At 41.3% G+C, this 1,084,476-nt stretch overlaps 6 protein-coding genes, 1 long non-coding RNA gene and 1 pseudogene across 21 annotated transcripts; 4 read left to right on the plus strand and 4 right to left on the minus strand.

The window, feature by feature from the left end:
• Positions 1-87,315: 87,315 nt before the first annotated feature.
• ARL15 (ADP ribosylation factor like GTPase 15) lies at positions 87,316-640,713 on the minus strand. 9 transcript variants are annotated; one of them, XM_053906986.1, is made up of 7 exons: positions 491,233-491,410; positions 473,663-473,740; positions 347,559-347,703; positions 332,206-332,265; positions 293,060-293,268; positions 96,475-96,672; positions 87,316-89,604 (listed from the first exon to the last, which is right to left on the minus strand). In XM_053906986.1, the coding sequence occupies exons 1-6, from the start codon at positions 491,278-491,280 to the stop codon at positions 96,520-96,522; spliced, it is 693 nt and encodes a 230-aa protein (XP_053762961.1). In that variant the 5' UTR covers positions 491,281-491,410; the 3' UTR covers positions 87,316-89,604; positions 96,475-96,519. The 9 variants fall into 9 exon arrangements, 8 of the variants coding, with proteins under 8 accessions (XP_053762961.1, XP_053762962.1, XP_053762963.1 ...); XM_053906987.1 differs by lacking the exons at positions 87,316-89,604; positions 347,559-347,703; positions 473,663-473,740; positions 491,233-491,410 and adding exons at positions 519,533-519,791; positions 626,636-626,876; positions 627,580-627,772; positions 640,424-640,713 and having other exon boundaries at positions 93,967-96,672; XR_008423696.1 differs by lacking the exon at positions 87,316-89,604 and adding an exon at positions 221,161-221,262 and having other exon boundaries at positions 96,564-96,672; positions 491,233-491,412.
• LOC109275905 (60S ribosomal protein L12-like) lies at positions 522,123-522,692 on the plus strand (annotated as a pseudogene).
• HSPB3 (heat shock protein family B (small) member 3) lies at positions 600,712-602,139 on the plus strand. The gene has a single exon (XM_019464339.2). The coding sequence runs from the start codon at positions 600,901-600,903 to the stop codon at positions 601,372-601,374; it is 474 nt and encodes a 157-aa protein (XP_019319884.2). The 5' UTR covers positions 600,712-600,900; the 3' UTR covers positions 601,375-602,139.
• Positions 640,714-640,892: 179 nt separating the features above from the next.
• SNX18 (sorting nexin 18) lies at positions 640,893-670,640 on the plus strand. Of its 2 annotated transcripts, none has more exons than XM_019464334.2 (2): positions 640,893-642,732; positions 644,129-644,262. In XM_019464334.2, exons 1-2 carry the CDS (start codon positions 641,112-641,114, stop codon positions 644,245-644,247), a joined length of 1,740 nt encoding a protein of 579 aa, XP_019319879.1. In that variant the 5' UTR covers positions 640,893-641,111; the 3' UTR covers positions 644,248-644,262. The 2 variants fall into 2 exon arrangements, with proteins under 2 accessions (XP_019319879.1, XP_019319878.1); XM_019464333.2 differs by lacking the exon at positions 644,129-644,262 and adding an exon at positions 667,933-670,640 and having other exon boundaries at positions 640,896-642,732.
• Positions 670,641-851,658: 181,018 nt separating this feature from the next.
• LOC109275910 (chondroitin sulfate proteoglycan 4-like) lies at positions 851,659-925,400 on the minus strand. 6 transcript variants are annotated; one of them, XR_008423698.1, is made up of 13 exons: positions 925,115-925,399; positions 907,420-907,583; positions 903,512-907,078; positions 901,639-902,109; positions 897,147-897,323; positions 889,121-889,319; positions 885,572-885,703; positions 883,120-883,185; positions 876,071-876,243; positions 861,498-861,681; positions 858,136-860,609; positions 854,404-854,441; positions 851,659-853,123 (listed from the first exon to the last, which is right to left on the minus strand). XR_008423698.1 is itself a non-coding variant. In XM_053906991.1 (11 exons), the coding sequence occupies exons 1-11, from the start codon at positions 925,191-925,193 to the stop codon at positions 858,562-858,564; spliced, it is 7,260 nt and encodes a 2,419-aa protein (XP_053762966.1). In that variant the 5' UTR covers positions 925,194-925,399; the 3' UTR covers positions 855,194-858,561. The 6 variants fall into 6 exon arrangements, 3 of the variants coding, with proteins under 3 accessions (XP_053762966.1, XP_019319886.2, XP_019319887.2); XR_008423699.1 differs by lacking the exon at positions 854,404-854,441 and having other exon boundaries at positions 851,660-853,123; XR_008423697.1 differs by lacking the exon at positions 851,659-853,123 and having other exon boundaries at positions 853,217-854,441.
• Positions 925,401-986,659: 61,259 nt separating this feature from the next.
• Positions 986,660-995,923, minus strand: ESM1 (endothelial cell specific molecule 1). The gene is made up of 3 exons (XM_019464345.2): positions 995,148-995,923; positions 991,738-991,887; positions 986,660-988,154 (listed from the first exon to the last, which is right to left on the minus strand). Exons 1-3 carry the CDS (start codon positions 995,446-995,448, stop codon positions 988,057-988,059), a joined length of 549 nt encoding a protein of 182 aa, XP_019319890.2. The 5' UTR covers positions 995,449-995,923; the 3' UTR covers positions 986,660-988,056.
• Positions 995,924-1,020,515: 24,592 nt separating this feature from the next.
• Positions 1,020,516-1,030,608, plus strand: GZMK (granzyme K). Its single transcript, XM_019464346.2, has 5 exons — positions 1,020,516-1,020,673; positions 1,021,035-1,021,182; positions 1,027,556-1,027,706; positions 1,028,485-1,028,754; positions 1,030,215-1,030,608. The coding sequence occupies exons 1-5, from the start codon at positions 1,020,613-1,020,615 to the stop codon at positions 1,030,386-1,030,388; spliced, it is 804 nt and encodes a 267-aa protein (XP_019319891.1). The 5' UTR covers positions 1,020,516-1,020,612; the 3' UTR covers positions 1,030,389-1,030,608.
• Positions 1,030,609-1,071,023: 40,415 nt separating this feature from the next.
• On the minus strand, positions 1,071,024-1,072,223 carry LOC109276041 (uncharacterized). The gene is made up of 2 exons (XR_002084490.2): positions 1,072,190-1,072,223; positions 1,071,024-1,071,200 (listed from the first exon to the last, which is right to left on the minus strand). It is a non-coding gene; the product is annotated as an uncharacterized LOC109276041 (long non-coding RNA).
• Positions 1,072,224-1,084,476: the final 12,253 nt, after the last annotated feature.

The following is a 1,084,476-nucleotide window of genomic DNA, read 5'->3' on the forward strand; positions in this document are numbered from 1 at the left end:
TATGCCTCTGGTAGAAAAATATGCATTCCCTAATAATATTTTCCACAATAAATGTGAAAGACTCCCTTGAAGGTTGACCGCGGGCCGAGATGGCAGAGACAAAGCTTTAGGTGGTGGTGTATATATAACTATGAACATCTGACACTAGGGCAGTTATAAATACTATGACAACTGCATGTTTGTAAGGGAAAGAGAAAACACTTTCATCACCCATATCAGATTGGAGAGAAGGGCCCTCTCAATGAAACTGATGTGCCATTCAAGACTTTAGCACATAGCTTCCAGCTAGGGCTCAGCTGGAGTGGATCTACTTTGCTTTGGCAGTTTTGATTTTAGAACCAGTGACTTACACTGGTGGCCACAGCAAATCACGGTGCAGATAGAGCTCTAGGATCAGGAGGAGGGGCAAACCTCTGCCCCCAATCTTTCAAAGCCTGAAGCAGAATTTCCTGGGTGGTGGGGGAGATGAGTGAGTGAATTCATGGAAACTAAGGGTTTCTGGTTCATTTTGGAATCATTCAATCTGGATTCACTAGTAATAGCAGACACATAGTTTGAGTACAAAGGCAAGTCCCCTAGGGCTCCTGCTTTCTTAACGATTCTTAGCAATTAGTGGCAAAAATAAGCTTTCCTTTCAGTTAAATAATAAGAACTCCTTTTCTGAAAAATTCAGTCTGCCTTTATTTATATCATCTTTGTCAGTGGGTAGAATGAAGGATGTTCCCGGGGAAATATAGGCGGAGCATGGAGACAGAGGGGAGATGGGAGCTACTGAACACTGGGCCCAGAGCACAACTGGGAACACACACCAGAGTGAAAACTGACAGTGCCCTCTGCCAAGTCATACCCCCTTACAGTCTATACCTTGTCTCACCAGCCCCATCCCCACATAGAAACAAGCAAGGAAACAGGTAAGTTAACACAATTCCTAGAATATGCAACTGATTATTCCTAGAATCATGCAAACTGATATCTATCCAGTACCATGGGCCAAGCAGTGTTCTAAATGACTGCAGTGTAATAAGTTATTTCAAACTCACAACGACTCACAGCTTGGGGAAATAAGGCACAGAGAGGGGAATTAATTATTTCCAGGTCAGAGTTAATTCGCAAAGGGTCAGGCTTGGGAATTTACATCTCAGTGCCTTTCTCTTCACCAAGGTACTGTGGACCTTTTAGCCCCTGGATTCCTCCTCCATGCTCTCTCCCCTCTAACATCAAAGATGTGTATTGGAACAAAAGTACAGGCTTCAGCTAAGACCTAAAAACCGGCCTTAGTAACAGTCCACAATTTCTTATCCTAAAATTTCAAAATTCAGAAAGGTCTGAAATCTGTTAGGTGTTTGGAGTTTTAGAGACACCTTCTGAACGCAGCATGTGCTTTTTCACCCCATAACTTAGAAAAAAAAAGACATGGTGTAGGTCAAGGTCTAGAAGATACATTCTGAGTTCATGCTCTCACCAAACACACCAGAAAACTTGTGCAGAAAAATTTTATGAATTTAACTAGTGCACATAGCTAGTTAGTGAAAGAACTGAAACTGAAGCCCAGATCTTGAAATCCTACCCTCCAGAGCTCCGGATACAACTCTTTGACAAGGGTGTTACACGTCCTTGGCTTAGCACAGAACTTCCGATGGCTGCAGTAGGTTGACCAGATGCTGGGCAGACCATGCTAGTACTGCACTGCAGAGCATGCCAGGCCTCTCTCATCTGGAAATTTCCTTAGGGGCAGAGGAGAAATAGCAGAGAGTAACTTCACCTAGAGGTAGTTAGCATGTTTCACCCATATGCTCCAGAATTAGCTGTAATGCTTATTTTAAAATAGACATTCCAGCTCTCCTATCCTTCCATGCTGTCTAAAGCTGTAGAAATCTGTATCTCAACAAGTACTCTAGTGATTTCAGGGAGGAGTCCTCTGGTCCTCTGGCCATGCCTTGTTTAGCTGTCATTCTCAGTCAGTGCCTGCATCCTAGGTCCTCCAAGTTGTGTAGTTCCAAGTGGCAGCCATTCACCTTATAACTTCTTTGTGAAAGGGGCTCCCTGTCGTGCAGTGTACATTTTGTGTAGCCCTTCACCATGGACCTGCACATCAGCAGACACACGTCCCTTCATGAATGTCAACTAGGCAGATGCAGTCCTGCACAGGACACCAGCAAGGGAGGGCCAGCAAAAACGAGAAAAGTTCAGCTCTGATCATTCAGAATATTGTAAGCAGAATATAGAAAAAATATTAATTTTATGGGAAATATATAGAACTATTTATAGGAATATATACAAAATTTCCACATACATCTGTTTGTTTTAAAGTTAAATATTGTTGGGGTGCCTGGGTGGCTCAGTTGAGCGACCGACTTCGGCTCAGGTCATGATCTTGCCGTCTGTGAGTTTGAGCCCTACATTGGGCTCTGTGTTGACAGCTCAGAGCCTGGAGTCTAATTCAGATTCTGTGTCTCCCCCTCTCTCTGCCCCTCCCCTGCTCACACTCTGTGTCTCTCTGTCTCTCAACAATAAATAAACGTTAAAAAAATTAAAAAAAATTGTTTTTACTAGGAGAAAGGAAATAATAAAAGATCAGAATAGAAATCAATGATATAAAGACTAAAAAACAACAGAAAAAAAAAACAATCAATGAAACCAAGAGCTGGTTCTTTGAAAAGATAAAATTGACAAACTTTTAGCCAGACTAATCAAGATAAAAAGAGAATGGACACAAATAAAATCAGAAACAAGAGAGAAGTAACAACTGACACCAGAGAAATACAAAGGATTATAAGAGAATACTATGAAAATTTATAGGCCAACAAATTGGACAACCTAGAAGAAATAGGTAAATTCCTAGAAACGTTCAATCTTCCAAAACTGAACAAGAAACAGAAAATATGAACAGATCAATAACAAGAAACAAAATTTAATTGATAATCAAGAAACTCCAAAAAATAGAAGTCTAGGACCAGATGGATTCATATGTGACTTCTACCAGATATTTAAAGAAGAGGTAATATATTCTCCTCAAAGAATTCCAAACAATAGAAGAGGAAGGAAAGCTTCCAAATACATTCTATAAGGCCAACATTTCCCTGATAACAAAGCCAGATAAAGGCACCACAAAAAAGAAAACTATAAGCCAGTATCCCTGATGAGTGTATATGCAAAAATTCTCAACAAAATATTAACAAACTGCATACAAAAATACATTAAAAAATCATTCACCATGATCAGGTGGGATTTATTCCTGAGATGCAAGGATGGTTCAATATTTGCAAAGCAACCAATGTCATACACCACATCAACAAATGAAGGATAAAAATCATATGATCACCTCAATAGATGTAGAAAAAGCATTTGACAAAGTTCAGCATCTCTTTATGACAAAAACAACAAAATAGGGTTAGAGGAAACATACTTCAACATAATAAGACCATATATAGAAAACCTACAGCTAACAATACCCTTAATGGTAAAAAAAACAAACAAACAGATTTCCCTCTAAGGTCAGGAATAGGACAAGAATGTCCATCCAAGCACTTTTATTCAACAGATTACTGGAAGTCCTGGTCATAGCAATCAGACAAGAAAGAGAAAAAAGAGGCATCCATAACAGTAAAGAAGAAGTTAAACTGTCACTATTTGCAGATGACCTAATACCATACATAGAAAATCCTAAAGACTCCCCCCAAAACTACTAGAGGTAATAAACAAATTCAGTAAAGTGACAGGATGCAAAATTAATACCCAGAAATTGGTAGCATTTCTATGCAGTAACAATTAAGTCACAGAGAAATTTAAAAAACAATACAATTTATAATTGTACTAAAAATAATAAAATATATAGGAATAAACTTAACCAAAGAGGTAAAAGACCTATAACCTGAAACTATAAAATGCTGATGAAAGAAATTGAAAATGATACAAATGGAAAGATAATCCATGCTCATGGTTTGGAAGAATTAATATTGTCAAAATGTCCACATTACCTAAAGCCATCAACAGACTCAGGGCAATCCTATCAAAATACCAACAGAATTTTTCATAAAACCGGAACAAATAATCCTAAAATTTGAATGTAACAACAGCAGATCCCAAATAGCCAAAGCAATCCTGGAAAGAAGAACAAAGCTGGAGGTACCACAATTTCAGATTTCAAGCTATACCACAATGCCACAGTAATAAAAACGGTATGATACTGGCACAAAATAGATCAATGAACAGACTAGAGACCCCAGAAATAAACCCACATATATATGGTCAATTAATCTATGACAAAGGAGGCAAGAATATACAATATGGAAAAACTGTCTTTTCAATACATGATGTTAGGAAAAATGGAAAGCTACATGTAAAAGAATGAAACTCAATCACTTTCTTACACCATACACAAAAATAAACGCAAAATGGATTAAGACCTAAATGTGAGACCTGAAACCATAACAATAGTAGGAGAGAACAGAGGTAGTAATTTCTCTGACATCAGCCATATCAACATTTTTGTAGATATGTCCCCTGAGGCAAGGGAAACCAAAGCAAAAATAAACTATTGGAACTACATGAAAATAAAAAGCTTTTGCATAGCAAAGGAAACCATCAAGAAAATGAAGAGGCCCTTCCTATGGAATGGGAGAAGGTATTTGCAAATGATATATCCAATAAAGGGTTAATATCCAAAATATATAAAGAACTTATATAACTAAACCCCAAAAACACCCCCACAAACAATCCGATTAAAAAATGGGCAGAGGATCTGCCCATGGGGAACACATTGTTCCCCAAAGAAGACATCCAGATGGCCAACAGATACATGAAATGATGGTCAACATTACTCATCATCAGGAAAATGCAAACCAAAACCACAGTGAAAGATCACCTCACACCTGTTAGAATGACTAAAATCAAGAAGACAAGAAATAAGAAGTATTGGTAAGGACATGGAGGAAAAAAAAAAAACCTTATGCACTCTTGGTGGTAATGTAAATTGGTGTAACCACTGTGGAAAACATATGGAGGTTCTTCAAAAAATTAAAAATAGAAATACTATGTGATTCAATAACACTTGTATATCAAAGCGAATTTCCCCATAAGAATTACTGGAAACTCAGGTGATTTGTTCCACAACCCAAAAATATTCATATAAAAATGATTACAATACTGTAATATAATACAAAATAAAGAAAATATAAAGAAAAACAAATTAACCTGCACTGACCTTTGAAAATCTTTGTGGCTGGTGTGATGGAGACAAGAGAGGAGGGTTATTGTGTAGGACGACTTTCACCATCACTGCTATTAGCTCAATGAAATCTTTTTCTTTTTGTGCAACTTTAACAAGGAACCTATCCAATGACACTTGCTTTTGTCTCCTTTTGAGGATTTTGAAGAAATGTGACATTGCATTGTCGTTAAACAGATTCTTCAGTAACACTGCTACAGCCTTATTTGGGTGGTGTTTTCTACAAAATTTTGCACTGTTTCCCACATTTTACAAATCTCCCTAACCTCATTTCAAGTGAGGGATTCCCACACCTTTTTCTCCTCTGCAGACGAGATGTAGACATAGACTTCTTGTAAAATCTTGCAATTTCGGCCACTTGCATACCTTGTTCATACTTCTCCATGATTTCCTTCTTAACTTCCAGTGTAATCTGCCTTTCTTTTCAACCTTTTTCTGCATGGGGGCCATTGTATACACTCGCATGGATGTTGACTACAGTACAGTATTAATAAACTCTTATCATATACTGTATTTAATGTAACTGGCAATAAGGCAGCAGATGAAAGGGTCTCTATCTTCAGGCAAACTGACCTAGAATGAAGCTAAGCATTCCTAAGCTTACTCTTGTATGGAACAGCAGAGGACTGTCCATAGGTGCTTTGAAATGGCAAAAAATACACTAGTACCAATTGTGGGCACCTTTTAACATTCTGAAAAATCACTGATTTCTGCCAAACACCATGGCCTGAGACCAAGCATCTGAGCATGGGAGACGATCACCCACAATCCCACAGCAGGAGAAAGAGAGAAACATTCGCTCAGTTGTGATCATGTGACATTCGATGACACATACTCTTACTGCAAGACATCACTCATTTATCAAATTAAAATTTATTAGAAATGTTTCCTCTTCCTAAGGAACACTCACAGAACAAGTTACTCTTAATCCAAGATTTTACTGTGTGTGTGTGTGTGTGTGTGCGTGCATGTGTGTGTGCGTAATATTGCACAGTCATAAAAAAGGATAAGATAATGCCTTTAAGACAACATGGATAGACCAGGAGGGTATTATGCTAAGTGAAATAAGTGAGTCAGAGAAAGACAAATACCACAGGAATCCACCCATAAATAGAATCTTAAAAAAATGAATAAACAAAAGAATCAGAAGTATAAATAGAGAAAACTGATGGTTGTCAGCACAAGGCAGGAGTGTGGGTGGTTGGGCAAAAGGATAGAGGGAGATACAGGCCCCTAGTTATGAAATGAGTTAAGTCATAGAAGTAAAAAGCAAAGCATAAAGAATATAGTCAATGATATTGTAATGGTGATCTATGGGACAGATAGTAGCTATACTTGTGGTGAACACAACATAATGTATAAACTCATCAAATCACTAAGTTGGACACCTGATACTAATGTAACATTGTATGTCAACTATACTAAAAAAATGTAGTAGTCTCGCAAAAAGACATTAAATCTAAACATGTTGCTGTTCTTTAAACTATATATAATTTTTACTTTTATTTCCATTGCTTAAGCCTCTGAAAGATCATAATCTAGCCCTGTTGACATCCTTTGATCTTGTCTTCTGGTAGTCTTCCCTCTTTACCATTTACCTACTTCCCCCCAAAACCAATCTTACCCCAGCCCCTCCCCCACAAAACAAGAAATTAGCCACTTTCATATCAGTCCTGACAGGTTCAAACACCTTGGCCTGACCTGGCTTCCAATCACCCAGTTGTTTCTTAAGCTACTAACTTATGGTTGAATTTCGGACATTAGACCACATAGAGTGGCGTGTTTAGATGATTTGTTTAGGTAGATTTTTTCAGCACTTTCCAAATTATACCACATATCTGCCTCACTGTTCATGAATACCAATGAAAATCTAGACTCTACCTCTTATACCGGACTGGTAATCTGTGTTTATTTGGGACTTGTGCTCAAACCCCGCCCCACGATGCCCCATCACAGGAATGTGTTATAAAGTCAAATAAAAAGCCTTTCTTAGAGGGAACGATGGCCACCTCAAGCTAGATTTGGCACTACTGTACTGTGAAATAATTGGAGAGGAAAGAGGTAGGACCTGTCAGTGGGCTGAACAGTACCCTAGAGACTATCAACACTCTAAAGGCTCAGAAATGTCATGTTTTTTCTCCAGGTGGCTCAGGCCTTGGAGGCCATTAGGCCTAAGCTATCAGTCCTCGGAGTCAAGAATTATGTCACTTGCTCTTGTAAATTTTTGGCCTAGGAGCACCTTGCAGGTATCTCACAAGCAATAAAGAGAAATATGACAGACTTACTGACAGCCAGCCCCTAAGAAGGACACCAGGGAGCAGCCAGAGGGGTCAGGGACAGAGTGCAGATGAGAAGTAGTAGAAGAGTACTTAGAACAGACCGGGGCTCACCCAGGAGCATCTTGGAGGGAGGTGTTAATGCCCATGTGAAAACACATGGGGCCAGGGCCTCATAGATGATAGAGATCTAGAACTGAAACCCTTCAACCCTGGAAAGACTGCCTTCTCCATGAAAGATGGACCACTAATCTAGAGGAGCAGCAAGCAATTAGCCTAAGGCTCTAGGGGAGAGCTTCCATGAGAAATTGTTATTAAAAAGAATCATAGGCAACTGATACTCCTGTTGGAACAATATTTATACCACCTTGGCATATTGAATTTCTACACACACCCCCAGGTCAATGACAGAGATGTGCTCATAATGAAAATATGAAACTACAATGAGAATATAGCTCACCATGATGCAGGCAGCATAAGCTAACACAACAAGTATTAGTATAAAATTTGTTGAGATAATAGAAGACTCCAGAAGAAAATATAAGAGACCTGTGTTTAAAATTATCAAGGTGATTGAAAAAACAAAGAAGAAAAGTACCAAAGAAGGAGACCGTGTACAAAGAATAGGAAGATGTACAAAGGAAACACATTGAACCTGTATAAATGAAAAATAAGGCCTTTGAAACAAAAAATAATTCAGAGAAAGGTTAAACAGCAGATTAGCCGAACTGAAGAGAGAATTGGTGAGCTGGTTGAGAGACAGAGGTTGTAAAAATACAAAAGGATGTTAAAAGAAATGGAAGGAAGACTAGAAAGACCCAACATCCATGTAATAAGAGTTGTAGAAGGATAGCAAAGAGTAAACAGATTATTGGGAAAGAATATATTTGAGAATTTTCCAGAATGATTAAAGATATATGTCCTTAGTTTGAAGAAGCATCGATTTTGAGTTGGATAAATAAGTTCATACCTCAACCTATGAAACAGTAAAGAATATCTTTAAAACACCAGAAAGAGAAAAGGTGGATTGCCACCAAAAAAAACATTCATTAAAATAAAGGCAGAATTTCTATCAACAACATCAGAGGCCAGGAGATAACAAAATAATATCTTAAGGGGTGTCTGGGTGGCTCAGACAGTTGAGCATCTGACTCTTGATTTTGGCTCAGGTCACAATCTCATGGTTCTTGAGATGGAGCCCTGTGTCAGGCTCTGTGCTGACAGTGTGGAGCCTGCTTGGGATTCTCTGTTTCCCTCTCTCTCTCTCTCTCTCTGCCCCTCCCCTCTCAAAATAAATAAATAAACTTTTTAAAAAATTTTAAAAATCTTAGAAGTGGTGATGAAATAGAAATACCCCCAAATTCCTTACTTATCATTCAAGACTGAAAAGAAATGAACACACTTTTAAACAAAGTTGGAGAACTATTTTCTAAGAGAAGGAGGCCCTTCTCTTAGAAGGAAATTGAACCAAGAAGAAAGAAACAGACAGTAATAATGAACAAATACATTTATAAACATAAGTATATATGAGTAAGTGCTGGCTGTTAAACACAAACAACAATAATAAGGGCTAATTTTAGCAGATTGAAAATAAGATGACAACAACATGAAGATTTGCGAAGAGAATTTAATTCTCAGAAGGAGGGTAATGATATTAGACTTTGCTTAAAAACTAAACGATATGGTGTGGCAACTCTGGAAATCAATATGGAATTTCCTCCAAAAGTTAAAAACAGAATTACCCTGTGATCCAGCAATCACACTACATGGTATTTAACCAAGGATAGAAAAATACTAATTCAAAGGGATACATGCACCCTGATATTTATAGCAGCATTATCTACAATAGCCAAATTATACAAATAGCCTAATGTCCATCAACTGATGAATGGATAAAGAGGATATGGTGTATATATACATTGGACTATTACTCAGCCATAAAAAAGAATGAAATCTTGCCATTTGCAACAATGACATATGCTAAGTGAAATAAGTTAGTCAGAGAAAGACAAATATATGATTTCACTCATATGTGGAATTTAAGAAACAAAACAGATGAACATAGGGGAAGGGAAGGAAAAAGTAAGATAAAAATAGAGAGGGAGGCAAACCATAGAAGACTCTTTTTTTTTTCTTGTTTTCATAAAAGACTCTTAAATACAGAGAACAAACTGAGAGTTACCAGAGGGAAGGTAGGAAGGGAAAAAAGGGAATAGGTGAAACAGGTGATGGGGATTAAGAAGTGCACTTGCTGTGATGAGCACTGGGTATGGAAATGTTGAATCACTCTATTGTATACCTGAAACGAATTTAACACTGTATGTTAACTAACTGCTTTTAAAATAAACACTTAAGCCCCAAAACTAAATATTGTAAGAATAGAAAGAAGTATATAAATTCCAAACTAGCAGAGAGAAAAGGCAGAGTAAGAAAAACTTCATGAATCCAATTAGCAGCAAAAAGGAAGAGCAGATTATATATATCTGAAATTATTAACACATTTCCCATCCCAAATCCATTGACTGGCATTGCTAAGTGCTAGGGAATCTGACAGGAAGTAAAATAAAATAGGCAAATGTGGTTAATCACTGAGGCTACTTCTCTGGGAGGAAATCCTAGTATCCCCAAGGCTATGAATACCATGTGGGGTTCCCATTCCCTTCTCTCTTACAAGAAGTGTATGGAAAAACCGGAGTGACTTCTGCTCATCCTAGGGCCACAGTTTATACTAGTTCCAATAAGAACACCGTTTCCTATCACCGGAGGCCATACAGCCAAACCATAATGAAAGCAACTGCAAAAAATGTAATTTCAGGTATATATAACTGGTCAAGGTAGCCCAGAGGTCAACATCTTCCAGGAGCAAGGAAGTTGGAGATGGACAACTAAACTCCCTCAGGATATTTGGCTTAGAAAAAAAAAAAATCACACCTGCACATATTTATATAACTACTTTAAATGAAGACAAAATATTTTTGGAGCTCTTCTTTGGATAAGGAAATTCTCATATATATCTGCCATTTCATATCATCATGTATTTCACAAAAGAACATGTATGTGTTTTCATCTATTTAGAGAAGGGAAAAAGTGTTCAGACAGACTTGAAGCAAGGTGGACAAATCCTTATGAGCTTGTATATTCCCACCGTTTGGCAAAGATTAATCAACCCACATACTCCACACAGCCCCACATCTATTTTAGTTGCCAGGTGGCCTCTTCAGGAGTGCCTGCAAACTCCATGTGACGTTTTAGGAACATAACAACCAACCAAAACCTGTACTGACTGCCAAGGAAGTATGTAGGATGGTCTTACTTCTCCATCTGTCATATTCCCCCTTGTAAGGCAGAGATTTCCCACCCACATGCACCGACAGCACCAGTACCAGTCTCCTTATCTGTAAAGTGAGGATGGCCAGTGCGCCTATCTCAGGGTTATTATGTTGGTTAAATAAGAAAATTATCTCAGTTACCACAGTGGCAAAGGCACAAGCTCAGTGCCTGGTACATAAAGCACTTACTTAACATTTGTTTAACTAGAAAATGAACAGATAAAGGCATGAATGAATTCATCTATCCACCCCTAGAAAAACCCTAAGTCCCTGCCATGCTCTCCCTAATGCCTGGGCCACTGTTGTAAATACTGGAGCGCTGAACAATCTGCTCTAGTATTGATCTGATCTATTAGTGGGTAGTCAAACACCTACCCCTACCCTAAAGCCAGACTCCAAACTGTTATCTTTAGCCCACAGGTTTGGGTATAATTGAGCCAACTGCCAACTTAAATAAAACCCTGTCTCCTTTGCCCCCTACTATTCCAAAAAACTTTTCTGACTTTTAACTCCAACTGGAACATCCACTTTTGGAGCAATGCCTGATGCATTTGCCTCCTTCAGAGCCATCTGGCACTATTAGGCAGTTTAGGTCCCAATGTGTGTGTGCTTAGCAGCTCTGGATTGAAGGGAAATTGGGTAGGTTCTCTCAATGGGGGGTTGCATGGCTTCCGTTTTAATGTGCTGGACCTCAGTTACCAATTTCAGTCCCCAAAGTGTAGGGAAGAAGAAAATATGTCCTTTTATAGAGTTAGTTCTGCCTTTCTCCACTGGGATGGCCAATGTGAGGGATTTCAACATACTGCTTTCCTGATCTAGAAAAGTGGTCTGCTTTTCTCTATTAACCAAATGTTGGCCTGCTTAACCAGTCTGGGCCTCCTGAGGGTAAGTTCCTCACCTCCAATCTTCTGAATCTGGCAGTCATGAACCTGTCCTTTCGCAATGCACTTCCCCAAACTTCTCAAGCTCTCCCGGGTTGAACTCTGAAAAGTGCAGCCACTTGCTTGGTCTTTTTGCTGCCTAGACCATGTGTCCCTGCCCATCTGCCTCCTCCCTCCCTCTTTCCCTTCACTTAATTTCCTTCTATAAACAGTCTGGGCTGTAGCCACTAGCTCTCAGGGGTTATGCTGTAAATCTGAATTCAGTCAAATTGTTGGATAGGTCGAGGTGTGAGAGACGATCTCTGGTGTCACTTAACCAGAAGCCTGACTTTGCAAGCAACAGAAACTATGGCCAACTTAGGAAACGAATGGTTTTCAAAGGATACGAAGTAGCCCCCAAGGCCTTCAAGAACACTGGGCTCAGAGAGTCCATGGGAACACAGACCCAGTTCAGAAGATCTCTTCCCCCACAGAACACAGAAAGCTGCATGTTGGTGCTGTTGTTACCACCACCACCAAATGGTGCCTCTCCTGCTCCTTCCTTTTTGTGCCTCTGGCTTTCTGTTCAAAGGCTGGGATGAGGCATCTGAGGGACCCACCCCAGGTCACATGCCCAAACTCTAGCTGCAAGAAGGGCTAGTAAAGGGGGTTTCCCAGGCTTTAGGAAGGAAATTTCTCAAACACAGAAAAGTAGTTCATATACTAGAGAGCCCAAAAAAAAAAAAAAAAAAGACAAATGTCAATGATGTGTGTCTCACCATTGCCTGTTCCTCATTCTGGTCTTCTACAAACAAGCACCACCAAAACGTGCTCTCCACCTTCCACTTGCTGAATGTCCTGGAATCACAGGCTTTGAACTCCTGCTTCAGCTGCAGCACATGAGTCCTAGTCCAGGTCTGCAATATGGCTTCCAATATTTTCCCCAGAACTTTCCTTGTATCAGTTTTGAAAGGAAAGAAATGTCATCACTCTCAGTTTATCCTGACAGGCCAGGAAGGCTGAAACTGTCAACTTTCTTCTCTGCCTTTCCACATCCCTAACTCTGAAGCTTAATGCATATGCCTCAAACTGCACGCAGTGTCCTTCTCAGTTTCTTTGCTTAGTTCACAATCATGGTTTTTGGAATATCCAGGGCCTGCATTCAGTTTACTTGGAGCCATATGCTTAGAGGACTGGTAGAAACATTTCTGAGTCTGCAAACAACAGGACCTTAAAGGCAAACCTATGCTGTTAGAGGACACGAGGACACAAATGTTCCCTGAGGTCAAAGCACTTAAAAAGACTGAGAAGTAAAATGCCATCCAGGGAGGGAGAAGGTGCTCGCATCATCCTTCCTTGATGATCACCAGCGGAGGGCCGTGTTGATGCCGTCCCCCTGCCAACATTTGGTTCCCAAGCTTGTCCTCTTGTATCTGTCCCATGTCCTGGAACGCAGCCAGCCTACAACACTGACAGGATGGCTGCTCACTGCAAGGAGACTGCCTGTCTGGCTGTCCACAGCGAGGATGCCAGCAGGACACCAGAGCAGCTGCTGGAGGGAGAGGAAGTGGGCAGCTGCAAGCAGGGTGGTCACAAGAACTGTCTCAGAGAGGTCCTGAGATGCAACAAATCACAAAGCACCACATCTTTAAACAGTCAAGCAGGCAGAGCAGCCCGTTGGGAAGCAACCAGAAATAAGGGATTCCTTTCTCAACAGAAGTCTGGGTCAGGAAGTGAGTCAAAGAAGCAGAATGGCCAAAGGAGGTGAGGCCCTTTATATGCTGGCGGCAATTCCGGTGACCAAACCCAAGGCTCTCCTGTGTGGGGGCCTCCTGTGGAAGGTCCTCCAGGCCAGTGTGGTTTAAAGAGAAGTGATTTCCAAATGCTCCCATTTCCATCCAAGTACCTTCTGCACGTTAATTCTATATACATGAGAGACAACATGAAGTATTGAAGGTAAGGTCACTGAGCACTGGAACAGACAGATCAATACCTTGGCATGACTTTGGAGTCCAAGATCAAAAGGATATCAGGCTATTTTATCTACTTCCTGAAAGGATTTAAGACTGCTTAGGATAAAAGCTTAGGTGAAACAAAACCAAAAGCTGTTAACTATAAACTGTAAACACAGGGAAAAAAGAAAAAAACCAAACAAAACACATAGCAAGTTTAAAGGGGGCAAAAATCTCTGGCAAAAGAAAGGTAGCAGGAGTTATCTAAGCCCCGATGTTAGTCTTGGATGCTAGCAGGTTCAAATCTAAGGGAGAATCAGTAGGTTCTAGAATTCTTGCTATCTACAAGGTAGAAGCAGAGCAATCAGTTCATGAAACCAGACAAACCTTTTTTTGCCCTTAAACTGAAGCTGAAATGTGTCATCAGTCTGTGTATGACAGAGGTGGTAAGCATTATCTTCAAAGCAGTTCTGAATACACACACACACAAATATGAGAGAGAGTGATACTTTTCTTACATTGCCTCCATTCCACACCAGCAGTTTATCTGAAGTTCTTTCACGGCCTCATTTTCTAAAGGTGATTCTCTGGGAGAAATGTGACCCATACATAGGTTGCTGGTGATCTAGATGCTTAATATAGGGATGGTGCTTCATTCATAAAGTCAGCTTGTGTTTCAGATTGGGACTCTCAACCTTTTTGCCACTCAGAATTCCTTTTATTAATTTCTCCAGATCCCAACTGAGTCATTTATTTTGAAAGATTTTTATAAACCAGACACATATACACTTACTGAGTAATGGCCTAGGCAGCCTTATCACGAACAAGTGTTTCATTCAACACGTTTTTGAAATGTTTAAAATAGTCTCTATAGTATTAAACTATACCTCAAAAATATCCCTTGCCTCATCCTGACTTTTAGCAGAAGCCATTTTGGCAGGCATGCAAATTTGAGCTATCTCAGAAATACCTGAACACTCTTGGGTTGATTTGAAGATCCGCTATTGTAGACACAGATGTGTGGCCCATAAAGGTGGTATTTCATGTGAGCAGTAAAGAATCTAACTAGCATGAGGATCATCACAGTGCACACTGGAGCCCTTGCCTCCAGGCTCATCAAGACTTTCCTTCTAGGAGCCCTGCCTAATCTGTTCCTAATCTGTCACAATTAGTCATTAGTTGAAACTCCCAACTTGTCTACGGTAAATCATGGAAGTCAGGGGCCTGGTCTGGAAGATACTGAGGGCAGCGTTGGTTTTCAAATGCTGCCAATACATTTTATTTTATATTTTAACATAACTTTGTAAAAATGTTTATTTTTGAAAGAGAGAGTACAAGCAGGAGAGAAGCAGAGAGAGAAGGGGGACAGAGGATCTGAATTGGGCTCTGCACTGACAGCAGCGAGCCCAATGTGGGGCTCAAACTCACAAACTGCAAGATCAGGACCTGAGCTGAAGTCAGAAGCTCAACCGACTGAGCCAACCAGGTGCCCTGACACATTTTATTTTAAATGAGACTACTTATCTGATGAACCCACCAGGAAAGTTGAGTGCCAAACAAATCAACTCCTAGAGATTTATTGAGTATTATCCCACTGGACATTATTCCATATTTCAATGTAATTAAAACTTAGATGCTCTTCCTCATAATGATTAGTTTGTGGTTAAGATTCAGAAAAGGTGGAAAGGCATATGGGTAGCAACACACACTTGGAATAACATATAAACTGAAAAGGTCCAATAAAATGAAAGAACCAAGTGATTCTGGTTCTGGACAAATGGGTCTCTACCTCCACAAGATAAAATACAAGAAGGATATAAGGAATGATAGAAAGAAAGAAAGAAAGAAAGAAAGAAAGAAAGAAAGAAAGAAAGAAAGAAAGAGAAAGAAAGAAAACAATCCAATTTACATTGCTTCGAAAATAATAAAACACCTAGGAATTAATTTAACTCAGGATGTAAAAGACCTGTACACTGAAAATGATAAGACACTGATGAAAGAAATTAAAGACAGAAATAAATATAAAGATATACCATGCTCATGGATTGGAAGAATCAGTATTATTAAAATGCCCATACAACCCAAAACAATCTACAGATTCAAGCAATCTCTATCAAAACCCCAATGACATTTTTCACAGAAATAGAACAATCCTAAAATGTGTATGGAATCACAAAAGACCCTGAATAGCCAAGGAAATCTTGAGAAAGAAAAAGATAGAGCATCATATTCCCCCCAACTTGAAACTATTTACACAGCTATGGTAACCATAACAGTATGGTATTGGCATAAAAACAAATAGATCAATAGAACAGAAGAGAGTCCAGAAACAAACTCATGCATATATGTTTGTAACAAAGGAGCCAAGGATATACAATGAGGAAAGGACAGTCTTTTCAATAAATGGTGCTGGAAAACTGGACAACTACAATGCAAAAGAATGAAATTGGACCACTATCTTACATATTATCTAAAAACTAACTCAAGTTGGATTCAAGACTTGATGTAAACATGAAACAATAAAACTTCCAGAAGAGAACATAGGCAGTAATTCCTTGACATTATTAGACTTGGAGAATACTTTTTGGATGGGACACCAAAAGCAAAAGCAACAAAAGCAAAAATAAACAAGTGGAACATCATCAAATGAAAAAGCTTCTGCACAGCAGAGAAAGCCATCAACACCATGAAAAGGCTGCCTACCAAATGGGAGAAAATATTTGCAAATCACTTATCTGATAAAGGGCTAATATCAAAATATAAAAAGAACTTTTACAACTCAATAGTAAAAACAAACAACAACAACAAAAAAAAAACCTCACCCCAATCTGATTGAAAAACGAACAGAGGATCTGAAGAGGTATTTTTCCAGAGACATACAGATGACTAACAGATTCATTAAAAGGTGTTCAACATCAGTACTCATGAGGGAAATGTAAATCGAAACCACAATATCACTTCATATCTGTTAGACTAGCTATTATAAAAAAGACAAAAAGGGCACCTGGGTGGCTCAGTCGGTTGCGTGTCCGACTCAATTTCAGCTCAGGTCATGATCTCACGGCTCGTGGGATCAAGCCCCACATCAGGCTCTGTGCTGGCAGCTCAGAACCTGCTTGGGATTCTCTCTCTCTGCCCCTCCCTTGCTCATGCCCTCTCTCACTCTCAAAATAAATAAATAAACATTAAAAAAAAAGAGACAAAAGATAAATATTGGCAAGAATGTGGATAAAAAGGAGTCCTGTGCACTGCTGGCAGGAATGAAAATTGGTGCAGCCATTATGGAAAACAGTGTGGAGGTCCCTAAAAAAATTAACAGAACTACCGTATGATCCAGCAATTCTATTTCTGAGTATTTATCCAAAGAAAATGAAAACACTAACTTGAAAAGCTATAAACACTTCTGTGTTTATTGCATTATTTACTATTATATATATATATAATAAATTTATTATTTATAATTTACAATTATATACATATATATAACAAATAAAATTAGATATTATTCAGCCATAAAAAATAATGAAATCTTGCCATTTAGGACAACATGGATGGATCTGAGGGCATTATGCTAAGTGAAATAAGTCAGAGAAAGTGTATGATCTCACTTATATGTAGAATTCAAAACAAAAACAAAAATTCCTGAAAAACCTGAACTCACGGACACAGAGAACAGATTGGTAGTTGCCAGAGGCAGGGGGTAGGGGTGGGAAAAACAGGTGAAGGGGGTCAAAAGGTACAAACTCCAGTTATAAAATAAATAAGTCCTGGGGATATACTGTACAGCATAGAGATTATAGTTAAAACTCCATCCTAGGGGAACCTGGCTGGCTCAGTCAATGGAGCATGAGACTCTTGATGTTGGAGTTGTGAGTTCAAGCACCAAGTTGGGTGCAGAGCTTACTTAAAAATATACACTATCATATATTTGAAAGTTGCTGACAGCACAGAGCCTGGAGCCTGCTTTGAATTCTGTGTTTCCCTCTCTCTGTCCCTCTCCCATTTGTACGCAGTCTCTCTCTGACTCTGTCTCTCTCTCTCTTTCAAAAATAAATATTTTTTAAAAAGGTTGCTGAGAGATCTTAAAAATTCTCATCACAGAAAGAAATTGTAACTAGATATGGTGATGGATGTTAATTCAATGTATTGTGATGATCATTTAGCAATATATACAAATATCAGGTCATTATGCTGTACACCTGCCACTACCATCAAGTTGTAGGTCAATTATATCTCAATTAAAAAAGAAAAGGAAAAAAAAATAGAACAAGGGGGGATGGAGTAGAGAGAGAACTTCTACAAAGGTCCAGTTTCCTCTCAATCATAGAGTGTTAAGCAAGTGCTGCTGGGGTTCCCCACCACTTTATTTCCAAACCTAACTCACAACTTTTTTCTCTTTCTGTAATGGAAGAGAAAATAAATAAATTATAAACCTATTTGGAATTCACTGAGAAATCTAGAAAACTGATTCGCTGATCTTAAATCCAAATACAGACAAGGTACCAATTCTATATTGAATTATCAAAGAAAATTTTGTTTTCCTTTTTCTACATTTAAATTTTAGTTCACATGCAGTGGTTTGAGGACAATTCAGTGATTCACCACTTACATACAACACCCAGTGCTCATCACAAGTGCCCTACTTAGTACCCATCACCCATCCAGCTCATTTCCCACTCACCTCCTTTTGTCAACTCATAGTTTGCTGTTTTTATGAGGCTCTTGTGGTTTGTTTCCCTCTCTTCTCCTCCCCCCCTTCCCATAAGAATATCTTTTATAAAGTATGACCACACTTATTATGCTCAGTTATGGTTTTGCTCCAGAAGATTATACGGAAAAGAAAGGGAGGCGGCGCTGGAGTCCAACATTGAGAATTGCTTCCATCTGTCAGAATAAAGTCTTCCTGGGGCTCCTGGCTGTCTCAGTGGGAAGAGCATGTGGCTCTTGATCTCAGTGTTGTGAGTTTGAGCCCCATGTCGGGTGTAGAGATTACTTTCAAAAACTCTTTAAATATCTGCCTTTGAAGAAATGAAGATACAGTTTATTTTTACCTAGACCTGGTTGGCCTTAATAGGAGTTGGGGCCGGGGGTTGGAGGGAGGAAGCTAGTTTATGACAGTAAAATTCCAAGGCAAATCTTGTTTTTCCAGTATCCTAAGGGCCTGATAATGTCCACAGAGCCAGTGGTGGCTGGTGTGTGACTGGCTCCATGCCTTGGAGGCTCAGAAAACTTCTCAAAGGAGTGCTGTATCTCACTAATCAAGTCCTCAGCCTCTCCAGGTGGGCCCAGACAAGGAAGGAGACTGTAGAAGAGAACAGCCAAGTTTAGCTCTTTCCTCTCTACGGTTAGGAGGCAATTCTTACAGCACAGCGTATGAGGTGCCCTGTGCCAGAAGCTCTACACATGGCGGACTTCCAGCTTCATCTCCCCCAGGTAGGGCCAACTAAGGAGTGATTCCTCTCTCCTTCCTCTCCCCATGGTGCTCAGCCAGTTCTGGATTTCTAAAGGACCGTAAAATGTGCTGATGCCTTTAAAGGAAGAGGAGAAAGCTGTGGAGGCTGCAAATAAGGATCTACCATGCTGGCCACCTGCAGCCAGAAGCCGGCTACCTTCCCGGACTCTCATTCAATTCACTCACCAGTTCCCTCTACGGGACCTCCTTCTTCCTCAGAATTTGGCAGGTGCCAATGAGGGACGGTGAGAAGCACAAGCCGCCGGCCTAGCCACCCAGGCTGGGCCCAGGCCATACAGGGTGATTACGATCTTGAGTGCTGGCCCTTTCTTGAGAGAGTCTGATCACACAAAGCCTCTGTTTGTTACATTCCTAGACAAAACACCTGCCCTCAGCGGCTTAAGTTCCCTTCGTGGGAGTCCTTATCTTTTTCTTAACTGTAATAGTAGAGGTTGGATCATGCTGTTGCTAGAAATTTACATTCCATACAAATACCTAAGTGCTTTGTATACTGAATGCATTAGTTAGAACACGCACATAATAAATTTAAAAATTGTTTAGTATCAACTCCATGCACAGTCCTGTGTTGGGCACTCTTTATTGGTGGCTGTTTCTTTAACAAAGTATTGAATCATGGTCAATTAGGATAAATGTATTTGTATGATACGGACAAAGGCAATGTTCAATATATATGCTATTGTGCCTAGATATAATTACACCTATCATTTGTTTCCTTGGAGGATGATTTTCCTTTGAGGAGAGATATTAATACACTCAACAATGGCACATCTGTTCTACCCAGTTTAGGCGAGGCTGATAGGACAAGTCTATTTTAGCATAGCTTTATGCTCATTAACATTTTAATCTAATTAAGAGATGCTATTCACTCTGGGTGATGGCCTGGTTTCGCCAGGACTGATACAGAGACTGACTTCTTTGATGTCACAAAAGTTATTTAAATGCATCTGGGGACTATGCAGAAAGTTGCCCTAAAGCGAGTCACCCAGAGGTCTATTTTATAATCCTTGCATTTGGGAAAGAGGCTGAGCCCTTGTTGCCAGCAGCCATCTGGGGTGGGGTAGGAGCTGTGGGAAGCACACACCTACTAATGGGAACAAGATAACCCATCCAGAGAGTGATCTATGCTGCTCAAGAATGGGGTTTTTGGGACCAAGACTCGTGTGTGTGTGTGTGTGTGTGTGTGTGTGTTAAAAATATATGAGCTGTGGAAGATTTTAGTGGAGGCCAGAGTTTAGTTTTTGAGCAGGATCAGTCTCTACCTGCTGCCATAAATCACCCCCAGTTGAAGGAACTGAGCCCACAGCTTTCTCAGACACCTATTGTTGGGGCAGACTGGGACTGATTGGGAGAGAAACGCTCCAGAAAGAGCTCTCAGGGGTACATAGAAAGAAGAAGACCCTGGGCCCTTCCAGCCAGCGGTTCCCTGCGTCCTATCTTCAAAGGCAATGCTGGTGCTCTGTGAGCCAGAGGCATCACCCACCCCCACTGTGCTCATGGAGCCACTCCTGTCAGCTCTCGGAAACTCTGACTCAGCAAGAGCTTCTATCCAAGCTGGCAGACAGGTTCCTTTGCTCACTACTGGTGACTTCTTGTCCAGGTTGTCACCTGCTTCCAGAGGGATTGGCAGTGAGGCGTGGGGGAAGGAGTGTTACGAATCCAGACCATTTCCCTTTATTTGCACGACCTTCTGCTTTCCTCTCATCTTTCCCCCCTGGCTGCCCCTCTCCGCCAACCCCACAGCCGTGTGGTATAGCAAAGTGTGGACTACTGAGGGGGCACCCATTTTCTCGGTCCTCCCACGGTTACCCCTAAAAAGCTGTCTCCTCCAGGACAGCTGCTGACACCTGTGTGTCACAGCCTCTGGGGAGTGGACCAGCTGTGCACGCAGAAGGAAGGAGTCCAGCATCACTTCTAGCTTCCCCCAGAGTTGTGAGGCCACAGGACCAGTGAGGATCTCTTTCTGACCAGAAGAGAAAGCCCTGAGTCCTGAGAGACCAGCTCAGCGCTGAAGGGGTTACTCTTCTGGGTGCGGGGGTGGGGGTGTGGAAAGTTGCTGGACACTCTTCCCAGCTTGTCTGATGGAGATGCGACCTGGCACCACTGAAAAGCTTTAAGATTAATGGAGAAAAGGAGAAATCTGACAGCTTTTCCGCTGGCTTCAGTCCTCCTGGGTGGGCCGATTGGTCTTGAATGTCACTAGCTACTTAATCTTGTGTATCTGAAACAGGCTGGCGTGTTTGAGGAGCCCTGCTTGCTCTGTATAGACATCAATTGGAAAGGCAGATAAAAGGAAACTGCATTGAATTTCTCCTTTAAGCCTTTCATCAGGCACTTTCTGACTGCAAAATAATTAGTGCCCCAGCAGACCCAACCATCCTAGGGTGGATACTCCAGCCACACCTATAGGGTGGCTGCGTCTTCCCTGGCCAGGCTGTCCCGTTCTGTTTTGATCAGTGCATCCCCCACCACCCTCACGTTCTTGCTCACCATGGTTGTGTTTTGTTTTTTCCTATATGGTCTTGCTTACTATTCATAAACCATGGGTGCCTGCTTGACCTAATGGCTAAGTTAACGGATCTCCAGAGACATTGTCCTACAAGCACAGATGTGGACAGGGAAAAGAGAAGGGGAAAATCCCTAAGTGTCTCAAATTACCTGCGTACGTGTCCCAAACAAATAGGGTTTAACTGTTGTTTTGTATCCAAAATATCTACTCAGGAAAAGAGATTTAAAATCAAATGATGCTCTCTACTTCCTGTTTCGTCAAACTGAAGACATTAAAAAAAAACAAACAAACAACAAAAAAAACCATTCAGGTTAAGTGCCAAGCGTCAAAGGAGAATGAATAAATAAAATGAGTGTTTGCAGAGCAGGTTACTATAGGTTGGCTTCTTCTATTTAAAAGATAGGAATGTTTTTGTGGTTACTGCATGAAATATGTGTGTCTGGTCTCGTTTGGTCTGGTGCAAGAAGCCTCAGATGCGTCTTCCACACACTAAACTCTAAACCTAATGGTTTGTGAGGAACTTGTCATAAACCTAAACAATAGCCCCAATCAGAACTGAGCTTCTGTAGGTGTACTCCAGATAATATGCCCTTATGCTTTCAGCACTTTGATTTTCTAAACCCAGGAGCATGGCTGAGTGTATCATCAAGAGAAAGTGATGAATAGCCCAGGGTTGACTGAAGCCAACAGACAATATATTGTCTTCCCCCTGGCATCTGGGAACGCATGAAACTGCCGTGTCTGAAACGTGCCATGTCGTAAGTGCACACGGGTCTACATAGAGGATCTTCCCTGAAGTGTGCATTTGGCTGGAGGTTAAAGGTCTCTTTGAAGCAGAACATTTTCCAATAAATATACACAAAACTCATCATAAACCAGACTAATTCTTCTGTCTTCCTGAGGAAGATGGAAGACATAAACTGAGCCCCACAACACAGCAATGTGTCACAGTTCTCCATTATGCCTTTGAAATATCACCAGATATCTGGCTATTTTTACGTTACCAGCTTCTCCTCTCTGGCCAAAGATGTCTGTTTAAAAGGAGATACAGGAAGTTACTGGTGAGGCCTAAAATGGAAAATGAAGTGGAAAATGTCTTCAGTGTACCAAAGCAAGCTTATTTCAACAATCACCTCAAAGACGAGGTTATGCTTCCTTTGTGAGTTTCTTTCTCACTTAAAGACACAGCCTCACATAGTGTCAGAGCAGAAGGCTGGAGTGGACAAGAGCGCCACTGAGGAGACTGAAGGCCCATCTGCGGGAAACCAATGCTCTGTTACCCTTCCCAGTGTGTTGTGCTCTCAGGAGCGGGGAAAGACTGAGACATTTCTCCACGGCAGTGTTTTTGCCACTTATTTGCTTACTTGTTTTACTTTATTGATTGATAGATAAGGAGTGTCCACACATAAACAGGGGAGGGACAGAAGGAGAAGGAGGGAAAGAATCTCAAGCTGGCTGCATGCCCACTAGAGAGCCTGATGTGGGGCTCTATCTCATGACCCTGGGCTCATGACCTGGGCCAAAATCAAGAGTCAGATAATTAACTGACTCAGCCACCCAGGCACCCCTGCCACATTATTTTATTTTCCATGTACCCTATAGGTGACAAATACAAAAGTAGTTAAATTATGGGATCCCCAGAAACTTCTCAAGAGAATGAATCCAGGACTCAAGATAATTCTGAGAAATAAATATAATGGAATATGAACTGGGAAGAGATGAATTCAAAATTCATTCTTGATAGCCTATAGGCTCTTAATTCCCCAACATGATGTAATCCAGTAGGCACATGAAAAGGTGAGTCTGCCCATAAGTACCTTATCAACTGGCCTACTGGGGTGCTTTGAAATTAACAGGTTTCATGTTACTAAGTGTTTTTTTTCAGAGACAAATACTCTGAGAAGGGTACCACATATATTCATCGAATCAACAAATATCTGTTAATATCTATTGAGTGCCAGATATTGTGTTGGGGATAGAGCAACAATCACAACAAGGAAAGTTCCTCTCCCCATGTATCTTAAAGTCCATTGAATGTGTCAGATGTTGGACTAGGAACTTGAAGTCTGAAGAACATTCCAAAAAGGGTGCTACAGGGTACTCTAGGATTTTAGACCATGGGGCCAGAGAAGGGCTCTCTGGGTACAACTGAGTGATAAAACTGATGGTATTCCAGGGAGAAGGAACAGAAGATCTGGAGGCAGAGAAGAGCATAGAGTACATGAGGAATTGAAAGAAGACAAAATTCTTGGAACACAGAGAGCAAGGGAAGAGGTGTGAGGCACAAAGGCATGGAAGGGTAGGCAAGGCCAGGTCTTAAAGAACCTCAAGGGTAATTTTGACAAGTTTGGTCTCTATTCTAAGAGAATGGGAAGCCAATGAAAACCTTCAAAAGGAGAGTGACATGATCAGATTTGTACCTCAGAAAGACCCACTGTCACTGCTTTGTGAAAAAAAAAAAAAAAAAAAAGTTGGATAGAGTCAGAGAGGATTCCAGGAAATAGGTAGGATGCTGTTACAGAAGTCCAAGTGGGAGTCAATGGTAGATTGGACCAAAGTACCAGTGAGTTTGGAAAGAAGCAAGCATATCCTAACACCTGCAGATAAACTTAGAGTGACCAGAGCCCTGAGACAGAGGAGAGGAAGGCAAGAGAGCCATGTGAAGATCACATCCTATCCTTAGAAGATGGGTCTTAGCAAATCCATCTGAGATTGGTCTGACCAGTGGGGGCCTGATGCATGAGTCACTCTGCTAGTTTTGGTTGTTTTTATTTTCTCAGAGGAAATTGTTCCATATGTAGCTGTAGATTCAGTGTATCTGTGGAAGGAGGTGAATTCAGGATCTTCCTACATTGCTATCTTGAATCAGAATTCACTCTGAGGTAAATGAGGATAAGTGGGAGGAAATGTACTGGAGATAACTTTGACCAACTTCAGGATTCTGCCTGAAACTAGTCCTAGGTATTTGCTTCAGAAAATACCTGGAAGCTTGGAAAGACTTAACAAAAGTCAGTCTGTAGAGAAAAGGCTGTTATCAGATTATGGGCAATAGCTGTATGGGTAAGACACCTATAAGAGATTAAAGAGAAAAAAAAAACAACCCTAGAAATATATTCTATATTCAGATTCCAGAACAAATGCCTGCAAGTTTAGGTCTACTTCAATAAAATACAAACAAAAATTGTAGAGGATACATATAGGTGTAGATAATAACAACAACAAAAAAAAAGTGATTTGGAATGCTGATCAGAAGACCAAGATTTAAATGAACACCTTTTTTAGGTTGTGTCCTACGAAATCTCTACTTTGAATGTCGGAAATAGTTGCATATCAGTAATTTCAAATTTCAAATGCTTATCTGAACCTAGTATATGCTGTAAGTAAAAATAAAATGTTAAATATACATATATATCTTTTCCTTGTGTTAGCTAAAGATAATATAATGTCAAAAAGATATCTCTCTTTTTATCAACATTTATTTTTGAGAAAGAGAGCACCTATGCGAGCAGAGGAGGGGCAGAGAGAGGGAGGGAGAGAATCCCAAGTAGCCTCCACCTGTCAGTGCAGAGCCTGATGCGGGGCTCAATCTCACAAACTGTGAGATCATGACCTGAGCTGATATCAAGAGTCAGACACTTCACCGACTGAGCCACCAAGGCGCCCCTAAAGGATAGCTCATCTCAAACCTGTATTTTCGATTATCTGATTAGTTCCCATCCCAGCTACTGCATAAAAAGTTTTCTTCCATGGTTATCAAGGGCCCTGCTAGGAGGAAGCCACACTCCAAGTGCAGATTATTAGGTTAGGGGGACAATATGGGAAACTCAGAGGATCATCACAACCCTGACTTGTCCAGACAAGAGACTATATTCTCAGCCACACTTGATAAGATTTCACCAGTCTCTAGCAAGGAGGAATTGGAAACTCTTACCAGGGCCCTCTGTGTATCATTTATAGCCTATTATATAAACATACTGTACATGTTTACTATAAAGTTTACTATATAGTAAACTGCACATAGTTCTTATTTCATGCTGTTTAGTCATTCTCATTTAATCCTTTTGTATCTTCATAAAGTCCTGAGAGAATCTCTGCAGCTGTTGTTAGTGAGGGTGGCATGTGCCCAATGAGCCTATTTGAGTATTACAGTTCTGTTCTGCTTGGAGTAGGTTCCCAAGAAAGCAGTCTCCTTACAGAATACTGCTCGGTGGGGCCTACTTTGGTCAGAGTTACACGTGCATAGGAAAGACACCCCATTGCAAAGAATTGCCATTTAAACTCATGTCTGGCTTTTAGTAATGAATACTTACATTGATACATTTATACTGGGCTCCATGATGGGATTCAAGGGATCTACGAACCCTTAGAAACTGTTACATATATATGTTTTCAGGGGAAGGGAGGCTCAGCTTTCAGGGAATTCTTAAAGGAATGAAAAAGGATATCAAAAGAGGCCAAGAATTATTAGTAAAATAAAAAGAAATGAGGGGCGCCTGGGTGGCTCAATCGGTTAAGCATCTGACTTCGACTCAGGACATGATCTCACGGTTCGTGGGTTCAAGCTCCACATCGGGCTCTGTGCTGACATCTCAGAGCCTGGAGCCTGTTCCAGATTCTGTGTCTGTCTGTCTCTCTCTGCCACCCCCCTGCTCACACACTGTTTCTCTCTCAAAAATAAATAAATATTAAAAAATAAATATTAAAAAATATTATACATACTACAACATGGATAAACCTTAGAAACATTATACTAAAACAAAGAAGGCAGTCATGGATTCTGATTCAAGATAGCAATGTAGGAAGTTACTGAATTCACCTCCTTCCACATATACACTGAATCTACAGCTACTTGTAGAACAATTTCCTCTGAAAAAAATAAAAAACACCCAAAACTAGCAGAGTGACTCATATATCAGGCAAATAAACAATAAACCCATATCAAAGCAGGTAGGAGAGGCTGAGACACAATTTTACCATAAACCCAACCTATGGCATGGTGACCTACAATGAGGAAGGGACTCAAAACCTGGAGCTTCTTCCCAAGGAGTGTAGGTTTTGAAGTCCTTATTGGACATCCCAACTTTAAAAAAAAATTTTTTTAACATTTATTTATTTCTTGAGAGACAGAGTATGAATGGGGGACGGGCAGGGAGAGAGAGGGAGACACAGAATCCGAAGCAGGCTCCGAGCTGTCAGCACAGAGCCCAATGCAGGGATGAAACTCGTGAACCGTGAGATCATGACCTGAGCCGAAGTCAGATGCTTAACCGATTGAGCCACCCAGGCACCCCTGGACATCCCAACTGTTAAGACCTTCACCTGAGAGATGAGTCCCCAAAACATCTAGCTCTGAAAGCCAATGAGGCCCACATCTATAAGACCCACAAGGCTACAGTGAATGAGAAAATGCTCTTAAAGGGCTTGTAAGCTCAGATATACCCATCCAGGGCCCAGTGCAGAGGCAGCTAGCTGAAAAGCACCCAGACTTTCTGTGGAAGAGGCTTATTTGCTTATCTTAAAGTGTCTGCCTGAGGAGTAAGCATCTAATTTAACATATGTCTAGGGGCCAAGTGAAATATTCTCAGGACAGAGGCCAATGGACATCACTTTTTCACTTTCCCTCTGCTTCCTTTTAGTTCACTGGTATCTCCCAGAAAGGAGCCTGTAGCCCTGTCGGGCACCCTGAATTTTGTGGCTAGTGCCTAATGGGCACCTCTAGATCACTGACTCTGTGAACTTCTGGGGCTTAAACTTATGAATCCCACAGGACCATAACTAATAAAGAAAGTATTCTTAACCATCTACTATCCCCAGGACACAGCAAGAAGCAACAGTCCAAGAAGCCCAGCCTTTCTGTGAAAAAGGCCTATTAGCTTATCTTTGTAGCTGTGGCCTGTGTTTCTAATTAAACACATATCTAAGGGCTGACTGTAATCCTTTCCAGAGACTTTGGAGGGTAGGTGCTATCTTTGTGCTCTCCCTCTGCCATACTCCAAAGCACCAATATCTTCCAAAAGGAGCATTTACAGTGTCTAGTGCCCTGGATTTTGTGGCTGGTGCCCAGGGCCACTCCTTGATTGTCTGGATCTGGTGGCCAGCAGAGCTTGTCTTCCTGGGTCCCATGGAGATTGAAACAATTGGAGAGATCAATTTGGTCGGCCACTATCCCCAGGGCACTGCATAAATATTAGATTGAAATATGTGCCCAGTCTTTCCCTGAAAGAGGCCTACCTGCTTATCCTGGAGCATTGGTCTGAGTGGCAGGCATCTGGTTTGGCACACATCTAGCAGCCTACTGAGGTGCTCTGGGGACAGAGGCCAGTGAACATCATCTTTGTCCTCTCCTCTGCCTCACTTCAGCTCACTGGTATCTCCCAGAAAGGTACCTGTACTGATGTCTGACTCCCTGATTTTTGTGGCTACCACCACAGCTCTGTTAAAGAACTCCATTAGCTTATCTAAAGTGCTTGTACACTCATTTGGTGCCCTGATTTATTGCAACAGCCGCACAGGAGACACCTCTAAATTGCCTAGCTATGGTGGCCAGTGGGACTTAAACTTGAGGTCCCATAGAACTGCACATATTTGCATACTTTAAAAGCTGCTGCCTGAGGATCTGGCTTCCAATCAGCCTGAATCTAGGTGCTGACTGAAATCTTCCTCTTTGGGACGCTAACTGGTCATGGCACACTCTCAACTACTAGCAGTCATTAAATCTAAAATAGGCTGGTTGGCCAATCACAAAGGTTTCAGAGACAATCAAGAGCTAGAGCAAGTTTGAACAATAAGATTCATCTCCTACATGAGGCCACTCTTAAGAATGGGAGAGGTGGCTGTTTTATCTAATGCATAGAAACCAACAGAGAGTCAAGAAAAATGAAGAACCAGAGGAATATGTTACAAACAAAAGAAGAAGATAAAACATCAGAAATAGTCCTTGATGAAATGGAGATAGGTGACTTACCTAATAAAGAGTTTGAAATAATGGTCATAATGACGCTCACCATATTGGGAGAAGGATGGATAAACACAGTGAAAATTTTAACAGGCAGAAAATATAGGAAATTACCGAGTAGAAGTTACAGAGTTGAAAGTACAATAACTCAAATGAAAAATACACAGGAGAGGTTCAAAAGCAGACCGGATGAAGTAGAAGAGTCTGTGAACTCAAAGACAGGCACTGGCACTAACACAATCAGCTGCAAAAAGTGAAAAGAATGAAAAAAGAAAATAGATTAAGGGGCTTGTAGGACAACATTAAGCAGACCAACGTTCACGTAGTAGGGCTCCTAAAAAGAGAGAGAAAGAGAGGGAAAAGGGCAGAAAATTTATTTGAAGAAATAATGACTGAAAACTTCCCAATCCTAGGGAGGGAAACAGTCATCCAGATCCAGGAAGCCCAAAGAATTACACACAAGAGACCCATATCATAATGTCAAGTTAAACACAAGAGAATATTAAAAGCATCAAGAGAAAATCAACTTGTTATGTGCAAGAAAATCCCCATAAGACAACTCGTAGATTTTTCAGCAGATACTCTGCATGATATACTCAAAGTGCTGAAAGAAAAATTCTGCCAGTCAAATGCCTGGAGAAGTTGTCATCCAGAATTGAAGGAGAGATAAAGAGTTTTCCACATAAGCAAAAGCTAAAGGAATTCATCCCGCTAGATCAGCCTTACAAGAAATGTTAAAGGTACTTTAAGTAGAAATGAAAGGTGCTGATTACTAACAGAAAAACATATGACAGTATAAATATCACTGATAAAGTTAAATACATAGTAAAACTTAGAATAATCTGATGCTGTAATGGTAATTAATCACTTACAAAGCTAGTATGGAGGTTAAAAGACAAAAGCAGTAAAAAATAACTAAAAACAATAATTAGATAAAGGATACACATGATTTTAAGATGTAAAATGTGAAATAAAAAATATAAAACGTGGGAAGGGGAGTGTAAAAATGTAGAGCTTTAGAATGCATTCAAACTTATCAACTTAAAGTAGCATGTAATAAATATAAGTTGTTTTATATAAGCCTCATGGTTACCTAAAAGTAAGAATCTACAGTAATTACACAAAAGAGAAAGAGAAAGGAATTGAAGCATACCATTACAGAAAATCAAGTCTCAAAGGAAGAGAGCAAGAGAAGAAGAAAGGAACACAGGAACTACAAAACAGCTAGAAAATAATTTTTTTTTAATGGCAATAAGTACCTACCTATCAATAATTACTTTAAATGTATACTCTCTGACCTCAGCTGTATCAATTTCTCACTTGACACATGCCCAAAGGCAAGGGAATTAAAAGCAAAAATGAACTACTGGGACCTTATGAAGATAAAAAGCTTCTGCACAGCAAAGGAAACAACCAACAAAACTAAAAGGCAACCAGGGCGCCTGGGTGGCTCAGTCGGTTAAGTGGCCGACTTCGGCTCAGGTCACGATCTCGCGGTCCATGAGTTCAAGCCCTGCATCAGGCTCTGGGCTGATGGCTCAGAGCCTGGAGCCTGCTTCCGATTCTGTGTCTCCCTCTCTCTCTGCCCCTCCCCTGCTCATGCTGTGTCTCTCTCTGTCTCAAAAATAAATAAACGTTAAAAAAAAATTTTTTTTTAAATAAAAATAAAAAAATAAACTAAAAGGCAACCAACGGAATGGGAAAAGATATTTGCAAATGACATATCGGACAAAGGGCTAGTATCCAAAAATCTATAAAGAGCTCACCAAACTCCACACCCGAAAAAACAAATAACCCAGTGAAGAAATGGGCAGAAAACATGAACAGACACTTCTCTAAAGAAGACATCCAGATGGCCAATAGGCACATGAAAAGATGCTCAACGTCGCTCCTCATCAGGGAAATACAAATCAAAACCACACTCAGATATCACCTCACTCCAGTCAGAGTGGCCAAAATGAACAAATCAGGAGACTATAGATGCTGGAGAGGATGTGGAGAAACGGGAACCCTCTTGCACTGTTGGTGGGAATGCAAACTGGTGTGGCAACTTTGGAAAACAGTGTGGAGGTTCCTCAAAAAATTAAAAATAGACCTACCCTATGACCCAGCAATAGCACTGCTAGGAATTTACCCAAGGGATACAGGAGTACTGATGCATAGGGGCACTTGTACCCCAATGTTTATAGCAGCACTCTCAACAATAGCCAAATTATGGAAAGAGCCTAAATGTCCATCAACTGATGAATGGATAAAGAAATTGTGGTTTATATACACAATGGAGTACTATGTGGCAATGAGAAAGAATGAAATATGGCCCTTTGTAGCAACGTGGATGGAACTGGAGAGTGTTATGCTAAGTGAAATAAGCCATACAGAGAAAGACAGATCCCATATGATTTCACTCTTATGTGGATCCTGAGAAACTTAAAAACCCATGGGAGAGGGGAAGGAAAAAAAAGAGGTCAGAGTGGAAGAGAGCCAAAGCATAAGAGACTCTTAAAAACTGAGAACAAACTGGGGCGCCTGGGTGGCTCAGTCAGTTAAGCGTCCGACTTCAGCTCAGGTCACAATCTCGCGGTCCGTGAGTTCGAGCCCCGCTTCAGGCTCTGGGCTGATGGCTCAGAGCCTGGAGCCTGCTTCCCATTCTGTGTCTCCCTCTCTCTCTGCCCCTCCCCCGTTCATGCTCTCTCTCTCTCTGTCCCAAAAATAAATAAACGTTAAAAAAAAATTTAAAAAAAAAAACTGAGAACAAACTGAGGGTTGATGGGGGGTGGGAGGGAGGGGAGGGTGGGTGATGGGTATTGAGGAGGGCACCTTTTGGGATGAGCACTGGGTGTTGTATGGAAACCAATTTGACAATAAACTTCATATATTGAAAAAAATAAAAAAAATAAAAAATAAATAAATATATATGGTCTAAATTCTCCAATCAAAAGACATAGATTGGGTGAATGGATTAAAAAAAAAATCAAGTCCCATCCATATGCTACCTACAAGATACTCATTTGATATGTAAGGACACACATATACGGAAAGTGAAGGCATTAAAAAAAGATATTCCATTCAAATGAAATGCAAAGAAAGTAGTGGTAGCTATACTTACATCAGACAAAATAGACATTAAGACAAAGATTGTAATAAGAGACAAAGAAGAACATTACATAAGGATTAAGGGGCCAATCCAATAAGAGGATATAACACTTGCAAATATTTATGCACCCAAGATAGAAGTAACTAAATATATAAAGCAAGCATTAACAAACATAAAGGAAGAAATAGCAATACAATAATAGGAGAGGGGTTGAGCCCCACTTTCATCACTGGATAGATCCTCTAGACAGAAAATCAGTAAGAAAACATTCGCCTTAAATGACCCATTAGATTGTGGACTTAATATATACAAGAACATTCCATCCAAAAGCAGGAAAACACACATTCCTCTCAGATGTACATGGAACATTCTCCAGGATAGGTTAGGCTACAAAACAAGTCTTGATAACTTTAAGAAGATTGAACTATCAAATATTTTTTCTATCCACAGGAGTATGAACCTAGAAATCAATTACAAGAAGAAAATGAGAAATTTCACAAATATGTGGAGAATAAACATGCTACTGAAAAACCAATGGATCAAAAAAAAATCTAAAAAGAAATGCCTGAAACAAAAGAAAATGGAAACACAATATACCAAAAGTTATGGGATGCAGCCAAAGTAGTTCCCATTTATTCCCTACGAATAAATTTAACCAAGGAGGTGAAAGACCTGTACACTGAAAAATATAAGATGCTGAGGAAAGAAACTGAAGTAGACACAAATAAATATGAAGACATTTTGTGCTCATGAATTAGGAGAATATTGTTAAAATGCCCATAATACCCAAAGCAATCTACAGATTCAATGCAGTCCCAGCAACATTCCAATGGCATTTTTTCACAGAAATAGAACAATCTTAAAATTTGTATAGAACCACAAAAGACCCTGAATAGCCAAAGAAATCTTGAGGGGGAAAAAACAAAGCTAAAGGCATGATTTAAAACCATATTTCAAAGCTAGAATAATCAAAAGAATATGGTACGGACATGAAAACAGGCACATAGGAGCACCTGGGTGGCTCAGGTAGTTAAGAGTCTGACTCTTGATTTTGAATCAAGTCATGATCTCACAGTTCATGAGTGTGAGCCCCATGACAGGTCTCCACATTGGGCATGGAGGCTGATTAAGATTCTCTCTTCCTCTCCCTCCATCCTTCCATCTCTCCTTGTGTTTTTTTTGTTTTTTTTTTTTAATTTGCATCCAAATTAGTTAGCATATAGTGCAACAATGATTTCAGGAGTAGATTCCTTAGTGCCCCTTACCCATTTATCCCATCCCCCCCTCCCACAACCCTTCTAGCAACCCTCAGTTTGTTCTCCATATCTATGAGTCTCTTCTGTTTTGTCCCCCTCCCTGTTTTTATATTATTTTTGTTTCCCTTCCCTTATGTTCATCTGTTTTGTCTCTTAAAGTCCTCAGATGAGTGAAGTCATGTGATTTTTGTCTTTCTCTAAGTTCACTTATCATAATACACTCCAGTTCCATCCACGTAGTTGCAAATGGCAAGATTTGCACACACACACACACCACACACACACACACACACACTACATCTTCTTTATCCATTCATCCATCGATGGACATTTGGGCTCTGTTCATACTTTGGCTATTGTAGATAGTGCTGCTATAAACATGGGGGCGCATGTGTCCCTTCGAAACAGCACACCTTTATCCCTTGGATAAATGCCTAGTAGTGCAATTGCTGGGTTGTAGGGTAGTTCTATTTTTGGTTTTTTGAGGAACCTCCATACTGTTTTCCAGAGTGGCTGCACCAGCTTGCATTCCCACCAGCAATGCAAAAGGGGTCCTCTTTCTCTGCATCCTCGCCAACATCTGTTGTTGCCTGAGTTGTTCATGCTAGCCATACTGACAGGTGTAAGGTGGTATCTCATTGTGGTTTTGATTTCTATTTCCCTGATGATGAGTGATGTTGAGCATTTTTTCATGTGTCAGTTGGCCATCTGGATGTCTTCTTTGGAGAAGTGTCTATTCATGTCTTGTGCCCATTTCTTCACTGGATTATTTGTTTTGTGGGTGTTGAGTTTGATAAATTCTTTATAGATTTTGGATACTAACCTTTTATCTGATATGTCATTTGCAAATATCTTCTCCCATTCTGTCAGTTGCCTTTTAGTTTTGCTGATTGTTTCCTTCGCTGTGCAGAAGCTTTTTATTTTGATGAGGTCCCAGTAGTTCATTTTTGCTTTTGTTTCCCTTGCCTCCGGAGACATGTTGAGTAAGAAATTGCTGCGGGCAAGATCAAAGAGGCTTTTGCCTGCTTTCTCCTCGAGGATTTTGATGGCTTCCTGTCTTACATTGAGGTCTTTCATCCACTTTGAGTTTATTTTTGTGTATGGTGTAAGAAAGCGGTCCAGGTTCATTCTGCATGTCGCTGTCCAGTTTTCCCAGCACCACTTGCTGAAGACACTGTCTTTATTCCATTGGATATTCTTTCCTGCTTGGTCAAAGATTAGTTGCCCAAACACTTGTGGGTCCATTTCTGGGTTTTCTATTCTGTTCCATTGATCTGAGTGTCTGTTCTTGTGCCAGTACCATACTGTCTTGATGATTATAGCTTTGTAGTATAGCTTGAAGTCTGGGATTGTGATGCCTCCTGCTTTGGTTTTCTTTTGCAAGATCACTTTGGCTATTCAGGGTCTTTTCTGGTTCCATACAAATTTTAGGATTATTTGTTCTAGCTCTGTGAAGAATGCTGGTGTTACTTTGATAGGGATTGCACTGAATATGTAGATTGCTTCGGGTAGTATTGACATTATAACAATATTTGTTCTTCCTATCCAGGAGTACGAAATCTTTTTCCATTTCTTTGTGTCTTCTTCAATTTCTTTCATAAGCTTTCTATAGTTTTCAGTGTATAGATTTTTCACCTCTTTAGTTAGATTTATTCCTAGGTATTTTATGGTTTTTTGTGCAACTGTAAATGGGATCAATTCCTTGATTTCTCTTTCTGTCGCTTCATTGTTGGTGTATAGGAATGCAACTGATTTCTGTGTATTGATTTTATATCCTGCAACTTTGCTGAATTCATGAATCAATTCTAGCAGTTTTTTGGTGGAATCTTTTGGGTTTTCCAGATTGAGTATCGTGTCATCTGCAAAGAGTGAAAGTTTGACCTCCTCCTGGCCAATTTGGCCATCCCTCCCTGTTCTTGCATGCACAATAGTGCGGTCTCTGTCTTAAGCAAACACCAAACAGGCACATAGATGAATGAAACAGAATAGAGCCCAGAAACATACCCACATGTGTATGGTTAATTTGTAACAAAGGAGCCAAGAATATACAATGGGGAAGGTACGGTCTCTTCATAATGGGAAAAATGGATAGTCATATGGAAAAGAACGAAACTGGACCAGTGTTTTTACACCATACACAAAAATTAATCAAAATGGATTAAAGATTTGAATGTAAAACTTGAAACCATAAAACTTCCAGAAGAAAATATAGGTGGTAAGCTCATTAACATTAGTCTTGAATATTTTTTGGATCTGACACCAAAAGAGAATGCAACAAAAGCAGGCATAAATAGATGGGGCAGCATCAAACTAAAATGCTTCTGCACAGCAAAGGAGACTATCAACATAGTGAAAGGCTACTGACCAAATGGGGGAAAATATTTGCAAATTATATATATGATAAAGGGCTAATATAAAAAATATAAAGAACTCATACAACTCAATAACAAAAAAAAATCTTAGTTGAAAATGAGAAGATCTGAACAGACAATTTTTTAAAGAAGACATACAGATGGCCAACAGGTACATGAAAAGATACATTACTCATCTTCAATGAAATGCAAATCAAAACCACAATGACATATCACCTCATACCTATAGCTTCACAGAATGGTTATTATCAAAAAGACAAGAAATGATAAGTGTTGGCAAAAAAGTGGAGGAAAGGGAACCCATATGCCCTGTTGGCGGGAATATAAATTGGTGCAGTCATTATGGAAAGTAATATGGAAAACCTCAAAAAATTAAAAATAAAACTATCATATGATCCAGCAGTTCCATTTCTGGGTATTCGTCCAAAGAAAATGAAAATACTAACAAGAAAAAAATATAAACACCCCCATGTTCATTGTAGCATTATTTATAATATCCAAAATATGAAAACAACCTATATGTCCATTTATGGGTGAATGGATAAAAATGTGGTATAGGTATACAATGGAATATTATTCAGTCATAAAATGAAGGAAATCTTTCCATTTGCAACAACAAGGATGAACCTTGAGAGCATTATGCTAAGTATAGTAAGTCAGAGAAAGACAAAAATACTGTACGATCTTGCTTACATATGGCATCTAAAAAAAACCCCAAAATAGTAACAAAAACCAAAACCAAGATCATTGGGGATTGTCAGAGGCAGGGATAGGGAATAGGAGAAACCAGTGAATGGAGTCAACAAATATAAACTTCCAGTTATAAAATAAGTTCTGGGGATATAATGTACAGAATGGTGTCTGTAGTTAATGCTGTATTGCATATTTGAAAGTAGTTGAGAATAAATCTTACAAGTTATTATGAGAAAACAAATGTCACTTATAACTCAGTTAAAAAAAAAAAAGCAGTCTCAAAAGACCATACACTATGCTTTCATTCATGTGCAAGTCCAGAATAAAGAAATCTACAGAGACGGAAAGTAGGTTAGTGCTTGCTTATGGCTGGGAGGGTGATGGGTGGGCACATCATTGGAGAGATATCAAGGAGAGAGGGGAACGATAGCCACAGGGTATGGTTTTCCTTTTGAGGTGATGAACATTTCTAAAATTGACTGTAGTGATGATTGTACAAATATATGAATGTACTAAAAATCATTGAATTATGTACTTTAAGTGGATGAATTGTATGGTATGTGAATTATATTTCCATAAAGTTGTTTAAAAACAAGAGCCAATGGTAAAGACTTATAATTTGCCAATTTTGCTAATATTCTTTATTTCATAAAATATTAATCCCCACTCACAAACAGGTAAATGAATATCTAAGAATCACTAATAAGTGATTTTCAGGGTCTTGTGATAAGAACTCTTTTTCCAACTGTGCTACCATTGGTGCCAAGGGTGGGAAGATCATGAACTCAAGAGCCTTAGCATCCTGCCTCCAAATTTCCACTAGGCTATCTGCTAACCATATGTCTTTGGATGGGCAACTTCATCTTATGGTTAGGTCCTTACTTTCCTGTTCTGAAATCCAGCAACATCAACCAACTTAGAGCACTATTAGGAGGAGTTCATGAGACACAGGATGTAATGCACTTAGGAGTGTGCCTAACACACAGCAGATGCTCAATTAGTGGTCATTCTGCTTGACAATCCTGTGCATATTAACATTGATTTGGTTCCAAGTGACAAAAGCCCAGTTTAACTTTGTTGAAGCAAAGAAGAAAATGTATTAATTCCTATCACTGGGAAGTCCATCTAGCTTCAGGAGCAGTTATATCCAAGGACTCAAGTGACATCTGAGGACACTGTGTCCCTCTTCTCCTGGCTTCATCCTCAGGCTGACTCCATACAGAGAGACAAATATGCCAAAGCAGCTACAGGCTCACAGTTGACCCCTTTAGCAGCCCTAGTAGAACAGATCTTTTTCCAGATAGCATCAACCCAAGTCCTGGGAAAGACTCTCATTGGCCCAGGTTTGTCCCCTTCTGAGTCAATCACCATGGCCAGGGAAATGGAATTCAAATGACTGGTCAGGCCTGAACCATGTGCTTGTCTGTGGTGGAGGATGGATTAATATTCCCCAAATAAGACCTCTGCTACATGTCTGTAGACATTTATTCTCTCCCACAGTGAGATAGCCCTTTAGGCTGAATGGTGAGGCAAAGAAATTTTCTATTTCAATTCCGCATTTAAACCTTAAATAATCACCTACTTGTCTATTTATCTACTGGTCCCTCTTTCTACATTCTGTGTCTAGGCACACATGCGCATGAGCCCTCGGACACACGGGGAGACTGCCAGATGCCAAGGCTAAGATGAGAATCTTGTATAATCAATGGTTTACACATTTCCTAACAACAGTAATCCCTTCCTGATGGCTTCAACTAGTTGTTGAAGTCTGGAAAAGACAACCTTTGTAAGAAATGTGGATAAGATTATAGGTCATGGGTAATTTTACTTATTGAATATTTTCTTGGTTGTGAGTTTAGAAAAGAGAACAAGAAAACACAAATGAATGTTTCGGCAAGCCCCTGCGATGCTAGGCAGTATGACTGATGGAAGAAGCCAGTAGTGGGTTTACATTTGCAAATGACCAAACCTTGCAGAGTGGAGTTCTGGTCTGAGGGTCGGCCCCCTGGGGGCCAGATGCATGCCATTGCTCATCCTTTAGGCCATTTTGTGAGATGTTTGGATTTAATTTGTGGGTGTCTTTCCCTTTTCCAAAGGCAGAGTTTAGAACGCAGAAGAAATTTAAGGCTCCAGGATGCACTGCTGAGTTGTGACCTCCCCTGGGGCCTGTTTCTCATCTTTAAATATTTTCATGGGTGATTCTCATTATGTTCAAGACCTGTTACACATGTGCCTCCCTTGCCTCAGGAAAGGCCTGGGCCCAGTTGCTTATAATCATTAATGTAAACAGGTTCTTTGTAGATTTCCCATGGTCAAAAAACTGTAATAGAAAACTATAGTGAAGTGGTTGAGTTCAGGCCTTGAATTTTTTTTAAAAGATTTCATTTTTGGGGCGCCTGGATGGCTCAGTCGGTTAAGCATCTGACTTCAGCTCAGGTCATGATCTCTTGGTTCAGGAGTTTGAGCCCCACGTTGGGCTCTGTGCTGAAAGCTCAGAGCCTGGAGTCTGCTTCAGATTCTGTGTCTCCCCCTCTCTCTGTCCCTCCCTTGTTCATGCTCTTTCTCTCCCTGTCTCAAAAATAAATAAAAACATTGAAAAAATTAAAAAAAAAAAGATTTCATTTTTAAGTAATCTCCACACCCAATGTGGGGCTCAAACTCACCACCTGAGATCAAGAGTCTCATGCTCTACAGACTGAGCCAGCTAGGTGTCCCCAGGCTTTGAATTTCAATCAGGCTTTGCATCCTTATCTTCCTCTATTTTTTCTTTTATCACCAGATTACACCGAATAATTTATTATGTTTATTGGTTACATCTGTCTTCCCCAGTTAGGCTATAAACTCCAGGAGGACAGGCATCTCTGTTTTGTTCAGGGATATAGCTCAAGCACCTGGAACAGCATCAGGTACTTAGTAAATGTCAAATGAGGGAGTCTAGAATCCACCAGCACATGTTGGATCAGGTGGTTGTCAGGGAGTAGGGATTAGCACCAGCAGCTAGCTGTTTTCTCTTCTCTCCATCCTCTCCCTACTCTTCCATCTGCCCTGAGAGGAGTTTTGTCCTCTTTTTGTATGAACCAGACGCCTGTACTTCAGTCAGCGTGCATTCTTTCCCGCTCTAAGTTTAATGTACAAGCTCTATGTGATCCGTTTTCTACCTTTGCTCTTGATATCAAAAGCAAGATTTTGGAACGCCAGCAGAAATTCTTTCCCAACAAAGCCTGCCTTGGCAAGGTCAAAAATCAAAGCCCTTTGGTTTTTAGACTACTCTCTCTTATGTAGACTTAAGAACTCTATTTTGAAACTCAGAACTAGGGCAAGGACTACTTTGTCTTGGATTACCTGTGCCCTCCTCATGAAATAGAACAGATACAAAGCTGCAAATGCTGCCCAGGAGACAGTGACCATTCAGCATAGCTCCTACTGTATCCACTGCCATGAATGAACAGCACATTCTCTGAGGGACCGGTCTTTATTTTGCCTTGTAATTCCTACATGTGATTATTGCCCAGGGGACTCTTTTTGCCTCTTTAGAAGACTTCACATGTCTTTGCTTGATGCATGATGTACTGATTCCATTCTCCATGTCTAGGAGAGCCATCTCCACCTGGAGGCTTATAACTGACCCCCATCATGGGAGCTGGCACCGCCCTTGTGTTTAGACCCTACAATCTAAAGTCCATTTCCCACCTGGTTTACATTAGCTATTATTCATCAAAGTTTGCCTGGGAAGGGCAGTTTACTTATCCCATTTGCAACTAATGAATGACCTGAAAAGACTTTCTTTGGAGGCAAGCACACAAAGTTAGTTCGAACTGCAGATGGAGTGTCTGAAACCATCACATTCCTTTACAGTAGTGATAAAAACTTTAAACACAGGGAGACTAATTTAAAGGAAATTTATCAGAAAGAGAGAAAAAAAAATTCTTCCCAAAGAAAGTATGCTCATGCAAATAAAGCCACTGGCAGACAGTACAGGGCAGAGGGTAGCATGGTGGACCCGTGGTGGGAATGCAGACTTCTCCCTCAGTCCTCCTCATGCCTCCCTGCCCCACAGTGTGGAGATTTAGAAGGACACTATGTTGGAACCCAGACCATGACAGCCACTGGGAATGGGAGGAATTCCCCAAGAGGCCGTGACTTCAGAAGCCTGGTAGAAATCCCTGGATTTTCAGGCTCAAATCCACCTGAAAAGTTTCCTGACTTCTCCAAAGTGCAGTTTAAATTTGGCAACATTCACCCCACAGAGTTCAGGGAAGGAGATAGCTCACTGGAGCACTTGACTGTCTGGTTTCTATGGGAAAATAGAAGATCAGACATGGGACTATTCACCATGTAAAGAATTTAATTGACTCACCTCGCTTGGAGTCCTTGCATGCTTACCAATCTTCTGATCAAAGTTGGCTCTCTTGTGTTTAGTTTTTTGGCCATAAGGAAAAAACCCTTAACCGAAACTGGCTTAAACAATAAAGGATAATATTTTCTCAAAGGAGGAACAGTCTGAGAGATGGCAGGTCCAGGGTTAGTTAAGTTAGTGGCTCAACATCATCAAAAGCTAGATTCTTTTCATAATTATGCTCTGCTGTCCTCAGGGTGTTGGCTTCGCTCCTAAGCTCATCTCTTCATGGTTAAAAGATGGTGGCAACAGCCCCGACCATAGCATCCTCACACAAGACATGGAGGCCATGGTGAGACTGACGCTTGTTGATAAAGAGAAATACTTTCCCATGCCTCACCCCACGCGTCTCAAAAACCTTTCCTTATATCTTATTGGCTATAATTGTTACCATGACTTTTTCTAAGCCAATTGTTAGCAAGGGGAAGAGACCCACCATGGTTGCCTTAAATTAATCACAGCTGAGAATGGGCCCTGCTTTCTTAAAGCACAGAGCCACATGTGAATGTATTAGAACTCTATTGACAAGAACAACCTGGGGAAATGGCTGTTGTGTATTCAATACAATCAGAAGTATCTACCATAGCATGAGCGTTTCCTGCAAGGAAAGATGCACTGATAAAGTGCACCGAACTCAATTGTCCCTGTGGCAGCTATTTGTCTTGTTATTTTAAAAACTATAGTCTTGCTTGCTTAAAAATTTGTATTCCTCTTCAAAAACAAACAAAAATGCTCCTAGAAGGAAGAGGTGACCTATTAAACTTCAAAGTGTTGATGCTTATCAGATCTGTTCCTGTAGTATGGATGGACAGATGCCTGACAATCCCATGGGCTACATGGGTGGGTGGGAAAAATGCAAGAGCACCAAAAACCTTAGTAAAAGTTTCAGCAAATGCCCATTGAGGGCTCTTGATGTGACAGGCGCAGTGCCAAGCAGGATACCAAATAGTCTCTGCTCCTGGGAACCACAGTCAGCCTCATGGCTTTGCCTGGGGACACTCTATTGTGAGAGCTAAACCCAGCCAGCCAGGCAATCCAAACCTAGTCAGATGGCTTAGACTTCTGGCTGCCCAGTCAGTGAGCATGACCAGTCTGCCACCAGTGGAGCAATACAGAAAGTAGTTTCTTATCTGTCGCCCTTAGCAGACCAAACCCCATTGAGGGGTGATGCATATACCTTGTTTCAGTCCCTGGGCCTCTGGTTCACATCAGCTGACAAGGCCAGCAGTGCCTGCCCTGTTTTATAACTATAAGTTGGGTCCTCATTTCTGCTCCCCAACAAAGTATTGGTATTATTTCTTTGGAATAATCTCTATATAGGAAAGTGTTAAAAGAGGGCAAGAAACAAGTTGATGAAGGGTTGAAGGAGGACAGGCAGAGTTCCAGGAGGGAGTGGGAGATGTTATATTTGAGAAAGCCCAGGATCAGGAGTGGGGCATGCAATGAAAGGGCTTGCACCAATTTCCCTTGTAAAGCAATGGAAATACATAAAGAATGAATTCCAAGACGTTAAACCCTATAAGAAGCAATGTGCCCACACCATGAGCCCCTATTTAATAAACATTTGGGGACTTGAGGGTATATGAGATTCAGCCAGAAAGGGTAGAATTTTGTTATCATTCCTATGGTTAAAAGTAATGTGAATAATTTAGAAATACTAAAGGGAAAAATAAAGCAAATTTCCAGGAAAAAAATAACCGCATCTATTATTGAAGCCTGGTGGGTGAATTATTTTAGTAATTTACTGGTGCCTGTATAGATGCAGATACCTACCCAGGCAGTGATAATTAATAGCATTGTCCAGAGAAATTTACCTCTTCAGATTTAAACAATTGGACTTTAATGAGGCTTCCAGACAGTCACAAATCACCATTTCTCTTCATATTCTTTCTTGATAGAGAAGATGAACTGAACAAAGATTCTATCATACAAACTAATAATTACACCTATTTTTGCAGGCATTGCTGTTACCCTTTCTAACAAGCTACTGTGCTTCTGGGGTTGGCCTGAATTTATTATTTCTCATTATGAATGTGTCTTAACTGGGATTCTATGAAATGAGACTTCCAACCTAGATAAGGTTCAAAGACTAAAGATGACCACTTCTGACTGCAAGAAAATGTCACAGTGAAATTTAAAAATCATAGAGGGTGAGAATTTGGAGTGAAACACTGAACAGCCACCCATTTAAGGTGAAAGAGATAAGACAGTAAGTTCCTTGATATATTCCAACTTTCCTGGGTGTGCTATCTGCAGTAAATGCCAATCTTGGTACAGCAGACTCCTCACAACCCATGTGTGGTCTGATGGTATTATAGGGCCTCTGCATTGCCCAAGCTTCTGCAAAGAGCAAAGTCCATCAGGATTCCCAGGTCCATGATGGCTGATGGGAAAATGACATGAGTACACTGCAACCATGTGGCTTAATAATAGGCTGTTGGCAGGTGCCTGGGTGGTTCAGTCAGTTAAGCGTTCTGACTCTTGATTTTGGTCCAGGTCATGATGTCATGGCTCGTGAGACTGAGCTCTGCGTCAAGCTCCACACTGTCAGCGCAGAGCCTGCTTTGGATTCTCCCTCTGCCTCTCTCCTGCTAATGCTCTTGCTCTCTCGAAATAAACTTAAAAAAAAAAAAAAAAAGAATAGGCTGTTGGCAGTGATGTGGAGAAGGGAGCAAGGGCATTAAGATGCAGGGAGGGCATATGTGTGATGTGAAAAATGTCAGCAGGGAGGGTATATGTGTGATGTGAAAAATGTTGTCAGTTGTGAAAAATGTTGTGCAGGAACTTGGTTGACCTTATTCACTATTGTGTTCATAGCATAGAGGGCTGTGTCTGGCATACAGTAGGTGCTAAATAAATATGTGTGGCAGAATGAAAGAATGAATGGCACATGTTAACTGAGTAGCTGGTCACCATGACCTCTCCTGTGGCATCCTTTCCTCCAGTGATCCTTTCACCCAAAGCTGTGTGGTCACCTCACCTTTCCCATGTCTCTCCTTCCTATTTACTTTTGTCTAGCCAATTTATGGGGTTGCTCAGCAAATGTTTTGACTCCAATTGGGAAAACAAGCTCTTGGTGCCATCATTGTCACCTGGCCCAGACTCTCAAAACAAGCCTGGTGTTGAAGAAAATGTCAATGGAAAGGTTTTTGTCTGCCCCTCTGGCAGATGACACAGGGCTTACAAAACACTTAACACGTCTGGATATCAGATTTGAGCTTCTTCAATTGCCTTTCCAGAGAAACCTCTCCCCCACCCCCCACCCCCACCCCCATAGCCATCTCCACCTGCAGAGGCTCTAGAACTCTGTCAGACAGCAGCTCCCTGTCTGACAAAACAAAACAAAAGTAGAAAATTAAGATGATGCTTAACCTGGAGTCACAGTATCCTGGAACTTGAGAATGAGAAAAACCAGACTCATGTCCTTTATCCATAAAGGGTTCAATTTGATTAGTGATGTTTCATGGGTGCAATCTGGGTGTTGTGCTTTGCTTATAGAATCTTTTTTTTTTTTTTTTTTTTTAGGGGCATCTGGGTGGCTCAGTCGGTTAAACATCCAACTTCAGCTCAGGTCATGATCTCAGGATTTGTGAGTTTGGGCCCCACATTGGGCTCTCTGCTGTCAGTGCCAAGCCTGCTTTGGATCCTCTGTCCCCCTCTCTGCCCCTCTCCGGTTCCCGCATGTGCACTCTCTTTCAAAAACAAGTAAACATTTAAAAAAGTAATATATATTTTTTAAATTTTAGAGAGAGAGAGAGGGAAAGGGAGAAGGTGCATGAGTTGGGGAGATGGGCAGAGGGAGAGATAGAATCTTAAGCAGCCTCCACACTCAGCGTGGAGCCTGACACCTGACTTGATCCCACAACCCTGGGATCATGACCTGAGCCTAAATCAAGAATTCGGCACTCAACTGACTGAGACACCCAGGCACCTCTCCGTGCCCCCACCGCCCGCCCCCAGCACCACCCCTGGAAAAACCCTTTTTAAACATGCATTAGTTGCCAACACTTAAACATCAGGAGATTTAATGTTAAAATTTACATTCCCAACTTCTCTTGAAAAACTGAAAGGTCTAGCAGGGTGGGGTCTGCATTTTCTCAGAGCAACTGCAGCGGGAACCATATCACCACTGGGGCAGAAGGGCACCTGGAGTAGAGTCACATTTCTCTCCCCAGTGGGGTGTGCTCCTCCCCTCAGTCCTCACCGCTCCATATTGTCTCCTCCCCTGTTTAGAGTCTTTATGGCTCATGTGGTCTGTTGGGGTGGCAGGCCTCCCTGACTCTTCCACCATCTTGCCTGGCACCTGAGGGAAACTGGCATCTCTGAGTTAAGTGGCTAAGATTCTTCTGATTCTTTGGCTGTTTCAACAGGTCACAGCTGAGAATTTGCAAGATCTTTCCCTCTATCAGAGAACTAAAACTTTCAAGCACTCACAAATGCTCTGAGGATCCTATTAAAATGCAAGTTCCGATCTGGTAGGTCCAGGGTGGTGCCTGACATGCTGTATTTCCAAGCTTTCAGTGTGCAGATGCTGGTCTGCCGACTACACTTCTGTAGTAAGGCCCTCTGGTTGCCTCCAAATCCACCTCCCCCATAAGATCAGTGGAGATTAGAATCAGCTGGGGTGTATTTTTAACACTATACCAACACCCAGGGTGCAGACCCAGAAATCCTAATTGGTCTGGGGTGGGCTTCGGTATTGTGCTTTGGTTTTTTTGTTTTGTTTTGAATGTTTGTTTGTTTGTTTGTTTGTTTGTTTGTTTATTGAGAGAAAGCACAAGCCGGGGAGGGGCAGAGAGAGAGAGGAGGGCAGAGGATCTGAAGCCGGCTCTGTGCTGACAGGCTGACAGCAGAGAACCAGATGTGGGGCTCAAACTATGTACCACGAGATCATGACCTACACCAAAGTCAGTCGCTCAACCAACTGAACCACCCACGTGCCCCTGTTTTGTTTTTTTTAAAGATCCAGATTATTCTAGTGTGCCTCCAGGGTTGAGAATTATAGTATTAAATAGCATTAACCATCAATATCAAAGTTCAGTTTCCAGGCTGAAGCTTAGTTGTAATGACGTTAGGTTTGTGTTACTTTCCAGGAATAGATAGCAGTGGTCACTTGGGAGGGGTGGAGTGAGTGTGTGGAGAGGGATCCCTGGTGTGTCGGGTGAGCTCCACTTTCCCATTCTCCTAAGTGCCTTCGAGGTGCCAATGCTCAGATTCTACAGCCAGTCCTCTGTGTGGCCTTACCAGTTGTGCTGGCTTTGAATCCTCAGAAACCAAACCTGGTTATATCTCTCACCTGCCCAGCTCTACAGTGAACACCTTCCAGCTGTTTCTGCATTCTTCCCATGCCTGTCTCCAAGGTCCATCTCAAGTTTATACCCTTCCACTCACATCCCTGCTTCTGTGAGGCTGCTTGTTCTGACCACACGAAACCAGGTGTGGCAGGCAACCAGCTGCCCTTATGTGAAAAACCGGAACCTGCTTCCAGCCTTGTCTTGGCTGCCTCTGCTCCTCTGCTCTCATTAGCCCATCTCCTTTAGCATAGTGGCCTTCCAGGTATATCCTGGAACTACTTCTTTCCTGGATGGGGAACGAAGAAACAAAATGATTTGGCTCAGTTGGGGAGTTTGCTCCCACCCACTAGAAGTTTTATGATATTTCTCTTCCTTCGTTTTTTTTTTCCCCAAATCTTTCATCTTCCATCCAGAATGCTACAATTCATAAGCCTACATATTGAGAAACGTTTACATGAAAGAATGAATAAATAAATACATGCAGTCAAAAGAATGACCACAATGCCAATGCATAATCCTGCAGAAAGTTCAATAAACATTTATTGAGCATCACTACAAGGTAGGACTGGACACCGGTCATTTAGTGGTGAATAAGCCAGCATGGTCCTTGCTCTTTCCCAGCTGGTACTCTTTAGTGTCTCAGAGCCCATGCACCTGAAGACAGAACTGTGTGGAGTGGAGCTGACCAATAGGCTTCAACTCACAAGTCAGTGCCAATTAAGAAAGGGCACCAGGCTGACAATTCCATGACCACCTCTTGGCTCCTGGGTCTGGAGTGATGCTGTATGAGTAGATGGTAGAGACGGAGGCTGGTACCAGTTCTGACTCCATCCTGAGAGATTCAGCAGCCTACCCGGTATAGGTGGTGTCCAGACTCAAGTGGGTCCACTGGAGTGCAGGTTCTTTTACCTTAGGCCTGTGATCAGAAATGAGATGGAAGTGCACAGCACACAACCCAATTCCTGGTCACTCAGGCATGCGTCATGTTGGCTTTCCTGGAAAGAGATATAAACTTTTTCCCCTACTTCCACAGCATGGCTCACTGATGTGCTGAACCAATTAAATACATTGAAAACTGGGGTCCCCTGCAAGCATGCTCCCTGAGCTTTTTACTCTGTTTTTTTTCACCGTCTATGGTGTTCTCTGGGAGGGACCTAAATCAGCAATACTCCACCATCAGTCTCAGTGGGCCATGCATCAATAAACATAGATTACAGTGGGAAGGAGGGTCCACATCTATTACAGGAACAGGGGTCCCATTCTCAGCAGGGTGCACACACCTGTGTCTCTGAACAAAGAGGAACAGGAATGTAGAGGACAATTCATGAGATCTTCTTCCTCTCTCTCAGGTGCGGAGCTGTCTTACAACGGGGAGTACAGCTAGCTCGTGGGTATGCCACATTATTCTGCCCTCCAATTTGGATCCATCAACCGTATTAAAAATCTCTCTCAGCTTCCACCAGTAGGGTTTGTTTTCTTTGTTTGTTGAATAAGAAGAATCTTATTCAGTGCATTTTCATCCTTACTTGAGCCTTCACAAATATTTTTGTCAAGTTGGAAGCTAAGAGAAGCAGTTGCTACTAGCTAGATAGCATATTCAACAAGAAGAAAAAAACTTTAGCATGAATGATCTGAGATGTAGGATGCTTTGGAAAGAGGGAAAAACTGGAGGGAAGGGATTTAACTCATTTTACCAAATTGTTCTCACAAGTGTGCTCCAATATGCACATGGCTTCTGACCCACTTGTCTTTCTTTTCCTTTCTGTCTGTATGGTACAGTGGAGATTTCCTTGTTCCTCTTCTTCTCTTTCCAACCAGACTTGGCTGGAAGAATTTCATTTTCTACTCTCACTAGTCCCAAGATCTTGGAGTCCTTTGGAGGGCTCTGTTTTAGCCCCATGAGGTTATCTAAACCTGCCTTAGCACAAGTGCCTTCCTTGGGTACATGCTGACACTGTGGCTTTATAATAATTTCCTTTCTTCCCACACACTTCTCTCCTCCCTGCTGCCTGGCTCCTCATAGAGCTGTCATCACATAGGTAGATATTTGAGGCTTATATAGTGTTATTTTGTATATCCATTATATTTGTTCTATTTCCACAGTAATACTGCACTTTGACCAGACTCCTTTGACCAGAGTGACCCAATCTTCCATTGACATTGTTGTGTGTCCCCCCCACCACCACATGGAGGCCTTTCAAATGAAGACGATTACACGTTTCCTTTTGCATGTACACTCCCAACAATAATAGCAGACTTTTCCCTCCGTAGTTTCTCTGTTTCTTAATCACTTTTCATTTCCCTCCCCATTAACTTCAGTTCTATGAGGGTTTGGATAGAGTTTTGGTATTCGAAGTCAGAAAACCTCTGTTCTTCTCCACTGATATTTACTACCCTGTAACTTTATACAAGTCATTTAACATCAGTAAGCTGCAGAATCTAATGTGTCTTTGCAAGGGAGGAAATTATAATGGTTTCCCCATAGGGTTCCTGATTCCTGCTGCTAATAATGAGTTCATATTGTGCTCCTTGTTCTGCTGAAGTGCAGGAGCTCCTCTCAGAGATTCTATTCAACATCCCCCTGTGCCTGGGCCATCAAAGTACATATTGAATGAGATGTCTTCCTACCTTGACAACAGATGGGCACATCTCTTTAAAGAGGAAGACCTTGGGCCTGACACAAATCATAAGGAACATTGTTTACAGGGTGTTTGAGAGCTCCAGAGAGCAGTCCTACCTCTTCTGAGCACCCTGGTTCAGGGTGCCCTGGAAGAGACCTTCCAAATGACACAGGCAAGTCTTTCTGTATGGGGAGGAGGGCTACAGCCCGAGGTGCAAGCTACTACTTATATCTCTTGCCTAGCACCAAATCTTTACCAAAATCACATATTGGTTCCAGTATTGCAGCCCAAGTATAGTCATACAATATCTTCCATGGCTGCCATTCCATTCCCAAATATCGTGTACTTAGTCTTTATCCTAGAGCAGCTCAGTGGCGTCAGATTCCTTCCAGTAAAAGCATTGACTTTTCCATTGCCTGATTCCAAATGAATCATATATGGTCTTATTTCTGAAATTGACATCAACTGATGTTAGGCCTGGGATTTACATAATAGCTAAGATGTTTATAGGCACCATCCCAGCATAACCTTCTCTCTGGCCACAGTGTACTCTGTGATGAGGGCTGGGTTGCAATTCTAGTTCCCTACAGCTGGCTGGAGCTGTCCCCCCACCCCCTTTCTAGCCTTCCAAATCTAAGTCTTAGCACACTGCCTGGTACAAAGTAGGAGCTCAACAAATATTTGCGGAGTACAGGAATACATAACCCCAAGGGGAATCCTAACGGGAAATTATTACTTTCTAATTTCAGTGTGAAGTATATGGAAAGACTGGTTCTCTCCTCCAGATAGCAAGGGATAGAAAAGGCCAATTTCTTCATTCTCTAGTGTGACTTGGGCTGATATGCAAAGAGAGTTCCAACTTGCTAAGCAGTCTTGTTAATTTGATTTTTCCCCTTGTAGTTTCCTTTGGTGCCAGCCCCAATTGACAGTTTCTGGAAGTTCCCAGCAATGGCATCTCTTGATGGTGGTAATTATTAATTAGCTGCCTCGGGAATGACACCCACTCCTTTAATGTCCCTGAAGTGTCTTTAATGTCCCTGAAGATGTTCCATGCAATTTTTTCAGCCCTGTTCCTACAAAGTGGTCGAAAGCTGGAGCACTGTTCTTTGAGCAACTTTTATTTGTTGCTGCTGTAAGTCCCCTATTGCCTTGCTACTCAAACTGTGGTCCATGGATCAGCAACACTGAAATCACTTGGGAGCTTGTTAGAAGGCAGGATCTTGGATTGCACCCCAGACCTACTAAAACAGAATCTGTGTTTTAACAAGATTCCAGGTGTTTCCTATGCACATTAAAGTTTCAGAAACATTTCCCCACTACAGTTCAGATTCAATAGATCTAGGTCGAGGGTGGGGCCCAAGGTTCTGCAGTTTTGAACAAGGGTAATGCTAATGCAGCTGGTCCAAGGGCCACTCTTTGAGTAGCAAAGCTTTAGTTCATTAGGGAAAAATGAGTGTATAACACCCGCCTCCCCACCCCAGATATACATCAAAGGAAGCAGGGCACAGATGGCTGATGTTCCCTTAGCCTAGAACACTGTTTCTCGGTGCCAGCTGCACACCAGAATCCTCTGGGAAGTTTTTGACAATGCTGACACCCTGGCCTGTTCCCAGAATGCCTGATTTGAGTGGTGTGGAAGGGATTTAAGCATTGGGATGGTTTGGAATTTCCTTGGTGATTCTAATAGATGGAGAACAACTGGCCTAGGATGAAGTCTTATCTTACTAATGAGTCAGAATGCTCTCTGCCTCTCTCTCCCAACAAATTCTCTTACTCCTGCAGGTCTGATTTCCTACATTTGGAAGACTTAGTTAAATTCCCCACTTTCAGTACCTACTACCCTCCCAAAGATCACAAGAACACACTCATGTAAATTGAATTCCAGCAGCTACTAGGTAGATAATTCTAAGGAACCTTCTAATAATGGCTTGAGGGCACACTGCCAGATGATTCTTCTTCACAATCTTTGCCATGAAACTAATCCTGAAAGGCACATTCTTCAAAAAACTCCAAGAGGGACCCTTGTTCTGCTTGTTAAGGTTTTTCTGCTTAATTCTTCCTTTTTTTTTTTCCTTCAGCATAAGTTCCCCGCACCCCCCCCCCCCCAGCTTCATTTTTTAAGTGGATTCCCTAGGAGAAAAACATAAGTCAGCTTTCTTGTATTCTTGTGTCTCTTCCTCAGTCTTCATGCTGGTCAGCAATGCCTTTCCTACATCACTTTGTTTTGTTTAGGTGCTCATGGTTTTCTCAGGGGATTCCCCAGCAGCCCTCTGGCTCCTCTCCTCTTCACTCCTGAGGGCATGTGGGAGTTTGAGGGTGATTGATTACTTACTACCCTTCTCTTCCACTTGAAGCCTCAAAGCTATTGAGACATAGACAAAGGAGGCCCGGAGCTGGAGACAAGAATGTCCGTTCTATTGCTCATCAAGTTAGACTGGAGAACACGGCAAGGAGGGGGTCCCAGTTGGCTCTCAAGACTTCTCACACTGACCTGCCTGGTCTTCCCACCTGGAACTGTAGCCCTACTCTCTGCAAATCAAAGTTTGGTCCCAGGAAGCTTCTGGAGAATACAGAAAGCTTGAGTCTAAAGGAGGCTTCTCAGAAAGTGAGACAGGAAGGGACTGTACTGCACGTGGTCTAGTTCTCCATCCCACCTCACCAATCAGAGAAGGGGGATGAGAGGAGAGGAGGTCATTCTCCCCACATGCAAAATGCCCTCCTTTGGGGCCAAGATGGGAACTCAAGGAGAGACTCCCCCAGACAGTGGCATCTTTCTGAGCACCTCAGAGGGAAGTATCAGGGCTATAGACCCTCATTGGCCATTGGGAAAGCCAATAATCAGACAACTGGCCAGTCAAGCTCCCCTACTGAACCAGGTCTCTTTTCTACTTGGGTCTACAGCACAGCAGAGCCAGGACCCCTGATGAGGTTGCCTTGATCCATTGGTCCATTCTGACAGGGTTTCGCCAGATGTGACTTATTTGGAGAGAGCTGTTGGTTCCCAGTGGCAATAGAAATGTGGAGTGTTTTAAAAGAAGTGTCTTCCTCACTCACCCTCCCTCCCGCACAAGTAGCTGGCAGCGTTATGTGTGGGCCAATGGGAACTTGAAGCTGCTCTAACTGAAAGAAGGGGTGCTTGGTGCCAAGCAGTTTTCCAGTAAAGAGGTTTTTCAAATAATAACAGAAAGACAATGATGACCAGAAGAAGGGACAGGTTTTTTAAGAAGTCAGGAGAAGGCTGCCGAGCCTAATTCTGGAGAAACAATATGAATCAGAGGCCCTCTTTGCTTTGCTGCCTGGAAATGTGGCTGAGGGGAGAATAGAAGGGAGGGGATTAGGGTGCACAGTGGAATCATTGCTGACATTGACCCAAAAAGACCCAGCTAATTGCTCATGATTGTTTTCTCTTTTCACATTAACTCTCAGGCACCACGGATATAATTCGAGTTGGGTTTCCGTCTCAACTTGGGCTCCTCCTTGGGAAATGAGCAAGAGTATAGTGATCTTTGATTTTAAAAATCTTTACCGATTTCCCAGGAGTATCCTCAAAGTCAATAGATGTAAGTTTAACAAGAATTTGTTTTCTAAAACCGAAAACTAAAAAGCAGAAAGTCAGTACCATGAATGGTGCAGAAAAATGGAGGTTGAATAACTAGTCCATACAATTAATCACAAAAGGTAACACTGCTTTCATTAGCAAGTAGACCTGCAGTCCCTTTAAACTAATGTACCCAAAAGGTGCCTGGGTGGCTGGCTCATTCGGTTGAGCGTCCGACTTCAGCTCAGGTCATGATCTTGCGGTTTGTGGGTTTGAGCCTCGTGTCAGGCTCTGTGCTGACAGCTCAGAGCCTGGAGCCTGCTTCGGATTTTGTGTCTCCCTCTCTCTCTGCCCCTGCCCTGCTCGCATTCTGTCTCTCTCTTGAAAATAAATAGACATTAAAAAAAAATGTAAACTATTGTACCCATTACAAGCAGTCAGGGATGTAGTAAAGTGAGTGAGACCTGCCCATCTATCGCCATAAACAGACCCTGTGTTAGGGTTTATGTATTTGTTTTCTTTTCTTTTATCCCTCTGAAAAAAATACTTAAATTTAAGTGGGGACTTTTCACAGCACAAATCTTGCGTCATATGTTTAAAAGCTGTGGCAAAATCATCTTTTGGCAGAAGTTGTATGGCCTTAGACAAGCTGTGTCTTGGTGTGTGTCCTTCAGGAGAAGGATGGTTTTCAGAGAGATTTCCCATATGGTGCATCCAATCAGGCTGCTGATTCATTAAGGACTTGGCCCTGGGATGTGAACCAGGGTTCGGAAAGGCACAGAGCATACAAGTGGCCTTGTTGGTGGGAGCTCCCTGCTCCCCAGTGAGTTGGTGCCCCAACTGCCCACACACTTGTCTTGACTGCTTTTTCCAAACATAGTGCACCTGCAATGTGGCCCCCTCAAAAAACTTGCACACACTCAGCAGTGTGCACTTACCTCGAGGTGAGCTGTCTAGAGCTTAATCTCCCCTCTCTTAAGGTATGCCACTGAGCCTCACAATGTTCTCTTATTTGTAATGATTTTCCCAAATGTGTTTAAGAGGAGATGAAAGGAATTTTAAACGAGGTGAATCTCACATGCAAACTGAATGGGCTTCATCTGTGTACTCGCAAATCTTTGCACCAGAGGGTTGAAAAGACCCTAAAGGTCAATCAGTACAAAGCCCTGGTTGCAAATCCTTTGCAGATATGGAGACCTACATAGGCATGCAACCCATTCGTGAACAAGACTGAAACTACCCAATTTTGCTGAGAATTATCCAAAGCACTGTTACCAATTAGGAAGGGGCGAATATCTTGGTTAATACTAAAGAAAAAATGGAATTTCCCATGAACAGAGAAAATAACATTCAAGTTGTTATCAGAGCAGAAATCTGCTTTTCTTTTCTGTGAATAGCATTTGGGCCTGAAGCCCATTCACTGAGGCCAGTAAGTGTAGCATACAAGTCCTGATTTATGAATACCTTTTTATATCTAAAATGCATACACATACAGAGAGGGAGAGAGAGAGAGACCACGACTGAGAGACAAAGAAAGATTTCCTTCCCATGAGTTCCATAGGGTTGCTCTTCAGGATCCAAGCTTCTAAACTATAGATCTAAGAACTTACTAGGGTTTCAACAACTTACTAGGGTTGGGCTAGTATGCAATGTACATGTTTCCTTAATCCTATTTGTTTTTGCTAATACATATAATGATGTCCTTAGGGTCATGCCTCAGCTATGTTCACTGCTGGTGTTCTGATGAACAGCTAGGGCAGCCTAACCAAACCCATGTGCATAAGGACTGTGGACCCTCCTGGGTGAGTAAGGGGAATAAGGATCAGGAGGAATTTGCCTCCGTAAGAAAATCTTAGTTGTTAGAAGGGAGGGATGTTGGGCTGCTTACCTTTATTTCATGGCTTGCCCCTGCTGGACTCAAGTCTCAGTTCTGGTGATATCAAACACTGAAAGATATCTATGGGTGGGTATTGCTTGTTTTGTCTGCCTGGGAAAACACTTCCCTCCTTTTCGTAGGATTCTGGTGGTGGTTGCCAATCACGGTTCCTTATCCCTTGGCCACAGTGGCTGGTCCAGCGATGGACACATGACCCAACCATAGTCAAAAGGCTCTTTCCCAGGATCTTCCTAACAAGAGCTCTCTGAGTTCTATGACCGTGAAGCTTTGAGAACATAAGCCCAGAGGTGATGACAGTGTCCAAGTTTTCCCTGTATAGGGACAAGTCTGAGGGAAAAAAAGCTAACACATCAAAAGAAGCAGAGACATACACAAAAAAATGGATAGTGAAGGAATGAGTTCCTTGTTATTTGGAGTTCTGAATCTAGTGGCTGCTGAGGCAAACTCTACCCTCTGTCCTTTCCCTAGTTTGGTTATGTCAATCAATAAATACCTCCCTCTTTGGTTAATTTAGGTCAAATGGGGTTTCTCTGTCACTCTATAAAATGTTAGGGAACAAATGGCACTGTTTGGAAGCTTCTGTAAAAAGGATTCACAAAAGCCTCCTTGTCGTGTACCATTATAAAACCTGTGTATTAGGGATAGGTAGAACATATAATTTATTGTGTAAACAGGACACTTTTGAGAATTAAGGTGAGTGCTATTAACAACAACACCAGGACAACAGCCATGAACTAAAGTTTATGGGCACCCTAGTGAAGGATCATGTGTTGTGGTCATGTGCCCAGCAGAACAGTGGTAGAGACCATAACACCTGGTGGAGAGCTGGCATGCGTGGTGAAGAACCAGCATTACCTGGGGAGCCATGGGGAGCCATGGGGGCCTTTTATGAGCTCAAAAAAACCCTTGGTGGCACATGCGCAAGTTTGAAGTTCTAAATTATTTTGGTGCTGTGACCATGACTTTGTGCCATAGCTGATGGGATGTGGGACATTCAGGTTACAAACAGGAAATACAGGAAACCCTGGATAGCTTTCTTTTGGAACAGGGACTGACTGCTCCGGAAGCATAGAATGCTCCTTACTCTGAGAAGGTACCCCCGATGTCCAAGGTGAGTCCCAGCAGCTGCATTCTTAGCATGTGACCCTGTCACTTTTCAGTAGTTCATTAGGTCACTGTGGAGTCTGATCCAGGTTGGACCAATCAGGTTCTCCCTCCCAAGAACTGGGACCAATTAATAGCCAGTTACCTTTGACGTGGTTGATAACATCCAGGAGATTTGGGGCAGCCATATTGCAATGTGACCAGAGAACCAGAGAAAGTTGGTCTGCAGTGAAAGAGAAAAGGAGAAGCAGATGTTCAGAGGACAGCAGGAATGAGAGGCAGAGTTTGTTCCTGGGTTGTTGACAAGCTTCCCAGAACTTAGTTCCTCAGATTGGGCTGCATTTCTACCCACGGGCTCCATAAGACGCCCCTTATCTTCAGACCACTCCCCCCATTTTGCTTCAGCTAGCTTAAATTGATTTCTACTTCTTTAATCCCAAAGTATCTTCACTAATACTACAACATTTCCTTTTGATGATTTAAGAGCCCATCTATTCCCTCAACAGATTATGGGACAAACAATTCCCTCTCTGTATCTTACCTCTCAATCCAAATATTGATGTGTTCCTTCTCTAATTGAAGCGGCACATTAAAGGAAAATACAAAACAAAACAAAATGGAAACACAGTCCCCATACTCTGAAGTTACATGGGATCCACATGGACTTAATTAGGGCAAGAGACAAACAGATAAACATTCGGGGACACCTCCTTCCCATACAATATTTCATAACATGGTACCAGTATGTAAAATTGAGATGTCAGAAATGATTTGGATAACTTGTTCACTCAATTTTTCCTAAGTAGACAAGTGCTGAAGCACAAAGATTCATGAAATTCCAGCTGAAATATACACGGAGCTTATCCTAGGAAAAATTGGGAAATAGACGAAATTTGTTAATGTTTCCCCAACTCTGCTTTCTGTGTTTCTCTCCCATTCCTGCCTCCCCCACATCCCCCAGAGGAAAGCCATCTGACAAACTAAATTACAGTAAAGTGCTGGTTACTCCTATTAGGCGTATTTGCATTTAAAAAATGTCTAGAGAGGATGACACGAAATCGAAGAAATGATTCTTTTTGCTCAAATCCAAATTGGTACGGGAGCTATTTTGGGGATTTCTAATTGTTGTGAAAACTTCTCTACTTACATATAAAACCAGCAGTGACCTTGATAAATAAGGTGAATACAAAATAGAGTGACAAAATTCAGAGCACTTTTATAGTAGTCTTAAACAATTTTTACTTTTTCTTTTGGAGTCAAAAATTCTAAGTCCAAAGTTGAAATAGAAAAAGAATGATTAGAAAAGAAGCCATAGGCAGGAGTAGCAGGAGCCCTTGATGCCTCTGTGTGCGCATGTATGTGTGCATGTGTGTGCATGTGCACAGCTGTGTATTAGGGTTGGCTAAAAGAGCCATTCCTACAATCTCCCTGCAGGTCTGACTCCTGCTTTTGCAGCATAAAGGAGACGGGCTCCTTTCATAAAAGATCTGAGCTCTTCAGCTTGGTTGGGTGGCCAAATCCTTGTCCCTCCTCCACTGCGGGGCTGTCTAGCAAAAGTGACCAAGCTGTGTTCCACCAGCCATCCTCCACATGGGGAAGAGAGCTGGAGCCAGAGATGTCACAGGTGAGGAGCCCATGATCAGTCCCAGGAGAATGACAGTGACCACCTGAGAGAGCAGTAGAACCTCATCCCCAAGATAGGAACTGCTGGAGATTCTGGAAAGGTCTGGTAAGGGATGGAGGGCGATTTAACTGAGAATCTGCATTTCATTTTTTAATGCTATTTATTTATTTACTTATTTATTTATTTTCCTGCATTCATCTGTTGATGACAGGTTTCCAGCATGGCACCAGAGATTGAAAATGAAAAGTCCATGTTGTACTTGGACTTAAGACTGGGGCAAAGGCCAGCGTGTCATTTGTTCCATGCTCTGAGGGAATGATTTTGGAGGAAGGAAATATTCTACAATGTGTGGCTTTTGGGTAGTGGATGTAGAAAGGATGTAGGAATATCAAACATGTATCCAAGGGCAGGAGCCTAAGCCTGAAGTCTGTGACCCAGCAATACCACTTTTGAGTATTTATCCAAAAAAATTGAGAGCAGGACCTCAAAGAGGTATTTGCACACCCATATTCATTGTAGCGTTATTCACAGTAGCCAAAAGGTGGAAGCTGCCCAAAAGTCCATTGAAGATGAATGCATAAGCAAATGGAATATTATTCAGCCCTAAAAAAAGAAAGAAATCCTGTCACATGTTACAACATGGATGCACCTTGAGCGCATTTTACTAAGTAAAATAAACCAGTCACAAAAAGGCAAATACTACATATTTCCACTAATATAAGGTATCTCAGGTAGTCAAACTCATAGAAGTAGAAAATAGAATGATGGCTGCCAAAACCTGGGGGGGGGAGGGGGAGTGGGGAATTGTTCAGTGAGATAGGTACAGAGGTTCAGTTTTGCAAGATGAAAAATGTCCTAGAGATCTGGTGGACAATATGAATATAGTTGATGCTACTGAACTGTATGATTAGAAACAGTTAAGATAGTAAATTGTATGCTATGTTTTTTTTTTTTACCACAATTGAAAAAAATTTATTCGACAGGTATCCATGAGGAGCAAGGGGTGTTCGCTTTGTCGGTGGGGATAGCTGGAGTGGGGCTACCAGGAGCGGTTTTCCCCAGGGGTAGGGACGGCGGAGGAAAGCATCAGCAGGTGTCCACCTGATGTGGGAGAATTGATACATTTAGCAAAACCAAGGCTGACTCCGGGGCTGTTTCTGTTTCAGGAGCAGCCCCAGAAGGCGCCCCATTCTTGGGCCTCCTCCTTCACTCACTGGGAAGTAAACAGAAATGGGAGGGTCCCTGTTCTGGGAAAAAGCTAATCAAATGATCCAACTGCTCCTCCTTTGCAACCCCGAGAGAGGTACCAGGAAATACAGTTTTGGCTGAGAGAAGGATGGCCATGAATAAGGGAGGCTGTCATGGAAAACCACTCCCCTCCTCCCGGCTCAATCCAGACCTTTGCCTTCACATGCTAACCCAGAGTAGGTATCAGCCAGGGGGCTGGAGTGAGACCCAGGCTCAAGAAACACAGTCATCCCGCTTTCTGCCTCTGAACTTTGAAAGAGAAACTGTCTTGTATCCCTATCCCGTTATTTAGTGTTTGGGAAAGGACCCAAAGTCAGCTAGGAGGCAGGGTGCTGGGATTCACTGCGAAGGTGGGTTGTGGCATTCAGAGAAGAGTTGCGAAGTTTGTAAATCCAAACCCCCACGAATGGTTTCCTGACGAATTCCCAAGTGACACTCTTGGCTGAGATGGGAGGGAGGGGTGGGGGCTGCGGAGAGATACGCTTCTCCCTCGCTGGGAAGCAGTGTTCCTGTGACCCTATTTCAATCTTTGGTAATGAACCATTTCAGAACAAATGAAGTCACTGGAGTCACTGATAATTACATAAATTTTCTTTTTTCACTTAAAACTCTTAAGTCTCCATCCACAAGTCCCATTTTTAGTAACACATTGAATCCTGCCAACATCCCGGGGCTGATTTTGTCTTTACACTTCTAGGAATTTCTGAGGATGTGGGGGTTCGGGCTGCCAGGACGGATGTGAATGTGTGTGACCAGCAAGGAGCTTCTAAGGTCTGAAGATTGTGGGGGGCGGGAGAGACGGTCAAGGGTCAATCTCTCCTGAGCCCCAAAGAGAGAGTCATCTCCTCTCGGGGCCTTTCCAGTGAGTTCTCCTCCAACCTCTTGAAAACAAGATCCCCATTTCACCTCAACCTCAAGGTGATCCAGTGCCAGGAGCGTTTTTAGTGACTCGAACCAGTCCCCAGGGCCACATCAATGCTACATCCAGAAAGGCAAGCATTTGGAAGTCTGAAACCCCTGGAGACAAAAACAGGACTCTGTGATGATGTGGTTTATGGAGTCTCATTTTTAAAAATCGGACACACTTACAACGAAAGATGCTGTGGAAAAATAATTGGATTTACCCCAGCTCCTCTGCTATTTATTGCCTTGGATGGCACAGAGGTTGTATCAGAACATAGTCATAAGGGGAAGAGGCTGTGGAACAACTAAAACACATTTTCCCCAAAAAGTAAATCTGCAGTTAACCCTTTGTACAGTGGGCCATGTGACTCTTGCACAGTGTTTGCAAAATACTGAGACAGGATGGACAAATGTAAGGTATTTCATGCCTTGAACCGAGGCTACAGTCGTGACGTGTAGACAACAGGGTCTCTAACAGCCAAACCCTACTTCTTCTTGTGCCTCAAGTCTTCAGGCACAGACCCTCCTCCTCTCTTATAGCTAAGAGCCCCCCAAGCAGAGGAATGGCTAGACTCCCTTTTGTCCTTTACTCTCTGCAGGAAGCCAGCCCAGGGTGGCATATTGCACAAAGCCTTGTTTAACTCTGGCTGACTTTACTGTGTCCTTGTGTTCCATGTCTTCAGCATTTGTAGCTCCTAAACTACCATACCAAATCCATGACAGCTCGTAGGTGAAGCTAATAGAACTCAAAAATTAAAACGGTTGACTGCAGCAGGACAAAATCTAGCACCCTTTTGACAGGCCAGATTTTGCAATTAGAACTTTTATTCCAGGGTGCCCGGGTGGCTCGGTCGGTTAAGTGTCTTACTCTCAGTTTGGTTCAGGTCATGATCTCACAGTTCCTGGGACTGAGTCCCACATCGGGCTCTGCGGTGACAGTGTGGAGCCTGCTTGGGATTCTCTCTCTCCCTCTCTCTCCGCCCCTCCCCTTCTTGCTCACTCTCTCTCAAAATAAATAAACTTAAAAACAAAAGAACGTTTATTCCAGCTGACCACAGGTGGACACGTGACTACCATCTTCCAAGGCTCTTCTGAGAAGTTTGCAGATCTCCCACGGCTGGTGGATCATGGCTTAGTCAATGATATCAGATGGGAAGCTGCTCATCCTGCCATGAATCCATCTGTAGTTAAACAAGATAGGCTGACTGTGCCAATAACTTGCTCAATTTTGCACAGCCATGTTTAAGGAGGCAAGAAGAAATCTGCTTTCAGATCTCTGGGGAACTTTCAAATCAAAGACAGCAGAGATCAAACGTCCTTGAAAAAGCCATCTGGGAACTTTTGTGTGCTGACAAATTTGCTCTTAAAGCTCACACACACACTTGCAAGATGACAAACAGATACCACAGACTTCTGGGAAAATTCTGCACCACACTATGGCCTGATAAAAAGCTACACACTCTCTAAGGTCATAGATCACCCACCAACGCAGTACCTACACCAATCTCCCAACAACAAGGTCAAAAGCTTTCATGGGAATTAGAGCTGACACTTCTCTGATATTGGTATAGTGATGCACCAGGTAGCAAAAAAGTAAACTGGGCAACAATTATAGAAATAGCCACCATTTGTTAAGTACTTTGCGTGTATGATTTTGCCGAGCGCTTAGCATACACTATGCAATTGCTCATAATAATTCTATGAGGTAGGTATTAATATCTCCACCTTACAGACAAGAAATAACTTGTCCCAAGATATAAAGCTTTGGAAAAGCATAGCCCGGGCTTGAAATCAGGTAGGCCTGGTAGATCCACAATAACTGCCCTCAATAAAATCTAATGATGCCAAAGAAATGTCATTTCTCATCTTTGAAAGCTAAATCTGTTGGATGTTTTTAATGGCCTTTTCAGGAGTAGTGGTAAACTACTCTCCCATTACATCCCAGTCAGAGCTCATCTTCTTTGTAAAGATATCCCTGCCTTCTCTAGGCTCACATACAGGCCCTTTTCTCAACACCCCCAAGACATTTTATACAGAATTTCAGGGTTGCAGTAATCTTTTAAAAACATTTTTAATGTTTACTTATCTATTTTGAGAGAAAGAGCAAGCAAGAATGAGTGGGAGAGGGGCAGAGAGGGAGGGAGAGAGAATCCCAAGCAGGCTCCATGCTGTCAGTGCAGAACCCGACGCGGGCCTCGATCTCATAAACTGTGAGATCATGACCTGAGCTGAAATCAAGAGTCGGATGCTTAACTGACTGAGCCACCCAGGTGCTCCAGGGCTACAATAATCTTATTTTAATTGTAACTATTTGTGTATTTGTCTGTCTTGTGTTGAAAACTAAGAATTTCTTCGGGCAAGATCCATGTCTCCATAGCTTTTGATCCCAGGACTGACATAGTGTTTGGCGCAACTAACCCTCAGTAACTATTGCTGATGGATGAATAAAGGGGTCCTCCTTTGCTCAGATCTCTAAGAAGTAACATCTATTCAATAGTACCAAAAGAAGACTGAACCATTTGAAATTGCAATTTTTCTAGGTGAAAACAAATCAACTGTGGGCACTTTTTGTACATTACTATCTAATAAATCTATTATAGTGGATGTGATTATTCAGAAATGTGGTCTGCTTTCAAATAGATGTATTAAAATTCACACATCTAAGTGAATGGTTTGAAAATATGTTGTCGCACTGTATTGAAAATTTTATTTATCTTTGTAGTTCTGAAATACTCAGGCCTGCATCTGTTCCCCAAATCAGTTGGTCTTTGGAAGTCCTTTCATTATGCAAGGCATTTGTCACAAGGTGTTTGGTGCACTTGGAAAGGTGGTATCATACAATGGTTGAGAACGAATTTCTAGATATCGCCTTGAGCAAGCTGGCTTCTCTACTTCCTCATCAGCAATGGCAGGATCACAGCAGGGGCAGTCTCACGTGGCTGCTGTGGGAACTAAATGAGGTAATACAAGCTGCTTAGAATAATGTTTGGGACACACTAAGAGCTCAGAGTGTTTGCTGTTATTATTACTACAGAATCTGGGCAGAGCACATGAATGGCCAGTAACAAAAAAATTAAGTAAATGAGTAAAGTGGTCGCAAACAACAAGGACTATATATTTTAAAAAAAAATTTTTTTTTAATGTTTATTTACTTTTGAGAGAAAGAGAAAGAGACAGAGTGCGAGCAGGGGAGGGGCAAAGAGAAGGAGACTCAGAATGTGAAGCAGGCTCCAAGCTCTGAGCCGTCAGCACAGAGCCCAACGGGGGCTCGAAGCCATGGAGCGCGAGATCATGACCTGAGCTGAAGTGGGACGCTCAACCAACTGAGCCAACCAGGCGCCCCAATAAGGAACATATTTTTACCGAGGTATTTCCCTGATAGAGTATGTAAATCAGGAAATTTTCCTACGGGAAAAGAAGTACATTAAGAGTGCACAAATTTTGCAGTTTTCTGGGTGTCTAAATCCTTGTCACTTATTCCTTCATGTGTTATACCAGCACTTAGATTTCTGCTGGTGTCCTTTACAGACCATGACTCCTCTTGTACAAATCCAAGTCCAGCTGTGGGATTTGAAAATAATCAAACTGGCGTCACCAATTCACTTCTTCCTTTCTTTTCCCTCAAAGTTTCTTTCTTTCAAACAGTTTTGAAATTCCATTACTAAATTTCCTCTTGCCTTTTAAATATATTACACATTGTGTTACGTATTTGTGGTTGAGATAATCACATGGTTCCATTTGTTTTCAATTAAATCAGTTGAAGCTACAAAAGTCTCCAAGTGTCCTGGTGAAGGCCTGCTCTGCATGCAACATGGGCAGAGCCTGGAGCCAAATAATTAGGAACTCATTTGTCAGCATCGTAACCTGCTCGCAACTTTTGAACACGATCTGTCTAAATTCCTATATGGAGATAAAGCTCGGCTTTCTGGAAGTTCAACACAACCCAGTAGCGAAGGGTATATTCGAGTTAACGCGTCCACTTCTAAATTATAACCAGATACAGTACCCTTTCTTTGTGTTCCGTGCTGAGTACTGTCCGACATTGTTCCCAAATCAACTGCATGTTTGGGGACAGTTAAAGACAGAAACTAGGTCCGATGCCCCCTCTGTTGCAAGTTATGACATGAAGGACAAAGGCCAAGCTCTGTAGACATACAGGACAGGAACTGATGGTCAGGAGCAAAGTAGCAACAACAGGCCAAGGCATCCCCTGCCCCAACCTTATTCAGACCTATGCGGAAAAGCAAAAGCATGTATTTATACATAGATGTGCGTGGTCCCATTTTACATAAATGCGTACAACCTTCGGTAAGGCAGAGAGTTGTTCGAATCCACTATTCAAAGTTTCATTTTTAAACAATGCTTCGTGCAGGAACTCAGGCGACAAGATGGATGTGGTCTGCGGTGTATGTGGAGACTTCTCTGCTACTTTCTGGTTTTGAAACCAAGTATGTTTTTTTAGACAACTCCCTATTTTAAATGTTTAAAAATAAGCAAAAAAGTAAACCGATGAACCCAAATGTGTGAAACGAATACAGTCCATTTGGCGGAGCCCCCACCCGCCAAGGAAAAGACGCGCGCGGGGAAGAAAATGCAGACTCTCATACCATTACTTTTGTGCGGTGAATAGTTAGCACGACCGCTCTCTTTAAGGCTGTAAAAATAAAAGAAATACAGCATTATCCACAAAACTGTGAACGTCTCTCCCAGACACTTTCAAGATCTGAGTGTTTGTTTTATTCTGCGGAAGGAGTCCTGGTGAAAGCCACAATTCGTTTCTAAGAAGAGGAATAGGAATGTAAGAAAACATCTCTCTGTTCTCGTGGCAATGGCTTTAGGGGGAAACACATTTGTCAGCCACGTTTCGCACGGTTTGGGTCCCTTCAGCTTTATCCAAAGCTTTTGCTCTCAGGATCCTCCTCCCTGTACTCATCCCCACATTATCACTTTCATCCACCCAAGTCAACAAAAGCTCTGTGAGGAAAACAGATTCTAAGTTGGGGGAAGGAGTGTTACTTGGAAACCTCTGGCTTCTCTGGTAGTAATTGCATTAATAATGGTAAGGCAGATAGGTGGATGTCAGTGGCTCTGATGGGAATCATGAGGGTCGCGGTCTCTGGGCATTCTGCCAATGATTTCCCTGGACTTGGACTGCTCAAATCAGGGTTTTTTCTGTCTAACTTATTCCTATGCCTGTGCTGGGTTCAGAAACAAAACCGAGAGAATCGATTATAAAAATTAAAAAATGCAAACTATGCATAAGAAAAGCAAATACCATAAACGTGGTACAAAGACACCTGTTAAACTGGGAAAACAATGTTTGCAGTTTAAACTGCAAAGGTTTTTGATATTCTTAATGTCTAAAAGTTTCTGAAAACAAGAAAAAGTTCAACTACTTTATAAACAAATAGGCTACAGATATGAAGAGATAATTCCCAAAGAAAGATAGGCAAATGGCCCTTAACCATATGAATAGATGTTTAAACTCACTCATAATGAAATAAATGCAAATTAAAACTTTATGGAGTTACTATTTCTTATCTACCAGAATGGCAAAAAGAAAAAGAAGTTAGGCAAAATACTTTTTTGGCAAAGCTGTGCACAAATAATCAATTTTTAAACAAACTACAAAATGGTTCAACCCCTAAGGAAAGGAATTTGGCAATATCCAGCAAAGTTCCACATGTGTTTACTCTTTGACTCATAAATCTTACTTCTGAGAATCTATACCACACATACATGGGCATATGAAAAGGTATATTGCTAGGGTAATTCAGTGCAGCATGAGTTATAATAGCAAAGGACTGGAAACAATTCAAATGTCTGTCATCAAGGAGCTGGTTGAATAAGCATGGGTACATCTGCTCAGTGGAGTACTATGAAGCTATAAAAAAAGTAATGAGAACACACACAAAATATATACCCACATATTTTTGTATAGTAAAAGATGGAAGTACTATTCCAGGACGAGGAAACACTTCCCAACTCATTCTGTGAGTTTAGTATTGCTTTGATATGAAAACCAGACAAAGACATCATAGAAAACTGTAGACCAATATCTCATATAAATAGAGACATAAAAATTCTCAACAAATACTAGCAAGCCAACAAGACTATGTACAAAAAGAATTACACACCATGGTTAAGAGGAATTTACCCCAGAAATGCAAGGCTGTTTCATAACATCTGTACATCAATTAAGGTAACACACTGTATCAATGGAATTAAAAACACATTATCATCTCAATAGATACAAAAAAGCATTTGACAAAAACCTACACTATTTCATGATAAAAACACTCAGCAAACTAGAAATGGGAGGGAGCTTCCTCAGTCTGTTAAAGGTATCTATGAAAAACCCACAGCTAGCATCATACTTAATATTAAATGAGTGGAGGGGCACCTGGGTAGCTCAGTGGGTTAAGCGTCAGACTCCTTGAGTTCAGCCCAGGTCATGATCTCATGGTTTGTGGGATTGAGCCCCACTTCTGGCTGACAGCATGGAGCCTGCTTGGGATCCTCTCTCTCTCTCTCTCTCTCTCTCCCTCTGCCCCTCCCCTGTGTGTGCTCTCCTTCTCTCTCTCTCTCTCTCTCTCTCTCTCTCTCTGTCTCCTCAAAATAAATAAATAAACATTAAAAAAATAGTGAATGAGTGGAGAGTTCCCCCTGAGATCTGGAACAAGACAAGGATGTTTGTTCTCGCCACTTCTATCCCACCTTGTACTGAAGATTCTAACCAGTGTAATTAGGCAAGGAACAGAAACAAAGGGCATCCAGATTGCAAAGGAATAAGGAAAACTGTCTATTCACAGATGGCATTTATCATGTACATGGAAAACCAAACTATGACAACTAGTGAGTGAAAGCAATGAGGTTGAAGAATACAAGATCAATGTGCAAAAATGGAGGGACAGAAAAGTTTAAATGATTACCTCTAAAAAAAAGGGAGGAAACAGGTAGAGAGGACAGTTACCGAGGTAGATTTCTGTGATGACACACTGCACCGTGGATTAGACTTTGGAGCTCTGAAAATATTCTACATATTTGTAAGGACAAAACTTAATTTTAGAAAACCCTAAAAATGGAGATTACATGGATAAAAGGAACTTAATTGTGTCCCAAGTTGTTGGCATACCTACATATAGAAAAACTAGCTCACATGTCAATAATATGCAATAATTTCAGGTCCTTCCTGAGTGGAATGCACTCTGAGGACACAAGGAATTGCAAGAATAATTTTAAGAACCTTAAACTGTTTTCAGTAACCATATCATTGGTGGTAATGTTAGTTTTGTTATTTTGAGATAATTGTGTGTGTGTGTGTGTGTCACAGGATAAAGTAAAAGAGTAATTTTTTGCATGTTATTGAAAACTAGGACTTTCCCATGGGAGAAGGGAGATGATGGGAGAGGGTGATGGTTTGATGGGGTTAAGTCTTAGAGTCTTGAATTTGAATTGGATGAGAGTTATGAAGTTACAATGTGCTTTCTCTTTAAAAATATAAAAGCATTTCCAATTTCTGTCCTTTTAAAAGACCTAGAAGTAATGACTAACTTGGTAGAGATAAACACTGCTAGTTCTCAGTCCCTAAACATCATTTCCAACTTAAAAGAATAAGAGCTGATTCTGAGTCTTACCAGATTCTGGGTCTTAACATTGATGTTAAACAAGAAGCAAGAAGGTAAAAAAGTTATCAAAGACTATCATTGATGTTGTGGGTCAAATTTTGCTCCTAAAAGATATGTTCAAAGCCGAACCCCTGGTACCTGTGAATAAAATGAGGGGATAATGGGTTTGAGTGACCCCTATGCCGATGACTGGAGTCTGTATGAGGAGAAGGAAATTTATACACAGAGACAGATAGGGAGAAGAATACCATGTGATGTTAGAGGCAGAGACTGAAGTGATAGGTCTACAAACCAAGGATTTGCTGGCAACTGCCACAAGCTAGGACAGAGGCACGGAAGAGATTCTCCACCAGTGCCTCCAGAAGAAACCAAGCCTGCCAACATCTTGATTTCAGTCTTCTAGCCTTGAGAACTGTGAGACAATAAAATTCTGTTGTTTGAAGCCAACAGTCTGTGATACCGCAGCTTATGTCAGAAAGACTCAGGAACCAACCAGAAGGAGCTGCCAATTGTTCAAATATGGTGCAACCTGAGCATCCACAATGATAGTGGTTCCAATAAACTAAAACAAACTAACAAGTTTAAATCTATAAAATCATACTAGTGTTTAAAAAATTAAAAAAAGAAACTTAACTGGATAACTTGGGAAGCAACTCGAGAATTCAATAATTTGATAATTAATACCTAAGGAAGAGAATCAGGCATTAATTCTGCCTGTCTTATATCAACTACATCACTGGGTAACCAAAAAGTAGGTGAGGGAAACTTTCTCCTTATAGAAGGATATAGTGATATAGAACATCACCATTTTGTAGTTCTTAATGAAGGCATGGCTCCAGACAACAATCTACTAATGAAAAGGGAGATAATCACGAGTCTTTCAATGGAAGTATCCAGCTCTATGACATACTCTCGGAAAAAAACTTGAAAACTTATCTGATCAAATCTTTAGATTCAACCGCCAATTTGCAGAAAATGTGAGCGACAAATGAAGTTATTTTTAAAAATATTATGGACATGTAATCAGCAAAATGCAAGACAAAGTCCTATAAGAAAACTGTGGATTGCAAACCAATAGATTGCAAGGAAAAACAAAAACAAGACAGTCAGGAAAGCCCTGGATTAAAAGAGACTTGAGAGACATCAACTGATTGTAATTTATGGAATTTAATTTAAATCCTGATTCTAATAAACTGAAGGGAAAAAAAATATTTGTGAGATAATTTATATTTTAGAAGAAAATCCGTATCTCCTAGAAATAGTTATCAAGGTATTTACAGATCAAAAGATAGGTCTGGGATTTTTGTCTAAAATAATTCAGCAGAATGGGGGGACGTGGGTGGAATTAAGAGAAATTTAGATGGGTCATGAGTTTATAATTGTTGAGGATGAAGTCATGGGAGTGTATTAGACTTTTGTTTCCACTTATGAATATTTTTAATAACAAAATGTTAAGGGCAAAAAGCTTAACTAAGAGAGCTAGGGCCTCTGACCCCTAAAAACTCATAATTCAAAATGTTATCAGAGACCAGCTAAAAGGGCCCTGCAGAGAGAGAAGCCTGATTACCCCCTTTTGGGCCGCTGTTTTCTCCTCAGGAGTGACAGTGAGGGTCCTACCCTAACTCACAGGGCTGCAGTGAGGAGTAAGTAAAGGTTGAAAGCATGTCACAAATACAAAGTGCTAAGTGTTTAACAATGGTTGTTGGAAGGCAGTTCTCTTTATCTTTTTGCTGAGTTCAGGCTCAGGGCCTCAGCACTCCTTTGGACTTGTGTATTTATTGCCATTGCCCTGGGCCCTTAGACACAAAGATGGATCCAGACCCCTGACTGCCAGGCCCTTAGTCTGATATCCAGACCACCCACCCACTTCCCATGGCAACTTCCATTTCAGGAAAATATTTATGGGAAGGCACCTGCTCCCAGGGTGAAAAAAACTCCAGCACTTTAACTGAAATCATTTACTCCTATCCTAGTTTTAATCCATTACGCCATGTGTTGAGGGCATTAATGAGTTGAAGATGTCTCCCATGGGAGAAAAGTCACAAATCCCACAAAATAATGGCATTTCATTATAGGAGGGCCTTGGTTTCTAACAGACACTCATCATTGCCAGAGTATTTTGTAAATAATGAATCACTAACGAAACAAACACCTATGGAGTTAGACATTGCAGCTGCCAAAGCAATAATTACAATTAATATGCTCGCAACACATGCGAGTCAATGGACCCCTTATTACTGACATCATCTGTAGGCTTTCTGGCAAAAGTTTTAATTGAGAATTAGTATAATTAGCAATAATCACAATTGCATTTGAAATCTCTATGGCCCCTTTATAAGATTTCTGACTCAGTCTGCACAAGCCTGTAAAGTAACTTCATGTCAAGTATGATTATACCCATTTCACAGATAATGAAAGAGGTTTGTAATTTTCTCAACATCCAGCAGGTTAATCAAGAATATCCAGAGGGGTGTCCTTTACTAGCCCACATAAGGGTTTTGGTCTTGATAGCATCTGTGATCTGGAATTTCAAAATTTATTAAAATATAAACTTTTAAATAGCAAAGCTGTGCTAATCCAAAAAATTAACCATGGAAGAAGTGCTCCTAGGGGCATTGTGGATAGCTCAGTGGGTTAAGGGTCCAACTTCAGCTCAGGTCATGATCTTATGGTTTGTGAGTTCGAGGCTCACATTGGGGCACAGAGCCCGTTTTGGATCCTCTGTCCCCCTTTCTCACTACCCATCCTCCACTCATTCTCTCTCTCTCTCTCTCTCTCTCTCTCTCTCTCAAAAAATAAATAAAATTTAAAAAAAAGAAAAGAAAAAAAATGCTCCTATTCAGGGCTTCCAGTATACAATTCCAAATTCTCCTACAGGACACTGTTTTTCATTCTGTGAAATGTGTCTTTTTTATTCCTGAGTTAGCTTCCCTATGGTTGTATTCTGGACTACATATCAAATAATAAACATTTCTTGCAAAAATTAACTAGAAATGGGTCACAGATCTAAATGTTAGAGCTAAAATGATAAATTTTCTAGAAGAAAATATAGGAGAAAAATCCTTATGATCTTGGGTTAGGCAAAGGTTTCTTGAATAAGGAAAAGAAATAATGGGGTAGAAAAGAAAATATTGATAAACTGGATTTCATCAAAATTTAAAATTTCTGCTCTTTAAAACATATTGCTGAATAAATGAAAAGCCACAGAATGGGAGAAAATACTTGTAAAATGTAGTTGATAAAGTACATATCTGGAGTATAAAATATAAATACATATTATATCATATAGTACATTATACACTATATTAATTACATAATATATTTATTAATATATTCTATAATGTATAAACATTAATTTAGTATATTGATATACATTTATTATTAGATGTTATATAATATATATTTACAGAAAGATAGAGGGGGAGAGAGCCCCCCCCCCATGAAAAATCCAGTGTTTAAGAATGGATAAAAGAACTGTACACTTCACCAATGAGGACATTCTTTAATGTTTGTAGGAAGGAAATTGAGAATCTAAATCACAATGGCGCAATCAAAAAGAATGAAACCTTGCCATTTCCAAGTATGTGGATGGAGCTAGTGGGTATTATGCTAAGCAAAATTATCCAGTTAGAGAAAGACAAAGATCATATGACTTCACTCATATGAGGAATTTAAGATACAAAACAGATGAATGTAAGGGAAGTGAAGTAAAAATAATATAAAAACAAGGAGGGGGACAAAATATAGAGACTCTTAAATACAGAGAACAAACTGAGGGTTGCTGGAGAGGATGTGGGGGGAGAAGGGCTAAATGGGCAAGGGGCGTTAAGGAAGACACTTGTTGGGATGAGCACTGGGTATTACACATAGGGGATGAATCGCTGGATTCTACTCCTGAAATCATTATTGCACTGTATGGTAACTAACTTGGATGTAAAATAAAAAACAAATTAAAAAAAAAATAAAAGCAAACAAAAAGCGTGGGGTTGAATTTCAAAATAAATAAATAAATAAATCACAATGAGATACTACTATACACCTACTGGAATGACTAAATTAAGTTTAAAAGATTGTTAATACCAAGTTCTGGCGAGGAGGCAAAACAATCTGATATCTCACATTTTGTGGGTGGGAATACCAAAACGATACAGCTACTATGAAAAAAACAGTTGGGTAGTTTCTTATGAAGTTAAACATACACTTATCATACAACCCAACAATCTTACTCCTCAGTATTTACCCAAGTGAACTGAAACATGTGTCTACATAAAGACCTGTATGTTAACATTTACGGCAAAGACCTGGTCATGAGTGTTGATCTCTGCCTTATTTATAACAGCTCCAAATTGGAAGTGCCCAAATGGCCATCAACTAGTGAATGGATAAACAGACTGTGGTATATCCATGCATAGGAGCAAATTACTGATTCATACAACAATATAGGTGAATCCTACAAATGTTACGCTAAGTGAAGGAAGACAGACACAAAAGTCTATACACAGTTTGATTCCATTTAGATGACATTCTGGAAAAGTCAAAACTACAGGGACAGACATCAGATCAGGGGTTGCCAAGAGCTAGGTGGAGGGGAAGAAACTGACTGTAAAAGGGCACAAGGGAAACTTTTGAGGCGAAGACAATGTTCTAGATCTTCACTGTGGTGGTAATCACACAACTATATGCATTTGCAGAGCTCACCGAATTGTACAATTAACAGAGTGAATGTTAACATATATAAATTATATCTCAATAAACCTCATCCAAGAAAGGTGCTTGTTGAGCATCAAATGCAGTGTACTATGTAAGGTACCACAGAAAAGCCAGTCGATTAGAGAAATGGACTTATTATTTGAGGGGTTTATGGTTTTGGTGGAAGGATACAAGTAATGTTTAACAAATAATGAGTACTGGGGGCACCTGGGTGGCTCAGTTGGTCGAGCATCCAACTTTTGATTTCAGCTCAGGTCGTGATCTCAGCGTTCATGGGAAGGAGCCCCTCAGCATGGAGCCTGCTTGGGATTCTCCCTCTCCCTCTTTTTCTGCCCCTCTCCTTCTCTGTCTCTCTTCCTCTCTCTCTAAATAAATAAATAAACATTAAAAAAAATTACAAAGTAAAAAACAATGGGTACTGACACGCTGTGTAGGATCAGTGGCAAAGGCTAGAGAAGTGTATTTGTTTTGTGTGGCTGCTGTAACAAATTACTGCGAACCTGATGCCTTAAAACAACAGAAATGTATTCTCTCACAGTTCCAGAAGCCAGAAGTTCCAACATCAGATTCACTGGCCTAAAACCCAGGTGTTGGCAAGGCCATGCTCCCTCTGAAGGCTCTGGGGACACTCTGCTCTTTGCCTTCTCAGCTGTTGGTGACTGCATCAGCCCAATCTGCCTCTGTGTTAATGGTGTCATCTCTTCTGTGTGTAATTTCTCTCTGCCTCTCCAAATAAAGATACTTTTTAGATTTAGGGTCTCCTTGAATAATCCCATGTCAGGATCCTTCACCTAAATACACCTGCAAAGATCCTTTTTCCATGTAGGGCAACATTTACAGATTCCTGGGAGTAGGACTTGGTTTCTTTGGGTGGCCATTATTCAGGCACCTACAAATAGTTATAATGATATTACTATGGAGTGGGGTCGTCAGGAAGCATTTCATAGGAGAGGTAATCTCTCGCTTTGAGGAATGGACTGGATTTTAACAGAGACTGGAATGGGGCACCTGGGTGGCTCAGTCTGTTAAGTGTCCAACAGCTCAGGTCATGATCTCACAGTCTGTGAGTTTGAGCCCCGCGTCAGGCTCTGTGCTGACAGCTCAGAGCCTGGAGCCTGCTTCAGATTCTGTGTCTCCCTCTCTCTCTGCCCCTCCCCTGCGCGTGCTCTGTCTCTCTCTGTCTCAGAAATAAATTTTAAAAAGCATTTTAAAAAATAAAAAAAACCCAGAGACTGGATTATAGACAGAGGGAGTGGTTTTGACAAAGGCTGGGTGTTAGCAATCTTTTTGGCTATACTTTTGCTTGGATTGATTAGATGAATCTGGATAGAGGTCGAGGGTGCAGGAAGAAAGAGACATAAAAAGTTAGCTTAGGGCCAGAATGTAGAAGGCACAAAATTTTGTGATAAAGAATTTGAGCCTATAGACAATGAGGCACCACAGAAGGACTGAAGCAGTGAGGCCATGTGTGGAAGTATTGCTTTAGGAAAGTGAAACTGGCAATAATTTATCAGAAGAGTTAGAAGAGAAGAAAGCAAGAGTCAGAAAACCTGTTTTGAAATCTGTCAATCTTTGAGTTGTGAGGTAAGGAGAGCTGGGATTAGAATGGTGGCTGTGGGGCTCTGGGAATCTAAAACAAGGGGTAGAGTCACAAACAGGGCTGGCTTTATGGGTATGTGAACTTTGTGGTCACATGGGGCCCAACAATCTCACTTGGTTAATGCTCTTCTAGCATGGTCTTGAAATTCTTAATAATTTTATCTTTGAATTTGTGTTTCATAAGTAAAATCCAGTTGGACAATGAACCACATGCATGAGCAGAACCCATATGTACCATATCCACTGCTCTTGTCACCCTTGCATCCCCATATGCATAGAACATTTGAGATGCCCATGAGCACAGAATTCCAGTAGACACAAAATGCATTCAAGTTCAGTGAGGTGCAAATTGAGTGTAGTACACTCAAGTATTGTATTACATGCAAGTGTATCACCTCTGTAACTGGATAATTAGAGACCTTACCAACCCCAAGAGGCTATTCTTTTTGTTTAAACTTGATAAGAAGACAAAAGGGAGGCAATCATACTCTAGGAAACATAAACAACCAAGGAGTCCTATCATATCCTTTGTTATCTGTATTACTCCCCTGTATCAGCCAACCACTTATGCTAAAAATGATGACCCAAAAGGAAAGAGAAAGGAAGGGCATCCATAATCTTTCTTCCTTCTTTACTCATCAATGTCCTTCTTTAAAAGACTTTTAGAGTCCTTTACTTATCAGTGAGTTGGAGGTACAGAATGCTGGTAGAATGTGTGCATACCAAAAAGCGAAATAAAAATAGATGAGCTAGTTTCGTGCAGAATGTCTACTGTACTCGTGAGAATGACATGGAAATGCATGTGTGAACCCCCATGGCCCCTGGGTGGCTCAGTCGGTTAAGCGTCTGACTCTTGGTTTTGGCGCAGGTCATGATCTCATGGCTGGTGGTTGGAGCTCCACTTCAGGCTCTGTCCTGACAGTGCAGAGCCTGCTTGGGATTCTCTCTCTTTCCCTCTCTCTTTGTCCCTCCCCCGCTGGTGCTCTCTCTCAAAAATAAATAAATAAACTTAAAAAAAAATGCATGTGTGAGCTGTGAAACGTGAACTATAATCTTGGCGATTCAGCACACAAGGTAAATGCTCCAATATTTGCATTTAAAACTGTCATTGCACAATATAAAAATGAATAGTGATATCTTCAAGTTTAACTTTTCTTTAGAATGACAGTAAATAGCAAATAAGAAACACCATGACAGATTGAGAGTCCACAGAAGAAAGGAAGAGCTTCATACCTTAGTACCATCAATAGCACTCCTCTTTGAACAAAGGCCCCTCATTTGCATTTTGCTCTGCGTCCCACACATAAAGTAGCCAGCACTGGTCGGAAGGCATAACGTAGGAAGAACCAATGCAAAAAGCAGCTTAGCAGTCAGGTAGTATATCCTCCACACTTCCAAGCCTATAACCAAAGCCTTTGTTCAGAGTAAAGAAGCTCACTTTCACTATAAATTCTTTTTTTTTTTAATTGTGGTAAAATACACAGAAAATAAAATTTACCATGTTAACTACTTTTAAATGTACAGTTCAGCAGTGTTAAGTACATTCACGTGGTGCACAGCCAATCTCCAGAACTTTTTCACATTGCAAAACCGAAACTCTGTACCCATAAACAACTTCCCACTTTCCTTTCCCTACCAACCCGTGGCAACCACCATTCTACTTTATGTCTCTGTGACTTTACTCCAGGTATTTCATATAAGTAGTATCAGGGAGTATTTATCTTTTCCTGACTAGCTTATTTTACTTAACATAAGGTCCTCAAGTTTCATCCACGTTGTAGCATGTGACAAGATCTCATTCTTTTTTAAGGCTGACTAACATTTCATTGTGCATATATATCAGATTTTGTGTATCCATTTATCTGTCAATGGACATTTGGGTTGCTTCTACCTAAACAAGCTTATTTTAAGTGCAGTAAAAACTTGCCTCAATTGCTTTTGACCTTGTTAGTTCATCCATCCATCTATCCATCTATTCTTTTTTAAAAATTTTCTTTAATGTTTTATGTATGTATGTATGTATGTATGTATGTATGTATGTATTTTGAGAGAGAGAGAGAGAGAGAGTAAGCAGGGGAGGGGCAGAGAGAGGGGAAGACAGAGGATCCAAAGCAGGCTCTGCACTGACAGCAGAGAGCCTGGTTTGGGCTCAAACTCATGAACTGCGAGATCATGACTTGAGCTGAAGTCCGCCACTCAACCAACTGAGCCACCCAGGCACTTCTCCATCTATTTTTTGACTTACTCCTCAAAGTAGAGGTGATTTACAGACAACTCCAAGAAAGAAAGAAAGAAAGAAAGAAAGAAAGAAAGAAAGAAAGAAAGAAAGAAAGAAAGAAAGAGGGAGGAAGGAAGGAAGGAAGGAAGGAAGAAAGAAAGAAAGAAAGAAAGAAAGAAAGAAAGAAAGAGACAGGAAGGAAGGAAGGAAGGAAGGAAGGAAGGAAGGAAAAAGAAAGACAAGAAAGGAAAGAGATTCGCCACAAATGGAAAATGAAGGAGACAAAGTAGTAGAGCAGAGTTCATTAGAAATTTGGCTTACAAAAAAAAAAAAAAAAAAAAAAAAAAGAAGAAGAAGAAGAAAGAAAGAAAAATTTGGCTTAAAAAGTTTTCTAAAACCTATGCTCTCAGGAAGTTTCTAGATTGATCTGGAACCACTGCTTCTCACCCAGGACTTCTCTTTTTCATGCCATGGCACATACAGAAAATGATAATATTTGCATATCATATGCATATCATACAGGGATAAACTTATGAGGTTGCTCTTCACTAAAGGGGGCTGGCTCCAGACCACACACCAACCCTATTCTCTGAGGACTGAAGGAATCAGCATCTTGGGCCCAAGCGTGATCTACTCCTGGTGGGCCAGCGGCTGCCCACAGACCGCGTGAGCAGCTCTGCCAGCTTATGACCATGCAGGGGACCTGCTTTGACACAAGCTGCGTATTTCAATTGTTGGCAAATGACCCAAGCTGTAATTTACGTCCAACAAAGAAACTGTGAAGCAGTGGAGAGCACCCGGGTTTGGAGTTAGAACAACCTTAGCTCTTTCTGTTTCTGTTAGTTACTTGTTCTATGACTGGGCGAGATACTAAGACTAAAAATACCTGCCTAGTTGGATTGCATGATAAGTAAATATAATGCTTCTTAAACACCTCACACGTGCTAGACCCACAGCTGATGCCACAAGATACTTGGGGTTAATAGTAATGGAAGTACTAAACTAAATACTGTTCCATAGAGCAAAGCAGCTCAATGGAACTTTCAGTCCTTATTTCTTCAGTCATTGCTTCGTTCGTATAAACAAATACTGAGTATTTAGCTTGTGCCAAACACTACCAGGTTCCAGGAATATACCCTGTAACCTGAAACATACTAGAAAACTTCTAACCAGGATATTTGTAATATAGCCCAAGCTGTGTAACACAGTGTCTATGTGATTTGGGTGAATCACTTCAACTTTCTGAGTCATTGTATTAGTCAGCTGTTACTAGGTTATGCTATGGAACAAGCAACCCTAATATCTAAGGAATTTAGGAGAACACTTATTTCTTGCTCATGTTACATAGGCATATGGGTTGGTTACTGTTCTGCTTCACTCTAAAAATCAGAGTGAAGGTGAGCCAGGATATGCTTGGACCCAGCCAAGCCATGCATTGCATTTAATGTTTCTGCTCTGAAGCAAATGCCATATCCACCCACATCCCATTGGCCAATGCAGATCACACGGCCAAGCCTATGGGGCATGGTGGGGAGAGGGATGGGGGGGGTGGAAATAATAATAAGCAAAGAACACAGCTATCAGTTTTCTTACCTAAATTGAACATGCTGGGCTAGATTGCTAGATTTCTCTATTCCTTTCCAATTCTATATTCAGTAATTCTATGATTTCACAGAGGAGAGAAGTATAATTGTTAAGTGCTGTTATCTAATTGAAGAAGCTGAGATAGGCACACTGCCATCCTGCCACACTAAACACAAAATGCTTTGGACAGGGACCTACATTATCTGATAAGCTCAATTAATCTTCTGCAGGAAACCAGAAGAAAAAAAGTAATTTTACTAACTATGCTGCTGAAACTGTTTTCTCATTTTGATTCCTTAGGTCTTTATGAAACTTCACTATACTCCTTGGCATTACTTTTGAGTTTAGAGATCACAGATGTGTCCTAAAAACTGCCTGGGTCCTGGCTTTGTCAAAATAAAATAATATTAAAATTGTAAGGCACTTGGGGGAACATCTTGCCCCTTAAAAAAACCACTCTGTAGTGAATCTTTCAATGAGGTATAAGATTGTTTTTAACAATTGAGTTTCCATAATCAATTGTTTGCACATATAGATTTTAATTTATTGTCAATCTGAGAAAAGGGCTGGGACAAGACAACTGTCCTCGTCTTGGCCACTAGACCTACCAAATTCTGTGTTAGGGACCTTGTGTCAGCCTGCACACATAGATTCTAAATGATCAGATTCCTACAGGCTCATTAATTACTAGCTTCATGTATTGTATACTGAACTAGAAGAAAACATGATTTCCATTATACTGTTACAAATGGTTATAAATACCAAGGACCTATTACATGGCAGGTATTATGGCATGGCTTTACATTTGTGATCTTTACTCTTGCCCTATCTCTGCAAGGCAAGCATTACCCCAAATTTCTCAGTGATGACACCAAGTTTTCTAGAGGTTCAATAACTTGCCTAAATACTTAATAGCAGGGAATATTTCATTTCATTTCATTTCATTTCATTTCATTTCATTTCATTTCATTTCATTTTGAGAGAGAGAGAGAGAGAGTGCAAGGGAGGGGTGGAAAGAGAGAGAGAGAGAGAGAGAGAGAGAGAGAGAGAGAGCACCCTAAGCAGGCTCCACACCAGCAACAGCAGCGTGGAGCTCGATGTGGGGCTCAAACTCACAAACTGAAATCATGATCTGAGCCAAAATCAAGAGTAACATGCTTAACCAACTGAGCCACTGGGTGCCCCAACAGGGAATATTTTACACCAATGCCACCATGATGCCAAAGTTCAGTCCATCCTACTGAAAAAAAAAACAAAAAAACCAGAAAACTCTTTTACTACCTTTATCTGCCAGGAAGAAGGAAGATAAAGAGCTCTTTCTCATCTTTGTATTTCCAATTGTTATTTTCCTCTCTGGGGGATGAGATCTATTATACTCTGAAATTTCTATATGCAGGATGTAACAGGATGAACTAACTATTTCTGACTGTAAGGGACATGGGTGCCTTACTCTGTGTGATTGGGATGAAAATTTGATTAAACAGGTTAACTGCAATTACTTTCTCATATACACGAACAGCATGTAAGTAAAAGAACAGCCTATAACTCTCCTTGACATCAGTTTTATTTTGACTCCACTGGGGCTGCCAGCTACAGGCCCAGTGGATAGGAATGAGAGCCCCAGACCCCAGTTCGAAGTGCTGATGTATGCTAATTATATGGTCTTCTTGAGGTGGGAATGAACCAAGGACTCAACAGAAGAAAATAGCTTTTCCTTCTGGCTAATAGATGAGAAGAGTCACCCCATCACTTCAAAGGTACCCATGTTCATCTGCCTACAGTGGGCTGTGGCCATCCATCTGCAATGTCACCGACTCGGCAGCCCATCCAGCCACATCTGGAAAAGTTAAGTGAGTTGCAGAGTTGACATGTGTTGGGAAATGCTTTCAGCACGGCATATTGACAACAGGCTAACACGCCTTTCCTCCCCCTATTTACATCAAACCTAGTATGTTATTTGAAAGTTAAAGCTTCAAGGTTTAGGTAAGTTCATGAAAACATGTACAGACAGATATGTACTACGGCTGATAGTAATTCTTTGAAAAGTAAGATGTGACAGACCCAGAAGAGTTAATAAGATCCACAAAAAGGGTGCCCTGTCCAGGAGAAGCTGGGGTGACCCATGATGGAACCAGCATGTATGTGCACCCTAAGAAAACAGATGTTTTGAAACCCCTACCACACACTGCACAACTGTCTATCTCTTTTGCACAGAGTCTGAAAACCTTCTGAAGAATGGTTTTGTGCCCTGTCTGAAGGACAGCACGGCTACCCTAGAGACGGATCAGCAGCTCTTTGGATTGTCCTGAATGGTTTCAGTTTTCTATGTGTAAATTCCCAATAAGCCCGTCAAATCAAGGGCCATGTCTTAAGATTTTATTTATTTGTTTATTTTTGTGGCTTTGACAACCTTGAGCCCAACCACATGGAAGACACTTCATAGCAAATCCTTCTCGTCCTAATTTGGCCTGAGATAGGACAGCCCAGTACAGGGACAACAGTAGTAGAATGAAAATCTCGTGGCTGTTCTAATCATTCTCTTCTACAAGCTCCTCAGCTAAGGAGAAGACTCTCCTTAATTCTAAGCCTTCTTAAAAGCCTTCCCTCACCATACATCCATATATGCTTTCTATTGAAGTACTGCTTTTTTGAAAAAGTATCCTTTCTCCAAAGTCCATGGAATCCTCTTCTTGATTAAGCTTCTTGGAGAAATTGAGGAAAGAGGTGTGTGGCTGGTCATAGGGGGCAAAGAAATTCCTTAGTCTTGTGGTAGAAGCTTTGGCCTATAGAGGTATTTCCATGGTGCATTTGGATCTTGTATTGGTCCCCCTTAAATCCCTAGAACCTTGTTCAACCTCTGATTTCCCCAGTTTCTCGTTGCCGCTCTGGGCCTCCTTCAGGAAAGCATCATCTGGAGAATCTTTGCCATGGCCTCCCTCACTGCCACTTGGCATTGGCCAGGCCATTTTCAGAGGTGAAAGGTCAGGTTGGGGGTTGGCAGATTACATCAACTCAAGAGAGGGAGGTGTGGTGAGAAGTCCAGTAAGGCAAGGCCTCCTGCTTTGCACAAATGCACTGTGAGAAGATTCTTTTCAGGAAAGCTCAATATGATCCACTTTAATTTTTTAGACAGCTGTGGGGAAGTACAGCAACCTGATGGGAGCAATGGTTGCATGAAGGCTTGGTCAGGCTCACTTGAGTGGAAGTGGCAGAAGGAGAATTCAAATCTGTATCTCCTAACACAGTTCACCAGGAGCTCTGCAGTGCCCTGTGGGCCCAACGGTCTGTGTGTGATGTCTTAGGGTCACATTGTGTGTTGGAGATGGGTCAGCTCGTGGAGTTTGGAGCAGCTAGCCTTTGTATAATTATTTTTATATTTAGTCTAAGGATAGGATTTTATTTGAAGAAAATGTTTCACAGCGGAAAAAAGTTTGTCTTGTCTACACCATGTTACCTCCAATCTTTTGCTATTTCTGATGGATACTGCTGAGATTTTAATATTTATTCTCCATAAGAAGAGCAGAGTGGTTCTAAGTATGGGCTCCGGGCAGACAGCCTGGGACTACTACTTATTATGTAACCTTGGACAACTTCAAAAACAGAGAACAGCGGTGGCTGGGTGACGCAGTTGGTTGGGAGTCCGACTCTGACTTGATCTCAGCTCAGGGCCATGAGTTCGAGCCCTGTGTTGGGCTCCAAGCTGGGCATGAAGCCTACTTAAAAACAAACAAAAACCAGAAAACAAAAAAAACAGTACAAAATGAAGAAGAAGAACACGTTATGCCACATAGGGCTGAAGAGTGAGAGAACGTATTTAGAGCACATAGTAAATACTCAATAAATATTTGCTACTATTATTGTTGTTATTTGAGGGACCCATGGTGAGGTCTGGCATCAGCTTCTGAACAGAACAACTGGCCTCAGCCTCATAATCCAAAAGCTTTAAATTCTTGGCTGAGATCAGTAAGCTGTTACCTTAAATAATGGTGTTCAGACAGAGGCCCCACGGTAGAATAAAGCCGGTGGTAATTCACCTCTGGAAAGGAGGAAGTTGCCACTTACTCAAGCCAGTGGTGGAGTCAGTGAGGGCCAGCAGCACTGTTCTCTAACCATCAGGCAACTGCCGTCTTTGGATCTGTTGTAGCTGGCTCAGCCAAAAACCCGCATTTCAATTTTCACACTATCTGTAAACGTTGAATTTGAAAGGCTTTCCTATTTAATATCAAACAAGTGAGAAAAAAATCTCATCAGCTCATTAGTACTGTGCCAGACTTGCACAGGGATATGGCGGCGACTGGAACTCAGCTGCGTGGAGACCTCAGCAGGATTTCTCAAATGGCTGAACGGAGAGCAATACATCAGCCTACTGAAATCATGCCATTTGGTTTAAATATTAAAGTTCCTTTGAGGTTAACTAAGTATTAGAACCAGAAGGAAGGCAGGTTTACAATCTGTTAGCCTGGGCTCCACATGTTGTAACTGTCACAAACGTACCTCTCTTTTCGGCAAGAGGGGTCACTTGCAGCCCCATATCTCCTCAACTCCATTTATTGTTCAGAGCTAGACTTTTGGGGCACCTGGGGGGCTCAGTCAGTGGAGTGTCTGACTTCGGCTCAGATCATGATCTCACAGTTCATGAGTTCAAGCCCCACATTGGGCTCTCTGCAGTCAGTATAGAGCCTGCTTAGGATCCTCTGTCCCTCTCTCTCTCTCTCTCTCTCTCTCTCTGCCCCTCCCCTGTTCGTGCTCTCTCAAAAATAAACATTAAAAACAAAAACAAAAACAAGAGAACTGGACTTTCACATTCCCATCCACCTATGCCCAAGGCTGTTCAACCCACAGTCTAGACTGAGAGACTGATAGAAATATGATGCAAGTCACAAATGTGAAGCACATATGTCATTTTAATGTTCTAGCGGCCACACTAAAAAACAAAAATAAAATAAAAATAAACCACTGAAATGAATTTTAGTAATATATTTTGTCTAACCCAACTTACCCAAAATATTAATATTTTATGCTACCACTGTAAAAGTTATTAATGAAATATTTGACATTTTTTTCAGTACCAAGTTTTTGAAGTCTGGTGTGAGTTTTATACTTACAACCCACTTCAATCTGGACTAGCCACCTTTCAAGTGCTAAATGGCTCCTGTGTTGGACAGCGCAGGTCTAGACTAATTCTGCACACTGCACTATATCCTAAAGCGGCAGGCTGGCAGTGAAAACACCCAGCAGAGTCTGAGGAAGGTTCTCGGGAGACTAAGAATTGGGAGGACGCTGTGAAACAGAATCTGTCACTGCAGTTCCTTTTGAAGATTGTTTGTAATAACTTCTATAAACATCACTGGTTCTCTCTCCTTTGTTTCACAGTTTGGGGACCCAATTTATCTCTGATGGAGGAGAGTATTATTTTCTCAGCTGCAAATCATGTTAATTAGGCAGCCAATAGATAGGAATGTGGAGTAAACACCCCTAATACCTTTAATGCTTTGATGACTTTTCCAGCCCCATACTGTAGGTACTGTATTGAAGGGGGTAGCAGTCCCTGTCTCTCTGAAGGACAAGCCGCTGCATACTTCAGGGAGGTGGGTCATGGACACATTCTAAGGGGGCGCATCTCAAAGTTCTGGTCTCTTGTCACTTGTTTTTCTGTGGCATTCAGATTATTGCATCATTTGGCCAGAGTAAGTGCAAAGGGGTCTTCGGAGACAAGAGAAGTTTGGGAGGCTCTTGTAGTGCACGGGGCCTTTGGCTAAAGCACAGATTTCCTTCCACGTGGGTCATTGTGCCAGACGCTTTTTCTGCTCTAATACCCCCCCATCTTTAAGTTCTCGGGGCACTGGGTGCTTAACAGACTCTACTGGACCACGAGAGGGTCTGCCTTTCTATCCTAAAGTGGGAAGGAGAGGATTGTGAAATGGAGAGAAACTTGGAGCGGCAGAATGCTGACCGAATCCTGGGCAGCCAGGTGGTAGGGAAGAATACCTATGTCAGTTGAAGATCTAGGAATTGGTTTTCACAAAACCATAGTACTTTGTACCCACTGGAACATCTTCCTGTGGCCCAAGGGTAGGTGTGACGCAGTTTGACACCCGTTGACTCGGAGCACACTAAAACCTCACTCAAATTTTCTAATGGTTTTCTTCAGCGTCTTCAGTAGGACCCTGGTCCTCTCTCTCAGATCCAGATCCTCGTTCTGCTTGCCATGAGCACCTTTAGAGCTCAACAAGGATGACACAGCCACTTGGTACTCGGGGCCCCAAGACCACAGGGGACCCGTGAGCTTGCATTTCTGGGCATTGCCCGACCACAGCTTCAGGAAGAACACAGCTGATGTAGGTTAAGTTTCTCCTGGAAAAACAAACTTTCTTATTCTAATTCACCTTCACCACTGTTCACCCTCTTCTGCCTGCTCATGCCCACAAACACTTAAAGGCAGATGCTTGGAATATGGGGAGCCTATTAAAATACGGACTCATATTGTTATTCAGTAGCTCTAGGAGCAAAGCCCAGGAATCTGCATGCATACACGTACTCTGGGATATGTTTCTGCCCATCATCTACAGACCACACCCTCGGAAGCCCTGTTGGATGTCTGTTGGAGTAATGCTTTCAATGTCAAGAGTTCATGTCAATCTCCGTGTCTAATTTTTTTCATATACGTTCAAAAGATAGGATGATGATTTGGGGGTTATGTTCTGCCAAAGGAAATGTACCTGTGCATGTTTCCAATCCCCGGTAGACAACCAAATCAACAAAACGATCCTTTTTTTTTTTTTTTTTTTCTTTTACAGAAGTTTCAGAGAACACCTTAAAGGGCAGCCAGACCTTGTTCTGGAGGAGCAATACTCATTACATTGCCCCCACCCAGGCAGCATCAGAGGGCTTGCCGTCCCCCATGGCCTCCTTCCAGGAATTCCTTATGCTTTTTACCATGTGACCCTGTTATCCTGGCCACAGTTACTGGGACTGAAGATGGCTGCCCTATTTGGGGTCGGCCATCCACGTGAGGGCAGTGACCGGCCTCAGAGGAGTATCCCAGACTAGAGCAGGACAGGCAGAACTCCCTGGAGGAGCTTGCATGTGCCACCCGGGGAGGGAGTCGGTTAACTACAGGCAGGTGGAGTAGAGCACACACACAGGGATGTTGCGGTAGCATCATCACAAGGCGCAACGCCAGACTGAGCGATCGCAGTCGCTCACAATGTACTGTGTGCGAGCTATGTTACAGTGATTGTAAGAGCTCACATGTATTAAGCATCTGCTACGTGGCGGGCAAGGTACCAAGCCTTTTATTTGCAGTATTTCATTTGATCCTTATAAAGACTTCATGGTTAAATGATATGAACTGTTAATATCCCCATTTTACAGATGCGTAAACTGAGTTTTGGAAAGGATGACAACTTGCCCAAGGCCGACAAATGTCAGTGCTGGAATTCAAGACCAGTTAATCTGTCTCAGAGTCTATATGTATACTGTGGGTAGGGCTAGTTGCACAATTTGCAGGGCCCAGTGCAAAACACAAATATGGGACCTCTTGTTCACAAAGCAGAAAAAAATGCCATTCATATAAAGCCTGTTCCTTTATTGCAAGGGCTTTATGTTGACTGGCCACAATGATTTGGATTTGTTAGCTAATGTCATTTTAAGTCAAGAAAAATTAAAAATTAAAATTATTATAAGGGCACCTGCGTGGCTCAGTTAAGTGTCTGACTCTTGGTTTCGGCTTTGATTTCAATGTTTGTGAGTTCAAGCCCTGAGTCGGGCTCCATGCTGGCAGTGTTGAGCTCGCTTGGGATTCTCTGTCTCTGTCTCTCTGCCCCTCCCCTGCTTGTTTTTATTCTGTCTCTCAAAAAAAAAAATAAAAAATAAAAAAAAAAAAAAAAAAAAAATATATATATATATATGTATGTATATAAATTGAAAATTTTATAGGGACACCTGGGTGGCTCAGTAGGTTTAGCCTCTGACTTTGGTTCATGTCATGATCTCACAGTTTGTGGGTTCAAGCCCCACGTCGGGCTCTGTGCTGACAGCTCAGAGCCTGGAGCCTGAAGCCTGCTTCAGATTCTGTGTCTCCCCCTCTCTCTGCCCCTCCCCTGCTTGTGCACTCTGTCTCTCTCTTTTAAAAATAAATGAACATTAAAAAAACTTTAAAGGAATGGATTCTTGCCTACCTTATTTGTTGGTGGGGCTATTCACTCAATTACTTGAGTGTGTTCAACGAAGCACTTTCTGGGTGGTTCTCAGACCTTTGGAATTCTTCTAGGGGCAGCAGGAAGGGAGAGGAGCAGCACCCTGCAGGACCTCCACGCACCCACCTGGATCATGGGGATTCACCCTGCCCACCTTTGGAGGCAGTCCAATCCGGTCTTCATTGTTCTGGACCATGGGGCTCTGGAGTGACAGGCAGGTAATAAAGATAAGGGGGCTGGCTTTAAACTTCTTGTTTTGACCTTAGCCCCTCAGTTGGCCTTAATTGTTGTTTCCAATAACAAATGTTTTCCCATTTTCTTTCAACTTATCACATTTATTCTCCTATCATGTTACCTGCCACCACCCTAGAGCTCCCCTCTTCCCACCCAGCCCCGTCCCAGGTTACTTTTCGTAAATAACCGTTTTGATTATACTACTCTTCTTGGGAATATTCATTGGCTCCCCACTGACCACTACGTTTCATCCAAGTTCTTTATCTTGGCATTCAAGGCTCTCCCCAATCTGACCTCAACTTACCTTTCCATTTGTATTTTCATTCTTTCTGGGCAAGAGAGTAGCACATATAATCCTTGCCTCCTTTGTGCCTCAACTATGTCTTTTCTTCCTCTCCTCCTTCCATAATTACTGTCTATACAGTGGACTCATCACAAGTGCATGGTGTTTATTTATAAATCTTTCCTCTCCACAAAAACATATATGGTTGACCCTTGGACCACATGAACTTGAACTGTGAGGGTCCACTGATACATGGATTTTACATGTATGATACTGTACAATACTGTAAATGTATTTTTCTTCTTTATAGTTTGAGAGTGAGCACTTGAGTGAGGGAGGGGCAGAGAGAGAGGAAGAGAGAGAATCTCAAGCAGGCTCCACACTATCAGATGCAGGGCTCTAGATCATGAACGGTGAGGCATGAACTGAGCCAAAATCAAAAGTCAGGTACTTAACCGGCTGAGCCACCCAGGCACCCCTTATGATTTTAATAACATTTTTTTCTCTAGCTTACTTTAAGAATACAGTTTATATCACATATACAAAATTCTGGAGCTTCCTCTATTGTAAGGATAGTTTGTAATACATATAACATACAAAATACAATACACGTAACATACAAAAGCTTATGTTATGGGTAAGGCTTCCGGCCAATGCTAGGCTATTAAGAGTTACGTTTTTGGGGGACTCAAAAGTTAAACATGAAGTTTCAAAGTTTCGACTGTGAAGTGGTTGGTACCACTAACCTCTGGGTTGTTCAAGGGTCAACTGTGCAATGGATGTTGTGTATCTACCCTGTGGTCAACATCATGTAAGGAGCAAATGGGAAGTGTTTGAGTTAAGCAATTCAGCATACAGAATTAAACATGGTCACTTCTCCAGAAGGTGACTGACCAAAGCTGTTCTCTTTGTTTAAAGTCTAGCTAAGACCAAGTTACCACAAAGGCAAATTAAAATAAGATTTTATTTATTTTTTCTTTAAAAAAAATTTTTTTAACGTTTTATTTTATTTTTGAGACAGAGAGAGACAGAGCATGAAGGGGGGAGGGTCAGAGAGAGGGAGACACAGAATCTGAAACAGGCTCCAGGCTCTGAGCTGTCAGCACAGAGCCCGACGCGGGGCTCAAACTCACGGACCGCGAGATCATGACCTGAGCCGAAGTCGGCCGCTTAACTGACTGAGCCACCCAGGCGCCCCAAGATTTTATTTTCTAATATTAAATCAGGATAAAGTCATTCAATTGCCCAGGTCCACAAGGTACTGGGCTCATAGGAATTGGCCTCTGGTCACTGGTGGGAGTTGTAAATTGGTACGGCTTGGGAGGGCAATTGTTGAACATGTTTTAAAAACCTTAAAAAGCGCTTATGCCTTTTGACCCTGTAATTCCACTTCAAAACCTGTAATTGTATGTATTCATTCTATGGAAATCATCAAGAAATGTGCATAAATATTCTTCTACGAAGACATTTATTTTCTGCAAGTTTATTTTTATTATTTGAGAGACAGAGAGGCAGAGAGAGAAACCCAAGTGGGCTCCATGCTGTCAGCACGGAGCCTGACATGGAGCTTGATCTCACGAACTGTGAGATCATGCAAGACCCGAGCGGATATCAAGAGTTGGATGCTTAACCAACTGAGCCACCCAGGCACCCCTATGGAGACATTTAAAACAGAAATCCAAATAAACAACAGGGAATGAGTTAGATAAGTGCTGGGAAGCCATTAAAAATATTTTAGGAAGATATCCAATGACATGGAAGAATGCTCCTAATATATTAGTAATAACAAAAGCATGTCCTAAACCAGTATGCATAGTATGACCCCAGTTTTGTAACATTACATATGAAAAGAGATGAAAAGGACAGACATCACAATTAATGTGATTCTTTTGGGGATTAGTTATTTTCTATTTTCTCCTTTAAATAATCTTTGCATTTTCCACGATGAACGTGTATCACTTTTACAATCATTCGTGACAAAGCTCATCTTTATGCACTCCCAGCCTTACGAAAAAAATGTGTTAGGCTTGAAACCCACGTCTCCTACTTGAAGTTGTTAGCCAGTCAGCAATATTCATGAAATATCCTGTATTAAGTGCTGTAAAGATTTAAAAAGGCAACAGAAGACACAGCACTGCCTTTGTGTGATTTTTAAGCTAATGATGACACAGAAAGTACTAGAAAGAATGAGCGACTTCTTTAGAAATAAACATAAAATTAAATAACAAGTATGTAGTCTTGAGTGATTTATCAGGTTATATTTTTAATTGGTTTTTAACTTTCTCTGTACATGTAGCTCAATGCCTTGCACATAATTGACATTTAATGTTTGTTGAGTGAATATATAAATGAATGACCAGTTGAATGACAAAAGACAGAGACTATGGAGGTCTCTGTAAACACAGAGATTACCTGGTCTAGAAGGGCTCCATGACCAGGTGAGGACAGGCTTCCCAGTTGCTGTTGTAGCCATTCTGTAACTTCACTGGTTATAAAATCTCACCACTTGTACCTTTCGACCTGCCTGAGCTCTTGCAGAGTTTCCTACCTGAGAAATGCAGAAGGAGAGTTGCTTTCAACATGACTGGAATCACAGTTGTCACTCTTAGTTCCAGGTTTCCTGTGTGCCAAGCGTCAGAAGCACCTTACATGCATGATTTTTTTCTAACCTTCTCGATAACCCTTTGAAGTGGGTATATTGTCTCCACTGCGGACGAGAAACCGAAACACAACTAAATGATCTGTCCAGTGTCAGGTGACTAGCAAAGAGTGCAAACTCTAAGCCAGTTCTGGTTGCTCCCAAACTGTGGAATCACTCATTGTGCTACAAACTTCCCGCTTGGAATTAGGACAGAAATTTTCAGTGGTGAGGAATATGCCAGACTGATACTTACTCTTCTCTTACTTCTTCTTGGTATGGCCTTTAATTTTAGCTATTCTGGTGAGTATGTAGTGCTACCTGGTGATAGCGCCTATTTTTTTTTTTAATTTTTTATCTATTTATTTTGAGAGAGAGTGCTAGTAGGAGGGGCAGAGAGAGAGAGAGAGAGAGAGAGAGAGAGAGAGACTCCCAAGCAGGCTCCACCCTCAGCTTGGAGCCAGACTTGGGACTCCATCTCATCACTGAGATCACATCCTGAGCTCAAATCAAGAGTCAGATGTTTAACCGACTGAGCCACCCAGGCACCCCTGGCATCTATTTATATCAACCTATTAATAAAGTTATTGGCCGGTTGGATATCTTCCTTTGTGAAGTGCCTTCCATTAAGTTGATTGCTTTTTTCTTTTTACCGATTTGAGCAGCTCTGAATCTACTCTGGCAACAGACTTGGTTTGATATTACAGGTGTCTCCTATTCTGTGGCTTCCCCCCCCCCCCCACCCCCTTCACTTTCTCTTTTCCTTCTTTCTCTCTGTCAGAAACTTTTTCTTGGGAGAAAATGCAGTTATACATTCAGAGGCAGACAACAAGTTATTGTGAACGTCATCATCACTGGCTTCGACAGTTGTCACACACAGCCAGTCTTGTTTCATCTATACAAGTTCTTCTGTTCTCTACCTAATTATTTTGAAATAAGTCTCAAGCAGCCTAATATTTCACCCATAAACACCTTTGTGTCACCAATGGATAAGGGGTCCTTTCATACAAAATATACAACCACAATTCCATTATCACACCAAGGATTAGAGTATCCTAGTAATCAAGGATTACTTAATTCATAAAATATTCAGTAAGTGCTTAAATGCCTCCACTTATCCCAAATTTCACTCTTTTCATTTTGGTAGTTTGAATCAGACTCCAGATAAGGTCCACACTCTGCAATGGTTTGACAGAGCTCTTAAGACTTTTTTTTTTTAAAGTAGGCTCCATACCCATAGTGGGGCTTGAATTCACAACCCTGATATGAAGAGTCACCTGCTGTACCGACTGAACCAGGCAGATGCTCTGTAGGGCTCTTAAGAGGTTGTTAATCTATAGGCTTCCTTGTCCCATTTCTTCTTTCCTTCCTGCCATTTAAGAAACCAACTCATTTATCCAGTCAAGATTCCAATAATCTGGATTAAAATTTTTTTTTTTTACATTTTATATTTGAGAGTGAGCGAGCGAATAGGGGAGGGGCAGAGACAGAGACAGAATCCGAAGCAGGCTCCAAGCTCCGAGCTGTCAGCACAGAGCCCAATGTGGGCCTGAACCCCACGAGCAGTGAGATCATGACCTGAGCTGAAGTCAGACACTTAAGCGACTGAGCCACCCAGGTGACCCACAACAATCTGGATTTTAATTACTGCAACTCTGCATGTTGTTTAACATACATCTCTGTTCCTGTGTTTTCTGCAAATTAGTACTTAGATCTAGAGGCTTGATCAGACTCAGGTTCAATTTTTTTTTTTTTTTTTTGTTTGGCAAGAGCACCTTGTAGGTGATTGTATACTTTAGTCAGGAAGCATATAATGCCTGGTTGTTTCCTTCTTTGGGATGTTAGTAGATGCTGATGATCATTGTCCAGATCCACGATTTCATTAGGGGAAGAACTGCAAAGTATAAATTAAACCACACAGTTAATCTCTGGTATTATGTGACTTGATTGGATCCTGCTAGTTCACCTAAAAATTTGGGATGATTTGAAATTAACAAACAGAGTGGAAGGAATAGGGTTTGTTTCAGTTTATCTTGTGATCCTACCTGGAACCCAGGCCACTAAGCTGTAGGGGGATGGATGTGTTGCAGTTCTCTGAAGGCAAATCCATGGTGGGGCTCAGGGCTGGTGAGGAGGGTACAGTAGAGGCTTTAAGTGTTCAGGAAATGAGAATGGTGTTGGTATGAATTTTGCAGGACTGTTCTAAAATCTAAAATGTATTAACTCTTGCTAAAAGATCCACTATGCCCAAGTCCTGTCCTGGAATAAATAACGGGTTTAAAGGGGTCTCTCCGGGTTCCCAATCTTCAGTGAGGGGAAAATAAAGCAGCCTCCTGAAATCCGGTTGAAACTCACAGCTGACTAGTTAAAAAAGCCAGGGGGTTATATAGCTCACAGGTTACTGCCTCTGTCTGGGCATGTGAATTGTGGCATGCTTTTCTACGCAGCAGCTTTCACTATTTGGTGGGGGAGAAAAACCACAAGAGACTCCCGCAGCATTAGAAGTTTGCCCTTAGAGATTTAAAATTCAACATTTCAAATACAGATCATTTGTCAGATCAACAGACAGAATGATGAGACCAGGCTATTTCCAGAGAAGAAGGAAAAGCCCTTTGGATGTAGAGGAGATGAAAAGAACAGTACGGTGACAGAGTTTGGTTTTGCACTTTGGAAGCACTTTTGTGTGCTGGACACATGCTTTGTTGTTGCCGCAGTAAACCCGAAAAACAAACAAACAAACAAACAACCCACAACCTCCCCCCCCCCCCCCGCCCCGAATAAAAGGGGCTATTTCTACAGAATTCTACTGAGACAGATGCTAAAAAAGAGGCAAAGACTTTTCTGTTGTGTTTTAGATTTCTAGTTTTATTAATGGTCTCAAAAGAGACTAAATCACATTCAAAGACCATTTTAAATTAGGAGGGCTGAAAACTAAGAATTAGGACCAAGAAAAGACATTTAAAAATCTAGAGATTCACATTGCAATGTTAACATTACCAAAGCCCCCCCAAATACAAAAATTCCCTAGGGTCATAGAAATAACCCAGCTTAACCAATGTTCTAGGAATTAAAGCCCTACAAAGGCAGGGACCAAGTCTGTCCTATTTACTGCTGTATCCCAAGAATCTAATATGATGCCTGGTACAGAGTAGGTGTTCAACAAAAACATACCAGGGGGTTTCATCGAACCCCTTAAATTTATTGAAACCAAAAGTTCCAACTGTGACATAAAACCTGTAAAAGGGACAATGGTTGACTCTTGACAAGCTGTCGTCTGAAAGAATCCTGTTGAAGCTGCTTAATAAAAGCGTTGGGTTGATCCACCCCGTGTCTAGAAAGTTGTAAAACAAGTGGAGAAGGCCAGAGCTGAGACTGACTTGCTCCAGATTATAGAGAATGACAGCCAGACTCACTGTTTGCATTCCTGTCTCTGCCTTTCGCTGAGCAGTTTCCGTTCCAACCAAATCTTCTCATTTTTAATTTACTCTGATATTTATATGTCTAATGATTTAACATCATATCGTACCAGTCTGGCCTGCAGGGTGCCCTTGACATGCATTTTTCTAATTGACCTTTACATCTATTATGCACAAACCAGCCAGAAATCATTCTTGTCTACATGAGCCTCTTAGGTGAGACTCGTAGTAGTTTCACTTCTGTCTCCAGAAACAGCCTTCTTCACAGACTCCATTTACACACAGCTCCCCTGCCCCCTCCCCACCGCTGTGTCTTCTGCAAGCTTGTCCAGACATGGAGTGCATCATCAGGCCAGGCCTTCCAGCCATTCCATTGCCTGCAGAGCAATCATTTATAGGCATTTGGTGTTTTGTCTGACATCTGTTTGATGCTGGAGCTCCAGCCTTTGTCTCAATGAATCACTTGTCAGAGGAGGTTGTGGCATTTTAGGCCGAATTTCACACCTACAAGGAAGGGTTGCCTGGGATGTAAGGAATCTGAGGCTTGTTTGAAACGACCAACTTGCCCACCTCCCACGAGGAATACCCCACGAGGAAATAGGGAAATAAGGGACACTGGGGACCGCAACGCTTATTAAAAGGCTTATTTTCACTGCCAGTGTGCACGCTGTTCTCATGCACTCGAGCCAGGCTTTCCTCTCTGGGGACAACACTGCCAAAGGACCTCCATGGCTGGAGGGTTGCCCCTAGAAGGAACCGGACTGAAACATGTGTGTGGAACATTTTGAGAGCATCAGAATTAGAGGGAGAGATTGTCGAAGAAGAAAAGGGGAAAAAGGAATGAATCATTCTTCGTAGTTTGCCGGAAGATCCTTTAAGTGCTATTTGATGGCCGTTCCCAGGTTGGTCCGTAGAAACGTCTCCTAGAGCAGTGAGGTGTTCGGAGTCGCAATGGGTCACAAGCCAGGCTGAACCTAGCAAAGCACAAAACTGAGGAGTCCCTTTCCTTATTCTCCGAACAGGGCACCAGTGACCTCACAACACTATTTATGGTAAGCGAGGCTGCTTTAAACCACAAAGGTTGAAGTATTTCCTTATAAAAAGTATTATTCATAGTGTCCCCTGGCAACTCCCATCTGATCTGAGGACCTGAGGGGAACATGAAAGGGTGGGGGCAAGAAGCCCAAGAACAGCATAGGTGGCTTTTCCAAACCAGCATCTGGCGAGCAGAGCATGCCAAGAAAGCAGAGATGGAAGGCAACATGGGGATATACAGAAAATCGGAAAGAAAAATCAGGGACTTTTTACTTCACCTTGTTGTAATTAAAGAAGGATGCTAGCCAAGGCATATGCTGGAGAGATTCTTCTTAGTGACTTTTAACTTCTTTGGTTTCACAGAAAGTCACTTTATGAAGAGTTTGTCACAAATAGATGACCCCCCAGGATGAGAAGTCAGAATTTCCAGCTTGGATGAAACCATAGGTTTCTCATTTAGGTTTTAATTTAAAGAGAATGGGAAGGGGGAGGAGAAACGGGTATCTCATCTGAGGCTTCTGGGAATTACACGGGCTCCTTTTCATGTTCCTAAATCAGAGCAAGGGGGTGGGGTGGCGTAGGGTGCCGGCTCATCAGTCACTCGGTGCATCTGAGTTGGAAAACATTTAGCCCCGAGATGCAAATCATTTAATCATGCTGACTCAGAGGGGGCCAAAAGTTGTGAACCCTTGGGAGCCAGGAATTCCCAACATGATGTGATAATGCATTTCACAGCACGGACTTCAGATCTCCAGAACCTAGGGTAGGGGAAAAGAGAGGCAGGGAATCTATATTCTCCTGAAGTTTCTGCATAACAAAGACAGATCCTCCCTCCCAAACTCAATGAAAATGAGGGCTCCCAAAGGGCAACTCCCACTTCCCCGTCCCCCTCCACATACTTTTTCCTTTCTGTTTGCACCAGTAGGTCAGAAGGTTAATGAAAATGCACTCTAAAATTATAAAGAGGATGAAGCCAGGCATGAATCTATGAGATTTCCACTCGAGTCTGAATATCCCATCTGGACATTAAGAAAACCCATTTGCTTCAAAATTTTACAGTTCTGTCCACATTTGCTTGGATAGGTCTGAGATGCTTCGGAACTTGATAACCACTAATCGCCTACCTTGCAAACGGAACTAGGAATGCCAGGTTGAATCCCAGCTGAGAAGTGAAGTGTTGTGGGTAGTCAAAGGATGTGTTGGGATAATGCACTGGGGACCAAACGAGAGCTGGGGTTTGAATTTTTCCTCTTCTATCATGTACTTTTTTTTTTCTTTTTCTTTCTCTCTCTTCTTCCATCCATCTATTTTATTTTTCTTTCTCACTCTCTTTCTCTTTTACAGAGCACTCCTGTTCTTAAGGATGGACCTGTAAATACACAGCATTTCCTCAAGTCGCTTAAAAATATTTATTTCCTCAGGGCAGCAATCACCACTGAAGGAAATAGTTCATCGTCCCAGTCCCTCTCAGAACGTTGCTTTTACAGCAAATATTATAAACTGATGCTTTGACTGAAAGATGACACTTTGCATTAACATCTCCACTCTGCTCACTCATTCTGAAGGAACAGCTCCCATGAAAGTAAATCGCTGAAGACAAACCAACTGGAAAAGACACTTGCTTTTTTTTTTTTTTCCGTCTTTTAAAGTTTTCACAATGGCTTCAAAGGAAATGTGAATTAATCATTTGTTTTGACCCAAGAGCAGCAGAACTTATTTTGAAGACTTAAACAGGCAACACAAATGTAAACAGAAATCTGCGACTCCCAAATGCTAAAAGCTTGAAAGGAGTCAGTCTGAAAACATCAATTCTACTCAGCGTTTATTTTCATTTGAAGAATAGTGGAAATCATATATAAATCACGGACAATACAAGGTCTTCTTGTCTGGCAATTGTCCACATGAATCTGTTAACCTCTAAGGATAGATACAGATCTTTTAAAATAGAAAGACAGGGCGATGTGGCAGTTAATTAGCAACCGAGACTATAAACTACAGTAGATACAAAGTTTTGTCGTATAAATTAATTGCCATTACAAAAAGGCAACTGCTTTAGCTAAGAAGGTACAAAAACGGGTGACTTCCATAAATATAACAAGAAGCTAAGTGAGGAAATACATAACAGACTGTTTTTCCTATATAATATTGGAATATGCAAACTAACACACCTGTGGCACTTTACAGGAAAGTAGGAATAGATGTACACGCACACCCGCCACCCGCCACCCACCCACACTCGCCCGTCCAAACCCCCTCCCCCCCCCAAGTGGATTTCCAAAAACACGGCCAATTCTAGGGTTACAAGGACAGGATGCCGCACGGAAGCAGCAACACAGCGAGTGCCGAACTGCCAGACAAAGAAGGAGCCTTATTGACAGTTGTAAAGCATTAGGCGTCAGACAGAAACTTGTCAAAAACAGCTGTTGTTGGGTACTGATTGATAATGTTTTCATTCTGACGGCTGAGACACTGCAGACAGTCGTGGGTCTGAGAAGAAGCCCATCACTGGCGCACACATGAACACACACACACACAGACAACGGGAAGTCATTTAACAGATGGCTTAGGAGCACTCAGCCACAGTATCTTAAAAAGACAACATTCTACATTTAATGAACTTGCGGAGAAAGCAATGCCTAATCATCATTTATTTGTCACAGAACGTGAGCACGACAGAACAGAACGAACGCAGGAATTGTGTCACTGGTCATCGGAATAAAAGTTTTGTGCTGCTCACGCATTACACAGTGTAAAAATATTCAAGGATGCTGGAGACAAGATTGAATATGAATCTTTTTGGATCTGTTCCATGGGAAGAAAAAAAAAAAAGCTTAAAGAAGTGTTCGATGTTTCAAAGGGAATGATTTCATTAAAGTCCACCTACGAGATTAAACCACAAAAGCTATAGTTGAGCGATGTCTATCTTCTGGAGAATTACAAGGTATGACATCACCCTGTAATACAGTGTGGGTCTGTGGTATTTGAGAACCGGTCTATGCTACCTAAAAATTACAAACGTGTTTTTATTGCTCAGGTGAAAGGAGCACATTTGTATCATTTGGCCATTTTGCATTTTAAGTGGTCAAAAATCTACAAAATGTGCCAAAGAGTATTACATCCATAAACTTCAATGTCCATAGATTATTCTTGATTTAGAAAAGGTCAAAGGTGCAAACCTCAGTAAAACTGCACCTTTGTCGCTACAATCTTATCATTTAAATTAAATGAAAAAAATAAAATGAGTTCCAAAGACTGAATCTAGGCCCTAAAATGATTTGCTGCAGCCCCAGCACATTTTTAAGGGCACACTGAAACCCCTGAAAATAGAGGTTTATAATAGGAATACTGATAGACCTTTCATTACTAGTTGGAGACAATAAGCGACTCCGTTAAACTCCATTAGCACTTAATGGATGAATATAGGGATTCTGTCTTTGTTATCTTTGTCAAATCCGCGCCAGCTTAAACCCTAGCCACTGTATACTTCACTCGGCTGTTTTTAAAAATTGCATCTGTCATTTTAAAAATTACTTTCTTTCTTTCAATCAGACACTTAAGATTTTTAGAAAAAAGATACCTATATTATGTTGTAGCTTGACTTTACGCAGGGGAGTCTTTCCATTAGAAAAATATTTGAGGACTTGATGAAAAAGTAATCGATGACACGTGCGTTGTGCCTAAATTCCCTCTCTTCTCAAAACCTAAAAGTCTTCCTCTTAAAAGGGGAGGGAGACTTCAGATGTAATCATGGAAATGATGCATCTTGTCTTTAAGTTCTTCCAAGTTAATTTTACCCTGGCAGGAGATTCCTCTCTGATAAGGTGATGAATTGAAATTTTTGGTGCTCATTTTTCTCTCATAATCTATAAGGCCTGTATACGAAACACTAAAAAATAAAACATGGTAAGATAAAATAAAAACCCGAAACAACAGACATATTATGAGGAGCCCCAGTCACATAACACTCTACCTCCAAACCCAGGGAAAACGAGTCAAAGTTCGGAGTCTCCCTGAGTCCTTCATAAGGGATTTGATCTCTGTGAGCCACAAATTCCATCCATTTTAGCACAGAGTATAGAAGAACTGCTTAGAATAACAGAAGGAAGAGACATGCAGTGAAGATAATTAGTGGTAAACAGAGAATAAATTCTCTCTCAGTAGTGTGTACTTGACGTTAATGCCGATGATAATTCACCTGATTTATAGAATATTCACTTTAATAGAGAGATGGGAGTCTGAGATAACTAGAGGAAAATAGATACTGAAGCCATTAAAGTCTTGATACCAAAATAAAACTAAAATGAGAAACTAACACGATAGGTTCAAGGCCTTTGGGAACCCGTGTTCTTTGCCAGATTTCACATTCTTACAGCTTCATGGTCTTTTTCTTCTAACAAATTTATCAGCTGAGAGAAGCTGTCTTTCAGTGCATCCATGTCATCCAGAGAGCAGGGCTGCAGAATCCAGCGTTTTCCACGTGCAAGTGGTTCAAGTTCAAAATATTTTTTGACCTTAAGGGGGGAAAACATAAATATGTTATTAGTTATATCAGAACCTTTCTTATTCCAAAATTTTGATAGTGATGAATCATGGGAGGGATTTCAAGGAGAACTTATATGAACTGTGATGTTTAGGACTCTCTAGAACTCCATCCGCAGCTGTTGTTAAAATGTGGGTTATATGTTGTGACCCAGGACTGTTTTCTTTAGGGGTGACTGACCTGCTTGCAAGCCACTGTCTCACCCACACATTTACCAGCATGGGAGGTCTGATGAATTACATGTACCATCGCACAGGGCAAAATACGCTGCACACACCAAAAGAATCAATTCAATCAAAATAAGTCAGGCAGAGCAACTTTCACTGCCATCCCCTTGCTAACAAGGGGACAATTTAGTATATACTATATCGATTACTGAAGACTCAATTATTTTATCGAACACATACACAACAAAATTATAATTTAAGTAATCTTTTCTCTCCCTCCCTTAAATTTCTAGTATCTACTTTTGAGACCTGGGAAAGCATTTTTTTAGGCAAGAGGATAGAAAGAGAGAGAGCGAGAGAGAGCGCGCACAAACTTGTACACGTATACCTACATACATAAAGTCTCCCAGCTTTTTCTTCTCCTAGTCCTGAATTTTCAGGGAGGTAAAAATCAAGACCATATAACTGGTATGTGGGCGGAGAATTGGCTATCTTAAAAACCTGTTTGATTAATATCCAGTCATAAGTCATTCTTAAAGTAGACTGGCTAGGATACTAATAGCATCCGGGACTACTAATTTCTGACGGTGAAGGAATATCAAATTGTTATGTCTTCCAGATGAATTGATGATCTCTTAAAGGGTATGATAAAGTACAAAGTTCATAAGGCTCCCCTCCCCTCCCCACACTACATCACACAAGAACAGGACACCATATTTATAGCCCAGTGATGTTTATATAACATAGAATACAGTGAGTGGCAACATCAGAACAACCAATGTTCAAAGACATTCTTGGTCAACAAATTTCATTAAATCCCACGTGCAGCGGAAAATTCTAAGGTCTTACCGTAATCAATACTCGACCTAGAAAAAGAAAGTGCCTCAACCATATGCTATTCCCAAATGTGGTTTCATTTTGCCTTTATCATTGTAAGTATCAGACTATAGGAGACGTACATCACCCAAAGTGGTATTAAATTATGTGTAAATTTTTTTTTTCATGTGTGCAGGAAGATACATGTAAGAAATACTACATTTTTATGCTAACTTAGGAACCACAACTGTGCTAACATTCTACAGTTCAAGTGTGTCCCCACAGTCCTTCTTTAAATAGTCTGCAAATTAATAACAAATACTACTACTTAAAAAAAAAAAGCCTGTGACAATGGAAGGACTCTCGTTAATTTTGATTCTGAAAAGTAATGAAAATCTCATTTCAGAGCAGAAAATGGGTATATGGCTTCAGAACAGCTTTTGCCCAAGGTATTTTACAAATCATGCTAAGAGGGTTCTCCCTTACAGAAAATGTTAAGGTCCATTCTTTCACTTTCTCTTCTTTACAGCACTGAAAACAACTTACTTCCAAGAGAATCTGAAATTGCTTGTGCAACAACCAGCACTAGACCAGCTCTACCCCCACCACGGGAGGCCATCCACCAGCAGGGGGAGAGAAGAGCTGGCAGGGGGGACAGGTGGGGAGCATGTTTACGTCTAAGGCTTGAAGGAGGAGCCGGCTGCTCTGAAGAGTTTACAATCAGAGATGTCAGTCTGCCTGCTTCTCCCACAAAGTGGGGCTTCAGACTGCACTACCGAACGCTTACAATGCAATTCAGTGTTTGATCAATAACGCCTCCCATCAAGAGGGGCAGACAACACGTAACATCCAAGATCTGGTACGTGAAGAAGTTTTATGCTTGTCACATTTCATAACCTCAAATCTAAAGGGGCAGCACTTTAAGTATTGCTAATAATGGAGAAAGGGACTGGTGGCAGGAAACTCAACAATATTTAAATAAAGAAAAAGACTAACACAGTATTTGTATGTTACAAACAATACTTCCTTCAAATGGTTCATTTAAAAATTCACAGAACTGATCCTGGTGGCATAGTAACAGCTAATTTGAAAACAATGCTAGATTTAAGTAATCACCGAATACAAGTTGTGATATTTTGCAATATAGACCAGACAAAACAAAAACAAAAACAAAAACACCAATAAGGATTTAGGTAGACATTAGGTTGGTTTCCAGGCAACTGAGAATATAGATGATTGCGTAGGCACGCTTGGAAGATAATAAAGATGTCTGAAGGTAGTTACGCTTCAGAAGTTGTTCCGGCTGAATATGAAACATGAGAAGGAAATGGAAGGTTCGATTACAGGGTGGTCACCAGATAAAGGAGCCTGATGGTGTTAAGCTGACAAATATGGCTGTGTAACCCGAGATTTTCAGATCTGTAACCTAAGTGGGTATCTGACCCTGCCATATTCCCCCGACTGGTATCCAAATGATTCCACACCACCCTACACTTATAATATCAATTTTAAAACAAGTCTGGCATTTCAGTGAGATTCAAGGACAGTGAGTGACTGTTTGCTGCCGGAACATAGCTTTTCATTACCCTGAGCTTCATGTTTCTAAAAACAAAGCAGATAATAGAAGAGAGGGGGAAGATGGAGACCTCAGGCTCTGACTCGAACTTTTCCCGTTAGGTTAACATTTTCACTTAGTTTCCTTAGATTAACCTGAACTTCAAATTTCACCTCCTCTGTATTATTAAGACACAAGTTACAGGCACATTTGACTTGTCCACCATGGCTTTTTTGGTCCTTCCCTACGCTGATGTTTAAAGAGAGGTGTTTAGGTTGGACCCACATAAATTCCGTATTTTGAATACTTAATCAGCTGCTTGGATATTATTGTTCACTGGAAATTGCAAGAAGAGGAAACTTTCACATTGGCTTCTAGCGATGGCACTTGGGGCAATGACATGGGAAACTGCTGCCTGGCAACCTGCAGTCAGTTGGCTATTTTCGGGTCAGCCACAGGGAGTGGGCATTTGTTGGTGGCCATGTGTCCACCCTAGAGATAGGAAAACAAAGCCACCATAAGGAGCCAACCTCTTTTAGCTATGTCATCCCAGCCCTTCTTCACTCATGCCACTGCGGGGTGATGTGTGTTACTGCATTCTGTGATTCACACACCGCATTTATTGTCAAGTCCTAATGTAAGAGACAACTCAGTACCATCACATGGCTGTTCACGTTTGCAGCAGCTGTGAGACCTGAGACAATGACACAGTACAGGAGACTGCCTCACTGGGTAGGAGATGTCCTTTATGTTTCTTTGAGTAGAGAAATAATAATCCTTTCCTACTTGCAGGACCTCCAATGGGGTTCTCTGACGATACTCATTGATTTTCCTTTCTTGCCCTAATTTCACAAGCAAAAATTTTATTTTAATTCTTGCAAACTTGTTGTGACTAAATTTCTAGACGTCATGTAAACAGTTTCTGAACTGCAATGATAGGCCTTTCCTTTGAAAAGTCTGCGAGACTCACTTTATTTATAATAATAAACGGCTTGTTTTTCCTATTTTTGTTGTTAAAGCATGTAAGTAGTGTGTGCCCAGAGTTGGCCTCGTTTTCCTTTAAACTCTCTGGGGATCAGGGGAGAGAACAGTCCAAAAGGGATGACTTAGTGTTTTTATGTGACAGAGTTAAGTTCTAAGCTCAGATATTTATAAACAGTGCTTTGACCCACACGATTATGTTGTAAGACATTAAAAAAGGGGTTAGGGCATGTGACGATTCTTTACTGCGTGGGACTGTGTTGTGCATCCTAGAAAACATCACCCCTAGTTCTAGTGACCCCAATGCCATTAGCACCAATCAGTCATCGCTATAACTAAACATGCCCCACCCCCTCCTATGTCCAGGACTCCCCCTGAGGTGGTCCTGTTCCTGTTAACGCAGGTGTCTCTTGCCCTGTCTGAGGCTAGAGATAGAAGATATCTTCTATAGAAGCTGGACATCTGTTCTGCCTGCACTTCTCTAGATCCCCACCTGTGCCAGCATCCCACTGGCCAATGTGTGGGGTTCCACTGATTAGAGCAGAATACTGTCAAACAGAAAACAGAAATAGCAGCCTGAAGAGGCGGCTGTCCTCATCATTGGTATTAGTGAGATTACCAGCTCCTCTGCCCCTGGCTTTTCAGTGCCCACAAAAGACTGCTTAATACTGTACAGTTAACCAAATATGCTTTTTCACTCATTCATAGCATCCTGATTATACCTCAGCTGGAAGAAAAGCAACCGATTCCCATAAAGAGAGACAGGAGCATTAGAATAAGTCTTAGGTCACGTAAGTCAATTTGAAAAAGAAGTATCTCAGTAGAAGAATGTTCAAACACACTTTAGAAATAAAGGCACATTCTTTCTTCACCTCTAGAAAAGGAATCAGTCTCATGAGGGAGTCCAGGCTGACATCTTCAGTTCCTTTTGTTTTTTTTAATGTTTATTTATTTTTGAGAGAGAAAGAGAGAGAGAGACAGACAGACAGAGACAGAGAGCGAGCGTGAGCAGAGGAAGGGCAGAGAGAGGGAGACACAGAATCCGAAGCAGGATCCAGGCTCTGAGCTATCTGCACAGAGCCTGATGCGGGGCTCGAACCCAAGATCGGTTGAGATTGTGACCTGAGCCGAAGTTGGACACTTAACCAACTGAGCCACCTAGGCACCCCTTCAGCTCCTTTCAAACTGATCAGTCAGCAGGTAAGACAAGATAGTAGGGACACTGGGTGAGGATCACAAGCAAACTTCAGCGGGCCAGCAAGAAGAGCTGCAGTGTGGATCTGCTAGGCAGAGGGATCTGACAGGCAAGCATGGGCACAATGCAAGAGAATGCGACTCTGTAACTATCTTGACCCAGAAGAGCCATTATAGCTTTCTTGTCTTTGTAAGTACACAACATGTCCATCACATAGCTTGTATTTTTCAAATAACTATATGAATAATATGAATAATGTTTTTTGGGGACAGGTTCATTTTGGTTTTTCACCTCTTTGGTAAAAGTATGGTCTGGATGATAAATTTACTCCAGGGCTCCGATGAATAGGATGGTAAGAGAGCCTGAATGAACTGTGAAATTTGGTAGGAGACTGTCCATGATGGTCAAAAAGGGAGCAGAACTTGCATCGTCTTTACCCGAGTCCTCACTTTCATCACCAGAGCAGAAGCACCTACTGTAGTAACATGTCACACTGGTGGAAACATTTGTATTGAAATGCTGATCGTGTGCCTTCTCTTTCCACCTCGAGGTACGAGGATGTCAAATTGTACGAGTCATGAAACTGGCCAGGGTTTGAACTATTTACACCACGGAAATCCGCAAGCGCCACAAACCAAGATGTTTTTCCTTCCAGGGAGTCAGATGTCAAGCACTTACCAGCACACACAAGTATGTGCATCTCGTGTGTGAGTTTGCAAAGGGGTCTTCGTTTTGCGGTCTTAATTGCAGAAGCTCACAGAGTAGGCTTAACTTGGTAACCTCCACCAAAGTCAGAGAGAACTTTGCCCACGCCGTGGCTCCAGGATGGAGTCTGGAGATAAAGTGGCAGGGCATCATTAAGATTCTTCCGAGTGCATTCTTGGCAGCTTGTTCAAAGAAAGGTTAGTCTAGAGAGAGGAGTGCCAGCTGTTCCCCTTTTCATTGTACTACTTGCAGGATTTTGAAATCCTTAGAAAGGTATTAGATATGTCATTAAAGGCAGAAATAAATAATACAGGTAAAACCAATTTGCCATAGTCCCTAAGATACTACAGCACAGAACAGATACTGTTTCCTTTTTACTGAGCACTAATAGGGGCCAGAAAACAGCACTCGGATCTTAACCAATACCACAGCATTACTTTGGAAGTGCAAATCTATCATGGATGATAGATTTCAAGAACACTAGGTATAACATAAAGTGTAGTTCCAGGAAGATCGCTTCTTTCTTAATCAAAGTGCAGCCTGCTTGACCTTGGAATAATTAAAAACCAGACAAATGCCTGCAGGTCATGACCTGTGACTGAGCCCTGCCCTTACGAGAAGTCTTCTTGCCCAATCAGTAATCTCTGATGTGTAGAACATGTTATATGGTGTGACAATAATTATATAGAAACCCAGCCTTCCATTGCACAGGAGAAGTTAGCATGTCCCAGGAGAGTTGAATAAAATGATCCCATTGCTTTGGTGGTAGGAGTTAAAATCTGAAAAGCGTTCCTCTTTTTTGCTTAATCTGCTAACCTACAATTATGGAACAAGTTATATCTATTTTCTCTTTTTCATATGCCTAGAAGGTTTCTTTTATTGTCCTATCCAAAAAGCTTATCGGACAACCACTGTTGAGAGGCAGAAATGAGGTATGGATTATGGATGCTTCCTGTCTTTGGGGGCCAATGAAAGACAGCCAGTATCCCTGTAGAGTATTTCCTCTATCCCAGTGATTCTACTTGGCCCTCCCGAGCCTCCTGAGTGATTCCTGTATGCAGGCCTTCGCTCCAACTTCTGCTTCTAATCCACAGTGCCTCCATCCACAAGAAGAAAGAATCAGCGTATAAACATTCATATTTTTAGACCCAGCTGATGTCTTCCTATCACCTCAAGGGGAAGCCTTAATGTCGAAGAAACTTTAAAAGTAGAAGGGACCTTAGTTACAGTAGCCACTGTTGGCTGTCCTCCCAGCACCCAGGCAAATAAAGTTTTATTGGAACATGGCCATGCTTACTCACTTATCTATGGCTGCTTTCATGCCACAATGGCAAAGTTGAGTAACTGCTACAGAGACAGTATAGTCCACAAAGTCTAGAATATTTACTATTTGGCCCTTTAAAAAAAAAAAAAAAAAAAAAAAAAAAAAAGACAATCCCTGGCAAAAGCAGCTTCCCACTTTGTCCAGCAGGGGTACAAGGAATGCCTGGGAGAGGCCTGCGTGGCTGGCTTTCCAGGCCTTGGGATGGCCACCTCTTCCCCATTTTGGCTCATACTTTAGGGGGCCAGAGAAGTTGGCTTTCCCAACCTGGCCGGGCTCCACTTATAATTTCAGATGCTTTGGATTGTAGTCTAGCACAAGGGATTAGACTAGAGAAGGGTCATAAAGTCATATTTTTACCCCTCTGTGTTCAGCCTGGGTCTCTTTTGGGTGGAGACCTCCTAACAGCAGCAGAACTAGCCAGGGCACAGGGTCCACCTGTCAGTCGAAAGTTTTTGGTGTCCGTGAGGATGGCTCTTAGTGCAGAGCAATACTAATATTGTTACCCCGCAGTTTTAAAAAGTTCCTTTAAAAAGGAACTAGGGGCCAGAAAACAGCACTCTGATCTTAACCAATACCACAGTATTGTTTTTCCTGAAACCTATTTTTTTCTGAAGCTAGTTTTTCCTGAAGCTATTATATTCAATTTAAAACCTAGTTTTTCCTGAAGCTATTATATTCAATTTAAAAATCTTACCATTCCATCTATATATCTGGTAAGTTTTAACAGTACACTCGGGAAGTTGAATACTGTTTAGGTCCTTTCATAAACTTAGTTTAATTGACCACTCTTAAACATTTCAAAACTCGATTTATAAATTTAATATATTCAATTTCTTTTTCTAATAATCAAAGCATCCTCATATACTTAAGAAGTCTTTCTTTTTTCCCCAGTAAGAATTTTTAAACATTTCTTCAATTAAATTTATAAATTCAGTGACTCTCAAGCTCTGATGCTTTCTAATACTATTTACAAGCTTAACTAAATTCGCATGCTTTTCTACATAGGAAGCCAATTCTGAAATAATTTATCCTCAATGTAATATATACTTAAAATGAAAGTATTAATATTGCAGATTTGGTTATTTCATCATATATATACACATATATACATATATATATATATATATATATGTTTTTATAAATATATATAAATTTTTTTGTTGTTTTGTTTTTTAAGTAGGCTTCATGCCCAACACAGAGTCCAATGTAGGGCTTGAACTCATGATGCTGAGATCAAGACCTGAGCTGAGATCAAGAGTCAGACGCTTAACCAATAGACCCACCCAGATGTCCCTATTGCTTATACTCTTAAGATTAAATTTTCCAGGGTTAAAAACACTTTCCCAATAAGGAAACAACTTTTTCCATCCCAAATGAAATGGGTTATCATTGTACCAAGGTTTCCATCTCATTGAACTTGAGTTGCTTTCCAAACAGAGTTTTTAGGCTGAAACGTGATTGGAGCTATAGGTATCCAGGGCAAAATTTTTGGAATCACTCATTGCCCACTTAGGCTCTTTATGAAAATAGTTGCCGCAACAAAAAGAATGTCCTGATCTTCAGAGGGGACTGTTTGCTCTTGGATGTAAGTTACCATTACCTACTTCATGGAGTCAACTCTTAGAAGCAGACACCCCTTCCTAAAAATTCTGAAGAATTTCCTTTACTACTTGCTTGGATTTTGCATTTCATTAGCACACACTTTAACACCTTTTAATTTGGCTCTACAGACACTTAATCTTCATTTATTGAGATTCAATTTGTGGAGCGTAAAGCTCACCCTTTTAAAAGTGTACAAGTTAGTGATGTTAGTATATTCACAGATATCTGCAATCACCACTGTTCTCTAACCTCCAGACATTTTCACCGCTTGTAAAAGAAACTCTTTACCTGTTAGCAGTCACTCCCCTTTTGCCCTTTCCCCCAGCCCTTGGCAGTCATTAATTTACTTTCTGTCTCTATGGATTTGCCTATTCTGGACATTTCAAATAAATGGAATCATATAAAACATGGCCTTTAGTGTCTGGTTCCTCTCACTTAGCATAAAGTTTTCAAGGTTCATCCATGTTGTGGCATTGAGCATGAGCGTTTCTTTTTATGGCTGAACAATATTCCATTGCATGGACATACCACATTTTATTTATCCATGTTTATCAGCTGATGAACATTTGGGCTGTTTCTACTTTTTGCCTATTTATGAATTCAGTTATATGGAGTCATTACTTTCTCCTTCAAACAGACTTTATCAATGCTTATTGTATAAATTAATGAGTTAGGATATCAGGACTCAATGGGAATGAAGCATCTTCACAGGTCTGGGGTGAACTCTATTTTCACTCAGATTTATGAGGCTATCCTAGTTTCACTTGAGAAACATTCACCCACAGATTTGGGTAATGATTTTTAATTTTTTCATGTGTAAGAGACCTCAATTCCTTGAAGGCATAGACAATGAATGAAAAGAAATGATTTTGTATTCTCTGATGTACACAGTTACAACGCCAGACATAAAGAAGATACTCATTTATTTTTAAACAAATGTGAAGAGCTGAAACTATCACGAAAGGGCAAGATAGCAGGTACTGTATTTTATCTCAGATTAAAATGTGAGGAAAGGAAGGAAACTGAACGCTGGAGAGAAGTTGCCACCTCTTTCAATTAGTCAGGCCGAGGTTTCATGCAGGAGGTGGGATTCCATGAACAGTTTCAAAACTCTAGGTCTAATTGGTTTAAACTCTATTACACATATGCCTACAGGCAACTGCAATGGATTGTTTTGCAAACAGAAAAGTAAGCAACCCCTCATGGAAAATAGACCCACTCCAGAAATCTCAAGACCCAAAGGACACATATGTTTTGAGCTATTCCTTTAATCTGTGTCCAAACAAAGCATCTAATTCTTATCTCAGAGAATGGAAAGCACTGACATATGTGAAAAGAGAAGCATCAGTACACTTGTCTTTGCATGCAGGTGCAGGTATCCGACTTTTCAATAACATCTATAACATTGTCATTAATTATAGAGGCAGCCAGGTTTCAACAGCATATCATTTTCTTTTGCTCTCCTCTCTTTCCCTTCTGTAATCAATTCTATTCCACTCTTTCAAAAGAGCATTCATTTTCGGTACCAACACGTTTAGGGTGTTATACTTGATTCTTCACCTTCCGTGTCTGAGATAATACTTGCTTATGATTTACCTTTATTTCAAAAATCAAACATAATAAGTAAGAAGAAACGTGTCTATGAAAAACTTTTTTCCTGGCAATAGAATATGGCTGTTTAAACAGTTCTACCTATATACGTATGAGAGCTAGTCAAGTATGTACTAGACAGGAAGGAGAGTTAATGAGTGAAAGCCCCAAACACATCAGAGACAACCAATTAGCTTGTCTGAAACACAGGCTTGTAAAGCTATCAGTAACTTATAAAATGGTCTGCTACACACGAGTAAAATGCTGTTTAAATGGCTTGCTTAACTGGATGCATTCACCATGAAATTGATTCTTTTAAGGTTATTTTTTTAAACTTAATACTCATTAACTGTGCATATTGAAATGGCTGGCTGGGTGGGAGGGTGGATAGATATGTTGGTATTGTAAAGTGCAGGTTAAAGACATGAATTCCGTACTTTTTGAGGTTAGGAGGTATTGGGGAAAGAACTTCATCAATTACCAACAGTTGTGTCTGCGTCAGTAACTGAAAAGGATCAACACGATTAGATCATTCCTCCCCTGCCTTGCTCAGTGCTTAGGTAAGGACTGGTAGATGTGCTCTGAGGACCTTCCAATGCTGAGAACACATGCTTTTGTGTCACAGAACTGCACTGTTTTCCACCATAGCCTGTGATTCTGCAAAATGGCACGAGAGAAAGAAAACCCGGAGCCTGGTATTTTTCAAATCCCACACTTGCCTCCCAGGGCGCAACTTTCATCCCCCAGAGTTACTTTACTAAAACATCTGAGGTAACTTGATGTCAGCGGACACATGAACGACAATCACTATACTATTTAATATTTTGAGTTTTCTTAAAAGAGTATTGTATATTTTGAGATTGTTTTTTGGCTGGGTCTCACATTTAGCCTTTTTTTTTTCTGTTATACAAAGCTCCATGCTGGAAATGCACTTTTCATTGATTGCGACCTGATCATACAAGCAGGAGAGCATGCTTTGACTCTGACAGGCCTAATTCTTCTTCCTGCTTAGTCCATACTGGTGCCCTTCATGCCGTTCACAAAACTACTATCAGTTGGTCCACTCAAGCAATTCTTTGACTTAACAAAATATTAGGAAAAAAATAAGCTTGAACAATGGCTACAGCTTGTTAAAAACCCAAATATCTTTTAAAAATAGTTTATATATTCTAGCTTATTTGGCTTCTGTAATGGACTATATATCCCCTATCTCAATCTTGCAGCTATGAGGTGTGGGAAAGCAACGTTAGGAGTAACAATCCAAAATATTGATATATGGAACCCAAACAAACATGTTTAATACTAGCCTTGTGATACTATGGCAGCACTCTGTCCTAACAACGACAACATTTAGACGTTGGGGCAGATTCAAATTCTTGGGTCTTAAACAGGAGACAAATATGGCAAGCCACACATTGCTTAGCCGCCAATTGAGGGTGCCAACGGCCCTGTCCAGATGCAGAGATATTCAAGGGATGTTCCTGTCAGCAGTTTGTCCTCTGGCTCCAGCAAGGAGCCACCATGGAAACACTGGGAGGAAAAGGAAAAACAGAAAGGCGTGGAGAGATAGGGGGGAAAGGCAGAGAAACGGACAGCAACCTCAATAACACATCTGAGCAAGGGGAACAGGTAACAAATGGCCTTCGGACGAACTGCCATGTTGTTTAGTCACAGGGAGAGAATTTCTTTTCCTACTGTCAATACGGTCAGGAGCCTAATATCCTGGCAACTGAGAAATATGAGCTTGGAAAGAGGCTTGCAGGCAGTCTGAGGAAAGAAAAGCTGAGTGGTAATCCGTCCTGAGGAATTTTAGCCAAAAAAACCCACACAGGACTAGTTGAACTCAGAATAAAGCCCGTGAAAGACAAGTCTGGAGAACATTACAATCAGACATAAAGAGAACACCAGAAATGAAGGTTCCAAAAGCCACTGACTGGATTTAGCACAGCACTGTTAGCATGGCCTTGAGTCCTCGTTGTCAAACCAGTACTAGTCCAAGGTACTGGTTCTCAGTGGAGGCAAAAGGTGACCATACTCCCTTAGGGGACATTTGGCAATGTGTGCAGATATTTCTGGTTGTCACAATGGGGGGCGGGGAAGCGGGGTGGTTACTGCAGGCATCTTGTGGGTAATGGTCAGGGATGCCGCTAATCATCCTACAATACGCCGGACAGCTACCACCCCCCCATCGCTGCCCCCTCCCCCCACTGCCCCCACAAACCACTGTCTAGCCCGAAATGTCAGTAATGCTGAGGTTGACAAACTCTGTTCTGAATTGATCTTTTAAGGCAAAATCAAAGAACAAAAGCCCTGTTAATGATTCAATCTGTGATTTATCAGCAAGAACCATCAGGCCTCCTCCCTGGAATTAGGAGGAGATTTAGGAATTGGAGGGTCAAAGGAGATCAGGAGCTACACTGGGGAGCACCTATAACTCTAAGTCTTTCCTTCTTGCTCAAAGTAGAAATCAACCAATCTCGGTGGGCAAAACTGAAAACATTTTATTGGGCTGAAACAAATGCACCAAAAAAAAAAGAAAAAAAAAAAAAAAGAAAAACAAACCCAAAACCAAAAAACACGTCACCTTTCCGTCTTTCTACTGTTACTAGATTTCGTTCATGGTTTCAGGCCCTCAGGATACAAAGGTGAACATGTCTCAGGGCCTCATGGCGCTTACTTGGAGGAGACCGACAGATATCAAGTAGGTAGGTCAGTGACTAAGGCAAGTCAGGTGGAACAAGTGCCATGAAAAATTGGAAGGCACCATGGCAATAATAATGTTTGCTGCACAGCCGATTCAAAAAATGCACTGGAAAAAAAAAAAATGCACTGAGGGCATGATATAAGTATCAACTAGTTGCAGGTAAGGACAAATCTTTAGCTGTGTCAAAACAAAATCTCATACGGTTACAATAAAAGCTCTTTCAATTAACCTCCACTTAATCACCTAGGATTAACTGACTCTTCATTGCCTGGGTTCCAGATAATGACGGACGTTGGTTGCCTGCGCAGTGAATGCCCACACCCTGTGGGTGCAAGCTGAGGATTGAGCTGGCCGCGCTCACCTGACGTTCATAACTGGGGCACCGCTTCTGTGGCACATCCGCTCACTTCTGCTCCCAGGTTGTTTCATGCTTCCCATTGAGGCAATCATACTTGTCATTATTACCAATGATAGTCATTTCATTAAATATGGCATCAATGAATAAAATAGGAAATTGAAAAGACGGTTTCTTTTTCTATGAGAAACTCAACGGAATGTGTTCAAAGAACTCAATAAAGGGAAGTCACTAAAAACAAAGTGCTGTCGAATTAGATTTAGAGAACTATAAAGGCAGGTGAGGGTGCACATTACCTCCCTCGTGTCTTGGAACTTCTGGTTTTATCTTATCTTATGGTTCTATTTTAAAGAAACAGGAACTGCAAATCATAGGTAATGGCTATATTCTGTGCAATAAATATGATACAGAACACTGGTTAGTGGCCACATGCTCAGAGAAAAGGCCTTGGCCCAAAAGCAAAAGATTAGCACGATTTGTGTGTTTTAAGTTAAATTATTTAGGATATACGTTTATTTTATTTTATTTCTTAGTGACAAGACACTAACCAACTTTTTCTTCATTAACTGTTCAACTACCAGTTCAGATCAGGTCAGATAAGGGGGCTTTTAACAGTTTCAAATCACACTTTTTATTCTGTCTGAATCAAAAGCCTTTTCAGGAGGAAGTCATTAACACCCACTTTGGTTGGAAGTTTAGAGTGTTACGTAAAATCATGTCCACTGTCAGAATCAATACCAGTGTCTATCACCTCAAATCCTTTCATGAAGGGAAGTAGCATATAAATAAATAAAACACTCAAATCCATATTGATAGCCACACCCCTGCAGTCTCCCATACAGATATATACTATTCACATCTATGAACATAACAGTAGGGTTAAAACTGGATACATATTATGTCATTAAAACCAGATCCTTTAACAAAATAAACATCAGTTTGAATGTATTTGCAAAATATTTTCTAAATAGAACTTATTCCCATTTTCTGGAGTCAGTTATAAAGTACTTCTTAGCCACTGCCCTGGATTCCTATTTCCTGCCTTTCCATCACTCTAGGGAAACGTAATTGCTCAGCAGAACCGTCCTATTTTACCCTGAAGTTATTCTCTGTTTCCTTACACCTTTGCCACATATGCATGAGTAAGATGCTGATTCTATCCTAGTATTTAAAAATAAAAATCATAGAATTCCCAAGATCTGACAAATGACTGTTGGGCTATTTTTAACTGTAAGTTAGATGTCAATAATAAAATAAAATGATGGGTGTAAACGGCATTTACCTCCGTGTACCGCAACTTTGTTTTTAGTAAATGAAGTACCTGATACCTTATCTTCATCACGTTTAACCACCTAACAGGATCTAGACTTCAAAGCCCTTGAACAGGGTTTGTAAATTTTAGGTGCATGTTCATGACATCTAATCTTTCACACAGAAAGAAGATGCGGCGCTAGAGAAATAAGGATAAAAGAAAGAAATTCTTGTCTATTGGAATCCAGCTTCGCATCCAGACATACAACACACATAACCTGCACATTTCTTAGCAAGTTAAATGCAGCACACGGTTTTCGTAAAAACATTCGGGCAAGTTGAAATCTCTTACAGCTGCTGAAATATTTGAATCCTGACTTCTTACACGAAGTCACAGACACCAAGTATGTAATAACCTGGTCACAGGTTGAACTGCTCTTTGGTGCCGTCAGAAGGGGCAAGCTGATGTGATAAACTGTGGAGATGTCTGGAATGACTTAAGGGTTTTGGGGCTTGGATCAGTAACCAAAAGCATTGTGTGCTGGAGTGGAGTTTGTCTGGTTCTGTAAGTCACAAAGACATAGGCTACTTCCCATACAACCTGAGGAAAGAGAAGGACAAGGAACAAACATGAACAACACGATGGGCAGAAGTTCTGAACAAGAGACGGAAAGTGAGCTGCACTAGCTGTCTCTCTCTCTCTCTTAAATTAGGTTATTAAGCCAAGGACTTATTTAAAGCACTGGAAGATGTAATGTATTAACTAGCACTCATGGAAGAACTGGAGAGAGTTCCCTAAATGAGCAAATCATTCTACACTTAGGGGCAAGAATTTGAAAGGGCTTGCGTAACTATCTTAATGGTTTTTAGATTCTTATGAAATACTATAAATTAGATTCTTACAGTTCAGGTCTAAGAAATTCATTCGTGCTGTATCATACATGTCTAAAAATACTCCTGTATCTGCACAAAGCATAAAAAAAGCTCGCTGGAAAATCATGCACCCCTTGCACACCCAATATTCCCCTCCCCATTCCCCCATCCCCCAGAATCCTTCCCATCTGCCAGCTGGGTTTCATTTTAAGAATTTCACACTGAATATAAAGTGCTATTTTGACCATGTGGCTCCAGAAACGTGAATTTATAGTCTATTCAGATCGTATGCCAATGATTGACAGAGAGGGGATTAACGAACTGGATGTGATGAAGCCGCCGCTGCTTCTTTCGGGTTGCTCGAAGTTTCCAGGGAAGGATGGCCACCCTTACGCTGCTTCATGGAGGCTGGAAGGAAGCAGTCTCCTAGCCGGGCAGTTGCTTGTCACTCTTCTACTAGATGGCCACTCTGCCTTGGAACTTCCCCCAGCCATGTTCCCATACCTCCCACCTTCTCTCCACTTCCCCACGTGTGAAATGAGAACACCAAAGCTTGCTTTCTTAAACACTCCTTGCAACAATGTTCATTTACTGACACATAACACACACCTTTATAATTCCTGGTCTTCGAGTGTAAGAGTTATATTCTGGGAAAGCGTTTGTGTGTATCTGGTTTTCTTGGGTTAGGGCTGGCAAAGCCCAACAACTCAAGCATGGTGAAGGCTCTTTCCATGTAGTATTTCATAGATCGTTTGCAAGTCTTGGCCATCTAGAAATGTTTCAACTACCACTGCTATTTAAGCTTTTCCAAAAGTAGTTCTGTTTTTTTCAACAGTCTTCCGTCTTCACACTTACCATCCTCAAGTATTGTCTGAGGCATGACAGTGATAACTATATATTCAGATTTTCTAAATCTTTTGCAACTTTAGGATGGTGCTGTTCCTAGGACTCTGTATGCTCTTTAAATGCACAATAAGTAACATTATAAAACAGATTACTTCTCTGTTTAACAGAAGCTCGAGGAAAGGGCAAACATTAAATTTTGAGAAGGGTGTACAGAATGCATTTGGATCTGATACTGTGATACTGAAGCCAGTCTCAAAACTGATGAACATATCTATACTTGTATTGCACATATATGCAAAAGCTGACATCAGAGGGAAGGCTGACATCATCAGAACAGTACAAGCTTATCACATTCCATCAAGTTTGGTCCTGTTCAGAAGAAGAAAGACTCCATTCAAGATGCGGGCTTTAGTTTCTAAGTTATTTGAGAGAGGTAACCTTGCCTTGGCTCCCTACCCTCAAGACAAAACAATTAAACAAGAACACTATAGAAAATTGATTGTAATTAAGGGAACATTTCTCCTACTTGTCAGTAAAATAAATACATCTCCATTTTTTAAAAAATCACCAGTACTATACATTTAAGTTTCAGATACACTATCTGAACAGTTAAAAGAGTCATTTGAGAACAGAGCAAAGTATGGAGGGAGCCACGTCAAACCGGTAACAACGAATGGTAACATGGGGAGGGGGGCAGGGAGAGGGTAGTAAAGATTAGTAAATTTCCTTCATATGTCTCTGAATTATTGGACTTGAAACACTAAGTGCCTCTAGGTTTTATATTTTAAAACACTAATAAAATAAAAAACACACATATGAACAAAGCCAAGAGCAGAAAGGGCATCTTTTAGAAAGAAGATGTAAATACACCTGTGTGCAGATACACAGAAAAGAAGGTACCCTGGCTCACAGCAGAGGCTCAATAAACATGCATTGTATGAGTGTGAAAAAAAAATTACTGACGATAAAAATTATCCTCATACCGTGGTATCCACTTAAATTATAAGAGTGTGCCCACTTCAGGAAAGTGGTGACCCGAGGCAGGCAAGAACATCAGGCAAGACCTACCAGGCAGGCAAGAACATCACTCAGGACTCTTCACTTTCACAAGTGAAAATCTGACACCCTCTCACCAGGTTGTCAAGTTCATACGTGGATCTTCTAGTCAGAAGCACCAGTACTTCAGGTCTTGGGCAAGAAATGAAACCCGCTACTGTCTGCCCTTCATCAGACCCCCTTCAGAGAGAAGATCGCTTAACAGGCCAGGTCATCCCCCTCCCTCTACAGGACGTGTGGTGCTATCCTTGAATGAAGTTCAACTACAGCCAGAGGAAGGCTATAAAATCACTTCACGCCACTGCATTTTAATACTCGGGTCTTTATTTAATATCACCACAAGAAAAAGCCACACAAAATTGAGAACTACATTTACTACAGACATGTTGTCGTGGGTTTCTCATTAAATCGTTCGGGGTCTCCTATAGAAAACATCTTCCAGAACTGTGCTGGAGAGCTTTTTTTATCTTCCCTGTGGAAGACACAGCCTCTTCTCCAATAATGAGACACAGATCGCAGATCACGATTCTTCTACCTTTTTATTTGTCAGAAACTCAGTGCTAAATATGAAACCAAACTTGCAGCTGTGATTTTACCCACAGGGTTGGTGTTATTATAGTCTCTACTACTTTGTCTTGATCCACTTCAATTTTTTATTATTTTTACGGGAGCCGCTTTTAGTTCTTTGCAGACAGAAACAGTGTGACTACACAGACAGATGAAAATAAGGAAACATCTCCATCTGGAGTGAATGATAACATTCCATCTCTTTGCCTGGCATTATTACTTAACAGGACACACCAAGCTTCACTGAAAGTCACTCGGTCTTAACTCATTCTCAACTATTTTAGGGGTTCTTAAAAGAGCTTGTCAACACTATTCTCGTGGAGGGGGGACTCCGATTTTTCAGGATTGTCTCAGTATAAGAAACCTCAGCAGAAGTGAATTCATTTTAAGACTGGATTGTATGTGCCAGGGAGAAGAAATTCTTCAGTAGATCGAATCCCTCATGGAGAAATCCAAGGGATTGTTCGTTTTACTGTATACAACACATGATGCGTAAAACACGATTTTTCAGATTTTTTTTCTTGTTTCAGGTGCTGGTAGTAGTGCTTACATAGATTCCCCTGACCCCCCACCGTGGTGTTTCTGAGAGATGGGATTGTAACTGCACTGTCCAGCCTTTATTATCTTCTAGGCCAAATGTCAGATGTCATGTGGCATTTTAAATGCCATGTGACCAAACCTAACAACACCCTCCAAAATTATCTTCCAGGGGGAGGTCGGGGGGGGGATCTAAAATCAGCAAATTTATCTTTAGCTACAGAACTCTGGCCAAACTCTGTGAGATAAATAAAATCTGCCTTTATTCCTCTTTTTCCACCTTCCTTTCTAGTAAGTCCTTTCCGCAATCCTAGGAGCCCTACGTCTCTGTATATCTTACTATGTGTCAGGCACTCTTTTAAATTTTTAAACAAATATATTAACTCCTTAACCCTTCTGTCAACCCACCGAGGGAGGTACTATTGGTATCCCCCCCCTCTTTTTTTTTTAAAGCCAGGACCCTGAGGTTTGGAGAGGTGAAGGAGTGTGTCCAGGCACCGGGGGCAGGACATGAAGGTGGTGGTCTTGCCGTTAGCAAAGTGCACGCTAAGCACCGATAACAAGTGGGGCTGCATGGAAGACCAGCAACCATAAAAGGAAAGGAAACCCAACAGAATGTAACTTCAGGCACTTCTAACAGGGCTGGGCTAAGAGTTGGTTGGCAGCACCTACTGAAGGGCCTTAAAAATCTGCATAAACAGGGGCGCCTGGGTGGCTCAGTCGGTTAAGCGTCCGACTTCGGCTCAGGTCATGATCTCGCGGTCCGTGAGTTCGAGCCCCGTGTCGGGCTCTGTGCCGACAGCTCAGAGCCTGGAGCCTGTTTCAGATTCTGTGTCTCCCTCTCTTTCTGACCCTCCCCCGTTCATGCTGTCTCTCCCTGTCTCAAAAATAAATAAACATTAAAAAAAAAATCTGCATAAACAGCCATTCTTTAATATGTACAGATTTCCTGGGTCCCTAACTATCTAGCCAAACTGGGTTTAGTCACTCCTTACATCCATCTTGCCCTTGCCATAGATAAGCTCTTTGCTCAAGGCATTACTTACTGCTACAAGGCCCTCCATTCTGTCTCCATGTGGGTGGTAGTTTGGGATAATAGTTCATTGGGCTGGAGCCAGACCTGCCTATGTTTAAATCTCTGCTTTACCACGCACTAGGTGTTCGACTTTGGGTAAATTTCTTAACTATTCTAGGCCCAAGTTTCCTCAGTTGGGAAATGAGTGTAGTAATAATTATAATAAGAATAATACCTACCTCCTAGAGTTCATTGTGAGGCTGAACTGCATAAGGCTGTATAAAGCATTCAGAATAGTGCCTGGCACTATTCCACGATCAGTACCACCACCTCTCAGATTCTGCTTTTACTTCCACTTAATACCCAATTCAAATGCCTTCCTTTTCGAGATTCTCCTCTGAGATTCTGTAGTCCCTCGGTTTTATCATTCCAATGGTATTTATCCTGTTTCGCTGCAAGTATTCACACGGTCTTGAAGTGCGATTATTTATATATATGTTTATAAACAACCCCTCCCCTGATGAAATCATAACCCCAGAGGTTTAGACTAAACATAAACTTTTCTTCTTTCTCCTTATCTCCTTCTCTTCCCTTCTGCTGAGTGTTTTAATCAGTTCATTATTCATATACACCAGAGAGTGGGTAGAACAAGGAAATGGGAGAGAAATGAGAACACACACATACACTATAGTTCCATATTAGTTCATTAAATTTAACTCTACCAACATTCTTCATCTCCTTCACTAAGCAAAGCTTGTATGGGCTGCAAAGAAGGTTGAATACGGTCCTTGCCCTCCCAGGACTCAGTCTAGATAAGGTAAAAACAAAAACAAAAACAAAAATGCCTCTAACTATACAGCGTGAATCCCAACACTACTTAAACCTATGCCTCAAAGTGCTTGCTGCCTCTCCAAATACACCAGGTATTAATTTTCACACCTTGGGGCTGCTACTCATTCAACTTATCCATTCTGGAACCTCCCTCCCCTTCTCTGTTACCTCTCTTCTTTGTTTTTCTTGATATCTCCTCCCCCAAGAAGTGACTGCTCCCTTGGATATATATTCATTCATTCATCGATTCACTATCTGTTAAAGATCTACATCTCCCCTGCTAGAGTACAAATCTTCCAGGAAGAAGACATGGCTCAGAGCACTTTGCGAAAGCAGCCCCTATCACTCATCTTTGTGAATCCCGCGTGTGGAGCAGGGTCTCATGCGGGGCAAATGCTCGGGGAGTTCTCTTTCCTCACCCTGCCTTCTGGGCAGAGACGCTGGAGCAGGAAAGTTCAGACCAAGCTGAACTGCCAGAGGACGACCACTGATACTTCTTAAAACACGATGGCCAGGATTACCTGTAGCTTTTATTCATTCATTTGGTAGGGGATTACCATTACGTGGGCTACTGAGTGAGAAAGACAGTAATTATGAGGTGTGCTCACATGTGTAAAAATGGCAGTGGGCACAGAGAGGAGGTGTGAAGTTTACTTACCTTGACAGTTGCTAACCCATTTGAGAGTTTATTGTATGTATTAATTATGAGAAAATCACACAAAGGACCTTAAAACTATAGTCCTCACGCCTAGCATTAAACAACGTCTACATGTATTTTATTTTGCAGAGAATATGCTTGAGAGTATTTTTGATAGCTCCTACTTTTATGACCTGATCAATAGGAGACCTCTATTTCAGCTGCCATAGTACTCATTTATTTTGGTTGCTAAATTTGAGAAAGTGAAAGGAAGGAATTTTAAATATGCATCCCTGTCACATTCACTCAGTTATTTTTTTATTTTTTATTTTATTTATTTTTTTAGTGATGATCCAAAAACAATAGTTTCAACCAGGGCGGCATACATTTTGTTTTTACTGCACTGAGTAACAGATTAACTACTTTATTCTCATGTTGGCTTTTGACTTGCCAGGTGACTTTGTGGTTCACCTATTGCTTCCCAATTTGGCTTCTCCTATTCCAAAGGAGAAATACTAACACTTACTCATTAAACACACACACACACACACACACACACACACACACACACACACACAGAAAATTTAATTGAGAGAATACCTTAAACTCAACTGGTCTATATCCGGGTGATGAGTCAAAATGCAACACAGAAAGAAAAACAGAAAGTTAGGTTCCAGAACACAAAGTATTTTTTCAGAAAGTTTTATATATAAAAGAAAAGAAGAGGGTGATAGGTCTTCTAAGGTATTTGTACTAAGCCTGCCCAGCAACTACATGGCTAACCTAGAATGTTCTGATAAAAACATAGAGGTACAGGGAATCTCATGTGAAGCCAGGAAAAAGCTACATGATTGGTAAAGACCCAATGTAATTTCCTCCAAAGGCTGTTAACATCACAAGGAGTCACAAGGCATTACACTGAAGCAAATTAAGTCCCAACAGGTCATTTAGGAAACTCACACAGCCCAACATCTGACTTCTTACCATTTCATTTTGCTCTGCACATCAAAGAGGATGGTGTAGCTCTAACCCAAGCTTCTGTTATTCAGTAATTGCCTATTCATATTTATAGGAAGGAGACGACTACAAAAGATATCCATAAAGCTTCAGTTTGCTCTGGATTTGACATCTGGGAGGAGACAAGTTTCATTTTCTTTTCTTTCTGGGGAACAAAAGCATCTGATAGGAAAACCTGTCCCTTTGGAAAAGGACCAGCCATTTGTTCTCTAGAAGGCCCCTGAAAGCTAGCAGATAAGGGAAAGCGGATATCTGGACTTGTCTGAGAAAAGCCTTTTAGATCCAACTGTAGCAACTTATTTGAGAGCTGTAAGTCATTAAATGTGTCTCTGGTATCACTTCACATATGAAGATTAGTAGAACATACCAACAGATTGAATCATCAAACAATCCTCTTAGGAATTTGAACATAGTTGATTTGATACAGAATTACTCCAAAGGCCCAAGCCTGGATGGCAGAGATAAGATACAGACACCTTTTAGACAAGGGCTTCATTCTTCAGAAATGGAAGCTCAAATCAAGAACTTGCCGTCAACAGAATCCTCGGTGTTTATTAGGAGTCTACACATACCCTGTAGGCACTAGCCAAACCCAAAAATCTAGTCTTTGCCTTCAGAGAGCATACAAATGAAGAAGGCAATCCTGTCCCTCCTCCCATCCCAGAGACTACTCATAAGGAAACAGATCTCCTTTAAAAAAATGCTACTAGTTTATATTCTTAAATCCTTATTGATCCAGGAAACAGTGCTTTTTTAGTTTTTGACTTGAGAAGAGCAGCTACAGTGAACCTTTTCTGATATTAAGAGAAGTTGCTGGATATCTTTTCTGCATTGCCTCTAGAAGGACTAAACATTGCTCTAATCCCTGCGTTATCAAACTCCTTCACCAGAGGAACGCAGGGGGCCCTTTTGCTTCTTATTTTATGAGTCTGCCAGGAGTGAACTGGCAATCAAAACTGAGGCTAAATTCCTGAAAACACTTCTGGTAAACAGACATGAGACAGCCTCGTGCTGACACATATTGCCCATTCTAAGCTATCAATCTTAAACTGAGACTGAGAAGAGGCTCTGAGTTTCCCATTCGTAGAGATCACATGGCACACGCAGGAAGAACATATGGCCATGAGATAGCTGAGGCTTCAATCTGTACCACAGCCAAGAAAACTAGACACCCAAGTGTATTACCACTAATGAATTAGGGAATAATGCAGAGAATTTGCCGAGAGAAGGAAAATATAGACAGAGTTGGAAAAAAGCAGACATTTTAAAGGTATCTGGCAATTGGGCAGTATCAAAAATATTTACATAAATGTGATAATGAGAGTGATTTGGATTTGGTGGGGGGCATGTAGAAGAGAGGTTTCTCAAACTCAGCAGAATTTCAATACTGATCAAAGAGGATAGGAAGCCTTCTTAACATGCAAACTGGGGGACTGTGCTTTAATAAATATGAAGCTCTTGAAATCTGGTTCTAAAGTAACAGCAAGCAACAGCAGCCCCTGACAAATGTTCAGCAAATGAAATCAGAGAATGAGTATCTGAAAGAATGTTAAGTATACAAGGCAGATGAGATTTTAAAATATAGTTTTCATTCGAAGAACGGATTGAACTCATACATTCAAGGGTGAGAGTGTAACTTGGTGAGTTACAAAAATTTTGCTGTATTTCTTTTGAAAGTCTATTAAACTTTAAAAAGGTCAACACAGATCTATAAGCTAATTGCATAGTTAAATTAGTGCCAAGTACGTATGCAGCTGATTTGAGAACTTGTGGATCTCTATTTGGCTTTTTCTTTCTTTCCTTTGTTTTGTCCTCATTTGGGAAGGAACATTTCAGTGGGTTTATCTTAAAGTCAACAGGTGTGGGTGAACATTCACTGGGTAACTGTAGAGGGCATAATATGCCCCTCAAAACACCTTCCTGTCTGGGCTTTTGTAATCGATCACCACCAATCTCTATGAAAACAGGAACCATATTGCAAAGATCAGCAGTCAGGCAGTTTTCTTTAACAACTTCAAGGACTAAATCATACGTCTATGATGTGTGTGCAAAGGTGTTATACAATGTACTGGGTACTAAATAGCAAAAGCCCTCCCTGTCACAACGCTTCAGCTTGGAAGGAATTAGGGAAGCCATTGAAATGAATGTAGAATGGTTTGCAGAACCTCTGAGTGTTCACAGCTCAGGCTACAAATGCAAACCCAGCCACCTCTTGTAAAAAAGAAGTACACTCCTGCCCAAGGGACCCATTCCAGCGGAGTGCAAAAACAGCATGAACATATTTATCTTTCTTAGAAGAAAAGGACAAAGAGGAAGCTAGGGCTTGTATAAATGATAATATGAGAGAGAAGAAAGTAGTGGTCAGGGGAAAAAAGAGAGGATGGCAAAGAATAAAAGGTCTGAGAAGTACAGATGTGTGTGCTATTTTAATAAACAAACTAAGACGGGGCACCTGGGTGGTTCAGCTGGTTGGGCGTCCAACTTTGGCTCAGGTCATGATCTCACGGTTTGTGGGTTCGAGCCCCGCGTCAGGCTCTGTGCTGACAGCTCGGAGCCTGGAGAGCCTGGGTCTGCATCTCTCTCTGCCCCTCCCCCACTCACACTCTGTCTCTCAAAAATAAACAAACACTGAAAAAAAAAAAAAAAAAGAAAAAACAGGCTAAGATTTCCAGATGAAAAATCTGTGGCCATGAGAATATTTCTATGGAAAGGCATCAATCAGGGAGGAGAGCAGGGGAGGAAAAGGGGCTGACAACAGGCCCCAGGATGCCATACCTTTGAATCGCCCCACGTTCTTCTCATACCAACTGGTGTTTGAGTTACCACCTCTGCTCCCCACACCACCGCCCTGCTCCTTGAACCAGAAAGATCACTGTCCTGCTGTTTTTTAACTATGTACTCTTGAACAAGTCATTTCATATCTTTTGATTCAGTTTCCCAATTTTTATTTTTTAAATTATTTTTTGAAATATTTATTTATTTGAAGAGAGAGAGCGCGCGCACGCGAGCATGAGCAGAGGAGAGATGGAGGGGGAAAAGGAGAGTCCCAAGCCGGCTCTGTGCTAACAGAGCTCAACATGGGGCTTGATCCCATGAACTCTGAGATCATGACCTGAGCTGAAATCAGGAGTTGGACGCTTAACCAACTGAGCCACCCAGACGCCCCTAGTTTCCTAATTTTTAAAATAGATAAATGACACTTGTCCTTGAAGACAGGGCACAAATAGAGGTAAGGTCCTTAGCACAGTGAGACTGCCAAGACTAGGTGTTCAAAAAGGGATACTTTTATGAACAAAATTTATTAACTACTGAACTGGAAAGCTGTGAGTTGAATCAAGGTCTTCTAACTCTAAAGACCATTCCCCACTCCCCCACACCCACCCCTCAGGAGACTTTCAACTTGTTCTTAAGCAGAATTAAAAAAATAAATAAATCTCACGCCAAAGCTGCACATAACCTTGCCCTTCCTAGAAGTACTTTCGTAAAACATTTTTTGGCTATTTAAGCAAAAATAGCACAACCTGATAAGCCTTTCTCTCCTATATATTTAAGGTTGGAATCCATTTGTGAACATGAGGACATGCCTCACGTCTTGTTTTTTTGTTCTTGGCATCAACTTGGCCAGGTTGGTTTTCCTAATTTATGTTTTTGTCATTGTATGCAAAAACGGCTCCCCAACACAAGGTAAGTGTTTCTAGGGGCCTGTGTTAATTTGCATGGTCTCTGAGCACTGGCCAAAGTGGTGGGCAGCATTGTGGCCCCTCCCTGGGTGCTCCTGGACTTAAAAAAAAAAAACCTGACTACTTCTCACGTGCCAGGCACTGTGGTAAGTGCCTTAGACACTGTGGCAGCAACTGTTGGTGCACACCAGTATCTGCCCCTCCTCTTCTCCTGGTGCAAAGGGCCAGGCCACACAGTACGGCGGCTGCCACGGTGCGGTGTAGCCGGGTGACAAGTGGCTTCCACCCCCGGAAGAAACAAATCCCTTCCGCCCCCGGAAGAAACAAGACATTTGTGACGCTCCCTTTTATCGTGCACAATCCTTGTTGCCTTTTTCCAGAAGACGTTGAGCAAAGTGGCCCTAAGAACCTAGAGGGGAGAGGATAGAGATGGAAGGGATCAAGATGCTTGGATAATTATAAGGAGCAGAGCGCCCCCCCCACCCCCCGACCCACACAGGCCCGTGAGGTGACAGAGAAGCAAACTAGCGACAAGCCACTGAAAGTGTGGGCTTTAGAGTAACCCACATTGCTTTCCCCAACCAATATAGAAGCTATCTCGTTTACTCTCATTACAGCTCTGTCAGATAGTATTATCATTTACACTCAACTCCTGTGGGAACAGAGGCTGAGAGAGGGAAGTAACTTGTCCAAGGGCAAATGGCAAACAGGTGATAAAACTGACATTCAACCCTAGGTCAGTCTAATTCCAGAACGCATGTTCTTACCTATGGTAGTCTACTCCCTCCCTAACAGTCATTTTAACTGTGTAAGCACAAACCCACGTTAGGACATTTCCAGTTTTAACTTTGAACTTCTGTTCCAGAACAGAAGCATTTTATTTTTCCACTAATTACAACGGAAACTAGTAAAAGTTAACTTGGACTAAATTTTGTAGGTGATCTCACTCAGGGAATGTCTGATTGATATATATATATAAAACATTAAAAGCAGGACTTCTTTAATGAAGCAAGGGTAGGGTTCCCAGGAACAAGCAGGTAGAAAACTGCTATAACTGCTATGTCACATCATATTGCTTCTCAGTACTGTGGTACTCAGGTTTCCTTCTTCTTAGTTTTTAATGTCCAAATCAGTTCCAGAATTCAGTTTTATGGATATATCAGTGCTATGGATTGAAAGTTAGTGTACACCTTTAGGCAAGGAACACCCGAGAGACAAGGTGAATTCATCAATATCTGCTCACCTATCTACTTCCTATTTTACTTAACCTGTAGAGTAGCACCATTTGGTTTGGGGGTTCATTATCGATCCTCATCAGCCAGCCACTTTTGTCATGAAGACTAATTCTTCTAGTGTGTCATCATAGTTTGAGTTTCTGCATGGCTGTCTCCCAATTTCAATTCTTTTCTTAAGTCTGAAGTGTATTTTATTAGCTCTGTTTAGTACAGTTACTATTTCTTGTCCTTTTGCCTGTGTTTAGTAATGAGGATATAATATAGTTCAAAGCTGGTCCCTGCCCTAGGACCAGGAGAATCTGATATCACACCATAAAAGGATCATTGTTATATACTAGTTCATGCATCTGTTTTTTGTTTTGTTTTTTTTTTTAATGACAGCAACCATAATAATTTTTGAGCAATTATTCTTGAATGTTCCTAACTTTCTGTGGGGGAATATTTGAAATACTCAAGAAGGGGTATGGCATAGACACTAACCAATCAGAATGGATGCTGGTGACAGTGCTGGAGCATGTTTCTAGAGGCTCCCAGCTAAACCAGCAATTATCCCTTTGGTTATGGAATTGTGGGACTCGGGGTTTTGAGGAAAGGACCAATGCAGTTAAACAGGAGGGCACTTATAAGGAGGGGCCAGTATTTGAACATTTTAACTGGACCGTATGTAGTGATACTGGCATACTGACAGAATACTGCCTTGACCCAGAGAAAGTGAGAGAAAGTGATGGAAACTCAGACTTGGTAAACATCAACTCCATTGGACAAGGACAGTCACTTTTCCACCTCTATTAAACAACTGAGCTGTATAGATCCAGAACCAGACATACAAGAGAAAGACAATCTGAAAACTATTCCCTTGAGAATGTTCATTTTCCTTTATAAGCATTTGAAATAGAGCAGCACCCAATAAATATTGCAGACTGACTGACATTTATTGAATGCCCAGTGTATACAGAGCACGCCCTGGGAAATTTATAAGAAGAAAATACAAATGACCTAAATTAAGCTTGCCTGTTATTTTAATGCCTGATGAAAAGAGCAGCCTTTTGGAGAGGAGTGTATAGTCATAACTATACCCTAATGAAGTCTCGCGAAGAGATAGGTAACCCAAACTTAGGATCAAATATGTTTTACAGAGTGCTTCCCTCCTTCATTATTTAAGTTCTGGTCTTCGTCAGCTGCCATTGGTAAAGGTCAGACAGGCTGAAACTCATATAAATCAAAACAAACAAATAACCACCTCCACACCTGAAAAAAAATCCTCACGTGTCCCCAACTTGAAACACAAGTTTGCATTTGTGATCTGACTTTGACATTCATAGAACCTTTACTTCCGCATAAAATACAGTACAGCTGCTTTGAGGGGTGGGATGCTTCCCCTCCCCATACCCCCTTGGTGAAAGGGCACTTGGTAAAATGATCTTCGAATGCTAGGGATGAATCCTATAACCGGAAAGTTGTCAAATGCACAAAGCTGTCTCCAGTAAATATCCAAATGCTGATTGAGTTTTATTGTTTAAACAATATTTTAAAAACCTGATTATTTTATCAGAGACCAGGTAAACATAAAATTAAAAAGGACATATAAACACTTGCCACTAAAACTTAAGATCTTTGGGGAAAAAAACTGCATGAGTGAAAATTTTCAATTAGAAAGCAGGGCGAGGGAGATAAATGAGACACGACTATGAGTTCTCATGCTGGTGTTAGATTATGACTTTCAGGAAAAGGAGGTAATGAAAGCGTCGGGAGAAAGGTATTTGTCTGACATTGTGTCAGATTTCGTCAGGCCCATGAGCACCTTGAGAAGGAACAGCTGGGAGGAGCAGACTGAGAGCTTTAGCAGTATTTGGAAAGTTGCCATTATGTCTCCTTAGCTTTCTTAAAAAGCATTCATTTGGATTTTGTCTTTTACTTTTATTAGCTTAAAAAATTTTAGCAGATTGTCACACAAATGACATTATGGGAGATATTCACAATTTTGACGATTACTTTTCAAGCCATTCTTAGTGTTACTTTAATTATTCTAAACAGCATTTTGAAATCGTTTAGATGAATTGAAAATAAGATTCATTCTGAAGAAGTGATATGGAAAAGATATTCTTAGAGTCAGAATTTTAGAGCCAGAAGGGGACCTACAAATCATCTGATTCAATCCTCTCATTTAACAGATAAGGAGACCATGCCCCTGTTGGGTGAAATGGCTAAACCCAAAAGTCAGCTAAGGTGATCTTGGGCGTGGACAGCGACTCCTAACACTGGCTTTAACTTTCTTCCTACTAATGGCCGAGTCCACACTGCCTGTCCTCCTCCCATGTCTACTCGAGGCTGCTCACAGTGACCGCCCTGCTCATCCTCTCCAACACAGGACGGCAATCAAGCTGTCTGGCTGATGGTGACCCCTGGCAGGCAGCCAGGCAGTTGCTGTTTTCGCTCACCAAGGTTGCACATGCATTTTACTTGCCTTTCCTTTGCTGCTTCTCTTTCTTCCAATTGTTACCAAATCTGATGCGACTTGGGAGTCCCAAAGATCCAAAAGAGTGTTTGTGAATTTACGGATCATCCATACACTCAAGTCAGGAAACTGGTAAGTTAGTCCTAACAACGAACTCAAATCACTCAAGAAGTGCTTCCAAGTGCCTTTTAGCGTTTTCATGGAAGTCTTCTGCAGCCTTCAATCTGTTTCCTCTTTTCAAGCATCGGTTTTCAAGACTTCTCTTTTTTTTTTTTTTTTTTAAAGTTTTTATTTTTGAGAGAGAGACAGAGCCTAAGCTGGGGAGGGGCAGAGAGAGACGGAGACACAGAATCCAAAGCAGGTTCCAGGCTCTGAGCTGTCAGCACTGAGCACGACATGGGACTCAAACCCATGAACTGAGAGATCATGACCTGAGCTGACGTCCAGCTCTCAAATGACTGAGTCACCCAGGTGCCCCAAGGTTTCTCAATCTTAACCTTTAACTTACTCATCTGCCATAAATGACTGATACTTCAACTTTTTTCTGGAACCTTCTGTTTGTTTCTTGTGATTACTAACTTTGGGGCTTTATGCAAGTCACGTAACCAGTTCCCCTGGCGGGGGTGGGGGGAAGTGAGGGTACTGGATCTTAGGTCCAGGTCTCAGTAAGCACTGACCAAACATGTGTTACGTGCCTAGGACCACGTGAGGCTCCTGGAAGCTAAGCATGGACAAGGAGCTTTGGGTCTTGCTGGCCGGGTTTCGAAGCTCAAAATTAAAAAAGCATGTAACAAAGAGAGTGTGCAGGCAAAAGCAGAGTAACTCAAGGTGGTCTCACAGCCTGGGTTCAAGTTCTGGCTTTGCCCTTTACTAACCACCTGGCCTTGGGTGCATTTCTTAACCTCCGAGCATTATTGAGTTCCACGCCCACGATCAGCACAGAGACAGGCTGATGGTAGCTCCAGTTCCTGGTGTCTTCACAGAGGAGGCAGGATTTCACATGGAGCTTTGACTACGGTGGGATTTGAATAGAGGACGCCGATTGCCAGAAAAGTTTTCAGGAGATGGAGAGTGACCTATGGTTTCTTAAACAGTTTAGATATAATTGAGGGTAGTATTTTAGGATCAGCACTAGATTTTTTTTTTTTTTTTTTGTTAATTGCAAAGTAAACGTAAGCATTTAGATAGAAAAGCAATGTCCCGGCTATGATCTGATCTCTCTTTCTGTCAAGGATCCCTTGGTGGCTCAGATCTTTTTTCTTCACTTCTAATTATCCAAGCTCATTATGAAGTATAGATAAAGGATTAAAATCCAGCAAATCGTTTCAGGTTAAGAGAAGGAAGAGGCTTTGCTCAATTGCCTTTATAAATGTGAGACATAAATTGAGACTCAGCTTGGAGGATTTTATAAACAGAGCCAAGGACCCAAATTCTGTAAATTATCACTGATATTCACTTGTACCTCCTCTCTCTCTCTAAACGTATGGATGTAATTATGCACCAAATGTGAAAAAAATATCCCAAGGACCTTGTTATTCCAGGAAACGGCTGCCAGCACGACCCGTTCAAGAAGAACATCATGTAATACTCAGCAGAGTTCACGCAAAGCTTCTGCACTGTCTCTTCTCTCGTTCCAGGTGTCTACACCACATAAAACTGACTGCCTAACCAATGCCCACTGCACATTCGGAATGAAATGATCTCCTACTGTAAAAGTGGTGTCAGCCAAACACCCACAATAGCTTGGATGTCTGCTTTAAGACTAATGAATTCGCCAGTTTGGATAGGGCCCACGTATTTATACTTCAGCAAAAAGCACTGTAATTCTGCTTCTGAAATTTTGTTCCTCTGTAAACAGAAATACTGAGTACCCAAGGAAGATCCTCGTTAAAGTTTTTATTCAGTTACAGGGAAACAATTCTCTTAGTCTCACTTATCGGGGCTATCTAGTTCTTTCTTTAGCTAAGCAGTACAGATAGAGGAAGAAGTTAAAAAAAATACATAAAAGCATGCAGATTAGTTAGATAGAAGCAAAGAGGGAGGGGGGAAGAAGAGTAGTAAATATTATTTTTCCTTCGATGGGAGTATTTTAAAAACTAAATGCCTTGCCTTGAAAAGTCAAGAGTTATATAAAATATTGGTGGTTGTAGTCATTCGAGAAAAGCACAACCAGAATGGGTTCCTCTTTTATGGGTCAAACAGAAGTCAAGATACTTGTGAGTGCCCTTTACATCATTCAAAAGTTGTTATAAAAAAGGAGCACATTAAAGACTGTATATAAAACTATAATACCGAGGCATGTGACTCTTGATTCAGGTTGTGAGTTCGAGTCCCACAATGGGTGTAGAGATTACTTAAAAAAAAATCTTAAAAAAAAAATCCTAAAATACTATAGTTTGCTCACTACACGTTTGTTAGCAAATAATGACTCTTCTTACCCATCCACGGAATCAGAAGTAGGTAAACAATTTAAAAAATAGGTTCTTTTTTTTCTTAATCATTGTGTAAGATTAATTCCCCTTTATTAAATTTGGATCCTAAAAGATAACTCTTTTGAGGGCAATATAAAAATAAAACATTGTACGTATAGCAGTGTTGAGGAACTTGGTCATGGGGGATGGGGTGGGAGGCAGAGGAGGCTGCCGTAAATGGGTGGATCCCACCATCAGGAGCTGATGCATATGCTAGTCTGACTTCTCAATCAAAGTGCGCTTGCCATGCACAAGTGTGGCCGTGGTAAACGGAAAAGAAAGGCACAGCAAAACTTATACTCTTCCACTGCAGAAAAGGAAAAAAGTACAAGATAGTTTAGCATGGGCATTCTTTCTGCTAACCTAAAATGTTCTCTTTCTTTACACTCTGTTCAGAGGATAGACTGATGCATTTACTATGAATTCCTCTTGTATTAAACACTAATGGGGAACCTAATAATTTCATAGGGAATTTCAGATTAAAGCCCAATGATACTAAATACCTTGAGAACCTGGCCTAAATATAGATTACCAGCACTGCTCAAATTAAATTTTTACTAACAAAATAAAAAATAAAATATTTTCATAATAAATCTAGTAATTGCACACCCACACAGGCTGCTTCTTGCTAACCCATGTATACTGTGTTGGCTGCTAGACAAAAAGAAAAAAAGAAAAACAAGACAAGAGGGTGGGGGGGGGGGGAGAGGGACAGAGAGAGAGAGAGAGAGAGAGAGAGAGAGAGAGAGAGAGATCTTTTATTGTTATAGCTCTTAAAACTTGAACATTATCTATAGACCTCCATCTTAATCAAGCAGCCTATGGTTTCTCTTCCTGTTAATAAAAACCAGCTGGTATCTCTTGGTCAACTAAGAGATATCTTCAGGGCTGCTTGGATTTGGCATCTCCAAAGAGCCTGAGAAGGAAAAGGGTCACTTGAGAGAGATGAAATTTACCATCCTTTGGCAAACCTTTTCCTGCATCATGTAAGTTTCAATGAGCTTAATTAATATTCCATAAAAATAGACATTACGTCTAAATGCTGGATATTCATTTAGTAGAAATGAGGCAGAGATGCTGCGTTTGGAACCGGAGTGCATTTCAAAACTAAGGAAAGGACACACTCTAAGTTGCTCATCCTTTCAGAGGAAATATTTTTGAAGGTCAATTAATGCACATGCTGATGATAAAAGACATTTCTGTGAATAAAGTAACTATGGAAGAAACCACGGTCTCCTTTAAATTACCCAGAATCATACAGTATCATGCACACTTTTAACATTCAAACAGTTTCCTCATAGAAAAGACACAAATTGGTCTGGGGAATTAGTCGTATTTATGCCGGTTTAATTCAATGAAATTCGTTTACAATACAAGCAGTTTCAGTCTGTGGAAAGATTGTGTTATGGATTCCTTCAGGAGTTCTGGGCGCTAGATCTGCCCTCTGTGTGTTTGTTTATTTACACCTAAAAAGGATTCTGTGAGAATAAATGATGAACTAACCACTGAAAACATGGAACACTTTACACCTTTTGTACACTAATGATTTCATAAATCATAACTGTGATCATGAAGGTCTCAAAATCAAGTCCTTATAAACATAAGTATATACAGTCCCTGCTTTATTTGGCTTATAAAGGGGAAGCAAAATTAATGCTAGCTATGTGCTATTAATCTATGCTATTGACAAAAAGGCATGCGTTATAATGAAAGATTTAGGGGGAAGATTCTCCCAAATTCAATTTTTTCCTCCGCTTAGGGTTGCCGTTTCCAGCTCAGCCGACCTTGTGCTGTGTGATGCCAAGATGCCATCCACACAAGTTATTATGTGAACGCTGTTCCCACCACTTCAACATAGCATGAGTTGTATGTGCTTTGTTCTGTTGAAAGAAAGGATTTAAGATCTAATGAAAAATGAAACAATTTCATCAAGGTAGACAACGTGTTTGATGTAGCCCCTTACAAGTCTTTAGGGAGCTGACTTTTGTTTTTATATTATATTTTAGCTTTGAGACTTTTCGGCTTTAGGCGGGTATGCTCAAACTGGCACTTCATTTCTTCTACCTCTAGCCCACAAGCCTTTCTTTTTCTCAACTCCACTAGGTGGGCTTTGCTTAGAAGTGTCTTCCAAATAAGCCTGAAGGCCAGAGGACTGGGCTTGTGTCCTACATATGGTCTGAACTCTGCACACTTGGTACAGTGTCTACTTAACTGAAAAAAATACTATTTGACGAGTGACGCTTACCTGTATCACCTACTGGCCTTAGGTCGCCCCTCAGCTTTATGATTATTTTACCTAACGCATAGTTTTTGGAGATTAGTCCACACTTTGATAGATCTCACAATTTAGTTTTGTAAACTGGTGTTTATATTCATTTGGTAAATCAAGAAGGGCACCCTTGGTGTCCAGGTATTGCTACGTTACAAACAAAAATCGTAGCATGAATATTTCAAATGAATCTAAACCTTATAATGAAGGGAACTTCCGCTTATTAAGAGAGAACCAGGATAAAGAATGCAGAAAACACATGCTTTTGGGGAGGGAGAAAGGAGGCAGCAGAAAAGTAAACTTTAAAATGCTTTGGGTACAAAGTCCTCCGAGAGAGCATAAACCGAACGGAACTGAGGAACGCCCACCAGCCCCTGGCCCTGCCAACAGCTCCCCCTTCATTGAAATGCTTTGCCAATGGCTTTTACCTCTGGCACACAGACCGGTTACAAAATGGACCTAACTATTCCTAATCCCAGGCTTTCTAAATAACAAATAAGCAAGGAAGAAAAAACCTTCGTAAGCGGATCACCATCTGGGTTGAGGAACAAATTTACGCCAATGAAGTGGTGCTGCAAAATTATAAACATTCTGGAAGACTCTGTGCCTTGATCAAAAGTACTGGGTGAAAGCCAAATTTGGAAGCTGAAAGTGGGATGCAGCCAATGTTTGTGGTCTTTATCGTTCACTGCTATATTGGTTATAGATAACACTGGACATGGCGGCAATGTGAACTTGATGAAGACTCTGGGATCGGAACAAGTGACTGGCATTGACCAGGCAGGCCACAGGGAACCGAGATGTGCACAGTCTAACTGTGAGATTGTCACAGATGAAGGAGCTCAATGGCATGTAAAATGTCGACCAGCTGGGATCCAGGACGTGTAAAGCCCCCTCAGAAGACCCATTTCTAGCAAATAGAGCCCGTTCTCATCACCTCGCCTCCCAAACGTGTCCAAATTTGGGTACAGCTGGATTTATTTGAAAGGATTTATAGAAGCACAAAAACCTAAGGTCATAGTTATCACAGAGTCAATGTTGTAGTTTGTAACAAAAAAGCAAATGAAAAACTTTTATGGCATTACTTCTTGGGACAAACATCAGAGCCTTTTCCAAAACCAATAACCATACCCACCTTGCTTCATGCTCTCCAAAAATCTTTTAGAGACAGGGCAAGGAGGCATGGGGTAGAATTACCTCCTGAGAAAAGGGATTAATTGACTCTAGAAGGAAAAGATATGGGGCATAGGGAGGGTATAGTTTGAAATCCTCACAGGTCTTGACTATCAAAAGAAAAGCTTTCCTTTTATCAGTAAAGATTAAGAAAAAGCATTCAAATATATCAGGATAAACCCTTCTTACAAAGCTGGTCTCAACATATATCAAGTTTAAGCATCTCTCCCAATGAGAATCCATTCTTTTTTCTAAGTTGCTTAGTTCGGTCTTAAGAAATGATGGCTCATATAGCATACTTTCACAATAACATTTGCAGAATATTTCCAAAAATCTGGTTTATTTAGCAATGCCCAAAGGCAAACTCTAGATTTTGAAGATTCCCAAAGTTATGAAAATGAGTACTGTGTGGGCAGACTCTATTAAGCTCTAACTCAAAATCAGTCAGGTTTGGTAAAATAATTTCATTTTCTTTTACTCTGGCAATTTTCATGAAAGGAAATCATTAAGATTTCACCTGGGGTTCTAAATAAACACTGAAATTATGATAGCTATTTAATTAAAGATTTTTTGATAGCTGTGCAGAGATATGTTTACTATGATCAGTATGTGCACTTAATCGATCTATTAAAATATCCCCTCTGGAGTCACTGAACCCTCCATTAAATCTTCAGTTATTTGTTACAACAGAAGATCATGGGACAAGCTGCTTCTAGATGCCACTGTACCTGGAGGTGGACACGTTGGCAAACTCTATAAAGACAAATGCAGAATTCCTGGATGCCAGAGAAGCTGCCATTTAGCTCAAGGCTTCCTTGCTGTCATTTTGAGACATCTCAAGTATGCAACTGCACGTCAACTTAAAAGTATAATTATTTATTGTCTAACTGAAATTCCAGGGAGGACAGCATATAAATGGAGAAAGAAATGGAAACCCGGCCACATGGAGCTCTTAAATAAATTTAACAGCTGCCCAAAGACAGGAGATTTAAATAATTGTACATTAAACTCTTAGTATTCTACACATACATCATTCTCCTTCTCGTTTGTACGAAGACTAGTTCCAACAGAAGAAGGCCTTGAAGGATGTTATTACCCTTCTCCATCTATTAATAGAATAATGCAGTAGTCAAAGGACTTTCAAAAGATAAAAGCATCATTCTCTCTAAAGTTTCTGGACTCCTGCCGAAATCACAGTCATATTTTCATATTTGTCAGCTCAAAGAGACTCTTTTATAATAGCAAATAAAAATTAAGTGTTCGCACTGGGCTTCAAAGCAAAATTCTTCCAGTGGTGATGCATAAAAGCACAGTATACATCTTTCTTTAGGAAGGTTTGCTGCCTCAAATTCAATATTCAAACTGGTAACATCACAGAGTTAAAACACACTGGGACAATGACTGCTATGATCCGACAGAAAAAAAAAAATTAGGCTAATTATGCAGCAAAGAGTTCTCACATGGGTGAATCCAGAGCCCTTTCCCAGAGGTGGCGTTTACCCAAAATGTCCTTAATAAAGACATGAAACTGAAGAGTGAACAGGGGTAGATAAGGAGAATGGATCACAGTTAGGACTCCTGTTCCCACTTGGTAGGTACAGAGCAGTGTCTGGGTCAAGAAGCAAACTCTTTAATAAACAGATATAAATAAAAAAAAAGAAGCTACTAAGTAATGCCAGCCCCTTGGGTGTTGCTTGTTTCTTGGTAAACATACTCACATTTTAGCACTTTTTCTTGGATTACTTTCCCACCTACTGAAGGAGTTGTTTTCTTTACACCTACTCTCATCCAGGAATGGTGTCTGCTAATAAGCAGATCCATGCTTGTGGGGAATAAAAGCGGTGAGAAGTTGTCGATTTAAATAGTTTCAAGTTATTGACCAAAAAGCAAATAAATACTGGCGGAACCCTTTTCAGCTACTAGCCAACTTGAGACTACGAAGAAGCAAGCCTGCCCTGTTTGGAGGTGTTTAGCACACATCATTCTTTTGAGTTAGCATGGTTGGTGGACTTTTACGCTGCAAATAGAACGTCAGCGCCTGGGAGAGCGCCCAGCACATAGAAACTCTCTGCGACAATGAATGGAATTTATTCATGTCTGATTTGCACTTTGATAGCCACATTCCTCCAAAGCAAATACCAACACCACCACAGATCTTAGATAGTTACATTCATTTGTAATCTCAGAAAAAAGAAAATAAGAGGAAAAGATAAAAAAAAATCTTTTATGAAAGAATCAACGTTCAAAAAGAGATGCATATATAGACCTAATCAAACAATAATTTATGTTGCATATAAATATCAAGAAATATTGTTCGATTAGGTCTATAATAAGTTATCATACACAAAATTTCTCTCTATAAATATCTTCATGTTAGGCCTCTTAGAAATAATGATCATAAGTAAGCAGCCAAGGGCAAAAGCTATTACCTGTTTCACACTTGCCCCTGTTGAGTGCATTACATAGTTTTGTGTATTTGCCTTCGACAACTTTATGATTTTGATGTGGCTGTGCTGTTATGGTTTAACAATGCTCAGAGGGAGGGTAAACAATTAGCCCAAAGTCACACACTGACAAAGTCGTAAAGCTGAGCTTTAAACCCAGAACTGTCTGACTGTAAAACCTATATGCATAGCTATGCACTTGTGTCTAGCCTGGAAAAATTGGAGTATTAGGGCAACCGCATTGACATGGAGTTTCAATCTTGGTTGTGCCATTTGCTACCTGTATGATACCGCACAGACCTGTGTGCATCCTTATCTGAATATATAACTATCTTTCAGGGCTGTTGTGGGAATTACAGACAGTGTCTATAAAATATGTGATAGCCGCTACTGCTGTTACCATCATTACAAGGAAGGTAGAATTGTGAAATTCATGGGAGGTTGAATACCCAATGTTCCCACTGCTTGGTGCTTTCATCTGCATATAACCTGACGATGGGACTCAGTTAGCAGTGAGAGTTCCTCTGCTAGGGTTGGCTAAATGAAAAGCTGGGCCCAGAGCTCTGCTTCCTTGCCCAATGGTATTTCCACCACCCTCTGCTACCTCTTACTTGTTTTACTTTAAAAAGACTAACCGAATCCCAAAGGTTGCTAATCAAATCCAAACCAAATAAGGAAAGAAACTGTTCCTCCTTAGCAAGGAACCATAAAATAGGAATGCAGAAAACACATGCTTTTGGAAAAAAATCAACAGAAAAAACTCAATACTCTTTGGGTACAAATTCCCCCAAGGGAACACAGACCTGACAGAACTGAAAAAAACACCCACTGAAAGTGAACTCTGCCAAGAGTTCTCCCTCCCCAGAGGTTCAATGTCAATGGCTTTCACCTCTGGCATGATGACCAATTACAAAATGGGCTTTTTATTCCTAACCACAGATGTCCTAAATGACAAATTAAGTGTCCGGGAGATAAAAGGTTATCATGGAATAAGTACAGTGCACACACGCGCACACACACGTGCACGCACACACACACAGCTTGACACGGGGTTATTAAAAAGTCTTATTTAGTTTTTAGCACATTTACACTGATTCTTCTTTTCTAGGAGAACTCTCAGATCAAGAATGTAAACAACTTTTAATACTTAAGAGAAAAGCCCCTCATGGAAGTACAAAATAAGAATCGTAGTATCAATGACACCAAGTATGATGTGCCAAGTCTGAGCAGTCAGGGCTGGCTACGGAACGGCAAAGAGAGCACGGGGGCTTTAAGGGACTTCCCAGCTCAAACCGTGCACAACCAGTACAAGAGCAATATCCCCACCACTCGAGGGTAAACAATTCCCAGGGCTGTTCCTATCAAGGTCAGATCTATGTTCATATTCATTCTCATGACAGTAGAGATAACGGTCAGTGTTCATTATCAAAGATACACACACTACTAAAATGCTGAAATAATTGTCTCTTGATCCACAGGATTGTTAAAATAAACACCCTCAAACAAAAGAGTATGGTCTTCACAATTTAAGAGCTTATAAACATGCACCATGTTTTATTTTGCTGTCATTTCTTATCTTTTCCTCTTTTTATTTTTTTAAGTCACAAAGGCAGTTTGTTCACATTTCTTCTTGGTTAACATAAAAAATAAAGAAAAATTTTAGACTGGCGTATAATGCCTACAACACCAAGAACATGTGGTGAGCAACAGAAGTACAATGCTACACACTTCCTTTAGGAGACCTCCTCACCACACGTGTGGGTAAATACTCTTACTTTTCTTTGCGAAGAATTAAGAAGTCAAATCACACTTCCAAAATAGCCTGCACATATTTTCTTCCTGACCACCATTACATTATTTTGCACACATCAATCTTTTGTCCAAGATGTTCCAACCATTCTAACCATTCTCTTCACCAGGTTGTTTAAACATTAAAAAAGAGTTCTTATTGGTGTTTGTGATACCCATTGCTTTCTTGTCTGACCACATTAGCCTCAGTTTACCATTTCTGTAGTGAATCAGAATGAATGAGAATTATTTTTTTATGGTTATGTCATCCTTCCCTATTTATCCACACAGATTTCTCAACATCATAAAACTACACTAAAATTCTTTAAGGTATTAGAGATTTCTTCTAGGTTAGTCACTGTAAAGACTTTTAGACTCACATTCAAATGATATTTTGGTTACATTTCTTCCAGAATATACTTCCCTCAACTACCCAAATTAAGTATATTTCAAGCATCATTACCTGGATTAGGTTTAGGAAGAGCTCCAAATGCATTCATTGTCATGGTGAATAAAAAGGCAATTGTTATTTTTCTTCTAGTACCTTGACCTTTCCTTTCACTTAGAGAACTATTGTTTGCCAATAATTTCCTTATGAAAGTATTTCCTATCTTCCGCATCTTCCCATAGTCTTATATTTCATGTTAATGCTTGTATGTCAGTTTCCATCTTACTGACATTACAGTTTGTTAGCGATGCCATTAACGTTTTTCTCTTGTTTAAGGTTGCCTTCCTTCTGGTTTCCTTGGGTTAAAAGTTATATTGCTTGAATTAGTACACACATTCACCTTAAAAATTTTAAGTCACATTACTTAATCTTTGCAAGTTTTTTGGTATTACAGAAAATTTCTGCTTGAAACTCATGAGAATGGATTACTCAAATATATTTACTTCCCACCAATATCCTGTTTCTAACAGTCATTTAAACAAAGACAAAATGAGTTTGGGGACCACTGGCTGGATACAGATCATCCCAAAGGCATCTTAGCCCTTTAAGATTCTAATTCTCTCAAAAATTAAGAAAAATAGCCAATAGCATTTTAGTTATTAAAAAATGCAAATAGTTTAAATGTGAACTGAGTATTTCTTAGGAAGTCCATCTTCCATATCACTCGTTTCTCTTCTTTCTAGAATATATAAAGGCTATACTGAAAGTAAAAAGCAATTTCAACAACATAAGTGATAATAAGCATGGCTTTTGGACTAAGGAAAATATTCACTCATAATATTTCAGTTTTACAAATAAAAAGTTAGATACTATATTACTCATGATTCCCAATATTCTTCCCATTTGAAGTCTACGGGTTAATATTCATACAAGACTAAAATTAAGCAATATAGGATACTAATGAATATGCACAGAAATCTGTAATTTAAATGTGTTACCCAGAGATTTATCCAGAAAAAAAAAAAAAGAAACATTTTGGGTTTTGCTTGAAATAAAACAAAGGCCTTAATTTTTAAAACCAGACCAACCAGTGCTACAGTACTGCTTAATTCCACAGGGACACAGTAGATTTGCATTTTCTTAACTTGTTGAAAGAAAAAAAATCCATAAACTTTTCCCTCTACCTTTGAGCAATTTAATAAAATCAAACTTTGAAAGAGATCAAGAGTAGAAATCAAAGTGCCCAAGATGGCTAAGAAAAAGCCAGCTTCTCTGGTGGGAGTTACTTATACATATCTGAAGAATTTTTCCTCAACAAGAAATGAAGTTAACAGGAATTCACTCATTATGCATGGTCTAGTATAATATTAAATGCCCATAGGTTATTTCTAAACTTTCATAGACACAGAAGTTGGATGTCATGCTTTTACATTTAATAGAGAACAATTAAGTATTTAAAAAAAAGGGGGTGGGGTGGGGGAGAAAAACACACACACTTCACTTATGCCCATAACTTCTGGAACTTTTAGGTTTCATATGAAAAATAGCAAAAGCATTTCTAATGTGATGTCAATTCTTTTGAACTTCCAATAATTTGAATGTACACTGAACAGCCAATAGTTTAATAATCACATAATGCAGCTGACTTAATTCTCAAAATGTCTTCATAGTTTTATTCTGTAAAAACAAACTATTTCGTCGAAAATTATACTAGGTCGGGCTTTTACAAGAAAAGTTTATTATATTGCTCATTAAAGCTTAGTGATTAATTACCAAGGTTAGTCCATGAGGTTCCTTTGAACGTTTGTGAGATGAATATTTTATTACTTATTTTCATAATAATGAGTAGATTTGACAGATTTTTACCTTACTAAATCTCACTGGTTTATTTCTCAATGTGATTTTTTATTAAACCCAAGTATTAGTCATTCTTTGCTTCTTTTCCTCTCCTCCTCATTCTCCTTTCCTTCTACTTCTGTAGGATTTTTTAAAGGACTTAAAATATGAAGAAATCTAACATTACACATCATTACACAATAAAATGTGCCCACAATCCTTAAAAAAAAAAAGATTATGTATACAGAAATACACGGAAAACTTGCTGTTCTTAGAAAAGAACGGAATGGAACAGATAAATAAATTTCCACATCTGAGGAAGGGTTTTTTCTTCTTTAAGGAGGTTGGGTAAGTTCATGCAGAAAAACCCTACAGAATTGGCTTGTCATTAAAAATAAACGAAGCAAGGATTATTTGATTTAAATTGTTTTCTTAGGAGTTGGAAGTTTTTCAAGGTTTCAGCCAAGTACATGAAGGTAAGTGATGCCTACTTCTGGTTTTGCCAAAGAACGCTAGAAACTACAAATTCCACTGGCTCCAGTGAATCTCAAACCGGATCAATTAATTGTCTCTAATAGGCAACCATAGAACCCTGGCCAGTCCAAGATCACTTCACATCTGAACTATTAGGTAAGAGCAGGCCAGATGCATGTTCCTGATGAGGCACAGGTTATGTATTTGGTGGTTCCTCTCTGAGCTATCCCTGTCTCTTTCTTAGCTTCCCTGCACCAGCAACTGCCTCTTAGTGCCTAACTGTGGCTGGTGTTGAAGAGAGAGAATTGTACAGACACTGTCTACCGAGAGCTTGAACTCTAAGAGTGGTATCACAGATAAACATGTTCAAGATTTCCAGACAATACAACTGAAACATGCCAATAGAAAGAGAAATACTGCTTGTGTCACATATGAGACCAGGATAATCTCAGAAGTAGAAAGTAACTGATTCGAAGAGAGAAGGTTTTGGGGCACCTGGGTGGCTCAGTAGGTTAAGCGTCTGACTTTGACTCAGATCATGATCTTATGGTTCGTGGGTTCGGGCCCCACATCAGGCTCTGTGCTGACAGCTCAGAGCCTGGAGCCTGCTTCAGATTCTGTGTCCTCTCTGCCCCATCTCCACTCGTGCCCTGTCTCTCTCAAAAATAAACATTAAAAAAAGAAGAAGAAGAAGATAGGAGGTTTTATGAAGGTATAGAACAATGTGCAGGGGGGCTGGGCCACAGTAAGTGATTAAAGAAGGTAGGTTGCCATTCTAGGTTGCCCATGCATCAGCTTAGGGATAAGGGAAATATACCCAGATGTGGAAGTTGGGGTAATTTCACACAAAGAATCACTTATGTAGTATTTTTAAAGTGTGAACTAAAAGAAAGTTGCAGAAAGATAACCAACACAAAATAATATACCCCAACTTTAGAACAGCAGTCACCTCTTAGAAGGCAGGGAGGAGATGGAATCAAATAGTTACTTATCAAGTTTCTCTCTAAAAAATAACCATGAAATATATTTGGCAAGATATCAACATTTATTAAGACTGCGCAGAGTCTGTTATGTTCTTTTGTGTGAATTACAGATTTCATAATCCAAAGGAAAAATGTATATGTAGCATTTGCAACTAAGGACAAGAAATACATAAAAATAATCATTGAAGCTATATCAAGATGAGAGGGTAGTGAATGGTTTTTTTTTTCTTCTTTTAGCTTTCAAATTTTTTTGTAATACAATCGTAATTAGCATTGCTATTTCCTGAAATTTCTGGCTCTTTGCACGTGGACGCCTTGTAGAAGCATGGGGTCAGGTGCCCTACAGTTGGGTGGGGCCATGTGCCAAGTACTGAAGAAGAAATTGTTGAGTGGAAGTGGGAAGTGCAGAGCTTCATTGTCAGGGCAAAACTGACAGCACAAGTGGTATGTCTGCATATGTTCATGCAAATTGGGGAGGGGCAAATGGGGGGCGGGGAGTGAGGGAGGGAGGGAGAATCTTAAGCAGGCTCCACACTTAGCTCAGAACCTGATGTGGGGTTCCATCCTGTGACCCTGGGATCATGACCTGAGCCAAAATCAAGAGTTGGACGCTCAACTGACTGATCCACTCAAGTGTTCCTCACTGCCTAGTTTTTAAGAAAAACCTTTTTTAAGTGGGAGAAGATAGAATTACTAAATCTTTTGAGAGCCACTTATGTGATAGCGCTGTTTCGAGTGCTGAGGATATAACGCAGCCATAACAGAGGAGGTCCCTGCTAGCCTGGAGGTACCATTCTAATAGGATGACTGAATGTATGCAAGTCAATCAATTGAAAAAAAGAACATATATAAAATAAAATTTCAGATGATGGTAAGTGCCCTGAAGAAAATTAAAGCATATTAAGAAAACAGAGCTTTTTTGGAGGCAGGAGTGGCTGGGACAGCTGTTTTTGATAGGATATCAGGGAAGCCTTCTCTGAGCAGGAGTGAGCAAGACATTCACAGGAAGATTAGGTTAAGAGTGTTCATTTCAGGTCTGCTTTTCTTCTTTATTACAATGAAATTTTATCTATCAAAACAATCAAATAAAAATATGTTAGAGAGTCATTGTAACTGGAACTTAGCTAATGATGTAGAAAGCAGAAGAAAAGGAAGTCAAAGAGCTAAGCAAGGGCTACATCACTTATGACCTGGATCAAGGGAGTGATTTATTTTCTGTGTGATGAGAAACCACGGCAAAGTTCTCAGAAGAGGAGTGACATAATCTAATTTCATACTGCAAGATCATGGGCTTCTGTGTTCAGAATGCAAGCAGGTAAGAATGGGGACAGAGACCAGGAAGGAAGTAGTCACAAGGGTCCAGGTGGGAATGATGCTAATACTGTAGACCAGTTTAGGATATATCTTGAAGATAAAACCAAGTGGTCTTGCTCATGTGGAGGGATGAGGAAAACCAGTGCCTGGGAATTGGGTAAATGGGGGTGGGACATGGAAAGCATGCTACTTTTATGAAGATAGAAAACACTGCAACAGGAGTTGGGCTTGAGCAGGAATGGGGTGGGCAGAAGGCCAGAAATCTTTAGGCCTTAAATGTAAGATGCCATCAGACAAACATTGGGAAGCTGAGGAATCATGGGAATAGTGTGGAAGGTGCAGCTATAGATATAAATGTAGGAGTCATCAGTGTATTTGAAAGCACAAGAAAAGAAGATCAACCTGGGAGATGCATGTGCCTGGAGAAGAGGTCCAAGAAATGAGGCCCACATTCCAACATGTAGAGGCAAAGAAAGTGCTTCAGAAAAGGATGGATCAACTATGGACTGCTCAGGAGTCAAATCATAAGACGTCTGCCTGGTATGGCTTCAAGAGGAAATAGAGACAGTAAACAAACAATAAATAATCTCTCCAGGAGTCTTACTACAGAGGTGTGCTTGCAGAGTCAAGAAAGGAGCTGGCTGGAGTAGGGGTACGGGGGTAGAAAAGAATTAAAAAAAATTTAATAGGCCACATAACAGCATTTTGTATCCTGACTGGATCCACTGACAAGGCCGTAAAGAAAGTGTGACTTCAGTAGATGAAAGGGAAAGGGATTCAGCATCAGGCAGAGCGTGAAGTAAGCTACTAGATTTGGGGGAAGATAAAAGCTCTTTTCTGATGGTGTCCATTTTCTCAGTGAGAGAGGCAGCAGGGTCATTCACTGAGAAGGGGAAGGGGATGTGGGAGGCTTGTGGCAGGAGAGAAAGTATGAACTGGTCCTCCTCAGAGCACTGACTAGGGAAATGCAGGAGGATTGCCAGGACATTTGGGGCCACTAGGGCCTTACAGTTATCAGTCAGGGCTGCTACCGATTTTTCCTCCTGCCATGCTTGGTTATTCAGATGCAGGTGTGGAGGGAGCTGAAAACCAGCATGTGGCTGTCAAGGTTCTAGGGACCGAGAATGAGGTTTAAAGGTGGAGCAGCTCTCCTAGTGCTGTCGCCAGCAGACAGCACTGTCTAGTAGACAACGTGGCCTCAGAGGGAAGCCTAGGTGGAATGCAGGGAAGAGCTCACAGAACCGAGAGTCTGGGGAGCTGGATGATTTTCTACCTGGAGGCCAGAGTTCCCCAGAATGACAGACTGAGCCACGGGGAGAAGGGTGAGACCTGTTACTCTGAAGTGTCAATGAATGATGGGCAGACTGAAGAGAAGGTTGCAGAGAATGTGTCCAGCAGGACAGCAGGTAGAATGGTGTAAGGGCTTAGGACACAAAGGAACTGGGACTGATTGATTTAGACACAGAGAGCGAGTGGGGGAAGGGCAGAGAGAGAATTCCAAGCAGGATCTGTGCTGTCAGTGCAGAGCCTGATGCAGGGCTTGATCTCACAAACTGTGAGACCATGACTTGAGCCAAAACCAAGAGTCGGACGCTTAACCGACTGAGCCACCCAGGCACCCCTGGGATTTTTAACTGGAAGAGAAATGGTCTGAATGTGAAAGTAGGGCAAAAGGGAGATAGCTACCCTGACTCCTGGTCCTGTGGTACGTGGGCTAGAGAAGATAAAAACCACGAAAGGAGAAGCACAGCAAGTGAAGGACAGAGAATGAACTCAGGTCCCTACAAGGATCTTGCAGGGCCTCATATCTATGTGGTAAACACCACCATGCCTGGTACATGGCCAAACACATAATGGGCCTTGAATAAATACTTGGGTTTTAACTAAAAGGAGTTTGAAAAGATTATCAATTCCACAGACAGACAGCCTAGATATGAGGCTTTAGGGAAAGTCCAGAAGGGAGTGGTCAAATAGGTTGAGCAAGAGACTTGGAATATACGAGGAAAGGGATGAAACAGAGAAATGACCTAATCCTCTAGTGGGTGGCTCCCCAATGCACCCTCAGCTATTTTCTACTTCAGTCCCAGATCCTTTTCCTTGATTTTTGTGTGTGATACATGTATTCCCTTCTAGACTTTTAAATTCTCTCCTGCACCCATCAGTAATTCATCAGCTCAGGTACCATTTCTTTTGTTCACCACTGTTTACCTAAGGCCCAGCAAAGAGTCTGGCAGACGTAAAGTGCTCAAAGAACAGCGAGTGAACAGAGTGGAGACAAGAAAAGCATGGTCAGAAGTAGCCCCGTTATTACGTTACGTTACGTTACGTTAACATTTACCCAGAGGAAGGCTGGATACCTGTGGATCCCCTCTTAGGCAGGGACTTGACACTCCTACAAGAAGGGGTGAGGAAGGAATGCTGAATGTTGACTCCTTGGCCACAGGGAGGGAAGCTTGCAGCCTGTGGCCCTAGGGCTAAGTAGCGCTTGACTGTGGGCCAGGCCAGGGAGTGGCCAGGGGAAGATGGGGACAGCTCTCTCTTCTCTACTCACCCAATCTTTTTTTTTTTTTTTTAATTTTTTAACGTTTATTTTTGAGAGAGGGAGAGAGACAGAGCGTGAGTCAGGGAGGGGCAGAGAGAGAGGGAGACACAGAATCTGAAGCAGGCTCCAAGCTCCGATCTGTCAGCACAGAGCCCGATGCGGGGCTTGAACCTAAGAACCACGAGATCATGACCTGAGCCGAAGTCAGACGCTCAACTGACTGAGCCACCCAGGTGCCCCACTGCTCACCCAACTTCTAAGTCCTGCCTCAAATACAGACTGTGACCTCATCCCTAAGCAACTCCATTCCATCCACCATTGTCCCCCGGGTGCTCTCCACTTCCTGTCCCTGCACACCACCACGGTTTCCTCTAATCCTCACTTCAGCTCTGCTATTACTTTGCAGCTGTGAACATGGACGTATGTGCTGTTTATGGAGTACACACACGTAAATTAGACGTACAATGACATCAGTCCGTTTATCTTTTCGATGATAAATTCTTAGAACCAGGCGTTTGCAGTCTCCTTCATGTAAGCTTTGGTTAGTTAACTCAGTTTGTTTAGGTCAAGCTTACGGATTTAACCTCTAAATGGATCATCTGATTTTGTTTTGCTTCTCTGCCTCAAACTACATCAGATTCAGGCATTCCCAGCTCACTGAGAAGTGTTAAACAGAGAGAAAATAATATAGGGGAAAAATGAACATTTTGATAAAAATTTCCCACTTTACTACTGCAAACATCATAAGTTAAATAGAACAGCAGTGAAATTCCAAAGCACCTGAAAAATGAGTTGAGAAAACAAAAATGGTTTATATAATCTAAAATTCCCGACTGCAGAAATATGTAAATATGTATTTAAACTTGAAATATATGGCCATTCCTATTAAATGTAAAGTCAAATAAATTTATGTTAAAGTAAAATGTACTCTCCTCATTCCACTAACCATAAACACAGAAAAACTTTAGAGCCGGGAAGGCCCTTGCAGGCCAGCGCCTCATTTTGTGAAGTTAACTAGAGCCCCCAGAAGGGTTACGGATGTACTCGGCATCAGGCAGCAATGTGAGGGGGCAGTGTGGGCAGAGACACCACAGCCTTTGGACACAAACCAGTCTGCATTTGACCTTGACCTTCCACCCTTAGTCGTGTGACATTGGGAAACTTCCTTTTCTCAAAGCTCGGTTTCCTCATGTGTGAATTAGCAGTAATATCAGTCATGGGAGACCGAAGAACATGGGGAAGATTTGGGTATGGTGTTCTTAACTTGGATGGTTTCTGTTAACATTTTTTCCCTTTTTTTAAAATAGTGATTTTAAATTTATTTCATAATGCTTTAGGGGAAAGATTCTAGAATCTAACTCTATTCTGCCATCTTGGCCTAAAAGTTCTGTGCTGGGTACTTCTCATTTATTTTCATACTTAATATTTTAAAGTGGTGCCCAGGAGTAGGAAGACTCCATGAAAAGACTGGGTTGAAGATGGGAAAGTTAGGTGGACAAAATCCTTAAAACTATTACTAGCTGTGGGGTGGCTGGGCGGCTCAGTTGGTTAAGTGTCTGACTCTTGATTTTGGCTCAGGTCATGATCTCCCTCTTCATGACTTTGAGCCCCATGTCGGGCTCTGCACTGATGCATGGAGACTGCTTGGGATTCTCTCTCCCTCTCCCTCTTTCTCTCTTTCTCTCAAATAAACACATTAAAAAACAAAAACAAAAACAAAAACAAAAACCAACCAACTATCACTAGCAGTGCCCAATTTTGGAAAAATAGATCTGAAGTAGTATTCAGGCAACCTGAGGCAAAGATGGAAAGATCCATCCAGAGTATAAACCCCTGTTCCCCTCCCTGCCATCACAAGATCTTCTCAGACACAGAAAAGCAAATCAGGGATCACCATTTTGGTTTTCCACGCCTGGATGGAAAGGAGAAGAAAAGGGATATGAGTCATAATCAAGCAAAGCTAATTAACTACAGCCCAGCTTCATTACACCACTACATGAAGAAGTCTAACAAATTCAATCATGTATGTGGGATCTCATTATGGTGAGCTTAATGAAATAAGGACAAGGGTTGGGATGAAGGAAAGAGGATAGTCCATGTTCAACCTGACTGGGTAAACATGGGTGCACTAGCCTTTATCAGAGTTTACTGTATTTTAAGCGATAAACAAGGGTTTAATCAAAGAGAAAAATAAAAAAGATCTGAATAGGAGTATGTGAGCAGGTATGAATGTGTGTATTAGGGTGGGGAGAGAATAGGAACAAGGTGTGAAGAACCCCAGGTGAAGCTCCCTTCTCCTGTGGATTAAGGATACTGTCGCTAGGGGTGCTTGGGTGGCTTAGTTGACTGAGGCATCCTACTCTTGATTTCGGCTCAGGTCATAATTTAGAGGCTTCGTGGGTTCCAGCCCCACTTTGGGCTCTGTGTGCTGAGCATGGAGCCTGTTAAAGATTCTCTCTCTCTCATTCTCTCTCTCTCTCTTCCCTGCTCACTCAAATGTACCCTCTGTCTTAAATAAATAATAATAATAAAAAGACACCATTGCTAAAGCACACAGGTTTCCTGTTTAATCCATCAGTTGAGAAAGGACAGAAACACCTTCTGGAGAGAAGCAGAGTTTGGCAAGGGAAGGAAACACCAGGGGATTATCTTCTTGGTTAAACAAACAAACAAACAAACAAACAAAAAAACTGGGCTTGCTATCACGTCCTTCAATTGGAGGGATAATCAAAAGTCAGAGAGAAGAAGGGTGGCCTGGGTGGCTCAGTCGGTTGAGTGTCTGACTTTGGTTCAGGTTATGATCTCACGGTTTGTGGGTTCAAGCCCCGTGTCCTCTGTGCTGACAGCTCAGAGCCTGGAGCCTGCTTCAGATTCTATGTCTCTCTCTCTCTCTCTCTCTCTCTCTGCTCCTCCCCTGCCCTCTCTCTCAAAAATAAACAAACATTAAAATTTTTTTTTTTTTTAAATCAGAAGAAATCCCCATCTCCTTGCTCCTACAGAGATACAAGAATACTTAGATCAAATCTTGATGCAGAGCATTTCACCCAATGACTGAGAGAAAGCAAAGTCCAGATCCTGCACCCAGCTATGCAAGCCCCAGTTCAACTCACTGCACCCCTGCCCTAGCACACGGCCTCAGGTCCTCAAATCCTCAACTGAATGAAGCTCCAGTGAAAAGGCAGGAAAGTCTCATCAGAGAGGGCAAAAAGGAAAACATGGCCAATTTATCAACCCTACAGAGGAAAGAGTTCTTTTAAAAAAAAAAACAAAACTTTTTTTTGACATTTATTTATTTTTGAGAGACAAACCACAAGCAGGGGAGGGGCAGAGAGAGAGAGACAGAGAGAGAAAATCTGAAGCAGGCTCCAGGGTTCAAGCTGTCAGCACAGAGCCGGACACAGGGCTTGAACTCACAAACTGTGAGGATCATGACCTGAGCTAAAGTTGGATGCTTAACCCACTGAGCCACCCAGGGGCCCCAAAGAGAAGTTCTTAATTGAGCTGTTTAAACTTAAGTCAAACAAAGAGAAAAGAGTATGACAACAGAGCAGGAAGACAGGAGCAAAGGAACACTGAAAGACAGGGAGGGGTGGGAAGCAGATATGAGTCCATTTGGGAAGAAACTATAACCCCTATTCTCCCCCTTCCCCCATCTCCATGAGGATAGTACACTATAGACTAAAGAAAATAAGAATTACATGAGACCTCAAATACGCTAAAAGAATGAGGTAAAGAGCAAGACTGCAGAAGGGAAAGATGAATGGACACGATAATACCATTGCAAAACTAACCAGAAAAGCAGCAGAATAAGCACAAGTGAAAGAATTAGTGATGTGCCATGAAACCCTGGAAAATTGAGATGATGACAGAGAATGAACAAGATAATGATGGATTAAGGCAGCTCAGGAATGGAGGACAGATCATGACAAACCAATGACAGTGTCCTACATAGATTCCAAACTTAATAGTAGGTCCCTTAGCAAATATCAGTGAACTTTTCCCCACCTAACCTCTATCATCATTTATGTCAAAGCAATGTTCTATGGTTCTTTACTTGTTACACAAGTAAACAGTAAAAAATAAACCATAGGCTCTGTAAAATTTGTCCTGATGTCTATTTTGTAGGCTTATAGATCTGGCATTTGCCTAGTAGTGGCTCTCCTGAAGAGAAGCACTGGAAATGCAGTCCTATACACCATTCCTACTCAGTGAGTATAAAAGAGAAATCTGCAGGCAATGCAATAATATAAAACTGTTAGTTTATGCTGTTGGAGCCTTCATCTAATAGATTTCCAAAGCAGCTGTAGATATTAAGACAGAGTAGTTCTTAATTCCAAGTGGACATATTTTTACTAAGAGAATAATTAAGATAGTTCATTTGTTTGTATATATTTTAACATTTTTTCATTACCCAAGGGTCACACACTTGCTAAAGTACTTTTCTAGAAGCACAGACTAGATAATATTCAGATTAAGTGAGCCAAAATTATGCCCATCCATTATTCTCTCACACTGATCAGAACTCAATTCACCGAGAAGTGTGGGCTAAGGACTTGAATGAGCCATGTTACCAGAACAGAAAGCAGAGAGCCTGGGGCTCAAAAACTTTAACAACAACAACAACAACAACAACAACAACAGTCTTTCACTGCCATCCTGAAGACAACCGGCTCTGGCTCTTTAGTTTTAAAGTTTCCCTTTAAATTTAGAACTGGCTCTGATTGCAAATAATACTCCAATGAAAAAAAAGTTAATCTTAAAAACATCCTGCTAAATGAAGTAAAAGCTCCATAATGCCTGCCACATAGAAGGTGCTTGGTAAACATCAGCTGGATGGATAACCCTCAAGACAGGCCAAACAACAATCATCTCATTCCCACTGGATAAAGCATTGTAAAAGATTCTAACTTTCTGACTCAAGTCAGTGCCCTACCTCATACTGTTCACAGACTGAACTCTACTCAATATATAGATTTCTACAGAACAAGGCACTTTATTCATGAATATATTAACATAAGAATAAGGCATTATGTGATTAAATATGACTAATGATGAAAGCATTCATAACAAGTTTGATTTTCAAGTGAGAAATAGGAAGTTGCCTATTTTTAAAAAAGCTGCTGTGTTTGGAAATGGAACTTTTTATGGATTTTTAATACAATCAGGGGACCAACTGCTGCAGTTTGTTCTCAAATAGCAGGAGATGTAGTGTCTTCCTCACTTAAAATGCTGACATGGAAGACAGCATGCATTTGATCAAACATACTCTACTCAAAATCCAGCGTTAATGGGCTTGCGTGTATTCCAAGGATATGTCTCCTTGAGTGCTGGTTTGTTTCACTGTTCTCACTTGTGTGGAGGACTCGACTCAGTCCAAAAACGCTGTGGCATGCAACAAAAGTTAACCTCTTATATTTTGAAATAGTACAACAACAACAAAAAGAATACAGACTCTGACAGGAGATTCTAGCATATTAGTTCAGAACACTGAACTTGATCAACCTGATGAAAGGCTTCCCCAAGTTTGAAATACCACAAGTAATTCTCTTTCCAAAAGACCACTGCATGTGTGAAGAGTGGAAAAGACCCTAAACCCTAAGTTGGGACTGAAGACTAAAAAATGAAGAACAAAAAAGATACGTGCCTCTGCTCAATGGTGAGACACACTCACTGAGTGCAGAGTTCCCATATATTTTTGATGGTGAACTTTAAGATGGGGAAAAGGTGCTACATTGTGAAAAATTAAGAAGTAAAACTGTAACCACCACAAATGTTAATATTATAGTTGGAGATTTATGTGAAAGGTCAACCAGGTAATAAAATGATGTAGTACTCAAATATATAAAAGTATGTAGCACTCAAGACAGTGAGGAATGAACCACTTGTAATAAGCTGAGTGGAGATTTCTGAGATGACAAATCTGGTGGCCTCAAGATGGTTGGTGAGCTGTGAGAGCAGCTAGGAACTGGGTTTCTGTTAACAGTATGAGAGCAAAAAGGTCTAAGACAGACGGGGGACTCTGGGCAATTCCCTTGTCTGGATGCTAAACTCATAAACTACTCACAGCTTTTTGTAATTTGATTACCATCCAAACAGATTACTTCTCTGTTTCAGGATAAGGATGGTGCAGAATTTCAACTCACGGTCTATCATCACCTATTCCAAGCAACAAATTAAAATAACCCACTACTATGCTAAATGCACCCGATAAAGAGATCTTCCATCCCGCTGTTCTTAGATTTATTATTATTTTTTTAAGTAAAGTTCATGTAAGCCAGTAGGTCATACGGAGTCCTAAAATTTATTCCCACAGTGATACTTGGAGCATTTTCCTTCTGGACTTTATTAAACATAATGTTCTAAGCATTATGAGTGCTCTAAGGTATTCCTGAATAATAACCCCAACTGCAGAGTGAAAGTAAGTGGCCATTAAAATTGCAGAGACAGAGGGGAATGTGGAGACAAGGAAAGAAGGCAAGTTGCTGAGGAATGCTGCACTGGTGATATAGCTCAGGGGTCAGCAAGCTGGACCCAAGGTCCAAATCCAGCCCACTGCCTGTTTCAGTGAAGCGTGCAGGAGCTAAGAATGGTTTTGATGCTTTTAAATGGTTCGGAAAGAAATCAAAACAGTATTTTGTGGCACGTGAAAATTCGATGAAACTCAAGTTTCCATGTCTATAAATAAAGTTTAACTGGCACATAGCCAAACTCATTTGTTTCATTTGGTCTATGGCACTTGCGTGTAGCAAAACCGTATAGAGGGGACGTTGAGCATGGCCCGCAAAGTTTACAATATTTACTACCTGACTCTTATGTAAAAAGTCTGTGGACTCTGAGCCATCTCAGAGCTTCTAAAACCACATGGAGGGAAGGATCCGGTTTGTTTTGTATTTTTTAATCAATCATGGATCGAGCTATGCTTTTTTGTAGAATACGAAACCATGCACTTGGATGCTGCAGCAAGCTCAAATTGCTATCAGTTTCTTAAATGTTTTTTCTCACTTTATTTATTTTGCTGCACACTGGGGCAAACATTTTCTGGACTAGTACCAGTCCATGGGCCATATTTTAAAAAGCACAGATATAGAAAATGAAAAAATACCTTAATACTACTTTTTGGAAAACCTCACTCCTTACCTACATACTTTTGATCACGAGAAATACCAGTAAACAAATTTATATGCACCTGGACAAAATCAGTTTTTCCATGGATCTTTTTCCTTGGAATGTTAGGCTTAAAAATCACAGCAATGGTTTCTCCCCTACCAACTGCCCCATTACATAAGATTTTAATGCTCTCAGGTTTTGGAAAAAAGGAAAAAATTCATTTGCATTTCATGCTTTTGGGAATGATAACTCAAATTTCATAAACAAAACAATTAGTACAAATGTTTTTCGAACAATCTGTGCTGTGATTTTGGAAACTGTGAAAGAATCAGAGTCCCTGCATAGACAAAAACAGCTTCTTATGTTTAAATTTTTAGAAGGTTGAAGGGATTTCTTCTTATGCTTGCTTTATAATAGCAGTCCCTTGATATGTCAAAGGCCACAAAAGTAATTTTTAGTTTAGGTACAAAAAGTGCTTTGGGCTCGTTTTATATGACACTCCCTGGTTTTAGTATTGCATTTAAAAAACTGACTGTGAAAAATCATCTCCATGAAACTTTTTTTTTATTGGCCCAAAGTTAGTAGTGATTTACTTTTAAATTTCAACCTTTATCTCCTGAGGGAAATGCTTATTTAATTCTACTGTGATTTTTGTTTAAGAAAGGAAATAACTTCTAAATGTTTTTAAACATTAAGAAAGATGAAACTCCATTATAAGGCCAATGAATTTTTTATTATTAGGTGTCAGATGATCAAGCATTCAAATAAGCAGCAGTGTCTTCATGGTGATTTCATGGTGTAAGGAGAAAGGAAAGTCTACAAAAATTAACTCCAGGTGTGTTAACCACGTGAGAAGAGCATTCAGATGACAATAGGAATTGTTTTCTTTATTGTCATAGAAGTATGTTGTTGCTAGCAAAAGACGAAAAGAGCTCTGGTCATAAAACAGTCAAAAGAGTAAGACATACAGTGCAGAACAATGGCATGATGTTTATAAATATATATGTGTATGCTGAACTAGACGCTTCCTAGGAGATGCAGCTGTGATAGAGAAAGAACGTTGGAGCTTGACTGGAGCCTTCACTTTGTCAGTAACTAGGCTCCAGGATCTTGTGTTAAGCCACTCAACCTCCCTAACCTTCAGTTTCTTATCTCTACGATAAATGCCATATTACCCATCTCAGGAGAATGAAGGAAGATAATACACTATTTTGCAAACTACAAAGCATGATACAACTGTAAGGGACTATTATTATGGAGTACAGAGCTAACAGAATTTCAATATGGATTTATGAATTTGCTTAAATGAACTTTTTATACAAGAAAATGGATACTGGGTTGTTTCTACACTTTAACACTCTTTTCTAATGATATCACTACTTCTTGAAGCAAGAGTATATTGAGGAATACCCTTATTTGACAATTTATTACAAAATTTTAACCAAGTATTAGTCATGGTCAGTACTATTGATATTAAGGAGATTTGGGAACGTGAAACAGGTGAACCTTTTTAGTATGAGAGAGGGCAAAGGTGTGGGAAGTGGGCATAGGTACGGGGGATTTTTTTTCACACCAACAACCTAAAGGAAGAGAAGGCATTGGCCAAGGGAAGGTGAGAGCAAAGCTAATGTTCCACATATTATCACATTTTCCTCATTAGAGATAATGATATAACCAGGTTATATAATCACAATTAATATGGACATACCCAAAGTCTTGGTTCATCACAATATGTCTATTTATGGATTCAAAAGCCATGAGCAACACTTATTACTATGTGAGAGTCTTATGCTTTAATGTATTATCTATGAACCCTTGAAAACACTACATTTTCTTTTTCAGGGTTACAACTAAGTTATGAGATGGTATTGGACTTTTTTGTAACCTTACTGTACACGCACATTAAATATATGATATGAGAATAGCATTCTACTTTCAAAATCTAAGATAATTTAATTTCAGATTTTTAGTACTAGTTCAGAGACTTATCTGCTCTACACAAGGTATTTATCATCCTCCATTTTTTTTTTCTTAATGCCAAAAGCTATCTCTCATATCTCCAAGTGGCAGAATTATCTTGATGTTAGGGAAACCAGTGCTGGGATCCTTTAGAGAAGACATTTAAAGATGATGGTATGAAAATGAGCAAGGATGACTCATTTACTTCAGTAAGGTCCTTACACATATTCTCTCCATCTGTCATCTTTAAATACGTTCCTTTTCTTGGGACCCAAGCTCTATGCTAAAGGCATAGTACTGGTACACTCATTTCTCATTATTAGGAAGTGAATAAGTTAATTGCTACAATGGTAGGAAAAGAATGAGGTAATTATTTTTAATAATATTTCCTTGGTACATAAGCCTAATTCCTCACCATATCAATGACCAGTTCTTACATAATATGTCCTTGCCTCCCCCATTTCCCAACCATTCCAATTCTGTTCCAGAACAGCTTTCCTAGCATACCAAACACTGGTAGCCTGGAAAGTGAGTATACACTCACAACCCACTTTAAGGACCCACGTAAAAGGTTGTGTTATTGAGAATCTACACTGTGCAAGGTTTTCAGGTCAAATGTTTCACATATATGGTCTTGCTTAATACTCAAAATAGGAAATTTAGGCATTATTATCCAAAGTTTTCCTGCAACATACTGCTGACTAGGACCTCACTCACTGTTTCTTGCATAGGAAAAAGCATATTTCCTTTTAGAAGTATTGTTTGTGAAGTGGTAACTATTTTACAGAAAACCATCAATCTGATTTCTGACCTCGACTACAGCGTTTCCACACTACACCTGTTCGTAGGTAATATTCTAACTGGAACCTGCCTAAGAAATAGTTCTTTGGGCAAAAGCCTCTACATTCTCTTCCAGCATGGAAATACACATCTCCTGCCTGTGTTCAACACAGTAGCAATGTCTGGGTTAGCTTGAAGTTCATCTAACAAATATTTATTGAGCATGTCTCATGTGACACAAAGGGCCAGGCCCTGCAGATCTCCCTGAACAGAGACCCTTAAGAACCTGCTTTCAACTAAGGATTATAATACAAAGGGAGAAATCAGTGAAGCTGGAGAAGAGCATACAGCCCTCCATTCAGTTCTGATATCCCAAAGATTTCCTTTATTCAACAATTAGGTTACTTTCGAAAACGATGAAATTTTTTGTCTAATCATTTCAGTGCCAAGCTAATGTAATGTGATTTACCATTTCCCCTTTAAAAAGCTTTATAAATACATAAATACTTTGCAAAGCCTCCTTCGTGAGCCTACAGCAATATTCTATGATATTAGCAGTAAAGGTGCAATTAAAATTTCTAATACTGGAAATCATTTCACAGTTTAAGAAAGAATGTTTTGATAAATAAAACACCTGTCTAAAACATATTTTAAAGTGGGGCAGGAAAATGACATCAACAAAAATGGCAGAGTCGGCAGCTCTAAGTTCTCTATCCTCCAAGAAAACATTGGAAAATCAAGCAAAACTGTCAGAATCAACTTTGTCAGCACTTTGGAAAACAAAGGTTTACATCAACTAAGCAAACAATGAATAAGCAGAAAGGTAATAGGAAAGTGGTAGGAAAGCACTAAAGTATGTGCATGTGTCCTGGGCCAGTCCTCCTCCCTGGCTTAGCAGTGGTATTGAGGATTATAGTCCATGTTACTAGCAAGGGACCTTGATCCCTGTTTTTGGAAGGTACAGAGCAGATCTCATTTGTAAAGAATTATGCTTGTCTGTTCTAATCTATCTGGGGTCTACCTGAAGGATTGATGCAAGATGCCTGCTTTTGTTTCACCTAATTCAGAACTTATTCAGGCTGGAACTCCTGATAAAGCAAACAAAAAGCCTGCAGTCACCTGGGGCAGAAGATTAAGTTGAAGCATAGGCCAGAGTGCAAAAAGTCTGAAAGGAAGACAGTTTATTTGAGAAATCAGGGAATTCAAAAGCACTTGTATATACTGGGGAATATAGAAAGTCATATGCTCAGAAAAGATATAAGAGGGTCTCTCCCTACCCCCTTTCTATTTTCTTATTTGGCTCCTGGTATTCAAAGAACTCTCGGTCAAAACAGTAGCTGCACATAAAAGGACAGAAAACTCAGAGGCCACATACAACTAAGAACACAGACCTTACAAAAATAGTTTAGAAAAGTTATTTAACAAACAGCTACAGCCTACAAAAAAACCCCACAAAAACAAACGCTGAGAAGCATGAAGACTCTGGTTTCCAGAGTTACTACATGATAATATTCAAAATGTCCAGTTTTCAACAAAGACTACAAAGCACGTGAAGAAACAAGAAAGTATGATCAATTCACAGAAGAATTTAATAAACTCACTCTGAGAAACACAGACATTGTACTTACTACAAAAAAACTTTAAATCAAATGTTCTAAATATGCTCATAGAGCTAAAGGAAACCATGGAAAAAGTACTAAAGGAAACCAGGAGAATGTTATATGAACAAACAGAGAATATCAATAAGGAGACAGAAATTATAAAAAGAAACTAAAGAGAAATTTATAAGCTGCAAAGTACACTAACAGAAATGAAAAACTTACTAGAGGGTTTCTTTCTTTTTTTTTTTTTTTTGAGAGAGAAAGAGTGCAAGCATGAGTGAGAAAGGCACAGAGGCAAAGGAAGAGAATCTTAAGAAAGCTCCACACCCAGTGATGTGGCTCTATCTCTTGTCTGTGAGATCATGACCTGAGCCAAAATGAGTCAGACGCTTAACCAATTGAGCTATCCATTGAAACCTAGAGGGTTTCAATATCAGATCTAAGTAGGCAAAAAAAAAAAAAAAAAAAAAAAAGCCAGTGAACTTGAAGATAGGTCAGTTGAAATCTAGTCTGAAGAACACAAAGAACAAAAACAGATGAAAAATGAACAGAACCTAAGAGACTTCTGGGACACCATACTAGTGTATCAACATACACAATGGGAATCTCTGAAGAGGAGGAGGAGAAAGAAAGAAGGAAATTTGAAGAAATAATGGTTGAAAACCCCAGAATATGATAAGATATATGAATATACACATTTAAGAAGCTCAGCAAACTCCAGGAAAGATCAATATGCAAAGAGATCCACATTAAGACACAATAATCAATTAGGGGCCAAGAACAAAGAGAGAATCTTAAAAGAAAAGAAAAGCAACTTGTCACACACAAGAGATCTTCAATAAGTTAACAGAAAATTTCTCATCAGCAACTGCAGAGACCACAAAGGAATGAGATGCCATTTTTAATGTGAAGGAAAACTATCAACCAAAGATTTTATACCTGACACAACTATCCTTTAAAAATGTAGGTGAAAGTAAGACGTTCCCAGATAAACAAACTCTGGGGAGGTTTGTTGTCTATAGATTTGCCCTACGAGAAATGCTAAAGGAAGTCCTTCAGGCTGAAATGAAAGGATATTAGACAGTAAACGAAAGCCTTAACAGACAAAGAATTCTGGTAAAGGTAAATACACAGGTTAGATATAAAAGACGATATTATTGTACTTTTGGTTTGTAACTCCTTTTATCTCCTATGCAATTTAAACAAATTCATTAAAGAATAATAATTTAAAAGCTGTGTTAATGGTCACACAATGTATAAATGTATTGTGAGAACATCATAATTTTCAAAATGTCAGGGGGAGGACAGCACTGCATAGGAGCAGAGTTTTCATATGTTACTAAGACTAAGTTGGTATCAATTAAATATTATTATAAATTTAGAATGTGAATTATAATCCCTGTGGTAACCACCAAGAAAATATCTAAAAAATACACATGAAAGGAATCCTAACACATTTTATTTAATCCTATTTACTATTTTCTCTGTTACTGCATTGTACATTCCAAGAGGTCAGGAACTCAGCTTGTCTTGATCCACACTGCATCCCCTATACCTCAAGCAGTGTCTGACACATAGTACATGCTTGGGAAATATCTGCAGGAGGGAGGGAGGAAGGAAGGTAGGTAGGTGTTAAGTAGACAAATGGAGAGATAAATTTAGAGTTTAAGGGAAAGGGCCTACAGTGGAGGCATAAGTTTAAAAGTCAAAGAAGATTAGAATGTGTATTAATTTCTCCAACTTAAAGATGTGGAAATTGGTTCTGACAAGGTAAAATGAATTTGTATAATGTATACACCATCTTCTCATTATCTCACAAACTGAAGTAAACCTAGCTGGCAGGAGAGATAAACATTTTCCTGGTGCAAATTCTAAAGGGAATTTAGTATCTGGACATTTCTTAGAAAGCACACTGAAAAACATAATGAAATGATACACGCTTAACAATGATTTTCTTATTGTGGTCCTTGATGACAGCTCGGGGTCAACACAAAAGTCAATGTACTTCAACAAAAGCATTTTTTAGTCCAAGCCAATAAAGCTGGGACAAAAAGATTTCTCAAGGTCTAAGTTAATCAAAGGGTAGAATTTGGAATACCTAATGAAAAGGGGATAGCTTGTCCTCTCTTCTGTTTTGACAGGAGCATTCCGTTCAAGGTTGACCTCTCTTGTAACAATTTTGTACTGCTGAATGGAGAGCTAGATTCTTTGTACATGAGGTGACCACATTGCAAGGCTTAATCTTATTAACAAATATCAGTATGTCTGATTTATTTTATGACCAAGATAAGTGGCCACTCCACCTCTTCATGGGGGTGAGAATGAAGTGACTTGTCCAAGGTCACAGGGCTGGTGGCAGAGCTGGGGTTTGGCCACAAGACTCCAAGCTCCCAGCTCACAGAGTGTTCCACTATTTTCAATCCACTGTGCCTTCTATACTCACATAACAAAAGATGCCAGATTACGTTTCTAGAATGCTGTGGGTAGGATCCTAAGGTTATCTTTTTAACATTCCCCAAAGCACTTATCATTTCAGGAATTAGATGAGGCTTGTTCTTGTTAGGGTCCCTGTATCTTGTCCCATAACCCAAATGTTAGGCTTTAGGCATCTGCCCTATGCTTGTTCTCTATTTACAATGAGTCAAGGACTGGGGAATATCAAAGACAGGCAATAATATCATTGCTTATATATAAAACAACATAGTTTGGACAGGCTTGAAATTTTATCAGTTAATGTTTGGGCTAGGGAAAAATACTAATAAATAGAGTCAGACTTCTGAAATCATTATATCCTCAAGGATCAAGTATGATCTTCAAAACAACAAAAAATTCTTTCATTGGTTTTATCATATGTTAAATAACACTTACTAATCTCATGTAATGCACAAGAGATTAGAAGAGAAAAATATTGTGCCCAACTCCATAATCCAAATGACTGAAGTGAAAATTAAAAGAAAAAAAGAAGCAATACATGCACAGGTTTACAAAACTCCAACTGTACAGAAAGGCATGAAACAGAAAGTAAAAGCCTCATGATCATCTACCATCCACATCCCAGTCTGCAAAATCAATTGCTCTGAACTGAATTTATTTCTGTGATACCTTCCAGAAAAAAAAAAAAAAAAATCTTTTTTTTTTTTTTTTTTTTTAAGGAGTCTGTGTTTGTGTGTGTGTAATCTGTGTACATTTTCAGAAAACCAGACACAGACCAGCATATACTTTTCCGGCTTCTCAAACTTGCTTTTCTCATTTATCTTGAAGGTCTTTCAACAGCAGCACATAGATATCCACCATATTGTTTCAGAGGTCATATGGTGTCCTATTGCAGAGAAGAATTGTAATTCATTTAAAGCAATTCCCACCTGATGGATATTTACATTGTTCGCAGTTACTTACTATTGTCAGCAATTCTTCAGTTAACATCTTTGTATATATAGCTCCGTGACTTTTACAAGCCTATCTCTGGGGAAAATTACTGGTAAGGGTATTGGGTCAAAGGGAACATGCATGTATAATTTTGATAGGTATTACCAAATTGCCTCCTAAGATGCTTGCATCATTTGTGTTCTTGCAAATATGCTGTGACTATGCCATCCGTAATACTTTTAATCAAAAGACACATGAAAAGCCATGATATAAAACTACTCATTACTGTGTATTCCAGTCAATGTACCTAGTCTTTGGGATGGACTCCTATGATCTACATAGTTGCCATTAACTACAACACAATAAATTTGAAATTCCACATTATGAAACATTAATTCACTGAGAAAGCCAGTAATACTCTTCACTATAGAACCTTCCATAAGAAGGATCCTGGAGGTTGGAGGCCAGCCCAGTATCCATAATTGGAACCATACAAGAGTGTGTTGTGTGTGTCACTTTTTAAATAGTAAGTTTCATTTTGAAATATATCTGAATCAGCTTATAAAAATCTTAAAACCAAAACATCCATTTATTGTCTCCATGCAAGGGTGGATCAGAACTATATCTTAAGTGTATATTCTATTTTCCTCAAAAGTAATAAGAAAGAATTCACAGAAGGGTTCAAGTTAAGTAATGTGACAAGATTTCATCATTTATCATTGGTTCATTTAAATTGGATCAAAGGTCAAAATGATATATGAAAGTTTAGAGTAAATTTTAAATTATGAATAAAATCATTGTCCTAGGGATAGCACACAAGAGGACATAATAGAAGGTAGTGAATGCTTAAGACAGTGTATCTAAGTTTAATTTTATCAAGGAGGCCCTGAAGGCTCCATTTCTACAAGGCTACATTTTTGCAAGTCCTGTGATTGTAGACAAATTACTGAACTGTCTCTGTTTTAAAGGAGGTAATATAAATAAAGCTTTAGCCCAGGGTCTGGTGCTTAGAAAGTGCTCCATACATGTGGGCTGCTATCAATCTACAGCCACTATTACCCAAGTATTCAAAGTAGATCTGAAAAAATAGGAAGGAACAGCAATTTTCTCTGGGTTTAGAGAAAAAAAGGTAATAAAATGACAGTAAGAATCTGATGATGGAAATTCGTGACCTAATTAGCACATTTATCCCCTCCTGCAAATGAAAAATGAACATGTTATCTCCAAAGAAGCTGATCACAGTACAAGCTTGTCAGATTTCCACATTATAGCTTTGGTTTTCCAAGACTTCTGCAGACTTTGGCATGGTAAAAATACATCTTGAAACCCTTATTCCAGAACTGAAGAATTGAGGTTAACCTCTTTGCTTTGGGTGAAAAATAGTATTTTCCCACAGAAGCCAGCACAGAAACTCATAGGGTCTACTGACCTGAGAGGCAAGATTATTTATTTCTTCCCCCAATTCTGTAAATTTTACAGAAAAAAAAATTCCTAAACAATGAAAATTCAAAGACATAAAATTGACTCTAAAATCAACTGGAATTTTTCACATCTTTGATAATTGATTACCAGGTAAATTCTGGAAAGAGATGGTTATTTCTTCTTAGCAAGAAAGTTGCCTTATTTTTTAAGGTTCCAACAACTAGCTCCTCCAAATTTGATCTTGTAATTTCTCTTATCATCCAAAGACTGCAGATGAGGGTGGATGACTACAGGAGCTGCGTATCACGACAGTTGGCACAAACTCTGCCAAGGACTGAAGCCCTCTTCCCCATGAGCCTGGCTGTACCCAGAGAATCTTCTCAGCAAGTTATCCAGCGTCCCACTGTTTGGACAGGAGTTGAAACTTACTTCTTGTGTCTTTTATAGATATTCCTTTCACAAGGCCTCTACCCAAATCAACTAGTATAATATTCCATTATAAAGTCATTTTCTTTGTTATTAAAAATTTTTTTCTTTTTGTACTTTTCCCTCCTTGAGATAGATGTTTTAAACAGTTACTTAAAACTTGTGGGATCTTTGAACTGGCAGGGATTTCCACGGTCCTCTCATCTTATTCGTAATGAAGAAATCCTTTCTCCAACATCTCTGACAACCAGACCCAACATTCTAGCAATGTACAACTTGCTCTGAGGGGCACTGTATTCTGGTAAGAAAACAAACACTGGGTGCAAAGTTGGGAAAGCTGGACATATACTCCACTCCTTACAATGAGCCACTTAAACCCATATGCTGAGTTTTGGTTTTCTTATCTAAAAAACATGGGAGTTGTTATTTATTAATCACTAATATTCCTTTGAGGTCTAACAGTCTGTAAAACCTAAGAAAATCCCTGACAATTAAAAAGTCCTAATTGTTAGAAATGTGCCTTCCTTCAGCTTTTGCCAGTGAGACGTATTCTCTAGTCTAGAGCCATACAAGCAGGTACATTTTCACATGGACGTTCCTTAAAATTGAAAGCTGAGTATCATGTCTGCCAGAAGCATTCTTTTCTCCAGGCTGGGAAGATTCCTTATATGTCTTGTTTACATATTACTAGCATATCCTTCAGTGTTTTAGCATATGAGGTTAACCTCTTATGCTTAACTTACCTAGTGTAATTTGGTGGAAGAGCTCAAGTGGAGAGTTGCAATTGGGCAACTAGTAGTATGTGTTTTAAGGGCTTTATTTTTGTAAGAGGTTAAATGCAGAATATTATTTTAGCAATCTGCAACTGATTGACAACAGTTGACATTTAATTAATTACTGTTGCTATGAGCCAAGGTTTTATTGTCTTTGCAGGATTTCAAAATGCTGAGATAGGGGACATTGTGTTGAAATATGGTGAAAGCCTTAGAGACCACAGAGGGGCGTTGGGCTGTTGGGCCTTGAAGTAAATGGGCCAGGCGCTGCACAGTTTGGGATTCTATTTCTGATTTTTTCAGTTTTCTTGTATCCTTCCTCACTGTTAGTCTGTCTGCTATTACTTCACACTGCTGCCAATGCATCTGACTATAGCAACTCATCTTTCTTCTTCCAATTTCCTCTTTCTGATCTATTGTGGGTTTGGCAACCAGATAACCAAACACTGTAGAGATCTGTCTAAAATTAGAGTAAATGGACTGAGATATCGTTTTTCACTTATCCCATTGGTTAAAAATACTAAAAAAAAAATATTATTGTGGGTGTGGGGAACATAGACAAACTCATACTCTGCTAAGGACAGTTATATACAATGGTATAAACCCACTGCACAGCTATCTAACAATCTATTTTAAAAGATCTAAGACAATGCTTTCCCTTCATCTTAAAAATCTCACTAGTAGGAATAGGAATCTGTCCTCAGAAGATAGACGGACAGTATAAATGGATGTATATATTTATAATAAAGTTGGAAATGCTCTATACATCCACCACTGCAGCATTGGCTCCATAAACCATGCCGTTGCCATATAATAATACCATGAAAAAATGATATTACAAATCTGTAACTGTCAAGAGAGAAGCATGTAATGCCAAATTGGAATAATATAAATCAATGTGTATATTACAATCCCATTTAAAAAAAGATTATAATACATATTTAAATGAAAGAGGCTATAGTGTTATAGACAAAATATTAACAGTCTGTCTTGAGTATGTAATGTCAATTGATTTAGTTTTAAAAATTTTGCTTGTTTGTATTTCTTTAAAATATTAATAACTTAACAGTTGATTTGGACTGCTGCTTAAACATGATTCATCACACAAGCTTTACACTAAGTATTACATTTAAAAGGATATGAAGACATGCTTCAATATTCTCAAATCAATCAACATAATACATCATACCAGTAAGAGAAAGGATACCATCATATAATCATTTCAATAGATGCATAAAAAGCATTAGATAAACTATAACATCTATTCATGATAAAAGTGCTGAAGAAAGTAGGTTTAGAGGGAACACACCTCAATGTAATAAAGGTCTCATGTGAAAAACCCACGGCTAACATCATACTCAAGGGTAGAAAATGAGATCTTTTCCCCTAAGGCCAGGAACAAGACAGGCTGACCACTCTCACCACTTTTATTCAACATAGTATTGGAAGTCCTAGCCACAAAAATCAGACAATAAAAAGAAATAAAAGACATCCAAATTGGTAAGGAAGAAGTAAAACTTTAACTCTTTGCAGATGACATGATACTATATATAAAAAAAACCCTAAGGACTCTACCAAAAAACTGCTAGAACCGATATATAAATTCAGTATAGTTGCAGGATACAAAATCAACATACAGAAATCTGCTAAATTTGTATACCTTAATAATGAAGCAGCAGAAAGGGTTAGAATCCAAAATATATAAAGAACTTATACAACTCATCACAAAATAGTCCCATTAAAAAATGGGCAGAAGAGAACAGAGATTTTTCCAAAGATGACATCCAGATGGCCAAGACACACAAAAAGATGCTCAACACCATTCACCATTAGGGGAATGCAAATCAAAACTACAATGAGATATCACCTCACACTTGTTAAAAACACAAGAAACAACAAGTTTTGGTGAGGAGTGGAGAAAAAGGAGCCCTCATATACTGCTGGTAGGAAGGTAAAGTGGTTGCAGCCACTGTGGAAGACAGTATGGAGGTTCCTTAAAGAATTAAAGATTGAACTACCCCATGATCCAATAATCATACTACTATTTACCTCCAAAATACAAAAACACTAATTCAAAGGGATACATGAACACTTATGTTCATTGTAGCATGATTTACAACAGCCAAATTGTGGAAGCAGCCCAAGTATCCACCAATAGATGGATAAAGATGTGGTGTGTGTGTGTGTGTGTGTGTGTATGTATATGTACATGTGTACATACATACATGTGTACATATACATACACACAGGAATATTATTCAGTCATAAAAAAGAGTGAACTCTTGACATTTGCAACAACATGGATGGAACTAGAGAGCATAATGGTAAGTGAAGTAAGTCAGAGAAAAACAAGTACCATATAATTTCACTCACATGTGGAATTTAAGAAACAAAACAAACGAACAAAGGGGAAAAAAAAGAGAAAAACCAAGAAAGAGAGAATAAACAGAATTGTTGAATCACTATACTGCACACCTGAAACTAACAGAACACTGTATGTTAACTATACCAGAATGAAAAGAAAACACTTTATAAAATAAAGAAATATTCCCACTTCTGAATGACTGTCAGATAACAATATGTATATAATGAATCCTGCATACCACCAAAAAGGAAGACTTTTAAAGATATTGAATGATAAGGTCAAACCAAGTGGGAAGAACCAAAAGCAGGTGAGAGATTTCAAGAATAAAGATGGAGAGAAAAGTGTTTTTTTAATGATATTAAGGCTATAAGGGACTTGATAAGATTTAGTAGCTGGATATAGAGGGAGACAAAGGTATCAGGAATTAAACAGAGAATCTGGGTTGGTGGGCGGCTGGTGCTGTTCACTGAATCTGGGAAAGAGGATTAGGTAGAATAATAAAAAAGATTCAGTCTTGTATATTTATCTTTGAAAAACCTGTGGGGTCACAAGGCACTGGATACACACATCTACCACGCAGGAGATGAATCTGGGGATCTTTTCATGAGTGGTAGCTGATGCCAGTGTGGGCCATGTGGTCACGTAGGGAGACTGGCCTAATGATAAGAAGACAGGGGATGGAATCCTGGGGAACATCAACATGTAATTAATGGTAAAGGAAGAGCAACCCTTGGAGGAGACCCAAAGCAAGTAACTGGGGAGGCAGTGAAACATGGTGTCACGGAAGCCGGGAATGGAGAATAGAGACGTGGGTGATGAGCAATGACAAAAAAGGTACAAAAGGTTAAAAAAAAGAAAAAAAAAAAAAAAAAAAGGACTGGCAAGCATCATTGGATTTGGTAACCAAGAAGCAATCTTGGGAAAAGCACTTATGGTGCCGTGGTCAGGATGGGGTGGAGACAGAGGAGTAAAGAAGATGGATTAGAGACAGCCAGTGTAGACAGTGTTTTCCAGAAGTTTGGCCATGCCCAGAGAAATGAGAGATGTGAGTGGCTAGATGGAGATATCAGATTGAGGTTAGGGTTCCTGTTTTGTCTGTTTGATAGGGGACAGAGTTAAGCATGCCAAGGTGAAATTACATGCAGCAGGAGATGACCTATCACTCTACAAAAAGAAATCTAGTTTTCTGAATGAATTAATATAGCTTTCAAGTAATTACCTAATATCTCACTCAACAAAATAAGCAGTAAAACCTGGCCCAATCTGATCTTTTGGTCTTAATTTTTGTCTTAAAATTATCTAAAATCTCACATATTCAAACACAGAAACTTAAAATATCAAGCCAATTTGGAACATTTTGGGGAGGATAGGGGCAAAAAATATAAAAACATCTTCACTGAGACTAGTTCCATTAAAACACCTTAAAACACAACAATGTGATTTCACAGCCAAATCAAATACACACTTATTATCTTGACAAATTAGATATAATTTAATTGTAGTAAGACAGTATCCAGAAATCAGTAATTAAGGCATGCTGCTGTGTCCTACTCCACTAACAGCATCCCTCTGATCTGAAGGAGCCCAGTTTTCAAAGGAGCTAATCTTTTGATATGGAACATTTAAACATGCTTCATTTTTTTTTTTTTTTTTTGTGATCTGAGTACATGTTATACCTTTTGAAATACTCACATATGTCCTAGTGTCTGTAGTAACTATATGTTTACATAACAGTCATGCTTTGTCCACCACAGCATGTTTTTTGAAAACTGAAATCCTTACAAAAGCAGTATTAGGTATTCAACAATTTGAATTCCCTAGCTAGGGAGAGGAGGCCAAATAGTATCATTCTTTTTTTTTTTTTTTTTTTTTTTGGTAACTATTCATGGCAGAATTTCAACTGCTTTCCTCTTAACTTGGTGTTCTGTGCAGTTAGCTTTTCTTTCCATGTCTATCTTAGAAAGATGGATTTTCAAAAATTAAAACCATGTGACAACAGTGATTTCAGCACATTTTGCCAGGAGCCAATACAGCATGAACAAAGAGAAAGATCAATTAATTTAGGTACATGCTCCGGTGGATCAGGTAGAATTATCAAGCAGATAAGAGCAGACCTGTTCCTATTTCCAGTCATCTCTTTTATACTTAATACCGTTTTAAAAAAAAAACGAATTCTGCTTTGTGACAATCTTAAGGCTCACAATGAAACGTGAAGTGGGATAATGAGCTTTGAATTTTGAGTTGACAACTTTCCTCAGGTGCCTAAAATGTTCTAGAGTAAGAAAATATGAGAACTTTTCTTTGTTCTGGTAATAACAATATGAAAGCTTTAAACTTTGATTTATATTTATTCACAAAGTTGTGATGGTAACATGGGGTTAAACATTTAAAACACCATGAGTTAACGGGCACCTGGGTGGCTCAGTTGGTTAAGTGTCAGACTCTTGATTTTGGCTCAGGTCATGATCTCAGGGTTATGAGATCGAGCTGTGCACTGGGCATGGCATCTGCTTAAGATTCAATCAATCTCTCTCTCTCTCTCTCTCCCTCTCGCTGCCCCCCTCCTCCAGCCTATGTACGCACTTGCTTTAAAACAAACAAACAAACACAGCCATGAATTAAGATAAACTTTGCATATATTACATAAGCATATTGAAATGAAAATGCGGTTTGATGTCCAAAACTCATGGTGCATCTCTTGCAATATTATAGGTGGCTGCATGCTAGAGACGAGGGAGAACCTTGGAAGAGGTAAGTCCAAGTGTGGTGCACGTCAAAGTACGTAGTATGCGTCCAGCGTGTACCGGCTCACAGGCTACAAATGAAGCTTGAGAGAAAACTCCTCCCAAGTGCTATCAAATGTGTCAAAAATGTTGAAATAAATTTCCATTTTTAAGTTAAAAAGGAAAAAGACAAAAAGATAGTCAATGAAAACAGAAAATAAAAGAACTGTTAAACATAATTCACTGAGTTTTGATGGTAACAACCATCGAATTGTTTTATTATATTTTAAATGGTATACTGGCACTATGATCATTGTGTCAATTTCAGGTGGGTACACAAGTGGGAGTAAAAATCCATACAACTCAGCTTCCAGGATACATTTAAAATGGAAATCACTTTCTTTAGCTCTCAATAGCCTGAACAAAGTTTCAGGGTTTCTATAGCTTACTTTTGTTTCCCATTCCTTATGGATGAAACAGCATGATGTTTGGGACTGGCTTCAAAATGATTCAGTGTGGGGTAGTGAAGTATGTGGGAGTATAGATGAAAGGAAACTGTGAGTTGTTGACCGTTGAGCCTTGGGTATTGGGTACATGGGGTTCATACATTGTTCTCGCTACTTTTGTAAATGCTTGAAACTTTCTGTATGTTTTAAACTTTAGAGTGGTGTGTGTGTGTCTGTACACACTCCACACTTATTTGCTGAAATTTGGTCTTTGACTCTGGAATCCATTCTTATTGACACAGTTGCTCTGTTTCACCTTCTTGCCCTGACCTACTCATCAAACGTTATTAATGGTTATAATGACAACCCAAAGCAACAGATGATTTTGTGTAGATAGGCTGGAGGACAAGTTGACTTTTGTTAATTGGGCCCCGAAAGTTTTCCATCCCACCCTGGACAGTTTATTGTATAGCTTGCCAAACTTTAAAGATATTACAACTAGTTTTACACAAATGCCAGACAAAACAGACAAGGGATTAATTGGAATGACCACAAATGCATTTCTTCTGAATACATTGAAACACACTGGCCAGGGCCAAAAGACATTTAGAATAGAAAACCTGAAACTAATCAATCAAACCAAGTTTAGTTCTTTTTGATGTTATAGTTGGGAAACATTTTATGCTATAAATAATAGAAAAATTACCTAGGGAGAAAAAAAAGAGAAGGTTGATAGTAGTAAGAAGGACTTTTGCATTGTCAAAGCGAAATACCTAGGGAGACGAGATCTTCTGTGGCTTCTTTTAAAAAACATTTTATTGTTATTTTTGTAAGTGATAAGAGTTAAAAGTCTTAAAGAAAAAAGTGAAGACTCACACTATTGGCTCAGTTTTTAAATTATAACATTGAGCAAATCAAAGTGTAAAAGCCCAGAACAATGCTGGGAGATGAGGGCTTTGGTCAGATGTTAGACAGACTATCCAAACAGCTGGAAAAGATGTTGATTCTCCTTGGGAAATTTGTAATGTATTTGACTCATGTTTTCACGGAGCTGTGGATGGTCCTAAGGGGTTTAAAAGAGAGAAAACTTGCCAAGAACTTTATCTGGAAAATGATAGTATTTTACCAGTTTTCCAATTAGACAACAAAAGAATTTAAAGAATAACAAATATTCATAATCGATGAATGCTATCTCCATAGCAATACCATTTAGGTTCTACGTCTATTAGTCACTGAGTAAAATAGTTCATTTACATACATTTTTTTTCTTGAAAAATGCACTCACAAATACAACATGAAGTGATAAAAAAAAGAGAGAGAGAAAGAGAGAGCGCCTTTCATTACTTGAGTTGGATGATATATCAGATTTCATGTTCAGTACACACACACTTTCTAAACAACGTGTTCAATGACAAGTCTCCCTATGCACGCCTTGGCCTACCTACAGCTAGTATCTGATGCAGAGAGGCCAGAAAGGGAAGATTTGGTAATTGAATTCTTGCTGATGTGATGCAATTTTTGGTTCTAAACAACGCTTGCATAGGCTCTGCTCAATTTCTTAAAAGTTTTTAATTGTTTGCTTATCAACAATTATATGCGTCTCCTCAAATCAGCCTCCAAGATGGATTGGGAATTATTTACTATACATACTAAAATATTTACTGATCAAATAGCATGATATTTAGGACTGGCTTCAAAATAATCCAGTGAAGTATGTGGGAGTATAGATGGAAGGAGACCGTGAGTTGTTGACCACTGAGCCTTGGGTGTTGGGTGCATAGGCTTCATTATACTGTTCTATTTTTGTGAATGCCTGACTTTTCCTACATGTATATTTTAAGATTTAAAGCAAAAAGCGGAAATGTAACAAAACAAAAATTACCCCTTGGCTCGCAAATGTAAATAATTAGATGAAGCACACTTCTCTCATACGAATTTTCCTGTGATTAATTACCTGAGCATATTGACAGTCTTGGTTTTTTTTTTTTTCCCCTAAAGAAATAGAGTTTGCTGATTTTGGATCATACGTTCAACACCACAACTGTGTGGCAATTTTAACTTGTTCCCCAGATGCACAGTATAGAAGAGTACAAAGCATACTGAACTTTGAGACAGAAAATTCATATTCTCAAGTGCCAGTTGCACTACTTTCCAACCACATTACCTAGAACAAGTCATTTAATCTTTCTAAAACCTAGGACCGGTATCTCCTATGCTTGTTTCACAAAGCACTATGCAAATGTTAGGTTGAACCAGATGACATTTCCATTTCTTATATTATGTCAGAAACAGTTGAAGTGTAGCGATTTCATATGGCTCTATTCAAATATAAGGCATCATAATTATGATTTATTTCTTCTAGAGAAGTTAGACAAAGGATCATTGCCAGATAACTTATTATAATGAGAATTGGTTGCATCCTCTACTATCGGGATTGTACTGGTATTTCAATGGCAAGTGGGTACGTAGGAATGAAAGCTATGTGCAGGTGTATGTCTCCCAAGTTGTTCCTACTGGAACTAATTTCAGTGATTGTTCCATGTTACCAGTTTTTCTTGTTATTTTCACTTTGCCATGGCTTGAAAATACTTGAAGTACAGTATTTAGAAATATTAATTGCTTTTCACTTTATTACATTCAGCTTGTTTGTGCAACTGTGATGTTGCTTGGAGCACAGCTGTAGAAAAAGAAGTGCACTTAATAAATATTATTTACTAGTGACGAAAATGACAGTGATGGCTAAGGAACTGAAATTTATAAGCACAGCCGAGCACAAGAAACTGAGCATAAAGGTCCCAGAGATAAACAGAATGTGAAAATTTATAGCGATTATAAACTTGCTTTTAAAAACGTTAGTATCAAACAATACTCATAGACTTAAGTTCACAGATGGTAACTAATGTTTTGGTTTCTATGAGGGGGCATTTTTTTAAAAAGGCATTATAAATTGAAATAGCAGTTATTTAGAATATGAATAATGAAGGTATTTCTAATGATTTCTCCCTTTCGTGTTTGTGGGCAAATAATAAATTCTTGACATTTTTATGCTGATTTTGAAATTTTAAGCTGGGCTTCAAATTTTCTGAATAAGCCACAGTGACCTTCCCAATGCCATAATCAAACTGCTTACTTTGAAACAAGCTATATAATTCTAAGATTAAACAGTAAACACTTCCATTCCTCCAGAAAGCATCCCGTTAGGGGATTATTAATGGAAAAGCGGCAGAGTTTAAAAGATATGGCTGGCAATAAAAGTTCAAAATGCATCTCACTGTCCAAATTTTAACAGCAAAAAGCAACATATTCTGGTATTTCCAAAGCTACTGAGACAAGACACAATTCTTAAGAACGATTACAGCCTTGACACTCATTAAGCTGTATAAAACACTCGGTGTTTAAGAATAAGCCTTCTCTTTGTTAATTTCCTATACTATTCAATTTTTAAAGTAAAATCATACATTACTCTTTAGGCTCTGAGCTGGGGCTGAACCTTAGAGCGCCATTTTCAATACAAAAATGCAAACACATAGGAAAAAAACCCTGTGTATAAGGAATGAGTTTTATCTTCACTCTTTAGAAAGTCCAGTATTTCCCAAAATTAATAAAATTAGTTTAGAAGCCAGACTTGTTGGGTAATCGACAGATTACAGAACTATTTGGTTTACATATTGAAGTTAACAATCTAATAACAAGTTATTTTAGCTGTCTTCCCAATAGATACAACGCTAATAGAAGAATTTAGCCTCTAAAATAGCTGGTAACTTACTCCATTAATGAGATTGTTACCAGGCATTCTTTTGGATCCATCAGTGAAATCACTTAATATCTTAACATAAAACTGAGTCATAATTATTTACATACTGTTAACTCAGCTTTGTCCAAATTTACACATCAAATACATACAAGGTAGGATTTGCCTCCTTTTGTTGTTTGCATCCCCCCTCCCTCCCTCTCCCTGCATCAGGGCGGCATCCACAACAGAGCCTCAGGAACACTGCGGGCAGCCTTTAGTTCACGTGCTCTCTCTGCCATCTACATGCTGCTTCTTCCAGCTTCTGCACTGTCCTGGGCTTCATTCTGCCACACTGGCTGCTCCTTCTCAGTCTTCTTTGCCAGGTCCACCTCCCTTCACCCCTTCTGTTGTGATGCCCCAGGGCTCAGTCTTTGGGCCTCTTCTCGCCATCTTCAGTTGTTCCCTAGACTCCAACTGCCCACCCCTGGCATCTCCACTTGATGTCTAACAGGTGTAGCCTGTACTGGTATTTCCTAAGGCACTCCCACTTCAGAGAATGACAACTTCGGTTTCCAGTTGCTCAGGCCCTCAAAATCTCAAAGCCATCTTCATTCTTCTGTCTCTCGAAGCATACATCTAATACACGAGGACATTCTGTTGGGTCTTTTCTCTTCATAGTACCTTGACTGCTACCACGGCAGTCTATACCAGCATGATTATCCCAGTCTGGATGACTACAATAGCCTCCTGACCAGGCTCCCTGCTTCTAGCCTTGTCCCCCTACAGTCTACACCAGCCAAAAAAGACAAATGTTCTGTTAGTATGGATGTCAGCTCACATCATTCCTCTCTCTACTGCCAGTCCTCCAAAGCCTTCCCCTATCCATGAGAATAGAAGCCAGAGCCCTCACATGTCCTGTGAAGCCCTTCTACCCCCACCCCCCCATTACTCCCCTAGACATGCTCTCTTACCCTCCTCTGTCTACTCTTTCTGGCCACATGGCCTTGTTCTTCAAACACTCCACACACAAGAGCACCTCATGGTTTGGCAACTGACCTTCGTCTTTAAGTCTTTGCATAAGTGTTCCCTCAGCCTTCAGTCACTGGGATCGCTGTCCTCCCTATCACTTTTCCTTGAACTATCTCTGACTTATGATTTGATATAGGTTATTCATTTGTTTATGAACTCTCTCCCCCAACTAGAATGCTGGCTCCATGACAGCACTGAGTTTTGCTGGTTTTGTGTATTGTTCACAGATTCCAAAAGTTTAGTGGCCACACAATAAATATCTGTTGAATAAATGATCAAATGATGATTGACTTCTGCCGAAAAAGGCAGAAAACACAAGACCAGAGCTCAGAGATCTTGGAGGAATCTAGAAGTCAGGAGCCAATCAGTACCACTTCAGCTCTGCGGTCCACAGGACTGGCCTGTGCAGTCTGTCTGGGAAACTGACTGAATGTACATAACATTGCGTACTGGCTGTACTCCTTTCCTAAGAAAACAAATCACACATTAACTTTTCAACTTATTTGTAAATTGGGTAAAGCCTGCCCTTTAGCAAAGTGCTGTTAGGTATCCGTCTCTTGGCAAGCTGCCTTAGACACGGTCATGTTCCAGGTTGGTCTAGTCAAGATAAGAATAAGCAAAATCAGTGGCTGGGCGGCTATGTGGTTGTAAGTGCCTGGGATGATCAATTAAGTCTCCTTTTCTTGTGACTTAATTTGAGGGAAGAAAATGATATTCTATGATGGTACTAGATGATTTTCTCTTTAATAATCAGCTCTCAGGTATAATATATAAAACATGCTCTGCTCCTTTGTGCTATTTCTCCCATGTATTAGACATAAATTACTTTTAAAGCAAACAAATGTTCATGTTTTTTTGCTTGGAAACAAGGTATCTGTGAGCAGATGTCAAAGAAGAGACTGTAGGGAAAACGGCAGCACATTGAAGGGCAGTATATCAGTTACCAGATGTATTAAGCCTGTCCTCTTGCCTAGACTTGTCTTAGCAGAGTAAGATACAATGTGACACTATTTGTGTGTTTATTTACTTGTAAATTTAGTCACCCAACAAATACTTAAGTGAGTAAACATGACAGACATTGTTTTGACAATTAACAGAATAATGAACAAAATGCTATGTCTTTATGGACCTTAAATGTCCAGTTTAGAAATGGATTTAATGACTTAGTCTCTGCCTTTGTACACAGAATTTGAGGCGACTATAATTCTACAATCGGTAGAAGTCTGATTGGACCTGAGAGAGTTCTTCATGATTACTGGGCACGCATCGTAGATCTAGGAGAAAAAAAGCTCCTCTGGTCTCTTTATTGAAATGAAGCCCTCCCTCATTTTACTGCCATCTACGTGATGGTAATGAGCCATAGATGAGTGGCAACTGGGAAGAAAGTCATCTGGTTATGTGTATGTACCTTAGAGAGGACAGAGGCAAAGGAGCTGTGAAGGAGGCATCAGGGTAGCCCTGGGGCATTGACTGGGTTGAGAAAGGGAATTGTGTGGGCCTGATGCCCAGAGATGCAACATTCTCTAGTCCAAGCTGAAGACGTAATTTCTTTCCTTCTCACTCCTACAATGTCAGCCTTTCTTCCTTCCCGTTCTAAGTATTTCCCTCTCCTTCTCTAACTTTTCTGTTATATGAATTCATCAGAGAAGAACAAGAAACAAGGTAGGCAGAAATGCTGCCCAGGCAGCTTCCAATTTGCATAGTCACCAAGAACACCTCCAGCCTCAGCCAGCTGGGATTTGATCTGGTCACTGCCCATTGCTAGAAACTCCTAGAGTTTATCGACAGAACACCTGCAAAAGTTCCTGCTTCTCAAGGATCTTGTTCTTTGGGGGCACCCTAAATCTCTGGTTAGTGTTTGACATGGGACATGATGCAGGTCTGTAATAGGCATGCTAAGGACTGTGAAATGCTCATGATCTAATTCTGTTCCCTCCCATGGCAATATTGAGGGACTTTATAATTAATACCGAACAGGAGGACACTAGGGGCAACCAGGCTCATTAGCTGTGGCAAAGAAAAGGGTCCTATTAAGAAAGAGTTTAAAAACAGATGGAATTAAAGGAAAAATGCCCATATAACTTTTCTGGGGAAGGACCAAAGCCAGAAGAGACAAAACCATTCACAGAGCCTGCAAGTGGGTGGGTGAGTAGAACATGTTGACCTGACCTGTCTAAGGCTGCTGATAGGTCTAGGAACAGCAGTACAGCTGTTTGGCCAGAATCCCTGGCTCCGCACAGGTCATCTGGCTTTGTAGCGACAATAATACAAATGGCAAAAGGCAAATTAAGAGGGTAAACCTTTCTATCAAGTAAAGCTACCTACTGTCACAGACTCATGATTCCCTTTGGCACTGAAGTTTCAGATGTCCTGGATTTAGCCTGGGTGCCATCAGCGTTCCATTTATCAGAAGGAAAGGAATTAATTTCCAGATTCCTTCATCCATTCACCCATTAACAAACATTATTTGAACACTTTTCACATCTCCAGTACTGGGCCACATACAGGCAGCAGAAAGACATATAAGACCCAATGCCTGCACTGAGGGTCTAACGGTGTAGGATGGAGAGGAGACAAAGCCAAGGGTAACAAAGAAGTTGGATAAGTGCATGTTAAAGATACCCCTGGGTTGAATCTAGTGTATAGGGATGAGCATGCAGGTAGAGGGAGTAACATTTGCAAATGTTGCAAGAGCAGAGTGATGGCATGACCCATTTAGCAAACTATACATCATAGGACAGTCCCACCTTATGAGACAGACTGACCAGAAGTAAGTGAAGAGGGCTGAGGGTTTTATGTGCCGTGCCAAAAAATGTGAAGTTGGATACTAATGGATATGAAGAGCCATTTAACAGTTTTAAGCAGAGGACTGACCTGATCACATTTCCATATACACAACGATGACTTGGGCAAATGCGGAGGGGGCAAGACTAACAAGCAGCCTCCAAGAATAAATTAGATGATTGTCCCAAGTGACCAGTTGGTAGACTGAAGTGTCATCTACTGAAATGGAACAAGCAGGAAAAGAAATGCATCCACAAGCAGATAAGGTCAGTTTTGGGCAGGTTAAGGTTGAGGTAGTGATGGCGGTTTAGAAATGCCGGCATCTAGAAGGAAAGGTGTACATGTACGTATAGGGCTGAAGGGAGATGCGTGAGGGAATCATCAGCATGTGGGTACTGCTCAGTTATAAAGAAGACGGACGGTCCCTTCCACGATGAGGGATTTCAATAATGACTAACTTTGTGGATTTTTTCTGGTAGAGTATTTACACCCAGCAGTGATTTGATTGGGTTGGTCTCTGGACTACAGTATTTCATTTGTTCTTATTTTTATTATTTTACTTTTAAAGTAAGCTCTATGCCCAATGTGGGGCTTGAACTCACAACCCCAAGATCAAGAGTCGCATCCTCTCCTGACTGAGCTGGCCAGGTGCCCTTTATTTGTTCTTATTTTTATAACAAATACAAACTAATTACGGAGAAATTTACAAAAGAGTTTGGCATATTTTTATCTCCATATTGCAACAGAAATATTGAAAAATTTGAGATGTAGGCAAGGAAAATATCCCACTAATAGTAGTTGTTGTTAATTTAGCATAGCATTCTTTTGCATAGTAATTTTTTCCCACTTGGGAAACTAAAAGGCTGTCAGTTTAACTTCCCTTCTAAGGTTAATTCCTATTTAACCTGAAAGTTTCTCCATCACATCTGTGTCATGAATACCTGGTCTGAGTTTTTATGGAATATAGATCAATATAACCTCAGACCTTCAGTCCATACAGTTGTGCCAAAATAAACTAACCCAAATGATTGACCCCGCTGATAGAAGCTATCATATTTTTAAAGATACCAGCACAAAATGTAAGTATTTCAAACTCAAGTTTGTTGACGAAATTAGAGCAGAAAAGTCTTATCAAGTCTTTGGAAATAGGGTCTGAGAACAATGAATCTAAGTCAGGAGAATCTGGTTCCCTCTCCCCAATGCTTCTACTAGTGCCCTGTGTGACCTTGGGCAAGGATCCCCCACGGCCACCCCCTCCCCCCGACCCATTTTCTTCCCCCCATCACCATGTGGAATTTTAAAAAGTATTTTATGTTCTTTAGATGAAAGATACAAAGTATCACTTAAGTGAAAAGTCTAGGGGTTTTTACCCAGAATAGGAGGAAAGACTCACTGGCACATAACCCTCCCAGAGACAAAAACGTTACCTAGTAGTTTTACTCCCCAGTTAACATGTAAATCAATAATGCATAGGTCATGAGCTCCCAAACATTTCAACGTAAAAAAGGAAAAAAGAAAAAAAAAAAAAGATCCCAATCTTTCAAATGATAAGCTGCCTAGTATCCATGGCCTGAAAAATATAGCATGTTCAAAAGTTACTGCCATTCCAATTCAGGAAGGCTTGCAAATGAATTTATATTTTTGTATGTGTGCTATTCACTTAAAAAGAAACTAAGACATTACCTTTTCCAAACAGTTTAAGGTTCATAACTAAACTGAGAGTAAGGCACAGAGATTTCCCATATGCAAGCTGTCTGCCCACACAGCCTCTCGGGTTATCAACATCCCCCATCAGAGTGGTGCATTTGTTACAGTTGGTGGGCCTACCTCAATACATCATAACCAAGGTCCAGAGTTTACAGTGGGCTCACTCTTGGTGTTGTATATTCTATTTGGACAAACATATCATAATGTGTATTCATCGCAATGGTATCATACAGACTATTTTCATTGCCTTAAAAATCCTCTGTGATCTACTTATTCATCCCTCCTCTCTACTCTCAGCCCCTGATCATTTTACGGTCTCCATAATTTTACCTTTTCAGAATTTCAGGTAGTTAGAAACATACAGTCTATATCCCTTTCAGATCGGCTTCTTTCACCTGGGAATAGGCATTTAAGATTCCACCATCTCAGGGCGCCTGGGTGGCTCAGTCGGTAAAGCATCCGACTTCCACTCAGGTCATGATCTCGCAGTTTGTGAGTTCGAGTCCTGTGTCGGGCTCTGGGCCTGGAGCCTGCTTCAGATTCTGTGTCTCCCCCTCTTTCTGCCCCTCCCATGTTCATGCTCTGTCTCTCAATAATAAATAAATGTTAAAAAAAAATTAAAGAAAAAAAGATTCCACCATGTCTTTTCATGGTTTGCTGGCTCATTTCTTTTAAGCCTGAATAATATTCCATTGTCTGGATTTTTTTTTTCCTTTAAAGAAAACAAGCTTTATTTTTATAACCAAAATGTCCTAATAAAATATTGTAATATTAGCTACCTTTATTTTCTGGGCTTTGACTTTGTACCAGGAGTGCTGCAAAGTGCTTGCCCAGGTCAGTCAGGCCCGAGGCCCCCCACTTTCCTGAGGTAGGTCCGAATGAATACTTCCAATGCCTCCCAACTTGGTGGCCTGCCCTCCCCAAATCCTTCTGCCTGTCTCCTCAGCCAGGCTGCTCCTCGGCTCAGTCCCCTCTTCCTCTGAGAAGGGGCCGCTGCACTCCCCAGGAGCCCTGTTGGAACCTCTTGCCTCCCCCTGGACCGAGCCCCCTTCCCGGAAGGCAGGACGTGTCTCTGCTCAATCCCACAGCTCCAGCTGGTATACGGTAGGTGACGCCACGAGGGAGGGAAGGCGGGCAAGGCCTGAACTCAGAGGCCTGCCCCCCCCCCCCCCCATCCTAGGAAAGTGCACTCTAGTCTCTCAGCCAGCATCATCTTGGGCCACACTCCCTCCTGCCCTTTGTGGCTGGGGTGGGGCACAAACTCAAATAACTTCTTGTCGCCCAGCGAGACCTTCCTGGAGATGCCCACCTTCCAAAGGGCTCCCATCACTGGACTGTCTGAATGTTTATCCATTCTCTTACTGAAGAATATCTTGGTTGCTTCCAGGTTTTGGAAATTATGAAGAAAGCAGCTACAAACATCCCCTGGGCAGGTTTTTGTGGGGACATAAATTTCCAACGTCTTTGGGGAGATACCAAAGAATGTTTATATTCTATACCCTGTATTCATACTCCGCAATTGTTGCATCATAGAAGTACGTTTAGTTTTGTAAGAAGCTGCCAAACTGTCTTCCAAAATGGTCATACCACTTTACATCCCCACCGGCGATGAATGAGAACTCCTGTTGCCTTCATGAATGTTGCCTTCATTAGTGTTGTCAGTATTCTGGAATTTGGCCATCGTAATAGGGGTGCAGTGGCATCTCGTTACTGTTTGAATCTGCATTTCCCTCATGACACAGGATGTGGAGCATCTTTTCACGTGCTTATTTACCGTTTGTATTATCTTCTGGGGTGAGGTGTCTATGAAGATACCTGGCCCAATTTTTGGTTGTCTTCTTACTGTTTTGAGAGTTCTTTGTATATTTTGGATAACAGTCCTGTATCAAATGTGTCTGCTACAACTATTTCCTCCCGTGAATTTGTATTTTAATGATCACACGGCATCTACATGTATTTGAAAAATAGCGGTACAGCATGCGAGACTCCATTTCTCAGTGACAGGCCAGGATCTGGTTTTCATTAAGAACGAGAAACTCCTGACGTGAAACCTTAACATCCACCCTGGCGTTCTGCAGAGTGAATATTGGAAATACCTCCTTAGCTTCACCGAAACTTTGGTTTTACCATTTTTTAATTTATCCATTCGTTGTAGCAATTAAAAGAAAAATCTCAGGCAAGAGGAATGTTAACGTCCAGCATTCCGACCCAAGTTTCCATGTAAGAAAATATATCCTATAGAGAGACAGGAACAAAGTACCTCAAGATACAAATCATGTAGAAAGCCACATAAAATAGTGGAAGGCAGAAGCACAAGGGATTGAGGATAAGTTTCTAAACTCTTCTCAAAGGGAATAGAAGCGCGTTTATAAAATATATCAAAAATCTCCTTAAAGCACTCTAGAAATAGTATGTCATTAATCTCTCTAGGGGGAGAATATGAATTTCAAGAATCACAGAGGCATGGCTGCAGTAAGAGGGTTCACCTCCCTCTTAAGGGAATCAATAATCTCACTTTCCTGTGGGGCCATGTCAGCCCTTGACACTATGCATCAATCAGAGTCCAGCCTTTCAGAAAATCTACAACATCCAGAGGTGGATGGACCTGCTCTGTCAACAAGGGGAGAAAACATAGATGATTATAGGCAACAACCGTTACCACATTCTGATCACTTCCTGGGTGCCAGGCATTGTTCCAGACCCTAGTATATATGACCACTGAGCCTCACAGTGCAGCACACCTCTTTCCATCTCTGTTTTTAGCAGGGGAGCCTCTGAGAGCACAGAGAGCACAGAGAACTAGAGACAATTCTGTTTGGCCTGATTCTAAGACCTCCTCCCTCACTATACCAACACTGCCTTGTAGGAAGTGATATGCACACAAAACTGGAAATTTTCCCCAGCAAGAGATGTTAAAACAATTTGGTCAGAACTTACCTAGCAGGTCCGCCTCTATGTCAAGTTTTAAGGCTTGAGTCTAGTTTCTTTCACTGCTGTTTAGAACCTACAATCTACCCCTTTAGGCATTATTTCACTGGCTAATAAATACATGATTCCTAAATTATCCTGCTTATTACCGCCTTTCCTTGTTTATCTTTCTTAACACCCATTTTGCAAAAAAAAAAAAAAAAAAAAAAAAAAATACACAAGCAACTCCAACAGAAGCTATACTATCTCCTTCTTCCATTTCTTCCCATTTTCTATTAGTTTGAAAGCACTCTGCAATCACTTTTTAAACTGGCATCTAAGTATTGCCAGCCACGTGCTAAGTGCTTAACTGATACTACCTTAAATTTTTTTTTAATGTTTATTTTTGAGAGAGAGAGAGAGAGAGAGAGAAAGAGAGAGGGAGGGAGGGAGGGAGGGAGGGAGGATGAGTGGGGTAGGGGCAGAGAGAGGGAGACACAGAATCCGAAGAAGGCTCCAGGCTCTGAGCTGTGAGCCCACAGTCCCACATGGGGCTCGAACTCACAAAATGCAAGATCATGACCTGAGATGAAGTCAGAGGCTTAGCCAACCGAGCCACCCAGGCGCCCCCATATTACCGTGTTTATTCCTTATGACAAAGCTATTAAGTTGGTGCTGGGTCTCCATTTCCTAAGTGAGGGAAGAGTTCTAAGGTAGGGTTCAAATGGAAGTTCACTGGATGCTTAAACTCTGGTTTTATGCCCCAATTTTAAGCCCTGTACCATGCTTCCCAGAACACAAATAATTTTTTGTCAGAAGAGATTAATGGTTAAATTTAAAGGAGTTGGATGCAGAGGTATGTATCAGAATTTACTGTTCTAGACCTGCTCAATTCCAGGTGTCTTCCACTTTAATTCACTTTCAATTCCACAAAAGGAAGAATTTAAGGATTGGGAGTTATCCAAAAAGCCTTCAGACTTGAGGGAGAAGCAGTAACCATGAACTAAGACAAGAGCATTGGACCAATCTTCTTTCCTAAAACAAAGGTATGTTCAGTTCCAATCTTTAAGGAAAAGAAAACTCCAAATCAAAGCACTGTATTTGTATCAAAATCAACTTCCCCTGCTAACACACTGAAAGGTTTCCCTAAAAGCACCCTGCACCCGTGGCCAGAAGGAATCTATGAAAGGAAAAGGCCTGCTTGGAGGAGTGGTCTAGACTCAAATGGACCCCAGCTCATGGCCCAGAGGTGACCTTGGCTAGACGACAGAGGACAATCTTGTAGATCAAGACACTGGAGATATAATGGCTATATCCATAGGACGGGGGTGGGGTGGGGTGGGGTGGGGGGGGGAGTACCCTGATGGCTCCTCATTGCTTGAGGCTGAGAACTAGTGACAATTCCAGTGCTTGAGTCTTTCTGGGACACAGACACACCAAGACTCTGATAACACAGTCTCTAAACAACCGATACTCCGTGAGAAGTGGTACCTCTATTTCAGTACAATCCTGATGAAAATCACCACTTTGTACTCACGGCTCATTCCTAGTTTGAAAACTCAAAACACATCAATTTGTCATATGTGTAAGAACTTCTTGGAAGAAAAATAGAGCATTTTCAAAGCTAGGCTGGGAGTGTGGACTTATCCTGTAGGAAAGAAGAAACTACCTGAGGTCCATGAGTTGGACAGGTTTTTTTTTTAAAGTTTATTAATTTATTTTGAGAGAAAAAGACCCAATAGAGAAGGGGCAGAGAGAGGGGGGGAGAGAGGATCCAAAGCAGGCTCTGTGCTGACAGCAGAGAGCCCAACGTGGGGCTCAAACTCACGAACCATGAGATCATGACCTGAGTGAAGTCGGATGCTTACTGAGCCACCCAGGTGCCCCTGGATGGTGTTTTGAAGGGGAATCCTGGAGCCAGGGCAGCTGAAAGGAGGTGAAAACCTGGATGCTCTGGTGGCAGCAGAAACAGAATGAGAGTTGGCTCTCCTAGGTTCTACCCAATGCTTAATGTCCCCAGGTTTTCAATCACTCCTGTTTTATTTCCATGGGACCAAATGGCCAGTGAGCTAAGAAGCTTTAATGAGTTGGGGGGGGGGGGGTGGGTAACTAATCCACAGAGTGCATAAAAGCTATGTTTGGGGTGGGGGGATATCTGAGGTCGATGAGAGGGGTTAGGAGCAAGAAAGAATAGGACCCTCTGAAAAGAGGGCCTCATTTTGTAGGACTGCTGGTCAGTATGGCCAAGCTATTACGAGTGAAGGACTTAAGTAAATAACCTCGAATTGGTCTCTCCCGATAGAAAATGCAACTCCCTGAGTTCACAGTTTCATCTGCAATAAACCACTGGTTTTTAAATCGGTTGGCTCTTACTCTTTTCAGGATGGTACACCGTGTAGTGGACCATATTTCTAAAGACAGAGACTTCTGTAAACATTTGGTAATTCAGGGTTGTTTATGCAATTTGTAATGTTCTTGCAAGAGAAATTTCTAAACCTCCCTTGAGTTTTCAGGGCGCCTTATTGTACAGAAGCACATCTTAAAAATAAATTCCTTCAAAAAGATCATTTATCACTCAACCTTTTGTACCTTAAAGGAATACAGATAACTCACTGTTTAGATCCACACTCTGAAATTAGGTCTCAGATTTACAAAGAACTTCTCAATTTTCAGTCTGATGACTCTGGTCTCGACAGCAGATGAGGGGAAGCTGCTTAAGTTAGCATCTCAGAAACTTCGGGTGAATTTCCTGCCCTATTTCGACAATTTACATTTTATTTTGGACAAGAGCAACTGTAACTGTAAATTGGTCTTTCTTTAATCTGTGACTAGCAGCCAATCATTTTTAATAGTCTTTAATCCCCCTTTTTTAATGAGATATCTGCGTTCAGCAATGACTCAACCATGTACCGCCGCAGGCTAGGCAGGGGGGTGGTGAATCACAGAAAATAGACGGAAGAGACCCATTAGGCAAACTCATGCACCTCCCTGCCAGAATTAGGATGATTCCCAACAGTTAAACTTCTAGGACCAGTTCAGCACACTTTTTGTTTGCCTCCGAGGATGGAATTGCTAACACTTGCACTGTAGGCTGTTCTAGAATTCGGACAGCCTGCACTCCCCTGTTTCACTTACGCCTCCTCATCCCCACTGCTCTCATCTCACTAGAAATCTCTGGGTCTGCCCCAACTACTGAATGTCTCTTATGTGCACAAACTTTCCTTCCTGCCTGTTAGTAAGCACTCACATAGAGAGTGACTGCCTTGCATATCAAGGGGAAATCAATCTATACAGAAAAGAACTTCTCATACTTCTTAACCCTTGCCATAAAAATTTAAAAAAGGACTCCTACCCTGGACTTCATTCTCAAAGGCTGCCTTTTATATGCTTTCCAGTTCTTTGTTCCATCTAAGTCTCTTCTCACTGCTTTCCTCTGAACTCTGTCCAGCTGTTCCACATCTGGAGTCGAGCTGCTCACATTGAACAAACTATCCTTGGTGTGGTCCTTCTTGAGGAAGATCAACCCTGGGTCTTATTCTCCTCCATCCTTTTTTTTCCTTTTCCTTTCTTCTCGTTCTCTCTCATTCTGTAAACTCATCTTCGGACATTGTGTTCTGGAGAGCTGTCATTCAGGTTAGTGGGTGCAAGAATAATGGCAAGGACAAAAGTCTCTTGTGAGGCCCCAAAGCCGATTTAGTTCATATAGTGATGCCTTAGAGGATTTCTATTTACCACTTTTCTACAACGAACATTGTTATCCCCAATCACCACCTCCACCTCTTTTTAAGATCAATATGTTACCTTCTTTGCAATGAGTCCACACGGCTACCACGGGTTAACTGGCCTTTTGCCATCTCCAGCCAAATGCACCATTTAACGCGGAGGTTTAGCTATCATTACTCGCCTATGTATTAATTTCTGATGTTTCTTTCTGTTTGCTCAGGTTGGATAATTCTGCCTTTGATTAACTGAGAAAGCTTATTTAGACCTGCAGCCTAACCTCCCCAAACACTTCTTTCTTCATTGTCAAAGTGATTCTTGCAATCTTTGCAAGATTCAGAACTGGAAAGGACTAAATTCAAAGCTAGGCCACTTCCTTTGACCTTTAATTATGGCTACTTGTCCTGCCAATTTTCCCTCACACAGGGAAATCCAGCTTCCTTTGTAGCAGGACCTGGTTAAGGAAATCCCCTTTAAATATGGGACCTTCTACTTATTTATGTAAAGAGCTCCCTGTTTTAAGTTACTGGCAAGACTAGAACAACTATATAGCCAGATTTTAGCCGATCTGTTTACACAGGGAGTGGGTCACATGCAAACATCGCCCTCACAATACCACAGGTGCTCCCGATGCTGCATGAATCAACCCTTTCCCCCACCTTCCCTCCTCTAAGAACAGCGAATCTTCCCCAACATCCTCACTCCTACATTCACCCCCCACCCCTGAGCTCTCATTAGGTTGGGCTCAGATCATGTGTTGTTGTTTTTTTTAATGCCATTTTCAAACATACTCAAAAGTAGAGTAATTGGTACAAGTGACCCCCCATATATTCCACGAGCTCAATCTTTTACATGTCGTCCGCCAATCCAAAGAACCCCAGATTTCAATTTCTCTTCTTCAGAGATTCAAAGGCAGTCCCTGGTGTCTGTCATAGGAATTTTCCAGCGTGCCTTGGGGATGACCCCCAGCGTGACGAGTCTTTGGATCTCATCACCACTAATCCCCTGTAACCACAGAACTAAGAGAACACATGTCCTCATCCAATTTGCCAGTGTTTTCTTTTTCCTCTCCCCTCATTTAAAATTCTGCCAGAAGTTCCAAATAAAAAGATTAGAATGCCTACCTTCTTTCAACCTTAACTCTAAAACATGTATTTTTACCTTCAAGGATTTTTTTTTTTTTTTTTGCCTAACTATGTTCTGGAATTCTTGCAAGTGGTCATGACTTCAACTTTCAAATGGCTTGAGGCAAGATTTTGGGACAAACAAACAAACAAACAAACAAGATACTGCTAGGGAGAAAATGAAAACCAGCAAAAATAAACAACAAAGGTAATGATAATTATTTGGGGAGAGAACATTTTTCTATTTTGATAATCTTTTGTTGTTTTGCTTTTTCATCAACACTTCTAACAGAGCTAAGGCCTCAGTTCAGAGGTCTTCACTACAAAGAATGCTAAAACTGTGGATGGACTGCCAGGCCCCACTGCAGAGACTCTGATTTCACAGGTCTGGAGCACAGCCTAGGAATCTGCATTTCATCAAGCACACCAGAGGGCTCTGATGCGGGTGGTCCTGACCATGCCTTGACAAGCACTGAAGGCTTAGACGAGGAACACAAAGTTCTTACGAGAAGAGAGTACGTTGTGTGAACTTGAGGGCAGTGAGGGGAGAGCTTCACAAAGATGGAATTTGACCTTTACTTTGCAATTTTCATTCAACTGCTTGATTACCATAGAGCAATTATTAGGCATTTGCTCTGTACCAAGTTCTGTTTCAGGTACTGGAGCAGTTGTAGTGAACAAGTCCATCAAAGTCCTGCGTCATTGGAGCTGAGAGTCTACTTGGGTAGATTTCAAAAGCCAAAGGGGGGACCACCATGCACTGGAGGGATGATATTAAGGAATCCAGTTCAATGCCGGACACTGTGGAGAACACAAATTTACAGTGCCTTATCCAAAGAACGACTTCAATGATCAGCTGCAAAATTTCTTTGGATATACTTGTGTCACTGCCTAAACTCACACATGAATAGGAAGACAAGGCATGAGAACCAATAATGAATAATCAAGTGTATAATTAAATTTTAATTAGGGGCTCTAGACTAAAAGACCCACATATGTGAATTTTCTCTTCAGGTTAGTATAACTTAAAAGGATTTCATGAAAAAGGCAGACCTTGGCATTCTGGGATGCTAGTATAGAGAGGCTGAGAAGGGAACCGGTCCTGTGGTCATCTTCAGACACATAAATGCTACCTTGCTGCCCGAGGTGTGGTCTTTGGATCAACCACACTGGCAGCATGTGGCAAAACTGTTGTGTTAGAAATGCAGAATCTCGGGCCCTACTCAGGAGAATCTCTATTTTAACAAGATCACCAGATGATTCATATGCACATTAAAGCTTAGAAAGCACTGTGCTATAAAAGGTCCAACTTGAGATGGGCTTCACATAGTAAATAACAGAGTTTGGGGGTACAGCTGAGAGGCTAGAGCTGGTGATATTGCTGTGAGTTAAGAACACAGAGACAATAACCTTTGCCATAAAAGTGGAAGACTTTTCAGAGTATAAAGAAAAAACAATAGTAGGAAATCTGGGGCCTATAGCTTGGGCATCTTTCATAGTAAGGGCAATGCTCACACAACAGTAAGGAAGAGAGAGAACCAGATTAGACAAAAAAAAAAAAAAAGATATTAGAAGGGGTAGGGACTATAATAGAAATCAATGAAAGGTGGAGTGGCCAAGGCTTCCATGACAGAGATGCTGAGAAGGGGAACTAAGAATGAGTGCTGGAAAAGACTAGAAAGAAGTCAACAGTTATCCCAAGGGCGGTGGGAGCCTTCTGAGCCATTTAAGTAGCAATATGACATAATTCCAAGATATGAATTAAAAGGGTCTTTTTCTTAGAAGGTAGGTTAAAAGTAAGCTATGTAAGAGATTATGTGTAAAATTGCAAAAGTAGAAATGGACACTGAACTGCTTCCAGAACTATGCAGCCAGGCTGACAATTTTTTAATGAAGTCCACTTGGCATGAGATACTTGTATCCCATCTTCCCTTCATTTAGATCTAGCCTCCTCCTGACCTTCAATTTGAGGAAAAGGTACACACACGCGCACACACACCATATCCTTCCAGAGCCAATGTTTTTAAGCTTTTAATTGGGCTCCTGGCTGCAGACTTTTTTCACTTGTCTTTTGAGAACCCACCCCTACCTTCTGGATATTTATGAGTATCTTAACATCCGAGTGAGAAAAAGAGATTAAAGATTTTGTGGCTAATGAATCTTTAAAGAAGAAAGGTTGCTCACAGCTGGTAAAAGTCAAGTTTCCTTCCATTTAGAAGAGAGTTTTGTATCCTTTCACAAATGATTTAACTTCTTTCGGCCTAAGTTTTTTTTTCAAATATAAAACTGAAGACCTAATAGCTACCACTTAAGGTTCTCAGAATATTTACATGATTTTAAGTTGCTTTGCTCTAGTGCCTGATGCATGACAGTTGCTCAATTAATGGTATAGCTACTAAAGGGTTAGGGGGCATCTGGGTGGCTCAGCTGATTGGGTATCTGACTCTTGATTTCAGCTCAGGTCATGATTTCATGGTTTGTGGGATTGAGCCCCACATCGGGTTCTGCTCTGACAGCATGGAGCCTGCTTGGGATTCTCTCTCTTGCCCTCCCCAGCTTGCACTCTCTTTCTTTCCCCCTCAAAAATAAACAAACATTAAAAAAATAAAAAAAAATAAAGGGCTAGGAATACACATCATCACAGACAGGAAAAAAAATGAGCAAATCATTTAATATTTACTTGGTGGTAACTTAGACTTAGCATTGAACCCAGATCTTAAATTTATTAACAGACACATTTTGCATGCTTAAAACATACAAGATAATCTCCTAAAGACAGTTTTATAGCATACGGTTTCTCTGTGGATTTGGATGTGAATGGTACACTGTAGCAGGGACGAAGAAAGAGGAAGGAAGGAAGGAAGGAAGGAAGGAAGGAAGGAAGGAAGAGGGAGGAGGAGGAGGGGCAGCCAGTAAGGACAAAGAGGTTGAGAGAGACTCTCATGGCCAATCCTGAGATGCTGCTTGATAGAGGAGTTTCTAGAATCCCAGAAACACTATCAACTACGGTTGGCATTTCAACCTTTGGGAGGATTGGTGGATTTTTTTAAAGGCTCCACTCAGCTGAGATAAATAGGGAATGTTTATTGAACACGTTTCAAGGTTATTTAGAAGTATCAACAAGAACTGAACACAAGGTGACCTTGTACAAGTTACTTGTCTCTCTGAATTTTAGTTTGTGTGCCCACAAAGTTGATGGGCTAGATAACCTTTAAATGGCTCTTGCAGCTCACAAGATCTGGGAAGGGGAAGGAATAATTGAAAGAGAGCCCAGCCTATATGGTCAGTCAGACCTGGACTGGAATTCTGGTTCTACCACCCACCAGGCAAAGCACTTAACATCCTTGGTTCTAATCATTCTTCCCTATAAAATGGGGAAAATAAAACATACATTGCAGAACTACTGAAGGATGAAAGATAATGTTTCTAAATGATCTGGCACATAACAGACACTCAATTAATGGTATACTCTTGTCTGTGTTAAATTTACCTACCACCAAATTTAAGATCTAGCAATCTCACGACTGACTGAAAGGCAATTGTTCAGATTTCCAAAACATTTTCCATTCTACAAAAAAGATTCTTCTCAGGCTCGTCTCAGAGTGTGCATCAAAGTTCATCCTAGACTTCTAGAGTATTTAGACCTATATCTACCAACTATTGAAAATGAAGTGGGCCATATTCACCTTCAACAAGACCTTACTGAGGAAATGTGTGTGTGTATCCTCTGCTACTTATAAAACTCGGTGGTAAGCAATGTGGGGTTTACAAAGTTGTACGTGGCTAGGTTCTCTGCTCCTGAAAAACCAATAATAACTTGCCTTTGTAGGAAAACAGGTATACAATGCCAGAGGATCAAAAGCATTATTTTGAGAAAGAAAAATGAGATCGACTCCTTGCACAAAAGTGTGTAAAGTAGTTAATGTTTATAAAGAACTTTCATATGCTTGTGCAAAAGACACTTTAACTGTAAACGTTTTTAAAGGCACTTTTTTTCTAAGACTACATTAGGAACAGGGCAGTAATTAGTATGTTGGGAGGCAAGAAAGAACTTAAAAGAAGAAAGCACGAATACAGATATACTCTACTAAAAAGATAATACAGATGACCCGTTGCAATCACTATGTAAAAGGATGCTTTTGGGGTACAATTTTCCATACAGATATGCCAGGTGAAATCTGGAAATAAATTTTTTAGCTCATGGAAAGCCAACTTCCTCAGTATAAATAAGTTTTAAATGAGCTTTTAAAAATATCAAATCAATTTAAAGTGCTAACAGCCTTACCAGGACGTAAATTCTTAAACAATTAGCCTCATTCCCAACAGGATCAAACATAAGCAAGCAGCCAAGACAGTTTAGCTCCTAAGCTTGGTGTATTCAAAGAGATTCTTGATTTGAGTCGAGTGTGATCTCCAGATGCAGTACAAGCCTTCTACACACAGCTCCATGGGAAAGCATTTTCTGGAAACAGATGCACCTTGTTTAAAACCAATGTTTTGTTTCTGAAAAAATTGGGTACAAATAGAATTTTTAAAAATTGAATCATATTTCAAATGCCCTGGGGAGGCTCATATCACAGGGAACTCTGTCATGAATGTTTTTGCAAGTGAAGAATTAGTTTATGAATTGAACAAGCACCTCTAATTTATATGTTGCATTGATTCCTTGGTTTTGTTTTGTAATTACGTGCTTGCTTTCTGTGGCTTATTTTGAACAACTTATTGAAAAACAAAACCATTTTTTCTCTTTGAGTATTTAACTTTGAGATACTTCCTTTTTTTTTCTGAAGTGTAACTTAACGTTCTGGGACTAATTCCCTTCACCTCCACTCCCACTCCACCCCCACCCCATGAATATGACTCCATTTTTGAAATGGAAACGAATGGAGTAACAGAACCGAATTTATCGAAATTTATTTTAAGATCAAATTTTAGGAACTCAATCTTTCTACTTGGTAGGAGATACGGATCCTATTAGATTTTATCAGAAGGAAAGGGATCCAGGGCATGGCGTCCCTACTTGCTGTTTGACAGCTGATTTAAAAGGAATTGAAGTGAAGGGATGTTAACAGCCTGGCTTTGTAGCTCACCCTTGATCAACTCCATGAAACTGAGTAATGATTCAGTTGAGCAGAGATTCCCAAACTTTCATCCAGAAATCCTTTTGTCTCTTGGCATTTTTTTCACCATGCCACCAGGCCAAAAACAATACCTACCAGTTCATTTATTAAGTGGTTAGATCCAAATAACCTACTAAGTATTTATGTCCTAACAACTTAGTAGCAGCTTGAAAAAAAAAATACTCATAAATTTAAAGGAAGGAAAGGTTTATTTCATTCTTTAATAACCAAACTTTCTTACTAAAGGGCATACATATACCTGTTGGATATACATAACTTCTCAAGTCTTGGAATTGGACTGTATACTGCCATCTTCCTTTCATGTTCCACTTTAATTGCCACACAGCATTTACTTTCTTCACCTGTCTCCAAAAATCCAGCTTTAGAAAGATATGACATCATCAAAAGGAATGTAGCGCCATCTAATGTTGAAACTGAACTACTTCAGCTAGTAGTTCACTGGGTGTCGGACAGATCAAATATTATTGTTTTCCTTAAAAATAAAAAATATTCCATAAAATCGCTTCTATGAGTTGACTGTGTGGCACTTTGGGGTGCCTTGGTACACAGTTTGAGAACCACAAGTGCAGAGCCAAGATGAAAGCTGTTTCCATGGTTTTGAATTGATTGAACCACATCACAAGATTTCACTATGTTTTCAACACACACACACACACACACACACACACACACACACACACCCGAGATCTGAAATCTGTAGTTGCTTCTATGTACATCTTATCCCCAGTTAGAAACACTGCCATCTCCGATAGGTCACATTTTTTTACAGACAATACCTTTATGGCAATACCTACCCCAATGCATTTAAAGACAATATACCATTAGATTTTAGCTTTACTTCCATGAATTTGTATCTGAGCCAATGATTTAATTTAGCTGAGACTAGGAGGGATAAAGGGTATTTTCTCATGTAACTAAAGTTTTATGTTGTAGCACACCCTCATGTTGAATGTCAAAAATGTTACCGAATCTCCTGTTGTGTGTGCCCATCCTTCTGTAAGATGTAGGATATTACTATCTGGGGATGATAGCTGAGAGGCATGGTTACATTATAGGAAAGGGTTACAAAAAGGTGCCAACTGCTTTGTGAAGACGATGTGACAAGCATGAATTCAGGATGATGTTAAATAGAAATCTTCCATGTTGGCTTACAGACATTTTTCTTCAGCATGCCCAAGTACAAGTTGTTAACTACAGAATGATCTCATTTCTAGTCTAGCCCTGGAACCAAAATGTTGACCCTCTTCCTTCCTTTGCGTACAGCCCACTGATTTCCATTTGTCGCTGAGGATAAACTGCTGCTGATTGGATCACGTGCTACTCCTTTTGCTATCATCTCACAATGTCCTTTTCTGCCTTTGCAATCAGACTCCAGCCTTACATTCAATTATCACCCTATTTCAACTTTCAGCATATTCAGTTGGTACTGCTTCTGCCCCGAGTTTCCCTTCCCTCTTCTGAGTTTTATCTGTCTGTGCCCTTCCTTTCCCACTGACTGTCTGCTACTTTGCAAAAGCCTCCCACACAATTCTGAGTAATAGCAGTTTAAAAGAATGCCCTTGGGTAGAATAATCAGCCACCATGATTAGTTAGTTAGGTCCTGGCTGAATCTGAAATTTAGGGATGGCTGTCTCAGGACCAAAGCTGTCTGCAGCCTCAGAAGAGCAGAACTCTAGGGAAAACCCCATTCAGCTCTGTTAAGTGTGGCATTTTTTAATCAGCAGTGTTACCAATGTGGATTAAAGTGAACTCAATTCTAATGGCAGTGTGTCCGCTGTCAAGCTATCTGTGCTTCGCTGAGGGCAGGAAGTTCATAGGTCCTAACCCCGTGCAGCGGAGTGACTGAAATGTACAGAAGGCGCAAATAACCACACGGGTAAGGGTGTCACAGTGTGGTCACTGGAAAGACAGCGGCTTAGAGGCCCTTACCCTTTCCTTGGACAAAATCTGCGTTTTGTTACTTTTTTAATGTTCTGCCGTATAGTGTTCTACCTCAGAAATATTTCCGTCCATATAATGACATTTAAGGAAAAAAAAAAAAAAAAAACGTCGCAAAAAAGTTAGAAGCCTTTTGCAGTGCCAGGCTCATTTAGAAAGTTGAGCTTCTGACCAAGGCAATGATGCAATGCAACAATACCAAATTCTTTCATCATATTTAGGAGTAAGTGATTACTTGTGGAAACTGTAATGTTTCCTAACAAACCAAGTGTTTCAGAGATGGACCACCCAAATGTATTATTATATAAAGATGTCAGTTACATAATTACATGAGAAAACAACACATTTTACTTTTTTGTTTTTTAACAACAATTATCCTCTCTAGGGAAGATGGGCTGAATTAGCTGCTTAGCAAAGTGCCTCCTAGGGGCTCCAATTATCTTAGACACATTTCAACTGGAACCTTGATAATGTAGATTTAACATGAGGAAAAAGAAAACGTCTTTTCTTCCCTCCATCCCCCAACTCCTGCCATGACTTTGTGGAGACCACCAACAGTGAAGATGCATTGAAAGACTCCAACTCAAATTTAAACATAGACCATATACCAGTTGCCTTGCTGTAAAACTTTTTACAATTACCTACTTAAAAGGTATCTGTCTTTAAAAAGAACTAGAAATATTTTTAATATAGGAGGTTCAGTTGCATCTAATTCAAATGGCATTTATAAATGCCTGTGTACATTAGGGGTGTACAATAAATGGTTTTATAAATGATACCCTTCAGGTATAAAACAAAAATATTTGCTTTAAATATTTAATGCTTCATTACTCATATTTTTCAGTATTTTGGCAGGAACACCTGCTGAATGTCTAACGTCGGGGGAAAAGAGATCTGCTGGTAAAGTCCACATTAGCAAAACAGCTACAGATTCCCCTTCTTCAAGAGTAGTTTATCACAGCTTACTAACGAAATAAAGATGGCAAAGGAATAGGATGTTTTCATCAAAATGCTCAGTGTTTCTCAATGGGGGTGCTATTGGCATTTGAGATACAATATTCTTCCTTGTGAGGAAGGACTCCTGTTTTTCCCTTGGCCTTGTCTGGTACCTCTGCCCCCTGCTCTCTGGTCAGAGATAATCAAAACATTCCAATATGTCTCCAGAAGTCCCCTAGGAAAAGAACTGCCTCCAGTTGGAAACCACAGACCCAGAGTCCCTACCAAAAACAGAAACAGAGTAATGGTGAAGTCTACTAAACCTTTTTTATGTGGCTTAATGGGGATAGGGGGTGGTTCCTCAATAACTGTGTGTAACTTTACTTCCTCATTGTTCAGTTTATTTCTATGGGCTCACACATTATCAGTGATTCTCATAAGCTTCCTCAGAGGAAGATGTTCAGGCTAATGTACCATTCTGAGAATGTATCTACAAGAGTGGGCAAAGGACCCAGTTTTCTTATACTCCTGGTTGACCTCAGCCTTGCCTCCTAGCTAGGGAAGTTGTCAGGAAAAATGGGATTAGACAATGGTGTCTCTTGAGACTGACGGCCATCTATGAGAGGAGCCTCCGGGGGAAGCAACACAAGTACCACAACAGAGCTGATGTATGTGTGAGCAGACTCAATATTGCAACACCCCATTGACTTGTGATTGACAGCTGAGATCTATGTCTAGCCTGCAAATCTTCCTTCCTTCCTTCCTTCCTTCCTTCCTCCCTCCCTCCCTCCCTCCCTCCCTCTTTCTTTCTTTCTTTCTTTCTTTCTTTCTTTCTTTCTTTCTTTCTTTCTTTCTTTCTTTCTTTCTTTTCTTTCTTTCAGTGTTTTAATCACCTAAAAATAGGTTTTTGAGGCTGGTTAGCTGAACACCCCCTAGGCAAGAACAGTACTGCCTCTAGTCGGAAACCAATGACCCAAAGAATCCCTAACTAAAAACAGAATAATGGTAGGTTAACAGTGAGCATCTGTAGGCAGAAAGGAATAGGGAGAAGACAGACACTGGAGACCTGCCAAGACCTGAAATGGCAACTTTCCTTATGGGAAGAGGTTGGGTGAGCACAGGCCCAAATTATCTAATATGTTAACTTCATACTCAACTACCTATCTTTTTGCACTACCGTTCTTTGCACAGAATCCTCTCCCAGGACTCTCCAGGTAGCTCCCCAGAGTTCTCTGCTGTGGTCCCCCACCCAAGTCACTCCTCATTTCTAATCCTGTCCCTCTAACATTTCTAGTGCAGTTGTGAAATGTTAGAAAAGCAATCTGATTAAGTAAAATCATACTATATTCTGAAAAATTGGTATCTCTCCCCTCCATCCTCCCTTTGGTAATTTTTATGAACCCAAAGAAATTTCTACTGCATGTACTTTCAAGGCAGGGTGGAAGCAAAGAAGGAAGGAAAACACTTTAAATTTTCTGTTAGGTGTATGTAAACGTACTTTGGGGAAAAAACAAAAGACAAAGAAGCATTTGTAGTACAGTATTTACTGTCAACAAAAGAAGGCTGAGGGTCACCTGGTATATTGGACTGGGAAGAAAAATGTTCTGCAACCTCTCTGAAAATTGCTATATAAGCCAACGAACTCAAGCTATACTACCTATTTCTATGTCCTCGAGGTAACCATGGTGAAGAAAAAAACATTTAAAAAAATACGATGCTTTGGCTCTTACGAGGAGTTTTTCGCACGCTCCTATCTCATGTAATCCTTACAGGAGTGAAGCAACGATCATTATTATCCCTTGAGCATAGTGGAGGAAAAGAAAACTCAGAAAGACTGAACTACTAGAAAATAGCTGGTGAACTGCAAGGAACAGCTTGCTTTATCAAGGACTTTTGGAATCAGACTGCCATCTTTCCCACCGCCTAGGAAAGGGCAAGTGGTAGGATGGGTGGCTTGACTTCACGCAGAGTAGTCCCTTTAATAACTGCTGATAAAGGGGAGGCAAATCGATAGCAATCAACACTCGCCCATGGAGGGTAGGAATGGCATGCAGCCACATTAGTGTTGCTGCCCTTTATTAGAGTCTTGACTCAACTCCTCATTTAGTGAGGTCTCTAGGTTGTTATCTTGCTTGGGAAACTGTAAACAACCCTTTTTAGAAAACTGACTGATGTGCCTCATTCCTCTTTCCATACCTACGAGGCTGACTCTGGAAATGTGCAATTTCATTGTACAAGAGGGATGCTAATGAGTTGCTGGCCATTTGTGCCTAAAAGCCATTTCCTATGTGAACGCACAACTTTCCCATCTATGAATTGCTTTCGACTATAATCAATAAAAATACATTATTCCAGGCACCATATACAGGTGTATAACACAAGGTTCCTGTTCTTAACAAGACCAACACACGTGACAGCTATAACCCAGTAAGACAGGCAGGCAGGTTTTAATTTTCTCATTTTTGCAGGTAGAAATAAAGAAAAGTTCAGGAATGTTGAGTGACTTGCACATATTCTGTGCAAGTTCAACAAACGTCTATTAAACACTCGGTACGTGCCAGACACATGTTAGGTGCTGGGGGAAATGGCAAGTCAATAACAGATCATTTCAAAACTGTGCTGCAAATGCTATTGACCGTAGTGTGTCCAGAGATCTCTGGGGTAGAGGGGAGCCCAATCCCAAGGTTTGAGAAAGGCCTCCTTTGAGGGAAGGCACATGAAAAGTGTCAAGACTGAATACATGTGTCAGATTAACCTTGCTGTAAGTTTTAATTAAAATGCAAAATTTATATTAAAAACCCAGTCAACGTGGGTTGAGTTCAGGAAATATACCAATAACCTTACGTTTACTAAAAGACCCTACCCTTATTAAAACAAATGAGGAAGAAATTTCAGCTGATCACAAAGCTCTTGAATAGACCAAACTTTTTAATCAGCCTAGATTTTCATTTTCCTGGATTTACACCAAGCTCTCTTTCCAATATTGCTACCTCAGTGTGGTGGATAATCAACTTCTCCTCTACCATTTGACCAATTTCTGCTGTAATACAAATATCTTTGCTGAGCTTTGCAAAACAAGCATACAGAATTCTGCCTTTTACACTGGAAATCCATTTCACAATCATCCTACAAAGTCCTCCCTCCAAAGAATCTCAGTCTTCTTTTTTTATTTCCTGAGCTCAGAAGACCTCCCTAATCTGGGCTCCCCAACTCTGGTGCTTTGTTCTTCATTTCTTGATATGTACCCATGGTTGTCTCATCACTCTGGCCATGGCACTCAAAGACCTCCAGTGTCAAGTCTGCCTTTGTCTCTGAAAAGTCCCCTCTCTGGATTATCTCTTCAGAACCAAATGGAAGTTGCCATTTCCTTCCAGAGAACTAGAGTGCCTTCCCGCATCACTTCAGTTTCCCTCTCCCTAAACCTTTGTTGCCAGAGGACTTTCTATGAAGATCCAAATGGCACCAGACTATACCATCACAGGACCGTGAGAAGTCGAAGGGACCATAGATCATCTAATCAATAGCCCTTCAGATTCTTCTGTCATCACCTTTGTAGGAGGAAGGAGGCTGATGGAGAACGGAGTGTCAGGCAGGAGCTACAACTAGTCAGAACCTCTACTTAACCATTATAAGTCCACTTTAATCTCTTTTCCTATCTATGTGTAGTACGACTTAAAAAAAAAAAAAAAGGAAAGAAAAATAAGAATGGTGGTGTGGAAATAAATTTCCGCTTAAAAACAGAAATAGAAAACCACCAATCTATTTCCAAACACGGTGAATCCTCTTCAACATGCTGAATCCTCTTTAAAGAAAGTATGATGTGAATGTTACAAAACTTTGTGACTAACAAGGCTCTCTACATACCTAATCCCTTAGTAATTCTAATCTTTCACTTTAAAAACTGGCCTGGGCTACCTAGAAAAGAGAAAATGTGATTTATTCATGGATGGGCTGGAAGAATAAAGAGTCTCATGTTTTACTGCTGCTTTTCCCATTAGCTAGCTGCTAAGCCACTTAACCTCCCTATGCCTCAGTTTCCTTATCTGTAGAATGAGAACTCTGCTCCACTAAGGCATTTTCTGTCTTCAAAATTCTGTTCCGTAAGTAAGACTTCACAAGATATTTGCGAGTGGGGGATTGAGCCACTTTCTCCTTATGTTTCCATCTCTTGAATAACGTATCTTTCTTTTCCAGAGGGAGGGAAAAAGTGTTCAGAAACACGGGCAAAAAAATACCAGCTTTCATTCAATCTAACACCAAGACGAATGGAATGTTTACAGACAGACTGGCGGGCCTCAGCCCTTTACTTTCTCTCCTTTTATCTTTCTAATCCTCCTTTCAATCTGTCACCCTCTCACATCTCTTTCCTTCCTTCTTTGCTCTGCTCCAGTTAAGTTGAACACACCTTTAAGTGGCTACTGTGTACAAGGCACTGTGGCCCAGCACTTGGCTTATGGAAAGATGTGGGGCACACAGCCCTGCATGGAAAGGCCTTCTGTCTTCGGAGGGGCGGCTCTGGTACAAACAGAGGACAGGTGAGAGATGCCAAGAACAGAATGGCATATTGGCATACGAGATGAGGCATGAAATTCTTTGACTTACGAGTCAACTAAGCTGGAGAACTGACTGGGAAGTAAGAGAGAAGTTGCTCAATAGTAAGCAGCTGAGACCATGAGCACTCTTTTTTTGAGTTGCCAGTGTTCCAGGCACTGTACTAGACGCCACGGCCCCGAAATGAAAGGACATCGTGCCTGCAAATGCTCTGAAAGGGGAGGTAGACTTGGGGAATAGGTTTGGTGCCTAAGAGTAAGGGAACACCTATCAGGAGAGGATTTTCGTTAGAAACAGCCGGCATGGAGTAGAAGGAAGAACTGAACTCTGATTGGAATACTGGAATATTTAACATGGTGATATTAAGGGCATGTTGGGACCGAAGGGTCACTGGACCACTCGTGTGAGCATCTGCACGCAGAGTCAGAAGAGAGTCAGTGCCATCGACACGAAGATGTCCTTATGGGTGGGGTCATGAAGTGGAGCAAACTCCCAGGGAAACGCAGAGAATAAAGCACAGGCGGCAGGGCCAAAACCTGACACGTGTCTACATTCAGGGGGTTGAGAGGCACAGAAAACTAAGCAACGACAGTGAAAAGGATTAGGAAAAGAAGCAGGAGTGTGCAGTGTGCTTTGAACGAAGCAGCAGCACTGTGAACCAAGTACTCGGTAAATGGGAGTAGAGCAGTCGAGCAGAGCAGAGAAAGGAAAGTGGCCGTACGATGTGGCTGTCAGCGAATCAAGACCTCTGAGAAGACAGCATCACCTCGGACCCACACGGTGCCCGACTGTGAGGGTCTCCTTTGAGGAAATTGGCACTTACGGGAACAAGGAGCTACACAGTGGACGGAATACAGACTCCAACATGCCTTTCTTTTTCCTTCCTTTCGTGTCTGGAGGGGGCTGAAGCAGGCCTATGGGCCAAGAAATGAGCCTGTTACAAGTTCTCCTCTCCGTCTATCCCCAACAAAAAATGAAGACACCAACTCTTTCCTATCTTGTGAGTGACTCTCCTCCGGTCACAGCTCCATGTGGAGGTGGTGGTGACGCCAACCTAGATCAATGAAACGCATGCTGGGCCTGCCTGCACCAGTGGCTTCTGGGTGGACGCATCAGGGATCACCAGTCAAGTTGTGATGGACAGTTGAAACCGAGGCAGAGGGAGAGGCCGATGGAACCGCTGATGGAGGAAGATGTACAGTAAACATGAACACACCTCAGGCAGAAAAGGTCTCAAATGTGTGCCCTGAATCCAAGTCTCAAGTGGCGGTGAGTGGTGATAGAGTGAGCTGCTTCTCACACGAACGACTCAAGGTCATGGGCTACGAGTTGCCCAGAGGCAGGAGTTTGTTTAGAGACCAAGATTGCTTCTCTCAAGTACTGGCGGGAAAGCAGCCTAAAAGCAGAAGCAGCAGTAAGCAGAATGGAATAAACAGTCATGTTTCCAGAATCTGCAATAAATGTTCACACACATGTATGTGTCTTTATATAGATGTACACATCTACACTGTATGTAGGAACTCATTTTACATGTACTGATTCATTTAATCCTAATTCTAGGAGGCAAGTGCAATGATCATTCTCATTTTACAAAGAAAGGGAAAGAGACCCAGAGAGGTTAAGTAACATCCACTGGATCATCCAGCCAATGAGTGGGACAGCGGGGACATAAAACCAGTTCCTCTCCCTCCTTGGTCCACACTGGATCACAGGCCGGATGCTGTACCGGGACTTAGGACCCTGCTCTGACCTACACCCCACTTGGGAGAGACCAAGCTGGGGGCAGACTGGTTATTTCTTACCCCTCCTTAGTGCTTCTCTAAAGCAAATGCAGAGAGGACACATTTAACATATTTTTTGAAATAAATCAAGTCATAAAAAAAAAAAAAAGCCTCCTAAGAATGGCTGCCTCTATTTCTGTGAGCCAAGGTTCTGGATGGTGTTTCTGCAGCTAACGTTTAGCAAATGAGCCAGGCCTCCCTCCAGACTACACACTCTGATCACTGTATTTCTGTGTATGTCTTCTGCAGCCTATTCTCTCTCCTTCCATATAGGAAACAATTCCTCCCCTGCCCCATTCTAACAACAAAACCCCTCAGAGCACACACTTGCCAAAACATATCCATCTTGATTTGTACAAACTCATTCAGATTGCTCCCTATAAACCCTTCCTTGAAAACGGATTTAGTGCTGACAAACTAGATCTCACAGTAATCACACCTATATCCAGGGTTTGCCTTGTGGCTGTATGACCTGTGCAGTTGTCCGGGGCCCTACTTTTGACAGGGGCTCAGGTTCAGAAGAGCTCTGTGCTTAGTTTAATGCCCTATGGCATTATCTTGAAACTTTTAATAATTTCATCTCTGAACTTGAGTTTTGTAAGTGGTCTCATGGGACAAGGGAACATGTGCATGAGCAGAGGAGACACATAGAACAAAGAAAAAAACCTTTGCATTTTAGTGCCTTATTGTCACCTTTTGGCTTGCTTTTTGAATAAAGATTTTCATTTCCCCTGGCAAATGGTGTGGGCAGCCCTACCTGTAACCCTCCCCTGCTCCGGCCACCAATGGGTTTTGTGTGTTTGGGTTCTCTCCTCACTACTGCAGCCTCCGCATTACTCATTTCCTTGTATTTGGACCTTAATAGATTATATGCACCTTTGAGGGGAGAGTCACTATCTTTTTCGTCTCTATTACAAACTGCTCCCATCTAAGTGCCTAACACAGTGCCGAGGACACAGAAGGAAGTTGGCAAGTATTTGCAAAGTCAATACACCACTCCAATGAGATAATTCTTAAGTTTTCCATGATGAGCACAACTGCATCTTTTCTAAATTATAAAATCTGGTTTCCAGAACACTATAAAACAGCAACCTCCTCTTTCTATGGAGGGCTACAAAAAGAATGACTTCTTCCCTATTTGCTTGCAAGAAAAAAACACTTTGTATTAATAAAACAATGATAAGTGGCAGGGTATTAGGTTTGTTTTTAAGGGCTTTATTTCCTTTTAACTTTTTGTTAAATCTGAGCATCAAAGCATTTTTGAAAGTTTACTGTTCCAGCATCTAAGATTCCAAAACATGGCAACTGACTTTTCCTAAGGGTTGAATGCTGCTTCATGCAATGCTTAATTTGAATCAACAAATGGCTGAGGGAACATCCCCAAATGCTTATCTCTCAGACAAAGCAAATGTAACCACCAGCCTCTGGCGGTCCAGGGGCAAATAACAGAGGTCAAGTTTCCATCTCAGATTCCCGGCATCTGTACACCTAGTAGTAATGCTAGATTCTCACGCTGGCCCAGTTAAAGCTCTTTATGAGAATATGATTTATATCCCATGTTTCAAGTTCATTACAGATAACTATGCCCAAGATAAATGCCGCAAGGGGCAAACAACTCTCCATATACTCCACAGTGTCCATGGTTGGAGTCACTGGATGATAAAAAGTCACTTACATGAAAAATACGGATTAAATTGGTTAAGTATCTCATAAGACTCCGGGTTCGACAGTTTTCTTTTTCCCGTCTTGGCAAGCATAGAGGTAAAGAGCTCAGAAATGTGTCCTTGGCTACTAAGAGGGGAGGGAGATCCAGGACACACATGGAATAAAGCGAAAGCCAATTTAATAATGATGCCCTTTATCCAAAGATGTAGGGGAGACATCAGTTGTCCTCCAAATATTAATGGAGGGACATAAAACCGAAAGGCAATATTGAGGGACAGAGGAAGTGAGCTAGGGAGAGGAACAGCATGGGTATTTGATATGCAGAGCAATGGAGAATTCACAAGACGGACTGTAGTTTGGAAGGTGTCGCAAGCATGATAAGAGTGTCGAGTACAACATTTGCATTAGCTAAAAGAAGTTGTTGGTGTTTAAGGTTAGTTGTAATAATCAAAAAAGGACTAAATGTATACTGTGCTGAGATATTTTAGGCAGAGTAATCAAGACATGGGGCGCATACTTTATTCACACTGTGACTAAACGTAGCACACTGCCAAAAAATAGGATTTGGAACAAATTTTGGAATAAAAACTACTCATCTGTTTTGCAAAAAGAAATCAGAAGCACATCAGCGTAATCAGTAATTTTAAACTTGCCTATTAAGTCAGGACATTGATCGCTAACAGATGCATATATTTGCAAATTTCTTCAACAAAGTTGACAAGCAGCGCGTCCCAGGTCTCTTCTTGCTGTCCTGGAATCTAGGTTTCTTCAATTCTAACTATGCTCATTACTAACGATTCTGGGTGTCTTTGTCAGTTTCTACTGACCGGATGCTGCTTTGTAAGAAAGCCCCAGGATTGGCTTTAAATCAGGCCTTGATAGTTATTTTCTGGGTTCAATGTAAACTGAGGAAAATGGATTGCCACTGAGTAGTCAACGGATAGTGGCTTTTGAAATGCACTAAGTCTGCCAGTGCTCTGGGTTTGTACCTGAAGCATTTGACAGACGGCATGGGTCTTAAAACATATTCTGAATGGGCAAATGGGCTTCCAGAGTAACTCAGAACACAGTTACTGAACATGCCTATTTTGGAAGTTACAAATACAAAGTTACCAAGGGCCTGGCGGGGAGGGTCGGTGGTATTCACAACTGAAAACTTACCTAAAAGGTGACCGTGAGAATGGAATAATTTCGTAACTAGATAGAACTGTAAAAGAAGCAGTAGATTCCTGCTTCAAATTCTAGCAAGAACCACCCATGCGATGGGAAAGCCATAGCTACCTACATGCCCCCCCCCCCACCAACCCCCTACATCCTTAAACCGGTTACATTTATGAGCCAGCCATTTCTCAGTAGTGTGCATTTTTAGACACAGGAGCTATAAAAAGCATATGCATATGACAAAGATCCATGATCATGCTGAAAGTCTTGCCCGAGAATTTTGAAAATTCCCTTCAAAATCAAACCGTTTTCCCCCAAACAATGCCTAAGCTAGGGAAACAGGTTTTAAGCTGCCAAGGAATTCACCTGTGAGGTTTGTGTTCTATTCCAAGGAGATTGGGGTGTTGGTCAGAACACACATCCTGCCTTTGGGCTGGAACTAAACCTCAGAGTTCAGGAACCTTTTCACTGTGCCTCCTCCTCTTAAAGAAAAAAAAAAAAAAAGAGCTAATAAAAATATTTCATTAAAAAGCAGGAACCAAAAGCAAATATAAAAAACTGTCAAACTGAAGGGCATCAGTCAGTAACTTTAAACACAAGAAACATACGGACTTCTGGAGCTAAAAATGAAAAGGGGGAATATCAAAAAATGAATCTGTGAACAGTAGAACACGAGCCTGAATAAAAAGCTCTCCTTTTCCACCAGTCTCTCTTTAGCCCCACTTCACACTCTGACCCCAAAAGCCTCAACTTTTGCACTTTTGTGGAAAACCATCCTTTGGTAACCAACTGACCACTCTTCCTTGCCATCTTGTTGGCATTCTTAAGTGATCTGAAATAACTCTGTATATATTATAACACAGATCATTCCTGTCAAACTCACACACAGAAGAACACATGGAGGTACTTCTTTCACTATCACGGTCTTAGAGATGAAGAAACGAGGACTCGTGAGGTTGAGGGACTTGCCCCACGTCCTGGGGGGCAGAGCGTCAACGCCCACGCTCTTAACCACTCGTGTATCACTGTGTCTCTGTTGCAGTCACTTGTACTTACTAATAGTTTTATTGAAGTAATCTCTATACCCAACATGGGGCTCTATGAGCCAGACAGGCACCCCTATTGATGAACTATTTTGAAGAGTTTAGTAGTATTTAAATAACATTCAATCAATGTTGCTGGGTGGTTAAGATAATTCTGTATGTGGGTGGGTATGTGTGTATCTGTGTGTGTGTGTGCGCGTGCTGTGTGTGTGCGCGCACACACACACAGGATGGTTATACCAGAAGCTTGCTTCAATGAGTTCATATATAGGGGGAAAGAAATTCCCATTTATTGAAGGCCTACAACGTGGTGGTCAGACTGCAAGGTCTTCTGTAAGCTAACCTTCACAATGACCCTGAGAAGCTAGTGCTTTCTTTCCAGTTTTTATTTCTAATGTCAGATTGTTGTATTTATTAAGTAATTTCTATACCCAATGTGGGGCTTGAACTCTCAACCCCAAGATCAAGAGTCGGATACTCTACCGACTGAGCCAGCCAGGCACCACTATTGTAGGACTATTTTAACAACAGATATGGGAACTGCAGCTCATGGTGGCTAAGTGCCACACAGGTAGGGAATGGCAGAAGACAAGACACCAATCAGGCATTTGGCTAGCCAACACGAGTTGTCCTTTTGTCATCTTCTTTAGTTTCCAAAGACTCAGAGAACTCAATTGTTCTCAGGGTACAGTATGACCCCAGACGGTCTTCTTTCCAATACTTCCCAGGGTAGAATATAGAATGGACCTTCCTTGTGTTTTGTCTTAGCACTTTTAAGAATATTTCATTGGTTGTTTTAGAGCACTTCCCCCAGGTACAGATAAGCCCTTAGAGGCTAATGAATCCGGAAGCCTGGTTGGTGACTTCAATAGTCTTAGGGCCCAGGCTCTTTCATAATTGTGGCCACAATCGTTTCTGGGCTATCACGGAGGTGACATATCACACATATGCTACTGGCTGGATATGAACCTTTATATAGTTTTGCACTCAAAAGTGACTTAAGATCCACTTCAGAAATAACTGGCAGTAAAAGTAAAGCCACGAATTTCAAACTTTGACCATGATTCACTGTATTTTTGATACTCGAGACTCAATACACATGTACACGTGTGAGTGAATATATATGGACAAGAAAAAAAATTACAGAACCTGCTCTCTTACCACAACACATTTTGATTAAAAAAATAATAATAAACACAAAACCACAAAAGTCTTTACATGTCTCCCTAATCACTCTGCAACCAACAGCTTGAAAAACAGAGACTGAGAACACACTGTTCCAATTTTAATTAATATTTTGTGCATAACTGAATCAAAAAGGCTTGTTCAGGCAAAATGAATAACATTTATTGATTTCATAAAGTGAAATCATTTTGTCGCCTAAACTTCTTTAAAAGGAGACTGTTGTTGCTGTCTATGAGGTGGGGAGCAGGCGGGTTCTCACAAAAGGTCTGCCCTTTTGTGCCTTTTGTGCCTATTAAATTGTGAACCAGGTGAGTGAATTGCCCATTTGAAAGTTAAATGAAATGAAACGTTACCTTCTGACAATCAGATTTATAATTAGGGCTGTTTTTTGCTTTGCTTGATTTCTTTTGTTCGGAGTGTTTTAAGGCTGATTTCTTAAAAATTGTGTTTTTTTTTTTCAGGTAGAGAAGCTCAACTTTTCAGGTCTGTGGTCTGTAGGTCACAATTCTCCTTTTTAAAATATTGGTTCATTTTGGGCTCTGGTCTAATCTTACATACTACATACTGTAGTTTTCAAACCAGATAACCAAGGTGTTTCAATAAACTTGGCCACTTTCTTTACTACCCTGGAATGTATGTAACAAGACTTCTAGATTGGAATACATTCATCTTATTCAAATGGTCTTTCAGTAAGTTTTCTACTTCATTGTAGATTTTCATATCTTCTAAAATGACAATTGATCCTGACCTCAGAGGAAGAAGTTTTCACCTTTAAATCTTAAAGGAAAAAAAAAAGTAAAGCTATTTTTTGGTAGATTAGCAAGTTTTACTTTTTATTTATTTTTTTAAGTTTATTTTTGAGAGAGTGAGCGTGTGTGTGTGTGTGTGTGTGTGTGTGTATGCACATGAGCAGTGGAGGGTCAGAGACAGAGAGGGAGAGAGAGAGAGAGAATCCCAAGCAAGCTCTATGCCATCACCGCAGAGCCTGATGCGGGGCTCCATCCCACGAAATGTGAGATCATGACCTGAGTTGAAATCAGGAGTCGGAGGCTTAACCGACTGAGCCACCCAGGTTCCCCAGTTTTACTTTTTAAATACAGGAATAACCCAACTAGTTTCTCACCTACATGTGGTACACTCAATTTTTTTTTTAATGTTTCATTTTTAGATCTATGAAACAGAAATCAATTTTGTGAGTGTAGAAACAAGATACTGGGCTTTCTTTGTAGATCTCCCTTCTGAGAAACGTGTATGAGCTAAAAGAACGTAACGTGAGCCAGAGTCCTCTGTGAGCATATTTCTTCAAAGCACAAGCAGCTTGGTGTTGGGTGTCTTGTCCGCCCTCACCAATTTGAAAGGGGAAATGTGGGCTATGTGGAAACACTGTCATGCTCTGGAAAGAGAGGGTTCAATTCTGCAGGAGACCTAGCTTTCAGTACCCCAGGGAGTCACAGAAAAGCCCAGACTGGCTCCTGCTTTCCTTCTGCGGTCTCCAAAACCAGCTATATTTGGTTGTCCTGTAGCTGATGTTGCCTTATGTGTCAGAGGACCTAAAGAACTTCCAGAGCTCAGAAATGGATTTTTTTTTTCGTGTTGAAAACCTTGTTTAAATGCCACAAGACCTGTGGGCAAACATGCAAAATTTTAAAACACTCTGAGTAAGAATAAGGAGGGAAGCGTACCTTCTAAAACAGGAATGGTGAGAATAGGTATCTAAGGAAAAGACGGTCTGTCCTTCACAAACATGAAGGGTGCAGTGAAATATGGAAATGGGCTGTCTTTTTAAACCCATTCAATTAGGTGCTAATGTACTGCCGCACTAGAGTGCGTGCGGTTATTAAAACCGAGCTGAGGGTTCAAACCATTGTACCCCAAGTACGAGGCTATGTCTTCCCAAAATTTAGCAATTCAAAACAAACACCCTTCATAACAAAACTTCCCTCAGACTTTTGACCTCTTTCTGGCGTGGTGCAAAGGCTAGAACTTGTTTTAGGGGCTGGGGAATGTGGCCTCTGATTACTAACCAGAGTTTTCTCTTTCACACGGTCTTGTTTACTCCTTTCTTCTCCAAAGCCAGAGATCGTCCCCTGTCAGCTACTGCAGCATTTCTACCAGATGCGACAAATCACAGGGGTGTATTTTGACTGTTGCTCCGTCATGTGAGCAAGAGAAACACTGAAACCTTTTACCAGTCCCTGTGCTTCATCTTTGTTTTCCAGTTCCCCAAATGTTTGTAACCTGCTCCAGAGAATTCTTCTTGTAATATTTTAGTCTTCTTTCCTCCCCTAGATTAAAATGTGACAGCTTATATTAATAAGATGTTGTCACTAATTAGTAGTCCATTAGCATCGTCACTATATATTTTGACATTGTCATTTCAGTACGATGGCTGGTTGGAGGTATGGGGGATGGGATTTTTTTTTTTTTTTTTTAAACAGAAGAGAATGAAACAGAAATTTTTCTACCTAAGTTATTTTAGGGTTCTGAAAATGATTTGATCATTTTTATTAGTAGGTCCTGGCAATAGCACTCATGTTTCATTATAAATAAGACTTGCATGACAGTTTGTGAAATATGAACGGAAGGTACTTCATACATACACGTACACACACACACACACACATCTTAATTCCCATAGATCTCTGACAATTGAAATTCAAGTTCTTTTTATACTTCTCTGTCCACCATCATTGTTACATTACTTGATCACAAAGTTGCTCTTAAGGCCTCAAACACTTGGGCGAAGGCAGAACCAGCATGAACTTCAGGCCAGGTAGCTTATAAAAGTTGGTTGCCCTCATTCTTCTCCACCAATCAACCTAAATTTACCAGTCATCAGCTTCCCAGGGAAACTGTAAATTTCTTAATATTCACTTCATTCATTTCAAACACAGATTTGCAGGTTAAAAGAAAAAAAAAAAGGCATACTATTCCCTCACTACTGACTTGTTTAGTTATGAAATGTCCCGCATTCTAAAGCAAGTAATCCTGAAGGCTTTGTATTACATTTGCTGGATAAGGATTTCGGGTCAAAAGAGAGAGCCCTGAGCTCTCCTGTGGCTGCAGGCATGACTGCTTACAACTCAATGGGCCGTGGACCTTCTGCACAAACGGCTCTGGTCTTCAGCCCAAGAGATGGAATTCAGCATGTATGAAGTTGACTTTGGCTATAAGAACAATAATTGCATTACTACTAAATCTTGCAACTTTTATATTAAGTCGAACTTGATGAAAAATGGGTCAAAATTCGAGGCTCAATATCAGCCTTGTTTGGCAGTAGAGCCAATCCTCAGTAATCCGTGGAGATGGCAGGCAGGGAGAGTAGGGAAGCTATCCAAAACTCGTTTTAGCAACGTTCCAACCGGTTTAGTCATCAGAAATCCTACCAAAGGGCAGGACTGAAGGTTCTTCCTTATTTCTCAGCCCACCCTCCAGGGGAGGGGAGAGAAAGGAAGAGCAGACTGCTATTCTCTTTACTCTCCCTTAATAGAGGGGGAAAAAACAAAAACAAAAAGACAGGGAGGGGGAGATTAGGACAAACACAGGAGGCCACAAAGGGAGGGAGGGGGATGACTGTTTGGAAGTGATTTGCATCCTTTCAGAGGACCTGGACTAAAAGGAAAGCCCTCCAGGAAAGCACAAAACACTGTCCCACCTCATTTCTTCCTGAAGGATAGACTAACTAACCATGTCGAAAAATTAGCCTGAAGAGGAAACCTGTCACTCAACCATCCACGCAGAATAATCATCATCGCCTTGCATTTAACAATTACTCTGAGTGTCAAAGCATATTCTTCTAAAGTGGAACAGCAAGACTGGTTTTTCAGCAAAAGAGCTACCAATTTAAGACATCAAAAATATTGCCTTGAAAAACTCTCAAAGACAGAAAAATTCTCAAGAAAGCCAATATTGCAATTGCTACTGTCATGGCTGAACAGTTTTAATTTTCATTAAAAAAAAAAAAAAAAAAACTTCCATTGTAAATACCTATGGGGTCAGTTGATAAGATATACCAGAAAACCAGCCTCAATGATGAGGGAGTGTGGGGTAAACTGAGGGCAAAGTACAGGCTAATAGCATTTCCCCCCCAACTCCCACCATGTGGAATATGTGTGATGTTCCATGGACACTCCTGGCTGCCCAAGAACAAAGGAAAGGGGTTGAAGTGCTTGCCATGGTGATGTGGGAAACTAAGGCAAATGAAAAATTAAATTCCCTTACTGCCTACAGCTCACTGACAAGTCCTTGAGACAAACAGAGTGACCTCCCTCTAGGGGCTTAGCTGCCTCAGATGATGACACTTTGCTAGGGGCTAAAGGGAATCTTGGCTTAATATTATCCTGACCCCTCTCCCCCCCCCCCCCCCCCCGGATCCTGTAAGTCTACTTTAACATATAAAAATTCCTTTGGAAACTTCCTTTATATTAACTCCCCCAGGATATATGCTAGCAATCATACTCCATGCTTATGGCCCTCTGATATACATCTGAAGGGCCTTATGACTGAGGTTTTACTAAACGGTAATACATGGCGTTTTCCCATTAGCAATTAGCTCCTCAAGGTCCTGGAAACCTTGCTTCCAAAATACCTTAGAGACTTATGCTGTCCCTAACCCCATCCCAACCTGAGGGTATATAATCAACCACCTGTCACAACCCCAGTGCAGCTCTTTCTGCCCATGGGTTCTGTCCTGTGCTTTAATAAAAAGCACTTTTTGCACCAAAGAAGTCTTCAAGAATTCTTTCTTGGCCGTTGGCTCTGAACCCCCCCCATGACTCCAAAACCCCATTATCAATACCTGATAGATTTTGCCTCATTTTTTGACTCAATCTGAAAGGGATCCAACATCATTAAATGTATTCCACACCAGACTTGAATCTGAATAATCTCAGGCTAATAAAAACCAGTACCTGCTATGTAAGGCCCAAGAATGTCCAACACTAAGGACATCAAAAGACGACACCGGCCTCTGTATGAGTTATCTCAGCTACTATTTTATTGGCCCCCAAAATGACTTCATAGAATAAAATAATAATAAAAAAAATTACTTCTAACAAAGTCTATCAAAAAATCCCAGGGAAGTGATATGATAATAGGCTAAATCACAAGACAAATGCATATGCAGAGGGTTGAAAAACCCCTCTGTGGACCGAGTGAACCATATAAGATCAGGTCTCCATATCTTAAAGAACAGTGGTCTTGTCAGAAGTTGTCCTAGAAGATAGTCAATCTAAAGAAATATAAACTGTGAATTCAATATCCTGGAGTTCTTAAATTGTTGCTTTATTGATTATAAAATGTTTCACCAAACCTCATCATTATTATCTCAAGGAAGTTAGATCATGGAGAACTTACATTTCCTATATGCCCTTTCTCTGTAAGGAGTATATTTTAAAAAATGAGCACATTTCTCTTGTTGTCAGAAAAGAGTTTTGTGGTTTGTTTGTTTTTTTAAATAACAAAAAAAGTGTAATTTTTGGAAATATTATTCTTCATGAGTAGAAGAAACTGGATGTGGTGATTAGAAAGGCAGTTGGAGTGAGAAATCCCAGGAGCTCCATTTTCAACTTCATTTCTAAGAAACCATTTCGCCTAAGACAACCTAAGGTACAGACTTGCCCAACTAGAGAAATCAGGGAACAGAAGCCTGAACGGTCACCCTACCAAAGGCAGTGGGGGTGAGAATGGCAAACTGACTTTGCTGTGGCCTTGAACGAGCAGGTAGAGACTAGACCAGATACCGTAATTTTAAAGTAGCATTTCTAGAGGGTTATTAACAAAATACCATCTTTTTATATAAAAATAACCACTTATTTTCAATACATGGATTTATATGTGTGCCTAAAATGACACATATACATTACAAAATCCTTTTACATCCTTGTAATGTTTCAGTGCAAATCAGAGCTCTGGAAGATAAACAAGAGAAGATATTGTCCATCCTTGTACATATTACTGAAGTTATCCAGAAACAACGATTCCACACTTTGTCCATACACCTTATGGTATTTTATTGTTTCATAGGCTCCATGCTTGTAAACATCCAGCTGTACTCTCTCCTGCTCTGATTTCAGTTCATTGACTCACTTGGTCATTCTCCTTTATATCTCTAAGGACAGTAAAATTTAAGTCTTGCCTCGAATGGTTGAGGACACGCATTAATTTAATACCCACTTGGTGGCATTAACCCCAGGCTATAGGTGAAAAAAAAAATAATAATAAAAGCTAACATTTTTCTTTTGAACAGTTGAAGACTTGCATTAACACTCTCTGGTGGCACTGACCCCAGTTGTAAGTTAAAAAAACTAATAACCAAAGCTAACATTTTTCTTTTTATTTCTTTTATTCAGTTTTAGGACATTTCTATTAGTGGGGCGCCTGGCTGGCTCAGTCATTAAAGCATGTGACTCTTGATCTTGGGGCTGTGAGTTCGAGCCCCACTTTGGATGTAGAGATTACTTAAAAATAAAATCTTAAAAAAAAAGGCATTTCTATTAGTTCTGAAAACTTGATTATAGAAAGCTAACCCATTTTATCTTCATTTTCCAAATTACAAACATATAAGCCATAAAATCGAAGTTTTTTCTAATACTAAATGTTTTCAATATCTCCCTTACATCCATGAGTTACTATTTTATTAAAATATTATTTTATTTGTACATTTTATTAAAACGAAACACTAGCTACGATTTTAAATTATATCTTCATATAAATGATTATATATGTTAGAATCACAGAATTTTAGAGTTGGGAGAATTTTTAATAATGTTGCATTAATCATTTCACAATCGACATGGTAAAATTTTCCAATGGTTACAACATACTAGTTTTCCTTCAACTTGGACCAAAATCTTTATTTTACTAATTTAGAGAATTATGTGTATTAGGAAAAAAAGCTAAGTGTGTGTGTGCATGAGTGTGTATAACACACAGATCTTGTTTTCATCGAGCTGCTTTCATCGAGTATATAATAAGCAGTTGGTGGATGACAGGATAGGGTGCCTAAGTCAAGGGACAAGCATAGGACTGTCCAGCTTTATGGGTATGTCACCTGTGCAGTGTCTGCACTGAGAAGGGTCTCGTGCTTGGTTTAAGGATTGCTGCTGCTGTCCTGACATTCTTAATTTCTGAAAAAGAGGGCCCACATTTTCACATTGCCGTGGCCAGCAAATTATGCAGCTGTTCTGTGGCCTATCCTTTAACACCAGCTCCCCTTCCCACATCAATTAATCTCCAGAAGGGCTGCACAGACAGTAAAATCGGGGCTCTACATCGTCAGACCTCTTTTACTTGCTTCCGGCTGCGAAGCTGGTCACAGCACACTACAGATCTCACTCAACTGCACTCTCATTTCCTCATGTCATTATTTTTTACGTAACTTACACTTTCCATACAGATTATTTTTTAATGTTTATTTATTTATTTTTATTTTTTGAGAGAGAGAGAGCGTGCACACAAGTGGGGGAAGGGCACAGAGAGAGGAGATACGTGGAATCCAAAGCAGGTCCCAGGCTCTGAGCTGACAGCAGACAGCCCAATGTGGGGTTCGAACCCACAAACCGTGAGGTCAGGACCTGAGCCGAAGTTGGACACTCGACCGTCTGAGCCACCCAGGTGCCCCTCACACAGATTATTTTCTCCCGGGGTGCCTGGGTGGCTCAGTCAGTTAAGCGTCTGACTTCAGCTCGGGTCATGATCTCACCGTCCATGAGTCCGAGCCCCCCGTTGGGCTCTGTGCTGACAGCTCGGAGCCTGGAGCCTGCTTCGGATTCTGTGTCTCCCTCTCTCTCTGCCCCTCCCCTGCTCATGCTTTGTCTCTCTCTGTCTCAAAAATAAATAAAAACATTAAAAAAAATTTAGATTATTTTCTCCCTACTGTTTGGTGAGTCAAATGTCTTTTAGTATCTCTTAAAATTGTTCTCAAAATACATTCCATAAAATTTTGCATTTATTGCCACCTACCTTTCCCTCCTCTGTTTGAAACAAATTATTCAGAAGGAAGAGCTCTGTTTTCTGGTTGGAAGAACCAACCCTTCCCAAGACCACAGAGGAAAGAAAAAAGAAGATGGCAGCAAAGAAAGTGAACTTGCCAGCACTCAGTCCTGTCATGTCCCTCTACTTCTGCCCTAAATTCCGGCATCTGATTTGATCTGTCTTTGTCCCTACTGCCCTGTGTTGCCTCTTGCTCTGTTGGAACTGAAACAACATCACACCAGTAAAGAGGGTAACGTGCACAGAATTTTCAAGAAGGCATTTGGCCTTAGAATCACACCCTTGGGCACGAGAGAGAGCTAAGGCTTGACCTATTTTCCCAAAATGGTGTGTGTGTGTGTGTGTGTGTGTGTGTGTGTGTGTGTGCGTGTGTGCGCACGCTCACTCATGTGCAAGCTTGTGCACCCCAGGTTTTTTTTCTTTTTTTCAACGAACTTAAAAAGAACTGAAATCAAGTGAGATATGAGTGTGCCTCAGAGTTTTCAGCTTGGTTCACGTCTGCAAGGCTCTTCTTCCGGCAAAGGAGTGGTCTCACCTCCAGGACACCAAGCGATGCTCCTCAGAATTGTCAGGAGCAGGGGTGCCAGGACTCCCTCTGCTATTATTATTATTATTATAGCTTCACGACCAGCTGCAATGTCACCAGCCCACGGTGACATTCTCACACTACCACCCAGAAGGAGCACGTTCTCTCGGAGTTTAAGGGGGACTCGGTGCCTTTGTGAAAGAAACCCTCCCAAAGGGAAGCTTGGAAAAATGAGCCAGAAGCAGTAACTGGGGTCTTTTGAAAACTAGTTTTTAAAAGGCCTCCTTTTCCTTCCCATTCCATCTGTTCTCTAACCCTTCCATTAACCCCCGGAGCCTCTTGTTCTCGCTCCCTTCCCCAGAACTTAAGCAAGAGACAAAAGACACTCTCTTACTTCCTTACAAGTCAAGAAAATTGGAATGGGCTTGAGTATGGCAAGACAAACCTGAGGAGGAAAATTAATAAACCACCACATCACCTAGACGATACTATAAATGAACGTAAGGCTCAGAGTAATTCCAAAATGAGAAAGAATGCAAATATTCATAAACTGGACAGAATTTATAAATGCTCAAATATCCACAGAATAACTTGGCGCGTTACCTACTGAAGAGGCGTATTTGCCCTGTTCATCACTGTGTTTTTAAAATCTGGATTCAAACCCAACTGTAACACTAAGTTTACCTGTTGCCTGAGCACCAAAATGCTAAGACCTTTAAAAAAGACATTATAGATATATACATGGCTCAAACGCACATTTTTCCCCTGTGAGTTTCACTTTAGAGGTTTAACGGACTGATTTATAATTTGTCATCTTTTGTCTTTTTCAGCAGTGTGTCATTTAAGTCTTTAATTTGGCGTTTCCTGTGGTCTGCAGTAGGATATGTGCTATTTTAAATCCAAGGATTGCAGACATAGATGGTGGGTAAGATCTGTGAACCATAAGTAAATTCTTATAAGGAACGTACAAAAAAGATTGTTCTTCAGTCAGACTTAAGCCATTACTTTTTTCTAAAGAAGAAAAGGCACAAGTTAAGAAAAAGGCACCGTCAAAGACCTTCTGCCCAAATGTGCATCTCCATGAAGTTTCCTGCTGAGTGCATATGAATGCACCGTGATCTGGGAAAAGGATCCAAATAGGATTTCAAACATCCAAAAATTTTAACTCAAACATTTAGGTATTTCACCATGCTGCTATTCATTCATTCACTGATTTTTTTTGTCTTAGTTTAAAGAGATGCTAAACAAAAGGAGGCAAGCTCTACATGTATTTACATTCCAAAACTAAGCCCCCTCCCCCTCCCCCAAGTCTGTCATCCCTTCACAGCTAAACAAACCGTAAAGTCGAGCCCTAAGTTGGCGAAGAGAAGCAACAAACATGGTAAGAAAGTTTCTCTCTTTTCTTGAAAAAACAGAACTAAACACCCAGGGTGATCAATCCATTCTAGTTCCCCCATCTTCTTTTTTTCTAGGATTTACACGCTTGTAAGATAAAGTACATAGGCTAAACTAAGGAATGAGATCAGATTCTCTACTATTTTGGTACTAGTGCGTTCTTTTAACAGTTTTTGGTCAATGAAACACTTCTGCCATTTTCACTACTAAAGTTAATGGTAAATGTATACATCAACTTAATTTTAAAAATTAATTTATGACTATAAACTATAAAACACATTCTGAAACTCCCTTAACAGGATAAACATTTTTATTTGTTTAAACTATAATCCCATGGAGAAATACATAAATTTGTCACCTAACAATGATTTTACATTTAACAAGTGATTTTACTTATGACTACATCCATGGGTGTCCAAGGTATGTAAAATAAGTATCATTTAAGGAGACTTGCATTTGCTTAGAGATAAGGCTAAAGTAATTCCTTGGTATTCCTTGTTTCTCTGAAAGATTTATCTTAGCAATTGACCTGAGAATCTTTGAAACAAGAAGAACTGCTCAGTAAATCTGCAGAGTGCTGTACCTACAATCTACTATTTGGGGTGAAGATTTCTTAATAGGCCCTCAATATCATGTTGAACAACTGTTGAGTGTATTGGGGCTATAAAATCACTATGTTACTTACATCTACAAGACTATAAATTCTTAAATTTCAAACTCAGATATCACATACACACATAATTCCAGAAATACAAATAATCTGTCACCAAAATATGAAAAAGATGTGAATATTAGGACATTCCAAAGCTCATGCCAACATAGTCTTTATATACACAGATACACGAAATCTGTCATAAATCTAGAACAAAAACTAATACTTCCAATTAGACTGTTATGAATTGAAGAGCCAAGAATTGAAGCGCTGTGTACCTCCTTTAAAAAAAATACTTATAATTTCACTGTTTTCCACAAATACCTAGAAAAGCATTAAACTCTCTCATCTACAGCACACTTTGCAATTATTCTCTTCTTCTCACATCTGAAAAGCAAATTAGCAGTTCTCAAATGTGATGCTCCAACACCAGTCAAAAATGTAAGCTTTAAGCTTTGTTAACACTAGTCTGACAAAACTAAATATATACTGATCTTTAGATCTAAAAGAAACATAACAACAACAACAAAGTCTAAAGTACACATAGGAATTATTCAAGTTAGTTGGTATCATCCATCTAAAATACTAAAATCAGTCTTTAAAAAAAAATCTGTGGTGCCTTCTCTTTCAAGCAGGTCAATAGAGACTACATGGGGAATCTGGACGTCCATCACCACCCAGCACTGAGGCCAACAACCCCCTGTGGTGTTGAGGGGGTTCTGCATACTGAGCAGTAAGAAGCAACCCCTACCTCTCCCAGCACGGGCGGGGGAAGGGGCGGTATCAGCAGAGGCCTCCTGAGAAGCCCGAACTTCTACCCCTGCCATGCAATAATGATACATTCCTACCCTCCAGGTGTCAAGGAAAACCCACTAGGGAATTTGGATTTCCAATCACATCTGCAATGAAGAGGCAGGACATTATCAGAGGAAGTCTACTACACAGACTTAAATAAAATCCAGAGTCTTGCAAGATAATAGTTAAAACGTCAAAGATCCTACCAAGAACCAGGAAAATATCAACTGGAATGGTGTCTCTAACACCAAGATGATACAGAGGTTAACTAGAATTACCTGATAGGTATTTTAAGTCTGCTATTATGAAAACACATTAATGAGCAACTATGAAGATGCTTGAAAGAAATGAAAAAAATAGAAATTATCATTGAACACAAGATAGAAGGACCAATAAATTGTAGATCTGAAAAGTACAGTAAGCGAAGTAAAAAACTCCATCAGTAGACTCAGTAGCAGAATGAAGAGAACAGAGGAAAGAATAAGTAAACTCAAAGACAGAACAACAGAAATCTGTCAGTCTGAAAACAGAGAAAACAGGTGACAACAATGAACAGAATCCCAGAGTCCTGTGAGACAGTAACAAGAGATCTCATTTGTATCACTGGAATTTTGGACGGAAAGAAGAGGATGAAGAAACAATGGCTGAACATTTCCTAATCTGGCAAAAGCCAAACTTACAGATTCAAGAAGCTGAGAGAACCCCCAAATAGTTGATAAACACAAAGAGACACATCATAATTAAACTTTTGAAAAATGAAGAGAAAGGTTGAAAGCAGTGAGAGAAATGAGGTCTCTACTAATGGAGCAAAATAAAAGGTAAAGGGCCGCTGATTTCTCACCAGAAACCATGGAGGCCAGAAGTGGTACATTTTCAAGTGCTTAAAGAAAAGATCTATTAAGCCAGAATCCTCTATCTAGTCAAAATATCCTTTAGAAATGAAGGGGAAATCAAGACAGTCTCGAATGAAGGAAAACTGAGAGAATCTGCAGAGTTAACAATAGGAATTATTCAGTTTGAACAACAGAAAAAAATTAGACAAAATAGTTAAGATAATTATAACTGGGGAGGGTAAAGGGACATACGGGAAGACAGTATCTTCAGTTGACTCAAATTTATAAAATGCTGACACCAGCAGACTGTGATGGGTTATGGAGGCAGAACATAACACTTAAATTAACCACTAAAAAGGCTAAACAAATTGACACACTTAAACACACTACAGATAAATCAAAATGGAATTGTAAATAATGTTCAAATAACCCACAAGGAGCAGGAAAAACAAAACAGTGAGATTTCAATGGAGGGATAAAATAGGAAAGAAATTCTGAAATAGCATACTTAAATCCCTAACACATCAATGGTGAGAAATTGGGGGTGACCTTATAAAGGGGCAGCACGAGGGTGATCTTAGTGGTGATGAAACAGTTCTGCATCTTGATTGAGGTGGTGGTTACAAAAATCTACACATGTGAAAAAAAATGACAAAAATATATACACATATAATACTAATGTCAACTTCTTAATTTTGCTACTGTACTATAATTTTATAAAATGTAACCATCAGGGAAAACTTGGTGAGGGGGTACAGAGAACCTCTCTGTACTATCTTTTTTTTTAAATTATTTTTTTAATGTTTATTTTTGAGACAGAGAGAGACAGAGCATGAACGGGGGAGGGGCAGAGAGAGAGAGAGACACAGAATCGAAAGCAGGCTCCAGGCTCTGAGCCATCAGTCCAGAGCCCGACGCAGGGCTCGAACTCACAGATCGCGAGATCGTGACCTGAGCTGAAGTCGGACGCCCAACTAACTGACTGAGCCACCCAGGAGCCCCTCTGTACTATCTTTGTAATTTCCTGTAATCTGTAATTATTTTGAAACAAAAATCAATGGGAAATATGTAATATCATGCTTTAAGAAGGTCATGGTGCCTTTATAGATAGATGAAGAAAAAGTAATGCAGGACTACCATGGAGTGTGAAGTTGGATGTACCCAGAGTTTATTACTTTGACTTCTATAAGACGTTAAAATGTTAAGTTTTAAAAATATTTGCTACAATTATGTCTCCATGAATAAAATAATGTGTATAATAAGAATTCCTAAGTCAGTCTATGGGTTATATTCAAATACATTAACAAATAATGTATTGAGGGGCTATATTCAAATACATTCAAAAAGAATGTAGTTATGCTCATTGAAACATGTAACTCTATTTTCCCAGTTCTGAACAATATATGGTTACTCTTTTTTTTTTTAACGTTTATTTATTTTTGAGACAGAGAGAGACAGCATGAACAGGGGAGGGTCAGAGAGATGGAGGGGGGTCAGAGAGAGGGAGACATAGAATCTGAAACAGGCTCCAGGCTCTGAGCGGTCAGCACAGAGCCCTATGTGGGGCTCGAACTCACGGACCGCGAGATCATGACCTGAGCTGAAGTCGGCTGCTCAACTGACTGAGCCACCCAGGTGCCCCTGGTTACTCATATTTAATGTGAATAGCCAACAATAATATTCCATTTCTCAGAATCTGGATACAGTTTGAAGTTTCAAGAAAAAAAATAAATATATATTTATAAACACATACATATTTATATCTACAGCAAATATAAATATAGTTGATCTTTAAACCACGCAGGGTTAGGGACACTAACCCCCCCCCCCCCCCGCCTAGTTGAAAAATCTGTAACTTCTGACTCCCCTAAAACATAACTTCTAACAGACTACTGTCGACCAGAAGTCTTACTGATAGCAGTTAATTAACACATATTTTCTATGTTATATGCATTGTACACTGTATTCTTAAAACAAAGTAGGCCAGAGAAAAGAAAATGTTAAGAAAACCATAAGGAAAATACATAGTACTGGATCGAAAAAGTCCACATATTACTGGACTCGTGCAGTTCAAATCCACGTTGTTCAAGGGTGAACTGTACTCAGTCAAGTGTAACATTAAATCCAGAGCCTTTTGAAAAGTCCATTTAAGAAGGAAAAACTCTTTTTATATGTATTTATTAAGGAAGTTGACAAATGAACCAACATTTCGTGAAGGGTTCAACGTAAAGTGGTATATCAAACATGAAAAAGGTAGAGTATACACGCAAATTTGTAGCATGTGTGTATATTACATAAACATATTTTTTAAAGTAGATTTTTTTTCTTTCTCCCCCCACCCCACCCCCCCTTTAAAAAAAAAAAAACAACTTAGAACCAATAAAGATAACGGGAAAAGAAAGGCTAAATTCCAGGCCGATTTGATATCTGCAGAAAAACATGATAGCACTTCTCTGCCACTAAATGGAAATGATCTTTGGATGAAAGAGTTCTTTGTGAAGCAAATGGAAATTGAGGATAGCAACTGAAAACTTAAGTTCACGTTCACCTGAAGTTTTCTTCTATCAGCTAGCTGAATACACACATATGATATGGTTATAGGGAGACAAACGGGGCGAAAAAAACAAACAACAGTCATGTATTGAAAGCATTCCCCATGCCAAGAACAGCAAACCTAACACCATGGCTTATGAAGAAGGAGATTCTGTAAGGAAAAAGGATTTAATTCAATTTCTTAACATTAATTGGAACCTTGAACACAAAATGTTAAATTGATATAGAACCTGAGGCAAATTTCTAATATATCATGATCACATTTTCATGAACGAGGATTTAAAAATTGGAAAGTGCCACGAACCGTATCACACGTGGTTCTTTTTGGATAAAAGCAATGCAAAGTGATAATCACACTTTTTCTTTCCTCATGGTAGTGTGAAAAAGATCCTGCACTCCAGGCAGGTTTTTTTGTTTTGAGAATTATAAACTCTGGTCACATCAGTAAGAAAGCCATTTCCCAACAATAAATTGACCAGGATGAGAGTCAGAATATTTTAAACTAACTGCCATCTCATAAGAGTCATTCATTTCTAGGAATATTTTACTTGCCCTAAAGTAGGATAGTGTGAAACTTCTTGGCACTTTTTCTTAGAAATATTTACAGAAGTTTTCATACTGTAGGTCTTGTTGTTTCTTAATATCCCTCTTTGGCAAGAATATTAGAAATGCCATCTTCCCATGGTATCTCAGCATCTACCAATAAGGGGAGGGCTCGACAGGATAATTTCCAAAAACATAAGAAAACGCTAAATAAACACAACTTCAATACCTAGATTATAGCCATTTATCAGACAAGCATATAATTTCGTATGTTAAGTTACTTGTACTTTTTATTGGTCACAGAGTTATGCTGAATTTTCAGATTTACTAACTTGTTCCAACTTTGCTTAGCACATAGAAAGTGCTTGATAAATAATTGCAGAACAAATAGAAGAGTCCTATTCAGCAGATACAAAAAATCAGAATCTACCTAATAAATATTACCTTAGCCATAAGATCATTCTTTTTGGAATAGCACATGTTCCTAAAAACTGAGGAGACAGACACCAATGAATACCCCATCTCAGGGAAAAGAACTGGGCATTTGAGGGTTGTGATAAGCACATGACCTGTGTTATCAGAAGAATCTTCTACTGACAGGTTTTATCTTCCCACCGGATGCAAAGTTCTATTCTTAGGACAGTAAACCTAGCCAGAGCTATGGAAGGCACAGATATGAACTGAAGATTTTCTTCCTGGATACATAAGATGACCTCACTTGTGACTAACATGCATTTTGTTATTATTACTTGCTTCCTATTCATTTCATAGGAGTTGGTTTGTGGTATTTTTAAAAATTCACTTGAGTGCCTTGGGCTTGTGGCACTTTAAACTGCAAACAGGAGAGAGTGGAAAAAGAAAACGAGTCATACAGTATTTATAGACAGCAGGATCACTGTTGAAAGTCAATACGAACAAATATTTTGCCATGAAAAAATAAGCAATAAAGCTGTGGTTCTAGAAAGTTTTTGCAAAGAAATCATATCTCATCTTGTCTCAACTGGTTGAAGGCAATTGTGAATGGTGAGATTCCTTTGTATATTAATTACTTAAGTTTCCTTGAAATTTGAAATTCAGGTGTAATCCCTGAGGCTCTGATGCCTCAGAATATGGTATTTGCCGAAGGGAAATCAATTATGTTAAAAGTGGTCTACTATGGATGCCAATAAGTGTAAATGCACTATCTACTCAACAGTAGAAAAGTTCAATGCTAAAACAGAATTTTAAATTAGAAAATTGAGGAATACTGTCAATTACCAAAGCCTGGCCCATTATTTGAGTGAACAACATTTTTAAATTTTGCTCATTTTTGCTTTTACCATTTTGGTATAAGCATGTACCGGCTGCCACATCTAACCTGACTTATCTGCAGCAGACGGGGTGGCTGTTCTTATCCTCCTTCCATCCTCTATGTTCTACATGACCTATTTCTTTTTTCTTTTTTTAATGTTTATTTATTTTTGACAGAGAGAGAGACAGAGCATGAGCGGGGAAGGGGTAGAGAGAGAGGGAGACAAAGAGCCCGAAGCAGGCTCCAGGCTTTGAGCTGTTAGTACAGAGCCCGACGTGGGGCTCAAACTCACAGACTGCAAGATCATGACCTAAGCCGAAGTCGGATGCTCAACCAACTGAGCCACCCAGGCTCCCCTACATGATCTATTTCTTAATCAAAGCACCAAACATTAGCTCCTTGGGTTAAACAAGAACAACCTCTGCATTCTGGACTGAACATTTTGAGAAAAGAACTAGTCATTTTCCGTATCTGTATTAAAATACACTTATTCTAATATTAACCTGTGAATAATAACCAGTATTGCCATTTTAGGGGTACAATAGTAATTTATGTAAACGATGATGAATCATTCCAAATGTCTAGCTGTCCTCAGTCAAAAATTAAATTATTTGCAATTTACCTTTTAGAGACGTGTAATCTAATTTCACAGTGCTTTCCTAATGCTAAGTCTCATGACAGCCTCGGTGTCCAATGCCTCTTTCCCTAAAGTGGGTATGTTTTCTCTTTTACAATTAGAAATTTGGCTCTTCAATTCACTCTCATGAGAGCAGACCAGGTTGAAGGGCCTCTTTTTTTACTGGATTAAATACATATATAAAAATTAGATGCATTAGTGTTTTCAAGTTCCTAATAAATTATTAGTTTGTTTCTTTAGATTTTTCACCAATATGTTGAGCTGAGTTTTAATATTCGGTACTATTCAACACTTAATTGGCACTCAGTCCACTGGAAGCAAAGACCAAGGTTGGATGGCTCTCTCCAGATACAATGAAGATGGCCAGTGAAAATCACCAAGAATTTATGGGGCATGCAGTCAGCTGTATCAAACAGTTGCTTTAGAAGGTAAGCACCCAAGCCAAACCACATGGATTCAAATCTCAGTTTTGTCTCTTACTTGTTGCATAACCTTGAAAATTTTCCTTAAGGAAATTTTCTTGGATGTAAAATGAAGGTAATAAAAGTAACTAGTTCATTGTGTTGTCAAGATTAAATGAGATCATATTTGTTAAGAGTCTGGCACAATGCCTAGAAAAAAGTTAATTTATAAAAATAGTTTATCAACTATTATAAACACAGTGAAGAAGAATCACAACCCCGTTCTCCAGGAGAGAACAATCTTAATTTGGATGTACTGAAAGCCCCCACCCATCAGGTGACTTAGTAAGCACATACAATGTGTGTGATAAACACATACACATGCAGGATTCTGGTGTCACACATCCAGTAACATGAGTACTGAGTACTCATATTAAAAAGATTTTGGAAAATGAAGAAAAATGTAACTGGAAAAGCACACCTATGCAGAAAGGAAAGCCAATGTTGTAGGTACCTATGAGATACATAAGGGCTTCGACACAGTGTTTTCTGTGAGAGGAATACCATTTTTTTGAGGTGAAGGAAAATAAAAAGTTGTAGACTGACTCAGAGATCCAATAGATTACCACATATTATCACTATTTAAGAGAAAGGACTTCAACAAAAACTTTGGGAGGACATAAACAGAATAAAAAATAGTCTTTCAAACTGCATGTCTTTGGCTTATTTCATCTAGAAAATATAAAAACAGAGTGGTGGAATCGGAACTGATTGGTACATGTGAGAGGCTACCTGAGCTGAGAGATGGAAGCAGACATATACACATCCGAGGAAAGACAATTCCAAGAAGAATCAGCAAGTCCAAAGGTCCTGAGGCAGCAACAAGCTCGACTTCTGCGAAGAACAGAGAGGGAACCAGTGTGATGGGGGCAGAGGGGAGGGAAAGTAGACATACGAGTGGGAGTAAGATTACAGAAAACCTTCCAGGACATGATAGGAAGTTTGGATTTGACTTCAGGGATGATGTTAATTCTGGAGACAGGCTTAAGTAGGGATGTGACAGGATATCAGGACAAGAATTAGAATTACAAGGGTAATCTACCTGGGAAAAGGTAAAGAACCCTAAAATAGAAATAAAAATCAATTCTAATATTTGAACCACATTAAGTGGTTGAAAGTGCCATGAAAGGTAATGAAAAAAAGTAGGAAGTTTTGGTCAATTAAGAGGATTATTTGAGACATTTTAAATTTAAGAAGAGGGTAGGGCACAAAAGGGGAGCCACCCACCTGGAAATTACACTGACTGCAAATGGGGGATACAGAGGAAATAGCTTAAATCTGTAGGTATGGAAGCTACCACATCACCTGCTGTAAGATAAATTCCCCAGAACAAGGGTACAGAATCAGTCCCAAGAGTCTGAGACTGTAATAAGAAGAATTGACTCACCCTATGATAACAAGGGTTTAAACTTTATCATCAAGTTTTGTGCCACGCAAAGAATTTTTCAATAATCATGAGTCACTTACTGAAACAGACATTTAAGACTATCTAGCCTAAAATTAATGTCTGTGAACCACTCTTATGCACCACATGGGAAAGATAACCCCATGCTGAGACCATTAAAGTAATGCCATCTAGTTCCTGCTAACTGCCAGCTCAAATGTCCTCTTGGCCACTCATTCAAAGTAGATGAATAGACGACATTCTATTTCATGATGGGAAGATTCTGGAAGAGGTCTTAAAGAAAACCTTTAAGTTTTATCTTGTGCAGGAACATTGTAGATAGAATACATGGCATTTGTGAGAAAAGAGGATTGTCCTTCTATCCTAGATAACATTTGCTAAGCTCTAGAGGCAAAGTTCTGAGGAGAATATGCCATGTGACTTGTTGCTTTGGTGGTATTATTTATCAAGACAAACAGTTATTTTATGGAAAGCTTATTCAGAGCTACAACATTTAAAAGCACATATGAATGCCCCATTTCTCCACAAAACAAACCCAAAATATACCGCCCTTCATGGAAACAGTGATTGACATGCTCTTGTCATCATGGTTGTTTTAAGAATCAGCAGTTTTTCCCCACCGGACTTTGAAAAATGCAAAAGTAACAGGCATTTTCCCCATTATGTATATATTTCCCCCACCACTATCTGCAACACCCACACTGGATGAACAATACCAATGACAAAGGTTTTTCTGGGCTAGTCCTACTAGAAGGGAAAAAGAAATCTGGAAAATGTGAAAGTTGTGAAAACACCCAATTTCTAAAGAAAATCTGTGAATCAAAATTTCATCATGTAGCATGTGTAGTCACAGAACAGATGATTGGCATTACTGAGGTAGAGCAATCTTTCTACTTGCTAAGAGCAAAGACATTTTCCACATCATACTGATTAAATGAATACACTCTAGCGTCTGTTACTTTTTCCCTCTTAAGTCTGGAGATTGACCATGTGAGGTGCTTATCCTCAGAATGGGAGAAAGTTAAAAAACACTTTTCTGGCTTTTGATTTTTCTTAGAGATTATTAACCATTGTTTATGCCTTATTTCTTTTGGTACATCTATATTGAAGGCACACTAAGTGCCAGGTACAGAAAAAGAAAAAAAAGGAAAAAGGAAAAACAACTGATAGAGAGATAAAAAAAAAGGTGGGGGGAGTGGGAAGGGAATTTGAAACAATGCAAATAAGACCACAGGATCAAAGAAAAAATTGCTTAAATTGGGGAATAATTAATGTTTCACAAAAATTATACTTAAGGGATATGGAAGTTTGTAATTATCATTTTAATCAGACATAATGAACCATTCATATTATTCCTAACTTAAATAAAAGTTGTAGCTCCTTACTTTTTCTGGATGGTTGCAGTATTTTCAATTCTATTATTATTATTATTATTATTATTTTTAATTGCACTCTATTTCCTGGGTTGGTTGGCTAAATTGCATGAGATAGTTTGGTTAACACTTTATTTGATAGCCTTATTTGGATTCAGGTAGGTAGGTCGCTACATGCGGACATAGGCGTGTCTTTTATGTGGAAGTTGGAATCTACATCTTTATCAGGTAAGAGATTGTACCAGTAGAGCTCAGAAAATGCTCGCTTAACAATTGAAAATAAATAACTGCCTTAAAGTTGTATTGGAGTTGTTGGATATTTATTAAAATACCTTAAAAATAATAGTTTAGAACAGCATCTTAATGAAGATATTATTCTATTTTTACAGAGAAGTAGTAGCTTTGAAAGTCTATTTTTGCTTGTCTTACCATTATTCTCCCAGAATATTTCAAACAAGGGATGGAAAGTAGGGTCAGTATTTTATTAATAATAGAGATACCCCTGTATTCACTAAATTGGAGGAGTGATACATTTCATTGTGGATTGACCTGATTCCTAGGATGAGAATAAGTCAATGCTATCAGAACTGCCTGTATCGTATCTAACTCCTACTACAATAAATTAATGGGTTACAAAAATAATACCCAAACTAAAGGTCTTAACACTCATAACCTCTAAATCTCTATTACATGAATCTTCAAATTAACAAAAGACCAAGAGAGAACAAATATTAAACTATTTAGAGCCACTGCCCTCTACCACCATGAATAAAATATATTATTCAAGCCAAAGCTATTTGTTAAAGCAAAAAGTGGTTGGTCTACCAAACTATTACATAAAATGCTTTTGAAAATACTTCTGTAGGCAAGTATAACAAATTTCTGAAGTAAAACATAATGTAGTGGGTCTGAAAAGATACAACTTTATAAAAATCAACTTGTAAAGAAATGTACTTTTTGAATGATTTAACCAAAATACTGAAATTCTACCAAGTCAAAACATACGCATTCCTGAAAAGAAAATTTTTAGCCTCAGTACACAGGCTAGGTATATATACTGAATGAAATAGTTTAAGTTAAAACACACACACACACTGATATTAAAAAACAAATTTAAGTTCTGAGACATATTGAATCATATACTCCTCAGTTATGAGCAAGTGCTTTAGATAGCTGTATAAAATCAGTTCACAGTTTTGTTAAATTCACAATGGGAAAACATTAAGAATTCAATTCCAGATGAGTAGTTATACTCTCAAATAAAGGAACTGTCTGGAGTTATCAGATAAAAAAACCGTACAGACACAGTAATCAAATTCCCATACAGGATTAATGGATGGCATGTAAGCCAAAAGATGATTCATTTTATTTTAAAATTAATTACTAAAGTCCTTGATTATTTTAGAATGAATTACATATCCTTATCGTAGGTCTCCTCAGGCAATAGCAAAATTAATTATGATATACTTGGTCATCAGAAATGTAACAGGAGGGGGAACATGACTCTTTTGAAGAGTATATACCTGATTTTCTCCTAATCAAGATGAGTCCAGTGAAATTTGCATTTATTTTGTAAATAAAGGAATATCCAGAATCTAGCATGTCATTGGTAAATTAGATCTTTAAGAAATATCCAAAGGCAAAGGAATGATAAAAACCATTTTTAAATATCTGAGAAGATGTCTATTCCCAATAAATTTGTTTATTCTAATAAAGTCATTCAAAATACTTTGTCATATAATTTGACTTTTTAAGAAAGGAATTATAAGTCAATTAAATGTGGAGTTAAGAACAATTACTTGGAATAATTAACTGGAGTCTCCTCCACTTACCTACAGAGAGAGAAATAAAAATACTAATCAAGAAAGATTCTGAGAATCAAAGAAAAACATCAAATTATTGAAAATGAAATATGCCCTGTATAAATTACATGTTTTACAGTGATGACACATTATTTGCAACATTTTCAAAATTTCAAATACAATCAAGCCAATAAATCACTTTATATACTTATACCTGGCATTAGAAAATTTCTACTGCCACATTTCACTTATTCCAATACTGACTGAAGACAGACACCTCATTTTTTCCCACTGTTTAGCCAGACATGAGAACTCTGAAGTTATACTCAAGAGCAGGATTCTGTTTTCAAATCCATACTTTGTGGAAGCTCAGTAAGAAGCACCTGTTAACGTTGTCATACGACTCATGTGGCAGATGGGTAAAAGGGCTGGGATGAGCTCTATTTTCAGGCTAATAAAAACCTAATTATTTCGGAATCAAAATGTTTTACTAATTTTTAAAGCAGTCCAAAAAAATGTAATGGCATTATGCCATTACAAATTTGAGTTCCAAAATTAAAAATGAGTTTAGTGTTCAATTTCATACAGCAAATTACATATCAAAAGTGATTTTAGGTGGGGTTTTAAAAATAGGTAATTATAGCACATCCTAATAGATGGAGAGACACAAGGTTCAAAGTGACAATTCTATTTTTAAGTGGAAATTTATACAAGGGAGTCATCATATTTAAGAATATATTTTGTTTTGGGGCACCTGGGTGGTTCAGTCGGTTAAGCATCCGACTTTGGCTCAGGTCATGATTTCATGGTTTGTGAGTTCGAGCCTCACATGAGGCTCTGTGCTGACAGCTCAGAGCCTGGAACCTGCTTCAGATGCCGTGTCTCCCCCTCTCTCTGCCCCACCCCTGCTTGTGCTCTGTCTCTCTCATTCAAAAATGAATAAACATTAAAAAAAACTAAACAAAAGTATATTTTGTTTCTTATAATTAAAACTGGAAGTAAAACTATGAGGCAAGTAAATATCTTGGATTTTTTTTGCCTTTTGATTTAAGGCCTTAAAAGTCACTTGCAAAAAAATTTGTTTTTTTATTTTGAGAGAGAGAGAGAGAGAGAGAGAGAGAGAGATATTGCACGAGCACAAGAGCAGGGGAGGGGCAGAGAGAGAGAGGGAGGGAGGAAGAGAATTCCAAGCAGGCTCCGCACTGCCAGCACAGAGCCCAACAATGGGCTCAATACCATGATCCGTGACACCAAGACTGGAGTCAAAATTAAGAGTCGAAGCTTAATCGACTGAACCACCCAGGTGCCCCTAAATGTCTTAAAACAACTTTTTATTTGCCAGAAAATGGTCTACTTTTAGGTTACTGAAATCCTAATATCTAAAATGACATTGATCCTACTACCCAAGAAAAAGAGAAATACAAACACAATATTATCCAACTTTTATCTTGGATATAAAACACATTACTTTTTCAATTACAAATAAAGTACTCTTTCCAAGTACTAAATGCATATTTCTCAATCACCTTAAAGTAATAAAATTATTTTTAATTTTTTTTTTAAGTTTGTTTATTTATTTTGAAAGAGAGAGAGAAAGAACGGGCTGGGAGGGGCACAGAGAGGGAGAGAGAGAGACAGTCCCAACAGGCTCCACCCTGCCAGCAAAGAGCCCCTGTGGGGCTCCAACTCATGTACCGAGACATCATGAATGATCTGATAGATCTAAAATCCACGAGTTAGATGCTTAACCGACTAAGCCACCCAAGTGTCCCATAAATTTATTTTTAAAGTACACATTTATTAAGTTTCAAGGAAATATTTTATCCTTAACCTTCTCCTTTCTCCTTTTTTACTATTTAAAATACACTGAACTTGGAACTATCACCCCAAATAAAGAAAAAGTTCATACAATATTTTATGATGATGTCCAATAAGAGAAATTTAATAAATACTTATGTGAATGAAATGTACGGAGTAATAATCCATTTTTAAAATCCATACAGATTAAGTTGCCCTCTCTTGGGACACCAAAAACTAACCTCTGAACTAAAAGGTAATACCTGGAAATCATCTATGTGATGTCTAATGCCTCCACTCTACTTTTCATTAGGTTTCTACCTGTCAGGTAGAAAACAGAATACTCTAGAAGATGTTTAAAAGATTTTAGCACAACTTGACCCGGGAATCTTGGCAGCCATTGTGAACTTAGGGACGATAATGGCATTTAATATGAGAAGCTAAAGTATACTTTAAAACGGGTTAGTCGCTTAAAACACTTCACTTATGTTTACCTCCGTATCACCAGAGTTGTTGTAGCCTTCAATATATTTGCAATTCAGGGGGACATCCTAGTGTGCTAACAAACTAAAATAAACCTATCATTTACCCCTGCTTTCTGGCAGCAATGGAAACATTTTTATTTGAGGCCTTTTCATACATTATTAATATTATACACCTTTTATCAAGGGATTAAATTATCTAACCTAATCCTTAAACTATTCTGTATCTTAGAAATACATTTTCCAATAATCTATTTTAACTGTTTAATCAGTATCTAGAAATTCAAGTCAATCATACTTTGGTAGCCAATTCAATATGTAGTATGTAAGTAATTAATACCCAGCAATTTATGGCTGACTATAGCAATGGCTATTTTGATGAGAGCACATGGGAGGCTCTCATGTGAAGGTAATGAAATTGCCATCATTCTTAAGAAGTTTTGCTTATTTATAACTTGCTTAGAGATATCAGAAAAATTATATTTTATCCAAACACTATGTACTACAAATAATGGCATAATGAAGACGTAAGACTCTCCTGGCCTAATCTGATTCTCTGCAAAGCAGATGTAGTTAGTACTTAGAAGTCTAGACAAAATATAAGGAAATTTATTTTAAAGTTTATCTTTGCCAATACTCCTGTGATGGCTTGGCAAAGGATTTCCAAATTGACAACTCAAATGTCCCACGTTGAACTAAAGTTTACTCGATTGCTGGAACAAACTGTTAAAGCATACATAAAATCCCTAACAGAAGTACCCCCAAGCCCACCAAGAGTCCTTCAAAATTTACATAAAAACCAATATAAAGTCATTGAAAACAAACAAACAAACAAACAAAATACTCACAGGCAACTGAATTATTCAACTGTGGAGTAAACCAAAATTCAAATTACATAAACAAGACTTCTATTTTTTTGTCTCACTCTATGAATTTACATGCAAAATTAGTCCTAAACTAATATTTATAATTAGCACCTTTGTTAAACAAAAAAGATTGGTCTTATTTATTAAAAGAAAATCATATAAATCATAGCCACAGGGACATCTGTTGTCTCTGCAGAAATCATTACCGCTGTCATAAAATCACACCCCATTTCTAAATTATAACTTCATTTGGGAAAAATCAAAGACTTTCTATTGATGCAAAATTAACAGAGCTGGCCTACGTCTTTTATAATTCCTTTTAAGATACTCCAGATTCTTCCTCCAAGCCATGTAGTTTCAAAGCATACTCCAAGAGGCAATAAAGCTCTTTGAGACCACCCTGAAACTTCAAGATTGTCAGAGATTACAGACCAACCATTAGGTCTCTAGGATTCCAGCAATTATGGTGGTAGGGAAGAGGTGCCCTGGTCTACCCTTCCATCCATACATTTACCTACCCATCTACTCACCCACCCATACATTTGCCTACCTTACCAAATACACCCAACTGTATCCCGTGGTATATGATGGGGATAGTAAGACAGACCTAGTCTCTAGAGGTTCACACTTTTGAGCAGGGAAGAAATACAGTACCTGGAAGATTAGATAAAACTTGACTGAGAAGAGCAAAGGAACAAAAATGAAAACCACAGAAGAGAACCACAAAAAGTATAGACGAGCTTATACTTATCTTACAGGACAAGTTGTTCATCCTTATACGTGTTATATTTCCATTGATCCTGCATCAAAATCTTATTTAGATTTGTCTGGCACCAATGGCACATTTTTTTTGGCTAATGGCGTTATGCAGATACCAGTCATGTTTTAGAAGTGGCCAAGGGTACAGTAATATTCTTCCTCTCTTAAAAAAGGTTCATACTTGAACAGACGAAACACACCTACAGTCCCACTGAGAGGGGAAAATCAAATATCAGGTCCATCAACATCGGAGAAGCAATAGGATCTTGAAAATATAATTATCATTTTCAGAGAGTACCCACAGTTTTTGTTAGAGAATCACATTTTTCTTAGTTTTATGATAAAAAAGAAGTGCAGCCAACAACTTGGATTCTATGTCTGTTGTTTGCATAATGTATCAACAGAACACAAGAAGCAGAATTTTAACAAGATTGATCACAGAAGAGCTGATAACTGCATCTGTAATGTTTTTTTTTTTAAATCCCCAGAGCCGAACAGTTTACCACCACATCCAAGAGCTTCAATGCTGTTACGAAGTTCAGTAACTGCTTTAAAACTACCTGTGAAGGATGCCAAGTAGCTTCTAAAAGCTTTTGGATGTCACTGATATAATACAAAGGGGGGAGGGTCTTATCTAAAGCAGGCAGGGAAATTGCTCTCAGTTTTATAAAATGCACTGGCATGTGATTGTCAAACGGTGTTCAGCTCCAAGCATGTAGAAAGAGGGCTAACAGTAAGGATCTGTGTGTTTTTACTTTGTAACTCCTATTGTCTGAGCCAGATTCTCCCAAAGACCTTATTTTATTCCGATTACTGCAACATCACTGCCAATGAATGTAGAGCAGACTTGGTCACTCCTTTGCTGAAGTCAGCCAAGAGAATATTCTGTTGGAGAAAGTAACGTTCGCCTCAAAGGCTTGGAAGCCAAGGGAAAAACTGAGACACATACAAGACAATAATATATAAACCAATTAACTAGCCTCTCAGGAAAAGCATCTTCACTCTCATCAAATTGTGTATTACCTGGCAATATAAATTGAAAATCTATTTATAGAATAGTCAGGCTAAATGTTTTATTGCTAAAACAAAAGTAGTAAGGGTCACAGAATGCAAAATCCTAGGAAACACGTCTTTCTTTTTTTTTTTTTTTCCAGAAGCTGTTTAATATGCTTTTGATACAGATTACTTTCTTGTCAATGGTTCTTTTGTCTTTCTTAAAACTACATCTGCACAACAACTGGGTCACCTTGAATTTCAAGTACAACATTGCCTGTAAATTTAATTTAACATCATATTATCCATAATTACCATAAACAGGAGGCAGGTGTGACCCTACTGTGACGCTGGAGGGCCCTTGGACAGGATGGGCTAACAGACTCGCTGAAGGCTACTGAGTTGACGAAAGGCTGTAAGGATGACCTGGCTATTAAAATATTATTGCAATCATATGCTTCTTGAGGAAGCAGTACTTCCAAATCAAGAGGAAGGATAGCCCCATTCCTCTGAAGACTTCATTTCATCTCTGGATTCCAGTTTTTCACAGATAGCATCTACGGAGGGCAAACAAGAAAGCAACCAGTCTGAAATTTACGTCCCATGAACGCTGGAAGGATTTCCTCAGAAAAGGCAGAGAAAAATTTGAGGGCTGTGTATAAATATTCAGAGCTCATCCAGTAAAATCCCCAACAGAAGATTTGCTCTGGTTGAAAATTAAGTTTTTTATTATTTAGGTTTTTAAATGCCATTAGGGTTACCAAGAAAGAAAGAGACTCTTCCTAATACAATGTGTCTCATATCATGTAAACGTTCCAGGCCATACACTGGTCTGGTCATTTATCAGCTGCGTTGTTCAAGAGATACCCAAAGTAGGAAGGTAGTTGCCTCACTACACATGGAAGTTTGCTTTTGAATCTAAGATTCTTTCATTTAAAGGTCAGGCAATTTGGCAGAGAAGGAGCCTACATCAGAACTCAGATCTACGCAAATTAGTTCCTGCACTTCCTTTAACATCTAGACTCTCGGAATACCTGATTAACAAACAGGTCTCTACTCTGATCCACTTCACAGAAAGCCTAGGACTCTCTTTCTGATAGCGTTGATGCTATTTGCTTGCTTAAAAATGTTTGGTGACTCCTAAGCCCTCGGAGGACTTAAGAAGTCCAGTCTGTCTAAAGTGACATATTCTGGCCTCCAACCCTGGTCTACACGGTCTCCTAACCACTCTTTTCTTCCTTCCCTGAGAATGCCCTCCTGTGTTACCATGGGGAGGTCACAGAGCCTGCAGCTGTGATACCAGCTCTTTCTCCCTGTTTCAAAAAGGCATCTTTGTTTTTATCTTTTTTCCATGTGGAATTCTATATAAGGTTTCAGTTTAAAATGGTATAGTTTTAAAAAAACTACCGCTACAGATAAACACCCCGTCATGCTCATGTGTAACAGCAGTCTTTCTAGGACTTCCATGCTTTCCTGCCTCAGACACCCACCCTCAGCTTCCCCATCCCCCTCCTGCCAAATGCCACTTCATCTTTCAGGGGTCTCAAACAATTGCAACCTTTTTCTATGAAGGTTTCTTTAATTCCTAAGGCTGAATTATTTGCTCTCTCTCTCTGCTCCCATTCTGATCCAGGCCTCTCTTCTAGCACTTTATACCTTGCAAAATAGCTAATATTGGACAAGCCTGCCCCATATGCAATTAGCTCCCCAAGGCCAGGGGTAGGCCTTATTTTGTCTTTATCAATCCTGCTATTAGCACAGTCAAAACTCAACAAAAGTTTGAGTGAATGGAAGCCATTGATTTTCAAGCTGTAATCCACGCATACCAGTATTGTATTCAAGATTCAAGAGTATGCTGTAAAAGTAACTATGATAATACTCTCCCTACTTTTTTGAGCACTTTTCATAATCCTCGCACACTTTTCATAATCCTTGCATTACAAGTATGAGCTTGTGACCAAGGAGAGAGGTAGGGGAGGGAAATTTCCTTTAGGAAATGATCTCTATAGACATGATGATAGAAATCATGGAAATTAGGAGCTGCCAATTAGACTGGCCTCTCTAAATGTCTCTTTCCACTTATAGCAAAGAGATTCTGAATTTATTTTTTTAAATTAAGGCTCCATTTTCATTGTAGAGAAAAGGAACACTGACTACCATGGGCAAGGCATTGTTAGGCATATTGTGTGTGTTGTTTCATTTCATACAACACTGCAAATAAGGTTAATCTATTATTTCCATTTTATAAACAACGACTGAAACATGGAAACATTAAAATCATTCAGTCTCTGAGTGCCAGTAAATTTTATATGGTCATCCCTGTTGCATCTTGACTGGTTCTTTTATTTATTTATTAATTCATGTATTATTTGTTCATGAAATTTACTTAGCATATAATATATGCCTTTAATATACAAAAGCTTCCTGCATGCTCATAACTTGGATAGACTGCAAATCTGCAATTTCTAATTCCAAGTTGTTTTGATTTTAAATTTAGAAACCAGTCACCTTAGATTAAGCCACGTTTTGAATTCAATAAAGATGCAATTGGAAAAAAACATCAGTATCCTTACTGATACACTGTACTTATAAAATATAATGTGCCCAAATCATTTTCTTGGGCTATTTTAAGTAATGCTACTGTAATGTCTTAAAATGTTGGTCTATCCATTGGTTGCAAAATCTTTAACATTAAGGTCTTAAAATCTCCACAAACATTAGCTGATATCACATAATAAAATGTCGGACAATTCCAAATTTCTATTCCTTTTAGTTTGGCATAACTTTATTTTAAATTACTTCTAATACATTTAAGGCAATTTTGGATTTAAAATTTCCTTTTCGGTTTTGTTTGTTTTAAAATGCACCTCTCTGGCCAAGATTTTGGTAAGCCAAATTTCAGACTAAGAACACATTTTAGAAGTTTCCTCAATAATTCAGAATGACTGCAGTAACCCCAGTAATATCACTACTTGTTAGCTCAAAGATTTGGCTATACCACAAGTTACATCATGTTCCTGGAAACGTAATTGCTGGGAAACAGTCAAACCTGGTCCACTACAGCTTGCTTGCACCAATTGTGGTATTTCTACCCCCAACACCGGTATTACAAAGTAGTTCCCTGGACACAGAACAAGAAGCAGATCTTTATTAACTACAGTTGCCTAACAAAGCAAATTGCTTGAAAGGCTAGCTAGGAAGAATGCTGTGGCTAGAAACCATCCTCTCTACATAACCTCTATCTAAATTTGTCAAACCAAACTCCAAAATTCTCCTGAAGTTTCCAGTTCTGTGTTGTATTCATTTGTGACAGGTGTTAAATTGTGATTCGCAGCTTCTGTCAGATACATATTGTTGAAGGCAATATATGATAGCAGTTTTGCTACACATGAAATACAGGTTATTTACCTTAGAGTAAATAGGTTAGGGGCCAAGGAGAAAAAACCCACCATAACTTGGTCATTATTTCCATTTTGGCTAGTCTTTCCGTCACAGAAGGAGTATGGGAGCTGAGTGAAATCTGCCAAGATTGTAGGTTCAGTTCTGCATCCTGCCTCTCAGTCAGGAAGAGACGGAGTCACTATTTCTCTGTGTAACTGCTCACTGGGATACAAAGGGCCAACTCACCTGAAGGAAATGTTAAAATCAGAACAAAAATCACCTTTGTAGGTCCAAGCAATTTCTATAGTTCTTTTCGTCCTACTTGATTGATATTTCCTGCATAATGTAAGACTGACTCCTTCCCTCATGCAAGGGTGCCTATTAGAGTAAGATTATATGTGTCATAAAGAGAACAGTTCAAAATATCTACATTTTCACATAGTTCATGGTTTCCATGGAGATTGAGAATAAACAGACCTATAAAGAATGACTAACTCCAATGTTCTTACTGTGTAACCGTTAGGTAGTAAGCCCCCTGAGAGACCAAAAAAATAAGTGTGCTTGCTCACCCGAAACATACAATTAGATTAAAATAGGATAAAAGAGTTTGATAATAAAAAATAATGTGAAATGTATAACAGTTTGAGTGAAAAACAGAAAAGACCTAGACATTATAGGGCTAATTACCAGATTAAAAATACAGGCAGTAGAGCGTTCCAGGGATTTGGAGAAGGAAGGGATCACTTTAGACCAGTCAGTCAAAAAAAAAGTCATGGAAGAGATGGGGTTGATTTTAGTGATTTTAAAGAATGGGCTAAATTTCGATAGATGAATAAAAGGCAGGAAGCAAGCCCAATGGAGGGGAAACGTATGGCTTACTGAAGAATGACAAGTAAGCTGGCCTGGATACAACAGTTTAGTCAGGAGAGGAGTGGACAGTGAGGACGGCACAGCAGGTCACCTACATGTGTGACGGCCTGGGCAACCACACGCAGGAGGCTGGACATTCTCAGCGAGTGCTACGGTGTCCGGCCCACTACAGTGCTTCACATTTATACTGTTTACATTGTCATGTTTCAGTATCTCAATAACCCAGAGAACTGGGTATTTAGATCAGGAGATCTAGAGGTGATGAGACCCACTCATTAGTAGAAGCACGACCACCTCAGACTCTTGACTAGCAAAGTCTGTGCTCTTGCCAGCAGGGGCCCTGGTGATTTTTTTGAAGAAGGGAGGGATGTGAACAATTTAGCATCCCAGGAAGCATAGTGTAGCCAGCTGGTGTTGAGGGACTGCATTAAGCACAACTGGTCAGCAGTTCCACTGGAAGATTCAGCAATCTGAGGGAGATTGATTAGTTCACGAAACCGTGAAAGAGATCAATGGCGCTAGACTAATACCAGCATGGCAAAATTAATCAATATCTTAGTCATGTTTCTCTCTTGAGTGCTGACCTCATTCTCTCCTACTTCATGTTGAATGTTTCCCTCCATTCAACATGGGCGGGGGGGGGGGGGGGTGGTGGGCAGGTGGGAAGAAGGGAGCCAGCAGCTTAGCCATCACAAAGAAGGATGAGACCCCTAACATCTTTGAATAAAATCTCAGGAAAGGATTCTGATTGGTCTTATTTGTGGCCAGGAGGTAGAGTGCTGAAACTGACAGTAAAGCAGAATCTTAAAATATTGTGGAAGGAGAAGTGCCCCAAAAGGATATGGGAGGCTGTTCTCAGAAAATATTGAGGACGAGCTGCTGGAAAGACAACATTTACTACAACCAGTAATCACTCAAGGCAAACTAAATCACCAGGATAAAGTCTTCATGAATGAAGACTACAGACACAGCATGGATCATGCATTTAATGTTATCTCGAGTTAATTCAGAATTCTATAACTGAGTTTGCATTTTTATTTGCAGAGAGAAGCATTGCTTATCATGCTAATGCTAGGGTGATTTCCAAATTTATCCCCCATCTTTCTCTCCCGGTTCATGTCTTATTTTTAGTAATTACTTTAGAAAAGATGATTTGTTTTGGTTCCCATGTTTTTATAATATACTTTCATAATCACCTTGCAGTCAAAATTCTACATTGTGTCATTTATATTCTTGTCCACCCCCCCCCCCCCCCCGCCAGTCTTCCCCAAAGAGACAACTGGCCTTTTATCAGGGTGACTGTACAATGTGGAAAAGGAAATATGAGGCCTTTCAGAGATTACTGGACCGTGGCTCTGAACTAACATGAATTCTAAGAAGCCAAAACTATCTTGGTGGCCCAATAATCACAGTAGAGGCAATCAATGGAATTTTAGCTTAGGTCTGTCTTACAGAGGGTATAGCATATCTCCAAACCCAATCTGAAGTTCTTTTCCCATTTCTGGAACACATAACTGGAATAGACATACTCAACATCTGGCAGAATCCCCATATTGTTGGGGATACAGAATCTATTTTGTATTCTTTTTTTTTCCTTTCATTTTGAGTGGCAGAACTTATATACCTAGACTGCTCAGAATAGTTCTTTGAGTTTTAAGGGTAACTGCCTACATGTACATATATATCTAAAGATAAAGATATATAGAGGCAAATACTATGCTGTTTCTTAAATAACACAGATCTTAAGAAACCTAAGGAAGTGGGTGTTCCATTTTTTCCTAAGCTTATTTTGTAAGCAACTGGACGCTAATCCGATTAAAGGAACAATGGTAATTTTTAGATTCTACGCTGTCAGATAAACTGATGAAATACAGTTTTTAAACTGTAGCTTGAATTTCGTCCTTGTGAACGCTTGCTTCCAAGAAGAATGAAGAGACAAGTTGAAGCCAGCCACTTCTGGAATGGACCCCTTTTTGGTGAGTTCGGACGGCAGTGTACCATCTTTTCTCTTCCCCCACATCCCTCTAGCCATGTGCGGGGAATTTTCTCCTTTTGTCGGTTAACACTCTTCCTCATCTGGATTGCCTTCAACTATGTGACAACAAAGAACTCAGGCACCAAAATAGCAGCAGCTACATATCCTCTGTATGACAGTGTAATTTCTTCTGCCTTAAGGCTGTGTCTAGCACTGAAATCAGAGTCTGTTTACTTCGATCTGGTGCTACATTACACTGGGAGGGATTTAACTCTTCCTTATAAACACACAGGGGAATTATCTCTCGGCTCTGTTTAGCTTAGAATCGGAGATGAAATTGTGCAGTTCTTTTTGCTGCTGAGCCCATCGTGCCATTGCACAAAAACTTACCTTCCAACTTTATTAGACAAGCAAGGATACTGTGCCATCTCTGAAAAAGCTCAGCAACACAATTATTAGAATCAACGCAGAACATTTTTGGTGGCTATGAATACAGGAAATTAATCTTGAAATTTTCCCCCTTGACTTGAGGGTTTAGTTTTCTCTTCAGATGTTTCTGCTAGGGCATAAGCACTTCTGAATTAAAGAGTTTTTACAAAAGAAAATTTGGCTAGGGACAGTACATATGTGTAAGGCTGTGTTGACTGTCAAAACATTCTAAGTGACTCTGCTCCTTTATAAACCAGTGTTCTATAATCTCCCATTCAGAAAAAGCCAGTCATCTTTAACACCACTTTCTGTCTTACCCATAATCAGCTAATAATCTCCATGTCAACTGGATTCTGTTTCTGAGATACCTCTCTCAGCTGGTCCCTCCTCTCTATGCCCAGTTCTAGCTTTTAGGTTCTTATAATCTTGTGCCTGAATCTTTAGAAAAGTCTACTAATTTAATTCTTGACTTCCGTTTTTCTCCCTTCAAGTTCGTTTTCTAAATTATGTGTAAATATTACAATCCGGTTTAAAAGACTATGGTAAATCCCACCACATTGAGGCCCATGGATGTATTCCACATACAGAGAACGGCTCCTGGCACAGAATGGGCACTTAATGTTTGTTTAATGAATGAGTACGCTCTCCTTGTTGACAGTATGGGAAATCACTATTTCTTTTGCTTTTTTTGTTTTTAATTCTTTTAGTGTCTATTTATTTTTGAGAGAGAGACAGAGACAGAGGGCACACAGGGGAAAGACAGAGGGCACACAGGGGAAAGACAGAGAGAGAGGGAGACACAGAATCCGAAGCAGGCTCCAGGCCTGGAGCTGTCAGCACAGAGCCCGACACGGGGCTCAAACCCACGAACTGCGAGATCACGACCTGAGCCGAAGTCAGACACTTAACCGACTGAGCCACCCAGGCGCCTCGGGGAAATCACTATTTCTTATATCCAATGTGGTATGTGGGTAAAGTCTCTAGCTTGAACTCTACCTAACCCTGTTGTTTTAGTTAAATTCTCACAAAAACAGGTCAGATAGATATTAACATTATCATTTTAAATATGAAGAAATTGAGACTCTGAGTAATTACATAACTTTCCCAAAGTCACAAGACTAGTAAATAGCAAGGCTAGAGCCTGAAGTCTGATTTTTTTAAGTCTGAATTCTTAACCGAATCTGCCCTTACACCTATAGTATTAGGCTCAAAGTTTTTTCTGCTCCCTTGTTTTAATATTTTACTGTATTATTTGATATAAACAAAAGAATACATGCCACATCTATGAATTACAGAGGAAGGGAGGGAGGAATATAAGCAATAGTGGGCAGAATATCCAAATGGACACCTAACCAAATAGAAAAATAAACTTAAGATGTTCAGTATCACTGACATTAGGAAATGCAAAAGAAAACAAGGAGATATCACCACACACTTATTAAAATGGCTCAAGTCCAAACCACTAAGACCACCAATTCCTGGTAAGGATGCAAAGCATCAGCAATTCTCATTCATTGATAGTGAGAATGAAAAATGGTATAACCACTTTGTAAGACAGTTTGGCAAGTTTCTTGCAGAACTAAATATAGTCTTCACATATGACCCAGCAATCATGCTTCTAGGTAATTACTCAACTGATGTGAAAACTTAAGTTCCTACTACAGCCTGTATACAAATGTTTACAGCAACTTTATGCATAATTACAAAAACTGGAAGCAACGAAGACGCCCCTCAGTAGGTAAACTGATAAATGGGTATAGCCATACAATGGAATATTAAAAGAAAAGAGCTATCAAACCATGAAAAGACATGGGTCAATCTTAAATGCATAATGCTGAGTAAAAAAAAAAAAAAAAAAAAAAAAAAAGCCAGTCTGAAAAAGCTACATATTGTATGATTCCAACTATGTGATATTTTGGAAAAAGCAAAAATACAGAGGCAGTAAAGATTAGTGGCTGCCCTTTTCAGAGTGGGAGAGTTAAGTAGAACATGGAAGATTTTTTGTGGAGGTGAGATTATTCTGCAGGTTACTGTAAAGGTAGCTCCAAGACATTAAGTGTTGTCAAAATCCATAGAACTTTACAGGACAGAGTAAATTCTAATGCATGCAAAAAAAAAAAAAAAAAAAAAAAAAACCAAAAAAAAACCTCCAACAGCAGGTTGAGGGATCCTAGGATGGAGTGCAGAAAGTGACAAAAGAATCTGAATGTGTTTAGAACGTATGAAACAACCTCACTAAAGGGTATAAAAGCATAAAGTGCTGACCTAAGTAACTTTGGAAATAAACAGTCTGGAAGACTAAAATCAAAAGGAACTGTACATAGGAACTACATTCCAGTCAATAACGTTGTTTCTTGTAGGGGTATACATGAATAATTGTGAAACCACTATACATGTATACTGAAGTTGAACGATTAAACATATGGATGGTGAGAGCCAGGCCTCTCACCATTGGAGATGAAGGTTATATACAAGCAAGGATAAAAGGCTAAAATGATTCATCTAGAAATGAATTAGAGCTGAATCGGTATGAACTCATATTTAGCTTAATAGAGATACAGAAGGTTATATCTAAAAAATATTTACAGGTATACATATTTACATGCATATTTCCTTGCTCTGTCAACTGAGAGGGCCTAGAAGCAACAATGCTCCAAGAGCAATGAGCACACCAAATCCATACCTTGGTGTCTTGGTGTCTGCTCTCCAATAAAAGGAACGTGGCAGGGCTCCTTAGGGAAATGGCTGATTCTAGGGCTGGGATAGGAATTGTACAAGGCGAGTCTGGAACACTTTGGAGTGCCAGACATTTAGGAATTGCCAAAGAAAGCCCTAAAATACAAAAACCCCAATACCTCCCAAACTTGACAATGACAAGGGTATGTCAAAGGGACATCCTGCCAACTAAAACCAGAAACGATTCAAGTGACAAAATGGTGTTAGATTGTAACCCAAAGTATGAAATAAACATCCAAGTCCATACTGATATAATTGGACAGATTAAAAAATGGGGGAGAAGAGACAAATCTCCCACGCAGAAGAATTCCATGTAGTTTATGCAGATACTCCATTCTTAAAGTGGCAGAACATAAATCCTTACTCTTTCAGTGCGGCTCTGCACAGTGACTTGTTCCAAAGAGGACAGTAGGAAAGGGAACAAGAATAACTTCAGTGGAAAAACCTGACAGACACTACCTCAGGCAGTGGATCAAAGATAATGCCAACAGCGATAAGACATGTTGATGGGATATACCCTTGATATGATGTGATGTGGCATTTTTACCACTGTTACCTTTCTGCTAAGTCTAATCATGAGATAAAAACATCAGATGAATTCCTATTGAAGGACATTCTATAAAATACCTGGCCAGCATCCAAGCAGTCAAGGTCATCAAAAACAAGTAAGAAACCCAAAACAACACAGCAAGGAAAGTCTGAGAAACATTCTGAAAGAAGCCTACGGAGACATGATAAGTAAATGTACTTTGGTATCCTGAATGGGCTACAGGAACAGAAAAAGCTATTAGGCAAAAAAACAAAACAAAAACAAACAAACCCCTCCCCCCCCCCCCACACACACGGAAATCTGTCTGAATAAACTATGAATTTTAGTTAATAACAATGCATCGATATCTGTTATTCATTGTGGCAAGGGTACCATGCTAAGGTAAGACAAGAGAAACTGGATATGGGAGATACAGAACTTTCTGTAATATCTTTGCATTAATTTTGTGAATCTAAAAATCGTTCTAAAATTTAAAGTTGATTTTGATAAATACTTATGTATCTATGAAAGTACCTATGAATGTACCACCCAATCAAGAACTAGAACATTGTTAGGGCACCTGGCTGGCTCAGTTGGTGGAACGTGTGAATCTTCATCTCCGGGTCATGAGTTCAAGTACCATGTTGGGTGTAGAGATTAAAAATAAAATCTTAACGGGGCGTCTGGGTGGCTCAGTCGGTTGAGCATCCGACTTCAGCTCAGGTCACGATCCCACACTCCGTGGGTTCAGGCCCCGCGTCAGGCTCTGTGCTGATGGCTCAGAGCCTGTAGCCCGCTTCAGATTCTGTGTCTCCCCCTTTCTCTGCCCCTCCCCTGCTCATGCTCTGTCTCCTTCTGTCTCAAAAATAAATAAAAACATTAAAAAAAAATCTTAACAAAAATAACTAGAACATCGTCTGTAAATTTGCATCCATCCGTTGCTCCTTCCCTCCCCTCTCTCCCTGCCCACCTGCTGCCCCCTTGCCTTTAAAAAAAGTCATGATGCTAAACTTTGTGATTATTACTTCTTTCCTGGTTTTGTGAGTCTTATCATACAAGTGTGCTGGTGTACCTTTAAAAGCTTTGCTCGTTTTTGAGCTTTATAAAAATAGCACTGTATTTGACACTGTCTTCTGAGACTCACACCAGATTATAAGAAAGTTTATTACAGTATTGTTTATAAGAGCAAAATCTAGAAACAAAACAAATGTCCCAGAGCAGATGCATGAGTAAGTAAATCGTGGTATATTTACACAATTACATCGTGAAATATTACACAAAAGTGAAACATATGAACTATACACAGCCACGTGGGTGAACGTTACAACAATGTGGGGTGAAAATGCGTCAAGGCTTTCATCTGATGCACAAGGTCCTTGCCAAAGGGCTGCAATCTACACCTATCTCACTTCCTTGAAACCTATATTCCAGTCGCACCAAACTTCTCAGTTACCTAAACATCCCACTCTCTCCAACACTCACTTGCCTTTTTTTTTTTTTTATAAAAGCTGTTTTGAGATATAATGCCCATACCACAGAATTCACCCATTTAAAGTACACAATTCAATAGCTTTTAGTTTATTCAACAGAGATGTGCAACCATCGCCGTAATCAGGTTTAGAGTACCTTTTATCACACCACCAGAAATCCCGCACGTTTCCTTCCACGCCCATCCCCAGCCCTAGGCAACCACCAATTTATTTTTCTCTCTGGATTTTCCTGTTCTGGACGTTTCATTTAAACGGTATCACAGCGTATGTGGCACCTCTCAGTGCCCATGTCTCTGATCATCTCCCCAGTTCCCATGGCCCTCCATTTAGGCACTATTATTGTACTTTTCACATTGTATTACAATTATCCCTGTGTACCTCCCCTTCCCCATGCACTACTGAACTCCCTAGGCACAGGGATAGAACTTTGTTCATCTTTGGGTTTGCAGGATCTAGCAGAATTTGACCAGCAATAACTACTCAACAAATATTTGTCAAATCAGTGAAGATTCTTCTCATTTGTCCAATTTACACTTATTACACAAAACGAGTAGGCAATAGTGTAGAAACAGTACAAATTCATGCCGTGTTATGACCCTAAACCTGGGTTGACGTAGGATTTCTACATTTGAAAGCTTAGTGGCCTTGGGCAAGTCACTTAACCACTCCAAATCCCACTTGCAACTTGATGATGATACATACTCATTCGGTTATTGACTTTAATAAGTTCTGTTTGTAAAGAATTTAACTCAATAGTGGTAGCCACTACCAATAATAATGGCCATGAACAGAGCGGTGAGAGAAGGGAGACGGACCCTAAAGAACATCTGGTTCAAATCCCTAGTTTTACAAATGAAGAAACTGACAAATGGAGATTAGGGGAGATTCCAGAGGCCACTTGGCCTCTTGAAGAAGGAGTGTGGTGTGACGGAGAGACCCCACAGTGTGCAGTATAGCACACACCCTATGTTGATTCCTGGCTCTGCTCCTTACTAGTTAAGTGTCCTTGGGAAAATTACTAAATGTTCTAAACATCAATTTCCTCTGAGTATAAGAGGACAATAAATATCTAGCTTACAAAGAATTTTGAGAATTAAATGAGAAAATGCTTATCTAGGCCCTTGACTGTGGTGGTGATGAGCACACAATTGAACGATACAATGACAAATTAATTGACTGGCAGATAGAAAGTTCTGGAAGAAAAAATGTTATTTCACAGAAAAGAAGATAGAAACAATTTTAAAAGGGAGATTAAATTTTAGGAAAAATGATTTATAGTCAGCCTGAAGTAGGAACAGTACCTTGTAAATATCAGTGAGTAAAATAATGCAGGATCTCTGTTTATGAAACTAATTACTGTTCATCTTGCCCTCTCTTCTAACTGGCTTGTCTTTAAACTTCCTAGTATTTTTTTTTTTTCTGATATTCCTGGAGCAGATCCTAAAGAAACAAATGTTCTCTCTGAAGCCTCTAAAAGACTATCAAACAGTTTTCCTTCAAAAATGAACACCTTAAGTTTGGCAATAAACTTCAAGGTGAGGAAGCAGGTATTAACACAGAACTATAACACTGTTTAAAAAGAACATTCTAGGGGGTGCCTGGGTGGCTCAGTCGGTTAAGTGTCCGACTTCAGCTCAGGTCATGATCTCGCGGTTTGTGGGTTTGAGCCCCGCATCAGGCTCTGTGCTGACAGCTCAGAGTCTGGAGCCTGCATTGGATTCTGTGTCTCCCTCTCTCTAGGCCTCTCCCCCCCACTCTCACTCTCTCTCTCTCTCTCTCTCTCTCTCTCTCTCTCTCTCTCAAAAATGAATAAACATTAAAAATATTTTTAAAAAGAACATTCTATTCCCATCATGTTCTTCTCTCTATAGAGTGTTTGGTTATTTACTAAACAGGGGCTCAACCCTCATTAATGAAATAGTAGCATACTTAAATTACAATGGCCCCGACAGACAGAAGTTGTAGGTCACCATCTAAAGCACAGTCTCTAAATCCCTATAATTGGATAATATATGAAGATGTCAGGAAACTGTAAAGAATACGCAGTGGCATTTTACCTCCCTCTCCCCTTATTTACTGGCTCCCTTAGTCCTATCCAAGACTGATTTTCAGAACCTCATACCTCATTTTTCCCTCTCAATTTTTAGCTTGGCTGGTTTACACAGATTGTTAATTAAGCAAGTATTTATTGAACCTTACTTTACACTAGGCATCATTCTGGCTGATGCAGACCAAAAAAAAAAAAAAAAAAAAAAAAAATGGATACCCTTCTCGTGAGGAGCTTATATTCTCATGAGATGAGCTAAGAAAAAAACCAAACAAATGAATATGTGGTATGTGAAGAAGTGCTATGTAGGAAAAAAAAAACTGGTAAAAAAGAGTGGTTGAGGGAAGGGGCATCAGAAAAGGCCTCTTTAATAAAGTGACAGCTGAAAAAATTCCTCAAGGATGTGGGGAAGTGAGCCATGGGGATATCTGGGCAGAGGGAATGGCAGGTATCAAAGCTCTGAGATGAGATTCTACTTATCAAGTTCAAGGACCAGGAGGAGGGCAGTGTGGCTGGAGTTGATGGAGCTAAAGGGGAAATGCTAGAGGATGAAGCCAAGGAAGTGGGAGAATCCAGATTATACAGTGGTTCTGCTTTTACCATGAAGAGCCATGGGCAGTTTTGGAGTTATCATCTGACGTCCATCTTTGAAAGCTTCCTCAGGTTACTGGAGAAAATAAAGTATGGGAGAGCAAGGGGGTAGGGGGGAGTGGGGGAGATCAGGGAGAAGGTCAGAGACCATTACCATTGCATGTGAGAAATGCTGGTGGGAGCAGTGGTGTTGATGAGATGTGACTGTGTTCTAAATACATTTGAAAAAACAATCTTAATAACACACTCCTTTACATCATCACAACACATTCCTTTTAAATCCAGTCCAAGAAGTTCTCAAGAAAAGTCTTGATAGAACTGTCATCTCCTAGCCACTCATACAATCCCTCTGCTCTTCCTTAATCTATACTTAAGTTGCTTTTTTTTTTTTTCACTTGTACAGAATAAAGATCACCATTGTCTCAGCCTAATGGAAACACAGGGATTATTAAGTTGGCCAAATGACCTAACATGGCTGTTTCCTAAGAAATGACAGTGGGGCAGCTTTAAAGGCTGAGAGATCCATAAAACTTAGAGGAACTCTTTCTTGTTTGTTCAGGTGCTCCCTTCTGATAGCGTCTTCACTGTGAGGGGAAGCAACGTTGGATATAGGCTGTAAGATCAGTTCAAATGGATCTTGTGGGTCTTTAGGCATTTTTCAAATTTTGCATTCAACATAGTGTATGGACTTTAATTTCCAATTGACAACCTAATCCACTATATTTAGACGTTGGTGTGAACTCTTCGTTTACTTGATCACTTGGTTAGAAGATCACAATGTACTGGTATTGCAGCATTTATGCAAAAACACAGATACAAAAAACAAGATTCCATTTTCTCTGGATAAATGTAAAATATGAGAAAACATACAGAAGGTTCTAGAAAGATATATACCATAGTCTCAATATGGTATCTCTAGGGAGCGATGGTGGGAAGTAGCAAGTAGGGTAATTAAAGGAGACTTGGCTTTAGAGTAATGTCTCAAATACTTCTGAGAAGTATTGTCTCATTGTATGGTTAATTTTTTAAAAGATCCGTGTTAGTCATTTGGCACCTTCAGCATTACTAATTAGATGGTAGTTATTAATGTGTGGGAAAAAAAAGGTGCATGGAAACTTGATGCCTGTATTTCATATTCTACTTCTAACCAAAAATTGGAAGTAGTTAAAAAGTTCTTTTTCAAGCTCAAACTGTGCGAAGAAACATATTTCAATGCATGAAAAGAACACTGGCTATGCTCAGTTTGGACCTTTGGTAATGATGAACATGTATTTTCTTGGTAATCGATACCCTTTATCAGGTTCTATACTGGAAGCAAATCTGGCTAGAAGGCTGGGTTAACAGACACGTTGGGCCCAGGGTGAAAAAATGGGGGTGACAGAGGCTCCCGGCTGGCTCAGTCAGAACGTGTGACTCTTGATCTTGGGGTCATGAATTCAAGGGAAGCCTATGAGAAGAAATACCACGAGGGATATAAAATGGTCACCGAAGGATACAAATTGTAGCAGTAGCTAAAGGTAGAGAAATCTGGGACTTAAACAGTCATGGTTTCTAGAAGGCCACAGTTCCTAGGAGGTTGACTGTTATCTTCTTTTCTAATTCCCACGTTGTGCAGTCTCATTTCCTTAGCTCTTAACCCTTCACAGTAGAATCATTTTATAACTTCAAAAAGAAACCCATCCGACACGAAGCAGAGGATGTTAGGATGAAAAAAACAACGAAAACAACAAATCACAGCTGATAACAAAGCCTGCACAAGTCAGGGCATCGTGAGGATGTGGCACCTGGCATGTGCAGCTGACCTAGGCCTCGAAGGACTATGGGCTGCATACAAGTCAGTGAGTCTGTCGGGTGACAGGTTGATACTTCCGAGAAAACATGAAGAGAGTGCAGTCAGTTCTCGATGTGTTGCTCAACTGTGCTGGGAAACACATACCAAACTTGGAGGTGCCAACGAACTTCTTTACCCCATGCTTCCCCGGGTTCGTCGTGCCCACACTCTGCTGTCTTGACTGTGCGGCTTATAGGCCCACGTGGAACAGCACACCTGATACCCCCACAGGACAGGAAAACCAAGGCTCTCGGTGAGGTGCAGTTGTTCCTCCCAGGACGCTGGTAAGTGACAAGGCCACGGAGCCTGACTTCAGTTTCTTTTATGACTTTGACGGTTGTTAAGGAGCACTGATCCATATGACAGCCTCCCAGCTCAATAACGGGAACTCGGTTCCTGTCATGATGTTTCACCAGAAACCGCCTGAGTCAGGAGAACTCATTAGTTTGTCACCCAAAGGGTTTGCCTGCTACTTCTTGTTTTTATCTCAATTAATTTTGTGTCTGCCGGACTAACACAAATTACCACTTCTATGTCTTGCACTTTTGATATAAAAATAAAGCTAATTTGGGAGGTGTTTAAAGCTTTATTAATATTTATACAGCTATTAGCGGTGGCTATGAGGTTAGCGAGCTTCCTTTCAAAATTAGAAATTCTCCTTCCAATACAGTCTCTCAGCTGCAGCTCTCCCAACTCCGACCACATCATTTTTAACATTCTTCTTAGGGCGCAAAGCAGAATTTCACAGAAGGTCATAGGAAAGTTGGTTTTGGGTTTTCCCACCATTTATCTGGCCCATTCTGCTCAGTGAGTCAGACTCGCATAATACGTTTCTGTCTCTTGACTTGCTTCAGAAATCCGGAGGCCGTGCTTTCTCCCACAACACAGTGTATGGGTGCCGTGTAACAACCAGGCACTATTCTCCCCCATATGTGTCCCCTCCCTTCACCCTGAACTTAGAGTGGGCAAGTGAAGAAAGAAGTACAAGTATTCCAATCTGATACTGAAATACCGAGCAAGGGGTTATTCCTCAGCAGAAAGGATACAAGGGGCATGATCCAGACTGAACGTGGCCTATGACCCCACAGACTCACTCCCCTGACAGTTCCCAGACCTCCAGGACAAACTGACCAACCAAACCACTGCTTTTAGTATTTTAGGGCAACAGAGGAAAATTCTGCAGGAGATGTGACCATCTACTGGGAATACCAAGTCCTGACCAAGTATTCCAATGGGACAAATACAAATGATTGGACTGTGTTGAAAGAAAGGAGCTTTGAGGAAAAAGCCAGCACCACAGCAGTTCCGTAAGGGTATGAAGCTGTACAACAGTTTTCTTGAATTCTTATTCCAACTCTTCTACTTCCTAGATGTGTGATCTCAGGCATGCGATCTGGGCACTCTGTGTCTTAATTTCCTCATGTGGAAAGGGGATAATATTACTACTGCCCATGGAAGTTTCTGGAGTACCGAAGAGCTAACGGAAGCCAACATTTAGCATGGTGCCCGCACACATTCTGCGCTTCATAAATACCTGAATGGTAATGTTTGGATAAACTAAGTCAAACGTTAAACTGAATAGCAAGTAAGATACAACCCACATTCAAGTGACAGTACCTGTAAGATATTCCTACTGACAACTATAGAACTAAACAAAATTGAGAAGGGCTGTGTGAAATTTAGGAGTTTTAATAGTTTGGTGTCCCGCTTTAAAAAAAAAAAAAGGGGGGGGGGGGGGAGGGAGAGGGACTCCTGGGCGGCTCAGTTGGTTGAGCGTCGGATTTTGGCTCGGGTCATGATCTCATGACTTCTGAGTTCCAGCTCCGCATCGGGCTCTGTGCTGATAGCTCAGAGCCTGGAGCCTGCTTCGGATTCGGTCTCAGTCTCTCTCTGTCCCTCCCCTGCTCATGCTCTGTCTCTGTCTGTCTCTCTCTCGAAGATAAACATTAAAAGCAAGAAAAAAAAAAGGAAATTTGAGGAACTATTTGATCTTTAAGGGAGACGTGGCTATTGTATTTAATAACAATTGATTTGTCAATAATGCACACGTATTAACCTGGCATCTTCCAAGTACTGCTCACGGCAGTGCTTTCCAATAAGGTAGCCATTATAGCTACACCTGGCTACTGAGAGCTTGAAATGTGGCGGGTCCACACTGGGTTGTGCTGTAAGTGCAAAAACACATTTCATATCACAGCACATGTCACCTTTCAAAGACTTAGAATATAAAACATCTCATTAATGATTTTTAATACTGATTACATGCAGAAATGATAATATTTGGAAATACTGACCTAACTAAAATGACAGTATTACAATTTCACCTGTTCTTTTTATTTATTTTAACATGGCTACTAGAAAAGTTAAGCTACTTCTATGACTCACACTTGTGGCCTGCATTTATTTTTGGACTGTGCTGGCTTAGAGCAAGAAGGAAAAGAAGCCACACTGTTCTTACTAATACTACTTTTAGCCATCAGTTACTGAGTACTTATTCTGCTAGATGTTTTAAAACATTATTGCTACGTGTTCCAATAGCTCTGTGTAATAGGCGGTTTCCTCTCTTTTTATAGATGAGAAGGTTTCACAGTGTATATTGCCTCAAATCACAAAGCTAGTAGTGTTTGCAGCAGGAATGAATCCACATCTGTCTGATTCCAAAGCCTGAGCTTTCTCCTGTAGCAGGGGACATGTGGAACTAGAGGCACGTGAGAGGAAAGGGGGGCCCCCTCCAGGAGCAAGGGGACCCCAGCCCTCCCTCAGAAGGACACCTTGCAGGATGTGTAAACACTCCAGTCTTATAAGGGCACAGACCTTAGAATTTATAGATAACTCGAGTCATTCTGGTTCCATTTTACCTATACCTAAGCCTCCATATGTTAACAGAAAAAGTAGGAAAAGAATTCACAAGCAACAGAACGCACACTTTAAAAGCAAAATTTAAAGTGGAACGTAGGCACAAAGATGTTATTTGCCATGTTATTCATAAAAAATTCAAAAGGGGGCTAATTAAAAAGTGATAATTTTGATACCTCGTTAACAGCAGAGAATGCTTAACTGTTATATGACATAAAAATCAGAATATGGCATTATGAACACACTCTATTACACATCCATGAAAGGACCTATATGTAAATGAAAAACTGACAGGAACAGTCTAATTGATCATAGCTTTGTGTCAGGACAGTTTTCAAATGGTGGAGAGGCAGTTTTAGCCACCGAAGACACGTGGCACCCCTGGGAGGGGTTTTCTGTTGTCAAAGCTCAGGGCGTGCTACAGGTATGCCTCTAACCATCCTACAAGACAACCCCCACTAAGCAAGAATTCTCCAGCCACAATTATCAATTGTGCAGAGATTGTGGAACCCTGTATTAGGCAATGGGATTATAAATTTGTGTCTACTTTCCACATTTTTATAATGCTGTTGTTTTATAATTTTTTTCAAATGCAAGATATTACTGAAAAAATATCACAGAAACTAATCACAAACACAGCTGATTATGATAAATATGGGGGATGGGTACTGGATATTGGAATAGGGTCTATTAAACAGCTTCCTTTTTTGTTTTTAAAGTTTATTTTTTTCTGAGAGAGAGAAAGAGAGAGCAAGTGAGAGAGCAAGAGCCTGTGCAAAAGAGGGGAGGGGCAGAGAGAGAGGGAGAACAGAATTCCAAGCAATTCCCTGATGTGGGGCTTGAGCCCACAAACTGGGAGATCATGACCCCAGCCGAGATCAAAAGTAGTATGCTTAACCAACTGAGCCACCCAGGTACCTGTGAACAGCCTCCTTTTAAATATTTAGATTTCCTGAAAACTACAACAAAAAAGAATAGATGTAAATTACTTATAGATTAAAATTTGGCCATGTTTGCTCAATCACTACTTGCAGTCAGAATGATTGATTTAACATCTAACAGGAAATTGGCATCCCTTCCACTGTTGGGATAGCATTTGCTAAACATCAAAATATTTTTCTCACTCCTCTGAGGAAGTCATGTTTCATGAATGTTATTATTACTAAGATTTGACAATATATGCTATTTAGACTGCATTTCAGGAAGAGAGGAGAAGAGAGAGTCTTCCCGGCAATTTTCTCCAGTATTTGCATCATTGTGACAAAAAAATAGAAGCATAAAACTTACACTTGTGTAGCACCTGCTTAAAAACTATGCATTATTTGTGAACTAAACTACTTGTACTAACAGATGATCTGATGAAAGATTTCACAAAACTAGGTATATACATTTCGCTCGCAGGCGTGAGAGTTCGTCTGCAAGCTGTTTATATACTCACCTTCTTAGTTCATTTACATCAAAATGGAGACTTTAAAATAAACAGGTACAAAGCCACTACCTATTTAAATATACTTATTGATACAACAGGAAGGTCTCATCAGTGTATCAAGTGTTTATCCTACAGCATCTGACCAGAAAAAATGCAGGTGGTTTTGTGTGTGTGTGTGTGTGTGTGTGTGTGTTTACTTAATATTCAGAGCAATGGACAATTCGGTTATTTTCCTTGAGCAAGAACCGTGGCCTTTGTCATCTGCAGCAAATTGCACTTTGTCTGCCATATGGTAGGAGGCAATCAATACTACGTGAATAAATGAACATTTATAAAATCACTCTCTGTGCTAGCCAGGGTTGTGACAAATCTCCTGACAAGAAGTCTTGCATACTTCAGTTCCTTTTCTCAACTTTTACTCATACATTCATTCACTCACCAAAACTTATTACCCACCTCTAAGCTCTTAGAACACGTGGCACAGGCCACCTCTGTAAAACTTCATCATTTGCTTGTAATGTTTATGTATCTACCTCTTCCACTAAAATGTCAGCATTTCAAGGGCCAAGACCATGTCTTGACACTGTTTCCTGATTCTATCTTCAATGTGGGCCTCGTGGAGAAGGAGATGATGGCTCAGAGAACTCGCCTACTGTCACATGGCTAAAAAAGGGGTAGAGTTAGGGCCTGAACCAAGGACATCTCCAACTATCTTCTTTCCATTTTATCAAATTGCAGAGAAAACAAGAGTGGAGGTAGAGTATGGGAAATGTATGAAGTGAAACAAAACAAGAAGTTTTAGATGTTGGGCAGCTAGAGGGAAGATGCAACCAGTGGGTTCGATTCCACCGACACTGAGAAACAGAAAATTACAAGTCAATAAATCAGTATGGACAATTCCACACACCTCCAAAATAGTCTCCAGAAGTCAATTTGCCCAACAATTATGGAAGATCAGCCATGACCATGTGGGCGATTCTAAGGGAAATTCTTGAGGAAACAGACTATGTCTTTTGTCTGGTTCTGTGTGTCTAATTTGTAAGCTGCTAGAAGAATGAACGACTGACTATATGACATTGGTCCCAGTTCTACAGAGTGACTTCAACAGGGAGGCCAGGTGAGATAAATCCTGTAAGAGACATCAAATTGTCAGACAGGGGCATTAGCCTAAACAGACAGGAGATCCTGAGGTATACGGATCTTAATCGCAATTTCCCAAGTATAAAAAATAGAAATACTTATCAGGATCAGGCCATTTCATTGTTATGACATCCTGGACAGGCTCTTTTTAAGGTTGATATGTTAATATTGGTACTTTTGGAGACAGTAATTACGGAAATGGGTCCTGGAGCCACACACCCTGGTTTCTAGCTAGGCTTTGCCACTTCCTAGCTCTGTGACTTTAGGCGACTTACCACCCTCATCTGTCAAGTCAGACCAGTAATGGTGCTCACCTCGTCTGGTTGTTAGAAATGTGAGCCAAGTAAGGCTGTTAGAACAGCACCATGTACAGGCTTGATATATATTTGCTGTAATTACTACTGCTGTTGTCACTGTTATTTCCAAAATGTTGTATTAATACATAATTTTTTTAACGTTTATTTTTGGAGAGAGGGTGTATGCGCCAGCGGGGGAGGGGCAGAGGGAAACGGAGACAGAGTGCCCCACGTGGGCTCTGGGCTGACAGCAGAGACCCCGACATGGGGCTCGAACCCCACAAAACATGAGATCATGTCAGATGCTAAACTGACGGAGCCACCAGGTGCCTCAATAGTTAATACATAATTTTTATTATTTTTTTAAACTCTTTAACATTTTATTTATTTTTGAGACAGGGAGAGACAGAGCATGAACAGGGGAGGGTCAGAGAGAGGGAGACACAGAATCTGAAACAGGCTCCAGGCTCTGAGCTGTCAGCACAGAGCCCGACGCGGGGCTGGAACTCACGAACCGTGAGATCACGACCTGAGCTGAAGTCGGCCGCTTAACCGACTGAGCCACCCAGGCGCCCCGATACATAATTTTTAAAAGAATCATGGGCCTCTGAAATAACATGACATTCACAAAATTACTGCAAGTAAAAAAAAAAAAGTTAAGTTCTTTGAATTTGGATGAATCTAGTAATTTGGGAAATGTTTATTAATTCAAAATAAGGAAAAGTCAAAAATAGATGGTGGTGGTACTAGCGATAACAATGCTAATTCTCCACCTAAAAATTAGTTGTATGATTGTATATGTATACGTAAGTTAAAACATATGACTATCTTTATACACACACACACACACACACACACACACACACACACCCCAATGTTTTAATCATAAAAAATGGTCGGCAGCTCGTAGAAGAGAACTTGAACATTTCAAAATTGCGAAGAAGAACTGCCAATCATGCCCCAAAGATTCCAAATTGACAGGTGAGCTCAAGCAGGGTACATTAACAGTTACAGTTTAGTCCAAATCAGATTTGTTTTTTTTTTCAAACGCATACTCTGTTTTCAAAACCAGACCCAAGCTGCAGCATTCAGACTGGGAAACCTGGAATTCTTGTAGGCCTCTGTGCTTTTCTGGTGCACTTGTGTTCAGAACCTCCTGCTAAACTCTAGAGGAGTGGAAGGGGAAAGTGGGGGAAAGTGGTAGCTGGTTAGAAAATAAGAGCTACACATTGGCTACGATAATGATAAAGAAGAGACCTCCCTCCAAGAATGCCACTGATGCTTCTCATCTTTGTCGGGACATCTGTGCCGACGCGGAGCCAGTTTTCACCCGAGTCTTGTAGGTTGCAGGACACCTCTCTTAAAATCATACTGCGGGCGGGATGGGTTGGTTACGAGCAGCCCAGGCACCAGTCACGACGGTTCCCCATCATCAGTGCTACCATCTGTGCTCTGAGTTCCCTCCACACACGGGCTTCAACAGATTTTGCACTGGCCAAGGTCACTGAGCAGCCAGCCTCCACAGACGGGGACAGTGTGAAAAACCTAATTGCAGCTGTGGACAAACACAAACAAGGACACACATGGTTGACAAAACCCCTGTCTAGACAGGCTAGTGGCTCAGTGTCACTGAGTACAAAGAACAAGGACAGGGTTTCAAGGTAACTCTCTCTCAGGAATAGTGCCATCATTCAGGCAACGCGATCATCACGTAGTCTAAATTTCTCCACACTGATACTTAACGATCGGTTTAAAAAATGGCAAAAGAGCAGTAATGCTCCCTACCATATATATTCTCCAGAAAATTTTTCTCTATAAAATTTCTCTAGAAATTAATTTCTTTCTTCAACAAAAAAAAATATGGCTTGGCAATCAAGACAGCTGCTCCCTAACTCAGGTGGAAAGTCCCAAATGTCGCCAGCACATAGCACAAAAGATACCGAGTTAGTGAAAGAAATAAAATGTCCTCTTTTGACGTATTTATTTCATCCCGAATCAAGATTTCTTTTTCCCACTTCTTTTTGAAAAGGAATTGCTTCGTTAGAGATGTTACTCATTGTTCATTGCTTTGACAACATTTAATTAGGTACCTATACCTTCCATTCCACTCTAAGAAACTCAGCAAAATGGGATCATACTGACGCCGGGATCCTAGATTCTTCGCCCTTGAAATACATAGGGCCCCAGAGAATTTGGACTGTCAATGTCTTTTCTAGATACTCAACATGTCTGGTCACTTAGGTTTAAAGCCAAACTGGATGCGCATTACTTTTTGAGAAGTTGTTAAATTCAAAATAAGTTATCAAGCTAGTGCTATTTCAAAAGATTGTTGATAAAAAAGAACATTTAACTGTAACCATACTGAACAGACAGTTGATTATAGAAAGACATGTCAGTGCACATATGGCAGCCGGGTAAATTATGCACATCTGGATTACTTTTGGCAAGAAACATAGCTAAGTGTCTAAAGCCAAGTTTAGCAATCTGTCACTAACAATATGTACATTTATTTTAAAATGTCAAGGGCTCAAAGTCATATTTTCTATTTCTTCATAAACTTTCCAGCTCTTCATAAGACAGCAAACAGGTGACAAAATGCATTGCCTAAACTGCCAAAGGCTGTATAAATAAGGGGTAATTTTGAACTTCTCACCACATATACAAGACGACTCCAACTCTGAAGCCAACTTCTGTGTTGTGTGATGTACTAAATCCAAAGCTCGAGAAAGAGTGTTATTAACATTTCACTTCAGAGGATGGCTGAAAAATGCTTTCATATAAAACTATGGGCAACTCCTACGTGGAGTCAACAATGTAACATCCTGGGCAAAGCAAACGGGACTAGTCTGATGGTGTCAGTATAAGTATATGTAAGTAGATGAAAGGAAAAGACCAATGCCTCTGTGATCCTCTCAGATTAAATTTCCTTTCTCCTCCTGCCAATTACTGACATCATTTAAACCCTAAAGAAATGTTTCCCACCTTCCAGCCCCCTTGATTAAAAGAAAAGCCAAGAGACATGAAAGTGGCTCAAACTGGCAGTAACAAGAAACCTTACGATGGGATGTGTGAGTATCAGCCAGCTGGGCGTGCTGCAGCACCTGCAAGCACAAAACTCATCTGGACTCCCGTGCCCCTTGCTGGCTACTCTAGCATTCCAGCTCTGCACAGCTTCAGTGGCAACACCAAGATATAACATGGAGACCGGCGGGGCCCCGTCATTCCAGGTGTTGCCTTCCAGTCTCATTTGCGCTGGTAACAGAGAAAAAACCAGAGTGGAACTATTTTATGCATGGGGTGATAATCAATATTCGCACGCTGTGGCAGCCTCTCTTCCAGCTAATTTGGCAATTTTACTGTTGATTAGGATCTTTACTATATGCCAGATCTAGATCATAACATTCTCAATGGCATCGAGAAAAAAATCCTGTGTCTGTAAAGTATACAGATATTGGTAATCAAACACCAGGTAAATTGCTTAAAACCTGAGCCTCACCTACAGAATGAGGATGATGATGGCACCTACCCCACTGTGTGGCTGCGAAATGTCTGCGGAAGATCATTATTATCCTTTTCCCCTGCTTAATGGCATGGGTGGGGAATAATACAGTTCATCAACTCCAGATTGCCAGTAAAATGTCGTAAATTCAAGAGAAAGCTTAAAAACAACTGAGAAGAAGGGGAGAATAATAAAGAAGGATCAAAATAGGAGATGGAATTCTGTTAACTTTTAATTTGTGTTTACTTTTATAAAGTTTGATGCCTAAGAGCACTGAAATCAGGACTGGGTGATTGATTCGGTTGAGCACCTGACTCTCGATTTCATCTCGCGTCATGGTCTCATGGGTTGAGCGCAGAGCCTGCTTGGGATTCTCTCTCTCCCTCTTTCAAAACAAACAAACAAACAAACAAACAAACTTTAAAAAAAAAGAATGCTGAATTCTAGGTGAGTTTAAATGTCCCTCCTCAACTGGGTGGATAGGACATATTGCTATGTTGTGAAGGCACAAATTTCTACCATGCACAAATTCAAAGGGATTTTAATTTAATGGCATTAGAGGTACAGAGTAAAATATATTCATTTTCTTCTTGTGATCGTCTCTATTTGAATATATAGTTTTATTTTAAAATTATACCTAGTACAATACTACTCAAATAAAAGGTATGTGTAAGCAGATAAAAGTAAAAAGAATTTTAAATTTAATGAGTCCATCTGTATATATTCACCATCTGATGTCTCAATAGTAGCAATCCTCATAAAGTGTCGTTTTTAGTCTCTTATTATTTACATCCCAGGGTATTATGTCTTCATAGGACACAAAGGTCTGGAAATATAAATTAAGTGCAACAGATAAGTGGAGCTTTAAGTACCAGAAGACTCCAAGATCTACCAAGCTGAAGAGAAACCTAGAAAAACCCACTGCAGGCCTCACAGAATGATTCTCAGCACTGAATTCGGAAGGACAAGTAAAGCCATGGCTTACCATACTACCTTTTTGCTTTAAATGAGTTCAAGTCTTCTGGCCTAGAGAAGCTCTTAATTCAGATGGTAAAAATCAATGCTCATGGTCTTTGCCAAATTAGGGAGAATAAATATAGGAAATACTTCCAACCCTAGGATTCTGTTATTGTCCCTAGCCAGACAAGGAACTTGAGGAAACTAATGTGTTCTTCTGCAAGCAGACACGAAGCTAATTTTAATACTGTTTTTTTTTTTTTAAGTATAGTAGGCATACAATGTTACATTCAAGGTGTACAACAAAGTGATCCCACAAATGTATACACTATGATATGTTCATCAAAAGTAGAGCTACCATCTATCACCATATAATGCTATTATAATACCATTGACTATATTCCCTATGCTGTACCATAACTAGAAGCCTGTACCTCCCCCTCTCCTGCAACCATTTTGTCCATCCTCCCACCATCCCTCCCCTCTGGCAATCCTCAGTTTATTCTTTGTATTTGAGTCTGTTTTTGCTTTTTATTTGTTCAGATTCCACATGTAACTGAAATCACATTATTTGTCTGACTTATCTCACTCATAATACCCTTTAGGTCCATCCATGTTCACAAATGGCAAGATCTCAGGGTGCCTGGGTGGCTCAGTCGGTTAAGCGGCGGACTTCGGCTCAGGTCATGATCTCACGGTCCGTGAGTTCGAGCCCCGCGTCGGGCTCTGTGCTGACAGCTCAGAGCCTGGAGCCTGTTTCGGATTCTGTGTCTCCCTCTCTCTGACCCTCCCCCGTTCATGCTCTGTCTCCCTCTGTCTCAAAAATAAATAAATGTAAAAAAAAAAAAAATTAAAAAAAAAAAACAAATGGCAAGATCTCATGCTTTTTTTTTTTAAGACTAATATTCCATTGTGTACACACACACACACACACACACACACACACACACACACACCCCTCATCTGCTTTATCCATTCATCTATCAAGGGACACCAGGGTTGCTTCCATAACTTGGCTAGTGTAAATAATGCTGCAGTAAACATAGGGGGTCAATATATCTCTTCAAATCTAATACTATTTTTTTCTTGATTCTTCTCTAGTGGTCATTTAAGATCTTATTCACAAGACAGCCAAAATGAAAAAGAAAAAAACCAGAAGTTAGAACAGTGTTTGTGTTAAACATATATATATTTACTTTTAAATAAACTACAATATATTGTATGTGGGGCCTTAAAGCCATAATTATTTAGCCTTGTATTTAACTAAGCTTAATGTCAGCTAAAAACTTCAGTACCATATACAATGTGGTAAAACGAAGAGTGTGATGCTAGGTATGAGAAAGAGATCTGGAATCAGATTTGCATTTCTACACTGTGCAGTTTGACTTTTAATATATTAGCTTTCTGATATCTACCAGCAATTATGTATCCTGGTAAGTGTGCGTATCACTTGCACACAGACCACTTTGTGGGTATGAGGATTAAATGAACATCTCACACAGTCCCTGGCAGACACTCAACTGCAAAGTAAGAAATCAGGGTGGTAGAGATGTGGCAAACGTTATTGATGCATATCATTAAATATATTAAACGTTTGTGATAAATTCCTTGAAACAATGACAATATACACAAACTATCTTTGAGAAGGTGATCCTTACCACTGAATTAAACCACAGTGAAAGAACGAATCTTGTAGAAATCATCTTCCTGAGGCCAAAACATTACATTTTCAGTTGACATCTTTGTTGAAAGGTAGTAAGTTCTAATAGATCTTGGAGGTATATAATTGCAACACTTATGAGATGAAACTGAATGAACTAATAAAATTCAGTGTTAACTGGGTCCAATGTAGGAGCGGTCATTTGTAAATACTCCAGACTACGAACAAAAGATCCATGGAGGCGGACGTTTCTATTTCCTAAAAAGGTTACTCTGCTCGCGAAGAGGCCAGCCATCAGACCACTTTGGTGCCAGGTAATACCTGTCTTAACAAGACTCTTCCGCTCGTAGCTGCTTCCCTTACTAGCCTCCCTTACAAGAACATGCTCTCTGCTCTGAGGGTTGTTTCAAAAGTAACCCCAAAGATATTTGGTTATACTTCATCATCAAAAATACAGACTCAACAGGGAGAAGTTAAGACCACCGATAAACTTTTAAGTTATTGTCAATTCATTTATCTGAGAGTTTTTCAAACTCTGGACTTTTCAGTGGAGTGCAAAGCCCAGAATGAGAACCGGGCTGTTTAAGGTCTGCTACTCAAAGAATGTAGTAGGAATATCTTCAAATGACACAGAACACACGGCTGCAAAGAAGCAACTTAAAAAGTGTCTCATCAGGGCCAAAGAGAAATGCATCCTGATAGTTCGTTAAACTTTTCAAAGGTCAATCACTATCGAGAGACCAGAGTGGTAGCTGTTGACTCTGTGGAAGTATTCCTCAGAAAAAGTGTACTCAGAAACTGACTGAAGACTCACAACAAAGATGGGTACTTTCCAAACAGCAAGGCATAAAATATTGAAGAGGTCTGAAGGAATTTAGTGTCCAATGTTAGATATGTTGTGGGGAAAATGCACTGTTCCAAGGGAAAAAATGTTCAAGCCTTTATGCTAAGTGTTCCTGTGGGGGGTCGGGGGGGGGGGATCTTATTACTTAACATGCATAAGTAAAGTCTGGAGTCTATAAAAAAAACAACCAATAAAACAGGCCTAATAATGTGTAAGTATCTTCAGACTTATCCAACATTCTGTTTTAAACTGTAAACCTCAATCCATGTAAACGGTCTTCTGTTACTTGGCAAAATTGTGAGCTTTTTACCCCATGGTAAAGGGGGGTAAGGGTGTGTAGAGGGGTCTATCATGACTTCTGATTTGTAACTGCATTTCAAAGAATACTTTACAATGCATTTGTGAACACTGGTGGATTCTGGAATATGAGAAACCATTCCTTTCAAAAATATGTAATTAATAAGGCATTATGGGAAAAACACATGATGATTTTCTTGAATTATGTGTCTTTCTTGGATTATGTTAATTTAATTACAATGAATCTAAATTCTAAACTAATTACTTCTTTTATACAATAGAATTTACAATATTTAAAGGGCCTGCCCACATAATATTCTTTTGAATTTAATTTTATTTGTCTCTTATTTATAATGCCCTCTTAAGGTTAATATTATAAGAAAAAAAAAAAAAAGCAGACACAGGGAGTTATTCCAAATGCCCGGATTGTTGATGCTTTCTCTTGGTGCTGAAACCAATTTGCTCCTAAGTATGAATGTGTCACATTCAACTCCAAATCCTCATAATAGTTTTGCTTAGGATATATATACGTATACATATCCATATCCATACACACATATGTGTATGTGTGTATGTGTTTGTATGGATATGTATACATATATACACACTGTGTATCCATATATGTGTGGATATATATACACATATATATCCATATATACACACACACACACACATACACAGTGCTTACTCCATAGGCTGATTTGAGTATACAGTAACATTTACAACACAGGAAGAACCAGGCAGCAGTGGCTGCACTCAGTCTACGTAACTCACTGCCAGCACCACAAGAAAAACACAAACACATACGGATCCTTCAAGTCACCAAATGACACAAAGAGCTCAGTGGCTCTCCTTTAGGAATGAGTTTTATTTTAAATTTCTACTTCAATATACAGTTGACTCTTGAACAACACAGGTATTAACCGCATAGGTCCACTTACACACGGATTACTTTTGATAAAGACAGCAAAGTACTATAAATGTATTTCTTCTTAGGATTTTCTTAACATTTTTTCTCTAGCTTACTTTATTGCAAGAAGCAGTATATAATACGTGTGTGTGCTAATCAACTGTTCATGTTATTGGTAAGGCTTCTGGTCAATGGTAGGTTATTAACTTTTGCGGGGGGGGGGGGGTGGGTAGGTGGAGTCAAAAGTTATAGGCAGTTTCTCGACTACATGGGAGTTGGTACTCCTAACCCCCAGGGTGTTTAAGGGTCGACTGTCCATAGGAAGGCGTTACTTGTACCCCATACATTAGTTTTAAAAGCATTGGCCCATTATAAATATTCAACCCACCTTCCATCCCTTCCTTACATGAGATAAAACAGAAGTTTCCTCCAAAATTACTGATCTCCTAAGACTGTCAGAATGACTACACTCACTAAGAGAACACTCACTGCACTCACTTCACATTTCCTGAACAGTTAGAATGACCATCATTTTCAACTACCAAAATTCTTTGCTGAATGCAAAATATTAAATCAGAAAAAGAATGATTCTATAGAAGTTAACTCACTGTCAGAGTGAGCCTTGATAGCATGAAAATCAGGTTAACATAATTTAAAACTGTTATTGTAATTAACTGCTACTGTAAAGTATCTTAGCTAAAGTGACAAAGGATCAAATGATTTTTAAGTGAACTGCTATCAGTATCTTATTTAATATAAAAGAAATCAGCAGCTTACAGATTTCATTAAAATCTCAAATTTAGTGCTTAAAAGCACTAAGTAAATGAAAAAAGGAATACTTCAAAGATTCCTAACTCTAAATTATAGTTTATATAAACATGTATAATCATCAGGATAAAGCCAGATGCTAGAATATTCATGTACGAATTAATGCCTATATTATAGCATTATTTTTAGTTCCTGGAAATAAGTTGGCTTTTTGTCATCTCATCACTTTGCTATGATTTCACTGGATAATTATGCATTGAAGTTTATTACTCAAAGCATCCATTGTTGAACAGAACCAAAACCATCCAACCCAATAACCACAGAAGAAAGAACTAAAGAAAATCGAATATAACCATGGATCTTAAAAGGGACCCAAACAACAAGCAGATAGGTGCCAACATGAAGTGCTAATGCAAAATTTTACTGCCTGACAATTATTCTTTTCACTTGCAAACCTACATAATGACACTTTCTGAAACTCATTTTGCATACCCCCTTCCTTTAAAATGTTGCTGAGGGAAAAAAAATTTTTTTAAGTCTCCCTTTCTAGATATTCTAAATGAACTAGACAATCTGTCGGAAATTGGGCAAAGGGTATAGGCAGTGTTGTAAACTGTTAAAAAACCAAAAATTCTAAGTAGAATCAATTTTAAAACATAGATTAATTTAAACCTTTAGGAAACAACCTTCTATGAATACTTTCTATGAGCGAGGCCCTGAATTAGGTGCACTGGAATCACAAAGTACTTCCCAGAATTTATCTTCATTTTCAACAAAATATAGGATATAGAAAATCTACAGTTGGGACAGGTTTAGGTGCTCTTTAAAACAGGAATATTCCTGAAGATTAAACATTTTTTTTAATTTTTCACAAAAACAAGGTGGAGGGGCACCTGGGTGGCTCATCAGTTAAGAGCCTGGCTCTTGATTTCAACTCAGGTCATGATCTCATGGTTTGTGAGATAGAGGCCCACATCAGGCTCTGTGCTGACAGGTAGATGGAGTCTGCTTGGAATTCTCTCTCTCCCTCTCCCTCTGCCTTTCCCCAGCTCGTTCTCTCTCTCAAAATAAATAAATGAACATTTAAACAAACAAAAAAGATGGAAAGTTGAGAGAAGCAGTGAAGGAAACCAAGGTCATGGGCACCAAACATAATTCATTCAGGGCTGCTGGTTACAAATGACAGAATATGTGAGTTACTTAAGTCAAGCTTTTCATTATTTATTTATTAAATAAAATTTTTTTAACATTTATTTTTGAGAGACAGAGAAAGAGCATGAGTGGGGGAGGGGCAGAGAGAGAGAGAAGGAGACACAGCCTGAAGCAGGCTGCAGGCTCTGAGCAAGCTGTCAGCAGAGCCCGATGTGGGGCTCGAACCCATGAACCGTGAGATCATGACCTGAGCTGAAATCAGATCCTCAACTGACTGAGCCACCCAGGTGCCCCTCAAGCTTTTCATTTTTATGCATAATTCTTCAAAGATGCTTTTGGAGGTGGAAAATTTCAGCCTACCAATGATATTTTAAGTAGGCATTTGGATATGGCTATCGGATTATTTTTGCTTGAATCATGTCCTCACCATCCCCAAGAAAAACAAAAAAAAAGCAAAAAAAACCCGAAAAAAACCCAGGGGCCTTAAGTTTTTATTTTTTCCCCTTGAAATAATCATGAAAACATGTTAAAACCAAGTATTTAAATATTAATTTCAAATAAATATTCATGTTCAAAATAGTTCAAAATTCATAAAATATAAATATCAAACAGGGAGAAAAAAAAATCCTGAGAAGTGTATTCACTAGAGCAAATCCGGCTGAGCGCTGGAGAAGCACATGTCCTTTAAATGTCACACTGGAGCAGCGAAGATAGAATAATTCTCTTATTGGAAGAAGATGGTGACCTGAAAGCTTTTAAAATTTCACGTCTAGGCGTGCCTGGGTGGCTCAGTCGGTTGAGTGTCCAACTCTTAATTTTGGCTCAGGTTATGATCCCAGGGTTATGGGATCAATCCCCGCACTGGGCTCCGCACTGGGTGTGGAGCCTGCTTGAGATTCTGTGTCTCCCTCTGCCCCTCTCCCTTGCTCATACACTCTCTCTAAAAATAAAAAAAACAAAATAAATTTCAAGCTTATAAGCCAGTTTGGTCTGCTTGGGCTATCATCACAAGTTACCACAGACTAAGTGGCTTAAACACAAATTTATTTCTCACAGTTCTGGAAGATGGAAAGTCCAAAATCAGGGTGCCACCGTGGTCAGTTTCTGGTGAAGGCTTTCTTCCGGTCTTGTAGGTGGCTACCTTCTTGCTGTGTCACACAGGACTGTGGGGAGGGGAACTGGAGGGAGATGACTGCTCTTCCTCCTCTTACATTTTTTTAAAATGATTTTTTAAAGTTTATTTATTTTGAGAGAGAGCAGGCGAGCGAGCAAGCATGAGCAAGACAGGGGCAGAGAGAGAGTGACAGAGAGAATCCCAAGCAGGCTCCGCACTGCCAGCAGAGAGCCTGATGTGTGGCTCGAATTCACAACCATGAGATCATGGCACGAACCGAAACTGAGAGTTGGACACTCAAATGACTGAGCCACCCAGGTGTCCCACTTCCTCTTCTTTTTTTTTTTAAATTTTTTAAAAATATATTTATTTATTTTTGAGAGACAGAGTGAGAGAAAGTAAGACTGGGGGAGGGGCAGAGAGAGAGGGAGACACAGGATTGGAAACAGGCTCCAGGCTCTGAGCTGTCAGCACAGAGCCTGATGTGGGGCTCGAACCCACAGACTGTGAGATCATGACCTGAGCCGAAGTTGGATGCTCAACCGACTGAGCCACCCAGGCGCCCCCCACTTCCTCTTCTTAAAAGTCCACCAATTCTACTGGATTAGCACCCCACCCTTCCTACCTCACTTAATTTTAATTACCTCATAAAAGCCCTGTTGCCAAATAGAGTCACATTAGGGGTGAGGGCTTCAACGTATGAACTTTGAGGGGACACAGGGACACAATTCAGTCCCTGGCATATGCCAAAAAATACAGATCCTATGTCATTCATGAAAATGTATGTACCACAAAGTTTTCTTACGTTTGGTTACTGATCCTCTTGTGATTTCCACTTAGTCTTGGTTCGAAATTTTTAAACTAAAAAGGTAGTTAAAAGTATTTAGTCTATTTGTTTGACATCTAGTTCTAGGAGTGTCCCACTAATGAGCCAGGGTGCAATTAGCAGGATTGGACTGCATCACAAACATTCAACTTGAGAAAGAACAGATCAAAATAGTGCCTGACAATCATTTCATGTGACGCATTTATGGTACTGGAGAAGGAAGACATGAATCCCCTCAATAAGTCTCAATTCTCCAGGAGTTCTTAGAGTGAGCATCTCCATTTCTGTGTGTGATTCTAATATTTAAAGCTGGGTATTTCTAGGACACACGGGTGGCTCAGTTGGTTAAGGGTCTGACTCTTGATTTTGGCTCAGGTCATGATCTCACAGTCACGGGATTGAGTCCTGGGTTGGGCTCCACACTGAGCACGGAGCCTGTCTGGGGTTCTCTTTCAACCCCCCCCACCCCCCTGTCCCTCAGCTGTTCATGTTCTCTCTCTCAAAAATAAACATTTAAAAAACAAGCTGAATATTTTTTATTCAACCTGACCCTAGAATGCAAATGAACTACCGCACCTCATGCATAACGGAAGAAACAGGGAAATGCCTCTGTTGGATATAAAACAACTGTATGAAAATCCTAAAAGATTTTCAGAGGAAATTTTGACCCTCTAGGATTTTCTCCTTACACGCAGACTTTAAAAATTGACCGCCATGAGGTGATGAGCAATATTCACTATATTGCTAAGCTACAAACCTTTGAAAACACAGGTATGTATACTTATTTGAGCCACTGATACACTAAAGAAACACCACCTACTCCTGAGTCCCCACAGCACTCCTGTTAGCCTCTGCTTCGTTTGTCTCTGAACAATTGTGGCTCTTGTACATTTAATGCTTTGAGAAGCTCCTCCTTCTTAAGCCCAATATGTAGAGGGAGGAAAATGCCATGCACAAATATCACCTTTCAATTATATGCAAATCTCATCAAAACCTTTCATTAAATTAAGAATATAGGAGTGGTTGAACAATTGGGCATGTTAACAAATCTGGATTCAAAGTAATTGTGCTGTTTTATTTCTGACTCTGAATGAGTGGACGGTTACCTTTCTTGAAAATATGGGAAAAGCAAAGAGACTACCGATGACCTATAAATCTTCATTATCTGCATGTGCAAGTATCTGAAGAAAATAAAGGAGGTTATGTAAGCAAATGTGGTGCGTCTAAAAGTTAGGATTTCACACAGTGCGTTTCTTTTTCTCAGTAGTTAGGTTTGACAATAAGACTTAATTTATCGAGGAAGAAATAACCATGCTGTCTTTCTCCTGTCAAAAGAACAAATCAAAGAATTGCATTTCATGAGAAATGTCTTCCAATTAAAAGAGAAGAAGGAAAGAGAAAAGCTCATGTTTTCTGCCGGGTGTTTGTGTAGCGAATACACAGTGCCACTGTGGCTACTTAAACAATGGAGGCTCATCGAACAAGGGAGAACTCCTAATGCAATTGGAATGCATTCAATGGTACACTTTAATCTTTACACAATTTTCTTGAACATTCTATGCTATGGGGACCGAAGGCTTGTTTGACTTATTGTAGGGATGGTTGGGCAAGAATTAAATGCACTCTGGACAGACACTGACAATGAGATGAATCTGGATATATTTAAATGTGACACATATTGCTGCTTCAGGTCGAAAGTTTTTCCATGAGAAAATATCTCTAATTCCAGCTAAAAGCAAGGGGAAGGTATCTTTTCTCCATATTTAGAAGCTTTTACAAAGGCTATCATAAATATTAATAGGTATATGGTAAACACTGGATCTGAGTGGCCACAATTTTAGCTCAAAAAGTTCCTAATCACGGATTATAGTTGTAACATAGGATCCTAATCATGTCGAACTAGGAGTTCTGCAAAGTATCTAAGGATTTTTGGGTACCACTTAACAGGGGAGTTTTCTTCTGTCTCAAAGGGCAACAACACTTCAGAAAAGGTCAATCGCCCTGGTCAATCGTTCATTGTCGAACAAAGATTTATTAAACACGCGCTACAGTTTAATGCAGTAGAGTGGGGGCTGTGGAGATTAATCATACAGATGACAAGATGACCGAGTAGTCTATGTGGGGATAGTAATCCCCACACTGTCAGTGTTTATCCCTTCGCCAGGGGGCTATGGGAACCAAGGGGCTGAGTCCCCTAGTCTTTGGGAAGAGTCCCATCTCAGAAGGAATCAGGAGGCCTTCCAGGAAGAACTCTGGAAATTGGCCAACCCAAGGAGTGAAGGGCACTGCAGGCCCTTGGAACACTCTTGTACCATTAGCCTCAGTGAGCGGACCTGGCGCACTGTGTTCGTGTGACCAAACCCACGAGAGGTCTATGAGGCCTCTGAGGACACCGTAATACTCGAGAATGGGAGCCGAGTCTCAGCCCACAGATGGCTGCTGATAGAGTGACCGGGTGGGGTAAGACTATTCTTGGGCTCATCTAATCTTAGAGATCTGGAGACTCCCAGAGGGGTGGAGGAGTAGGATAGTTTTGGGGCCACCACAGCGGTGTTGACTTTCTTCGGAAAAGATCCAGGAGCTGTAACTTAAAGTGGTCTATTTGATTTTGATTTTTTTTTTTTTTTTTTTTTTGAGGAGAAAAGTGCAATAGAAAGAACCACCACGGTGTCCACCCTTCCATCAACACCACTCACACCCCCATCTCCCTGGGAGGGACTGTAAGACCACCATTGTTTTTGCAGGGGCCCTGCATGCGTGAAGTCGGAGGGAGTTCTGACATTGCCATTTCCCCTCTAGAGTTGGTCTGTCTGTGGCATTACTGCACTGTAAGCTGAGGGGGTAGGGCTGGGTGGTCTCTGGAGGACAAAGTGCTAATGCTCAGTAATTCTGCAAACACATGAAGACAACATTGCCTACCTGCCAAGGGTGTGGCACCATGTTCTGGCAAAGAGGACTGCAACTGATTTCACTCATCCAAGCAAATTTTTAGGGTGTAATGGGAGTTGAAAAACATCATCTGCAAAGTTGCTAAAGGGACAAACATGATTTGAAAATGATTGGGTGGGAGAGGTCGTATTTATGAATCCTCAGTGAGGCTGTTTTATGGTTCAGATATTATTGCTTTGGCTAATGTCTGAGTGTATGTATACACAGATTTTAATAAAAAACCATCATGAAATTTGAGGAACCACTTAATTGAAACTATAGAACAAATGTATCTTGGAAAACTATACTCTGAGCAAGGCTGAATTCATTCCCTTCGGGTGAACTGAGAGGGCACTCCTACCTTGTCTATTCACTTATAGAATGTGGGAACAGCGAAAAAGAATGGATCGTTTTAACCCTGTTATCTTCAGAGTGCTTGGCAAACTATCAGGGATCAAAATGCATCCAGAACAATCTTTGGTTTTACTTAACATTTTACCAGTCTCATAATTGTATTCACCATATTTATTATTCTTTTATTTCACTTCTATTGATCTCATTTCCTAATCCTTTGCTAGTTTGGAAAAAGGCTATTCAAAGTGTGATCTGAGGGGCAAGAACAGTCCACAAATGAGCTAAGTGCCAAAACTGAGAATACTGAGAACTATCTGAAGGAATTTAACATAGCTATGACCTCCAAATATGTGATCTGTGGTCTTACCTCATTGAACATATAGATGAAAAGTACTGGTCCATATTGGATTGGGGGTGAGAGCAGGAGTCGGTCCTTCACCACAGTTTGATTAGTACTGATTTAACATATTCAACAATTGTATGTAAAATATCTTAAAATTCCCTTTAGCTATTCACATGCAGACTGCTGCAGAATTTATTAGATCTACACTTTCTAACTTATACTCTTAGATACAAAGATGTCCTTGTCATTTAAAACATTCCAGTTACCTCTATTATCTTTGGAAGGGTTTCAGTAGGAGACTGGTTAGTGCTAGTGGTGGTAACCACTGCTTTGAAAAAAAGATAAGAGGCCAATGGATCGTGGGGGCAGACAGGCCTACAAACAGTGGTGCTCACCCTTGAATGGCCTGAGGCTGTGGATATCACACATAGACCTTGTCATCTGGACATGGCAGAGTAATCTAGGTCAGGTCTAATTAATACTTGGACACATAATCGCTTTGGAAGTTACAGACTTTAAAAAAAAAAAAAATCCCCTCTATGGCTCTTTAGTTCTGAAATTCCATCAATGCAAAAAGCCTCTCCCCGCTCACAGGAGCTTCAGGGAAATGTTTCATGACCGGAGAGGAACCTTAAAGACAATTAGGCAATGAAGGGGCTATTAAACAAATGAAATTCATGCATATGTATTTAGTAGGAGCTCAAATGCACATTCATCAGATGTAAATTTCATCAAGCTTTCAGTTGAAGGGGTTTCTTGAAGTGATGATTGTTGAAGTGCATTTTATGACTTGACTACAGTGCATTTTATGACCTCCCCAGACAGAATGGGGAAGCAAAGACCTCCTCCAACCCCCACACACATTGCTTATGATCAGTTAATCCTAACACTCTCTGAAATATGTATGCTAATTGGCCACAAAAATATACACTAGTCCACTGAGCTAGGAACAAGAAATCAGAATGGCTTAAGTAAAAATAAGGCAACTAACCTAATGATAAGTACAATGAGTTGGGTCTTCATTTTTGTGGGCTTTGGGTTTACTTTTTGCAAAAATTAGAATCGAGTTCCTATGCATAGAAGACAAGGATTTGAAAGCAGGAGAAAACAAAGATTTATGGGAGGGATGAGAAATGTATACATGCAATCTCAATACATTTGATGGCCAAATATCTTTATAGTTTGGCTAGTGTTTTATAAACATTTTACTGTTTTAAAACTTGTTATAAACTTAGTTCAAGGCTACATTGAGATTGTTTTCATTTTAAGACCTGGTAGGCAAAAAAAGGTGTTTGAACTCTGAATCATATAACCTTAGATGGTACTGCTGCCAACGTGAGGATCCGTCTCATAGTTTCTAAACAAAACCAGGATACTTTGCTACTTTTTTTTTTAGCGATCCGTAACCCCAGATCTCCTTAACAGCAAAACCCAAAAGCGCGTTAGGGTTGGATTCTTTGAATTCTCTACTTTCAGGAAGTAGCACCTCTGGTCTGGACAGCTACAAGGAATGGCAGGGCTACCAGGCCACAACTATTCCAGTCTGCTAAAACATAAACATGTGACTTGTTCCTGTTGGCACTTACCACATTTACAAAGCCAACTGGAGGAAGCCAGAAACACGCTAGCACATCTACAGCCAACAGAAATGAAATGAAATGGCTCCAATTATTAATAAGCATAATCAAGACACTGTCTTTTTGGATATTAGCCAGAGAAATAGGATGCATCCCAGGCACCGTACACTAAAATTTTCGTGTTAGGGGCGCATGGGTGGCTCAGTCGGTTAAGCGTCCGACTTCAGCTCAGGTCACGATCTCATGGTTTGTGAGTTCGAGCCCCGCGTCAGGCTTCACGCTCACAGCTCAGAGCCTGGAGCCTGCTTCGGATTCTGTGTCTCCCTTGCTCTCTGCCCCTTCCCCCACCCGCCCCCCCCCCCACTCCCCGCACTGTCTCTCTCTCTCAAAAAATAAACATTAAAAAAAATTTTTTTTTAAATAAAAGTTTCACGTTAATATGGCAAGATACACTGCCAGCCAACATGACTATTTCTAGAAAGCATATGTAAAAGTGATAATGAGTATAGATAATGGAGGAAAACACAGGAAGATCAAAAGAGAAAAAAAAACTCACTCTAAAACTGAAGAGTGGTCAGGACAAGGATATAAATAAGGTAAAAGATGGTGAAGGAAGCAGAATTGACTGAGGAGGTCTTACAGGACTGTCAAAACTGGGGTAGGTATGTATGACTCAAATGGCAGATAGTGTGGAGTAAAGAATTGTAAACAAACAAAAACACCTGAAAGACTAAGCTAAACAAAACAGAAGACAGGTGTACAAACAGAACTTTGAGAAAAAATAATGAAAAATAATCTATTTTGGCCATTGAAAAGTAAGCATCCTCCAGTCCCTGCCTTTACCCTAGCATGAAAATAATTTTCTCAGTGTGCTCTGAGGTAGAGGAACCCTCTTGAAACCATGGACACAAAAATCATTCCCAGTGAGAAAAAAAGTTTTAGTTACTTTATGTTCACAGCCAAAAGCGCACAGGGCAATCTCACAATTTTAAGCTTCCTGGTAGAAGACAGGAAATTTTCTGCGGGCAAGGATGATCGTTATTTACACAGGAGTCTAGAAGAGTTCTTTTCCTATCGTAGATGCCTTAGGAATGTTTGTACAATTAACTTGCTCTTAATTAGTCCTCTTTTCCAATTAGCTCTAAGCATCAAATAGTTGATTAAGGAAAAAGTCCAAATACCTATGAAGCTTATTTTGTAGCAGCAAACTCAGGATGAGACTAATGGCTTAAAAACTGGGCAGCAGCGGGGTGCCTGGCTGGCTCAGTTGGTTAAGCGTCTGACTCGATTTCAGCTTAGGTCATAATCTCATAGTTCATGAGTTCAAGCCCCTCATCGGGCTCTGTGTTGATGGTGCAGAGCCTGCTTGGGATTCTCTGTCTCTCTCTCTGCCCCTCCCTTTCCTTCTTTCCTTCCTTTCTTTCTCTCTCTCTCTCTCTCAAAAATAAATATTTAAAAAAAAAAAATGGGCAGCAGCAAAACATTTGCTGGAAACAGAGGAGATCCTAAGGGGGGTTTTTCCGACAAAATGCAATATGACCAGTATGACCCCATATGAATGATTACTTGAAATCAGTGTTAAAACTTCAAAAAGCAGGTAATTTGGCAAACCAAAGCAATGCTATTCAAAGTGTCCTAAAAGATAAACAGCCATTCTTCCGGTTTTAGCTCCAGGACCCTCTCCAGGAAGCTGGCTCAGCCTACTACAGCCCATAATGGTTTTTGCCAACTGAACTCAAAGCCCCATTAATGTGGCGAATAATTACAATATACCCTTGTGGCATCTATTAACTTTTCTTTAATCATGTTTTGTCTCTTCAATTACACTGTAAGTTAATTAAGAGTAGAGAACTTCTGACATTTCTTCTGCAGCCATCATATCTAATACCATGCAAAGGTGATTAACTAGTTGATAATAAATTTAGGTAATTTACCACATTAATAGGCTACTATTAATAGGGAAAAAACACATAATCCTCCCAGTAATTATGAAAAAAACCATTTGACAAAGTTCCACGTCCATTCACAACAAAATCTACTTCACAAAAGGAAAGGACACCTTTTACAAGAATGCCCTTCATCCTTCACTGGATTTAAGGCATTTATTTAAATAAATGCATAAATAAATAAGCAGCCTGGAGCAAAATCATACTTAAAGGAAAAAAAATTTTTTTAATTTTTTTTAATGTTCACTTAATTTTGAGAGAGAGAGAGAGAGAGAGCACGAGCAGGGGAGGGGTAGAGAAAGAGGGAGGCACAGAACGTGAAGCAGGCTCCAGGCTCTGAGCTGTCAGCACAGAGCCTGATGCAGGGCTCAAACTCCCAAACAGTGAGATCATGACCTGAGTCCAAGTGGGACACTTAATAGACTGAGCCACCCAGCCACGCCCAAAATGTATAGTACTTTTAACTCTTTACGTTCTTAGGTATACACTACTGTGAAATAGTTGTATGTATACATAAGATACATTCAAAAATGGTCATAACAGCAGTTTTGATAATATCCAAATAACAGAAGTAACAATGGAAAAGGTCCATCGACAGCATAGAGATGGTGACATATCCACGATGGAATAGGACACAGCAATTAAGAGAGATCAACTACAGCCTCAGAGATGAACATGGATGATCCTCAAGAAGATAAGCTTGAACAAAAATAGAAAATTGCAAAAGAATACGTTTATAGTATGGTTCTCAGTCTATATAAAGTTCAAAATAGGCACCACTATGGATTATTTAGGGATCCACGTATAGATGACACAGGTAAAAAAAAAAAAAAAAAAAAAAAAAAAAAAAAAAAAAAAAAAAAAGCAAGGAAATACTCAGCAGAAAATTCAAGGCAGTGATTACTTCCGGGTAGAGAGAGAGGGAGATCATCTTCAAATGAAAAGCATGGAAATGAAAAGGCCCCGGGGTGGTCTAGTCTTTGACATGGATAGTGAGGACACTGGGATTCGCTGTACTGTTCTTTCAAACTACATATATATGTTCTATACAGTTTTTCATTTTTCGTGTATTGCACAATAGGGAAGGAAAGGAGGAGGACAGATGGAAAGGAGAAAATCCTTCAAATGCTGAGCTAAAAAGTCTACCGTGGTACCCGTATCGGTAACACATCTGCAAGAGGCTGTAATAAGCTAGCGTAGACTCCTTTTACTAAAATTGATGAGTCATTTGTCATAATGCAGATGGCTTATGGCTGAAAGGCAGGACGAAAACACTATTATTTTCTTATTTGAAAAACAAGTTTCACTAGATTAAATTTCCTCTAAAATTTTTAAGTACTAGGTTGGAAAGCAGTGAACTCCACTGACATTTCTTCAATTATTTGCAATAAAACAAGGAAATGTATCAAACCACAGAGGAAATTTTTCTTCCACACTTTGGAAATCTGGAAGGTACAACTTTCATGTGTGACCATCTACCACAAATAGATTTAAACCCAAATTGTGCTATCGAGCAGTGAAAAAGCCAATTAAAGTGTCAACACTCCCCACACCAGCCAAACCACCTTTTGGCAAATGCTGATGTAAATGTTTTCATAACCTGTGTTTTTAAGGTCACTACTCAAGATTCCAGAGTTCGACTCATCTCTGTTGTTACAGACTTTATTTCTTAAAGTTTGGAAGGCCTGTAGATGGTCACTCAAACCTGAGAGTCAGTAGAGAAATTTTATGTTTGGAAACCTGTAATGCTACAAAGCTCTACTCACATCTACATATGCAGTGAGGGAAGACGGAGCCAGAGGGGGTGAGGAAAACTGAGATCCAGAGACTGTCTGCAGAGCATCTGTTCCAGCAACCCAGTTGTGGGCCTTCTCCTGGACCAGTAAACCTCCATCTGCTGTGGGAAGTTAACTGTTCCCCAGGTGGTATGCCCACCTGTCAACTGACAGTTGGGCATGTGCCACCGAGAAGAAGGGCAGACACATTTTGGCACAGGCCTTTGGAGCATTTCTTTAACTTAATGGCTAAACGAGACTTGAGATGAAGAGATGAGGAAACAAAAAAACAAAAAGCAACGGGCCTGGCTGGACCCAGGCATCAGCTAGGGAATCTAGGTCACGCCTAGAACAGGCGTCTGATGGGGTATGCCATGGAGGGCGGAGAGCGGCAGGGAATGGTGCCAGCCTCTGCCTTTCTGGGCTTGCCAGCCCTTGGCAGGGATTCTGGAAAACGAGACATCCCGAGTCAGACACATTTCCGTACATTCCTCTCCCTCCCCTGCCTCCAGCTACTTACATGTGGCTAATGGACAGACTGAGGAAGCTTTAAAAAAAAAAAAAAACCACTAGTATATGGAATCAATACATGTTCACCCCAGAGCTTTTAGGGCTAAAATACACATACAAAAGTAATCTCCTTTTGAAGCTCTATACTATGTACTTATTCCAAGTGATACCCCAAACCCATTTGGAATTCATTCTTTTGAGTGAATCCTTGGCATATTCTTGTCAATACCTCTTGTGACCAAGATGTGTGGCTTTAAAGAGTAAAATTCATTGGCCTGAACTATGGAAGCAGGTGCTCAATAAGTATGTATTGTAAATGAACAAATGGATGGATGAAACAAACATGCATAATACTTGCAAAAATTCGTTAGTGAATAGGTGATCATGCGTGGGATGTAAAAAAATTAAAAAACAAACACAAAAACACAAAGTTTTTTCTTGTATGGCTTATATGCCAGAAGACTAATTCAATGGGAAAAAAGGCACTGCTGAAATAAGACATAGTAATAATAACAGAGACTCTCATGGTAGTCGTAAATGTAGGGAATATCAATCTCTTTGTCTTTGCGCTATTTCTGAAAAGGATCATCTCCACATCTCTTCTGTCTTCTCCTGTCCTCTCATCCTAAGGTCACTTAAGTATCAGGCCTCAGCAAGCTTCTCTCTTCCTTACTGGGCTGGCTTCCAGAGAGATCTTTGACCAGGTCTCAGTCATAACCCGGAATCAGACGATCTTCAGCATAAAAGAATTATGCTGCTAAATCTTATAATGGCACAAGTCTTAAAATCCAGATATATTTTAAATAGAAAAATAGATCCAAATTATACCATTTCAGCTTTTATCACTTTTTCCTGCAACATAGTAGGTCATAAATTTTAAAAATCTATGCTTAGGAGACAGTATTCATACACATTGAGGCATTTTTTAAAAAACTCCAACTGCTTCATAATTATATCCCATACACATACATACATTTTATAGGCACATTTAAATGCAGACATAAAGGAAGTATTCATAAAGGATGAGTGATGGACAAACACAAAGCCTTGCTTTGATGTTAAAGATGCAGCCCTTTAGTGTTGAAAAGGACACGTAATTGAATTCTTGGTAATCACTGAGAATAGTGCCTATTGTTGAACGTAGAGCGCTCACAGAAGTCTTGTCTAAGGAGTTTGCTCTGTTCTAAGGTGCATGCTCCATAGCTCAACTCCAACATGAAAGACATCCTGGCATTGGGCCAAATGCCTGGGCTAGGGTGTTCTCCAGATCCTGATGGGCTCACTCTGAGAAACCAGCACCCCAAAACCTGGTCTAACACAAACTAAAAAGACTTGGGCAACATTTGGCCCCAGGGTAAGGATGCTGCGGGGGCCTTCTGACTCTCTCCACACACTTTGGCACATGTTGAGCAACTCTGATTGCTATCTTTCCCTAATCAAGAGCTAGCATTTACTTTAGTGGATATGCAGATTCTCATAATCCAAAGGCAGAAGGTATGTGTAAAGGTCTCTAGTGCAATAATGCTTCCTACACATATACCAACCATCAGAGGACTGATTTGGGTTGTCAAACCTCATCTGAAATATTAATTATGGAAATAATTTCAGAAAAATGTACAAAAATGGCTCTAACTTACTCTTTCCTTTCTTAAGTATCAACATTATACAATATTTAAGGGACTCCTCTAGAAGGGAAGTTTAGAATATACTCTGATGGATATCAAGGGTCTGCTATAAAAACAAATTGTTTTAAGTACCAGTGTATATGGATACATATATATATATACACATATGTTTTCTGAAAAAAAAAAAAAAATCTGTCTTTAAACGCAGATGTGTTTTCAGTGTGGTCTCAGTGTGAAGGTTTCTAAACAGGGTTTAGTCTATGTAACAATTAGTGAAACAGATGAAAGGCATTTCAGATGATTACCCCAGAGACACAAGGGTTCTCAAGACTTGATGCATATATGCTATACAGGGCCAGTAGATACATTTTTGACATTTACCACCTGCCTTAGCAAATGTCATACCAGTTAATCTTGATGTTCACCAAATTTCTGAGTTCTACCATGACCAGTTTCAAAGACTTATTTAGAGCTCCTTAGAAATTGCCACGTCTCTAATACATTAAATGTACTTCCATTCCTTAAAGTTTAGAGAAAAAAAAGAATTCTACAGAATCATGGCAGAAATACCTGAATTATGTTGTAACAGGACAATATTAAAGATTTTTAGTTCGGGAGCAAAACATGAAAATTCCCAACAAATAAATGTAACAGTAACACAAAAGGTACGGGGGCACGTGATTCAGATAGATATTTTAAATAAGTTAACATTTTCTCTTAAGGTGCTCATAAAAACTTTAGAGCACTTTTAGAAATGCTACATTATTTTTTTTAATTTTTTAATGTTTATTTATTTTTGAGAGAGAGACAGAGTGTGAGCAGGGAAGGGGTAGAGAGAGGAAGACACAGAATCTGAAGCAGGCTCCAGGCTCCGAGCTGTCAGCACAGAGCTCTACTTGAGATTAGAGCTCACAAACTGTGAGGTCATGACCTGAAGTCGGACGCCCAACCAACTGAGCCACCCAGGTGCCTCTACATTAATTTTTATTTAAATCTTCTAATTTATCCATCTTTATAAGTTACTGTTACCTCACTATGAAGAAAAAACAGTTCTGAAAACTGCCCACTTGGATCAGTGCGCAAAGGCCGGGACTTGGTCCGTGTCACTCACTACTCAGTGCACTGCCTGGCCCCACACAGGCATGGAGCTGTTTATCTGACGGTATTTACTGAGCATCTACTATGTTTGAGAAGCTGTTTTAGGCACCTACAAAGATCTCAAAACAGATCCCTTTCCCCAGTGAATATTTGCTAAGTCGCTAAAAGGTAGATTAGCAGCCCTCTTGACAAGAACATTCAGCTATTTCTGAAGTAGAGATACGGTGCCATTATATTATGCAAAGAAAACAACAGTGGTATAAATCAAGACTCAGAATTCTTTTGAGAGCTAAGAGGTTATTTTCTAATGTGTTCTATCCTTCAGTGGGCCTGCAGCATTTTATAAATAGGGAGCATTTAAGGAATCCACTGCCACGTTGAGGTCAGAGGAGTTGATCTAAAATCCCAGTTGGACCTTCCTCCATCACATGTTACCTGCGTGGCACAAGTATTTAATACGAGGTACCAAAAAAAGGAACTATTATCTAATGGAAAGGTTTTTTTTTCTTTAATGTTTATTTTGAGAGAGAGTGCATGCAAGCACACGCACACACGAGCGGGGAAGGGGCAGAGAGACAGAATCCCAAGCAGGCTCCCCATGGTCAACCCAGAGCCTGAAGTGGGTCTCGAACTCATGAACCCTGAGATCATGACCGGAGTTGAAATCAAGAGTTGGTCACTTAACCAACTGAGCCACCCAGGTGCCCCTGCAAAGGTACCTTGTTTAACCCTGTGATGGGTATTTCCCATGCAAGCACACAAAAGGTTACATTTAGAAAATGTAATGTTCTCTTTGGAATGGGCAACTCCCCAAATAAAACACATTGTTTTAGATCTTAACTTGCTCCCTCTGCTTCCAAAGACTCTTTTCTATCTTTTCTTCTTGTCTCTCATTTCTAAAATTGACAAATATAAACACATGAATGGAGCCCTAAAAGCTGCTAGAGGTGGGTTATGGTCAGGAAAACTTATGGAGGAGGTTGTGTGTTTACAGAAATTGCTCTGGTGTCCTCAGTTCTCTAATTCAGTCTTGTGTTATTTCTAAAAACAAAGATGAACTGGACAGTAAGTTAAGCCCAAATCAGCAGACTTTCTCCCCCCAGTACTGGAATACAACATTCTGTTTCACAAATATATAAAAACATACTTGGCTTAGTTTCTTCAATGTATCACTCTTATTTTGATTGAAGTCACTTGTAAAAAGGGCTCATCTGCAAACTGGCAGCTGGGGCTTGTCCAGAGCAGCAAAAAATATTCAGGAGAAGAACTTAAGACTTCAAGATAAGAAAAAAGTTCTATTTTTTTTTAAAAAAATCAATTTTTTTAATTCAATGACAAAAGATTGTTGGGGTATAGTGAAAAGAGCAAATGAGTTGAATTTGGATTCAGTAGAAAGTGGATTCGGGTTGCTAGTTGTATCTTGGGTAATTTATTATTTCAGAAGGAAGTAAAACCATGTTTCCCAGGACAATCGAGAATTACCAGATACAATGTAGGTGAAACACTGTACATTGCACATGTGTTAGTTCATATTAATTTCAGCCTCTCCTGTGTTCCCATAGTACTCTTTACATATTTTTATTGGCTCATATCGTAATATATTGTGGTTATTTGTTATACGTAGGTGACCTGAGGAAAGAAAGGGACCATATTTTATCTTTGCATCTCCTCACACAGTATTTGGGCACAGAGCAAGTGTGCAAAAAACACTGGTTGCAACAATGAACAGTTGTTTTGTTAGATAACTAATCAAATTCAAAAAACACTAAGATATGCTTAAAATGCTGAACCAAGGTACCTTTCTTCTTTGGGAAACTTCCTTTTGCCAATTTGCAGATAGGCAAGCATATCTAAAAAGAAAGGAGTTTCTCCAGATAAGTCTTCACATAAGGTCACTGTGTGAGGCTTTAATTTGGTCTAATGTCCCTTTTTTTCTGTTGAGCAATTCCTCCTTAGCACAGCCAAAGCACCTGACCCAAGATGGTAAGCATAGGCTAGTCCACCTTCTAGGCACTCTTATGGCACAAAGAAGAATAAGTCTACATACATACTATGCCCTGAGGCAAGATGCAATTATGGGGCTTGAACCACTGTCCGCCATTTGTATAGACTTCCATTTAGATCTCAAACACAGGCTTTAAATACTCTCTCTCTACACACACACACACACACACACACACACACACACACGTGTAGAATAAAAAAGCTGACAGTATCAACTATTCTTTAATCCCACAGTGAGATGGCTTTTATTGGCAAGTCTTACAGAACCGGTGGTCAAACAAAAGCAGTGTTGTGATCAATAACTATTATGTTTTTAGTGTAATATATAGACTTCTGAATGTGAAGAGAAAAAGATTATCAATTCAAGAAAATAATTTTTAGGCTCCAGTAATGACATATTCCAAAAACCTGGACATTTTTTGGTAGGTCGTCTATTTGCTTTCATGTAAAAGGCATAAACAAAAGTGAGATGCAAAATATACTGGTTTAAGCTTAAGGCAGAGAAAGAAGGATGCTGAAATCTAATTTGGTTATCTCAGTTACTCTGACTGTATTCTATGGGGACGACTTACGAGCATGTGCACACTCACACACACAAACCCACATCGGGGTACATCAGAGTAGATGTGCAGGGACAAATTTAAGAGCTTCCTCCGATTATCAGGATAGAAGTTCACAAATGCACTTCCGCAACATTTCTAAATGGAAAGCATGGGCGCCTCATTAAGAGTCGAACATCAACCATAAAAAAGTGCAATGACTTGCTCAGTGTTTGGCTTCCCTCTCATGGCAGAATGGCCCAACCACGACGGGATGTTTAAAATTTGCGGCGTTGGGAAAAAAAAAAAAAACTATCGAGGGTCACATGGTGATTTCATAAATACACAGAAGACCGAAGAAAAGTGTGATGCTACCCTGTGTGCTGCAACTCCAAGGTGAGTTAAAACCAACTTTGGAATTAATAGCTCTGAGATCTCAAAGAAATCCTTTCTAATACCCAGATTTTCAACTTTGCAAATTTAACGACAACCATGCTGTTGGCCTTTCCTGACCTGTTGTGAAGTAAATCAGGCAAACTAATGTGGGCTAACAAGTCTTTTTCACACTGTTCGATCACCCTGCCTCTCCTTTTCTCCGCAGACCTCGCCTTTCTCCCACTCTGTCTAGCCATCCTCCTCCTCAAAGCACACAAAATGGCCACTGTAACCCCGCATTACTGCTCATTAGATCACAGGTTAGTCAAGTGGAACTGCCCGGGGTTCCCAAAGGAGAGCTATACTTCAAAAATCTGTCCATGTCAAATGAAGAAAAAAAACCCTGAGCGTGGGGTCACCCAGATCAATGATCAAAAGAAACAGAGAATGAAGGGGGGGGGGCGGGAAGCACACCCTCGTTTTTGTTAAAAACACACACAGGTCTGATTTACTATAAGGGATGCAGAGATACGATGGGGGTTTTCTCTCATGCCCATTTTTTTTTTTTTTTTAATTAAGTAATTTGTTTTAACCGGGACCTTTTGGTTGTTAACTTTTGAGCTTTCGGAAAAAGTCTACAACTTATCCTTAAAATCGCTCCCCAAAGAAAACACACTCCAGGAAATCCAGTTTTTAGGAGGACTCTTAAATATTTCCCAAAACACTTGAAAAGCAATGAAAGTAATGCAAACTAATCCACCTTTAAGGCGTGAGGACATTCTATTTAAGTCTCAACGTAAGAATTGGTGAGGACGTTCTATTTAAGTCTCAACGTAAGAATCCACTCTTAAAATAATCCGAGTAACCTCTTGGGCCTTCAAAGAGGAAACAACGAGCCCGTCAATCACATCATGAGAATACACCAAGTGACACACTATAAAAAGCAGATTTCGGGGCTTCTGTGAGGCCTCACAGAAACCTAGAAACCTGCAGGTAGGTCCACAGCTTGTTCAAGCATCTCCCTCATTTTCATGCAGTGGCAAAGTACAACATTCTACAGTTGCTTACTTTCTTTAAGACAGAGCTACTACCTGTACTGCAAAACTGACAAATTAGAAAATTCAAGCAGAATGACCTATCTGGAACATGGTAAAGAACACACTTTAGTATCGGGTTTCACAAGTCAAAATCTCCAGAAGATTGGATTTTCCCAGTTTCCTCACAACAGCAGAGGAAAGTACATCTTGTTGGCATAGCGATGAAAAGCAGTTTGACAAGAACACAGTCTATCTGAATGGTAGTAATCAACTTGCTTATAATTTAATCTAACAGAAGTTGTAACATTGTGTACGGTCTTCATTGCTTTAAATTTTTTTTTTTTTCCTATTTGGAACTCATTCTTCAAGCACTCTCAAAAATATATAAACATACCTGTCCCTACACTGGATTTTGTTTCACTTCTGTGTATTGAACAGGCATTCGTGACAGTATCCGAGGCACAGCTGAACGTGCCATTTCATGCTCTTAATACTTCTGTCCAGAGAAGGAGGACAGACCCAGAAGTTAATCCGGGTACTCTGTGTGCTCGATCCTCAGGTAATCCTCACTATTTGCTATGAGGTAGGTTCTAGGATTAGCCCCATTTTACAGATGAGGAAATGGATTTAAGTTTTTGCTCAATATTATTCTGCTGGTCCACAGTAAGAGGGATTTAAATCCAGATGGCCTGACCTCAGAGCCTTATTGTCTGTCATCTCTAAACCCAAAGTGCCAAGTTAAATACCCATCAAGTTAAATGTGTGTGTATCCTATGATCCAGCAATTCCAATTTGACACATATACACTTTAGAAATGCTTGCATATATACACAAGGAAACATGTACAAAGATATTCGTCAACAGCTTTGTTTGTAATCTCAAAAATCCAGAAACAACCTAAAAGTTTATCAATAAGAATAAATAAATAAAATTATGGCACAGTCATGCCTTGGAACATAATATATCAATGAAAATAAATAAGTTAGATTTACATATATCATATAAGCTCAAAAAACGTAATGAAAAAAGCATGACAAAGTATACACTCTAAGACACCACTTATGTAAATTTTTATCACACAAAACATTACTGTATATTACTTAGAGATACATGCATATGTATTAGAAGTATAAAAATGTATGTTGGGAAAGATACCAACTTCAAGATACACTCACTTAAGAAGTGAGGGAAGGGGCTTTGAAAATGCATCTTTACTGATTTAAGGAAGAGATCTGAACAAATATGGTAAAATGTTAAAATGTGCTGAATCTGGGTAATGGGTGGATGAGTTTCACTGTCATGTCATTTTTTGTACTTATCTCTATCTTTGAAGTTTTTCATAATTAAAATAAAGTATGATTTTTTAGATGCATATCCTCATATTCCAAAATAAGTCCTTCTCCAGAAATGACAGTTGGAGTTCCTATAAATTACCTCCCCCCACCATAACTGCTTAAAATTCAAGGTAACAACGTAGAGACTAAAGTGTTAAAATTAACTTTCCTGAAATGATTACAGCACCTTACTGCACGTGTCTTAGAAGTATCTTTAAGATAATTACATCATTAATATATGGTCCACATTCATATTGTTAAGCAAAATTCATTAAGTTGGTGTTTCTAACCTTTTCACCTTCAAAGTCTCCTAAGGAAGTAGCTAGGTTGAAGGATGAGAGTTTTAAAGTACAACAGACTAGGGGCACCTGCGTGGCTCAGTCAATGGTCTGACTACAGCTCATCATCCCACGGATCATGGGTTCGAACCCCCTGTCAGGCTCTGTGCTGACAGCTCAGGGCCTGGAGCCTACTTTGGATTCTGCGTCTCCCTCTCTCTCTGCCCCTCCCCCACTCACACTCAGTCTGTCTCTCTCTCTCTCTCGCTCTCTCTCTCTCAAAAATAAAAAAATAATAAAGTACAGCAGACCAGGGCACATGAAAAAAACAGAATATTGTTCACTGTATACTGTTTTGTACCTGTTTAAAATTTACCATGTGGTTTGTCATTCAGGTTAATTTAAATGAGATGGATTTTTGAAGCTTTAAAATGAATGGATTTTTTAAGATTATGTCATACTCCATGGAGATCCAAATGAGAACGACAGACATCCACTGGGTGGCAGTTACATAATCTTAATTGACAAAGAATGGATCAAGTAATGTCAACCATAATTCGCTACAAATTTGTACATATTTGTGAGCAGAGCTGGAGAAGAGATGTTATTCCGAAAATAATTTCGGTGAAAGTAAACCCAGCAATTACAGCCATATCTTGCTTTAACATCTTAGAAATATGACATTTTTAATAGCACACATTTTTCAGTTCAGCTTTACTATGGCTACGGAACCATATGGCAAAATCTTGACTAACTAGAATCCAAAAAAGAACAAGTACTAAAGGAATTACAATTTTTGTATTCCATTTTTAACAGATAAAACTACAAAAACACAGATCTGTATCAAGTGTTTTACCAAAAAAAAAAAAAAAAGCAATGTCTTGGGCCTGATATGAAGTTAGTACAAATTCAACAAAATATTCCATACTTTCTGCATCTACACTGCTAGAACCAATGTTCTAAATAATTAAAGGGGCACTGCACATAAGAATCATTAAAGACTATTTCCCTCGAGCAGAAAACTGTGCTGAGCAGAAAACTATATTAATAAAAAATTTCTGTTAACTCTAACAGGCTCAAGCAATCTGGCAATCTTATGTTTTACCTTCAAGGCTGTTTTCCCTTTTTCAGCTAAAAAAAAAAAAAAAAAAAAAAAAAAAAAAGCTTAATTTGCTTGTTAATATAAAAGTCATTAAAAAGCCATTATTAATTAAGGAAAAACAGAAAGATGTCCAAACTTGAGCTTTAATTAAAGAAAAACATCAAAGTCCATATAAAAATATGGGAAATTGACATCTTTTTTTATTGCCCCAAACATGTAGACACATGCATTTTTACACTTAATGAATCTCTACCCACTCATTTAAATAATTCAAATATTTAGACTTAACCTTTTCAAGAAGTTTGGCAAGTACCATTTTAAATGAAACTATTCTAGAACAGAGTAAAATGTAAGTCTTTAAATATAATCAGAGAAAGATTCTTTCTTAAGAATTTATGTTTTCGTGTTTTAGAAAATTAGGCCATTTGGGCACAATGATTTGCTTTTGCATAATGTCAATAACCATAATAACGACTCTACTCAGTGCATATAAATTATACCTTTATCTCAACATCTTTTTTTGGCCTATTTTTCAGGATCTTATAATTATTCAGTCTTGTCTTCAATGTGATATGCTACAGCATGATGAGAAAATATCTTTCTTTTATAGCGCCGTTAACAATTGTAAGTCTTCAATCAGCTGTTCTCTAAGCATTCCTCTGCCAAGGTCTTATTTTCATTTCATTATTTCTTTGTTCTCCTTGTCTAAACTACACACAAGTTACCCAGATTTTCCACTCTGGCCCCTTTCAATAAAAACTTGTTTTGGCTTGACAAATTATTAGTCATCACTATAGTTCTAAAAATATTTTACAAATTCTTACACGTTACAATTTTGTTGTTCTAGGCAACCTCCAATTTATTTCACAGTTCATATGCAGAACCGTCTTCCCATAAGGTTTAGTTGGTTTCCCTTGTTTACAAAAACAATTCCGGTTACTTTATTCGTCTGTTTACTGCCTGAACACTCTTTATGGAGCATTCTTATTTCAGGTGTAGAACAAAAGTAAACTCAATCTAGGCACACCACCCTTAACACAAGGAATTCAGACACTGGAATATGTTATGTGATAAGGGTAAATAAAATAAAATGAAACCTTACTTGACTCCTCCTTTATAAGTCAGTAGAAAACTTGTCATTTTTTTTGGTCAACGATTAACGTGTGTACAAATTACAATTTCAGAATTTCTAGCCAAGGAGACTATTTCCATTCCACTACTGGATACTGTGACATCAAAAACACAGCAAAGGTCTTAGCAGGCCAGTCAGGAGAGAACTACGTGGTGTCTGCAAAATGAGATGTCGTTTGTGTTCACTGGACTCATGTTGACACCTTCTTGTTTGCTATGGAAGTTTGTATCATGCCTTTATTCAAAACCACTAGATTCCCCTTTACTCAAGATATAAACATTCAAAGTACTATGTGAATATTTAAATAAGAGTGGTAGCTGAACACGGACATCTGTGTAGAGACACTACTAAAGCAAGAAAGAGATTCTACGTTATCGGTAAACAAAAGGGAAAAAGAGGTTCTATAGACAAAGAATTCAGGTGTGGGTTAGCTCATTTCTGCCAAAGCCCATGTATCCTGGAAGAGTAGCTACTTCTAAGTGGGAGTCTGTTGTCTGTACCACTGCACGTGCCTGGCTTACTGTTTTCCCGAAAGGCACATGCAATTCACAGGTAAAGAAAAATAAGTGGCAAGGAGAAAATTCCAGGTACTGGAGCAGAGTGTTCTATTCATCTCAAAAGATGAAAGCAGGTATCTTTCATTACACGTTTTTGTTCTTAGAGGAAGAAGGCCAAAAATATGTGATTTTCATATTTGTGTTAACACAGCAGAACTTCTCAAAGTCACTGCCAAAACTGGGCTGGTTTTCTTACCTGCTTTTTCCACACTTTTAGTTAAGGATATCTGCCTCATTATAAACCTCGCTGACTCCCTAGACTTTCTGTAGTCTGGCTTTGCTGTGATTACTGGTCAAAACCTTTAATTACAGTATATAGTTTGTGCAGCTGCCTGGAAATTGGTCTCAGGGTCAGTGGCTCTTCCCGTTCCCCTCTTTCCATTCTTTTGAAGCAATATTGCTGAACTGAAGGCATTGTTCCAGCTTTCTGGTATGCTCTGTCTGCTGCACACTATGAATAGCTTTGCAATCACTCTAGCAATTGGTTCTTCAACTGCCTTTAGGTTGTCAATTGTAATTCATTGGCTCCAGGCACCTTTTCTCTTTTCATTCTCTTGAGGTCTTTTCTTATTTAATTTGCAATAATATTAGGGAATGTCTTCTTCAGACATGTCACTAATGTCTTCCTGATTTTGAGGCTGGGTGTACATTTAACTTTCATATATATGCCTGTTAAAATGTTTCCATACTTCCTCTGTCTCTGACTTGTGATGACAATCTTTGCAGGATGTTGTGAGGAATTTGGCTTTATGTTCAAGTCTTCTTGCTAAAGAATAATCTAAAGAACAATCCTCCTTGAAATATTCTCATCGGAATTAATTCACGTAATTAGTTGTGGTTATTTTATAACTTCCCAAAGATATAATTTTCCATTTTTGTGATAATTTTAAGCTTTCATATTTTCTTCCCATAATTATGCCCTCTTCTTTTCAGTTTATAAAAATTATAAATTTGAGTTCTATACAACTTCAGGAATTAGTTAACTAAGAAATAAAGGGTTTTGACTATTTAGAAATCAATGTCTATGTTTTTAGAGCCTTTCAGAAGACCTATCCTTATTCCTCAAATATCATTTTAGAGATTACATAAGAAAACATTCAAACTATTCAAAATGAGTTCCAATGCTTCTGCATTACAGGTAGCTTTATTTTATATATAGACACAGATTTATATATATATATACATATATATATACGTATATATATGTATATATATATAAAACATATATACATACATATATATAACATATATATGTGTATATATGTATATGTACATATATATGTTATATATATGTTTTATATATAAAATACATGTTTTATATATAAAACATATATATAACATATATATAACAAGTATATATAACATATATATATAACAAGTATATATATATGTTATATATATGTAACATACATTTATATATTTTTAAGAAAAAGGACAAACATCTCTTGATTTGTTAAGAAAAAACAAAACCTCAGTGGATTATGTCTCAACTCCTTAGTTCTGTATAAAACCCAGCATGGTAACCCCTCTCATTAGCCTCAGCCATCCCAGAGTAACCAAAGGTATTTTTAAGCAGACACTATGTAATAATAATAATAATGAAAATAATTATCATAATGATAATAACTAACGCTTATTGTGCTTTTTATCTTCAAAGCACCTTACTGACATTAACCATGCGTCTATTTTCAAATTAATTTAACTCGACAAATGTCTTATTAACTCTGTAAGTTATGGAATGTGGAGTCAATGGAGTTTTCTTTTGCAAATGAAATAAATAAGTAAATAAATAATTGGGACTAAGGGACGAGGAAATCAGTCTGAAAACTTCAGCCTCAGAATCATTTCTTGGCTTTGTTGAATGAGGCTTAATGAAATACTAATTTTTACAAAATACAAAATTGAAATAAAGGGTGAAGTTCACCACTACAACCATTCAAATACCTATTGCTTCAAAAAGACCCAGAAAGAGAAAGTCAAACTCTAACTGTACTAGTTATGATTATTGTAAAATATTTAAATATGTACAGGAATTAAAAGTGTTAGATGTACGAAATGAGGGGTGCCTGGGCGGCTCAGTTAGTTAAGTGTCCAACTCTGAATTCCTGCCCAGGTCGTGATCTCGTGGGTCCTGAGATAGAACCCCGTGTTGGTTCTGGCTGATAGCGCAGAGCCTGCTTGGGATTTTTGCTCTCTTTCTCTCTGTGCCCCTCCCCCACTTGTATGGCAGGGCACACAACACTTTCTCTCTCTCAAAATAAGTAAATAAATAAATACATCGGTAAACAGCCTTTTAAAAAATTTAAGAAATGAAAAAACTCCCTCTAAGTTTCATTAACGTAGAACAATTTTACAACAAAGCTAGATTTGTTCTTAATACATTGAATGTATTGCTTTAAAACCATTTCGATTACGTTCCCCTTGAGCTGCATCATGTACCAGTCTCCACATGAGAAATACAAGTAAAAGACAGTTTGCTATGCTCACAACTGAAATAAGCTCTATATACTTAAAATGTAGGCTTTAATAAAAGCATATTAAAGGAATATTATTCAGCCAAGATGTCCTGCCACTTTCTACGAGGAATTCTGGGGAAAAAATAGTAACCTGCTTTATAGCAAGGTCGTCAGGTGGACAAACACAAATTTAAGTACATGAAAATAAACATCTGTAAGTCTGGTCAATGGCAGATTAAAGCTTTGCAAAACCATTACTATGGTCACAGTGGTGAGATTTCATGCAAGATGCAGTTTATGAGTAATATTCAAAGGTCAGGTTTGGTGTGGAGGAAAAGGAAAGTTCAAGGGTGGGAACGTGAGTTAGACTAGGTAGAGTTAGGGAATCTGGATAAAGCTGATGGTGTCAAAGCCAGGAGGGAAGCACATATGGGAAGTACTTATCCCAATAACATATAATTGAGCACAGAGACATAAACAAGCCTGAAGTCCTGTCCTTCAAGGAGCTTACAATCTTGAGGGGTAGACAGAAAAGTTACATGCAATTAATTCTAGTATTATGACTTGGATATGCCCAGGATGCTATGGGAAGTCAAAAGGAGGGCACCTAGCCCAGCCTTCGATGCTTTAGGGAGACTTCTTGATGTGACCTATAATCTTTAGGTGGTCTTCCTAGAGCAACAGATATAGTGAGCAGTAGCTCAATGTGAGTGAGACAAGAGAAGGGAATTCAATACTCAGGCACATTGATATATAAGATCGGTGGTGTTTCACTTGTTTCTAGAAGGAATCAGAACATAGTACTGGTTTTTAATATGGGTATCATGAAAAAATAGATAGGAAATTGGTTCTTAATGGTCTGTGTTGAAGAACAGGGAGAAAAGGGGAGGTCTGGGGGTGTCAACAATCAGGAAACTGCAAAGTACCGCAGAGGTGGAAGAATTATACCCGGAAACATCTGGATATGCAAAGTAAGAATTGGAAGAGGTTCCAAAATTTGCCAGCTTTACATTAAACAAAGATATGCATTTGACAGACTCAAGGAAGAAAGTGTAAAGAAATAGGGGTTTTATAAGAGAACGTAATGAATTCTTGTTATATTTTTAAATGTCTTTCTTACACTGTTATCCCTCCTAAATAATTTTCTTGATACAATGGACCTTTCGTATATATCACTTGTTAATGGGAATTTATTAGCTTTCAGGGGGCAGGGCACATTCTCATAATACTGCTTGGTGGGTGTGAGAAATACAGGTATACGAGTTCCCTTGAATGCTAAGATCAAACTGGCTAGATTTAGAATTGATGAAATCAAATATAAAAATTAGTTTTTTCATGTACATGAAGTACATGAATGTACAAGGACATATCCTGACTCTTTTGGCATTCAGCTAAAAGTTGCTCTTCAAAATATAGAAGAGTCATTATTATAAATGTAACTAACTATCGCAATGGTGGTGATTTCAGCTTCTCTTGCACATTAGTAAACGTTAGTAAACATTTTCAGGAGATCACGGCGTCATTCCTCTAAACCCTCCCATTGTTTCCCCAAGATTAAACTGTAACAGAGTAAAGTACATCTGTAAGGAATGAGCAAAAAATAATTTGTATCTCTTATATCATTTTAAAGTAAGTGTACGTCCCATAAGGGAATCTTCAGACTGCTCACACAATACGCATGTCCGCTGCTCTAAGTGAAATCAAATCAGTATTCTAAAATGCTGCCAAGACGCAGGTCAGGACACTTGGAAGCTCCTAAGATTTAAAGTGTATGACACTTTACAATCATTATGGTACAAACACACACACATTTCTGTCCATATACAGACAGTAATAATAAACTAAGTATGTTACATGATTTAAACACTCCTTTGTATTTTCTAATAAAAGATTAGTCACGTAAAACCAGAGATGATATTCACCACTTCATAGAGATACCAAAACAAAACAAAAACACCACTCCACCGTTAACAAGTATGAGTATAGAATAAAAATTTTAAATTAGAGGCTTACTACTTGCAGATCAACAGTTCCCAAACATTTCAATCCTTCAAAACTCTCTGACCCTTTTAGGAAGGGGGAAATGTATACAATTTAGAAATAGTGATCTATAAAGAAGAACTATAATTAAATGCAATGGTTCAATAACGTGAAACACACACCAGCACTCTCTTCCACAAGAGGTCTATAGACAAAGTATTCATGATACACTCAATATTGAAAAGTATTTTTCAAAAATATGAATATTTATAATCGAAGCAAAACATGGGCTAAAAAGGTAATGTATCATTATAGAAATACTTGGGAATACTCTACTCACACTTGTATTTTATTCTTTCCTAATAGAACCCCACATTCAATGTGCATCACAATAACAAACTAAGTGACAATTGGAAGAAAACTGAGAAATGCCTGATCACAAATTTTAACCTTAATGTTGACATCCTAATTTAAAAGCTGGATATTCTTGTGCTACAATTAATGAACCATGGAACCATTAAAGTCATTTGACCTTACAATGTCACTTCAAGAATCTTTATTTCATAGTTTTCACATTTCTTAGTATTTGCTTCGATGCAAAATACTTGACAGACTTGATTCAGTATTTTTGATGTGCTATTTCTAAAAAAGGTAAACATTTTTGAATTTAGGATATGGACAAATATCAATTCAGATTAGGCTGCTGAAAGGTTAAACTATTTCTTTCACGTTGACAAAATGTGTCATTTTATAAGACACAGTAGTGCCCAATAAAACAAAAATAAGATTTTAAAAAGCTAGGAAGTAAAAGAGTCCCAATCGGCAACCGTGTAGAGGGAAAACAGGATTACATTTATTGGTTACTATATCAACTTAACTTCTCATAAAATCCTCCTAATCTATTAAATAACTTCAGAACTGAAGTATGCTCTCCTATGGGAGTTGTAAAACAAATTAGATACAATTACCATTCAATACAAATAAAAAGCCAACCTATTTACCCTTAAGATGATTCTTGTTTTAAAGCCTTATTATTCAAATTGGACTAGAATTTTCCCTAATGAATCAAGTAGGCCACTTGACTTAATTATAGATTTTTATATTGTATTTTCTATAGAGAAAAGTAGTTGATACGAATGAATTCTGGAAAACTGTGGTAACTACACCTCCCCAAAGTGAATACAACAAACATCTGTTGCAAAAACTGCTTGGCTTTCAGACAGTACATAAAGGGTGTTCTTTTTCCCAGTGTTTTGCTATTAAAAAAAAAAAAAAAAAGATTATTTATTAAAAAACACGTTTCTACTATCAATTCTCAAGATGTAAAATCTTAAAAGGCTGTTGAGTTAAACACAGGTCATTACCAGGTTTATTACAGAAGGCGAACTATGCAATGTACAAGACTCTACTTGCGTTCTAAAAGGGTAACAAAATAATTGGGCATGTTGCCCTCTGTGGGTTAGAAAGTAATTTTAACCATTGTCTTCCTTTCTTAACTCCATTCTCTACACAAACATTGCAACACTCATAGCAGAGGAAGGGACTAAATATATAGAACCTCCAGAGATTTTCATTCTCTGGTTGGAATCCCCAGGATAATTCCTCTTTCTCCTTTGGATCTCACCAGCTTCTAAATGCAACAACATTCTGTTATCCTCATTAGATGATAAATGAATTTTTAAAGTTTTACTCCAGTGACAGGGTAAATAATTACAGTTTTTTTGTTTTTTTGTTTTTTTGTTTTTTGTTTTTTTTGCATAATGCATTGAGCACAAAATGTAATAATTTCAATGGGAGGAGGGGAAGAATCAATGAGCCTTTATGACTCGTGGTCTTTTCTTAGCTGCATCAAAGAACTGTTCAGTGCTTTTGGTAAACTGAATGCATTTTCCTTGAATTCTGAAAGAATAGAATTTTGCCTCAAACTCACAGCTATTTTGCAAAGTAAAAACCCATCCTTTTTAGCATTTGGAGATTACACAAAGTGCACACGAATTAGCAGGTACAAACGAATAAAAATGTTTATAAGCAACAGAGCACAGGGGCATGTAATACCTTCACAATAAGGTAAGGAGGGGTAGTATACAGATGGCCACTTCTGAACATATTTCAAATGACATGTAAGTTTGCTCACTTTTTAATCTTCTATCCCTCTTCTACGCAAACCTACTTCCAACCATTTTGAGATGATTGCTTATTAAAAGTCTAAGATTCAGTTTTTATAATTCCACTTTTATGCTAACTTATTAATAAGATATTGAGCCCTAAAACATTCCTAGGAGTATTTCAACAAGGCATTGTAACACACTATTCTGAGAAACCTCTTTGTCATTTAAGCCACGAGAAAAATAGAAAGCTTCCTTTTCTTTTTCTGCCAAATCCAACGTATGGGCACTTCATTATGTTTCGACAAGCTTCAAGATCTATAACAGAATTTGTCTATGTCTTTAATTAAAATCTAAAATGTTAACGTCCACCTGTATAGTATATGTTTATATAACCACAGGGACAATACCTTAAACAGTCCTCAAAATGGTATTTGCAAATTCCATTACAAGCAAAAGTTTTGAGGAAAAGTCATTTAAAATTGGTATAAATAGAAAGGAAAGTCAGTCATACATGATCCAGGATATACAAATTTTGAATAATTTTCAAATCATTCTGTTTATTCTACATTTACAGCCTCTGTCTCACTAAAAGATGAATCATAAAAAGATATTTGCCTGTTTCTTAGGAAAGATACTGGCGAAAACACATAAGGCATATTCCGAAGCAATTAATTGTTAAAAGCTTCCTTTCTTCAATGTGACAGTCTTTAATTTCTATGGAGGATTACCCTGAGTTATCTATCTGGTTTCAAGAAAACATTAGTTTCAATTTTATGATGTCTAAGGAAAACAGTTTCTTAAAATTAAAAGAAAAAAATTCAGCTATTGTACATAACTTGAATAAAGTGATTTGATGTTATAATGTCACTTGTATATGTATTTCGTATGTTTTATTATAGATGTATTACATATTATTTATGTACAAAACATTATATTGTCTATTTGTATTCTGTACTGCATACATATATTTCCCACAATGAATCTCAGAACAATGCATCTTCAGCAAGTATCTTATAATTTATAATACTCCTAACTGTCTATGATTAGATACTATTATATCTACTCTACAAGCAGGAAAACTGATGCTGAGAAAGTAAAAGATTTACCCCACCCAAGTCTTAAGAACAGATCAGGAAGGCGAGACAAGTTCAATGCTGAAGATCTGCACATTAATGACTCTGAATACTGCTTTGTTTCTATCTTTATTACTTACTAGTATTTATATTTCACAAAATCTAAAGAGGAAAAAGGTGCATGCTGACTACTTAATGATAAACGAAGCAACAAAAAATGGGCACGAGTTCTATTTAGTAAGAAAACCTTGCCTTCTTCACTATTTTCCTAAGACTTAAATGAAAACTGTCTCGATATAGTATCTCTTCTACTGCTTAGTACTTTAAACTTCAAAGTAAATTATCTAAAACCATCCCACTCACTTACTTAAAAAAAAAAAAAAAAAAAAAAAAAAAAAAAGCCTGAATTATTCCCATTTTACTGATGGGAAGACAAGCAAAGGAACAAAGCTTTTTGCCTGGGTCCCACATTAAGTGTGAAACCAGTCTGGAGTTAGAACGTCTTAGGTGTTTGACGCCTCATCCAGTGTTTCAGACTACAGGGCAGTGTGATTCCTACTAATTATAATATCCTGAAGTCACTAAAGGAAGCACACAATTTTCTGAAGAAGGGGAGAGAAACCTACCTTGAAAGTTACAGGTGTAAAGGAATACATAAAAAGTCTTTATTTCACTGTACTTTGGTTAAAATTCACTACAATTCAAAATTTAAAAATTATTCCCATATCTTATTCCTTCCGTATCCATGAATCAGAAGCTCTTCTGGGTGAGACACTGATTTTTTTTCAGTCCAGAACTAGACTCATGCTTTTATAGGAGAGATACGCACTAAGAAATGAAATTCAATGAAGAAGATAAAGAACGGGTCCATATTAAAGTGTATTTGGTGGCATGGAACTTGCAAGATAAGACATCAATTTTCAGCCTGGCTGGTTACAGAATAGGACTCATTGCTTCTAGTCAACAGTGAGCATTTCAGAGAGACAAGAACATGACATCTGAGGGCAAGTGATGCATGGTGACATGCATGAGGCATTCCTTGAAAAGCTGGAGAAAAGGAGAATGAAGTAAGCTAGTGGGGTAAGAAATGCTAAATCACCAAGCCTGCAGCCTTTTAAAGCAGATGAGAAAAATATTCAGATAAGTCCTTTAACTTTTGCTAAAGTTAAAAAAAAAAAAAAAAAAAACCCAATGATGCTTTCCAAGTGGAGAAAGGTATATAAACAATAATTTCTATAGATTGATATAGTCTTTCTACTTTCTCAGAAAACTAGGGTTTCGTGTTGGAAAACACCACAACCAGCATATTCCTAATTACAGACAAGTTTTCAGATTCCAACGTGGCAACAAAACCACAGCACACAAGACAAAGGCTTGTCACGTTCATGAGACATACCTCTTGGACTGATCGAGCAGCTGGCTTGTCTTGATGATTGGCCAATATTAAAAAGGGTAAAGTGCATAACTGTGGGTGCTGGAGAGCTGAGTGCAGTTCATTCCTAGCAGTTTCTAAATCATCTTCTGAAGAGGCACTGTCTAATACAAATATTACCCCTTGAGATCCTTGGTAGTAGCGGCTCCAATATTTCCGGATATTATCAGCCCCTGTCAAAAACAAAACAAATTCTTTTTAAAAATAGCTTTCGGCAACTGAAAAATACTCAACAGTCCTGTTGGTGTTCCCAACACTAATTCCTACTGGAAACCAATGTAGCTTTTAAAAATTAAGGGCAGAGAACATGGTTGATGAGGACCAAGGCATGAGAGCCAACAGGTGGATGTGGCCTTGAAAGAGAACACCCAAGTTTATCAGTCATTCTTTATACCTTTCTTATCAAAATATGTGAGAAAGAACTAGGATAGTTGTTTTGATTGAAAGTCAACATTTTTTTCAGATTTTGTTTACTAGTCCTAAATAAAAACTCCACTCTTTATAATCAGAGTTTGAGCCTAACTCAGAGAGTAGTGTAACCCAGCTAGCTGTTCACTGAAGCTTTATCCCAGACAATGAACATGATCCTGAGGACAGTTTCTAAAAGAACTACTTGTTGATCATGACAGCCTTATTTAATTTCATCTAGAAAGTGAAAACTACTAGCACAATATTTTTATGTATCAAAGTGCTAAAATCTGTGATGAATTAAATACTTGATACATTTGCATAAACCCACTTGGCAATGGGCATACTCATGGTCTTGATATGATGGGAGTGTTCATAAAAAGACATGGAGATTCTCAGCATCCAAGGCCACATCTTATTCCTCTTTGTATTTTCAACATCCAGCATTATGTATAACTCAAGGTTCAGTACAGGAAAGAGGAAAATGAGGGAAGGAGGAAATGAAATTATACACTAATTAGGCTTTATGGATTTTCAGACTAGAAAGACCTGTAAAGACTATCCAGTCCAACTGTCTGAGGAACCTGGGGCCAAGAGAGGTGAAGTGACTAATCCCCATTCATGTGTCTAGTAAATCTCAAAACTGAGATTTGCATCTGAGTAGACAACCTGTCCAGGGAGGGCATGGGCATTCCCTACTACATCAGGATAAGTGTTTCATTTATTTCCATTCTATTCATCAATAGCATGGGCAGTCCATGGTGTGTGTGTGTGCGTGTGTGTGTGTGTGTGTGTGTGTGTGTGTGTGTGTGTTTGGGGCATGGGACTATTGGTTATACAACAAAAATTAGATAAAGGTATTTCATTAATTTAGTGTATATGAGCAAGTCTTAACCAGTTAGTAACTACATGTTAGCCCTCCATTGAATATTTAGCTCCTATATTGGATATACTGCACTAAGTGTTAGGAATAAAGGACTGGAGTTGGTGTGCACTAACTGACAAGAGCCAAATATGTGCATCTCTTCCCAACTCTGTATTCAATGATGCCATACTGGTAGCTTCAAACTGGATAGGGTGGGAATATTTTCACCATTGAAATCAACGAAAGCTATCATCAGGTCTTTTCTTCCCCTAAGGGCCAACACACCACTGGAGGGCACTAAGAAGCCCATATTTTTCTGTGAGAAATAGAAAAAAAAATTAATAAAGTAATAAAGCTCTGTAGAGAGGTACTCATTAGGCATCATGAACACAAGAGATGAGGCATCTCAACCAGGCTGGGCAATCCTCTTAAAAAATAATAGTTACCAAACAGCTACCATTTATTAAGCACTTCCTACATTCCAGGCATGGTGCTAGGTGTTTTCAAAAGAACAGCTCATAGAATTCTTACAGCCACCCCAAGAGGGAGGTATAATTGATTCAGGATTTAAAACTTAAATTTCAGATTTTAAAATCCAGAGTGTCCATCATAATCCTATACTGAAATACCCAGCTATATAAGAGCATCAAGGATATTTAATGTAGAACAACCTTAAATATGTAAAAACATGGGATATGAACAGGGTTAATGCAGATCAGGCAACTTTTAACCAAGAAAACAGTACAAAACAAAACAACTTAAGCCACAGATTTAATATAGGTAGTTAGTTACATAAGTGATGGTCTAACTAAGAAAACAACAGAGCCACTGAAATCAGCAACACTTTAAGCCAGGTTCCCCAGGCACAGAGTCTGAGACCGCATTTCTTGAACACCTGATTATAGACAGTGCTGTCAGGAGAAACCTGGAGTGAAAGAAGCAAGCTAGAATTGGGGAAGGGGCTTGGCAAAGATCTGGTTTCAAAAATCTACCCTCAGTTTAATCCAATGAGGAGCTCTAGAGCATGCACTCAACCACAGAAGTTGTCCAGTCCAAAGACAAGGAGGCTGGGCTGCTATACCCCGGTACAGTCATTGGCTATGAGCCACCCCTAGGGAACAGGAGGGGGTAGGGGTGTGATCTCATACTCTCCCAGACATATTTGGTTGAGGCAATTACTGTCAGCCAAGGGCAGGCCTCTGGAGAAGGGTACAGGTGTGAGTCATTAGCAGCCAATACTCGAAGCAGCTGGGAGATGGATGCACTGGCCCAGTAAAGGAGATCTGGGTAGGATACCAACAGCATCTGCTACAAGCTACATCCAGACATTATCCATATGCTAGAGAACCATCCATAAGTTTGAGGAGCAAAAGTAGCAGCAGTGTTACCTGATGGTAAATGTTTAAGACAAAAATAACGTGTGTGTATATATCTGTACATAAATTTATTACAATTTTTACTAAAAGGTGTGTAGCACACAATTTTCATATAATATACACAACATGCTTTACTGTAAATTCTATAGAGCTCATTAATTCTCACAAAATGCTTTCACTGATTTTGCCCAACTTCCGTAATCATAGCCAACCAACAGTTGCAACTGACCAAGTGCAGTTCCAAAATAAATGGTGGTGGTGCTAAGTGTTTTTACATGTATTAACTCATTTACTCTTGACCATCTTAAGAGGTAGGTATTGTTATGGCTCTCATTTTATCAACAATAAAACTAAGACATGAAACAATCACATAATGTGGCCAAGGTTACACACCTAAAATATTTATCTAGGTCTAATGTGATTGAAATAGAAGGATCATTGACTGGAAAGGTGATAAAACTCAACAAAAAACTCTACTACCACATAAGCCAAGAGGGGGGAAAAAAGCAACTTATCAAAATAAAAGGTACCTAACATTTCTAGCCAATGAGTTAAATGAATATTTTTAAGTACTATTCTATACAAGTCACTAAGCAAGGACCTATAAGAAATATTTAAAAATCCATGATTACCCTAGATCAAACCCACAAATTCTTTAAAGTAATAGTTACTACAACAAGGCCTGTAAATACATCTTAATAAATATGGCCATAGCATTAGAGGGGTGCAGAGAATTAAGTATAAAGAGAAGAATACTGGTTGAATGTTTCAGTGGAAATTTTCTATTGGAAATACACGGGACATATTCGAAATCTAACTCATGAGGGTCTTTTTCAACAAGAAACTATTTCCATTTGCCACCTTTGGGAGCACATAAGACATCAGAAAATGGTTAGACAAAATGACCTTAAGTCCAATGACTGTTGACAGATGAAACAAATCCAAAGAGAAATGCTGGAATTTCTTAAAACATCCATTCTATGATATACTATGTGGATGATAACTTATTATTAATGAAAAGACCCTTTTCTTTAGTCTCCTGCCACACAGCTTTCTGTCCAATCTTAGCATGTCTAATGTTCATCACAAACACTGGGCTTGGAATCTGAAATTCCAGTTCAGCCTTTTGCACAATGGCTTTGGTCATCAGGGCTTCTGGATGAAACCCAGAGTACCCCAGGAAACCAGGAATGGGGTGAATGGTAGTATCAGGTTGGTTGGCCCAGCTGAGAGGACCTTAGATGAGCCACCAGATTAAAATGAGAAATAGACAGGTCATTAACCCAGCTGCCAGATGCTCTGAGAAGTGAGCCTAACTGGGAAAATTAGGAACAGAGTTTGATGTCCACATCCCAACAGTCCTCGCCCACAAACCAAGTCCAAGGGGAGTAACACACGCAGGGCATCACATCACATCATAAATGGTCTGGGGCCACTCATTTTAATGACTGAATAGTGCATGCTCTGTGTCACTTAAATTGGCATATAAAGAGGTTAAACACCAAATCCAAACCTGGCCTGTATTTTGTATTCAGATTAAAAAAAAAAAAAGGGTATATTAACAGTAGAGAGGTTGGGGAGGTGAGGGTGTTACCCAGTGTCTGAATTACCCAATGTCTGATACTGCCTTACTGAAGGTTGTAAGGAGCCCTTCATATCCTAAGAGTTCACTCAGAAAGCCAATCAACCAGGAGAGCCTGGTTCAAGCTACTACAAGAGAAAAGATAGAAGATGGGAGCATAACGTGTCTTCATTATGCAAGGTTCTTTTGTATGGCACACTATGGACAACTATGGCAACATTCTCTTATTTATTAATTCCTCTAATGGATGTTTACTGAACACCTGGCACCATCCCAGGCACTGGGGACATACTAGCAAACAAAACAGACAAAAGCTTCAGTCTTCATAGTGCTTACATTCTTTATCAGCAGGGCCAGCCTACCAGTATAGAGGTTAAAAATGCCAAGTATTTGTTTTTCAAGCTCTCTCTTGCAGCATGGACAGATGACTCAGTTTTGGCAAACTGGGATTCAACACAGGTCTGCTGGGAGCTTTTGGGACAAACTGTGCCCCTCAAAAAAAGGGAGATGCTCAAAGAGAGTCACTTCTCTCTTCTAGCTTTTAGATTCTATTAGATGATAACCTTCCCAGCAATCTTGAAGAAGACATACCAACACATGAGGAGGTCACAACAGGAAGACAGAAAGCCTGGGTCCTTGAGAACACCGCTGAGCAGCGGTACCAACCACTTACTGTAAGAACTCTTTATTTTGTGAACATAGTGAATGCCTAATTACTCGTGCCGATTTCAAAGACTATTTTATTATTTGCAGCCAAAAAAGATGCTTAGCTCCCTTAAGTTAAAAGGCTGTAGAGGTAAGTTTCTTAAAAGAATTTTTCTTTGAGGGGCGCCTGGGTGGCTCAGTCGGTTAAGCGGCCGACTTCGGCTCAGGTCATGATCTCGTGGTCCATGAGTTCGAGCCCCGCGTCGGGCTCTGTGCTGACAGCTCAGAGCCTGGAGCCTGTTTCAGATTCTGTGTCTCCCTCTCTCTGACCCTCCCCCGTTCATGCTCTCTCTCTGTCTCAAAAATAAATAAACGTTAAAAAAAAATTAAAAAAAAATTTTTTTCTTTGAAAGATGAAGCCAATGAACTAAATAAACAGGGATACACAGGAGTCAATGATAAAAACAGCAGTTTGAAGTTGTCCCTATGGAAAATCTGATCTCTAGATCAGTGATGTTTAACTCAACTTTCTGTGATTTAAAAAAAAAAAAAAAAAAAAAAAAGCCACTAGCCATTGTGGCTACTGAGCACTTGAAATGTGGCCACTGTAACTCAAGAACTGAATTTTATTAAAATTTACTTAAATTTGAAGTTTAGACGCCACACGTGTCTGGTGCCTACTGTATTGGATAGTGTGTTCTAGATATTCCTCTAACTTACTGCTGCCTTGAGCGACTGCTAGAAACCCCCAAGAAGAAAACAGTTAGAGATCTGATCCCATCTCTGAAAGGAAAAGCCATGCAGCCATGCTGGTATAGGAGCAGGTGTGGTCACTCTGATCCAAAGACAAGTGTGCCAAAGGGTGACACAAGAGGCTAACCAGGACGAGGGTGTCCACTAGGGTCACCCTGTTATGGCATATAGACTCAGGATGAGGAGTCGAGATTGTCTTCTCTTTCTATCCTCTTACCACAGTCTTCAGAAAATGGAGAATATTTTCCCTCTGAAAAACTTAATGAGATTGGAGACCCATAAATGAAGCCAATTTTGGAGAATTTTAATTGTAAATTAATTCTTCAAATTTTAGTGAAGGAGGATATATCCTCGGAACACAAGTGGCATCAGCCAGTATTACTTTAAGAAGAGTGATTTCCAGCATAGGGAGAAAATGTTCAAGGGCAGGACAGGAGAAGGGACAGAAAAGTATTAATTTTAAAATCTTTTTTTTACCCCTCCCATATATGGAATCTTGGTTTTTCTGATGGGTGGCTCCTTCATTCTTTTTGTCTTCTATACATCAGACCCACTCAATCTGTTTTTAAAAACCGAAATATCCAAGAGTCCAGGAGGATTAAGACATACATATCTAAACTCAAACTTTTGTTATGGACTCCCCCCAGCCCCTGCAAAAAGCACCGAAGTATCTTAAATTAAGCCCTCCTTAAATGCTCAATACAAACTATAAAAATGTGAAGATTCAAAGTCAAGTTCTCTGAAGGGAGGTGTATTGTCTTATTTTGCTTTCAGAATCAAAAAGAAAACCATTCTAGATAATAAACAGAAATGTGGTCTGCATGATCGAAGAACCACGAACAGGATAAACTGTTGAGCTGGAGGAGACCAAAGTCCTCAGGCTCACAGTGAGATGAGCTGAGAACACCCACATAGAATATAAAAGAGGGTTCACACCTAGTCGTCATCCACCCCCGCCTCACCGACATATTACATCACATCTAACCTTGTAAAGGTGTTTATATACATCACCACACATAACTTTTTAGGAGTTATTATCCTTATTTAATGGATGAAGAAATTGGGACACAAAGTTTATGCACTTTCCTCCATATCCAGCTAATAAATGGCAGATCTAGGATTCAAATTTCGGACTGATTCCAAAGCCCATGTACTTTTCTACTACATGATGCTGCTTCACAGAGAATACAGGAGGCTCCAATGAAAGGGAGAGAAGAGGAGAAAACACATTCCAGTGGGGAGGGCATGGCTGGGAGCATAAGATAAGAGGAAATTAGGAGTGGGTGGGTGGTGGGGCACAGTAAAGAGAATGAACATGAGAGAAGCCTGAGCTGGTGACAAGTAATGGCCAGTGTGAAGACAGAATGTGGATGGCTTTGTAAGCCAGGCAGTGTCTGGGCTTGAGGCAGCAGTAAATGGGGAATTATTACAGAGCCCTGGGGAATACTACCTGGCAGCTGGTCTGGTCTTGCTTAAGGGTCCTGTTGACCATCCATTACCTGTTATGGTAATGTGATTATGGTAACTGTATTTAGAGTAGACAGTACTACCTACTCATATCTGAGCTTCTTCCAGTCCTAAAGCCTCTAGATTTCATAAATCTTATATATTTTATTTAAGAGAAAGCGAGAACACGCATGTAAGCAGGGGTGAGGGACAGAAGAGGCGGGAGAGGGGGAGAGAGGGAATCTCAAGTGTGCTCCACATGGTGCTCAATCTCACGACCCTGGGATTACGACCTGAGCCAAAATCAAGAGTCCGACACTCAATGAGCGACCAAGTGCCCCTAAGATTTCATAAACCTTAAAAATGAATACTCTCCACACTCTTGGACACACAGCTAACTGCATATCTTGAAAAAGATTTGCTTATTAAGGTCTTCCTGTGTTTATTGGAAATCTATGAAAACATGTGGGCAAGAAAGAGTTCTTCCTTCTCCCAAACGGTGTAAGGGAGTCAGCAAAGGAAATACGTAAACAAATAGTCTCTGCCTTATTTTGGATTCCCCCAGTGCAACGGGTTTATTCAAGCCATGAACGCAGGAAATACTAGTGGTAGAGTGAAAAAGTGGGGGAGGGAAAGAGCCAACCCACAAGAAGAGCTACCCAGCCAACGAACCACTGTGGGTAGCCTGAGCTTACTCATACTAAAACTGGGAGCCAGACACCAGTGGGGAAGCATTTGGGTCCTCATCCACCTACCTCCCATTAGTGGTTGCTTGAGGAGAGCTAGGCATTATTTTCCTAGCATCTCTAGCTTTGCCAAGGCACTGAGGTCTCAATAATTCTTGAGAGTGAAGGCCTAAGACCCCATAAGGGTTTTAGAATAGTACATACTCGTTATCTTTAATATACAACGGGGACCACTGAGGTCCACTAAATCTCAGGCACATTTGGAGTCGTTTTCCAGCAGAAATAAGCGTGTTACACTGAACCATCTTTACACTCACGCTATCTCGTGTCCAAAGATAGGTCAGCCAGAGTTGGAAGTACAATTGCAAAATTAAGAGGCCTATATGGGAATCATACTAATCTCCTTGGTCTCATTATGTTGGAATTCCAACAGTGGTCACATGCTTTAGGGACTAGAAATGTTATGATAATGTGTGCAACCTTGGACTTGTGCAATCTGAACTTCAAATAGCACACCCCCAGAAAATTCTGAAGGTAGTTCTTAGCCTACCTTTTAAAAAACAAAATGTGCGACACTATACAAAAACTGATGCACTAGTTGCCCTGTTCTTACCTTATCCTGTTCCTAACAAATATTCTGGATGTCCATGTTACTCAAAGCACAACTGTACATCAGTACCTTCAGCGTTAAGACCTAACAACCATACCTGAGGACTATGCCTGCCATCTGATACCTGCCCTCCTCCATGTTCTCACTCTGGTCCATACCCTCAACCACTTTCCACCTGGATCACCAGAATGACTTATTTAACTGGTCTCCATGCTTCTGTCAAGCCAGTACTGATTAAATTATTAATGTTTGTCCAGGAAACTAGCTCAAGCTGTATCACCACACTGCTCAAGAACATCAAATGCCTATAATTTGGAATTCCCAAGCTACATGACTTAGCATTTACAGTTCTCTGTGATCTGGCCTCAGCTGACCATTCCTCCTACCACTTGTTTCCATTCTGCTCCTTGTACAATCCACAAATGCAACTTGTCTCTCCTGGACCAGACCAGGCTTTCACCCTCATGCTTTTAGTTGTGTTATCCCCTCTGCCTGGAGTTCCTGCCATGTCAGTTCTTGTACACTGAAACCACCACCTGCTTGTCAAGGGCCAGATCTCCTACTCCACCAAGACTTCCATAGTCTTCCAGCTGGAAATCATTTATCAGAAGCTTTTAATCTATTTCTCTTGGTGCTGTTCGTAATTGTTTCTACCCTGTAGCATAGTTATCTGAATATATGTTTCATCTTCCTGGTTAGACCGAAAGAGACATCTGGGAGTTTTGTGCATTTATGTGTCTCATTTCTACACTCTGAATGCATCTAACATAGTCTTATACAATCATTTTTTCAATGAATTGGTTAATCTTTTATAAAACGTTTACTCAGATTTCTCGTATGCAGAATATAGAATTCACCAAACAAAACACGTCATAAAGAAACAAGCGAAATGTGTGTGTGTGTGTGCGCGCGCGCGTGTGTATTTTGTGGATGGTAGTAGTTTGTTGGCTTAGCATGTAGTTATGTTTCTGGCACATACTCTGCGAAGAATCATTCGCCTGACATTTTCTATTGAAAAAAATTTTTAATTCCACATACACAAAATTATTTCATGGCTTTGCCTCTCTCAGAGTTCTGTTTTAGTATTTGGAAATGTGAAGCCATAACGTTGCATGTGCTAAGCACTGTACTAAAACACAAATAAGAGCACTGCCCTGTGCTCTCTGTGATCCATCAGCCTGCCTGTCCTGATGTTCGGCAGAGCAAGCAGCCTTGAGAAACTGAAAGTGTGGAAAGAAAAAGCTGTGGGAAGAGTTGTGGGAAAATGTTCCCCTCTGGACTCCGGTAACAGCCAAGGGCCTACTGCCTAGAAGACCCACAAACCCAAGGTGATCACAATTTGCATGACTCCACATGTTTACTAAGCAGCAAATTCCCGAGCTATTGGCCTAACACAAAAAGCAAAAAAGCACATTTTATAGTATTCTGGAAAATCTGGTGGCCAGAGTAGGAAAGCTAGTCTGGGAACAATTTTGTTGAAATTGCCATTGACTAAAGCAACAAATTGGGAAGAGCCACAATGAGAATTTTCTGGCTGAAGTGGAAGGTGTTTGTTCCATAGTCAGGGTGAAATACAATCGTTTAAAACTGCAGAAATGCTATGGCATTCTAGTGTAGCTTCCATTTCCCCCCGCCACAAGTTTTTATTCTAAAGTTTAACTTATACCAACCATGTGACAAAATGGACAGATGACATGAGGTTCTAGATGAACATAAATTCATAGCCCACAGAAAAACTTTAAAACTATAAGCTTTGACCTTCAAAGGTAGAGTATTAGTCTCTTAACTGTAATTTCTATTCTGTGATTAATTTGACCTCAAAAAATTACTAATAACCTACTCATGTAATAAAACCTTAAGGGGAATTCTGCTTGGTCCACAACATTTATTTGAACCCACCCCTATCTACCCTTTTGTCCTTTAGTACTCTGTCATTCTTGACGGAAGGTTTATCACAACTCCTAAATGGAGATTTCAGTTTTCTCCCATGGATTCTTTGTGTTCTATTTGTTGCAACCCTATGGATTATACAAATTCAGTGAGGATCCATGTTTAGGCCTAAGCATAAAAGAGGAGAAAAAAAAAACAACTGCCTAGGCTTCAGAGAAATGACACCAGTGTTTAATAATGTACATAAGCTAATATACATTATAATCTGAATTATGCAATTGGGCAAGTCAAGGCACTTTACAAATTATAAATAAATATGGGCAGTTGTCAGCGTAGGGATCAGTTTACACTCCAAAACTTTTGGAAAGCTCCAATTTTTTCAGAATTTGGCACACAATTTTCCTTGAAAATAAGCCAATGCACTGGAGTTGGGTTTAGTCATGAGAGGCAGGTTAGTTCTGATAGAGGATAGGACAGCAGAGAGATTAGCATGCACTCTTAAGTCAGACTTACTGGGTTCAAAAACTAGTGCTGTCACATGTCACCTTAGTGACCTTGGGTAACTGGCCTGTTGTAAGCCTTGGTTTTCCTTCGAATAAAAGGAAAAAATAATACTTAGGTACCCAATAGGATTGTAGGGATTAGATGAGATAACTCATTTGGCATAGTGCTTGGAATGTTCTATATGTTCAGTAAGCCTATAACTTACTGAACTATAGTGCTCACCTAAATGCCTGAGTCAGGAATTTTTGCATTTATCTGTAACCCACTCTCTCGCACTCAGTTTTTTCATAGCTTTTAGGTAAACACGCCACTTTCACCAGGTCTCTTTATCCATCAACTTTGCTAAGTCTATTCAAGATCCTCCTTGCTAGGTGGGTTCAATGCTATGTCTCCAGGTGTTTAAGCAGACTCTGGCACAGAGCAGACTCTCTGTATTTGTTGCTGAAGTAAGTGAAAGAAAGATGAATACGCGCATTATATGCCCATGCATTTGAGTAGAAGTTGTCTCATTTTTATATAGTCTAAAATACTCTTCACTGCTCCCTCGGTTCCTTTCATAATTCTTGTCTGAAATGCTCTTCTCTCTGAGCTGTTTTCTAAAGCAGGGGAATTCCTTTTTGTCCTCCAAAGTAAGCTTTTCCTCTGTCCTTCGAAGTTGCCATTATAAAGGGAAAGTGGCGATAAGATCACTCCACTTCAGACAATTCCAAAAGAATAAACTCTGTAACCACAGCTGCATGAACCACTCATTAAAGTGTCCTTAAAGTAATCAGACTTCTTTTTTGTTTTACACAGTTACTATATACTTAAAAGAGATTAGCTTATTACATCACATATACCATTAAACAGACTCTTTTTCACGTGTAACCGTATCATTAAATCAATAATCCCCAACCTTATTAGAAGCTATGCAATGTCTCCAATTATCTCAAGAGGCAAGTGGAACTCTCAAAATGAAATTAATTTTAATTTTAAAATATAAGTATGTCTGTATCATCCAGCACTTGGGGACAGGAGGTTATAGAAAATAGTGTCACCGCATAAAACGATTAGGCATCAGTACACTAGCCAAAGAGAAGACAAAGGAGTTTGAAACATTGCCTGAGGTCAAGCACTTCACTTCCAAATAGTTTCTCATGAAGAACACACTCAAAAGAAAAGAGACAGTGCAATTTAAATGATGCTAAGCCTACTGTCTTATTTTTATTTAGATTGGGATAGTTAAAGAATATATTTGCCTGGGAATAGAGAAGAGATTATATGAAAGAAATATTTATTAGGTATCCCACAGGGTTCCAGAATGCTGATTTTCTTAAAGCTGTGATATTAGGCTAGGAGTTAATTTCAGAGCTGACTAATGAGGACATATCCCTCCATTCATGTCCTTCTTCTTTTAGATAAATGAAACAATTATAGAGTGGACATGTATAAAAGTATGGCTATCAGACATAAATAAGATCAGGATCCTTTAAAAAAAACTATTTTCAACCCATTTATCATATACTGTTGCTATTTTGAAGTTTCTCTTATATACAAATGGCTAAAGCATACAAACAGCAATTAGGAGAGGAAAAACATGCTACCTACCCCATCCCCAATCTTTGGTTTGTATTCTTTAAGATTTATCCCTTCTTTAATTAGAAAAATGATGGTCTTGCTATAAACCTCAAGAATCAGATCATTTCATTCAGTGCACACACTTATGTGCATACACACATGAACAGAGTCTTATTTACAAATCAATCTAAGGCTATGTATCCTTGTAAATAACCAACGTTGAAAATGATTTCTGCACAGAAGTAGGCAACATTAAGAGAATGACCCACACTTTTCCTTTCCATAAAGCCAGCGACCACATCTTCTCTTTATACCTGCCATATCAGAGTCACAGGTACTCAAATACAAGATTTCTGAGTTTACATGAGGAAGGTTCTGTCAGGAAAAGCACATGATCATCCCAATGCAAATAATCGAAAGTCTCACAGAGACATTAAACAGCAAAGGCTACGGAGGCAGCCTCCAAAATGGCTACCAATGGTACTGAGGCCTTTGTGTAATCTCCTCCCTTTGAGTGTGGGATGGTCTAGTGCCTTACTTCTAACCAACAGAATGTGGCAAAGGTGATGGGATACTGCTCCCTGAGTAGTTACAAAAGACTGTAACTTCCATTTTAATAACAGATTAGCTCTATTGCCTTCTCAGTCAGGATGCTTTTATGAAGCAAACTGTCATACTGCAAAGGCACATGAGCCAAGGAACTGAAGGCATCCTCTGGCCAACATGTGGCCCTCAGTTATCCAACCCTGAGGAACTGAAATGCACCAAGAAAAATGTGATCTTAAAAAAGGATCCTTTTGGGGTGCCTGGGTGGCTCAGTCGGTTGAGCGTCCGACTTCAACTCAGGTCACGATCTCACAGTCCGTGAGTTTGAGCCCCGCGTCGGGCTCTGGGCTGATGGCTCAGAGCCTGGAGCCTGCTTCTGATTCTGTGTCTCCCTCTCTCTCTGCCCCTCCCCAGTTCATGCTGTCTCTCTCTGTCCCAAAAATAAATAAACGTTAAAAAAAAAATTAAAAAAAAAAAAAAAAAAGGGATCCTTTTATGGCCAGATTTCATTGTATAGATATGTCACATTATGCCTGTACATTCATCTGCTGACAGACATGTTGGTTGTTTCCGCATTTTGGCTTCTGTGAACAGAGCTGCTATGAATACTGGAGTACAAGGTTTTTGGGGTTTTTGTTTGTTTTTTTGTTTTTTTTTTTTTTTTTGAACACCTGTTTTCAATTCTTTTGAGTATATAACTAGGAGTAGAGTTGATGGGTCACATGGTAATTCTATATTTAACTTCAAAAAAACTCACATTTTTTTTCTTGATAAAGTCTCTAAGTTTGTGGTCAATTGTTACATAGTGATAGATAACTAACAAAGTTAAAAAACAATTTTCAGTTAGACAGCAACTTCTACAATGTGAATTCATGAACCAAATGGGGAAAAAACTTACCCTAAGTCTTACTGGCAACTCATTGTTGCTCTACATAAATACCATCTACCGATTTCTCAACATGCTTCTTTCAGAGGCGACATTAAAAAAACGTCGTGAGGGCTTACTGAGTGCCGTGGACTGTGCTCTACAGTGCAGGTCAGAAAATGAAAGAGACATGGTCTCTGCCTTCACAGTGCACAGATCTCCAATTAAGAATTCTCGGATTTTCCCCAGAATTCTTTCTTCTCACTTTACACGTCCTCCTTAGAAATGTCTTTCCTCCTCCTGTTTCACTTACTTCTACTATCCTGAAGACGGCCGTTCAATCCCTCTTATCTGATTTTCTCTAAAGCACCAACATTCTGATTTCTTACAGTGTATCATATATTCCCTTCTAAAGTTTCCCAGGTATTTTAAACTCAACTTGTCCCCTTATGACCTCATTCTTGCCACACATTCTTTTCTAAACCAGTCTCCTGGATTCCCTGGTCTGGGGATTGACAGCCACCCAAAGTAGAAGAGTCAAACTTGAGGCAGCTGGGTGGCTCGGTCGGTTAAGTGTCTGACTCTTGGTTTTGGCTCAGGTCATGATCTCACAGTTTCATGAATTCAAGCCCTGCATTGGGCTCTGCACTAGCAGCAAGGAGCCTGCTTGGGAATCTCTGTCTGCCTCTCTCTCTCTGCCTCTCCACTCATGCAGTATCTCCCTCAAAATAAAATACACTTTAAAAAGAGTCATGCTTAACCCCTTATCTCTTTTTCCTAGTCGTCAATCATCAATCACCCAACTTTACCCTCTGTGTAAATGCCAAGCTCTTGGACACTTTGAAACTTCACCATGCATTTTTCCTCTGTTTTTCCCCTGCTCCACTCAATGTCTTACCTAAAAATAAAACAAAACAAAACCCTATGCACATTGTAACTCTACATCTAAACATCTCCTCTACTGAAGCCTTCCTTCATTTTCACAAAATTGCTGTCTCCATCCTTTGTTATTCTAGAGCAAACCGTGTATCCCCTGAATGTTAGGATACTTGTAACACTGAAAGCGTTTCTATATGTCCAGTTCCTTGTGATTATCCTGGACTGACAATCTATACCAATTCTTTTGTATATTTCAAGGACCTAGTATAGGAATAAGCATATAGTCTTCAATTAATTTACGTGTGAATTAAAAACAGTCATCTGATTTATATTACTCATTCACTTGATCAACTAACAAGTATTTATTGAGTGGCATCTATGTCCCAGACACAGCTCTGGGCACCAGGCATACAGTGGCCAACCAGGTAGATGTGGCCCTTGCCTAACTCATGAGCTCATAGTCTAGCAGGTCACTGAACTGATAATACCTTTATGACATGATGTCATTTAGGCTTCAATTTACATGTGCTGCAAAGTATTTCCCATAACAGCATATATATTCTTCTGATCCTTAAGTAACAATTGGAAAGTTAAGTTTCTTTTAGAGGAGCTATAAATAATTTTACTTCCAATGTCATCATCACTGCATTAAGAAGAAAAATTTAAAAAAAAAAACCCAACCTCTCCCCACCCTTGCAATCTCAAGACATATGACTGTACAATGTATCTAAACATATATGGGATCCCCCAACTATCCAGAACACAGCTAAAAACCAGGAGCCATGGGGTAGCCAACAGAAAGGCTCCAAATTAACATTTTAAAGCTCACATGCTTAACCACTCTAAAAAGTCCCTCAGGCCCACACGAAAATCTTGCCTAGAAAAAAAAAAAAATGTGATCACACTTAGTTTCTTGGCTCCCTGCTCAGAGCATATTAGAAGTAGTAAATCATTATGTGGGAGACGAGAAATAGAAACCACCAGAGTCAGGCACGTGGACAGTAGCAAGAAGAGACAGCTACGAAAGAAAGCAAATCAGAAAATCAGAATATTTTAAGAGAGGCAAGATCAACATCTATGAAATAAAAATTAAAAAAAAAAAAGACAAAGACTAGAAATAAAAGGTATAGCGGTTCTCAGATTTAATGCAGCATGAAAGAGTTATCTACTTCCTCCTGGACAGTATTGTAAAGTTTTTGGTGTTCATTAAATAAATGATGTATTTATACCGATATTTTCATTATTATGGAGAATTTAGAACATATATAAAGTAACCAAAAAAGTATGACAAACACCATCACTCAGCTTTGACAACCATCAGCAGTTCTGGCCAATCCAGCCTTACCCTAATTCCTCCTTCATATTATTTTGAAGCAAATTTCAAGTATCATATGATCTCATGGGTAAATATTTTGGTCTATGTTTCTAAAAGACAAGGATTTTAAAGATATAACCAAGATATAAATTACATCGAAAAGAAATTAACAACAATTCCTTAAAATCAAATATCCAGTTGTTCAAATAATAGCTCAGTACTAAAACTATAACCTCAGCTGTTTCCAAAATGTCCAACTGAGATACTACTATGAAAAGTATAACATGTAAGAATTTCAAAGTCTTAAAATCAAATTATAAGGTTTTCAACCTATTCTCAGTATTACAATCTTAATATTTCATCAAAATCTATTTTTATACTCTTAATTAGTTTAATTGGTTAAATGCCAAGACAGATACAGTAAGTGTTCTAAGAAACACCTTTTTTGCTAATGCAACAGCTAATGGAAATTTAGTGTTGTCAAATTATGGTACTATAGTATTTTAAACTTGTTTCTTTAAGGGAAGACCTTTAACAGAAAAATCATCCATTAAGATAATTTTGTCTATAGTCTACAATAGTTCTTTCAGATTTGAAGTGTAACGATTTGATTATTATTTCAAAGCCATATGCTAGTTCCCTGAAATTATCAGAGGTGGTGGTCTGTTTACTTACTGGGGGAGCACAGGAAACCTTGAGAGAATTCCATATCATTACCCCGCTGCACTAGTACTGAGCTGTAATTATTCTCAAAAGCAAGTAGGTTGAAACAAGTGTAATGATACACACCTGAGAAATCTAAAATTTATCACTGATAACCACAATCTAGATAGGAAGTTAAAGAACTTGGAACACAGAAGACTGGGATCTCTTCTTACAATTAAAAGCTAAGGTTCTGAAGGAAAGGTCAATAGTAGATTAGTGGTACTTGAAATGGGAACTGAAAACATGTGGGACATGTGAGGAGGAAGGGGGGGGGGAGAGAGGGGGAGAGAGGGGGAGAGAGGGGGGGAGAGAGAGAGAGAGAGAGAGAGAGAGAGAGAGAGAGAGAGAGAGAAGAGGTAGTTTGCTCAGTAGAAAGTTCAAAACAGCTTTAAACTGAAATCAGAAAGAAACTATCCCTTGATAAAATCTCACCTTCCTAACATGTACATACGTCGGAAGGATTACAGATGTGTTGAAATTTGGCAGCCATTAGGGTGTCCAGTGGGACCTGGGGCATAATCCCCCCATTTCTTGTCATCACCTCTTGCAGGAAGTGGTTTCTGTTTATCTCAAGGTCATAAAAATATTATTTCCCATGCATCTGATGTGAAAAATCTTGGGAAGCATTGGTCAGGTCAAAATAGCTTAGCTGCCATTCAAAGCTCCCAATGGTCTAACCCAAGTGGTCACTTCTATCCTCAAATCCTTCTACACCACTTAGGAAATCTTTGCAGTGGCCAAAATGACTGCTCACATTTTATCTTATACCCATCATGTTCCCCAAGTGCCACCGCCTCTGCATATGTCTTTTCCCTTGGCTGGGAACCTCCTCTCTATCTTTGAGCACAATCTATTCTCAACTCCTGCATTAAAATGCCACCTGCACCACAACCATTCCTTTTACTGCACTTGTATATCATCTTTTTTCCTCCACTAAAGAGTAGTTATCCATAGTTTTTAATGTCATGTCTAACTTTCTATCTTGTACTATTTTTATTTATGCGCAGTTTCTAGTTTGCCAGCTAGAATCAAAGCTCTGACAGCTAAATTCAAGTCAATTCGCTCCAGTTTCAGAGTACCTTTTATATGCTGAAAACCTTTTATATGAGGTGCAGAGGAATAAAAATTGTGGTTCTATCATCAGAATTATTTAGCATTGTTCTTAATGTTCTAGCCAATACAACAAGGCAAGAGACTGATGTAAGAGGAATAACCAATGGAAAGGAGATTAAAATGATCATTATTTGCAGATAATAGCCGTATAGCTACAAAGCCAAGAGAATTAACTAGAAGACTTCAATAATATGGTTCCATAAGGTGATTAGAAACAAAATTTAAATGCTTTAAAATCTTTTTACTACTACTAAAAATTTAAAAACTCATGCAATAACAGTAAAATATGCTACTATGGAAAAATCCCAACATTTGAACAAACAGTGCTCGCACAAACAAAGCACCAGGTCATCTCTTTAGACAGGAAGACTAAAAATAGTAAGTATTTCAATTCTTTCCAGATTTACTAGTGAGTTTCATGCATTACCAATCAAAATCTCAAGGGAATCTTTCAACCCCAAAATTCACCTGGAGTAACTGGTGTATAAAAATAGCCTTATTTTCAACATCAAAATGATAAATAGACACAAAGAGACAGGAAAAAAGGTGATATACCTCATCTCAGTTATCCAAAACATGCAAACTGAAATTATATGGCACCATTTTTCAGGTATCAAATTGCCTAAAAATATCTAAATGATGTCCTGCAACAATAGAAAAGATGCATGCAACAAGATAATAGAATAGAACCCTATACAGGGACTTGTATCTGTGAAAGCTTTCTATAATGCCACTTTGTACTATTTATTATTAAGGGCCTTAAAATGTTTTCCATTCTGCTTTTATTTTTTTTTTCAATTCTGCTTTTAATATCTAATCTAAAAACCATTCAGTAACTCAAAAATATATGCTTTTATAAAATAATCGGGATATTTGTCAGATCTATACCAAAATACACAGGACAACAGATATATAAAAGATTTGGGAAGTTCTACACAGAAACAGAGTTAAGTTACTTTAATAATTATCAATTATCAATAATTTATCATTAATAATCAGAAATTGTCAGGGCACCTGGGTGGCTCAGTTGGTTGAACATCCAACTTTAACTCAGGTCATGATCTTATTGGTTCATGAGCTCAAGCCCCACATTGGGATCACTGCTGTCAGCACAGAGCCCACTTCAGATCCTCTGTCCCTCTCTCTGTCCCTTTCCTGGCTTGTGCTCTCTCAAAACAAACAAACAAACATTAAAAGAAATAATTAGAAATTGTCAAGCCGGTGTGCCTGGGTGGCTCAGTCAGTTGAGCATCCAAATCTTGATTTTGGCTTGGGTCATGATCCCAGGGTCATGGGATCAAGCACTGCTTTGGGCTCCACGCTGTATGTGGAGCCTGATTAAGATTCTCATTCATTCATTCATTCATTCATTCACATACTCTCTCTCTCTCCCCCCTCCTCTGCCCCCTCCCCAACTTGTGCTCTAAAAAATTTTTTTAAATAAAAAAATATAAACAAGAAATTGTCAAGCCACATTAAAGAGTCAAAATTACACACAAATGAGACTGAATTAGGAGTACTGATAGATGTACTGAGGAAAACGAGAAAGAGGGGTAAGTTAGTGACAGAACCCCAAGGAGACAGAATGGGAAATGCTGGCAGTACCGTAAGAGCACTGTTCATGGCCAAATACTTGCCTTGTCCAGTTTTGCTAACAGTTCTGCCATCAGAGCCAGATGTCATTAAACATGGCTCCTAAAAAGCCCTCAGTTCTGATAGATGTCTACGTTATTCAGTTGACAATCTCATGGTAAAGAAGATGAGAAAACAACAAAGAGGTCAAATCTCTGAATTTAATTGGGACTATCAAAGAAGAAATGGTGGATAGGTTATCCTAGATACCATAATATCAATGATGGTCATTTACATTAGACTTCAGTGTTTCAACATAATCGGAGGAGGAGAAGGAGAGGAAAAACCAGCCCATGACCTTAATGGAGGATGAAACTATAAGAAGGGAAAAGAAGAGTAAGGGCTAAAACGAATTTATACTTGTAAAAATGTTATGAAGAACAGATAGATAAACAACAGGATAGGCTCAAAAGAACGTTTTCAATCTGTAAAGAGTTAAAAGAAGGTAAATTTGGAGTGAGGAGGGAGTGCACCAAGCTTCTTTAAGTTAATGCAAGTCTCCAGATCCAGACAGATTACATACCAAGATAGCAGAAAAACTCAGACATCATCACAAAACTCCTCTAAGCACGGTGATACAACCATGAAGAATGGGAAAGTTACCAGGAGACTGAGAATAGGCAAATATCAACCCAGATTAAAAAAAAAAAAATGATAATCATGAGCTATCATGGAGTCACTAAGAAGTCTTTCAAAAATAATTCTCAGTTCCTTCTGGACTGGCTCACCAGGTTGGTACATTTTGGGAATAGCATTGTATGAGATCATTTCAGCAAAATATTTAACAAGTCTCTTGCCGTATCCTTGGGCAAGAAAGAAAAAGTAAATCAGATGACAGTAGTTAGGCAGCATTAGAAGTGATTTAACAGCCATATCCAAAAATTCATGGAGCTGTGCCATGGAAGGGGTTGGGTCTTCTACGATTTACAACCAACCTTGGTTCCCCTAGCACTTTACACATAACTCTATTACAGCAATTAACACAGGGCATTATAGTTCTATAATTACATGTCTATTATTCCCCACAGCTTGTGAGCTCCCTAAAGGAATGATTACATGCTAGTCATCTTGTTATCCCTACGAGAGAGCATGAGACTGGCTCAAAGTAGACAATTTGATGCATGTTTATACATTTTAATTGAATAAAAACTTTAAAGGTATCATTTCAAGATTTACAGATGGCACAAGGCTGTAAGAAATTGCTAATATGTTGGAGGACAGAATAAAAAAATTCAAAAAGTTCTTGACAAGCTGGAACAATGAGCCAGTGCTTACATAATGAAATTTAATAGAGATGTAAGTAATGTCTGGAGTTTGGAACTTAAAAAAAATCAACTGTGCAAGAACAGAAGAGCCCTGACTTAAAACAGCTGGGTATTCTGACAGCATATCCAACATGAACCAATGAGGTGCTATGGCTTGGACTGTTGACTGTAAGAGAAATCTAAGTGTCTGAAAGAAAAGACGTGGTCAGACCCCATCTAGAACAGCATGCTTTCAGATACAGGTTTTATAAGGGATTACCACAAAGGTGACCACCAGGATGGTGATGAACCTGGATACTATTATGTAACATGGAAAATAGTTGAAGAAATGAAAGGTATTTAGCTTGGAAGAGGATCTTCCAGAATATATGATAACAAGTTTCATGTTTCTGAATGACTGTGTAGGGAAGATAGGTTATTTGTTGAGCGTGCTCCACAAAGCGGAAGAGGATCGTTTCAGCAAAGAGGCAGAAAGGTAGATTTTGGCAAATTATCACGAATTGCAATAATTACAACCCTTCAAATATGGCACGTAAACATATACTTTCTGAAACGTTGACTTCCTCACCATGGAAGTATTTGACACTGTGAAGCCACACCTCAGAGACCTGAAAAGAGCCAATTCCTACCTGATATAATCAGACTGACTAAGTAGCATCTGATTTAACATGTATAGTTTCAGGTTATCTTATATGATGCAAGAGTTGAAGGACAGAATGCCATAACAGGTTTCACATGACTTGTGAGACTCACTTCTGAAGGAAAAAGCATCCCCAACTTTCCTGACATTGCTTTGGAGAAGGATGGCTTGGGCCACTGCAGGAAATACACCCATTAACCCAGAGTGACAGTGGAGGAGCCATAAGTCACCGCCATGTCTTGTGTGTCTGGAACTCTCCACATGCCAGTAGGTATGGGAGACCAGGAGCTTCATTCTGTTATGTAGGTACACTATCGAAGTATATAAAAATGCACAGGCAGTCAAGAACAAATTTTTAAACTCTATAACCATGTTCTCCACCTTTTACATAGATTCTCAGACTGATTTAAAACAATTTTTGCAGCAAAAAAAAAAAAAAAAAAAAAAAAAAGCTTTGGCTAATTAACGGACTATGTACTTAATAGGCAATTATTCAAGCCACCTTTCAAATACCTTCAATAGCCAGTTATATTACCAGATACACATCTATTTGTTTCAGAATAATTCAAATTATAAGAATTCAAAAGTGAATCAAAATGTGACTTGCGTCCAGTGAAATATAAGCAATTTTTCAACACATCTTGACTCCATGTAAAATATCTGTTTTTGCGACAAACAAGTCTGTGGCATTAATCTTATGCTTCCAGCTGCAACAACTCACATTCAAATTAAAACCATGAAATAGCATCACAGTGTCAAGATTCACACAAACTGATCTTTTAACAGATTGTGAGGGGGGAAAAAAATGAACCATACATTAAAAGAAGAATCTGGAGACGATGTTACACAATAAAAACATCTGAAAGACCTTAAGCACACAAGCAGACAGAATTCTGGTTTTTGAACTGCATAGGCATAAATGTTACACAAAACTCACTGGCTGCTCTTAAACAATGAATATATCATAAAAAATATTTCTTTTTATAGCCACAGGGCTGAGGGTTTTGCTGTTTATATCTATCCCAGCATACAAATCCATAGTACTGCCAGGACTGTCCCCTCTGACTTTACTGGGAAGCCAGACAGGAGACTGTCCTGCCTGGGTTCTTTTCCATTTATTCAGTTTTGTGTCCAAAACTGGCCCCGGAATCATCCCTTGTTCAGTCGCTATACTCCTGCCTGCCAGTTACAAAGCTCCAAACGTTTCCCTTCCAGCTACAGATATTAAAATGTTTTGTTTTAAAACTCGGTGTAGAACTGCAGGAGCTAACTTTTTGTTTCAGCTCCCCCAGGTCGGTAAGCTTGCTGCATTGTACAAACAGCGCAACAGCATCCACTGCACATTAAAAACAAGGACGGTGCCAGGAACCAGCAAAGTGATATATTCTAGGTTAGCCATGTCAGGCATTTTCCGGTCCCAAAGACAGTTTCATATGGTCAGCACATGGGCCAAATGATGCACACGTGGCTGTCCTGTACGTGCCCCTCGTGTCCTCCTCTGGTGACCTGCCCCCAGTGAACTCCCTGCACACGTTTCCCAGAAAGGGACGGTATGCAAGAAGGACATGTTCCTCTGAGACTCCTTCTTTTCTGCCTCAGGGCTCACACTGTATTGCTATGGGGCTTTACACTTTGGGATACAATCTGGTCAGCCTCAAATTTTTCTCAGTTCTCAGCCAACTTCCCTTTAAAATGGTACCAGGCCCTAGCCTATCTAAGAGCCATATGAAAAATAACAGACGAAACTTTGAAAACCAATAGTCCAAATAAAAATTTTCGTAGCCATACTGCCGATCAAGGTTAACAATTCAGCTTCTCCAACTGAAAAACCAAGATGAGACCCGGGTAGTTATTAAGACAGGAGGTATAAAAATATGTGAGTTAAGAGCAAGGGCTTCATTTCCAAAGTTTCTATGCTCTTACTAGATTTCCTTATCTTGTACTCATTCTTTCTTTCTTCTTTTCTTCTTTCACAGAGACGTTTTGTCCCAGTTGATGATTGAAGGAGTATGTAAGACTTGAATATCATAACAGCTGATGGAGAATTTTCCCAAAGCAACTTAACCTGAAGGTACATTTGTATTTGGTAATTGCACATGGTAGGTGGCAGTAATTTTGAAACTCCGGAAGATGGACCAGAAAGAAAATTTCAGAATTTATGCCTTAGAAATGGTCTTGATAATACTTAATCAAATAACTTAACATGTATTGGGACTTCAATACTTTAACGAAAATTTGGAGCAAAACCTTTTATGACACCAATAATTTTTGAAGACTACATATTATTTAATAAAAGCTACTAATGTGTTTCTCTACATAGGGTTTTCTTAAAGCACAGTACAATTCTATGTGTCTGAAAACAGAAGAATCTCAGTAATACTGTAAATAACAGAGGACTAGCATTCTACCGATTTTGGGAAAATCTCAGTGTCTGAGGATAATGGTGGTGAGGTGTCCTGTCAGTGTCAAAAATCACATTAACCTAAAATCCCAGCACCATATTAAACGAGAATTCTTTTAATCAAAGTGAAGTCAACTATTTCGACCCTTTAAATCTGGGCAGCACTCAATGTTTTTTGTGTAAGGCAATGCATAAGGGTTTTCCTTTTACCTGAGGAGAGAAAAACTATAATATAGGACTCTGTTTTCATGTGGTCTCGTTTTGTTAAATTCTGTCTTAAAACAGTAGGGAAGATCATGAGTCTCAGACCAAAGACTTGGCAGATAAAACCTTGCAAGACTTGTAAAGTTCACATCCTCATTCCCTAGTGCAAATAAAGTAAATAAATAAATACCTTTACACTCAAAGTATTATCATTTTAGAGAAAGGAAGAAGGAGATAGAACAGAAAACTCCAAAACCGTGGTATTATAGAGCCTCTTTCAAATTACAATGGAAGAAAAAAATCAAGGAAAATTAATGTACATTGTTCCTTGATTTTTTTTTCCTTTTCCTTTTCTTTTCTTTCTCCACTGATTAGAAGAGAAACACAATTTGGAAACCTGAAGGAAGGGAAGACATGGGATGGAAAGGTTCATCCAAGAAAAAAGCAGTATGTTGTCGTCTTAGGTCCAGGCAGTAACAGGACAAAGGAACACTTAGGGCCCTATGTAGGAGACAAGAAGATGTTTAATGCCTGCAACAAAAGGACTACTATAAAGAAGCTCCAAAACTCAGAACACCAAAACATCAAGCCCACCTAGGACACGGATAGGAGAAGGCACTTGACCTTAAATAGAGGAGAGACAGGGTTGTTTGAAAAAAACAAAAACACATGAGCCATGGCAAAGGCTAATAATAAATATTTAGAAAGAAAGGATCTTCCACCAAGGTATCTGGACTTCATCTGTATTTGTTCTTCTCATTTTTTTTTTTTTTTGGAGGGGGGGGCCCTGAATTGTTACTCCTTCACTGTAGGTAGAGGCATGGGACTGGATTTGGGGTCCTTCCTCTCAGCTCTCTTGCATATGCGGACTCTTTCAAGGATTTGAAGAAATAAAGTAACCTCCAAGAAATTTTAAAAAGCAACCACTAATAAAGACATTCTTGGGTTTGGTGTTGTTCTTTTATTCACGGTACAATTCCTGATATACCTCTGTCAAAAATCCCCCAGCATAATTGATTTTTGAGTCCTCACTGAAATCTGTAGCAAAGGTTTAAAATTCATGACAGTAACACACATAACAAACTCAGAGAAAACAAACCTGATGGAACCTTAAGAAAATGGTTTTATGTTTACCAGTTTTGGAGAATGGAGAGCACTCCACATTTCCATTCTAAAATTTCAGCCACTGCTGCCTGCCCTCATTCTCACCCAGAATTAAGAAGACTACAGAATTAAATGCTTTCAGCTTGAATCTCAGGAATTTTTACGGACACACGTAGAATCTAGAATAACTAGAAAACTTTAAGTCTGTTCAGGGATACATCTAAAACCTTTGGCTATTTTCCAGATTCTAACTTCAAGGCATGATCATTTTGGATCTTTCCACATTACCATTTAAACAGGTTTTCATCTGCTCAAGGAGACCTAATGCTCTACAACTTGATAAATATTTGTAAAAAAAAAAACCAGACAACCATATATAAAAGAGTAACAGCATCAAAGACAGCCCACATTGAAAAAATACCAACATGCTTATGTACTAATCTATTATGTACTATAAATCCCCACACTCGACAACCAAGCCTCTGCATTTTCAATTTAGCAGCTTATATTAATCCATCCCTACTTACTGAGATTTAATCTAATGAGTAAGAGGGAAAATTCATTGACATCTAAATCTATTTAAAGGACTTTGGAAGAAAAAAACTAAAAAGGTGAAAGAGGTTTTCTACTTATACACCCCAAATTTAAAATGCACCATCACCTTAGAGAACACAGCAGACCCCAAAAGAACTTGTTGGGATCACTAATGGCAAAGGACAGAGAGCAAACAGGTTATGTTCTACCCTCTTAGTGTGTTATGTATAGAATGTAACCAACAAACATACCCATTACCACCCTCAACCAGCCATCTTGCGGACACTCACAAAAATGAAGGAAAAATGCAAATGAAAAATATCTTACTTTTTATGCCAAAGTAAGGTCTGCTTGGAAAACTTTAACCTGAGATACAATCTGGATAGCACAGGATCAGCTCAAGCAGAGAATTTAAAGCTGTAGATTCCTGAATGAAAGAGGATATTTTACCCACACGTACAAATCGTGTTCTTAAAACACAAATTATTCCAATGTGGTCTGGAATCAGATGCTTTTTAATACATTGGTTCATTTGAGTGTTACTTTTTTTTCTCCCCTTCAACCTCCAACTTTGTGTGAGACCTGCATCCTGCCCATTGTGTAATCACCAACAGGAAAATTTTTCATAAATATAACTGCTAAGGTTGGAAAAAGAATACTGTAGCACTAAGGTTTTGAGCATCCCTGTGGAATGAACCACAACTGGTTTACTCTGAGAAATCTCTCACTCTTTGTATAATGAATCTGTCATATGAATTTCTTTGATTAATTGATGCCGCTGTGCAGACAGATCAATCTGTCTTATTTTATTAGCACTAAGATTTTTAAAATCTACACATTAAATTGATAGATTTGATAACATCTTAATCTTAGTTTTAACTGCTTACATATTTAACCTTAACAATTCTGCTACATATGATCGTCCAGAAATTGATATTTTTGTGAAGTCTTTCCCCAGTCACAGTGCTCTTTTTTTAAACCATGGATATTAACTTAGCCTGTTTAAAATAACTCTTCACTGGAAAGCAACCCAAGAAAAGGGCCATAAATTCTCCACAATACATACTTTCAATGCTTTTAACCAGAGATGATAGAAAAGAATCTCTCTTAATTTCTGTATGTGTAGAATATTATCAACAGTTTTATGGTGGTATAATTGACATATAATAAACTACACATTTTAAAATATACAATGTGGTTTTGATATATGTGCATCCGCGAAACCATCACCCTAATCAAGATAATAATTGTATCCATCACCTCCAAAGTTTTCTCATGACCCTTTTTTTTTTTAAGTTTATTTTGAGAGAGAGAGAACGCACACCTGTGCAAGTGCGGGTGGGAGGGGCAGAGATAGAAGGAGAGAGAAAGAGAATCCCAAGCGGGCTCCACTCTCCGTTCCAAGCCCCATGGGGGATTGATCTCATAACCGTGAGCTCATGACCTGAGCCAAAACCAAGAGTCAGACGCTTAACCGACTGAACCACCCAGGCACCCCTCTCACAACCCTTATATCCCTCCACTCACCCCTCACCCTCCGCAGCCCCCTGTCCCTCTCCCTTAGGGAATCCCTGAAATAGTTACTTTGTTAAAGTATCAGTTTGCATTTTCTAGTACTTTCTATAAATGGAATAAAAATTTATCCAAGTATGGGAATACCACCTTACACATTCTGTTTTGTCTAGCTTCTTCTGCTCAGCAGAATTAGAGATTCATTCATGTTATGGCATGTACCCATAGGTCATTCTTTTTTTTCCTGCCAGATACTATTTCCTTATATGGATACGCCACATCTGTTTATCCATTCACCAACTGATGACATGTGGGTTGTGACAGTTTTTAATATAAAGTTGCTATGAGCACTTACACACGGGATTTTGTGTAAACATAGTTTTCATTTCTCCTAGAGTGGAATGGCTTGATTCTAAGACTGGCAGTCTCTTAACATAAATGCAAACCAAACTGTTTTTCAAAGTGGTTGTACCATTGTACATTTCTACCAGCATTAGATGAAAATTCTAGTTCTCCACTCTTTCCAGAACACTTGATATATTCAGGCCTTTAAATTTTAGACGTTTTAATATGTGTGTGGTGGTTTTAATTTGTATTTCCCTAATGGCTAATAAAGTGAATGGCTAATAAAGTGGGGACCCTTTTACATGACCTTATTTACCTTCTTTGTATCTTCTTGGATAAAGGAGATGTTCAAAGTTTTTGCCCATTTTTGAAATGTTTCTTTTCTTGTTGCTGTTTATCAGATCTCCAAATAAGGTTTAGCTAGTCAATAGATGGCCTTTTCATTCTCTAGCAATGTCTTTCAAAAAGCAGAAGTACTATGAAATCCAACTTACCAATTTTCTTTCTATGGAGATTTTTGGTGTCTTATCTAAGAAATCTTTGTCTAACCTAAGGTCACAAGAATTGTCTCAAGTTTTCTTCTAGAAGTTTAATAGTTTCAGGTTTTATATTTAGGTCTAGGATCCATTTTGATTTTTATAGATGGTATAAGGTTAGGGTACCTTTTCCTTTTAAGAATTTACTTATTTACATTCAAATTAGGTTAACCTATAGTTTTGGTTTCAGGAGAACTCAGTGATTCACCAGTTACATATAACACCCGGTGCACATGCCAGGAAGTGCCCTCCTTAATGCCCATCACCCATTTAACCCCTCCCCCACTCTCCTCCTCTCTAGCAAACCTCAATTCATTCTCTGTATTTAAGAGTCTCTTATGGTTGCCTCCCTGGTTTTATTTTTCCTTCTCTTCTCCTACATTCATCTGCTGTGTTTCTTAAATTCCACCTGAGTGAAATCTTAAGATATTGGTCTTAATATCTTAGTGACTTAATTTCACTGAGCATAATACACTCTAGTTCCATCCACATTGTTGCAAATGGTAAGATTTCATTCTTTCTGATCACTGAGTGGTAGTCTGTTGTATATACACACACCAAATCTTCTTTATCCATTCATCAGGCGATGGACATTTGGGCTCTTTAGGTTAGGGCACTTTTAAATCCTGTTTCATGTGTTCTTATTTTTGTCTATTTGCTACTAATTTCTAATTTTACTGGATTTTAGTCAGAAAACATACATAGTTGTGTGTAAATTTTATGCATGTTTTAAAAGAACGTGTTTTTTTTAATATTTATTTTTAATTTTTTTTTTAATGTTTATTTATTTTTGAGACAGAGACAGAGCATGAAGGGGGGAGGGGCAGAGAGAGAGGGAGACGCAGAATCGGAAGCAGGCTCCAGGCTCTGAGCCATCAGCCCAGAGCCCGACGCGGGGCTCGAACTCACGGACCGCGAGATCGTGACCTGAGCCGAAGTCGGCCGCTTAACCGACTGAGCCACCCAGGTGCCCCTTAATATTTTAAAAGAATGCTTGAGCAGGGGGAGGGGCAAAGAAAGCGGAGAAAGAATCCCCAGCAGGCTCCACACTTACTGACATAGGACTCGATCCCAGAAACCATGAGATCACGACCTGAGCCTTAATCAAGAATGGGACCCTTAACTAACGGAGCCACCCAAGCACCCCAAGAACATGTGTTTTCTACTTAAATGTGACATTCAGTAATTATCAAGTAGATTAAGTTCAGATTGTGGATCTGTTGGCTTTTTCTTACATTTTTCTTAGTTTTCGTTTTATAAGATTCAGGATTACGTAAAGATTCAGGAGTACTCAGTTATCCTAGTAGATCAACATGAAAATCTCAACATAAATCAACTTAATGTTCTTTGCTTTGAATTGCATTTCACCTGATTAAAAAAAATTTTTTAATATTTATTTTTGAGAGGAGCGGGGAGAGCAAGAGAGAGGGAGGAAGGGAGGGAGAGAAAGTGGTGGGGGGGAGCAGAGAGAGACAGGGGCACAGAATCTGAAGCAGGCTCCAGGCTTTGAGTTGTCAGCACAGATCATGACTTGAGCCAAAGTTGGACGCTTAACTGACTGAGCCACCCAGGCGCACCTTGTTTCATTTGATGTTAATAATGCTCCCAGTACTTTCTTTTCAATGGTCTTTTTTAAGGCTATCTCTTCTATCCCTTTATTTTTACCTTGCTGCATTTGTCGTTGTTGCAGAAATGTCTCATAACCACATATAGCTGAATATGTTACATTCATTGTTTTTTATGCCACCTATATAAAAGGGGAACTTAATTTATTCATTTTTGTAGTTATCAACGTATACATGTTTTCTGTTTATCATGACTGTTCTGTTCTTTTTCCATTTTTGCATGTTGCTGAATTTATCAAATATCCTTAGCTTTCTATCTTTATGGTGTATTTTCTTAAATTGTATTTCTTAAATTCTCATGAACAAAGTTCACACAAGAAAAAACAAAAATTCTACTTGATCCCAGTGAACTCACTCCATTCTAGAATTGTTTACGTTAGCTGAATAAGTAACTTTTCAGATTTTTAAAAAATTGTATTTATGTAGACATCATCCTACTTTTACTGTTTTCATGTTTACCCTTAATTTTTTTTTCTACCTGAGATATATATATATATATATATATATTTTTTTTCATTTGATTTATTTTAAATTTACATCCAAATTAGTTACCATATAATGCAACAATGATTTCAGGAGTAGATTCGTTAGTGCCCCTTACCCATTTAGCCCATCCCCCCTCCCACAACCCCTCCAGCAGCCCTCAGTTTGTTCTCTATATTTAAGAGTCTCTTAGGTTTTGTCTCCCCCTCTGTTTTTGTACTCTTTTTGCTTCCCTTCCCTTATGTTCATCTGCGTTGTCTCGTAAAGTCCTCATATGAGTGAAGTCATCTGATATTTGTCTCTCTCTGACGGACTAATTTCACTTAGCATAATACCCTCCAGTTCCATCCACGTAGTTGCAAATGGCAAGATTTCATTCTTTTTGATTGCCAAGTAATACTCCATTGTATATGTATACCACATCTTCTTTATCCATTCATCCATCCAATGGACATTTGGGCTCTGTCCATACTTTGGCTATTGTTGATAGTGCTGCTATAAACATGGGGGTGCCTATGTCCCTTCAAAACAGCACACCTGTATCCCTTGGATAAATACCTAGTAGTGCAATTGCTGGGTCATAGGGTAGTTCTATTTTTAGTTTTTTGAGGAACTTCCATACTGTTTTCCAGAGTGGCTATACCAGCTTACATTCCCAACCCTTAATTTTTAAAGAAATATATTTAAATTTCAAAATTTCTTTTAATGAGGCACCTGGGTGGCTCAGTCGGTTGAGCGCCCAACTTCGGCTCAGGTCATGATCACACAGTTCATGGGTTTGAGCCCCGCCAGCGGGGCTCACATTCTGTTTCCCTCTCTCTGCCTCGCCCCCGCTTGTGCTCTTTCTCTCCCAAGAATAAATAAACATGAACATTTTTTTTCTTTTAATTACAACGTGTAATCTGAAGAAAATATACTTTATGATTCTCTCTACCTGACATCTCCCATGTTAAAATCAGAATTCACTTCCTTGTGCATTCCTGTGATTACAATTAATGATTTTTTCTTTATAATATGTCTAGATAGAAGTCTTTTCTTGGCCTCAGAAGACTCATTAAATTTGAGTAAGTCTTTTTTCACATTTGAGGTTTTTCTACTTTGATTATTTTATTCTCTGTAATTTCTCTTTACTCTCTTTTTAGAACTCTTAGAGGAATGTTAGAACTCTATAACTGTTCCTTCAGTCTTCTCAATTTTCTCTCATATTTCCAAAGTCATCCTTTTGCAGGGCATTCTGAGGAAATTCCCTAACTCAATCCTTAGTTTTTTTAAATTTTAAAGTCAAATTCATTTCCCAAGTTCTGTGTTAGATTTTTTTTTTCTTTTTAAGTAGGCTCCACACCCAATGTGGGGCTTGAACTCATGACCCTGAGATCGAGAATGAGTCGGATGCTCTACCAACTGAGCCACCCAGGCGTCCCTGTGTTAGATTCCTTTTCATAATACAAAACCTTATCTCTCTGAATGTCTTCTTCTGATCACTCTATTACCTCTAGGTCCCTCGATACTTTTTCTTCTGATTTTTGATGGGGTAAGTTTTCTTTGATGGTGCCGATTTTCCTCATATTGTTGTGTGCCGTGATTATATGCTTATCTTTTAAGAATCTACGTTTGCCAGCTGTTTTGTTTACCATTGCCTACTTTCAGTGATTAATAGGGACAGACAAGTGGCTTCTCTCCTGTGTGTGTGGGCTTTGCAACCCACCTGGCAGTTAGTACATTATTAGGGCACTGTCTTGCCTGAGTCTAGCACCCACTTCCAAGATTTAGTTTGTGGGTAAACAGCACAGTGACTTTAAGTCACAGGAACTTGAAGTTAGTATGAGTTGTTATCTCATGAACATATATACCTGTCTCACATAACACACACAGATTTTTTGAAATGTCTACAATACCAAAAAAAGCAAACAAAAAAAAAAAAACAAAAAAAAAAAAAACAAAGAAAGAAAAAATAGAGGAAGTTAGGGTTAGATGAACTTAGAAAAAAATAAAGTACGATAATCATGCATAGTTGTTAAAGGTGGGCTCTATGGTCCCTAGGGGCCAAAGTGAAGTAGATAACTATGGGTTTCAGGATAAAAAATAAACTAGTTATATCCAAAGGAGAATGGTTATCAGCATCCTCAGCTGCTAGAAAAGAAAGCAGCCTTGGAAAAGTCAAGAGCCTTGCCCAGTGTCCCATGGCTTGTTTGGATAGAGAAAAATACTAGTCTCTTGACTTCCAGTGCTGTCGCTGCAATATCACACTGAAACCAAATACACAATGAAAATTAGTTGCTATTATGGCAACCCCTGGGAGAAACAGAAATATCTTTTCCCTCGTGAGGGTTAAGAAGCTAAGAACCCAACACAAATGTTCTGTGAGGAAGTTTGGTAGAGTTGGAAGATATAAAATGACCTGACTGCCCCTGAATAGGAATCAATGGTGAGGCAGGCAACCTTAGCAGCATGTGAGATCCCTATTCTCAGGGGGGGTCAAAAGGCCAGGAAACTAGTTTCTTGAACACTGTATGTATGTTTATCTATCTGTGTATCTATCTAGTCTTAGAAGAGTAGATTGTTAAGTACTATCCTAAACTATGACCAGTAAGACAAATTAAAAAAAAAAAATTTTCCTAGGGCACTTCTCCAGAAGAAAACAAAAATTAAGGTCAGGTCTACATCAGCCAGTAACGGACTTCTGGGCCCCCAGATTCATTTATTTGGCTCTGCTGACTGTTTGGCTCAGTTTTCCCTTAGCAAGTGTAAAAAACGCTTGAACACCACCACCCTGGGATCCTGTTCAACCAATTCAGATAGCTGTGGCCTTTCAACTTGCATCCAAGTCACTTGGCTTTATACCAATATCATTTCCCCTAGTAGAGCCTAAGCCTCAGTGAGAAAGTACACAGCTCATAGAGCCAGGAGTTAACCGGTTGTCCCCATTCCAGAAAGGCCTGGTTCTTTTCCTAGATAAGGAAACAATACAATATCAAGAAGTTTCGATCATTCACTATTACATATGACACTGGAACTGCCACTATAAAAACAGAATTAGTGGAAATACCACTGTCTATCTTAAAGCATCCCTCCAGGGGCTTTAGGCAACTGAACTTTTCTTTTCCAGCCCAATCCCTTGGGAAATAAGTAGTGATGATTTATTAAAACTTACATTTTGCAGATAAGAAAACAACAACAAGAAGCTAAAATGCATAGAGGGACAGAGTGTCTAGAGGCTGAATCACATTTCTTCCTTGTAATTCTACAACAGATATGGAAGATGCAGACTTACTTGAGTGCAGCTGACTATAATTGAGCTTATAGCACGATCACAAGGTATGCTGTGGACCTGGCCTTCCACGGGCCCCCACTTTGTGCTATTACGTTCCTTTGCCAGGGTCATGGTTTCTTGCCACCTCTTCCAGAGAAATCCTTGTTTGGAGAGGTCTAAAAGAGTTTTTGAACGGCAAGTTGTTCTCTTTTACAGCAGCAAGAAATCTTTCAACCCCACTGGTTCCTTAAAGCAATGTGGCCATAATAAGGTCTTCGGGTCTACCTAAACTGTTCATATGGTCTTGATTCCTCCTTTACTGGATAGTAGAGGCAATGACATTAAATTCATAGATATTTAGCTATGATTTGTTTTAAAAAGGAGGTGGTAGTGAAGATACAGAGGTAATAATCATAATCCACAAAGGGCTATGAGAACACATCAAATAAAAGAGAGCTGTTGTTCCTTCTGAAAGAAGTTTTAATCGGAGACTCTGAAGGAAGAAGGCTTTATTTTGGTGAAAGGCATCAAATGGCCTGGGCACAGAAAGCAGAAATTAAAAGAAGCAGGCAGCAGTGCCCCCTGGGTTGCCTGTCAAGAAATCCGTACCGTTTGTCTGGTGAAATTAAGAAATGCAAATAACCTGGACAGATTAACAGCACCAGGATAACTAGCAGGATACAAAGAAACAGCACCTTTCACTATGAGGAGGCGGTGTATTCCTCCAGGCAAACAAAGAAACAGGACAGAGTCAACATCTGTTTCATATAACAGCTTGGCTGCTGAAAGAAGCAACCTTTTAAAAAATGGCTTAGCTGACAATCCTCAAAAATCATTCAATCACTATTGCATGGGCTGAAGTAAATGGGTAAACGAACACAACTTGCACTGTTCCACACTCCCCTCACCACCTTCTGCAAAAGCAAAGTCGTCTCGTCTTTAAAGGGAGAAAAATAAAGTGCAAACAAAAATCTTCATGAACTTTCCTTCCGATTGACAAGTAGCAGCCAATACTGAAGCATATAAGACAGCTCACTGCTTTTCAGCTTTCGCCTTTTCCAGTGTCAACTGGGAAGACAAGACTGCCAAACGGTTTACTGGGTGGGGAAGCAAGTCAGACAGAACTCATTAGAATATCAGAGGAAGAAAACAAGTCATTTGACAAGACCAATCTTGGTTCCAGAATTCAGTTAGGGAAAGCAAAAGGAATAGTAGGATGTCTGGATCCTTATCAATAAATGGTAACAAGCCAAACGTGTTAAGAGATGAATTTTTCCTCTCTGGGTCCTATCAATTTGCAAATGCAATTTCAAAATCAAGTGAAAAACATCTCTGAATGCACAAAAACCTGCAGATTTCAGGACTGGAAATTTCTAAAATGAAAACTCACCAGAGCTGTAATGTCACCGCAATGGGACCGGTGCTTCCAATTCAGCTAAATGCAGGATGCTTCATTTACCTTAGTAATGTGGTTTAAATACACAAGCCAAACAGAATGGAAGCAACTCAGAGGCACTGAGATAGAAGAGATTTTTCAGGTGGAAACTGAAAACAGAGAGAAAGGGGATAAGGTAGATGGGACAAAAACATCTAATATTAACACACATGCACTGCCAAAAAAATACGCTAGGCAGTTAACCAAAAGATTCCAAGGAGGTCCCTTCCCTGTGACTTTTCAGTTTAAACAGGTGTGACAAAATGAAGAAAAAGATCATCTTGTCCACAAGGGAGAGAGGCATGACTGCAAGGAGAAAAAACAATCAATATGTAATTTGGGCGATTTCTCGAGACCTTGGGGAAAGGGCTTATGAATGGTGTTTTTTAGGGGGGTTGGGAGGGCAAAGGTATAATTATAATGTAAATCTTCCAAAAATGTCAGCTATGGCCAGGCGATCTCTAAGTACTTGACCTATGTTAATTTAGTCCTCACAATGATTATGTAATGCAGGAACTATTATTACAACATTTTACAGATACAGAAGTAGAGATACAGGAAAACAGACTTGCCTAGAATCATATAGAATGGCTGGGCTTCCTCTACTAGGAACAAGGGATATTTGTTCAAAGATGAAGTTTTCTGTCTGTTGAGGATCCTGTTAGGTATCTTGCACAACATCCAGAATAATATCTATCGCAAGACAAGCAGGGTAATTAATTAAAACTAAAAAAGAAAGGATTTGGATTAGTTTCAACGAAAACCTCCCAAATGAAAGAATTTGCAAGAAGAACAAATCCACTAAGCAATACTACAGAATGTCCTTTGTAGAGATCAGAAGAGCTCTCCTGGATGGTATTTAAAATCCTTTCAAGTACTGAAGGGATTAACCTAGAAAGTTCCAGGTCTGTAAGTAGGAATATTCGACTTTAATCAAGGAGACAAGTACACAAGAGTCTCCCCTTGTGTCCATCAGCTGGTCTATGCAAGGACTGTGCTTTGTCTTGATGCTATAACCACCAGTCTCTAGAACCCAGCCTGGTTCTATGTGTACTTAATAAATAGTTGTTGAATAAATGAACTTAAAAGAATAAAAGAATATGAAGACGATGCGTTTCTGGAAGACTCTAGATAGATTGGAAAGTTGAGGTGAAGACTGATTCAGAAGCCAATCCTGAAGAGATCTGAAGGGAAGCAGGACTACAGCACTGGAGTCAGAACGCTGAGTGAGCAAGAGTTTGACTGAAGAGAGTCAGAGACAGAAAATGAACGATAAAAGCAGCTGCGATGTCAAATTTGTTTTCACGAATGTCTCCATAAGCCCAAATCAGGAATTTCTTGAAGATGGGGGATGTATTTTAAGTATCTATTATTCTCAGCTCCTAGAATCAGGCTTGATATACAATTGTGCTAGAATGATTGCATGAGTGGTAGGAAAAGACCACATGAGAAAAATATATGTGAATGAGAATTTTAAGAATTTTTTTGAGGACATAGATTTTTTTAAATTTAAATGTTAGTTAATATACAGTGCAATATTGGTTTCAGAAGGAGAATTCAGTTAGGTGAAAGATTTAGGAAACACCCTCAGAAAAGAGAAAATTGATGAGAACATAGGACTGTATGTATAGTTCTAATATATGTTTTACATATAAATTATATATATGAACATACACAGACATCTATCAGTTGTGTGTATGTAAACAAAGTTTCTTCTTAAGATCTCCCAAGAGTGAGTTTCATTTAACTCCCCTGGTCATTGTTATTTCATTTCACACCATTTCTTCTCAATAGATACGGAGCCCAAGTTCATGCCTCTTCTTATTTTGAAGAAATAAAAAATTTAACTGAAGGTTGAGAATGGGGGTGATGGAGCACCTTGGAACCTTCAGAAAGGGGTTAAAAAAAAAAAAAAAAGTTGGCAGGGAGGAGCCGGGCCATGCCAACCTCTTGAAATAACCCTACAGTGAGCACAACTATTTGAGCATTCCACACACCAGGGATGTTGTGGCACTCAGTATGGCTATCTTTCCATCTATCTTCTTGGATTTATTCCTTGATTTCAAGATTTTTCCCTGATTAACAACCTGATCCAACTTCTAAGAAACCCTCTATAAAGGTCTCATATCTTCACAAATTGATCCTAAAACACTCCACTCTTTCCTCCTAAACTCAGAAATTTTCAAGCAAGCAAACTGATTTGTTGGTCACAAATCTCCGTAAATGCCACAATATATACCTTATACCGGGATGATCTTCTTCCTACAGAAGAGATACCATAAATCCTAGGAAAACTACACTCTTCTCAGGGGTTAGCCTGCTTCTCCTGCGTTCTTGGGTGAGACACAGCCTAGGGCCCAGTCTTCTTCCAGACAGAAAGGGCCCTCAAAAAATATCTGTTAAATAAAGGACTTACTGAACGCGCCAAATTCCCTCCATAGTTTGCCTCTGAGCATACAACGCAGGATACACAATTAGATTCTACTTGGAAAAAAATCACCTTCTTGAGACAGCCCCTCAACTGAAAATAGGACTATTAAAATTAAGGGGGTAGAATACCACGTGCCAAACACCACATTATCATGAGCCTGGAACTCACGTACCTGTCCCAATCTTTTACCTAGGTCTCACGTCATCACACAAGAGGCATGAGCTAAAACGTTATCACCAAACTCTGTGGTACCCTCTCCATTGCCACGTCCATTACTGCAACTGTCGGTGAAGTTTTTTTCAGTAAAAGTAAACCATGCTTGGGAACAGACAGATTCCCATCTTACAAACCCCGGTCCTCGAATTCTTCTTTTATCGTATTGAATTTCAATGTTACAGTGGCACAGAATCAAGGCTACAGAAATTCCCTCAAGTGTTCACTTCAGTTGTCTAGGCACATTCTCTATTTGTACCATCCAACTAACATCTATAAGAAACACCTTATCAATTAATCAGCAGTTTCTTACACCTGGAGGGGGTTTAATAAAAGTTCTGTGTCTAGCCTAGTAATAAAATCCTTACTAAGTATCAACCACATTTAAAACCAAAAGAATTCTCAAACCATACATTTTGATTCCATGAGACTTTTCCAATATGTTCTCTAATACTATGGTCACTGAGAAGCAGGGTTACTAGAAACCACAAAGTAATATCAGGGGTGGGAGGGAGGGGTGGGTTGGTGATGGGTATTGAGGAGGGCACCTGATGGGATGAGCACTGGGTGTTGTATGGAAACCAATTTGACAATAAATTTCATGTTAAAAAAAACAAAAACAAAAAAAGAAACCACGAAGTAGTATCAAAATATTCAACCTAAAAGAGCAGTCTTTTAAAAATTTTTACGTAGAAAAATGTCTCCATTACAAGAACACTCGTGTTTTATAATTTTTGTAGTCAAAACAACAAGACCAAATGCCTTAAAGGAAAACCGGAATTTATCAACCGTGGTTGATTTAAATATTAATGCTATAAAAATCAAAGGTAGCTATAAAACAGACTGACAGCAGTAAACTTGCCCTAGATACAGCTCTCTAAAACACCTGAGAAGATCAACTAATACATTAGGAGATAAAAATAAGAAGGCACTAACACTATTAAAATGGCATAAAGTTTGTGTTTCAATTGCATCAAGTTAAAAGTAGGTCAGTTAGAATGAACTCAGAAAAAGTGACGGGGGTGGGGGGAAGGAAGGTCAATATCACAAAGTGATTAAAGAGATGGAAGAGAACTTTCTTCTAAGTCATTAAACTCACCAATATGATACTGAACTTCAGAGCACTCGCCATTTTCCTGTGCCATTAGAGAATTTAGTAGGTTCACTGAATTGACTGATTTCTTTGTTAACCTATTTACATGGGTTAAGACCCTGACTGACATAAAACACAACCAAAAAATCTGAGACAGAGAGTGTAATGAAAGACTGAGTGATGTATAGTTTGGGGTACAGCCTATCCAATAAATGTGACTGACCAGCAAAGAACCCATTGGCAAAGATTTATTATCAGAACAAATACATTCTAAAAAGATCTAATACAATAAAACCTGCAGTATGAATACAAACTACTCTAAAATACAGTTCTTCGCCCTGCATAATGTATGGCTTATCTATTACATTAAAACTTCTTCATACTTTTCAATCAGGAAGAAATTTTTTGAACAAGTGAAACTGAAAAGTATGGAGCAAATGAAATAGAATGGTATGGGTCTCAAATTACAAAAAAAGTTTATTACTTGGAACTATTTGACAACCTTTAAAACATATATAAAGAGAAAGAAATATCTCTATTACCAAGGGAAAAGGTACAAATAAATCACTTACTAGAATAATAATGTTTTAATTCTACATCATGTCAATACCAAATTAGTACAAGCTTAAGCCAGACACAGAAAGGATTTTAAATGTTATTACCTCCAAGTTCCTTTACATTCAAGATGGCATTCTGGAAGGGCACTGCTTTTATACTGAAACCTAAAATTAGAAAACAAAAACAAAAAAAGGAATTAGCAACTTAACTTTAAAAAATGCCTAAAATGCTCAAATCCTTTTTTAGGCAGATTAAGAGCTAATTTTCAGAGCTCATATTTATGCCAGAAACACAATTCAAGATAAACTGATGACACATTATCCTGTTCAAATTTTCAAAATATAGCTGTGTATTATAGTGAAATAAAACTCTTTTCTTCACAATACTACCCTATTCTTTAATATGTTACGTCACTTGTAAATGTTGTCAATTATAATAAAGACATTTGGAAGTGCAGAGAAACTCCAAAGAAAATATTAGATCTACTAGGACCTTTGCATCTGATTCTTAGTTTTCTTTCATACAGAACTCAGCGACTCCACAGATGAAGGTCCCTAAATTACAACCATCTTATATTAGAATTACATAGTATTTATGTCAGAGTTTTAAGACATGGTTAATATTATGTAAACATTTTTCTTACAAGTGCAATTGTAATTGTCTATACATAGGTAACTATTTTATAATGCATGCAGTAAATGATTTCTATTAAAATATATTCAGAGGATAAATTTTTGATTATGTATTGAGCACTGAACTATTATCATTCAAGTCATGATGGATTCAACATATCTGGTTCACAGGTTTTAGTACAGAGGCTTATCAGGTGCAACATACATGCGAACATATATGTATGCACATATGCCAACAAATATACTTACGATTTCTAAAAGGATCCATAAGAAACTAACTAGTGAGGATTCTTGGGACAACTGGAGATCAGGAGGTCTTACACAGAAGATTTTTTTCTTTCATTTGAATGTTTTGCTATTTACAAGTACTTTTTCAATTAAAAGCCCTACTAATAAGAGTTAATCTCTTCAGTAATTTCTAACCACCCAATTAATCTAAGGTTTGAAACATTAGTATGGGCAACTGTAAGATAAATCATCATTCCTTTTCAAGAAATTAGAGCAAAAGATTTAGAAATACTTTTCATTTGAAGTTATAAAATTATGACAGGTGCCTGGAGAGGTAAAAAGATATACAGTATGGGGGCGCCTGGGTGGCTCAGTCGGTTAAGCGTCCGACTTCGGCTCAGGTCATGATCTCTTGGTCCGTGAGTTCGAGCCCCGCGTCGGGCTCTGTGCTGACAGCTCAGAGCCTGGAGGAGCCTGTTTCAGATTCTGTGTCTCCTTCTCTCTCTGCCCCTCCCCCATTCATGCTCTGTCTCTCCCTGTCTCAAAAGTAAATAAACATTAAAAAAAAAAAAAAGATATACAGTATGATGTAGATAAGAACAATTCTTTTACATGGTTTTGTTTTACTCTATAAAAATGAAAGTCAGTATGTACCTTTTTATATTCACCCTATTAACACCACTGTTTTGTTATATGTTGTCCTAGCACTTCCAAATTCTATATACTGTCTTCCACCTTAAGCAGTGAATATCACGTAATGGCTAAGAAGTAACTTTGGAGTCTGATGGAACTAGGTTTAAGTAAGCAGACTGTGGGCAACCTACTACTTTCAACATCTCTAAAATGGGAATAATAGCATCTACCTCATGTAGTTGTTACAAAATAATACAATGTATTATGTTTATCACAGTACCTGATACAAATAAGCATACAACATATAACTTCTAGTGCTCTGTATCAATAGATTCTGTGTTGATGGTTTAGTCACTAGCTGTGCATACCTTCTGAATACATTATAGATTTTAAGAGAAATCCTGGGGGCTTATTTATTAATCTAAATAGTTACTTGGAGCTACAGATATCACCACTGAATGACAAGAACCCTTGTGAGAGTGACAGAAGTAAACACTAGTTGAAGTTTGTTGTATAGGATGTAAATGTTCATTGGGCCCTCTAACAATCTTCCGAAACATACCCCTCCTGTATGAGTTTTATGCAGACACAGTCACCACAGCTTATGGTTAATAGTGCATGTAGTCACAGAATCTCAGTAAAACAGCAGAAGGAATGAGGAGGCTGCGGCACTGGAATGTACCTGGGCCTGCAGAAAAGCCTCTCCAGGTGTCTGGCCTCTGGGAAATTAAGGAAAGTCAGTGCCAATCACAATATTCCTGCTGGCACTGAAAATGTGCCTGCAGGAGACTTGGATGTTTGAATGTATCTACCTACCCCTCACGGGGGTGTCATATGGATTAAAAGGCAATGATTGTGAAATCCTGAAAATGAAAAGCTCTCTGCAAACGCTCAACAGTCTATTAGTGGTTATATTCAGGACAACTCAAGTGAAGATTTTCCAGAGAAATGAGATAGGCCCCAACTTTGAAAAAGACACAGTTACGGAACACACCAGCCATGTTTAATCTGCTTTGATTCTTTAAAGCTGACAACAAGCAGGTACCCGAGGAAAGGAATATCCTTCCAGAAATTGCTGCACTCATATGCAAGACACTCATATTCAAAAGTTTTGAAATTTAGAATCCAACAGGCAGATTATATCATTGTTACCATCTTTAATCCTCACACAGACATAATAAATCGACTGCAAAAATATCCTCAAATGTTCACGCTAAGTAACCTAGCAATGTTATTTATAGGCATATAAATGTTTCTGCAGAATACTCATAAATGTTTTCTCTCCAAATAGAACATATGTGGCTAGATTTATCCTGCAAAGGTATATGCGCTCTTCCATTTTGCTGCCTTCATATTTTTACAGTATGACTGTAGTAATGAATGTTCAGAGGACAAAGCCTATGTAATCAGTCCAGAAAATAAGAAAAATGTACTATGCATTGAAAAGAAACAAGTTTTAAAAATTTTAGTCATTCTACACATTTGCAAGGATTCAAAAGAATTTAAATTTAAAGCCACGCTTTCAGTTCAACTAGAAGAGCAATCAAGAAGGGTGACTATTTGGGGCACCTGGGTGGCTCAGTTGGTTGGGTGTCCGACTTCGGCTCAGGTCATGATCTCACAGCTGGTGAGTTCAAGCCCCGCATTGGGCTCTGTGCTGACAGCTAGAAGCCTGGAGCCTACTTCGGATTCTGTGTCTCCCTCTCTCTCTGCCCCTAACCCACTAGCATCCTGTCTCTGTCTCTCTCAAAAATAAGTAAAACATTGGGGGAAAAAAAAAAAAAAAGAAGGGTGACTATTTGATCAACTCTATTTTATTCCTTTACACTGGGTTAGATGAGGTTGGGGTTGGGGGTGAGGGAATGTTAACATTCAGTAGGGATATAAAGGTCAAACCATCAGAATAGTGTTTTCAAAGGTTGTTTTGAGGAATAAAAATGGCCAGATAGCATGGGCCCCAAAGACAGAATGTCTGGGTTCCAATTCTGGCTCTACTATTATTAACTGAACAAGTTACTTAATGCCTCCGTGCCTCAATTTCTTAGTCTGTAAATGAGAACAGATAGTCTCAACTTTTATTTACTAAACACTTTATAGCCCTGGGTGCTATTAATGGTCACCAACTGACTACTGAGGCTTTAAATTCCTCCCAGTCAAAATCATGTGCAGCCTTAAGGTCTGATATATTATGAAAGCATTGGTAAAATAGAAGTTGTAGTAGCAATTGAAAACATTTGAGGACTTCTACAGACTAAGTATCTGTAGTCTTCCATAGCTCTTCCTTTTCCTCTCTCCTAATCCTAACCCACAAAGCCTGTGACTTCCATCCACAAAATAGTTCTAAAATATGTCCACTTCCTTTCCATAACTGGCCAAGTTGCCACCTCCACTGCCACCACCTGGACAACTTCAAGGGCCTAACTCAACTGTCTGCATCCATTACTGGCCTGCTCAGTCATCTCCACACATTAGCAGAAGCGATCATCCTGAAATTCACATCTGTTCACATCACTCCCCTGGTTAAACCCTTTGGGTAGCTTCTCACTACTCAGGATACAGTTACACAGTTCAAAACACCTAACAAGGCTCTATCTAATATCTGGCTTCTCTTGCCTTTTCCAGGCTTAGTTTGTACCATTTTCCCCCTCATGTTAGTCTTCGGTTCCTAAAACAAGCTATGTCCCTTCCAACTCAGGACCATTGCACATACCGCTCCATTAGTGTTCGTCCCCTGGCCAACACTTCATCCTTCAGGTACAGTTTTTACTTCATCAGGCAAGCTTTCTATGGCATTCTTGAAATAGATTGATTCTGGGGGATTCATGTTTTTCCAGCATGCAGTTCTTCTATGTAATTTTCAGTTATAGTTACTTATCAGTTTGTTTTAGGTCTATTCCCCAGTTAGACGGCTAGAATCCATGATAAATAAATAGTGCATAATATACCCTGTATGCCAGTGATAGGCACATAAGAGGATCTCAATATTTCTTTAAAGATCTATACTAAGGGTTTATATTTATTTCCCACTTTAACTGTCACAACAATCCTATTATCAGTACTACTATCCCAAGAGGAAAGTGAGCCAAGGGTTAGGTGGCCAAGAGTACTAAGTGCCATATTCAAAACTTCAACATAGGCCTTGTCACCAAAGCTCTATACCTCCTCTGTATACCAACATCTTGATCAAGTCACAGTCTTCTGTCCAATTTTGAACTAAATACAGGTGAAGCCGATCGTAAAAATATACACATGCCCAATAAACCCACTATTTTGCCTATTTATAAATAATGCAATATATAAGTAAGTGTTCTCAGTTCCATACTACATTGCTTTATTTGCGGAATAAAAATAGCCATGAGTTCAAAAGTAGTTTTTTTATGGGCATTATTAGTAAAACCAGGAACTTATGAGGGGAGAGAAAAGGTCCAACTGACTCAGCCAGGACTCAGGGCTGGATCGCCGTTATTTCTCCTCAAAGTAGGCATCCTGATGCTCTCCACAGGTAGCCAGTGTGCTGATGGGGTAAGAGCACTGTCCTAGCGGTACTAGCCACAGCTCTGAGACTCACCAGCCACTTTTTTCTTGACCTTGAATTGCTCATCTGCAAAATGAGGGTGGATTAGCTTAGCTCCTTAAAGTTTCTTCTAGAATTAGGATTTTATTATTTATATTAAACAAGAAAGAGGAAATAACAGTAACAACGGAGTCCATCATCAATGGCCTCTCGTATTTGGCTGAAGGCCTCATGGGTAGGTGTCCCCAGACCCCACTCAAACAAGATGATGGCTGAAGCCTAAGTTACACGATCATTTTTTCCTGGCTGATCTAAGCTCCATTAGTAAGACTGAAACCTCCCCTAAGATTTAACCCCACAAATTTTAATAAATATATGACTTAGTCACTCTTTGGGGAAATAATTGTTTGCATAGGCTTTCAGTTTTTGTCTTTTAGCCCTTAAATTAAGCAAAACCCGTGATACAAGGGAGATGGATGTGAAATTTTTTTTTTACGCAGGGAAAGCATTCCTGGAATTGTAACAAAATTAGTTCTGGGAGTGAGGCTGGTCTATTTTTATTCGTGGTGTGGAACACTTGAGTATCTTACTTGGACCTACAGACCAACCTCTCCCCAACCCCCTAACACTCAAGTCCGTACACATGTACACAGATACTCTGTGCGTACTTTTGAATTCCCTGGGTCACTTTAACAACTGCTGAAGGAAAATCTGGTGGCCTTGACCTAGACCCAGGGCATGATTTATGCCATCGTAATTTTGTGATGTTTGGACAATTCTGGTTTACTCTAGTGAAATTCTCCTAAATATGATTTCAATATCCTAAAAGCAAATTTAATCCACGGGCATTTACAAAACAATCCTTTGGCAGATACCAAAATTGGACTTTTTAACTTCTCTTGTTGACTTAACACATATGCAAGTGAATACTAAAGTTTCTAAAATAACTCATTCAAATTTTCATGAACGTTTTCTGTATTTCTTTCAAATTAGCATGATCGTTTTCTATTTTAACTGAATGGCATACCATTTGACTACTTTCCAAGTGAAGTAATAAATATCCTTAAAAGAGATCTTCCCCCTTTTTCAATTCCAAGTGTTGAATTTTCTCCAGGTTACATCAATATATTAACCTAAGCCTTTAGACTCCATTCTTCTAGTTTAAGAAGAAAAAAAAAAAAAAAAAAAAAAAAAAAAAAGTGAGCATTTGTATAATCTATAGGTTAACAATCCTTTTATCAACAAATTCCTTGTGCCTCTCCAGTCAAGGAATTCACTTGGGACATATTTCACTTTTGTTTCTCTACCAAGGTGCAAGCCTTCCAATTTTTCTTTCTTTATCCACAGGACCCACTCTCTGGAGGACTTCTTGGCCCGTTAAGTTTTGACAATTTAAATTTCTTCTAAAAATTATGTCAAAGGTAAAAGATTGCTGAAGTTAACAATCCAATAAAGTTTGGACTCCCTTTCCTTCTGAAAAGGCAGACATTCTTGTCTTGCTAAAACTGGATACACATACCTTTCTTGTGATGCTTTAAAGAAACAAATTCTCAAGGTAGATTCTCTTTTCAGTTGTTCCCCACTTTTCCAATAACTGTTTTACTGTTAATTGGCTTGATATCAAAACATTATAAAGAAACAATTTCAAGAACAAAATTTCACATATAATTCAGCCATATCTAAGCACGCTTATTTTTACATGTTATTTTCCCATTTTTCATTCAAAGGCACAGTTTATTTTTTATTCTTATTTACTTTTAAATATTTAGTTTGCGAGACAGCGTGAGTGGAGGAGGGGCAGAGAGAGACATACACAGAATCCGAAGCAGGTTCCAGGCTGTGGGCTGTCAGCACAGAGCACCACGTGGGGCTCAAACCCATGAACCAAGAGATCACGACCCGAGCTGAAGTCAGATACTTAACTGACCGAGCTACCCAGGCGCCCCTACAGTTGTTGTTCTTTTAATAAATATTAATTTTCTTCAACAGAAGACTATTTTCCCAATTTATCATCTTTTCAATTGAGCAACTGTAATTTAATACACTCAATGGCTACAGGACGTTTAAATTATTTTAAAAGTTTTAAGTTATACAAGTGTTACAAGGATGTTACGCACATAGTTTCTTTGAAATTATGTGCTTAAAATAAATCCTCGGTGATACAGTCTAGGTCAAAATGTGTGAATATCTTGGTAACCTTTGACCTATGTGAATAACTGCTTTCCAAGAAAAGGAACAATGTCATTCATGCCACCAGTAATGCATGCTACCACAATCTTATCAAACATTGGGTCTTAGCATAAACAATTTTGGTAAATTTAAGGATAAGGTTAACATTTTTCTGATTCTCTAGTAAAGTTTAACTTCTGGCAAAGTTGAACCTTTCCCATTTGTCATTCTTTTCATGAATCATCTCTTTATGGGCTATGTTCAATGTATCGATTGGATTCTAGGTAGTATTTGTAAATGTGATTGAATTCTCTAAATGGGACAGCCATAAACTCTGTAATACCTGTTACAAATATTTCTCAACACTATTGTTTTCTTCTTACACTTGTTTTCTTTAGTTTCCCAGTGATTCCAAAGGTTTCCAGCAGCTGTTCTCTTATCTTCCACAAGTATGTGTGGCTTTCTGACTTGCTTATTTTTTCTCCTAGTTATCTTTTCTTGGTGTTAGGCTTTGTCATTTATTTTAGGACCTTCCTTCCATCTCCTTTGTTCTTCTTCAATTACGTACATACACACACCCCTGCTCTAAACAACAAAAAGAACCAGGAAGTACAATTGTACACACCAGTCTTGCCTATCTGGAACTCCAGAAGGGGCTAAGTTTTGTGGGTCCATGGATAACTTCAAATCAGCCTGCTTGGCTCTCCTCAGCTGCCTTTCTTCTCCCCTTCCTCTGTCATCACCAATTTCTTTCTCTAACCTCTTACCCACCTTCATTAGCTATAGTGAACACACAGAGTCAACCATAAGCATCGACCCCTTCCCTCCAATATCCCTTACTTCATGCCTCTCATTCCCAACACAGCCCCTCCTTCATCATCATGGAGTCCTTTCACGGAGTTATATGGAACCTCAGCTTTGTTAAGAAAAGTTTTCTCTAAGCTCCAACATTTTCTTGCACACTTTCTCATCCTCCTTATACTAGCCAACAAAACTTTTCCTTTCCATAACAGTGCAACTCAGGACAAGTGTGCATTCTTTACGACACTTTTGGACCATTTCACCATAGTCACCTCTTAATAATTTTCCACCTGAAGTTGTGGCATCCGCTTATACGTGGGACCTCTACATTTTCATTTATCAATTTTCAGGGAGTTTACCTGAAATAGTTTATACTATTCATCTATCTGAATGAATTCAACACTTGCCTAACATTTATCCACCATACTCTTCCCGCTTCTATTGTTATGGACAACATTCTCCAAATGTTCCAAATGGAATTCTCCATTCTCTCCAAGAGTATCCTCCAAGTTTTTAGATCTCCCAAATTACCAGCTCTAATTCGCATCAGCCATCTAATATATTGATATCAAGTTATACATTCTATCGAATTTTCTACACAGATGATTATGTCATTTGCAAATAAAGATAGTTTTACTTATTTCTTTCCAATCTGGAAGCCTTTTCTTTTTCTTGCCTAATGCCCTGGTTAGAATCTCTACTACAATATTGAATAGAAGTGTTGAGAACAGAAACCCATGTGTTCTTATTCTTGATCTGAGGAGGAAAGAATTCTTCCACCATTAAAAATGACAACTGCTGGGACGCCTGGGTGGCTCAGTCAGTTAAGCGACCAATTCTGAATTTCAAGCCAGGTCATGATCTCGCAGTTCATGAGTTTGAACACCTCCTCAGGTTCCGTGCTGGGGCTCCGAGCTGGCAGTTTACAGCCTGCTTGGGATTCTCTCTCCTCTCTCTGACTATCCCCCACTCATGCTGGGATCTTAAATAAGTTTAAAAAAAAAAAAAAAAGTATTAACATCTGACATGTGGGTTTGGCTATTTCCCTTTTAGGGCTCCATCAGTTTTTGTATATTTTAAAACTGTTTAAAAGTTCTATAAATGTTTAGTACTCTTATATTCTGTTGATTAAAAGATCCCATTATAAAATAAACTTCTTTATCCCCAGCATTATTCTTTGCTATAAAATCTACCTCTTCTGATAACACAGCCACTCCAACTTTGACTCCTGTTAGTATGATACCTTTTTTTCCCAACCTATTTGTGTCTTTATATTTAAGATCTGTTTCAAGTCTTATATAGTTGGGTCCTGTTTTTTGTTATTTTATCTAATATCGATTTCATTCCCTTGAGTCTCAACTATTTAATTTGCTTACTGATGGTTAGGTTTGAGTATATCACCTACTACTTGTTTTCTATTTATTCCATCTATCTTGTTCCTTTCTTTCTGTTTTTGTTTGTTAATTTTTGTTAATTCCATCTTATACCATGTGCTGCTTTGTTGGCTATCACTCTGTTATTTCAGTGGTTGTGTTAGGGTTTATACTACATGTTTTATCATAGTCTATCTTCAAGTGCTATTATAATCACTTCACATAAAAGAACCTTACGAAAGTCTATTTCCCCTTTTCCGCTATGAATTTTATGCCATTATTCTCCTGCATTTTACTTTTCACATTATAAACTCGATATACTGTTTATTTTTTTAGAGAGCGAGCTCCTGCAAGCAGTGGAGGGAGAGCGAGAAGGAGAGAGAGAGAGAGAGAGAAAAAGAGAGAATGAACCTTACTTAAGCAGTTTCCATGCTCAGCATAGAGCCCCACACAGGGCTTGATCCCATGACCCTGGGATCATGACCTGAGCTGAAATCAAGAGTTGGACGATCAATCAAATGAACCACCGATGTGCCACGTTATAGAGATTTAAATAAGAACTAAATTTTATATGACTACCCACGTGGTCACCATTTTCTGTACTTTCCCTTTCTTTGTATAAATCCAGATTTCCATCTGGATTCATTTTTCTTCTGTCTAAAGGACTTCCTTTAATACTTCTTTTAACGCTGGAAAAAGTGTAACAAAAGTAATAACAAAAAAGTACAATGAAGACATTTTTATGTTTTATCTTTTTCAAAGATATTTTTGCTGGGTATAGGTTAATTTTTTTCCTTTAGTATTTTAATGATGTTGCTCTGTCTTCTTGCTTGCCTTGTTTCCAGTAGAAATCTGATGTCACTCTTACCATTGTTCCTCTATAACACCCATTATCTACTTTTAAGGTATTCTGTTTTAGAGGCGCCTGGGTGGCTCAGTGGGTTAAGCATCTGGCTCTTGGCTTTGGTTCAGATCATGATCTCACGTTTTAGGAGTTCAAGCCCTGTGTTAGGCTCCACCACACATGGTGAGGAGGCTGCTTGGGCTTCTCTCTCCCCCCCATCTCTGCTCCTCTCCCACTTGCTGTCTCTCTCTCTCTCTCTCTCTCTCTCTCTCTCTCTCTCTCTCACACACACACACACACACACACACACACACACACACACAAAGCAAAACCCACAAATTTTAAAATGATATTCTGTTTAATTCAAAGTTCTCTAGAGAAACAGACCAATAGTAGGTTTATGTATATACAGAAGGATATATTCTAAGGAATTGACTCAATTATGGAGGGTGGCAAGTCAGTATCTGCAGGGTAACCTGGAGAACCAGATAACAGCTGATGCTTCAGGTCAAGTCCAAAGGCTACTTGATACAGACTTCCTCATTGCTGGGGGGTGGGGCAGTGGTCATCTTTTGTTCAATTCAAGCCTTCAACTGGTTGGATGAGACCCACCCACATTATAGAGGACTGTCTGCTTAACTTAAAGTCCACTGACTTAAGTATTCATCTCATCCCAAAACACAAACATCCAGGATTGTATATGACCACATACACGGGCACCATGGCCCAGGCAGGTTGACAATATAAAATTAACCATCATACTTTATCTCTGGTTTCGAGCAACTTTATCATAGGTCTTTGTGTAGTTTGCTCATATCTTGTTCTTGAGGTTTAATAAGCTTCCTGGATTTGTTGTTAAATTTCTTCAAGTTTAAATATGTTTTAGACGTTATCGCTTCACATATTTTTTTCTGTCCCTTTTTCCACCCTTTATGTTCACAGACTTCAGTGACCCATGCTTGGGGACTTGGACCTGTCCCACAGTTCGTGCTGCTCTTTGCATTTCCCATTTTCTCCTCCCTCTCTCAACACTTTGGATGGTATCTAATACTAATGGCCTTCAAAATTATTACTCTCCTCTTCTGCAATGTCTAATCTGCCATGAATCCTATCTGGTGCATATTCATCTCAGATACTGTTGTATTCATCACTTTATATGGGTTTTTTTATAATGGTTTATATGGGTCTTTTAAAAATTTTCCATGTCTCTACTTAACTCTATGAACAGATGGAATTCAGCTATAGTACAGTTTTAAGTTTTCTTTGCTAATTCCTTTATCTGTGTCAGTTCTGAGTCAGATTCAATTGATTTTTCTTCTCATTATAAATCATGTTTTCCTGCCTCTTTACATGCCTGGTAATATTTGATTGAGTGTCCAACGTTGTAAATCTGATCTTAGGTGCTGGGTAATTCTGTTTCTGTAAATCCCATACAGTTTTGTTCTAGGATGCATTAAAGTTAGTAGCAAACAGTTTGCTTGAGCCTTTGGTCTTAATTTGATTTCTTAGGTGGGTCTAGAGCAGCACTCAGTTTTGGGCTGATTCCTGAGGCAAGAGCCTCCTGGTACTCTACCCAGTACCTTTTGAATTATGACGCTTTCAGTCTGGCTAGTGAGAATAGCCATAACTTTTAGCCCTGTGTGAACACCAAGCCATCTTTCTCTACTCTTTTCAAGCGTTCATTTCCCTGGCCTTGGGTAGTTTCCTCATGTGTCTGCATTGAATACATTCCTGGCAGACCCTCTGTAGATCTCTAGGATTCTCTCTCTTCCTCTCCATTACCATGTCCCATGAACCCTAGCTGCCTTGGTCTCTCCAACTCTTAGGTCTATGTCAACATAGGGAGTCCACTGAGCTCTACCTCAGTTCCTCATGGCCTAGGAACTCTCTCAAGGCAGTAAGCTGGGGCAAATGCGGGGCTATTCTCATTGGTTTCTCATCTCTCAGGGAGGACCATCTTTTGTTGCTTGATGTTCACTCTCCTGAAATCTGTTGCATATTTTGTCTGTCCTCCAACCCTCTCCCCCCATGTACTTCAAGTAGGAGGGTGAACCCATTCCAGTTATTCTGTTTTGACAGAATTGGAAGTCCTCACTCATTCTTACTGTCACTGCCTTCTGTTGAACATCTTCTTCTTTCCTTCCCTGTTCTACCATTACACCTCTGTCCACAGCACCTCTCCTTGTAAAAACAAATTCCCCAGACACTGCTTTCTCTCTTGCTGTTTACTTTCTTGAAAGCGTGGTCAATGTGCAGTCTTAACAAGGGGCCAAGGAGTGAAAAGCAAGGTCTATACATTGTTATTTCCTCTGCTCACCACTCCCTCATAGCTCAGGCTGGTTTCTACTCTGACTCTGCTGAAAGTGTTCACTAATGACCATAATATCACCACACCCAACAGTCCTTTCTCGGACTTGAGGCTGATGATTATTTAACTCCAGTTCTTTGGCCTCTTGTTCCTATTTGCCTATATGATACCATATAGAACTGCCTGGCTTAGAGTCCCTGTCTTGTGCAGATGTTAGAATATAAGTTCAAAGTGTAGAAATGTTGATCTGTTCTGTTGACTAATGCATACTCAGTGCCTAAATCAGTAGCAGTCGTGTAATAGGTATTCAACAAATGTGGAAAGAATGAATGATAAATAGTTGGTGCTTAGCACCCTCCTGCCTTGTACCACCCATCATCCCTCGACAATCTCTTTCAAACCCACAGATCAGTTGCCTCTCAAATCCAGATCCAAACTCTCTCTAGTCAGCTTATCTTCTGGCATTTGGATCATTGTTGAAAGTACTGCCAATGCCTCAAAATTAGCATGTCCAAAGCCAAACTCATCATTTATCTTAAAATTGCCTGTCATGTTTTCTCCACTTTTTACAATTTACTCAATCACTAGGCTAGAGACTTAAGGCACACATGATTCTTTTCTCTTCCTTCCTTTCCCTATTACCGGAAGTGATAGTTGCTCTTACAGAAATCAATCACATCTGCCTCTAACTCTCCATCCCCACAATCGAGGTCCCTACTGGATCAGCTCTCCATGGTACGGTTCTTTCTCAGAAGCTCCTCCAGCATCAGGTCACAACGCACCCTACACCTGTGTCCTTGGCCTCAACCCAGGAAGATCGCTGTTCTCTGAATACATCCTTTGCTTCCTATCCTTCTTCTCCTCACCCCACTTCTCTCTGCTCAGATATCATTCATCATGAGGCCGTCCTCAAATGTAACATCCCCTATGCCTTCTTTGACTCCTCAGATTAGAAATGACCCTTTAGCTTTCTCATTTTTACCATCAAGCATAGCACATATCACATGGTCTTAAATACGCAGTAAATATCAACTGTTTGTCATTAGAAATCTTATCTTCCTAACCTGGGTGTAAGCTTCTTGACATTAGAGACCTTCAAAAAGTTCTCCAAAAAGTCACTGTGCCTGGTTCAAGATAATGACAACTCATAGAAGCGTGATATCCAAAATGTTAGCCAACTCAACATCTCCTACATCAGAAAACTCAACTAGCACACAAGGTTCCCATAAAAGGAAAATGTTAAAAATCTAGTAGAAATAGAAAAATTATTGCAATTTACAATTGTAACATTTACAGGTATTTTCTTTTACATTATAATTCAAAACTGCTTTTCTAGCAATAGTATTTCTGATTTATACCTCTGATAAGTGTACACTTTGTGTTTCTTTTTTCACATTTTAGGGGAAATTATTTTGCTTGAAAAGAATTACTGAATTAATAAGGTTTGCATAATTTCATAACCCATTTCTCCAAAGATATCCACAATTTTACCAACAATCAGCCAATACTACTCTCATCACAAATCCTAAGTCTTAGGGATGACTCAACTTCATTTGAAGCCTTGAACTGGGACTCTACCTCTATCACTAGCTGTGTGACCATAGCCATCTCACCATACCTTTGAGTCTCAGATGACTTAAAGACAGAGTCTGGAAAAAAGAGTCTTACCTGCCATGTAAGGCCATTATGAGGCCCACAGAGGTATGATACTTTCTGCAAAAACAGATTCAAATTACTATGGTCTCTTATTCATTCAATAAACACTTGGAGCTATGCCCAAACCTTATACCACATTCGGCACGTATAAAGCCAAATATGATGCTCTAACTGTCCTTAGGGGCTCCCATCTCAGGCTGGGGAGACACACGTGTAGATGGCAGTGTTGCAGGCACTAAGTGACAGAAACACGGACGATGCACAGTAGGGGGCAAGGGGGTGCTCAGTTCTCTCTTGGGGAAAAGGAAAATAGGAACAGCTTCACACATAAGGCCGTGCTTGAGCTCTAAATCACCCTCTGTCGTCTCACCGATTATCACGAGCCCCTTCCTCTTTTCTTCATCCTTTAACCAAGCTAGGTCTCTATTGCTTTACAGGCCCACAGCTTCTCATCTATAATTCTAAAATCTGAAAAGCTCCAAAAACCTAACTTATTTGGTGGCATACGTGACCCAAACTGATGTAAGGCTCTTCGTGGTCTCAGTATTTTTCCTACTTGTCAGGAAATCCTAGTTCATGATTCCATCACTCGCCCAGCACCTCAACCAGGACCTGAGTCGTCTTTGGCTTTTTTCTCTCACCTTCCAAACCCAACCAGCCACTAAGTGTACTCTCGCTGCCTCTTCCTCATGGTGGGGGCGTGTCTCACACACTGTGGGATATTTGGCGGCATCCCTGGCATCTACCCGACAGAGGACAGTGGCCCCCTCCCCTAGGTGTGACAACCCAAAGTCCCACCTGATTGAGAACCACTACCCAGACAGACTTCTCGGCCACGTCTGGAAACAACATAATCTGATCAACGGTTCCTGCGCTGACTACCCTCCAGATGGGAACTATGAGGAAAGAAGACTCAGACTCCATCAGCTGCGCTGTTCGGGGAGCGTATGACCGACACAAGTAGGCCAGAGTGACTCTTCAAGGGGAACTAGTACTCTGTGAGGCCGAGATGAAGCCATTTTGTTACAGTTCTAGAATTCCAGGTTTCTGCATTAGTTTGTATTAATGTCCTCCGGAGCTTGACTTGTTCAGTGGCATTGAAATATCTAACGAGAGAGATACAGGGTGTAGCCATTTAATGCCACTCACCACCCCCAACTCTATTTTGAAAAACGGAACATCCAAAAATAAATAAACTGACTGACGCATTTAACTACAAATAAAGGGTCCCACAAAGAGCATAAGACACAAGACCATTTGGGGGATGAGAAAGGGACAGAACTCGGGCACAGTACCCACCTGTGGTCGACACGACGTTCTCGGGACTTTCACTGCAGAGCTTTGACAACAGACTGGTCTTGCCAGAACCTGTGAGGCCTATGCAAACCAGGTCATACTCAGGTCGTGCAGGTGGTGGTCCCTTGCAGCAAAGTGCTCTAAAACACTGCCAAGAGAGGGGGAGAAATGTGGCTCTTTTAAGTAAGACCGGACACAAAGCTTAGTAACATTCGCAACGACTAAGTATTAAGAAGTAATTAAATAACCTATTCGTTTTAAGAAGCAAAGGTAACTTCAGGGTGGAGAAACCATCTTTTTAACCAAGTGTTCAAAGCTAACGTTCCCAGGAATGAGACCTACAGGGACTTCACGGCTCCCCTCCTACTGTCACTGGCACCCTGCGAGGGGCAGGACATCATCGCTCAGCTCTCCTACCAAAAATGCACAGCCTGAATCTAAGCATGAGACAACTTCAGACAAAACCACGCTGAGGAGCACTCCACAAGACGGCTGACCTGTTCTCTAAAATCTCAAGGTCTTACAAGTTGAAGAAATGCTGAGGAACTGTTCTAGGTTAGAGCAGACTAGAGACAGGGTAACCAAATGCAATGTCTTCCGGACTGGACCCTGGACCCTGGACCCTTGGGACAGGCGGAGGAAAAATGACATTGGGACAAGAGGTGAGGGCTGACTAGAGGCTGCACAATTGTTCACAGGGTTGCAGAGGGTCTAGGTTCCTGAATTTCATCGTTGTACTGTGCTGATAAAAGGAAAATCCTTGTTCTGAGAACACACATTCTGAAGTATTTTAGAGATGAAGGGTCTTGATGTCTAATTAATTGGTTAGAAGAATTTCTAAATCTATGTCCATCGTCAGCTCTATACAGTGAGGAGTGTGATAGAGCAAACACGGTTAAGATGTTAATGACCAGAGAAGTGGAGAGTCATAAGAAAATTCCTTGTATTCATCTTTTAATTTTTTTTTTTTAGTATTTCTTTATTTTTGAGCAAGAGACAAACAGGGTGTGAGCAGGGGAGGGGCAGAGAGAGAGGGAGACACAGAATCTGAAGCAGACTCCAGGCTCTGAGCTGTCAGCACAGAGCCTGACGCGGAGCTTGAACTCACCAACTGTGAGACGGTGACCTGAGCTGAAATTGGACGCTTAACCGACTGAGCCACCCAGGTGCCCCTGTATTTGTCTTACAACTCTGGTATTATTTCAAAAGTAAAAAGCTTTTACAAATCATTAAATTGAGCCCCTGTATCTACCTCTGCCATCTTGACCCGTGCCAAATTCTGTTTCAGGTCAACTGACCTCAGGGTACTGTGAACAGTTGTACAGTTTGTGCATGGCCAGAACCTGTTTGCTCTCCAAGAGTTACAGGCAGGGGGATTTGGGAGACTGGAAATTAGGCAGTTTATGATCTTTCTACTTACTTGACATTCATTTATTAGGGGCCAATTATGTGCCAACTTGTAGAACCCTCAGTAATTCAGGAGATAAAATGAGGGACAGGTAGGGGAGGGAGACCTATTGATTGCTAGATCATCTGGAGATCCCAAGAGAAAAGACCTATGAAAAGTCTGTGCTAATTCTCATTCAGATAAAATCTGAGGCCTAATTGGCTCTCATAAGATCAATTTGACTATTTCTCTCTCATACTTCTCATATCCAGTTAGTCAACAAATCCTGTCCATGACTCCTCTGAAAGAGCTCTAGAACATGCCCACTGCTCTCCAGTCCAAGCCACCATCACCTAGACAATATCAACATTCTCCCACCGGTCCCGGGATATTCATTCTTGCCCTCTCCATTCTCCATGAGGCAGCCACGATGATTTTTTTATAAAACCAAAATCTGATCTCATCTGCTTAAGCCCCTTCCGTGACTTCCAACTATTCTAGGATCCAAACAATTAGGACCTACAAAGTCTTCCAGAATCCGCTCCACCAACGTGCACCCCCCCACCCCCAGCCTCTTTTCGGGTCACTCTCCAGCCACTCCTCCCTCACTTTGCCCCCAATCATGACAACCCTCTGGCAACTCCAAGCACTCCCAGATGCTGTTCCCTCTTTCCCCAGATCTTAGCTCAGTGGACTTGTCAGCTTTTAGGTCTCAGCTTCAGCACCCCTTCTCCAGGGGCACCTGATCTGTTTCTATGAGAATGTGAGCCATTTCTGTCAAGCTCTCACACACGTTTGTCAATTCATCACACAATTACAGTTTCCTATTCATCACCAAACTGTGGGAACCAGACCTCTCCATCTTCATCCCAGTGTCCCCAGGGCTTTGCGGAAGACATGGCACATAATCTACCCTCAACGAATAAATGTTGAAGGAAAAACCCGTGACACTGAAAGTTCACCTAAGAAAAAAAGAAAATGTAAAGGCTAATGGGAAGCTTGATCTACGTTCTCTTGGGGCCCCTCACATGTCAAGAAAAAAAGTATCAAACTAAGAGTAACCCTTGACCCTTTCACTTTACTTCAATGCCATAAGTTAGTCCAATTTAAGAGTGATTGCACTGTACAGGGTCTACTTTCCCAGTATGAGAGAGCTTCTTCTTGTCCCCAGTACACTCTTCCTTGGCTCTTAAGAGGTTCTCCCTACTTCTGGTAAACAATTCAAAGATCATCTAATCCATATTCTTCACAAATTAAACTCTAATCATATTTCCTGTCTTTTCAAGCCTGAGGGGCCCTAATTGTTTCAGTCTGCCGGCATACAGCAATCCCTCCTGCTCCATCACATTAGTTCTGTTCTTGGCATTACTTGAGTTCCATTATGTCTTCCTCTTACAAGATTAATGACCACAACTATAAACAGCACCCTAGATGCCAGCACATCACATCCTGGATTCGTACGAAGGCTGGCTGATACCGTCTGACATTTTGCAAATTTTATCTGTGACTGCCCTGGACTCACGGGGAACTTTCCTAAGGGGCAGATACGTATTTGCATGTATCTACGTATTCCCTCAAAGAGGACCACTGGCTAGCCGCTATTTACTGTGTCAGGCAACACCACCAGTCACACTGTGGTTTCTCTTATTGGGCTGCTTTGATCTTCACTGGGAAAAGAGAGGAGACCCAATTCCTGCTCCAGACTGCCGCTTTCTTGCTCAGCTTCTCTCCTAGAATTCTCTCGGGCCATCTTCTAGAGGGGGACTGGACCAACTTTCCAGGTCCAAACAATCAAATCTTAAATACAGAATAAAATTATAGGCGACGGCTCACAATCTTGCTCTGTTTAAGTTATTCAAATGCTAGTATTATTCAACGTACTTTGGCCAGAAGTTCCAAAATTTCACCTTTATGTTTTTGTTTTTAATGTTTCTTTACTCTTGGGACAGAGACAGAGAGACAGAGACAGAGTGTGAGCAGGGGAGGGGCAGAGAGAGAGAGGGAGATGGAGAATCTGAAGCAGGCTCCAGACTCTGAGCTGTCAGCACAGAGCCCGACGCAGGGCTTGAACTCACAAACTATGAGAGCATGACCTGAGCCGGAGTCAGACACTTAACGGACTAAGCCCCCCAGGCACCCTCACCTTCATGCTCTTTTTAAAATCCAAAATGTAAAAATGTTTGCAGCCAAACTCAGTATCTGTATCACCTGTTAATTTTTCTCTAGGTCACTAAGGCACTTTCGGCATGAAAAGCAGTTTAGCAGTGACACTGTACTCACACAGATCTTTCCATCTCCTCTAGATTCTCCACAGTGATGGCTAAGACACCTAACATGACATGTCTCCTCTCCCCCAAATCTGTTTCCTGAATTCCAGGCTCTGTATTTTCAACTGTTCTGGAATAACTCAAACTAAATGGGGGGGGGGGGGGGGGGAGGCTCCCCCCACCACACACACAAAACCACAGTCTATGGAAATCAGGTATTTTGAAACATAAAAGGCACAAAGGTTAGACTGACAATCATTACAAGATAGAATCTTTGAAATAAATCACAGAACCTTTGAATATTTATTTGAAATAAATAAATCCTATGCTTGGCAGGAGTAGTGTCAGATTTTGAGCCAACAAAATAAGGCTCTTAAAAATATGCTATTTCAAACGGGAAAAGAATGTTCATGTTTTTTTGAGTCCGTTCCTAAAAACTCTACAGTTTTCACTTGTTTTTCATTTTAAAACTTAATGAAGCTTCAGATCTCATAGTCCATTTACTTAAAATTACTCATTTTGGCCTCTAGACTATACTGTACCCAAGTTCATTGTGTCTGTCTCCTAAAGCAGCTCTTGCATTGTTAAGAGTAAGCCCCTTTCACTGCCGTACAATGCTAAACACAATGCCGTCGGCAGTCCTGACAGCAAGCGGCAAACTCAGGCCCCATTCCCAGGCCAGACAGTGAGGCATTGTGTGGCTCTGTTCAGCCTCCATAAACCTATCCATGCTTCAGTTTCCTCGTGATTAACCAGTAATGTTTTAACACTATCTGCCACTTCCTTTCTTCAGGAGGACGTTAGGAGGCATCAGTTCAATGCATTTTGCTACAAGAAAGGCACCAGAGCGATACATCACTGTTCATCAGGAGGCTCGTTTCCCTAAGGCATCCTAGGTGACAGTCGTTTCCTCGGGCAAGGGCCTGGCAGCCCACCATGCAGTCCAGACACTGGCACTTCCCTTGCCCAGGCCGCAGCAGCTTCCAGAGGGCTCCATCCCCTTCCAGTCCAACCCAAGACACTAAAGACACGCAACCCTTGGCCCTTGCTTGCAGCAGGGAGAAGTCTGCGTTGTAACCATGGTGGGGGGGGGGGGGAGGGGCGTGTGCAAGCAAGGTCACGGTCTCTTGTCTAGACTGCTTCAGTTCACAGGTCTTCTCACACAGGGTCTGTTATGACACGTTCCTTTTCAAAAGGACCCAGTGTATCTCTGATTGTGCCAGGACGCAGGATGTTTCCCCTTAGCATAAATCCACAAGCTTCCACCAACGTCGCACGCGAGGAAACGGTGTGCCAAGGTCTTGAGAGAGGGCAAAGTCCGGAATCACCAGTAATATCTACGTCGTAGACTTTGGACAAATCATATAATCATATAATCTTTAGCAGAAAGGCAGATTAACTAAAAGGCATAAGCAAAAACCTTAGCAATATTTGCTTAAAGGAGACTGATGACTTGTACTGCGGGGGGGGGGGGGGGGGGGGGGGGAGCCAAAGATTAAATTGCAAAGATTAAACGAGGGCTTGTATTTCAGATAGGTGGCCTAGCACCAAGGCAGCAAGATGATCTTAAGATGTCTCCATTTCTGTTGGGGACAGCGTCAGACGTTTTGGTAGGTCTGGCAGAGCCCTGTACATAATAGGTACTTAGCGGATAACTACTCCACAGATTGGCACCATAAAGCACTAATGAAGCACTTAACTGTGTATCTCCTTTCCCTCTCCATCTCCCCCCTTCATGACTCCAGCTACCCTCCAACTCACTCACTAGGTTCCTCCAGCTGTCTGAGCCCCCTCATGCTCCAGTTCTGTGCCCCCGGAAGAAAGGCTCTTTCCACTCCTCTCCTTGGCAAATTCCTAGTCAAGGTACTGCTCTGATGGTACTCCTCTGAAAAGTCTTCTCTAGTGACCCCAGAGAGCTAATTCCTTCTTTCCCTCCTTGGTTCACGACACACACTTCTAGCACGGAAGTATCAGGCCAGGTGTTTTTTTTGTTGTTGTTGTTTTGTTTTGTTTTCCTAACAGTAAGAATTAAGCAGATGATAGAATTCGACACATTGACTCCAAGACCTGTTCATCCTTGATTCACAAAGTTGCATTTTTCAGCTACCAAGGGTGGCCAGGCCTGAAAGCAGAGAAGCAGAGAAGCCCTACAACATGTCAATTCTGGACAGTCTTACTCAAGATCCTCCCCCTCTGGCACCGGCCCTTGCATTGCCAGTATTTCCTACCATCCCGTGTCCTTAAGTCCCTAGCCTTTGGGAACATGGCATTTGTTTCAATTGATGCTCTGTTTTTCATCATGAATACAAGATTTTATTCTGAGCATGATTTCAATTTGATTGAAGCTCTGTACAGTTGCTGGAAAATTTTCTTCAGTCAGCTTGGGGACTTCCCCCCAGGGCCATGCAGTCACTGCCTGAACCCCACACTATCTCCTCCTTATTTAAATACGGGTCTCACCAAACAAAAACCAGAGTTCCTATAGCAAATAACCAAGTCTTTCGGTGGAGTCCTAGGGTGGGGCCTGGCACTGCGCTCCATAAATGCTTCTTATATGAACACAACACTCATTAGTTGGTACCTAAAAGCAAGAGATAAGTCACTCGTAACCTGAAGTGGATTTATTTCTTAGTTTGGTTTTAAAACCAAAAGGAGACACCTGTACATTCTGACCCTCGCTCTCTTGCAATGAAAGAAGTTTTTAAAAGGAAGTCCATTTCTAGAAGTGTTTTCTAATACTAAACATGTCCAAGTAACAAAATATTTAGTGTTTAAATATCTAAAATTATATAAGAGTTAAAATATTTTCCAAGGGCATAATAGTCAAATGTGGGTCTGTCTGTGGAAAATACAACCAAAATCTGTCATAACACGTATAGCAGCTATCTAAAGCTTCTGGAAAAGACACGAGGAAGGATGGCTGCCCCTAAAACTTAAAAACAAATCCAAATGCTACTAATAGCACCAGATAGAAGTGATATGTGTGTGTTAACTCACTCCTTGAACGACCCGTTGAGAAAAGCGCTTCCCCCTTTAAGATGGGGGAAACTGAGGCCCAAAGATATTAAGTAACTTGCCTCAGAGCGGCCAGGATTGGAAGCCTCTGACATCTGAATGTGTGCCACGTACGGGGAAAAGACATTACATGCATCCTGTGTAGAGGGCAACACAGAGATGTGAACTTGCGACAGCTAGCAAGCAACCGAGCTGGAGCTCCCACCAGGGCTGCAGGCTCCAGAGCGCCTACTCATGTCCTCTCAGCCTCGGTGCCATGTCCGGAGTCAGTGATCAGAACCCCAGAAACGGGGTTCTCGGTGGTTTCAAGATGAGAACTTTGAAGAAGTTTGCCTCTGTGAGAGAACAGATCCCTGGCAGAGGAAGGGGACGATGCAAGCCTTGACACTGCCTTCCTTGCACTGTCAAGTTTATTGCTCAAGGGCCTGCATCTTCCTCCCAGTGGAGCCGGGGGACCTGCTTCCTGCACGGCTGACTTAGGGAGGAGGGCAGGCGGAGAGGGGACCGGCTGGGAGGGAGGCGAGGGGACCCTGAAGAGTTGCTGGCTTCTCTCTCCTGCTGTCGGCCTCTTTCACTTAACCATTTTTTGTCCTCTGGCAAGGACAAAGCTTGTCTATTAAGAGAAGCCCACGCTGCCGCAGAGATTTCTGATTCTAAGCACGGTAGCAAGGGGTGGGGGGGGGGAGAAAATCTCTAAATAACAGTACCCAATTTTCCCCCTTAAAATATATGTGTATGTCAACTATACCTCAATAAAGCAAATACATAAGCAAATACTAGAAATAAATCAACTGTACCGGGGGAGAGTATGGAGAAAAATACACGAATAACCTGGAATGCGTAGAAATACACGTGAAGGAGATAAACCGTAACACGCAATCTCTTGGCTAATCCTTTCCTTCTACTTGCAAGAAAAATGAGTTTCAAATATGCTGCAATGTCTTGGAGTAACTAGTGGTCCTTGCAAACAAGTGAAAAAAATGTAAATTCAAACGGCACCTATAGCAATAGAAGAAGCCAGGGGGGGTGGGGGGGGGGGTGGGTGGAGCTGGCTGTGAAGAGGCCCTTGATCACCAGGCAGATCCCAGGAGAAGACTCTTCGCCACGTCACAAGAGCAATCCGCTTTTCGAGGTGAAAAATCCTGTGGCCCTTTAAGACCCTAGTGGGAAAAACAATAAATTGTTTTTACAGAAGATGGGTCAAACCTTTCGGCCATGTGGGCTGCTCCGGGCTCACTGATGAAGGCTTTGGCCCAGAACTGTCCCAGGGCTGAGGCTTCTGGCCAATACATCACACTGCCTCAGGACACGAAGTCTGTCTTTGCCTTCCCCTTTGTATTTCTCAATCCACATTCCTTTTTGGGGTGAAATACTCCATTATTTCTGCTTTGTTCTGGTCTGTCTCCTGTCTCTGTCCCTATTAACTCGTGGCAACAAAAGAAACAAACAGAAGCAGGGGATTTCATGCTTAGCAGCTACAGACACTGGCTTCGCAGCTTTGCAGAGGAGCAGACATCGGAGACCCTGAATGGAAGAGAGTTGCTGCTGTGCTCAGCCAGACCAGGGGCCCACGTGGCTCCCCGCCTGTGCATCAGTCCTCCTAGATCAGCGGGACTCACAAGTCCTGCTAAGAGCATCTCAAGACGAACCAGAAGTAGGGTTTTCCAAGTTAGGGCACGTATCTGATAATTAGATTGAAAGACTGTAATTCAAGATTCTCCTATATTCCTAGCTCTCTAAAATTTCAGGACTTCTCATATTGAAAATAGATCAAGATTTTTTTTTTCCTTAAACTCAAAAAGGTAGCTAAGTAGAAGATAAGGCTCTTATTTATACTATGTAATTCTTCTCTTATAATGGCTACATGAAATATCTCATGTTTAAGTATCAATTTTTTTAAATAACATAATTATACAATAAAACCAGAAGTAAATTTCCCAGGCATGACTTTGGGTAAGGAGACCCAAGCTTTCTATGCAATATTCACAAACATACCCTAATTAGGGCTTAACCTGGGTCAGTTTCAGACCATGTATTTTTTATTCCTAAAGAGCAAAGAAAGGGGCACCTGGGTGGCTGAGTCAGTTAAGTGTCCGACTTGGGTTCAGGGCACGATCTCATGGTTCATGAGTTCGAGCCCTGCAACAGGCTGTTGTCAGTGTGGAGCCTGCTTCACATCCTCTGTCCCCGGTTCTCTCTCTGCCCCTCCCCCGCTCATTCTCGCTCTCAAAAATACAGAAACTTTTTTTTTTTTTTTAAGAGTGAAGAAACACAAAATTCAGCAGAAAATTAAACAGATTAATACATTTTGTATCAAACCTCATTTTTGGTCACTATCTGAATAGAACATTTCTAGATGCAAAGTTATAATATTCCTTACCATGGGTATTTTTCTATCCTCTGTACACTTAGGAAGAGTCAGGGAATGAAGACATTTAGAAAGAGCTAGGCTCCCTAGGTAGACCTTCAAGTGGGTTTAACCATCCTCTGAAAATCCCCAGAAAGATCCCAACAAAGCAAATTCTCTCTGCTCTTGGTGCTTTTAGAACTGGAGCCGGGGAGCCTTATAACAGATGAGAAGCAAAACAAACCAAAAGCAAGTGGGTTTTCTAGTAGCCCCTGACAGTGGACATCTTATTCCCGTATTTTGGGCAACAACAGAGCGTTCCTTTACTTAGTAACCTTTAGGTTCCATGAAGATGGACCTCAGGCCTACATATCCCATCAGTCACCAATCTCTGCTCATCCGTCCCACTCCCCACTCGGTCTCTGCCCTCTCCCTGTAGCCCCCTGGCCCTCAAGCCTTTGTTCAAAACATCACCACTATCTCCTAGACAACACAGTCTCTTCTCCTAACCTCAGGTTTACCAGACTCCAATTAAATCTCCAAAATGTTAACAAAGATCTTTCCTAAACACATCGAGCCGTTCCCGTGATTTCAAATCTTTCCAAGACCACCTAGAGCTGTCAGGATAAAGTCCAAGTTCCTTATTGAAGCAGATAGGGTCTTTATGATGTGGACTTTGCCTTCATTTGCGATCTCTAATGGCTGTTATAACGATTACAAGAGATAACGGTTGTAATGTTTGTAAGGCACCTAAACCAGGGTTCGACGCACAAAACTTAAAATTTTAAGTTTATAATACAGAGGGGCTATTTTTCAACCATGTACGTGACCTCCATGCCAGTCCTACAGATCTGTGTGCACAGGTCCCGTTCCAGTCTGTTTCATGCTCCAAGGCCAAGGAGTTGACCCTCTGCCTACACATCATTCTCCACTATCTCCCTCTAGCTGGCTCCTAGTCACCCTTCAAAATTCAGCTTGATAATAATTTCTTCCGAAAGACCTCTGTGCCCTCAGTCTGATTCAGATGACCTTCTTTAACTACCTCAGTGCCTTTTCTATTCTACCATCCGAACACTTACCGTTCTTTGAAGTTGATTTCTAGTCCAGCTTCTCCCACGAGGACATCGGCACCTGAATATAGGTACCACTTCTAATTCCACTTTGGAACTTGAACGGCTGAGACCGCATCCACCATGTGGTAAGATGAGATCCCCACTTAATTAAGTCCTCATGGCTTTATTAAGTGCAAGGTCAGATAAGCCTAAAACTCAGCTCCACTGGGATTTGGAGAAGTTACTTCCCTGATCTCTGGTTCCTAATCTAGAGAGTGAGGACCATCTCACAGATTCTTGGGAGTGGTCAATGAAGTACCATACCCCACATGCTCAGAACAGTGCTCAGTCAACAGGTATTGCCATCGTGACTTATTAGATTTTTCACTTTGAGCAAGGTTTTCCTAAAAAGAACTGATTTTTCTGACCAATCCGGATCCTTCACGGAGTAGATAAAGATATTTTAGGGTTTGGATTTATTTTAGTACCCATTTGGTCAAAGTTCTGATGTGATGTACCAAATACCAATGGTGACTAAGGACCAGTAGACAGTCCTTTGGTTTGCTATAGTAACAGCTATTAAAAGGGACTGTGATATAACGCAGAGGGAGACCATCACTGTTTTTTTTGTTTTGTTTTTTTGTTTTTGTTACCCGAGAGGAGGAAACTCCTATAAAACAGCTTTTAAACGTTACTGGTATACCTTAAGAGCTAGACCAATTCTCTGAAAGTCAATCTCCTATGTCTATGCAGATCTAAACAAAAGCATAATAGGCAGAAGAGGGTCTGTAAACCCTGCGTGTCCTCAAATCACGTTGCTGTTAACCGCTGACAGAGACGAATGTTTACTGTGGTCTAGCGCCGAGGAGCCAATACAGTGAACGAGATGCGATCTCGCCTCGCACATCAACACACGTGTCAGACAGATTCTGACTGCAGAGTCTGAGCAGGTGGGGAGAGGGGAGGGCACAGCTGGGGAGCTCAGATCTACAGCTGAGCTGGCAGCAGCGGTAGTTCAAGCCATCTTCTCACCTCAGGAGCTGGAATTAATCTGAGAGTTATTTAAAGGTGTGTTTTATTAAAGAGGCACTTTGCGACTACTGTCAAACTTCACAAATGCTCAACACAAATTAAGGCAGCTCTACTTGAGGTCATTGAAGATATCACCAGATTTCCTTCAGCACCCGCAAATCACTGATCAAAAATGAAGTACCGACAAAAGTAATCTTCCGTTCCCTCAGAATATTAGAAGCAGCACATGGACTTAATTTGTGCTAGAAACATTTTGATTTATTATTTGCTCTGTTTTATTCCCTGGAATATAGGTGTGAATGCCTTAAATTATGTCCCCATATATATTATATAGACAATACGGGTCCCATTTAAACAGAATGCTGAAGATCTCAGAGGGATTCATGGGCCTGACAGATTTATCTGGAGTCTTACCAAATGAAGTCTGGTCAATCACTTTCTTTGGCCAAGGAAGGCACCAACTCCCATCAAAGGAGGTCTCAAGCTACCCGGAAAATAGGATAATTGAACATCCTGAGTGTTTTTTGAAAGGAGTGTCCTTTTTCTTTTGTACCAGACAGGATTCTGGTGGTAAACAGAAGGATAATGATAATTCACAGAATGGACAAGAAGCTGAAGAACAGGAAGAACCCAGGCAGCCCACGGCAGTGACATGGCAGCAGCTGCTACTTTAGGAGTCGCCCCTGTACCAGCTGCCTGGCACCCTGCATCCACTGCTGTTGGGAATGACCTCTGACTGCCCCAGCCAGGTGTCCCTGAGCATCAGGCTGGAGCATCCCACCAAACGAACCTTGGCATCATGCCGGGGTCCTGGCTGCCAGGGAGTGGAGAACAAAAATGGCTGTCCCCTACCTTCAGCAATGAAAGGAGGGAGCCCTGACACCAAGCTCCTGTGGGATTACAAATAAAGCATTCATTTGAAGGGCAGCCAAAAACAATACCAACCACAATTTTGTCCTTTGGCCCAACAGACAGCAGACTTTTTCTATTATTACAATTTAAAGACCGAAAATACAACAGCATTTGTTGATCTTCCAATTCCACGGATTTACTCTGAAAGAATATGCCAGAACTTTGGGAATGGCCAAGAAGAGCGAGTCCAGCTGACTCAAGGAAGTGGGCAGGATGGGGGCTAGTGGAAAATCTGGCTTGGATTTTCCTGAGCAAAAATGTTTGTCTTCTCAATGTCCCACTTATGTACTCAGCTGTCCTCTACATGCATTCTCTGTCTTCCTTCCATACTTGCACTGATCAATGATTACATATAGGAAGATGAGGGCTGGCTGTGTATGTGTGGGAGGCTAATGCCTGACACCTCTTATGTCCATACTTGCGTATTCTTGCTTTCCTTTCAGCTTTGATATCTTGGTGGAAAATGGAATAGGGCAGACTTGGAGATGTGCAGGTACCTAGCTTTCGTTAATTAAAAACAACAACGAAAAATCAGGTAGTCATCTGTGCCATAGCTGGTCACTAGGAACACAGACACAAACTCCTTAAGGATGTGTGACTGGGCATTTTTGTTTTTTTGTTTTTTTGGGGTTTTTTTGTTTTTTGTTTTTTTAATTTTTCAACGCTTTTTATTTATTTTTGGGACAGAGAGAGACAGAGCATGAACGGGGGAGGGGCAGAGAGAGAGGGAGACACAGAATTGGAAACAGGCTCCAGGCTCCGAGCCATCAGCCCAGAGCCTGACACGGGGCTCGAACTCACAGACTGCGAGATCGTGACCTGGCTGAAGTGGGAGGCTTAACCGACTGCGCCACCCAGGCGCCCCTGTTTTTTTTTTGTTGTTGTTGTTTTTTTTTAAACAGACCATTCTGGCTTTCAACATATTTGTCTAATATATAATCCTTCCAGTCTCCCTTTTCTGATTTGCAAATCACAGCATAATTGTGAAGCAACTGTTACAACAAAAAAACTACTCATCTGGAACATGCACAGAAAAAAAAAAAAAGAACAATCATATTTATGGTTTGCAAAAAATTAAAAAATCTTAAAACCCATGGTCTTTGGCTCACAAATTCAGCTTTCCCAAAAAAGAAGAAAATCTGAATGCTTGCAGTAAACTAGCATGTTAAAAAAACAGTATGGGGAAGGAGGTTGGAAAGAAAACAGATAAAGGCCTGTTGTTGGTTTTGTTTCTTTTTTTTTTTTTTTTTTTGGTAAGGACATTTTGTCTCATTTGGTGAATCTGTGGAAATAATTTATTGCATTCTGTACAAGGAATTATGACTCCACCTGAATGGACTCTACTTCCCCATGGCTCTCCATAAGCAAGAAAGGGTATACTCATGACTGAATCTAGTGTTAGAATCGATTTTATAATTACAATAATAGTGGATACAAAGGTCCTCCAGGGAATTGTGCTCGGACAAATTAGAGACAGTGTTGGCAGAGATAAAATATTCATCACCAAAAGAGTACATAAAATGTATCTGAGAGGATCAGGACTCATCTGGGAATCACAAGGGGAATAAGACATCACCAGAAAAATCCAAGTATTCTCGGCTACATAAAATTCTGAAACAAAGAATTTCAGTCTTAACTAATTCTGGATTTAGTGAAGTTAAGACCTCACTGTTACTTTATCTGATGGCACTGGGGTATGGTCGAGAATAAAAAAAAGTCCTGAGATTTTCTTAATTAGCAAGACTTTCAAATCATCTGTAAAATAAAAACCACAGCTCTCTTCAATCCTATTAATTTTCCATAATTTCCATAACCATTCCAAGTTGGACATTTCTACTCACCCTCAAAAAGTAAAGATACAATATCTTAAACCATGAGATTTTGAAATGCTACATTACACAATGTCAAATCACGTATTTTGTTTTTTAATGTTTATTTTTGACAGAGAGAGAGAGAGAGAGAGAGAGCGAGCGAGCACGAGCGGGGGAGGGGCAGAGAGAGAGAGAGAGGAAGACACAGCATCTGAAGTAGGCTCCAGGTTCCGAGCTGTCAGCACAGAGCCCGATGCGGGGCTCGAACTCACGAACTGCAAGATCATGACCTGAGCCGAAGTCGGATGCTTAACTGACTGAACCATCCAGGTGCCCCTCAAATCACGTATCTGTTATATGCTTTCTTGGGTTTTTATTATAAGACATACCTAGTCCTTCTCTGAAAGAAATGAGAAGCGAATGGATGAAGTAATAAAAAGAGATCCAATAAAATCTGATCAAATAGGAGCAAAGGATATACTCTAAATTCAATTCAGGTTAAGGTGGGATTTCAAACTTTCACAGAACAAGGTGGGAAAGGCAAGAGGAGTTAAAAGGGGAGATCACGTAGCACTAAATAATCAGTACATCTTTGACTTGATACAGGACATGGCTTCAGGTGCAACTGGTACCTCTAATACTGAAACTCTCCCGAATGTCAGCTTGAGAATTTTCTATACTTACATTAAAAGGGCCAACATTTATTTCACTTAAACAATGAAATTTCACAAAGATTGAAGATTTAGAAAACCAATCACCCAATACTAAAAATGTCAACTGCTAATAATTACACCTTAAATCTCTTCAGTTTTAGCACAATTTCTAACAACTTAACAGTCAAATTATCTGGTCATAAAAAGGTTAGTAGTTCACAAGACTTCTGGGCTAACCTTCCAAGACCTCTGCCTGACTAGTAGAGTGTTTCAGGAGGCCATGGTACCCTAAGGTGTGATGGGGGCATCATTGCTCAAGGGGGGGGGGAAGGTTAGAGACACAGAAAAAGGGTCATAAACCATGAAGAAAAGTGGAATTCAAAGATCTCTCTAATAGGAAATGGACACCAAATGTAGAAAATATGTGAGGGGAAAAATAACTAAGGTCTGTCCCAGAAATAATGGACTGCAGGCTTTACTAGCCTTTGTGCTGGTGTCTTCTGTGCTGGCGTGCCTCCGCTCTTCTCCAACCTGCTCTGTGGGCCTGGAGGCTCACCTCTACGGACTGCACAGATGGGTACCCGAGCCTTGGCTTCTAGTCAGATTGCACAGGGTGGAGGTACCAGAAAGAGATGGGAAAAAGAATCAAATTGGGTGTTGTTGTTTTTTCCCTCAGCTCCTTCCTTGCAGGGCCAGTGAGGGCCTGCTGCATCCTGAGAGTGACATCCACAGCTCCAATCAGGCTGTCCCCTCCACTCAGCCCTGTCTCTGCATTCCCAAAAGGGTTCCCTCACTTTGCCCTTTTGGGACTAAGGGTGGTTTCCTCATACAGTATCCACATCTTTGTACAGTCCCATTAGTTAACTCTCTTCAAGTTACCCACTTTGAATAGACTTTTTTTTTTTTTTTGGCCAGGATTCTGATGGAGTCGTCTTATAACTAAAATGAGGAGGAATCTAGAATGACACCTAGAGTTTTGGCTTTAACAGCTAAGGAATTAAGGTTTGGGGGGTATTGAGTGTTAAAGAAATTAAAGAATTGGGGAGGTTTAGTCTTCTATTGTATTTATTTTTAAATTTATTTTGAGAAGCATGCACACAGGGGAGGGGCAGAGAGAAGGAGAAAGACTCCCAAGCAGATCTGAGCTGTCAGCACAGAGCCCGACGTGGGGCTTGATCCCACGAACCATGAGATCATGACCTGAGCCAAAATCAAGAGTCAGACACTTAACCGACTGACCCACCCAGATGCTCTACGAGTTTGGTTTTAGTTACTTTTGAATGCCTATTAGTCTGGGGTTCTGAAGAGATCAGCATTGATATAATAAATACTAGTATCATTGGATAGTTTTTAAGCCAGGGATGATGTCACCTGGGGAGGCTATATACACTGAGGAGAACAGGAGTTTTCCTGGTATTCTTGTAAGAAATGACCCCTTTTGCAAACTAACATTCAAATTATTAAAGCCAAAATGTAAAAACTTCACTGTTCCTTATGCTTCTTACAAATCCCATCATTGTACTTCTAAACTTAGCCTATTAGAGCAATCACTTTTATTGGGGACTTTAACATTTGGTCCCATTAACAAACTTAATTCATTAAATTCCCTTTAAATTTTAAACTTGTATTTATAAATTTAATATAGTCAATTTTCTTTTTAAAGCACTTTGATTGCTTAACGCAAATGTTTCCAAGCACTAAATTTTTATAACGCCAATAAATTAAACATAAAACTTGGTAAATCTTAAGTTCTCAAACATTTCAATTCTGATTACAAAAACATTTATACTAAAATCACAAGTTTAAATCAATTATTCAATTTGAACATTTTAATTAGAATCACAATTAAACTGTCATGACAGGAAAAATATTTTAATTGCAAAAACTAAAGGGGCGCCTGGGTGGCTCAGTTGGTTAAATGACTGACTCTTGATCTCGGCTCGGGTCACGATCTCATAGTTCATGAGTTCAAGCCAGGCATCAGGCTCCATGCTGATGGGTGTGGTGCCTGCTTGGGATTCTCTCTCCTCCTCCTCTCTGCCCCTCTGCTGCTTACACTGTCTCAAAAAAATAAACTTAAAAAAAATTGAAATGTTATTTCAAATTTACCATGAAATTACCAATAATTAGAGTTTGATTTACTTCATGTCTATACATAATTCTAAATTTCAACCAAAGACTTCTGACAGCAAATCATGATTTGGATTCTTCACTGAAATATTTATCAGTCATGTATAGAATTCCTTTTCAAGTCCCTCTAATAGAAATGCCAGGCCTTAAAAATGGTTTTGTTAAGGGGCATCTACCCCAGAGTCAAGCTGATATTACTTAATTGTTCCCTGAGATTTGGATCAGCAATACCCCTTCTAGGTTGTACCTAATTTCATTAATTCATTAGATTTGCATTTCTTTGCATTTTAATGGATTCCTATCTAGCTCTAAGGATGAACTGTATTGCTCTTCTCAAAAACCAGTCTTCCCACCAGATTCTATTCCCTTCAGCCTACTCAGAGTAATGCTCCAGCTATCCCCTCCCCTCTCCCCTTGATCAAAATTCCCCTTACTCCTGGGTAATTCCCACCCATACCCAGCATGCTGCTATTTCTCAAACCAGGAAAGGAGGATTAGAGGAAAAGAGGGGGGAAGAAGGTGGAGGAAAGCAAGAAAGACTCTCTCTAGGACACACTTTCTCTGTTTTTCTGCTTTCTGTTAGAGCTCGACAACTTACAAGAATCCTATTTCCTCTCTTTCCTTCCTGTCCTGAACCTACTCTTATCAGGGTTTTACCAGGTGCTCTCTTCTTCTCAAGGTCACCAGTGATGTCCACATTACTAGATCCCATGGTCAAATCTCAGCCATGCTTTTACAGGTCCTTTTCAATTAACACAATTCTCACTGCTTCCTCCTCACAGCTTTCTCACTTAACTCCTCCTCTTCTGGATTTTCTCTGAGAAAGGAGCTCCTTTCTAGTTGCTTAATCTCACCAATCTCTTACCACTGGAATATCTGAGGCTGACCTAAAACTTCTTTTCTATCTACATTCAAGTCTTTGTTGATCTCATCTAGTCACATTCTTTCCATGTCTCTAGAAGCTTTTAAAGTTGTTTTTTTTCTTGGGGGTGGGGTGTTGGGGCGGGGAGAGAGCTCACGCACGCACGTGCAAGCTGGGGAGAAGGAGAGAGGGAGGGAGAGAGAGAATTCCGAGGTAGGGCTGGATCTCAAACTGTGACATCATGACCTGAGCTGATATCAAGAGTCTGACGCTTGACCGAATGTGGCACCCAAGTACCCTGAGAAGCTTTTAACTTTAAATTTGTACCTGCAGCACAGACTCGGAGTTCATATGCAAATGTCCAGTCCACCTGTCTCCAACTTGGATATCTAACTGGCATCTCAAACTGAACACACCCAGAGTAGCACTTCTAACTTGTTCCCAACCGTTTCCTCCTCCCTTTGCAATAACTCCCATTTATGCTCACGTCAAAAACCCTGGGATAATCCTTGGTATTTCTCTTTCTCTCAAACCACACTCTAATCCATCAGGAAATTCTGCCAGCAATAGCTTCAAAATATATCCAGAATCTAACTACTGCTTATGTTTTACCCTTATTACTCTGGCCTAAGACACAATCATTGTTTGCCTGGATTATTCTCCCCTCCCCTATGGCTTCACCTTGCACTGTTACGCCCTATGGACTGTACTCCAGGAGCACATGATCCTCCTTCTAGAGTATCCCAAGCAGGTCAGTAGCAGCCGTCATTTACCCGGCTTCGTCTCATTACACAGGCATCTTAGCTCACAGCACAAGAAGGTGAGTGCAGTCTAATAAGATTTTGAGAGACTACATCCACATAACTTTTATTACAGTATATTGTTATAATTGTCCTATTAATCTCTTACTACACTTGATTTACACATTAACCTTTATCATAGGTATCTGTGTACCGGAAAATCCTATATATAGGGTTCAATACTATCTGAGGTATCCAGCATTCACTGGGGGCCTTGGATTGTATCCCCAACAGCTAAGGGGGACTATGCAGTCTTGCAACTGGCTTCCTGCTTCCACTCTACCCTCTCCAGAATCTATTTACAACACAGCAGCCAGAGAGATCTTGTTAAAATGTAGCATAGCTCTTTTCTACTCAAAGTCCTCTAAGGCCACAGATCCAACTCAAGATAAAAATCATAGCCCTTCTGATAGACTGTAAGGTCCTATAAAATTGGCCGCCACCTCCATCCCTCCCATCCCCGCCCCCTCCTACAATTTCATCCCTCAGCTGCTCAGGCAAACTGGTCTCTTGGCAGTTCCTGGACCACACAAGATACAATCCTACCTAACGGCCCTTGCACTTGCCATTGCCTCTCCCTGGAAAGTTCTTCCCCAAGATACACACATGATTCACAGTCACTTCTTTGTCTGGTTTGGGTTTCTGCTCACACATCACTTTTCAGTGAGACCTGTTCTAATTACTCTTTGTTGAAAAGTATATTCTTCCCTCCTCACAACAGTCCTTATCCCCTCCTTCCTGTTATGTTTTTCCACACTGATCTTCTTACATACTCACTAACTTGCTTATTCATTGGTTTGTCGGTCTCCCCTCACTAGAATGGTAGTCCTGTGAGGGCAGGAGCTTTTGCAGGTTTTTAACTGATGTATCCCTAGCAACTAGAATATGGTCTGGTTCATTTTTAAACTGATTTGTTGAATAGTTTCCATAGATCCTCTACAAGCATATTTGGATTTTTTCCTAGCCTATTAGTTTGAGGTCAATGGAGTTTATATTCTATCCATATTTTTTGTGAAGAAGAAACACATCCTCTTAAATCCTATCCTATTGGTTTTGGTGTATCTTAAACCTTTATCCGACTTGTCAATTTTGTCTTCCTCTAGAATTACAGCACTAATGTCATGCCAATGACAAAGAAGGGGGAGGCTTACGCAGACTTCTGGAGCTGTCAAACCTTTACAGTTGGGCACAAGAGGAGAAACCAAGGGGACTGATGGGGGGGGGGGAGGGACCAACTAGAAAACAGTGATATAAAAGAACAATGAAGTGCTTCAAGAGGGAGGAGACAGTGACCAACTAAGATAAATGCTTCTAAGTAGTAACTTAAGATCAGAACACACAGATAACCATTATATTTGGGAATAGCTGGGATGTTGGTGATCTTGATAATCTCAATGGAATAGTAGAGATGGAAATGCAGGGCCTATCTTCATGTCCAAATACTCTTTCTCCCTTGAGGTGTTTTACCTGGGCCATTCCTTCTATTCTCATTCCTTCAACTATATTGATGACTTCCAGATTCTACGTTCAGGCTTCAATCTTTCTGGAGAACCAAACTAGTGTTTTTAAGCTTCCTGTGAGACATCTTTATCTAGATATCCCTTAGGTATTCAAACACCCAAATTGATCATTAATTCCTTCATCTGTTTGTCACTCCTCTCTGTCCTACTTTAGTAAATGGCACCATCGAACCCATCATCCAAAGCTCGAAACCTCTTAAACATCCTCACTCCTTTCTCATTCACGCTGCCCACAATTCATGAAGGCTCCCCATTCCCACTGGTTCTACCTCTTACATATTTCTTCAGTATACATCCTCTATCCCTATTGTTTTACAATAGAGCCTTCACTATGTTTTTAAAGTTTATTTGAGAGAGAGAGCGTGTGCGAGTGCGTACACACGAGCAGGGAAGGGGCAGGGAGAGAGAATCCCAAGCAGGCTCTATGCTGTCAGGGTGGGGCCTGGCGCAGGGCTTGTACTCACGAATCATGAGATCATGACCTGCGCTGAAACCAAGAGTCAGATGCTTAAGTGACTGAGCCACCCAGGCACCCCAAGCTTTATTTCTTTTTTTAATTTCTAACATAATTTATTGTCAAATTGGCTTACATACAATACCCAGTGCTCATCCAACACTTTCATTATTTCTTGATAGAACTATAACTGCTTCAACTTAAGTACTACGTCTAGCACAACACAGGTTTTGAATCAACTATTTGATTCACTGAAATAGCTCATATGGCTCTATATAAGTTGTTCAGATTTATGGTTATACAGTTTTTTATCCTTAACCAAGATTGAATAAAAAATTAATAACCTGCAGCTGAGATAGCATTGATGACAACACCACAAATAATTCCCCAAACAGACAATACCACCTGGATTCGAGTGTTCACTGGGAGATTATGGTCGTGAACCCTGTAGAATCCTGACAGTGACGGTCACTCACTGGAATTATTCCCACTATTACTTTCCGTAGCTCCTCCTTATCCACTCAACCCTCAAGAATGTATTCCCCTTAACTTACTCTCCATAGTCTACAAACTGCAACTCTAATGAAAGGACCTGAGCTTTGCTAAAGCAGACAAAATACATAACACATTATTGGTTTCTCTTTGTCAGAGACATGGACCCAATGAGATGTTCACCTTGAACAAGAAGTGACAATCATGACTGGGAGAACATAGGCAAGGACAGGAGATGAAGCAAGCCTAAGACACATGGCTTCCTCATCTCTCCTGGAAGGTGCCGAAACCCAGCAACATAGTCTTGACCTTGATAACCTCCAGAGGGCCTCACCAGGAGAGGACGAAAAGACCTCAGAACTGTTTTGGCCCCAAAGCATTTTTGAAGCAAGTTAGAAAAGTTATGAAACTCACAGTTGTCATACTTGACTTGCATCCAGAAACACAACTCAAATGAAGCATGTAGTCTAAATGGTTGATGGTTTTCAGCTGGATGTACTTTCCAGCCACCTAAAATGAAAAATCTTTCTCTAGTTTTACTCTAATAAAAATCTTTGACCTGTGGGGGGGGGGGGGGTGGGTAGGGGGAAGCACTATCTACCTTTAGGCTAAAGTGAGGAGAGGGGTTGGATAATAGAAGACAGCATTACTTTACATAGTTTTGTACTCTTAAACACTGTTATTTATAGGTTAAACACTGTCTAGAAGGCTAAAGCCTGGAAAGAATCTACTTCAGCATACCTGATACATCATATACAAAAAATGAATCATCCGTTATCTAACTTCTACCGCAGAAGAGTTCTACTTTCAGCTGCACGAACTTCCCGAGAAGACCTTCAGTCATGCGATTTGATTCCCAAAGGGCTGGCCCAGAGTGGGGTGTCCCACACAGGAGGGTGTCCCCACCTCTACTAGTGGTCGGAAACGATATGCAGACCTCCTGAGACACTCAGGATGATTATTTACTCAGAGAGTAAATCCATATTCCTCTTATCCAAGAGGCAATATTGTTCTCACTTCTCATGGCCCAGGTTTCCCTAACTCCACCTCCCCATTCCGGGCTCATGCTACACTCTGCACTCTCATTATTTCATGCTGCTAATGATCTACTTACTACACTGCAGTCAAGCCAACACATGTCCAAATGACTGAATGTCTTTCTCCCCTACTACATATAAGGTTTAATTCTAAATCATTTATTCAACTTTGCATCATCACGTCTGACAGCACGTTCGTGAAATGTGTCAATCAATGAACAAAATTAAACATGGCTGATCTCAAGCAGATTGAATAGATCCATTGCAATAGCCCAGAATCAAGATTAGATTGGATTAATGGAAAATATGAAGGTTTCACACTCATTTTTTTTTTGAAGCAGATTCTCTATTCACTACCCATATTTTAATTGGTAATTTACTTGCATGTTTCAGAAAGATCTAAAGAAGGTATTCCTGCTCTCAGACTTTGAAAACTATCTTGTAAGAATAACAGATATAGGACAGCTCACTTTAATTTTTGTTTTTAAATATATTTTAAGGTATATATCTTAAAGTATATTTTAAAAACTGACTGGGTGGCTCAGTTGGTTAAGAGTCTGACTCCTAATTTTGACTCAGGTCATGATCTCTCCATTGTGAGATCAAGCCCCACACTGGCACACTGAGAGGAGTGCAGAGCCTGCCTGGGACTCTTTCTCCCCCTTTCTCTCTGCCCCTTCCCCACTCGCTCTCAAACTTTAAAAACAAAAAAACCTTAAAAATTTAAATGAGATATGAACACTTACATACTAACTGCTCTTTGTAAGAATGAAAACCTTTGTCTGAATATTTTGATTTATAGAAGGAAAAAAGATAAAGCTGCTTGAAAGCTTCTAGAATCAGAAGTTTTGAGTCACAGCTATACATTCCTCTTAACATCCCCCCATCCCCATAATTGGGCTGTTCCTCTCAAAATCGAGCAACCTGTAGTCAACATTTACCTGGGCAGCAAGACTCAAGAGGATTATTTTCAACAGAAAGAGACATTAAAATTTTGTGTTCAGATAATCCATAAAAACGTGGGAAATAAAATGAATCCAACCCTTACCCTGTTTTTATTCATAAGGAATCCTGCAAAGAGAATTTTAACAGGAATACAAAATAGGAATTTGTTTTTGTTTTTTTACAAAATAGGATTTAAACAGCTACAATTTTATGGCTACAATGGAGGCCATAAAAATCTTCACAGGCTAGAGAAGGAAATAATTGTCTCCATTAATCTAAAAACTCGCCCAACCCTTCATGTTTTAGGAAAACTTCTGTTCTCTCTAGTCCATTTGATTTTTTTCTATTTTTTTTTTCTGATGCTCAAAGTAATACTTGTAAAGAATAATTTGATCAATCAAATGTAATAAGGAAGAAAAGTAAAAGTTCCTCCACACTCTAACCTCCTAAAGATTATGGGTGTTTGGTCCTTCAACTTTTTTTTTATGCATATGCTAGTATATATATACCTTTTTCTCTTTTTACACAAAAATGTGATCCCTGTATGCATATATACACCTAGTTAATTGTTTCTCCAATTTATCACAGACAATCCTCTGTGTAGTAACAGTTGATTCTTTTTAATGTCAGCACAGATTTTTACTGTATGACCATCCCAAAATTGATGTAACCAGTCTCCAGCTGGCTGTTACATGGTTAATTTTAAACCATACAGAATTTAGACTTTAGAGCTAGATGAAAATACTTAACCCTCAAAATACCAAAACATTAATCAAAAAGATTGCAGCCTTGCTTGGTGGGAGATGGGGGTTGTGGGCTGCACTTTTTCTACCATTTAGGTGTTGAGAGCTCAAACTCTAGCACCAAACTTCTGGGTTTGATTCTTGCCCAGCTCCATTACTTACTAGCTGAGCCACCGTGGCTAATCATTTCACTTCTCTGGGACAATTGATGATATTTGGGACTATGATCTGGGGCTATGATGATAATTATTTGGTTATTGGTAAGATTAAGTTGATTATAATACGAAGCACTCAGAATATTACCTTGGCAATAAAGCAGTAAGTGCTAATTACTAATATTATGGGCTAAATGTTCAGGTCTCCCCTTTGGATTCGTAATTTGAAATGCTAACTAACCTCTGATAGGACAGTATTAGAAAGTAGGGCTTTGGGGAGGTGATCAGGTCTTAAGGATGGAGCTCTCATGAGTGGGATTAGTGCCCTTATATAAAAGATGTCACAGAACAATTTTGTTCCTCCCACCACGTGAGAACATGGCATAAAGACTGGGCTATGAACCAGGAAACAGGCCCTCATCAGACACTGAATCTGCTAGCACTTTCCTCTTGGACTTCCAGTCTCTAGAACTGTGAAAAAGAAACATTTGTTGTTTAAGCCCCTCATTCGGCACTGCTTTGTTAGAGGAGCCCAAAATAAGACAATCATCGTTGCTATCGTTATACCATGCTACTTCAAGCTTATTTTATACAATTATTAAAATTTCTGTTCTTGGTACGGGTAGAATAGAAAACACAAGATTCTGGTTGTTATTCAACATTTTGGTATTTGTATGTTCATGCCAGCTCTCATTCTTTATTAAAACATGAAATTATGTAACAGCCATAGTGAGATATGCTGAATTTTAAGTTAGGAGAGATTTAAGTACATCCATTGAAATAGAAGTCTTACAAATGTGAACAAACATCTATTTATATTCGAGTTACTGCTTACTTATATAAGCCTCCTTGGAATGAGGAGTGAAGGAAGAAAAGGAAACCAAATCATCAGCCCTACTGTATTTTCATTCATATGAATTTTACAATAAAGGGTGAAAATTTTAAACTCCAAAGAAAACACCAGTAAATATATTATATTGATTCTTGAGCAGTAAAGACACCTGTTCCAGGTGGTAGGGTAATATTTGCAGGAAACAGATGTATTGCTTTTAGCTCTTTGTGACTGGTAAGATTAGCACTTCCTTTAATATTGGTGGTGTTATTGGTTTTCTGTTTTATTCTTCATTTTTTAACTTAAAACACATTAAACTGAAGTTTATTAGCGCAGTCCAAATCGTTTGAACACTCTTCAACAGCCAAGAACAAAACATTCTATACCTCTGAGGCAAAGCCTAGTCAGTTTCAGGTCTCATTCAGATGTTCTCTTCCACTTCTCCACCAGTTACGTGTTCTATCTTTATTGTTCAAAATCATGAAATTTTAGGTCATAGAACACTTTTCACTTTTATATGATCTAATAGTTTTCCAAAAAAAAAAAAAAAAAAAAAACAAACAGTTCATTTCAAAACTGAGCAGATTTTGAGTCTGCAGCTCACCAGAATGGCCCAAGGGAATCAGCATGTGGTACACAAATTACTTGTTGAAGTTAAAATTTATAGAGCATTTTGGCTGGTCCAAGACTAAAATTTAGGAGGTCAACTATGTATTTAAAAGAAACTTATTTTAGACTGAACTCATCACTATTCTATTTAAAGTCACTTTTACCGTTTCAAATTTAAATTTGAATATTTAAGAATACAGGGATATTTTCATAACTCTTTTTCAAAAGGCATCTTCGGCAATAAAAAAGCAATCAGGACTCAGATCAAAGGTTAAAGTTTCTCTCAGACCATATTCCTCTCTCAGGTCTGTACACCCTAATCAGGTAAACAAGCCTCAACTGTTAAAATTATATAGCTTGGACCCTAACGAAAAAGCAGTTAAACATTCTTGTGACGTCATGGGAAATTTCGCTTGGAATTCAGATCAACAGCAAAAAGAAATAGTTGACTGCCACACATACTGGTCCAACTTTGCCATATATAATCTCTTTAAAATGTTTAAATTATGGTCTTTTTACTTATAGAAAATATAAGGCAAACAAGCACAAAAGTGAGAAAGATCAGGTCTCGGTCTTACCCCATCCCACTTTCAAATAACTCAGCTTGGTCTGCGCCCCCCACCCTCACCCCCACTCCCCAACGAGTAACCAACAGAAACAGTAAGGAGGGCAGGTCATTCCCAGGTCCCGAGTGGATTCCCTCTTTAGGTGACCAAGTCCTCCTGGTCTCTCTAGATGTTAACGCATGTGGAGTAAGTCAATTAGATCCCATCTTTGTCTCACGTGAGGAGACCACTCTGAACCTGTGCTGGCAGAAGAACTAGGAATTGCACGTGTCAGGCAGAAGGAAAAGGGGAGGAAATACTAATCTGGACTTCCATCGTGAAACGGCAGCGCGAACTTGCCTGAATAGTCTCCAGGTAACGAGAAACAGCTCACAAATGCAAGGAAAGAACTTTAAGTGACTGCTCTTTTAACTCGCCTTTCAGGTAATGTCTTAAGGCCGGTGTCACAGAAAAAGCACCTCAACAGGAGGGGTTGCCCCTGCTTCATGATCACACTAGCTCTGAGCGTAATTAAAACTAATCCTTTTACCTGCCTACATTTCTTACAAGCAATCCGTCTAGGGCAGTCCATAAAAAAGGTCTGGATGCTTTGCACCGACAAGATTCAGTCAGTGCTTCAACATTTGGGGGGAGAAAAATGCAAGTCCCAACAGCGGCGGCTCATTCACTTATTGAAAACATTCAGCTATTTTAAAAGGCTTAGAGCACACAGAGCATAATGGTGGAGCGAAAACGACAAGCCCTCGTCAGAGGCACTACATCCAAATTTGCTTACCTCAGGCTTTGAGACACAGCCAAGACACGAAAACCCCGGAGAAGGAAAAACTTATGCCATGACTTGAATTAAGAAACAGGCTGTGGAATCAACAGATGTTTACAGACCAGTTTAGGGTGCTGGAAATTACATGGAGAGGACAGAAAAAGAAAATCCTCTTTCACAAAGTAGTTGATACAATTATAAACCAAGTCTCTAGAAAGGGTAACCTTGGGCTAGGGTTAGGGAGAGGTCAGTGTCATTCTGTCTTCACATCACCTTATGGTGTAACTGCAGGGAAAATACAGGAATACCGCGACTCAGGGGCCATGAATTTCACTCTTGTGGTGGACATTTTCAACTGCAGCTGACGAACTTTCTGTGAAGTTCTCTTCCTCCCCACACTCTGACAGAGGGGCCCCAAGGACAACTCAATAACTTGAGCCACCATTATACTTTCACAGTGACTGTTCTCACAGGGTTAAACATTACTTGTTAGAACATCAAAAATCCTACCTTCCCCAATTGGATTTACCTTGCCCATTTTGCAGCTCAGTTGCAGAATTATGGGATACACAACCCCAAGCCCTTGTTGCCACCTCAGGGCTTCCAAACAGAGTAGGCCAAGGGGTGCTAAGTGATCCTCATGACCCCTACAGATTTCCTTGGTTTCGTCTTCAATTCACACCCACGGCTTTCCAGAAACAAGACCAGAGTAAGTAAGAAAGTAAGACCAGGTCCTTAATCTTAACTTTGTAATGAATCAGTAGCAGTTTCTTTTCCCAGGTCCACCTCCTTCTACGTCAACATCTCCTCGCTTGCCACATCATCATGAGAGGAGCAAGCGTCTGTGCTTCCAGAGTGTGAGGTAACCCAAAGTCACAGACCACCTCTCTGATCTTTTCTTACGAACTGGGGCTCCTTAGAAAGCTTCAAGCCAGGAATTTAAAATCACGTGGATTACAAGCAGGCAAACAAGATATGTACCTGCTGAAAAACTCAAAGCAAGAAGGGATTCCCTCACAACCCAAACTATCGGTACCAGACAGAGTATATGGTAAAAACAGATTATAAATTTGTTTTTTTATTTTTAGTTTATGTATTTTGAGAGAGAGAGAGAGAGCACGCACACGAGAGGAAGGGAGGGGCAGAGAGAGAGAGGGAAAGAGAATCCTAAGCAGGCCCCCCTGTCAGCACAGAGCCCAAAGGTGGGGCTTGATCCTGCATACTGGGAGATCATGACCTGAGCCGAAACCAAGAGTTTTCATGACTAATCGACTGAGCCATCCAGGTGCTCCATAACTTTATTTTTAAAGTCACATGAATAAGTTCTCCTTAGCCTGAGTTTAATGACTCCCATCCCCCTAGAGATTGAATGTTTTTAAATTTTTTTTTAGGTAAGTACAGCAAAGCGCCCCCCCTCCAACCCCAAACTATGGAAGAAACAAGACAGAAAAACTATGATGGTAAGGAGTGTGTGTGGTTAGGAGAATGATGGCTTGCTCCCAATATATCCACATCCTAATCCCTGGAACCTGTCAATATGTTAGGTTCCATGGAAGAGGATGAACTGAGGTTGCCCATCAGTTGCCCTTAACGAGACTATGCCGGATCAATCCAGGTGGACCCAATGTAATCACAGATGTTCCTTCAACAGGGAAGAGGGAGGCAGAAGGGAGAGTTCGAGAACTACTATGGGAGAAAGAAGGGCTAATCATCACTGGCTGTGAGGATGAAAAGGGGCCAGGAGCCAGGGCAATCAGCCTCCAGACACTGGACAAGGCTGGACAATGGATCCTCCCCTACAGCCTCCAGAAAAGGATGAAGCCTTGCTGACATTTTGACTTTATCCTGGTGAGACTCATTTCAGATGTCTCACTCTCAAGACCATCCAAGTAAGAAAGGTGTGTTGTTTTAAACCCCTGAGAGCATGTGGTAATTTGTTATAGCACCCACGGAAAACAAGGGAGATGCTGAGAAAGAATGGTCCAGCTCTTTTGAACGATACACAAGATCATTTTATTTGTAATTATCCTTGAAATACTTGCAAGAAAGGGTGTTATATTTTCTTTTCTCTTAAAGTTTTCTAAGGTCGGATTGATATCTGGCAGATCATGAATGAAATCAAAAGAAGCCTTAACATATTTCTGATTTAAAAAATCATGTACTGGGGGTGCCTGGGTAGCTCAGTGGGTTGAGCGTCCAACTTTGGCTCAGGTCATGATCTCATGGTCCCTAGTTCCAGCCCCACATCTGGCTCTGTGCTGACAGCTCGGAGCCTGGAGCCTACTCTGGATTCTGTGTCTCCCTCTCTCTCTGCCCCTCCCCCCCTCTCTCCTGCGCTCACGCTTGCTCTCCCTCTCTCTCTCTCTCTCTCTCTCTCTCAAAAATAAACATTCAAACAAACAAAAAAGGCAATGTACTGGGAGTCCTGGAGAAGCAGCAGCTTTGCCATTACAAGGGTAGGAAAGTTAATGTGATAATTCCCCATTCTCTGCCATGGCTTCAGGTGGTTCCCTCTCTTCCATGGGCATTCACCTCATGTGGGAACACTTTGCCCCAACATCTACAACAAATTGCATGCCTGTGTATAATACACACACACACACACACACACACACACACACACACACACACACACAGTTGGTTGTTTCCTGTCACCTGGCCTTGTCTTACTTTCCCAAATCCCCCACCCTTCACACCAAACTTATTCTTTCCTCTCTTTTCTATTTCTTTTATATACACACCTCTCACTTGTTGGTATAAACCTCAAGGGACACAAATTAGCTTTGATGTCAACCAAAAGAAAAGAGATTTTAAAACCAAATAGGGTAACATCTAATTTCTCCTGGTCACTTAACCATCAACCTCAACTGTCTAACACGCAGCCAAGAATATAAAAGGGGCACAAACGGCATCTGGGATCCTACACCAAAGCTGATCAACTGTAAGGTGTATATACTTCAGTCTTAGTAAAATTCCTCAGGCTCGTAGTCACAACCTAAGGACATTCGTGTTAGATAGAATTCTAACAGATTATCTAGGTTCAGTAGATTAAAAACATGAGGATGAAAACCAAGAAGAGATTAGGGACAGATGCCTTAAAACAAAGAAAAGAGGGGAAGTTAACGTACATTTATTGAGTACTAACCAAACGCCATGCCCCTATCTAGCACTTTGGACACCTGGCCTGACACTTCCAGAACTTGCCCAGAATTAGAAAAAGGGGATATAGATGCCAAGGGCAGGAAGGGAACTTAGTCTTTTCTCCACCTGATTCACAAATGAATCCTTTTCCCACTACACTCCGTCACCTCGAAACCAACAGCAAACATGGCTTCTTGACGGTAACGATCTGAAAAATGAGTAAAAACACAAACCCAAGATTTCAGCAACAACACCATTATAGAGGGTCACATAAAAGCTGAAAAGACAATCATCATGTAGTACTAAAAATCTCTTAAAGTCATCCCTATATAAAAGGATATAAAAAAAAAAAGGTAAAATCATGACACCTACAGATCTAAAATAAACATGTTTCATAGATTCCATTTAACTCATTAATTACTTAAGGAGGGAACCGAAAGAGGTGTCACAGCCAGTTCAAAAGAACAGCCAAAGAAGCACAAATTTCATGTAGCAAAGGGATGTGGAAACAAACACACGGGTCCGCGGCATTCCCCAGGACATGACTAACTTGCATTTCCATGGACGAGAATTAGCTGCATGGTTTTCAATTTTCTACAGCTTCTAGTTCTCCTGAGTTCTAAAACAGTCTAGTCAATGACAAAAACTCAAGCCCCGGTGTAGAGTAACCCCCCCCCCCCAGACATGTTTGAAAGGGTATCCTCACAACGAAAGACTATCCAAGTCTTTTTGGCACCCTTACAAAGTATTCTTTTTCTTCTACCAACATTGCACCAAAGCACAGAAACTAGTAGCTCCGCCACCTTCACTATACTCTACTTACAAAGGCTAAATACACGATAAAAAAAAACTTTTCAATTCTTCCATGTAACTGTCTACCTGTTGTAGACCTGCCAATCCCAGTGGAGCTGGCTGTTTTGTTGCTGTGGAAGGTACCGGACAGGTACTTGATAAACGATCCGAGGCAGGGGAGTGGCCTTAGAGGATGACCTTCTCAAGTATTTTCTAGTATCACAACTCCCCTTCGTTAGAATAGATTTCTGGACGCCGTCCGATCTCTCTTCTTAAGGCACAAGCCAAATGTCTTGTTCCCGTTCGCTAATGTGGTAAGTCTGCGCAAGTACAAGCGATCGTCCAGTGATTTTTATTATTGTCCATTCTAGGATTTTTTTGTTTTTGGGTGATCGACAGGCCATGTATACAAGTGTCTACATCGGACACAGTAACATTGATTTACAGGCCATTTTCGTCACGGCAATTCTTTTGTATGTGTGGAACCATCAACTATGACCATTCAATACACAAATGAACGTTCTCCAGAACTAGCGTTATTCAATTTAGAAAGCCTTAAAGTTTATAAACTTGCTACTGGGGGGTGGGTGGGAGGCGGAGGAGTGGTGAACATTTTCTGGGTCATGAAATGAACTTAGTGATAGCCCACAAGTGTTGTTTTTCTTTCTTTTTTTTTTAATCTTTATTTATTTTTGAGAGAGAGAGAGAGACAGAATGTGAGCAGGGGAGGGGCAGTAGACACAGAATCCGAAGCAGGCTTCAGGCTCCATGCTGTCAGCACAGAGCCCGACACGGGGCTCGAACTCACGAACTGCGAGATCATGACCTGAGCCCAAGTCAGACGCTCAACCGACTGAGCCACCCAGCCGCCCCACAAGTGTTGTTTTTCTAATGTCCTTATTGGCAAAGCGAAGCCCAACATTTGCCCCCACCCGCTAGGTGTTTTGCTTTTACTATTATGTTCCAGAAAATCCCTAAATCTGGAAGCTATTACCTAAAAACTTTGGATAGTTGAGTAGTAAAGGATATATTAAGTTATACACAATTTTCGTTTTGAGAAGGAAATTAATGTACCTGTCAAATGTTAACCAAACCACAGAATGTCCTTTGTGAGAATTAACTGGGAACAGCGAGGGTGTGAAAGAAAACTGAACTTTCCCACCCACAGTTATGAGCACCGGTAAAAAACAAATCACATGCAACTATCATCAACACACAAGACTTGCAGAAATTCCACACTGCCCACATTTTCAAGAATCAGGACTTTTGCCTTTCTTTCTCTCTCAACACTTCTTCTAAGAACTTAGTCTTTCCTAAAAATTTTTTAAAATGTTTATTTTTGAGAGAGTGTGCAAGTGGGGGAGGGGCGGAGAGAGAGGGAAACAGAGGATCCGAAGCCGGCTCTGCACTGACAGCAGCAAGCCCGATGCGGGTCGAACCCAGGAACTAGGAGATCATGACCTGAGTGGAAGTTGGACACTCAATAGAATGAGTCACCCAGGCGCCCCTAAGAACTTAGTCTTAAACTGTCGTGAATGAGCTAAGATTTTTGGCAGATGTATGTGGTTTTGAATTGCTCGTCATTACCTGTTAATACCTAAACATGAATTTCCACTGTCCCCTTGTTAAACTAATCCCAGACCGTGGCCTTCAAATCCCTGACATATCACCCAATATCCAGTCTTCTTTCTAGAAACTAACGACAGTGCACATGCCCTAATTTTTTGATAATAGTAAAGGCGTTTCAAGTTTTGTACTTTTTTTGTTACCTTTTTATATGGCATTGCAGATATAGTAAGATTTATAAAGACTTAACACTTAAAATTTCAGCACTGTGGATCAAGAGTCATGATTAAAGTAGTGATTCTGAACATTTTGCCTAATTTTAGAGCCAGCAAAACTCATTTAGTAGCTAACACTCAGAATCCACACGTTATGGTAGCTTATGAAATATTTTTCATGAAGTATCAGAGAAATGTTCAGTCATTTACTAATAATGATCTTTGCTATCAATTCCCTTGCACTTTTCCGCTCCCCTGACTGCACATCCCTGAAAAATCTAGCAACTGCAATGGGGTGGAGGGAGGGTCCTGGCTCAGGGTGAAGTACTTTCCAAGAACTTTGGGAGAATTAGCACATTTGAGCCTTACAACTCCCCTGGGAGGCATGCGGTTTAATCAGCTCCCATGACTCGGAAGCACCGTGCGGGGTAGAGCAGTCACTTGCCCAAGATCACACAGCTAACACAATCTGGAATTTGAACACAGGTCTGATCTGCTTTCAAGCAAATTAAACACTGCACTGTACTACCTCTTAAGGGAAAAACAGTGGTTGACAGAGGTATTCGTTGTTTCTTCTAAACAGAAGGTTAAGCACTGGCCCTAGATCCCAAAATACCAGACGCCCCAGAATTACTGTTCATCTTCACCAGCTGGCCCATCTAACATACTGAAGAGCTGTTCTCTGACTACAAGGTGTATCCTTCTAGGAGGTGAGGGACAGGCTACCGAAACTATTAGACCTGGGACCCAGTGAGGGACTGAAGCCTGGTATCTTATGTATGATTAATCGCTCAACAACCCTATCTGAGCACCACTATATTTAGGTAACTGTTAAGTAACTGAAATTTTGCAACAGAGAACTAAATTTGTGAAAGGCATGTCCTTGTCCTCTAGGAACTTTTGGACAAAGGCATGAAGAAGACGGTCTCCAGAAATGGCCTCCAGAGATACCTGATGATCACTGTTAACTTTCTGTTTCTTTCCTCAAAATCATAACTTCCTGGAGAATGAAAATCAGGAGCACTGGTGAACGCTGAAAAAAAAAAAAAAAACATCTAGTGGAACAGAATGAATTGCTCCCCCACTTGCATGTTGTTCTTTGGAGACTCGAGATTAATAGCACCAAATAGACCTAAGTAGGAAAAAGAGAGGAAACCAAGTAGTGGGAGTAATAGACAATGAGTTTTTAAATGAACTGGCCCAAAGTCTAAGCCCATTTCATCCTAGCAGTTCCATCATTTACGTATGTACAGCTGTAAGACCTACAGTTGCAAAACAGACCATTCTGCCATCTCAAACACAATCTTTAGGACTGCCCAAAGTATGCACCTTATAAAGGGTGCCAGTTAGGATCAACTTTCTAGGTTGATACTCTTCACTCATTCAACCGATAGCTCACCGGTGCCAAAAGCTGAACAAGAAGTCCAGGCCATTTCTAGAGAGCGTCTGCCTTCATGAAAGCTGTAGTCCAGAGAGGAAGTTGAATATTAAACAAAGAGAAACACAAGCATTTGAATACTGACAGTAGAGAAATACTGTGAAGGAAAAGAATAAGGTGCTTTTTAAAAGTTTGACAGATAGATGGAGTTAGGAAGACATACCTGGGGGGTAGGAGTGGAGGGGACATAGTCCCGAAAAGATGGATAGGAGTTAGCCAGACAGAGAATGAGGAAAAGAAGGGAGAAGGAGCTGTAGTTGTGTAAGCCCTGAGGAAGAAAGGAGTTGATTTGTTATAGAAATTGAAAAGGCCCATGTGGTAATGAAATAACCATTGGGAAAGGAGGAGAGAAGACCCAAGAGAAGGTAAGGATAGCCCAACTATGAATATACCTGAGCCCAAAGTCCTCCAACGACCCATGAAGATAGGCTAGAAGGGTCTATAGTCAATATCTCAGATAAAGAGTAAATATCCAAATTTCACATTTGAAAAAGTCAGCCATATGAAATAATACAATCAACTTTCAAAATTCTCAAGTGACAGCCATCTGGAACTAGAAAGCTTCACCTAATCCAACTAAGCCCCAAACCCTTCAAATGAGCTGAGCGGCGGTCCATGCATGAAATGCTGTTACGTTTTCTTGAGCTTTTTCAGAGAAACCGTGTCCCTCCACCAGGGCTCTTTGGTGTCCTCTACCACGTGGTCAGAAGGTAGAGGGACTCAGAGCCACTGCTCAGTAGGTGCGCGGGATAGGGCACGCTCCTATGCCCGGGGTTTCTTTCCACGTGCCAGAGCCAGGGGTATCTTCTGCATGGGGAAAGTAAGAAAACAGCCCATGTATACTGAAAACCCTTCTGCAAGACGCATTTCACTGTACCCAGATGTGAGCTCTTTTTAAAAAAAAGCGAAAGGCAAAAGCATCTAAACACAGGCCGAGCAGGCTTCTATTTGGTCTCCCTTCTGTTCTATAGGGTTGCTCACACTGCGCATATACTTTCAGACCAGACTGTGGAGAAGGCAATCTATGTGAGAAGAATGAGCCAAGACTTCTGATTCCAGTGGCAGACGGGAAAAATCCTGCAGATCCACGTTCTCCCGCAACCTTACTAAAGTCATGACAAGATTAAAAAAAAATTAAAAGACGTAAACACACTCGGACAATGAAAGTAACAACAACATCTGGGAGACTAGAGAGCAGAAGAACGAGTGGTGACTGGGATCCAGCAGACCAGAAGAATTCAATCTCCACAAGCGGTGGGGGGACAGGGGAGCGGGCCCACAGGGCTCCTGAGCAGGTCAGGAATTCGTGGAATCCGAGATCCCTTACACTGGGGAGTAAAGGCGAGACTGAAAACAGAAGGAGTGGTTTCAAGTCCTTTACACAAGGACTTCCAGCTCTAGATGGGTTTCCCCATCTCACTAGCTGGGCACCAGTTCCTGTCTACCCGGTAGAAGACTACGGGCTTATTCCCTGGAAAGGATCAAACACAGTATCTGGAGGAGGAGAACCAGGTAGTGCTTACAGCAGGGGTAGGGGCAGAAAAAGGAGAATCGGGAAACTTTTACACAGTGAAGCCTCAGCTCCCTGGGCCCTTTGGCCTACTTGCTTCCCTGAGCACTGACAACTAAGTTTATCTTATCTTCTCCAAGTGAGAGCTTGAAAGTTTTTTGTTTCTTTATCCCAATGTTTATTTTTGAGAGAGACAGAGAATGAGTGGGGAAGGGGCAGAGAGAGAGAGAGAGAGAGAGAGAGAGAGAGAGATACAGAATCTGAAGAAGGCTCCAGGCTCTGAGCTGTCAGCACAGAGCCCAAGGCAAGGCTCCAACCCATGAACTGTGAGATCATGACATGAGCTGAAGCCGGATGCTTAACTGACTGAGCCACCCAGGTGCCCCCTTGAAAGATTCTTGTTGGGAGTATCTGACCAGTCCAAGAGAAAAAAAACCTAAAGGTATGATTACTAAAGCCTCCCCAATAAAACCACCAAGTACCCCTGGGGTGAGAGACTAAGAACAGACAAGTCCCACACAGGGACAGAGAACTGAATTAGCTTTACATGCCCCACTTTTAAAGATATAAACACACGAGAATTACTGCGCATCTAAGAAAAGCCATGAATATGAAAGACAGAAACCTAACAGAAACAAAAGGCAACTTGAGATAAACAGAGCTATACAGGGAGATGAAAACTGATCTATATTATTAATGTCAAAAAAAGCCTAAAGTTAACAGATAACCCGTTCATGAAAGAACAGGATGCTACAACACAAAAAAGAGAAAAGAGTTGTTGAAGTAGGGAAAAAAACAAAAAATGGGTGAGCAAAAATTTAGAACTCAATAAATGACTTAAGATAAATGTGAAAAAAATCCCCCAGGAAACAGAGCAAAAGGACAAAGAAATGAAAAATACAAGTTACAAGAATTAGAAGATCACTACAGGAGAGCCAACAAGGAAAAAAAAAAAAAATCAAAAAAGTTTCACAGAACTAAAGGATTTGAGTTTTTAAGTTGAAAGGGCCTAACACATCTGGCTATGAAAACAGTCACACTCTGACGGGACCATGAAATTTAAGTCTGGAGTTTCCAAACAGGATTCTAAAACAAACAAAAAACAACAACAACAACTAAAATCACCATCACCACCACTACAAAAAGCAGATCAGATACAAAGAGTTCAAGATTAAAATGACACTGATCCTCTAGGGAGCAAAACTGGAAGCTTAGAAGCATTTAAATGGAGCAGTACTTTCAAAACCACGAGGGAAAATTATTCCCAACCTAGAATTCTACACCAATTAGACCATCAATCATGAGTTTGATAAGCAAAATGTCAGAAAACTGACCCCCCAATGCACCCTGGAGAAAGCCAAGAAAGGCCAAGACTTGGAGGCCAGCAAGAATCCTGCACAAGATGACAGGGGACTCCCTGGCCTGAGAATTCAGGGGGCCTAGGGCAGGGAGTGGGGTCAGTCGGGGGGGGGGGGGGGGCGGGTAGAGCCATGCAGCAGTTTGGACATCAACCAGTCCAAATGGGAGCAGACTGACTGGAAGCTCTGGAAGAAACCCCACCGAGCAGAGGACCAAGATGCAAATGCAGAGCATACCTGTTTGAAATTATTAAGAGGAGATTTGCACAACTGGGGGTGGGGGTAGATACTGGGAAGTGAACTGACAGGGATACAACTAAGTGATCAAACAGGACAGTAACTCCAGGGAGAAGAGCAGAGGAAGAGGACAAGGTTATCCTAATATACTCCAGAACAGCTACGAATAGCATTTACAAAGGCATTATACTGTGAACCCATGGGTCTGCCCCAAATGAAATCGTATTGGCAGGGTAAGGGCGGGTGGGGAGGGCAAGGGGGTGGATGGGGGGGGGGGGGGGACATAGGGACATAGGAAAGGAAGGAAAAAGAGCTAAATTCTCACTTCCAAAGTGAAAAGCCAAGAGATAATACCAGAATGTGAAAAATCAAGGAGTAGCCATATTAGCACAGTATTTAGAATGACGGAAACACACCCACAATAAAAAGCTAAGTAGTTGAAAGTGAAGAAAACTAGAGAAGGGTTAGAGGGAATTGGAAGGGGAGAAACATAGGGTTTAAAAAAATAATCTTAAAAGGGTCAAATAATTTATCAGGGCTATATATGGACAGAAACTAAACAAGTGGTATAGAGTTCATTATTCACTACTGTATCCCTTACAATATTAGAAAAATGTGTGTGCCTGGATTTTATAGCACAATGCCATTTTTTTTAAATGTTTATTTTGAGAGAGAGAGAGTGCGTGCATGCAGTGGGGAGGGGCAGAGAGGGAGAGAAGGAGAGAGAGAATCCCAAGCAGGCTCTGTGCTCTCAGCACAAAGCCCGATGCAGGGCTCGACCTCACGAACCCTGAGATCATGACCTGAGCCGGATTTAACAGCTGGACCCTTAATCGACGGAGTCACCCAGGTGCCCCAATGCCATTTTTTTTAAATGACAATTTTGAGGTTCTCTCTTTGAAAGCACATTTAATGAAAAAAATTCACCTCCGATCATTTGTTAGTACCTAGACACTGGCCAGATACACTGCATATATAAAGGCTAATGTATGAAGAGTTATTTGCTAAGTCAACATTCCTCCAGTCTTTTAAACTAGCAGCCTTTCTTACTTTTTAACTTTCATTTATTTTACAACCCACCTTTTTCCTCAAAGGAGTCAAATAGTTATCTTTTTCTTACATCACAAATTTCTCTTAAATGTATAAAGATACAAGTGAGTTGGGGCATTATAGATTATTAATTAGAACATACTTTAGTCCTTTTTTCCTTTTTCAAAGAACTAAGTAGTAGAAATAAGGGAATTTGTTTTCTCTTAACATTTAACCCTACCAAAATGTTTATTCCTTTATTCCTTCTGTGTAATCTGAAAAGCAAGACACAAGCATTAATTCACAAAACAAGGTTTTTCTTTGTTATGAAGTCATTCTTACCAAAAAGCAATACAAGTCCAAATGTACCTACTTCAAAATAGTATTAAGATTCCATGATACAGGTATTGTAATCATAAAATTCCCCATTTAAATTTTGGCTTTCATGAAATGTCATTTCTTAAGCAAGGTAAGAGAATTTTGACTGAAATAATCATGTATTGGTATTTTGATTGAAATAATCATGTATTATCAGTGTACTGGATTCCACTGACTTTCCAACTAATTTGCTTCCATTATTTCCTTGAAAATACATATTTTCAAGACAGTGGTTTGAAGGAACTCAAGGTCTTATTTTTTAAAATATATTGTGAAATACATCGTATTTGATTGTCAAAATACAGCACTGCAAATCTCCACTACAGAACCCAGGCTCACCCAGAAGTTTTCATTCCAAGAAAATTCCTCTGACACTGAAGGATACTTGTGCAACGACAAAATTTGAGGCACGGGCTTCAAAATTAAAAGGTCATTCTGATGAAGCATCTCAATTTTCCCTAAGAGTTTTGTTATTTTGTGTTGTTTGAATTGACTAATCCTCAAATGGGTTTCAACCACTCTGAAGATTTTCCAAAGTATAACCATGTTAGAATTAGAAGAGACCCTAAATATATTAATTGGACCTACAGTCCAATCTCTTCTCGTCGATATAAAACTGTGGCATAGAGAAGTTAACTCAGCAAGACTCCTGGTTAATCCAGAGTCTCCTAATACAAGCACTACCTGATATGTTTCAGCAACCAGCAGGAAAGTATTTTTTATTAGGTAACTTTTATCTTTGTATTCACACATAAAGGGATGTTCTATCTTCATGCAAAATCAAACTAGGATTCTGTTTATTGCCCAAAAGACAGACAGTCCAATTATAGCTGTTACTGAAACCAGAAACGTATTTCCAAGTTATCTTCCTATATCAGGTTAGTGACTTGATTTGATTTGCACCAAGTAGGGCATATGATCATAGAGTGGGTATTATTGCTGGTTTTTCTCTAGTCCTACTAGATCACAGAGGACAACAAGTTACGGGGGGTTGGCAGGAAGCTGTCAGATCAGTTAAGACTAAAATCCATCAATAGACCCTATTCACTGAACAAAAACTGGGAAATCTTCCTTACCGATGCTCCAGAGAGCAATTCCTTAGACTGTTATAACACTGGAACAGCAAACAGCTGATGTAAGTTTTAGGCTGCACTTAAGTGAAACGTGTTGATGTTCTCATCTTTTAAAAAGAAAATGTAAAAATAGTCAAAAGTTAAGGAAAGATGTAGAGATTAGTGGACAAAACCCAAAATAATGAACGTGCTTGTCCAGAGCAGATCTGTTTAACCAGACAAGTAATCTGAACAGGTGGAAATGCTAAGTCACAAATTTGTTCAGAGATCTTCAGTTACTGGTTGATTCTACTAGGAACGTGTTTGGCTGCAAGTAACAGAAAACTCACTTTATGGTGCTTTACACCAAGGGTCAACGAGCTTAAAAGGGCCAGAGAGTAAACATTTTAGGCTTGTGGGCCAAATAGTCTCTGTGGCAACTACTCAACTCTGTCCTCGTAGCACGAAAGCACAAATGGGTGTGATGGTGTCCCAATAACACGTCATTTACAAAAAATGGCAGCCAGCCCACAGGATAATTTGCCAACCACCAGTTTAATCAAAATGTCAACCCCTGGTGTAAAGAGATAGGACTGGAGTGCGTGGGTGGCTCAGTCAGTTAAGCATCCAGCTCTTGATTTCGGCTCAGGTCGTAATCTCACAGTTCATGGAATTGAGCTGTGCATCGGGCTCTGTGCTGACAGCATGGAGCCTGCTTGGGATATTCTCTTTCTCTCTCTGCCCCTCCCCCCAAATAAATAAGTAAACTTCAAAAAAAAAAAAAATATATATATATATATAGAGAGAGAGAGAGATAGGACTTACTTAAAAAATAAATAAATAATTTAAAAAACCCTCCAAGGTAGCAAGAAGGCTACAGGAGCTCCAGATGTCATAGCGATGTTCAAGAGGAACAGCAAGGGGGCGGGGTAAGGGGTGGGGGAACTGAGGCAATCACATCCGTCCCTTTCATAAGAAAGCAGAAGTTTTCCCAAAAGCACCTCTAGCAGACGGCACCACCACTCCCATCATTGGTCAGGACAAAGCAACTCAGATGGACACAACCTAGGAGTCCTAAGCATCTTAGACAAATCGTGATTCACTGCCTAGGTCTGGACACATTGCTACCTCAAATAAAACTACGGTTCTTATACCAAAAATGGATGAATGGCTATTGGGTATGCAGTTAACAGTATCTGTCACACTGGACTTTATTTTTTATATTTTCTCTACTGGTATAATCTCAAAAATGAAGTACACTTTCTTAGCTTTGATCTAATTAGTCAAGTGGAGATTAAGGTTAAGCAGGTAAGATGGGGGTGGGGGGGGTGGGAATCAAAGTCAGTCTATCTCTGGCTCCCTAAAAGTAGTGTTTTAATGGGGAAGCAGGGACCGACACACCTGAATGACAGCGCTGCAGCCCAGCTTTGGGGCAAAAACACTTAACCTAGCCATGCCTCCCTCCATCTGCAACTGGCAAAGCGAGATTGTTCGATGAGATGCTCTGTAAGGTCTAACATCCTAGGAGTTCTTTAAATAGGTTATTTGATCAAGAAAATATAGCATAAAGTATACAGTCAAAATTTCATTCGAAAATAGCAAACCCCAAATCATAAGTGTGGAAAATTCTCAGAGAAAGTAGTCTTCAACTAAAGAAAAAGGATTTTATTCAAATAATGCTTCGCACACATTGCAAAAAGATTGGCATTCCGTTCATCCTTTCCAATTTCTAAGAAAACACACGTGTAAGAAGGGCAGTTAACTTTTTAAAAACACTATAAATGTGTCTTGTAAAAATTATACTGTTTCTTACAACAAACTTAAAATAGTTCAAGTCCAAGATGGTAACTGTTCTAGACAGACTACTAACGTAAGAAGCACCCCCCATAACCCCATCCCCCGCTGCCATAACTCTGATTAAGCATTGTAAAAGATAAAAAACATAAATCTGATTACTGCCTTAAGTTTATTTTTGAGAGCAAGTGAGTGGGGGGAAGGGCAGGCAGAGAGGGAGAAGGGATCCCAAGCAGGCTCCGTGCTCGAGCCCACAAACTGTGAGATCCTGGCTTGAGCCAAAACCAAGAGTCTAATGCTTCACCGACAGAGCCAGTTACCCAGGCACCCAGTAATCAGACTTATTTTGAGGCACTGCTCAAATGATAACCCTTTTAACAACAAATTAATCAAAACAAAGTAAAAATCATTGCGTCCTTAAGAAATATGCTTTGCAAGAGGAATCCAAAAGGATAACTCTTGGCTACCTGAGCAAAACCGGCAAGAAAGGAAAAGACCAGGAGGGACGGGGCAAGGAAGTTTTGGAGGAAAATTCTGTTTAGCAAAAATGTCCCCGTGTTTTTCTGAGAAACCTAGTTTTATATCAACATAACATAGATAAATTCTCAGTAACTTAGTCATAACTCCGTCAAAAAAATACACCCCAAACTAAGTGAATGCTTGACTGCTTGAATTAATACAGAAAATTATTTTAATTTAGTGCGCTTAATTCAATATTGAAAGACTTGGAAAATGGGCGGAACTGAAAATCCATCGCATTATGTTGGAGAGAATGTGACTTGTAATTAGTGCTGAAATAAAACACCAACATCGTTTTGTTGTTGTTACCGTGTTAAAGCGCACTTATCACTAAATTTGAACACATGTGTGAGTGAGAAGCCTTTACAGAGAGCCCAAATAGAGTCTATCAAATGATTGCTGTATGGCACAAGAGCGAAAGGAAGGGGAGGCTGGAAGAAGAAAGGAAGGAAGGGCGGAAGGAGGGGGGTAAAACCACCTCAGAGACGCAGGGGCTACTGGAGGTTAGCAGGAAGTCTCCAGTGCGGTGCACATTTAATACCGCTCTTTATTCAGTAATGGAGATCACTTTGCACCAGCCACCGGGCTAGATGAGAGATACCCCGCGAGTGAGGATTCTGCCCTGTAACAGAGCAGGCAGTAGCTCTCAATCCTGACATACCAAAGGGGTTAGCAGGGGTTTCCCCCAAATGCCCGTTCTCAGACAGATGAAAGAGCTTCCTTTGAAAAATGCTGGAGCTTTTCACCTCTGCAAAGCCTGTTTCCCTATATATTGTCTGCCATGGCCGTCTGGGAGTTTTAATCAACCCCCAGCCTCTTCACCATTTGTCATCTGCACCAACATACAATAGGAAAACACATTTTCAGACATGCCTCAGCATGCCAGGGATGGGATGGACCCTCGCTACTCAAACCGCTTTGGACAAAACGTGCTAAATACGTGGCGGGATCCATTTATGCAAAAAGACGCACACGCGAAGTTTAACCTGAAGTGTCCTGAATGCTCCACGTAGGCATTTCCCTACTTCCAGCTTTATCACATCAGTGATTGAGAATTTAAGAGGGTTTGGGTCATATTTATTTATTTATTCTAAACCCTCATGTCTCTCACTTTCCACGCAGGAACCAGTGACTCTTGCATAGCATAGTAGCTGTGACCCCACGTTGGAAGGAGGTATGATCAAAGGCAGCCTGGCCAGACTTGGGAAAACATTTCCACTGAGAATGGACATACTGCCTGTCAAAAGGTTATTCCCACCGCGTTGGGGCAGGAGATCACGTTACCCCAGAGTAACAACATGAAAGGGCAGAATCTGGCCAGAGTCACCCACATACATGTTTTTCTTTCCAACAAGGGCAAATGGGAGACACTGACCTGAACAGAACATCCTTCTTATCACTTGCGGGTGGGTGGGGGCGGAAAGGGTGCCTTTCCCTAATCAATACAGCCCCTGAGCCACAGCCACTGTTTAATTCCTTTTATATTTTTCTTTTCATTCAGAAACAGCTCACATTCAGTAAGACTTTTCTGTCTTAAACTTTTTTTTTTTTTTTTTTTTTTTAAATCCGAGCAATCACAAGCTATATTCTGTGGAAGACAAAATAACTTTGGAGGCGTAAATCTTAATGTCAATGACAGGAAGGCTTTGGTGAACCATTACCATAAATCTGACAAACGCTAATTTGATGGGTGGCTGTATCTGTCTGCTGCACGGCCAGTCTAGACAGTCTATTGAGAAATCCTAAAACACAACTGTTTGTTCCCTGTAACACCATCTGGATATGGCAATAAGCGCCGACCCAGCGCCATTCACACATGGATCAAAGCACATGCTAATGCTATCATGAAGTCATACACATAAAAAATTCAATCTGAGAACTCGAAGCAATTTTCCTAAGTCTTCAGTGAAGAAACCCCAGACTTAGTGTGACTCAAGCTAAGTGCATGAAGGGGGGAGAGGGGGGAAAAAAGGAACCGAATATTTAATGAGCTTGGGCTTCCAGAGGAATGTTAGGCCACCCATTGTATTGGAAAAGGCTCATGTCACACTTCAGTCATGGTACCCGTCAGGGTGCCCCTTTACAAAAATTGATCTGAGGACCTTTGTAATTACCTGTTTCAGCCGGGGAGGGGCGGGGGAGGGGGAGCACTGCGGATTCATGACAAGAAATAAAAGAAGGGATCCAAGGTGTAAATCTAACATTATATTATATTGGTCTGAGCTGGCAGAAATTTTCAATATTGCACACGATATTAAAAACCTTTCTCATTAAACAGCACTGTGGCATTAGATCAAAGAATCAAGGGCCTCCTATTGAACTCCTTTAAATATTACAAACATAAGAGCAAGTCTGGCTGTGCATAAAATAGAAACAAAGCCAATTTTTTTTTTTTTTTTTTTTTTTTTTTGTCCACCCTCATCCTATAGCTGGCTGGAGAGAAACACTGCTTGAGAAATCGATTTCTAGTCAAATGGGGAGAATCCGGACTTCTCCCAAGGTACTGAATAAGGCAGAAATGAATCCAGCCCTGTACAAATTCGCTGACAGGAAATTTTCGGTCAATATGTTACTCCTATCAAAACTTTAAGCTACTCTTTCAAAATGTATCACTCAACAGCACCGCTTCAATTGCACGCCCTCCCAGCCCTGCTTATGCCTCATCACTCCACGAACCAAACTTCCAAACTTCCCGGGGAGATAGGAAATGCTCCCTACGCCCAGTGTTTCGCTCCACTGTGAGCCACTAGAAGAAACTTCGATTTCTTTGCTTCTTGGCTGGCTCATGTCTGATAGAAGAACACAACTAAAACTCTTGGGAATGTGTTATTAGTATATTCATCTGTTTGCTGGGAGACCCCAAACATGGCCCCAGGTCTCATACATCCTAGCATAAGCTTCCCAAATTCCCACCAACGTGTTTTACTTTGCAACAGTTGTTTCTACATCACATGTGTATGTATACGCGCACGTACACACGCACACACCACCAATACATTTTTAAGATTTACTAATCATGTCATAGGGTTAAAAAAATAGGAACAAAACCTGTTAAGAATTACAAGCCATATCACCAGGAGCTTCCACAGGCTATGGCTTATGTTGCAAATTTCAAGGCTATATAGTGGTTAAGACTACTGGAATATCCTCACAGGGTAACCAAAAAAAAAAAAAAAAAAAAAAAAAAAAATGGTAACTGAAACAGGGCTTTTATAATACTTAGCAGCACACAGATGTTTGATCTCTTTCTACTCTACCTGCTAAAGCCTTTAAAGGTAACCAAGAATAAAACATTACATTCCAGTTTTTATAATGTCTCAAAAAAAAGCTCAATTCTGTAATTAGTCATTTTACCATTCTAGATACAAATTCAGTAGAGAGAAAATGAAAGGTAAACAGTTTAGCCATAGTTTTCCTAAAATTCAGTTCAATTTGAAAGACTTCTCACCAAATATTTCACAAAATATATTTATCTTCTTCTCAAGTGGAATATTCTTAACAATGTTTTTGTTTCTTAAAAAGGAAAAATCATCAATTTCACCCTCCCATAGTATGAAACCTTCCCTAGAAATATTTAAAAATTTTAGAAGTTCAAGAAATATATTCTGCTAATTGTCTGTGCAAATTTCCATTTAAACAATTATCATTTATAGGTATTTCATATTCAACCTAAAATAGATTATTATTATGTAATACATTACTACTACAACATAATCCGGATCACAAAGAAAAACAGAACAGCCTATTTTTTTGTACTGCAGGTTTCCGTAAAGCAACTGCAAAAAAAAAAAAAAAAAAAAACCTTCAAAAAGGTAATTTACCCATCCCCAAAGATAGCCTTAGTCCCTGAACTTCCAAATAAACAAACTGTAAAGATATTTGCTATTTTGGTATACAAGCTAGTTAATATACACGAAGACATACATCTTAACAGGATTAAAAATATTTCATTTGCAAAGCATATGTGCAGACCCACAGGAATAAAAAGAAGTAACATTTACACACAAATGCACATCTCAGATGATCCACCATAATGATCAGATGTTACCCTAGATAGAATTAAGAAAAAACAGTTGAGACAATATAAGTGAGAAATCATAATCATGCTTGTTAACCATTTTATACATTTATATAGACTTTTTACAAATATAGTTTAAAACTTTTATGCCATTCCCATGCTGGACTGACTACATTACAACTGATAATCATGTTGTCTAGCAGTAATGGCTTTCTTTCAGGCTGTGGCTATAATTCGGTAAGTTTAAAAAGGGAGAGAAAAAAAATCACCCAAACATTGCTTAATGTAGCTAATCAGGCTTTTTCAAAATTAGGCTGGGGATTTAATGTTAGGCAGCATATGAAGGAATTTAAAAATGTTGTAGTGGAACAGTACTGCCATCTACTGGCAACTGTTTAGCAGTGCCTGTGGAGTGTCTTCAAGAACAGCCTATTAGAGCTGACCAAAGGGGAGCCCTTCAGTTCACTTTGCACTGGGAACCAAAAAGAAAAACAGAAGAGTTAGATGGCTCACAGTTTTTCCCTGACTTTAAAAAAAAAAAAAGAAAGATACCTTTTCCTTTCAACTGTAAACCGTTTTTTTTTTTTTACTTTTGAAAATTTAAAACGTAGTGACCTACAGACTATACTAGCCTAGTAATGAATAGCCAACCAAGAAGACAATCACGCCTCTACTATGGAACGCTCGTGCTCCTGCAGATAATTCTCTTCAATGCCACAAAATATTATATTCTAATTCTGCATGAGAGATACATCTTCTGAAGAAAGCAGATCACAAGCCAGCATAAGCAAGCCTACATGTCAGCATTCGTATGTTAATCCTAAAAGCGTTCCATATTACTACCAAGACAATCACTTTATTTGGGGTCCCTGTGGATTCAAGTCTGGCTCTGGATTCCCGTTGTACCAGTAAAGCCCCTCTGGGAGGGAGCACGGTACACACTGAAATCCTAGATTTGAGTGACCTAAAGCAAAATCCATGCGTATCAGACAAGCCTACAATGGTATCACCAGAACGGAAGAACCTTTGCACACCTTTTTAATCCTCAAAGATAGATACTAGAGGCTTTATACAAGTTCTACCAATTTTTTAGTGGTTTAAAAGTTTATGTCAAGTGGGGAAATACACAATATGAGGATTCTTTCAAGTAACTTGTACCTGCATAATGGAACAACTCAACTCTTGTAGATGGACGCTGCATTAGACTGCTAAAATATACATACACTTATGGGCTATGGATTTTAACATTTTAGAGAAAAACTGCTACTGCTATTTTTTTTTCCTTAAAGACAATAATCTAAAAACACAGATTACAGACACAAAACATGTAAATGACAGATTTTAAAAAGGACTTAGTCTCCACTAACATAGCCATTTTAGGCCACATAATTGCAGAACTCCAAAGAACCACAAAATAAACCGAAAACCCCAGACATAAAGAGATCCACTTATTAATTAAAAGCAGCTCTCTTGCGCTATTAAAATAAGGTTGGCCATGCATACTTTATTGCCGTCACAGTCTCAGATGGGGCAGTATTCAAAACACATAAAAGTAAAGTTGAATAGTTCTCTATGTAGGGAATGGAGTTAAGTCATGTCTGCTTGCACAAAACTGTTTTGCAAAGAAGCCACATATAGAGGATCAGAGTGGAAGGAAAACAAAACAAAACAAAAAGAGTAAAAGCATCAAATCTCAAATTCAATGCTCCTCTTTGGGAGGGAGGGACAGTGAGGTGTACTGCAAACAACAGGAGCTGAACCAAGAAGGTCTAAAACTTGCCCTGTTTTAAAAAACAGGGACCAGGAACCAAGACAATCTGCAAAAGAAAGAGACGGGGAACTCATTTTTAAATTACATGTTAAATGAATACAAGTTATTTGAAGGACCTTTTATAAGCCCGGTTTTTGTTTTTAACTAATATGATACAGACTGCATTGGTTTCTCTGGGGGGAAAAAAAGGCAATAGTCACAAAAAGAGTGGGAGGACCGAGAGGAGGAGAAGAAGGTGGGGACAAAGAACAGAAACTACTAATATTTCATAATGTGATTTTTAGGAATTTCTAAAAACTGCCCTAGAAATAGTATGACCAAAAAATTATTCCTCATGCCGACTATTCTTTCAAAGCTATAGGTGACTATCTAGCAAAAATTAAGCACCTCACACAAAGTTAGCTTTTCCAGATTTCACACGAATTTCTTCAGGAGGGGGATAACTTAGCAGATCTCTCGGAATAACCACCTACCTTTCTTTATAGTGCCCTCACTGAATGCCAGAGCATACCAAAATTATTTATCACCTTTAAAAGTATGGGAAGAAATTCCTACAATAGATTATAAAAACACAACACTATCGTGGTATTTTACAGGGTACTAATAACCATGTAACTACTTCAACTGTATGGTAACTGCCATATAATTATGATGTCTCATTATTTATGTCTCACAGATTATAGGATACGAAAGCCAGTTACCTGTTACCATACATAGACATTTGTGGTTGGCAGGTGTGGAAAAGTTTGCTATAAGGGTCAAAATTGGCTTTGAAATTGATCTAACCTATGAATAAGATTGCTTTATCTTCCCCTCTCCTCCATTTGTGTGCGTTGTAGATGAAAGGAGGAAACCTAGAAGCTTCTACAGGAGATCTATAGCTTTTCAGAGTCCATGGCTGGTCTAAGCGGAATCTGCCATTAAACTGTTTTCAGCTGGTTTCCTCCCCCAGAGTATGTTCTCCCTTTAAGTTTCTGTTTGACAGGTTTCGTTACCTTGAAATATTCTGGCATGGAATTCAGACACCAGTGGCCTTAGCTTAGAAACATTTCCTCTTTCTTAATTTTTAATACAATAATCAGCCCCTTTAACCCCCCATCCCACATTTCAAGGCACTCTAGGTACAGGGGACCTTAAAAAGCAGAGATTTGGCAACTGGACTGCTTCCACTTTGCTACATGTTTACTAGTGTGATTAAGTGGGGCTTATTCTGTAATAACACTAAACCCCATTCAATTTCCTTCTGAAATCAGCAATGGACTCTAGCAAGAGATAAGAAACAATGATCATGTAATTTATTATTCTTTGTTTAGTTTGGGGAACTATGGACAGTATGCTGTGCTGTCTGCTTTGGTGAGACCCAGGGCACCGACTCCAGCCTCAGCACTAAGATGGAGAAGTCCTAGGAGTGAAATGGTAGGCACTTTTTTTTTTTTTACATTCTGAATCAAATTCCAGAATTTAGGGCAGCGAAAAGAATTCTCCACTAGCCCCTGCCCCCCCCACCAAATCTAACATTTTCTTGCTGCTCAAAGTCGAATTTCCTTCCCCAAATTACCTCACCATATGGAAGGAAAGAATCGCTACCTTTATCTGCATTTTGTATCAGTTTGGGCATTCAGGACAACTGTGTGTTCCCTTTTCATTTCCTTGTTTTGTAAGGTTAAGACCCAAAATATGCACCTCCAGAGTTGTAGTACATTTCATGTAAGTCAGAAGATATGAAAATGAAATGATTTTATAACGACTTTGCTTTAATAGGGGTTTTACACAGGGGGGTTCCTGGGAAGATGTCCAGGCAAATCGTGTCCAAAGCCCAGAGTGAAGGGAAAATGCACCTTGATGCACAACATAGTTGAAGAGAGATTTGCTGATGTGTCATTTTAAATGAAATACAAACTTCAATTCCAGCTCAGTTAGGAGAGCGTTCCTTTGTCCTCCTACTTCAGGAATCTCTCTTTCCTTTTCTTTTGAATCTTAGGATTGAAAAACCGCTCAAGAAAGCTGGCGTGTATATACACACCACCCCCCCACTCACACACACACACACACACACACACACAAATATACACACACACACACTCATCTTCAAACAAGGGTTAAGAAGAGCCTGGCTGCTTTAAGAGAAAAATCTATCCAAAACGATCCTACTCTTCTCAAGCATGAATTTCACACAAAGAACTAGATATAAACAAACCACATCTGATAAGAAGTCTCTTTCAAGCTTACAACAGGAACCCTGCCCCTCCCACCCCCCCCCAAAAAAATCATGGGGGCCCAAAGAAATAATTTTTCTCTTATTTGGCCAGAAGCACGTGTGTGTGCGCACACTTGCACCTCCTCAGCAATGGTTTTTGTTTAGAAGTTTGGAACAATTCTGAACAACGAAAAGGCCGGAGAAATCCAAGTGACTTGGAAAATACTCCCTCTACGCAATAGAAGCATAAACAAATTCTAAAAGCCAATTTTATATATCCGAGGAGGAGAAGTACACATGAACCCAGCTGAACCAAAAGCTCAATCCCGTCAGGGCAAGTAAGCAAGTTTCTCTTGAACCCAAATGATTCTCACATTTCTGAGGCACCATTCCGTTACTGGAGGTGTCCTGTGGACAAAAACTTGAAGAGACAGCATAATTCCGTCAGCTCCTTGGCATTTTATTGAAAAAAGAGAGACTGTTTTCACCTACAAGATTTAGGAATAGAGAGTATGGCAGTGAGGTGGCACCGTGCTTCTAAAAGTTCCCCAAACCCTCAAATCTCATGTCCAGTCGATAACGGATGTGGCTAGGGCTCATCCCATTAAAAAAAAAAAAAAAACAACTACAAAATGTTGAAGCCTCCTATTTGGACACTGTGGTGCTTGTTCTACAAGAGTCATCGCGGTGTTCTAGGAGTTTCTCATCTAAATTAGCACTGACACTGCTGAGCAGTGATACATCAAAGTTATGTTGGTCTTACAAGCACAGACGATCATCGCCTTAAAAGGCATTGAAGTATTTGTACTGTTCGAAGGTAGGGAATGGGAGGTGGAGGGAGCGAAGATATATATTCCTTCGTTCACCTTCCACCCAGCGCTCTCCCCAAAGAGGGGGATCAGTAGGAAGCTTTCCATCTGCCCACTGGGATTAAATTGGAGGGTACTAGTGAAAAACGGGAAAATGCTTCCCACTCTTTTACCTCAAAGCCTGGCCTAAGTGTAATTCATGAAAGGAGACCTGGCCTCTGGGAGTGAGGCTAGGCCTTGAAACCATCATGTGTCATGTTATCTAAAGACAGCTGAGTGTGAGGGTAAAGGTCTCCCACCCTCTTTTCAGGACAACAGTGGACCATGTACCCACCCTTTTTAAAAACAAAAAACATCAAATGTTTATTTTATTTATTGAGAGAGAAGAGAGAGAACACACATGCAAGAACTGTGGAAAGGCAGAGACAGAGAGGTGAGAGAATCCCAAGAAGGCTTTGTGCTGGCAGCACAGAGCCAGGTGCAGGGCTCGAACTCACTGACTGTGAGATTGTGACCCGAGCCAAAATCAAGAGTCGGACGCTTAACTGACTGAGCCACCCAGGCTCCCCAAAAACAGTCAAATTTTTAAATTAAAGGCTATTTAAAAATTTTATATTCAAAATGGCTTGAGTAAAAAGACCCTGTTGGAAGTATTTATATTAAGACTAAAGAATTAAAATCTTTAATATTTCCAATATTAACGGTACCTTTCTTGAGGCATTTGAGAGTTCACATGCAGTAGGCCACAGTAGGCTGAATCTTACTGCCATTCTAAAACCTCTTACACAGGTAACTGCAAAGATCCAAAAAGGTCTATTGGCTGCCTGATAATTGATTAGAACTTATTTCAACCACTCAACATAGGCCTCCATTTTATAGATTATTGGGGCTTTCAGAGATGAACTTGCTGAACTGCATTACCTAAATGTGAAAAGACTTGATCCATTTTAAGGTCTCAAATCAAAGTTTCAAGAAAATAAATCCAAATAGCATTGACCTGAGAAATTAACTACGTACAAACAAAATAGCATTTATCTGCAACACAGTCCTTTCAAAAATTTACTGTCTAATGAGCAACAGATCTACATTACAAACTTAACACCAGGCAAATTAGATCAAGTGCTAAGATTGAGAATAAATAGCAACCATGAGAGCACAGGGGATGGCAAGGGCCTCCCTGCACTGGAGAATTGGAGGCATCTCAGGAGAAAGTTAGAGAAAGGTGGTTGCATTTGAGCAGAGCTTGAATGTTAGATGCCTCCTGAGCAAGGAGTAAAGCATAAATACGAGTAGACAAAAACAATTCAGGGCCGAGTCCAGAAACAGATGTGGCTGGAGTTTAAATTATACAAGGATAAAGTGTGCTTGTGGCCATGCAACGAAGGAATGTCGAGGACCATTATATTTGAGGAAGCTATGTCTCCGCAGAGTGGAGTTAGAAGGAGAGGAAGGCAGTCACGAGGGGGTGTCCAAGTTGAGTGTCCAAGCTGGAACTCCAACCGCGACGACAGAACGCACCGTGGTGATCCCCCACAACAGAATGCCTCGCCATCACACTGGATAATGATAGGAGGAGGGACAAGGAGGACAGGAATGTGGTATTGCAACTAAGCCACAGGAAATAGTTGTAGGAGGAAAAAACAAAAAGGAGTTTAATTTTGAAGAATATGAATTTGAGGGGCCAGCAGGTCAGACACGTAAACAGAGCCAGTGGGGAGAATGAGAGGTTAACTGGTTAGTGGACTGATTTCACATGTGCCACTATCCAAAATAATTCCAAATGGTTCAAACACCACTATATGGAAAAAAACATAAATAGCTATAAATCGGCATCTGGACTCAGCAGTGAGAGATTAGATTGTGAAACTCAAGAAGAATCTAGGGACTGAAATTGAAAACTTGGACATCAGTGTAAAAAGGATAGTTGTCACCGCCCCTTGAGAGTAGGAGGGGTGAGGAAGGGTGGGAAGGAATTCTTTCGTCTTTTTTTTTTTTTTTTAACTTTGTAACCTGCTTTTTATTCTTTGTATTTTTATCAAAGACATACTACTTTTTTGAGTCAATATTTGAGTCAATATTTTTTTAAAGAAAAAAAAAAATGCAGGGGACTCCTGGGTGGCTCAGTTGGTTAAGAAGCGTCTGACTCTTGGTTTTGGCTCAGGTCATGAGCTCATAGTTCATCGGTTTGAGTCCCGTGTGGGGATCTGTGCTGACAGTGCAGAGCCTGCTTGGGCTATTCTCTCTCTCTCTCTCTCTCTCTCTCTCTCTCTCTGCCCCCTCCCCACTTATTCTCTAATTTTTTTTTTTTACTGCAACACAACTGAAGCCACAGGAACAGATGATACCACAGATTTATTCCTCAAATATTTAATGGATATTCAATATATAGGAGGACGAGGCTAGGCACTGTGTAAACCAGGAAGGTGATCCCCAACAGCGTCCTGTGAGAGTCCCACAGGAAAAGCACAGGCCTTGGAATCAAACAGGATTCAAACCTCTGCTCTTCCACAAACTAATGTTGACATGAGTTTCTTAAATTCTCTCTCAAGTGCGGCTTTTCTCTTCTAAAAATGAGACTGAAAAAAAAAAAAAATACCTCATGTGATTGTTGTAAAGAACTGTAGTTCCAGTACCTGAAGGGCAGAACTTGGCACACAATAGTACACAATTAAGATTCCCTCGATGTCCATCATTCTGCCAAGGTGGGGAAACCCAAAATGTAAGAGTCAAGCAAAAAAAAAAAAAAAGAAAAAAGAAAGAAAAAAAACCCTGAAAGTGGTCAGACCACTTTCACTCAGGTGAAAGAAGAAGGTACCATGTCATAGAAACCAAGGGAGAAAAAGTTCCTTCATTCATCCCCTCAGGAGAAATCAACCATCTGAGAGGTGCTGGAATGGACAACTATGTCGAAGGCGGTAAACAGGTTGACAAGTGTTCTCTGGCAATTAGGACAGTCCTTGCTGACTCGAGAGAACAGTGCCAGTGGAACAGGAGAGGATGCCACTTGGCCAGAGGGCTAAGGTGGTGAAGAACGAAGAAGCCCTAAGAGGAGGTCTCCTGAGAAATTTGTGACCGAGGGGATGGGAGGCTCTTGGAAGAATAAAGCTTCAGGAAAAGTTAAGTGGTTCATGGATGAAGGGAGGACAGCGTATGGATAGAGAGAGAGTCAAGACAGGGAAGAGCGGGCAGAGTTAACTGTGAGGACCTGAGGGAGACAAACTGGGTGCCCAAGTAGAGAGGCTGACCCCAGAAAGGAGGACACAGCACTTGGTCAGAAAAAGGGGAGAAATAGTGGAAAATGTAGATAAATGGTGACTTGTAAGGAAGGGCCGGGAAAATGCCTTTTGATCAACATTTCCATTAGAAACATTTGGCCCAGGAACAGGATTTCCTCCAGTGATTCTCAAAGGCCTAGCAGGTAGAAATGGGGGTGAGGAGGAGGCTGATGGAGGACAGCGCAGTGGTAGAGAAAAAGTTAGAAGGGCAAGGGGCTATGTCAATTCTAGCTCTGCGGGGGGAGGGGGGCCAAGGGGGGGGGGTAAAGACAAAAAAAAAGGGAAGGGAGTCAAGGGATTCCAGGCATGCCAGTGAACAAACAGCCGAGATGGTGGGCTCTAGAGCGCAGACCTGAGGGACTAGCGAGAGAAGGATGGGACGGATGGAAGAAAGGGAGAGGCAAATGGCCATTCACTGAATGGACTAGGAAGCCCAGGTGGGTTGAGGGTGAGTAAAGGACTGAGCTGGTAAAAGGACAGGAGGCTGTGAACAGGAGGAGAGCTCAGAGTTTGAACCCTTGGGAATGAGGCAAGTCCAGCCCACACGAAGGCAGAAGCTGGCTGATTAAGAGGAATGGAGACGCTCAGGATGGAGAGGCCATTTCTCCAGTCATCAAAGTAGGAGGGGAGGTTACCTACAATAATGCCAGATGATCAACTGGGGCCACGAGAAGGGACCTTGAAACAAACCCAAAGGAGGAGACAATAGGAGAAACAGACGTAAAATTTTCTGAGTAGAATTTTTAAACAGTTTAAAATGTTCTTCTAGATAACACCTGGTCTGTTTGAAAGGCTTTTTAAAAATAGACATTGAGTGAAATCTAACTTAAAGCCACATCTGGGAGGCCGTTCCACCATTCGTATGCCTTCAAGGGAGACATTGAGGGATCTGAGGGTTTTTTCTTCAGCCCCACAACCTATGTCAGACAACACCGCACAACTGCTCACAACGTCTGAGTGACAGCACGCTGACTCCGTCAGCCCTGAGGCCGAGTCATCTGAGCTCGGCCTCTCCCTTCACGCTCCAGGGAAGAGAGAGGATGGTAACACGACGGTCGGCAGCCTCCTAAAGCCAAAGTGTCTTCACATGCCATCCCACAACCAGCAAGGCGGCGTGACTAACACACCTCATCTCCGTTGTGTTCACGCAGCTCTTCCGTAACTACCACCACTCTTAATCCTCACAGGTGCTCTGGGAGGCTGGTATGACACTGGGCATTTTTTCTAAGTGACCCAATAGAGCCTTCTGGGGCTGGAAGACTTGTTCAAAGGTACGGAGTCTTCCAGAGTCCAGCACTTTCCACTAAATCACGCTGCCTGAAGTCACTTCAAGGGCCCAGATGGAGGAGAGCTCAGGGGAACACCCAGAAGAACAGTCCCCTCGGCACGACGGCCTCCACCTTTCATGCCCATATAAATAGGGGCTGGGCAGAGGTCTGCTGTGCCCTATAAATCTTGGGCGCCAGGGGTCACCCTCTGTTCCAGCAGGGAGGCAACAGAAGCCTGAATGCTATGGGGTCACTCTTGAGGTCATACAAGGCGGCTACAGGCCACAGAAACGCCATCAAGTATCCTTCAGGGATATATCACTTCAGACACCTTCTACACAGAGTACATGAACAACTGTCCATATGCTCACATCAGTGAGGAGACCAGAAAACCCGGAGTCAAAACAGAAATCTAGAACAGCATCACCACTTCAAAGCTGTAGGTACAAAACCGTGCAAGTGCTCCCTGGGTGTGTGGAAGGAGGTAGATTTTTCCTTGGAGTAACATTTTCTGAGCAGGGATCTGGACAGAAGCTGGAGAAAAGAGGATGGGCCACACAAAGCAAATCATAGTATCTTCTCAAACCAAGACAGAGAGAAGGCAGAGGTAGAGAGGGAAGCTTGGGACCCACAGGTCTCTAGAGGCAAAGACCTGGGCACCTTATCTAAGAATTCGCACAAAGAGAAAATTATCACAGAGCTCATTTCTAAAGGGCATCTGGTACCAAATACATTCTGTTCCCAGTCTCCGCTTCATATAATCTTTGAACCCTATTTAATTTAAAAAAAAAAAAAAAAAAAAAAAAAGCCATGGAAAGCCAGCCCAGTGTTGGCAAACCATTTTGTGACAGGACAAATTCTATCACAGAACACACAATCCAGCAAAGTTACCTGAGACACTGTGCTCATCTATGGAAGTGTTCATCCAAAACCGTAACTAAATTCTGCACCAAACACACAACAATACGTTCAATATTCGGAGTTAGCTCAAATAGGTTAATTTACTCAGACAAGTGGGCAAGCAAATCTCCTCTTTCGTGAATAGTATAAAGATGATGGACAGACAGGTTAAGGCACTGTGAATGCAAACGTGTCTTTCCAGAGGATGATTATGCATCTCGAGTATACTAAAAAGACATAAGTTGCACACTTTACATGGTATATGGGGGTGGGGGGGGTGGGGAGAGGAGTATATCCCCAGAGACTGCAGTTCATCTATCAAGTAGTTTTTTAGTATTTTCATTTTAATTTTCTAGAAAATGCCACTTTTCATTTTAATTTTCTAGAAAATGCCACTTTCCAATTCCTTCCTCTGTTCCACCTTTAGGATTCCTCTTTCCTTTTTTGTTGACTGCCTGGAACAGTTGGGTTTCCTCTGCTCGCTAACATCCCGACCTGGTCTCTCAATTTCGCATGCTCTCATATACATCTGGAAAACCTGTCTCCTTTATGTACCCGCTGCTATGAGTATTACTTACATTTTTACAAACACAGTTTGAGGAAAGTAATCCACTGAAACTTATTTTCCAATATTCAGACCGTGAGTTATCAAAAACTGAGTATCCAGCTTATGTCCAGCAGACTCTTGCTAAACTGTAACTGGTCCTAACAGGTAGATCCTTTCTGCTTTCTGGGGAGAATTCCAACTTTGCTTCAATCAATTAAAGGGACTAGGAGAGAATATGTATAATTAGAAAGTTATCACACAGGTATTTTGAGAGGAACTTGAGACCAAAATAGATACAGATTAGGACCTGTTAAAACTTTAACCTTGTTGAGAAAGTTCTATCAGAAAAACAGAAGCTACACTTATTATTTTTTTTTTACACGTATTGATTTTGAGGGGGGTGGATGGAGAGAGGGAGAGAGAATCCCAAGTAGGACCCACACTGTCAACGTGGAGCCCCCATGAGGGGCTCGAACTCATGAACGAACAAACTCACTGTGAAATCATGACCTGAGCTGATATCAAGAGGCAGATGCAAGCGACTGAGCCCCCTAGGCGCCCCAGAAACCACACTCCTTTTAATAGAGAATGTCCCGTCACGAGTGAGTTACACAGGGACTGCAGAACTGAACGCACAACCAGGACATTTGGGCCTCAGCTGAGTTAGCTGTAGGGAGCTGGGCAGCATTCTGAGGGTGGGGCACTGCCCGGCTGGTACTGGTGCCCCAGGGGCCTGGAGAAGCAGTCCTGTGGAACTGGGGTGCACACCTCTGAGGAAAGGGCCCTGCCCTGCTAATTGGGGCCAAGACCTCTAACTGGCACATAATAAGGCTAGTTCTGGAAATGTGTAGAAGCTAGACTTAAACCAACTACTGCTGCTAAGGGAGAGGGCCACTGCTGGGGCAATGAAGTGGAACAGCAAGAAAACAAGAAGCAGGAACAAGTCCCTCCTCTGGCCTTGCGGTCTCCCTGGAGCAAGCCATATGGCAGCATCTACCAGGGAGCACCTGGCAGGGAACGGTGCTGTTCCATTCAGAAGGGCAGATTTGGGACTAAGAGACAAGAGCTTGATTAGCTCAACATCTCAGTGACTGGCACAGCAGATACGCTACTGACACCCAGGGCAAGCTCCTCATGGTCAAGGTCACTGAACACCACAGGGACTCTACCCCAAGACAACAACCTAAGAGAAAGTGAGTGAATGAAATATAAAGTGTCGTTCTCACCTCCCCCACTACTGTATCTTGAAGTTTTTATCCAGTGTTACAGCGAACACTTACAGGCATCAGAAATAGTTCTAACTTCTTCCAGAAGTTGTTCGTTTGTTCATCCGCTTCCTCGAAAGCCCACCTGAATACCAATGTGATCTTCACTTTAGTGGTGAGAAAAATATTTCCACTTAATGCATTTCTGGAATCAGGAAAAAACCTCATGTCACAGATTCCTTTTTAAAGATTCTGAGACCTCTTCAACTAGAGATCGGTTTTCCTTATTCCCTCCTCTCCTTGAAACAAACCACATCTTAGAAAAAGGATGCAATGGTATTAGTTTAAAAGCGCCAAATACAGTGCCCTTACAAATAACCTCACTGTTGGGAAAGCATTTCAAGGTATTTGTGAGGGGCTTACTCTCACCACTTTTTTGGGGGTGGGAGTGGGTGGGTACTCTTGGAAAGCAAAGGCCCCTCCTGTCACCGTGGCTGTCAGTGATCACACATACATTCTCTTACTCTTCATTGCTGTACTCAGTCGTCCAAATTCCTTAAACATTCCTTGGGCTATGGGCAAGACTTGAACCATGGTAGTACATCCTTTAGACTCACCCACCCAACTATGGTCTTCCTAGAAAAAGTCTTTGGGCAGCAGCAAACAACAACAACAACAACAACAACCACCATCACCACCGCTCATTAGCTTAGGACCTCCTTAAATAGGTTTGCCTTTCCATTCTCTTTTGGTATTTTTTTTCCCCTGCCAGCTACAATGTGCACGGACAGGAAGAGCCCAAGTATTTGACTGAGTGTGCCTGCCCCCTGGTGGGTGGCAGGGTGAAGCACACTCTGTAGGAGATCCTCTGGGTATATACGACACACTCTGAGACAGCGAATTAAGAAGTGATGGGAGAAAGTTCATAGACCAAGAATCCTAATGCTGAAATGTGAACACCTACTACAAAATGGAAGGAAACATAATAAGAAAATTGCTAAGACAGTTTTAGAGACTAAGCACCAAGATTTTGTCCTGAGATACACTGACTTGGGTCCCTTATGCTGAGTTATGAGCTATGTGTTAGGTGTCTGTGTACCTACTGTTATCTTCAATAATTAAATCACACAAATCTTAAGGCTAGAACTCAGGCACTGGTACTTTTTTTTTCTTAAGCTCCCAAGTGATTCCCATGTGCAGCCTGGATATAGAATCACTGATCTAGGGCAATGTTTCTAAGCATGTGTTCTGAAACCACATGGATCAGAACCAAACTCTGAACTAGGCCTAAAAAATAAAGATCTCTACAGGTGAGCCTTATACCTGGGGTTTTCTCAATCTTCCTAAGGAGTTCTCAAGCAACTACGCTGCAGAAATTACTGTTATACAGAAAGGATTGGGGGTGGGTAACTCCTAGTGGTGAAGGTGAAAGTTGCCTCAAGACAAAGTGACCTTGGAAATGGAGGCTTCCCCTGAGTGGGTTCCAGGGGGCCTTTCTATATTAACAAAGGTCCAATAGAAGGAATAGGCTTCAGGACAATCCAGATAGACTTAGGACTGCCAGACAGGACTGGCAGGGAAACATCCTGCCCATGCCTACATGGCTGTTTAGAAGACCTTTTTTCTTAGTGGGAAGTTTTCTCTAATCTACACTCCTCCTTCACCTTCCATATCCTAGCCCCTCAATAGAACCAGGAACTGTAAAGCAGCACCTAGCAGTGTCTTTTTCATTGACTTATTCTTGGGAAATAATTATTTGGAAAACACACTCCTTGAGGTGCCTGGCATTACCCAAAATGGTCTGATCCCCATCCCCTCAAACACATACACAAAGCAAAACAGGCATCCAAGGCCCTCCTTCTTGGTACAGCTTTGGAAAAGAACCCCTGGGATAGATGAGGAGGGCTGGGCTGGAGTGCAGAACTTCTAAGGCCAAATGGGTTGAGTCGCTTAACAAAAGGACCCAAGCGGGGTGGTGCTCATAAGTCACTTGCAGTGACAAGGGTTCTAGAACGTTCTGCCCTTTTGAAGTATCCTAATGATATTTGGTCCAAATTTAGAAAAGCCAAGGCTTGGATAAGTACCATTATTAAGTATGTGCCACCCATCTTGTAAATGGAACTTCCCCTAGGAGGGCTGAACAAATATAGTTTGCGTTAGAGACAAAACCTCAAAACCAAGGAGCCTTCCTAACTCCTGACATTCTCGCATGAATTACTGGATTATTTCAAAATCTCAACCTCACATTCCGACCCAAATTGACCAGAGATGTGTTAACACCTGCTGCTCACATACCTGCCGCACACGGTGCCACCCATTTCCCAATGCTGTTCGCTCCTACAGCAAATGTGAAACGAGGTGTATTTTACTGGCAAGGAGCTAAGTTTCATGTACGTTAGGCAACTTGCCCCAAATCCTGCAGCTCTCAGTGGGAGAGAGAAAGCTTAATTAAATCCATTCCCACGGGGCACCTGAGTGGCTCAATCAGTTGAGCGCCGACTTTGGCTCAGGTCCTGATCTCACGGTTCGTGGGTTCGAGCCCCGCGTCGGGCTCCGTGCTGACAGCTGGGAGCCTGGAGCCTGCTTCGGATCCTGTGTCTCCCTCTCTCTCTCTGCTCCTCCCCCCGGCTTGTGCTTTGTCTCTCTCTCAAAAATAAAACAAACATAAACACACTTAAAAAAAAACCCATTCCCATCTGACCCCAGGGACCGCTCGCCCACACATCAGGGGCTCCCCTCTGGGATGCCTTTAACTGGCTTCTGCTCTGACCCCCATCCTCACGCCCACCTCACCGTTCTCCCCTCGTAGGCCAAGCAGTCCAGGGCAGCTGTCCACCTGGGTTCACAAATGCAAATACCTGGAGGGCAGGCCAGAAAGGCTCCATCTGTGAAGCAGCTATAGGGAGTAGAGGGTGAGGGGGACCGAAGAAGCCCGTGGTGTACAGAAGCACGCATGACCGTCCTAAAGGCACGCAGACTCCACTTTCTCAAATTAACACTGTGCTGGCCAGTAGAACTTTGAGGCGGCTATGTGTACACGTGGCAGACAAAGTAAAGGTGAACCACAAGGGCACAAAGGAGGGGACGCCCTGAATGGCACTTCCCGACCATCCGATGGACAACACGCACCGAGAGGTCTATGCAACGTAAGCTTTGCTTAAGATGTTACCTTCCCGACATACAAGCTCCTTCTCTTGATGTTCCTACCTCTCTCGAGATGATCACCCCCCCTGCCAGCTGAACCGGTACAGGTGTCAGGACAGCCTCCCTCCCCTGTGTACAGGTATGACCACGGCCTCCCTGTGCCCCCGTCCCCTCCCTTTGTCCTCCCATAGTCCTGACCATCACTCCCTGGCGCCTTCTCCATGCTCTCACGTGTCCAGCGTTTCTCCTTTTAATCCCGTGCAATAATTACTCAAGTGCATACCGTCCTTTGTTCTTATAATGTGCTTTTGCTCCATTTTCTTTAGTTTTGAGTGACAGCAGCTTGGTGATGCAGGCAAGTAAAACACCGTTTCTACTTTACAAGAGATGAAAGAAAATACTGTTTCTACTTTACAAGAGATGACACCTTCAGAAGGTTTAAGTGATTTGGCCACAGCCGCCAGAATAACCTTGCCCACAGTTTTACCTATCGACAGCAACCTACCCTCTCTCACTCTCCTCGCTCAACCTCCCCACCTCCTCGTTTCCAGAACTGTGTAAGGCAACTGCTTGGGGAATATTTTTTACCTGGATACCCCACAGTTACGTTAAACTCAGCATCTCCTGAACCGAAGGTATCCTTCTCTCTTCTGAACTTGCTAGTCCCTTGAGGTCTCCAGTGACAGGTCAGCCACCATCCAATCTGTTGCCCATGCCACAAACCTCAAGTCCTGGACTCCTTACCTTCCTTCACCCACTCAGCCAGTCAGCAATTTCTGTCTACAGGACTGACAGGGCCTTCCAGTTCTCTGGCCAGTGCCTCCCTGTGTAAGCCAGCATAGGCTGCTAAAACACAATACCCTAGACCCTTCACACTCTGCACTCTAGCCACATCAACAACCCACTATGGCTCTTCCCACCATGCCTTTGCACAGTTTATTCCCTCTCTGGAAACCCTCTCCTCTTCCTCCTCCTGATCCTTACAGCCTCCTTTCTTTTTGCTGGAATAACTCCTCCTCAAAGTTTAAAAGCTTTAGCCTACATAACTTGAGTTCCTCCAGAAAGTCTGCCCTGACCCATAACCCTGTCTGTCCCTTTTTGGGATTAGAGGTCCCCACTGTGGGTCCCCAGAACACTGCTGACATTTGATTATATCCCTTACTAGACAGGTACTAGGGCCATCTTGTCAATGCTGTATCCTTAACATTTACCATACAGCACACCTTCTATAAATATCATTGTCAACCGCCATTCTCAGGAAGGGGAGGACCAGATTAAGCAAGGGTTCCTCATCACTGTCTACAGCAGGAAGTCCAATCCTTAGCTTGGCATTTGAAGCTATCCTAATGTTCAAGCCCCTGATGTTTGTATTTTAAGGCCTACCAAGAAGAATGCGGGGCTCCGTGTTGCCTTTGGGGTTCAAAAACAGAAGACGGATGGGCAGAAGAGAAGCAGGGTGGAATGGGAAGAGGGGAGGTGTTACAGATGCGTGCCCTCCTACCAGGACAACCACGGTCTCCGTACCTCAAATGTCTGTTCCAGCTTCAAGACACATGGTCTTGTACTCTGACTTCCCTCTATTCCCCACAAGACCCCACACCTATAGTCCCTGCTCAGCTGGCTCCTGCTCTCCTACTTTCCTTAGACACCGTCCTTGTTCACTGTGGCTTCCACAACACCCAGTTCTACTCCTAACAGCCCAGCCATTTTCAACATGCAGGCCATGGACTCCGGAGGGTACCCCAAGACCCTTCCAAAGGACCTACAGGGTCAAAACTATTTTCATGTCAATACCAGGACAGTACTTACCTCTTACACTGTGTTGACATTTGCACTAATGACGTAAAAGCACAAGTGAAGAGAACCACTGGCCCCTTAGCACAAATCATGGCAACAGCATCAAACTAAAAGCCACTGTAATTTTCACCACCATGCACTGGTAAAAAAGAAAAGGTCAGTTTCACTTGAGAATGACCTTGATGAATCAGTAAACACAGATTTTATTAAATTCATTAGTCTATCTTAGACTCTGGAAGGATCTTTTAGCCATGGACAATTTATTATTATTTCTTATTATTACCACGACATGTTTTTATTACATATTTGTTACTTATTTTCATTACTTTATTATTCTGGGTGATAAAATGGGAAATGCAATATAGCATTTCTGTTATTTACTAAAGTATGAGGATGATCTCAAGAAAAAGTATGTATCAACTGACTTAGCATTTTTTTTTTTTTTCCACACAACACTATTTTGACTTTAAAGAATGACTAAGAGGCAAACTACAATTATTCAAACCTGGGTATCTTATAAACACTTTCTCAAAAAATAAATGACATGAGCCAGTGAATTCAAGTAAACACACAGCATTGTTGCCAGTGATAAAATTTAACTTTCAAATGCAAATTGATTTTTTTGGAAAATCTTTATTTGCCATGGTGAATTTGATGAATTCCCAATACTGAAAGCCTTTTCTGCTGAATCAAGTGATATTAACAAATTTGATTTTTCTTATACTGTGTTAACATTTAGAGGATATACTTAACTATATGTTAACTATTGGTTCATTTAACCAATATTTTCCAAGATCAATACTTAATATTACAAAACCATGCACAGGTAAAGATCCTTTCAAAACCCAAGACAAATGGATTTTTTTAACAAAACTGACTGTACATATCCTGATATGGCTTCAGAATCCACATTCCAACTAACCTTTAAGAAAGGGCCACTTGAGGGGAACCTGGGTGGCTCAGTCGATTAAGCATCGGACTCTTGATTTCAGGTCACGGTCTCACAGTTCATGAGATCAAGCAGACACCCTGCTTGGGATTCTCTCACCCTCTCTCTCTGTCCCTCTCCTTCTCTCTCTCTCTCTCAAAAATAATACTTAAAAGAAAAAGGAGCCACTTGAAAGTTCAGTGAAGAGCCATAGAATAATACAATTATTGGAAAAGGCTATTAAAATATCCCTCCCTTTTCCAACTTTGTATCTCCAGGAGGTTGAATTTTCTTTACATACTTCACCCAAAGCAATATATTGCAGAACATAAATGCAGAAGCAGACAGGAGAATCTAGCAGTCTTCTATTAAGCCAGATGGTAAAGAGACTTGCAAAAACGTAAAACCATTCTTCTAATTTTTTTTGTTTTGGAAAATAGACTTATTTTTCATTGAAAAAATGTAACTCAGATAAGTAAGCAATAGCTTGTTTTTAAATGAATTAGTAAATATTTTCAAAGTATTTTGTTTGCTCATCTATTAAATATTGTTGCTACAACCCACATAAACAAAAGCTCCTTGAGGCCTTTTAGTAAAGAGGTCCTGAGACACAAAGGTTTGAGAAGCACTGTGCTACCCTATTTGACCTTCACTGGTCTTTTAATGCTACATAAAGTCCTAGCTTATCCATGAAGCTTCCCTAACCACCCTTCGCTGACCCCTGCTGGTGTCTCCCTATAGCATTCATTGCCAAGCCATTACTTTAATAGCAATATGGTTGTTTTATATTAATGAGTTGTATTTTTAAATGACAGACTCCTAGTGCCCATGTTTAAGAATTTTAGGTAATTTGCTTTCTGATCATTAAATACAGGCAGCTCCATGCAACAGAAAACAATTATAGATTTAAACTTCTATCTTGTGTCAAAAAAGAGTAAAATGCACCCTCTAGTGGACATATAAGCTCAGAACACAAAAGAAATTTATTTGGATTACCAGAAGAGTTCTGTCTGGCCTAATCCCAGACAATTCAGATAATAAAATAGTAATCTATGAGCATAGGAAATTCTCAACTTTAAATTTCTGATGGAATATTTTAAAAAGGCAATGTGGAACCAAATCTGGCTTGAACTTAGTCGAAAACTAAATGCAAATGTGGACCTGAAGTCACATTTCTACACTTAGTGAAAATCATCTTTTAGGTTCTTATGAGTCGGTTATACATCAGATACCCAAAATACTAGGTTTAAATATTTTTGATTAATTATAGCTTTAAGTAATTTAAAGCTGGGATTACCAATTCAGTCTCCAGATATTAAAACTGCCCTCAACTCACCAATCCACCATTCCAATGACTTGCTAATTTCTGAAAAGGGCCCGCTGAAAACTAAGAACCGATACTTGGGGTATACCTTATGTTCATGTTAAAAGAATTCTCGGCATCCTCCTCTAGAATGACTTAGAACAGAACTGAAAATATGTACACCTTTATAGTTAATATGGTAACGACATGGAAAGATGTCTGAAATAGTTAAGTTTTAAAAATGAAGTTACATGGGACACCTGAGTGGATTAGTTGGTTAAGTGTCCAACTCTTGATTTTGGCTCAGGTCACGATCTTGCAGTCATGTCTAGCTTGTGCTGGGCGTGGAGCCTACTTGAGATTCTTTCTCTCCCTCTCTCTCAAAATAAACATTAAATAACAAATTAAAAATAAAAATGAAGTTACAGAATAATGGGAGGTATGGTCTAATTTAGGTTCTAAAAATGTATACATGCACACCTATGTTTATGAGCACAGATATATGTTAATATGTGGTAAACTAACATGTTATTTTTAAGAATATGCATTAATGGAAAAAATAGTAAGAGACCTTTTCACTATGCTTCTATACTGTTTAAATGTTATCAGAATTTTTAATTCAAAATAATCAGAGGGGAATTTTTACTAAGTTAGAGGGATAATAATTGACTCAAAGCATCTCATGAAATGGAAAGGAGTTATTTCATCAAATAGGGTATTAGAAGGTTTAAGTAATAACACACTTGATCTATTTGGATTTTAAATCATAAGACTTACTTGGAAAAGGAGTTTTTTAATGCATTCATCAATAGAACACATAAGGTCTGATTCCTTCAATGACGACACAAGCTTTAGTGATATATATACAATCTTCTCTTGGCTACCTTCTCAAACTCTGGCAGAGATAGTAACTCCTTTCTAATTGATTATTATCAGACTAGATGGACAGGATGTCCCTTTTTTAACTCTTGAATTCTATGACCTGTGAAGTGCTGAAATACCATCATGGTCATAGCATCATTTCCCAGCTTTGAGTTTTTATACAGCTAGCCTCAGCCACATTTACCTAAAGTCCTTAGGTAAATGTTGGCATCAGTATCTCAATTCAAAGCAGTAGGGTTGACTGAAAACTAGAACTTCAGTGGTGTTACCAAACAACAGTCACTAAGGAGCACACATCTCCAATTATAATTTGAGCATTAAGTGGAGGAAAAAAAAAAAAAAGGATATGTTTGCTACAGTAGTCATTCTTATCTGAACACACAGTACTTCCAAGTTAGTAACTTACACGAATGAAACAGACCAGCCAAGAATAAATCTGTTGTCAACACTTACATGAAATTCTGATCCTTCATAATGTGCCAGTGTTTCACTCTCTCATATATTGCCCACCGATATATCCATCTAAACAAAACCTCTTTGGGGAGGGAGGGTCATTTTATTTTTTTGTCATAAGTATTCTCTTTAATCCCCATCCCCGATTTTCCCCACCTCTCCTCCAGCAACCATCAGTTTGTTCTCTATAGTTAAGAATCTGTTTCTTGATTGGTCTTTTTTCCCCCCTTTGCTCATTTGTTTCTTAAATTCCACATGTGAGTAAGGTCATATGGTGTTTTTCTTTGACTTATTTTGGCTTAGCATTATACTCTCTAGCTCTATCCATGTCACTGCAAGTTAGCAAGATTTCATTCTTTTTTATGGCTGAATACTACTCCATTGTACATCTATGCCACATCTTTATCCATTCATCTACTGATGGACACTTGGGCTACTTCCAAAGTTTCACTATTGTAAGTAATGTTCCGATAAACATAGGAGTGCATATATCCCTCTGAATTAGTGGTTTTCGTATTCTCTGGGTAAAAACCAAATAGTGCAATTCCTGGATCATACGGTAGTTCTATTTTTATTTTTTTTGAGGAACCTCCATACTGTTTTCCACAGTGGCTATGCCAGTTTATATTTCCACTAATAGTGCAAGACAGTTCCTTTTTCTCCACATCTTCAACACTTGTTTGTATTGATTTTAGCTATTGTGACAAATGTAAGGTGTTATCTCATTGTAGTTCTGATTTTTATTTCCCTGGTGAGTGATGTTGAACATCTTTTCATGTGTTTGTTAGCCATCTGTAAGTCTTCATTAGAGGTATGTTTGTTCATGTCTTCTGCCCATTTTTTAATTCAATTATTTTGGGGGTATTGTGTTGGGTCAGTTCTTTATATATTCTAGATAGTAACCCTCTGTCAGATATGTACTTCACGGTCATCTTCTCCCATTTAGTAGGTTGCCTTTTAGTTTTGTTGTTTCCTTTACTGTTTACTGTGTAGAAACTTTATTTTGATGTAGTCCCAATTGTTTATTTTTGCTCTTATTTTCCCTGCCTCAGGAGGCCTATCAGGAACAATAGGTATTGTTGTTGCCACAGCCAATGTCAGGTGTTACTGCCCATGTGCTCTTCAAGGAGTTTTATGGTTTCACATCTCACACTTAACTCTTTAATCCATTGAGTTTATTTTTGTGTATGATGTAAGAAAGTGGTCCAGTTTCATTCTTTTGCATGTTGCTGTTTTCCCAACACCATTTGTTGAAGAGACAGTCTTTCCCATTGGATATTAATTCCTCCTTTGTCAAAGATTAATTGACCATGTAATTGTGGGTTTGTTTCTGGCTTTTCTGTTCTATTCCATTCACTGATATGTCTTTTTATGCCAGCACATAATGTTTTATTGTTTTAATCATTACCACTTTGTAATGTAACTTGATATCTGAATTGGGGTGCCTCCAGTTTTCTCTTTTTCAAGATTGCTTTGGCCATTCAAAGTCTTTTGTGGTTCCATACAAGTTTTAGGATTGTTTGTTCTAGTGCTGTGAAAAATGCTGTTGGTATCTTGATAGGGATTCCATTAAATGTGTAGGATTCCTTGGGTAGTGTGGACATTTTAATAATATTTGTTCTTCCAGTCCATGAACATGGAATGTCTTTCCATCTCTATAGGTCATCTTGAATTTCCATCATCCGTGTTTTCCAGTTTTCTGAGTACAGGTCTTTCACCTCTGGTTCCATTTTTTCCTAGATATTTTGTTTTCATTACAATTGTAAGTGGGATTTTCTTAATTTCACTTTCTGCTGCTTCATTAATAGTGTATAGGAATGCAACAGATTTCTGTATATTGATTTTGTATCCTATGACATTACTCAATTTATCAGTTCTAGTAGTTTTTTGGTGGAGTCCTTTAGAGTTTATATGTAGTATGTCATCTGCCAATAGTGAAAGTTATACTTCTTCCTTATAAATGTAGATGCCTTTTATGTTGTCTGATTGCTGTGGCTAGGATTTCCAGTGGTATGTTGAATATAAGTGGTGAGAGTGTACATTCTTGTCTTGTTCCTGACCTTAGGAGAAAAGCTCAGTTTTTCACCACTGAGTAGGACATTGGCTATGGGAAAACCCATCTTCTTCAAGTAATTAAAACTCTAATCACTTCTCCCATTTTTAAAAAACCTATTGCAATGATTTTTTTAGACCTCTGTCATGTTTTTCTAAAATCCTTTGCCTGTACTTAAAGAATTACAACTTCCCTATCCGTCAACTAGAATTGCCTCACATTTAAATGTTGCTTCTTTGAACAGAGCAAGTTTAAAAAACTGAAATGTATATAAATATTGAATCATTATGTTGTACACATGAAACTAATATAGGTCAGTTATATCTCAAAAGGATAAGAGTGGTCAGTATATGAAGCATGATTTAATTTTTAATCCTGCCCTAAATGTGTTCATGTTATATGGGAAACTGCTAGTTTATAATGCTTCCTTACCACTGGTCTGGGATTCACTATGATACAAACAAATTACCTTTGCCTAGAGTGAGATTTATGGGAAGTACAGGAAATTTTGTCACCCCCAACACAAAGGCAACAAAATTGTGCAAGGTCTCCTCCATTTGAAGCACTTTCTTCCTAAGGCACAGAATGACAGCATTCAGAAGTTGAAATACTAAGACTGGAGTGAAAAGGGCAGGGCCATTGATAACCAGTTTTCCCTGAAGGCTTAACACACAGACCTCTCGGCTACACAGGACACACCCTTACCCTGGGGAAGTGAGACCCTATATCCTGTAAACAGAAGCAAGCTGTCTTGAGAGCAGAGGAAGGCAAGTCACACTGGACCTCACCAGACTTTCAGGGATTCCTTGAACTGGAAAATGCCCCACCAGAGCATGCTGAACCCTAGCATTTTCCTTACTAATAGAATTTAGCCAGACTCATGGCTCCTCAACTGGAGGATGCAGTTTCCAGCCTCTCTTTCCATCAAATGCAGCCACACGATGCCAGTTGTGTGAGTGGGAAGTGAGGTGTACAACTTCCGCGTCACTTGCCTGTAAGGAAATGTATTGTCTGCCTCCTTTTCCACTCTTTACTTTCTCTAGCAGCAGAGAAGTATCCTACAATATTAAAACATACAATTATCAAAATTAAAGCAGTCTGCTGATGGCATATTAGATCAATATAAACAGAAAATCAAGGGGAGAAGATACATCTGAGGATATATGCTAATTAGGAAGTAAGAGCATTTAATCTAAATTAGCATTAGGTCAATTTGGAACAGCAGGACAGGATTATCAATAAAGTTTCTATATACACAAAACTAAGTACAACTCTCAAAAATAAAAACCCAAGGATACCACAATTTGTGACCTGGCACACCAAACATCAGCTCTTCAAGACTGTTGCCATTGGAGGATACCACTGTAGCTGATTAAGAGAAATGGAGGTGATATTCTGCAAAAGGTCTTCAAGATGCCGAGTCTTCAAAAAGACATTTTTAACCAAAAACACTGTTCTATCTGTGGTAAATCTTAACAGTGGGAACAGGTGGATTATTCAGCAAATGGGGCTGAGCAATGACTAACCAAAAAGGGAAACAAAGTTGTATCCCTGCTTCACAACTTACTCCAAAATGGAAGCCCAATGTGGTCTAAATTTTAAATGTGGAAACGCACGCGCACGCGCGCGCGCGCACACACACACACACACACACACACACACACACACACACACACACACACACAAGAGCACCAGAGGACATAAAGATAGTAATAGCATCTTCGGATTCCTAAAGGTGTGGGGGAACATTTGAAGGATGAAAGGAAAGCATCTAGGCATTCTTTCTACCTTACTCACTCCCTGGCACCCCTTCTGTCGATATGGCCACCTCACCCCTAAGTTTAACCAAGTGGAAAACCAAAATAGGAATCCAAGAAGAGGGAGCATCATGGTCACTCAATTTTTTGGCTAAGAATAAAGCTCAGATTTGGTGTGGGGCGGGGGGGAAGGGGGGAGCCTTTCTGCCCTGAAAGCACCGCACAAGTCCATTTTCCCAGGGCCCAGCACAGCCAGCTCCCAATTCCAAGCCTGAAATATTACCCCAAACCTGGCCTTAAAACAAACAACAAGAACAAAAACAAAGAATCCTGAGACTGTTAGAACATTATGGAAATGGACATTAAGTGTCCCCTTCCTGACTTATGAAAGCAGCCTACAACACAAGACAGAAAACTATGAACTTGAGACACAAAGGATGCCCTAATTCTTCCCCTGTTACTCCACCAAAGAATATCTTTCAGGAACATGGGCCACTAGAATAAGTAGTTATCTCTACAGTAATCTTAAAATTCCTATTCTTCAGCAGTTCTGACTCAAGAAGATGACCTTGACATTAAGCCAACTTCATAGACCGTCACTTCAAAAAACAAGAAAAACCTTGAGTAAAGGTTACATGGCAAGTATTTTCCAAATCACCCTCAACTGAAACAGATCCTGTTACTGTAATAAGGAATACTGCAATCAACACATTTTGTGAGCCAGAAAAGCATTCTTAGAGATAAGAACACTTGACTCAAGATTGACTGTAACTGTCCAAAGGTTTTGGCCCTGATGTTTATGTCTGGCAAACGATAAAGTTTCACTTAAAAATGCAACAGTTACTCCAACCCATAGCAACAATCCTGCGTAAAATACTGGGGTGCTTTTATAGACAGGAGAATAGGCCATCAGTGATTCTTCCAAGATGACATTAGTACATGGCTGAATCAGAACTCAACTCCAGGTCTTTGTAGAATTTCCTATAATCCAGAATTAACTCACTCTATCATCTAAGACCTTGATCTTTATGATGTGAAAAAGGCATGTACAAACTGTAGTTCAAATATTCCTTCTACAGTTAAATACTGGTATGCATCAGGTGAAAAATTCGCTCTTCTACGCCAAAGGTGAGTACAGCTAAGGTGATACATGTGGTTATACGACTTCCATGGTAAATAGTCACTTAAGAAAAAAAGTTCTCACAGTCCTTGGTTTCTCTGGGGCACAGGGAGTGTGTCCCTCTAGCTGAGACTGTCAGGGAGGGGTTCTGCTGCATATATTTCCTTCTTCTTCCTTAGTAAGAGAACGGGGTATACAGCCCTCTGGGGAAGATGTGGGGAGAGGGGAAAGGGGAGGAGAGGGAAGAGAAGAGAAAAGAGAAGAGAAAAAAGAGAAAAGAGAAGAGAAAAGAAAAGGGAGAAGAGAAGAGAAAGGAGAAATCCTCTCCAAGTTCTAGTTAGATACGGTACTGAGTTGTGAGATCATTCCAGTGAACTCCATGGTTCCCGACCATGGGCAATGTTTAAGAATGGCAAATCTCTGGATCCTGCCTGCCCCAAAATCACTGACTCAGATCCACCTGTGTTGGAATCTAGGCATGTGTAGTATACACAAGTAAGACCTTCATAGCTTATGTAACATCTGACGTTTTCAAGGAAAGAAGGGAAGGAGAACAGAAGAGGAACTTAAAAATCCGATGTGTTTTGATGTTAGCATAGGAGACAGGGAAATGTCGTGCTCTTTGGAGTCAGAGTGAAAAACTGCCCATTGCTTTTTATCACAGTGAGCTCTGCTTCCCTTAGGGTTGGCTTTCCGGCTTCTATACTGTGGCCATTCTGTGTATTCCTTTGAATATAGCCCCGCTCCTACCTTTCCTAGTCTCTCCCCTTGATTTTTCTTTTTCTTTTTTTTTTTCCATTACTCAACCATTCTGTGTTTCTTCAAAATGTTTTTAAAATCTCTATCCTTCTCTTGCAATATGTATTTCTAAAAAAAGAATGTTAATAAGGAACATTTGGTTCCCCTAGAATTGTTAAAATTTTAAGATTTTTCACTGAGGACTTGACCCTGTAGTTCAAAGCAACATTACTGAAATTCATTCTCTCATTTTTTTAATATTTAAAATTTCATCAATTATTAGTTACCATTCTTAAAACCCCACATTTATAAATGCCAGCTTTTAGGTACTTTTTTTTTTTTTTTTTTAAGGCACATTCCTTATTTTACCCACATATCTGAAATCCATTTCTGCAATGTTGTCTGTAGTCATCTAATATTTTATTGACTTCTTACAGATTCAGAAAGCTCTTATGGTCTTCTTCCTCCACTGTAGGCTATCTGGGGTAGCATTTTAAAGATCTCCTAGGAAGTTAAAGTGTTTCTCCTGAAGTATTCTTCTCTGGTGGAAAACTGAATGCTTTTAACAGCACAATTAAGAATTACCAAGGTAAACAGCTAGATGCTGATCTTTTGGAACAAGCCTTCCTTTTGGGTCAGCAATACTAATTAGAAACCACCCAGTCCCATCAGTAATCTGATAATAAATATACAGCCATATGAACAGAGTCTTCAAACTTCTAAATTACTAGTGATACTTAATACTGTCAATGATACTCAAAAGTCCCAATCTTTAATTATTCTATTAAAAATAAGCCTGTAAGAAATACAAATCAAAACCACGATGAGACCACCTCACACTAATCAGAATGGCTAGAACCAAAAAGACAAGAAGTAACACGTGTTGGCAAGGACGTAGAGGAAAAGGAATCCTGGTGCACTGTTGGGGAGAATGTAAATTGGTGCAGCCACTGTGGAAAACAGTTTGGAGGTGCCACAAAAAATTAAACATACAAATACCATTATGATCCAGCAATTTCACCACTGGGTATTTGCCCCCCAAAACCAGACACACTAATTCAGAAAGATATATGCTCCCCTATGCTTACTGCAGCATTTGCAATAGCCAAGATATGGAAGGGACCCACGTGTCCACCCACAGATGAATAAAAAAAAAAAAAGTGATCAAATGTATAATCAAGCATTATTCAGCCATAAGAAATAATGTGATCTTGCCATGTGCAACAACATGGACAGACCTAGAGGGTATTATGCTAAGTGAAATAAGTCAGAGAAAGACCAATACCATGATTTCACTTCTGTGTGGAGTCTAAAAAATACGATGAACAAACAAAAACACACTCTTAAATACAGAGAACAAACTTGTGCTTGCCAGAGGAGAGGCAGTGGGGGGATGGGTGAAGTTGATAAAAGAGATTAAAAGGTACAAAATTCCAGTCATAAAATAAGTCATGGAGATAAAGACTATTGCATAGGGAATATAATCAATAATATAATAATGTTGTATGGTAACTACACTTATCATGGTGAGCACTGAGTAGACAACTGTCGAATCACTATGTTGTACATGTGAAACTAATGTAACACTGCATGTTGATTACATTTCAATAAAAAAATTGTTTTAAGTAAATCTGCAAAAGTGCAACCATGTCTGGCAATCTAAATATAATTCATTCAACGGTTGTATTAATAAGACCCTGCTAATAAAAAGACCCTACATTATTCAGAATCATAAAGAAATGAACCACTCTAGATATTTAGATATTCTTTCTAAAGCTAAGAACTTTGGCTCTTCATGTATAGAATGAAGATAATTATACTTAAATCACAGGTTGGTTCTTTTTTCCCCAAGATCACATTGTTTATTTTTTAATTCCTCGCCTTCTAATCAGCTGTATGTGTTTCAGTTGTTTTTTTTTTTTTTTTTTTTTTTGATTTGGACATATCATTAGCAGTGTTTCAGGTGTACAATATAAAGATTCAACAATTCTATACATTACTCAGTGCTCATCAAGGGTATTCTTGATTTCCTTTATCAGTTTCACCCCTCCCCCCACTCCCACTTGCCCATCCCCAGCAACTAGTTTCTTCTCTTTTCAAGAGTCTGTTTTGTCTTTTGGTTTGTTCATTTGTTTTCTTAAGTTCCACATACTAAAATCTATGTTATTTGTCCTAACTCATTTCAGCTAGCATTATACCTCTGAGTGTCCATCCATGTTACAAATGACAAGATGGCATTATTTTTTATTGCAGAGTAATTTTCCTGTGTGTGCGCGCGTGTGTGAGCAACATCTTTATTCACGTACTGATGGTTACTTGGGTTGCTTCCAGATCTCGGCTATTGTACATAATGTTGTGATAAACATGGGGTATACAGATAGTTTCAAATTAGTATGTTCATTTTCTTCAGGTAAATACCCAGTAGTGGAATTACTGCATCATACGGTAATTCTTTTAATTTTTTGAGGCACCTCTGTACTGTTTTCCCACAGTGCCTGTACCAATCTGGATTCCCACCAACAGGGCACAAGGGTTCTTTTTTCCTCACACCCTCATTTCCTATTATTTTGATTTTAGCCATTCTGACTGGTATGAGGTGATATTTCACTGTGGTTTTGATTTTGATTTCCCTGATGATTAGTAATGCTGAACATCACTAAAAATGTCCATACTACTCAACGCGATCTACAGATTTAATGGAACCCCCATCAAAATATTAACATTGTTCATAGAACTACAACACTAACATTTTAAGGGACCACAAAAGACCAGGAATAGCCAAAGCAATCTTGAGAATTGCAGTAATCAAATCAGGATGTTACTAGTAAAAAAACAAAAGCAAAAACAGACACATAGATCAATGGAACAGAACAGAGCACCCAGAAATGAACCCACACTTATATGGTCAATTAATCTACAACAAAAGAGGCAAGAATGTGTAATGGGAAAAGACAGTATATTTAATAAATGGTGCTGGGAAAGCTGGACAGCTATATGCAAAAAAGAATGACACCGGGCCACTTTGTTATACCATAATCAAAAATAAACTCCAAAATAAAATCCATAATCAAAGTGGATTAAAGACCTAAAAGTGAGACCTGATACCGTAAAGCTAGAAGAATACAGGCAGTAGTTTCTTTGACATTGGCTATAGAAACATTTTTCTACATAGGTCTCCATTGTTGAGGGAAACAAAAACTATTGAGACTACTCCCAAATAAAAAGCTTTGCACAGTGAAGGAAATCAACAAAAAGGTAACCTACTGAATGAGAGAAGTATTTGCAAATGATGTTTTTGTTAAGGAGTTAATATTTAAAATATGTAAGGAACTTCAACTCAACACCAAAAAAAAAAAAAAAATTCAATTAAAAATGGGCAGAGAACCTGAACAGACCTTTTTTTTGGTAAAGATGGCATACAGAATGTCAACAGACACATCATTTTTAGTATGCTTCTCAAATAATAATCTCTCAATAAATGGTAAGATAATTATATCATATAATTGGCTGTCTTCTTCAGTAGACTACATTAACCATTCAACTCAACCTCATCCCAACATAAATGCATGTACACGTAGACACACACACACACACACACACACACACACACACACACACACACCTTTTTGCAACCCAGGGCTTAGAACAGAACCATCTGTTTCCTGCCTGTGCCTTTGAGCCTTGGACACCCCTCCTAGCACTAGATAGACTCTTCCATCAGTCTGGACCTTGTGTTCTTTCCTATAACTTTTTATACAGCACATGTACTCTGAAAGTGGAAACCAAATTATCTCAACTATGATCTTGAACTATTTCCTATTTGTTGCTGGATGTTCACCATTTCCTGAAACCCATAGGCCCGGAGCCAGTAGATGTTCCCCAAAGATAAATTTCCATTCCCCTCTCATGTCTGTTGTTCCATCAGTCCTGCTATCCATCAACAAAGGAAATAAGATCTCCCAAGAAAAAGTTCAGGCTCTGGGTCCACATCAGGAGGACTTCTTTTTCATGACAACTGGGCCCCCTTCCCTCTATCTGTGCCGCCACCTATGGTATGTGCCTTGTCCTCAAGGACACTGCCAAACAGATGTGTTCAGGACACCCAACTAACTGAGCTGCTGTCCCTGCAGATGTGTGGAGGGGTGGGCCATGTCACCATGCCCCCATTTCAAGCCCCCCAAGGTTTCACAGTACAGCAGCAGGGCCAGAGAAAGGTGTGTGCCTTTCTCCTCATGACTCCACTACCACATGAGGACAGAGTGCTCCATCAGCCATCAGTCAGAGAAAACATCCCCTAAACCTTCCTAAGAACACAGCCTCCAATTCCCACCCCTTTCTACTTTTGGGCATTTCTCGAATCCTCCCTTGCTTCTCCATCTGCACACATCCTCCTTGGGTCATGCTTAGACAACTGTAGTCAACTCATCTGGCTTTTGCGTCTTAGAAACCATACGCATCCTTTGACCAACTGATTTGTGGAGTTTCAGTCCATGATAAAAAATTGGTCTCTAGAAATCCAAACTTAGCAAACAATTAGAGGAGTTTTTATTTTTATTGGTTTGTTACCAAAGGCATCTTTGACCTTAGAAAAGAAATGCATTATTTGGTCCTTTCATCAATCCATTCATGAACCAGGCTTTAGTTTTGTCACAAAAACTCAAAACTGGGTTTGAGTCCCAACCCCTGAAATATTGAGTACGAGTCCCTGAGCAAGTCAAGTGGTCTTTCGAAGATTTGGCTTCCTTCTCTGTAAAATAAGGCTGTTAGATTTGAAATAGTATTGGTCAGGGGAATAACAGATTCCTTCCAATTCTCAAATTCTCTGAGTTTAAGTATTTACTGAACCCCTACTATATATTAGAATGGCAGGCGGAGGAGGATTTTAAAAAGCTGATCCTACGTTATTCAGAATCATAAAGAAATGAACCACTCGAGATATCTAGATACTCTTTCTGAAGGTAAGAGCTTTGGCTTTATTTCTTCATGTATAGAATGAAGATAATTATACTTAAATCACAGGTTGATTCTTTTTTCCAGTTGATCTGAAGGAACACACAATTTAACTGGGGAAATAACATTATCGAGTGCTAAACTACATGGTAAATCCAGATAAAGGGCTAAATGGTAAACAATATTAACAATAGTAGTAATAAGTATTTCAGGAATACGTAGGGGAAATTTTTTGCAATCCTGCATCGAGAAAGGCCTTCTAAACTCCCAGCAATTACATCTTGATTCATCATGCACAACACCACTTCCCCACTAAGTCCGTATGGTCTGGGCAAAGGTGAGGCCATCTTCAGCTCTAGAGATGGGCACAAAAGCCAACCTGGCCAATCACAGCTTCATACCTTGTGGGCATAGAATCTGGTTCATGGACGAATGCAACCTAAGCCAGATCAATCAGAGGAAATGAGACTTTAGCACAGGACTTTTGTCCTATCAGGAACAAGTCTTATCTTGGAAGGAAGTGTGTAAAGGCCAGGATGCAGATGCAGAGCTTCTGGTAGCCTCTTGCCACCAGGAGGGGATGTCCTGACCAACGATGGGGCCAACACACAGGAAAGCAGAGCTGAAAAGGGAGGTAAGCACGTCACCTCTAATGACTCTGCCTTTGCCTCTGAACCCAGCAATGCCTGAAGCTACAGTTACTTGTTTCTTAGACCAGTTTGAAACCAAGAATTGGAACTGAGACATTCTCCTCAGGGCTCTCCAATAAAGTTAAGATTGTGATCCTCCCAATAGGGGAAAAGTCACCCGTATCTTTTCAATACAATGTTTACATCAATGAAGCTCTGGGTTCATACCTCTAGGTGTACACAGCCTTATGAAGTTAAAAATTGGAGTACTCCTCACAGTATCAAAACTAGCCTCTTGCAAACATGACTGCACAGGTAGCTTTAATCATTTAATCATTTTAAAGAACAGGTCAAGCATTAACAATGGTGGAATATTACCTGCTCAGGGATAGGTTCAGCAAGGTTTCAAAAAGCAGGTGGCAGGCCACTGGACATAACAGGACAACTCCCTTCTTTAAAGTCACTAGGATCATGAGGGCCCTGGGTGGCTCAGTCGGTTAAGCATCCCACTTTGGCTTAGGTCATCATCTCATAGTTCATGGGTTCGAGCCCCGCGTCGGGCTCCGGGCTGACAGCTCAGAGCCTGGAGCCCTCTTCAGATTCTGTGTCTCCCTCCTCTCTCTCTTCCCCTCCCTGACTCATGCTCTGGCGCGTGTGTGCGCGCTCTCTCTCTCTCAAAAATAAACATTAAAAAAGTGTATTAAAACCATTAGTATCATTAAATTGTCCTGGTAGTGTCCGAAAATATGCTGTTAAATCTAGATTTACACTGTTGGGAATTTAACAGTCTAAACTAATTTAGGCAAATACAAAAGCTTGCTATTTATATAAATACAAATATGTATTTAAGCTGAGAAGCTGAAATTATCCATCCTTCTTTATTCTCCTCACTAGCAGAGGGACTGTGTTGTAAATAGATTCTTGCTAGTGTAGGCAGCAATGGAGATTCATAAAAATGAGGGATATTGTAAAGGCTTAACAAGAAGTATGCAGTACAGATACAAAAATATGTGGTAACTTAAAGTTTTCTTAGAACACTGAAATTCCATGGCATATGTCACTAAACTACAGCCTACAGGTTAGATCTGGTCTGTTTTTATAAAGTATTATTGGACTAGAAGTCATGTCCATTTTTTTGGTTTTTGTCTTAGGCTGCTCTCATAACACAACAGCACGGTTGACTGATTTCAGCAGAGACCAGGTAGCCTGCAAAAACTAAAGTATTTACTACCTGATTTATTACAGAAACACTTGAGGTCCTTTGTTCTACGGTTTTAAGTATTTATTGATCATGTACTATGCTCTAGGCTCTGGAAGTCGAGTGGGTGGGCCATTATGGCAACAGAGAGATCTACAAAAGAAGAATCCCTCTATATACAGCCATAAAATGTCTAAGGGGACATAATTCACATTAGAAACCATGGAAGGGAAGAAATAACCTGGAATTACATCTCATCAGACCAGGGGAGGTTTCAGATTCAAATGCCTGCAGAGTCATTCGTATAAGACAATGAGGGGCACAAAGTGGTGACTGATGAAAGGGGCGCCTGGGTGGCTCAGTCGGTTGAGCGTCCGACTTCAGCTCAGGTCACGATCTCACGGTCCATGAGTTTGAGCCCCGCATTGAGCTCTGTGCTGACAGCTCAGAGCCTGGAGCCTGCTTCAGATTCTGTCTCCCTCTCTCTCTGCCCCTCCCCTGTTCATGCTCTGTCTCTGTCTCAAAATTAAATAAACGTTTAAAAAATAAAAAAATAAAAAAAAGTGGTGACTGATGACCAAGTGAGGAACCTAAAGATACCAGTCCCAGCCAAAGGGGGCAGCAGTCACTCATGCATGGGGACCTAACCTTACCCAACCTCCCAGTACTCTCATTTTTCCAAAGAAGCTGGAAAGCTGAAGTTTTGTGTGAAAACCTCTTAAATGTTGGTGACAAATTCTAAGAAGTTGTGAACAGTACTTGGGTCAAGCAAAATATCTTAGAGGACTTTGGGCCACTTGTTTTGGCATAAAAGCCAAGAACTAAACAGACCCAAAATGAGGACAGACAAGTGTGGTGTGGAATGTAAGTAATGGCCGAAAAAGCAGATATCCAAGAAGTTAGGTGCAATTCTCTCCCTCTTAGATCTTGGGACAGGTCACCCTCCCTCTCCAGGCCTCAGTTCCCCCCAAATAACAACACGACTAAATTGTCTAAAAGTTCCTTTCAGCAATACAAGTTTATCCTTCCATCATAACTCCCTAAAATATGATCCTTAAAAGGAAACAACTCCAGATGTCATTCATATCCAATTTACAAAAGGAAAACACTTACCCACCTGCCTGTACTGTTCACACTGGGAAACAAAACTAGTCTGCTTAAAAAGTGACACCAATGTCCTTCATGGACCTGTGTCATGAGTAGTTTTGTGAATTTTTACAAAGTTTTTTCCGTCAAATATCATTACAGCAAGGCATACCCAAACTCAACACCGTCACATCCACACCGAATGGGTCTTTATTTGTAAGGAAGTGTGAAACAGAAGTACTGAACAAAATCCACGTGTTTTAATACCACTCCCTACAACATGGGAAGGAATTCTCTCTAGCCTACACCCAAGAGTTTAAAAAAGAGATATAATCACAAAAATCAAACACAATAAAGGTCAGGCTAAGAAATAATCTACACTGGCAGCAATACCATCGCTTCCTGTTACAGAGTAATGGGCTTTTAAATCAGAAACGCAATTTGATCCAAAAACCCTCCTGCCAGGCTCTGGACATGGGAGTTCAAGGTGGGCACTATCTGCCCCTGTCCAGCACCATCCTCCACATCATTTCCCCCCATTAATGATTTCCTTAATTCCACACAATTAAACAAAGAAAAAGGCAGCCAATAAAAAAATCACAAGGTTAATCATCAGTATTAAAAATGATAGCACTATGGCAGTTTCAGTATTTTATAAATTTTAAATTTTAAAACAAAAAAATGAAATTTCAGTACATGCCTTTAATCTCAGGATTAACTTTTCAAAGCACTCCATTTCTAAAATGAATCAAGAACACACACTAATAATGATCCCAAATCAATTTTCCGTATGAAACCAGGTTGAATTCAGGAGTAGAGGAATTTCCTTCTGCCTAGCTATAATTATGTCGGAGGTTGTTTCATTAACTTCTATCTTTCCTCCCACCATCTTTATAAATATCACTTGAAGACAGTGTTCCATCCCATTACTCAGCTTCCCTCAAATAAGGTCTCGAAGAAATCTTTAAACATGTTTGATGATATTCAGAGGAAACCAGTACCTTAAGACACGTAACGAGGAGCCACTGAATCTTACAAGAAGTCTCCAGAATAGATTGTGGTCAAGGAAACAGATACCTTTCTTGCCTTTTTGAATTGAGCAGAAGTCCGACTAAATGAAAAAAAAAAAAAAAAAAAAAAAATCTCCGCACTTCTTGAGACTAAATGAGCCAAGAAACTTTGAATAAACAAAATCCTACATTTTAAAGTCAGTTCAAGGATGCAGGGTGTATTTGTCACCTTTGTCTCTTGACAAAAGAACAAAGCACTGTGGTCTGGGCTTTAATACTGATGCTGCTATATGGATGGCTATTTTGCAGCCTCCGCAGCCTCCGCCAAGTTCTAAAAGCCTCCTGGGTCCCGACCACAAAAGAAAAGAGGGTCTGGGTTTCTCAAATCTGTTAATGACTATTCTGTTAATTCTATGATGAGGCCCTTCTTCATAACATCGTATGCAACTCATGTGGTATTCAAAATAGGTCAAATGGATTATCAACACAGCACTCCTTTGTCAGTTCTTTGTTTCTACATCCACCCAGGGGAAGCATAATTGATAGGTTTCGGGGTCTTAATCTCTTAAATCATAACATTGTCCCAGAAACATTAGGCATGTCCTAGAAAGTTTACGATTCTTTAAGGGAACATTTCCTGAGCCAAGTGTTATTTTACCCTCAAATTTAACAGGGGTACAAGATCTGTGAAGATCCCCACTGTTTTGAAACTAACAAAATTGTCTCTGCTCAGTCTTCCTGTTCTTTTTCACTGCCAAGTTAAAATAGTTTCGATGAGGAACCATAAGGTAAGCTGAGGGCCAAGCCCAAGCTAGCCTACCCCCCACCCCAGGTAGGATGTGTGTGATATTCCTCAGGTAGCCCTGACTGCCCAAAAACAAAGGAAAGAACACAAATGGTTGACGGAGAGAGATCACGGTCCTCCAGGACATGAGTTTCCATCAGTTTACAAATACCTTAGTAAATTACAAGAAAAAGCTGTGATTTAATAAAATCACTTCTTTGCACCAAAGACATCTCAAGAATTCTTTCTTCGCCATCGGCTCCAACTCCACCCCCACCACCTCATCGTGTTTTCTCCAGACAAATGAAGATAAACTTCTTCCCCTTGTTCTGGGTTCTGTTCTTTTCTATAATCTGAACCTGGCCTCCTTGAAGGTCATTAATGATCTGCAAATCCTCAAATTCAAAAGCCTTTTTTCTCAGTCTTCATTTTCTTGGATTTTTTTGATACATGAGGGAGGGTGGGGCAAGCTGAGGACAAACCACAAGCTAGCACCCTCCACCCACCCCCAGGTGGGATCTGTGTGATGTTCCATGGACACTCCTGGCTGCCCAAGAACAAAGGAAAGGGGTTGAAGTGCTTGCCATGGTGATGTGGGAAACTAAGGTAAATGAAAAATTAAATTATCTTACTGCCTACAGCCCACTGACAAGTCCTTGAGACAAACAGAGTGACCTCCCTCTAGGAGCTCAGCTGCCTCAGATGACGACATTTTGCTAGGGGCAAAAGAGAACCTTGGCTTAACATTATCCCAACCTCAAGGATCCTGGAAGTCTACTTCCTTTATCTCAACTGCCTCGAGATATATGCTGGCAATCATATTCCAAACTTATTGCCCCCGCCCCCATACACATCTGAAGGGTCTCGTGACTGAGGTTTTATTAAATGGTAATAAATGGCATTTCCCTAGAACAGCTAGCCAGTCAAGGTCCTGGAAACCTTGCTTCCAAAATTCCTTAGACCCTTACTCTATCCCTGACCCCATCCCCACCTGAGGGTATGTAATGAGTTACCTGTCATGACCCCAGTGCAGCTCTTCCTGCCCACAGGTCCTGTCCCTGTGCTTTAATAAAATCACCTTTTTTTCCCCATAGACGTCTTCAAGAATTCTTTCTTGGCCATCGGCTTGGGACCACCCCCCATCATCACCCCAAAACTTCATCACATATGGCCCTGATCACTCATCCATTCAACAAATTTTTCTCTAGTGCAAGGCAGATACCTTGCTAGGTAGACACTGCTTATACATGTTGAATAGACATGACCTTACAACCCAGAGACAGATATAAACAGGTAATTATCCAAAAATCCCTAGGGAGATGAAGACACCACCTCCTTCCTGAAATTCTAGGATCACTGGGCTAACCAATAGGATATTGATCCCAGGTGCTGAACAGATGTTGAACCAAGTGACCCAGCCCATTTCTGATTTAAGAGTTGTAAGTAACAGTTAATAACCCTATCATTCCTCCAGCTACCTATTTCTAGAACTTCAGCCATTGCCTCTCATATCATTGCCTCTCATATCTGGACAGGATCCAGCCTGTCTTTTCAACCCTGCCTTCCCTTCCACTAGATAACTGGTTCCAGAATCTCCTCTGAAGAATGTTCTCCTCACAAGCACACACTCTCCAGTGAGTTCATCCACTTCCACATTTAACTTCAAGCTGTCACTCTCTAATCTCTTGTTCTAGCCTCAACCTCTCCAAGCTTCGGGCTCCCATTGCATACCGTCTGCTGCACACATCTGGACACAACTCCGCGTGTGCAAAACCAGCCTCCCTCAGTTCCATTCCTCTTCTTATATTCTACATCTCCATTCACAGCACCAAATCCCCATCAGCATCACCAAGCCACAATGTGGCACTCCTCCTTTCCACTCCATGTCCCTTACACAAAATAAACAAAGCTGGCCATTTTAACCTCTTTAATGTTTTCTGAATCCGCCCCCCTTGTCTCCATCCTTGCTCCCATTGCCAAATTCAGCTGAGTTTTCCTTCATCCATAGAGTTATCTAATTTAGATATGCACCATCTCTCATTTAGCAACTGTTTTCTCACTGGACTCCTGGCTCCCAGGTCCTTCCCATTCCTGTCATTCTATATACTCTTGTATGCTATGGCCTTAAGAAGCATCCTAAAATATCAGGCTCCCCATGGAATATAGCCTAACGTTCAAATTCTCTTGCCTCAATCCTTGGATTCAGAGAGACTACAAAGTCCTTTGTGTATGACAGCCAGCTGAGGACCTAAAAACAGGTATCAGGCACCATTTGAATAACTTGCAACCATCTTCATGAAAGATATTTAGAAGACATGGAAAAAATTAAGTTTTGCAGGTATTGGAGATAATCATACAAATTGGTGGGCATATTTTGGGCATTCCTGCTTTTTCAGCTCACCCTGTGCATCCTCCCAATCACAATTCCACCCAAGAGCCTTCCAGCCCAGCTCTCTTCTTGGGTAGTATCTTTGTGGACCACTCTAGCTGGAACGTCTCACCCTTCTCTAAATAACCACAGCACTTACCCCTAATTCTCATTTGGCAACCACCTTTTCTATTTAAACTCAGATAACTTCCCTTGGCTATGTTCATTTTGTCCAACAAGGTTACAAGGTTTTTGGAATCAGGGAGGTCTTAAGTACCTTCGGGCCTCTTTACTACCAAGCCTAGCTTAGTGCCTTGGAGATAGAATATGTCTGATACGAGCTAGTCAATAGCTGAAAACCAATAGTGTTCAGATAAACACTAAAACAATCACCTATATTCTCAGATTACCCATATCATCCTAAAAAAACCATCTGCGTTAAATTAGTCCTATCATCTATTAGTCAAACTCTGGCCCTTCTGGATGGAAGTTAGGAAAAATCTGTCTGAAAAAGGAGAGGAGAGTCATGAAAGAGTATTAGTCTTATAAATGTACTCAAGCAACTTACATGTGGTTTAGATAGAACCAAAAGATGGAAGCATTTAGACATGTTTTCTCTGTTGTTTAAACCACGCATTTTCAATGGGAAAATTGTTTCCTTGCAAAGAAAAAAAGGCCTTGTTGTGTATAGAGCAGATATACATACAATGCAAAAACACAGACAGTATATGTGTGTTATTAAAATGTCATTGGGAGGGGAGGGTAATGAAAAAAAAGTTTCAAAAGGCTTTTGAGAAAGGGGATGCATAATGAAGTTTGAGAAATGCTGTTTTAAACCAAATGGTCTGCTCTCCTAAGTTTGTTAAAGTTCTATGGCTCCTTATCTGCATTCAAAGACCATTAAAATGAAAATTGTGTTCTCATGTTCTCAAAAACTTTATTTTGGATTTTACATTTTGGAAAATAAATGATTATTTTTTCCCCTGCTAAAAGGGAGGGTACCATTGGACAGACATTAAAGTGAAGCGTTTCCCATCCAAAGTGACCTAGAAATCTAAAAATTAAAAGGTTTTGTTTTAAAGGAGGAAATGACTTTTTAAAATATATTATAAAATATGTGTGAGAAAGTAGGTAGCACTGATTTAAGACTGAGTAGTTATTTATATCTGTTTCCTGTTTAGCCTTTTGACAAAGTTCAGTCCTGTATTTTATAGTCAGCTCTGGATAAGATTTCCCAGAATAACCTTGATGTGGGGTCTGCTGGTAGGGAGGACCCCAGAACTACATCCTGCAATTCACACCCTATGAACATAGTCTGCTAAACTCAACAACTTCAAACCAGAAAACAAAACGTCACTGTCCCATTTCCTCTGCCAAACCCTATTTTGAAACTCCCAAACACAAAGAAGGGGAGGAAAGAAAAAAAAAAAAAAAAAAGCCAACACTGAATGTTTAGAAACACAAGCAGGTTATGAGAAACATTAGTCCCTTCCTTCTTTTTAAAAAAATTAAGCCATAAGTTCCTCTGCACAATCAGAAAAATGTGGACTATGTGAGATTATGAGAGAAAGGCCACGTCTGTAACCTTTTTGATGTAGAGAGAACATCTTCGCCCAGTATCAACATACTATTCAGTGGGCTCGTGTTTGTCAGGTTGGGCAGTTATGCAAATTAAGGGCTCAAATCAGAGGCAAACATAAATCAAGTAAAATAAAAGAAAAACCTAACAATAGCAGAAGAACTGCTGTAAATGGACCACACTGGTTGATAGATGTGGTGGAGAAAAGATAAAGATGATGGGGCTTACCAGGTGGGGCCAAGATTCCTGGTTTTGCAAGTGGACCTGTGAAGCACTGGGGTACACTGGTCAAATAAGATGGGGACAGAGCGCTGATGGTGAGGAACAAATTTTTACCCCATGGCTGTGCCATCAAAAATGGAGAGTCGCCGGTAACCCTCCCGTTAAGGATCATTTATGACCCATCTCTATATTGCCAACCCCAGCAGCCTGAAATTTCTCACCCTTTATCTTATCTTCCCCGTTTCCACACTGAAGCGACTCCTTGTTTCTTAAAACAAATCTCCATTTCTTCCAAACCATTATTATGTGCAATCTCTTATTTCACTGGTCAGTCCTTCCCCATCTTCACGATCCTCGATTGTTACTGGTCCTAAAGGCTCCACTTAGTCTCTGCTCACCTACAAACTCCCTCCAGTGAACTCACCTGCTTCCTACGTTTAACCATGACCTTATGAGTGGTCACTCCCCTCATCTCTTGCTCTAGCCCTGACCTCTCCCTCCAAGCCTCAGACTCTCACTGCAAACTGTTCCCTGTACATACATCTATGTTGACATCCCACAGATACTCCAAACCCAACATGGCCAGAACCAACCTTCCCCAAACACGTTCCTCCTTGTGCATTCCACATGTAAGTTCATGGCACACAACCGCCATCTGTCACCGAGCCAGAATCAGGGAATCCTGCTTAACATTCTCATCTCGGCACACTTGACATCATTTTTACCTCTTAAATATTTCAGGACTCCATCCACCCAATCCCTACTACCAATGTCCTCCCTGCCTCATACCCACACTGCAGAAAGTACCCCCTAGAGGTTTCCCTGACTCGAAGCTTAGCCCTACCCTAAAATCCAACCCCCAAACAGTAACCTACTGATCTGAGTAAATGCCAAGTGACTGAATGGTTTCACATCCCTCAAGACCCTTCAGTAGCTCCCAAGTAGTAACATTAGCTCCACAGACATAGGGCCTATTGTCAGGGACGGATCGAAATACTAGGACTAACTGTGAGGTAGAAGTCATCGTCCCCATTGCATCAACGAAAGAACCATGGCACCAACGAAAGAACCATGGCACAGAAAAGGCACTTTGAAAGAAAGGAACTTGGAAAGAAGCCGAGAATTGATGCTAGAAGGTTTAATTTCAGAATTGGTGTTCTTGGCCACAGCGTCTGTCCTCGTCTACATGTTGTACACAGTCTTCCAGGCCTGGCTTCTCCCTGAGGCCTTCTCGGGCTACTTCCTGCATGTACTTCATCCTGAGTAACAGCAAATTGCTTGTAGTTGCCTCCACACAACAGACTGTGTGTGCCTGTGCTTATGATGTTCCTCTGGGAAGTGAGCTTTCTAGTGGTCTTCAGCAGGCTAACTGTGAATATATTTTCATACTTCTGTTCCAATAGCAGCCTCTCCAGGAAGCCTGTCCTGGACCTCAGGCCTCAGTGCCCGGCTCCTTCTCTACCAGCACCCCCACCAGGGCAAATAGTATCTGTCTCTATCTTAGCATTTATTACATTATCTTGAAATTATGTATCTTTGCTCACAGTAATCACCTCATCCAACCCAGAATCCAGCATAGTTCCTGACACGCAGGTGTACTAAAAACCTGTTAGAACTCTAACAACCACAATGCAATGAAACTAGAGAGATGAACAGGAATAAGATTTGTCTTGAAAGTAAATACCCGGTTGCCTCTGATTTCAGCACTTCACATTTTGCCAGTCTACTACTCCAACATTTCCTGACAAACATGCACACCTCATTTCTCAAAAGTTTTACTTGCTCATTTGAAAATCCTACAGATGATGTCCTACCGGTAACCAACAGCTTCCCATTACCAGTGTTCAAGCAATGTCCATTGGTAACAAAAAATGTAAGAGGGCATGCCCACCCGCCTTGGGACAATCCACATCACCGACATGCTTGCCAGGAACACACAAGTCATGAAAACTTACAGCGCTCTAGTATAAACATCACAGACTCTCAGCACTGATGGAGCCCACAGAGATCACCCAGGTCATGGTCTCTTTACTCCACAGGTACCAAACTGCAGCCCAACGAAGTGGTCCTGGATCCACATAACTTGCTAGACCCAAAGTCCAGGTCAAAATCTTCCCTCCTTGACACTCAGTCCAGATTCTAGTTGGAGGATTATCTCTCAGGACATTCTGAACTATTAAAACTATCATACTCCAACGAGAGCTCTCCCAGGTCAAGAAAAAATGGCCAAGCTACAACTAGTTTTTCTTTTCTTAGATCTCACAGGCAATGTGAAAACATAAATTTTAAAAATTAAAAATTTTTGATTTTGAAGTGTTTCCATCCTGAGACAAAATATGAACCCTAATTCCAGGAAATAGCTGGTGGAAACCTGGAGTAGGAGGAAAAAGGAGCTACTCAAGAAACCTTAAGCACTGGGTCTAATTGCCAAAACACTTCCAATCCTCCCTTTTTAAGAAAAAAAAATGACAATTTATAGCTTAATCTCACATTCATGTTTTGGATTTCGAAGACATTAAGATTATTGACTCTGCTTCAAGAAAGAGTTAAATGTGTCATTTCAAAAACATTGAAACTGTTAGAAAACATTAAAAAAAAAAAAAAGCTACCAATTCTACCTATAAGTCAACTCCTATAATTACTCCCATTTCTTATAGCTTCTTGAAGTCAAATTCTTCGTACATCTTTTCTATTAGTTGTTTACCAGATGCTCGTTGGCCCTGCTGAGTTTGCCAAGTGAAAGATCTGATAAAGCAGGGGTGGGGAGGAAGGGAGACAGGGCAGACACTGTATGAAGTATTTTACATGGACAGTATTACCTCTTCAAATCCTCAAAACAGCCCTGTGGAGGTAGGTGTTCTATTTTCTCCATTTTATAGATGAGGAAACAGACAGATTAAATAATTTGTCTCCTCTATTGCTACCTGGCTTTGCAGGTTTCTTATTAGTAGAGAAGGTCTCCTATGACTCCCACACCTCATGCATTCCTTTCCTCACTGCTTCATAAGTATCCAAGACTTATTGCAAACTGATACTCTTGCATTTAGTTATTTACTGACTGTGGGTTTCTCCCAATACAACGTAACCTCTGTAACCTCCGGGAAGCCAGGGACTTCGGGTAACTCATTAGAAAAGGGTCTGGCACATACTAGGTACTCTATAAATGTTTGTTGAACTCCTCGAAGGCAATTAGTTTATCATGCTCATCTCTAAATCCTTAGTGCCTGGTACTCATTAGGTACATGTTAAATTTAACGAGCACTGAAAGGAAACAAGTCATGGGAATGGATGAATTCGTATCTCAAGACATAAGGAAAAAAGACCAAGCATGGAACACTGAGGAATTAGTTATATTTAAAGTACTAGAAAAGAAGCCACTCCCCCCCAAAAAGCAATCAATTGTGTGAAAAGTTGGCAGAGGAGGTGGGGGCTGAAAACAGTGAATATATGCAAGATTAGTTGAATTGGGGTGGTAAAGCCATGATCTAGTTGCACTTGGCGAAAGGAGAAACAGGAGAACTCCCAAGGGACTGTTCATTTAGGAAATCTTGTCAGTAAAAGAGACAGTGACTTGGATAGGCAATGGCAGGGAAACCAAATTGGCGGGGGGGTGGTTAGAATAGGAGAGACTAGAGTCCACAGAAGAAGAAAGACCCAAGAAGATGTACAAGTAAAAGGTAATGGTAATAAGTTCAAGGGAGAACCAGAAGAGCACAGTTGGCCAATCAGCCTTGGAAGGGAACAGTGAAAAGACAGATCAGAAGTACAGAGACACTTTTGGAAGAGAGGAAACATGGCGGAGTTCCTATCTCTAGTTTCTCAGTGAAGGAGCTAGTGAGGCGACTTCCTGAGCGTAAAGGAGGAAGGCATGTGGTTGGAGCTCACAGATAAGAAAAGATCTTTAACTGTTGTTGGGGACAAGTAAGAGAGCCCTAGTCTAAGGAGTAAAGAGAATTGCTAAGGAGCAACAGAGGCCCCTGGAGAGCTTGCAAATGAATGTGTACGAAAGCCCGCCCAAGGCACTGTAGACGTTTCCGGCAGTATGCCAGGAGAAACGGGGTTGCAGTGGCAGGGACTAAGGACTGGATCTCTGGGGGACACATTCGACGGCCGTAGACCGGGTACAAGCTGATCAGGGTAGAAAAAGGTATGTGGATGGGGCTGATAAAATTGGACAACAGGGAAGAGACCAGATATTCCAAATCATCAAAAGGAGGAGGAACAATTTGATGGAGAGAAGTAAATCTTGATTTTGCTGGCTCTGAATTGAAAAGATCAAAGTCCAAGAACTTCTGAGGAGGAGACACGAAGGTCACTTAGAAGAGGGACTACAACCCTGGGGGTCTTGAGGAGAGAACTACAGTGTAAAGAGGGCACGTGTAAGGACATGGGTAGTAGGGAAGCACCCCAAGAGATCTCAAACTGCTGGCTACTGTGATGGAGGGACCACTGGAGACAAAGTAGAGTCCAGAGGTACTGGAGAGAGTGCCATGTTGGCTGTGGAGAGCTCTAGAATTACAAATGGACACAGAAAAGGGCATTGGGGCCACCACTTTAGTCCAGCTGAAACAGTTCACTCTGAAATTATACAACCCACGATCTACCTCTCAACAGTGACAAAGTTAGTTTTATATACTTAGTCATCTAACTTCGGACAGACTTTCAATCAAATGCTGTATTAAATTAAATCACTTTTTTCCAAATTAAGCATGGCTTGTAAAAGTTAAAATAAACCTAACACTGCCAATTTTCACAGAGGCTTAGGAAGTGATTCACTTAAAACCCCTTCCCAATTCAGGCAAGAAGAGAAGAAAAGCAAACAATGAGGTAGGATTTAATTACGGCCTCACACTTTTTATGATAAAACGCATACTTCAGAAGTTCCAAGGTGGCCAAAAAAACTCCAGCATGTTCTGAACTGAAGCAGAGAAGATAAACATCTATACATTTCTGGCAGACATCTAAGTTATTTTGATTTAATTATCTCATTCTTTGCTAAGGATGCTTTCCCACATGCATAAACTAAGGAAAGCCAGACTTTTTAAAAATGAGTATTAATGCTGGTCAACACCGAGAAGTCTGATGTGATGTTTTCCCTGTAGCGCTCAGGGGTGGCAAAACAAAACCGAGACTTCTGCTAAACTCTGTCAGAATTCCTATGGCATCCTCTCTGCACCCTATTTAGGAGCCGTTCCTCAATACCTCAGACCTCTGTTAACCTGTGCTGCCCGAGTTCCTGTGACCTCTTATCTGCATGCTTATTTAGGAGCTTTTCCTAAATACTTCAGACCTATGGATTCAGAATCTCCAGGGACAGGACTCCAACAAGTAGATGTTTATCTTAAGTTCCTCAGGGTCCACCATGCTTTCCTATTTAAGAACATCTGTAGCATAAGGTAAACTCAGAGTGTCCCAATTAAGAGTGTAATTAACTGTAAAGCAATGGTCTTCTACCTTGTCTGCACATTGGAATCACAGAGGAGAACATTTAAAAACCCCAATGCCAGGGCACCTGGTAGCTCAGTCAGTTAAGGGTTCCGATGTCGGCTCAGGTCACGATCTCACAGTTTCATGGCTTCAAGCCCCACATTGGGCTCTGTGCTAACACCACAGAGCCTGTTTGGGATTCTCTCTCCCTCCGTTTCTCTCTCAAAATGAGCCAACAAACTTCAAAAAGAAAAAAACAAAAACAAAACAATGCCACGCCCATACCACAAATCTATTACATCAGAATCTCTGGGGAGACTCCCAGCAGCCTTTTTTTTTTAATGTTTATTCATTTCAGAGAGAGAGAGAGAGAGAGAGAGAGAGAGCGCGCGCGAGTGAACACAAGCAGAGGAGGAACAGAAACAGAGAGAAGGAGAGGGAGACACAGAATCTGAAGCAGGCTCCAGGCTCTGAGCTGTCAGCACAGAGCCTGATGCAGGGCTCAAATGAGATTGTGACCTGAGCCAAAGTTGGAAGCTTAACCAACTGAGTCACCCAGGCGTCCCTAACCACTAGCCTTTTTTAAAACTACCCATGCTATCCCAAGAACCAATGTTGACAACCACCGAAGCAGAGGGTAACTTCTACATAGGTTTTTTTATTTTGGGGAGTGGGAGACCCAGAGAGAGAGAGAGCGAGAGAGCGAGAGCGAGAGCGAGAGAGAGAGAGAGAGAGAGAGAGAAGGAGGATACGAAGCAGCAGTCTCTGCTCTGTGAGAGCACAGCCCAACATGGGTCAGACTCACAAACCTCAAGATCATGACCTGAGTTGAAGTCGGACATTTGATCAACAGCCACCCAGGTGCTCCACAGGTAGGTTTTATTTAAGTGTACTCTAACGGCTTGTAATTTGACGTATGCAAAACGCTGGCCCATGCAACTATTTGATGAATAAATGAAAAACGGTAACTTATAATTCTCTGAATTTCTCCATATTGGGACAAAACAAACTCAACACTATCACCAAAACGCAGGCTAGTGCTGAGAAGCTATGGCCTTGGTGGTGCCACGGTCTGAGTCATCAGGCAGAGCTCAGAAACCAAACTCAGCAGGTGACAGCGTGTTCAACTCTAGAATGCTCTCAACAGTCAATAAAAGGGCCTCAACGCTCTAAGCAAAAGATGCACTAATGTAGTAGTTAAGGGAAATCTTTACGGAAGAGACTGCCTCAGTAGGTCAGTTTTTGCAAAAACAAAAAACAAAAACAAAACAAAAACAACCCGCTGCCCCCAAAAGACAGTTCATTTATTCAAACCCTTTCAGTTGCAAAAGAGTATCAGGAAAAGTTCTAAAGTCCAGGTTTTTAGATGCTTATGCTGTTCCTTAAAAGGAATACATTTGCTGCCTAGAAGCCCGCCTATGTTTTTGCTACCTGAACTTGCTTACATTTCAGTAAGCTTTCAGTAAAGACAAATCCATATAACCAAGGACAAGCCTTCAGCAGCTTAGCCACTGAGAGGCTCTGTGTCATGGGAAAAGGGTCAACCAGGATTGGTCAAAATGACACGCCGGATCACGAAGCTGGTCTACACCACTCCTATAGGACACCAAGAGTGGTACCCAAATAATCAGCATGTAATCAACACCAGCTGGGGAGGAGGGAACCGAGGGGCTGATTAAACTATCACCAAATGAAAATCCAAGCTCATTCAACTCAATACAAGCAGGTGCTTTGCCAAGCCAGGGAGAAAACCGAAGTGGGTTGATTTTAAAGTTACGGTTAATTGAATAATTAAGGTAACAGTTCAGTTTGTTGAAAATGACATAAGTACTTGCATAAGCAACCGGAAAGATTATCAGTATTTTTCTAAGATAAAAGAACTTCTCAAATTTTGGCAATCTTTCAAGATCCATAACAAGTGAGGAGACGGAGGCTGGAGTGATGGAACATAGTCAGAAAAACTGGGATTATCACAAAATTTCTATTAAAAAAAAAGTCTCCTGTGGATTAAACTAACGATGGTCAAACTCTGTTCCCATGGAGCACTGATGTTCTATGTCTTGAATAGACGTTGTTCCACTACCCAAAACCAGATAATGAAGATCCTTTGCCAACTAACAGAGGGGGGAAGTTAACTAGACTGGTTTCCATTTCAAGATGTGCTCAGGTTTTAAGCTTGGGTACTTTCTATATAATTCGTCTACATAAGCTTCTATTATATAAGGAGTCTGATTTAACAATTATTTGAAGCTTAGGTTTTTCAACACTTTGGGGTGTCCCAGAAAGAATGTCCTAACTTCTGGGGACCCATCACCACTAGAGTTTGAGGACCAATTACAGCAGTAGTTGGAGGTCTCTTTTCTTTTACAGCTAATCTGAACACATAAGTCATAAAGGTCTTGGAGTAAAGGAACAGCTTCTTTTAGTTCAATGGTTCTAAATCCCACCCTGATGGTTTTGCATAAAGGATCCTTACAAAATATTTCTGATCCCCAGTTCCTAGCCTGGTGCTTGGCACAGAATAGTGTAGGGGCCCAGGACAGGCCACCCCAAGATGTACCACAAAGGCATGTTTATTTTGAATTGAAGTTACTTGGGAAACGAATACAAGGACACTCAGACCGCCCCCTACCCCCATTCCCCTGAAAGCAGGAAACCAATCTCCCATATGAAAAACACCCTCCCTGTATCAAGAAGTAAAAAGATACCCTTATCACCAGAGATAGGGACTTTAGTCAAGAAAGCTCTAGAAACAAATCTTTTTCCTAATTACCTCAGCCTAAATCCTGCTCGGAATTCCTTACTAATTAAAGCTCCCAGACACCTGTTTTCTTTATTCTGTCAATTCCTCACAAATTTGTCTCTTTGTCTAAAATTTATAAAACTGTCTGCCTTGGTCATTTCTTTGGGTCTGTTTCATTCCTAGGCCTCCACACACAAATAAAACTTTAGTTTTTTTCTACTGTTGATGTGTCTGTTGGTTTAATTCCTAAACCAGCTAGAAGAACCCTGGGGGAAAGAAGGAAATTTCCCCCTCCTTTACAGTACAGTACAAAATGGTTTGTCCTGAAGACAGAGACACGTGAACCTGTGTGCCCTTCAGTTACTGGCTTGCTTGGCCTTACTTTCCTTATCTGGAAAAGAGCAACAGGGCTGGTGGAGGATTGACCCAGCTTAACAAGGCTGTTGATACAAAATGTAATAGGAAGTTATTTGCAAATCACGTTAGCACAGGTTGCCTTTTGCATTTGAGCACATTGTGTTCTTTCTCCTATTTTGGACACCAGCAACTCTCAGTTGCTTTCCGGTCTTCCTAGCTCTTTGCTGGCCTTTCAAAATCCTCACCCCAGCCCTGTTGTGATCTGCGTGTATTTCTATCTCGTCTGTTTAGAGTCAAGGTCTGGAGAGAAAAAGCGAACTGTGACCTTGAGCAAGTAAAGGCCATGACCTTGTAACCTGGTTTTCATGACTTGAATTCTTCAATTCTAGGAATTTACGTTCCCAGGAAAGGCTAGTTAGGGATATGGACACATATATAATTAGGTAATTCCCCAAACTAATCCAAATCGTATCTTATTCTTGCACTTACTCTTTGTTATGATGGCTGGAAGGGAAAGTGTTAATTAAACGAGGCCATTGGACTAAGGTGGCTGTAATGCCTTAGCAGCCTACATAAAGCAAACCAAAACCTGAGCCTGAAATGCTTCAAGGTTAAGAAATCAAAACGCTAAGGTCAGCCAATCATAAACCGCCAACCAGGCTTTCCCAAATAATGCACCTACTTAAGCTGCAGCCAGACCATTTCTTGTTTTGTGTTTCCTCCTCTTCTCTTTAAAAATCTTTGGAGCTGCCTGATTCAAATTGATTTTTGCTCAGATAAACTCTCAAATTTTAATCTGCCTCAGCTTTTTTTTTTTTTTAAACAGAGATGTTTTATTAATTTTTTTTAATGTTTATTTTTGAGAGAGAGAGAGAGAGAGAGAGAGAGAGAGAGAGAGAATATGAGAATAAGCTAGGGAGGGGCTGAGAGAGAGGGAGACAGAATCTGAAGCAGGCTCCAAGCTCTGAGCTGTCACAGCACAGAACCTGACCTGGGGCTCGAACTCAAACTGTGAGATCATGACCTGAGCTGAAGTCAGACGCTTAATCAACTGAGCCACCCAGGTGCCCCATCAGCTTATCTTTTAATAGACATTAAAAAAAGAACGCGACAGAGGAGAAAGAGTTTAGAACACACAAATCACCCTATAAACATGGAAACAATTCAATTCACTGGTAAAAAATGCAAAGTAAAAATCGATACTTTGAAGCTATACAAAATTAACATGACCCTATTTTAAGTGGTAAAGGTTTCATTTTGCTTTATATCCAGATTTGAGAGGAGGTGTACAAGAGGGTAGTGGTCACACTCACACTTAGCTGGTGTAAGTGCAAAGTATGCTTCTGGCAGGACACTAGTAATACATATTAGGGAAGAAAAAAAGAAACTTAAAAAGGTCCATACTTTTGACTCAATTTCACACCAGGGAACTGATTTTAAAGAAAGAATCATACATGTTTATATTAGAAATGAATGAATACCTACCCTGCCCACACCCCCACTAGGGCAATCCCACCCCAAAACCCAGGGCAGCAGACTGATCCTGAGGCAACACTTCCACCCAAGAGGGACACCCAACTTGTGACTTGTACTGGAAAGATCAACTAGGCCAAATCCCTTTGTTAGGAATTCCTTTTTGGATAATAAATCATGCTTGCGGCCTTTGGGTCTAAGGGGCCAAGAGTCAGGGCCACATGGAACCAAGTTCAACACAAATAAGCACTTAAGTTGTTGGATTCATTTCTATCATCGTGTATCATTTCCAAAATTAAAACAATATTTTTGGTAAGATATAACCCACGTATCTGGTTGCCTGTCAGAGACTAGGCTACTGGTTTCCTGTTGGGAAAAACCTGCCTCCTTTCTAAGCCCACACAAAGAAAGCACCCCCAGTAAAACCCAGATAGGTACTTGTTTTCTAACCACAATTGTTGGTTTCTTCTCTCTTGTTGGTTTCTTTTCAGAGCCATATATAAACACGGGAGTATTGACTTACATTATTTGCTGCCATAACAATAACACCTTGTATTTGCAAAACACACTTAAGTGGAGGTAGGGGAACTGTCTGTAGACACCAGCTAAGTCAGCCAGACCATCAGAACCACAGGCTGCTGGTGCTTAAAGCCCTTCAGAAATCAACCCATCCTCCTACATAGATGGATACTCACAGAGGACATTGGGTTTTTATTTTATTCATGTATTATTTCTAGCTAGCCCCCTTAAAAAAAAAAAAAAAAGGATCTGAAGGAGGTGACAACTGGAGAGAAAATTGTGGTGTTCGGAAAGAAACAGTTACCAATCCTTGAAGGGCTACTCTCGGAGTATCTATCTGCCTTCTCTTGCAAGTTCTGGATCCCAAGCTGATCCTAAATCAAATATAATTCCCACACTGTCCCTAAAATAGCTCCAGAACACACTAACTCCCCAAGGCACCTGAACTCGATCTTGAGCCCAAGTCCCCAAGGTAGCTTAAGATGATGTGGAGCGAAGGGAAAGGCACCCAGATCAGAAGTGGAATGGAGGGAGAGAGGCCCGGGATGCAAAGCTCAGGTTCTCCCCCAAGAGTCCGTGTGAAGCCAGAGCTAAGAAACATCAGGACTGCAGGCCCACAGTACCACCTCGAGCCCCGGGAGCCAAGGAAAGGTCTCGGGAGAGGGAGGCACCCCAGCAGAACAGGAAAGCCAAGAGTTGTCATGGACTCCATAAGGCAAATACACCTTTGAGACATGAACAACCACAGAGACCAGTCCAAAGGAGAGCAGCAAGACTGTATTCAGTCCAGGTAGCAACTTCAACTCTCATTGTCCAGCAGAGAGACACTCCTCCACTCCCAGCAAGCTCTGCTCTCAGCTCAGAGTTCAGGGCACAGTGGTCCGTGAGTGTGTGATGATCACAGAGAGCGCCTAACAGCATGCTGGGATCGCTCAGAGCCGACCCGGCACTCATCTGGCGTGACCCATGGGACACTCACCCCCCCCTCGCTGCCCTCACCACAACCCCCCAACCCCCGCACACCCAAGGGGCTGGTTGCGGTCAAACAGTTCTATCATGAATTCTTGAGTATTCATGCCAGAGGCACAGACATGAGTAAGCTGAAAAACAACAGATAACCCCAAATCATTTCTTTGCAGGACTAAGAAGGATTCTGCAGCAACTATTTCTGTTAACTTACTTATCCCCACACATCTCCTTCCCAATACTGAAACTAATTGAAATTCTCCAAAAATGGATTGAAAAAGAAACAGTTAGAGGTGACCAGGAAAAAGAAAAGACCCCAGGATCTGAACAGGCTTTTATGCCCCCAGGACGTCATCATCTACAGACAAGGCAGTCAAAAATCAACTGCATCAAGGGCGCCCGGATGGCTCAGTCGGTTAAGAGTCTGACTTTTGATTTCAGCTCAGGTCATGATCTCACAGTTCGTGGGGTCGAGCCCCACGTCAGGCTCTGTGCTGACAGCGTGGAGCCTGCTTGGGATTCTCTCTCTCTCTCCCTCTGCCCCTCCCCTGTGCAAAAACACATTCTCTCAAGATAAACTTTTCAAAAAGTCAACTATTAGCTCACAGGTTGTTACACTGCAGTGAAGGTAGAGGACTACAATAACCTATCTGTAACCCAGAGAAAAGACAAACATAATAGGATGATGAAGTAATCTGCTTTCAGACAGACTGGACAATCAGTAGTATACAACACAATATGCTCTTTTAACATTAACCACAACATAATTGTAACACTTAAGAGTTAGCCAAATGTTTTCTTACTCCTGGCCAGCAACCTGCTTGTAATGCAGATATCAAACATTAACCAAAGAAAAGGATATTTACCCAGAAAACCCTTAGAATTTCCACCCCTTTTACCGGTACAGCACGACTCGGTTAATACAGACACACAAAAACATAAGAAGTGCTAGAATTCATTCTACAGTCTGAAAGCATTTCCCCACAGGAACCTAACTTTGTTAGCTTTCAGGTAGGGCCCACACGCCTGTTCAAGACCAAGAGTGGAGGAAAGGGTGAGCGTGTTCCCTCAGCCATCCTGCTGGGAGATCCCTAGTGTGGCCACCTTTAGTACTGCCACTTTGGAATGTGAAACCTGCCTTCTGCACACTTTCTCCTACATTCTTCTAACTCCTACCCGGAGCTGTCTTGAGTGAAAATACCAACCACATTTCAGGGCACCTGGGTGGCTTAGTTGGTTAAGCATCCAACGCTTGGTTTTGGCTCAGGTAATGATCTCACCATTCATGAGTTGTAGCCCGGCTTCAGGCTCTCTGCTGTTAGCACAGAGCCTACTGCAGATCCTCTGTCTCCCTCTCTCTCTGCCCCTCCCCTGCTCGCGCGCGCACACACACACACACACACACACACTCCCTCTCTCTCTCTTTCTCTCTCAAAATAACTTAAAAAAAAATACAAACCACATTTCTCTGTACAAGCAGAAAGGAAGAAGGGCAACCCCAATTCCCATGGCACCATCTTTGTCTAGTGCCTCATTGTCAGAACTACCCAGATACCAAGCCACCGCTCCCTAGTTTGTTGACCTTGCAGATTCGTTACATGAATTCCTGAACTCCAAATGGTTTTCCTCCGAAATGCCTAGAGCTACTATCTGCTGTCTGCTGCTTCTGAGTCTGGTCTCTCACCTTTAATAGCCTAAGAACTAATTAAGTACAAGCACTAGAGGTCCCACTCCTATTAACCCAACTCAAAGACCACAATGCTCTAAGTGGACCTAACACCAAGAAAACACAGGGCTCTGGTTAAGCTGATTTACTACTTAATCAAAATCCTCCTGATTTCAAACCTTACTTGAGAACATTCTTTACAAAAGGCACAGCATATTTTTCCCTATCTTACAGGGGCAAGATCATCTGAACAGGATGAAACTCAGGTTGTTGCCAACTGAGATCCCGACAAAGACCGCGTCATCCTTCTTGACAGAATCAGAGCTAGAAGAAACTTTCAAATGCCATCATCCAAACTCTCTTATAGAAGAGGATACCAAGGTTAAGAGAGGTAAGGAAATGTGCCCAAAGTCACACAATCATGACTTTTCACCGTAGTCCCAACCTGAGTCCATTAATGACACCACCAATGCCCCCAAGCCACTCAAGCTCAGAACTTAGAATGCAGCCTGGTTAATGAGTAAGTCCCCTGCTTCTCTGCATAGGCCTTAGCAGTATGAGCCAAACAAGTTTCCTCTGCTTCTGATCTTATCTCCTAGGGATGAAGAGTCCACAAGAAGCAATCCCTGCTCTCAACTGCAAGAGAGAGGGGCTACAGGTGGGGAACAGCGTTTCCCAGGTCAGAAGGTAACTCCAACATGACTCCTTACAGACCTGACAGGAGCGAGCCACAGTCTAACTGGGTCATTAACATCACAGCACTGCCAGCCACATCCATCCTGTGGGAGACTGCCTGGGCCACATATCCTACGGGAGAGAACACTTTCTTCCTTGCCAACCACACCCATTAATAGACCTCATTTTTAACCTTTGGTGTTTATGGTTCACAATTCAGTTGAACCATATGAATTAACAAGGTAGATCTCTGATAAGATGTCTCACCATGCTCAACCTTATCAAGCTAACTCAGAAAGGCCTTCTAGAATCATCTATAGATCCCTTCATGACAGGCATTTTCCAAACTGAACTGGACATACACGGAGTATAAATATGTTGGCAGTGAAATAGGCAATAAACCCAGAGAACTTCAGAAGCCTGAGTTTTATTATATTTTTAATCATACAGCACATGCACTGTAAACACCCTTGGAGGACATCTAGTCTAATTCTCTTTTATAGAGCAGAAAGCGGAGTTTCAGGACAGGTAGGTAGATTAGTCCATACTTCTTGGTCACACAGGTTACACAGCTGAATCAAGCTCTCTCACAGACACACCTCACCCACACCCACACAACACCCACCACTTCTTCTGAAGGGAGCTGGGGCGGGTCTCATTTGCTCTTACCCTCTAGGAATGAACAAGTAAAAATTCCAGGAAGACTCTAGTAAATTAGAGTTTTACATTCGTGGGTCTCAGAGGATAATCTACGTTTAAATTGATAGTTTAATCATATTTAATGCTTTATGTTAATCTGGGATAATACAGATTTTCAACACAAGGCCTTTCCCCCAAATCATTAAGTTAATAGAATAGGTACTTTGAGATGAACACGTCTATGCATGTTAAGGGCCCTTTCTCCTCAGGATCTGATATTTCCATCTGTCACTTAAGAAATCTATTTTCCCAACAAATCTTTCTGTACATAAAACATCCATCTCCCACACAAAATCCCAAATCCAAATGGATATTCCTGCCTCTCTTCAACAACCTTTTTTCCCAAGATTCAAGCCACACATAAGCTTCTGGTTTCAATGCCGCTTTCCAACCAAGACTTAGACGGGAACAGCAGAACCGCGGGCAATTCCAGCGAGAATTTCATTCAAACTCATTTTCAGAAGAGAACAAGGCCCAGATTATATTATCTTGCCCACTATCAATCCACCAAATGGCAGGGCCTCAATCAGAACCTGCCTTGGTGATCCACAAATCTGCCTACCTTTATGGGATTTTTAGACAATCAGAACTGTTGAAAAACTCCTCTTCCAAAAAAAAAAAAAAAAAAAATCAAACTCCAGTTATCTATTTTCCTTCCTTCATTAACTAATTAATATTTCTATTTCATATCATATATCTAGAGTTTGCAGTCATGGGAAGAAACAAAACCCAACGGACAACTTTTTCCCAGTCTCTAACAAAATAATGGTAAAGTATACTGATCTTTCTTTCCTGCCAAGCAGAGCTGAGAGCCTCTCCTTGTATCTTCACGTTATCATCAAAATGAACGTTTTTCCCACTTCTAAATCTGTTAAAAGCTTTATCTAATTCCTATGTTAGCTTACCTTCCCACCCCCACGCACACAAGTTTAGTTTGTGTTCTCTTCAAATTAAAAGTTTAGACAGAAAACTGGATGACGAAATTCAGTGAAATGAACAGGCACTTAAATTCCTTTTGCTAGCCACTGGCACATTAAGTAACATTTGGGCATTAAGGGGGCCACTGGGCAGTAAAACTTCTGGCTTATCTTCTCATCCAGGTTGAGATCACGTGGATGGAATGGGAAGGCAGAATAACAATATAGCAAGTTTTCCAGTTGCCGCTTACTATTGTTGGGGAAATGTTAAGGCAGAGATTACAGGGTCAATGGCAAAGCACTTTAAAAAAAAAAAATCATAGGCTGCAGTGAATTTTGCATTTTTAAAAATACAATTAGAAAAAATTAATTGTTTTAACAGTTTTGTGATAACCCAACTATAATCGTTTGTGTTTTGAACCTGTACCAGATAAAGGTAAAGAATGGCAGTTCAAATGTTCCAGTTAACCCATCACTGTCACTGTTAACAAAAAACAAGAATAGTAACATATAATAAAGCAAAAAAATTTTTTGAAGATTTTTCTACCCCCACAGAACAGATAGCAAAAAGGAATCACAATTGTAAGAGATAAGCACTAAAAGGGAAAAGGCGGCATTTTAGTCATGGAGTATAATAAGGAAAATGCATGTACATATGCTTCCTAGCCCATTGTCCAGAACCCTACAGCCCCATGGAGAAAGGAAACAGGAAACTGAAGGAAGGCACCTAATGAACCAATGGGGCCAAAGAGTAAAACAGCAATCCTATTTGGAAGACTTCCAAAATTATATCCATCCATCTGACACATTACTGAATGCTTACTTAGGGTCAGGCAGTGTTCTGAGCAACAGAGGTAGTGCAAAAACCAGAGACAGAGCCCCCTGACCTTACAAATGTCCAATTCTAACACTGCTTTTAGACTCTAACAATGTATTTCCAACATGGCACCTCCAAAAACACCTAATGCCGTGCTGTTCTTAGCTTCTCAAACTATTCCTTCTGCGTGTTCCCAATCACAGAAAAGGCACACTATCCACTCGTTTCTCATGGCCACTAACTTTCAAGTCATGTTCAAACTCCAACTTGTAAATACCCACATTTATGAATACAACGGTTGATCTCCTACATGAATAAAAAGCTCTCAATACCATAGAGATTTGAAAAACTTAAAGAACAAGCTCCTCTTCAGCCTTCCATAATTTTTATTCTTTTCTTAAATCCATCTTTTCCATATTCCCAAAAGAATTTTTTTTATATTTTTATGCTTGAAAACCTTACTACTCAACCATGCTTCCCTGCAAATGAATTGTGTATACATTTCATGTGCTAATTTCCTGTGCCTGCAAGTTTTGAATGTTTAAAAAAAAAAAGGGGGGGGGGGGGTCTTCTGGATTGAGTTATAAAATTATTGCTGGTCTACAATTGGCCAAAACAAATATGTAATAAAGGCTGCTAAGTCCATTTTATTTATTTTTTAATTCTTTTTAATGTTTACTTTTGAGAGAGAGGGTTAACAGAGGAGGGGCAGAGACAGAGGGGGTGACAGTATCCAAAGCAGGCTCCAGCTTCTGTGCTGACAGAGGCTCTGTGCTGTTCCACGTGGGGCTTGAACTCACAAACTGTGAGATCATGACCTGAGCCGAAGTCAGACACTTAACTGACTGAGCCACCCAGGCATCCCTGGTAAGTCCATTTTAATAAAAAATGAACTTTTTGGAAATACATCTCTTAAAATAAAAAGTATAGCCCATCCCTATTTTTTTTATGAAGCATAGGTGATTATTACTTATCCCTAGAATGAGATATGGTTCCATATCAATTCTATTTCCATCTTTTCATGCTTTTTATGTAGACATAAACCCTGAGAAATTTGTTCTTATAAATAGATGGGAATAGAAATTTTTGCTAGAATAGTATCACTCAGTTCTTTCAGCTTCCAATTATACAATAAGTCATGACTTATCAAAGTTATTTTTCATGATGAGCTGACAACTTGAGTACATTTGCCTTCAATTTTGTTGAAAGCAAAGAACTGAAAACAATTTATCTGGCCACATTAGAGTCATTCACTTTCTCAACGCTAGCACCACATTCTGACTTTTTCCTTTGTTCTGTACCCTGGAGGTTTTTCTACCTGAGGCCAGTGCACCATAAGAAAACTGAAATCAAGAGCAGCAACTTTCTCTCCTAACTGGAAGCTGGGGAGTTGTGAAAGCGCGGATGAAATGAGAATCCACACAGATGGATGCAGATTTCCTTAGTCATATCAGGGCCCACAGAACTCTTACAAAGTCTTCTGTATCCTAGGGGCAGGTATATACCAATTTCAAGACACTGATGGGAGCTCTACTCATTCATGTCACAAATATTCACTGGGCACCCGCAACATGCAGCTGCCAGCGCCTTCTGGAGTCTGGTAAGGAACTATGTTTTCCCCCAACCCAAACAACTGCATACCAACCAGGTAATGAATAGCGACCGTGCACCTAACTGCATGCCAGAGCCCGAGCTAAGCCCAAAGGAACAACAGAGGACACAGATGGATTCTCCCGAATGCTATAAGCATAAAAAAAGCCTTTCTTCCAGATTCACTTTCTGTATTCAGTATTTACATACATTTGAGTTCTACCAAGCAAAGACCAATCACCAGAGTCCATTATATTCTCCTTTCTAAACCCAACATTCATCATCTATTGGCACTGCTTAAAGTCTAGAGCACAATTTTGTTTCTAAGCTATGAATGTGGGTAAACCATATCCTGAATAGTGACTGCATTCTTTTTTTTTTTTTTTTTTTTTGTTTTGTTTTTTATTTATTTTTGGGACAGAGAGAGACAGAGCATGAAAGGGGAAGGGGCAGAGAGAGAGGGAGACACAGAATCGGAAACAGGCTCCAGGCTCTGAGCCATCAGCCCAGAGCCCGACGCGGGGCTCGAACTCACGGACCGCGAGATCGTGACCTGGCTGAAGTCGGAGGCTTAACCGACTGCGCCACCCAGGCGCCCCTAGTGACTGCATTCTTAAGTAATTTTTAATCATTGACAAAAATGGAGTTACTCTCCTTTATCAAGAGAAAAGTACTAGTCCCGAGGACTAACCACTCACACTTCTCAAGAAAACAAGGTCAACCACCCGTGAAAAGAGACAACATAAAAATGCACCTTTCCCAGGGTGGAAATTTCCATCAACTAGATATTTTGTTAGGGGCCACTATGTCATTTAATTTGGAAAATTAAAAACATTTTCAGTTCCCAAGTTCAATGACCAAATGTTTCTTATCAAGAAAAGAACCTCTCCACCCAACCACACAGCTACAGTTGATAATTACCAAAAGAAATTTCACAAAGGCCCTTTGTAAAGAATGATCCTCGTGTAACTAGTCCATTTTTATTGCCTTTTTGTTTTGTTTTTAAAAATTAAGATATCTACACAAGATGAGAAATATATTTTACATGTAAATTTAGTTAATAGAGAATATATAATTAGAATTTCTTCTCTACTATCGATGATACATTTGCAGTTACAGCCACTATTTCACACCATCAAGCCGTGAAGGCAGCTGAAAAGGACCATCTGTGACAAAATGGAACAAACATGAAAGCTGAACTCTTTACTTTCAACCGCACAACAGCTGAACCAAAAGAACCACTAGGGATACAATGCATTGTGTATTAACACCATAATAAGGTATTATTAAAATCCAAATGAGGAAAAATACTAAGATTCCATCTAGATCAAAATATTCTACACCTAAAAACTTTCCAAAACTTCAGCAAGCCCTGCTTAACTTAGTCCCTTATCTGACCTCAAAATATGCTACAAAGTTATCATCAAAAGATATAGATTGTGCAGGGGTGCCTAGGTGGCTCAGTCGGTTGAGCATCCAACTTCAGCTCAGGTCATACTCGCACGGTTTGTGGGTTCGAGCCCCACATTGGGCTTTGTGCCAACAGGGCAGAGCCTGCTTCAGATTCTCTGTCTCCCTTCTCCCTCTGCCCCTCCCTTGCTTGCATGCTCTCAAACATTAAAAAAAAAAAAGTTTCATAATAAAGATATAGATTGTGCAGTAAGTGTATAAAGGATACTATAGATTCTAAATAGGTAGGAGACAGTCTGAATTTTGGGTAAAGCTAGAAAATATCAGTCTCAGATTTAGGTTAATTACGAATTTAGCATCAGTCATCAAAAATGGGAAATTGGCATCAAGTACCTCGAGGAGATGACCTGAGGACACAAGGTCACATACATAGTAGTCCTTCCAAAAATGCTTAACATGAATCTGACCATGAAGAAATAATAACATAAATCTAAGCTAAAAGACGTCATGCAAAATAACTAGCCTGGTCTTTTAAAAAATGTCATTGAATAAAAAAAGAAAAAAAAGTGTTGACAAACTTTCCTAGATTAAATTCTACCAATTGATATCGAGTATCTACTATCTGGAAAGCAGTAAAGTGTGAGGACTAAGGGTTTAGACTTCAGCATAAATCAACTTAAATTCTAGCTCCAAATCCTATCTTCACCAAATGGAAAAGACATTTAACCATGCTATAACCCAGTCTCCACCCTATAAAGGATAAGAGTGCCTTCTTCACAAGATTGTGGAGTTAAATGGGTTAATCTATAAAGGCCTTGGCACACTTAGTAAGCACTCAGTAAAGGTCAATGGTGATACTGATGTGGCAAAGAGCATCAGATGCTGGGAAGCAGGCAACAGAGAAACAGGGACACCCTTACTGACTTACAGCTCAAGAAAAAGTAACCTGCGATTCAAAGACAGCGTGATACAAGCACTTTGGCTGGTGAAAGGCTCCCGAGTGCAAAGAAAGGGAACACCTAGGAAAAGCATTCAACCCAGGTGTTTAGGGTCATGGAGGGCTTCCCAGAAGAGGTGACAGCTAGTCACTCCAGGATGAGAGAACAGCATGTACAAAGTGCCAGAAGTTAAAAAGAACAGACCAGGAGCTGAGAGTAGAGGACTGTGCCCAGGATACAGAATGCTGGAGGTCGAAGAGGCGGCAGAGAAGGAACGACGGAGACTACCGAGCAGTTTTTAGCATAGGCGTATCTGCATTTCGCAGACTGTGCCATGTTGCAAAGTGGAGAAATGGGTTGAGAGGGGGCAACACTGGAAAGGCAAGACCAGCTAGGCGGTGGATGGCTGTTAGGGTTTTCCAGACAAGAAATGGTGGTGCTAGACCCGGGTAAGGGCAGCAGAGAAGGGAGGTCAGGATCTTGGGGTGGAGACCATGAGGAAGAAGGGCAGGGATGGGGACTGAGCCTAGTCCCTGGAGGGGCAGCTGGATGGCCTGTTGTGCCAGTCACCAAGGAAGGAAGCACAGCCCATGGGCAGTTTTAGGGGTGGAAAGAGTGGATTCAGTCTGGGTCAGAGTCAATGGGAAGGACTTCAATGGAGCGTGCTCGACTCTTCCAGGTTGGCAGCAGACCAGCCTCGTTCTTGAGACAGAGAAAACAAATGCATTCTTCATTCCCCAAAATAGAACACCTAAACCAAACAGATTTAATCTTGCTCTTATCTAGGCTCCAATTGCAAAAGCTGTTAAAAAAAAAAAAAAAAAAAAAAAAAGGAGGCATTCCTGTCCATCTCACACATTCCATAGTATAACTCACTCTGTATAAACAGACTTTTTAGGAGGATATTTGCAGCTCCCAATAGGTCCACTAAATGTAAAACTTTAAACTCCCCTGCCTGGAAAGTTAGCAATGTTAGCCAGATATTCTTACTTTACCTCAAAATGTTACTTTACTGAAGGAGGCAATCCTGAACTCTCACTTCCTGGGTTATAAAGCATATAACCCCCCACTTACACCCTCCAAAATAAAATTGCCAGCACCAACACTAACCATGTACGTGCATGTGTCTGGACAAAAATACATATATTGATATTTATAAATCTTTAGATTCAATCTTGGCCTATGAAGTCTCAATTATCCCTCCAACCAGAAGCTGGACTTCTCGTAAACACAAAATCCCACTATGCACACAATTAATGTCTACGTGGACAATGGCTGTAGGCAATAGTGACTGTTCTACACACTTTCCTGAAGGTGCTGCGGTGGTCTGTGCGTCAGCCATCAGACAGCCTGCCTTAGCTCATTTCCTCATGAAAAAAGACTGCAGATTTCCCCCACTGTCCATTCTCTCCTCCCCTTTAGGGGCAAAATCCTCAGAGTTACTTACATTGTTACTACAGTCCCTATTTCCAAACCTCCTTTGTAGTAAAGTAGGCCTACGACTCAAGGCCCAGGACTTGGGAGGTGAGGGGAAGTGATGTGTGCAACCCCAAGGTCATGCCCATAAAGGGAACTGCTGGTCCTCCACTTCCTCTTTCCCACAGACTAACAAAGATGCAGGAGTGGTGAGCGGTCTTCAGCCGGCACACAAGCAGAATAACCTGCACAATGGAAGAACAAGCTAGAAGGAGCCTGTGTCTCTAATGGATTCACGAGAATCTTACTGTTTAAGCCACTATTATGTTGATCTTTATTAAAAACAGCCAAACCAGTATCTTAATTCACCTCTGTTCCATTAAAGTCTACAATTATGCTGAGTTTCTTCAGCTGAGGAGTCTTGGAGCGTTTTCTCTTCTTTATCATGACTGCCCACATCTCCACACCCCACACAGCTTACAACCAATACTTAGGCTGGAATCTTCAAGCAGCACAAACAGGTATGGTCAACAGCAGCCCTCTCCACGTGGTCACATATTAAACCTGCTCTTGAATTTGTTGCTAGAGTATTTAAAGAGCCCATTTATAGGACTTTCAGTCTATCGGACACACATATTTAACCTTGGTGCTCTACATGATGATGACATCTTAAACTGAGCATCAGGACTTGCCTACCTTGATCTTCTTTCCCTCCAGGAATGATGACCAGCTGTCCTGAGTGCTCTATACTTTTCTCTTTGGTGCCGGTGGTAGGCAGATGCTTCCATCCCCGCCCCCCACAGGGGTCTATATCCCAATATCCGAAACCCATGCATATGTTACCTTACATGGCCAAAGAGCCCTTTGCAGAGGAGATTAAGTTAAGGATCTTGAGATGGGAAGGTGAGCCTGGGTCGCCCAGGTAAACCCAATTTCATCACTAAGGATTCTCACGAAGAGCGAGACTGGAGGGTCAGCTGTAACCAAGGATTCATGACAGCAAAAATAGACGTAACAACTGAAGCAGCAGCTGGAGTGCTGCCGTTGCCAGAAGGGGGCCACAAGCCAAGGAATATAGGCAGCCCCCCAGTAGCCCAAAAAGCCAAGGACTGGATACTCTTCCAGAGCCTCCAGAAAGAACGCAGCCCCTGCCAACATCTTCACTTTAGTCCAGTGAGACCTACTTCAGACTTCTGACCTCCAGAGCAAGAATAAACTTATGTTCTTTCAAGCCACAAAATCTGTAGTGATTTGCTTCAGTAGCAAGAAGAAAGAAGCGTAGGGTCCTTACATCTGCCACTAGGTATTAGAAGAACTCCGTCGAAGTTTAAGGTAGCATTTGTTCAGACCTGAAAAGCTAGACTGAAATAAGCGGTTTAAATAACACACAGTATTAACAGTATTAATATACAATGGTTTTCCCATTTTACTGTACTGGCAAAAGGTAGCTCTCCTCGTCCCCTCCTGGGGGGACAGTCACAGAAGTTGAAATATGAGCAGGGTAGCAGGTATGAGCAAATGTCATAGCTAGATCAGAGGATTAGCACTACTCACTACTGAATGAATCGACCTCAGGATGAATCTGGATCCCATTTTTACCAACTGTTATTGTCCTACAGGACGAAAGTTTGCTAGTAAAATAGCATTTGACGCATTCTGCAAAGTCAGAAGAATTATTACTATGCAAAAGCGCTAACCATGCATGTGATTTCAGTGGTGTTCTTTCAGTCAAATCTCCATCACTAGACAGAATTTGAGTTCATGCAGGTGTTGGATACAGAAAGGCAACCATCGTCTAGTGGGGTTGTGCGCTTTACCCAGGAGGAGTGATTAACTGACCCGGCTTGATTTACCCAAGGCCTCTTCACTTAGTTTTGATCAACGGGGTCCACAGTCTGATACAAAGGTGGCTAGATGGTCAGATTACCACTGCGTCCTGCTTCTGGCCACCACCAGCTGCTGTGATGGTTAGAGTTCGCAGCTCTGAAGTCTCCAGAGCCGGAGTTTCCTGTGAGAGCACTTACCCATTCCAAAGGCAAGTCCTCAGCTATGCCCCAGCGTACCCTTTAGCCCACGGTTAATCTACAGGTGACTGCAGAAGGCTCATTTCAAGAACACATTCTCAAGTATGGCCTGCTTCCGCTGCCAGGACTTCATGAAATCATAGACCCACAATTGTAATGTAAACTCCTGGCCCGAATTTACTTCCCCTCCTTCCTCCTGACCAGAACCCAATGAATGTTGTTTAATACCCAAAATAGTTAAGATCCACGTAACAGGACTCCTTTTGTTTCAAAAACTAAATTACTCCTTTGTAATACAACAGGATATCACATTCAAGAGAACACACATTGCCTCCTGTGCTACACTGCACAGGACAGAAGAGCTATCTCCTCCAAGCAGAGGCTTGGTTTTAAAGACTTTTCTGCTTCACTGTTTCAACCTGGTAGCCTTTATAACTCCATTGAGAAAGTTTTCCCCACCCGTGGCTTAAATCTTCTGCCTAGAAGACCAGATGTAAATTTTTCTTCAGCCTTCTGAGTTAGGGCACTCTAAATAAGCATTTCAACTCCTAGAGAATGCTCTATCTATTCCAAATGTTGAGAGAAGAGTGGACGGCATACAGAATATCCTCTGTTGTCTCAGTAATGATTTTTTATTAAAGTTTTTAACGCTTAAGGTTCAGTATGCATTTGCTTGTATACAACACATTCATATCCTGGAATATACACACGACAGACATGCTGAAAACTTCCATTTCGGTCTTGCTCGTTTCACATTATGGATTCCTAACATGTAGGAACTACAGCTTTTCTCTCGTTTTTTAAGAGCTGAATCAGCTGCTATTTGGCAAAGTTCAAAACATGTAGAAATAAAAGTCACCGAACACCATGTCTCACCCATGATCTTATATTTCTTCTATTTAAGAATTTAGCATTCATTTTCAACAGGTGCCAACAAGATTTCAGGTTTGTATTATTTACAATTCGCAGGTTTTTTTTCCTCCCTCTGTGTTTTAGTCTGGGTGGCCTGCCATAACAAAATACCATAGGATGGGTGCCTTAAAGTTTATGTCTTCCTGCAGCGAGAAGAGATCACGGTACCAATGTGATCCAGTTCTGGTCCCTCTTTCCCTGGCTCACAGAAGGCCACCTTCTCCATGTGTGCTTGCGGCCCAGAGTAGAGCACAAACTCTGACGTCTCTTCTAAGGGCTAATCCCGTCGTGAGGCCCCCACCCTCATGACTGTATCGAAACCTACTGATCAGCCCCCAAAGGCCCCCGTGTCTAAATACCATCAAGTTGGGGGTTAGAGCTTCAACATGGGAAGTGGGAAAGGGGGAGCATTACAGCCTGCAGCGTTCTCCTTTTAGGGACAATTTTTATCCGCCTTAGAATTAGTTCACAGCTGCAGCTTCTTCATTAAATAAGCAGAGACCGAACACCTGCTTGGTCCCTGGCCCGGACTACACGCGAGGTGCTCAAGAGTAACTAAACAATTCCTGGCATCAACCGTGCCAGTACTCACAGGTTCCAGTTGTAAATACCCTGTTGCGTTGACTCCCTGGGGCAGCGGCCATGCTCAGACCTCCCATCTAGAGAAGCACAGAGAACTGACAGCCTCCAGCTGCCACAAGGTCCACCACGGGAGGCTGTGCTTCTGCTGGGCTGCTGACAGCCGGGGCCCGAGCACGCAGAAGGCCCAAAGTCAGGCTTTTTCCTGCCCATCTTGGGGCTCCTCCAACAGGCAGCTCTGCACAGGGAGGCCTCCAAAGGACCCCGGCAAGACCTTCTCAGGACCTCACTGCCGTCTCGAGCTCCACCACGGCCAACCCTCTTTCCTTCTTCCCACGCTCCATTCAAGGGAGTCAAACCGGCAGCAGGCTCTGAAGGTTCTCTTTCTTCTCTTCCCTTCCCCTTAGCCTTCACAGACACTTCCCTAACTCTTCTCTTGCGTGCCTAATCCCAATTTGGCATCTGCTTCTCAGAGGACTCAAAAAAAAAAAAAAACAAAAACAAAAACAAAAAAAAAACCAAACAACCAAAAAACAAAAATCATGCCCACGGAGGAACTTTAAAAATCAAAAAACAAAACAAAACAAAAAAGAAAACAAAGCCTGTGTAGCTCCCAAGTAACCTATTCATCTAACTGCAGACGAATACCATCCAATTTTGTTTTGAGACTAAAGGTTATATGCGAAACCCAGCATCTTGAGTGAATATATAAAATACATAAAAAGATATTCAGTGGAGACAAGCAGCTAGAACAAGAAGTGACAGAACGAATAAAAACCTGATTCTTCTTAAATCCAAACTAAGGCAAAACTGAGAACTGCTCGCTTTAATGGAATAAATGGAACATACAGCTACTGAGCATTCATCCTGCACCAGGTGCTGTACAAGGTACCATGGAAGAAACGAGGACAGACACGGGCTAGGCTCCCTGCCCTCAACCATACGACCTGTGGTCCTTTCATTTACTCAGAATTCTTGCTTTATCCATTTAACAATCTCCTTATACTTTTTGTGCACACACGTGAAGGATTTTTCTCTACGAGGTGGGAAAAAGACTTCGAGTCTTTTTAAGGCCTTTCTGAGGAAATAATTTGGTCTTCAGAAGTAAACACCATTATATCTCCCATCCATAGTCTCAGACACCCCTCCCCTTAGGCCTTCAAAGGAAAAAGTCAAGATATTTTATCACTGAATCTTACGTCCTTTCATGGTCTTCTATACAGATACCACCCATTTTTTTTTAATTTTTTTTTTTAATGTTTATTTTTGAGAGAGAGAGAGAGACAGAGAGCAGGGGAGGGGCCGAGAGCAAGGGGGACACAGAATCCGAGGCAGGCTCCAGACCCTGAGCTGTCAGCACAGGGCCCAACATGGGGCTCGAACTCATGAACAGTGAGATCATGACCTGAACCGAAGTCAGCCACCCAACCGACTGAGCCATCCAGGTGTCCCAATACCACCCCATATTTCTGAATTAAGAAATGGGCTCAGGGGCGCCTGGGTGGCGCAGTCGGTTAAGCGTCCGACTTCAGCCAGGTCACGATCTCGCGGTGTGTGAGTTCGAGCCCCGCGTCAGGCTCTGGGCTGATGGCTCGGAGCCTGGAGCCTGTTTCAGATTCTGTGTCTCCCTCTCTCTCTGCCCCTCCCCCGTTCATGCTCTGTCTCTCTCTGTCCCAAAAATAAATAAAAAACGTTGAAAAAAAAAAATTTTTAATAAAAAAGAAATGGGCTCAGGGCATTTGAGTCAACTGAGACTGAGGTGAAAAAAGAAAACATTAAACTGTGTTAGAATTTTGTGTGTGTGCTGCAAAACGTACAAAAAAAAAGCATGTAAAGGAAGTATGTACCTTAAAGAATAACTATAAGGCAAACACTATGTGCATGCCATTCAAGTTATGAAGTAGAGTATCACTGAAACTTTTAAAGCCTTTTCCTCCTTCCCTCCACTCTCCCAGAGCAGAGTTTCTCAACCTCAGCACCATCAACATGTTGAGCCATATAATGTGCTTAGCCAGTGTATGGTTGGAGGTTTAGCGAAACCCCTGGCCTCAACCCACTAGACACCAGTACCATCACCCTCCATCGTGGCCACCAAAAAGGTCTCCAGCCATTGCCATGGATCCCCTGGAGGGCAGAAATCACTGACCGCTGAGAACCGCTGCCCTAAAATGTAACCACATCTGCAATTTTGCTTTTATTTTTCTGAGACATTTACTATTGAGAGCATGCGTGAGCGGGGGAGGTGCAGAAAGTGGGGGAGAGAGGATCTGAAGCAGATCCTGCGCTGACGGCAGCGAGCCCAAAGTGGGGCTCAAAGGCATGTGGGATCACGACGTGGGCCGAAGTCGGAGGCTCAACCGACTGAGCCACCCAGGTGCCCTGATTTTGCTTCTCTTAATAGTTTATCTACGAATATAGGGCATCCTACAAGAATGTGTTGCTTAGCTTTGCAGTTTCTGAACCTTGTAGAAATGAAATCAAACTGCATGTGTTTTCCTGTGACTTGCTTTTGCATTCAAATCATGTTTGTAAAATGTATTGTGAATTGTATAGCTGTGGTTCACGTACATGTTTTTGGATTGGTTTTTGCTGCGGTATAGCATACTAGGAAATTAGAATTCCATAATTAATCTAGTCTGTTACTGACGGACATTTCTAATATTGTGTTTTTGTGACTATTTCTCCTACGGACATTCCCCGCATAGGTCATCTTATAATCACACAATTTCTCTGAGGTAGATATACCTGGGAGTAGATTTGCCCGCATCGCTTAATATGCTGGCACTCAACTTGATTTCCTTCCAAAGTGGTTGTACAAACCTACACTCCCACCAGCAGTGGAGAACATTCCCATTGCTCCATGTGCTTGCCAACACTTCATTTATATTTTCATGACATTTGGAACTGCAAAAACATACACTGCTTACCGTGTAAATGCCAACTCTACACATGGCAAATGAGATCTGGATACATTCAGACATTCTCCACGAGATTAAGAATAAGAAATTACAACTAAATGTTTGTCCCACAGAACTGACTTCTGCCCCCCTTGACTTGCTTCCCTCTGTAGAGAATATCTGCTGTGTTCTGACGTCTGCTTTACGAGGAAGTGGCTCAATTTTTTTTTCCCTCTGCCTGCTTTTTCTAGGCCAGGTCAAGTTAAGACAGGAGCAATAGTGTGGCACAGTGCATGATCATGGGACTATAAAGCAGATCCTGCAGTAGTGGTAACAATTCAACTCAGTACCATTTAAGAAACGGGATTAGTTGTTATGGCTTAATTTCCTTTCTTTTAAATCCTGCACAAATATCCAATTTTTAAGTCTTTGACTGCTAGTAGTTTTATAAGCACTTATTTAGTTCAGTTCTTAGCAGATCATAAAGGTCTACAATCCTTCTAGAAAAAAGTAATCTTGGTAGAAAGGAAAGCCTCATAGTTAAATATGGAACATTTCAAAGGGGCTGCATTTAGAGAAGATGGAGGTCCTTAGTCTCTGAGTATCAGTGGAGCACTCTTCAGAATTCATGACTTCTCCCAAATCAAATTCAGATTCCTAAAACTCATGCCCACTCACAAAACTACGCGTACCAAACATGAGTATGAATTTAACTGGGGAAATCGTTTTTGCACATTAAGTGGATCGTCAAAATAACCCTAACTCTATACAGTCCAACATTATTTTTATGGTTTACTGTCAAGTAAGGTCTTCTTCATAAACATTTATAATGCCACAATCTAAGCCACAGCTGTATCTGCTATGTCAAGGAAGCAGAGATATAGGATCCCGACTCCCTTGGCAGCAAAAATGCTTTTAAAGATGTATTCCTTCTGAAGGCCAAGAAGTCCTATCAGACTGATTCTGCGTAAGTCTAATAGTCTTCAGAGAAGTCTTCAGATATCTGGAAGAAACTAAACTCTATGATTAAATTAGGAAAAGATCAAAAGCCAAAGGCTATACACATGGACATCCAAATAAAAATTACAACGATAGAAAAAGCAAACTTAGAAGATGATTTGTTGGGTGAAGTTCTTAAACTCAATCTAAACTTTCAGAAAGTTCCATTCATTGGTGCTATGTTCAAAACAAATGACTGATGATTTAGTCTTAGGGAATTTTCATTAAGGTACCATCATCATTATCAACACTACTGGATTTATTTTGAATGAAATGAGTTACTGAAAGTAACCCAGAGCAATGCCACCTACAGGCCCCCCTTGGAGCCAAGACACAGAACGTTCATTACCTTGTCCAACATTCACACCTCCCTTCCACCTTTGTAAATTACACCAATTTGTACTTTGTACAAATGGACTTAACAACCCTCTCAGTAAGCTGGAAAGGTTATTTTCCCCCAAGTGACAAGTAAATATCTTATGTCATTTGGAATAAAAAAAAATCTATTTTCCAGCTGTCCCTCGAGCTAGGGATAGTTACGTAACTAAGTTCTCCAAAGCAAGGCTTGAGTAAAGGATGCAAAAAGGGAACAGACTCTAAGAGGGACGCTTCTGGCTCTTCTGCCTTTCTGAGCTCTTTTTCCACCCTGTAGAAACACGAGATTCACTGTAGCTCCGGCGACTACCTTAGATTATGAGGGCACCCAGAGAATGACAGGCATGTGATGAGTGAGCCTGGGGACAGGGGTGACAGTGGATTTCCACACCACCCTCCTCTAGACTCTGTACAGGACATAGAAATCAACCTCGAGCTTGCTTCAAGACTGTGGTGTATCTCTCAGCCTCCTAATCCTAACTGCTACACAACAATATTTTTAAGAAGTAGATGTCCCCAGTGCCATAAAGGAGTCCAAGCATTTGTCATTTGAGTAACTCTTTAAAAGCTTTATCTTTGAAAAGTGAAGACATTTGTTGTTACTTAAAATCTACTTTATTTATACTCCTTCACATTCCCAAAACATACAACTACTGTTATCGGGATGGCCAAATTACCCTGAAACTCCTGAACGTGTGTTTTCTCCTGACTAGCCTTATTATCTCATTCTCTCCAACCCTTACCCATACTGCCTCATCACGGACCATCCTACCTCGGACCAAGGAGCAGGACCACCATCCCACTCGATCTAGATGCACTCTACGGTATTTTTCTTGTGAATGGCGTCTCTCCTCCAATTACAGGAAGTCAGAAAACAAAGGTTTAAAAGCATAACCAAACTTCCTTTGGCCATGGTACAAGAACCAGGAATATACGTAAAATGATTCGTTCATATTCTCTCCCTGTACAGATACTCTATTTGTAAGAACTCATTTTATTTTAATGGTAAACCCATGGGACATCATACATAGTTAGGAGTGAAAACAGAAATAATTATTTCCAATTAAAGAATGAAGCTCTACCCTAGATCAACTCTGACCCAGTAGCCTCCAAATCAGCATTCATAAATCTACAGGCAGACTTGCCTAAGAACTAAAGAATGTTATTTCACGAACCATAACCTTCTCCTCTTTGCTGTCTCATCAGACAAAAGTGCAAAAGAGATGCTGTCAAAACCCAAGTCACAGATTGGTTCAAATCTGTTAAGATAGGTCTATAGAAAAACATGGGTAATCCAGAAGAAAAAGAACACTCAATTTGAAATAGGATTACTTACAGTTTACTGTTGTTTTCCCTAAGATATTTCAAAGGTGAGCATGAAAATAAAGAAGAAAAAAAAAAATCTTCAACAAGACGGCAGAAAGGAAGTTATTTACTGCAACGGTCCGAAAAGGATTTCAAGGTCTAACAAATTCCAGTTCCAAAGGGTGTAAAAACACACTATTTCTCTTTTACTAAAAGCTATTTTAAGTTTGCTGTGTTACGTAATCCTTCATCCTGATGAAAGATGATGGTCATGTTGCCTTATTTTCTCCTCCGTAATTCTGTGTGTGAGCAGAATAAGGAAGGTTAATCTAGCCAAGCCAATGCCACAGAGTACTAGGAGTAATATACTGGAACTGGGACAGCAAGAAAGGAGGAAGGAGAGCAGTTAATACCTTCAGATGAGGCCCACACCTGGCTCATCTCTTGCCAAAGAAAGCGAAGATCAGCAGGTTCTCTTGACAGCCTCCCAAAACAAATGCGCTGGAGGCAAAGACGCAAGATTCGGGGAGATGTGGACAGAGAAGACCCGTTCTAGTGCATTCCAAGATGCATGGGAGCGCCAAGGTGCTGAGTGGGCGCAATCTTGCCTCAGCAAAGGCCAGGTCAGTCCGTATGCTTCAGTCTGACAGACTCCTCCAGACTGACAGAGACAATCCCCTGGGAACGCACTTACTTCAGAACTCCCTATTTCCTTCTGGGAGTGTGGTCACTGAAAACATTAACAGTGAATTTTTTTTAACAACTCCCTTAGTACGCGCTGAAGGTTGCTTTCAGCAAATGGGGACTATCTTTTAGAAAGGCATAAAGGTGTATTTACAAAATAAAATGAAGTTTTGCTTACAAAACGTGGAGGATTTTGTTCCTCAGCATCTATTTTATAACTTCTTCAGTCTAGGGAAAGAGAGGGTGATAATGCCTGGCAAGAAGCATTTGCCTCTAAAGCAAAGCTAGCAAAATTGACCTCTCCACATTTCTACAAGGTTTTCAGGTATAAAAGTGCCACCATCATCCTTTGGCCCAGGTCATGATCTCACGGTTTGAGAGTTTGAGCCCCACAGTGGGCTTGCTGTTGTCAAGGGCAGATTCTGCTTCGGATCCTCTGTCTCCCTCTCTCTGCCCCACCCCACCCTGCTTGCACGCGTGCATGCCTGCCCATACACACACACACACACACACACACAATCTCTCTCTCTCTCTCTCTCTCTCAAAAAATATTTTAAAAAAGTGGGGAGGGGGGCGCATCTGTGGGCCTCAGTCACTTAAGCGTCTGACTCTGGCTCAAGGTCTTGATCTCACTGTTAATGGGTTCCAGCCCCTCATTAGGCTCTGTGCTAACAGCTCAGAGTCTGGAACCTGCTTCAGATTCTGTGTCTCCCTCTCTCTCTGCCCCTCCCCCACTCACCCTCTCTCAAAGATAAATAAAACATTTTTTTTTCATTTTAATAAACGAAAAGGAATCATGGCCCTCACCCACTAAAAATAATCACGCATGATTTTTCTGTGAAATTCAGTCACAAAGATTTGAAAAGCTATAGCAGAAATAACCCCAGGTGGACATAGTCATCTAGCAGAAATCATCTAGCCCAAGCAGAAAATCGTCCTATCAAAGTTTATAGATTTCATCACCACAACGTTTTAGCCAAACTTCTGTAAATAGCACTAAAAGTCACAGGTAACAACCACATAAAAGCAAATTTTGGCTCAACGGTGAAGGTAAGAACAATTCTGAAAATTCTAACAAGTATGAAAAGAGGGAACAGATGCCCTTCTAATTTACCAAATTAAAATTAATACCACTTACTTGGAGAGTTTATTCCTTCACTTTTTAGGAGGCCATGGGGAGAAATTCAATCCAAAAAACAAAAAATGAGCAGGAACACAAACACTTGCTCAGCATCAATAATGTGACAGGCATTGCTAGGTAAATATTAGATCCACAAAGATTAATGAGACCAAACACTGGCATCAATGGTCTTCTAATGCAGGAGAGAGTAATTTAACAGACCTGAGACGGACAATGGCAATATAAGTGTGTTCATCATCATAAGAGGTATTTACGAAGGGTTTTAGGGAGGAGACACAGTAGGATCACTGAACCCCTTAAAGACTCTCTAGAGGGGGAAACCTCCTTAACAGAGTTATAGAAGATTCCAAATTAGCTCGGTGAAAGGGAGGCACAGGAGACCATTCCAGATGAAAGTGACATGAGCAAAATCATGAAATATCACAGGATGGGCAATCATTTGAGGTATATGCTTTAAACATCCTATTTCCAAATAATCACTCTCCAATCTGTTATTGATACTTCTTGACTGTCTACATACTACCAAAAATTCATAATATGCAAAAACATCCTCCTTTTAGGATTTATCTCTAACTCCCTGCCAGAAGAAGTTCCATTTGTCAAGGGTAAAGCAGTCTGTCGCATTATAAAGCCTGCTCTGCCTCTACACCCCTACAGATGAAAAGGCTCAAAACCAAGGTTATCCCAGCCGATTAAACTTTTTTTTTTTTTTAACGTTTATTTATTTTTGAGACAGAGAGAGACAGAGCGTGAACAGGGGAGGGGCAGAGAGAGAGGGAGACACAGAATCTGAAACAGGCTCCAGGCTCTGAGCGGTCAGCACAGAGCCCGACACGGGGCTCGAACTCACAGACCGGGAGATCAAGACCTGAGCTGAAGTCGGACACTTAACCGACCGAGCCACCCAGGCACCCCCCAGCCGATTAAACTTGACAGCTGTCCATTCTTAAGCTGGCCAACAACCATGGTATGGCCCAGCAGGGAGAACTAGACTAGACCAATCATTCGTGCTCTCCAAAACCTGAGTGAAAAAATACCAAGATGAAGCAGTTAGCAGAGGGAAGTGAAGCTGAGAGAATCCAAAAAGCAGAGCCATTAAGTAACTTCATGACCATGAAGAACCAACGAGACCTAAATTTATGAGGAAGCCAAAAGTATAAATACAAAGAAACTATACAGATAAGAGATATACAAAGCAGAGAACAACCCTGTTAGTAATCTCAAGCAGTAGACCTGGAGAGATACAGGTATGTGAAGAATATTTGAAGATAGCTACAGAGAAGTTGGTTTCGGAGTGAAAAAAAAAAATTCTATTCTCCAGCTTCTTTTGCAGCTCTGTATGGCAATGTGACCAAGTTCTGGTCAATGAGATACAATCAGAAAGTCTTAAGGCTCCAGAGGGAGGTACACTCTTCCACACTTTCTCCATCCTGCAGCCTGGAATGCAGAAGTGATCACAGGAGCTCTGGCAGCACCATGAACTAGGAACTTAAAGTCCATACACAGTGAGCAGCAGCATCGTAGGGCCCTAATGACTTGTGGACTTGCCGGAGAAAAAAGAAACATCCACCTGTTGAAGCCCCTACTTTTGAAACAACTCCAATCTTAACTGGTAAGTTGTTGAGACTGTATTCGCAACAAGGAAGAGTAGTCCCTTATGACAGTTAAATGGAATGCATTCCACTTTACACTAGTATTTTCCTCGATGTAGACAGGGCAATAGCAGTTCATAGGTGACAGAAGTAGGATTTGAACCCAAATCTTTTGGACTTGAGAGCCCACACTCTTAATCGTTAAGAACAAATGAATGCAGGGGCGCCTAGGTGGTTCAATCAGTTAAGCATCCAACTTCAGCTCAGGTCATGATCTCACGGTTCATGAGTTCCAGCCCCATATCAGGCTCTGTGCTGACAGCTCAGAGCCTGGAGCCTGTTTTGGATTCTGTGTCTCCCTCTCTCTCTGCCCCTCCCCCACTCGAGCTCTGTCTCCATCTCTCAAAAATAAACATTAAAAAAAAAAGATTAGAAAAAGAAAGAACATATGAATGCAAATGAAATCAAACTGAGAAAAGCAGGTTCACAAGTATTTTATGGTTTAAGTATTCTATCAGACCCAATTCTAAAAAGCTGAATGCAGTACCACTTACCAACCACAGATAACACTTGTGACAGATCTCCATGACCCTCTAGCCTACCTAGACATAAAGGCTTTTCCCAGCACAAGATCTCTACTCTCAATACCCAGGGAAAAGGTACATGGCCACTGGAAACCCAACATGGGCACCAGTCCCTTGTCCACGGCAGAAACCTGCCAAATTCTGATTTGTAAGGAGTGGGAATAGATTTCTAAGAACATATAGGATTCTGGGGAGAACTGCAGCGTATTTTTTTAAGGTGGTAAGAAGTCCTTCTGATTAATTTTATTCAAAGGTATTGTCCATATACAATGGCAACTGGAAGAGCTGAGCCTTAATATTTCAACTCCCCAGGCTACTGATCCCCCCAGGATGTTTCACTGCTACAGCACAGTAATAATGATCTTTTAGAGAAGCTCAGGTTTTTAGAAGACCAAGTTGAAGGCAGTGTATGTGGCATTAATACTCCTTGCATAAATACATATTTGTACAGAGCACCAACTCTGTGCTCAGCAGTGTCCTCTGTGCTGGAGGCTAAAGCAGTCCACAGAACACACACTCTCATGGGATCTACACTCCAGTGGCCGTGCCTCCAAAAGCAAATATATCAAGCTAGAGGGAAAGTGTTATGAAGGGAAGAGTAGAATGTGCAAGGGAGAGTGGACTTCGGGGCATCACTATCTTTGAGAGCAGATGTGGTAGTTCTAACAATATTCTGGGCAAAATAAGGGATGACAAAAGCTTTCAACAACTTTGCTTTGAAAATCCCTGGTGTAGACAGACAATACCCTACCATGAAAAGTCACAGCATCAGACACTCAATAGTCCACAGAGGCTTATTAAGCAGCAGTTCAGGGAGCCATTAGGAGTACAGATTTGGGGATAGGCTTCTTGCGATCGAATCCCAGCCATACAGCTTACTGTTTGTGGGACCCTGGACAAGTTACTTAACTGCTCTTACTTCAGAGGATACCAGGAGGATAAAAGGAGTTACAAAAGGAAACTTTGTAAGCCCCAAATCTGTGTTTGCTTGATTTTTTAATGTTTATTTTTGAGAGAGAGAGAGAGAGACAGACAGACAGACAGACAGACAGACAGACAGTGTGAGCAAGGGAGGGGCAGAGAGAGGGAGACAGAGAATCCGAAGCAGGCTCCAGGCTCTGAGCTGTCAGCACAGAGCCCGATGCGGTGCTCAAACCCACAAACCGTGAGATCATGACCCGAGCCAAACCCACTCAACCGACTGAGCCACCCAGGCGCCCCTGTGTTTGATTTTTAAATGGAGGGTCTACTGTGCTCCAGACACACAAGTTCCTCTATGCATCTGTGCCATGGGGCCCCAGACATGGAAGCCCCAGGAGATGCACTTGGCCATCAGCTTCTAAGGACGCCCTGGATCCAGGCCTGGTTTCAGTCTCCTGGTGTCTCTTCCTGCTTGTCTTCACATTCCAGGACTCGGAATTCTTATTGCCAACGTGGTCACCCAGGACGCCAACTCAAGATTTTCCAAAGGAAGAAACGTTCCAAGGCCAGAGGGCTTAGCTCCCAGCACGGCCCCCACAGACCCGGCACCAGAGGCAAAAAACAAAAACAAAAACACCATTCATTTCGGCCAGCCCCCATACTGTTGTTCCACCAGGCAATTTCCATCTATGCGAAAACAGAAGACGTTTTGGTGTACATTAGGTTAAATTTTAGTCGTCGATTATCGCATTTTGGTATTCAGTATTAACATGTTATGGTATTTTGTAATGACAGGCGACAATGAGTTGCACAACTAGACACTTGGGAACGTTAAAGTCATAAGGAAAAATACATTTCAAATACGTGGATTTATCCTCCATTCCTACTTTCCCCTTCTTTTTTGGGCATAACCGAGTATCATCTTTCAGCACTGTCCTGCTGCTGCCAGAGATTCGGTCTTTGAACTTATTTTAAGCCTCTACCTTGAACATGATGCTTATCTTGTCAAATGTATATGTCAAGCTGTCAAAATACGCAAGTGGTCAAGCCCTTTTACCCAGTCAATGCCTCATAGTAACTTATAAACATGACTGTACTGCCCAGAAACAGAAGAATGTGGTCCAACCACTCAAGGAGTCAAAATGCTTATTAGTTTATGAATTAGACCACCTAGACTTTGTTTTTCTGATTGTGGAAAGGGAAGAAAGTGAGCTGTGAGCTTTGAGTTTAGACAGACCTTAGAAAACTCGCATGCTCTCAACTTTAATAACTGGCCCTCAGACATGAGAAAGGAATACTAAATCTACTAACCTTATTGGATCAAGTTAACAAGCATCAGGTGCTTGGCAAAGACAAGACATATCCTCAAACTCACCAAAGCCCAGGCCAAGTGGTCCACATCTGCAGCTGGACAGTGTCCCTAACAGGTCCCCCAGACCCCTCTTGCCTCTATAATCCAGTCCCCATGTTGCAGCCAACACAAGATTTCAACATGCAAATCAGGTTCTATGCTTCTGGCTTAAAATCACTTATTAGTTTTGGGTTTTTGTTTTTTTTTTTTAATTTTTTTTTTTAACGTTTATTTATTTTTGAGACAGAGAGAGACAGAGCATGAACAGGGGAGGGGCAGAGAGAGAGGGAGACACAGAATCCGAAACAGGCTCCAGGCTCTGAGCCGTCAGCACAGAGTCCGACGCGGGGCTCGAACTCATGGACCGTGAGATCATGACCTGAGCCGAAGTCAGACGCTTAACTAACCAAGCCACCCAGGCGCCCCTAAATCACTTATTAGTTTTAAGAGTAATCTTAAATGAAACTCAACTCCCTAGTATAACCTCCTGGCCCCACAGGATCCTGTCCAGCTTCCCTCTGGGATCTGGCTTCAAGACCAGTTTCTTTGGGCCACTCTCCAGCATCGGATACCCCCAAAATTCATGACTTCTATGGACATACCACTTTCTTACATTTGCTGAAAAACAATGATCCCAATTAAGGTGCTTGGGGAATCACCTGGGATTTTCTGTGAAGTCTCAGGGCTACTTCCTGTGCCCAGCTCAGGTGACCAGAAGCTACCTACTTTGGGTCCCCAGGCACTCAACCTATTTGCCACCCACCCCCCCCACACACACAAGGACACTAACTTTTTCTGTCTTGTAGGTTTTAACCCTGCTCCAGCTTCATTGTCCCCTCAAGTCTGGCTGCTGGTGGCCCAAGCCCTCTCTCCTTACTGTTCACATCCTTACACATCCTTACAGGGCAACTGACGTGTTAAAAACAAAAACAAAAATCTCACAAGACAAGTTTGCATACTCCCTCCCCTGGTTTCTGAGTGTGTGGATAAGCAAGCCTCTTAGACCCCTATCTTCTGCCCCTGGGAGGGCTGATCTCCCTCTAACTCCACTGTTCGCTCTTAGGCCAGAAGACAGAATCACCACCACAAATAGGGTGGGCTACAGACCCCTGCAAGCTACTCCTTTCAGGGCAGTAACGGTCATTTCTGAGGGCAGAGTTCCTAGGCAAGGGTTCCTTTAAGACGGTTAATAATTTCTAATAAAGGCAAATGAAAACCTACTGCTGAAATCATATGGAGCCACACAATTTAAAACCATGACTGCAAAGGACATTAAGACACTACTATGTTCTGGGTGTTTTGCACCATCATCTCAGTCTTCACAACTAGAGCAACGGGAATATTTCTAGGCCCATCAGATGAAACACAGAATTAGTTACAAGCTCATGGCTGCTAAGGGACAGAACTTAGATGTCCACCTCGGTCTGATTGTAAACCAGTGGTTTTCAAACTATACCCCCAACAAGGTTCCAAAGAGGCAGCTGGATATTTAAGAAGTATTTTGTGAAGAGAACTGAATTTTTATTAGAGACTGAAACGAAGAAAAACATACTCAAATGTACTGTACATGAACTTTTACAGTTCACACCCCATCACCCACCCCCGTGCTGCCAGAGTAATGGGGTTTTGGAGGGGTGGGTCAAGTCTCAGAACAAAACCTATATTCTTCCTTCTCGCTGAAGATTTAAGATGAAATTACTTTAATATCTATAAATAGGACTCCATTAAAATCCTATTTTCCCTTAATATCACAAAAAATAAATGCAATACCAAATGAACTTGGAAGATGACCCTTCAGTTCTCATCTATCTAAATGGATCTAAGTTAAAATCATCTAAATCTAAATTCAGTTTTGTGTTTATCAAAAACAGCTTCATTGTCCTCACTGATCTACTCTAAATATAAACAAGGATGTTTGTAAAAATCACATATAATGAAACATCATTTCTTTTATATATCTGAGTTCTGCATAAAACTGGAAAGAAAGAATTCCATCGTTTAAGTGAAAAGAAACCTCTGAAATCCTCCCCAACACCACAATGATTTTTAAATAATTCATGGTAAAGCAGAGAGATGGTCTCACATTAGGACCAACCGGTAAGTAGGGGAAAAGGTGAAAAATCTTGAGTCTACTTTCTCACTCAAAGCAAGAACCCCTTCTATAATGTCCTGAACAGGTACGAAGCAGCTTCAGCTTTGGCTTTTCCTATTCATGGCAAGAGTAAACCTTTCAAGAAAGTTCCTCACCCTGAACCAATACCGGACTTCCTATAAACTCTGACCCTATTATAGTCTGCCTCTGAAGATGCACAGGAAACAGTTTACATCCTTCAAGTAAAGGAAGCCACTGATCATATGGTCTCCATCTAAAGGTATCCCGCAAGTACAAAAACCAAAATTCTGATGCCAATGAAAAACTATCATGAAATACTACCTCTCTTCAAGGAGGTAAATAAATCTTATTCTACCAGCCCAGACACAGGCAAACTATTATCTATGGGCTGAATCTGGCCCACTGACTGTTTTTAAAAATAAAAGTTTAGTGGGTGATGGGCACTGAGGAGGGCACCTGCTGGGATGAGCACTGGGTGTTGTATGGAAACCAATTTGACAATAAATTTCATATTAAAATAAGTAGATAAATAAATAAAACTTTATTGGATCACAGCCACATCCAACTATTTATGTATTATCTCTGGCTGTTTTAGTGCTACCATAGCAGAGTTGAATAGTGAAGACACAGACTGTATAGCCTGCAAAGCCTAAAATATTTACTAGCTGGCCCTTGCCAGAAAAAGGTTGTCCACGCTGTTCTACCCCACCAACCAGAGCTTTCCCCACAAGCGAAGAACTGCAGTATAGCTGATGTTATAGGCTATAGTTCAATAGATACAGTTATCCCTGTGGTACCTATGATGCCCAAATACCTACCAAACATTAAGTCTCAATAAGCCTTTAAGTGAGGAATGTTAGATAGGAGGGGAGAGGTTGGTAGGAAAGAAGCATAGGGTTTTTCTTCTCCCAAAACTAATGGGACATGTATCCTTGAAGGAATCTTTTTTAAATGTTCATTTTTGAGGCCCGGCAGGGAGCCGGGGGTGGGGGAGGGGGAGGTGTGGGTGGGCAGAGGATCTAAAGCAGTCTCCTGACAGAGGCAAGCAAGCCGGATGCGGGGCTCAAACTCACTAACCACAGGATCATGACCCAAGCCAAAGTGGGACATTCAACTGACTGAGCCCCCCAGGTGTTCCCTTCATGGAATATTTTAAAACATAACAGAACTTTTTCTTATTGTAGCTCAGTATCTGAATACAGGGCTGTGCACCTGCATTCAAAACCAGGATGTGAAGTCACTGCTCCATTTCAAGCAAATGGACACTGAATAAAATGTTGTTTTGTAAAAGACCATGTTAATTTTGAATACCTAGGAAAAAGCTACCCACACCCACCCTTAGAATATTCATTTGTTGCTGCTGTTTTAATATCACTCACCACAATATAAAAAGCAATTGGGATAAATAACCTTTATTAAGCAATTGAGAAAAACTCAGCACTCTGGATTCAGGAAATGGAAGAGAATTGCTTTAAAACAGACAAGATGAGCACAGAGTGTTACATGTAAGTGATGCATCACTAAATTCTACTCCTGAAACCACTATTATACTGTCTGTTAACTAACTAGAAGTAAAAATTTGAAACCAAGAAAAGTAGCATAAAACAGAATCAAACCATCAATGAGCCTGTGAGATCTTGATGCTTCATCTCCATCATTTCTTCATAATCATCCATTTTTGTTGCTTTCAAGATCTTTGAATAAAGAATTAAAATATGCATCACTTCCTACACAACTCTAATTTTGACTTTTTTAGCAACTTGTTTCATTACACTTGTGTCCTCCTATGGAACAAAGAATCTGATTTGAAGAGTTTTAAAATTAGCAACTGAAGATCTATTCTTGACATAGTAAAATTTTTCTTTTGATTCCAAGTCAGGTTTTTTTTTTTTTTGCAACAATTTAAGAAGAATATTAACCTCACATAATTATGATAAAACTATAAGCACTAAGGACTGGAAAATATTCACCTGAGTGCTTCCAAAGATAACCAAAAGAGTTAGGCGTTCTCCCCAAATCAAGATGTATTTGGGGAAAACTAAAATATCACTAGCACAAGAATCTATTGCCTACACATTGAGGCTACAGAAAAATGTCAGCCTGAGTCCACAGAAATAGAGAAAAGTTCCACCTCAGGCTCAAGAAGTGATCCTGCCCACAGGCCATGGTCAGGTCAGTAGGAGCCCTGAAAAACTCAGGAAATGCAAAGGAAACCCAGGAATGATTAAACAATCCAATCTAAATGACCCAATCTTTAAAACACACATCTTGAAAACCCAACAAATCACAGGGAAATTTGTTACACTAAGAAATTCTATTGATGAACTATGTAGATGTACAATGTTTTTATACAAAACAGAACAGAAATTCAACAATCCTAAGAGGTTTTCTACACTCAGCACAGGGACTTGAAAAAAGAACCAGCAGCAAAAGAAAAGGGGGAGGAGAAGGAAAGGAGAAGGAAAGGAGAAGGAAAGGAGAAGGAAGAAAAAATTCAAGATGAAACAAAACAGCAACAGCATCCAAAAAAATCAGCCCGGTCCTCTGTCCTCTACGACACACTGCCTCTCCAGAAACATTTCTAAGCGAGGGAGGGATAGAAGAGATGGCCAAGCAAGCACAAACTAGGGGGAACAGTGTTGCCAAGCAGAAAGTCAAACTGTTTGGAATTCTCCCCTTTTGTTGGAATCAAACCAGAATTGTAGAGAAGGACCTCAGAAAATATGCCTGCTAAGTTGAAAGGGAGTGGTCTCCTTTAGACAAGCTCCGGTAGCAGCTCCGAGCAGAGCTGCAGAGAGGTGCGGGCCACCGTGGGTCACGCCAGGACCTTTCACCTCTGCAAATCAGAAATAGCTGCCACTTACAGAAGTACCAAGTGGCTGTAATCTCTTTAACCCAGTTACTCTGTACTACGTTCATTCGGCGGAGGCAAGAAGAGTTTTGAAAAGCTGGCATTGGAGAAAAACGAACGGAACCAGACTAGAAGTTTTTCAGCGGTGGACCACGCAAAGTCCTTGCTTCGTATACAAAGTCCCAGCCCAATAACTGCAGAGCAGTTCTTTGACAGCACTTTAACAGTGTTAGAGAGACTAGGCTCTCTTTTCAGTGCTTCCTATATTCTAACTCAACTCTGATGTAGGTACTGCGATTGTGCCCATTCTGTAGATGAAGAACCTGAGGCACAGAGACTGCACAGCAGGTAAGTGGCAACCATAACGTGAATGCAGGCAGTGTGGCTCCAAGGTCCGTGCCCTTAAGCATCCTCCGCGCAGCCTCTCGGCCCAACCACAGACTTTGCAGCTGTCTGGTGGACCTGTGCCAGGCTCTGGAAATACAAGCAGGCCCACAACCCGGCCCTGCACCGTGCCACACCGTGCTTTGCCCTGTGACACATACGGGAACGGAGGCCTGAGGCGGGGCCACAGCCAGCCCACTAGCACCTCTGTGCCAGTGCACAATGGGTACCTCAGCCGGCTGAGCAGGAGCCGGATCCTAGCCACGCCTGCTCCCTTGGCCAGGCACTTCTGCAGTGCCCACTATGTGGAACTGTCTAAGGCGGCGCCAAGAGCAGCCCTGGAAGGAGACTCAGTTCAGTTTTCATAGTGAAGTGCTGGAAGAAGGAAAGACTGAAAGGAGACAGGAGAGAAAAGGGCCATTCTCCAACCAAAACCTATTTCTGCAAATAGTTCTGACCGTTTTAAATAGGTACAAGTCAGGATCACACAGGCCATATCAGCTTTATTAACAAAACATCCAGATTACTAAGCAGCAGTCCCAGACACAGCACATGCACACTAACCTCTCGGGCTGCCTTAAGAAAAACTCCCGGCCCCGCAAGCCGCCTGAGACTAGCTTTCAGTCCAGTTCAAAGGCCCCAGCCTGGGCCATCTTCAACAACTTCTGAACTCCATGCTCAAACCACCAGTTCTCCGCCCTGGGAGTCCGGTGCCGGCAGGGACCCCAACCCTGGGAGTCCTCCAAGGAGATGTGGCTTGTGTGACAGATACAACAACCGAGTCTCTCGAGAGTCCAGTCTCCTCCCTTGGAAGCTCAACACCTCTTAGAGAAGAGCAGGCAGAGAGTCTTAAGAATCAAGTAAATGAGCTATGGGTTTCTTCATCTAAACTAGGAGCCCCTCCATAGCACAACTAGCTTGGATTTCACCTTCCCCGAACTCCCTAACCAGAGAACTGCCAGAGCTAGTTTCGGGGAGGAAAGCGCCTATCTGATTCCATCATCTTTCACACTACAGTTACCCTCACCCCACACTGCTCCGTGCCTTCTCTCCAACAAGCCAGGCTCATGCCAGTCCCTCCACCCCAGTCTTTCCAGAGAGCCTTCTCCCGTGGTACATTTCCTTAAGTTGATTAACCTTTCCAGGTCTCAGTTTTAACATCTGAAAAACAAAGCTGATGTAAGTATCTACCTCACAGGGCCCTTAGAAAGCATCACCTTCACGGTTGGCAGGCACTTAGTGAAGTAAGTCAGAGAAAGGTAACTATGGCATGAGTTCACTTATGCGGATGCAAAAAAGGCAAAAACAAGCTCATGGATACATAGAAGAGAATGGTGGTTGCCAGAGGCAGGGTTTGGAAGGTGGCAAAATGGGTCAAAGGAGTCAAAAGATAAAAACTTTGTTATAAAAAGTTCTAGGGTGCCTGGGTGGCTCAGTCGGTTAAGTGTCCGACTTTGGCTCAGGTCATGATCTCATGGTTCACGAGTTTGAGCCCCACATCGTACTCTGTGCTGACAGCTCAGAGCCTGGAGCCTGTTTCAGATTTTGTGTATCTGTATCTCTCTCATTCTCTCTGAACAATAAACATTAAAAAAAAAAAAAAAGTCCTAGGGATGAATGTACAGCATGGTGACTTTAGGTGAGGACACTATATTGCATATTTGAAAGATTGTAGATCTAAGATGTTATCGCAAGAAAAAAATGTAACTATATGGTGAAGAATATTAACTAGACTTATTGTGGTTTCATTTTGCAGCTTATACGAATATCATTGTGCTGTACACCTGTTACGAACATAAGGTTATATGCCAATTATACTTCAATTAAAAAAAAAAACCACCTGTTGATATTGGCAGGTATTTTCTGCTAGGATGGGGAGTAAGAGGAAGCCACAGAGGAGGGGTGTCTGGCACTGTTCTAGAGTACGTTATTTCGGTTGATCCTCACCAAACCCAAGGAGTTATTCTTACTATCCTCCACTTTGCAAATGGAATAAAGAGAAGCACTGAGAAGGAACTTGCCAAAGATCCAGTGAAGGTGCTGGAGTCAGGCATCTTACCCAGCAGTTAAAATGGTAGAATCAGCAGCACTAAACCATGAAACTCCCCTCCACCTGCAAGAGCTTTGTGAAATGTCCCGTCCACTATGCGGCCCAACTCGATTCCTGGGAGATCCTCGAGGATCTCCAGATCAGTCCTACTCCTCAAGACTCAGGGTGAGGAGTTCTAGCATCTAGCTCTACTACTCCTTGTCAAGGACATTGAGGGACCTTCACCTCATTCACTGAGCACTTCGGAATCTTGATCAGCCTCTCACTCGGAGCCCCGCCACGTTCCTGATGACCTGGCCATCCGTGAGCATGCTCCATCCAACACCACGGCTCTTTCTTCTTCCCCAACCCTTCCATCTTTTCTGCTGACCAACCACAGCCACACGAGAGCTTCCCCTCCGGGAACAGCTCTACCTCTGTGATCTTAAGTTCATAGGCCCTTTTGTCGGACCACATTGAACTCCCAATGACACATTATTCAGCCTCAAGATACCAGTTCCTTGCACATCCTTTACTTCCTGTTTGCCCTCCTTTCAGTAACTCAGCTCATGGTCTATGGCGTCAACCATTGTCTTGCCATGGTCCTAAATTCCTCTATCCCGTTATCCACCCATTGACTCATGCTGGAAAAATCCTAAACCTTAATCTAAGGGCCTACCTCTTGAAACCTACACCCAAACAGCTATAGAGAATGGAAGAAAAAAAATTCCACCACCCTACATATTTGGGTCATTCAGTCATGGCTTTTGACGTCAACAGTCTGCAGCAACCAACACTTTGGGATCCCTGGTCATCACTCTGCCTCATACCTCACAGAAGTTTCAACCCCACTCAGCTCAAACCCCTACCCCACCATATTTCAGTCACCATCAGCAAAGTGACCTTCTCTTTTACTTCACCAGCATTTAGCCATCTCAAGTTGGGTCCCATGTAAAGAGGAAAGCCACTCCTCCAGTTCTGGCTCTGGTGTCTGCCCTTTCACGGTACCATTCCTTGACAGACTTAACTGCAGCAGTGTCCTCTTCTGACCTTCCGCTAGGCCTGAGTGCCCTGGCCCAGGTCAACCCTGATGCAAATCCAGCGGCCACTCTTCAGTCCTTATTTCCATGATCTCTGGGCAATACTGAACACCACTGGCCACTTCTTCCTTCTGGAAAGTCTCCCTTCTCAGCCTGACTCCACTCCCCAGGCTTCCTTTCAATCTTCCAGTCCTCTCTCAGCCTCTTTTTCTGGCTCCTTTCCTTTTTTCTGATCCCACACAAAAAAAGGAATGCCCACTATGTGCCAGCATTAACTGAGGCACTGGGTTTCCTCGGGATTCTTCTCTTCACACTCTACACAATCCTCCCTGGGCGAGCTTGTTCATGGCTGTGGCTTCAGGTATCACCTAAGTAGTGAAGACTGGGAGGTCAGATGTTAGCCAGACCAGAGTTCAAGTTCTGCCAGTTTCTCTTGGTACATGCTCTGTGAGTCTTTAGCCTGGATGGGAGAAGTCCAGTCGCCCCGATGCAGCCTATAGGAAGACCACGTGAAGAGAGATGCCCCAGGAGTCCACAGTCTCCCAGCACCCAGCTATTTGGGGATTCCCAAGCACAAATGCCAGACAAGTATATGAAGACTTGAGGTGACCCCAGCCACCATGTGACTGTAACTTCATAAGGGCTCCGTAGCAACAACAGCCTAGCTGAACTCAAGTTACCTCCCGATTCAGGAGTAAAATAAGTTGTTACTGTCTGAAGCCGCTCTTAAGATGGTTCGTTAGCTCACTAATAGATAACCAGAACAGTTATCAAAACAAAAGCGCTAAAATCTTTGTTCTCATCTTCTACATCCATTTGTGAAATTCCGACAATCCTTAGAAGCATCTACTTTTGGGCATCCCTCCTGCTCCTACCTGGTTGTGAATACCACCATTTCATTCCAGGATCAGGATGGCATCTTCTTAACTGGCCTTCTTGCTCTGGTCTGGCCTCCCTTTCTGATCCTTCACAGTGCAGGAAGATCTGACCAGGTCACTCCAGGCTAACTTTGAAGGTTCCCCTGAGGTGACCCCAGCTGGGCTCTGCAACTTCATGTGGAGCCACTGCTCTCACCTCTGCCCCAGTCACACTGAGCCCTGGGAGCTCCCTGAAGTGATGGGGTTACTTACCCCCGAGTCAGTGCACAGGCTGTTCCTTCTGCCCAGCCCTGCTTGTCACTGGGCCAACTTGCCTTCAACACTGCAGATTAAGAATGACTCCTTTGGGAAGCTCTTTTGAGCCCTCAAGTTTCCTTTCATAGGCTCCCTCAGTTACCTTTGTTTTCTTCTAAGTGGAATAGGCCACTCCAAGATGTAATTGCTTATTTTTCGCCACCAAGAGTGGAAGTTTCCTGACAACAGGCCAATGTCTCACTCACATGTATATCCCTAGTGCCAGGGCCACATCGGAACATCAAAGGCTCATAAAAATTGGAGTTGTTTGAGTGAATGACTGACAGAGTTGCCCTGATGCAATTTATCCCTTAAGTAAAATTAGAAGAATGGGAGAGATCACTATTCCAGGAAGGATATCGAAGGACTAAAAACTTTTGAAATGAAATAAACATTTGAGGTCACCTAATTAATCCCATCTTTTTATAGATGAAGAAACAAGTTAATGAGACTGACTGGTTTGCCCAAACCTCCACATCTGGTTGGTGGCAAAGCCAGGAACAAAATCAGGTCAATTAACTCCCATGGTACCACTTCAGCATGTCAGAATTTAAGTGAACCACACAGCTGAATAGTGCAGGAATTTCAGAATACGGCCAGGAACTTCTTCAAGTTAAAAAAAAAAAAAAAAAAAGCAGCTTTGGACAACTTTAAATTTCTCTGGAGTACATAGCCGTCAGAACAGGTAGACAGAAGAACGGACAATACAAGAAGTATAGGTGAAGAGATAAAATAACTGGAACTCTTATACTGGTAGAAATCTAATTGGTACAACCACTTTGGAAAAGTGTTTTGCAGTTTTTAGTAAACCTGAACATAGATATACCCAACGAACCTGAAATTCCACCGTACCCAAAAGAAATTAATATTGCCACCAAAAGTATGTGCTAGAATGTTTGGACCAGATTCCAATATCAACTGAGAAGGGTCTAAATGCCCAACAATACAACAGATAGACTCATAATTACATTGCAATGAAAAATAAATTGCTGATTAATGCAAGAAGGATGAATCGTAGGCATGCTGAAAGAAGTCGTAAATATATTTTGACTCCATTTATGTCAAGTTCAAAATCAGGCAAAACTAATGTATGTCAGTGCTGCCTGGCAAGGGACACGAGAGCCTTCTGGAGTACTAGAAATGTTTTACATCTCTATTTGGGGGTGATACCAAGACTCAGGTACATATACATTTATCTAGACTGAGGCATCACAGTAAAGTGCACAATTAAATTGAGTGAATGAGAATTAGAAATAAGGTATTCTATAAAGCTAGCATGCACCTGTGTTCAAGTAGTACAATGTATTATCTCATTCAACCCTCAAAAAAGCCCTAAGTTTTGTAAATAAGATTGTTTACTAGTCACAATTGCGGTCTTAAAAAATCTGAATCAGAATAGGAGGGAAGGAGGGAGTAAAAAAAAAAAAAAAAAAAAAAAAAATAGTTCAAAAAAAAAAATCAACACTCTCTTTGGGATTTTTCTTTTTGTGAAAGAAACCAAAAAAAAAAAAAAAAAAAGTTTTATCCAAGGTCAAGGACTTTTTGATGTCTAGCTCTTAAAGAGTACACAACGTGTTCCTACACAATGTTTACTTAACGCCACAAAAATTGTACACTGCCAGTTTTGAAGAAAACTCTCCAAGGTGTCACTGATGGGGGGAGGAGGTGGGAGAAATCAAGGACATACATAGAAGCTCACTTTATCTACACTTGCCTACCCCTCCTTCTATCGATGCCTTACATTGAGTCCCATGGACTCATACCAATCAGTTCAGAAAAATCTAAGGTGATTTTTTTTTTTTTTTTTTTAAGAATTTTACAGTTTCATTATGTTGTTATCACAGAGGCAAGCTCTCATGCTGTCTGAATCTTGCAAAGGAGAAAATTGTAGTTTGGAGTGATTTGTCTTAGATTAGGTTCCTGGTATTTGGGGTTTTAGAAATAAGTACATTCTAAATATATACTTACATCCATACCAAAAAAAAAAAAAAAAGGGAAAGAAAGAAAACCTGGAGAATATAGGAATATCATCTTTTTATTCTGCTAGGTAATGACATTGAGAGAGACACTATCATTCACTATCATTTCAGAATAGACAGTAGATTCTAATACCTACAAAAAGTTGGGAAAATATTGCAAATTTAAGTCTGTAAATTTGTAATTATTTTGCAACACTTTCCTGATTTTTCTATTTTGCTATGGACTGAGATTTGGAAAACACCTTAGATCACACAGGTAAAAGGAGGAATACCTAGGAATCGAATACACAACTTCAAGGTTCTTTTCTTCTCTGCTGCAAGGATAGGTACAGTTTAAGATCACGGACATGTCACCAACCCTTATAACAACCGAGGCAACTGTGATTACTCCACTCCTCCTGACCCTCAGTTTCCCCAACCACAAGACAGGAACAAACATTCCTACACCTCTCAGGGTTGGAGAAAAGTCTAAAGGAACAGTAGAATCCCATAGTAAGCACTTCCTGCAGAATCTGAGAGTAAATTCTCAATCAATAATCATCATCATTATCACTAACTTTATTACACAGCTTTGACTTAAACACTGGCTGATTATAACCAGGCGCTGTTCTAAGTACATTACAAATATTAACTTATTTAATCAGTGTCAAGAGCTTTAAAACGCAGGTACCTTTTGACCCTACAAATCTACTCCTAGAACTTGATCATAAAACAAAAATACCCCAGAATAGAAACACTGGATGCAGCAATCCCTTTTAGAGATTTGCCATGTACATCCACATATTAAAGGCTGTGCAATAAAGAAACTTGTTTAACTTTGTCTGACCCAGTTTTTAAACTTCCTTGGCACTGGAACTCCTTTTCATACTAAGATGTATTTAAATACCACAGAACTACGACTCCTGACAATATACTGGCATAGAATATCCAGGAATTTATGCAGAATATTCAATTCAGTGTTATTTATAACAGCCCAAATTGGAATATAAAATATTCAATGGAAAGGTGATTAGTTAAGAAAATTATGGTCAGTATTATAATGCAGAAGATCAATGAGGAGAAACTTAAATTTTAAATATTCATAGATGTAAAAAGCAGGTTATAAAACTCCCTTCATTACGATGCAGGGTTGAAAATGTTAACTGGCTCTTTGTGGGTTACTGGATTACAACTTTGTCCCTATCGTGCTTTCCGAATTTCCATTTACTTTAATAATAAATACGTTACCAAAATAATCCACATCCTTACATAGGCAAGAATATGTGTATGTAGATATACATATATTAGTAGGAATACAAAATGATTATCAACTGTAAGATAGGAATCCTAATACTGAAGTGCAAGCTTTATAGGATTTATTGTGTAAATACTAACAAGTAAACGTGTACAAACCACGCCTCCAAACCAACACCTATTCTCCTCCGAGCTTCTCACAAAATCCAAATAAGATCTCTACATATAGAAGCATGAATGTCATATCCAAACCAGAAATATGAAAAACCAAGTATCTACTGATACATACAAGCAACATTTATTGATCTCGAAAACAGAAAACATGTTTCAAAAAGGGTGGTATGTTACCATTGCTGTAAAATTACATTCACCACATCATTAGTATATTTGTTATACGTACATGCAAGTATAGAAAAGGAAAAAAACAGAATGCTTGAGAATGAAACCCACTAACCGGCACAGAGAAATGGGAGCAGCAAGCTTTAGCTCTAGCCTTAGAGTTCTTTTGTTTTTTAAAGCAGAGTTTTGAAGTCAAAAATCACAAGATGGTAACAACTGTTAATCAGAGAGGTAGGTACACAGAAGTAGGTTGTGTTGCTTTCTGTATTTTCCTGAATACTTGTACTCAGGAATATTTGTATTAAAAATAAAACTCTGAAAAGGTTGTATTTTGTTTTAGTTCCTGACTCCATGATCAGGGGACTGATTAGGAATAGGTATAGCCCTTCTGTGCCTCCATCGATGGTCCTGGGAAGACTCTGGACGGTCATCCACTTTCCCCAAGAGTGAGGCTAGAGAGGCAGCTAACGCTGTTGAAAAACCCCCAGGAATCCCTCTTGGGGAGACATAGACACAATTACTAGGAGATAAGTCCTCAACCCTGAGAGAAGCAGTCCAGAGGTCAGAGCAGTGCTCAGCAAATCTAGGTACAAAGGAACCTGATAAATAGACCATTCTGCAAATCCAAGTTTTCAAACAGTTCCTCTCAAAACCATGTAGTTGTAACGCGGCTGTGAGCCAAAAAGCAAAACGCCAATCTTTATGCAAAAGAGTAGAGGAAAATGGATAAACAAATGAAGGCCTTGTCACCCCAAGGCACAAACTCGGGCAGTTGCCCCAGCAGGAACTGGGCTATCCCTGAACTCCTGAGAGGGCTTCTCCCGAGAAACCAAGTGACCACAATCAAGTGAGCCCTCAATCGCCAGCACTGTGTCTATGATTCATGCTGCCCCTCTCATCCTCTCAACAACTATTATTAGGTGGGCGGTCCTAAGGGCTTCTAAGCATGGGCTTGGAATCCGCCAAGCCAGACTCACTGGCTAACTAACACTCCACTGGCCAATATGCCACCGTCCTGAACCTCAAGTTCCCTCTTTCCTAAAGCAGTGTTTTTGTAAGATGGTAGCATCTGATCAACACGACTGATGGGGAGATTAAGTCAGGCGACAAGAGTGAAACGCTCCGCACCACACTTGGTACACAGTCCCCTCTTTGATTCTGGTGGTGGGCAAGAGGGCCAGGGACCCTGCCCTGATGCAGGTGACAGAACAGCCATCACCCTGGGCCACTCAAGGGAGAGTCACACATTGCTAGCACTAGAAGTCAGAAGTGGCTACCTCATTTGTGAGGCCCAGTGCAAAATGAAAATGTTTGCAAAGCATCAAAAATCAAGAAGATGGTAACCCCAGAGCATTAAAGTAAGCGTGGGGCCCTTCTAAATGTAGCCCCCATGGCCACACGCCCTTGAAGACAGCCCCGCTAGAAGTCCATGTGCTCAAACACTTCGCAGACACTTGAAAATGAAGGTCGACAAGCACGGAGCTTCCTAAACTCATCCAAACGCTTGAAGCATTTGGGGAGATGCCAGGGGGAGAGCCACAGCATAACGAAAGGGGGCTGAGGCTTGAAAATAGAAGCCCATCGTTAATTCAATTTGTGAGAAGTTATCAGAAAAAATACTGTTTGTTCTCCGTGACAGTTAGCAGAACTCGCTAAAAGTCTTTCCAGTCTACAAATTCTTAAAAACAAAGCCAAACAAAACAAATACGTTCTTTATACTTAATATCAGGGGGCTGTGCCCAACTGAAATCTGTAAGCAAGAGGCTACGTGGGGCCTAGGGTCTGCTGGGGACAGCCTCCCTCCCCAGGCAGCACTTGGTAAAGGAGCATAGAGGACCTCAGAAAAACTGGCAACTACCTCCTCCATCTCAGTGACCTCTTCAGAAAAGAACTGGGGCTTGTGACAGGGAAGAAGGTGCTCCTGAAGTGACAGTAGGGGGCTAACAGGGTTGCCCAGAAATCCATTTGTGGTCACTTGATGAAACATTAGATGCTGAAGGTCACCTCAGTGACCAGACTTAGGACACTATGGGGCAGGAAGCTCTGGACACATTTTTAATATTTATTTTGAGAAACAGAACATGCATGCAAACAGGGAAGGGGCAGAGAGAGAGAGAGAGAGAGAGAGAATGAATATATCTGAAACAGGCTCCAAGCTGTCAGCATGGAATGGGATGCTGCAGGGGCTCAATCCCACAAACTGTGAGATCATGACCTGAGCTGAAATCAAGAGCCAGATGCTCGACTGAGCCCCCCAGGCTCTCCCCACATCACAGTGCTTTCTATCCAGCCTTCTCCTTAACACTCCATTTAGAAGGGCCAAGTCCTTGAGAACGAGAGAACGTGGATCAGTCTCTTCAAGTCTCCTGGTGTTTTACCCTTTACTTAAGCAGCAGCACAGTATTTACGTGAAAAACATTGTAAGAATCTCAACCATCTCCCAATAGCTTTTTTTTTTTTTAATTTTTTTTTTTAACGTTTTTATTTATTTTTGAGACAGAGAGAGACAGAGCATGAACAGGGGAGGGGCAGAGAGAGAGGGAGACACAGAATCGGAAGCATGCTCCAGGCTCTGAGCCATCAGCCCAGAGCCCGACGCGGGGCTCGAACTCACGGACCGCGAGATCGTGACCTGAGCTCAAGTTGGCCACTTAACCCACTGAGCCACCCAGGCGCCCCCTCCCAATAGCTTTAACACCAAGCTGGGAGGAAGTCCGCAAGCCCAGCTCTATTACTTGCTAGCTGTGTCAGCCTGGGGAAACCACCTCTCTGAGACTCATTTTAATACCATTTCTCAGGAAAGTGCTTACAATGCTGTCTGGCACATAGTAAGTGCTCAGTAAATGTTAACTGGTTTATCCTCATAACTCATACTTAACTCCCCATACACACCCCCACCATGCCAACAAGCATATGGCTTAGGCTTCCAGAGGGCATCAATCATTTCTCCTGTGGGTCTTTTCCTAGGAGTCCTATTTCAAGACTTAACACCGCAGCAATGGGGGTGCTTGGGTGGCTCAGACCATTAAAGCATCTGTCTCCTGGTTTTGGCTCAGGTCATGATCTCTTGTCTTCATGGGTTCGAGCCCTGCATCAGGCTCTGTGATGTCAGGGCAGAGCCTGCTTGGGATTCATAGTCTCCTACTGGCTCTCTCTCCTCTTTCTCTGCCCCTCCCCCCCACTCACAAGGTCTTTCTCAAAATAAACCTTAAAAACAAAAAAACAAAAAACAAAAAAAACAAAGGACTGCAGCAACAGAATCTCCAGAACCAGAGCTAATGCCTCTACATCAGAGTTACTGCTTAATGGTACAGATGTTCAACCATTTTTGCAATGACAACTCCAGATGGTTAATCTGCATTTGCATTATTTTAATCTTATGATTAATAAAAGAATATTTACATGACTAATCCAATTACAGTTAGGACTAAACAATGTTTGGCCTGTGTGTTATAGTCCATTTGTCCACAGTCCGAACACATAGCTTATGTTCAGAGTCCTTCAGAGTTAAAAAGCAGCACACTTTAAACATAATGAAACACCAGATTCAAATGGGCACATTTACAACTTACTAGAACCTATAGGCTCCATTCTTTGAAGTACATCAGGAGTTCCTGTTCTTGGTTAGTCAGCCCAAGTTCCATCACCATTTACAGAATAAAAACCAATCTACCTTCTTTCTCAATCTTCCCCACTGACACATAAATCTTTCTAATGGCAGGTACAGCCTAGGACCAAAAAACTAGGCTGGGTTCACCAATCTCTACAAGAAATCTAGAACCCTGGCCTTAAATTCCAAACACAATATATAAATGCAGTGATCACTGGTTGACCACTAAAAATGCTTGATTAGTCATGTCTGCTAATTGTCACATTTTCAAGTCTAACTCTGCATTTTAGTTCACAAGAAAACAAAGACACGTAAGATGAGAAACCTAGGAGAAAGCCAAGGAGCACATTAGAAGCTGTCTCCTCTCCTATGCACCTTATGCAACCTGTCCTGCCACAGACTCCCCTAGAGCCACGTGCCTGGCAGTCCCACAGCCAAGGGGATCTCAGCAGGGAGCTCGTCCCCCATGACTTTCAGGGCCATGCACAAAGCAGGGGTTCCATAAATATTTGTTGAATGGATTAATGAAAATATCTAAAGGTGGTTTATTTTCGTAAGTATTAAACAAGCAACGGTCTTGTGACATCCTACTTGCTGATTACTGCTCCAAACCTTTCCACATCCTGGCACTAGTTTAAAAGTTAGCCCGATATTTACCAGTGAGAGGTCGTTAAGGTCTTAAGGTTTAAGAATAAGTAATGTAATCACAATACATTAACATTTCATATCTGAAAAACAATGTGCTGTTTATATAAAGCCCTTTCCCTCCATGATCTCATTTAATCATCATGGGCAGGATACAAAGCAGAAAGTTTTAGGGTTTTGATGCCAGGACGAGGAAAAAGGTAAAATCCTCACCAATCGATGGGAGTGAAGACAAAGAAAATTTGAAACTGAAAGGAATCTAGAAGTTGTTCTTGTGCAACCTCCCAGGAAAACCTGGTAGATGTGTCTCTCTTTCACTACAACTTGATTTTCTCCTACTTATTCAAAAAGCTCTGCACACGGTCTTGCTAGGTCTACCTGTCAAAAGAGAGTAAGATTTGTATTTCTCTGATGATAAGTGCTGTTGAGCATCTTTTCACATGCCTGCTGGTCATCCGGAGGTCTTCTTTGGAAACGTGTCCATCCATGTCTTCTGCCCATTTCTTCAATGAATTATTTGGCTTGGGGGTGAAATAAGTCAGGCAGAGAAAGACAAACATCCTGGGATTTCATTCATATGTGGAATTTAAGAAACACAATAGAACTGAGGGTTGCTGGAGGGGAGGTGGGTAGGGGGATGGACTAAATGGGTGATGGGCATTAAGGAGGATACTTGTTGGGATGGGCCAGGGTGTGGTACGTTAAGTGATGAATTACTGGGTTCTACTCCTGAAACCAGCACTACACTAGAGTTTAAATAAGTTAACAACAACAAAAAAAGGGCAAGATGCTGGTCCTGCCTATTGGAACAGGAACAAAATCTTTACCCACAAACCTGACACATGTGAACATGGCCTTTAAGGTCCATCATGAAAATGGAGAAAAGGTATGCGGCCTCCTACAACAATTTCCTTAACTGGAAAACATGAGATTTTTATATTTAAATTGCCACCAGGCTACACAAATAATCTTGATAATCTTGAAGTGTAAAGGATACATTCTGCATTCCCTAGAACAAAACACCTAATCCAAACAGATTTTATCTGGTCTCAACTTAGAAGCCAGTGAGAAAAGTAGAATTGTCCCTCTGTCTCATTCATTTCAAATACTGAACACTGGCTGATATTTAATTATTTAGAATTAGCAAGCTAGCTACTATATCTCTGAACTGAATTTAAAAACCCTGTCTTAAATATTAAGGCATTATCCCTGTCCCTCGCCCTATTGGTCACCTCTAATTGAGAATATTTAAGAAAATCAAAAGCAACCTCAAAGAACAGAGAGCTTCATTTGTTTTAATATCCACAGTCCTATTAAAAGCTGTTAAAAAATAGCACCTGTACTTTTCTCTGTTCTATTCTCCTCCAAATGTAAAAGGTTAAGTGATGACATCCCATCCAAAGAACAATGGACAATACATACAGCTCCCTCTTCCAGTTTCCAACAGCAGCAAGAAAAGTCAAGTACCTGATTAAAAAAGAAAAGACAGCACACACCAGTATTCCTGTCAAGTGCACGGACAGGGAGCTCGCTCTAGCCCACAAGCTCAGCAAAATCCGAAGAGCGAAACTCTTAATGAAAGGAGCATTTTTTTTTTCCTGGAAGTCAAAGAACTTGGGAGTTGGTTTTAAAAATGAGATCCCAAATGCAGTCAACAGAATTGGGTTTTTTTTCCCCCCTAGAAACTGGTTTCTAATACACACCACATAAAGATTATATACAGGCAAATAAGTCCATTTGAAAGGCAAGAAGAAAGGAATGATGTGTGGCACCTCATTTCTTCAGAGTTGATAAGAAGTAAACACAAAAGACCACCTCAGGAGAGGTGTGTCTTTTTAACTGAAAAATTAGATGGAAAAATTGGACTTCATCCTTAAGGCTTTTCTTAAGTGTTTTCACAGGGGATACTTGGCACACTCATAAAAACTGACTTACTTCCTTTAAGACTTTTCTCATCTCCAATGAGTAGCCAATGATTTTTATGTAACAGTTTCACTACAGCTGTGATTTTTTTTTTTTTTAAAGCTTAAAGGGACAAAATGATATTTTTAGTACCAATGCAATAGGACGTGTGGGGGCGTGGCAGGTAAAAATCAAAAAGCTGTGTCAAATTTGGGGCCCAGTGATTGTAAAACAAACCTGTTAAATTGACAAAGAAATGAATCTACTTTTAAGGTACCCTAAAGCCCCACAAACATTCATTCACCAACTTCAGACAATCCACCTAAGTAATAAACCAATTTTCAACCCCCAACCCCCAAGTGGTTAGGTGGTTTTGGCACCTCAGCTTTGTGATGCTATTTGAAATTTAAAATTCACCCAGTAAAAGAAATAAATACAATAGTCAGAACCACCTGACTTCCTTTCTAGGCACTACTTAAGTATCCAATATTAGCTTTCAGTACTACAGGTAATTACCTTTCCTATTTGATTAATTATCCCAACAAACTCTGGCTTTGAGAACTACAAAACAAAACCATAGCATTGTATTTTACAGACAGGCTACAAAATAATCGGTTATTTAATTCAGAAAACCTAAGGAACACTTGGCAACTCAACCTACATGACACTTCTAATTTTAAAGAACACTCACAATCAGATAACCTCCTTAAACTGGCTCCAGTTGTGGGTGGATAATGTCCCTTTATCACAAAGATAACTGACATCAACGAATGATCAGAATTCCAACTCAGAATTTTTTGTCTCTGCTCCACACACAAGGTCATGCATAAACTTCAACCAGCATCCTCCCCCACAAAAAACACAAAAACAAACAACATCAAACCACTAAGCTTTAGGGGAAACCTCTCTTTCACATAAACTAGAATGAGTCCAAATACGAGAAAACATTACAAAACCAGCCCGTATCCAGCGTTTCTTGATCATGAAAGCATTCACAGTCTTTCTTAGAACAGCATTAAGTTTAATTCCTAGAAGGCACTAGCAAATCTCTGCCAGGCCAATCTACAATCAACCGTCTGCATGTGTCCAACAAGATCACAGAAGGGTCAATGTTTTTAGCCAGCTACTTCAACTCTGCGTAACAGCGGTAACAAGGTAAACCTGGTAATTGTATAGGACTGAACACAGCCAATGTCAGTGAGGATCCCCCTGAACACAAACGTGCAGCTCTAGGGAAACAGAATTTCTGGAACAAGACATGATGCTTGCATAATTCCACAAAAACTCGAGTTCATTATCAAAATAATGTCCAGTCCCAGCATTGTGCTGACACTTCCCACCTAAACTTCTCAGCACAAGCCTGGCCTAAAAAGCACAGCTGGGATCCAGGGCATAAGCCACATGCACCCACCACAACAACGGTGGGACAATGCCTGCCCTTACCCAGTCCCGACAGGACCGCGATGTAGTTTAGTCCCGTCTACTTTACGGTAATGTGCTTTTAAAACCTCACCGCGACCGAGGTCATAGCTTTAGAGATCTAATAACAACCAAATGACTGGGGCTGCCGGGCACTTAGTAAGCCATTCTGGTTATGGCTCTTTAATAGTACCTGGAGTTCTGCTAAAAGAGAGAGCAGAAAACTCCTACCTCCCGGGAAAGAAAGTCCTCTGCAGGGAGCGCAGAGGGAAGCAAAGAACCCGATTTCGGGCAGGGGATGTCCCCACCTCCGCGGCCCCATCTCCCTGGCAGCCCCAGCACGCCCCTCTCCCCGCAGCGCGGTGGCCGGGGCCGCACGTTTACCTGTCAGCTCCGCCACCCATCTCTGCCCCGCCAGCCGACCCTCCGAGTCCCAGCAAAGCTCTAGAGCAGGCTGCAGGAGAAAGAACCCCAAAGGCATCCCATCCCAAAGAAAGAAAGCAAAAAGGCTGTTCCTCCAGGCGGAGGGACATCGGGCACGTCGGACCCAAGAGGCGACACGCCACCCCTGCCCCGCACCTACCAGATAATCCATGTACAGAAACGCCTCAGTTATTCGGAGATCAGACATCCGGCAGCCTAAAGCATCCGGAACGGCTCCGAACCCGGAAAAAAAAGCAGCTTCTCTGGCTGCGAGCGAGCAGCCCCTGAAAAAGCCAGCAACAACGAAAATAGCCGAGAGCGGCCGAGCAGCCGAAGATTACACAAGGGGCGCGGCGATTGGCCGGGCGGGCGGGCAGAAGGAAAGGAGAACGCTCATTGGCTGCGGTGCCTATAAAAAGCGGGCCACTGCGGGTGGCAGGAGAGAAGCGCGGGAGCGGCCAGGGCGCTGGTTCCTGTGAGCTGGGTGGAGGAGGGCGGGGGCTAGGGCTGCGCAGGCGGAAGAGCGAGCCGGGAAGAGCGGAAAATCTGCCGGTGCTGCAACTGCCCGAGTTCTGCGTGCTTCCGTAGCCGCCTATTCGGGGTAGAGCGGAGCCGAACTGCGCTCCAGTGCACAAGAACCGTGGTGTCCCCTCCCACCCCCGGTAGGAAGCCAGTCCTGAATCGGGAGGCGTGGTAGCCACCGACACCTAACGCCACTCTCCGGAGTGATTTCCTGCGGCCTCTGCGGCCTCAAGAGAGCCCCGAAGGGGCGCCTAAGGAATGTACTCGGCGCAAGCAGGCCTGTCACAGGGGCAGCCCCTCCCGAACTCGGTGACGTGAATCTTGGAAGCGGACAGCTCCAGCCTGAAGTCTCTCAGGGTACACAGCAGCTTAGCGCACACAGCCAGAGGTAACCCAAGAAGCTCCCTTAGAACACCAGGTTGTCCTCAGAATCCACTCTCCACCATGGGAGAAGAACAAAGTTGAGGGTAGTAGACCTCAAACACCAGAAAGAAACGGTAAGGTCTTTGCATGCTCTGAGTCCAGTTACACCGAACACAAATCCATCACCCCTAAAGAAAATGAGCAATCGAACAAGCAGCTCTCTGACAAGACCCATGTAATACGGTATTGCTGCCCTGGGTAAGAAGTAAGAGCATAAGCAGGTGCGTTTCCTGGTAAGTAACTTGGAAATTGGCATTGGAATTTTGCCATTCTGTTAAGGGGGCGGGGGTGCTGTGTCAGTCGAGAAGTTAGAGAAGAACACAAAAACACACGGGTTTTTTTTTGTTTGTTTTTGTTTTTTGTTTGTTTTTGTAAGATTTAGCCTAGGAACAACCACACAATGCCAGACACGGCAACTTAGGCTCACATGACCGGTGAAGTACCGCAACAGCCTGCTCCCCACCCCTTCATAGCTTGAGAATGAAGGGCTTGCTCTCACCTATGTTAATAATTAGGGCTTCCATACAATAATGTATAAAATGTCAAACTTCAACTGAAATCTTTCTGAACAGACTGCCTGACTGTATAAATCTATTAGGGGATGAATTTTTATTTTCCCCTCAACTTGGCACCTTCCCTTTTTGCATCTTCAAACATGGATTTCCATACTGGAAGCTTACCTGCACCTGCCAAAACAGTTAATTAGGTAACAATGAAATTCACCCCAAATATGCAAGAAGGGAGTGCAGACCCTCAGAGGGAGCTTCAGGTTAGGAAGCCATGTGATGTGGGGGTATTCGATCTCCCCTCTCTCAACCTGTTTCTTCTACCAAACAATGAGAATTCCTGTGGCCAGAGGATTTTTTGAAGTAACTAAAGGCCAAATATACACTTCGTACAGAGCGTGACTTTGTTGATCCAACTTATACACAAGATGGAGTAAATTGAACTTCTGCAGCAATTTCAGTGACTTTTGCCTATGTAGGAGCTAACTTAACTCAGTTGCCTTAAACCATTAAATCAATTTTGATTGATTTATCATAAGGCCAAGAACATGTGGATTTAGAAGAAACTGTGACCTGGATTCTAAGGTGATGGACTTCCCTAAATGTACAGCACAACTGGTTGAAATTGCAGACGTGGAAGTCCTTTTCAATTTGCTAGCAAAAATAATTCAAACCGATCAGAAACCTTTTGGGTTTGATTTTTCCCTTTCCTTGAGTAAGCATATTGAAAATAAGATAAAGGAATTGAGTTAGCAAAGAGACACCTTATGGTCCATGGTCTCGGTGATATTTGAGGTCTTGAAGACTGCCAAGTCAGACTCTGAAACAGCCTGTCAGTTTCTATGCAGGGGAAGAGAACCACTCAGGAGCAGCTGCCTTCTGCCTTTCCTTTAAAAGCTAACCTTAGTGGGGCGCCTGCGTGGTTCAGTCGGTTAAGTGTCCACCTCTTGGTTACAGCTCGGGTCATGAACTCGCGGTTTGTGGGCTCGAGCCCCACATGCGGCTCCGTGCGGACAGTGCAGAACCTGCTTGAGATTCTCTCTCCCTGCCTGCCCCTCCCCGCTCACTCTGTCTCTTAAAATAAACTTGAAATAAAATAAAATAAAACTTAACCTTAAAGAATCCTGAACAGAAGGTTTTTAGGCTAAACATAGTTTAACCTACTTCTCAGAACGAGTAAATGGGCTCAAAGCAGGGAGATGAAAGAATTTGTTCCAAGTTCCAAAGGCTGCACCATAGTATTTACCATATTCCATACCATTTGTACATTATGACTCACACCAAGGAAAACCTTGTGTTTGATGTACTAAAAAATCCTATATTGCCTTTTGGAAAAGCATCTCAACCTAAAGCTTCAGAACTCCATATGGAGCACATTTATCCGATTAGGTGCTACTCTTCTGGGATGTATATAAAACTTTGTGCAGAGGAGAGAGGCTACCTTGATTATTTGGTATGAACAGATCCCACACTTCCCACTATGCGCAGCTGCAGTCTTAGCTGATAGCTGTTGCTATTGCGTAGCCACCCCAATATGTGCTTTAGAAAAGCGTGGAGAGGTTAGAATGTGCTCACCTCACTATGTGCCAATTAACAGGCTGCAGTCTTGAATAAGACGTGGTCCAGTAACATAGCTGCCTTTGCTGTAACAAGAACGACCCTCTTCCAGACACCTAAGAAAACCTATAAACTCATGAGGCAGTTGCATTACCACACAGATTGTGAGGAAAGAGCCGGTCACTGTTGCCTGTTAAAAGCAAGGAGAAATTCTTTTGACAGTCCATAGTCTACAAGTCTATAAAGACTGCTGACTAGCCAGATTTAGAGAAAAGTTTGTTGAAGCGTCGTTTGTAGGAAACAAATGCATGTTTCCAACTTGGTCTCCCAATTTCTACCATCCAGGAAAAAAAAACAATACATCCATGGCAATTTCCATCTACTTTTTTTTGTTGTTCGACGTGATTTATGGAAAAATATAATCTTTGCTAGTTTTGTATCATGCACTCACTTTACATAAACTTCACTATATCCTGGAATTTCATAAATGTTTCGTGGCTATATACAGCTCTATAGAGATGTACTATGATAAATTCCTTATTAGGTACTATTGTTAATATTACAGTGAATGTTTGCTTATAGGATTGTCCACATCTCCTTATAAGAATTATCCTAAGAATATTCTAGAAGTGAGTTATTGGTACAGAGGGTATGAGCACTTTTAATACTTTACTAGCTTATAGCCTTTCTTCCCCTGGCCCCAACTCCAAAGCAGGCAGTGCTTCTCTTGCCTCATTCTTGCTTTGAGTATATCCTTTAATAGCTGAGAGATGGTGTATTTCATTAGAAAGACTCTTAAACCACGGACCTTCTTTTTCAGAACTGGTGGTATCCAGACACTAAATTCTGCAGAGGTCACTGGGCACTTTGCCCATTTACTGCTTCCAATAACTTCTAGGACCTTAATATTTTCTTCTCAGCCCTGCTTTTCTTGTTCTAGGTGGTCAACCATTCACCCACCTCCAGCCACCTCTGATTTACCCCAAACCTCTTCTCTGCTTCCTATACTTGAAAGGAGTACCATTATGTCCTAGAGGATGAACCTCCTATGAAGCTAACAGAACTTGATTCATAAATGGAAGAGGTCAGAAGGAGGTTAGAGGCTTGAATTAAGAGTAGGGTTTTCCAGGGGCACCTGGGTGGCTCAGTCAGTTGAGCGTACAACTTCAGCACAGGAGGGGATCTCACGGTTTGTGAGTTCGAGCCCTGCATCAGGCTCACTGCTGATGGAGCCTACTTTGGATCCCCTGTCCCCCTCGCTCTCTGCCCCTCCCCCACACGTGCTCAAAAATAAACAAACCAAAAAAAGGATTTTCTGCTCCTGGCATGGTCATGGTGGCCTACAAAGTACAGGGAACCCTACTTGTAATGGATTCTTGCAGCTAGGAAGTTTTAAGTCTAAAACATCTCCATGTCAGCTTAAACTAGTTTTGTCTCCAGCAAGTTGATGTTCAAGTCTCACATGTCTAGTTTTAAAGATTAGTGGCCTGGCAATCATGAACATTTGCTACTTCTTAACTAAAGGAGCTTGGGTAGGTCACTCGTTCCTTCCAGGTTTCTGTTTACTCAAATATAGAGTTGCACTAATCACGGATGATTAAGGACCCTTTGGGATCTAGAAGTCTATACTCCTGGTTGGGGGGCAAGGATTTGTTCTAAACAGATAACTCCCCTCTTCCAAAAAGAATTTGCTGTGTCTTGGAGTATGAAACCAAGACAAGCCATTTAAAATGAAGAGTCACGGGGCGCCTGGGTGGCGCAGTCGGTTAAGCGTCCGACTTCAGCCAGGTCAGGATCTCGTGGTCTGTGAGTTCGAGCCCCGCGTCAGGCTCTGGGCTGATGGCTCGGAGCCTGGAGCCTGTTTCCGATTCTGTGTCTCCCTCTCTCTCTGCCCCTCCCCCGTTCATGCTCTGTCTCTCTCTGTCCCAAAAATAAATAAAAAACGTTGAAAAAAAAAAATTTAAAAAAAAAAAATAATAAAAAAAAATAAATAAAATGAAGAGTCACCACCTAAAATGGTAAATAATTATATGAGAAAAAAAAAAAAAAAACTAGATCACACAAGCAAACACTACCTAAGCACTAAATATCAAGCTATGGCAATCCTACAATACCTCCCCAGGATCATTGAAAATTAGTACTGCATTGTTGAAGTTTCCTATTGGCATTGTGACAAATTTCCACGTACTTAATGACATAAGACGCAAATTTATTCTCTCATCGTTCTGTACACTAGAAGTCCTGGTCTTATGGGGCTAAAAATCAAGGTGCTGGCAGGGTTGGCTCCTTCTAGAGATCTCAGGGGAGGATTCCTGATCTCTTCCAGCTTCTGGCTGTTTACATTGCTTGGCTTTCAACCATATCACTCCAGTCTCTGCGTCTGTGGTCACACCGCCTTCTCTGTAGTCTAACCTCTTGTGCCTCCCTCTTATAAGGGCAATTGCATGTAGGGCCTACCCAGATAATCCAGGACAACCCCTAGTCTCAAAATCCTTAATTTATCACATCTACAAAGTTATTTTTGCCACATAAGGTAACATTCACGGGTAACTTTGGAGCCATATCTAACCTAACACCCTGATCTTAAGATATACAGGAAAAGCAAATACTCCCATGGAAATCCAAAGTGACGAGCACAATTTACTAATGCCTACGGAATGAGGTAAACTCTCAATTTCAGAAAGAGTTTAATTAAAACTTGGTGGTGCGGCCCCAGGATACTCTAATTCTGTTTAGACAGTTTGTAATTCTATTTACTTGTCCTCTGGCATTTGAGTTTTTCTTCCATTTTTTTTTTTTTAATAATCTTGAGAATTCACCTACCATACAATTCACCCATTTAAAGTATATAGTTAAGTGGCTTTTTGTGTATTTACAGATTTGTGCAACTATCACCACTTTTAGGACATTTTTAATCACCCCTAAAAAATACCCTGAGCCTTTGAGCTATCACCCTTCACCCCCTACCTTCACTCCCCAGCCCTAGGAAATCACTAGTCCACTTTCTGTCTCTACAGACTTCTGTTCTGGACTTTCACATGAATGGAATCCTATAGTATGTGGTCTTTTGGGATTGGCCTCTTCCACTTTGCATAATATTGAAGTTTCCTCCATGTTGTGGCACGTACATTCTCTCCTATGGCCAGATAATATTCCCTTGTATGGCTGTGTGGAGTTTTCCGCATTCATTCATCCATTGATAGACATTTGGATGGTTTCTACCTGTAAGCAATTTTGAATAATGTTATCCCTCTACTTTTGCTCAAGACAATATTAACTTTTTCTTCAAAATCTCTTCTCCCTTTCCCTTCTTTATTGACCATGCCTAAAAACTTTCTTCATGGTAATATTGTTCTAGAGCAGTGGGTCCAAATATGAATGGTATTTCTTCCAACATTTAACGAGTTAAAATTTTGTTTCTCATAGTCTGATTTGTTTCTCACAGTCCATAAATTCTTGAACATTAGCTTCTTCCTATTATATTCTTTTTTCTATTCTAGGATATAGAAGGATAAATCTTTGAACATACTTTAACTCTACAATGTTCATCGTGGTTTTGAACTTAAGTTCCTTGCAAGTCTTTGAATAACCAAGAGTCTAAGCCCTACTTGATAACCATATTATAAAAAAGACCAGTATGGTAAACCAGAAGAATCTGCTACCTACCTTTAATTGTGAAGTACTGTTTCTCAATGGAGATTTCAAGAAATGAAAAAAAAAAAAAATTTGGAAAATAAAGGTGCTTTGGAGACTGAGAGGAACTATATAGGGTCATTTGCTTATTCATATTGGAAGATCAGTTTTGAATTTAATAACCAAACCTTAAAAACCAATTCACATTGTATTAGAAATCTGTTTTAACAAAAACAGTTTACGACATGTCCTTAGTGCACCCAAATCAACAAAACACCCATTAGAAGCTAAGAGCCCTAGGCAATGAAAGGTAATGTATTAATTTCCCAGGACTCTAATTTACAGATATCTAGCCATTTCTTTTAAAAGCTAGAACTTATTTTAGCAATTCTCTGCAAACAAAACTGACACGATTTCCCTAATACCTGTGGCTTTAAGCGCTCAGTGACAGCTTTCACAGGTTCACAATTGAGAACCCACATGACTCTTTGTATAGGATATACACCGTTTTCACGGCTTCATTTTTTTTCTGAATCCTTTTCTCAGCTGTAGAAACTACATATTTGATGTTGTTTTAGGTTGGGTTCTCCACGAGACAAATGCACAGATGGCTTAGGAGAAAAGGTTGATTAAGAATTAGCACCTGTGGAAGGAGAGCTGCAGGACTTGAAGGGGCAGGGGAGGGCACAGAACATTATGCACACCTGACAAAGCCCCTACCAGTTTTAGGGGAAACTCCAGAGCAAAAGGTGCCCATTAGGGAGTCCATGCTGGGGAGAAAGGACTAGGCCCTTGTATGGCCACCTCTCTCAGTCACTGTCTGGGAACAGCCCCAAGAAGAGCCCAGGACAAGCATGACCTGGGTTTGAAGGCTCAAGTAGAGCCTGAAGAAGCTGGAGACCGTACGCTAGTCATACTGCAAGTGAGTGGAGTCGCCTCCAATGCTGCATCTCCATGCCAGTCACGTGTGTCAGCACATCAACAGCCTGTCTCACCTACAGCCCTTGCACCAAAGACAGGTTGGTTATTAAGTGTATATAGACTTCACTATTAACTACAACCAACCCTGTTGTGTCAACGTGCTACTGCCTGAACATACCTGCGATTTCCTTCTGATGTGGTCAGCTATGAATGTGGGGAAAATAATTCAATCCTCCAGGCTCGGTGATCAATATGCTGAAATCTCACAGCAAAAAAATCACAAGTGAAATAAGTTTCCAATACTATGTATTAGGTAGTTGAGGTGAGGCCTTTCCTTCTCTAATTCCAGCTGATCTATTTTCCCCTTGTATTGCTGTACAACAAGATCCCAGAATCTATGGAGACAGATGAAAAAGCAGGCCTCAAGCCTGCCGTAGAGGAATTTCCGATTAATAGAGAAACAGGATGAAGAGTTGCTTCAGTGTCTGAGTGATGGGAACTCAGTGAGGTCTTGTCAGACTTCTTGGAGTTTTGAGGAGAACTCTCAAAGAAAGGAGAGCTAGGTCTTGGAGGTTTTGTGAGGGGAGGTGTCCAAGTGGGAAAACAGCATGTGAAGGATGGATGGGTAGAAGTAGGAGAGATTCTCTAGCTGAAAGGAAAGGAGAGTTTGGGCCCAAAGTATAGGATGTGAACAAGATAGCTAAATGTGTGGCAAGGATAATTTGAGAGTTAAGATTTGCCCAGGATCTTCTCTGCAGATTACTGCCTCTTAACTCACCACATGGTGTTAGTGACAAGTCGACTTTCAGGTCCTTTCTGTGTATCTGCCCAATTCTGGTACTCAAGACTAATGTAACTAAGGCAGCTGCACAGGTGAGCAAGTCTCAAGAAGTGGACACTTGCTTTCCTGGATGGTTTCTAGGCGATCACCACTCACTGGAATGTTTCCAAGTTGCTTTCTTGTAGGTATTTCAATACCTACTTTGAATACTTCCAATTTACAACTTGGTCTCTTTGAAGACTTACATGTAAATGTCTTAATTCAAAATTAGCGGTGGACTCAAAACAGCTTGCAAAGAGTTGAGAAACAATACAAAACTACAGCACAAAGCCAGTGAAAAGTATGGCAGTTGTGCCATCTAGAATGATCATATCCCAACATGAGATTCTGAGTCTATATAGTTTAAACTAAGTAAGACAAGCATGTAAGCACTCTGGGCAAATTAACGGGGGTTCATTCATTCTAACAAACATAAGTAGCACCTGCTGTATGTTAGGAATGATAGGAAAATAAGGTCTCTGCTCACAGGGAGCTTAATCTCTAGTGGATGGAGACGAGTATCAACTAGGGATAAGTGCTATACAGAATTAAAGGGGTGTACTAGCAAGTAACTGAAACAATGCTATAGACTATGGATGGCATCTCTGTGGATTTTGTTTAGCACTCCTGTCCGATAAAACTTTCTGTAATGATGAAAGTGTTCTATATCTACATTGCCCTATTCCGTAGTATTAGCTACATATGGCTACTGAGCACTTGAAATGTGGCTGAGGCACTGAATTTTTATTTTAGTGTAAATCTAAATAGCCACATGTGGGTAGTGGCTATCATTAGACGATGGAGGCATGAAGTCACAATATGGAGGTCTTCCATTTAACCATGACATTAACTCTACTTAATTTCACCTCCCCCACTAGCCAATAAAGGAATGAAAAGACCCACAAAGAAAACTGAAGACACCTGTATAGAAGAGATCAACCATCTCAGAAAGCAAAATGAGTAAAGAATTGGGAATCAATACAGCAGAACAAAGCTGAAGCCTAAGTCCTGGAATCAGGAAAGCCAGCAAGAAGCAAGCCGATTCCTGCCACAGAACTCCCATCAGCTCAGGAATAAGAGGCACCTGGTCCTCAGAGCCGGGAGAGACTGAAAACATAAAATAGCTGTGAATCTTTAAAATGCACATCTGAGCACCCTTATATGCCTCACTAAACGAGGCCTGGTGACTACCCCGCTGGCAGCCTGAAAGAAAACCAGAGTGAAAATTTACCCCCAAGATAAAACTGAAGAGGGCTTGACCTCAGGGACACCAGATAAGACATAAATGCCAAGAGTAAATTCAGTAGAGATGGAATAAAGCTGAGGAAACCACCCAAAAATGATAAAGAAGCAGTTTGACCAAAGACCATTAGAAGATCAGCCTGGACGATCAAAAGGAATGAAATCTTGCCATTTGCAACAATGTGGATGGAACTAGAGTATATTATGCTAAGCAAAATAAGTCACGCAGAGAAAGACAAACACCATATGATTTCACTCACATGTGTAATTTAAGAAACAACAGATGAACATAGGGTAAGGAAAGGAAAAGTGAGATTAAAACACAGAGGGAGGCAAACCATAAAAGACTAAAATACAGAGAATAGAGGGTTGCTGGAGGGGTGGGGGTTGGGCTAAATGGGTGATGGGCATTGAGGAGGGCACTTGTTTGGATGAGCACTGGGTGTTATATATAAGTGATGAATCACTAAATTCTACTCCCGAAACTAATACTACACTGTATGTTAACTAACTTGAATTAAAAAAAAAAAAAAAAGAACATTAGCCTGGAAGTCTAATACCCCATTACATGTTTTAAGACAAAGAGAAACAACAGCAATAGTGAAAAGAAGTCACCAGATAATTTTAGCAAACATTCCACAACCCAAAACTATGTGTTTACAGACCAAAAAAACCACAGAGGTCCAGAACAATAACACATCACCATCAAAGAGGTAATCATTTAAAAACCTTCCTACAGAAGCACCACTCCAGACAGATTTGCTATCAGATTTCATCAAACACCTCAGGAACAAAAAAAAAACTCCAACCTTAAGACCATTCCAGAGTTGGTTTCTTTTCTCCTTAGCTTGCAGATGGCTACCTCTCGCTGCAGTCCTCAGGTAGTCTCCATGCACACCCCTGCTGTCTTTCTAGCCTTGTTGCCTCTCCTTATAAAGGCTCTAGTCAGCTGGGTTTAAGGCCCATCCCACCAGCCTCATTGTAATTTAATTACCTCTTTAAAGGCCCAGTCTCCATAGAAGCTTTCAGAGGTACTGGGAGTTAGTGCTTGAACACATAACCTTGGGGATGGGAAGACAAAGCCACCCCATAACAACATTCGTGGGGTACAACCTAAGAACAAAAAGAAATTTATTCAGATTGATGAAAATGTACAGCGAACATATTCAGTGTTGAAACATGAAAAAACCTTTGGTCAAGAGAATAAACTGGTGGTTGACAGAGGGAAGGGAGGTGGAGGGATGGGACAAATAGGAGGAGATTAAATGATACACACTTCAGTTATAAAATAAATAAGTCACAAGGATGTAAAGTATAACAGGGAATACAGTCAATAATATTGTAATAATTTTGTATGGTGATAGAGGGTAACTAGACCTATCATAGTATCATTTCGTGATATATAAAAAATTTGAGTCACCATCTTGTACACCTGAAACTAATATAATACTGTATGTCAACTAGAGACACCTGGGTGGCTCAGTCAGTTAAGCGTCTGACTTCAGCTCAGGTCATGATGTCAGAGTTCGTGGGTTTGAGCCCCCCCATTGAGCTCTGCGGTAACAGTGTGGAGCCTGCTTTGGATCCTCTGACTCCTTCTCTCTCTGCCCCTCCCTCACTCTCTCACTCAATACTGAATAAACATTAAACAAATTTAAAAAAATATTGTATGTCAATTAAAGTTCAATATTTTTAAAACCTTTGCTTTAAAGTCAAGGGGTCCAAAGAGCAATGGCTAACTTACAACACCATAATCACATGCTGTGGGATAGCTGTTTTATAGAATTCTGATCCAGTGGGCTAAACGCGTAAAATAAAGCTTTGGCAACAGACCTAAGTTTCAATCCTGGGCACTTTATGACCTATGTGACCTTGAGAAAGATACTTAACCTCGGAGACTCAATTTCTCCACTCTTAAAATGGAGATAAAATATAGGTAACTGCCTCAAAGTTGTGAGGATTTAATGACAATGCAGGGAACTCTCAGGTACTGGCTGTTCTTCATCTCTGTGCTGAAAGCTTCGTCGGGGACTTTGAGTATTTCAAAGACCATGCCTTTGACTTAGTCTGGAAAAGTGGAAGAATTCTTCTTCCACCACCAACACTACCTAGGATCTCAGAAAAATACTCAACTTTGTAATGACAACAATGCCCTTTTAAAAATGTTGGCGAAATGAAATAAACTAAGCAAAAGGGTAAACTGAAGAGAGTGAGAAGACGAAATGGCTTTTGTCGATTGTTCTGTGGCTTTCACGTGTGACCCAAAATAGAATCAAAAGAATGTGTGGGCAGTCCAGTGAAAGCAGCCTGGCTTTGTGTGCCACTAAGCTCTATATTTTGTGCCATCTATGTGAAAGCAGGTGAGGGTATCAGGAAACAGCTAAAGTGAGTGATTAACTATTACATTTCCCGGACACGTTTCATTTGGCTGTGTGACTCCAGCGCTGACTTGCATTGGTGAAAACCACCCCCGCACTCCGTCAGGTGAACAAAAGCTCGTGTGTTACATAGTGGACACAAGACCACGTCTCCGTGTGACAGAGGCCCAGGCAACAGAAGCATGGGGTCACGTCACTTTGTAGCAGAAATAGCCACCCTGAGCACACGGCTGTTGAGAGGTAGAGTTCTCATTGTGTCAAAGTGGAATAACTGATAAGTTCTCATAGGAAAAGGCTGTGCTGGAAGAACTGCTTTTAATTTCAAACTCTTAGCCACTTGTTTTTATAAATGTTCTCCATGTAGTAGAATATGACTTTGATAATGTCTAGACCTCTAGACAAAATGTTCCAGGACACATACAAACCATCAAGATGATTGACCCCTCTTATCAAGGAAAAATAGCTATTTTGTCTCATATTTTCCGGACAAATTTAGAAAGGAAGAAAAGTAGCAAATGTTGCCTGTTCCATAACAGTACAGACTCTTGCTAATATTAAGTGAAAACTCAGTTTATACCCTTTTAAGAAGTATTAGATCCCTCATGTGATAACTCTTGGACAAGAAGGCTGGAGGCTCAGATTACTCAGTCATGTCATAGCATGATTAACAATTTTATTTTTCTACAAGCATATACTTCAATAAGTCAACCATTTATTTATGATAAAAAAGTAAATTATAATAATACTGAAGCCATATGCAACTCTTATTCAAAATTAAGAAACTGAGGGGTGCCTGGGTAGCTCAATCAGTCAAGCCTCTGACTTCGGCTCAGGTCATGATCTCATGGTTTGTGAGTTCGAACCCCACACTGGGCTGTCTGCTGTCAGCATGGAGCCTGCTTTGGACCCTCTGTCCCCTCTCTCTCTGCCCCTCACCCACTTGGACTCTCTCTCTCAAAAATAAATAAAAACCTTAAAAAAATTAAGAAATTGAATATTGCATTGTTTCTCTGTCAGCCCTAACATTCTTTTTTGAGAAGTAATTAACACTTATTAAATGTTTGGTTATTATGACTGATGGGAGAAAAAGTGGGCCTTTGTTTCTTTCCTGAAATCTCTCAAGAAAAGGCTGCAATCACTGAGTGTATAGAGGAATATCATTCACAGGTATGAGTGATAATGTTCACAGGGTATTTTATGGTACAAAGCAATAACAAAGTATTCCATTCTCAGGATATCAATGGTAATTTTATTTTCTTATTTACTTATTTTTATAGTTTTTTTTTTTTTAATATAATTTTCTGTCAAGTTACCTAACATAGAGTGTGCTCTTGGCTTCGGGAGTAGATTCCCACGATTCATCGCTTAAATACAACACCCAGTACACATCCCAACAAGCGCCCTTCCCAGTGCCCATTACCCATTTTCCCCCTCTCCCCTCCACCCCCATGGGCCCTCAGTTTATTCTCTGTATTTAAGGGTCTCCTTTGGTTTGCCTCCCTCTCTGAAACCAGTTTTTCCCCTTCCCTTCCCCCATGGTCTTCTGTTAAGTTTCTCAAATTTCAAAGGTAATTTTATGAAAAAGATTTGACATACCAGAATCCTAAACTTGATATGTTACTCTCAAGATGTTTAAGAATTATATGAACCAATGAAACACATGTGACAACACAAGCCTGTTTTTACACAGGAAAGCCTCTGTTGAGGATTATTCTTATTACAGACAAAGGCCTTTGTCTTGAGTCTGGGATGAGATAGTTGGTCACTTTAAGGTGTGTTTATTTCTATTTTACAGGAATAGGAGAGTGGTAGTAATCTCCTCAAGTCTTACTTTTCCTTTGGTAGTTCTATTTGAGTTACTAAAATTTCCTGTTATTTTTGTGTAGAATGCACCATAGGCTGCCGGTAAACAAAACTTTGTCTGAAATTCTAAAACAGAAATGGACACTGCTGGGTCAGGGGACCCCGAGGGAGGAAATGCTGTTTTGTATCACATCAAAAGCGATACGCTAAATTTTACAAAAGACTAAAACATCCCTTGCATTGAAAAAACAAAGAAGGGTAAGAATGACTTGTTTAAACGCGCAAGTTGATACTAAGTGATGTCCCAACCTTCACAAATCACAGATGTAACGCTTGAGAAAGAAACAGAAATCTGTTCACAGATGAACAAGATCCTGCTTTTGTAAGGGACAATCCAGGCCATGGTGCATTTTTAGTAAATTAACAGATGTTTTTGATAAATCTGTAACTCAGAAGGATTCATCATGCTCATTGTGTTTGACAAGCACGAAATTAAGCAAGTTAAATCAGTCCCAAGGAAAGAAAAATGCTGTGCGGGCAATCCATCAAATGATCAAAACCTAGAGTAGTCTCTTCAGGGGGCAAATGCTTATACTACTTGAATATGCTTTTGCTCAGAAAAGATTTCAATCGGAAGAACCTCAGGTATAAGATTGTACATGCAATTGTGACAGCATCAATCCCATACCTCATAAAATAGGGTAGCTTAATACTTGATGCATAAATTTGCATCCGATTCCTAGGGGAAAACAATTCAATATTAAGATGTGCTGTGTGATGGGTGCTCTGGCTTGCTGTGGTCTCACAAAAAGTCCTCTGCTCCTAAGGGGATGCAGAATGTCTTGGATTCTGGAGATGAATTTCATGTAAGTTCAAACTCACATTCCACCTTTAATTGGCTGAATGATTTTGGACAAGTGATTTAACTTCTCCGTAGTAATCTCCTTAATCTCCTCATCTGTAAACTGCTGATAATAGAACCTACCTCCTTAGAATTACTTGGATTAAATTAGCTAATACATGTAAAGCCATACAGTACTGAGAATGGCATCTGGCACAGAGCAATCTGGCTCCGAGCAATTTTTGCATCTATAAGTCAAGGATTACTTGGGTCCCAGCAGAAGGACAATTAAGGTCTAGACTGTACAAAAAAAATGAAATACTATTGAGTCCTAAAATTCAAATGCTGCAAAAGAGTGGGGGGACATAGAAAGAAGGCCTTGAGATAGAGGACTTGGTTTAAAGGAGGGGATGAGACATTCTAAGTGACTGGAAAAGGCAGGACTGAGCATGGCCTTTAAGGAAGAACCAGCCTGACTGGAGTGGCAAAATAAGGTTGTGAGAGCACCCTGACCAGATAAGATGTGGCAGGTTGATAGAAGGTTTAAATTCCATTGCTGAGGAGATCAAGCTCTGAGAGGAACCTATTATAGTTTCCTCAGGGAATGTTGTAGAAATAGTATTTGTTTCTAGAAAACAGGACAGAATGTAGGGGAAGAGTCTAGAATCAGAGAGCTCAGTGTAAAGGTATTGAGACCCACCTAGGAGTAAGTAGGTGAGGTTGGGGACCAGGGTAATAGGCATGAGTAGAGGAGGAAGGTAACTACTAAGGCAAAACCAAGAGGTGGTTAAGCGATTAGATGTGGGGACAATGGACAGGGGAGACAAAGATGGCTCCAGAACTTTGGGGATGCCTCCATGGTCTAATATTGTATCTAGGTGAGATATGGCAATATCAGGTAGGTGTTAGAACATACACTTATAACATACAAAGGGAGTTTAGGAGCAGGCCTTTCCCTACGTATCTGAAATTTTCTAACTGCTACTGAGAGTGAGAAAAGAGGGTCAAGACTTCTGAGTATTGTAAGAGGATGTCTTGGGCATTGGAGCACTACTCAATATAGTTGTTTGTCCTGAAGGACACACAACTCCTGAGTGCTGACACAAGGCGAGATGAGAGTTACAAATGGTGAACACTTTGAAGCTCTACTCCCACAACAGCTTTCAAGTACACAAGGCAGTATTGTTAACTACCAGTAGTGTCTTAAAAGCTCACATTGAGTTTGGTAGGATCGATGAGTCCGGGGCAGATGAAGACAAGGGACGGCTGGGATTTCTAAGAGCTCCCTAACTGAATCATCCGTCTGCCTTAGGGTGCCAAAATGCAGCGTCCTGGGTTTTCAAGGTGTGGGACTGGAGTGTGAGGCGAGGCAGGTCCACACTGGAATGGCCTTGCTGTTAGGTCACCATCGGGGCCTGCCCCAAAGAGTCCGTGGACCGAGGGAGAGCCACTCTACACATTTCTTGGACCCAGGGTCTTCCCATCCAATCTCCATTCTCCTTGGACCTGCTAAGTTAGTCTCCATTCTACACTACACAATTATCTGGGGGGAAAAAAAATCTTTAAAATGGACTAGTAGCGTGAACAGAGGGCATAGGCATGATGGCTGTCTCTGGGAGTGATTTCTCATTAAAGTAAATTTTAAAAATACCTTTCTGGTATCTTCTAAATGGTCTGCAGTTACTTTTATAACTTCTCCAGGAAGATATTATTTCAGCCAGGGCTACAGTTTAGGCCACGATCAGATGCTTGGCACCAAAGTGGTGGCTTATTCACATTAAAAAAAAAAAAAAAAGGTGCTCCATAATCATTGCACCTACACCCTCTAAGTTCTGATTTCTCCCCAGGACTCTTGGTTGCTATATTATTTTTAGTGTGTTCTGCCATTGAACAGATGTTTCCATATTAAGTCCTTGTCCCTGTCATCCTGTATGTTTTAGCACCAAAGGCGAGTTTAAAAGCAAACCAAACTAAGCCTAAATAATACAACACAGGAAACACAGGGATGGTTGACTCCTTCATTCCACTCGCTCTGATTAAATATCTTGACCACAATCTCTCTCCAGCATCTTTAGCACAAAGAATGAAAATCCTTGAGATGTAATAAAGGGGCTAGACGAAACTCCCATACACTGAAGTTATCACAACAATTTTACAGAAGAGGCTGCCCTAAGGGTCTATTACATCCGTCTTTTAAAGTTGATGGAAAATTCTCACTGCCTATGTGTTATGGTAAAACAAAACGCAGGCCTGGAAAATGACTGACTTTAAAAATAACAACATACTTAAGAGTCCAGCTTGCAATCGTTAGAGGTAGTACAGCTGGGGTCAGTTTATAGACTTCTGTTTTTAATTTGCATAAATAGTCTAGTGCTTGGCCAGAGCAGGCACGCAGCTGCCTCACCAGGCTGACTGACTTTTCAGTCACCCCACAGACACCCAGAGGTGCTGAGATATGGGTCATAGCAGGTCTAAGAGTCATGATGAGGCTGAAAAGTGAGTCCTTCTACACTCCCACAAGGAAAACCCAGAACTTCTGACGATGTTTTCTCCACTTGGAGCTGACATTCTTTTGAGTTCTGCTAATGAAGAAGAAACTCCAAGTCCCACCTCAAGAACATTGTGTCATGATACTTACACTGCCCAGACTGACAGAAAGGTCTATGCTGCCTAGTTCCAAGGTGGAAAAACCAAAGCAGGTTCTTACCGTAAATCATACTGAGTGGTGGCAGTGCATGCTAAAGATTGAATGTTTGTGTTCTTCCCAAATATATATGTTGAAATTCTAAGGCCAATGTGATGGTGTTAGGAGGTGAGGCCTTTGAGAGGTGATTAGGTCCTGAGGGTGGAATCCTCATGAATGGGATTAGTGCCCTTATAAAAGAGGTCCCTTGCCCTTCTGCCATATGAAGACACAGCCTCCAGAATGTGGGAAATAAAATGTTTGTTGTTTAAGCCCCTCCCCAGTCTTATGGTACTTTGTTATAGCAGCCCAAAAGGATTAAGCCAGTGCTCGATACCCTTCTAGGTGAAGGGGTCATGTTTCTATGGCACAGGGCCAACCATTTATTCAATAAACATAGGACATTACTGAAGTCTAGGTTCTGGTATTGTTGCAAAGAGGGTGCAGGCTTCCCAGAGAATTTGTTGTCTTGCTTTTTAGAAATGAGATTATGCATTTAACAGTTTAACTTCAGGGGCACCTGGGTGGCTCAGTTGGTTGAGCATTTGACTCTTGATTTCAGTGCAGGTTGTGGGATCCAGCCTCGCGTTGGGCTCTGCACTGAATATGGAGCCTGCTTAAGATTCTCTCTCTCTCCCTCTGCCTCCCCTCCTGCTTGTACACCCTCTCTCTAAAATTAAAAAAAAAAATTAAATAAATTTAACTTCATAGAATGAAAAATTAAGAGGAAGCCTACGATTGGAAGTCAAGTGACTGATAGAGAATTTCAGAAAAAAATAGAACAGATCAGAGTAGTTGGGGGTAGCATCACAGAAGTGGGACTTAATCCATCAAACACTCATTTAACAGATTCCATGAATTATACTTTCCAAGGACTCAGAGGTATAAAGAACTTATATCAGGGCCTGATTCTGATATCTTGATGCTTAGTTTTATCCGGTGAATAGTTGAACACAGCAGGAATGTACAGACTGAGGAGTGTCATATAACAGATACAATAAATGAGACCCTTTCAGTCACAGAACTTTAGATCTGGAAGAATCCTCAGAAATATCCTAACCCAACCTCCTCCTTTTATAGATAAGAAAACTGAGTTTGTCACCTGTCCAACTTATGCTGTTAAGTTTGAGACTAAGCTGGGATTGGGACCCTGTTATAGACCCTGAAGGATAGGCAAATGCCAGTAGAGGGAACAGTAAGGGCCCAGGGAGGGTTGATGTGCAGTTAGTAGAGACTAGCCCATTATAATAGCACCTTGCCTTTCCCTAGTGTCTGTTCTGATTGATGGGTGCCCCTGCTGACTCATTAACTATTCTGAATGTCACCCCTGGGCAAAGGCACATCTCATTTCCTGCTCAGCTATATCAGTGTAACAGAAGAAGTAGAGAGAGTTTTTAATAATGAAATACTAGGAAGCAATTAATCTCTTAGCACTGCAATAACGCGTGACATAGCTCAGTTTTCTCTAAAGGTATCACAAATAGAGAATGAATGTACAAAAGAGATCCATACATTAAAAGGGTAAAGGACATGGCTAAAGAACAAGCTACATCCAACACCACGATTCCATTTGTAAAGTTCAAGAACGATGTTAGGTGAAGTATACACAGCTGGTGAAATTAATAAGGACAAAGCAGGTTTGGTTTGGGTTTGGGTTTTTTTGTTTGTTTGTTTGTTTTTGGCTTTTATGGTACTAAGTCTTTACTCAGGAAGAGGGGAGGAGGTTGGAAAAGTGTAGAGACTCACAGGGGGTTTCTAGGACACGCCAGTTTTCTATTTCTTTAATACTGGTAACTCCGCGAGCGTTCATTTAATAACTAGTCACTAGAGTACACATCTGGTGTATGCACTTTTCCATATGCTATATTTGGCACACACAAAAAAACAAAAAACAAAAAACAAAAAACGAAAGCTAAAGCAGACCGAAGTTTGGTTTCTTTTTTGAAGGCTGGGAAAGTAACGTGGGCAGATCATCAGGTTCAATGAGCAGCTGCTTGAAGATGGAACAAAGGAGCTTGGGAACAAAGATGCTCAAATGGCGTCACAATTAAAATGTGGAGATTAGCTATCAGCACCCCTGTGTGGAGAATAGCCCTTGGCAGCCTCTCACTCCCACACAGAGTGGTGGCTGTCGCAGCATTCTTCCTTAACAGCCCTACATTTCTAACACTCCCTGGAGATATGGCCCACGGAACTTCTAGGAAAAACACACAATAAGGATTTTGATAATAAATGGGCTGAGAAAGTTAAAAAAAAAAAAAAAAGAATGAATCATTGATTTTTGAATCGATTTCTTTTTCCATTGTCTCATTTTCAAGTGTACTATTCAGTGGCATTAAGTACATTCATAATGTTGTGCAACGATCACCACTATCCATTTGCAGAGGACGCATCGATTTTTGAACAGCAAAATGTGGGCACAGGATCTCAAATCTGCTATCCTTTTTGGACAAAGAACCAGGGAAGTTTTAGTGGTCTGTGTGCATCGGGAGGGAGACAGCACTGCGGCGGCGGGTCCTAAGAGGACAGCCACAGCAAGCGTCCCCGGCTGCATGCTGGTGTGCACCTCGAATAGCCAGGCAAGGACACCACGCGATCACCTCGCGCAGTCTTTCCGCAGCGCTGCTGGTGCGCGCCGGGCCACTGGACTTGACGCACTGGTCCTAAAGAAAGGCTGCCCGCAGCGGGACCGTGTGAAGGAACTGCTTGCTGTGCCTGGTGGTGGTTTGAGCCTTCCCAGACCTCCAACTCTTTGGGTTTGTGTTTCATTCCACAAAACTACTCTCTTGCTACATGATCTGCAAAGTTGGCATAATTTTGGAGCTGGAAGGAGCCCTAGAGATGACCTATTCAAACCCTCTCACTGTCGAGTTGCAAGAATCAAGAAGCCCGTGAGAGATGGCGCCGTGGAGGGAGCTCAGTGCTGCAAAATCCCGCAGCCGCTGCACTCATTTTAAAATTAAAGTGACTACGTTCTTAAAACATTTTTCCTGTGCTTTATTTTGAGTAGCCAGAACCTCCCAGGAGTAATAAAAGCACAGTTACAAATCTCTAATCTGGCGGGGTGTTTTTTTTCCCCTTTAATTTTACCACATGTGGACCCTGAAATTATAATAATAAGGAAAAGGACAGAACACAGTAACTCACAATATAACACAATCTACCCCAGATGTTGATTGCAGACGGATTCACAAGCACAGTCTGAGAGCTTGTTCCAAAAGTGGGGAGATGCTGGGACCCTAGAATAGCAGCCATGGTCCTCAGGTAAAATGTCCCTATCTATATAGTTTATAACCAAGTCCATTGCTAATACTCAGAAATTATTTATATGTATGCCCTTTGTCCATTTTCGGCTTCTTCCCTTCTCCTCCTTTCCTTCCGTGGCCCATGTCCCCACATTTCTAATATTTCCTTCTCTCTAGTTCCCAGGAGCATCTCGCTAGCCCTTGGGTTTTCAGGACTTCCCATTAGAACATCTTGGCTAGGACTGTGTGTCTAAAAAAGCCTCTGACTCATAGGACTATTTTCTTGATTTTCTATTACCAGAATCCCTTAATATCTTTCTCAATTCCAAAGTGTCCTATATTGACTTCCCAAGATAAATTTATAATCTAATCATGGTTTATGAAAGAAGGACCACATTATGACTTTAGAGGGCCCTAGGCACTTTTACTTTGGTGGCCCCCTTCCTCCATACAAAAATATAAAAGATTATATTGTACAACTGCATTGGAAGAAAAAACAAATATAATCCAGCCTGGATTATTATTTTTCCCCCAAGAATTTTAAGAAAAATAAGAATGAAACATTTGCATGAGCTCCTGCATATATTGTCGGCCCTGGGCATTGCACCTGTGGTGCCTTATGCATAGCCGGCCCTGCCTGTTGGTGCTGCCCAAAGATTGCCTGGGTTACATCAGTATATCAGATTGTGTTGGGTTATCACTTAGGATACTTTTGGTTGTAAATAATGGGATAAAACTCAAATGGGAGCTTAAACAATAAAGGGAATTTATAGGCTAACAGAGCTGTTAAGATCAGTCTGATGTGGCTTGGAGTCAGGCCCCTTCCCCTGTGAAACTTCCATTGTTCAGAAAAAGTCAGAGACCATGTCATAGACCTTGTTTTTTGCTTGTCCATTGGCCACTGCCCTCCCTGCCTACCTTACTATCAGAGCTCACCTCCATGATGGAAGGAGCTGAAAGTGCCAGACGAGCTTTCTCAGCCTCCCTGGAGGCTATGGTTTAGATACCTGACCAAACTCTAGCCACTGCAACTTCAGTGGAAGGATGCTTCCGGGTTTCCTCCCCACTTCGATGTGCAAGAAGTTCCGACTCCTTCTGTCCTACTTTGGGATGTGTGTAGGCTTCTGCAGCTGTCTTGATTCCATGAGAGGCCACATGGACCACTCTTGGAAGGTGGCAGAGCAGAAAGATCCAATTTCAGGTTCTTGATGGCATTGCTGAACTACATAACCAGCCCTGAAACTACCTACCTCTGAACATCTTTACTAAGTGAGATAATAAACTCTAATTGATGCAACTTTTATTGGGTCTTTTATTGCTTACAGCTTCCTACAGATCATGAAAAAACAAGTAAACCCCAAATTTTCAGATCTTGACAAATGTTATTAGGACAATAAATATGATGGAGGACTACTTCAAATTGATAATGCTAGAAGGACTCTCTAAAGTGACAGTTGAGCCTCATGGAGCCAGCCATACGAAGGTCTGGGAGGCGAGGTGCTTTAGCCAGAGCGAACAGTAGCTCTAAAAGTCCCAAGTGGCAATTAGTAGAGGGAATCTGAAGAACAGAAACAAGTCCCTTGGCTGAAGTACAGTAAGGAAGGGCAGGGAGTACAACGTGAAGCCAGAGATGTTCCAAGGCATTTTGCTTTTTTGCGAATGCCTTGACACAATGGTGTAATTTTGGTTCTGGGAAGCTGGGTGGAGGGGACATTTGAAAGATATCAAATGGCAAAATCTCATTTTGTAACCAGCTGCTTAGCGTACATATTCAATGTGGTAGCAACACCTGCCCATTTCCTTTATCAGTACCATCCTTCAGCGCCTAGGCTCCTCCTTTTCAGAGAACCATACTCCTCTCCCATGTGGTTACCACAGAAGCGGCTAGATATTATAAAAGGACTCATCTCCCCGCCTATAGTTTACTGGACAGGGATGGGTACCTAATCTAAAAAGGCCTTTTTCCTGGGGACTTTGGAATTGGGGGCAGGAGATCAAGTTAGTGTCTTGCAAGTGGTTAAAGATGTAAGACTTAAAGCTTGAAAGATGTAGTCATATCTTGATCATATGGGAAAAAACATGGTTTTCCATCCTGAGAGGAGGAAGAAAGGAAAGACAAGCCTGATGGAATTCAAGTCCCAGGTTACTGTAGGTTCCTAAAGCCCAGCCCTATCTTTCCCTTTCTCAGTTTGGTGATTCCATTTCTATACCATGGTTTATTTCAGGGACCCTTTTAGGGAGAAGGGGAGATGTCAGTAATTGGAATCAAGAGTGAGATGGTAAAATAACAAATCTTAAAATATAGGATTAGCAGAGTAAAGCTGAGGTGGGGACCAGTAATGATTCAGGGATCCAGAGTTGAATGTCAATGTTTCTGGTTATATAGTAGAAAAGCAGTGGATTGATTATGTATTGTCTCTTGAGGACCATGAGACTATAAAGATTTCAGCAGTGGGGTGCCTGGCTGGCTCAGTCCGTGGAGCATGAAACTCTTGATCTTGGGGTTGTGAGTTTAAACGCCATGTTAAGTATAGAGATTACTTAAGAATAAAATCTTAACAACAACAACAAAAAATTTCAGTAGAACTCAGTTTCCACCATTTATTTTGTTGTCTCTTTAAGAAAACTAATTTCCAGGGGCACCTGGGTGGCGCAGTCGGTTAAGCGTCTGACTTCAGCCAGGTCACGATCTCACGGTCCGTGAGTTCGAGCCCCGCATCAGGCTCTGGGCTGATGGCTCAGAGCCTGGAGCCTGTTTCCGATTCTGTGTCTCCCTCTCTCTCTGTCCCTCCCCCGTTCATGCTCTGTCTCTCTCTGTCCCAAAAATAAATAAACGTTGAAAAAAAAAAATTAAAAAAAAAAAAAAAAAGAAAACTAATTTCCAGTTAAAGCTGGCTTACTTCCAAGTATATAGAGAACAACAGAGTCTGCTTTAAGAAAATACTTTTTTGCTTATAAGCAGTGATCTATGACCACTAGCGCTTGGATAATTGTCTTGCTAAATTGCACCAGCCAAATTCTTAACACTCTAAAATCAGGGCACTAATTTGGCAATTTGGGGTAACCTGAAATCTTATCACTCTCCTTCCCTTGTTCCACCCCATCCTTAACTTTTGCAAATTTAGTACCACTGCCTGGCACATTCTCTTCTACTAGGAAGAAAAGTTCCCTTGCTTCTACTAACATTATCATAATTCTGGTTCTCCCCCAACTCTCAATTTTGAGCTCACATCCTGAAACTTCCCTGTGAATTCAGACCTAGATTAGGTACTTCTGCTAAGTACTCGTGAAACACTGTGTTTCTACTATCACATAGCATATAGCATTATAACTGCTTTTGAGTCTTTCTGTACTGCTAAACTCTAAGTTGAGAGCTGGGCACATAGCAGGTGTTTAATAACGACTCTTGTATGAATGAATGAATAGTTATAATGAATACTGAGATAATATATGTACAGTATCTGGCACATGAGCCATCAATACATTGTTTCTTGTTAGTTTTCTTTTGTGATTCATAAAATAACCCTAGAACCTGAGTTCAGCAGGGCATACTGCACTGCACTTCCATGGGAACAGCTGCATAGGTGGAACTAGGTAGGGATCATGCTAAAATGTAACAATTTGGCCAACCGTTCTAGCAGGTGCCTAATCCACTAGAACAGAAGAGCCTGGCCTTCTATCTGGGAGAGATGATCAATCTTGCTTGCCCCCACAACAGAGCATAAATTCACTTATTAATAAACTAAACATATGGTGACTATATGTATGAAGAATTAAAATTAAATTGAATATTCCAAGATAGAAAATTGTTTACCAGGGATATTCTTAACTACAATCCAAGTAGTTACATTGACACTATTTGTACTGATAAGATCTTGCTTATAATATAAAAAATCAATAACCCCTTTATATATAAGCAGTAATCACTAAAACCAACATTTCCAAACATATAAACCACAATAAAAACTAAGAATACATTTAAGGTATATGAAGCATAACTAAAAACTATGGAACTTTACTGAGGATCATAAAAATACTTGAATAAATGGAAAAATAGCATGTGCTTTTAAAGATTCTTCCGTAGTATAAGATGCTAATTCTCCTCAAATTGTTTTATAAACAGTGACATTTCAAATAAAGTACCAAAGATTTTTTTTGGCAAAATTTTTGTTGAATAATAACATACATACAAAAAGTACATGTAACTCTACATCTCAACAAAATTTTAATTATTTTTAAATGGGTACAAGTTCAAAGTTTAACTGAAGTAAAAATGGAGGAAAATATCCCATAAAATCTCAGTTTAAAAAATTTTTAATTTTGGAACTGGCACTCTAACATAGAAATTAGCAGAAAATAATAGAAAGCCAAAAAACAAGCTTGTGAGAACATGTATAAATAAATGTAGTAAATGTAGCATTTCAGATTGGTGAGTTCAGATTGGTGATAGCATCTTTTTAAAAAATGTTTATTTATTTTGAGAGAGAGAAAGAGCATGAGCAGGGCAGGGACAGAGAGACAGAGATCAAGAGAGAGAGAGTCCCAAACAGGCTCTGCACTGTCAGTGCAGAGCCCTATATGGGGTTCAGTCTCAGGAACCATGAGATCACTACTGAGCTGAAACCAAGAGTCGGACGCTCAATTGACCGAGCCACCCAGGTGCTGACCCCCCTTTTTTTAAAAAAAAAATTATTTATTTAATGATAGAAACTTTAATGGCGCTAGAATGATTGTGATATCAGTGTCTAACTAAACAGTGGATTTAAAAAATAAATATGAGGGGCACCTGGGTGGCTCAGTCGGTTAAGCGTCCGACTTCGGCTCAGGTCATGATCTCGCGGTCTGTGAGTTCGAGCCCCGCGTCAGGCTCTGTGCTGATGGCTCAGAGCCTGGAGCCCGTTTCAGATTCTGTGTCTCCCTCTCTCTCTGACCCTCCCCCGTTCATGCTCTGTCTCTCTCTGTCTCAAAAATAAACAAAACGTTAAAAAAAATTAAAAAAATAAAAAATAAAAAATAAATATGAATAAAATCAGAAAAGATCTAGAATAATATATAGCTTAAAATTTAGGATTTGTGGGGTGCCTGGGTAGCTCTGACGGTGGAGTGTCCGACTTGGGCTCAGGTCATGATCTCATGGTTCCTGAGTTTGAGCCCCTCATTGGGCTCACTGTTGTCCGTACAGAGCCCACTTCAGATCCTCTGTCTCCCTCTCTCTCTGCCCCACCCCTGTTTACTCTCTCTCTTCTCAAAAATAAATAAACATTTAAAAATATTTAGGATTTGTAAGCATTCCATTAAAAATTGAAATCATAGTAAAAAATTAATAGATGTGTCTATATACATTTAATACTTTTCTGTGGTGACCACCATAAGTGACAGACAAATGACAGGTTAGGAAAGAGTGTTATCTGCTATCTTCATTCCCAGGCAGTGTCTTTGATAGGAACGAGGTGTGCTGTATTGATTGCATGTGCAGATCTTGGAGTCAGATTGCTTGGGTCTGAATATGAAATGGCCCACTTACAAGCTGTCTTAGGTTGGGCTCCCTGGAAGCTGTGGCTGAGAGAAAGAATTTTATAAAAGTGACTTATCAAAGATGTTCTCTTCGGTGGAATCTGGAGGAATGAAGGAAGGAGGCTAAGACAAGGGGGAGAGTCTAGGCAAAGACGAGGTTTCAGGTGAAGCCTCACCTCAACTCGACTTTATGGGAAGATCTGGAGCAAACGTACCACGGAATCTTCTGGCCTTAAAGCAAGCAGTCCGGGCCTTTGTATCTCCACTGCATCAGTCGGTCATTGTGTGCAGGCCATCCAGGCATTTGGGACAGGCTGAGGACAATTTTCCAGAGAAGGGTGCAACTCTGAATTGTTAGCCACCAAAGATCATGGCAGCCAAGAAATGAACGCACTAGGTGGACAGGGGATTGAGGGATAGCATGAGTAGCATCTTCTAAAATAACTAAGTCATTCTGGTTAAGTTACTTAACTCTCTCATTATAAACTCATTTATAATGAAAACATATCTTTGATGCCGTAGGGACTGTAGAGAAATGGTAAGGAATAGTATATGTCAGGAAATAGTCTAACAAAAACACTCAAACATTAGCATTCAGAGAGTTTTACAACTCTAAACATTCACTAATTGCAAAATAGGAAACTTACAAAGACTGTAATTTTGTCTGCAAAATGCAAGTACAATGAATAAGTGAAGAAATAGAATTGTCCAAAACATGGAAATATTTTCTCTCTCACTGTAACTATAGAAGTACAAGCTTAAAGCAAATTACTGTTTATTTCTTATCAAAGAGCCAAAATCAAAGATAATACTCAGTATTGGCAAGGTGTCTGTGTGGGAATAGAGGAATCTCTTGCATTCCTATTAAGAGGATAAAATGACTGATTGTGTTCTGGGGGGCATATGGGAAATCTATCTGAAGCTTTTAAATCATGTATACCTTCTATAATGAGCATTCTCATTTCCAAGAATTTATCTGCAGAAAATTTGGCCAAATACTTGAAAATACAAAGGTATATAATATTATTTTGGTATTGGAAAATTGGCATGAGCTAATAAAACAGAAAGGGATAATAATGACAAAGCAGTTACTATAATGAATAATGGTATAAAAATATACTTACTGAAAGGAAATTAAGTCCAAACTTTAGTCAAAAACACAAATTTAAAAATTGTTTTCAGACAAGATGATATAATTTTTAAAAACATTTGGAATTATATACACTAGTGGTGATTATTTTTGTGAGAGGAGGTATTTTTATCTTCTTTGTGCTCATTTGTATTGCTCTGATCTTTCTACAGTGAACAAGTAACACAACAATAACTCATAAGTCTCAGTTTTCTCCTTAGGAACTCAAGCCTGAGGTACAAGCCTGTAGGTACAAAACTTATTTGAGGATGGCCATTAACCACAATTTCTAGTTATTTTTGATTTCTTGCTATTTATGCCAAGCATAAATTTGTAAGCAAATTCTTGGAACATATTTCAAGAAAGAATCAAGACCATCAGTTTCAAGCAAACAGATTTGTTAAACACATAGACACAAATCACTAGGAACAATGAATGCACATCTTTACCCAAAGAAGAGAAAGAGAATCTTTTTTTTTTAAGTTTATTTATTTATTTTTAGAGAGAGAGAGAGGAGAGGAGCAGAGAGAGAGGGAGAAAGATAATTCCAAGTAGACATGGAGCCCGATATAGGGCTTGAACCCATGAACTGTGAGATCATGACCTGAACCAAAACCAAGAGCCAGACGCTCAACCAACCGAGCCACCCAGGTGCCCCCAAAGAGAATCGGTTGTGTAAGTGTGATTGGTGAGAAAACTATCGTAGACTATTGCTTTAAAACTTGATTTACACCCATTCAAGGGATTACTTCTTCAGGATACTCATTTTATCCTGTCTTTTTTTTTTAATTTTTAATGTTTATTTTTGAAAGAGAGAGAGACAGAACATGAGTGGAGGTGGAGCAGAGAAAGAGGGAGACACAGAATCGGAAGCAGGCTGTCAGCATAGAGCCCGACTCGAGACTTAAACTCACGAGCTGTGAGATCATGACCTGAGCCAAAGCCGGATGCTTAACAGACTGAGTCACCCAGCTGCCCTTCATTTTATTCTGTCTGTAGGCCCATTTCACATTTGGTCAATATAGCAAACTGTATCAATCAGAATCACAACAGAAAACAGATGGCACAAATGGGGTAACTGAAGGGAGGTTCAAAAGGGGCAGTTTACACAAAGAAGTGGGCAAGGCTCAGGGCTAGCAATATCAGAGAGGGGTTGAAAGAGTAGGGAGGAGGAGCTGTTATCGGAACCTTGAGAAGGTCGGTTGAGAGACGCAGGGACTGAGTGGAACAAAAGTCACCATACCTCTCATGTAGGACAGCTGTGCCCCCTCCAAGTGTTGGCTCAGCATTTCAGGCAGCTTCAACCTCAGGGCACCTCCATACCAGCACAAGTGTCCACAATCCCCAGGCCAGGATAAGAGAGAGCGCAGGGAAGCCCACGCCAGCTCTTCAGTGCAGCTCACTGGAGGTGATGGGTCATGTCTGCTCGCATCTCGTTGGCCAAAGCAAGTCATGTGGCCTTGCCCAGCTACGAGGGGCTGGGGAAGAATCCTCATATGCACCTAAAAGGCAAGGAGAACTAGACACATTGGTGAAACACACAGACAGAGAGTAGTCCCTGCTCTTTTATATTATGCTTCATTCCTTTGTATGAGAGGCTCTTACCCAACCTTGGGACGTACTCTAAGCTGTGCGGTCTCACGGTAGCCACTAGTCACATGCCAGTGACTGAGCACCTGAATGTGACTTGAGATGTGCTGTACTTGTAAAATATACCTCAGATTTTAAAGACGCAGCACCAAAAGAAGAATGTAAGATAGCTTATTAATGACTTCTAATATTGATTATAGGTGGAAGGATAATACTTTTGAAATACTGGGTTAAATAAAAATACATTATTATTTATTAATTTTATCTATTTTCACTTTTTAAAAAAGTTTTTTTAAGTTTATTTATTTCAAGAAAGAAAGTGTGAGTGGTGGGGTGGGGAAGAGGGAGAGGGAGAGACAGAGAATCCCAAGCAGGCTCCCCACTGCCAGCACAGAGCCCCATGTGGGTTTCAAACTCACGAAACTGTGAGATCACGACCAGAGCCAAAAATCAAAAGTTGGACACTTAACCGACTGAGCCACAGAGGTGCCCCATCTATTTTTATTTTTTAAAATGTGGTTTCTAGATAACTTTGTATGCAGCTTCTGTTTGTGGTTTGCATTATTTTGCTATTGAACTGTGCTGTTCTAGAGAGTTCTCTTGGTTCCCAGGAGGGTTTCTAATAGAGAGAAAGAATTACCAGCTTCTGCTAGAATTCTCCATAGGATGAATCATTGCTTTAATTACTCCTGTAGCTAAGTAGCTACCCAAGTGATAAGGTTTTCTTCTTTTATTTGAATGTCTAATTTAAATTTCTTTATAAAAATTCAGGATCAGTTTTTTTTTTTCTCTCCTCCATAAAGGCAAAGCACAGGTGGTTCATAGAGACCATTATTCCATGTAGAGTCTTTTTTATAAAACGTATTTAAATGTCACTCAGTTTCATTAAAACAAAGGAGCCATTCAGCAAATGTGCTGCTCTTTTAGTTTCTTACTTTTTCATGGAAACTCATTTTGAAGACTTTGTCTACTCTTTTATTTGGAAAGAGAGTACAGAGAAAGTTGTTACCTTTACCTTTTCCTATATATCGAGAGCTGAAGTTATTAGGAGTTCTCAAATTTTCTTGGAAATATGGTCACACAGTAACTATTCTACAACCTGTGCCAGAGATGCCCCCTCCGTCCCTTCGGTCCCCTCCCTTCCCCTAGACCCAGCTCTCTGCCCCGGAGGCTGACCTGCTGGTCTACACTAAGTGGTCTGCAAGGGAGAGTTCTGGTAGAGACTAGAAGGGAGTGGAGCAGGGTCAGGGTATTTATTCACCTGCGAGGTAGCCTCTGGCTGTATATTTAGGGTTGAGTCAGGAAAAGGGCATCACTCTAAATAGAAGAGTTTAATACAGAAATTAGAGTACTGACTGAGTGCTACTGCTCCCTTTCATGACTGCAGGTTCTACTGCTCACTCTGCTCAGCCTTGTGGGTCTAGGAGCGGTGACAGCTTTGCTGTTCCTACTCTCAGGTGACTGCCCTATCCCTTGTGACTCCCTAATAGTCCCCTGAGTGCCCTTGAAGTGAGCATGCCATCTGCATTCTACAGCAACCGCAACCCAGGTGCTCGGGCATCCTGTGGGAGGGCTACATCCAAACAAGAGGTCGTTGAGTGTCAGGACCCAGAGGGGCAACATTTTGAAGATATTTGCTCAAGTCTAGGAGCATAAGATAGCTTTTCATGTATTTCTGCCTGATATTTTTAAAAGCCTTTACAATGTCTTGTTGGAATAACAAACTCTAATATGACTAAGGTAAGAAAGAAAGTTATCAGGATGCATTTTTATATGTTGTAGTTTTTTTCTTTGGCCAAGAAATGTCAATATTTGAACCACACATTAAGTTCTATACTCATCAGTTCTTGGTCTTCCAAGTATATCCTGTACTTCTTAAAAAAATTTTTTTAATGTTTATTTATTTTTGAGAGAGAGAGAGAGACAGAGTGCGAGGCGGGGTGGGGGGGAGACACAGAATCTGAAGCAGGATCCAGGCTCTGAGCTGTAGGCACGGAGGCCGATGTGGGGCTCCAACTCACAAACCACAGGATCATGACCTGAGCCGAAGTCAGATGCTTAATCAACTAATCCACCCAGGCGCCCCTACTTGAACTTATTTTAGATGGGAGGTTGAAAAATTTACTTTGTTTCCCCACCTGTACAATGAGGAGTTTAAGACTAGATGATCTTAAATATCCCTGTGCACTAACATTCTATAAGTCTATGATATTTCTATCAAATTTGTGAAAGAGTTTTTTGGCTCAGGTGAGGTGAAGGTGCAACTGTTTTCAGTTGTCCTGCATCTGGGCTCACCCAACACCAGCCACCTCTACCATGCCTAAGTTTGACCCCAACGAGATCAAAGTTGTATACCTGAAGTGCACCAGTGGGGAAGTTGGTGCCATATCATTTGCCCTGGCCCAGTAGACTGGCTCCCAGGATCTGTCTCCAACAAAGGTTGGTGATGACTTTGCCAAGGCACCAATGATTGGAAGGGTCTGAGGATTACAATGAAAATGACCGTTCAGAACGTACAGGCCCAGATTGAAGTGGTCCTTTCTGCCTCTGCCCTGATTATCAAAGCCCTCAAGGAACCGCCAAAAGACAGAAAGCAGCATGAAAACATTAAGCACAGTGAAAATACCTCTTTTGATGAGCTTGTCAACATTGCCCGACAGATGCAGCACCTATCTTTAGCCAGAGAACTCTCTAGAACCATGAAAGAGATTCTGGGAACTGCTCAATCAGTGGGCCGCAATGTTGATGGCTGCCACCCTTATGACATCATAGATGACATCAACAGTGGTGCAGTATAATACCCAGCTAGTTAAGAAGTACAAAGGAAAACCTTTCAATAAAGGATCATTTGACAACCAAAGAAAAAGTTGTGGGATATATTGGTGAGGTGAATGTGCAGACTTCTCTGGAGTATTGGGATGACTGTTTTGTGAAACAATTTCACTTTCCCACTTGACCAAGAAAATCAGAGAGAATTATTTTTACCAATGCCCTTGAAAGCAGGACATAAAAGAATGCATGGTACTAAGAGCACCAAGCTTGGATCAGAGGTCAACAAATAATGGCCCACGAGCCAAAGGAAACCTGCCACCTGTTTTTGTAAAGTTTTATTGAAACACAAGCCATGCTGAGTTGTTTATGTATGGTGTATGGCTGCTTTCTCACTACCATGCAGAATTGAACTGTTGTAACAGAAATTATATCGGCCCATAAATCTTAAAATGGTTATTATCTGGCCCTTTGCAGAAAAAGTTCGCCAATCCCTGGCTTAAAATATGTAAGCAGCTCTCTTTAAGCAAAATTCCCCACCCGGGTTTTTTAGAAGTGACGTACCCAAGACCCTAATAGTGGGTGATTAAAGGTACAAATAAATGTCTATTTTGAAAGCACCTAAATTTTAACATTTGGTATGACACTTGAGAGGCAGCCTGGTAATCCTAGGATCTGATCCCAATTCCATTCTTTACAAGCTTAACAATCTTATGAGAGTTACCTAATTTTTCTTAATTCTAAAATCCCATGAGATAATACATGGAACACCTTAAATTTCTATCCGAAAGTCAAGAGTTATTAAATAGCAAGTTGACACTGCAGAAAAGGAAAATCTAGATCTATGAAGTTAGAAGGTTGGAAAATGCTTCATATGGGCACAGAGCTGAACATGCGATGTTCAGTAAATTATTGAATAACCATCTCCCTCCCAGTGGCCCTCATAAAGCCACTCCTTCAGCAAAAAAACCTTGAATCTCTCAGGCAGGTGACATGCTAGGAACGATGCATGGAATGAGAAGCCAACAGTAGAATTTGGAGTGACTGTTGCCCGGCAACTGTGCGGACTAGGACCCTGGCCAGGAAGATACGGGGGTATCACAGCTCTCAAGCTACAAATGCGTCTGCAGTTGGCTCCATGAAGTTGCTCTGCAATGGAAGCTTCCAACTATGCATTCACAGGGGATTGATTTCCAAATGAGGAACAGACAACCTGCCGAGGAATACCTGTGTTCCTCAAATGTCAAAGCTGGAACTAGAAGGATTTAGAGATACACTGAAGGGGAAATCTTCAGGAACAGACTGAGGGTTAAAAGGATCATCCTTATGTATTTGTTTTCAGAACAAAAGGGTTTTTGTTTTGTTTTGTTTTGTTTTGTTTTGTTTTAAAGGTCATTACAAAGAAATCTAATTCTTCTCTTCTGGCTGGGCAGAGTTTAAAGTCCAACAACTCACTCCTATTTCTCTCCCAGAGCTGGAATTCAACAGATAAGAAGAGAGTCTTAATGATTAATCAGCTCAAGCGCAGCTCTAAAACAAGAAAGGGACTTTATTTTCATTTTAAAGATGAACAAACTGAGGCCCTGAGGTATCAAAATGCCTATTCGAGGTCATATAGTTCTTTTGTGCATAGTGAAAATGAATCCCTGGGGCTCTGATATCCGCTGTACTCTTCTCCAAAGCATCCTGCTTCTCCAGAACTGAGAACTTGGGTAGACCACACTGGTCCCGCCACTGACCTACTGCATGATGTTGACATATTGGAGGATCTCTCTGTGGCTCTGTTTTCTCCTCCGTAAAATGGTCAGAACACCTACTTACCCCTCCTCATCAAGATGGTGAAGCTCAGCTGCGAACACAGACATGAAATTGTGATTCAGCGGACATGGCAGATACTTATTTTTCTGTATGAAACCCATTCCCTTCTTCCTCATTAACCTGATTTTACCCCAGCAGCCGTATGTCCCAGAGAATAAATCATGCTTAAACCATGGCAGCCAATGGTGGTCCCATCTCCTTTCCAGTGACTGGACTACAGATTGTCATGTGACCCAGAACTAGTCAAGAAGATAGAGAGGAAAGCCTGGAGAGGGGTGTGGAAAACTTGAAGGAAGTTCTGTTCTACCTGGTAAAAGGCACAAATGGTGGGACACCTGGATGACTCAGTCGGTTGAGAATCTGGCTCTTGGTTTCGGCTCAGGTCATGATCTCATGGTTTATGAGTTCAAGCCCTGTGTCAGGCTTTGTGCTGACAGAGCCTGTTCCGAATTCTCTTTCTCTCTGCCCCTCCCCCCACTCTCTTTCAAAATAAATAAATAAAAACTTCTTTTAAAAAAGGCACAAGTGGTAACATGAAGAAAAGTTTAAGTGTCTGGAAAGGATGCTCTTATGTGTGATGGTGAACATCATGGGTGGAAAAAAGCAGGTATCAGTGACAAGCTTGTTCACTTTTTTGACAAATACTTATGGTGTGCTCACCATATGTGAGGCACTGGGAATACAGCAGAGAGCAAGACCCAAATCCCTGGCCCCATGGAGATTACATTCTAGTGATGGGGAGACAAACAAGATAAATAAGCACAATATGTAGGATATTGGGGAGAAGTGTGGAAGAAAGAGATGAAGGCATGAATAGGAACATGAGTGATTGGGGGCTGAAGGTTTAGGCAGAATGGGAAGGATGTCTTCATGGAGAAGAAAAGCCTGAAGGAAGTGAGGGAGTAAGCCATGGTGGAATCTGCCATTAGAGTCACCTATCAGAGGGCACAGCAAGGTGGCTTGTGTGGCTAGAGTGGAGCAAGCAACATGGGGAGGGATAGAAAGTGTGGTCAGTGGTATCGACCGCAAGTCATGTGGAGCCTTGAAGCCACTGTGGGTCTTTGTTTCTTACTCTGAGTCACAGTGGAGTCCACTGGAAGGTTTTGAACAGAGAGATGGCTTGATCAGACCTTCATTTTAGCAGGATCATTCTGGCAACTTTGTGCAAATAGGCTGAAGAGGTACAAGGGCAGACATGAACTACTCAGGGGGATATTTAATTAACTACTCCAGCCAGAGTGGTAGTGTGGAAATGTAAGAGGCAGTCCAGATTCTGCATATATTTTGAACACGGAGCTGGCAATACTTGTTAAAGATCACATTGGGGGTTGAGGGAGTTGAGGACAACTGAGGTTTGGGGTTTCAGCACTTGGGATGGTGGAGTTGTCATTTACTAAGTGGGGAAGAGTGTGGGAAGGGTGTGCTTTGAGAGCAATGTCAGAAACTTGCTTTTCATCTTGTCTGAGATGCCAAAAATTAGTCATCAAGATGGATATGTCATGTAGGCAGTTGGATAACAAGTACAACAAATTAGGCATTAATCAAATGGAAGAAACACCAGGAATGAGTCATAGGGAAGCATCTGGCTTACTGCAGGATGATTTCTATTTACTAACACTGATTCTAAAAAGTGAACATTTCCCCTCTATGTTTAACAAATCATTTTGGGGAAGATGTTCTCAAGATGTTTTTAGAGAACACAGGTCTAGAGGGAGAAATTCTTACCTATGCTAGCAATCTTTGTAGCAAGTATGGATGTTTTATAATGAATGATGGTAACCCCCTGGGTCTACACCTACTGAATACATATCTACCTGAAAAATTCTTTAGTGATTATGTGACATTTCCAATCTTCAGTGGATCTATAGTGAGAGTAATACAGTTTTTAGCAAGTTGCTTGTTGATCAAAAAAATATACTAAACTGTGATTTAATCTTTTGGTGTCAGGATCCCAGCCCTAGGATAAATTTAATGGAAGGACAGTGTTACCACAATGCTTGGATTTCAGTTTAATCCCGAGTCAGGCCTGAGGTCCAGAGGACTCTTGGAGCTGACAGTCGTTACCTGGATTAGGAAGTGGTTGTTGAGCCATGAGGGCTAAATTGTGACAATGAAGGTAACAGTTGTGATTGGGTCCATACATGGATCTATTCACTTGGGCTGAATTATAAAGCAGGCACAGAATATGGTGTTCTCTCTTTCCCTCCACCCCTGCCCCTGTGTCCATCTCTGAATCTTCCACAAATCTGCTTTACAGAGTGACCTTTACACTGTGAATGTTTAAAACTCCAATCCATTATTAGTAAAATCAAACAGAACTAAGGAATCTGGAAGACTTTAACAAAGGAGAGTTAAAGTCCTCAGTGGGCTATTCATCCATGCCTATCAGGAACAACGAAATCCCAAAAGATGAACAGGCACAAAGGACATGAGCCAACAATTCACAGAAATAATGCAAGCCTCAGGAGGTGACTCACTAGTAACCAACCCCAGAGACTTCAACTGAAAAAACAATATCAGTTTTCACCTACCAAATTAGCCAAGGTTTAAAAATAGTGTTCCATGTCCCTGTGGGATGAAATCAGGATTCCTTACAGTGTCAGTCACAGTATAAATGGCAAAAACTTTCTGAGAAGTGATTTGGCGACAAGCTACAGTAGCACTAACCATGTATCTGTGCTCAGATCCTGTGATTCTATTTATTTGTGGGGTTTCTTATAAGTTTTATTCAAATTCTGTTAGTTAACATACAGTGTAATGTTAGTTTCAGGTGTACAAGGTAGTGATTCAACACTTCATACAACTCTCTGTGCTCATCACAAAGTGCCCTCTTTAATCCCCGTCACCTATTTAACCCATCCCCCCACCCATCTCCCCTCTGGCTACCATAAGTTTGTTCTCTATAGCTAAGAGTCTGTTTCTTTCTTGGTTTGCCTCTCTCTCTCTCTCTCTCTCTCTTTTCCACCTTTGCTCTTTTGTTTCTTAAATTCCACCTATAAGTGAAATCATATGGTATTTGTCTTTCTCTGACTTATTTCACTTAGTATTATATTCTCCAGCTTCATATCATTGCAAATGGCAAGATTTCATTCTTTTTATGGCTGAGTAATATTCCATTGTGTGTGTGTGTGTGTGTGTGTGTGTGTGTGTGTGTGTGAATACATACCACATCTTCTTTACTCATTCATCCATCAATGGACACTTAGGCTGTTTCCACAGTTTGGCTATTGTAGATAATGCCGCTATAAATGCCAGGGTGCATGTATCCCTTTGAATTAGTATTTTTGTATTCTCTGGGTAAATACCTAATAGTCTATTTTTAACTTTTTGAGGGTCCTCCATACTATCTTCGACAGTGGCTGTACCGGTTTGCATTCCCACCAACCGTGCAAGAGAGTTCTTCTTTCTCCACATCCTCACCAACACCTGTTGTTTCCTGCTGTTGATTTTAGCCATTCTGACAAGTATGAGGTGATCTCTCATTGTAGTTTTGATTTGCATTTCCCTGATGATAAGTGATGTTGAGCATGTTTTCACGTGTCTGTTGGTCATCTGTATGCCTTCGTTGGAAAATGTCTGCTCATATCTTCTGCCCATTTTTAATTGGATTATCACTTTGGGGTGTTGAGTTTTATAAATTATTTCTAGATTTTGGATATTTTCTTTATCAGATGTGTCATTTGCAAATATCTTCTCCCATTCTGTAGGTTCCCTTTTAGTTTTGTTGTCTCCTTCCCTATGGAAAAGCCTTTTTTTGATGAAGTCCCAATAGTTTATTTCTGCTTTTGTTTCTCTTGCCTCAGGCAACATTATTTAGAAAGAAGTTGCTAGGCTGATGTCAAAGAGGTTATTGCCTGTGTTCTCCTCTAGGATTTTTATGGCTTCAGGTCTCCATTTAGGTCTTTAATCTATTTTGAATTTATTTTTGTGTATGGTATGAGAAAGTGGTCCAGTTTCATTCTTTTGCATGTTGTTGTCCAGTTTTCCCAACACCATTTGTTGAAGAGACTTTTTCCCATTGAATCTTCTTTCCTGCTGTGTGATTAATTGACCATATAATTGTGGGTTCATTTCTGGGTTTTCTATTCTGTTCCATTGATCTATATGTCTATTTTTGTGCCAGTACCATACTGTTTTTATCACTACAGCTTTGTAATATAACTTGAAGTCCAAAATGTGATGCCTCCAGCTTTTTTTTTTTTTTCTTTTTCATGGTTGCTTTGGCTAGTGGGGGTTTGTGGTTCTATACAAATTTTAGGATTGTCTGTTCTAGCTCTGTGAAAAATGCTGTTAGTATTTTGGTAGGGATTGCATTAAATGTGTAGATTGCTTTGGGTAGTATCGACATTTTAACAATATTTGTTCTTGTAATCCATGAGCATGGAATATCTTTCCATTTCTTTGTGTCATCTTCAATTTCTTTCATCAGTGTTTTATAGTTTTCAGAGTACAGGTCTTTTACCTCTTTGGGTAGGTTTATTCCTAGGTATCTTGTTGCTTTTGGTACAATTATAAATGGGATTGATTTCTTAATTTCTCTTTCTGCTGCTTCATTATTGGTGTATAGAAATGCAATATTGCATTTGTATTCTGTGACTTTACTGAATTTATTACTTCTGTATGTTAAGAAATAAATAAAAAGATGGGGTGCCTGGGTGGGTCAGTTGGTTAAGTGTCTCACTTTGGCTCAGGTCGTGATCTCGTGATTTGTGGTTTCAGCCCCACATCGGGCTCTGTGCTGACAGCTCAGAGCCTGAAGCTTGTTTTGAATTCTGTGTCTCCTTCTCTTGCTGCCCCTCCCCTGCTTGCACTCTGTTTCTCTCTCTCTCTCTCTTTCAAAAATAAATAAACATTAAAAGAAAGAATTAAAGAAAAAGAAATGCAAACTGGTATAGCCACTCTGGAAAACAGTATGGAGTTTCCTCAAAAATTAAAAATAGAACTACCCTATCACCCGGTAATTGCACTACTAGGTATTTATCCAAGGGATACAGATATGCTGTTTCGAAGGGACACATGCAACCCCATGTTTATAGCAGCACTATCAACAATAGCCAAAGTATGGAAAGAGCCCAAATGTTCATCAACAGATGAATGGATAAAAAAAGATGTGGTTTATATATACAATGGAGTATTACTTGGTGATCAAAAAGAATGAAATCTTGCCATTTACAACAACGTGGATGGAACTAGAGGGTATTATGCTAAGCAAAATTAGTCAGAGAAAGACAAATATCATATGACTTCACTCATATGTGGAATTTAAGATACAAAACATGAACATAAGGGAAGGGAAGCAAAAATAATATAAAAACAAGGAGGGGGACAAAACATAAGAGAATCTTAAATACAGAGAACTGAGGGTCACTTGAGGGGTTGTGGGTGGGGGGATGGGCTAAATGGGTGAGGGGCATTAAGGAAGATACTTGTGATGGGCCTTGGGTGTTATACATAGGGGATGAGTCACTGGAATCTACTCCTGAAATCATCATTGCACTATATGCTAATTAACTTGGATATGAATTTAAAAATAAATAAATAAATAAAATGGAAAGAAAAGAAAAAGATGTTCAACAAAGTTATTTACAAAGCAAGCTTTAAAAAACTAATATTCATCAGTAAATGTTTAAATTATGTTTAGCCACATGGTATACTCCAAGTCATCATGGGATGCCTAAGAAAAGCTGATAAATGGTGTCAAGACAAGAAATAGGACTCATACAAGACTGCCTGACTTACATGAAAAATACACTTTGGGGCACCTGGGTGGCTCAGTCAGCTAAGCATCCGTCCAACTCTTGATTTCGGCTCAGGTCTTGATCTCAGGGTTGGTTGTGAGATCCGGCCCTGCCTCGGGCTCTGTTCTGGGTGTGGAGCCTGCTTAAGATTCTCTCCCTCTCTCCCCCTCTGTCCCTCTCCTGCCTATGTGCGTGCATGCTCTCTCTCTCAAAAAATAAATTAAAAAAAAAAAAGAAAAATACATTTTATCATATTTGCTTTAACTGTTTACTGATATTTAGCTGTTATAATACCAGGCAACTGCTCAAGTGTCTACATGTGCCAGACCTGGCACTGAGCGCTCTACAGAGATCTTCTTTTAAACAGTAAACCTAAGATGAGATTTTATCTTTCTTTCCCCAACCCTTACCACTCACGCTTTTACTTTTTACTGCAGACTATTACAAGTGGGATGACTAGCTCCCATCCTTAAAAAAAAAGGCTTATTGAAGTACATTTTACACATCATAGAATTTATCCATTTCAAGTGCACAATTCAGTGATTTCTAGTAACTTTACTGAGTGGTGCAATCATCACCATAATCCAGTTTTAGAACATATTTATTCCCACAGTAAGATTCCTCATGCCCATTTATAGTTAGTCCCCATTTCCATTTCTGGCCCCAGACAACTACTAATCCCCTTTCTGTCTCTATAAATGTGCCTTTTCTGGACATTTCATATGAATGGAATCATATAACATGTAGTCCTTTGGCCTTTTGTATCTGACTTCTTTCACTTAGCATAACATTTTGGAGTTCCATCGATGCCATAACACGTCGATAGTTTTTGCTGAATAAATCTTCCATTGTATGGATACAGCACCTCTCGTCTATCCGTTCACCAGATAACGGACATTTAGTTTGTTTCCAGTTTGGGGATATTATGAATGTATACGCATTTTTCAGATGAAGAAACTGACTCCTAGATGCTCTGAACGCCCCCGACATTGCATAGCCACTCAGTGTCAGACCCAGAGTTCGCTTCCAAGCTTACCCAACTCCAAAGCCCAACCACTCTATTTATTGCTAATTACCAGAATCAGGTGATTAATTTTTCGCTTCATACTTTTGTTTGTATACATTCTACAATGCATGTTTTGTAATTTAAAACTTTGAAAGAAGTCTTTAAATATCTTTAAATTGTGAGCAATAAAATGGTGATATGTTACCTCTTCCAGAGACAGGTACATTTTATAGACAAAACATTAGCCCTATTCCTTTAGTAATACTGTCCAATTTCAGTCCTCAACAAAGGATCAACTGAAGATGGAAACCATGGCAGCAGGCTACTCCAGAAATGCTTTGAAGGTTTATCTCCAGCTCCCACTGGAGCCTCCTGGATTCTGTGTGCTCACCACTGCTGTGGAATCATTGTGGGACCTCCAGGATCATCAGATATCTGGAGCTTCTGTTTCAAGCTGAACACTGAAGACAGAGCAAAACCCAGCTAAGTGACGGTAGTAAAACGTCCCTCAACGAAAACATTTTCTAACCAGTCTGCCCTTTCTGAAGTCAGACAGTAGTTGAATAAATCCTGATATCTTTACTGGTCCTTTTGTCTTTTATTGCTTGGGCATGTTTTATAGGCTATAGGCATTTTCCTGTATGTCTTTTATGTCACAAAGATACAAATTTTAATTAAAGTTGAAAATACACGAAAAGGTCTTGACATTACTAATCAGCCAGGAAATGCAAATCAAAACCACAATGAGATATCACCTCATACCTGTCAGAATGGCTATCATCAAAAAAGACAAGAAGTAACAAGCATTGGCGAGGATGTGGAGAAAAGGGAACACTGGAAATGCACATTGGTGGAGCCACTATGGAGGTTCCTCAAAATATTAAAACTAGAAGTACTGTATGATCTAGCAATCTCATTTCTGGGTGATGAAGATCACTATTCTTGAAGAGATATTTGCACTCCCATGTTCGTTGCAGCATTATTCATGATAGCTAAGATAATGGACACAACCTAAGTGTCTGTAACAGATAAATGGATAAAGACGGTTTATTTATATTTAAGCACACAGTCGAATATTATTCAGCCAGGAGAAAGAAGGAAATTCTGCCGTTGACAGCAACTTGGATGAACCTTGAGGGCATTAGGTTAAGTGAAGTAAGAGAAAGACAAAAACTGTATGATATCACTCACTCGTGGAAACTAAAAAGGCAGAACTCAGAGAAAGAAAGTAAATGGTTGTTATCAGGGACTGGGCAGGTAAAGGACAGGGGGAGATATTGGTCAAAGGGTAATAATTTCTAGTTAAAAGATTAAATAAATTCTGGGGATCTAATGTCCAACATGGTAATTTTAACTATAATACTGTTTCATATACTTGAGTGCTGCTAAGAGAGGATCTTAAATGTCCTCACCACAATAAAAAATAGTAATTATGGGACAAGATGGACGTGTTAGTTACTGCTTTGTATGGCATTTTTGCAATACGTAAATGTATCAAATCAACATGTTGTATACCTTAAACCCATACAACATTATATGTCAACTATAATCTCAATAAAGTTGGGGTAGAGGAAGAAAATACAGATCATTGGGATATGGTGGCCAGCAAGAAGGCCGCACCTGCAGATATTCACACTCTTCTTTTTTTAATTTATTTATTTTGAGAGAAAGAGAGAGCACGTGCATGTGTGTGCGCGTTCACATGCACAAGCAGGGGAGAGGCAGAGAGAGGGAGAGAGAATCCCAAGCAGGCTCCACACTGTCAGCACTGAGTCCAACGCAGGACTTGAACTCACAAACCATGAGATCATGACCTGAGCCAAAGTTGGATGCTCAACCTGCTGAGCTAACCAGGCACCTCTCTCATCACTGGTTCTGGGGGAAGCCATGTCACAATCAGTTTTATGGAGAAGCTTGTGTAGCGAAGAGCCAGAGCCTGTTGCCAACAGCCATAGGTAGGAGTGAGACTTGGAAGAGAATCCCCAAGCCCCAGTCCAGTTTTCAGAGACTGCAGCCTTCGCTGCCACCTTCACCATGACATCCCTGGAGATCCTGAGTGAGATCCAACCAGCTCAGCCCCTCCTGATTCCTGGCCTTCAGAAATTGAAAAATATAATCAATGTTTATAGTTTCTAGAGCTAAGTTTTAGGAAAATTTGTTATTTATCAATACACAAGTAATACTTAGGGGAAATTAACCCATAATTTCACAACCCAGAAATCACTGCTAGCATTTTGGTATGTAATCTTTGTCTCTCTTTTTCTGTGATTTACAAATAGTTATACAACGTGAATATAGAAGTGGCTATGGAAAACAGTATGACATTTCCTCAAAAAATTAAACAGAATTACCCTATGATCCAACAATTCCTCTTCTAGGGTTATAACCAAAGGAATCAAAGGCAGGGACTCAAACGGATTTGTATACCCATGTTCAAAGCTGCATTATTTACAATAGCTAAAAAGTGGAAACAACCCAAGTGTCCACTGATATATGAATGGATGAGCAAAATGTGGACTATACATACAATGGAAAATTACTCGGACTTAAAAAGGAATTGAGATTCTGATAATGCAACAACACAGATGAAACTTGAAGACATTATGCTAAGTGAAATAATCCAAATGCAAAAAACCAAATATTGTATGATTCCACTCATACAAGGTACCTACAATAGTCAAATTCATAGGGACAGAAAGTGGAATAATGGTAACCAGAGACTGGGGAAGGACATAAAGGGGTGTCATTGTTTAAATGGGTATAGAATTTGGAATGACGAAAAATTTCTGGAGGTGGATAATGGTGATGGTTGCACAAAAATATGAATTTATTTAATGTCACTGACTTGCACACTTAAAAATGGCTCAAATGTTAAATTTTATGCTATGGATATTTCACCACAATAAAATATATTAATATAGAATGATACCAATTTATAACCTACCTTTATGGAGGTTCCTCAAAAAGCTAAAAATAGAACTACCTGATGACCCAGCACTTGTGCTAGTAGGTATTTATCCAAAGAATACAAAAATACTAATTCAGGGGTGCCTGACTGGCTTAGCTGGTACAGTGTGCAACTGTTGACCTTGGGGTTGTGAGTTTGAGCCCCATATTCCAAGTAGAGATTACATAAAAATAAAATCTTATGGCACCTGGGTGGCTCAGTCGGTTAAGCATCCAACTTCAGTTCAGGTCATGATCTCACAGCACATGAGTTCAAGCCCTGCATTGGGCTCTGTGCTCACAGCTCAGAGCCTGGAGCCTGCTTCAGATTCTGTGTCTCCCTCTCTGTCTCTGCCCCTCCCCCTCTCACGCTCTATCTCCCTCTCTCTCCTTCAGAAATAAACACAATTTTTTTTTTTAAATAATAAAATAAAATCTTTAAAAACGCTAATTTGGGGCACCTGGGTGGATCAGTCAGTTAGGCGTCAGACTCTTGATTTCAGTTCAGGTCATGATCTCATGGTGCGTGTGTTTGAGCCCCACATTGGGCTCCACACTGATAGTGTGGAGCCTGCTTGGGATTCTCTCTCTCTCTCCTTCTGTCTCTGCCCCTCTCCTGTTTTCTCTCTCTCTCTCAAAATAAATAAATTTTAAAAAACTAATTCAAAAGGATACATGCACCCCAATGTGTATAAAAGCATTATCTACAATAACCAAATTACGGAAGTGGCCAAAGTGTATGTGGACTGATGAATGGATAAAGAAGTGATATTAGCCATAGAAAGGAATGAAATCTTTCCATTTGCAATGACATAGATGGAGCTAGAGACTATTATGCTAAATGAAGTAAGTCAGTCAGAGAAAGACAAATACCACATGATTTCAGTCATATGTGGAATTTAAGAAACACAGCAAATGAGCAAAGGGAGAGAGAGAGAGAGAGAGAGAGAGAAACCAAGAAACAAACTCTTAATTACAGAGAACAAACTGATGGTTACCAGAAGGGAGGTGGGTGGGGGATAGGTTAAATAGGTGATGGGGATGAAGGAGGGCACTTGTGATGAACACTGGGTGTTGTATGAAAGTGTTAAATTACCATATCATACACATGAAACTAATATAACACTGTATGTTAACTAACTGGAATTAACATAAAAACTTAAAAAATGTATAACCACCCTTTTTACTCAATATCATGAACATCCTTCCATGTCAAATAGAATGTACGTTATTCTTAACGCCTGGGTAGTGATATATTCGATAGACCTCTTCTGGCGTGGGTTTGAGGAAGACATAGAACTTGGAGTGACAGACCTGCTGACGTCTCCAACCAGGTCTCTTAGTATGGTTGTGTGTCCCTGTTTCTTTCTCTGTCTCTGTCTCTAATGTTTTTGTTGTTGTTGTTGTTTTGTCTTTTGTTTTGCTGAATTTAAGAGTCTCCATCTCTAAAAGGTCAGGTGTTACTAAACAAACAAACAAACAAACAAAGTGGGGGATGGGAGGACTCATTTAAAACCCTCTTTCTGACAGATTTGTTCTTTCTTGCCTTGCTTCCTGCATCCCTAGTCCATCAAGTATTGTGGGACAGAAGTCCATAAACAATGAAAAGGCATTAAATAAATCTATCTGTTATCTGGTTGTTTCATTAGTCTTCCTTTTATTACAAGTCTGTTGCCTAAATTTATCCATATTTGCAATTTCCCTTATTGACTATTCTATCTCCTTCTCTGGCTAATTGAGAAGCTTTCATTTATTTCTCTCCAATTAGCTTGGGATTTTCTTGCCAATAAAGTGCCACTTGGTGCTGCTCAGAATCTTACCACACTTGTAGGCTCACTCTGAGCACATTCGTACCGTGCTGACATGCAATTATGGGTTAGAAGGAAGAAATGCTAATGGAGTCCTGAGAAACCTGCTCTCAGTTCCAGTTGTTACCTGGATGACAGATGTGCCCTGGCAGGATGACCCTCAGTGAACTCTGCTGAGAAGCAGGATAGGAATAAGTTCGGGACGGCCCTTCGAAAGCTGCTCCTATGAATAGAGAAGAGGTTTCAAAGAGATCTTTCTGAAGTTGCCTTTTGGGGTTTGTGAATGTGCTTACACAGGTACGGGTGACCATGTGTTTGGGGCTGTGCCACACAGGAAGGATGTGTCCTGGCAGGGTCATCACAGGGCAAGGTAATCATTCTTTCCTTCACACCTCATTTTGCAGGTTCAGAAATCTGATTTTATCAGAGGTTTGTAACATGATTTGTTCAGTTACCAACAAGAGCCTTATTTGTTGTAAGAGCCTTATTTGTGGGGGGTTGGGGGGAGGAAAGAAGAGAAAGAAAAAAAAGAAAGAAAGGGAAAAAAAAAGAATAAAGGAAAGGGGGAAAAAAAAGTGGTCAGCCTGAGAATTTCCACTGAGCAGCACTTATCAGGTAGGTCAGGTCAATACTTTTCCTTCTCAATAGGGAATTTTTTTTCCCTCTTGAGTTCAGATTTTGGGTTTTTGGGGTCAGACCACCAAAAGCACAATAGTTTGTGATGTTGGGGAAGCTACCTGAACCTCAATTTCCACCCTCATGAAATGGAAAAAAAATATCTATATTGTAAGATTGTGAGGAATAGGTGTAAGTACATAAAACACCTTGCACAGTTACTAGTGATGCTCACAGTAAGCTCTTCATCCTTTTTCCTCCTCCTAGGTGGCATTAAGAAGTTTATAATCAAGGGGCACCTGGGTGGCTCAGTCGGTTAAGCGTCGACTCTTCAGCTCAGGTCATGATCTCACGGTTCATGAGTTTGAGCCCCACATCAGGCTCTGTACTGGCAGTGGGGAGCCTGCTTGGGATTGTCTCCCTCTCTCTCTGCCCCTCCCCTGCCTTGCTCTCTATCGTTCTCTCTCAAAATAAATAAAAATAAACTTTAACAAAAATAAAAGGAGTTTATAATCAAGTCAAAAATACCCAGGGCACCCACTCTCACAGGAATGCACTTGACAAGCCGGCATGGTGTCAGGTCCGGCTAGGCCTGGGATGCTGTGGCCTGGCCAGCTCAGCAGATGTGGGGGGCTTGTACTGTGCTAAGCACAGAGGAGGACACAGGATGGCCCAGCATCGTTCCTGCCTTCTGCAGACGCATGTGCATATGCATAAACTCACAGAATCTGTTTTCGGGGGGACTGAAGTCTCACCAAAGTGTGAATCCTGGGCCTCTGGCCATCTGACATGTGAATGCCCTTTCAGGGACCCTGTGCAGGCATTGTAGGTAGCTGGAAAAATCTCTCGCATATATGTGCAAGGTCTTATTCATGTGTAAATGTGAACGTACAGCATCTAGTTTCAGGAAAAAAGAATAAAACTCAAATAGAAGCTTCTTAATTTGTACTTTTGGTCTTAATAAATAGATGATGAAGAAGCTATCATGGTGGGAAATAAGTCTATTGATAAAATGATGGGGGATCTCATCCTTGGGGTGCTTGGGGTGGGAACACTGGCCCCCTGCATATGATGCATAAGGGGTGTTTCATGATTACAAACAAGAGGTTTTCCTTTCTGGGATTCTTTTTTTTTTCTTAAGTTTTTATTTACTTATTTTAGTAATCTCTACACCCAATGTGCGGCTCGAACTCACAACTCCAAGATCAAGAACCACCTGCTCCCCCAACTGAGCCCGCCAGGTGCTGCACTTTATAAAATCTTAAAGTAGTTGAGCTTTTGGTCATCTAGCTGCCTCCCAGTTTCAGCATCAGCCATGTTTGCTGTCTAAATGACTTCTGCTATTCACATGTGTTCTTGTTAGCTTAGAGATGGTATCTCTTACTGACTGATCTGTATCCTAAAAATGGGGTTTCCATTTCTCCTGAGGCCTGTACCCTCATGTGAATAGCCAAGGAAGCAACCTTTACTGTCTACCAAGGTACTTTGATTGAGTGGATTGGTGTGCTTAGATCTAAACTCATTGCTCTTAAGCAGTACTCATGTTTGCTATGTGTTATACAATATCACCGCTTTATTTTCTGCCTGATTTGAAGGCATTTGAGTTTTTCATCCTAACTGTACAGCATTCAAAGCCTTTCCAGTTTAGCTGAATCTTACCTCTCTAGCCCAATCAATAACAAAATTCCTTCCCTAGTAACAGCTTGATAGCTGATATTCCCTAAGGAATATCCCAAAGGCTCCGTGACTCTGCCAGGTCTGTTCCTTTTGGGTAGAATGCCCTTATTTTCAACCTGGCCAATCTCTACTGTTCCTTCAGATCTCAGCTTGAATATTGTCTCTGTGAGGCTTTCCCCTGCCCCTTCCCCAGAGTTAGTCAAACCTCCCTCCTAAGAGCTAGTTGTCTGTACTCCAAGCATGGTGTGTTGGTTGGAAGACAAATATGCCACAACCATTTTGGAAGCTTCTTAAAGGCAAAAACCAGGTTTTCTCTGTTCTTTCCCCGATGGAGGATCCTTCATGGCCCTGAATCCTTTCTCGAGCATCTATTGTGTATGGAATCTCAAAAGATAACAGATAACAAGTTTCCTTACCTCAGACCAGGATGGGGGGTGTGAGGCCAGTAAGCAGATCTCTCTGGGCACTTAACCTGTTCCAACACAGCCCTTTGTCGCTGCCAAGGGGGCACTTCTGATGATATTCCTCACAGTGCCAGGGCCCCTGACATCCTCTGCTAGGGGAAGGGAGGAAAAGCATAAATCTGCTCTTTAGTCTTTATGCTTTGCTTCCCTTTATACCAAAGGATTGGCAGGAGCAGGTCTGACCTCCCGATATGGATGTTAGACTTGGGGGAGCCTCTTGGATCTACTTAGTACCAAACACTGTCTTTTGTCTGGCTGTTGCCCAAACTGTTCTTGGCCAGGTGCATATAACCACTTGGGTGGGTGGCCACCTCTAGTGATTTTTAAGTTACAGGAGAGTAGAAATACATGAATCTTGTTGTTTCAGGAAATCCAGTTATCCTTCCAGTTCTAACGTAAAATCTGGCGGATGTTTGTTAAAGACTACATAATTCGTTCTTCAAAGGAAGGAAGAAAGATTAAATATTATTTACATACCTACAACTGGGATAGGCAGACATTTGGGCTTTGGAATAAGCAATGGTCTGGGGAATTTTGAAGGAAAGACAATCAAGGAAATTGCAACTCTTTGAGCTCAAACGGAAGCATCAATTAGAGAAGAAACCAGAAACGGAGAGAATGTCTATTGCCTAATTCAAGGCTGATGGACTTCCTAAGTGTTTTAGACTAGAACAAGCCCACATTTGGAAAGTGCTCTGAGCTCTTTAAATAGTAGTTCAGATATATTAGACATAATCAAATATGTAGTCACTTACAGTTATTAAACTTTTTTTCTCTTTCAAAATTCTCTGTGTTAGGGTCTAAAAATACAAGTGATGGCAGAGTCACTGCAAAGTGATTGCCACTGCTTTCTATCCGTAATGGTCTACAAAAGTTGCTGCATCTAAAATAAAGTTATGTGCAAGCCTGACTTTGCCCAGCTTATATTCTGGCTATGTTGGACTATTTGAACCTGATACCCAGTATGAGATGTGTGCAGGCCTCCTGTTCACTTCCTACTGTGGATATTTCCCCCTCTGTTTCGAAATCAGAAAAAGGAAATCCAATCCCGAGGGTTCCATTCCTGGCATATTTATGCCCCAGGCAGATTGAGAGTGTAAAATAGACTTTTCACAAATGAAGAGACATCCCGCTTTTCAGCCCAGGACAGGAATCTTCAGCTGTTGCCAAGACAACTGCAGGATTCTGGCTCGTGGACTGGCTGCCTGAGGAGTACCTCAGAGCCCCAGCCTTCTCTGCTGTCACTCACTGTCAGACCAAATGCAAAAAGCCTTGGTAGTGAATTCACAGTGAGGATCGAGAATCACTCTACCAGCCTTCCAGAAACAATGCGACCATCTCTGAATTATCAAAAAAAGCAGGTTGGGCCCCTCAGGAACAAGGAAGATACATAATATACTTTAAAAATAAATAATAGAATGAGACTATTGCGGCAGATACATGTCATGGTACATTTGTTAAAATTCATCCAGGAATGTACCAAACCCAAGAGTGAACCCTAATGTAATCTAGGGCCTTTGGGTCATTATGATGTATCAGCTCAGGTTCATTCATTGTAACAAATGTACATCTCTGGTGGGGGACATGGGTAATGAGGCAGGCTGTGTGTGCTGTCGGGGCAGAGTGAGGGGTATATGCCAACTCTGTATTTTCTGCTCAGTTGTGTTCTGAACCTAAAACTATTCTACATAATAACATTATACATAAGCAAACAAACAAACAAATCAGTAAGTGGAATCATTTGAGGTGTGGGTGGGACAAATCGGAAGGGCTCAAAGCAAGGCTGTGCAGGAAAGCTGCACTAGCTGTGGTACAATGAGCACAGAAGCCCAGTGGGTATGAAAGACCCAAGGAACACTCTGCTGCCTGTAAGAACATCATGCTGCTCTCTGGGTGGGAAAACAATTTGGTCCACTCAGGCTGGGAGACTAGTCCCCCTGGGATTGACTTGTGTTTCTTGTTTATATTCATGGACGCAATGTGCAAACATGCTGGGATTTGTAAAAGTTACAAAGGAGAGAGTGTGGCCTTAAGAAAGGTGATGTTTTATATAATGGTCTAATTAATGCTGCTATCTATCCATCTTGGCCCCCTGCCTTGAGCCAGGAAACCTTACTCCCCCGTGTCTATCCAGGGCCCAGACACTAGGGACTATTGTGTAACCTCTCAAGGTGAGGTGTGTCTGCAGCTACTGCTGTTGTTCTGGGCCCCTCCCTTCTCTTTCCTAGTCTCTGGTAATAGTTTTTGTTGCAGCCACCACTGCGGTTGCCCTTTGCAAAGCGAGTGGGGTGTGTAGTGCCAGGGAGTAGAGGAGATTAAGTGTCAAAGGGAGGGTGAGGGGTTCCCCCGCCAAAGAAAACAATCTGGGGAAACCTGGGGTCAAGGTGGCATGTGCTCAACCCACACCTTGCCACCCTGGGGTCCTTTCATCACTCAAGTGGACCCATCCAATCCAATGTCTGTGATCTTGACCTTGACAGGCCTCAAATATGACATTGGTATGAAGTATTTACATTGTTGAAAACAGAAGAGCAATTAAGAGACTGGGCTTTGGAGTCAGACTGCCAGGGGTAGAAGTTCAATTCTATCACTTATACCTACTTGGCCCTGGGCAAATTCCTTACCATCTCGTCTCTCAGGTTCTTCATCCGTAGAATGAGGATAATAATAGCACTCACCTCACTGTGAGTGGTTGTGAGAAATAGGTGACATCATCCATGTAAAACACTCAGAGCAGCACTAGCACCCCATAATCACCCAAGTCCTCTTATGGGTGTACTATTCCTTTTCTGGCTTCCTCTTGTTTAGAACCAGGCTTGACCATCCCACTGCTTGATATAGTGCACTTGGGAACACAAAGCCTAAGCCCCAAGACAAGGAACAATGTATTCTGGTACAGTGGTATTAAGTTTCAGTTTCATAACACAACTGAAAAAATAAACTTCATAAAATGTTGATACTTTTCTAGGTGCCGGCAGTGACTGAAGGACAACCAACACAAATTGATTTGAATCCCTTTAGCACCAAGGCCATTTGATGAGATCTGTTTCACGGCATGTTTACTATAAGAGGCGAAGAAGTTTTAGGTGATAAAATCTGTACTATAATTTAAAAAAAGACTGTGATCATAAGAAATACTATTCTAGAGGTTGGGAAAACCTACTTTAGCTTAATTCTTATACTAGGTCTTGTTTTGAATCCATAACGAGGAGGACGGTGTCCTCGGTCAACTTCCTTTCTGCTCTCTGTGGGCCAAGATTGTGTCTAAACATGCTTGTGAGTTGGCTCTGAGCCTGATGGACCAGACACCGGGCAAGTATAGTTCTTCTCTCCTTCTTCCTCCATGTGGTCTCCTTACCAGTCAAGAAAAAAACTGGCCTCCTGGATCACTATCCATTGAATTGGGGGGTAGATACAGAGTGGGGGTGTCTCTTGGATTTGAGTCACAACTATATTTTGCCCAGGAGGCTACCGCTTTTATTGTAGTATTGGGTGTTTACAGACATACATGCTGAGTTGCCACTTGGTTAATTTTTTAAATTATTTTAATCATTCTGTGATAATAATTTAAAATGCTTCTGAAGTTACCAAACAACTAGATAAAAATTAAATCCAATGCATAGCAAGATACAAGTTGGTCTTCTGCCATGTTTCAAAGAAAAATTTTTTAAAAATACATGTGGGATTTTTTTTTCTGTTACCACAATGACCAAAAGAATTCCCTGTGATGGTGGGAATTTCTGTTTGCCATGCTGCCCAATATGGTAGCTACTAGCCATATGTGGGTATTGAGTCCTTGAAAAGTGACTAGTGCAATCAAGGAACTCAATTTTTAATTTTATTTAATGCTAATAAGTTTAAATTTAAAGGTGGCCAAGCCTACCAATTGGACAATGTAAGTTTAGAACATGGATTTAACCACTCCAAATTTAATTTTATTAATGTGCTAAAGGTTTGAACTAAGCCAGTGGTTCTCACCATTGGCTGTAGAATGAAATCACTCAAACAGCTTTAAAAAATACTGATGTTTGGTCTCCCTTCCCAGTGCTACTTAGTGTGAAGCCTGGACATTGAGATTTTTAAAAGCCACTCTGGTAATTCTAAAGTATAATCAAGATTGGGAACCAGCATGGAAGTACATTTTCTTTAAGTTCCTTTCCAGTTCTAGATTTAGCTGCAAATTACACTGACTCCAGAATTCTATAAGGCAAATAGAGCACTTGTTACTTTAGTGTTTTGGTTGGAAATTACATATGGATATAAGCTTTTTGCAAAAGCTGTCCTAAAACTTATCTGAAACTTAATTATTTGAAAACATTAAGCCAGGCTGACCTGATGTACTCCTCTTTGGAGTTTTTCTTAATTGATACAGACCATGGGTTCAAGCTATAGATGGGAGGCTATGTGTATGTACTTGTTTGGGGATCTGACTGCAGCCTTGTGTCAACGTTTGGCCATCTGCCTGTGAACCTGCAGGGGGTGACCTCACTGAGTTATCCAAGCTGCAAGTTCATGGAGATCTCAGTGGGAGGTCCTTGGGCAAATCACTTGGAGCACGATACAACAACTGCTGAGTTTGTATCTTCCCTGGGATTAGAAAAACAAGGTTTTTGGCCAAGACATTCTCTCTAAAGCTACCATAGACATGGTTCCAGAAAGTGTCAGGACATTTGTTCCCAGGAATTTTAGGGCCTCAAACAAACGTACAATTCTTCTAGCTAATAAATGCCTCAAAAGTTAGTGAAATAGGTATGAGTATTTAGTTTTTTAAAAAGACTCTTCAGTTTTAAAATACAGTTTGACTCGTAACTGGGATTTTTTTTTTTTAGAAGGCCTTGACTAATTGGTATTATATTTTCATTAAAGAGTAATGTACTACATTTAGCCAAATTTTAGAGATCACCCAGAAAGCAGGGAGGGAGGATCACTTTACTAGATTGCTTTATTTGCCATCATTTTAAAATAAGAGAACAGACAATGGACAATGGAACAGAACAGAGCCTGGTACCAGACTCCAAGTATCTCGTACACATTTGGTACGACAGACATGGAACTGCAGAACACTGAGGACAAGACTGTTGAATAAATCTCACTGGGAAAATGCAATGTATACATAAAAATAAAATAAAACTAGATCCATATCTCACACCAATAAACTAGTCGGTTCCAAGAAGATTAAAGATCTACGTGAAAAGTGAAACTTTTAGGAAAACTGTAAGATGTAAATTAGTCTCCACTCCTTCCATCATAAAGATAAGACAAAAATGCCAATGGAAACACTGAAATTTGCACAAAATTTATAAGTTCTATATATTAAGATAGCAGAAAACAAAATAGAAAGAAAAAAGTCCGGACTGGGATGATATATTTGCAACACACAGTTGACAAAATTGAAGGTTCTTACAAGGCAAGAAGACCAAAAGAAAAATGGGCAAATAATCCCAACAAACTATTCACAGAAAAAGGCATCCTATTTTCCAATAAATGTGCCTCTCTACTAATTAGGTAAATCCAATTTTATTTTATTTTTATTTTTATTTCTAAATTTTATTGTAAGTAGCCTCCACATCCGATGTGGGGCTTGAACTCATGACCCCGAGACCAGGAGTCACATGCTCTACTGACTGAGCCAGTCAGACACCGCAAGGTACATCCAATGTTAAAGTAATATATCATTTCATACCCATCAAATTGGCAAAATGTATAAAGACTGACAATATCAGGGGCTGATAAGGAAGTGGAACAGGGAATCCTCAAACACTGTTATGAGGGTCAAATGGGCTTAACCGCTTTAGAAAGGAACTTGACAACACCTAGAAAAGCGAAGGGGGTACACATCCTCTAGCCCTGGAGCGTGTATCCCAGAGAAATGTTTGCACATGTGTGAAAGGAGACATTAAAGAAATATCCATTCAGTAGTTTTTATAAAAGCAAATAATTAAACAAAATTGCTACCAATCAGAAAAATGATAAGTGGTGGTACAGTTCTGTAAATGACTTACTTAGAATTGTGGTTGTCAATATGGAAATGTGTCAAATAATACTGAGTAAAAACTACTTGCAGAAGGATATTCAATATGCCAATATTGAAGGATATTCAATATAGAAAGCTTAAAACAAACAAAATAATTTATTATTTTTACATAAAATATCTACACATATGTGGTTAGTTGGCCTACATATGCAAATAGTTATAAAAAACATACATGGCTTCATTTACTTTATGGAAGTAGGAGGAGATCCAGGAGAAAAACACATAGGGTTTTAAATATATTTTTTAAATGTTTTTATTTTTCAAGCAGAATGGTGGATTTGCAGATGTTCATTATACATAGTTAGGATCCCCAAAATTCTTCATCTAGAAATAAAGGGCAGTAGGTTGATGATCTTCCAAAGAATACTTAATGATAAGATTTTTGTGATAAGGAAAAAACGACCAGGTTGCAACTTAAGGAACTCTCTGATATCCAACAACGTAACTGATGGTTGTAAAGTTTGTATGTGTGATGGGTGTGTAGATGGATTCCAAACTCAGGAATGTAGGAAATAACTCTTAACTTTAATAAAGATCAACATCTTTTCTATTTCAGGCTACTATTTGGGGTCTTATCATTTGTGAAAAAGAGGAAGATGTTTGATTTGGGGTATAATCTATTCTGGAGTCCTTGTCTGGCTTCACTGCCCTGATTGGCCTTCTGTCACGGACTGTTGCAAAATGTGCCCCTCCCCCATCGCTCTCTATGCTCTTCCCCAGACAAACTCTGGGAGCAGAAATCCTTCCATGAGAATGTCTGTCCTGACCTTGACTGCATAGGTAGAGATGGAGTGGGAAGCATTATTTGCTATTTCAAAAATAGTACTCTATTATATACTTACATTTTTTAAGGGAGCTTGCAGTCTAGAAAGTGAATGGGATTAGAATATGCCACCCCAAAATATGCCACTTCGCCATAAGGATTATTTTGAGTTGTAAGTAACTGAGAAACAGCAGACACAGGAAAAGCTACCTTCTCATTTCTGTATAAAGTAGGGCATATATTCCTTTTTGTGAAGCTGCCCCGTTCCTCTTTCCTGTCCCAGGAAGAGAAGGTGATTCTTGCTACTGGAGACATTGCCAACTTGAATCTGCATATACAAACCTTACTGACATAATCCTTATCGTCTGTTGTTTTCTCCTATATATACACCTTCCCCAAATTTACTGCTCCTAGAAATCCAAACCCCTTTTCCTTTCTCTTGTTACATCTCCACAATTTATTCCTCTTTGTTATATAAGTTCTCAGGTCTGATTGTTTCTTGGGATTTGACTTCCTTTCTATGTAGCCCCCCACCCCCATGCCACATAAAAGTATTGACATCAAATAAAACTTATATGCCTTTTCTTCTGTCAATCTGTCTTTTTTTTTTTTCATTTGTAGGGCCTCAGTTACTGAACCTAAGAGGGGAGAGGAAAAAAGATTTTCCTTTTCTACAAAAGGAAAATGACACATGGTGGGGGGGGTGGGAGGGGAAAGACAGCTGCTTAGGTAAATAGGGCAAGAGTTAAAGACTTATCTGATCAGGAACTTTTTTTTTTTTTTGATGTTTATTTTTTGAGAGAGAGAGAGAGAGAAAGAGAGACAGAGTGCGAGTGGGGGAGGGGCAGAGAGAGAGGGAGACAGAATCAATCTTAAGCAGGCTCCAGGCTCTGAGCTGTCCGCGCAGAGCCCAACACAGGGCTCAAACCCACAAGCTGGGAGATCATGACCTGAGCCGAAGTCAGATGCTCCACTGGCTGAGCCACCTAGGTGCCCCTGATCAGTAATTTTAAAGAGCTCACTTATTTAAGAAAAAGTATACATATTGCAAGACAGCTCAAAAAAAAAATTACATTTCAACTCCACATCTTGTCAGAAACATTGTTCATACTAGGTAATAGGTAATAAATGCTAACAATTACATGCTTAGTATAAACTAAATAATAAATAATAAAAATAACAAATAAAAATAAATGTTTTGGAAAATAGATTTCCATAGACTGCTGTGTGTCCCACCCCACCAATTTCATATATTAAATCCTAACGCCCAGTATGATGGTATTAGGAATTGGGATCCTTGGGAGGGCTCTGCCCTCATGAATGGGATTAGTGCCTTTATGAAAGAAGTTCCAGAGAGCTCCCTTATCCCTTCTGTCATGTGAAGTTACAGAGAAAAGATGGCCATCTATGAACCAGGAAGCTGGCTCACCAGATCCCAAACCTGCTGACACCTTGATCTTGGACTCAGTGCTGGGAGAAATACATTTCTGTTGTTTATAAGCCACCCAGCCTATGGTACTGTGTTAGAACAGCTCAAACAGATTAAGATGCAGATACTTTGGAATACTTTCAGATTCAGCTAAGGCTGTTAGAATTGTGAGGTCCTCGTTCAATTCAAGCAGTTAAGAGGTTGGCATGGTTGTGTGGGCAGACTTACAGAGAGATGACGGAGGCCTCAGATCCTAGAAAGTTTTACTGGAACACCGTGCTCTGCCTCGCCAGGTCTCAGCGTGGCTGCTTCAAGGGAAGTGGTCTCCAGATTCTCTTTTTCCTCCTTTCAGGCTTACCCCAAAGGTCAGAACCAGGTTTATCTTAAGGAGTCTGGAATATATTCAGGAGCCTGTTGGTACCCCATATTCTCTCTACCTACTTCCTGATGTCTATATAACTCTTTTACAACTAAAGACACTTTTTTTAAAATTCAAAACTGGAGACATGTTTGAGATCTGTTGCTGGGAGAACAGTGGCTGAAACTTTTTGTTCAGCCAGTGATCCTCAAAGGATGGTCTCCAGATCTCAGCACCAGCAGCACCTAGGGACATGTTAGCAATGCCAATTCTTGCCTCCCATCTAGACCTCCTGGATTAGAAACTCTGAAGCGGCGGAGCATGCTGAACTGAACAAACAAATGACTAACAATGGAGCTTTCCACACCTCCTAGTTACAACTTAATTGGAAGTGAAGTTGATAGACAACACAGAGGAGCCTTAGGGCCTGGAGGAGCAGGTGTAGAAAGCACAGACGCTGCATCAGTCGGTGGTCAATGGGAATGAGGCTTGAAGGTTCATCCTGTTCTTGGCTGCCTAGTGCCCTGGTATAGAAGCCAACACTGACATTTGGCAGTTTGTTAAGTACTTAATTACCCTGTTGGATGACTGGCTAAGCACTGATGACCTACTATGTGTGGGGTGTGAGGGACAATAGTGGATAAGCTTCGATCACTGCCCACACAGAACTTGCAGTCTAGTGGGAAAAGCAAATCAGTGATCAGCAGTTGCCCTTGTTGTGATCCCCGGGACAGTGTAGTAGATGCTATGGAAGCTGATGAAGGGTGCCTACGCCAGACTTGGGGTGTAAGGAAAGGTGTTGAAACTTAGAGCATGAATGAATAGAAGTATGACGGGCAAAGGGAGTGGGGCCTAGGATACAGTGTTCATTGAGTTTTCTTTCTTAATAAAGGAGGCTCTGCTTCTAGATGATTGATCTCTACCATCTGACATAGGACATAAAAAAAACTGCCCAAGATGTTTCCTGACTTGTTAAGAAGTAAAATGTAATGTACATTCAGCATTTTCTCTTTTTTTAATGTTTATTTTTAAGAGAGAGAGAGAGCACAAGCAGGGGAGGGGCAGACAGAGAGAGAGAAAGAGAGAGAGAGAGAGAGACAGACAGACAGACAGAATCTGAGGCAGGCTCCAGGCTCTGAGCTGTTAGCATAGAGCCCAATGTGGAGCTTGAACCTACGAACCATGAGATCATGACCTGAGCCGAAGGCATATGCTTAACCGACTGAGCTACCCAGGCGCCACTGAAATATAATGTGCATAATAAATAAGACAGCTTCTTATTTTTTTGGGCCCTTGAGTCCCCCAGTTTGGTCAGATAACCCTGCCACTAGGCTACTCACCCTACAAATTTAGATTTGAAGTTATTCAGAAAGTGATACCCATCAAAATTAGAAAATGTGATAAAAAATATTACAGGATCTTTTTGCATGGAACTTACAAATCATCATTGCTTGTTTGATCAGTGTTTCAGAAATAAATGGTAGAATCCTTAATTTATCGAAGGAGATTTTTGTTGAGTGACTCTTTTTGACATTCACTGAGTATCGACTACATGCTAGGCAACAGAGGGAGATGAAAGAGGTTAAAAAGAGCATTATCAATAAGGCATAAGGCCCAGTGTGATCCTTCTAGTTTACTCCACCTAGCTCCTTTGAGGGCAATTTACTCCCAAGAGGGGTTTTCTTCAGTGTACATCCTCCACAGCAGGACCCTCAGTCATCAGAAGACCTTGCTCTAGTTCTGTCCAGATCTGTGGGTCTCAAATCTGTCAGACCCAACATCTATTTCTATAGTAAGTACTTTGCTATATACTTTGACTATCCCTAAAAGAAACATCTGCAATATAACTACTTTCTTTGTATCTATCTTTTATATTTCCACTAGTATATCACACTGTATTGATTTTTATAATTTCATGTAGGGAGATTTTTGATTTTTTAATAATTGCATGTAGGGAGATTTTCTCCATAAATGTCAGTATGTGCAGTAGGGCTAAATTGCACTAGGAGACATAATGAAATCGTCTGTAAGAATATTTTTGTAGAATCACCTCGAATGCTACAGATATGAATGCAGATTGGTAAGTTATGGTATTTTTTTTTCTAATTATGACCAACTTAGTGAAATCCAAACAAAACAATGCATACCAGTTCCTTGATTTATGTGGTAGTTGCATTCTTGGAAATTTTATCCATATTAAAACATACACAAATTCCCTTCCTTCCTTCCTTCCTTCCTTCCCTCCCTCCTTCCCTCTCTCCCTCCCTTCCTTTTTCTTTCATGTAAAAGAAAACCTAAGTCCTTTGCCTAGATAATTATAAACAGGTTTTTAAGCAAGGTGAATGTTCTTGGCACATTAAAGTTCCTGCAGGTTTATTCTCTGTTGTGTGAGATCACCCCTTTCACTACAGGCAAGCTAGCATCCGTGGACAATGGCCCATAATCAAAGACTCCCCTCAATTTCCAAAATGCCTTCCAGGAGATAATATACACTTTTCTCCCCACACACTTTGGGAACCATTATTCTAGCATCCATGATCTAGATTAATTTCATCTACCCCTTACTCAAAGCAGGCTTGCAACTACCTGCCAAAATAGAAAACATCTGAAACTCAACACAAATGTCTTTGCCAACTTTACCTCTATCTTTCTTCCAGGGATAATTTACATTTGGTTGGAATAAGTGCCTCATCTAAGGGAGAAAACTGGAGTTCTGAAATGTAGCAGCAGTTTTGGTGATAGGAATTTTGCCAGCAGATCCTTCCAAGTTGCCTCTTGCCATTTGGTATGCCCGCAGAGCAGGACATATGAGGGCCAGAAGGTGGTGTTTTGCACCTTTAAACCAAAGTAGAGGTGTGAGCCTGACCATCTGGACAGCAGCAAGAATTCCAAAAGGTTACTGGTTTTTAGGAGGATGATAGGAGCCTCAGGCAAAGTCACCTGGGCCAGCTCTGGGAAAGCAAACCTGTAAACTGTGTCTGAACACGTGTGTACTCGTGGTCCCAGCAGGAAGTGGTATGCTCATGTTGGGATAATTCAAGGAGGTAGGACTAAGGGATTGTTTACAAATGTGTGCACAGGGAGAAGGAAACCAAATGGATAGTGCAGGACTCTGAGGGCTGTTACTGCCCTTAGGCCTTGAAAGGACAAAAGAGGGAAGAATTCCTAAAAGCTGGAGGGAAAAATTTCCACAGAGCAGCTGCTTGGGAGGACCAGCACTTTCTGTGAAAGAATGCAGTCAGTCCAGGTGATCCTACTGGAAGGGAGGTGGGGAAATTGCCTTCCTCCTCTGCTTGCTGTGGGGGGAGGATGAACCCAGTGGGAAGCCCAAGGGCCAGGGAGCCTCTTGTAGTTCATGGAGGTCCACTTCCTGGACAGCGAGAGGGTGAGGGATGGACCTGGAGGGCCAACAGCCACATAGTTGTTGAGATGAATATTTTCTAACTTCTTAAATGGAATGCTTAGAATGTTAGTACATTACAATTTGACAGTCTTACTCTTTCTCCTTAAGGGTAAACATATTAATCTGTTTCTAAGATGCATGTACACGGACATGAGGCCAAGTTGAATATGGTACCTAGTGTGCAATTACAAAATGGAGAAAATCATGCTTGAGACCACAGTTCAAGAAGATGAGTGTGGAGTGAATGGAAAGCAATTCCAGGAAATTGCTGTTTAGTTTCAGGCTACACCCTGGGTCCTACCAATATTCAGTCGTTAGTAACTGATTGCAATCTTGTGTAGAGGAAAGACCGCAGGCTTTGGACTCAGATCTGGGTTTCAACATTGGTTTTTGGGTGACTAGCAGGATGTAAGGTTGGCCAAACAATGTCACTTCTGAACCTTCGTCTCTTTGTCTAATGCAGGGAAAAGGTTAATGAAATCGACCTTACACTGTCCTGACGACTAATAAAACTATGAATGAAAAATGAGATACAGGGGCACCCAGGTGGCTCAGTTAGTTGAGCGTCCGACTTCAGCTCAGGTCATGATCCCACAGCTCATGAGTTTGAGCCTTGTGTCAGGCTCTGTGCTGACAGCTTGGAGCCTGGAGCCTGCTTTGGATTCTGGGTCTCCCTGTCTCTCTGCCCCTAATCTGCTCACATTCTGTCTCTCTCTCAAAAATAAATAAACATTAAAAAAAAAATGAGATACATAGGGGTGGGCTCAGTCAGAAGAGCAGGTGATTCTTAATCTTGGAGTCATGAGTTTGAGCCCCAAGTTGGGGGTAGACTTTACTTAAAAAAAATTTTTTTTTAAATGAGATACATATAAAGCACCTGTACATCTTAGGTACTTGGCCAGTGTTAGGTCAATGATTCTCAAAGTGTGTTTTCAACTCAGCTGCATCAGCACTATCGAGGAACTTGTAAAGAGAAAAGCAAATTCTCCAGGGGTGGGAGAATCTGCATGCTCGAGTTTGAGAGCAATTGTGTTAGACCCTCCTGTGCAGATGAATAAGAGGCAGCACAGATTTGGGGAGATGTGTTGCATAGGGGACACCTGAGAGTATTCCCTGAGCCCCCAGAGAAATCCATGGTGGGTACCCCATTTCCTGTTCTTGTCTGTGTAGAAGAACTACAGTTAGAGGAAGCTTGGTTGTCCTTTTCCCACACCTCTCTTGGATTAAGAGTGCTTCTCCCTGCACTTTTGTTTTGCTGTTTATGTGGTAAGCTGATCTGGGGAGGGTGAGATGTCCCGTTCTTTCTGTGATTGGGCGGGTTGGTCTAATTCTGAGGTCAAGTATCAAACCTCATTGTGGCCATATAGTTAAGCCACTTCCTCTGACTTAGCTTCTATCACTAATAAAGTTCATATTTTGAACTCTGCTTAATTCTTGCATAGCAAGAATTCAGAACTTTTCAATTAGTTCTGGGAAGGGTAAATAAAGGAGTGTGTTTTTCAAATTATACCCTGTGATAGTTAGCCTCCAAAATCCTCCTCAGTGATCCCAACTTCAAGTATTCTCACCTTACCACACAGTTCCAGAGTTGGTCTGTGTGACCAATATAATATGGCAGAAGTGATGGTATTTTGCTTCCATGATTAGATTATAAGAGATTCTGTGACTTCTGTCTCTCTTTTTTTTTCTCTCTTTCTCATCTCTCTTTCTCTCTCATAGATCATTTACTCTGGGGGTCACCAGTTGCCATGTAACAAGCAGTGCTACTGAGAAGCCTACATGACAAACCATGTGAGAGAGAGTGTAAGTGGAAACTTCAGCTCCAACCAAGTCTTCAAGGAGACTGCCACCCTGGCTGACACTTTGACCACAACATTGTGAGAGAAAAGAATTGAGCTACAATAACTCAGTTAGGCTGCTTCTGGATTCTGGTCCTCAGAAATTATGAGATGATACATATTTGTTGCTTTAAGCTGCTAAATTCGGGGACTAATTTGTTACATGGTAATGGATAACTAGTACAGATTGTAGTACCTGGAAGTGGGGCACTACCACAAATAGCTAACATTTAAGAGTGGTTTGGGAGCTGGGCAGTGGATGGTGGCCGGAAGGATTTTAAATAGTGCCTTAGTGAAAACCTAAATAGCTTTGAACAGACTGTTAGTTGAGTTTTGGACTTTGAGCAGGCTGCTGGTTGGGGTTTAAAAGAAAGTAAGAGGGGCGCCTGGGTGGCTCGTCGGTTAAGCGTCGGACTTCGGCTCAGGTCATGATCTCACAGTCTGTGGGTTCGAGCCCCGCATCGGGCTCTGTGCTGACAGCTCAGAGCCTGGAGCCTGCTCCCAATTCTGTGTCTCCCTCTCTCTCTCTGGCCCTCCCCTACTCATGTTCTGTCTCTCTCTGTCGCAAAAATAAATAAAAACATTAAAAAAAAAATAAAAGAAAGTAAGAAAAATTTTATTGAAAAAGGAGGACAGAGAACCCTTCTTAATGTAGGGGCAGAAAGTTTAGCAACACTGTCATCTTCAGTAACGTGGAAGATGGAAAATGTACCTGAAGAACTGGGTGATCTAACTAAGGAGATTTCCAGCCAGAGTGTGGAGGGTGCCACTGGTTTCTTCTAGCTCTTTCTAACAACACACAAGAAGAGAGTGATATACTTAAGGAGGAAATGGTAAGCTAAAAGAGCCAGGACTTATTAGTTATAAAGGTGTCAACCCCTACCGATGGCAAAACAATGCTAAAATTAAGAAATGTCTTTAGAACAAAGGTTAAACCTAGGGCACCATCAGGGAAACATGATCTAAAGGTGAAGCTAAGGGTGTGACTATAAAACCCTTTGCTATGATCTCAGAAAGATCAAAAGTGGTGCCTCTGAGTACCAATTTAGTCACATAAAAGGTCCTCCAAAAATTTTAAGGGTGTAGCTCACAGATCCTCTCAAGCAAACAATAGGGCTTCTGGGAAGCTTCATTGCACTGCTCCTCAACAGAATCACTAGACAGAGAAGGGGTTACCTTAAAGAGATTTGTGGGTGTGACTTTTGTCTAATAGAATGGATCTGATGAAATTTATAAGAGACTCACAAGATTTTTTTAAAAGAATTATATCAGCAGAAACGTTACCTATTAGAACTGAAAGGGATAGAAAAAGTATAAAATGAAAGAAGCCTTCATACCTCCCTGCTCCCAATCTCCACCACACACATTCTGCAGGTTTGGAAAATTCTTCACCTGTTTACAGGTATTGCTTTTCATGAAAAATAAAGGATGGCTCAGGAGGTGTAGCCAAGAGCCCTGGAGAACAACTCTTGGGTAGGAAGAGTGCTGAGTCCTCAAGAATTTCCAACATACACCTGGCTGGATTTTCAGAGCTGCTATGAGGACTCCTGTGTGCTTCCAATCTCCTCCCTTTTGGAATAGTACTGAATGCCTGGGCTGTTTACACTGTGCCTGTTTCACTTCTGTGGAGGGCTGTGTGGAGGGCAGCTAAGGTATCTCTTTAGTTCACAGGTTTTTAGAGTAGAGAGGAACCGCACTCAAGGAACTGTACCCGAGGAGCCTTGTGTGAATCTGGGCCTGACTTAGATGACATGATTCTGGATTTTGAGTTGATGCTGTAGCAAGATGAGAATTTTAGAAGCCTTGGGATGGGTTAAGTGTACTTCATAAGTGGTAGGGGGACATGAATCACTGGGGCCCAGAAGGCAGACTGTGATAGCCAGTCTCCCAGGCAGTCTCTTCCTGGTATCCACACCTTTGCCGAGTCTCCTTCCGCACTGTGCCAGGATTCACCTGCAATATACCACTACTTCCAAGATTACAATATAAAAGACACTGCAGCGTCTCTTTGTCCCTCTCTCCTAATTATTCTGATGGAAGCCAGCCACTGTGTAGTGAACATTAGCCCATGTGATTAACATTCCAAACGATGAGGAACCGAGGCCTGTCAACAACCACATGAATAAGCCTGGAAGCAGATTCTCCAGCCCCAGTCAAGCCTTCAGAAGTCTTTAGCCCTCGCTGCCAGCTTGCCTATAATCCCATGACTCAGAACTATCCAACTAAGCCACTCCTGGATTCTTGACCCTAGAAGCTGTGTAAGATAATAAACGTGAAGTTCTTACATTTGGGGGCAATTAAAAATGCAACAATAGGGGCGCCTGGGTGGCTCAGTCAGTTAAGCGTCCAACTTCAGCTCAGGTCATGATCTCATAGTCCGTGAGTTCGAGCCCCACGTCGGGCTCTGTGCTGACAGCTCAGAGCCTAGAGCCTGTTTCGGATTCTGTGTCTCCCTCTCTCTCTGACCCTCGCCCATTCATGCTCTGTGTCTCAAAAATAAATAAACATTTAAAAAATGCAACAATACATAATTAATATGTACCTCCAATGCATTCATTATACTTATACCACATCCCATAAGATCTTACAGAAGAGCAATTTTTAAATTTGTTTGGATAGATGGTTTATATTTTGAGAACAAGTCTTTCAAGCATGAAGGAGCAAAGAAGGCTCTTCTGTTTCCTTCAGTATAATCCTTTTGATAGCAAAAACTTGAATCTGGCAGAAGTCTTAATAGGTATCATTCACACTTCTTTATTTTAGGCGATTCTAAATAGATGAAATCAACCTGAGAATTTTCTTGGACTTAATTTAGAATCAATTCCAGTCAAGTTTTCATGCAACTTTTTAAAATTTTTAAAAATTATTTATTTATTTATTTTTTGAGAGAGAGAAAAGGAGTGTGAGCAGGGGAGGGGCAGAGAGAGAGGGAGACACAGAATCCGAAGCAGGCTCCAGGTTCTGAGCTGTCAGCACAGAGTCTGAAGCGGGGCCTGGAACCCACAGACCGTAAAATCATGACCTGAGCTGAAGATGCCTAACCGACTGAACCACCCAGTTGCCCCTTATGCAACTTTTAAATTGGACTGGTTTTATTGTTAGGAATATGGACATATTGTGGAATTCATCCAAATCTCTACCCAATAATCTTACTCAATTTCTTTTAGTTTCTTGAAAGAAGAGCCTAGTAAGTTGTTGGAAATTCTATTAGGTTTAGTTTTTGTGGAGGTATCTTTAAAATATCCAAATGGGCTCTAGACAGTCAGGATAGGGAAATGTCACTCATAACTTCTATTTGTCTATGTTTTGTCTATTTTTCTAAGTTCTTGTGTGAATTTTGATATTGTATTTTGCTCCTTACTCTTGTAGGGTGTAGTGGTGAAAGCAGTGTGTGTTTAATTTTGGAGACAGAGAGAGAACACAAGTGGGGGAGAGGGGCAGAGGGAGAAAGAGAAAGAATCTTAAGTAGACTCCATGCTCAGCATGAAGTCTGACTCGGGGCTCGATCCCTTGACCCTGCGATCATGACCTGAGCTGAAATCAAGAGCTGGATGCTGGACTGAGCCACTCAGGTGCCCCGGCAATGAATTTTTAAATGACCTAGCTCTAACATTTGCATGCTCTTTCCACAAAGCCCATACACAGTGATCAAAACCCACCTTCCTCATGGCATGACTGATGTCACCCTCAAGTTCCTACACATTTCACATTCTTCTTCTACCTAGAACTAGTTTCTCTAATCAACTGGACATCTGCTTTTCTTCTCCCTTTTTGGAAAACAGGCTGCCCCCATGTTTTCAAATCCTCCTTTCTGGAACATGTGAAAGCTTGTTCTCAGACTCCTTGCAAGAAGACACTCTTTCTGAGGATCCAAGTCTGGAAGCGTTTTATGAGAAACAATTGGAGATCTGTTAGTGCATTCCATGGGAATGTTACACTGTCTGGAAAGAAGAGCTCTGTGCAGGGCATAGCTGCTACTACATGGGCAACACGAATGGTATTGAATGTCACTTCATTTATTGACATTAAATGCCCGATGACCACTTCATTTGGAAAAATGAGGACAGAGTGAGGAAGGTTGATTTAAAACCTAAATACTCCTAAGGATCTCTTAGTTGGTCAAAAACTTCCCTCCTTCATAGTTCATGCATTTTTATGGGAAACACAAGCCCCTAGAGGCTACACTTCTACAACAAAACTGTGAATCCTTTCAGGATATAATCCTGCAAATTCTTTTCTCTTAGCAACTTCCAAATATATAACATTGTCAGCTATCGTCACCATGCTGGACCTAACATCTCCAGGACTTACTGATCTTAGTAACAGGAAGTTTGTACCTTTTGACCTCCTTTACCCATTGCCCCTATTCCCTACTGCAAGAAATCCCTTGCAGTTCTTTATTATTTTTAGATTTCTTTAAAAATTAAAATATAAGAAATACATGATGATAATGTCAATATGTGACACTCCCAGGCATGAATAAGTCCTCTTCCACTTCTTAGTATTTGAGTATCATTTCTGCCTTTCTTGTTCCTACTTTCTTCACTCTACTCTGCTTTTTCTCCTTTCTCTTCCAGACAAGGCCACCATCCTGGAAAGGACCCTCAGTGAGATCTGGTGCTGGGTGCAGTCTGGGGACGCCTGGAGTCAAAAGGGGCTGAGGCATCATTAAAGCGGCTGCTTAGTTCTCAGGCACCAGTGGGGACAGACAGGGTGTGAATCTGAGGCAGTCTCACAGAGGAAGCCTTAGGGCCTTGTTCCCAGCAGCCTGCTCTTGAGTCTTAGGGGAGCTTCTGTGAGCTCCATGAGAGAAGATCCAGGGCCTTACTGTCAGTTCAGCCCTGTGCTTTTTAAAACTCTCCTCAAGTCTGACTAAATGCATATGAAATGGCCGCATTGACTATAGTTTCTGACCGGGTTCCCTCCGTACCTGTTTCCTCTGACAGAAGAATTTGCTGTGTGAACCCCTTCAGGGTTCCCCTCGACCAAGCTTTGGCAACCAGAAGCAATGAGGAGGGCACGGGGGTGACGGCATGGAGACTGAGGCCCTGGCACTGGACTCTGAGAAGAGATGTCAGGCGCTGGCTTATCACAGACTGGCAGTGGGATGCCTGGAAAGGCCACTGGTGGGCCCCAGGACTACTTCTCAACATACCAGATACTAACCCGAGTTACCATCACAAGAAGCAGGAACTTACCATCTTCTGAACTTAGCACGGTTTGTAACAATCAAGACAATGGGACAGGGTGTGGCTTCATTTGGGGTTTGGAGCTGCAGACCAGAGGAAGGAACAATGAAAGACTGCTTGTGTTTCTGTGGTTTGGCTCAGCTGGAGATGAGACTGTGGGATAATCACTGAGTGTTCATGTCAGGATCTCTGCAACTGGCCTCGTTACTTCTAAAGCTGCCTGGCTGAGCAGTGGTAGGTAGACAATCAACCTGTCCTTGGACAATAATCGCCACTATTTATTCAGTGGCCCTCGTGTGCTAGACGACATTAGGCGCTTTATACACACAGTCTTAACAATCTGTAGAGTCAGCTGGTATTCCCATTTGTGACATAAAAAGTCAGGCGGTCCAGAGAAATTTAGTGGTTTGTTCAACATCAGGTTTCTACTAAATGGTCAACGTGGCAATTCTAGTATATAGTTATTTTTCCTATAATCTCACATGCATCCCTAAAAAACCTTGCAGTTGATAAAACAGTAAGCCAAAAATAACAGGGGTTATGGAATAAATGGGGTTGGTGCTAGAAAACTTTATTATTAGAAACTAAAATCCTAATAACAAGACAGACGGAAATACGAGCACATCTGAATGCCCATCAGTGTTTGCAACTAGCGTCACAGTGGTCCTTCTACAGCCTTACATCCTGGGGCTCAGACTTCTTCCTAGCGATGCTCAACCTCAGGGCATTCGCCGCCAGTAGAGGATGTCTGAGTCAACATTAGAGATCTGATCCAGGGTTTGAATACAGAGGGGCGCATCTGACACATTTTCATCTGCACCTGCCGTTCAACACGGCAGTTTACTATGATGAAAATTTTAGTGGCAGGTTAGGGCTTCAAGAACCACTACCTCACCAAAGGTCCTCACTGTGTAGACATACAAGTTTTTCCCTAAAGTCTTCATATGTTTTTAAGACTTTCTCCCTAAATGTAAGAAAGCTTACCTTCATCACAAAAATCATGTATTCAGAAACATAACTACTGAATCACATTTTTCATTCCCCCAAATTCCTGGTTACTTATGAGGTGCACTGCATCAAAGGGAACGAGAGCTGTTTGGGATCAGAAAATCCCATTTCAAAGCCCATGCAATCCCCCCCCCCCACCCCCACACCCCCGCCTCCTGTTCTAGAAAGGCCTCATTGGACTTGAGGAAAGTTTACCCTGGCTGGAGCATTTCTAACTGATAAGGGCTGTTTTTTCTTATATAATCACCACGTCATGATCAGATCTAACAAAATTAACAGTGGTTTCTTAATTTCACCTAATGTCCCACCCACATTAAAATTTTTTGATAGTCTCAAGTGCTATTTATAGCTGGTTTGTTCAAATCAGGATCCAGACAAGGCCCATTTATTGCATTTGGTTGTTATATCTACTCTATCTTTTGTTCTATACCCTCCTGCTCCTCTTAAATATACTTCACGTGTTGGAGAAACCACTCTTTGTATTATGGAGCATTCTACTATTTGAATTTGGTGGATTGCTTTCTTATGGTGTTTGGGTAGTTCCTCTATTTTCCATTTTTATTACCTGTAAACTGGTAGTTAGATCTGGAAGCATGATTTAGGTTTGGGTTCCATTTTATTGGTAAAAATATTTCAAAGATGGGGCTTTATAGTTCCTATTGCCCTGTATCTTGCAGGACAATGCTGACGGCTAATCTTAGTGATGCTAAGCTAGACCAGTTTATTAGGAGGTGGTAGCTGGATCCCTCCATTATAAAGTCCCCAGCAACTTAGAACTTAATGATTTATCATCCATGGATCATTTCTCAGATCTGCTGTTTCACTAAAATTGAAAAATGACGATTTTCTAGGTCTTTATTCCTTCTGTATGAATTAGCTGGAATTCTTTTTGTGAAGAACTTGACCTCATCAGCTCTTTGATAAACTGAAACATAGCTCGTTCAGGGAAGGTGGAGCCTTGATTCTTTTTTTTTTTTTTTTTTTTTTTTTTTTTGGTATCGATTTTGAGAGTAAAGAGGTGGTACCCTGGAACACTCAGATGGTGACTGGTGTTTCTCTGAAAAAGTACTGAATTTTTATATATTGATGTTTTAAGCACTGATGTTTTAGGCATTCCTTTTTAGCTCAAATTGCCCCAACTTTGCCAGAAGTCTTTTCAGTTTAGTTGTGTGCTCGTGATGTGACCTCCTCACAGTCTGATTGTTTCCTTGTTTTCTGGCACACAAACGTGTCTGACTCATTTTTTAAATGTCCTGATGTGGACCTGAAATCAACTTTTTCTCAAAAGGAGCAACTTTTAGCAGAAAATAGTATTTGAAGATATTAATTTGGTCGTCAAAGAGAATTTACTCTTGAACAGAGCTGGATGCAATCAGATAATAGGTTTTCTAGTTATGCACTAGCATTTATGAAACTTTGTATTGCAATTTCTTCAAGGGAAAATATCCTTCTCGCAAATTGAAACTTCGTAGTTTGACTCAGTTTGCATGGTGAAAAAATTGTGTTCTGCTCTTTGATAACATGAGTCTTAGGAATACGATTCAGTTTAGCCAAGTAGATAAAGAAGTGAACTGGTAGCAAGTACTAGGAAACTACCCCTAAGTATTTCAAAATGTCCCATTATGAAGTTTTGGACTCAGAAGTTATGCTTCAAAATTTAGTTTTCTTTTTGAATATTAACACTCCCCCCCCCCATTTTTTTCACGCTCACTTATTTTTGAGAGACGGAGTGCAAGTGGGGGAGGGGCAGTGAGAGAGGGAGACATAGAATCGGAAGCAGGCTCCAGGCTCTGAGCTGTCAGCGCAGAGTCCGACACGGGGCTCAAACCCACAAACTATAAGATCATGACCTGAGCCTAAGTCCGATGCCTAACCAACTGAGCCACCAGGCGCCCATTGAATATTAACACATTTAAAAGAATAAGCCTTAACATGCATTTGCTCATTTTTTTGGTTGGGACATTAATATATTTTCCGTTTTATAGATTATGATAGCTTTATGGATATTTTGTTTTTGTCCTTGGTTGAGAAATCTGTTCATTTTATTTGTGGCAGTCATTTGCAATTCTTCAAATTAGCACATGAAAAAAAAATCCAACTCCAACTTTATTAGTAACCAAATGAGATGCAAATTAAAACAAAAGCATTTTTGTTACAACAAATTAACAAAGACTTAAAAAATTATATTCTGTTCCAGGGAGATTTAAATGACAGTCTCATTTTATAGGCCTGCTTTGCTATCATGATTCCAAGATTTTGTTCTTTTCTACTTGGGGTGTTTCCTATCTCCTCCCTTCCCCCAGTATCAGAGCTCTGTCCTCCCTGACACCTCTTCTTCTGACCAAGCCCTTTCTTCTAACCTGCCAGACTTGAAGAGACATCAAATATACTCTGCACAGAATTCACGCCTCCACTAATTCTTTTTGGCGAGATAGTAGGGCAAGATAGCAAATAGTCTAGCCTTTGTAGGCTAAGCAGCAAAGTAATCAGTATGTTATGAAGTTACTTACCTAATCATTTGAAATGTAACCATTAAAAGTATAAAAAACATTTTTAGCTTGTAGGACTCTACAAAAACAGGTGATAATCCCGGCTTGGCCTGTGGCCACATTGTGTCACCCCCTGGCTAGATCCTCCTGTAAGGAAGAACTCGCTGTCCAGCTGTGGGAGTATTCTTTAATGGCCTTGAGTGGTTAGCTTCACCACAGTCCACCTCAGCCCTGAGCCCAGGCTGTGCTATCCTTGGGTATCCCCCAGTCAATGACCGAGCAAGGTCTAGCCTCCCATTGGCAGCCAGCAAGGAAAAGGGACCTAGCTGGAAAGAATCAAAGTCTGCCAGCACCCTGAATGGGTTACAGAGTGGATCCTTCCTGAGGGCCTGCAAATTAAGAGCCTGGCTGCCACCGTGAGGGGGCCTTAAGAGATCCTAAGCAGAGAACCAGCTGAACTCACCCAGACTTCTGAATCACAGAACTAGGCGATAATAATTGGGTGTTATTTTAAGCCACTTTGTTTGTTGTAATTTTGTTATCCAGCAACACAAAATGAATGCACTGGGAATTCTTGTTCTCAAGGGACAGCCCATGTGACACAGAACAGATGAGAAAGAGAAAATGGATCTGAGAGCAAAGAAGCCAGTGACCAGATGAACCATATCACAGTTTTCTTGAGTACCTCCTCTACCTTAGATGCTTTGGGTTGGCAAATACAGATGATTCTGTTTTCCCAATAATTATAAAGATATCATCAACTATTGGATGAGACTTTATTTGTGATAACAATAGGAGTGTTAGAAATTTCAGTTGATTATTGTTAGTTTTATTGGAGAAGGACTTAACTAATTGACGATGGCCATGTTAGCCTTTTTTCTACCCCCAGACTGGTTCTCTCCATTTGCTTTGATGTTTATAATTGAGGAACAGCTACTAAGAGGTAGGGGGATGCAGAGAAAAGTCCAGGGCCATGCAGATGAATAGCACTGAGTATTCCCTACAGGAAGGTTGGTAACCAGCTGCTGCTACCCATAGCAAGTATCTGTGACAGCACACAGGGAGACTGAGACAACCAGAGATGCGTTTAAGTATAACAAAGGCCAGCCCCCAAATGATTGCTCATAAAAACCCAAACAGAACCTAGAAGTCTCACCCTAGCTTTTAAAAATCCATTATTTCTCCCAGACAGAAGCACTTAAAGGGGAAAAATGGCTTATTTCAGTATACATGTAGAGAAAGCAATGTAACAATAGAGCAAAGCTTCAAGATCTTCTGATCAAAGACTTGTGAAACTAATAGCTAACACAGAAAAGAGATAATAGCCCTTTTGAATGCATTTTGAGTGCTTCTATGAGACGTACAATTTAATTGGGGTATAATTGCCAGCTACTGATAATGTTTTTTTCCCTATGGCTTGTGCTACCTGAGGTCTGCATCTATTAGGGCTAGAACTATATGGATGACCAGGGATAGCCAGGATACCTTTGTAGCAATAACTGGAGCTGAATGTAGTGTGTATCAGAAGGCGTAGCGTTCAGTTTCCCTGATAACCAATTCAAGCTTAACTATACAGAATTCTGAGGCCTCATTAATGAAGCACAATGTAGAGAATTTATACTAGCAATAGTATTACACTGATCGCCTGATTTCAGAATAAGGAATTGAAGGGCGGGGGGAACTTAGGGTGTATTCTGCTTTTATTGTAGCAACCACAGTCAGGAAAAAGAAATAGCCCTTGTCATCAAAGTAAAGCTTTTAAAGAAGAACATTAGCAATAAATGTAGAAGTAGAGACAGAAAAAGAAAATAAGTTTATGAGACATAATGAAATAATTAATCCAGACAAGGACCAATAATGAATGTTAAAGTTGCTGGCAGAATGGTGGACAGAGCCCTAGATACTTACTAGAATATCACCCCCACAGCTTACTTGCTAATAGTAAGTGGGGGAAAGAAAACGTTTTAAAATAGAGAAATATAGCTATCATCACTTGGTAATCAAACTATCCAATTTTCTGGCTACTAATGATGCTATGCAACTCCTAAGATAATGCCTAATAAATTATACAGTGTTTACAATGGAAGCTGGATCTGAAGGCTTGATTAGATTCAAGTTAAAGAACATACAAGGCAGAGAAGAACAAATTAAGTAACACAATGAGGAAACAATTGGATACATTCAGAATGTGGGACTTTTATGGCAACTGGTCTCCTAAAAAAGTCAGTGGCAAGAAAAAAGAGGAGTCAATAGATTAAAAGACTAATGAGGCAGAACCAAGTCTAACTCAGGATCATTGATTGGATTTTAGTTAAAAAACAAACAAACAAACACAAAACTTTTGGGGCACATGGGGGGTTCAGTTGGTTAAGCATCTGACTTTGGCTTAGGTCATGATGTCACGGTTTGTGGGTTTGAGCCGCACGTCGGGCTCTGTGCTGACAGTTCAGAGCCTGGAGCCTGCTTCGGATCCTGTGCCTCCCTCTCTCTCTGCCCCTCCCCCACTCTCACTTTGTCTCACTCTGTCTCTCAAAAATAAGTAAATGTAAAAAAAAAATTAAAAAATAAATAAATAAATGAAACTTAAAAAAATACCTTGGGCCAATGGTGAACATTCAAATATGGGTCATTCAAATATCAGGCAGGATCTTCACAGGAAACAGATGAGAAACTCCAAAGGACTTAATCATGAAGTATTTAATGGTGATTAACTACTATTGGAAGATGTGGTCAGGGCCAGAGAAACCAACGAGGGATGCTTTTTTAAATGTTTTTTATTTTGAGAGAGAGGGGAGGGGAGGGGCAGAGAAAGAGGGAGAGAAAATCCCAAACAGGCTCTGCCCTGACAGCACAGATGTGGGGCTTGAACTAAATAACTGTGAGATCGTGACCTGAGCCAAAATCGAGTCTCGGAAGCTTAATTCATTGAGCCACCCAGGTGCCCCCGTACCCGGATTAATAAATAGGGAAGCCTGATGTGATGCAACCAATGCCAGACCAGCAACCTGGCAGGGAGGAGCAGAGTAAAAGTGTCCCAGCCACCTCCGCCCTTCTCATCTCTTCCTGGTGCTTCCTGTTGGCCTTTGGGCCTGTGGGTGCCTACTGTTGGCTGAACCCAACTGGGAGCCTGCCTGTGACAGTCCCTCTCTGGGCTCAGAGCCCAGCAGAGAAGGTGGATCATACCTCTGCAGGTGGGGAGCAAACGGACAAGCACAGTTGGCTAGTAGATTAGATTAGAGAATTCTTGTTACTTGTTAGGTATGATAATGGTGCTGTGGTTATATAAGAGAATGTCCTCAGGATTCTTTTTTGTTTTTTGAAATGCATGTTAAAGTATTAAGGGATGGAATGTCATGTCTTTTTTCCCCCATGATGTCTTATTTATTTTGAAATGGTTCAGCCACATAGATAGAAGGAAAGAAAGGATAGATACCTGAAGCAAACACACGCTTGTAGGATTTTATACTTTATTGCTACATGCTTTGTGCTCCCAGGCGCCAATTGTGTCACTCTTGAAGAAACAGTCTTTTTCCCTTTTCCTAAACGCAGAATCTGTCGCATGAGGTATGCCAAAAGTTGAATTCTGACCCATACATCCCTTTCTCAGTGATAATTACATTTGCTGACTATCCTATACAAACTACTACAAATGAATTTATGACGTTGTTATAGTTTGTCTCTCTTGCAAACTTTGAATCCCCTGGTAGTAAGGGCTTTGTCTTATCTTTAAGCACTACTGTGTGCCTCATACTACCTATAAATATATCATGACTCAGTTCTATTGTTCCCAAAAGAAATGCTGTAAGAGGTGACTAGATTGAGAGACTAGAAAAAGTAGGAACAAAAGTTATATCAGGTGGTAGAGCTTTGTTATGGACCCAATATTGTGTCCTCCCCAAATTCACATGTAAAGCCCCAGTACCCAGTATGATCCTTTGTGAAGGTGGGGCCTTTTGGAGGTGATTAGACCATGAGGGTAGAACCTCACGATGGGATTAGTCCCCTGATGGGGAGAAACATAAGAAATGACCTCTCTTTTGGCTATATAAGGATACAGCAAGAAGACAGCCATCTGAAAAACATAAAAAGATACAAAATCGGCCAACACCTTGATCTTGGACTTCCCAGCCTCCAGAACAGTGAGAAGTACACGTCTGTTGTTTAAGTCTACGGCATTTTGTTACAGCAGCCTGAACTTAAGACAACCTCGTTGAAGGGTCATACATGACTTCAGAAAGGAGAAGGGAAGGTAAAGGACAGGGCTTTAGGGGAGGATGGAATGGCAGACCTCAGTCCAGGGTGAATGGAGGTTCTAGGGCATGGTGACACCAGCAGCAGTAAGGGGCCTGGGAGAAGTGAAGGTCGTTGGGAGTTCTGGGATGACCACAAGTAAGGAGGAGCCAGGTGATGCTTACTCATTCAGACCAGCTAGCTCATAGGAAGAAGTGAGGTCCAGATGTGGACAGGCCTTGGGATCCAGGGATCAAAACAAGCAGACAGAAAAGCAGAGTATAAAATCCAGATAGGGAAGCTGACAACATGATCTGAAATTCTGTAGAGGCAGATTGAGAGGGGGCCAACTATGGATTGATGTAGATGATTATTTCTGGAAGTTCTAGTTAGTGACTCGCTCTGAACTTGCATAGCATGGTATCACTTGAAAGGCACATGTGCCATAATTATATGCACATACAGTTGGGGTTAATACTTATTGAGCACTTTGCATGCACTAGTTATTCTTTCATGTATACTGCATGTAACCCAAGTGAACCCACATCAACACCATTGAGGGTAGATACTATTATTATGCCTATGTTTCAGATGAGGAAAGTGAGAGAAAGTCCACCTCTGTGCACCCCTCTTCTTATCAGGGAGGGACTGGTACATTCCCAGCCATCGATGTTAAGGTGATGGATTCTTCCACAGGCTTGTACCCCAGTTGCCTGATTTTGCAGACAGAAGGGCTGGTGTGATCTTCAATTACCACTGCTGAATTAGAAGAATAGGGCTAGAGGCAAGCCCTACCCCACCATATTGCTACTGCATTGCAGCCTCTCATGACACTAGAGAGAAGCCTGATCTTTCCTAATCATTCAGCTTAAAAGCTCCATAATCCAAGGGTAGAGGGCCCCTCTCCTGAAATCTGATGTCCAGATCTATCAGATTGCCGTGTGCTGTCCTAGAATGAGTAACTGGAGACTCACACACCTAGTTGTTTTCCTATGTCCATTAGTGTTTCCCAGTGATGCTGCTTTAGAAGTTTGGCCATTTGCCTTTATTTGCATGATTACCTGAAGCATGAGGGATTTTCAAAGGTCACATAATCCGTAAGTGGTAGAACTGAGATTTTTAACTCAGGAGAGTCTAAGGGGTGAAGCAAGAGATAAAGATGGAAATGGAGTAGTTGGCATAAGACTTCTCACAAATGGGTCTCTAAGTGGATTTAGGAGGAGGGACATGATCTGAAGAGGAAAAGAAGAGGAAAGTTGCCTACAGGTAGAAAAAAAAGCACAGAGGCAGAAGCACACACAGACGATATTGCAGGTCATTGGAGAAGGTCATGATTTAGATTTGGGGAGCATATAATTTTTGGCAACAGTGAGAGAAGGCTGGAAAAATATGATAGGACATATTGTATGTTTTCAAACATTATCAGCGGACACTTGAGCTAGAAAGTAATACAGTGTTCACAGGTGGTAGCAAGGTGTAATGAAAGGAAGCTGTGCTTTGCAAAAATAATACTGATAGTGGGGTTTAGAGGGATTTGAAGGAAGACCCACTAGAAGGTTATTTGCAGACTCCCAGCAGCATAATAAACTGAGCTGATGCACACAGATGCTCCTTCTACTGCTCAGAAATGTGGGATCAAATATTAATGGGTGATGGACAATGATGGTAAAAAGGAACAATATGATAGAAGACATGAAGAATGGGAACTGAGAGGGTCAGATTTAGGAGTCTAAGGACTTTAAATGTGATGTGTACCTGGGCTTGAAAATGTAGTACTAAAATAATGAGAAGAAACATATCTTCCAATCTAGTAGCAGGAATAAAGAAAACAAAGAAGGAATAGTTCCCACTGGAGCACAACAATACACTATAATATAAACGGTGCATCTTTATATGTGATATAAGCATTAAACATACGGTGGAACAGCTCCTATCAATGATAGAATAGTGGTTCATTCTGGAATTGTTAAACACAGGGAGGGAAGCAAATGGAGCTGGGAGAGTGTTCAAAATGGCTTCCACTCTATCTGTACTGCTTTTGGTTTCTTGAAAATATCTGAGGCAAGTACCTTTATCTCCTTACTAAACCTTGGGATGAGTACATAGCTGTGTATGTTCTTTCATTTGATGTTGTATAATAAAAAATTTGAAAAGTTATTGGAGTAAATAGAGCCTGAGGGGAAGGGTCAAACTAGACGTTAGACAAGAGGAACCTTGTAATATTACGTTAGGCACCTCTGCCCTGGCAGGAATCCCCTAAATAATAACCATGAAGTTGGTATGTCAATGAGACATGAGGGTGCAAATTCACCAAGTCTCAGAGAGATACACCTTCTCACTTTTATTACTAACAGTGTAAGATTCTGTAAGGCAAACAAATGCTGCGGTCAGCTCTGTAAGGGACGACAGGTGCTTGGGATTTGTTCCATACTCTGTTTTTAGTGCCCTCTAGTGGTGGCTCAGCACAATTCTCTAACACAGGGCCCGCTTTTTCATGTATAGGTTAACTTTGTATATATTTTCCCACATACTAATGAAAACACACATAGTGGTTCTTTATCTGATGTTGTAAGTCAACAGCACAATAGGGGTATCAGTCATAATTTCATTTATTATTTAAAACTTGGCCACAACCTGACTTTAAATTTGAACCTAGCATCTTCTTGGCCAGTGGTTTTTAGTTGGTGATGTATGTTAGACTTGCCTCTGAAATTTTATTAAAATGTAGTCTTTAGAGCTTGCTCCAGACTTACTGACTCTCTTATTCTATATTCTTGGTATATACCACAGCAATTTCTGATAAATATAGGAAATCTCATCAGAGCTATTTCATATTATTTCTGTGCTTTCCCCGTGCTTCACACGTTATTGAAAAATTAGCTATTGACATATCTTCTGGGGCTTCCCATGAAGTATGAAATTGCTAAAGTATTATATTGATAACGTTTTACCTGTACAAATTTAACAGACTTAACCTACGGTTAAAAAGAAAAGCATGATCCTTTCACTATAGGGGACGATGAACAATACAATTAAATATGTGAATATTCTGGAATTTCTCATATTTGCTTAATAGTAAAAACAATACCTGCCCCAGAACCCCATAGAAAGTAAAATTAAAGTACTTTCTAGGTACTTTAAACTAATGATACTTCAAAGAATAGACTCTTGGGTCCATGCTCTTCTGGGTTTTGCTTACGCAAATTTTAGTCTATCCCTAAAGACTGAATCAGGACTTTCAGAATTCTATAGTTGAGAAGCAGATGGCTTCTGAAAGCTGTGAACCCAAGATATGACAGAACGAGAATTGGTCACATTGTACTGAATCAACTGATGAGGCATGATTGTAGTTGTATGTTCAGAATATTGTTGATGTTGTTTTAATGCTGTATTTTCTGCACATACAAGGAAGACTCTTCCTCTTATGCTTATCTGTACCCGATAACAATTTAGTTGACTTTATAAACTGAAATAAAACATTTTTAAATGATATGTTTTTCTCATTGACCTCACTTCCTATCTCTTGAATTCAGAAACTATTGTTGAGTATTCTTACTTTTCACAACAATATGGTTATTTGCAAAATTTCAATAAAAACCTGTTCTTTTACCAAGCTATCGCTGGGAAAATTGATTGAACAGTCATAGCCTTGCCTAGAATGTCATCTTTGGGAAAGATGCCCATTTAATCAGATATGACCAGACGCTTTTGAGGAAATAGGTAGCTTCCCAGAAAAACTGTTCTGGTACCTGGCTTGCAGGGTCTAGTCGCACAAGGGAGCAAGGAAGATCACTTCTGGGCAGGCCAACAAGCTTGGGGTATTTGGGGGACCTCAAGAACAGAGAAACTGAGAATTTGTTCACATTTATAAGTACTGTCAGTAAAATCTGGAGGAGAGAAACTTTTCAGTTTGGCTAAGAGGTTAACCTCAGGATAGCAAATAATAAAGTCCATCTTAGATTCCTTACAATAACAGGCAACGAAACCTAAGAAGGTCCATATCATAAATTAATATCTTTGTTACTCCTATGTAAATAATCAGGCAAACCTATGTGGCTTTTCTTACTGGTCTAGATGTCCTCTATATTTGCTGGGTGTTAATGTTCTAATTAAGATTTATGGCTAGGGGTGCCTGGGTGGCTCAGAGGGTTAAACTACTGACTCTTGATTTCAGCTCACATCATCATCTCACGGTTCATGAGTTCGAGCCCCACATTGGGCTCTGCACTGACAGCACAGAGCCTGCTTGGGATTCTCTCTCTCCTTCTCTCTCTGCCCCTCCCCTGCTAACATTCTTTATCTCAAAATAACTGAACTTAAAAAAAAACTATAAAAATATTTATGGTTAAATATACTATTAATGTGGTCTCTAGTTCTTTATTTAGGTTATAAACTGATGCTTTATTATATTGGGCCTGGTTCTTTCTTAATAAATCAGTTCCTTGGTTCACTATTTAACACAAATAGGATGGAAAGAAGAATGCAATCTTTCTATGTTCATGAATTCATGGCTCCCTTCTGGTGGGGGGAAGGGTGTAGAAGGAAAGAGAGGATAGTTAGGGGGACGGAGTCCAGGAGATTAAAGAATGAAGAGAAGTTAGGGTTAGGTTTCAGAAATAGGACGCAGGACTCTTGGCAGAAAGCCGCTCACCTTTTTCTCTTCTGTCACAATTGGGAGAAAGGAGTATTTCCAACTTTGCCCTTAATTCTGAGAAAACAGTACTGTTGCCCTAAAGGTGTGTTTGATCCCTAATAATGATTTGAGGTACATTCAGATGTTTATTTACACAAAATTCCTGGTATTAATTTCTTACTCTTTTTACCATTTTCTTTCAAATTTAACAAAGGAGAATTGGAGAAAACCTGGCTTAAACTCAGCTTTGATTTTGCTCACTATGCCTCACATCACGCTTCTGGCCACAGCACAGGTGGAAGTATTTTCTCGTGCTTTCGTGCGGCTCCCCACCACATACTTCATTGACCACCAGTGATTTCAATTACTCGCTTAGTAGTTCATATTGTGTGCTAAACGGTGTAAATCCGTCGTGTTCAAGACAAAACGAACAAAAGGACATTTAGAACGGAACTGACAAATTCTAGATGGCGTTGGCTCTAGTGGGCTTTTCCTCCCCTGGGTTGCCTGTGCTATTGTGGAAATGTGAGTGCAGAGGTCATGATGAGGGTTCTTTCAGAAGATTTCAAACCAACCCTTACTAGATTAAAATTGGTTTTGTGAGTGCATTTTCAACATACATTCTCATTTTATTTCTGAAGGTTTCTATGAAATGCACATACCAGTTGCCAGCCATCCCTTCCCACTCCTTGTCCCCTTTATCAAAGACCTTTCTCATCTCATATGAAGTGTATAGGGTGTGGAAAGCAAACAGTCGCCTCCAGGGTGTAGCCCAATGGTTAAGAACTTGGACTTTAAGGCCCTGATCCTCACACCCCATCTCCCTACCTAAAGCAAGCTATTTCTATTCCCTCTTCTCAAATCTGGAAAATGGGCTTGGTCATAGTTCTTAGGTCATGGGGTTGTTGTGCAGATTAAAGACCAGAGCTGCATATAAAGAGCTTCGTGTATGGCTAGCACATATAAAGCTCTCTGAAGTTAGCGGCTACTGTTATTACCACAGTGTTATTTTTAGCCACTCAGAAGACATCATTCTCCCATAGAGCTCCAACAAAAGTATAACCGCAACAGAAAACCACCACACAATAAAAAATGGCGGGTAAACTTCTGATTTGGAGGTCATTCTTTCTGTGTATTTGATAGAAGTTGGTGGTGACGTTTTAGAAAAATTAACTTTTGTTTACAGCAATTACCAGATGGCAAGTAATTGCATTACTTACTTGCTACTCTTCAGTATTAGCAGAGGCCCAGTGCCTGGAAGCTGGAGCCAGGATAGCTGAGGCTCCTGAGGACTTCTCTTCATGAGGATCAGACTGAGGAAGTCTGATGCCTTCTGGGAAACCCGTTAAAGGGGTTTTCCCCTAGGCCTCCACTCACTTCAGACACCATTAGAAAAGACTGAGTTCTTAACTATGTATTTGTTTTCCATCATGCCTTTCTCCCTAGTTATTTTCTTCCACGCCAATGTATTGGAGAAGCTAGAACCCCTTTCTCATACGGCACTTCTATGTAGCGTCAGCCAATGGGAACAGGTTTTGTTCAATATTTGTTGGCTCATTACTCTTAGTGATCATTTAGGGGGACACTTCAATCCCCCTACAGAGGATCTTCTCTACAAACCTTTCTAAGGAACCCTAGGCAGTGTCTCATTTGTACTCAGATCAGCCTGCGCCTGCTGGGCCCCCTTGGGTAGGTCATGTTTTTCCTGTTTGTCACGGTTCACCTCCTGGAGCCTGCAGCCCTGCCTGGGGTGCTGAGTCTTGGGCTGCAAGAGCTTCCAGATGCCGAGTGGAAAACCATGCCCATCAGTCTTTGTTGGACCAGAAGTGGTCCAATCCTTGCTCCATCCGTGTTCAGAGCTCCTCTGTGAACCTGAGCTGGGCACCTGCTGCCAGACTGAGCCTGCCACTGTCCTGCCTCTCCCCCATGGCAACTCTCTCAGCACCTCCCTCCCCTCTGCCTCATTCATGCAAACTATCCTCCTGGGGAGGTGATCCACAGCCTCTTGGCCAGACTCAGCTTAGCCTTCCATCCCCTGCTGTGTTGTGTCACCAGTCAGTCCTTATTCTCCCTAGGATATTTTCAGCCCTTTTGGGTCTCTTGTCTGACAAATAGATGAATAGCCCATAACCAGGACATGGTGCTGCTTCTGGCGAGAGATGGTCAGCAGCTGGTAGACTCTTGAAGATTCTAAAACTGACCCAAATGAGTTTGGCTTCTGAGGAGAGTTCAAACCTTCCCCAGTGAGAAGCTGACCCCCATGCAGCACCTCTTCCATTCCTGCACTGAGCCCTTCATAGGTGCTCCTGATCCTGGGGAAGCTCCTGGGCTGTGTGTGTGTGTGTGTGTGTGTGTGTGTGTGTGTGTGTGTAAGAGGTAGGTGTGGCAAGACAGGGATGAGTCTACTGTCTCAAATGCACAGCATATTGGAGCTGACTACTGGCCACATGGCTGGGTTCATTTCTTCTATTCTCATCTCCAGACTCACCCTGTTCATCCTCAGGTTTGGGCGTTACTCTCTTTGTTCCCAAGAGCAGCTGTAGAGACATACGAGAGCTTCTGGTTGGAACCTTGTTCCAGGGTCTTGCTTTGGACCTGACATGAATTGTCTGTCTGTTCTTTCTAAGGTCTATGAAGAGCCTGGTGTTGACAAGGTGACACTTCTCTCTACCCTGCTCCTCCTGGTGTTCATCCCCTCCCCGCCATTGCTGCCATGCGGCAGCCAGGGCCCCAACAGGAAACAGATGGTATATTGGAATTGGGATAATTCAAACAGGGATTATTTACAAAAGGACCAAATATAAAGGAGTAGGTGGGATATAGAGGAGCCACAGCGGTGGCAGTGAAATGCAGGGCTGGCAGCAATAGAATTATTACATGACAAGGTAAGGACTGGCAAGACAAGGAAGGGAGAGGTGATTCAAACTTGGAATGAGGGAGTCCTGTCGAGCAGGTGCCCTTGAAAGGAGTAGTAATCTCCAGTGAGATACACAGCCAGCCTGGGGGGACCTTGCGGAGAGAGAGTCAGGGACTCCCCCCTCCCCCAACCCAGCCTTCTTCTCTGCTCTCTCTCTGATCTGCCAGGGACTCCCACAGGCTGAACCCAAATGGGCTCTCTGGAAGCCAGGTGATATAATCCCTATTGCTCATCCCCCAGGAGCAGGATGGAGGGGCTTGCTGAAGACACTTGGCACATTCAAGGGTCTCACAGCTCATGAGAAAGAAAAAAAAACCCAGGTATCTATTTTAGAAACTTATTTAACATTTAGTTGGTGGCTGTGTATTGGCTCCACCTGGTATTCTTTACTCCTAAGAAGATTTTAGCTTCTGAATCGCTGGTGGCATGGTCATTCATTTTCCCACTGAATAGTCTTCCTCCCCGTGACGTTAAAAAATAACTGTGGCCGGGTGTACTGCACCGAATCTTGGAGCTTTCCCCTTCTAGGACTGGATATGTCCCTTCTAGACCCTCAGGCCCCCAGGCCCAGAGCAGGGCCCACGCTGTGTCTTCTGACTCCCTTGCAAGTGCAGTTCACACTGTCCACTGGAGCTCTGGGCTCTTTTCCAGATGTGCCCCATTTCCGCCCTGGTGCCTTCAACACCCGAAAGCGGTTCACCTAGCGGCTAGAGCTGACGTTCTTAGGCCCATCTTCACAGTTCTGGTGGCAGAATAGTGAACCTTAGGTCTCCTTCTAGAAGGACCTTTCTCTCTTGGTTCCACTGCATAGTGACAATTCGCAGTCTGCTCTCCCAGGCAGAGTGAGATCCCACGGTGCCTGGAAGGAGCACCTTAAAGTTTGCTCCCACATGGCCTGGTTTCTCAGACCCCTTTCTACTGCTCCCTCCTGTGCTGCCTTCCACAACAGGCTTGCGAAACCTTGCTCCCTCTCCTTTTCACGTGTGCTTCATATTTTCCCATGTCTTCCAGTGATGTGAAGCAATTGTCCATGAACTTTAAGACGTTAGCCCAGTTGGAGTCATCCATAAGGACTAGGAGAAGGCCCAGTCTCCCGCCCTGGCCAGCCCCCTCCAGGATTCTGATGCCTAATAGAAGTGCATTCAACCTCCTCCCTCTCTTCAAGGCAGTTTCTAAGCCTTACTATCTTGTTCTACTATCAACCCACTCTTTCTCCCAAGGGCAATGGAAATGACTCCTTTGAGTCTTTGGAAAGAAAAAAAGTTGGATTTTTCTTCCCATTGAAAAGAATTTTTTTTTAAATAAAATAGAGGGGCACCTGGGTGGCTCAGTCGGTTGAGCATCTGACTTCGGCTTAGGTCATGATCTCACAGTTCATGAGTTCGAGCCCCACATCAGGCTCTCTGCTGTCAGTGCAGAGCCTGCTTTTCATCCCCTGTCCTTCCCTCTCTCTGCCCTTTCCCCACTCTCTCTCTCTCTCAAAAATAAGTAAACAGTAAAAATTGTATATATTTAAGGTGTACAGTGTGATGATTTGATATACATACATGTAATGAAATGGTTACACAGTCAAGCTAATTAACATGTCCCCTCACATAGTCACATGTGTGTGGTGAGAAGACCTAAAATCTATTCTTTTAGCACATTTCCAGTGTGTAATACCACATTATTAACTATAGTGACCATGCTTTACATCAGATCTCTGGTCTTACTCATTTTACATAATTGCAACTTCGTACCTTTTGACCAACATCTCCCCATTTCCCCCCATTCTCCAGCCTCTGGTACCCACCGTGCCACTCTCTGCTTCTACACACTTGACTTTTTAAATTTTTTTTTTTTTACATTTATTTTTGAGACAGAGACAGAGCATGAACGGGGGAGGGGCAGACAGAGAGGGAGACACAGAACCGGAAGCAGGCTCCAGACTCTGAGCCATCAGCCCAGAGCCCGACGTGGAGCTCGAACTCATGGTCTGTGAGATCATGACCTGAGCTGAAGTCAGACCCCTAACTGACCAAGCCACCCAGGCACCCCCACACTTGACTTTTTCATATTTCACATGTCAGTGAGGTCAGGAAGGTTTTGTTTTTTTGTATGTGGTTTATTTAACTTAGCATATGCCATCCAGGCTCATCCACGTTGCAAATGGCATGATCTCCTTCTTTTCTAAGACTGAATAATACTCATAGACAAATCTATGCCACAATTTCTTTATCCATCCTTCAATCTATGTTTTCGTATTTTGGTTAATGTGGATAAAGCTGCGATGAACATGGGGACGCAGGTGAAGTACTAACTACATTTCCTTTGGATATAGACCCAGAAGAGGGGGTGCTGGATCCTAGAAAAGCCCTTTGTGAACCACTTGAGCAGGGGTACAACCCCCCAACTATGTTTCTGTTTGGGCTAATGCTTGTCCCGTAGCTTCAAATTATGACTGACTTGCATGGAGAAAGAAAAGAGACGATGTTTCTCTGTGGGAAAAGGGTAATGGGGCCGAGATGACTGCCTTCTTTGTTTCCCAGCCTACCATTAGGGACTAGGTCTGATTCCTGTGTTTTGGAGTGTTAAGTGGCAGTTGAAGGAGCTTCTGATATAGGGATTTGGAGACTTGGGGTACACAGCAGTACCATCTCCAGATCTAGAGGGCCAAGTGTGACTTGGCTGGAGAAATCTTTTCTCTCTTTCTGTGCTGTGCTTTGTACAGTGTTTGGGAGAAATAAAGACAAAAGCTCCTTCAGCACATCTCCTGCAGCTTTGGGAACCCAGGGGTACTTTGGCAGTGGGGGCAGCCTCCCTGAAGTAGCCAGAAGCAACAAATACCAACAAGAAGGGTGGAAGATAACAGTAGGAGACCTGCCCACCACCATGCCATACGTCCAAGATTATTTCTGGGAGAGCCCAAGGGGCTCTTGGGTTTGCTTAAGACTCGAGTCTTACAGGGGTAGGTGGGGGCAATGGGCCAACAAAGTGGGAAGAAAGGTCAGCTGGACAGCATAGGGTTGAGGCTTGAATATAGGAGGTCTGGAACATTCAGGTTACGATCAGAAAACTAACATGTCTTTAGTAACTTCACTAAATGAAAGTCACGAAATCTGTTTCCTTTTCTGTTGACTCCTGTTCTTGGCTGCTTTTAGTTACTCTCCAAATATAGATCAGATGCACAAAAGAAATCAACTTCCAGCATGCTGAATAAATGATCTCCTAGTGATTAACTTCCCTCTAATCCTTAAGCTAAAATCAGTGGGTATCATGAGTGAATATGAATATCCTGTGTGAAATTGGCTCATTCGTGTGGGTTTAAGCAGCTCTACTGAGTATCCGGCTTATTTTCATGGGGCCTTTCTTTGTGAGCTCCAGGTTTTAGGCAGTAGCTATAATTATGATGATTAGTTACAGAAAGTGGTTGTTTTAACCAACTTGTTTTATTTTACTACCACTTTAAAGCAATTGAGATGGAAGAAAATAGAAACCATATTTCTCTTTAGAGGTTTAGAGAATATATAAAACAAAGTTTTGACATTCTTCCCAACCAGGGACGTGTTTCCATTATCAGAAAGAATTGAAGTTTCTAACCAAAACATACCTGCTGAGTCCATGGTGCTCAACAGCATTTTTCTTTTGGTGTTTTAAGAAATGTCATTAGTTTTCCCAAAGTGTTCTAAGGTTAAATGAGTGAATCAATGAGTTAATGTCAAACAGGTTTGATTACTGCAAGATTACCTCTCAGAGACTTGTTTTTAATGTTTATTTTTGAGAGGGAGAGGGGAGGGGCAAAGAGAGAGAGGGAGACACAGAATCTAAAGCAGGCTCCAGGTTCTGAGCTTTCAGCACAGAGCCTGATGCAGGGCTCAAGCTCAAGAACTGCGAGATCATGACCTGAGCTGAAGTCGGAGGCTTAGCTGACTGAGCCACCCAGGTGGCCCTCAGAGACTTTAATATGCTCATGCATGTGGCCTGGCTCTCCCGATATGGGGCTATGAATGGGAACCCCGCGGACAAAAAGCTTTGGGATACTGTCAGGATACCTGGCAGAAGGCTGGTGCTCTAGAACATAATTTCGAAAGGTCTTATATGAGAGACAATGGAGCAGCACCACCCAGATCCCTTTTCAAGGCAGGACTTGTTATCCAGCTGCAGGGATGTTAAAACAGACCATCTTGAGTTGTCTGCTTCTTTCACTTGACTTCTTTCTCTGCTTCATCTCTTTTCACAGGTGCTGATCCCCAGGAAGCATCTTGTACACCAGGCTCTATCTCAGCATCTGCTTCTATCAAGCCCAATCTGGGACAGTACTTAGATTTAACTAAGTGAGATTACTGTAGTTTATGAATGAGGACCTTAATGCAATGGACTGGATGTTTATACCTTCCCCCATTCATATATTGAAAACTAATCTCCAATCACATCCCCCCAAATTGGGATTATAGTAAAAGATCTTCATAGGATTTGAGTGAGGATTACATGAGGTGTTAATAAATTCCTAAGAACGGTGCCAGGGACATTTTGAGGGCTATAGGCCATTGGATGTTATTGTTGCCGAGGCAAAGTATATGAACCTGTTACATTTTAAATAGCTGATCCCGGAGAGACAGTCAGGGGCAGACCATGCAGGCTTTGTCCAGCTCTCTCAGAACAAAGAAGTCCCTCCCATGATGCAGAGGATGTGAGAGGAGAGGTGGTGGATTTATTTTAACAGTAGTAATGGGATCCTATTCGCTCTGCAGCCACCGTCATCCCACATGGGGAAGAACTGAGCCACTCAGCTCAGCCACTACTGAATTTCTGACCCACAGAAACTAGGATAATAAGTATTTATGGTTTTAGACCAGTAAGTGTTGAGCAACTTGTTTCATAGCAATTGACAATTACAGGAGTCTGGGTTGTTGACCGTTGTGTCATCCTTACTCCTCCTTTCTTTCTGTCTACTGACCAAGTATACTGTAATAAAACTATTCTTAGGAATCATTCTTCATATAACCCTGGAAAAATCTATTTATTCCTTCAGTTGTGAGATCACACCAAATATTTTTCTAAAATTTTTAAAATGTTTATTTTTGAGAGAGACACAGAGTGTGAGCGGGGGAGGGTCAGAGAGAGAGACACACAGAATCTGAAGCAGGCTTCAGGTTCTGAGCTGTCAGAGCTCAAACCCATGAACCGTAAGATCATGACCTGAGCCGAAGTCAGACGCTTGACCGACTGAGCCACCCAGGCGCCCCTCACACCAAGTATCTTTCTATTCATGTTTGCCTCAAGAAGATTAGAGTGCCACAGTAGGTAAATAGCAACTCCACAGAGGGACTCTTAAATGACCAAAGAGGAATGACAGCCAGAGCCAAGTGGGAGTCACCCCAGCCACCTGCAGGAGCAGAAACTAACTACTTCAGTCAAGACGAATCTTCAGACAAAGTGAGATTCACTCTTCAAGAGAGTCATGTTTCCAGGTTACACTGCCCAGAAAGAAAGGGACTGCTGTGGCTTAGGTGGGTGGCTCTGTCTCGGGTTCTCCCATGGGGTTGTAGGTAAGATGCTGCCAGGGCCTCAGTCATCCGAAGACTTTACTGGGGCTGGAGGATCCACTTACAAAATGGTCCCCTCGCATGGTTCTGACTGTTGGAGGGAGTCCTCAGTTTTTCCCAGTGTGGGATGATGGGGGCTGGATTCCCTCACAGGGAGTAATTAGAGAAAGAGTAAGGTGAAAGCCTCAATATCTTTTGTAACAGCCTCAGAAATCACACACTGTCATTTCTGCAATATCCCATCAGTTACACAGGTCAGCTTTATTTAATGTGGCAGAACACAACCAAGGGTGCAATACCAAGGATCTTTGGGAGCTATCTTGGTTGTTGACTCCCACCAATCAAAATAAGTTGAGATGGAATTCAAACAGAGTGGAGGGAGGTAGACCATAGTGGCTAGACTGTGGGCTCTGTCTGTGAGGCTAGAGAAAACTTATATGGAAATGGCCATGGAGGGCCTAACTTTTGGGGACTTCTCACCAGTGGCATAGCCGACATGAACTTCTCAGGAGGAATTTAGGCAGGCCAGGCTTGGAATTGGTACTCTGAGGAGACATGGCTCAAGGTAATTACCTGTTGACATTAGTGTGGGATCTTTTTAGTCTTCTCTTGATAGATCTTGGTAATGACATTTAGTATGTCTTTCCTCTCACTCATTTCAAAATGTGCCTAATTTTCAAAGAATTAACCATTCTTCTTTTTAAAAGAGTATTTTTTTTAATTAACAAATTTTTTTTTAACATTTATTCATTTTTTGAGAGACAGAGTGAGACACAGAGGATGAGTGGGGGAGGGGCAGAGAGACAGGGAGACATAGAATCTGAAGCAGGCTCCAGGCTCTGAGCTGTCAGCACAGAGCCCGATATGGGGCCTGAAGTCACGAACTGTGAGATCATGACTGAGCTGAAGTCGGACGCTTAACCAACTGAGCCACCCAGGCGCCCCTAAAAATAGTATGTTTTATTATTGCTACCACACTTCAGTGACTCTTTGGAAAACTTCTCTTGTCCCTGGCTACTGCCTTTCTTTACTAACGATAATACAACCTAAGTGAAGGAAATGTCATCCCTGAGTGTTTATCTCCAAGCTGCTTTTTCATTACTTGCTCCTGAATGTTTCTGAGATTTTAAGAGATGAGTCTTTCATCTTTGTGTAACCAATACTTTTTCCAGACCCGGAACATAGTAAGTACTGAATTAATGTATGCTGCTAAAATATATTTGAACATATTAGAGGTCACTGAACATAGATATATATTCTGTATCTTCTCCCCTTTGCTGCCTGCAGAGCCAGTGCTGCACATTTCTTAAAATAGCTTTTTAAAAATTGCTTCATAGTTACATCTTTATATATATATTTTTTTCTTTGTTAATTAACTTAGCTGAAAATGACCCTTTCTTCCATAGTATAAGATGATTATCTCAATTAGTGTTAATGATCTCCTTCCCCATGTCCCTTCTTCCACTTTGTCTTGGAGAAATTTTCTTGGTGATTTTCCTTCCCTTTCAGATGTAATGGTGTGGATGGTGGATGGGCTGGAGGTGAATACTGATAGAGCTATATAAGGGGTATCCCTAGGGTGGTGGTTTGGTGGCCCTAACTCTCCCCTCTTTTTTGAAGAGCCTATCAAGAACATATTAATTATGTACTCTCATGACAAAAGAGTAAAAACCTAACTCAAGAAAATATAAGAAATTTAATAGTGTCCCATGGAACTCATGGATGAAAAAGCAGTCAAATCTCTGGAAGAAAATGGAAACAGGTACTGAGAAGCTAACAGGACCCAAATTTCTCCTCTCCTCTCTTTTTATCTATAAACAGATTGGTTTCCTCTTCTCTTCAATCCCATGGCCAAGTATAGCCACTGAGTTCATTGGGCCCTCTGTGATGGAGACCTTGAGATGGAGTTAGCAACATCAGAAGTTTGTTGGGATGTAATGCCTGTGGAAGATAAAAGGAAAAGGAAGCTAGATTGGACAGAAGAGGTCTTCACAGCATGATGCAGATCTGACCCTTGTTACAGGAAAGTGGGGAGGAAGCAGGATCGCGCAGGAGAAGCCTCAGACTATGATGTAGACACAGTAAGAGCTCCAGCATGAAGATTATCTGTTAGAGTTGCTCTGTATTGGCAGAAATGTCCAGACATTACTACCCTGTAGTGCTTAGTCCTTAGGTAGGGGTTGCCTGAAATAAGGGTGGCCTGGTCTGGAAAGCAGAGGCAGATTCTGCAGTTGTCAACAGCTTGGAGGCTATCAGCTAACTCTACTCACGCATTTCTTGACTCCATGCCTTTCTTGAACAGAGAAGTGAGTACTACACTTCTATGGCTGCAGTGGTCACCAAGAAATCAGAGTTTCCCTGTTGTGAGCATCTCTGTAGAGAGCTTACCTGTGGGAGAGTGTGTGTATCTGCCCCCCAAATCACCAAGGAAGAAGCTGGGCCTAGAAGAGTGGGTTCATCTTTTACAAAATGGCCTCTGGGGCCCACTGCTATGGTTAAGAAGATGAGGGGCTGGGAATTTTCTCCACAAGATACTGTCAGTGTAAACCTGGATAAAATTTGAAGGTTGGAGGTCAACAAACAGAGGAACACGTTCACTACTTTATCCATTTGGTGCCAAAAAACATGATGAAGACTATTTTTGAAAAATAACTTATTTTTCCTTTTTGAAACGTCATTAGAAGAAAGCATACTTCTGTTCAAATGTGTTACTCTGAGATAATAATCTTATGGAAAATTATCTTTGACTTTATGTTTAATTGTTTATGTTAATCATAAACAGTCTGTTCTTTTGCTCCTGGCCCCACATCTCCCTCTTAGAATTTTTCCATGATTCTTTTTACCCATTCTATTCAGATTTATATCATTCATCATGCAAAGGAGAGTGGAGGTAAATTAAATGTAGTATTGGCAGAAATACGTAAAGGGAAAGAAATACTGCATTCCTGGAGGAACTGCAGAGATTATTGTCACCATCAAGAATTTGAAAGATGTAGGAGTAGCAATTCCCACCACATCCCCATCCAACTCTCCTGTTTGGCCTGTGCAGAAGACAGTGGAATCTTGGAGAATGACAGTGGATTGTCTTAAACTTAACCGTATGATGCTTGGAGTATCAGTTTTAGATAAAGATATTCTTTGGAGCCTTTGGCAAGCTTCTATAGGTGAATCATAGCACAGACCTCTAGGATTTTTGGAGCAAAGCCTGGCCATCATCTGCAGGTAACTACTCTCCTTTGGAGAAACAACTCTTGGCCTGCTACTGGGCCTTAGTAGAGATTCAATGTGTAACCATGGGCCACTAAGTTACCATGTGACCTGAGCTGCCCATCATGAACCGGGTGTTATCTGACCCACTGCATCGTAAAGTTGGGCATGCACAGCAATACTCCATTGACAAATGGAAATGGGTATGTACATAATCAGGTCTGAGAAGGTCCAGAAGGCACATGAAGAAGTGGCCCAAATGCTCATTGTCCCCACTCCTGCTGTACTTCCTTCTCTCATGGGGAATTTCCCTTTGATAGTTGACAGAGGAAGAGAATAATGGTTTACAGATGGTTCTACATGATACACAGACACCACCCAGAAGTGAACAGAGAAAGCACTACAGCTCCTCCCTGGCACATCCCTGAAGGATCGTAGTAAAGGGAGATCCTCCCAGTGGGAAGAACTTCAGGCAATATGCCTAGTTTTTCTCTTTGCCTAGAAGGAAAAATAGCCAGCTATGCAATTCTAGACTGATTCATGGGCTGGGGCTAATGGTTTGGTTGGATGGAAACGTGACTGGAAAATTAGTGGCAAAGAAATCTTGGGTAGAGTTATGTGAAAGACGTTTCTGAATGGGCAAAAAGTATGAAAACATTTGTGTCCCATGTGAATGCTCACAGAGAGTGACCTCTGCAGAAGAGGATTTTAGTAATCAGGTGGATGGGATGACCCATCATGTGGATACCAGTCAGACTCTTTCCCACCCAATGGGCTTCCTTTACCCAAGGGGCTTATGGCAAAGGGGCCATAGTGGTGGATATGGATGTTATGCGTGGGCTCAGCAACATGGACTTCCACTCACCAAGGCTGACCTGGCTCTGGCTACCACTGAATGCTCAATCTGCCAGCAGCAGAGCTCAACACCAAAACCCTGATGTGGCACCATGTTCCACAGACAGGTTGATTATATTAGACCGCTTCCAAAATGGCAGCATTTTGTTCTCACTGGAATACATGCTTACTCTGAAGACAGATTTGTCTTCCCTGCATACAATATTTTTGCCAAACTACCATCCATGGATTAATAGAATGCCTTACCCACCGTTATGGTACTCCACACAGCATTACTTCTCATCAGAGAACTCACTTCACAGCACAAGAAGCACAGCAATGGGCCCATTCTCAGGGAATTCACTGGTTTTACCATGTTTTCCACCATACTGAAGCATGTGGCATAACAGAATGGGGGAATGGCCTTTTGAAGACCCCATTACAGTGCCGGCTAGGTAACAATAACTTGAGGGCTGGGGAAAGGTTTTTCATAAGGCTATGCTCTGAATCAGCATCCAATATATGGTGTTGTTTCACCAACAGCCAAGATTCACAAGTCCAGGGGTTGGGGGGGGGGGGGGACTGGGAGTGGCACAACTCACTATTACCACTACTGCCTCACTAGCACAATTTTGCTTCCTTTCCCACAACTTTATTGTGTGCTGGCCTAGAGGTCATAGTTCCAGAAGGAAGAATACAGAGGCTCTCACCAGGCCACACACAATGATTCCACTGACCTGGAAGTTAAGACTGCCACCTGGCCACTTTGGGCCCCTCATGCCTCTGAGTCAATAAGTAAAGAAGGCAGTAACTGACTGGGGTGACTGATTCTGACTGGAATCCTGCTCCATAATGGAGGTAGGAGAGCATGTCTGGAATACAGAAGATCCCTTATGGAACCTCTTAATGTTACCAAGCCCTGTGATTGAGATCAGTGGAAAACAAAATCCAATCCAGGCGAAACTACTGATGGTCCAGACCTTTTAGTAAAGATTGGGTTACCCTCCCAGGTAAAGAACATCAATCAGCTGAAGTGCTTGTTGAAGGCAAAAGGAATACAGAATGGGTAGTGGAAGAAGATAGTTATGTATACCAGTTACAGAAATAAGGCCTGTAATTGTCATGAGTTATTTCCTCCTTATTTTACTATAGATACATTTGTGTGTGTATATGAATGTACATGTGTGTGTATCTTGTGTGTACATTTGTGTGTGTATATGAGTGTACATGTGTGTGAATGTACATGTGTGTGTATCTTTTTTTCTTTTCTCATCCTCTTTTGATATAACAAAAGATATCTTGATTTTACATATCAAATATTCAGTATCCAAGTATTGTTGAGTTTACATCAGAGTAATTAAGTTATAGGAGATCAAGGAGAAGAATAAACATCACTCAAGGACTTTACCTGCTCTTCTGGGAAAGGGGTTAGTGCCTTTGTGGTTATATATAGGATAGTTGTATCATGTTAATTATGGATTTATGGAATTAATGGAACTGTGGAATTATTATTATCTTCATTTGGAGATTAAGTATGGTTTAAGGAGATGCATATGAAGGCCAAATTGACAAAGGGTGAATTTGTGATTGTTAATTTTATGTGTCAATTGGCTGGCTATGGGGTGCCCAGATTAAACATTATTTCTGGACGTGTCTGTGAGAGTGATTCTGAATGAGATTAGCATTTGAATTGGTAGACTCAGTAAGGTAGATCACCCACCTCATTGTGGGTAGACATCACCCAATCCATGGAAGACATGAACAGAACAAAAGGCAGAGGAAGAAGGAATTCACTCCCTTTTTTTCCTGACTCATTGTGAGTTGGGACATCTTATCTCTTCTTCTGCCCTTTGGGATTGATACCAACAGCTTCCCTGATTCTCAGGCCTTTGGACTTGGACTGAATTATATCACTAGCTTTTCTGGGCCTCCATTTTACAGACAGTAGATGGGGGGACTTCATAATCATGTCAGCCAATTCCTCACAATAAATCTCCTTTCATACCTACACACATATATGTATTCATACAAATGTGTGTGTATATGTGTTGTATAGATACTATACATATTTCATAGATAATCTGCTATTGGTTCTGTTTCTCTGGAGAACCCTAAGTTAGGAACTAGACCTATATAATGACTCTCTGGTTGAAAGAAAATAAACCATTGTTAACTATCTCAAGTAAAAAGTGAGTAATTTGTAAAAGTGTGCCAGGCTGTTTTGTTTTGTTTTGTTTTAACGGAACAATGCAGTTAGGCGAGTAGAATGGTGTATTTCGTATTTGCTACTGTGTAACAAACTGCCACAAACTTGATGGCTTAAGCAACACAAGTTTACATTCCTGTGGCTCAAGAATCTGGGTGCAGATGAGTTGGAGCTCATGGGCTACAATCAGTGAGTCAGCGGGGGCCCTCACTTAAATCATAGGACTCTCCTCCATCCTCCTGTTGTTGTTTATTGGCAGAGTTCAGTTCCTTAAAGCTGTAGCACTGAGGTCGCAGCTCCTGGAGGACAGTCCTCTCCATGGGCAGTTCACAGCGTGATGTTTGCTTTCTTCCTTGAGCCAGCAGGTGCATCTCTGCTGTTTTTAAGGCTTTTTTTGCCCAATTAAGCCGGGCCTACCAGAGATAATGTCCCTTTTAACTAAAAATAAACTGATTTAGGGGCCTTAATTACATCTATACAATCCCTTTCATCATATAACATAATAAATCATAGAAGAGATACCTCATAGTCATGGGTCCACCTTAAGAAGGAGGGTGTTACATAGGTACATGCCAGGGGCAGCAATCTTAGGGACCATTTAGAATTCTGTCCACCACAAATGGACTCAATGTGAGTGCTGGAAAACTGACAAAATATCCTTCCCTTCGACATTACCTCTTTCTCTCACAATGTACCCCCTTCAGATTCTCCAAATTATCAAGGAAGGGCTTTGGCCTAGCTGGGTTGGATGCCCAACTCTGGTTCAATTAACTGTGGCCAGGGGTATGGTTTCATCTATACAATGGCCCCCGGGGGCCTACGAGTGTGGTTGGAAAGCTAGGGGTGGTGGGCTTGGAAGATGACCCTAAGAGATTTACCTCCTGCTGTCTTTTATTCCACAAAAGGACCTTCTTCTGGAGGGTGGGGCAGAGTGTAGAGTGAAAATGTCCCCTGGGCAGGAATGAGAGTACTTGTGATCTCTTTTGTGGCACTCTAGAACTTGCCCAAAGTGAAATGTATCGTAAACTAGGCTATGTTTTATGCATGCCACATTCAGCAAATCTAAACAATGCAAAATTGAAATAAAAACTTATCTAGAGTAATAGTGGAGGAATGGGGAGTGACTGTTAATGGGCACAGGGTTTTGTTTTGAGGATTATGAAAATGTTCTAAAATTGGTTTATGTATATTCCAGCATGGACTGTAGAAATGGCCAAGACACAATGAGCACACTTAGCCTCCAGCCTGAAGTCTCTAAATACTGTTACCCCATTAAAGATGGGCTCTTTGTGGGGCACCTGGGTGGCTTAGTCGGTTCGATGTCCAACTTTGGCTCAGGTCATGATCTCGTCATGGTTTGTTGGTCTGAGTCCTGTATCGGGCTCTGTGCTGACAGCTAAGAGCCTGCTTTGGATTCTGTGCCTGACTCTAGTTCTCTGCCCCTCTCCCACTCATGCTCTATTTCTCTCTCTCTGTCTCAAAAATAAATAAGCATGAAAAAAAATTAAAAAAAAAAAAGATGGGCTCTTTGGGGTAATGGCTTATTTCAACATTAAAAAATTTTCTTTAATCTTGATTTATTTTTGAGAGGGGGGAGGGGCAGAGAGAGAGAGACAGAGGATCTGAAGTGGGCTCTTCACTGAAAGCAGAGAGCCCGATATGGGGCTCAAACTCATAAACCATGAGATCACGACCTGAGCCAAAGTCAGATGCTTAACCCACTGAGTCAGCCAGGCACCCTGCTAATGGCTTATTCCAGGTTTGGGTCACAGAAGGCATCAGATGAGTCTGATATGTCTTGCGTCACAAAGCAAGAGTTTATAAATTCATGGGATCATGCAACAGGTTTGGCCAATTTTAGTTCCTTCACATTGGCTACAGAGTTGTATGTTTTGGCTTGGCCACATATGCGCCCATCAGAGGGAGTAAAACAGTGGAAAGCTTTATTACTTAGGCACCCAGGAAGTCCTGCAGATGATGTTGGAGACTGGGCTTGGAAATGTTGCCTGTGCCTGCTGGGTCGCTGTGAGGGGCTGTGGAGTTATGCTTTACCTGTCTAGTGACGCTGTGCGCCTTTTTTCAATTCTGTTCCTCCCAGTCCCTACTTCTGTTCCTCCCATTCCGCACTTCATGGAGTTTTACTCTCTCAGATACACTGTACATCTGTTTGTGTGTCCTTTAAAGGGCCACAGACCATAGTAATATCTAAGATTTTTCCACCTTCCCCCACATTTCCCATCAAGAATCAATTTTTGCCTTCTAGGGGTTGATATCACACATGCTCTACATACTGTAGTGCATTTGTACTGGCAAGTATGGAGAATATGGGCATTCCTAAACTTATAAGACATGGAAGCCCAGAAAGGGCCAAGGTCAGTATACTCCATTATTGGGAATCAAAGCCAAACCTTCTCTGGTAGAGACCTTGGGCCACTGTGACAAAGAAACAGCAACATAGATTTCAGGCTCTTCTCTCCCACAGGTATTGATGCCCAGAGGTCTTGAACCATAGGTGTTGACCCTGAATATATCTCCTGCATGCTAATGCCTACTTCAGGGTCAGCTGCCTGCGAATACACATGTCACAACTGAGTCTGTTGTTGACTTACTACTTCTGAGCATCGTGGTAGTGGGCAAAACCTTATCACCATGAATACTTGCTGGGTCTCTTTCATTGCCCTCCAGAGCCCCTCTCCCTGTTCTGTGCTCAGGGAGACTGACCACATGGATTGCATCAATGAGCGCCTTGTCTCCAGCTTCCTGAGAGGCTTGGCCAATGAGAGGCACTGAGGTTGGAGGGGGATGAGGTTAGAGTAGTTTTTCTCCCAGCTCCTCCTCTCTCAGGTTGCAGTAGTCTGCCTGTGTCTAGTAAGGGCCCACGCTCCTGTTAGCTGGGCCTCTCTACAGCCCTCACCTCAGTTTTAGTAGCTATCTCCTCTCTTCGGCTTCTTCAGGCCTAAAGCTTATGAGCTTCCTGCTTTTGCTAGCCCCAAGGGCATCACATTATCTCTGTGCTTCTCCTCAATTCTGCCCTCCTCTATCGTAGTCCATTTTTTGGACTCTCCTTAAATCACTCAGCTTGCAGATGACACATTTCCTGCTGGGAACCCGGCTGACACACCTAATGCAGTGACCTGAATAAGGAACAGGGCTTTGAAATCTGGGGAAACATTTCAGTGGGTAAAGGTCAGTGGGATGTGTGTGTTTGCAGGAAGGGTAGGGAGGAGAAGGAGATGCAGGTGGTGAGTGTGTAAAGATGGGTTTTGCGCGTACAGTCTTCTTGAAGGCGGTAGAGTATAAAAGTCTGCACTCTTCAGGGGTTGGGAGAAGTAATGCACAGTGTTGTGAGAAGTGGATGTAACACATTTCATAAAAGCACATGCCATAACTACCAAGATGTTATCGCAAGGAGGTGCTTAAGAGATGGCTAGATTGTTGCAATGCTGCTTGGTGACACAGTAAAGTTAATGTTTTGTAGAAGAAATGAACACTTGAGTGTTTACTCTGAGCCAGTGTGCTGATACAACACTGTACTTGAGGAGACCATCTGGTGGCTTGGCATCCTTCCATCTATGAAGCCCATGAATTTGCCATGAGATGGTGCATTTTGCTGTGGGACTTAGAAAAAGACATCATCAGAATAGTCAGTCCACTGTGAGGGCTCTTGTCTGACACGTATAGAGGTAAATAAACCATTGGGTTGTGTTCTGTCCTTTGATTATTACTGACAAATTGTTGTAGGTGGTAAGTTTCTAATACAAATTTTCATTAATCGTCACTGGACATTACACGTAAAGTACTAAGCATGGGTTCCACACATGTATACAACCCACACATCCAGTTTCTTAGTGGTCTCTCCAGTTCCCCCTGTGACCAATAAGCTAATGCTTTACATGCATACATGCTTTTATTTTTATGTAGAAGACACAGAACTGTGTCTGGTACCTACAAGATACTCTGCATATAAACCGTTTTGGTGTTGTAAGAATCCAGTGGGGCGGATACTAAGGAACTTCTTCCATTTAGGAGTGGAGTCAGGATTTGCACTTAGACAACCCGCTCTGCAGCTTGTGTTCTGACTGTCATGCAACACTTCCTTTCATGGGGTTTGAATAGATGGGCCATGAACATGGGAACAGAGAACAGTAGTTGTCTAAGCCTTCCTTCTTCCTCCAAGAGGCCCTTCAAAGAGAACTTTCTGAGTCTAGGCTATAGAAATACCATCTTGAGTTTTAATTTTTTTTCCATCTATGAGATCTAAGATCTTGCTTACTCTCTGTTTTACAAATGACATAGCTTAGCCAAGCATGTCCCTCTAGAATTCCCAAGGCCAGGAAGATGGCCCAGGAAGTTGCTTGTGAATTTGATGGACCCCAAGAAGATCCTTCTGTCCCAAAATATGTCTCTAATAGCCTGTATTGTGTCTGAAATACTCTTTCTTAGAGTTAGTGCTTCAAGTCATGGACTCATTGGGGTCTTGAGCCCCAGTATAAATAACCAAAGATCTTTTGTCAGTAGGTTTTTTCTTTTTAAAGGCTAACAGAAACCTATTCAGACTAGCTCTAGAAATAGAGATAATTGTATCCAAATGACACAAATATTGTTTCCCAGAGCACAAGATTACAAAGCAGCTTGGGAATTGGTTCTTAGCAATTTTTTGGTTTCTAGGGAATTCCTAACAGCAAGGCAAATATTCTCTCTGAGGCTGTGTGCATCCTTGTTTCTGCTATTCCTTACAGAGGAAAGAGAGTGAGGCAGAAATACAGACTGACCTTCTCTGCCTTGGCCCTCTCATGGAAGGAAATGACCACTTCAACCCTATGCACACTTCAGTCCAAGGGTTTATAAGGGCTTGTCTCAGAATCTTGATTCCATATCCCCTAGAGAACATGCTTGGCTCAGCTCTTGTCAGGGGTCCACCCTGGGTCCAGTCACCTGGACTGTGGATGAGGCCACATAGTAGTTGCCCAGCTATGGGTGCCATTGGATCAGACATTCAGAGAAGGGGACATACAAAGCAGGTCTTCCAAGAGTGTGGGGGAATAATGTAGAAACATGGGGATCTCTCCTACAACATCATGAGGATGAATACCTATTAATTAACTCCTCCTATCTGATGGCCCTCAGATAAAAAATGTGCTTTTGAGGCACTGCTGAAGATAAGGTAATCCTGGATGGTACTGTGAAATGGATAGGAAGGGAGTTGCCGGGTTCAGAAGTGGTGCACAAGGAGGAAAATGATCACGTTTTGGAGAGCACTCTGGCAAGCGAGATATATATATATATATATATATATATATATATATATATATATATATATATAAAATCAGCATACTCCCTAAGTCTTTTCTATTTTTCTTTTTCTTTTCTCCTTCATATATTTTTTTTTAATTTGAAGGAGACCTTATAAGTTTAGTGCAGTCCCTCGTTCTCTTTTCCAGTTGAAATTGAGGTTTGTGAGTTTACAATGATCTTCCCGGGGTTACAAAGCTAATTAGGATCCTGGCTTCTATCTCTGCACCTCACTGCTGGTTCTTCATGCTACTCTCCACCCTACTATGTCCAATCCTGCATTTTCTTTAATGCGACATTCTTATCTGACCTCTCAGTTACACCATGTTGTGGCAGAAATATCTCACAACCCCCCAAGAACCATTTGTGAGCAAGCTGTAGAAATTCCAATTTCCTTGGAATTTCCCTCAGGTTAAAAAAGCAGGCTTGAGTTTCTCAAGCTTAGTTGCTCAGCTACTAAAAAGTAATGTTAATACCACCAAAGGGCTTAAAAGCAAATTGTGGAAAAGGGAAAAAAAAATCATTTGATCTTAGCTGATAAAGACAGTCCTGCTGTGATAGTGCAGCTTTAGTACATTCCTCCCAGGGTCTGGTTTGGTCTGAACCTTATCTGCACAGAATTAGTGGCTTGTAGAGTTACCCAGTAACATCTTATATTTGCCAAGACCTTGATTAATGTTTAAAGAAATATGGGCAATGTTACGTGCTATTCTTTTAAAAATAGCCACTACTGACCGAAATGGGTCGGCTTTCCCCTCAAAGAGCTTCATTCCTCTTGTGTGTTACAAATAATAATATCTAACATTTGTTGAGCACTTCCTGTGTGTTGGGTTCTATTCTAAGTTTTGATATCCCTTCTAATCCTCAAAACAACCTTAGGAGGTATATGTATTTTTCCCTTTTTCCTGGCATAGAAGAAATTAAGCCTTAGAAAGGTTCTGACTTGCCCTGGAGCAAATGGAGTGAGGAATCAATATAGGTCTTTATGTTCCTAAAAACTGTTCCTTTAATCACACTACTATTATGCCTCTTTAGGTATATTTATGTAGAATCAGCACAGTTCACGCTTGGCAGTTTTCAATCAGAAAGCAAGGGTTAAACATTTATTCTTAAAAAATTTCCCAATCTTCATCTTGCTCCCCCCTCCCAATAAGAATGAACTAAAACCTTCAAAGGTTAGACCAAAGAGTAAAACGGGTTTAGTGTATGAGGACTTTTATTTGGAATATGAAGTCAAAAGGCAAGATGAATAAGAATTGCTTGTTTAGAATTTCAGATAGTTTTCTCTTATCAGTGTAATTCTAGTCTTTCCCACCAGAGGGCAGTTATCACATAAAAATATGCAACCCCTCTTGGCTTCACTTTCCGACCACCAGGTCACATCACATCTGGATTTAGTTTTACAGCTCAGTATAGATCCTGAGAAGATCTCTGCTTATTTCAAGTCTGAAGCTAATATGTCATGCTTTGCTTTTTTTTTCTTGCCTAGCAACTGAAAGGAGCTTCTGATATCTTAGAAAACATCTCTTCAAATGGGAGTGCTAATGCGGGCCAAAGACAGATGCTTGTAGATGTCCTATTTTGGAGGTAAAAATCTTGTACCAAACACTCAATGACAGTCAAAAGCATTCTTCTGTGTCCACTATTTTATACTTTATTTCACTTAAATACCATTTGGTTTCAGTAAACTGTATTGCTCAAAAAAATTAGATTTATATGCTTTTTCATGAGGATTCTAAAGATTAGCAGAGAAAAAAGATTGAAGCTTTTGATACAAAACAGATAACTTTTCAAGTTTCCAGCCTTGTGATCTAGAGAGGCAACTGCAAACACTTGTATTTATTGATCACTTAGCACAATGCCTTATGGAGAAAGTGTTTTATGGCCAGAATCAAATCCAATCTTCCCAACATCCTTGGGAGGTATGTTTTGTCACTACACCCCCATTGCAGAGACGAAGAAATTGCAACATACTCAGGTGAAGTAACACGCCAAAGGATTCCCCCCTATTCCATGTTCTTAACCACCATGAAGTAGTAGATTTGTTAGAGATTAGATGGGCCCAAGTGAACAGACACATGGTTCAAGATCAATGGTGCTCAGAAAATCAATGGTGCTTAGAATCTCCTGGTGCTCATAAAATCAATGTCCAGAAAAGGAGGATGAGGTGGGGTGGCTAGGCTACCTGGCTGTTCTCATTGGCTGCTCTGCAGGCTCCACTATGTCCAAGGGCACAGCCACTTGGGCAATGGTTACAGATCATCATTCCATGGCAGGCAATGATCCCAGGTGGTGTCTGAACTCAGAAGACAGACAGTCTGGCAGGAGCCTGGCTAGCAGGCGGAGAGCACAGAAACTAGGATCCATGCCTACAGAAAGAACAGGTAGGCTCCAGAGAGGTACCCTAGCCCTAGCCATGGGTTAAGATTCAGGACGGGGTCCAGGCCCTAAGAAGGGCTGTGGAAGTTGGCAGGGGAGAAATCAAAGTGAGGAGAGAATCTTGGCCAATGTTCAGCCTTACACATTGGGCTAACTCCCAGAGTAAGAAGGGCTCTGATTTGGAATTTGGCTGGAGACTCAAGAGGGCAGGCCAATACCCAGTTGTGTAGTTATGCCCCAGGGTCTGGGAAGGTTGGCTTCACTGCAACAGTGAACTGAGGCTATTGGTAAGTCATTTGCCTTGGCTACAGTGGATTCAGGAACAGAAGCAGTGATGAGCCTGACAGTGGGTACATTGGTGAATCCAGCAAGAAGGACTCGGGGAAGGCAGGGTAAACATAGTTGGGGTTCATTCTGAATCTGCACTTCTTCCCCTAGCATGTCCATTCCTGAGCACTGCCAGATAAACCTGATTTCAGGATGATAACTCCCATCAGGAACCATAAGCTGTGTCTTCAGACTTGTGGACCTGAAGGGTCATGAGCACATAGAAACCAAATGAATGAGTAGAATCTTTCAAAGCATTTCTCATTCACTAGCTCTTGAACACCTGCTCTATGTCCCATGATTCTTAGCATAGTACCTAGCTTCATAATGTGTAAAATTAGACACAGGAGTTTATAACAAAGGTGCAGGTTGAACCTCAAACCCAGCAAGTGCAGGACGATTATTTTCTGCTGAAATTATGTGGGCAGTCAACAGGAAGAGGGAGTGGTGCGCCTTAAAGGAAGGACATCAGAGCATCAGCAGTAAGCTGAGGATGAGGACATCCGTATAGTTTCCTGTGACTGTTGTAACAAATGACCAAAAACTGTGCAGCTTACCTACAGGTGTTTATCCTCTCCCAGTGCTGGAGACCAATGGTCCAACAGCAGGGCTGACTCCCTCTGGATGCTCCTGAGGAGAATCCATTCCTCACCTCTTCCAGTGTCTAGTGGCTGCTGGGATTCCTTGGCTTGCGGCCACATCACTCAAATCTTAATAAGACCAGCATCTGCAATCTCTCTCTGCTCCATGTTCTTTGTGCTCAGCTTTCTCTTCTGTGTATGTGTGTATGGAATCTCCCTCTGCCTTTCTCTTATAAAGACACCTATGGTGGCATTTGGGGCATGTCAACACCCTTAATTTAATCACATCTGCAATGTCTTCACCAAGTAAGGGAGTATTTACAAATTCCAGGGATTAGGACGTGGACATCTTTTGGAGGGCCATGATTCAGCATCCCATTATTATATTATTAAAGCATCCCAAATGAAAGAAATAGCATGAGGGGGGAAAAAGCAGGAGTGGTTGGAGGACAACAGAGCAGTTAGTCTAGAGGATAGGGATCATCCAGAGCAACCCTCCCCACCTATCTTTTTGGTCCTATTGGTGGGGGCCTTGAATCCCAGACCAAAGAGTTAGGAATATATGATGAAGGAAATCCTATAATGTAGCTTTAGACAGAATTGTCAAGATCAGATTGTATGACTGCAACAGTTTTCCCATAAGAGAGCTTTAAACCACTGCAAGTACTTGATCAGAGGAAGGATGATACCATCTAAGCTGTGTCTTAGGAAGACTGCCTTCTCTGGCCTCTCAAACCCTGTTAAAATGTAATAGTGCTTCTTATGGCTCCTATATAAAGTATAAGCTCCCTAATGGGAGTTTGGCTCCAAAGCTAACACTGCAGAGCTAACTCCAGCCTACAAGATTGTAAAGAGGTCCAGTCAAATATCCCTTCAAACATCCTGGGTGCACGTTCCAATGTGTCCATCCCTTTATCTCCTTCCAGACTGCTGCTACAGTCTGTTGTCATCTCATGACTGCTTCTCCAGGCAGCAGAGGTCCTTGGCTCTGGTTTACCCAAAGCATGCATACAGCCCCTTTTCTTAATTCCCTCAAAGCCTAGTTGATAGCAGGCTCCAGTGTGGAACAAAACCTTATTCATGAATTCTTCAAAAGAAATGTTTAAGACACGATATTGGCCATCCAGTTCTCAGCTCTATCAGCCATGCCCCCTCAGAAACCCTTGCCAACCAGCTCTCTCCTTTCCAGCAGACTATTGGTCAATTTTCTTAAAAGCATATTATTGAAACAAAACAAGCCTTTCAGAGCTTATGTCAGCCTGAAGGAAATTATTTCCAACACCTCCCACCTGGTTCCTTGAAATTGTAGTCTGTATGCAATATTCACTCCCCGACCCATTGGACTTTCACTTCTGCCCCTACCTTGCCTCTGACTCTCCCCTTAGTTACGTCAGAGACACCCTTGCTCCTAAATCTATGCTTCCATTCTTATCTTCCTTAACCTCTTCATCCTTTGACATGAACCATGCTGTTTGACCTTGCCTTACTTCTCACTTCCCTACCTCCTCAATGTCTCACCACCACTGCGGGAGAAAAACCAGTTCAGACCATCACAGTCTCTCTGCAGAGAAGTAATTCATCCCACAAAGATGGTAAACCACCTTGCTTAATAACATAAAAAGTTAAGTGTTTTCCAAATTGTGGTTTATGACCAATTGGGGGTACTGAAATCCACTTAGTGAGTTGCAAGACTCACTGTTAAGCTAAATAGAATTGAATAGAGACCATCAGACTGGATCACATGTAGTAAAGCTAAGTGTTTTGTGCCAGTACGTGCATATGTGTGTTCATTGGGTGGAGGTGCTAACTATATTTCTTATTGTGGGTCTAGTCAGAAAAGTAGGAAGTAAAAAAGGCAAAAAAAAAAAAAAAAAAGAGTAAAAAAGGCACTTCTTAATGAAGGTAACTCCTATATTCTAGAATAGAACTTAAACTTTAATTTGGAAGTAAAACAAAACAAAACAAAAATCTTCAGCAGGACTTTTGATTTTAAAGAGACAAAAAACAGTGTTTATAGCCAAACTATGGAAAGAGCCCAAATGTCAACTGATGAATGGATAAAGATGTATACACACACACACACACACACACACACACACACACACACACAATGGAATATTACTCAGTCATCAAAAGGAATGCAATCTTGCCATATGCAATGATATGGATGGAGCTAGAGTGTATTATGCGAAGTGAAATAAGTCAGGCAGAGAAACACAAATATATGATTTCATTCATATGTGGAATTTAAGAAACAAAAAAGATGAACTTGTGGGAAGGGAAAAAAAAGAGAGGGAAACAAACAATAAGAAACTCTTATAATAGAGAATACACAGGGGTGATGTAGGGAGGTGGGTGGGGGATGGGCTAGATGGGGGATGGGCTAGATGGGTGATGGCCACTAAGGAGGGCACTTGTCAGGATGAGCACTGGGTGTTGTCTGTAAGTGAGGAATCACTAAGTTCTACTCCTGAAGCCAATATAACACTGTCTGTTAACTAACTAGACTTTAAATAAAAAACTTGAAGAAAGCACCCCCAGAATTCTGGTTCACTCCTAGAGCAACTGGTAAAAATTCAAGAAGCTTTGAAAATGTTATTTTGTCCCAACAAAAATGACACACCAGGCTTTCCATGCTCACCTCTCCAGCCTCATGTTCCCACTTTGTCTCCTGGATTCTGTACTGAAGCCACACAGAGTCCTTTGTGTCCTGCAATCACAGAATTCTGGCTCCAGGTCCTGCAACATGCCATTCTGTTGCAGGGAACACTCCAACTCCCCCCTTACCTTCCCTGCCCAAAGCTTCATCTGCCCCACTCCATCATCCCTCTCATCCAGGCTGAGAGACCGCTCTTTCTAGGGAACCTTCTTAGACTCCAAGCCTAGCTGTTACTGGACTCCTCAAATGAGCCCCTATGCATGGGGGTCTGGATGAGCAATTCATGAAGCCGACTATGGCACTCTTTCCCACCTGTTTTATTATTGCAGCACCCCCCACCTCAGGGTATTTTAAAACATTTTTCATCTAATTCTCGTCCTTCTCCCCCATGAAAATTTAATATCATAGATACACCATGTGTCTGTTTGTGTACTGTGGGCCTTTGGAGGTCCAGGAACCATTATCTAATGGCTAAAATTTTACATAATGTTAAATTATATGCAATTTTTTCTCTATAAGGACCAATTTTTGTCCCCTTGTGGGTGACACTGCCCCCATAGAGAATGCATGGAATTGAATAAAACTCTGCTGGTCCTCTTGAAAGGGCTAAGAAAAAAAACAACAACAGTGCGCTCTTTCCTGATGAGAAGCTTATGTCAAATGCTGAATAGGTGAAGGAAGGTAAAGTTGAAGTACAGACTTAGCAATGAGGCTGACCGACCTAACCAAGGGCAGAGTCGGTGGTAGGGCAAAAGTCACTCTGCAGCAGTGTGGAGGGTGACAACTGAATACAGACCACAAATCCAAGGACATGGGCTGTGAGGGGATGAGAATAACCAGCTCAAAGGTGACAGAAGGTCTAGGAGGTCTTGTTTTAAAAGGATGGGGCACACTTGATTTCAGGCTGATGGAGCATGGATTCTGAGAGACTGGAGAATACCCAGGAAGGGGTAACTGGCTGGATGAAAGCCCAGGGGGGGGGGGGAGGGGACAAGGGAATCATAAGCAAGGCAAAGAGGTTCCTGTCTTTCTGACATGTCTGGGTATCAATGTAGAAGGGCCTCAGGGGAAGCCATTTCATCTGGGAGAGTGAGACCAGGACCCAAGGGAAAGCCTGAGGAGTGGAAGACATTTGCAGTATCCACTTTGGAGAAATAGGAGAAGCTGGTCGAAGTACACAGAAGGATGGCCCAGTGGCATCAAGGGCCAACTGAAATAAGAAGTACAAAGTCTGTAGCAGTTTGACGTTTTTTTCCCTATAGTTTTCCAGGCACTGTCTTAGGTGCTGGGGATATAGTAGCGAACCCTAAGTTTCTTTTCTTTTTTTTTTTAAGTTTATTTATTTTTGAGAGTGAGAGAGAGAGAGAGAGAGACAGAGTGCAAGTTGGGGAGGGGCAGAGAGAGAGAGAGAGAGGAAGAGAGAGAGAGAGATAGGGAGATGCAGAATCCAAAGCAGGCTCCAGTCTCTGAGCTGTCAGAACAGTCTGATGTGTGACACAGGGCTCCAACTCACAAACCATGAGATCATGACCTGAGCCGAAGTCAGACACTTAACCGACTGAGCCACCCAGGTGCTCCATGAACTCTATGTTTCTGACCTCAAACTGCCATTGTCTGCCTTCCCCAACTGGAATATAAATTCATAAGTAGGATGGCTTTACATACCGGTAATGGTGATGAAGATAAAAGTAGAGTACTGTAATGGAGTGATAGATGGAAGATCCTACTGGATGGTCAGGAAAGGCCTGTCTGAAGAGATGACATTTGACCTGAAGCCTGAATGGTACAAAAAGGGCAACCTTGAGGCATTCTGAGAGTGGAACTTTCAAAGAAAAAGGGACTCCAGCACAACAAGCCTGAGGAAGAAACAAACTGTAGTATTCAAGGACAGACAGTGTGGGCGAATCATAGGATCAAGGGAGAGAGGTGAGGAGGAGGTCAGCAGGGACCAAGTACTGCTGAGCCTTGAATAGCTGGGGGTTAGGGGTGCCAATAACCTGCACAGTTGAAAATCCAAGTATAACTTTTGACTCCCCCAAAACTTAACTACAAATAGCCTTCTGCTGACTGGAAGCCTTACCCATAACATAAACCGCCGATTAACACATATTTTGCATGTTGTATCTATTATACTGTGTTCGTACAATAAAGTAAGCTAGAGAAAAGAAAATGTTATTAGGAAAATCACAAGGAAGAGAAAATAGTACTAGACTGTATTTATAGAAAAAACAAAAACAAAAACCCCATGGCCGAGAGACAGTAGGGCAAGAGTTGGGGCAGAAAAACCAGTTTGGAAGCCTGGTAGATTCTCCAGAGGGAGAAAGGGCCAAGGTAGTTGATGAGGAGGAGGGGGGCAGTTCTGGGGTGGGCAGGGTCAAAGGGCAGTTTTTGGAAAATGCTGGGAGAAGTCTTGGATGTCGCATCAGATGCTCATGCCTAACCCAGGCAACTCACACAATCCCACGTGGAAATACCACTCACATCCGGTCCTCCTTGCCTATTTTAGAGGTCCCTGGAGGCAAGAAACTGTAAGATTAATTGGATACATTTTCTCTGACCACCCTAACAGAATTCTTTTAAGAGTTTATTTTTTAGGCAGTTTTAGTTTTAAGATGTTCAGTTTTAATTTTTTAAATAGGCTTTCTTTTTTTACAGCAGTTTTTTAGAGCAAGGTTGGGGGAGGGAGGGATGAACAGGTAGAGCACAGAAGATTTTTAGGGCAGTTGAAGCTACTCTGTATGATACCATAAAGTGGATACATGCCATTACACATTTTTCTAAATGCATAGAATGTACCACACCAAGAGCAAACCCTAATGTCCACTGTGGACTTTGGGTGATCCTGATGTGTCAATGTGGATTCACCAGTTGTAACAAATGTACCTCTCTGGTGGGGGATGCTGACAATGGGGGAGGCTGTGCATGTATGCGGGCAGGGATTATATGAAAAATCTCTGTACCTTTTTCTCAATTTTGCCATGACTATGTCTAGTACTTTAAAGCCAAATCCTTATTATCTTGTCTATTTCCTGCCACGGGCAATGAGCTCAATTCTTACCTCTCAGAGCAGCACTGATGAAAACACCTCTCAATATTTTATGAGTCAGAGGATGTTGACATATCTAAAAGAGTACATTTTTCCCTCCAGGGCCACCAACCTGTAAAGTGCAGGTGAAAAAAGCTGAGTGTGCACAGCATTATTAGGGCATGTTCTTAAGTACCCACCAAAATGTCTGTGGAGGTTTTCAGAGTAATAAAAAGGAGCTAAGGGAGATCATTCCCTCCTGTTTTCTGAAGTTTCATTTTTTAAACATCTTTCTTTCATTCTAAGAAAATGGATGTGATTTATTTTAACGTTATTTATTTTCGAGAGAGAGAGAGAGACAGAGACAGAGACAAAAAGACAGAGAGACAGAGTGCGAGCGGGGAAGGGGCAGAGAGAGAGGGAGACATAGACTCCGAGGCAGGCTCCAGGCTCCGAGCTGTCAGCACAGAGCTCGAACCCACGAGCCATGAGATCATGACCTGAGCCGAAATCGGACATTTAACTGACTGAGCCACCCAGGCCCCCCAGAAAATGGATATGATTTTTAAGGAAAGTTATTCCTGAGTCTACCTGATCTAGAAAATACTAACCTCCGTGGAGTGGAAGTTTTCTATATTTTAAGCCTTCTTGTGCATTTGTACGTTAAACACACTGTTAGAATAAAAAGCACAAATGTGTTCATAGTGAAAAGCCAATCTCCCTCCAGCCCCTTCCTCCCAATCACTGTCACCATTGCATGCGGTAGCCCGGCTTCAGCCACATATCTTTTAGAGAGATTCTATTTATATAAGCAAATACCTACTTATACAAAAAACAAAAACAAAAGCAAAACCCCATAAATAGTAGCATATCATATGCTGTTTTTACTTAGCACATTTTGGAGATCCTTCTCCAGCAGTGGGTAAAAAGTTGCCTCATTCTTTTTCAATATAAGTTGAATATAAAGGGTGTGATAGTTAAGAAATTATGGGTCATTTATTTTTGCCACTTTAATAGCAGAGCTACAACTAGATTCATCCTCAGCTTTCTGTGCCTAACTATCAACTAGTTCAACGCTTTAACATTTTCCTCTCCCCTGTGGCTTTATTTTCATTACTAAGTTCCTCATTCTATGCCCCACTCAACCCCCATCTGAGGTTTGACATCATTATCTAACTTAGTCGACTGATCTCATTTTTGATGAGTCAAATATAATAAACCCAGATGACTTGGCTCAGATGTCCCTTCAGGACAAGTGATGAAAAAGATGAAAGGAAAGAAAATGTGTAGGACAGAGGGCTGAGAGTTTGGTGAATGTCTGAAATTTGAATATGTGTCTGTGTATCTTAATTCCTAGTCAACTATAGCTACATTCATCCCTCCCAGCTTTGCACTTGGAGACAAGGGAGACAGAAGTCTTAGCTCATATTATGAGTACACATCTCTGGACTATGGTAAGAAGTCACAGTCCCTTAGATCACTGCAGTTCACAAGGACAGACACTCAGAAATTCTGTAAATGCTGTTTCTGATTCTAATTCCCCTTTTCTCTTGAGGTAAGCAAAGCAGACACATTTGCCAAGGATAGCTGAGAGTGTAAGCGCGATCCTTGCCTGGGCAGCTTCAGCCGGCCGTGTGCTAAATGCAACTTTGAACCATACCCTATAAATAGCCGTTCATTGTCAGCGCGTGTGAAAAGACAAGAGTGGGTGTGCGGCGGTAGGATGCAGGCCTAATTAAGTAGTTGCGTCTGCGCAGGGTTCCAAGCGAAGAGCCGTTGCGACTGATAATCCAGTCAGTAGGCAACTGCGAGGGTTTGCTCCTGACGGCACATAGACCGAAGCGAAGCGGTTCAATGCTGGCTTTGACTCCGACCATGGCAAAAATCATCTTGAGGCACCTCATAGAGACTCCGGTGCGCTACGAGGAGGAGTTTGAAGCGCGAGGTTTGGAAGACTGCAGGCTGGATCATGCTTTATACGCGCTGCCGGGGCCAACCACGGTGGACGTGAGCAAAGCCAGGGCGGCCCAGGCTCCTCGGGTGGATTCAATGGTGGAGATGCCGACCCAAGAAGGCAAGTCCCGCTTCCAGATCCTGCTGGACGTGGTCCAGTTCCTCCCCGAGGATATCATCATTCAGACCTTCGAAGGCTGGCTGCTGATCAAGGCTCAGCACGGAACCAGAATGGATGAGCATGGTTTTATCTCAAGAAGCTTCACCCGTCAGTATAAGCTGCCAGATGGCATTGAGACCAAAGATTTGTCTGCCATCCTCTGTCACGATGGAATTCTGGTGGTGGAAGTAAAGGATCCAGTTGGGACTAATTGACATCAATTCCTGTTCTCACGGCTCCAGGAAGATTAGAGTTCAGCCAATGGTACCACAGGGAATGTTTGTATTAACCACATTTGAAATGGTTTTTGTGAAGATTAAAAGTAGAGACATAGTTCCTGGTATGTTGAGGTTGTTTTTGTTGTTCTCCCTCAGAGAGGAAAACTGTTAAATGTTCCTACCGTTCAAAGCGATGCTATTCTTACACCCGAAACAGTGACAGTTTAGGAGGTGGGTTTCAGACTAGTGAAGACTCGGAATTATTTCCTTGTTACTCCAACAATGCCACAGAATCTGCTTTTGTAATAATTGATGGCAAAAGAACCATACTGATATCTTATCCATTTTATGAAGACTCTTTATATTGCTAAAAAAAAGCTGTGATTCCCTTCACTTGACAAGCTCTTCTTTTCCGTGAATTTTAATTGAAGTGGAACTTTGTAAATATAGAGTGTGAAGGTTAAAATACAGTACTTCGAAATTGGATCTGAAATATATTTATGATTCACTACAGCTGTCACTGCCTTAAACATAATATTGGAATGTTCAGATATGAATTTTATTTTTAAAAAGCTCTAAATATGTACCCCATTTTTAAAAAGATGAACTGAATCCTATTTGAATGTATTTTTGACAACAGCATATGTTCTGTGGATATTTATGCGATTGTACAAAGATATGTGTTGACTCCTACCCTTATAAGTTCGTAATGAGAAACCACTTTTAAAAGTACAGTTACTGAATTAAAGAGTTTTAATCTGTGTTCTTTGATGCTGTTTAAAAGTTTAGATTTCAGAAGATGGCAAAATGTACTGCATCTGCTCTCTCTGCATAATCCTCGGCTTTAAATAGCCTGGCAGGTCGGGGAGGTTCCCAGGCCTGGGCTCGCACAGGGGGCTAAGTTTCTACAGTGCACTGCCGAGTGCTGCTTCAGCTGAAAGGAAGGGCTGAGACGTTGGAGGTTCAGGATTTGCTTTAGTAGGAATACTGCCATCAACAGCTGGTCTCTGGGTCATTCCAAACATTTGCTATCTCATTCTGTACACGCTAAATATTTCTCGGGAGGAAGTAGCCGCCTTTACCCTGCACCCACCGTGTGCTGCCGGGGAGTCTGTGCACGGCTCTGGGAATAGAAGAGGCTGGGTGTGGAAAGAGCCAGGGCAGACTCAGGCCACTGACAGCACCCCTGTCAGTGCATGGTGCATGGCGTGTAGTTCTGGTGAAAACAGGAGAGATACGGAGCAATAGAAAAAGAAATCAAACAGTTCTAAAAGTAGTTTTGAAAACAAATGTGATCAGAGACATTTGTTTACAATATAATTAAACTGAAATAATTATGAAGCTGTATGTTAATGTTTATCCACCGAGGTTTGTGCATCTAAGAAATTTTGTTTGACAAAGTGACTATCACGGACCAGCTCTGCTACGTTACAAAGATAATCGTAGTTATTGGGATTACATCTACTAATATGATTAGAGCTGGGATACCATTTGTCCCACATTAGATTATTCTTTCCCAATGTTTGGCAGGATGGTGTGAAAACCAACTAGTGCTTTGAGAAAACAACCAACCAACCAACAAAAAACCCCTCTCATTTGGCCTTAACCTTACTCTAGATGAGGTCCTACTTCTGGGAAAATTCGGGAAGTAAAAATCTTACCACGAGGAGCCACTGAGAGAAACATTTCCTTTAAAAATGAATACTAAAATAATCACATCCTCCAATTAGTCTTTATTTGTTTCTAAGATAAATTTTAAAGTATTATGCAGCCAATTTTTTTGATTTGAAAAATATACGAAACACTATAACAAATAAAAAATATTTCTTACTCTTTTACTATCATGAAGTTGTTACGTGAAATTTCTAGTTCAGTCTTCCCCTACGTATAAATACATGTATTGCTTTTCACAAGATTATATTTCCATGGAGTTTGATATCCCAGTAGTCCTGTTTACTGTCTGTTGCCTGCCTCACTTTGTGCCAACCAAACCCATCCTTTGCCTTCGTCGGCCCCACTCTGAGCCCAAGCAGGCTGACCCCGATGGGCCACATCATTCTTGTTTCAACTAGGTTCAGCCAATGGGAGTGCTGACAGTGAGCCAGTGACAGAAGATTAGTGGGTAGGAGGGGAAAAAGGGCAGGGCATATCCTTCTGTCAACCTGCCACAGATGAGGTGTTGGCAGGCCTGTGTCCCTCGATGATTACACCTCTGGAGAGGTGGCCACTCCTCCAGGGCTCCCACTTGTGCTGGGCTCAGGAGTCTTAACAGTTTCTTCCTTTTGTCCCTTCAGCATTTGGGGTGGCAATGTTTTCTGCCTTTCTTGTCCTGGGTGCTTCACCATCCCCTACTGCTTCTCTTTACTTGTCCACTTTCCCATAAATGGTCTCTTCATTAAAGTCCTTTCAAGTGATGGAATTCTGATTCCTGCCAGAACTCTGACTGCTTGACTTCTTCCTTTTTTTAAAAAGTTTATTTTGAGAGAGAGAGAGAGAGACAATGAGCAAGCAGGTGCATGAGAGCTGCGGAGAGGCAGAGAGAGAGGGAGAAAGACAGAGAATACCAAACCTACACTGAGGGATTGACTGAGCTACCCAGGTGTCCCATTACTGTTTGACTTCTTAAGTGATTTTTTTTTTAAGTGCATCACTTGCTTTTACTACCAAACATTAACCGATTTGTAATGGCTATGCACTATTCCAACAAAGAAAAACAGTATTCTAATTTAACCATTCCTTTTCACTACTGGTCCCAACAGGAAACAGGTAACAATGTCAAAACTGAAATCATTCAAATTGGAGTGATTTACTTATAAAGAGACACGTTCCAAAGGAGTGGGCAGGGTGAAGAAGAGTTTCAAGGGATAGGGTATAACCTGAGGGTAGCAGGGTGGAGCTGTTATATCCCCTGGGTCCAAAGGAACGGCAGGAGGAAGCTTGTCTCAGAGATCAAGAAAGTCAGATGGAGAAGACCACCAGCTGTGACTTTCATATGACGGACACAACCAGCCCCAGGTGACCTCTCTCAGGTGCTAGAAGAATAAATACTTTCTCCCTCTAATCTCCCACCATGGCACCCTATTGGGACTTAAGTGATAACCAGAAGGTGTGGGCACCCTGTTGATATAGTTCAACAGCCTCCCAGGGCAGAGGGCAGGGTGGGAAAAAGGTGGAGAGTGACTCCTGGGGGCAAGGAGAAAAGTATCCAGGACTCCTGTAAAGTGAATACTCTTGTTATAGCTCTCTTAGAAAAACCTGTCCTACAAAATACAGCCTGAGACGAGGAATGAAGTGCTGGCACTCTATTTGGGAAGGGCACACCCAGACTGGTAAAAGTGAGAAGTTAGAGGGGAAAGAGGCATGGAAAAGAAAAAAGGGAAGCAACATGAGGTGATGTGTTGCCATGCTGGCCCCCACTTCACAATGAGCTATGAAGAGACTCAGCAGGCTCTTGGCAAGGATGTTGGTTTAGTACCTGGAACTTCTCCCGAAGATCTTTGGGAAGAAATAAAATCTTAAAGCAATCTACAGGAAAGAAAGAAGAGGGAATTTGCTTGCCCCAGTCCCTACTATTTCCTGTTTCCCCTTTAGCTCACAGGGTGTAGACTCTCCTGCACTTCTGGGGTACATCGCCCAACCCCTTAGCGGCTGCTCAGAAAACCAGACCCCATGCCCCACGGTGTGACATTTTATCCATGCTGGGAGCAGAAGGATGACCTAGCATGGTCAGGGCTCACTCCGGGTGAGAAACACAGGCTTGGGGTTTCAACTTGGCTTCCAGTCACCTTGGGAGACTTGGCAATGGCTCTGGTGGCAGCACCATGGTCTGGGAGGCAGGTGACACCCTCAGAAAAGAGAAGGCAGATGGAAAGGCACACAGGGTTTGTATCCACCGGGACCCCAAATCTAGAACTGCAGGAAGGGGGAGCCAGGCAAATCACACAGGCCTATAGCATATTGCCTATGTACCCCAGACTGCTTTCAAAATTTAGGGACTCTAATATCATCTTATATTTTTATATAATTTTTTACTTGCTTAAGTGTAAAAATCAGTTCTCTTAAACTTCTCCAGGATTTTTCTTTTCCTGTAGATTGTGGATCAAAGTTTTGTTTTTGTTTTAAGCTGTCATCTCTTATCCTGGAAGCCCAGAAGTCATTGAAGACTTTAGTTCCCATTGACCTCCCTGAGTCCGAACCGCACTGGAATCCCGAATGTGCCCTTGCCTTAACTTCTCACCTACTGGTGATGATCTGAGAATTGCTGTCAGTGGTCATTGTGATTTTAAAAAACAAAAATGGTATGGGTGGCTCAGCCGGTTAAACGTCCGACTTTGGCTCAGGTCATGATCTCTTGGTTCCTGGGCTCAAACCCTGCGTCGGGCTCTGTGCTGACAGCTCAGAGCCTGGAACTTACTTCGGATTCTGTGTCTCCCTCTCTCTCTGCCCCTCCCCCACTCACGCTCTGTCTTTCTGTCTCAAAAATAAATAAACATTAAAAAGAACCCACAAATGGTATACAACATCAGTGGAAAAAAATCAAAACACCTCAAATCATTTCCTCAAGCTTAACAAAAATATTTGTAACTAGTTTACTACTGTTTCTTCAGAGATTCTCAAATAATTAGTTGGAAAAAAGAATTAAAATGTTGGTTTGGTATGCTAATTTACAGCTCACATATTACATGTTGAAAATAACTCTGTCTTAGCAACTGAGTTAGCCAGATGTCCTCCCCAAAATATGAGACAGTATTTTAAATTTGAAAAATATATGCTGCTAAGTAATATATGCTGCTAAGTAAATGTTTTCTTCTACATTTCCTCAGCATTGTTTAATACACAAGAGCATGCATGTATATACGTAATATACTTTTAAAATCCTGTGTATTAATGTCTTCTAACTTCAAGGACAAATACAAGGAAAATCTATTGCAGTAAGACAAAATGGTCTCTATTCTTTGATCCCATTCTTTGTAATTTGTTGAGATTTTTTTCATGACCTGATGCATAATTATTTTTAAAAATGTACCATATATATGTGAAAATAATTTATAGAGTGTATATTTATATACAAATTTTCTATTTGGAGTGTGTGTATATATATATGTATATGTATATGTACACACACACACATATATATGTATTTGCAATTTTGTTGGTTCACCTGTCCTTCCTTTTTTTGGTTGTTTGTGGCAAATAGAAACACACAGATTGGCGTTTAAAAATCCTTCAGTATGAAAGGACAGTTTAAAATTAAAAAAAATTTTGGTCCATTTTTTCTTTTGTATATTTCCAGGTTATGTTGTCATGTGATTATACATTTGTGATTTCTCTCAATTGGATTATATCTTATATTATTATGTAGGCCCATTCTATCTCCATGTAATGCTTTTACCATTAAATTGTTTTGCCTGATAATATCATTTTTTGTTTCATGCTTTGCACGACATCTTTTTTATTACATATTCAATGTACCTTTGTTTTAAGTTTCTTAGAAGCAGTAGCATGTAGCTTGATTTTTAAAATATAATCTGATAATCTAATAAATGAATTGAGCTCAGTTCTTACTGCATGAAATATTTAGATGTATTTCTTACTGTGTGTATTTATCATGATTTCCCTTTGATTTTTTTTTTCCTTTTCTGTCTTTGGATTATCAAGTTTTCTAAGCTTATATCCTTGTTTTTTTCTCTTCACCTTTAAGGTGTTAAAATGTAAACATTGTTAGAAAATTTATAGGTTAGTATACATGTTTGAAGGAAAATAATAAAAGAATAAAAACAGACATTTTAAATTATTTAATATTTTTGGGGGTGCCTGGGTGCCTCAGTTGGTTAAGAGTCTGACTCTTGGTTTTGGCTCAGGTCATAATCTCACAGTTCCTTTGGCTAGAGCCCCATGTCGGGCTCTGCAATGACAGGGTGGAGCTTGCTTGGGATTCCCTCTCTCCCTCTCTCTTTGCCTCTCCCCTGCTTGTGCTCTCTCTCTCTCTCAAAATAAATAAACACTTAAAAAAATAATTTAATGTTTCTATCCTTCTCCTGGGTGTTGGAAGAATATTTGTGTCCTTACAACCCACTGAATCCCCTTCCCCATCTTGCTGCCATTGTTAATTTTAGTTTTACCTTTAACTATCGATTGTTAAAATCTCAGTACTAAAAAATTTTTTTATGAATTCGTGTGCTTCTCTTTATTGTTTTCCACAGTTTACCTTCTGGGTTTCTTTCTCTTCCCAAGGCAACTTGTTATTTTTGCAAGGGTCTGTACATGGAAAAATCTCAGTCTGTATCACACTGCTTCATTCTTGAATAATATTAGGAGGGTTTAAAATTGTGGATGAACAGTTATTTCGCCTCAGCCCTGTTCTGTGCCCCAGGGGACTGCCCTCTGATTTCAGGTTGGATTCACCCAATGGAAGGCACAAGCAAGACAGCAGCATGTAGAATGACCGAGAGATTGGGGCATTTTTTTCTCTGACTCTTTCTGCTTTGGTTCCAGGTTCTGGCAGAGGCTGCCTCCCTCTGATGTACAGCTGTGATGAGCGGCCCCCTTCCCCCCCCGCCCCCTGCTCTAGCCCAAATTGAGCAAGTAGTTCTGTCTGCCTTCCCTATATTCCTTCAGGCTCAATAGGGTAATGGCTTCCCACCATTACTGGTCTCTGGGTGCCTACAATTGTACACCAATTTTAATGTGTGGGTTTTTTTTTTTTTTCTGATACCACCAAGCCATTCTAGGACACCAGCTTGGTGTCCCATAATTCAACTCAATTCTAATACTATCTACCCAGAGAGAGCATCGGATCCCACAGGTCAAGTGTTCAGTCCCACAAGACTGCCCTCCTCCCCCCATTTCAGATACCAATCACAAACCCAAGTTCTCACCTATACTTTTGACCGACTGGACATAGATTAGAGGGTCCAAAGACCCACTCCCTGGTTTCAGTTAATTTGCTACAGTGGCTCACAGAACTCAGAAAAACATTTTGTTTAGTAGATTACCAGTTTATTATAAAAGAATGTAACTCAGGAAGAGCCAGATGGAAGGGATGCACAGGGCTGGATACAGGGAGAGAGTGTGGAGCTTCCATGACCTTGCCAGGTGCACCACTTTCCCCAAATCTCCAGGTGTTCACCAACCCAGACACTCTGTGAACACATCCTTTTGGGTTTTTATGACGCTTCATTACATAGGCATGCTTGATTAACTCATCGGTCATGGATGAACTGAATTCAATCTCTGGCCCCTCTACGATACTTAGAGGTTCCTGGGTGGGATGGGAAGTTCCAGTCCACTAACCACAGAGTTGGCTCTCCTGGCAACAAGCCCCATCCTTAGGTTACTTCAGGGTTTTCCAAAAGTCATCATTAGCATAACAAAAGACACCTCTGAAGTACCCAACTTTAAGAAAATTCCAAGGGTTTTAGGGGCTAGAAACTGGGATGAAGACCAAATATGTATTTCTTATCAGAAATCATAACATCTTAGTGCCTCAGCATTTTTGTTGTTTTCCCAGCCCTGCTCACATCTCTGTAAATCATCCCTTTATTATAGGTTTTTTAAAAAATCCAAGCTGAGTATGCCTTTTGTTTCCCTCTAGAACTCTGAATGATGTCTTCACCTATAATATCCTTCTTGTGGCATGAGAAAGGCCCTGTTTAAACAAACAAGAAGACAACAACAAAAAGCAGGAAAACATAGGAGACTTTATGAATTAAAAAAGACTTATGACATTTTGAATTTAATTCTATGTTTGAGACCAAAAAGGATGACTTTCAATGTTGCTGAATATTGTAAACAACAACAACAACAAAAACCCTATTAGCTCCTGGTTTGTTTCTCCTTCTGTTGGTAGTATTAAGGTTCTTGATATAATTTTAGAGGGATAGAACAAGAATTAAAGAATCTATTCTAATGATACGATAAAACCTTGCACAAAAATGTGTCAGGCATTCTTTAATTTGAAGTATTGGAAATATAAGCAATTTGTTAAGCAAACTACAGTCTATCCATAGTATAAAATTCTATTCTACCATTAAAAATCATCTAGAAAAATACTGAATGGAGTGGAAAAATACTCACTAAAATTAAGGACAGAAGCAAGTTACAAAAGGTGCACAAAATTCCCACCTTTAATTTCAGTGGGCATATTTTCATGTCAATATGTTTTTTTTTAGGACATGATTTTCATGGCAGTGTTGTACTCTGTCATATGGATATGCCATAATTTATTATACGCAGAGAAGAATCAAAGCATAATCTAAAAATGTCAGAAGTGATTATATAGTTGGGATTTTAGAGTCTTTATATTTCACTGTAGAAATACAGAAAACAAACTGTTTAATAATTAGGAAAGAAACAGTAAATACAGTTTAAATTTTTCTACAAACGTAGCATTTAGTAAATGATCAGCATAGTGTCTTGAAATAAAGTCCTGGCTGTACCTAGAAAGGATGTTACAATATCGGGAGAAAGCAAGTGTTCTTACTCATTTGATGAACATATCCCATCTCTACTCTATTGAGTTATTCCAAAGAAATCAGAACTTACAGGACCAACAATCTTAAGAAGTTATGATTCTATAAAATGCAATAAGCCCAAATGATTTTCTGAAAAATTGCAATTTCAGCGCATTGCAAATTATTTTTCCAATTTAAACTGTAGATGCAGCCAGAACTTCAATTAAGCTCAGAGTTTCTTAGTGAGGAAAATCAAATGTGCTGTCTTGGCTGAACAGCAGGCCGGGAAAGCATATCACCTTTCTTCCCCTACCCTGGTGGACTCCACTGGATGAGACAGCCACCATCACTTCCCTCTGTGAAATGCTACACTGGCGTTGCTATGCTCCTCAAAGCAGCTGTCAGGCACATACCATTCTCCTGAAACACTGCCCTTCAAGAGGGTGGAATTTCCCTGTGCCCTTGTTTTGTCTCCTCAAGCCCAGATCTCCAAGCACCATTCAACGTCTTAGAGAACTCAGTGTGGCTTTAATTCTCTGTTGCTGTTGAATGGGATACAATTAATTTCTTGTGGAATAAAACTGATTTTTAATTTGCCACGAAATTCTAAATAAGCTCTTTTGGTGCTAAGTCCATAAATAAACTTTATCCCCGGGACAAGGAAGAAATAACTGAACCTCTAAGGATTGTAGCTTCCTGGCAAAAAAAAAAAAAAAACAACCCCGAGTAATTAGCAAAGTAGACTCTGAAAGCAAATAAATGTAGCAAAAAACAGGGGTTTGAGTACCAATTCTGCAGCTTTCTAGGCTGGTAATTTGGGTTAGTTTGCAAAACACCCTAATGCCTCAGTTTCCTCGTCTGTGAAATGGGGATAATTCTAGTACCTACCACATAGGGTTGTTTTGAAGATTAAGTGAGATGAAGATGTAAGGGTGACCAGTAGGCCTGGTTTGCCCAGGCCCGAGGAGTTTCTTGGGATGGAAGATTTTGAGTGCTAAGTTTGGGACATTCTGAGCAGCTTGGGATGGTTGGTCACCCTATAAAATGTCAGGTACTTTCACAATGTCTGGCATCAGTAAATGAGAGCCATTATTTCATGTATTATAAGTATCTTTGAGAACATTCCCATGGACATGTTTCCTACGCAGGTTAATTGGACACACCCTGACTTTATCTTTTATAAAGAAACTAAAACATACAATTAAAACAATAAAAAGTTTCATCAGTGGCTCAGTATCACTGCCCATTTCTAAGGTCTGCTTGGTTATTCCTAAAATTCTACAAGTCTATTTTTTTGCTTATGAAGCCAAATCTTAAAAAAACTTCACATTGCACTGTGAATTAGTATGCAAAAGTGTATTTTTCCAAAGGTACACCTATGGCAAGATAAAAAGCTTTGTCATTATAAGAAATGAACTGTAGAATAATCTTTTGAGTACAATGAATAAAAAGTCTTTTAAGGCATATAAGTTTTTGGAGACAATATTCCCATCTGGAACATTTCTAGTTAAGATGGGAGACTGAGCATAGTTCTTTGTCTCTCTTACCTGTCAACCTTATTCAGTGACAAATTTCTTTTGTTCTTATTCACTGGCATTGCAGAGACTGGGGGGTGGGGTGAGGTGGGAGTGGGGGGCGCTTATCAGGTGTCCCCAGACTGTAACCAAATTCTGGCTGACCAAAAGCAGTTGGGGTCACATTGACAAATTAAGGAAAAGGGATGCAGGGCCTAGTCACTGTTTTCTAAATTTGTCTGGCTTTAAGAAATCACCCGACACTCTTATATGGATTTCCAGGTCTCTCCAATAGAGATTCTGAGTCAGGTGGAGGGTGAGGTGCCCTTGAATCTGTAATTGGTTGCTGTCCCCAGAGATGTTTATGATGGGGCAAACTGGAAATGGCTCTCCACCTATGCCTGGGTGCCTCTCAGCATTTAGTGCCCTGGAGCCAAGGACACTAAATATCACCCAGTGCTTGAGCCAACACACACAACACACAAAAGTAAAACACTGAAACAGGATAACATTGCTTAGAATTTTAAATGGAACTCTATAGATCACTTAGACACTTGATTAATGTTTGTTAACTTAACAATATAGATATCCTAAGGAGCTAGACTGAATATAGGCTGATCTGGTCATTTTCCAGCAGATAACACCCTCTTTGAGAGAATAAGGGAGAACTGCTTCCATGCAGGTAATTATTTTAAGTGATTTAGTCCTGATATTATTTTCTTCAAAGGTTACACAATGCTATGTTTTAAATATAACACTAGGGAAAGACGTACACTGTTCTTTCCAGAATGGACATGCTAAAAGAAAAGAAATAACTATGTATGGAAAGATACGTTTTAACAAGTCTTATTCTTCATTTCCTTTCTCTTCACTGCTCATCAACATGGCATGCATAGTGCTTGTCCTTAGTTTCTATCTCTACTCTCTCTATGGTGGTTCCCAGATGTTTTTAACTAGTTCCTATATTGGTGAGGTTTCATTTGCCTTGGGTTCTATCTTATTTTGGTTTTCTTCTTGTATTCTCCTCTTCCATAAATGCCTTAATTTCCCCCCTGTGTTTACTTTCTGCCCATCTGCTTCCCTTTCTTTCATTTTCTCTGTAGCATTTACTCCCTCCCAGTTTTTCACCTAGAGTCGCTGAATTACTCCTTGGCTCTTACAGGCCAGACACCTGGTACAGGATGACCAACCGTCTCAGTTCTCTGTACAAAACCCACTCAGGCCCAGGACAACCAGGATAATTGATCTCTCTACTTAACCAGTAACCTGGGGAAAGAATATATTGGTACTAAGTTTAGGGGAGGAGTAACTACACTAGGTAGTACCCAACTGTGTGGCTGCAGTTTTTAAATTATCAAGTGTTGGGAGAAAATGCAAATGCGAATAAAACATATAAAGGTGTTAACCAATTATTGGCGAGATTCAGATGACCCGAAGGACCAGAGACAAGTATGTGAGTCAAGGAGACTTTGGAGATCGTGTGAGAGACTCAGTTGGGTCTTTAGAGCTACAGGCTGTGAGGTTTGTATACAGCCCAGAGTACTCTATGCCCTACTCCTGGAGAAAATAGGACACTCTTTGCACTGAGGAGTTTGAATTGAATAAAAACTATGGTACTGACAATGAAGTGTATTCCAGAGTAACTGACAACTCAGGAGGAGAGGCTACGAGGGCAACAGCATGGCTCTCCCTGCTCCTGGGAAGCACTGTCAAGGCTGAGTCCCACCAGTCTGGATTGCAGGGTCTGGGAATTCCCAGTGCAAGTTCCATCAGGGGCTTAGCAGAGCCGTAAGATTTTCTGTGGCTCTTTCTAGTCCTCCTAATTACACAAGTAAGGGGATACAACTCCTGACCAAAACAAGCTTCACCACATCTTTCTACTATTAAAAGTACTGTTCCTTTTTTATCTTCAGATTGTGTTCGATTGTGCCAGTATCCTGGTAGAAGGCCATACTAAAATGCAGCTAATCTCTGCTAAGATTTTAACTGATGACTTGAGGTATTATTTTATTTTTAGGAGCCATATGAAGAATAAGTTGGTCATCCCTTCACTTCCCCTGTGAGAGAGGAGTCCTGCTTCCAGGCACACACAATGCCTGTTTGACAAATTAACTTAGACCATTCTGAATACATGATTAATTCTTTTAGAATTCATTCATTCTTGTGGAAAGCATAGAACTGTGGGATTATTAACGGATGAAGGAAGTGGAATTCAGGACTCTAACACAGTTATGTGGGAAGTCAGACTACACCATCCTTCCTGGCTTTCATTTGGGAAACTGCTGATTGAACATTTGCTACGTACTGGGCACTATATTCGGTGTTGCAGATACAACAATGGAAGCACTAGAATTATTGACCTCAAGGCACTTACACAAAGGTTTTTTAAAAGTCACATACATATGAACAAAGAGCTTTAATAAGGGTTACAGATATTAGTGTAGAAGCATATTCAGGTTACAAGGTAGGTACAAAGAAGGGCATGGTCAGTTCTACCTGGGCTGAGGGGTGTGGCTGTGGTCACTTTACGATCTAGTCTACTAGCTCTGGAGGATAAGGATGAGGATTGTTTTATGACCTGTGTATCTCTAATGCCTTGCATATAGTAGGTGCTCAGTAAGTAGTTTTTAAATGAACAACAGATGGTGTTGCCATAGAGCATGGGGGGTGTGAAGCAGTGTAAGCAGTGTAGCCCAAGGGTTCGAGGTCCTACATGATTGGGCTCCTGCCTGCCTCTCCTGCTGTGTCTCCCATGCGCTGCTCCCCTTCTGTCTTGCTGAGGAGTTTGAGCTTTAGCCTGAAGGCAGTGGGGGCCCACAGGGGAGTCTTAAGCAGGGCTGTGACATAATTAGCCTGGTGTTTTAGAAAGAGAACTCTGGCTGCAGTGTGAAGGACGGATAAGAAAAGGATGACTTAAGCTGGGAAGATCATCATCAGTGGTAGTAGTTCACGTGGGACAATAGACAGGATAATCGCCTGGTAAATTTTCAGGGCCAACCCCAAACCATTTGAATCAGAATCTCTGGAGATGGGATCCAGATGTCAGAGGTTTCTAAATTGTCCTGGTGATTCCAATGAGAAACCAAGGTTCAGAATCACTAGCGGAAGTTTAGATAGTTGCAGAACGAAAAAAGGGGGGGCATAGATACACGGCTGTTAGATGTAGAGGAAGCATAATTAGTTAACAGAGCAGAAGCAATGAAGATAGAGAAGGAATTGAATTACTCACAGGTTGTGGTTGGAGTCATGGAAATTAGGAGATAGAGTGACCAAACTTTCCCATTTGCCAAGGAGTATCATGGTTTTATACTGAAACAGGTCCCTTATCCCTGGGGAACTGATCACCCTACAGGGAAACATCACCATCCAAGATAGGCAGTGAAGGATCAGAGTGTGGCTGGGGGGAAAGATGATTAATGTTAAACACGGGTAACAGCTGCTGAGTATTGGTGACTAACACAGACCTAAAGCTCACAGCTGAGGATCAAGTGGACTAAAGACCCCACATTCTAAATTGCTAGGAAGACAGCTGTTGAGCCTTCTATCCCTCAACAGGGCCTAAGAGGAACCAGGAAGCAGAACCAGCACCACCATCTCATACCCTACTATGAGGTCGAAAGGGAGAAGGCTGTTGCCTTTTGTGGAAGTGCACCACTCATGTAGAACTGTTTATTCCCCAAACAAGGGGAGGGGTGGGTCTGGGTTGCTTCTCCTCCTCGAAGTCAAGGGAGGGAGCTATCAACAGGACTGCTCATAGGTTTGGGGGTTTCAGTCCCTGTCTGGATAGTTATGGGGTGCTAGGCTCACTGTCCAGTTCCTGTGCTACCAGGGTAGAGGATAAGAGGATAAGGATATTGGAAGAGATGGCATAGAGGGGGGACTGCAGGGGCAAGACTGTCCCCACTCAAAGCCCAAGAGATTTGGAAGATGGATCATACATAATCCTGAAGACCTAGGGGTTGGCTGGGGTGAGTAGATCATATTTAGAGCTCTGGTTTTATTTGGGAAAGCACAGTATTGGGTGAAAAGGGGTACATATCAGAGGAATAGGACACCGGGCTGCCAGCTCGGGAGCTGGGCCTGAAAGTGAGAATGAATCCCTTTCATAAGGGGCCCCTAGTACCTTGAGATGCTTCTTGGGAGCAAATCACTTGTCAGATGACATTGTCAGTCTCCATCTGTCCACACTGAGCACAAGGACAATGAGCTGGGTCCCACAGGGCACTACTCCCTTTCTTATCCCTCCTCCCTAGCCATTATCTGTAAGGTATGTGATGGAATAACACTGGTAGGTGTGTGTGAGCTGGACCACATCCACACCCCCATTTTGCTGTAGGGATTAGGACAGGAGGTGAGACAGAAGGCAGCCATTAACTGCATATGAAAGTAGAGGTTTGAAACAAATCACTGGATCTTGAAGATAGAAAGTCATTGTTTTAACAGCCATCAGTAACTCTTCTAAAAACTGAGAGTGACTGAAAAGTTATAGCATTGGGCTAAAATCATTAAGGAAGTCCACATTCTACGGAAGAGGGGATTTTGACACAGCTGTTATTGCCATGGCATGAACAACCTTATGGAACAGCTTAGGTAGTGAGAAACTGAAGCCTTCTGCCAACAGCGAAGTGGATGCTCCAGGCACCTCAGAGGACCATGGCCCTAGTGGATAGCTTGCCTACGACCTCATGGGAAATCCTGACAGATCCTGGAACTTCCAGTCACCTGATCTGCTATGACCTGGATCTTGCTTCTGCCAAACATGACTTCTGTTGCCTTGAATAAGAAAGGATAAATCTCAGGCCCAAGAGAGAGGCCCAAGGCCTTGGAAAGTTGGGAAACAAAACAGACTATAGTTGGGTCTGTCTCCTGTGCGTGCCTGAGTCTACTTCTTCCACCAATACTGTGATACCCCTGCATGGCAGGCTGTGCTTCTACAGACAGATTTAAAAATCCTTAGATGCTGTCACTCTCTTTCAGAGGCTTTTAGTTAATGGAATTAACTAGCTTATTTATCACTGGAATAGGGGGTAATTTAAAAAACAAACCTACATTAACTCATTTGGGGAGGACAGCTGCTCCAAGATTCCAGAGGAGAAGGGGAATTAAAAATCTGATGCAAGTCTAAGATATTTCTTTGCTGAAAGTTGCCCGATGTCTAACTCAATTGAAATGAGTGTTTGGAATATATGTGAAATTAATATAAAGTTTCCAAGTTTCCTTGTATTTTTTTTTCTAGATTTTTTTTAGCTCTATGACTTTCCATTGAACAAACTTAATATAGAAAGGCTTGGTAGGCTAAGGTTACAGAACAAACATAAGTCTTAGTCCTGTATCTCACAGATAGATAGTATGTGCTCTTTATTCATATCCTTGAAGATTAAGGTTTAAGTAGTTTCATCTTGGGGATGTGTTTCATACAGGATGAATCTGGATGCCTTTTTCTATATATAATTGGTACCATCAGGACTGAAATTTTCCATTTCCTCATATGAAAATAATAGAAGCTGCTTATTAAACAGATCCTAGACCAGGAAATGTACGGGTATTATAATGAATAATTCTAAGCTCATTATGATCTTAATTAACAGGTGAAGACTCAGGACAATACTGGAACTGATATTAACCCTGATAGCATAGAGTGCAGGCCTGATCGATTTCTATGGAGTCATTATTTAGTATATGGGATAAATTTAATGCAAATCACTGCTAAATATAGCCATGTTTGTGGAAAAATGAATTATAGCACAATTTCATACCAGAAATAATACTATCAAGATCCATCGATGTTACATGTAAAAATGGCCCCTTTCCTAGGCATAAACACTTATGTCAGGATCACCCAAAAAAATTAGTTGATGACAGTCACCCACAGGCCTAAGGTATAAATATAGTTCCTTTATGAACTAAACCATCTTGTTATATCTGGCCCTTAAATTATTACACCACATTTAAGCAAACAGGGTGGGGACTAATCAGATTAAGTGGAATTTAAAAAAAGCAATCTAGCTAGCTGTTTTGTTGGACTCTATTTAGCTGTAAATGACATTCAGAGTTGTTGCTGGTATTTATCCTACACTCCTTATAATGTCCCATCATCAAACTGAACTGCCAAATGCTCGATTAGATGGAATAACTTCTTTGGGCCTCTGGTCAGGATATCAGTTACTGGCATTATGGAAATTTTCTTTATTTTATTTAATCTTAGTCTGGGTTCACAGCTTAAATTAAGTCCTTGTTGTGCAACTGTGTGACCATGGGGAAGGTATATGACTTTCCTGATCTCCAATTACCTCACCTGTGAAATAAGGCTAATGCTGTGTAATTCACAGGTAATATACCTAAAGCACCTGGCACAGAATGGTGCCTGTAGTAGGCACTGAAGGAACAGTGGTCACCATCAAATAAAGCATGTCAGCAGGTTTGATTTGAAATTTATTTCTACTTTAGATGACTTCACGATAATAAACCTGCAACAGAATGTTAGTTCCTTTCACGCCTCGCCTCCTTAAACACACAGGAAACAAAGCAAAACACTTAGGGATACAAGACTAGATAGTGTCCTCTAGTGGTACACAGGCAAAATACATGAAGGCTATTTTCTATTCTTTCTTCCTTTCTTTATTTCTTTTTTCTTTCTTTCTTTCTTTCTTTCTTTCTTTCTTTCTTTCTTTCTTTCTTTCGATTCAGGCTGCAATTGATCATGGAAATACAATGTAAAGCTATAAGGTGAAATATAATTAATATTTGGAAAGGATTTTAACTTTCACATCGTCCTGTACCACAATAAAGAAAAACCTCCTTGTCTATTAAAATACAAATTATAGTTTAATAATATGAGCAATAAAGTCATAGAGCCAGAAACTATTTCTTTTTCAATCAAGTGTGAGCCTCTTTGATTCATTTTTGCACTCCTGATCAAGTATTACATAAGAAATTATGTCAGTAGTTCAGTGGAATGAATTCACAGTGTTCCTTCCAATTTCATGTAGTAGTACATAATTTGGTTATTTCACAGGATTTCTGATAGTTTAGAAAAAAGTAAATGTGCCATAGAACCTTCTCCAGTGATTCTAAGTATTAGATGTCAGTCACCATCCCTTAACTTGCTATTATCAGAGCTGTTCCCAACCAGCTCTGATCTCTCACAATCCCCATTTCTACCAACACTATTGCCCTTGAAATTCAATCACAGCAGTATCAGATAGTGATTAAAAGCATGAATTCTGAAGCCCAACTGGTCTAAATTCCAGATTTACCACTTATTGGCACTGTGAACTCTATGCCTCAGTTTCTTCATCTATGAAACATGAGTGTTAATACCAGCTACTTTGTAGGGTTGTTATAAGGACTGATTAAGCTCATATATGGAAAGTGATTAGAACACAGCCTGAACTTATTATTAGTGAATAGCTGTTATGTGCACATCTTTCTCAGTAGTACAGAGATTGCATGAGAGGCTTAAGATATAGGTCCTGCCCTCAAAGAGTTTAACAGCTTGCATCAAAAGTCCTTGCGGGATTGGTGGTAGGGGGTGTTTTATCCCACTTCTTGGTTTGTAGGAGGAGGACTTTTCCTTAAATATACCCCTGGCATTCACATGCTTGTTGTCTATGGTAGAGGTGGGCTGATTTCCCTGGAGTGGAGTAGCTTTGGGGGCAACTACATGAGGAAAAGATACATTTCCCTATGCAGTCAGAGGCCCACTGGACCATCACTCAATAGTATATCCTACAATTCAGCTCAGCCAAAAATAAAGGTGATAATGTGGGCTCTACCTGCAAACTTCTTGGTATAGTTCTTCATTTATTGAGAACTCAGTTTGAAAAGCAGAGACCTATTTATTGAGGGAACCCCTGGAAACCCCAACAGAACACACTGACTCACAAAAACAATTCACTGCTAATTTGTATGGTGTGGACCTACCATACAAATGTTTTCAGAAAGGAGAGTTTGGAGTAGGCTGGAGCAATGGGAGAGACTTTCACAGAAGTGGGACTCAGGCTGGTTCTCAGAGTATGGGACTGAATTTGGATGAGGGGAGGGAGGTAAAGGAATCCTGTAAACAGAGCAGTTCTTTTCTCAGACTTAACAGGAGTCTGTACTTCTGTGCAATTGGAATAAGACATAAAATATTGGGTAAAATCGGAAAGTCGTATTTCTGCTTGATAACTACATGGTGACACAGCCAAGCTATGGCAAAGAATAGGTGGCAAAGAAGTTCCTCGCCACCTAGTTTTCCAATCACATGTGACCAGTCAGGAATGTTCTAAGTACACGTGTTAGGACGCTTACTCTTTACAACAACCCTATGATAGAGATAGTATTATTTCTCCCAGCTGAGGATACCAAAGCATAGAGAGGGGCAATTTGTCCAAGGTCTGTAAGAGCTAGAACAGGGGTTTGAAACCAGGCAGTCTGATCCTGGACTTCATGCTGTCACATCATTCTGCTTTGTGATTTCTCAGTCCAAGAGACAGGGTTGTGGTGGTCCTTCCTTGTGAAGGGGCTCAGAGAAGAGACCAGCCTGATCAGAGTGAAGGTTGGGATTTTGGAGGCTGTAAGTTGAGCTTAGAGGTAGGTGGGGCTGGTAAATGGGGGTTTTGAAAAGCCAGGCACAGAGGTTTGGAGGTGGAGACTGAAAGAAAAGATTAATCCTATCATCCTCCTGCTCAAGGACAATTCTATATTGCTCATTGTATGAAGTGCAAAGATTTCAAGGGTTTCAGTTTGGGGGAATGGACACTGTGTGAATATGAGGAGATGGGAGAATGAAAAAAACAGCTTGATCCTTTATGCCTTGGCTGGGCCACGGATGGGCAGGTCACGGCAACACGTGTTCTCATCCTTTCTTTCCAAGGGCCTGCCTAGAAAACATTCAAGGCTGGAGGTATGAATCTGAGATTTTATACATATACCTAAGAGCTGAAACCATGAGATGTGAAGCTTCCTGACAAAAAGATGACAAGTACGTAAAAGAAATATTGATGGAAGAGGGAACGTGGGCAACACAGTGCTGTGAATGGTAACACAATTAAAGAAGTTCTGGTCAGCTGGTTCAAAGAGGTGGTACAAAGCCAGGAAATTTAACAGTGAGCTTGAAAACAATGAAGAGAGGAAATGAAGCTTGGCTTCTTCCCTTACAACACTGTTGCATCAGGTAAAGAGAAGGATGTCTGGTTAATGTTAGCCCATGTTATCATATGTGTATACTCTTTCCTATATGAAGGGCATGGTTATATTATTGAGAAGATATTTGATCAGTCCAGTCCTCCCCAGGAAAGCAGAAACCATGATGACCACTTGAAACAGGTGATTTAATGCGTGCAATATTTAATGCAGATGATGGAGGAGAGGAGGACAAACAGGGGCCAGTGAGGCAACCCAGAGATTAGGCAGGCGAGAATTCTACCACTGAACCACCAAGGCTGCAACCCAGAGATTAGGAAGCCACTTCTATTCCAAGTCTAGAGGGTCAAGAGGAAGAGGCAGTGTTGCTAGAAGTCAGAGACCAGTTTTACCCACAGACCTTGGTAATGGTGGGCTTGTTGGGGGGGAGAGCTGGATGATGAGGAGCAGCAGGTGAACAGAGATGGGGAGATACTCTGGTTTTTCTCTTCTTCCCACTTAACAGTCTTCCTCCGCCACATCCAGTGGCCAAGCCCCGTTGGACATTAGCTGACTGGGGAGCCAGGAAAATGCAGCCATCAGAGGTCAGGCCCCAGGATACAGAGCAAAGCAGGGAGCCTGGCAAGAGGGCACATGAGGACAAACATGTCCCGGACCTGCATCGTGCTCTTGTAATGTTTGGTCTGACATGGGGATGATCTCCTCATACAGAGGAGCTAACGCCCACCTGGGTGAAGTCACTGTTCCTCTGGACAGTCACCAGAGTCCTGTCACCCGTCTTCCCCTACCAGAATCCAATTAGACTCATTCTTCAGCCTCAGTTATAGAACAGTCAAGTTGTGCAATGGTGGTTCTCATGGTAGGCACATAGTTTCTTCTGCATGTTAAGAGGCCTCTAGAGCTAGAGTGAAGGGTGATGGAGAAAAGCCCATGAGAACCTCCCATCCCCTGCCTTCAGAAGCTGTGAGGGAGTTGCTCTGCTCTGAGACAGGCAGGAGAATGGCACCCAACCTGGGGTGCTGGAGGCTTAAGAGTTATGGTAGGAACAGGGACCTGCACCTCGCAAGCTGAAGGGTTTGTTTCATTTGCCTTCTCTTGTGTTTTCTTTCAGTATTGTGGTAAAGTAAAAAGACACTTGGACCTCCTCATGTGGTGCTGGTGTTAAGGAGATTCATGATGAGTGGGGTGGGTGGTGGATTTCCATCCAAACTTGTGCCATAGCTCTAGAGAGGCAGTAGGTGCCTGGGGCCAGTGTTGGTGGGAGGACTGACATGACAGAAGCCCAAGAATGAAATGACATCCAGAAGAGAAGCTCCCTCTGGAAGTAGCTGGTTATGTGCCCTCACTATATAACCCTAACACTAAAGCTTAGTGGTTTGTGGGTTTCATAGCTAGTAGTTACTGAGCACTGTCCAACGCCATGTACCATTATAAACACTTTGCCTGTATTAATAACTTTAATCCTAATAACAACCCTCTGAGGTAGGTGCACATGACAGATATGGAAAGGAGGCTTAAAGGTTCAGCAACTTACCCTAGAGAAACTATAGAGCCAGGATTTGAATTCAGGCAGGGTTTCTCCAGAGCCTGCATAATTAACCAATACAGGGGAATCTGAGTACCTTAGAAAGCAGAAGAGAAGATGTCTGAGGGAAAAGAGACAGAGAAGCTTCTGGAAAGGGTAGAACGAAAGGGGGAAGTTTTAGGAGAAGATGGGAATGACTGGAGGGGAGAGAACAAGTGACTGATTAGGGGAAAGTTTATGTGCCATTCCAGATTACATCAGCCAAGCATGGAAATCTGTGCGAGGATATGGAAACCATCATCATACAGGCTGTGTCTAATGATTCCAACCCATAGATTCCTTGTCTACTGTTGTTTAGTGCTTCTGTTGGTTCTTATTCATGGTCTTGTCTCCTCATATTTCTGGCTATCATTGGATGTTGGGGTTGTACTTGAAAATAGTTTATAGAAATATTTTGAAGCTGAGACTTCTATGAATCATCCTCAGAAATGTTTGCTTCTGAGCGGTGCTGGGTATCTGGGATCAGCATAACTTAAGTTCAAGCCTTGAGGTTTTGTGAACCACCAGATGATGATAAGCCAAGCCTTGTATGAGCTGGTTTATTTCTGATTTACACTTTCTCCTATGGCTGTGGGAGGCCTTTTGGGTCTCAGGCTAAAGCAAAGGATTACTTACCATGGAGAAAGTGTTATAAAAATAATGAGAGAGCAATTAACGGATTGCTATGAATTCCTGAGTTGATTCTGTATTTCCTCTCTCAGATCTCTCTCTGCTCCTATCAGTAATGGTGATTCTGGGCTACTGATTGATGCCGGTGGCATGGCAAAAGGTCAGGGTGGGGAGCACAGTCAGTAAACTGGAGAGACAGGAGTATAGAAATGGTTGAATGGAGGGGCACCTGGGTGGCTCAGTCGGTTAAGCGTCTGACTTTGCCTCAAGTCATGATCTCATGGTTCGGTGTGTGAGTTCAAGCCCTGCGTTGGGCTCTGTGCTGACAGCTCAGAGTCTGGAGCCTGCTTCAGATTCTGTGTCCCCACCCCCCCCTTTCTGCCCCTCCTCTGCTTGCACTCTGTCTCTGTCTCTCTCAAAAATAAACAAACATTAAAAAAAGGGACACCTGTGTGGCTCAGTTGGTTAAGTGTCCGACTTCAGCTCAGGTCATGATCTCGCAGTCCATGGGTTCGAGTCCCACATCGGGCTCTGTGCTGACAGCTCAGAGCCTGGAGCTTGCTTCAGATTCTGTGTCTCCCTCACTCTCTGTCCCTCCCCCACTCATGCTCTGTCTCTGTCTCTCAAAAATGAATAAATGTTAAAAAAAAAAAAATGGTTGAGTGGAAATTCAGTGGTGAGCTTTTAGAAAGGCCCTGAACAGTAAGTTAGTAAGTTAGTAAGTCTAGCCTTACTCTCTCAGCTTACAAAAACAAAATTCATAATGACAGTGTCATAAACTATGATGTTCTCTCATATCATGAAGAAACAATGAGGATGAAGAGAAGGCTTCAGGGGGGCCCCACTCGGGCACAAAAGGGCCTGGGCCAGTGGGCTCCCTGGCCTTGTTTTTCTTGATATATCTATCTCTTGGCTGCTAACGGGTCTCCCAGAAGCTGATAAGGGCAAACTGAATACCATGACTCAACAGTGTCAGGGGCAGAGATGTTCAGGATCTAGGATATGACTTCATCTTATTTCTAAGCTAATAAATTAGCCTGTTACTGTTTCATGAATGCTGGCAGAAGACATCTACTTATACTTCAGAGAGAAAAGACTTTAATACTCAGGGCACAGCAAACAGCATCACCACCAGCACATTTGCATTGGTTCCTCTTGTTCCCCACCTCCACCAAATCCCACAGGGGCAATCCAGCAGGGCCCAGATGGCCACCTGCACGTGCAGTGAACTGCATTACAGCAGAGGACACTGAGCTTGGGTAACCCATTGTTTTATAGCCAGCAGTAAACAGCCTCCCCTTTGTCCCAGAGGGAGACCTTACCTCATGCCTCAATGTTGCTCTCTGCAAACACATCCTGACAAATGGCCTAGATAAAGTGTGGCCAGGGCCTTAGGGCCTTGGTTTCTTGACATACCAAGCAAGTATGTGCAGGGATGTCCAGGGATCACGGTAGATTACCTTTCCAACAGAGCTGGTGGAGAGGGATTACCTAAAATGTGCATAATCTAGAAAAAACTATTATTTTCTGTTGTATTCTCTAAATTTGGGTCACCCAGACTGGGTCAAAGCCCCAACTGTTTGGATTCTGCTATGTGGTCCCAGTCTGTCTATCTAGCTCACTTACTCTACTATTCTCTCCTGAAGCTTTTCTCCTCATTTTAATAAGTTGTGCTTGTTTTCAATTATGTTCTTTCATATGCTCTGCTTATTTAGAAAGCAGCACACACAGTGGAATGATTGCTGATTTTAGCATTAACAAATCTGTATTTAGGTCCAAAGTTTACCACTTGTCAAGAGACCAACACACCCATCAGGCCACTCAGGTAGTAAAGGTGGGATACCATAGTACCTCCCGTTTGTTTAGTGAGTTACACTTCAAGATTGCCATTTTGAAAGTCAAATTTCTCCTTATCCCTCTGCTCTCTTTATCTCACTTATAGACACTGTCTATCCATCCAGATTCTCCATCTTCATGCCTCGGTGTCACCAAGGCTTGTCAGTTTTATCTACTAAGTATTATTCTCTTCACCCTTTTCTCTCCCTGCATTGTTTACATTAATCATGTTTCACGTGGAATCATTCAATAGTTTCCTCAGGCTTGCCACTTTCAATGGATCTGTCTTACATTGACTGATCCTTTCATGTCCCTCATTGCAAACGACTCCCATCCTCATACAGCACGGTTTCCTTATAGCATGCGTTTCCCTTCACTCCTTCTACACCTCACCTTGTATTATTTTACATACAACATTCCTGATTTCCTGTATTTCTCAGCACTCACCATGGTGTTTTATATCTTTGTGCTTCTGATGTTTTCTCTGCCTCAAATACTAATCCTCTCTTTGACTAAGCCCTTTTCCTTTAAAAACTCAGGTCTTGTAATAGACAAGGACATGATACAAGAAAAGGAAATCAGAAGTATAATATTGGAAAGGATATTGTCATCCAGGAAAACCCAAAAGAAACAACAGAAAAATTACTACCAGTAGTACGACAGTTCCATAAGGTAGCATGGTCAAGATTGTACCCAGGAACGTCTATCAAATGGGGAATGGGACATTTCAATAAATTATGGTACATCCATATAATGTGATGTTATGGTGCTGTAAGAAAGAATGAGGATACTAAACTCTGACACGGAAGTAGTTCTAAGATACATCATTAAATTTAAAAAACAAGGGACAGAGCAATGTGTATAGTGTGCCTATCTGTGTAATGAAGGAGGAGGGATAAACATGTTTGTGTAAGGGAACTCTTGAATAACAGCAAGGTACTACAAAAGTTTTTGTTTTTGGATAGGGATAGTGAAGAGGGTTCGGAGTAGAGACTATGGGAGAGTCGGTATGGGAGCAAGACATACTGTATACTCTATATTGTTCAGTTTTGAGTCCTGTGAATTTGATACCTATGCAAAAGACATACACCAAAAACAAAAGAAAAAACAAAACCTCAGCCATCACCTCTACTCTTCTGTCTCCTTCAGATGAGAGGAAGCCCAGAGTGGTGGCCAGAAACCGAGACTTGGCACCAGGCCGACCTGCACTTACCAGCTTTTTGACCTTGGGAAAATCATTCTCCTCCTTTATAATTTGGGAATGACAATTCTCAAAACAACCTTTCTGAGTGAATATTAAGTATGATAATGTTTGTAATATAACTAACACAGTGACTTACATAAAATCAGCACCTGGTATTTTATATGTATACACACACACACACACACACACATATAAGTATACACATATATATTTGTCTAGATTAACATATGCACTTGCATATATATCTACACATATGTGCATTTGACTAACACACTGTACTGAAATGATCAAATGATCTGTTTGTGTCTATTTCTCTCCACATCAACTCTCCTTGTCCCCATCCCCATAGGCTTCTATGATTTATTAATATTTTTATCTCTGGTACAGGCACATTTAAGTGATCAAGAAATATTTGTTAAATTGTTGGTGAACTAAGCGTGGCCAGTTCTTAAGACTCTCTGAACACAGGGAAAAAAATCAACAGAAATATCGTGAAAATTTTCAGTCAAGTCATACTAACCGCTAAGGTTGGTATTATTGCAACTTTCTTCTCTCCCTATACCTTGCCCCTCCATGAAGACCAGAAAAGTATTTATAGACCAGTCGGAGCCAGAGATGGAGATTCTTTTCTATCATAGGTTCTCATTAGAACCAGTTGAGGGTTGAATGAAGGACAAATGCTGTGCCTGAGTTGCCCTTCTCAGTGCTCCCCCCAGCAAGCAGCTCCTTACACTTAAAAAACTTCAGATCCAGACCACACTTCAATTCGCTGATCCCCTTGGCTTAAAATTTATAGAAGCCCAGATTCCACTAAACAGCACAAACAGGCAATGCACAAACAGGAATTCTTTGGATTCCTCTAAAAGAAAAACTGCAGTTTAGTTAGGCAGGTCTGTGCCCCCCCTTTCCTCCCAGTAGGAGTTTGGCTTACCATTGAAGCTGGGTCCCCTGAGAGTCCGCTGGGGTCCAGGAAAGCCTGACTAGCTCACTGGGGCTAGTCTCTTGCTCCTGAGAGTTCAGCTTTAACAGTCCACCTGGCAGTGCAAATATCCTTTCCTTCTAGACACAGAAATGACACGGTGTTATGTCTTCTGCCGGCTCCCAACCCGTCCTGCCTCGTTGCATCAAGGCATGAAGCTTAAGCCTCTTATGTGCTTCCCAGGATAACAATGCTGTTTAAAAAAATATTTCAGGTTGGTAATTTTTCTGCATGTCTGATTTAGCCACCAGACTCATCTCCAGATATTTAATATAGAAACATGAATTTATAGAATTTGTATAAATTTATATATGAATATAAATTTATAAAGACCCTCTACATATCCTATTTCATATATTAAAAGGACTCTTTCCTATAGAATTCATTCACAAGATTTCCTAAAAAGAGAACTGTCCTTGTTCACTTAAAATATTTTATTTACCTGAATCTTATTTTCTTTTTATTTATCCGCTATAAAACCAGTATCTTTGAAGTAAGTGTACGTGTGTAGTACCCTAGATTAAATGAATCTAATATATGCTTTTTCCTTTTAAAATTCTTCTCTAGGTGTAGTTCTGAGTCAGGTTAGACATAATGGCATTTAGTGGCTCTATAGATCTTTAAGCAAATTTGTTGATGTCAATATTGTCTCTGCCAATGAAAAGGCATCTGATCCATTCTGCTACCCCCCCCCCCCCCGATTTTTATAAACATGTTCTCTCAGCTGGGTCAATATGCATAGAATGGGATGGGGAAAATGTTTAGTGCTAAGCAGTCTGCCTTCTCTTATTATGACAGGGGACATTTAAATGACATTTGTCATTTTAAGGGAGCAGAGTTTTTCTCCAAAGGAGGAGCTGGTCCAAAGCTTCTCTGGGGAAAATCAATTATACTACCTTGAATGGAAATGGGCATTTCTCCTCCAGATGTCTGTTGTGCTGTGGTCTGACCTCCTTGAAGATCTTAAAGCATTTCCAGGAGAAATAAGTTCATGCAACGCAGCATCGCTTCTCAGGGCTCAGTTGTTTTCTCCAGCAAGGATTAAGGCAGGTAAGAAGTAACTTGGACTTTCAAAATCAGTGTTGCAAACTGGAAGCCAATAGTGCAAATGTTGCCTTCAGACACATGTCATTTGACTCACACAATATTTTAAAAATCAGGACATTTTTACATACAAATGAAGATTAGTTGTTTCTTAGAAAAATCAAGCCATATGGCAATATAGGGCCTGTATTCTGGCATGTCACCAAGGGGCAGGGGCCCAGTCTTTGTCCTCTTTAGATGAGGTGCACTCTCCTCAGGTCACTACAGGCCCCTGACTCCCCACCCCTCTGGACCCCTCCACTAGGCCTGTTTACATGACTTGCCTGTCCCATGCAGGCATTTGAATTGATGACTTCTTACTTAAAATGTTATCTATAGCTCATATTAAAGCATCCATCTCTTATGTTTACTTTTTTAATGTTTATTTATTTTTGAGAGAGTGTGTACAAGTGGGGTGGGGGTAGAGGGAGAGAGGGAGAGAGAGAATCCCAAGCAGGCTCCATGCTGTCAGTTCAGAGCCCCACACAGGTCTTGAGCTCACGAACCAAACAGTTAGATCATGACCTGATAGGAAATTAAGAGTTGGACATCTGGGGTACCTGGGTGGCTTAGTCGGTTGGGCATCCACCTTCGGCTTGGGTCATGGTCTCACGGTTCGTGGGTTTGAGCCCCGCATTGGGCTCTGTTCTGACAGCTCAGAGCCTGGAGCCTGCTACAGATTCTGTGCCACCCTCTCTCTCTGCTCCTCTCCCATATTCTCTCTCTCTCAAAAAATAAATAAACATTAAAAAATTAAAAAAAAAAAAAGAATTGGACACCTAACCCACTGAGTCACCCAGGTACCCCTCTCTCATGTTTAAATAATAGGTCTGCTTTCTACCCAGCTCATGTAGATTAGATTGCTAGATTATCCTTACAGAAATCTAATTTGTAATTAGCAATACTCTCCTAAATTGCTATGTTGATTAAGTTCTTAGTGTGATAAATGTTCTATTATGTACATATTGTTTCTCTTCCAAGTCACTCCCTGTCTTAGACACTAGTATGTTTTGATAAGTGTCTTTGAGGAGTTGTCACTATATTGTGAAAATCAGTATTTAGTAAAATTTCACTTAGGTTTTTTTTGTTATTCTTTTAGGTTTGCTTGTTGATTTACTTCTTTGAATTTTATTTTATTTTTAATGACTTATTTTTAAAATATTTTTATTCATTTTTGAGAGAGAGGGAAGGGGAGGGGCAGAGAGTGAGGGAAACACAGAATCAGAAACAGGCTCCAGGCTCTGAAAGCTTTCGGCACAGAGCCCAACGCGGGGCTTGAGAACCTTGAGATCATGACCGGAGCCTACGTTGGAGGCTTAACTGATGGAGCCACCCAGGTGCCCCCACTTCTTTGAATTTTAGATTCTGCTGTAATCTCTGACCTCCAGGCATGGTGAATGAATGGAGTTCTGATATGTTAATGAGATAAAGGTCTCATTAGAATTAATCAGAAAAAGACAGGCACAGAGAGAGACAGGCTGCAGAGAGAGCCAGCATTATCAGCAATAAGGGAAGCAAGGGTTCTCTCAGAGCACTAGGTTCTTTCCCTGGAGTAACAGAATGCTTCCCTTCCCGCCCCTCTTCCTAATCTCCTACATTTTAACTTTACAAATGACTTTTTTTTTTTAACTAAAGGAAAAAAAACCCAGCAGATTCTTTCCACTGCCACATCTAGGAACTAAAAATTACCATGTTTATCTGGAAACACATCCTTCAATTCTTCTCCTAAAGTTGGCTACTGTTCATGTTTATATTTCCTACAGCTACTACACATCTTATTACTTCCAACATGAAATATTTGAGTATCTCCTGTATTCCTGCCATTAGGACAGCCACAGGGAAATAGTTATGAACCCAGGATAATGCCAGTCTGTGAAAACCACCACCTCAAACTCTTGGAGTGCTCACCCTGAAACTCATGTAAATGGGGCAGATGGACAGATTGGTAATGAATAAGTAACACACTGGTACAGATGCCACAAAACAGGTATGAACAGAATGCTCTGTGAACTCAAGGGAAGGGATAAGTTATTCTGCCAGGAGAAGCTTCTTGGGAGAAGAGGAACAGGAGTTTGAAGGATGACTAGTTTTGCCCAAACAGGAAGAAAAGTGGGTACTCCAGGCAGAGGAAAGAGCCTATGTGAAAGGCCCAAATCTCGATACACATGTAGCCTGTTGAGGAAATGATGGGAAAGCTAGTATGGCTAAAGTGAATAGTAATACCAGAGCATTTCAGAGGACGTTTGCAACAATCCATTACAGTAAGAAATGCAGCTGAAACTTGGGTGGTAGTAGAATGGATGAAGGGGGGCTAAATTCAGGGTACAGGTGGAAGATGAAGGAATGGTAGCAGTCAGGGGCAACTGAAGTTTCCTCTGTGGGAGCATCTCTGCACGCTAACAATATTAGAGGGAAAAACACAAGAGGCAGCACATCTGGGGTCAGCCAGCAGGGCTGGGACACTGGGAGTCTGATGAATGATCTCTTTGGTGAAATCCAAATGGATGGTCTTCATTTTTTTTTTCTGATATGACTTTTTCCCTCTCTTCCTTGAAATGCTTTTCTCTTATTTTCTAATACATCGCCTTCCTACATTCCTTTTTACCTATGTGATCCTTCCTTCTCAGGCTTGCAGAGGAAAAGGAATGACTGAGGGAGGCTATCTGTTGTCAGCTCACTGTTCGTATCTCATGTCTATGCTCTTTCACTCTGGTAATTTTCTATTTCACAGCCCCTCAATTACCACCTATGGACTAACTTCTAACTCCATGTCTGCCTCAATCTTTCTCTGGGTTCCAGACTTTTGTGCAACTGCCTAGGACATTTCCATCAGGGCACAGGCACTTCAAACTCAACATCCAAAACTGCTCTCATCTTCCCTGGCTCTCACGGATGTCTCATCTCAGCCAATGGCCCTCCATCTACTTGGTTTCTGACTCCTCTCAAGTCTAAGTTCCATGCGACCATTTCAGTCTTGGTTACCACTAACACAGTGAGTGGCTCACACATAGCACTCAAATATTGGTACAGTAAATGAATGAGGCAGAATGGGCTCTTATGTGTCTGGTTTCTGTCAACCCTCCTGGGAAAAAATGTCATCCTCTACCTTTCTCCCATCCCACTTTAGCTTCAGTTAATCAAATTAGTTTCCATTTGCTTCAGAAAGCCTTCCCTGACTACTACCCCACCTCCCTGGTCTGCTAAGTTCCATAATTTCCTGTATACATCCTAATCATAGCACACAGCATGTAGTTTCCATGAGCGCCAATTTCACCAACCAGCTCCATGAGGGATAAAGCGGGATCTTCTTTATACCCTGGTGCCTATTTGCTTGATGGAAGGAAGCTAGCAAAGAAGGAAGAACAGACTGGCAGATATTCTGTAGGAAATGTCCAGAACATATTTGGAAATGAGTATGGAGCTTACAAGAGGGCTATGGCAGACAGAGATCTGAATTATCCATGGTGATGCCACTGGGGTGATCATTCTCACTCTGGAAAATGTGTGAGGGACAAACTCTTCTAGGTGTATAGGGGCTGAGATGGGAGACAGTCCTGGGTATGAGACAGCAAAGAGAGTGGGGACTGTGATGAATTAGCAACAACAGCCGTGTCGAAAGGGGATAAGGTATAGCTGCTATGCAGAAGTACTGGCCCACTGTAGCCAGATCTTCTGACTTTTTTCTCCAAAAGGAGCCAGAAATCCCTATTTTTTAATGAGTGAGAAGTCTCCCACATTTTAAACTAAACACTGGGCCATATTCAGGCAGTGGCTTGGCAATTTGTGACTCCTGGTATAAAACATTAAGAAAAGCAGACTTACAAACTATGACACTGCATATATATTGATGATGGGAAGAAAAACAGGCCACAATTCAAAAGGGGGACAGAAAAGATCTACAAGAACATGCTCATTAGTCACTAGCTGAGTTAATCTAGGAAACATATTTGAGGAAAGAGGACAATTTATAAAGAAGGCTGTCAAGTAATGAATATTGGATCAGGTCCTTAGTCTGATTTTGGAGTAGGAATGAGCTCTGTGAAAGAGGTCCAGTATTGAAAAATGAGGAATTTCTTTAATAGTAGTAGATAAATTTTTAGAGACTTGGGGTACAGTCTCAGCTATACATATCACTACAGAAATGAACATCATAAAATCCAAGTGTGAAAATATGTCCAAGTCACCTCAACAATGAATCACACCATTTAATAAATTAATTTTAATCATTAGACAATACTTTAAATTATATTAAAATTAATTTTATACCATGAGCATTGTGTGAATTTATGAACATAATATGGACTTATTTCATTAAGTCCAGTTAAGATCACATGAAGTGATTTTTTTTACTCCCATTTTTCAGACTAAGAAACTAAGGTTGAGAAAGGTTCATTTGTTCATTCATTTATTCACTCAGTTGACAAATATTTACTGGATTTAAAACATTTTTTAATGTTTACTTTGGGAGAGAGAGGGAGAGAGAGAGAGGGCACAAGCCTGAGTGGAGGAGGGGTAGAGAGCAAGGGAGAGAGAGAGAATCCCAACCAGGCTCTGTGCTGCCAGCACAGGACCCAACTCCGGGATCGATCTCATGGACCATGAGATCGTGACCTGAGCGAAAATCAAGAGTCAGACCCTTAACCAACTGAGCCACCCAGGTGCCCCTAACATTTATTTGATTTACTATGCTGGGCATACAGTACTGCACAAAGAAGACAAAATCCCTGTCCTCAAAGAATTTTAATCCTTGTGAAACCAAGTAGACACAGAAGTACAGTAAGTAGCCTTCCTTTCAGACATGGCGCTTTCTTTGAATCCAGGCCTTCTATTAATTCTCAGCTACAAAGCTTCCAGCAAGCAGCCAATACTCTTTAATAATAACAGTTTTACAGAGCCAGCAGGGGGCAGACCTATGACTCAGACAATGAAAGTTCTGAGGACAGCTAAGTAGTCACTGGCCTGCTTCCCAGACACGTGATCTCAGCTGAGCTCCCTCTGCAGTTGGATTTCCTGCCCTGTGGTCCTGCCCTGTGACACTAGAGATGATAATACCTGATCTGTCCATGGAAGAGTTGCAGTGAAAATACAGCAGGAAATAAGATTTTAAGAGGTGAAAGTTCTTATGAAATCCTATGTATATATTTGTATAATGCTGGGTATATTATACAAAAAACTTTCAAGTAAATATAAATACAGTGCAATTTGTAATACTATACAAATAGCCAAATGCAAACATAAATCAACCAATGGTGAAATTCCCAGCAATTTCAGAAAATCTGGAGTATTGTTCTGGATTGTTGAGTTAGCTTTAAGATTGTTAATGTAACGAGAAGTGTCATTTAATTGCCTTAGAAGCATTTCCTTATAGCTGGACACAGAGGGGCAGAGGCAAACAGACCCAGATACATGAAGAGTTACTGAGAAGAGCTGACCTCCAGGGAGGAAAGTCACTGAAGAAGTATTTAATTGCCTACTATGTCTGTTTTATTCATTGCCGTGTTGTCAGTGCCTGGGACAAACTTCCTGCTCTGAAAATGTTTGCATTCCAACAAGGGAGACAATTACTATATAGATGTGTTTATGGTAGGTAGTGCTACACAGAAAAGAAGCACTGAATGATGGTGGGGGGGTGGAAGGGAGAGAGCAAGTATTAGTTAGGATAATTAAAGCCAGCTGCATCAATAAACAGATCATGCAATCTCAGTGGCTGAACCAACAAAGGTTTCTCTTCTCATAAAGTCTGATTGGTGTCGGTGACTCAGGGACCTAGGCCGTCTCCACCTTTCTTCTGGGTTCTCCAAGGCAGAAGAAGAAAGGAGGGATAGAGGAGCTACACTGATTCTGAATAAAGTGAAAATGCAGCGTGGTGGATCTCAGGGGGAAGAAGATTCCAGACAGAAAAAGCAAGCAAACAAACAAAAAACATCAAGGACAAAACCTGAGGCAAGTTCTGGTGTCTGGTCTGACATGTAAGAAGCTTAGAAGTTGTTACTCCATTCTCAGGAGGAGTAAAAAGACGAACAAACTGAAAAAAATCAAATATTCTTAGATTCATAAGAGAAATGAAGTTGCAGCACAAACCACTACATCCATATTGGAGAGACCAACAGATGAATATAGAGAATCACACCTTGGCAGAGCAGAAGCCTCTGTAGGAAACAGTGTTGGGGTGGGAACAGCTGAATTGTAATTGATGAATTGCTGGAGGACCCGTGCGGACAACTCAGAGTTAAAAACTCCGGGGAGACCCAGCCATTAGAGAGTCCCCACATTTTTGTGAGTTTTACCTCCTGGATCTCTACCAGGTCCTCACAGTGAATACTGGAGAAAAATCCTCTACTGCTTTTGGCAGGGGAAGGGGAAAAGAAACCATTTTTAAACATGCTAGAGCATTGTGTTCTTCTAACAAGGTGCGACCTCAGGAGAAACTATTTAACCTGAGCCTAACCTGCTGGGATTTTAGTAGGGCCTAACTGATCTAGAGGAAAGGAAATCTCCAACTCCAGCACACTCTAACCACCCTGTCCCACTTAATGGAAGAGGAAAGAAAAAAAAAAAAAGCCCTGAAAAGTACACGTGAAGTTCACAGGCCAGAGGCAGAGGCTCACTAAAGGCCCAACAATCACCATAAAATGCTTCCCTGCCCACTGTACCTTACCATACATAATAAAAGGCCTATTTCCAAAATTCCTCTTACCTAGCAAAATATGCCTGGCTATGAGGAAAATATTACAAGGCATACTAAAAGGCCAAAAAATAAAGTCAAACAAACAACAACAAAACAAACAAACCAACCAACCCCAAAGACACAGTTGGAAGAGAGAGCAAGTATCACAACCAGATTCATATATGCCAAGGATGTTGGAATTACCAGATCAGGAATTTAAAGCAACTGTGATTAATATGCTAAGGGCTCTAATGAATAAAGTAGACAACATGCAAGAATAAATGCAATGTAAACAGAGAGGTGGAAATTCTAAGACCCAAAAAGAAATGCTAGAGATCACTGTAACAGAAATGAAGCATGTTTCGATGGGCTTGTAGTAGATGGACATGATTGAGGAAAGAATCTCTGAGATTGAGGATATATCAATAGAAACCTCCAAAACTGAAAAGTATACGGAAAAAAAAAGGCTAAAAAAAGATAACCAGCATAGAATATCCAAGAACTTTGGGACAACTACAAAAAATGTAACATACATGTAATAGGAATAACAGGAGAGTAGAAAGAAGAAAACAGAAGAATTATTTAAAACAACAAATGAGAATTTCTTCAAATTAATGTCAGATACCAAACTATATATCCAGGAAGTTCAAAGAACACCAGACAAGACAAATACCAAAAAAAAACCCAAAAAAAACAAAAAAACAAAACCCTACGCCTAGGCACATAATTTTAAACTACAGAAAATGAAAGAGTAAGAAAAAAATCCTAAAAGAAATCAAAGGAAAAAATATCTTACCTATAGAAGAGCAAAAATCAGAACTATATCTCACTTCTCCTCAGAAACGATGCAACCAAGAGGAGAGTGGAGTCAAATATGTAAAGTGTTGAGAAAAAGAGCTACCAATTTAGAATTCTGTGCCATGAGAAATTAAGACTTTCTTAGACAAATAAAAATGGAAAGAATTTGTTGCCAGTAGATTTGCTTTGCAAGAAATGTTAGGAGTTCTTCAGGGAGAGGGAAAATGGTTAATAGATTAGAAACTCAGATCTACTTAAAGAAAGGGAGAACACTGGAGAAGGAATAAGTAAAGGTAAAATAAAATCTCCTATTTTTCTTAATTGATCTAACAAATAACTGCTCAAAATAGTAACAGCAGTGCTTTATTCAACTATGTACGTTTATGAGTGTGTATATATGTGTGTGTGTGTGTATATATGTATATATATATGTATATGTATATATATGTATATATATACACACACACTTATGTATGCTTATCCATACATAAAATAAATGATATAAATAAATATGTATATATGTATATATATACACACACACACTTATGTGTGCTTATACATATTTTATACATAAAATAAATGGTATCAATGCGACAAGGGGCCAGAAGAATTTGTATTATTTTGTCATCAGAGGGTACTCACACTACCTGTGAAGCAGTATAGTGTTAACTGAAAGCAGACTTGGATTACTTGTAATGCGTATTGCAAACTGTAGGCCAACTACTAAAAAAGAAGTTTAACTGATATGTAAGAAAGCAGAGAAAATGGAATCAATGCTTTTCGACATTATATTGGAAGTCCTAGCTAATGCAATAAAGAAAACCAAGAAAAAAAAGGCATACACATTGGGAAGAAATAAAACTCTCTTTGTGTGCAGATGACATGATTGGCTATGTAGAAATCCCCAAGAGAATCAACTAAACCCTCCTCCCACCCCTAGAGCTCAAAAGTGATTACAGCAAGGTTGCAGGATGCACAGTTAATATACAGAAGCCAATTGTTTTCCTACACATACTAGCAATGAACAAGTGGAATTAAAAGCACAATACCACTCACCTTAGCACCCTCTGAAAATGAAACACTTCGGTATAAATCTGAGAAAATATGTAAAAGATCTATATGAGGAGAAACCAAAACTCTGACGAATGAAATCAAAGCACTAAGTAAAAGGAGAGATATTCCAAGTACTTGGATAGGAAGATTCAAGATGTCAGCTCCTTCCAACTTGATCTGTAGATTCAATGTGATCCCAATCAAAATCCCAGCATTATTTTGTAGCTATCAACAAACTGATTATAAAGTTTACCTGGAGAGGCAAGAGACCCAGAATGGCCAAGACAATACTGAAGTAGAAGAACAAAGAGGGCTGACACTACTGAACTTTAAGTCTTACTCTATAATTTTTTAAAAATTTATTCATCAGCTCGGAGCCTGATATGGGGCTTGAACTTCCAAAATGCGAGATCATGATCTGAGCCAAAACCAAGAGTCAGACGCTTAACTGACTGAGCCACCCAGGCACCTGTAAGTCTTAACTCTAACGCTGAAGTAATCAAGACAGTGTGGTACCGGTGGAAAAATAGACGGATCAATGGGACAGAATATAGAGCCCAGAAATAGATTCACACAAATATAGTCAACTGATCTTTGACAGAGGAGGAAAGGCAACACAAAGAGGCACAGATAGTCTTTTTGACAAATGGTTCTGGAGCAGCTGGGCATCTGCATGCAAAAATCAATCAATCAGTCGAGACACAGACCTTATACCTTCCACAAAAATTAACTCAAAATGGATCAGAGACTTCAATATGAAATGCAAAACTATAAAACTCCTAGAAGATAACAAGAAAACCTAAATGATGTTGGGTATGGCAATGACTTTTTAGTTATAATTCCAAAGCACTATCCATGAAATAAATAATTGATAAGCTGGACTACATTAAAATTAAAAACTTCTGCTTTGTAAAAGACAACATCAAGAGAATGAGAAGACAAGTCACAGACTGACAGCAATATTTACAAAAGACATCTGATAAAGGATTATTTTCCAAAATGTACACAATTTCTTTTTTTTCCAAAATGTACAAAATATTCTTAAAAGTCAATAATAAGGAAGCAAACAACTCAATTTAAAAATGGGCCAAAAATCTTAACAGACTACCTCACTGAGGAAGACATACAGGGACACCTGGGTGGCTCAGTCAGTTTAGTGACTGACTCTTGATTTTAGCTCAGGTCGTGATCTCATGGTAGGGAGATCAAGCCCCGCATCTGGTTCCGTGCTGAACGTGGAACCTGTTTAAGATTCTCTCTCTCTCTCTCTCTCTCTCTCTCTCTCTCTCTCTCTCCCTCTGCTCCCCTCCCCCATTCACACACACACACTCTCTCTAAAATTAAAAAAATTAATCATAAAAAAGATATACGGATGGCAAATAAGATGTCCTACATCATATGTCATCAGGGAAATGCAAATTAAAATGAGGTGCCACTACCCACTTATCAGAATAGCTAAAATCCAGAACACTGACAATACTGATCCATTGCTGGTGGTAATGCAAAATGGTACAGTCACTTTGGAAGTTGGCAGTTTCTTACAAAACTAAACATACTCTTACCATGCAATCCAGTAATTGTATTCCTTGACATTTACCCAAAGGAGTTTAAAACTTATATCCACACAAAAACCTGCACTGGAGTGTTTATAGCAGCTTATTCATAATTGCCCCATTCTAGGAACAACCAAGATATTGTTCAGTTAGACAAATAATAAATAAACTGTGATACATACAGACAATGGAATATTATTAGGGCTAAGAATAAATGAGCTATCAAGCTATGAAAATACATGGAGGAGGCTTAAATGCATATTACCAAGTGAAAGAAGCCCATCTACAAAGGCTGCATACTGTATGATTCCAACTATATAACACCCTGGAAAAGGCAAAACCATGGAGACATTAAAAGGATCAGTGTTTGCCAGGGGTTAGGAGGGAAGCAGAGATGAACAGGCAGAGCACAGAGGATTTTTAGGGCAGTGAAACTACTCTGTACGCTACTACAATCATAGATGTAGATACATGTCATTATACATTTGTCCAAGCCCATAAAATACACAACACCGAGAGTGAATCCTAATGTAAACTATGGGCCTTGAGGGATAAAGGTGTGGTAGTGTGGGTTTATCGATGGAAACCAATGCACCACTCTGATTGGCGATGTTGACAGTGAGGAGGGGCTATATGGAAAATCTCTTGTGCCTTCTGCTCAATTTTGCTATGAACCTAAAACTGCTCTAAAGAAATAAATCTGAGGCACAAATGTGCTTGGCTTGTTCCAGAAATAGCAAAGAAACCGCTGTGGTTTCACTCTAGTTGAAGAGAGGAATGGAAAGAGAAGCAAGGGCCAGGCCACCACATAAGGCCTCACAGGCCAAAGGAAGAAGTGTGAAGATACGGTCGTGTGGACCTATTTAGTGTCCCGGAATGATGTGTTTCTACAAACGCATAAGGAAATAGAAATAGTTGATGGTTATAAAAATGATTGTGTCAACTAAATTATGAATAGTCTCCATTTTCCAGAGAACTCTTTTAAAAATGTGTTGCTGTATCTACTTCCCTGAGTGCAGAGTTATAATTTTCTAACACTTGAGCACATTTTCTAAATATCCAAGACCCTAAGGAACTTTTCCTGTCACCCAGGAGCCACAGAGCCAGGCACCATGGATAGCCCGTTTCTCTCCTTCACCAAGCCTGATGCCTGGCCTCCCATCGGACTCCTGCCAACGGAATGCTTGTTTGTTCTGGAACTGCAAACAACCTCTGACATCCAGTAGTTCCTCAACTACTGTTTCTAAGGAGCAGCCCAACCAGTCTTTAAAAGCCATCACCTCGAAGTCCTGGAATTTTCACACCTGACATAGATTTTTAGTCTCTCTGTCTCAAAACCTGAAGCATTGCAAGTTTCGTGTTACTTTAGCGAACGCTTTAACCTAAAAAAGTAACTACCAGATGAATGGTAAGGGTGAAATTACACATACTTATCCTAAATATGGTAGGTTAGCTTCTCACAGTTAACAAAATCAATTGTATTGTAGATGTTCCGTAAATGTCGACTTCATGTTTCTGACCACATACATTGTTGACGATGAAATTCAATGACCTCTCTTGCTTACTGCAAGAAGGATCCTAACTCAGAGTTTTCAACTAAAAATGTCGTAATTCAGAATTTGCTTACAGAATTGAATAAAGGTTTTTGCATTAGGGATAAACACTGTGGGAGTACTTCTGGTATACTGGGTTGGTGGTTTTGCGCAAGATGCTTAGAATACCACAGCCCTTCCTCACAATACTTGTAAACTCTTCTGGCCCGTTTCCCAGATTTGCTTGAAAAGGGTCAGAGGACAGGCTGAAATTAATGACATATGAATGCTGAATCCCAGTTAGAGGTGTCTTTAAAGGAATCATTAGGCTAGACTTAATAAAAGGGGACTATGAGAAGAAAAAACTTGGGGCAAATTATACACTGAAGGAAAAGAAGATGTGAAACGAGGCAACTTCGGAGATGGGAGCTGATTAGTATCTCGGGAAGTGAGTTTTCTTTTTTGAATCTACGTATCTTAAAGATAATATAAATACAGTGAGACAGAGATGAATGGACACAGATGGTCACTGATCTCAGATTAGGAGTAGGGGTGTGAACATGAGGGTCCTTTCTGGTGCTATGCCCTGGGATTATGGTTTTAGGACCCCATTCTCTTTATGAAGGAGAACGGGGCTTTTGCTTTCCCAAACAGCAGTTAACATTAGCAACAGCAGCAACAAACACCTGACTGTGCTCCCCATGTATAGTACTCGCCATATATTAATCCCTCTGTTTCATGTTCCCCATCTGTAAAGTAGGGATTACATGATTATCGAATCCCCACAACAATTTAGGAGGGAGGGAGGTTCAGTGAGTGACTTGCTCAAGGTCATAAGCTAGGTAGTGTCAGAAAGCGAATTCGAACCCAGTAGCCTGACTCGGAAGTGTAAACTCTCATTCCTCACTACGTGAGGCTCAGGGAGCAGAAGGGACATATGCAAAATGCCAGCTCTCCCTGCAGACGTATTTTACTGGAAACTCTCCCGCCCTGATGCCTCTCTTCCCACACCACCCTTAGCCTCTTCATTTGTCAGGCACAACACCTTCCTTACTTTGCTCTTGTCATTCTTCTCCCCTTCTTGCCAGAAGGTTCCAGCGGGTGGAAGACGAAAGGGAGCGGACAGCCCCCGGCACAGGCATCTTGTTTTCCTCTTAGTGCCGTCGCTAATATTCACTGAAACTCCTTTATTAGATGTGTGGTTCAGTTATTCTAGAAGCATTCACTGAGCGCTCAGAGTGGGAACGTTCGTCAGGAACGCAAATATTAATTTACTTTCTAGGATACGGTTTGTTGGGTTTTTTTTACCTAAGAGCCTAAACATCTCAGACAATTCACTTCTTTCTGAGTGGAAATCTTCGCCCTGCGCCTCACGGCTCAGGGCCCGCCTGAAGGGGGCAGTGGCGGCCGCCGAGTGGGCTCCGCCGGCAGGCGCGGCGGCTCGGCTATCGCTTGCTCTCGCCTGGCGCGCGGCTCTCGGCCGTGGATTAGCGCAGCTGGGGACGTGGGAGGCCGCGGGCCCCGCCCCCGGCCGGCGGCGGCGGCGGCGGCCCAGCGCGGCAGTCGGCGCTGCGAGCCGAGCGACGCGGAGGGCGCGACCGGCGGGCCGGGGCGCGGAGCTGCGCGCTATCTTTTGGCCTCCACTTCGCGCGCCGGGGCGCGGGCGACACCGCGGGTCCCTTCGGCCGACCCCGGGCTCGCGGCGCCGGGAGTCGGCGGCCGCCCGCCGGGACGCCGGGACCATGGCGCTGCGCGCCCGGGCGCTGTATGACTTTAGGTCGGAGAACCCAGGCGAGATCTCGCTGCGGGAACACGAGGTGCTGAGCCTGTGCAGCGAACAGGACATCGAGGGCTGGCTCGAGGGGGTCAACAGCCGCGGCGACCGTGGCCTCTTCCCGGCCTCGTACGTGCAGGTGATCCGCGCCCCTGAGCCCGGCCCGGCGGGCGACGGGGGTCCGGGAGCTCCAGCTCGCTACGCCAACGTGCCGCCCGGCGGCTTCGAGCCCCTGCCCGCCGCGCCGCCCGCCTCCTTCAAGCCGCCGCCCGACGCCTTCCAGCCGCTGCTGCAACCGCAGCAGGCGCCACCGCCGAGCACCTTCCAGCCGCCGGCTGCGGGCTTCCCGTACGGCGGGGGCGCCCTGCAGCCGTCGCCTCAGCAGCTCTACGGCGGCGGCTACCAGGCCAGCCAGGGCAGCGACGATGACTGGGACGACGAGTGGGACGACAGCTCCACGGTGGCCGACGAGCCCGGCGCGCTGGGCAGCGGCGCGTACCCGGACCTCGACGGCTCGTCGTCCGCGGGCGGCGCGGCCGGCCGCTACCGCCTGTCTACGCGCTCCGACCTGTCACTGGGCTCCCGCGGCGGCCCGGCACCTCCGCAGCACCACGCGTCGGGGGCCAAGAGCTCGGCTACTGTAAGCCGCAACCTCAACCGCTTTTCCACGTTCGTCAAGTCGGGCGGTGAGGCCTTCGTGCTGGGCGAAGCATCGGGCTTCGTGAAGGACGGGGACAAGCTGTGCGTGGTGCTGGGGCCCTACGGCCCAGAGTGGCAGGAGAACCCTTACCCCTTCCAGTGCACCATCGACGACCCCACCAAACAGACCAAGTTCAAGGGCATGAAGAGCTACATCTCCTACAAGCTGGTGCCCACGCACACGCAGGTGCCGGTGCACCGGCGCTACAAGCACTTCGACTGGCTGTACGCGCGTCTGGCGGAGAAGTTCCCTGTCATCTCGGTGCCCCACCTGCCTGAGAAGCAGGCCACGGGCCGCTTTGAGGAGGACTTCATCTCCAAGCGCAGGAAGGGCCTGATCTGGTGGATGAACCACATGGCCAGCCACCCGGTGCTGGCGCAGTGCGACGTCTTCCAGCACTTCCTGACGTGCCCCAGCAGCACGGATGAGAAGGCCTGGAAACAGGGCAAGAGGAAGGCCGAGAAGGATGAGATGGTGGGCGCCAACTTCTTCCTGACCCTGAGCACGCCCCCCGCCGCCGCCCTCGACCTGCAGGAGGTGGAGAGCAAGATTGATGGCTTCAAGTGCTTCACCAAGAAGATGGACGACAGCGCGCTGCAGCTCAACCACACGGCCAACGAGTTCGCCCGCAAGCAGGTGACGGGCTTCAAGAAGGAGTATCAGAAGGTGGGCCAGTCCTTCCGCGGCCTCAGCCAGGCCTTTGAGCTGGACCAGCAGGCCTTCTCCGCCGGCCTGAACCAGGCCATCGCCTTCACCGGAGATGCCTACGACGCCATTGGCGAGCTCTTTGCCGAGCAGCCCAGGCAGGACCTGGACCCCGTCATGGACCTGTTAGCGCTGTATCAGGGGCACCTGGCCAACTTCCCCGACATCATCCACGTTCAGAAAGGTAAAGCCTGGCCGTTAGAGCAGATGGTCTGGAATGTGTTGTTGAGGCTGAAAGGGCCTCTGATTTGGACAGAAACACCAGTCTCTGTTTCAGACTGGTGTTCTATGGGTTGGGAATCAAGAAGAGATGTGGACAGCTGGCCTGTTTTTCTGAGTGTATGATGGATTGTGGGCAGGTAGCTGCCTCCTTAAAGAAATTCCAGACAGGGAGTGGGTACTCTTCAGAGAAAGTTCTGAGAGTACTTTTTATGACAGTGCTATCATTTTCGAGTTGAATGGTTGGGTAATGAGCTTCTGGGATCTGTAATCTTGTACCTAGGGTAGAATTAGAAGAGGACCCAAACCATGTTAGGCATCCATTTGAACACTGCAGGGTCACTTACTTAGTGATGGGTTTCAGGAAGCATGGAGATAATGGGGGAAGAACGGATATCTGCAAATAAAGTAAGCCCCGTGTCTTCCTTCCACACCTCTCAATCCCTAGTTTGGCGGAGGAATTATAATCAATTCTCTGAGGGTTCTAGCTGGGGCAGTTTAAGAATGTCTTGCCTAGGCTTCTTGCAACCTTTGTAGAATGAGGTTTAAAACAAAGGCTCACTCTAATTTCAGGAAGTTTTTTCTCTTTAACATTTAGTCATTTTTGAGAGCCAGAGTGTGAGTGGGGGAGGGGCACAGAGAGCCCAGAGCCAGAGACACAGAATCCGAAGCAGGCTCCAGGCTCTGAGCTGTCAACACAGAGCCCGATGTGGGGCTCGAACCCATGAAACCATGAGATCATGACTTGAGCCAAAGTCGGACATTTAACCTCCTGAGCCACCCAGGTGCCCCTAATTTCAGGAAGTTTTACGAAAATCTCTTTAAGCTCAGTCATTTTGAATTCGGAGTCTATTAACCGACTGAAGGTAAAAGAGTATCATCTAGGAAAACTATGTAGGGAAACTACAAAGAATGCACAGCATCTGAGTATCACGTCTGAGGGCGGTGTTCCTGGTTTCCCAGTGAGTTAGCTGCCCAACTCTCAGAGCTTGTTTCATTATTGTAAGTTGTTAGTGTCCCTAATTTTTGTTAAAGCACTAACCTTTGCAGATTATTTTCTTAGCAAATAAATTAGAACCGTCAAGCTTGGAGAAAATGGGGAGGTGTTGGAGTTAGGGAGGTGGTCTTGCTGGTAAATATCTTCTGTTCAGTGTGGCATTTGTGGTGGGGAGGGAGTTACCTAATCTGACTTCCTGTGATGTTGGAAACCTCCTTGGGTCGTGAGGTCTGGCCTTCAGTAAGGAGGTGCTTACCGCCTTTCTAGGTGCACCAGTCCAATTATGAACAGCCCTGATCTTTGACATATTCTTCCTTATATTGAACTAAAATTTGCCTCTCTTGTTTGTCTTTGTGTTCCCTAGACCCACAGAAGGTTGTTCTATTCCTCAACATATTGGCCCTTTACACTTTTGGAGACAGAAGTCTTGCTTCCTTCCCTTCCCTGTGCTGTTCTTCCCTCCGCCGCCTTCCAAGTGTGTGACTAGTCTTCTCACCCACCAAGGAGGGGATCCTTCCAAATCCTTGAATTTGTCCTTGGTCCTGCTAAAATGCAGTATTCTGAAACATCTGCAGTACTGATTTTGGTAGAGAATAGTAGCTTTCTTGGCAATTTACATTTTGTAAATGCAATCTAAGATTGAGGTAGCTATTTGAACAACCATATTGGACCTGCATCTATATTCCTTATGCCTTTTTTTGTGTGTAAATTGCTGTGAATCCTTGACTTTCTGGCTGGTGCTGGTGGGACTGACTCTTTGAGCCTTTCGTGCAAGACCTTATATTTAAATACCATTGTGTTATATCAACCTGGACCCATGCTGCCTTTTTACATATTTTGTGAGTTTATGCAAATTGTTGGTAAATAGTTGAAAGGGTGGAGGCAGGTACAGTCATCTGCAGGCGGACGCAGGTGACTGGCTGCTACAGGGTGGCATTCACTGGCTTTACTGTCCTTCAGACCACACACAGCCTTGTCAAACGCCCTGCTGTTGAAACTATTAGAAAAGGTATGGTATTTGTTCTGAGGTCTATTATGAGTTTACAGCAGTAGTTTTTGTAGTTTATCAAACTATAGTTTACTTTTTTCAAATACTAGAATTAAAACTGTAATCTATTTCTGGGGATTTGAGAAACTTTTTTCATTAAAACCAGTACCATTTTATGTTGTCTAAACAGATTCAAGGGCACTAAACATAATCCTTAGGAAGTTCAGAAAGAAAATCAGTTGATATTAGTAAGTATAGTTTGTTTCTGCTGTAGCCTTCGTGTGTAACGTACAGGGAATGTGTGTCCCTAGGTGGCAGGTCTTTAGAATGTACTGCTATTTAAAGCTATAGTGTGCGATGCAGGAGGCTAAAAAGCATTTGCTTACGACCAGTTTTTATCAAGGATGCTTGTGTATCAAGGATGCTAGTGTTGGCAATTTTTAGGAATACAGATGAGACAAATTTTGTAAGTCATGTTAAAGCTTTTTGAACATGTTCTGGATGTTCAGAACTTGTGGCTGTAAAAAGCAGCTCAACCCTCTCCTCCACCGCGCCCCCCCCCCCCCCCCCCCCCTTAACTACACAGTTGCTGTTGGAATGAGTCTTTTTTAGTCTGAGCACTTGGGGACTTTGTTTACAGGTTGGTTTTCTTTTTTCCCCCTCTAAGGTCTCAGAGTATAATCACATCAAAGATTTTACTGTAACTTTTGAGAGGAGAACCAAAAGAAGAAAAAAAATGATAAAAATCTTTAAGCAGTTTAAATAGTCTTTTGTTTTAAGTATGTGGTTCTAAGTTCATAGTTCAACCTAGGGAGAACCTTAAAAATTCAAAATAATTATTTCAACACTTAAGCCCTCATTGTTTACAGGAAGAGAAAAGCAGTTTCAGTTCTTCTACATTTTACACGTTCTAATCATATTAGGTCCACATTCAGATGAGACAGAAATGATTAGAAAGTGCTTTTTTAATTACTAACACAGTTAAGAAGGGGAGTTAAGTTTTTTCCCCCTTAATTCCTGGGGGGAAAGGACAGGAACATTAGTCTCCTCTGAGCTTTTTTCTTATCCGGGAGACTGCTGTGGTCAGCTTTTCCAGTGTTCCAAACCTGTGGTATTCGATGCTGGGTCTGTGAGCCACATATGGCTATTTAAATTTAATGAAAATAAAATAAAATAGTATAATTCAGTTCCTTAATCACACTAGCTCTGGTTCATGTGCTTTGTAGCTAGTGGCCTGCACATTAGACAACAGATACAGAACAGGCCATTTTCATCACTGCTGAAGGTTCTATTAGACAGTGTTGTGCTAAACAGTGGGCCGTGGTTTAACTGCCAGTCCTTTTAAATTTCTCCAGTAAGCTGATGATCTTTGCACATACTCTTCAGATAGTTTTCTTTTTACTTGGCATCCCGTCCTTTCCATGTTAAGTAATAAAAACTGGGAGGGGAAGCAGGCCCTGCTAGACCCCTCTCTATGGAACTTCCCAGGCACTCAGTCAGTGAGTAATATTTCTGTGGTGTGAGGATGTTCATCTGCTCTGCATCCTGCCTTCATCTCCCATTCAGAAAATATAACTGGAATCAGAGTGGACGTCTGAGACTAGGGAGGAACCAGCTCCAGAACGAGGGTGGAAAACTCAGATACTCTTAAATGTGGTGGACTGGCATTTTTCTGACTATACTTAGTACTGAAACCATTGCTTAAACTTAATAATGGTTTTAGTGTAAGCACTTCCTGCAAAAGCGAAGAAAGCCATATGGTTTCTTTAGCTAAAAGAGAATTCTAGAATTCTAATGTTTTTTCATCAACTAATGGAGTCTTAGGTAAACAGACAATTTTGGTTAATGGAGTCAAGCATAGGAAGAAGGCAGTTTGCTGTAGTCTGAAGTACAGTAGATGGGAATTCAGAATATGTTTGAATGTTGCTCATATTTTGCTCTGTCTTAACAGGAGTCCCTTAAATTCTTTGTTCATAGGCCGCTCATTGATTCCTGGCTAGTCACATGTCTGTCACTGCCCAGCTTTGTAACCCTGTGGTCTGATTTTCTTTTTTTGAAATGGTAGCATTTTATCTCCTCTTTATCCTCCCTGCCATAGTATGCTTTTATAATGCTGATGTTGGTGAGTTGGGTGGTACAGAGAGTCTCTTCACTGTCAGTTTCTTAGCTTATTCTGTTCTGTTTCCAAAGATATGATTAATCCCTAATGTTTAATAAAGCTTTCTCTGGATGGCAGTGAGTTGCTGTGGTTTTAAAAGCTTTAGGCTTATCTCCTGGGGAATACTGTGAAAGGGAGAGTGTGGTGAAAAGTGTGGGCTTCATCTTTATTTATGAATATGGACTAGGTACTGGGAGGGAAGCACTTGAAGAGAAATTTCTTGATTCCTGAGAAAAGATATGTCACATAAAAGTGATTTGTTGGTAAAATGTCGTGTGAGTCTGCGAAGCAGGGTGGCTGAGCTAGGTAACAAACAGGCAGGCAGTCCTGTTTTCTGTACTCTCAAATTAAATATGCAGGGTCCACATTGCTCTCTGTAAATGTTCCAGATGGCGCCTTCTTTTCAACAAAAAATAGCCCCAGGACCTCAGGAATGGTACACCAGTAGTGGGCCTTATCAGTCTTGTGGGGTAGAGTTTCACCATTGTGCTTCCTTTCACCACGCGTAGGGTCCGTCTTATGTCCCTCAGACATTAATTAAAGATAGCTAGAGTCCTGGCAGGGCACCCAAGGTAAGGCTGGGCCACAGTTAGCCCTTCCCTGTCTGCTCCCCATTCTCCTGTGGCTAAAAATAGAACTGAGAGGGTGGTGCCAGGAATATAGAGAAAAGGTCTAATAAGCGGGCTGTTTACAAATGCATCCTTGTTTTGAAACTTCTGGGCTGGAAATTGAGGTCATTCATTTTGTTTTGTTTTGTTTTGTTTTAGCCTCGTCTTCTTAATTGAACCCATTTCTCCTCTCCCCTACTTACACCTCCAGCTATTTTTTTAAGGAGACTTCAGTTCTAGCCATAACCTTTGTCCCTGTCTGTATTTTCTTAATAAAAATGAGGTTGGTTACCTTTGGGGCTTTTGAAATAGATGCCTGAGTTCTTTGGTTAAAATGACAACGTGACTGGCCACAGATGGTCTTGGTCATGAAGCTAGATAGGGATACTGCTCAGATCACCCTGTCATTGGTTTCTCAGACTTCTTTTTGAGGCATGAATCCTTGAAATTACACTGGGGAATCCCAGTCTGTTAAGGCTGATGACGGCAGAATCAAAAAGAGGCAGGAACTTGCACTCCCACTCATGTTCCTCAGATAACTCTTGAAGTTCGTTGGACTTCCCTCTTAATTAGGAAATGTCATCCGCACAGTTTCCTGTCTGGTCATCTTAGGGTTTCCAAACATGAAGATCAGAACCCAAACTAGGAAGAAGTTCTGGGAGAAGGTGTCAATTCCCTTATGAACATGACACTTCTTTTAAATGATGATCTTTTTCTTCAGGCTGAATAAAAATTTCCTGCCATATTGTCCCAAAGCATTTTAAAACCAAAGTTTAATACCAAGTTAGATTTAATTTGCCATCTATTTCTGAAACTTTGTGATACCACCAACTAAATGATTGTCACAAATAAAATGGCACAGTAATGCTTAGCTCTTGTTTAGAGAGACTGTACTCCAAGGACCTGTACCATTTGTCACTATTTATAGAGCACAGACTAGAGTCACATCTGCAGGAAGGACAGATGGGACTTAGATCCTCACTGCGTTCTTTGACTGGTGGCAGAGAGGTAATGTGCTGGGTTACCGAGAGCCCTCCAAGGCAATGCAGAAGAGACGGGGCTGGCCCGAGTCTGTCAGGGGAGCTTAGCCCCACAAACAAAGGGTGCCCATGTCAAGGCAAGAGCCCATGTTCGGAGTCTCCTCACTGTGGGCCAGTATGGAATCTGGGGGGCTAGCGTGTGGATGTGAGGGGAGCTTTGGACAATGATTTTTACCTCTATGTCTCAGTTTTCTCATTGGTAAACTGGGAACGCTCCCTCCTAAGGTCATAAGGATGAAATGTTATGGTTCTCAGTAGTTATTACTAAATGCTTAATTTGAAAAATAGAAAGGACTTTTCAAATGGGAAACACTCTTCTTTAAAAGATAGTTCCAGTAATCTTCTCTTCCCTCTGGTAGCCTCCTGCCCCCAGAATTGCAGGCAAAAGTATAAAAACTATAAAAAGTCATTGGTATAGCAGTTAAGTATTGCATTTTAACATGGCTGTCCTGCATTGCACCCTAGAAGAAATGGTAACAGAAATGAAGGCCAGTGTTACTTGGAGTCAGTGGTTTGTGGTTCACTTTAAAGAGTTTGTGTAAATCGTTTCCTATCAGTAGCCACTCCCTTCTTCTAAATTACTTGTGTCCTTGCACAGATCACTTTGACGTTTCTGAGCTTCTGTTCCCTCATCTGTCAGTATGAGATTCATGATCTCCTAGGTGTTGCTTAATTGACTTAAAAAAAAAGTAACATCCGTACACTGAAAAGAAGATATTTAGAAAATATATGATGAACATGTAGGCATTGTTTCAGACGAGTTTCAATAGCATTCTATCTGCTTATGTTACTTTGTAACCTGCGAGCATGAAAATTCTTTATCAGCTGATGTGAAAGAAAATTTGTGCACTTCTAGTTCAGATCAACAAGCATAGATCGAGAGGGCTTAGCCTACCAGGTGCTGGGAATGTGAAAGTGATAAATACCTGGTCTACCTGCTGGCGAGAGCTCCCAGGTGTTTGGAGGCTGAGGTGTCATGGACAGCTGGAGAACAAGGGATGGAATTAGTAGGGCCACCAGAGAGAGAAATTGTGGTGGGTTTTTCCTGCTGTAAAATGTACTTCACTTTGAGTTCAAAATACTATCCCCTCTCCAAAAGTGGAAACAATCTTGTATTGTTGGTCTTGTATTTGTGGCTTGATTAAACTTTAGCGTGAATGAGTGTTAGTTCATTTGTCATTTCTACTCCTTTCCGTAGAATTTTTTTATCTGTCACTGTGATTGGACTTTCCTCTCCTGACAAGGAAATTTTATGTGTTATTTGCCAGGTAGCGAGATAGCAGTTAGGGAGGGGAGCCAAGATCTTAGATTTATTCAGAGTATCCTCTCAGAGATAAACCTGATTTTATTCAACAAATGTGCAAGTGCCCACCATAGGTCAGGCACTATTAAAGATGCTAGAATTGCCTCATTGGCCAAAACAAAGATCACCACCCTTGTGGAGCTTACATTCTAATTCTGGCAGGGTGGAGACACAGTGAAAAACCAGCACAGTAAGTACATTATAATGTATGTGGTAGGGGAAAACATAAAAGTGGAGCAGAGCGAGTATGCAAGGGGGGGCAGAATGAAGTATAAATGAAAAAGGATGAATGAATGAAGAAGGATGATCAAAGTAGGCCTCACTGAGAAGGTGAGGTTTATTTTTTTTATTTTTTATTTTTTTGCTTTTATTTATTTATTTATTTAAAATATGAAATTTGTTGTCAGATTGGTTTCCATACAACACCCAGTGCTCATCCCAAGAGAAGGTGAGGTTTAAATGGAAGCCTGGAGGAGGTGAGGGAGTTAGCCAAACAGGTATCTGGGGGGAGAGCCTTTCAGGCAAAGGGTACAGCTAGAGCAAAGGGTACATCTAGAGCAGAGGTGTTAGGGTGGGTATGTGCCATCAGGCAGTAGGAGGCCAGGTGATGGAGCTAAGAGGATCTGGGTAGGAAATGAAGTCTTGCAACGTTCAATTAGTAGGGCTTTGTACGTCATTGTCAGGGCTTGGAGTAAAAGCCCTAGTGAGATAGGAGCCATTGCAGGACTCTGAGCCAAGGAATGACATCCACCTGGACCTGTTAACAGACTTATTCCAGTTGCTGGTTGACAGTAGAATGGAGAGAAGGTAGGGTGTCAAAGGTAGGAGCAGAGAGCCAGTAGGAAACCACTCCAGTAATCCAGGTGAGAGACAATGGACGTGGGAACCAGGGTACAGACAATGGAGATGGCGAGGAGATATATACCACGTTGGATATAATTTGAAATTAGAACCAACAGGTTTTCCTAAGGGATCAGAAGGGGCATGTGAGAGCGAAAGGAATCATCAAGGGTAACTGCAGTTTTTGGTCTGACCAACAATAGAATGGAGTTTCCAGCCACTGAAATGAAGAAGGCTATGAGTGGAACAGGGGTGAGGATGGGAATCAGGACTAGAATTTAACCCTTTTAGGTTGATGGGCTCCTACATTCTGTTGACATCTCCCCACTCCAATACATGCATGGACAGGCAAGCCTTAAATCTAGTTTCCTCCTTGGAGTTTCCTACTTGGAGCCCAGTCCTTTCTGAGTAGGCGTGGCTGGGAGAATGCTAACTGGTATGCCAAAGACTATACATTACTTAGTTGTGGGGTAGTGTGTTGGGGTCATGTTTTTATGTTCCTCTAGTATGTAGCTCCACTATTTTTTACATGCATAATAATAAGTGCTTATTAAATGCTTGTTTAATTAAAAAAGTAGGCACCCAGGGTGCCTGAGGTGCTCAGTCGGTTGGGCATCCAACTCGATTTTGGCTCAGGTCATGAACTCACAGTCCTGAGATCAAGCTCTGTGTCAGCGCAGAGCCTGCTTGGGATTCTCTCTCCCTCTCTCTCAGCCCCTCCCACATGCTCACTCTTTTTCTCTCTCTCTCTCTCTGAAAAATAAATAAATGAAGAAGACAAAAAGTCTTCAACTTTAGTATCTATGAAGTAACTTTCCTAAACTTATTGAGAAGAGAGGAAGTTTTAAAATGCTTTATTTTATGTGCCAGAAAAATTAATATTATGTACCTCATGATTTCACTTTGTATTGATTCTTGATGTTTAAACTTATATGTATACACTTTTTCCTCTTTGGTAAGCTTTCATTTTAACACATTTATCGGGGTCCCTTTTTTGCATAGTTCCAAGCACAAGATCTAGAGCATACATTCATCTCGTTGAATGACTTGGATTCACAAAGCACTGAACTTAGATATTGAGCAGTAGGTGCCTGCCCTCATGGAAGGTGCAGTTCCCTAATGGAAATAGGATGTGTGTGCAGAGAACTGGGAGACAGGAGGTCGACTTAACTTAGTGCCTATCGTAAGAGTGCACAGGAGTCCCGAGGATGAATCATTGTCAACTGTGTTAGGAGCTTAGGTGGGTAGCATTTGGTTTCGTCCTCTGAAAGATGGTGGGATATATATATGTATGTATATAATATATATACATGTATTTTTAAAATATAATTTATTGTCAAATTGGCTAACATACAGTGTGTAAAGTATGCTCTTGGTTTTGGGGGTAGATTACCATGGTTCATTGCTTACATACAACACCCAGTGCTCATCCCAACAAGGGCCCTCCTCAGTGCCCATCAAGGTGGTATATATTTTTTTAACGTTTGTTTATTTTTGAGAGAGAACACATGCGAGTGGGGGAGGGGCGGAGAGAAAGAATCCCAAGCAGGCTCCACGCTGTCAGCACAGAGCCCAACTTGAGGCTTGATCTCATGACCATGAGATAATGACCTAAGTGGAAATCAAAAAGAGTCAGAAAGTTAACTGACTGAGCCACCCGTACGCTTCAGTAGATGGTCATATTTTGACTTGCAGAGGAAAATAGTCAGAAAGTTCATTCTTGATCTTGGACATGCTTTAGGATAAGCATATAATAGCTGATACGCTGCATGCCCAGTGCTCAGGTCAGTGAGGCCAGCTGACAGGTTGAGTAGCTGTCACCATACAGTATGACGCATGTGCAGTCGTGGGCATGTGCCATGGTGTGAAATAGGACAGAGGATGGTGTAATCAACTATGGGGAGAGGATAGAGTTCAGGGGTGGCTTTTTCCAGTCTCACTGTAAGAAGTTTTTTGAAAATAAATTGGAAGTTTGCCTAGCAGTCAGAGGCAGGAAGGCATTCTGGGCAGAGGGAATCAATCATGTACAAAAATCAGGGACTAGATCCTGGCTGCCTCTCAGATTCTGCCCTGAGTGATTACAGCTGCCCCACCCTGGATCTAATGAATCAGAATGTTAGGGACCTGTGGCCTAGACAGTGGTGGTGTTCTTTAAAGAGCTCCCCGTGGGATTTTAATGTGCCACTCGGTTTACAGCTCATGCTGGAGGGGATAGAGGGGAGAGTCATGGAAAGATCAAATAGGGTATTGACACGCTCAGGCCTGCACTTTAGATGGACAGGTCCTAGTGACAGGTGTAAAGGGTGGCATGTGGGTGAGGTGAGATGGGAGGCTCTTAGTGATTTAGGCAAAACATGATGAAATCCTCAACTGGGGCCGTGTGTGTGGGGTTGGGGAGGAGGAGAGAGAAGGGGCTGTGTGCCTGCAGGAGTGAGGGTAAGGGACAGGGAGGGGTATAAAATGACCTGCAGACAAGGGACTGGAGCTACCAACAGAGATACTTGGAGCAGGGGTCTGCACTACAGCCTGTGGGCACACCTACCCATGTACCCTGTTTACAGCACTTCAGCTAAGGGTGGTGTTTACATTTCTAAATGATTCCATTTTTAATGGGTATAAAAGCCTCGGTTTTGCCTTAACATACAAAACTTCAAATATTTACTATCTGACCCTTAAGGAAAATGTTTGTTTACCCTTAACTGGGAGGTCAGGCAGGTTAGGGAGCTGGGGTATGAGTAGTAATAGTAGTTGCTACCATCTTTTGAGTACTTACTGTGGGAGTAGCAGTATTCTGGGCAGTTACATACACTGTGTCTAATTCCATGTAGGAGCGGGTCTGACTGCGTGCATCCTGCAAACAGGTGGAGTTGAGTTCCCACCAGCTTCACTGTGTAACTGGTTGCAGTTTCCTCGTGTATAACATGGAGTCATCATTTTGCATGCCAAATACTTCTATGCGTGAATTACTAGCTATTGTATTAGATTCCTAGGGCTGCTGTAACATGGCTAAAAAGACAACCTTCCAAACGAAGGTGTTGGCATGGCCACGTGCCCTGTAAAGGCTCTGGGGGAAATCCTACGCCATCGTTGCTGTTCTTTGGCCTTTGTACCCACCACTCCAGTTTCCACCTCCGTCTTTACCTGATGTTCTCCCTGTGTGCCTGTCTCTTTGTCTCCTCTCCTTTTAAGGACACTAGTCACACTGGATTTAGGGCCTACCCTAATCCAGGATGACCTCACCTAAACTAATTATATGTGCAAAGGCGATTTCCAGGTAAGGTCACAGGCCGTAGGTGGATGTGCATTTGGGTGGTGGTGATGGGATACTGTTCAACCCAGTACAGCTATTATCTTCCCCAAAGGGGTGTTATCCCCATGTGAGACCTTTGAAAACTAAGGCTCCGGAAAGTTAAGTGAATTTCAGGATTGCACAGCTAATAGCAGAGCCAGAATTTGAGTTCATTTTTTGCCTTGATTGAAAACTAGTGTTCTTTATGCTGCAGTAACTAGCATGCCTGCTAGAACATTTTGTATTCTGTAGACAGGCAACGGCCACTAAAGGTTTGAAACTGAAAAATGAAGTCTGAATCATGATAAAAAATTAAAAAAAGAAAAAGAAAAAGAAAACATATTTTGAGGGCTTACCATGTGCCAGGCATTATGCTTCATGTTTATGTCCGTTGTATCCATATAAACCTCATAGGAGATCTTGAGGTAAATACCCTCATTATCCCCATTTTGCAGACAGGAGATGAGCCACAAAATTTAACTGTTAGCTCTTAGAAGTGTCCCTCACCGCTGTGCAGCCTGGCCCCAGGCCAGGCCGTCCGGAAGATCCTCCTGTTGGCTGAGTGCGGAGATGAGAGAGGGCTGTTGGAGTAGTCGAGGCAGACCAGGCATGCGGGTGGTTTTGGAAAGTAGCAGGTGAGTTTGAGATACCTGCCAAGTAGAGTGGCCAGACTTGGTGAGGAGTGGCTTTCCTGAGGAATGTACTCTTACCTTCCACGTTTTAAGTTTGGTGATAGACAGGAGTGATGCCAGGAAGAGAAATAGGCAGATGAAGAAGATGAGCAGGATTACAAGGAAAGAGAAGGAACAGGGCTGAAGGGAGTCTTAAATCCTATTTTCTGGGCCTTTATTGTATTTAGGTATATTGACATTTGTGAAAATCACAAAAGCTACCTGTTGTCTGCAGTGAGATATCTTTAAATACATGGGTGTCAGCATGGGTCCTCTGTAAGTTTTCATATTTTATGACTTGTGTTTCAGGTCTTTTTAAAAATGATGTATTTCTGAGTGCTTTGTTTTGTCTTCAGATGGTTATTTATGGTCTAGTTCAAGGGAGCCCAGATACAGACCAAGTGAAGACTTGTCACCCCTGGAAACCTGATCCCTGCCAGCATGAGGAAGCAGGAAAACTCCAGGGTCAGAGGTGTTTTTAAGTTTGAAACAGCTGATTTAGGAATTGGTCCCCAAAGCTCAGTGATCATAAAGCGATGTGAACTGCTAGATGTCAGCTGAAGAAAGAGGCTGAGCTGAAATAAAAACAAAAGTATTTGTTTGGGGTCCCAGAATTACAGTTCCATGAACACAGATTTGGGCAGCAACCCAAACAGTGCCTCCCAGAGAACAAAATCAAGGGTTTTTAAATCAAAAAGGAATGCTTATAAATGTGGCTTACAAAGAATTTCTATTGGTGTTGGTGGCAGAAAACTAAATCTGGGTTGAATACAATTGGTTGCTAAGGCTGTCACCCAGCAGAGCCTCACTGGAGCATGCCACAGGTGTTTGGGCTGAGTCCTTGGAACGCAAGCCCTTTGGCCCAGTTCGCAAGTTCATGGCTCCACCCAGTGAGGGCGGGAGGACGTGCAGAAGGCCCTTCTCCTTAATGGCTTCCTGGCTCCACCTTAAAACCCCTTGACATAAGTGACCCCATTTCACACAGTCATAGTGACCACAGTGGATGGCACTAAGGACCTCACCAGTTAGTGCCACCATAGCTAAGTGGCAGTTTGTAACACTGTGGCTTACAGTTAGAATTCTAAAGTTAAAAACGAGACGTTATTTGGGAAGAATACTTGAAAGCAAGAAATCAGTTCTTTAGAATTACCCTTCCAAGTACAGTGTTAACTGTGGCACTCTCAGAGGCACTCATCCGGTCGAGGACCTGGCTTTGGGTTTGGGGCTCACGCTTCCTCAGTGTCTGTAAAGAGCTGATGCCATTTCACCGCCGTTCTGCCCTGTGCGGAGCAGCTTGTCTGTTTAGGAGCTTCCCTTAGATATTTTAGCTTATGTCTCCCTTTATCTTCCTAGAAAAAAAACACAACTATTAAAGGTAGTTTCCAGAGTTCACTCTCCCTGGTTCAGGTATGTTTTATCATAGGTCAAAGGCCATCTAAACCCAAAGTGCTGGCAGCTTGCAAACATACCTAATGCTGCCCTATTTATACATCCATGTATGTGTATCAGGTAACAAAAGAATTAGGAAATTAGGGATTATGGGCTGCAGCCCGTAGGCATCGATTGTGTTCTCTGAATTTAAACCATCATATGGATTTTGTTTTACAAAATCGGTTGTTTTAAAAAGTTTTATTGTATGCTCATAATTATCAAGCCTGCCCTTTCTATCTGTGAGGATTCTATGGGTATAAAATCTTTAAAAAAAAGAAACGATACATGCTTTTCTTTTCCTATTCTCACATTTTAAAGTCTTTATTTATATTTGCATGGCTAGAGGCAAGTCAGCATTTTCACTGTTGTATGCAGACTCTTCTGAAGTAAAAACATACCATGTTTACAGAATTCTCTTGAATCTACAACCCTGGTAACTTTGTCACATATTTGATATTCTATATAAGCTGAAACACAAGAAGCTTTATATAAAATTTTCTCGCAAAGAGCCATCTGTCCTGTCAAGTAAGCCACAAGAGGTATAATCGTGTGGCTCCCCTCTTCAGTTTTGGAGCAGGGTGCACGGCAGGGGTATGTGCTTAGTAGCAGTCCTCGGATGTAAGGTACACTCAAGTGAGTGCTCCCATTGCTCCTGCCATATTCCTGCCCTCCCACGTTTGCTGACTGCTGCATGGAGCTGAGCTGAAAGGGCCTCTTCGTCGGCATGGCACAAGGCTTTTCCCTAGAACAAACAATCTCAGGACCAGACCAAACTCAGAGGCCTAGATTCTTTAAATGATTGATTTTTACATCATCTGGCAGCCAGGTTTGTTTTTTTTTTTTCTTTTTGCAGTTCATTACCCTTGTGTCTGACTCTCTTCGAAGCCTCATTTTTAAAATTACTGAAAAGTTCTCTTTGCCATTTACTATATTTATGAATTGAAAGTGAATTTTATATTAACTTTACCTTTGGATTTTGATAGTTCTCAGCTGTAGGGACCTTTAGTCCCTTCAAAAAATTGCTTTCACTGACTTAAGTTCAGTGTTACTATTGGCACCCCCTGGAGGTTATTATTGTCCTCTAAACCAGGAGCCCACTGGGGATGATTTGACTCAGGAATCGAGTTTTGAGAACCCAGAGATGGTTCGTGGGTTGCTTATCCCTGAGATGTGGCTTCTGAGGGGCCTGTCGCTGAGCTACCCTTGTGCATTGTGTTGGGGCTCCTCTGAGGGTCTTTGAGGTCATGGGTGGGACAGTCTCAGTTGGGAACTAACTACTTGAGTTGAGAAGCTGGGCAGACCCAGGTCACATGCAGCCCGATACTTTCAGTAAAGTTATTTACTTTTCCTGAATTTCACTTTCCACCTCTGAAAATGGGAGTGATAATTGCTGTTCTTTCGGGGTTAAATAGAAGGAAAAGAGATATGCAATATGCAAAGTGCAGAGCACAGATTTGCACAGTGGTATGATTCACAGACTATTTTGCCTGGATGGACAGCCATTCTGCCTCTCTCTGTTAAGTGCATATTGGCCTTTATTTTTTGAGATGTTTTATTAAAAAAAAATACCAAAAAGTAAATATTGGAGCAGAAAGGGGAGAGAGTAATCAACCAGTGGGTGGGTGGAGACCGAAAGGGAGGAAGGAAGGGGGTGGGGCAGAAGCTAATGGGGAGTTAGCAGGGATGAGAGGGTGTGGGGACCAGTGATGAGAGAATAAGAGCAAATTGGCCACGTTGACCAAATTAGCATTTTCTTTCAAAGTTTTATGTGTTGGAGGGAATGAAGAAAAACAGGCCTAGTCCAGTCTTGGGCAACTTCTACTTTGCTGTGTTGCCTTTCAGCCCGCCTCCTGTTCTGTCCCCCACACCGTGGCTTTGGTTTTCTGGGGCAAGGCCCTGGGAAGACAGAAAATCTAGTTAATGTTTTTGCCACATTCATGATTTCAAAATTAAATAAAGTGCTGGCTTCTTTTTTCCTCCTCCTCTTGTTTTTTTAAAAGGGAGAAAATGTAGCCTTTGGATCCCTGTTGCTTAGTGACTAGGCCTTTTGTATAATTGGTCTTAGGAGGGACAAAACATACTGAGTGTAAGAGATTTGGTTGAGGAAAGGAAGGCAAAGTTCAGGTGCTGACACTGGCCCCAGCTGGAGGTGGGGGGCAGCTGGGGCAGCCAGCAAGCTCCGAAGGGCCCAGGAGGTGGAAGAGAGGGACACAGAGAGGGAAGCTGAAAGGAGGCCACACAACTTCTACCACTGAGTTGAGGGCTCTCCCAGGTTAAAATGCCTGAAGCAGGAAAGTGTTTGAGAGGCTCCCCACCCCACACGCCCATCTCACTTTGCTGGGTCAGAAGTTGCCGGGAAAGTGATGTCTCTCTGGAAATCAGAAGGAAATAATACAGTGTAGTGTATGTACTATGACTGACTACATTTGCTGGTGGCTTAGTTCAGCCTGCAGTGGGCCCTTGATTCGTGCTCATTGGCTGGATGACACCAGACCTTCACTGCTCTTTTACAAACACCAAAATGACACAGAAATGCTCCTTAAGCAGTTTTTGCTGATGGAAATAATTTAATGCTATGTAAATAATATGATGCTTTTGAAAATAGTGCTGACTTCCTGGATCATAATTAATCTATAAAATGAAATTTGTTTGAGTTGGAGTCCTTTAGAGTTATAATATTAATGAGCCCTGTCATATGATTAAGTTCTTTAGTTGTAATTATTTTGTATTCTTTAGAAACATGCATAATGTAATCCCTTGGAAATTGAGTACATATGGATTATGAACCAGGATGTAGTTATTTCATGCTTCGCTCTTTCCAGCCTGAGCGTGCCTTAAAACTGTGCAAGATGGCTCAGACTGGTAAGATTCAAAGAAAATGGTCAGAGAGGGGTGGGATTGAATTTAGGACCTGAGTTCTGCAGAACTTTGGCGATGGGGAAGGGGGCAGAGTGCCTCTCTTTGAGCCTGGGCAATTGCAGTAAGTATAAGCATGAATCTGTTGGGAATTTTGCATGTGCAGAGGCAGATAACAAGCCAAAGAAGTCCAGGAGATTTTGTTAATAACAGGTCCCGAAGCAAAGTGAAAAAATACTGGTTTAGTTTTCCTTTTATCACTCCCAGTGTGGAAAGGGAGGGACCCTCTTCACTGGAGTGCAGCAGAGGCCCTGCAGGGAATGTTAAATGCAAAGTGGCAGGACTGGCTGGCAGGTAGGGGTTGGGGATTCTTTGTCATGAGCTAGCTGTGGTACTTTGGACAAACCACTTAGCCACTTACTGGTAAGACTGAGAGAAATTGTACCAAAGACTCTTCTAAGGTCCTTTCAGCTCTTCAACAACAACAATAAAAACAAAGCCAGCCCCCCCCTCCCCCCCCCCCCCCCACACACACACTCACAAACTCTGGGGACCGGCTCTGCCCTTGTCACCTCAGACTCAGCCCTACTGACTTCTCCAGTGGGTATCTTGTCAGGGGTGGAGTGAGGAGAAGGAAGTCCTCAGGGTTCCTGCTCCCCCTTTTGTAATCAAGTCTTAGGGTTATTGGTTCCTCAGTGAACTTTCCGTTTTGTGGAGAAATTCTAATACTTCACCCAGCTAATTTAATAATTGAGTGCTCAATTGAAAGTTCATTCTTAACCTGTAAGCCTTTTGGGGAGGAGGCTTCTCTGCTTTCCTTTCTGCCTCCTTCCACAGCACTCCCTGAGGTAGAGAAACAACTGTGTTAGACCCAGCCCCTGTCCTGGAGCGCAGCTGGCTTACCCTTGCCTATTTGGGAGCATAGTAATGGGGAATGGTTGAAATATGTTGCCTTGCTTTCAGTAATAACTTTTTCCTATCCTAAAAATACGTTTGAAGAACATACACTGTTTCATGTGTTACCTTCTCACAAGTTTATTTCCTTCTATGTTACCGTTCTACTGGCTATTTATTTTCTGGGAAGAATGTACTCACATTGCTCCGTATGGTCAGCCCCTTCTTATTTAATCTCAGAATTTAATACTTGCCTATGTTCTCTTTTCATAATAAAATCTTACTCAGTTCATAGCATATTCCAGACGCAACTACCTATGTCTGTTAGCCCAAGAAACAATTTCATAATGATGTACTTATATTCCCCAGTTTAAAATGTGTTTCCCTCTGATCACTCCTATTTAAATTTTCTTTTGTTTTAAAACTGTTGTCCTGACCATGAATATTACCAGGTCTCCTGTTTAATCCAGCAGTGACCACTTTGTACACTTTATTGTGTAATGTCTCTGCTGTATTCTTTCATTTCCTTTTTCTGTTTTGAAAGCAGTGTGGCGGTGTGATGTTTATGAGGGAGGGGGCTGGCAGGAGGCAGATTCCTCCTAAATCAGCCACTTAAAAGGTAGAGATTTTGAAAACCTTTGCCTGTTTTTATATTTATTCTATGATAAAAATGTGTGTTCGCTTTGTTCTTTAGATTCTGGGCAACGCTTTTGGCTTTTATTTACGCTCCTCTTGGGTTTGGTAAAAACCAGTACAGCTGAGAGGATGCTTACATGATGCAGTAATGCCTCGTTACAGCTCGCAGCTGGTTACAGCGAACCTCTGCTTTTGCTCCTTAAGCAGGGACAAACCAATTTTTAAAGCGATCCTAAAAGTAGCAAGTGTGTACTGATCTAACTCTGTCCCGATATTTTTTTCTCTCCAAACTTTCACTCCTTAGGGGCTACACCTGATTCAAAATTTGTCTATCTCTGCCTTTCTTGTGATATTTAAAATTCTCAATATGAAAATATGTGAAGTGTAGAAATACGTACAGATAATTCCCAGTTTGAGAATTGTCAAATCAACTGTGGAAACATAACTACTTATGACAAAACCCAAATTCTAGTTCTATTAATACTATTTCATTCACCTCCAACCAGTATTTGTAATATCAGTTCTATTGGAAAAATATGTTCCTGTGTTCATCTTGACAGGACCCAGGGTTTACAAGCACAGTGGGTAGAGATAGGGTAGAGGGAAGCTTCTGGGGTCTTCAGAAAGCAGTTCTGTTTGTCAGTCCCCAAGAATTTAAACACCCTTGCAATTTGTTCACATGGACAGCTTGAGCTGTTTAAGATGTTACTTTTTTTTTTTCTCCTGTTTATTCTCAGGCAATAAACTCGTCAGTTAACTTATACAATTAGCTTACTGAGTAATTTGACTTTATCTTTCTTGTAAGAAAGAAATCACACTAAACCCTTCCTGTGTGTTAAATGTCTATGGAAAAACTAGCTGGAGGGTTGTGAGATGAATATTTAAGACCAAAATGGTTTTCTTCTTAAAAGAAATAATATATTTTTTAAACTTTGCAAAATATTTTACAAAAGGTAACTTTATTATTATTTTTAAAATTGGTTTAGGATGTTGTTTTCATCCTGAACTTTAACAGCCAGCTGCTATATACTCAGAGGAGGAACTAGGCTGCTGTCACTTCAACTCAGGATATATTCAGGAACTCTTAATGATTTTTTAAAAAGTATATTGCTGTCAACCTGTTTTACTGTTAATCTTCTTTCTTCTGAAGGCAGATCTGGGAGTAAGTCAGCTACATTTCAATTAAAAGAGGTTGTTTTAAAATTTGTTCTAGAGGCGCCTGGTCAGTGAGTTAAGTGGCCGACTTGGGCTTAGGTCATGATCCCGCTGCTCAGTGAGTTCAAGCCCCGTGTCTGTTGGGCTCTGTGCTGAAGGCTCAGAACTTGGAGCTGCTTTGGGTTCTGTGTCTCCCTCCCTCCCTCCCTCCCTCCCTCCCTCTCTCTCTCTCTCTCTCTCTCTCTCTCTCTCTGCCCCTCCCCAGCTTGTGCTCGCTCTCTCTCAAAAATAAATAAACATTAAAAATATTTTTTAAAATAAATTTGCTGTAAATTTATGGTACAATTTTGTGGAGACTAATCTTCCTTGCTTATACATGGCACTCACTATGTATAGTGAGTGTACAAACCAGTTCCTGTTTGTATTTCTGTGAAGTTAATATATGCCATTTTGTATAGGTCCTTCATTGTTTTAGGCACATAAGCCACCTTAAAAAATAATTTGAGCTCCCTAAAACAGGAACTATGTCTCTTTTTTAAAAAAAGTCACTTATATCTCCTGTCATCTTGCTGCTGTAATCCTGATACATTATGCTAATGGATTTGAATTGCATTAAGTGGGTTAAACCAGAATTCCAAGTGGAATTGGCCTTTGGGTACTTACTCTCCTCAATGATTTGTTCTGTCTTTCCTAGTTTGCCAAATAAATATTTTTTTCTGGGATGACTAACTACATCAGAGCAAAGAAGCAAAGCCTATATATCCTTAAAGGGATTGTATGTTACTATTTTTGGTTGTAGTTCTTAATTTATGTAATCTTTCTATACGATCTAGGCAGATAGTGAGAACAAGAGAGAGAAAGAGATGCCTTCCCCCCCACCCCCGCCCATGTATATTTGGGCTTAGATTTTTCAAAATCATGAAATATGTGCTGCTTTTTCAATGTTTTGTGGCACCTAAGTGTTGTTACCAAGACAAGAAGATCAGACATCTTATAAATATTAAATTGCTTTACAGGCACAATTAGTGAATTGAATGTGGTTAAATAAGATTCCAGAAGGAAATTTTCAAAACCTATATGGTTCTTTTACATATTCACAAGGCCTTCTGAATTGTATATCAAAACAGAAGCCAGGGACTTCATAAGGGAGGTGGCTTATGGTGCAGGAACCTCAGCCACGGGTGGGGGGATGGGGAGTGGGTGGAGAGAAGAAGGAGAAATACCTGATCCTCACCTGCCCAGCTTTTATCCCCCAGCACCCTGCTCACCTAGGTCCACCTGGCTTTTTTGCCCATTCAGGCTTTAATTTCTTTTCTAAATATTTCTAAATAGTGTTTACTTTGAAGTCAATCGTGCATTCACATCCCATCTCCATATCTTACCTGGTTACCTGGCAAATTTGATGCTCAAAGAGGTGGAGTAGCTTCTTCAGTTTCCTTGTGAAAATAAGAGTAATGTCTGTTGTAAAATTGCAGTAGGGTTAGTGATAGTATATGAGAAGTGCCTAGGGGAAGAGGGGCAGAGGGAGAGAGAGAGAATCCCAAGCAGGCTTCATGCTCAGTGCAGAGCCCCACAGGGAGCTCGATCCCGCGACCTGAGATTATGACCTGAGCCGAAATTAATAGTTGCTCAACCAGTTGAGCCACTCAGATGCCCTATATATATTTTTTATACAAATAAAATTAATATACAGTGTTACATTAGTGTCAGGTGTACAACGTAGAGATTCAGAATTCTGTAGTGCTCATCACTACAATTACTGAGTGCTCATCAAGATAAGTGTACTCTTGATCCCCTTCACCTGTTCCACCATCCTCACCATCCACCTCCCCTCTGGTAACCACCAGTTTGTTCTTTGTATTTGAGAGGCTGTTTTGTTTGTCTCTTTTTTCCCTTTGTTTTGTTTCTTAAATTCCATGTATGAGTGAAGGCATACGGTATTTGTGTCTCTCTGACTTATTTCACTTAGCATTATACCTTCTTCATCCATATTATTGCAGATGGCAAGATTTCATTTTTTTTTTATGGCTGAGTAATATTCCTCTGTGTGTGTGTGTGTGAGAGAGAGAGAGAGAGAGAGAGAGAGAGACAGACAGACATCTTTTTAATCCATTCTTCTCTTGAGGGCACTTGGGTTGCTTCCATATCTTGGCCATTGTAAATAATACTGCAGTAAACATAAGGGTGCATATATCTTTTCAAATTAGTGTATTCATTTTCTTTGGGCAAATACCCAGTAGTAGAATTACTGGCTCATATGGTAATTCTATTTTTAATTTTTTGAGGGACCTCCATACTATTTTCAACAGTAGCTACACCAATTTGCATTACACCAAGGTTCCTACCTTGCATTCCTACCAAGAAAAGGGTTCCCTTTTCATCACATCCTTCCCAATACTTGTTTTTTCTTGTGTTTTTGGTTTTAGCCATTCTGACAGATAAAGTGATATTTCATTGTGATTTTAATTTGCATTTCCCCTGATGATTAGTGATGTTGAGCATCTTTTCATGTGTCTGTTGGACATCTACATGTCTTCTTTGGGAAAATGTTTAGGTCCTCTGCCCATTTTTAATTGGATTATTTAATTTTTTGGTGTTGAGTTGTAGAAGTTCTTTATATATTTTGGATATTAACCCCTTATCAGATATATCATTTGCAAGTATTTTATCTCATTCAGGAGGTTGTTTTTTTGTGTTGATGGTTTCCTTTGCTGTGCAAAAACTTTTTATTTTGGTATAGTCACAGTTTAACTTTGCTTTTGTTTCCCTTGCTAGAGAAGACATATCTAGAAAATTTTTCGACAGATGTCAAAGAAATTACTGCCTGTGTTTTTTTTTTCCCTAGGAATTTTATGGTTTCATGTCTCACATTTAGGTCTTTAATCCATTTTGAGTTTATTTTTGTTTATGCTGTAAGAAAGTGGTCCGGTTTCATTGTTTTGGTGTCTAGTTTTCCCAACACTATTGTCTTTTTTCCATTGTAAATTCTTGCCTCCTTTGTGATAGATTAATTAGCCATAAAAATGTGAGTTTATTTCTGGACTCTATTCTGTTCTTTTGACCTATGTGAATATTTTTATGCCAGTACCAGACTCTTTTGATTACTACAGCTTTAGTATGTCTTGAAATCTGGGATTGTGATATATCCAGCTTTGTTCTTCTTTTTCAAGATTGCTTTGGCTATTTGGAGTCTTTTGTGGTTCCATACAAATTTTAGAATAATGCTTAGCATATATTATTTACTGGTTTGGGAAGCTACTATTTATTGTTTTTATATACCTGTTTTCCTGCCAACTTCCCACGCCCAACCTTGTCCTCAGCACAGTGCCTGGCATGTAGTAGGCCCTCTGAGCATTTTCCCTCGTGACACGATTTCACATGTTATCTTGAGAAAGACATATTTAACTCCCACGCAGAATTACATACTTTGTGGTCCTGTTTCGCTTCATGTCCTGGTTGTGTGCCTGTCCTCCGTGGGCTTTGCCAGGTGGCTTCCTTGAGAAGGAAGGGAGGGAGGGCAGGGACTTGATGCTGAAATGTTTGAATCTCTCTGTTTTAGCAATGTGCTCTGTAGACATCAGGTCCTTCATAAACATTTGTTAAATCAAATCCTTGCCCCAGGGCTGAGCCTTTTGGGACTTGAAGGTAGGAACATTTGTGTGACTTACTAAACTGATAATTGGGAGAAAAATGAGTCTTAAATTCCCGTTGGCTCTTTCAGGATGTACACTTAAAACACTTAAAGGTGTTAAATGGCAAAAGGTCCTTAGGCCTCAGCAAGATTTAATACTTGCTGTTGGGTCCAGGAATTTTGAAAATGTATGCCCATGTGATAAATTGCAAACACCTGAGACTCATTCCCTTTTAAGTTGGTTTTTAGAGATGCATGATGTGCAGTGCCGTATCATGGGGGTAGTTTCTAAGAATATGGTTGTCATTTAGAGTTGGACATTCACCCAGCTCTGGGCCAGGCTTCGGAGCCCCCGTATGCAGGGCTGTACTCTACAGGCTCTGATGACTAGAACGAGTGATCCTTGGAGTATATTACCAGTGTGGCAGCATGTGCACAGACATGTCACAGAGGCACAGGGTAGGATGCTGCATGTCCTTGGTGTGTGCCCAGTGGGCTTGGGCACCTGCGAGTGGAATCATCATAAAATAGTCAAATTACCTGAGACTTTTCTCTTAACTTCCTGTTTTTTCTCTCTCTCTCTCTTTGCCATTTTAAACATGCATTTTATAATTTCATATTCTCAGTCGTCTTGTTAAAAAATGTTTCCTTTAATTCTGTCTCATTATGCTTTACTGGTCTTTTCAACTTCAGTTTTTGTATGTAACTTGTGAGAGATGGACACATACAAGAAAGATAAATTTGCTATGAAAAATGATTTCTTTCTCTTTTATGGGGAGGAGGTCTTTCTCTTTGATATAAATGACAAGCAGGCGGATTTTATGGCTTTGCTCCCCTGCCAGGGGGCAACGGCAGAAGAGTGAAAAGTGCCACACTTTAAAGGGACGGCTTCCTGGTGGAATTGGTCAGGTGGAATTGAAGCCGTGTTAATGCCCATGACTTCTCTCTACAGAGGAGACCCCTCGTCTCTGCCATGGGGTTAGGTGGGGTCTCTACTGCTTTTCACTTAAAGACCTTGTGTAAAATAAATAAATGAAAATGTATACACATACCTGCATATGTATGTGTGACACTTGTTGGTGGGTTTTAATTTCTCAGGTCTTTGAGCTGTGTCAAAAAATTCCCCCCAAAACAAACACACTATTTACCTTCCAAGGGTTTTATGTAATGCTAGGTTTAACTCTGTATTATTTAGGAGATTTGAAGAAGTTTAGAAACAGGGCTCTTCCCCTTGTGTATTTCATCCTTAGCTAAAACTGAATATTTCTGAAACGGAATTCCTCAGCTTTCCCACCTCCTCCTAAACAGGCTCCCTTCTTTTGTCCCCTTGGTGTCATCATGGTGAAGACTGCCCAGCCAGGTGTGCTAGAGGTTTCTCTCTCATCCTTCGTCATGGTTTAGTAGAATAAGTGCTAGATGGAGCCAGGAAGGCTGAATTCCTGAGGTGGCCATGAGCAAATGATTTGGACTTGATCATCATTCTTTCCCAAGAACCCATGAAAGTCCTTTGTTTCCTACCCCTAAATATCCTTGGCTTTTTGTGTCTTCACATGGCACCTGCCAGAGTGATCGTCCCCTTCCTTCTCCCTTGTACATACTCTGGTGACATTTCCTTTTTTTTTTTTTTTTTTTTTTTTTTTTAATTTTAATTTTTTTAATGTTTATTTTTGAGAGAGAGAGAGAGCACAAGTGGCAGAGGGACAGAGAGAGAGGGAGACACAGAATCTGAAGCAGGCTCCAGGCTCTGAGCTGTCAGCACAGAGCCCAGTACGGGGCTTGAACTCAACTAACGGTGAGATCATGACCTGAGCCAAAGTCGGATGCTCAACTGACTGAGCCACCCAGGTGCTCCTCTGGTGACATTTCTTGACAAGAGGCTATGACACCTCTGGCTTCATTCCCAGATCATCATTAGGGCAGACTCAAAACTCATTGGTCCTTACAGTCCTGAAGAAAAGGTGGCAAATTCTTACTTCACAGGCCTTATGCTCCAGGTGTGGGTCTCCTGATAGAACACCGAATGGCCCCCTCATTGCCAATGAGACACAGGTTTGGCCAGCCCCAGTGAGGGTGGCCTCCAGTTGTACACTGTCCGCATTTCCAAGTCCCCTTCATGACATGAATAATTTCTAAAATACAACCCAAGTTGGCACTAACAAGTTTCAGAGTGTGGTTCTAGGGTCTTATACGGTATCTCTTCAGTGAGACTTTCTGAGGAAGCAGATTTGCATCTTCTGTGGGGCATTGTGTTTATAGATAGCTTTCTTAATATATTTGTGTGCAATGGTGTCACACCCTTTCTCTTAAATGAAAATCGCAGTTTCTTGGTTTGTATTTTTAGAGACCATTACTTGCAGTTTATTATCTGTTCCGTATAGTATCTCTCCCTGGAAGAGATGAAACCTGTTATAGGTACTTGGTCAATGGCAGGTGCTAGTTTTGAGAAGTGAAATTGCAGCAACGGTGGTGTTTTCAGTAACCCTATCGGGTTCCTTTGTTTTTAATAAGTAATAACACTCATCCCTTTAAGTTCCAAAAGGCTTGAAATAGTGTAGGCGAGTATTTATAATGCAGGAGTCTGTTTGCTATGTAGCTATGTTGTTAGGATATGTGTATGTGTGTATATATATATATATTTAATTAATTTTTTTTTTTTTTTTAACTACAGGAGCTCTTACCAAAGTAAAGGAGAGTAGGCGACACGTGGAAGAAGGGAAGATGGAGGTCCAAAAGGCTGATGGCATTCAAGATCGCTGTAACACTATTTCTTTTGCCACTTTGGCTGAAATTCACCACTTCCATCAAATTCGAGTAAGAGACTTTAAATCACAGATGCAGCATTTCTTACAACAGCAAATAATATTTTTCCAAAAAGTGACACAGAAGTTGGAAGAAGCTCTTCACAAATATGATAGTGTTTAATGACTGGACATTGGGTTGTGGACTTTTTTCAGTTCAAGGATATTTCTACAGCAGAATAAAAACTGCTATCAAAGAGCTATTGCCAACTATCAGTGGTGGTACAAGGATGGTTTTGTGTTCAACTGAAGCTCTGCTGAATATATAATTACGTAGGAAAGAAACAGTTAATATGGTTATATAATAGAAACAGTACCACACATTGTAACTAAATTATACTATGTATGCCTACACTACCATTGTAACTTTTGGAATAATGATTATACTATTTGCCTTATTGCTTTTTGAAGTATGGGTATTTTAGTGCATACTTTGTAGACCTCAAAACCCATGAAGGGTCTCAAAGAAGCTGGCTGGATACAAGCCTGCTGCGGATGCCTTTTTACTCTCATAGATTGGGATTACCTAAATTCAACCTATTCTCTGTTTACAAACTCCAACTAGAGCAGCTATGCGACTTTGTGCCTTTAAACTCTTGGTTTTTCATTTCTCCACCCCCTCCCTTTTTTTTTTTTTTGGTAAGTAACCACAACTTTTCTTGATTGAAAGAGTGAAAGGCCAGTGCATACAATGACAAACCTGTTGGTAACCTCATATTGGCGCTGGGGGCGGGGTGGGCGGTCAGCTGTCATCAGTTTGCCTGGCAAGTTTTGTCTCCCGACACACGCTGGTGAGGGCAACCGAGGGAGACCTGATGCTCATCTTGGAATATGAAGTCTATTAGGGAATAAAATGGTGCCACTCTGTTCCTTAGATGCTGTAGTAGCATAGCCTCTTCACGCAAGTGTCCTAGAAACTTGGCGTGGAGATCAAAACCAACATGTCTTATAACACAGAGAAGGAGGAGTCTAATCAGTTGGGGACACAAGCACAGAATCAGTGATGACACATACCTGGTTTAATTCTTAAGAGGGTTTTCTTTTCTTTTTCTTTCTTTTTTTTTTTTTTATCTTGAAGATTTTAATATTCAGTGTGTGTGTGTGTGTGTGTGTTATTATTTTTTTTAATGATCTACACTGTTAACTGATTGAGACTCCACTGTGATTCACTCGTTTACTTAATCAAAAACTTTTCAGGGATGTCTGTAAAATTCAGTGTTATACGTGATTGAAAGTAGTGTTGGTTGATCTAAGGAGGGACCAGAAATAATTACTACTATTCCAAATGCTGAAGGAAAAAAAAAATTGTTTTTGTTTTTTTTCATATTGTAAGCCCCCAGGACATTTAACCTTAAAAATTATTTTAAATATATTCTTCTATTATTATAAGGGAAATATGAATGGCTGATAAATACCAAAAAGATTCAAAAGCAGCTTAATTTAAAAAGCACAAAGAGATTCTGGCTTCAAATGCCAAAATCTCCATGTTTTTATAGTTGCTGAGCTATAAATAATGTGATTCTTGAGTTTACAGATTGAAAAAGTGTCACTGAAAGGTCAAAGTATCTACTGTTTTTATGAAGTCAAACTTATGCTGCCTCACAAATCCCTGGATATTGAAATGGTAACACAGAAGTAAAGAGGTCAATTTGAAATATTGGTGAGTCACACTGATTAAAAAAGACAGGGTCAGTTTTCAGACACTCAAAAAAGAAACGGTTATTGAAATAATTACTCAAAGCACATTTATTCTAAAAAAAAATCTCATATGGGTTGAATTTTTAAGATCAGAGTGTTGTAATTTTGATCAAATTTTTATACCTTAGGTAACTTAGAGCCAGATTTAACATCATGTGGCTTTGTTTCTATTACAGATACGTGGAATTGTGGAATTGTAACCAAATATATCGTTCTCTAAAAAGTAACTTTATCTTGTTGATTGCAAAATATAGTTCTATAAAAAAAAAACCCATATATCTATGTTAATTTTATTGCAGAAGTTTGGAGATTATAATTATAGCATTTAATTTAAATTTGAGTCTGTATCGGACAGATAAGCACTATGCTTTTCAAATTATTTGAAAATCAGTTTTATTTGCCTCTTTATTTTGATGGTGGTTTGATTTTTTTTTTTTTTTTTTTTTTTTTTTTTTAAGTAAAATCACTAAAGATGTGCAGTGGTAGCATGGAAATTATCTGAGGTGTCTTGTTATGATTGTGCTTTAGCCAGGGTGGACATAGCTTAAATTATAAAAACTAAAAATCAAAGTACAAGGAGGTATAAGTTCATGCTGCCTGCTTAGAAGAGAACTTTTGTTCTTCATAACTACATAACATTATAATGCCACTGATTCATAAGGGGTTTAAATGAATTCTGTGGGGTAGGACATCAGAGTTATTAGTGTTCATTTTCATCTAAGATCTTTATTTCTCTAACGTTCTTGGTCCTATTGAAACATTTCAGTATACAAAAATACTGCAATGTTAATACCCAAGAGAAAAGCCATCATAATGTGTATGCTGGTCATTATGATCAGTGTGGTACAATTTTTTAAAAAATAAACTATCATGCCCTTCATGCCATTATTTGTCTTTATTTCTATAATTTATAATTTTGATACGTGATGTATTTATGACATGAGGGTGTCCGCCTGAGCTGGTTTTGCTATTCTAATTACAGACGGACTTGTTGATGTGCTGTAATTGTCATCCAGTGAGACTGGTTTTGCAGCCGTGCATTATATACAACCCCCATTATTCACCCAGTCTGTTGTACCTAAAGGTACAGTGTAAACCCAGAACGAGGGAACACGTTTGAAAGTGAAACAAGAGTCCGTGCCCTTTGGCTTAAATAGAGCAGTACAGTTAAACCTTGGTTTACGAGCAGGATTCATTCCAGAAATATGCTTGTAATCCAAAGCACTTGTATATCAAAGCAAATTTCAAGAACCATTGACTCAGTGGTGAGCATGTGTCGTTCAGCATCACGGACTACTCATATTGCAAGACATCACTCGTTTATCAAGTTAAAGTTTATTAGGAATGTTTGCTTGTCTTGTGAAACACTCGTAGAATGAGTTACTCGCAATCTGAGGTTTTCCTGTCATTGAGAATAGATTCGTTTTTTGGGCTTCACTGACACAAATGTCCTACGTGTATTTGTAACAACACAGCAGATTCTTCAGTGCTGGTTTTTAATTGTCTTAAGTTTTGCTGCTGTTCTCATAATTAAGGACTTGAAAAATGTAGTCTGTCAAGTCAAGCATGTAAAATTTATGTGTCAACCTTTAAATGTCATTCTTTACCAAGCTCGTTGCTATAGGCATTTTTTTTTTTTCCACTTAGGTTTTCAGTTCCTCAGAAACAAATTACCATGTCTGGTACTTTTAAATCAATAAGCATTATCCAGTTTTCTCGTTTGCAGCCTTCTCTTTGGCTAACAGAAGAAGTAAAAATTAGGGTATTAGTTATTTATAGACTAAAAGTGTCGAACATTTTTTTTCCTTCAAAATGTTATGATTAGTACAGATCAGTCCTTATCTTTTAATGAAATAAACAAAGTTTGCTTTATTTCTCAGCTTCAGTGGAATATTATAATTATCTTTTCTCCAGTAGTTAAGGAGGCGTTTACTTAATGTGAAAGACTTACACAGAAAAATAGAAGAGTGTGTTCATGGTCTTAAGCTTCCATCTGTGCCCGTCATAGAAAATGTTTGTGAAAGTAGCTAGTTTGACTAGTTTAAAACCATAAGCCATCCCTGTCGTCCCACTGGGTCTGCTTCTGTTAGTATCTTATGTAACTATTAAGCATATAGCAGTAAACGGTGAGTGAATCATTTTGAAATAATAGTGACTGTGAGTCTGACACATACCTAATAAGTGCGTGAGTAAAGTAATTCACACAGTCTCTCCTGGGGTCTGTTGTGTTGGTTTCCAGAAAGAGGCCAGCTCAAACCATCCTAATTCAAGATATAAAGGATCATGGATGAGTACAGGGACCTGGTGAATCCCACATGAGGCCAAAGTCCCCTCTGGAACTAAGCTTGCATTCTATGCGGGGTTTGTAATCTGTCAACTTCTTTTCTTTATGAGTCTGTTTTATTCTTTTTTTCCCTTCCGTGGCTTGGCTTTCTCAGTATCTTCCAGTATGTCTAAAATGGCCCAGACATCTATTTGGGTTCCTTAGGCCAGTGGGGGACACCTGACCCAAGCTGGACAAATCACCTGTGGGATTGGTGGTGGGATGGGTTCTCTGCAAGTGTGTGTGAGGGAAGAAAGGAAATGGTTGGGACCTCTCAATATGGACTTCATCTGGTAGTCCTCACAATAAACCTGGAGATTCCATCTCCTGTTCATAGATTAATGAAAAGGATCAGAGATACCTCGTATCTTTTGCCCAAGATTACATCAACCGAGTGATGGAGCCGAGAGTCAGATGGGGATCTGGTTTAAGCCAATGCTAATTTAAACTGGATTACATTGGATGCCATTTCCCTGCTTTTCAGGAACCCCAACACTTTCCCAGGTCCCCACCCACTGCTGGACTGACAGGGATTCTGCTCTTTGTGCCCCGGGCTCGAAGGCGCAAAGGGAGGCTTAGAAAGTCTCCTTTTTTGCAGTCATTTCTGTTGGGAAAGATGAGAGTCTGTGGTCCTGTCACTGCGTCCCTGGCTGTCGATGCGCCGCTCTGCTCTGTCTCAATGGGGGAAGCAGGCAAGGTATTAATGTTTCCCTAGTGATATTAAGGGAGAGAAGAAAAGGAACCAAAACCCAATGGTTTCCCCTCTCTCTAACTCCACCTCTGTGCAAACATAAACAGGTTTCAGTTGCCATAAAAATGGCCTTGGCAGAACCATAGGAACTAATGTCAAACGTTTAGTTCCAGTTGGTCAGGGTCACAGTTAGCTGTGGCAAGTTCCGCTTGGTCACAAGTAGCAGCAGCAGAATGCTGCATGCAGGAAGGCCTGGGAAGTGATGGAATAGACTTCTGGGCAGAGTACAGAAGGATGCTATGCTAGGGACCTAGGAGCAGGAAACCTGGAGAAACCAGCCAAGTATCTACCTCTGTCCCAGGCGTCTGAGCTTGGGGGGGGGGGGGGGGGAGGCGGGGGGGAGGGGGAGGCAGTGAATCTGGGATTGGGTCATGTCTACAGCCATTCTAGGGATCACAAGTTCCCTGCTTGGCTCTATTCCCAGAATGTCTCAATCCCATCATGCCTGTGGCAGAGATGGAGCTTCCAAAACTGCTATAGGGGCCTACGTGGGTTGAGAACAGTTTAACTTCCTCGGGTGAATTTGTACCAGAAGTCTGCCTAGGACAAGGCCAATTGTCCCGAGCTCCAATTGTGAAGCTCCCTTCAAAAGGACTTAGAAAACATGGTGTTCTGTTTCTGTGAGCCCCATAAGCCTATCTGGAAATGCTCTCTAACTTTGAGGGCCCAGATGCATCAGACCTTATTTGAATAGAGGTTTAACTTTTCAGTTGCTCCAGGAAATGTCTCTTAGGGCTTCATAACTGCTGAGTCAGTGGACTTATCTGCAAGCATAGTGGGGAAGTTGACCCAGCATTACAGTAAGAGAGGCGATGCCAGGGGTCACAGCCTAGCTTCTCCACTCTGAAAGACCTCAGCTTACCCAACTCGCCTCTGAGCCTCAGTTTCCTCAAGAGTAGGATAGGCCTACTTAGACTTTATCAAATTATTGAGAGTATCAGATTAACAAGTATGTGAAGTCCTCAACCACTTCTCAGTACTCCCTTTTTAAATAACAAACATGGGAAGTGACAAAAATTCTACAAGTAGGTACTTAATGATGATAGCCACGTTCCCAGACACTGTGTGACCTTGAGCTAGTCACTTAATCTCTCTGTGACCGTTTTCTATCTGCAGTGGGATATAGTATCCCCTTCACAGAAATCTTGTGAGAATTGAGTGACAAATAAAAATCCCTGAGCCCAAGGCATGCCAAGTGTAAGAACAATAAAGATCCTCCGTGAGGATGTGAGAAGGGGTAAGATGGATTTTAGCCGTTAGAATTTTAGCCATTAGCCATATCAGCTCTGCTGTGGAGAACTGAGGAATCCACACGTGGCTCTCAGGTAGGAGATCCTGCCTTCGGCACAGCTCTTCCACCTTCTACCTGCTTTGGCTCGCTCTGCCCCATGCAGCCCGGCCCCAGGTCCAGACCCCTCTCCGGGTTCCTGCTCCCAGAACCCTCGTACAGCGTCCTGGCATATTCCGCCTAGAAGCCTACTTCACCAATTTCCAGACTCCTCAAATTCCTCCTGTTAGGGTGGTGAGGAGCTCAGCTCTCCAGAGGGAACCTCTTTTCAATACCGCTGTCCACTTGGTCCCAAAGAGCTAACTACCAGTAGGTTTAGAAAGTTGTCCTGTAGCTCTTACCAGAAATATCTGCCGGGGACAGCTCAGAATTCTGTTTTTGTTCACCAGATGAATTGCGATTATACTGACGCCTGCTGCTTTCACACCTTAAAAATACGAACTTTACGCCTAGGACTCTGAGGGCAGCATGCTCAGTGTTTAGTATCTCAGCCCTGACCTCATGCCCCTGACAGACATTTCTAAATGATGGTCAATGCATTCAGTCTGGGAAGTTGAATTTAATGCCTCTGGGTGGCTGTTGAAGTAACCATGCCCTGAATCAAATAAAATACTGGCCTAGACCCAGTTTGATCAGGCCACTTCGTTCTGCTTTTGTTCAACCTAGCAGTTTTAGAAAATACAATTTTTGTTTTTGATTCAGAATGGTTCCCTTGGGGAGAAAAATCTTGAAAAAAAAAAAAAAAGGAGAACAGGTTAGGATGTAGCAAATTAGATTCAGCCTAAAACCGATGGTGTTTCAGTGTAATATGTTGGCATCCCGAGTCTAGTTTTGATCATTCTTTATCACCTGGTCCCTTTGTGAACTGCTTTGTGAGCCAACTGGAGTTAGCAGGGGCCAGCCACATCTTCCCCCGGCTGCACCTGGGGGACGCTGACAAGTCCACGGGCTTATGTTCTTCATCTGAACCAAAGTATTTACAGGGAGAATGAAACCTGTAATCCCAGAAATAGGGCTTTCTTGAAAAATGTTGCTTTTTAATGGCTCCTATTCTGAGATCCACGAAAAAGAAAATTTGGCCTTTTAGGTACTCATGCTGACAGGTGATTTCATGATAAATTGCATAGTTATCTGAAGGATTAAAAGCTGTAGGTGTCAGTTGTTTAAAAAAAAAAGACAAGAAGGCTCTTTATATACCAATATGGAATTTTTTCAAGAAAAAAAGAGCAGAACAATATTTTATAGGCTATACCTTGAGTAAAAGAGAAAATAGGGGCTCCTGGATGGCTCAGTTGGTTGTGTCCGACTCTTGATTTGGGCTCAGGTCATGATCTCACAGTTTGTGAGTTTGAGCCCGGCTCTGTGCTGATGGTATGGAGCCTGCTTGGGATTCCCTCGTTCCCTCTCTCTCTGCCCCTCCCCTGCATGCACTCTTTCTCTCTCAAATAAATAAACTTAAAGAGAAAATAAATATATTTGTTTATGTACTCATAGATTGTTTCTGTCAGTAGATGGAAACAGTTGGTAACAAGGTAATGTTGTTTGCTTTGAGATCTGGGAACTAGATGGCTTGGGGGACAAAGGTAGGCAGAAGATTTTTCTTGTATACCTTCGTATCTTTTGAATTTGAATGAATGTATTTTCCATTTAAAAAATAAAAATTGGATTATAAATAACTAAAGATAAATTTTAAAATTGACAGAGGCATTAGCAAAAAAAAAAAAAAAAAAGTTGTAAACGCCTGCAGACCTGGAAGCAAATTGTACAAGCATAGAAGGATCAGTCTTGTACGGGCAGTGGACCCACAGTTACGGCCAAGTCAGTCTTCATTGTGTTATTCCCTGTTGAAATGCCACAGCGTTAGGATGTGTGCTGTTCAGGAGAACGTGTAGACTGTACAGGGAGAGATAGTCTGGGAAACCATAGTCTGTTGTTGTCTGTGGGGCAGGCTGTTCTTTTCGAGATCAGAGCCCCTCATCTCACCCCGTGTCCTGCGAAGCCTTCCACCATGCTCCAACCCCAGTGTCTGATCCCCTGTCTACACCCCTGTCACTTTGGTGCTGGCACGTAGCAGCTAAGTACCCACAGGTCCTGGGCTGAGATCTACTTCTTCTTCCTACCGCTTAGACATTAAGTGTTCATCATGTGCCAGGTTTGGTTCTGTTACCTGCCATTACCTGCATTATTTAATCTAGGGAACTCTCTTGCAAAACCACTTTACCCACAAGGAGACAGGCTTATAGACATTACAGAATGGTCACACAGCCAGAGAGGGGCACAGCTGGGACCCGGGCCTCCTGACTCCAGGGGCACCTGACTCCGCGACGTGTGTTATCAACCACTGTACAACCTACTTGAGAATACAGGGTGACGTGCTGGAGCACCAAGGAGGCGGTGTGGTAGTCCCCTTGAAGACAAGCCCTGTTCCTGACTTCCTCCTTCCTGGGAGGTGCTAGGCACAGGCCGAGAAGACCGAAAAACTATGGTCTGGAGAACAGACGATCTTCTTGACTCACCAGGTTTTTGAATGACACCGACCACATCTTAAGAAGGAAACGAAATGCCAAAATGCTAGCCCTCCACGTTTGCACCATCAGCACCGGCGGTGGGCTGCTCATGAGGGCAGTTTTCCACAGACAGACCTCTGTTACACTTCCAGCGGCCAGAGGAGTCGGCCACAGGAGGAGACAACAGCCGGGCCACAGTGCCGGCTTTGTTCAGCTGTGGGCCTGCTTCGGTGCCCCAGCCTGCCGGACTCAAATCTGCGCCTCGGCGACATGGCACGTGACCGCACATCACGCCCTGCCCAGCCAGTTGTGAAGGACTGTTGTTTTGAGTGTCAAATCCCTGTATGCCAGGTTACTGCTGATTGCTCTCCCTCAACACAACTGGGCGAGTTGAAAGAAAAGCGCAAGCTGAGCCCCACGAATCATGAGGAAGGCTGGCCTCTGAGCAGATGGCTGGGGCATCTCACAGGTCGAGACCGGGGATTCACCACCATCAAAGCTGTTTGTGGAGCCTGAAGCCCTGAGTGAGACGAAAAACTAATAAATTTCATGCTGGTTCTCTTACTCCTTCAGTGCAGAACCTTTGAGTGGGACCAGACCCCATGTCTTCTGACCAGCATATTTTCTCCTGCCTTACCTTATGGGAAAGTATCATCATTGAGAGGTTGCTGTGGAAAAGGTAGTTACCCAACATCAACTCACGTTTGAGTCATTTTGCTTCAAAAGCTTGATGAAGCCACCGGCACAGCAGAGATACCCCAGACACTTGGCTCGATTAACTTGTTCATTTGTCAACAAATATCGATTGAATTCCTAATTTCCAGGCATTGGTCTAGACACTAGGAATACAGCAGTGAACAAAACCAACCCAGATCCCTGCCTTCATGTATTTACATTCCAGTAAAGGAAATCCAATAATAATCAAAGTAGTGAAATATGTAATATATAGGTGGTGATAAGTGACATGGGAAAAAATAAAGTGGGGAGGGGAGGTGTGGGTAGTAAGCAGTGGGAGAACTTTATTATTTTAAGTGGCCAGGATAGGCTTCTAACCTGAGGTAAAGACCAGAAGGACTCGAGAGTTGAGCCATGTGGATACCTAGGGGAAGAACATTCTGGAACACCAGCAGCAAGTGCAAAGGACCTGAGGCAGGAGAGCATAACTGGCATGTTAGAAGCCCATCAGGGAGGTACTGTGGAATGGGGGTAGAGGGGAGAGGTGGTGGTGGGTACAGGGCTGAGCAGGAAGAGATGAATCCCAGAGGTGGGGAGGATCCAGGTCATAGAAGGTTATATATGGAGGCTGTTGTGAGGACTCTGGCTTCTTTTCTGAGATGGGGAGCTCCTGGGGGGTTTTAGCAGAAAAAAACCATGATTTACCTCATGTGTGACAGGGTCACTTTGGATGATCTATGGAGGCAGCTAAGGCAGAAACAGGAAGACCAGTTAGGAGACTTCATGATAATCCAGACATGATGGGGGCCCACACTAAAGTGGAAGCAGTGGAGACTGAGGACAGTCGAATTGAGTGCCTTGACCAGGGAACCGTGTGCCCAGTGTAGAGCTTAGCAAGCCTAAGAACAGTGTCTTCTTTTGTTTTCTGTGCCTCCATGGCTGATGACTGCCCTTTTGGTGGAAAACTTCCTACTTTATAGTTTAATGATCTATCTTGCTCTGATTTAAGAGCCATTTGTTCTCCTTAGAGTGATTCTTCCGATTATTAAATATTAATTTTATAACTCGGCTCTAAGAATACTCTTAAGTTCTTAGGGGCCACCTCATCACTGCCTCCGAGGTATGGTAGCCTGACTAGAAAAGTCTGACACAGAAAATTGACTTCTACGGTTCTAGGGCCACATTACCCATATTTCAGCTGTAGATTGGCCATCCTGGTCAGGGTCTGAGGATCTTTTCTTTTCTCAGTGCAGTTATGTCTGCCTGGTTGCCATAGTGGCTCCTTCTGCCCAGCGCTGGTACCTCCAACACAGGGGTTGAGGGCCCAGTGGTTGCCTCTCTATCCACCCCGGGGACCTCATCACAACCTGGTCACGATGCTGCCACATGACATCTGCAGACTGAATGGGCAAACTTTAACAGACTTCCCAGTTCTTCTGGATTCCTTCTCACTCTCTTAATGTGCAAACATCTGGTCTATTGCTCTTTGTGGTTGGGCCTCCATTGTGCCTTGTGTTCTGCCTGCTGGCCAGGGTTCCTCTGCCTGTACCATTGTCTGTCCTCCATGAGACTTTTTATTGAAACTTCCTTTTGCTCATCTATTTTTTTCCCATTGTTTATCTCTTAACAAATACCTGCAAATGAGTTGATAAAACTTTAAAGGATTCCTTTGTCAGTCTCGCCTACATTCAGCTATGGTATTTTTCCGCCCTGGCTTCACATGAGCATCACCTGAGGAACTTCCAAAACTATTAAAGGTGTCTGGGCCACACTCTAAACCAACTGAATCAGAATCTAGAGAGTGGGGCACAGGCTTTAGTATATTTTAAAAGCCCTCCACTCTGCCACCCCCTATCTTGCACCCCCCCCCCCCATTAATTCTGATGCACAATTTTGCTTTCTTTGTTAAAGGCAGTATAAACAGGGCCTAGCACTGGCAGGCTGCTTAGGCTTCTCATTCTCCAAGGCGCTCAAAGATTCTCTCTAAATGAGGTTTTATGGAGAGTCAGAGACAATCAGTGAAGGGATTGAAAGAAGAAAACATTCATTATATAAATTTAAATGTTCCATTACCAGAACACATGGCCTGCAATGAACTATGAATTAGTATAATTTTAGTCTGTCATCCATTTGAATAACACAATTTTATTTCATTGTATTTTGTATGTGTTAAGAGCAGTGATCTGTTAAATATAAATAATTAAAATATACCACAAAATGGCTTTCATTTTTTTATCCATTGAGGCTTTAGAGAACCGGAAATGGTTCCAGCCTGCCTGGGCAGAGGGACTTGTCCTGGGAGCAGCCGTGGCCTGGAGGAAAGAGTGTGGGGCAGGGACCCCCACGAGCCAGCTCTTCCTATTCTGGCCCCGAGACTCTGGGCAGATCCCTGAATCCTTTCCTGCAAGGAAGGTTTTATGATTCCATTATGAAGTCGTGGAAACTGAGGTTCAGAGAATGCAAAACAGCTAATTCTGTAAACGTCTTTGTGTAGCGTTTTCGAGTTTACTGGTTTTCTCCTGTACCACCCCACCCACACACCACACGGGACATCATGCCAGCTAGCCTTTTGTAAGCTGTTTCCACTGCCAGTAAGGCCTTCCAAGTCTTCTTTGTCTGGCTGACTCCCGCTCCCAGTCCAATGGGACTGGGTTCAGGCATTTCCTCCTCCTGGCAGCTCTCCCTGTCCCACCTACCATCCTGACTTAGTTAGGTACGCCTCCCTGTGCTCCCGAGGTGCCCATACTTTCCTCTGCCTTGGCATTTCTTGCATTTAATAGAATTCTCTTGCCTGCTTCTCCCCCTTCTCTACTCAGTCAGCTTCTTTTCTCTGTACTTTCCCATGGTTAGCACAGTGCTTGGCATATTTATAGATTTATTGTAAGGATGAGATAAGACTGCGTGACCCAAAGGTACTATCATCTCAGTGTTGTGTTATATTTGCTGTGCATTTACAAGCAGGGCCATTTATTAACTGAATTCTTTGCTCTATTTCCCCTCTCTTTTATTTTAAACTGATTAGCAAGCACTTGCCAAAACCAGGGAGAGAGGTTACCTCAAGTAGTTGTCTCTTTGCTAAAAGGCATCCACAGTAATGACACAATATTTTATTTGGATTTTATTGATGGGCTTTGGGTTGCTTACAAATTTTGTCACAATGATGTTACTCAGAAGATCTATAGTCATTGTATTGGTCATTGTTGCTGTAACAAATTATCGCAAACCTGGTGACTTAAAGCGACACAAATTTATAGCCTTCCAGTTCTGGAGGTCAGAAATCCAAAACTGATCTCACTGAGCTAAGATCAAGGTGTTAGCTGGGCTGCCTTTGTCTTTGGAGGCTCTTGGGGATAATCCTTTCTCTTGCCTTTTTTAGCTTCTAAAAGCTGCTACATCCCCTCTGGCCTCTGGCTCCCTTCCGTCTTAAAGACCAGCAAATGTTGGCTGAGTCTTTTCACACGAACATTGAATCACTCCTACGTGGACTCTTCTGCCTTCTTCATCCACATTTAAATACACATTTAAGTACTAGGACCGCCTGGTATAGTCCAGCAGCGCCTTATATTAAGGTCGGCTGATTAGCAACCTTAATTCTACCTGCAGTGTTTATTACCCCCTGTCATGAACATGACATATTCACAATTTCTCAGGTTCTGGGGATTAGGATGTAGCCATTTCTCGGGGACCATTATTCAGTTTACCGCAGTCATATATCTGTGAACATTTGTACGACCATCTCTGCGGAATAAACTAACTAGAAATTAACTTGCAGAGTTAAGGGGAGGGGAGGGAGTTACAAAAAGTTTTGAATTGCCCTCTTAAAGGCTTACATTTCTACTAGCACTGTATTTGAGCCCCTATTTCTTTTCACCCTGGCCAGTTCTGAATAGTTTAATGTTTTAAATCTTTGTGAGTCCTGCTGTTAAAAATCAATTAGTACTACAGAATTTGAAAACTAAACAAATCTGACATGTGTTGACATTAAGAAGCTGATGGGACACAGAAATGCCCATGATCCAAAAGTTGATCTCTTCTGGATTCTGTAAGTAACATCAGTTGTTGAGTAAAGATGTGGCACAGAATCAGTAGTAAAGGAAATACCCTATGATGGACATTTTCTTGCTAACAGTTCATAAAACTGGACCTGAATCCATTGATTTATTAATTTATTAGTCCATTATTACTCTTTTTTAAAATATTTATTTATTTTGAGAGACAGAGTACATGCTCATGCACTTGGGGGAGGTGCAGAGAGAGAGGGAGAGAGAGAGAGAATCTCAGGCTCCACACTGTCAGCAAAGAGTCCTAATGTGGGGCTCAAACTCATGAACCGTGAGTTCATGACCTGAGCTGAAATCAAGAGCCGGTCGCTCAACCAACTGAGCCTCCCCGGATCCCCTACCATACTCTTAATACATGCCAGGCACCACCTGACCTCCAGAAATTTACAAAGCAGTTAAAGGGATAAGGCACAAGTGGTAGCAGGTGATTTGGGAATTGACCATACTAGTGTAAAATCCACCCATGCAACTTACATGGTCTAACTCATAATGGATCACCTTTATTTTTGAAAAGTCACGTGTTGCCTAAATAGTTGGATAATCGTGCAATATTGCAATATAACATGCAGCTGCCAAAACTTTTGTCTGAGCGTCAGTATTTGTCAGGTCAAAACAAGGGATCCAAAAAACTGATTATCTGAAATAAGCTGGTCACAAAAAGGCAAATTCCACTCGTATGTGGTACCTAGAGTAGTCAAATTCACAAAGGAAATAGAATGGTGGTTGCCAGGGGCTGGGGAGAGGGGGAAATGGGAGATGTTTAATGGGTATAGCGTTTCTGTTTTGCAAGATGAAAAGAGTTCTGGAGGTCGGTTGCGCAACAGTGGGAATGTACTTAATACTACTAAACTGCACACTTAGAAAGGAGCGAGATGGCAGATTTTATGTCATGTATATTTTTTTTACCACAATTTAAAGAAAAAAATCTAAAAAACCCTCACAAAAACCAATTGGTTATCTACTAAGCAGTCATGGGAGAAACTGCAAACATTATAGAGGTCCAGCTGTGCTGGGCATTTCCCAGCATCGTCTCATTTAATTCTCCCAACAACCCCGGGGAGGGGGGGGGGTAGGTGTTAATGGACCTATGTTGCAGGTGGAGAAACTAAGTAACTTGCCCAGAGTCATGTAAACTGGGATTTGAGTCCGCTTGTCTTTCTCCTGCATCCTCATGCCTGGTAATTAATGGTGCAGGTGTGAGACGAATGTGATTTCCATCGAGCACCATCTCAAGTATTCTCAAAGGTTGAAATGCTCTTATTAAAAATGACACAAGGACACAGTTACTTAACTAGAATATAAAATTCCTAGGAACATTCACTGGCTTCTCCAGCTAAGGTTTATCTTACTAAACAATTAGGGCTTTAACTTCTTCCCCCCACCTTTCCTCTTTTCTCATTCTTGGTTTCTTTCATTATTAATGTCTACATTACAGTCCCACAGAGCAGAACAATCCATGTTGCGGTAACTTAATTAAATTTGGCCCTGCCTGTACCATTTCATTCAGAAAAGGCTGGGAAAGATCTGTAAGGGCCAAAGGATAGGCCCCGCCCATCACTGCTCTGACACGGGCCCTGGATGATGTCATATGAGAAGTCATTTCCTGCTTGGTCCTTATCTGTAATGCTGACCAAATTAATAGCTTTACTTCCTTTGTGTGTAATGGAATTTGGAAATAAAAGTAAAATCACTTCCTATTGGGGTTTATACTTAAGTCCTTTAAAGTTCATGTACTTGGATGCTTCTTCATCTCTGGAGACCATGAGGTTGTTTGAGGTAGGAAAAGGACAAGCCATAAAATACGCCATGCTGAAATTCAGTGAGAGTCATGGTTTACCTACTGTCTATGTTCTGCTGAATGTATTTCCAACTCACAAACGTGCTGAGGATTTGGAAGGAGTAAAACCTGACTCATACGAGCATGGAAGTTTTAACATTAATTAAAAGGCATGGCTGTTATAAACTAAATCATCTCCTGTGGCTCTTTGATGATATCCTCTGCAGCAGAGGACAATGCTAAGAGCACCGGATTTATATTCTCATTTTGGCAGGAGAATCTGGAGCTGATTAACCCAAGGCAGACAGACCATGGCACCAAGTGACAAAGGATGTATGTGAAAATGTAAACTGTCAAACATATTCCTTCAGGATCCCTGTCCCATAAGGAGAGATAGTGGTGCCTGAATCTGGGGACCAGACTGGGTGGCCTCTGAGTTTACATTTAATCAGTTATAAATGTCCATATTTAGATGGCTGTATAATCAATGGTCAAAGTAGCAAATCAATCTTAACCGAAAACCAGTTATCTTCTTTATCCCTTTTTATTATCACAAATTCTTCCCTTTGTCCCGCAGAACGTATTCATTCATTGTCAAATGACAAAATAGGGTTCTTTTTATGCAAAAGATTGAGAGTGACATTTGCCATCCAGAATGAATAGCCTTGAGAATGAAAATAGACTATGGACTCTCTACTTTTAAATAGAACCTGTGTCTTTATTATTTCCCTTATCAACAGGAAGCAGATATACAGTGGACAGAAACTGATGCAAGGCAACAAGTTTTAAAATTTCTATTTTTAAAAAATAAATAAATAAATAAAATAAAATTTCTATTTTTTCCTTCAGACCATGATTATTTTTGGAAGTTTAACATCCAGCTTGGATTTTCCCAAAATGGGGTTTTTGTTTCTATGATGATAAAATTAATACGTGATAAATAATACCTGATAAGTATAGGAAAGTATTATAAAAATGATACCATTTACTATTTATTGAGCAGTTTTACCTTACTCTCTGCTGAGTGCTTGGCTCCCTAATATGGTTGGACCCTCAGGAAACCCTGTGGGGAAGGCACTGAAATCTTTCCCTTTACTGACAATGGTGCTCAGGCACCAAGAGTGAGGGTCATGTAGGCAAAGATCAAGCTGGATTTAAATCTGGGTCATCTAACTCCAGACCATGCATTCTTTTTTTTTTCTTTTATTTTTTAATATGATTTATTGTCAAATTGGCATCCATACAGTACCTAGTGCTCATCCCAACAAGTGCCCTCTTCAATGCCCATCACCCATTTTCCCCTCTCCCCACCCCCATCAACCCTCAGTTTGTTCTCAGTATTTAAGAGTCTCTTATGGTTTGCCTCCCTGCCTCTCTGTAACTTTTTTTCCCCCTTCCCCTCCCCCCCATGGTCTTCTGTTAAGTTTCTCCAGATCCACATATGAGTGAAAACAGATGGTATCTGTCTTTCTCTGCCTGACTTATTTCACTTACCATAATACCCTCCAGTTCCATCCACATTGCTGCAAATGGCCAGATTTCATTCTTTCTCATTGCTGAGTAGTATTCCATCATATGTATAAACGGCATCATCTTTATCCATTCATCAGTCAGAGCATGCATTCTTAACACCAATAGATTCTTTGGTATTTGTTTCTCGTTTATAAATATGGAGGCAGAAAAATGTGGGATTACACTTAAGCATTCTTTGTACCATATGAGTAGAATGCAGTGGTTATGAGAAAAGGAAGGGAAGAAAAGGGGCCATCTCTCCACTGCCTTTGGATGTGTGACCCCAGGCTAGGGCTCCATCTGGCACTCCCCTTGGTGATCTGGGTGGACCCCCATAGCTTGGCCGACCTCTCAAGAGGCTTCATGAGCCCCTCTCCTATGGTTTCCCCCATGATTTTGTATGGGTCTGATTTTTTTATGTCTTTCTCTTCAAAATGCCTTGAGTAATTTCTCTTTTCTGCAGCTGAACCCTGACTGAAGTGATGTATATATGAGTATATAATTTCTATAACTGGAACCAGATACAGGTTTATAAACTGCTTTTTCAACTTAATATGCTCTCATAAACATTTGAAAAATTTCAAAATCTCTTTCGTATAAATATGGCACCATTTACTTTCTATTTCTTTGTTAATGGACATTTAAATTCTCTCCAGATTTTTATTCTTATAAATGAGTATTTCTTTGACACAGTGTATTAGTTTTCCATTGCTGCTGTCACCGATTAGCATAGACTTGATGGCTTAAACCACAAACAGCATAGTTCTGGACTGCAGAAGTCCAAAATGAGTCTCACTGGGCTAAAATCAAGGTATTTCCAGGGCTGCATGCATTCTGGAGGCTCCAGGGAAAGATTCATTTCCTTGCCTTTTCCAGCTCCTTGAAACTGCCCACATTCTTTAACTCATGGCCCCTTCCATCTTTAAAGCCAGCAATGGCTGGCTGACTTCTTATACTGCATTACTTTGACTCTTCTGTCCCCCTCCTTCACTTAATAAAGATCCTGGTGATTACATTGGAACTACCTGGATAGTCCAGGATAGCCTCTCCATCTCAAAACTGTCTGATTAACAGCCTCCATTCCCTCTGCAACCTGATTCCCTCCTGCCGTGTAACATAACATCTTCATGGGTTCCAAATTTGGACATGTGGGACCATTTGAGGAAACCATTGTTATGCCTACCACAGGCAGTAATTCTGCTTCTAGGAGTCTATCCTACATAAAGAATCAGAAATGCAGAGAAAGGAACTTTTTGAGGCTTCTGACATGTCAAATGCAATCATACCAACTTATGTCCCATTTGCAAATTTAAGAAATTCCCATCTCATTCTCACCATACCATTGCTACCCATAAAATATTACTGTTCCTCAGATCTTCTTGACGCAGAAGCTTATTAGTAGTACAATACCTGTGTGTGATAGAAAATTCAGAGAGTGCAAGAGAGTTCACGATGGAAAGTAAGTCTCCTGTTTGCCTATATCTTCCAGTCTCCCCCCCAGAGGCTACCACTGATGACAGTTTTTTGTATATCATTGTAGAGCTATTCTATACGTATGGATGTGTCGCTTACTCCTTTGTACACAGATGATGATATACTTCTCTTGCCCATTGTTCTCTTCATAGGTTTTTGAAAGAGGGTTGGTATGGGTAAATAACTATACTATCTCTGATCTAGAGATTCTATATGTGCTAAAATAGCCACAATTAATTATGATTTATTTTATTTTGGTGAGTGATGAACCACACAGAGGCCTTCTCATCTTCTGCTTAAAAACATGAATGCATTAGGATTTTACGTTTCATAGACGCAGAGTTTCAGTGGACAAAGGCATATTGAAACAAGTTCAATCTTTGAACAGACATACGTGACTCCGTTACTAAAGCTGAATGTTGTGTTTGCACTATGAAAATAGATACTGTGTCCTGTAATGAGAAAACAGGAGCTATTTCTATTGGAGAGAAACTTGTAGTATAATATATCAAAATGCAGAATAAAGCAGATTTCACTACTATGAATTCATATTTTCATAAAGAATTACACTGTCACCACATATAACATTCTGACCCCCTGTAGCATTCCCCAACTGTGTTCTGGAAGGTAATAGTTGTAGATAGAAAAAAAATCTTATTTATCAAAGAAATTCAATCAAGCTTCCTTATATTCAAATAATAATCAGTTATAAAACATAGAGGAAAAAACCATCACACTAATAGCAAAAAATGAACACATGGGAATAAACATTAAATATATATAAAATAAGCTATGAAATTTCATAAGGATATTAAAGAAAGAGAATACACCCACATATGCACTAAAATGGGGTGGGGTAAGGGTGTGCTGTGATCCTCAGGACTTGTGAGTGAGAACAAAGGTCACTGGGAAATGAGTTAAAGTGAGATTTTTCTGGCCCGGGAAAGGTTAGTGAGGGTGGAGTGTGAAACTGTCAGAGATGTATAAATAACTGAAGGCCAATCAGAGGGGCCTCAGAACAGGCAGAGAGTATCATATCATATACATTATAAAGTTGGTAGGTTTGGGGCTTTCCCTACACCCACTGCCTTGCCTGTGAGTTGAAGAGGTTTCATTTCATCAAGACAATGCGATGGGAAGAACAAAAGGAAGGAGCTGGGAGTACTTGCATTGCTTTCCACTGTGTGTCTTCCTCTCTAGAAACCAGAGCCACGTAAGTAGTTAACTTTAGTTAACTTTAGTTAGTAGTTAACCAGACTACCTGCTGATGGGCAAATGGGCACACGTAAGGTTACAAATTTAGCAGAAGTGGCTATTGGCTGTTAATAGAGTTAATAGAGTGATAGCATCTTGGGGGCTACACAGAAAGTGTCTCATGTTGGCCCAGCAGAGCGCAAAGCACCTTGGCACCCACTTCTTTCCTGGTCTCTTGAGATTCCCTCTACCACGATGGAGGCCCCTGGGTGTCTTTGTGCCTGGGAACCTTGCCACGGAGTGTTCTATAGAAGCTGGAAGGGAGGGCTGGTCCCTGGGATTGGGAACTTATCTGTGTAATGAGTGCCTTCCTCCCTGATGCACTATTTGCTTTTCAAGTTTCCGTAGAAACTGTGCATATAATACTTAACTCACCCTTGGCTCCATTCTGACATTTTTTTGTGGAAGTCACAAGGACTGTTCTTTTCAATTGTGGCCTTTTGCTTCTCTCTGCTTTCCCTCAGTTTCTAAAGTGTGGCCATTCAAGAGGGCCAAGGCCTCATTTGTCATGCCAAGAGTGGGGTTTGTGCTCTTGGCAGGACGTGTTGTTAACCTTTGAATACTACGTCTCTGAAGGAAAAGGATGTGCTCCAGTGACACACTTTATGTTAGAAACGTCGTCAGCAGTGGCAGACATAACGCCAGCAGCACACAGCCCCGGTTCTGTGGCGTGTGGGGGCACCCCTATGCCAAGCCATTGGAAATGCGTACACTGTCCCTTTCCCTGACAGGAGACGGAAGCCACAGCGTCCCGTCTCCATCTTCTAGGCCCTTTGTTCACACCCACTTCTCTTGTGCTTTCCACCTGCTCCCCTCCCTAAACCGCTGCATAACCACTGCCTTCCCCCATTACCAGAGAAGAAGGTGGTTGTCTGAGCTCTGGGCCCGGCCACCTGAAGAAGGAGAGTGCCAGAGGAGTGCCCGAACCTCCTTTTCAGTTACTGCTACTTCCATGAGGCACAGCTCTGAAGAGACTAGACTCTGCCCTGTGATTAGTAGTTTACTTAGCTAAAACAAGCTTTGATTGCAAAATAATTGGTGTGTCGATTATGGTTACAGTACAGAGATGCCCCAGCCTTCACCAGGAGTCTTTCATTGCTTGTGGCCGAAAACACAACCACCATATTTCAGTGGTATCTTTTTTTCTACATGAAAATCATTTTCTTTTTTCCTGATTAAGTAATATGACCTCATTTTAAAGAATTTAAAAAATATAGAAAAGTATAGGGGCACTTGGCTGGCTCAGTCTGTGGAGCATGTGACTCTTGGTCTTGGGAGTTGTGAGTTGGAGCTCCACATTGGGGGTAGAGATTACTTAAAAATAAAATCTTTAAAAATAGAGAAAAGTATAAATAAGAGTATACCCCTCCCCCCCAAATAATCTCTGTTAACAGTTTGGGGTCAAACATCCTAGGTATTTCCTGTGCATGCACATACATTTTAAAAAATATGACTATACTGTACATAATGTTTATTCATGATTTATTGCCACACAAGACATAAAATGTGCAAAATAGCAACCACCTCGTTATGGCTCGTGAATTCTCTGGGCGAGGAGTTTGGACAGGAGATATCAGGATGGCTTGCCTCAGCTCTATGAAGGCTGGGACCTCAGCTGGGAAAATTCAAATGGCTGAGGATAATTGGAATGTCTGGGGTCTGGAAACAACTGCAGGCTTCTTTCTTCATTCACAGAGCTAGCACCTGGGTTGAGTTCATTGGAGTTTTGAGCCCAGTTGGGATTGTTGACTACCTGTGGCTTTTCCACATGACTTGGACTTCCTTACAACATGGTGGCCTCAGGGTAGTCAGACTTCTTATGTGGTGCCTTGAGGTTCTATGAGTAAACAGGGTAGAAGTTGTGTGGCCTTTTGTGATCTAGCCGTGGAAGTCATATAACATCATTTCTGCCATACTGTATTGGTCAAAGAAGTCACAAGCTCACTGAGATTCAAGGGGAGGGGACAAAGATCCCACTGTTTTTGGGGGAGTGTCAGAGAATGTACTCATTCCATAACTGGGAGCCTGTATCTCCCACTCCCCTTCACCCATTTTGCCCCTCCCCTTTTCCCCCTTCCCTCTAGCAACCATCAGTTTATTCTCTGTATTTTGGGGTCTCTTTTTGCTTTCTTTTGATTTTTATTTTTGTGTTCTAGATTCCACATATGGGTTTAATCATATGGTATTTGTCTGTCTGTATCTGACTTAGTTCACTCAGCATAATACCCTCTAGGTCTATCCATGTTGTCACAAACAGCAAGATGTCATTCTTTTTTATGGCTGACTAATATTCCATGATATATATACTATATATTCTTTATCTTTTCATCTATCGATGGACACTTGGATTGCTTCCATATTTTGACTATTGTAAGCAATACTGCAATAAACGTAGGGGTGCGTATATCTTTTTGAATTACTGTTTTCACTTTCTTTCTGACACTTCAATTTTGGACTTCTGTCCTCCATAACTGTGAGAATAAACGTCTGTTGCTTTAAGCCACCAAAATTTGTGACAAGTACTTTGTTACAGCAGTCCCCGGATATAAACACAGTTATCCATATCTCTATAGATCTGCAATATCATTTCATAATTGTACGAAGTACCCATTGAATGCTTAATCATCATTTAATCAATCTTAAATAGGTCTAAGAAATTCAGCCTAATAATTAGCATGAAATTATATTCTATGCAATTAGGTGGTGACTCATAGCCTCCCTTTGTTTTCTCCACAGGGCCAGCACCGTTAGCACAAAGTTAGTATTCAAAAAATACCAATGAACTTGCTACCACCACCAAGAGAGCATCAGAAAATACAGAGTCTGGGGGTGCCTGGGTGGCTCAGTCGGTTGAGTGTTTGACTCCAGCTCAGGTCATGATCTCACAGTTCATAAGTTCGAACCCTGCATCGGGCTCTGTGCTGACAGCTCAGAGTCTGGAGCCTGCTTCAGAGGCCCTCTCTCTCTGTTCCTACCCTGCTTGTGCTCTGTTTCTCTCTCTCTCTCTCTCTCTCTCTCTTTCTCTTTCTCTCTCTAAAAAAAAAAAACATTAAAAAAAAAAGAAAATACAGAGTCTGATCACCTACAAGCATCATATTAAGGGAGTCCAAATATTAAGGATTTAAAGAAAGTCCTGTCACTTCTGGAAACCTGCTTGGTCAGGTGACTTGAGCAATAGGTAAAAACTTCAACCTAAGAGAGTGTTCCTGTTAAAACATCGACTAGTTTAAAGTGAAAGTTACTATAATACAAAAAAGTTAAAACCCATTGTTGTTTACAGATATGATCCTTCCAGTTCTCTGGCCAAAAAGGGAGTTTTCAACATCTCAGCCTCTTTGCCAAGTGTTAAGAGATGATTCAGAAATGCAGGCCTGGCAGACGACTACGGAAACCCACCCCGTACATTAGAGACCTTTTCTGCTGTTCCTTTATGACTTCTGGGTTGGATGAGGGCTCCTGCGTTTTCCTTCTCAAGTTCAATGATCTGTGTCTTGGCCCCATGTGCGCCTTCCTGTATGCAGAGGGAAGGCATGGGGAAAACTTGGAAAGGAACCACGGGGCCCCTCCCTCTCTCTCGTGGTGCCAAGTCAAAGCAACAGGCCGAGTGGCCAGCTCTGGAGGTGACGAACTACAAGCCCTTCCGGTCTCACTTCTTTCTTCCACAGACCATGGAGTCTTCTCAAAAAGCACCTATAGAAAAAATAAAGCCCGTCTTACTTCTAAGGCAGCACCTCTGCCATTTCCAAGGAGTCTTCAGCCGCTCTGAACACAACAGACTGGGTAATTGAAGTACAGCCTAAACTGCTCTGAGTCCTTAGTTCTGATTTCAGTCTGCAAATGCAAAGAAAATTGTGCTGCATGAGTAGGGTGTTCATTGGGCTGGGTCGAAATCTCTACTTTTGCTGAATATTTGAGAGGTGGTGTCCTTGAGAAATGCCCTCACAGACACTTCCCCTTTTCTCTGGGGGTGAGTGGAAATGGATCTGCGACCTGGACAGAGAGTTCTTTCGGTCGCTCCCAGATGCTGGGTTCTGTGTCTGGAGGGACATGACTTTCCCTTCGGCTCACAATAATACTGGGTTCCAGCGGGCAAGGGGGCCCTCCACCTGAGACTAAGGGTGTATTTGGGAGAGGGGAGACCGTGTGTGCTGCACATTTGCCATTTCTGCTCCTCCAAATGATAGTGGCTTGTTTCTTTGGCCCCTATTATGTGTCAGGCTCTAGGATCAACCAGAAAGCCAATTTGGCTGGAGAGAAGGGTACTGTGACAGTCGCTAAGTGCCTCCCCCACATCTAGTCCCCTTTCCTCTTTCCTGATAGAACACTAATTGAAGGGAGGGAAATTGACGGGAGTGACGGGAATGACGCAAGCTGCCCAGCCCCAGCTGATTGGTTGACTCATGTTGCTAGCCTCTTTTTCATCCTGAAGTGACCATGTAACTGTTCTCACCAGTGAGAATTAAGTAAAGATCTCATAGGGGCTTGCAGAAGGATTTTGCTTGGCCTAATAGGAATGGGACTATTCCTAGGAATAGGACCGTTAGGAATGGTCTCATTCCTAATAGGAATGAGACTAGCAACCCTCTATCCTCTTGTCTTTTAACTGCCTTGAACATGGATTTGCTGTCTGGAGCTACAGCAACCATTTTGTGACAGCAGAAAGGAAAGGCCCAGGAAATGACCTGTGGACAAGTATGAAGGAAGGGGTGAGGGAATCCCACAGTCCCCGGCTCCAAGGTTAATGAGCGCCTGAATCAGGGGCAGTCAACTGCCAACTCCTCAGTTAGTACTGCGTAAGCTAACTTTAAGTCTTAATTGCCCCACAGTTGAATGCATTTCTAAGTGACAAAAGCATGCTTCTCAAACTTTATAGCAAAGTACCCCTATTGGTAGAGGTGGAATGACCTGGAGCATTGCAGTATAGCTCAAATTAGCCTTCCATCAGCAAGAAATGGCTTCAGATTTTACCTGAAACACACACACACACACACACCCACACACCCACACACACACACACGCACACACACGCACACACATGCACACACACACACAATATTCTTAATATATGGACAGTTATATTAATTTATAAAAATATTGAAGTTGTTATCAAGAAAAGAATTAAAAGTCCTTTTTCCTCCACATTGTAAAATTGATTCTGGAAAGTAGTTTTTGTTGTGACAAGAACTTTTTAGATCTATTAGAAATTTTCATATATTCAGTACAGTATTATTAACTATAGTCCCCATGCTGTACATTATCCTGGGGCTTTGAGTAGCCCCTGGCACCCTGCCCATATCCCCAGAAGTACAAATACCATGGCTTAAAAAATACGAATAAAAGAAGTAGCAGGAGATACAGAGGTCAGGAGAGCTAGAATAACAATGGCCGTGGAGTGCCAGGCAAAGAAATTTGGACTGAGTTCCCTTGGAAATGGGACACAGTACAGAAGATAGAGCATTAGCCAAATGTTAGAGTAGTGTGGTAGCCGGATTGGAAGTGTGTGGACACAAGGATAGCAGGTAAAAGACTGCTGTGGTGTATCCTGTAGGAGGAAGTTTCGCTATGAGTGGCAGATAACATAACAGCCTAAACAAAGTAGGTTTTCATTCCCTCCTCAAGACACAAGAAGTAGCTCAGAGATCAGTAGTCCTGTGCAGGGAGGGTGGCACATATCTGTTTAATGCCGTTCCAGTGATAAATGGCTATGTGACAAACCACCCTAATTTCATGGCCTAAAACAGAGCAATCCTTTATTTTCCTCATGAATCTGCAATGTAGGCAGGATGCTGTGGGACAGCCCGTCTCTGCCTGTGACAGCAGCAGTGTGGGTGGCCCGAAGGCTGCAGTGTACTTAACAGGTGAGATCTGGAACCATCAGCAGGCTTGGTCACTTGCACACCTGAGGGCAAATGCTGTCACCTGATTCTTCACGACGCTGTGGTTGGAAGTGTCTGTGTGGATGTCCGGTGAGGCTGCCTGGCTTCCTCCCAGCTTGGTGTCTGAGTTCTGAGGGCAGTGTCTCAAGAGCAGAAGTGGAAGCTGCCCATTTCTTTCTTTGTTTTTAATTTAAAAAAATGTTTTATTTATTTCTGGGAGGAGAGAGAGAGAGAGAGAGAGAGAGAGAGAGAGAGAGAGAGAGAGAGAGAATGAATGTGGGGAGGTGTAGAGAGAAGGAGACACAGAATCTGAAGCAGGCTCCAGGCTCTGAGCTGTCAGCACAGAGCCTGATGTGAGGTTTGAACCCACAAACTGCGAGATCATGACCTGAGCCGAAGTTGGATGCTTAACTGACTGAGCCACCCAGGTCCCCCAAAAACTGCCCATTTCTTAAGACTTAGATCCAGAGATGGGCATAGAATCACATTTGGTCAAGTGATCACAGTGCCTACATTCAGGGGATGGGACCTAGACCCCACCTCCCAAAGAGAGGACCACCAAAGAATTCTGGGGTCATGATTTAAAACCATCAAAGATGTCATTAGTTAGAGCCTAGCCTCAGAAACCTTTCTACTGGCAAGGGAGGCTGGGAAATGTAATCTTTATTTGGGGTCCTATGTCCAGCTAAAAATGAGAGATGTGTTCAAAAGGAGAAAGAAAATGGATATTAGGGACGATTAGCAGACTTTGCCACTGGCAACAAATCAAAGGACTGGGATTAGGGTGGCAGGAATGGGAAAGGAAAGGAGAGGTGGTGTGAGAGATGTCAGGGAACAAGAATCAGTGGGAGTTGAGATGATCTGGACTGGTGTGTGTGTCTGTGCCTGCACAAAGGGCTGGAACCGCTGAGACTGCCTAGAGACATCCAGCCAGGTGCAGAGTCAAAAATGGTTGCTTTCATTTCATTCCCAAGGCCCCACTGGTACCAACTGACTTTGGTCAAAACCCGTATGACCAGGGCTTACTCTCCCAGAGATCAGGGCCAGGCTCAGAGAATCCTGAAGTTTAACAGAATACAGTTTTCAAAAATGGGTCCTATCTGCTCCTCTGCCACCTTGCCTGCCCCCTTCAACCTTGTGACTGCTTGATGAATAGAATGTGGTAGAAATGCTGCTGTGTGACTTCTGGAGCTGCTTCATAGATGGTGCCAAAGCCTGCACCCGGCCTGGCTCTGCTGGGACACATGCCTTTGGAGCCCTGAGGTGTCCTATGGGGAGTCCAGCCACACTGAATCCACCATGCTGGAGGGAAAGAGAGAGATGCTCAAAGAGCTTGGCTGTTGGAGTCTTCCTAGTCCTGGTGCTGGAGTTCTCAGTGGGCAAGCCTTCAGGTGATTCCAGCCCCCAGCCTTTGAGTCTCACCAGTTGAAGCTTTAGACAACTTGCATCAGAGACAAGCCACCTTCCCATCCCCTGTGTATATTCCAGCCCAGAGAATCCATGAACGCAGCAAGTGGTTGTTCTACGCCATTAAGTTTTGGTGTGATGTGTCATGAAACCATAGTGACTAGACCCTCAAGGAATGTGAGGCAGCTGTAAGTGGCAGGCATCCCTGAGGCTTGGAGTCCTTCAGATGCAGTGGTTTGGACCCACGTCAGCAGGGTGATCAGTGGGAATGAAGCCCTTGGGGAATTTTTCAGCCTCTGGATTCCAATCTGAACTAAATGCTTGGGTTTGATCACAGTAGACCTCAGTCCTCTGGGAGCAACAGCCTTTACCCAAATGGCAATGGTGTGGTTCTGAATCTTCATGGTGATGATGTTTGGCTCCTTCAAACCCCATCCAGTTCATTAGAGTGGCAGGTGAACTTGAAATAATGGCTGAAAGACACGTGGATCATTCTTCTTCCCCCTAACAGGGCCATGGCAGTTTTACTTGGTATGGAGCATGTAGCCGTGTGTTTCTAAATGAGGACTGGATTCTGGGCTTCGTTCAAACCCCAGCCCTCTAACTCCATCAGTTCCTAGCCATGACACCTTGGCGAATCATTTATCCTCTCAGACAGCATTAACTAGGACTAGGATGAGGGTGAGAAAGACATGGATGTTTCATGAATGCATATTAAAATATCACACACACACACCCCTGCCCCTCTGCCCACCTGCGCCAGCAATTGGCAGGAGAAAGCATTAGAAGTGAGGATTCTGGAAAGTGCAAATTGAAGCCAACTCAAGGGAGACGGAGCAGAGTCCTAGGACTAGGACTTTTGCTTTTGATAGGATTCATCTTTAGCTAGGACAACAGTGGAGCCCAGAGAGATTAAGCAACTTATCTACAGTCACACAGCTGGCTTATGACAGTGCTAGAATTGGTACTGACGTCTCTGTTCTTTCAGCGACATCAGGCCGAACAAAGTAACTCAGGAGGAAGGGGAGAATTCACGAGATGAAAGCAGATGTAGGGATGGAGTGGGATCCAGTAAGAGCTGAGGGCGTGGCTGTCCTGAAGGCTTGTGAAAACCTGAGAAAGGGTGGCTGAAGGTGTGGAAAAGCCAGGGGAGGTGTTACAGTTGTTTCCTTCCATCCAGTTCTGGGTTGTAAGTGCAGGACCTGAGCAAGTCCCCATGTGTGATTGTTGGCACTCCCACAAACTTCTAGAGCCCACAGTGTGAAAAAGTAACTAGGTCAGATCCAAGCCTGACACAAAGCAAGAAGAATGCCACAGATTTGCAAGTTAGGTTGCTCATTATTACACAAAAATGCTATTTTCTCCCAGGCGGGTTGGGCCCCACCTCCTACCCATCTGTAATCATAGTTCTTCAGGAAGGCGCTCTGTCTGTAGCTGTGGAAATTTCTGGGCAAATCCTTGTGCTATTTCTGGATGTCAGGTGAGCTCCATGACTCTCAAGTCTTCAACCCAAGCCCATTAATCAAGTCTGATGACTTAATTTACTGTTGAAACAAACATGTCAATTGCAATGTGATACATCACAAACATCTCTATGCCCCAAATGGCAGGGGAGTTACCTGCCAGAGAAGAAAGGAAAATTAAGCCCTTCTCTCAACAAAGTCATTCTCCGTTTGTATAACCAGAGACAGGAGATAGGATCTGAGTGTGTGTCCACTGGCTTCTGTGCTGGAGATGCCAATCATTTCCTTCCTGGTCCCCAGAGCTTGCCTCAGAGGCCTCAGTGCCTGCTCCCTTGCCTCCAAATGTAGCGGCTGGCCAGCCCTTGCCTTGTCCTTCTTATTCTCCAGCTGCGTACTTGCAAATAGGAAGCCACGGTCAGTTAGCTGAAGGCTAAGCTTTAGCTAACGGATTGTGCCTTAGCTGGGCCTTTAGCTATAGGCCGAAGCTGCTGCTGGGAGAAGCCATTTTTGGCCTGATCCCCGGAGAACCCAAAATAAATCAGATGTATAGCAGCAGTGAGAAGCCCCAGTACTCCAGGGAGAGGGACAGTGATAGAGAGAATAGGTGACCTGGTTCCAGATGCTTGCCTGTTGTCTGCGTGAGCGCAGCCTCCTGCACTTCCTCTGTCGATTGAAAAGAAAATTAATCAAAGATGGGGAACTGGGGCGCCTGGGTGGCTCAGTCGGTTAAGCGGCCGACTTCAACTCAGGTCATGACCTCGTGGTCCATGAGTTCGAGCCCCGTGTCGGGCTCTGGGCTGATGGCTCAGAGCCTGGAGCCTGCTTGCGATTCTGTGTCTCCCTCTCTCTCTGCCCCTCCCCCATTCATGCTCTGTCTCTCACTGTCTCAAAAAAAAAAAAAATTAAGAAAAAAACGTTAAAAAAAAGAAGATGGGGAAGAATCTTAGTATGTTCCCAGGAGGACTTGCATGGCAAGGTCCTGGGGAAGGTGTGGCTGGACTTAGAAATATTGTAATGTGCATTTTCTTCCCTTTCAAGGAATTAAAAGACAAACAAAGAGTAGTGGGGTGCCTGGGTGGCTCAGTCAGTTAAGCGTCCTGCCTTGGCTTAGGTCATGATCTCAAGGTTCATGGGTTTGAGCCCCACACTGGGCTCTGCACTGACAGTGTGAAGCCTGCTTGGGGATTCTCTCTCTACCCCTCCTGCACTTGCTCTCTCTCTCTCTCTCTCTCTGTCTCTCAAAAATAAATAAATAAAACTTAAAAAAAAACCCAGTAGTTTCTAAATATATAAGTTGAATAAAAGAAATATATTTTCCTTAGGAGCAAGATGTCTTTTGCATCTGCCAGATGGACCCAATAGTCATCTATCAGTAATGCATTTGTTTTCCTCGGGTAGACATTTAATCATTTAATGAGTTCATACAGTCTGGCTCAGGTAACCACTGGCTGGAACACACACACACATGCACACACACATGAGTAATTCCAGGGTAGGCATGTGCCTGATGGGGATTATAAAACTGGTCCATAAAATAAAAAGCATTTACAGAACAGCTTTGCAAAGTCTAGCCTTCACAGACACTATCCTTCTGTCATTTCCTCTCATAAAACCTAGATTTACAACCGTGTTTTACATACACTTTTGAAGGGTTGCCTCATTTAGCAGGTCCTGAAAGGTTTGTTTTGGTGGTGCTTTAAAAAAGAGTCTAGAATGTATGGATTCGGAAAGAGATGGACTAATTGGTATCTCAGGGGGACTGTTCTCTCTCCCCCTTCTCTCTCTGTCTCTCTCTCTCTCTCTCATTTTTTTAGATGCTTACTCTTACAATTCATGATTCGTGTTCATAATTTTAAAGATCCTAAGAGCCAAGCAGTTCTAGCCTTTAATTATTTAATTCATTCAATAGCTAGGTCAAACACATACCTTCTGTTTGGCTCCAGACTGGGAATAGATGTTTTGAAGTGTACTAATGGGGCACCTGGGTGGCTCAGTCAGTGAAGTGTCCGACTCATGGTTTGTGAGATCAAGCCCCGAGTCGGGATCCAGGCGGGGCATAAAGCAGGCTTAGGATTCTCTCCCTCTCCCCCTCCCTCTCTGCCCCTCCCCTGCTCGTACCTGATCTCTCTCTCTCAAAATAAACTTAAAAAGATGTATTAAGATTTCAAGCCAATCTATGTTTTATCTTTAAGGCTCCTTGCAAGTATAGATTTGTCTACAAATTACAAGCTCAGAAAAAATGGCCACTTTTCCCCCCCAATATTGATTGAGCTCATTCTAAGTATCATCTGTCTCAACAGTGTTGAGAAGAATGAGGCCCCATCTCTGAATGCAAGGAGCTCACAGCAGGGGCATTCTGTTTGCTAGAGATAGGATGTGGTCCTTGGGGAAATTCACACAATAGGGCATAACTCAGGACATTTACCCTTTGCTTTAGGGAAAACTTTGCTCAAAAGTAAGCACTGTCATTCTGTTATTCTATGTCGTGTGAAGCAGGGGCCAAGGGTTCTCCAGGGGGCTTAATGTAGGGGGTGGGACTCCAAAGGATACCGAGGAAGCTAGAAAACTGGAGGGAAGAGATAAAGGCCCATCAAAAGAGCTGAGCCCGAGCCCCAGGGGGGCTGTGGGCCACTTAAAGAACAACATGAGAGATGAGATCAGAGCAGCCTGTGCGGATAGGTTGTGGTGTACCTGTGAATCCCACGGCCAAGGGTCCACTTCGGTTCTCTTGTATATCCTCCCTAGGCTACAGGGTAACATGAACAAACCCTGAATAAACAGAGTTGCAGACCAAGTTATACGTGGGAAGACTAATCTGGTTCCACTGTGTGGGAAAGGTCAGACTGAGGGAGACACCAGAGGTAGGAGGCAGGGACCAGTTAGGAACAATTGTTTAGGAAAGTAATGAGTTTTTTAAGAATTTAGCTTGGGATTGCTGTTTTAGTCTGGGGTTATAAATTCCAGAACAACACAATGCTGAAAGGGAGAGTTAAAGAATATGACCACACCCGGGGTCATTCGGGAGTGAATGAGGACAGTGTCATCCAGCTTCTTTCTAGGCTCTCCTCTGTCCTGTGGGTTTACCCCCATCCCTGCTCCCAGGGCTCCCTTCTCCTTCCCTTGTTCTGGAGATTGGGGTGCACGAGGAGCTTCTTGCTTACCATCAATCAACAGTCAGCAAAGCTGGTTGGCAGCTGACCATGTTTGGGATCTCTGGCACAGGTAGAACCTCATCCAAACCATCCTCCCTGTCAAAGTCCTCCACGTGGATGATGGTGGTTTTATTTAGCCCAGTCTCTGTTCAGTTACCATTGCAATATAGCAAGAGATCCAACTGTCAATGCTCCTTCAGATCCAAAGATGCAAAGCATGCTGTGTTAGGGGACAAACCCAGAGGCATGGCCACGATCATTGAGCCTGCCCCAGCAGACATGAGACTGAACTCAGGACCACTGCCAAGGAGGTGGCATCTCTAGCCCTTTGCAGAGCATCATTCAGGATGTGAGAGCCAAGAAAGCCAACAAGTTCAGGTTGCATATGAGTTTGTCTCTACCCTGGGATGGGCGTGGGGACAGGCCTTCCTACAAATGCGAAATGGGGAGCTTTGGAGTAAAGCTCAGCTCATGGGTAAAACTCTGCTTTCCTTTAAAGGCTCTGGTCAACTTGTTAACAATTAGGAAAGAGAATAGGCCCTTGGAAGTAGACATCTTAATTCCATATGTTTTATTATAGTTCTAAAAATCTCTCAGATGGTGGCAGATGCCTTTGTCCTACATTGACGTTATTTGTGACCAGGTCAGAAGAGTCAGTTTTAGGAAATCACAAGACATTCCATGAGCATTGACCAGAAGTTAGATACTTTTAATAGCAACATGTTTTTGAAATTTTGTGTTTATATCATTTTGTACTAAATGTAGAATCTAATGGAATTTGAAAAAAAAAAAAAAGAAAAATATACAACTTACTAACACTGGCTTTAAAAGAAATTATCCCCCCCCCCAAAAAAAATTTTAAAAAACCCAGAAAAGAAAAGAAAGAATCCAATGCTGGTATTTGGTTTTAGGGGAGAGGATTAGTAAGGGCATCTGAGACTGTTTCCTTATCCAAATCCCACCCACCCTGGAGTGTTTGGTTCAAGTTCCTTCTTTACAAAGCCTTTCCTGAGTCAGAACAGTCTATATTCACCTCTTTTTTTTCTGAATTGCTATAAAAATTATAGTCAGTACCATACAACTTAGTTCACTGTAAACTGCCTTGTATTATATATGCTGTAATATGTGCTGATCGTCTTTCCTGAAACAGATGGCAAGGTATTTTAGGAAGCATGGATCCTGTTAGACTTCTTCTTAGCTCCTAAACACGAACCATACACCATAGGTACCTGATCAGCACTTGCTGAATGGAACGTTGAGCGTCTCAGGGGGCTCATTTCAGGAGCCAGATCTGGCTCTGGGTCTGCCCTTTGCTGCAGGAGGAGTTCAGGCTCAGCGTGGTCCAGGGCTGGACATCTGGAGAGGGTATGTCATGATGAGGTGGATCACCCCTTGTTGCCAGCCCCAAGTAGCAGTCAGACATACTGGTTAGGGACAGTCAGCAAATCCGGGCTTGGATCTAAATTTTCCCACTTGTTAGACAAGTTACTTTACTAAACTGTAGTTTCCTTATGTATAAAATGGGAACAAAAATAGTACCACCTACTAGGAGTTTTTTGAGGACTAAAGTAAGTTATGTAGAACCATATGTCCCACTTTGTCCACTGGGTATGCACGTGATATAATTCCACCTACATCCTCGAAACATGTCGCTTGAGGGCTTACATTTCCAGATTAGGAAAGTTCATAATCCTATTCCTTCCCTGTGGCCCATTTCTGATGTCAGGCTGGATACCCAGAGATGTCTGCTTAGCGTCAAGGGTCCTGGATCTTCTTTCCTTGTGTTTGGGACAGGGGTGGGGAGATGGTATGGAGAAGAACAAAGGAAAAAGAAAAGGCTGCATATGTATTCCTTTATACTATGTCACTGGACTAAGACTTAGCCTAAAGTAGTGAGCTTAGAGTACCAACTATATGCTGAGTCCTGTGAGTCCTTCTAGCTTATCTCTGCACGGGGGTGTGTATGATCTTGCCCCTCCCCCCCACCTTAAAATGGGAGAATTTTGTTATATATAAAGTTTATATTAAGAAAATTGATGGGGCGCCTGGGTGGCTCAGTCGGTTAAGCGGCCGACTTTGGTTCAGGTCACATGATCTCACGGTCAGTGAGTTCAAGCCCCGTGTCAGGCTCTGTGCTGACAGCTCAGAGCCTGGAGCCTGTTTCAGATTCTCTGTCTCCCTCTCTCTGACCCTCCCCCGTTCATGCTCTGTCTCTCTCTGTCTCAAAAATAAATAAACGTTAAAAAAAAAATTAAAAAAAAAAGAAAATTGAAAAAAAAAAGAATGAGTGGGATAAGGAGACCATGTGCTGGCCCCACATAATGCTTGCATTTAACTCAATTGTGGCTAAACTCTTCACCCTTTGTTCTGAACTATAGAATTCCTAATCGCCATCCCTTACTGCACCAACCAACTGCCACCAACTATTGTGTAGACAACAGACCACCTCCAAACATTGTATTTTGCTCTTGGAATTGCATATAATGCCTAAAAGGCATTACTCCTTTAGGATTTATTTGCCAAGAACTTAAAAGAAAATGAACGAACCAGTGCTCTGTGCCACTGTTTTGGATACAGAGCTATTGGGAAAGAAACCCCAAAGTTGGCTCACAGATTGTGAGCCAGATTGGCCAGACCTTCCTGGGTTTTCCTTTTGAAGGAAGGGCTGGGGGCGTAACTGGGCCCTCAGGGGTGCCTCTGAGGACTGCGGCTTCTTATCTTCTGATCATAAGTTCAACTTCAGCTTGGCAAATTGACTGGCTTTGGGACTTAAACTTGCTTAATAAAACCCCTGGTTGAAAGTCAATGACACGGACTGAGCTGTTGGCCAACTTTATGCCAGTGAAATATTTATTCCTGTCTCGTGCTTGCTGGCAGCAGGTGGTACTAAAATCATGGAAAAATGAATAACAAATCTCGTGAGGCAAGTTGAAAAAAGCAAAAAAACCGGGCCACGGAGCAGACGCAAGGGACGGTCAGGCTAGCCTCTGGCACACAGTGCTTGCACTGCCATCTCAGGCTGGGGGTGGGGTGGGGGGGAGAGAAGAACCCACCCCCAGGGCAGGCATCCATCTGGCAGGGCATTGTCCTCAGCTCTAAGAGAGGACCTTTCTCAGCAGTATGCATTCCATCCAGTTTGGTCAGGAGCCAAGGGTCGTGACAAGCTGCCACATCTCTAGATGTGGAGAAAAGACATGACATAAGCAAACCGTCTCCATCCAGAAAGCTGGAGGAGAGGAGGGGTAAGAGAGAATCCCGGCACTGATCCTGAAGAAATCAGTTACTCACGGCATGGCCATGTTTCATTTTTTTCTCTCGTAATTGACTGGACGTTGACAGCTTGGCTTTTGATTTCCGAAAGCAAGATAGACCCTCCAAGTTCTCTTGAAGTGGTTTTCCTCCTCTTTACCTGTCCCCCCTCCCCCAACCAGGATCCATGTCAGAGAAACTAAGTTGGGGTGACAGTCCCCAGTGTGGTACTTCTGCAAGTGAAGGCCTTTTTCACGTTCTCCTTCCCCAATCTCTTCTTGGCTGCTAGACTGGCCTTACAGAAAGAGTAGGTGAAAGCCACCAGCTGGAAAGCTCCCTGACCTTCTGTATCTCTTCTCTCTCTCTGGTAATGCCAACAGCACTGCTGTTGAAAAAGACCATTCCAGAATCTTGGTCTTCCCCTTTTAAATTGCAAAGGCCTGTGGAGAGGAGGATAAAATCACTTACACCACATAAGACTTCTCTTAGGATGTAATCCTACTTTAAGAAGGAACACAATGGCAACGTGGTTGAGGTTATCAGTGGCATCCTTCTGAGGGCCTGTGCTCAAGCTCTCTGCCCCCACTATATCTGCTAAAAAGACTCTTCAGGAATAAAGAGAGCATTCCCGCTGGAGGAAAAGAGTTCTGGGAGAGGCTGAAAGCACAAAAACAAAGACCTCCAAGGTTGGGACTTTGTTCAGGGCTGGTCTGCTTGGCTAATTTGGTTGTTGTTTGCCTACTTGGGGACAATAAGCAGGAGGGAGCTCTCCTCCAACTCATCAGAGAGAGACAGTGGAGCCTGGATGATTGATAAGTGAGGAAGTGAAGTTCATATTCACTGCTAGCACCGGTCCCATGGCAGTGAAGCCTGGCTGTAGGAGAATGTTCCAGTGCAGGGGTCAGGTGACCTGGGTTCTAAGGCCTTCCAGAGCCACCAATTACCACTTCTTTGGCCTTAGCAAGTCACAATCTACTTGCTCTGTCTCAGCTTTCTTATCTGTCAATGGGATAGATAACAGCTACTCTATCCCCTGTACGGAGTCTTGTGGGACTGCGAGCATCACAGTTTGCGGTGGGAATGGCTGAGCTTCTTTCTCCCTCTGACTCCTAGAAGGAGTGGCTCCTAGTGGCTCCCTGGGCAACGTGTGCTTGAGTATGAGTGAACAGCTTGGACTGGTGACCAGGACGGGCCCCAGATGAGTACTGTCAAAAAGGGATGAGCTATGGAAGCCTCCTGCTATCTCCGTCTCTCTGCCTCTCTGTCTATCCATTTACTCAACACAGAGGAATTGAGTATCCAGGGTGTGCCAGACGACTGGAGGCCCTTTGCGTTTCTCCTCTGGGCCTGAGTGTCTGCTAGATTCTAACCGTCAGGAAGCTCGGGACAATCTTTGTTTTACCCCTTGCTTTGGGACATCCCGGGAGGCCTTTCTGTCCTAACCATCAGCCCCAGAACGATCCTACATGTGGCCTGGGGGCAGAGAGCGGCCTGGCCTGATAGGAGAGCTCTGACCACCAGTTCTGTCCTGTTCACATTAGACAACCTTTGCGCCAGGGCACTCAGTAACTGGCAGCAACACCAGAGGCGAAGGGGTATTTAGGATTGACGGGGAAGGACAGGTGGCAGGTGAAGCCTCACCTGGGGTCCACCCACCAGAACTTCCGACTCTGCCTTCCGCTAGTCTTGACCCTTCCCTTACTCTTCTCCCTTCCTTCTGACTGATCTGTCCTTTGAAACATGGTCAACTTTCCTCTTTCCTCATTTCTCATCTGCTCCAAGTCCATGAGGTCACAAGAATGACCCGTGATTGGGAAAAAAGTTGCAAACTATTTTTTAAAGAAAAAAGAGCACACTGGAAAGCAGGGATTTGGAGACAGATTTGGGGTGTGGTTTTAAGGCCTGTCTGGGGCTTTACACAAGTCCCCATTCTCTCTGTTGCACTGTTTGCCAGTTTTCTGAAAGCAGTGTTTGCTTTTGATAGACAGTAATCTCACATACCCTTGTCACACCCAAGAGTCAGATAGGGCTGTTCAAGTGAGCATATTTCCTCCAAGAATTAATGGCCCTCCAAGAATGGCAACACCCAGGGCAGAGCCCTGGTGGTAATAACGCTTTACGAGATTTTCAGTTTTGGGAAGAGGTGGAATTAGAGGGATGACGGAAGCCTCATAATCCAAGGATGAAGACCTGAGGTTTCCTGTCTGGGAGTCATGCAGTCAGCAGACACTATAGAGGCAGGACCTGTGTAAAGGCCAGTAGCTCCAGTACAGAGGGCAGGAGGTAGCTGGGAGGGTTGATGGGGACACTGGGAAAATGGTCAGAGTCTGGTGGGCCTTTGTAGCCTGCTGATGTTGTGATTCTACGAGGTTTCTTTCTCGTTTCACTTTGCCTCAAACGCTGTTGGCTGAAACGAAGACTGTTCTTAACAGCAAAAGAAGCTGGCAGGATTGGGGGAGAAAATTCATGGAAATGGTTCCAGTGTTTCTTGCTTGGGTTTTGCTATCCCCATTTAGCAACCCATTATTACATGCAATATACGTCAATTGCAATATGTAATGTGTGTGTGTAATTTATTATATAGAATATGGAGTGGTAAAATATATTCTTTACCTGTATATGGCATGTATAATCAGAATTACCAGGCTCAGAGCTATTTGAAAATCATTTAAATTTCTAATCCAAGGAACATTACTTAAAATTTTAAGAAGTCTTGGGATATCAGGACTTGTATTTTATCTGAACCCAAGACTCAAATTTTAGGATTTTTTTTTTAAGTGAAACCTAGCCAGCATGCCTTAATTCCCAGAGACAGATGATGTAATGTAACAGATTTTTCAGCTGTTTGTGCTTCCTTCAGTCCTGCCTCTGGCAGATACTAGAATCCAGAAACCAAAGGGAAAAGGATAAGAGAAAAAGAGTCAGAGATGCCTAGGAGCCAACTGTCCTTGTGGGCCTCTTTCGACATTTTGGGGTTTTTTTTCTTACTGAAAAACCAGAGGAAAGTCTTCCTTTTTTACGACTCCATTATCATCAGTTGAGATCTACAGAGCTAAACTGAGAAAATCAAACTAAAAGCAAAGAAAGGGGATTTATTTCAACTTAACAAGGGCTTATTGAGTGCCTTCAATGTGCTAAGTGCTGAGGTTACACAGATGAATGAAATCTAGTGCTGCCCTCAAGGAGCTTGTGATCTGTTTATGGACAATAGTGTGTAAAGGAGAAAGAACACTGACAATTACTGAGGACCTATTTCATTCATTCATCTCACAAACACTTTTGAGTGTCCATCATGCGGCAGAAATTATTCTAGGTGCTGGGGATACAGGGATGGGAAAGACAGATGCAGATGCTGCCCGCATGAAGGTTTCACTCCAGTGAAACAGGTAAGCAAACACTTTTTTATTTTTATTTTATTTTATTTTTTTAATTTTTTTTTCAACGTTTTTTATTTATTTTTGGGACAGAGAGAGACAGAGCATGAACGGGGGAGGGTCAGAGAGAGAGGGAGACACAGAATCGGAAACAGGCTCCAGGCTCCGAGCCATCAGCCCAGAGCCTGACGCGGGGCTCGAACTCACGGACCGCGAGATCGTGACCTGGCTGAAGTCGGACGCTTAACCGACTGCGCCACCCAGGCGCCCCGCAAACACTTTTTTAAAAATGCCATGCTGATTGTATGGTGGTTTTGCAAAGAGTTAGACATAGAATCCTCACATGGCCCAGCTATTCCACGTCTAGGTAGATACCTCCAATAATTGAAAGCAGAGATTCAAACAGACATTAGTGCCCCCATGTTCATGGCTGCATTGTTCACAACAGCCCGAAGTGGAAACAACATAGGTGTCTTTTAATGCATGAATGGATACACAAAATGTGGTATACCCACACAATAGAATATTCAGTCTTAAAAAGGAATGAAGTTCTGACCCCTGCTACAACATGGATGAACCTTGAAAGCATTAGGCTAAGTGAAAAAAAGCCAGACACAAAAGGATAAATTATCTCATAATTCCACTTGCATGAGGTACCTAGAATGGGCAAATTTCTAGGACCAGAATGGATAATAGAAGCAATCAGGGGCTGGTGGTGGGTGGGTGAGTAACTGGGAGTTACTGTTTAATGGGGACAGACTTTCAGTTTGGGAAATTGAAAAAGCCCTGGAATTGGATAGTGGTGATGGTTGTGCCACACAGTGAATGTACTCAATGCCACTGAACTGGATACTTAAAAATGGTTCAATTTTACGTTACCTATATTTTAGCACAATGAACAAAAAATCAAAGACACAAAAAAATGTCGTGCTAATAAATTAAGGAGGGAAAGAGCATGACTACGTGTTGACATTAGATTGCATGGCCAGGGATGGACTTTGAGGAGGTGCCATCTAAGTCAAGATCTTAACATCAGGAATAAGAAGCATACGATGGGCAATCAGAAGGAAAACATGCCTAGAAGATGGAACTGGTTGGAGCAAAGACCAGAAGGTAGAAATAGGCTTGGAATATTTGAGGAACAGAAAGGTTAGAAGGGTGGAAAAAGTGTAAGGGGAGTGGTCAAGGTGGGGACTTTTTGAAGTCAGGGTAAAGAGCTTTATTCTACTGTAACAGGCATTTGATGGAGGGTTTTAAGCATGGAATAATGTGATTTGATTCACAAGATCACTGGCTGCTATGCAGCTATTGTGGAAAACAGATTGATAAGAGGTGAAATGGAAGTTGGAAACTAGTCTGGAAGCTATTACAACAGCGTGGGTGTCCAGAGTTAATTTGGGATGGGTTAGGAGGCAGAATTGACAGGTCTTACTGATGAATTGAATATGGGGGTATCATGAAGGGAAAAAGAATCTAGGGAGGCTTCTTGATGTTTCTGACTGAGGCAACTGGTGCCTCATGGCCCGGCCCCTTTGGTGAGATGGGAAGTCTTGAGGAAGGGCAGGTTTGATGTCTGTGGAGGAATCTAGTTTGAAATGTCTATTAGTCAAGAAAGTGGATGTATTGAGAAAGCAGTTGGATATGGAAGTCTAAAGTTCAAGGAGAGGAAGGGATGAAGATATAACTTGGAAAGTCCTCAGCATTTGGACTGCATTTATTTAAAATGGTGAGCGTGACCAAGATCTCCTATGGGAAGAAGTGTAGATGGACCTAGCCACGGGACGTACCACCCTGTTTTTAAGCTATTAGGCATGTAAACGCATTTCATTTTAGAGTTACTTACACACTGAAGGTGGGGGGGGGGCAAATGGCTAAAATAGAGGTAGGTTTAGGAATACAGAGAAGGAATACAAATGCATTCTAACAGAAAGTTTGAGAGGAATTCATGGATGGAGCATTTTATGGCTCCTTGAGCCATAAGCAGAGAAAGATTCATGGGGAGAAAGCCTTGGGAAAGCGTTCCAGATGGAAGGAGAAGTATGAGCAAAGACTCAAAGTTGAAGTTTAGCCATTTTTTTAAAGAAAGGTTTAATTTGAAAGTCTTAGAAAAATGTAGAGGTATGCTTCTTACAGTAGGGTGCTATGTACCACAGATGGATAGATGTATGCCTGGGCCATAGAGCAGTCATTGCCCTGCAGGTCAATTTTGCTCAAACTAAATTTTTTCACATGATTTTAACTAAAAATTTTAAATTGAAAACAATATTGTTGTGTCACAATAAAAATGTATGTATTATGGAACATAATGCAACATTTATATGAATTTCACAGGTATTTCAGATTCTGAATGGCTGCCTCTGGGTGCATATCAGACTCTCACGCATGAATGCATGCATGCACGCACCCATGAGCAAACACACCCACCCACGTGTACACACATACACACACATTTTCCCTCTATGGTTAGGGAACATTTTACTGAAAAAAATTTGAGAATGACTGAATTGTAGCTGATATCTTTACATAGATAGTTATCAGGAAATTCCTATATGAATCTTTTTCTACTGTTTATCTATATATTGCAAATATCAGTCTTTAAATTATTAAAAGCCCTCCCTTCAATTTTATCCTGCCTTTCTCTGTCCTAAGTTAGTCTTTGCCCAGCTTTTCGTCCTAATGATAATTATGATGTCTGACCCATGGTTGGCTATTACATTGCTGAAAATGACTTTATAAGGACCTGCTGGTAACAATGGGTTAGTGGGCTCAATTCAGAGGCATTCACTCAGTCTTGCTCTTTCTCCCATCCCAGAATGTCCTATAATCCAAATAGACTCCTCGTTCCCAATTTAAGCATTTTCTAAATTGAAACTTTTATTGAGATAATTACAGATTCACATGAGTTTGAAGATTTAATACAGAAAGATCATACACACCCATTAGCCAGTTTCTCCTAGTAGTAACATTTTGCAAAACTGTAGTATAACATCACAACCAGGATATGGACCCTGATGCAATCCATGTATATTTTTCAGATTTTCTCAGTTTTATTTTTATTTGTACTCATGTGTGTGTGTGTGTGTGTGTGTGTGTGTGTGTGTGTGTGTATTAAGTTCTACAGGGTTTTATTACCTGTGTAAGTTTGTGGATTCTCCACCATAGTCAGGATATGAATGTTCCAACACCACAAGGATCCTTCATATTGCCCGTTTGTAATCACTCTATCTCCTTCATCCCCATCTCCAACCCTACCCCTTGGCAACCACTAACAAATGTGTCCTCCATTTCTAAAATTGTGTGATTTCAAAATGTTATGTAAATGGAATCAGGCAGTATGCATCATTTTGAGATTGGCTGACTCCATTTTTTTGATGTCTATTGACAGCTTTTCAGCCTCTGTCCCACATCTGGACAAGCTGAAAAGAAAGCCTGAATTCTTCCTTGGGCTCTGGGGGGAGATTCAAACCATGTGAGCCCATGCCACGTGCAGGAGTCCTTACCCCTGCCTCAGCCCCTAACCTCAATAAAAATCCCAAGCCAGTCTCTTCCCACACCCCCTCAAGCCATTTTTGGGTCTGCTTGGGAAGATTGTCTGCCTGGCCTCTGAAAACTATATTATGTGAGTAATAAACCTTTTCATAACCTCTTGATGTGTACATAGTGTCATCAATATTAATATTTGAACCATATTTTGGGTGGGAATCTATCCTCTTTCTACAGGATGGCTGCCGCAGCATAATTTCCTATGCATTCATCCAGGTTGTTGCATGTATCAATAGTTTGTTCCTTTCTGTGACTGACTAGTATGGACGTACCATGGTTTTGTTTTTTTGTTTTTTTTTTAACCATTTACATGCTGGAGGGTGTTTTTTGTTTTTTACAGTTTTTAGCTCTTACAGATAAAGGAGCTGTTGTAAACAAGAAGTCTGCTTGTACTTATGTTAGTTATTACTTACTATCGTGATTATTATCATTTTGTCAATAATGAGCCATTTCTAATAAGGACCATTCAGGTTATGATCTTGGCGGAAAGGTAATTGGTGAGAGGATCCTTTTCCAGTTTCTCTTTGAAGTAAGTGTTTTAAATTTGAGCCTTATTGGCAAAATGCACTGGGGTTTACACTTGTCATAAATATCAGAACACAGAACAATGGCTGCAAGACAAAGTCTGTCTCTGCCCAGAGCCTTGCAACCATGTCCCTCTTCCTTCTTCACTTTCCCTGAAGTTCAAAGGCTGTCTTTGTTACAGTTTTCACCAGATGAGCACTGACTAGGGAAGGTAATGGAAAACAATCTGCAGTCATCTTGCTCAGTGAATGACACCCTTTCTGTTGGCATCACTCAGGCTCCCCATCCCCTGGTTTCCCAACTCCAGGGCTTCTAATCCAGGCCTATGAGCGGAAAAAAATCGCTATTCCCCCTTATTATCTCACCCCGCAACAAAACTTCCATCATGGGTTGAACATCCCTGACCTTGCCAATCAAGTAACTGGCTAATGGGATAAACTGCCTGTAAAGTGGCAATGATGGTAATGACAGAAGCCTGGGTTGGGGGTTACCCAGACGTCTTCTAGGGCAGGCCGGTAACCAACTGTGTGATGCAGGGGCTGTGCCAGAATGGCGAGGGCTTGGGCCAATGCAAATTGGGGAGTAGCAAAGGTTCCACCTGCAGAAATTTAAATGATTCAAAATGCTGGTGGGGGTTGCAGCTTGCTGCCTTGGCATGAAGTGTTAATCTCTTTAAGGAAAACAGGAAGGTGGTTTCTTATTTATTTACTTTTTAAAGTTTATGTATTTTGAGAGAGAGTGAGAAGGGGAGGGGCAGAAAGAGAGGGAGAGCGAGGATCCCAAGCAGGTTCCACACTGCCAGTGCAGGACACTCAACCTACTGAGCCACCCAGGTGCCCCAGGAAAGTGATTGTTTAAAACCCACGTACAGAATCAGATCAGCAAGAGAGAAGGGAATGCTCTCTTGTAAGAACCCATGTTTGGGTTTTTGAGGGGACTGGGAACTTGAGATGAGAATATGGGTGGGGAAACTTTCTGGGAGGGGTCTTCATTGAAAATCCTGGTAGGGCGGATGAGTTAAGTATCCTTTTTTTTTTTTTTTTTTACATTTATTTGTTGTTGAGAGACAGAGACAGAGTGAAAGCAGGGGAGGCGCAGAGAGAAAGGGAGACGCAGAATCCAAAGCAAGTTCCGGGCTCTGGGCTGTCAGCACAGAGCCTGATGTGGGGCTTGAACTCACGCACTATGAGATCATGACCTGAGCTGAAGTCAGACGCTTAACCGACTGAGCCACCCGGGTGCCCCGTGATGAGGTAAGTATCCTTGAAAAAAAGAGGCGCTTCTCCTATAAGAAAAGTTGCTAAGAGCATGAAGTTAAACTTGGTTTGGATTAAGATAGTTGAAAGCAGGCTTGCCAGTCCACTGACCATCAGGATTCTCAAAGCTTAGGGCCATAATACACACACACACACACACACACACACACACACACATACACACACACAGATAGACACAAAACAGAAAGGAAAGAGTGTTAGAGCTGGAATCTGTGATTATCTTGTTGGGACTAGAAATAGAAAAAGATGGCTTTCTGGAAACAAAAAGAGAGCCTCACCCTAATATGACCAGTGGACAGATAAGAGAGGCTGTGGAATTTTAAGAGAGTCAGAAGCCTCAGGGCTAACCTTCTGGATTTTAAAAGGTTTTGAGTAAGATTTAAGGCCAAGGTCGGTGACTAGTAATCTCTAGTGATAGTGAGATAAAGTATTGCTTGTATAATTAGATCTTATTCTTCCTTTGAATTCATAAACAAGAAAAAATGACAAAGATTTAAAAGATACAGATACTAAAAATAAAATTAGTTGAGCATCTCCTCTGTACCAGGTACTGTCTTGATCTTTGTAACAATCCTAAGGAGGATGTATAATTACCTCCTTTTTATAGATGAAGACACTGAGGACCAGAGATGAAGAAACTTGTCCAAGTCACCTAATGGTAAGTGACTCTAGGGACCATAGTCTTTCTACTTTGATTTTCATGGAGAAAACTGTATGGATAGAATGGATATTTAGGGCCCTGGGACTTCAACTCGAAAGGTTTGAGAAGAAACTCGATCCTTGTTGGAGCTATGTAGTTCTCACAGTATGGTGATCCATGTTCTGAACCAAAATCGGAGCAGATAGAGGACTGTTGTGTCATTTCTGGACAACCACCAGGTAAAAAGCAACCCCTTGAGCAGGATTTCGAAGATATCACAATGCGTATGTGAGTCTCATGCAGTCTTAAGAGAGATCTGTTATTCATCTTTAAATGCTTCTCAATATACAGTGCCACATTATACGTGTGCCACATAGTTTGGGCTCTAACCCAATGTTTTTGGACTTCAACCAAGAATGGACAATCCAAAGGCAAAGCACTTCTGTGATTTATAGCTCCATCAATATCAGGTGCTTTGCCAATTAGCATAGTTTATGTCACCAATAAAAATTGGTGATATTAGTGGAATTTGATTAACATGATGAAAATTAGAAACGGGATCTCTTGGTAAATATAGAGATATTCAAGATAAGTGGGCTAGTTAAATAATTTAGAAACCCTCCACTCTTGCATGAGTAGGATATACATATTCAGCTAAAATTATAACCTACACCCTTAGAACGATGCCTTAGGTAAGCCTTTACCTGGTCTTGGGTCTATCCACGAACTCTGGAAAATTCTGGTTGCCTCATGCTAGCAATACTGGGGATAGAACCCTGACCCTGGAATCCTGGCAATTGTCTTGAGAGAAACTAGTGTGCAAGGGTGTATGAACTGCTTTTTTTCCTCCTGTTTACCAATAAATATTTAGTGAACAAGTGTCTGTAGGTGCAGCAGAATTTGGTTGGTGGCTTGCTTTTACCATAACCAGGTAATACGGTTGTAGAGAAGAGTAGCTAACATTCCGAATTTAACAATTCCTCAGTGGCTCCCATTTTAGCAGTGAGTTTGCAAGATCCACTCACTAGGGTGTGAGTTTCTGGAGGGCTGAACCGTACCTCATTTACATAAGTATCTAGGAAATGGTTGAAAGTGTAAGGCATTTGAAAGATGGAGTTTAAATGTCAAAATACCACCATTTCAGAGAAAAATGGCACAGCATAATTGAATTCTGAAAATGCAGGACCCAAGATTGCCTCTCTCTCCAGGATCTGGTTCTGAAATGCTAACCCAGTGACTGAGGACCTGAGCAGCCCCCATATGACATAACTTACAAACTCACTCTACGAGCTACTAAGATCCGTTAACTACCATATTCCCAGAACCCAGGAAAATACTGATTTGGGGCCTCTTGAAGCAGGGCTACCTGCTCAGAATCACCCAGGTGCTTGCTGCAAATGCAAATTCCTTGTCACCTTCCAGACGTCCTGAATTGGCACCTATTCTTACTGGGCCCAGGTGTCTAGATTTTTCACAAGTACTTTAAACATAGATTTTTAACAAGTATTTTTAACATAGTACTTTATGGCCAGTACTATGGCCATAAAGATTCTAAGATATGAATATAATTCGTAAACTGTAAACAAAGATGGGGGTAAACGTGAGGTTGCTTTTTATGTCCTGGAGCAAGCCAGTGAGAGATGTTTGGGGGCTAGGAAGTCTCTCCTGGGTCTCTTAAATCACATTAAGCTGGTTTTATCTTTGAGTCACAGACTTAGCTCACTTGCCTTGTTCCCCCATGTCCTTAGATATGAAGGAGTTCTCTTCATTCTGAGATTGAAACAACTCCAAACAAACGACCCCACCTAAGTCACCTTCTAGGAAAGTCAGCGCTAAGGCAAAACATGCAAACAGTGTTCTGACTTTGTTAACTTCACCTAGAGGTCACAAGCCTCTCATTCCTGGAGGCTCTCGCCTGGAGCCTTGCAACAGATGAATGCCTGACCCAAAGAGTTCCTTCCCTTTGAAATTCATAAAGGCATGACAGAACAGAATGGAGCACTGAAGGCAAGTAAATCTATTTTAGTACTTATATCTCCTATTTGGTTCCTTAGGAAATAAAAAGGGAAAATATACTTTTTATTATTCTCCAGAATATATTTCTTTAAAAAGCAAGGTAGGAATGGGACACTTCCTCTTCACAAGCAAAAGCTTTCCAACTTTCCAGTTTTTTAATTCTCCTGGTTAGTCAATGGCATTTGTAAATGAGATTATTATATCTCTGCATGAAATTCTGGAAAGCGTTTGTTCATATCTCTGTTGATTTATCTGTCCATAGCCACATCCCACAGCTGGGTACAGTCAGCCATGGAGGAAATGCTGGAGATGAGGGCTGAGTCAGGAAGATCATGGTGGGAGCAGCATCCCAGGTTGAGTGTTCTAGATGCAGGTGAAGGTACTTAGTAGGAGAAGCGAGCAGGAAGCAGCAGAATCCCAGGTGGTGTGGATCACACCCTTTAGAGTCACTTCGACCTGGTGCCTTCCCGTCCTTCACCACCTACCATTTGTGTCCAGTTAGATCACCTTCCTGAGTCTGTCTTCTTGGTTATAAAAATGGGATGCTTAGATCTGCCTCAGAAGCTTGCTTTGAGAATAAAAATAATGTGCAATGCTTGGTAAGTAGTAGACATTAAATAGATGGGCAGTTTGCCTTTGGAGTAGTCAATGACTAAATGCAAAACCGGTGAAATGAGAGAAGAGGTTGAGGTCACTGGCAAAATGAAAGGAAACCCCAAATGTTCAAACCTTGTATTGATTCTCCAGGAGATAAAATCCACACCATGGTGTAGAAGCTTTTTTTCACTTTTCAGATATCGAACTCTGAAAAACCAAAACCAAAACCAAAAACATGCCACATTGCTCTCCATGGCACAGGTGGAAATCTTGAATGGTCAAAATTATCAGACACAGAAGGTTTCAATCAATAAACTGACCCCAGTACTATGGCCATAAAGATTCTAAGATATGAATATAATTCGAAAGCAAAGATGAAAGAAAGTCCCCAAAGGAAATAAATATTTAAGAAAGGGATTTCTGATAACAGATGACACATTAAAAAATATCTCATCTGACAGGGACTTTGTGTGTTAGAGTCCAACGTACTTTGGATATTATCTGCGATCCTTTTTCCAGGTGGAAGGGAGAAGGAGGATTTGTGCTTCAGTTTTTCCACCTTTATTTATTTTTTAATTTTTTTTAACGTTTTATTTATTTTTGAGACAGTGAGAGACAGAGCATGAACAGGGGAGGGTCAGAGAGAGGGAGACACAGAATCTGAAACAGGCTCCAGGCTCTGAGCTGTCAGCACAGAGCCCGACACGGGGCTTGAACTCAGGGACTGAGAGATCATGACCTGAGCCGAAGTCGGCCGCTTAACCGACTGAGCCACCCAGGCGCCCCTCCACCTCTGTTTTATAGAGAATTCTATCAGTTGGGGAAGCAGATGTCACTCTCAAAGTGGAATGATTTGGAAAGGGTGTATTTACAGAGTGATTATTTGCAGAAGCGTGTGCATAGAAGAAGCAGAAGAGATAGTAAAGTGGCCCAGGGCTGGTATCAGCAGAACTGTGACTATCCCTAGGTCTGAGGCTTTGAGAGAAGGAGAGAGTCATGTAGGGCAATGTCTTGAGAGAAGATGTAATCTTTGATTGAGGGACACAGTCAGCCAGAGATGACCTTGCAGGAAAGGAGCCAGAGGAATAAAGATTGAAGGGTACCAAAGTACCCAGAATATGCCTCTTTGGCATAAGGATTATTTTGAGCTGGTTGTGTTGAGAAACAGCATAGTAGAAGTTCTGAAAACAGAGTAGAAGTTAATTGTTTGTAAGGGACATTTGCACATATAAAGGAAAGCTGTATTGTAAGGATGTCTTCCTCTCTGTACCAGGAAGAAAAGGATGACTCTAAATCACGAGAGAACTTTATCGTTGGAGAAGGTACCTACTTAAATTGGTATAGCAAGACTTACCCTTGTTCATCTTACTTTTCCTGGTAACTTCTCAGGAGGTGTTGGCCTCCTCCTACACCTTTCTTTTGTCTTTAGCTGAAGATGCAATTTAAGCTGGAGTTCTAAGCCACCTAAGAGAGTAATTTTTCACAGGGTATTTCCCATGTATACATGACATATTACATGTATACATAACATATTTACATGTTAATAAACCTGTTTTTTTCTCTTGCTAATCTCTTTTATTACAGGGGTTTCAACCACGAATTAAGAGTAGAGAGAGTTAGGGGCACCTGGGTGGCTCAGTTGTTGAGCATCTGACTTCGGCTCAGGTCATGACCTCATGGTTCGTGGGTTCGAGCCCCGTGTTGGGCTCTGTGTTAACAGCCTGGAGCCTGCTTCCAATTCTGTGTCTCCCTCTCTTTCTGTCCCTCCCCTATTCACATATTCTCTCTCTCTCTCTCTCTCTCTCTCTTAAAAATAAATAAAAATATTAAAAAAAAAGAAGAGTAGAGGGAGTTAAAGTTTCAACATATGAATTTGGTGGTGGGGGGTGGGAGACACAATGCAATCTGTAACAGTTGGACATAGGGTTTATACCATTAAACTCTTTTAATAATTGCTATATACTGATGTCAACTTCTACCACATAAGGCCCTCGAGACACTGAGACTCTGACCTGCGTCACTGATTTCTAGGCATTAGATCCGGTGAACTCCATTCTGATCTTGAGCTTCATTCAATCCTGTGAGTAGCTTTGCATTCTTACCAGCAGCATTAGTCAACAAACTCCCTTTTTACTGAATCTAAGTTGAGGTGGGTTTCTGCCATTTGTGCCGCCAACTCCTGACTGGTCCTGATTAGGGATAGAGGGTATTGATTTATGAATTTTTTCTAATTACATAGGAGCAGTTAAGAATTGGAAAAGTCACTCAATAGAGATTTGAGGCCAGTTTTCTAAAAGAGCAACCAGCTTATCCCTAGCCCCAGCAGAGGGGTCGCCCTCTTAAAGGGATCTACGGAGCTGGGAGGGGACCGACTGCCCTTGTTTAATGACTCCTGTGGCTAGTCATGTTTCTCAACACTGACTTTTAGAAAGATGTCACGTACAATGTCACTGTTTACATTTGGCATTCACAGGATCACTCAGGTATCCGAGAAGGGTTAATCCTAGATCCCCCAGTCGCTCATTTTGCTCTTCTCCTTGTTCTTGATGAAATAGGTGGGTGGCAGCCAGGATGCTCTGGAGACAGCAGTGGCTCATCAACCCTCTAATAAAATGCTTTGAATGTGTTGCTTCAGAAGCTGCAGACAGCTACTGTGCTAAATTATTCACCCTGACTTTACTGGGTACCTTCCTCCCATTTCAATTACTTGGGATTTTTATAGAAAATTGGCTGTGGGAATTTGACTGCTCCAACTGCCTGGTACTAATCTGGTCTGAATAGTAAACTCAGCACGAGTTGATTCTGGGACAAACCAGAGCATTCTCAAAAGAATTTGTGAGAAGCTGCCCTCCACTGCAAAGAAAGCTAGGAATCTGTTTATACAGAATGATGCTATTTATTTGTGAGACTTTTGTGCTATTTACATAGTAGCAGGAAAAACTTAGAAATGTCACTCTTAATCAAGTTTTGAGGCTGGTTTTCTAAAATAGCAACCGGCCTTTTCATAAATACTTTGGCCATTGTCTAGAGGGGGTTTGAAAATGCTTTTAACACCTGTATTTTAGTATAAAGAGATGTTGGCATACACACACAGCCGTACATATATCGGCTGGACACTTGGCTGGGTGCTTACTCTGTGCCAGGTACTGTGCTCTGCTTATGTTCATTAACTAGCTTCTTTAACGCTAACAGCAATCCAATGGGATAATGGTGTTGTCAGTCCCCTTTTGCAAGTGAGGGAACTGAGGTTCTGAGAGATTAAGTGACATGGTGAATTTAACAGAGCTTCTAAGTGGTGGTTTGATTTCAGTCTGGTTCTTCATGGCCAGCTAAAGTATTTTATTTTATTTTTTTAATTTTTTTTTCAACGTTTTTTATTTATTTTTGGGACAGAGAGAGACAGAGCATGAACGGGGGAGGGGCAGAGAGAGAGGGAGACACAGAATCGGAAACAGGCTCCAGGCTCCGAGCCATCAGCCCAGAGCCCGACGCGGGGCTCGAACTCACGGACCGCGAGATCGTGACCTGGCTGAAGTCAGACGCTTAACCGACTGTGCCACCCAGGCGCCCCCAAGTATTTTAAAAGTAGGCCATGTTTGAAGCAGAGAAAAATATTAAATTCTTTAGTTTGTTTATACGCCATAGTCAATGCTAATTGTTTCTTGAGTTTTCTTTCATTAAGATCAATAGTGCCCCTAAGCCAGGAAAATTGTTTTGGGTCCCCCCAGACACACTGAATTATGTTTCCTATGTATGCTCAGTCTCACTTGACTCACGTCTACAGCGATTATCTCCCGGTGTATGAACTGGGGAGTATCTAAGCTTGATAAACTATACGCTAGGTTTTCAGACACTCTGGATGGCAAGACCCACCCTTGAGGGCAGAGAGAGTCCTTTACATAAAGTTGGCTCAAGAATGAGAGGCCAGCATCAGGAGAGAGTTCAGCTAGAACGGTGGGCATTTGGTCTTTTTCCAGATCCCCCAGAACGTGTGCCACAGTCCCAGGGAGATGAAGTAATAAAACTAAAAGATCCAGGAGCTTCTCCGCTGGTCTCTGTAGGAGCTTGAAAGCAGGATGCAGTGTAGCCCCGCACTACGTCACTTCAGCGAGAGGGCCGCCAGTGCACATGACTCGGAGGCCAGCATGTCTCGGAATCAGGGCGGGTGGGGGGTGTTCTAGATCTGGCAGCAGTCTCCAAAGCAGGAGAGAAGGAACTAGCACGTTCCACACTGCAGCTCCAAGAACTTGTAGGAGGGAACAGTGTTCCCGCATCATCATCAGTGCAGTCATCTCCGTTCCTGCACTCATTGAATAAATATATCGGGGAGCCTCTTCAACCGGTTGGGAGAAGTTTAAAGCAGCTAGACTCCCCCAAAATTTGTGAGTGGATTGGAGCTATAGAAATACTGTCCTGTTGCCATTAATGAGATTCTGATGGTCTCAGGAAATGTGGATCAACTCAAATTAAGAAAAACAAAACAAAACTTTTTTTTTTTAGCCTTTGAAGTCCCCTCTTCCTCCTTTTTCTCTTTTCTTTTTCTCTTTTCTTTCTTTCTTTCTTTCTTTCTTTCTTTCTTTCTTTCTTTCTTTCTTTCTTTCTTTCTTTTTTGAGAGTTATTCAAAAAAGACAGATAAAGGTCTTTCCAACCTAGACCTTGGGTGGAACCTTTGGCTTTTTAAAGATCTTATTTGATATATCACGTTCTTCCCCACTCCTTCAGCATCTGAAACTTTCACTAACTTTAGGTCGGAGAAACACAATAGAATTTTTTTTTTTTTTTAATAAGTAGATCTCTAAAAGTGTGCTCAGTTCACTGTAAAGAAATGTAAACAGATCTCAATGTTAATGGAAGGATCATAGATATCCAACAGCCCATTCAGCCACTATTAATCTGAAAACACACACCGATTAAATCTATCAATGTCGCATGCAGCATTTTACTAGATCAAACTACCCTGAAAATAAATTAATCAACTACATGTTATATAGTATCAAATACCACACTATGTAGAAGTTGCATAAAATAATATAGTAAGAATAGTCCTAAGTAATAGTACTCATGAGTACTACTGGTGAATTCTCTTGGTACACAAGTCACTTCCTAAATTCTCCCCACTTTGTGACTTTTTATCATGGGTAACGTGGACAGATTTGGGCTCCAGTGGGTTATGGTCAGCAAGTCTTAGTCTCCTCAGCAGTTAATTTACCTTCTGCTCCTTCTAGTGATCAAATGCTTGATGGAGGCTTTATTTATCACAATGTATTTACCATGGTCTGGACAAGGTAATTGAGGGACATAGAAATGAGAAAACAAGGTGAATTCGGTCCCACACATCACATGTTCTAGAGCACCTGAAGTAATTCAGAGCCTCCAACTACCTTATTTTAGTGCTTCAGGGACGTTTTAGAAGAAAAATCTCAGTCAAGACCTCAATGCCACTATTTCAAAATTGAACTACAAATTCATAATACCATGGCAAAGACTCACTGATATTTCAGCTTCTTCTTAGGCTGTTCAATTTCCTGTTTAATAGGAAGAGAAAATAAACTGTCTCTGTTAACAAGGGGGACTTCATGGCTTATGTAATAGTAGAATCAAAAAACCCAGAGCAGGCAGGCCTAAAGGAACAGAAAAGTTTCATTCAAACTTGGTGTTCAGCAGTTTCCATCTCCCGGGGTGAATGAAGAAAAAAATATCTTGTCAACACTGTGCTCCCAGCCCTCACCCTCAGGGTATGTGACTTTGAAAAGTCTCTTGTAAGCCAGGTCAGTACAAATCTATTCCTGATGCAGCCACATGAAAGTCTACAGTTTTTCTCCCTATGGTGAGAGTGTCAGGAGAGTGCTTTCCTTATTTTTTTTTGAAACTTAGATGTTCAGTCAAAACAACCTGAACTGGATGTTATAATGAATATGTGTTTTTGAACACCAGAATGCTTTGGGGCTATGCTTCCCCCAATGTCAGGTCATGGTGTTTGGTGAAATGGTCCCCTGCTGTATCCCTGGGTGTGTGTATGTGTGTGTGTGTATGGGGTGGTGGTGGTGCATTGTATTAGTTATCTATTGCTGTATAACGAATAGCCCCAAAATGTATTGGCTTACAACAACAAACACTATCTCATGACTTCTATGCATCAGGAATCTGGGTGCAGGTTCTCTGTGCCTGTCTCTCAAGATCTCTCACAAGACTACAGTCAAGGTGTCATCCAGGGCTGGAATCAACCTCAAGGCTTGACTCAGAGATCTGCTTCTGAGCTCACTCACATGACTATTGGGAGGCCTTTAGACCTTGCTAGCTCTTGGATAGAACCATCGTTTTCTTGCCATATAGGCCTCTTCACAGGGCAATTTGCAATATCACAGGGTGAGGAAGACAGAAGTCACAGTCTTTTTGTAACATAATCTCAGAAGTAACATCCCATCACTTTTGGCTGTATTCTGTTCATCATAAATGAGTCCAGCCTACACTGAAGAACAGAATACACAAGGGCATGAAAACCAGGAGATAGGAACCAATGAAGACTATCTTAGAGGATTTCTATCATAGTATGTGCTGACAAGCCTGGGAAATCATCTGGAGTGTTCTGTTTCTTTGGCTACAATGATTGGCTACAAAAATTTAGTTTTTTCATGATCAGATGCTCAGGCCAATGAGACTTAACCTTGGGACTTTGGCTGGAACACTTGGGAAAGAGACCTTCTCTTTCCACTGGAGTTTCTAGGATGTCATCCTGGATCCTCAGCGGCCATCTCTGTCATCATCTCAGGAAAGCACCTTGACAACAAGGCTAACAGGGAGGAAAATATAACCCAAAAGTGTAAGTGAAATATTTCTGGTATCACTGTTTGAATATCTCCATCCAGGTGGAACTAGAGCCAATTCTACCCCTGGATATTCTATTTTGTGACCCATAAAAAGCTTGTCATTTTTTGCAGAGGCCACCTTGAATTGATTTTCTGTCACTTGCTACTAAAAGATCACTGATATACAGATATAGTATAATAAAGGTACTGTAATTATTTGAAAATTTTTGTGTCTGTAAAAATAAATCAGCAAAATCTTAGGGTTGAGCAGTGATGATAGACCAAATCACTTCTCACATTTGTGGTAAACTATTTACTCAGTATCTTAAACCTATTGGGCCTGATCCAATGAGAGAGATTCAACTCACTTGTCCTAGGTTCTTTTCAACACAACAGCAGACAAAGTAGCTCTCTGTTGCCCTTCAGATGCTCAGCTGACTCCTTGTGTCTGGCTGAACTTGGCTTTGAGAGGTAGTGCTACTCCAGATCAGTGTTTCTCAACCAGGGGTGATTTGGCAATATCTAGAGAACATTTTCTGGTTGTGATATCAGAGGGGGGAGATGTACTACTGCCATGTAATGGGTCAGGGATGCTGCTAAACTTTCTACGATGTAGGCTGTCTGCTCCCCCAGGCCCCCACAAAGAATTATCCAGCTCCGAATTCCGTAGTGCTGAGGCTGAGCAATCCTGCTTTGTACCATCTGTGGTTACTTAGCAAATTACAGTGTGGGACTGCATTTGCTTGTTTCTGGATAAATAATAATACAGGAACGTTCAAGCTTGAACATGTCAGAACATGTTGTCTTGGAGGAGAGTCTCTCTTCGTCTTATCTCCCATGGTGGACCCTACAGCTTGTAAAGTGACACAACAGGAAATGGGTTCTTAGTGTTTTTCAGTATCTATTCAAAAATGGATTCCTCAGACATATATTTGCAACCCCTGTTCAGTTCTCACAGAAGAACTTCTGATTCAGGATGACCTGGGGTGCTGAGCAAAGGAAAAAAAAAAAACCAATTTCATGTCTCCTGATGGGATTTGGTTCCACAGCATGCTTACCAACACAAATCCACATTCTTACTTTAAACATTAAGGGTTTTTTCCTGCAGTCGGAAAACAGGGTAACTAGTATTTTAATCTGTGATATTAAGATCTGAGTGAAAAACCAGGAATAAAGGACAGCATAAGCGTACTTTTCCAATTACTAAGAAATTTAGTTTTTGCATGATCACATGGTATTTAGCTTCTCTGCTTCCGTCTCTTCCTGAGTGTGTGTTTTGGGCCCAATCTAGTATTGCTATTAATGGAGACTCGTTCTTTCATTTGTTTGTTCCTTTGTTCAGTAAGTGCTTGCATTTTCCCCCAAGGGCCTAGCACCTAGTGAGCATTCAATCTCCACTGTGCTTTGTTGTAAGAGATTCTCCAATCCGATGGTAACTTCAGGCCTGTGCTCTTCTGAAGGTTGGGGGCTGTAAGTGTGTTAAGAGCTATTATCCAAGGTCCTGGGGCTGCCTCACATAGTGGCTGCAGTTGTATCAAGAAGGAGGGAGCACAGGAGGGGACCAGTGGGGCCTAGAATCCAGGCCAAGCTCCCCTTCTCAAGCTTTGTGCTTGACTAAGAGGCGTGTTCACCAAAGACACTGACTATTGGCCTCGCCATGTTCTCTGTGGTGATATGTCCCTCTAGAAGGGATGCCCCTGCCTTCAGAAGAGGTTAGTGGAGATAACATGAGGACCTGTACCTAAAATGCCCACAGGCTGTTTAGAAGAGACTTTTCATCCCACATGCAGATGTCCTTGAGCTCCTGGAGCTCAGGCCTTACCGCAGACTTCCATTATCCACACCTATGGTCTGGCTTCATAGGCAGCGTAATTATCATTCCAGTAAGGTCCTATTAAGTCCTAGTACCCAGCTATAAAAATATGGCAGGTGCTTATTAGGCCCTGACACAAACCTGAAGACAAATTGCATGGGCATTATGCTTCGAGCATGCACCTGTGTCTTTCACTTGAAGTCCATGTTGCCTTTATGTTTTACTGCAGGGTAATCATTTGGAAAATAGAGCTGGGATGTTATGTTTCCTGTCTTGCAGTTAATTGTTAACTAAGACACCATGAAGGTGAATGAAAGAAAACTTTCCTAAATTGAAAGATGAAGTCATCTGTAATGACTCACATCCAAGAAAAGTACCTGAGAGGACGTGATCAAGCTCACTATATTATTATCTTCTTCTCCTGGGTTTCCCTTCCCAGTGAATGACACCTCTGTTCCCCCAGTACTCATACTGGAAACCTGGATGTCAGCCTTGACCTCCACCATTCTCTTTCCTCCAAGAAAGAGTGACCAAATTCTATTAACTCTATATCTCTAGCAGTTCTTACATCATCTCTGCCTCTTTGCCTTTAGGACTTCACTGCCTCAGTCCAGTGGAAGCCATCTGTTGCCTATTAGAGTGGAGTATCCCTCTTTCCAATCCCTTCTCCCAGCAGGTGCCCCAGAGAATGGGAAAACCTAAGTCTGATCATGCTGTTCCCCAGCCCGGGCTGTACCTTTGCCCTGACCTTCTCCTCCCACAACTGCTGTTCTTCTGATGAACATCTAGCTACCTACCTTTGTGAGTCAGCTCATGTGTCTCTTCCTGGAGAAAACCCTCTGCTTTCACCTTTCTGCACCTTTCACCCTTCTTCGTCCCCTGCCGTGTCCTGTACATACTTCTTTAGTACACTTGTTTCCCCTAGACTGGAAACTCCTTCAAGGCTGGGCTGTCTTCAACCTACAGTGTCCCACATGGGCATTGGGGCAGACTAGCTGTTTAAATGCCTATGGTTTACAAGAATGTTGTTTCCTACTTTGCTGCTGACAAAGAGCTTTCAAAAGCACGAGCTCACTTAAAGGTTTTTGTTTGTTTGTTTGTTTGTTTTCTGAAACTTGCATCCTGGCTCTTGGTAAAGTCCCTTAATACCTGTGAACCTCACTGTCCCTACATATCAGGGTATAATCATACCTATTTGTGGACTAAGATCCAGGCTTTTCTCCCTGTCTTGCAGGTGCTTCTCTAACAGAGACAGAGGAAAATGACCATTTACATGTGTAACCAGTGCAAATGCTGCCTGGCAAAAATGAAAACTTTACATCAACATTAATTAAATTCAAATTTCAGTTTCCACTCTTCCACTGGCTCAGACTGTCTATGTAGAGTATAAATCACTGTAAAGATGTTTAAAATGGATTTGAAATTATCACATACAGTTTAGTAAATGTGAAGGACAATTGGATTCCTGTCACTGTGTTTGAATCTTTCACATACATCAGGCCAATTATGATGTGATTATTATAACCATTGTACCCAGTGTGCTGCATTTACCTTTGGGTGAACCTCCTTCCTGATGAATCCTGGGAACCATTTAATTAAAACATTGATTAAGTGCTCATTGTGTATTTTCCACAACAACTAACACAATGGTTTGTACAAAGCTGTGATCTGAGTTATTAAGACATGGCTCTCAGAAGAGCTCGTGAACATCTAATCCCCTTCATATACTAGAACTAAAATACTAGTTCAGATTCGTAAAAGACAGGAAACTTGAAACTAGGAGCATAGCAAGGCAAAATCGCCCTCCTCTGAGAGATCAATCCATCCTTACATTACGGAAGAAAATTAGAATTTCCTTTAAGACCTAGTAGCAAATAATATTAGCTGAAATTTATTAAGCTGTTACCATGGTAAACACCTTGCAAGAAATAGTTCATTTAATCCTTTAGAGAGTGTCATGGGGTTATGTTTGTAATTACATTTTATAGAGGAAGAGCTGAAACACAAGGAAGCAGAGTCAAAGGAGTGGCAGCAGCAGGATTTGAATCAGAGAGTTGGTTTCAGCTTCTACTCAGTTAACCCATTCTGTATGATAGCCAGGCAGTGTGTGGTGATGACATTAGGTTTCACCTCTGCAGATGAATGATTTGACAAATCTTTCCCAATTCTGCTAGGCTTGGAGACTGACAGCCCCTGTTTTGTGAACATGGATGGGAGAATGGATCTTGTGTCTAGATAGTTGGAAGTTCCCAGATTGCTTCCACAAGATGGCTTTGAGTTTTGGAGAGAAATGGAGTAGAACTCTGTGTGTGTGTGTGTGTGTGTGTGTGTGTGTGTGTGTGTGTTGGAGAGTAGTGGGTGGGTAGGGAGGCACTTTGGGGACTCTGCTCCCTCACTGCTCTTCTTGGAGCATCTTCTTGTTTTAAAGGCTGACCCACCATTTCTTTAGCCAGTAGGAGTACTGAGTGCTCTGGTCTGGATCCAGTGACTCTACCACGAGCCAAGTTCATCACACTTGAATCTAGGACCTCAAGGCCTTTTTAAAGACATGGCTGTCTACCCCTGGTTCAGAAAACAGGGCTCATGTTGTAAATCTATTGCTATACCATCACTGCTGAGTGCTCTTTCCAGGCACCCAGAGGAGCACAGTTTTCCAAGTGTCTCTCCATGGGATTTGGAGTCCATTGGAAAATTCCATCACCTACAGAGGCAAAAATGAATTTTAGAAAGCTGTAGTAATTCAAAGCAAAACAAAATAAATCCATTTCCCTGAGGGTATTTGAATTTAGCTTCTGATGGAAATAAGACTATTTCAGTGACATCATATAGTCATGTTTATCTCATCCTGCCATCTCTGATTGGAGCCAGCTCAGTGCTTGTCCCCAGCCAAAACTAACAGCCGGGCCTCTTTTGCAACATTGAGAAGTCACTCTTTATTTAGTGCTGAGAAATGTCTCTAAAGGAACGCTTTACAGAACTGTGCTCAGTATCCTGCCCTTTTGTAGGAAAACAAATCCAGGATGGTTTTAAGGATGATCAGTTATCACAGAGTCAAAGTTCATACCATTAAACCAGGTTATTGTTTCGCTGGATGTTGCACTCAGTATGTCCTTAGAAGGGCTCCAAATAAAACAATCTGGCCAATTCCTTCATCACTTCTCTGTCTGCCAATAAATAAATGCTGAATATTATAGTTAACATGACTGAGTTTATTCTCCTGGACACAGCCTGTTATTAATGTAACTTCTATTTTGTTACATGCTTACTGTTTGTAAGTCTCCATTCTGGGTGCCATGATGAATGTGAAGATGAAAAAGTCACCCTTTCTTCTCTCTAGAAGAGACGGGGGAGATGTCATCACAAACCAAACACCTGAATAAGCCGTGGGATAGTCACCATTAGCTGAAGGACCCTCTAGGAGTCAGAGGAGGAATCTGAGTGAAGACGAATTTGAACTGGACTTAAAATGATGTGCAGGGCTTTCCTGAGTAAATGTGATATCAGCAGAGGACACATGATTATGTTGCATAGGCATTTGGGGGAATAGCCACATTCATCATAGCCACTGATCATCATTCGATGCTGTGGTCTGTGAGTTTCAGTTCCCACTGCAAAACCCACCAGGGTCAATGCAGACTGCACTGTATACTGACCTTCGTTAACAGAGATAAGAACCTCCCCCTCACCCCAACCGCACCCCCAACTGCACAGAGAGGAGTTAATCAGGGATCCCAAGATAGTTGGTCTTTTTTTTTTTTTTTTTTTTTTTGCTCTGGCCAGCAATCCAATCTCTGAAAAGGTTGAGGGGCTCACGGTGGTCTCAGGACGATGCTGGTCACCGGTCCAATGAGCACATAGTCCCTGCTGTACATTTCCCTGGTAAGGCCCTGCATTCAAGCAGACAAAAACTCCAGCTCCCTTCCTACCTCCTGGGCCACGTTTCTCTTAGCTCAATTTCCCAGAGATGTGCAGAGGCCAGGGTAGTAGATCCAGCCAAAACATGTCCTTGGCAGAGATGCCAAAACAGAGCCCTGAAGAACAAAGGAAGTCTAGCAGATAACTGGCTTCCTCGGAAGGAATCTGGAGGCCTGTGACCAGAGTGAGCTATTGGCACCAGCGGGGGGTGGAAACTGGGCCTCGCAAACTGAGTCCCAGCCTGTCTGTGCGTCTTGGTGGCCTGAATGCAGTCAAACCACACCCACTTCCTGGCACACGTGCAGGTCGAATGAGGGCTGGGTGCAGGATACTGTAAGGCTCCCTCTTAGTTGTGTGGCCTTTTCTAGGAGCCCAGCCAAGCCAGGGAGGGGGAAGCTGAGCCATGCAGAGAAGCTGTGTGCTCCGACTACCAGAGGGGCCTGCTCTTCATTTCCCTCACCTCGAGACCCAGTCAGAGAAGGATGAGGGGATTTGTCACGGTTTCTTTAGAAAGAAAATACCCTTGGGGCGCCTGGGTGGCACAGTCGGTTGAGCGTCACTGCAGCTCAGGTCACGATCTCCTGGCCTGTGAGTTCAAGCCCCACGTCGGGGTCTGGGCTGATGGCTCAGAGCCTGGAGCCTGCTTCCGATTCTGTGTCTCCCTCTCTCTCTCTGCCCCTCCCCCGTTCATGCTCTGTCTCTCTCTGTCTCAAAAATAAATAAATGTTAAAAAAAATTTAAAAAGAAAAAGAAAATACCCACAGCCTTAATATTCAGCCAAGCCTCAGGCAGATAAGAAGTATTCCTTCCAAGTACAGGACAGGGTCTTTCTGATACTGGAGTCATTTGTTTTGCTAGATAAACGGGCGAAAACCTTCAGGCTTAGTGAACCCGAATCTGAAGATGGAACCTGGGAATTTGCAAAGTTTTAACACATGCCCCCAGTGAGTCCTTTACGTTGGACCAGTACAATCCTGCTTCTGATCGCAAGGGAAGGACTGAGAAGCTTGTATTTTGCATACTAAGCAGAGGTAGCCATTTCACAAAAACCTTAATGGAATTCAAGATGTTCACTCATTCCCCAAAACATACTTAGATCCTGAAGTTGAGGTCTGATAATTTAGATACCGAATAGTTCCGTATCTGTGATGGTACCACACCCGTGGGCAAGACAATTTATATACCTAAGCCTTTGTTTCTGCATTTTCAAAAGGGCAGAGTTAGCTGGTTGACTAGAGTTGGGACCAAGAGTTCACCTGGTTTTGTCTGGGTTGAGCACAGGACCCCCACAAGGGACATGGGTTCCAGTGACCAGAATCTGCATTGATTCTTTTAAGGTTTAGTGATTGAGAGACTGGACTGGTGCAAGACGTCCTGTTTGAAACCAAGCTCCAACACTCAGTAGCTGTATGACTTTGGGCAAGTTGCTTAACATCTCTATGCCTCAGTTTCCCCATCTGAAAAGAAGTACAATAATAGTATATTCCTCCTGCATATTATAAGCATGTGAAGCACTATGCCTGCCTGGTAGAGACTCAGTAAATGTTGGCTCTCATCATGTGTTCTGCGTTTTACAACTAATCCGTTGGAGGACCTTCCAGCTTCATTGCCGAGAGCTTCTCTGGGTCTTGAACAGAAATTTACTATGTGTGCTTGGGATAGTAGGCTATGTTCTTCCAGAGAATCTTTCACAAAGATTCACTGAGACCCTACCTTGTGCAAAGGTGCAGAGAGAAAAAGCATACACTTTGGCTTCGTGCAGCTACTCATCGTGTTGGGAGGTACTCCTTTTATTATTCATTTACTTGTCTGAAATGTAAAAAGTATCATGAACAAGAGAGGCATCTGGAGGTATTTGGAATCCTTTTTCTTTGCTCTCATGGCTAGAATTTCATTTTGATCCTGACAACAGCACAGTGCAAAGCAGACAGTATTGGAAAGAGTGGTTTTCAATTCTCAGTGGCCCAATGGGTTCTTTGACGGCCCTTAGAAGACAATGTGGGTGGGAGGTGAAATGGACCACCTCCAAGTACACACATACCTCCTCCAATCACGATATCTCTATTCTCACGTATTTGACTTATTGAAGTTCTTCATGAGGCTGTCATTAAATGCTGGATGTAGACAGTGGTGGTGGAGGAAGACCTCCCAGATCTGGCTCATTCTTGCAAATTAGGGCTTCTGAGGGGTGGTCTGTAGGACTGAGACCTAAGAAGGGGAGTCAGTGTCTCGGGGAAGCTTCTTCTTTTTATTATTATTAAATGTTTATTTTTGAGAGGAAAAGAGAGAGAGATTGGCAGAAAGAGAGGAAGACACAGAATCCAAAGCAGGCTCCAGGCTCTGAGCTGTCAGCACAGAGCCTGATGTAGGACTTGAACTCATGAGCCATGAGATCCTGACCTGAGCCAAAGCCTCAAGTTTAACTGACTGAGCCACCCAGGTGCCCCTCAGGGCAGCTTCTAATGGAGGTATTTGCTCCCTTTGGGGTTTTCTGAATAGACTGGAGCCTGGAAACAATTTCGTCCACCATTGCATAAGATGAAACTGTCTCTGAGCACATCCTTCACTCAAAGTTATACATTGTAAAACCTGCAAACACTGTGATTGAAAGGAAGGAATCAAACCCCAGATTAAAATACAAAGCCCTGCAAGGCATTGGCTCAGTCAGTTGAGCATCTGACTCTTGATTTTGGCTCAGGTCATGATCCCAGCATCCTGGGATTGAGAGATTCTCTCTCTCTCTCTCTCTCTCTCTCTCTCTCTCTCTCTCTCCCTCCACCCCTCTCCCCTGCTTGCTCTCTCTTTAAAATACATAAATTAAAAAAAAAAAAATACACAGCACTGCAAATCTGAAAGATACAGAATATATTTTAACCTGTTTTATAAACATACTCCATTTAGGAATATTAAAAGTTATTGACCTCTTATTCATAAAATAAATATTTTTACACTAATTCATGCTCATCAATCTATTTATTTCAGTGTGCTGGAAATTTATTAATTGAATGTACTTTAAGACTTTAAGTTTTAGCTACAAACAGAACCATAAGCTATTGAATTTTAATTTTTTCAATTTTAAAGCAGCCAGAAAATAATTCCGTAGTGATTAAATTCTGAACTTCGTGTCCTTATTGGTAGTCATAAACACATTTTGTGTTTTTGAGTCTCAAAAAAAACTTGTGTTGATCTGGGACATTTGGTGGAGAATATTCTTAAAGGCGTAATAATCAGAAGCTTTAATTCTTGATATATATTCATTATATATAATATATAACATTTAACATGCTAATATAATTAATATAACCCTCATTGTGTACAAAACTTTTATATGTATTATCTCAGGGGTCTTGGCACTGGAATTTAAAGGTTTGCGGAGGCTCCTTTATTTAAAAAAGGCACAGGGGCACCTGGGTCGCCCAGTCAGTTAAGTGTCTGACTTCAGCTCAGGTCATGACCTCGTGCTTCTTGAGTTCGAGCCTCATATAGGGCTCGCTGCTGTCAGCTTGTCACAACACAGAGCCTGCTTTGGATCCCCTGTCCCCCTCTACCTGCCTCTCCCCCACCTGCGCTCTCTCAAAAAGAAAAAAAAGAAAGAAAAACAAGGAAGGTACAGAAGCCTCTGCGGTGTGATTAGGTGAAGCCTCCAGGCCTGAGGGCCAAGGATCCTGGCTCCTTTCTGTATGTTCTTCTTGGTCCTGGGGCCTCTCCCATTTCCAGTCTGTCTTCACTTCCTCACTCAGCCTGGAAGATAAGCCACCCCCATCTTCTGAGCCAGATAAGGACAAAAACTGGCCCCTTGTTTTTCCCTTTTGTTCTTTAGCAGAGTTCATTTTAAAATGCCAGTGTCTCTTCATTGTGAAAAGGGAAAATATAAGAAAATAAATACAGATAATAAGAACAACAGAAAAGCTGCCAAGTTTCTAAAGCACCTGCCTCAGCTCCCGAGGCTCCCGAACAATCACCGCTTCCCATCTTCTACCCCGGGGTAGAGGAGTGGCACACATCTCCCGAGGTTTTCCTGCTATTCTTTTTTCTTGCTGTTTGCCTTGTTCTATTTTATTGAAGTGACCTTGTCACACGGGTCCTAGAAGGTCATCAACTGCAACATCTATTTCAGGAATGGAAAATATCCGCCATCAATCGATGGGCTGGCATGTGCCCTGCTGCTCAGCCCAGATCGCCTTTCAGAGCGTGGCCCTCCTGTCTCCCCGCACCCCCCCCCCCCAAGTGTTGGTGCAGTTTCTCTGGGAATTAGTCTCTGCCAAAGAGAGCCACATTGCCCAAGGCCATGCCCCTTCCCTGGGGCGTCCTGCATCCAGTGAGTGTTGGATATTCCTTGTGTGGGGCCAAAAGGTCCAGACCTCTTGCCTCTATAGGGGCAATTTCAGCTCCAGGGCTCGTTGGGAACTCCCCTGAGGCCTCTGTCTCAACTGCTTCTCAGTCCAGATTCTCCCTTTGCCTGTTCTGCTTCCTTGACCCCTTTATAGATGTGCATTTAAGAGCACTCCTGGCTAAGTCCCCCTACATGCAGATCTCAGGCTTTTGGTTTCTGCTTCCCAGGGAAATGACCTATGGCAGATGGGTCTGTGGGCATAAGACCAGAGCCTTGTGCTCAGAAGGGTCTTGCACTTGGTTTAATTCTCTGCTTTGGTCATCTTGAAATTCTTAATTTTTGAACATTGGGCCCCATATTTTCATTTTGCACTGGGCCCTACAAGTTAGGCAACTAGTCCCAGCGACCAGCAGTGGAGGGGAAACTGACCTGGAGCATGATGTAGAGAGGGAATCTGTGACATCCCCTAGGCTTGGCAGGGTAAGTGCTCTGTCTGGGGGTAGGGGGAGCAGAGGGGCAGGCTGAGCATTAAATGCCCCCTGTCTCTGGTTTACTGAGCAGACGCTGGGCTTAGCTGGGCCTTTCGATTCTCTTGGATATCTCACTTATTTCTCTTTCCTGGTATAAGGGATGCCTGGTTTTAATCCTTCTGAGTTTTATAGCCTCAGGGATGCCTCAGGGCCATGGTCTCCCCTCCACCCCCACCCTCTGCACTGGTGCACTTGCCCCTGGGCCTGCCCTGGGAGGGGGGTTTCCCAGTCTACCCATTTCCCCTTTGTGCTTTTGCAGTATGACATGCCTTACCCGTTAAGTAACTGGGCACGTGCTGTTCCGAAGAGGTCTTCTTGGTGCAGCCATTTTGACACTGGAACATTTTGGCCTGGGGAACAAATCAAGTAATCACATTTATGTGAAAAGAAAATTCAGAGTAATACTCATGACAGAAACATCAGCTCATCTCTCATTTTTCTCCTTTAGCAGCACTTTTATAAAACCATGTGAACATGTGTGGTGTTCATATCTGAGCCATACACAAGCTCTCCCCAGTCCTACTCTGCTCCTTGTCCCAAACCTGTTTCCCTGCCTCGCCACAATCCCGACTGCTAGGGGTGCATCAAAAAGAAAGAGAAAAGAAAACGTGGCTTATTATTATTAAGTGAAATGTCCATTTAAACAGACAATGTACTCAACTTAAAATTAAAAATAATGGCAATGAGGGGCGCCTGGGTGGCTCAGTCAGTTAAGTATCTGGCTTTGGCTCAGGTCATGGTCTCGTGGTTCATAAGTTCGAGCCCCATGTCGGGCTATGTGCTGACGGCTCAGAGCCTGGAGCCTGTTTTGGATTCTGTGTCTCCCTCTCTCTCTGTCCCTTCCCTGCTTACACTCTGTGTCTCTGTCTCTCAAAAATAAATAAAAACATTAAAAAAATTTTTTAAAATAATGGCAATGGTAAAAATAATTATATGTATATAGTCGCTGATGTGGGGCTCGAACTCACGAAACCGTGAGATCATGACCTGAGCTGAAGCCAAGAGTTGGATGCTTCACCAACCGAGCCACCTAGGCACCCCTGGAAGCACCCTCCCGTGACTATGGGCCACTAATATACAGAATTCTGTGCGGGTACCATGTAAAATGCCTAGTACGGGGCCTGGCTTTCGGGACAGTCTCCATATTCTATACAACCTTTTTCATATCTTTGCTTCTACAGCTCCCTAGCAGAGCCAGCCCAAGCAGAGGCCAGGGAGACCCATTCTGACTGGTCTGCTGCTTTCACCCTCACCTGTCTGGAAATCCTGGACTGTTCTCCAGTTTCTGCAAGACTTCACAGTTTTCGGACTGCTAGATTGGAAAGGCACAGCATATTTTCCCCTATTTCAAAACCTGTGTGTAAAAATGGCTTTATTATTCTCATACCTAATGTGATTGCTCATTTGTCAGCAAGACAGAAGTTCCCTTTATAATTTTTGGAATTCAGTACCTATTGGTATTCCAGCTTTCTTGAAGAATGGCTGCTGGAGAGATAATATGTTGACTTTAATGGCTTAAAAATATCCTGTTAGGGTGCATTTGCAGGTAGAGGCAATGGTGCTTTCTGAAGAGTTCATGGTTTTTGCAATAACTTGGTCATTTGTTTTGTCCCTTGGCCCACTGGTAACAGGAAGATTAAAAAAAAGGGGTGGGGGGCTCCTGGGTGGCTTAGTCAGTTAAGCGTCCAACTTCAGTTCAGGTCATGATCTCGTGGTCTGTGAGTTCAAGCCCCGCGTCAGGCTCTGTGCTGACAGCTCAGAGCCTGGAGCCTGTTTCGGATTCTGTGTCTCCCTCTCTCTCTGTCCCTGCCCTGCTTGTACTCTGTCTCTTTTGCTCTCAAAAATAAATAAAACATAAAAAAAAAAACAAAACTAAAAAAAAAAGTCTTGGAAATGGAGTCACACGATCTGAGTTTGTGTTATTTTTGTGACACCTGAGTTTTATAAACTTAGAGAACTACTCTTGAATCCTCAATTTTTACCTCTACAAATGGGTGTAATTTTACCTCATATTTAATGAGACATGGGACAACTGAATAGTAGTATATGAAATTTTATCTTTTTCTTTTTCTTTAAAATTTATTTGAGAGAGAGAGAGAGAGAGCAGGGGAGGGGCAGAGAGAGAGAGGGAGAGAGAATCCTAAGCAGACTCCCCGCTGTTAGCTAGAACCCAACGCGTAGCTCAAACTCACGAACCATGAGTTCCTGACCTGAGCTGAGATTAAGAGTCCCGTGCCTAACTGTCCAAACCACGCTGGCACCCTACTATATGACATTTGGAAAGTTTGGTGAAGAATTTTCCTTTTAGCGGAGTATCTGTGTCTAAAAGACTGGCTCATGCAAAAAAGTTATTGATCGGTGACTGACACTGACAGCTAATACTTATTATGTACTCACTGATTATATGTATCACTTCATTTAGCCCCACAACAATCTTACAGCGTAGGTGTTGTTGTTTTTTTTTTTCCCCCACCTTTATAGAGAAGGAAAACAGAAGCATAGAGAGAGTCAACAACTGGCCTAAGGACACCCAGGAGAGATGTGGAAGCTAGGATTTGAACCCCTGGCCACATCCCTCTAAGGGCCTGACTTTGTAACCGTGAGGATTCCTTGGAGGCCTCAAGTGGGGACCAGCTAGCCGAGCAGTAATTCTGTGCAGGCATAATGTCTTTCTTTAAATATCTTTTTACCTTTTATTTATTTTATGTATCTCACTGTAGATAGTATTTATTGCAATAGAGAGAAATATAAATGTGGAGAAAACTCACGTTTACATTGTGAAAACCTAATTAGAGACGAAAATTTAAAAAACCTGCCATGAATTTCTACCCTGAGGCTGACAGTGGAAATTTGCCCTCAGAGGTCATGGTGGGTTGACAACTGGAAACTTTCTTAAGCAGGAAACTGGAAGTTTAAAACTAAGAATATGAGATGATGAACATTTTAAAATTCCAGGGTTTTAGGTGCTATCATCTTAAAATACCTTCTGAAAAACTAATATGTTAGAATCAACTTATTCATTTATTTTTAAGTTTTCATTCATTTTGAGAGAGACAGAGACAGTGCGAGTGGGGAGGGACAGAGAGGGTGGGAGACAGAATCCCAAGCAGGCTCCCCTCTGCCAGTGCAGAACCCACATGGGGCTTGAACTCACGAACCATGAGAGATCATGTCCTGAGTTGAAGTTGGAAGCTTAACCGACTGAACCACCCAGGTGCCCCTCAGTCAATACATTTTAAATGAGCAGATTAATGAATGAGTTTGGCAAAGCCAATGTCAATTCTAGCACTTACCAAAATAACCATAGCTAATATTTATTAATGGCTTATTATGTGTCAGGTATGCTCTAAATACATAGCACATTCTAGCTCTTTTAACCTTTAAACAATCCTAGGAAGCAAAGACTATTTTGAAGATGAGAATAATAAGGATCAGCAGTATTTTTACTACCCAAAGTAGTAGATTTAAACTTGGGCCCTATGGTCCCAGGTCTATCCTGGAAACTGTAGGGACATTCTCTCCAAGAAATGAAGTTCATTTGGATCTGATTAAGCTCTGCTTAGTCAACTCCCAGAGGAGAAGTGGTCTGCAGGCTTTCTGGAGGGGCCTCTTGGAGTTGAGTGCTGGGGCTGACTAAAGAGGTTATATGAGGGCAAAATTGAGTTGGGCAATCAGTGAGGGTGGGTTGAGGGAGTCATCACTTCCTGTGGCTAATGGAGATGATGCTCCTTTGGCAGAGTCCTGTAGGGGATCCAATTGGAAAAATGCTCTCAAAAGTGAATGGAACTGACATGCTCAGTTGGTTGAACGTCCAACTTCGGGTCAGGCCATGATCTCACGGTATGTGAGTTCGAGCCCCGTGTTGGGCTTTACACTGTTGTGGAGTCTGCTTGGGATTTTGCCTCCCTTCTTTCTCTCTCTGCCCCTCCCCCACTCATGCTTTCTCTCTCTCTCTCTCTCTCTCTCTCTCTCAGAATAAAGAAAAAAAAAGTGAATGGGACTGGGACTAGGGTGATTACGGGCCTCATAATTTTTAGCACCTAAGTTCAAGATGGCATCCAGTATGTTGTCCCCTGGCAGGATGAGCAAAAGTCAGAGAAGCCTAACCTCAAATACCTCTTTGCCTTGGTAGAAGAAGGATCACCGCTGTCAGCAGATACAGGGTCTCCTGTCTTGGGACTGGCCCTGTAGGAGGTCCAGTATTTCCCTGAACAACCCTGATAAGGGAAGACAAAACAAAAAGCCTCTCGGCAGAGTGATGTCTGGATGAACTTGAAAAAGGACTCATAGAGTCTCCCGGCTTCTCCTTGACTGTCATAATGACAGAAAGGAACTCGTGGTGGCAACTCAAAAGAGAGTTCTCCCACAGTCCTCCAAGATGGTGTGGGGTGGAAATCTGTCCATTAAAATCAGGCTGATAAAAAAAAAAAAAATCAGGCAGGAATAAAAAGCAGTTCCATGAATACAATGTGCACCCACTGCTCTGCCTCTTGTCATGGGATTTCTCCCCGGAGTTCAACACCACCTTGCTCCTCATCAACATCAGGCCAGGGCCATGCAGGTAGGTCCTTCCACAGGTGTGGATCGCATACTATCTACTGTGGCTCAAAATTACTATTGTATTCTGATATATTACTATATATAATAATTCTCATTACATATCAAAAATCTGATGGTTGAACAGATAGAGCATATTATATTTATGTTTAAAAATATATTTTTGGTTCATTTATATAAATTGTTTTCGACAAATGAAGTCCCAGGAGTAGTAGGTGCACACACTATAGTTATTTACCATCCTGAAATGTTTTTATTATTTCAAATTCTAATTTTGGAGAGGTAAACTCCTTGAGATAGTAGGGGAAGGGAAGGAAAACAAGTGGCGGCCTTTCTCTAGCCTGTTTCTGATTTGAGCTTTTCACTGTCTTTTTCACATTGTGACTCGGGGCACAGGGCAGGCACCCCACCTGTGTCCTCTATTATTGCCTTGTGAGCCACGGACAGGTGTCATCACTTTAATTACTCAAGAAGCCTCCCTTTCAGGAATGTATATTGCTTCTTGGTCTCTGCCTGCTCCTTGGAAGTTTTGGGCAAAGAGCCAGGAAAAGAATGTGATTGCTCGGGCAGAAATCAATGGGCTGCGGTTGTTTCTTCACCTTGGGTGACTCCATCGGCACTCAAGAAATAAACAGAATTGGTACCAAGCAGGGAAAACAGCACATCCCTTTGGACTCTCTCTCTTATTTATAAGCCATATCCTCAAGGACAATAAGCTGGAGGACGTGCCGGCATCCTTTAAGCAGGATCTGGGCTAATGTCACAATAACGGTGTTTCCCTGACATCTGAGAACCCACGGATGCAAATGAAGCCTGAATCAAACTGAGCATTAATCAGCAATGTTAATCCAAAGAGGAAGTAGCAAGAGTGTGATGAGCTGGTTCCCCTCAAGTTTTGGAGCCACATGTGATGATGGTTTCAGTCAAGAAGGAAGGTCAAGGAACTTGTAAGTCTCAAGAAACAACAAAGATAGTTGACTTTTTATGTGTGCTTGAACAGGGTAACAGCATGGTCACTTCAGGAACTGGACACAGTCCGGAGGTTAAGGCCATGGGTAACTAACAGGGGATCCAAGATAATCTCGTTTGTCTCATAGTGGAGACCTCTGGGGTCTACCTGGCATCCATTGTCCCCTTCTTCCTGACCGAGAGAACCCCGATTCAATGTTATCAGCAATGTACCCAACTGGAAAACTCCATTTTCAAGCCTTCCTTTAGATAGGTGATTAAGTTTTGCCCAATGAGGTAGAAGTGAATGATATTGTGATTTATAATAGGAAATATGTGTTTGGTTTTCATCCTCATTTCTGGCTCCCTTGACATTTCCTAAGTGATGAGAGTGAGTAAACTGTCTTGATATTCATAACTAACCCCTTTCGACCACACCTGAGTTTATGCTAGCAGGTGACTTTGGGACCACACCTAAGGATGCAGGCTGGTTTCCAGAGACTCAAGCATGTGATTGGAGGGTTGGAACTTTCAGTCCCACCACTTGGCCTCTAGGGAGGGGAGAGAGGCTGGGAGGTTGAATTGATCAACAACGGGCAATGATTTAATCAATCGTGCCTATGTAACAAGGCCACTATAAAAACCTGAAAGGATGAAGTTTGGAGAATTCCTGGTTGGTGAGCACGTGGAGTTTCTAGCAGAGTGGCAAGCTCAGAGAGGTATGGAAGCTCCAAGCCCCATTCCCCATATCTTGGCCTGTGCGTGTCTTCTATCTGACTGTTTCTGAGTGATATCCTTTGTAGTAAACCAGTTATCTAATAAGTAAACTGTTTTTTCTGAGTTCTGCGAGCCACTCTAGCAAATTATTCAAACCCAAGGAGGGGGCTGTCAGAAACCCTGGTTTATAGCTAGTCAGTCAGAAGCACAGGTGACAACCTGGACTTGAGATTGGTGTCTGAAGTTGGGGGGGGGGGTAGTCTTGCGGGACTCAGCCCTCAGCCTGTGTGATCTGATGCTGTCTCCAGGTATAATGTCAGAATTGAGTTGAACTGTAGGACACCCAGCTGGTGTCTCATAGAATTGCTTGGTGTGGGGGGAACAAACAAAACACAACAACAAACGCAAAAACCAAAAACAACCTAACACAGCCTGTGTCAGAAGTGTCGTGGTAGTTGTGTAAGAGAAAAAAATAAACACGGGGAGGAGAAGTGAATTTTTCCTACACAGTGAAAGTTATTAAGTGGGGTTCTTCCTGAAAGCATTCTTAGAAGGGGCTGGCCCAGCCTTGTACCCATTTGTCCTTGGTGCTTCCTCTTCTCTCCTGACTGTAGTATTGGCAGCTGCCATCTTGGGACAAGAAGGAGACCTTGAGGTTGTAAAACATACCTAGGAAAGTAGAGCAGAAAGATAGAAGAAACCTGGGCCCCCGATGAGGTGGCAGAACTTTCAAAGCAGCCCTAAACTGCTCACCTCTGAACTTTACTGTCAGGAGAGGACGTTGAACTCCACCTGGCTCAAGTCACTGTTCCTTGGAAGATCAAGACCGTTGGCATCACCTGGGAGCTTGTTAGAAACGAAGACTCCAGGGCCCTCTCCAGGTCGACTGAATCAGAATCTCCATTTTAACAAGATCCCCCACACGCTTTTCCTGTACAAAAAAGTTGGGGAGGCACTGGTTACACTGATGTAACGAGTATCGGTACCTGTTTCTGTGTTTATAAAATTGTTAATTGAAATGTCCTAAAGAATAATGCATCCTATATGTTGATGTTAAAAAAATGGTAGAAATTATACAGCCAGAGGGGAGAACCACTAAAGGGATCTGAGTTCTTCAGATACAAAGAAAGAAAGCTTTCATGTAAATTACTTAACCCATATTTCAGCCACTATACTTGGTACCAGAGGTGTAAAAATACCAGGCTTTCAAGTTCATGGTCTAAGGAGGGGGACCATAAAGGCATTGTATTACAATAACCGGTTTACAAGCAGCAAGAGATACGCCCAGGTGTTTGGGGGAAAACACATGAGGAATCTAAGACTTCCCTCCTGGGCTATGAAGCAAGTTAGAGAAAACTTCTTGAGGAGATGTCACCTATGTCATTTCAAATTATTTTGCATCTTTCTCCAGCTTCAGGGGTGCGGAAGATGATCATTTTGAGCTTAAGTCAGCCTAAGGGCCTCCCCGAAGGAAGAGTCGTACTTAGAAAACACAGGTTCTAGCACTAATGTCTTCACCCTATGCCATTGTTAGTCTCTTGGTTTATAATGTGTGCTCCTTGGCTCATCTTAGAATGAGGAAAATGCAGGGACTCAACGGCGAGAGAATTTCAAGGGACTCAGAGTAGGTGATCGACTGAGCCTCTGGGAGGGGCTAGAGTTCATTAATCACTAATATCTTCTCAATTTTGTTAACACCGCGTTTTGAATTCCATCATTGATTAGCTGTTTCTCTTCACCTGTCCTCTCTAATCTGAAGTTGGAAATCATTTTGATAGATGTTTAGAATGTGTTTTTCTGGGGGTGCCTGGGTGGCTCAGTTGGTTGAACATTCGACTTCGGCTCAGGCCATGATCTCGCTGTCCGTGAGTTTGAGCCCCGCGTTGGGCTTTGTGCTGACAGCTCAGAGCCTGGAGCCTGCTTCAGATACTGTGTCTCCCTCTCTCTGCCCCTCCCACCCCTCATGCGTGCGCTCTCTCTCTCTCTCTCTCTCCCTCCCTTTCTCTCTCTCTCTGCAAAAATAAACCAAAAAAAAAAAAAAAGAATACGTTTTTCTCTTTATATTCTATTTGATATTCTTCAGTTCATTATATTATTAAAAATGAAATCACATTTTTGGATATTTGTGGTTTGGCTGGCTGGCTGGGAAACTGTTTTCTGGCATTCATTAATAATTTCTTCTTTCCATTTAAAGAACATTTACCGGCTTTGGTACTTGAAGAAAGAAAATGCCAAATTAAGAAATGGGTAGAGGATAAATGCCCTGTGCATGCAAAAACCCCAGAAAGATTTTGTTTCCTTCTAATGTGTATGGGTTTGAAAGTATTGGGAATAGGAACATTGTTTCTAACAAAACCCAAGTTTTAATTTCTCTCCTCAAGAGCTATGGCTTTAATCTCCATCCCCCCACCCCCAACTCTCACCCTCCAGCTGCTTTTCTGACACGGTCTTCTAGGGTCTGATTCTCTTCTTCCTTAAAATAGACCAAAATAGCCCTGTTGGTGAAAACCATCATGGAAGTGAAACACACAAAAACTCAGCTTGCCTCAAACTCGTGTTCTGTCTACTTCTCTAGACAGTGCCCGGGTCCACAGCTCACTGTTTCCCACTGCCCTAAGTTAACTGCAATGAGAGGAAGTCAAGAGAGGCTTGGAATCTTTTTATATTCTCTCTTCTGAAGAATTCACAAGTTAGCAAGTATCCAAACAGTGCTAACCAGAGGGTATTGCCAAGCATAATAGACTCTACACAAATCAACAAAGGCTCCCTCATATTGCAAGCCCAGCAAAAAACGAGGCAGCCAAAGCAAACCCCAATCCCTGGTGGCCTGCCACATAAGTTCATGCTCCAAGCTATGTGTTCAGCCAGCTCTAGGACGCTGACACCTTTTCACGGATCCAACACGAGCTTTACAGCCACAATCCTCTCCATCAGAATGTGTTATTTGGCTCTCACAAATACAAGAGGAAGTGCCCTTCCCTGCACAGAAATCCAAACACAGAATGAAACCACAACTTGTTTTCAACAGGCCTCCTGTTGTGAGCCCTCCCAGCTATGCTGCTATGAACAGGGGACTGGTGGTTCCAAGCAGTGGCCTCTGCCTCTTCCTGAGGATGCCTTTAATGAGCATCTTAAGATCATTAGTCATAGGCAGGAGATTTACTAATGTGGCTCCACTGAACCAGATCGTGCTCTGTCAGATGTGAAATTCTGATGTTCCAACACATGGCTTGTTTGCAAACCATGCCTTAAATAGATATACTCGTAATATATAACAATACACTGCCGGGAACTAGTGTATGCTTTGCGACTTCATCTACTCAATAATTTATTAAGTGCCCGATATGTGACAAGTTCTGTGCTAGGTGCGACCTTTACAAGGCAGAAAAAAGATGACATTGCCCTGAGAGGGTTATGGGTTCAAATCTCTGTCTCATCTCCTGTCAGCAAACTACAAGTTTGATAAGTGGCTGCCGACATGTACGGGGTATGATGGAGATACAAAAGAGGTAGACAAATGAGCAAGGGGCAGAGAGAAAGAGAGAATCCCAAGAGTGGGAGAGAGAGAGAGAGAGAGAGAGAGAGAGAGAGAGAAAAGAGGGGATCACCCGAAGCAGGGCTTGAGCTCATCCAATGTGAGACTCGAATTCACGAAAACTGTAAGATCATGACCTGAGCCAAAGTCAGATGCTTAACAACTGAGCCTCCCAGGCACCCAGGACAGTTTTCTTTAAAGGGTGATGTTTAAACTCAGTCTTGAAAAACATGAAGGTGTTTGCTGACAGACCTGCTGGGGGGAAGGGACCACCACCACCTGGCACATTCCAGAAACTACCAACAGTTCAACTTGGGAGGAATGTGGCCTAGAAAGAAGGAGAGGTAGGCAGAGGCCTGACTATAGACGACCTTGTGTTCCCAACTTATAAGCAAACTTTTCATCCTGAAGCCTGTGGGGCAATATTGACAGGGTTCCCAGGAAATGAGCGAGGTAATCACATTCCTCCTCTTTGTGGCAGCTCTGAAGTTGATGGCGGGGGTTGCAAACGGGGTGGGCCATGTGGGAGAACATTGAAATCGTCCAGATGGTGGAGAACAAGGGTTTGAACTTTCAGTGGGCAGCAGGGATGGAGAATAGCCTCGAGAGAAAGGAAGACGGCAGACTGTGCAGAACTCGGAGGCTGATTGGACTCTAGAAGGTTAAGGAGCTGGAGGTGTCAGGGATGAATGGCTCCCAGGCCTCTCACTTGGGAACCTGGATGGATGCGGGTACCATTCACTTAAGAGGAATGCTGGAGGAAGAGGAGCTTCATGGGTTGCTCTCAGAAGAAGAATGCTAGGTGCTCTCTTACTAATGGCCACCATCTGTTTTGGCCCTGTGCCAGCAGGAGGGAGGGGTGTGGTAGGCAAAGTGCAGGGGAGCATATCAGACTTCATGTTACAGATGACTTAGAAGGCTTTAGTCAGCTCGAACCCAGAGCTTGAGCTGCCTGCTTTAACATCACTCAGAGAAAAACGTTCTTTCAAAGCTTCCAAAGGCTCTGACCCATTGGGAGAGACCAGTGTCTGCCATTGATCGTAGGGGATGGTGGGGGTGGTGGATTAGCCTAACATAATGCTGGAAGGAAAGCCACTGAAGCACGTGCTTTGACACACGTCAATACCACCGGCTTGCCCTATGCAATGGGAAGCCTACACTTTTAACACCAGTAAAACCTGCTACTCTTCAGCTGCAAAGTATGCCTTAGACTCAAGATCTTTTTACTGGTTGCTGATAAAGATAAATCTCTTGCAAGCACTATTTTAATTATAGATAGATAAATAGATATTCTCTTCTTAGTTCTCAACTTAACGATGGTATATAGTTTTGAACTTTTTACCATGGAGAATTGCAAACATGTAAGAAAGTCTAAGAGGTAATATATCCATCCATGTATCCACCTCCAACATAGTTCTGACAATTATTAAGTCATAACCAATCTTGTTTCCTCTATATTCCCACCAATAACCCCCATGTCCCCTAGATTATTTTGAAACAAATCTAGGGGATGTATATATATATACACAAACACATAAAATGCTATAATGCATATATTGTATAAAACATATGTAATATTATATATATTTTTTAGTAAGCTTTTTATTTTGGAAGAGTTTGAAATGTAAAGATCGGGAAGACAGTTTCTGTATTCCTAACACAAATTCCTCTGTTACTAACATTTTCCATGAGTAAGTTACATTTGTGACAATTAATGAACCAACGCTAATGCATTATTCTTACCTAAAGTCCATACTTTATTCAGATTTCCTTAGGTTTTCCCTAATGCCCTTTTTTTGGTTCCACGAGCCGATCTGAGGTATGTTTTACTCTGCGTTTACAAATCTTTAATGGACTTGTAGGGATGTAGTGCGTCATTTCCCCCATTATCCGTAAGGTTTCCACGTCTAAGAAGCCTGCGTCACATCAAGGGTCTATTTCACGCCCTCCGTCCTCCCTTTCCTTCCCCACTTCGTCTCTCATGCTTTAACTTGGGAAAGGGAGGTCACGGCACGCATGTGCACTCCCTGTAGGAGCACTGATCCTTTTGCTACCCTTAGGGGCCCTTTGTTTGAAACTGCCACTGTGGAGCTCAGGCTAGGACTCTGAATGTCATTTGCCACTGAATGTCATTTGGGATAACGATGAGGCAGCGAATTCAGAAAAAGGCGATGTATCTTTAAAAATATATTTGTGAACCCACCACATTAATACACGCAATAAAACAAAAGCCTCCCAGACTGTTTGGGTTAATTTTCCTTTTGGCTGTTCCCAGCACGAGGTGGGGGTAGGGGTGGGGGGGGGGGGGTGGTTCTGTGACTTGGAGGCTGGGGCGGGGGCCCCAGGCAGCGATGCTGGTTGGTGTCGGGTCAGTTCACCCGTCCTCGCCACGAGGCCACCTGGACACAGGCCATCTGCTCTCTGCTGGCGTCACGGGAAGTTCGTGCTCTTCGGAGGTGCTTAGCTTAAATCAGTGCCTTGTGTGCCCTGCCACGTGTCTGATGCAACGCCTGCCTCCACCCGGCCTGTCGGACAAACCTAAGTGCGTTGAGTGGCTGCTCAGGGCCAGGGTGGCGTCACTGCCACTAATAGGAGTTGAGGGCGCTCAGAAAAACGCTTTGGGTCTGGCAATGTTTCCAGGTACTTTCGCCGCGAGGATCTTTGCCATGGCCGTGTCTGCCGCGAGCATTTTCGACGCGTAACTTCCCTGAAACATTTCTTCCTAGTAGGTACCCATTAAAGGTTTGTTGCACGGCCGCTTCCTTACTCTGACGATGAACGCCAAACCAAAGACCTAATACCGAGGAAAATACGGTGTGTTGTCTCCACTCAGAAATGTCCATATTATCTCTATTTCTGTGGTGGAAACACATGACCTTTAGCGACCTGATGAGTTTGGATACTGTCATCGCCGCTTGCCGAGTAGGTCATTGGGCTCCGGAGCCTTAGTTTTTCCCATCGTAGAATGGGAATCAAAATTCCTACTTGGCAGTAGGATTGTGGTGATGGAGCCAATGATGTATGTAAATGACCATCACAAGTGTCTGGCATGTTCTGGGTATTCAAGAATTGTCTTATTATCCAATTCACTACATAAGTGCTTTGCCTAATTTTCACTTGTCTTCTGTACTTACTGGTTATCGTTGCTTTTATGATTTTCTTTTTATCATTGGATACCCATGATTGCGGTGCTTTTGGTGACACAAACCTGCTACTATGGCATTTTTTTAGCTTTCAGAAAGAAGCACAGGTGAGAATATTAATATCAATTCTACACTGAATGGTTCATTTATTCACAGAAAGTAGCCAGTATCAAATAGTCCACACCACTGGAAGGGCATGCGGCTTTCAAAGCAAATTATGTATGCCAATGCCTTTCAGCTAAAGATAAGCAGGGACGCATCTGTTGGGTTTATTATTTGTCACAGGGAAGCAAACTGCACACCAGTAAGAGGGAGTGAGAAAGAGCCTGAGGGATTTGGACTTGTGTTGGTGACGGGGGGGAGGGGTAAAGGAAACAGGACTTGTGTCTGCGTTGGATGCTGTCAGGAAGAGGGGCAAGTCTATGAGCATCTTAGTAAATCTGATCTAGAAAGAGGGAGGCAAAGGTTATCATTAGTAAAGAAGCAGCTGTCATTCAGATAAGCAAGACGGGGGCGGGGGGAGGTGTGTTTTGTCATTTTTGTGATTTGGACAACGCTCATAGTTTTGTTCGTGTTCAGACATGATACAGAGCCATCTTGTTTATGTCTGAACCTGCCTCAGTCAACAGAGTAATCTTGTCTGAAGCCAATGTTCTGAGAAATTGTTCACGTTCAACGGGAGGACGTGATGGCCTGTTAAGTACCAGCCTATTTCCTAACAACCGTGAGACCCACCTAGAGGCATCAGGACAGCATGCATACGTGAAGCTGCTTTTCTCCTTCTTATGCATGAACATGCTCTGAAATAGAATTTAGGTGCAGTTAAGAGGCACTGCTCTATTTTACGCAAACTGGATTTAATACAGGGAAGTAGGTATTTACAAAATCGTTGGAAGGACTGAAATAATGGCCCCGGGGTTGGAACCCAGGAACAGCTCCAAGAACCACCCAGAGAACCAGTCTTCCGGGAGAGCTGCTAACCACTTCATTTCCCACCTTCCTGACCGTGGCAATCACCACGGACATTGCTCACTCCAGGAATATGTTAGCTTATTTGCTCTTTAGAGATCAGGAAGCCATTGCCGCAAGCCGTAAAGCCGTGTCACATCTGCCTGCCGCAAGCCAACACCTGTGAGTGAGCCAGGCCTCTCGGCTCTCGCCGCGCTGGTGACCAGGACGTCTGTCGCCTCTGCCACAGAGCACCGAAACTCCTCAGCTGCCTCCTTTGCCAACAGGAGGAAGCCAAGTTGCAGCAGCCCATTCCCTCCATCACTTCTGATTTCCACATCTCAGCTCAGCACTCGGACTGCCTGAGCCTAAATCCCGTCCAGAACCCTCGCTGCAAGTGGGTTTGGGAATTGCATGTTTAGGTGTTCCAGCCTCTGCGGGAGCAAAGCACACAATAGAAGGAGGCCGGAGTGGAGGCTGGTTTCTAGGCCAGGGTCTTCACCGCAAACCCCAGCTAGGAGTAAAGAGGCCTGGATCTAATCCTATTTCAGTCACTGATTTGCTACATTAGGTTAGAAAAGTATTATCATCTTTCTGGGTCTCAGTCTCCATAATCAAGTTAGACTGGATGATATCCAAGTTTCTTTCTTTTTCTCTCTTCAATTTTTTTTAATGTGTATTCAGTTTTGAGAGAGAGAGAGAGAGAGAGACAGACAGACAGACAGAGCACGAGTTGGGGGAGGGGTAGAGAGAGGGGGAGACACAGAATCTGAAGCAGGCTCCAGGCTCTGAGCATGTGGGGCTTGAACCCACCAACCGTGAGATCATGACCCGAGCCGAAGTCGGATGCCTAACCAACTAAGCCATCCAGGAACCCTCCAAGTTTCTTTCTGATTCTAGAATTCTCTGATTGTATAATTCTCTGATTAATTTTTTACAATATTTTCTTAACTATATTCATTTTATAAAATATTTTCTGTACTCTTTTACATAGAATTCTCTTTTCCCATATAATTGAACGGGAAGCCTCCTAGATGGTTGAAGGCTCCAAATGATTTTTTGCCTCCCCATATTCTTACCCTCCCATTTTGAATGGGGCCAACTCATGTAATCATTAGGATATTGTCGAAATGACAGAGCATGGCACCTCAGGTGTGGTCATCAAAAAATTATAGCTTCTGAACTTTGCTCTCTCTTGGATTACTGACTCTGGGTGAAGCCGGCTGTGTCGTCATCAAGATGCTTAAGTAGCACTGTGAGAGGGACCCTCGAGGATCGAGGCCCCCTGCCCACAGCCAATGTCAATTTACCAGCCATAGGAGTAAGCCCCCTTGCGAGGGACTGTTCCAGTCCCAGTCAAATCTTCGAATGGTCATAACCCTGGCCAATACCTTGAGAGCAACCTTAGGCAAACCTTGCAGCCAGAACTACCCATGGAAGCCACTCTCCAAGCCTTGACTCCAGAAACTGGGTGAGATAAATATTTGGTGCCATTTTTAGCCATTAAGTTCTGGAGTTCACTTTTATGCAGTAACAGAAAACTAATACATTCCCTGGTTAGTATGCAAAATCGCATAAAAACTGCTGAATTTTTTTCCTAATCTCCAGCATCAAATTTCACTTGCTTCATCTTTTCTGACATACAGTTAGTAGATTTTTAGATTACATCTCTAGATATATTAGAAGCCATTAAGACGTGTGTAAATCAAAATGAAAACTAAGTAATTATTTTCTTAGATTTTACAAAATGTGGTAATGGGCAGACAGGAAAAGTCCTCATTGTTAATATACTAAATAGCAAACATTTTCTCAGGCAAAATGCCAGGCATTTGAAACTTATCACAGGGCTAGTAAATTCTTTGAAAATAAAGCTAACAAAAACATAATAAATAGTTGAAACGACTCCAACTTTTCACAGACATCCCAATCAGCTCTGCAAAATGACTTTTAATTAATGAGAGGACTAGGCTGTGTCTATAAGTTAACAAAGATTCCAATATGTTAGTGAAAGATAAAAGTTGCCTGTTACTGAATTATTTTTGGTTTTCATTTAAAAGGTAAAGAAATTAATCATTTCTTGCTCTTTCTGGTGACTTAAAGTTTCAACAAAGAAAGAATGTTTCAACTAAACTTGTAATATGTTTTTCACCAAGTTTCATTTCCATTAAGGCTCTTTTCTGGATCCTGCATCCGTGCTGATGAGAACATAGTCACTTACTTAGAGCAGCAATGTTCCACTCACTATTAAAATAAGAGTGCATACGTTTTGGAGATTATATTAACTAGAAGGCTGAGATGCACGTGCCACAGACCTTGTATACAGCTTGAGCAAAACAGGAATTTACTGGCTGGTCACACCAGTCTCGTGGACCTCAAGTCACAGCCAGGTCCTGATAGAGCTGGGGTTTGGGAGCCAAGGCTGGAAATCTGCCAGCCTCTCCCAGCCTCACCTCTGCTTCCCTGAGTGCCAGCTTTGTTTTGTGGTAGACTGGCTTTTTGCTGTTGTTGTGGAAAACAAGGTTGTTGGCGGCTGTCTAGTTTTATTTTCTTCAGCTTCCATTGCTGGAGACTTAACTTTCTGGCCTCCAGTGCAAGTTCCCAATGAACTCGAGCCAAGGTCAGAGTCATGTTGTTCAACATGGCTGCTCCTGTGGTAGGTGGGGAGGGAGGCAGATTTTCCAGAACAATGGTGGGCTGGAAAGGCAACACAATATGTCCTGTGTATCAAGTTCTTTGGGCTGCTGTAACAAAGTACCAAAAACTGGGGGGCTTAAACATCAGAAATTTATTGTCTGACGGTTCTGGACTTCCAGAAGTCCAAGATCATGGTGTTGGCAGAGTTGATTCCTTCTGAGGCCTCTGAGGAAGAATCTGTTCCAGGCCTCTTTCCTAGCTTTTGGTAGTTTTCTGACAATCTTTGGTGTTCCTTGGCTTGTAACAACATCATCCTGATCTTGCCTTTATCTCCCTGTGTGTGTTTTGTGTCCAAATTTCCCCTTTTAAAAGGATGCTAGTTATACTGGACTAGGGATCCACCCTAATGATATGACCTCATCTCAACTGATTATATCTGCAAAGACCCTATTCTCTAATAAGGTTACACTCTGAGGTACTGGGGGCTAGGACTCCAACTTGTACATTTTGGAAGGGATGTATTATTTAACCCGTAACATCCCATGCAGGGGAACACGGAGATACAGGGTATCATGGAGCAAAGATACAGGGTATCATGGAGCAAAGAAGGGAAGCAAGAAGGGAGGACATAGAGTTGTAATCTAAAATTATGAAACCCTTCAGATTTCATCATCCAAGAGAGAAAAATAAGTAAGAATCTGCACCCAGAGAAAGAAACAAAGGGTGTGTGTGTGTGTGTGTGTGTGTGTGCGCGCTCGCGTGTCTGTGTGTGTGTGGGGGGGTGATGAGGTAAGATTAGATTCCCAGGGAAATAAATAGATTAATGTGGAATACCACATGGCTCCAGTGACCCATTAGATATACCTGCCTGCATAGACTGTTCCATTTTTCCTTCTCAGGCCTGGGCCTCTTGAGAGCTGAAGTCCTACGCCTGCCCCTGCTCCATCAAACATGTGGAGGCCAGCAGAGGTAACAGAAAGTGGCTTCTGGGGGCCCAGATGGCAGAGGAGTCCACCAAGATTCATGAAACCCCATCTCCTTGCACCGCTCAGTCCACGAGAAGGGAGATGTCTCCACAGTGGCAGCACCAGTGGGTGCAAACTAGTCATGATGTCACAAGGGCCCCCAGGGAACCCAGCTCTATCCTTTGGTGGGGGAGAGGCCAATTCTTTCACAGAGTCAGTTTTTAATCAGGAGAAGTGATAAGGTACTGAACTGAGCTAAATCTGGTACCTAAGATTACCAAAAATCAACAACATTAAGATTTCCACTGTCTGTGGAAATGCATTTAATTTGCAGAACATATCAGTGGGGTCTTACTATTATTATTCCCATATTACAGATAAAAAGACTAGGGCCTAGTAAAGCTGAGAAACTGGAACTAAAACCCAAGTACAGGTGAGTTGTATGATATATGAATTATATCTCAATAAAGCTGCAACAAAATGAAATATAACAAAACAAGCCTGCTGAATAATAAAGCCTACATGTCATATATCTTAGAAAATGGCTTGCTTGGGCGGGGCTAGCAAGAAAAAGAGGTTTCTGGGGATTACATTTTTCTTGTTTAAGAGGGCATGACATATCCCAAGACGGTGATTTATTTATTTTGTTTTTAAAAAGTTCCAAGGCCAGGGTCAGACAAACCAAACTGATGTAAGCTCCATCATTCTGGATTCTTGGGGATGTGTCTTCATGGAGAGTTAGGTTGTCCCCTTGGATCACAAAGGGCAGACAGAAGGCTGCTTTCCTTATGAGAGAAAAGAGAAAATTCACCATCTTTTTTTTTTTTTTGACATTAACTTAGATCCATCACTTTTCAAAACCACATTTTTGTGATTTTGATGATATCTTAATTTAATCCCTATGGGAAAGCACTGTACCTCTTTGAAGAGGGAATCATCAAATACACTAAGAATTCATTCTGTTTTCATGTGGCCCTAAAAGCAAATCATTACTTTATAAGATTTATGAAAAGATATTCATACCATTTTTTTCCCAAGTCTCTTGTAAATTCACAAACACGACGACTCCTTTGTTTCATAATTTATGGTAATGGATCCAAGTTGGATCTCATTTTATAACCTATCCTCTTAGAGAAATTACTTGACCAAGGCTGTCAATATGGATATTTGTTGAGATGACACATTTGAAAGCCTTGTGGGTTCTGTACCCAAGCCATGGGAGGAACGAAGGCGACATTTGAAAGACTTTTAATTATCTCAGATGATGTGATAAGGAAAATAATCTACTAACTGCCAAAGCCAAGTCATACATTGGGATGAAGTCAGTGACATACACAATGGATTCCTTTCTCTTGAAAACCACGATCTGGACACATTTCAGTAACTTTCTTCTTCAGACACAAGCAGTGAACCACAGAGAAACCATGAGGTCTGCGATTCTGCACGGGGCGCTTTAAAAATGCCAACTCGCTGCCATGGAAGGTTGCCCAGGGTACTGAGCAACAGGAAAAATGCAAAATGTCTGACAATGCGGATAGTGTAAACAGGGAAAACAGATATGATACGATATAATATGATCTGATACGATACTCTACTTTATTAGAAACATATCAAGAAGCAGATAAGAGTTGCTGTCTTTGGAGAGAATAAATTGGGAATGATGGAACCCCAGCAGCCCATCACTTGCTGACCTACCAGTAATTAATTGCTTGGTCTATGTCTGAAAGTCCTCGGGTGCTGATTGATCCCTATTGATCCTTGGTGCCATCCACTGAGCCGCCAGGAGATGACAGCACATTGCAGGCTATGTCTGAGGCTTCTGGGGCCCCCACAATATCTGTTTTACCTTTCGGATGTGGTAATAACAGCACAGATAAAGCAACCTCATGACGACAGCTGTGGCTACGTGCACATAGCATTTCAGTAGATGTTTAGGTTCGCAAAAACTGGAGAGATGCCCAGAGTAAGAAAGATTTTGCATTTGAGAGAAAGAATATTGCAGCCCTCGTTGTCAGGATGAGCAACAAAAAGCGAATTTTGGAGAGGTTAAGTTTTGACCTTCTCCTGAACTGTCCTGCTGGGCTGGAATATTAAAAGCATGTATTCTGTGAGACTTGTAGAATGCAGTGTGATTTATTTTTCTTCACTATTTAAACTGTATGCTTTTACTGTTTTAAAAACTGCATATTCGTGTGGAAAGAGAAACATCTGTTTTCTGGACATTCTAAACCTTCTTGCAAGTGCCATTTCATTCTTGATATTCCACCTTCCTCCAGCTGTAGATTTTATCTGCCGGTAAATCTGCCGGTGAATACACTTAATCTGTGGGTTTTTTCTTTTCTTTTTAACAATTTTTTTTAATGTTTATTAATTTTTGAAGGAGAGAGAGATACAGTGCAAGTGGGGGAAGGGCAGAGGGAGAGGGAGACACAGAATTGGAAGCAGGCTCCAGGCTCTGAGCTGTCAGCACAGAGCCCGATGCTGGGCTCAAACTCACAAACTGTGAGATCATGACCCAAGTTGAAATCGGACGCTTAACTGACTGAGCCACCCAGGTTCCCCGGGTTTTTTCTTTTAAATAGAACATAAGATTTTGAAAAACTTGGCAAAGTGTCAGGAATGGGCTGCAAAGAGTGTATCTACATGTAAATATCTGCTGGCTGTATTTTTAGACTCAAGATGCTTTGCTCTGCTCTGTCTGATTTCTCAAATGTGACAGGTCCATAGGACAACCCTCCTTTCCAAAGTACAACAGAGCAAACTAGACCCTGGAGATGTGGCCTTAGAGATATGGCCTTGTGTCCATAGGTCTGTCCCTTAAAAGTGCTATATTTATTCCCATCCCAGGGCCTTTGCACTTGTACTTCCTTCTGCTTGGAATATCTTTCCTAAGATCTGCACTTTGCTCCTAAGCCTGCCCTTGTATCACCACTTAGGTCTATGATAGGCTGAAAAATGGCCTCCAGCGATGCCCACACCCTACTCTTTGGAACCTGTGAATATGTTACCTTACATGGCATGAGGGACTTGGTAGATGAGGTTAAGGATCTTGAGATGAGAAAATTATCCTGGATTATTTAGGTGGGTCCGATGTAATCATTAGAGTCTTTATAGGTGTAGGAAAGAAATAGGAGAGTGAGTATCAGAATCAGAGACTTAAAGGTGCTGGCTTGGAGTCAGAGAGAGAGGGCCACAGTTAAAGAATGCAGGCAGCCTCTAAAAGTTGGAAAAGACCGGGAAATGGATTCTTCCTAGAGCCCTGCTGATAACTCGATTTTAGCCCAATGACACCCGTGTTGGACTTCTAACCTCCAGAACTGGGAGATAATATATTTGTGTTTTAAGTCACTAAGTTTCTGGTAATTTGTTACAGCGGCAATAGGAAACTAATACAAGGTCTTAACTCAAAAGTCACTCCTTAGAAAGTACTTCATACCCTAACTAGTCTTCGATCACTCTACCACATTATCTTCTTTTGTACGCTTCGTGAAATTTATCAGTACTTGTACACTTCGTGAAATTGATCAGTACTTGAAACTACATTAGATAATAAGCATATTAAAGAGCGCTTTCCCTCTGTTAGTGTATGAACTCTTGAAGGGCAGCAGGGATTCTGTGTTGCGTTTTTTTAGAACTATAGTTCTAACACCTAGAACCGTGTCTGGCACATAGTAGCTCCTCACATAAATGTGCAATGTTTCCTTTACAGTCATTCTTCCTCCTTCTCCTTTTTCAGGATATATCTGACGGAATGGAGAGAACATACTATTTTCCATTTTAAATGCTTATTGTTATTGCAAAACAAACCATTTGGAGCCATTCTAAACACTGAGTGGGAGAAAGAGTCCTCTGATCCCCTCCTGTCTCCTGCTTACCTTTCCAACCAATGTTGGGAATAAATCAGCCCAAGCAAGTTTTTTTCTCAAATTCCATTGGATTGTTCAAGCCAAGAAGGAGGATGAAATTCCAAGATTCAGATCTCTGGTAAATTTCCTGAGGGTTGAAACTTGGGCCTGAGCTTGATGTACTCCCTGATAGGATATTAGCATTCATTTGTGACTTACTGGAAGCCCTCCATGGCATGTAAAGTGGAAGAGATTGGCGGGTGGGGTAAGTGGAGGGATTCATCAAACGCCTGTGCCTGGCATGCAGGGCCCTGACTTGCTGGGCTACTGTGAACTCATCTAGCCTCTCTCTTTACCCACTCTCTTCCATGTAGGTTATGCTCTTAGGCTCCCAAGAATCTCTGCTCCTCCCTTAAAACACTGTACTTTCATACCCTGTGTCTTTCTCATGCTGCTTCTGAGTCTAGAAGTTCTCTCTTCCTCGTCCACTTGGTGAACTTGTGTCTTCCCTCAGAGAACAGTTCTTTTCTTCTACTCCCCACATCTCCCCTGGGTAACCTGAATTGACTAAGAGCCATAACAGAGGTACATCTTCATGGTCATCTGTCTGAAGGCAAGGACATTGGTCTTGTGCACTCTTGGATCCCTAATGCCTAGCATGGGGACCAACAGGGTTATTTGTTGGAGGAAGGTATCTACCCTGCATTGGACTCAATTAGGGCCATGCATTATTCATCTCTGTATCTCAGAACAGTGAGTGGTCCAGAGTGACACTGCATGCATGTTTAATGACTAGACTTCAATTAAATGGCATGGGTGGTAGAAACTGCTTGCTATCCTCTAGTGATATTCTTAGCTTGTAAGAGTTTTAGCTTGGCATTTGGTTATCTAGAACAATTCTCAGCCTTACAGCTTGCTGTGGCCAAGCAAGCAAGTTCTGGCCAATGAGCAGAAGTGTCACGTGGTAGTTTCTAGAAACCTCCATTGAACCTCCATTGGGTTTTATCTCCCATTTTTCTGTCTGGAACATGGATGCCTCTAGTCATGCAGTGTCAGAATCCCCATGTGCTATCCTGAGTCTAGTAACAGTGGGATACTGTTGACACCCCATGCCTGGCGCAAAAGCAGTGAGTGGTCATTGGTATCTGGAAGAAGAGGGCTGTGTGGAGAAAGCCACCCATCAGCAGCCATCACTTTTTGTGGAGAGAATCAGGTAGCTCACAGGGAGATTGCTAAGGGAGTAAATATCTGATCTCACTTTCTTCCATCCTCAAGTCAATGTTCCTATAAGCTGAACCATGTGGAAATCAGAAGATAAGAGAGCCTGCTGATGTGGGGGTCTCCAGGGGCTGAGCAGGTGAAGAAGGATGGAGACTGGGTGTGGCTGGGTAAAGAGAAGGTACTTGGGTATACCAAGCACACTTGGGTAGACCTCTTTTCTCATTTTAAAAACAAGGGAATTGGATTAAATAATATCCACTATTCTTTCTGTTGTAATATTCAGACTGGATTTTCTTCATTAGCTGGTTTCACTATCTTAGAAATTTATGCCAAGGCTACTAGGCAACCTAGAGTCAGGCATTCCAGAATATCAGATGTTACAGACCAATGTTCCAATTTAAAATCATATTTGTTGGTGAATGGAATACACATAGAACAATGAATCATATTACAGATCCACGAAATGGATCACAGACACATACAAATGATTTTATGACGCAAGTAACACTATAGCACAGGATAGTCTATAACAAATTGTGCCGGTTCAACTGTATGTAGACATGGAAAAAATAAATCTTAACCCGCACCTCATACACAGTTCCATATGGACTGTCAACCTAAGTGTAAAAAGAAGTAAGTAAGTAAAGCTTCTAAAGAAACCATAAGAGAGTATCTTCATGATGTTGTTGTAGGCTAGAAGAATGGACAAAAGACTTTAACAGACCTTCATGAAAGAAGCATATCCAAATGACCAATAAACATAAGACAAGAGTTCAACTTCATTACTTAGCACTAGAATGGTGATATCAAGTGTTGGCAAGGATGTGGAGCCCCTGGAACTCTCATATACTGCTAATGAGGGTGTAAATTGGCAGAATCACTTCCTAGTATCTACTAAAGTTGATCACACACAAAATACATGACCCAGAACAAGTAGGTATATCCATACATCGTTCACTAAAAGACACGTAAGAATATTCATAGCAGTATTTTATAGAAGGGCCAGAAACTTTAAACAACCCAAGTGGGAATCTCTAGTGGAATGGATACACGATTTGTGGTATTTTACATAAGCAAATACTGGCACAAACCATTAAAAATAAATAATTGCTGGGGCGCCTGGGTGGCTCAGTCGGTTAAGCGTCCGACTTCAGCTCAGGTCACGATCTCACGGTCTGTGAGTTCGAGCCCCGCGTCGGGCTCTGTGCTGACAGCTCAGAGCCTGGAGCCTGTTTCAGATTCTGTGTCTCCCTCTCTCTCTGACTCTCCCCCGTTTATGCTCTCTCTCTGTCTCAAAAATAAATAAACGTTAAAAAAAAAATTAAAAATAAATAAATAATTGCTGTATGTGGTAAAAGGGCTGTGGTAACAATGCTTACTTTCTGGGGGGGACGGGTGGGGTACAGGGGTGGGGGAGGGGCAAGAGGTCAGCAACTGGGGTAAATTTTATTTCTTACCGTTGGTTGTGGTTCTCTGGGTGTGTTCACGTAACAAAAGCTCTTTGTATACCTATTTGTGTGTCTCTTTCTGTAAATACAAATGTACTGACTGCAATAAGTAAGTGTTATCATTTAATACAGCTTTTTTTTTTTTTTTTTTTTTTTTTTTAATAAAAGCAGGGTCAGAAACCTAAGGACCAGTCCTTCATTACTCAACACTAACATAAAGATCAAGGCAAGAGCATGTCTGCACTGTCACTAAGGAATTAACAACAGTGGACACTTTCAAACAGGGTTTCTTCGCAAAGGTGTTCAAAACCAAAAATGTTTCTAAAGTCATTTGTAAAACCAAATTTTATTACAGTCTGGAGCCCTGGGTATTGTGTCAGGAATCATATGCAATGAGGTCATTTTCTTTTGCTCATATTTCTGTCTGATAAAGAAAATAAATCTATTTGACAGAACAAAGAATTGCCTCCGATGAAAATATATTGAAAAAAAAGGCAGCATTATTCTCAGCTCTGAGAGCCTAAGGGGAAAATGATAGGAGGTTCAAAAGAAAGAGTTCTCTGCCCTGGGAAAGATTAAATTTGTACATACTTTCTCAACACTTATGCATTTTGGTTAAGTTAATTCCAATTACTTCCAACAAATACTTTAGGTGACTGACCAGAAAGACACATCAACATAGAATTATAATAAAAATAACAGTGATAACTGAAACACCCAGAACATGCGCCATGTTGAAGATGAGAGGGTTGGGAGGAGTTTTACCATAAAATCTATCCATGCAAATGGTCCTCCAATTGTGTGCCACATTTCGCTCTCACTGTCCCAGTGGCCAAGGAAAAAGAAAACTTCAATAGATTCTCTAGCTCTCACTTAAAACAAAGAAAAAAAGAGAAAAGAACAGAAAAGGAAGGAAGGACTGAAATGCCCAGAGTCTAAGAGACCCCCAAAAACGAACCACCAGAGTCCAGAGTCAAAGCTAAGCAGCAAGGGTCATTTATTGCAGGTTCGAACCTGGACCTCTGCGCCCTCGTTGCCGGTGACGCCGAGAGGTCCTGAGAGAGGTTTTTACACCCCTTTTATAGACAGGTACAAACAAGTCATGGGGAAATCAGGAATTTTCCACAGTTACAGAGCTGCGATTGGTTGGTGTTTAAAGTTGGACACTTAACAGTATTCGATTGGTTCCTGCCTTTAGGTCAGACCACAACCGGGGGTATGGGTATCACAATGATTGATCAGGAATACACGGATGTGCCAGGCAACAATGATTGATCAGGAGTACACGGATGTGCCAAGTAACAATGGTTGACCAGGAATATACGGATGTGCCAGGCAACAATGATTGATCAGGAATACATGGGCGCGCCAAGCAATTGTACAGAAGCGGAACAAGCTGGTTAAGCTTGGTTAGGTTTCAGTTTCCCGTAACTTAAGCTTTTAAGTTTTAATTTTCTCAGGCCTCTCAGGACGTGTGCCAGTCCAACACGACGGACAAACATTCCTTGCCTAGTAGGAGAAAGTCATTAGCAGGATTGTTTACATAAGGTTGGAAAGCTTAATAAAAGTTGCCCTTATGGTAGGTTTTTTTGCATATATGAAAACGTTCTTAGTTATCTCCGGCAAAAGGCGAAGCTGTAACAACATGAAATCACGGTTTCTTGAAGGCACAATATGACGTACATGCTCCTGTCAGTTTGAGTTGGCACGAAAGTGATTGTGTAGTGCTCAGGGAATGGTGGATTCGTGGCACCCAGCTTTCCTTGGCCACGCCAGTCTGCAGCAGTAGAGTAACGTGGCACGGTCTGTCTGGCCCTGACTTTGGTCAGCACTGCAGAATCCCTGCCCCTAGCCGTTCATGGGCGTCCCCAGGGCTGGCCATGTGTGCTCTCCAGCATGGCACTCTCAGCGGCCATGTGACGCTTGCACTCAGCTGACGCCCTGTGGCAATGTCTGTGTTGGGGCATGACGTATTCATTTCCACTGAGGACACCAGTGCCACTGAGCTGTTGTAGCTGTGCTTCAAAGCCATGTCATGTGTCCCCTGCTGCTAAAGCACAGATCTCTGTCTTTCTCTCCTGTCCACTTACTGGGATGCCTCCCTCCCATTCTTCTGTCCGGATTGGGCTGAGGTGGCCCTGCCACAAACTCTTATCCATTTTGGGCTCCCACTCATTTTAATCCCAGCCCCACCTGGAAGTTACCATCACTCCCTCTTATGCCCTCCTTTGGGCCGTCCCAACGCTGTCCACTGGGGCTCCCACCATGGTTATGTTCTTGTTTCCTACTGTCTCTTGTCCCTTAGGACCCAGCCACTGGGAGCAAGACCAGAAATGTCCTGATTTCAGGTAACATGTGGGTTTTATCACCTTTCCTCTCTAACGTGAGTCTATTACCTGGAACTGAGCTCGTGTGCCAGACTTGATTTCCCTAGACTAAAGCCTTTCCCAGGAGGGGGATCTTCTGCCAGGAATGCCCAGGTATGTGAATCCAGGGGGAATGTTGCTGGAATCTGAGTGGGGACCCCAGTGGCATCAGCATGTCCCTTACACCATTCCCTTTAAGTGCTTAGGTCTTTGCTTAGGTCTTGTCTAAAGCCAGTCTCTTCCAGAAAGTGCTCATTCCTCTTCTGACCTTCAAAGTCATCCCAGACAGGCAGCTCCTTCTGAGTAACGATAGAAATTGTTACTTAAAGGGTGCTTCACGCTGGGCACTTTGAGGTATTATTTCTGCTTTAAAAATAGTTTTCACGTTTGTTTATTTTGAGAGAGAGAGAGAGTGAGAGAGAGAGAGAGAGAGAGAGAGACAGCAGACAGGTTTAGGGCACAGGGAAAGGGAGAGAATCCTAAGCAGGCTGCGCACTCAGCACAGAGCTGGAAGAAGGACTCGATTCCAGCACCATGAGATCATGACCTGAGCCGAAATCAAAAGTCAGATGCTTAACCAACTGAGTCACCCACGCGCCCCTAATTCTGCTTTTTATAATCACTCAGGAAAGGAAGTCCTGCTATCCAAATTTTATTAAAAAAAAAAATTTGTAATGTTTATTCATCTTTGAGAGACAGAGACAGAGCATGAGCGGGGGAGGGGCAGAGAGAGGGAGACACAGAATCCGAAGCAGGCTCCAGGCTCCGAGCTATCAGCACAGAGCTCGACGCGGGGCTTGAACTCACGAACTGCGAGATCATGACCCGAGCTGAAGTCGGAGGCTCAACCGACTGAGCCACCCAGGCGCCATGCTATCCACATTTTAAAGATGAAGGGGTTAAGTGGTGAGGTTAAGTGACCTTCCCATGGCCACATTGAGTGACTGGTGGAGCTGAGACTCAAGGCCAGATTTGTGGGATTCGAGCCTGGCCTTGTCTTGTTGAAACGGTAGAGTATATACACTGTCCCTGGAACCAGAACCTTCTTATGAACAGCTCTCTTCAGACACATTCAAATATTTTTGCCTTCTTTTCTGAGAATTTAAGACACAGACACAAGTTCCCAACACACAACGTCTTGAGTCCTGGCATGAAGTCTGCTCCTGGACTTTTTATCTTTGGACATCAATTTCATGCCTTCATCCTTTTTTAACCAAGGGAAGCTTCCAGCTTTAGTACCCGGGTAATGTCTTCTAGGGGTCGATCAATTTAAACTCCTTCCTTCTGCATGCTTCACTCCTGTAGAAATCCCCCAGGGCTTGCCCAGGCTGAGGAAGATCTCTCTTGTGCTTCCATGTGCCCTGTTAGCACCCTGCCTAAGGCCTTTCTCTGAAATGGACATTTCTTGGCATATCTTCCTTCCTTTTCCCCACTCTCAGTTCCATTTAGGGATTCCCGTGCTGCCCATACCTGCCTCCTTAGTGCAGCACGTGACCATCTTCGGATCATATGATTGATTCACTCAGCATAAGGCCCCGGGTGCCACCCTTGAACCAGACTGACTGCCAGGACACTCTCTGGGAGTGCTGGGGCAAAGACACTATCTCTTTCTGGCTGGATCTGAACAAGGAAGCCTGTAGCACTGGTCATCTTGAGACTGTGAAGGAATGCAGCCAATACCCCAGAAGACAGAGAATGGGGGCAGGGATGGACAAGAAACCCGGGGACTGAGCCACGGAGAGGGAGCTGGCTGAGGCAAACCCCTTGGGGAGTTTTCAATCATGTGAGCCAATAGATTTCCTTCCCTGTTTGGGCCTGATGGAGCCATACTTTCTGTTGTTTGCGTTAAGAGCGTTCTAAATGTACATTGTGCAATAATGAATCACGTTTTTGATATCTTTCCTGTAGAGGGTGACCTTCTTGATCCCTGAGAGAATACCGTTTGAATGAATAAATGGACGAGCGACAGAAATGAGGGAAGAGAACACAGTAGTTCCTGTGTGTCGAGGGTTTGTTTACGACCACTTCACTAGCTCCTCATTTCTCCTCCTGATTCATGGCCATTTACCAGTTCAAGAGCGGAGTCCCTTGAGGAATCTTCAGGAATGATATCCATGGCCAGAAACCCAGCTCTTCTTGGTGGCGAGAAGCACAACTCCACCAGTGCTCGTGAAATCTTGCAACATGAGAAACTAACTCAGAGAGAACCTTACAAATGCACCTGCATCTCTTATCAGGCAGTAAGCGGAAGAAACTTTGACTCATCCATTTTTTAAATCAGGGTCTTGGCAGCAAAACACTGTGCAGAAATGTCACCACTTGGCTCCAAGCCGGGAGAGGTTGATATTTGGAGGCCTCAACGGCCTCCTGCTCCACAAATGAAGGAATAAGGTGAGGTGGTGAAGGAGGTTTAAGTAGCAGTGGGCCTTTCATTCTTTACTGTATGGCTCTTGTTTTTATGTGCATTTATGTTCACACCTCCCCCACCCCCATTCCAGGCCACATTTTCCACTGGGTCTCAAAATAAAAAAGTGAAGTTGTCACTGAAGCCCTGGCAGAAAAAGAACATGTGTGGGGATAGATTTCTTGCAGTTTCCCCTGGTTTGGCTCGCCCTGGCTTTTGCCCCTTCCTCCCCTCACCCCCCCCCCCCCCCATCCTCCCTCCCCTGCTAGGACAGCTTTGCTCTTTGGCAAATGTTGGTCAGGAGGAAATGCCCTGGCCTTGGCCTCTTGCTTTTACAGCATCAAAGGTCAGGGGCCAGGAGCACTGTGGAGGAAGCATTGCATACACAACTTCAAGTTAGCAAATCGGAACTAAAGGCTTTCAGACAGCAGCTGGGAGGAAATAACAGGTGACAGAAAGTTGCTTCAAGAATCAGGTTCTAGGCCTGGCTGTGCCACTATTTTTTTTTTTTTTTTTTTTTTTTTTTTTTTTTTAGAGAGAGGGAGAGCACCAGTGGGAGAGAGGGAGAGAGAGAGAGAGAGAGAGGGAGAATCTTAAGAGAATCTTAAGCAGGCCTCACACTCAGTGCAGAGTCTGATGCTGGGCTGGATCCCACTACTGTGGGGTCATGACCTGAGCCAAAATCAAGAGTCGGATGGTCAACCAACTGAGCCACCCAGGCGCCCCTCTGTCACTATTTTTGAGAACAATGGCAAGCTCTTATGGTCCTCTGAACCTTGATTTCTTCAATAGCAAAAAACAGAGTTTCTGGGTAATAAGATAAGGCAAAATAGCTGCTACTTCTTGGGTACATCCCACTGGCAACAAGAAAGAGGACAAAAGCTATTTTTCCAGTTCCTCTAGAGTTTGTCTCACCAAGATCAATAGCTGTCCGGGAGCTTGTCTCCTGGATTCCTTTTCTCGTCCCCGCAGACAGCCAACAGCCTAGCCTACCCTTCTTCACTCAATGGGTCTCATTTCCCAAAGGCTCATGTTTCCTGCCATGCATTCCTATTTAGGAATAGATAAAAGGAATATTCATTTGATAGGTACTATGGTTTGAACATTGTTATCCCCTCAATATTCATCTGCTGAAATCTCAACCCCTGAAGATGATGGGATTAGGAGATGGGAACTTCAGGAGGTGCGTAGGTCATGAGAGATTATGAATGGGCTTGGTGCTTTATAAAAGAGGCTCCAGAGAGTTCCCTGGCCCCTTCCACCAAGTGAAGATAAATGAGAAGTCTGTGATCCAGAAGAGGGCCCTCATCTGACCATGCTGGTACCCTGATCTCAGGCTGCCAGGCTCCAAGACTGTGAGAAATACATTTCTGTTGTTTATAAATGACCCAATCAGTGTATTTTGTTACAGCAGCCCAAATAGACAACAAAAGACCCCCAAATTGTGGGGATCACAACTGAAAGACCACCTGAAGGGGTGCCACAAAGGACCATGCATCTGTACAAAAGCACTATCCATCGATTATTCTATCAACAACCATTTATTCATTTTTGTAAGTTACTCATGCAACAAATATTTATGTTGAATTCAATCACTCACTCAGCAAACCTTATACTTCCAGGAATTGGGGGGCACAAGAGTAACTAAGGTGTAGACATTGTTTTCTTGTTGTTTAGTTTAGTAAGAGACATAGATTAATAAGTAGCCCTAAAGCATTATAATTAAATTGCTTTTGATAGAGAAGTCATAGAGTGCTGTGGGAGTACATCTGAGCGTCCCTATGTCCCTAGACTTTCCAAAGGAAATGATGCATAACGATGAGCTCCAAGAGTTAGCCAAAGAAGAAGGGATGAGGGAGGGTCTACAGAGAGTGTTCCAGGCAGTAACAGCCTATGCGAAGGCTGGAAGGTGAGAGAAGACACAGTGTGTTGCCACAGAGATTCCATGATGATGAGGGTGTGGGTGGGTGGAAGTCTGAATGAGGTAGTTGCAATTAGGTACCACTGTAGATTGTCGAGCAAGATAATGGACAAAAATGCTTTGGAAAAACAATTAGTCTTTTCCTATATTCAGTGCACACCGGAGGTGACAGACACCAGAGCTGGGGAGAGGTGGAGACAAGGACTGGAGTACTGTCCCTGGAAACGGAAACTACAGAACTGGTAGCCACTGACTGTCTTTCAGATTAGCCTATGCTATACCAGGAGAGCCTAGAAGAAAACTCTGCTAAGTAGTAAATGAACCCAAGAAACTGTCATCCCCTGGGTGGAATTTGCCTTATATTCACCTGGACTTACTTGTCATGGTTTTCAAATTGTGTCCAAAGATCCCAAGGGTTTCCCAGAGGTGCTCTGGAGACTCCATTCAACGAAAATGGTTCTGTTGATCTATTTTGGACAAATGGACACTTGAAAACCACTAGTCTGCTTTTTTACAATACACATGCTCTGTCCAAAGCCCAGTGCCCTTGGTAATTATAAAATTTGGATATGTGTGTGTATGTGTGTGTGTAGACTGTCATTTTCTCTCTCAGAAGGTTCCTAGCAGCAACCCATCCAAGCCCCTCCTAAAGACGTGATTGCTCTTTTTTTCTGTTGTTCTGTGTTCTGTTGCCCTGCCCTCCCTGCCTGATCCCAGACCCAGTTCAACAAAGAAAAACCTTCCTCAACAACCCTCCCCATTTTAATTCTCTTGCAGCTCTTCTCTGGAGGGTGGAAAAAATTAATCTATATTATTGTCAACACCAATCATAATAAAGCATGAACTCTGACTGGTGAGTTTTAGTTCAGTCAAACTTTTTGAAGAGAAATGGAAAACAAAAACAGTATGTTTTTCTTGACAAGAATGAATAGTTCCCAAAGGAAATAACAGAAGTTCTGCATTTTGTGGGAAGGGAAGAAAGGTACAGATGGGAGGGAGATAGAGGATGTTTCAGCATGGTCCCTGGCTCAGAGAAGTTGTTCAATAAGTGTTAGGTTCATAGATTCCTTCATTCCTTCTACAAACACAAGCTCTAATCTCTAGGAAACTATTTTATTTGCCTCCCAAGTTATCTCTTGGCAAAGCCAAGAAAGTCACCACATAAAGGACATGCAGTGTCTGTCCCCTGGCTTGCATGTTTCCCAAGTTCCCCAAATACAGCACAGTGAACAAGAACTAAAGGCTCTCAGACCTAGGAAGAACCTTGAAGAATGACCGGAAGTCAATTGCCCAGGAAGACCCTTACCTGTCTGCACAGGCCCAGCATTTCTCTCTTTGGACAGTTCTGGTAGAAAGTCCTTCCTGATACTGAGTTGAAATTAATCACCTGTAGCGTGGGGGATGGGAGGCTGCACAGAATTGTTCTAACTCCTCTCCCTCTCGGCAATCCTCAGAATACTGGAAGGCAGAGACCAAGTTCTCTGAGTCTTCTTGCCTCCAAAACCCCCATCTCCTAGTCTTTCAAAGCTTTCTGTGAAATGGGGTTTTCAGATCCAAAATTATCCTGGTCCATCTCCCCTAAGAAGCTTCACTTTCCTATTCTTCAAAGTAGGCTTCCCAGAACAGAAATACCGCCTAGCCAGTGCAGAAGAGAAGGGACTCTATTCTGTCTGATTCCAGAGCCTCCTGCTTACTATCAGCTTTGGCAAGTTTCTTAAACTACAGGGACCACGGTTTAATATGCAGCTTCATGTAAAGTGCCAACTATAGTGTCTGACATAAAAGGAGCATCTGATAGTTGATATTCACCTTTCCATCATCCTTCTTCAGTTAACACCATTCTTCATTCTATACCATCATCACATACGATGTGATAGCATCCGACTGTTGGCTTAGAGGTTTTATCCAAGAGTAAATTCAGCATAAGCAGTTCTGATCCATGGCTTCCTTATTCTTTAGTCACATATTGTGTGTGTGTGTGTGTGTGTGTGCATGTGCATTTGTCCATGTGTCAGAATTTTAATTTATCTTATAAAATTGTGTCTGTTAGATGCAAGCTGCTGTTTTTTCCCTAGCTTTATTGAGGTATAATTAGCAAAATTGCAATATATTTAAAGTGTACAATGTGACAATGTGATGTGTGTATACATTCCCAAACAAGCCCAGACCCTCTATAGCTTTATCTAAATAACTAATAAAAATGTTTGCATGGTTTTAATAAAGATTTAAGCCTGGCTATCACTAGAAAACCTCCTTTAGGTTGGTTCTAATTACTAACCAGAATCTTTTGAGTAAGTTCACCCAACCTGTAAATAACCCACTTAATTTCATTTTTATTTTGTGAATAATTTTGCCTATTAAGCAAAAGAATATGTGGAAGTTTGTCAAAGGACTTGGACAAGTCCAGAAACATCAGGGCTCTCGTGTTTTCTTTCTTTACCAACCCAGGAAACTATCCCAGCTGGAAATGTGTTCTCGGAACTCCTTCAGGCTCCTACTCCTAGCGATCACAGCTCTGTGGCTTAGTGTTTATGACTTACCTTAATGATTCACTTGGGAATCTCACTGAGGAATAGAATTTTTTTTTTATTTTCTAAAAGAATTATATTTAATGAAAGTAAGACTAGTCATTGAAGCAGGTAACTCCCCGCATCTCAGGGGTCTAATCCAGTAGCACGTATTTCTCATTCGTGTATGCAAAGTCTGTCAGGGGCATTCCTGACAGGTGAGCGATTCTATCTCCAAGCAGTAATGCCAGCCTCTTGGCTTCGGCCATCTCCGGGTTCTGCGATCCTCCTGACGGATATACCTGGTACAAAGGATGATGCTGGATTCAGTGAAAACGATTGCAAAAGAGATAATGGAGAGAAGTTCAGATGAACAGGGAAAGAAAGAAAAAAACCAAAGCAGGGATCGAAGAAGTATAGAGGATGTGGCACACTCAAACTCAGGTATATGGGGAAGGCTTCTAGATAGATAGGAGTCGCGCCTCCAGTTAAGGGATGCGGCCACCTTACGTCAATGCACAAGGAGGGAGCCAAGAAATACACACCCTGACCTCACGCTCCTCCTCCAGGACTTCACATTTTCAAAACAGATCCATTAGCCAAAGGGGCGGGGAGTTCACTGATGCTGTCCATACAGGTTGGCCTTGGGACACAACGCGGAGAGATAGCACGGGAATCACATTTTTGAGGTAAGAGTAACACAATCCAACTTGAGATTAGTGTGGTGGTAGTGGAAACAGGGGCTGGAGAGGGGATATACCGGAGGCAGGGAGACCTTTAGGGAGGCAAGAGCCAGGCAGGAAGGGGCAAGGACAGGACAAGGCAAGACCTAAACACTGGGACCCATGAGTTGCCAGAGATGAGGCAAGAAAAGAGCTGAAGGGGACTATAAAACCATGGTTTTAAAAGGAAGATGATGGGTTCACTGGAGGACAAATTACCTTGGGACATCCATTTAGAGATGTCCTGAGTCAGCCTCGCCCCAGGGGAACAGATTTTGCCATCTGGTTCTGTTGCTTTCTGCAAAGTGCTTAGAAACTCACAGATAATCAGACCTGGCCCAAAGCAAAATCATAGATGCTTGTCTAAATCATGTCCCTTTTAACAAAAAAAATCTTCGAGGAGCAAAATATATTTTATATGAATTCCATATCATCAGGAATTCTTTATTTCGTGTTACATTGCATTGATTTCTAGAAGGTGCATGCTGTAGATGATATTTGCTACCTGAAATTTAACTTGAACTTGAAAGTGCATGTTGGATGACCTCCCAGAAGGGTGGAATTGAATCAGAGTTTGTCAACGTTGGCATTAGTCTCAAATGCATGTTTTAAAATACAGATTGACTGAATTTGTTGCTTAAAAACAGCTCACCAGCCTCAGACTGTTGCTTGCCAAATATTTGTCCATAATTAAGGGCACTTTGATATCATAACAAATTCAATATTCAAACTTATTCTTAAATGAATATTGGAAATAGTCTTTCAGAAAGACAAACTTAATTTGAAATTGAACCTAAGTAGACAAATCTGGAATTTAATGTGGGTGACATTAATCTAGTTGTAGAGCCAAATTTCCATTCATATTTTTACTATCTTCGTACTCCACTATTTACAGTAATTATCTTTCTAAAGAGATTTGGTTAATTTTAGGTTGAACTATTTTAAATAAAAATATACAGCCATTTTTATATTTTCATATTTATAGATTGAAGTACAAGAGGTTACTCTTATATTAAGGCAGCAATAGTATCAATTACAAAAGATCAGAAAAGCATTTTGAAAAGAAAATGACTGAAAATTGTGGTTAAGATTCAGGATAAATTAGGCATGTGATGTTTAATCATGCGTATGAGATCTCACAAGACTAGCTGGTGTCATAAACATTTACTCTGACATTTGTAGTATGTGAGTCACATTTCAAGGATGGTTGACTTTTCAGGGCTCTCAGTAAATTGGAAAATGTCCATTTCTTCTAAAAAGAAGCCTCCCTGAAAACACAGAAGTATGAAACATTTTTGGATCTTAGTTATGGCAGTCTGAATTATCAGCTATTCTAAACAACAGAGGCTGGGCTATGCTACAGAAGCAAACAACCCTAAATTCTCAGTGGCTTAAAACAAAGTTCATTTCTCACTCAAGCACTATATCCCTCACCTTTCAGTGGGGTCTTTGTTCCACATGTGCACTCAGTGAGCAAGGCTGGTAGTGCCTCCACTAACTGGAACACTGTCAAAGACATTGAGATGGGGAATAATGACTGGTAAACCCTTGAAGACTCCCATATCTGAAAGACGTACATATCATTTCCATTTACACGTCATTGGTGGAAGCAGACCATATGGCTATGTCTAACATCAGGAGAGTAGAGAAGGGTAATCTTAATCATTCCCAGGGAAGAAGAATTGGAAATATTAGTGAAAAGCACCACCTTTCTGTGGATTTTGTTTTTAGTTTCAAAAGTGAGTTGCCACATCAAGTGAAATCAGAGAAGAATTGAACTTGGCATTTGGGGTCCCTGGATTTCAAGGACAAAAACAGTACTGGAATCAACATGAACTTGGTCATCTGGATATAGATTAGCTTGTCCTGAAATTGGCCTGATGAGGAAATTTGCAGAGTTGGTAGGAACATAATCCTAGTGAGCAAAGGGTGTATGGCCATAGGACAAGTCAGAATGAGGGAACATTCCTTTTTGGAAGAGTGATCTCCCTTCTGATCTCTCTGCCCCCAAAGCTTCTCATTCTTGAACAGCTCTAGCATTTTTAGTTTAGGAACGCCTCATCTTTTGTTGCTTAGGGAAATACTTCCTGCCAAATGGTTTTAATTTTCTTTTTTAGCTCCTTTTTTTCTTGGTATCATCTGTATTTAGTTGAGAAGAATAGTTTGGGAAGACATTAATCTGAACCATTCTAGTTGCTTATTTTCCAATTCATTACTTTTTATTTTGGATCGACTGACTTTTACCCCTTCGTTTTAATTTTTTTTCTGCCTTAAATGGCTCACAATGTTGATTCTTGGGATTTTTGAAGACTATGATAATTTGGCATTAACCATCCTGTCCCACACTGGACCCAAACACATACCGGTTTCACTGCCACTCCAACTTTTTGTTTAAATATTTTCTGAAATCAGGTGGTGCACACTCACAGTTGTTCCTTTTTATTTAAAAGAAACCATCTCCATTATGGAATAGCTTCTTCCAAATTTTGAACAATCAAGAAATTCCTTTAAACCACTCCATAATCAGGATGCATCAGAGTTGGAGTGACTTTAAGCCCAGGTTTGCTTTGATGATAGACAAGATGAAAGCTCACGTTGGCAAAAAGAAAGAGTTGGCTTTAGGACAGAGCCCAAGCCAAGTCTTTACGGAGGGTTCCATCAACCAGTGGGCCATGGAATTGCTGTGATTGCTGGCTCTCAGAGATTTCTGGATGAGAGAAGAGGGAGAAGAAGGAACTAGCCAAGTCCTCTTCTTGAAGAACTCTCATTTCCATGCCTAAGGACAAATTATTTAACAAGTTAGCATTTCTTTTGTGCTAACTTTCTTTCTTTCTTCAGCCTTTTTTCTCTTTGCTTTTCAGTTTTGGAAGTTTTTATTGTCCGATCTTCCAACTTAGAGTTTCTTTCCTCAGCCACCTCCAGGCTACTGACAAGCCCCTCAAAGGTATGCTTCATCTCTGTTTCAGTGTTTTTTATCTCAGGCATTTCTTTTGATTTTTTTTCTTAGAATTTCCGTCTCTCTTCTTACATTACCCTTCTGTTCTTACCTGTTGTCTACTTTATCCATTACAGCCCTTAGCCTACTAATCAGAGTTTAAAAAAAATTCCTGGTCTGAGTAATTCCAACATAGTTGCCATCTCTAATGGTTCTATTGTTTGTTCAGTCTCTTCAAACTGTGTTTTCTGCCTTTTTGTCTGCCTTGTAACTTTTTGTTGGCAGGTGAACATGATGTACCAGATAAAAGGAACTGTGGTAAGCAGGCTTTGCGTAACGTAGTGGTAAGTGTGAGGAGGAAAAGCATTCTGTGTTCCTATGACTAAGTCTCAGAGTGCCTGCACCCCAGACTGTGAACTTCACCGGTGCTCCTAAGGTTTTCACCCCACTTTGGGTGGGACAGGGGGGCTAGAGTGGGCTGGAGTTGGGTGTTTTCCTTGCTGCAGGTAGGTAAGGCCCTGATAAAACCCTGGCAGGCTGGGCTCTGGTTAGTTTCTCACAAGGGCATGTCTTGTTAGAAGAACAAAATGCTCTAGAATATTTCAAAATGAGGCCCTTTTCCCGGCATCCTGACTCCTGCTGGAAGCATGAGGGGATTTATCCCCCTATCATCACTGTGAGAACCTGGTAGAACTCGTTATAGGTAAACTCACCGGAAGCCTGGGCGGCTCAGTCAGCTGAACATCTGACTCTTGATTTCAGCTCAGGTCATGATCACACGGTTGTGGGATCGAGCCCTGTGTTGGGCTCCACGTGGAGTGTGAAGACTGCTTAAGATTCTCTCTCTCTCTCTCTCTCTCTCTCTCTCCCTCTCTCTCTCCTTCTGCTCCTCCCCTGCTCATGCACATGCTCTCTTTCTCCCTCTCTCTCTCTCCTCTCTCTTTCTCTCTCCTTCTGCCCCTCTCCCCTGCTCATTCTCTCACTCTCTTTCTAAAATACAAAAAACTCACAAAAGTGTGGGGGATCCCCAATAGCTAGGTCCCCCTGGAGTTTTTAGCTCTCAGACTGATCCGACTGCTAGCTCCACAATCGTCAACCACAGCCCAGGTTTTCCCCCACAGAGGTTTCTGCTCATGGACCTCCGCTCTGGTGTTTGTAATTCTTTGTAGCTGCCTCTCTGCACCTCTTCACTTCGGAGAGCAGCGGTTTGCCCCATGACCTCATTTTTTCAACAAATCTAAGAAAAGCTGTTGATTTTCCAGTTTGTTTAACTTTCTACTTGTTGTTAGGATGGAATGACAACTTCTAAGCTTCTTATATGCCAGACCAGAACCAGAAGTCCCTCTCATTTGTTATGACACTTTAAAAGTATTGAATGAGGATCTGCCTGGGTGGCTCGGTCAGTTGAGTGTCGACTTTGGCTCCAGTCATGATCTCATGGTTTGTGGGTTCGAGCCCTGTGTCAGGCTCTGTGCTGACAGCTTGAGCCTGGAGTCTGCTTCAGCTTCTGTGCCTCCCTCGCTCTCTGCCACTCCCCTGCATACATTCTCTCTCTCTCTCAAAAATAAATAAATAAACATTAAAAAAAGTATTGAACGAATAAATAAACATTAAAAAAGTATTGAATGAATGAATTATAAAATGAGTCAGAATTCAACTATAGTGGTGTTAAAAAGATTCACACACACGTACACACACACAAACACACGCAGGTATGTAATTTATTTCTAAATCAAGTTTTCCCCAGCTAGGTATAGGTGTTTTCTCTCTTCCTCTTTGTGCTGTCTCTTCTCTCTTTGCATGGGAAAGGCAAGAATTTGAGTCCTGGGATGGATATAGCAGCTGGTGAGGACCTCCTTCCCCTCAAGCTTCCCACTTCCCAGAGCCTGGAATCACTCAACTGGGATTGGGTTTGGCTTCTTCTTTGGGAGCTCTTGACCCAGCTGTGGAAGCAGTGACTGTTGGGTGAACACGCACTCGGGGCAGGAGGGGGTCTCCACTGCAGCTGTCATGCGGTCTGTTGGGACTCCCTTGAGAACTAGGCAAGGAGAACAGTACGTAGAGCACGGAGCGAGGCGTGGAAGGTAAGAGTGATGGCGGAGCACAGCTTGGGCCACGTGAGGTCTGAACTCTAGACCCAGTTCTGCCACAAACTCATTGTTCAACACCAGGCCATTCATTCATGTTCATAGGCCTCATTTGGGGTTGGATGAGGTGCTCCCTAGTGGTCCTCTCAGCTCTGTCTATGGGTATGATCCTCGCAAGCAGGATCTCTCAGTCAGCGAGGCTGCTCTCTGGTAGATAGGCCTAGAAAAGGCCCCCAAAGCACATAATTCTTAGCACACAAAGGTATGCTGCCCATCTGGGGTCTCTGGGAGGTGCTCTCTCCAAAGCCCAGAGCACATTCTGGGGCCCTTCACCTGGCTCTCTCTTTCTATAAGTCAACCTGCTCAAAGGTACCAGCTCGACTGGGCAGGAGGGGGCCGCCAGCAGGCCACGAGCTGGCATGGGGCTCACAGAGCGTGAGCTCAGAAAGTGAGCCGGGCATGGGCTTGCGTTGGTTCCATGGAAAGTCTGAGGCTGGGTGGTTGTGCTGGGAGCCAGAGAGCACTTTAGGAAAAGCTGCCAGAATCATTCAGACAAGCACTTGGGGGAATTTCAGTTGTCCCCAAAGTACCTTTTAATTTGAAAACAATCAGGAGGCAGGTCAGAGGGTTTTTCCATCCTTTGGCAGTGAGTGGCAATGCCTGGTCTTGGAGAACCCGGGCTGTGTTGTTACAGGCTCCAATTAGGTGTGAGAAGTGGTTGCTGGGGCCTGCCAGCTGGGGAGGAGCCAGGCAGCTCATCATCCCTTGTCTCATAAACACAAGGGGCTCTAGCACCAAGCCCAGAAAGACCCATGATACCTTCATCGCGCAAAACTTTCCAAACACTGGAGGAAGCTCCCAGGCTCTGCGGCAGATCTAGTCACCCGAGAGCCTGAGATGACAGCACTCAGAGATATTTCTGAAACTAGAGATGCTGGTGACATAGCAAATGTAAGTGGGAGGATGGCGCTGAGCAACTTCCAGCAGTCTCTCCAGGCCGGAGGGCACCAGGTCTATGCCAGGAGGAGGCGGGGAGGAGAGTTTCAGCGGGAGACCCGCGACAGGACCGAGCGACTATTTTTCAAAGGAAGCTCCACGATATGGGCTCTGGGTCAAGCTGCCAGGGCTCCTAACCGGTGATCTTAATCTCAAGCCTCAGTGTTTCCAGTTGTAAAATGGGGTGATGATATTGCCCAGCTCACAGGGTAGTGGTGAGAATAAGTGGGACAAAAGACTCACGCGATGAATACGGTGCACTCAGTAGAGAAAGGGTTCGAAAAGTCAGAATTGTAGTAAGTGTGAGCGATATGAGAAGTGTCATAAGTGTAAGTGATAAGCTACGAACAACCGCCCCAAGTTTCTGAGAGGCTTGATTTAAAGACTGCCAACTGCACAGCACTTTGGGCTGGGCCTGAGGAAGACTTTTTAAAATGTTAGATGTTATCAGCGGCCCACTTTACAGATGAAGAAACTGACATTCGCAAAGTGGTGGTTTGCTTGAGTTCGTGTAGCTAGTTAGTGACAAAGTCAAGGTTCAAATCTGGGACTTTTGACTCCAAATCCTGTCTTGTCATTATAGCACACAATAAGCCATTACAAAAATTATGTCAGACGTCTTCTAAAGCAAAAGCATGCACACGTAGATGTTAGAAGAATAGAAAGAAACGGGGGACTTGGGTGGCTCATTCGGTTAAGTGTCCGACTTCAGCTCAGGTGTTCTGTGTCTCCCTCTCTCTCTGCCCGTCCCCCGCTCGCACTCTGTGTCTTTCTGTCTCAAAAATAAATAAACATTAAAAAAAGAAAAAAGAAAATAAAGAACAAACCCTACAAATGCCTGTGTTTCCTAACTCAGAATTTCCCTTCATGGTGAGATGTTTGGGTCACATGGCCTGACCATCACTGTGGACCCACCTGACCAGGAAGACATCCTTTTCTGATTTCTCTAGAAGTCCCAAACCCATAGCCAAGGGCACATTTACAATTCCTTTCTATGCAATAGTTTCTTTGTTTTCCCCTTCATGTGGCAACCAGGGGTCACTCAACATCTTTCTTTATGATTATGGTTTTTCTTAAGAAATCACTTCCACAGAAATAATAGGAAATTTTTCACAGGGCATAAATTCCTTGAAGGAAACGCTCAGAAGGTTGCAGTACCCTAGAAAGGAGACTTCCAAACCCAAACTCTTAGCAAAATCTATTCTAAGGAGAGTTGACCCCTCAAGGAGAAAGTCTCTAGGCAGATGACAGTGCAATGATTTCTTTACACCTAACAGAGCCATGACCTGTATTCCTCAAAGTTCCTCCTTCCCACCCACTAACACTGCCTTGGCCTCAGCGCTATTAAAGTATTTAGCTTCTTGTATCGTACCCATCTATTTACATGCCTGACCTACTTGAGCGGAGGGTCAGTAACCCTTCCACATTTGTAGCATGCAAGGCCCAGCCCTGATGGGGCTGCAAAACAAGATATATTGAAAGAGAGAGTGAGTGTTCTTTTATATTCTGGATCCTACTTTCGATTTTACCAAATGGTATTTTATTTTCTTTCATCTATACGACCCAGAAGTTATCTGGTAGGTGCCCGCCTCCTAGAGATCTACCTCAATGGAACTCAACCCTACTCTCCTGAATCCATAGCTGGTGGAAGCCTAGAGTCCCCCTAAGAATTCCTCCTCTGCCTGTTCGCTCGATGTTATACCCTGCCATGAAGCAACCGTCCCTTTTTTGAGTTCCACTGAAAAAGACATATGAGCCGAAAAGTCTTTATTGATGATTTTGGAGCAGAAATGGAGCCATGACACTACAAGGCCAAGAACTTCCTGCTGAGAGCAGCCCCAGCCCTCTTCATGGCCTGTGCGGCCCATGGCTGGGGTTTTTCACCCTGTGGTCATCTCTCTCCATTTTGCTCTTTGTTCCAGCTCCCTTCTCCTCCCACTTCTTTACTTGTCTTCTTATCTCCCCGCTTCATCTCTAAAACAAGAAGGGAATCTCAGTGCAGGCCAGTTTTACTCTCTTCTTTGAAGTTTTATGGTCAACAAGCACCCAAGCCCTTCAGGTCCCAAGAACATTTCCAAATAATAACTATCAAGATAATAAAATTTCTTTCATCTTCGAATACAAGGAAATCAAGTAATTTGTAATCATTGCCTGATGGCAAGTCTTCTCAACCCTGTCTTACATCAAGAAAAAGCGAATGTTTTGTTATTCTGAGGCAAAGTCAAAATAGAAACTAGTTTTCAGCTTATCAGACTGATTCTCTTCTATGTAATGTGTTGGCCAAAGCCCTGCTCAGGTTACAGACATCTGGGTCAGAATATCCCCTCAGACACATGTTCCCATGGTCAGAGATGTTTCTTTCCACCTCTGCTGGTCCCTTCTCTTGTTTTCTTTGCCTTCTCATGAAAGAGAAACCCTATAGTGAAGGGCTAAATGGTGCATGCCTCAAACTCCGCAGCTACCTCCCCGCCCAGCCCTGGAGTGGCAGTCAGGACAGGGCCTCCCTGGGGACCCGGCCCTGTGGGCAGACAACTACCCGGGACATCCATGATAAAGGACCTACTGAGACTGCTTTGCAAACAGCCTCTGAGCCTGAATTTGAGGAAATAGTGTTGCTATTTTGGGGTCTGTCAAGAGAGTGCATTAAGCACTTGGATAATTTAAAACCCTAATTGACTTTTGTCCCTCACATCCCTTGCAGGAAAGTGCTAAGCCTTCCTGGGGGTTTCTACTTCCTGTGATTGGCAGCCTGGGGCAAGCCTCTTTTCCCAGGACTCTGGGTTCCAAGTAACCAATTTGCAGGGGAATTTTCAGAATCCTGTTCAATTTTAATGCAGGACCAACTGCTTTTCATTGTTAGTTGTCTTCACCCAAAACCTTTAATCTCCCGGTTCCCTGTTCTCCTTTAACCTCATCCCTCCCCAGACCCATACAAGCATTTGAGGGTAAATAAATCCTTCAAAGTAGTCATAACCCTAAACACCTACATTTCATTAAAGCCAATAAAATAGGTCAAAAGCAGTTACATTTTCCCAGTGTTCTCTCTCCACACACAAACCCCCCAAATATCCCAGCTTTGTTTGTTTTTAATGTGCCTATTTTTCTTGCTAAAAATAGATGTTCCTGGATCTCATATGTGTTACAAAAATACAACTCATTTGCAAAACTGAAAAAGGACCCAATGCCAAGAAGTTGTATTTAGATTGATCCGGAGGCACAAGCACAAACGGATTAAGAGTTAAAATGGCAACCACCACTGAGGTATCCACTTGACGATACGGAGTCAGGGAAACTAAAGGGACCCCATGAAAAACTGCCTTTAGCTCCTTTTCCTGCTTCTGTTTTTGCTAGGACCTACACACCCGCATTACACACGCCTTATAGACCAGACAAAGCATGTCCTCCTTGTGAATGTCAAGGATTTAATGATTTCTTTGGAGTCTTTCAGCACAGCGCAGGACATCGAAGGAGTGACTGGGCAGGGTCATCAGAAACGTTTTCCAAGACCCCTGACTCATCACGAACCCTTACTCCAGGGCATAAGTGATTTATGGAGAACATCTAAACACTCATCTTTGTTCCTGGATTACTGAGAAAACATACACACCAGACTACTGTCCTCAAGAAAAACCCCAGGCCCCAAGCGGAGATCGAGACTCACTCTTTTTTCCTTTGAGGGTCTCCTGGATATTCTGTCCATATCTACACTCTCACTATGTCGTCAATAGGCTCTGCTCTTACTTCCTCTCAGCTCGAGTTTGATTTCTATCCTTCTTGAAGCCAAGGACCCTCTTGGCTGGTTTGGCAAGAACCCCTTTCTGGGTTCTCAGACCCAGCCAGGCTGCATCAATATTAACCTCAAAGTGCTACAGTCCTGACAAAGTCATAAGACGAATAAGGTCTGAGAATCTAATGCCTAACACGGTGACTGCAGTTGATGAAAACTCTATTGTACAATTGAAATGTGCTGAGAGAACAGAACTTAAATGTTCGCACGTGCACATACAAAAGCTAAATGGGTGAAGTGATGGATGAGTTAAAGAGCTTGATGGGGGTATCCTCTCACAATGTACACATATATCAGATCGTTGGGATGTAACCTTAAGGATCTTATACTTTTATTTGTCAATTACACCTCAGTCGAGCTGGGAAAAAAATGTTACGGGTGTGTGCTTGTCTTCAAATACAGAATAACTTAATGACATTTTATTTTTGGTTGTTTGGAGGATAGAGTGGGTGGAGTAAGATGAAATGAAACTTTGTTTCTACCAACTCCCATAGTCAGTGATTTTAATCAAAACAACCGGATCAGACAGTAGTTCCCCCAGGGGTCACCAGAGCCAGGCGTCTCCACAAGATGACTGACGGCTTGCCTGCCATGTGCCTATTTTCGAGCCCTTTCTACAGTTTCCAACCAGCTGCAGATACTACTGGCAATAGAGAGGCTCACTCACTAAGAGTGAAAGCCTGGTTTCTTTAGAAAACTAAAAATGCAGGGGTGCCTGGGTGGCTCAGTCGGTTAAGCGTCCGACTTCGGCTCAGGTCACGATCTCGCGGTATGTGAGTTCGAGCCCCGCGTCGGGCTCTGTGCTGACTGCTCAGAGCCTGGAGCCTGTCTCAGATTCTGTGTCTCCCTCTCTCTGACCCTCCCCCCTTCATGCTCTGTCTCTCTCTGTCTCAAAAATAAAATAAACGTTAAAAAAAAATTAAAAAAAAAAAGAAAACTAAAAATGCGAACATCTTGAATCAATTCCATGTTCTTAGCTAGGAATGGGCACTAGCTGCTTAGCTTAGGAACAGGCACTAGCTTCTGCTTCTAAGAATCAGGACTTTGCGGTTTCCCTGAAGTCATTGTCAAATATGAGAAGAACTGAGACATGAGTTTGGTAGGACACATACTAAATCACGATGCCTCTTGCAAAGTGATTTCCAAGAAATTTCCTGAACGTTGTCCAGATTGGCAGAAAGAGTAGAAGATACTTCCTGTCGCTTAGATAAAGTTCTTACAATTACAGCTCCTCTGAAGAAGAAATGTTTGAACCCCAAATAAGGTACAAGGTTCAAATCAATGAGCATTCAAGTGTCACAGGCTGGGTCCCCTGGGTACCAAACTTGAACACAGAGATTAGTGTGTAGGAGGTTTCTGAAGAAATAATCTTAGAATTGACACCTGTAGAAGGAAAGGGAAGACACCAGGATTGGGCGCAGGGAGCAGTTGAACTTCCACGCTGGGTATCTCAATGGATGACACAATCATCCCTGTAGTGAGTTCTGAAGATGGGATCGTCTTCAGAAGAGCCCCACTGCAGGAGAGAAGAGAACACATTCAATACTCTCGTTGACGAGTCACTGGATATGGGCTTCCCAGGAAGAAGACAAGGCCTTTGGCATGGGGGATTCTCTTTAGTTGAGGCAATCCCTGCGGGGGCAGACAGCCAAAGGCAGTTTGTCTGAAGTACTTCCTGTAAGAATAAGTCTTTTGTTCTTGAAGAGAGATCTGAGAGGTGTATCACAGTGCCTACCCTTTTGAGTGTTTTGGAACGGAAGGAGTTAAGGTAAAGGATTATTGCTATGAAAGCTAGTAGGATTTGTTTCTCATTTTTTTGCAGCACATACAGGAAGAAGAAGGCACTCAGATAAGTTTTTTTTTCCCTTCACATTTGGCAAGATATTTCTTCACAAAGACCAATCTGCTGCTTATCTAGCGCTGCTAGTGGATATTCTTGGAGTACCTGAATTGTGATCAAAAACGTATTAATATTCTGGGGCGCCTTGGTGGCTCAGTTGGTTAAGCGTCCGACTTCGGCTCAGGTCATGATCTCACGGGTCCATGAGTTCAAGCCCGGCGTCGGGCTCTGTGCTGACTGCTCAGATCCTGGAGCCTGTTTCAGATTCTGTGTCTGCCTCTCTCTCTGACCCTCCCCCATTCATGCTCTGTCTCTCTCTGTCTCAAAAATAAACATTAAAAAAAATATATTAATATTCTTATCCAAGTCCACATTTTTTTTTAAAGGGAGGGGTAGATAACCTATTCCTAGGGGACAACTTAAGACCCAAGGCAGAGGTGGGGAGGTGCTCATCTTTCACAGACCTTGTCCTGTCACTTTTCAGCTGGGCTCTCCAGGCTTGTAAGTGGGATAATTTGTGCACCCTTCTCACTCTGAAGGTACAGCACTGCCAGAATGTGTTCAGAGCTGTTTGAAGGCATTTTGTGTGTTGTTTGTATGTTTTGACAAAAAATCTGGCAGTGCCTTTGGCCTTTTTGTAGTTTCTCATTCCCTAGAGATCCATGTATATTTTTTCTAAACATAAGAAACAGAGATATTTTATAGTATGCGTTTTATAATTGTAATATTTCAAGTCTTTGTGGCCTGGTTCTATTGTCTGTTATTTCCGCTTGTTCTCATTCAGGTTGCCTTGTTTATATGACCGGTCATATTTGATGGGTGCTGGTCATTGACTTGAAAAATAATTTAGAAATGAGTGATGTCTGAGATGATGGAATTTTTCTCTAGGGAACATTATTTCAATCTATTCCTGGGACGTTAGGGACCTGCTTAGTCCAAATTCAACACTGTGGTTCCTTTGACCATCCAGGTGATGCAAACCTGGGCTGCAAATCTACACGAGAGCTGGTTTACTTTTGGCTTTCCATTTGCCTGAGGATATAGGCCTTTGGATCCCATTATAATCTATTGGGAGAGGAAGTGGGCCTCCCTACCATGGGTGGGCTCCATACTTTGACTTTTTCCTTTTGATTCCTTTTCACCAAAATAAAACCTCAGTTTTGCATGTTTCTTTAGGTTGATAATTGCTATTCTAGTCGAACTAGGTTTGTATGCTCAAGTTTACCTCCCTGAGATTTTGCCTTCTAGAGTTTTACAGATTTAGTCCTCAATATCTTGTTCACTCCTAGGTATTTTAATTAAAATGAGGTTAAAAAATCAATTTCACTCAGGTTTTTGTGGGGTGTTCGTTTGTTGGTTGGGTTTTTAAAAGGTTATTCTTATTGGAAGGGGAAAAAAAGATCTCTGGTGTTTCTTACCTATGGCCAAACCCTGTGGTATTCTTTATAAGGATTCAAGAGAGATAAGGAGGCACGTTATTCAGCATCTCAAACTTGCAAATTCATTTTGTTAGTTGAAACTGAGTCAAATAGAGTCATGCATTAGCTCTGCATGGTTCTAAGAACTTAAATAAAATGTAAAACTCTCACTAAGCCTGGATATGATTTTCCATCTAGAATGTAACCACATAAATATAAGGTTTTGTATTTCTCTAAAACTAACAGGATATGATACCCAAACCTTTTGAAATAAAGCTATAGACATGCCCACATCATCATGACATTTTCATCTTTACATTCCTTTTGATTTATGAAATGGGGGTTAGCTTTTGATAACTTATTTGGGGATGAGAAATTAAAAAAAAAAAAAAAGTATTTTCTTTCCAATACAGAAGCAGCAGTTATTCAGCAATAGGGAGAAAATTCAGGTCCTCCTGGTAATTATAAAGCTAGCACCTAATAATTATATGAGAAAAGCCTCTCACAGATAACAACGTAATCTAACCCATCCAGTTGAGGGCAATTTTCCTTATTTAAGAAGTGCCAAGCACAATTAGTGTCGAATAATTTTCAAAAGAATAAACGAACTTTCATATCTCTCCCATTCAAGATGACTGCAACCTGGACAGATAAGTTCCTTATTTCAGGAACTAGTCACCCACACATGAACCCTGATGACATAAATGAAACCCAAAACTCTTCAAGTGCCAGATTTATTTCCATGAGGTCAATTTAAACCAAAAAGAGTTTGTTCTCTCAAAGAAATTACCCTGTCTTCCTTGCAATGCTGTGGTTTATAAGAGAGTTATTATTAGCTTTGACCACAATTATGCCACTGTTACAGCTTCCCCACCTGCCCAGACCAAGAGCGATGTCCCTGTCTCCGGGATAACTCAACTGACACTTAGCATTGCATAATGTTACTTCACCTTTTATGTGCATGGCTGTCTCTTTGAGGAGACTGAACATTTGGAGGACAAGGACCCTGCCATGCTAATGCCTTATTATATGTCCCTGAAGTGCCCACCTTGTCCCAGCACCTCTGACGTGATACATGTTTGTTGTGGGTAACGATCATTCCTATTTGATTTGAGTGAGCAATGGATCTTATTCGTTGTTTCCTCAGCTCCTAGCACATTGGCTGGATGGCAATAGGTGATCAAGAAAAGCTTATTGAATGAATGAACAAATGAATGGAGGGATGAATCAGTAGATGGAATCCTGGCTAGAAACATACATACAGAGAATGGGGAATCTTGTGATCAGATTGTTCTTCCTTTCCTTTTAAAAATGCAAAAGTTATCATACTTTCTTCTTTTTTCTTTCAGTTGATCATGAAATGATAGATGGACTATGACTTAATCACTTAAAGCAAATACCATTCAATCTCAAACCCCTTTTACTTGCCGCAGGGATAGATGTAAAGTTCAAGTGCCCTCACTCTCTCCCCAATGCTAAATGCATTGTTTGGTGAACAAACTGAGAAGTCTGGTGTCTGTGACATTCAGTTCCTGATCTACTCTACTGTAGAAACAGAATGTGACCCATTCCCTGGGATTTAGAGAAACCAGAATATTGGAAATCTCTATTTGACCATAGTAAGAGACAAGTGTTAAAATGATATAAAGAAACAGCTTTAAAAGTCACACCAATTAGCTAAAAGTTAGTTCAAGCAAGAAGTCATTCAGTAAGGGTGTATGAAATGGATGTCGGAGAACAACGTCAGGTTGCGCTTTCAAGAATGAGTCCTAAAGCTGTACCCGGGAATAAGGATTCTGAGGGAGCACACATCTACTTTTCTTTTTTTTTTTAATTTTTTTTTTCAACGTTTTTTATTTATTTTTGGGACAGAGAGAGACAGAGCATGAACGGGGGAGGGGCAGAGAGAGAGGGAGACACAGAATCGGAAACAGGCTCCAGGCTCCGAGCCATCAGCCCAGAGCCCGACGCAGGGCTCGAACTCACGGACCGTGAGATCGTGACCTGGCTGAAGTCGGACGCTTAACCGACTGCGCCACCCAGGCGCCCCACATCTACTTTTCTTAAGACTGGGAGAATACTGGCTCCCAAACCACATCACCACTGATCAGGAAGCTGCTCCAAGGGCTGCAGATGCTCAGCTTATGTCACACCTGCTCTCATCAGCACTAGCAAAATGGGTACCCTTTGCCTTGCCCTTCGACACCAAGGTACCAACCTTGCCTACACAGTGGCATAAAAGCCAAATGCCTTCAGGACCCAGCTTGCCAACAGAAAGGGCAGAGGCCTCCCCCAAACTCCTGCTGCCATACCTTGTGTTATGTGCACCTAAGACTGAGCCTACATCATAGCTGAAATGGGAGAACAGAACCGTCACTTCTAGATTTACAGAAGCTATAGTACACCAAGGTTCTGGAACAGAGTTCCTCAGGTAGGATCTTCCAACAACCGGCAGCGGGATCTCTTGGAGAATTTGTGAAAATGCAGATTCCCTGTCCCCATGCCAGCCCGCTGAGGTTAAGGCCCAGGAATCTGCATTGCAAGTGCACTTACCGTGGTTGAAGTGGTTTTTCCATTTGGCGCTGGGTAGTTCAAAGTGTAGTTTAAAAAAAAATCAAAGTGTAGTTCATCACCCATTTATGGACGGTGAGATCACTTTAGTGGGCTGTGGTTAGTATTTTTAAAACAAGAAATAGAGTGTAATAAAATAGAAGATACCCGAATGCATCACATTGTAGTAAAGGTAAAATAGTATTTCATACAACTTTTGTTTTAGCTATGTAGATATAGATGTGAACAGATCACAAGGCCAGACATATTCTTAGTGAGCCTTGCAATCAACAAGTTGGAAAAGCTCTTCTCCAGAAGGAGGTGAAATGGCTGTTGGTTCCATCATCCTCCAAGGCACGGCCGCCTGTTAACGAACATAAAGACATTCAAGAAAGAAGTTCCAAAAACGTTCAGTGGTGACAGATCATTATTATACGTGTTTAATCATATAAAGGCCACAGCGAGAAGTGCACTTAGAGAAGACGTGGGCACTGAAACATCTACTGGAGGACCAATTGTCTGCCAAGTATTTTCTGTCTTGCCCGGGATGTATCTAACACCACCCATGTGAAGTAGGTGTTATCCTCAGCATCTCACAGGTAGGAAATGTGGCTCAGAAATTCAGTAGCTTCTCCAAAGCTACTTCCTGTTCATAGACAGGAAGTGATGGGCCTAAGTGATGGAGAGGCGGTAGTCTGAGTGGAAAAGAGAAGTCCTGTTGGCACATTATTGACATTTATTGGAAAAAAATAAATTAGTGCCTCTTGAGAAATGGGGTTCCTGGTTTCTCACTAATGAAACGATAACATCTTTGCTGAGCTGCACCTGCCACAACGCCCTGCAGAAGGCACTGAATAAATATTTTGTTTTTGTTGTTTGATCCATAGCAATTTTATTGCAGATTGTAAAAATAATATAATTTATTAAAGAAAACTTAGAACTTAAGAAAAAAGCATAAGTAAGGGTATAAAAACCCCAATAATCTCGCTACTTAATCACTTTCACACACAAATACAAACACACACACACGTGAACACAGATTGCAACTTTATATTTATATTAACATATGCAGAGATATGGATATATAAGTATATATAGTATCCTGATTTTGCTTAATGACATTTACCCATGCCACTAAATACTCATTAAAAACATAAATTTTGAACAGTCTCTGAGAATTTAATTTCTTCTATTTTTTTAATATAATTTATTATCACATTGGCTTCCATACAACACCCAGTGCTCATCCCAACAAATGCCCTCCTCAATGCCCATCACCCATTTTCCCCTCTCCCGCACCCACCATTAACTCTCCGTTTGTTCTCTGTATTTGAGAGTCTGAGACTTTAATAAGTGCGCTGTTATTCATTTAAATGAGATCCTACTTTTAGACATTTAGGTTATTGTGAATTTTTGGCTCTTAAATAATTCTAGGGTTAAAATCCTGAATCATGAATCTTTGTGTGAACTTTTGATCTCCTTAAGAGCAAACTATTGGTTGTAGAGTCACTGGTCCTGAGTTAAGAAACTTTTGAAGGCCATTGGCACACAATGCCAACCGCCCTTCAGAAAAGTTGCATCTATTCCCAAGTCATCAGCAGGCAAGAAGCTGACTCTTCCTCAAGAGCAGATTTGGTAAAATCCTGCAATATGGCAACTTGGGATTGGTCCTCTGCAGCAGAATCATGGGAGTCTTTTCATTACCCTCATAATCATGTGACCCTTGTATTTTACACAGTTAAATTTTGGGGGACCCACTGACAGCATTATGATGGGGTTTTACTACAGCAAGATATTTTTAATGTGTGCCAATTTGATAGGGGAAAAGTAAAAAAAAAAATTTGTTTCAATTTTGCATTTCTTTGAATACCAGTGAGGCCAAACTTTCCTTCACAGATGTTTTGGCCGATGTTTATTCCTCCTTCCTAAATTGCTTACACTATCCTTTGCTTATATTCTCTACCAGAATATTGATGTGCTTCTTATGATTTTAAAGAATTCTTAAAAAAACAGTAAAGGCTAACACCAAGAAAGCACTTAAGAGCTAGGCACTCTTTTAAAAGCTTTACATGTTTTCTCTTTTAACCCTCACACCAAACCTAGGCGGTATTATTTGACCTAGTTTGCAGGTGCAAAAACTAAGGCTTAGAGAGGTTGAGCGACTTGCCTAAGGTCACAGAACTAGAGAATGGCAAGGTCACAGAGCTAGAGAATGGCAGATCTGGGATCTAATCTCAGGTCATTTAGTTCCCAAAGATCATTAATTCACCAGATTAATCATGCTGCAAACACTTTCCCCCTTCTGTTACCTTTTCATTTGTTTGAGTTGGTTTGGGATGGAAAACAATATTGGTTAAATGAATGGAATAGGGGAGTTTCTGGATCCATCTTGTGCCGTTCTGGGGAGGAAGTACCTTTCAAACAAAAAGAACTAATGGGAAGTTCGTCGGGCTCTGACGCTCTGCAAACTCAAGCTTCGGGCTCTGACGCTCTTGCACCTGGGGCGGGGGTTACCTGCCTGATGGCAGCACGCTCTCCTCTCTGGAGCCAACCTACACCATCAGAGGCTTGAGCGTTCCTAGTCATGGGACTCAGGAAAGGTACTCATGCTCCAGTTCCTACAAGCATTCTGTGTCACTTACTCTCTGGGCCCTGCACAGGTGCCCACAGGTAGAATTAACTCTCCCTGATGGAGATGGGGTGATGAGCTCAACCAAAGAGGCAAGGGACCATTTTTTAACTCCAGATCCACAATCTTTTATACAATATCCTGGAAGTCACATGTATTTTGGAATTGAGAATAGCACTTTTTTTTTTCTGGAGAAAATGAATAGATATTCACCCAAAGTGGGGTAAAAGGGGAAGACTATGAATGAACTTACAGCAAGGTCAGATTTTGATGCTAAATGAGTTTGTCACAAATTTATGAAAGCAAATCAGGTTTTAGAATTTTAGGGTTTCTGAATTGTGGAAAGGGGGTTTTGGACCTGCAGTTCATCAGAGGTTCCTGAGTTCGTTGTCTGTTGGGAGGTGACGTAATAAGGTCAAATACCCCCATGGAGATCCTGTCCCCCTCCAAGTCCATTCGTTATTCTATCCCTGATATTTACAGAGGTGTCCCTGTAAATATCATCTCCTGTGTTCCCCTCTTCCAGGTCCACAACTTGGGGGAAATGTATGATTGCGGGGCAAACGGAGACAGCCCTGCCATGATCTGGTGCCTGCCCCTTGCTGCCTCTTCCTTGGTCTTGGCAGTTCAGGGAGGCTGGCCCATGCCAGCGATCCAGTCTCTGTCTCCGGGCAAGCACTACCTCTATGCACCCTCAGACCAGGGGTCAAGGGCAGGTGGAAATCTGCTGATATTCAGCAGCTGTCCTTCATGAACAATGAGCTAGTTTTAAATGTTCTGTAGCAATGTCAGTCTTTGACTTTTCCCCGTATACTCGTAAGAAATGGAGCACTTCTTGACTCAGATTGATAAACATTTTCTGAACAGAAGAGCTGGACCTCTGCCTCTGCACTCGATCCCAGACTTTCCCAGCGGGATTCAGTTTTATTACCTTCAGTAGCAACTTGTTCAATAATGAACACTTCACTAGTTCTCTCTCCTTCCCTGTCTCATGTCCCCATTCTGTTATCAAAATTTCCTGGAATTAGTTTTGCCCAGTCTGACGTGGGGGAAACCCAGAACTATTTCCTGAATAGGCTTGTACTTTCTTATATCTACCTAAGAAGTATCACAGAATGGTGGGGAAAGCACAGGTTTTGCATCAGACAGACCTGAGCTTGAAACTTGGCTTTGCCATAGACTGACCTGTGACCCTGGGCATATTTACGGAAGGGGGAAGTGGTCCTTAGTACCATGTGAGGCTGATATAGACAATGGCACATAGTTGGCACTCGAGTTGAATTTTGTCTTTCCAAATTCCAGTACCTTTTTCGAGCTTTTTCCTCTGGCTGGAATGACATTTTCCCACCATTTTTTGCCTGTAGAAACCTTGCATTTGCCTCTAAGTCCACCTCAACCATGCAACAAGGGATGAGATTTTGCTCCTCAGCGCCAATAATGTTATTAGGAGCACATTATTAGGAGCGCCTACATGGCCCTGATCTTAAGCCAACTGGCTTTGTGATGATTTGTCTCCCTCTTCCCTCCCCTATCCGTTGTAAACTGATGGTAACAGAAGCTACATCAGGATCTAGGACAAAGCATTCTGTTTGCTAAGCATCTGGTGGGACTTCTCCCTGAGATAACCACTCACATGCTGGGGAACAAAGCCAAGGTCCCACAGCACCAATTATTTATACCCACACAACTTCGTTTCCATTCATGATTATAAACACCCGTGTCTTAGTCTGTTCAGGCCTCTGTAACAAAAATACCCGAAGCTGAGTGACTTATAAACAGCACTCATTTATTTCTCACAGTTCTGGAGGCCGCAAAGTCCAAGATCTAGGTGCCAGCGCACTTGATGCCTGGTGACAGCCTGCTTCCTAGATGGCTGTTTTTGTTTTTGTTTCTTGGGGGGTATTTTTTGCTGTAACCTCACACGGCAGAAGGGGCAAGGGAAACCTTATGGGTTTCTTTTATAAGGGCACTAATCCTATTAATGAAGGCTCTGCTCTCATGACCTCATCACCTCCCATGGTTCCATCTCCTAACATCATCACCCTGGGGGCTTAAGTTTCAACATATAAATTTGGGGGAGGGGCACTAAAATTCCAATCATAGCACCCTGGCATTTAAAAGTTGAGAAGAGTAAATAGGTTGACCTTTTCTTTCCCAGGATCTTGGGACCTAGGGCAACGAGGAGTCAATCTCAGGGCAATTCCTGCCAGTGAACTGTTCCCTTTACTCAGACAAAGCCCTTCCTTGTGTTCCTCCCTTAGCCGTCCTTGTGGGACCCTCCTGGAAGGTGAATGTCCTGAATGCTTTATTCATAGCCTCGGTGCCACTTTGACGAGACTCCTTTGCCGGGCTATTGCTGCTGCTGCCCTGAGGTTGTTGGGGAAGCTTCCATAAACCCATTAGTCTCCCTGTAGATGCTCACCCTTTTTATGCCCTCTGTGTATCAGCCCTGGGAGCAGAAAAGGGGCAATACACAATTTAAGATCACATTGCAACTTCTTTTTGTTATCGTTGTTTAGTATTTATTCTATGGAAGCCAGAAAGGCACATAGTATTAGTTAAATAGTCCACAAGGCTAATTATCAAAACCACAAGTCTTCTCCATGCCCAGGCCATTCTAGCTCTCCAGGGGTAATGATGTGCAACAATTTTGACTCTTTCTTTTGATATTTACTTTCCTATCTCTGAGTAGTGTATTGTTACTTCTTCATAATGGCTAAAACTAAAAAAGAATCAAGATTTAACATTACTTCATAGTATTACCCCACTGCCCCAAGCACAACTCCTATCCTTTTATTCTCTAAAAATAGTTATGTCCTCCTGTAGAATCTATCAGTAATCAGTACATACGTGATTACGACTATGTAAACACTGTTTTTCATCTCTGAAACAGGTTGTATTCTCTTACTTTTCCTGCACATTTATTTTTTAAACTTTCCTTGAAGTTAGTGATTGCCTAGTTTTATCATTTGCTTAGTTTTCTATATCCTAATCATTAATTTAGCCCCCCAACCTGCCCCGAATAGTTGAAATGTTCGCTAAATATTTTCAAATATATCAGATATTCCGTCAATTGCAACCATTTGAAGACACCTTCTCTGCGTGGAACATGCTGACATGTTCTCTCTATCTCAAGTACATAACTGTCATCTTGAGAATCTCTCTTCCCCATGGTCCTGGGGTTTATTTACTCCTCTCTTTTTGAGACTTTGCATGTTTGAAAATATTTTTATTCTACCCTCACACTAAATTGAGAGGTTGGCTGAATAGAGATCTCTTGGAATTTTATTTATTTATTTATTATTTTTTTTTTTAATTTTTTTTTTCAACGTTTTTTTTAATTTATTTTTTGGGACAGAGAGAGACAGAGCATGAACGGGGGAGGGGCAGAGAGAGAGGGAGACACAGCATCGGAAACAGGCTCCAGGCTCCGAGCCATCAGCCCAGAGCCTGACTCGGGGCTCGAACTCGCGGGGCTTGAACTCACGGACCACGAGATCATGACCTGGCTGAAGTCGGACGCTTAACCGACTGCGCCACCCAGGCGCCCCGAGATCTCTTGGAATTTTAAAGGGAATGCTCTGTTGTCCTTTAACTTACACTGAAACAACCATGACTGAGTATCAACATTCACACCAGTTCCCTGAGCGTAATTTCCCACAGGGCAACACAAAGAAGGCCGGGTGACGCCTGCATGCATGGTAGGTTGTGTTATGGGAGAGGAACTGCAAGCTTAGAGAGCCCTTGCTTGTCCTTTATTCCGAATAGTAAGTCTTTGTGACTTTTGCTTGGGAATAAGATGGGACACTGGACAACGACAACAAAAAAACATGACCTCTGCCTGGGAGGGAGACATTATCTCTGTCTTTCAAGGCTGTTTGCCACACACACATCTTTGAAAAGACAGCCTGTAGCAAAACCCACAGGGCCTGTGCTTGAGAAACATCCAGAAATGTGACAGACTCATGCAGAATTCTCTCCCAACATCGTTTGTTCTCTTTCACATTCAACACTTTCCTCAAATGTCTGGTGATTCTTGGGTATCTGCTCATGTTTAGGAACTGCCTTCTAGCTATGTGCTTACTTGCCTGAGTTTTGAAAGCCAAGTGGAGGAAAGAAGGCTGGAGGGGATAGCGTGATAGGGAAATGGGTTTCCAATTTTAGGATTCGAGCTTCTATTTACCCCCCATTTTTCAGTAAAATTCCTTTACTTTCAGCTATACCTGGGGTCCCTCGGTCCAGAGGCCCTGTGTTTTATATGTTTTGTAGGCTTCACTGTTCAATAGAGTAGCCACCGGTGACATGTGGCTATTGAGCACATGAAATGTGGGTAGTCCAAATTGAGGTAAGCATTAAGTGTAAAATACTCATGAGTTTCAAAGACTTAATACAGAAAAAGGTAAAATACCTTATTAGTAATTCTTATACTGGTCATGTATTAAAATGATAAAATTTTGGGGGTGCTGGGGTGGCCCAGTTGGTTGAGCAACTGACTTCAGCTCAGGTCATGATCTTGTAGTTCGTGGGTTCGAGCCCCGCGTCAGGCTCTGTGCTGACAGCTCAAAGCCTAGAGCCTGCTTCCGATTCTGTGTCTCCCTCTCTCTGCCCCTCCCCTGTTTACATGCTCTCTCTCTCTCAAAAATAAACAAATATTAAAAGCCATTTTTAAAAAATGATAAAATTTTGAATATATGGGGTTAAATATATTACTAAAGTTATGTCTTTTTCTCTTTACGTTTTAAAAATGTGGCTACTAGAAAATTCTGAGGTTTGTGAAGTTCTTTCTCAGCATCTTTTGGTGACATCTAGTCAGATTCGTCTTCTGATGAGAAGAAGCCAATTTTCAAAGGTCTTTGGGTTCTTTTCCACAACTGCCCAGCAAGTCCTTCTTCTATCATTGTGACTTTCTCTTTGACCACCCCTGGGAAATGTTCTTTGAGTTTTAGGAACTGAAATGATTGATAAGGTCTGTAACCTCCATCACAAAGTCCATTTTCCAGGTAAGGGAGCGTATTCTCAGGTTCTGGGTATTAAGGTGTGGACATCCTTGGGGATCATTATTCAGCTTGCCACACTATCACTGTGCCCACTGTACAATAACGAAACTGAGGTACAGACAGGTTAAGTTCCCTGTTCATGGTTGCACAACCAATGAGTGTTAGAGCCAAGTTGTGAACCCACACTGCTTAGAACCACAGCCTATGCTACATCAGGGCTTGGATGACTGGGAGGTAAGAACAAAACAGGAAAAGATAGGAGGTTAAAGAGTGGCAGAGGTGAAGTCACCTTTTGGCAGAGGCCTGAAGTATATGAACAGCATTCCTGTTGAAGCTTATCTCCATTATGGCTAACGGCCTAGATAAGGACAACAGAGGAAACATCTTTTCGTTGTTTGTGTTAAGTGGCTTAAATCACATAGGGCCCATTCACGATGACAAGTATATAGGCTCCAGGAAAACCGATCAACTGTGGGTCTGTTTGAAATTGAGAAAAATTCCTGACTCCTATTGAACTGGGGACAGAGGGATATGTCCTTTGCAGCTTTTCTGACTCATCTGTTTGATGAAGCCTTTGTTTCAGAGCTGAGAAAATGCAAGGAAGGATGTTCTGGATGTGATGGAAAACAAAACTCAACTTGGGTCTGAACAGCTAGGTTCTCACCACCCCTGACTGGCTGGATCGCAGCTCCCTTTATTTATCTGAAACCCAGTTTTCTGTTTGGAAATAAATAGATACTCAAACATTTAGAAAGTTTTATGATGACCACTTGGAAACATATATACCAATGGAAAGGATCATACAACAAGCACATGTATACTACTGCCTATATTTAATAGCTGTTAGCATTTTTCTCTATTTATATATATGTAACACACATATGTGTATGTGTTTGTGTGTATAATTAACATAAAAACTCATTTTTGCTGAGCCACTTAAAAGTATGTTACAAATATCTTGACACTTCACCTCTAAATACTTTAACGTTCATCTCCTAAAATTGAGGACATAATCCAACGTAACCGTAATTTGTTACCATACCTATGGAAATTAACAATTCCCTTAGGATTATTAATAACCAGTGCATATTCAAAATTTCCCCATTGTCTCTAAAACATTCTTATAGCTCTTTTTTTCCCCCAAACCAGGATTCAACCAAAGTTTACCTTAGTGAGTCTCCTTTAATTTATAACATGCTTTATTATTATTATCATTATTATTATCATTGTTATTATTATTTTCCTGACATACACATTCTGACCTCTAATAGTGCTTCTAAGTGGGGAAGGACAGGGCCACCCTTAGGTTGTACAGGGGGCTGTCTTTGGAGGTAGGGGAGGATTGAGACTCGGGGCTGCGTGGGACGCTGTCTAGGATTGGGGCAACCTGCCAGGGGCACTGTTGGCCAGGCCAGTCCCAGGTCCCAGAAGGGACAAATTGAAGAAGATACTCCAAGACAAGATGCCCCTTGAAATGTGGAGGCTGAACAGGGGCCCTGCTTGCCCAGGTCAAGGGGAGCACTGGAGATGTAGGTGGGATATGGAGAGAAGTGTCACCATAGTGGAGAAGCGTATGTAGCTTGTGTAGTTAACATATCCAGGGGTTACTTTTTCAGATACTCTCCCCCCTCTAGGTATGCTCCATTGCATTTCCTCTTTCTTTACCCTTCATTCATTCAACAAGTATTTTAGGGCACCAATTATGTGCCAAGCACTGTTTTAGGCAAAGTTCAAGCCAAAAATACCAGCCCCCATAAAACTCACATTTTAATGGGGGAGACAGGCAACAATATATATAAGTAAGTATATGTAACATACACACATATTTTATAGTGAAAAATGGTGAGGAGGAAAAAAAATGTGCGGTGGGGGTGAAAGATAGTGTCAAGGTCAGAGTGACATGTTACAATTTCTGATAATGAATTGGTTATCTATTGCTGAATAACAAATTATCCCAAACATTAGTGGCTTAAAACAGTAAACACATATTGTCCCACAGTTTCCATGGCTTGGCTATGTCCTCTGGCTCAGGGTCTCAAGGCTATAATCAAGGTATTGGTAAGGCTGCAACTGTCTCGGGGCTTAAGTAGGGAGGATCCACTTCCAAGATCACTCCTGTGGTTTTTTAGCAAAGATTTCGTTTCTTTTTTTTAATAATGTTTTAAGTATTTATTTGGGGGAGATAGAGAGACAGAGTGGGGGAGGGGCAGAGAGAGAGGGAGACACAGAATCTGAAGCAGGCTCCAGGCTCTAAGCCTGTCAGCACAGAGCCCGATGTGGGGCTCGAACCCATGAAGCGTGGGATCACAGCCTGGGCTGAAGTCCGACGCTCAACCGACTGAGCCACCCAGGTGCCCCTAAGATTTCATTTCTTGTCGAATGGTTTGGTTTCTTATTCAGTTTCAGTAAGACCCTTAGACCCTTCTTGACTCATGGCCAGAAGCTTTCCCCCAATCCTTGCCACATCAACCTCTCCATAGGCAACTCAAAACATGGCAGACAGCTTCCATCAGGGTTAGCAAGTGAGAGATCAGGGAGGGCAAGCAAGGAAGCCACAGACCATTCATGAGCCAATCTCAGAAGTGACATCCCATCCTTCTTGTTGAATTCTGTTCGTTGGAAGTGAGTCATTAGGGGGGCACCTGGGCCGCTCAGTCGGTAAGCATCCACCTTTGGCTCAGGTCATGGTCTTGTGGTTCGTGAGTTCAAGCCCCACACTGGGCTCGTTGCTGTTGGTGCAGAGCTCACTTCGGATCCTCTGTCCCCCTCTCTCTGCCCCTCCCTTGTTTGTGCTCTCTCAACAATAAATCAACATTGAAAATAAAAGTGAGTCATTACGTCCAGCCCACACTTAAGGGGAGGGGATTATACAAGGGTACAAAGACCAGAGAATGGATATCACTGGGGACCCTTGAGAAGCTGCCTAGCACAGGTAGAGCAGCCAGGAGAGGCTCCACTGACAAAGTGACATATGAATAAAGACATGTGAAATATAAGAGGGGAAGCCATGTCTGGAGGAAGAGCATGCCAGGCAAAAGGAACAGAGCATGCAAAGGTCTCCAGGCAGGAGCAAGACTGGTATATTCTCCCTGGAAAAATCATCAGCTAGATGGTCTCCAAGGCTCTTCCTGTCTTTAATGCATTTGGAATCAAAATGTGTTAATCAATAAGATCCTTTTATCCAGTGACTGTATACCATTTCCCATATGTCAGGCTGTGTGCAAAGCCAAGAGTGCCAGCAACCCTGAGCTCAACCAATGAAAAGAAAGTCAATCAGGCCTGCACGTAGACCCCAGAGCTTTGTTTTTAACAGGGTAGTGTGTGTTTTGAGGATCTCACAGTACTTGTCTTTGGACTCCAAAAATATCTAGCAACAGCTGCTCTCCATCTTTCACGGGTTGTTAACCTGGAGTCTGTGCCCCAAACTCAGGGTCCGGGAACTTGGATGAGAAAATTTTACATCTCTGGTTTTACTGACTTCAACTGAAAGTTAGCATGATCTTTCATTATGCGTGCCTGTGTCGTAGCCCCCTCCCTGATAACCCTGATGGCCCTATGCTTGAAGTTGACATGCTTATGCAGTGTGCCCCCTGCCATATTACCAGGGATGGTCTGTGTGACCCATAGGATGTGGAAGTGATGGTATGCCCCTTCTGAGATGAGATTATAAAAGACTGCAGCTTCTGTCTCGGGCTCTTGTTCTTTTTCTCCATCACTCATACTGAGGGAAGCCAGCTGCCATGTCTTGAGGACATCTGACAAGGAGCTGAGGCATTCAGCCAAGAGCCAGCCAGAGGTCCAGACCTGCCCACAGCCTAAGGAGTGAGCTTAGAAATGGATTCTCCAGATTTCATAGATTCAGCCCCAGCCCATAGCTTGACTATGGCCTGGTGACTCGGAGCAGAGGCCCTAAGAACTGTTTCCTGGATGCCCAACCCTCAGAAACTGAGTGTGATGGTGTTGATTTTAAGTTGCTACACTGTTTATGCAGCAATAGAAAACGAATAGATTGGGTAGATGACACAGTAGCATTAATAGTGTCTGGAACTTTGTCATCAATAGAAATTGCGGTGTTTGTTGTTGTTGTTTGTTGTTTGTTTGTTTTTAGAGAGAGTTAGAGAGCACAAGCCAGAGGACAGGGGCAGAGGGAGAGAGAGAGAGAGAGAGAGAGAGAGAGAGAGATTCTTAAGCAGACCCCACACTCAGCATGGAGCCCAGTGCAGGGCTCAATCCCACGACCCTGGAATCATGATCTGAGTTGAAATCAAGACTTGAACCGTCAACTGACTGAGCCACATCCACAGTTACTTTCATATTGTATTATCATTATTATAGACAGAGTCAATATGCCATCATTATTCTGAAAGTACAGAACTTGTTTTTCGTATATATTTCTATACAGAGAATATAAAGAAGCTTGTATATTATTTTATCACATTTTAAAATATCGTGATAATTGAATTTCAATATAACTGCGGTCTTTTATAATTTTATGCATGCATCTTAGTTCTTTGAATTTAAAAACATTCTCCTGAGAAAGGGTCCATAGGCTTCACCCGACTGCCAAAGCACACAAAAAAGGTGACGGATCCTGAATTTGGAAGCTTGGTTTCTCCCTGCTGATGTGCAAGGAGTCTGAGAACACTTCCTACAGGCACAAGTAAGTTCTGCACAGCCAAGACGGCAGGATCTTCCAGGTTCTGGGCCAACTGTCTGCATGAGGACAGGAGATGCGCATGACTGGCCAGGCTAGCCTGTGGGACCCTTAGTAGGAAGGAGGCTGGAGCAGCTTTTGGAGCAAGCCTGGACTCCTCCGGCACTGCGAATGACTCCTGCCCACGATTTGCATCAAACACTGCCCTTCCTTTTCATCCAGTCTCAGAACTGCTCTTTTCATTGGCTGCCAACCCTGAGGCACGCAGAGCACAGCGGAATGCAGCCACTGTGCTGACAACCCTGTGAAAGTCAGCACAAAGCACCCATGCGTTGAGAGGCAGGAGGCCAGCTCGTGGCTGGAGACAGCCCAGAGGGAGTGAGCCGACAGGGGACTCCTGTTGGAAGACCATTGTCTCTCCTCTTGATGCTCAGGAGGACACTGGCCTCCAGGGGGCAGCTTCCTGGCCCTTCATGGAGGGGTAGGGATCATTAGGAACTCCTTTTCCATGAAGAGAGTTTGCCCTTGTTAGACGTCCGAGGTGGTAAAGCGAGAAGAAAGCTGGGAAATGCCCATCACCCTCTGGTGTCAGTCGCATTTTAGAGATGGGACATGGAGAGGTGAAATGTCTTTCCAGGACCACGAGAGACTCATTTGCCAAGGGGCAGTTCAAGGTTTCAGTGCCCTAATAGACTGTCTTGTCGACTCTTGCATTTCTAAGGCCTGGCAGGGGGACAGACACATAAAAATGTGTTGAAGGAATGAATGAGTACAGCCCAATTTTCCTTGTCACAACAGATGATAAATTGTTTCCCTGCCTCTTCGTCCTCCTTTGTTCACTCCAACGTCTAAAATATACCCACATTTTGTCAAGTTCCTAGGTCACAAGAGTGCGTTTTGTTGTGAATTTGATAATCCTAGGGTCGTTATCACTTTAGCTTTAAAATGAATCTGTACTCCAGGCTGATCCGACACCACGTGGTGGGGGTGAGCAGGAGGGAAGAGGAAATGAAAGTGCTAGGAACTCCCCGTGACCTGGGAAGGGTTGGAAGACAGGGACACCCCTGCCCAGAGGCCAGGGTGGACCTTAGCGCCGTGTATCTCCACTGCCTACAACAGAACCATATATACAGAACATACAGCAGGTGCTCAGTAGAGACTTGTTGGTTTGCTGATTGGCTGACAGATGATTGAAAGCACCCTAGAAGTTGACCCCTGGTGGCTTCCACAACCTTCTCTATGTAGTTGCAAACAAGATGTGTTGCCAAGATCCCACCTAATGGATGCAAGCCAGAGCCAGATCTCAAACGTGCCTTTCTGGGCTTCGGTAATGAGGATATGAAGAGTTCAGGTGAAGTTCTGTATTGCACATATGTGCATGTATGTACTTTGCCAACTCTCTACGCAGCTCACAGGAGCTGGTGAACATCTATCAAGGGCAGACAGCCAGACCCAAAGTTGTGACATCATGATTCCAAAGCTGAAAGAATTTATCTTCCCCATCTCCATTATAGACAGCAGGAACTAGGTCTTAAAGAGTCACACTGTGACTTTCAAACACTGTCCCTATCATAGGGTTTTATATATGTATTATGTAACATACACACACACACACATATGTGTGCTATATATTATATAACATATATTTATATATATAACATATATTTATATATAATGTATATACAACATGTGTGTATGTACATATGGTATACCCTTTTTATCTAGAAGTATTCCCATAGAGATCAAATTTAAAAAGTCAAATAGAAAAAAATGTATATTCTATTTCAGCTTGCTTCTTTAATCTTCTCCAAACACTTCAATGCGTGCTTACTTGATGAGTTCATGAAATGGATACTGTATGTGTTTTGCATTTCTATAAAATCCTTAGAAAAGTATACCAAATAAAGGATTTTTTCCCCTTCTGTGACATATTTGAGAGGGAAGGAGTAAAGGAGGCATATTCCCCGAAATAGTTAAAGGTAATGTGGTTTAGCAATTCAGATTGGTAAATGTTTATTGATACCCTACTCTAGGCAAGGCAGGGAGTAGTGCCTTGGAGAGTGAGAAATCCCCAGAGATAACAATCTGTGCCTTGGGACACCCTAAATCTATTATATACACAATAGACTAAAGTGTATATGTATATGTATATGTATATGTATATGTATATGTATATGTATATGCATATGTATGCAGAAAGTACAAGATGCAATAAAAGACTGCAAGCAAAATATTTTGGAATGACAAAATATAGTCAGTTTTGGTGGAAGAAGTGAATAAGAAGTGAAATGAGGAGATAGTGAATGTAGGGATGTAGGGCTAAGGTGAAGGGAGGAATGAGAGGAAAGGCAGGGGCCAGGAAAGAATTCCTTGTCTCCAAGTGGGGAGTATGGAGGCCAAATCTACGCTTCAGACGTTTGATCTTTTTCTCTCTTTCTCTCAATGGACTCCAGAGACACAGGAAGTTGTTGGATCGGGTGCACAGATTAGGGAGCGAGGAGAGGGTTGACCTTGCCAAAGACCAGCTTTACTCCCAGACCTGCCTGAGAAAGGAAGGTTGAAGTGTCCTATGACCTAATTCCTTTCTACTCAAGAATCTCTATCTTTACTTTGCCTAAGTGGTTTTCCATGTTCAGGCCTCCTTAATGATAATAATAGATGTCAAGATGAAATAAGGCAAGAGAATGTACCTGAGTACTGTCTTTTGTCTTTCAACCGGGCACCTAAGTACACCCACAAATCAAACTCTACTCAGAAGAATGGTGATGTGGAAGGTATCGTCATTGTCCTTGATCTTTTAACCCCTGTCTTTAAAATGACTCTCTGACCTGCAGTTAGCACTTTTTCTTGGCAGCTTTTCTTCAATATTATCCTTCCTGTTTTCCTTCGAACCATTATGTTATCTATTTCCCTGCTGAATATGATTTCCTCCCTATCCACTCATTAGCTTATTTTAGCTACTTATTCTTTCCCGACTATTGCTTTCTTACAAACTTCCCACATATGTCCTCTTTGGCACGTTTCCAGCCATTTTCCTTCTTAACTCCTATTTTGTGCAGAGTTCATAAAAATGTATGTGATTATATATATATTAAACCTATTCCCAAGGGTACGCTTCCAGGAAGCAGCTCACAGACTCCATTCATCAAATCCCACACTGTAACCAAAAGCTTGTTTAAGTACTGCCCTTCTGATAGCAGATTCTGTTTGGGGCCTTTGGAGCAGAGTCCTGAGAATGTAACCTAACACCCTCTTTCCCCCTTCTGCTTGCTTGTCAAGTGAGGTAAGCTGTGTGAAAGACATTGAAAGCTGTGGTATTTGTCATTGTTGTTACTGTTTATTTGCTCATGCCTTCATTAAACAAGCACTTATTGAGCACCTACTATGTGTTAGTAGAGATAAAATGTGAACAAGATAGCATGGTCCAGGATGCAAATGGTGAGAACAGCGACAACCACAACAAAAAACAAAAGAAAGAAAACGACACGGCTTCATGATTCACAGATCTTACGGTCTAGACCAGAGTAAGGGTGTCAATCAAATAGTTGCATGACTGGGTATAAAATTACCACTGGGCTCAATGCAATGAAGGAAAGGTTTCTCATACCATATAGTAGGGGGTGGGCACCTAATCTAGCCTTGGGAGGAGTCAGCCACCCTGCTATATGTGAGAGCTGGAGTGTTAGTGAGAGCTGACTATGCCAGCACAGATGCCAGGGAGGATGGTTAGAGTAGCATCCCAGGCACAACATACCTCAAGGTGGGAAGCCACAGGGTTAGTGGTTTTGGGACTTGCAAGAAGGTCAGTGTAACTACATGGGAGAGCAGGGAGGCTGAGATCAAGGAGCGATGTGGTCTGTGATGAGGCTGGAGAGAAATGGTTGGGCCAGACCATAAGAGGCCAAGTTTCAGGAGGTACACTAAGGGCTTTTAGTTTATTTCAGAGGGCACAGAAAGACAGCAAAGCATTTAAACAGAAAAGAGTTTCATTCTGAAACCTCACTGTCTGGATACAAGGAACTCATGCAGGTCTAATCCTAAATGCTTTCGAGGACAAGGGATCTTGATTGCCTCTCTGCTAGGACAAGGGATCTTGATTGCCTCTCTGCTGGGGCAAAATACAAAAATACCTGTCTATAGGCTGTTGCTGGGTGAATAATGGGTCCCAATACAAACCTGAAAGCTTCTGTTTTTGGATTCCTAAACTCTAAAAGGTTATTCTTGCATTCTTCTTGTACAGTAGGATGTGATTACCTTCAGTGAGGTTCTTGCCAACAAGTCTATTTAGAACCCAGTCTTTATGGCTAAAAATGGAAGAAAAAATACATTGGGTCACCCCTAAATGCTGCCAAAGATCCTCTGAGCCTCACTTTTTACAGTTCAGAACAGATCAGAAGTTTAATGTTTACCAAGCCATTCTGTTATACCTGCTACATTGTCAAAGAAGCTTACACCTGTGGAGAAGGCCTCCAGGCATCCTCCAAAATCCAGTCTTCCCCTCTACTTGGACAGATGACCAGACTAAATTCCCAGCCTCCCTTGTAGTTACGTGAGTCCCTAGGAGGCCCAAGGACTGAGTTCTCTCCAATGAATGTGAGTCACAGCGATTTGTTCCATTTCCAGGTTGGGTCCATAAAACCCTCCCACTGTTGGCTGCTGGGGCAATTGATATTCAAGGTGACTTTGGAACCCACATGTAGAAGATGGCAGCACAGCTATTAGCCTGAGTTCCTGAATGATTATAGAGGATAATGGCTCTGCCTACCAGAGCACCTGCCATGACTATTACATGAGAAAGAAACAAGTATCTTTTCATTAAGTTAGTAAACTTCTGAAATGTAACAAGTAACAGACCATTTTGATAACGTGAGGAGGCTCATCCTACAAACTAAAGGCTTCTTTTTTTTAATGTTTATTTATTTATTTTAAGAGAGAGGAAAGAGAGAGAGCATGAGAATGTGAATAGGGGAGGGTCAAACAGGGAAGGAGAGAGAGAATCAATGCTGTTAGTGTGGAACCCAATGTGGGGCTTCATCCAAGGAACTGTGAGATCACGACCTGAGTGGAAATTAAGAGTTGGATGCTTAACCGATTGAGCCACCCAGAGCCCCTAAACTATGGGCTTTCTAAAGACAAGGACGACACTACCACTGATTTTTCCTCGGGCCTACAGTCCCTATCATAGTGCTTGGCATATAGGAATCTTTCAGTAGATATAGTTCAACGAGTAGTATTGCTTAGGAAACATTATGTGATGGGCTTGCAAATTTGCTCATGCAACAACTCAGATATGCAGAGAGATACACTTCTGAACCTGGTCTTTCTCATGATGTGTTCTTAGCTTGGTGGTTAGGGTAGGTGGAAGGGATAACCAAATGTCCAAGTTAAACCTTTATCTACTGCCATGTTTAAATAGCCTCATTGGGTAATGTTTAGTCTTTGGGGATAACTGCTCATATTTGTATTCATTTGACTTTCTCCAAAACGGTGTCTAGGAAAAACACTTGAGTAAAATGGTCTCAGAGCTACCTGATATTCTCCCACCTCCTAGGTGGCCTTGGCTGTGGAAAATCTGAGGGGTGCTGCCGAATTCTTTCTCAGCTTTGTTTGGGTCCTGTGGCCGCTTCTTGTTTATTCAAATCTCCTCAGTTTTTTTGCAGGGTGGCCTCCTCTTGATTTCTGTCATGCCATTCTAGAGCCCTCACTCAGATTCCCCCCAGCCTTTACCACGATATTTCCTGACTTTGACTGTGGTGGTCCCAAGGATCACTCCCTGGCTCCGTCTTTGGGGTTCATGCCACATAGGGGTCAAGAGAGAAGAAAAGTACAGTCTAGATCCTTATCTGAATGCTGTTCTCTTAACTCAGCTGCACTGTCCCTTGTTGGTATGGGGTCTACTGCACAGACATGTCTTACAGATTCATAACAGGAAGTAAAATAAAAGCCCAGTGAAGGAAATTCAGGATCCATATGCCTGACAGATTTTCTCTTAACTTTCTTTTCCTTCTTCCTACATTCACCTGGAGCCAAAAAGGATACATTTTCCTCCTTCCCACAGATCCTCCTTCTACCCAGCAAATAAGCCCCATGGGCTGGGAGTTGTCTGACCCCTAATTGTGCTGTAGGTGTGGTTCTTGCTACCTTAAATGGGAGATAAAGGACTTGGGAAAGCCTTTCTCTGTCACATATATCTGACTCTCAAGTCTTAAGAAACTCTTACTTTTAATGTTAGATGTTAACAAATCCAAAAATGTTGATGAAACTCAAAGAAGTAAGTCTTGCAAAAGATGATTGCAAATCTTGTTCCTGTTCCTCCATTTCTTTCAGAACAGGTGTTCCACAATAATTAAATGGATCTCTGGGTCCCAGGTAACTTGGTCTGACCAGAAAGTCACACACTAGGAAATGAAAAAAGGAAACTTCTATTAAAATTATATTTTATTCTGAGTCTGTTTGGGGCTTAGGACATCCTGAGATGTTGTCTTATAAAACCAGATATGTAGACGGTGAGAGGGCCATGATCTCATCTACCCCCAAGGTCTTTATCAGCTGTGACGTTGGCATAGGTGTCTGTTGCTTAACTTAAAGTATCAGGGGTGCAATTCTCTTTACAAAGAAATTCCATTGCCTCTGACTGCTTCCCAAGTTTGGACAGTGGATTTTCTGGAGATGAATGCAGAACACAGACAAGAAGCATCTAGTTAGTTCTAGTCATCCACCAAATCATCTAGGAGCTCATTAAACTAAAGACAACATGGATAATCATGTGACTTGTTTACCTCTTCTCCTTTCAGAAATATTAATTTAAACGTGGTTTTTCAGGTCAGACCATCTAAAGCAGACATCTTTAAAGAAAGACAGGGAGGCGAAAGCCTTACAAGATATTAGTATCTATTATTCATTCTGACATTACGACAACAAAGGAGGTGTGATTTCTTAAAAATCAAAGTATATAATGTTGTGAAATCTTCACAATGACCAGTGATGTGGTCACAATATTATCTTCTTTTCATTCATGAAGAAACTGACACTTGGAGAAGTTAAGTGGCTTAGTCAAGGTCCACAGGGAGGAAACAATCCATAAATGGAGTCAAGAGTTGAGCTAAAGCCTCTTGGACCTATTTTCATTTCGTATGCACACTGTCAGTCCTCATGTCTAAATGTTATTTCTTTTGATTTCCAACATCTGCTGTGGTTTGATTTTTTTCTTTTTAAGACCATCGTGGTATGTTAATTGATCAGAGCCCAAACAAGTGGATGGTGATGCCCTGCAGACTTCCATGATGTAGGACTTGGCTTATTAGTCATTTAAATCATGCTATAAAATAATCCCACTCCTACCCTATTGCTTTAAGCCATCTGCTTTGGGATGATCAGAGTATCAACCTAATTAAAAAAATACTGAGTTAGAGGTCTTTTCGTTTTGTCTGTTTTGTTTTTGATGATAGCTCAATACTGGGGGCATTGCTGGGAGGCATTTGCCGCAAACTTCAAACTGGGTCACCTGCCTCATTTATGTGCGGAGCAGACACCTGCCAAGGCTTGTCTTTCCAAGATCTTTCTCTGTAAGAGAACATGGGCATAGGAACGTGAAGAGATTTTCTTCCCACTGAGTTCCATAGGTCTGCCCAGCCAGGAACAACCTGGGAGCAGGCAAATATAGCAGAAAACTCATTTATACGTCAGCCAATCTGTCTGGGTTTGGTTTCTTTTTCTACGTAACATAGCAGAAAACTCATTTATACATCAGCCAATCTGTCTGGGTTTGGTTTCTTTTTCTACGTAACAGTTTGTAACAGTTCTCACGCATGTAAGTTGTCCAAAACCACAGACAAATTTTAAAAAGAAGAAGAGGAGGAGAAAGAGGAAGGAAAAATAAAAGATGTATTTCTGTCTTTAAACACTCTGAAAACCTTTTGTAGAATGAAAGACTGTGCACTGAGCCACGGCAGACCTCATTCTACCCCCACCTTTTCACTTTTCCTCTTATACTGCTTTATCCAGACAAAACATCCATTAGTCCCTCCTGGTATGTGTAATCGAAGCAGTAATTCACGGCTTTATTAGTTTAAAACATAGCTACTAGCTTATATCATAATTCTGTGACACTTAATTGAATTCTAGAATTGATCAAATAAAGCCACCTATATTCAACCGGCCGTCTGTGAAAGAGCATAAACTGGAACACTATCAGACCAGAGCCATTTCTTCCATGCTCCTGCGTCAGGTCTGAGAGTCTCCCTCTCACCGAAATTTCTTAGCATTACTCCATGGGCACTTCCCAATTAGCATTGCTTCTTAGGAACCTTTAGCAAGAGTTTAAACATTTCAGTGAAGCTTATTTATTATTTTACCTATTAGCAGAGATTAGCTTCAGCAATTACAATTCCCATTTGTTATAGAAGCCTGCAGTGGCTGCCCAGAGCAGGCTGAGAAGAGGATATTAAATGGAAGGGTATTTTAAAAGCATAAATAGGGTTAGTCACAATACAAGTGTGAAACGAAACATGTCAGTGGTCTCAGATATCTCTCTGACTTCCATTCCGTAATCACTGGTTTATGTGTTTACTATGAGGACAGTTGGGTACTCATGAAGACAGACAGCAACTTTCTAAAGGGAGGGGACCCAAAACTAACTGGTTTTGAAGAGGGAAGGTGGTAAGAACTATGGGTCATTGGTGATCAGTCACCATATGGGTCTGGGGGTCCTGGAAGTGAGCAGGGGGGTTGCCTGGGGAGAAGCGAGGGGTACGGCAGGTCAGCCTATTTCCTGTCTCCAGCCTTTGTTCCCATTACTAGTTTCCTCTGTTCAGAACCAAAATAAAAAATATTCACAACCCCTGTGCTTGACATATCTATCTGACATGAGACTATTATCATACTGACAAAAAAATTCTCTGCTTTTCTTCTGGAAAGTGCTTCCCAAAAAAGCCCAGGACTCTTACTGAGTGAAGACGATGAAGAGACATTCTTCTCCAGCAACTTAACACTCTTTTACTTGAAGAGGCTTCAGGAATGACAGTTCAGATGAGCACAACAGATACTGCCCACTGTCACCAGTGCCAGGACTCTTTGGCCAGAGCGGCCTTCCCAGGGCATGTCTTTTTCATCACCATCACAAATTCCAGTGGGGACTGGCAAGCGACAGCAAGTTGAGAGTCTAAGTAAACCTAGAGAACTTGCAGTCACAAGTTGGAATTTACAAGGCCCATTGGTATTATTCCTGCTTTAAAGTGGAATATAGGATCAAAGATTAAGGACATGGTTTACCTAATGCCTGGCCATAAGAGAACCTCAATGATTAAGCCCCGTTTTAGTAAGCAGGTGCAGAGAAATAAGCTGTTATTTGTTAGAACGGAATCTTTGAGAACAATATACGTGGCCATTTGGGAGGAAACAATTTATATGTTGTTTATAGTGCTTAAGCCCAATATGGTGGATTAAATTTTTTAGATGCTATTATACAACTCTAATCATTATATTCTGGAGTAAAGGTGTATAATCATTCGTAATTCATAGGTCTTACACGTCTATTATTTATACCATATTGGTTAGCTTGGGCAGCTATAACGAAATAGCATAAATTGGGTGCTTAAACAATAGAAATTTATTTTCTCACAGTGAAAGAGGCGAAGATTCTGCTATCAAGAGAGCAGCATGGTCTGTTCTGGCAAGAACTCCCTTCCTGTCTTGCACACAATCACCTTCTCACTGTGTCCTCGCATAGTGAAGAGGGAGAGAGCGAGTTCTTTGGTGTATCCTCTTTTAAGGGCACTGATTCCATCAGACCAGAGACTGCCTTCGTGACCTCTAACACTGATTACATCCTAAAGGTGCTGCTATCTCTGAATACCATCACATCAGAGCTAGCACGTCAAAGTATGCATTTTAGGGGGACACAACCATTCAGTTCCTATCATAGAGCAATATGAAACTCAAAAACATGGTCACGTGGAATAGTGAGAAAAAATTTAAAATACCTATAAGCATCGGAACCCAAAATTTATACCATGCGTGCCTCCCTATTTGTGACTCTAAAATCTACACTTCCAGAAATGTACCTAGAGACATGTTCAGACTTCACACACCTAAAAATGGAAGACCAGAGTTTTATATATGAGAAGCACCATCTGCTTCATCAGGTAACTTAATATTTTGAAACTGAATCATCTCCCAATTATGATTAAAATTCATTGCAGAAAACGCAATGACTAACTTAACAGCTCAATATTTAAATAAAATTTGGACAACTATTGATTCTAGCTCATCGTCCTCATCTGAAATATGAGAATATATACCCTATCTATGGTGGAGAATTGCTTTGAGTCTTAAGCAAATTGTTATAGTTGCAAAGACTTACCTGAGTAAGTGGATGTTATTATGGTCTGACATTGCAAGTATTTATTTAGCTGTAGGTGTCTGACACTCTGCCATATTCAAGAAATAAAAAATTAAGTAAGACATGAGTCTCTACCTTAAAGAGATCACCACCTGGTGGCAGAAACAAATCCATGAATTGCTCTAAACAATTAATTGGGGTACAATGTAAAAAATAAGACGAGAAAGCTGTGTACAGGATACTATGGAATAACCATACACTGAGAGTTTAATATGGGGCTCAGAGACTAGTCATTTGGCATGAAAATCTGATCAATCATTTGCTTAGAACTTTCACTTGTCTCCTAAATATCTTGCCAAGATTCTTCCTGTGTAGCCTAGATTAGCTACATGAATTTTGGAGCTGTACTATATGACACAATGAATATTTAGGAGAGTTACATCATCTTGGTAAATCAACTCCTTTATCATCAGCCCTCTTTATCCCTTGCAATGTTCTTTGCTACTTTGATATAGTCACTCTTTATGGCTTTCTATGGACTTGAGTTAGCTTGGTATACATTTTTTAATCCTTTCACTTTTAACCAATTTATATTTTTATATTAAAAGTGGGTTTTTGTGGGCAGCATGTGTTGGATCTTGCTTTATAATTCAATGTGGCAATCTCTGTCTTTTAAGTGAAGTGTTCAGATCATTTATAATTAATGTAACTACTGATATGGTTGAGTTAAAATCTACCATCATGTTATTTGTTTTCTTTTTGCCTCATCTATTCTTTGTTCACTTTTTCTTCTTTTATACCTATTTTGGACTGAAGACTTTTAATAATTTATCTTATTTGTTGGCTTATTAGGTACAATTCTCTGCTATGGTCACTTTGGGGCTTTTATTATACAGTCTCCCTTCAGGAGAAAATATACTCAATTCACATAATAAGAATACAACAAAATTATACTTCTATTTCTCCTCTCCTGGACTTTGTGCTATGATTGTCATGTATTTCATTTCTATATATATTATAAACCCCACAATGCATCATTATTATTTAAAGCAAAAATAACAATGTATTGTTAACAATGTATTGTATTTATTTTTGCTTTAAAAATTGGATTATCCTTTAAAGAAATGTAAATAATAAGAAAAAAATTTTATATTTACCTATGTAATGATAATTCCTGGTGCTCTTTATTCCTTTATGTAGATCTATTCTTTTATCTGGTATCATAAGGACTTCATTTCAAATTTCTTATAGATCTGCTGGTGATAAATTCTTTCAGCTTTTATGTTTCTAAAAGTCTTTATTTTGCCTTCAATTTTAAATTAAATTTAATTTTTTTAGAGAAAGGGGGAGAAAGTGGGGAAAAGGCAGAGGGAAATGGAGAGAGAGAATCTCAAGCAGGCTCCATGCCACTGCGGAGCCCAATATGGGGCTTAATCTCACGACCAGGAGATCATGACCTGTGCCGAAATCAAGAGTCAGATGCTTAACTGAGCCACCCAGGAGCCCCAATTTTGCCTTAATTTTTGAAAAATATTTTCACTGGAGCCATCTGGGTGGCTCAGTCAGTTAAGCATCTGACTTTTGATATTGGTGCAGGTCATGATCTCATGGTCATGAGATCGAGCCCCAAGACGAACCCCGAGATGGGCTCTTAGCTGGGTGTAGACCCTGCTTAAGATTCTCTCTCTCTCTCTCTCTCTCTCTCTGTCCCTTTGCCCCTTCCCCACTCTCATGCTCTCTTTCTTTCTCTGTCTTTAAAAAAAAGATATTTTCACTAGACGAAAAAAAATTGTAGGTTGATAGTATTTTTTTTCTTCAGTACTCTAAAGATGTTGGCCCACTATCTTCTAGCTTACAATGTTTCCACAGAGAAATCTGATAGTAACCTTATCTTTGTTCCTCTTTTTCTCTGGATGCTTTTATGATTTTCTCTCTGTCAGTGGATTTAAGTGCTTTGATTATGTTGCGCCTAGGTATAGATTGCTGCTGTTTGAGGTCTGTTGAGAGGTCTCGATATATGCGTTTATAGTTTTTATCAAATATGGAAAATTATTGACTATTATTTCTTCAAATCATTTTTAGCCTCACCACCACTCATTTGAGGTATTTACCCATGTATTTAGTTGTTTGACTTTGTCCCACAGTTCAATAATTCTGTTTATTTTGTTCAGTCATCTTTCCTCTCTTCTCTCTCTCTCTCCCTCTCCTGTATCTTCAAGTCCATTAATCTACCTCAATGTGTTCTGCAATGTTAATTCTGCTAGTAACCCCATTCAGTGGACTTGTTGTCTAGGCCATGGTGATTTTCATCTGTAGAATTTCAATTTGGGTTTTCTTTTTATATCTTCTGTGACTCTACTCAACACGTTTACTCTTTCTTCCAGTTTCTTAAACATATGGAATACCATCATAATAACTGACTGTCCCTGCCGATTAATCCTATCACCTGTGTCATTTCTGAGTGTTTTGGTTGATTGATTGTTTTTCTCATTATGGGTCATATTTTACTGTTCCTTTGTATATCTGATAACTTCTGATGAGTGTCAGATGTTGTGAATTTTATCACATTGGCTGATGGATATTTTTGATTCCTGTAAATATTATTGAGCTTTATTCTAGATGCAGTTAAATTACTTGGAAACAATTTGATCCTTCAGGTACTGCTTTTAGGTTGTATTGGGCTGGACTGAAGCTGCCATTAGCCTGAAGTCAATTTTTCCGCACTACTGAGGAACGTTCGTCAGGGTTCTCTAATTCTACCTGAATTATGAGTTTTTCCACCAGGGCTTTAGGGAACAGGCACTTTTCTCAGGCCTGTGTGAAGTCTGAAGACTATTCCCTCTAACTCTTTTCCTGGTCTTGGGTAGTTTCCTCACATGCACACACTGGTTGATACTCAGCTGAATACTCAAGGGGGACCCTCTTCGGCTCTCTAGAATTATGACTTTGTACAGCTCTCTTTTTGTGGGTACTCTGCCTTGTAAACTCTAGCCGTTTCTGTTTCCCTGGATTCTGAGCTCTATCTCATCAACCTGGCCAAACAGATGGACTCTACCTGGGTTCTTTATCCCCGTGCTGATGGACAGTTTCCTCACGTGGTAGAATAATTTCTGGGCAGTCATCAAGTTCATCTCATTTGTTTCCCATCTCTCAGTGATCCTTCATGGCCTGACAACCAATGTCTTGAGCATTATTAGTTCACACATTTGTTCAGATTTTTTCAGTTGTTTCTGGTAGGAGGATAAATCTAGTTGCTGTTACTGTGTATTAATCAGCAATACAGGTCCTTGTAGAATACCTTGTAATCACTTCAATAGAAAACTCATGGTGCCAAGCCTTAGTATGGAATTGCAAGGCAGAACACTCGACTTTAGTATACTGACCAGAGAATGTAAAACACCAAAAGAAAAAAAAAGTTAGCCTTCTTTCTCATCCTCTAAGCCTGTCCTACTGAGGAGCTGAGGGCCATCAACAAGTCTAAATGAGCACCCGGTATTATAACTTTCTAAGAGCTGTGAATGGAAGTTCTCTGCAGCGTTGTTAAGTATCATCATTCGAGTCTTGGGAAGATACCTACGGACAGCTGGTGTCTCTTTGTACCCCAAGAAGGATGTGTGGGAAAGAGTCCCAGATAGGAAAATGTTCTGGAGATATTGTCTCCAGCATTACATGGACAGGGATGAAGCTGGATTAGACTAAGAAGCTTCTAAAAACGCACCATATTTTAAGTTTTCTATCTTTAATGCAGAGTCTACTAACTTTCTTAACCACGATGGCTTTTCGGTTTAATTAATACCTTGTAAATTAGAGTTCCAGTTTGGAAAGTATTTTAAGCATATTTGGTATAACTTATACCAAAGTACTTATACTTTGTATACTTATACAAGTATAGTTTCAGAATATTATTAATCATATATGAGTGAACCAGGTATAACATTTGAAATCAACAAATGTATTTTTATGAGTATTCTTCAATCACAGTCACTATCCCAAGAACCTGATGTCTTCCTTAGTTTGGATGTGTTGACACTTGAGATAATCTCTAAAGTCACTTTAAGCACCGACATTCTATTTTTCTCAGATATCTGCTAGTTTAATTAACTTATGAGGAACTGAAATATAAAGAAGTAAACTTTAAAAGAATCTGAGTAGTAGAAAGAACATTGGATTTAAGACTCAGAAAGCCTTTTTGAGTAAAAAATCTATATATCTGACGAGGTAACCTTGGGACTTGACTTCTCTAGGTTTCATCACTTCATTCATTTGGGATGAATAAATGATCAGTCCAGACTCGACTATGATGTAAGAGTAAATTAAATAAATATGAAAGCACTTTGGAAGCATAGATTGCAATATCCAAAGGCCACAAAAGAAATTTCTAAAAGAACTCAAAAGAAATATGTATCAAGGATGATTGACACCAGAAACATCCAAACAACATAAACATTCCAACCCAACTGATTGCCCATGTAAAAACAACAACAACAACAACAACAACAACAGCACATAAAGGTAATAACTGAAGGATGATTTGCTATACTGTTTGGCCTTGGTATGATGTTCAGTGAGGTCATTGTGGCCACATATGTCCCAAAGAATCAGAAAAATCACATTGGCATCATGGCTGTGATGTCACGACATGATAATGTTCATGATGAGGCAATCCTTCATCATTTCTGTATTAGGCTGGTTATGAAATACTGGTTGCTGCAGTGTAATTCTTTATCATGTGATAAAACTTTTTTTGGTGATCATTATTCAGTTTGTGAACTTTCTAGGTGAATGATCTTCAGGCACCCTTTGGGCGGAGGTTTTCAATCTTTTGTGAAGCCACCCTCTCACCTCCCTTTCCCATCAGAGCAGAAATCTCTCAACTTTCAACTAGAAAGAGATGGTGAAACACATTTTGTAAAAATTTTCTTCCCACTTCCAACCTCCTGACCAGAAAAACTAGCTGGAAATAAAAGACATGAGAGTTATCTGATGCAGTTGCGTAATGATTGTTCTAAAGAAGAAAAAATGGAAGATTGTAGTATTTTGATTGCTTCCTTTTCAGCTTGTTAGTGAGGGAGAGATTCTAGTCTAGGGTTATGGGGATGGCCAAACATGACACTCACCGCTGGACAGAAGAGACTGATGGCAGCCTATTGTCTAGGGAAAGAAGATGCTGTGCAACCACAGCTGGGCAGGAGTTGTACTTGGGCACAGAGTGACCAATCAGGGGCTACGGGGTTAGGCTTTATGGTAACAAGAGGTGGGAAGGATTCCTGGTTTCTACAGGCGGATGTGCCTATTTTGTTTGCCTAATTTTGTAGCTGGCAGGGAACTGGAGCCTGGTGGGGATAAGTAGGCACTGGGCCTCGTCCCCCTGATATTGAGGGTTGTTTGGCTAGGGGACCTTATCCGAGCGAGCAGAGTGGGTAGGAAGATGCAGTGAGGCCATTTGAGGCCCTCCCAGTTTTCCATGGCAAGGTAGCACATAATATTAATTTTAAGCCTGACACTAGTATAGAGATGCTAGAAACAGACTTAGCCAAGTGGACAAGGAAGCTCATCGCCTGTCAACTGCAGACCATTCCTATAAACCATCGCCTTTTACCTCCACTTTTAAGTCAAACAAGAAGTCCTTTCAAAACTGGAGATAGAATCAGGAATGCTGGAAGCATTGTTGGGGCTGTTGCCAGCCTCACTTCCTTCTTCAGAAAAGATAGAAAGACCAGGGCCCTGCTTGATGGCCTGCGGCCTGTGCGCTGTCTGCAGGCAAGCTTCCTGCAACAGCTCAGACATTTGACTGATTCCCTAGGGGGCTCACCGTGGGCTGGCCTGGCTGCAGTTACTGGAACAAGGAAACAGGGTCAGTTGTCTTTGTCAGCCACGGTAAGCTGTAATTTAGAAAAGTAGAAGCCCAGTGAGCACACTTAATAAGAATACAAAGTCTTTAGTTAAAGAAGGTTTATGAAAAAGAATTTTAGGGGAATGTGTTGAGAAGAGTTTTAATTAGAGATACACATGAAAGGAGATACACGATATACTCTGTTACCATAAAATTAGTAATGTAAAATTAATAAAATTAAGTTAGAATAAACTTAAACCAATGTTATTAAATGAAAATCTTTTCCTGTGCTCAAGAACAGTGATATTGCCTTCTTTTTTTTTTTAATTTTAAATGTTAAATGATGACATTTCGAATATACAGCCTAACGCAGAAAACATTAACAGATACTCATGTACCAACCTCCCATATTAACAGATGTGAATATTTTGCTTTATTTGCTTCAGAATCAATTTTCTCCTTTTAATAAGGAAAACACTAAGTACAGATAGAGCACCCTTATCCCATCCTTACCTTTCTCCCTGGAGGTAACCATGACTCTGAAGTTAGGATGTTTCTTCCCATGTACACATGTTTAAACTTTTATTATAGAGATATATCCATGAATGATATGTACCATTATTTTGTATGCATTAACTATTTATATAAACATTAAAAAGCATATGGTACATTTCTTTTTGTAACTTTCTGCTCTTATCAACATGCTTTGATATTTTTTCGTGTTGATATATGTAGATCTAGTTTGTTCATTTTAACCTATAGTATTTCATTATATGAATGAATCAGTTTATTTATTCATTGGCTTATAATAACATTGTGATTTATAATATCTTATTTTCGTTATATCTTAATATCTTATTATAATAAGATACATATATATATATATATTTGGTCTTATATAATAAGATATATATATATCTTATGATATATATATATCTTATGATATATATATATCATATATATGATATATAAGATATATATATATATTATATATATATATATATATATATATATATGATATATATATATGTTCTTTGTCCCTATTTCTGGCACAGAACTCCTCAAATACTTGGGAGTTTCCTAAGTATTGAGAGTTCAAAGTTGTCTTTTGTTATGTTAATGAACCCACTCCTGGATACTCCTAAGGATGGGGGCTGGTTGTCAGGAGAGCTAACCACATGATTAGATGCTGGAACTTACAGTCCCATCCCCTAGACCTCTGGGGAGGAGAGAGGAGATAGAGGTTGAATCAACTCCCCCAAAGAGCAAAGATTTAATCAACCATGTCTATGTAACAAAGCCTCCATAAAACCCCAAAAGGATGGGGTTCAGAGAGTTTCCAGGTTGGTGAACATAAGTAGGTGTGGAGAGAGTGGTGCCTGGTGAGGACATGGAAACTTCACACCCCTTCCCCCTTCCCCATACCTTGCTCTATGCCTCTCTTCCATCTAGCTCTTCCTGAGTTATATCCTTTTATAATAAACTAGTGACCTAGAAAGTAAAATGTTTCCCTGAGTTCTGTGAGCCACTCTAGCAAATTAATCCAGCCCAAGGCGGGGGTGGGGTGGGGGGGTGGGGGGTCAATGGGAATCTCTGATCTATAGCCAATTGGTCAGAAGCACAGGTAACAATCTGGACCTATGACTGGCGACTGAAGTGGGTGTGTGTGTCGGGGGAATGTCTCCATCCCCCCCCCCCCCACTGGGTCTTGTATAGTTATTGCCATGAGTTCCCAAGATGGGTCACAAGTTCTGGGTGTCTGCCACGGCTCATCCTTAAGCCTGCTTCCCTCAAAGCCTGTGAGCTATTAATCTCATCCTGTCTCAGAGGACCCTGGCTCAGGAGCACTCAGGTTTCTGGAGTCATGGAGTATCTTGGATCTACATGTCTCTAATTTGCAACCCTGGAGAGGGGCTGATCTCTCAGTCCTCACAGTGACCAAGCTGTGTTGGTTTCCACAGAGAAACGGGGGGCATTCTCCTCTTCCCAACTGTGCATCGCCTACACCTGGATGTTGCATTGGTGATGCCTGAAATTTACAAAGTATGACAGAGTCTTTCAACGCCAGCCTGTATGGTGTATCGTTCTAGCACCTCTTTCCATGGGGTCAGGTTGAGGAGGAGCCAGAGGCTCCTGCACTCTGCTTTTTGCTGTTCTCTCTCCTACTCTTCTCCACACTCTCCGGGCATCCCTACATGCAACTCCTCCTGGCAACTGCATTCTCCACACAAATACGTTCATGTAATTATCCTTCTGGGGCAGCCAGTGCCAAGCAATAGGTCTAGATTTCTCTTTCGGTTCAGCCAAGATTCCCACCCACTGATATAATATTTACGCCACAACATACCACACCACACAACACCACACCTTGTGTTGTTGGTCTTCAAGTTCTCCCTACCTATGGCTCCTTCCCATTGTACGCCCCATGTTCAAGTCTTTTCCACCCTGCACTAAACAAAGACTTTCAACACACCTGCCCCCTTCCAGCTACTGTCCCATCTTCTCTTCTTGTTCCTTCTTTTAACCTAGTATTGAAATCTCTAGATATACCAGTATGATTTAAATTTTATTTTTGTTCATTTTTTGGTGAACATACATTACATTTATAACTAAAGAAAGTATGGTCTCTGTTATAGGTTGAATTGTTTCCCCCTAAAAAGATATGTTTGAGTCCTCAGCCCTCGTACCTCAGAATGTGACCTCATTTGGAAATAAGGTCTTTACAAGTTAAAATGAAATCATTAGGGTGACCCCCAGTCCAATATGACTGTTGCCTTTGTGAAAAGGGGACACTTGGACACAGATACATACACAGGGAGAATGCCATGTGAACATGAAAGCGGAGATTAACAGGATACAGTGGAAGCCAAGCAACGCCAAAGAATGACAACACGCCTCTAGAAGCTAGAGGGGGAAGCATGGAACAGATCTCTCCCTCACAGCCCTCGGAAGGAACCAACTCTGCCAACACCTTGCTCTCAGATTTCCAGCCTCCAGTGCTATGGGACAAAAAGTTTCTGTTGTATGAGCCACTCAGCTTGTGAATTTTTCTTCTGGCAGTCCTGAGACACTAATGCAGTTTCTGTATCCTCATGACTCAACTTTGATGAAGTCCTCCACCTTTTCTCTAACCACCTCAACTTCTTCTCAGTTGTCAGCTCCCCGGTAACGGGTTCTATCAAGTCTTCTCATCAAAGTCACCAGTAGCCTTCCTTGTCACTGAACCCCAGTGGACATTTCTTCAGCCCTTGAATCCCTCTGCAACATTTTACATGGTCTATCTCTTCCTTCTTCCTAAAACCGTATCTTCTCTTGGATTCCACGGCACTGCACTCCTGAATATTCTCCTTATTTTCTATTTTTTTTTCTTAGTACCCTCCAGATTTCCCCTTCTTTTACCCTTTCCTTCAATGGAAATGCCCCTCAGGATTCTATCTAGCGTCTTATTTCATCACACTATCTCCCCTCCCTGAGGCCGGTTAGTGGCTAAGGCAGAGACTTAGCCAGATTTAGGCGCAAATTTTGGCAACAATGATTCATGGAAATAAGGTGCACTTCCCCTGGAAGACACACAGTGTCTGGTTCTCTCTCTTTCTATGGCGTTAAGGTTTTATGGTGTTAGTGGCTATTGAGGAGCCCTACTTAAAGTCATCATTTACAGGTTTGCAAAATGGTGATTTTCTATCACTCTTTGTTTATTAGTTCTCTAAAAAGAAGCTTTCCTTTTTCAACTATTTAGTTACCCTGAGGAACAATTTAGGAAAGGCAAGTTAAATTCTTGATTCTTTTATTTACAGTTTTCAGAACAATGAGTTCTGTACCTAGTACCTATAGAGATGACAAATGTGGGTTTTTTTTTAAATTATAAACTTATAAATTTAAATATATCTGAGGTGTTTCAATCAATTTCAGATATTCTTATTGAATTCAAATGATTCTTCTCTTATAGTAGGAAGATCACTTCAAGGTGGTTCTCAGATCCTGTTGTCATGGCCCCAGAGGTGTGTGATTAACTTCCTTGCTGGTATAAAAAGATGTTACAGGCTTTTCTTGTAGATTTTCTATCATGGATTTGGATTCAGTTACTTCTCCAAAGAGCCCTCATATTTTCTTTCTTGAGAATATATTATTTTTAAATTTTTTTTTTAACGTTTATTTATTTTTGAGACAGAGAGAGACAGAGCATGAACGGGGGAGGGTCAGAGAGAGAGGGAGACACAGAATCTGAAACAGGCTCCAGGCTCTGAGCTGTCAGCACAGAGCCCGATGCGGGGCTTGAACTCACGGTCCTCGAGATCATGACCTGAGCCGAAGTCGGACGCTTAACCGACTGAGCCACCCAGGTGCCCCTTGAACATATTATTTTTAGAATAAATAAGAGAGCATTTCTGAGAAGGACACATTCTTTTTGTTGGGCCTAAAGAGCTGGCAAGAAAAAAAGAAAATCGGGTATGTAACTAATTTGCTGTGCTAATTAAGGACTAAGATAGGTGAAATTTGGAATGGAGAGAAGAAATATTAATTAAATGTAAAGAGTTAGAGCAATTCAGTTTCCCCTGTGCCTTGTAGAATTATATACCATTCTTTCAAATTTCCTTGTTTTAAAACCCTCTCAAGGTGAGGCAGAACTGTTGATTGTCCTTGACATACATTTTCTTTTTTCCTGCATCAGGAATCCCATTTTTTTTTTTTTTTTTGGCCAAGCTCATAGTCTCTTGAACTAAGGTTGTAGAGCTAAGTATGGTGAGGAGACAAATTTCTACTAAAGTAGAAGACAAACTGTACCAGAAGTTTTCTTTAAGTGAGGAAGTGAACTCTTTGTTCTCTTTTACACTGACTGGAATGCAGACACAGTGGCTGGAGTTTAAGTAACCATCTCAGAACACGAGGCAGTAGCAAATGCTGAGGGTGGCAGAGCAACAAATTAGAAGAATTCTGGTTCCCTGATACTGTAGAAAAGGGATCAGCAAAATGTTTCTGTAAAGGAGCAGATGATAAATATCCCCAGCTTTGCAGGCCATATGGTCTCTTTCACAGCTTGTCAACAATGCCATGTTAGAGGGAAAACAGCCATAAATAATATGCCATAAATGAGTTCCAATATGTTCCAACATGTATTCTAATAAAACTTTATTTACAGTGAAACTTAATCTCTTATCATTTTCATATGTCATAAAAATCATATACTCTTTTGATTTATTTTCAATCATGAAAAACTATAAAAGCAATTCTTAGCTCACAGGCTTACAAAACAGGAGCAGGTCAGTTTTGGTGCAGGGCGTGGTTTGCCAACCTCTGCTTTGGCACCATGAGGTCTTAGATTTCTTCTCTTTGGTCTTTGTTTACGGGAGACGGGCACTTTTATGTTGTTTCTGGGAGATGGGGTTTGCTGTGACTCAGCAGAGCTAAATCCCGGTAACACGTAGATGCCACAGTCCCTAAGGTACGCGACCCTCACATGCCCCCGAGCTGTCCTGTACCCCTTCTCCTCAGGACTCTCACTGACCCGCACCTTTGCTTCCTGTCCCATTTCCCCTACATTTCACTGGCCTCTCCATCGGAGCACATACTTTATACTCACTTGTACAGGGACCTTTGTCGGGGTCTGCTTCCGATAGCTCCAAACTTTGCAGTGGTAACTGTCGTGACTCAAAGACCTTTTTCTTCAGACTTCAGTACAACAGCAGAAGCAGCGGGCTACTCCTTATATAAATTATACCCTGGTGTTCTAGGCACGACTCTTTCCCAGTGCAGCATAATGGTTGAGAGCAGGGGCTCTGGAGTCTCCCTACTTGCACTGAAATCTGATTTAGCTTTTCTGAGCATCAGGCAGGATTCCTTATCTGTAGAGTGGAGCCAATGACCCATACTCTTCAGCACACAACAAATAGTCTATAAAGTTAGTTATTATCAATGTCAATACTAACGTGTTGTCCAAGGCACTGAGACACAACCACTGCTACTTGTGAATTGCAACGTGGCATCTTCTTTCTAAATGATGGAAGAGCAAGTGGGAAGTGCTCTACGGAACACAGAAGAACTACCAAATGGGGGTTCTTTGTAGGTGACATTTGCAGATCAGAACCTCTAAGTACAGTACCAATATGAAGGAAGGGACACATCCTGCTCTAAAACTTTAGCAATAAGTAAGGCAAATGGCTGTGCTCTGGAACCAGGCACACCGGGGTCATGATCCTGAACTGGCCACTCACTGATTCACTAGGGGAGTTATTAACTTACCCAGTGGGGTTGCCAGTGCTTGTCTCCTGAGGTTATTGTGCACATTAAACAAAACTGTGCAAATAAAGCCCTTAGCTACTCGCTATTAAGAGCTTTATTATGTACCAGACACCGTGCATTATTATCCACGACCTGACTTCATGGACGAAAAGCAGGGAGATTCCAAACATTGCTCAGACACCTTTGTCCTGATGACATATGTGGCAGTGGGGCCGGATCCCAGAAGACCTTTTAGGGATAACCACCTGGCTCTTTCCTTGGCTGTAGAAGTCTACCTTCTTGGGTTAATATGTTTGAACCCCCCCCACCCCCACCCGCCACAGGGGAACACGAGGAAAATGAATGGCTCCTTTTCTGCTGAGAACAGGGGAAGTGCAGGTCCTGACACCCTTTGCTAGGCTCGATCCCAGAAATTCTGCATTGTAACCAGCACCAGCCACGCAGTGTGCTGCAGGCTTCACTGAGTAGCGGCTTTTAAGCTGCCAGTGTTTGTGCATCTCTCCCGGTGGAGACTGTGTTTGCCACAGCACAGAGCCGCTGTGTGGAGAAGGCGGACTGCGGGAACGCAGAGGGAAAACAAATCCCTTCTGTATGGCCACGAAACTCACCAAGGAGCCTTTTTGCTCTGCTTGGGGAGGGAGGAGAAAGGAAAAGGAGAAACCACACGCTCCAAGGGATTCAATCAATATTTGCAGTCTGCCTGACTCACCAACTTGGTCTGACCAAATAAGAACTACCCTTCTACCCTTATTTAAGTATTTAATAAATGATCAATAGTAGGATTGTATTTCCACGAGCTAGAGAGTTCTAATATGGTGGCACAGAATTCTTTTTTTTTAATTTGAACTTTTTTTTTTTTTTTTTTTTTGCCACGTTCAGCAATTGCTATCAGATGCTGAATGTCTGTGGTCACACACTCAGCTTCCTGTTTATAAACGCGCTCTGTTTTCAGTGAGTCAGCGGTTTCTTTTTCTGTATAGAGGTATAGCTGGCCGTGTCAGGCCAAGGAGGTCGAAAGAGCTTTGTGAATGGCCCAGTGTGCATGGGCCTCTGGGCATCAGATGTCAGGGTTTGTGTGCTCGTAGCTATAGGCAAGTTAAAATTATTCTGCTCAGTAAGTTTGGTGGTTTCTTATCTGATTCTGAGCTTAACTGTTGTCAAAGATAAACAAAATCAGACACTAGTTAAAGTGATAAGGACAGATTTTAACCAGGACTAACTGTGGCAGTAGGGAAGAGAGCCTAGTGTGAACTAAGCTTGACTAGATTTATACAGAGGTGTCTGGGCGTTTCAACGAGAGAACGGGGGCTAGGGAAGGGTGAGCCGGGGTCAGTGGAATCAGGGACCTGAAAGCTTTCAAAGGGTTGGTCAGTGTAAATAGGGCTAGGTCAGCTGGTCTGTCAGCTGGCGGTGATCAAGGTTGGGAGTCTGTCCTCCCACAGAGACTGGGAGGCAGAGGCCGTATCCGTCCTGATGCTCTCACACTTCAAAGAGTGCCTTTTAGGTCCTTGAGAAGATACTCCTAAGTTGTAGGAGGTACACGTCGACCTCAAAGGGACAGTGGAAGGATTTCCAACAACAAGCCCTTTTTAGTAAATGCCCTGAGAAAGGGTGGTCAGGTTTCAGCTGGAACAAATGGTCAGTTCTTTCGGCAGCTTTGAGTTTTCTCAGGCAGGCACTTCAAGGGGATCAAGGTCATCCTAGGGATGTGGCCTTGAGCTGTTAGAAACCGTGTGAGTTTCTGTTCGAGTCTTTAGAGGCCAAGACTGAGGCCTGCGTGAGAAGAAGGCTCTAAGAAGCCTGGCTAGAGTTTGGCCAAGGAGGGAATCTTTGTCTCTGTGAAGCGGGCCAATGTCTGTCTTCAGCTACAGTCTCATTCACTTCCCCTGGCACGGCTACTTCCCCACCTAGTGATCGGACCTCCTGTCATCCTCAGTGCCGGGCAGCCACTAGCTGGGCTGGGACTGCAAATGCCTAATCTCCTTAAAGGGCATGTGGGTTCCGCACTTTTTCCTCGCTACTTCCTCTCCACCCCTAGCTCTCACGGGTCTCTTGGCCTGGATGTGGCTCTTATTACTCTCCCTTTACACAGCCCCCCTTATAAGCCAACTGTGGTGGCCTTCTCAATTCAGTTTATCCCCATCTCTTCCCTGGAAAAGGCTTCCCTGATCTCTGAGAGCTGGGTGTGGCGCTCCTGTGACACATGCTTTCCCTCCACAGCGTTTATCACCCTGTAGTGTGGCACCTGCTTGAGGTCCTTTTCCTCTACCAAACTATAAGCCATAGGAGAGCAGAGACCGTGTTCAATTGATCCTTGTCCTCCCAGCACTTAACCACAGTGGGTGCTTAATAAGTGCTTGCTGAGCACCTGCACGGATGGTAGCTGTCCCTCGATGTATCCCAGTAGCACCCTGTTCTTAATGGAGTTTGAATCCCAGCGTAACAAATTCTGTGGTGTGGGACCTTGGGCGAGTTGCTTAACCTCTTCGCACCTAAGTCTTCTTGTCTGTAACATGGATGAAGGATGATATTCCCCTCACACGGCTGAGAACAGAGCCCGGCACATAGTAACACTCTGAAAGTGCTATTACTATTGCGTGTTCTAAGATGCAGTTAGATACTTACTCTCTGCCAGTGATTTGTTGCATGAATGACTGAATGAATCAATAAACGTCCAGCATCTCAGCTGACCCCTAGTCCTTGCTTCCTCTGCCCTCTGGGCAACATGTCAACATTTACCTTTACTGCTGTTGTTTTCTAATTTAGCAGCACACAGCACCCCTCTCTTGCCCACCCCCCCCCCCCACCCCCCCCCCCCCCCCCCCCGCTGCCTTGGCCCTACTGGCTAGTGTTCTGACTTGAAATAGGTGCTAGGTGGTGATGGAAGGCGAAGAGCAGAGCTGGTATCTGGTTGGGACTCTGCCTTGAGCCCCAGAAACTCCCTTCTCTATGTTTATGTCTCTGATTCTTCCCAAATTGTCTGGACTCAGGTCTCGCTTTCCTCACCTACCACACACGCCTCAATCCATCCCAATCTGGAGCCACTCACACACACACACACACACACACACACACACACTCACACTCTCCAATGAAGCAACAGTAGCCAAGAGCACCAATGGCTCTGCGTCAAGCAGGCAGACCCAGGACCTTCTTAGTCTACAGCAGACCATCAGTGGTATTGGCCAGACCTTCCCTCTCAGAATATTCTCCTTCTTTGGCTTCTATGACCCAAGTTTCTCCTGTTTCCTCCCTGCCTCTTCTCTGTCTCCTCTGCAGATTTGGCCTTTCTGACCCAACCAATAGGAGCTTGGGCTCTTTCCTTCTCTTCCTCTGTGTTCTCTCCAAGGAAGTCTTGCTCATGCCCAAGGCTTCAAATACCACCTGCAGGCAGATGAACCACAAACACCATCCTGCCTCTTTATGCCTTGAATGTATCTCACTCTTTTTAAATGTGATCTTATCAGAGAGGACTCCCCTGACCCCCAGAACTAAAAGAGCCCCATACCCCTTCCCATCCCCTAGCCCACTTGTCCTGCTTTAATTTTCTTCTCAGCACTTATGACCACCCAAGATATTCTGTATTTGTTTATTATCTATTCACCCCTACTAGCGAGTAAGCTCTGTGAGACTTTGTGGCAGATATTACTCTAGGCCCTAGAGACAGCAGTGAATAAAACGTACTAAAGTCTCAGTGAATATGTGATAAAACGTGTGGATGGAATTTAGGTTTCCAGCTACAATTCTCCTCCGGCTCCAGAGCAATATATAATCAACTGTTGCCTTGACAACGCTTCTGGGTGCCCCAAAGGCATCTCAAACTCAATCTCTCTACACCAATGCTGTCCACTAGAACTTTCTATGATGATGGAAATATTCTATCTCTGCATGGTCCACTATGGTAGTCACCAGCCACACGTGACTATCCAACACTGGAGATGAGGCAATTGTGATGGAGGAGTTGAAATTTTAAGTTTCTTTAAATTAAACTTAATTTAATTTAAATAGCCACATGTAGCCTAGGAGCTACCATGTGAGGCAGTGCAGTTCTAGACTGAGCTGATGAGCTTTCTCCCAAAACCTGGTCCAGAGGCTTCTATCTTATCAAATAGCACCACCATCCACCCGGATAAGAACGCAGAAAAGCAAAAGTCATTCCTGACCAGCTCCTTTTCCTATACCAACCAGAGCCAATCCTTCACCAAGTCCTATTTATTTTGCTTCCTAGATTTCTATTTTTTTAACCTGTCCATTTTTTCCATCTCTACTGCTACCCCAGAGGAAGATATACAATCTCTTATTGTGACTATTTCATCTTTTTTTTTTTTTTTTTAACAGATGGTGGTTAGTGATGTGAAGGACAAGGGGGATGAGAACCACTTTATTATTTTTTAATGTTTTTTTTTAAATTTATTTTTGAGGGAGAGAAAGAGAGAGGGAGTGCTCGCAGGGAGAGAGGGTGACAGAGGATCCGAAGCAGGCTCTCCGTCAGTGCATAGCCTCATGCGGGGATCCAACCCACAAACCACGAGATCATGACCTGAGTCAAAGTCAGATGCTTAACAACTGAACTACGCAGGCACCCCTCATCCCTTATCTTGAGTAAAGCCTCTTAACTGATTTGACCATCCCATTTCCCTTTCTCCGATCCATTCACCATATCCTACAAAAGTGACTCCAAATGTATGTAGTGTACCTTGATCACATTACTGCCACTTCTCTTTCCTACTCTGCTGCTTTGGATGGCCTGCAAGTTCCTGCAATGGTCTGAGTCTTGCCAACCTTTCCTGAAGTGTTCTTTCTGAGCTCCAGCCACAACGGCCTTATTTCCATCCTGCATTTGGGCCATTTTCCTTTCCAACATAGTGTCTGTTTTCCCTAACCACTGGACAAGGTCAAATCCCTATTACATGCTCCCATAACACCAAGTATCACTCCTCAGTACTGTTATAGTCATTTAATAATTAATTAATATTTATCTTTCCCACTGGAAAGTAAGCTTCCTGGAGCAGGGACCTCTTCTATTTTGTTGACCATTTGGTAATATCTGTCTAATAGTAGAAGCTCCATGACTGTTGGGCTCTACCCTGGAGAGGTGAAGAATGTTAGCCTTACTTGCCTCTGGATCCAGGCACCTTATGATGGGCAGATGGAATAATTATCCATTGCAATCCTGCCTTGCCTCTCTGATTCCCAAACTGAAAATGAGACCCCTGGGTGCTTGGCCACCCCTACCTAGAAGGACAGGAGAAAACAGCGTGGGACAATATGGAGTTAATCGTTTACTCAAATAAGACTGAGAAAATCCACGACTGTCACGTTACCCTGACTGGGCAAGAATAAGATTTCTTCTACAGAGAGAAGTCTGGGCACAAAAGCCAGGTTCAATTACAGGGAAATCAAGTCATTTTTGTACACCTACCACAAAGGAAGATGTCTAGGTCATGGCCATCATCTATTCTGGGCCTTAGTTTCCACATCTGTGAAGTGGGGTGTTCTCTAGACCAGTGCTTCTCCGATGTTCTGTGTGTGGTCACCTGGGAATCCTGTTGAAATGTAGATTCTTTTCAGTGGGGATGAGTCAGAGTCTGAGATTCTGCATTTCTAAGGAGCTCCCAGTTGTTGCTAAGGCTGCTGGCCCTCTGACTACACTTTGAGTAGCAAAGGAATGGAGACAATTCTAAGGCCTGTTATTTTATGGTTATAAATTATCCAGGGAGAATAATCACTGAGGACCAGCCTTGAAAAACCAGAGATAGCTTTCTAGTTAAGCTTCACATTGAAGAGATGTGTTATTTTGAAGGAGAGATGTCTTTTTTTTTTTATTTTTATTTTTTAACGTTTATTTATTTTTGAGACAGAGAGAGACAGAGTGTGAACAGGGGAGGGGCAGAGAGAGAGGGAGACACAGAATCTGAAACAGGCTCCAGGCTCTGGGCTGTCAGCACAGAGCCTGACGCGGGGCTGGAACTCACAGACCGTGAGATCATGACTTGAGCCTAAGTAGGACGCTTAACCGACTGAGCCACCCAGGCGCCCCGAGATGTCTTATTTTTGAAGATTAATCCACCTCTACCCTCCTCCTTGGCCTCCTACCCTCCCCACCCCAATCCTGCCATCTTTGCTTCCTTATCATTGAGTAAATCTCTGGCAAAAATAAAAAAAAAATGACAATGCTTCCAGAACCAAAGCTGAATGCATAAAAAGACCTTAAGAAATATGTTTTGGGGAAGGGAAAACTATAGTTTTTTGATAAACTTTAAATGAGTGATTATGGAGGATGGGTGTGGGGACTTTGAGTATTTTAGGGAAAACTGGGTAAAGGATGAAACATCTTAATAACCCATGACATGAAACACTGAGACCGCATATCCTGTTGACCAGTTCAGAAAATATGTTTTGACCCCAAATATTTAAAATACAGATCCTTACAGAGAATCCATGGTAAAAGGTCCCTGCAAATGTTAGTTTGCTGGAAGTTGTCCGTTCACTTCCCCTGGGGGTAGAATACACGGGCTGTATGCGTGCACGTGTACTCATATATTCATGCACATCCATACACACACGCTCCACACTGCACACACATCTACACACACATACACTCACACATACACACACGTTTCCTTAAACTGGCAAGGAACGAAAAAACTAAATAAATAAACTGCTAAGGAACTAAAAAGAATGACTAAGGAATGTTTTTTAATAGAAGCTTTACTTCCTTCCTCACAAAATTATTGGCTCTCTTCAGTTCCCTTCCTTCTGACCACCCCAAGTGAACCTGGGTGCTGCAATGGCCCCAGGCTGACTTCAATAAACCTCCTTTGGCTGATGATCCCTGGCAGCCTCAGAGACCCAGACCCAGGTCCGCCAGTGACCATCTGCAGTAGATCAGCAGGGAAAGGCAAGCAGTGAGTCTGTGCCACGCCCATAGAGCATTTTGTAGGCCACAGGGCTAGGGCTTGGTGTGCGGGCTCCCAGGCTAGGGCTGCCTTGTGGAGACAAACTGCTTTCAAGATCTGAGCTGGCTCTGGTCAATGCTAAGACGGATCAGCGTAAGTCATCTACTCTTTGAATCTTGCATGAGCCCTTAGGTGGAGATTACAGACATATCCACCTAGTTTAATAAAAGAGAGACATATCCACCTAGTTTAATAAAAGGGCAGAGCACCCACACAAGGACTTTCCAGGTGGTTTGGCTCAGGCAGTGTAAAATAATGGATCTTAATGGCTGATATTCATTAAGGACTTACCAGGTCATACACTCGGATGATCATGTTCACAGACTAACTTCTGGAATTTTCGCAACTCTATGAGGTAGGCAAAATGATTAATTTCCGGAGCTTTGTTCTCCACAGAGAATAAAGAAAGGCTAAAGGGATAAAGAATAAATCATTTGCCTGAAGTTTCTTCTGACACAAGTAAGACTTAAAACACCAACAAACAAATCCAGGACAGGGCGTTAGCACGTAGTAAGGGTTAGAAAAATGTTAACAATTATTATTAAATATTCACCTATGCCATCAATCAACCTAGTAAAAACAATTGTATGAGGGAAGTATTATCACCATTACTTCCATGTGAAGAGAACAAAGCTCTGAGAAGGCTTATCACCTGCCCCATCTGATCTTCCTGTAGCGGCCAGCTCTTCTAGCTACGTCACAGCTTTCATTCATTGTTCATGCTGCCCATCTGCAAGGCAAACCTCATGGCCACTCTTTCAGGCTGGTCATTTTCCCAGTCAGATACTGACAGGCCGACATCCCAGTTACCTTCCATTTATTCTCCCTGGAGCTATTCTCAAACCTCAAAAGATTTTTCAGAGAAAAGAAGACTTGGGCGTATAGCCGCAGAAGGCTGTAGATATTTCTTTAATTTTGATTCTAATAGGGGCTTAAATCTGCGATATTTGCAAGAATTTTTTTTCTTATTGGTCTTCGCTTTTACTGTTTATTTTATTGGGATAGAATAAATATGCCCGCCTAGCTCCAATCATAGCAGAGTTGAAATAACTCTCTGCCTTGAAGGATTTTAAGCACGACCAACCCTCCACCGCCTCGCTTTTATTCTCTAGAGTGAAATAAGATAATGCACAATGCTCACATGGGCTTGGCCCTTCCGGCCCTATGAACCCTTTTCATCTACTGGGATCCAGGATCTCTTGATTTAAAATGCATAGAATTCCTGTATGCAGAGTAAGTGAAACCCTGCTGGCATATTTTCAGGTTTAACCCTCAGCTGGCAGGGAGAAAAAAACCAGTCCTCAGTCACACCAGGAATATTCTAGGAGTTTTGTATCGGTCCTGACAACAAGCCTGCTGGACTGTGTGGAAATGAGTGTGCTATACTCCGAGCCCTGTTGTCTTGGATGAGAGATTTACCTTCTCTGGGTCTCGGTTTCATTCATGATACCTACTCAGGTGATAATGGTACTAAGCAAAGGTAGTCCCGAGTGTTGGCCTGAGTGTAGCTGTATAAGGATGTTGAAGTCGGTGATGACAGAGGTTGCTTCCAGATCTGTTGACAAGCGGAAGATTCTGTGAGTGGGATAGGTTGGCAGAGTTCTTTCTCTTTGTCACGTAGGCTCCTCTGGGGTGTGGTCTTGCTCTGTCAGGGAGCTGAGAATCGTAGAGGAAAACGACAGTGATGAGTCTGGAGTGTTCTCATCTGCCCTCGGCAATCTCTTCTGGCTTTGAACCTCACCCCTATTCCCACTACCCTCTGTGCTCTCCTTGACTTGCTAGCTGAACATCTCCACTGCAAAATCCCCCTCCCCTGCAAAGCCAAGGTTAAAATGCAGCTGACCCAAAGAAGTTCGAAGAAAGAGGCAAGATCTCAGCTTCTCATTCTTTGGCTGGCTCACCCCCCTAGGTTGAGCTACTTTGGGTCAGATGAGTTTTTTATTAAAGTGTTAATGTATTTCTCAAGGGACGCAGTGTGCCGGCAGCACATCTGAAACCGGGTGCTGAATGAAAGGGTCCTGCATGCAACCGCATCTGCTTTGCATTACGTTATGCTGTGCAAAAGACAAAAATACAGCCCTATCAGTCTAAAAATACTTCCTAGTTGTTAGCCAAAAAATGCATTTATTCTTGGATTCATAAAAATGCAGGCCATGTGAAATATGTGGGGAGCATGCACTCTCATAAAAAAAAAATTGACCAAAGAAAGAGAAGAAAAAGTTAAACTTTGAAAAGCCTTTATTGAAAGAAAAAGAAGGTAGAAATGGTCAGGTTTGGGGTGAGACTGGGAAGCAGAACTGGGAAAGCTTTGTGACCAGGGGAAAAAGCACACTTCTGAGGTCCAGGCTGCCTCTGCCCTCCACTCCCCTCCTGGGAAGGCCCTGCGCCCTGGGCCAGGTTCTCCACTCTCACTGCTTTGCTTTGGGGGGCCTAGGAAGGCTGGAGGCAAGAACCATTCACAACCCCAAATCTCAGCATCGTGATCTGTGCACTGCTTCTCAAAGCTCCTACGATTTGGAACCAGTTTTTTTTCCCCTCTAATCCACGGTGAATTGGTATTTTTACAGGTTACAATAAGAATGATTTGATTAAAAGATGAAATGAAAAAGACATATAAAATGAGCCCCCATTGTTGTATTACGAGATTCAACAGACATAAAATTACACTTCAAGATCATTTTTTTTAAATTTTTTTTAACGTTTATTTATTTTTGAGACAGAGACAGAGCATGAGCAGGGGAGGGGCAGAGAGAGAGGGAGACACAGATTCTGAAACGGGCTCCAGGCTCTGAGCTGTCAGCACAGAGCCCGACGCGGGGCTCGAACTCACGGACCGTGAGATCATGACCTGAGCCGAAGTCGGACGCTCAACTGACTGAGCCACCCAGGCGCCCCTCAAGATCATTTTTAAAAAGAAAAGAATTAGTGTAGAAAGTCTGAACACACATCACAATGTCTGTAACTTATTTGATATGCAGCAGTAACAACTGAGTGCCACACTTGGAACAGCACTGGAACATCAAAGAGTGTGGAGATGAGAGGTTTGCAGCCCAGCCCGACGCCACCATGTGCTAAAGGTGTACCCTTGGGCATTAATAACCATTCTGAGCCTCTGATGTCTCATCTGCAAAGTGGGATAAGACCTTCTTATAAGGACAAGAAAGGACAGAGGTAAAGTGCCTGGAAGTTTGGCGTTCAATAAATGCGACCAAGACCTAAACTACCATTAGTTTCCTACGGTGTTAGTTTCCTATGGTTGCTGTAATAAATTACCATGAATGTCGTGGCTTAACACAGATATATTCTCTTACAGTTCTAGAGGTCAGAAGTCTGAAATGAGTTTCACTGGGCTAAACTCAAGGTGTCTGTAGGGCTCTGTTCATCCTGGAGGCTCTAAGGGAGAATCCATTTTTTTGTTTTGTTCTACCTTCTGGGGGCTGCCTGCATTCTTTGGTTCATGGTCCTTTCCTCCATCTTCAAAGCCAGCCGTGTGGCATTTCAGATCTCTCTCTGACCCTGACCTCTGCAGTCTTCCTCTTCCACTTTAAAGGACCTATGTGATTACAGTAGGGCACTAGGATAATCCAGGATAATCCCTTTATGTTAAGGTCAGCTGATTAGTAAACTTAACTCTATCTGCAGCTTTAATTCTCCTTTGCCAGGTAATATCCATATTCATATTCATCTTGGCATATACAAATTCCTGGGGATTAGAATGGCAACATCTTTGGGGGGACATTTTCTGCATACCCTAGCACCTAATGTCATTCATTCAACAGACATTTACTAAGCGCTCACTCTGGACGAGGCAGAGTGCTGACCTCAGGATTACAATCAGATAGAAGGCAGGTAGGTCCTAAGTTCATGGAGACTGTGCTTTAGAGAAGAAGACAATTACACAAATTACACAAATAAGAAGATAATTACACAAATTATGAATAAATACTAAAGAGTTAAAGTATATTATGAGTGCATTTTCTGGGAATCCTGATGTCAACTGAGGGAAGAGTTCATTCAACGTATGTATAAAGACAATATTCTGTGTGTGTATTAACAGATGATTGAATGGAAAGTGCTTCAGGTCACCTATATCAGAAAAATATGGAAAACTTATTAAAACTGCAAACTCGCAGAGTACAGGGCCCAGGAATTTATATTTTGTGTATATATTTATATTTTATACATGCTCCCCCCCCCCCCCCACCATGCACACGGTGATTTCTCCCTACATGACAATCTGAGAAGCAGCATTTTGGTTTCCAAACTGGGCTTGATCAAAAGAATCACTGAGTTCCACCGTCCCCCTTCAGGTCTCCTGAGTCAGATTCTTCAGGGAAGGGACCTGGGATTCTGCATTTAAAACCAACTGCCCTCCCCCCATCGACAACATATACACCAGTAATTCTTATAATCAGACGAGTTTAGAAGCACAAGTGTAGTGGAAAGAAATAACCAATGGCCTGGGAATCAGGAAGTTTAGCTTTTAATCCTTTCTTTTTCTACTTAGCCAACTCAGAACTTCAGGATCCGCAATGGTAATATTCAAACAGTGGTCTTTGAATGGGACAATTTTGCCTCCCAGGAGAGATCTGGCATTGTCTGGATACATTTTTTATAGTTATGACTGTGGACAGAGGAGGAGAGGATAGGAGATGTGTTGTTGGCAGCCCAGGGATGCTACTAAACATCACACAATGCACAAAGCGGCCCCCACACCAAAGAATTGTCCAGTTCAAGATGTCAGTAGTGAGCGCCTCGGTTGCAAAAGCCTACATTTAAGTACTGATGAGGAAGTGTTCCCAGGGAAAATCCGTACAGCAGAAGGAAAAGGAGGAGAGAGCGGGGTTGAAGGACAGACAAGGGTGAGGCGCCAGGCCATGGCTGGCAGGGAAGCTCTGGATAACAGTGTAGTTCCCACCTCAGAGCCTTCCTGGTCTGAGGTGAGGGAGCTGGAATGTTTATACTCCTGTAGATCAGTCGCAAATTATGGACGGCCTCTGATCCACAATTCTGTGTACAGGCAAAGTGAGCTTTGGCTCCAGCTTGAGAGCGCCTTCAGCCAAAGACTCAGATGCTGGTTGTTGGGATTCAAAGCATCCAGGAAGCCCTGGAGAGGATAACAGTGAAGGGGGATGGGGGGTGAGGTGGAGTATTGTCAATTCTGTTACATTAGAGCACTAGTTTCCAAACTTCTTTTTCCCTACAAATCTTTACTAGAAAAACAAAAACAAAAACAAAAACTCTTCTTAGAAGTTCTATATATAATATAATATAATATAATATAATATAATATATTCTATATATAAAGAAGTTCTATATAATATAATATAATATAATATAATATAATATAATATGCAAACACGGAGTTGCATTGGTTGAGGAAGAGTGGTGGAGCTTAAAAAGAGAATGAAAAAAAGATGACCATATCTTCTTTATATTTGGGATAGCCTCTGCCTAAAATGAGTTAATAATGCAAACACACTTAAATGGCATTTACTGAATGCCTCTCATGTACTAAAAACTGTTCTATTTATAATTATTTTACATATTGAAACTATGGCTACTGGTATATTATCATTTCCACTCTAAGTTTATTAAAATGTACCAAGTAACAGGTTGTTTAAAATTCAGTTAATTATAACATAAGTGATTTTATTTACTTGGATGCCGATTTGATGCTTCAACTTGTTGTTGCCTGAATAAAATGACACTATATTGTATTTTAAAAATCTAGAAAACTGCTGATGAGCCACATGTGCTTAGAAAGTATTTGAATGCCTAGCCACAATACCCATCCCTTGGGAATTTTTCAATCTGTGAAAGAATTTGAATATTTCCAGAAAGTACTTTGTTTCTTAGCAAGAATATTCTGAGTAACATCACAGGATGGGAAACCAGTAAGGGTGGGATTTGGGATAGAGAGATCTTTGTCTTATTCAGTATTTTTATTGATGACTTGACAATTATTATTTTTTCTATGTTTTTATATAGTTAAGCAGTGGGGAAGCCAAGGAGAAATGAGTCCAAGTTATTTAGGATAAGCTTATCCAGAGAAAACAATGGGTCAAAAATAATTGGGTCAAAAGCAGACAGGTTAACTTAACATAGGGTCAAATAGCATTTTGATAGAGAATGAATATTCCTGACTCCAGAACTCCTTCCTCGTAGCAAATCTACCTGGTGGAAAACCATAACATCCTTAGAAGAGAGGAGCTCCCAAGCCTTGCCTGGGTGGTACTTGTCTACTGGAGTACCCGTGGTATCTGTAGTCACCCCTGGAGGACATTAACTACTTTCCTGTCTTGGGTCATCAGGCAGGCCACTGTGTCTTAGGATGCAGTGTGGTGTGGCAATATGATGCATCAGAGAACAATAGAACAAGTGGCAAGAGAGGAGGGCATTGCTAGGCCTGACATCTGACTCCTCAAAAGTCCCTAGGAAGCATTTCTGTCACACATACACTCCTTACTTTTCTGAGAAAATGGAAGAATTGAGACTGATGGTGTCCCAGATGTTCTCCAGAACCCACTGTTGGCTAGTGTACATTTGACCCACACTTTGGCCCACCCAAGAGTATCCACCAACATGAGCCCTAGACCATTTGGAAATTTTGCCAAAGTTAAACAACATCCTTTATGAACCAAAAACAAACAAACAAACAAACAAACAAAAGAAAAAACAAAACAAAACCAAAAAAAACCAAGAAAACTTTAACATTTAATAGCAGTGGGATTACTACTTCAAAATTCAACTTAATATTGGCAACTGTGATGAAAAATCACATTGTTTCTTTGAAGATGCACTTAGAAACTTGTAGAATTTTCTTTTTTCTCCTTTTGTGGTGAGTAGAGGGACTGAGAACATAGTAGCCAACTAACGAGCACCATTAACTGATTACTTGCCTGTGAGCTACAATCTTCCAAAGGGTTCTGCTTTTCCAACGAAATGAAGGTCAAGGAGCCACAAGATTATTTTATTATTTCACGAGAGCCTTCTTATTCTCTTATTACTCAAGAGCCTTCCAGGGGAAGAATTTTACCTGAAACAGGCTCTTCTGAAATTGGATCAAAGTGGTTCAGTTTGTAAGAAGGGTTGAAGGTTACTTGATAGAAACTGATACACCAGCCATCTATAGGAATGAAGTACTTTTCTTCCACAGCCACCAAAAGTACTATAGTCAGAAGCCCTCAGTGTCAAGCACTGAGGTGAGTTATCCAACACCCACCTGGAAAAGGGGACCCCATTGCTGGTGGTAGGTGATCCACAGTACCCTAGTACTAGGTAACTGCATTTTTTAAGACTTCCGACCAATAATGAACTGGAATGATTTACTGGTGGAAAGGAATTCATCAGGTGGTGCTTTCTATCAGACATTTGAGAAATATGAGAGAAGTAATAATTTTAAGGACAATGGCACTGAGTGGCTGTTGGTAAACTTGGTGATATGGAAAAAGATGATGAAAAGCTAAGTGTGGCTAACCGACAATTAGAAGCTAACAGTGAATGTTGGAGAGACCTTCTTGGTAGCATATAAAGAGGTATTGTCTCTTACAGTGGGAGGGCTGAGAAAGCTGAGAAACAGCCCAGAATTTGACATAGTAGTTGAGCTACAAGGAAGGCGGAAGGTTAAACTCCCGACCAAGACAGTGTATTGTGCCAAGATCAAGGCACTGGCTGCAAAAGAATGGGACTTGGACACATGGGATAGGAACATCTGGGTTGATACCCTCTCTCCCCCACCCAGTATGGATTCCCCTGATTTCTCCTAACCTTCTAAACCTGCAAAAGTCGTGCCATTGCTCTCTGCTAAGGGATAATATGGCTGCCTTGCTTAACGAAGATGCAGAGGTCTTTCTCCCATAAGGCAATATGCAACCCACTCACTCCAGAATCTGCCCTTACACCCCTCCTGGCCACTCAATAAATAGGGTTAAATCATAACATGATTGGGCTTTCCAGCTTTACATAGTATGTTGACTCTAGCATGACCTCTTCTCTGAGCCTTTTAAATACCTTTCTACAGTATGCCTTGGCAATATCTGGCATTTTTACTTCATTTGGTTGAGCCTTCCTAGTATTATGCTCAAAACATCTCCTGGGGTCTTCTCCAGGTTATTTAGTCCTATATTCTGGGAAAGAGCTCCCAAATCAATCAACCCTCCCTCACCGGCCTTTCTATTTCACCCCTTAGAGATGTGGCAGTCATCTTATCTCCATTTAATTCACCAGTCTGCCTCCTGCAGGAACCAGACAGATCCTGAAGGATGACAGTGGATGGGCACAAACTCAACGGAGGAGTAGCCCCAATCACAGCTGCTGTGACAGCTAGAGCGGATCAACACTGTCTTATGTTCATGGATCGTATGGGTCATGTATTCTTTTACAATAATATCAGAAAAGAGAATTTGATGTTTCATTTTGATTTGGAATGTACAATGGTATGTGTTCACTATCTTGCTCCAGTTCTGTGTCGACTCTCCCATTCTCTCTTCAACTATAGTCTGAAAAGATTCGGACACCCCATGGAACCTCACATTGGTTTAGTCTATTGATGGCCTCATATTAATCAGACCAGATAAGCAGGAAGTGCTCGGTTCACTGGAGGCCCTGGTGAGACTCATGCACACTAGAGAATGTAAGATAAATTCTTTGAAGATTCTAGGGTGTACTACTATATCAGTAAAATTTTTAGGTGCCCAATAGCCTGAGGCAAGCTGGGACGTACTCTCCAAAGTAAAACAAACAAACAAACAAATAATTAATAAATTAATAAATACTTCCTGTACCTCTAGCCATTAAAAAGTAAGTATAACAACTGATAGGACACCTCAGATTTTGGAGGGAGAAGTGCCCCCACATGAGAATATTGCTCTAACTGGTAGAGCGGGTAACACGAAAGGCTGCCAGTTCTGAGTTGGGACCGGAAGGAAAGGGTTTTGTGCTCGGTCCAGGCTACAGTGTTTGGACCACATAATTTAGCCTACCAAGTCATAAAGTCAGGCAGGGGCACTGGCAATCCATTATACAATGGAAGTACTACCTGGAGGACAGACCTCAGGTAGCATTGTAGAAAACAAGCCAGATATATGGGTAGGTAGCCCAGATCGCCAAGTCATCCATTACTCTTTCTCTAGTACCTGTCCTTCAGCTCACACCTGTGCATATACCTGTGGCCCTTTAAGACCAGCCAATGGAAGAAGAAAAGGCCTGAGCTTGGTTTGCAATGGGTCAGCTCAGTATGTGTGTACACACTGGAAATGAATTGTGGATGCACTACAGCCCCACTCAGGGCAACTTTGAAAGGCAGTGGGGAGGGAAAATCATCCCAATGGGCAGTGCTTTGGACAGTGCAACTCATCCATTTTGTACTGAAGAAGTAATCTGAGGTTGGAATATCCATGGACCCATGGAGAGTGGTGAATTACTTGGCCAACTAGGCAGGGCCCTAAAAAGAGAAAGATTAGGACATCAGGAACAAGGGGGTCTGGAGTAGATGCTTATAGATTGTGGTAAGCAGAATAATAGCCCCCAAAGATGTCCAGGCCCCAAGCCTCCAAATCTGTGGATATGTTCTCTCACACGGCAAAAGGGACTTTGCAGATGTGATTAAGGTTATGGTCCTAGAGACTGATTTTTTAGGTGGGTCCAATCTAATCACGAGTCCTGAAAAGTACAGGATCTTTCCAGGCTGCAGAGAGCCACACACAACAATATGGGAAGCATTGGAGAGATGGCAGCCTGAAAAGGATTTGATGTCCTGCTGCTGGTTCTTAGATGTAGACAGCAATGTGCAAAGAGTGGAGGAAAGCCTTTTTGGAGCTGAGGTCAGCCCTTGCTGACAGCCGGTGAAGACATAAAGCCTTCCATCCTACAGCCACATGGACCTGAATTCTCCTAAAAGCTGAATGAACAAGGAAACACAGTTCCCTACAGCCTTCAGAAAGGAATGTAGCCTACTGACACCTTGATTTTAATCCAGTGAGACCCGTACTGAACCTCTGACCTACAGAACTGCATAAAATGATACATCTGCGTTGTTTTCAGCCACTGGGTTAGTGGAATTTTGTTATAGCGGCCATAGAAAATGAATACACGGGTAGACAAATGGATCTGTGTTTTGCTTAGCTGACTTCAAGAAATCTGTGGATGGGATCATTAATTAGCTGCCTACTTTGAGTATCATTCCACTCAACTTTTGTTAAGTTAAACTCAACTTTTGTCTACTGAGCATTTACTTAGCTTTGCTCAGGGTCTCCGATGAGGTAAGAATTGGTCCCCGCTCTCAAGAAACTATTTGGTAGAAGAGATGAATATTTATATAGTTATGATACAAGCAGTACTTATCATCTGCTATTACAAAGGAGGGAGATAGAGGCAGAAGGAAGAGAGAGACACAGAAAGGGATGAAGGAAAGAAGGGAGATAGGAAAGAAGAAGAAAGCAGGTATAATGATAAAAAACACAGAAGAAACAAGTTATCTTTAAACAAATGTTTATGGTTTTAAAAACTAAGAATAAACTGAGGGTTGAGGGGGGGTGGGAGGGAGGGGAAAGTGGGTGATGGGCATTGAGGCAGGCACCTGTTGGGATGGGCACTGGGTGTTGTAAGGAAACCAATTTGACAATAAATTTCATATTTAAAAAAACTATAAACAGGTTATTAACAAAAAATAAATAAAAATAAAATAAAATGGCTACAGTGGGTAAAATGAACAACTCAGGAAAAAAAATAGATGTTGGTGAGGATATGGAGAAAGGGGAACCTTCTTGCAGTGTTGGTGGGAATGCAAACTGATGCAGTCACTCTAGAGGTTCCCCCAAAATTAAAGATAGAATTACTCTATGGCCCACCAATTGCAGTACTAGGAATTTATCCAAAGGATACAGTAGGGCTGATTTGAAGGAGCACATGCACCCCAGTGTTTACAGCAGTGCTATCAACAATAGCCAAAGTATGGAAAAAGCCCAAATGTCCATGAACTGATGAATGGATAAGGAAGATGTGGTATATATATACAGTGGAATACTACGCAACAATGAAAACAAATGAAATCTTGCCATTTGAAACAATGTGGATGGAACTGGAGGGTATTATGCTAAGCAAAATAAGTCAGCCAGAGGGAGACAGATATCATATGATTTCACCCATGTGTGGAATTTGAGAAACTTAACAGATGACCACAGGGGAAGGGAAGGAAAAATAAGATAAAAACAGAGAGGGAGGCAACCTGTAAGAGACTCTCAAATGCAGAGAATAAACTGGGGGTTGAAGGGGATGGAGGGGATAGGAGGATGGGGAAAATGGGTGATGGGGATTGAGGAGGGCACTTGTTGGGATGAGCACTGGGTGTTGAATGTAAGTGATGAATCATGGGGATCTGCTCCTGAAGCCAAGACTACACTGTATACTAGCTAACTTAAGAATAAATTTTAAAAAAGAAAATAAATAAATAAACAAATGTTTAACATTGAGAAGATGATAGAAACCACTAAGGCTGTCCTGAGGATTATCACTGGAGAAGATAATCCACCCTAAAGCTCACTAAATGTGGAACCTACATGCCATGGAATATTATTCAGCCTTCAAGAAGAAGAAATTCTGACCTACGCTTTAACATGGAAATGCTAAGTGAAATAAGTGAGTCACAAAATGACAAATATGTGTGATTCTACTTACATGAGGTACTTAGAATAGGCAACTTTGTAGAGGCAGAAAGTAAAATGGTCATTGCCAGGGGCTGGGAACAGAACTTGGGCAATTGTATACTGAGTATAGCTTCCGTTTGGGAAGATGAAAAATTTCTAGAGATGGATGATGGTGATGGTTATACAACAGTTGAGTGTTCAGTGTTAAGCTACTGAAATGCACACCTAAAAATGGTTAAAAGGGTACCTGTTTTGCAATGTAAATGTTACAACTGTAAAAAAAAAAATCTAGTACTTAAAAAACTGACCAAGATTCACATAATTGAGCCCTTTCACTCCAAATTCAGAAAGCAGGATCCAATCCTGCTCAATTCTGAAATGGGCTGCACCTTTTTTGTTTCCATGTGGATTTAGATGAGAAATTTAACATAAGAGGGAGAGAGGCGAAAAGGATTCTCCTGCATTTCCTAGCAATCTCTGCGTTTGAAAGGAACATGAGCAGAGGATATATTCAATTCTCTGACCACCATCCCACCAGAGAGCTGGGGTCAGCGAACTTCACCTTTTCCTTCTTTCCCAAAGCTTGCCTTTCTCAGAGACACAACACTTGAATGTCTGTTTTTTGTTTGTTTGTTTGTTTGTTTGTTCTTTATAGATGAGCCTTGATGCAGGTGTTGTCATTTTATATCTCAGCCCCTAATCCAGAAGCCCAGCTTCTGGCCTCTCTGGTGGCTGTCATTTAAATTGACTGCAGAGTAAACTTATTTTTTTTTCTGTGAGAAAGAGTGTATTTTGGACACTTAATTTATAGTTTCCTCCTCCTGTGTTTTGAGCTTTCAAAATGGGTCTGTATATGGGAATTTTTATCAGAAGTCCATGAGAATAATTATACACAATAAATTTTGAGAATATCTTTTGTTGACTCTTTTTTTAAAAAAAAGCAAAACTTAAAAAAAAAAAAAACATGTTAGAAACATCCAGAGAGCATATTTTGTCTTGCTAATGAGGAATTAAGTTACAACCTGCAGTTATGCAAATTCACCTTGATCTACAGCCGATAATAGTTGTCCATTGGGCCAGCCGATGCTGCCTGGCAGATGGAACATGGTGAGCAGAGGAGAAGAAGAGAGATGTGAAAGACTGTTGGCAGACAGGACGGAGAGATCTCACAACCCACAGCGATCATCCCAGGATGATTTCCCATGACTGCCGCCAAGGGAAGATGTGACGTTTTATATTTACAACCTAAAATATTGTAATATTCAGAATATATATTTTATTTTCTATTGTATATCTGAATATGTAGGTGAACAGTTGAGGCCAGGGTCATTATCACCAAGAGTAAATGAAAAAAAAGACCCTGATTTTACTCTCTCATTCCATTTGCCACATCACGAGCAGTCTAGTATGATGTAGGTAATATATGCCTAGTTTCTCAGATTTACTGCTTAGGCAACCATCTTCAATTCGGCAAGGTCTAAGAAACGGAATTTTACTGAGAACAAACTGAGGGTTGATGGGGGGTGGGAGGGAGGGCAGGGTGGGAGGGAGGGCAGGGTGGGTGATGGGTATTGAGTAGGGCACCTTTTGGGATGAGCACTGGGTGTTGTATGGAAACCAATTTGACAGTAAATTTCATATATTAAAAAAAATAAATAAATAAATAAAATAAAATAAAATAAAAAAAAAAAAAAAAAAAAAAGAAACGGAATTTTAGAAGTGTTATATGAGGCACGTTTGAGCGCAAGTTGAATTTCGGCTATGTAACTCAGGAGGCTGAGCTTGAAAGCCGGTTTAAGAAGGACGGTCTGTGGTGGCGTCTTTGAGAAAGTCTCATGCATGGGAATTATCGTCTGTCATGGTTGGGCGGATGGTTGGAGTGATCTAAGCAGAGCTGATCTGAATACTTCATTAGAGTGATTGCTGGTGTCAGGTTGGAGGACCTTCCTCTGCTTTTCAAGTTCCGTCTAGCTGGACTTTGAATCAAATTGACATGAGACAGATCAACAGGAGTAGATCAAATTTAATAGCAGGCTCATGGGCAATCCATGAAGACATGGAGTTCCAAAGACCATGAGGCAACAGGCAGCTTGTGTGAGCTAAGGAGAGGAGTAGGGTCAAGGAAGGCCATTAGCTGGAAGGTGAAAGGAGATGTTTTGCAAATTAAAGTTTGCCCTATTATTCAGATAAGTCTCTTAAGTAAAGGGGAGTCTCTGTTAATAGCACTCTTCTTGGTACAGGCTCTCCTTTCCAATGTAAATTTAGGCAGCTGTGGACCAAGAAGAGAGCTTTTTCTGCATCTGCTGGGTGTTGATTACTTTTAACTCAAAATAACGTTCAGGCCAGAGTGGCCTATCCTGGGGCAGTCTGCCCTTCGCCCCTACCATAGCTGCTGAGAAAAAAAAAGCTACCTTTTTTTTTCTTGGAGTTTCTCCAAGCTGAAGGGTGTAAACCAGTGGCTGCAGAGAGCAAGTTCTCTACCATGTGGAATTTTTTTCTAAATGAAAAGCTAAGGCCAAGTAAAAAATAAGGCAAGAAGAGAATCGATCAGAAAAAGAGTTCTAGCGGCATTATCGCTGTCCCTCCAGAATCTAGCACTTATGACGGGAAAGTAGCAGGGGGGCAATAATATTTAATGAAGGAATAAATGAAAATCTTAGCAGCTGGATCATATCCAAAGTGTCTGATATCAATAAAAGTGAGAGCCCAAAATATTGGTGTTTATGTATCCATGTTCCTTACCTGAGCCATGTTGTGTTTGCCCACATATATCCCTTCTCCTTGAGTACAGGGATGGGTCTAATATTTTTTAAATGTAATTTATTGCCAAATTGGTTTCCGGTGCTCATCCCAACAAGTGCCCTCCTCAACGGGGGTGGGTCTAGTATTACCTGTCTACCTGACCTCCAGAGATGAGATTTCTTGTTTGTCCCATCCCGCCGCTGAGTTCTATCTCTACAGCTAGAGTACAATTAATTTTATCCATTGAATATTGCTGTGGGCAGACAGCCTTATTCCATTTGTCTACAAATGAGACATTTATACCTATATTCTATAACTCTTCCTGATTTTATAACCTCCAGTCTTTTAGTTTTTAATTTGTTTCATTTTACTTTTTGAAATTTATTTTGAGAGAGACAGAGAGCACAAAGCAGGGGAGAGGCAGAGAAAGAGGAACAGAGAGGATCTCAGGCTGGCTCCACACTGTCAGCATGGAGCCCAACATGGGGCTTAATCTCATGACTGGGAGATGCTGACCCGAGCTGAAATCAAGAGTTGAACACTTAACTGACTGAGCCACCCAGGTGTCTCTACCCTCCAGTCTTTTAAAACTGGCTATCCTTTACCTGTGTCTAAATCTAATTTAGAATTCTAAAATGTTTTGGTACACATCCCAGCTGAGGAAACTGGCAAACATATGAAACCACCTGCAGGAGAATCACTGCAGACTTTTCCAAGCTACAAAAATGCTAGGGCCCTGCAGGGCTCCTTCCTAGTGAGTGAAAACATCTGGGCTTGAGGCATGGCAATTCTATTTCTAGAAAACTCCATAGATACCTCGAATACATACCTCCAAACCACTGGGGTTTACTGGGTACTTGAGATCAGAAGGACCCCAGGGGCACCACATTTCCCCTGGTTCCAAACCTCTAACACCACTGTTGATGTTAAACTCTAGAAGCCCAGTTTAGAGGGACTTGGAAGAGGTGTTTCGTCCCTTCTCACCTGAGCTTCCAGTGAAAGGTACTTTCCAACACTCATTACCAGCATGGAAAATGGCCTCTTTCCTTCCTCTGTCCTCCAGGGAAGAGGATGGAGCCCCGGGCAGTCTGTGTAGTATCTGACTATTGTGGGCAATGAGGTCTGGTGACACCTAGGGAAGATCTGATGAACTCTCTCCCCTCCCCTTCTCTCTAGATTCCTACTGTTCCACATCCCACTAGGAGGGAATGAGGCCCTTCTAAAGGCCGAAGCAGATGCATATTAGACAGAAATGCAGACTTACGGCCAACTTTCCAGGATGTTCCTTAGCAAACACTGGAAGAAAAGCCCTCAGCCGGCCGGCTCGGCCCTAACTAGGCTGAGGTGGAGGGAGCATGGAAACTCCAGAGCATAAACTGGAAGGGCATTTCATTTAAACTTCAAGCTTTATTTTAATTTTGTCTGACTGAAAAAGGGCCAACTGGGAAATAGGTGTTTTTATTTCCCTCTGAATATGGCCAATGAAACTGGGGATTTGGAATAGCTGTAGGGAGCCGTGGGCATGATGTACATCAGCAAGAACGGTTTTCACAGCTGCAAAAGGGAGTTTTCTGTGTGCTTGCTCCAGTGTGAACGGGAAGGAGGTGAGGGGGTGACGTCAGTGGGGCCTCTCAGCGCACAGACTGGGTACCACACCCTTTCCCAGTACTCAAGGAGCCCCCCCACCACACCCTGGCTTCTCCCTTCGGAACGTGGAGCTTCTGAAAGGTGCCAGAGCTCCTCCTGTGAAAGAGAAATTGCTGGTAGGGAGGGTGGGACGCAGCATTTGGGCAGGGATGAGAGAAACCCTGTCACGTGGCTCAGCCAACTTTGAGGGGACCAAACGGGCTGTGTGGTGCCTGGAGTTTTGGCATAAGACCTTTATTTCCATCTTGTACTGCTTTGAGCCAATTTAGAAAGTCTCTCTTTCTTAAATAGGAATGTATTTTAGATGTGCAAAATCTGGTTACCATATTCTCTTGGCCCATTTGCCTCAAACCAATTCTGAAAGCCTCCTTTATCCTGATTGTGCCAGCTCCTAAGCCATCCAGAATGTCCAGTTTCCACACCCCCCCCAACTCCACATCTTGAAAAGCAAAATTATTTTCTTCACATGGAGTAGACTATGACTTCATGGGGATAACGTAGCTCCAACGCGGCAGGGGGCACAGCGGCCGGGTGGGGGCCATTTCCACAGAATTCTCTTAGCAATAATGAACAGGCGCATGCCTCCCTGGTCCCTTGGCTCCCAGCTCATTGCTTTTCTGTTGCAGTTCTACCACTAATGTTCATTATGGTATCTGATCTTAGCAAGTCGTTTCACCTGCTAGGCAAACAATTTCCTCATTTGTAAAATGAAGATAATTTCTCCCATTATTAATTTGCTATATACATAAAATGCCATTGTGGATATGGAAGTACTCTCAAAAAGTCGCAAATACTAGGTGAACATCTAAACATATGCACAGAGAGAGAAATGGAGATTATGAAGACAGTTCCAAGAGAGGCCAAGAGTCCAAAAACACCATCTACCACCTAAGTGCTTATTTGAGGTGATTTCAGATTCCTCAGTCTTGTGGAGAGATAGAATACCCCTTAGACACATCACAAAGAGACTTTTTATGACTTTCACTCTATGCAGCTCACAAGCCAAGGAATAGAACACCCTGGCCCCGGCCCCGGTCCTGCCTGCTCTAGTTCATTCCATCCCATGCCGTCAGACCTACTGACTTCTCTGATCATTAGTCAAGGCTGCTAGACTGGGAAGGAACCGGGGAATCATTTTATACACACTCTGGTTGATACTTGTGTATGTTGTTAATTCTCTCACTCCAAACCTAAGTGGCTACCACAGACAAGTATTACATTCTATGATCTGGACACAATTTTCTTATTATTTTCCTTCAGAAGTCCCGTGCTCAAGTCAAACGGAATACAATCTATTACTTGAAAATTCTACACTTTTTCGGGACCAAGAAAGGTGGGAAGGGAAGGAAGTTGGAGTGGAAGGAACAGCATGGCAAGAGCACAGAGAAGGAAGGTACAAATGTTCATGCGAGGTCAGGGGTGTGGGTTGGAGAAGGCGGGCTCCAAAGATGGGGATGGTTTGAGTAGGTGGGGAGGACAAGTAAGGGCAGGTGCACAGGATTTCAGAGCAGGGAGGGAGCTCAGAGCCTCTCCAGTCCAATGGCTTCTTAACTATATTCTGCAGACTGCTGGGAGTTGTAGGGAACACTGCCTCTGAAACCCAGAGGTCACAGTGTAAGAGAGTCGGGGCTTGGGGTAAGAAGAGTCCCAGGATGTGAGCATCTGGACTCTGGAAGGAAAATTTCTTTCCTTCCATGCTTAATTCATGTCCAAATACAGTGTTCAAAAGGTTAAAAAGTCGGTTGTGGAAACAATGTTGTGAAGGTAAGGAACAAAGACAAGAAAGACAAAGAAGCTGCCAGATAATATTTTAAAAGAAGATAAAATACAGCACTTTTCACAATAGGAAAAATAATCCAGAAAAGTTTTGTTTTTTTTTTTTAGAATGTAGACAAAAAGGGGAAAGGTCTGGATTATTAGAATAATAATTGGATAGGATGGAGAAATCATAAATGTAACCGATCAAAGAATTTGAAGAGGAAGGTAAACTTTCCCTGCACCATTAAAAATTAATAAATAAAAACCGGTTGACCTAGTTTTAAAAAATATTGTTTAAGTCACTTGAGGCAAATAAGCTAATGCAGGAACCTATAGAGACACAGACTTACAGAGGTGGTTTGCATGTAGAAAAGATAGATATAAGGGGAAAAATGTGAAGAAGAGGGACTATCTTGACTTTTACTGTCTCATTACAGTTTTTTTTTTTTTTTTTAAATACTGTGATATTCTTAGTGAAGAGAGGACAGGAGATGGGACTAAATGCCAAGTTCAAGTAAAATAACATGACACTTCCTCCTTACCCTGAAATTCTGTCCTCTCCCACACACATGCACACAAATCAATTTATAAAACCAATAAGGAAGGGCATTTCCTTTGCTTGACAAGGAGGTTTTGTCTAACAGACAACACATTCACTTAATGGAGTTACTTGCAGGGTCGTAAATTCTATCAGAAGTAATATAAATATGACCAATTTTATACTATTGTCTAACATTTTTGTGAAGGTCCTAACCAATTCAATAAGACAGGCTGAAATAGAAAGGAAGAGACAGGGGATCATTATTTGCAATATGATTATACCTCAAAAACAGAACTAAGAGAGTTTAAGATGTTCAGGTAAAAGGTAAATATTTAAATATCAAACAATTATGCTTATAACAAATAGTTGATATTCCTAAATATTTTACAGAGTTCCAACAATAAATAGCCTTATGCAATTATAAATGGGGTCTTTTTAGAATTATATTTTTCTAAGAATTCCATGAAAAACATAAAGGACTGAAATAAATGACTTTTTATATTGCATTTCTGCCTAGGAAGATTCAATCTCATATAAATTTCAATTCTTTCCAAGTTAATCTATACATTTAACACAATTCTAATAAATTCTTCATAGCATTTTTTTTTTTTTTGGTATAGGGCAACTACATTGATTCTAACTTTCATTTGGAAGAATAAATGTATGAGAAGATTAATGAATGGAGATCTGCCCTCCCGGATATGAAAACATACTTTAAAGCCACAGTAATTAAAATACTCTGGATTTGAATGATGCCTAAAAAAAGAGAGATCAGTGAAGCAGATCAATGACTGCCTGATCTGAAGCTACATGATGTGAGAGTATGAAAGCCCGGCCTTGGGCCTGCTGGCACCAGGATGTGTGTTCCTGATCCTCCCATGAGGAGTCACTCCGAAATAAGATTCCATCTGTGGAGGGAGAATGACACAGGCAACCCAGCCCTCCATCAACGGACCTCACCACTGTGGGCCTGCCAGGCTCAGAGGCGGGAAATGCAAAGACAACAAGGCCAGTTGACCAGAAATCAACATGAGCCAGCAATCCACGTTTTAACTTGAGGTTCCAGAGCCAAAAGTCACCCAATGATAGCCGCAATGCCAACAACCCAGCAGAGACAATGACCTGCTTTCCTCTGTCTTATTTAAGGGTTTTGTTGCAAGTCACACTGTGGGGACAATTGTACGAGCTTCCCAGGGGAAGCTGTACAAGCTCCCAGTCCAGAGCCACATCCTAAGAGGTGCACTGGCAGCTGGGGACATGAAGTGGGGTCTGCAGCAGAGGTTTCACAGAGAAGTCACATTGACTCACTTCCTCCCCTAAGTTTCTGGGGCACTTGTGAGAGAGGATGCAGCTGGGCTGAGACTGAAAAGGCAATGTGGCCACAGTCCATCCTTGGGTGCAGAGAGAGAGAACTGAGATAGAACACACCAGAGCTGTCTAAGACAGTCTTCTCTACATTTGTGGAAACCTGATTTCCTGAAGAGTGGGACTAACTAGCAACTAACTTTCTTTTCTCAGCCTTGGAACTCCTGCCTTCTCCCAGACCTTACACCTCTGATTTGAGCCATGAGTGTCCAAGTGATGAGTGCTACATTCCTGTTGACTTTTTGCAAATGGTGGGCTGCCATTGTCGAACCTTGTTCATTATGTCCTTTTCAGGAAAGATGGCTGAAACAGAATCCCATTGACTTGGGGTAGTAGATGCTAGCTGCCTCAAAGGTCAAATTCCTGAAATCCTAGTTTCTTCTGAGAGCAAGGGCATATTTCCTGCTTGTGTAACATCACATATGGGTTGGGAAGCCTTCCTCCATCTTGTAGCTTTGCCATATGCTTCATCTGATCTAAGTTCTCCTCTGCAGAGCATGTGAAGAGTGGAGAAGGAATATTGATCTGAACTCACTACCAGCCAAGAACAGGCACATACTCCACTTTTATTCATAATCCAATGCTAGATGGTCATGTGATTCCAACCTAAATGCAAAGGAGGCTGGGAATTGTTAGAGAAACGCATGTAATAATCACTGCACCAATCATCTGTGACACACTCATAATATTGGGAATGTTTCATGGATTTTCAAAATGGAAGAGCAGAACAATAGAAAGAGCTCTTGAATGCCAGTCCAGGTGCAAGGTTCCAGAGCTATTTCTGCCACTAGTTAACCCTCTGATCCTCCATACTTCAGTGTCCTCATCTGTAGAAGATAAGGGTTGCATGACCAATGTTCTTTCTAGGTCAAAAAGATATAATTCTGTGGGAAGTATATAGATGATCTTTCAACATTTCGCCAAAAATTCCTCACCTTGAACACATTAATGGAAGTCTTATGGGAGTCCAGAAAAGGGAGAGATGCTCCCTCAGAAACCTATCTATGGACTAGACTATTGTTGATTCCTCAGAGGCCCAGATTCCCAGCCAAAATGCCTAGCATGAAGCACTTCAAATCACTTCACATTCATTCCTAATGTTACAATCATAAAAAGCTCTAGGAAGAAACAATTGTAATATTACCTTAAAATGTCTTTTTCAATGCTTCTGAATGTGATCAGTTCTGATCTCTCTCCAATATAATGGGGAAAATGTGCTGTTTTTAGAAGGCAAGACATGTAAGAGCCCTGTCTTCTGAACTTAGCCCCCAAATACATTCAAGGCACTGGAAGAATGTATGTCAGACCTCCTGGAGAAAGCCCCAGTCCCTATTTCTGCAGGGCTGGAAGATACATTGCTCAGGGAAGGATTTATTCCATGTGTGGACCTAGCTGGCAGAGACTCAGCCAGCATCTGCATTTAGTATGGGCCATTTGCTTAGGAATAAAATTATGATTCACGCAGAAAGCCTAAGGCTAGAGAGTGTGGAACCTGCAGGAAACAAAAGGCAGAGGATATGTTGGGGTGAGTATTCTAGTCATCTTTGTCCAAATGAGACAATAACTAAAAAGTGAAGGGGAGGTATCTCTGTCTTCTGTGAACTATCCCCTGTAGCTTTGTGAACTAGTTTCCCTGTCTCTTCTTGAAGGTGGGGGTGGAAATGCCTGTCTCTAGTTGACTTACTCTAAAGAGACTAGGGTTACAGTCTTGCTCTGGACTAGCCTTCTGACTGCCTGGATCTGAGACTATGTCACTCTAAAAAGCCACCCAGCGTTTCTCATCCACAACCTGTTTTGTCATCAGGGCAGGTCCGATGGAAATTTATTCTACATGGAAACCTCTAATTATTTTCCTTTCCTCTGACCAATAAGCGCTTTTTCTCTCTCCACCCTGACCCAACCACTCTCTTCCCCTCCCCTCCTCTGAACCATTCTGTCCCCACCCCCTCCTCGACTAGCCGCTAGGGATGGTTCCAGCTCCTTACATGTTTCAGTAGGACAGTTGTTTTCAATTACATTCCAAAGCATGGGCGAGCATTTCTGAAAGCAGCTTCCCAGTTTTCAATTGACCGTGGCAATAGCAGCCTCAGAGAAGAAAACTCTTTCCAGGAAGAATGCAATCCTCACTTACTCAGAAAGCAATCTGAGGCTTCTTTTTTCTGTTGTACAGCAACAACAAAAATCACTGGGGGCTTTTCCTGTGTTCAAAAGGAGAGGTTGCTCAGCAAAGCACTCTATCTAGAAGTAAGTCCCTCAGAGGTCAGGATGAAGGGGCCATCACAGAGACTTACAGCCTCCAGGGCTGGGCGGAGACCCAAGAAAAGCAAGAGTGAAGGCCCAGGTCTTTCACTGCTGGAGAGTGTGTGAAATGCAGGCCAAAATTAGGCCTCACAGTCTGCAAAACTAAGCTTCTCCATCTGCAGCAAGAAAAGAAGCTTGGAACTGCCTGGCTAGAGTACTGATTGATAGGAGACAACGAGAAGAAGGCAGAAGGAGAATAATAAGAGAATAAGTCAGGAAAGGGGGTCGAGGCCGGGCTCAGCCACAAACCATCTGTCTGTCTTGTGCTGGAGACCTTCCTTTTGTTTCTTTAGATCCATTTTCCACCCTCTCCATCCTGCTGTCTGTCTTGAGAGGCTGCTTCCCAAGGACTGAATCAAGAGCAACATGGTCTCTGGCTTCTGGTTGGGGTCAGTGGATGGCAGCACCTGGATCAGAGATCAGGATCTCCTCAGGAGATCAGAGGGAGGAGGTGGGTGGGGCATTTGTTCCCCAGCTTTCTCTCTCTACACTTTAAGGTTGGCTGCTTCTATCCACTGAAGGCCACAGCCAGACAGCCACGTGTTCCACCTCCTGGAACTACTCTTTTCTTCTGTCCTTTCTGCCTGAGGGGTAGTGATGGTTCCACAACTGCAATCCCTGAGGGGTACTGAGCCATACTTGTTATTTTTCCTGAACACTGCCCATATCTCTGTAGAGTCCATTACGAGATGTTTCTCAGTGATGCAGTTTGGGTGTGCCTCCTGGGACCCTGAAGGATATAGTACCCAAGCCATCTTTATGATGTTTTGGGGAGTAGGGACTCTACATCTCCCAGGACCCCTCATTATAGAACCCTGGAGAATAATGTTATATGAAATCAGTGACTTTTCTTTCTTCAACTTGAAAACTGAGGTCCAAGGAAGTAAATCATGTATCTGGTCTACCTCCCTTAACCCATATTCTGACAGCCACTGAAGGGAGGCTGAGGAGGGTGGAGTGTGATGCGATAAGCCCCACCCATGCTTCAATTACAGTAGCTCTATTTTATCTGCTAAACAAAATTTTCAGCAGAAATTCCAAAATATTAGAGAATGGAGATGATCGCTGGAGAGCACTGTGTGTTACGTAGAAAAGCCACTATGTACACTGGAAATGAATGTGACCTCTGGTGTTATTTTAGTAGAAGAATGCTTATTCCAGGAAGAACTGAAGGAAGGTGCCGTGGGAGCATGTCGCAGTGCCTGCCCACCACATTCCTTCCTTTTAGAATTGACTCGTTCTTAGGGCGCTTCTGCAGGAGGGGCACAATGATTGCAGTCCCACCCCACCGCTGGCCACAGCTGATGTCATTCAAGTGGACACCTGGCCCAGGAAGAATACATCCATAGGCTAGGCTGAGAAAGACAAGCTTCTTTCTCTTGAGAATTTGAGCCAGGCGACCCCCTTTGTAGTGAAATGACCTTATACCCTTGAGCAAAAGTCATGTGGCACGGGCACAAGAGAGAGCCTTTAGACCATCTAGAGGCTTCGGCTAGTTGAAGCCATGAGGAAAGTGAAACTAAGCACCTTGTGGCAGAAGCCAGTTCATGGCCAATGGAACAGAGCAGGCCACAGAGAGAATCTTTCTTGTTTTCTCCATATGGTCTCTTGTCTTGGCTTCTAAGATCTCTGCAAACCCTATCATGCTGTCTCTTTTTCCTGCCATTGGACTCTTAAGACATTGCCCTGAAATTTACTAACAAATGCCCTATTCTTTTGCTTGAGAAATGAAAAAATAGATGTAAGAGAAAGGACAAACCTTCCTTACAGAAGAATTTCAAATAACATGTGAAGATATTTCTCCTTTAGTGAATGGAAGTTAACTCCCCTCCTTTTAAGTGTGGTTTGGACTTGGTGACTCCCTTATAACAAATAGAGGACAAAAAGGGAGAAAATAGTGACTTCATAGTGGAGAAACCTGACAGATGCCACTATAACCATTGATCAAGTTTAACCATTGATCACCTGTTATTTGTCATGTAGGTGTCATGTACTCCCTGATATTTACCCATTGAAGAGAAAAGTCACTTCACTTCTGTGGTATTCCTCACCCCTCAAATTCATAACTCTTATAGAAAAATGAAAAAAAAAATCAGATAAGTCCAACCTGAGAGACATTCTACAAAATAGCTGGCCGGTACTCTTAGAAAGCAAGGAAAGACTATAAAGACACTATCGCAGATGAGAGGAGACAAGAGACGTGACAGCCAAAGGGCAAGTGGTATCCTGATTTGAATCCTGGAAAAGAAAAGAGACACTAATGGAAAAGCTGGTGAAATCCAAATAAAGTGTGTAGCTTAGACAACGGTGTCATACCAATGGTAGCTTCCCAGTTTTGATAAATGTACCACGGTTATATAAGATGTTAACATTAGGAGAAGCTGGATGAGGGTACGTGAGGACTCTATGCATTATCCCCATAACTTTTTTATAAATCTAAAATTATTTCAGAGAAAAAAACCAGACTACAGAGAAGTTCACTGAGTCTCCAGGAGCACCAGAGGACCAATTGTGGTGGCTACAGAGCCAGAAACTGTTGCCAAACCCAGTGTTTGGCCCAAGGAACCGGGCCAAGAAAGACTACACAGCCCATGCTAGGCACAGACGCTATAGGCCTCACCATCAGCACCATGAAGCCAGGCCCTCATCTGTCATTTCTGCTTCTAGAAATTGGATGTCACTTCTGCTACCACCATCTGTCACCAGAATGGAGTTGGGACAGCCCCTGCTTCCTCCCATTGCTGGGCTATGTTTGCACAATGGCTGCGGGGAAGTTGGGACTTGAGTATCTGACATTTCAGCTTCTATTTCTGGGAAGGGAGCTCTCCTTCATAAAATAGGAGATTTCCCAGACATAAGTATGCTCAGTAGCCAGAAAGAAGGCTAAATGCCCATTATGGTGATTGAGATTGTCTAACTGGAGTGGTCACACAAGGACCCCCGGAGGAAGTAGAATGTAGATAGGCCAGTGTTGTAGTGAAACCTGATTTGGAATAAAACCAGACAGCATTCATCACTTAGCCCTGTAGTGGAGGTGAGATTCTGATAAGTAGAAATGCACCGTTCTCACACAAAAGTTATGTTGAACAAGCAGTATGTAAAGTGTAACGAGAAAACTTTATTTTTGTCTTCCACTGGCCCTTTCAATCAGCTCTGTGGGATCATATCTGCTAAGTTTTCAGGCGGGGATAGGGGAAGTTCTCAAGAATGTTCTGGTCCTTCTTGAATAATACACACACTTCTAGGGTCACTTCAAGTTACACATTATGACTTCAGATTAGCATTAAAATATCAGCCTTATTTAATGGTCAAAATTTCAAATTTGCTTCTCAGTCGAGCCTTCTTCCCCTTCTATGGTTTGAGCCTGAAGTCAGGGAAGGAAAAGGCCACCCTTCCCTCACATCTGTTCTTCCTCTAATCATGTTTCAAGTTCTCCAGGGTTGAAGCACAGTAAGGGTACTAGGTCAAGGGAACAGAAAAGTTTCTATTTACCTGGTACTGCTATATAGTTAGAATTTGTAATCTCTATTTTGTACAAGTTTAAAGGACTTTTCTTATGAGATTTAACATGGTTCTTCAGAAATTTTTGGAGATCTCTTATCTGTAATTCCTTGGCAAGGCAAATGCCAACATTCTCTGGCTGGTCACTTCCTTTCCTTCTCACTCCCCAGAAATCCAGGAGTTCCCCATCTTCTCCCCATTTAAGTCTTAGGTCTCTAGACAACCCTCCTGGATATGACCTGAAATGACCCCATGCCAGCTTGTTCTCTGGATGCACATCTGGCCTACAAGAAACACTCATGTAGTCACCCATTGACCTGACAGACTCTGGAAGGGCTGACCTCCTATCATGGGCACCTCTGGTGGGATGAACTGGGATAGAGACAACAGCAGATACAGCCACCCAATGTGGAACAATATATGGTCAACTTCAACAGTAGAGTTCTGGTGGATTCTCCTGTCCCAGAGGCCTACTAAAATGCCAGTTACCTTTCCAAATGTGATCTGTAGACTAAACCAAGATGAAATATTTCTCCTTCTTCCTCACAGATTCAAACATTCCAAGTGACCACATTCATTCTATTTCTATTCCACAATGAAACCAACTTTCCCAGATAAAACTTGTTTGATTTCCATTCAAAATACATTCTTCTGTTGGAGCTCACGCTCCTGAAATGAGAAGCTTATAGCAAGAGTGCTAACAGAATGCAAATATCTTCAAAAAACACTAGCAAACCAAATCCAGCAATATATATAAAAGATTATACACCATGATCAAGTGGGATTGATTGGTTAAATATCTTAAAAATCAATTAATGGAATATATCATGCCAATAGAATAAAGAACAAAAACCACATGATTATCTCCATAGTTCAGGGAAAAAATGTGACAAAACTCAACATCCCTTCCTAATAAAAATACTCAACACACTAAGAATGGAAGGGGACTTCCTCAACCTGATAAAAGGCATCTACAAAAAAAATCTACAATTAGCAATATACCTAATGAGAAGAGACTGAAACTTTCTCCCTAAGATCAACAACAAAACAAGGAGGTCCACTCTCACCACTCCTATTCAACATTTTACTGGAGATTCTAGCAACGGTAGTTAGGAAAGAAAATTAATAAAAAGCACCTAATTTTGAAAGGAGGAACTAAAACTATTTGTATTTGCAAGTGAAATAATCTTGCATATAGAAAATCCTAAGGAACCCACTTAAGGAACAATTAAAATAAAAATACTTTAACAAACTTGTAGATTACAAAATCAATAACGAAGATCAGTTGTATTTCTGTACACGAACAATAACAAAAACAAAATTAAATTAAGAAAAGAACTCAATTTACAGTAGCATCACAAAAAATAAAACATTTAGAAATAAATTTAACCGAAAAAGTGCAAGACTTGTACATTGAAAACAAGACACTGTTAGGGAAAAAGAAATCTAGAAAACCTAAATAAATGGAAAGACATTCCATATTCATGGACCAGAAGAACTCACTATTACTCAGCCATAAAAAAGAATGAAATCTCGCTATTTGCAACAATATGGATGGATCTAGAGGGTATAATGCTAAGTGAAATAAGTCAGTCAGAGACAGACAAATACTATAATGATTTCAGTCATCTTGGAATTTAGGAAATGAAAAAAATGAACAAAAGAGAGAGAAAGAGAGAGAGAGAGAGAGAGAGAAACAAAAAATAGATTCTTAAATACAGAGAACAAATTGGCGGCTGCCAGAGGGGAGGTGGGTGAGGGGATAGGTCAAATAGGTGAAGGGCATTAAGAGCCCACTTATGATGAGTCATGGGTAATATAGAATTGTTGAATCATTATGTCGTACATATGAAACAAATAAAAAACTCTATGTTAACTATGCTGGAATTAAAATAAATAAATAATAAAAAAGATACAGTAGTCTCCAAATTTATGGATTCAATGCAATTTCTATCAAAGTCTTCACTGCCTTCTGTGCAGAAATTGACAAGCTGATTCTATAGTTCAAATGGAAATTAAAGGAGCCCAGAACAGCTAAAACTATCTTGAAAAAGAAGGACAAAGTTGGAGAACTCACTTCCCAGTTTTAAAACTTACTGCAAAGCTACTGTAATCAAAACAAAGTGGCACGAATATAGGTGTATATATATTTATATATATACTTAATGGAATAGAATTGAGAATACAGAAATCTCTCACATTCATGGTCAACTCATTTTTGACATGGGAGTTAAGACAATTAAATGGGGGAAAGAACTGTCCTTTCAACAAACAGTGTTGGGACAACTCGTTATCACATGCAATAGGATGAAGTTGGACCCCTACTTTATACCATAGACACCGTATCTTAAAATTAACTCAAAATGAGTCAAAGATATAATTTTGAGACCTAAAACTATAAAAGTCTTAAAAGAAAGCAAAGGCCTCCATCTTTATGACTTCAAATTAGGAGACGGTTTCTTAGATACAAGACCAAAAATACAAACAACAAGAGGAAAAAATAGATAAATTAGACATCACAATTAAAACCTCCTTGAGGAAGGGGAGGGTAGATGACGGGTATTGAAGAGGGCATCTTTTGGGATGAGCACTGGATGTTGTATGGAAACCAGTTTGACAATAAATTTCATATATTAAAAAAAATAAAAAATAAAAAAATAAAACCTCCTATCTTTTCTAGCACGTCATCCAAAAACTGAAACGACAACCTACAAAATGAGAGACACTTTTTGAGTATCACATATCTGGTAAGGATTATTATCCATGATATGTAAATAACACAGTGGAAGAATAAAAACAAATAAGCCAATTTTTAAAATGGACAAAAGATCTAAAGAGAAATTTCTCTAACGAAGACATGCAAATGGCCAAGTACATGGTTGCATACCTTTGTGAAAACACTAAAAACTATGGAATTGTATACCTTGAGTGGATTGTTTGGTGTGTAAATAACATCTCAATAAAGCTGTTACTGGGAGTCTGGGTGGTTCAGTCAGTTAAGCATCTAACTTCAGTTCAGGTCATGATCTCACGGTTCATGAGTTCCAGTTCCTCATTGGTTGAGCACAAGCCCTGCTTCGGTTGAGCTCCACTTCTCTCTCTCTCTCTCCCTCTTCCCTTTGAGGGATTCTCTCTTTCTCTCCCTCACTCTATCTGCCCCTCGCTCACCTGTGCCCTCCCTCTCTCTCTCTCTCAAAAAAAATAAATAAATAAAGCTGTTATTAAAAACAAGTGCGAGGTAATCTTTACTTTGAGAAACAATGAGCAGTGCTGAAATGAAATGCAGAAGAGCGTTTCTAAACTACTACAAAATACAGTAAATCTTGGTCTTGCTAAAAGTTGTGGTTAATGAGCTACTGTTTCTTAAACCCAACACAACCAGTGGAGAAACTGCAATGAAGAGTGAGATTTTTAACTAGATGGTGATTTGGTAAAGCCCTGACTTCTTGGCTGATTCCAAGACAGAGCCTTGGCTTAGGGTCTGCCGCTAGTTCAAGGCCTCCTGGCTCCCAGCTGTGGGCAGACAGCAGTGTCCCAGCAGACCTGGGCTGCGTGTGATAAGGGGTCCGGTAGGGCACAGGCCCTCAAGGCAAGTAACGCAGAGTAACTGTTCCTAAGGGTCCCATGAAAACCATAAGGCCATGGACGCCTAGCCATAGGGTTCATACTCCCAGCTGATGATACAAGGAAAATAGGGACCACTGTCTTTGCCTGGGCTCCCTTAACAGCAAAGGCTCATCTGTGAGTGGGAGCAGGAGTGAGGGACAGGGATAACAAGCAGGGCAGGAAGAGGTTCCACACACCCATATATCTGTCTTCAATCTTCATGACAGTCTGAGAAGCCTCACAGAATGCATCTTAGAACTGTTTATACCCGGTATAAACAGGTATTTATTCCTTAGCTCCTCTTTGCTGCTGGGTAAGGGTTGTTCTGTGGGGAGTTAACTCTCTCACTTCTGGGTTGTGCAAGTACAGGTTTGCACAGGCATGCTGCAGAGATACTGGGACCCAGGGCACACTACACCCTCATTTATGGCTATAAATATGCCTGGAACTGGTAGCCAGAGCCATAGTTGGAGGAAAAAGCCAAGCTGAGAGAATTTTAAACAATGCTTAAGAGGTGTCTGATGCAACAGTCATCAACTAAATTCTATGCAGTCTCAGAATCAGCTATACAATTAGCAGGGCGCAGTGAAGCATGAAAATGTGGGAGCTATGTTCAAAAATTATTGGAATTTCAAGATGGTTACACAGAGCATTAATCCCAGCCCAGGTCCTTCTGAGGCCTGTGTGGCTGCACTGGTTGCATATGCCTGTGGAGCTGGTCTTGTCTGGACTCTTAAATAGCGAGTTAGTCCTCGTCCCCAAACCTTGCTAATACACACACACACACACACACACACACACACACACACACGGGATGACTGACCACATCTTCCTAAGGAACACCGTCATTGAGGAGCTGACTTTTCTCTTCCTTGCTTCTCCCTGAGGTCTGGCCATGCAGCCATAAGCATGGCCTCCATACAGTTCTTGGCCCTGCTGGTGTATGCTGAGGTTTTTCCAGGCCGTGGTCAAATCTGGACAAAGGAGAGAATTTTGCATAAAGTTGCTTATTTTCCCCCCCAAAGTTCTTTATTATAAGAGTTTGTCCTTAAGAAATGAAATTATGGTGATAGTAAACAGCACTTTTTATTTTGGTAAAGTTATGGTATTAATTTTTTTTGAGTGGCAGTCCTTTGCTAATCCTGGACTTAAAAAGAAAATTACTAGGGTTCTTCATTGGCTCAGTCGGTTGAGCATGGGAATCTTGATTTTGGCTTAGCTCATGATCTCACAGTGTGTGAGATCAAGCCCCATATTGGGCTCTGTGCTGGCAGTGCAGAGGCTGTTTGGGCTTCTCCCTCTCCCTCTCTCTCTGCCTTCCCCCTCAAAATAGATAATTAAGATTTGAAAAGAGAAAAGAAAAGTAGTAGCCTGTGAATGCTTGGGAATAATGGGATGGGAAGTGGGAGAAGGGGTAAAGGTTTCAAATCAAAGCCCTGGCTGATGTAGGGATTTGATCCGGTTTGGAAAGGAAGGGAACAAAGCAGAATATTTCATCAACAGTTCAGCAGCCCCTACAAGACAGAGAACCATTAAAATCCCTGATTTTATAAATGTTCCTGATGTGTTCTTTCTTTCATCCATTTTCTTGCCAAGGCTCCATCCAAGGACAAAGGGGAAAGCAGTGCCTGCCCAGTGGAGCATGTAGGAAGCTCCCCTTCTGAAAAACACATCACCTATCCTTAAACCACCCACCTGAAATTCCATTACCACATACTGCTTCAATTCCATGTACTGCTTTGGGTAGAATATGAGCCTCTCGTTTACTGAAGTGGCCTAATGTATTAGTTCTTTTAAAATGCATTAAAAGTGCAGGTAAGAAAAAGTTTTTGTAGCAGTTAGTATAGTGCCTGATGCACTGAAAATTCTGTATGGAGGTGGTGATGATGATGATGATGATGATGATGATATTAACATCACTAAATCCTAACAAAACCCAAAGAGGTAGGTTTGGAGGAAGAAATTGTCTAAAAAATTGAAATTCAGTGAGATTGAATACATTACTCAAAGCCACACTGCTTGGAAGCAGAAAGCCAGGATCCAAAACAGAGGCAGAGTCTAGATCTAACCACTCTGTAGTGTCTCACTTTGTAGGCCTCGATGGGAACATGAGGGGCACCTTGAGGGACAGGTGGGAGGAAGTGGAGGTGGGTGGGCCAGCGAGGTACCTCATTCTCACCACACCACTGAGTTTTCAAGTGAAAAGACGAAGCCCTTTCTGAACCTCTATTTCTCTTTGTCCTTTTTTCCATACCTTCTCTCCTGTCACTCCTTGTGTGATTCTGGAAGAACCTATCAGAGGAAACAAACCAGAAAGATCCTTTCAGGACAACATCTTGCATCTGCATCTAGGGGAAGTGTCTAGTATTTGGTGTCTCACAGACAGTAGGTGCCTTATAAATGTTTGCCAATCATTATGAAAAGGCAGCCCTTTCTAAGTGTTTGCCAAACAGACAGTGGTGTTCTTGAGCACCTTAGCCAAGGGCTCCATCACTGGGCATGCCCCACAGTGGGTTCCATGCCCACTTTCAACCCTATATGTCTCCCTACACATGGCCAACCTCAAACTCATTAATTACAATGCTTCTGAAAGATGTAGGTGTGTAGCACAGTCCCATTGTCAAATTCAGGGAGTGTCATCTGATACTTACCTTTTATTCACCCTCCGTGTCTAACAGCCCCAGAAATCCGAAAAACCAGACAGTAAGAACAGCACCTGTCTCAATCTACCTAATGCAAGACTCTAAGGAAGTGCACCCAGGTGTTTGAGCAGGATCCCTGAAAGATTAGAATTTGCCAATGCCTCCAGATATGGAACAATGTTAGACCCTCCACTCCCAGCCCACCCCAAAAAATACCTCCTGTTAAGCAAGAATCAGCAATTATTCTGACATTAACTTTTGGTGTCCCCTTATTCATTCCCCAGTCATTTGTTAAGAGGTGGCGAATTCATTATGACGTGCAGTTGTAGCTCTTTGTATGGGAGAAACCCATTTCAAACTGATTTTCAATTTCCAAAACTAATTTTCAACACTAAACAAGAATTTGCCAAAACTTTTTATTTCATTTTTTATTTGACCCAGCACCAAATGGTAAGCATTTTTAAAAATTGAATCCATCTGCAAATCAGAAGACTATTCTAGATGCTCTGGAAAACTTTTCAAGCTCTATATTGATTACTCTATTAATTACTGAGTCTTGACATCTGTACCTCACACTGATGGTCTTGCTTTAGCAGGCACGCTCACAGACACTGTGAATTCTCATTTCAAAGCATCTGTGTCTATTTAATTCCAATACAGACGCTAATTTTATTCTAATTTTATTTTTATGAAGTTACAGAATTAACAGGAAAAGGGAGGGGAAATCATATTTTTTTGTTTGGTCAGGCTGATAAGCTTCACAGATCTCATGGCTGAAGCAAGGAAGAGGCCAACATGGTCACGGAGCCAACTACATCTGGCTCTTCCACAAAGAACGGGCAGTCTCCTTGCCCAGCCGAGAGAAAAGAAAACCCACTTAACTGGATGCAAAGATGTTCCTCAGCCTTCCCTTTCTGTGTACAAGCTCAAGCACATACTGCCATTCTGTTCCTTCTGAGCACCTGGTCCTTAGACAAGCTAAATGGGCAAGGGACATTAAGGAGGACACTTGTTGGGATGAGCACTGGGTGTTATATGTAAGTGATGAGTCACTAAATTCTATTACTGAAAACATTATTATATTATATGTTAGCTAACTTGGATTTAAATTGAAAAAAAGGAAAAAGAAAAAAAAAGAATAATTCTGAGTTGCATAGTGATCAAACCAACCTTGGGTTAAGACTCTCAGTCCTCCTTTCTAAGGGGATCAAGTCCAAAAACACTTGAAAGGGGCTACATATAATTCAATAATACAGAAAGACAGGAGGGAATCGCTTTAGGAAGAAGAGTAGGTAAGATTTCTTTAGCACCAGCACTGGAACCAGAGATCTAAGACATGATTAGTTATCTCTAGGTCCAAATATGCTGTGCTTCCATTTGGTCTGTAGATTATGAAGTCTGTTTCCACAGAGAGCCGTTAAAATTGGGTTGGGACAGAAAAGCAACCCAGAGAAGCAGAAAAGGGAAAGGATGAGAAAAAGTTCTTGTCCACATGGAACACATCTGAGGCCATTAGACTTTGGGGAACACTTTGATCTCATCTTTACCTTTGTAAATATCGATTTTTTTTCCCTCCCGATGTGTTCCAACTGTTAATACAAGATAAAATCTTTTTCTTTTATCAAGGAATATGAAGGAATGAATCTGCCCTGAAGCTTTGTTTTTAAATACATCCTCTTTAAAAAAAATTTGCCAAGCAGAGTTTCAACCGTACAATAGAATTTTCACCCTTTTATTCTGTTTTTAGAATATAGTTGCTGCTTACATTTGGTAATGGGTTTATTAATCCTTCATCAGGTAGACAAGAAAACTCTTCATTGTGGTTTTAACCAGGGTTTCTCAATGTTGGCATTGTTGAAATTTTGGATCAGGTAATTCTTTTGGGGGGCTGTCCTATGCAGTGTTGGATATCTGGCAGCATCTTTGGTTTGCACTCAATGGATGCCAACAGCACCTGTTGTGAAAACCAAAAATGTCTCCAGACACTGCCAAATGCCCCTGCCAGGAGAAGTTGTTCCTTCCACCCTAGACTCACTAGTTGCTGGCTTTAAGAAAATCATTAAAATATGAAAAAGAGATACTAAAGTAGATATCCATTTGAAAGATCAAAATGCTTATTTCCCAAGTATTTCATATTTGAAGAGTACTTTAATAGATCTTATTCACTGTTTAACTAATTTCCATCCTCCAGCCTCCCCTAATTACATGGTGGGGTCATCCACTGATCTCTGACATGGCAGAATCCTCTCCCAGCCCCAGGAAAGATCGTCAGTCAGAAGAATTCCATTTCTTGGCCAAATGGTTGTTCCAGAGATGGGAATCCCATTGCTCAGTTCTAGACTGAGACATAAAAGAGGGAAGATGTTTGGGAAGGCCTACCCTTACAGGATTAAAATAATAATAATAATAATAAATAAGATCCTAAGAAAAATTCTTTTTGCCATATCTGTTTTTTTCCCACTAGAATGTCTGCTTTGAATGTGACTGTACTGCTTAGAGCATTAGCAGGTACCTCACAATCACAAGGAACTAAGCCAAAAAACAAAAACAAAAACAAAAATGAAAAACAGAATTCCAACAGCTTGAGGAAGGTAGAGAAGAAAGAACAAAAGAGTTTCAGTACTTGATGACATCTTTGGACTGTTGAACCGGCCTCGGAATGTCCACCTCAGGCTACTTGGTAGTTGCAAGACTTTTATTGCTTAGCCAAATCAATAGTTGGCAAACTGATTTGTGGGTCAAAGGCAAGAACTAAGAATTGTTTCTACCTTTTTAAAACTTTGTTAAGAAAATGAAGGTTGTTAAAAATAAACAGCCATACATGGCCCGCAAAGTCTAAGCTCTTTACCATGCGGTACTGCACGAATAAAGTTTGCCAATCTCCAATCTAAACGACTCATAGCTAATGTCCTGTGATTTGCAACCTAAAGCATTCGTAACTAATACAAGTACTGATATCTTCATTTTATAGTTATCGAAACAGGTTTGAATCAGTTGAGCCAATGGTAGGCTCAACCAGACAAGTCAGGTACAAATTTGCCATTATTTCAATTCATCGTGATGTTAAGCCAAATCGAGTCATCACAAATGCGTTTAACAGCCTCTTCTATTCTTTAGGGCTTCAAATCATATTTGTACTACAGACTTGGTTTTACAAGTCAGAATAGATAAATCTTCTCGATGAAACACAATATGCTCAGTGAATACTTCAAAGGGAGTCAAGCTGTCCTACTATCCAGAGCACCAAGGCATTTCCTGCACAAGAAGTCAAACCTACGGGCTCCAAGGAGGAAAATACATTATAGAAATACACTAGAAACAAACTTGCTGATTTGTTAAATTACCTTTTCTACTTGCTGAAACAGTTCCTGCATTTCCTTGCTGACTCACTCAGGGAGAGTGAATCCTCAGTGAAAAATATGCAAAGGCTTCCTCCATTAACTCTAGCACCCAAGTTAATACTGCTGTTCCCAGTTAGGCCAGCATGTTTGTAGCACTTTGGTAAAGGGCTTAAATACTGACACAACCTTATACTCAGAGTCAGGTCCAGAAGAGAGCATACAAAGCTCATTGTGGAGAGCCCATCAGAAGAGTGTTGTACGCGTTACAATAAACACTTGCCAACATCTAACCATGGGACCATAACTGAGCACTGAGTGACTGTCACGGCCAAGCTTTTCTCAGTTGATTCACCCAGCATTCCTTTGCCTTTGGATCCCAGTACATATCCCAGTACAGCAGGTGGTCACTCAGGAACAAGAGCCCTCAGTCTACACCCAATACTGGTTGTGCTTCAGTGTTGGGTTGGTTTGTCGGCAGAGCTTGACCATGTCAGGATCCAGATTCATCCATGTCTCCCAAGGAGCACATTTCTCCACTGGCTCAGTAGCTGGAGAAGCCATTTGCCCACTTAGTGGGTCCCTGCAAGGACTGACTGGGGGACTGCTGGAGCTTTTTAGAAGGGGTGTCACTGTGACAGTGGGAACAGCTATGCTCCTTTCTGGCCTAGGACTTGGGGTTGTAGTTTCCAGATTGGTCAGGGGCTTGATAAGAGGTTTTGCCTTTTCTGCCCTCCGGCCCAGCATCTGGATACACAAGGTCATGGCAGTTACTATCAGCAGGAAGACCACCACAGCCGAGGGTACAATGACTATCACAGGATAATTGCTCTCCCTGGGTTGGGTGGGTGCCTGAGGACTGGCGTCGGTGGTGTTTGGTGGCCAAATGATCCTAGTTAGAGAGGTTCTGCTGTCCATTGTAGGCTCTTGACCATGGTGTCGTCCCCAGGGATCTGCTTGCTGCTGCCCGGCCTGAGTCAGCTTCCCTAAAGTTTCTGCCTGTACTGTGGGTCCTGAGGAAACCACAAGCTTTTCCTGAGAGAAATCTGAAGTCACAAGTTTATTGGAAGTGACTAGTAAAGAAACATCAGGGATAAATGTTTGCAAGAGTAAGGGGTCAGGTGGCACTATGGTGAAGGGGAGATAACCTATTGCTGGCTGTACATGGTCTGCCCTGAGCAGGAAAGTGAAGGAGTCATTCACCATTTCGATGCCTGTTAAGTTGACATGTGGATTCAGCATTAACAATCCTTGGTCAATGTCCCTCTGAGTGAATAGAGTAGCGTTTTCCATTTCAGTGCCTCGGCCCACTCTTCGTACAAGTCTTCCATGGACAGGGGGTTCTGTCACTTCAAACTGGGGATCACTCTTAGTCCTATTAGCAAGCTCAGTAGCATCAAGGTCCTTTCTTCTCAGCTGATAAACCACTCTGTTGGCAATGGTCAAGTTTGACATAACCCGCAGTAGAGGCTGCACTCGGATGCTCAGTGTTTGTCCTGTAAGGCTGCTTTCTGGTGTAAACAGTGAGAAATGTAGCTGGTCCCCAGAGGCAGTGAGATTTGTCATATGGTAAGAGAGTCTTCCTGAATGTAGATCCTCCTGCCCAAAGCTGATGACCACCTGGTTTTCAATGAGCAGATGCCCATGTTGGAGGGGCCATGTTATCTTGTAAGTGATTTGGGGGCTTCTCCCATTGGTCATTGCTGACAGATGAGTATTGGTGATAGGAACTATTGTCTGGCCTTGTGGGAGAAGTAGGTCAGTGAGGTTCACAAGGGTGATGGAGATGGGGATGACATCCAGGTGGAAGAGCTTATAGAGTGGGCGGTGTTGACCATCGGTCACACTAAAGTAAAACACGCCTGAGGATGGGCTTCCATCTTGAATGAATAAAACCCTAGAGTTGTCAATGTCGGCCTGTGTGAAATGGTGAACAGGTATGTCTGGATGGTGAGCCAGTGCCAAAAAGCCATTATTAGGATTACGGATGATCATATATCTGATCTCCTCTGGAGGACTGTCTAGATCTTCCACTCTCAGATTTTCAGGTCCCACAACTAACCTGTTGCCCTGTAGAACTTTCAACCGAAGCCCCTTTGTCTTTAATGCTGGTGCCTGGTCATTAACAGGAGAGATGGTGATGTTAAACATCTCTTCAAGGAAGTCAGCCTTTGGCTTGGTGGCAGACTTACTCTTTTGATTTGGCCAAACGGCAAAGGTAAAATTATCAGCCAGTGATTCAGAGTCATCGTGAAGGTATATGATTCCAAATTTATTAACTATATACTGGGAGAAATTGGGTTTTCCTTTGGTAATATTCCTCTCTCCAACCATAAGGGTTCCATGGTGAGGAAGAGATATAACCTGGAACCAGATCTCATAGGAAGATCGCTGTGATTTGGGTAATTTCAGTAAGAGGTTGGAAGCATCTAAATTAGATTGGCCAATGAGAACTTTGTCTCCCTCCTTGACGGCAGCTCCTGTGAAAATATAAAGAACAAAGTGGCATTTCATTAGAACTTTCAGATGACAGGGGCACCTGGGTGGTTCAATCGGTTAAGCATCGGACTCTTGGTCTCAGCTCAGGTCATGATCTCATGGTTTTGTGGGTTCGAGCTACACACTGGGCTCTGTGCTGGCAGCACAGAGACAGCTTGGGATTCTCTCTCCCTCTCTGTCTTCCCCTTCCCCGCTCACTCTGTCTCTCTCAAATAAATAACTAAAACTTAAAAAAAAATAGTATAGAACTTTAAGATGACAGCTGCAAAGCACTTTCACTCTCAGATTTCCTTATTCCAGTGGATTATTCAAAATGCCTTGGTTGCACAGTGACCTTGTTATCCAAGGCATATAAATTAAATTTTAAGTACACACACCCAAACTATTAAGTCAACATTACAAGCAAGAGAGTTCTGAAATCTTGAGATTCACTTATATAATGTTAATTTCCTCACTTACCTACTACTGGACTTTCTCTTGCCATGGAAACAGGTGCAGCTTTCAATACCCCTTTCCTTTCAGGAACTTGCCCTATTTGTTATTTTCATTTTCTATGGACAGTTTTTAGTCATAGGCATGGTAAAGTCCCCATTTGCAGATACAAATAAAATTCTTTAGAACTAATTTTCAATCTTCCCCCCAACTACAACTATTAAAGCTTATGAGAGGAAAGAGAAGAGGACCAGAGAAAGAGCACGCATAAAGAAATAAATTTTTATAACTATATATGTTTTCTTTCAAAGGTTGATGTCATGGCATTGCTATGATATCATGGCATTTCTAATTAACAAGAGAATTACTTATTTCCAAATTGTCCCAACTTTAATAATTACAAATAAGACACTGACCATATCTTTTGGTGCCTTTACCTGTATTTGCAAGCAGACGACTATGCCGACCAGGTTCAGTAATTTCATATGATATAGTAATACGAAACTCCTCAGGGCCTAGAGCTGCTGGTGGGGAGGATGTCGTGAATGTGAAAGAGTCTTCTGCAGTCCAGGCAGTGTTCTCATGGTCCACATGCTGATATAGTATCAGTTGTTCACTGACCTGTCAAGACAGGAAGAAAAAATCAGCCCCTGGCTTCAGGGATAATACAAGGACTAACATGTATCCTAACTGAAGGAGATACATACATGTCTTTTCAGGGTTCATTCTCATGCTTAAATTACGGCACATATCTGCAAACATATGTGTTTGCACTTAACAATATGGTAACCTATTTGTCAAACATAGCTCTTCTATTACAAAAATAGTTTATTTATCAAAGAAAAAAAAGCACGTTGATTTCGAGATGACTTAGGCTATGGTATTTATATTATAGAAAGTATATAATAAACCTTCACTTGCCTGTTTGATAGTTTAAAAAACTATCAACTCATAACCAATCTTGTTTTATATAATATTACTCATATTCTGCCCAATAGCTTATTTTGAAGCCAATCTCAAACACCATTTTATCTGTAAATGTTGTAGTAAATATTGACAAAATGACTCTTTTAAAAAACATAATCACAATACCATTATCACATCTTTTTAAAAAATTTTTTTGAACATTTATTTATTTTTGAGAGACAGAGAGAGACAGAGCATGAGCAGGGGAGGGGCAGAGAGAGAGAGAGAAGAAGACACAGAATCTGAAGCAATCTGCAGTCTCTGAGCAAGCTGTCAGCACAGAGCCTGATGCAGGGCTCAAACCCACAAACTGTGAGATCGTGACCTGAGCCGAAGTCAGATGCTCGACCAACTGAGCCACCCAGGTGCCCCATATCACATCTAAATATTATCAATAATTACTTAATATCATCAACTATCCAATTAGTGTTCAAATATCTCTGATGATCTACTACATGACTTTTTTTTACATAGTTGCTTTGAGTCAGGATCCTTAAAAGTCCACACATCACATTTGTTTGATGCTTCTCAGAGGCATCTCTTAGTCTATAGGTTCCCCTTCTCTAATTTTTTTGCTTGTAATTTATTTGTTAAAGTAATTGGGTCATCTGTCTTATAGAGTTTCCTACATTCTGGATTTTGTTGCTTGCATCCCAATGGTGTTGTTTAACATGTTCCTCTGTCTCCTACATTTCCAACATACTAGTAATTAAATCTAGAAGTGTAATAAGAATCAGATTCAAGTTTTTGTTAAGAATGTTTTACAGGTTGTATTGTATATTTTCTGTGCATCTCATTGCAAGACAAAATAATTTTGGGTTGCTTCTCTTTTGGATATGTTAAGATTAATCGGTGAATTCAAATGCTTCCAGGTTGATCCATCTCTTTTAAAGTTCTCCACCAGCCTGGTCATGTGATAATTTTACAGAGTCAGTGATATGATTGTTTAAACACCTGATTTTTGCAGTGGCAAGGCAATGATATTTTAAACATTCCTTCTTCATTCTTACCTGAAAGTCTTCTAAAAAGAATTTTCCCTCATCAGCTATTCGGCTACACTGATGCTATGCTGCAGTATATGTAGGAAAGACAGGATAAATACTTGATTCTTTCCCTTTATACTGATTTTTAGAAAAATGAGCTCCCTGATTCCAATATCCAAACATAAACGTTTGTTTTGTTTTGTGATCATTATAAACTCATGAATTTTAATGTATGATGTATTTCATTCTATTGCAATTGTTATTCTTATTGATGTTCAAATTTTCCCACCTTGCTTAAGGTATTTTTCAATATTTTCATCTAAGTCTCTAATGCCTGTTGCCTATCAATGTCCTTTGTGGCCCAGCTGATGGAGATAGGCTCTACCCAGGGTTTGGTTGTTCAGATAGCATGTGGGTAGTCCTTCCTCCAACAACAGTGACTGAAAGTTCTAAAACTCTAATCACAGAAAGGAAGACTAGAGATAAAATGGTTAACCCTTTCATTCCGATAGGTCACATCTTTTTTTTTTTCTGACCTGCCTTCTATAATATCTGAACTTAGAGGTAGGTTTTTCCAAGGTATTTATGTCCATGTCAGCAGTGCCTAGCATACATTATCCCATAATTTACAGAGCATTTCATCAGTCAGTATTTGGAAATACTGTATTAATTAACAGGAGTCTGGTTGTGTATTGCTGTGGCTCAACGCTGACACAATGGACGTACCTAGAACCAGAGTTCTAGAAAGGCTTTGGGTCTATGAGTTTCCATGGAATATAAGCTTCCTGTTTCCACAGTGGCCAAAACCTGTTGGCGAGTTTCTCATTCCTTTCCTATTCATGGATAAGACAAGGAAGTGCAGTCATTTAGGGATTTTAAACAAGGAGAAGAAAGTATTGTTTCTCATAAAGAAGCAAGGTTACTCATGAAAAATTGGAGTTTTTCCTTAGAAGTTTCTGGGAAACAAGTCAGTTTTATTTAGCAGTTCTACTATTTCTATTATCAGCTTAAGATTTATAACAAAATATTCATCATAAATGTATTCATTCACAGGTGACTATGTCATGGATTTTGGACTGGAGAATGGTTCCTAAAGTTTCCCATTCTGCTTGAGAGATGTGTACTATTACAAGGAAAGAGACATCTAGCTCCTTAATATTAAAAGTAACACAGTCTATTGACCAGGAAGAAAAAAATTCTTGGAGGCTAGTTGATCTTATCTTTCACTTCTCTGGTTTAAGTACAAGTTAACTTCTCTGAAAAATATATAATAAGTTATTGGAATAATCTAAGGGTCTTCTGATGTCTACAGGATGAGGAATGATTGTCCCAGGGGAAGAATGGTTCTTATAGATGGGAACAGTTGAGATGAAGGTCAGAAATTTGAGGGAAGTAATTGGAGAGGAGGCTGTATACTTTGGAAGACTACTGGAGGAGAGGTTGGCTGTAGTTCTGTTTTTGAAAAGTCATTCAAAAAGTGAGAAATTGTGAATAACTTATTGACTTATTCTATGCTGGAGAGTCAGAGAATTAAATTAGATCAGCTTGAGTGTCTGAGCTTCAAGACAGAACAGCAGATAACTGAAAGTCTGAGCTAGAAGTAAAAGGGAGTGAGTGTGTGTGTGGAATGTCAACTTGGCAGCCATGCCTAGAAGGAACTTAGAGTCTTTAATGTTTAGAAGACAGTGAGCTTTAAGAATCAGATTCTAAGGGGTGTGTGCGTGTGTGTGTGTGTGTGTGATGGGAGAGAGCTGGAAAAGGGAGAAGAACAAGACTTTATGGGGGCGCCTGGGTGGCTCAGTCGGTTAAGCGGCCGACTTCGGCTCAGGTCATGATCTCGCGGTTTGTGGGTTCGAGCCCCACGTCGGGCTCTGTGCTGACAGCTTAGAGCCTGAAGCCTGTTTCAGATTCTGCGTCTCCCTCTCTCTCTGACCCTCCCCCGTTCATGCTCTGTCTCTCTCTGTCTCAAAAATAAATAAACGTTAAAAAAAAAAAAAGACTTTATGGGGAAAAAAGGTGTAAGGTAAACTTGAGGAGAGAAGGATCTCAGACAGGATTAGGAATTTTGTTACCCCAAAGTGGCCTTAGGAACAGCTTCCAAAAGCTCTGCAAATTTCTGCTGTATTAAATATAGAGAGATAAGCCACTTAGCTGAATACCTGGGCTCTAAGATTAAGGGGAGAGGAGCAGGGAGGTTTTTATTTCCCATGGATTTAGATTAGCCCAGATACTTTCTCTTTTACAGGTGGAGTCCTTCTGGAATGCCATTAGAAATTCAATTTTGTAGGGGCACCTGAGTGGCTCCGTTGGTTAAGTGTCTGACTCTTGATTTTTAGCTCAGGTCATGATCTCATGGTTTGTGAGATTGAGCCCTGTGTCGGGCTCTGCACTGACAGTGAGGGGCCTGCTTGTGATTCTCTCCCTGCCCCCGCCCCACTCTCTCTTCTCTCTCTCAAAACAATAAGCATTAAAAAGAAATTCCATTTTATAGAATTCCAACTAGTAAATGCAGAAGGAAAATTCGAATGAGAAAAATCACCATTTGGCAATCACCACAGTAATAAATGTTTCACAGCTGAGAATCCTAAATGGTTGCTTAAACTAGTAAGCTAAGTTGCGATGAGAAACAGGGGATTTAAACAGTTCCAAAGTATTCCCTCACGAGATACTTAATTATAAAAATGAAAATAGTAACTTCTCAGTGGAGAAACCAGAAAAACTGCTAAAAGACTGATAAAAGACCATCAGTGACAGGACCAAATGAGCATCAGTGTCTCCTGACATGAAGCAGGAACAAACTCAGCATCTCTCGTGCCAATTCCCGCCAAAGCACACAACCTGAATCTGACTGTGAGGAAACATTCAATAAAACCAAACCAAGGAACATTCTACAAATAACTGGTCTGTTTTCCTCAAAAACTGGCAATGTCACAAAAGTCAGCATGACTGCAGAATGGTCTCTGAGTAAAGCAGACCAAGGATACCTGACGACTAAATGCTATGTTTTACGCTGTGGATTTTTTTTCTAGGATAGTCTATGATACTCTTTTTTCTAGAGGATATTCGCTGAAACAACTTGTGAAATTTGAATAAGGTCTATAGATTATGTAATAACACTGTATCAACAATAATTTCATGATTTTGAAAATTATACTGTGGTTACACGAGAGAGGCCTTGTTTTTAGGAAATACACACTGAGGTATTTAGAGGTAAATGTACCTCAGGGGCACCTGGGGGGCTCAGTCAGTGAAGGGACCAACTCTTGGTTTGGGCTCAGGTCATGATCTCATGGTTCGTGGGTTCGAGCCCGGCATGGGGGCTCTGCACTGACAGTGTGGAACCTGCTTGTGATTTTCTCTCTCTCTCCTTCTCTCTCGGCCTCTCCTACATGTGCTCCCTCTCTCTGTCTCTCTCAAAATAAATAAATAAACTTAAAAAAAGAGGTAAAGGTATGTCATGTCTGCAAGTGCTCTTAAAATTTCAGAAGTGTGTGTGTGTGTGTGTGTGTGGAGAGGGAATGATAAAGCAGACAGTTAAAAGTTAACATTCAGGGAATATGAGTGAAGAGTGTACTGGACTTTTTTTTTTTTTTTACGTTTATTTATTTTTGAGACAGAGAGAGACAGAGCATGAACGGGGGAGGGTCAGAGAGAGAGAGGGAGACACAGAATCCGAAACAGGCTCCAGGCTCTGAGCTGTCACCACAGAGCCCGACGCGGGGCTCGAACTCACGGACCGCGAGATCATGACCTGAGCCGAAGTCGGCCGCTTAACCGACTGAGCCACCCAGGCGCCCCTATACTGGACTTTTTGTACTCTTTTCCAATTGTTCTGTAAGTTTGAAATTATTTCAAAATAACAATGAAAAAAATCTAAAAAAGTAAATCCCATAGTATTCTACTATATCAACTTCAGTTAGAGACCAATAGTTTCTGTTCTCTGATGACTAAGTGTGTGCAGAACGGGGGAGTGAGGACAACCTTCAAATGCCTTGGGCACTCTGACATCAAGAAATGGTGGTTTCCTATCCCAATACACCGACCCCCCACCTCCAACTATGTCCATTTCTCTAATACGTTAACAAGGCGGTACTCCTACCTAACCTGTAAGTGGGTGAATACATAGGTCAAAATCCTAGACCCGAGTAGTGCTTTTTATGTGAAGTGATAATGTGATGGCAACGATTGGATCTCCGAGACCTAAACCTTCTGGATTTCATATCCTTGATGACTACAGAACCACAAAGAAAAACATTTGTCAGAGGCCAAAGAGATAGATTTGGCCAGGGGCCCTCCTGACTTTTCTATGATGGGTTAAATTTTACAGCTGAGAGGCTGCTGAGAACCTCAGAGAGGTTGGAAATTTAGGGAACTTCTCTCCATCTCCCCCCGTAATCACCAGCCTAACTGGGAAGAGAGCTGAGACCAGAAGCCATATCTCCATGTTTACAGATAAGAGCCCTTTCTCCTAGGTCACTTTACTGGGGCCTCTTTGGCTCCAACTGCCTGAATTATGACTCTTCTTCCTCCCAGGAGGAAAAGGACACCCACTGATATAAAAATGGAAGCAGAGGAGTGTAATAGAATTTGAACCCTGGGTTGGTCAGGCCTACATTCCAATATAAATGCTACCCAATTTCAGCTCTGTGGCTTTGGGCAGGTCATTTAATCTCTCTGAGCCTCCATTGCTGCATTAAAATACGGACTAATATCTCACTTGTAAATATACATTTAACTTAATTAGTCTTTTGCCACATGCCCTGGGCATTTCTGGGTCTTTCAATAAAGCATCTAAGTCCTCAATAATCACCTCCTCACAAGGACATCAGAGGATTCTGGTTAAGATGAAAGATTAGACTTATTTTTTTAAAAAGAGTCATGGCATGAAAATATTCAATAATTAGAAATTTCTAAAACATACTTAATAAAATAAATTTTCTCTCATAAAGTTTTAGGCTGGATTTTGGCACAGGCTCCAGAAGTTTACTTCCAGTTGCTTTGTAAATAAGTATCAGTTCACCATCGTATACTTGACATTTCAAAAAACATTTGTTAAATGAACAAGCTACTTAACAAGTGCTTTACAAAATTTAATTATAAAGTATATGTTTATATCAGGAAGCAGTAGAAATAAGGCGATCCAAGACATTTCTTAACCATTTATTCAACAAAAACACAAAGAGTACCTAACTTTTACTGAGCCCTACATACGTGCCAGGCACTCTGCAAGGTATATTGTATAACTCATTTTATTTAGTTTTGTGTTAGGGGCCTCATTATACCCATTTGACAGATTTTAAAACACCCCGAGGTTCAGAACATTTAAATAATTCACCCATAGCCAATAAGTGGGAGAGGCCAGTTTTTCATCCAGTCCCACGTGACTCTGGAATTCATACTTTTTCCACTGTCCTGCTCCTTCACCATGGGAAGCTCAGTGAGATTCTAGGCAACCAAGAAATTTGTAAGATATGCGCTCCAACTTCAAGGAGTTTAGTAATGTAAAAAGTCAGCTGGTAGGTATGTGTAAGATGAGAAAACCACTATGGGCTAGAGCTTGTAAGAATTCAAACAAATAGCTCATTCTATATACTGTATTTATTACAAAAGGCAAGTTAAAGAAAAACTGTATTTCAGTTCTTTTATGCCACTGCCATTGTATATCAGGGACAAATTTTCTCACAGGACCTTAGAGGGAGGAAGGTGGGAATGAGTTTCCACCTGGTTCAAGGTTGAAGGCAATCCCTTTCTGGCCCCAAGGTGACTGGCAGACATCTATTTTCTTAAAGGTAAGCTTTTGAAACCTGAAGGCAGAGAGCTAAGGGTCATTAAGAGTGCCTTGGATGAACCCAGGGGTGAAGTGGGAGCACTCTGATATATAGAATCTGATCATTCTTCCCCTAAAATAGTGTGCACATTCTGTAGGTCCACAAAAGTACACGCGGATAGGACTGAGTGTTAAGAGAATAACACTGTCAAACTCAGCCAAAGGCAGGCTAGAGCACTCTGGAGCATCTCTTCATTCCGAGGGTCTTTGTAAATGTGGCTCCCTATGGTCCTGATAAGAAAATCACAGCATAAGCCTTTTACACTAATCTTTCCCACAGTGGGGCCTAAAAGTCAATCACAGCTTCGAAATTCCCACTGGAGAAGAGAGTAACCATACTGTCTTAGAGTCAGCTGGGAAAAGGGGGAGGGAGAAAGGGTCACATACAGTCCACTCACTTGATTCTCCACGACACGATGGCTTTGTTAAAGGTCCAAGTCTCTAGATAGGACAATTGTTGTCCAGAAGAAGCAAGGGAAACAGAAGTGTCCAAAAAGTCTCTATCTTGGGCAGATGTTCACGGAGAAAGGAGACTGTAGAAAGCCAAACAATTCAGAATGGTAAAGCCTCTAAGATTTCATTTGGGCTAACCAAAAAGTCCTATACGCTAAGGTTTGGACGACAACAAGGTCCTGTGCTCCTGAAGGATGAGCTCAGATAAATGACTCTTCTTTCTGTGCCCTTTATTAATTTTACCAGGGCTGGCACCATCACGTGTGTAGAGACCAGCTGGGTATGGAGGGCTCAAGGTTCCCAGAAGAGGTCACAAGTCTGGGGCAGCCCAGGGAGTCACAGCTTAGAGGGTGCACCCCAGGCATCATGCTAAAAAAAAAGTGGAACTGGGTTAAGTCCCAGAAGGGATTATCCTCAATGAGAATGGATAGAAGAGGCATTTTTAGGAGACCTAAGTTCCTAAATGGTGATATCTGGAACTCTCCAGCTAGAAATGGGCAACTGAAAACCAAGTCCAAATAATTACCCATGCCCCCTCCATGACTGAGCCAATTTCCATAAAAATGCCACATCAACAAGGTTTTCAAGGAGCCTAACAATATAGCCATCTATAGCCCTCCCTGTCAGAAAGGTCCAAATCCACATTATATGGAAGTAAACATTGACTTTCATGGGCTTTATGCCATTAAAGGTCCAAATCCACATTATATGGAAGTAAACATTGACTTTCATAGGCTTTATGCCATTAAAAGCATGGAAACCTTTAATTAAACTACCAAACAAGATTGTAGAAAAGGTGATCAATTCATTCGGAAGAAATAGAAGGTAGTATGGGACATCTTGCTTTTTTGTAGAGAAGTGTATGTAGTACGCTAAATAATGTAGTAGGCCAATATCAGAGCCAAATCCCTTGAACTTGTGAATATTACGTTCTTTGACAAACACTTTGCAGATGTCATTAAGGATCCCAAGACTGGAAATTACCCTGGACTATCCAGGTAACTGCAATCACATACATCTGTACAAGAGGGAGGCTGAGGGGTATTTGCCACAGACAAAAGAGGAGAAAGGAAAGCGACGGTGGAAGCAGAGACTGGAATGATGAAGCTACAAACCAAGAAATACTGGCAGCTACCAGAACTTTCAAAGGCAAGGAAGGAATTCCCCCTCAGAGCCTCCAGAGGGAGAAACAACATGCTGACACCTTGACTTCAGCCCAGTGAAATGGAGTCCCGACTTCTGGTCTCCAAAACTATGAGATAACACATTTCTGCCATTTCAAGCCACCAAATTTGTGGCAATTTATTATAGCAGCCGTAGGAAATTAATACAAGGAAAAAAGATAAACCGCTCTCATTTAAATGGATATTAGTTCTATCTGCTTTTTCAAAAAAAGAGCCAACAGTTCTAAGAACAAGAAACATTTTTGGTTATTCAAAGCTACTGGGCCAGGACCCATGAGCCAATTTCCAGTTTGAACAATGAGTAGGTAAGTGACAAATCCAAATTACTAAAACAAAACACTGGTGGGAAGTGCCCAAAATGACCACTGGGTCTAGTTACCATGGAGCTAGCTACTGAACAGACCTCAGGAAAGTAGGGACAGGGAGGCCAGAGTGATCATTAACACAAAGACACTGATCCTTCTCTGCTCAGAAAACTACAGGGCCAAAGTTCAGCGATCCCACTGTGTTCGCCATTAAATTGTGATAAATTAATTTCTATCCCACGGGAAATGTGCTTGCAATTTCTTAAAATGTGAGCGTTATCTTGAGCAACAGACTGAGACTCTGGAAGAAGAGGTAATTGGACAAAATTCACAACACAGAATCCATTGTATTGTTTGCTAAGCGTGGCCCTGGAAGGCTGTGTTTGTGTTGCCGCAGCAGAGACAACGATGGATGACCATCCTGCCACAAGAGCACAATGGCTAAGATGCAATTCCTGGCTTTATGGAAAAGAAAAAAGGCCAGACGTTAAAAACCTCAAAACCAGAACACTTTGCTTTTTAATGATTCCAAATTATCTAAGCAAGCACCAGAATGAAAATCACTCAATTAGCCCTGTGCTCTCCTTGGAAAAGACTAGTGCCTTAAAGAATTCGATTCATACTTTGTTCACACATTCTTTGAAATGAACACTAAATGTCTACAAACGTAAAAAGTTTCCATTTCACAAAAATTTGATGATTCACGTTCTCGGTGTATGTTTAATTCTTCAGGATATAAGATTTTCAGCACAAGTTCTGTGATTTAGCTTTTCCCATTTAGGCGGATGTGATAGTACCGCAAAAAACAAGAGTGTTACTTGATTATCTTGGTAGGCTGACGTGGTATGGTTTGAAAACAATGGTGAGCTTATTCTGGGATAAGAAAATATTTTGAGCTATAACGTAACAAATGTATGCCTGCAATTATTGTGATCAAGTATGATATTAAGCATCATGGAGTGTCTAGATTTCTTTCACAAGCTAAAGCCATCCAGAGTCACTGATTAAAATGGTCATTTTTGTTTATCCATCAAAAAACCAAGAAAGGATGTGGGTTTTATGTGCACACTGATACGGTGGCTTTGCCTCCCCAGCTGAGAGTGGTAGAGGGCTGGAAACAATTTAGTCCTTTAAGGTAAAGGTGTGAAAGAGAACTCAAACATCAACTGCCTAAAACATTCTCCCAATTGGACACTTAGCAGGTTATTGGCTAACTGAAATTTGAAAATTTGAAGTTAGAAAAACTGGTACAGAATGCCAGAAAGCAATCAAAGCCATTTGCTTACATGAACATGGCTGCATAGTTCCAAACTCCCTTTACAATTGAACTTGATTCCTGCCTGAGTCATGTCTCTTTTCACCAACTAAACTGAAGAGGGCTAATCAAAGCACGTAATACGTGCTTGATAAATGTCTTCATTAAGTAATTCCAGAGAAAAGGTTTTGATTATCTTCATCACCTCCAAAGCCTGCCTCTGCCCCTTCTTTTATATCTCAAATTGTTCTGGAGCTGCTGGGTAGTAAATCTGAGCCATGATAAAATGGCCCAGAGTCTCTAGCAGTATCCTATTCAACAGAGGCCATAAAATTGCAGATTTTAGGAAACGATTTACATTCCATTTGCATGTGAAAAAGGAGAGAGGATCTAGAAATGGGAAAGCTAGGAAGATAAATACTAAGTGTCTTCCTCTTCCCAAGTCACAAATAAAACTGTACATTTTTGAACACACAAGCTAAACAGAATTGAATGTCTTCAGATTAACGCCAGGTGTATTGAATTTATTGATGGTATCCTGTTTTTTTTTTTTACAATACAGACGTACCACTTTAATGTTTTCTAATTTTATTTTTATAATAAGCATGTGTTATTTTCATACTCAGAAACACCACATGCGCACACACACACACACACACACACACACACACACACACTGAGTCAGACACACACTGAGACACACTTTGGTGTCTATCTTACAGAGTTTGCTCAGGATACCCTCTCCTTTCCCCACATTATTGATGTTTTTTTTTTTTTTTTTTATGACTATTGTAGTGAAAGAGTAGTCAGGGTATTTCGATGATGTTTATTCATAGGCATTTAGCCCAACATATCCTGCAAACCATCTCGACTTTTCTGCAGCAGCTGCTCTGGGGAGGAGTCCTTCCCCTGGGTCCTCCTTGCTCTGTCCACTGGGGTAGGATCTTTGGAGGCCTCCCAGCCCTGGCCTCATTCTGCCTTCCAGCTGATGTTCTGCTCAATATTGAAGAGCTCCATCCAGGAGTGAGGACCTGACATTTCCTCAGGCCCCTTGCTCTCATCAGGGAAATGTGTTCCAGAACACCAGGGGCTCTCCCCCAAAGGGACACAGTAATTGGGTCACAGGTGACAGGCAAATGTCACCCTCTTCTAATGACCTCATTTCCATTCATTAGATCACAGTAGCACATTAGCATAAACATGGCAGCCAATTCTGGTGTCCCAGAAAATTGCCTCCTCTTGTGAAACCAGTCTTTTAGGTACTGGGAGAGGAAAGGAACCTCACACATTTCCAAGAACAAAAAGGGTAACAGCAGCCTTAGCTAGCATTTAGTTCGTGTCTGCTGCGTGTGGAATGGTGTCCTAGACATTTTGCACTCGTCAACTGTGTTAATCCATACACGCTCCTAGAGGAAAGGACAGCCTGGTGGATAGGAGCATGACTTAGTGTCAGAAGTCCTGGGTTCAAGTTAAGACTCGGCTGCCCCTGAGTTGTGTAACTGTGGGAAGGTTGCTTAACTTCCCTGTGCTTTAGGATCCCAGCCTATAAAGTGAGATCATCAGTAGTACAGAAGACAGCTTAGGACGACGCCTGGGACATGATGAATGTTCAAAATGGTTTCAATTATCATTACTACTGTTTTCTTCATTTTACCGATAAGGAAACTGGGGTTCAAAAGACACGTAATTTGCCCTAACTCACAGAGCTAATCCAGGTCTGATTTCAGAAGCCAAGAGACTTCTCGTCAGCCATGAGCAGTCAGCAGGAGATCAAGCGGCAGCCACAGGGCGCCCGATTCATAAATGAGGTGTTCGTTTCACACTCGCACACCACAGACACAGAGTGTGGGCCACTGGGCTGAATTTCTACATCTCTAAGTATATCTCACATGCTGTCTTCGAGCCTATGCTCTGCTCAAGGACCCAGGAATTGTCGTGTCCAGGAATATACTCGCATCAAGACTTGATGCACAATCTGGGGCCTTGTATACAATGAAGGGAGCTTGCCTTTGTCTTCTGAGTCAAAAGCACTAGGACGGGCTGCTGGCACGGTGGGTGCTTGGCTTGGAGAGGAAAAGGCCTTGTATGTTGAGAAGAGCCACACATCTGGTCCATTCAAGAACAACGAAAGTCCTCTCTCAGCATGCCTGACTTGTGGCACGGCCCAGGCTGTGCTTCCAGATGAGCCTGCCCTGTGCCCACAGCAAAGACCAACAGTTGGGCCCAAGGTCTCTGGTCCCGGACACCCCTTGGCAGGGCCCTTATAGCCCTGAGCCCCAATCTAACACCTCACTTGCCCCAGGCAACACCTGCCACTGCTAATATGTTTTGACACTTGCCTCTTGGTTCTTAAAGAGGAAGGAATAATGAGAGGAAAAATAAAACCTTATGATAATTGGATTTTAATCAATCAAGACTTTTATTGCCTGCCCTCAAGCCTTTTAACTAGGCTGGCGTTTTAATGCCTGTTTATAATGGCATTGGATGATGAAAGTGGTTTGTTTTCATAGGAAAATGTATCATAAACAGCTTTCAGATTACCAGGCTAGCCCCCTATGGTAGAGTGTTCTGTCATTTTCCAATTATCCAGGGTCTGCTCTCTGTGAGAGGACCGTCCTTCCCCACCCCGCGGACATCAGGCTTGTTCGTGTGACTCTTTCGTCAACGAGATGTGAGCAGAAGTGATACCTGGCATACCTGAGCACAAACTTTAAGAGTCATTGTGTGTTTCTAGCGTCACTTCTTTTTCCTCTGCCGCAAATACAGCAGTGTCCAAGAGAGGGGCTGCCCCCTCCCCTTGGGTCCTGGAATAAAGGAGAGGTGCACAGCAGACCTGTAGGCACCTCGCAGCCCATATACAGCATAAGCGTGAAATCAACTTTTGTTACTGTCAGTCATGACATTTGAGAGTTGTTACCGCAGCATAACCTAGTGGATCCTGGCTACATATTCACGAAAGCCTAGTTAGACCACATTCAGCTAAAAGATTGTGTATTTGCAGTGAAAACCAGTGGAAGTTAATGCTTGGCATGATCACCGTAAAAAAGGGTTTTTTTTAAATTTTGTTTTGTTTTGTTTTTTAAAGAACGAGGGCAAGAGCCAAGGCATCTTTATAGGACTGATATCATTCCTGTCATTATTTAAAATGCAAACTGACCCTGGGCAAGTGTTGATGCGTTAAGCTCCCCACACACTGCAGCGTTCATCCCAACCCTTTTTTTCTTCCTCCAGAGTGCATTTGTAAACTAGAGAATTTATACTTCCTCTTTTCAGTGCTACATTCAGAGATTGCACTGCCTCATGATCTGCTCCCTTCCATGCACCCCGGACAAAGGCAATTACAAGGCAAAAGCCAGATTCAATTCTCCTATATCACATTGGAGAGAAATGGCTCTAAGGTGAAAGGTGGGCACTCTTGCTATTTCTCCTAAACATGACTTCAGATTTTTTAAAATTTCCTAGTCACGTAACGCTCCAGCCAAATCAGCTATCGAATCTGCGTACCCACTGTTTAAGAATGGAGAAAGAAGGGTGAACAGCATGCAAGAATCATATTCAAGAAAGCTTATCCATTTAAATAAAAAGGTACGTGGATGGTGGGGTGGTAAAGTGCTAGTGAAGTTTGAAACAGATGGTTCTGGCCACAGATTAAATACAGATTTATATATACACATCTAACAATACAATACTAAATAATGTTGATAATTTTACGCATTAAATATAAATGTTACCCAGACGTGTCCTGCAGGAGTTATTCCCGCTCCTCTGCTTTGGGCTTCCTTTAAAAATCTGTCTTCGTGATAAAAGGATTCCTTTTTATGTGTTAGACACGGAGTTTGAGTTTGCTTAGCATTTTCGGACAATTGTGTCATCCTGTGCTACTACTAAATGTCTGGTATCGAAAACCAGCACAGCTGAAATGCGTAACTGCCTGGGCAAAGGGGCATGTGAGCTTGGCCTGACAGGGTGAAGGCGAGCCAGGGGCCACCCTGCACAGCCACCCAGCCCTGCCCAGCTGCATGGATGTCAGGACTCACCAGAGTCTGCGTAAACACGGAAACCTCCTCTGTGCTGTTGTCAGAACTTACTCGCACCAACCTCCCAAGTCTAGGGGAACTTATAACCGTAAAAGTTACAGTTCTGTTTCCTGTGCTGTCCGCATCATTGGTCACAGCTCTCAGGTCACCGGATGAAAGGGGTTTCGTGGAACCTAAGTGAAGATGAAAGCAGGCATTTAAGTATGAAGCCTATGAAGGCTGCCAGATAACAAAATGATCCTTAAAGAGCCCTGAAAATTCTGGAAGACACACGGGACTGGCCAGCTCTAACTGGAAATTGTGCTGTGAGGGGCTCATGATCCCGAAGGCATCTGTTTAAGGATGTGATTGCCCACTAGGGCTGGAGATGAAGGAGGGAAACATTCCTCCCCAGTCCCCGCCTGGTCCTGCACAGCTTATTGATCCCATGGGTAAAAGGCAATAGCAGTGTGTGTGTGGCTCGGAGTGCAGGACGGGGGAGCTGGCTATGTGGGCCGAGAGAACAAGAGACAGTGCCCTCCCCTGGGGGCGACAGACGCACCCTGGCCTGCCTGTGGCTGTGTGTGTTCAATGGAGTGTCCATCCGTGGGCATCTGGGGAAGAAGTGGGTTCTTGAACAAACGTGAAACATTTCCAGAGGACCCCAGACCTGCAGGCTTCACGGACGTTGTGGGGAGGGAGGGACCTTTGCAAATGCCAAGGGACAAAGAACCAGGAACACACGAGTTTGTGTGCAAATGCGACCGCATGTGGCAACTAAAGCCCAGAGAGGCTTGGGACATGCAGGGTAGGGCAGTGGTTCTCAAATGGTCTGTGGTGAAGGATCAGGGCTTCCCTCCTCCCCCAATCCTCTGTTCACTGATGGTTTTATAAAATACAATAAAATGTCACAGCAAGGTCAGAGTGGCATACAAAATTCTAAATATTTTCTCTTCTTATCAGTTCACAGAGCAGAAGGTGCGTGGACCACAGTTTGGGAGCACAGAGTCGGACTACATACCCCTTTACTTCACACTGACTGGGAGGGAATGTCCCCAGCCTTACAGGGTGGCAGGTCTGAAAGAGAGTCTCATAGTCCTCCTGGCCCAGAATCTCACCTTATCTATTCTGTCTTAGCCCTGCTAAAGGCTTAGCATTATGCTTTGCGCAGGGTAGCTCCTGAAGTAGGCACTTTATAAATTGTTTATGAAGCAAGTTCATCAGTCAACCACCTAATAAGAACTAAGCCTCCTGAACGACATCTGTTTTGCTTTGCTTATCAAGTATTGTAGCCTTAGAAAGCGAGGGCCACTAATTACAGTGTTTAAACCATATCAAGCTCTTAAAAGTGGGACCTAACTAACAAAGGGGGAAGCTGGCTTTGGGTAAGATTTTTAGACGTGTGAGCTTTGTTCTGAGCCTTCGATTTGGAGGCTCCCTTTAAAACGCTGAACAACAAAGGCCCTGCGGTGGCTCAGTCGGTTGAGCCTCCGACTTCGGCTCACTTCATGATCTTGTGGGTCTTGAGTTCGAGTCCTGTGACAGGGCTCTCTGCTGTCATCACAGAGCCCACTTCGGATCCTCTGTCCCCTTCTCTCCCTGGTCCTCTCCCGCTTGTGCTTTCTCTCTCTCTTTCTCTCTCTGTCTCTCAAAAATAAATAAACATTTTAAAAAATGCCTAGCAACAAAAACAAAAGTAAACAAGTTGGAACTACATCAAGCTGAAAAGTGGTCAGCAAAGGAAACCATCAGCAAAATGAAAAGGCAACGTATGGAATGGGAGAAAATATTTGTAAACCACGTATCTGGTAAGAGGTTAACATTCAAAATATACAAGGACCTCATACAACTCAGTAGCAAGAAAGCCAAATAGCCCAATTTAAAAATAAGCAAGGGAGCTGAATAGATATTTTCTAAAGAAGACATACAATTGGCCCATAGGTACATGAAAAAGTGCTCGACGTCACTAATTATCAGGGAAATGCAAATCAAAACCTGTATGAGATATCTCCTCACCCCTGTTAGGATGTCCATTATCAAAAAGACAAGAAAACAAATGCTGGTGAGGATGTGGAGACGAGAAAACCCTCATGGACTGTTGGAGGGAATGTAGATTGGTGCAGCCACTGTGGAAAACAGTATGGAAGTTCCTCAAAATATTAAAAATAGCGATACTATATGATCCAGCAATCCCACTTCTCGGTATATATCCAAAGGAAACAAAACCATAATCTTGAAGAAACAAATCATATATACAAATATATATGTGTGTGTATATATATATATATTATATATATGCGTATATATATTATATATGTGTGTATATATATAATATATATGCATATATATATTATATATGTGTGTATATATATTATATGTGTGTATATATATATATTATATATATATATACATATATATAATATATATTATTATTCAGGCTTTAAATACAATGAAATTCTGGGGGTGCCTGGGTGGCTCAGTTGGTTAAGCATCCAACTTCAGCTCGGGTCATGATCTCACAGCTGAGTTCAAGCCCCGCATCTGGCTCTGGGCTGACAGTTCAGAGCCTGGAGCCTGCTTCAGATTCTGTGTCCCCCTCTCTCTCTGCCCCTCCCCCATTCATGCTCTGTCTCTCTGTCTCTCTCAAAAATAAATAAAAATTTAAAAAAATTAAAGAGAATGAAATTCTGTCATTTGCAGCAACATGGATGTAGCTGAGAGCATTATGCTAAGGGAAATAAGCCAGAGAGAGAAAGACAAATACTATATGTTATCACTTACCTACAAAAAAAAAATATATATATATATATATATATATTGAAAAAAAAAAACAGTTGAACTTATTGAAACAGAGAGTGGAAATGTGGTTGCCAAGGGATGGAAAATATAAGAAGAGGTTGATAATCAATACAAACTTTCAGTTATGAAATGAATAGGGTCTGAGGATCTAATGTATGACACAGTGACTACAGTTGATAGCAATATACTGTATAATTGAAGCTTGCTAAGACAGTAGAACTTAAATGTTCTCACCAAAAGAAGAAGAAGAAGAAGAAGAAGAAGAAGAAGAAGAAGAAGAAAGATAAATATATGAGGTGATAGATTTGTTAATTAACTTGATGGGGGGAATAATCCTTTCACAATGTACAGGTATATCAAATCATCATTTTGCATACTTTGGCTATCTTAAAAATTTGTTAAGTATACCTCTCTGTAGATCTGAAAAACAGAACAAAATAAAACAAAACAAAATGTCTGAGCCCCTGGGCTGGGTACTAAGTCCTGGTATTCTAGGGGTGAGGCAGGAGTGTCTGCCAATGTCAGCCTCAGGGACACAGTTCAGGCCTGGGTTCAGGACTCCCTTGGCACAATTTTGGCAGTTACCCCAAAATACTCATGTGATGCTTGTAACTGCCTCCCACATTTCTCTTACTTCTTTGCTGCTGAAATGTTTGCAGACACTGCCCTCTTCCAGCTTCTGGAGCTGGGGGCCCAGGATCTGAGGTTGCCAGGGGAGGCCAATAGTCAGTGTTACACGAAGTCAACTATGGCCCGTTCTTTGTTACCTGCCAACATAGGGTTCCCTCATTCTGTCAGGTGGATTGTGTTTTTATGTGTGCAGTCTCTGGGTACCCAAAGTTCTCTATCTTCAGCTTTTCTTTGGACCTTTTCCCCACTGAGCCTTCTTTTTTTTTTCCAATGCTTATTTATTCATTTTGAAAGAGAGAGAGCATGTGATCAAGATAGGAGAGAGAGAGAGAGGGAGAGAGAGAAAGAGCCCCCAGCAGGCTCCGCACTGTCAGCGCAGAGCCCTACGCGGGGCTCAACCTCACAAATTGTGAGATCATGACCCGAGCCGAAATCAAGAGTTGGACACTTAACCAACTGAGCCACTCAGGCATCCATCCCACTGTGCCTTCTTAATTATCTCCTTCTTATAAAGGACTCTAACTTTTCACTTATTCCTTCACCTCCAGGGCTACCTTTGGCAGGTAGTGGTGGATAGGAGGGATTCTTTCTTTAAAACAATATCATTTGTCTTAACCTTTTTGGGGAGAAGACCCACTAGAGATGTTCCAGACTGAGAGCGCTTTTCTCTCAGCCAGGGTACATCAGTCCCCATTCCCTTGTCCAGCTGCCTAACCCTGAAGGGTTTCTAGGGTTTAATTCCTATTCAGCAGCCATCCTGGGCATGCTCAGTCAGCAAGACTAGCTGGCTCCATGTTGTAACTGACTGATGAGCATCTTTTCTCGTCCAGCCCAATTCACAGAAAGCTAAACACCATTTTCCCCTCACCCCACCTCGTTTTATTGCAAGCACTGATATTTTCATCAGTGAACTCCAGGCACTTAATTTGGGAAGGATTTCTCTAAGGTCCTACCTACCTGTATATTCCATAGAGTGACCATCCTATAAGAAGTGTGGCAATAAAAGGCTCATGACCATATCTGTTTGGCTAGCCCTCACTCCATATGCACCTCTTAGAGATTTGAAAAGCAAATCTGCATGTGAAAGACTCTGAGTCTCCCAGTAAAGAAATCTACTTTATCCTTCTCTTAAATACAGCATTTCTCAAACATACTTATATCCTATTGTGTTTGTTTGATGAAAAACAACCACCTCCATAACAGCCAGAGTTTCCTGGTCATGAGGCTAGAAGGCCTTGCTCATTTCTTCAACAGACATTAGCAAGTGCCTTGCACATGACAACCTCTACATAAGGGGTAGAGATGCACTAGGAAACAGCACAGACACAGTCCTGCCATTCCTTGTGGATATCATGACAATCCCAAGAAATACAGATTTTTTTTCCTCACTAAGAAGGGATAAAAAGTGTCAGAGAGGTTAACCAATTTGCCTAACAGCCAAATGTAGGTCTCACTTACTCCGAAATGAATATTTTTAAAATTGACACTATATTGTCTATACCATACTACTTTAAGCTCAGTGCTGGACTGATAACTGAGTTAGGAAATATGATGAATCACTCAACAAATCCAACAGATTCTCCTCTCCACTTTCCGAACACATCGTGCCAAACCTCTTCCCTGGTCTTCTCCTCCACAGCCATGCTGGGCTCTCTGGTATGCTCACCCCTCTTTGTTGCCATTCACTGAAATGCACTTATTCTGAAGGGACAGCTCAGGACCTGTCTGGTCAAAGAGCTCCCCCTGACTATTGCAGTCTGTGGGAGATTTCCCTCCCCTGAACTCATGTTGCTTACCCAGTGGTCGCTTACTCACTGGACCCTTAGCATATGCTATGCATGGTTAGTGTACTCTTAAGTCTAAGTCTCTTAGTTCACCAATTAGTAAGCCTTTCATTTTTTTCCTTGAGAATTGACAATCTTCTTACACTTCTGGATTATCTCCCACTAAGTCTTACAATATTCAAATCAGTGTTGCAAGACTAGCTGACTAAAAAGTTTTTAGGAATCTCTGCTCCAAACTCTCACAACACAGTGTGATTTCCTTCTGCTTTCTTCTCTCCCTCAATTCCCACCTCAAAGGACAGATGGCCCGTTGGTGAGATGTGATTCCCTCTGTAGCATGACTGAACCCCAAAGGGATTTAAGTAACATAGTCTGCTATGAATACCCTTCACTGATCAGCTACTGTGTAAGCTTATATTCTAGACTAGTTTGAAAAAACTCTCCAAGTCAACCCCTCCCCAACACTCTTTGTAAAAGAGCCAAGTACCATTTGGATATGCAGAAAAACTAGGTCCTGAGGTCACAATATGTTCTAACATGTCACAACTAAAGAAAAACAAACACATTCGATAGTAGCATTCAAGGTGAGAAACTGGTTATAAAATTATAAAATTATCTGGGGAATAAATTTTGCAGGAAGAAATAGAACATGTGTGTATGTGCGTATGAGTATTTATACATATACATACACAAAATAACAAAATTAAAATATCCATTGAGTAGATGTTTTTTCTTCATTCATACACAAAAAGAGGCCATTTAGAACTGCAGTCCTTCCTACTTTAAAATAACTGAGTTAAAAAATGCCTTTCAAACTAGGCAGGGCACAGAAGCTATGGTTAACCTTAAAATGGTCACCCATTAAGTACTCCTACAAGTATTTTGGCTCATCCTACAAATTCTTACAGGTCTCAAGTCAGGGCCACTTTTTAAGACTGAGTCCACAAGGAAGGCAAAATAACATGGCCAAAGTCTGTCAGGCTGGTGGTCAAAGTCCAACTGGTATGGGGACTAGTACAAGTAAAAAAATAAAATAAAATAATTAACTCCTGCTGGGTTGCCGTATTTCCTTACTCGAAGGGAACAAAACACACAAAATTTCTACATCATCATCACCGTTACTAAGTTGCTGTGCATATTCTCCTGGTTGTGTATGTCAATCCACCAATGATATATCGCAGAGACAAAATAAAGAGCCTCCATGATGACCTCGTTCTCGGAGAACTGCTGTTCTAAAATGGACACAGCCCTGGAACACAGTCACGCACAGAAAGGAGAAGAGCTGCCATGATTCCAGCACAAGATTTGGGGTTGAGAGTTGGCACTCGGTCTTGAGCTTATGATTCCTATTAGTTCTATGACTCTGAAACTGCCTGAGCACCAATGTTTTTTTATCAACATTGCATCATGCCAAATAGGGGTGATGCAACTTCCTTTTATAGACATTCTTTCATTTAAATCCTTAAAACAATCCACTGTAGTAGATAAAGATGAAAAGCACAGTAAAAACACAGGTAGTGATAGTATCTGAATGTCCATTCTATAACAAGAATAGATTTCCTGCTATTATGGTTTTATAAAATGTATAGTTCTATAAAAAGCATTAGAATTTCCCTGATATTTTAGAACCTATAGGTCAACTGGAGTCTGACAAGAGCAGCAGTAGCTGACAGCTGACACCTGGAGTCACATTGGAAGGGGGGCATGGAGTGCCTCCCTTCCCTTTCAGCCAAAGTACTGGCTAATAGATGAGGGAGGCAGAGGTCACTCAGAGCCTGTTCTCAGCAGCACCTGTCATGATGGGGGGTGTCCTGAGGGAAGAGGAAGAGTGGGGCATCTATCATCATTCCCCCATACCTTCACACAGCAGCAGAGACCAACATCCTTCAGTGGCTAGTGGAGAAGCCAACTGAGCAAGGCTCACTTGCCTCCCTAGAGAGAGGAGGAGGTGTGGTCATCCGAACCACGCCCACACTAGATCTGAGAGGGGCCCGCACCACTCGGGACGTTAAGATAGGAAAAACACCAAGAACAACTGGACCAATTGACCCGTCAGGTCCATCCCAACTCGTAAATCTGGGACTCTGCACTTGTCATTTCCACACCCACCCAAGTGGAGATTTTATCAGACATAGCCACCTAATGGAAATGTACATGAAACTTCAACTTCCTTCCTACTGGCCAGGAGCTGGAGTTGGAAACAAGTCACAATCTGGGGATGGGGGGCGACTCGGAAACCAACAGCAGACTTTGGGTGCTAGCTAGGGGGAAGCTTGGAAAATGGAGCCGTTTCTGTTGGGATGTAGGAATAATGCACAAGGTCCGGTGTGGAGTTCTCAGACACAGGGAGGCCGTGTCAGGATGGGGGCAGGACACATTGGAAAGGGAAAAGAGTCAGTTACTCCCGGCTGAGCCCAAATATTAAACAGAGGGCTATGAAAACTACATGTTTTGCATAATTCCACAAAAGTGACAATTTGGTCCACTTTCACGTATTTTTCTTGCTAAACTAATATTCAGTAAAACAGGTGCCAGAAACCCAAAACTTTCTAAGCTGTGGTGGCTTTAACTCCCCTGTAGGCTAACACAACTGTCATCAATTACTAAACCAGAGTTTAGCCAGAATAGATGAAGAGTATTTAGTCTTTTGCGGCAACCAGATTTACTCTGGTTTCAGAACTTTTTTTTTTTTTGGTAAATTACTACATTTTCAGATTCCTAGTTTGCTTATTTTTAAACACTAAATGCCACCCAAATTGCTTTGAAAAAAATCGATGAAAACATCACAGTTATTCCCAGAGAAAAATTATGGGACATAAAACCGTTTGGGGAATAAAAGAATTCGGGTCAACGTATCTTTAACTGGACTTTAATAAGGTTTCTTTTCAGGAGCTCAAATGCTAAGGCGACTAAAACTTTCAATATTTCTCTTAAAAAACTGTGTTTTTGTTGAAGTTACTATGACTTTTCCCTAGGTCTCCCTTAGAAGTATGCGAGTTTTATCCACCATTTATTGGTGGCACAGCTAAATCACATTGTCTCTGTAAGCCACAAATCCTGCCAGGTCCCCTGTAAATATATCACCTACCTCACATGGATGTAAGGACTCAAAGATTAGAACAGTGCCTAGCCCCATGGATCTCAATCCTGGCTGTGCTTCAGAACCACCTGGAACTTAGAAAACATAACGATGGCCGTTCCTATCGCAGACACTCCAGTGTAACTGGTATAAAGTAAGGCCCAGGCACTGTTATGTTTTTTAAATTTTTTTCTTAATGTTTTATTACTTATTTTTGAGACAGAGAGACAGAGAGAGAGACAGAGTGCGAGCAAGGGAGGGGCAGAGAGAGAGAGGGAGACACAGAATCCAAAGCAGCTCCAGGCTCTGTGCCATCAACACAGAGTCTGACGCAGGGCTCGAACTCACCGGCTGTGACATCATGACCTGAGCCGAAATCTGATGCTTAACTGCCTGAGCCACCCAGGCACCCTGAGGCACTGCTATTTTTAAAAGCTTCCTGGTTGAGAACAACCGGCTAAAGTGACTATAGAATAACCATAATTAATGAAATGATTAATATCTTTCTCCATCTATGTTTTACTGGTAAGACACACCAAGTAAACAAGTCACTGTGTACGTTTTTGTTTTTGTTTTTTTAAACTGTAATATAAATTTAACTGTTTTCTGTTTGGTCTCCCTCAGTGCATTCTTTTTAAATAGCAAGTTTAAATATTTGTTCTTCTTTTTTATTACCTCTGCCATTGGGTAAATCTTTCCCTATCCCCGCAATAAGGGTATTGAGCCAGAGATGTGCACTTTGATTTTTCCATCTCTGCCAAGCCAAGATTCTTGGCAAATAGCAGTCCAGAGGCTTCAGGGCCCTGAAGCCAGCACTCAATGGAATCCCTCACATCCCTCTGATGCACAGGGTTTTTATATTTAGAAAAAGGAAATCCAAGATTCAGATGGTCACTGCAGAGCCTGGCCCTCCTTGCTTTGTCAAGGACCCTACGGAGGGAGTAGGGAAAAAGTGCACGTGCGTCATGGCTCTTTCAGGGACTCTGGTCTCCCACTGCCCTTCACCGGCACATCTTCTCTGAGGAGCAGGAGAAGGGAAAGAGAGAAGGGGTGGACAGAGCCAGCCTAGTTTCTGCTGAGTTCCTGCAAAGACAGAATTCTTTCCGTGACTTGATAACTGTTGTTGGTATCACTCGATGGTAAATGATGGCACTTCTTACCTTGCAGGTAGAACTTTCTAAATAAATTGAAAACCACTTAACCCCAAATGCACTCGAGTTAAAATCTTACCTGGAAAGATGCTCAATCCTCGGTTTACTTCTAAGCTAATGGTCAGGGCTCGAGCGGTGATGCTAAATATTTGTCGCGGTGCAAAGTTCAAACCATCAGTAACCTGAAAGTTAAAGCCTCCTGACATGGCTCCTTCAAAAGAAGAATTACGCCTTGGTCACTTTGGTTGTTCTGCAAAAGCCACCCCCTTTCACCCTGTCTCCCACCTGATCCCGCTGCCAAGCACCCCCTATCAACGGAAGAATGTGTTCATAGAGTCACTGAGCTCAGCAAACCAAATGTTGCCAAAATGTGAAGTTAAGAGAACTTTATTACTAAAAGTAATAAAGGTCTAAAATGCATATTTCTCCTCCCCGCCATGACCTAATAAGAGAAAGCAAAGATGTTACCTCCAAGAAATTAAAAAAAATCTTTTAAACATATTCATCACCTGCATTTTATTATCTTGGAATCAGTTTACGCCACCAAAAGTAATGTCTGCATGCTGCACACATGTACATGCACACACAGACACACACACACACACACACACACACACAAGCAGTTTCTGAAATATTGATAATGCTTACTTAATAATACTAAAGTCAAAACTAGGGGGTAGTAAATAACACTTAGTCCCTCCCTCCAAATAATTTCTAATTATTCACTGAACTCAAACTAGCTGTTTTCTGCTAAGGTGGCAAAGAGTGGGGAAGGTGATCCAGGCCCGGCTTTTGTTATATTCCTCCAAGAGGAGAAAGGTACTCCCACACTTCTGTCTAAGGATTAGTGCTATCAATAAAGTTATAAATTAACTTGTGTGTGTTACAGAAATTGAGACAGGCCCCCTATCGATCCCGTCCCCAGGAGCGCTTTACCAGTCTGACTCACAAAGCACCAGGCAAGCTCACAATGTAGACAGCCTGATGTTCGCATTCCCATCACCCTTTGAAAATGTTCAGCCAGCAGTAAATCTGGAGGCCCACGGGTCTTTGCATCATGTAATGGGTAGAAATGTCCTCTTTGTTGCCCTCAGGGACATGTGGCAAGGAACAAAGAAGGCAGGGTCAGACTCTGCAGTTACGTACAAGTACTCCCTTAATAACACAATTTAATAAAGAGCTGGTCGATGGCCTGCCAGCCTCTCGAGTTTCTGTTATCTATGCAAACCCAGAATTCTGAGTCCTCACAAAAAAAGGTTACAGACTTTATAAAAGTTCCCAATACACTCAAGAGTCATAGTTTAAAAAAGAGAGAGAGAGAGAGAAAATTCTGAGTCTGCCTAATTTAAAACAGGGACCCACAATCAAATTTTATTTGTTTGTTTGCTGGCTTGCTTATTTTCACTAGAAATAGCACGTCGAGAGTTGTATTTAATGGAACATGAAATTAGGGAGAGAATGCTTTCTGCCACCAGGCACTTTCAACATTTCACGAATCCAGAAACAAAGTGGGAATGGAATCAAAAGGAATTCTATCAAAATGAATACTAGAATGGTATATTGGGAATGCCCTAACCATCACACTATGGCCAAAAAGAGGAAAGGACAGAAACGTGAGCGTAGGGGTGACCTATAGATTTTCTGTTGTACAACCTCAGATCTTTCTGACAGTACTTTGCGAAGGGCAGCCTGAAATCACTTAGCCTCCCACGTCATGCCTTTATCAACCTACTTAGGTTGTTATGTGAAAAATGAATTAGGTTAATGGCAGAGCACTTTGCAAATATAAATGCTAAGAGGGACTAATTAAACCTAAGCCTGTGTGTGGGGTCGATGATGGACAGATGTAGCTGAGGGGACCAGCTGGTGTCAGCAACAGCCCCCCCTGCAGCTGGGCTCCAGCCACTTTGAGTGTCATCACTGCCTCTGCAGCCGTTTAGAAGATGGAATGGATTGACTTTCAAAGAGCTTGCCTTAACTGTCCTTCCTGCTTTTTTAGGAGAAATTATTTTCCTTACCAGCCAAAAGCGAACACGGACCTGGTAGTTGACTATTAAATGAATCCAGAGCGCTAATTTTCATTTTAGTCCTTCACTGCAAATAATCACTGTAGTTCTTCAACTGACTCTGGCCTCCAGTGGGGTGGCAGAGAGTGGAGAAAGCCCAGCTTTATGGTCAGATCAACTTACATCTTTCTGAGCTTCAGTTTCTTCATCTCTAAAATGGGGTCACTACCTCGCATGGCTCAGAGAACTTCTGCAGAGTAAATGAAGTGGGTCATGTGACCACACTTCCTGCGGTGCCAGCAAGGGCCAGAGAGTCAATGATTCCTTTTCATTGCAAACTACATAGTTGTAGGAATCGGAAACTTCCCTTGGGGGAGTCGCTAGAACAGTCCTCCGGATTTTGAAAATATGATAATCTTTTCGAAAAATAAAAACATTTCTAGGCCCTCGTCTAATAATACTCAGATTGTCAGTATCTAATAATCAAAACCAAACATCGTTGGCGGAAACTTCCTATTAATTCAGTGCCTATTTAAATGAATTGTATCTTATTAATCAGCACATCTGCACACATTTAAAAAATGAGAACATGCATACATGGAAAAGATCATCCAGTCTAGGAACAATGCTTTGGTCCGTATGTGGTAGATTTAGTATCTTGTTGCAATAAAATTAACCCTAGAGGTCCTCAGGCTACGGGTTTGGAACCGCTAGTTGAGAGCGCTCACATAATAAATTATTTTCAGATTATTTGGGGATTCTTTCCGTTAACTGCAAAGATTAGGAAATTACTATATTTGAATTTAGAAGATTTTTTTTTTAACTTTATTTTCTCTACTATATTTTCAAAGAAGTTAATAAAAATAGCTGACCAGGTATGACTGCCAGCTTTCCCATCATGCCCCCTGGCTCTTACACCTTCCCATTCATTCCTACAGGCTGGGAATGGGCTCATTCCCCCTCCCTGTCCAGTGACAAGGGCAGCCTGGAAACAAAGCCAGGCTGGATCACCCCTTCTGCAGATTTACAGTGACTGTTTGGATTATTGATTAACGGAAGGAAAAAAAAAAGGCTTTTAATGTCAGAGTCTTTTAGAATTACAGTTATAGTCACTCATTAGTTTATTCACGTGTTCACCTATTTAATGTTTGTTTTGTTCACTAATGTATCTCTAACATAAGGACCATTACTTGGCACGTAATAGGTATTCAATATAATTTCATTCTTTCAACAAATGTTTGCACTCTCGTGCGGAAGACAGACAACAAACAAATAAACAAAGCAGTCTCTACTACCATGTCAGGAAGTCAGTAAGGGAGGGGGAAGGACAAAGACTAGATGCTCTTTTAATGGGAGGTCAGGAAAAGGCTCTCTGAGAACGTTATATTTGAGCATCGACCTTACATGACCATGTGAGTAAGCCATGTGTGAGTTATAGGTGCTCTCTGATGTTTGCTATCATTAGCCTTACAAAAATGTGCCACTTAAAAAAAAAAATTACAGGGCCCAGAGGGTTTGGGGATGGCTTGTGGTTTTCAGTCAGCAACTGCTAGGTTTGACTCTCATGTTAGCCTCTGATCGAAACATATTTTAATTTCACATCGTTTCTCTCTATGACATACCAGTGTGTACAAACACTAGCAGGCCCTTGTTGATTTGAGCCTGGGTGAAGTTCTGGATGCTTTGGCCAGGAAAGGACTTGAGAGCCAAATGCCCATTGCTGGGTGGACTGACCCAGTAGATGAGGTCCTGTGGGGAGGAGTCCTCATCTTCCGCACAGAGGTCCCCACTGGTAATCTCGGTGACAGAATTCGCCCATACCTTAAAAAGAAGAGAAGCACAGATCTTGCAAAGACCAGTTCCAATCACATCCCACAAGTAAACTAGATAGCTATGCTACTCTGGCTTCTTGCACAAAGATTGAAAAACTAAAGCAATTCAGGGGCCCCTGGGTGGCTCAGTCAATTAAAGCGTCCAATATCGGCTCAGGTCATGATCTCGCGGTTCCTGAGTTCGAGCCCCGTGTCGGGCTCTGTGCTGACAGCTCGGAGCCTGGAGCCTGCTTTGGATTCTGTGTCTCCCTCTCTCTCTGACCCTCCCCCACTCAAGGTCTGTCTCTCTCAAAAATAAATAATGATTAAAAAAAAAAACAAAAGCAATTCACTACAGCTTTTAAACTATGAGGATTCTTAATTCAAAACAGACATATAATTAAATACCTGATGAAATACAGGACATGCTGTAGTGTTTGTTGAATTTATGAGGTTTATGAAGTCCCAATTAAAAAATAGCATTTGTAATTATTTATTCAAAATTAATTATTTAAAGTGCACATTTACTTACATAAAGTATAATAACAATAAAAGTTGATGGCTGCTAAGCTCCTTCTGTACGCTTGGCATATGCTAAGGATGGAAGCATATGCAAAGATTCCACATGGAATTTTAGAAAATCCTAGAACCTACTTCATGAGGTTGATTTAAGGATTTCTATTTATTATTTTAAGAGGCGAATGATTTCACCAGATTTTAAATATTTGAGGGAAAACACACATTGCACACTGAAAACATTTTCCTTTATCTTACCTGTCTTGCAGGAAAACACATACCTGGTGCCTATGGCCTTGCAATGTTTGCTGTGCGGGTAGCTCATCCACAATTATTTCTGAGTAATAGTCTCTAATTTAAGATATATTTACCTTGCCTAAATACCTTCGTTCCACAATTCACCATTAATTGAGCATCTACCATGTTCCAGGCAATGTTCTGGGTGCTTACAATTCATCAGTAAAAGAAACAGAGTCCTATCCTCATGAAGCCTACATTCCAGCAGGAGGGGATGAAGGGATACGGGGAAGAAACAACAGGCATAATAAAGAAATGAGCAACGTGGACTGTTAGGAGTTCCCTGGCACTGTGAAAAAAAAAGTGAAATAGATCAAAATGAGGGGCTCAGAAGTGGGAGAATGTTAAATAGGAGGCTCATTTGAGGAAAACTGGAAGGAAGTGAAGGAGGAGCCATGTGGATATCTGGGGAAAGAACATCCAGGCAGAGGGAACAGTCCAAAGGTAAGAGCAAGCTTCAGCTGTATGAGGAGCAGCAAGGAGGTCAGTATGGCAGGAGAAGAACAAGTGAGATGAAGAAGACAAGAAGAGGAGTCAAGAACGTAGTGGAAGGTCAAATCCTGCAGCGTCTTGATGGCCACTGTAAGAACTTTGGCTTTTACTTGAGTGCAATGGGGAATCATTGTCGGGCTTTAGGTGAGGAGTAACTGGGCCTTAACAGAACCCTTGTGGCTTCTGTGTCAAGAATAGACCATGGGAAGGCAGGGGTAGAGGCAGGGAGACCACTTAGCAGGTGACTGTAATAATCCCAGAGAGGGATGAGAGAACAGAGTGGCCAGAAGTGGTTGAGGTGGTAAGAAGTGGTCAAATTCTAGGTGCATGTTGAAGAAGGAGCCAACAGGGTTTCCGATGAATCAGATGTGGTGAGGTGTGGAAGAAGGAAAGGTGGAAGAATGAAAGAACGACTCCCTGGTTTGGGCCTCAAAACCCAGAAGGACAGAATGACCATCAACTGAAATGAGGAGATCTGCAGATAGGGTGGATTTGGGAACTAAGATCAGGAATTCAGTCGTGAACATGTTGAGATGAAAATATATATTTAGACATTGAATCACATTTGATGGAACGAGGCTGTCTTGAGTTTCTATAACCACGCAGTCACATGGTATTTCACTAACACTAAAAATGGGTGGCATTATCGCTAACTAAAATTTCATATTTCTATCTGTATTTATAAATGTCTTCCCTATAGAAACACTATGCATACTTTCAAGCTTACGTCATTCTTTGCTGCCTCTCTAGAGCCTTATCATCTATGCTTGTTACCAACTTGTTTAAAAATTCAATCCTAAGTGATTTAAAAGCTACCTCTCTGGTCTAAGGGGCTGCTTTCCTTAGTAGTGTAGGGAGCTGATGAAATATCTTAATTCATTCCCACTCATTATCTAATAACTATTTAAATAGAATTTGAGAAAGGGATATCAGAAAATACATGATTCCTACATTTTCATATGAGGCATGATACACCATTTCAGCTATGTAACCTTGGGCACGTTTCTTAATTTCCCTGTGCCTTAATTGCCTAATTAGTAAGCTGGGAATGATAGAATTATTACGGATAATGAGTGATTTGAGTTATATAAAGTACTTAGAATAAGCTTCACCTGGCGCATAGTAAGAATTCAATAAATATTAGCTTTACATTATCCATATCCTTCATCAGAGTTGGTTCTAAAGATAGAATACGCTTTTTTTTTTTAACATTACTTAAAAATCATGATTACCATTACTGGAGCCCTTCTATAACATGAACTTCAGCTTTTCTTTAATTCCACAGCATCTCTCCATAATTTGGGGTGCATAGTTCATCTGTTTCATGATTGTACTGTCAATGGATGCTCTTATATCTTGGCTTTGGGAATATGCCCACTGAGGACTTTTCAGCCCTAACCTCTAAGGACATCAGTTTTTTAATCACTCCCAGGATTGCTGATCAGCCTAATGTTCAAATGATAAGGCTTTGGTCTTCAGTTCATCACGGAAAGCCGCCAGTGTCTCTAAAATATACAATTGGACTATTTAACAAAATTCCAAGGCCGCTGAGTCTACGTTTTCACTTTTTACATTTTAAAATCCATCCACGTGTCTTATTCTCCTTTCTTTAGGAACATAAGCTGGTTTGGAAATGCACTGCCATTCTCTTCCTGTGACTCGTAGATACTCATTTTTTCCAGGACTGTGCATACAGAAGCTGGATGAAGCATGTTTTCCACTGTGGCTACTCTCCCGTGCTACTCTCCTTTTGCCCCCTCTTGCCTCTGTAATATACCATCTTTCAAAACAAGTGGAAAACCTGCCACTCAAAACAAGACCTGGTAACTTCAGGTCTTCATTTCCACTCAAACCAAATTTAGTTCAGTTCACAGCCCCACTGCTTTGGGTGAGGCTCGATTTAGTGCCCAGTCATTGGTAAAATAGTCATATCTAAAAAAAATTTTAACGCATTTATTGGAATAAATTTTTTTTAATTCACCTTTAAATTAAACAGAAGGCCAGTGGAATTTAGAGACCTAATTACAATCCAGGATAATCCTAATTATGATCCTAATGTTTAAAAACCCAGACCTCTGTTTTGAGCTTCATGTGAGGGATGTGAAGTGTTTCTAAAGTTACCATCCCACTATCCGACCCTTCTAGGCCTTCAGTCAAAATCTCAGGCTTTGCTGCCCTAATTCTTCCACTGTCCCAAGCCCTCAAAGCTTTTTTTAGTGATGACAAGTACTTATCAGAAACAAACAAATGGTTCTATTCTGGGTATAAAAGACAACAACAAAACAAAATGTACAGTACTGAAAGCCAAAGTTGAAAAACAGGAAAATGAAGCCCCCTTGTGGACACAGATACGTTTGGTCAGCTATGCCCAGAAATTACTGGTCATACTTGAATACAAAAGTACTCAGGAGAATATATTTCATGATAAAATGCAAAGGATTCACCTGAGTTGGTCTAACTCCACGTCCTAACTCCAGGGTGTCACAACGGAAATGATTTCCTGCACCACTGAATGACTTTGGAGTCCAACCAGTCACAAGTCCCATGGTTTAATGGCATGCTGTTTAAAATACTTCAGGAGAAAGGGGTGTATTTGAAATGCTATGACAGAATGGTTAACATTCAGATTTCTGCCTGTGAAGTCCTATCCAGAGTCTGAGATGTTATCAGTGAGTCTACCCTCTATGCCCCCACCTCCTTCTCCCAAATAGACTGCAGATAACCCTTCTTGCCACTTCTCCAAGCTCTTATGACAAGTAAGGAGAGTAAGTGGTCATGTGATAAGCTGAAGGTCTTGAGAAGATTCTGTTTAGAGAGTCAAAGACAGCATAGAATCTCGGGACTATGATGGCTAATATTCTGTGTCAAATTGACTAGGCCATGGGGTGCCCAGATATTTGGTTAAACATTATTCTGGGTGTTTCCATGAGAATGTTTTTGAATGAGATTGACATTGAAGTCAATCGACTGAATAAAGCCGAGAAGTCTCCCACACATAGGTGAGCCTCATACAATCAGTTGAAGGCCCGAGGAGAATAAAAAGTCTGATTCTCCTGGGAGTAAAGAGAATTCTTTTCTGTCTGACTGCTTTTGAGTTGGGACATCAGGTCTTCTTGTGACCTTCATAGTGAAACTATACCATTGGCTCTCCTGGGTTTCCAGCTTGACAACTCACCCTACAGATCTTGGAACTTGCCCACCTCCATAATCACATAAGCCAATTTCTTATAATAAATATGTGATAATATAATTCCTTATCATATATATAATATATGTATCTATTATACATGTATATATATATAATTCTTTATAATAAATATACATATATGTAATCTATGTATCTTTACACATACACGTATACCAACCCACAACTCAATCACGGTTTTTCTGTCAAGGAAGAGGAGTCTCAGAGAAATTTTGCCTAAATTGGGCAAGTTACAACACTTGAACTCTGTTCTTCTAACTTTAATCCAGAACGTTCAAGGCAGGGAATGAGATTCTTACTGAATAAATTCAGAAAGAGCCAGTATCAAATGACCACATCCATTAAAACTGGGAAGTCGCCCCTTCCTGGCCTGGATCCAGGCTATCCAGGGAAGAAGGTAAGAAGAGAGGAAATGGCCCTTGCCCACAGCTACTCTTCCTTTCTTCTTGAGAGAAACTCTCCGATATTGAGGACGGGGGGGAAAGGATCTGGGCAAACGGCCTGAGCAAGCACAAGGTTCATGGCAGAGACTGTATCTCGCTAATTTAAAGGGAAGACACAATGTACACAGTCTAATGTACACATTTTTCCTCCCACATTTTAATGTTCTGAACGCCTTAAATGGACGGGAATCTTTCAGTACAATAGAGTATCGTTAAGTTGATGGTGCATCTTGTAACGGACAGCACCTCAAAGCTGCAAGCCAAACCCAGGAGAGGGCTTCAGTTCCTTTCCACGAGGAAGCCTGAGAGTTCACTACTTTATTCCTCGGTCTTCCTGTCCCTCAGCCCACTCCAGCTCTTCCCCCATGTCTGTCTAGATTTAGGCCACTCCCCTGGATCTTCCTCATCCTGCAGTTTTGCACCACACAGCAAAATGCCCAACTCCTCTGACGAGGTTCCTGGGCAAACGCTTGCGTGCCAATCCAACTGCCGCAGACCTATTCCGTAAAGTCCACTTTGGTAGGAGCAAGAGGCACAACAGCTTTGGGGCTTTTTTCTTACTAATAAAGACAGCCCTTGATCACATGGATGCACTGGCAGAGCTTGAGTCAGTCATGGGTGGCGGGCAAAGCGGCAGAGCATGATGGTGAGACAGTCAGACTTCCCACACCTTCCCTTGGTGCCGCTCTGGGTCTCAGGGTGCCCATTATAATGAGGACATTCATAACAAGATGCTTTGTAGGGTTGTGAAAATGATACCACTTCTGGAAGATGTCCAGTACTATACTCCGTAAGCACACAATAAACGTAAGCTTTTATAACTGCGCTTTAATCATCGCTGACACCTACAATCCCTCACTCTGGCGACAACCTACTTCTCAGATCGCTTTGCTGAGAGTGAATTCAGTAGATACTAGCACAACAAGAATCTGTGAAAACAGAGGTAGGCCTACCAATGTGACCAGCTAGAACCATTCCCAGGCTGTTTGGACAATGACCGGGAAGTAAACTCAAAATTAAGTGACAAGTTACAAAGGCATAAACACCATTAGTTTCTCACTTAAAATGTAGAGGCTGAATAATGAGCCAAGCTGTAAAATAAGAGCACAAACAAGTCTATTCCTAGATCCAACTATTTCGAGCAAGTAAAAACAGATTTTTAAACCCCAGAATGTTTACATGTTTAACAACATAAAATGTTCTCATTAGATTAGCCCCTGGTGAGCTCTGCTCATGTCTACCTCTCCTGCATCCCTTATGACTATCCAGCTTCCTCTGGACTTCTAAAGTATCTATTTTTTTTTTAATTTTTTAATGTTTATTTATTTTTGAGGTGGGGGGAGGATGGCAGAGAGAGAGAGGGAGACACAGAATCTGAAGCAGGCTCCAGGCTCCGAGCTGTCAACACAGAGCCTGATGCGGGGCTTGAACCCATGAACTGTGAGATCATGACCTGAGCCGAAGTCAGACGCTTAACAGACTGAGCCACCCAGGCACCCCTAAAGTATCTATTATTAACTATTTACTCTCACAAGAGGTATAAACAAGGCTGAAATTGACACATACATATGTTGGAAGATTTGTCTCATCCAAATTTCAAAGTGAATACTTCAGATTCCCATACCTGGGCGTATCTGAAGAATGAGTCCCCCAGGAGCTTTAATGTGCGAAGGGCCAAGGATTCTTCCAGAAATGCAGCTAACACTAAAGGAAGAAAGAGTGGAGACAAAAGCCCGGTCTCTGAAACGTGGGCCAGTGCTGGGGGAATTGACAGTTTATATTTTCATTTACTCCTCCCTTCACCAAATATTTTTTGTTTACTAGGTGTCAGTCATTGTTGGAGAGCATGACAAAAGACAAGAACAAGCCATCGGGCTCCCGTGCTGTCACTCTGTCCTCAGCCTGTCATTCAGCTGTCATGCGATTTCCTCGTCTGTCCAAAGAGGAATGGTCCAGTGAGGGAAATGGTAGCACATCTCAGTGAGCTAGAAGCTCTTAAGAGTGTTACCTGGCACATACTGTAAATAGCTAACAATTCTTTTTTGAGCACTTACTACTACAATAGCTGTAATTATTCTCCAAGCCAGAACAGCAAATTCACGCCCAAGTCTTTAGAAGAAGGATCAGTGAGAACGAGTGATTTAAGACCAAGAAAATCTGCTGAATGAAAGCTTTGGGATACTTGAGCGTAAACAGGCTTCAGATCAGGGGAGGAGCCAAGTGGTGGACACCATGCGACAGCCAAAACACGTTTCTTTATCTGAGTGCCTAAGAAGCACCCCCAGGGGATTCTCAGAAAGAGTGAAGAGTGATGGAAGCTCCCAGAAATAGCAAAAGACTGTCACATGACTGTATAGTGTTTTTGTTTTGTTTTGTTTTGTTTTAATTCTAATACTGGTACAGCCTTGGAGTTTTTCAGTAATGATAGCTACCATTTATTGGGTCCCATCCACGTGTCAGGCACTGTGGGAGAGTTTTACATCATTTTATCGCTTACTCCTCACAAGTCTGCCTCCATTTCCCACCACCTCGATAAAAGCAAACTGAAGGGCTAAATAACTTGCCCAACGTCACACACTTCACACTAGGGAGTTGATGCTCACCTGCCCACCCTAACTAGAAGAGGCTATGCCTTGGGGAATACGGTGAGAATGACACCCACTCAAGAAATACAATCTGACGATAACTCATTGGGATTCATCATCTCCCAACTGTTACCAAACAGAATGTCCTGGTAACAACTAACACTTATTTAAAACCAGTAGGAATATGTTAATTATACATACATAGTCCTATGTCTTGTTATTTAACATTAGAAATAATACAAAAGAAAATCAAATTGGTAGTGTTGAGATTACTATGATAAAAAGCAAGGAGCACTTACCTTAAGGATGTTATTGGCTGTTATTATTGGAGCCTCATCATTTACTGATTCCACAGTTACAAAAAGAGTTTGGGGCAAACTCTGTTTTCCAAGCTCTGAGCTATTTGCAAAGATGGTGAAATTGTCAAGAAGCTCCTCACTATCATCATGCACATAGTAAATCGCTTCATTTTCCACCTATAACCACCAATAACAAAAATCACCAATTTACTGAAATGTGATTTAAAAACAGGAACACATTGCTATCATCCTAATTTTTATGCCTCTCTGAAACACAGAAGCATGTGTTCATCCTATGAGGTTGGATTCCAACAATCAGAGTGGAGATTTTGATGGATGGCATAGTTTTTATGAAGCGATGCCACATCCTGGAAATAAGTTTGAGGAGGAATGGAATGATGCTGCAACATGGGGTAGTAAAGAGAACTCTAGACTGGTAATCGGGAAACCTGAGTTCAAAGGCTATTTCTCCAAACAAAATGTGTTGTAGGTAAGTGATATCATTTGGCTGCTCTTCCAGTGGAATGACACCCACTAAAATTCAGACTCTACTTGCTTATTTACAGTGACTAATGTTTAAAGTTGTGGAATGTTTTGTTAGACAATTCCGAATGTTAGGTTCAGGCTCTGAAGCTTCTACCCACTTGTTGGACTTCGGTTGTTTGGCGACATCTGGACCAGGGCAACTATTAAGTTTCCCCAAACTTCCCTTTTCTGAACTAAGCATGCATTATTTCTGTAACTGTTCTTTGTATGAGAGACTATACATGCTACCTCCTAATCCTTTTCCTCCTCCAGAGCACAATCATTTTTTGATACATCTCTTAACAGACACTACCCATAACTAGCTACCACACATCTCCTGTGGACAGAATATAATGAAATACATCAAAACCAAATTGTCTATCAAGGCAGACTTCCCTCACCCTGATAACACAAATGAAAACCTTTACTCAGGTCCTTGTTAGGGTTCATCTTTCTTATTTTCATTCTGAAACGGTCAGTAAGTGAATTAATTATTCCTCTTGGATTTGTAACAACCACAAATTTGATCAGAATGCCTTTCATGTCCTTAAGGCTCTGATGGAAAATACTGAGGAGCACAAGATCATAATTAGAGACCAAGAGAGTTTTAAAGCTGGAAGGGAACTTAGCTTCAGTGAGCCTGTGACCCAAACAGACAATGGCAGACAACTTCCAAAGCCCAACAGGAGTAGCTGAACTTCTGAAAAAGTCTCTGAGGTTGTGTTTGTTTTGATAAAATACTGCCAAAGAATTCAACCGTTCAACTTTGCCCATTCCTATGGTGCACTTCCTTTGAGCAAATACTTTTGATCTCTTAGAGGTGTTTCTGATGAGTTGAAAAGTTCATGAAGAGTCTCAAGGGAAAGTTTTGGCCACTGTACAAAGGTGCTATGGGAATTTCTTTGGAGTTCTGTGGGCAGAAGAATTCCAGAACATAGGTCTGAGCACAAGTTCTGAAAGATGCTGGTTTAAGCTATTTGAAAATAAACATAGAAGATGGCATTGATCAGAATGTGAGAGAATTTATACCGAAAATGCTTTAGAAACATAGTATTTAAGTACAAGTTGCCTCCTCAGTATTTTTCCTGGAGAAATACATCGCTTCTTCACTGGAGTGGTACTCCCCCAAATTACATGCCATTTAATATGCATTAATCCAAAGGCAAAGAGAAGATTTGGTGGGGACTTTGCCTATTTCTAGACTTCTAACACTAGAAAGATATCAGCTCACCTGAGCTTAAAAGACACAACAAACTTACATAAAATCTTAAAAGGTTGAAAAGTATTCGGTCTCCTGTCACCAGACTGTTCTGTCCCTCCTTGCTCCCCATTTCACTTCATGTTAAAGGAGAAGCAGAAGGCCCTCCTGTGCTGGACCTCCTTAACCTCATCTACAGCTCTCCCGGCACAGCATGGAATCCCTTTCCTGCTCTCCACACAGCTGTTCACTTGCCTTTCCCTCTGCCTGAATGCTCTTCTTCCATATCTACCCATTCACCCATCCGTCACCTCCTCCAGGCGTCTCCTCGGATGCTGCCTTCTCAATGGCGCCTCCCGACCATTTGATTTGACACTGAACACACACACACACACACACACACACACACACACACACACCCCACTGAAGGCTCCAGCATTTCCCAGCTCCTTTTCCTTGTTTATTTTTCCCCACAGCACTAATCTTCACTCAATATGCCATTTATTTCACTTATTTGTTTTGTCTGTTGTCTCACTCTGCCTCCTTCTTTCCTCCACCAGGAGAAAAGATTATTAAAGCATGGATTATTGCTGGATATGTTCACCCCTGTATCCCCAGGACCTAGAACTGGCATGCCTGACACATAATAGGTATTCAAAAACAATTTGCTGAATGAATGAAGGGCAAACATGGCCAGGGGCTCCTTCTCCCAGCCACTAACACTATGGCCATTAGTTGTTAGGGATTAGTGCCACTTTACGTGAAAACAGTGATGTCGCAAAACCTGGAGACCTTAGAGTCACATAGGAAGAGAAAGTGTGAAGGGGTCATCTGGAAGAGCAGACAAACATGACCTTGACTGTGAACAAGGCTACACAATCACATAGATACTCCAGGGAACACACAGACTTGACCTACAGATTTCAACCAACCATTCTAAAGACACGCTTCTTACAAAGTGTAATTAATAATGAATTGGCCAAGACAGGACCACAATTTAGTGCTCTCTCCCTCACCTAGAGCACACAAGGTGAACAATAGTAGATTCAACTTGCACCAGAGCAAGTGGTCATCTTGGAGGGTTTGTTCAGCCATTGAGACGGAAGCCATGAGGAAGAGACGTCTGCAGGGAGGCATTAAAGGATCAGTTTCCCTGGGTCCCCAGTAGAGAAGCACGGATTTCCAAGGTTGTTTTCAGTCCTCAGGATTCTCTGTTTCTCCCCATGGCTCCCTAATGCCTTCTGGTTCAGTCTAACCCTCTCAACATGTAATTCAAGACTCTCCCCCAGTCTGGCCCCAGTTCTCTCTGCCGCTCCTAAGCCCATCCACAAGTCTTGCGGGGTGTTCCGCAGCCCCCAGAACCAATTCACTTTAATACCTCCATGTCCTTGGCTAGGCTGTTGCCTTTGTTCATGCTGCTTTTTAAAAATGTTTTCTCCTCTGCTATCTCCCTGATCTTTCTCTCTTTCCTCAAGTCTTGCTTAAACGTTATTCCCTCTGTGAAGTCTTCCCTATCCTCTTCAATTAGAGTCAGATGTAACAACTCTGAACTTCCTTAGCACCACTGAAGAATGCTCTGTGAGGCATCAAAAGGGGGTACCTCATATTAAAGCTTGTATGCCTCATCCCCTCCCCACCACCCCCCCCCCCACACACACACAGCATCTCCTGAGAGCAAGCAATATGGCTCCTTATCATGGCAACCTTGCATAGCAACTTAAACAGAATAAGAGTTTAATAAATCAATTCAAGTCCGTTGATAAGATGAAATCCTGAGAAGCAAAATAAAGCAGCCCACATGGGTTTACAGCTAACTAGACAAAGATACCCAGAGATGCCAGGTGATTGTTAAAGTTCTCTAACCTGAAGAGTGCGTATCCCTAGGATCTTATACAGGAAATGGTGGTAAGATACTTTTCAATACTTAGAAAGGAATGGAAATCATTCTTTTATTCATGATAAGAAAGCCAAATCTCACAATAATACCAACCTAGCCCAAAGCAAAGAAACCTGAGAGCAGCCCAGAGTTAATTGGTTATTTTGCACTGAACACTAGATTGTACCCAGCTTGTATTGTGTTGTGGGGACTGGACCATGGAGCCATTGATAGCACTATGCTCACATAGGGCATGGTACCAAGTAAGCACTCTATCAGCATCTGTTGATTGAATAATGGAACGAATAAAGGAGTAAATCCACTAGGGACTAAAGCATGTCTAGGTTAAATATCTAGGGTGACACGTTGAGTGGGGCAGTGAGTGTGGAGGTCCTCTAGCGTTAGGCAGCCAGGATGATGCAGGGGCTAGAAGCCCATGACACAGGAGCAAAGTGGGAGAACCTAGAGATGTTTAAGCCAAAGAAGATAAAACCCAAGGGAACTTGATAACTTTTTCTTTCAAATGTTTAAAGAGCTTTTACAAAAGGAGGTCTTGATTTGTTCTGTGAGCTATCAGAGCCAGGACCTTGGAGAAGTGTCTAAGTGGCAGACTTCAGATCAGCCTAAAGAACTTTCTAACATTTGACGTGTTTTTAAACTGGAAGTGTCCACTGCAAGAAGAAGTGAGTTCTCCATTGCTGAATATATTTAAATAATGGCTGGATGACCTCTTTATAGGGTTACCATGGAAGAGGCTTCTAGCATCTGTTAGGAGGTTAAGCTGGACCCTCTTTCAAGTTTCATCACTCCTGAGAGTCCATTAATCTAAATAACAAATAGCAATTTTTTCCTCTTATCCCATATACCCAAATGTATTAACTGAGATTTATTACCTGTTTCCTGGTAAACTTCATTAGCTTTATTCTTGGAAAATTAGAATTTTCAACATAACCGTGTTGTGGTGGTTTGAGCAGAACAAATTCACAGTCAACTCCCTCAAAATATTTGCTTGGAATTTTGAGATAGTCTTCCAGAAGTGCTTTGGAACCACCTTCCTGGACTGTGAAATTCTGTACCTCCAGAGGAATCCGCTTAGGGACGATATCCACCAAAATTTCAATTCCATTCACAGCTTGGATACCACTCACCACATCCAGTAAAAAATGGTCCTGTTGTTGCTCAGGAGCTATCTGTACATAATGGATATTGCCATCATCAATATCCTGTTGTGTAAAAATCAGAGGGGACTTTTCATTTGCACTCAAGCTGCCTTCTTCAGGTAAAGATTTTCGGAGGTATCCATGCATCGGCGGAATTCTGACGATGAACATTGCCTCTGCAGGAATATTATCTTCATGCACAGCCTTGAGTTTTTATACATAACACACAGACACAAAAAGAAAAACACAATACTCATAAGAGTCAAGACCCTTTGATGAGCCAAATTGTTTTCTATTAATGTCTGCAAATGGCTTAAGTTACAATCAGGGTTAATACACAGTGTAAGCCTGGGTCTGGTTCCGGTGACCATGTCAATATTTGCATTTAGCTGTGGTTGCAAAGAAATGTAATGGTCAACAACACTTGAAAAGCTACTAATGCATTAACAAGGCATCATTCTCAGCAGGAAGATACCCTGGACTCAGAATGTTGAGGTAAAAAGAAATAAAATGGTATAAGGAGAAGGAATAAAAATGGTTGAAGAAGCAGAAGCTGAATCACTAAAATTTCAAGACTTTAGAGGAAAGTTTACTTTTCTTTCCCACTTTAACTGGCTCAGCGTTTTCAATATATATTGAATTTATTGATTCAGCAAAATCCATCTCAAACAGTCATTGTAACTGAATTATAGTCACTAAACTACACATGCCCCCTGGTGGTGAAACACATACTCTCCAAGATCCTAAAAAAGAAATGAGGAAAGCTGGTGACCCCCATATTCCGATAGTCAAACTCATTTAGTAAATTGCTTCTGATTTGTGTTCATTTCTTCTTGATGTTATTGGCTGCATTTCGCAAACAAGTAAACTCCTTTGCAGTCCTGAGGGTAGATTCAGAATAGCCTGTATTTGTGGCCAGTTGTCACAAATCACAGTTTATACACCCTATACAGAATTACCCTAAAAAGAACATGATCTCCTAAGTGTGATCAGTGGGGCTTTGCCTGCTGGAAGCTTCTAAGGAGGAGCCCCAGGAAACCTTCTGGTGTGAGGTCTCACCCCAGACATTCCACAAGTCTAGGCCAATTTTATCCATCAATTTCAGGAAACCAAATGAGACCACATTAAGGAAATTAACTGTGTAATATAGCATCCTCTGCTGTTCAAGGAATCCTTTCTACGTTTAAGTTGCCCTAAGTTTTTATACCCTGCTTCATCCCATTATGAATGTAATTCAGATGAAATGAAATGTTGGCAGTGTTTCTATAAGAAATGAAAAACGTAAAGATCTCTTAATTTACTCTAATACGCACATCACCTCCTCATTCCCAGTGCATCCTACACTAAACATACACACATTGTGTGTGTGCTGGTGTGCACTAAGCTTTAACACAAGACTTAGGATTCCTTATATTCCATTTCCAACTATAGGAAGCTCAGTAGTGTCAAAATCCTGAAACCTTCCAGCCTTTCTTTTCAATGGCATTTACATTTAGAAAAAAAAAGTCATTCTGAATACCAGGAGGGAAATTAACACAAAAATAGCTCTTAGAAGCAAACAGATTACTCATGGAGAGACAGAATGCCCGCCAGGGCGACTACCTACCTGCAGTCTTCCTCTACTCAGTTTTACTGGTTTTCCTTCTTCAACAACAAGGGTCTGGAGCAGAATTTGGGTGCCATGTTGGTGGCTTTCAGAGTACACGCGCACATAGATGCCTACGTCTACATACACCTCTTTAACTCTCACTGTCAGGTTGAATATATCAGAATTGCCTCTGCCGTCATGCCTATAAAACACATGGCCTTGCTTCACGTCGTGCAGGGAAAATGAGCGGGACACTGAGTGGTTGACCAGCACTCTGCCATGCTTCGGGGGCTGTACCATGTGGAATTCGATCTCGTGGTCCGTTCTGATATCTTGGTTCGTGGTGACACTGAGGTTAGCTGCTGTGAGGCTGCTGCCCTGTCCTCTCTGTACAAGCAACCCCGTGTTGTTGGCTATCTGGACATAAGGGTCTGAGGCACTGACTTCTAGAAGGAAGGACGTGTAATGGACACCATCCGTCACGAACAGCACAAAGCGAGAAGAGTCTGCACCCCGATGCCTAAAGAGCACTCGCCCTTCCTGAAGGTCACGTTGCCTGAACTGGTATAGTTTCTGAGAGAGGTCACTGGCTGTCACCAAGTCCCCATTTGGGATGCCCCGCCGGGTATAGAGCAACTGCCCATCATCAAAATCTGAGTCGGGGTCATGGTAACAGAGATCTGCCAGGGTCAGCAGGCGCTGGCCATTTCTTACAACATGAAAGACCCTATCTACCACGCGCACTGGCTTCTCATCATTCTTTAACCCTACAGAAATGGTAACTTTGATTTCTGTAGATAAATGCTCTGTGTCAAGATCCCTGACCACTCCGTCTTGGCCTGGTGCTATGGCAGAGGCCACAAGGAGGAATTCATCACACTGGGTCTCAGAATCATCGTGAACATACATCAGTCGCTCGCCCACTAGGTCTTGATCAGTGAATGCGGTGATATTGTCAGGACTTCTCAAAGGATCTGACAAGTTAATCAGTTTCAGCTTCCCGTGTTGGGGACTCTGGGTGATTTTATATTGGAAGGTCTGATTGTCCAGTGTTTGAGCAAATAATTCTGATTTTGTAATTAATTTCCCTTCTCCTTCTTTTACAAATAATCCTCTGTTAGTCACAGTAACGCGTGTCTTATCTGCTTCGAAGTTTATTCTGAAAGTATAATCTTTTGATGCTATGTGCTTCGCAACAATCAAGAACCTAAAGGTATCTTGTGTGTCTTCCCTGGGCCTCTCCTGTGGCTCGTAACTTATCTTAGAGTCTGTAATGTTTTGTTGGCTGAAGACTGAGTTTGTTTTTAGCACTTTATTGCCAAGTAGCAATTTTCCTTTCTTAGGTGGGGTCAGCAACTTAAAATGCAGTTCCTTCTGAGCTACGTCCACACCCTCTGTCACAGCCTGCAAATGATCAGAATTCAATACTTGTCTGTTTATTTTACTGACCTTAAGAGGAACATTTTTGAGAAGTGTAAACTTTAGCCACCGTACGGTAATCGGAAACATTAGCTCCTCGCTGACTTTTCCTTCTATGTTAACTTTAAATTTAAAGTGATCTGTAACATTTCCTAGCTGTAATTCTCGAAATGTACTATGGTACCGGACCTGACCCCGATCAATGGAATGCTGAGAAAAGGTACTAACTTGTTTCCATTCGCCACTTGACCCCTGCCGCTGAATCTGGCCAAATTGGGGTGGCTGAGTGATAGCATAGCGGGTCTCCATCTCGTGGGGTTCACCATTAACCTCCACCGACAAGTTACTCTGTGTAATCAGAACTGTGCCACCCTGCTGGACAACGACACCGGTTCTAATGGCCACTTCAAAGCCCCAAGGAACAGCCATGACCCGTAACACTACTGTATTGCTAACCAGCTCTCCATCACTTGCTCTCAGAAGGATCCGGGAGTTCCGAGGACCTCTGTGCACGTAGAAAATGTTGCCATCTCTTAAATCCCCCTGTGTGAAACCATTAATCGCTTTCCCAGGATCATTGGTGTTTTCTAAAAACCCAGCATCTGAATTGAAGTTGCCAAGAATGGAGAAACTAAGACTCAAGGAATCTGTGTCAGGGTCTGACACGTGTATTATATTTGGAGTCAGTCGTTTCTTAGAATTCTCAAACAAGAGAAGCAAGTTTCCTTCGGGGAGCTTAAGGTGTGGGGGGTCATTTACTGGAATGACAGTAATGTTGAACACATATGGAACATGGCCTTGCAGATAAAATGGCATTTTCTGCTTGCTGTTGGAAGAGACTGAAAATGTGAAAAAATCCCTAGGTTCTTCTGAACCATCATGGACATACCAAACTTTCCCTTGCCTCAAATCTAACATAGTGAAAGCTTTCTCTATTTCCTGAACAGGGGAAACATCTAATTGAAGGAACCCGTGAAGGGGCATTTCCTCTATTTTAAATAGAATTTGAGAATGATGGATACCCAAATCTTCAGATTCCACATCCACTTTCATATGCCTTTGTTCCAGTAAGGCTCGCCCACCTTCTTGGATCTCCAAGTTACTCAGACTCAAGAAATAGCTACTCGCATCTTGAAAAAAAGGCTTGCCTGCCTCAACGACGGTGGTGGAAAGGGGAACTTCTGACTGAAGCAGGTTTTCCATTGTCGTTATGAAAGGATTTTCATTATCACTACTCCTCGTTTTACACCCAGCAGCTATATCTTTGGAAACAAGGGCATCCTTCAATGCTCTCTTTTCTGAGTTGGCTTCCAAGCCTCTCAAGCATCCTTTGAAAGAAACTCCTCGAGCAGATTTCTGGGGCACAGAGGCAAATCCTAACTTCTTAACTTCTTCTCCCTTACGGGCATTAAGACCTCCCACAAAGAGGGGGCCTTCAGATACAAATGGCTTGCTTTGCAAAGGCAGCAATGTCCTTACCCCTTGCTCATCCACCATCAGGGCCAGATAACTTCCAGTGAACTTCAGTTGAATAACGTGCCACTTGTTGTCACTAACTAAGCTAAACGAAGAGAGCTGGGTGTTGCTTTTGGTCCATCCTACATGAGCCCTCAATAGACCGTTAACTATTTCCAAAGCAACGAAATTTCCTTCTCTGCCTGACTGAAATAAAAGTAAGGCTTGTTGAGTTCCAGTCTGTAAAGCAAATTCCAATAGCCCTTCCCCTGGCACCTTCCATTCTGGGAAGGTGACGTAGGATCTGGAGCTAAAGAAATTGATGGCTTCACCCTCTCCTGCAAAAAATTCGTCACTGCATCCTAGTGACACTTCATAAACCTTCTTAAAGCCAGGGTAAGATCTAAGGGATGCCAGGATCTCCTCCTGGTTAAATAGCACATCCTCCATACATCCGCGGAAATTGGGGAGCTCTCCATTCAGGTAAGGGACGTCAAGTCCACCGTGGCCTGCTATGTAGATTCCGTGTTGAAAGTACAAATTGTGCACCTCACCGGTGATATGGCCCGTTGTCTCATAATGTTTGTCAATAACCAGAGAGACATTGTTTTTAACATAGTACAGTTCCACTAAATGCCAAACCAGGTCATCTGTACGAAGTCTTTCCTCAGAAAGGAGCACTTGTTTACCTGCACCCAAATTCACCCTCACCTGAAACAGAAAGAATCATCATTAATCAATCTCATCTCACTGTATTTTATTGAGAAAACAGGGCCATTCATAAGGCGGGGAGGTGGGGGGCGGGGGAGAAACTTGGACTTGAAACTGCTTTCCACATTTATGGGCTATACAGTGAGGTTAAAAAATGTCAGAGTTGGAATATTTCAGGCATGCTGGTAAACTCAGAGGAGATCCAAACTTTTCAAATGGCACATGACTTTATTCTAGTAATAGTAATCAAATGGACAGCTATTTTGTTCTCTTTCTCTCTCGTGGCTTTTCCTCTGGTAATTGGATGTTTACATGTGTTTAAAGATTTAAGAAAATCTTACCCGTAAGTTTCCTGATAGAAGTTCTATAATACAGTAGTCGTTTTTCCCCGCTGCAAGAAAAAGTAATCCCCGTGGTTTGCTGGTTTGAAATTTTAATTGAAGAGATAACTCAGAGGAAACTTCTATGATGTTGAGCTCCACATAACTTTCACCATAAAAAGATGCTAGGGAAACATTTTTAAGAGAAGTATAAGTTAGTAAATTTATTACACAATGGCCATTCCACTTTGTATTGCCATCTCCCTTCAGGGACTGACCCTGCTGAAGAAAGCTGGGGTGGCCCACAGATCTGATGTGGGGGTACAAAGTCTCAATATTTTCTTGCCCCAACTCAAAACAGCTCTGATGGGTCAGTCCCTCTTCAGAACTCTCAAGAAGGGTGGCCAAGGCTTCCGTTGAAACTGAATCCAAGTCTATTTCGCCATGTACCCAATTCCACTTCCTTCCCTCCCACAGGGATAATCTCAAACCACTGGTGGTGAACTGGTGTAAAAGCAGAAGGGAACACCTGAGCCAGCTATGAACGATCAGGCTATGAAAAATATGGGGCAAGTAATAGCTAGGAGGACTATGAATTGGATGTTTATTGCTAAGTTTGAATGAAGCTTTAGACAAAGATAAGGGAAAACTAGGAGAGATTAGTTGACAATTACAAGCTAGAGGGCTTCCCTGGTAGCATATAAAGTCTTTCTCCTTTCCTACAGCAGGAGAGCAGTAGAAGGTAAGACTCCCACTCAGGAATTAATCGTCAGAGTAGTCAGCTGCAAATAGAGTTAAAGTCTCCTCTATGATAGGCTTGCTCTGACAAAGCTAAGGCCCTGGTTGGAAAAGAAATAGGACCTTGACATATGGACTTGGGGGCATCTGGGTTGATGCATTCAAATACCTTGGGTCCCCAGATCTCTCTGAACCCTCTTAGCCTGCAGAAGTGGCCTATTCCCCTATTAAGGCTGGCACGTGCCTTGCTTAAAGAGAATGCAGAGGCCTCTCCTCACATGTAACATCTGACCTCTGAAGATACACAACCATCTCTCTTCCTGGCCGCTAGGCCAAAAACAAAGGTTAAGTCACAGCATAACCTGTGTGGAGACCGGTTGGGCTTGATATCGGTAGAAAAGGACTAGATCCTAGTGTAGCTGTAGGACCGCTCCAGGTATATTCTACTGCCTGTAGCTGCAAGAACACACATGCAACTGAGGTTACCTGAACAAGGGGACAAAGCATAAAGTTGGGGCACTCTCCAGGGATACAGGCTATAATACCTTGGAAAAGACTACTGGAAATTGGTGCGAACTCACCGCTAAAGTGGCTCCTAGATGCATAGAAATTGCCACGACCCACTATCAGTGAGACAGACGTGACAGAATGACCATGACAGCTGGATGAAAGAGATGGAAGCGGTACATCCAGGATTGAGCATAAATAGGACCAGAAGAAGGCACAAGCAAGTGCACAAGAGGGCAGCCCAGAGCTCCAGTCATCACCATTCTTGTGCCAGCACCTTTCATCAGCTCACACCTATGGCTGCATGGGGGAATCCCGTGTTGCCAGCTGATGGAGGAACAAAACACCTGAGCGTGGTTCACAGATGAGCCAGCTTCATCCTACGGATGCGTGATGAAAACAGACTCCAACCGCACCATAGCTCCTCTTAGTGGTGGCCATGAAAACCACTAGCAAGGGCAAGTCCTCCAAATGGATAGGACTTTGGGTGGAACACCTAGCCATCTACTTTACACAAAGAGAAGTGGCCTGAGAGTCAAATAAATAAAGACCGATAAAGAGTGGCAAATGGCCTGGCCAGATGGTCAAGAGCCTAGAATGCGAAAGATTGAAAGAGTAGGAACGAGGAAGTCTGGGATTGATGCAGGAAGCGGGAAAATCTTTATATTGCATGTTAATGTCCACCAAAAAAACATCCACCACAGACTATGCATTAAACAACCAGACAGACAGTGACTTGGCCACTTGACATTAGCCAGCTTCTGTCATCTGCCACAACAGGCTCATGATGTTGGCACAACAGGCTCATGATGAGGTAGCCATGGTGGCGGGGTGGAGTCTATGCATGCACCCAACAGTCCGGGTTCCTTCCCTCTTACCAAGGCTTTCCTAGTTACTGCTACTGCTGAATGCCCAACATGTCTCCAACAGAGTCCGACACCAATCCCTAATATGTTACTATCCCTTGAAGAGACGCCAACTGTCCATTTGGTGGTGAGCCGACTTCAATGAAACCCTTTCTCTTTAGAATTGTCAGTGATTCATTTCCACAAAAATAGACACATGTTCTGAGTATATATTTATCTTTCTTGACTCAGATAGCGCTATCATCTGAAAAGCTCATGGAGTGTTTAATCCACAAATAAGGGATGCCAAATAACATCACATCAAAGACATGCCCTATACTCCAAGGAAGGTGTGGTAATGGGCCCAAGACAATAGGATCCACTGGCACATCATATACTATGTCGCTGAAAGTGAGGGCTTGACAGTGTAGGAACAACCTGACGTTGTTCTTTAAATTAAAGCTCTTTAAACACCTCCTGCTGTGTCTCCGGGAAGTATAATGTATGGGTCTGGGAACAAGAAGTAGATAGGAGTGGCCTTGTTCACCATCACTCTCAGTGTCCCACTTGAGAGATTTGTGTTCCCATCCCCATAAGCCAGAAATCTATGGTTTCAAAGCACCTGGCTTCCACAGGTGAATGTTTCCACCAGGGAACACAGCAAGATTCTCTGTGTATAATAAGCTATAGCTGCTGCCTGGACATTTCAGTCTCATTATATCAGGGAGCTAGCAGGCAAGAAGAGTCATCTCTAATCTGATGGGTAATTGACGCTCAGTCATCAGAAGCAGGCAGAACTACTGTTATACAGGGCGTTTACAGAGGAATACGTGGGCACCCATGTGGTTCTATTGGATGCCTCTTGGAACTATTTTGGCAGTAAATAATAAAGCAGTTACCTGTCTTGAGAAGAGTGTGTTGACAAAAGCTCAGACCCCTCAGGGGTAAAGGCCTTAGTTGCACCATCAGATAGCCACTGGGACTAGCAGAGACAACAGTTGAGGGTACAGGAATCGACAAATAAGGAGGAACATGAAGATTATCACCCAGGCACTATTCCCAGGATTTACATAAACAAGTGGATCCAAGTGATACAAGGTGTGGACGGCGGTGGATTCTGTGATGCACTACCCTCCAGACATAAAGGCCTTTCTACCCTGGCTGCTATGAACCTTGCTGGTAGAGAGCCCCCAGCATCTTCAAAACTCTCCTCAAGGTCAGTTCCATTGGCACTGCATCGCAAGTGGAATTTTCTCTCCTCCCATTCCAGTTCCCTTCCATTCCTCAAATGTTGATCCTAAGAACAGTCCTTAATAAGGAAGGCTCCTGCATGTTTCTCTCCACCTTAGATTCTGCTTCCTGAGGCACACGATCTGCAATGTCTGCTTCTCTGTTCCTACAACACTCTGTATATTCCCTTATTCTAGGATTCACCATGTTGTACTGAAATTACTTGTTTATTCGTCTATCTCCTGAACTATTCCCTGAGTTTCCTATGACCAGGAGTCATCTCTTTTTTATCTCTCCCTCTCCAATATCTCACACCGACTGACACACAGGTGGTATCTTAGGTTTCGTTGGTAGTTCATTGAGATCCCCTTTAAAAGGTTCATATACCCATCCTCCAGCTGCTTAACTGGAGTTTCAGTGAAATTATACCCCCTGCCCTAGAGGGCAACCTATGGTCATTGACTGATTGAAACAGACGTATCAAATACGTAGAGCTCTGAGTTGCTATTCATATCCCAGAGCCCTTTCTGGGATCAGGCCGATATTAGATCAATTAAAACCAGATCTTTGCTTAGTTTCTTCTCCTGCCTTATCCTGCTTCCCTCCTTTCTTACAGTTCTTTCCTGGTCACCTCACTCAGTAATTTACTTGCACAAGAATCTCCGCCCATGCTGCTCTTTTTAGGGAATCCAATCTAAAGTAAGTAGAAAACAAGCATTTATTGAACCAAAAGACACTAACCCGGGAGACCCTCATTTTATAGTTGAGTAAACTCAGGCCTAGAGAAGCTTAGGGACTTACGTAGAGTCAACAGTTACTTCAAAACAGAGCGAAGACAAAAACCAAGCATTCCCCACCACCAATCCAGTGTTTTCACTAAGATGCAAAGCTCTTACAGAGATGAATCTGATCTCTACACACTTTTTCAGATACGTATAAGCACTCTTCTCTCTAGTTAAAAACAGCCATTAATAATGAAATAATAATTCCATAAAACCAGATTGTAGCAATAAGGTTGTAGAGACGAAACAATTTATTACAAACCCACTAGCTATCCCACTTGGTGTATATAGTCCTGGAATTTCTCATTACGAATCCCCTTACTCTCATTTTTGACTGACTTAGAGGCTGTATTGTTAAGTTTTCAAAGCCAGGAAATGTTTTCTAAATCATAAAATCTACTGCTGAGAATGACTAAGTAATGTTCTATTTTCCCACGGCTCACCTCCCTGGCACTAAATCAATTCCAGGCTCAGCGGGTGGCTAGAAATTTCCATGACCTCAAGGGAAAAAACGAGGAATCGGGTTTAAGACTTCTGGTTTGACAGCCTGGAACCAGTTGTGTCCTCACATATCTCCAAATGGGCTCCAACTTTTGTGGCTCTTAGTTAGTGCCTCAAAATAATAGTAAAAAGCAAATCAAAGCACAAGAAATTCTAGAAAGAGAAAGGTGATCTCCACCTGCAGTGAAGGAAAAGCTGTGACTTCAGCATTACATGTGTATGGCAAATCAAAGTGAACAAAAATCAGAGCAACTTCCTGGTTTTATGTGCTTGTATAAAAGGTGAAATGGTTGAATGGAAGCCAAAGATTGGCAGTCAGGTGGGTAAAAGACTTTTCAGGAAAAATAAACATTGATATTTCTCTATAATTTCCCCCAAGAAGATGATTATTTGATTCATTTTTCTCTACCTTAGAAATGGCTCCCATTTCTTTTTCCAAACTACAGCTTTCTGTTTTTCTTGTTTGGCTTTGGTGTTGTTTAGGGATTTCTGATTTATTATTTATTGGGTACCTCCTATGTGCCAGTGCTATCAGGAGTCGGAGGTAGGAAATTACTAAGACCAAAGGGCTTGCAGACTATCAGAAGAGAAAGCTGCCAAAAAGAAGAATATATCCAACCCAGGTGAGAGTAGAAAGTTGGTACATCGGCAACTTGTTTTTATGAAGAAAGGAGCAATCTGCCCATAAAGTGTCTCTCCCTGGCAGATTTAAGTGCCCACCCTGCATGAACTTATGCTGCCCACAAATATACCAAATGCTCGATTGGTCCTGGGTGTTTGAAGGTGAATGACGTAACTGCCAGTCAAGCAATTACATCGGCTTGATTATTACTTGGGAAATGTAGACTGCAACAGAGACACTCAGCCTAGTCAAGGGGGATGAACGAAAGGTGTTTCCAGCAGGCAGGAAGATGGCTTCCAGAAAGACCTAATGAGGGACAGGCGAGAGAAAGAGGAGAGAAACAAGGGGGAGGAATAGGAGACAAAGAGACCAGTGACTACAAGGAACCAAAGGTCCAACCTGGCTGAGCACAGAGAGGGGAGCAGCCAGGCAAAAACTACAGACATATGAGGGGGTAAATGTCAGAGGGCGCCTGCTGCTGTGTCCAGCTGAAAGGCCATCCCTGAACTTTCAATTTGAAATGGCTACTCCTTGAGGCGCCTGACTGGCTCAGTTGGTTAAGAGCCAGACTCTTGATTTAGGCTCAGGTCATGATCTCATGGTTCGTGATATCGAGCCCTGCTTTGGGCTCTGTGCTGAGCAGACCCTACTTGGGATTCTCTTATCTGCTGTCTCTGCCCTTCCCCTGCTCATGCTCTCTCTCTTCAAATAAATAAAGAAACTTAACGACAACAACAAAAATAAAGTGGCTAATCCTTCTGAGGCCCCTACATCACGTCTAGTTACCTTCTTTATTTGTTTCCTGGGTTATTATCCAGCTCCAACCACACCACCCCAAACAGAATGTGAACTTTTGAGGGCAGGACCCTTGCTAGTCTTGGTCACTGCTCAATCCTCTGTACCTACAAGAGTGCCCAGCACATAGTAAGCACTCGATAAATGATGGCTTTGTAAGCCAAGGCAAGAGTTCAGACTCTATCCAAAAAAAAGCCCTAAAGGGACCAAACAGGGAAATGATTGCAATTTAGATGATTTTGGCTGAAGCACAGAAAATGGGCTCAAAGGGATAGTGGGGAGCAGACAGGGGAGAAGTGGGTGGGTTCAAGAAATATTTAAAAAGCTAGATTGTCCAGGGAAAGGGAGAGGACATCCGGTTAACCTAGATTAATTTTGAGATTTCTGCCTGGATATCCCCTTACTGAGAGGGGGACCCTGAGAGAGAAGAAACCACAAAAACAAACTTCTCGGCTAGAGCATTTGCGTTTCACAGAGTCCTAAGATGAGGTGGTAGGAGGAGGGTTGACATTACAAAGCAGCTCTTCCTCACACTGACCCTGTGAAGGGGGTCACTGCACTTGAACAGGAAAGCCACACTTTAACCCCCAGATCTGCTCTGGGGAATCTCTGCACTGCCTTACTGTGGCATTGACGTTGCACGCTTTATGAAACGTTAAGTTGGATACTTATTCAAGAGACAACTAACTGTCCTAACCATCCGGAGCACGCTAAGAAAGAAGACAACTTCCAAGTATGAAATAACTTAGCTCCAACATCTAACATGCCTGAGAGGTGCAACCTCCTTTGTTCATTGAATGCAAACCCCAACAAGGGGTGGGGGGGTTCTACCTCTCTTCCACAAAGCTCAGGTCCGCTAACACATAAGCTGGGACAGGAAGTCAAGGTCTACCAGGAAGAGGTATTTTCTCCATGGCTGCAGGATAGGTGGTTGTTTAGTGGGCTGGGGGGTGAGGGGGGCCCCTGGCACCACATCTCTATGCTAAATGTGTTGCTGGCACTGTAAGAGGCGGGGAAAGAGTGGAGAGTAGGCCCAGGGCCACTGTGTAGCTGCCAATCTTGGGTTTCCGGGTGGGGTCAGAGCAATCCACAGTCGTGGAATTCTTGCTGTTGTAGAACAGGATCCACCAGGTTCTCACTTTTCATTCATTCCCCAAACATTAGTCACTATGCCAACTGCTCAGGTTGCAAAGAGAAAACCAGCACGTAGCCTGCCCTCGGCTACTCTCAGGGCAGCATTCTCCACGCCTGCTTGCCATAGGGTCGCACAGGCTGTGTCCTGCACGACGCCAGGGGGAGCTATTCCTATAGACTCTGTCGCTTCCACAGCACCCCTGAAATGAAGTAGTGAGGCAGTCCTGGTCCCTAGCTGGGCGCCGATTGAGCTGACAACTCCCTCCTTAGTGACATAGCTCCCATGTCCTATCCTGGATGCACCACACGTGGCCCTTATGCATGTCTGTGTTTGCTCTTTCACCTCCATTTCCTATTGCTGCTGCAGCAGACTACCTACCACAAATGTAGTGGCTTAATATGACACAGATTTATCGTCTGACAATTCTGGAGGCTAGTAGTCCAAGAAAGGTCTCACTGAGCTAAAATCGAGGTGTCTGCAGGGCTGCATTTCTTCTGGAGGCTCCGGGAGGGAATCTGTTTCCTTGCCTTTTGCAGCTTCCAGAGACTGCCACGTTTCTTGGCTTGTGGCCCCAGCCAGCCATCACCTCCGCTTCCAACATATCAGCTTCTCTGTCTTATGATATGATCACATCTGCAAAGTTCCTTTTGCCATGCAAAGCAACATATTCTACGTTCTGGGAATTAAGATGTGAACTTCTTTGGAGAGCCATTATTCTGCCTTCCACAGTCCCTGGGTACATTCTGTCATTCAGTTGCTCGTATTTATTGAGCACTGTCATTTGTAGGTACTCGACTAAGTGCTGGGAATGCAGAGGTGAATAAAGCAGTAGCATTGGGAAGGGCCCCAGAAGCAGAGGTTATGACTTTTGTTTGTGCTTTGTAAGGCCTATACAGCTCTATTTTAAAAATATTATATATATGTATATATATATGCGTATATATATACATATATATACGTATATACATACGTACATATATGCATATATATACGTATATATACATACATATATGCATATATATATACGTATATATACACATACATATATACATATATATATGCTGTATATATATATACTATATATATATAAAAGTTATATATATACTATATATACATAAAAGATATATATATAGTATACTACATATATATAAAAGTTATATATATATATAAACTATATATATATGTTTGTTTATTTTTGAGAGAGAGAGGCCACGTGCATGCAGGAGGTGCAGAGAGAGGGAAAGAGAGAATCCCAAGCAGGCTCTGCACTGCCAGCTCAGAGCCCAATGCGGGGCTCAAACTCATGAATCATGAGATCGTGACTTCAGCTGAAATCAAGAGTTGGATGCTTAACCAACTGAGCCACTCAGGCGCCCATATATATTATATACTATATATTATAATATAATATATAATATAATACATATAATATAATTATATATTATGACATATCATATATTATATAGTATATAATATATATTATATAGTATATAATATATACCATATATATTATATAGTATATAATATATAGTATATAATATATATTATATAGTATATAATATATACCATATATATTATATAGTATATAATATATAGTATATAATATATATAATATATAATGTTTATTTATTTTTGAGAGAGAAAGCACGAGCAGGGGAGGGGCGAGAGGGAGAGGGGGACAGAGGATTGGAAGTGGGCTCTGTGACGGCAGCAGTGAGCCCAGTGTGGGGCTCCAATTCACAAACCGTGAGATCATGACCTGAGCTGAAGTTAGTCGCTTAACCAACTGAGCCACCCAGGCGCACCCATTTTTTTAAATATTAATTAAGATATTTTAAATGAAAGAGACTGTAATCAAACACCTGAACTCTTTGGTCTCCCTGCGCAAATCAGCTGATCAGGCAGCCCCGGGACCTATTCAGCACAGCAACCATAAGTGCGGTTGGGTGTTCTAGCCCCACGGTTCACCTCTCCGGGTCACCTCCTGCCGCACCAGCTGTTGCTTGCCTCACCAGGACACACTGGCCGGGGGCAGCATTTGGGTTCGGGCACCCCAGCTTCAGGTAGAAATGGCAACGTGGAGAAAAAAAGAAAAAAAGAAATGGTAAAGCGTGGTGCCAAGATATCCACTGTGGAGCCAGAAGACAATATTAGGACTTCGCAGGTTGTCTTGTTCTATAAAAGTAAGAATTGAGACTTTATGCGTGTCTAGTTTACAGACTGATGGGCATCTTGTCTCAGTCGTCTGTGTGAGACCAGCCACATGCCTCACTTGCTGGGTACTCGAGTCTCCCTGGGTGGGCAGCGGGAATCCTACAATGCGTTGACACCGAATGGCCTCATCCTCTTTCCCATTCAGTGACACACCGCACACAGATCTGCAAACCTTCACTAAAAGGATCAGTCGCTTTTGACAATTCCTGCAAATAAGCCATAGATGAAAAATATATGGAAATAACGCAAGGGCCAGTAACGCAAAGGAACTGGAAGTGCTGGTGCTTTCTCCTCTTCCTGTTCAAGCTCTTCATCAGCGCTGGTATGAGGTCAAAGCAATAATACTCTAACGAGATCTGATAAGAAGGTAGTCAAACATGAGAAATTATTGGGGCACCTGGGTGGCTCAGTCGGTTGAAGTGCCGATTTTGGCTCAGGACATGATCTCGCTGTCTGTGTGTTCAAGCCCTGTGTCAGGCTCTGTGCTGACAGTATGGAGCCTGCTTTGGATCCTGTGTCTCCCTCTCTCTCTGCTCTCCCCCCACTCACATTCTGTCTGTCTCTCTCTCTCTCCCAAAAATGAACTAAACATTAAAAAAAAAGAGAAATTATTGAACTATTTCCTATTTGGGTCTAGTGTTAAGTGTATATTGTACCTTGAGAAAGTAGGTGGTGACAGTAGGACTGATATTTGATTTGCAAATAGAGATACCCTATATGCTAAAAGATATCCTTACCACGACAGTATGTTTATCAGACAAAGTGGCTCCCTGTGGTGGGGACACTCTCCAAGCTGAGGACATATCCCAGTGTCCCCCAGGGACTGAGAAAAGTTCACCTAAATCTTTGACAGGGAGAGTCTTCAAAGCAACAGCCTGAATTATCCAAGGAAGTAAGGAAGAAACCTGAAATCAGATCACATATCTAGCTACTCAAAAAATATTCTTCCAAGTGCCCCAAAGTAGCTTTGGATGAGACCCCAGTCTCCAATATTTGTCTTGCAATCAGAGCTATGGATGAAGAACAGTATATATGCTGACAGTACAGTTGTCCCCCCCCCCCCAAATCTACAATTTCAGTTATCCGTGGTCAACCATGGTCCAGAAGCTGACGATCCTCCTTCTGACATATCCTTGGAAGAGCAATAGAAACCTAAAGCTATGTCACAAGGCTGACATCATTCACCCAGCTTCATCTCCTCACATAGGCATTTTATTATATCACAGCATCACAAGAAGGGTGAGAGCAGTACAGTAAGATATCTTAAGAGAGTGAGATCACATTCATACAACGTTTAATATGGTATATTTTTACAACTGTTCTATTTTCTTGTTTTTGGTGATCTCCTACTATGCCTAATTTATAAATTAGACTTTACCATAGGTATGTATTATAGGAAAAGACATAGTACATATAGGGTTTGGTACTATCTGTGATTTCAGGCATTCACTGAGGGTCTTAGAATGTGTCTCCCACGGATAAGGGGGAGCTACTGTCTACGCTATGGAATTCTCTTTTTTTTAAGTGTATTTACGAGGAGGAGGAGTTAAATGCAGAGAGGCATGGAGACCTTGAGCTTGTCACGTCCCTGAAATGCAGCTAGATCAGCACCAAACCATTTTTGAACACCGAGGAGATTGATCTGAGGATTAACACAACAATTTGCATAACTTGAGCCACAGAACTCCACAGGTACGCGGTGCGCGGTGCGGAGAGGTGAACAGGAGCGGGGGAGAGAAAAGCCATGGATGGTAAGCAGCTGCTTTTGCGGAGAGGGGACAGAGACAAAGAGAAAGGAAGGAGAGTGCGGTGCATCGGGATTGTGCAAGAGAAGCACTCTTTAGAAAGCAGCTGGAGAGAAAGAGAAAGAGTGAAAACACTCACAGGGGGCTGAACAAGAAATCTGTTCTCCCAATCCACTGACGGGAAGAAAGGAGAGGGTTTCAATACCGCCAGGATTCTATAAACAGTGGAGTGCAGAGTCTGAAGTTCTGAAGCTCAGTGCACGCAGCGGGGTCTGAGGGGTCCGTGTGCCACCCGGAGAGAAGTGGTTCCCCCGATTGGAGTGCATTTGGTAGAGGCTACACGGCCTCCACACAGGCAAAGATCTGAGTGGACCCCGGAGAGCAGCCACGTTTGCTGGGATTGGGACAAAGATGACAGAGTGCGGTGAAACCTGGCAATGGCTGTGTGTTGTGATTTGCCATAATCTCTGAATCTTTGCCACTTCACAATTGCACGAATATTTTCTGGGGCAAGCCGGCACCCAGCCATTGCTCAGTGAGACCTTCTCCAGAGAGTTAGCCAGGGTCCAAGCAGTGGGGGTCTCTGAAGTGTGGGGTTTTTTTTCTTTTTAAAACTTTTTTTCTTTAATGTTTAGTTTTGAGAGAGAGAGAGAGAGAGAGAGAGAGCGAGCACAAGCAGGGGAGGGGCAGAGAAAGAAGGAGACACAGAATCTGAAGCAGGCTCCAGGCTTCGAGCTGTCAGCACAGAGCCCGACGTGGGGCTTGAACTCATGAACTGTGAGATCATGACCTGAGCCAAATTCAGATGCTTAACTGACTGAGCCACCCAGGTGCTCCTGAAGTGTGGGGTTTTTGAAACACAGCCCCATCTGAGATAAAATTCTGGAGGGAGGTGCCACTTGGCAGGTGGACATACTTATATCAGACAAACTAGATTTTAAAATGAAGACTGTAACAAGAGATGAAGGGCATTATATCATAATTAAAGGGTCTATGCTCCAAAAGGAACTAAAAATTGTAAATATTTATGCCCCCAATGTGGAGGAACCCAAATACATAAATCAATTAATCAGAAACAATGAAATTCATTCATGATAATACCATAATAGCAGGGGACTTCAACACCCCACTTACAGCAACGGACAGAACATCTGAGCAGAAAATCAACAAGGAAACAATGGCTTCGAATGACACACTGGACCACAGAGACTTAATAGATGTATTCAGAACACTTCATCCGAAAGCAGCAGAATACACATTCTTCTCAAGTGCATATGGGACATTCTCCAGAAGTAACCACATACTGGGTCACAAATCAGCCCTCAACAAGTACAAAAAGTTGGAGATCATACCTTGTGAATTTTCAGACCACAACGTTATGAAACTAGAAATCAACCACAAGAAAAACCATGGAAAGACCATGAATACTTGGAGATTAAAGAACATCCTACTAAAGAATGAATGAGTTAACCAAGAAATTAAAGAGAAATTTAAAAAGTACATGGAAGCCAATGAAAATAAAAACATGACAGCCCTAAATCTCTGGGATACACCAAAGGTGCTCATAACAGGGAAGTATATAGCAATCCAGACCTTCCTAAAGAAGGAAGAAAGGTCTCAAATAGACAATCTAGCTTTACACATAAAAGAGCTGGAAAAAGAACAGCAAATAAAGCCCAAAACCAGCAGCAAAAGGGGAATAATAAAGATTAGAGCAGAAATCAATGATATCAAAATCACAAAAACAGTAGAACACATCAATGAAACCAGGAGCTGGTTCTTCGAAAGAATTAACAAAATTGATAAGCCCCTAGCCAGACTGATCAAAAAGAAAAAAGGAAGGACCCAAATAAATAAAATCATGAATGAAAGAGGAGAGATCACAACCAATACTGCTGAAATACAAACAATATTAAGAGAATATCAGGAGAAATTATATGCCAACAAATTGGGCAATCTGGAAGAAATGGACAGATTCCTAGAAACATATAAACTACCTTAAGTGAAACAGGAAGAAGTAGAAAATTTGAACAGACCCATAACCAGTAAAGAAATTGAATCAGTAATCAAAAATCTCCCAACAAACAGGAGTCCAGGGCCGGATGGCTTTCCAGGGGAATTCTACCACACATTTAAGGAAGAGTTAACACCTATCCTTTTGGAACTGTTTCCAAAAATAGAAATGTAAGGAAAACTCCCAAAATCATTCTATGAGGCCAGCATTACCTTGATTCCAAAACCAGACAAAGACCCCACTAAAAAGGAGAACTCCAGACCAATTTCCCCGAGAAACGTGGATGCAAACAAGAATCTCGATAAGATACTAGCCAACCGAATCCCAAGATAATTATAAGAATTATTCACCATGGTCAAGTGGGATTTATTACTGGGATTCAGGGCTGGTTCAATATCCACAAACCAATGTGGTACATCACAATAATAAAAGAAAGGATAAGAACCACATGATCCCCTCAATAGATGCAGAAAAAAAAACATTTAACAAAATACAGCACCCTTTCTTGATAAAAACCCCCAAGAAAGTAGGGATAGAAGGATCATACTTCAAAGTCACAAAGGCCATATAGAAAAGACCCCCCCCCCCACTTATATTATCCTTAATGGGAAAGAACTGAGAGCTTTCCCCTAAGTTCAAGAACATGACAGGGATGTCCACTCTCACCACTGTTATTCAACATAGTGTTGCAAATCCTAGCCTCAGCAATTAGAAAACACAAAGAAATAAAATGCATCCAAATTAGCAAGGAGGAAGTCAAACTTCCACTCTTCGCAGATGACATGATACTCTATGTGGAAAACCCAAAGGATTCCACCAAAAAAAAAATGCTAGAACTGATACATGAATTCAGCAAAGTCACAGAATATAAAATCAATGTACAAAAATCAGTTGTATTTCCAAACACCAATAATGAAGCATCAGAAAGAGAAATCAAGGAATTGATCCCATTTACAACTGCACCAAAACCCATAAAATACCTAGGAATAAACCTAACTAAAGAGGTGAAAAATCTATACACTGAAAACCATAGAAAGTTTATGAAAGAAATTGAAGAAGACACACACACACACACACACACACACACACACACACACACAAAGGAAAAACATTTCATGCTCATAGACTGGAAGAACAAATATTGTTAAAATGTCGATACTACCCAAAGCAATCTACATATTCAATGCAATCACTATCAAAATAACACCAGCATTCTTCATAGAGCTTGAACAAACAATCCTAAATTTGTATGGAACCAGAAAAGACCCTGAATAGCCAAAGCAATCCTGAAAATGAAAAGCAAAGCTGGAGACATCATAATTCTGGACTTCAAGCTGTGTGACAAAGCTTTAATCATCAAGACAGTATGGTACTGGCACAAAAACAGACACATAGATCAATGGAACAGAATAGAGAACCCAAAAATGGACCCACAAACATATGGTCAACTAATCTTTGACATAGCAGGAAGGAATATCCAATGAAAAATAGTCCCTTCAGCAAATGGTGTTGGAAAACTGGACAGTGGCACACAGAACGAACCTGGGCCACTTTCTTCCACCACACACAAAAATAAACTCAAAATGGATGATAGACCTAAATGTAAGACAGGGAGCCATCAAAATCCTAGAGGAGAAAACAGGCAACAACCTCTTTGACCTCGGCCACAGCAACTTCTTACTCGACATGTCTCTGGAGGCAAGGGGAGCAAAAACAAAAGTGAACTATTGGAACCTCATCAAGACAAAAAGCTTCTGTGTGGGGAAGGAAACAATCAGAAAACTAAAATGCAACTGATGGAATGGGAGAAGATGTTTGCAAATGACATATCAGAGAAAGGGTTAGTATCCCTATAAAGAGCTTATCAAACTCAACACCCAAAAAACAAATAATCCAGAGAACAAATGGGCAAAAGACATGAATAGACACTTTCAAAGAAGACATCCAGATGGCTAACAGACACGTGAAAAAATGCTCAACATCACTCATCATCAGGGAAATACAAGGAAATACAAACCAAAACCGCAATGAGATACGACCTCACGCCTGTCAGAATGGCTAAAATTAACAACTCAGGCAACAACAGATGTTGGTGAGGATGTGGAGAAAGGGGATCACTTTTGCATTGCTGGTGGGAATGCAAAGTGGTGCAGCCACTTTGGAGAACAGATGGAGGTTCCTCAAAAACTTAAAAATAGAACTACCCTCCAACCCAGCATTTGCACTACTAGGTATATATCCAAAGGATACAGGAGTGCTGATTCGAAGGGACACATGCACCCCAATGTTTATAGCAGTGCTAGTGACAATAGCCAAAGTATGGAATGAGCCCAAATGTTCACCGACTGACAAATGGATGAAGAAGATGTGGCATATATATATATATATATATAGAGAGAGAGAGAGAGAGAGAGAGAGACATATATGTCTATATATATATAATGGAATATTACTCAGCGATCAAAAAGAATGAAATTTCGCCATTTGCAACAACGTGGACAGAATTATGCTAAGCAAAATAAGTCACACAGAGAAAGACAAACACCATATGATTTCACTCACATGTGTAATTGAAGATACAAACGGATGAACATAAAGGAAGGGAAGCAAAAATAATATTAAAACAGGGGGGGAGACAAACCATAAGAGACTCTTAAATACAGAAAACAAACTGAGGGTTGATGGTGGGATGTTGGGTGGGGGGAAAGGCTAAGTGGGGAAGGGGAATTAAGGAGGACATTTGTTGGGATGAGCACTGGGGGTTATATGTAAGTGAGGAATCACTAAATTTTACTCATGAAATCATTAGTACACTGTATACTAACTAACTTGGATTTAAATTAAAAAGAAATAATAAAAAAAGTAAAGTTTATTTATTTTGAGAGAAAGAGTGCATGAGTGGGGAAGTGGCAGAGAGAGGGAGAGCATCCCAAGCAGGCTCCTGTGCTGTCAGCACCACACCCCAAGCGGGGCTTGATCCCAGGAACAGAACAGTGAGACCATGACCTGAGCCAAAGCAAGAGTCAGATACTCAGTGGACTGAGCTACCCAGGCACCCCATGGAATTCTTCAAGAAACATTCCCTATCCACATTCCGTACCCCTAAACAGGTATCTAATCCATAGGTTCTTAGCCTCATTCCCAAATCAATTGCATGGATGACAAAGAAAGATGCTAATCCGTAGAAAATGAGGGAAATGAGAATTACTGAGTAGTTCTTCGGCTGTGAATAAGTCTTATAGAGTATTTTCTTCAAGCCTCCCTGAAGAAGTGATTATCTCAATTCTACAGATGCAAAATTAAGACCTAGAGAAAGGAAAGTCACTTTCGCAAAGACATTCTGGGAACATATGATAGCACCCAAGTTGAAGCCCATCTGACTCCAAAGCTTGGACTTACCATCCCCCTACCCCAACCACTGGATTACTGGCTTATCCCTGATCACCACCCAATCAGAACCATGCACTGCCCTCCCAGATCTCCCAGTTGTACAACTGGAACCCTCCCTCTCAAAGCCACATCAAAGCCTCAGTTACGCAGCCCTAGACCTCCAAGCCCAGGCCAATCCACCCTTCAGTCCTGGCAGGATTCAGGAAGGAGGGAGGAGGGTGGAGAGGAGGCGCTTGGAACAGAGCAACAAGGGTAAGAGGAGAGTGAAGTGTCCATACTCCAGATGCCATTACCGCTGCAACATTACTCTGAAGCGCCCAGTGAAATCACCAGGTGGTGTAGGCAGCAATGGCACTGTTTGCCTATTCTATGCCTAACATGCAGTAAATAAGCGTTCAGAATTTAATCCAAATCCTACAAAGAGATCCAAGGCCGTAGTTTTAGAATGTGTTATCTTTAAAAAGTCACAAAGGAAGTCTTTCATTGAACTAAATTAAATTTCAGGGAGCCATGGTGGGCGGGAAGGCCCAAGTGCAGGGCTCGGTTATGTAAAAAGTCTAAATAATCATGCTTTTATTAGTAATCCTTGACTTCTGGAAAGCGCAATGGAAGTGCAAAGCATTTCCAGTGAATGAGGTCCAGAAAATGTAGGCGGACTGGTGGAGGGACTTACAGAACAACAGGCCAGGCCAGCGACCAAAGAATTTCACGAGTTTAAGGCCCCAAACCCGGGCCGGTCCTGTGCAGCCCAGGACCCCTCACCCGGCCTGGGGAAGGCGCAGAGCCGCAAAGAAGCAGAAGGGAGGACGACAGGATTCGTTCGTCCCGCTCGTCCTAGTGCCGCCAGGAGTCCAACTCTGAAACCCCCCAGCGGCGGCGAGGGCCGCGCGGACCTCGGGAACAGCCCCCACCCCGGGGCTCCCCGGAACCAGCGGGGCCGGGCCGCGCGGGGCGGGAGCTGGAAGTTTCCCGCGGCCGCACGGCCACCACCGCGCAGGGCCGAGCCGTCTCCTCCCCGCCGCCCGGCTCGGGAAAGCCCAACCCGAGAGGCAGAGTCAGGGTCGCCGCGGGGTTTCCGGGACCCCCGGAGTCCGGGGAGAGCCCCCCGCGCGCCCTGGCCCCTGCTCGCCCACCCTCCGCTCACGGGCTCGGCGCGGCCGGCCGGGGAAGGAACCGGGAGGGGGAGTTAGGCGCGTACCTCCGAGCGCCCCGCGCGCCCCGCAGAGCCCCAGGCAGGCGGCGAGCAGGAAGAGGCGGCGGGCCCCGAGCCGCCCCATCCCGCCGCGGCGGCCCCGCGCCCGCGCTTACTCCCGGGCGGCCGCCCAGCTACCTGCGCCGCCCCCTCTCCGCCCGCGGCGGGGGCCCGCAGCCCGGCCGGGGGGCGCCGCCCCCAGCCAGCGCGGGGGCTGGGCCGGGGCGGGGAGCGCCATTTGCGACCTGCAGCTGTTGCGCCCCATCAGCGACAGGCCCGGCCCGACCTTCTCCCAGGCCGCTGGCGAAACCGAACGGGGCTGGTGCGGGGGCCCTGCGCCCATGCAGTCGTCGCGGGCAGAGGGCGCGTGCTCCCCCCACCCCCACCCCCCAGCCGGGCGACCTCTACGGCGGGGTGAAATGTGCAAGCAGGAGGTGGTGACAAAGGGAGGCTAGGGGAATTGGTAGTTAAGGAGGTGGGACTCTCACACCAGCCGTGAGGCAGACGGTTCCCCTGACCCGCCTGAGCTCCAGGACAGGGGGCGCGTTCTGCTTACTGCTGTGTCTTCAATGTATACCTGCTGCGCTGGCTCAAGCAAACGTGTGGGCCGAACGACTAAGAGTGGGAGGCGATAAGAGGACATAATCATTGCTTATCAAATGTGAGCCTCATTTGTATGAATGTTAAAGGACGGCCCGTCAAGTTATTTCATTGAAATTTTTGGAGCCACTATCAGAGGGAATAATCAAGGCCCAAGAGTCCTGGGTAGAAACTCTCCCCTTCTGATTTGGGGCCCATGCTCATAGAGAGGAAAAGCCTCCGCCCAGGTGTGAGGTTTCTGGTAAAACGGACTTGAGCAGAATCTGCCAAGAACGGGGTTTGACCAATAAAAGCAGGGGCCTTCTAGATCAACTTCTCTGGGTGGTGCGCTTCCCTGGCTGTGTTCTCGGCAACTAAGAAGTCTAACAAAATGCTAACGAATGTGCCACAGAGGCCATCAATGCTGGTGATATTTTGTTCCTAATCAAATTAAGGATGACTTCATATCCCCTTCCTTTCATTTTTTAGTTCTGTAATGAAGGGTTTTTTTTCCCTTTTTACAGCGTGGAATCCAATTTTGACCTTTTCGTCAGTAGACAATCTGTAATTTGTTTTGCTCTTGAACAGACATGTTTCTCCTGCTCAGCAGCCCTCCATTCTCCTGGCAGCCTCACCCTACTTCTCTCAGGGAACTGCTCTCTACTTCCTGCCCCTCCCTGGCACCCACCCCTGGCAGGATCCGTTCTACCCAAGTTGGAGGGGCAGCTTCTCATATAAATCAGCCCAGGGCTGAAGGGCCGGTTCGGCTCAGGCTGATATAGACATGCAGAATTTCTCCTGACAGCCTCAGGTACTCACATAAGTTTAACACATGGGCAGTGCACAACAAGATTCCCCTGAGAGGCCCCAGACTATTCATCGGTGTGCCCCAAAAGGCTCTACTCAAATATCACCTCTGGTTAAGAACACAGGTAGGGTACCTTAAGAGATCTGAGTGCAAATGTCAGCTTGGGTACTAGTTAGTGACTTTGGTATGTGACCTTGGGCAAATCTTTCATTTGTCTTAGCTTGGGTCCCCTGGTCTGTAAAATGAAGAAAATGCTGATCCTATCGTGGGTTGTGTGGTTTAGCTAGCTCATGAGGATTTCTTGTTGAGCACGGTGCCTGGTCCATGGTAAGAAATCACTGGGCACTCTCATTTTACCAGGGAGCTCAGTCAGGCCCATGGATTTCTCTAGCCAGTTTCTGAGCATCCCTGAGAGACATACAGCCCACCTGCACGGACCCACCGACCTTTGTCCCACATTTTCCTTACATAAACCTGGAAGTTTTTTCAGCACTTTGGAGATAGTCTTTGGGTCTCTAGTCCTCCTTCCCAGGGTTAGCCTAACTGAAATAAATTCCTTTCTTGTTTCACCACTGCTGGCCTCTCTGCCTTCGGATTTTATCAGTGGTGAGTGGTTGAACCCCGTCTGTTTGGGACCCCTGGAGCCAGCTGCTCTTGGGCCCCTGCACCCCAGCTACACAGAAAAAACTTGAAAGAATCAACTCGTAGGAGTCAACTTGAACTTGAAACTTGTTATCAGAACCAACAGCCAGGTGAAGAGATATATAGGGCAAGGTCAAAAACAAAGGAACTTCTGTTCTCATGCAGTTTGGGGCCTGGCCCAGTGGCACATGGAAACATTCCAGTTCACCAACCTGGAAACTCTCCAAACCCCTTCCTTTTGGGTTTCCATGGAGGCATCATTACATAAGCACGACTGATTAAATCATTGGCCATTAGTTATTGAGCTCAATCTCTAGCCCCTCTCCCCTCCTTGGGGGTCTGGGAATGGGACTGAAATTTCCTACCTTCTAATCACAGGATTGGTTTCCTGGGCAAGGAGCCTCCATCTTTAAGGTTACCTGGGGCTTTCCAAAAAGCTTCATTAACATAACAAAAGAGACACTTTTTATCCTTCTCATCACCTAGGAACTTCCAAGGGTTTTAAGACAAACAAAAAATTAAGACAAAATATATATTTCTTATTATAAATCACAAATCACCCCATGATAGTAATTTCTGGCTTCACCCCACTGCCCATAGTAGTTCTGATCTTCTTGAGGGTGAAGAACCCTGGACCAGGTGGTTGGTAGTTATAGCTTGGGCTCTACCTGTGTGACAAGTCACATACCTTATAGCGGCTTTAGTTTCCTCCCCTATAAAATGAAAGGATTGGATTAAATGATCTGTAAACTCCCTCTAGGCTCAAAACTTTATAATTCTCTTTTATCATCATTGGCATCAGGACAGCTCTGCCATTTAAACAGAGCTCTTTTAATTAGCACACAGAGAAACTTGAAATAGTTTCATTTCTTGACTCAAACCGAAGGGATGATTACTAATAAACTTGAAGCTTTTAATTTAGAAAGATCGTTCCAAGTGTCAAAAAGGGACTAGGAATTTCTCCCTGTAGAGTGCCACTCGCTCCTCTTCTTTAAATTAGTTGTAATCTATCACTTAAATGCTTCAAAGATTGAATGTGGTCTCTAGCTAATTTCCATAGCAGTTAAGACAGCTCTAAAATGATGAGGAACTAAGATGCTCGGTTGTTAGGGAAAGCCCAACTGTAACCATGGTGACTCTCAGGATGTTTCCTAAGAGTGTCTCATCAGGAAATCCACATGCAGCAGGGTCATACTCAAGTCTAATCATTTTGGCTGGCCCTCACCTGTGACACCTCAGCAACCAGAATTATTCTATTTGGTTTTTAACCAGAATGCTGTTCGCTCAGAAATAAAGGTATAGAGAACAGAAAATGAATACAGAGATACGAAGGTGTAAGACTAGAGAGATGTGCCCTCATTCAGCAGGTGCTCGCTGAACCCTCCCAGATGCAGAAGGCACGCAAAGATATCATGGCGCAAACGAATGAATTAGAGCTTCTACTTTCAAGAACGTTACAAGGTAAAGAGGTGTACAGGACATGTGCAGCAGTAATTTTAACACGGGGGAGTTCGAGACTGGGCAAAGCCTCTGGGACCAAGACCCTCTTCTCTGAAACTTTCCAACCTATATACCTTTGACGATGTGACTGCTTTGAGCAGTCGTGTCTGATTTACCTGACTCCTCACCTTCTGACCCTGCAGAATTGAACCAGGTGGGTTCCTGATCAAAAGGGCATTACCCTGGCAAACGAGAACGTTTCAACCAAGAGGCACTATGAATGCAATGATTTTGTGGCAGCCACAGGGCCAGTGGTTCACAAGGACATGGGTCCTTAGTGAGCACCAACCAAAGACCCATGTTCACTGAAGTTATGGAGGAAGAGGGACTATGAGTCAGAAGAGAAAGCCGTGTGCCTCTGTCTCAGTCTTTACAGACAGGAGATTGGTCCCATGGCCCAGAGAAAAAGCTGATTAGAAGGGACAGTCAAAGCCACAGGCAGCAACTGCTCCCGTTTTTCTCATCCCCACAAAGCTCAGGTGTACCTCCAGATTTTGTTTCCATGAGATTCTTCTGAGTTCTTTTGATGAATCCATACTTCACTAGGACTGGTATACAAGTCTAGCTTCACAGATTCAGGTGTGCATGAATGATAATTTTCTATATTTTTCCCAAACTCAACTTGCTTTCAGTTTTGACCTCCCAATTTGCTGTGGATGCAAAATTGTATCTCAGTCCCTTGAAGTTTTCACTCCTGCATCTCGCTCCCCCAAGCTGTTGAAGTTCCATGAGATTTATGTAGCACCAAGGCATCAGGGATGACTGAGAGAAGAGGGCTGGCAGTTATCTGCTCCTCAATGCCCTTGTGGGGGTGGCTCCTGAGACACTCCTCACCCCCTGGGGTCTTTGGATATCAGTCCATGTAGGCTCCATAGAGACACCTCATTGCCACATGAATGGCTCTGTCAGAAACTTGTCTGTTTCTCCCAAGCCACTCTGAACGTTCTCAGCCAACCTGGTGTAGATATTCTTTGTGAGGCTGGATAAGGCCTTGGCTGCCAAGACACATCACAGCCATTTTTCTCTCCTGGTGTCTTCCTGTCTTCCTGAAGCCCGTAAATCTACGTGTAGGGATTATACTGCTTCCATGGGGCCCTGCCTTTCTTTAGGACCCACCAATGCCACCATTCTGACCGCTTCCCCCTGATTATCCTGTATCCCAGAGCAGGAAATCTTATTCCTCTCAGCCTTCTGGGTGTTGAGAAGGAACATTGCATAGAACAAGATGGAGTTTAGCCACTCAGCAGAAAAGGATATGGAATCATGAAATTTGACTATTAAAAAATAAAGTCATCATTCTTGCAAATCTGAGATGTAGACTGGGATTTGTATTTGCCATATTAAAGAGCCTACCCAAGAGCACTCAGAACTCCCATAGAGCCTACTCTCAGTCTAGTTTAAAGACAATTGAGCCAATTTTTTTGTGGCAATGGCTGTGACCTCAGTGGGGTTGAAATGAGGCAGACTCTGAGAAGTCCCTGCTAACTTCAGAAACACCAGTCTTTGTTTGTTTTTTATTTTTCTTATTTTAGAGAGAGAGTGGGAGAGAGGGGCAGAGGGAAAAAGAGAGAGAATCTTAAGCAGGTTCCACGCTCAGCGCCCAGATGCAGGGCTCAGTCCCGTGACTCTAGGATCATGACCCGAGCCAAAATCAAGAGTCAAACGCTCAACTCACTGAGCCACCCAGGTGTTCTGAAACACCAGTCTTTAAAAGAACATCTCAGGATGCTTTAAACCTCCTGGGAAGTCAACAGAAGGAAGAAAGAAAGGGCAAATGCGATTTTGTCAGAGTTTGCTGCAGAGATTAACTTCTCTGAGTTCTAGAAAGCTGCCTCAGGAAAGTGAGGGCTTCTGTCAAGGATTCTGAATTTCTCAAGAACAGAACCACTGCCTGGAAGGAGCAGAGTGATTCCACACCAACTACCTCGAGCAAACAAGAGGTCCCTTCTTACCTTGCAAAACCCACACAGTTGGTGCCACACTGATATAACACAGTGGCCTGGAGCACAACACAGTCTTCTACCCAAGCCACAGGAGAGTTCTGCCTAGCCCAAGGCATGGGCTATTTCAAGATAGCTGTTCTGAGTAGAAAAGAGGAAATTCCTCCATGTGGGAAAGTGCAAATATTTTTTTGCCCTTCCTCGAATATAGGAAGATAAATACTTTATGGGAGAGTCTACGTGAAAAGAGAACCCACAGCTAATAATGTAGAGGCCGAGGCATCTTTGCTGGTGGCTGGCAGGGGGCGGCTTGGAAACCAGAAGACTGGAATTGGGTCAGTCTGACTCTGCAGGAACCTAGGTTCAGCTCCTTTTTTCCCCGGGAGGTCAAAGAACCCCAGGCCCAAGTTTAAACAGTAACTGTAAGGAAGGGAGGGGGAAATAACACAACTGAGCTGCAGTTTGGTAACAGCTCCATCATTTGTGGAGGTGGCTTTTCATGGAGGCTCTATCATCTCTAACTGGGTAAATGGTGAGAGATTCAAATCCCAGCTCCACTGCTCAGTAAGGCAAGTTATTTGACCTTGTACTTCTATTTTATCATCTGAAAAATAGACACGGTGTAGGACCTACCTCCATGTGGATGTTTCCAGGTTAAATGAGATCATCTACATGATGTGCTTGGGACAGGATGGGAGGCAGCAACTTGGACTGCTAACTATTCCTGTTGCCTTTCAGCAAAGTAAGTTATCCTTTCCTTGAAAGATTCTGTTCAAATGCATGCAAAGACCAAGGGAAAAAAGGAAGCAATGGGTGTGGAGGGATGCAGGGATTTGTTTCATTTAAAAAAAATATTACTCCCCCACACTAGTTTGCTTGCAAGGAACAAAACCCCATGAAAGGGGTTTTAACTAGAACAAAAGGCCATTGATGATGAACGTGAGCAGAACGGGAGACCTTTTCGGTGTTCGAACCACACTTTGAAGAATGAGCCTATGGAGACAGCATACGAACACAAGAGGATGGGGAACACAAAGGCCTTGAGAGCTGTTTCTGTACAGAGTGAGAACAGAAGTCAGTTGGCCACGGGTTAATAAAGAGATGAGAGATGTCCTGGAAGCAGTTGGTATGAAGGATTTAGCTTCAAAAATCTCCATGTTTTACCTGGCTGTCATTTCTTGCACTGCGGTCAGTAACAAATAGCTTAACATTGAAGGGATGTAAAAAATTTTGAAATCATGTGGCCGGAGGCAACGATGAGGGTCAAACCACAATCCGCATTTTGAAATCTATGTTACGAAGGACGCGAAGGATGGGTCGCCTGGGTGGCTCGGTCGGTTGAGCGTCCGGCTTCGGCTCAGGTCATGATCTCAACATTTGTGGATTCGAGCCCTGCATCGGGCTCTGTGCTGACAGCTCGGAGCCTGGAGCCTGCTTTGGATTCTGTGTCTCCCTCTCTCTGCTCCTCCCCCGTTCATGCTCTGTCTCTCTCTCTCCTTCAAAAACAAATAAAAACATTTAAAAAAATTAAAAAAAAAAATAAAAAAGAACGAGAAGGTTGGGTTGGCTGGTCTCTGTGGTCCCTGTCAGCTCTTACATTCCGTGTTGCCTTCAACAAATGAACTTGTATGGGGACCTTTCAGCAACACAGGACACACAAAGCTGGCTCTTGTCTGTAGCCACAGTGGGAATCGTTGTAACCTTCCCACAAGTGGCGAATCCAATGCTTCCAACTACACCGTTTCCTGCTTGGCTTCATTCAGAATCAAGGCTCTGTCAGGTCACAGGCTTTGATGGAAAGTCACCCACCGAGTGACAGGGGTCTACGTGGCCAGCTCTGAGTGGTAAGTACTCCCCACAAGCCCACCGCAAGGCTTGTGTAGAGTCAGGCCCCATGTGGAAGCCCAAAGCTCCAGGGTAGTTTGTGGCCATTTAATATGTCCACAGGGGGCCTGTGGACTTCTCAGCAACTGGAAAATCAGAAAGTGCCACCACCCCCCCACCGAACAGCCCCAGGGGCTCAGACACAATACCAGCAGGCTCCAGACCTCATTAGCCAAGACTGCTGACCTTGCATTTCTAACACGAAGCTGTGTTCTGGTAACCCTAGTTAAAGAAACAGAAGAAACCACGAGCAACCATTTTTGGCTATCTTAGAACAAAAAAATTGATTTTTAAGTTGTTGAACTCTGCTTTCCAAAGAACTATTTGGCTTCCCCACCCCCCCGCATGCAAGTTATTCATGTGACTCAGTCCTGCCTCCACCCACGACTGGGTGACCCTTGAAGGATTAACATGCGCTGAGGAGACCCCTGGGCCACGTGGCTCCCCCAAATCCAGAGCGCTGAGTATTTTCATGAAAAATAAAGAGCAGCACCAACTTTTCCACAGCCCCTGCTCAGCCTACCTGCCGGTGATCCTGCGTCTCTGGTGCCACCTGCAGGAAGTTGCAACTTCCAAGTGTTTCTTACCTTCTTCTGGTAGTAGTAGTTCATCGTAATGTACTGGTGACAATGATTCTGGAGGACACGACATGAGAACAGCCTGAGAGAGGTGCCAAGAGACCAGGGGTTTCCGGCTGCACGGGGGTCGAGGAAGTCGAGAATGTTTATTACAAATGTTCAACAGTGCTAAAGGCATCAACACCTAAAAAAAGTCAAGGAAGATGAAGATGAAAACTGTCCAATGGTTTGGGCCCCTTGGAGAAAGCTGATTTTGATGAGTGTAGCGGTAATAATTCAGCAGGAGATAGGAATGATACTGCCCTGCGTGGGTGGGACACAGAAAAGAGGCATCCTGTGTGGCTCTTGCTTCAAGAGTTTGGGTGGAAGAGTAGGAATGGAGTGAGAGTAGGAATGGAGTTCAACTAGGAATGAGGGGGAACACAATATCAGGAAAGGGATTTTTAGAATTAGAGCTGGCTTTTAGGTGGTGAAAATAGAGAAGGAGAGTTGGAATATTCAGGAGAAGGGATACTAGAGGTGGGTCCTGGAAGAGGCAGGAGGAAATGGGGTCCAGACACAAGTGCAGATCAGTCCTCAGCAAGAGAAGAGGAGGGGAGGATGAACTTAAGGCATATGGCAAGTTTATGGGTCAGAGCACAGAGAATTGAGCTGGGTAGCCTCACTCTTCTCAATGAAATGGGATGAAAGGTGTCTGCTAAGTATTGGTGGGTTCAATATGGGCGGCGTGGAAGGCTCATTATTGGCGTGATCCTTCCCTTTCCTTTCGATGCAGGCAGGCAGGGTCTGAGGACCCAGAGGGGACTCCCGCAGGACCAGCCAAGGGGCTCCCTGGATTTGTGCAGGAGAGAGATCAAACTTGAGCCAGAAAAAGTGAAAACAGAGTATACTGAATGGCTTGAGTGACAGAGAATAACAGATGGGGCGTCTGGAAGACTCAGAAAGGAAAGGGGAATGAGTCTCTTCATGGCTTGGGGCTAGAGGTTTGTATTGGAAAGGGATCCAGGGTCCATGTTTCTCCAGGAATCCAAGGTGAGATGTGATCAAAGGTGAATGACAGGTGAACAATAGGTGTTATTTTATAAATCATCAAAGGTAGAAGCATTGATGTCAGTACCAGCCAAGGTTTGTTTAAAGCTAATGTCCTGGAATATGTTGGGGATCCTGCTCTTCTTAGATGTATCAGGTGTTTGGGGGCCTAGGAGAAACTGGAAAGAATGACTAACTTTCTTGCTTCATCCTTTAACTGGGAACAGAGTGGTTTTTACCCAGATGCAAAGTAAGATACAGAACATGAGTAAATAGGGCCTAGCTGGAAAACAGGAGAAGTGGAACCTTTCTAAAATGAAATCCTGTTAGCTTCCCTATCTCACTTTAGTTACGTGAACTTGTTTATAAGGACATTGACATTACTCCTGGTGTGTCAAAGCCAGTCCTGGTTTATGTCTATTTTCATGGTATAATTATGTATGGTAACCATTCAATCCCTACCATGTCTCAGTTGGATCAGTAAATTATATGGTGACTATATATTAGAGAGAGAGAGAGAGAGAGAGAGAGAGATTGGTCTTTCATCAGCCTGCACAACTGTGTTCTTTTCTCCTGTAGTACCAGCTTCTACATCAGATACAGAGGAGGTCAAGTATACTATTGACCCAGTGTCGGCATTTTTCTAGGTAAGGGAAGTAGAAGGCTAGATATTCATGAGATTTAAAAGTTCTGACAATTGGGTAGCATGGGGACAATGACATCTATCAGTGCTGCTTCTGTGACCTACAGGTAAGGAGACAAGAAAAGCTCACGATTTTAGGGATCTCTCAGGGAAAAAGCCAACATCCTTACAAAGGCCTACAAGGCCCATATGACCTGTGCTCACCTCCAAACCTCCACCACCTTTCTTTTATTTACTCCTCTGTGGAAAAGTAGGTGGCCTCAGAATTTACATGAGGACTGCACGGTGGGAAGGAGGAAAGGAAATGCCAAGAAGTTCGGCAAACACCGCAGCCCAGATCCTTAATACATCAAAGTTATAGACTTGGTTTTACAACCTAAGGCAGACCCCAACCACCACCACCTGGGAGTGTTTTTGTGCAAAAGGAGGGGTGTGGGATGTCTGTGAAACACAAAGTTGGAGGGAACTTGTGATAGGCAGGGGAGGGGACCTCTAGGGATGGCTGGAAAATGGGAAATACTGTACCCCTAAATCAGCAAACATCAAAGGGCCAGATGGAAGGAGTGGCAATTGTGTTCTTTTCAAAGAGATTACAACGCTTCCTAGTGGAACAGCAGCAACCTATCATTTTACTAAACTTTATTTCCTTTCTCTGAGTAGCAGTTTGTGAAACCTGGAGCTCTGAGGAACAACAAGATGCCAGATATGTCTGGAGTGACAGGGAAAAGTCGACCCCACAGTAGACAGCCACCTAAGTATATTCCCTCCTCAGGGTCCTGACACACCTGATTCCTTTTGCCTGCAACACTCCTGTATCCTCATGGCTCGTCCCTCCCTGCCTACAGGTCTCTGCTGAAATGTCCTTTCATTGGTCACCTTTGGAAAATAACTCCTCCATCCCACTTAAGCTGCTTTATTTTTCTCCATATCATTTATGGTCGCGTAAATATTTACGTCCTTATTTATCGTCTGCCTTCCCGTGCTGTAATGTGAACTCCATGTGGGCAGGGGTTTGGTTTGATCATTGCAGTAACCCCAGTGTCTGTAACCATGCTTGGGCCATAATGGGTTTTTAATTAGTACGTGTTGAATGAATGAATAAATAAAGAAATGAATAAGTAGGTTACTCGGCGTATGAACGCAGTGTCTGTTTTCATGGAATTTTGAGAAGTCGTCATGATCAAATTGGGGAGATAGATTCTAAGACAGGTCTGGGGCGCCTGGGTGGCGCAGTCGGTTAAGCGTCTGACTTCAGCCAGGTCACGATCTCGCGGTCCGTGAGTTCGAGCCCCGCGTCAGGCTCTGGGCTGATGGCTCAGAGCCTGGAGCCTGTTTCCGATTCTGTGTCTCCCTCTCTCTCTGCCCCTCCCCCATTCATGCTCTGTCTCTCTCTGTCCCAAAAATAAATAAAAAATGTTGAAAAAAAAATTAAAAAAAAAAAAAGACAGGAACGGAGTCTGGATTCTTAAAATGTGAGTAGGCCAGTTGCTTCTTTCCCCCTCAGGAAAATCTCCTGGGCAGGAAAGCAATGCTCAGTTTCTGAGATCAAGGGTATAAAACATTATTAATATTTAAAACTAGAAACAAAAGCCCCGGGGAGCAGGCATTATTGTCAAACCCACGTTGCGGATTGACACGGAGACGTGGAACAGTGTTTGCTCAAAATCATCCAGCGGGTGGGTCTTTATCCTAGGATTCGTCTTCTGACTCCATATTTCATGCTGTTTCCGTAGCACAGCACGCCTCCCTTCCTCTCCCTTCCTCCACCAGAAACTCTTCTTGGCCAGCTCTCACTTGGCTTCCTCCTCCCTGCTCTCCGGCATCTGTCCGCATCACGGTCCCCAGTCACCACATCCAATGGCGCGTCTCTGTTCTCAGAATATCCTACCTTCGGTTAGCATTCAAGTTAATTATTCCCTCCTTGAAACATTTACCGGTTTTGGCTTGCATAAAGCACAGGCTCCTGGTTGGGCTGCCGCTTCAACGACTGCACCTGCACGGCCTCCTTGGCTTAGCTCCAAGCATCTCTGCCTGATGCAACGCCTCGGCGCTCAGCCCTGCCTCCTCTTTTCTTCCCCATCAGCAAACTCTTTCCCACTCCCTGCTTTTAAGTATTACATGGAAATGATTCCCAAATTCATATCTCTAGTTCCGACGTCCCCCCTGGGTTTCAGCCTTACTTGTGTTGCCAAAAGCCTTGTTATGGACTGAATGTTCGTGGCCCCTTCCCCTGCAATTATGTATCGAAATCCTACTCCCCAGTGTGATGGTATGAGGAGGGGGGCCTTTGGGAGGTGACCAGGTCACGAGGGTGGAGCCCTCCTGGTGGGATTCATGCCCTTATGAAAGAGACATGAGCGCTCGTCCTTCCGTCTCCGCTCTCTGCCATGCGAGGACGGAGAAGAGGGCGGTCTGTACACCAGAAAGCGAGCTCCAGATCTGCTGGTGCCTTGATCTTGGACTTGCCACCTTCCAGAACCATGAGAAATACACGCATATCATTGAAGCCGCCCAGTCTATGGTATCTTGTGAGAGCAGCCTGGGCGGCATAAGGAAAGCTTACTTGCCTCCTCTCTCAGAGGTCAAATAGACATCTCAAAGTTAATGTGACGAAAATAGAGCCCCTCATTGTTGCCCCCAAGCCTGGTCCTCCCTCATCTCTGTAAATGAAACCACATGTATCCAGTGGCTCAAGTCCATTCTTAGGAATCAACCTCCGTCAGTCTCTTTTCCTCACAAACGGTTTCCAAAAGTTCTGCATCTCTCCTGCTCTATATGGCCCGCCTCAGCCTGCTTCGCTCCATCTTGAAGGCTACCCTAACGCACATCACTGTCATCTCTGTGAGATACCCCGGGGTCTGGAACAGTGGCTGGCACGTAGCAAGTACACAACAAATATTTGATGAAGGAATGAATTGCAATGATTTTTTTCAACGTGGAGTTGTCAGTTTATTGATGTCGTGGGAGAATACGTGAGGGCCAAGAATTCCTTCTGCAGCAGAACTCAGAGACCCCAGGAAAAATTTAGACATCAGTGAAGTGTACCTCCTTTTGCCCCAAAACGCCAGCCCTGCCCTTGCTCCCAAGGGACCTTTCCGTTCTTCTGCTGTCTTCGTGACCTGTCATAATGAAAACCTACGCTGAAGATAGGAGCTGAGGGTTCCTGTACGGAAATATAAATCAGTGATGGCCGCTTCCAGGATGGTTCTCCCACAGCATTTGGAAGCAAGACCCTGAAATGGTGGAAGAAAGTTAAAGCAGATAGGGGCCGGGAGGGATTTCTTCTCTTTCCTCCAAGAGTCGGCTCTGGAGACTCAGGGCAGTGTGAGGCACTTCCTTTAGCCACATTCAGATTTGTGGCGAGCCCGTCAGCGCAAGCCCCACAGAAGTCCTTGGTAGACCCCACGGTTGCAGGAACAGTTGCTGAAACTGAGAGGTGGCATTCCACACGACACCATCACAATATACCCTTGCATTCCCTCTACCCGGAATCCCACTGTCTCTCCTGCCTATTCAGGAATCAGGTGACAGCTTCTGTCTTTGCATCATGAGAGAGAAAGACAGGCATCTAGAGGGAAATGTGACTCAGGAGCCTCTTGGATGAGTGGTGGATCTCGTCCCTGTTTCTCTTCCTCATCTACTAATAGGAGAGTTGGGACCAAAAGCCAAGTCTCTCTAGAACCAAGGCCTTTAAGGCGCTGTGCCATACTGCCTCCCATAGCCACAGCAGAGTGCCAGGCACTTCGCTAGAGCATTCGCAGGCATCGGCAGATGCTTGGAAAATGTCACCTGATGAAACAGTTTCCAAAAAGCTGCTGTGACCTACCCACAGAGTGTGTTCCGGGGGACAGCTGCTCTGTGCCTTTTCATTGAGGCTTTTAGGATTGGAGAGATCCCCCTGCTCGTGACTCATTCCATGACTCACTTTGCAGAATGTGGGGGAGCCCTGTGTCCCCCGTCCTCATGAAGTTTGTTTTCCTAAAAGTGGCTTGAACAAGAAGTCTTGAGCAGGTCCCTGTCCCCAGAACTGCCATCAAAAGGCTGCTTACATGGTGCAAACTGGTCTAAGTTGATTTGACCATTCAGCAAATGTCCAGTTCTTTCTCGGTAAATATCAGAAACTGATCTTTTTTGGTTGTTCTAAGTGGGGGGCTGGGTGGGTAGACATTGCCTCCTCCACAACCCACTACCAGGTGGGGGGACAATGAGAGGGACAAATTGCACCCAAAGTCACAATGCAGTCCCACAGAGCCTATGCGTGGGAGAAGAGGCCTCTTATCTGCCCTGGCCACACAATCGCCCTTACATGAAAGGCCTGTTCCAAAGTGAGTGGGTGCATCTTTGTAGTTAAGTCCAGTGACAAAGTTCTCCTGATAGCCAGCAGAAGCAGGTCCAAAGGGATTTTAGGTCTGAAAATCAATTATTAAAGTTCCGCACTTTGTAGAATTTTAAACACCATTCATTCAAGGACAGTGAGTCTCCTACAGTATCCAAATTAAACTCTATCTCACACCATGAAACTTACCACTTACAATCATCTGACATCCTTTATGCTAATTAACACACTGTTTTAGGTTTTATTGCAATAAGAATACTTTAAGTGCCCCGAAATCTGCTCCTGGGGTTTAGATTTCTGTTTAATGTTCTGCATAACTAATAACACTGTGAGTTTCAAAAATTATTAATCACCTCTAGGGTGCAGATTGGAGTTAACTTGTACAAAAAAATTACAGTTGATACAAATTATCTTAAAGTCAATTAATCTAAAGACAATGTAACATTGACTCTGCTGCTACTTGCCAGGAATAAATGCTAATACCCCCTACTCACGGGTAGCCCTCACTTCCTTCCCACCTAAAGCAACTAGTAATCAATTTCTCTGTCTCTATTTCTCTCTCACTCATTTACTCCCTTCTACCCTCTCCCCTCTCTGTCTCTGTCTCTCTCTTACACACACACACACACACACACACATTCAACACGCTTCTCTGCTTGAATGGGAAGGAACAGAGAAAATTAGGCAGCAGTGTGCACTTTCACAAGGCTCCTATTTCTCTAGCTCAGCAAAACTGATGATTTAGTTCATTTACTCTCCATGGAGCATTTCTCAGAAACCATAGGGAACTTGCATTCTGGGAGCATGACTGGAAGGTTCCGAAAAGGCTTATTTGGTCTTTGTGTGAGTCTGGGGTTTCAGATCTTACAAATACTGCTGTGAAAACTGCAGAACTCCCGCTGCACCAAGTATGGGACTCTGCGACTGAGGGGCAGTGGCTTCCTGGTAACACGGTCACACCCCAGAACTCCCACAGAAAGTCTCCTCCCCCACCCAGTCACATGCCCTCCCCACCAAACCGCTGTGTGGGGGTCACCTCTTCCTCCTCCTCATGCCACACCCTACACCTTCTAGTCTCCTCCACTGACATTGGCTTGTTGTGCCCTGGTGATTTGAGTACTCACATCTTTCTTATAAGCCACACAGTTAGATTCAATCTAATATTTTCAATAGCCTCATGGCACCTTGCACAGGATAGGTGCTTCACAAATATGAGTTTCCATTTTCTCTGTAGTGTATTGACTTACTCAATGATTTTTGGACTCAGGGTGGAATATTCAAAAAAGACTCCGAAGGGGCAATTTCAAGATGATTTAATTTTTAGCATTGAGCTCTGCTCCCTGGGTGGGTCTATTCCAGGTATCTAGAAAAGACGTGCAGGTCAGATTTTGGAGACAAGAAGGGTTTAATGAGAAGTTGGTTCAGGCTGTAAGCTAGCCTACCTCTTCCCACATACCTCTTGGATCGATGAATAAAATTAGTAATAATAACAACAAAAATTAGTATTTTGAGAGTGTTTACTTTTTGCCAGACATGTTATGAGTGCTTTACTCATTTAGTCCGTATTATAACTTTATAAGATAAATGCTGTTAATATCTCTGTTTTATAGATTCCATGGTGCCTGCTGTTAGAGATTCATTTAAACCACATCCTCTTTCAGGCAATTCTCCCCATTTAAATGCACATATTCCTCAGTATGACAACGTGATGAAGTATTCCAGGGGAAAAACAAAGCTTAGTGTGAATTAATTTACAAGATGCCTCACCTCCTAGAGGTCTGCACTTCTTGGCAGAGCTGGAGGAGGAGGCTCCGAAGAGAGGGCCTAGGCAGGTGCAGAGACAGAAAGTGGGTGAGACATCGACATCATATCAGTCTGGGAGCCCTGTGTCTGGGGTTTCACTGCGCAGTGATGGCAGATGTTGGCCACGACAACTCTTGTGTCTTTTTAATACAGGGTTGTCCCTTGACCCCAGACCAAGCAAGAGTTTGGAGAAAGTGAATTTGAGCCTAAGAACAATGGACGAATGACGCTTAGACCCAACATTCAATCCACAGCTGGTCGGCAGGTGAGGGTGATTTTGCCCCCACACACATTTGCTGGGTAGGGGTGAGTGCTGGTCAAGGTCTACTGGCACTTAGTGGTTAGAGGCCAGATATGCTGCCACACATTATCTGGTCCAAAACAGGAGTGGTGCAGATGTTGAGAAACTGCGTTAATACATCTAGAGCTGTACCTGTACGGCTCCGAGTCCTGTCTGGGCTTCTGGGCAGTGATTAATCTGAGCCTAAGTCCCAGGGGTGCCCTCCAGTGGCCATTGCGAATCTCAGGAGCCGAAATCCGTGAGTGGCTGCAGGTCTCAATCCTTTCCCCACTGTCGGCTCAACTTCCGGTGGAAGAACTGGAAAGGGTGTCCTATCCTTGACAGGCACTGTCTCCTCCCCCACGCACATGAATTTATGTGAAAGCATGGAGCATGAGGCTTCTCTCCTCATGATGAAACTCCTCCAATTCTCCAGTCTGTTAACTTTATGAATACAACTTTGAGTGGCAAGAGAAAGGTACAGAGTGCCCTTTTCTGAAGAGGAAGCATGCAAACCAGGGAACTCGTTCTCTTTTGTGCCAACGAAGTGCACCAAGGCAGTGTGGGGACTTGTACTCCCAAAACCAGCACAGTAGTGTCTTCATTGCTCTCCTGGGCATATTAATGAGCTTAGCAACTACAACCACTTCCTTCTGATGTCTGTGAAACCAACAAGCTTCCTTACTTGTGCCTAGATCTCTGACACCCTATTAAATTGATCTTTCATTTGCACAACAATGAAAACACATTATTGGAGCTTTTCTTTCTTACTTCTGTAGTGTTTAAGCTCTTAGATAATCGCTTTGATGCTTATGTGAAGTCTGTATAAAATACCCAAATTATTGGTAAAGTGTAAGCCTGAGACTCATTCTACGTTCTTTTCTTTCTTTTTTTTTATTTTATAATTTTTTTCTTAATGTTTTTTATTTATTTTTGAGACAGAGAAAGACAGAGCATGAGCAGGGAAGGGGCAGAGAGACAGGGAGACACAGAATCGGAAGCAGGCTCCAGGCTCCGAGCCATCAGCACAGACCCCGACGCGAGGCTCAAACCCACAGACCGTGAGATCATGACCTAAGCCAAAGTCGGACGCTCAACCAACTGAGCCACCCAGGCACCCCTCTCCCTTCTTTTCTGACTCATGTTGGGTGAAGCTATTCGCTGTCTCCAGCCCCAGACCATGTCCACATGTGCCAAGCTAGGCTTCTGTTGACTTTTGATCAAATTACTCAGCCTGGTAGAATGAGGGGAGGTGCAGTGCTTCTCAGCCTCTAGAGGGCTGATTCTTTGGTTCAAGTGACTAATAGGACACCCACACAACAGAGATTGAATTGTCCAGCCACAGCCCTTGGCTTCCTGTCTCTCATATCAGCCGCCTCATTTCTACTGTGCCAGGGGCTGTGAAGAGGTCTGGTGAATGGTTGGCCAACCTACGGGAAACTCTGAATCCATCTACTGAGAATGTTTCAAAGATTTTATGTTCAAAGTCAGTCTTGAAGAATAATGCCCCAAGTGGTTCTTTCATCCCACCAGTAACTTGACCACTGACACTTCAGAGGAAACCAGAGAACGAAGCAGTATTTACTACCTTGTAAAGTAAAGATCACTGTGGTTCTTGAGACTGTATATATAGGAGGGAGAGGTCCACACTATGCTTCGTTTGAAAGTACTTACTTATTCTTTTCAAGGTAAAAGATGTTACTCAAACACCAACTCAGCATGAATCTCTGGTTATAAAAGCAAACTCACCCTTCTCATGAGAATGTTCAGAGAAACCATCAACCATGCACTGTAACATCAGTGTATGCATCTAAGTTTTGTTCTCATGGCATCAGGTAGCAAGAAATATCTCCCGTGCTCCAGGGATCAATGGCTAAGAAGGGAGAATTTGGATAGTCATCTTAAAAGATAATAAACCTACCTGATAGCTTTGATCATTAGATCAACCTTAGAAAGCTCCAATTTCTAAGAAAGAAAGCTTCTGAAAGGACGATGGTGAGATTTAGGATCCTGAAATGGGATGTGCCACTTGAGGGCGCCATCAGGTTTTAAGAAAAGAACTTTATGTTACTTTCAAGTGCTCTCTTTGGGAGCAATATATATCCAACAAGTTCTATAAAATAAGACTTAATTTGGGTCTCACTTCTAGGAAATGAAAGGGAAACAGTAATATAGTCTCTTTAAGCTCAAGTGGGATGAACCAAGATTCAGTTGACAAGTTCTAAATTCCCTTTTATAAAGCAGCCTTTACCCAGCCAAATGAAATAAAAAAGGATATTGTGTTAAAAGATGCTCTGTGTATTTTTGTAGAAGAGACAGTTGCTTAAGATCAACATTCCAATGTGAAGTGAGAAAAATAGTGGGAACAAATTGCATAATAGGAGCCTTCTTGACTTTAAACTGGAAACTGAAACTGTTTGAGTTCCACGGGGAAAACTTTGCTTTACTTGGGGATTTGAAAACTCCCACAGAAAAGAAAAGCTGATATGTGACCTCAGCTTCCTTATCAGCCTTTGTCTGCCCGACAGAGGTCCTATTTCAGAGGGGAATAGTAGAAAATGATGGTGGGGGTGGGGGGGGTGGGGGGGTTAGATTCCCAAACTAGGTGCTATAGAGGGCTCCTGTGGGAGAGTGGGTGAAGCTTGAGAGTGAATTTTCAAATTCAGTGAAACATATCAGTGTTTATGAAGAATTTTCAGAATGAGGTATCCAAAAGGAAAGTAGATTGTAACAGAGTTACAGAGAACAGAACAGAGTGGTAGTGATCCAAATTGGTATTTCTTCTCCCCGCCTTCCACCTAACCCAATCTATTCAATCTTTGGTACTGAGTGCAAGGTCCATGATTTCCATAGAGCTTCCTTTTATTTTTCCAAATGATCATTTCATTTCTTAATTTTTTAATGTATGCATTATATTTAATTTATGCATATATGTACCTATATGTGTGTGTGTGTGTGTGTGTGTGTGTGTGTGTATGCATTGCTCTAATTGTTTCACATGTGAATCTAGGTTTCCCCACTGGACTATAAGATCCCTGAAAATAAGGAACAAATATTGTACCTTTGTCATTCCTATTGCCCAGCCCAAGAACATGTCGGGCGCACAATTAATGTTTCCAAATTTACTGAGTTATCTATCCAAAGAGAAATAAGAAGATGCAAAGGGTTTCCTTCCATTTACTTGTCTCTAAAGGAAAAGAAGGTGATTTCTATTAGTGAAAAAGCTTGAGGATGTCAAGGACTTGAAAAGAAATATGGATCCAAGTTTAAAAACACATACATACTAGATGTTTGTCCTTCTTAATATCTTTCACCTAGTTTGCCCAGTCCCCCAGACTCTGTGTTTTTGAGTCCATTTTTGTTTTTTGTTTTGTTTCTTAGATTTCACACATAAGTGAAATCCTATGGTATTTGTCTTTCTCTGTCTGACTTATTTCACTTAGCATTATACCCTCTAGATCCTTCTATATTGTTGCAAATGGCAAAATTGCATCCTTTTTTCATGGCTGAGTAAAATTCCATTGTGTGTGTGTGTGTGTGTGTGTGTGTGTGTGTATAAACAAGTCACAAAGATAAAAAATACAGCACAGGAAATATAGTCGATAATATTGCAGTAATGTTATACTGTGACAAATGCGGGAGCACTGGGTACTGTATGGAACTGGAAAATCTCTATGTTGTACACCTGAGACTAATATAACATTGCATGTCAACTAGACTTCAATAATAAACATTAAAACACAAACGCATGCACGTTCTCTACCCGCCACTGAGGCTTTTGTTTTTTTAAGGTCAATTAAAAAACAATCCAAGAGCTGTGTTTTGGGGAAAAAGAATCTAGTAGGATTGCAAAGGTTTAGCAGAAGGAGGAAAAACCGGTGTCCAAATTCATTATTGTTTATCAGAGGCTGACTCTGTGCAAGCCACTTTCTAGTTATTCTCTGTAAGCTCCAGGAATCTTGCTTGGAGAGAACTAAGCAATGCATCAAAGGCCTGGGTGACTGGCTGGTAGAGCTGAGACTCAAACTCTGAGCATGTGATGCAAAGATTAGGACCCTTTCACTACACGGAGGCCTTTCTGGGATAATGGCTGTGGGGTTTTAAGCCGCAGGCCGAGCAAGCACTCGGCCAGAGCTGGGGTAGGAGGATAGCGAGGAGGTGTGGCTGCAGCCCTCCTCTGCCAGCTCAGCCTTTGTGGGTGCTGTGAGCACCAGCCCCTCCCTGGTTCTAAGGGGACTGGGCTCTGAGCCCTGCGGGCGTTGCCACGTGACCAGTTGGAGACGTCCCATCTCACTGTGGTCTCCTCTCATTATTAGGTGGCCACCTGGAGAGCTGGGATTGCCTCCAACGCCCTCTTGCATTTCCAGCAGGGCCTTCCCCATCACTGGCACTCACTATCTGTGGCATTGAATCTTCCAGAGGGAGATAGGCAAGTCTAACTACGGTTATGGTAGGAGGGCTGGAAAGGAAACGTGGGGCCGAAAAAAAAAAATCTAGAATTACCAACTAGTTAGCACATGTGAGAGTGAGGAAGACTTTCATATGCTTCTAAGAGTCTATGTCCAGGAAAAAAAAAAAAAAAAACTCAGAGGGGAGGTGGTTAGAGTGAGAGGGGTTAGGGGCACGATACATTTGTAGCATTAAAAAGACATCCACATGGGGCGCCTGGGTGGCTCAGTCGGTTGAGCGGCCGACTTCGGCTCAGGTCACGATCTCGCGGTCTGTGAGTTCGAGCCCCGCGTCGGGCTCTGTGCTGACAGCTTGGAGCCTGGAGCCTGTTTCCGATTCTGTGTCTCCCTCTCTCTGACCCTCCCCCGTTCATGCTCTGTGTCTCTGTCTCAAAAATAAATAAACGTTAAAAAAAAAAATTAAAAAAAAAAAAAAAAAAAAAAGACATCCAGATGGACTTGCCCAGACACAGCTTAAAACCGTAGGGCTGGCGGCTGGGAGAGAAACCCATCCTGTTGGCCATGACTTAAAAATCATCCAAAGTTTCACTGTTTTTCATTCCCTCTGATACCACACTACCTGGTCGGAGCCACCGTCGCTTTTTGTCCCAATTATTGTGGATGCCTCTTAACCGGCTTGGCTTTTTCTGCGTTGGCACCGTACCCCCACCCCCTGCCCCCCACCTGCCACCTGTTCTCAATAGGGCGGGCCATGTTATCCTTCTAGAGTGTCATTCAATTCCCTCCTCAGCTCAGACCCTGCCATGGCCTTCCTCCACACTCGGAGTAAATACCCAAGTCCGCACAGAGGCCTGCCTGCTTGGCCCCACCTGAAGGACAGTGGCCCCGTCATCATCTTCAGACGTCATGCTCCGCTGCCTCTTCCCTGCTGACCCAGCTCCCGCAACACCAGCCTCCTGCCTGAAGCGCGTGTCGGCCAGGCCCACCGGCACCCCGGCCTCCGCCCTGGGCTCTTCCTCTGCTTACAGCCTCTCCTTCCACTCAGCCCTATGCTTCACTCCCTTCCCCGCTGTAGGACTTTGCTTAGCCGCCGTTTTCTCAGCGAGGCCTCCTGCAACCCCTCACTTTCAAGTGACAGTAACCCCACCCCAAGTGACTCTCCTTTCCCTGCTCTTTTTCTCTCCAGTGCTTACCACCCTCTGACATTCTGTGTATTTTCTTTGCTTGGTAAATTATCGTGAACTGTTTATTGTCCATCTTCTGACACTAGAAGCCGCGTGTGTGCGCGGGTGTGTGCCTGTGTGTGTGTTTCAGCAAGCGTTAAGAACGATGCCTGGCACATGGTGAGCAGTCACTAAATATTAGTTGAATGCATGTTGAATTATTGATGCAGACTAATAGCTTTAGCTGTGAGGTTGCCAAGGGCAAGAACGTAAAGAGAGGAGAAGGGGACATTGTTGTTGTTGTTTTATCCTTTTTCAAGTTTTTATTTAAATTCCAGTTAGTTCCCATACAGTGTAAGAGAAGGGGAGCTTTGAACCAAGCCTGGGCACAGAGGGGCTGGGTGGGTGGTCACCCAGGGCCCCATCGCTAAGCTGGGACATAAACCTATGCTCTGACTCTGAGACCACCCATTGATCAAGACACCGAGCAGCTTTATCTTCCAGAAACTGGAAAGCCCAACAAGGGCAAAGAGGTAGGAGGGAGCGGTACGGGACCATTAGTAATCATGTTTCAGATCCCAGGTGTCCATAAGAACATAGAGAATTATTTTTCAGTCTGTGGCAATGGACGCCACTAAGGATCTAGTGATTTTGCTGGTGGAAGCAGAACCAGGGGTTATTATTTCATTACCACTGGAGCCCAGTTGTACCGTCTGGAGAAACGAGGGTTACTTTAAAATAAGGCGGGAATCAAACTAGTATCCAGATATGAATTATCACCAGAACATTAGTTAATTTATTGAAACATGGCAGTAGCTTACTAAATTGTACCCTGGCAGGGTGGAAGGCTCAGTATACTTTCCTCAGGAGCCTGAACTGCCACGGGAGATGCCTCAAAGACCACGGGTTTGTATTACTCGATGATGCAGTGACTATCTTGTTTCGCCTGGCTTTCCCCCTAAAACTCTGCTGGTTATTTGTCTGGAAATTTGACTGTTCAGTCAAGGTGGTCGTGTGTCTTGAATCATGAAATGTGGCCCATTGTCCTCTATCCAAACCCACAAGATGATTTCAGAAGACATTAGCCCATCACGAGTCCCTGGAAGATTGGTTCATTGAAAGAAAGCCGTGTGGTTAATCGCCTGTGGCCCTCCAGACACAGCTGTCAGGCTCAGTGTTCAGCCAAGCAGCAAGACTCCACTGCAAATAGCTGCTGATTAGCTCCGCAGCCAGGCAGTAAATTGGAAAGCCAAAGAGTAAAACCAGATCAGTGGGAAAGAATTGCCCACTCATCAGTGAATCTAGGTATGAGAAGTCCTCAGAGAGCACCATTACAAAAATGGCTAGATCTTTGCAATTGTCAGCGGCACCTGGGCGCCCTAATCTTCATACACGCAACGACCTCGGACGTGAAATCCATCACCACCGCCATCATCCACATCCGCGGAAGCGGAATGCACTCATTAAGTTCCCACTGTCTCCATCGTGCTATTCTGACCACCCAGCAAGTGGCCCCAGCACTTAGATGTTCACGAAATAATCTAGAATAGTTGCCTAAGGCTGAAGCTACCTTTCACAGCGACCAGCTTCTACTTGACTGATGTGTTTTCTTGTAGTTGTTGTTTTAACCTTTCTGATATCATGATTCATGCTGGCGTCAGATACAGGCTACTTTGGATTCCCTGCCCAGGAAGAGTAAAGAGATAACTGTCTGAATAGTATTTTCATGAGTATAAATCCATTTATTCCGCGCAGTAACTCTGAGGGGCAGATATTATTTTTACCAGTTTATAAATGATGAAACTGAATCTCAGATAAGACAGGTGACTTAGTGTTTCATCATCTTGGATAAGTGGTAGAATCCATGTTTGATGACTCTGGGAGAAAAATTCCAGAGAGCTATATAACCTTTGCAAAGGAGAACCCTAGTGGTTTAAGAAGAAAAGGATATTGCTGACACCAGTGTGTGTGTGTGTGTGTGTGTGTGTGTGTGTGTGTAAAGGGAATAAAAGAGGCAGGAAGAAAGACAGAGGGAGAATAACAATGAATCCACTTGTGCTGATCCAAGAAAGAAACTGAACCCAGGGAAACAATGGAAGTTTAAGCACCAGGACCAAAGAAAAAGTCGCTCATAGGATGGCTGTGAACAGAGCCCATGGGACCCTGCCTGAACGAGCAAACGAAGTGACCTGAGGGGCCGAGAGAAGCAGAATGGAATCTACATCTGGGAGGGAAGAGGCTTGGACTAGAAAGAAAGGAAACAGCCACACAATCATTTCGAGCTTGTGAATGGGCTTTGATTCTAGAAGGAGACTGAAAACAAGGAGTGCCTGGAAATGCTTGCACAGTGCAGCAAACCTGTGCTAGTCTGTGTGACAATAGACTCCTCAGCTCTGGAGAGCTGGGCCCCACTCTTTCTCACCTGAGTGACAGTCTCTGTTGCTCTTACTGCCCCTGTCTGGCCCTCCTCTGGCCCTTTCACCTCCCTTTGCCCTTGCATGTGACCAGGTCTTAGTCCCCATCCTGTACAACCTAAAGGGTTTCCTCACCGAACCCTTCCCACTTTTTGTTCCCTGTGCCTTCTATGACAGCATATTTGTCATTTCTTCTCAGGCTCCGCTACTGGAACGTGTGCTCCATTAGAGCAGAGGCCCCGTCTCTCTTGTCCAGTTCTCTGCCTCCAGCTCCTAGGGGAGCATCTGGTACAAGGAAGGGGCTCAGTATGTACTTTTTACATGGAATTGAATGAAGAATTTGGATTCACTTCAATGAACTCAGCAAAATGCCATTATTCAATGATCAGAAGTTGCTATCTCAGAAGAGGAACATGGACAGAGGCTATAAGCCTTAGGGCTTCATCTTTGAAAGTACTACCGTCCTTCTTGCGTTGCAACTTTTTCTTGTGTTGGTTAACTTCCCACTGTCATCATCATTCTGGAATTCATGTCAAGAATATAAACCAGGCTGAGTTCCCTTCGGGGACTACTGAGGGATACTCCATGCTTCAGGAAGATCTATTGCCTTGTAACAAGCCACCTCAACACTCACTGGCTAAAACAGCAATTATCTTTTCTCACAATCCTGTGAATCAGATTTTGAGTTAGAACTTGGTTGGGTCGCTCCGCTCCGCAAGACATTGGCTAGTGTCACTAACTCAGCTGCCTCCAGGTGGCAGCCAGGCTGGGCTACAAGGCCCAAGAAGGCTTCACCCACATGTACAAGACATATGACCACAGACGATGTCATAAGACCTCTGTGCCCCTTCATCACTCCTCCTATGGTCATCTTACAGCATGGCATCTGGCTTCCTGGGGGAAAGTAAACACAGCCTAGTTTTTTAAAAGGTAGGCCTAGAACCGGCTAAGTGTTATTTAACCCATTCTGTTGGCCAAAGTAAATAACAAGTCTGGCTCATATTGAAATGGAAAGGAAACAGACCCCATCTCTTGGTGGATGAAGCAGCACGTGTAACAGGGAAGGGAGGAAGTCGCAACTTTCCCTTTTCCTCATCCCTAGATTTAAGGCCCCAGATGAGCATATTAACCTTCCTTTGTGTTTTATGTCTATTTGCCTTCATGTATCCCAAAGGAAAATTAATCTGATACTCAAAACAAAAACAAAAAACAAAATCTGGGTCAGGTGCCCAAGTTCTTGACTCTAACCTGCAGTTAATGCCGGCTTGCCTAAAGACTACTGATGCTATGCGTAAATGAAACGACGTTGATAAGCTGCATTCAGATTTGTAAAAAAGAGAATGGTGGCAAAGCCTCATTTGAATTAGGGATTGTGTTCTATGCCCGGATCATTTTGGATTTGCAACCTGCTGGTGCCACTGAGTTAATAAGACTCTTTATATAGACTTAAGAACACTGAATAATATCCCCAAAGATCGAACGCCATGGTCACCCCAAACATCAAACCAATGAGACCCAAAACAGATGGAAACAAGACATAATGCTTGTGCCTCTAGATGTCAGCTCCTGGAAGTACAGGGGATGCTACTTGAATTGCAGCCTCCAGTAGATCGTTTCCTGAGGATGGCTTCAAATCATAGATTGCAAAGACTTGTATTATCCAGCTCAGGCCCGTCTGTGCCTATAATCGCCGCCCTCTCTGGTGATCTCCATAGCCCTCAGGTTATCTTGGAAAGTTTCTAAGTTCTGGGTTCAAGATTCATCCCTATTGTTTACTAATCGTGTGGTCTAGGGCTAGCCGGGCCTCTGCGTATTCTATGACCTGCTTGCAGGACTGAGACAAGAATCAAATGAGAAAAGAGCTATAAAAAGTACTTTGCGAATTGCGAAAACATGCCTACTTCTGGTATTTCTTTCAATTACATCTCCTAGCATGCACATATTCTCAGTCGCTGTAATAGACAGATGACCCAGCTGGACTAATGCTATGTAAGTACTTGCTTTCCTCGTCACTCTTCTAACTTTACATGTTAACTCATTTGCTCCTCACAGTAAGGCAGAGTGTGCTGTTTATTATTCCCGTTTTACATATGGATAAACAGAGGCATGGGGAGGTCAAGTAGCCTGTCCAATATATTCCAGGTAGAAAATGTTAGAGCCTAGATTTGAATCCAGACGGTGCGGCTTGAGAATTCATACTCACAAATACTAAGTCACACCATTTCATCACCTCAGAAACCATAACTGGTCCAAGAATAGAGCCGTTGGTCAGTGATAATCAAAGCTGTTTTGGCATTGATGTGTGGATAGAGAGAGAGAAGGGAGCTCTCTTTCCGTTGGAACCAGGTCAGCCTGGAGGTAGTGACAACTATTTTCACTGACACACAGAAAAAGTTATCTACAGAATGGAGATCTCATACAGGGTCTATCGGTCAGGAAGGCTCTTCATTGTAACAAACAATCCGAGTGAGTTATTTTGGTTTCTCCCAACAGTCCAACACCAGTCATCTTGATGGGAGCGGCTCGCCTCCAAGTAGCAACTTTGTGACCCATTTTCCATCTTTTTGGTATTGAAGAAACTGGGTGGCTTTCTGTTGGAGCCTGCCGTCTGGTACTTCTGGACTTAGTTCACGTGTGTGGTTGAATAAAGGACAGAAGAGTATGTGTGGGTAGAGAATCCAAAAGCTGGACTTAGTTCTCCACTATCTTATTATTCCAAAATAGATATCTAAAGAAATGTCTAAGGTCAGAGAGAGAGAAGTTAACAGCCTTCCCTTTTTTTACATCTCTTCTCCAGGTTCTCCTGGCTCACAAATTCAAGTCAACGTCCCCACACAGTGGGTTGCTGATGGAAACAGGCATGGGACAGGCATTGCTACGTTAAAGGCTTAGATGCACGATTCTGGCACAAAGGCACACAAATGTCTGGAAACAGAGGCACAAAATTAATTTTACTACTTTTGTTTCATTTTAATAAGCCATGTTGCATATACTTTGTAGCCAAATGCTGAGGTACTCATTACTATGGTGAATAAAACCTAGCCCCTGTAAGTGTATAAGACAGATGCCATATATAAACAATGAAATGGGATCAATCTACAGTCGATGTCAGGGTAAAATGCTTGAGAAACCAGGAGGCAAAGGAGATCAATGAGAGCCTCACAGAAATGTTGCTTCCGGTAAGACTTTATGGATCTATGAAGGATCCATGGACAAGAAAGCTTTGGGATAATCTCCTCCACATCTTACCATTCCACGATGAAGAGCAGAAGGATTGCCCCCTGGGATTCAACAACACCAGAGCTTAGCTCAGGTAATGTAAAGAACCTAATATCCCGCAGCTGCATCATTCATATCAAAGTGTTTCCTGAGGGAAAATACAGATCGGAGTCAATACTCACCAACTCTTGGACTTCCCTGAAAGTCAAACTCTTCTGGGACCTGGGACCATCCCTTCCTTCCTCCCTCCCTCCCTTCCTCCCTTCCTTCCTTCCTTCCTTCCTTCCTTCCTTCCTTCTCCCTCCCTCCCTCTTTCCTTCTCTCCCTTTTCTTTCTTTCTTTCTTTCTTTCTTTCTTTCTTCCTTTTTCTTTGTCTCATATCTTTGAAATGGACCAGGAGCTTTTTTTTTTTTTTTTTTTTTTACCTGTGATTCAGGGCTTGTTCATTTCTATGCTATTTTGTGCTATTTCCTTTGTTATTGTCTGTGGCTGAAGCTTATCTACCTTCTATAACTTCCTGAAGTTTAGACTTCCCCTACCCTGTGACTTATTCAATTCAAAATGGCACAGTTATCTCATAAGCAGCTCATTTTATTAATTAAGTATGGGGTCAAGTTTGAAATACTGGCTGTATAAAATGAAACATCAGGCTCTGTGAACTGTGAACGTGTGACTCATTCTGCTGACGAATTAGTAAGGACCTGCAGGCCCCATCCCCTTCCCTCTGGCTTTCTTCCGCCTTTCTCCGTGTAAAGGGCTCCAGTGGTGTTTTAGGTCAGGTGATGGTATAACTAATCATCGCACTGGGACAATTTTGCCAGTGAAAGTAGGTACTAACAAATCATTAACAAGCATTAACTGAACTACAGCAGGCATAAACTGGGACTGTTGAGGCAAGCTGAGAAGTGAGAGCATGCAATTACTATGTCTCCTAAGGCATTCTTTTGGTGGCCCTCATCTTGGCCTGACTGTGAAATGACAGAGAAAATATTTCCCCTTTTCCTGCACAGAGTGGGCTTTTCAGGCAGAGGAAACTAAAACCTGAGCGAGAGGACAAACCTTAGAAATGAACTGGTTTTAGATCTGAAGCGGTAGGCTTCCACTCACAGAGGAGTAAAACCTATCTCCCCAAGAGCCAAACACTTGCTTGCATTCCTGGGAAGGGACTTTCCCCTTTCTCTTCCTGAAATCAATGGTTTACATTCAAAAGGTTGAAAATGACAAGGGGAGAAATGGCCGTTTCTCCCTCTTTCAAAAGCAGAGTTTCAACTGATGGCCTTTTTTTTTTTTTCCTGTGTATGGGTCAGACTTTCTTGTTTCCCTACATATCTCACAAATTTGGTTGAAATCTGGACATTTAAAATAATGTAATTTGGCAACTCTGGAAATCAAATCTCCCTTCCCCCATTTGTTGCTGCCATTATAGCTCTTTATTCAGTGACTCTTCTGAACTAATACCATAAAATATATATTTTTTGTCACGTGTTATCACTGAAGTCTCCACTCAGCTTCGTAATCAGAATTCTTAAATGCTTGAACCGAATAAATCTTCCAGTCTTTGCTGGAAGCGGGGCTCTGTGGCATTGGGCCATGCCTTTGGCATTCAGTTTACAACTCTGCCTTAACCTTCACTTCCTATAATCACAGAGCCTCAAAGTCAACCAGAGGTGAAAGACTGGGGCCTCCAAGTGTCATTAATGAGCATGCACACAGCCCTATGTATGCACATGGTCATCTAGGTTTTCAGGAATACGTTGGGGTGTTTCAATGCACCTACAGATACGTTATTCTCCAGCACTTCCTCTTAAGCTTTTGTTTATTGTTTGCCCCAATTGTTATCCATCATCTAAGATCAACTGTGAGATAGCTGTAGGGAATTCCAGGGAATCTGACAAATCTTTCACTGTTTCAGGAGAAGCCAGAAATCTATATTTGCGTGTGTGTGTGTGTGTGTGTGTGTGTGTGTGTGTAATGCCTCACTGTCTAAATGTGCACAACGAATTAGTAATTTAAGATAAGCAGTGATTTAACCGGTAATTTGAATTAGTAATAGTTAACCACCTTAATCAGCAATTGAAATTAGTAATTTAAGACAAACTGAACAAAGTCTACAGATTGTGAATAAGCAGGTTGCAGGCTCTATGCAACCTCTAATGTGATGTTAACTGTGGGACATAATGGGAAACATTTAATATGGTTGGGCTGGGGCCATATTATAAAAAAAAAAAAAACTTGATGTCTAGGCTTGGAAATTGTGCTTAAATTTGTTTGCTCTAAAAAAAGACAGTGAATATTTTTGAGCAGTAAAGTGGAGTGATGTGAGTTCTGCTCACATCTGCTGATGGAGTAGAAAGTTAATCTGTTGATGGAAAAAAGTTAATCTGTTGATGGAGTAGAAAGTAGGGAAGAAAGTTGGGGGAGGGAAAGTGGAAGGCACGTAGATAATTTATGAGGCTACTGCTATATTTTAGGCAGGAGATTGTGAAGACCTGGGTAGGATTTGGGTAGATGTCTAAAACAGGCGTTCAACAGAAAGAAGTTGCAAGGAATAATGAAATGCAGATGAATCAGTACAAATAAAACTCTACAGTCGTGCTAGAAGAATCCATGGGGCCAGATCATCCTAAAAGTTTAAGAGCTGGATTAGAAAGAACAACTGGGTTGTGAATGCTGACTAGTTTTGCAGCTGTGTCCTGTGCCCAGCCACAGTGAGGAAAGGTGGGTCTCATGCACTTGGCCCCACACCCACAGGGATGTACCCAATAGCCCAAGGAAGAGAGCACTAAGGAACCAAGCAGGCTAATGATGAGAGATGAGGCAAGGGAGCACAGCCCTACTCTGTCATTATGTTGATGGAATCCCCAAAGAACAGAAGGACCAAAAAGGTCAGAGCAGTTTCTACACCAGCTACGAAGCGTATCTTCTAGTTTCCTTCCATCTCCCAGCGTTCTTAAGCTGGAGCTGTCACTTCAACTGTCTTCAGGGACTGCTATCCCAACTTTGTTCACTTTTCTCTTCCTCATTCTATCTCCTCTCCCCAAAACAACTCAGACCTGATCTCTGCTTTGTTATTTCACACTTTTGTTCTAGATCTCAGGATAACCCACCTGAGATAGACACCACTGATGCCCACCCCAGACTGTCTTACCCCACCCGAGTTTACCCGCAGTTGCTGTGGGCACTCTTGTGCATTATGCCCACATCAGGTACTCCCATCCTGCTGTCCTCTGCTTGGGGCTTTCTCCTGTGCCTTGGGAACTTGCCTCGCCCATGCACAGGCATCCTGGGTGGTCCAGGAATTAAACATCCCAAGGGAAACCCTCATCCATAGAGGGATGGATGTCAGGGGACTAGTACCTGATCTCAAGGGAATAGTTCTAATATGCATTTGGTACATCTTCTTTACATTTAAAGGATCTTCAGCAGGAGTGAGGCCTCATTGCCAACAGCAGTCATTCTCTCTTTAGTACAACTTCTAATGATTTTTTTCTCTTCACTGTCTGACTTCCTCCACTCCTTCCTCCCACCTACCTGGAATCACTTTCCGGGAAAATTGCCTGCACAGGAGTCTTTATGTAAAGGTCTGCCTTTTGTGGGAAACCTTAAAGAGATACTACTTATTCCATCTGTCAACAAGTCATTGTATTATTAAGTTGCCATTTTTAGATTACACTTGAGTGATTACAGATGCCCAGTCTGGAGAAATAAAAAAGATTCCCTTGATATAAGGAGGTGACAGTGGAGTTGGTGACTGGGGGGCACTGTTATAGTCCACAGCAGAGACACTTAAAGGCACATGGTTCCTATACATATCCCTAAACACCCATGTAAACCCATATGTAGAGGCTTTTGCCCCATGTGAACATGAGAACATGCCCTCCATATTTACATTTAAAACCACAATGTAACAGAGGTCCCATGCCTGAACAAGCTGCTTTGTTCATCAGGGAAAGATATAAACTACTTTTTTTCTATGGAGATCAATTTGAACTGCAAATGATGAATGTGGTAGAAGCCGAGGGAAGTCAAACCTGGCACTACTACATACAACCATTGATTGATGAACTGCTATGAACCAAAATGGTCAAGCAGCATTCAAAATATGTCTGCAAGCCCTATAATTCAATTTAAGTGGAAAAACCTCTAAAAGCCCACACCGTTTTACGGTTTTCACTGCACTCATACAAAAAATGTTGAGTTTAATGTGGAAATAAGCTACATTTACATTTAAGAGACATTATGCCCAGAGTAGAGAGAATAGTACAGTAATAGTCCCAGTACTGGCAAGATGCATCACTTCTTTGTATAAATTTATATTCCTACATTTTCCATTGGCTCTTCCCCTTTTGGATTTCTTATAACCCATCAATCCTTCAATATGTTGATTTGTGTGTATTTATTGAACAGCTACTTTGTAAAGACACACTGTCATGCCCACCGAGATCTGGCCTTCCATGAGCTTCCAGTCCAACAGGAGAGTGAGCTAACACAAAGGGTTAGATTTTCAAATCAAACTCACGTGAATCAGACATCTTACCCAATGTCAAGCTTTATTAACAATGCAAGGATACAAGCATTCAGGAAGCCCAGACAAAAGACAAGGAGGTCTGGAATATCCCATGTGCCCCGCCCCCCCAGGTCCTTTCTCCCACATTTGACATGTGCTTTCTGGCCAGTGTACATAAAGTCTCTAAGTGACAGTCATGGATCACCTTAAATAGCAGGGAGTATGGACGTTATGATGTATCTCCATTTCAAAACCAAGAAAATTGTATCCCTTATAAGACACTCTCCAGGGACCAACGCTTCATAATCCATAAATACCGGATATGTTCCCTAAGCAAACCAAAGACATCCTATTAAAAGTAATTCACAGAAGAAGACTCTCCTCCTTAGAAATACCATGAGTCTGGGGAGCCTGTGTGACTCAGTCGGTTGAGCGTCTGACTTTGGCTCAGGTCATGATCTCGCACTCTGTGAGTTTAAGCCCCGTGTTGGTGGGCTCTGTGCTGACAGCTCAGAACCTGGAGCCTGCTTTGGATTCTGTGTCTCCCTCTCTCTCTGCCCCTTCTCCGCTCATGCTCTCTCTCTCTCTCTCTCTGTCAAAAATAAATAAACATTAAAAAAAATAAAAAAAATAAAAAAACAAGAAATACCATGAGTCTATTTCCTGGAAGTCCATTTATCGTGTTGACAAAGACATTCAACCAGGTCACCTGCCTTCTTTTTTTGCCCTAGGAGCACCCCACCCCACCGAGTAATGGGGAGAGAAAATGGATCATGGGCCAGCTGCTTCAACGCCTTCCTCTCCAGGGAGGTAGGACATACACCCAAACAACTACAAGACCCAATAGAAATCAGTTGTTATAAGGTGTCAGATGGTGACTGGTATAGAATTCAGAGGATGGTAAAGCATAGAAAAAATTGTACTGTCTGGGAGAGCTCACCATGTACATTTTCTTTTTTTTAAAATTTTTTAATGTTTTTATTTATTTTTGAGACAGAGACAGAGCATGAGCAGGGGAGGGGCAGAGAGAGAGGGAGACACAGAATCTGAAGCAGGCTCCAGGCTCTGAGCTGGCAGCACAGAGCCCGACACGGGGCTCGAACTCACGGACTGTGAGATCATAACCTGAGCTGAAGTCGGACGCTTAACCGACTGAGCCACCCAGGCGCCCCTGTACGTTTTCAATTATCTGAAATTGTGGCTCCTTTCTGTAACTGACACATCCAGGAATCCTCAAAGACCACTAGTCTCACCATTCTTTGAAGACTGAACCAACCAAATGAAGATACAAATGTACGATGATTAAATGAGATCGTCGTTGTGCGAAACACTCAGCACATTGCGCATAGCCAATGAGGAGGAGCCGGTATTATCAACCTAAGTGGCAGAGGAAGGATCAGAGTACAGTTGTCTGGCATGCATTCAGGTCCCTTTCAAGTCCTTTTCCACTATGATGTTTATTGGAAACAGGGCCAGTAAGGATATCCAATCCATAGTTCCATCTTTCTCTCATGGAATACACAAGCTCTCAGGGGAGAGTGGGCTCTTTTCTGAGTATCATTTCCTTGATCCCACGACACGATCTTTGCCATATACTCCATGCCACTCAACACCTTTTATACATAACTGTCAGACTACCGCTGTGAGGGGTCCTGGCTGGGGAAGTCATCCTCGACTGCTTCTCAATAGAAACTGAGACCCAGAGGAAATGGAAGAAATGGAGATGGAGGCGGGGGAGGGGGTTGCCTCCCAGGCATCTACTCTCGGGAGGTGTACTGTGTTCAGCTGGTGACAAAAATCAAATGCAACATTAAAGACCGAAAAGTTAGACGACACTTTTTGCTGCCCTGGTCACTTTACTAAGTGATCCTTTCATTTCTACTGACAAAAGGCATATTCCCTGAGCTTACACAGCCAAGAGATCATACGAAGGAGGTAATCCTCTAACAATGGTGTTCCCGTCCTTGGCTGACCATAAGAATCATCTGCCAGCTCTGTAAAATACCAGTGTATCACTTCCATTCCAGATTTACTAAATCTAAATTACTGGGGATGGAACCCTGTGGCTTCTGTGTTTCTTCAGTGTCCAAAATAATTCCAATGTGCAGCCTAGTGGTCTAACATTAAAACTATAAAATTGGGAAATAATTCCACAGGTCTAATACTGCCATTGAACAAAAAAAAAAAAAAAAAAGCACAATTTAGATCTATATTAATTTCCCATTGCTGCTGTAACAAATTATTACAGATTTAGTAGCTTAAAACAACACAAATTTATTATCTTATAGTTCTGGAGATCGAAAGTTCAAAATGGGTCTTACTGAACTAAAATCAAGGTCTTTGCATTTTTTTTGGAGGTCCTAAGGGAGAACCTGTTTGTCTTTTCCAGCATCTAGAAATCACCTGAATTCCTCGACTTGTGGTTCCTTCCTCCATCTTCAAAACTAGCATCTGCAAATCTTTTTCACTGCTTCCCCTGACACATATAAGGACCCTTATAATTACAGGGGACCCATCCTGGTAATCCAGAATCATCTCTCCATCTCAAGATCTTTAATTTAATCTCATCTGCAACATCTATCTTGTCACGTGAAGTAATGTATTTATGTATTCCCAAGGTGAGCATGTGGATATCTTGGGAGGTCAATTATTCTGCCGACCACAGAATCTTTTCAGAATGGAGAAATGGTAGCAGGGGTCCAGCAAAGTGCAATTGCCTTTCGTTGCATAGCTGGGTAAATTTTAAAAATTGCTTAGGGCTGCCTGGGTGGCTAGGTCAGTTAAGTTTATGACTTTCCATTTGGGCTCAGGTCATGATCTTATGGTTTGTGGGTGTGATCACTCTGCCAGGCTCTGTGCCAACAGCATGGAGCCTGCTTGGGATTCTCTCTCTTCTCTCTCTCTCTCTCTCTCTCTCTCTGCCCTCCCCTGCTCTCCCTGCATTCTCCCTCTTTATCTCAAAATACATTTAAAAAAATTGAAAAGAAATTTAAAAATTGCTCAGACCCTGAGAATGAGTTTTATCCCATCACCCGAGCAGAGAGATTTCAGGTATGGCTTCTGGTCTGACTCTCACTACTGCTGGCTCCTTCCCTTCATGCCTCTGACCAAACTCTCCAGTACAACTTTAGGTTTCTCTTCAGGCTACTAGACAAATGCCTCAGTGCTTTTTATAGTAAGTAGATTTTGAGAAAAAGTGGAAAATTATGGGTTTCCCATTTTTGTCAAGAAAGACATCATTTATAACAAAAAGAGAGGAAAGACCCTAAATATGTGAACACGGTTGAGCAGTCGAAGCACAGCCACTCACTTCTTTTCTTAGCAGGGACACACACACACCCATTGGCACACTCTCACAAGCTCACATTGCTCTCCAGCTGGAAATCCTTTCAAAGAAGGAGGGAGAATCTGTGGTCATTCTCTCTCGTATCATCTACGGGAAGAAAACCTTGCAGACAGACAGGTGTCACAACGCCGAAACCTTTCCAGAACTTTTCCAGGATGGGCATCCCATTTTAGTCCACCATTTCTAATCACCCTGGGGATGATTCTTCCTCTTCAGGGACCACCTCACACTGCTTGCAATTGAAAGGAGATACTTTGATAGATTACAAATTGTTTTCAGTAGCTGACCTAGACATAACATCACCACTTCCTGATTATATTGATATGTGTTTCTATTATTTGCTTATTTGCCCCTCCAGAAACAATTCTTTTTTGTTGTTTTATGTAAACAGCATTGCAAGGTCCCTGTATTAAATCATAATTATTTACCCATGCAGTTCGTGCACCTTTGTCCCTGGGGAATCTGGTGACGTGAATTTACAGGAACATCAGGGTATTTCTCACCAACAGTTTCCTGTTATTGATATGCTTTTGTTTAGTTGTGATTTTTTTTTTACTCATTCAGTTTCTCAAGGGAAAAATAAATAAGCACGTGACAATTATCACAGTCGTGGGATATCATCTGGGAATCTCACAAACGTGTTTTCATCAGGGACTGAGCACTCTGGCAAGGCGCAAACGCTGTGGAATTGTATGGACAGACAATTGGTTATCATTCATTTGTTCTCTCTGTTTCCCACGTGCTTCTGATAGCTGTGTCAGTGAATGTGTATTATAGCACATACAAGAATTTCCACAGTCTAGAAAGAGCCCATACAAAAATAGAAAACAATTGAAAAGACCTATCAATGAGAAATAATTGATTTTTCCGAGCTCCAAACTACAGGAGTCCAAAGTTTGATTTTTTACTTGCCAAATCACCATGTAGTTAGTCTAATCAATACAGATTAGAACTCTCCTGAGCCAAAGACTTTGTGCCAATTAAAGTAGAAAATTCGTATTCCTCCACTACTGAATTGAGACTTTATAAGAAAGATACGACATGCACACAGATTTTCTTATCGTCTCTTTAATACATATCTATCATGATTTTCAGTGTCTACTGTATTTGAAAAATAAGAATCCTTGTCATCAAAAACATTCAGGAAAACAGCTGTTTTTATAAATCTTTTCATTATATCAATATGCTTATAAAACATGGGCTGAAGACTGACACCAGCAAATACATTCTGGAACTGTACTGTCCAATGCCATGGCCACTGGCCACATGTGACTATTTAAATTTAAGCAATTAAAATTAAATAACAGTAAAATTCCAGTTTCTTTGTCACACTAGCCTCATTTTAGTTACTCAATAGCCACATGTAGCTAGCGGCTATCTAATTGGAAAGCAGACATTACTGGACGTTTCTATCATTGGACAGCAATATTCTAAGATGGGACTCAACTTGCATTAAAATCCCACAACTAGAAAGTGGATACCTTTTTTTTTTTTAATTTTTTTTTAACGTTTATTTATTTTTGAGACAGAGAGAGACAGAGCATGAACAGGGGAGGGTCAGAGAGAGAGGGAGACACAGAATCTGAAACAGGCTCCAGGCTCTGAGCTGTCAGCACAGAGCCCGACGCGGGGCTCGAACTCACGGACCATGAGATCATGACCTGAGCCGAAGTCGGACGCTCAACCGACCAAGCCACCCAGGCACCCCAAAAGTGAATACCTTTTGAGATGAACATTTACTAATGGAAATTGCAGCTAAACTTCAAACTTAGGTTTGAAGACTCTCCACTTGAATACTTCCCGCAGTCTAAGTGGCCTTTTAAGCCCAGCATCTCTCTACATTTCTCTGTCCTCTTCAGTTCTGGTTCATTTTGGAAGCAAGTTAATAGGGTATATAGATCTGGTAAACCTCAATAATGAATAAGGAATATATATAAAAGAGGGGGGGATTGTGAAGGAATATTGTGTCCTGGGGCAATAGTACTTACTGTGGCCAACAGACCATTTGCCTGATGCTTATTCATTTTTCTTTTCCCCTCCTTTAAGCATCAGATGTAAGTGCACATTTAGGTGGACATCAAAGCCTGTAAGTCTAGAAATCAGTTATTGAAATATTACCTTTATGATCTATTTGCCCTTCACCTAGGGCCCTTTCCTTCTAGGGTCTCTCAGATTTTATTACCCACCTCCCCTCCCCCAGACTCACCCCCAGCCTGTTGATCTCTTAAATATGTTCAAGAGAAAAACTAGGGGAAAGCCTCTACTTCGGATTTTGAGTCCTGGATCTGCCACTTACCTGGAGCTTTATGACTTTGGGCAAGTGACTTCTCCTTTCTGAGCCCGGACTTCTCACTCGTACAAAATGAGAGCTGCGCCACAAGGTGGCTGTGAAGGCTGCAGGGGATGATAGATGTGATGACAGCATGTGAGCAGTGGCACGTACCACTAATGCAAGGAGCTGTCATCACTAGTTATCCTGCATTATTGGCCCTACATGCGGTTCTGAAGGCCACAGCACCTGGGAGTCACGTGGAAGGAAAACCGAATCATTGATTCTCTCAATGTATAGAAAAGCCCAGAAAAACTGCACTTGTCAACTCTAGGATGCGGTATTTTCCATCATTTTCCACCTCGTTTTAGAGATGGGAAAATCAATGCTCAACATTAAAATGCTTGTCCAAGACCCCGCAAGTCTTGGCCAGTCAGGGCCACTGGACATTGTACACTGAAGTTCCTCGTTAGAAACTAATGTGGCTCATTAGCCTGGGTGGCTCAGTTGGTGTAGCTTCCAACTTTGGCTCAGGTCGTGATCTCACGGTTTGTGAGTTTGAGCCCCACATGGGACTCCCTGCTGTCAGCGCAGAGCCCGCTTCAGATCCTCTGTCCCCCTCCCTCTGTCCCTCCCCCCACTTGAGCTCTCTCAAAAATAAATAAACATTTAAAAAGTGTGTAACAAATTAAAAAAAAAAAAAAGAAACTAATGTAATCTAATTTATACAATCTTATTTAAGTCACTTAATCGGGGTATTGTTTTCAAAACTATGCACTAAGAAGTAATATAAACATAAGCATAACAGAATAAACAAAGTCACAGTGTGATGAGAAAGAATGGAAGGGAAGCATCTATCCAAATAGAGCATTTATCATTTATACGCAGTTGGCTCTATTTTTCTACTTAAGCTTCACTATAAGATTCTTTTCCAAGCAGAAAGAAAAATAACTTTTGTTCTATCCCTTTTGTATCTAGTCATCTCTGATTTGATTTTAAGGAGAAGGATTTCCTTGTTGACGAGAGAATGATTGATTTTTCAGTTCATGAAATCGAATTCTTGCCAGGATGATACCAGCCAAGGCAGATTTTGCAACAAATCTCTGGCCAGGCTTCCAGCACACCCCTGCTGGTCCTCCCCACTGTCTGGGGATTTACATGGACAGGGTGATGTTAAATGTCATTACACAGCCAAGTTAAGGGACAGTGTGGAGATTGCACACATTACCCTATGTCACATGCCAGCCCAGAGCTTGGCCCATGGAAGATATGTGTCAATATAAGCTGATCTCCTCTTCCCTCTTGAATGCGCATGGTCTATTCCATTAACACGCATTTACTGAACGTGCAAGATCCAGACAGCACTGCGAGGGAAGCAGTGCTGACCAAAATGGTCTCCACTCCTGAGCTGCTCACACTTTAGGAGGGATAATGAAACAAGCACGCTATAACTATATATAAGGCAAACTATAAATAACTATAATACAAACCAAATGTGACAAGTACAGAAGAGGGCAACAAGCAAATTTCTAAGGAGGCACAGAGGAAGGAGAAAACAATTTGACAGAGTGGTACACACGCCTGAAGATTTTGGGTTTGTTGGGAGGTGACGGAGAACACATTTACAACAAAGCAGCACGCATGATTGCAAATTAAATTAGAGACATCACCGTCCCTCGAAGGTCCCCAGCTAACCCACCAGGAGTTTGAACTTCACGCACCTTCATCTTACCTGGTCTCAGCCTCTCTCCATCTTGTTGGTTCCTCTCTCTTCTGTTCTTTGGTCTCTCCAGCACTACCCAGTTGAAAAAAAAAAAAAGGAATATTATTTTAATTGCTTAGATCACCTTACTAGCATCTCCATTTCCAAAATGGAACGTAGCAGGCTTCAGTGGCCATTGGAGAAGCAGCCCAGTATCACTAAGCTGAAATCAAATGCCACCCTCTCTTTCCCCACCTAAGAAACAAATTCCTTTCTTTCTTTCTGCAGAGGAATTCACTCTTCCCTAAAGCTACCGCAGCACTTCCAGACTCGAGGGGTTCCCCGCTTTTTGCACCAGTTGAATCTTGGAAATTTCAAGGGGAAATTCTGGCGTCAAATATTACAATAGTAATATTTTCTACGCTATCAGTCCTATTTACTATTTATCATTCTTTCATTCTAGTCAGACTTCCCTCAGGGCTGGTAGGGGGTAGTCTGCCAGGGCAGACGATCAGTGTGCTTTGGCCATGTCAAGAACCAGAGAGAAAAGCCAAAGAATACTGGAAAGGTCATAATGCTTTTACGTGCCTATCAGTTACCCCATCTCTTCTAGGGGAGGAGGCTCTAAATGGGATTTTTTCTGCCCAAGTAACCATAATTTTTACCACTGTCACTGAGTGAAACCAAGACATCTACTGTAATGTTGCTGCAGCCGATTTGACCAGAGCTTAGTGACTGAGCTCAATGAAAGGCAAGGATGAATACACCAGACAGGAGAAGGCTAGTCTCCTGGGGGTGATGTGCACTAAATCTGCATAATGAGGGCCCTGATTGTTGAATGGTGGCACATTATCCCAATCAAATCTAGAATCAGCCAAGAGAAAGTGAATGTTCCGAAGTAACTTTAATTTTGGCAAAATCTTTATATGTGTGTGTGTGTGTGTGTGTGTGTGTATGTGTGTGTGTGTGTAAAATTTATTGGCAAATTGGTTTCCATACAACACTCAGTGCTCATCCCAACAGGTGTAATTTTGGCAAAATCTATCCACACTGATTGCTTTCCTTTCCTACCCCTGACCTGAAGCTTCCTCCCTCCTCCTAAGTTGTGTTTTCCTGTTTACTGATAGGGTGTGCGTTACTGTGGGCTCTCATTATTCGAATAGAGGGCAACCAAGTCTAGGTGTAAAAGTTGGGTAGATAATCTAATGATCTAATCCATCCAAGGGGTCCTCTGTTTTTACTCGGTTACCTTGCATCTGCTGCATAGACAGTTTGAAGATACCTTGTCTGAGAATGCAAAGTTTACTTTACTGCTGGGGTTTTTATAAGCTTCATGAGATGCAACTTTCTGTGCTTTCAGGCTTCTCCATCACCTTGAAGGTGGATGTAAATGGGGACAAGCACAACCCAGGAAGGTAGGGGAGTTTACCCCTAGGGGTCTCCCTTCACTAATGGGAGATAGGAGCTAAGGAATAAATGGTTCACCTGGTCACCTTACAGGAGTACTGCTCTAAGATATATTTCATAAGGTTTCTAACGAGGCCCCAGGATGGAGGACCAGTTGCCCCAAACTGATCAACTGGATGACACATTCTAGTAAGGCCTTTTCCTGCTTTCCTGTTTTCTTCTCTTGGCTTGGCTCCCCCTCCCTGTGACTACTTAAAAATACCTGCAAGACTTTATCACAGGCTCTGCTTTGGGGGCAAGACATCTATTATAAGACAAAACACTGCCCGATAACTATTTGTTTTCAGGATAAGAATTTTGTCTTCCTAATATTATTTTTTTTAATGTTTATTTATTTTTGAGAGAGACAAAGAGACAGAACGTGAGCGGGGAAGAGGCAGAGAGAGAGAGGGAGACACGGAATCCGAAGCAGGCTCCAGGCTCTGAACTGTCAGCACAGAGCCCAGTGTAGGGTTCAAACTCACGGACCGCGAGATCATGACCTGAGCTCAAGTCGGATATTTGCCCAACTGAGCCACCCAGGCGCCCCTTGTCTTCCTAATGTTAAGATGCCACACGCATGCTGTTCTCCTCAACGAATGGATGCTGGTGGCACACTGACATGTTCTCAGAACCCAGCGCTCTGCCAGTGTAACCCCCCAAATCCCTGTCATTCGGCAACAGTCTATGGAAAGTTGAATAATTCAAAGACAATACGAATAAATTACATCTTCATTCTTGCATGGTATGATGTATGGAATGGCATGCATGGCCTTTTGATGAATTTGAGAACGCGTTCTTTTATACATAAAACCATCATTGGTGGTATGGGGGTGGGACTGCAGAAGTGCTTTCCATTTTCACTTTAAAGTTTTAAAATAATCCTAAAGTATATGTATATGCAAGCATTACTTTCCCGATTTACCTAAGATATATTTTTTTCCACCCCTTTATTTTTCATCTTTTTGTATCAGTTTTTACTCTTTGTATAGAGTATGGCCTTTGAAAGCAAATAGATTTTAGCTTTTTGTTACCCAATCTAATAACTTCTATTTTCTCAATGGTGGGAGAGGGAAGCCACTCTATGTATTTGAATTTATTTCTTCCGTTATCTTTTAAAATTTCTTCAACTTGTATATTCAACAGAATACAGACGCAATAAAAGAATATTGTAAAGTTTCTTTATTCTTTCCCTTTTTTTCCTCAGTGAGTTTTGAAGTTATTGGCTATATTTTTAGTTTTTGTGATTATTCTTAAGTATGTTTGTTTTTTAAATGACTTGAATTTTTCTTGCTTGTCTGAACTTATTCTATCCTTCTGAACAAATGATAGATCTGAATATGCTTTAACTACTCTTATAACATTATCTGCTATTGTAATAATGTCAAAATTTAGTTTTACCTATTTTAAACACGTGCACACACACACAATGATCATTTGCATGTCAGTTCTTTAATTTTTAATTTTTTAATGTTTATTTAATTTTGAGAGAGAGAGAGAGAGCGCGCGAGAGAGAGAGAGAGCAAGCAGGAGAGGGGCAGAGAGAGAAAGACACAAAATCCAAAGCAGGCTCCAGGCTCTGAGCACAGAGCCGGACGCGGGGCTCAAACTTGAGAACCGTGAGATCATGACCTGGGCTGAAGTCAGATGCTTAACCGACTGAGCCACTGAGGCTCTCCTTGTTTTGTTTTTAAATTTGCCATCTGAATGACTTAAATTGTTTTTATGTTTATTTATTTTTTGAGAGAGAGAGTAGAGGGGGCAGAGAGAGGGGGACAGAGGGTCAGAAGAGGGGCTTTGTGCTGACAGCAAAGAGCCCGACTTGGCACTCTAACTCACGAACTGTGAGAGCCTGAGCTGAGCTGAAGTCGGAAGCTTACCCGACTGAGCCATCCACGTGCCCCTCAATTTTTTTAATTTTTAAAATTTATTTATGTATTTTGAAAAAGAGAGCATGAGCAGGGGAAGGGCAGAGAGAAAGGGAGAGAGAGAATCCCAGGCAGGCTCTGCGCTGACAGTGCAGATGGGACTCAATGACACAATGGGACTCGATCTCATGAAAGGTAAGATCATGACCTGAGCTGAAATCAAGGGTCAGGCACTCAACCGACTGAGCCACCCAGGCTCCCCTGCAAGTCAATGTTTAATCAAATTTACCAACTTAAAAACATTTCTTTCTGTGTTCACAGTTGTGTCTTTAATTCCATGCATATTCTTTTCCTTTTGTTGAAGTAGATACAATAGTAATTCTTTCAGTAAAGACCTATGGGTGGTAAAGTCCTTCAGTCTTGTATGTCAGAAAACGCTATTATTTTGCCCTTATCCTTAAATTTTTCTTAATGTTTATTTATTTTTGAGAGAGAGAGAGAGAGAGAGAGGAAGAGAGAGAGAGAGAGAGAACGAGTGGAGGAAGGGCAGAGAGAGAGGGACAGAGATCTGGAGGGGGTTTTCTGCTGACCGATGCTGGGCTTGAACTTATGAACTGTGAGATCATGACCTGGGCGGAAGTTGGACACTTGACCAACGGAGCCACCCAGGTGGCCCTCTTTTGCCCTTATCCTTGAGTGACAGTATATCTGGATATAAAAAGTCTTGTTGATAGTCATTTTTCCTAAAATACTGAACATATTATTCCAGTTTCTAGCAGCATCTATTGTTGCCAGTAGGAAATTCCTGCCAGACCAATGACTGTTCCAGACTAATTGCTGTTCTTTTTAAAGTAATCTCTCTTTTCACTCTGGAAGCTTCAGCTTTTTTTTTTTTTGGTCTTTATTCCTAATATCCTGCAGTTTCACTATGATGTACCTCAGTATGGATTTATTTATTTTAATTTTTACCCTTTGGGGTAAAATAAATTTTATATTTCCAAGATTTGTGACTGATTTTTAAACATCTATTCTTAACACATTTCTTTCTGTTCTATTTGCATGTGTGTCTTCACTTCTGTGTGAACATCTAAATGTATATTTAGGTCCTCAGGTTTTACAAAATTAATTTCCTTTTTAGAAAATGCATGTTTCAATTGTTGATTTTATTGGCTGTCTTTCTTAGCATGTATTTTGGAATTCTGGTGTGCAGGCATATTTTTGAGTGGAAAGTTTGAAGATTTTGTTTCTGTGGGATTTTTTTTTTTTTTTTCTCTCTCCCTTCCGCTTCCATGTTCCCATCCCTATTTAGTACTTTTGTAGTTGACTCCATCAGAAGCCACCGTCCTTGCAAATAACCTAACAGGCCAGGGAGTTTCCACAGTGATGGTTTTTGGAGAGACTACAGATTCATTCACCCAAAGGGCATCTTGGTTCATAGAACTACATTGGTAGGTTTTCCCCAGTTCAACAGCTTCCTTAAATCATAGCTTCTGGCAGAGGGTTCAACCTTCCTCCACACCTATGAAAGTCCACTTGGGCTTTCAAGGGATTCTGAGTCCTGGTCCTACCTTTCAAAATGCTTCCTTGTCCCCACGACCCTTGCAGAGACTAACCCTTCAGTTCCAACCCAGAACTGGCTCAGAAGGCTCATGGCTTGAGCCCTGCTCACCACATTCAAGCATCTTCCATTTCAAGAGGATTATTCATGAGGGCATTTATCTTGTTTTCAATCTGGCTAAGTCTTTTTTATTTTCTCAGTATATGTGTCTTATTACTCACACATGAACCTTTTAAGACAGTTTGACAGAAATCTTCCAATGCTTTTATATTCAATGACAAAAAGAAAAATGTAGTTACTTTTTTTTTTTTTTTCAAAGTAACACATTCTTTTTAAATCTTAGCTCGACTGGTAAAAAAATATGAAATGGAAACTCATTTTAAATTGTAAAAGATAACTTTGTAATTTAAAAATTTCAATGTGTTTTTTTTCTGTTAAAGTTTTTGTTATTTCTGGAGACATTTTTTAAATGTTGGTGGCAATGTGGTTTTACAGTAATTTTGGTTCTTGACTATTAAGTCATAAATATATTCCATTTTCAAAAAAAAACCAAACATCCAGCATAAAGTAAAAAACTGTCCTGGCAATACACTCTGTATGCACTTAAATTCCAGACTGAACATAGTAAGTATAAAACTAATGACTGCTTTGGAGAGCCACAAAAATATATGGCAAAATTTTCCATTTAAACTGTAGGATAGAAAATTCAAAATATGTCTATCTATGGATCTTTTGGCCAAACTTTTAAAAATGCAATCATTCCTGAGGCAAGCACTCTATTTGAAAAATAAAAAGCACTCAAAAGCAATCTGAGTCTTTAGCCTATTATTTGTTCCCAAACATATTTAAAATTTGTATTATTATTATTATTTTACTTTTGTAACCTTCACATTTGTACAAAGTGCTAAAACAGGCAAACAAATTCTAAATCTAACAGTAGAATTTGGAACCAATGGTGCCTGCTCTCTTTTTCATGAAGAATTTTATTCTTCCCCTGTATTGCTGTCTTCTTACTATAGTTAGCTCTCTATCTCTATTCTGGAGTCTTGCTGAAAGAACACTGTACTACTTTGTCCAGATCCAATAAATTTTAACATGGTCTACAGATGATTAGAGTATCAGGAACAGGTAAATCTGTGGTCACAAAGCATCCCCAACCCATACCTCCTTCAATGCTCTGAATGCCAGGTCACCTTACCCAGCTGTATCTCCTGTGTAGGTTTGTCCCTCAGTGGATCTGCTAGTCCAGGGCCACGTTTCCATGGGGATGATTAACTAATAGCGTGCAAAGGCCCACCTGCAGATCTGTCTTTCCAGTAAATGGATCACTTCTGGCAACCTTAAATTTCTATAGAAAGAAGGTATCTGCCATAAATCACTGCGTGCTTTTAGATATGCCATTTCACTCCGTGCTGGGGAGTCTGGAATATTGTTGTCTCTGTCTATCTCATAGTCTAGTGTAAGGAACCAAATGGTATTGCATTTAGAAGAGACTTGAGAACTGGAAATTCTCTATCCATGTAAGGGCATTATTTGTGTTTATCCAAGTCTGGATATGAGGTCATCCCACAACATAATAAATAGCCTGACAGGTCAAATATCCTGCTCATAGCACTTACCATCCTCATTGTTTCATAACTGGGCTACCTCTACCTTGAAAAAGTGAACAGAACACTTGTCCCCCTGTCATTCTGCATCTGTTACATCGGTATACACATATAGAATTGAATTCATCATTATACAACTGTGCACAGAATTGTGCTCAGTTTCTATTTGTTTATTACAGGGGAAAATCAGTCACTATATACAGCGCTAAAGACCTGGCACCATCTGTCTTGAGCCTGTCTTGCAACTTCATCTCAAATTTCTTCATCCCCTAAGCATATTACTCATATAGAATTACTTAAAATTTCCCATAGGTGCCATGATCTCACAAATCTCCAGGCCTTTGCAAATGGTGTTCCCTCTGCCTCAAACTTCCTTGACCTACATTGTTCTTCTTTTTATATGCACATATAATTTATTGTCAGTGTGCTCTTGGTTTTGGGGGTAGATTCCCGGGATTTATCGCTCACCCACAGCACCCAGTGCTCATCCCAGCAAGTGTCCTCCTCAATGCTCATCAACCATTTTTACACTGTTCTTGATCAAACTCCTACCAATCTCAGTTTACCTTTTCTGAGATGTTTCTCTGAGGCCCCCGTTGACCCGGACACACCTTACTTCATAGCTTAGCCCAATGTGTTATCCTCTCTGGAAAATAGTCTGTCCTTCTCTTGAAGGGAGCTCTTGAACTGTGAGCTCCCTTTGTAGATCCAGCATCTGGTTTATAGAAAGCAGTTAACAAATTTGTTGAATGAATAAATCAGTGAAAACATATGTTGTGAAAGACCAGGGTTGATCGGTAGGAGCTGGATTCATTCATTCATTCATAACTAAGCATTTACTGCTCTTTTTTTTTTAACGTTTATTTTATTTTTGAGACAGAGAGAGACAAAGCATGAACGGGGGAGGGGCAGAGAGACAGGGAGACACAGAATCGGAAGCAGGCTCCAGGCTCTGAGCCATCAGCCCAGAGTCCGACGCGGGGCTCGAACTCACGGACCGCGAGATCGTGACCTGAGCTGAAGTCGGACGCTTAACCGACTGAGCCACCCAGGCGCCCCAACTGCTCTCTTAACCTATGTGAAATGTTGGACCAACCTTATCAAGGATACAAATGACCTCCCTGTCTTTAAGGAGCTTACATTCTGTTCAGGGTAATAATACATACAAATAGCAATTCAAAGCAAATCTTCCAACCTATCTCATTGTCCCAAGTCCTATTTACAAAGGAATTTTTCTATTTTTACTGTGTGGTCACTTTGGACATTCCATCTAGAGTTTCTTTTACTTGGCCTAAAATTAAATTTAAGTAGTCCTGATGGAATTGTGCCTTTTCTCTGGTTCCTGTCTATTGTTTGCCAAGTGCCCATGGGTATAGTGGGGAGCTATCACAATACCCAGGAGATGCCACACAACACTAAAAAATATTTTTTGATTGGGCCTAAATAGCAAGCAGCAATGGATTTCTCAGCCATTTTCCTGTCATCTCAGGAGCTGCCTTTAAATCTGAAGAGTGATTTCCGTTTTACATTTTTTTCTCCCTCAGGTTAATAAAATCACAAGGACCTGAGCCCTGAAGAACTACCTATGGAATTTCCTTTTGGTTTATTTTTTTCCTCAAATTCAAGACACTCTATTTCACTTCCTCCTTAATGTTTTTCCCAGAAATATTTTTATTTTTGTTTCTACTTTATCCAAACTTAAGTAAGAGGCCTGCACCCTGGTGGTACAGAGCTTGGGTTGGCAAAAGACACTTTCTGGTGGCTTAACGCAAATTGCAAAAGAAATCCAGCTAGGCAGATATATTATAAAGGTGGCTCCTCCCAGCTGATGAGTGACACAAATGTGTTCCCTCCGGACAGAGGAGCTTCAAAAAAGCTTCCCACTGGGGCAAATGACCACAAAAGGCAGCTACACCTTGGTGACCAAACATGGGTTGCATGGAAACCCTTACTAACCCTCTAGGCTGGGTCCTTGCTCCAGGTTGAACTCCCTGGGAAGCCAACTCTGAGAAGGAGATGAGTGTGCAGGTGGTTTGTCCGGGCATCCTCTTGAAGCAACACCTGTGGAGAGGAAAGGAAGGGAAAGGAAGAAAAAAGGAACAGGATTGGACAGAGGGAAAGCTAAGCGGTCATGGAGTCTCCACGGAAACTTCAGGGGACCCTGCTGAAAGTTTTGAAGCTGGGGATTCCATTAAGACATCCTTTCTAGCTATGGATGGCCATCCATGCTGCCTGTCAATGCTCCCCATTTTAGCACGCTCACTGCTTCCCAGAGCCATGACTATCTCTGCAGAATTTTCAACCCCGTACAATCAGACCTGATGTCTTCTTGGATCCTGAGGAGACTGGAAGGAAATGAGGCACACTCCAGTGTTACATTCCTGTTTTGCTTTTGTGTCTGTTCTTTAGATGGCGCAGCCCAGGCGCTAAGGATCCGTGGAAGTACCAGTCTTTCTTGCAAAGTGGAGAGATGAGTGGAATACAAGACGGTTCTGCTCCACCTCTCTCATTGCCACTGTTAGCAACACTGAGGCTCTATCTGTGATCACTGAATACTAGTTAACAAGAAACATGCCCCAGGTATGTGAATTGAGCCTTCCCCAGAAGAGGCAAGTTGGTTTCGATACCTTGCCAAATGGAAGTTGAACATGGGGTCTCTTAAGAGAGACTTTGAGTCCTACATGATGCTAGGTGCTAAGGGTTTATATTGGGAGGGTAAATGTCAAGGAAGAAAAGCCTGATCACATCTGCTATCTCCTGACTACATGAAAGGGTGGAAGTTCTGGGACCTTCTTTTCTCACCTTTCACTGCCTTAGCCAATCATAGACCACATTTGTAAAATGTAAGTTGAAGAGAAATGCACGAAGATAAATTTTGCTACTATATACAATTTTCCCTGATGAAGCAAACCACCTTAACACTAAACTTGGAATGAATGGTTATTGGGTCTCTATTACAGGCCAAGCACTATGTACTTCTTAGAGATAAATAGTGAATGAAAACAATTAGATGCAATTTGTATCTTCATGGAGCTTATAGTCTCGTGAAAAGACTTAGTGTGTGCCTAATTGATAGATAATTGCATCTGCCATAGATGCCTGCAGAGAAATTTGACCGGTGCCTGCAGAGCATATCAGATAGGAATTTAGCTAAGTCTAGAAATTCAGGAATGTTTCCCTAAAAAATGGATGGTTGCATAGAAATGTGAAGAATGACTAAGAGTTAACTTGGCAAAGGATGGAAGTCAGAGGGACATTATAGGCAAGAGAACAAGATGCATTAAATCCAGTGTGATTAGTGAGAGCTGGACAAGCATAGTGGCCAATAACTTGGGTCTCTGACCCCAAACCTAAAAATGTATCATTACTGGAGTTTCAGGCACTGTGCTAGACTGGGGGAAGTTTGAGGGCAAGTGACAATTCTATTGCCTTCAAATTGTGTTACATGGGAAGCCAGCTCTACAGTATGCTCATGGATCGTGAGTACATCCTTCCTGGACTCAGTCTTTTTATTCTCGATCATCTCAAGCAATGAGATGAATCACTACAGCCTAGAGGATCAAAGTCTAATTCAAGACTTTAAAGATAGAATAATGCAAAGGGATCTCAGAGGTCAGTAGATAAAGCCACTCATCTTACAGATGAGGAAACAGTGGCCCAGAGAGACTGAGTTACCTGCCGAATGTTATTCCCTTAGTTAGTTGTGCAACATGAACCAGATTCACGTCCCTGGAACCTAAGAGTTTCTTTCTCCTAAGGTCAGGTGCTGTAATATGCTTCCCAGAACTTATCTACTTGGATGTGTCAATGTCACCACATTGCTCTTCCCATGCCCTCTTACCAGAGACTTCCTCCTGGCTCCAGCCCTTCAGATCCTTGGTAGCTTGTGAACTATGCCCCATCTCACCTGTAGGTGTAGCTGATTGTGACTATGGAGGATTCTTCCATAGTCACCCCCAACCATGGCCCAGTCACTCAGACTATCCCACCAAGACACATGCTGGGACTCTTCTGCTGTAGCTAATTGAGGAACTTCTGGAGTTGCTGCACTAGATGGGCACCCCCAGACTGCCTGCTCCTGAGAGACAAGGAAGGAGATAGAATCCCGATGACATAAGTGTAGACCCTAGATTAAGCCAGGCCTGAAGCTGGCAGGACCCACTTTCTGAGATTCCCAGTTAAAGAGCCGATACCTTCCCTTTTTTTTTTTATTTAAATGATTTTATACCGAGTTTCTGTCCTTTGCCACCAACAAATAATTTGAATTTGTAGTGAAAGAGCTATGATAGATACATTCTTTTAAAAAAAGTGAGCTGGTTGGCCTGTGCCGAAGCAGTTTTTTTTTTCTCACAAATTTGTGCTAATGTATCCAGAGACTATCCTGTAATCAACTAGTGTGTTGGAACTCTAGAAAAAAAAAGTTTATGTAAGGCTGGGGAAGGAATTACTGCCGAAACATGGCAATACCTTGAGCAGGCCAAAGTAATGGAGGAGTTAAAACAGAGCCAAATTGCCCGAACTGGAGACTCACCTCTGCCTGTACCAGCTGTGTGATCCTGGGTGAGCTACTCTACCTTGCTATGCCTCAACGTACTCAATTGGAAAAATGGGTATAAAAGTAGTACCTGCCTCATGGGGCTGTTGTGAAGACTAAACTAATTTTAATACACGTAAAGCTCTTGGAACATGGCATGCGCAGAATAAACACGCAAAAAGTGTTAGCCACTACTGGTATTACATTATGACTATTAACATTATGGTTAACCAGAAGAAGCCAACTGACAGCAAAGAGGATGGACCAGGCATAAAGAGTCAAACGAGGTTAGGAGCAAAGTCCCAAGAGTACTGACAACAGAGGGAGAGAGAGGAGTTGTGTCTGTTCCAGATGCCTCCTTAATTCCCATAGGGCCAACCTACTTTATAAGATTTCTATATCCTCAAAATAGCGCCCCCTCCGTTTTATAATGTGAGCCCTTTTGACATTCTGTTCCTTGTGATCAAGCAAACCTAGACAAAAACATCGCATGTGCAGAGCACAGGGCAGGCCAGACCAGGTGGCACTTGCCTGTTCAACACCATCCACTGCCCCTGGGGCATCTTATTGATGTGTATTCTCAGTTGAAATCCATCAGAATTCTTGAAATGCACCTCAGAAGCAAATGCCTCCCAGATGGCAGGCACCAACATCATCTCAGTGGTGCAGACAGCTACAGGATCTAACCAGGAAGCCCTGGTCTGATTATGTGTAGGAGTTCAAGAGGGAATCCTCTTAATGTCCACCTTTGAAGAGCAGGTAAATCGTTTCCTTTGTTGAAATCAGGCATCCAGGATTGCCATGTGAATCCAGAGTGTTTCTAACATGCTCTTTGCTAAGTTCTATTCATAGAAAACCTTGGCCCAGGTCCAGGTCTGTGTCACATTGTTTGTGTGGAATGAGGATGTGCTCTGCTTTTTCAGAATAACAAGCCCATGTTTTCGAGTCATTAAAGGAAAAACTTTTCCCACAGTGTGATGAGTGGAGATCACTTCATCACAGCCAAGGTGTCCCATTCTAAAAGTCACATCAAATCTCCCCAAAGAAGAAATCCCAAAGCCACCCACATCCCAGCCCCCTTGTCCATCAGTAAACAGGGCATCTGAGAAGAGTCCCCCCAGTGCCCTGGAACACTTTCTTCCCCAGGCGACTGGCTCCCTGTCTCTTTTCTCCTTACTTCAGAACACATAAAAAAAACTCCATGAGGGCAGCACTCACGGGAAAGAAAACGCTCTGGAAAAGATGAAAACATCCCTTCCAGTTTTTCCCATCTGAAGCGTTCACCCACTGAGCAGTCAAAATTCACGTTTATCCTGAATTTCACAGTTTCAGAATTACAGCCCTGACATGCCAGGGCAATCTCCAGCACAGCCACCAACCTATAAAGATGGAAGTGTATAAATATACTAATAATCTTCCCATCTATTAAAACCTTCTCATCTCTGAAAATGGAATGTTAACCTTGCTTGAATAGGAACAAGTAAACATAGTTCATTAATTCTTTTTTTTTTATTGAGGCATAAGTGACATATAACATTATATTAGTGTCAGGTGCACAGCTTAATGGTTTACTAATTGGCATACATTGTGAAATCATCACCAAGGTAACTCTAGTTAATATCCATCACCCTACCTAGTTCCAAAATTTTTTTCTTGTGATGAGAACTTTTAAAATCTACTTAGCAACGTTCAAAGATGCAGTACAGTGTTAATAACTCTAGTCACCATGTTCTGCATTTATCCCTATGACTGATTTATGTATAACTGAAAGTTTGTACCTTTTGACCACCTTCACTCATTTTGCCCATTTCTGCCACACCTCTGGCGACCACCAATCTGTTCTCCATATCTATTAACTTGTTTTTTGTTTGTTTGTTTGTTTTGGTTTTGGTTTTTAAATTCCACATATAAATGAGGTCATTTAGTATTTGTCTCTCTTTGTCTGACTTATTTCACTTAGTATAATGTCTTCAACATCCATGCATACCATCCATGTTGTTAAAAATGGCAAGATTTTCTTTTTTTTATGACTGAATAATATTTCAGTGTGTGTGTGTGTGTGTGTGTGTGTGTGTGTACCACAATTTCTTTATCTATTCAACCATCCATGAATACTTAGATTGTTTCCATGTCTTCGCTATCATAAATGATGTTGCAGTGTATATGGGGGGGGGGGGGACATATCTTTTCAAGTTTGTGGTTTCACTCTCTTTGGATAAATGCCCAGACATGGAATTACTGGATCCATACATTCTTTATTGCCCGGAAAATAATTGCACAAATAAAAAAAGGCATGTTGACCAGATGTGGTACTTTAGAATAAGTGACAATGATCATAGGGTTAAGAGGAGATTTGCACCTGCCCCGGGGAACTCCTCCCCAGCCTCCAATGTATCATCTCACTAGGGTGTGGACACCTCCTCTAATCGCTGCCGTGCTGTGGGTGTTGGTGCCATCTTGGCTTGGCCCTTGCTGGCCTTGCTGCTCTCTGCCTACAAAAAGTAGGTGTTCTAGTCCCTCGATGCTTCTGTCTCAGCTTTTATTGTTGCTTTTGTGTGTCATGGCCCCCATGGAGACTCAGAGATGGAGAGATAGTGCTTTCCAGAGCCTCTGAAGCAAGAGGGGGGTCAGCACCCTGAGCATATTTCCTAAGAGTGGCAGCTTTTCAAGGTTTGTAACAGGTGTTATGTTGATCTAATTGTTGTAAAGACAATGAGAAAAGACAGTAAAGGAAGCAGCCTGGAAATACTCACCAAACCATCAGTGATCCCCTTTTTAACATTTGCTTTGACCTAATTTCAGATTTACAGACAACTTTAAGAAGAGACAAAATTCTCACATACCCTTCACCCAAATACCCCAAAAGTTAAGATTCCCTCTCTCAATTTGTGTACATATTGTATGCTTTTTTTTTCCTGTTGAAGCATAAGTTGCAGCCATTTAGGTAGGATTGAAGGGAAGAAGGTTTTTAAAAATAATACTTCAAGATGAAGAATATAACTATTCTTCATAAATATATATAAAAATATAAAATATAAAAATAGCTGTTAAATAAGTGGATTTTTCAAAAGACAATTTTGCCTTCAAGCAATTGTGAATAATAATGTTTTTGCCTTTGATATCAAATAAAGTTATTTAAGAAAAAAAAAAAGAAATCAATGGCCAGACTATGAGATAGATAAAGGGAGCAGTCGAACTGTGATTGCTTCCTGCCACTGACACCATGGCCATGAACCTGGCCACGCCTCTGCTTCATCCATGAAAAAGCTTCAACCAACCTGCAAAAAACACCTGAGCAACACTTTCAGGGTTTCTCCCAAAAGCACCAACAACAGAAATGACCTACAGTGGGCTCCTACTTCCTAAATCCCCAAGACCATGGAGTGAGTTTGTGGTTCTCTAAAGCACTCCTTCCAGCTATTTCTTTCTTGTTGTCTTTCACAACTTGTTTTTCAGCAAAACAGCACTGCCCAAATTGATCAACATCTTATGGGCCAGACTGGGTTCTGAAGGGCGTTGGCTACATCCAAAAATGAAACCCAGCTACAAGGGAAGAATGTTTGTCACCATAGAGCTATTTGTTAAAAAGGGCCATAAGGTCAGAGGACAATATCCCAAAAAAGGAGTTTCAGAGAGGCGTGGAACAACTGAGAAGCACTAGAATATGCACAAAATTACTGTGACTCTTTGTCCCAGCAGCAGCACCCCGGTGTAATGTGTGGTCACTCCTGTCACCTGCACCTCCCCAGCTGCCCTGCCTCCTCCAAACCAATGGATTCAGCAGGTGTTTTGTTTTTCCATTTTAATGTTTATTTATTTTTGAGAGAGAGAGAGAAAGAGAGAGTGAGCAGGGGAGGGGCAGAGAGAGAGACACACACACACATACAGAATGCAAAGCAGGTTCCAAGGTCCCAGCTGTCAGCATGGAGCCCAACTCGGTGCTTGAACCCACACACCACGAGATCATGACCTGAGTTGAAGTTGGACGCTCAACCGACTGAACCACCCAGTTGCCCCTGTTTTTCCATTTTGTGAGGCACCCCCATCCTACCAAGACGTTACATTTTTGTTGACGTCGGCCGGAGTCCATTTTTCCACTGTTTTGTTTCGTTTTGCTCACGACCAAACAACCACAAAGTACCACCCATGATTGAATTGGGCACCTGTGTGTTTCAGTTCTCCCTATCCCATCTCCACAAGGCTCTTTAAAGACAGGGACCACACCTCATCTCCTCACCCTGCTTCCGTTGACCCTGTGCGAAACGAATTCTCCTCCAAGCAGACCGCCTAACTGCTCATGGATAAAAGGCGAAATAGCCTTCTAGTACATCTACTGCGCTTTCTCCTTATTTTTTAAACTGGATTTCGCTTTTGTGTGAGTCTAACAGAAATGAGTCCATTTTCAAATTCCCCTGGTTTCCAGAGGCCAAGAAACAATTTCAAGAAAATGGTTTTCAAAATCTACTGATCTCTGGTCTCAGATGCCTCCCTAGCTCTGATTCATTAAATAACTAGAGAGTCAACCATGATCCTGGGTTTCCAAGGTTGTTTTCAAACCAAGATCTCGGCTACTGCCAAGACTAGCAGGGATTTCTGAGCTGGCCAACATTCCTTGAGCTTCCTTTGAGAGGTGAAAAAAAAAAAGGCAGCTTAAAATGCATTATATCAGAAAGAAAGGTATGAACAAGTTAAGGGGAAACTACAAAGGAAGCGGGCCAAGTCCCAAAATAAAAGGCAGGAATAGAAAACTAAAAATAACATGCAGGGAAGTGTGCCACATCTGTAGGGCTCTCTTGCATTCTCCTGGAGCATTGTACCTTTTTTTTTTTTCTTTCAGGAGCATGCTAATAATTGTTTGGAGATTTAAATAGAACACTATTATTTGTTCTTTAAAAATAGTCACGTCTTTTGTAGAATTGTGAGAGAGTTTCAAATGATATTAATTGAATTTCACTCATGGCCATTTACCTTTTATGGACGTCTTCAAGTGTGTTAAGAGTCAGTTTTCTTCAATGTCTTTATGTATCTGTCTTTAATGGAACACTTACAATGTTTGAAATGCTTCAGTCTTGTTGCAATTAATGGACATATGAAATACACAAGAAAGTTGGCTTATATGACAATGCTTTAAATGATCTGCCATTTATTAGAAAGCTTAGTACATGACAGATGCAATGATAGGATAAAATGGCATGCATAGAACATGGGTCAAGGTCCTTACAACGTTGCACATGAGCCATTAGCCACACTTTTCGCAGAGGACACTAAGGGGCAGCGTGGGTAAGTAACAAACCAAAGTCAATAATTAGTGAATATGATAATGAGTTAATCCTGGCTCCCTTTGACTCAAAAAAATCTAGGGTCCTTCAATAGTACTTAAGATAATCACAAATATTTTTCACATAGGTTAACTATGTATTGTTAGCCCAGATCCATCAATAGGGATTTATTGCTCACTTTCTCTGTTTTGCTAACTCTTAAAGACTTATAATTAAATTTATATTTAAGTTCTGAAACTGCATAGTACCCACCCCACGTCTAAGATAAGGTGCCATTCCTCCTGGTTCAAAGGTTTGTCTTCCACCATTCAGTTAGCTGTCGGATTAGTGTGACAATCACATTTTTCCCTTAAGAGAAATATGTTATGATAGATTTGAAGAAAATGAAGCCTCATACCAGGGAAGTACATATGTAGAGGTCGTTCACAACGTTTGTTTAATAATCGCTTCCAAGTTGTAAATTCCTGTTTTCTCTAGACACAACAAAAACAGGAAATATTTACCAACTTCACAGGTGTCAGGAAATACTTTAAAACCCTGGTGGCCTAACCACCAGCTTACGCAGATAGCATTTCTATGCATAGGTGCAGAAGGTATATTGTACTTTAAAATGTGTACCTATGATCCAGAGACCTTCATCTATACTTACTAAGGATGCACTGGCTTTGCTTCTGTCAGACCAAAAGATTTTCTTCCAGAAGAGAGAAGTATAATGTGCTAATGTGCTTTGTAGCCTTTCTAGGATTTATCAGAAAATTATAATTCTCTACATTGAATTGGTTTGAAATCCTATTTCTGTATCTAACCGAGTGCCAAGACGACAAAGTACATCACAAAACCACTGAAATATAGGATTATTCCCTTTAGTCACCATGTACACAATAAACCACAAAGTCATCTTCATTTGTTTACATTTGCTACAATTGAAACTTTCAAAAACGAAGAGAGCTTTATTCTTTTTGCCAATTATAAAACTAGTGGCAAAACTTTCAGAATATAGGTATAGATATAAAGAATAAGATAGGCATCGCTCTTACTATCTCTATTTATATATTTTTTTTCACAGAATAAGATTATCCCTATGGCATCGTAGCATGCTTTTTTCCACTTACTATAGAGAAGGGTTCTTAAGCGATCTCCCCATAGTGACTTCACTGAGATCACCATGTGTCTCTGTTCTCTCTGGATAACATACAGCTATGATATCCAGGGTGTATGCTAAAGGGTGCAGGCGCACAGACCTCCCTCTGGGGTGCACCTGAAGACTTGCATTTCTGCCAGTTGAAATAGAGGCATACCAAGAGTCTGTTGTATTTGTTACCGAACCTGTTTGCACCAGTTATCACTATTGCAAACCTGAATAAAAATTCAGTGTAGGTCAATAAACCAGCAACGCAACAAGAAGATTGTTGTTTCTATAAAAAACTAAAGTGTTTAAAAAGTAGCTGCTTTCGCACTGTTAACAATGCCCGAATTATGGAAAGAGCCCAAATGTCCATCCACTGATGAATGGATTAAGAAGATGTGATACACACACACACACACACACACACACACACACTGAAATACTACTCGATGATGAAGAAGAATGAAATCTTGCCATTTGTAACAACATGGATGGAACTGGAGGGTATTACATTAAGAGAAATAAGTCAAAGAGAGATATCGTATGATTTCACTCATATGTGGAATTTTAGAAACTTAACAGATGATCATAGGGGAAGGGAAGGAAAAATAAGATAAAAATAAAGAGGGAGGAAAACCATAAGACTCGTAAATACAGAGAACAAACTGAGGGTTGATGAGGATGGTGAAAATGGGTGATGGGTATTAAGGAGGGCACTTGCTGGGATGAATAGGTGTTATAGATAAGGGATGAATCACTGGATTGTACTCCAGAAACCAAGACTACACTATATGTTATTTAACTTGATAATAAAAAAAAATAGCTACTTTCGAACCGGGGAGAGGGACTCTGTGTTTAGGCAGCCACACGCCTGACCAACTCCTGGCCCTGATTACGTTGTCACCTTGTGCTTTGGAGTGAACGCGTCCTCTGTCAGTCATTCTAAACACACTTCATCATTTACAATGGCTAGGTTGTAGTCAGTTCATGGCTACACTGCCATTTCTTTATCAAATACCCCACCAATGACCTTTTCAGATTACTTACAATTACTAACAAAACATTGCAACTTTTTTTTTGTATACAGTAAGACCTTGGATTGGGAGTAACTTGCTCTGCAAGTGTTGCACAAGACAAGCAAACATTTCTAATAAATTTTAACTTGATAAAGGAGCAATGTCTTGCTGTTCAAGTAGTATGTGACGCCGAATGTCACATGATCACAACTGAGCCAATGGAATTCGCTTTGATATACGACGGCTTTGTATTACAAGTATGTTTCCGGAACGAATTACGCTCGCAAACCAAGGTTTTACTGTATATGTTTTTGTACACTCAAAACAATTATTTCCTTAGAATAAATTCATAACAATAGAATTTTTGTGTGAAAAGATGTATACCTTTTAGGTCGTAATATAGATATATATGTATATATTTCTAAAAATTTTTTAATGTTTATTTTTGAGAGAGAGAGACACAGAGCATGAGCAGGGGAGGGGAAGAGAGAGAGGGAGACATAGAATCTGGAGCAAGCCCCAGGCCCTAAAGTGTCAGCACAGAGCCCGATGTGGGGCTCGAACTCATGAACTGAAAGATTATGACCTAAGCCGAAGTCAGATACTTAACCGACTGAGCCACCCAAGCACCCCTATGTTGTATATATTTTTTAAATATGTGGTAGGTAAACTACAAATATGAATGTTTTCCTTTAAAAATATTGAACGGCTGGGGCGCCTGGGTGGCTCAGTCGGTTAAGCGGCCGACTTCGGCTCAGGTCATGATCTCGCGGTTTGTGGGTTCGAGCCCCGCGTCGGGCTCTGTGCTGACAGCTCAGAGCCTGGAGCCTGCTTCAGATTCTGTGTCTCCCTCTCTCTCTGCCCCTCCCCTGTTCATGCTCTGTCTCTGTCTCAAAAATAAATAAACATTAAAAAAAAAAAACCAAAAAAAAAAAAAAAAACTACCTTTAATAAATAAATAAATAAATAAATAAATAAAAATAAAAATATTGAACGGCTAAAAGTGGTACAATGATAAGTAGTAGTTTTCACTGCCACACACATTTTATCACCAAATTTATTTGGGTCTAGGTGTTTCATCTGTAAAATAAAAGGTTTAGACTAGAATTCTTTAGGCTTCTCTTCTGAACTCCAATATTTCAGATTTCTGTGTACTCCCGTATTTCCTAGAGGGCTGGAAAATGTATAAACACATCTACTCTGTGAGAGTTATGTCACAAGGACCTGTATAAATGGAATTGTATTAACTGGATTAATATAATCACATCAGACTGTATCATTGCTTTAGAATGGTCCTCCTGAGGACTCTTTAGCTCTCCCTGGTCTCTTCAAGACACATGGTGCCACTGGTCACTCTTCTTGAATGTCTTCCTATGAGACCACAAACTCCCTGACTACTTCCAAATTCTCTGGTTCTTTCACCTCCATCCTTCTTTGATGGTTTGCCACTTGTCCCTGACAAGTCCCCACAATTTAAAGTTTCTCTGACATTTTTCAACCCTCCCCGTGGCTTAGTTAAGTATCTTTAAACAACAAAAATAAGTTAAATGAAATAACTGGTTAAGAAATCTTGCAGCACATTCTTTCATAAGGCCAGCAAGAATTGGTCTTGATCACACCTTAGTTTCTTTCCTTTCTAGGCAAGTCTAGATATCCCTGTATCAGTGATTCTCAAAGTAAGGTCCCTGGACCCAGAGTATCTGCATCGCCTGGGGAACTTGTAACAGTGGAAAATCTTTGGGCCTCATCTCAGACATAACAAATAAGCAGTTTGTGTGTTAGCAAGGCCTCTAGGTAATTCTAATGAATAATAAAGAATTGCAGGTCTATAACATGCGTCCTTTTAAAGCCAGGCCTTAACTCAATGATTAACACTACATATGGGCAATCGGAAATAATCAATTCTCCCTCCAAATATCTGTTGTGATGTTGAATTATATCTATGGATCCTTTACTCGTAGGGACCTCAGGATAAAGGAAAGGAAACAAATACAGAATGGAAACAACAGTCCTCCTGAACTGCCTTTCACAGAAAATGACAATGCAATCTGGCTACCACTAAAGTTACCTTACACATTTTGTTACCACAGGAGATGTCCCCACTGCTTGATGGAGAAGCACTCCCTGTTGCTGTGGCCTTGGACAACCTTACCTGTCAGATTTACTGACTCTCACGGATGCAGCCAGTTTTTCAATCTCCTAGGGTCCTAATAGGCAGGATAACAGCCATCAAGGAGATGGGAGCTGGTAGATGAAAGGGATGGGAGGCCATCTGCTCCATCGGTTCTGCTGGAGATAGGCCTGTCACCTGCTTCATTCATTCATTTATTCTTTCATTCATTCATTCATTCATTCGTTTATTCGTTCCTCCAGACATCCACTCACCCAAGTCTCTTCCATCTTTCTTCCCAAACATCCTTCTACCCACCTATCTACCCATCCATCCTTCCATTCATCCATTTATCCATCCAACTATTCATCCATTAATCCATTCATTCCAGAACTCTTTATTGTGTGGAATATGTGCCAGTTTGGTTTCTCTTCAATATCAAATGAGGTTGAGCCTCACTAGGAACCAGTGACATTTGGCATTTTCTTTTACTTCTCCAGTGTTTCCCATGATAGTCCATAGGGGTGTAGGAAAAAAATCTCAGAACTCCTGTTTCTATTTATTTTTTAATCCCTTAAAAATTTCTACTTTGAGTATATGTGCTATAATGAACATAGTGTATTAACACTATGCTATGTATTCAGTTTAAAATTGCATGCTCAAAAGTATTGCAGTCAAAAAGTACAAAATCCAAAGATTTTGGAGGCCACTTCCATCAAGAATAGAGTCAGAAGGCTACAGAGCAATTTGAGACAGACCAGTACCAGCACTTGAAGTGAAATGCACAGAGGGGTCCCAGTAACAGGAAGCTGGGCAACTAGAAAACATGCCTGCGACTGAGAACAGATGAACCCACCTTTGTTCAGTTATATTGACCATGATCTCCCAGGCTGCAGAACAAGGACCAGAGGCAAGTCCTGCCCTGGTCTAGCTCTTGTTCCACTGTCCACCCTTCTCCAGAGGGACATTTGGACTGCAGCCTGGGCTTCAGGCCAAGTCAGATACAGATACAGACGCAGATATTTAAGTAATCTCACTCCCTGAAAGCATGTCCTGAAACCCACTGCACACTGGTAAGAGTAAAGACATACAAACATATGTCTTATGTAAAGACATAAAAACATACATTGTTCTTATTTAATAATAATATGAATATCTCACATTGATAACACATTGATAGAACTTTTTATCTCATTCACTTTGTTTCTCCCATCTTAAAAAAAGGAAAAAGATCAGGCAGATTGATGTTTTTGCTAATACAGACAAATTTTTGGGGGGGCATTGTGTCAATTCATTTAAATGGTTTCCTAATTTGCCCATAATAAAGCTAAGTGAAACTATACTGTTCTTGGACACGATACTCTCAAGCTCCAAAGCCAAATGCTACTCTATTCTTTTACAGACAGCGAAAGATCTGTCTTTGCAGACACCTTCTAAAGTGTAAGTATCTTCAAAACACTGACAGAAGTGTTGTTTTGTTTTTGTCTCTACAGAATGGATTAATATTTAGGGACCTATGTTTCAGGGAACTATAAGGCATGGGTAGACCAAAAATGTGAGGCAAAGAAATAAATATTCTAGCCTCATGTTTTGACAGAAAATGCTTATCTGTAGCAGCAAATTCAGTTGAGAAGCCAACTTTTAATAGGCACACAGACTTTTTGTTCATTGGATGAAACTTTTTTTAAAAAATGCTTATTTTGAGAGAGAGCACACCTGTAAGTGAATGGGGGAGGGGCAGAGAGAAAGGGCGACAAAGAATCCCAGGCAGGTTCCGTGCTGTCAGTGCAAAGCCCGACCCGGGGCTTGACCCCATAAACTGTGAGATCATGACCAAAGCTGAAATCAAGAGCCATCAAGAGCGGGTCGCTCAACCGACCGAGCCATCCAGCACTCCATCAAGTGAATCTTAAATAACTTTTAATGATTTAACAAAGTCATGAATGGACTCAGAGCAGCTGTCTTGTATTTTTATTGAGCAGCCATAAACTTTTCCTTTTAAAACAAATCCAACAGCTTATGCAGCTCATGATCCAAGACCTTCCCGCACACGCATTCACAACTCTGTGGCAAACTTTGAGAATAAACATAGGCAAACAGTGAAATAATCCTTAAATAATCTTCACTCCAAATAAAATAGGTCTGCAAACGTTTCCTAACAAAATCTAGTACAACCGTCCTGTTTGTGCTGAGATCCTCCCGTGTGCTCATAATTCCACTTATCAACTGACTTTGAAGGAAAGAAAAATAAGAAAATGAGCCCTATTTTAAAGCTGACGCTTCTTGACTCTCTTCCAAACCTCCTAAAAAAGTATTTTCTACTTTAAATCTAAAACGCTTCTAAGTCACTGCACTGACTTTGCAATAAACTCCTTCTGTTGCTCATTTTCTGACATTGTATACATCTGTCATGACTAAGTTTTTCCCAGGGTTCCCTTGTGCTTATTACTGTAAATATTACTATAATTACTAATAATAAATTTACCATGCCTTGGGGGTTTGGAAACCTTAGAGAGTTATACCTTTATTCTACCCGTTTTAAACGAACAGTAGAGGGTGATGAGTATGTCTGTTAGGATGACTCATACTAACATAAATCGTTGACAAAATTATGTAAATATTTACCTTCCCACCTCCTCCAAGTGGGAAAAATCCTGCCTGGCTCTCTCGGTCTGAGGTGGCCTTCTTTAAAACCATTTACAGGAGTTTGCCCTCTGCCCCAGAATCTCCCTTCTGATGCGGTCATCTGGGAATGACACATAGCACCTTTGAAACCTCCCTCACTATGGGGGCTGCTACCCAATCTCCTACAAGCTTCAACTATCCCCCTTCCTTCAGGGCTGGTTTTGTGTTCACTTTTCCCAAAGTTAAAAAAAAAAAAAAAAAGCACAATTAAATTCTATTGGTGCTACTACAAGGAAGACCTAAATACCATACTCCCCCACCCGCCCCCACCTTCTCTCGCTCCGAACTCTCCCTCCATCCTGTATCCCAGCATCAATGCACATCCGAGTCACAGGCACTGTGGCCTTAGCTTTAGCTTCCTCTGGGGCTGATCTGCGTCCACGTTAATATGATCTAAATTGTGTTTTCCGTTCTTCAGTATTACTATAAACACATATTGAACAAATCTGTACGTATTCATATATTTCACAAAGATCTAAAAGTGTTCAGTCATATGCATTTTATGGATTGTTAGTAGCCTACTTTATTATTTTTTTTTCCTGGACCCCCACACTTGGCCTCCCAATATCACATGTCCATATGCTATAATCTAGACAGTTCCTAAAATGTTGGCTGTGTGTTGAATGACCATTAAGATAAGAGTCTTCTCTCAGAAACCCCACCCAGGCTCAGCGAGGATTTAACCATTTCATTACAGGCGAGCGGGTATTCGTTTTTACAAGTTCTTCTGTCACAGTATTGCCGTCTCCAGATGCCATGTCATGCTCTGAAATGAGAAGGAATACAAATCATGCATGTCCAAATGTTGATAACCCTAAGATCAAGAACAGTTTTATATTATTTTCTTTAAATTTTTTTAACATTTATTCATTTTTGGAGAGACAGAGAGAGAGCACAAGCAGGGGAGGGGCAGAGAAAGGGGGAGACACAGAATCTGAAACAGGCTCCAGGCTCTGAGCTGTCAGCACAGAGCCCCATGTGGGGCTTGAACTCATGAAACGCGAGATCATGACCTGAGCCGAAGTCGGATGCTTAACCGACTAAGCCACCCAGACGCCTCTATATTATTTTTATATTACAAGGGATTTACAATAATTTTTTTTATTGATTCAAAGAGTCTCTATACTCACTGTATTCACCCACTCTGTGTTAATCGGCACCTCCCATCTGAGTCAGCCCCTACCGCCGACTGATTTCTCCTCATACACCTGTTACCACCAGGCATTATCTTATACATTCATTTGCCTTTTTTATTTATGTGTTATTTCACTCCACCACTAGAATATCAGCTCCTAGAAGGCAGAGGCTTTGTTTTGTTCATTGCTACTACAGTGCCTGGAACATAGTAGGCACTTAATAAATACTTATGGAATAAGCAAATGCTGTAAGAGTGGATCTTTAATAAGATTTTCCTATTATCTGGTATGGAAGAAGGGTTAGCCTATTTTGTGGCTCCAGAAGGTGGAAGGCAGACCGAAGGGCAGAACTTTTATAAAGACGGTTTTTGCTCAAATAAAAATTTGTAATATTTAGAATTTTCCAAAATGAAATTTGTCTGCTTCTAAGAGTAGCGAAGTGTATTTGCCTCAACAGTGCACATCCTAAAATGGAGCCCTGTACGATTCGTGCAGCCCGGCAGATGAATGTATGCAAAGTAATCAAATATTCCAGATCTTACTGTCCCTGTCCCCCTAAAAAAAAGCTACTTATAAATTCCCCATCTCAGAAAATTGGAAATCTCACTACAAAACAACGACAACAAGAAATGGAAATAGGAAACCCACTTGACAAGATCGTAGTAGCCATTAGATAGAAATCTAGAGAAGACGAGCTCATGCAATCAGGGCATAGAAGGGACCTCCAGAAGTCCCTGTGCTGACGAACGTTGGCACCATTTGCAAAGGCTTTGAAAACAGATTCGCACAGAGGTGATGTGAAGTTGATAGCCAGACAAGCCCCCTCCTATAAATGGTAGCACATGAACCCTGGAAAGTCACAAGGAGACAAGGTACCACTGAGCAGCGGAGCTCCTATGCTGCCTCTCCACAAAGCCTTTAGGATATTCTGCTCCCCTCCTGAACCTAAGGTTTACCAAGATTAACCAGTAATCATTTTTGTTGCTCCTTAGCTAATGGAAAAAACACACACACACACACACACACACACACACACACCTCGGGTCAGAAAATGCTTTTCCCATAGATTTCTACTAAGAATCTTGATACCTAATTTGGGTATAGAAATGTTTTTTGTGTGTAACCCCTAATGTGACTTCTACCCAGCAAAATATGTGTGGCCAAGGCATCTATCTAGTAGTCAAGACATCTGCAGAATCTGCAAGCAAATAAGCAAGGGTGACATGCTGAAGGGAAAGAGACTGTCCAACAGTCCAGTGGAGAAGAGGGCATGTGGCTGGGTATACAATGGGAGGGACGGACGTGAGGATTATTATCCTTCTTGAGGATTACTCCAAAGGTGCTCTCATGGCCTCCCAAGCATTCTTCCCAAACACCAATAAGATTCACAAGGGAGTCCATTCTCTCTCTCGGTGGAAAAGGTTTAGGCACAACCATAAATGAATGAAGAGGAATTCAGAAGTTCTTTAAAGTGTTTTGTAGTCTGCAGTTTTGAGAAGGCAAAATAAGACAAAAGAAGATGCAAGCATTTGAGACAGCTGACTGTCCTGAGACAGTAAGTTTCAAACCTGTACTGAAGTAGTCAAATCATTCAAAAAATGTGCAGGTCTAAGACTGATGGTTTCCAGGGGCTGGGAGTTGAGGAATGGGGACAACTGCTTAACGGATAGTGGGGTTTTATTTTGAGCTAATGAGAATGTTCTAGAACTGGACAGAAGTGGCGGCTATGCAGCGTTGTTAATGTACTAGCTACCACTGAACTGCTCACTTCAAAATGGTTAATTTTATGTTGTGTAAATTTCACCTTAATATCAAATTTTTTAGGACTTAAAACTCAATCTTTTTCCATTTTGCTTTTTAAGTACCATAGGACAAGTCCTAAGTATTTAACCTATTAATGACTTTCTCAATTTCCAGATCAAATAGTCACAAAGATGCTCACCTAATAGCTTTGAAAACAGGGGTTTCAGTTTAGATGAATGTTTAGGGGCATAACTACACTTCAGCATAATAATTCCCTTCTTAGCACAATATTTCCTCTTTCTCTTAATGTACTTAATTGTATCCATGTGTAAGAAGGGGGTAAAATTAAGAAATAAGTACATTTGCCAAATATTTCAAATCTAATTTGAAGCGCAAAGAACCAGAAATAAAACTAAATAAAATGGACTTGGATTGTCAACTATTTATATCTAAGGGGGAGAAATTGCATAGTTTGTTGATACTAACAGTTGCTGTGGCCACATGTTGTTTTAAATGAGCTATTTTCAGTTTAATGAAGCTTTACGATACTGATTGTTTATCCAACAAGGTAACCAAATATGTGCACAGGACCATCTTATACGTTGTATTTCTCACATTCCAACAACCTGATAAGAAATACACATGCATGAACAAGCATCAGGTGGCTATTACTACAATTTCATTCAAAGGCTTAGAGATAATTCCCAAGTTTCGGTCACAGATACTGTCTCTTATCCTCTCCAAAATCTATAAAAACACATGCTGGGAAATATTCTTTGGAAATACTTCCATTTGGTTAAGAAAAGAAGAAGTGTTCTATATTTTCTCTCTTGGCTCTTAAACCTTATCTAATAAATTCTTGAGGGTATTTTTTCTATATGAAGTTGGAGAGAAATAACTTTGTCTACTATACATAAACATCACTGAAGAATTTAGGGAACTTTGTGTATCTTGGTTATTTTATTATTACAGGTGTTTTGGTAATCAACCGTATTTATTCTCCATATGGCTGGGTAAACTTTATGGAAAAATGTATAATCCTCAAAATTATTAATAAAATCTTTAAAAAAAAAAAAAAACCAACAACAGCAACCGAACTCAATCACCACCCCTTTCCCCTGAGTAAAATAAAAAACAAAATCATTCAAAGCAATGCTTTATTCTAATCCTCTATATTGCTTAAGTTATTCAAACTGAAAATGAGATTATTGTTCTGATGTTTGTACTGAAATCGATTCTTTTTTTTATTTAAAAATAATTTTTAAATATTTTTTTATTTTTTGGTGGAGGGGGGAGGGGCAGATACAGAGGAAGACACAGAATGTGAAGCAGTCTTCTGACTCTGAGCTGTCAGCATAGAGCCAGACATGGGGCTAGAACTCACGAATCATGAGATCGTGACCTGAGCCAAAGTTGGACGCTTAACCAACTGCGCCACCCAGGTGCCCCTATACTGAAGTCAATTCTTACCTGTAGAAACAAGTCTCCTGTTGGAAGTCTTGGCTACTGAATATTGGAGGAAGGGAAATTTCAGACATTTGCCAGTCACTCTGTCACATATGCCGGACTGACAGTTGCATGTCTCCTTGCATTCCATCCCGAAGGTGCCGTAGGGACAGTCTGAGGACACAAGATAGGTTGAGAGAGGGAGCTGCTCCTTGTGCATGAGCCCCTGCCCGCACAGCCTCCGTATCTGAACACGCCTCGTGAACCTTGACTGTCAGATACAAACAACTTCTTTAAAAAAACCCAAGTTTGGGAAGTTGAAACTTTAAGTCACAAATGTGAAATCACACCCCAAGAGCAGGACACCTCGGCTCTAGTGTCCTGCTCTGGAGTTTAGTTGAAGACGGCTAGACATAACCAACATCCTTGAACCAACCTTAATTCTGTTCACTTTCTGCTTAGGTACCAATAGACAGGTTCCCGAGACTGCTTCCGTGACAGGTCGGTGAGGTGGGCAATTGAACAGACCTACGGATCAGCTGCGAAGGAGTTTAGGGGCTCCTGGGTGGCTCAGTCGGTTAAGTGTCCGACTTCAGCTCAGGTCACGATCCTGCGGTCAGTGAGTTCGAGCCCTGCGTCGGGCTCTGGGCTGATGGCTCAGAGCCTGGAACCTGCTTCCAATTCTGTGTCTCCCTCTCTCTCTGCCCCTCCCTCGTTCATGCTCTGTCTCTCTCTGTCTCAAAAATAAATAAACGTTAAAAAAATTTAAAAAAAATAAAAGATGTGATGCTGTCTTTGAATCCACCGTACTGGCAAACAACTCGCTATTTAAAAATAGCAACATATAGGAAAGGACCCCACGCTACCCAGGGACTGAGAGAGGTGTCGATGCCAGCTGTCCACCAAGTGCTCAATCCTCAGTCTGTGCCAGCTTTCATTAGCTACCTTATCTGTTGACACGGCAGTACAGGTCACCTAGCTCCCCTGGATGTTAAGAGGATTTTCTAGTAAAATGTTCTCCAAACCTAAGATGTGCATGCTAGGAAGAACGAGAAAGCTGAGACTTTGCCTATATACCTCTCCAAATCTGGAAGCATTTAGAGCTTCAGTGCTTTCATACCTAGACTCAAACATATTATGCTGAGAAAAGAACAAAATCACTTATTAAAAATGCAGTATTGTTATGACATAAACAGCATCCCGATAGACACCCCTATCCTTAACAGCCAAGCAGAATAGATGCAGAATATGTATTCTCTTGGCATGAGAATCTTCTCGTACGTGTACAGTCACACATGGGGGAGAAACGAACTGTGAAGCAGCCGAGCCCTTAGCAATCTAATATTCCACAAGAATGATTGAGGTAGACATGAATGAACTTTATTTGGGGAAGAGATTTAGAGTTCTTCTCACTGGCATTCTTCAGATTGCGGAGGAGCCTGGTTTTAAACACTGGCCTCTCTGCTCGCAAGAACAGCCCTTAAAAAGGATCCCCAAAAGCCTCTTTCGGAAGAGCATACAGGATTGGAATTTGAGTGTGTCTCTAGTGACATTGAAAACTCAAACTTTAGCCAAATTCTCAATTGTGCCTCTGTTTCATCCCCTAGCGTTTTGAATAGTGCTGGGCGGATAGCAGGTGTTCAGTAAATAGATGTTGGCTGGCTGATTGTTAACTCGGCAGCCTGACGCCAAACATCTGAATATTGAGAAAACATCTGGATGTGCAGCTAACGTATACGGTTCTGTGCAAAGGCTGAAAGAGGGAGTCCGCCTACAGCAAAATCCAACGTCTCTGTCTGAAGTTTCTGAGTTTCACGCAGGGTCACTGTTTCCAGCAGAGAGAAAAATGTTTGAAACCAGACTCGCTTGCAGTCTGAAGGATGCCAAGAAGAACAATCTTAAGTGCATTTTAAGAATCTATCCCGTTAACAGCTGCCTCAGTCATTCAGTAGGAGGGTAGATTGCTAAAGATCCCATAGGCCTTGAGCCATTTCTTTACCCACATGTGACAGGGCATTTACAGTCCCATTGATAGAGGCAATTTTTGTGTCCAGAGAAAAAACAATCCACTGCAAATATTTGCTATGTCACAAGTATGATCGGTTGAACTACTTCCTCCCTAAATTCCTTACGTGCAATCCTGTAATTTATAGAAAATACAGGTTCTCCTCAGCTTAAATAAATGCTTGTGAATGTTCACACACACGCACAAAAAAAGGTTCCTCAATATTCTACCTTTTAGTGGTTATAAGCAAAACTAAACTGAGCAAAAAATAAAATTCTCTTCCTCCTGCAAGCATCCATTTCCTAATCTTTAGTTGCATTTTGCGGGTGAAAAGGTAATTGATTTATAAAATATTTGTCTAAAAGGTAGGTGTATGAATGAGACTGGATCAATGGTGGATTATTATCGTTCATAAAAGCATACAACTGTTTCAATTACATAAAGTATAAGAATGAAATAAGAAAGAAAATATAAGAAATACATTACCCAGCCTCTTTAATCATTTTAAAAGCTGCTTTGTATTATAAAACTGATGCATGGGGCTATAGCCTATGTGTTTCATCTTAATAATAGCTTTTAATTATGAGATCATGAAGTATCCATATATATATTTTAAATCACCATTCTTTTGATCCAAACATTTTTTAAACTACAGGCATGAGTTTGAAATAAATTCTACAGATGTGTAACTACATCGTTTAGCTATGATTTCAAGCTAATGACACTTTTTTTAAGTCTGTAAACTCTCATTCTTCACAGACTTCCAATTTTTATTTTTCTTGACTGTTATTTGTACTCGTCTGAGACCATCTGCCATTTTTCTAGGTGATCAAACACTTCCATAAAGTGGAACGAGGCTTGTTTTATACTTCAGGGTACCCTCCTTCAAGAATGTGAGTCATTTCGTTTCATGATCAAACCCCACCCTGTTTCACAAAGTGCATCAGCCGTTCATCAGAAATACTTGATCTTGAGAGATGCCCACCAACCCATGGACCCTTTCAACATCAAATACTCACTAAGCCCCAGCCTAGACACCACCAGCGGTTATCTAAGCGCAGACCTCTGTAATCACTGCCTTGCAGAGGAGACAGCACCTAAACCATCCAAACAGATTACCTGTCAAGTTTCTAAAGTTTTCCAGAAAGGGAGGTAACACGATTTTTCATCGCAACTTTTTTCCTTCCGTCTCCTACACACACATAATGAGTGAAATGCTGTCTTGCTTTCTGTGCTTTCCTGCACACTGGCTGTCAGTTGCTGTTCGCAGAGTTCTCTCTCTCCCTGTGACAACACCCGTGCCGGGCCTTGCTCCTAAGCCACCTGCACTTTCCCTCTCGTCCTTCGAAGGGAAGCCTCCTTGCCTCCCACGCTGGCTAAAAGCCCTCGGTGTGCCCTGGACGGGGAGGAGCAAGGGGTCACTCTTTACCTTTGCAGATACCAAACTCGTCACCAAAGTCATCTTCCTCACTGTAAAACTGACACCTGAGCCCCGGGCCACACTTGGCGCCGTCCATGCCGGAGACGGTGCGGTAGCAGGTTTCGCCCAGGCCCGCGGCGCACACCCGGCAGCAGCCGCAGTCGTCCAGCACTGTCCGCTTGCAGCTCAGGCTGCTTTTGCACTCGGCGCGGTCGCATCGCTCGGGGCAGTCGACCGCGTACTTGGGGCTCCAGGTCGTCGCCAGGTGCGCGGGTACCAGGAGCGTGGCTAGCAGCAAGAGGCTCTTCATGTTTCCCGCCGGCTCTGGCTCAGCTCCCTGCGGGCGGCGTGGTTCTCTGCTGGCGGGAAGCAGCTGTCCAAAGTGGTAGCCGAGCCTCTGCCTACACGTTTATGAGCTTTATACACTGGGTTGCCCGCATGCTTCCCCGTCATCAATTTCCTCAACCCAGCAGCAGCGCTGTCCTCTTGCCAGGCTCTCTTGTTTTAGTTTATGAAATCCAGGATGAAGGCTGGATTAACACGCCGCTGCCATCCAGGAATTGAAAAGCCCAAGCTGATGTCATCTGTTATGTTTAGATGGTTGTTTTGCATGAGCACTGAAAAACTCGCTCACATCCGTCTCGAGGGCTCAAGGACGTCTGTGAAGGGGGAATAAAGAAGGTTGCATACCTTCCTTCGGGACAGGAATTGTTCTGACACCGGCATATCACTTGGGCTGTGGCTTTGTCTCAGAGCCTCTGGAGTCAGGAGGAAAATGACATCGATGTGAATCATCAGGACGAAAGAAGCTCCTTTAAACAAAATAAATAAACATTTGGTATTTCCCCTCGGTAAACAGTTATGAGCTCACTTGGGAGAAGAAAGGGTTATATTGTGCCTTTTCAATACTTAGAAGAAAGGAAATATTTGGAAAGGGATTTTTTAAAGACCCCTCTCTTCCTTCCTCCCTCCCTTCCCCCCAAATGTTATCTCTAAAACAATTCATGGCACATATATCTAAGTTTATCATGGATGGAGCTGTATTTCTAGTAAGATGTGGAACTGCAGCTGAGAATTTTCTTTCAAAGTAATACGAAACCCACAAAAGAGGTACGATGCTGCTGGCGCTGTTTCTGGGTTCCTCAGTTCTGGAAAAACTTATCAGTTGGACTTCTGACCCAGAACTCCCTGGGGAGAGGGCTCATCCATCACCGAGTCTGGCTGTCCAATGACTGAGGCCATTCGGAGCTCTATCCCCTCACTCCTGGCATCTCTCAGAGCCCTCACTAAAAACCACTAAACAAGGCAGTCAGCCCAAGGAAACAAGCGAGCCAGCAGGGAAATCGGAACGTGGCCCAGAGAGACAAGTCACGGGGAAGGGAAAACATTACCCCTCAGGAAACAGGGTCTTCAAGCAATGGAGGGTCACAGGGCCTAGGTCCCCCTGGGGAAGACAAAGCCGTCCTCTCACGCTATCGGCAGGACCAGGGCCTCGTGAAGGAAGGGGGCTGGGCCGGAAAGAGCAAGGTGAGCGGAGAGAGCAGAGTTCTTACATCAGCCACACGTTGGGTCCCCAGCCCCACCCCCGACTTGTCAAAATAGGCACAAACCCGCCGTCGTTCTAGCAACTACTCAACCAGTAAAGTTGATGGATGACTCTTGGTCTGTCCCCAATTAGCTATGGGCGAGCCCCAGGATGTCTCTCAGCCTCAGCCTCCACTTTTGAGAGTCGACAGTGTTCGTTACGCTAGTTGGTCTCCAGAATTCTTATCCCCATTAGAAGATGAGGCTGAGGCCATTGGATGTGTCTGCTGAGTAGCCTTCCAAAGCGCACTTCTAGGAAGGTGGAAGGAACCGAATCTGGAATGCGTCACGGAACCGAGGGGGTAGAAAACCAAGCAAGAGTCCCAGCTTCCAATTTCCAAATTTCCCATGCGATCCAATTTGACACATTCTATCGGCATCTCCCCAGAAGCAAACACATGCTTATCAGAGGCACAATCTGATGTATTGTTTTCAGCGGTGGGTAACATCCACTGAGGGCCCGGTGTGTGCCGATCGCCTGTTCTGAAACCATTTACACGTATTAACTGACTTGCTCTTCACCACACCCTCATCAAGTAGATACAATCCTCGTGCCCTTTTCCTGAATGGGGAAACGGAGTCAGAACGAGGTTAAATAATTTGCTCAGGTCCCCCTAATGTCCGAGGTAGAACCCGAACGGGGTCAGTCTAGTGTCGAAGGCGTGCGCTCGGTTGCCTATTAAGCACAGTGGTGCTTCCGTGACTACTGTTCTGATGGCCTCCTTCACAACTTAGGGCTGACCTTGGAAAAGATTACTGAACACCACTTTCTGAGGAAAGAGTGGTTAACTGCAATAACGGTTGATGATGGCATCTATTAGAGAAAACTTACCGTGTGTCAGACACCGTGTAGAGCGCTTTATAAGGAGTGCCACGCTGAATTTTCAAAGCAGCCTCAAGAGGTAGGGACTATTCTTATCCCCACTTCAGAGGTGAGAAAACTGAGGCCTTGAGGGGTTACGTAACTTGTCCAGGGGCACAAAGTTAGCAAACGGTGAAGCCAGGACTCAAACCCTGAAACAGACTGTTTTTAGAGACTGGAATAAGGACTGCAAAATCGAACACATACAGGTACCAATCCAGTGCCTAAGTGGGTAAAGTGGTAAGATATGCCAGATGTACGTGAGAAGGAGGGTTGCTGCTCACCTGAGAGGGCATGCCCCCACTAAGGGAAGCAGCGCCTCCTCAAGAATGGCTGACCGCTTCCATGCTGGACTCTGAGCCCACTGAGCCGAATCTTCTATTTTTTTTTTTTTTTAAGAGAAGCTGGAATCTAGACTTTTAAATGTAATGCCCTAATTTTTAAATGTCGGCCACTATTTCACTCAAATTACGAAACATTATATGCACCCTTATTTCTTTTTTTTTTTTTTCAAAGTTTTATTTATTTTTTTTTTGAGAGAGGGAGCACATGAGCAGGGAGGGGCAGAAAGACAGAGAGAGAGAATCCCAGGCAGGCTCTGGGCTGTCAGCAAAGAGCCCGACGTGGGGCTCGATACCACGAATTGTGAGATCATGACCTGAGCTGAAATCAAGAGTTGGATGCTTAACTGACTGAGCCACCCAGGTGCCCCTGCGCCCTTATTTCTTATGGGCAGGATCCAGCCTGCCTATCACTTTGGTCTTGCTATAAAGTTTGGATTCCGCCAGAGCTGGATTTGAATCTTTGCTCTGCCACTCACTACCTAAAAATCTCAGAAACTGAGTTTAACATCTCTAAGCCTCCATTTTGTCGTTGTGTACAGTGGGACCACCAGCTTCTTCACAGGGCTATTGTTAGGACCTATAAAACGGGATGGAAAATGTCTATCAAGTAGCACGCGTTCACTAAGTGATGGCTATTTTTCATTTTAAAAATATAATCATCATAGAGTTGGCAGTGAATAAAGAGAAATAGTCAAAGCATAAGAACTTCCTGGTCTTCTATGGAAATTTAAGGAAGAAACAATAGAAGCCTTGCAGAGGTCAATATCACAAGTGCTGAGGGAAGAAGAGGAGCTCATGGAACCCATGTTCTGCATTTCCAAAAACTGATAACACTTTCAGTGAAGGACAACTAAACAGAGAGAAGATGTCAAGTTGAGAGTCCCAAATCCACAATAATAGTGAGCCTAAATGCATACCCAAAAGGGTGGAGAAAATACGCTCAGCAGAGTTCGTAAGCAGTGGAACTATCTCCACACGTAGTTTCTAACATCTCATTCTTGGGGAACGTTCCATTCCTTCCAAGACCCGACAAAAACTGTTTGTCCCAGCACAATCCCTATGGGATTTACATCTCATTGTATTTCTGGTCTTTCCCAACCAGGAACCCAGATCAACCACTCTTCTGAGGAAAGTTACCAATGGCCACACAGGGTTAGGAAATTGGAGCATGAGTAAACAAACAACAACAACAAAAAAATGGCAAATTTAATCTGCAACAAAACAAATTAAGGTGAAGGCAACGCAGTTGCTGATGAGGGCACGAGGCCCACCTGGGTTGGCTTGCCGTGTGCTGGGGTTGGCAAGTCTCTAACCTTGCTCTGCCCTGCATCAGATGTCAGACCAAAGAGTGAGAAAGGCCAAAATCACATAAGCTTTCTACAACTGTGAAAAGGCAAGTTCATGTTATAGTGGGTCAAACCATACCATCTTGGGATTCAAAGCCTGTGGCCTTCTGCAATGGCGGCCAGAGAAACAATAAAACTGAGTATTTAACCCAGTACACCTTGCTCATTAAAAACCCCATCATGATTTTGTCCCTTAAACTTGGCATTATTCCAAGAAGGAAAATAAGCCTAGGTAATGTGCTCTGGCAATTTGTGTTTAATCCTGCACATTCTGATTGCTTGTAACCAAATACCCAGCATTTTTTTTTTTTTTTCTGGATAGGCAAAGTGGGAAAGGCTCTGAAAGGATTCCAAACCCTCATGGTCAAGTCAAATTGTCCCATGTTTACTGTGCCTTCCTCACAAACCTCTTTACCAGATAGGTTTATTTTTATTTAATTGTTTGTTAAGTAATCTCTATGTCCAACGTGGGGCTCAAACCCGTGACCCTGAGATGAAGTGTTGCATGCTCTACTGACCGAGCCAACCAGGCGCCCCCAGATAGGTTTAATTCAAATTGAATTATAAAGGCAGACCGGAAGGCAAAATGTTCCAAGGGGCAAGTGGAGAAACTTAGGTGGATGAGACTTTGTTTTTAGTGCAGTTTTGGGTTTTGGTACCTTCTGAAAGTCTTTCTGCTTTGAACCAGCTGATGGCAATTTGCATGTGCCTAGGGCAAGGTGTAGCACGTAACTAGAGCTCAGTACTTAGTAAACATGTACATGTGACCAGTTGTTGCCCAAAATCATTTTCAGAGAGTAGTAAGTTAAAATGTGCACCCATGTTTCTCAGGGGATGCAAAGTGAAACCCGCGTTCTTGAATAGGCTGAACTGAATTATAGAACCGGGTGCGTCTTTGGGGGAATGAGATAGAGGTATCCAGGGATAGCAGAAGCAGCTGGGGATGGAACGGGGTCTGAGCAGAGTCCTGTTGTGTCAGCTCCTGCACAGCTGACCAACTTCTGTCCTCTTGGCTTTCCAGCCTTGGGTCTGGTAGCCCCGCATCCATCCCGAGACGTTCCTGGGAGCTCCTCTATTGCTGATAGAACCTGGTGAACCCATCTGCCAAACTGAGTTTCACGGCAGTCACAGGTCAGCTGTCACAGGCTCTGGGGACTCCTCCCAGAGCCTCCTGCGCTGGGAACAGCTTGCAGAAATTCTAGCTCGGCCACTACAAGCTATGTCATCTTAGGCGAGTCACATGATGCACACCTTAGACCACCCCCCTCATCCCTCCTGTCTACCTCAGTAATTAGGTAAGAAGACCCAAAGGTATATCCTGGCTATGACTATCAAGAATCCAAAATTCTAAAGGTTTGTTTCATTCTTTAAAAATGATCTTATGTCTTGGAGCAAAGGAAATACCATCTCTTCAGTTCTCCAAGTTTTCATTTCTAATAAAGACAATTTTAACAGTAAAGGGGGATTGGATGTTACAGGCAATTTTTAAAAACCACACCTGCTCGGGGGCTCCTGGCTGACTCAGTCGGTAGAACATGCGACTCTTGATCTCAGGGTCATGAGTTCAAGCCCCATGTTGGGCATGGAGTCTACTTAAAGAATAAAACAAAACAAAACAAAAAACTACACCTGCTCAGGGGCTCCTGGCTGACTCAGTCAGTAGAACATGCGACTCTTGATCTCAGAGTCCTGAGTTCAAGCCCCACGTTGGGCACGGAGTCTACTTAAAACAAAACAAAACAAAAAAACTACACCTGCTCTGAAAAGTAAAGTGACGTCCACCTGTTCTTGCCTGCATGGGGTCCTCTGATGTATCTTAGGGAGGAGATGAATTCTCTGGGCAGCTGGGAGGCAGTCGCAGTTGCTTACAGCAAACAGTCCTGCAAGAATAATGAGTGTGGGGGAGTTTGAGAAGATAAAAACAAGATACCCACAATGCCTACTGCAAACGTCAACCCTGGATGTCCGGGTGCCCTTCAGAGAGCTTTGCCACCATATCCAGGGCTCTGCATCCCACGGAGTTCCCCGAGGAAGCAGGTGGAAACTGGTTGTTTTTTAATCTTGACCAAATCTAGAAACCTCACCTTTGCATTCACACTTCCAGGAGGTTTTTGAGAGTGAGAAAGTTTAGACTTGGGAACATGGGAGGAGCTCTCACTACTTATCTGCCCTCTACTCTATCCCTCCATTCCCCCGATTCTGGTGGGCATGTTTTTCTAACAGCGAGCTCTCCCGGCTCTCATCCTGGCTATGACTATCAAGAATCCAAAATTCTAAAGGTTTGTTTCATGCTTTAAAAATGATCTTATGTCTTGGAGCAAATGTTTTCCCCAAAGAAATACCATCTCAAATCAAGGTTCTGAATCTATGAACTCATCTGCAAGAGATTCCAGTCATATAGTGTCCTTCCCTCTCCACATATAAAGCCACACCCAGAAGTACCAGGTGCTGTCCTGATACAAGACCACAGGCAGCATGAGTGGCGAAAGTAGCTCCCACCTTGGAACCAGAAGACCCAAGTGTGAGTCTGAGTTCCACTGTCAGTCCTGTATGAGACACCAACCAGCCTTCCTGACTCACGCAAAGTCATTTGTTTCAGCAAAATCTAAAAGATGGAAATCCTGCCCGCTCTCTCAAAGAGACAATGGGATCTCTCAAAGAGATCAGAGGGTAAGATAGATGGGGAAACAGGCTGTCCACTCTAAACAAGTATAAAACAGTAGGACTTATTCTAAAAGACAAATTACATACCATGAACGAAAATGAGCCTGTGGCGATCTCTCTCAGGCCTCACCCTTTCCTCCATTCCCCTCACCTTCTGCAAGATGGCATAATTTTTCATTCACGTAATTCACAGAACGACCGCTGAGCATCTGCGTTCCCTGTTGGAAGACTTCACCTCCTCTCCCTGCAGACTTCCTCGCCCCATCCTGGCATGGGGTGACTAGACAGCTCACAAATTGTGGGCCAAAAGAGGCTTTTTTTTTGTTTTGTTCTGTTTTTTGTTTTTGTTTTTTGATTACCAGTTTCCTAAGTGGCTAAAGAATTAGCTCAGGCGTTGGAAGTTATTTAGACATTGGAACTATTGACATAGGAGAACATAGGTTGAAAAAGTCATGTTAGAAGTTAGTGCTAAGACATTTGGAATTTTCACCAGGAATTTTGGAAGGACGGGGATTTCTGATTAACACACGAATCATAGGAAATGATTTTGCTACTTTGCTTCTCTAATAACATGGCACTTCCTTGGCCTAACCTTAAGCTGACCTCTTTTATAATGTAATAAAATATTAATCAGGACCACCCTCATCAGACTCACTGGAATTTGTCTGGTGATGAAGAGCCTTAGCCTTTACATGATATGCGGGTTGAATAAATAATTGAGTGATTTTTTTTAAAAGTTCAAGGTAAGCACCAGAAGATAAATAAGAAGTGTAACTTCCAAGCCCCTTATTTAGAATTTTTTAAACGAATTGGCAGTTTCAGACTCACTTTCTAATCTGGTGTTGAAATATCTTGGCTCTTTTCTTCCTGGAATCCTCCCAGTGAAGGGCCATGTTGTGACCTTCTTCTTCTCCTCCCTCTCCCTCTCCCTCTCTTTCTCCCCCTCTCTCTCCCTCCTATTCCTCCTTCTTCTTTTCTCTTTCTTCTTCTTCTTCTTCTTCTTCTTCTTCTTCTTCTTCTTCTTCTTCTTCTTCCTTTCCTTTCCTTCTCCTTCTTCTTAGCATCTTACTTTCTTTTGACTGACACAGACTTCATGAAGCCTCTAAGCCTACAACCTGAGAGCTTAATGCACATTGACGGTGCCTCAGACAGGGCTTGGGGCCGGGTGCATCAAAGTGCAGTTGCCCAGACCATGTGCATCAGAGTGTCCTGATGTCAAAATGGCACAGGCAGGTATTCCAGTTGGATGGGTCAGGGGTGGACTTAGGAATCAACATTTTTTTTAACATTTATTTATTTATGAGAGACAGAGACAGGCAGAGCATGAACAGGGGAGGGGGAGAGAGAGAGAGAGATACAGAATCTGAAGCAGGCTCCAGGCTCTGAACTGTTTCTCAGCACAGAGCCTGGTGCGGGGCTCAAACCCACAAACTGCAAGACCATGACCTGAGCTGAAGTCAGATGTCCAACCGACTGGGCCACCCAGGTGCCCCAGGAATCAACATTTTTAACAAGACACTCGATTCTGACAAACTTAAAAATTTCAGAAACCTCTAGACCAATGGTTTCTCCCAGGCACATGTCAGCAGAATTAGTACTTAATCTTTAGTCTGGAGATCTCTGATAGACAAAGCCTGTCTCCGAGGGGTTGACCTAGAATTTTTTAACTATATAACACACTTACAAAATTTTTAGCATATTTTTCTCATTCTGAGACACACATTTTCTTTCACATGTTAACATCCCTGAAGTTGGAATTCTGCCATTATGACGTAAGTCATTGCCTACATGTACACAGCAAAACTTGGAAGACGTGTGCCAGTTACTTGGAAGAGAACCTCAGACGGTAGCAGGGTTGGCTTCTAAGTCATGCTGCATTGCTGATGATCTTAATCGCCCAGAGCCTATACTCTCTGAAAAAGACATGATACTGACATGTGATTCAGAAGGACCAGGCACAAATTTAGAGTCATTTGGAAATATTTTAACCGCTTTATTGAATTTATATTTTTCTTCCTATGAATGTTCAAAAGTTCTAAATGATAGAAATCTATACCCAAATAACCCCCAAAGAGTGCTTTCAATAAATACAAACACTATTTGTAAAGCACAAATTACAAATTCCCGAGATATAAAAGCATTATGTTAAGAGTTTCACCGGAAGAATATTTTTCCCTTAATGACATACAAAAAAATAATGGCCTTCTTATACTGATAACGTCTTAGATTCAGTGAGATATAGTAGTTTCCAAATAAATAGACCTGCTTTTACTTTTGTTGACTCACCGCCAACAGTTTGCTTAGCAAACTTTAATCCACTACAACTTTGCATGATGGAACTGAACACCTAACTCTCGCAAGCTGCCTGACATTGATCAGACTAGAGGTATTTTAGGGTGAAATACATGTGCTGTACATATACATATATACATATACATATACATATACATATACATATATGTGTGTACACATATGTACAAATCTACATGTTTGTATATATGTGTGCCCACATATGAGATCCATGTACCCAAGTTTAATATCCTACTTTCAGTTCCAAAGTGCACAAACACACCCAGCTCACATTTCTAACGATGGATCGTGAGCCTGTTGCACACATTACCACTTTAAACAACATGCTGAGCCTGGCTCCTTTGTAAATATACCTAGGAAGTACTCACTGAATAAAACACCAAACAATGTCTCCGTGAATGAAAGGAATCCAACGTACTTTCAGCTTTCTGTACACTTTCCAAGTGTTCTCAGGATGGCAAATCAGAATTTTAACCTATATGTGGCCTAGTCTACAAAGCTGGTTTATAAGGGATCAGCACGTATTATAATGGATAAGTTGATGAGCACTGACCCATGCTAATTTTTCAGTATTAATGCCTTCATTTCATGAACTTAAAATTATGGAACTTCAAATAGGGCCATAAATGATCACCTTTCAAGCATCCCATACCCAGACAAGAGCCTATATTGAAAACAAGAAATTGTAGGGTATCTGATCCTCCCAGGGACTGGCTGATGGGCACTTTTGAAGGGACCTTCGAGGAAACCAGTTAGTAAAGCTGTTTGAAAAGGGGACAACGTGTGTGGCACACTTGCCATGATAACCTCTTCCTAACTGGCTAACTCACACACACACAACCCACACAACAGCAGCAACAACAAGAACGGTGAGGCACCCACCGTGTTGAACAATCCTACATGGTGAGTCTTTAATATCGTGCACTTGCAGTTGGAAAGCTACACAAACCCCCTGCAGAAAGACATGCTTCTCTTTCGAGGGGGAAGGTACATCATCAGAGCACTTGACATTCAATTAGAAGAGTCCAAGTCTTCGAAATGCAAAGTAATGCTTTCCTCCACATATAGTCCCACTGCCAGGGCAATTAGCATGAACAGGCAATCAAAGACCCGTAGTACCTGAAAGGAGGAGGAGTGGGTGGAAGCAATAAATACGCACCAGAAAGCTTCTTAGGCCCTAAATACACCAGAGCTCTGAGCTTAGATCCGGAAAAAGTCTGGCTGAAGAAGTGGTTCAGGTTAAGTTGCTTACTCACCTACTAAGGAAACCAGAGTTAGGAAACACTTAATACCTCTGAATTTTATTATTTATTTTTTAAGTAAATATATTTTTTAAACTTTTTAGTTTTAAAAAATCTTGCCCTGTAATAGACATACAACATTAGTATTTATAGGTTAATAAGTGTAAATGTTCTCTTCATTGGAAACAAAAATGACCAGGTTGTAGGCCAACGGGTCCGCAGTCCATGACAAATATGGCCTAGGCTGGCCCCTCCATCCACCCGCTTAACTTCCTTTTTCCATCCATCAAAATACTTTGTCCCTCAAGGCTGAGATGCCAGGGGCTGTGTGCTGCCCTTGCTGATCTCCTCCCCGATCCCTCACCCACCTTGGCATCTCTACACTTCTGGCCCTGCCCTTTACATCCAGGGGGCCACCCAGTTCCTGTGAGCAGAAATCATTTTATGATTATTGCCGTGGTCTTCACAGTGCTTGGCTCAGGTCCTGCGCATCCAACGGGGTCAAGAAAAGGCAAAGCCTCTGAGAAGAAATTAGCAACCTTCAGAGACAGCCTCACAAACCCCAGCTCCTCAAGTGATACTGAAGGGGATGGACCTCCCCCCTGCCCCCGCGTCCTCCCGCCCTGCCTGCGGCCTCGAGGAGCCATGTTTTAAGGAGCGTGCTCTCACTTCCCCCTCTTATAAAATGAACAGGCCGGAAGCAGTGCCTGCATGACATCACTGGCATTAGTGGGAACATAGACCAGATCACTTTCCTTTCTGCCCTGTGCCTGTGGCCTCTGCCGCCCCCTCCAGCACCAAGCCCGCTACTCCCTGTGACTCCTCACTCCTCTGTCAGGAAGTAAAGGGTGGAAGCAGCAAATTTATTTCACCATATGCAGTAGTAGCTAAGAACATCCATTTTGGGAGTCAGGCCACTTGAGTGCCGATCCTGACTGTACAACTTACTAACGCCACAAACTGAGCCCAGCATTTAAATCTGTGAGCCTTGATGTCCCCAGGCGCAGAAACACACAAGAATGTGGGTCACAAGGTGGAACTGCCACACGGAGCCCAGTTCCTGGCAAGCAGTGAGCGCTCAAAATGGGTTAATAACACGGTGGCCTTGGGCTGGGGCTCTACCAGATGTCTCCTCCTGCCATGGATCTCCGTGACCCCATGATTCCTGGTCTCAGAGCACCCAACTGGATGTACACAATGGAAAAAGAGGGGAGAGAGAAGGTCCCCAGGAAGTGACAGATGCTCAGGCTGTATGGCAACCCACTAACCTGTCTGATGCCATTTATTTACTGGGGGGAACAGGTGTGGATGAAGCTTAATTTATACAGTAAAAAGTCAGTTTAGCCCCAAAGTGTTAAAGCAGTTTATTTTTGTAGGCATGGCCTTGTACATGTAGAAAGAGCTCAGCATTGGTCCGGGGTTTGGGGAGGGTGGGGGGCGGGCTCTAGGGTCTGCAGAATACAGCTGCAAGGCTGAAGGTCAAGGCGGCTAGGAGCGGGCTTTATTTATCACAGTCTGAAGTTTCCAGGGGAGCAGAACAACCAGACTTTGCATGAGATGAGTCATCCCGACTCCCAGGATCAGAGAAGTCACAGAGGATCAAAGAACAGATGAGCCTTCCAGCTCCTGCCCCTCTCAAACCAAAAGACGACTGTCAGAGGGCTCGCTCTAATCTGTTCCAACTAATTTTCAGGGATTGAGTTGAGAGGAGGAGTCAACAGGAGATTTAGTTGCTCTAAGCACTTGGATCCCTGACAAAGTGGACTTCAGCAGAATAAGAAGAAGCAACGTTTTTCTTAACAACAAAATGTATGGAAGTCGAACCCTTCCTTGTGATGAAGAGATTAAAGACATAACTGAGCAGTGGGTCAAGCCATCAAAAATAAATGCAGATGGCATTGAGCAACTCGCAGTGCACCACAAATAAACGTTACTTATTTATTTGAGGACGCTTATGTAACTGTTTTCAAAGGGCACATGTATTTTGCTTTCCTGTTTAATTCTTTGTCCCGATATGATGTCTGCCCACCAGCCACAGGTCAGGTGCCAGAGTAATGTCACACATACTGGGTCACGACATTCAGTGTCCATCCCATGGATCACCTCACTTTGCAAAGCAATGTAGATGAGCTTTGCACAGTCGTCTTGGCCTCATGAGTGGGTATGCAGTTGTTTAAAAAAGATTTTGGCTGAACTGCTGGGAACAAGGGGACTCTCCACGTCTGCTGTGGGAGCCTTGCTGCCACCCACGCTACCCTGTCGGTTCCTGCCTGGGTTTCTTGTAAACAAGGGCAACTGGCAAAGAAGTACACATGCACCAGATCTGACAGAGCAGAGTTCACTGGGGAGACGAGATCACATTCCCTGTGGCCCATCCTAGAGCAGTGCACCAAGAGCCAGACAGATCTATACTCTGGGCTGCATGATTTGGGACCACCAGCTTCTCACCTAGTGTCATCAGAGGCTGCACACACGAGTAACGAGACATGTCAGTTCCTCAACTCAGGCATCTGTGCTTGGGGAGAGACTGGTCTTTCCTGGCTGAGGACCGAGATGCCACAAGCCAGCTGCAGAATTCCCTTAGAAGCATTGGTGGTTGGGGAAGCATCAGCCCCTCTCCTGGCATGATCATGGGCTGACCAGGACTAACTGCTCTAAGCACTGGGGCATCCAAGTGTCCACGGAGAGGCCAGCCTGCTCACCTTTAACAAGTGAACACTTCTCTCTAGCAGGTGTAAGCTGCTTCATATAGTCACATACCTGCTACCTACTCTGCCCCCCTGGGGCTCTGTCTATGGACCATCTGAGCACAAAGGACAGATTTTTAAGGTACCAGGTGGCTTTCCACCGTTTGTCCCACCCACCCCAAATCTAGTCTCTGCCTCTTTCTTCTGTGTTTCATGCCCTCCATGGTCTACCTCACCCAGTTTCTGTTGGGTTGAGTTGCCTTCCAGTTTCTGTTGGGTTGATCAGAGGAGGAGAGAAGGTTTTGGCTTTCTTCCCTACTCCTTCCCTGCTTTGGCCTGCCTTTATGGTGGGGGCTGTGTCCTTCCATGCTTACAGCTCCGGTTGGGCACCTTCCTCCACAGCTGAGATCTCATGGACCACCGGAAGTCACAGGGGCTCCCTGCTGTTGTGTCCCTGCACGCTCAAGTCCTTTGCCTTCCCCACACATCTGTGAGTAGTCTCTTCATGAAAGTCTCTTCATTTGAACCACCTGAGTCACATTCTGTTTCCTGCCAGGATCTGATCGAAACAGTATCTTTCAGCAATAATATCCTGTGATTTTCACACTTGCGGTCCAAACAGACGTAAATATGCTTTGTTGAAACAACATCCTGAAAGATAGGCACCATACATTATGGGCACCAGAATTAGGACTTCTGATTCAGGTGGATAAGTAACTCCACATAGGCCATTTCTTTAACTCAGAACTTTAAACTATAAAAGGATCTGTTGATAATGGTTAAGTCCAATTATGTTGTTTACTAAGCAGTTACCTTGAAAATCACATATATGAATATATATATATATATATATATATATCAACTAAATAGTATTACTGCTAAGTGTTCAAGCTTAAACTCTGTGTTTACTAATGTATTGGAGAAAACAATAAACCCTGTCATATACTTGTCTGAACTGTCCCTTGTCTCCTACTAGCATTGTCCATATTCAGATAATCCTTCTGTATATGTTCCACGTTGACCTTGTTTTGTGTCCAGGACTCGATTCTCTGTCTAGGAAATGAATGTCAGCAAAGACTAAGCCTTCACTGCTAAATGATTATGGAGTCTTGGCTTCGTTCTGATGCATTTGGCAAAATTCTGGCTTCCTACTTCTTATATTCCTTGTTTTCCCACTGGAACCGAAATCTTGTATTTAATAAGTTAAAAATATAGTTCTGGATGCCAGTTGTTGACAGTGGTAATTATTAGTAGTTTAAAACTTGAGTATGAAGAGATTTTCCCCCAGAAAATTCTTTTTTTTAAGATAAAATAATAGATATACCGTATGTTGGTTTTGACCAAGAGATTTTATATCCATTTTTTTTTTTTTTTTGTAATCCTTCTCTTCAAGAGGATTGGTCATTTGGATGCACATGACCTTTCTCATTACTGGTCTCTTCTTTCTGTGGATCTCTCCTGACACCTTCACAAAATAAAAGCCTAAAGAGCAAACAGTGAACACTGTTCTAGATGTCTGGGATGGAAAGGTGACTGGTCTGCTAAGAGAGTTTTTAGTCTTCCCTGAACTATGAATCATTAAAACCCTCCTCATCTTATAGAATACTAAGCACCATGATTTAGATCCCACACCAAGCATCCTAGGCTTCGGTTGAGTTGGTGTGTTTGAATCTTTCAGTAGGTGCTGTGATCTGCTGGCCTGGATCCTGTCATGTGAGTCACAAGGACACTTTTCTAAGACTTCTGACTGCATGAGACTTTGTCCTTACAGCAGGTGTCTGGAAATTAGTAAAACAAGGGCAGTGTCACTCAGAGAAGGGCCTTCTTCTTTAATACCATGCTATCCCACTGCCCAGTTTCCTCTATAATTGCTATGTATTACCTGGAAATGGCTTTTCTGTGTGTGTGACTCCAGTCCCTGAATCGGAAGCCCATAGTTCCTGGGACCTCACTCTTCACCTTCTTGCTTTTTCAGAGAAGCATTCAAAACTCATTCTAGTGAGAAGAGTACTCTCTGGTTGAAATCCGAACTTTAAAATATTTCTCTGGCCACCTCCCGCACAACCTACACACACATTGGGCAGAAACACATGTGCCTTAACACTTCTAGTTGTAATAACAGTTATAGACATCTCAGCATTGGCAGTTCAGGGGCCTCTGGCTTATCGATTTCCTAATAATATGCAAAAACAAAATATGTCCGGAGCCAGCCTGTTACTTACCCAGAGTAGCTGATGCCAATGTGGTGTGACTTAAGCAGAGCAAGGCATATCTCTACTCAAACCTTCTTCATTCCTGCCACCATCCCTGACAGCCCATCATTAAAGATGTTGCTTCTGAATGTGTACAGTTTATTATTATTACTTAAGAAACATTAAATAAAATGAGAACACACTATAAAGAGGCAACACCTTAAAATATTTTTGAGCCGTGAGATGTTGGCAGGTATTTGCTGACTATAAATCCTTATGGATGAGGATCGTTAAGAGAAATGACGATACTGACAGTGGAGGTGGAAGGGTCCCCATGGTCAATTTTACCTTCTTTGGAATTTGGCCTTCACCAGTTCTGAGAGTTGTTTGGTTTTTGGTGTTGTTCTGTGTGTGTGTGTGTGTGTGTGTGTGTACAGTTTGGCAAATTTCAGAAAGCATAGAAAGAACTAAAAGACATATTCAAACTTTGTTTATCAGGAGATAAATCAGTAGAAGTGGATTTTGAAACATGTTCTTTCCTGTTGACACATGTTCAAAGAATGTCTGGAGGAAATACTAAATTAAAGTACAGACTGATTCAACTATTGGCATCAAATCCCTTACAGTGTAATATGGTTGCTATCTTGAATATGAGGGAAAAGAAAAAGAAGCTTCCCAACGTTGTAATTTTGTTGATGAGAACAATGAAAATCTTAATTTAGAATCTATTTTATGTTATTTTGATTTTAGCACTATGAACTCCCTTGGAGACATTTACTCAAAATGGCTCTATTCTATTCCTTGTTCCTGATATTACTGATATAAAGAGTATAGGGAGGACAAAAGCTTTAATATTTCAAATATGGAGTTAGCAACTATAACTACTCACCTATGAATATTCCTTCTTAGATAAATTTTGAGTCTTCTTCCTAAAAAGTCAGGAAATGTAATCAACAGGTAACAAGTTATAAAATCTTGACTAAACACATTACTTGGCACAACCGTCCATCTGTTCATTTGTTCACTTAGCAAGTCTGTAGAGTGTGCATTGTTCTCTGTGGGGAGTGGAGCAAGACACTGAGATATAAATTCCCTTCTGCCCACTCCCACCTTGCCAACAGAACCCCTAATTTGTGGGAGGGAGATGTGCCTGCGTGCTTCCGGGAAAGGCGTGGCATCCTAAAACACACCTGCAGGAAATGCTGTGTACTTTAATCTTCCCTTTAACCTTGTACCCAAAAGGGACGCCTGGGGTCATGGGGTTAGTGAACACAAGGACTGAGGATGCACACTTGAGTCTTGATAGTAACATTGAACTCCTGAATTAATCAACCTTGGCGCTGTCCTACCCCTGAGCTTCTTGTTATATGAGAAAGTGAATTTCCTTGTTGTTTAAGTCCCTCTGGGATGAGATTTTTGCTACTTGGCAACTGAAATCCTTTCTCGCTGGTACCAAGGGCATAGACACAGTTCTCAAGAAGCTAACGATCTCAGATGAATATGCTGGATATGATAAATATAATAATATCAAGCCAGATGTGAAATATTAAGTCTAAGCTTTCATCTTGCTTTTGGAAGAGGGAAAAACACTTCCACTTGGAATGATCAGGAAACGCAGCATGTGGAAGAGAGCAGGAGAGGCTACAGGAGAGCCATAGAAGAAAAAGCTGTTGAAGCAATATTATAAAGAGAGGTCAAGGTCAAGGAAGACTGAAGACGTGCACTCTTTTCCATCATGAGTTCTATGGAATTCAGGTGTCCTGAGACATTCTGTAAAAAGAAATGTTCTGTGGCAAAGTAAGTTTGAGAAACTGAACATTCTCTAGTTCTACATATTGCCCTGGGTTTGAACAATGCACATTACCATTTAAAGGCTAAAAGAAGTCCTAAAGACCAGAACTACACTTAACTTTGTTGAATTGCCTATTTGTTGCTGAAGCTGCTTGGACAACAGAATGCTTTTTGCTTCAGGACAACTGCATCATCACACCTATGGCTAGTGCTCTGGGTACACACTCTGGAAAAGGCTGGGCTGAAGAGAATAGAGAGACTTCGAGAAAGAATTTGGAGAACAGGAAGAGGAAGTGGCAGTAAAGAGACGCATAGTGATCAAAGCGGTGAAGAATATAAAGACAGGGTATCAGGAGTCAGGGATAGAGGATGCTTCAAGGAAAAGCTGGTCAGCAGAGTAAAAGGATGCAAAGAAATCAAAAAGAATGAGGACTGAGAAAAGCCAACAAGAGTCACTGAAAATATGTTTCACTAGTGAAGTGAGAAATAAGACCAATTTGTCAGGATGACAAGGGACAGTAAGAAATTGATTTGGAAAGAGAGAAGGAAAGAAAAGGAATAATTAACTGAGGAGCAAACATGTTCAAGTGAATACCTTTCATGAATAGATAGGTCTGTGTAAGCTCATAAACAAAATTAATGTAGGGATGGATGGATGGTGGATGGACGGTTGAATATTGAAGGAATGAGCTAGTGAGCAAGTAGAAATTCAAGTTGCTATATGAAGAATAATTAAAAGATAAAGTCCCCAGGAGATGGGGTAAAGAATAGAGGTGTCCCTCTACAGAGGTATTCCCACTTGACCAGGAAGAAAAGAGAATCAGTTAAAGAGACAGATTCTCCTTCAACTTCTTCTGAAGCACAAGGTAGCACGATGGAATCTAGTAAAGTGGGAAGCGGGGTCCTGGGGAAGATGAAGAAAGTATGGAAAGGGTATTGTGGCCTGTGGCCTGTGACCTAGAGAATGGATAAGAGATGAGGGAAAGACTTTCTAGAGTGCAGTGAACACCCTGCTCTTAAGTTGGTGGGGTAGCCCACTCGGGGACCGCGATTTCTGCATCAGCACTCTTTAAGCTAGCATCTGAGAAAGCAAACGGTAAGGGGGCCGTGGAGTTGGGCACTTCCATAGTAGAAAGTTAAGAGAGTAGAGAAACCTGGAGTTGATATATGGGCCTTGTTAGCATGACTGTCTTGTTTAGACTGAAAAGAGGTCAGGCGTGTGTAGAAGAGAGCTAGTGGATATGGCCACGTTGCAAGAAGGTCGGTGATTCAAAATTCTGGTGAGAATAGAATGTATTTTGGACTTTGGAGAGAAGAAGAGGTGAACTAAGGAATCAGTAGAAGGAAAGACGATTTACAGTTCAAGATCTAAAAGAAATATCACAATTACACCATTGCTAAAAATCCATCAACTGACCTGTCAACCTTGAGAATTTAGTAGATTCTGCCTTTGTTGACTTCTCTCTTCTTAGCCCAGTGGTCTTTTCATCAGAACTTGCTATTGTTGTTATGCTGTTAGCATATCAAACTTATACTTACTAAGCTTTCAAAAACTGTGCAATGTGCTTTATTTTTTATCCTACAATCACCAAGATTTTAAATAATTACTTAAAATATTATTTATAGGTCCCTTTTGAAGACACCTAACTAAAGTATTATTTTATTTGTGTATATATATATTTATTTATTTAATTTGTTAATGTTTATTTATTTTTGAGAGAGAGAGAGAGAAGGAGAGAGAGAATCCCAAGCAGGCTCCATGCTGGCATCACAGAGTCCGACATGAGGCTCCAACTTACAAACTGTGAGATCATGACCTGAGTTGAAATCAAGAGTCAGATGCTTAATTGATTGAGCCACCACCCAGGCGCTCTTTGTATTTATATTGATTTGCTCACCAATTGAACCCACTTATTGCTACTCTTATCTTTTTTGATTGATCTGTAAGACAACTTCATATACTAAAGATATTATCGGGGGGGATGTTTTTCGATACAAATGACAAACATTTTGGAATGTCTTTGGATGTTACCTATCGTTTCCCTTACATAAGTCATAAAACTTTTTACGCTCTAACATTGATGGTCCTTTGTACGTTCCTCTCTCAAACGGTATTTTAAATCTGCATTTCACTTAGGTTTATAACTATTTCATTTTTTCATAGACAGTCTTTGATCCACCCGGAATTTGTTTGTGAGAAAGAATAGGATAGGGATTCAGTGACAGTCGGGGCAGGAGATGGAGAAGGTCAAGAGCACGTGTGTGTGTGCATGAGTGTTGTTTGGTCAGCCATCAACCTTTGGTAAGAGTATTGCTATCATACTTAGAACTAGCGTATGTGACAATTTCTACTTGACCTCATCTAAACGAAACAATTGATTTTTCTGAGTTCCAGCTAGGCCAAAGCATTGTTTCTGATCATCCCCTTTGAAATGCCTACCATTTTGTCTGTTGTGACTTTATTTGTTTTATGAAACCCTTGTGATTCGTTCCAACAACTGACTTGCTTTGAAAATAATAACACAAGTCCTTTTTAAAGATCTGTTTCAGTTGTAGAAGGATGATATATTTGGCTTGGGACACACCACAGTATCTGAGATGTTCAAATATAAATGGATGTGTTCTTCTGTCCTCAGATGATTGTTTCCATCTTTCTCTACTATGTTTATTTCCTTCCCTTCCCTTCCTGCTTCCACCTTTCTTCTGGTTTTTATCACCTGGCTCTTTCCTTGACTTGACCTACATACCGACCCAAGTTTTTTCCCTAAAACCCCACCAGGCTCAAAAGTCCTCAATTCCTCTGTGCAAGGGCAGTGTCCCCACAGGCCTGGCGCTGGGAAGAGAGGTCAGGGCTACAAACCTTCCTTTGGCAGTCATCCCTGGTGAAAGGATTCTCACATGTGTAAATCTTTTAGGACAAAGATTGCAGACAGTGTGAGTGCAAGATTTTCTGGATCTGCATCAGGTCCAGGACATCACAGGGACCACCCCATGTGGAACTTTCTTCATGTCTCCCATAACATTTCAGCTCAGTGAAAATGAACCTCAAAAGCCACCCTGAAGAAGAAAAGAAAAAGAGATGTCACAGAAGGGCAGCTTGTGGCCTGGAGACCCAGCTGAGATAAGTAAAGACAGTGTCAGGGAGGCTGGGTGGTTCAGTCAGTTAAGCAGCCAACTCTTGGTTTTGGCTCAGATCATGATCTCAATGTTTCGTGAGTTCAAGCCCTGCATCAGGCTCTGCCCTGGCAGCATGGAGCCTGCTTGGGATTTTTCTCTCTCTGTCTCTGTCTCTGTCTCTCTCTCTGCCCCTCCCCCACTCCCCACTCACACTGTCTCTGTCTCTCTCTCAAAAAAAGAAAGAAAGAAAGAAAGAAAGAAAGAGAAAAGAAGATAAAAAAAGAAAACATAAAGAAAGTAAAGACAGTGTCTGACCAGGCAGCCAGCTCCAGGAGCACTAGGAGCCCCCTCTGCCATTGTCAAGTGTTTTCCTGTGGTTGCTCTTTATGCCAAGATCTTGTATCTACCCACTGCCCTTCTCATCCCCTGCCGTTGTTCGTTGTTCCATAGCTGACTTGGAATTAAGGGAGGAGGAGGTGAAAGGCCTACTGTGTTACTTAACTCAGCAGTGGTGGGTAGGAAATATATTCATGTTTAAGAAAGGAAGGTGATTCAGAGGCAAAATATGTTTTGACGAAAAGTTAAGATGGAGGAAGGCATGATAAATTTCCTACCATCCCACTCTCCCACCCCACCACCGCTCCACCAAGGGGAGGTCTCTGAAGGTTTTAAGTAGCTTAGGAAAAACCAGTGCTGCACGTGCTGCAACCCAGGTCACCCAGTTTCTCTGTCAAAGAGAAACAGTTGACTACTGAGACCACTGAAAAACCTCTGCCCTTGAGGTTCAGGCCAAAGCCCCAGCCCAGGTCTGAGTCAAGGGGTACTTTGCTTTCCTTTGTGATTCTTCTCAAGCTCATTTATTTTAAGAAATCTCTGGCAGGGATGGCTGAAATCTGATGCTGCGTATATATTGCCTTGGGACCTTTGGACATGATGTCATCATACAGCACCCCAATGGCCGTTCCCATCCAATTTTCAAAACTGCCATAGTTTCAGGGTGCCTGGGTGGCTCAGTCAGTTAAGCATCTGACTTCGGCTCGGGTCAGGATCTCACAGCTTGTGGGTTCAAGCTCCACATCGGGCTCTGTGCTGACAGCTCAAGAGCCTGGAGCCTGCTTCAGATTCTGCGTCTCTCTCTCTCTCTCTCTCTCTCTCTCTCTTTCTATCTCTGCCCCTCCCTCGCTCACATTCTGTCTCTGTCTCTCTCTCAAAAAATAAATAAACATTAAAAAAATTTTTTTAAAAAACCGCCATAATTTCATCATAATTGTTGGCAGATTCATTTCTCAAATGAGCTAAACCATTACTGAACAGAAGTCAAGGCTAGTAGGGTGGCAAGCCATAAAGGAAGGACCCAGGGGAATTCTGCCTAATCCTGATCTCACATGCCTGGGGCTGAGAAGGATGGGACAGCCAGGGGAGTCTCGGAAGCCTTGGTGTTGGGAAATTTTTTCAAAGGAGGCTGAGAGGGAAGAGACAGACAAAGCTTGAAACAGATCTGCTTTGTAGCTATGTCTACAGAGCAGCGGTCAAACTACCTTCAGGGAAGAAAGACTAGGTGTGTTCTGGGTTTTTGTTTTCTTTTGGCTTTTTGTTTGTTAATTTGTTTGGTTTCAGTTTTAGTCCATTGTGGACTGATACTTCTATTCAGTGTAACACAAGTGAATAGAAACATTAAATTTTATAATAGGCATAAAAAAATATGCCCTATTTCATGATTAGATGGAACAGATATGAAAGAGCATTTCATTAACTAAAATTAAGCAGTATGGAGCCCCGGTAAATGGCCATAAAGAGGTTCTAAACTGACTCTCAATTTCTGTCCTCAGTTTACCCAAGATATGTAACGAACAGGTCACAGACTGAGACAGTTCTGGGGCCACGTTTTGAGTGGCGTGGCTTTAGAGGGCGTGGCTAATGAAAGTGACGAAGCAGGTGTTTAGGCTGGTAAAGGAAAAACAGCCCCATTGAGAGAATTGAGAGAACCAACCACCCACGGTCTCTGGACAGACAGCTGTTCTATAAGGGTCTCCCTGTAAGGGTTAAATTGTACTATAGGGCTAACGCTTAGCTTGAAAGATAACTTTGTTCTGACACTGAAGGTCAAAAGATAACAACCTTGCTTTCACTCTTGTAAATCATACTTCATACTCTTGTGAATCAGGCTTTACCAATGAAGGAAACAAAACCTCAAAAAAGAGCGTCAGAGACAAGGTCAAAGAGATCCACTGGTTGCAACTTAGCGGCAGAAAGTCTAAAATAATCACTTCATTTGATAACTGTTTCTGACTCATCTGGCAACTGTTTCTAACTCATCTGGGAACTGTTTCTCTGTTCTGTTCCCAGATAACGATAAAACGATGTGATCGGCTTTAAAAACTCTGTACCCCGGCTGTTCAGGGCCACACTCTTGACAAGAGTGTTGGCCCCGATCGGTCGGCCACACTCTTGACAAGAGTGTTGGTCCCGATCGGTCGGCCTTGCCTCTCAGCGTCACTGGCAACGAGTGCGCAGAGGTCCAGGTTCGAACCTGCAATAAACGACCCTTGCCGCTTGGCTTTGACTTACGACTCTGGTGGTCTTTTGTGGGAGGTTTCAGAACTTCGGGCATAACATCCCAAAATATCGGAGGATCAAAAGAGAGAGGATGGATGAAAGAAAACAAAAACTCTGTGCTCAAAAAACAGCACCTCCAAGAGCAACCAATGAGGACCACTGAACACCATGTAGCAAAAGCAGGCCACACGTTCCTTAATTCGCGAAGCCAGTCCCGCGCTGAGCATCACCTCACGCTCTCTCAGCCCAGCACAGCTGCTGCAAAAGCCATCCAAAGCAAACACGGCTCTCCCCACAGCAGACTCAACAGAACAAAACCAACACCCAGAAATGAATTGGATCGCCGAGCTCATCATGTTACACAGCTCACTGTTCTCAAATCCAGGATCCTGAATATAATAACAAATGATACTATTAACCGGTGCCTTGGTCCAAAAGCCAAAAGTGAATAACTCATTACTATGAACCAAATTGATTCTCAGAAGTTTCCAGGTCAGCTACAAGAAAGAGTTAGGAGACTGGTCCTCCAGACTGAACTAAATCTCACCCATGTCAAATTGCAAGGTATATGGCTAAATCCTTTCCCCCTCTGCACAGCCAGCTTGCCGCTTAGCACTCCTGAACCCCAGAGACTTCTCAAAGCAGGGCAGGCATGTGATCAGGTTGAAAGCAATGTGGAGCCTGGGACTGGCACATAAGGGTATAAGAACTGACGCAGCCACCTGCTAACTCGGTCATCTCCAGCAGGTCTTTATCCACAAAACAAGACTGACGGCCACCTCCCTGGAAATTCAGTTGAAAATGCCCTGTCATTTGCAAAGACCTATGTGGATGTGAGTCCTCACTCCACAGAAACAATCAGCCCACAGATGTTTTTCACCATGCCCCTGACCCCTCCAGAAATGAAGTTCTGTCTTTTACACAGTTCTTTTCCTCCTCAGAGTTCAAACCACTTCCGGGTGTCACACATTATTTTCTTTATGTTCCCAACATCACTGGGACACAGTAGGGGGCTGGCATCATCAGGTCCACTTTACAGTTTGGAAAAGTGGCTTGTGAGGGATCTAAGGCACATCAGCAGTGATAAAGACGACTCGAAAATTCATAGGGACATTTGGCTGGAATTAACAAGTTTGGTTTATTACGTGGCTTTTCTTGATCTGGCTCCTCCTTGTCTCACCCGTGGGACTCTGCAACAGGAAATCGCTGCTCTGAACTGGTTTTGTTAATTCTGCTGATTTCACACTCAGAAGACCTTCACCAGTGCTGCACCCTTGTGAAGTGAAAACAGGACCTTTTTCAAAGGCTGTGCTCTGGCAATGTATTTGTTCACAAACAAGGTATTTCAGGTCAGGCAAATGATTTGGTCCCAGTTGCATGCTGTGTGACCTTAGATCAATTACTTAACATCCCTGAGCCTGTTTCTTCAGTTGTAATGTGAGTATAATTGACCTGCCTTCCTCACAGACATAAGAACTGAAAAGATATCAGTGATCATGTAAAGAGAACTTTGGAAATAATTTAAGACACTTCACTTATATTTTTGAAGTATAAGATATAATATACAATTATAAAATTGTTTATTATTTTTCCCACTGTCTTATGCTAAAAAACAACAGTTTGGTAGGACTCTCTTGCAATCTACCAAGCATAATAGCTCTAGATTTCAATTCTCCTTGATGACAAAAATAGAGGATAGGACGCATGTATCTTAGAGAAAAGAAAATAAGGTCTGTTAATTCAAGGTAAATTTTGGTCGATATCTCTGGATTGGGGTTTCAGTGCCTGATTTACCTGTTTGTACTCATCTTATAAAATGTATGCTCTTGATTAGCATGAATCACAAACAGAATCTTGAGGAATATGAAGTCTAATAGCTTTGCTAGTGATGAGAAAGTACCATAGAAAGGCTGTAATACAGTATCATCTGTTCCCGGGGAGAACGACAAAATGTGGTCTTTCATTTTGAAAAGATATTATTATCAAGGCCCTGGAAAACCGTATGATAATTTTCAATTAAAAATGAGTAAAGGAGTTTGGGATGAGCACTGGGTGTTTTATGGAAACCAATTTGGCAATAAATTTCATATATAAAAAAAAATTTTTTTTTAAATGGGTAAAGGAAAGACTCCAAATTACAAATATGTTGCTAATGTTCCTTTCTAATACATGATGAAATCTCCCCCCGCCAAAATGTAACTAAAGTTAACCCAGATTTAGTCAAATTTAAAGTAAACGGCATGACTACGAATAAGTTTGCTACAAAATATATGGTTTTCTCTGGATGGTGTTCAGGTTTCAACCAAGCCTTATTGCAATGCAATCATGCTCCGTGCAAAGTTCCATGTCTCTCTACGTAATACATCTATGTCCAAATGAAAAATGGTGAGAAACCAAATATGATAGGCACCATTTTCTGCCAGGAAAATAGTAAGTATTGATTTAGAGCAATAAACACCTTGGGACTTTGTCTGCGACTTCATTAAGCTCTTGGATATTTATTATTCTTTCACCTTTTATAACATGAGTACTCAGATATCGAAGATGTTACAGGAAATGAGATCCTTATTGCATAACACATCAAAAAAGTGTTAACAGCTTGGATCCGATCTCCTCAAACAGATGTACACTTTCACACATAGGTGTGAAAAAACCTTACTTCTGGAACACTTGTGGTGAGACAGTTAAAACTTTCAAAATCACTCAGTCTTCAGAATCTTCTTTCCTTTGCCAGTGCAGTCAGGATATTTCACCTGCACTTCTTAAATCAAGGCTTTGAAATGATGGAGTTTTACTTTTCTCTAATTTTCCTAACAGCTGGCGTTTCTATGACTCCAGAGTGTAAGTATCTCCTATACTTACCACATCTGAGCGTTAAATGAATTTCTAAGTGATTGTGTTGTTACTTATAAATGAAATGATTTCTCACAACCATGTCTATCCCTCTAAACTGTACGATTAAATTCTTCTATTGATTATATCATTGTTAAATTACATATGATTAAACCATTATATTATTAGATATTATTAAATGTGTTTTACAATTGTTTACCAGTGAAATTATAATAACTTTTAGGTGACTGTAGGGTTGTTGGGTTTTTTTTCATCCTTGAAATGGTATATTTACTGTCAAAAGAAGAATGACGTGAAACAATCTGCTAGATCTCTCATGTTGATTGAATCTTTGGGTTTTCTTCTGTAGGTTTCAGCATGGAGATTATCGGAGGGAGAGAAGTGTCACCACATTCCAGGCCATTCATGGCTTCCATCCAGTACAGAGGCCACCATGTCTGCGGTGGAGTGCTGATCCACCCACAGTGGGTGCTTTCGGCAGCCCACTGCCGCTCCCGGTGAGTCCCTGCTCTGGGCTTTCGTGTTCTACCTCGACTGGCCAAAAGAGAAGCTCCCCTGTCCCGGGAGACAATTTTGTTTTGGAGCATTCTAAATGTGATGAGCACAGAAACGTTTGATGAATACACATGTGATATCAAGGGGTATTCATGACAGTTCTGTTCATATATACGTACATATTTTTTAGTTGAAGTAGAGTTGACATACAATATTAAAGGAGTTTCAGATGTACAACACAGTGATGCAAAAATTAAATATATTCTGAGAGGCTCAACATGATTAAGTGAATTACAATATTACTGACTCTGTTCCCTGTGCTGTATTCATCATCCCCGTGACTTATGAATCCCCCTCACCCATTTTGTCCAGCCCCCCCTCCACTTCCCTCTGGCAGCCACCATTTTGTTCGCCACATTTTTGTGTCTGTTTCTCTCTTTTTTGTTGTTATTGTTTATTTGTTCACTGTTTTGGGTTCTGTTTTTTACATTCCACATGTAGGTGAAATCACAAGGTATTAGTCCTTCTCTGGCTTCTTTCTCCTAGCATAATACCCTCTAAGTCCATCCATGTTGTGCCATGTGAATGGCAAGATTCTGATCTACCCTTAGCTTCTGTGATCACTGACCAACTGGTGGAGTTCACTTAGCCTCTTGCACACCCAAGTTTTCTGCCCTGAGTTTTCCTTTTCAGGGAGAGCTGGGCCACCTTTCCCAGGCAAGCCATTGGACAAATCCATGTCCTCCGTGTAATGCCAGGGAAGACAGCAACAGTAGTAGTTGGAGAGTGGCATTCCAGAACTTTTCAGACAACTTGAGTTTGCACCTTCCCTTTCCCGTTTTACAAAAGGGCAATAATAATAACAGTACCTACTTTGTGGGGTTTTGAGGATTAAATAGTATCTATTTAAATATTTTAGTATGCTGGGGCGCCTGGGTGGCTCAGTTAAGTGTCCGACTTCAGCTCAGGTCACGATCTCACGGTCCGTGAGTTCGAGCCCCGCGTCGGGCTCTGTGCTGTCAGTTGGAAGCTTGGAGCCTGCTTCGGATTCTGTGTCTCCCTCTCTCTCTGCCCCTCCCCCACTCACGCTCTGTCTCTCTCTATCAAAAAATGAATAAACGTTAAAAAAACTTTAAATATTTTGGTCTGCTTAGCACAGAGTAAGTACGAATAAATTGCGGCTGTTATTGTTATGTGTACAAGAAGCCTGCTTTGTTAAATGGATTTTTAGACCCCTTATGTTAACTCCTCTGCATCACCTTCCACCCCAGAGGCCTGAGGCCCACAGTTTGGGAATCACAGCTGGAAATGGACAACAGACTTCCCAGTTAAAAACAGAAAAGTTACAGCTGATTTGCACAAGGCGAGAAAGAGTTACTTTTTCTGGGATACTTAGTACAAAGCTTTTCCGAAGACAGATCATAACCTCTCATACTACGTTTTGGTCTGTGATTCTCTTACGTCAGCTAAAAAAAAGTCCAACACTCTTCTTGGGGTGCTGTAACCTTTGCAAAAAGAAAAGCAATGGAAAACCAATTTGCTGTTTGCTGCTGTTTTGTTTACTTGTTTGGTTTGGGGAGAGGGTGTTTTTTGTTTGTTTTTTATTTGTTTTTGTTGTTGTTTGTATGTTTCTTCCTTATGTTTCTTGCCCACATAAGCCAAGAAGAGATGGGGACTTCTTTCCCGATGAACATTAGAGTGCTTCACTTAAGAATCTCTTGGCCACAATGGTTTGCTCTCCAGGCGACAGAACAACTGAATTGACTTGCCCCCCCCTTTTAATAAGACTAGACACAAATTAGGAATTTTGAAGCCTGTGGAAAGTGAGGACTTCTGTTTTATTTCTAAATAGCAAGCCACTGATTTCCAATTTAAAATGGCTACCTCATTCAAATGAGGGTTTGCTGTCATAGAATTCACCCTTATGTCCCTATTCAGAGCATGTGTGCCCCCCGGGGACCAGCTAGGCAGAGGGTGACTACCAATAAATGTTCATCCAATTCAAAATATGCACATCTTCAAATATTCTTATGGTACACATTCAAGCAGACTCTAACCTACCCAGACACAGAGCTTGACTTATTATAAACGCTTAACAAAGGCTGGATAGAAGGAAGGAGAGAAATTGGAGGACTTTTTTTTTTTTCTAAGCCAAAAACACAGTGTGTGAAGTCCTTCACAAGCCATAAAGTGCTATCCAAAAAGTGAATAATAGTATTAATTTGAATTTAAAATTTTGTCAAATGAACTTAACTCAGTAGGAGTGGGTCCTCAAACTGACAAATTGGGGAAAAGAGGTCTTGGAATTAAATTAAAAAAAAAAGGACAGAAAGAAAGAAAAACCAACTCTTGCTAAATACCATTTTCAATGGCCAGAGTTTAAAGAACTCCAGAATATGTGGATCAGATTTCCTGTACAGGACACTTGGGTGTAAAAATGTAGGCGGATTGATGCTTAGAAAAATATTAAGCTTTATGAAATCCAAAATATTTATGAAATAGTTTAATGGTGGCTTCCCACAAATGTACTCCCAAGCATCCTGGGGGAATAGCTTACTAATTCCAGGCCCCTCTTTCAGCAAAACTGTGAAGGAGGCCAAATCTGGGGTGCCCCCATCTCACTAGCCGTTCCCCACTGCGTCTCTTGGCCCCTCCACTAGTTGCCATGCCAACTATAAAAGCAAACCAGTAAAAAGGCTTTTGTCTAATCTTATTTTCAGTCTTTCGATTTATCAGAAGCAAAATTCTCACCAACTCTTGTCCACTGTCTTCCTGAATCCCCTCTTATGCCTTCCCTCAGGGAGCACCCCTCCTCTCACCTGCTTGGGCTGTAATTAGATGACCGCCGCCCCCCTCCCCACCCCCCCCCACCCCCCGCCCCTTCCACATGGCCTCATCCCACCTCAGACAACTCGGGGCATCCAGAGTAAATGGTGAGGATTCAGACCCCAGACTCAAACCAGCTGAACTTCAGTCCCACCTGCATTGCATCCTGGAGCCTCCCCTTAATGTCTGTGGGACTTTCTCAAGTTTGTTAATTTACCTGCGTCTCAGTCTTCTCATCTGAAAAGTGGGGATAATCGTAATACCTCCCTCACAGGACTGCTGTGAGGTTTAAATGAGGGAAAATATGTAAAACGCTTAGCACAAAACCTGACACACCACAATAACCTAGTAAATGGCATATAATGTCATTACGTTATTATCTGTACTTTCCATGGTAGTCACTGAGGCACAAGTCCGATGATCCAGTCGTGTTGAGGATGGGACTGTAATAACCCCTCTCTGACAACCAGGTAATTCCCTCCTCTCTTAGACTAAAGAGACCTCCAGGAAATAAGGACCCTGTCTTTGTCTGCCCTGGAGGAGTGTCTAAGCAGAAACATGGCTCAGTGCCAAGGCAAATGGCAGAGGAAACAAGAGTCTCGAAGGGACTTGGCATGGGGCTTACAGAGGTGTCATGGAAAGAGCACTGGACTTGAAATCACGAAAGCTGGGTTTGAGTCCTGCTTTCCCTACTTACCATGTGTGTCACCTTTGGCCAAAGAACCCTTTTACCAGTGAGGACTATACAGCACATCAACTTGAGCAATACTGAGAAGGGTAGAAGGGTTATATTTAGGCCCAATAGTGAGGGTGTTTCAGTAGAAGCCTGGATGTCAGGAAAAGACTGCAAACAATATTTTTGTTCCTGTTCTGCATGTAGTTCTGTTCCAGGTAAGTCCAGGGTGGGACTCAGAAAGCTGTATTATGTTTTAAACACTCCAAGGGCACCTGGGTGACTCAGTCAGTTAAGTGTCCATCTCTTGATTTTGGCTCAAGTCATGATCTCACGGTTTGAGCCCCGTGTCAAGCTCTGCATTGTCAGCATGGAACCTGCTTGGGATTCTCTCTCACTCTCTCTCACTCTGTCTTCCCTCTTCCTCTCTCTCTCTCTCTCAAAATAAATAAACTTTAAAAAATTAAAAAACTATAAACACACATCTCCATATGATTCTGAAGCAGGTGGTCCAAGAAAAACCCTACAACAAACAAATGAATGAAAAACGCCGGTATCATGACTTCTTTTCTGTGTGAATTCAGACGTGGGTTTAGCTAAGGAGGGGGAACCTAGAACTCAGGTAATTCCAGGTATTCTGTGGGAAGAAAAATTGACCTTTGTAGTATAGATTACAGATGAAGTGTACCCGGAAATGGGAAGTCAGAGAGCGTTCGTGGTCTGCTTGGGTTGTTTTTGATATTAACATGTCCCAGTGGAAATGAAAATAATCAGAACATTTCAAAGGCATTAACTCATCAAGGAAATTGGTAAAAGATGAGGAAGATCAGAAAAATTTTCGGCATCCATCCCCTAATCAAAATTCATCTTCCACACCCTGCATTTGAACCTCACAGCCTTCCTTGTGTTAGTTATTTATGCATGTATCCATCTTTTCTGTTAAAGCAGTAGTCCCGGGGCTTTGGTGTCATTTTCTACCCTCCCCACCCCCACCCCCAAAGTTTGGATTTAATGAGTATGTTGAATTTGAGTTTGAATCAATCCTAGGAAATCTGATCCACATCCTTTGAGAAATTTCATCCCCATCCTGATTTTGCAATAGGAAAACTTTTCAACAAATAGAGCTGAAATTCCCCAAATAAACCAAAATAAACTCTTTTGGTAGAAACTGAACAGTGATCATTCCCAGCAGCCACAGTCCCACCATATTCAAACCTACCCTACCATAGTCATGAGCTTATTCTTCAAAGCTGAAACAACACTTTCTTCCTTTTCCTATATGTTTTTGTATTTTTAAAAAATTCTTATTAATCTTTATTAATCTGTAGGTATGGGAATGTGTGGTTTTTTTTACTTTTAATTAAAGTATAGTTGACATGCAATATTACATTAGTTTCAGATGTATAACATAGAGATTCGACAATTACATGCACAATGAAATGGTCACTGTAAGTGTAATTACCATCTGTTACCAAAGGTATTACAATATTTTTGACTATATTCCCTATGCTGTACTTTTCATCCCCTTGAGTTATTTTATAACTGAAAGTTTGTACCTCTTAATTTCTTTCACCTATTTTGCCCATCCCTCCCCCCACTTCTCCCCTCTGACAACCACCAGTTTTTTCTCTGTATCTATAAATCTGTTTCTGTTTGTTTGTTCGTTTGTTTTGTTTTTTAGATTCCACATATAAGCAAAAACCATTTGTCTTTCTCTGTCTGACTCATGTGGGTATGGATGTTTTTATTGTAATCTGTCTTGATCCCTTTTTCAAGTGACAATGAAATAGTTATATGTAAACAAATGTCCTTTCATAACCTTCCTTCCTTCCTAAAGGATTTGAAGTGGCTTCCTAAAGGCACACGTTAAAATGGGATTTTTTTACAGTATGCCAAAAGCCCCAAGGTTTTGTCAAGATCTTAAAAAAAATTGTTTCTATTTTCATAACTAGATGTAAATGTAATTTTGTCCAACATGCAGTAAATCAAATCAATTGTGGCACTATTGAAACAATGGTCCTAGAACTGTGTGCGACCAGGGGTAAAACAAAACAAAACAAAACAAAACAAAACTATTATTTCTTTATCTGACTCACCTGTTTATATCTTCTAAATCTCCAGAATGGAATTTTCAATGTCTACCAACCTTACAGTGTCTTTATTTCAAATTAGCAATTATTTTTCACCTTGAGGAACATTTTCCTTTCTTGTCCAAATACCCTTTCTAATTGAAGGGACAGAACATAGCTTATCTGACAGCCATGTAATGGATCTTATTCTCCAAATGGCCCTGAAATGAGGTCTAGATATACAAGATTAGCAAATGCAGAGTTGAGTTTTTACCTTTTAGTTATTAAAACACTTAACGTTGGGAAGATGAGAAAGTTCTGGAGATTGATGGTAGTGAGAAATGAACAACAATGTAAGTGTATTTCATGCTACAGAACGGTACGCTTCAAAATGGTTTAAAGTTTATGTTTATGTATATTTTACCTTAATTAAAAAAATTAACATTGATGGATATAAATTTCAACCCACCACTCAAGAAATAGAATGTATTTCTACATAAATTAACATAATTTTGTTGTAAACTTGATCTCAGTCAGTTAGAACTTCATTCCTTTTCCCCACAGTAGGGTATAAGTTCTGATATCCTTTTCCAATACTATGGAATTTTGAATTGGGGTGAGTCTGAGAGCAGATCTTTGGCCTTTGATATTGTCCATTCATGCTTGGCTCCACAAAGACCTCTGTCACTCCACCTAATCCTAGATGTGTTACCTTGGAGATGGTCCTTGTTCCCTATCCACCATTTTTACCCCCCATTGGGGTATTTGGTACTTATTCTGTTCCTTCTATTCTCTGCTTTTTTTTAGGAATCACAAAGGCCAGTTTTTCAAAGTGATTTTAGGAGCACACTCTCTCTCAAAGAATGAGGCCTCCAAACAAATGTTTGATATTAAAAAATTCATACCATTCTCAAGACTTACATCGTATCGTAAATCAAATGATATTATGCTAATTCAGGTATGTAGTATTGCCTTCCTTCAATTTCTCCAGCATTCTTATATAGCATAGCATATTTCAGTTGTTAAGTTGTCAATCAAAAGCATCTTGTTAGCATCATCCCCACGTCTGAGGTAACTGTGACATATTCTATAAAGGCCCATTCTACTCTATATACAGCCTTAAAAGAAACAAGAATTGATCACAAATGCATGAGGGCTGTGTTTATACAAGGAAAAGCAGTCATGATGCTCACACATGTGGGAAGGGAACATCCCAGCAAGCCCAAGGATCCCCACTGAAAGCTTTTTTCCCAAATGCTTTTATCATTAGCAAATGAAAAATACAAGTCCTTTATACAACTGAGCCAACCAAGTGAATTCAGGGACACAGAAGTGAGTTATATCTTAGTCTAGACCATACTTAGTCTAGTCCAAACTCAGTCTAGACCATACTCAAGGGTCTTATCCAGCGGAAACAGCCCAGCCCTCAAAGTCATGACCTGTGGATGTTATTCCACAGAAACCCATCCAATGCAGAGCAAAGGCCAGTTTGCTTAAGACTGGGCAAAAATTCCTGCTCTGTGTAAGCTCCCTCCCCAAGCCTCATTGAGCTCTACAGGGAATGGGGAGCATTTCAGAAAAGCAACAGGCACAAATACAGCTGCAGGCTACCACCAAAGTAGATTCAAGAAGAGGGATGCCTTCCTAGACCAAAGGGACCACACATACATCGCTTAGACTAATAGCAGAATACTACTGGGAACAAATGATTATTTATTCTCTTTTCAATCTGTCAGCTTCACACGGCTGCAACACTCAACCAACATGTTCAGCTGCTGCACCCAAGCTCCATAAATGATATTAGACCTGGAACAAAATGCCAGGTTACTGGCTGGGGAGCCACCGACCCAGAATTTTTAAGGATCTCTGATACCCTGCGTGAAGTCACCGTTACTGTCATAAGTCGAAAACTTTGCAACAGCCCAAGTTATTACAACCACAGCCCTGTTATAACTAAAGGCATGATATGTGCAGGAGATGACAGAGGCCACAAAGATTCCTGCCAGGTAAGAGACTATCAGGCAAACAGGCATCTCAGAGTGCTGTGTTGTGTGCAATCAAAGGCTCCATTTGCTCCTCAGCCCAGAGGGGAGGTAAGGAGAACACAAAATCACAACTCCAGAAAGTTCCTCTCCATTTCTCCACTGAGTTCTCTGTTCTTTCTCATCCTCCCATGTGAATGAGTCATAAGAACTTCCCCAAGACATAAGCACCCTCCAAATATTTGTTAATCAGGGGGTGCCTGGGTGGTTCAGTCGATTAAGTGTCTAACTCTTGACCTCAGCTCAGGTCATCTTGATCTCAGGGTTGTGAGTTCAAGCCCCACATTGGGCTCCACACTGAGTGGGAAGCCTACTTAAGAAAGAATAAATAAATAAATAAATACATACATACATAATACATACATACATAAATACATACATAAATTTGTTAATCAGGATAACAGACTGCATCTGAAATATATAGTATGTGTTTCTTCAATAATGTTGATAAATTGACCAAAAGGAACCATAGTTATACTTTTCAGAATCTTTGGTTTCCTGAGGCAGTAAAAAAACAAAACAAAACAAAAAAAACCCAAAACCAAAAAAACCACAGGTATTCGTGTTTACAAGTGACAAATGGTGCAGATGAATTTCTGATCTTTAAGACATTAGAATACACTATTCGCATCATGCTGTATTAAGTATTATCAAGGGGAGGGTATAATGATTTCAGAGACCACGTGTATCTGAAGTGCCCCAACACTGTCACCCCCCTACACCTCTATTGTCATGGCTGACTAGAGCACAACATGCTGTAATTTGCAATGTGAGTGGCAGCAGAGGCAAAGGTCGCTTTCCAGATGTGAAAGCCCCCTCTTATCATTCTGTCACTTTCCTTGACAGATCTTAGTTACATGTTTAACCGAGTCCTCTGGAATCAGTTCACTGAGCAAGTCTTCGCGAAGTGTTGTGTACGTGTAGGGCATTACGTTCAATTACACGAGAATGCAAAAAGGGAAAAAAGTAAGATAGAGTCCCTGACACCAATATATTTGCTACAATATATTTCTCTTTTCTGCCTGTTCCTATAGCAATTTGATTTCAGATCCAGGAGCACCAACATGAAATTTACAGTTTGAAACATTTCTCTCATTTCAGTGGGTTATTTTAAACTTTGCACTTATTCCTTAAGGATTAAAGTTCTATAGTCACGGATCACCAAAGGTTGTTTTTATATGTAGTCCTAGACAGAGACGTGGGCAGAGAGCGAGAAAGACAGACAGACAGGCAGACAGATGGACAGAATCATTGTCCTGCCCAGAAACAGAGACAACCCACACTGAGAAAGGGCTGTATCAGCCCTCTTTCAGGATACGACGAAACCAAGGGCCCATGTAAAAATCCTTTGAATAATCAATAATTGGTGGTAGAAAAAGTTCAACAGCTTCTTACCAAGTATCTGTCTATTTTCTTCTTTCCAGGGTGACTCGGGTGGCCCCTTGGTTTGCAAAGGTGCCTTCCATGCTTTAGTCTCTGGAGGTCATCAATGTGGCCGTCCCAAGAAGCCTGGAATCTACACCCTAATAACCCAGAAATACCAGGCTTGGATTAAAAGCAAGCTCGCCCCATCTCATGTAAACTATGACCACGAGTGATTTTCTTGGATCCACCAGCTGGCTTGTTTTGTTTTCATAAGATGTTCTAGAGGCCACTTTGTCTTCATATGCAGTTGGATGTCGTTTAAGTGGAACTCAGTCAGGGACCACTCCTGCCCCCTTAGGACAGATTTTGTCAAGGAATCAAGTTCTTTTCCACATCTATAACTGCTGTATTTTTACCATGCTGATTTCATTCTGAATAAAAGTTAGAAGATTATGGCGTTTTCTTTTTATGGAAATGAGGTCCGGCAAACGATATACCCCCCACTCCACTCACACTCTCACAAAGGGCAAAAGGTGATTAAGCAAGGCCTTAGCCAGGCTCCACCTTCAGCCAAGTTTATGCTGTGATTTCTGCCGTGATTTTATCCTAAGCTGCATTTTTAAAATAAGCACCAGTGGGACGCCTGGGTGGCTCAGTCGGTTAAGCATCCGACTCTTGATTTTGGCTCAGGTCATGGTCTCATGGTTTGTGGGCTTGAGCCCCACCTCAGGCTCGGTGCTGACAGCATGGAGCCTGTTTGGTATTCTCTCTTTCTCAAAATAAACAAGTAAACTTAAAATAAAATAAAATAAAATAAAATAAAATAAAATAAAATAAAATAAAGTAAAATAAAATAAAATAAAAAAAGAAACAGTAAGTGCAAACACTCCAACTCAAGTTAAGAAAGAATCATCAAGGTCTATAAATATTATTATTTACTGATGTCACTTTGTTCCAAAGAGGGTTTAAGGCAATGTATAAAAATACCTGCAATAAAACAAAATATGAAACTAAAAATATTTTCCTGAAAAAATGAAAAGTAGAAATGTTATGTGATCCAGAAGTTCCACTTCTGGGTATTTACCTGAATAAAATGAAAACACTAACTTGAGAGGAAATATCTACATTGAAGCATCATTTATAATGACCAAGATATGGAAAGAAGTTAAGTGTTCATTGATGGAAGAACAGATAAATTATATATATATATATATATTATATATATATATAATATTCAGCCATAAAAAAGAATGAAATTTTTCCATTTGTGACAACATGGATGGGCCTTGAGGACATTATGCTAAGTGAAATAAGTCGGACAAAGACAAATACTATATGATCTCTCTTCTATGCAGAATCTTCTCACTTATAGGGAACAGATTGGAGATTGTCAGAGGTGGGGAGTTGGGGGGAGGAGAAATGGGTGAAGGGGGTAAAAAGGTAAAAAAAGAATTTTTTAAATTATAAACAAAGAAATAATTTGGTAAAGAAACCGAGGCAAAGGGGAAATGAGAGCTTTGAAGAATGATGAAGACAGGGGTGTTAATACCCAAAGGGCCACAATTTTCTTCCCACCCTGTTGCTCGAAGGAGCCATATTTGCCTTTATGCTTCACATCAGTCGATGCAAAAAGAGGAACACAATCAGTTATATGAATTACGATATCCAGGAAATAAAAATAAACTTATCTGCCCAGAAGTAGGACCACTGGGGCTGGCACAGAGCCTGGAGAGAACTTGGGGTGATCCGTGTCGAAGGACCTTGAGTCAGGGTTCCTGTACCCTTCTCAGCTGCATTAGATCCCTTGTGAAGATACTTTTGTAACACACATTGCCCCAATCCCTCACTCAGAAATTCAGATTTAATAGGTTTGAGGTGGGCCTGAAAGTCTGCACTGTTGAAAAGCAATTCAATTGATTCTGATAAAAGAACAATTCTGAAAGCCACTGATAAAGCCACCCTTAAAAACATCTAATAGAAAAGGACAATAAGTGTCTTAGGATTGTTTTTTATGAATCCTACAGTGTGAACTGAGAACTGAAGACCAGAGGGCAACTCAGTAAGGGCACCCAAGGGTCTCACTGTCCTTGACCGTGACTGTCCCCTGATTCGTGATTAGAGTTCTGACAATTTCTAATTTGGTGGTGGAGGACGGGGGGGAGTCATTCAGGCTTCTCTGTCAACAGTCAGAAACCAAAGAGTCAATCTCAGCCTCCATATTTCATTTGGGTTCCGGAGGATAAAGAGTGCTCATTTCTAGGTGCCACCATTGGGTTTTCTTACATTCACATAAAGGTGGATGCTTTTATTTGTTTTGTTGTTGTTGTTGTTTGTGTCATGGTTCTTAGAAATCAGTCACCAAGATTACTCTACTAGAAATACTCAGACGAGCAGATGCACTGGGTTAAAAAGGAACCTAATTAAAATTATAGCACCACTTTGAAAGTAAGTAGTAAATAGGTTCTTTCGGTATTCCATTTTGTGTCATTTTGATTCATTAACAATATACTGATTTTGACCCATAAATCCCAGACTATATTTCCTAAGAGAAGAAAGAGGGGAAATTGCAGACTCTGGAGTCACCATCAGGGGCACCTGGGTGGCTCAGTCATTTGAGCATCCGTCTTTTGATTTTGGCCCAGGTCATGGTCTCACAACTGATGAGACAGAGCCCCACATCCGGCTCTGCACTGACAGCAAGGAGACTGATTGCCATTCTCTCTCTCCCTCTCTGCTCCTCCCCCTGCTGTCTCTCTCTCTCTCAAAATAAATAAATAAGCATTTTTTTAGAAGGTATTATACATTTCATCTAAATTCCAAATCTATGGAATATACAGTTGCTAGTCTCTTTAATCTAGCCAAAGGACTACTGAGATGCCCTCTGATTACAGTTGGTGAGTATCCTGAAAACTTTCACTAAAACCTGAGACTTGTTTTGATTTTAGACTCCATGCTGTTCCCATCCAATAGTCAAACCAGATAAGACCGCCAGAGAGGAAGCTTCTGTCAACAGCTATGGTACATCTGGTGACTCTTTGACTGGAAGATCAACAGTTTATTTTGACGAGTACTGATGATGGAGCCCACAATTGAAAAGTATCCCTCATCCTCCCAGGGAAGTAGTATTTTATGAAACATACCAAAATCTTCCCAAACTAGACTAAAAGTATATAGTGTTTTAGTTTGGGGGGTGCCTGGGTGGCTCAGTCGGTAAACCCCCGACTTCCGCTCAGGTCATGATCTCGCAGTTCGTGAGTTCGAGCCCCGCGTCGGGCTCTGTGCTGACAGCTCAGAGCCTGGAGCCTGCTTTGGATTCTGTGTCTCCCTCTCTCTCTGCTCCTCCCCCACTCACACGCTGTCTCTCTCTCAAAAATAAATACAAGCATTAAAAAAAATTATAGTGTTTTAGTTTGGGTCTTTGAGAGATTATTTGAGTCCCTCTACGACCTCTAAGAAAAGCTGAGAGCCAAAAGGAGGTAAATACCTAGATTTTAAAAACTGCTCAAAGATTGTAGGGGAACATGCCTGGCTGCTGTCATTCTAAATGATCCCACTGTTTCCCTTCTTTGCGACTGTGGACGGATCACATTTGCCTTCTCCACAGATACTGAAAAGAGCTTCATGCTTCACTTTACGTCCAACCATTTTTAACACAACGTGACAGCCCTAAAAGCAATTAGGACCAATATAATGCAAGAACTAAACGGATACGCATTCAGGTGAGTGACTAAACCAATCCAGAACCAGGTAGCAGAATTAGTCCTACTGTCTGACCCCCTGCATGTAATAAATCTCCACTTACCCTGAAATGATAGGAAGAGAAGTGCTTCAAACTTGATTACTTCAGAAAGGTGTCTCATTAAAGGAGAGCTGTTCTCAGTCTGCCAGACACTCTCTTCCTCTTGATTAAGCTCTCTGTTTGGGACAGGGAACACATGTGATGGAGAAAGGAGATAGCTCCACCTGTCTTAGGGTAATGCTTCTAGATCTCTCCAAAGCTTACCCTTTCACAGGATTACTGAGGCACACCTGCACAGCCATTCGTATGTCATCTTGCGAGTTATTTGAGCACAAAATGCACTCTGACTGCACATTTGGGTTCTTTGTATCTTGAGTGACTCAGCCCTGCTTTTAAGGTTTCACACGTTGACGTCCTGTTTACTAACGTTAACTTCTTCAGTCTCTTTTGCTGAGTCACATCGGTCAGCTCCAGAATGGCACACTCTCCTCATCACCTTTTATTCCCTACCGCGAAAAGATCGTGTTCGTTTTCTGGTTTTGACGGTACACGTCTATGTAACAGCCTACTCGAGGTTTACCCTGAGGCTTGTCTTGAAAACTTAGAAGTAAGTAGAAGGAAATTGTCCTCTGAGAGTTAAAATTTAAACTCCATGTATATATGGGATCAAAGCAGAGACCCACAAGATCGCCCTGAAGAGATGGTGAGGTTCCCAAGCCTGAAAGACTGCCGTTTGAAGGTCAAAAATTCTTAAGATTAGCAGCCCAGGCTGAAGGGGAGGAGGGCAGCTGTGGATACCGGGAAAAGGAGGCAACACAGGCAGTGGACCAACCAGAAATGATGAGAAAGGGAAGGAGGGACCAGCAAGACCATTTTCACTGTAGCCCAATTCCACTGAGCATTCAGCTGACTTACCTGGTCTTTTCCTAATCCCACGCTCACCAAGCAAACCTCTGTGACTGTTTTTCTCCCTGTAACAGGCATTTCTTATTGCATATAAATAAACATTTTGCTATCTGTGATAATATTTTTTTAACCTCTAAATTAACGGTATTTGAACTTCTCTTTACGAGTCAAATTAACTCTTGGGGCACCTGGGTGGCTCAGTCGGTTGAGCTTCTGACTTCGGCTCAGGTCATGAGCTCGCAGTTCACGAGTTCAAGCCCCGCATCCGGCTCTGTGTTGACAGCTCAGAACCTGGAGCCTGCTTCAGATTCTGTCTCTCTCTCTCTCTCTCTCTCTCTCTCTCTGCCTCTCCCCTGCTCATGCTCTGTCTTTCTCTGTCTCTCAAAAATAAATAAAAACATTTTAAAAAATGTTTTTTTAATGTTTATTCACTTGTTGAGACAGAGACAATATGTGAGCAGGGCAGGGGCAGAGAGAGAGGGAGACACAGGATCCGAAGCAGGCTCCAGGCTCTGAGCCGTCAGCACAGAGCCTGATGCGGGGCTTGGACTCACGAACCGTGAGATCATGACCTGAGCCAAAGTCGGATGCTTAACCGACTGAGCCATCCAGGCGCCCCTCCACCCCCCCAAAAAAATCTTTTTAAAGAGTCAAATTCACTCTCATTGTGCCAAGTCTCAAGTCTCAATCCCCACGATAATGGAGACCAAACCCTGAACTTTGGTAAATTCACCAAGGTAATGAATATTAACTACCCCGTGAGACTTTTCAACAGATCAATAGCCTGCCTTTCCCCTAGAGAGGACTCTGCGCATCCCTGCTCTGGCCTCAGGCATGAAATGTGCTCACACTTGGGGTATCTCTGCATACATGATCCCATTAGTACCCTGATTATCCAATAACTCTGAGAAAAAAATATGTTTTGTTTTAGCTGTGTTCTGTCTAGTTCTTCTTGTAACAGAGGCTGCTGGTTTGCTACCCATCAGCCCTCTCCTCTCTTCTCTGGTAACAAAACTCAAATTTTATTTGGAGTCACACATGTACACAGAATGAAAATGGTGTTTTCCAGCCTCTCTCACTGCTAGAAGCGGTCAAAGAGATGTAAGTGAAAATCATTGGATGGGGGCTTCCAGGAATTTCCTTTAAAGAGAGCTGATTCGGCAGGAAGGAGTGACCTTTCCCCCTTCCTTCCTCCTACTGCCTGGATTGCAAATGTGGTCGCCAGGACGCCAGCAGCAATGCTGGAACCACGAGGCAAACTTGAATCGAAACCAAGTGTTTATGATGGTGAAGCAGAAAGGAGGAGGAGCCTTTATGTCAATCCTGTACTCTTTACCTGAAGACTTCTTTTACATGAAAGATCATAAACACTTAGGTTTAATCCACCATTACTTGGAGCTTTCTGTTAAATATGTCCCCACTCAATCCTAATAGATAAAACCAGAAACCTAAAATTTCCTGATGCATGCTCCAAACAATGACGAGCATGTTTCCTTACGCCCCTGTGTCCGAATCCTAAATCTCAAATGGCTTTAGCTTTCAACCGTGTCCTATTTAAACAAGAATTGATTCAGAAAAGTAACTTTTCAATGTTAGAATCAATAAATCATTTCTCCCTCGCTGTCCCATCATGTGGCTTAACGTGGAGGAAATGCCCTGGCTTACTCGAGAAGATATTTTTATCTTAACCACACAGTGCTGCATGGCAAACATTCTTGTTCCTATTATACAAATAATGGATGGCACTCGGTACTCTGTAAGGCCATTTTCTCCTTGTGGGTATAATTTGTGAGTGGATCTGGCAGAGCTGTTTTTCGTGAAGTTCCATGAAAATTATGTTTTCTGGCATTTGAGGTTTTTGTTTGTTTTATTATTTCACAATCGTTTGAAATAATATAGCAGTTTTTTTTTTCATCCAAGCTACAAAAATAACTCCATTAGAAGATAGTGGGATATAGTAATACCCTGAATATTAATAATGTTGTAGAAAAGCAAAGCAGGCCCACATGTGGTCAGACCAGCCCACTGTGCAGAGCGACTGTGTTAACAACCAATCGATATAGACTCCTGAATCCTCACCATTGAGCATTCATTCACTCATTCACTCAACAAACGCTTAACTGAGTCCTCTGTGTATAGGGCTCTGTGCTGGTCGCTGGAGATACCAAAGGGAAAAGACACAACTCTTGCCCTGCAGAAACTCATAGCCTAGTGAGCAAACGTGGACACACAAACAAATATACCATGCTCCAAAAATTATTACAAAGGTGACATACAGAAAATAGTGATAATGGAGAGAATGTCAAAACAACTACACTATGATCCGAAAAATTGTTATAATTGAGACATGAGCATAAGAACAGAAAGCTCGTGTGAGTCATTCAGAATTCCTACAGGACAGACAGTTCATTCTGTCATTCTGGGTCTATACATTTAAAGCCTGATTCTCTTGTAGTTGTTTCTTTTTTTTTTTTTTTTTTAATGTTTATTTATTTTTGAGAGAGAGGGAGAGGGAGAAAGAGAGAGAAAGTGTCCCAGTGTAAGCAGGGGAGAGGAAGAGAGAGAGGGAAACACAGAATCCAAAGCAGACTCTGGGCTCTGAGCTGTCAGCACAGAGCCAGACACGGGGCTCGAACTCACGAACTGTGAGATCATGACTTGAGCTGAAGTTGGACTCTTAACTGACTGAGCGACCCAGACTCCCCAGTGATTCTCTTGTAGTTTTGTCAACAATTTCCCAAGGCAGAGGGAGGGAAAGATCTAAACTACCAGATTTGTATCACCCACCTCTAATCCAGATAAAAGAAAACAGCTATGGCAATTGCTGTAGTGAAGCCATGTCAGTGAAGGTAAATACATTGACTCTTGTTAAGAACTCTCTCTCTCTCTGTGAGCTAATCCCCCCAGAGAGACATCCAAAGCTAAGCAATATGTGCAGATATCTCTCAGGAGGAAATGTTCCATTTCTCTTAGCATGATGATTCAGTTTGTCCTGTGAATCAGGAATAGTTATTAATCTGCCTTTTTAGACGCTTCAGAGACCAGGAAACAGAAGAATTTGTGAACCCTAACTTGACATGGGAATCTAGGACAGACTCAGCCCAAACTTTGCCTTGCCTGTAGCGTCTGTTCTCTTAATTAAAAAAATAAAAAATAAAAAGTAAAAGGCATTTCAACAAAATATTAAAACAGAAGTTGACTACTCTGTTGATTTCCACAGGCCACCACCGTGCTTTGCCAAGTGAGGGATGGGCACAACTCATTGTGTGATCTAATCACTTCAGCCTGCACAGGTCAGGGTGTGTTGAACTCAGCTATCTTAACACAAGGACTCCATTCTCTTTCGAAGTGTCCTTACCTTTATATCTGTGTAGTTTATATTATATATCTCAAATTAATTTCCTGAGTTTTAATTGGGAAAAATATATTTCAAAAAATATTTTAGATGGAAACAGTATAATTATAGAGATCTTACTAGAATTTATGCCATAGAATTCACTATATCGTTGGTTCCGTGAGAGCTGGGGCCCATGTCTGCGTTGATCACTACCATAGCCAGAACTTAGCATAAGACCTCACTTGTGGTGGCTGTTTAAGAAACATTTGTAAGTAGCTTGATAAGTGGGTGGGTGAATGGATGGGTGAACGGAAAAGTTATTATACTGATGAACAATTCATTGAAAAAAAATAAATTATGAATTAATAAATCTCTACTTCTGGAACCATTTAAGAATGTAATGATAATATGCTTGAAATCACTTTTACAACTTCTTCGTTAAGGCAAGGGGTAACATGATGTTGGATGTAAAGTAGGTAACCCAAAAAGTCCCTGATTATTTGATAATTCTTAGAGCTCCATGGTGAAAAAATCCACAATATAAACATTGAGTACTATTATTTATTTGAAAGTTTCAATGAGCCATCCTTTATTTAAGACTTGGTAAGCATTGTCATTGTTTTGCAAGAAGGGGAAAAGGGTGGGGCGCCTGGGTGGCGCAGTCGGTTAAGCGTCTGACTTCAGCCAGGTCAGGATCTCGCGGTCCGTGAGTTCGAGCCCCGTGTCAGGCTCTGGGCTGATGGCTCAGAGCCTGGAGCCTGTTTCCGATTTTGTGTCTCCCTCTCTCTCTGCCCCTCCCCCGTTCATGCTCTGTCTCTCTCTGTCCCAAAAATAAATAAAAAACGTTGAAAAAAAATTAAAAAAAAAAAAAAAAAGAAGGGGAAAAGGGTTACAAAATAATTAGTATGTCTGGTCTGAAAGAGACTGTTTTCAGAGTTCCTTGTTTTTGCTTTGTCATCATTGTCTAAATACTACAGTAGTTTAGTCAGATTTCAGTAATACTGAATTTAAGTGGCAATTTATTATGTTAATTTTCTTAAAGTACTTGTTCTCTTCAATTCATTGTATGCTTAAAAGATTTAGAAATGTTAATATTTTCTAATTCTGTAGTGTGAGGGAGCAAGTTTCCTGTCCCCTCCAAAGTCATTCCAGCCAAAGCATCAAAAATACATGAGTCAGTTAAGCAGGAGAAAATAAAATGTAATAGTGTAAGAACAGGGAATCCACACAGACGTGAAAATGCCAAAGACAGCGAGGCAAAATAAGGTGTCTATGTCATTCTGAGTTAAGGAAAAGGGGGTAGGGGTCTGGGACTTCCAAGGGAATGAGTGCAATTCACAGGAAGATGAAAAAAAGTAAATGTTTGGTAAACAAATATTTGCTGAGCCACTCAGAAACCATAGGACATGGAGGACTTTGATCAAACAGGTCTTGCCAGATTCCTCCGTGTCTACCGTACATAACTATAGTTATCTATGGTGAGAGTCCTCTTCTTGCAATAGGTTCTCTATGCTCAGTAATACTCCATTGTATACATATACCACATCTTCTTTATCCATTCATCCATCGATGGACATTTGGGCTCTTTCCATACTTTGGCTATTGTTGATAGTGCTGCTATAAACACGGGGGTGCACATGTCCCTTTGAAACAGCACACCTGTATCCCGTGGATAAATGCCTAGTAGTGCAATTGCTGGGTCATAGGGTAGTTCTATTTTTAGTTTTTTGAGGAACTTCCATACTGTTTTCCAGAGTGGCTGCACCAGCTTGCATTCCCATAAAAATTATACTTTAAAAAAAATTTTTTTAATGTTGATTTATTTTTGAGAGAGACAGAGACAGAATGCAAGTGGGCTAGGGGCAGAGAGAGAGGGAGACACAGAATCCAAAGCAGGCTCCGGGTTCTGAGCTGTCAGCACAGAGCCCGACGCGGGGCTCGAACTCATGAGCTGTGAGATCATGGCCTGAGCCGAAGTCGGACGCTCAACCGACTGAGCCACCCAGACAACCCATAAAAACTGTACTTTTAAAGGAGGCTGACGAACTTAGTGAGGTCACTGTAATACCGTCTGGGTCAGCAAGGCTGAGGGTGGATACAACCTGCAAATCTGGTTGATGGTGGTAATGATGCAAGAGATGTCAGATAACCTGCAGCTAGCCCAAACTTGACTCTCCTGATTTCATTTAGGAATTGTTTGTTTTGAGCTCTGCAGAGAAAATATTTTTTTTGACAATTTCCCCTTCCCAAATGTCATTCTGTGTGGCTTTCTTGTCTCAGGAGGGTTGTGTGATACTATTAATTCTGAATACCTACTCTTTTTTTTTAAATTTTTTTAATGTTTATTTATTTTTGAGAGAGACAGAGACAGAGACAGAATGCGAGCGGGTTAGAGGCAGAGAGAGAGGGAGACACAGGATCTGAAGCAGGCTCCAGGCTCCAAGCTGTCAGCACAGAGCCTGACGTGGGGCTCCAACCCACGAGCTGTGAGATCATGACCTGAGCCGGAGTCAGACGCTCAACCGACCGAGCCACCCAGGCGCCCCCTGAATAACTACTCCTTACTCCAAGAGGATTGCCGTAGAAATCTTTGAGGCAAAGAGGGTGTGTATTCCACACTGCAGTAATAGCTGTGTCAGAAAAACAGCCCTTAAATTTTGGGGCTGGAATTGCATTTGGAAAGATGGGGAGGAAAGAGGGGCAGAAAGAAGAAGGGGAATGAGGGAACCTCACCAAATACTTGAAGGCTGCTATCCTGGTTTGGGCTTCCACAAAGGAAGATCTTGAGACACAAGTTTAGTGTGTGATATTGTGATTTATAAGAAATATATACCAAATTATAATTCTAATTTGTATTTGGCCACTGTCCATGGTTCCTGGCTCACAGCTCCCCAAAGCCTTGGAATTTCCTGAGCAGTAGCAGCAATGAAAGCATCTTTTGTCATTATATTTGGTCTCTTGTCCTCAGTTCCTGAAAATACCTCAGAGCCAATAAAGGTAAAATGGGTGTCTTTTTTTCATCACAAGCCCCTTTCCATCACAACTGGATTTATGTTAATGAGATGACTTTTGCAAGGCACCTAAGGATGGAGGCTGGTTGCTAGGGCATGAATAAAGGATTGGAACTTTCAGTCCCACCCCCTGATTTCCAGGGTATGGAGAGGGACTGGAAGTTGAATTAGTTACCAATGACCAGTGTCAATTGTGCCTATGTAATGAGGCCTCCATAAAAACCCAAAAGGCCGGGGTTCAGAGAGCTTCCAGGCTCGTGTACCAAAATAGTTCCTCAGGCCATTATGCCAGGCCCCAAACTCTATGAGGACAGAAGCTCCTTTGTTTGGGATTTCACCGTATGTATCTCTTCACCTGGCTGTTGAGTCATATCCTTTAATGTCCTCTGAAAAATATCAGTAATCTAGCGAGCAAACGGGTTTCCTGAGTTGTATGAGTCCCTTTAGCAACTTAATTGAGTGGATCATGGAAATTTCAGATTTATAGCCAATTGGTCAGAAGCATATGCAACAACCTGGACTTTTGATTAGCATTTGGAGTGGGGGCACTCTTGTTGGACTGAGCCTTTAACCTGTGCCACTTGATGCTATCTCTGGGTAGACAGTGTCAGAATTGAGTCAAGTAACACATACAACTGATGTCAGAGCATTGCTTCACGGGCCGGGGGAATGCCGCTCCTTCTACACACACTGGAGTTGATACCAGAATTTTAGTGCGTGAGTAGTCGAGTCATGAGGCACACTAGTAAACCAACATGGGAGTAGTGGAGTGAGAAAGGAGAGAATAAAAATCCAACAAAAGGTACGCTTTTTTGCCTGTTACCAACATGGGCAATGGGAGCTCAATCCCATAGGGTACCTCTGGGTGATAGTATAGAACACACCTCACAGTTATTCTAACTAAGGAGCTAGGAAGCTGGGATATTAGCCACTGACATCCCGACCATCATTGCTGAAGAGTCCCCCCCAGGGTCATTAACTTTCTTGCACTTCCGGCTTGTCCTGAGTAAGGGCTAAATGAACTCTGACAGTTAGAAAAGAGAGCACCCCCAGGCAAAGTTATAGGTTTTTGAGTAAGCAGCCTTCTGTACGTTGAGGTGAATGCCAAGGGAATATGGCTGCCACAGCGTCTGCTATGACTGATTTGCAGGTACTCACCAAACCCCTTCAGTATCATTCTTGACTGTTCTTCCTACCGCAAAGGCTTGGCTAAAATGACTACCTCACTCAGATGATAAGTGAATTGGCGATGAGATTGGTAATGACTTACACGATTACATTTACTACATCTATATAACACATTTGATTGTAACACAGTCTTTAATGTCATTATCTGGGGCTGAGATTTTCAGGCACTGTGTCAGCTCTGGATTAAAGGACCCTTTTAATACCCTAAAAATCACACTCCATAAGTAGGTTCCAGAAGCAGGCCCTATTTGAAACTTCTAAGGTATCTAATGGTCTCATAGGTAAGCCCTATTGGTCATGCCCAATGACTGCTGCTTACATCCAATTTCCCCCCTTACATCATAGCTAACATTGGTCAAATGGTGTCAGGCATTCGTCTAGGAGTTTTACTTGTACTAACTCATTCAGTCTTTACAATGACACCATGATGTAGGTGCTATAATTATCCTCGTTAGAGAGGATACAGAGTACAGAGGTATAGAGATTGATAACTTGTTCAAGGTCATTTAGCTACTAAGTGATAGAGCATGGATTCAAGCTCAGATCATCTGACTCCAGAGCCCTCTGTCCTACAAACTCCTTCCTGGATCTGGCAAGTACACAACTCATGGTCCAATACTACCAAGTATGAGTCGCAACTCCTGCCATGGGGTTTCCTTCAGCCAATTATGCTGACTATTTTCAAGTCCTACCACTCCCCCTTACCCCAACACATACTTCACTAGTCCCTTTCCCATGTCCTGGAAGGACTGAAAATGTCACATTGTAGTAGAAGGTTGCTCCAGAGAATCAGCAGTATTGATTATAAGGAGCGTAAACTAAGACCAAAGAAACAAATGAAGGTCCTACCCACTCCAGATGCACACGGAGGAAAGAGCTCTAAACTCTGGAAACTGGTGAAATACGGGCTCTGATCCCAACTGTGCAACCTTAACTACGTCACTTCATCAGGCAGAGCTTCCATTTCTTCATCTGCCACAAAGTTTGGACTACCCGTGCATAAGTTATAGACGTAATTTTATATATAACATAGAATATATTTATATAACATATATTTATATATATATATACATATTTATATAATAAATTGCATATGTTATTTATTTATTTAATCTAATTTTTCTGGTTGTTTTCAAAGGAAGGATTGTTTTGATACAAGCTAGTCTGTTGTGGCTGAATGCTAAGGTCCCCAACTTACCTTAGAAAAAGTGGAGGGTCTACTTAGATTTGCTTATTATACTGACTGCTGAAGATTTGTTGTGGCTCTGTAACCACAGAGCCATTCCTCTTGCCATCCCATTTGTCTCACATATTTTACAGTTATATACGGACTTCTCACCTAAACTCTAGTAATACCTACTGGTTAAGAGACTGCTTATTTCCAGGAAAAATGAGACTCGAAAACCTTTTTTTTTTTATTTTTTTTAAATGTTTATTTCTTTTTGAGAGAGAGACAGAGTGTGAGTCGGGGAGGAGCAGAAAGAGAGGGAGACACAGAATCTGAAGCAGGCTCCAGGCTCTGAGCTGTCAGCACAGAGCCGGACACGGGGCTCGAACCCCCAAACCGCGAGATCATGACCCGAGCTGAAGTTGGACGCTTACCGACTGAGCCACCCAGGCGCCCCTGAGACTCGAGAAACTTTAATGTTTCATCCAATTATAAGGTTTGGTGATTTTATGTTTCTAAAATACTAATTATATCAAGTTTTTATTGAACTCCTAAAATTTATTATTCTTATTTGTTTGAGGCTTATAAGATATGAAACAGTTCTGTCATTAAACATTCTTTTAAATAGTAAAGTTATATGATTTATATTAACTATATTATTTTTCATTCTTTAATGGAAGCCTAGGAAGATGGTTAACATATAATAGGATGTCATGTATGGAAGTGTATTTTAAATACACACACTGATGAGAATAATCAGAGTGCTTTTATAGTAATAGATTCCTAAGATCACACCATTCATAAGCATTAAAATTTCCAGGATAGGCTCATTGGGTTACAGTCGATTAACAAGTGCATCCTATAAACCTTATGATCAGGGAACTTCAGAATACAGTGTGTGTTTTTGGCTGAATGAAATACAGCATCTAAACAGAAATCCTGTGAGACATCTGATGTTTGGGAAACAGGCAAGGAGAATTGAAGTTGCTCAATGAATGTATAAGTAAATAGTAGGCTTTTATTCATCCCTCCCATCCTCAAGGTAGTTTAGGCAGCTTGAAAACAGTGTGACCAAATTGTTTCAAGCACTTGTAGAAATGTTTTCAATAGGCTATGCAATACTTTGCTTTAGGTAGTAGATGCACAAGAACTATTATTTGTCAATATCTGCATTAAAGCATTTTAAAACTTCAACATACATTATTAAATGTCTACTATATGCCAGTCACAGTGAGAGACTGTAGGGATAGAATGGTAAACAAAACAGATAAGCTCATTTGCCTCAAGTAACTTACACTCAATTAGTGAATAACATACCAAAAAGTCAGTTTGAACTCATGTTGTTCATTCGAACAGTCTCTACCCTGAAATGTATGTTTATCCTCATAAGCCCACTTTTTACCAAAGCACAGTTCTTTCCAGTTTTGGTCTTTCAGTTGGCAACTGTGTCTCTTTGCACAACCACTACTGTTTTGTTATTTAAGCACTTCTTTATTTTCTGGCACTTCAAGATGCCTCAGGCGCAACTTGTTTATTTCCTGTTTATTTCCTCAGTCTTAAAATCAGCCATTTCTCTAAAAACCCCCACTTCCTTTCATTGGAGGCTGAGATTAGAAATCACAATCTACGTGTTAGGTATGCTGTTGGCTGCGGGGTATCATTGTTCCCAGGCTCTCTCAGCTGACAGAACAAAGAGATGTATGTGTATGTCCTCCACATTTCTAACGGACAAACAGAGCCTGGGTCTATTTCCTAAAAGTTTCTAACATTTTACTACTTGCAAAGGAACTTCTCCAATATCTAGACTCCAAATTAAGGTCAACTAGTCCCTTTTCCTTACCCCAACCCAAAGATCAATCCGATACAACATGTAAACAGAAGACCTCCTAACTACGTGAGAAAAAGTGTAGGAATAAAGTCCTCTTTTCACACGTAAGAAGGAGCTACTTAGTCTCCCAGTCCTTTGGTAAGCCTACAAGGATGCTTATTGCATTTAAAGAAAATGTTTACCTTTGAATCTCAGTATTTTCCTCAGGAAAATAGAAACTACATCGTTTCTGGAAGGAATGTTATACACCAGGCTACCTTCCAAGATCCCGCACGTGACCTACCTCACACAGAGAAGGTAGGGAAGATGGAAGTTGATAGCTCTGGAGATTGGTTATCTTGTTTGACTTTTTTCCTCATTTGCACAGATCTGCCTGAGGAGTTCTTTAATCTATTTGTGTATGAGGAGCTTGATGGAGTAAAACAAATGAATAAAACATTGGGGTAGTCTGTGTTCTGCCTAGAGGCTCTCCAGTAGCTCGTGCAAGGTTGAAGACAATTTGAAAACAATTTGATGTGATAAACCCAGAACTATAGGGAAGGGAAAAAAGTAAAAAGAGTGGTTATAGATTCTAAGATAGAGAAACAAGTGGCCTAGGAAGGGGCAAGAGAATCAGAGCTAGAAAAAGTTCAAGGAACTATAACTAGACACAGGCATGACCTCCTAAAAGTTTTCTACACTACAAGCACATTAGACTCAATTGAGTTATTTATTTTTTATTTTAACCTTTTATTATCAGATGATTGGAGATTTAAATAAGGTTTATAACTATTTTTGATCTATACTCTATAATATTGTAATACCTGTATAGAATTATGCTATTTCTACTATCAAAATTGTCTAGGAAATTATTTTTTTAACTTCAACGCTATTTTGTTAAATTACAAGATTTACCCATTAGGAGTCAAAATAAAATTGTTCAAACAAGTTATTAGAGTCACAATTTTTGTCTTTTATACTTTCAAGGATTTCCGTCTAAAAACATGATATATCTCCCTATTTTTGTAAGTCTTCTATCTGTGAAGAAAGCATTTCTCTCTGATTAAATTAATGCATAGTTATTTTGTCTTCTGTAAAATTACAACTTTGGAGGGCAAAGATGATTTGCAAAATGTCCTAACATAAAATCTATCTTTTGAAATTTGATATTTTATGGAAACTATATCTGTATAGAGAAAGGTAAATAAAAATAAAAGAGCTTGTTTGAAGTAGTGATGAGTGAATCCTTCACATCTAGCCTGTCACATCAATTTAGAAGTTCCCAAAATAATGCTGGCTTGAGAAAGGTGAATTAGATGCTCATTACATTCCTGTTTCCAACATCCTGAAATCTATGATGCTTAGGAGTGTGTTTTGGATATTGAAGACAAAGAATCAACTTTAAGGAGAACAATAAAAACAGAAAACTAACCATGGAACTCCATGGAGGCAGGTCATTTCATTTATCTGGGAAATCAAAGAAGCTAAACTTTGAAACTGGAGGCAGGTTTGAAATCCTCTTCTAACTGTGTAAAGGTGAAAGGATGTGGCCCAAAACTGGATCCTATCCCTAAAGAGGTCAAAGACGGACATGCTCAGAGCATCTCATGTTGGAAGATATGTAACTTCAAAGTATATAGTAAATAAATCATAAAGGAATAAAAATGGTATTCTAGAAAAAAAAGGTTTAATGAAATAAAGTAGTAATGGAGGAATCGAGGAGAGAATGGACAATTGATAAATAACAGAACAGAGGTAAGCCTTAACTTACCATGAATTACATGAAATGTAAACGGAACTAAACACTTCAGTCAGAAGGCAAAGATTTGCAGAACAGATTTTAAGAAAAAATGAACCAACTGAATGCTGTCTACAGCACCCACTTTAGATTTAAAGACACAAACAATGTGAAAGTAAGATAACGTAAAGAGATATGCCATGCAAATAGTAACAAGAAGGGAGCTGAAGTAGCTATCCTAACATCATATGAAATATAAGACAAAAATTATTGATCGATAAAAAGAAGAAAATTTAATGAGAAAGGGGCCAATCCATTAGAAAGGCATAAATTAAAACATATGTTCACCTAATAACTGAGCCTCCCACACATGAAGGAAAACCTGACAGAACTGAGAAGAGAAATAGACAATTTGACAGTAATACTTAGAGACTTCAGTATTCCATGTTCAATGAGATAGAAGAAGTAGGCAGAAGACCCACAAAGAAATGAAAGACTTGAAGATTAGTATAAACCAATTAGATCTAATGGATATCTACAGAAAATTCTACCCCAAAAGAACAGAATATTATTTCTTCTCTAGCACACATGAATATTCTACAGGATATAACAAATGTTAGATGATGAACATTTGTTAGATGATGAAATAAACTTGAATAAATTTCAGAGGGTTGTAATTGCAGAAAGTACGTTCAGTGACTTTCTTAATTTCTGTCCACAAAAAGGCATGTGCAATTTTGAGTGGGTTGAATCTATAGATCGTTTTGGGAAGTACGGCCATGTTAACAATATTAAGTCTAAAGCATGTGCCTGGGATGTATTTTTAGTCATGTAGGTCTCCTTGAATTTTCTCAACAATATTTTGTATTTTTAGGCATATAAATCTTATACTTCTTTGTTTAATTTATCCCCAAGCAATTTACCATTTTAAAGCACTGCTGTAATTGGATGTCTGCGTGCAAAATAATGAAGTCGGACACCTTCTTACACCATACACAAATATCGACTCATGATGAATCCTAGACTAAATGTAAACAAGACAAGAGCTAAAACTATAAGATCACCTAGGAGAAAACGTAGAAGAAAATCTTCCCGACCTCAGATAAGGCAATTATTTCTTTGATTTGACACCAAGAATGCAAGCAACAAAAGAAAAAGTAGATAAATTGGACTTCACCAAAACTAAAAGCTTTATGCTTCAAAAGACACTGTAAAGAGAAAAAGCAATCCACAAAATGGGAAAAAGTATTTACAAACCATATATCTAATATTCCTTTTATAATGAAAAAAGGGCCAAACCTTTTTTTCATTATAACATTTTCTCCTTTTTACCAATCAGTAAGAGACATGTATCCAGAATAAAAGAAGATATATAAATACACAGATATACACACAATGGAATATTACTCAGTTATCAAAAAGAATGAAGTCTTGCGATTTGCAACAACGTGGGTGGAACTAGGATGTATTATGCTAAGTGAAATAGGTCAGTCAGAGAAAGACAAATATCATATGACTTCACTCATATGTGGAATTTAAGATAGAAAACAGATAAGGGAAGTGAAGCAAACGTAGTATAAAAACAGGGAGGGAGACAAACCGTAAGAGACTCTTAAATACAGAGAGTAAATTGAGGGTTGCTGGCAAGGTGTTGACTGGTGGGAAGGGTAAAGAGGTGAGGGGCATTAAGGAAGACACTTGTTGGGATGAGCACTGGGTGTTATATGTATGATGAATCACCAAATTCTATTCCTGAAATCATTATTACACTCTATGTTAACTAACTTGAATTTAAATTTAAAAAAATAATAATAAAAAAAATTTACGAGACTTGTATCCAGAATATATAACAACTCTTACAACTCAACAACAAAAACACAGTGTTTTTCTCAACAATAAGAAAATTAAATTTAAAAATGGGCAAAGTATGACATCAATAACATTAAGTATGGGAGAAGTTAAAGTGTAGTTTGTATGTGTTGGAGTTAAATTATTATCAGCCTAAAATAAAACCAGAAGATGTCTTATGTTAGCCCCATGATAATCAAAAAGAAAATACCTATAGAAGATACACAAAAGAAAAAGAATGAAATCAAAGCATAACACAGCAACAAATAATAGCAGGGGATTTTACTACCCTACTTTCAATAACAGAACATCCAGACAGAAGATCAAAAAAAAAAAAAAAAAAAAAGACAGATTTAAACAACACTACAGACCAAGGGGACCTAACAGATGTATCACAACATTTCACACAACAGAATCAGAATACACATTCTACTCAAGCACACATGGAACATTCTTCCAAGATAGGTCACATTTTAAGTCATGAAACAACTCATAACAATTTGAGAATATTGAAATCATATCAAGTATTTATTTTCAACCATACATATTCATCCAGCTGAGTCTCTTTTATTGATACATGAGTGAGGAGCTTTAGCGGGTAAGATAGGGGGGCTGCAGCAGACAAAACACATCTGCGTCCTCCCTGGAGGCTATAAAGTGGGTCATGCAAGATGCCTTACAAATATTTCACAATGCATCTTTCCTCAGCAGGAGACTTGGAGACAATTTAATCTGATGAGCCCTGCAGCATGAGAAGAGAAGAAGGTAATGCGTGTGGTTATGGATTATAAGATAGAGAAGATATGTGAAAACTCCAGGCACGTGAGTTGGAAAGGAACCAAAGCATCAAATGGGAAAAAGGAGTTTGCAAATGCTTATTCAACAAGCATTTAAATCCTTAGTAGTTTTAAAAACTCACCTGGGGACATTTTGAAGCCTGAGGATGTACTAACTCACCATCAAGACTGTGAATCGATTATTAGTACATGAGTCTTTACCATTGGTGTGTTTTACAAGATCCTACTCGAAATTTAAGTGCAGCCAGGTTTGAGAACCCCTGAGACAGAGTACAGAATGTGAATTCTCGGATAGGAGAGAAGAAAAGTTGGGGACTGAAGTTGAGACCAAGCAAGAAACTGGCCTATATTATATGTTAAATAAATTTATCTTCACTTCAGAGATACATGGGAGACACTAAAAACTTTTAAACTAAGAGAGATTGGACCAGTTATTTTTTTCCTAAGAATAAGCTTTACAGACTGACTCAGGGGAAAGAGACTTGGGAGTTCGGTTCAAATCCCATCTCACATGAACTCCATGTCTAGACTTTCCAGTGCATGTTTATGTATTTTAAACATGATAGCAATAATTCCTGTCCCATAGATTTGTCACGAATACTAGAAATAAAATATTAAAACTGTCCACACTTAAGTTGTGTGTGAGGACCCTATTTGTCACCTGAAACCTCCCAGTGATTTTTTAACCCTGAAGAAATCTAGGATTTAGAAAGAAACTTTAAACTGGTAATGTTCAAAGCGAATTCGATGGAAAAACCCTAATTCTTTCAAGTCTAGAAAATGTTCCTTTAATATTCTAAAGTGAAATTATGCTTACTAAATTTTTTATATAGACACCATCAGAAAAGGTACAGCAGACTAATTGTTCTGAAGTAGGGCATTTGTGGGAAAAGCAAATGCAAAGTTTCAAATTGAAAATACTGGGAAGCCCTTATGTAAATTGCACTAGACTTATTTTACATGTATTTATCAGCAGAGAGCAAAGCAAAACCAAAACAAAACAAAACCAAAAAACCAAAAAACCACCACAACAAAAAACCCAGCCTATTAGCACAGAAGGCTAAAAGGTTTTGAAATTAACCAGTAAAGTTAATGTTAGACACATGGATTATGTACTGTGGTTTCATGAAGATAATGCACTTATCCCTGAAGTAGTGGAAAAGATAGAGAATGTTATGGCTTTGAGATAGAGATGATAAAAATAGAGCAGACAGGAACCAAGAGCAGGCTCCAGTCTTCCCAATATCATTGCCCCTCTTAAATGGAAAGTTTCACAGGACTATGCACCAAAAGAAAAAAAAAAACAGAATTCATTTTAAAAATGGTGAAATCTTAGTATGATCTTTAGTTTACTCAGTACTAGTGTACCATGTCAATTTTCTGGTTTTGACACTATACTGTGGTTAGTTAGGTAAAGGGTTCTCATGGGATGAAGCTACTTAAAGACTATGCAGGAACTCACTCTTAATGCAACTCCTGTGAATCTAAATTGAATTCAACATAAATAGAGTTGATAAATACAGAAATTAGGTAGGTGGTCTTCAGAGGTTGGGGTTGGTGGAAGGAATTGACAAGATGGCACAAGGTAATCTTTTAGGTTGATGGAAAAACTATATAACTTAATTGTGGAGCAGTTCATATAATTGTATTAGTGTGTCCGATTTATAGGTATAAAAGTTGCATTTTACTCTATGTGAATTTACTTCAGTAAATCTAAAACAATGAAAATCAGTCAAACCTTGTAATAGGCAGATGTCCTCTACCCAATCCTGGCACGGTTTACCTACATTTATTACTATTAGAAGAGCAGTTTTTTGTTTTTGTTTTTGTTTAGCTCAGATCAGTGAAATTAGTACACTCTAGGCCTTTCTGGGTTTTACTGAATAATGTTGTGTGGATATGGTAACCATGAGTCAGGGTCCTTCACAATTTTAAGTATCCTAAGCATTTCTGAATCCTCAGATGGAGATTATGGCACATTTTTATTTTATTTATTTATTTTTATTTTTTTATTTTTTATTTTTTTATTTTTTAATATTTATTTAGTTTTGAGAGACCGAGTGCAAGTGAGGAAGGGGCAGAGAGAGAGGGAGACACAGAATCTGAAGCAGATCCAGGCTCTGAGCTATCAGCACAGAGCCCGACGCAAGACTCAAACCCACAAACTGCAAGATCATGACCTGAGTGAAAGTTGGACACTTAACTGACTGACCCACCGAGGCGCCCCTGTCACATTTTTAAAGGTTAATTGTTCTTCATTATTTTGGTCCTCTGATCTACCCTTGGTGAAATGAATAACTTACTATTGAGTGTAAATTATTTATGAAACAAATACCACAGAAACCTGTATTTGCAAGGTTTTCCATTACTCTTGATGTTAGAGTTGTTTCAAATAATTCAACTATTATAATCTGTAACATAGAACAATACAGTCTAAAGTTCTGGAGCCCAATGCCTGGCGATGCTCTGGTGAGGAAGCAGGGAGAATCCCCAGGAGCAGGCAGCAGGATCTGAGGGGTCCATGTGTCAAACAGGGAGAAGTTGTTCCCCTGCTTGGAATGCATTTGGTAGAGGTCATATGCCCTCTCCACGGGCAAAGGCCCAGTGGAACCCAGAGAGCGGCCACATTTGCTGATATTGGCACAAAGATGTCAGAGTGCAGTGAAACCTGGTGCCAGCTGTGTGTTGTGATTTGCCATAACCTCTGAACCTCTGCAGCTGTGTGATCCCATGAATGTTTTCTGAGGCAAGCCGGCACCTGCCATTGCTTAGTGAGACACTCCCACTAAGATAGTCGGTGGGGATCTAAACCCCGGGGGTCTCTGAAATGTGGGGTTTTGAAACACATGACCGTCTGAGATAAAACTGGAGGGAGGTGCCAGCTGGCAGGTGGACATCTTGGACGCAGGCAGGGTTGAAGCAGGGAGTGGGTGGAGACTTGAGACAAAGGAGGGGTGCTTGATCATGGGTTGGTGAGAGCCCGAATTCCTGTGCCAGAGACTACGGAGCTGGATGAAGCCATTTCCATGTGTTCTGCACATGTGGATGTATGTACACATGCATGTGCACCACACTGATCCACCCTAGCAAGCTAAGCAAAACCACCTAGTGGAGAATGGAGCTGTTACACCAAGCCCCACCCAAATGTGCCCTCCAAGCACATGTCCTAGAAGACCAACACACATCACTCGACCTGTTTATAGAGAGCTTCATAGTTTCAGTTTCAGGGGAAACTGGATGTAATGTCATTCGGGGTTCATTCTGATTTATTTATTTGTTCATTTATTTGTTCATTTTCTTTGCTTCTATTTTTGCTTAAATTGTTTTCTTTTTTTCTTTCTTTTCTCTTTCTTGGATGCAGAAAAAGAAAAATTTATTTTTCTTTTATTTGTATTTTACTTTTAATTAAAATTTTTAAAAATTCTATTTCATTTTCTTTATTTCACTTTATTCTATTTTATTATTTTTTTTAAGTTTTAAAATTTTTCCTATTTTTCTTTTCTTTCCCTTTATTCTTAATCCTATCAAGCTTCTTTCAACAAGCAAACTGAAACACACCTAGGATCTAGATTCCTTTATTTGGTTTTTTGTTTTGTTTTTAATTTTTTAATTTTTATGTTATATCGTATTAATTTTTTTCTTCCTCTAAAATGATGAAATGCAGTTTACCACAAAAGAAAGAACAGGAAGAACTGACAGCCAGGGGCTTAATCAACGAAGATATAAGCAAGATGTCTGAACTAGAATTTAGAGCCATGATTATAAGAATACTAACTGGGGTTGAAAAAAAGCATAGAATCCCTTTCTACAGAGATAAAAGAAGTAAAATCTAGTTAGGACGAAATTAAAAACTTTATAACTGAGATGTAATCTCAAATGGATGCTGCAACAGCAAGGATGGACAAAGCAAAGCAGCAAATCAGGGATATGAAGATAAAATTATGGAGAAAAATGAAGCAGGGAAAAAAGAGGGAAACAAAGTCAAAAGAGTACAATACAAGACTTAGAGAACTCAGTGACTTATTAAAAAGGAATAACATCCGAATCAAAAGAGTCCCAGAAGATGAAGAGAGAGAAAAGGGGGCAGAAGGTTTATGTGAACAAATTATAGCAGAAAACTGTCTTAATCTGGGGAAGGACACAGACATCAAAATCCAAGAAACACAGAGAACTCCCATTAGATTCAACAAAAACCGACCATCACCAAGGAATAGCATAGTCAAATTCATGAAATACACAAACAAGGAAAGAATTTTGAAAGCAGTAAGGAAAAAAAAAAAAGTCCTTAACCTATAAGGGATGACAGATCAGGTTCACAGTAGACCTATCCACAGAAACTTGGCAGGCCAGAAAGAAGTGGCAGGATATATTCAATGTGCTGAATGGAAAAAATATGCAGCTAAGAATTCTTTATTCAGCAAGGCTGTCATTCAGAATAGAAGGAGAAATAAAGAATTTCCAAGACAAACAAAATCTAAAGGTATTCATGACCACTAAACCAGCACTGCAAGACACTTTAAGGGGGACTCCTTGAGTGGAAAAAAGCCAAAACAAAACAAAAAAGACCAAAAGCAACAAAGACTAGAAAGGGCCAGAGAAAGTCATCAGAAATACCAACTCTACAGGCAACACAATGGCGCTGAATTCATAACTTTCAGTGCTCACTCTAAATGTCAATGGACTAAATGCTCCAACCAAAAGACATAGGGTATCAAAATGGACAAACAATAAGACCCACCTATACGCTGCTTACAAAAGACTCATTTTAGACCTAAAGACGCCTGCAGATTGAAAGTAAGGAGATGGAGAACCAACTATCATGATAATGGTCATTAAAAGAAAGCTGGAGTGGCCATACTTACATCAGAAAAACTAGATTTTAAAATAAAGACTGTAACAAGAGATTAAGAAGGGCATTATATCGTAATTAAGGGGTCTATCCACCAAGAAGACCTAACAATTGTAAATATTTACGCCCCCAATGTGAAGAAACCCAAATATATAAATCAATTGATCACAAACATAAAGAAACTCATTGATAATAATACCATAATAGTAGGGGATGTCAACACCTCAATTACAACAATGGACAGAATATGTAAGCAGATAATCAACAAGGAGAGAGTGGTGAATGACACACTGGACCAGCAGGACTTAACAGATATATTCAGAACATTTCATCCTAACACAGCAGAATACACATTTTTCTTGAGGAAACATGGAACATTCTCCAGAATTGACCACTTACTTGGTCACAAATCAGTCTTCAACAACTACACAAAGATCCAGACCATATCTTGCCTATTTTCAGACCGCAACACTATGAAACTCGAAATCAACCACAAGAAAAAATTTGGAAAGACCATGAATACTTGGAGATTAAAGAACAATCTACTAAAGAATGAATGGGTTAACCAAGAAATAAAAAAGGACATTAAAAATTACATGGAAGCCAATGAAAATGAAAAAATGACAGCCAAAATGTCTGGGATGAGCAAAGGCAGTCATAAGGGGGAAGTATAGAGCAATCCAGGCCTTCCTAAAGAAGGAAGAAAGGTCTTAAATACACAACTTAACCTTACACGTAAAAGAGCTGGAAAAAGAAGAGCAAATAAAACCCCAAACCAGCAGCAAAAGGGGCATAATAAAGATTAGAGCAGAAATCAATGATATCAAAATCACAAAAACAGTAGAACACATCAATGAAACCAGGAGCTGGTTCTTTGAAAGAATTAACAAAATTGATAAACCCCTAGCCAGATTGATCAAAAAGAGAAAGGAAAGGACCCAAATAAATAAAATCAGGAATTAAAGAGGAGAGATCACAACCCACACCACAGAAATACAAACAATAATAAGAGAATATTATGAGCAATTATATGCCAACAAATTGGGCAATCTGGAAGAAATGGACAAATTCCTAGAAACATATAAACTACCAAAACTGAAGCAGGAAGAAATAAAAAATTTGAACAGACTCATAAACAGTAAAGAAATTGAATCAGTAATCAAAAATCTCCCAACAAATAAGAGTCCAGAGCTGGATCGCTTTCCAGGGGAATTCTACCAAACGTTTAAAGAAGATTTAACACCTATTCTTTTGAAGCTGTTACAAAAAATATAAATGGAAGGAAAACTTCTAAATTCATTCTATGATGACAACATTACCTCGATTCCAAAACCAAAGACCTCACTAAAAAGGAGAACTACAGACCAATTTCCTTGATGAACATGTATGCAAAAATTCTCAACAAGATACTAGCAAACCGGATCCAACAATACATTAAAAGAATTATTCACCACGATCAGGTGGGATTTATTCCCAGGGTACAGGGCTGGTTCAATATCCTCAAATCAATCAATGCAATACATCACATTAATAAAAGAAAGGATAAGAACCACGTGATCCTTGCAGTGGATGCAGTAAAAGCATTTGACAAAATGCAGCATTCTTTCTTGATAAAAACCTTCAAGAAAATAGGGGTAGAAGGACCATACCTCAAGATCATAAAGGCCATATACAAAAAACCCACTACTAATACCATCGTCAATGGGGAAGAACTGAGAGCTTTCCCCTAAGTTCAGGAACATGACAAGGATGTCTACTCTCACCACTGTTATTCAACATAATGTTGGAAATCCTATCCTCAGCAATAAGACAACACAAAGAAATAAAAGGCATCCAAATCAGCAAGAAGGAAGTCAAACTTACACTCTTTGCAGACGACATTATATTCTGTGTAGAAAACCCAAAAGACTCCACCAAAAAAAAAAAAATGCTAGAACTGATACATGAATTCAGCAAAGTCGCTGGATATAAAATCAATGTACAACAGTCAGTTGCATTTGTATACACCAGCAGAAAGAGAAATCAAAGAATCGATCCCATATACAATTGCACCAAAACCCATAAAGTACCTAGGGATAAACTTAACCAAAGAGGTGAAAAATCTATACACTGAAAACTATAGAAAGCTTCTGAAAGAAGTTGAAGAAGACACACACAAAAAATGGAAAAACAGGGGCACCAGGGTGGCTGAGTCGGTTGAGTGTCTGATGTCAGCTCAGGTCATGATCTCATGGTTAGTGGGTTTGAGCCCCACAATGGGCTCTGTGCTGACAGCACCGAGCCTGGAGCCTGCCTTGGATTCTGTGTCTCCCTCTCTCTGCCCATGCCCTGCTCATGCTCTCTCTCTTTCTCTCTCTCTCAAAACTAAACATTAAAAACAATGGAAAAACATTCCATGCTCATGGATTGGAAGAACAAATACTGTTAAAATGTCAATATTACCCAAAGCAATCCACGTATTCAATGCAATCCCTATCAAAATAACACCAGTATTCTTCACAGAGCTAGAACAAACAATCCTTACACAAAAACAAACAAAAAACAAAAAACAAAAACAAAAAAAAATACAGAAAAGACCCCAAATAGCCAAAGCAATCCTGAAAAAGAAAAACAAAGCTAGAGGCAATTTTGTACTTCAAACTGTATTACAAAGCTATAATCATCAAGACAGTATGGTACTGGCACAAAAACAGACACATAGATCAATGGAACAGAATAGAAAAACCCAGAAATGGACCCACAAACATGTAGCCAACTAATCTTTGACAAAGCAGGAAAGAATATCCAATGGAAAATAGACAGTCTCTTCACCAATTGGTGTTGGGAAAACTGGACACCAGCATGCAGAAGAGTGAAACTGCACCACTTCTTTACACAGTACACAAAAATAAACTCAAAATGGATGATAGACCTAAATGTAAGACAGGAAGCCATCAAAATCCTGGAGGAGAAAACAGGCAACAATCTCTTTGACATTGTCTGCAACACCTTCTTACTTGACATGTGTCTGGAGGCAAGGAAAACAAGAGCAAAAATGAACTATTAGGGCCTCATCAAGATAAAAAGCTTCTGCATGGCAAAGGAAACAATCGGCAAAATTAAAGGGCAACCGACGGAATGGGAGAAGATATTTGCAAACGACCTATCAGAGAAAGGGTTAGTATTCAAAATCCATAAAGAGCTTATCAAACTCAACACCCAGAAAACAAAGAATCTAGTGAAGAAATGGGCAAAAGACATGAATAGACACTTTTCCAAAGAAGACGTCCAGATGGCTAACAGACACATGAAAAAATGTTCAGCATCACTCATCATCAGGGAAATACAGGGAAATACAAATCAAAATCGCAATGAGATACCACCTCACAACTGTCAGAATGGCTAAAATTAACAACTCAGGCAATAACAGATGTTTCTCCATGAGGATGTGGAGAAAGAACGCTTTTGCATTGCTGGTGGGAATGCAAACCAGTGCAGCCACCTTGGAAAACAGTATGGAGGTCCTCCAAAAATTAAAAGTAGAACTACCCCATGATCCAGCAATTGCACTACTAGGTATTTATCCAAAGGATACAGGAGTAATGATTCAAAGAGGCACATGGACCCTAATGTTTATAACAGCACTATCAACAATAGCCAAAGTATGGAAAGCACCCAAATGTCCATCGACCGATGAATGGATAAAGAAGTTGTGGCATATGCATACAATGGAATATTACTGAACATTCAAAAAGAATGAAATTTTGCCATTTGCAACAATGTGGATGGAACTAGACTGTATTATGCTAAGCGAAATATCATATGATTTCACTCATGTGGAATTTAAGATAGAAAACAGATGAACATAAGGGAAGGGAAGCAAAAATAATATAAAAACAGGGAGGGAGACAAACCACAAGAGACTCTTAAATACAGAGGAAAAACAGGGTTGCTCGTGGGGTATTGGGAGGGAATATGGGCTAAATGAGTGAGAGACATTAAGGAGGACACTTGTTGGGATGAGTACTGAGTGTTATGTGTAAGTGATGAATCACTAAATTCTATTCCTGAAATCATTATTACACTATATGTTAACTAACCTGGATTTAAATTTAAAAATGTATTTTAAAAAGTCACTTTAAATCATTCAACTTTATAACCTGTAACATAGAACAATGGCATTCAACACACAGTCTTTTATTAAATGCTGTTTTGTGAATCTTTTATTAAATGGTATTACCTCAAAGGATGTATGAATTTTAAGTGCCACGTCATGGTATAAAACAAATAAAACTCTGGTTAGTATACTTTGGATGTTTCGTACTGGACAGTTTTGTTAAAAGTAAACTTTTCTACCTGCATTTAGATTGATGGTTGTCTGAAGCATTTATTTGGTACCGGGTATCTATACTCTGTATATGTGTTCTGAGAGTAACTTAGAGGCAAGAGGACTCTTGGTGGTGACTCTGAGGAAGGAGCAGGACGGATGCATTTGAGTGGGATGCTAGGTAAAGGGAAACACAGAGGTCATTCATTCGTCTTGACACAGTACATTTCTTAAGCCATTCTGTTCCCCCTGGAACTTTGGATTCTACATCCATCTCTTACTCTGTAATCTCAGGTTGCACAATTAGTATTTGTTGTATGTATTGAAGTTATTGTTTTGGACAAGTTTCCCAGTTTATGTACTAACTGCCATTCACAATTATGTCTAATGAGGTGGCTTTTGCACCTCAGTAAAGCACAAAACTATTTGCACCCATGTGTCTTATGTGGTATAATAGCCCTAATAAAGAGGAATTGGACGGTCACAGCACCAAGAAGATTCTTGTAAAAGAACAAGATGGTTCAGAAAATCTAATTTCACTTACTGGTTCAAAAAGCACTGTGGAATGGATGGTGTCTTAGCTGTTATAACAAAAATACCATAAACGAGGTGGTTTATAAACAGCAAACATTTATTTCTCACAATTCTGGAGGTTGGGAAGTCCAATATCATAGTGCCAGCATATTCAACTTCTGGTGAGATCCAGCTCCCTAGAGGGCCATCTTTTCACTGAAACTTCACATGGCAGAAGGGCAAGGTAGCCCTCTGGGATCTCTTTTATAAGAGGAGTAATCCCAATCATGAAGGCTCTGCCCTAACGCCCCGATCTCCCCGAAGCACCACCTGTCTACACCATCACTTTGGAGATTAAGATTTCATCATCTGAATTTTGGAGGACACAAACATTCAGTCCACAGCAGATGGCAATAATGACTGTGTATCCTGACATCCTGCTGGTTTGAGAGAATGCCCAAAATTCTTTTCATTTCTTCCCTGGAGCTTAAAAAAAGCTACAGTTACTCTGCATGTTGATCTGGGGACTGGAAGAGAAACTTTGGTATCTAATGTCACTATGGAGAAATGTTAAGTTGCATGTAATTAGATCAGAGTAGCATAAAATACATTGATAATTTTTTATTTATTGAAGTTAATTTTCTGTTGTGATGGTAAATATATCATTACAAAGAGAAAAAAAGAGATATAAAAATGCTAAAATAGAAAATTTAACTCTATCATCCAGATGCAACCAATTTAAATATTTTGTTATATTATCTTTTATTAAGATTTGACTTTTTAAAAAAATTTATGACCATAAGGTATATACACGGATTTCACATAATGATTTAAATGGTATTATGAATAGGAGTGCCTGGGTGGCTCAGTCAGTTAAACAGCCAATTTTGGCCCAGGTTATAATCTCACCACCGGGGTAATGGAAATCACCTAAACTTGGATTGTGGTAACGATTATGTATCTCTGTGTATTTATGTGTTATACCTAAGAATGATTTTTTTTTGGTAAGTAAGTATCTTAATGAATCCATTTAAAAGTAGTAGGACAATAAGTTCTCTGTTAAAATTGCCTTTTCATTTCCAAAATGGCAGGTTTTAACTATTGTGAAACTCCCTATCTCACTTCCGTGTGACTAGAGACTGGAGCCAATGTCTAATGAGACTTTTATAAGAAATAAGTCAGAGAGGGGCGCCTGGGTGGCGCAGTCGGTTAAGCGTCCGACTTCAGCCAGGTCACGATCTCGTGGTCCGTGAGTTCGAGCCCCGCGTCGGGCTCTGGGCTGATGGCTCAGAGCCTGGAGCCTGTTTCCGATTCTGTGTCTCCCTCTCTCTCTGCCCCTCCCCCGTTCATGCTCTGTCTCTCTCTGTCCCAAAAATAAATAAAAAACGTTGAAAAAAAAAAAAAAAAGAAATAAGTCAGAGAACATGGGGAAAATGCCTGATACAGATTTTGTAGGGAAAACTCACTCAATGGTTAAGAATTCGCTTTCACTAATAGGCAATAACTTTCGCTCGCCCAGAGAAAGATCCTGAAGAGCACTGACGTCTGATTTTTCTGACCATCTTACCCTTATTTTCTGATATGGTGCCTAACACATAGTCGGGTTTTATGTAATGTAATTGAATAAAAATAAAAAAGAACACATGTATAAATATACTCTATTTACTGAAGAACTATTTTAGAAGCTTCTATAAAGAAAAAGGCCATGCCACTAGGTGAACATATTTTTATATTCCCATGGAAAATATTGCCTTCATTTTAGAAGAAGATTTTAATAAAGATAAAATAATTTAACTCTTTTGGGTGAAATGTTTAGGGTTTTAAATTGTGTTAAGTTTTATGTTATCAAATATATATGTAAGATATTAGTTTTCTAAAATGTCATTGAATAATTGAACTTGGAGAATCAAAATCCTAAAATTATGAAACATGGGTTTAGCAACAATTTTGAATATCCTATACTCAAGCTTGTGTTCCATAAGAGGATTTACCTGATTATCTGTGAATTTAAGGCACTGATTGAGAAGACTCTACTAATTCTTTTTTTTTAAATTTTTTAATGTTTTATTCATTTTTGAGAGAGAGAGAGTACAAGCAGGGGAGGGGCAGAGAGAGTGGGAGACACAGAATCGAAGCAGGCTTCAGGCTCTGAGCTGTCAGTACAGAGCCTGATGTGGGGCTCAAACCCACCAGCGGTGAGATCATGACCTGAGCCAAAGTCGGACACTTAACCAACTGAGCCACCTAAGGTGCCTGAAGACTCTACTAATTTTAATAGTAGAATCCACTGCAAAGTGAGAATCACCTTAGAGCCACATGGATGGATGTACAGCTTCCTCAATATTCAACAAACACCATAATGATCAAATATAAATTTTTCACAAAGAAGGCTGTACAGAAAGAAAGAGAAGGAGAAAAGGAAATTATTTAAATATCATGTTATGATGGCCCCTGGGTGGCTCCATTGGTTAAGTGTCCAACTCTGGCTCACGATCTCTCGGTTCTGGGTTCCTGCCCAGCATCGGGCTCTGTGCTGACACCTCAGAGCCTGGAGCTGCTTCAGATTCTGTGTCTCCCTCTCTCTGTGCCCCCCCTCCATTTGAATTCTTTCTCTCTCTCAAAAATAAATAAACACTAAAAAAAAATTAAAATATCATGTTATGCTCCCTGGTACCTAAGTGCTTCCCAGTGAGGCACTTGAGCCTGGGACAGGATGGAGAATTTGTGCTCCGCTTCTACAAGCAGCTGGACCACATTTGTACCCTGACCTTGCATGTCACCTCTTGTGGGGATAACTGACGCCTCCTATTTGTTCAGTTCTGACTCACTGTTTTTTCTTTTAATTTTATTTATTTATTTTGAGAGAGAAAGGGAGAGAGAGAGAGAATTCTAAGCAGGCTCTGCACTGCCAGAGCAGAGCCCAACCGGTGCTCGAACTCATGAACTGTGAGATCCTGACCTGAGCCAAAACCAAGAGTCAGACCTTTAATGGACTGAACCCCCCAGGTGCTCTGAGTTCTGACTCATTCCTGGAGCTTGCTCCTACCTAAGAAGAGGATTAGGGATTGTGTTTGTAGTCCTTGAGATGGAGGCAGAAATTTGAGGATTATGATTGCAACGATTTTCTGAGAGGAAGAACTTGTGAGAAAATGGGAAGGAGGCAGGAAGGCTGGCAGAAATGTCACACCACAGCTCTTCAAAGTGAAGGAAAGAGGGAAGAAGTTTGGTAGAAGAGTCCTAGGCTGTCCAGTAGTCTCAGGAAGGTTTGAAATGTCTTGGGGATTCAGTAGAGCATCAGAGGAATCTCCTTCTAGAATGACTGGCCCATTGGGATTGATTTCCGAGAATATCAGAGCACAGCAATAGGGTCCTATATCAATTACACTTCTTGAAACTGGTGGTCTGCAAGACTGATTCTCATGGCGTTACCAAGATTTACTGTGCAGCCTCAGGCCTCCTGTGTTACAACCTATTGGTCACTAGTTTGTCATTAGTAAATTATAATAAAACTAATTAAGACAGATTAATGGATTTGCAGAATATTCAGCAGGATTACGTTGAGAGCTCTAATGCAATACTCCTTTTCGTAAATGAGAACTTTAGGGAAAGGTGCATGTGCCTGCTATACACCTTCTACAGACTTATTAGTTATTCGGCATATATGTTGTGCTTACAATATCAGCACCGCAGATTTTCCTATTTTTTTGAAATGGTTTCTTCATTACTGTGGAAGAGAAAATATTTACTGTCATATCTTTACATCTTTTCACTGCAGAAAACACACTTACTGCGGTTAAGTTTGGCCATTGGTTGCACAGATTGGCTCAATTTTCCCAGTATAAGACTGTGGTACAATTTTATACAGAACTTACACAGAATACAAAGAGTTTGGCTATAAAATGTTGAAAGACAACATACAATGCACTAGATAATGAACATCTGGATAAAATGTTCTTTAATTCTAACATGAAATGCCACATATCCGCATGGCATAAATATATTCCATAGGTAAGTTTAACCTCAATGGGAACCACTACCCATTAAATTTGAAATTTAAAATATTATTGCTATTTTTAATGACTCTCCTATTTATACAAAAAAAGGCCATGCAATGTTGATGAATTAACCAAACACCCTCCCTCTCCTCCTAGCTCGCAGCTCCATCATTCCATCACACCCAAATAAATCTAGAAACAGTATTTTCTATTTTTTATTACCATGTCTTTTCCATAATTTCACCACACACACACACACACACACACACACACACACACACACAATTTGGTGAGTTTTTTTCACAGTTTTGGTAATTTACATAAAGAAAACAGTATTTTGTAGTCTTGTATGACCTACATTTTATACTTTCCTGTGACCTTTAACTATTCTGATATTTAGAGCTGCAATTCATTTTTTTTAAACCATACATTCCACTATGTAGATATATGAAAATGAGCTTTTTAGAATGCATAATTGGGTTGGCTCTCTCTTTTTTTTCCCCCTTTCGTTTTGCTAGGATATACATTTCTACTCTTTATTAATTTCTCTCAGATGCTTGCCTGCAATAAGATTGATGCCCCAAAACAAAATTTTTAGGCAATAGGATATGTTCATTTTCATCATGTCAAGATAACATCAGATGATTTCTTATTGTTGGTAAGATACAATTTTTTAAAAGTAGTGTATTAATAATACAGATTTTTACTTTTTGAAGACTCATTCTGTTTGTACATTTTTCTAGTGAACTTTGTTGGTGAAATTTACAATATAAAAAAGTTAATAGTTTGTCTTTTTTTAACTTCCTAAAAGAGTCAGTATTACCTTACCTTATTTTTATGTTTTTGTAGAAGTGGAAAAGAAGCTTCTGCAAAAAAGAAAAAGAACACATAGATAAAAATGATATAAAAAGAAAGTGAAAAAAAGCATAGTCTCTGGTAGTAAGTGATCACATCTCTTAGTAGCAGAAATGTATGAAATTTGACAAGTAATGTGATGTGCCTTCGTGGAAGCAGTAAAACACTAAATTCACAAAATAAATCAAGAAATAATTTTTTAATTCCCAAATTAATTTTACTCTGCATGTATTATTTTTCAATTATTCCCAATGCCTTACTTTAGAGATATGACTATTTTTTCACCCTTACTTATTGTTGAGATTCTAGTCAAAGAGAACAATCCTTTGGATAAGTCACTTAAATATGAAGAAGTTAACTGATGCTTCATTAACTAGTTATTTGTTTTAATTGTGTGCCTCTATCCAATACATTACAGATTACCTTATTCTGGAATTCTTGGGCCACCATAAGCTTTCAGGAGGATAACTTGATGCCAAGGTTATCAATGAGTTCCCTCCTTACACAAGGCTTTGAAAGAAGGGACTCAGAGATGGCAAATCGCAAATAAGATTGTCAAGGAATACCAAGTCTAGAAGTGACCATTTCTCCTCACAATTTGGACTTAACAATAGAATATGAGTCCCAAAAAGGAAAAATAATTTAGTTAAAATTCTTGGTTATAGCTGAACAAAGACCTGAAACCAACTGTCCATTTGAACCCACCACTGTGTCTCCACTTCTCTAGTGTGAAAACCGAGAAAAAAGAATCCATGGACACAATTTAAAAAGGCATCTGGAGGGATGCCTGGGTGGCTCAGTTGGTTAAGCATCCAACTCTTTATTTTGGCTTAAGTCATGATCTCACATTGTGCGATTGAGCCCCTCATCTGGTTCCATGTTGGGCAGGCTCCCTGCTTAAGATTCTCTCTCTCCTTCTCCTTTTGATTCTCCCCTGCTCGCTCTCTCTCTCTCCCTTTCCCAAAATAAATAAACATTCAAAACACGCTCAGTTTCACTTTACCAGGTTAAGTATTACAAATCCAATAAAATCAGTTATGGTAGTTATTCAGTTTTGGGGATATGTGAAGTGTTTCACCAAGGACTAGAAAATTTACTCACCACAACAAAGAAGAAATGCAAAGAAAATGGTGAAAATAGCTTTGATCCATGATGAGAAGAAAATATTTTATCAAATCTGTGAATGAAACCTTTAGAATTGGTTTATAACTCATGAGCAGGGACACATCCTGAATTTTCTAACAGACTCCACAGTCCACACATGATAAATTTCTTAGTGGTAAATGAACCCTTCCAATCCCCTAGATTCCTAATTTAGGTGATCGATTTCCTTTTTATTTTTCCAAACCTTTAGATTCAAGGAGACATAACATGCTACCTGAAGGCTCCATAGATACCTGAGAGGAAGCCTAGGACAAACTCCTGTTTTCACTGGGAAGAAGGGTCTGCTTACTTTTCTAATTCTTAGGTTAGCCCATAAGGAACCTGACTACATTTAAGGGGACATGCACATTTGGAGCACTCCTCACAATGGTGCTATACATCTGGGCTAGTGCCCTACATGCCCCACCTGACCTACCTGACACAGAGAGATGATGGAGAGCGAAGTCAACAGTTCTTGAAACTGACTCTCTGGTTCACCTCGGGGCCTTAATCTCTCCCACCCAACTAAATCACTTTTATCGATATGTAAATAAGGAGCTTAATGGGGGAAGACAGAAGGCCCAAGGCAGACAAAACCCAGAGGTGTCCTGCGTCCTCCCTGGGGTCTGTAAAGTAAGTCAGGAACAATACTTCTCATGTATCTTCCCTTACCAGGCGGCTTGGGGACAACTCAGTCTGTTGAAACCAGAATTATGGAAAGAGACACAGTAAGAGAACTTTGTATAGATTCTAAAATAGAGAAGGTAATGGGAAATCTTCCCAAGCAATTGCGTTGGGAAGAAACAAGAAAACTTAAGCAAGAAAAGTTTTGCCAACTATAGTAATGTACTTAGATCCTCAGTGGGTTTCAATACCGGAATTGAATTATACCCGATTGGAAATCGGTACTGACATCAGTATCACCACCAAGAATATAGAGCAAGTGTTTGTCGATGAGGCCTGGGCAATGTTATGTTGTGAAAGTTCCCAGATGAGTCACCAGACCAGCTAACTTGTGCAAGCTTGGGCCAGAGCACAGATAGTTTGTGAACTCTGGGGACAGGAAAAAGCAAATGCTGGGGAGTTAAACTGAGAACAGATGAGGCAATGCTTAAATCTGATGTTCAGTAATTTCTTTATTGCATAGGTAATTGAAGACACTGGTAGCTTGTCAAGTAAGGGAGATATTTTATCAAATTATCTCCTTCCTAACTAATCCGCTTCTACAGTCTGAATCTTTGAAAGAGTTTTGGCAGTTGAAAGATCTGAGTACTGATTCCATGTACCCTTACTAAGCTTGATTCAATTTTTGGCTTTCTAATATACAGTTTTCCCATTCCAAACGTACGAATAATCGTTCCTCTTAAGCGTTACACATAAAATATTTTAGCTGCCTGTATTTACGATGTATAGTTGTCATTTTGATCCTACCTGCTCTTTTTCAGTGAAGAAACCCAGGACATGGAAAGAAACATTTAAGGTTAGTTCCATGTCACTTTAATTGAAAAACTCATATACAATAAAAGGAGCATAAAAATTTTTTTTGTGTGTGTGTGACCAATAAAACAAGCTTTTCATTTAAAATTGTGCAGAGTTTGGGGCACCTGGGTGGCTCAGTCAGTTGAGCAACTGACTTCAGCTCAGGTCATGATCTCACAGCTGGTGAGTTTGAGCCCCACGTCGGGCTCTGTGCTGACAGCTCAGAGCCTGGAGCCTGCTTCAGATTCTGTGTCTCCCTCTCTTTCTGCTCCTCCCCCACTCATGTTCTGTCTCTGTCTCAGAAATAAGTAAACATTAAAAAAAACCATTAAAATTGTGCAGAGTTTAATATGATCTTTCTAAAGAGGCACCTGGTTACAATAAATATTCCCTCAATATTAGCTCTTGGTAGGGTTTCTAAATGTGCTGCTGAAAAAAATTACACTCAGGAAATACCATCAGTCAAAAAATGTAATAAAGAATGTGTTTAAGCTTTCCTTAGATGTTCAAATCAACATATCTGATTTTCATAAAAAATATATATTTCAGAAATTTACATAATCTAGTGGGCTGTATCTGATGGGAAAAAGGTATGTCAAAGAATTTGTAATGACATCTAATCTAAAGATATGGTATATTTTAAATAGAGAATATGAACAAGAGCAAAGTATGTTATTATAAATGTTTTGAGAAAAAACATAACAGTATGTGTGTGTGTATGTATACACACATATCAATGGAATAGAATATACATATTGAACACATATGCATATTGAATATACATAGCCACCAATACCACACTGCCTTGATCATTTTGTCTATATAATAGTATAGACTAGGGGCACCTGGGTGGCTCAGTTGGTTAAGCATCCAACTTCAGCTCAGGTCATGATCTCACAGTCTGTGAGTTCGAGCCCCGCATCAGGCTCTGTGCTGACAGCTCAGAGTCTGGAGCCTGCTTCAGATTCTGTGTCTCCCTCTCTCTCTGCCTCTCCCCTGCTCATGCTCTGTCTCTCTCTGTCTCAAAAATAAATAAAAAAACATTTAAAAATGTTTAAAAAATAGTATAGACTAAGTCTCAAAATCAGCTATGATTTTTCCAAATTGTTTCTTCGAACTGTTTAAGCAATTCTAGCTCTTTGTAATTCCATACAAATTTTAAGATATACTTGATTTTATCTTCAAAAAATCTCGTTGGGATTTTAACAGATTTTTTTTTATTATGTAAGTCACTTCAGAAAAAATTGGCATCTTTACTATTTTGAGCTTTCCAATCATAAATGCCATATGTTTATTTATTTACATTTTCTTATAGGTGTCATAAGTTCAATGAATTGGTATAGGGCAAACAACATTTTTGTGACATTTAGATTTTTCTAGACCTGGAAAGTGTCAAGTTGAGTTATAGTGCCCTTGCCCAGATACATCTGAATTGATGGCTGGTTGCCTGTAGCATCTTTTAAAGCATGGTATATGGTCTTTGTATAGGTATCTTGAAAGTAACTAAAAATGAGAGGAAGTTGGGAAGTGAACAAAGAGCCAGATAGAAGCTAGGTACGGGAAAAGTGGAAAGGCTGTTTCCTTGATTTTGGCCACAAGATAGTTGTCTGTAGCCAAACTGTGCCTCCATCAACATGGGTTCCATAATCAACCGATACCCTGTGGTCAATAATGGCCATCTCTATAAAACAACTTTCAACACGGAGATGAAAAAAAAATGTTCATTTCCCAACTCCTTCAGACCCATCCATGAATGTCTCTATAAAGATACTTAGCTTCCTACATTTTGGGGACATAGTTCATTTTAAGAGTTTAAGCTCTTTGGTGGTAACCCAAATGGTGCCCTATGCACAGTTAATTCATTAGTATTTGGATAAATGGGAAATATTAATTTGAGCAGGAGTTCCATTAGTTATGCGCTAACCAAGTGGCATTTACAATTTTGAATGATGGGGAGACTTTGGTAACAATCACCAAAACACAAAACTACTTTGTAATACGTGCCCTGTAGAGTTTGTCGGAATAGCAGGAACCAAGCAGCATTAGGATGTTTATAAAAGAACAAGCAGGTTCAGAACAGCCAAGATTGATATGTTCATACAGTAGCTCAGAAAGCATTGTGGGATGGATAGCGATCATTGTTGTACATGAAGCTATTCAGCTTGAGTACCCAGAAAGCTTTCTATTCTTCCCTGGATCTTAATAAAGCCCAGTCTGACTCAAAATATCAACCTGGGAAACAGAGGAAATATTTTGGTATCTATCATTGGAAATGTTAAGATAGGTAAAATTAGATTATTTAGCATTGAAAGCCTTTAGATATTTTGTTGCTTTGTTGAGGATTATTTTTCCCTTATGATAATAAATACATGTTTCTTATTAAGATGAAAGACTCAGAAAGTTAGAAAAGTAAACATATAATTCCAACACAACAACTTTTACATTTGGTATATTCTATTAATTTTTGTTTATATTTTAATTAAAACCATAGTGTATATATACAAATTTAATATTCTGATAAAGTGCATTTTAAGTATTTTTAAAAGAATAATGCACTCCCTATAATGGCTGTAATAGGAACTCTGAACAAGAGTTTCTGATTCTTTGGGAAAGAGAAGATCCCAGTTATATCTACTTTTTGTAAATACCCAAGTAATATGATATTTGGAAATTAACTTTTACTTCCAAATTTTTTTCCTTATAGTTAAAGTATGCATTTGCATTAACCCACTATTCAGGCAAAGGTATAAAGGGCATTTTAATAAAAATAATACCACTTAACATTCTATTAAGCAAAATATTTAGGATTTTAATTTGATTAAGTTATATGTTATCAAATACACAATTAATATATTACTTTTTCAAGCTATCATTGAATAATTGAACATAGAGAATAAAAGCCCTGAAATCCCAGGATCTTAGAGTTGGAAAAAACCTTAAGGTCCAATATCCCTTCTTGTTTTCAATAGAAGGATTCACCTGGGGTTTCCTAGGAATTTAAGACCCTGATTGCAAAAAACTCTAATTGGCTATAGAATCTACTGCAAAATGGTATTACAATAAAATCCCTACAACTATATATAACTCCATCAAAAGTCCGCATTCACCATAATGAGCCAATTTAATTTTGTCACCACTTTGTAGAAAGAGAAAGAAAAAAGAAATTATTAAAAGAAATGCACAAAGTGCTTCTTCATGAAGTCTGGAAGGTGGACTCCAGGGAGAGATCATACTCCACTTCTAGAAACTGCTGGGTCCCACCTGCTCCCAAGCCTGCAGGTCTTTGCAGTGAGGATATTGACTCTTTTTACTTGCCCAGCCCTGCCCTCAGGCTGGGAACCTACTCTTGACTGAGAAAGAAAAGGAATAGGGATTGTGAGAGTGGTTCTTTAGAAACAGATGGCCATTGGAATTGCAAAGGCAAAGTTTTAGAAGAAGAAACATCTCTGAGGAAAAAAAAAAATGTGCACAAGGCTGGAAAGCCTGGCAGAGCCATTAGACCACAAATTCCTTCAGAGTAAAGGAGAAAGGGAAGGAAGTTTTGGTGCAAGTGTCCTAGAATGCCCTACAGTCTGAGGAAGGTTTGAAAAGTTCTCATGACGTTCAAGGGACAAAATTGACCATCAGAGGAGTTTCTTTCCAGCATGGGCTCATTTGATGGATTTTAGAATATAATAGAGATCTACTGATAAACATCAGAGCTTCGGAATTATGTCATAGTTGTTGCAAATCTGTCATTAATAATAAATTAATTGCTTTATATGCTTGCAGAACACCCAGCATGACCATGGTCTGAGAGCTCAAACAGAAAATGACTTCTAGAAATGAGAATTTCAGGGTGCCTGCGTGGCTCAGTTAAGCATCTGACTCTTGATTTCTGCTCAGGTCATGATCTAAGGTTGGTCAGATCCAGCCCCGTGTCAGGCTCTGCAGTGACAGTACATAGCCTGCTTGGGATTCTCTCTCTCTCTCTCTCTCCCTCCCTCTCGGCCCCTCCTTCGCTCAGGTGCACACACGCATCCACACTTTCTTTCTCTCTCTCTCTCCTTCTCAAGGTAAAAAATTAAAACTTAAAAAAGAAGAAATGAGAATTTCAAGGAAAGACACAAGTGTGTTCCCTTGCCATTTACAGAAATAGGAGTTATTTTCTGTGTATTCTTTGTTCAGAGTATCAGCAACATGGATATAGTAAGATTTTATAATTAGTTTTTTATTCCTTAGAAAGCATATATTTACTATTATGGTCTTACTTTTTGGCAAGGCAGAAAACACATTTGTTGCAATAAGTTTGGCCATTGGTTGCACAGACCGGACAATATTCTTTGGTGCAAATTTGAGCAGGATTATCATACACTGCACAGAATGACTGTGAAACAGAAAAACAGCATAAGCTTATTGGATAACAAACATTGAATAAAATGCATTTTTATGTGAAATGCCATACATACAAAATAGGGTAAATAAAATCAATATATAGGTTAGAGGAACAAAGACAAATATCTGTGTACGTACAACTCAGTAAAAATATTTTTAAAATTACCACTTTTTAAAAATATCTAAGTCCTCTACTAAGAAAAAGGCCAAGTTGTTGGCATAAGTATTTTTATAATGTAGCAAATCCAAACCCACACTCATGACCTTCCCCTGCAGATCATATCTCCTTCACCCCCCTTACCAGAGGAAATCACCAAAATGACTTTTCTGTTCATTATTTCCACGTTACACTGTAATTTCACTCCATATCAACATATACATTTACTAAATATAAATATTTATACATTTCATATTTATCTATTCATAAACATGTTTAGTTTAGGATATCTTAGTAATTTATACAAAGAAAAGAATACCATATATATTCTTATATGACTTGTTTTTTACACTCCTTTGTGATCTTAAATATAGTGATATCATTGCTCACCTATTTTCATCTCTATGTAACATTCCACCATGAAAATGGATGAAGTCTTTATTTTTTAACATTAAATTAATCATTTGGTGGATCATTTTTTAAATTTGTTTTATGAGGATGAATAATTCTACTCTAATATGCTTTTCTCTTTCTCATATTCTTGTGCACAACAGCATCTTACTGGCAATGAATAGGATCTTGGGGTACAGGATACGCGTTTTACCATCTTACATAATAATGTAGATTATGGCAAATGGTTTTATGTCGCTGGCTAGATTCTATTTCTTGAACTTGGTATAATAAAAATATATATATTTTTTTTACTTTTGAAGTCTCATTCTATTGTGTATTTGGTAAATTTTGTGTTAAAGTTTTCAATAAAATAAGGTTAAAATTTTATTTATTTATTTTTTTTACTTCCAAATCAATCAGTAATAACTTACCGAAGACTTGAAAGTGATTGATTTTATAAAGGCACTTCCTGCAACCAAAGCAAAGAAGAAAAGGTTAAAAAGTAAGAAAAAAAAAATAGTCTCTGGAGAGAAATACTCAAATCTATTTGCAGCAGAAATTGATGTAAATTGCCTACTTATTGCATCTAATAAATTAGAATTTTGTGGCAATAGTTAAAAAATATTTTTTAATGAGCCAAATCTTTTAAAAATTTAATTCCTAAATTCATCTACGTATGTGGAAAACCAATGTGTATACTATTTTTAAATAACTCTTCATACTTTGCTTGAAGTTATTATTTTTTATAAAATATTTTAAATGAGCTATCCTAGGGTCAAGGAAGAAAATGCTCTGCATGCATTACTTAAATAGGAAAAATATTAATCAGTACTTTGCCCTTTGGGGGTGTTCCAAATGATACCTCAGAACTACCTTATTCTGTAAATATTGTCAAAATGTCAATACTACCCAAAGCTATCTACACATTCAATGCAATCCCAATCAAAATTGCACCAGCATTCTTCTCAAAACTAGAACAAGCAATCCTAACATTCATATGGAACCACAAAAGGCCCCGAATAGCCAAAGTAATTCTGAAGAAGAAGACCAAAGCAGGAGGCATCACAATCCCAGACTTTAGCCTCCACTACAAAGCTGTCATCATCAAGACAGCATGGCATTGGCACAAAAACAGACACATAGACCAATGGAATAGAATAGAAACCCCAGAACTAGACCCACAAACGTATGGCCAACTCATCTTTGACAAAGCAGGAAAGAACATCCAATGGAAAAAAGACAGTCTCTTTAATAAATGGTGCTGGGAGAAATGGACAGCAACATGCAGAAGGTTGAAACTAGACCACTTTCTCACACCATTCACAAAAATAAACTCAAAATGGATAAAGGACCTGAATGTGAGACAGGAAACCATCAAAACCTTAGAGGAGAAAGCAGGAAAAGACCTCTCTGACCTCAGCCGTAGCAATCTCTTACTCGACACATCCCCAAAGGCAAGGGAATTAAAAGCAAAAATGAACTACTGGGACCTTATGAAGATAAAAAGCTTCTGCACAGCAAAGGAAACAACCAACAAAACTAAAAGGCAACCAACAGAATGGGAAAAGATATTTGCAAATGACATATCGGACAAAGGGCTAGTATCCAAAATCTATAAAGAGCTCAACAAACTCCACACCCGAAAAACAAATAACCCAGTGAAGAAATGGGCAGAAAACATGAATAGACACTTCTCTAAAGAAGACATCCGGATGGCCAACAGGCACATGAAAAGATGCTCAACGTCGCTCCTTATCAGGGAAATACAAATCAAAACCACACTCAGATATCACCTCACGCCAGTCAGAGTGGCCAAAATGAACAAATCAGGAGACTATAGATGTTGGAGAGGATGTGGAGAAATGGGAACCCTCTTGCACTGTTGGTGGGAATGCAAATTGGTGCAGCCACTCTGGAAAGCAGTGTGGAGGTTCCTCAGAAAATTAAAAATAGACCTACCCTATGACCCAGCAATAGCACTGCTAGGAATTTACCCAAGGGATACAGGAGTACTGATGCATAGGGGCACTTGTACCCCAAAGTTTATAGCAGCACTCTCAACAATAGCCAAATTATGGAAAGAGCCTAAATGTCCATCAACTGATGAATGGATAAAGAAATTGTGGTTTATATACACAATGGAGTACTACATGGCAATTAGAAAGAACGAAATATGGCCTTTTGTAGCAACGTGGATGGAACTGGAGAGTGTTATGCTAAGTGAAATAAGTCAGGCAGAGAAAGACAGATACCATATGTTTTCACTCATATGTGGATCCTGAGAAACTTAACAGAAATCCATGGAGGACGGGAAGGGAAAAAAAAAAAAAGAGGTTAGAGTGGGAGAGAGCCAAAGCATAAGAGACTCTTAAAAACTGAGAACAAACTGAAGGTTGATGGGGGGTGGGAGGGAGGGGAGGGTGGGTGATGGGTATTGAGGAGGGCACCTTTTGGGATGAGCACTGGGTGTTGTATGGAAACCAATTTGACAATAAATTTCATATATTGAAAAAAACAAAAAAAAACTACCTTATTCTGGAGGTGCCTGGGTGGCTCAGTCGGTTGAGGGTCCTACTTCAGCTCAGGTCAGGATCTCACAGTCCATGGGTTCAAGCTCTGCATCAAGCTCTGTGCTGACAGCTCAGAGCCTGGAGCCTCTTCAGATTCTGTGTCTCCCTCTGTTTCTGCCCCTCCCTTGCTCTCTCTCTCTCTCTCTCTCTCTCTCAAAAATAAAGAAACCTAAAAAATATTTTTAAAAAAATTTAAAAATTAAAAAAAAAACCTACCTTATTCTGAAATTCATGGACAACCTTGATCTTCATAGGTAGATAAGTTGTCAGAAAAAGAATCAATGAGTTGTCTTCTATGCAAAACCTTAACGTCAGCGGATTTAGAGCTGGCAAACAACAAATCAGATTGTCAAGGAATGTCAGCCCTAGAAGACATCATTCTCCCCACATTTTGCACTTAACAGTCATGAAATCTGGGCCCAAAAATGAAAAAGAATTTCATTGAAGTTCTTGAGTTACAGATGAACAAAAACCTAAAAACTACTGCTTATTCTGTTTTTTATTAAAAAAAATTTTTTTTAACGTTTATTTATTTTTTTGAGAGAGGCAGAGACAGCGTGCAAGCAGCGGAGGGGCAGAGAAAGAGAGAGAGAGGGAGACACAGAATCCGAAACAGGCTTCAGGCTCTGAGCTGTCAGCATAGAGCCCAATGCGGGGCTTGAATTCATGAACTGTGAGGTCATGACCTGAGTCCAAGTTGGATGCTCAACCGATTGAGCTACCTAGATGCCCCAAAACTACTGCCTATTCCAATCTGCCATTCCATTGCAACTTCTCTAATGTGGGAAATGAGAATAATAAAGGGCATTTGGATCATGTGTGTGCCTCTCTCATTTTACTGGTTTACGAATTCCAAACTCCATAAAATCAGTTCCGCTTTTCCAAAATGATAACAGTTGATTCCTGCATTTTCACCCAGGAATAAAAATTTATTCCCCAGAATAAAAAGGAAATACCAAGGCAATGATGAAGAAAGCTGTGATTCTTGATGACAAGAGAGACATTTTATCAAGTCTGTGGAAGAAACCTTTAGAAATGTTCATCACATTGATACATGCTAAATTGGATACACCAAAAGAATCCAGAACCCAGTTCTCAAAAGTTTCTTACTTCTAAAAGAAATGCCCCAGCCTCCTAGATGACTATTCCCTTTTAGCTTTCTACAACCTTATGATTCAATAAAACATAAAGTCTTATCACCGGAACCCTCCCGCCCCTTACCTGAAAGATATACAAGAGAGCCCAGAAAAATAGCCATTAGCAAAATGGCAAGGCTGATTATTCTCCCAAATTGCAGTCAGCCCAGAGAAGCCTGGTTGCATTTTTTAAAACTGCAAAGTTGAATCTTGGTTATTTTTCTCAGGAAACAGGGACGGTTATCTCTGGAAAGACTGACCTGGGGCAATCCTCACAGCAGTGGGACACAACAGGGCCACCTCCCTAGATCCCCTACCTGACCCACCTGACATGGAAAGATAATAGGGAGTGATGTCAACAGCCCTGAAGACTGTGACTACCTTGTTCACCCTTCTTTCTCAGCCATCCCCTTCCAGCTAAGTCTCTTATTTGTCTGCTGGTGAGGAGATGGATGGGGTAAGATTGATGGCCCAGGGCAAATAAGACACAGAGATATTCTTGTCCTCCCTCAGGGCTGTAAAGTAGGTCTTGAGAGATGCCTCATACTTATTTCTCAATAGATCTTCCCTCAGCATGAGGTTTGGGGACAATTTGATCTAATGTACCAGAGGTATGGGGAAGGGTCATAGATCCTAAGATAGAGAAGATACGTGAAACCTTTCCAAGTAGGTGAGTTGAAAAAGGGTTAAGAGGATCAAGCAGGAAAAAAGAAGAATTTGGGAATGATAATTAGACAATTAGGGACCTAAGAATTTAATATTTTTTAAAAACTACAGGCATATTAGAATTACCTGGGAAACTCCTAGAGTATGAATACCCTTTCCTGCAATCAAAATGGTGAATTGATTGTTAGTAGATGAGTCCTGGGCATTAGTACATTGTAAAAGCTCCCAGATGAGTTTCAAGGACAGCCAGGTTTGAGGTTGCTTGTCAAGAGGGCAGGATCCAAATATGTTTTTACAGCTGAGATATAATTGACATATAGGATTGTGTAAACTTAAGATAGGCAACATGTTGATTTGATACATTAACATATTGCATTATGATTACTAATGCAGTATTAGCTAACACAGCTATCATCACTTAAATATCTTTCTTCTCCTTCTCCTTCTTCTCCTCCTTCTCCTTCTTCTTTTCTTCTTCTTCTTCTTCTTCTTCTTCTTCTTCTTCTTCTTCTTCTCCTTCTGCTTCTCCTTCTCCTTCTTCTCCTCCTCCTCCTCCTTCTCCCTCCTCCTTCTTCCTCCTCCTCCTCCTCCTTCTCCCCCTCCTTTTCTTTCTTCTTCCTTGTAGTGAGAACAATTAAGATCTAGTCTCCCAGCAGCTTTAAAGCTTTTAAAACAGTATTATTGACTAGACTAACTGTCCTGTGCATTAGGTCTCCAGAACTCACGTTTTTGGAGCAGGAGAGAGAGAAATCTGGGAAATGAGGTGGAAACAGGATGAGACAATGCCTTAAATTATATGGTAAAAATTTGTCATTTCCTTGAGAGATATTTGAGGGACACTGGAGGCTTGTAAAGAAGACAGAGAGATTTATTCATTGTTTTTTTCTCCTTTATTAACTAATCTTTAATCTGACTCAGTGGAAAGAGCTTTGGCAGTTGAAACACCAGAGCACAAATCCCATCTATTACTGAGTGACTCAATATTCAATCATAAGGTTTGGATCCATGATGTTGTTTATACGAAAAGTGTAGTATCTGTTTCATATATTCGTGATGAATAGGGATAGAACATTTAAATTACCTAAATTGTGTGTTTGGTAGACATTTGCCACCTTAATCATATCTGCTATATTTAGCACTAAGAAAGCCCAGGAATTAGAAATAAACTTTGAGGGAACCCTGAGTGGCTCAATCAGTTAAGTGTCCAACTTTGGCTCAAGTCATGATCTTATGGTTCCTGAGTTCAAGCCCCGCATTGGGCTGCTGTCAGCACAGAGCCTGCTTTGGATCCTCTGTCCCACTCCCTCTCTGCCCCTGCTCACGCTCTCTCTCACTCTCTCAAAAATAAATAAACACTAAAAAAAATGCCAAGAGTAAGAGTTAAATGTGCCAATTTGTAAACAAAAAGAAAGAAAGAAACTTTGAGACTAGTAATGTTTTGTGCCAATTTAATTGAAGGACCCACATCTCACAAATAGAGAAAATACTCCTTTATTATAGTAAAGTGAAAATTATGCTTACACCAGCTCTTTGAATTATTTATTCACCTAGACACCACCAAAAATGGCTGTGGAAGATCAGGCTCTCTGGTGCAGGGTATTTGGGGCAAAAACAAACTGAGTCTTAAAGCTGATGCTGCAGGCAAGATGTTTATACTGAATACAATGGCTCCCTTCTTCTCTGTATTTGTCAGCAGGGATTAGGATCAGGACTTCTCAGCAGAAAGCTTGCAGGACAGAAGACAGTGGGTGATAAATTTAAGGTATGAAAGGAAAAAAAAAAAAAAAACCCTGCTAAGTAAGAATTCTGTATCTGGCAAAATTGTCCTTTGAAAATGAGGGAGAAATTAAGACATTCCTAGAAAAACAAAAGATGAAGGTGTTCATCACTTTAGAGCTACCCTACCAAAAAACAAACAAACAAACAAACAAACAAACAAACTGTGATGAAGAGAGACTTTCAATTTGAAGTGAAAGGCCAGTAGACAAGAACTCAGAATGATATGAAAAAGTTCTCCAGGAAACATAAAACTTGACTGGAGTACGTGGACAATTATAAAACCTCATATTACTTTAATTTTGGTCCATACATCCACTGTTCATTCTTTGTATAGGATTGAAAAGGCTAGAGCATTAAAATTAATTTTAAATATATGTTAGTTGGAAAACTATCTAAGAAAAATATAATTGTGACATCCATAAAATAAAGTGAGGGAGCAGAGCTGCTGTGAAGTAAACTTTATGCAATTGAAGTTAAGTAGTTTTCCATTAGAAATACATTGTTATAACAATAGTATATTTAAGTAGGTTGAATACTTGGGATTAAAAATTTTAAACTCCAATAGCATATTTATAATTGTAGAATGTCATACGTAATCCTTGTAGTAGCCACAATGAAAATATCTGTGGAATATGCATAGAAAATCAGAAAGGAACTAAAATATGTCACTACAAAAAAATCAACTAAACATACATACAAAAAAACGTAATAAGGAAGGAAATGAGGAAGAAAAGACCTATGAGACATAGAGAGCTCTAACACGTTTAACTAATAATTTCTTCATTATTAGAAGCTTCTTTAAATATAAATAGATTTTGATCTCCAATCAAAAGGCATAAAATTGGGACTTCTGGGAGAGACGGCATAGTAGGAGGACCCTAAACTCACCTCATCCCATGAATACAACTAGCTAACACTCACAATGACCCAGAAAAGAACCCAAACACTGGCAGGACAACTGCACAATTAAATGTAGTGAAGAGGCCACACTGAAGGGATAGAAAGGGCAGAAACGCTGGGGAGCTAACCCTGCATGTCTGGCCACAGGAGGGAGGGAACCAGGGTGCAGAGAGGGGCAAGAAACAGTGTCACACCCTTGCATAGGGAAGATGAATCTCCATAGTACTGGGCTATGAAAGTTAGAAGTGCTGAATTTTGTGAGTTTTTACAAACCAGTGGGACTTAAAGCCTGGAACTTTAAAAATCAGCGGCACTGGGCTCTGGGAGAGCTCAGCTCTAGCATACTGTGTGGAGCAGCCCTGGCTGGCCCCGGTTCCCACAGCAGCTGCCCATCCCCTGTGGAAGAGGACCAGCGCCACCTTGGTAAAAGTGGCACCCACTACTTTCAAAAACAGAAGTAGCTGACTTTCCTAACACTCAGAAAGAGACACAGAGAATTAGGCAAAATGAGGAGACAGAGGAATATGTCCCAAATGGAAGAACAGGACAAAAATCACAACAAGAGACCCAAGCAAAATGGAGATAAGTAATATGCCTGTAGAGAATTTAAAGTGATGATCATAAAGATACTCACCGGACTTGAGAAAAGAGTAGAGGACATCGGTGAGATTTTACACAGAGATAAAAAAAAGAAGCAATCCGAAATGAAGAACACAGTATGTGAAATTAAAAATACACTTGATGGAATGAATAGCAGGCTAAGGGAAGCAGAGGAATGAATTAATGTCCTAGAAGACAAAGCAGTGGAAACTAATCAAGCTGAGCGAGTGAGAGAAAATATAATTATGCAAAATGAGAACAGACTTAGAGAACTCGATGACTTTCTCAAATGTAGTAACATTCACTTTAGAGGGATCCCAGAAGAAGAGAGAGAAAAGGTGGCAGAAATTTTATTGGAAAAAATAATAGCTGATAATTTGCCTAATCTAGGGAAGGAGACAGATATCCAGATCAAAGAGGCACAGAGATCCCCTAACAAAATCAATCCAAGCAGGTCCATACCAAGACACTTGGTAACTAAAATGGCAAAAAGCAGTGATAAAGGAAAAAAATTAAAAGTGGTAAGAGAAAGAAAGCAGTTAATACAAGGGAAACCATAAGGCCATCAATGAATTTTTCAGCAGAAACATTGCAAGCTGGAAGGATGTGGCATAATCTACTCAAAATGCTGAAAGGGAAAAATCTGCAGCCAAGAATACTCTAGCCAGAAAGGCTATCATTCAGAGTAGAAGGAGAGATACAAAGTTTCTCAGACAAACAAAAACTAAAGGAGTTCATGACCACTAAATTAGCCCTACAAGAAATATTAAAGGGGATTCTTGGAATGGAAAGGAAATATGGTAAGTGAGAGTATGAAAAGAAAGAAACACAAAAGCAGCAAAATTAAGTATATCTGTAAAAATTAGTCAAGAGATTCAAAAGAGATGCAAAATAAAACAGTGTAAGAGGGAAGAGCAGTAAAGAATGGGTTCAAACTTAAGCAACCATCAACTTCGTATACACTGCTATAGGCATAAGATGTTATACACAAACCTAATGGTAACCACAAATCAAAAACCAGTAATAGATATGCAAAGAATAGAGAAAGGAATCCAAGCATGTCACTAAAGGAAGTCAACAAACCTTGAAGGAGAGCAAGAGAAGAAAGGATCAGAGAAAAACTACAAAAAACAGCCACAAAACAAATAATAAAATGGCAATAAATACTTATCTATTAATAATTACTTTGAATGTAAATAGACTAAACACTCCAATCAAAAGACATAGGGTGACAAAGTGGATAAAAAAAAATAAGACTCACCTATATACTGCCTACAAGAGACTCACTTTGGACCTGAAGTCACCTGCAGATTGAGAATGAGGGGATGGAGGGATATTTATCATGCACATGGAAGTCAAAAGAAAGCCAGGGTAGCAATACTTATATCAGACAAAATTGACTTTAAAACAAAGGCTGTAACAAAAGACAAAGAAGGACACTAGATAATAAAAATAAAAGGGGACAATCCAACAAAAAGACATGACAATTGTAAATATTTACGCAGTCAACATAGGAGAACCCAAATACATAAAACAGTAACAAACAGAAAGGAACTAATCGATACTAATACAGTAATAGTAGGGGACTTTAACACATCATTTACATCAAGAGACAGATCATCCAAGCAGAAAATCAACAAGGAAATAGTGGCTTTGAATGACACACTGGAACAGATGGATTTAACAGATATATTCAGAACATTCCAACCTAAAACAGCAGAATGCACTTTTTTCAAGTGCACGTGACACATTCTCCAGAATAGATTACATATTAGGCCACAAAATAAGACTCAGCATATTCAAAAAGATTGAAGTCATACCATGCATCTTTTCTGACCACAATGCTATGAAACTAGAAGTCAACCACAAGAAAAAACCTGGAAAGAGCACAAGTACATGGAGGCTAAGTAACACAAAAAATGAATGGGTCAACCAAGGAATCAAAGAAGAAATAAAAAATTACATGGAAAGAAATGAAAATGAAAACACAATGGTCCAAAACCTTTGGGATGCAGCAAAAGTGGTCCTAAGAGGGAAGTATACAGCAATGCAGACCTACTTCAAGAAGCAAGAAAAATCTCAAATATGCAACCTAATGTTACACATAAAGGAGCTAGAAAAAGAACAAACAAAACCCAAAACCAGAAGAAAGAAGAAATAATAAAGATAAGAGCAGAAATAAATGATATACTGGGGTGCCTGGGTGGCTCAGTCGGTTAAGACTTGGACTTCAGCTCAGGTCATGATCTCACAGTTCGTGGGTTCGAGCCCTGCACAGGCTCTGTGCTGACAGCTCAGAGCCTGGAGCCTGCTTCCAATTCTGTGTCTGCCTCTCTGTCCCTCCCCTGCTCTGTCTCTCTCTGTCTCTCAAAAATAAATAAATGTTAAAAAAATTAAAAAAGAAAGAAAGAAATGGTATAGAAACCAAAAACAAAATAAAACAAAATTGATCGAACAGATCAATGAAACCAGGAGCTGATTCTTTGCAATGATCAACCAAGTTGATAACCTCTAGCCAGACGCATCCAAAAAATAAGAAAGAGGACCCAAACAAAATCACTAATGAAAGAGGAGAAATAACAAGCACCACAGAAATATAAACAATTGTAAGAAGATATTATGAAAAACTTACATGCCAACAAATTGAACAACCTAGAGGAAATAGATAAATTCTAAGAAACATACAGCCTACCAAAACTGAAGCAGGAAGAAACAGAAAATTTGAAGAATGACTATCAGCAAAGAAATTGAATCAGTAATCAAAAGACTCCCAAAAAACAAAAGTTCAGGACCAGATGGCTTCACAGGCAAATTCTACTAAACATTTAAAGAAGAGTTAATACCTATTTCTTTAATTTTTTAATGTTTATTTATTTTTGAGAGAGAGAGAGAGAAAGAGAGAACATGAGCAGGGAGTGGCACAAAGAGACTGAAAGAGAGAGAATCCGAAGCAGGCTCCCACTGTCAGCACAAAGTTCAACGTGTGGCTCAAACTCATGAACCAAGAGCTCATGACCTGAGCTGAAGTCAGATGCTCAGTGGACTGAGCCACCCTGCTACCTCAAGTTAACACCTATTCTCAAACTATTCCAAAAAGTAGTAGAAAAAAGAAAACTTCCAAATTCATTCTATGAAGCCAGAACTACTTTGATAACCAGATACAGACACCACAAGAGGCACCTGGGTTGTTTAGCAGGTTAAGCATCGACTCTTGATTTCAGCTCAGGTCATGACCTCAGGGTCATGTGATTGAGCCCTGCATCTGACTCCATGCTGGGCACAGCCTGCTTAGGATTTTCTCTCTCCCCCTTTCTCTCTGCCCCTTCCCCATTCACACACACTCTCTCTCTCAAAATAAATACACAAACCTTTAAAAAGCCACCACAAAAAAAGAGAACTACAAGCCAATATTTCTGATGAACATAGATGCAAAAATCTTCAACAAAAATACTAGCAAACCAAATCCAGAATACATTAAAAAATTCATCCACCATGATAAAGTGAGATTTACTCCTGGGATGCAAAGTTGGTTCAATATCTGCACATCAATCCACGGGATGCATCACATCAATAAGAGGAGATTTTCAACTTCTCCAGGCATTTGGGAAATGCCAAAAAAATAATTTTACTTATGCCTCATGCCTACTAAGATCACTACTATTAAAAAAAAAAACAAAACAGAAAATAACAACTGTTGGTCAGGATGCAGAGAAATGAGAATCCTTGTGTTTTGTGGGTGGGAATGCAAAATAGTACCGTCATCTGTGGGACACAATATTTTGGTTTCTCAAAAATTTTAAAATAGAATTACCATATGATCTCGCAATTCTACTTCAAAATATATTTCCAAAAATAATGAAATGAGGATCTTGAACGAATATTTGCACACTCATGTTTATAACAGCGCTATTCTCAATAGTCAAGAGGTGAACATAATCCAAGTGCCCATCAATAGATGAACTGATAAAAGGAAATGGGGCAGGTCCCACAATGGAATATTTCTCAGCCTTAAAAAGGAAGAAAATCCTGACACATACTATACCATGGATAAATCTTGAAGATATTATGCTAAATGAAACAAGCCAGTCACAAAAAGATGAACACTGCATGATTGCCTTCCTATAAAATTCATAGAAATAGGCAAATTCATAGAAATAGAAACTAGAACCTTGACTGCCATGGGCTTTGGGGAGGAGAAATAGGCAGTTGTTCAATGAGTGTAGAGTTTTAGTTTTAAAAGATAAACAATTTCTGGAGATTAGTTTGTACAACAATGTGAATATTTTTAACATTGCTGACTTGCACAGTTGGAGGAGGTGGAGATGATGAATTTTGGTTATTTGTTTTTTACCACAACAAAAAATAATTTTAAAAACTATTAGAGCAAATTAAAAAGTTAAGGAAAATTAGAGAATATAAAATCAATATTTAAAAAATCCATTGTATTTCTATGCTCTAGTGATGAATAATTCCCCCCTCAAATTAAGAAAAACAATTCCATTTACCACAGCATCAAAAGAGAGAAATGTTTAGAAATAAATTTAAACAATGAAACTACTTGTACACTGAGAACTTAAAAAATATGTATTACTAAGAATCAGACCTATAAATACAGAGAGCAAAGTGATGGATGCAAGGGAAAGACAAAGGGACAAAATGGGTGAAGACTGGGAGATACAGGATCCCAGTGATGGATGAATGAGTCATGGGAACAAAAGGCACAGCATAAATAATAGTCATTGTTACTGTAATAGTGTTGTTTCGTTGAGAGGTGGTAGATACACTTGTAATGAGCATAGCATTAAGTGCAGAGGTATTGAACCACTATATTGTACACTTGAAATCAATCTTGTGTGGCAACTATCCTCAATTACAAACATTTTTTTAAAAAGAAGCATATACATACACACTGGGTTTTTTGAGAGACAAAATTTTTTAAGAAAATTAAAAGGCACTGCTAAAAGAAATTAAAGAAGACCTAAAGGAATGTAAAGAGATCACATGTTCATAGCTTGGAAGACTTAATCTTGTTAAAATAGCAATAATCCCTAAAACATTTAGGGACAT

The sequence above is a fragment of the Panthera pardus genome, unplaced genomic scaffold (assembly GCF_024362965.1).
Source record: "Panthera pardus isolate Hobbes unplaced genomic scaffold, ASM2436296v1 HiC_scaffold_2, whole genome shotgun sequence".
In the NCBI taxonomy this organism is placed as follows: Eukaryota; Metazoa; Chordata; class Mammalia; order Carnivora; family Felidae; genus Panthera; species Panthera pardus.

What these genes read in the sequence shown, in the direction of transcription:
- ARL15 (XM_053906986.1), bottom strand. Translation starts at nt 491,280, where the DNA reads ATGTCTGATCTCCGAATAACTGAGGCGTTTCTGTACATGGATTATCTG. An exon ending in ATCTCACAGGCTCATTGATG is followed by an intron (nt 347,704 to 473,662) that starts GTTTGATTCTGT and finishes CTCTCTTGGCAG; the next exon opens with TGTTTTAGAGCACTTTGCTG. An exon ending in GAACGTCGTGTCGACCACAG is followed by an intron (nt 332,266 to 347,558) that starts GTGGGTACTGTG and finishes TTCTAATTTTAG; the next exon opens with GTTTCAGTATAAAAGCAGTG.
- HSPB3 (XM_019464339.2), top strand. Translation starts at nt 600,901, where the DNA reads ATGCTGGCTTTGACTCCGACCATGGCAAAAATCATCTTGAGGCACCTC.
- SNX18 (XM_019464333.2), top strand. Translation starts at nt 641,112, where the DNA reads ATGGCGCTGCGCGCCCGGGCGCTGTATGACTTTAGGTCGGAGAACCCA. An exon ending in CATCATCCACGTTCAGAAAG is followed by an intron (nt 642,733 to 667,932) that starts GTAAAGCCTGGC and finishes TTTTAACTACAG; the next exon opens with GAGCTCTTACCAAAGTAAAG.
- LOC109275910 (XM_053906991.1), bottom strand. Translation starts at nt 925,193, where the DNA reads ATGGGGCGGCTCGGGGCCCGCCGCCTCTTCCTGCTCGCCGCCTGCCTG. An exon ending in GCTAGTGTTTGTACACACTG is followed by an intron (nt 885,704 to 889,120) that starts GTATGTCATAGA and finishes CTTCTTTTGAAG; the next exon opens with GAGCCATGTCAGGAGGCTTT. An exon ending in TCGTCTGCTTGCAAATACAG is followed by an intron (nt 860,610 to 861,497) that starts GTAAAGGCACCA and finishes ATATTTTCACAG; the next exon opens with GAGCTGCCGTCAAGGAGGGA.
- ESM1 (XM_019464345.2), bottom strand. Translation starts at nt 995,448, where the DNA reads ATGAAGAGCCTCTTGCTGCTAGCCACGCTCCTGGTACCCGCGCACCTG. An exon ending in CGAGTTTGGTATCTGCAAAG is followed by an intron (nt 991,888 to 995,147) that starts GTAAAGAGTGAC and finishes TTGTGTCCTCAG; the next exon opens with ACTGTCCCTACGGCACCTTC. An exon ending in CAGGAGACTTGTTTCTACAG is followed by an intron (nt 988,155 to 991,737) that starts GTAAGAATTGAC and finishes TTCTCATTTCAG; the next exon opens with AGCATGACATGGCATCTGGA.
- GZMK (XM_019464346.2), top strand. Translation starts at nt 1,020,613, where the DNA reads ATGATGGAGTTTTACTTTTCTCTAATTTTCCTAACAGCTGGCGTTTCT. An exon ending in CGTTTCTATGACTCCAGAGT is followed by an intron (nt 1,020,674 to 1,021,034) that starts GTAAGTATCTCC and finishes TTTCTTCTGTAG; the next exon opens with GTTTCAGCATGGAGATTATC. An exon ending in GCCACAAAGATTCCTGCCAG is followed by an intron (nt 1,028,755 to 1,030,214) that starts GTAAGAGACTAT and finishes TCTTCTTTCCAG; the next exon opens with GGTGACTCGGGTGGCCCCTT.